The sequence below is a fragment of the Mirounga angustirostris genome, unplaced genomic scaffold (assembly GCF_029215605.1).
Source record: "Mirounga angustirostris isolate CCGP_5_RB_7025 unplaced genomic scaffold, mMirAng1.0.hap1 SCAF_5, whole genome shotgun sequence".
Classification (NCBI taxonomy): Eukaryota; Metazoa; Chordata; class Mammalia; order Carnivora; family Phocidae; genus Mirounga; species Mirounga angustirostris.
The window spans coordinates 171,639,026-172,758,113 of NW_026991713.1; the positions used below are offsets into that span (position 1 = coordinate 171,639,026).

Consider the following 1,119,088-nt stretch of genomic DNA (forward strand, 5'->3'; position numbering starts at 1 on the left):
TTTTAAGATTTTTGTCAGCACAAGCAGGGGAAGCGGCAGGCAGAGGGAGAATCAGGCTCCCCGCTTAGCAAGGAGCCCGGTGCTGGACTCGATCCCAGGACCCTGGGATCATGACCTGAGCAGAAGGCAGATGCTTAACCTACTGAGCGACCCAGGAGTCCCCAAACATCTGTGATTCTTGCCATTTGAATTGCCTTACATGGCCTACCCCCTTCCTTAGCTCAGGATGGCCTATATATTTCATGTCAGCTTTGTCTTTGGGAACGCACATACATGAACGGTTCATGACCCACAAAATTCGATCTGATTTTTGTCCTGTTAATCTGTCTCATGTTAACCTGTAATTTACCCATGTGAGTTTGCACCTCGGGAAGTCAAACTGCACCAGGTGGAGCAAATACGGAGATCACGGGGAATGGCTTCCAATACGCAGTGACCGATAAAGAGAGGGTTGGACGGGTTCCTTTTGTTTAGGGGTAGGATGACTAGATGAGGAAGCCTTGTCTTCCTATGCAGAGGTGGGCATAAGGTGGTGCATGTGCCCGAAGGAAACATGCCTAGACCTACCTTGTAAGTTACATAAATGAGGCTGGGTGGAGATTTTAGTGCTCTAATGAGGTAAAAGTGATTGTGGATCATTCCAGAGGTCACTCCGTGGTCCATCACAGGTGTGAGGTTTCCACTCAGGGGTCTAGCTGGTGACAAAATTCTTTAGCCAGAGAGACTTTCTGGAGGAGAGAGAATTTTCACTCCCCACCACCCTCGTGTGTGGGGACAGAAGCGCTCCATAAGCTACGGCTACTTCCAGGACACGCCGCAGGGACTGTCCCCGCAACAACCACCCATCCTGTTATCTGCTCTCCTCTTTCGGGGGCTTGCAACATCCTGGGAACTCCTCTCATTCAACTTCTGCTGTCTTCAGCGGGAACAGGAAGTGGCTATATCTGGTGTGGGGAGGAAGTGTGACTAGAATGTGACCCTGGATGTTAGCCCCAGCTGGTTCCAGACGGGCCTCTGCACTGCGTGAAGCTGGCCTCCTTGGGAAGGGCCAGAGAGGCCACCTCCAGCAGTGAGGGCAGAGGGCCCCGCCTTGTAAACTCCACTGGAAGTTTGGGGGAAGTGAGGGAGATAGCCAGCAGCTGAGGGTTGTCTGGATTTCCATTGCTTACAGCCACCTGTTTCCCTGGTGTTTGGGGCAGCTTCTTATTACATGCTATGAAACTCTTGGTGGATCAGCACTTCATGGGTTTAAAACTTTGCCTTTGTGCTTCCTGGTGGCCAAGGGAAAAAGGGGGAGGCGGTGGTTAAAAAGGACAATGCGGGGCTGGGGGAGTAAAATCATGATCGCCCAAATACAAAATGAAAATGTGTCAAAGGTCTTGTTGTAACTCCTTCCTTGAGGGAAACCGCAGGATGTTAGAACTGGTTCAAAGGAGAATCCGAAGACTTACATAAAGGTAATCAGGAATGCAGAAATGAATTTGCTGATAGATGCAAACTTGGCTTCCTCCAAAGGGCAGAAATCAATTTCATCTCCACAGACAGACGGGAATCCTTGCAATCATTTGCATTACTACTGGCTTTCTACAATATACAGAATTGCAAAATATGTTAGGGGTGCCTGGGTGGCTCAATCGGATAAGAGTCTGCCTTTGGCTCGGGTGGTGATATCGGGGTCCTGGGATCAAGCCTTGAGTTCGGCTCCCTTCTGAGCAGGGAGTCTGCTTCTCCCTCTCCCTCTCCCCTTCTCCCACCCCCTCCCCGTGCTCGCTCTCTCTCAAATCTTTGTTTTTTTAAAGATTTTATTTGAGAGAGAGAGAGAACACAAGTGGGGAGGGGGGGGAGGGAGAAGCAGACTCCCCACTGAGTGGGAAGCCCGACATGGGGCTCAATCCTGGGACTCCAGGATCATGACCTGAGCCAAAGGCCGACGCCCAACCGACTGAGCCACCCAGGTGCCCCTCTCTCAAATCTTTAAAGAAAAAAAACTTAGTCAAAGACTAGGCAAGGCAGACTTTTATAGAACCAGATAATCTGGAAGGTTGCTAGAAGACATCCAGTTATCTTTTTGCCCATGTCTGAGACACTTTTGCCTGATAGGTGTTAGATTTACCAGGTATTTTTAGCAAGAGATTCTAAGCAGCTCCTAGGGACTAATGAAACTAAGGTTCAGGGGGAGGCTGGATACTACCAGGAAGATAACTCTGTCTCTCGGGGGGCCTCTTGCCCTTAGCCTTTAGGCTAGGAAACCTGGCTTGTCCACACGCCACACTGAGCCCTCTCTTGAGCAACTCCGGATCCCAAACCAGGATGCCAGAGTATTAATTTACAATGAGAACAACTGGGGTGGAGGGCATAGGTCGAGTGAGATTGCCTAGTGTTAAAACAAACTTCTCGGATGAATTAGCTGTGAGTACACATCAGTTATTTCAGACTTGCAGCAAGGGAACCAGCAAAAAGGACAAGCCAGTTCAAAACGTGTTCCAAGGGGCCGGAACTTACATAAGATAACGCTTTTAGGGGCTTTGCTCCTGGGGCTGCAAAGCCATCATGCTTTTGTTGGCTGTGTAGGTCACACCTGGGTCCTGAGTGGGCACCGTTGCCCAGAGATGCCAGGTGCTGTCTATTAATCAGAAATAATGAGCAAGGCAGCTGTGGCTTCTAATCAGACAATCCCTCCAGAGTGTCAGATGGAGGCCAATTAGCCGAGGCACCAAGCAACAAAATCCTGCCTTTCCAAGCAAAACATCAGAAAGTGCTCGAGCCCCTTAGTGGAGAGGCTGGGCCCCCGGGTCTAGCCTTTTCCCAGATTTACATTGATCTTTTCTTGCTCCCGGGTGAGCTGGGGCCGGTTCCAGGATCAGAACCTTCAGAAGCAGTAAACCTTGGCACCTGGAGTGGAGTCTAAGGACTTCTCGGAAAAAAATTAAGTTTCTTTGGCCACCATCGCTCCCCATTCCGTGGCCAACAGCCACATTCTTTCTTGGGCCACGTCATTCATTCTCAGTTGCTAGGGAGCCTTCTGAGGCCTGAGGTCGGCACAAACTCCAGCCTTTGAGACATTAAAAAAAACAAAACAAAACAAAAAACCAACAAAGCTTCCCTTCTGGGCAGAAGATTTTGTTAGGACAGAGGGTCAATGCCAGGGATGTGGCAGTTCCTTTCACTCCTAGGAGCACTTCGTGCCAGGCATACCTAACCCGCCCTACTGTGTGTGTGTGTGTGTGTGTGTGTATGGGTGGGGGGGCATTCTCACATTTTTCAAACCAACAACACAAAGAGGTGCACATTCTCTATGCTCTGCAAGTTCCTTTTTTCTTTTTCAAAGATTTTATTTATTTGACAGAGAGAGACAGCGAGAGAGGGAACACAAGCAGGGGGAGGGGCAGAGGGAGAGGGAGAAGCAGGCTTCCCACGGAGCAGGGAGCCCGATGAGGGGCTCGATCCCAGGACCCTGGGATCATGACCTGAGCCGAAGGCAGACACTTATCGGCTGAGCCACCCAGGCGCCCAGTGCAAGTTCTTTTTTTTACTTAATGATAGATCTTGGCCACTGCTCCATTAGCTCCTGTGAATCTTCCTCATTCTTCCTACTAGTGTTCCGAGGTCATTTAACCAGCTCCTTTCTGCTGGGCAGATGCTTCCGATTCTTTGCCACATACATTGGTTTATTTATTATTTTTTTAAGATTTTATTTATTTGAGAGAGAGAGAGATAGCGAGAGAGGGAACACAAGCAGGGGGAGTGGGAGAGGGAGAAGCAGGCTCCCCGCCGAGCAGGGAGCCCGATGCGGGGCTCGATCCCAGGACGCTGGGATCATGACCTGAGCCGAAGGCAGACGCTTATCGGCTGAGCCACCCAGGCACCCCCCTACATTGGTGTAAAGTTCAGTTTGCAAGTGGCCGATCCTCTTTCCCTCCTTTCAGCTCCCTCAGGGGCGTCCTGCTGCAGCGTCAGAACACAGCACACTCACTCTCTCCTGCCTAAAAATTTAAAGTCCATCTCCCCCCCGCCATTCTCCTTCTTGCTGCTGCCCTATTTCTCTTCCTTTCACGACGAAAACTCTTTATTTTTCCCAAATAAAAATAGTCTTTCTTTTCAGGTTATAAAAAAGGAAACTATTCATTGGGACACACTCAAATGATGCAAGAAGAGTACAAAGAAAGTGAAATCACCTGCTATCCTGCTCGTCAGATGTTACTGTGTTGACCAGTGTCCTTCCAGGCACCCACAGCCACGGGCCACCTTATGTAAGTCGCCTCATTCCACACATGTGGGTTTACCCTCTTCCGCCCCATGCCCGGATGTGTGGAACACGAAGGTGGTTCTTGGAAGAGCGGTCTGCACTCCCAGACTGCAAAACCTTCACAACCACAGACATCTATGTGCATCTGTGTGCTCGAGCCCCTGCTTCTCTACGGAAACCACTTTGGTCACCAGTGGCCTCACTGTAGCGAAGTTGGAATTTTGGGGCATTTCCTGAAGACTGCAAGATGAGAGAGCCCGGAACTGGGAGGCAGGGGCCCTGGGTTCTGGGATAGGCACCCCTCCCAGCAGACCTCTAGGAAGTGTCTGTTGGGCCTCTAGGAAGTGTCTGTCACCACTGAGCACCACCTTCATGGGACACTCCTCTTGATTCTCTGCCACCATGCTCGCCCCGGGCTCCCCCAGTCCGGCCTCCTTTCCAGACACTTCTATCTCCTCTGTTCTTCAAAAGTCAGTGTTCCTTAGCCCTGGACTCCCCTTTTCTTATCTTCTGTGGTCTTTCCAGGTCATCTCAGTCTCGTTGCCTGTGACTCCCAAGTCCCTATGTCTACCCAGATGTCTGGATTTGCTCGCCTTCCTACCTCACGCTCAACTTGTTGACTGAAATCCCCTCCTCCCCGCTTTCTAGTGTCTTCTACCTCATGGGAAGGCACTCCATGCACCCAGACTTCCAGGCTGTGTCCTACTTCCCGCCTCTGTGAAACTTCTCCACCCTGGCCTTCCCCCTGGCTCCCACACTGGCCCCCAACCTGGGCAGCCCCATCAAGCCTCCCTCAGAGCTCCAGCTCCTGCTCTCCGAGTTTAGATGTCCTCCCCTTTCCAGAGCCTAGGTTCCAGAACCTTTCCAGCCCAGCCTGCCACTATTGTTCTGTTTGAGCCTGTAGGTGTGTGTGAGTGCAGTGGGATTTTAAGGACAATAACTATCACTCAAGCATTTCACTGAGGAAAAAGGAAGCACTTAAGAGAACACCTTTTGAGGGTTGAAAGGCTTTTCTAATGCTTCAGACCATTTCATCTGCACCACCCTCCCCGCCCCCACCACTCCCAGCAAGGCCAGTGATATGGGGCTGCTCAAGTCTGGAGTTAGACACAGCTTAGAAAGTCACCCTTCATTTCTAGAAAGAGGGCTGGCATCATTGGGAGAACCTAACTTTGGCGCTTCTCCAGACTCAAGGCCTATATCCTCTAAGTCAGGTTCTAGGTCATGAAGAGTCCTGGCCTAGGGTCCCAGAAGAGGGCCCACCACAGGCACTCCTTCCCCTGCTTCATCAACTTTGGGTTGATTAGTCCCCCTCTCTGGGCCTCAGCTTTCTTTTCTATAAAATAAAGTTTTGAACTGAGTGATGGGGGGAGGTGGGAGGTGTCTCTTTCTTAAATCCCTGATGAAGTATGAGTGACATTAGATTATGTAAAGACACTCAACTAGAGTCCCAGATTCAGAGAACTCCGAACCCTGTGAAACTGTGTGCAAGATTGTATGTGTGACCTGCATGTACATGTGTGTGAACATTTCTATCTGAGCGTATTTTGGGAATAGCTTTCTTTAGCTCTGTAAAGGAGGTCTGTGATCCCAAAAGAGTAGTCACCAACCTGGTTCAGGCCTTCTATGTGGACTACAGCAACAGCCTCCAAACTGGTCTCCCCACTCCTTTCTCTGTCCTTTAAACCTATCCTCCACCTACCACACAGGGTATCCTTCTAAAGTGCAATGCTGACTGTCATTCCCTTGCTTGAATCTTTCTACTGGCTCCCATTGCCTAAATTCCTTGCATGGGCATTTAAAGACAATCATAATCTTACCCAGCCTGCTGTCCACCCTAATCTATTTTCTCCTGTCCTCAGCCCCTCCGTGTACCCTCCTGCCCTGGCCACAGGGAACGTTTCACTGCTTCCTGAATGCATCAAGCACTTTCACATCTCTCTTCCTTTGCAAGAGCTTCCCCGTACTCCATCTGGCAAACCCCTGTGTGTGCTTTAAAATCCAACTCAGGCATCCGACCCCTTTGTGATGTCTCCCTGACACCTCCCCCAAATTAACCACACCCTCTGTGCTCCAAGTCCTGTGCTTAAACTCACATTCATCCCCCTGTACTGTATTTACGTGTTTGAGTGTCTGTCTCCCCAAGTAGATATGAAGCTCTCGCAGGAGAGAAACCACGTTTCTGACTCACGTTTTAATCCCCAGGACCCAGCACAGGGCCTGGCACCACATATGTACGGGTAAACACGATCTAAAAGTAAATAAGTAAATGAAGAAGTAAGTCAGTGAGTGAGCGGACTAAGAAGGAAGAATAGATACACCCGAACAGGTGCGTGTCGGGTTGGGTCCCGCCCCACCCCCAACCCACGGAACTACCTTTCCCAGAAGGCCCCGCGTCCTGGGCATGCGCAGCGGAGTGCTAGGAAGCTGCGACGCCGAGTTTCACTCTGGCTACCTCCTCAGAGTCGGAGCTTCAGTCGGAGCGGTGCCCAGGCCGAACCCGAGCTGTAGCCCGAGTGCGGCGGTGCCTTCAGCCTGCCCCCTCGCCTTCCTCAGCTTCGGTGAGAGGGGCGGGCAGGCCACCTGCCTGTCGCCAGGGCTGGGGTCCCGGGGACGCGGGGGAGACCGAGCCGAGCTGGGACCGGAAGGGGGCGGGCGTGGGAGTGAGGGAGGGCTGGGCCGGGCCGGGGAAGAGCCCGGGGGTGAGGTCCGGGGGGATTGGGAGGACTGGCCGCCGGGCTGGGGCAGCCGCAGGCGGGAGTTGGGGAAATGAGACGCGCCGGCAGCTTGGGACAGGACTGGGTGCGAGGGTGAACGCCGGGTGGAAGCCGAAGGGCTAGCAGGGGGAGGGGCGCAGACCCTGGGAGTTTGGGGCGGTCGCGAGGAGGGTACCCCTTCCCGCAGGAGCGGGCCGAGGCGGCGGGGATATTGCCACCGGGCTCTGTGGTTCGGGGTGTGGATTCGGCTGGGCTCTGCCTTCAGGTGGACGACTCGCTGGAGCCCGGGGCTGTACTTTTAAAGAGTTTGTCCCCTAACTCTGCTTCCCTCGCCTCAAGTAGGGGTCGCCCTCCCGGAAACCCCTGTTTCCTGGGGCCCTGTGTTACTTTTGAGGGGTGCATAATGTGTGTTGAAGAGGATTTAGAAGACGCTCTTTTCTGAAGCTGTTCTTTCGTACCCCCCCTCCCCCTCAAGCCAGCCTGGTTCCACTTCTCTACGTGCCAGTAACAATGGAAATAGTGTGTGCACAGGCGCTTGGACGTTAAGAATTAACTCAGAATATTTCTGCCTGCCATCCTAACTCCTCTAGTAGAGTTCTATAAGGTGGACTTTCTGGTCGCCAAAATCAGGCTTTACCATCCGGGTAACTGTAACTAGGCCTCTTGTTCATTTGCTGTGTGACCTTGGCCAAACTTTTACCCTCTCTGGTGTGCTAATTTTCGTGGTTACTTACACTGCAGACTGGCTTATGAAGTCCGGTTAGGCCTTTCCATGAAAGAGCTGAAGTTTTTGTTTTTTTCCTCCCACCATCCCCTTGATTATTGAGCGGGTAGAGGGAGACTGTTGTACCTTCTGCCCTGCCCAGGCTGTTGGAAAATAAATCTGGTGATTTCCAGTCCCCGGCCGCAGTGCACAGACCCAACATCTGTGCATTCGTTTTCACTGACCGCTGTTTCTCCATTTAAAACCTGATCATCTTTTTCCTTGTTGGTGAAGGTGCCCTGGAATTTGCGTTGCTGAGTCAGCAAGGCTTTCCGATTTGCTCCATTTTTGTTGTTTGCGTTTTATATCAAGATGGGAACTCAAACAAGTCATTCCTCCTAAGGATCTAGTGTCTCCGTCAAGAAGGGACAGTTTGTGCCAGCTCTCCAGAGGGAAAAGGTAAGAGCCACAGGGACTTCTCATTGCTGCCTTCTGGACCTGGTTTTCAGCGGAGATGGAGACTGGGGAGCATGGAATTTAAGGTCTCCGGAATGAAAGTCAGCCTTGGGAGTCGATTGTTGATTGCCAACTGTCTCAAATAGAGTCAAGTGCTTTCTTGTCAAGGGCTTCTCCTGTTTAACCAGTCTTAGAGGATGCTTTCCACTTAAGGCATGCTTTACGCGGTGAAGGACACAAGTCATGATTTCAGCATCTGAACTGGGAATTTTTATTTCTTTTGTTGCACGAACAAAACTGGGTGCCTTCTTTGTGTCAAGCCCCGTGCTCAGTGGTGGGGCACCCCGATGAGCGACAAGAGCTCTGTCACCTGGGAGCTCATCATTTGGTGGAACAGACAGACAAACCATAGATAGTGGCAAGGCATTGTCGGTGTGCTATGTGTTGAGGCGGGAGGAATCACAGGGCAGAGCCCCAGCCCCCTGCCCCCCTAACCCCATTTGTGCAGGAAGGGATCGGAGGGCGGGTCAGCAAGCTTCTGGAAGAGGATAACTAAGGTGAGTTGTGAAGGGGTAGGACTTGAAAAGGAGGGGAGAAGCCGGGCAGAGGAGTCGGCATCTGCAGAGTCCAGAAGTTACCTGGTGCGCCTGGGCCACTGTAAGTAGCTCTGTGTGACCCGGGCAGCAAGGGATGGGTGTGGGGTAGAGGAGCCTGGTGAGGTAGGCAGAGGGCTGCGTTTGGAGGGTTTTGTGGGCCATGCCAAGGCTCTGGGGAGCAGGATTTTAGCAGAAGAATTCCAGGAGGGCATTTTAAACGAGCACACTGGCTGGAAGTATGGGATGGATTAGACGGGATTATGCTCTTTGTGACTTATTTCCTTACACCACACCAGTTTCTGATGGGGGTGGGGGTTAGACATGAGATTGTTGCCCCCAGTTTGCTCATGGCCTCCTTGAAGAGATAGAATGGACATAGAGAACTGTAAAGGGCAGGCAAGGGCTGTGGAAGTTGCTAAGAGGGTGTTTTCTTTCAGTTGGGCACCTTGAGGCATCATGGAGGTGCTGTTTAAACTGGGTCTTGAAAGTATGGGTAAGGTGAGGATGTGTGGCGAGGTGGGTGGGATTCTGCATGGAGCCGGGGCATGGAGGTGGGAAAACTGGATGTATATGGGGGGAGCAGTTGTCGCTTAAACTCTTGGGTATGGGCCGGGGAAGGGGAGGCATAGAGGAAAAGAAGGTATTGAAGGCAAGTGCGCTGGCAAATTCTGTTGATAGGGAGGGACCAGATTGTGATGGGTTTTCAGTGTCAACCCAAGGAACTTGAAATGTATTCGGGAACTATGCTTCGGGAGGCTCAATCTTGCACGTGCCTCTCGGGTGGACCAGGAGAAACAGAGTTGGAGAAGCCAGTTGGAAGAGAACACTTACCAGGGTGAGAGAGGCACAAAGGTCCCAAGCGGATGCTGGCAGCGGGTGTGAGGAGGTGAGGAGGGAGGAGAAAGTGAGCCATGGCAGCTGCGTCGCTGTGGGGGGAAGGTGGTGAAGAGCTAGAAACCCAGGTTTTTCTCCTAAGTGCCTGGGGACAGGGCATCCACTGGGGAAGCAGAATTAGGAAGGAAGGTGAGTCTGGATTCAAACATACGGAAGGTGCCAAAGAGACCCAACAGGAATGGGGCCATGGGCCCCACAGAAACCATGTGCCAGGGCTAGTGCTTGGCGCTTGGGGTAAGATGTGTTTGTTTTAATGTTTACCTCGGGTAAACACAGAGCTAGGTTAATACACACTCATCACTGTTGATGCGTGGCTTGCTTTTATTTATTGCCTACGTGATTTTTAATGAATGTCGTAAGCTCCTGCATTCCAGTCACCCAAAACAAAAGCTTGAAAGGAAAGTACACGTGTAATCGTTTGATCTTTCTCCCCATCCTGAGATAACCATTATCCCCTCACTTTCATGTAGTTTTATTGTACCTATGTGTTTCTTTTTTTTTTTTTTTTAAGATTTTATTTATTTATTAGAGAGAATAGCGAGAGCAGGAACACAAGCAGGGGGAGTGGGAGAGGGAGAAGCAGGCTTCCTGCCAAGCAGGGAGCCCGATGTGGGACTCGATCCCAGGACACTGGGATCATGACCCGAGCCGAAGGCAGACGCTTAACGACTGAGCCACCCAGGCGCCCTGTACCTATGTGTTTCTTTTTTTTTTTTTAAAGATTTTATTTATTTATTTGAGAGAGAGAGAATGAGAGAGAGAGCACATGAGAGGGGGGAGGGTCAGAGGGAGAAGCAGACTCCCCGCTCTGCAGGGAGCCCGATGCGGGACTCGATCCCGGGACTCCAGGATCATGACCTGAGCCGAAGGCAGTCGCTCAACCAACTGAGCCACCCAGGCACCCTACCTATGTGTTTCTAAGGAAAGTAAAAAAATATTGCTAAGATTTATCCGTATTATTGCATGTCATCTGGTTCATTTGTTTTCACTGCTGAATAATCTGTGGAGTGAACACGCCACAGTTCATGCATCTAATCTTCCACTGATGGGCACTTAGTTGTTTCCAGGTTTCTGCAGTTGAAAATGTGCTGCTCTGGACATTTCCATACACATCTGCAGTACATGTGCAAGAGGTTTTCTTGGGTATGAACTTAGGGGTGATATTTTGCTGGGTTATAGGGTAAATAAAGGTGCCGCTTTCATAGATCTAGCCAGACTGTTTTCTGAAGTGGTTGTACCGGTGGATGGGACTTAGCTGCTCCACATTCTTGCCATCACTCACTATAGGCAGACTTTATTTTTGCCGATTGAATGGGTATAAAATGGGATCATTGGGGTTGTGATTTCTGTGTTCCTGAGCCCTGACATTGAATGTCTCTTCATAAGCTCATTGGCATGTTTCCTGTGAAATATTTGTTCATGATTTTTGCCAACGTTTTATTATTTACTGATTGTAACAGTTCTTTATAGATTCTTGATTTTGATCCTTTGTTCATATTGTGAATATTTTCTTCTAGCTTGTACTCTATTTAAGACATCTTTTGTTGAACCATTCTTAATTTTAACATAGTGAAATTTTGTTTGTTGTTGTTTGTTGTTGATGTTGTTTTTTATAGTCAGTGTTCTGTGTCTTGTTTAAAACATCTTTTCCTGACCTCAGTCCTTGCCTCTAAGGAGCCTGTGCCCTTGTGGAGGGCCAGGTAGATAATTGCACTCAGATGTTATGTGGACATTGATTGTTAGAAGTGGCCACTTCTGCCTGTGGGTATCTGCCGAGGGCAGAGGCACTTCCCTACGTTTTGAAAGAGAAATGGATTCAGAGAAGTATTTCTCGCAGAGAAGTAGTTCCAGGATGGTGGGAGCGTGGTGACAGGTGTTGGGGGAGCTGTAGACTAACCACTCCAGTTAGTTTGCACGTCGTCTGTGGCTGTTTTCACACTCTCCGTGGCAGAGTTGCGTAGATGCTGCAGACGCCCTATGTTCTGCAAAGCCTAAAATATGTGCTCTTTTGTCCCCTTAGAGGAAAAGTTTGCTGACTCCTGCCAGGGGAGTCGTGGTAACTGTGGTAACCTGATGAATGTGTCCCAGCCACCACAGTGGTTCAACTAGTTGTTGCTGGTTGGTTAATGAATCTCGGTCAGCGCTGCAAATGTTGCCAATTTTTCTGCTTTCCAGAAGCTGGAAACCTGGATTTTTTTTTTTTTTAAAGATTTTATTTATTTATGAGAGAGAGAATGAGAGAGAGAGAGAGCACATGAGAGGGGGGAGGGTCAGAGGGAGAAGCAGACCCCCCGCTGAGCAGGGAGCCCGATGCGGGACTCGATCCCGGGACTCCAGGATCATGACCTGAGCCGAAGACAGTCGCTTAACCAACTGAGCCACCCAGGCGCCCTGGATTTTTTTTTAATGGTGAATATTCCAATTTTTAAACAACAGCTCAGTTAAAAAAAAAAAAACAAAACCTAAGAACTGTGTTGGCCAGGAAAAACCTAGCCGGCAGGCCGATGTGTCCAGCATCAGCATACCCCTTCTGTCTTGGACTCTGGAAACAGATTTGGGTTTCCTTAGACCTGTGGACTTTTGGGGCGCCTGGGTGGCCCAGTTGTTAAGCGTCAGCCTTCGGCTCAGATCATGATCCCAGGGTCCTGGGATCAAGCCCCGCATCAGGCTCCCTGCTCAGCCGGAAGCCTGCTTCTCCCTATCCCACTCCCCCTGCTTGTGTTCCCTCTCTGGCAATATCTCTCTCTGTCAAATAAATAAATAAAATCTTAAAAAAAGAAAAAAAAAGATCTGTGGAATCTTGGGCAGGTTGCTTATCTTTTGCCTCCTATCCTCATCTGTAAAGTCAGGCGAAGACCTGAGCCCAGGACTGTGAGGCTTAAACGTTTAAGAACCTGTGGAAGGGACGCCTGGGTGGCTCAGTCGGTTAAGCGTCTGCCTTCGGCTCAGGTCATGATCCCAGGGTCCTGGGATCGAGTCCCGCATCGGGCTCCCTGCTCCGCGGGGAGCCTGCTTCTCCCTCTGTTTCTCTCTCTGTCTCTCATGAATAAATAAATAAAATCTTAAAAAAAAAAAACAAAAACCTGTGGAAGGTGCTCAGTGCGTGGTGCCTTATAAGCCCTAGGTTGGTGGCCATCGCTGTTACTGCTTCCACTGCTCCCCCATTTTGACCCCCTGGGGAGGCCTGGGGACCAGGGCACATTGCTTCTGGCAGAGAAGGAGCAACATAGCGGTTCTTGGTGCTGGTGGAGGAGGTTGCCTACAGGGAATCAAAGATTGCTAGGGCCTGCCCCCTGGCCATCCTGTGGCTTGCTGGCTATTTATTTATTTATTTATTTATTTATTGAGAGGGTGAGCATGAGCAGGGGGAAGGGGCTAAGGGAGAGAGAGAATCCCAAGCAGGCCCCCTCCCGCCCCTGCTTCAGCACAGAGCCTGAGGTGGGGCACGATCTCATGACCCTGAGATCATGACCGGAGCTGAAATCAAGAGTTGAACACTCAACTACAGGGCCCCACCCTGTGGCCTACTGAGCCCTGTTTGGAAGGTTCTGCTCTGACCTGCCCCTGGAGGGCTCAGGCGGGCACCCACTAGAAGAGGAGTTGTCCCTTCCCTTCCAGCAGCCCCGTGTGTAGGGGACAGATCATGTATGAGTGTCCTTCCATCTCTCAGAAACCTGGTAAGTTCTGGGTGGCACCAGCTTGAGCCATCTGTTTTCGAGACAGAAGCCCCATCTTGCAGTGCCTGCCTATAGTTCAGGCGCATGGATGGTCTGTTTTATGCCTTTTCTTGGGACTCAGAGATGGGGATGTGTCTTGGCAAAGAGGTGCCATGGTACTTTGAGGAGGTCTGTTGTTTGCAAAACCGCACTGGGGTAGTTAGCAGCCATTTAAAGTAATGATGCTAAGTGACAGTGGTGGTTTGGTTTATGTTTATGGTCTTTTAAAAGTGCTGGGCATTTTAAAGAGATGTGTTGCTGATAACGGAAATAATACTTTTTCACTTTAGAAAATGTGAAGAGTTCAGGTAGGTAAGGAGGTCGAACCAGAGGCCTCCTACGGTTTCTCTAGTCGAAAGGCAGCTGGTGTGAACACTTCTGTAGGTTTCTGTTGAGTTTCCTCTATACTTCTCTTACCGGGTCAAAATAGTGCTGTGGCAGATATTTTTATGTCTATCTCCTTAGGTAAATTATTGGGTCAAAGCAAGTAAACATTTCTAAACCACTCCGTACATATTACCACATCTTTCTGGAAAGGGTTTATCCTTCCCAGGGGTAGGAGGACTCCATATACTCCTGCCAGCACCAAGTATTGAAATTAAGCTTTATTTTGTTTTTTTATTTTATTTTTTTAACTATTTTGATAGGCAAAAAAATAATGTTCCATTGTTTTAAATTTGCATTAAAAACAACATTTCTGGTCAGGTAGGACATTTCTTTGCCATGTTTGTATGCAGGATTGGCCTTTGCCGGGTCTGTGGGAAGGCTTCCTGCCAGGGCCAGGGTGGTTGGCTGTGCTGTCCTGAGGTCTTGGAAGGTCACGCTCCTCGTGTCAGCTGGTGGGTGTGGAGTTTCAGGCCGAGCTTCTTGGAAAGGCCCCAAAGGAGAGGTGGCTTAGGAAATAAGCCTGGGCTCACTGGGTTCCCATCCATGCCCCTCAGAACTCTTGCGCTCTGCAGAACAGCATCCTGGGCTTCTGGAGAAGTTGGCACGGAGGCCATTTCTTTGTCAGAAAGAGCACGTTCCTGCATTTTACATACCAGTGAGCAGCCTGCGATCCCATTTGCAAATAGGTTCTGGTAATCATCAGGGGCCGGAAAATCCATCCATCTGCCTGAGTGGTAGAGCCTACAGAAGGGATGGTGATTGTTCCAAAGTCACGAGGGTGGAGTGTACTTGCACGTGTGTGTGTGTTCATGTGTGTATGTGTGTGTGCGCGCACCTTCTGACCGCTGTCTCCATCTCCCCTCGGGACGATGGAGGGTGGGGGCCGGTCCCTGTCCCTGCGTGGACCGAAGGGTGAACCGCTGAGCCCAGGCATGCACGAAGCCAGTACTTATTTCAGTAGGCTTTGGAGGGATGAAACAGGGTCCTCACATGTTGGTAAGGTGATGATCACAGTCTGAGCACCGCCTTAGAAACCACACTCCGGGACCTCTTCCCAGAGGCCGCAACCTTCATGGGATCCGCTTCTGTGGTTCCCGCACCTGGAGGCCCACAGTTAGGCAAGATGATTTGCACTCAGATTCTTGTGCCAGCTCAGATCTTGTTCTAAAGCTCTTCTAAATCCTCTGTGGATAGAAAGACTCTGGGACACATGTAACTTTTTTCTTTTGTGTGAAAATGCCTCCCTGGTAGGACAGCAGCAATCCTCTGTGCCCCACGGCGCAGCGCTGTGGGCAGGATTTGCAGGTAAATCCCGCAAGAGAATGCGAAGGAAAGCAGGAAGGTTTTTCTCATGGTCGAAGTTGTTGATATTTTTTAAAATGTAACTTTGGGCTCATCCTAAGAAGTAGTATGACCATTGTGGAACATCTGCAGGTACAGAAAGAGGTATACAAAACAGAACCGTAACTCCATCACTCCTGTTAACATTTCAGAGTTGTGGGGCGCCTGGGTGGCTCAGTCGGTTAAGCGTCTGCCTTCGGCTCAGGTCATGATCCCAGGGTCCTGGGATCAAGCCCCGCATCGGGCTCCCTGCTCAGCTGGGAGTCTGCTTCTCCCTCTCCCTCTCCCCCTGCTTGTGTTCCCTCTCTCACTGTCTCTCTCTGTCAAATAAATAAATAAAATCCTAAAAAAAAAAAAAAAAAGAACATTTCAGAGTTGTTCCTTGCAGCCTTTTTTCCCCCTTCCTTCCAGCCTTTCTACATTTTTAATATATTTTTAAAAGATTTTTATTTATTTATTTATTTGACAGAGAATGAGCGAGAAAGAGTGAGTGTACAAGCAGGGGGAGCAGCAGAGGGAGAGGGAGAAGCAGGTTTCCTGCTGAGCAGGGAGCCCAATGCAGGCCTCGATCCCAGGACCCTGGAATCAGGACACGCTTGGTGCCTGTCTGCTGTGTGCCCGAAGGCAGATGCTTAACCGACTGAGCCACCCAGGTGCCCTTAGCCTTTTTAAAAAATTTTTTAAGTTTATTTTTAGTAATCTCTACACCCAGCGTGGGGTCGAACTCACGACCCCGAGATCAGGTGTTGCACACTCTTCTGACTGAACCAGCCAGGTGCCCCAGTTCTTAATTTCTTTTGGCCTCAGTTCTCTCCCCTATAAAATGGGGGACAATGCCTACCTTCAAGGGCATTTGAGGGTTGAGAGAGCCTGAAGGACCAGAGCGCCCCACAGTAGGTGCCCAGTAAATGACACACCGTCCTGCCTAACAGCGGAGCGGGTGCTGTTCCGTATCCTGTATTTCGTGTTTGTCATGAGCATTATCATAGGTCCATAGGCCTTTTGTAAACATCTTCCAGGACTTGTATTCCATCATTGGGATATACTGTAACTTCCTTAAGAATTCCCTTATTGTAGGTGTTTAGTTCCAGATTGAGGCTTTTTTCCCATGGCCAATTATAGTAATTATTATTTTCATAATTAAGAACACCCTCAACAGCCCCTGTCGTTAAGAGCCGAAACAAATTAGGTTTTTGAACTACAGCTTCATGATGGCTGAGGTGGTTGCAGAGAATGGGCTCCTTGACACAGCCCTTGTGTGCGTGTAATTGCCGTGTTCAAGTGGAACGCCAGTGGGTGTTTCTGGGTCTGGCTTCAAATGTGCCCCAGGTCCCGGGAGCAGGAGGTTCTCCTCTCTTTTGTCTGCTGGAGTTTGAGACCCTCTGGGATATTAGGCATTTGAAGTGCTGAAGCCCCAGCTTTGGGTTAGCTCCAGCTCCGCCCTCAGGGAGTTCCTGTTCCAGTGGGGAGGCAGACAGTGAAACCAATAAATGCAGTCTTTCGTGTTCGACGCCCTGGGGGGTGGAGTCAGTGCTTTTCTGCTGAGGGTGTGGGTCAGAGGGCTCAGGAGAGGGGGGTTGCTGTGGCTGAGTCTGGAAAGATGGGCACGTTCGCTTGGGTTCTTTGGTGGAGAGAGGACTGGAGTCTGGACACGTGTAGCAGCAGGATCAACAGGTAGGAGGCAGTAGGCAATGGCTTTGAACGTTCTGGCACTTGCTAGAATTGGTTGTGTCTGGACCTAAGGAGGAGGCCGCGTGGTATGACGGGGCACAGCGGCTGTGTGCCATGTCGTCTTCCTCTCTGGGTCTCCAGTACCCCAACAGTGCCTGGATGAGGGTGGACCCTTGGTGTGTGGAGGCCAAATGCTTTCGTGAAGAACCTCAGCTGCAGTTCTAGCCCGTATCTCGCAGGCTGTTTGGCAGAGCTCTGCGAGTTGGTTCGTCTGGGGATGTGCAGACATGCTGGAACATACCACGTGTGCTGATATCCAGGAGGCCTCCGCTGCCTGCGAGATGAGTGATGCCTGCCAGGAGGTGCCAGGAGGAAAGTCTGGGCTCAGGATTAATTGGCTCTGAAACCAGTCCTGTGATTTGTACCTGGATGTGGTTACAGAGACTTCTAATTGCAATCACTGAGCTAATAAGCCAGCCGGCCCAAGGGCATCCCAGGTCTGATCCTCCAGAGTGGGATGTGTGCTTTTGTTGGAGCAGCGAGCAGCTCGGGGACAGCCCCGGCACCCGCAGGTGGCTCCCAGTTCCCGCAGGCCTGACTCCTCCATCGCCCGCGTCCTCATGCTGTGTGTGTAGCTCAGTGCCGCCCTGGGCCACCGCTCCACCCCCAGACTTGAAGGGTGGGGATGGAGGTCTTGGGGTAGCAGGGGCTGGGCCAGAGCAGGGAAGGCGAAGGAGGACAGGCTTGGCGGCTAACTGCTGTGTGCCTGGCGCTGCGCTGGGTGCTCTGTACAGAGCTCTCGGAACACCAGTGAAAAGCACTGAGAACAGGCGTTAGTATCATCATTTTCAGGTGGGAGAAAGCAAACTTGGAGAGCTCAGGTACCTCCGTCAAGATGATACAGCGAGGGGCGCCTGGGTGGCTCAGTCGTTAAGCGCCTGCCTTCGGCTCAGGTCATGGTCCCAGGGTCCTGGGATCGAGCCCCACATCGGGCTCCCTGCTCCATAGGAAGCCTGCTTCTCCCTCTCCCACTTCCCCTGCTTGTGTTCCCTCTCTTGCTGTATCTCTCTCTGTCAAATAAATAAAATCTTTAAAAAAAAAAAAAAAGATGATACAGCGAGTAGAGTAAGCCTGTGCCTGTTCATTTTCATGCACTGCTCCAGATCTGCCTGCCTTGTGGGGCAGGTGTCTTGAGTCTTCTCGAAACCTTGGTGGTGCAGTGCTGTCTCAGGGACAGGAACCTTATTACCAGCTGTGTAAGCAAGTCACCGCCACTCTCTGGGCCTCGGTTTCCTCATCTGCAAAATGGGGAGACAGTTCAGCGTCTGTACATGAGGGGTTTGTGTAGAAATCAGAGCAGACAGTGTGACTGGGAACCCTGGGCCCTGGGGGACGTGCTGTAACAGTTGAGGGTGCTCAGGACTCGGGATGGAGTCTCCTCTCTCCTCCCTCCTTTCTCAGCGGGGCCTGAGAGTGGAGCCCAAGGTAGAGTCGGGCTGAGCTTTCCTGTCCAGGAAATGGGCATTAGCACTGGGTTGATGGGTTTGCTCTCTGCTGTCACTTAGCAGTGTTTGTGTGCCCTTCAATAAGACCTTGACCTCTTTTGAGCCTCGTCATAAAGTGGAAGTACCGCCTTGTGGGTCTGTTAGGCATACGTGAAACAAGTCTGTTTGGCGTTTGTCACTAAATTGGTCCTGTTCCTCTGGTACTCTGGGGGCCTGACACGGTACAGTGCCTTCACAGTGTAGTGCTCTTCTCCAAACAGCTGCAGGCTACTTCCCATGCAGCTGTGTTTTGAACTAATATGTATATAACACTTAGGACAGGCCTCTGCTGGGGCTGGCGATATAACTGTGGACAAGGCAGACTCCCAGCTTGGTGCTGTCTGGAGGGGCAGTAAGATCTGGAACGTCATCCTACCCATACGGGCATCAGAGTTCTGGTCGGTGCTGCAAGGGAGAAGCTCACATGATGGGCAGCCAGGGAAAGCCTCCCTGAACCACGCAGCCTGGGCCTCAAGGCTGAGTAGAGTTGACAAGGGAGGAGGATGGGCTGGGGTGGCCGGGAGAGGAACGTCTCAGGAGATGGATGCAAACCCTCTGGGCCTGACCAGTGGTCATCGAGGTCCAGACTGGGGTGCGGAGAGGCCGGGCTTCAGCATCTGTGAGATTTTAATGTTTATCTAGGGTACCCTTCGTGGCTAATGATGCCTCCTGGAGCAGCCTGGAGACCTGGGCGGAGCTAGGACTAAGCTTTGAGTCCCAGCTCTGCCGTTGACCCTCTGGGTGTCCTTGAGCCCTCCCTCTCCCCAGTCCTTTCGGAGACACAGGTTTTTCCCATCTGTAGCATAGCAGGTGTCTCACAAACAAATCCGCTTTGGAAACAGTAGAGTCTCCACCACATAGTGTAAGTGAGGGGTCACCACGGCCTCAGTGCACGAGGGGTTTGGGCTTATTCATGAAAACACAGGATAAAAGAATATACTCAATAGTTAGGTCACAGGGAAATGATCGGTAAAAAGAAGCTGGGCTGGTGATTAGCACCCAGGACTCACTCCGCTGAGTCTCCCTGAACATTCGCAGAGGCAGGTAGGATGCTTGATTGACTGAATTCTTCCTGGCTGCCTGAGCAAAGAGACAGGATCAGGTACTAGACTCACAAGGCTCTTAAGGTATGAGGGGAAAAGGTAATTGTGGAAAAGTAGACATTTTTTCCCCTCTGAGGCCGACTCTCGGGGACGCTCTGTGCGTTGGTAACTGTTTGTCCTGTTTACAGGTCTTCTGGAAGCACTGGGCAATGACCCCGAGACTCCAGCCCAGAGTGGTCTGAAACCGTTCGGCAAAGCAGAGGGAGACCTGGGGAAGATGGCCATGGCCCCAAGCCCTTCCCTGGCGCAGGTGTACGCCAGCCCCGTGGCGGTGGCTGTGTGGGAATGGCAGGACGGGCTGGGCACCTGGCACCCCTACAGTGCCACCGTCTGCAGCTACATCGAGCAGCAGTTCGTCCAGCAGAAAGGCCAGCGCTTCGGGGTGGGGAGCCTGGCCCACAGCATCCCCTTAGGCCAGGCTGACCCCTCGCTGGCCCCTTACATCATTGACCTCCCCAGCTGGACCCAGTTCCGCCAGGACACTGGTAAGACACTTCCTGCCTCTCGTACGTGTCGGATCGCCCGCGTTGGGGTTATGTATAGCAGTGACTCTCAGAGCTTCGTCCTGTCCCTGAAACGCGCTCAGTTGGGAGGCAGGTGCTGTGAGTGGTCCGGATACCACAGTATGAGATGTACCTCTCAGTAGTAGGGAGTGTCTTGAGAGCACAATGCAGGGGCCCTCCCAGCCCGTTGCCCCTTGTTTCCCAAACCCAAAATGCCTGCTTCCACCTGCAGAGATTGGAGGGTCTTGCGGACAGGCCAGCATGGAAGTAGTGTGCTAGTAATGAGGGCCTGGTGATGCGTCCTGCCTCCGCTGCACGTGTCTGTCTGACCTGGTTACACAGGTTACTGCACTCTCCCACGTGCTCATGTGTGGGTTTTTGTGTGTTTTAATCAGTATTACTGAGAATGGAACCATCAGCTTCCTCCTGGAGCTGTGCCCTGTCCCTCTAACCCAGGGGTTCTCAACTGGAGGTGTTTTTTCCCCCCAGGACATTTGACAGTGTTTGGAGACATTTTTGATGGTCACAAACGTGGGGCAGGGAGCCACTGGCTCTGGTCAGTAGAGGCCAGGGATGCTGCAAAAACGCACAGGACTGGCCCCTGTGCCAAAGAATTCTGGGCCCAGGATGTCACTGGTGCTGGGACTGAGAAACGCTGCTCTGATCCCTACGGCAGGGTCCTCGGGTGTGTGAGGGCTAAGGCTTCCAATCAGTTGGATGCAGAGGGAATCCCTGCCTTCCTGATGTTTGCAGTCCACTGAGCAAGGCAGCAAACAAGATACATAATGTGGAAATTATGTATTGAATTAGGTCGCAGTGAGTGTTAATCAGGCAATGAAACCGTCAAGTGTTGGGAGAGATCAAAGTTTGAACTCAGGTGGCCAGGTCACCAGGAAGAAACGAAGACAGACCCGAGGGAGGGGCAGGTTGTCCCTTGAAGGGACTTTGGCTTTTATTCTGAAAGGGGGAGCGGTGGGAGAGGAGTGCTGTAATCTGATTTAGAGGTGAAGAGCATCCCTCTGGCTGCCACGGAGGCAAGGGTGGAGGTCAGGAGACCGGCAGAAGCGAATTGCGGCGATCATCTTTTGGCAGGTGCTATGGAAGCATGGCCCAAGTTTGTTTTCTTCTTTTTCTCTCTAATCTTCAGGTTCGGCTTATTAAGAATATACGCTAACCACAGGGTGTTTCCCAGTAGTTGTCACTTGAGAAGTCAAAGGGAATGGTACATCCATGTAAGGGATTTATGTAACTACGAATAATGAGTTTTATAAAGTTTAAGAGATGTAAGAAATACTCACTCCCTCATACGAGAGCACAGCCCGAAAAGTTTTCAGTGTGATCGTCAGCTCCCTAAGTGTACGTGCGTAGGAGCCCAGATGGGAGGAAATGCATATGGCAATATAAGCTGGATATTGCTAGAATTGGTTGTGTCTGGACCTAAGGAGGAGGCCGCGTGGTATGACGGGGCACAGCGGCTGTGTGCCATGTCGTCTTCCTCTCTGGGCCTCCAGTGTGGTTGGTCTTGATCGTTGGATTATGGACGGTTTAATTTTCTTTATATTTTTTAGTTGTTTTTTTTTTTTTTAAGTGGAGCTACATATTTTTCATCGCTAGAAATATTTTGAAAAAGCTTGCAGTCTGAGCGACAGCTGTTCTTTGACCCAAGTTCCCAGGATAGGAGCATAGGTCCCCCTCCGCCACTAGATCCCTGTGGGCCCAGTTTCTTGCTTCTTTTTTTTTTTTAGATTTTATTTTATTTATTTATTTTTTTTAAAGATTTTATTTATTTATTTGAGAGAGAGAGAGTGAGAGACAGAGAGCACGAGAGGGAGGAGGGTCAGAGGGAGAAGCAGACTCCCCGCCGAGCGGGGAGCCCGATGCGGGACTCGATCCCGGGACTCCAGGATCATGACCTGAGCCGAAGGCAGTCGCTTAACCAACTGAGCCACCCAGGCGCCCTAGATTTTATTTATTTGAGAGAGCACACGTTTGAGCGAGCACGAGGTTGGGGGGAGGGGCAGAGGGAGAGGGAGAAGCAGAACCCCCGCTGAGCAGGGAGCCCAACTCGGGGCTCGATCCCAGGACCCTGAGATCCTGACCTGAGCTGAAGGCAGATGCTCAACCGAGCCACCCAGGCGCTCCCCCCTCCCCCACCTAGTTTCTTTACCTAGAGGGAGCTTTCTGCCCTTTCTACCCAAAATTTGGAAAGCATAACTGGTGTCAGTCTTAAGGTCAAATAGCAGCATGACCCTATGCACACTGTGACCGTGTTGATTTATTTTGGTTGTAGAAAGAGAATTTTTAAGCTCCTTCCATTTTGGGGGGCTAGCAGATTCACCATTTATGTGTCTGCCTTCTTTTCGAACAGGCACCATGCGGGCTGTGCGGAGACACCTGTTCCCCCAGCACTCAGCCCCCGGCCGGGGCATCGTCTGGGAATGGCTGAGTGACGATGGTTCCTGGACGGCTTATGAAGCCAGTGTTTGTGACTTCCTGGAGCAGCAGGTGGCCAGGGGCAACCAGCTTGTGGACTTGGCTCCCCTGGGGTACAACTATACCGTCAACTACGCCACCCACACGCAGACCAACAAGACTTCGAGCTTCTGCCGCAGCGTGCGGCGCCAAGCAGGACCCCCGTACCCAGTGACCTCCATCATTGCTCCGCCAGGCCACACGGGAGTCGCCTGCTCTTGCCATCAGTGCCTCAGTGGCGGTGGAACTGGCCCGGTGTCAGGCCGCTACCGCCACTCCATGACCAACCTCCCCGCGTACCCTGTCCCCCAGCCCCCCCACAGGACCGCCATTGTCTTTGGGGCCCACCAGGCCTTTGCCCCATACAACAAGCCCTCGCTCTCTGGGGCTAGGTCTGCACCCAGGCTGAACGCCACCAACCCCTGGGGTGGGGCGCCACCCTCCCTGGGGAGCCAGCCCCTCTACCACTCCAGCCTCTCCCACCTGGGACCGCAGCACCAGCCCCCAGGATTGTCCACAGCCAGTGGAGCCAGGTATCTCGTGTTACTGGGGATCCGTTTGTCCTCCGTGCGCCGTGTCAGCAGGCTTGGGTTTCTGCTCTTACTTAGCTGGGAAGACACGCCCACGTACCTGCAGGCCTGGGCCCTGCCTCCTTGGCTGTTCTGCTGTGGCGTCTGGTGCCAGGTGCAGGCCTTCCACAGCCTTGCCTTGCACGGAGCCTACCTGAGCTCCGGTACCTGAATGCTGGTAGTTGCCTCATGGGTTCGAAACAGCAGTGCCTTCGTTCACTCAGAAGAGCCAGGCTCTCTGTAGAGCAGGTAAAGGCCTTTGAGCCGCATAGCTCTGCTGTGTACCTGAGGATGCATCACTGACTTCTCTGTGCCGGGCACTGAAGACACAAGAGGTGGAAGGTTTAGTCTCCTCCCACTCGGCCAGGGGAAGGCCCTGAGCCCAGTTTGGGAGCTTAACGGTTGGTTGAGGAGAGAGCAAAATGCTGTGTGTGGCGGGTGGCAACAGGTGGCTTCCACGCTGGTGTGGTCAGCCCAGTGACTTGTAGAGCTCTCTGCGCCTGGAGGAGGATGGTGAGATGGGCCCCACCTGGACCCCGGAGGGCACCGACTAGTCAGGGGAGCCCTGGAGTGGCCAGTGGGGGGTGTTCCTGGGGTGCCCGGGGACCTGTCGCTGACGAGGGGACTCATCAGGATGCGTTATTGAAGGCGTTGGGCTTCTGAATGTTAGCCGGGATGGGGGCTGGTTTCTGGGAGGGTGACCGGTGACTGGACATGTGGGCCTGTCGCGGGCCTGTGGCTGCCCTGCCCCTCTGTTTGGGTTGGACTGATGTCGGCCTCTAGCATTTTTTTTTTTTTTTTTAAGATTTTTATTTATTTATTTGACAGAGACACAGCGAGAGAGGGAACACAAGCAGGGGGCGTGGGAGAGGGAGAAGCAGGCTCCCCGTGGAGCAGGGAGCCCGATGCGGGGCTCGATCCCAGGACCCTGAGATCATGACCTGAGCCGAAGGCAGTCGCTCAACCGACTGAGCCACCCAGGCGCTCCGGCCTCTAGCATTTTTTTAAAGCTGGGCTTCAGAGGACCCTGCCAGCTTCTATAAGACACGGCGGCGGCTGCCATTCACTGAGTGCACGTAGCTGGGCTGTGTGAGTGATTTCAGTAATCCTTGTAAGGCCACCTGATAGGTGGTGTCCTCAGCTTACAGGTGAGCACGCTGAGGTTGGCAGGACCGCCAGCAAGTGGCCGAGCTGGGAGTCAGCCCAGGCCTCAGAGCAGGCTGTGAGGGACACATGGAGATCTTGAAGCTCTCTTAAAAGGCGGAGTGAGGGGAAGGCAGAGACGTCCTGAGGGATGAGTGTGGAGGAGTCCGTAGACAGGAGGGGGATGGGTCAGGGCATCTTCCTGGGCATCTTCTCCTTCAGAGATTGGGGGGGCGGGCATGTGAACCTGAGGTCTTTCTGGGAATGGGGCGACCGGAGCTTTCACTTGGCCTTCTCCCTGGATTTTCGCAAAGGCGTTAGCAAGCAGGGCTCTGTGCTGTCTCAGCCCCACCCAGTGTTCTGTGAGGCCCCCTCCAGTATGTGGGTCAGAATCTTTCAGAGAAAAGTATGCTGTCTGCTAGCCCAGAATGGTTATCAGCAGGGCTAGAGCTTCTTTTCTACTGGGTCAGTTTTGCTGAGCCTCCTAGGGCTTCTTAAGGTCTTACAAATTATTTTGAGGCACATTTCTAGATAGTTCTAGAGCTGGGATTCTGGGATGGAGCCAGGTGATTTAATTAATGGGCTTTGTTGCTCTCTCCTGGTCCGGCGCTCCCATTGGTCTCCCCTGCTACTCCTCTGGCACCCCCTCCCCCGCCTGAGGGCCTGAGGGCCTGAGGGCCTGAGGGCCTGCCAGAGTGGGTCCTACTGGTACAGGCCCGGCAGGTCACAGAAGGGAGGGCGGCTGGGCCAGACGCTGTTGTCGTTGCTTCTGGGCTATGCGTGTTACTGCTTGCCCTGCTTGCCTTGGTTGTAAGCCAGGAAGGGAGCCAGGCCACCTGGCTCTGGTAGCTGAAACCGCCTCAAAGGGGCCTGCCTCACGAGGTGGGTGTTGTTCATCTTTATCTCCTCCAGCTTTTCAGGAGCTGGGAGAGGCACGGTTCACTCTCATGGGCCTATCCCCCCCCCCCGTTTTGAAAAACAGGGTTTCGGGGTGCCTGGGTGGCTCAGTCGTTAAGCGTCTGCCTTCGGCTCAGGTCATGATCCCAGTGTCCTGGGATCGAGCCCCGCATCGGGCTCCCTGCTCTGTGGGAAGCCTGCTTCTCCCTCTCCCACTCCCCCTGCTTGTGTTCCCTCTCTCGCTATGTCTCTCTCTGTCAAATAAATAAAATATTAAAAAAAACCAAAAAAAAAAACAGGGTTTCCCCATGCCTTATTTGTAGGGCGGCCCTTTTCAGTTAACCCCTTTCTGATGGGTGTTGTAGAGCCTGGAGGGGGCTTAATGAATACCTGGCCTCTTGACCCAGCAGAGCCAGGAGAAGCGAAAACACTTGTCACCTTGGTCTGCCTAGGGGCTGTGGTATGGTTCTCCAGGCTGAATGAATGTCAACTGTGTTAGGTGGAAATTTCCCAGAGGGCGTCAGGGCTGGTGGCACCATGGGCTGGGGAAGTCTGGGAACCCGCTGTCTTCACTGGTAGCCACTGGAAGGAACATGCGAGTGAGCGAAATCAGAATTTGTGGAACCCATGTGGTTTTTATTTTGGAACCCGTGCGGTTTCAGATCGCTTCTTTTATCAACATGGGTAAAACCTTGGCTGTTGGACTTCCCTGTGCCCTCGGAGGCTTTCTGAGTAGACAGTAATGCACTGAGCTGCCGGGTTGAAGAAAATTTCCTGGTAGCTGAACTTTATCCCTTTAAGCACCAAAACTTGTGTTTTAATGATGTTGGACTGAAAGCTTTCCAAAATGTGTCATGCATACTCTTTTCTTTAGCAGAGGGTGTGGTGGCTTAATATTTTGATGACTTGAGGTGGTGATGGTGACGGGCAGTCTGTTGCAGCTTTGGCGTGGCTAGGCCTCGGGGCTGCTTGACCCTGCCCTGAGTGATTCTAGGATGTGGCCTCCCAGTTTGCTTCCATCTGGTCTGTTCTTGCTGCTGCTGTTCTCCCAGCCGCTAAAAGCACGCCCTCCTGCTATCTGCCTGGCTTGCATGCTCGGACTCCTGGGCCCCCGGGCGGAGGTGGGGTGGGAGTGGGGGTGGGGGGGCTTCCTCCTGACTGGCTCTAGGCCTTTGGGTCAGCTCTGTTCCCTTCCCATGTCTGTCCTTTGCTCTCCTAAGATTAAGGAGTTGGCCTGGGAAGTCTGAAGTTTCCTTTTGCTCTACTGTTGTGGTTTTTGGGATTTCCGTGGGGGCCCTGCGGGAAGGTGCCTGGTGGCCCTTCAGCTTTCCTATATATCCCCTTGACCCCTCTGAGAGCAGGGTAACAGTGGACATTTGTATTGGGCTGCAGATTAAGCCTCATAACCACCCAGGGGGCCTTTTGGAATTATTCTCATCTTACGGATAGAGAAATTGAAGCTCAGAAAGGGGACTTGACCTGCCGAGGACATGCTGCTTGAAGCCAGAGGGTGTGCTGGGGGGGCGGGGGGCTCTAGACCCCACATCTAGTGCTCCTTGTACAGCACCTCCTGTCAGGGCTTGCTCGTTGGTGCTGGGTAGCTGGCCTGTAGGGAGCTGGTGGAAGGCTTTGTGTTTCCTTGCTCCAGCTTCCCAGCTCTGCCCCTTGCCTGGGACTGTCACATATGTCTTCGTAGAATACTGGAAGCCCTTACGTCTCATGTTCTGAGCTCCATCTGGAAGCTCCTGGAGATAGTTCCAGACAGGAAAGCCAGGTTGGGGCTAGTAGGTAGACCCACGAACAGGAGGCTGTGACTGGAAGGATTCTCATAAGGGCACTCCTTGGGGCGAATAGTGCCCATGTTGGGGAACATTCTGCCCGTCTGGGACCTTTGAGGATGGTGGAGGGGGATCGGTGACCTCCGAGGTTCCGTCCACCCTGAGAGTCCCCATCTTGGGAACCGTTGGGTCCTTTTACTGCTCTCATCACTGCAGGGAAACATCTGGGGGAGGAACTGGGATGAGTGATAGGGGAAGTGGCAACAGTGTGAGACCCACAGAACTTAGTCACAGTTCCTGGCCCCAGTTCCAGGGTGAGCTTCCCAGTGGGAGCCTTAATGGCCTGTCTGCTTTCTGCTCCAGGTCTTGGTGGTGGAACCTAAGGCCTACTCCTTCAGATATGTGCCTCTCCCCAGCAAAGGAGGACCCAACTTCTGGGACCCCCTCTGGGCCAGCGATGAATAGCCCACTAACTTGGGGGAGTTGTCGAGCCAAGCTTCAGCTTTCCGGCTTCCTGGCTGAGGGCTCAAGCTCCGTGTCCCCTGTAGAGCTGGCTTGGGAGATGAAGGATGCCTGGAAGGGCTCTGTCTTCTGGAACTCCTTCATTTCTAGAACCTGAGAATTGCAAAGACCGTCAGAGATTATCTACTTTCCTTTTAAAAACCAAAGTGGAGAGACAGGCTTAGGAAAGGGGGAGGTGGTTGCTCTGACTTAAACAGTTTAGTGGGGCCAAAAGCTTAGTTAGCCCAGGTGTTCTGAGCACCCAGCTCTTCCATGGCATTATCAGAGCTCTCCAGGGCCATGTCCCTTATTCTCTCCGGCTTGAGAATACCCGAGGAGGGCAAGTGTCACACGGGTGATTCTCTTTGGGGAGAACGACCCGGAAATGAAAACAAAACCACCTCTTTCCTCAAATACTGACCGGAGCGCTTGCTGTGCTCCCAATCCCGTGCAGGGGGGCCCTGGCAGCTTCAGCACCCAGCTGAGTGTGAGGTTTTGGTTTGGATCAGAACTGGCCAGCTCCCTGTAGTTTCTACCAGCAGGATCTGTGCCCCCGGGGCTGGTGGTGAGGAAGCATCTGGGGCAGTTTCCAGAAGCATTCACCATAAACCAGGCAGATTGTTGGTTTGCTGGCAGCCGCAAGGGTCGTACAGTAGATCGGAGCTGTCCATCACTTCCTGAGCACCTTCCCCGCTCCAGGCTAGGCCCAGTGGAACAGACTAATGCAGCCCGGCCCTGTCCTTGCGGAGCTCCGGTGTAGGGACTATGCGAAAGGGTTTCATAACCCTTCTGGTGTCACCATCCTTAACATGGGCAGGGATGGACCGGAAGACACAGGAATTAGGGTGGCAGGTCAGCGGCGGAGGGGGGGTGTTTGCCAGGCATCTCAGGCCATCTACAGCAACCATTCTCCATTGAGGGGGGGGCTTCCCCCAAAAAACAGTGGCATAGATTTGTTATCACTTGAAAAATATAATGGCTTAAAACCAAATGAATGACCCAAACATAGTTACTGTGGGAAGGAAGACTCTTATTTAAAAAGACAAAAACCCTTAATTTTGAACTAATTTTAGATTTACAGAAAAGTTACAAAAATCGTACAGAGAGTTTCCATCACACTCTTCCTTGACTTATCTTGTGAAGCCAGACAATTGCCATCATGGGGGCATTACTGTTAACCAAGGACTTTTCTCAATTTTCACTTTGTCCACTGCTGCTCCAGTTCTGTCCCAGGATCTTGTAGGATCCTGTCTCATATCCAGTTGTCTCCTCCCCATCCTCCCTTCAGTAGGAGTTCCTCCGTCTTTATTGTCCATAACCTTGACACTTTTGAAGAGTTACTTTGTCGAATGTCCCTTAATTTGGGCTTGTCGGTTGCTTTCTCATGCTTTAGGTTATGCAGTTTTGGCAGGAACCACAAAAGTTGTGTTATGTCCTCAGGGCACCATCTCTTGGGGTTGCTGGTATTGATTGGTCATATTACTGGTGATACTGGTCTGGAGTGTGTGTTAGAGTGGTTTCTGACGGATTTCCCCTCTCTAGGTACCGTAGAGCCCTCATTCTGACAAAGCTAGTGAGCTCAAAATTCTTTTAGGATTGTCTTCAGAATCTGAATTGCCCAGGAAAACCTTTCTTTTTTTTTTTTTTTTTTAAGATTTTATTTATTTATTTGAGAGAGAGTGAGCACACATGAGAGGGGGGAGGGTCAGAGGGAGAAGCAGACTCCCTGCCGAGCAGGGAGCCCGGTGTGGGACTCGATCCTGGGATTCCAGGATCATGACCTGAGCCGAAGGCAGTCGCTTAACCAACTGAGCCACCCAGGCGCCCCAGGAAAACCTTTCTTTTTTGACGCTTAAGGCTTCCTTCTTGATCACTTGTAAACTGCTGAGTCTCACCCCAGCACTGTTCTTTCCCATCACTGCTCTCGCCCCGCCTGCCGATGCTCCCCCACCTCTTCGCCTGGCTTGGAGTTTGGCTCTCCCTACTTGATTTTGGCCTGGGTGGTGGGCCAGGCTCTGGGCTTCACATTCTCAGTATTCAGCTTCTCTAGGTTAGTTTGGGTCTGAGCGTGGTGAAATTCAGATTTCTTTGCTCCTCTTTCCAGATATCAGGGTCTTTAATAAAAAACAAAACAACCCACAAAACCCAGAAGTCCTCGCTCACACGGAGGTGGCCATGCAAAGTGAAGTTGTGAAGGGGCCCCAGCAGCACCAGTGTTTTCGCATCTTGGGCTGGCTCTGGTTTCTGCTAAGTTGGCTCCTACATTCAGCTTTGTTCTCTCTTCTCCCAAAGTGCCTCCCTCCCCAGTGGTCCTGCGAGCAGCCCTGGGAGCATCCCCGCCGCGGTGCCCATGCAGATGCCGAAGCCCAGCCGGGTCCAGCAAGCCCTCGCAGGTAGGCACCTTGCTGGGTCGTGGGTTCCAGAACAGGCTGTGTCTGGCAGGACAGGACATAAAGGCGGTGGGAGAATGCGTGGGCTGGGGAGGAGACTGTGGGGTGGGGGTCTTGTTACCCTCTCTGTTCTCACGGAAAGCCACAGCGGCTCCGGGGGTGGGGGGGCAGTGCCTCTTTTCCGTGATGGGGTACCCTTAGTGAGTGAGCCTGTCTCTCAGGGGGCGGCCTGCCTGATGACAGTGGGTACCCTGGTGTGGACCTTTCCCCATCTTTGAAATTTCCACATCACTTTTTTTTTTAATAAAGATTTTATTTATTTATTTGACAGAGAGCGGGAGAGAGAGTGAGAGAGAGCATCAGCAGGGGGAGGGGCAGAGGGAGAGGGAAAAGCAGGCTCCCCACTGAGCAGGGAGCCCGATGTGGGGCTTGATCCCAGGACCCTGGGATCATGACCTGAGCCACAGGCAGACGCTTAACCAACTGAGCCACCCAGGCGCCCCTCCATGTCACTTTAATTATGGTCTGAGTCACTTGTCTGTCCTGAAATGCTTTACATATTTCCCTGAAGGGGCCATCTGGGGAACTCAGCTGTTTTGGCTGGAGTTATGCTTTGAATAAGTGGCTTTGTGTCCACCTCGATCTTTTGTTAACCATACACCTTTGAACTGTTTTTAAAATTCCTTTTATAGGTTAGGGAGTTACTGAAAATTACTTTCTAATGAGTGGGAAAGGCAAAGTGTCATAGATAGGGCAAATGTAGTGAGGTTGAAGCAGGAGAATAAGATAACCCAAGTCTGTGTGTTAAGTGAGTCACTGTAATAGCACAGGGGGGTTCGAGGGGACAGGCCTGGAGCAGGGAGGCCCATGCAGAGCCCGACTCCATGGCTCAGGGGAGCTAGCCAAGGGCCTGACTCGGGCCTCGGCAGTGGTGGAGGTAAAAGCTTCTGACTTGGTGACTAGGTGGGTCGAGAGAGAGAAGGAATGGAATGAGGCCCGGTGTGTGGCTGTCGACGTTACTGAGGCACTAAGGAGGGGTTTTGCGTGTATGTTTCTTCATTTCTTCCCAGTAACAGCTCTGCGAGGTAGGAACTTTTATTCCTTATTTTATACTTGAGGAAACTGAGCCTCAGAGAGTTATAGAAACTTCTCAAGATCAGCTGGCCAGCCCTTGGCAGAGCTGGGACTCAGCCCCAAGCATTCTGGGCCCCAGAACCTAGGTCCTCAGCAGTTACACTGTGCCACTCCCCAGTCCGGTGGGAACACGGAGAGGGGCGGGGTGGGGATTGGGCACTGCTGGGTCATAGCTGGGTGGAGCTGTCCTGGAGGCAGTGGGCATTTAGATGTGCAGCTCAGAAGAGCAGTCTAGGGTGGAATGGGGTGACCTCTGCCCCTCATGGGGGGATGTATGAGGTTACAGAGACTGCGGGTGGGATGCTGGGAAGAGCCCTGGAAGGAGATGGAAGGACCAGTCAGAGAGATGGGAGAAGATGGGAGAGTGGGGCCCCCTGGAACCTGCTTCAGCTGCTCAGCCATCAGCCCTGTGCGGGGCAGAGAGAACAGTGAGCAGACATGTTGGCGATTGCAAAGTTCCCACCCAGTTGAGGTCTTCATGTGGTACCAGCCGAGTCAGAGCCGTGCGTGCATTCATGGGGTGGTGATCTTACTGGAGAAAGGTTGTGGGTGACCAGGCGTGGCCGGCACAAGGCTGAGCTCCATTCAGCTCTGTAATCGCTAAGGCTAAAATACAGATGCTATAAAAACCTTTCTAAATGCAGCTCAGAAGTGTTCTGGGGCTTGAGTTGCACTTGCTCCCTTTCCTATGCTCCTGAGGATGAGGACCCTTTAGTCTGCATCCCAGAGTGTCCTTAGTGTCCCCCATGCCCTTGGCTCTCAGATCAATCCTGGAGGTAGGCAGTCTTTTAACCTCCATTTTATTCATTGGGGAAATTCGGGGATCTCGGACCCAGCCAGCAAGGAGTGGAGACTGGAGCTCATGGCCAGATGCCACCTCCTCTGAACACAGGCTCTGCCTTGCACCTGCCGGTGGGACCCTAGTCTGAGGTGCCAGGGAAAGCGAGATCCCGAGCCAGCCCCCAGGAAGTAGGGTCTGGAGAATGTCTTCTTTCCCCGGGCCACATTAACAGATTCGGGAATACTCAGGCCGCCGTTGAGGGACGTAGGGTTTTGCAGGTAGGTTTACAAAGCAGTGGTCATGCTGTGGAAGGACTGGGTACCCTCTGCGCGGGCAGAGGAAGGCCACGGAGGAGCCACCTCCTGTCAGGCCAGCAGTGCCTCAGGTGACAGCTTCCCTGGCCGCGGTCGGGCCCAGCCCTCTCCTCGGAGTGTCTGTGTTTCACGCTGCTGTGGCGCCCCCAGGGCCGAGCAGCCAGGGCCGAGTGGAGCTGGGACCCCGCTCGGTCAGGCCGGTCGGAGGACGGGGGGACCGGAGCCCCTGTGTCCGAAAGGAGATGTCTGCACGTCTGACTGCTGCAGGGGCTGCTCTCTCTCTGGGGGTCTGGCGAAGAAGTGGGCACCCTCTCAGATAATTGGGGGAGCTGTGGCCGTGCGAGCTGTTACAGTTACTTGGGGATGTTGGGAGTTTGGGGGGCTGTCCCTGAGCCCTGCTGTTAGGAAGTTGTGATGGCCCACTCATGGCGTCCCCCACCCCCCGCAACCCATCCTGTCCAGTGGGTGTTGCTTTTGCGAAGTGTAGGTGTGGGGTGATTTTCACACTTTCCCGCAAGAAGGCCGACGCACGGAGCAGGGGCTCCTGCTCTGCAGGCTTCTAAGTTGAGACTTCTGTGTCTGTGACTTGAATTCAGGGGAGGGGTCCTGCATCGATGAGGGCAGAAGCGTTGTTTGTGCTGGCCTCACAGAGGCCACCCGGCAGCATTCAGGGGGATCTTAGTTCCCCAGCAGACAGGTGCTGTGCGCCTCCTGTGACCGGGCCCTGCCCTCGGTGCTCGGTGCAGGGAACATAACACCCAGACACGAGTCCTTTCTCATAGTAAGAACGCTAAGCAGGGTAAAGGAGACACAGATGGAGGGGGATGGGGCCCTTTTAGATGGGGTGGTCAGGGAAGGGCTGCCTCGTAGGTGACGCTTGGAGAGAGGTCTGGTTGAAGTGGAGCAGAGAGTGTTTGGGGAGGAGGTCATGGTCAGTGCAAAGGCTCAGGGTTCTACTAAGGCATTGTTCCCGTCCCCTCCGTCCCCTCCATCATTGTGCCCCTGCCCCTCCCCCATGCCTGCTTGTCATTCGGTCTGCCTGACATCTAGTTCAGACCTACTTTGGAGCTCGGGAGCAACCAACCTCGAGACGCTGGTGGCATCGCATTGCCTGATGAGTGAGTGCCCGGGGTGCAGCTTTGGTCTTCCGATGTGCGCTTTGGTGTCTCTTGCGAGTGGCCGCCATAGCGCCCCCTCCCACCTCCGCTGTGCTGTCCAGGCTGCTGGCTGGCCTCTGCTTCTGTCCCCGACTGGGCATGTTTGCCACATGAGTCTTTGTTCTTCGAGGCCACGGTGGCTGGCCCATCCAGGATCTTCCGCTTCCTGCCCCAGGCTGCCCTCGGTACCCAGCCCCTGAGCCTGATTCTGAGTGCTCGGAAAGTCTCCCTCGGGGAGCCCAGAGCTCACTTGCCCTGTGGAGGAGGTGTTACTGAGCTAGACAGAGGGCAGGGAGGATTGGGTGGGTGGTGCTGTGGACAGCAAGGCAGGCTGAAGGTGTGGCAGGAATAGGGGCTCCCACGGGAGGACATGCTGGGTTCCCGGGAAGTATGGGTCCTCAGGGAGTGCCAAGGGAGCGGCATGGGGTGCGGGTCCAGCTACAGTGTGTGTGGAACACCAGGCTGAGGAGTGAGGCCTTCCCCCTGTGGGGGTGCCCACGGTGCTACCCTCCAGGACAGAGGAGGCTGTTTGAGCCTTGACTGAGGGCGCTAGAGAAGGAAGCCACGGCCCGGGACCATTGCTGCTCCAGAGGATCGGCCACAGGGGCCATGGGGAGGCCTCAGTCGGGGAGCAGGCCTAGGGCCAGCATTCCTGCTCACCCACCCTAGCAATGGCACTGGAAGCATCTAGAGGGGCCAGATGGGGCGTGGAAAGCAGATAGCACCCCACTGGAGGCGAGGTGACCAGGAGCCCAGAGGGCACGGCTGGGGGGAGCACGGGGTCGGGGACTGTGAGCATGAGACCCTGTCCGTGTCTCCATAGCTTGCCCGTGCCCTTCCATGTCACCCCTCTGCCCTCCTTCTTGCGCCTGGCAGAAGGGAGATCCCACCCGGAATGGCATCCTGCCCTCCTGAAGCAAACGGCCTCGCCCTGCCCCTTCCCCGCATGCTGTGAGTGTGGGCCAGTTGGTGGCTTGTACAGGTACCTGTGGAGCTCTGACGAGCTGGGCATTTCTCTGGTTCCTGGCCTGGAGCTTAGCTGCCTCGAGCCTCTAGCAGCCGATTCCTCGGGAAGATCGGTGGGTCCTGCTGGCCGTTCACAGTGCCACCTGGACTCAGCCGGGGTTTGTGGATGTCACATGCCGAATGACTCCTTCTAACGTTTCTCCCCTCTCTGCATGTCTGATCTTGCACCCCGTGTAGGCATGACGAGTATTCTGATGTCAGCCATTGGACTCCCTGTGTGTCTTAGCCGCGCACCCCAGCCCGCCAGCCCTCCCGCCTCCTGTCTGGCCTCTAAAAGTCACAGCTCAGTTAAGAGATTGAGGAAAATGTCCATGAAAGGTAGTTCCTGCTCACAAATACTCTCTGGCCTCTGCTAAGCCTCCGAGTCTTGCTGCCTCTGACTCTCCTGCATCGATCACTCTTCTCTGACCCCCACGGCCCTTCTCCGCTTCCTTTACCCCCAGGGGAGGGCTTCAGTGGCCCTTTTGCCTGCCCTCGGTGCAGAGGTGGGCCCCAAAAGCCACTTGCCGCCGAAAACCCAGAGTTCAGAAGCTCCTGTCTTCCTGGCACAGGTGGAGTGTGAGGGCCCTGTTCTTGAGGACTCTGTGACTCTATAAACAGAAGCATGGGGTGAGGCCAGCTCAGGATGGGGTGACTCTGTCCCTCCCAGCAGGGCCAGCGTGCGTCTCAGGAAAGGCCCCCAGCCCTATCTGGCCACCACGAAGGGCTACTTCAGAGGAGTCCCCCAGTGGTGCTGCACTGCCCATCACATGGCTGGGGAGGAAGGGGTTTCAGAACCATGGAAGGTGCTGTGGGTTTTAACCAGACTTACGTGAAGGGGCCTGTGGGTAGTAAGTTCTAAACCTGCCATTTCGAAAGCTTATGCCTCTGTCATTGGGCTGGAGACGCACAGACTGCTGAAAGCCCGGTGACCTTCAGCGTGGTGTGGTGAGCGAGGGAGCACGGCTCTGGCGCAGCCAGCCTGGGTTCCAGTCTTGGTTCTGGCTTCATGTCTCACACCTGTTCTCCATTCACGAGCCGGCACCTAGTACTTACTAGCAGGTCGGTCGTGGGAGGAATAGGAAATGCACACATGAGGCGCCCGGCATGTAGTCACAGGGGTGCTCTGATCATGCCCACCGCCTATCTAACCCCAACCCCGCACGTGTCAGGGGGGCCCAGCGAGTGGCAGGGCTTTGCACCGATCCCGGCAGCCAGGCAGGCCAGGCCCGGAGCTTCCTGAGACACTCAGACTGGCCCAGGAAGAATGCAGGCTCTCGGCAGACACTCTGACCTTCCTTCCTGGGCTCAGATGTCCCTTTCTTGGGGGTGGTGGTCACCTGGCTGGCCCCTTAAGAGAAGTGTGGCTCGTGGAAAGCTACCTTGGGTTCTAAAAGGCCACCCGGGCAAGGGCGAGTAGCGGGGAAATGAGATGCTGAGCCAGGCCTCAGCAGAGGTGGGCCCAAGGCTGGTCCTGGCAGATAGGGTCCTGGGGTCCCTATGCTTTTCTAAAATGCTCCTCTCCTCACTCTGAGTCCCAGCAGCTACCAGGACGGCTACCAGAGCTGGCGGTCACTGTGCTCTGGCCTGGCCTTCTCACCAGTGACCAGTCTGGGGCCCAGAAATCTGTGTGTGTCTGTAGGTGTTGGGGGGACGGTGCGTGCGCGTGTGCGCATGTGTGTGTGTACGCGTGTGACGTGTGTGTGGGTGCGTGTGGAATGTGTTGGGGGACATTTGTGTGTGTGTGGTATGTGTGTGAAGGGGTAGAGGTACATTTGTGTGGAGGTGTGTGTGCGTGAGGGGGTTGGAGGGGATGCTTGTGAGGGTGTGTGGGCTGCGTGTGTGAGGGTGTATGTGTGTGAGGGGGTTGGGGATGCTTATGAGGGTGTGTGGGGTGCGTGTGTGTGTGAGGGGGTTGGAGGGGATGCTTGTGAGGGTGTGTGTGTGTTTTGGGGGGGTGGGGGATATGTGTGTGTGGGGGAGTGTGGGGAGTGTGTGTGAGGGGTGGAGGTACATTGGTGTGGGGGGTGTGAGGGGGTTGGGGGGACGTTTGTGTGTTGGTGGGGTGGTATTCCTTGGTCCGTAGCTGCCTCTCTCAACAGTCAAACAGTTCGGGTCAGGATGAGGTCTCCATTTTGAGGTGAGGGAGCTGAGGTTCAGGTGGTGTGCTTTGGTCCCAGCGTGACAGCCAGAACCAAACCTGACGTTGCCTGCTCCCAGCCTCTGCTCCCCTCCTAGCTGTCGCCTGGCCTTCTCTGGTTTCGAGGGCGCTTGGCTGGGGAGCGCCCTCACCTGGTGGCTCTGAGCTTGGGTGCAGACCAGGGCCCCTCTAGTGTCAGAGGCTAGGAGCGGGACCTGCCCAACGACCTGGAGGCAGGAAGAAGAGCTGTCCCCGGCTGCACTAGTCTTCCCTAGTCTTCCCGGGTCCTCCTTTCTGCTCCTGCACAGCTTTGCTGCCATTCTCTGTCATTCTGCCGCTGCCTCTGGCTGAAGCCCCGGACCTGGCCAGTTCTCTCCCCGGCTGGGAGAGTTTCTCGTTTAGGGGTCGTGGCGGGGGGCCCATGTGGGGCCGGGCTCAGTGTTGTTGTAGGCACAGGGCCGCACCTCCCAGCTTCGTGCACGTGGGGGTCTTGAGAGGAGTGGGGTGGCCGGGGCGCCCTTCCTGCTGCGTCCCAGCTCCTTCCCGGACTTGTGTCGCTGAGACCCCATGGTCCAGGGCCAGGCAAGAGAAAACCGTGGTTTGTCATGACCGTATCCATGTGGCATTGTCTGCAGTTGGCGTGCACACAGATGCCCGCCGGGCAGGCGCCCGCTGCATGTCCAGCTCCTGGAACTTCTCTTGCCTTGGCTTTCTCACGGGAGTAATGGAGGTTGAGCGAAACAGCACTGTTGGAACACGCTCCAGAGTGGTTTGTTGTAGAAGCTGCTGTTCGACTTTCTGTGTGTCCTCGGAAGAGCCTGGGTCTAGCCTTCTGACCGAATATGCGTGGGGATGTGGTGGAGGCCCACACATGGCTCTTGACGGCTGGGACCTCCGGTCTCCGGTCCTCGTCCGCCGCCTCCAGGGCTCCTGGGGCCGGGCCTCCAGCGGGCGGTCCGGATAGGGCTCTGCCAGGCCGAGCTCCGAGCATCTGCAGTGGTGCCGCGTCTCCTCTTGCACGCTCACCCCTCGCACCTCGGCCCCTCTCAGTGTCCCTCCCGGCAGCTTGGGCCTCTCCCTTGTCCTCCTTCCTCTCTAGATTCAGCGTCTCCAGTTCGTACTTCTTGGAACACTGCTAATCTTCTTCTCTCTTATAGGAGGGACTCCAAAGCCAGAGCCAGAACAGGTGATAAAAAAGTATACGGAAGAGCTGAAAACGGCCCCAGATGAGGTACGTGTCGCCGGAGCCATGCTGCTTCTGGTTTGGTTTGGAGATGAGGGTTGGCTCCAGAGGAGAAGCTTACCAGCCTTTTCGTGCTGGGAGGGTGCTTCCCAAGGTGCCTCTGAGTGCCGGCTGTCGTCCAGGTACTTGGGCTTGATCTCCCAGCCTCCTGGAGGAGGCAGGCCTTACCAAGGGGAGGTGGCCTGGCTTCAGAGGGCCAAATTCTGATCTGAGCTTTGCCGCTCACGAGCTGTGGTCCTGAGCAAGGCTCCTACACAGGCCTCTGCGTAGCCCTCTGCCTGGGCCATCCTGGAGACAAGGGGTGGGAGAGCCTGCCCCACTCCCCAAGGACTGAGCTGGGGAAAAGCGTGGCTTTGTCCCCTTGGAAGTCCTGCCCCTCTGGCTATGGGGAGAGCCGGTCAGCCTTGCTGTCATTACGGGGCCTGCCAGACCCTCATAGCAGCTTCGGTAGGACCCGAGCCTCTGTGCTGACCGCGTTTTGGGGGTTGCTGTGCCGCTGGTCTCTGATTTGAATGGAGAGTCCCAAGGACTCTGGGGGCACGGGGCGGGGGGTCCTGGGTTAAAGGGCAGTCGTGCCAGTACAGACCCAAGGCCTCCACCCCACCTCTTTCTCCCGCAGCTCTGGCTGGTAAAGGTACCAGTAACCTGGGGGTCGTCCCCATGTCCCCCACCCTCCCTCCAGAGCTGTCTGTGCTCCCATTGGATAGCACACAAATCTGTGTCCTTGCCTTTGCCCTTGCAGGCTCCCCACCCCCCCTCCCCCGCCCGGCATAACTGGGCTGCTCTGTACCAGCCTCTTGGCCTCCAGGCAGCTGTGATCATGCTGGTAGCCTCACCTTAAAACCCTTCGGCAGGGTCTCCTGCCATGGGAGACAAAGCCCCGCTCCTCAGCTTGGCCGTCAGAACCTCAGGGACCTGGTCCTGACCCGCCTGTCTCTTTTACACCCTACTCACCCCTGCCCCCTGCGGCCGCCACCACCCTTCCCAAACTAGGCTGCTTTCTGCTTCAGAACATTCTCTTCCCTTTCCCTGCCATGCCCGTTCCCGTCCTTGTTCCACCTTGTCCTTTTTCCCTTGTGACAGCCAGCTTTGAGGTCCTCTCCTCTCAGTTTCCTGCCCTCTTGTTTCCCTTCTCCCGGCCCGTGTCTGCTGCTGTCTTCAGCCTATGCTTCTTTCACTGCCAAGGCCTCCGTGCCCCTCTGCTCGTGGCCGCCTGTCGTCCCCTCTCCTGTGGCGAGTCCTCTAAGGGCACGGATCCTGGTGCCTCATCTGTCTTCCCCACCTCTGGGACAACTGACTACACGAATGACTGCCCATAATCCTGGCATTTCAGCAGATGACGGCCTTTTCCTGTTAAGACCCTCCACCCCCCTTGCGGCGCAGCGGGCTGTTGGTGAGCGTGCCCTGTGCTGGTCTCCCTCCAGGACTGCATCATCTGTATGGAGAAACTGTCTGTGGTGTCCGGCTACAGCGATGTGACCGACAGCAAGACCATTGGGCCCATGGCCGTGGGCCACCTTGCCAAGTGCAGCCATGCCTTCCACTTGCTGTGTCTGCTGGCCATGTACTGCAACGGGAACAAGGTGCCTGCGCGTCCGCCCCCCGCATGTGCCCACAGTCCTGCCCTAGTCCTGCCCTGGTCCTGCCGCGGCTGAGCAGGGGACCGCTGCTGTCCTGCGGGGAGCCTGGGACGCTCTCGGAGGCAGACTCGCGATGTCTGCAGGCCTGGGCCCTCAGCAGGGTAGAGCTTGGCCGCTGCAGGCCTGACAGCAAGTGACACCGGGCTGCTGTCCTTCAGTGGCTCTTAGCCGGAACGGACAGAGGTCCGGAGGACAGACAGAAGGACCTGGGTCACGCGTCAGACCTCGTGGCCTGGCGTGGCGTCTCCCGCCCGCAGCATCCCTGGGCCGCCCTGTACCAGCCAGGGTGCCGGCACCAGCATTTGCTAGGTCACGGGGTTTTCGTTTGGTCTGAAACCCGTTCGACCGTGGAGACTGTTGTGCACCAACCTGGTTTGCCTACTCGATGCTGGTCTCCCAGTACCTCGCCCCCATGTCGACCGTCTTTCCAGGGAAGCCGTTGGGGTCGTGAGGGAGTGGGGGGGACAAGCTAGGGACCTGCTGTGGGGCAGGGGGCCGTGCTAGGCACTCTCTCAGGGCCACCAGCTCAGTCCGTGGTGCTTTGCTTTGTCTCAGGACGGAAGTTTGCAGTGTCCTTCCTGCAAGACCATCTACGGGGAGAAAACTGGGACCCAGCCCCGGGGGAAGATGGAGGTGTTCAAGTTCCAGGTATCCCTACCCGGCCATGAGGACTGCGGAACAATACTCATAGTTTACAACATTCCTCACGGCATCCAGGTAAGGGGCACGAGAGGAGCCTCCTGGGATCGTTCTAGAATTGGTCCCTCTCACTCTGGGGCAGTCTTCTTCCTACGCCACCCCTCTCCCAGTGGTCTGATCTCTGGGGCACTCAGGAGGCCCTAGCCTCCTGACTTCAGGCTCCCAGGAACCAGGAGGCACCAGCGTCTGGGGAGGGAACAAGCTTTTAGGGCTGTGGAAGCAAAGAGGTGGCCTTCAGCCCTTTCCTGATGCAGGGAGGGCATCCTGGAGGTGGAGACATCGTAGCTGGACTTGTACTGGGCAGAAGGCCAAGTGTATGAAGCAGGAAGAATGCTCGTGTTGAGGGGCTGAATAACGGGGGATCCCACAGGGCAGGGAGGTGCCAACAGTGAGGGCAGTTGCTCTTGAGAGGCCAGCTCAGTGGCCAGATCCAGGCCTGCCTTGGGTGTGGTGGGGCCGGCTCTAATGTCAAGAACAAGACGGGAACCTGAGCAGAAGATCCCAGGGTCCCAATAGAGACCCAGATAGGAGCCCTGGGCCTTTCGGCCTCCTGCTTGGGCCAGGGCTGACCTCAGAACTGGTGACAGGTGGGCAAGGTACCGGGCAGTGGAGACCAGGACCCAGAGGGGCCCGTCTGTGACAGGTGGGGTGTCCCTGTTTTGTTCAACCACATGCTTTTTCCTGGTTTTCCTCTGCTGCTTCTCAGGGGGTCATAGTGAATTTTAAAAACATTCCCGACAGCCTTAGAGCCACAGAGCGGGGGGCGGGGAGCGGAGGGGGAGGTTTGGAGGTGTATGTGATGTGCCTCTGAGTGGCAGAGGGCCTTCCACCGTTCTAGCCCCCTCCCCTCCCGTCCTGTTTGCTGCCCCTCTGCCAGGCCCCGCTGTGGCCCCGTCTCAAGCAAGGGGTGAGGGCATCAGGAAGGAGGCCCTGCCATCTCGACCACAGAGCCCGGAGGGGCACCAGCGGGGTGGGAGCGTGTGCCCCGGCCTTTGATGAGTTCTGGTCTCATCAGTTAGCAGGAGTGTCTGTGCCAGACCGAGCGGCATGGCGTCAGGGAAGGCCGTGTCATGTCCTGTCTCTGAGGGGTGGGATCTGAGACATGGATTTATTTGGTCCCAAGTGCAGGAGTAGCCCTGGCCGGGGAGGCAGAAGGTGGGCTGGGCTGCTGGGCCCCTCTCAGGACGCTCCCACACCTGGTGTCTGCGTTCCTCCTGCAGGGCCCAGAGCACCCCAACCCCGGGAAGCCATTCACCGCCAGGGGGTTTCCCCGCCAGTGCTACCTTCCAGACAACGCCCAGGGCCGCAAGGTGAGGAAGGGGCCCCCCGGCTGGTAGGCCTGTGCCTGGCTGCTTGTGGCCAGTTCGAGCAGGTGGGGTGGGGAAGGGCCCAGCCTGGTGGCCATACCTGCTCTGCTCTGCTCACCTTCTTCTTCTGGGGCTGGCTGGGGTGCTGGCCCCTCCTTCCCAGGGTCTGCTGTGCATTAGGCATGCTCCCCCAGGAGAGATGACTGGAGGGGAGGCCTCTTTCATCAACCTCTCGGGCCAGGTCACCTGGTCTTCAGTCAGGTTAGCGTGACGAGATCAGTGGGGTGGGGGCGGGGGTTGGGGGGACAGGAAAGGACTGGGTGACTGGGACGGCCCGCAGAGCTACCTCTGCGCTGAGGCTAGGGAGAGCATTCCTGGCAGCCAGAGCAGCTCGTGAGTGGCAGCAGGTGGACCGGGCTGGAGGCTGGGAAGTCTGGGGAGGACCAGAGCCCCTTGTGGGGGCAGTGGGGCATCGGGCACCCCTAGGCCGCCCTGGGTGTTGCTGGTTGGAGGTTTGAAAAAGCTACCTCTGGCTGCTGGGAGCCTGGCCGGCAGGTACTGGGTGTGGGGGAGCAGAGAGGCGCGGGCTCCCTTGGGAGGGAGAGGCCGACTTGGAAGTAGGGTCGAGTTAGACCGGCCCCAGGTGTGGCTTGAGCAGCGGATGGCGGCGCCCTCTGAGGTGTGGGGTCCTCTTGGGCGGTGAGGTCAGCAGGTAGAGTTCTGTGAGAGGAATTAGGACTGGAGCCAGAGGCCAGGGACCCCCACCGATGGGGCTCCAGGCCCGGGACTGTGGGTGGGCTCACTTAGGAGAGCGGCCCGGCCCCGGTCCTGCCGGCGGTCACAGTACAGGTTGGAGAGAGAGGGCTTCGCGCGCCTTGGTTCGCCCCACCCACGGCTGGCACAGGGTGGGTGGCCGCTGTGCCCATCCTGGCCCCCACTGCTGGGGCAGGTCAGACCCGGGAAGGGGCACGAGCAGTGGATGCCAGCAGCTGTCAACCGGCCCCGGCGCCCCGCTGCTCCAGGGTGAAAAACCCGTGCCCAGGCCTGCGCTCGCTCACCAGGCCCTCCCTCCCCCTCCCTCTCCCTCCCCCACGGCAGGTCCTGGAGCTGCTGAAGGTGGCCTGGAAGAGGCGACTTATCTTCACAGTAGGGACGTCCAGCACCACGGGAGAGACGGACACAGTGGTGTGGAACGAGATCCACCACAAGACAGAGATGGACCGCAATGTGACAGGCCACGGCTACCCTGACCCCAACTACCTGCAGAATGTGCTGGCCGAGCTGGCTGCCCAGGGGGTGACCGAGGACTGCCTGGAGCAGCAGTGACCCCCGCAGCCTGGCCGGCCCCAGCCCCGCCCCGCCTGCCTCCGGCAGCCAGCCACCCTCTCCCCACACTGCCGGCTGGGCTGTCCCTGGGATGGGCAGGTAGGAAGGTGCCTTTCCTCCGAGGCTGCAGTGTTTGTCGGGGCCTGCCTTCCGCCCCCCTCCTCCCCTCCAGGCCTGGATCTGTGTGGGAGTTGGGCAAGCCTGGGGAGTTGTGCTGTGGGGGCTTCAGATACAGCTACCTCAGAGCGTGGGGCCCTGCCCTTTGCGGGCTGCTTTGGGTCCATAGTGCCGGGGGCCTGGCGTGGGGCGAGGCGAGACTGCCCCATCGTAGCCAGGGCAGGCGTGGGTTCCAGGTCAGCTTCTCATACCTCAGATGTTCCGTTTGCAATAAATGCCCTATAGCCAAAGTCAGCAGGCCCTGGTGTGTTTGTCGGCGGAGAGGCTGTGCGTGGGTGTGTGCGTGTGCGTGCATCCTGCTGCATCCGAGCAGGAGGGAGCCGAAGACTGCCCGTTCGACCCGCGTTCCCCAGTGACCAAGCTGTGGTGAGGCCTGGGAGCCCGCCCCCTGACCTGGGCTGCTGCCCCGTCCCCACTCCAGTTCTCCTTGCCAAGTGTGGTCCAGCGACTCTGCCAGGCCCGCCGTCCCATTTACTCCCCGAGTAAGATGCTGCTTGCCGTGGCGGGTGCTGCTGGCTTCCAGGTTCTGGATGAGGGAACAAGTTCAAGGATGCAGTGACTGGCCCAGGGTCCCAGGCTCGCAGTAGAGCTGGGCCTGGAATGGGGCCAGGGCTGGTCTGACCCCATCCTCGAAGTTCTAATTCTTCTCAACTCTCTTAGGAGGATCAAATACCCCAGCCTGCCATCTGTCTGGGGGCAGTGACTGTGGCCCGGGACTACAGGGACACCGGCCACATCCTGAGTGGGCCAGGGGTGCTTTTGCCTCCATAAGCCCTTTTTCTCCGTAAGAAAAAAAAATTAAATTCTGTTTTATGTGTTGGTGTAAAGATGAGTATATTATATATTAAAGCATTTTTCTTCCACCTAAAAGTTTGGGGTTTTGGGGGCGCCTGGCTGACTCAGTCAATAGAGCATGTGACTGACTCTTGCGTTCGAGCCCTATGTTGGGTGTAGAGATTGCTTAAAAATAAAATCTTTAAAAAAAGTAGTTACCCTATGACTCGGCGATTCCACCCCTAGGCATTTATCCAAGAACAGAAAACAGGTCCACACAAAACTTGTACGTGAACACTCGTGGCAACATTATTCATAACAGCCAAAAAGTGGGAACAGCCCAACTGTCCGCTGAGGGGCCAGGAAACAAAATGCCCGGTCTCCATACAGTGGAGGGAAAGTTCTGGAGCGAGGCCGGCCACACGCTACATCATGGATGAACCTGGACAACAGAATGCTAAGTGAAAGAAGCCAGCCCCAGCTCGCCACTTGTGTGATTCTGGCAATGTGAAATGTTCAGTACAGGGAAGTCCGCAGAGGCTGAGAGTAGATGGTTGCCGGGGGAGCGGGGAATGGGGAGTGACTTATCATGGGTACAGCGTGTCCTCTCGGGGTGATGCACATGTTCTGAACTTAGTGGTGATGTTTGCACAACCTTGTGAAAACCCACTGTGCTGTACATTTTAAAAGGATGAATTTTATGTGCATTATCTTTTTTTTTTTTAATTATATCTTAACAAAAAAATAGAACCAAAAGGAGTAAAGTACGTGGGAGACTTGTCGGCTGTCAAAGGTCCTTTCTCTGGTTCCAGACGCCTGTTAGACAAGAATGTGGCCTTGTGGAGGGAGGGCAGGGCGCTGAGATGGCAGTAGGACCGGGGGGCTGTCCTGGGGCTGGAGCTGGACAGGTGGGCTGGGGCCTCTGCATCCTGCTCCCACTCTCTGGGTGGAGATGGAAGGCCAGAGGGAGGCTCCTGGCACCTGGGGTGCAGGAATCTCAGGATTCCTGAGCCCATGTTTCCAGAGACTGGGTCCTCTCCAGGGCAGGGAGGCTAGCTGGGGCCCCAATTCAGACATGGGACTCTGGTGGCCTGGCTGGCATCTGGGGATCTGGTGGCATCCCCTTCAGTCCTGCACTGGGGCCTGGCACTGGCCTGCCCCACCCTATAGCCCAGCCCAGCCCCCTCAGGGTAGGCCTGGCTGGTGGGAGAGGGTGGGGTGCATTTACATTTTCAGGTCTTTCCAGGCCTTGGCCAGCCTCTCAGCCTGACTAACCGGCTCCTCCAGGCTCAAGGTGCTGGGGCGGGGGTGTGGCAGGAGGTAGCCAGATCAGCCCCAGGCTGCGGATGTGGAAGAAAGCTGAGCTCGGGTGGCCATCATGGGGCTCCCCCAGAGGCAGCGTGGCCCATCGGTCCTGCTCCTCCTTGTGGGGGCACTGGTCTGGCCCCCATCCTGTATGAGCCTGGGTGAGTGGGGATCCTGGGATGAACTCACCCGGCTGGACCCAAGGGGCTGGGACACCCGCTGGGGTGATTGGATCCTGGGAGCCCTCCCCGCCGCCAACGGGGGAGGCGGGGAGCAGGTCCCAGGACCCTCATGCCTATCTCCGTGGCCACAGAGCTGATCCCCTACACGCCGCAGATAACAGCCTGGGACCTGGAAGGAAAGGTCACAGCCACCACGTTCTCCCTGGAGCAGCCTCGCTGTGTCCTGGATGGGCATGCCAGCGTTGCCAACACCATCTGGCTGGTGGTGGCCTTCAGCAATGGTGTGTCACGGTGCGGGTCTGGGGCTGAGGAGAGCTGCCCAGTGGTGGACCAGGCGTTGTGCTTTATCCTGACGGGCTCTGAGAGGGTGACAAAGTAACCTGGTTTGTGCCTGGAGGGAGCTTCTGGGCCCTTGAGGCGTGGAGGAGCCAGGCGTGGGGGGCGGGGAGGGGCGGGTGGGGAGCCTTAGACCCAGCAAGGGGCTAGGCCCCCTAGCCCCATCTGTCTGTCCCTTTCTCCTGCAGCTTCCAGGGACTTCCAGAACCCGCAGACACGAGCTGAGATCCCAGCCTTCCCACGGCTGCTGACTGATGGCCACTATATGACGCTGCCCCTATCCCTGGACCAGCTGCCCTGTGAGGACCCCAAGGGTGGCAGCAGGGACATCCCCCTGCTGCGGGTTGGCAGTGACCCCGGCTGCCTTGCTGACCTCCACCAGCCGCCCTACTGCAACAGCCCCCTCCCCAGCCCTGGACCTTACAGGTGGGTCACTCCACCTGGACTCTGGGACAGGGGCTATGCTGGGGGAGAAGGGGTCTCGGGTTAGAGAGCTGCCCTTTCTAGCCTCTCCCCAGACCCTTCCCCTTCACAAGCTTTGGTTTATGCTTCTGTGGGGTCAAGGAGCAGCACTCATACCAGTTGGGGGGCAGGCAGAATATGGCCTCTCCAGGAGGCCTGCCCATGAGGAAGAAGTGGGCACCACAGGGCTGGTGGGGTCTCAGGCCCAGAGTTGGGAGATGGGGGGTGCTGGGCTGCAGCCACTAGTCCATGGGTAGATCTGGCAGGAATCTAAGCCCCAGGCTGAGTCCGGGCCCAAGCAGTGGGTATGAGGCAGGGAAGCAGGAAATAAGACCACCACCCACTTTCTCCAGTGAAGAAGCTGAGGCGCAGGGCACCATGGGCTTGTCAGGGTCATGGAGGGAGCCAGGGTGGGAGAGCAGGTGTCCATATGGGGTCTGGTCCCGATGTGCCCCAGAAGAGCCAGGCCCAGGGGTCCTCAGGGAGTCCAAGTCCGGCCGAGAGAACCAGCACGGGGTGAAGGGAAGGTGGGGCGTGGTGTGGGCTGGACCGGCGCTTCCATCCACAGCCTCCCTCTGCCCCTGTGTGGTCCCTGCCCTGACAGGACCACCCTCCCACCTCCCCCATGCCCACTTCCTGGCTCGGCCTCCTCTTACCTCCTGCCCCCATCCCTAGCAGCCACCGGAGCTGGCTGTCCTCGGTGCCAGCCTGCCTGGGTCCCTCCATGCTCAGACACTTTCCAGGGCTCCCCACCTGACGCAAAGATACAACCTCCCTGCGCGGCCTCTGGTGCCCTCAGTGCTCAGCCCGACCCCTCCCTGGGACCCCAGGCTCTGAGTGTGCCCTGACCACACCCCTCCCTCCCTGGCCCTTTGCTTAGGGTGCCCGAGCCTATGGCTTCCTAAATGCCACTTGGCCAGCCGTTTTCTCTGGGAGGCCTGGGGCTCCCAGCTCCATCTGACCTGCTGAGCCACCCTGAGGCACTGTGTATGTGACATTTAGTGACTGGGGTCCCCTAAACCAGATGGGGTGTCTGGAGAGCAACGGCTCAGATGCACTGGGACTGATGGCAGAGGTCACTGTGGTCAGTGCAGTCTCAGAGGGCCCCCAGAGGGGGACCAGGCCACGGCTGGTCCCGATGTGCCCCAGAAGAGCCTGGCTCAGAACTGCCTGGAGCTTGGCCGCTGTGGGCGCCCTGCCCAGGGCAGCTGAGGCTCAGACTTCCCCCCTTCTCCTCCCTGCAGAGTGAAGTTCCTCCTGATGGACGCCAGGGGCTCACCCCTGGCCGAGACCAGGTGGTCCGACCCCATTGCTCTCCACCAAGGTAGCCCTGGGGGAGGGGGGTGCTCCGGCTCCAGTCTACCCCTGTGGACTCATCACCCCTCTGCCAAATGGTCATGCTCAGCTGTTCTCTCCCCCTGCTGCCATGAGACTGGGGGCCTGGAGGCACTGTGTCCAAGTCCAGCCCCTCCCCCAAACAGAAGCTCGTGCTGGGGAGGTGGGGCACCGGGTCAGCCTCATCGGCTCTGTCCATGCCCAAATGTTGGTCACCCCTCAGCTGCTCAGGTCCCAGCCCAGTTGTGGGCAGGTCAGTGGGGGGGCACATTGGCAGGAACAGCCTAGAAGGTGAGACCAAGGGGCTGGAGCCATGGGTGATACAGGTGGGCAGGGCCCAGATGCCCGGCTGAGATGAACGGGTGGGTGGACTCAGGAGGCTGTCAGGCCTTGAGTGTGCGCCTGGGTGGGGACGTGACTGCCCTGGGGTCCAGGGGCAGCCTCTGAGCAGCTGCTGTGTGCAGGGAAGGCGCCAGCCTCCATCGACACGTGGCCAGGGCGGCGCAGTGGTGACATGATCATCATCACCTCCATCCTCTGCTCTCTGGCCGGCCTCCTGCTCTTGGCCTTCCTGGCAGCGTCCACTGCGCGCCTGTGAGTGCTGATGGCCCCATGCGCCTCTCTCCCACCCCGCAGAACCCCTTCCCTCTCCCTGGTCCCAGCACCTGGAAGCCCTCCTTGAACCTTGCAGTTTTGAGTTGGCGGTGCCCCTTCTAGGGATGTTCGGGGAATTTCGGTCCCAAGTCTCTCTCACCTGGAGGGCAGGGAGGTGGCCCAGCAGCTCCTCTGAAGACAGGTTCAGAAAAGGGGCCACCTCGCTCTGCCCTGCCTTTCAGTGTGTCCTTGGCCCCGGTCTTTCTCCTGCTGGGCCTTGTTTTCTCACCAGCCAGCCCTCAGTCACTTCAGAGAACTGATACCAGGGTAGTGAGGACAACTACCTGGAGGAGGTGGGCCAGCAGCTGGTTCTAGAAGGAAGGAAAGGGAGAGGCTGCGGGAGGAGGCCCTGGCTTGGCAGTGGGCTCCACCCAGCAGGGACCTAGTGCCGCCTCCTCTCCCCATCCAGCTCCAGCCTGTGGTGGCCCGAGGAGGCCCTGGAGCAGCTGCGGATTGGCTCCTTCATGGGGAAGCGCTACATGACCCACCACATCCCACCCAGCGAGGTCCCCACCCTGCCTGTGGGCTGTGAGCCTGGCCTGGACCCCCTCCCCAGCCTCAGCCCCTAGCCTGGCCCACGTGGCTGGGGCGTGGCCACAGGGAGTGGGGGGCAAGGACCTGGGGCTCATTCCCAGCCCCTGCGCCCACACGCCCCTCCCGCATCGCACTTCCCCACCCTGCCCGCAGTCCCACTGATAGAGGAAAGATGTCAGTGTTCGTAGCCCACTGCCGAGAAGGAACTCTTGAGACGTCTTTGGTGCAAAAAGGTGGTTTTATTAAAGCACGGGGACGGGACCCATGGGCAGAAAGAGCTGCTCTGGGGTGGTGAGGAGTGGCCCATTACATATATACTTCCAAGCTGGGAGGGGGTTAGGGATAGCGTAAGTTTCTAAGGAATTTTGGAAGCAAGGTTTCCAGGATCCTGAGGGAGCTAGCTATTGTTAGGAAAGGGTCATTTATTACTGTCTAGTAAAAAGTGTCACGAGACCCTTCAGATGTATATCAGTGCATCATATGCTTGGAGAATGACTGCCAACATGTATCTTGGGGGTTTAGAGATAAAGGAAGTTTCCAAAGGAATTTTTCTGCGTTAAGTAGACTTACAGGGTTCTGGGGTCAAGCTAAGATTGCCTTTTGCCCTTAGTAAAGTGTCAACATCCAAGCAGCTGAGTCCCTAGAGGAATGTCACTCTGCTTGTTTCAAGGACTTGTCAGTGGTTGTTAAGTAGTAAGGAAATTTAATAATTTCTCTTCTGCCTTCGTTTCCCACATCACCACCACCAGCAGCCCTGACTTTGCCCTTCCTGTTCTGCCCTCCCCAGAGAGGGTCAGGGTCAGGCTAGCATGCAGCTCCCACTTCCATCCCCACCTCTGTTCTGCCTGGCCTCTTGCGGGAGAGGCTAGAGGTGATGTGCAGAGGCTGCCCTGACCAGAAGCTTCCAGGCTCCCGGGAGAGGGGTGCAGGGAGCCTTGCTCTGCCCTGTGCAGGGGACTGGGCCGGGCCCATCACGGTTTGTATGCGGCCTGAGCCTCCCTCTGTCTCTCTGCCCCACCTTCCAGTGGCTGGGCACTTCGGAGACGGGCCCTTTCTGAGGGTGGCCAGAAGGTCAGAGTGTAGACGCACATTGTGACCATCTGACCACTTCCAACGCCACTGCACACACAGATGGCTTACTCGTTCCCACTCCACAAACATTTATTAAACACCTGCTGTATGCCACTGACCGTGTTAGACATAGGGCCTCAAGCAGAGCCAGTCCTGATCTTGGGGAACTCACTCACCACTCTGGACCTGAGATGACCACGTGTCCAGATGTGATCTGTTACTGTTAGGGCTGTCACGCCTTCAGCTTGTCACATGCTCTCGGGTTCGCGCTCCTTAGATGATCACCCCAACAGGCTCTCAGGTCTCTCAGGCGGGGAGCCCATCACCGGCTGTTCACAAGGCCGGTGGTTCCTGCTGTGGCCACACGGGGGTGCCGGTGCGCCGCAGCCGTCCGGCCCCGCGCACGCGCACTCCTATCCACAGAGCAGCCGGGCGCTGTGGGCTGGGGGCGGCGGCAGTGACCTGAAGCCGAAGAGCAGTGGCCACTCAGTGGGGTCCCGGAGGTCGGGGCCCCAGGCCTCATCTCGACCAAACCAGAGGGATGAGCAGTCACGCTCCTGCTTGAGGGCCTACTGTGTGCCGTCCAAACTGCACAACCGCCACCGGTTTCTAGCTGGAGAAACTGAGGCTCCGCGACTTGCCTCGCGCTCTGTCCCTGGTGCCGCGCCGCTCCTGGCTTCTCCGGCCTGACCGCGGGTCCCAGCATGCAGGCTCCGCTGGGGGGCGCCCGCTCTGGTTGGGGAGAGGAGCATCTGCACCAGGGACCGCCCTGAGCCTGTCCCTTTGACTGGTAGCCCTAACTGCACTTTGGGGGTGCCCCATCGCCTAATGAGCCCCAGGGAAACCCACCCTTGCATCTCAGGGCCAAGAGGCCAACCAACCACCAAGGCAGCTTCTGTGGCGTGAGCAGTGCTCCCTCCCAGGCGAACACTTCAGGGAGGTTTTGCTGTCAAAACCCGTGAACCCCTGGTCCCTAGTGGTTTATCCGCCATCCTACCTGCACCCCCACCAGCCACAAGACCTCCTCCAGGTGCAGGCAGAAGCAGATTCAAATGTAGTCAAGAGCTCTGACTCCAGGGTCCTGGGTGACATCGGCCAGCCCCTTTGGGCAGCCACTTTTGAAATTCTGCTGCTATGGAACTGAGGACCGTCTTGGCCTCTTGGAATCGGAGAAGGGTTAAAAGTGCCCCCCACCCTCACCAGCTATGTCCAGCAGAGCCCGCCTCCCACTGTCCTGTCCAGGCCTGGCTCCAACACCACAGGGAGTAGGACCTCTAGGCGCAGACACCCAGCTTGGGGCCTGCCCGGGGGTGGGGTATGGTGAGGAGGAAGAGGCTTTCCCTGGTGTTTGCTGAGTGAAAACATGAATGAGTCAGCCCAGGGCTGGACATCAGGCAGGAGCAGGAATTACCCCAGGCTTTTGTGTGTCCCAGGGCCTTCTTGTAGCTTATACTGATCCTAGACACAGCCCCAGCGATGTCCCATGTGTGCCCAGGGCTGCTGCTTGCTTCTGAACAGCACCCCGGAGCCCTGGGATGAGCTGTCCTCACCCCATCCGGCCATCTGAGCCTTGACGGGGGAGACAGGCTCCAGACAGACATTGCAGCACAATGGGTAAAGCATTGCCCGGGGGAAGAAAGTGACCCCACCTGCAGGTCAAGGGGGCTTCCCAAGGGTGACTTCTGAGATGAGTCCTGAGGGGCACATGGAAATGACTTAAGTAGCGGGGGGAGGAGGAAGGAAGAGAGAGGGAGAGAGTTGGGGAGACCAGGGGTAAACGGTCTCACCCTGCGGGGGCATGGATGCTGCCCAGGGGCTGGCAGCAGGGACGAGGGGTTGGGAGGCCAGGATGAGGGGGACAGGCCTGGTCTTCCAGGCACATGGAACCAGGCCTGAACGAGGGCGGACAAAGGGAGCTGGAGAGGAGGAGGTGGATTCCAGAATATTCAGGAGGTGGCCTGAGGAACGGAGACTTCATAGATGAAGGAGATGCTCCAGGAGAGGCCATGCTTGGGTTTCTGATGGGGGGTGGGGGGTGACTGTGACTGCAAAATGGAGGTGCTTTATGTCCTGCAAGTGGTTCTATCCCCAGCCTGCCTCAGAGCAGACCCTCAGAAAAGGGGCTTCTGGGGATACCATCTTAGCAAATGGGTGAGTTCAGAAGAACATTAACAAGTTAATTTTACAAGGATGGAAGTCTACCCCGGGTCGGCGGGAGGCCATCCTGGGAGCCCTGCGGTTGGTGGGTGTTCTGGCCCAGGGCTGTGGTGGCAGCCATGCCAGGGTGTCACAGAATCCACGTGGAGAAGGGGCAGCAGGATTGGTCGTGGCCCAGCACGGGCACCACCCCACTGGGCCTCCAGGGAGCCAAGACAGGGCATTCTGCCCCACAGTCATGCTCCAGAGGGTCACCAGCTGGACCCCACCCTGCGCAGGCCAGCCCATGACAGCCTTGAGCGGAGTGTGTAGTGACAGCCATGTTATGGTGAATCTTTTATTAAATAGCCTTTTAAATTTTCCCCAGAACCGTATTTGGAGAAGGGCCTCCAAATCCATTGGCCTGTAATATAATGGCTCAGTGGCTAAAAACAAGTTCATTGTTGAAAAAGGAAAAAACAGCAGTGATTGTGGGGGTGATGACTCACAGATGACTCATCAGACGAAAAATCAAAGGAATCAGGATGACAGCAGGTGGAAACCAGGGGCGAGGGAAGGGGGGGGCACCACCGCTCCGTCTCACCGTCTGGGTTCACTTTGTTCCTCTTTGCCTCTGAACCACGTGTTCCTGACCGTCATCCCTGCAATCCCCAGCCAGCCACCCCATCTCTAGCTGGTCTTTCCACATCAGTGTTCCTGACCCCCAAACCTATCCTCCTCCCAGTATCCAGAAGGACCAGATTAGGAACCTGATGGTGTCCACCTTTGCTCACTGCTTGCAGAGACTTCCTGCTGCAAGACCAGAATCTAGATTTGCCATCTCAGTTTCAAGGCCCCATCGATCCATCCCTTGCTTTCTCTATTCCAGCCACACAGGTGCCTGGTTAGCCCTCCTGCCACAGGGCCTTTGCACTTGCTTTCCCCCCACAGTGTAAAACACTTCTCCACTTCGCTCCTCAGCTCAGGAGCTTCCTCAGCTCCTGTGTCTCTTCTTCAGGAAAGTCCTTCCTGTCCCTTCAGCTCTCTTGGATCCCCGTTCTTTCCCTTCTCTGCACGTTTTCCATTTTGTAATTAGACATTTAAAAGAGTGAGTTTTGCATCTTTCCCACTGGACTGGAAACTCCAGGAGGACAGGGACTCTGTGTCTGGTTTGCTCACCATGGTGCCCCAGAGCTGGCACAGTGCCAGGTTCCCCGGCAGGTCTTTAATGGACACTTGTTGACTGCTTTATAAAAGGCAAATTCATCTTTACATTCTCTTTTTTTTTTTTTTAAGATTTTATTTATTTATTTATTTGACAGAGAGTGAGACAGCGAGGGAGGGAACACAAGCAGGGGGAGTGGGAGAGGGAGAAGCAGGCTCCCCGCTGAGCAGGGAGCCCGATGCGGGGCTCGATCCCAGGACCCTGGGATCATGACCTGAGCCAAAGGCAGGCGCTTAAGGACTGAGCCACCTAGGCGGCCCTGCATTCTTTTAAAAAAATACCAGCTTCATTGAGATATAATTCAAATATGATGCGGGGTACCTACTTAAACTGTTCAGTTTGCTGATTTCTAGCATATTCACAGAGTTGCAAATCAGAACCAACTTCAGAACATTTTAATCATCTTGAAAGACACCATGACTGGCAAAATTTGGGGGGAAAAGAAAACAGAAGTCCTGACATTCATTTGCCTGTCATGGGTTCCATCACTCGCTGCTCCTCTCATTTGGATGAATCACTTCTTAATCATTTTTAACTGGGTACAACTATATTCCAGTGGTAGGAAAAGTGGGGTCTCTTTCACCCACCCAGGAAACCATCTCCACAGAGCCCAGGAAGCCCCCCACCCCCAGTGTGTTCTCAGCCACAAAGAGCAGGTACCAACCTTGGTGAGCTCAGTGGGGAAGGAATGTTCTGGAAGAGATTAGGAAGCTCCTGGAAACCCTGAGAGAGCCGGGATTGGAGATCACACTGGGAATCCCAGTGCAGAACAAACTGCATTCCTTGGAGTCCTACCATGGGAGCTTCTGGGCTGGTCATGTCTGGAAGCTGGGCATGGTGGCCTATGCCCTGGCTGGAAGGGCTAGCCTCGGCACCCACTCCTTTGTCTGGGGTGGGTGCATGACTGGTGGGCACCTGGCTGCATGGGAGCCTGGGCCATGCTGGCGTGCCTGGGTGTGGGTGAGGGGCTGACTGAGTTCTTGTGGAGGAGGGACGCATTTCTGTGATTCTCCAGGGCTGGCTCTGGGAGGACACAGAGCAGAAAGGCAGTGTCCCAGACATAAGAAGGCAGTGGCAGGAGCTAGACCGTCTGAACGTGAGCCATTTATCACTCTAGGAAGGTGGCCGGGCCCCAGGCAGCTGGGGAGTGTGCTTTATATTCACTGTAATAAAAGAATGTCATTAAATGCTGAGGGCTCTTCAGAGCTTTGTGGGGCTCTGTGACTGTCGGCCTTCTAGTAGGGCCCCCAGGGCCAATGTGGGGGAGCGTGCGGGCCTCTCCAGGGTCCAGCCCTTGGACTTGTCACACCTCACTCCTCACTCTGCAGTCTGCCTACCCCACCTGCTCGCTCCCTGGAAGGGAGAGGGGGGGAGAGGTGTGGGGGCAGAGGGGGTAGTTCCTGGTGGGTACCCACTTCTGGGCAGGACAACGGACCCAGGGACCCAGCCTGGAGACCCTCCAGGCCATACAGAGGGCTCAGATCCAGTCCCTGTCCTTAGGGAGTGTGCCACACACACGGGAGGCCCACCCACTGTGATAGACCAAATTGTGGAAAATTCTATGGAAGTTCTAACTCCTAGAGTGCCTCAGAATGCAACTGTATTTGGAGACAGGGTCTCTAAAGGGGGAATTAAGTTAAAGAGGGAGTTAAGTGAGGCCTTTAGAGTGGAACGTCATCCAATCCAACTAGCGTCTTGATAAAAGATGAGGACACGTCACCAGGGATGAGCGCAGAGGAGAGACCGTGGGATCAGGCCACCATTGGGCAGCCGAGTGCATGCCAAGGAGAGAGGTCTCCAAAGAAACCAACCCTGCCCACTGGATCTTGCGCTTCCGGAGTGAGAAAACAGATACTCGCTGTTTAAGTAAGCTCCGGGCCCAACGTGGGGCTTGACCTCACAGCCCCCAGATCAAGAATGGCAGGCGCCCCGAGCCTTGTTTGAGCACCCCGGTCTGCGACATCGAGCTATGGCCTCCCGAGAGGACTGATCCACCCACCATACAGCAGAGTTGGCAAGAACATTCGCGGAGGTGGAAGGCATGGAGCCGGGGTCAGTGGGAGGTCATTTAACTGGAGCCAACAGGCGAGCTGAAGGCAGAAGCTTTGGTGCGCAGAGGCCTGGAGGTAGGACAGGGCCTGGGGGCCCACTGAGCAGGCTGAAGACTTCAGAATGGACTTGGGTGTAGGCTGGGGTCCACCTGCTCACTGTCCCTGGCCCAGCTTTCTAGGTGGCCTTCCCCCCTACCCACATAAACCAGAAGCCTCTATAGCCATGTCCTGTCCCTCTCCTTCCATCCCCCACACTAGTCCCAGACTGGATGCCCCTGACTCCTGAGGCAGAGACCCCAGTGCAAGACAGGAGCCCAGGGTTCTCCTTTCTGCCTTATTTGCTGGGGGACCCCCACCAGGAAGCCCTGCCCTGGCCTCAGTTTCTCCTCCACAAAACGAGTGAAGACCTCCAAGCTCTGTGGGTCAGACACTCCAGTCGTGGCCGCCCCGAAACCCCACTCCCTGTGGGTGACACAGGCTAGAGTTACCCATGGGAAAGAATGTGTTGCCCTTGACAACCATTCTTCTCCCTGACTTCTCTCCCTGAGGGACAGAGAGAAATGCCTCATTAGTCATCCTGGCCTCTCCCTCCTGGTCTCCAGCCCTGCTCCCTCTGCTCCCTCTGCTCCCCCTGCTCCCCAGTGGAGGTGGCTCAAAGCCCCCACAAGTGTTTCATGGAACCCCCAGGCTCAGCCTTGCCCTCCGAACCCTGTGCCTGGAACCCTGTCCTTGTCTGAGCCCCAACTCCATGGGGCCGGGGCAGTGGGAGAGCCCCCCGGGCAGGGGGTGTCATGGCGTGCAGGTGGGGGGATGGGCAGGAGGGGTTGGGGGCTGAGAGTGGGCTCAGGTCATCAGACATCTCCGGGTGCCTCTTCCGAGTGAGGTCCTCTGCAGGCAGAGCTGTTGGCCTCTCTGATGGCCTATTGGAAGGATGAGTGGATAAAGTGCCCACCTTTTTCCTGGCCCCCACTTTGCCTCTCAAGCTTCTGCCCACAGTGGTCCTGGCACACAGTCGCCCCTCAATAAACAGTGGGGCAGCTACACTGAACGTAGCAACTAAAAAGGCCCCAGTCTTCTGACCTCCAGCTGCCCTGTGTCCAGCTGGGGTCATGTAGGCCCAGAGCAGGGAGGACTTGTCCCCAGGCTTAGGTGGGTCAGGAATGAGCCGGGGTCACTTGCCTCTTGGCCCCAGAATTGTGAGATTTCACTCAAAGGAGGCATTCCCCTACTGAAAGAGCTTTCTGGTTTATGATTCCAGGTGTGTGATGCTTTAATTAGACCAGGTAGGTGGTGAGCTGCCTGTCTTGGGGGGTGTTCAAGCAGACCTGGGAGGGGCTGGACCACCACGCAGTAGAAAGATTCAGGACCAGGGTGGGGTCCATGAACTCTGGGGTCTTTTCCCCTTGATATTGGCATAGACAGGTCTCTGTCGGGGTTTGGTGAGCGGCCCCAAGGCCACGCTGGTGCAGGGGGAAGGGACTGGGTAACCTGCACTTCCCCTCTCTACACGAGAAAGCCCCAGACTGCAAATCTGGGACATGGCTCTGCTGGGGGGGGGGGGGGAGTGAAGAGCCTGGCTGCCCCTAGAAGGGCCAGTGCTTCTCCCTGTGCACCTCCACGGGACAGGGTGTGATGGTTGCCATGGAGCTGGGACCTTGTTTGGTGAATGGAGCTGGGTGGGCCTTTGGGAGCCTTTAGCTGGCTGCTCTGTGTTCAGGGGTGGGTGGAAGCCTCACCTCGTCCCATGAGTCACCCCAAAGGTACAAGGCAAGGTAGGTCCTTGGGAACAGACTATCCCCTAGGGCTTGGCATGCCCCCCACCTCATCCCTCTGGGCATTCTGGGCCAACACCCTTCACACTGGGACTCACTAGGGCTGGGGACATCTGGACCAGGAAGAGGGGACACAGCAGAGAAGCTGGGCTCTACCCAGAGGTGAGACCACAACATGGTAGTTGTCAGCCCGATGCTATAAAACAAGATGGTACCTATGGGCCAACTGGCCAGATACACAGAGCAGGGAGGGGTCCATATTAGCTGAATTTGTGCCTCAGCGCTGGGGACACAGTGGGGGAGTTACTGTTAATGAAGAAAAGACACATTCATCAAATAAGGATACAGCCATCAGTATATTCGGGGGAAATCATTTATACTGTGGTCGAGTAGAACGTGGGGTAAGGTTACTGTGGCTGAAATGGCCCGATACTGACGCCCATACAGATTGATCCAAGAAATGAATCAGAAAGTCAAGAAGCTGACCTGAACACACACACACACACACACACACGCACACGAATCAGGCATGAATGTGCGCTTTGAGGTGTAGGATATGTCAGACTTCTTTGTTTTCTGAATCCTAGCAACTCTGGTTCCTGGTGTCCACTCTCTCGGGCTGTGGGTCCGATGTTGGTCGCTTTGTGTGGCCTCTCCCCCCTCCTGAGCTTGTGCCAAAGTCCCAGCACGGACCCAGGGTAGAAAAATGGCCATGGGCAGAGGTGGCGTCTCTGGCCTTGCGTCTGCCCTGGTCCTTCTTGTTGCTGTCATCATTGTGCCTACATTGTGGCACGGCTGGGAGCTGCTGACTCTGGTGACGCCCAGTTGTGCCCGAGTTGGGGCTGGCCCTCAGCTCGCTGACCAGGCTCCTGCCTGGGAACGTGGGAGAGAGCATCCCCCAGCCTGGCTGAGCCTGTCTTGCTGCCTGGCTTCCATGCTGTCACCTGCGACAGCCCCAGGATGAATCTTGCGGGACTAGGGAGGACTCCTGGAGGCCTGGGAGTCTGGGAAGGAGCCCTCATACCTGTGCTTGGCAGGACAAACTGAGCCAGTGGTACCCCGAGTGGGCTGTGGACACCCCTGGTACATATGGGAGCTTGTCCAGGGTTAAGCTGAGAGGGGTCAGTGAGAATTGCCTATGTCCGTGGTGTACAAAAATGGCCCAGCTCCCTTCTGCTGGGCAGGTGCTTCTGATTCTTTGCTACATACATTGGTTATTATTTTTTTTTAAAGATTTTATTTATTTGACAGAGAGACAGCAAGAGAGGGAACACAAGCAGGGGGAGTGGAAGAGGGAGAAGCAGGCTCCCCTCCAAGCAGGGAGCCCAATGAGGGGCTCGATCCCAGGACCCCGGGATCATGGCCTGAGCCAAAGGCAGACGCTTAACCATCTGAGCCACCAGGCTCCCCCTTTTTAAATTTTTTTTTTTAAGATTTTATTTATTCATTTGAATCTCAACACCTTTTAAGAGGTAGAAAGAGGGCGCCTGGGTGGTTCAGTCATTAAGTGTCTGCCTTCAGCTCAGGTCGTGATCCCAGGGTCTTGGGATCAAGCCCCGCATGGGGCTCCCTGCTCCGCGGGAAGCCTGCATCTCCCTCTCCCTCTGCCTGCCGCTCTGCCTACTTGTGCTCACGCTCTCTGTCAAATAAATAAATAAATAAATAAATAAATAAATAAATAAATAAATAAATAAATAAATAAAATCTTTTAAAAAATGTTTAAAAAAATAAGAAGCTGGGGAGTTAAAGAAAGTCCTCCGAGGGCTGGGTCCCTTTGCCCCTCCCAGACTCTCAGGTTGGCCCCCCACTCCTCTTCTCCCCTCTGTGCACCCCGCGAGTATAGGAGGGCCAGCGCCCGCTTCACGGAGCTGTCAGCCGGAGCAGAGCACAGGTGTGTGCAGGGATGTACTTGAGGTAACAGCGTGTGACCTTGCGGTGATCGGAAGACAGAGATGCGGGCCAGGGGCCCAGCGAGCATTTAGGGGAGGCGCCAGGGCCATCCAGAGCGCATTTCTGGCAGTGCCGATTCCTGGGGTAGCTAGGACTGAAGGGCGCTGGGTAGCAGGGCCCTTGGGGAAGAGACTGGCCTAAGCCAAGGCGCAGAGGTGCTGAGCATCAAGAGCCTTAAAGAGGTCGTCTGGGTGGCCCTTTGGCTGAGCCTCCCCCCACGCTCACCCAGACTCACCCTGACCTCATCCGCCTTTCCTGAGCTTTTGCTCTGGTTTCAGCGCCCGGTTCCCTTGGAGCTGAGTCAATCATGAATGGAAATACAGTGATTTCAAATCTTGAAAAATCGGAAATGCTCTGTTAGCATGTCCGAGTAGTCGGTCACAAAAAATCTACCAGGCAATTACATAGTTGGTAGGAGTATTTGCCCCTTTTGAAGTTCACTGTAATATATAATTGTCACCGTTTAAGTACTTTTGGGGGAAAAAAACAAGTGTATGTGGGCTGGCAATCAAATAGCATATAAATGCATTATAACTAGAGAATATTTATAATTGTTTCAAAAATGTGTTTTAGGGGCGCCTGGGTGCCGTAATCCGTTAGGTATCTGACTCTTGGTTTTGGCTCAGGTCGTGATCTTGGGGTCATGAGATTGAGCCCCGCATTGGGCTCTGTGCTCAGCGTGGAGTCTGCCTGGGATTCTCTCTCTCCCTCTCCCTCTGCCCCTCCCACTCGTGCTCTCTCTCTGTCTCAAATAAATAAATAAATCTTGGTGGGGGGGATAAATAAATAAATAAATAAATGTTTTTTAAAGTACTCCCCAAAGGAGTTTGAGTTTTAGGAGGGTGGCTCTGGCCAGGGGCAGAGGCTGGGCTGAGGGGGGCTGGTGCTTGGGGCAGGGGGTGCTCCATGAGGGACCTCTGCTCCAATCTAGGTGAAAGGTGGTCAGTACATGCTCGGCACCAGCCCCACCCCCACTCCTGGCCCCAGACCCCATCTGGGACCCTTCTGTCTCGGGAAGAATTGCCCTGTCCTGGCAGCAGCCAGAGCTGGAGGAATAAGAGAGAATGGGTCACCTGGATAAGGAGCGGAGGGAAGGCGATGTTGGGGATCCCCCCTTCCAGAGCCCAGGCTGCAGGGAGTGCCCCCAAGCTTGCCTTTGGGTGTGACCGTCTCACGGAGGCTCTGCCCTGGCTGGCTGGGTGATCTTGGTCAAGCCCCTGGAGGGTAACTCCCTTCAGCACTGGGGACTGTGGGGAGCCCTGGGTGCCAGGTTGGGACTGTTGGCCGGACTGTCACTGGGGCTACCTGGACCTGGAGCTTGGAGTCAGGGGTGGGAGGGTCCGGGCTTGTCCTGGTGGCAGCTACTGATTGTTCTCTTCAGACCCCTCCCTGGGATGCCAAACCCATAGGGCCAGCAGATTCTGCCCCCAAACCTGTCCAACCAGTTGTTTGGGAAGAGGGGGCACCTGGGAGGAGCTGCAGGAGGTGCCAGAAGCAGCCGCCTCAACCCCCCGGCAGTCAGCGGAGGCTCGGGGGCGCTGCGGACAGACCCTGGGACAGACAGACGGTCAGACGCTCGGCCTGGCCATGGGGCTCAGTGGGGGTCGGTATCCGCGGCTGACGCTGTGGCTGCTGCTGACCGGCCTCCAGCGGGGGACAGGCCTGGGTGAGTGAAGCTGCCTCCCAAGCCCCAAGTCTGGGGACTGGGTCCTGGGTGGCTCAGGGGAGATGGCCCACCAGAGAGGTCACAAGACAAACACCTGTCCCCACACCCCAAGACGGGAGAGTGAGCAATGCTTCCTCTCTCTCTTTAGGGTTCTCATCCCCACGCCTCCCGAGCCCCCATCCATTCTTGCCAGTGCCTCCCCTCCTTCCCCTCCTTCCTGTCCCTGAGGGGAGGTTTAAAGAACAACGCCCCCAACGAAGCTCTCCCTGGTGGCTGCAGGTCACTGTGGGCTCTTAAACTGGAGTCGCTTAGAGGTCCAGCCCCCCATCTGGGCTGCTCCTCTCCTTCTCCCTCGTCTAGTGGACACTGAGTCCCTGCTGGGCCTCAGAGACAGAAGTGGGGGCTCTGAGGAAGGAGAGGTCTAGCCCTGAACCTTCGGAGCTGAATGAAATGGAAATGAATCATGCTGAACAGAACCGAGAGAGGGAGAGGGCTCTGGAGACGGGCAGGAAAGCCGCCTCCCCTTTCCACTACCCTCCAGTGCTGAGGGCCCGGAGAGACGGGGCACTGCCCTCAGGGGAGCCTTCTGGACAGAGAGGCTGAGTCCTGAGTCTGTGCTGCCCCCACCCCCATCTCTGGCACGGGGGCCCAGGCTGCCCTTCCCCAAGTGAGGCTGTGAGGGCCTGAGAGGGGGACAAGATCCAGAAGGGGAAGGTGCCTGGGGCAGGGTGGGAGGTGGCACAGCCCTGGGCCGGGAAGAGAGGATAAGCCAGGACATCTCCCGGGGGGTGCACGTCTGGGCCTGGGGTCTTGGTGGAGACCTTCCTGTGTCTCCCCCCAGCCCCCCAAGCCACTCATTCCTCTCCTCAAGCAAACCAACCTGGACCATGCTGGAGGGACTTGAGAGGTGGGTAAACTGAGGCCCAGAGAGTGCCAGAGCTCAAGGTCACTGGGCTCTGTCGAGTCCAGTCTAAGGTTTAGGCTCAGGCTCAGGCTCCCCGAAATCTGAGTCTCACCCCGACCAGGCCTAAGACCCTTTCCCCAGAACTGTGTACACTGCTGGGGGAGGAGCCCCCTGTGCCTCCATGCCTTCCCCCAGGCCCTGCCTGTGGCAGGGACCCCAGTGTCAGGTGGGGCAGGACCTCCCTCCAGACCTCCCACAGTGCCTACCCCTAGTAGGCTAGCAAGGCAGGGGGCATTGGCTAGACTCAGGCTACCCACCCATGTCCCATGGGCACAGAGTTGCTAAGGAGCCCTCCTGATTAATGTCTGACCGAAGCTTCCAGGAAAAGCCTCCATGCCTCCCTCAGATCGGGGCTCCCAAATCAAGTCTGTGCCTCCCCCCTTAGACTGGGGCTTCCAGGACCATGACTCCTCCCTCAGACTGGGGCTTCCAGGACCATGGCTCCCACCTCAGACTGGGGCTTCCAGGACCATGGCTCCCACCTCAGACTGGGGCTTCCAGGACCATGGCTCCCACTTCAGACTGGGGCTTCCAGGACCATGGCTCCCACTTCAGACTGGGGCTTCCAGGACCATGACTCCTCCCTCAGACTGGGGCTTCCAGGACCATGGCTCCCACCTCAGACTGGGGCTTCCAGGACCATGACTCCTCCCTCAGACTGGGGCTTCCAGGACCATGGCTCCCACCTCAGACTGGGGCTTCCAGGACCATGGCTCCCACTTCAGACTGGGGCTTCCAGGACCATGGCTCCCACTTCAGACTGGGGCTTCCAGGACCATGACTCCTCCCTCAGACTGGGGCTTCCAGGACCATGGCTCCCACCTCAGACTGGGGCTTCCAGGACCATGGCTCCCACTTCAGACTGGGGCTTCCAGGACCATGGCTCCCACTTCAGACTGGGGCTTCCAGGACCATGACTCCTCCCTCAGACTGGGGCTTCCAGGACCATGGCTCCCACCTCAGACTGGGCTGTGGGGGCTTGGCTGTCCTGTTGAGCATCTTCTGTCTGCCCCCCGCCTGCCCCAGAGCGCATCGGCTATGTGCCCCAGCTTGCAAGCCCCACCCTGGCAGGGACACTCACCCAGTCTGCCTTCACGCTGGAGCAGCCATCGGGCCAGTTCAGTCACCTCAACATCTCTGACTTGGACGCCATCTGGCTGGTGGTGGCCCACAGCAACGGTGGGTGCTGCGGGGCGCAGGCCTTGCTGTTCCCTCTGTGAAATGGGCGGGAGGCCTGGGAGGAGCCGCCGGTGTGGGGGGAGGGGTGTGCAGGGGATGTGGCAGGAGGGCTGTCTGGCCTGGCGGGAGGGGAGGAGCCTGCCCCTGCAGCCCACACCATCTGCCCTGCGGCTACCCTCAGCCACCCCGAACTTCACTGCCCCGCGGAGGGTGGAGGACGTCCCAGCCCCCGCTGACCTCACCCAGAGGGGATACTACCTCACGCTGATGGCCCACCGGTCGCTCTACCCGGGCAACCAATTTGGGAACCAGCTCCGGGTCCTCCGCATTGGCAATGATACCGGCTGCTTCCCGGCCAAACGGGGCTGCAACACCCCCCTGCCGGGCCCCGGGCCCCTACCGGTGAGCTACCCCCCCCGCCCCCCCGGGGCCCCAACCTGCGCCTGGGGCAGCTCCCAGCTGAGGGCAGGGAGGCCTTGGGGAATTCTGCCTTCTTTCTCCAGCAGAGGGCCCCCCACTTGGGCCTCTGCTCCCATGGGCCTTCTGGGCCCCGCAGGTGGTTTCCCCTTCCAGGCAGGGGGTGCCGCAGCCCCATCTCCCCTCACTCAGGGCTTGATTCACTGATGTTGGGTGCTGGGGATCTAGACCGTTCCACACACACTTCCTAAATGAGGACATTAAGGCCCAGAGAGGCTGAGAGATGCACCCAAGGCTACACAGCTGGGAAATGTCACAGCTGGAATCGCAGCCCCTTCTGGTGGGTTCTAAGGCAGGCTTTTAGGCCCAGTCTCTGCTCCTTCCCCCCCACTCTCCAGGCACTGTGAGTCAAGGGATCAGACTGACAGGGGCCAGGGCCAGAGGCCTCACCCCCAGTCCTGGGTCTCCTTCTCAGAGTGAAGTTCCCGGTGATGAGGGACAGGGGATCTGTGGCTGAGACAGAGTGGTCCAGCGAGACCCGCCTGCAGCAAGGTATGGGAGCGGCCAAATGAGCAGGTCAAACACTGGGGCTGGGGACCCCGGGGCCTGGGGGGCTCCCGAGGATGGGCTGGGCTGGGGGGAATGGGCCACTCCGCCATCAGAGGCACCATTACCACCCTGCTGTCTGCAGGTGCCCTCCCCCAGCGTGGGGGCCCCCAGCTGGGGCGAGGGATGGTTGGTCTGGAGGCTGGTCCAGGTCCCCCTGCTCAGGTCAGGTCTCTCCTCCCCGCCCTTCTCTGCCTGCCTGGGGGACCCCCCTCCCGACCCTCAGCTGAGGCACTGCAGGCTGCCCCAGGGCCCCAAAGCGCGGGCGCCGTGGTCATCATTGCCATTTTGTCGGTCCTGCTGGCTGTCCTCCTCACTGCCCTCCTTGCTCGGCTTATCTACACCTGGTAAGTGGACAGGGTCTGGGCCCCCTGGGAGGGGTGGGGTCTCTGACCGGGACCACCTCTTATGCCCCTCCCCCTCCCTGCCCAGAAGACAGCAGGTCATGGGGGGGTGTGTGCATGCATGAACCCCTCCTCCTTTGTCCCTCTCTGCCTGCGTATTGCCCGGGTGGGGGACGGTGGTGGCAGGGGCGTGCCCACGCTCTCGGAGAGCGCACCACTCGCCCCCTGGCGGCAACAGCCGGAATTGCGAGTGGGGGGCTCACAGCGGACCCTCCAGTGGGATACACCCAAGTAGCGGAGAATTGCTTTTAGTCCGAGAGCTGAGCTTTGCCTCAAAACTTCATCCAGAGCTCGGATGCCGGGGCCTGGTGAACCGGGGGTGCCCGCAAGGCTTCCTAGAGGAAAGGGGAAGCCTGGCGTCTGGGTCGGATCTGGGGAGGAGGAGAGGAGAGCAGTTCTGGAAGGGAGAGGGGGTGTCTGGGGTGGGGGAGGATTTCTGGCAGCCAGGCAAGCCCGGGTCTTGATTCCCAGCTGAGGAAAAGGGCTGTGTCCTGAGAGCCAGAGGGAGCCAGTGGAGGGCTTGGATCAGGGGAGATGGGCAGATCCCGGGGTGCAGGGAGTAGAGGAGAGTGGGGGCGCTGGGAGGGCACAGCTGGATTTGTGAAGTTTAGAGGAATAGCCTGGTTCCCTTTGGTTAAGTCAGCCTGGCCGGTGAAGCCTCAGTTTCCCCAATGCTCCTATGCCTAGAGCTCCAAGCTGTGGGACTTGGATCAGGCCCTAAGTTCATCTTCTCTCCCCTCCCCTCAAGCTATGACACCCGTGGGAGCACTCCCATTTCGGGCCCTGAGCAGTCGGTGTACGTGAGAAGATACGACACTCACCATGTGATCAGCCTTCCGGCCGTGGAGGACTCCTGAAGGGTCCTCATCTGCCCCTCAGCCTCCTCCCTGGTCCAGGCTACAGATCCTGGGCTGGGGGCACGCCCTGCCTTTTCTGGAGCCCCGGGGAAGAGAGTGCTTCCAAGTGAGGGTGGGGGAAGGGTGTCCTTAGCCCCAAATTGTGCCTGTCCTTGTCAGAAATAAATGTCCCCAGCACCCCCCTGCACATCTGTGTTGTTGTACACCTGAGCAGTCTCCCTGAACCCCTATCCCCAGCTTCCCTGGGGCAGGGGCAGGTACTCAGGAGGATATAGCACCAGGGGTGAGACCTGGGGTCCTAGGCTGGCTGAGTCATCTGGGTCCAGGTAAGCTTCTCTTCTGGCCTCAAGTCTCCCTCTCTGGAACATGAGGATGATTACACTGGCCTCACTGGGCCGAGGTTACACTAAACCAGTGAGGTCGATGTGTACATCCTGTCCTGCGAGTGTCCAGCACTGGCTGTCCATCCCCCCGGCATCCTCCCTGTGGTCCCCTCTCCAGCTGGCCCTCCCTGTGGCCCCCCTCTGGCTGGAGGGCTTAGAGCCTCCAAGCTTCACACCCAGCCCGAGGCTCACTCTGGGCGTGGGGGGCAGGTCGTGCAGGTGAAGCTGACCCTGGCCCCAAATCTAATTCTGGGGTGTCCAGCATTTGTGATCATCAGCCCCACTCTGGGCCAGGCTCCGCAGGGCAGGAGATGCCCCATGCAGGGTCCTGCCCTCAAGCTGCCGCGTGCTGTAGGGGGGAGGAGAGGAACACCAGCACTTCAAGGAATGGAGGGAATGCAGGTGCCAGAGATCCAGAAGAGGCTTTCTGGGCAGGTGTGGCCTTGGAGAAGGAGCAGGCCTGTGCCAGGCGACGCAGGAAGGGTGCGCAGGTGGGGGGAACAGCATGTGCAAAGGCCCGGAGCCACCAGGGGCTGGTGGATGGGCAGGTTTGGGGTGGCTTGAGGATAGGGTAAGGGATGGCAGGGAGGCTGGGGGGCAGCCTGTGCACATGCCTCTGGGGCCGGGGGCAGGGAAGGAAGGTGCTGGCTCAGTGCCCAGGTGCCTCTCCTGGGAGGTGCAAATGGCCCTAATTGGTTTACTAGCCGGTGCAGACACATCCGGATCCTGCTCTGGAGGAAATGCTCACATGATCACAGGGGAGCCGGGCTGGGGGGGGCAGGGAGGGGAGGGGGGCCAGAAAGGCTCCCACCCCCTGCCTAGGTCAGCCTCGGCCTCTCCATAACCTTTGAGGAGCAGCCAGGAGCCCCAACCCTGGGGCTGGGTGACTCTGGACACATCGCTTACCCTCTCTGGTCCTCAGTTCCCTCTATGTAAAAAGCGGGGGTTGGGTCACCTGGGTGGCTCCGTCGTTAAGCGTCTGCCTTCGGCTCGGGTCATGATCCCAGGGTCCTGGGATCGAGCCCCGCATCCGGCTCCCTGCTCCACTGGGAGTCTGCTTCTCCCTCTCCCTCTCCCCCTGCTTGTGTTCCCTCTTTCGCTGTGTCTCTCTCTGTCAAAAAAAAAAAAAGCGGGGGTTGAGCTGGGTGACTAAGGTCCTCGCTGCACAAACCGATGCCCTGTAGGGTGAGGCCTGGCAGGAAACAGATGGCAAGCTGTTTGGCAGGGCAACTGAGAACATTTACAAAGGTGTGGTCAGCATGCTAAGGGAGCCCACAGGAGAGGGCCCTGACCCAGGCCACCCAGCGCTCCTGTACCTGAGGGGCCCACGGGAGGCAGTAGGTGTTTCCAGAGCCAGTGAGCAGGAGTCCTGGGGGAGGGTCTGCCCAGCAGGATGCAACCACCGGAGGGAGCGGGCTTTCGGGGCGGGGGCGGGGGGAGAGACACCCCTTATGCTGATGACTCCAAATGACCTCACCGAACCAGAAGCCAGAGGGCAGGGGGCTCCGGGGGGTGCGGTTCGTGACCAGCCTCCTGGGACCAGAGCAGGACAGAGAAGGGCCAAGAACGGACTCACAGGATTGCTAGGATCTGTTTCACTCACAGCACTTCTGACACCAACCAATTCTCCCAGTCTCTGGACACGAACTGGGCGTGCTAGGATTCAATTCTGACACTACCTGGAGTGGGTGCAGACCCCACAGGTAAAGGGCTCGGCCCCCTAAGACTGCCCCCCACTTCAGACACCGGTAACAAGCCCTGGGTGCCCAGGATAGGCACACTTCTGTCCGACTCAGCTACAACACAGGGATTCCCACGACCCCATCCTCAGATTGGATGATTTGCTAGAACGGCTCACAGAACTCAGGAAAACAGTTTACTTAGCATACCAGGTTATAAGGGCTACAACTCAGGAGCAGCCGACTAGAAGAGATGCATAGGGTGAGGTAGGGGGGAAAGGTGTGGAGCTTGCATGCCCTCACTGGGTGCACCCCCCTCCCAGCATGTTCACTAACCCAAAAGCTCTCTGAACCCCATTATCTACGGTCTTTGTGGGGGTTCCCTCACGTAGGCACGATTGATTACATCACTGGCCATTGGTGATGGAACTCAACTTCCAGCCCCTCATTATGAGGGTCACCTCATTCACGTGGACTCAGGTGTGGTTGCATGGAGCATGTTACAAAACAAAAGATGTTCGAGGCGCCTGGGTGCCTCAGTCAGTTGGGCGTCTGACTCTTGATTTCGGCTCAGGTCGTGATCTCAGGGTTGTGAGATCAAGCCCAGTGTCAGGCTCCACGTCCAGCCTGCTTAAGATTTTCTCTCTCCCTCTGCCCCTACCCTACCCCCCATACTCTTTCACTCAAAAAAAAAAAGATGTTCTTGTCACCTCTAACATTCAAAAAATTCTAAGAGTTTTAGGAGCTTTGTGCCAGGAATCAGGAACAAAGATCAAATATATATTTCTTATTATATCATGATATCATAGAAGGGCATAGGCCACCTTTGTGCGAATCCTGTGGAATCAGACCCTTCCCCATCTTTGTGGTCTCCAGACCAGACGGAAGGGCAGACAGATGATCTTAAAGTCCTGTGCCAGGGGCGCCTGGGTGGCTCAGTTGGTTAAGCGACTGCCTTCGGCTCAGGTCATGATTCTGGAGTCCCGGGATCGAGTTCCGTATCGGGCTCCCTGCTCGGCGGGGAGTTTGCTTCTCCCTCTGACCCTCCCCACTCTCATGTGCTCTCTCTCTCTCATTCTCTCTCTTTCAAAAAAAAAAAGTCCTGTGCCAGACAGAGGGCTGCCTGAGGCCAGAGTGGGGGCATGCAGAGGGGACTCTGCAGGAGCCCATCCCTGAGTCTTGGAGGACAGGGACTCTGGCTACCTCTGAATGGATATTCCAGAGGTCCCCAGGCCACCATAAGACCCCCGTAGCCAAACCTAGAGCTGCCCTCTGACCCCGTACCTCCTCCTGGTTCCCTGGTCCTCCAGCCCCCGGGTCAAATGGATTTTCTGATTTTTCTCAGAAAGCTGGCTTCTGTTCTGAGTTTGGGCTCAGGACAGGAAAAGGACAAAAATGGATCAGAAAGGAGAAGGGAGGGAGGGAATGTGTGTCAGGGATGGGGACTGCTCGCAGCCTGTTGCTTCAGCCCAGCCGGTCCAGAGAGACTCCCCCACCACCCCGAGTCCCCAAGCCCACAGGCCCTGCTCCCAGCGCCCTTCACAGCCTCCAGTCTCCCCATCTCCATGTCCTGGCCCCCATCCAGACCCCAGTTGTCCCCAGCAGCAGGAACCCAGGTAGCCCAGCGGACAGTCATGGGGAATCAGGCAGCTCCCCACTACTCCCTGCAAGTGTGCGTTTGCACCCCATCTCTGGCGTGGGACCTAGGGCTCTGCTGGGAACGCTGGCTGACACAGAGAGGTCTGAAGGCCTGGGGGTGCTGGGAGCCAGGCAGGTAGGAAGGGCGATGAGGCCCTGGGGAGGATCAGCTAGTCCTGGAGTCCGGGGCTGGGCTGCTTCTGCATCTGACCCCACCAACTTACGCTTCCTGGGGGCTGTTTCCACCCTGGGGCACAAAAATGCAGCCCCACTTGAGAGACAGGTCTCTCCGGGGTCCCAGCCACCCAACTGGGAGGCCTCTCCCCAGGAGGACAGTCCAGCCAAGGGAGTGGTTTCCTCCCCTGTCCCAGGACCCGCTGGTGAGTCCCAGACCAAGAAGCAGGTGCTCCTGGGGTCCCCCTGGAGACATGCTGCTGCAGGAGCCAGAAGCTCTGCTTGCTGGGTGGGTTGGAACTGCCCACAGTCAGGTCCGAGGTCCCTGTGCCATCCTGATGGCCCGAGAGCTCACGCATGATGTTCCCCTTGCCCTGCTGCTGCTGTTCCCGCCTCCCGCCACCTTCACGGGGAGCCCAAACCCTCCTGGTCATTCAAGCCCAGCTTGAATGTCACCCTTCTCCTTGTGGCCTCCTGTGACCCCTTCCACTGCAAATTATTTGTCCCCCCCCAAATCTCAAGGACTCCAAGAAAATCTCCTGGTTGCTCACAAAGGGGGGTCCCCATCCATCCCTGGTGGGGTGAAGGGGCCAGGAGAGACAGATGCGGAGCAGTGGAAACAGACAGGAGACTCAGCCTCGTCAGCCACCCCGGCCCCTCCAGCCCAGCCCAGCCAGTGCCACACAGGGCGCGGTGAGTCCGAGAAGGGGCTGACTCTCACACAGCACCTACTGGGTACCAGGAACTGGTCCGAACAATTCCGACGTGAACCCCCAAATCCTCTGGCAAGCCCGTGATAGCCTCGTTTTGCAGATGAAGAAATGGACGCATGGTGAGGGCCCTCAGGGGAGGAAACACGGGGGAAGGGAACCCAGCTGGGGGATGGGGGTGGGCAGGGAGGGTCTCAGAGCTCCGCTGCAGGGGTGGGGGGAGGGCTGCAGGGGTCTTGGAGGGGAGGCAGGGGTGCCCAGCTCTCCCACCCCGCCCCTGACCTGCACAGCAGCCTGGATGGTCCCCTTACCTTCCCCAGCTCCCACCCCCAGCTTCCGCAGCAGGAAGATGAGGCCAGGCTTTTCCACCGCTTTCTGAAAGGTTCAGGAGGTTAATGAGAGCAAAGCACGGAACTCCACGCAGGAGATGAACTTCTGGGAAGTCAGGAACCTGGGTCTGGGCTGAAGGCCAAGGGTGGGGTGGGCGACCGCACCTCTGGTCTCGGAGCCTGACTGCCCGTGGCCCCAGGGCCATAGCTCGGCCCCTCTGACCGGCCACGGGGCACCCCCGGGGAGTCTCCAAGAATGTCAGAGACCTCTTCTCTCCCATGGCTCACCTGCTCCTACCAGGGTTGTTTGGGAGGTGGGCTGACACAACTTTGGTTGTCCCTACATCCCCTGCCCCGAGCCTAAGGCTCAGTTGGCAGGGGTGAAGGGGTGAACAGGTTCTGACCCTGGAGGGATTCCGGGCCTGCATTAAGGACCCAAGACGTTAAAGGCAGCAGACAAACTGGACCTTGAGTCTACATCTTCAGGCTTGGTCCCCAGGGTGGGGACGTTCATCTCTAGATCTTCCTCTGTGTCCCCAGCTGTCTGCTGCGCTCCCCAGGCTGCATGTTGGGCACTGGGGGCAGGAACAGCTTAGCCACGGTCCCTGTCCTATGGGAGGGGAAGGGTGGCCAGGACAGAGGGACAGACCCCAAGTAGACAGCTCTGAAGTGCCATGAGAGGAGCTCATGGAACAGTTTTGTGTTCTCTTCGGGGTAAAGAAGGGCTCTGTGTTTGCCGACCAATCCAGGGGGCCCTTCAGCTGTGACAGGGGGGCCCTGGGAGTTGCCCTGCTCTGCCCAACAAGGCTGAAGTAGCTGGAGTTTCCACTACTAGGCCGCTGGGGGGAGGTAGAGGGGCCATCTGGTGGGTCCACTGGGGAGAGGGGTGTGAAATGCCCAGGGAGGGGCCCTAAGAGTTGACCTGTTCAGGATTCTACCCTAGGACCCCGCGATTCTGCTCAAAGGTATTTCCCCGAGAGAAGGGAGCGCTCGTGTCGCTCAGAAGACACGTGAAGAACTTAGTTCAGAGCAGCCTTATCCGTGACCGCCCCAGGCTGAGCACAGCGCAGGCGTCCCTCCACAGGCGAAGGGAGAAGGAGATCGTGGGAAGCCAGGAACAGAGGAGAATATTCTGTAAGATTCCATCCAGATAAAGGTCAGAAAGCAGACAAGACTGTGAGGACAGAGGTTGTCCCTGGGGGTGGCAGTGACAGGACTGGGGCACGAGGAAGCCAGCTCAGGGCTGGGAATGTTCTAGACCTTGGTCTGGGTGAGTTACCCAGGCGTAGGCGCGTGTAAAAATCCTTCCAGCTGTTGACTTAAGATGTGTGTGTTTTACTGTCTGTTTATTGATGAGCATCCAAGGAGCACCCACTGAACAGCACCACGGCCACAGGGCGAGCCGGCCGAGGCCCTGGCCCTGAGAGGAGCTGGTCCCCCCGCTGCCCTGCTCACCCCGTCAGCCTGGCTGCCCCTTGCCCAGCTGCAGGCCAGAGAGATGTGGGTCAGGAAGAGAGTGTGGGGGGCCCAGCAGCGGAAGCGGGGGGAAGTCACACAGAAGGTGTAGGAGGACGGTGGGGGTCCTGCTGGGGGCAGCTAGGGCAGGGGGCCCCAGTAAGCCGAGGCCAGGGGGCCCTCCCTGAGCCACAGGAGAGGAGGAGGGGGTGATGGGGAGCGAAGGGTGTGCAGGAGCTCTCTGGGCAGGAGGAGTCAGGCTGAGACCCAGGGGCCACCTCCACTCCGTGCCCCGCCGCCCCCACCCGGTGGCTCTGTTCTTCACCCCAAGACTCCTGGTTCCTGTCAGCTGAGCCCGGGGCCTGTGCCGAGCTGGAGTGGGGAGGCGGTGGCGCCAGAAGCCACAGCAGGTTTATGTTCGGGCTGCAGCTTCCTTGTTCTCAAGCCAAGTCCCTGTCTCATGCGTACATCCTTCTCCCTTTGGAGGCCGGAGAGGCCCGGTTGGGGCCCTTTGAGCCAGGGGCTCCTTGCAATCATGCTGTCCCCACAACCTCGGGCCGTCTCTGCACAGGGGGGCACCCTGAGACCCGGGCCTGGTCCCTTCACCCCCACTTCCTGGTCCCATCCCTACTCCTTCAAGGCCAGCCTGGGGCCACCTCTTCCGGGAAGCCCACAGGAAACACCTCTGCCTTCCACAGGAAGTGTGTGCTTTTGGTGGTTCCTGGACCCAAGACTGTGGACTCCCAGCCTTCAACTTTCAACACCCAGGGCTCCTGGTTTCTCACTTGTCTTGCCATGCCTCAGTTTCCCACTTTGGGGGGTGGGAAAGTAGTTTTCACCCACAGGGGCAGAGGCTGAGGGGGTTAACAGAGAGGGGCCTCTGAGCTCCCTGCTGGCAGCCACCCTTTGCTGCCATTGGGGTCCCCGTGCCCACAGGAAACCTGAGGGACACCTGTCACCAGCCCTGTGCCTGCCTCTGTCCACCTTGGCTTCTGCCCAAGACCACTCTCGGCCACCTTGGGATGCCAGAGGGGCCTGCAACCTGTTGCCACCTCCCCTCCCAAGAGGGGGTCCCTGGGGAGAACCGGGGGGGCAATATTCTCCTTCCCTCTGCCCCCACCTCAGTCTGGGGGCTAGGACGGTGCCTCTCTGTTCCTGTCTTTTCTCTTTCTGACTTCCTGTCTCTCTCACTCTCTCTGCTTCTGTTTTTCTCCATCTAGGTCTCTCTGTCTTTCTCTCTGAGCGGGGTCTCTTCTCTGTCCCCTCAGGGAGGCCGGGGCCGTGCGAGGAGTGGGCAGTCCATCGAAGTGACTCTGCAGCTCCTTGGGTGGAAAGCACTCGGTCCCAGCCTGGTGGTGTGGGTCCGGGGTGATGAGGGCCGGCCCCCACACACCAGGGGCTCGGCTTGTGCTTTCCTCAGCCATAGAAGCAGGATGACACGAACAGCCCCTGGCACCAAAGAGAGAATGTCCCTCAAGTGCTCAGCATTGGAAGGTGCCTCCCGGGGTCTGGTGACATCAGCCTGCTCTGATGAGTGTGACAGCCACTCTCTGGGGTGCAGCCGCCTCCGCCCCACTTTATACATTAGGCAAGTGAGGCCCAGAGAGGCAGAGTTACTTGCCTAGAATCACACAGCAAATCCTATTGGAGTTGTGGATTCAGGATTTGAACCCAGCACTGAGGCTCCAGGGCCCACACTCTTCACTGCGGGCCTCGGTTTTAAAACCTATAGTTAATGCTCTCTTTCTACATGGGGTGGATGGCGTATCAAGACCAGCGGGGGATAGGGGGAAGCTGGGGACAGAGCCTCTCAGCCTGCCCCTCTGGGCTTCTCCCTGCTGGCGAGTCCAGATTTCTTGGCACACTGCTGTCACCCGGCCCAGAGCCTGCTAGGGCTCCCTGTGGCCCCGGGCTCAGTCCAGAGTCCTGTGCCCGGAATTTGTGGGGGCACAGCTGGGCCCCTCTAACCTTCATGTGGGCACTGTCCTCACCTCTTTCAGCACATCTGCCCAGGTGTCTCCCCATTCCCTGCTCCTTCCTCTGACCCACTTTCTCGGCTTCCCCCTAACTAATAGTAATGCCTTAGCCCCCTCCTCTCCTGGCCTGTCTCCTCCCAGCGGACTGGACAAGCACCAGCGACAGTTGTCCCCAGGGACCCCTGTGGGCTTGGGGCCTCCAGCTCAGGCAAATCCACGCAATCCAGCTGGGGGAAACGCATTGGCTCCAAGATATTAAAACCCCAAAATGTAAAAAGATAATAAATGTTTACTTAAATTTCTTCCAAATGTCACACTATGTCAGCTTGGCTCGCTGTCACATGTAGTATTTTAAAACATGTCACTGTGTACGAAAACAATTTGTAGGTCACATTTTCTCACTTTGGAAAAATCCCCAAGACTCCCAAGAATGCATGATGTTTGTAGAAAAATCAGGGCCAGCAGCAAAACCACAGGGGTGACGTACCAAAATAGCTTCAGAAGCTAAGTTATAACATCATTTTCAGATATTTTTATGGCCAAGATATACATACAGAGTTGGGGTATATCTGCATTTTTTAAAATTGTGGTAAAACGCGTGAAACCTAAAATTTACCATCCGAACCAGTTTTTAAGCGCACGGCTCAGCGGTGTGAAGTGTATTCACATTGTTGTGCAACACATTTCCAGAACTTTCTCATCTTGCAAAAACTGAAACTCTATACCCACTAAACAACAAGTCCCGTGCCCCCCTCCTTCCATCTCCAGCCCCGGCAACCACCATCCTACTTTCTATTTCTAAGAGCTTGACTCTGGGGATCACATATAAGAGGAAGCATGCGGTGTTTGCCTTTTTGTGACTGGTTTATTTCCCTGAGCATGATGGCCTCAGGGTTCATTCATGTTGGAGCACGTGACAGGATTTCCTTCTTTCTTTTCTTTAAGTAAACACTAACACCCAATGTGGGGCTCGAACTCCCGACCCCGACATCAAGAGGCTCTACCAACTGAGCCAGCCAGGCGCCCCCAGGAGTCCCATCTTTTTTAAGGCAGAATAATATCCCATTGCCTGCTTGTGAATGTGTGTGTGTGTATCACGTTATCTTTGTCCATTTACCTGTTGATGGGCAGTAAGTTTGCTTCTAATTCTTGGCTAGTGTGGAAAATGCAGCCATGAACATGGGGGTGCGGATATCTTTTCAAGACCCTATTTTCAGTTCTTTCAGCTATATACCCAGAGATGGGATTGATGAATCGTGTGGTAATTCTATTTTTAATTTTTAAAAAAGATTTTATTTATTTATTTGAGAGAGAGAGAGAGAGAGAGCACAAGCAGGGGGAGGGGCAGAGGAAGAAGCAGGCTCCCTGCTGAGCAGGGAGCCCAACACGGGGGTCAGTCCCAGGACCCCGGGATCATGAGCTGAGCCCAAGGCAGACGCTTAACAGACAGAGCCACCCAGGCACCCCTATTTTTAATTTTTTGAGGAACCTGGCATGGGTGCATTTTAATCAATTTTGTTCCAGTTTTCTTGAGATATAATTGACTTACAACCTGTGTTAGTCTTAGGTGTACAACATGTTGATCTGACACATACGTATATTGTGAAATGATCACCAGAAGGAGTTTAGTTAACATCCACTACCTCATATAATTATAATTTTTTTTCTTGTGATGTCAACTTTTAAGATCTACTCTCTTAGCAACTTACGAATACACAGCACGGTATTGTTAACTGTAGTTACCATGCTGTATATTACATCCGACGCCTCCCTGGGGTAGCACCCAAGGGGCTCATCCTTGTCTAAGGCTCTCTCCCCATCCCTGCGGAGGCTGGAGGGGTAGCTGGTCCAGCCGCCCCTTCCAAGGCTCCCCTGAAGCGTGGGTCAAGATCTTACCCCATATTTTACCACTGCTTTGGTATAACGATGAATACAATCCAGGCTGGATTCATTTGTTACATATTCATCGCTATTATATCCACTTTTTGCTTCTGATTCGAAAGAAATTAAAGCACTTTTGTGGGTCCCTAAAAATATGTGGGCAGAGATATTCCATTCAACTGACCCCGTGGGTGCGGGGCACAGGAAGTTCAGGGTGGGAAGGAGACCCATATGCTAACACTTCAAAATGTCAGCCTACTGCATTTCCAGCACCCACGTCCGCCCACGTCACTCCCCTGCTCCAAACCCCGTCCAGGAAAATGTTAGAGCACTCCCCACAGTCAAGGCCCTCCATCATCCGCTGCTTCCTATCTGCTTCTCTGGTCTCACTTCCCTCGCTTCCTACACCGCCTGCTTGGATGTTTCCAGAACACCCCAGGCTTCATCACACCTGCCCACCTTGGCTCAGGCTGCTCCCTCCATGGGGAGCATTCCCTTCCCTCCAGCGACCACATATCAGACACGCCTCCCCATCCTTCCAGACCCAGCTCAAATGCCACTTTCTCTGTGAGATCTGTTGAGCACCCCACTCCCCTCCATACCCCCATTCATTCTCTGCTCTAGCACCCACCCCTTTACGTCCATTTCTTCCCTTCAACTGTGAACCCCTTGAGGGCAGGGACCACCACAGCTGGTTTTTCTCTCGGCCTGGCACACAGCAGGTGCTCAATGAATGCTGAATACCTGAGCAGGTGGCTGAGTGCATGACTGAATGAACGAGGGAGATAGGAAACACAGGCAGTGGTCTGCTCAGCAGTGGGGTCCCCTCTGCATCCCTCCGCAGAGGAAGGGTCGGGATGGGGCAGTGGAGCCAGGTCTGGGCTCCCCTCCTGGACCCGCCCTCTGACTCACCCCTCCCCAGAGACCGGTTTCTGGGAACAGGCTGACAGCTTGGCTGGCCTCCCTGGCTGAATCCTCCGTGTTGACCGTGCTCTTCCCCGGGAGTCTCCGTGCTCAGAGGCAGTGCTCCCAGGCTGCAGGGCCAAGGCCAAGGCAGTGGCGGGGTGGGGGGTGGGGGTTACTCATGTGTCGGTGGCAGGGACCGGGTGTGGAGGGGGCAGAATGGCACTGCGGGAGGCTGAGTTTGACACCTGCTGGCAGGGGACCCCCACAGAGCCTCCTCCTTCCTGCTGGGGTGGAGTGTGCTGCAGGATGCCGAGCACCCCACGGGAATCTCAGGGAAAAGGGGGTGACGGCACCTCCCACACAGGTTGTCCCTCGAACCAAGTGACAAAACTGTGTGGGTGCCTGTCGCGCAGGTGGCATCTAGTGGGTGCTAAAGAGATATCGCCCGGGGGGGGGGGGGCAACGTGGCAATTCCAGCCCCTGCAGTGGGTGTCGTCACTCCTGGGGATGCCCGGCACCTGAACCCCCTTCCTCTATCCAGGGCCCTCCTCCCTCTCCCCCGCCCTGTCTTCTGAGGTTAGTCCCTCCCCACACAGGCGCTGATGGCGCTGTCATTGGTCTTCCCAGCCCTGCGGTGACGAGGGGAGATGCCACGGTTCAGTACTTGTGACCGTGACACCCCGGGGCATCCGGCGTTGGCCTGAGATGAGGGGTCCGCAGTCAGGGCCAGCGCTGGGGGTGTCTGGACTAAGCCACTTTTGGCATGTGCTTCGGGGCATTGTTCTTGGCTGGGTGCACCCTTCGGACCCGGTTCTCTGGCTCTCCCCGAGAATCCGTGACACACTGTAAAGAATCCCTTTCTGTTTAAATTACTCAGAGCTGGTTTCTGTTGTTTGGAGCCAGAAACTAGGGCAGCGTGGCCCAAAAAAGCTAAGGGGGTTGTGGGTGGCATCATTAAAGGTCTAGTACCCAGACAAAGGGAGGGTTTGGTCTGTTCATGTTTGGTCTGTGCAGCACAGCACAGCAGGGAGGCCCAACCCTTCTCAGGAAGCGACACTCCGGAAAGGCCCATGACAAGCTGGAGGCTTTCTAGGGACAATGACCAGGTCAGCGTGGGATGTAGAACTCATGGCAGGGTTGGGGAGCCTGGCTTGGAGCTGAGTAGGCCGAAGGCTCTGGGGAGAACAGCCATGGTTTAGGCTTCAAGGGCCGCTCTGGTAGCTTGGTGGGGTGGGAGTGCGGGGGGGAGGCAGGCCTTGCTCACAGCTGGAATAGTTTGAAGATGGACAGAGCTGCCTCTGGAAGAGGTGAGCTCCCTAGCACTGGAGGTGAACAAGGCTGGATCCTGAAGCGGACAAAAGAAGCCCAACCTGGGCTTCCCCAGCTCTGCGTGGGGGTGTGTGTCTCCAAGCTAGGGAAGGGATCAGCCTGCAGTAACCCTCAAACGTTAGACTTGGCGGAAGCCCTCCTGCCCCCCACTCACCAACCAGGCCTCTGTAACAGCCCACAGTGGGGGGAGGTGGGGAGGGAGCCCCCAATCTACCAAGAAGCCAACAAAGCTGCTTCTCACTCTCCAGGTGACCTGGCCCAAATCCAGGCATGGGGGTTGGGATATGCCTGAAGAATGACAAGGCAAAGGGGGCAAATCTCAGTGACCATGAAGACTGATGATGGCCGTGATAAACTACCTAAAAAAATAGCCCCGAGTACCCCGAGAAACCACTATTTTCCCACAGATGACGTCGACAAAGATCACCGATTGATAAGGGAGCATGCTGGGCACGACATGGGGGAGTTGGCACGCTCCTGCAGGTCGGTGGCTGCGGACGCTGGACATCCGACCACTACTGCAGCAAAAAATCTGCATCCCACACACGTACGTCTTCTGGCCCAGGGATTCCGCTTCTAGGAATTTATCCTTGGCTGCATTTGCTCACGTACAAAATGATGTGTGAGCCATGCTATTGTTTGGTGAAAGCATGCCGGCCCATCCACGCACCGGAGATCTGTCAAAGGGATGATGGTACGTCCCCACACTGGAAAACTGGGCAGTTGGCCGAGGATGAGAATTTTTTTAACATATAAATATGTATGGCTTTCCAAGATAAAGTAAGAGAAACTGTAAGTGAAACCTGTTAGTTAGTATTAGTGTGTAAAAGACAAACACATATGTCTGCCGCGGCCTTGTAGGCAGAGACTGTCTCCAGGAAGCCGTGCAAGGAATCAGGGGTGTGGATGCCTTGGGGGAGGGAATTTGTGTGGCTGGGAGAGAGGAGAGACTGACTTTTCATTGAAGACATTTATTTGCTTTTTATTTTTATTATATATATAGTTTTAAGTAAGCTCTACGCCGAGTGTGGGGCTCGAACTCACAACCCTGAGATTAAGAATTGCATACTTTAGGGGCGTCTGGGTGGCTCAGTTGGTTGAGCATCTGCCTTCGGCTCAGGTTGTAATCCTGGGGTCCTGGGATCAAGCCCTGCATTGGACTCTCTGCTCAGCGGGGAGCCTGCTTCTCCCTCTCCCTCTATCTACCGCTCTGCCTACTTGTGCTCGCTCTGTCAAATAAATAAAAAAAGCCTTAAAAAAAAAAAAAGAGTTGCATACTTTACCAACTGAGTCAGCCAGGCACCCCGAAAGCATCTTTTAATTTTTTAAAATTTATTTTTTAAAGATTTATTTATTTATTTATTTATTTGAGAGAGCATGAGCAGGGGGAGGGTCAGAAGGAGAAGCAGACTCCCCGCTGAGCAGGGAAACCTGATGCAGGGCTCATTCCCAGGACCCTGAGATCATGACCTGAGCCGAAGGCAGACGCTTATACCTAGCCACCCATCTCCGCAGATAGCATCTTTTTTTTTTTTTTTTTTAGATTTTATTTATTTGCGAGAGAGAATGAGAGACAGAGAGCATGAGAGGGGGGAGGGTCAGAGGGAGAAGCAGGCTCCCCGCCGAGCAGGGAGCCCGATGCGGGACTCGATCCCGGGACTCCAGGATCATGACCTGAGCCAAAGGCAGTCGCTTAACCGACTGAGCCACCCAGGCGCCCCGCAGATAGCATCTTTTTAAAGTAATCTCTAAACCTAAGGTGGGGCTTGAACTCACAACCCCCAGACCAAGAGTCACATGCTCTTCGGACTGAGCCAGCCAGGTGCCCCTCTTTTTTTCTTTCTTTTTTTTTTGTTGTTGAAAGCATTGTAAACATTCAACATCTTTTGCATTTGGCCAATCGTGCGTGTGTTGTAGAAATAACAAAATAGGGAAAGAAAACAGAAGGTAAGAGAAAATAGAATCTGTGCTAAGCACCCACACATACGATGTTTCCTGAGTATCTGTGTCAGGTGTCACTTCTCCCTCTTTGCTGGTGATGAAATGGAACCAGCTCATAGAAGATCAGAAAGCCACTTGGAGTGACCAGCAAGAGAAGGGTGAAGCCAAGGTCTGGGACCCAAGTGTGCAGTGATGTTTGGGGCAGTGCCCTCCGGGGCAGACAGATGACCAGGGCCAGCTGCGGCTGTGCCAGCCCCAGGACTGTGACCTCTCGATCTGGGAGCAAACCACGAAGGGGTGGATTTGGATTCTAGAAACTCAGCTCTGGACACTGAGTCTGGGAGAAGGATGGTGCCCCTACTGGAAAGGCTCGTTCTCACGGAGTCCCGGGGAGGCCAAGCCTAGCTCTGCCTGGGCCAAATGGGTGACCTCTAGCAAGTGATTTTCCCTCTGTGAACCTGAGCGCCTCATCCAAGTTCCCACCGCGGGGGAGGTAGGAGGCCTAATTGAGGTGACAACTGAGAAAGCCCCCTCGTCCCAAGCAGGTCCTCAAAAATAAGCGCGGTCTTTCAGACTCAAAAGCGTGGTCCCTAAAGCTCTGGACCGCCCTGGCTCTCGCTGCCTCCTTCTGGGTCCAGGTGGCTCTAACCCAGACATACTGTCCGATTGTTCATTCACTCATCTTACACCTACGCAGGGCGTCCCACGCGTCAGGCTCGGGTGGCCAGGGCGGTCCTCCGCGCACGTCCCCCGCCCGCGTGTCCCCGCACTTGCCCACGCCTCTGAACACACACTAGGGCCCAAAGCCCCCGTGCACCTGGGGACTGGCACTGGGACCAAGCCCGCCGCCCACGCCTACCGGTGGCACAGGCCCCCCGGGCGCCGACCGTCGCGCCCTCGCCCCACCGCCACCGCCAGCGCCCGCGGCGAGCCGGCAGGGCAACAGCCCTCGGCTCGGGCCCCTCCCCTACCCCCAGGCGGCCAATGAGAGCAGCGATCCGGGCCGGCCCCGCCCACCCCAGGGAGCCCCGGCCGCCGATTGGCCCGCCCGGGCGCAGTGGCCCCCGCACATGGGGCGGGGGCGGGGGTGAATGAAGTGGAAGCGATTCTCCCGCCCCCGCGCTTACCTCCCGCGCCCGGCGCGGCCCGCCCCCCGCGGCGCCCAGTCCCGCGCCCGCCCGCCGGCCCGCTGCACTCGACCCTGGCGTCGGGCGCCCCCGGGCCCGGACCCCGCGAGGCGGACCCGCGATGGCCAAACGCAGCTCGCTGTCCATCCGCATCGTGGAGGGGAAGAACCTGCCCGCCAAGGACATGTGAGCGCTGCCGGGGGTGGGGGCCCTAACTTTCTGGGGAGGGGCGCTGCCTCTTAAGCCTGACCTTTCTGGGGTCCACACGGCCGCCCACAAGTGGAGCAGCGGCGAGGGTGTGGCGAGTGTGGCCGCGGTGGTGGACTGGAAGGGAAATGGGGACAGTAAGATTTGTTGCGAGTACCGGGCGGGGCGGGGGGGACAGGGAAGGGCTGTGGACTGGGGAGGGGACGGGGGTCTGTAAGGGGCTTGAGTTAGCAGGGAAGGAGCCAACAGCGCCTCAAGAGGGGAAGGGGCTTTAATAGGACAGGGGCTGAGCCTGGGGGGCACCTCGCAGGGAGATGTCTCGGTGAACTGCGGGGGTGTGGCTGGAGGGGGTGGGGGTGCCCTGTGGAAACGAGGGGTCTCCCTCAGTAGGTGGGGGTGCCCTCTGGAAACGAGGGGTCTTCCTCAGTAATTCCGGAACCTTCAGTCCCCGAGAGTGTGCACCTGAAACACGCTCTGGGGGCCGGGGCTGTCCTGGGGCTTCCAGCTGTGCGCTGGCGTGAAGGGTGAACCTGTAGGTCAGGAGGCTGGGACCCGTGCAAAGTTGGGGCGGCTGCGGAGCAGCTGTTGCTTGTGCCCTGGGCTTTATCTGCGCCATGCGGTGGCTTCACCTCCTCACAAGTACTCAACAAGGCGGTCTCATCGTTCCATTTTACAGATAAGGACACTGAGGCTCGGAGACCTGAAAATGTTGGCTCCAGATGGCAGAGCAAGGTCTTGGTCCAGGGCTCCTAACCCACGGTGACATCTAGGGCTTTCCCTGGTCCCTGGCCAGATTTGAGGAGGTGTCAGCAGCCCCTTGTCCCAGCGCCCTTCTCAGTAGTCCCAGAGCTGAGCTGCCCCATCCCATCCCTGGCTCCCTTGTATACAGCCTTAGGCAGCATCTTAGCTCTGAAGCCTCACTTCCCGCTTCTGTAAACTGGAGGTCAAAAGCCCTTAAGCACAAGGCTAGAGGTGCGCTGGCTGCCTGGAGCGGGGTGTGGGGGAAAGGGAGCCCAGAGGCTGCATAGGGTCCAAAGTCCGCTGTCTGGAGTGCGCCCCCCTCCCCTGCCCGCCCCGGGCTCCGCAGCGGAGCCGAGGTGGCGAATGGGGAGGGGTGCGGGAGGCCGGGGCGAGGGCGTCTCTCTCACACGGACAGTGGCCCCTGTGAGTTTCCCTGTTCACTCAGCGCCTTGAGCAGTTCTAGTTCAAGGCCCCCTGGGCCTGGCGAGGCCAGGCTCAGCAGTTGCTATAGCAATGGGTGAGGGAGGGGGCTGGGCGGGCCGTCTCCAGGTGGGTTTCTGTGCTGGGGTGGGTAGGTGGAGCGGACGCTGGGAATGTGGTCTCTAGGGAGAGCAGACGGATGAGCCCTGAGGAGGGTCTCAGCCTCCAGGCCCAGCCTCTAAGCACCCCCCAGGCTAGCACCGCTAACTAGGTCAGCTTGGCCTCCTCTGGCTGGTGGCTGCTGGAAGGAGCAGCCCCTCCGTCTGTCGCCTCCCTCCCCATCCCGCAGGCCCTAGTGCCTGGCTCTAGGCTTTCCCCAGCTCCGGGCGGCGAAGCTTCGGACTGGGTCTACCTGGGAGCCAAGGTGCCAGGTTCTCGGCCCAGTCCTGTCTCTGCGCAGCCCGGGGACCCTGGGGCTCCATCCCCGGGGGGGGGGGGGGGGGGGAGGCGGGGGGAGGGATGGGGGCGGGGCCGCTAAGTCGTGTTGGTTCTGCCTCCAGGATCTCTTTCCTTCACCTGCCCCCGTCCCTACTCACCTCCCCTCACCTCCTAAAGCCCTCAGACCTGTCACCTGGCTCTTACATCCAGCTGTGACCTCCCCCCTCAGCCCCTCACATTTGGGCTCTTTGCAGCCCTGCTTTTGCACACTTAGGGGCTTCTGCCTTCAGACCCTCCCCTCCAGAGTCCTCCAGCAAGCTCCTGGTCATTCTTCAGGACTCCTCTCAAACTTCGGCTCCGTTCCAGGGCTTTCCCTGGTGCCCTCCGGCAGCCTTGGTTCTTGTGCCCCCGACTGTGCCCTTCAGCAGTTGGGGTCAGCTGGAGTCAGGACGATGCCCTTGGTAGCAGTTGCTGCTTCTTGGGCTGCCATGCTGTGTGACCACGAGGGGTAGGAACTGTGACTCATTCATCTTGGCATTCCAGGGGCCCTGGGGGGGGGGGGGGCTCCTGGTCCGTGGTAGAGGAGAATAAGGGCTGTGGAGGACCCTTCCATTTAATCCTTGTCTTAAGTTCTGTAAGGTAGATAGGCTCAGTTCGTAGAAGGGGAAACAGGCTCAGGATGTGCAAGTTACTTGCCAAGGCCACGTAGCATTTAGATAGAGAAGTCAGGATTCAAACCCACTCTTTCTGCTGCTGACAGCCCAAGAATCCTAGCTGGGCCGATGTTGCAGGCTTGCCGTGGGGCTCAGTGGGGACTGAGCCTTGCAAATGCCATGCAAATCATTTGGCTCAGGGACAGCAGGGGTTTGGAGATCCCAGGAGGCCCTCACTGAATGCTGGAGGAAGGGATGGTGGTGAGCCTGCCTCACTGTGCCTCATCAGCCTGTCTCCTGAACAGTCTCCCTTCCAGCCGGGACTTGCACACTTCCGAGGACGGGGAGCTCACCGCCTTTTGTAGTGCTCCATCTTGACTGAGACAGTTCTGAGGAGGGAGACATTATCAGATCTGCCATCTCCACTCATGGGCTTTTAGTTCTCTTAAGGGCAGAGAGCACAGCTGTGCTCCCTCTCACCGACCGCTTTCAGAGCCCACCTGTTTCTGTTCTGTTTCCATCTACCGTCTCTCATCCTTGTGCGCCTGGGTCAGCCAGACAGGAGCTAAGTCTCATAATGACCGGTGACTGACTGGCTCCCACGCCCGGTGGCCCTGGGGACGGGCCCGGGACTATTTCAGGGTTTGCCCTGATCCTTCCCCTCCCACAGCCTGGAAACTGCCAAGGGGCTAAATATAGAGGCCTTGCAAGTAGCCAGGCTAGCTTCCCCAAGTGGCTTGGGGAAGGGGAAGTGGGGCAGGGAGCCAGTCCGGGCCCTCACTGTGCACTGGGCAGGGGCACAGGGCCCAACACCTGGCCAGGGTTCGTGGTTGGGCCTCTGGCCTCAGCCCGCTCCTGACACTGTCCCCTTTGCCCGCCTCTGATCCAGCCACCCAGCTCCTCGCAGCCCCTGCACACCCAGGTCCATTCCTGCCTCCAGGCCTTTACCCCCGTGATCTGGCCTGTAACACAAACCCCAAACCACATGGTTCATTCAGAGATTCATTCAATGAGTGAGAGCTGCCCAGTGGGCAGAGCTGGGCTCAGAGGGCTGCTAGGGGTGCCAGGCCAGGAGGCAGAGGTAGGGTAGAGGGGTCCCGCCCCCAACCCCCCCCCCCCCCCCGCCCAGGTCTCAGCCCACAGGGACATCTTCCTCCTTCCTAGTTCCTTGTGCAAATATGCGTGCACCTGCTGGGCCCTGCCTCCCAGCCCAGCTCTGGGGGTACACAGGGGCCTAATGGCTGGAGGCCCCGAGTCCCCTGGCTTTGGGGTGGTGGGATGCAAGCTAGGGTGTTCCCAAGGGTCGCTCTGGAGGAGGGGGCTCCTAAATGACACGGGAAGGGGTGACAGGCAGAGGAGCAAGGAGTCTAGGGCCGTGCCAACATTTACCAAACACCTGCCGTGGGCTGGCCCTTCCATCAGGCCGGGGACCCGGGGCAGTCACCCTGTGAGCGCCACACTGCACTGTGTGGAGAACTGAGTCCTGGGAGGACCTTTGGAGATGTTTGTCTCATGGCTTCCTCTGCAGGAAGAACCCCTTTTGAGAAAGGGAGCAGGGCTTGGAATTCCCCAACCTCCAACATGCAAATCTATGGACACTGGGCCTGAAAGGTACTCCCGGAGACAGTCCTCACCCCCTTTCTTGCATGGGACCAGCCCTAGGCCTGGCTGGGGCTGCCCCCCCCCCCCCATCCCAGGAGTCCCCTACCAACTGAGACCAGGGCGCCAGAGCAGTCCCGGCTTGGTCTTCCCCTTCCTTCTTTCCCAGATGGCCGAGAGTTCGAGGGCAGACTGTTCTATTCGTTCATTCATTCATCCAGCAAACACCCCTGGGCCCCCTGTGTTGTGCCAAGCCCTGTCCTAGGCCCTGGGGACACAGAAGTGGCCCCTCTCTCGGGTGGTCAGGTGGGGGTGGCAGCTGAGGACAGCGCATCACTAGCGTTCCTGGGATGGGGGGAAAGATGGAGAGTTTGCAGGCAGTGGGCCCGCAGGGGAGACCCGACTCCCTGCCTCTGGGATGGGGGTGGGCTCTGAGAGGCGGGGCGGGGGGCTTGAGGCTGGGAGGTGGGCAGCGTGGTCCAGGCGTCCAGGCGAGAGGAGCCTCGGGAGCAAGGGCTCGGGGGAGAGAGAACAAGGCGCCCACTTGGGTGTTGCAGATGGATCGATCGGGGCTTCTGGAGCTGGCCTGGGGCTGTTCCCTACTATGACTGTTGTTTCTGTCCTCCTTGGGGCGGGGCGGGAGGAAGGAGCATCCTTCCCCCCCCAAGCAGGAGGGCTCCCCACCCCCCGCCCTGGGCCCTTTCTCCCCTTCCCCTGCACCACTGCAGGGAAGCCTCGTGCAGGTTCCTGCACTTTGCTCACCACGGGCCTCCCAGACTGATGGGGGGGCACGGGGGGCACACGTTTCGGCCTGAGGAGCCGTTGGGCCCTGGGGACACAGCCCAGGCCCCCGTGCCTCAGCCTTGATTGTCCTCTTCCTGGGGTCACAGAGGGCTGAGCTGCCCAGGAGCCCCCCGGGGCACCCCTACGCTCACCCCACCTGCCGCCGGCCGCCGGTCAGCCCCTCCCTGGTCTTGTGTCTTACAGCACTGGCAGCAGTGACCCCTACTGCATCGTGAAAGTGGACAATGAGCCCATCATCCGGTACGGCCCTTTCCTCCAGCCCCCACTAAGGGTGGGTGACGGGGCTGCCCCTGCTCCTCCCCACTCACCCCTACCCTGCCAGCTCACACCCCGGGGCAGGGGAGGGGGCGGGCTCCGAGTGTCTGATCCCCTGGCCCCGCCCCTGCCCTGACACACCTGCTGGGAGGTGAGGAAACTGACCTCTAACTCCTCCTGCTGATTACTGACCTTAACGCCCATCCAGGCCTTCCATCCAAGGGCCTCTCGCCAGTGCTGTTCCTTTCGATGATCTTTACGGCCCTCGGAAGGGACAGAGGACGAGTAGTAATAACAGTAGCTGTTATTTATGGAGTACCGTCCGCCGGGCCCTGTGCTAAGCCTTTTGCAGCCCAGTTAAAACTTGCAAGGAGCTAGATGTGATATTGTTAAATTGCACTTACGGATGAGGAACCCCGGGACTCAGAGACTAACTTGCCCAGGGTCACATACTTAGGAGGTGGCAGAGTCAGACTGGGACCCAAATCTGGCTAACCCCAAAGCCTGAGCATCTTCCTCCTCCCCTGTCCCGGGTCTCCCTCGGGGTCCCCACTCCCTGAGAGACTCCCACTGTGGTTATACCCCAGAAAGGCTGCTCCAGGCTAGGGGGCCCCAGCCTGTACCAGAAGGGCCACCTCGCCTGGATGCACTTTTGCCCCTGGGCTCCACGATTCTGGGCAGGCTCTTTGAGGTCCCAACTCCTCTGTGTCTCTGGCCTCGACCTTGAACTTCATGGCCAGAGCTGCCCCACTGTTCTGCCCACCGAAGTGCCCATTGCTGACTGCCGGCTGAGGCTGCCAGACTCGTGGTTCTTCCCCCCTGCAAATAGGACCCCAAGTCTTCACATTCTGTCCAAACCATGATACCAAGAGGGGGATGGGCAAGATGGCTCTGATTGTCTCTGTGACAGACAGGGAAACCGAGGCTCCAGCATTCAAGTGACCTGTCGTGGTTGGGGTGAAGGTGATCATTTGAGCCTTCATCCGGGTCCTTGGGGGTTTCAGCTCCCCACCCCCCAACATTCCCTGCTGAGTCCCATGAGCTGAAGGCTCTGCCCTGGAGGGTCTGACCACGTAAAACCTCTCTGGGCCAGCTCTGGCCACCTGTGGTCTCAGTTTCCCCAAATGGAAAATAGCCTGCTAGATGCAGCCCTGCGCCCCACCCAGGGCAGAGAGGAAGGTCAGGAGGGAATGACTGATGGTGGACAGTGGGGACTAGGACAAGGAAAATCATCAGCACTCATTCTCGGGAGTGGAAGGGGATAGGGGGAAAGGTGAACCTAAGTCACGTGGCCCTGTCTTGTCACGGCCCGGGGCCTGTGGGTAGCCCAGAGAGGTGCTGAGGGTCCTCTCCTGTAGGACAGCCACTGTGTGGAAGACCCTGTGCCCATTCTGGGGCGAGGAGTATCAGGTGCACCTGCCGCCCACCTTCCACGCGGTGGCCTTCTACGTCATGGATGAGGATGCCCTCAGGTGGGTGGGCCCCCACCCTTCAAATGGGGCCCAGACCCTGCCATGTCACTGCTGGGCCTGTTGAGAATGATGGTCGCTTTGCCTCCTCTTTACGGCCTGGAGGGAGGGGGAGCCCCGGGAGGGTCTGGAAGGGTTCAGGGTTTGAGCGAGCAGGTGTCTGTGGGGGCGGGGGTGTTCACACTGCTCTCACCACATCATCCATGTGCACGTACGTGCGTGAATAAAGGCACAGGTGTGCTGGGCTGTGCGTGGGGGCATGCGAGCTAGGAAACCCAGAATGAACTTGGCATATATGTGGGCCCATGTGTCCGTCCACATGGAGAAACCTAGCACATGCTCTTGAGAGTGTCCAGAATGCAGGGCCCGCAGGAGGGTCATGGGTCCTGCTCCGATCGGCTCCTGCAAATGACTGGAGTATCAGCCTCCCTGCTTCCCACAGGGCCCCTGAACTGGGCAGGAGGGGGGTCCCGGGCTCCCTGCGGAGCCCTGCCCAGCTCTGGCTCCCTCTCCATCCTCCAGCCGGGATGACGTTATCGGGAAGGTCTGCCTTACCAGGGACACCCTGGCTGCTCACCCTAAGGGTAAGATCCCTGGGAGGGAGCCCACGGCCTGCTCTTGCTTCCCCTCTCCTGGCCCCCCTCCTTCTACCCCCACTGGTCTGCCCCGTCCCTGGCCTTCCCCCAGTTCTGAGACCCTGGCCTCAATGCCCTGGCCCCATTCTGTCCCCTACTGGGACTGCATCCCCCTAGGGCAAAGAGGGGCTGCTAGTGGTGGGATCTGGGGCCTCTGCAGGCAGAGGAAGGGGCCTCTGTATGCTCCGTTGCTGAGGTGTGGAGACCCCTCCTCCCAATCGGCTGGCTCTTTCTGTCCCCTTGGGGTCCCCTCAGCCTGTGGCCGGGCGAGGCCCCTTGGATGATGGCTGGGATGCTGATGCAGCCTCACTGTGTGACCCAGGGCAGGTGCTGTCTCCCGTGGGCCGGGTCCCTAGCCGGTGAGGGTTCAGACCGCGAGCTCTCAGGCGGTTCGGGTTCTGCTTGTCCGAGCCCCTGTGATTCATCCCGGGCCTTCCTGGCACACACCTGCTCCTGTCTGTGAGGCCCGGGCGACTTTGCTGACTCACGGAGCCTCTCGGCACCTGCCAGGCCAGAGGCCTTTCCTGCCCGCTGCCCGCGCCAGCCCCTCAAGGTCCCCCGGCCCAAGTGATGCTGGTCCCTTGTTGCTTCCCCATCTGGGCTTGGCCCCTCCTCCAGCAGCCCCAGACAAAAGAGTCGCTGTTTTAAAATGGAGAAACTGAGGCCCGAGAGGGCGGTCCTGCCACGAGTTAGGGTCAGCGGGGCATGAGAGTAAGGACACAGGGGTCGCCGGATTTGGATTTGCGTCAAGCCTCTTGCAACTGCTGTTGCTTAGCTTCTGGGCCTGTGTCCCCATCTGTCCCTGGGGACGAGCGCCCCTGCCCCCCAGAGCTCGAGAGGACCCTGAGCGGATGGTGGAGGAGCGCTGTGGTGCCCAGCGGGGCTGAGGGAGAGGGCTGGGCCCCCGGCTGAGCCGCCTGCCCCACAGGTTTCAGTGGCTGGGCCCACCTGACGGAGGTCGACCCTGATGAGGAGGTGCAAGGTGAGATCCACCTGCGCCTGGAGGTGGTGCCGGGGCCGCGGGCCCGCCGCCTGCGCTGTTCTGTGCTGGAGGCCAGGTGAGGCGGGAGGGTCTGGGCAGCGGGGTGGTGGGCCCTACGCAACTAGGGACACCTGCTGCTACTGCCCGCCTGCGGTTCCCCCCCCCGAACTCCACGTCCTGGCCCTGCACCTCCTCCCACCAAGGCCTGCACGCAGGCGGACTGGGGAGGTTGCCCTGACCCGAAGGTGTTTCCTGGGTGACCCGGCCCAGGACGCTATGTCTCTTTGGGGACGGGGTGATGTTCTAACGGTGGGGCTTCGGGCATCATAGAGCAGTGGGGGTAGCAGGCGAGAGGGGACCCCAAACTCTGAGCATGCAGCCCCCATGCCAAGACTGGGCTTCCCCTGGGTTTAACTGCGGTATGAACTTGGGGTGTGTGTGTGTGTGTGTGTGTGTGTGTGTGTTGGGGGGGTTGTCTCCAGGAGGGACAGTGACTTGGGCAGAAAGGTGGGCCTGAGTCACCTATGACAGGGCCCCCTTCCCCCACCCGGGTATTTTTAGCTGCAGGTTCCCCTCCTGTCTGGGCCTGAGTGTGAGTCACACACGCTCCATGAGGAGCGCCTTCCCTTCTGGCTCCAGGCCGCCCGCACAGGGTCCTTGGCTGCCTCTGGGGCGGGAGGGCAGGGCCTGGCCAGCGCCTATGGAAGAGCGGGTCCCCGCGGGGGTGGTCAGCTTCCTGGGGAGGAAGTTCTCTCTCCTGCAGGCGGGGACTGTGGCTCCCCTGGCTTGGTTCTCTGTCCTGGGGCTGGAGCGTGGACGAGGCACAGGCGGAGGGAAAATGTGTAGACTTGGGCAGAGGCCCGGTCACACCCTCATGCGTGGCCATTCCCACCCTCTGTCCCCCTGCCCACCCGCCTCCTCCTCCCTCAGCCTCACCTGGCACCAGGCTGTCTGTGGCCCGTGTGCGTGCATGCTCACATGGGTGCATATGCTCATACGTGTACTCACACGCGTGCACATGGACACACACATGCTGCCGAGACTCCTGGGGACGCGGTGGTTGGGCCAACCTGTCCTCCACTTAGCAGGTGCCTGGGCGGGAGGAGCGGTCTGTCCAGATCTCTGTGTGAAGTTGGGGGGGGTCTTGGCCCCCCATCGCCCCCCGCTCAGATCCCACTGGCATTCTGGGAGGCCTGAGATGCTGTCTGTGCAGAAAGAATGTTTTTCATCTTTCTGGGAGGATTCTCAAGGCCACGTTCTGGAACTCTATTAGCTCGGAGGAGGAAAGAAAAGCAGGCCCGAGAAGCTTTAAACTGGAAAATATGGAGAAGAGCGGAAAATAGTAATTACAGTAAAAGGAAGAGGGGTGGGCTTTGCTGTTATTCCACAAAGGGCTCTGAGCTGGGGGTGTAGTAATTGCAGTAAAAGGAAGAGGGATTTGGGCTTTGCAAAGGAGCAGCAGGATGGCCCATCGGGGCTGCTCCCCAAGATCCACTCTCCAAGTAGGGGAATACTGCGGGGCAGGCCTTCTAGAAGCCCCATGATCTCAATTGTGGCAGTTATCTTCTCCATTCTACCGATGGGGAATCAGGCTCAGAGAGGCAGCCCCAGCTCAGGGCTGCACTGGGAACCCGGGGCGGGGTGGAGGGCACAGCCCAGGCTGTTCCATGATGCACTTGCCTCCCCCACTCCCCAGAGCAGAGGATGAGCTCACAGCCAGCCTGCAGCTGTCAGCTCAGAGGAGCCATGGGGGGTTCCCTAGCCTGGTGTGGGTGCCGTGTGGAGGCTGGTGGGGTGAATACTGTGGGAATCAGCATCCAGAAAAGGGAGAGGCGCTGTCCACAGTCACCCAGCTTGCCAGGGCGCGGATGAGCCCAGCCTGGTGTGGTTACCCCACTGCTTGGGGTGCAGTCTGGCGAGGGGGGGGGTGTGAGAAGTGGATGCTCTGCTCCACCCCCCCAGGGACCTAGCCCCCAAGGACCGAAATGGTGCATCTGACCCCTTCGTCCGAGTGCACTACAACGGCCGGACGCAGGAGACCTCGGTGAGGGGGCCGGGGGAGCGGGGGGCGGGCAGGCCCTCATCGGCTGGGAGGTCAGGCTGGGACTGCAGCCTCACAGAAGAGGTTTAGAAAAGTGGGGTGATCCTGGTACATAGCAGGTCCTGGCCCTTCTGGCCCCGGCCCCTACAGCCCCAGCTGCCTTTCACTCCCAGCCTCCTGGGCCAAGACAGCAGCGTGGGGTTCATCTGCACCGTCCGACAGCTCCCCCCACTGCTTTGCTTCAGGAAGCAGCCAGGGTGGTGGGCTCAGCCCCTAGCATGGGTATGGGGTGGAGTCCTGGTTTCCCAGTGCAGTCTGCTACCTTTTTGCTCTGTGGCCTTGGACAAGTACTTTACCCACTCTGGGCCTCCATTCCCCACCTTGAGAAATGAATAGGGGTTTGGACGGGAAGTTTATACCTCTGTTGTTGCAAGGCCCCAGCAGGGATCCCAAGTGGGGTGTTTGGGGTGGCTGTGCCCTTGGCTGGGCCTTGCTTGGGGGAGCCCGTGGGGGTCAGCCCCACCCTTCCTTGCCCTGTTCTGGGCAGATCGTGAAGAAATCATGTTACCCCCGCTGGAACGAGATGTTTGAGTTTGAGCTGGAAGAGGGGGCCATGGAAGCGCTGTGTGTGGAAGCCTGGGACTGGGACCTTGTCAGCCGGAATGACTTCTTGGGCAAAGTGAGTGCCCCGCCCCTTCCAGCCACACCTGCCACCACCTCTGAGCCTGGCCTCCATTCCGGCAAGGCCCCCAGCTCCCCCCCACCTCCGGCTGCCCCAAAGGGGCACTCCCCAGAATGAGCCACTGGTGTTCAGGGACCCCCGGAAGGGACTCCCCCAAAAGGAACAGTAGTTGGCAAGGAAGAGAGCTGAGGGTCCCAGCCTTAGCGTGCCGCCCCCACCCCCCCCACCTCTGCCTTGCCCCCAGGTGGTGTTCAATGTCCAGAGACTGTGGGCGACCCAGCAGGAGGAGGGCTGGTTCCGGCTGCAGCCTGACCAGTCCAAGAGTCGGCGGGGAGAGTAAGTACCTGGGCTTGCCAGTGGGGCTGGTGGGGGCTGACAGTTGGCTCCATCAGGCAGGCAGGCAGGCACAGGGAGGGGCAGACCCTTGCCCACTGGGCCAGACTGTTATCCTGGCTGGTCCTGCCACCTGGCCCTTCTCACAGCCTTGGACTCAGCCCTGTCCTCCTAGCTTGGAGGCGGTAGAGGTCTCCTGCTTTCTACGTTCTGCCAGATTCTGGAATAGGCCTTCAGACTTTTTCCCTTTGAGGGTTTCTCAGCAGACCTCAGACCAGAGTTCAAGTCCCCAGAACTCTGACTCTCCCCGCCAAATTTTCCAGGAATAAGGTTGCCAGATGAAATATAGGATGTCCACTTAAAGCTGAATTTCAGGCAAACAATGAGTCATTTTTCAGTGTAAGTATGTCCATGCAGTGCTGGAGACAGACTTGTACTAAAGATACTCAAACTTAACGGGGCGCCTTGTATTTTTTTTTTTTTTTTAAGATTTTATTTATTTATTTGAGACAGAGAGAATGAGAGAGAGAGAGCACATGAGAGGGGGGAGGGTCAGAGGCAGAAGCAGGCTCCCTGCCGAGCAGGGAGCCCGATGCGGGACTCGATCCCGGAACTCCAGGATCATGACCCAAGCCGAAGGCAGACACCCAACCGACTGAGCCACCCTGGCGCCCGTCTTGTATTTTTATTTTGGTAAATCTGGCAACCCCATCAAGGAAGCCCTCTGGCCTCCTTGCCCACCACTCAGCCTGGAGGTGGAGAATCAGCAGTGTCCCCCACCTTGGATGGTTCAGCTCTGTCTCTCTGCAGAAAGCCCCAGACCCCCTATCCCCACCATCGACAGGGCAGGGGCAGGGTAGACGGCTGTGTCCAGCAGCGAGGCATTTCCAGAGAACCAGCCAAGGGCCCTTTGGAGGGCTGCTGCGGATGAGGCCGTGCTGAGCAGCATCACTCAGTGAACTGTGCTGTGCTTCTGGAAGGGGGGCCCTTAGAGATGGTTAAGCCTTGGTCAGCACCCCCACCAGGAGGGATCTGAGCAGGGGAGCTTGGCAGTTAGATTTGTTGTGGCAAGTTGCCTAACCTGCTCGAGCCTCAGTGCCCCTGGCAGGTTGTTATGACACTTGGGGATTTGTTTCCAGTGTAGAGCGTATACACGAAGGAGCTGTTCTCTCAGAGTTTACAGATTCCAGGCTGGGGAGCCCAGCACATCCACATGGGTCAAGCTCAGAGTCCAAGGGGTCTTAGAGGGGGGCAGGGAGCCAGGCTGTGAAGATGGTTGGAAGGGGGAAGGGCTTTCCGAGCAGGGAAAGAAAGCAGCTTGGGGAAAGAATGGGGGCGGGGGTGGGGGGGAGGCAGTGCAGGGAGGCAAGGTGGAGGGCATGAGCCAAGAGACTGAGAGGCTGGCCCCAAGTGGGGAACATGGAGGCAGTGGGGAGGGGGCCTGGCCCAGGCGGCCTGAGTCCTTGGTGGAGAGGTCACAGGCTGCCCTGCCCGTTCCAGGGGCAGCCTGGGCTCCTTGCAGCTGGAGGTGCGGCTGCGGGACGAGACGGTACTGCCCTCCGGCTGCTACCAGCCCCTGGTGCGGCTGCTGTGCTGTGAGGTGAAGCTGGGCACCCAGGTGAGGGGGCCCCGGGGGAAGGGGGGAGGGGGGAGGGTCCGGAGACAGCAGGCCTACACCTGCTCTGAAGAGCAAACCGCTCCGTTCTCAGGATGGTAAGGAACTAGCCAGTGCCCAGGGCCCCTTGCCATCCCTTGGAAAAGTACCCCCCCTTCCCCGTGGTCCTCTGAGGTTCTCAGAGTGAAGGGTTTGGGTTCCCCTGTGGGTCCTCCAGCCCTGCCTCTCCTTACTGCCTCCCGCAGGGCCCAGGGCAGCTGATACCACTTATTGAGGAGACAACAAGCACTGAGTGCCGCCAGGATGTGGCCACCAACCTGCTCAAGCTCTTCCTGGGGCAGGGACTGGCCAAAGACTTTCTGGACCTGCTCTTCCAGCTGGAGCTGGGTCGTACCAGTGAGGCCTGGGAGGGGGCAGCCTGTCTGAGGGTGTGGTGGAGAGGGGAACCAGGAGCCTAGGACTCCAGAGATACTGAGAGGGGAGAAATCTGGGAAGCCTTCCTGTAGGAAGCTTAGCTGGGTCTGAGGAGGCAAAGAGCAAAAGGCATAGGTGTGGCAGTGTGCTGGGAGGTGGCAAGGTAGTTCCTTACAGAGGGGCCAGCTTAGAGCCCCCACCCCCATGGTCCTCCGTCCTTCCCCAACCCCCTAACCACTAGAACCTCTGCTCGTAGGTGAGGCTAACACCCTGTTCCGGAGCAACTCTCTGGCCTCAAAGTCCATGGAGTCTTTTCTGAAGGTGAGGTTGAGTGGTATATGGTCTTTGTTTCCTAGGTGAGGAGACGGAGGTTCAGAAGGGCCGAGAGAGAGGGTGGGAGCTTAAGCTCCAGTCTTTGGTTGGGAGCCCAGGGCCCTTTTTTTTTTTTTTTTTTTTTTAAAGATTTTATTTATTTATTTGAGAGAGAGAGAATGAGAGACAGAGCACGAGAGGGAAGAGGGCAGAGGGAGAAGCAGACCCCCTGCTGAGCAGGGAGCCCGATGTGGGACTCGATCCCGGGACTCCAGGATCATGACCTGAGCCGAAGGCAGTCGCTTAACCAACTGAGCCACCCAGGCACCCGGGAGCCCAGGGCCCTTTAAGGCTAAGAATTTCATCCATCCACCCATGCATCCATTCACTCGTTCATTCGCGCAGCAGCAGTTTGTCACGCTGTCCCCTTTGCGTGCCTGGCTCTATCCTGAGTGGACACGGCAGGCAGATGGTGCACGGGGTGGCTGGGAGGCCAGCTGCAGGGGGAAGGCCTGCAGCTGGAGGCGGGAGGCAGGACCAATGCCACCCCCCGCGGCCCCCAGGTGGCTGGGATGCGGTATCTGCACGGCGTCCTGGGCCCCATCATTGACAGGGTGTTTGAGGAGAAGAAGTACGTGGAGCTGGACCCCAGCAAAGTGGAGGTCAAGGATGTAGGGTGAGGCCAGGGGGGACTCCGGGGAGGAGGGGGGGCGGGGGTGCCAGGCCCTTTTTGCGAGTGTATGTTTTGGCCCTTTCTGCCTGGGTCTGCCTTCCGTCGCTCTGCCCACCTGTGCGTTGCCTCTGTCCCTGTCTCTGCTGACGCCTTCTTGCGCCTGTCTCGGGGAGCCTCTGTGCGAGTCTGTGCAGGGGCGCTGACCTCCATCCTCCGCGGGATCCACTCAGGTGCTCCGGGCTGCACCGCCCACAGACCGAGGCCGAGGTGCTGGAGCAGAGCGCGCAGACGCTGCGCACCCACCTGGGGGCGCTGCTGAGCGCGCTCAGTCGCTCCGTTCGCGCATGCCCCGCCGTGGTCCGCGCCACCTTCCGGCAGCTTTTCCGGCGCGTGCGCGAGCGCTTCCCCAGCGCCCAGCACGAGGTGCGCCCCCTGCCGGTGGGGCCGGGCGGAGGGAAGAAAGCGGGGGCGGGGAGGGGGAGCCCTGGCGTCCCGGGCGCGGCGGTGGCGGTGGTGGGGGGGGGTAGGGGCTTAGGACCGCAGGCAGGGTCGTGGGGAGCGGGAGAGGCGGGGACAGCACCAAAGGCCCGCGGGCGGTCCCGAGGCGAGGCCTCAGGCAGTCCAGCCCTGCCCCCCTCCCCCGCGCCCCCCAGAACGTGCCGTTCATCGCCGTCACCAGCTTCCTGTGCCTGCGCTTCTTCTCTCCCGCCATCATGGCGCCCAAGCTCTTCCACCTGCGGGAGCGGCACGCGGACGCGCGCACCAGCCGTACCCTGCTCCTGCTGGCCAAGGTGCGGGCCTGGGGACGCGGGCGGGATGCCCAGCCGGCTGCCGACGGGGCCCTTGCCTGCATGGCAGTGTGTCCCCGACTGGCTCCAGGAACGCCGGTGGCACGGCACTTCACAGTTGACAAAGCTTTCTCGTGGTCACCCGAGCTCATGGACAAGGAAACAGGTCCCTGCGGGGGAGGAGATGACCCAAGGCCGCACGGCCTGTGTTGTGTGAATGCGGGCCTTCGAACGCCCAGATCTACTTATTCCCAGGCGGCACCTAGCTGCCTGGCACCAGGCTGGGGCTGGCGTACCCGGGTGGGGGGGAGCACTCTCCCATTAAACTTGCCGAGGAAGGCCAGTAGGTTGGCCTCAAGTAGTCTCAACTGTCAGGTCCCGAAAGGCCTCAAACTCCGTGATCGGCCCAGCCCCGAACCCCAGTGCGGATGGAACAGGCCCATGAGCAGAGCTTGTGCCGCTTCTGCCTCCGTTTCTACCGCGGGAGTGGCACCCATTTGGGGGCGGGAAGGGGGAGGTTGCCGTGGGGGGCCCTTGACCCAGCAGAGCCTGGCACCCGCAGGCGGTCCAGAATGTGGGCAACATGGACACGCCCGCTTCCAGAGCCAAGGAGGCTTGGATGGAGCCGCTGCAGCCCACCGTGCGCCAGGGCGTGGCTCAGCTGAAGGACTTCATCACTAAACTGGTGGACATCGAGGAGAAGGAGGGTGAGCACTCCCCGTGGGGCCCCAGGCTACCCTCTCCGTCCAGATTTGCTCCGCCCCCGCCCCGTGGCCCCACCCACACTGGCCTGTCTTACAGCGCTGCCCACAGCCTCCAGGTCCCGTTTACTCTGCCCTCTGTCTCTCTGGTCGCACCCACAGCCTCTTGATCCCGTTTGCCCTGTCCCACGGCCTTGCCCACCTGCTGCCTGTGCCCCTCGCGGCTCTCCTCCAGCCCCTACTTCGTCCTGGACTCACATTTTACCCTCTCTCCCTGGCCCGGCAGAGCTGGACCTACAGCGGGCACTGAGTTTGCAGGCACCGCCGGTGAAGGAGGGGCCGCTCTTCATCCACAGGACCAAGGGCAAGGGCCCCCTCATGTCCTCCTTCAAGAAACTCCACTTTTCCCTCACCACCGAGGCCCTCAGCTTCGCCAAGACACCCAGCTCTAAGGTGGGCAAGTGGGGATCTGAGGGGTTTATAACACCCTCCTCCCTCGGAGCCCATCCCAGGGCCCACCGGGATCAGAGAAGAACGCCAGGCGGGACCAGGCTTCTGGTGTCAGCCACAGGATCTCTTAAGACCCGTAGGGAAGAAGCTTTTTTGCCCAGAGGGCAGGGGGCAGGCAGTGGCTGCCATGTCAGCCCTGGCTTCTTGGTGCATGAGTGGGGTGGGGGGCTGAGGGGTGCTTCTGAGAGATGGAGGAATGAGAGAGGGGGGCTGGGAGGAGTCCTGGTTTCCAGCCCTGTGTACCTGGGAAGTGTCTCAACCTCTCTGAGCTTTGGTTGGTGTCTTGGCCTACAAACTGGGGACGACGGTCCCTACTTCCCAAGTTGTTGAGGGCAGAGAAGATAATCACTCTGAGGTTGCAGAGCCCGGGCCCGGCGTAGGGCAGGATCTCAGCCAGTGGTTTTACCGAAGGCCCCGGGCTGGCCTCCTGTCCATGCTCTTCTCCCAGGAAGGGCGGAGCACTTATGTTCTGGATGGATCTGCTGAGCCCTAGCTGGGCTGACCCGACCCCCCGCCAGCCAGGCTCTGGGGATGGTCTTCCGGGGATTCCCAACCCGGCCCTGAGCAGCTGATGGGAGAACCAAGAGGGTGAGGGAGCTCCCCGGGTGACCCCTTAGTCTGGGCCTCTCGCTTTCCGGTCTCTTCCACTCCTAGCAGCTGCCCAGCCGCTGAGTCCCCTCAGCATTTTCTGCAGCCTCAGCCAAGCCTGGCAGGGCCTTCCCTTGTGCCACTCTGGGCCCCTTTCCATTCCTTGGCATTGAGCTCTGCCTTTTTGTGGGCATATCCGTGCATCCCCCTGTGCAGCTCCCCCCTTCTGCCTCCTTCCTGTCTCCTCTTCAGCAGAAGAGGGCAGCACATCTTCTGTCCTTTGGGAGGCCCCACCCCCAGATGTGTGTCCCCAGAGCTCCCCTCCAGGTGTTCCCACTCCTCCCAAGAGGCGGCTCTGCCCTTCTCTGCTCATCACTGGGGCCAGCAGGGGTGGTGGGCTTGGATGCCAGGCTGGGGGGAGTGGGTGCTCTCCTGAGGGCCATGGGGACTCTTAACTTGGGTGATAAGGTCCCTGATGAGTTCTGATGGGAGACCCCAGGTTGGGGGCTGCTAGCCCAGGTTCCGCTTCAGTAGGTTGGGGGCCCCTCAGGGACACAGACCCTTCAGACGCACAGCTTCTCTCCGTCTCATTCGTGTCTTACCGGATTGGATGATGGCAGGAGTGGGGAGGGGCCAGGAGGCGGGGAAGGTAAAGGCACGGGGGGGGGGGGGGGGGGGGGGGGGGCGGATTATTCATAAGGGGAAAGGCACAGGGCCTGATCCAGGCAGGTGCTACTTTCCAGGCCTGGGGAATGCTGGGAGTCCAGACATTTCCAAAGCTCAGACCTCCCATGACCGCTGCGAACCCTCGAGAGGCCAGGCACTTAGTCACCATTTGTCTGCACTCTGTCTGGCTGGAGTCACTCACAGAGCCGGGTCCCCTAAGCCAACCCCCGGGGCTGCAGAAGGGGAGACTAAGGCCCAGAACTAGGACACGGAGTGGTCCCGGCTCGGACCCTGAGTCTCCCTGCCTCGGCCCACTCCAGAAAAGCGCCCTCATCAAGCTAGCCAATATCCGGGCGGCAGAGAAGGTGGAGGAGAAGAGCTTCGGCAGCTCGCACGTCATGCAGGTCATCTACGAGGATGACGCGGGCAAACCCCAGACCATGTACCTGCAGTGCAAGGTGGGGGCCGTGTGGGGGCACTCGAGGGGAGGGCCGCTGGGGGAAGAGCTGCCTGGGGAGATGGGGGGGCTAGAAGGAGGCCCCAGTGAGCCTCCTACCCCCTTGTCAGCTGCACCAGGCCCAGCAAGGTGTGAGAACCGATTGAGTGCAGTGCGCGTGTGTGTGTGTGTGCGTGCGTGTGTGTGTGGGGCCTGGGGCCTGGGGGCCTGTGCCTGTGGCTTTCCCTGGGCCTGTCTAGGCACCCCAGTGTAGGTCTGTGCGTGGTCCAGTGTAAGGACGTGTACGGTCCTGTGATTTGGAGTTTCACACGTTGTACGCGTTTGTGGAAAACGATTTCTGAGTATCTGTGTTGGTGCCTATGTGTTTGCGGAACACGTCAACAGGTAATCCTCCCATGTTTATGCGGCGTGTGGCTCTGAGTACACGCCCTCAGGTTCTTGTCTCTTTACGTACTGATTCATCCATTCATCTGAGAGGTGTTTGTGGAGCGTCTGCAAGGCTCAGGCGTGGTTCTCCGGGGTGGGGGGTACAGTGGCAGGGGAAGGAGCCCTGCCCTCGTGGAACTTGTCTCCCAGGGAGGCAGACGGGCCCCTAAATCAATATTTTTTTTTTTAAGATTTTATTTATTTGAGAGAGAGAATGAGAGAGAGAGGAGGGGGGGGAGGGTCAGAGGGAGAAGCAGACTCCCTGCCGAGCAGGGAGCCCGATGCGGGACTCGATCCCGGGACTCCAGGATCATGACCTGAGCCGAAGGCAGTTGCCTAACCAACTGAGCCACCCAGGCACCCCTAAATCAATATTTAAAATGTCAAATGGTGGCAGTGCCTTGAAGGGCACAAAGGAGACTAAGGGAGAGAGGGAGGGGACAGAGTAGCATTGAGCAGGGGGACGCTGCTCTCTAAAGGGTGGGTGGGAGGGCCTCTGAGAAGGGGCATCGTGAAGGAGAGAACGTCTAGGGGCAGGACACGGGGAGCAAGAAGGAAGGCTGAAGTCAGAGGGGGTTTGGCTTGTCCCTGGGAGGGACTGTCCAGAGCTACAGGGGAAAATGGTGACCACCCCGTACAGTTGCCCAAGGCATGGTCGAGGGGGCGAGTGGCGGCCGACGTCCAGCCGGCACTCTGCTCATCAGGCCACGTGCTTGGGAGCTCCAGGAAGGGGGAGGGTGGGCTTCCTGGAGCGGGTGACCTCTGACGGCCCCCCGCGCCCCCGGCAGTGTGTGAACGAGCTGAACCAGTGGCTGTCTGCGCTGCGGAAGGTGTGCATCAGCAACCCCAGCCTGCTGGGTTCCTACCACCCTGGCGTCTTCCGTGGGGACAAGTGGAGCTGTTGCCACCAGAAGGACAAGTCAGGTGGGAGCGGAGGCCTGGGCCCCCCTACACGGCATCTGTCCACCCTGGCTGGCCTGGCTGGGGGCCACCTGTGCACCCGTAGGAAGGCCTTGGTCCCTGCAGGGGCTCCGGGCGGGAAGGGTTCTGTGACGGCAGTTTGGGACGTGCCGCGTGGTGTGGGTGCCGCACGTGGGTTCGCTGAGGGCCCCGAGGAGGCCTGGAAACGAGTTGGAGTGTGACACCAGCTCACGGGACAGGGGCCCTTTCTTGCCCAGGGAGGGAGGCTCCTGCGAAGCAGGGCTCCCAGGAACACACTGTGGGAACTCTTCGCTGCTGAGCTGCATGTTCCCACCGGGCAGCCTGATACTGGAGCTGCAGGTGGGGGACCCTGGGCACCCGAGGGATGGCCGAGACGAGCTGCTGCTAGAACTTTCCATGATGGTGGGACTGGTGCCCGGTTCTGCGCGTGTGCTCGTTATGAACACGTGGCTTGAGCCGTGGCCAGTGTGGCCCAGGAACAGAGTTCAAAGTTTGTTTTAATTTTATGTAATTTTAATGATTTTAAATTTAAGCGGCTTTCTGTGGCTAGCTGGTTTCCCTATCAGACAGCTCAGTTCTGGGACTGTTAAGATCTTCTCTTACCTCCATCCGCTTTACAAAATTATTATTATTATTTTTTTAAGATTTTATTTATTTATTTGACAGAGAGACAGCGAGAGAGGGAACACAGTAGGGGGAGTGGGGGAGGGAGAAGCAGGTTTCCTGCTGAGCAGGGAGCGCAATGCGGGGCTCGATCCCAGGACCCTGGGATCATGACCTGAGCCGAAGGCAGACGCTTCACCGACTGAGCCACCCAGGCTCACTGCTTTACAAAATTCTTGCTCCACGGTCTCCGAAGAGACTCAGCCCCCGGAGCCTGGCACGGGAGGCCCTGGGAAGCTGCCCCACCTGCTCCAGCCAGCCCTGGGTCTGGGAGGGGACAGTGGCAGCTCTGGTTGGTTGGCCTGACCTGCAGCCGCTGGCTTTGACCTTCATGGTGATAGCCCTTGTTATTGGTGAGGGGGACTCCCTAGGGCGCTAGGAGGTAGGTCTGGTAGCCCATTCTGTGGAGGAGAAAACTGAGGCTTAAGGGGGCCGGTGCCTCTGCAAGGTCGTCAGCCAGCAAGTGGCAGGGCCGGCTCATTCCAAGGCCCGAAGCCCTCAGCTTCTGTCCCCGTGATCTTACGGTCCCAGGCTGCTCCCTTCTTCCTTCTAGGCAGGCAGCCATCCAGAAAACCTTCCGGCCCCCTTGAGTTGTCTCCTGTGCGGTTCCCATGCTCGGCAGTCATGTATCTCTGGACTCAGGAGCTGCACCCGGCAGAGATGAGCTGCTGCCCTCCTGGGGCCCCTGAGCCCATTCCTGTTCCTCTTCAGGCTTCAGTGTCCCCACCTGCACTGCCATGAAGTTGGACGTAAGCTCTCATGGACACTGCCCGCAACCCTGCCCTCTCTGTGCCCCCAGATCTGGGCTGTGACAAGACCCGGTCACGGGTGACCCTGCAGGAGTGGAATGACCCTCTGGATCATGACCTGGAGGCCCAGCTCATCTACCGGCACCTGCTGGGCGTGGAGGCTGCACTGAGGTGAGGAGGCCTGTGTGGCCCCGGGGAGTGTGGCGGGTGAGGGCCAGAGCTGGGGCTGCATGGCTGGTCCCCTGCTGCGGATCAGGCCTGGCCCCTTCCTGCCGGTGGCAGCCACACCCGGGGAGGGGTACGCGGGTCTCTGCGGCATGAGGCTGGCTCATGTGAGGAGGAAGGCTCAAGGGCTGCAGAAGGCCTGGGTCATTGCCACGGCTGTGGTCCTGCCCCGGACTGACGCAGCCTCCCAACCTGTCCGGCCTCCCCATCGTGCCCTCGGAGCGCAGGGACTGTCCTCAGCCAGCTCTCTTGAGTTCCTCAGCCATCTCCTTAATGCCCTGGTTCTCAGCCCTTGGCTCCCGCTCAGAAAAAAACAGAATGCCTACCGCACTGACTCAGAATCTCCGGAGGTGGAGTCCAGAGTGGGGAGATCTCCAAGCAACCCTCTGCTTCCCTGAGCGGCTTCCCTGAGCCTGCTGGAATGGGGGCGGTTTTCTGCCCCACACCCCAGGCCCCGGGGCCCTGGAGGGGTGGTGGCTCTTGTCCTTGTTCCTCATCAACTTTTCCAGGGTGTAATCTCTTCCTCAGAACCCTTCGAAGCTCATGGGGTCAGACGAGAACCGCTCGCTCCTCTGTGAGCCAGAGTCTCCAGTAGCTCCCAGGTCACTCTGCAGCCACATGTCCTTTCTGATGGTGTGGTCCTGTCACCAGCTTCCTCTCTACCCCTAGTCTGGCCCCCTGGCTCGGTGACTTCGTCCTCCACACCTACTGGATGAAGCCACCACCCTGTCTGTTCTATTCCCGGAACCCACAGCTGTCCCCCATTTAAGTCAGGAAGTGACAGAGCCAAGATTGGAACCCAAGCCACCTTGGGTTCAGGTGGGTCCCGCCACGGGACCAGTGCCCTGGGGCCTGACCATAGCCTCCCCAGCTCTGGAACCACCCGGCCACCCCTCCTCTCATTCTGCTTCACCTCCTTGCCATTGAGCACCACGAGACCTTCTGCCCCACTGGCACCCCTGATCCCCTGACACGGTGACCCGTCCTTAGTCCCTGTTGTGCCCACTTCCTGTGGCTGCTGTAACCAGTTACTGGGAACGATGTCTTCGCTTGCGGTCAGTTCAAATTAGCAAATGAGCAGAGCAGGTAGGGGACTGGACCGACCCCATGGGGCCTAGAAGGCATCTCAGGAGGAGGAGCAGCTCGTTAGATCTTAACAGGGACACAGCTCTTCGGAAACACGTCAGGGAGACCGGCAAAAAGCCCAAGCCAGTGGAATTTCGAAGCAAGGAATTTCAAGCCTGGGGTCCACGTGGCTGCTCGCTCTCCCTCCGTGTGGGCTCCCAGGGTCGTACCTGAGGGCCCAGGGATCTCTGGTGAACCCCAGTTAGGAATTGTGCTTAGCCTGCAACTGGCTCGTCCTCCCAGAAGGAGGAAACTCGTCCCACCACCAGTTAATCCTGGGACTTCAGGCCCCAGCTGGCCCTTTTCCGCAGGGTCCTCCGAAACGGGAGTGATGTGGTTCAAACTTGGGTTTCCAAAGTGCCTTCCACCGGCGCACCGTGGTGGTGCGGGGGGGGGGGGGGACCAGAGGAGGCTGGAAGAGGGAAGATGGCAGGTGACCAGAGGACCATGACCTGGACCCCTGTTACTTCCCCACAGATTGAAAGGGTCGGCCCCCACCCCCAGGATCCCCTCCAGCTCAGGAGGCCCACGCGGGGTCACCCAGCCTTCCTGGCAAGGGCACCACGAGCTCTCACTCTGTCTTCCGCCACAGGGAGAAGCACCGGGAGCTGAGTGCGGGCACAGGGGCAGGCTCTGTGTGCACGGGCCCAGGGGAAGGTAGGTTCCTCCCAGCTGGGCCCCCGCAGTGGCCTGAGCTCCTTTCCGGGGGACTGTGGGCGGGGCCCCACTCCGGGGGCGGTGGGGGGGGCCCTCTGGCCCTGGCTGTTCCGCCCTCATCCTGCATCTGCTTCCAGCCCCCGAGGACCCACTGGCCCAGCTGCTGCAGGTGCTGCAGGACCTCCAGGAGGCCCACAGCTCCAGCCCCGCCGGCTCACGGCCCTCGGGGCCCAACCGCCCGCTGGCGCTGCAGACGTGAGGTCCGCCCCCCGCGCCCTCGCCGAGCCCCCTGCCAGGTGCTTGGAGACCCCCGGGTGCGCTTTTGGTTCTTCACTTCACCCCCGCTCACTGGGGAGCAGGGCTTAGGGTTCTCGTGGGCTGGGTGAATTGGGGGGCCCGGGGGCCCAGAAGGCCCATCGTTGCCTGCCTGAAGTCTCTAGGGCGCCGGGCGCACTCCCGCTCCTCCCTGGAGCCTGGCTGCTCCCCGCCAGCCCCGCAGCCATCCCTGGCACTAGCCCACGCTCTCCAGGGGCCCGCTCTCCTGCCCAGGGTGGGCCTAGCCGGAAACCACCCCTAGGGTGGCCTGAGCCCAGGTGGACGGATGCTCCTTGGACCCAGAGAAGTGGGAGGAAACACGGAGCCCAGGAGACCAGGCCGGGACCTCAGCATCCTCCAGCTCCTGGCCGCCACACCACCTGCTCCCCCCCGGCCGCTGGCTGGGCCCGCCGGGCGAGCTTCGCTGGTGCTCTGTCGCTGACAATAAACCTGCTGTGACCGCCTGGGCTCTGGGCTCTTGTGATGGGGGTCGGTGGAAGGACTAGGCCTGGGGACTCCAGTGGCTCCTTGGGGGTGGCCAACGACGGGGCCACCAGCATAGCCTTTGTGCATCCCCTCTGCCCCCCCCCACATCCCAGGGGGACTCATTTCTCCCCCCAACTGCTGTCCTCACCATACCCTGGGTTCCACTGCTCCATCCCCCCCAGGCTAGAGCCTGAACGGGCCTCATCTTCCCTTCCCGGCCCAGGGGTGGCTGAGTCTGCGCCACCCCTCTCCCATCACCAACACCCTGTTCTCTGGCTGCTTCCTCAGGGCCTCACACAAGTCGTCACCCCTGTTCAATCTCCTTGGGTTTCCGGGACCTTGTGGTCAGGAAGTTCGGACCCCAGGGTCTACTGCACCCTAATGCAGAGAGTGAAGGGGCAGGAGAGGTGTGCGTTTATGGGGCTGCCGCAAGTAGGAGCCTGGATAGGAGCTGCATACACCCAGCCACCGGGTGTGGTGACACCTACCTCCCTCTCCTCCAGAAGGGTCCTGGGGTGGGGTGGCCACTGCAGCCTGAGGAGGGCTTACAACAAGTGCATGCCTGGCACTGTCCCTACCGCTCATGTACCCCCAAACCCCTGGGTTCTATCAGGCAGGGAGTGAGGCCCCTTTTGGGTAAAAACTACACCTCCCTCCCCCCAGCCAGCCCAGTTAAGTAGCATCCTTGGCCCAAATGGCCCAGAAGGGTGGAGGTTACAGCCCCAGGGCATCATCCCCTCATCCCCTCCCCGCCCCCACTTGGCCTGGAGAGTCAAGGCCAGTGTGGATCTTGGGGGAATGACACTTCCTCGTCCTAGGGCCCAAGGCCTAAGTAGGGGATGGCTCTTCCCAGGAAGTGGTGTGGAAGCTCCTGGTTTCTCCTCAGCTGCTGTGGCTCCAGTAGCTAATGGGAGACCCAGCCCCTCGCTTCAAACAGCGCAGGGGGGGCCTTTAGAACAAACTGCAGTCTGCAATACCAGCCAATCCAAGCGGACTCCTCTTGGCCGTCGGAGCTCCTCTCTCCCCGCTGGGTACACCTGCCCGGCCCCCGCCCTCACCCGCTGCCTACCTAACAAGCCGCTCATGAGGCCACGGGCCCAGTGGGCAAGCCGGCAACGACACAGCCGGGGCTCCCACGGCAGGCAGCCTCGGCAGGGGGTTATCCGCACCGGGCCGAGGCCCAGACACCGATGCGGCTTCTCCCGCCCTCCCGCCGGCCCCACTGCGCCCTGGCTCCGCTCTCCACTCGAGGGCCTCGCGCTGGGTGTTCCAAGGGCACATTTCCAAACAAGGATCACGGGGAGCGGGGAGAGGCCGTCCTACCACACACAAAACAGCCCCCAGCCCCGCGAGCGGGCGCCCAGGCGCGCCTACAGGACCGCGAACACACGGACGCAACTCCGGGCTCACGCATGCGCGGAACCACCCGCCTCCCTCGGTTCCCCCCGGGCTTTTCCCGCGCCTGCGCTACGTCCCCCAGGCCGCTAGGGGGCAAGCGGCCTGCCTTCACACGGGGAAAGCCGTAACCCGGAAGCAGCCGCTAACCCGGAAGAGCTGGTGGTGTAGGGCTTCGCTGGCGGTGGTGGCGGCCCCTGCGACTTTGGAGGCTAGTGCGGCGCTAGGATGAACGCCCCTCCCGCCTTCGAGTCGTTCTTGCTCTTCGAGGGTGAGAAAAAGTAAGTGGAGCCGGCGGGGCGGGGCCGGGGGTCGCGGGCGGACCCTGGGGCTTCTCCGGTTCGTCCACTGCGGGGAGACGGAAGCAGCGTTTACTGTGTCGGCCAAACTCGAGCCAGCCCTGCCGGGCGGTGGTGAGCGGTCCCATTCTGCAGAGGAGGAAACTGAGGCTCAGAGAGGCTAAGGAACTGCCCCGGCACACGGGAAGTGGCCGTCTGTATGGGAAGTAGAGGGCCTGGCGCCCCAGTGCTTTCCCTCTGGGATCCGGCAGCCTGCTGGCCGCCGCCTTCATCCGCCTGCTGCAGCCAGAGGGCTGGCGCTCGGGCTCACCACCGATCCTCAGTGGCCTGTGAAGACCCTCCAGGGGCTTCTTGCCTGCAGAGTGCAAGGGAATGTAGTCCCCTCCCTGGGCTCTCTGCCTGGGCCTGGCTCCCTCACCTAACGTCTCCATGTCGTTGGGCCAGTGACTTAATCTGCCTGAAGCCTGCTTTCCTCCTCTGGGAAATGGGCTTCTTGCCGTATTAAATCAGAGGACTTTCTCTACGGGGGGCTTAACGAGGTAATCTACCGGAAGTGCTGAGGCCAGGGCTCAGCACGCAGCAAACCGTCTTAAACATTGGCTTTTCCTTCTCTTAATAGCCTGGTGTGCGGGGCTCTACGGTCTAGCCCTTGCCAGCCACTTCGTCTCCCTTGGGAGCAGTGGTTGGCTGCTGGGGCCATTTTGCTTCCCAGGGGACTTTTGGCAATGTCTGCCACCACTTCTGATTGTCATAAAGGGGGTGCAGGGGCACTGCTCACATCTTATGATGTACAAGACAGCCCCCTACAGAAAAGAATTATCCATCCTAAAATGTCACTGGTGCCAAGGAGCAATCCAGAGTAGGTGAGGGTCCCGCAGAATCAGGGCATAGCCGCTCTGCTGCTCTGAGTCAGCAGGGTCTTTATGGAAGAAGAGATGGAGGAAGTCTTCCAGGAGGAGGTGGGACCTGGGTCTGCGCTGAAGGGCAGGATTTAGACTTGGGGAAGGAGGGGAGCCCCCGTTTGCCCATCTGTTGCTTCCGCCTCTTTCTAGGATCACCATTAACAAGGACACCAAGGTACCCAATGCCTGTTTGTTCACCATCAACAAAGAAGACCACACGCTGGGAAACATCATTAAGTCGTAAGTTCCACGTCAGAGGCTCTTGGGAAATGTTCAGTGGGGCTCTTTGAGGCAAAGCACACGTTCCGGAAGATTTCCCGAAGTCTCTCTGAGCTTCAGGAAGGTCTGGGTGCTTCCTCTGGCAATTCCCACATTCCAGTACACCTTCTCCCAAATGACGCTGACCCGTATCCGTTCACAGCGCCGTCTCTCTGTACTGGCTCATTTCCCTGACGGTAGGAAGCGAACGTGCGGCAAGCCAGACAAACGTGGGCCTGCTCGTGTCTGTGTTGCGGAGCGGGGAGCAGCAGTCAGGGCTGTCACCCACCCCCCTTGGGGACGATGACCTCTGGGACACCTGGCACGCAAAGACAGATGCGCCAGAGATCGGATCTTATGAGGAGGAGGGGAGAAGGTGGGGGAGAGGCTCTGTGGTTATCCGATGCCCCTGGGGGAGGGCGGATGTGTGTTTACACCAGTTTAGTCCTGACCGGGTAGGTGGTCAGCGACGTGGTTGCTGTTCTGGCCCAAGCACTTGTCATTTCTCTGCTGAAAACCCCATCGGTGAAGCCAGGTCTTTCCGAGGTTTGCACGTTTGAGGCCCCGGGCAGGAGCCTGCCTGGTCTCTGGGCTGAAAGCGGGAGGTGGAGCTGGCCGTTCTCTGGCTGACGCCCCCCCGCCCCCGCGCCCCCCCCCCCTCGCCCAAGCCACGCCAGTGGTGCCCCCAGACCCTCCTGGGGCCTGGCCGCTCCCCTGCTCTGGGAGCCGTGTCCCCACCCGTGCAAGGGCCATCCCTTGTGGTGCCTGCTGCTGACAGCGCGCGGGGCACGGCTCGCAGACGGGGCCCCGGGTGTGTGGGCAGGAGCTGTCAGCCTGTGTCGCCCGGAGGGCTTCCGTGTCACCGCCCGCCCGGGGCCTGGGCCTTCTCCCCGGTCCGCCCGCACTGCTGCGTCAGGTTCCTGTGCTGCGCCATGTGCGGCCTCGGGAGGGCGCTTTGGGGCTGTTGCAAGGCCCGGCCTTCCCCTGAGGGAAGAGTGCTGGAGATCCTGCTTACCGGCTGGGGTCCTGGATCCTCAGGTGTTGGGGGGGGGGGTTCCCCATGAGATCATCTTTGCGATGTTTTACTTGGAAGGCTTTCTTCGGGCAGTCAGGAGCAGGGGACTACCTGGGGTCAGCCCCCAGCTGTACTGGCTTCTAGGCCTCAGGCCGGGGGGAGGACGCTCTGCTTAGAGCTCTGGTCATCCCCAAGGCTGCCAGGCTCAGCCCCTCGTGTCACACCGCCCATTTCTGTACCTCAGACAGCTGCTGAAGGACCCGCAGGTGCTGTTTGCTGGCTACAAAGTCCCCCACCCCTTGGAGCACAAGATCATCATCCGAGTGCAGACCACCCCGGACTACAGCCCGCAGGAGGCCTTCACCAACGCCATCACGGACCTCATCAGCGAGCTGTCCCTGCTGGAGGAGCGATTCCGGGTGAGGGGCCCGGCGTGCAGGGGAGCGGGGCTGCGTGTGCCCGGAGCCGCGCTGTTCTCCGGCCCACCCCCCGACAGCCTGGGGGGGGGGCTCTTCCTGAGGTATTGGGGGGCCGGGCGAGGTGGCGACAGCAGCGATGCTCCTACAGCCTTGAGCAAGCGCAGACGAAGGGGCTGCGAGTCGAGGCCGGGGGCGTGCTGTCTGCAGCAGGGGTGGGAACCGTACTGTGGGCTCCGGGGGCTCCCGCAGCTCCTGTGGAAGCAGGGCTGTATTGCCCCTTGGGACTGCTCCCCCAAGCCGCCTCTGGTGAGGCCTGGCTGCCTCAGGGTATTTGTGGAGGGGGCAGCTCATGCCTGGGTGGGGCCCCACAGTTAAGGAGGCTGAAAGGGCATGGTCACGCCTGTCCACGCAGAGGGCCTCAGCGTCTGACTTGGGAGTAGAGTGAGAAGGATCCACGGCTTGTGCGTGTCACCTGCATCTCAGGCAGATGGGCTGGGGGCGCTCAGGGACACTGGGCTTGCCTTCCCAGCCGCCTCACCCTGGCCCTTCCAGCTAAGTGGCTGCCACCCCTCTCTGCTCAGGTGGCCATTAAAGACAAGCAAGAAGGCATCGAATAGGAGGCTGGGAGAGTCTTGCTTGGCTAGTTCCTACCCTGCACTGGAACCTTCTAGGAGAGCAGCTTACCCAGCTTCGGGGACATCCTGGTGAGCCCCTTCCCGCCGGAGCTGGTGTGTCCTGGACAGAGTGTTTTACCTTCCTAATTAAGTGCTGCAGGAAAAGCCCTGGGTGTGGGCTAAAGCCAAGGTGACCCTGCGGGGCGTGGGGCTGCGTCGGGGCAGAGGACCGGTTTCCCAGTTATCTGGGTCCTGGGGCCTGTCCACTTTGCAATGTGGCCCCAAAGGGCCACACTCCTTGTAGACCAACCCCCCCCCTCCCCGCCCCCCGCAGGGAGGCAGCGCTTGCAGGAGCCTCTGCTCCCGGCCTGGCCGGTCTCACTCCGAGTAGCGGTGCCAGACGGGGCCACAGACCTCTCTCCAGTCTTCTTGTACAGCAGAGAGTTTAATAAAAATATTCCCCAATAAAAACATTCTGGTCATTCGCCCCAAAGCTGAATAAGTTAAGTCGGGTCCCCCGAACTCCCCCGCCCTCCCGCCCCGGCTACTGTCTCTTCCAGATGGCCACGATGTTGGAGTCCGTCAGAGCGGTGAGGTACGTAAAGGTGGGGTTGGCCACCACCGTGTTCACCATGGTCTTGGTCACCATCTGGCCGAGGGCCCAGGGCTGGGGCCACTTAAGGATCTGGGGTAGGGAGAGAGGAGGGCAGGGCTCCAGCTTCCCGCTCAGCAGTCCCCACGGCGGGCGAGGGGCGGGCGAGGGGCGCCTACCTGCGTCGGGGCCTGCGGCGCTGCCGGAAGCGGAGCCTCCTGCATCAGGAGGTGCCGGACGTCGTAGACCCACACGTTGCCCTCCTCGTCCCCACACAGCACGATGCCCTCACCTGCAGGGACGCATGGCCTGAGACCGGGGGTGTGGCGGAGCCCCGTGGGGTGGAGGGGGCTGGGGTGGGGGGGCAGGGGCTCACCAGGACAGGTGCTCAGCGAGAAGTAGGCCAGCTGGGTGGGGGACCACTGCAGCCGGGCCAGCACCACCACCGCCAGCGTGGGCCGCTTGCCCCGGGCCCCCCACGTCTGGCTCCAGCTCCACAGGCAGATGGTGCCCAGGCCGTTCCCCTTGGAGGCTGGGGGGAGGGAGAGACAGAACTGGGTGGGGGCCCCGCTCTAGACACTGCCCGGCGTGGACCCCTCAGGAGCCCCGGGAGGCCAGGCTGGCCCCGAACGGGGGCTACTCACCCACCACGTCCTCGTTCACAAAGGCCAGCCCGTCCACTCTCCGCGCCGCTGCCTCCGAGTCCTCGGAGAACACGAACTCCACCTCGCACGGCCTGCGGGGCGGCAGAGGAAGCTGGCCAGCTGCCCCCCGGGACCCAGAGCCGCTTGCGGACGTGTGCTGGGCACATCCTCTGCACCTGCCCTCCGCCTCGGCTGGGAGCTGCGGCCGCACGGGCACAGGGGCAGGTGGTACGGGGCTGCGGCGCGTTCCCAAGCTGGGGAGGGTGTGGGGTCACAGCTGAGGCGGGAATTGGCGGGGGAAGCCCAGGGCTTCACTCCCCGGTGTGCCATGGGCCCCACAAACGCCAGTGCCTGACGCTTTAGTTATTTGCCCCGACGTGGCTGTCACTGCCCCCCACCCCCGAAAGTTCTTCCCAGACCGTTCACGACACTGAGGACACAATCCAGTCTTAGCCGGTGTCCCCCCGCCTCCCAGGCCCGGCTGGACCTCGTGCGGGCTACCGCCCCCGTGCCAGCACCTTCCCTCCCAGGGCCTGACTCCCCGGCTCGGCCCGTGTGGTGAACAGGAGCCCGAGGACCCATCCGCCACCCGTCACGTCACCTCCTCATGGTCCCCTCATTCGCTTTCCGTCACACCTGACACTGTGCTGTGTGGGTTTTAACAAGATTGTGGGCCGCACGAGGGCAGGGATGCCGGCCTTCCGGGTGGGTACAGATGAGCCTTTCCGGGGTCTCATCCCTGTCCAGGCACCATCCCCTTCCCCTGCAAGGTGAGGTGACCGCAGCTCCGAGAGCCGACCCGGCCCAGTCCCACAGGCACGGACCTTGCCCTGGGAGACTAGTGGAGGTGGGGACGGGCTGGCCCCGTGAAGACAGCCGCTGGCGGCCCAGAACGGGCCATGCTTGGGCACCACTGCGGGAGGTCAGGCGTCTGGCCCGGCCGGCCTCACCTCCTCCTCGGGGGCTGGTCCAGCCGCACGTCCCAGCAGCAGCAGCCGCCCTCGCAGCCTGCCAGCAGGTAGGCATCCGGGCAGGAAGCCACAGGGCAGAGGCGCAGGGGGATGGACGTGGTATCCAGGGTGAGCAGCTGGCTGCCGGCGGGGGAGGACAGCGTGAGGCCACCAACCGGGCTGTCCGCCCACCCTGGCGAGGCCCCCCTGCCCTGCCCCACAGCCTCACCTGGCCTGGAAGTCGTAATCGTGGTTGGGCACCCCGAGGTCCCAGAGGATGATCCGCTTGTCATAGGAGGCCGCTGAGGAGGGGACAAGAAGGGGAGAGGTGGCCCTGAAGAGGCCCTACTCGCCCTGGCAGGCTCCATCCCAGGCTGAGACCATGGTCACAAGGCCCGGCCCCTCGGGGGCGGGCAGGGCCGCAGCTGGGAGACGACTCGAGGGCCGCCAGTCTCTACCTCCCTCTCACTACCACGCCCCACGGCAGGCAGCCCTCCTTTCGCAGGCCTCTGCTCACACGTCCCTTCTTGGGCTTATCACACTTTGGGGGGCCAGGGGTACCCAGCCGGGTCACAGAGCGGCCTAGCTGCCCAGCTTCAAGGCCACAGAGCGGGTCAGGGGGAAAAGGCAGGATCTGAAGCCGTCAGTCGTCCACAAAGCCACGCTGCTTCTACCCCGGCCAGGGCTGACCCCGGGTGCCCGGACTGCAGGACAGGGGTGTGGGAGAGGCTCTTACTGAAAAGGTGGGTCTCGTGGGTGGGGCTGAAGCACAGGGTGGCGATGGCCTTCTTGTGGGCCCGGATGACCCCGCAGCAGAAGCCAGCTCGCACGTGCAGCAGGCGGACCAGGCCCCGCAGGCCCGCGGCGGCCAGCACGCTCCAGCGCTTCTTGTGGCCGGCCTGCGTCACCACGGTCAGGGCCGTCCAGGCCACCGAGAAGAACTCCTGTGGGCGCGGGCGTGCGGGTGTCACGAAGGGGCGGGGCTGCGGGGGGTGCGGGCATCACTAAGGGGCAGAGCCGTGCGTGGTTGCGGGGGGGGGGGGGTGCTGCGGGAGTCACTAAGGGGCGGGGCTACGCGTGCGCGCGCCCTGGAGCTCCAGCCGCGGAAGCGAGGCCCAGCAGGACCGGGTCAGGGCCCCACCCCCAGCGCCGCACGAACACCCGCCCCGCCCACCTCGCCAGGCGCCTTGTACTTGTGCAGCACGATGCCCGTCTGGCAGTCTATCACGCACACGGCCTCCCCGCCACACGTGGCCACCGTCTGGGAGGTGGCGCCCGCGCGCCCTGTTTGGAGGGGTCAGCCTCAGTAGACACGTTCTCCGAGAAGTGCGCCCCCGCAGCGCCTCTGTCCTGGCCCTGACGACGCTTCAGAGGCTGTCTCTCCCAGGCCCCCCATCCGCGGAGGCGGCCCCCTCCAGGGGCGTTCCCTGGGGCTCTCCCCCTGGCCCTGCCTGCCCCGCCAAGGCTGTACCCTCCTCCCAGGCCGGCTCAAAAGCGCAGGCCCAGAGCTGGGTGTCCAGGTCCCGAGGGCTGTTGTTCTTGCTGTGACACTGCAGGAAATGCAGGGGCTCCAGGTCCCGGGCGGGCTGTGGGGGCAGACGGGGGGTCACAGCTGCCCCAGCCCGTGCTCCCTGCCAGCTAACCCCTGCCCCCTTGCGAGCTTACCTGGCCGCCGTCAGAGCCCGGGGGGCCGCCCTCCACGGGGGCCAACGAGGAGGTGCACACCCGCTTGTTGGGAGACAGGTTGAGTGAGACGTCATCCGGCCGTTTCTTGGCCACGGGCCTGGCCTGTGGAGGGGGTCGGGGCTGGGCTGAGGGCCCGGGGCTTGCTTCCTCGGCATCACAGGCTGGCCCGCAGCCTCCCATGGGGGCAGAAAGCAAGGGTTGGCCCAGGGTCAGTGTGAACCAGCTCAGGCATCAGGGGCCGACTCCTGGGCTCATTTCCAGGACTCCCTGCCTCCCCTCCCAACCCCCTTTCCCTACAGTCTCTCTAGGCAGGAAAGGCCAAGACAGGCCTTTGGAGCCTTGGGAGCTGCGTGGTACCACACTTACCCTGGGTTTCTGGGCAGCTGCGGCTTTTGGAGGCCTCTCCGGGACGTCTGCCTCATGCACCTGGGGCCCACCAGAGGCCACCAGCTCCTCAGAGATCATCTGCACCTACGTGGGGCCAGGACATCGGGGAGCTAGATACAAGTCCTGGGGCTCCCGGCCCCTCCCCCAAATGCCGGGGCAGAGGGAACCTGTGCTTCCCGAGGTGGGAAAGGGCCTTTCCAACCAGTAAGTCTGCCTTCCCTGACCCACCAAACTCTACCACCCCTCATGGCCAGAGGCCTCTTAGGGCAGCTGAAGGCATGGGAGCCATGGAGGAGCTGGGAGAACAGACTCCCAGCACAGCAGGATGAGATCATACCCGCCACTGGGTGAACTCGCTGAGGGACTCAGGCCCATAGCGGATGTCCCTGACAGCAGACTTCACAAAATCAGCCTGGGCCTTCTCTGCCTCCTCCTCTGGGCTCACTGCAGCCTTGAACTTCTCCCAGTGAGCTGTGACCTGGAACAAGAGGGACCAGATTCAAGCCCAGGCCACCCCAGATCTCCCGGGCCCTCCATGGCGCCCCTGCCTCCAATCTTATGGTCACAGGAGTCTCCACTTCACCACCTCCTGGAAGCCTCCCTGAACCACAGCCTTAGCTGCAGTGTGCACACACCTGTGCGTGTGCACGCTCACACGCGCGTGCACCCCCCCAACGCATGTGCACGCGCTTGAGCAACAGCCCCGAAGAGGAGCGGGCCCAGGGTGGTTACTGTGAAAGTGGCCTGGACTCCCTGGCCGGGCCCAGCCTGCACACCCAGAGAGCATGACCTCTAAGGACAAGAGGCCAAGCACCACAGCCAGGCTCAGAGAAACACGTCAGGCTAGGGGATAAGCGCAGCTCAGTGTCAGGGCAGAGAGCCCCCGGAACCTCCACTCAGGGTCTTCCAAATGTCCATTCTGTCGCTCACTCCTCAAGGCCGAGTGCTCCAGAGACCCGGGCCGGCCCCCTTACCCGGCTGGTCAGCTCCCGATTTAGGTTCTCCACCTGAGAGGACGTGGAGGAAGCATCCTTGCCATTGACCTTCCGGAGCTTGGGCAGGAGAAAGGAGATTTTCAGGTTGTCACTGACCTGGGGGATGAGGGAGAGTGGCTCAGTATCACCCCAACCTGTGGCTCAGCCCCACAGAGTGCTGGCCCTGGGTCTGGGGCAGGTGGCCCCCCCCCCCCCCCGCCACTTACAGTCAGGAAGGGGTTACCCTCCAGGCTGAGCTCCTCGAGCTGCGGGAACTGGCACAAGGCAGTGACGTCCCCCAGCTGGTTGTTGGCGCAGCGGAGGATGCGCAGGTGGGACAGGCCCAGGTTGGCAGGCAGTGTCTCCAGCTGGTTGTTGGAGAGGTCCAGCTCTTGCAGCTGCGTCAGGCGGCTCAGGAGCTTGGGGTCCAAGTGCTCTGAGAGCAGCTTCAGCCCGGACAAGCTGGGTGGGGGCAGACAGGGAGGGCTCAGGGGGGCGGGCAGGCCTCACACCTGGGGCAGTCCTGGGTGCCTGCGAAGGCTCTTTCAGCAGAGCTTCTCCACAAGGCACGCGCAGCCTTTCCTTCTTAAAATCTCGTCACTACTTTACAACTGCCTACAGCTGGCTCCTCCTCTAAAGGAGCTCCTCTGTGCTGCCCAGAGCCTCAGGAACTAGCTCAACAGGCTGCTCATACCCTTTCTGCAGGACTGTCTCCCCGACAGCCGGGGACCCTGCAAGGGAGAGGCCGCTCGGGCCCGGCCCGCCCGTCTCATAACGGGCGCCCAGCGTTTGGTTCGAGTGATCCGAGACTCCGCCTAACCGACAGGGCGATAAGGGGGCCGGGCAGGGAGTGGGCAAGGGTCCCAGCCTTACTTCCCGACCGGCCGGCGACCCAGGCCCGGGTGGCGGGCTGTGTGGCCGCGACCCCGCGGACCCCCGTCGTACCCCCCGGCCCGCCTCTTACTCCAGGCTCCGGATCTTCCCCAGCCGGTCGCTCTTGGGACGCCCTCGCTGCATGAGCAGCCGCGCCGAGAGGGGGCCCATGGCGACCAGGCGCGGCCCGCGCTGGCCGGTTGGCGGCACCGGCGTCCCGCCGAGTCCGTGCTTCCTGGAGCCCGACGCTCCGCGGCCGGCGGAACTCCGAAGGCGGCGCCGCGCAAGCCAGTAGCTGGCGACTACCGGAAGGAAGGGGCTCCGCGGACCTCGTGCCCCGCGGGCGGACTACAACTCCCAGCGGCCCCCGCGGCCCCGCGCCTGCGCCCTGGTCGCCGGGACGCGGCGATGGCGGCTGCGGCGGTGGCGGCCCCCGAGGTCCTCCGGGAATGCGGCTGCAAGGGCATCCGGACCTGTCTGATCTGCGAGCGGCAGCGCGGAGGTGACCCGCCCTGGCAGCACCCCCCGCAGGTGAGGGCTGGGGGGAGGGGCCGTGCCCCAGCTCCCTTCTTCATATGGGGAAACTGAGGCCCAGACTGGCCACGAAGACGGGCCGCGGATCAACCCGTGTCAGGGGCCCTCGCTCTGGGGGCGTTGCAGGAGGAGATGAGAGCTTTGAGGGGTGGGCTTGGAGTGGATGCCATCCGACCACAACTCCCCTTTGAGCCTTGGGGAGAGTGTGACAGCAAGCCTCCACGTAGGGGGCCCCCCACCCCCCAACCCCGCGTCTGGGGCTGCGAGCTTCACGGAGTGGGGAGACGACCCGGAAAGAGAAGAGAAGGCCGAAAACCGGGCAGGGCAAAGTGCCCTAGGCACCGTTGAGCAGAAGTGGTCAAGGAGGAAATTAATTCCAATTAATTAAGGGAAAAGGACTCAGAGCCTTCGAGGGGGGCAAGGGCGTTTCCGCTGGAGGACTGCTTGGGTGCAGGCCTGGGGCAAGTGCGTGCGCTTGGGAGGAGCGTGGCGCTTCAGGGGCCGCCGGCGCTGACCACAGAGGGCACTGTGTGTGGTGGCTGCGTAGGCTGGACTTGTCCTGAGGAACACGGAGAGCCGCTCAGGGTTTTAAAGGAAGTTACGGGTGAATTTTAGAAAGATCCCGGGAGGGGGAGAGGCAGATAGGAAGGTATGGAGTCTGGGAAGCCAGTGCAGAAACTCTCACAGCATCCCTGGTAAAAGTGGAAAACGATCTGGTGATTTCTGAGCAAACTAAAAGCAGAATTCCTGTGTGATCTAGCAGTTCTGGGTATACACCCAGAAGAACGGAAAGCAGGCCCTTGAAGAGATATTTGTACGCCCACGTTCCATAGTAGCTACAATGTGGAAGCAATTTAGGTTCCCGCAGTGGACGAGCGGGTAAACAAACGTGGCCTGCTGTGTCCGATGGAATGTTATGTGCCTTAAAAAGGAAGAGCGTTCTGACACCTGCTGTGACATGAATGGATCCTGAGGTCATTATGCTGATTGAAATGTCAGTCACAAGAGGATAAATGTCGCAGGATTCTGATTCCAGGAGGCCCGGAAAGGAATCAAATTCATAGAGTCAGAAAGTAGAATGGTGGGTTCCTGGGGCTTGGGGAAAAGAACGAAGTTGTTGTTTAGAGTCCAGAGTTTTAGAAAGGTGGGGACGGGTGCAGGACAATGTGACCGTATTTGACGTTGACCTGTTCACTTAAAGATAGTGATGATGGCAAATTTTATGCCCTATATGTTTTTGCTGCAAGTAAAACCTGAGAAGTGCCAAAAGTCTGAACTCTGCTGTGCCCCTGGGTGTGGGCCTAGCACCTGCCTGACTTGCTGGCTATGGGATGAGCAGAAGGTACAGGATGACTCCCTGATTTTAATGTGTTCTGTGGGAGGTGCCAGAAGACAGAGGACACGATGGTTCACAGACGGGCTGGGCAGCAGTGGCCCTGAAATGTAAAGGCGGGGAGGAAGCAGAATTAAGTGGACAGGGCGGACCTCAGACTGCCATGCAGCTGGGACAAAGTCATGGCCAACCCAGCTGGGAGCTCCGGAGCGGACTGACGGATAGAGGCGTCCCGTGTCGGGTAGAAAAGGCCAGGCCTGCACTGAGTCATTGGCTGGGGGCTGCCTGGGACCAGGACGGCCTCTGCCCGAGACCCGAGGCAGCAGGAGGTTGTCAGCTGGGCACTTCTCGAGGATGACTAGCAAGTTCTCTCCTCTTTGGAAGGGAAATTCAGGCAGTGCCTCTGCAGCCAGAGGAGGGCAGGGCCCAGAGTCACCCCCACTTCAGAGACTCCCCTCTAGCTGCCTAGCATGCTCGCCCTCTGGACAGCCCCGGGGTCCTCTCCTTTAGTCCCGCCCCCCACGGCCGGGGAGGCCAGAAGACACCCCACAGCGACACTAGCACAGCGAGGACTCGCAGGCAGCCCCCGGCTGTGCAGCCTCAGGCTAGTTCCTTAACTTTGCACGGCCCGGGTCACCTCATCTTTAAAACAGAGAACAGAGAGTAGGTACGTGGACGCTCTTCCCACTTAAGATGAGGAAAGTGAGAAAGGACCGGGCACAGGGCCCTTCCCAGGAGGCAGCCCCAGGCAGGGAGGGGTTCTGCCTCCCTTTGGACTCCAGCTGCTTTCCAGATTGGCTTCGGGGGCGGGCAAGCCAGGCAAGCCGGCCCCTAGAAGGCACACACGTGGCGTGAGGCAGGGCATCAGTGGCCCCAGGTCCCCATCTTTCTTTCGCAGAAAACGCACCGTTTCATTTACTACTCTGACACTGGCTGGGCCGTGGGGGCCGAGGAGTCTGACTTTGAAGGCTGGGCCTTCCCCTTCCCTGGCGTGACGCTGATAGAGGATTTTGTGACCCGGGAGGAGGAAGCCGAGATGGTGCAGCTGATGGACCGGGAGCCTTGGAAGCTCTCCCAGTCTGGACGGAGGAAGCAGGTAGGTCCAGCCCGCAGCTGGGAGGAGGGGAGGGCCGGGCTGGCTGGTCAGAGAGGAGTCACCCTACCAGGCCCCTCCAGACTCCTTGCCCCGCGCCCCTTTGCTCACGTCCCTCCCAGCGCCTCTCTCGGCAGCCACAGCCCCCCAGGGCCGTTAGGGGGGCGAGCTCCCCTGACCCTGGGACTTGGGCAGCCAGGGGAGTGGTGTGTGGTGTGTGGTGGAGGCCGGCCTGTGCCCTGGGCCTGCGCCACTTCCCCACCAGACACCAGACACCAGACGCGGTGAGGCGGGGCCGTACGACAGACTGATGCTCAGCTCCGAGGGTTTCTAGAAGGCTGCCAGTTGCCTTCCCACTGAAGTCCTCTCCCCATCAGTTTTGAGACACTCGGGCCCCCAAGTCCTGGACCTCCCTTTTGTCGGGGATTGCATCCCCTTCCCTGCAGCACTGTCCGCCATCGGCCGCCTTCTGTCCTTCCCTCCCCCTCAGTGACTTCAGTGCTTCGCTGGTGCCCCTCACTGCCCTGCTCCTTCCGCTAAACCCCAGCCCCGGTCAGTCCGGCTCCTCACGGGCTCCTCACGCTTCTCCGAGAAAGCTGTGGCCTTCTCTCCAAGCCCCCCCGACCCCCCTCTGTCCTCGATGTCAGTTTTACCTCAACTGGAGCTTTCCCCCCAGACTGTCCGTAAGCCCCCTCTCTCACCTCTGCAGCCGGCTCCTCCGAAGAGTCGTTCGTTCTGTCTCCAGTGCCTTTCCTCCCGCTCCTGCTTTGCGCATTCAGCTCCCGCTTCGCGCATTCACGCACTGGCCGCGTCCATCCTGGCGTCTGCGCCCCCACCCAGCGGCCAGCCCTCGGGCCTCTCCATTTCCAGATGCTCCCTTGCTGGTCTCCATGAGTCCCGGCTCTGACGCTGTGCGTGCGTTTGCGACTCCCATGTTCATGGTTCCAGTTGGCTTCCCAGATCTGTCAGACCCTCACTGAGTCTTGGCCCACCCCGGCACCCCTGCGGTGTCCCCGTCTCGGCAAATTCCATCTTCCATCTGCTGGGCCGGAAACCATGCAGCTCTCCAGACTTCTCTCTCTCTCATTGGTCATCCCTGCCCGCTTTCTTCCTTCAAAACATGCCCGGAATCTGAGAACACAGCACCCTGCACCCCCACTGCCCCCACCTAGGTCCCAGTCCCTGGTTCTGCCGCTGGGATTCCTTCTGGAGCTTCCTGTGGCCCCCACCCCTGTTCTGTCAGTTGGCCCTGGAGAGGATCCCTCCTCAGATGGACTCGCTGCTCTGCTAGGCCTCCCGTCTGAACCTTCGCTTTCCCTGCTGCTCTTCGGTGGCCCTGTGAGCCCTCTATGCTCCCGAGACACTGCAGGTCCCACTTCCCTCTGTGCGCTGCACCCCCAGCCTCCTCCCTCGCCTGCTGCTGCCGGGGCTGGTGGAGGGGTGGGGTGCAGCTACGCTGAGACCTGCCGAAGCTGGAAGGAGAAAGACGTTTGCACCAGATAGTGCCACCCTCAACTGGGGGGGTGGGGAGGGGCCGAGGGGGCAGGAGTTGCTGGATAAATGCTCACCCCTTGGGCCACAAGTCTGAGGGCTATTCTGGGAGTCTCCTCTGTAACGATTGTTTTTTTAGATAGAATCCACATACCGTAAAATTCACTCATTTAACATGTACAGTTTTGCTATATTCAGAATGTGCGATCCTCTCCACTGCCTGCTTCTAGAACAGACCCATCACCCCAAAGGGGACCTGTCCCAGGAGCAGTCGCTCCCCATTCTCCCGTCCCCTGGCAACCACTAATCCCCCTTCCATCTCTGGATTTGCCTGTTCCGGACATTTCACGTAAATGGGATTATAGAACATGTGGCCCTTCGTGTGGGCTTGTTCCCCTGACAGCATTGTCAGTGCCGCGTGGCGTTTGTGGCCGGATGGTACTCCGTTGTACGGACCTGCCACCACCGCTTCATCCATCTGTCCCATCGCGACACTGGCCTGTTCCTGCTTTTCGGCTGTCGTGCCCCGGTGCTGCTGTGAACACCCGTGGGCACGTGTCTGCGTGGCCGTGTTTCCAGTCCTGGGCATGTAGCCGGGAGCGGAACTTCGTCGCGGTTCTGAACCCCAGGGATCCCCAGCACTGACCACGTGAGGAGGCTGCCTTGGGCTGGCCCTCCCTCCCTCCTGGCTCCTTCTTCCCGCATCCTGACCCTTTGTCTCCCTCTCTCTCTGCGTTCGGGGGAACACGAGTGAAGACATCCCCCCCTCCCCGGCACATCGTACCCCCTTCCCTGCTTTATTTCTTCCCTCGGCGTTTCCCAGCATCTGAGCATTTGCTGTTTGTCGTTAGGGCCGGCCTCCTCCTGCTGGAGAGCCAGATCCTGATCCAGAGTCAGGCGTTTTTGCTTGTCTTGGTCGTTGCGATCAGATTCTTCACACCTGGCCTGTGATAGCCATTCCTATCAACTCAGACCCTTCTCCACTTCCCCTTTGTCCTCACCCTTCAGGACTACGGCCCCAAAGTCAACTTTCGGAAACAGAAGCTCAAGACCACCGGCTTCAGAGGCCTCCCCAGCTTCAGCCGGGAGGTGGTGCGGAGAATGGGGCTGTACCCCATCCTGGAGGACTTCCGGCCCGTGGAGCAGTGTAACCTGGACTACTGCCCTGAGCGGGGCTCGGCCATCGACCCCCACCTGGACGACGCCTGGCTGTGGGGGGAGCGGCTGGTGAGCCTCAACCTCCTGTCCCCGACTGTGCTGTCCATGTCCCGGGAGGCGCCCGGCAGCCTGCTGCTCTGTCTGGCCCCTTCCGGCTTCCCGGAGGCCTTGGTGGAAGGGGTGATGGCCCCCAGCAGGTCCGTCCTGTGCCAGGAGGTGGAGGTGGCCGTCCCCCTGCCCCGCCGCTCACTGCTCGTGCTCACGGGAGCCGCGCGGCACCAATGGAAGCATGCTGTCCACCGCAGACACATCGAGGCTCGCCGCATCTGCGCCACCTTCAGGGAGCTGTCGGCCGAGTTCTGTCCCGGCGGGAGGCAGCAAGAACTGGGGCAGGAACTCCTGCAGATCTCTCTCTCCTTCCAAGGGAGACCTATGTGAGCCACCTCCCCGGGGACAGGCGCTGGTGCCGGGCCTGGCCAGGGAGCCGGCTCCAGGCTTGACTGTTGCCAGCACTTGAGGCCGGGAGGCCCGGCACAGGGGGCTCTCTCCCCAGCTTGTTAGCTTTTAAGAGAAGACTGCTTGGCATCCTGACACGACGACAGTGTGGGCCCCGCCTGGGGGCCGGTTGTGATGGGAACGTGCCTCAGGTCGGTCCTGTCTGACCTGCCCCGTGGCCACCCGTGTGGCTGGCTTATCACAGCTGGAGGGCAGTGGGATCATTTGAGCTTAAACATGTTGGTACCACCTAAAATCGTTTTCTCCTTTATCTCTTTCTCTTAATGAAGTTCCCTGAAAGCCCATTCTCCATTCCTTTCATTTGGGAGGCGAGTTGGAGAGCAGAATTGACAGAAGATACGAAGTTATTATTTCAGCCTTCAGAGCTGGTGACCGTCTCTGTGTCAGGCTCTGCCTGGGTCAGGCTTGACCCCCGGGGGCTGTGGGGGGCAGTGAGGACAGGGGAATCTCCGGAGAGTCTGGTCCCACCTCCCTCCCTGCCCCATGCTGTGAGAAAGTAGGGGGACTTCTGACACGTGCTGTATGGGGTGCTCACCTGGATGGCGGCCAGCCCTCTTCCACGCCTAAGACCAAATATGCTCACCAGCCACATGCTCAGAGCCAAGCCTTGGGACCAGGGCCCCATCAGAGCCCAGAAACGTTCATTGTCCGCACTGGTCTTCAATCATTTTAGAACCTTCTGTGAGCTGTCAGGTTGGGAGGGGGGCAGTCACTGACCACCACGCACGGTCTCTGGAGTGGCATCACTCTGGAGACCCACGGAGAGGCCGCTGGGTTTCTAGTGGCTGAACTGAGCCCAGCTGCACAGCGGGTGGCTCCGAGTCAGCTCACTTGGAGCAGGAGGCTGGAGGATGGCTTCCTTCCACAGTCGTGACCCTCGCGGACCCTGCTCTCAGTCCCTCCCTGGGCGTTCGGATGTAAGCCTGGCTGGAGCTCCAGCCATCCTGTTGCATGTGAACAGCTCAGTGGGCTCGCAAGCCTGGTGGTCTGCTTCCCAGCGGCCTGTGGGAGCCTCTGCCCTGACAGGCTGGGCCTTAGAGCACCCCGTGTGTAGGGCCCGCGGGATGCTCTGCCGACACGCCCATGTGGGAAATGCTGCACCCCCAGACCTGTGGGGGGAGAGCCACTCAGCAAAGAAGCCCGTTGCCCCCAGAATCACCCAGTGCTCGCCAGACATTTGACAGTGGGCCCTTCCTACAGCCCCGCAGAGGGCCCCTCAGGACACGCTCCATGCCATGGTCCATACGGTCCGTGGAGGACACCTCGGGGCATGCGGCATCATCACGGCCAAGTCGGTGACCCTAAGTTGGGTTTGTCCTTGCAGCTACAACATGAAGACTCAGGTTCAGTGTGCCCACCTCTGCATCTGCTGCTCCTGTCACCAACCAGCGTGGGGCTGGGAGAGGGCCAGGCTGGGGGGCTCAGCCACCGGCTGAAGGGTACGATGGCTGCTCAACCCTGTATTTGAGGTGCTGTTACTGCGCTCGCACGCTCTGCGTCAACACCAGACGTACGCTGTGCGGACCGTTCTGTCCCGATGCTCTGGCGGCCTCCGACTACAAGGAGCGATGGGCCTTACGGGAACGTACTAACACGGAAGCCTCCACCCTGAGCTGGCTTCCTGCGCCATCCTCTTCCAGTCAGTCAGGGAGAGCGCAGCCGATAGCCTGTCCTGCTTTGAAAGATGTTAAGGAAACTCAGGCCCATTTATTTTTTGGACCTGGAGGCAGGGAGGCCCAGGCTGGTCCCAACGGGCAGGAGGATGTGGAGCTCAGTCTGAGAAGCATCCTCTGGGTTATTCCTGTTGAGATGCATGTGGAACCTGTCTACACTGTCCCCAGTAACTGTGGGGGCGGGGCGCAGACATCAGGGGTGGAAAGAGGGGTCAGCAGGTTCTAAATGGGCCTAGCGAGGAATCTCGGCTCAGTCCTGTGCCCCTCACCCTATGGCCCCCACCCAGGCTTCTGTGGACCCTACCTCTCCACCTTCTGGGGGCATGTGAGTCAAGACTGAGCCTTCTGTGAGTTGGCTGCACTCACTGGGGAGTGGTCTGTGCAGTGGGCTTGCTGGACCCGAGCTTTGTGCAGAACTCAGCCCTCCTTTAGACCCGGGGGCCTGGGAAGTCCTCCTCCCCAGCTGCAGAGGCAAGTGGGCCCCCGCTGGCTTGGCAGAACTTGTCCATGTTTGCACACCTGACTCCTAGGAGCCTCTAGGTTGAAGTGCCTGCAAGTTAAAAATAATAGAAGGCAGACAATCCTTTCCTAGACGGGCCTCAGTGGGTAACAGTTACAAAACAGAACGTCTGGGAGCTTCTCATGAGTGTCACTAGGATGTGGGAGGGATTCCCTGTCCCAACACCAGAGCCACAGGTACCTGGGATGGAGAAGGCGCCACCAAAGGACCAGAGCTTCAGTGGCTCCTCACCTGGAGGGTATGGATGGGGACCTTCAAGCTAGCCCTGGTCAGGTGGGCTCTGTTGGCGCTCAGCCCCCCGCGGGGCTGTCCTTTGCTGTGTTTCTGGAAAGGCGGAGCCCCGCTGGGGAAGGGAAGGGAGGCAGCAGGCAGGGACGCCCAGTTCTCTTGGGGCCGCACCTGGAGGGAGCCTCCCAGCACATCTGGGTCCGAGCACCCTGCCTGCCCATTCCAGAAGAGTCACCCCCTCGCCTGGGAAGCCTGTTAAGACACGAGGCCCGTGACCAGCAATTCAGAAGAGGTAGGAGGGACTTCAGGAGAAGTGGTCTGCCCTCCGGGAGGCAGCAAACACCAGGGAAGCGCCAGGGGCTCCCGCCCGTCACCTCCGGCCACTGCGCTCCGCCAAGAGCAGAGAGGGCACGTCACGGATTTACTTGTTTATTCAGTTCAATCCCGGGCAACTGTTTGAAAAACCCACACACAGGACAGGGGTTGCGTTCACCATCTGTGATCTCCGGTGTCATGCACGAGTTAATCAGTGCGCGACAGCCCTGGTGCACTGACTCACACCTCACCAGACTTCCCTAGAAGACACCAGAATACACTCTGGCCTCGCAGTTTCTAAAATAGAATCACTTGAGTTTTGCAACTTCTGGCCAGGTACTAAATGGAGACCGTGCTCCACTTTGGAAAGCGCCTCGGCGTGTCTGCGGACACTCGGGTCGTGAGCACCGGTAAGGCCCCGCTTAGAGGAAACTAGGGCGAGCCCTCGCTGGCTCTGGGCAGCGGGCACGGGGGCTCACCCAGAGCGGCCGCGGCGCCTGGAACACTTCACAGCCGGGTTAAACCTCCAGAAACTGCCTTTCCAGCTCGGCAGCTGTCCTCCCCCTCCCCCACCTGCCCCCTGAGTTGTGTCTGCAGCTCCAAAGAGCACCACTCCTCCTTCTCCCCCAAAGCCCTGGGGCTGCCCTGAGACTCCCCCCCTGGCCACCCATCCCCACACCCATGGTCCTCTCTGTTCCGCAGAAATCCCGCTTGTCCCATGCCTCTGGGAGCCGGGAGAAGACTCTAGATGAAAGAGACCAAGAATTCTTCAATCAGCCACATGGCACTGTCACGAGTCACCCAGCGGCCAGTCCGAGACGGAGTGGACATTAACAACTGGCCCCCCGCCAGCACTGGGGGGTGCTTTCCAGTCTGGGGGGCTCGGCATGTCTGGCGCACTTGGGGCAGGGCACCAGATGGCCCGGGGAAGTGAGGCCAGCACAGCCCTCCCCGAAGCCTCAGGCTCGAGGAAGGGCCTGCTGTCCGCTCCCAGCTGTGGGGAGGAGCCAGCCCGTCCCGCTCCCGCCAGGACACGGAGTGGCCGTCTTTCAGTGACGCTGACACAAAGCAAACACATACGAAGCCAGACAAGCCTTCTCGACAAAGCTCCAGGAGAGAAGCGACACACACTGGAGAGCAAGCAAGCAATGACAGCTCTGCAGAATGCCAGGACCGCGCCCCATGGAAGGCCCTCGTCTGGCTCCACGGAACCCGATGTCCAGGCTCCCATAATGTCCCGACTTACAACGGCGACTCCTGGTGCGCCTCCCAGACAGCCCCGCAGCATCTTGGCTACGTGTTAAGGTTTCTGTCCTCAACAGTGCGTCCCATCCCCAGCAGCCACCGCTAGGCCAGCCAGGATTTCTTGGCATAGGCACCCCAGACCCCAGACAGAGAGTAAGCTGGCCACAGAGATGCCATCAGAGCATGACGTCCGAAGACAGAAACGAGAAAGGCTCCCTCTCTAGGCTGCCGCTGGCCGATGTGGTAAACATGGGTTTTAAAAGCAGCTCGGGATGCGGCATGCTTGCCCCTAAGCTGAGCCGTAGGATGTATGTGCGTGGCTGTGGAAATGTGTGAGCTGGGCCCCTGCGTGTGGCCGAGAGGATTGGGGGTCTCGCCTCCCTGCAGCTGCTACTCCACAGGACTTGCATTTGGCCAGGTCAGGCCAACGGGCTTTGTCTGGACAGAAAGTCCCCAGGCCGCGCCCTCCCGCCTCCTGGGGTCACAGGCAGCAGGGAGACAAGAGGCACGCTCTGCTTTCTGGGCAAGTACCTTTGGCAGCCATAGCCTGGAGGGGCAGCCAATGTGGGCTCAGAGGCCATTCTGTAGCCCAAAGATTGAGGCCTCTGGACTGTAGGCTCTTTCCCCAAACTGGTGGCTTTGCTGTGTCAACATGACCAGGGCTCCAGGCTGGCTAGAAATAGAGAACTTGAGCCCAGTGTGCCCCAGAGTACACCCTCGCCCCCTCCATCCCACACGGGATGCCCATAGACGTGCCTCCCCCTAGCCCTGCCAGGCCCCCATCCTTGGAAGTCTTCCCCAGGGCCAGACCAGTCCGATGCCTGGCTGAGCACCCACCACGCCTGCTAAGCAGACCTGGGACCCCGGCCCCTGCCTCTCCCCTGTCAGCCTGGCCACCTAATCCCCCCAGGGCAGGGGAGGGAAGCACCAGGCCAAGCTGTGGGCCTGCACCCCATCTAGTCACAGAGGATGGCACGTTGAGACCCACTTCAGGTGTCATGGGGCCATCCCTCCTCTGAAACCCTCAGCCCTCCCCCGCCGGCCGCTGGCTCCCCGTCGCTGAGATTGCCCGGGACGCCTGGGGGCTGCTCGGAGCCCCCTCTCCTGCCGCAGGAAATCCCCAGGCCCTAGGACTCAGGCTTTTTTTTTGGTCTCAGCTCTTTGAGCAACAGAGTCTCTCTTTTTACTACAGATTTCCAATTTCTGCGGGAGGACCACCCAGCCAGGTTTTCCAGCGTGAAGACAGGGGTAAGACTTTGGTCTCGAACCACACGGCAGTGTCAGGGCGGCCTCGCCGGCAGCCCACCTCCATGCTGTGCCCCTGGGGCGCTGCGCCCTCACACCACCTGCAGGCTGCGCTCGTGCCCGTCCAGCTGCACCTTGAGCTTGTGCAGCTCCTCGATCTCGCGGTTGTGCCGCTCGGTTTTGTGGCGCACCAGGGAGCGGTAGAAGTGGATGGTGAAGACCACGAAGATGAGGCCCACGGGCACCATGATGATGGTGGACACGAGGGCGGCCTGCCAGCCTGTGTGACCGCCGGGGCCGGGCGGGGGTCCAGGCTGGTGGCGCGCATCCACGGGCAGGAACTTGATCCAGCAAAGCAGCACCACCTCGGCCAGGAAGAGCAGGATGCCCAGCACGGTGGAGAAGCCCCAGGCTAGCTCGATGTAGGGGTGCATGCGCTCGTGCGGCGACTCGCTGATGGAGTTGAGGTTGTGGATGTTGCTCACGGCCTCTACGTTGGGCAGGATGCACGTGCTGATGAGCAGGGCGAAGAGGTGCACGGCCACCAGCACCGTGGTGCAGGCGCTGAAGGCGATGAGCAGCGGCCGGGGGTACTGGTACTGCGTCTCCAGCTGCACCTCCACCATGGCCACCTGTGGGGCAGAGCGGGCAGGGCTGGGTCGGGGCGCCCCCTGTCCTGGGCCCGCAAAGGGCAGGGGGCGCCCGCCTCGCCATTCCCACACTTCAGCACTCCCTGTTTTCTGAGCAGCTAAGGAACATCTCACTGAGGAAGGATCTCGAAGGATTAAAGCACAGGGAGGGGAATGGAGGGCCTCATCCCCACACCCACCCGGGGGGCCTTCCCGGTGCCAACACAGGGGGCTCCTGGGGTGCCAGGCTTTGAGCCAGGGCAGAGGCCACACTTCCCGGGAACCTGTGGGCTTGGCTTAGCCACCAAACAACTGCTGTTTTTCAAAAAAATAAAAAAATGGGGCGCCTGGGTGGCTCAGTTCGTTAAGCAGCTGCCTTCGGCTCAGGTCATGATCCCGGGGTCCTGGGATCGAACCCCACATCGGGCTCCCTGCTCAGCGGGGGGCCTGCTTCTCCCTCTCCTGCTGCTCCCCCTGCTTGTGCTCTCTTGCTGTCAAATAAATAAACAAAATCTATAAAATACTTAAAAAAAATTAAAAACTAACCTTTCAAAGGGTAACAAGAGAAAAGTAGTAACTGGGGGCTCCTGGAGGCCCCCAGACTCAGAGCCGCCCACCTGGACAGCCTCACGCGGACCGCAGGGTGCATCTGGCAGAGGAGTCCAGACGAGACGCCCCAGGGAGAAGCCCGCATGGAACGGTGACAGGAATGAGGGCAGAGGTGAGGGGGGGCTGGGGGGGGGGGCTGGGCTGCACAGGGAGCTGAGTCATCACCCACAGTCACACGGAGACAAGGCCAACAGGTAAGGCCTGAAATGGATAAATCTAGAAACCGTAGTCTGGAGAAGTTACTCAGAGAGGAGGGGCCTGCAGGTGCTGCCGCTGGGCGGAGGCCAGGGCTGCTAACCAGCCTCCAGGCGCTCCTTCCTTTGTAAGCTGCGAGCATGTACTAACCTTGACAAAAACTGTTTTTATTATTATTATTTTATTTATTTATTTTTTTAGATTTTATTTATTTATTTGACACAGAGAGAGAGAGAGCACAAGCAGGGGGAGCAGCAGGCAGAGGGAGAGGCAGGCCTCCCGAGGAGCAGGGAGCCCGATGCGGGGCTCGATCCCAGGACCCTGGGATCATGACCTGAGCTAAAGGCAGATGCTTAACGACTGAGCCACCCAGGCGCCACCGTTTTTATTATTTTTTAACTGAAAAAAATTTTTAACTCACGCCACTGAGATCGAGAGTCACATGCTCTACTGACTGAACCAACCAGGCGCCCCCCAAACTAGTTTTAAATAAAAGAAAAAGGGGCGCCTGGGTGGCACAGTCGGTTAAGCATCCGACTCTTGGTTTCGGCTCAGGTGGTGATCTCAGGGCCCCGAGATCGAGCCGCGCATCCAGGCTCCACACTCAGGGGAGTCTGCTTGAGATTCTCCCTCTCCCTCCGCTCTTCCCCCCAACGCATGTGAGCGCGTGTGTTCTCTCACAAATAAATAAATAAATCTTCAAAAATAAATAAATAAGGGGTGCCTGGGTGGCTCAGTCATTAAGCGTCTGCCTTCGGCTCGGGTCATGATACCAGGGTCCTGGGATCAAGCCCCGCATCGGGCTCCCTGCTCGGCGGGAAGCCTGCTTCTCCCTCTCCCACTCCCCCTGCTTGTGTTCCCTCTCTCACTGTGTCTCTCTCTGTCAAATAAATAAATAAAATCTTAAAATAAATAAATAAATATCGATAGATCAATGGATGGATCCACAGTGGGAACCAGAAGCCCCAGCCTATCTCTGTGGTAGCGAAGGTCTATAGCCAGCAAGGCAGGACCTGCTTAGCCAAGGCCTAAAGGTAGCATTCAAACTACAGACTAGGAAACGTTCTCCTGCCTTACTTTCCCCAGGGCGGAACACAGTCCAGGCAGAATGGCTCGAATGGCTCCCTCCTGTGGCCCGGCTCCCATCCCTTCCCCCAGGGGATGGTTTAGTCCAGGCCCGGCAAGGACTCCGGGGCTCACCACCTTCTTCCAGGTACCCAGAGGTAAGAAAGCAGACCAGTCAAGGAAAGGGGAGGGAAAGCAGAAAGAAGCCAGAGGAAGACTTTTCTACCCACTGTGTTTGCTTCCTAGATCTAAGCCATCCCATTTTTAACATTTTACAAGAAAGATTTCACAACTTGTAGCAACTTCCACCTCCTAGAGTGAGAGACTCATCCTCTCAGCAGAGATGGAACATTCGGTAGGTAAAAAGAAGATACGGCAGTCCTGGTGGACCACAGCTGAACAGAAACTCGGCAGTGATCACTGCTTCATACAGTTGCCATACCATACGAGTTGAAGGATAGTCTTTTCTCAGTGCTCCCGTGGCCTGGGCAGGCTCTTGTTACCACAAAGGACATGGTTCAACAAAAGGAGGTTGTAAACCACAGAGGGCGCTGAGGTGAGAAACAAAGATAAGTAAAAGGCCTACAGTAAGAAAGTTTTGTTCAGCCTCCAGGAGAGAAAGGGCCAAAAGGCCATTTTTCAATGTGTTTATGCAAAGGTTTTATGAGGGGGCCTCAGATCACTGGTTCTGTGTGTTTGCAGAAGGATAAACATAAAGAAACAGGCTCCAGGCTGGGCCTAAGTGCTTGTTGTTGGACAAAAGAACAGCTTTGCAATTCTAATTAGGGGATACATAACATGAAGGGAGAGACTCCACCTAGCAAACTGTCTGTCTTCATTTGCGCTTATCCCTGCCCCTCAGTCGGCCACGGTGTCTGCGTGCATCTGCCTCCTCCCGCGCTGAGCCACCGTCTGAAGAATCATGACCTGGTCTACCAGCAGCATGTTACGCTGGTCAAGTGGGCACGCTGCTGCTCTCCCTACCCCTGCTCTCTGCGCCACGCTCTTTCTACTGCTTTACAGTCCCCCTCCCGCCCCCCCCCACTTACGGCGGAATCTCTGGTGCGTATTAGGCTGTGGCAGCCTCCCTGAGAGGAACCTTCTAGAAGGCAAGGCGAGGGCACTGTATGGCTGCTGAAATGTATCCCAGACTGCGTAAGGGAGCACGTGCAGGTAGAGGAGACACTGCGTAAATGCTGAAGAAAGGAATTCTTACTGGCAAGGGTGACCGCCATCGCCAAGCTAGGGATGGACGGCACCCTGTGGGGCACATCCGGGCCCTCCCATGCCTGTCTCTCTGTGGTCACTATTTTCATCTAAGACCACTTCAGGCCCCTGCAGGCTGCCACTCGATCTCACACTAGTCCTCCAGAAACCACTCTTTGTTTTATAACCTGATGAACAGGGCCGGTTTTCCAATTTTAAATGAGTAGTTTTGGAGGCTTCAGTGTGGGTGAGCCCTTTTGTGGGCTGCGGAAAGAGTGAAGCTTCTCTAAGTCTGCAGATCCTAGTGTTTGGAAGGCCAGGGTCTAAACAGACACTGCAGACAGGAACTGAATTCTGAGACCCGGGCCCCTCACACAAAGGAAACCGGCATACTGCACCAGGTCACGCAATACTCCTCATGGTTTTTCCAGAGTCACAAAAATAATAAGAGCAGGCCAGACAAACCTAATGCAATCCTATAATTCCGTGGTGGAGAGAAAACAAGCTCTCATTTTCATAGTGATGTTAATACTTCTCACACATACCCTTCAAATTAAGCTTGAGAAAGCATTCTGTCTTTTGTGTGTGACGGAAACCACAAGAAGAAAATCACTATAAGCCCAAGTTGTGCCCCATATGATTGTACCCTTTTGAAGTTATGTTAAAAATAAGTAAATCAATACCATGCAACACTGAACTAAAGCCTTTGCTTTAAACTACAGATCCAAACCCAAACTTACTGCCTGTAAGCTTGGTGACCTCTGTCACACCCAGACTACGCAGGCTCTCGGTTTTCCAAGGGTGGACTGTACCAATGAGTGAGCAAGCCCCTGCCACAGGACTGGCCATAGTGGCTCACTCTGACAACTTATTTTCTGTACTGCCGACCTGACAACGGAGGCTCTGGGCTTTGGAAAAATAACAACTGTTTTTTACATTAAAGGAAAAAATTGGGGCACCTGGGTGGCTCAGTCGGTTGGGCATATGCCTTAGGCTCAGGTCACGATCCTGGGGTCCTGGGATTGAGCCCTACGTCGGGCTCCCTGCTCAGTGGGGAGCCTGCTTCTCCCTCTCCCTCTGCTTGTGCTGTCTCTCTCTCAAATAAATAAATAAAATCTTAAAAAAAAAAAGAAAAAAATTATTTCCACTCAAGAGGACCTCTGAGCATACAACAGAGAAAGACGGGTGGTCACTCTGAATCCTGGCATCTTCACCCTCTGGGGCAATTCCCTGAAGGGATGTGGGTCAGGGGCCTTGGAGTCAACAGGTGACACGGCCCTTCTCAGGGCACGTGGTTCTGCCCAAGACCAACTCTTGTCCTGGGGAAGGACTCAGAGGAAAGCTGCAGCCTGCCTGGCAGCCAGGAGTCAGGCTAGAGGCTCTGCTCCGTCACCAAGAGGCCACATCGGGGGGGGGGGGGGGGCAATCTGCGTCCCAAGCTGGGTTAACCTGAGCAAACCCCCATCAATCCCAGTCCCGCTCAAATCCTTCAGATTTCCACTCTTGGGTGGTACTCGGGATGAGGCAGACATGGTACTCTCCCCCCTGTACATTGAAGCTCTTTCAATTGCTCTTGACTTCCCTGCCAAGTAACTGCTTTGTGGGAATGTCAGAAGGGGGCTTTCTGGGACCCCTGGGTGGCTCAGTCGTTAGGTGTCTACCCTCAGCTCGGGTCATGGTCCCAGGGTCCTGGGATCGAGTCCCACATCGGGCTCCTTGCTCAGCGGGGAGTCTGCTTCTCCCTCTGCCTCTCCCCCCTGCTCATTCTCTCTCAAATAAATAAATAAATAAATAAAACCTTAAAAAAAAAAGAAGGGGGCTTTCTGTGGCCTCTGGGGCCTCTACATCCACCAGACAACCCCTCCAGTTGATGGAGCAGGCCCCTCAGAGGAGCTGAGACATGGGGAGACTTCCTAAGGGTCTGTCCTGACCGCCAGTAGGGCCCAGAGGGAGCGCTTTGCTCCCTGAAGCATCACAGGATCTCGACAGCAGAAGCCTGCTTTGCAGGCCGAGGGCCCTGCCATGTGTCTGCACTCACCATGGCGAAGCCCGAGAGGAGGGCAGAGGTCCGGCTGGAGGCCTTCAGCTTGGCTCTGCTCAGGTAGAGTTTCCTCCAGGACAGGGCCTGCACGGAGTGGTGGTTGGAGGTGACCAGCTCCAGGTAGCTGCGGCGGACCCAGTCTCGGTAATCCATGCCCTTGTGGCCCGGTTCAGAGCAGGCAGGAGTGGAGGGGTCCACAGGCACGTTGAGCTCGGCACTCATGGTGGGAGCCAGGCTGGGGGCAGGAGAGAGACACTCTCAGGCATCCCAGAGGGTTCCCGAGACCTGGAAAAGCCAGAAGCCGGGCAAGTTAACCTCCTCTGGGACCTGTTGTACACCAGGTGTTGTGCTGAGTGTGGGTCCCTGATCCCTACACAGGATTGTGGGGACCCTCTGTTGGGGAGGAGGGTCAGGAGTGCATTTCCAGGAACCCCCCCACCCCCGCCCCCTCCAGCATCCATTGTGCCTCCACAAAGCTAATGATCCGGCCTTCCATCCCTACATCAAAAAGGCTCCAAGCACCTGTGGCTTGTGGGTGAATGGAACTCTAAGGTTAGCCAAAAGCCCTAAGAAATCCTCCAATTTGTTTCCATCTTCAAGGAGTAGGGAGCTACAGCATGTATAAAGATCCTAGGACCTAGTCACTAAGCCTGGGTTTGCTCCCAGAGTGTGATCCTGAACATGACATCTGAACTTTCTGACCCTGTGCATCTTCCAATGGGGACATCCTTACCCTTACCCTTACAGGGCTTGGAAACAAAATAACGGAACTGAAGACTCAAAACCGCTTTTCAATGCCCAGGCGCCAACCACGAAAAACACATTTCCAAGCTGGGGCTCATTTCTCAAATCCAACTTGAATTTTAATCGGCGCAGTTCACCTCCAGAAATACTTGGTTTCTGGAACTAAAGGAAAGCCACATCCAGGCTCTGATGGAAACCGTGAGCAAAAGGAAGAACTGAATCCACCGACACGAGCACCTTCCACAGAGCAATGGAGGCCAGAGGTGTCTGCAGTCCTCCCAGGTAGGTATCTGGTTTGACAATAACACGGCATGAAGATCAGAAGGGCCAACCTGTCAAGATTTGTGAATTTAAACCCAAATCTCCACTAATCCAAATAGGGGATTGGCGGTCTCGTGCAGCCCAAGGGGCCGGCCCATGCAGCAGCATGCCGGGCTCGGCTCTAATTAATCTGTAGGGCAGACTTCAAGGGCACAGACACCTCACAGCTCCCTTGGCATCAGATATTAACTTGTACGTTCAGGCCCGCATAGGCCCCACCAAAAGCCTACTTAAGGCTATTAAGAACAGATCAGTGTTCCTAGGTCCCAGGGAGCACGGCTGGGGGGTGGGGGTGGGGGCTGTTTACCAGGGTCAGTGGCTGTGGGAACGTGCCAAATTGGATCTATCCACGTCAATCTCTAAAAGGGTTCTATGGGAAGGTCCTGGAGGTGGGGAGGAGCTCTCTCTTTTGGGGTGCTTTCCTCCCTGTTCTCTGCCAGGCTGCAGAAGTGTAGCTTTTACTGGCCAACAGGACCCTGGGGAACAGTTCTGTGCACTTCTATTTCTGCCAGGGGATACCAATTACTAGGTCATTTCTAGGAACATCGATGTGAGAGCCATGGTCACTCTGCCCCTCGCTCACGTCTGCAGCCAGCGGCGCTGCTTTCGAGCACTTCCATCACCGGAACGTCCCTTCCCGCGGGGAGAATCCAGAGAAACACCGCTAACTAATCCATCAGTTAGCTCCAAATAATTGAGAATGGCATCATTTGAAAATGCACTTTTCCTCTTTTCTTCTTCCATGCGTCACAGAAGTGAGCCGACAGGTATGAGGAGGACAGCATATGGCCGTGTGGATGGGTGAAAGGCACAACCTTTGCCCCCTCAGAGTATCCATCCTCTAAACTCCATCCAATGGATGCTTACTGGGCTCTAAGGTCAGGCTGCATTTGATACTTAGGCATCAAAGATGGAAGTGGTGAGGATCCTGTGAGTTCCTTCTACCTAGTGGGGAAGCAGCATTAGGGGGTGATTCTCACCCAGAGAGCTAACTGCTGCTTTAGTGGAGGGGGTGTGAGGGCCAAGGGAGCAGAGGAGGGGCTAGGCTGCATCGGCCTTGGGGAGAAGGTCCCTACTGGGGAGCAAGAACGTAAGTAGTGAAGGCAGCACTGGCAAAGAGGGGCCCTCCCTCAAAGACGAGATGCTGCCCGCATGGGAGGGTTCTGAGAGGCAAGGGGACATGGCAGGAAGGCTGGCTGCGAAGGGGGTCAGGGAAATGTGGGGGGAAGGCTGGATACGGGGGGGGTGTGGAACCGGAGGCAGCCCAGGCAGTAGGACCGGAGGCGCAGGGCTGCAGGCACTCTGAAGGAACTAGTAAGGGGAGCAGCTTGGGGTTGGTCTGGTCTGGGTGCCCACTGAAACGGCTGGCTGACCGGGAGGGGCAGGAGGGCCTGGGGGCCTCCAAAGGGGTACAGGCATGTGTGGGCTGAAGAAGGGGGAAGCCCAGGGCCATCCATGGGCATGGGCTGGGCTCGAGTTGGAAAGTGGAGATGGAGGGCTTTGTGGGCAGTGAGGGCGGACAGTGGCCTCTGGGTAGTGCCCAGGCAGCCTCAGCCCTGCACATGTCCTCAGGGTGGCAGGGAGTGGAAGGAAGGGTGGGGTGTGCATCTGCTTTGAGCCAGGTCTTGAGGCAGGCCTGTGGGTCCTGGAGATGGAGAGGCCACTTCCTGCTCAGGGAGCAGCCCGGACCGGATTCATATCCATCCTAATCGTCCCAACCCCAATGTCCTACCTTGTGCCAGGCTTCCTCCCCCTACTCGGGGGGGAGAGGCAGAGTCCGGTCCTCACACTCCCGGATGGGGCAGGGGGTGGGGTGGGGCAAGATGGAACCAGACATTTGTCAGGTGGCAGAGGCTCCAAAAGGTCCTCTCCTGGCTGAACTTTGCAGGCGATTTTTGTTGTTGTTGTTGTTAAATATATAAGGTTAATCAGAGAAAAAAAGCTCTTGTAGAATAACGATGACTCTCTGAAGATGAGCTATTCTCCTTGGCAGGCCTGTCTGATCCAGGGGGCGGGTCTGGGGTTTGGCTGTTTTAATTTCCTTTAAACATCTGGGGCATGAGCAACGGCGAGTCTGTTTCTGACTCAGTCTCTGTCACACCCGCGGGGGGCGGGGGGACGCAGCCCCCATAGGGCTTTCCCAGAGTCATCCACCTGCATCTCGGTCCCTTCCCCTAGGGAAGCCTCAGGAGCCGCAGGACCCGCATTCGGCCCCCGTCCCCGACCTCCCTCCGAGCCTTCTCAGCGCCGCACCCCGCCCGAGGATCTCATGGGGTTGGGGCCACCTGGCCGCCCTCCAACCCCGAAGCCACCCCATCCCAAGCCTGCCCAGGAGAAAGCCCATCCCCTCCCCCCGTCGGGTCTCCCGGTGCAATTCCGGTCGGTCCCCCAGCAGGGCGGGCTACCCCCCCACACACCCCGCCAACCCCCCACGGCGAGCACTCACCGAGCTGCTCTGCCTGCCCGCCCGGCTCCGCTCCGGCTAGGGCTTGCGGCAGGCGGCGTGGCCGTGTTGCCCTGTGGCCCCGTGGCCCGGCCGGGGCGCTGAGCACGGCCCCCTCCCTCCTTCCGTGCGTCCTGCAGGGTACCCCCCCAGCCCCGCCCCCGCCGGCTGCCCCGCCCCCGCGGGCTACCGCAGCCGCTGCCGAGGCAACGGCGCGCCGCCGTCACGTGGTTGGCCCATGGGGGGCGCCACGGGCCACGTGACTTGGCAGGCCGGGAGCGGAGGGAAAGGCGGGGACTCGCTGCCCCTCCTGGGGGACCCCCGCGGCGTGGACCCACCAGTCAGGACCACCCGGGCCGGAAGCCGGGGAGCGGAAACCGGCAAAAGGTGCGCATCTCTCCCGTTCCCCGGGCGCGCCGTGGGCTACAGTGAACACGGGTCGGCTCGGCGGCGAAGGGGGCCGGAAGCCTGGGCATGCCTCGCTCTCACCACCCCCTTCCTTCTCCCTCAGCAGCGCTGGCGAACGATGCGGCTGCACTTTCTCTGGTCCCTGGGTCTGGACAACAGGTCCAGGGCAGGGTGAGCCCTGCTCGACCCGTGTGTGGGTCTGACTACCCGAAGAGAGCACGGAGTCCCCAGGGTGAGCCCCAAAGGATGCCCAGGCTTGGCCATGGGCCGTGTGGAAGGGTGGGGAGAGGCCAGGAGGGCACGCCCTGCGGGGAGAGGGAACAGGTATCCCATTGTCAGCCGACAGGGCCGGCGGGGTGAGGTGGCTAGAGTGGGGAAAGGGGCACCGTTTGGGAAGGGTTCCGGCAGCCACACCCGTTTGCCAGGGTGGACCGTGGCACTGCGCACAGCGCGCAGGAACTGGTCAGGTGGTGGCCCGGACTGTAGCCGACCACCGCCCCACCCCCCGCCCCCAGGCCCAGCCAGACACACGGGGTTCTAACCCGGGTGCAGCTCGCTTGGCCCCTGATGGGCGTCCGCAGAGCTGTTCTACTAAGCTATTCAAACAACATTCTTTTCAGGAAGTGCATACGAATAATTAACCAAGAGGCGAGATGGGTTCATATCAAGCCCCTGTGCCAAACGGCCCCTCACAGTCCTTCCTGCGTGCCCTACATAGGATTTTTCCATCTGTCACAACACTATCCAACAGTGACACATTTATCCAAATGAAAGAAAAATTCCACTCATGTCAACCAGTCCAAGTTTTCTGACAACTGTAAGAAGAGAAGTGAACGGATGTCAGGTCAAATCCATTTCTCTCTCAAGACGTATTTTAGAGGCCAATGCTGAGAGCCGGAATGACACCTTTTAAATTCAGGAAGACACTTAAAAACAAACCACAGCCTAGGAAAATCCCTAGGAGGGTCTGATTACTGACCCTCCGCCCAACACACATGCACACACATTACAGATGACTATAGGAAAGGGGATCATTTGAATTTCAGGGGGCGGAACCCTCAAAAACCAACAGCTCTTTGTAAAATGATCTGGAAAACAGGAAGAAGAAACGCTTTGTAAACTAGAGTCATTGCATCATAGATGACCATTCTTTCCACAACAGAGTCACTTGCTTAAATTTTCACCCTTGGTGTCTGACTGCACATCCTTTAGAAAGCTTCCGGTACCAGTGATGGCGCTCCCACCCCCTAGCACACCTACCCAGCGTGCCCAGACAGAAGCAAAACCTAAGTCATCACCACCAGTGCTTTTCCGAGCCAGTTTCCTAACCAAACACAGAAAATGGCTTTCTCCCCAGCCCCTAGAAGATTAAGGAAGGTGCCAGCACCATGCTGAACGGAGAGGAACAGTTAGAATACTAATAGTTGGAAGGCCCCTTAGGTGCACCGCTACCCAGAGGAGGAGGGTCAGGGCAAGGCCCATGGGTGCCAGCCACGCAGCTGGCACACCCAGGGGAGAGTCTGGGCTGTGATTTCCCGAGTAGTTTGGCCACGGCAAGTTGCTCCTTCTCCTCGGGTCTCAGCTTGAAAAAGACCAAGTCCCTTGGGCGCCTGGGTGGCTCAGTTGGTTAAGCGACTGCCTTCGGCTCAGGTCATGATCCTGGAGTCCTGGGATCGAGTCCTGCATCGGGCTCCCTGCTCGGCAGGGAGTCTGCTTCTCCCTCTGACCCTCCTCCCTCTCATGCTCTCTGTCTCTCATTCTGTCTCAAATAAATAAATAAAATCTTTAAAAAAAAAAAAAGAAAAGAAAAAGACCAAGTCTCTGAGGCACATCCCAGGAGCTGATCACGTTCTGGTCTTCCCCATCAATGCACACCCTCATTCCATGAGGACCGCGGCCCCTGCTTTCCTCTTCCCTGGGTCTTCTCATCTGGATGGCCGCTCAGCTGCTCTGGACAATGTATCCAGTCCCTTGACAGTTCTGTCCCCTTGGCCATTGACTCCCATGGTTAGGCCTTGTCACTACCCTTTAGATCTTAAGTTCACACCTCCCACTTCCTGACCCTTTCTCACCCAGTTCTCAGCCTGTACCGCCTTGCTTCCTAGCCTGTGTTGATACCAGCTCCCCGCCCCCCTCCCTTCCCACTCAGCCTGACCCCTTCTGACCTCTCCTGCCACCACCTTCCCCCACTTCTCGCCACACTTCTCAAGAGAGCTGTCATTACCACTTCCTTCCCAGCCCTCTGCAGCCCACTGCCACTGTGACGTGAACTCCAGGACAGATTGCAGCCATGCCTTCCTCCCTTCTAGAAACAACTCTCTCCTTCTTTTGGTGCCCTCACCTCTTTTTTTTTTTTAAGATTTTTTTATTTATTTGACAGAGAGAGACACAGCAAGAGAGGGAACACAAGCAGGGCAAGTGGGGGAGGGAGAAGCAGGCTTCCCGCTGAGCAAGGAGCCCGATGCGGGGCTTGATCCCAGGACCCTGGGACCATGACCCAGGCTGAAGGCAGACGCTTAATGACTGAGCCACCCAGGCGCCCCATTCTCACCTCTTTTTTTAACCTGTGCAGGCTCCCCCTCTGCTGTCCCCTAGATGTGGGTGTTTCCCCACTTCCCTCCCAACAGGTCCCACCCACTCCCGTTTTGAGGAGCCTGTTGACTCCAAATGGTCACTTCCAGCCCAGATCACCCCCAGCCTGGCAGGGCGTGACCCAAGCCCCCCCCCCTCACCCCCACCCCCGCCACGCTTACAGCTGAATACCTCCTCTTTCCTCACCTGCCTGCCCTACCTCCTGGGTCACCTGTCTCAAGAATTCCACCAGCCACCCAGCTGGTGACATTACAGATCTGCTGTCATTCCTGATTCCTCCATCCCCATCCAGTCCTGGGAACTCTCCCGTTTCTCCCTGGTCCCGCTGGTCTCACACTAATTCAGGCCCTCATCACCTCTGCTCTGCATTTCTGCAAGAGCCTTCCACCTGTTCCCTTCCCATCTACTCGCCACACTGTGAAGTGGAAAAATTCCTGTCTCTCCAGCCCCCTCCAACCCTTCAGTTTTCCCTGTGGCCTTAGATCAACTCCAGTCCCCTTAACCTAGTGACTCAGGCCATAACAGGGCATCTACTACTAATCTCTACTCGGCTTTCTTTCTTTTTTTTTAAAAGATTTTATTTATTTATTTGAGACAGAGAGAATGAGAGAGAGAGAGCACATGAGAGGGGGGAGGGTCAGAGGGAGAAGCAGGCTCCCTGCCGAGCAGAGAGCCCGATGCGGGACTTGATCCAGGGACTCCAGGATCATGACCTGAGCTGAAGGCAGTCACTTAACCAACTGAGCCACCCAGGCGCCCTACTCGGCTTGCTTTCTTAAAACTGCTGTGAGCTACCTAGGAGCTCAGTTCAGTCCTGCCCGCATCCCGGAGGCCTGGGTCACATGCCACTCTGTGGTACGCGCCACTGCACTGACCTTTCTCTTGTCTGTGTCTCTTTATCAGACCTGGAGATCCTTCAAGCCAAGGCCTACATCTTGCTCACCATCATCCCCACTGCTGAGCCAAGTACACTTAGGAATCCTTCAGATTAAGCTTTTGGTCCTGTTCAACAAACATTTGCTATGTGCTGTGGAATAAGAAAACTGAAAACTGCCTCAGGACCTGCCCCACGGTGTTCTCTTTATAGAAATATATTAAAATATGGTAACTGTAGCTCACTTTAGTCAAGTATGTGCCAAACAGTAGACATAAATGAGCTTCCACAGGGGAGAGAGAAGGCGCACCTGTTTCCAGAAACACTGCCGAAGGAAACGGTGCTCTCCCCACTCTCCTTCTAGGCAGCCTGGAGACGGATTGAGTTATATTCCTATTTCCGGAAGTCAACAAAACGTTACTCATCTAACTCACCTGAATAACTGGCTTTTTCCAAAAGATCCATGTCGAAAAAAAAAGAAAGGAAACTTGAAGTAGTAACAGTCCTCGACAGGTTCCAAACCAGTGTTTCTGAAGGTATGGGAGGGGCGGGGCGGGGCGGGGGGGGGGAGGGGGGGGAGGTGTTTGAAATGCCTGAGCTGCGAGGAGTCGGCCTGGAGGCCGGGCCAGGCAGTCTGGATGTCTGAAGTGGGCTCTCCTGTTGCCTGGGGCATCACATCCGCGTCTCCAGCACACACAACTGTGTGCACCTGCTCAGGCTCTTCCTGCCACAGAGGCCGTTTTTCAGGTATGAACAACTTCCCTGCTCGCTTTCAGGCATTGAGATTTGCTCAGTCACCTCACGGGACATCACTGAGCACCTGTGATGTCCCAGGCCCTGTCCTGGCACTAGAGGTACAGCAAAGAACAGGACAGGCAGGTCCTCACGCTCTGGCGGCGCTCAGAGTTGAGTGCGGGATGTGAGGGCTGCTGGTGTGGCAGGGGGCTGCTGACCAGTACACAAGGGATGGATGCTAGGAAGACAAGGCAACGGAACAGGGTGGGTGGAAAGCTGAGGCCTGACGGCACAGGAAGGGGCAGAGCAGGAGTGAGGGGAGTGGGGCACCGACCCGGGCTGAGTCTGTGAAGCCACAGACTCCGAAGACAGCAGTCAGGGTGGTATTTAAAGCCACGGGTCAGATTAAGATCTCCTGGGGCCTGAGTGTTAACCATAAAAGGCAGTGCACTGGGTCACCCTAACTTTAGGATTTGAGCAGAGAAGCAAGCCAGGGAAAGGTGGAAAGAAAGGCAGGAGGCAGTACGATCGGGGTGCTAGGGGTTTTGGCTTCTAAATGATAGATGCCCCCGGGGGCTCGATGTGGCAACACTGAAGGCTTTCAGTGGCATGATGGGGATGAAGACTTGGGAGAGGTGGAAGCAAACAGAGAACTCTCTGGAAGCTGGGCTGAGAAGGGAGGAGATAAATGGGGTGGTGGTCTGCAGGAGAGCCTGGAGCCGGGGCTTTGCTGCTGTTGCTCGTGGAGCTGCTTGTGGTTGGGGGGGGGCGGGGCGTGCACCAGGCACTGTACCTGGAGGGCAAGCCGGGCTGGGGGATGGTGGTGGGGCAGGAGGACTCGGCCTGAACCTCTGCTTTCCCTCTGCTCTGGGGGACGGTTACCCGCTGTGGGGGAGGGCCAAGAAAGGACACCTTTTAGAAATGCACCTTTTAGATGGTGGGAGATGAACACAGTAGGGAAGACGTAAAGGATAGGTGGGGAGTGCTGGTTCCCTCCCATGTGACTTCTCTGGTCCTACATTCAAAGTGGGACTGCGGAGTTCAGCTCCTGATCCCCCAGGTGAGATAAAGCACCGTTCGCACAGGGAAGACAGCAGGGAGGCACAATCCTTGCTTTAGGAAACGCCGCTCTCCAGAAGGCCAGGCTTGCTCATGCACGTTCCCTCACTCTTCGAACACGCCCTGGTGCTCATTATTCATAGCAGTTATGTTCCCTAAAGTCACTGTGGACGCTGAGTGTTGATTAGTGAATACTGAACCACTGCTGCTTGGGGAAACGGGGGTGTTTCTGTTCCCCCCACACACACCTGTCACATCAACTGCCTGGCTGGTGCAGTTGGGGAAGCATGTGACTTTTTTTTTTTTTTTTTTAAGTTTATTCTATTTTATTGGGAGGGGCGGCAGAGGGAGAGGGAGAATCTCAAGCAGGCTCTGCGCCAGGGGCTCAATCCCACAACCCTGAAATCATGACCTCAGCTGAAATCCAGAGTCAGAAGCTTAACCGACTGTCTGAGCCACCCAGGTGCCCTGAGCGTGTGACCCTTGATCTAGGGGTTATGAGTTCAAGCCCCATGTTGGGTGTAGAGATTACTTAAAATAAAACCTTAAGAAATAAAAATTAAAAAAAAATAAAAATAAAAACACTTGCATTAATATGTATGGATTCATTAAAGATGAAGTTGCAGCCAAGGGCACTGTAACTCATGCCTGAACAAAGCTTATCTAAGGCACATCCGGCCTTCTTTTGTTTAGGACACTAGACAGTACTTCGAGTACTATGCTTCAGGGCCATTTAAAAAATGGCAAAATCATCAAGGAAAAGCAAAAAATGCAAAAAAACTGCCATTAAATGGACACGTTTGAGCTGGACAGGAAGGCAGAGCACTGCCTTGTTTGAACTCAGCTGGAAACACAGCATTAGGCAACTTGAATTTTTCACCGGTCTGTGCATGTCTGCAAGTGACCACAAAAGCACCACAAGTACTCATCTTGGGGTTAGAAGTGTTAGTGAACAGGTGGATTCACGAACATAGAACTTGTGAACAATAAGGGACAACTATATTTAAAACCATTATATACCTTATCATACGTGCACACATGCACACGCGCCAGGAGCTTATTGAAGGAGCAGCCTTCAGCCTACGGCCCTGGCACCGAGAGAGCTGCACTGGGCCTCCCTCCCAGCGGGTCTGGGCCACACACAGCTTCTCCCTGGAGCAGCATAGCACTACGGTGCAGGGGATGGTGGATTCTGGGAGTCACACTGCTGGGGTTCAAATCCCAGCTCTACCACTTACTTGCTGGGTGACCTGGGCAAGTTTCCAGACCTCTCCGTGTTTATAAATCTCGTTGGGTAAACCTATAAGGGACACCTAATCGAAGGACAGAGTATTCCAATACAAGTAACTGTGGCTGGCACAGGGCTGTCTCATGAAGTGCTCAACAGAAGTGTGGGGAGCGAGTAACTGAATGAAGTAAATGAGAATTCTTATAACGCGAGGCTTCCTGAGACAACCAAGTTATGCACACCTTTGTGGATCAAGTCCTGATTTTCCCCACCCACAAGCCAATTAATGACGGCATAACTGAATGATTTTCTCCCCATCATGGCTTTTTTTGGGGGGAGAGGGGGGTCTCTCTGTATCTCCCACTCCCTTCTCAATGATGACACCTAACTGTTCCCTTTTCTCAAACAACAATACCCTGAAGACCATCATTCAACCTAAGGTATTGACAGCCCCTTAAAAATTGCCAGAAATTGCTAGACATTTCCTACCTAAACATCCTCTTCTGAAAACCTAGTAAACGTGTAGAACATAAACCTCCAGCCTGGCATCCTGTTATCTGTTCTGGCATTCGCCCCCCCATTCCAACACATGTCTGCTTGGTGTCATTAATAAGCTCTTGGCCAGATGCACCAGAGGCAGCGTCAGTACTGCATACCCAGGGGGCACCTGGGTGGCTCAGTCGGTCAAGTGTCTGACTTTGGCTCAGGTCATGATCTCAGGGGTCCTGGGATCGGGCCCCACTTTGGGATCTGTGCTCAGTGGGGAGTCCGCTTGTCCTTCTCCCTCTGCCATTTGTGTTCTTTCTCTCAAATAAAATCTTTAAAAAAAGAACTGGAATACCTAGATCTTCAGACTCCAAGTTCTAGCACCGCCGACAAGCCTCCAGGGCAAGAGAACACCCACAAGATGCAGGCTGCAGATTCAAAGCAAGAGTTGTGACACACATCTTGTGGAGAGATTAGGAAACCAACAGTACAAAGATAGTAGAACAAAAAATAAACACAAAACTAACCAGCCAGTCCCTGATGAGAGAAACACAGGTTCCAAAATGTACAGCCACGGGTGTGCTAATTTATTAGGGCTGAATTTTCCATTTCAGTTTCCTGGGAAAGAAAAATTCCTGTGGCTTGAATTGTTTAAAGGAAAGAAGTGATCACAGATGTCGCCTGGCTCAGGGTGGGGGCCAGGAAAATCCATACTGCAAAAATGAAAAACAAGTAAAATGTTTCTTAGTTTCCCTTCGCTCAAAACCACTATTTCCTTAATTCTATCAAACTCCATAAAAGGCACAAAATGCACTTAGAAACTTGGAACTGGAGATAAATAGCCCCAAAAGTGAGCAAAGGCTCCAATTCAAACCATCTCTGTCCCTCCCACTGGCCAGAGAGACCGCCCCAGCTCACCTCGCACCTGGTTCAGATCCCCTACTGCAGGTCTAAAATGCGGCTTTTGGCCAATTCACTCCCTCCCTTCGAGTTGGGCCAGGACTCCCCACACTCTGCTCTGGTCCAGAAGAGCTGGGATTCTCTGTTTATTTTTCTGAAAGCTTTCTTCACACCCCAAGTTGCCCTTCCTATGACTCGGCTTCCTGGCTGAGCCCCACATCTCCCTGTGCACATGTTCGGGGCTTCTCAATTCACACTTGGGGGCTGGGGGCTGCTGGGCGACAGCATGTATCATGGGGTACAGTCTGCCCCTGAGCGGGAGGAAGTGGGGGTCCTGCACCATGCAGTGCGGGCTGGCCCCAGAGCCTGGGCCATTTCCTTCAGCAAGCCTGGAAACAGGCCCACTCCTGTCACATTGCTTCCGAGCCTTCCCTACAGCTTCGGAACAACATTACACAGGTCTGAACAAAACCTAAAGTGTTTCTGTTCTTTACTAAATAAACATTTCTTTCACAGAAACCAGTCCAAACTCATCACTGTCCAAACAGAAGAACAGGCACCAGGAGCAGAAAGTAATACGTGTTCGCTATCAGTGGGAACCTGAATGAACTTTGCTCAGCGGTGCCCCAAGTGTCCAAGACCCGGTTCTCTCTGTCCCACAGGCATGGAGGCCTGCCCACAGGTGGGGTCATCAACGGTCAGGATGGGTTCCCACTTGCTTCTCTCCAGCAAGGCGCTGGGAGGGGAACGGAGTTGAAACAGAGCCTCCTCCTTTTCCCTCGGGTTGTGTGGAGGGTTTCCTGAGGCCCTGGTCACAGAACGGGCCAGGCTCCAGAGAGCCCACCAGAGCAAACACTGTCATCGCCCCATGATGAAGCTGGGCTGCTCCTCCTCCTCCTCTGTTCCAGACGCTTCCTCAGAGCTACTGGATGGCTGCTCCTGGGACTGACTGGATCCTGTAATCACATGACATCTGATTAGAGACATACAAATTCACCCAGAGAACCAAGGGACACTTTAAAAATGGAGGAGCACTGAGGAGAGATTATGAACAGTGCAGAGGTTAGGGGCACCAACTCCCCACGCTGCGTGGTCAAAAATCCACGTATAATTTTTATTTTTTTAATTTTTTATTATTTATTTATTTATTTTGATTTTTTAATTTATTTGACAGAGACAGATAGTGAGAGCAGGAACACAAGCAGGGGGAGTGGGAGAGGGAGAAGCAGGCTTCCCGCAGGGCAGGGAGCCCAATGCCGGGCTTGATTCCAGGACCCTGGGACTATGACCTGAGCCGAAGGCAGACGCTTAGCGACTGAGCCACCCAGGCGCCCAATTTTTTTTTTTTTTTTTTTTTAATTTTAAAGTAGGCTCCATGCCCAGCGTGGCATGAACTCATGATCCTGAGATCAAGACCTGAGCTGAGATCAAGTTGGATGCTTAACCAACTGAGCCACCTCGGCGCCCCTTCATGTCTAACTCCTGACTCGCCCAAAATGGAACTACTAATAGCCTACTGTTGACCAGAAGCCTTACCCATTACATAAACAGTCCATTAACACATTTTCTATGTAATATGTATTGCATAGTGCATTCCTACAATAAAGTACGCTTCAAGAAAAGTAAGCCAGATAGAAGAAAATGTTATTAAGAAAATCAGGAAAATACATTTACAGTGCTGTACTGTAAAAAAAATTCCACATATATGCAGACCCACGCAGTTCAAAGCCATGTTGTCTAAGGGTCAGCTGTAGCTGTGCCCACACAGCATGAGGAGCCAGAGGAGGTCCTCACGTCCATCAGTCCCTTGTGCCACCTCTCGGATATAAAGGGTGGGTCACAGAACTGATCTACCACTGCTGGCAGCTGAATCTCATCTCTGTGAAGAAGGTCCAACAGCATCCATAAAGGGAGCCCAACACCCCATCAACTGGGCCTCACTGCTTTTTATTTTATTTTTTAAAAATATTTATTTATTTGACAGAGCCAGCGAGAGAGCAAGCACACAATTAGGGACAGCAGCAGAGAGAAGCGGACTCACCGCTGAGCAGGGAGCCCAATGCAAGACTCGATCCCAGGACCCTGGGATCATGACCTGAGCTGAAGGCAGACGCTTAACTGACTGAGCCACCCAGGCACCCACCCCACTGCTTTTTAGATGCTGCCCCCCCCATGTGGGGCCATGTCCCCAGCCAGCCCTTTAACACTTAACATTAGGCCAACAACGCTCCTACCCAAGTCTCAAGCTCTCACGACAGTTTGCAAAAGGATTCAAAAACTATGTAGCAGAGGGCCCTGCCCACAACAAATATGCCAGCTTCCCAGCTCTTCCCACAGACCCAGAAACCTTCTCTGTTGACACTCTACATGCAGCTCTGAATTCCAATGTTTCCCCAGCATGACTGTCGGTACCCACGGTGCAGCTGAGCTGGCCAAAAGCTGAGCAGAAAGACAACTTGTTCCCAGCTCCTCCTCCACCTCCTCCTCCCCTCTCCTTAGGAGCAGGGCAGTGGGCGAGAGTTGCAACAGGAGAGCCAGAGCCCACAGAGGCAGCCCTGTCCTCCAGCCCCTTGCAGGCACCGTGGGCTCCCTAGGCCCACCAACAGGCCTCCTCCCTGCAGATGTGCAGGAACTCGCTCCAGCACCCCCAGGGACCCAGAGCTTTGCTACTGCTGTCGTCACAGGGTCAGACAGCTTCAAGGTGGGGGGCCTGGGGTGCCCAGGGCACAGCACAGTCTACAATCACCCTCACACCCCAGGGTGGGCCACTAAAGAACACTCATGGCAATGGCTGGAAACCATCTCTCAGATTTAGTTTCATTACTTTAGGATATTCCTCCTTCTCAACCTCATGCCAAAAGGAATGAGAAGTTCCGAAAGTACAAACACTGAGCATATTTTATTTTTTCAGGTTTACTTATTTTAGAGGAGGGGAAGGGGCAGAGAAAGAATCTCAAGCAGACTCTGCACTGAGCGGGGAGCCCGACGTGGGACTCAGTCTCACAACCCTGAGATCATGACCTGAGCCAAAACCAAGAGTCAAACACTCAACCGACTGAGCCAGCCAGCCGCCCCAAGCATGTTTTAATAACTAATATTTGTAGAAAACCTCTTATGTTGGGGCGCCTGGGTGGCTCAGATGGTTAAGCCTCTGCCTTCAGCTCAGGTCATGATCTCCAGGTCCTGGGATCGAGCCCCGAATTGGGCTCCCAGCTCAGCAGGGAGTCTGCTTCTCCCTCTCCCCTGTTTGTGCTCTCTCTCAAATGAATAAATAAAATCTTAAAAAAAACAAACAACAAAACCCTCTTATGTGCCAGGCACATGCTGTCTTTCCATATACCACCTTGTTTCACTCTAACAGAAATCTATGCGATAGGGCCGCCTGGCTGGCTCAGTCAGTGAAGTGTGCAACTCTTGATCACGGGTTTGTGAGTTCAAGCCCCACGTTGGGTGTGGAGATTACTTAACAAGAGAAGTCTAAGAGACAAGTACCATTACTACAGATCCATTTTACAGATAAGGAATGGAGTTCACAGTAACTTGTTACTCAAGGTCTCATAACCACTAAGAAACAGGACTCTGACATGGACTGACTCTCTAGGCCTCTGCCAAACCATGCCTGCAGAAGTGCACAAGGAAACTGAGGCAAAAGGAAAACAAGGTAGAGACGGGGGTGAGGTGAGCACACTGAACGGATAAGCAAAGTGTAGTCTGTGCACACAGCGCAATATTACTCAGCATTAAAAAGGAAGGACATTCTGGGCGCCTGGGTGGCTAAGTCGTTGGGCGTCTGCCTTTGGCTCAGGTCATGATCCCGGGGTCCTGGGATGGAGCCCCGCATCGGGCTCCCTGCTCCACGGGAAGCCTGCTTCTCCCTCTCCCACTCCCCCTGCTTGTGTTCCCTCTCTCGCTGTGTGTCAAATAAATAAATAAAATCTCAAAAAAAAAAGGGGGAGGGGGAAGGACATTCTGACACCTGCCACAACATGGATGAACCTTGAGGACATAATATTCAGTCAAATAAGCCAGCCACAGAGAGACAGACACCTATGATTCCAATGCACAGAGACAGAAAGTAACCTGGTGGTTGCTAAGGGCTGGGGGTAGGGGGAAGGGGGAGTTAGTGTTTATTCAGGTACAGTTTCCATTTTATAAGATGAAAAGTTCTGGGGATGGACAGTGGTGATGGCTACACAACAGTGTGAATGCACTTAACACCACTGAGCTGTCACTTAAAAATGGTTAAGATGGTAAATGTTATGTATATTTTACCACAATACAAAAAGAAAAGAAAAGAAAAGAAAAACCATGCATGCCATGGAAAGATGGAGTGAAAAACTAGAGATGCATCAAAAACCTGGCTCTGAGCCCCTGGATGCTAGGGCAGTACCCCCCAGCTCCCTGAGTGCAGCACTCCCAGAAGAGGATGCTATTTCTATGGCATGCGGTGTGACTGGTCCAAGGCCTGGGCCCTCAGTCTCCACCCCAAAGGCCAAGGGGAACACAGTCGTTGCCACTTGTAACCCATTCCCCATATACCAGCCAGGGGCCCTGCTCTAGAACTCGGGCTCCAAGGTGGAAACTGCTGATGATTTGCTTTGTTCCATAACTTAGTCATACTCTGCCTCAAGGTTCTCTAAGAACTGCCAACCCCTGCAGAGGTCTGAACAGAGCAGGATGGGTGCACAGGATTTGATCTTCAACTCAGATCTTAAAGAAAGAGTAAAACACTAACTTGGATGCTTGTGCAATGGGTGTTCTGGATGCCCGAGATGCTGGCTACAAGAGGAAGGCGCAAATCATCCCCTGTGATTGAAAAGCCCTTGGAAATGGGGTACCTCATCTAATAGCAAATACAACAGATGCCTATGTTTGGGAAACATGATGTGAGGGCCTAGAAGCATTACTCTCGAAGAGAAGTCTAGGAATCTGGTGCACACCCAAATCCTTTGGTAACTTGACAAAGTTATTTCACTTGCTCATTCTTACAACATAATAAAAAAATAAAGTGTTTATCACTACTATGTTTAGTATCAAGGACACAAGAATCAAAAAGAGGCTGTCCCAAATTAAAACAACAGTGAGATACCACAACACGCAGACTAGACTGGCTAAAATGAAACAAACTGACGCTGCCACTTGCTGGTGAGGATGAGGAGGACAGCAGCTCCCGTTTACTGCTGGTAGGAGTGCAAGATGGTCCAGCTGCTCTGGAAGCTAGTCTGTCAGTTTCTTACACAGCAAAACACACTCTTATCACAGGACCTGGCAATCACCCTCCTAGGTGTACACTCAGCTGATCCGAAAACACACCCACACGAAAGTCATCACACAGATGTTTGCAGCAGCTTTCTTCATCATCACCAGAAACAGGACGCAACCAAAATGTCCTTCAACAGGTGAATGGATAAATAAACCATGGCATAGCCATATACGATGGAATACCATCCCACAATAAAAAGGAATGAGCTATAAAGCCAGGCAAAAGCATGGATGGATCTTAAATGCATTTTTCTAAGTGAAAGAAGCCAGCTGAAAGGGCTACATGTTGTAGGACTCCAACTATATGGCATTATGGAAAACGGTGAACAGACGGGTGGTTGCCAGGGATTGTGGGTGGGAGGAGGCTGGAGGTGAAGCACAGGATTCTTTTTAAGGCAATGAAACAATTCCGTAGGATACTGTAATAGTGGCTACAGGATGCCATGCATTTGTCAAAACTTATAGCACAGAGAATACATCTTAGTGTATGCAAATTTAAAAAGTTATTTAGGATCCCAGGACGAATGCAAAAGGTGACATATGAATTCAACCCTATAACAAACGGATGAAACAACTTCCGTGAAGGGGGTGGGGGAAAGTGCTGCCCTAAGCAATTTTGGAAACAGCGGAGTCTGTAAGACCAAAGGCAAAGGAACTGTACAGAACGCTGGACTCTAGCTGATGGAAGTGTTTCGCACAGGTTAACAGGTTAACAATCCTGAAGCCACTATCCACATGCACTGGAACTGGACAACTGAATAAATGAACGGTGGAGGGTACAGGCCAGGTTCCTCATTATCAGAGCGGGAGGTTATGGGCAAACAAGCTGGAATGAGGCTGGAGGCTCATGATGGAAGGCTGGAATGATCCATGTGGCAATGGATCAGAGTTGGAGACATCAGTATAAACTCAGGTTAGCATAATAGAAATCAATACAAACAATTATATATAGATATATCTATAAATATGCGTACACACACTGGTTAGTACACATGCATATTTCCTTGTTCTATCAGTTAAGGGGGCCTACAAACAACAACACCCCAGCAGGAAAGAACATGCCTAACCCCCAGATCTTGGTTTCTAAACAAATCAAGACTCCTTGGAGAAATGGCTGGTTCTGGGTCTGGGTCTGGGTCAGGAAATATAAAAGGTAAGTCTAGAATAACTTATAGTGCCAGAAAGTAAGGATGTGCTTAAAAAAAAAAGAACAAGAAAAAAAAAATCCAAATCCAATAATGATGGGAGTATGTAAAAGGGACACAGAATCCAAAGGAAAGAGCCTCCCATGGCCAAAGCTGGAACAAGATCAGTAACAAAATAAATAAGGTGATACTGGATTCAACCTGAAGTATAAAATAAATGTCCAAAAGTCCATATTGATATAAATAAATAGGGGAAAAGAGATCAATCCTGTGTAAAAGGATTTCAAATAATTCATGTAGCTACTCCACCCTCACAGAGAGGGTACATAACTCCTCACTCTTTACATGTGGGCTGCATGCAGTGCCTTCTTTCCAAAAAGTACAGCGTGGGAAGGGGGACAAAAGGAGTGAATTTACAGTAGACAGTACTGACAGGCACGGCCTCAACCAGGTGATCAAGGTCAAAACATCAACAGTGCAAGTCATCCTAACAGCACAGAGACTTGATATAATGTGATTAAGAATGGAACTTTATCTGTGTGGCCTTCCTCCCCCAAATAAATAACTCTAGTCTAATCAGGAGAAAAATATCAGACAAATCCCAATTGAGGGATATTCTACAGGACACCCAACCCTCCAAACCCTCAAAGGCATCAAAACAAGAAAGTCTGAGAAACAATCACAGCTAACAGAAGCCTAAGGTTACATGGTGATTAAATGTAATGTGATATCCTGGATGGGATTCTGGAACAAGAAAAAGGCATTAGGTAAAAACTAAGGAAATCTGAATAAAGCAGAGAGTTCAGCTAATACATCTATCAATACTGGTTCATTAATTGTGATAAAACGGTTAACTTCAGATGTTAATAAAAGGGGAAGCTGGATATGGGAATCCTTTGAACTATACTATCTCTGGACTTTTCCTGTAAATCTAAAACCATTCTAAAAGTTTTTTATTAAAAAAAAAAAAAAAGACACTGCCTTACACTCATGGAATTGGGATTTTACAGCTGAATAGTGTTGGGGAAGAAGAATTTCCTATGCCCTTTCAGGTCCTTCTAGCTGGACTAAGAATCAAACTGACATGAGACAGTAATAGGAGAAAGTCAAATTTAATTTTTTATGTATGGGGAATCCAGACAGACACAAAATTCCAAAAACAGGCAATAGGAAGGCTTAAGTGACATCCTGAGTATAGGAGAGGGGTAGGAGTCTGAGGATACAAAGAGGCGGAAGACCATTAGCAGGAAGGTAACAAGATGTTTGGAAAACAAAGGTTGCCCTATTGTGCAGATAATTTCTTAGGTAAAGAGGAATCTCTATTAATAGCTCTCTTCCTGGTACAGCAGGCAGTTGAGGGGGAGGTATAAGAGCTTTTCCTGAATCTGCTGGGTTTTGACTGCTTCTAACTCGTGAAAATTAGTAACAGGAAACCTTACCAAAAATAGAGTTGAGGGGTGTTGGCACTCTACCCCTCACCATCAGTTGCAGATCCAACAAGAAGAAATGGACTCCATCTTTTATGTGGATACTACTCTACTACCCCAGGTGGAGAAAGAAATGCTTTCCATGTACCCACCCCAAAAGCTTAGCCAATGAGAAGCCACCGTACTTTGAATTCCCAGTTTACTCCACTGAACTTTTAGTTTGTAACAGCCTTCCCAACTTACCCCTTTTCTCCTTAAAAAAGCATTACCTCAGGGCGCCTGGGTGGCTCAGTTGGTTAAGTGTCTGCCTTCAGCTCAGGTCATGATCCCAGGGTTCTAGGACTGAGCCTCACACGGGGCTCATTGCTCAGCAGGGAGTCTGCTTCTCCCTTTCCCTACCCCCACCCCTGCTCGTGCTTGCCCTCTTTCTCTCTCTCACACAAACAAACAAATAAATAAATAAAATCTAAAAAAAAAAAAAAAAAAAGCACTACCTCTCCTTTGTTCTCTAGATTTGCCTGAGGTTTGGCCATGGCTTGTTTGTCCAAAACTGCAATTCTTTTATTCCTGAATAACCCCCTTTTTGCTGGTAAAATAACTGGCAATTCTTATTTTTAAGGTTAACAAACTCAAAAATAATGTTCATGCCAACGTGGCCTATCTTGGAGCAGCCTGCCCTTGGCTCCTTCAAGAGATAACTGCGTTATGTGATTTAGCAGATTCTCTAAACCAAGTAGGTGAGTGCAGAGCTCTGGGAGCAAGGTGGAGGGAAAGGCTAGAATGGTTAGGTTGGGGGGGGAGGGTAGGAAAGGTTTTACAAAGAGAGAAAACATTGCAAGAGGAAGGTACAGGATGACTAGAAGCTCTTCAGGCAGATAGGGAGTCAGGTAGCATGAAAAAGGAAAGAGCACAGAGCCCTGAGCATGCGAAGCAAGGTGGAAGAACAGAGGTGTACACCTGGCGGGGGGCAGAGAACCCGTGGAAGAGAGCAGCCAGACCAAACTGGTGGAGAGACTGGAAAGGGAACCGGGAATGCAAGAGCTGCTGACTAGATTCCAAGCAGGGTCACCCTGTGGATAGGTGCACTGGACAGTGGAGACACATTACCTGGGTTCCAATCGTGCCCCATCACTCCCTCCCTCTAGCTCTGTTTGGTGCCTACAGTCCCTCAACTCTAAAATGGGAATAAAACCACTGCCTACCTACCTCTCAGGGCCACTGGGAGGATAATATTAATATCTGCAAAGCACTTACAGCTGTGTGTACGTAATAAATGTTCAATAAACGTTAGCTATTATTATATAATTTTCTTTAAAGTAAACTGCACCCCCAACGTAGGGCTTGAACTCACAACCCTGAGATCAAGAGTCGCAAGCTCCACCAACTGAGCCAACCAGGTGCCCCTCTTATTATATAAAGTTAAAAAAGAAAAAACAAGTCAAAAATTGAGTCATTTGCCCCCATCCCCAACAGCAAACCAAGACTTATAGTTACAATCTATCCCAGGAATGTGACTTTTTTTTTTAAGATTTTATTTATTTGACAGAGAGAGACACAGCGAAAGAGGGAACACAAGCAGGGGAGCGGAGGGAGAAGCAGGCTTCCCGCTGAGCAGAGAGCCCGATGTGGGGCTCGATCCCAGGACCCTGGGATCATGACCTGACCTGAAGGCAGACACTTAACGACTGAGCCACCCAGGCGCCCCAGGAATGTGACTTTTTAACACTTGACCTGAAATTTCGTGATCAACACTAGAGAGGTCATATGCATGATAAAAACCCTGCCCTTCCCTTTTCCCCAAAAAAGATTTCCCGGCCTGAAACAATCCTTTCTTTTCTTTTGCTTATAACTTCTTGCCCCACCCTCCTTCCAATAAAAACCTTCCTTCTTTACACCTCCTGGGGGCATCTCTCTACCTGCTAGATGGGATGCTGTCAGACTCATGAATTGCTTAATAAAACCAATTAGATCCTTAAATTTACTTGGATGAATTTTATTTTTTTAACAATAAGCAAAAGAACAAAGGACTGTCTAATCTCTGTTTTAAAAAGAACTTTGGAGGTTGTACAAAGGTGGGAGAAGTGGGGGCTGGGCTGGGAAGAGAGCGGAGGCTGCTACCCTGGTCCTGCCGGATCTGGATCTTTGTACAGTTTTTACTAAATCCCCAATGAGACCCTGAATGCTTTTGAAGTCATATTCTTATCCACATGGAGGATTAATTTTTAAAAGCCAGTGCCGGCAAGGAGAGGTGGAAGTGGACACTTGCACATTGTCGATGGCAGTAATAACTGGTACAACTCCTCTGGAAAGAAATGTATTTCAAGAGCCATGAAATCTTTTTATACTCTGTGATCTAGTAATTCCCACTACTAGAAATTTGTCTTAGGGAAATAAACCATAAAGGGGGAAGGGAGGTAGGTACATAATATTCCCTAAGCAGTGTCTTCGGAAGGAAAACAAAAACGAATCAATCTAGTATCTAACGAAAGGGAAAGAGGCGTATCGCAGCAGGACAACTGCTGGATATCATCAGTCACTGAACAAATTATGAAGGACTGGAAATGCTTACAGTATGAAATAAGCAAAACGGAAACCTGTTCGTACACTACACAAATGACATGCACATGCAGGGAGAGACAAAACAAATGGACAGAAAGAAAGGGGATTTATTAGGATAATATATGAGTTGTTTCCACTACTGTTACACTATTGTTTATACAATATTTTAAAATCCAGGAATCTGAGATTTTATTCACGTATTTTAGGAATACCAGCTAAATGCAACTGAGTGTAACTGAAACTGATATTAACTTATTTATTTACTTTTTAAAGTTTACTTGTTTTTGTAATCTCTACACCAACATGGGGCTTGAACTCATGATCTCGAGATCAAGAGTCACATGCTCTTCTGACTGAGTCAGCCAGGTGCCCTAAAACAGATATTAACTTTTAAAGAAAACAGATGAAAGAACAGACTAGGAAAAAATCCTTCCTTGTACTATGGAATTGTAAGGACATGGGAAAATATTTATGAGACAATGTTATATGATAAAATTAGAACTATAAATACAGTATTTACAAAAAGGCTTATGTGATATATATTTAAAAACTGAAATAAAAGAATTGTCATCAAAGTGTTAAAATTACTGTTTTTAGTAACGATTATAGATAACTTAAATTTTTGACTTTATTCTTTTATGCATATTCCAAAAACTTCTAGAGTGATCATATATTATCTTTCTCTCTTTTTTAAAAGATTTTATTTATTTAGAGACAGAGGGAGAGGGAGCACAAAGAGGGGGAGGGGGAAGGGCAGAGGGAGAAGCAGACTCCCTGCTGAACAGGAGTCAGGGGTGTGGGGGCCGATGTGAGGCTTGATCCCAGACCCTTGGGATCATGACCTGAGCCAAAGGCAGCCACTTAAACCGACTGAGCCACTCAGGCGCCCCTATTATCTTTATTCTCAAGAGGCACAAAGGATATAGATAGTTTTCCAACAGAGCATATGTAATAAGAATTTTGGCACTGAAACAACAGTTCAATCTAAACCATTATTTTGAGTACCTTCTGAATACCAGATACCGGTTGAGACAGGAGTCTTAATTGGGGCAATTTTGTCGTGTGTCCCCCCCCCCGCCAAGAACATTTGGCAAAGTCTGGAGACATTTTTGACTGTCAATAACCAGGGGGTGGTGGGCACCACTGGCATCTAGTGGGCAGAGTTAAAAATCCCACCGTGAACAGGACACAGCCCCTCACAACAAAGAATTCTTCAGCCCAAAATGCTGATAGCGCTGAGCATGAGAAACTGCTCCAGGTTTCTTTGGTAGGCAGACCTGTTAGGATAAGTAACACTGGTTTGGGGAGTTCAAGGCTTCAAAATAATCCACCACATTGGCTTAAAGCCATCCCATGGTGTCATTCAGACTACACTACTGGGCGTCTTCACTGAATTACTGGACCAGTGTGGACAACCAACAGGGATATTTCCTCTCCGACAATGGAACGGAACGCCTAGTCAGCTGTTCCTCACCACTTTTTAGAAGGGCCTCAAAAGCTGGAGCGATTTTCCGCCCTTTTCCTCAAGAACCCAGTGGTGCGCTGAAGCCTCCTTGTGGCCCAGCTCAGTATCACCACACTAAGTTTCTCTTCATTTCAACCAGATAGCAAAAAAATCTATTTTCTCTTTGACAAAGTGAAAAACGAGGAAGGAAACAGAGAAGACACACACATCACCTTCACGCCCAGCACCATCTATCCTGCTCACTGGTACAAGGTGTACCTGGCCATGTAGTTTTACTAATCACCGTTTAGTCTGCCCAGGTGCTAACCTCACAATTAAGCCTAAGAGCAGGGCCCATATACTACAACAACAATTTTCAAATTTGTTGGACGGCAGCCCACAGCCGACACATAAACTGAAAGAAAATTTCACAAATCACTGTATCCAGAGGTGTGACGCACTCTGACAATTTCTAGTCTGCTCTATTCAAGTTGGGAAAAATGACAGCTGCAACCTGGAAACTGACTGCAGGATCCAGAGAGCAAAATCACAACCTTAGTGTGAGAAAACACCGTGTTACCAAGGTGCACAAACATCTTTTTTTTTTTTTTTTAGATTGATTGATTGATTGATTTGTTTGTTTATTCGTAAGAGACAGAGAGAGAGAGAGAAAGAGAGAGAGGGGGCAGAGGGAGAAGCAGGCTCCCCGCTGAGCAGGGAGCCCGATGCGGGACTCGATCCCAGGACCCTGGGATCATGACCTGAGCTGAAGGCAGACGCCCAACCATCTGAGCCACCCAGGCGCCCCAAACATCATCTTTTTGACAGAACTGAAGCTCAAGACATGGGGAGGCGTAAGGGGTGGGGGCAGTGAGAGGGCACAAGGCCACGTAAAAAAGCTGGAGGCCTGGATGTAAGCTCCCAGAGAATACTAAAGCCTGCGCTATGATCTCAGATACGCTTTATAGCCTCGGGCAAATTAAAGAAAGGTGCCAGAAAACAGCACGGTCCGTGCACCTATGTCTAAGAGATTAGAGGAGGAGGATTCTAGAGGCCCCAACTCTGTGATGGTGCCACTGGTCTCCTTCGATTATAGAACCCATTACTAACAAGTTAAAATGTGACCCCAAAGACCCAATATAGGTTCATTAAGTACAAATTCAGAGCAAACTAACCTCACTCAGTTTCCTCAGAGTCTAAAAAAAAGAGTTTTTTTAGACTCACTGCTCAGGGAACGCCCCCAAAATATGGTGTATCTTAACTACAGCAAGATGTTTGGTTAAGTTATCAAACTGCAGAATTTTAGATCTAGAAAGAGCTTATCAGTTATAAGCTAAAAAAGAAATCTGCTCGAATAAGAGAAGCCAGGGGCGCCTGGGTGGCTCAGTCGTTAGGCGTCTGCCTTCGGCTCAGGTCATGGTCCCAGGGTCCTGGGATCGAGCCCCGCATCAGGCTCCATGCTCCGCGGGAAGCCTGCTTCTCTCTCTCCCACTCCCCCTGCTTGTGTTCCCTCTCTCACTGTGTCTCTCTCTGTCAAATAAATAAATAAAATCTTTAAAAAAAAAAAAAAAAATAAGAGAAGCCAGATGCTTGAGGTCAGGGTGAGCTGGAGGGAGAGCTAAGCCTAGAACTTACGTCTACTGCACTCACTCCATAACCTCAAATTACCTCTTAATTTCTTATGACACGTCTGTGAGTAAGGAAAGAAGAGGGAGTCTGGCTGATTCTTAGCTGAAGAATTAACTCCACCCTAAGGGTTTTAGTGAACAGGTCCCTGCCAGCCTACACAGAGCTCTCCCTAGAGGGCTTGGGCTCTGGCCCTGGCCCAGTCTGGCTCAACATTTTCATTAATGACAAAGGAGTTACGTTTATCAACTCTGCCCATGACAGCCCCAGAAAGACATGGTAACATGGTGAATTTCAGAATCAGAATTCAAAAGGATTTTGGAACCTGAATCAACAGAGCCAATAGCACCAGGTTGAAATGCAAAAGAGCTGCAGTCCTGTGTTTAGATTTAAAAACAAAACAAAAAGGGGCGCCTGGGTGGCTCAGTCATTAAGTGTCTGCCTTCGGCTCAGGTCATGATCCCAGGGTCCTGGGATGGAGCCCCGCATAGGGCTCCCTGCTCCGCGGGAAGCCTGCTTCTCCCTCTCCCACCACCCCCCTCTTGTGTTCCCTCTCTCCCTGTGTCTCTGTCAAATAAATAAATAAAATCTTAAAAAAACAAAAACAAAAACAGAAAGCTCTAGGTAAGACAGAGCAAGCACATTTGACTCTCTCCACTGAATACAGGACCTGGACAGAATGATGGACTCTTGAGAAGCAAGCAGACTGGGGAAAAGACCAGCACACAAAGTGCCACTGGAACAGCTCTGAATTCCTGAGGTCTTTTTCCCCCTCGGTACCCCCAGCCTGGAGTCGGGATGATCTGATATGCAGAAGTGGAGCCCGGGGACAGACGGAACTCCACGAGAAACCCTCCGGTTCTGGTCTGAAGGGGTAAGAAAAGGACTCCCAATGCTGAGAGTAAGGGAAGTTGTGGTGTTTCTTCTTTTTTCTCCATTCTCTCACACCCTAGCTCCTAGGCAATCCTGCGGGAGTCACCGTGGCCACAGCACCTGTGGTGGCAATGGGGGCTTGCGGGCACAAACACTTCAGAAGAGGGGAGCCCTTCTTGCTGACTAGAGGAGCTGTGGTCCTAAGATGGCCAGGTAAGCCCTGCTGCTTTTCTTCTCTGTCCTCCCACTGCACGGCCCTGGAGGCAGGTGCAGCTGAAGGCAGCGTGTGCCAGAGTGTAACTAAAGCTCAGTTTTCTGGCTAGAGTCTAAGAAGGGGAGTCCCAGGAAACCAGAAAGTACAGGAGAGCTCATGGAGAAAAAGGAGATTAGAAAAGACATCGTAAGTCATTTATGAACTTCCGGGCTCAGCCTGACAGCGGTGGCCCGAATCATCATACCAAACACTCTGAGACCTGAACGCAAAGAACTAAACCCTGCCTGGCCACCGCGCAGTGCATGCAGGACACACCTGGAGAGCATGGCAAAACTTGGAAAACCGAACTGACGCTAGAACCACAACCTGCAGGAGGCTAGGGAGAATCCATGTTCTGAAACACAGCCAGGCTGACTGCCTACTAAAACAAATACCACCAAGACCAAAGCCTCATGATATAATACTCAAAATGCCCAGGGGGTGGCCTGGGTGGCTCAGTCGGTTAAGCATCTGACTCTTGGTTTCAGCTCAGGTCATGATCTCAGGGTCCTGAGATCGGGCCGTGTAAGGCTCCCTGCCCCCGGCCAGGTTTGTGCAGTCTCGCTCTCTCTCTCTCCAATAAATAAAACATTTAAAAAGTCAAAATTTTAGAACTTTTCTGAAAAAAACACAGTAATTGAGATAAAAAATTCACTGGGTAGGATCAATAGCAGAGTAGAAAGGGCACAGGAAAGAGACAGCTTGAAAGCAGATCTGTAGAATTATCCAACAGGAAGAACAGAAACAAAAATGATAAAAAAAAATTTCCAAATTCGACAAAAGACATATATAGCCTACAGATTCGAGCAGCTCCATGAACTCCAAACAGGATAAACCCAAGGAAATCCACGTGTAGACACGTCATAATCAAACTGCTGACATCTAAAGACAGAAATCTTAAAAGTAGCCAGAAAAAAACAATGATAGAACAATTTGAATGATTACAAAATTTTCATCAGAAACCGTGGAGGCCAGACAAAGTGGAATGGCATTTCTAAAGTGCTAAGAAAAAACTTAGAATTTTAGATCTAGTGAGAATGTCTGTCAGGAACAAAGGTGGTATGAAGACAGCCTCATATGAAGAAAAGCTAAGAAAATTATAGCCAGCAGACCTCTTCTGAGTGACTAAAAAAAAGTTCTTCAGACAGAGGGGAAATGATGCCACAGAAAAGCCTAGACCAAGTACTTCTGGGTTCCCCTGCATGTAGGGAGGGAGAAGAGGGCTGGGAAAGTAATGAGGTGGTTTATTTGAGGGATGAGGTCCTAACAATCACATTTTAGTGTTGTAAAATAAATTATTCTAAGAAATGGTAAGAAATAGCCTAAAACTATGCCATACATAGAATGTCACACAGCATATTTACAACTTAGAAGGAAATCGATTCTGGAGGGGACCAATCATATTTAGTGTATCAGTGAAAGTCTGACTTTATCTGAAGACCAAAATCAAAACTGTCCAACCAGGAGCCATGGCTGGTCAATCAGGGAAGAGCCATCAATTCAGCAATGTGGTCTGCTGCTGTCATGTGTTTGGCCTCTTAGCATCCTTGGTCCTTTCCATTGGACACCTCTCTTTCCCTCTCAGCCCAGGGGCTCTCAGGGGAGTGGCTCGTACCTCTGGCTGTGTGATGGGTTCAGAGGTGGACAGGACTGGTAGCACTACGGGACGGTGATACATGACTCAGCCCCTATTCCTCCTTGTTAACAAAATCTCATCTCAGTCTAGGGTGGCAGTGTACCCAGCTCCCAGGGATGAATCCTGACAGGTTAAAAAGATAGTCACAACAATTCTGTTTTCTATTCATCTAGCTTAACAGCAGCAAGGGATGGCAAAGTCACCCAGTATTAACCAATGAAATATAAAATGACATCTGTTGGGCACTTTGGGGGGATCTTTTGCTCTTCTGTTAAAAAAAGAAAAAAAAAAAAACAAGTACCACTTCTTTCCCCTTTCTTTCTTCCTTGAACATAGGTATGATGCCAGGAGCTGCAGCAGCCATCTCATGCCCACAAAATAAAGGCCAAGAGAACTGTCAGGATACTGGGCCTGACACTACTGTGCTGCTGAACCACATCAGGCTGCCACTGACCACCAAATTTCTTGTTATGTGAGAGAACTGACCTCCTCTTTGTTTAACTACTACTAGTTGAGTTTTCTGTTTCTTAGAGCCCAAAGCATTCTTTTTTTTCTTTTAAAGATTTTATTTGACAGAGAGCATAAGCAGGAGGAGTGGCAGGCAGAGGGAGAGGGAGGTTCCCCACTGATCAGGGAGCCCGATGTGGAGCTCAATCCCAGGACCCTGGGATCATGACCTGAGCCAAAAGCAGACCCTTAACCGACTGAGCCACCCAGACGCCCGAAGCCCAAAGCGTTCTTAAGTGACTTGCCAAGTGACTCAATCAGAGCCAAAAAGACACAAAAACACTTTTGCTAGAGACATCCCCTCAGTCTTTCCTTCAAAAAAAAAAAAAAGATTTTATTTATTTATTTGAGAGAGAGCAAGCTAGAGGGAGAGAAAGAGAGCATGAGCACGAGCCAGGGGGAGGGGCAGAGGGAGAAGCAGTCTCCCTGCTGAGCAGGGAGCCCGACTCAGGGCTGGATCCCAGGACCCTGAGATCATGACCTGTGCCAAAAACAGATGCTTAACTGACTGAGCCACCCAGGTGCCCCACAACCACAGGGAGGACATGTACCTGCCTGAGGACAAGGAGCCAGGGGACAGAGGAAGACAAAGAATGCCAGTAACATCATTGAGCTCTTTTACTAGCCATCCCTGAAGGGAGGTCTGTCCTGACTTAATGTAAGCCAGTATCTTTCCTTCACTTCACTTCCTGACACTTGCAATTAAACGAGTCCTAACTAATAGAAATAAGTTCTCATTTCTTCAGTGGCCAGCCAACCAGCTCCAAACTCTAAATCTCATTCTTGACAGGTCAGTCGTGGTGATCAACACTGAGAAAGATCACAACCAAGAAAAGTAAGTTCCACTCACCTTCTTTTTGTTTCTTCTGTTCAAGTTTCATCTTCTTTGCCAATAATTTCTTCTCTTTTAACTTCTGGCTATAAATATAAAATACATTAATTCCTTCACTACCTTACTGTATATTTTAGAAAATAAATATCTACTTATAGAATGTTTAAAGACCTTATAATCACACAAACGCTATAATAATGAAAGGGAAGAAATACTTTCTCGTGATTCTGCTACTCCAACACCATCAGCATTATCAAGCTATTTTCTTCTTGAATGAAAATGAAATCCCGGGGAGTCCTGAGGTGATTAAAGCAATCTCAGGAATACTGGAGATGTTTTTCATTCTAAAATATTTAGGAACTATTTTTATTTATTTATTTTAATTTATTTTCTTGAATTATAATACTTTATTGCAGCATCAGCAAAGGTGAGATTTCTGAAGCTGGTGAAGACTGGGCAGCATTTCCATGTGAAATGTTACAGCTTTGTTTCTTATTTAATTCCACACGCAGAAACTGAAACATGGTAAAAGAAAAAAATGCAAAGTAGCTAGAAAAAAAGATGTAATCAAGTTGTAGCATACAGACGTGCTCTTTAACTAAATTTACCAAGCATATCAGAAAGCAAACGAAAGATGACTATCCCAATAAATCAACAGATTGCCAGAAACAGACTAAGAATTAGGGACCGTTTTTAGAATCCTGCTTAGCTCTCTAAAGGGCGAGGGAGCATTTATTAAAACACACACACACATACCCAGTCTACATACTGACGTAATGTCACTGAGGGAAATCACACACCCTAATTTAAGGAAGAAGCTAAAGAAAGTTGGCTCACAGCATAGTTGAAACTTGATGTTAAAATACAGAAGTGGAGGAGACCTAGAAATCTACCTGATCACCCAAGCGCTGACCTGAGCTGTGGACAATCTGTAACGGGTGGGTGGGGGAAGCATCAGCAGTAAGTGACTTAATCTCTCCTCAGATACTGGAAGAAAGGCCATCCCTCTACTGGGTAACACCCAAGACCTCGACAGGTCATACACTGAACTTCTGACCAAAATGACTATTCAGTCACCTGCTCTCACATTTCCTGCCTTTAAATTTCATTGGTTATGAGAAGCCACAAAGCCCTCACCGCTTTTTCCGCCGTTTTGCTGTCTGCTCCTCTGCAGCAGTTTTATTCCTCTCCAATCTCTTCTGAAACTCTGCATCCAATTTTTGCTGTGAAAAAAGACATCATTTAGACACACTCTGGGCCGTGCAGGAGAGCTCTAGAAGTCACACCACTGAGGGTGCTGGAGGCACACTGAGGTCTCCAGGGCCACTTTAACTGGAAGAGGTTGCCCAACAGGTGGGGCGGGAATCAATATATGGCTTTCTGATGGCGACTATTACTTCTTCAGTTCAGTAAGATACCACGACTGCACAATGAAGCATGAGAGCATGAGAAGGGGCACAACTACTGGTTACATAGCCAGGGCCTTGGCTAGTGCGCTATTGTCATTTATAGTAAGAAATCTACACAGCTGACCTTTGAACACAGGTTTGCACGGTACAGGTTCACCTACACGTGGATCTTTTTTGATAAATACAGGACACTACTGTAAATGTATTTTCTCTTCCTTATGATTTTCTTAACATTCTTTTTTCTCCAGCTTACTTTATCATAAGAATACAGTATATAATATGTATACAAAATATGTGTTAATCGACTGTTCTTATCATCAGTAAGGCTTCTGGTCCATAGTAGAATATTAGAAGTTTTAGGGGAGTCAAAAGCTTCATGCAGATTTTTTCACTACATGGTAGGGGGCTTGGTGCCCCTAATCACCTTGTTTGTTCAAGTCAACTGTATTTGATCTTCACCCACTATTTCTGGCACAGAGGCCCTAAAACTCTTGTAAATTTCCTATACAAGAGCCACAGAGGCATCCTTTATTTTAAAGATTTTACTTACTTGACAGAGAGAGAGAGCACACGTGCGCGCACAGCAGGGGGAGCAGGAGAGAGAGATGCAGGCTCCCCGCCAAGCAGGGAGCCTGATGTGGGGCTCGATCCCAGAAGCCTGGGATCGTGACCTGAGCCAAAGGCAGCCGCTCAACTGACTAAGCCACACAGGTGCCCCAAGGCATCTTTTATTATTATAATATTTAATTATGTTCCTGGTTCCTGAAATAGCTCCAGAAGTAAAGGTGAAGTGGTGTCTTTTTCATAACAAGTCCCTTTCAACCACAGGAGTTTATGTTAATGAGTGACTTCAGAAAGCCCCTAAGGAAGAGGGCTGATCATCAGGGTAACTTTCAGTCCCACCGCCTATGCTCCAAAGAGGGAAATGGGGCTGCAGGTTGAACAAATTACCAATGGCCAGTGATTTAATCAGTTTGTAGTGACGCCCCCAAAATCCCAAAAAGAGGGGCACCTGGGTGGCTCAGTGGGTTAAATGTCTGCCTTCAGCTCAAGTCATAATCCCAGGGTCCTGGGATCGAGAACCATGTCTGGCTCCCTGCTCAGCAGGGAGTCTGCTTCTCCCTCTCACTCTCCCTCTGTGCTCTCTCTCTCAAATAAATAAAATCTTAAAAAAAAAAAAAAATCCCAAAAAGATGGGGTTCAGGGGCGCCTGGGTGGCTCAGTCGTTAAGCGTCTGCCTTCGGCTCAGGTCATGATCCCAGGGTCCTGGGATCGAGTCCCGCATCGGGCTCCCTGCTCTGCGGGAAGCCTGCTTCTCCCTCTCCCACACCCCCTGCTTGTGTTCCTGTTCTCGCTATCTCTGTCTCTGTCAAATAAATAAATAAAAATCTTAAAAAAAAAAAAAAGATGGGGTTCAGATGGCTTCTGAGTTGGGTGAACATGTGGAGGTGCTGGGAGGGGATGAAGCTCTGTGTCCCCTTCTTCCACCTGGCTGTTCCTGAGTTCTGTGAGCCCCTGTAAGCAAATTAACTGAGCCTGAGGAGAGAGTCATGGGAAACCTCGAAGTCACAGCCAGTCAGTCAGAAGCCCAAGTGACAACCTGGGCCTGGGATTGGCCATTGAGGTGGTCAGGGGTGGGGAGGCAGTCTCGTGGGACTGAGCCCTGAACCTGTGACATCCAATGTTATCACCAGGTGAACAGCATCAAAACTGAGTTAAACTGTGGGACACTCAGCTGGTGTCCCAGAACTGCCTGGTGTGGGTGTAATCCCCACACATTTGGTGACCAGAAGTGTTAGAAGAGTAGCAGAGAACTGAGAGTAGAGGACACGCACAGGAGTGCATTTTCACCTTACAGGGACCTGAGCTCATCAGATGAACGGCCAGAGCTGGAACTGTGGGATTTTCAGGTCCTAACTGATGACGGTTATAATGACAGATTCCACAGCAGCGTTCACACCCACTGCCATCACCACCCCTAGGCACACACACGTGTACAGAGGCACAAGTGAGTGTGCACACATACACACAGACCCATCCCTTGTATTGGTCCTTCCTAGCAGCTCCCTGTCTCTAAGCCTCTGTTTTCTCACCAGGAAAACAGGAAAAAGATGAATTCCTCTCTCCCAGAGTCTTCAGGAAGAATAACATTTGACGACCTGCAGGAAAGCACTTGTAAACCATTGATGCAATTGCCACAGAGTACCATCGCTTTCTCCTAGTCATAGCCAGAAAGGTCAACAGGGAAGTAAGGAGCCTGCAGAGGACAAGCTGGCTTCAACGGCGCTGCCAGGGCCGTGCGGATCTGCTCACAGTGGCACGGAAACTCTGAGAGCAAAACTCATGAGACACAACAGGCGCTGGGGTACCTGGCTGGCTCAGTTGGAAGAGCATGCGACTCTTATCTCAGGGTGAAGTTCCGGACCCACGTTGGGTGTAGAGATTACTAAAGAAATAAACTTAAAAAAAAAAAGGTCTCCTTTCAAGAAAATCAGCTGATTAGAGGACAAGTCGAAAGTAAACAACTTGGGGCACCTGGTGGCTCAGTCATTGGGCGTCTGCCTTCGGCTTGGGTCATGATCCTGGGGTCCTGGGATCGAGCCCCGCATCGGGCTCCCTGCTCGGCGGGAAGCCTGCTTCTCCCTCTCCCACTCCCCCCGCTTGTGTTCCTGCTCTCGCTCTCTCTCTCTCTCTGTCAAATAAATAAATAAAATCTTAAAAAAAAAAAAAAAGTAAACGACTTGAGGGGCATCTGGGTAGCTCAAGTAAGTGTCTGCCTTCGGCTCAGGTCATGATCTCAGGGTCCTGGGACTGGATACCCCCCTCAGGCTCCCTGCTCAGCGGGGAGCCTGCTCCTCCCTCTCCCTGCCCCAGCTCCAGATCATGTGCACTCTCACTCTAATAAGTAAAATCTGAAAGAAAGAGAAAGTAAACGACTTAAAGCTAAAAGCACATGATCTGTTTAGAAGCTGAGCCATACCCGTCTCACTCTGCTGCTGGAGCAGCTGCCCCCTGCGGGCTGAGAACCTGCCACAAGGAGTTGAGGAGCACCATGCGCTCTTTCAGCGATGACATCCTGTTAGTCACTGTGAAAGGTGAGGACACTCTTGCCTCTTTGTTTCTTCTAACCTCAGAGCCTGTCTTTCGCCGTGTGAAATAAAATCCTTCACTGTGTGAAATAAGAACCTGGGTGTCTCTGGGGACTCAAGGTTTGTGAAACATTTTTCTGTATTTTCTCTGGGTCTTTAATCAATATATAAAAGGTTCAGACTAACTGATGGTAGCTAAGCCAACTGCCTGCTCTAGTTCCTTCCCTCTAAAGTAGTTTAAAAATTTTTAAAGTGCTTCTGATAGTTTTTACGTAGTTTTCTTTATTCTTGACAGTGGAAACCCCACCATGGTTAACAGGTATAGCTGTGTGACAAGCCACCAGAAACTCTCCACCAGAATTGAAAATGTCACAAGTGGAGGATGGTAGTAGCTGGAGAAGAAACACCAACAGCTGCGGGCCAAGACAGGCTGCAGGACAAGCAAACGCCAGGTGAAAACCACCACAGCAACGATTCCATTCTGTTTCCAAATCATAAAGATATTTTTCAAACTCAATTTTGGCCATTCCGGTGAATTTTTACTTTTACGTATTTTCTTCTGTATCATGTCTATCTCTTTAATATTTTCCCTTGTGTTTTATGTTGGAAAATTTCAAACATAGAAAAGTTGAAGGAATTATACAGTCCATATACCCGCCACCAAGATCCTACAATTGACATTTTGCTACTTGCTTGATCATGTCTGTCCACCTATCTATACCCCTATCCGTCCATCAATCCATCTTATTTTTTTAAAGATTTTATTTATTTATTTGAGAGAGAGAATGAAATACAGCATGAGAGGGGGGAGGGCCAGAGGGAGAAGCAGACTCCCTGCCGAGCAGGGAGCCCGATGTGGGACTCAATCCCGGGACTCCGGGATCACGACCTGAGCCGAAGGCAGTCGCTTAACCAACTGAGCCACCCAGGCGCCCCCATCTTATTTTTTTTAACACATTTCAAGATACCAGAACATTTCACTTCTAAAGATTTAACCATGCACAGCATTAACTAGAGTTTAATATTTGTTAAGTTTTTCCATTTTTTTTCCATTTAAGGTAACACATACAACAAAACACTCAAATCTTGTGTACAATTTGATCATACCAGAAAGTTCTCTCATACCTCTTCCTATCCAACTCACAGAGACAATTATTGTTCTGATACACATATAGGTTTAACACAGATTAGTCCTGCTCTTATAGAACTTCATTATAAATGGAATCATACGATATGCTCTCTTTTATGTGAGGCTTCTTTCACTCAGAATGTTTTAAGAATCATCCATGTTGTCGGATGTACCATTAGTTTCTTCCTTTTTATTGCTAAATAGTATTCTAATGAATGATTTTTTAATTTTTAAAAACATTTAATCCCCTTATATAGGAGGAAATTCTACAGTGAGTCTTTTTTAAGTCAAATTACTGGAAAATCAAATGTTATTGGATAAAGTGGTTTCCTCCTTTATAAAAAGCAAACAATTATCATTGTAAAAGTATGTGAAGCTCTCTAAAACGCACAGATGTATTCAATGAAATAACAGGCATCATGGTTAGACTGAGGAAAAGGTCTTTTCCAGTGCATGCTGTAAGATTAGGAACAAGGGGCAATCTCTCATGCATGTTAGGAAGAGAAATCAGATTTGGAAAATCACAAAGAATTAGCCAAATAATATCTGTGGGTTTTTTGTTCTTTTTTTTTTTTTTTAAGATTTTATTTACTTTGACAGAGAGAGAGAATAAGTGTGGGGAGTCGCAGAGGGAGAGGGAGAAGCAGGCTCCCCAGTGAGCAGGGAGCCCAATGCGGGGCTCGATTTCAGGTCTCTGGGATCACGACCTGAGCCAAAGGCAAATGCTTAACCAACTGAGCCACCCAGGTGCCCCTGATTTTTATTAATAGTCAGGTGGGAAAATATAGAAGCACAAAAATGTATTTTTTCCCTGATTTTTACTAATAGCCAGTAGTAAAATATAAAGGAGCACCTAGCACCACTGCAATAAAAAAACCAAAATCTTTGAACACATGTGAGATATATACCGAATCTCTATAAATCATTAAGAGATGCAGGAAAAAAAAAGACAACATTTCCAGAGGGGATGACTAAACACTGTAACATCCATTCTCATTCAATTTAAGTTACGGATTCAACTCAATTCTAGTAAAACAAAACAAAACAAAACAAAAAACAAGATTTTTGGTGTGGGTAAAATAAGTCCAAAATTCTATTTGAAAAATAAATGAAATGTCCAAAGAGTATTTTTAAGAACAACGAGAGGTTTTTGGGTCTTCTAGTCAGGTAATAAAAAGCTTAATAGTTCTCATAATACTGCGGCGCCTGTCAGGTCATGATCCCAGGGTCCTGGGATCAAGCCCCGCATCGGGCTCCTCACTCTGCGGGAAGCCTGCTTCTCCCTCTCCCACTCCCCCTGCTTGTGTTCCCTCTCTCGCTGTATCTATCTCTGTCAAATTAATAAATAAAATCTTAAAAAAAAAAAAATACTGGGGCGCCTGGGTGGCTCAGTCGTTACGCGTCTGCTTTCAGCTCAGGTCATAATCCCAGGGTCCTGGGATCGAGCCCCACATCGGGCTCCCTGCTCGGCAGGAAGCCTGCTTCTCCCTCTCCCACTCCCTCTGCTTGTCTTCCCTCTCTCGCTGTCTCTCTGTCAAATAAATAAATAAAATCTGGGGCGCCTGGGTGGCCTAGTCATTAAGCGTCTGCTTTCGGCTCAGGTCATGATCCCAGGGTCCTGGGATCGAGCGCCGCATCGGGCTCTCTGCTCCGCGGGAAGCCTGCTTCTCCCTCTCCCACTCCCCTGCTTGTGTTCCCTCTCTCGGTGTCTATCAAATAAATAAATAAAATTCTTAAAAAAAAAAATAGTTCTCATAATACGTTTTCTAAGGCTATTCCCAATTCTTTATTATTTATACCTGTCATGAAGAAATGCCAACCTCTAACTAGAACACTCAAAGCAGACACATGAAAGCACAGTACTATTCACACCAAACACACAGCTACATGGAATTTAACCAGGAATTCAGCCAAAAAGAGAACCGTTAGAAATAATAGCCCAATAACTGATGTGGGAGATCCTGCTTTCTGTTCCATTTCAAGGCAAATGGCCTGGAGGCGAGAGGGGACTCTGCTGTCCCTTCTACACACACGGAAGTCTCCCTTCTCTCATTCATGTACTAGTGGGAGCATCTTGATGTGCGGAGTCCGACCAAGAAATAACCTGGATTTGGTGTCTGTTTCCCGTGCTGACTTTAGAACGCAGCTTCACACAGGCCAAGAACCAGGTGTTATTTCCTCCTCTTTAAATGCTTTTTCCTAAAAGTCCTAAGTGCACATTGCCCAAACCCAAGGGCTCGGCCAGCCTCTTTGCTCACTGACCTTCTCGGCCATCGCATCCATGTAGTCCTGTCGCTGGTACTCTCTCCGGCGCAGATGCCTGTAGACATGGAACTCTCCACTGCCAGCCCCAGCGCTTGAACCTGTAGTCAGGAGAGTCCAGAGTTCTTAATGAAATCCAGTTACCAAACAGGCTACCCTTAATCAAAAGGGACCAAAAAAAAAGAAACTGAAGTAATGGAATGGACCATTCCCCATTGTACTCCAGAACCTGGCACAGTGACTTGCATAGAATAGTCATCATTAAATAATTATTGCATGAATGCTGAATGCGAAGTCACTAAAAATTCCACTCTAACATAGTAAGAGGAGGAACAAACTGTGGTTGAGAGACCAGAAACCCAGAAGATAGCTTAAGACCTTTCCCTCCCCTGCCAGTTGATTTCACATTTGACATGCTAAATTTCTACTGAGCTGAAAAGATGTCCATGTATATTAAGTTTTAAAAAAAAAAGTTTACTAAGTAGTATGTGTTGAACAACCACATTTTTATAAAATCATTTTTTCTTAAACCTGAGTGGTTTTGACTATAGGAGTTTGAAAGGCTATTATCAGAATGTTACAAGTGGGGGGCACCCGGGTGGCTCAGTTGGATTGGGCAGCCGACTCTTGATTTAGGATCAGGTCATGATCTCAGGCTCCTGAGATCGAGCTCCGTGCTCAGTGGGGAGTCTGCTTGGGATTCTCTCTCTCCTTCTCCCTGCTGTGCTCACTCGCTCATGGGCACGCTCTCTCTCAAATAAATAAATCCAATCTTAAAAAAAAAAAAATGTTACAAGGGGAATGGTGGAATTATGGGGGTTCAAAATTTTTCATACCTGTTATTTATTCTTCTTTATAATTAGTACGTTATTTTACAACCCCAAAATAAAACTATTTCCAGTTAGAAAAAAACCAATACAACACATTATTTAAAACAATGCAGAAGAAAATTCTCTAGTGCCAAGCTATAAGCAACAACACCCCTTCTTTGTAAGTACAAAATTACTGAACCAGTAAACTTTTTTTTTCCTGTTAGAGATCTAATTAACGAATACTAACTGCAGGGTTTTTATATCTACACTTCAAAAATTGTATTCACTGACACATATACACAAAAGCCATTACCCATTACATCTCGAACAAATTCTGGGGGAGGCCGAGGTGCCCATTCGCTCATTTTTTCTGGAATTGGAACTGCTTTGTCCTGCAACATTTAAACACAGAAGCATCTTTTAAGTACAAACCTGCTGACAAATTCACATCTCTTAAAACCAAGACGTTTTAACTGGATGGGTGAAATAAGGTTGCTTTGCTCCTTGGAGCTAAAACTGATTTTCTTCCCTGCTTTAGATTTACTTCAATCCCATATACTTTGGGGTCTATCACAGCCCATAGCCTTGCCAGGGCTACACCTAACTTTCCAAAGCAGAATTCTGAAACGTAAGTCACCATTTATGGCCGGAAACCTCTAACCTTAACTCTACGACATCCGGAGTCAACCCTTTCTAGCCAAAGGTGTTAGAAGAGACCTCATCCAATTCTTTTTATGACTTAAGGGACCGAGACCCTGACGGGAGAGTGACCTGCCCCAGGTATGTCGGCCAATGCCCCTCTAACAATCGGTGCTGTTTAGAAGAAAATAAACCCTTGTGCCGACCCACAGATTCTTTCTGTGAACTTTCTGTGAACGCTTCAGTTCACAGAAAGTTAAACTAGAAGTGTCTGAGAGCACGGGAAACCGCTCCACAGCGCCCTCATCCCGCCGGGGCTCCCACATAAGGCCAGGGGAAGCTCACTATCTCCGAGGTAGCCTACTCCTTCCTAAGGGCTGACCCTGGGGTTCGGGTACTGAGTTCCTAAGTGTGGAGGCAGGGGAGGTGGGCCCGCGGGTCCCCAGAAGCGCTGGAACGGAAGGGCGCTGGGAGGAGCCGTCGAACCAGCGCCTCGTCTCACCGGGTTCTTCATGAGCCGCTCCAGCTTGAGCTTCTGCTCTTCTGCCGCATTTTTGGGGATGACGAGCGCTTGTGGTTCTTTCTTGGGCCTCGGCGGTCGCACGGAGGAGGCAGCCGAACTCGCCATCACAGCTTTCCTTCTCTCTCGGCGAGCGGCAGCGGCGGCGCGCACGTATGACGACAGAGCCGCGCGCCAGCAGCGCAAGCGCACTCCGCTAGCAGGGCGGGGCTGGAGCGGAGTCGCAAGCCGGAAGCAGGCTGCTGAATATTCATGAGCTCGTGGCGGGGTGGGTTATCGTGATCAAAGCCGCTTGAATTCATTTCCTGTGTCTGAGCAAATCAGGGCAGCCGAGCGCCCACGTTCCAATGGGAGAGGTGGCCTTGCACCCCCAAGGGTTCGACCCCAGCCGGCCTTTCCAGTTCGCGTGCTCGTCGTGGCTCCGCCGGCAGCCCTGCTCTCAGCATCCCCTCCCGCCCCCGGGTCTTTGTCCTGGCCGTTCCTTGGGTCTGGTCCACTCTCCCTCCCATTTCTGACAATCTATTTAAGATAGCGCAGACTTGTCACTGAGCTCCCTGAGGACTGGGGCCATGTCTCTTTTGTCCTCGAATTATTCTGCACCTGACACCCAGAAAATCTACAAAGGTCGAATGAATGAGAGCCTTTCTTATGAGAAAGAGGAAAGGGCCCCTCCCATTTGGGAGCTAGCCTGGCCGCACAGCTAGGCCTTGATGTCCTCCTCCTGGACATAAACAATTTCCCAGAACACCAACAGCGCACAAGGCCATTCTGTCACCGTGATGGAGTGAGGCATAAACCAGACTGCTCTGTAATCATGTTTGAATATAGATGAAAACAGGAATATTGTTGGGACCACAAAAAGACCAAACGTTTTCCTTATTCTGGCTCTTAGGAGTAACTGCTATCTTCTTTAAAGCATTAGCTTCAGTTCACTTTACTTTTTTTTTTTTTTAAAGATTTTATTTATTTATTTCACAGAAAGAGACACAGCGAGAGAGGGGTAGGGGAAGAAGGAGAAGCAGGCTCCCTGCTGAGCAGGGAGCTTGATGCGGGGCTGGATCCCAGGACCCTGGGATCATCACCTGAGCCCAGCGCAGTCGCTTAACAACTGAGCCACCCAGGCGCCCCTCACTTTAAATATTTATGAAGAGAGCCAGTCATGGAATTGTGTCGCTTCTAATCCAGAATTAAACCCACTTGCTTGAACCCTCCCCCAGGTCACTTCACGCAAACCCAAATCCTATAATAAGTCCCCTTTCATACCCCCTTCTTGAAGTAAGTGCAGGCTTCCTCCTCGAAAGAGGCAACAGAACCAATTTTTCAACTACAGGTGTATTTCTGGTGGTCTTCACACTTGCTTGTTTTCTCATTTATTATTTGTCACCCACTAAAGAGTGGACATTCTGTTCACTGCTGTATTCTGATATCTACGGCAAGGCCTGGCTCGCAGCAAAGTACCCAATTAGCTTTTGCTGGATGACGATGGGATGTTGGAGGCCAGGCACCTCAGGTACGACTGTTGCTGTTGCCTGCACGCCTGCTCAGCCCAGGACAGCTCTCCCACTGAATGTCCCCTGCCAGCCAGGTGACCCCTGTGACAGGGTGTTGTGTTAGTGTCCTAACGCCATTCCTGGCCCCCTGATGGTAGGTGATTTTCCAGTGACCAAGGGCAATGAATTAGGAGAAGTCTTCGACTGGCCCAGGTCTGTGACTGGAACCTCTGGAGGGCTTGGCTAGGGTGTGGTCATGGACACATGACCCTACATCATACACTCCAACCACCCAGGTGCCTTTCCCCCAAATGTGCCACACACACACAAAAAGACTTTACCTGGAGTCTCTTTCCTTTCCTGGAGAACTCCCACACACCCTTCTTAGCTTTGCTTAAATGCTACCTCCTCCATGAAGCCTTCTCTGATTACCCTCTTCCCCTGTCCCCATTCCCTTCTCCAGGCAGTCGGTTGCTCTCTTCTTGGTACTCTCCCTGCTCTGGGTCCCGATGGTTGGCATATGGTAGTTAGCAGAGCGTGTCCTCACCATCTGCCTACCCACAAGTCTGGGAGGAGGGTTGAGCTGGAATCCCAGCATCTAATCCTGGCCTAGAGTAGAGTGGTGCTTCCAGAATGCTTGCAAAACAGAGGAATTAGGGAAGGAGGAAAGAAGGAAGTCAACAACTGCCCCCAAAAAAGAAAGAATGAATGAATGAATGTGGAAACGCAATAACCAGGGGACAGATGAATGAATGAACATGCGAGATAGTGGATCAGCAGAGAGTAAAGAGCCGGAGAGCAGCCATCTCCCCATCACCCCCCACCTCCGGGTCTGGCATAGAGCTGGTGTTTGGCACACAGCTGCTGGACGGAAGTGAAATGAATGAATGAAGTGACTGAGCGCACAAGGGTGGGGGGCATGTGGGTGCGATGGAGCTGGTAATAACCTCAGTGTCCAAGCCTAGTCTAAGTGTGTCGACATGTTTATCATCCTGATTTACAGGTAAGGAACTGAGGCCCAGAGGTGTGAGGGACTGGCTCAGGGTCACACAGACTCAAACCCAGCACTCTGGGCCCAGATCTGTGAGGGTCTGATTGATCACGAGTCTTAAGAATTGGAAGACCATGGCTCCCAGCAGGCCTTGGTGGGGTCCCTCCATGTGGCCCCCTTCTAGGGCTGAGGCCAGTATTGAGGTTCTGCTCCGCGGCTCCCACTGATGGGTGCCACAAGTGTGGACTCAGACCCAGAGCACCACCTCCTCTGCCACCAGAGGGCAGCAGCGCTCCACCCAGGTGCACCTGCTGGCCTGTGCCGTGGGGGCCCAGGACCACGGTGCTTTGGAGTCTGGCAGACCTGGTGCCAAAGATTGGCTCCACCAATTCTGGACTGTGGGCTGGGGAAGCAACTCAACCTCTTGAAGGCTGTTTCTTTATGCACAAGTAGGGGGCAAACAAACCCACCTTGACACTTGTTTGTGAATAAAATAAAGTGACCGCTGTTTAGTGCCCTGATACTCAACAGTAGGGTGACCACATATCCCAGTTTGGGCCCAGGACTGAGGAGTTTCTCAGGATGCAGGACTTTCAGTGTTAAAAGCAGGAGAATCTTGGGCAAACTGGAACAGCTAGTCACCCTAGAAGGGTGGGCACTCCTCCTTTAATCCTTTGAGTTGTGGTTGGTGCATAAAGAACTAAAACAGCAAAAGTGTTTACAACTATTCCATAATTTAAGTTTCTCACGGAATTAGTGAGTCAGTGGTCTTGCCACGATGGTCCTGCTGTCGATGACAAAAGAACAGTTTCAACAAGGAAAATCAAAACTGAGATGAAATACATCCACTTGGCAAAAGAGTTTGTCAATTTCCTATAAAGATAAACATACAGGGGTGCCTGGGTGGCTCAGTCGGTTGAGCGACTGCCTTCGGCTCAGGTCATGATCCTGGAGTCCCGGGATCGAGTCCCGCATCGGGCTCCCTGCTCGGCGGGGAGTCTGCTTCTCCCTCTGACCCTCTTCCCTCTCGTGCTCTCTGTCTCTCATTCTCTCTCAAATAAATAAATAAAAATCTTTAAAAAAAAAAAAAAAGATAAACATACAGGGGTGCCTGGGTGACTCAGTCGGTTGAGTGTCGACTCTTGGTTTCGGGTCAGATCATGATCTTGGAGTCGGAGATCGAGCCCCACGTTGGGCTCCATGCTCAGCTAATGAAGAGTCTACTTGAGGATTCTCTCTCTCTCCCTCTGCCCCGCCCCCAGCTCACGCATGTTCACTCTCTCTCTCTAAAATAAATAAAGAAATCTTTAAAAAAAAAGATAAGGGGCGCCTGGGTGGCTCAGTTGGTTAAGCGACTGCCTTCGGCTCAGGTCATGATCCTGGAGTCCCGGGATCGAGTCCCGCATCGGGCTCCCGGCTCAGCGGGGAGCCTGCTTCTCCCTCTGACCCTCTCCCCTCTCATGCTGTTTCTCTCTCGCTTGCTCTCTAAAAAATAAATAAAATCTTAAAAAAAAAAGGGTGAATTTAATGGCATGAAAATGATACTTCAATACATAATAAACAAAAGTCACCTTGCCAGGTTGCCAAGGTGCCAACCTCCTATTGTCCGGGAGGCTTTGGGGAGCACTACCAGCTTTGAGCCCACTTTGACCACCTGAGGCAGCACATACCCTATAAATCTGCCCTGCTCTGCCTCGTCCAGTAGGGCACTAAGGGGTTGGGTGGCAGAAATAGTCTTTCCGAAGCCCAGAGGCCAATGTGGATGAAGCCCATATGCTTCTGTCTCTGGGCCCCACACACCCACAGGCAGGTCAGCACCACAGGTAGGGGCTCCTTCTGACCCAGGTCATGCTGAGCAATGGTAGGAGGTGCTTAGAGCTGCCTCTGGTACAACCCCGTTCTCCAGACCTCCCAGTCTGACTTACTAAAATATCTTCCTATTCCTGAACTTGGCCCCCCCCCGGTTAGGGGACATCACCCGATAGGAGATACATTGCCCTGTTGAGGCTGACCCATGGTCTCTCAATTCCTGACATGGTCTGCCCCTCCTGTGCCCCACACTCCTTCCCTGGGTGGCCGCCCATGAATATGTGGACCACCCACAAATCTTCTGTTGAGTTCCACACGCAAGGGTAGGTCACATTCAAAATCTCCCCAATCCGATGATAATTAGAGTCGCTCACCTTGGTAGACACTTGCCCATATGCCAGGCTCTTTGGGATGGGGTCCTATGCACTATCTCATTTAATTCTCACAAAAACCTTCTGAGATAGACACTCTTTTTAAACTTCTATATCATGAAATGAAACATACACACAGAAAAAAAATGTACAAAGACAAAACACAGCTCAATGGACAATCACAAAGCAAACACCCGTGTGACTCCATTCCCATCAAGATCTAGAACATGGACCGCAAGCCACTCCTGCTCCTCCAAATCACGACTCCCCCACCACCCCGAGGTAATCACTCTCCTGGCTTGAATGGTAATTGCTTTCTGCCCTTTCTTTATATTTTTATATTTTCACCACCTAACTATACATCTCTAAAACTCATGTGGTTGGTCCTGTTTCTGGAACTCTGCACACTTGGAATCAATCAGAATGCATCCTCCTCCCCCCCGTGCTCACCTGTTTTCTTGCTTACTAGCATCAGTTGTAAAAAGGACCTCTTCATTCGAATATAGTCAAGTTTATCACCATTTCCTCTGTTTAGGCTTTTTGTGCCTATTTGTAAAAATCTGTTCTTACCGCAAGGTTACGAAGAAACTGCCCTATGTTATCTATTAGCACTCTATGGGCTTGTCTTTCCCATTTGGATCTGCCATTTACCTAAAACTGTTTTTGGGGGTTGATGTAAAGTCAAGAGCTAATTTCATTTTTTTCCACATACCAATATCCAGTTGCCCCAGAATCACTAACTGAAAGAATTGCCTTTCTTCACTGCTCTTGTTCCTCGTTGCAGATCTTCCCAACCTTTTATTCGGGGCCTTGCCCCCCACCCCCCCTTACCCTCCCAGGGCACAGCACAGCTCTTGCTTCAAGCCCTTGAGCCCACTGGGTACTCTCACAGATCCAGAGCCGGACTTGCAAGGGGAGTTAACGTTCCATGTGGAATGCTTGACCAATGGGGACAGGAACTGGTGATTAATGCTTCTCTCTTCCACTCCCTGGGTGGAAAGTTCTGAACTGTGCTCTCAGAGGAAAGCCTATATGGCTTCTCAGAGGGTCCAAGTTGGCTTGAGCTCTGGAACGCCCACAGCAGGGAGCAGCTCTCTTGGATTGGCTTTTTCTCTTCTCTGTTTCCATTTTCCTTGTCTCCTATGTTCTGTCACCCTGGGATCGCTTCCCAAAATAAATGACTCACACTTCTGAATGGAACCCAGGCTAAGACAGTTGGTACTAGAAGTGACTCAAGAAAGCAGCACCTCAGGATGGGATTATGGGATTGGATTGTGCACTGGGCAGGCTGCAGTAGGGATCCCCGTGCTAGGGGTCAGTGGGATGGTGATCACCCCTGGCAGGCAATTGCAGCGTGATCACTCATGCTTTCTCCTGTGACAGATGGAGCTGAGATTCAGGTAGAAGGCGCTGCATTAGCTTATCTGCCCTGATGGCCATTGAGAGACCTAGGAGCAATGGAAAGTAAGAATTGTGCTGTTGCCTGTTTTCTGTGAACTGCTTCAGAAGGGTTGAAAGAAGAAAACGCAGGCTCGGGTTAGCCAACCATGAACTCAGGACATGGTATGAAAGTCAGAAGGCAACCAAGGTGGTCAGCAACACCAGGTAGACAAGATGGCTTGTCTAATGCAGGTCATTCAGCCTCTGTCTTAAGCCACTCCAGTGATGGTGCAATTGGCCCAGAAACAGGCCTCTACTCAGGGGCAGGTCAGAACTACACAGAAAATAGAAGTTCAAGTGCGATGGTGAAGTTCAGAGCATGGTGACATGCAGGTGGCCTCCCATGTCCTGGGAGGCCTCCCCTTCCTGGGGCTCTTGGTTGCAGCTGCATTTGCATGAGTTTTACTTGGAAGACTTCCACCCTTTGCTGACTCATATGCAGCTCAGGTCAACTCACACTTTGTATTTACACCCATGTCTCTTGAAGCTGCTGCAGAAGGGGAGGGGGACACATGAGGCACCTGATAATTCTCCCTGCTGAATTTCCTTCTGGGGACACCTCTGTCTCACTGGCTGGCCCAGATCATCTTGGACCAGGGGCGTGACTCACTGCTCTTTAGCTCCCTGGCAGCCCCAGGGTGATCAGCAGGGCCGGGCACCCTGTCCTTAACAGCTTCCATCCAGCTTTGCAAGGAAGGGAGGCCACCAGTCACAAAGCCTGCCTCTGCTGTCCCCCCTCCACCTTCATTCATCCCGTCTCACAGCGACAAGCTTTGGAAGCCCAGCAACTTTGGTTTCAACGCAGGATCTGCCATGAGCAGGTTATCTGACCCTCAGGGAGTCACTAATCTTTCTGAGCCTCAATTCCTGACCTCTAAAATGGGCATAATGACACTACCTCATGGGATGGTTGTAAGGGTCAATTAAGATCGAATGTGTGGCTAGGACACTAGCTGGAATTCAGGTAATGGAGGCTGGAATATAACTGCCACCCTTGCCAAGGTCAGGTCTGCCACCTGGGCTTGGCATCCTATTTCCCATGACCCTCCAGAACTGGCTGCACCAGGGAGTTCTTCTGTTATTCTTAGTCTGTTCATCAGCAAATAAACATGCTCCCTCTCCCCAGACTCGATGTCCCTCTGCAAGTGTTCTTCTCTTCATTATCAAACTTGTGTCTTTTTAAAAAGTTGAATTGTGGGGGCGGCTGGGTGGCTCAGTCGGTTGAGTATCTCTTGATTTCAGCTCAGGTCCTGATCTCAGGGTTGTGAGATCAAGCCCCACGTTGGGCTCTGTGCTCAGTGCGGAGTCTGCTTGAGATTCTCTCTCTCCCTCTACCCTGCCCCCATTGTGCCCTCAAAATAAACAAAATCTTTTTTAAAAAGTTTAATTGTGGATATAAAAAATAGTCCTGAGAGGCGCCTGGGTGGCTCAGTCATTAAGCGTCTGCTTTCGGCTCAGGTTATGATTCCTGGGATCGAGCCCCACATCGGGCTCCTTGCTCAGCGGGAAGCCTGCTTCTCCCTCTCCCACTCCCCCTGCTTGTGCTCTCTCTCGCTGTGTCTCTCTCTGTCAAATAAATAAATAAAATCTTTTAAAAAAATAGTCCTGAGAAGAGAGAATACAAAGTGATTCCCACATACTTATCACCTAGCTTCAGCACCTATCCATACTTTGATTTCTGCCCCTGGTGCACCCCAGGGTATATTGTAAAGCAAATTTCATACCATGTTGTTTTATCTGTAAATACTTCTGGATGTATCCCTAACAAATAAGAACCTTTAAAAAATCCATAATACCACTATCACACCTAACAAAATTAACAGTAATTCCTTTATATCATTTAATACCCAATGTTTTAATATTCCCAATTGTCTCAAAAATGTTTTTTTTAACAGTTGGATGATTACATTTAATTTCTACATCTTATCTATGTCAGTTCCCCTCCCTTCTTTCTTTCCCACTACAATTACTTGTTGAAGAAACAGAGTATTTTTTCCTACAGAATTTCTCAGTTCTAGATTAGGCTAAATGCATTTTTTTAAAGCGCCCTTTGACATGTTCATCTATCCCCTTATTAATAATATAATTTATTTTATAAACTTGTAGTTAGATCTAGAGACTTGATTGAATTCAGGGTTTTTTTTTTTTGGTTTTTTTTTGCTTCTTTGTTTGATTCATGATAAGTTCTGTGTTCTTTCCACCATCTCACCTCAGGATCCCTGTTGAGACTGATTGTTTTGCTTTTAGTCATGGTAGGATTGATTGGGGGTTAGAAGTTGGCAGGCTAATCTGTCTATAATAAAGTTCCAAAAACCGATCTAATGGTTTTCACAGCCTGTAGTGGTTGTTCCTGGATCCATTATTTCACTGGGTGCTACAAGACGTTGAATTTCTAATTGTATCATTCCTTATGCATTTATTAGCTGGTCTTTTTCTCTATAGAGCTTCCTTCATTGCCCATCTGGTTATCCTGTAGAGATAAGCCTGCTGAAGCTACAACCCACATCTCTTTGGCCTACCTTTGGGTTTACCATATACCCCCAATTGCCCGCGACTCTCTGCTCCTCTGGATGTAGCATGACAGTTGCTAAGAATCTCACCTGTGGTGTATTGGTAAGTACCCACGTATGTTGCACCCTTAGATCCTGAAGGATGTGGGGTCAATGGCAATCATATGGATTGTGGAGTTGGCTGGCTTTTCTTCACTGCCCTAGAAAACTTGAAAGAACAAAATAACAAGCTCAGGACAGCCAATGGAACCAGCACAGGGAGAGTATCTACATGGCAATGCTAAAGGAGACTCTCATCGCCAATGCTGAAAATCAGAGCCAGCAGGAGAAGATTGACAAAAGACACCAGAGTCCTAATTGAAGAGTTATTGGCTGAGAACTTTCTAAAATTGATGAAAGATATGAATCCATGTATTCGAGAAGCTCAGTAAACCCTAGCAGGATAAATACAGAGAAAACCATCCCAAGCAGACCAGAGTCAAACTTCACTACACTAAAGATATAAAGGGAAAATTCTTAAACAGCCAGAGGAAGAAAGACACTTTAAATTCAGAGGAACAATAAGAATAATGGCTTACTTCTTAAGAGTAATTATATAAACCAGAGGAAATGGCATGATATCTTGAAAGTACCCAAAGGAGAAAGTCCTGCTAATCTAGTGATCTACGCCCAGTGAAGGAAAATAATCCCAAATGCTAGCTTGTGTCTGCAGGAAGGAAAGAAGAAATATAGAATGGGTAAATAGATGGAAACAATTAAAAAGATATGGAAAATAGCATGGCAGATGCTCAAAAAAAAATTAAACATAGAATTACCAAATGATCCAGCAATTCGACTTCTGGGTATACACCTTAAAAAATTGAAAGCAGGGACTTGGACAGATATTTGAACATCAATGTTCATAGCAGCTATTACTCACAATAACCCAAAGGTGGAAATGATGGAAATGTCCACCGGCAGATGAATACATAAGCAAATGTGGTATATCCGCACCCAGTGGAATATTATTCAGGCTTAAGAAAGAGGGAATTTTTTTTTTTTTTTTTTTTAGATTTGGTTTACTTATTTATATGAGAGAGAGAGAGAATGCCTGCGTGTGAGAGCAGGCAGGGGAGAAGCAGAAGGTGGGGGAGAGCATCCCAAGCAGGCCCGTGTGCTGAGCACAGAGCTCGATGGGGGACTCAATCCCCTGACCCCGGGATCATGACCCGAGCCGAAACCAAGAGCCGGATGCTTACCTGACCGAGCCACCCAGGTGCCCCAAGAAGGAAAGAAATTCAGACACATGGGTAAACCTTAAAGAAACTATGCTAAGTGAAATAAGGTAGACACAAAAGACAAGTGCTGCATGATTCTCCTTGTATGAGGTCCTAAGAGTAGTCAAATTTAGAGAAACAGAGTAGAATCACCTTTCAGGGGCTGGGGGAAGGCAATGGGGAGCTAGTGTTTAATGGGGACAGAGTTTCAATTTGCAAAGATGAGCAAGTTCTGGATACTGCCCATACCTTCCAACAAAGGTGAACACAAAGCAGTGTAATGCACCAGAAGAGAAGTAAGCCTCCTATTTGCTTCTTTTCCTTGTGTCCTCTGGACCTGATCAAATCCGATCCCAAATGCACCATTTCCACCTTTCAATGATTGCATTGTGTCCACCCAGCCTCATGACCCGGTGGATCTAAGGCTATGCAGCTCAAGATGGCCACTCCAGTCGCACAGACCATGATTCCCACGGATAGCACTCAGTTTCTTCTGGTAACTAGTGCCTGGACCATACTCCACAAAGGAAGGACTCTCGCCCAAGAGTTCAAACGCTAGAGACAAGGTTCTCTGAGATGGGCAGTAGGGGTGGTTGTTGGAGTTCCAGAGAACTTAGTCTCAGCCCAAACACAATGTTGAATCAAAATTATTGTGCAAAACAGAAAACAAAACTCCCGTGCTTCATGTGAGCAAAACACACTTGCTGAAACATTTAACATCATTTTTATATTTCAAAGGGGACATCTAGTCGATCTGAGAGCAGAGATGGGGAATGATTAGAAAAAAAAAACACCTTAGCCAGTGGGTAATCGTTGCCTTGTCATGGCCAGAAACTTGGGCTGGTGCTATTGGTCCCTTCTGCTTGCTCCTCAAAGGTCCTCTGGTCACTGTAAGTCACAAAACACTGTACCAGTTCAGGCCAAGTTATGACTCAACCTCAAACTCACTGAGGGGTATCAAGCAGGGCTGACAGATTGGGCCAGTAAAGAAACAACAAGACCTTTTTAGATTCGGAGAGTTGATCATTTGCATAGAGAGCAAAAGCAAGATCCGTGAAGGTGTCAAAAACCCGTGTCCTTGTTCAGGATGACACCAAGAACAAAGATGACAGTGTAACATGAGCGATCAGGTTGTCTCCACCTCATTTTTTGCCCATTTGCCTGATTAGTCTTTTGTCCTTGGGCTGCTTTTAGGATTTTCTCTTTATTACTGATTTACCCAATTTTTAAATTTTTTTTTGAGATTTTATTTATTTATCTGAGAGAGCGAGCGAGAAAGAGCATAAACGGGGGAGGGGCAGAGGCAGAGGGAGAAGCAGGCTCCCTGATGAGCAGGGAGCCTGACATGGGACACGATCCCAGGACCCTGAGATCATGACCCAAGTCGAAGGCAGCCGCTTAACCATCTGAGCCACCCAGGCGCCGACGAATTCACTATTTTGTATAGCTTTTAGAACATGTAGAATCTCATTATAAGAACCGTTTTAATGTCCTTGTCTCCTAATCTACCATTGGTGTCATTTCTGGGTCACTTTTGGTTGATTTTCTTCCTCGTTGTGGGTTATATTTTCTTTTTTCTTCACATGCCTGGTAATTTTTACTTGGATGCCAGACCTTGGGGCTCAGTCTCACAACCCTGAGATCATGACCTGAGCCTTGTTGGATGCTGGGTATTTTTATGTTCTTCTAAATATCCTTGAGTTTGGTTCTGGGACACAGTTCAGTTACTTGGAGACCGTTTATTCCTCTCAGGTCTTGCTTTGAATTAATTTCTTTCTTTCTTTCTTTTTTTTTTAAGATTTTTATTTATTTATTCATGAGAGACAGAGAGAGAGAGAGGCAGAGGGAGAAGCAGGCTCCCAAGGAGCAGAGAGCCCGATGCGGGGCTCGATCCCAGGACCCTGGGATCATGACCTGAGCCGAAGGCAGACGCTTAACTGACTGAGCCACCCAGGCGCCCCAAAATAAAATCTTTTAAAGAAATAAATTAATTCAGGGCGCCTGGGTGGCTCAGATGGTTAAGCGTCTGCCTTCGGCTCAGGTCATGATCCCAGGGTCCTGGGATCGAGCCCCGCATCGGGCTCTCTGCTCCTTGGGAGCCTGCTTCTCCCTCTCCCACTCCCCCTGCTTGTGTTCCCTTTCTTGCTGTGTCTCTCTCTATCAAATAAATAAAATCTTTAAAAAAAAAAAGATTTTATTTTTAAGCAATCTGTACACCCAAAGTGGGGCTCACATCCATGACCCCAAGACAAAGAATCGCATGCTCCACCCACTGAGCCAGCCAGGCTCCCCTCGGTTCTTGCTTTTAAACTTGAAGTGAAGCAGAGCTGTTTTTTCCAGGGTTAATTCTTTCCTTGAGCAAGACCCTTCCTTGTGCTCCAGTGTTCTCTGGAGCTGGAGGTTTCCCACTCTGGCTGTTGGAATCACGCCCTGTTGTTGGCCTATCTGGACATGGGGCACTGTTCCCTCTGATCCTTGCAGGTGGTTCTCTTCTTGGCCTTTGGTAGTTTCTTCACATCACGTGCTGAATGTGCATTCAGTATTCTCAACTGAATACACAGGAAGGGTCCTCCGGAGGTCTCCACAATTCTCTCACCAGGTAGCTCACTCTGCTACTTGCCCTGCAGACTTGAACTAGTCTCACTTCCCAGATTTCTGCCTCTGAGCACTCAGCTTGGAGTGACTGCTGGGCTCTTCCTGGCTTCCCCATCCCTGCACCACAGCCTGGAAACTTTTTCCAGTAAGCTGGGACCATTGCAGGGCTCAGCTCATTGGCCTCCCATCTTCCAGATATTACTGTTCACTGCCCAACGTCCAATGTTTTGAGTGGTATTGTTTGACGATGGAGAGTGTATTTGGTCCATGCTACCCCATCCTGACTGAGGCAGAAGACTAGAACCTTAGCTTTGCCCTTCCATTAATCACCATTTCATTATAAACTTTAGAAGAACTAAAGCAATCTAATATGTGGGTTGAATACAGCCGATGCATGTGTGTGTATGGATGGATTTTATTTTTAGCCTAAATACTCTGGAACAAGGTTTACAGCATTTAAGTCTATAGGTTTGTTATTTGAAAAGAAAAAGGAGTCTAGTTTTCCAATGTCACTGGGACATTGGAAGGTATAGGGCACCTAATTAGATGCCCAAATAATAAAGTAGAATGTACTTGCTTTAGTAATAAAGTAACAAAAGCAAGAATAATGATTAAGAACAAAGTGTAAATTTTTGAGGTATGTTTAAATCATCCTTTCTTTCTGTTTTTGCCTTTTTTTAGAGAGAGATAGCACATGAGCAGGGGAGGGGAGAGGGAGAGAATCTTTTTTTTTTTTCTTAAATTAACATATAATACATTATTTGTTTCACAGGTACAGATTTGTGATTCATCAATCTTACACAATTCACAGTGCTCACCATAGCACATACAGAGGGAGAGAATCTTAAGCAGGCTCCACGCCCAGCATGGAACCTGATGTGGGGCTCAGCCTCACAACCCTGAGATCATGACCTGAGCCAAAACCAAGAGTTGGACACTTAACTGACTGAGCCATCCAGGCGCCCCCATCCTTTTTTTTTTTTTTTTAATTTCCATTTTGCTGTGTGTTTTTTTTTTTAAATTTTTTTAATCACAGGTACTTTGATTGTTTACAGGTAATGTTTTCATGGCCTTAGTTAAATGCAGATACAAATTTACAAAAGCTTAAACAGCAGTCAGAAAATTCAATTGCTCTAATGTTGAGTAAAATTAATAGTAAGTACCAGAGAAACATGTCAAATACGACATTTAAAAAACTATGTCAAGGCTGGGGCAAGGGGAGAATAGGGGATTGCTGTTTACTGGGTGTAGAGTTTGAGTTTGGGGGGATGGACAAGTTCACTGAACTATATCCTCAAAAAGGGTTAAAATGGTAAATTTTGTTATACATATCTTATCAAAAAATAAAAAACTGTATCGAGAAAGTTTACTTGAAACAACTTACATAAGTCCATGAAATGTTTACACTGTCAACTGAGTTCCTCAAGAAGATTTATAAAAAGATTCTACCAGCACACTTGGATTATTATACATTTTAGTTGTCAATCCATCCTTATATTTTATTTATAAACTCTCTAATATCAATTTGGTTGGTAGTATACTTTAGAGTTTATTAAGACATAGCAGAGAAAAATGAGAGTTACAGCCATGGACACTATCTTCCAACGATGTTATGAGAATATCTTCCAACTTGGGGCGCCCAGCTGGCTCTGTCAGTTGAGTGTCTGAATCTTGGTTTCAGCTTAGGTCATGATCTCCAGGTCCTGAGGCTGAGCCCCGCGTCTGCTTGAGATTCTGTCCCTCTGCCCCTCCCCCCACTCACCTACTCTCTCTAAAATAAATAAATCTTAAAAAAAAAAAATCTTAAAAAAATATCTCCCATCTCATACGCTCTTTGAGAAGTTTACCACTTTTACTACTAAGAGATGCTTCTGAGTCCCTTCCCTTTGAATTCTGGGTAGGCTCGTAACCAACTGTGCAGAAGCATGATTTTCAAGCTTAGGTCATAAAATGCAGTTCAGTTTCTTTCTTGCTAGAATACTTCCTCTTGAGGCCCTCAGCCACTGTGGAAGCAATCTAACAGCCCCTAAGGCCGCCATGTTGGAAGGAAGCCCGAGGCTACTCGAAGAGTGGGAGATGGCCGGCCAGTCCTAACTGCCCTGCACCAAACACAATTTGCTTGCAGCTGTGTAAGATACCTGAGCCAGAACCTCCCAGACAAGCCCTTCCTGAATTTCTGACCCACAGCAACCATGAGAGATAATGAAATGATTGCTGTTGCTTTAAGCCGGTAAGTTTTGAGGTGATTTATTATATGGCAACAGTCATGAGAACAGACATCATAGGCTATCTTAACTTTGTTGCAAAAATCTAAATCTAAATGCATGACCTCCAGGCAGGATTTTGAAGTAACTCGAAAAGAAACCTTCCCACTCCCCATCTGACCTCAGCTGTAGAGGAGAATTTGCTGCTGATCATTGTTTTGGGGATCTTGTACTTCTCCTTTATCTCAGTGTAACCCCACCTCAGTAAGGCTGTCTCTTTCCACAAATAAATCATTCCTGACACATAAAGATTAGCAATTGATAAACCAACCCAAGGTATGGTTATACTTTATTGGGGTCTTACAAAGCCTTACTAATTTTGAATATTGGGATCTATGGATTATCTTAGAAATGATGAACGCTTTTAACTTTTTACATATTTACATATTAATATTTAAATATTTTGCCTTGACAGGGCACCATCACACACTTATTTTTTAAGATTTATTTATTCATTCATTCGAGAGAGAGAGAAAGGGAGAGCATGGGGGCGAGGGGTAGAGGGAGAGAGAGAATCCCAAGCAGACTCCCCATTGAGCGCCGAGCCTGACCCCTACGGCCCAGAGATCATGACCCAAGCCGAAATCAAGATTTAGATGCTCAAGTGACTGAGCCACCCAGGCACCCCACTTATTTTTTAAAACACAAAAATGAAAAATAGAAGTTTAAATATAATATATATATGGAGGTTTAAAAATGTTTGAAATTTTATACAAAAAAGTCCCGTTTTCCAAGCATAGAATTATTTTTGAGATTTGTGAGAAGTTTTCTTTAACAACTTTATTTGTAAATTATTTATCTCAGTAGTAGCCTTATTGACATATAATTCATATATTTGCATCTACATAAAATTCACCCTTTTAAACTGTAACCAAATCAGTGGTTATCAGTATATTCACCAAGCTGTGCAACCATCACCATTATCTGACTCTAGAACATTTTCATCACCCGCAAAAGAAATCCTGTACTCGGGCGCCTGGGTGGCTCAGTCATTAAGCGTCTGCCTTCGGCTCAGGTCATGATCCCAGGGTCCTGGGATCGAGCCCCGCATCGGGCTCCCTGCTCCGCGGGAAGCCTGCTTCTCCCTCTCCCACTCCCCCTACTTGTGTTCCCTCTCTCTCTCTGTCAAATAAATAAATAAAATCTTAAAAAAAAAAAAAAAAAAAGAAATCCTGTACTCACTAGTGACCCCTGCTATTCCCCTTTCTCTCCTAACTGCAGGCAGCCACTAATCTACTTTCTGTCTCTGTGGATTTGCTTACTCTGGACATTTCAGATAAATGGACTCATTATAATGTGCGGCGTTTTGTGTCCAACTTCTTTCACTTAGCAACAAAAATAAAGTTTAATTTTAATTCACTGGATTTCAAAGCCTGTATTTCTTTAAATACAATTCCCTGGGTTCATTCATGTTGCAACCTATATCTGTACTTCTTCCTTTTTATGGCTGAAGAGTATTCCGTTGTATGGCTAGAACACATTTTATTTATCCATTCATCCACTGATAGATATTTTGGGTGTCATCACTCTTTGGCGATTATGAATAATGCTGCTTTGAACATTCATGTATGTGTTTTTGTGTGAACATATACTTTGAATTCTCTTGGGTATCTACCTAGGAACAGAACAGCTGTGCTACTTGGTAACTAACTCTGTTTAACTTTCTGAACTGCTAAACTGTTTTCCAAAATGGCCATGGCATTTTGCTTTCCAAGCAATATATGAAAAGTTTCAGTTTCTATACATCCTTGCCAACACACACTGTTTTCCAGTTTTTTGATTATAGCCACCCTAGTGGGTGTAAAATGGTATCTCATTGTGGTTTTGATTTGCATTTCCCTAAGACTAATGATGTTGAACATCTTTTCATGAGTTACTGGCCACTTACAAATGTTCTTGGAAGAAATGTCTATTTCTGTACACATTTTTTAATTTGAGTTGTTTGCCTTTTTGTTGTTGAGTTGTAAGGGTTCTTTTTTTTTTTTTTTTAAGATTTTATTTATTTATTTTGACAGAGAGAGACACAGCAAGAGAGGGAACACAAGCAGGGGGAGTGGGGGAGGGAGAAGCAGGCTTCCCGCGGAGCAGGGAGCCTGATGCGGGGCTCGATCCCAGGACCCTGGGATCATGACCTGAGCCAAAGGCAGACGCCCAACAACTGAACCACCCAGGCGCCCCTTGAGTTGTAAGAGTTCTTTATATATCCTGGATAAGTCCATTATCAGATAGATGATTCACAAATATTTTCTCCCATTCTGTGGGTTGTCTTTTCACTTAAAAAAGAAAACAGTTAGTTTAGGGGTGCCTGGGTGGTTCAGTCAGTTAAGTATCTGACTTTGGCTGAGGTTGTGATCTCTGGGTCCTGGGATCAAGCCCCATGTCTGGCTCTGCGCTCATCAGGGAGTCTGCTTCTGCTTCTCTGCCCCTCCCCCTGCTCGTGCTCTCTCTCTCTCAAATAAATAAATAAATTAAATCTTCAAAAAGATCAGTTAGCCACCGCGGTGGCTAAGTCAGTTAAGCGCCTGCCTTCAGCTCAGGTCATGATCTTCGGGTCCTGGAATTGAGCCCCACATGGGCTTCCTGCTCAGCAGGGAGTCTGCTTCTCTCTCTCTCTCCCTCTGCCCCTCCCCACCACTTGTTCTCATCCTCTCTCAAATAAATAAAATCTTAAAACAAATTAAAAAATCGGGGCGCCTGGGTGGCTCAGTCGTTAAGCGTCTGCCTTCGGCTCGGGTCGTGATCCCAGGGTCCTGGGATCGAGCCCCACATCAGGCTCCCTGCTCCGCGGGAAGCCTGCTTCTCCCTCTCCTACTCCCCCTGCTTGTGTTCCCTCTCTCGCTGTGTGTCTCTCTGTCAAATAAATAAATAAAATCTTTAAAAATAAATAAATAAAAAATTAAAAAATTAAAAAATTAAAAAATCGGTTTAATGATTATACATACTTCATTTAAAAAATTATAAAATAGGGCGCCTTGGTGGCTCAGTTGGTTAAGCGACTGCCTTCGGCTCAGGTCATGATCCTGGAGTCCCGGGATCGAGTCCCGCATTGGGCTCCCTGCTCAGCAGGGGGTCTGCTTCTCCCTCTGACCCTCTTCCCTCTCTTGCTCTCTGTCTCTCATTCTTTCTCTCAAATAAATAAATAAAATCTTTAAAAAAAATTATAAAATATTCCATATCCAGACAGAATATATATAATGCAAAAGGATTAAGAAAAAAATAAAATGACCATCCATGTACTTACCATCGAGCTTAAGAAACAGATTATTACTGGGCGCCTGGGTGGCTCAGTTGGTTAAGCGACTGCCTTCGGCTCAGGTCATGATCCCGGAGTCCTGGGATTGAGCCCCGCATTGGGCTCCCTGCTCTGCGGGGAGCCTGCTTCTCCCTCTGACCCTCTCCCCTCTCATGCTGTTTCTCTCTCTCTCTCTCTCTCTCAAATAAATAAATAAATAAAATCTTTAAAAAAAAAAAAAAGAAAGAAACAGATTATTACAGTACCATTTTCCCCAGTCCCCCAGTCTGTACCTTCCATACATTGCAACCCTACCCATTCCCACTAGGGAAAACCACAATACTGACCTTTTTGTGTTTGTCAAGTTTTTTCCTTTTTAGTTTTATTGTATATATATATGCCTCTAATACATTTAGTTTTGAATGTTTTTGAACTTCATGTAAGTGGAATATTATATGCAGAGCTTTTTTTTTTTTAAAGATTTTATTTATTTATTTGACACAGAGAGAGAAGGGAACACAAGCAGGGGGAGCAGGAGAGGGAGAAGCAGGCTTCCTGCGGAGCAGGGAGCCCGATGCGGGGCTCGATCCCAGGATCCTGGGATCATGACCCGAGCCGAAGGCAGACGCTTAACGAATGAGCCACCCAGGCGCCCCTGTGCAGAGCTTTTTGCAACTTGTTCCTTTGATCAATATTTTGAGAGATTTATCCATGGTAACGGATGTTGCAGTGGCTCATTCATTTTCATAGCTCTAACTATGAATCCATCATATGAATGTTCCATTATGTACTTATCCTTTCTCCTATCAGTAGATAGTTCAGTAATTTCCAGGGTTTTGGTGTATAAATAGTACTTCTGTGAACATTCTTGTAGAAGTCTTTGGGCATGTTAAAAGAATTTCTTTAGGACACAAGCTTAAGAGTGGAACTTCTGAGTTAAGGGTATGCATCTCTTCAACATTACTGCATAATGCCAAAAAGCTTTTCTTTTTTTCTTTTTCTTAAGATTTTATTTACTTATTTGAGAGAGAGAGAGAGAAAAAAGAGAGAGTACAAGTAGGGAGAGGGGCAGAGGAAGAGGGAGAAGCAGACTTGCCACTGAGCAGGGAGCCCAGTGCGGGGCTCAATCTCAGGACCTTGGGATCATGACCTGAGCTGAAGGCAGATGCTTAACTGATTGAGCCACCCAGGCGCCCAGCCAAAAAGCTTTTCCAAGTGGCCATACCACTTTATACCTCTCCCACTCAACCAAAAATTCTCATTGATCCAATTCTGGTCATGGAGCGTACTGAATGACTTTAGTCTTTGCCAATCTGTTGTGTGTAAATGGTAATTTATTTGTGTGTGTGTGTGTGTTAAAATATAAATCCCACTGGGGTGCCTGGGTGGCTCAGTTGGTTGTGCGTCCATCTGTTGGTTTTGGCTTGGGTCACGATCTCGGGATTGTGGGATTGGGCCCCGCGTTGGGCTCCATGCTTGGGGTTCTTTCTCCCTCTCTCTCTCTGCCCCTCCCCACAATGCTCTCTCTCTCTCTCTCTAAAAAAATGAAAAATAAATAAATCTTTTTTTTTTAAGATTTTTTATTTTTTATTAAAGAGAGAGAGAGAGTACAAGCAGGGGGAGCGGCAGGCAGAGGGAGAGGGAGAAGCAGGCTCCCCGCTGAGCAGAGAGCCTGATGTGGGGCTCGATCCCAGGACCCCGGGATCATGACCTGAGCTGAAGGCAGATGCTCAACCATCTGAACCACCCAAGTGCCCCCAAAATAAATAAATCTTAAAAAAATATATATATGGGCGCCTAGATGGCTCAGTCGGTTAAGCGTCTGCTTTCAGCAGGGTCCTGGGATCGAGCCTTGCATCATCGGGCTCCCTGCTCAGCGGGGAGTCTGCTTCTTCCTCTCCCTCTGCCCCTCCCCTGCTTGTGCTCTTTCTCTCTCTCTGACAAATAAAATCTTTTTAAAAAAGAATTAAAAAATATATAAATCACATCCAATCTACCATTTTAGCCATATTTTTTTTCATTTTAGTTATTTTTAAGTGTACAATTCAGTGGCATTAATTATATTCACAATGTTGTGCAACTATTACCATGTCTATGTCCAAAACTTTTATGTCACTCCACATGGAAATTTTGTACGCATTAAGCAATAACTTCCCCTCTCCCACAGTCGTCGGTAACCCTTAATCTACTTTCTGTCTTTATGGATTTGCTGGTATCTTTTAAAGCTCTTGAGCACCACATTTTAATCTCAATTAAGTCATAAAATAATCTTCCAGGGGCGCCTGGGTGGCTCAGCCAGTTGAGCATCCAACTCTTGATCTCAGCTCAGCTCTTGATCTCAGGGTCATGAGTTCAAGCCCCGCTTTGGGCTCCACGCTGGGCATGGAGCCAGCTTAAAAAAAAATAATAATCTTCCAATTTACAAAGCTCCAAGTTGAAAGTTATAGTGCATAAATCTACATGGGCAGAAAACCTTTCATAGTTCTACTTTAATTAGCTCTCTCCAACCAGTCTAAAACAGGGAGAATAAGGTCAGTGAGAGAACATTTTCCAAGACCACACAAGACTCCTTTCACCTCTGAGGCCTGGGTCCTTGTCCGGTTTGTTTTGCAAGATCAGAATTCTTGATCATGCTCAAGGGAGGTTGATTTATGCCGCAAGCGGACAGGGGTACCAGCGGAGGGCCTTTTGGATAGGAGGTATTGGAGTTCTTACGGTGTCATTGTTCCCCTGCCACTTCTGAACATTCTATTTCAAATACATGTAATTTGTCTTTGCTCTTTTTTTTTTTTTTTTTTTAGTGTAAGCTCTATACTCATGGTGGGGCTTGAACTCAGGACCTTGAGATCAGGAGTCACATGCTCCACCAGCTGAGCCAGCCAGGCGCCCCTGTCTTCACTCTTTATTTTTTTTTTTTTTAAAGATTTTATTTATTTATTTGGCAGAGAGAGACAGCGAGAGAGGGAACACAAGCAGGGGGAGTGGGAGAGGGAGAAGCAGGCTCTCCGCCGAGCAGGGAGCCCGATGCGGGGCTCGATCCCAGGACCCTGGGATCATGACCTGAGCTGAAGGCAGACGCTTAATGACTGAGCCAGCCAGGCGCCCCTGTCTTCACTCTTCAAAGCAGGGTTGTTCATCTGAGGGCCTGCGATGGCTCGTGCATAAATCATTCCGTAAGTCCATGACCTTGAATGGGGGTAAAATTATGTCTTTGACCTCTAAGAGTTACAGTTCTTTAATTTAAGGAGAAACCACACCAGTATTCGCAGCACCTGCCGCTTTGCCACGCTAGAAGTCAGGGATATTTTCATATCGGAACTCGGTTGTTGCAGAAACTTTGAAGTGTGAATTACACGAGTCATTCTTTGGAATGATGGTGATTATTAGAGCCGCTGCTAGAGTTTGCTATTTGAAGTGTTAATAAAGAAGCATGTATATTACCATATCACAAGTTCAAAATTTTATTTGAATTTTTTCTTACAGTTAATACTTGGGCAGAATTCCAGTATAATTTGTTTTCTTTGCAAGTCTATGCATTTGCTTCATGAGTTTTAAAACATTATTCTGAGCTTCATCAGACTGCCACGAGATCTGAGGCACAAAAGAGATTAAGGACCCTTGCCCTTTCCTACCTGCAGGATGGCAATTTGGGTCAGATGAAACTTTTTTATTTTATTTTTTTAGGTAGGCTCTACGCCCAGCGTGAAGCCTAACACGGGGCTTGAACTCACGACCCTGAGATCATGATCTGAGCAGAGATCAGGATCTGAGCAGAGATCAGGTGTTGGACATTTAACCAACCGAGCTACCCAGGCGCCCCCTTTTTCACTTAAAAAAAAAAAAAAGATTTTAGTTATTTGAGAGGGAGAGAGAGCACGAGCAGGGGGAGGGGCAGAGGGAGAAGCAGACTCCCTGTTGAGCACGGAGCCCGAAGGTGAAGCCGGCATGGACCCCAGGACCCTGAGATCATGACCTGAGCCAGTCAGACTGCTTAACCAACTGAGCCACCCAGGCGCCCCTCTTTTTTACTTTTTTAAAGGATTTGGGGAGAATGAGACTTATTACTCAATATTTGCATTAGAGCGCTGTTTTGATGTCTCTTAATACTGACCATATGAGAACCCCTCCGGTCCCAGGAATTTTCTGTCTTCTATTCCAAAAGGGCCCCACTTGGCTGTTAGGAGCACCTACCCGAGGAGGCTGTTTATTTGAATCATTGCTGGTACTCCAATTCTATTTCTGAAAGTATTTTCACCACCAGGGCCATAAAATACTGGCTTTGTGTGTTGAGGGAGCAGGCGGAGGTGTGGACCCTCTGCTCCCCCCCCCCCCCCCCCCCAGCACACGTGCCTCCATTCCCCCTGCTCCTCCTTGGAGCGAGTTCAGTTTCACGTCTGCAGGCAGGATGGGAGAGCATTTTCCCACGTCGTGGTCTGGCTGGTGGGTGGCTGAGTAAGGGAAAACCCACCTCCCACAGTCAGGCCTGGGTGCCCTCCCAGAGAGACCCTGCACCCCTGGTTTAGCCCAGAGCGCTCTGAGACCAGGTCATCTCGGTCCTGTGCACGGGCCCACACTTAGCCTCACAGCGTACCTGCCTCTGGGCTGACGGCCCCTCCCAAGAGAGCCTATCGATGGCAGTGGTTCGCCTCTCCACGGCTCTAACCCCATCTCGTACCTAAAGGGAGAGCTGGGAGATCTGACAGCAAGGGTTGGATGGTGTGGTCCCCGGCTGGAGAGAGCCAGATAGTCCCTGGGGCCCCCTGCTGGAGATGGACAAGATTTCTTCCTTCTCTCCTAGGTGTGGGGATTGGATTCTGAGTTCTCCACTTCTCGGGTGGAGCTCTCCAGGTGGGTCCAACTGGCCTCCGAGCCTCAAGCCAGAGATCCCCCGCCCCCTCCCGTCAGTCTGCGGATGATCTTTCTTCCTCCTCCTCCTCCTCCTCTCTGCCCCGGCCCCGGCCCCGCTCATCGCCCCTCCCCACACCTGCAGCAGCCTCCCTGGCCCCCTGCCCTCTCTTTTACCCCTTCCACTCCATCCTCCTCCTGACCCTCCGGCCCCAGGGTGATCTGTCCAAAACACAAAACAGACCATCTCCGCTCCCGTCTCAAACTGGTTCTGGATCTCCAGTGCCGTTCGGGTCTGGCTGGCATTCAAGGCCTCCTCATCCTGGCTGGTCTCATGTACCACTCCCTGCCCATCGCACCTGCGGTCCCCAGCCCCGTCAGTGCCCCCGACAGGCAGCCTGGGCACGTCGGCCACGTGGCTACAGTGCATGGACCAGCCCTCTGTGGCTGCCCATCACGCTGCAGTGGGCCTCCCTGGCTGTCCCCTGCCACCCTGAGGGCCCGACCTGCACACAGCGGGCACCTGAAGCGCTCCCCCCTGCCCCCAGAGATGCCGCTGCCGTGGGCCATGGCCGTGGTTTCCCCGGGGTCCCATGGAGTCTGGGCTTTCTGGAAGCACTGCTTTGAGTAGTAGGCCCGAGGGTCTCGCCGTGGGGGCCAGGCTGTGGAGGGAGCCTCCTTTCCCCTTGACCTCCTGTTGCTGGGCCCTTGTGTGCCTTAGAGAGCCCACGGTGGTCCCCATTCTCTGCTGTTCTCCCCCAAATTCACTTTACCCTGGGAACACCTCAGGCACAGTGCCTGACGACCATCCTCGGGGTGGGTGCAGACCCTCTCCCACTTTCTCATTGCCCCCAGTTCAGCAAAGGCGACAGGCTTCAGTGCCCTACTTTGCCCTACTTCCATGCCCAGATTCCCGCTTGGGACACTCCGCGGTGGCCCGCTGCGTCAGGACCACGCACTTTGTGTTCAAGGCTTACGCCCGCCTCTGAGGCCGCTCTGAACACTTCCAAGGGGCAATCCACTGAGGGAGCAGGGATGGAGCCCCAGGCTTGGGATGATGTCTGTGGCTCGGCGTCTTGCTGGAGGGGAGGAATGTTCTGGGACTCCAGATGACTGAGAGGCAGAAAGCAGCCAGAGTTCTCACCAGCTTGAGCCCAGCTTGAGCCTCACCCCAGACCCCCTCTGGAACTGTCGGGACAGACCCCAAGCACCAGGGCACGGGGGCAAGAGCACAAAGAGGCTCCAGGCACATAGATGGAGATGCTGGGGCATAGGCAGCTCTCCGGAGCACCGGCTTTGTCCTCCTCCCTCTCCAGGGCGCAGCAGGAGCAATGCTCAGTCACTCCCGGGTCATTTTGTGAACCGGGACTGGGCAGCAAAGCCCTGGGAGCCCAGTGGGGGTGCTCATGCCCCTCATGTGGGGAAGGGCGGTGGGTGCTGCGGCTGCAGACCCAGGAGGATGGGGTTGACCTGGGGGTCTGACACATATGGACGCAGGCCCTGCAAGGGCACTCCTGGGTGGGGGGAACCTTGGGTCTGTGGCCCCAGGTGTTTGGACTGGGGGAGGGGGATGCTCTTTAGCTCAGCGGGAAGGAGATCCTCCTCAGGGGGAGTAGTGCCCAAGGGCTGGGGTGCTGTGACCTTGAGGTTGTGTCTCCAGTGCCCGGGGACACAGGAGCCCCCGCTGGACTTCTGCCTGCAGGGGAGCATGGGCTGAGGCTGTGGGAGGGGAGGGTGAGAGGGCCCTCAGGACTCTTCCAAGTTTGAGTCAACCAGCCTCTCCCACTGCCCAATCCCCCAAAGGCTAATGTGGAGGAAAGCTGCCCCACCAGCCACTGACCTGCAGTCCCCTACGGGAACACCTTACTCTCTCTTAGCCAGCAGCCAGGGACAAGCTCCTCTTGGCATTCAAGGCCCCCATGACTTGCTCCCCGCCCCGCCTTCACTGTGTCCTTGCATCAAGAGACCTCTTCCTTCTCCTCTTTCCCCTACCCTCTGCCACCCTGCATTCTTGCCCCCAAGCGTCTGCTCAGGTCACCCCTCACTCTAGTTCCATTAAAGCCCCCTCCCCCATCCCTTCCCTGTGGGCAGTTCCCCTGAGCCCTGCTGTGGGGCCTAGCGCTTTAGCTCTATGCCTTCCTCAGGTACTGCCGGTTGTCTCCCCCCTGGACCTCTCCCTGCTGGACGGGGAGCTGGGTCCCCTTAAAGACAGAGCTGGGTGGGGGCCGGGCAGGCGCCAGGCCACTGTGGGCTCAATGGGGGGGGGGGGGGGGGAGTTGGGGATGCCATGTGTGGTACCCCCGCTCCTTCCCCGCAGTCCCCGAGACCAGGGCAGGAGAAAGGATGACAGGAGAGCCGAGTGCAGTCCCTAAAACAGGCTCTTTAATAACATTTATGTCTTCACTGAAGAGCTTCGCTTTTCTCACCCAGCGCCAGGCTGGGGCCGGCCGGGTCCGCTGGACGGCCGGATGGACGGGCACGGGGCGGCGGGGCCGGGTGGCCCCAGGCCCTTGGCGCCGCCGCGCAGCGCGGGGCTAGTAGAAGGAATACTGGTTCTCGACGGCGCGCGTGTGGCCCCGCGCTCCCTCGGCCGGCGCGGCCTCCGGGGGCTCGTCGGCGCCGCCGCCCCCCGCCTCCAGGAGGCGCTCGGCGCTGTTGTTGCGGCTGCGCGCGCTCAGCGGGCCGTCGGCGGGGCGCGGGGCGGCGGGCGCGGACGCGGCCGAGGACGACGAGGCGGACGAGGACGAGGCGCCGCCCGCCTCCGACGGTGAGGCGGGTGGGCAGGCGGCCGCCGCCAGGCTGGAGAAGTAGTGCTGGCCGGCCGGCTCGCTCCAGCAGGCGGGGGGCGCGGGCGCGGCGCTGGCCGAGGGCCCCGGGGCTGTGGCGGGAGAGCGCGGGCGCGTCAGGGCCCAGCCGGGCCCGTCGCCCCCGCTGTCCCCAGCCCCGGCGCGTCACACGCGGACGCGCAGACCCGCAGGAACGGGGTGGCCTGGCTCTCCGGGTTCCAGCCCCCCTCCCTGGATACCTGATGTCACGGGGACGGGCGACAGGGCACACACAAACCCACGCGTGCCGGACCCCCTTCCCCGCGCCCCCAACACTTCCTTCAGCAGCTCTGCAGGGGTCTAGGGAATCCCTCAGCGCTGCCTCTGAGCGACCACCTTCCGCCTGCCCCCAGTCACTCAGGACCCGGACCCGGTCCCTGCGCGGCCACTCTCCCTCCAACCCTGATGGCCCGGATTGCTTACAACCGCCCAAGACCTGGTGTTCATCCCACGGGGGCTAGCGGTGCTGGGCAGCAGCCTGTGGGTGACGCCCTCCCCGTAGGGCCCACCTGTCTGTCCTCTTGAGCCATCACATAGGCCAGCTGGGGGGAGTCTTACCGGGTGGGGGGCCCTGGGCCCGCACGTAGCTGCGGAGGGTGATATCTGCAGAGCCCCCGGACTCCAGTGGGATCGGGTGGGTGTGGAAGTGGCGCAGCATGTCGAGCACGGACTGGAACCACAGGTGCTGTACGTGGCATTGCCCGTGGCTATTCAAGGACAGGCGCAGGTGCTGTGGGCACAGGACGGGGTGGTCAGTGGTGGGGGCCCGGGCTGGCCAACTGCTTTGCAAGCGCCTTTGAGGGTCATTACCAAGTCTCACAGAGACCATATGGGGCTGTGTCAGAGCGGGGGCACCTCACACATTGAGCCCCCTCTTAGGGGGTCACTCCGGTAGTGAGGATGGGGAAGGAGGGTAACAGCCAGGCTGGGGACTGAAGGGAGCCGTGCATTTAGTCCCCATGCTAGGAGCGCACGCATCATGCCCTTTGCACCCCCATCTCTAGTCTCCAATAGCCCCAGAAGGTAGAGATTGTAGTCCCCATGTTAGCGATGGGGAAACTGAGGCATAGGGAGGGAGGGAGTCACCCACAGTCACAGAGCTAGGAAGAAAACTCATTTGTGTGATTCTCCCACCCTGGCAGGCTAGGAGTCTGCCTGCTGTTCCTGCAGAGCTAAGGCCCAGGGTCCGGGGGGCAGTAAAGACCCTGAGTCTAGCTGGGGAGGAGCAACCACATGTCCCTCTTAATGGTGCTGCAGCGGGAGCACCTGGAGCACAGGGAACAGGGCTGGTTCCTCCGTGGGTCTCCAGGGCCTGCATGTGACAAGTGCCCCAGGGAGAGGAGCCACAAGCCTGTGGTCTCTAGTGGTGAGTCACAGGTCTCTGGCTTCAGCCCTGTTTTGCTCAATGTGTGTTCCGCAGGAGGAAGAGTGGCTGTCTCTGGGGGGAAGCTGGCCTGGCCACCTGCATAAAGGACAGAGAAGCCCTGGGGGTGGAAGGTAGCCCCATGAGTGAGTTCTGCCGCTCAGCAGGGCCAGAAATTGCCAGAACAGTGTGGCGAACCCAGGGAGCATTCCTGGCAGCCCAGGGCAAGGGCTCAGCTGGAGAGGAACAGCCTAGTGGGGTCCTACCACAGCCTCAAGTCTGGGTAGGGCCTTTGTGGGCATAGGCCTAGGCAGACTTGGGGCTCAGGGGGAAGGTGCAACTCAATTTTCGGGAAAACCTTCCAGACTCTTATTATCCGAAGGTGAAAGGCGCTGCCTAGGAGGTGTGCACGCAGTAGGCTGGAGGTCCCGCTCTATCCCACGACTAACTTGTCAAACCCTGGACAGTCACCCAGCTCTGAGAGGGCAGCAGCTGGGGCGAGTTCCAGGCTGGGTCATGCCCTAGGAAGGAGAGGAGCCTCCCACCCTGCTCCACCCCCCCCCACTCCCCCTCCCCGCCATGCCCCCGTAGAGGGCTGGGCACCATCCTAGCCTCTGGCTTGGGCACGAGTCAGATCCAGGCGCTCCCGGGAGGCCACATGAGGCGGTGCTGGCCCAGAAGGAAACTTCGGGCTGCCAGGGACAGCGCCACACGCCCCGTTGCCAGAGGAGCGAGCTGGTAAGGGCAGCTGCTTCCCAAGGAGGCGCCCCGGGGGAGGTGCTGCGTCTTCCATGCTGCCGAGGAGAGATGCCCGGGGAGCCAGGGGAGGGCCTGGGCCAGGCCAGCCGGGGGTTGGGACACTGACCGCCAGGGCAGGGCTGGAGCAGGAGTCCTGGGGTGCCCCCTCCTCCAGCAGGGACGGACCGGAACCGTGTCCTGGGAGGAGCCGGGGCCGGGTCTGTTGCCTTACCGGAAATTTGGGTTGGTGGGGGGAGTGGGGTTGAGGTTCCTGCCCGTTCTGATCTCATTGTAACCACAACCCCCCCGCCCCCGACATCATTGACTTTTCTGTCTTATTTTCCTTTGCACCTTATTATTATTAGCACACAATGTCCTTCCTCGAGAGCCCCCCATCTGGGCACACTGCTCCCCCCTTGCTGTGCCCTGTCTGGATCTCCCTTCTTCACCTCGAGGATTCTCCATCCACTGCACACCTCAGGTCACTGACCCCTTATTCTGGCTGGTGAGGTCAGGAGAACCGCTTCCCCTGCAGACCCTGCACGGCGGCCCTGTGGCCCAGTCTGCCTCCTCCTCTCCTGCCCAGCTCTTGAGGCCTGCCTGTGTGTACTTCTGTGACCCTGGGGCTGCCATGGGCCTAGCTCAGAGCTGGGGCTCAGGACGGGTTGGTGAACCGACCTGAGCAGGGAAGGAGACGGGCTAGCTGCGTGTGGGTGGGGCAGGAGGGCCTTGGTTGACCTTGGCCCTGCACCAGCGTGGCTGTGGGCAGAGACCCTCAGAAGCCTTAGTGGTAAGCGATCCCCAGTGCATAGGGTCAAAGTGAAACCCCCAGAAGGGCCCGGCCTCCTGTGCGCTCAGCCACCAGTGGGTGGCTTCCCCATCTGGATAATTAAGAAGCCACATCTAGGGCTGACCGCACCCCTCAGGGAGGTGTTGGGGGGGGTTGCAGGTGGGGTGAGGGCACGCCTGTGGGAAGTCATGCCTGCTCCTGGAGCACAGGACCAGGACCACCTCAGGGCTGGCCACACTGCCCCCGTGTGCCCCGCCTCCCCCCCACTGCCGCCTCCCCCTCTCCACGCCCCGGCTGACTTGCCTTGGCCTTGCCCTGGAAGTTGAAGGTCAGCACGTACTCCCCAGGCCGAGTCTCACTCTGGCGGATCACGAAGAGGCCGTGGCTCCGGGGCCCGCCGGCAAGCACCAGCTGAGCTGCCCTGACCCGTGACAACGTCCCGTGGAACCAGGGGTAGTCGGAGAGCTCCAGCTCAGGCTCAGCCTCCGGCTCCGGCTCCGCTCCCTCCTCCCCTGCAGAGGGACGGGAGTGTGAGGGGTGTGGGGGAGCGGAAGGGGTGAGTCAACGAGAGAAGAGATGCCACAGCTTCTTGGGTATTTGCATGTAAAATGCTGTATGACTATTCTTAGAACGAGTCAGGGAACCAACCCAACTCACTAGTTCAGCGTATCAGGTAAACTGAGGCACAGAGAGACCGACTGTCCTGGAGTCACTCTCCAGTCAGCAGGAAACCTGGGAACAAGTCAAGTCTCCTTGTCCCCAACCCCTGGTTCCAACCCTTTACCCTCCACTCCTTCTTTTTCCATGGACTCGAGGGCCTGTGGGAGGGATCACCTTCCCGGACTCGCCCACAAAAGCCAGAACCACTGAGCTGCCGTGCAGTGTTCCCGGTGCGATGGGACATCATGGCTTCTGAGGCTCAGGAGGGCCCCTGTGGCCTGGGGGAGGGGGGTGGGGGGGCAGGAAGGAGGCCCAGGGAGAGAAGACTGTGCGCACACCTGTATTATTGCTGTCCTGGCCGCCGCCACCCGAGGACTCCAGTGTCTCCAGGAAGGTCTCCAGCGGGACATGGACCAGGGACTCCCCGACGCCATCTCGGGCTCTGCTGTGTGGAGCTGTCACCACGGCTGCTGTTGTCTCTGGGGGCCGCGGCAGGTCCCCTGCTGGAGACGAGGCGGTGGGGTGGGGGGGAAGCGCATCCATCTGTCGGGCCATCCGGGCACCAGCACCCCCTCTAACCCTGCCCTCCCCCTCCCCCGGCCAGCTCCGCCCCCACCTACCATCCGTCAGCAGCTCACAGCTGCAGGAGGCCACTCGGCTGGCCAGGCAGCCTCCCCGGGTGCAGGACAGCTCAGTGTCTTCCTCACTGTCCCTGCGAAGGCAGGAAGGCACGACTGTGTCCCGCCATGGGACTCAGACCCCAAGCACAGGCTGCTCGCGGAGCCCCCAGTGATGGCTGACAGTCCCCATGGCCAGCAGCAGCCCTCTCCTGCTCGTCTGGGTCCCTCTGCCTCCACGTCCCTCTGTCCCAAGCCATCAGCTTGCTCTGTGGCCACCAGGGACATGCCTGGGCCATAAGGAGAGGTCTCCGAGTGGGTGCAGTCCTCCTTGAGGCCATATGAGTCCTTCCCACTGACCCACGAGGGGCTGGCCTCCTCCTGGGACCCCAGGGGGTGTCCCTCAAATGATGGCAGGGCAGCTCCCTGCCCTGCCATGGCCTTTGCCTCCCTGTCTGTGACACGAGGTGCCTGGGACCCAGCCAGTTCCAAAAGACTGCAAAGTGAGGTTCACCTTCACAGGGGCTGGGGGAAGAATTTGCAGGGTAGATGGCTGGGGGGCAGTGGCAGGGGACTGATCACAGCCATTTGGGGGATGGGCCAGGGAAGGGGGGCCTGGAAGGCACTCAGGCCTTTAATTGCACTTCCTCAAATGAAGCTGTTAATTAGAAAGCAGCAGCCCCTCCCCCCGGGCCTGGCTCACCCCATTAGCCAGAAGAGCCAAATGCTCGGCTGTTGGCCGGCCTGCCCCTCCTACTCCCGGCCTCGGGATCGCTCCTGGATCATGAAGCCAGGCTCCCCGCTGCTCCTCCTCATACAGCTGCCCAATACTGCCCTCTGCTTATTACTAGCCATGGCTCCCCATTGCCCCCGACCTACCAGCTTCCCAGGCTCTCATCACAGCGCCCCTCTTCAGCTCTATGCCTAGCTGCCCAAAGGTCTGGACATGCCCTGCTCCCCTCCCAACCTTGGCTGGGCGGTCCCCTCTGCCTGGCTCAGGCCGGAGGAGGAGGGGAGCACCTCTACCAGTATACCTTCTCTGAGCCCCAGGGTCGGATTCAGGGCCTTGCCTCTGTTCTGCCACCTCTGGCCCTTTGGGCTCGCCCTGCCACTGCCCATGTCCTAGTGCTCTCAGATTCCTCTGGAGTAAGGACAAGTCCCAGTCTGACTTTCTTCCAGCTCCCTAGGCCCTGGCCCTGTGGAGCAGGCTCCAAAGAGCCGATTGGGGCTGGGGGTCCGGATGAGCCTGGCCAGGGCTGCCATGAGAAAACCCATCTCCCAAGCTCAGCTCCCGCCCTCACCAGAAACCTCACCCTGTAAGGGCGGGGGGACCACGGGGCACTACCCGGCCCGACTCCCACCCCATCCACCCATCCTGGGGCCACCTGGGCACTCACCCGGGGTCCACGCAGCCCTGGATATCAGCCACCCATGAGTGCTTCTGCAGTGAGTCAATGGTCTCCAGGATATACTCAGCTCCATTCTCAACCTGGGGAGGGGGTGGCCGGGAGTCCAGCCCTCAGCACAGGGCTGCAGACTCCAGGGCAAATGGCTCATCCCACCCCTCCACCATGGGAGCTCACCGGTGCGGGCAGCAGGGAAGACAGTGTGGTCACCATCGGGCACCACCCCAAGCCCAGGCCAGGGTCCCCGGGGCAGAGCCTTGGCCGCACTTTCAGCAGCCCCTCCCTCCTGGGCCCAGCAGTGGGGATCATGGGGGATGATGTCCAGCCCCACTGAGCTCAGGTCCTCAGGCCCTGGAGATGCAGCCTCTGAGGAAGCCATGCTGGCCTGGTACCCCGGAGATGGGGTGAAAGAGCATCACAACCCTCAAGTCCAAGAAGGGCCGGCTGGCCTAGCACACGGAGCTGAGGGGCTCCCACACCTTAGTGCCTGGAACTCTACCTCTGTGCCCCATGCCACTGGGACAGGCAGTGCCCAGAGCGTCACCCCGCCCATATCTGATGACCTCTTCCCAACGGCCGTGTGAGGGAGGCGGTAGGTTTTCCCCACTTTACAGAGGAGAAGACTGAGGGTCAGAGAGGTCGGGTGACTTGCTCACACCTGCACTCAGGGGCAGCGCCGGGACCTGAACCCAGATCTCCGTGATGCCAAGGCCCCGGGCTCTCAGCTTTGGGTGTGTCTCCGGTGAAAATGCAGTTGCTGCCTCCCAGCAGCTCAGAGCTGGGAGGGGCCTCAGAGACCACCTTCCACCCCTGTCTGACTAGATGGGGAAACTGAGGCCCAGAGTGGGGCTGGCAGGTGAGCCCCTCTGCCTCGGGGCTCCTGGGTGCCGTGGGCAGCACGGTGGCCAACCGGCTGTCGGGGACGAGGCTCTGGGCCTGCCTCACCCAGCAGACAAGAAAGCCAGGCAGGGAGGGACTATGTCCTCAGCCCCCGGGGGCCTGGGGTGACTCAGGGTACGAGGTTGGCAAATGTTTGCTAAATGAATAAGGGAGTTTTGTGGCTAAATAAACAAGGATGAGTAAAACATAAACCCAACGAGGAGCCTGAAGAGGAGGGTGGGGGCTTCACGCCTCTTGGGGTGGGTGGAACCAGGCCTCCTTGGGGCCTTGGCTTTACCAAAACCCAATGCTTCGAGGAGGCCCAGGGCCACAGCCCTGGCAGCCTGGAGCCGTGTCCTCAGCAACCCAAGCAGGCCACCCTGGCAAGGTGGAGCCTGGGAAAAGGAAGAGAGCTGCCCCCAGACCCACCGGGGTGCCTCCCCGCCCACCCTCCATTGCCTTTGTGCCCTCCGTGGGACCAGGCAGGTTCCCACACTCCAGTGCCCAGGGACGGGGGCATTTGCATAAGTGCTGCGGGCTGTGGGGTGGGTATATGCTGGTTCCAGTTGGGGAAGGGAGGCAAGGAAGTGAAACTCAGAGGAGCTTCACTGGGCCAGGGGGAAATGGGAACGGGGGGCCCCAAATGGTGGGTGACACCCAGAGCCCGCGGCGCTATAGCCCCAGGCCCGGATTCAAGGCCTAGCTGTGTGCCAGGCATCTGCGGCCGGTCCTGGGCCCTGCGGCAGGCTCCTCGCCCTCTCTCCCGCCGCGGTAGCCTCTGGCTGTGCTGCCCAAGGCGGAGGTGGCCTGGGGCGGCCGGGGGATTTGTGGGGCCGGGGGTGGGGCTCACCTTGAGCACAAACGTATTGTCTTTTTCTGGCATCTCCAGGGGCATCGTCGTGCGGACCTCGATGATGGCCGAGAGAGGGATGCTGACCTTGGGCCTGGAGGCCTGGGAGGCCAGAGGAAGGGGCAGTGAGAGAGTCACCCAGGGTCTTCTGAAAGCCTCTGCACCCTCCCACCCCTCAGAGGTCAGAGCCGCCCTCAGCTTGGAACACCAAGGCAGCCCTGGCTCTTGCTCACAGGTGAGTAAGTTGAGGGAGTTTCTGGGAAACAACGGGACCTCCCCACACAGTCACGTCACAGACAGAGCTGGAACCCAATTCTGAGTCTCCCACCTCTGAGCCCTGAGGGGAAAATTCCACCCGGGCTGCCCTCCTGCCCTGCGTACCTACCATGTCTGTAGTTTTCACATTTTTGACCCCGACCCAGATGCGACAGATTTGACATCGTGACCCACTACATATGTGCTTAGTTAAGAAGGTCTCTGAAACGTCTCACCAGACAATATTTATCCTGTGTGTGATGGAGTAAGCGAATTTCTAGTCCATCCTAGTTCATTTGAGGAAAAAAAAAAAAATGCTGCCCTCCCCCTTTAGAGCAGACTTTCCAGAGCATGGCTCTGGGGTCCCTGACTTAGAACAGGACTCCTGGAGAGGGGCAGGGCTGTGTCCCCGGGTGGAGGAAAAGGGACCCGTGTGGGGTTGAACCAAGGTGAGCTGTCAGGGCTCCCAGGGAGGGCCGCTCTGTGTTAGGCCCTCCCCACTCTGCTCCAGGGCTCCTGGCCACGGCCCTAAAGTCCCCCAGGGCTGGCTTGAGATTGAGCTTCCCGGCAGGGCTTGGGCTCCAGAACAGGGACTTTCTCTGGAGGAAAAGGGAAGGGCCGCACACTGGGTGGGCAGGCTGATGGGAATTCCTGGTAGCACTGGCCGCCAGCCAGTGGGGGCAGGGCTGGGCTTGGAGCAGGGACTGAGGGCCTTGGTGGACCAGGGCAGGCCATCCTGCTGGCCAGTGGGGCCGGGGCTCAGGGTCCCGGAGTAGGGAGAACAGACACAGATGGACGGTGCCGGCCTGGTCTGGGGGCTTTAGCTGGGCTCCCGCTGGCCGGAGGGGCCGATTCCTGCGCCCGGCCTTCGAGATGTGGCTGTCCGAGCTCAGTGAGTGGCCTCTGACCCTATCCAGCCACACTTCATCCTTCCCATTCCCTGGCCAGGGCCGGCAGGCGGTGCCGCCCCTCCAGAGCAGAGGCACAAGTGGTGAATGGTAGGACGGGCGAGACTTTAAAAGAGAGGCCCCAGCTGCTGCACCCCTTCCCCCAAGGGCAGCGGACGCTATTTACAGCCGGGCAGCTGTAACTGCCACTCAGGCCCAGAGGCATTGAGCCCTGGGCCTCTGTCCTTGCCCTTTGGGCGACTCTGGGCCAGCCCCACCCCGCCTGCCCTACTCACCGGGCCTCGGTCTCTGACAAGTGGTGGAGCTGGGCTTAATGGTCTAGGATTTCTCTCAGGGGCCTAACGGTGGGGGCCTGGCAGGCAAAAATCCCTTGGGAAGTCGGGGTCCTATGACTCAAGGGAATAAGTGTGTCCCCGGGAAATCATCTCTCCAGAGTCCACGCAGCTCATGGGCACCCAGCCTTGGGGAGCCCACACCCTGCCCCTCCAGCGGAGAGAGAGGCAAGGAGGTGCACCCAGAGTCTGACAGCCTGGGAGATGGAGAGAGGCGAGAGGATCAGGGTGACTAAAGGTGCCGGGGAGTAGGGAGGGCCGGGGGGGGGGGCGAGGGAGGGCTGGGTGGTTCTTGGGGTGCAGCCAACTGCCGCACCAGCCCAACCTCCCACCTTTCCGAACCTCCCAGCACACAAGTAGCTCCCACCTCCACGCTCCTCCATTCTCAGGACCACCAGGGTGGTGGGTATAATTAGCCCGGCTCTGCCACCCACCAGCTCTGTGACTCTGGGCAGGCCACACCTCTCTGAGTATTCCTTTGTTCTCTCTTCCGTGACCTGGGGATTGTGATGCCCACCCTGTAGGGGGCCTGGGGGGATGAGATTATGCACCAGGCTTAGGGCTCGGTATGCCGTGTGCCCTCAGAAAATGGGCACTATTGTTAACAATTATTCCCACTTTCCCAACAGGGCAGGTGTGCCACCGGGGAGAGGGCCCATAGCCGCCCCCAGGGCTCCGATGGCGAGCCCCCAAGCTGGGGAGGGGGCATGGTGCACTCAGGTGAGCAGCAGAGCTGGAGATAGCTAGAAGCTTAGCTTTCAAAACCTGGGCCAGGTAAGGGCCACCCACCAGGGGCTGGGCTGCAGCCTGGGAGCTGCACCGGGGACCGACACGTTTCAGGCGCCCTCCCTGTTTGGGAGGCTCCAGCCACCCAGGAGCCCTGGATGAAGGATGGAGGAGGGCAGGCCGCCCTGGCACCCTCCGTTGCCCCCCACGCTGGGCCGGGCGCTCACCTTGGGTGGCACGAAGAACTCGAGCCGGAAGCGCTCGCCGGCCACCGCCCTGCGCAGGAGCAGGCGACACTTCTGCCACTGGGCCGTGCCGCCCGGGCCCGCGGCCGCGTCATCGGCCACCATGAAGCGCAGCGCGCCCTCGCGCTGGATGTCCACCAGCTCCACCTTGGCCGCCAGCGTCCGCGACAGCCGCAGGCGCCGCGTCCACTTGTCGCGCGGCTCGGCGGGGGGCTCGGCGGCCCGCGGGGCGGTGCCCGCGTCGGGCTCGGGCGAGGCGCGCCGGTGCCACATGTCGCGCACGCCGTCCACCACGCACAGGCTCATGTTGCGCAGCGAGAAGCCCTTGCGGACGCGGGCCTTGGCCGCCGCCTGCGCGGACACGTCCTCCGAGCTCCGCGAGTGGCCGTAGGCCGCCGCCTTGAGTGCCGTGGGCCCCGACATCTCGGGCTCCATGGCGTCGGGGGGCTCAGCTGCCCCCCGAGGCGCCGGCCCGGCCACCAGCACGCGGCGCACCTCCTCCCCGAAGACGTCCAGGAAGTTGGCGGCGAAGTGGCGGGAGAAGGAGGCCCCGGCGTCGGGCGTGTCGTAGGCCGGGTTGTCCCGCAGAAAGCGGCAGAACTTGTGCGCGAAGTCCACGGCGGCCGCCTGCGCGTGCAGCTCGCAGAACTGCCGCCAGTCGGGGACCGGGGCGGGGGCGGCGGCGGCGGCGGGGCCGGGGGCGGCACCATTCATGGCTCCCGTCCCATCGCAGCCCCCTGCGGCTGTGGGCGACAAGAGCGCGGGGTGACTCTGGGACCTCAGCGCCCACCCGGCCCCTCTCCCCCCGGGGCTCCCTGGGGCTGTGTGTGTGTTGGGGTGGGGTGCGACATCATGCAGCCATTCAGAGCAGGGAAGGACGGCAGCATCTGCAGGAGGGGGGTCGTGTCGTCCTGTCCCCCCCCCCCCCCCCCCCCCCCCCCCCGTCACACTCTTCAAACGGCATTCTCCAGGTCATTTCTGGGGCTGGCGGAGGCTGCGGTCCCAGGTGCCTTGATTTGGGGTCCCCACGAGCCTCCTGTTACCTAGCTTCCCAAACAGATCTCTTCTGAGGGGCCCTAAAGGTGGGTGGACAGGAAGGAGTCGTGTGCACTCCTCCCAGCTCTGCCTTTGAAATATGCCAAGAACTCAACCTTTCCTCCACTCATCATCCGGGCTGCCCTCCAGGGGCCCACATGGCCTGTTCTCTCCCCTGCGGTACTTTAGCAGCCTCTTCACTGGCCCCCAGAACTTCAACTCATCCCCTCCCCCCCCCCAGTCTGTTCTCCACCCAGGAACAGAGTCATCACTCCTAAAACAAGACAGATTAGGTCCCTCCTTTGCTCATAATCCTGCATTGGCTCCCATTCCACTCAGAGTAAAAGTAGAAGTCCCACCCATAATACCCAAGCTGTCACATGATCTGCCTCCACTTACCTCCCTGAGCCTATCTCCTGCCACTCTTCCCACCCACTCTGCTCTGGCTGCTGCTGGGGCCCACCCCAGGGCCTTTGCACCTGCAATTCTCTCTTGCACTTGCCTGGAATGTTCTTTCCCCCACACTCCCTCACCTCCTTCAGGTTTCTGCTCATCTACCATCTTGTCCAATAGCCTTCCCTGGCCCCCACTCTACTGAGAGTAAGGAATGCTCCTGTTCCACCCAGCACTGGTGTCTGCATGCCCTTGGATTGCTTACTTTTCTCTGTGGTGCTTATCCCCATCTGACATACCATTTGTTCCCTTGCTTGGTTGTGTTGTCCTACCCCCCACTCCCCACCACACCCTTCCCCTGAGAATGCAGTGTTTTAAGTGGGCTATGTCCCCAGTGCTGGGCACATGGTAGGCACGGTAAACACTGAATGAATGGGGGCGCCTGGCTGGCTCAGTCGGTAGAGCATACGACTCTCGATCTCAGGGTTGTGAGTTCAAGCCCCATGTCAGGTACAGAGATTACTAAAAAAAATAATAAAACACTGAATGAACAAATGGATGTGTCCAGCACACGTTCACACATGGATGTGTCAGGCATGTCACAGCTGTCACTGCCTAAGCCCTCACATGGGGCCCGAGAACACGCAGCTCGTTAGTGACGGGCCTGGGATCCTTCCTCTGACTCCAGGACCCCAGGGCTCACCTTCCAGTGTGGACCAAGTAGGACCCGTTTTTCATACTGGCACTGAAAGCACTGCATTCTCAGACCTCTTTCCGTCCCCATGGTCTGCACTCTTCCCACCTTCTGGAATGCCGTTCCCTCTGAGCTCCCATCCAAACCTGGCTTTCCTGAAGAGGTTCCGATGTAGGGACTCCAGCTCGCTCCTGTTCCCAGGTCCATCCAGCCTATATTACTCTGGCTCGCCAAACTACTGGTGTGCCCAGGCATTTGGGGGCCTTGCCTCCTTGTCCCCCAAGGTGGCCACCGCTCCTGGGGGCACAGGTCCAGCCCGCTGTGTTTATATATTCCACCCCTGTCCCTAGGCCAGGGTGAAAATTACCAGTGGGGTGATGAGGTCCTGCCCTGCCTTGGGGAGTCCCTGTCTGAGGGGGTCAGCCTGGTGTTAGGGGAACTGAGACAGAAGGTCATGCCCTCACCTGTCCTCCCAGGATCCCCACATTTCCCAGCATGGCCCTTCCCTCAGAGCTCCTGGGAGCACCAGCTCATCTCTCCTCTGGGATCCAAACTCTGTAATTAAATGCCTGGTAAAAAATAGCTGCCCCACTTCTACGAGATCATCTGCGGGGCCTCTGGGCCATACAGCACCGTGGGAACTCCCGCTCACCTCGGGGCAACCTCGGCCATTGATCTGTAGTCAATAACCACAGGACAGCCCCAGGCAGGAAACAGGCCACTTGATGAGGCTACTTAGCACAGAGGACAGTTTTCCCAAACCGGCTCAGAGACTCCTATCCGGGCCTGAGAAAGAGGGTGGCTGGGAGTTAGGAAGGTTTCCTGGAGGAGGGGGGCTCTGCGTTGGCCTTTATGACAGTGAAGAGGGAAGCGGACGAAGACTGACCTTACTGCAGGGATGAACGGTAACTGGGAAGCAGACTTTCAGGACATAGTGGGTGGGATTGGGGGAGAATGGGGCCTGCTCGTCTTCCTTCCTTCATCTGGCTAACTCCTACTCATCCTTCAATAATGAATCCAGGGGCCACTTCCTCTAGGAAGCCTTCCCTGACCTCCCCCCTGCCTCCCCCCACTATGTGGCATGAGTGTCTCCTCCAAGCTCCAACAGTCCCCTCCCAGAAGCCCCTCTAGCAAGGTGCCAATTACCGGGTGCTCCAGGTGTCTGTTCCCATGTCTGTCTCCCCATGTGGCATAGACACTCCTTGGGGGCAGAAGGCAGGCACGAGGCGTATGCCAGGAATGAGGGTGGAGGTGGGAATGCACCTGCCACCACCACCACCGAGGCCTCTAGGGAAGGTGGAGAGCCAAGGCCTTGTCCTGACTTGCTGAGGGGGCACATTTTGGCGGTGGGAGTGGGGAGAAAGCCCTGCAGCTAAGCCAGTTCCTTTCCTCCCCGTTCCGCCAGGAGGCTCGGACTGGGTGACACAGCAGCCTGGGAAGCCAACTCCCAGTGTGAACACCCATCTGCCCCACCTGGGGCTGGGAGGAGGTGCGGGGGCAGGCGGGGAGGAAAGCAGTCCCAGTGGGCATATTTGCACATCAATGCCTGGTCCTCCTCATTCTTCCTGCGGGATGAAGGGGCAGAGCAGAGGGACAGGGCCCTGGGGGGAGGCTCTCACAGCGTGCGTCCCAGCTAGTCCTCACAGGAGCTAGGGGTGGGACTCAGAGAACTTGCCACGGATATGGTGGTTATGGCCATGCCCTGGGTAGGGACTGGCCTGGGAGGCACTGGGAGGTTAGGCCTGCCTTGACTTCCCCTACCCACCCTTGCTGGCTGGCCAGGAACCTAGTAGGCCTGAAGCCCAGCAGCCCTCAGTGTCCCCTGGGTCTAGCTGGAGGGGCTACACGGAAAGGACAGGGGTTGAGCCTCCAGAGGTCAAAGTTAAAGCAGCAGGGCCAGCAGGGAGCCCTGCACAGAAAGTGACTTTCTGTGAAGGGGAGGCCGCCGGCCACAGAAGAGGGCTCAGCCCCAACCCAACTGCCCTTGGAGCCAAAACTGGGGATGAGACCAAGTGCAGGGATCTGGGCTGACCTGGGTTCAAGGCCCGACAGCCCCACTACCCTCTGGGTGAGTGACGCTGACCACAACTCCCACCTCTGAGCCTGCTTCCTCACTTTAAAATAGCGAGGAGGGCTACTCCTCCCTGGAAGGACAGCACCGTTATAATCCATGTGCGGCCACGGGCAGAGCCGGACCCCCCCACCAACCTCTGGGTGGTGAAGCCAGGAGGCTTTTCCAGCCCTCTCTAGGGACCAGCCGGTGTGTTACCCAATTAATGAGACAGGGCCCTCCCCCATTCTGCAGGTGACCAGACCCAGATGTGGGAAAAGCAGAACCTCAGGGCGGAGGGGATCCCAGAGGTACTAGGAGCAGGGCGGCCGAATTCACCCCGGCCCCTGCCGTCTGGTTGGCCTGGAAGGTTCATGGATGAATCCTCCTCCAGCGGCGCCTTGGGGACCCCCCTAGGTCTTTGGCTCTGCCCGGATGGCCGTCCTCACTCTACTGACTACTCAAATTCTCCTTGGCACTTAGACTGCGTAAAACCTTTTCTTCCAGGAAGCCCCCCTACACTGGCCCTCCCTCCCTGAGCTCCCATGGCCCCAGTGGTCCTTGGCCCTCTTGCTTCTGTGGGCAGGGTCCCAGTTCCTCCGCCTATGGCCCCGGGGAGCCAGAAGAGACTTGCTGAGTCAGTGCGGGATGGCGCCAGACTGGGCAACAGTGGGCTCGCCGTCTCAGGCCAGGCCCTGCGTCTCCTCAGGCCTTGGCTCCCCATCAGTGAAACGGGGTGCTGAGCAGTGGCCTCCAAGGCCTGGGGCTGTCATGGCCCTTGGACGCTGACGACTGGGGCCCCACTGTCACCCCCCTGGGACCAGGGACGGGCAGGGGTTGTCTCTCATCTTCAGGCTTCTTCTGTGAAGACAGGGGTGGGAGACAAACGGTGCCCACGTGGACAGACCGCCCTCCCCTGATGCATCACCCCGCGGGTTTCGAGGCTCCGCTGGCCTACCTGGCTCCTGTTTTTTTTTGTTCCCATTTCACCAGGGCCGGCGCATGATGGGAGGGAGCGTCCGGGAGGCGAGATGGGGGAAGCCTAATCAAGTCCTTGCCTGTCACCTTTCCAAGCCAAGGATTCTCCTAACCCCGCGGCCAGGAACCCAGATGGGAGACCACCCCCCACACACACACCCGGTTAGAGGCCTGGGAGAGGGGGCGGCTGGCCTTCTGGTGGTAAAAATAGCACTCGCAACTGGAATACAAAAAAGAAGGCCAATCATCAGCCCCTGCCACAGGCAGTTCCGGACCCCACGGCCAGGTCATTCCTTAAAATATTGATGAGGCAGCCTAGCCTCCCCCGCTAATGGGCCGATGACCCATCGATCCAACCCGCAGTGGGCAGAGGCCTGAGGGGGCAGGAGGCACCAGCCTGGCCCACAGCCTGCAGGGGCCTCGGGGCCTTGTGTGCGGGAACCCCAGCGGGAGCTTCTACCACCACAGGAGACGATCTGCCCCCAGGGAAGGGAAGGAGGCCCTGCAGGGCAAGCTAGCCACTCAGCACCCCAAAAAGCTGTCCTGGGGGGCTGCCCCTGGGTAAGCTCATCCAGCACCAAGGACCTTGACCCTTCTCCTGCCCCCTCGCTCAGCTCCGTGCTCAGGGGAACACCCAGACAGCCAAGAGCCAAAAGGGCTGGTGAGGGTCAGAACTGAGGGTGCTCTGTTCTGTGCTGGGGTGGGCAGTGACCCCCCAAGAACCATTCATGATGGGGAAACTGTGGTCTCTGCCTAGGGCCCCCCAACACAAGAAGAGAAGACAAGGCCTCCCTCAGCCTCAACCATGCCCACCGATGTCCTGTCCTCCAGGCTTCTCAGGATGGACCTGGCCTGGCCAACCCAACCCCACCCTTGACCACGAACGCTCCTTCTGTCCTCTGTGGGGTGGTCCCCTCCAGCCCCCACAGGACACAGACCACATCTGGGCTAGTCCTTCCTCCAGGAGTGCCTTCCGCCTACGGGCTGGCTGCTGGAGTTTCCCCCGCGGATGGAGACACAGAGTACACAGAGCACATTCCCTGTGTCACTGTTGGGTACTTGCGTGTTGGCTCTCTAGTCTAGTACCCGCCCCCAGCACGTCCCCCCAGGGCAGGCTCTGAACCAAGGCCTCCCGCAAGTGAGGTGTGGCTGGAATTCCCCAAGCCTCTCACACAGAATAACTGCTCACCCCATGACCCCAGAGGAGGCCCAAGTGGGCATCATTTCTGGTCTTAACAACCTTGAACCTGCTAGGACTTTGCTGCCGAGTGGGTGTGGGAGGAGGGCGCTCTGGCTGGTGACAGGGACAGGTGCAGAGTAAGAGCCCTGGGGGCTCCTGCCCTGTATGGGTCGCAGGGGGTTGGGGGGAAGGGGGCTCAGGTGGGCCCGGCCTTTTGGACCAGCAGTGTCTCTAGCAGGGAAGGGGACCGTCCTGCCTCCCACACGGACTGCTTCATGGTCCGAGGCCCATGCTGAGGAGCAGCGTTGGGGGGCGGCCATCAAGAGCTGGAGCAGCTCTGGGCTCAGGCCCCCCCCCCCATGCCTTTCACACACAGCCAGCCTGTGCCAACTGAGGGAGGGCGGAAGCCCTTCTGGTGAGCCCCTGGGCTTTCACGGATGCCCCCGATCTGGACAAGCCCTGCTGGCTCTGGGACCTGCAGACCCCCGGTCCTTGGGGGCCCCACAGCTGCTCCCATCCCAGAGGCCCCACTGCCTGCCTGTGCTCCCACCTGCACATCTGGTCATTTGACATGTGGGACGGTGGAGAAGGTTAACAGCCTGAGACCGCGGGGCGCCTGGCTGGCTCAGTCAGAAGAGCCTGCAACTCTAGATCTCGGGGTTGTGAGTCTGAGCCCCATGTTAGGTGTAGAGACTGCGCACAAATAAAATCTTAAACAAACAAACAAAAGTCCTTAGGTAATTGGTTAAGGAATCAAAGCTTTGCTTCTATTTCATGAATGTTCTGCCTCCATTCCTCTTGTCCTCTCACTGCTCTGAGCAGATGGCTCCTCCCTGGCCTCCCTGTTTCCCACTGTCCCCGCCAACCCCCAACAAATCCAGGCTCCACAGTGTGGCCAAGGTCTTTTCCGAGAACCCACATCCAGTTGAGCTATGTCCCTGTTTCAGACCCTTCTCCCCTCACATCTTCCCTGCCAAGAGAGGATTTGCCCATTGTACAGATGAGTAAAGAGGGTCCTGGCAAGGGCAGTGACTGACCTATCATTCACTGGATTTGCACTGGCTTCCCACTGTGTGCCAGGAGACATGCTGGGGGGTTCAGCACCATAGAATGGGCGAGAGGGAAGGGTGGAGCCGAGTTCACATCTGTCCCTTTCTGCAGCATGCGCTACTCAAAACAGGGCCCTGTCCCTGGGGAGCTCTCCTCTGAGAGCATTCGGGTGGGGGGGGCACCCAGGCCCCACCTCAGGAAAAGGAAAGGAGATGCCCAAACTGAGAAGGGGCATGCTGACAGGCTGGAGGGCCGGGGAGTCCAGAGCTGGGCCCTGGAGGAAATAGAAGTCAGATGAGCAGGCAGTGGGGCCCAGGACAATGAGCTATGCCGGGGCCTGGGGGCTTAGGAGAGAAGCCCATCCTCCTTCAGGAGCACCTGGTGCTGGACAGTTCCTGGACAGCTGTAGGTGGAGTGCAGGCTGGGATGGCTCCAGCTGCACTTGCCCTGCCCTCCCTGGGTATAGAGCAGAGGCACCCCCTCTCCAACCTCTAAGTCTCTCCCAGTGCCTTGGATCTCACCTAGGCCTGGATTCATACCCTTCCCAGACCTCTCTGGCCCAGCCCCTGATACCTGCAAGACACCCCCCTCAACTCCTACTACCCAGCCCACCTGTCTGCCTTCTGACTTTTCCATGACATCCATACCAGTGACTCCTGAGACCTCCAATACCCCCCCCCTCAGTTCTGAGTATCCCAGACCTCTGGGTACTAACAGGTGCTTATAAAGCTTCCTTGGGTCTTTCTCTGAACAACTGAACTCCCACCCTGGCTGATCTCCAGGCACCTCAAACTCAACACTTCCGAGTTCTATTACATCCTCTTCCTCCAACCCCTGCTTGCTCTCTGCTTGGAGTCTCAGCACCCAGCCCGGCATTGCCTCACCTGCTCCCACTCCTCTGCCCCAACAGCTGCCAGGCCCCTGAGCTGATGGAGGCCTTGGGAACACCCCCTTTGTCCTGTACCCGCCTCCACCCTCCGCCTCCACCCTCACTCTCCTGCCCCTCTACAATAGCATCAGACCATGACCCCCCAGCAGGTGTTATACCCACCCCCAGGTAGGCCCTATCCACAGAGGGTCCGAAGTATCTGGAGAATGGAGCCCAAACCCTGCATCATCCAGAGGAGTCAAAAGATGCTATAATCCTACACACTGATGCCCTGCCTTGATCTGCCCAAAGAGGTGTGGGCTATAACCTCCTCTAGATAGAGGAAGGTCTGAAAACAGACCTAAACAGGTTGAGGGGGAAGAGAAACTTCCCCAAGGCTCCAAGGATGCCACCGCCCCTCGGTCCCATGTGGACAATGAGGAGCAGGAAGCGAGGCAGGCTCCAAGAACCCCATGGACACAGTAGCCAGGAGACCCATGGCACCTAAAACCCTAATTCCCCACAACCCAGGCTAGGTACACAGGCAAGAGGTAACGACCAGGCTCTTGTCAGAGACAAGTGGCTTAGAGGCCTGGCTTGTTGGTTGAGTGGCTCTGGCCCAAGTCATTTCACTTCCCTGATCTGTTTCTTTCTCTGTAAGATGGGGATAATAATAGTACCAAACCCACAGGGCTATTGTGAAGATTACATGAGACTTGGCACATCAACTCAAAACCAAATGCTCAGTCTTGGGGGAAGCCCACTCTTCGTTGTGGTTGTGTGTGTGTGTGTGTGTGTGTATTCTCCCTAGGAGACCCACTAAGGAGGAAAGAAGGGTTTAGAAAATTTAGACACATTTTCCACAACAGGTAAGAGGAAAAGCATGTATATAGAAACCCTCGATGACTTAGAACCATTCAACTAACCCGCTTCAGAATCTCTTGCCCACCATCATGCATGCCCTCTAGAGGGAGAGAGGAGTAGAAGGGAGCAGTTGGTGGGAAACTCTGCCTTCCAGACCCCCATAAACGCCCTGACTCATGCCAGCCTAACAGCACTGACCCTACTGCCACACCTCTCCCAAAGTTCCTAGGGCTGGAAGGTTCTAGGTCACTCCCCTGACCAGTCGCCTCCGGGATGGAGCAGGGAGGCCAGGAAGGAAGAAATCTGTTTAAAGTGGCCACAGAGTTGGGGGAGGGGGGGTTCAGGTCACGTCCCCCATAGAGGCAACCAAAACCTCTTAGGGAAACCTCCCCTCCCTCCCCCTGCCCTCACTCACCCCATGATCAGTGGCCTGTGTTGGAGTGGACAACTCTTGCTGGTCACCCAGCTAGGAGGGAGGCAGCACCATCTCCATTTTACAAGGTACATAATGGAGGCTCAAAGTGCAGAGGCAGGGTTCAACCCGGGTTTGACTCCCAACCCTGAGGTTCTCCCCGGCACCGAGTCGGTGTGAACACCGATTCTGGCTTATCCACGTTCAGTTACTCCTGAGGCTGGCAGCCCGATCCGCCCTGAGGATCCTAAGGGACCCCAGTCACTGCAGACTTTTCCCTCTGAAGACCTCACTTCGTGGGCTGATGGGGGGGCCCGGCCGGGTCCCAGCCTCTGCCTGGCCTTGGCGGGCTGGGTTGGCGCGGTTCCGGGCCGCGCGCCGCCCGCAGGTTCATCAATGGCTGAGGCCGAAGGGCCTGAATGGAGGGCGTGAACCCGCCCCTTCTTAAAGGCGCCGGCCTCTCGGGCACCCGCAGCGGTCCTCCCCACTCTCGAGGGCGGTCGGAGAGCTCCCGGGGTAGGCGGACCGAACTGGTGACCGTGAGAAAGACGGCCTGGACCGAATGGAGGGCGTGCCGCCCCGGCGACTGTGGACTGGATAGGGTCCTCCCGGGGCTCGCACCCTCCTTCCAGGTTGGCCCGCCCCCCCGCTCTCGCAGCCCAGGGAAGGGACGCGGGCTCCCTCGCGACGCTCCCCAGCCGGAGACCCCTCCTCCAGGGGGCCCGCTGCGCTCGCCCCACCGCGGGCCCTGGGCCCTAGGAGGGGGCGGGGGCGCAGCTGCTCCGGAGGCGGCTCGGCCCCTCCCGCTACTCCCGCCCGGCCGGGAAGCGGGGGGGGGTCGGCGAGTGGGTCCCCGCCGGGGGCGCATCCCCTCCGTCGCGCTCCCTCCCACCCGCGCACACAAAGACGACACGCGCGGACCAGGGCGCGTGCGGCCGCGCTTCCCGGGGCAGCCGTGCGCACACACACGCACGCCCTCAGGGACTGCCCGGGTCCGGGGAGATGGACGAGGGAACTGAGGACAAGCAGACCGTACCTACAGGCGCTCAGCTGCGACCGGGCGGGCCGGGGCGCCGGCGGAGCGCTGCCCCGACCGCGGCCCGGCTCCCGGGGCCCGGCGGCTCATGGCCCGCGGCGGGTTCGGGCTCCCTCCGGGCGGGCGCCGGCGTTGGCTGCGGCTCCTCCTTCCCTCGTCCGCAACCTCGAAGGCTCTTGCGCTCCTCGCGGGCCCTGCGCGGCCCCGGCTCGGCGGTCCAGGCGGCCGAGCCCCGCGCGCCGCGAGCCCAGCCCCGCGCCGCGCCGCGCGCGCCCCGCCCGCTCCCCTCGTGCCCCCCGCCCGCGCGGCGCGCGCCTCCTCGGCCCCGCCCCCGGCGCGGGCCCCGCCCCCCGCCCGCCTTGGGCCGCGCCGGCCCCGCCCCCGGCGCGCCCCCAGGCCTCCGCCGAGCCTGAACCGCGCCCGCGGCTGGTGCTAGCTAGCTTCCTTGGGGCTGCGGCTGCGGCGGCCGAGCCCTGGGGCTCAGGGGGTTAGGAGTTGGCTGCAGCCGCCCCCTTTGGGGCGAGAGTCATCCCCCCTGCGCGGAAGCGTGCCCCGGGAGCGCGGTGGGTGGGGGCCGGGTGGGTGGCCCGAATAGTGGGGTGTATGGGGGCGTGGGCGCCCCTTTGGGATGGGCGCCAGGCGGAGGCCGCCGCTGTCCTGGACCTTACGCCGCGGGAACAAAGGGAGCCTCGAGGAGGCCCAGATGTCGCAACAGGGGAAGTCGACGTCTGGTTCTCATAAATCCCGAGGGCGAGCACCACGCCCTCTCCTTTCGGCGCTCCCCCTGCCGGAAATAGCCCAAGGGCTACAGGGCGGGGAAGACCCGAGCACTGCCCCATCTACGCACCTTCACAGTGTCGGGGAGACGGGCGCCACCCGAAGAGATCTTCAGAGGTCAAACGGGGCTGATGGGGGGCAGACACAGCCCTGGCTCCTTCACCATCGCTGGGTTCTGTAGCCCCAAAACCCAAGGCATAGGTTAGGGCAGAGACCACTCTGGCTAAGAAAACAGACTCCTGCTGGTCTTTGCAGAGCAATTGTGGACTGACCCCTGGCAAGCTGGGGCCTCCAGGAGGCCAGAAAGGGGTCCGGGAGGAGTGGGAGGGCAGCTCAGACATCAGACCTATTGCTTGCTCCTGGGGAGAGGGGGCAGGGCGCGGGAGCTCCTGCTCCCGTCCTCTCCTTTGCCTCCTGCCCCCGTCCTCTCCTTTGCCTCCTGCCCCAAGCCCTCAGCCCCCACAGGTGGTCAGATCAGTTCTCCCTGCCCTTACTTAGCCTTCTGCAGCTGCTAGCTGAGAGTGCCTCCATCTGTTGCCCTCTTCCTCCCAGAGTGATCCCTGACCTTTGTGGAGAGCCCTTTAACCTTTCACAAAGCCCTGTCACCTCTGATTTCCCAGGAAGCAGGACAGGCAAAGAAGGGTTTTTATCCCAATCTCGGAGATGCAAAGGGTGGGCCTAGAGAGGAGCAGTGGGTTGGTGAAGGTGGAGACTGGCCTGGAGCCCTCGCTTCCTGCCCCCCAGCCCTGGGCTGCCCTCTTCCAGGGTGCTGAAGCAAGGCGGGTCTCGTCGGAGGTCCTGGTACCTAGTCTCTTCCCTTCCACACACACATGAACTGCCCTCTCAGCGGGACCTGGCCAGCAGACGATTAATGAAAGCTTAGACGTGGACCGGCTATCGACTGGAGCCGCGCAGAGGCCTCGACTGCTGGCTGGGAACCAGGAGGTCTATGAATGAAGCTGGGAGAGCTGGGAGTGTGTGTGGGTGGCCTGGCTGTGGACCCCACCCTTCTGGGAGATGGGAGAGCCTGCCCCCCCCCCCCACCCACTAACCTGGTTCTGGGTAGTGGGTTGAGCTGTGCCGGTGGGCTGTCATTGGCCAGGGAGGGTCCTGGGCAGGACAATAGCTCTGATCCCCAGGGAGGAGGAAGTGAGGAGGAGCCAGCTGTTTGTGACTCCGACCCACAAGGAGGAACTGGTGGGAGATGTGGAAGTGGTGGAGGGTGGAGGGTGCCAGTGATTGGCCAAGACCAGCTTTGTCATGGTGACGGGAATGAGAGTCAGGGAAAATGGGTTCATCTGGGGTCCCTGATGGGGCAGATGGTGGGGGGTGCTGAGGATGGGACTCCAAAGAGGTGCCCCTGGATGTATAAGCTCTAGAGTGTTCAGGACTAGAACTGAGACAGGGCTAGGACAGGGGACGCTGGCCCGGTGCACTGTGGGGTGGGAGTTGGGTGTGGAGCCAGCTTCAAGGGCCACATGGCCAGTGGGGTAACGCCAGCCACCACAGACCAAGAAGGAGCCCCTCGGTCTGGGTGGGAAGAGACCCACGTGAGTGGAGCTGGGCTAGGGCTGACCGGTGGCTCGGTGCAAACCCGACACTCAGGGGGCTTGGTGGGCATGGGCTCTGCAGTGCCTGGCAAGCAGGGACCCAAGGGACAGGGGCACAGAGTGCATGGCTCCAGGGCACCCAGAAAGGGAAGGAGGGATTCCCCAGGAGCTGACACCACACTCCGACACGCAGCACACATCCAAATGCGGCCTGATAGGTTTTTTTTTTTTTTTAAAGGAATAGATTTCTCTTTTTGATCGGGTTGCTTATCTGCTCAAGAGAACTCAGACATGGTGGGTCTGGGTTCCAGCAAAGGTCTGGACCCACTCCCGGAATTCCTGGGGGATGGGAAAAGGAAGAGAGCTCCCGTGTGCTGGGGGTCATGCGTCATATCAGCAGAGCAGCTGAAAGGTCCAGTCCCAGCTCCCAGGCGGGTCGCTGCAGGCACCCACGGGCTACCTGGCCCCCCGGAGTCGCAGAGCATGGGCACCAGCGTAGCTGCAACCATGTGTTTATTCGAAATGTGCAAAGCTGAACGCGCAAGTGCAAATCTAACTTAGGAAGATCAGCCAGTGGCCTCAAGGTGGCCATGCTAGGGTGGTCCACGGCCCGTTCTGCCCTGGCTGAGAGGCACCTGGGCCCCTCAGGCCAGTCCTTGGGTCTGAAAAGCCTGGGGCACAGGGGCTCACTGGAGATCCCTCCTTGCCTAGAAGCCAAAATATCTTGCTAAAGAAGAAAGCAAAACTCACAACGGGTCTGGGGGCAGGGAGGAGGTAACAGAAATTATCCCACGCCCTCTGGGGCTTCCCCTCTTCTCAGGGTGGGGTGGGGGTGGTGACAAAGGCAGGACTCAAAGCCTGCTGGCCTGTGAGGAAGGGCCCTCTATCTCTTGGGGGGAGGTGGTGGTGGTAGATCGTAGGGGAGCCCTAGGGGATCTCAGACCTGGCACAGAGAGGCCCAGGGGATCCCAACTGGGTGAACCATGGCCAGAATCAGCAGGGACACAAATCAGCATCACAGCTGGCCATGGGAAGTGACTGCCACCAGGGCTAGTGGTCAGGCTGTGGGCGGGGCCCAAGCCAGGTCCCCAGCCTAAGATGGGGCTGAAGGGGCCCCGCTGACTCAGCCTGGCTGGGCCTCGGGGCCTTTTTGGATCTAGGGGGCCTGACGTGGCTGACGTTCCCTTAAGGGGGCCCAGGGGGACCTGGGGCCTCTGGCACGGGTGGGTGGAGGGCAAGGGCAGTTTCTGTGGGGAACTCTTCAGGGAAGTCTAAGTCATTAGAAGCAGCTGAACAAGCAAGGGGTGGGGGGTGCAGCCATCACTGTCGTGTTGGGGAGGCCCGAGGACATCACTGCCACAAGTCACCGGCTGCCGCCCCGTTGTCATTCTCATGGAACTTGTGCAGGTGATCGGCGAACCTGTTGGGGATAGAAACCTTTGCTTAGACCAAAGGTAAAAAGGAGGGAAGTGTGTGTGTGTGTGTGTGTGTACACGCGCGTGCGCGCACGTGTGTGGGGGGGCGCGGGGATCCCCAGGGGGCGTGCACCCCGTGACAGGGTGGGTGCTGGGGAGCTGGGGGCGGGCCAGAGAGGGCGGCAGTGGTGGAGGGCTGGGGGTGGGGGGCACAGGAGGAGCTCGGTGGTGCGGCGGGGCTCAGCGCAGGGGTATGGTGGGACTCGGGTGCTGTCCTCACTTCTTAGCGCAAAAGGTGGCACAGTCCCTCTCCATGCTCTCGCTCCACGCCAGCTTGTAGAGCACCTGGCCAGGCAGAGACACAGTGAGCTGTCCGTCCCCACGCACTGCCCCTCCTGCAGCCCACCTCTAGCCCCCGGGCCTGGCCTCCTGGCCGCACAGGACGCTTCTCCTGGGCTGGGCCCCGGGCAGGAGGGCCTCAGAGATGTCCCTGTGCCCCCGCCTGTTTCACACACGGTCAGGCAGGCCTCGCCGTGAGGGGACTGTCCCTGACACTGCTGTGGGTGACACTGGCAGGCCGGGATCTGTTGGGCCCTGGGGTCAGGGTTGGAGCCCCGGCTAACCACGGAGGGGCCATCTTGCCTGTGGCCTCGCTGGGGACGGGAGTCCCCGAGGCTGCAGCCTTCACGGGTGCCCTACCCTCTCCGATTCCCTGACTCAGTGGACGGCAGACTTGCCCCAGGACGGTCACTCTGTACTTGAGGAGATTCAGCTCAAGATATCCCTGCCTGTGGGGCGCCTGGGTGGCTCAGTTGGTTAAGCGTCTGCCTTCGGCTCAGGTCATGATCCCAGGGTCCTGGGGCAGAGTCCCATATGGGGCTCCTGTTCAGCAGGGAGTCTGCTCTCCCCCTACCCCTCCCTCCTGCTCAGCTCTCTCTCTCTCTCATGCTCTTTCCTCAAATAAAGTCTTTAAAAAAAAAATAACAGCATCCCCAAATTCAAAATATTCCTGAATATTCCTTCTCAAAACAAAACAAACAAAAAATTAGGGGCGCCTGGCTGACTCTTGATCATTTTAAGTTAGAGCCCCACACTGGGTGTAGAGGTAACTTAAAAAATAAAATCTTAAAAAAAAATTTTAAAGAATATTCCTTCTCAGGCGCCTGGGTGGCTCAGTTGGTTGAGCGACTGCCTTCGGCTCAGGTCATGATCCTGGAGTCCCGGGATCGAGTCCCGCATCGGGCTCCCTGCTCAGCAGGGAGTCTGCTTCTCCTTCTGACCCTCCCCCCCTCATGCTCTCTCTCTATCTCATTCTCTCTCTCAAATAAATAAATAAAATCTTTAAAAAAAAAAAAAAATCCCTGCCTGTGCAGCCCACCTGGCTGTCCCTTAGTAGAGTCAGTCAGACCCGCTTCCCTGCCGGCCTCGGGCTCCCACAGTGGCCATGCCCTCCCCCGACGCCCCTCCAGGACGGGGCCGTGGATGGAGTCAGCCAGGCCGTTTCCACACAGTGGCCGAGCTGCTGCCCCAGCCAGAGGGCCTGATGGGTGGGCTCGTCCCCTTGAGGGGGAGAGAGGTGGCCAGGAGCACAGTGTGGCCCGGGGTTGGCCCAGGGTGCCAGGCCACAAGACTGACCCTGCTGCCCTTGGAGGTCCGGGAAGCGTGGTGAAGGATCCCTGGCCGCCTGCCTGGATACTCACCAGGAAGACCAAGCAGTGCAGGAATAGCGTGTAGAAGAAGCCAATGGTGCGTGCCATCTTATTGGAGAGAACCAGTCGCCCCTGGGGAGCAACAAGGCGTGGCCTGGGGGTGGGGCAGGCCTCACCCACCCCTGAAGGGCTGCCCCAGGTTCCTGCAGTGAAGGACCCGGGGCCGCAAGAGGAGGGACAGCCCGCTGTGGTCTCCCACTGTATGGGCTGGGAACCTGGGCCACAGGAATTCTAGGGAATGGCTCCCCCTGCAGCACAATTCCAGAACCCTCCAGGAATGGTACTACCGGACGAGCTGTCCTGGAGGGGAAGGGACCCTTGTTCTAGGTCCCATGGCCACTCCTGGCAGCGTCTGTGAGGGGTGAGTGGGGTCCCTGGGACTTCTCCAGATGGGACCGAGGGCAGATGTCTTTGGAGGCCCAGAGTCAGAGGTCCCGGCGTGTCCCAGCTGAGCACAGAGGAGGGAACTCACCATGCTGAGCGTGGCCTTGTCCCAAGGGCTCAGGCTCAGGTACTTCCGCTGCCGCTCCTGAAGAGGGAGGGAGGGTGAGGGGAGGACCCCAAGGGCCCCATAGGCCCCAGCTTGCTGCAGAGAGGGACGCCAGCGGGCTGCTGGGGGCCTCCCCGGTGTCCCCTTCCACTCAGCGTGACACCCTAGGCTCGCCCAACGTCTGTGAGCGGCTCCCGGGACAGCTGCCTCCCTCTGCCCTCTCGGAGGCCACATGACACCGGGGGCCCTTCGCTTGTCTGCCCGACCCCCGAGCAGGCGCATGGGGTTAGCCCACTCCCTATCACACACCCTCACGTAGCCACCAGGTATTCCTGGCACCCTTGGCCCGCCCGGGGTGCACCCTGGGCCTCCATGGAGGCTGCCCTGCTGGTCTGGGGGGTGTGTGGGGGGCAGTGTGGCGGGGAGCAGGGTGAGGCTGGGCAGGGCTGCTGGCATGAAGGCATAGGGCAGGCTGAGGCCTGGCGAGCTGGTGGGTCCTGCAGGCTTCCCCACAGCCCGGCCAGTGAGCAGCCTCTGTGGGCTCACGCACCCGCTTGCTGAAGGAGGAGAAGGGGTCCAGGCGCTCCTCGTACTGGGAGGAGTACCGCAGCTCCGTGTCGTCACTGCCTCCGCTCTGCATAAGGAGGAGAGAGACCCAGTCACTGAGGGCCCAACAGGAATAAGGCAGGGATGAGGCATCCTGAGGCTGGCAGGATCACGGGGCAGCCTCAGTTTCCCCATCAGCACAGTGGAGGTGGGGGAGGGGCCCCACGCCCTAGAGCTGGGAGAGGGCCGGGTGACAGCTTGAATGTGGCCAGGGCCACACGTGCAGGAGCATTGCCCAAGTTCGGAGACTTCCCACCAGGCTCCGGGCCACGGTGACTCAGGGCAGGGAGAGGGAACTGAAGCCCAGTCTGGGGCCTGAGTGTACATCAGACAGGGCTGGGCCAGTGCGGGCCAGTGGGTCTGGGAGGGGTTCACGGGGAGCGTGCAGGGTGGCTGTGGGGCACCAGAGCCAGGAGCCGGGCACCCCCACCCCAGCGCGGCACTGGGTACCGTGTACTAGTTTACGCGGAGTCTGGCGCCCTCTGGTGGCCTGAGTGCAGTTCCAACAGGTGGAGTGGGGGATGGGGCGGAAGGTCTTGGCCTCTGGAGGCCCCCACCCTGAGTGTCACTGCTCCCTGAGCTTCTACAGGCCACCCTGTCTCCCCACAGTCACAGAAGGGTTTCCTCCCACGAGGGGTTCCCCTGTGAGGCCTGGGGGCTGAGAGAAGCCAGGGAGGGCCCTCCGAGGCCCAGAATGGAGTGAGTGGGTTTTTATTCTGTTTTCTTGATTGGTTTGGGGGATATTGGACCAAAGTCTGTTTTGTTTTGTTTTTTTAAAGAATTTAAGTTTAGAACATATGGATTCCCCAGGGCCTATCCTGCATGCTCAACAGCCCTGGAGTTAAACCCTAGGATCCTAGGATCTGCTAGTGGATCACTCCCATTTCATAGAGGGGACACCGGGGCCAATGGGCCTGGAGCCTGTGAGCCCTGCCTCTTGCTGAACCTCATCACCTCCTGGCTGTTCTGACAAATGAACTGCACAAAGGCCACACTGTGGGGGACTCTCCCCAGCTCAGGGAGGATAGCTGGCAGGCAGGGCGGGCTGGATGGCCCCCAGTGCTGCCCAGCAGGTCACTGCCCCCAACCCTCTTGCCTTGGGGGGCCTGGTAGCCCTCTCTCCTTGCCTGGTACACCTGGGGCCGAAACAGGGGAAGGCACTTACACGGCCCGGGTAGCTCTGCAGGAACTTGATCTTCTCAAAGAGCTTGATGTTGTCTGCACGCAGGCTGTCCAGCTCGCTCTGCAGGGCCTGGATGGTGTGCTGGGCCAGACGGTTCTCCTGGGGGCAGGTGGGCAGGTGGGCGGGCCGGCAGGGCCCGCGGGGGAAGGGGTGGGGTGGGGAGGCTTCCAGGCTGACACAGGTCCTGCTCATCTACCTAGAGCCCCTTCTTTGCCTGTGGCCATCTCTCTGACCTTCTAGATTCTGGCAAGTCCCCTTCTCCTCCCGTGACCCCACCCCAAGCAGAAGACAGATTTGGGGTCAGGCTCCTTCATGTCTTCTTTGTTTGTTTATGGTATCATCAACCTTTGAAAGAACTATCGAGATGTAATTCATATAACAAACATCACTGTCTTTAGGTGTATGATTCTTTTTTTTAGTATATTCGCAGTAAATATGGTGAACCATCCCAACGATTTCATTCCACAATATGTTTGTTACCCCCAAAGGAAACCCCAAACCCATCAGTCCTTCCCTCTTCTCCTACCCCCTGGCAACCACTAATCTTTCTGTCTCTTTTGATTTGCCTCTTCTGGACATTTCATATAAATGGAATCAGACGCTATGCGGTTTTAATGTTTGCTAATCCAGGAGCAAATGAAAAAGGACCTCAGTTTTCAGCTTATCCAAATGCTTAAGTAGGTGTTTTCTTCATACTGTCAAAAAAATTCAAACAGGACTAAAGAGTACACAGTACTCATTCACATTCCTCAAGAGTACACATTCCTCAAACAATGAAGCGTAGAATTATCCCATGATCCAGATATTCTACTTCTGGGTAGCTACCCGAAAGAACTGAAAGCAGGGACTCCAAGAAATATCTGCACATCCCATGTTCATGGCAGCACGGTTCACAGCAGCCAACAGATGGGAGCAAACCAAGGGTCCCTTGATGGATGAATGAATAAACACAACTTGGTATACGGCACAACGGAATATTGCTCAGCCTTAAAAAGGAAGGACATTCTGACACCTGCTACAACATGGGTGAAACTTGAGGACATTCTGCTCAGCGAAATACACCAGCCACACAAAGGCAAATACTGTATGATTCCACTTACACGAGGTCCCTAGTGTAGTCAAGTGACAGAGACAGAGGGTAGAAGCGTAGTGAGCTGGGGATGGGCTGGGGGGGCGGCGTGGAGTTAGTGTTTGGTGGGGACAGAGTCTCAGTTTGGGAAGATGAAAAAAGCTCTGGACTTGGATGGTGCGGATGTCTGTACAACAACGTGAACGTACTTAATGTCCCCAAACTGTACACTTCAAGATGGTTAAGATGGTGAATTTTATGTTATGTGTGTTTTACTACAATTTTTAAAAAGTCAGTACCTGATTAAAAAAAACCTAGATTTTTTAAAGCAAAAGGTAGAATACTGTAAAACACTTTTCCTTCCACTTAATCTATTTTGAAGGCCTCCTTTTAAGGGCTGCCTGGCATCCCGTCGCATGGCTGTCCCTAGTCCCCGAGGGGAGTGTGAGCGTGAGCGTGAGCAGGCCTGGCCATGCCTCCGTTTGAAACCTCTTGCCCCGGAGCCCAGGTCACAGGAGGTCCCTCTGGAGCTGGCCCACCCTTGCTACTGGACCAGCAGCAGGCCTGGCCCGCTGTGGGCACCCAGTGAATGTCAGCCTCTCCCTGGCCCCAGCCTGGAAATCCCACGGGCACAGCTGTGGGTTTGGAGAGGAAGGGTCTAGAAATTCCATCATCAGCTTAAGCAGTGACTCTTGGAGAAGGATGGAAACCTTCCAGGCTCCTGCTCACACTGGGAGAGCTCAGGGATGACCTGGCCTGGCTCTGGGGGATGGGGAGTCTGCGGAGTCCCCAAGGCCAGGACAGCGCCCCCTCCAGGTACTCCTCTGGTCTGTCACCAGGCCCTCTGCAATCCGGATCCAGCGCTCACTCCCTCTGTGGGCACGCCCTGGCCTGGCCTTTGTGTCCTGGACATCCCTTGCTCATGCTCCCTTCACTTCCTCCCTGACCCCCTCTCTTGTATCCTGTCCCCCGTTTCGGGACCCCAGCCACCCTGCTGGCACCGCAGTCACCCCAGGGAGGCACCTCACATTACAGGTCACCTTCGCAGACCACCCCTTTCTTGTGGCGCCCCTCCAGGAAGGCCCCCAGCCGGGTGCTCTCCCAGTCCCACGGGGCTCCTCAACGTTTCCCGGTTGCTCCTCCTTATAGGGCTCAAGGCCCTTCCTCTCTCTGCCCTGCCCTTGTCTTCAGTCCCCCACCTGATTTAGATGTTTCTTTTTGGACGATGGTGACCACTCTCCAGTCGTCTTCCCAGGCCAGGTTCTGTCCTGAATTGGCTGCCGAGTGACCCTTCTTACCCTCCATTCTGCCGGTGTCACTCCCTTGCTTAAATCCTTGGGTAGCACCCCAGCCCGGCAGTAGGGCCCTCTGGGTCTTATTCCTGCAGCCCTGGCACAGCCTTTCGGGCTTGTTGGCCCCCTGTCTCTGCTCACCTAGTCTCCTCTACTTTGAGTGTCTAAGTCTTCTTTCAAAGCCCAGCGTGGCAGAACCTCCTCCAGGAAGCCCTCCCTGACTGCACAGAACAAATCTAACCCCTCTGTGGTTTATGGTCTGTGACACAACTCTCTGCCCCGAAGCCTGTGGGTCCCCCACTGTGTCCTCAGGTCCAAGGGCATAAGGGAGGGAAGAATGTGACTCACAGCCTCCAGCTCCTGGTTCCGGGCACGGAAACGCTCCCTCTGGCTGGAAATGATGGAGAGCAGAGAGTCCACCTGGCCCTCGGGGAGGGTGCCACTGGCCAGTGCCGAGGGTCCTAGGAGGTGGAGGAGAGCGGCTTGGGGTGGCGGGAGGCAGAACTCACCAGTGGGCCCTCAGGTCGGGCAGCCCCAGCCCAGAGGGAGCTCTGGCCAAGGACCATGAGGTAGAACACCCAGGTTCTGAGCACAGGTGCTGAGAGGCCGGGGGAGGGAAGGGATGTCCAGGGGAATAGGGATCCTAGAAGGGGAGGGCCCCAGGCCCCCACTCCTCAGTCCTTGGGTCTGAGACCCCTGCATCTGTCGGAAGACCCCCCTCCCCTCCGCTCGCTCCTGGGGAAGTGCAAGGACACTGGGAAGCCGTGAGAGCCTCCCTCCAACGTCCTGGCCCATCAGCCCAGGTTCCTCCTCCATACTGGTACCCGAGCAGGCCACCTCCCCAGCGGCGCTGGGAGCTCTCTGGCTGCATCTCTGTGCTGAGGCCTCCCTGGGGAGCTCACCACCAGCCATCAGCCGCCCACAGGCCATTGGCAGGGCAAAGGGGGCCAGGGTCCTGGGCGGGGGTGTCAAGCTAAGGCATAGAAGGGCAAGTGGCAGACCCAGCCCCCTCTCTTCGGTTGGTGCTGCGTTGCTGGGGCGGGGGGCCCTGACCTTCTTGGAGGGCGGGGAGTGCTCTTGAGGGATCAGGGCTGACGATAGCGCCTCCTTTCTGCTTTCCCTGCCCCCGCCCTGCCCATCGCTGGCTCCGAGAGGGGCCAGCCCCTCCTTACCATAGAACAGGGCGGTGGCCTCCTTGATGGGCTCTGGGACCTTCTCCAGGCCGTGCTCAGCTGCGCCCTGCAGGTGGGAGGAAGGGGTAGCTGCTCCCTATGTGCCACCAAACGCAGCCTTTCGGGATGCCAAACAAGTGGGGGGCAAGGGACAGGTGGGGTGGTCTGGTGGAGGCACTGGGCACCCCAGCGGCCACAAGGGGCCTGGAGGATGCCTCCCGTGGGCCCCCGAAGGGAAGGCTGGGCCTTGGGTTGACCCCGAGGCGGGAGCTCAGCGGTGTGCCATCATGGGGCCACCGGGCCTTGCCGGGCCGGCCCAGCTGCTCTCTCCGAGCCCCATTTCTGCATCTAGAAAATGCGGCGGGTGACAGAGTGACCTCCAAGGGCTCCGTGGGCTCCAGCCTTCCGTGACCCCCGGGCCTCAGGTCCTCTAGCTGTGGGATGGGTGGGTCATCCTGCCCGGCGTCGGCCCACAGCTCCCAGGGCGGAGTTCCAAGCCTGGCCCTGTGCCCTGTGGCCTGGCGTCCCGACCTGGGCCTTTGTGGTGAAGTGTGCAGGCAACACTCGGGCTGTGGGTGACAGCCCTGTGGGCCCTGTGGGGGCAGGTGGACACCAGCCGCCTGAGGAGCTGGCGCCGGTTAACCCGTGAAGTTTTATTGGGTAAGGGCTCAAGGCTCGGGGCGGGTGGTGAGGGGGCAGGCTCACCTCGGCGTCCGGCCGCTGGATGGACTGGATGGTACTAAGGTCCTGCTCCAAGCGCGCGATCAACTCCCTCTGCTCGGCTGCTGTGGCCGTGGCCTCGGTGATGTGGACCTGCAGCTCTGCGCAGCGCCCTGCGTCAAAGGAAGATGTGGCCGTCAGAGGGAGCCTGGTGTGGCCCGTGGCGCCTTCCCCACTCCGCCTCTCCAACCCGTAGTCTAAGGGATGGCCGTGAGGCCAGCCAGCAGGGGCACTCCTGGCCCTACGAACTCAGTACGCTCCTGAAATCCCTGAGGTAGTCACAGTTGCCCAGGGCAGGGGGATTCAGGAGGAGCGGGTCCACCCTGGTTCTGCCATGACCAGCCGGGAGCCTGGCTGGCCCCTTGCCCTCTCGAGGCCTCACTTTGCCTGTGTCAAGCAAGGCAGGGATGTGGAACCCAGCAAACGCCAAGTTTCTTCCAGGGCTGTGCCCTGGGATAATGACCAGAGGGAGGCCTCAGGGGTCGGAGTGGGGGAGAAAGGAGGTACAGTCGGGGGGGGGGGGTGGGCCTGCTTTAGATCCAGCAGGACGTGGGGGAGGGAGGGGTCCTGCCTCTGGAGCTGACACCAGACTCGCTTGGAGTCTCCCACAACAGCCTCCAGCCCAGTGAGGGGGAGGGGGTGCTCCCCCACCAGGAATCCCCTGACCTACAGTCTCTACCTCCCCCACGGAAGTGCCAGGTGTTGTCTTTGCGGCAAAAGCCAATCCAAAATAATTCTGTATGGAGACCTTCCTGTTCTTTTGGAGGGTGGGAGATGTTGGGAAAGTCTCCCAGTCCAGGCCTGGGGGGTGGGGTGCCAACAGCAGCCGGGAGCAGGGAGGACAGTGGGTGCCTGGGAGCAGCCCGGGTCTCGTTTCTAAATGGCGCCAACAACTGAGTCTTGCTCAGGGCCACAGAGAAGGCGGTGGAGGCGCTGTCCTTCGCGGCAGGCTGCATGGCCACCAGGGGGCACTGTGGCACCAGGAATGCCCAAAGGCTCCGGGCTAGGGGCCGAGTCAGGAGGATGGCCCTGTACCCTCCCTGTCCCAGGGATTTGCCCATCGCCGCGCGGCCTGCGGACCTGCCTGCCAACCCGGCCTTGGCAGCGCTCAGCGTCCTGAGCCAGGGTGGGGGGCCGCTGACCTCACCCCCACCTGCTCCATCTCCTGGGTGCCCGCTGCACGCCAAGCTCTTTACACATCTCGCGACAATCCAATCAGTCTGAAAAGGTGATCCCCGTTTTACAGATGAAGAACGGAGACCTCTTGGTCCGGGACCAAACCCAAGGCCATGTCCGAGCCCTCCCCCCGCAGCTGGGTCTGCACTGGTTCCGGGCCTGAGTGGACTTCTTCCCTCAGACACTGGTACCGGGCAGGTGTTGGTGGAAGTGAGGGACCCGAGGTGGGGTTTGGGGAAGAGGCTGGACGTGAGGGCAGGGTCAGGTCATGGAGGAGGACGGGGATGGGGTGGTGGCAGGGTGGGGGTCCGGCCTTCAGGCTGTAGGCTGTGGGGATAGAAGGGACGGGATGGAGGTTCAGGAGCCTATGGTGGGGGGGGCCCCGAGGTCTAGTCAGAGGGAGCCCTCATCTCCGGAGATGTGCACGCAGCGTGGTGCCGAGGGCACCGAGCGCCGCGTGAGGGGTAGACGAGGTGCCAGCAAGATGATTGCTTGCACTGCTATTTTATTGGGCACGGTCTTGGTCAGGCGCCTGGGGTCAGAGGGGTGCCCAGCCCCGGGTTTCCTGTGCATTCGTGCCCCTGCCTGCACATTGTTCTGGGCTGCCCCTGCCGGCGGGTGCTGGGCCGCTTTGCTGAGCTGGCCTGGAGGGCCTGCCCCAAACGCTGCTGCCCCTGCCCCCAGACACGGGGTTCGCTGTCGAAGGGCTCTCTGGGGGGAGCAAAGCTGAGTGTCGGGGGTGGCTGCCCCCGAAGAGGTGGCTCTGGGCAGAACTGAGGCCTGGCCGGCCTGCACTCCCAGCAGACACGGAGCTTGGCTGCCCGTGAGACACAGGGAAGGGGCTGGGCGAGGTGGGGCAGCAGAGGTGATGGGGTGAGGCTGAAGGCAGGCCCAGGGTGTGGTGGGACAGCGGAGGCTGCAGAGGCAGGGCCAGGAGCCTAGTAGTGAGCTGTCGCTCCACGCTGGGGGGACAAGAAGGCCAGGCAACCGCCCGTGTGGGCATCCACCCCAAAGGAGGGGCCTCACTTACAGACCCTGCTCGGAGACCCTGTCCCTGAGCCACTTAGATCTGCTCCGTCAGGGTCCCCTGGCTGCCACCCCCATGCTTTCCTCTGCCGGGGGAAGGACAGCCAGACGAAGCCAACCCGAAGAAGTCGGGGCGGGGGGCATCTCTTCAGGTGGTCAGTTGGTGTCAAGGGAGGTCCTGAGCTGGACTCTGGCAGAACTGGGCTTGAATTCTGGCCCTGGGGCAAGGCAGTAGAAGGTACTGGAGAGAGAGATGTGACCCCTTTGTCATACAGAACCCAGGAGGTGAGGCCTGTGCCTGGAGCTGGTTCCCCAAATGGGGAAGGGGGTGAGCAGCAGTGGTTTGGCTTCGGTGAGTAGGAGGTGCTAGTGGAGTGGCTAAGGGGTCGTGGGGATGGGGGAGCGGGACCCATGGCCCGAGGCCAGAGATGCAGGCTGGGGAGAGCTCAGGGCACCCCCTCCCTCGACTCCACCCCCCAAGGCAGCGAACATGGAAGCCCAGAGACAGCCTGCAGTAAGAATGGCCAGAACCTTCAGGGGTGTCCCAGAAAAGACACAGGCAGGGGGTGGCAGGAAGCAGGGGGAAATCAGGAGGAAATCAGGAGAAAGTGTATCAAAGTGCCAAGTTGAATAGGGGCAGTCGGTGAGTAACTCGGAGGGGTCACTGGGGTCTCAAGAAAGGCTGAACAAGGAGATGGGGGGAAGCCTCTGGTCAAGGTGCTGGTGGAACCGGGGAAGGTGGGGCAGCAGGGATGTGGAGGGACCTGGGGACAAGCCCACTCTGGACAGATGCCAGATGGCGCAGTGCGGTGGGCAGAGCCTGGTGCGGGGCGGCGTGCTCGGGAGGAGGGAGCATGCAGAACGCAGTATCTAACAGTGAGGGTAAAGCCTGTGAGAGGGAGAGGCCGGGTAGGGGCAGGTGTCGGGGCGGGAGTGACTGACAGATGAACGCTAGTGGGAGAGGGAGAGGACCCCTCGCCTCTGCAAGGTGGCCCATGTGAGACGGGCCAGACAGCTCCCCCCGTGAAAGTTCATGGGACCTCGTCCTTTGGGGAGAATCTGGGAAGGCTTCCTAGGGGGTGCATTTCACAGAGGGGAGAAAGAAATCAAAGCAATGTCAAGGTCAAGACTTAAGGAGCCTGGCTATGACTTAAGGTCAAGGCATGATTGTCACCTTCTTCTTCTTTTTTTTTTTTTTTTAAGATTTTATTTATTTGTTTGTGAGAGAGGGGGAGAGTGGCCACAAGCAGGGGGAGCAGCAGGCCGAGGGAGAAGCAGGCTCCCCACTGAGCAGGGAGCCCGATGCGGGGCTCCATCCAAGGACCCCGGGATCATGACCTGAGCCGAAGGCAGACGCTTAACTGACCCAGCCACCCAGGCGCCCCAAGGCACGATTTCTGACTGCGGATCGATTAAATGCAGAAACTTAGCACAACTGGATGGCAGGCCTGGGGGTGTCGTGCTCACGGCTTTCCCGTGGGCGGGGGACTCTGCCTTATTCAATCAGCCACCTGCACACCAGGTGGGAGCACTGGACCTGCTCATCACCCACCGTCTCTGCACCTGTCTGTCCCCCCAGGTGGCCAGAGACAAGCCCCCGGCATTCCACAAGCACATGAGTGTGTTGGGCTGCCATCTGAGACACACGCACACACACACACACACACACACACTCCTCTCGACTCTACTTCCCCTCCTGCAAAACTCCCTGAAGAAGTTAACCTGTTCTCAAGTGTCCACATCCTTAAAACTTTCCCCTCGGACTTGGACGCCCATATACCCACTGTCCTTGCCAAGGTGGCCGATGACCCCGCACACCGCTGTGCCCAGGTCACTGCGGCCTCTCGGGCCTCCTGCCCGGTTGGCTGCGCCCTCTCTTTCCTTTGCTGCACCTTGTCCCTGCTAAGCTCTTAGCGCTGCGGGACCCGGGAGCTGTCCCCACACGCCGCTCTCCTGTCCTTCACTCTGGCCACCTTGCATGCCACTGAAATCTGGTAACTCTCCAGCGTGGCCTCCAGGCCACTCTTCTCCCTGAGCTCACTGCGTGGAGTCCAAACCAGTCCAAACTGAAGCCTGATCCCCACCCCTCAAGCCTGCTTTACCCCAGTGGGACGTCCCCCCCCTTCCCCCCCGCACAGCCTGGGAGGTGGTGTCCCCAGCGCTGGGGGAGCAGAGACCAGGCTCGGTTCAGTGGCTCAGCCCCAAGCCCATCCTTGCTCTTCTCTATCACTCCTTTCATCTAATCTGTCTCAAGTCCTATCTTTGGCTCTACCCTCAAAATACATCCAGAATCCAATCACTTTTCACCACTGCGCCACCTGGTGCAAATCAGAGCCTCTGGTCCTTATGGCAACAGCCTCCTCACCGATCTGCCTTCGTCCACCCTTACCCCTATGGTCTAGTCACAAAGCCGCAGCCAGAGAGAGCCTTTCAACAGTCAGATTAGACCACCCTCTGTCCAAACCCTCCAATGGACCCTATGTCCCTCAGAGTAACCGCCAAAACTCTGCATCGGCCTACAAGGCCCCGCCTCCTGCCCTGCCTCTCCCTCTCTCCTCTCTCCGACCTGGTTGCCTCCCACTCTTTCCCTTGGTGGCTTTGCTTCGGCTATTCTGGCTCCCAGGCACATCTGTACCACAGGACCTTTGCACTTACTGTTTCCCCTCTGCCTGGAATGTTCTTACTTCAGGCATTGGCATGGTTCATCCCCTCCCCTCTGTCAAGACTGTTCACATGTTATCTTCTCAGCCAGGCCTACCCTGACCGCCTGATTTAAAACTTTAACCCCTCACCTTGCTCTTCCAGTCCCCCTTACCTTGTCTTTCTCCTGTAACACTGACCACTGTCTAAGACACTAGGTCCTACTTACTTATTTGGTCTACCGTCTGCCCCCACTGAAAGGCAAGCTCCTCGTTTGTCCTCTGCTATCACTGCAGATCAGTGGCATGGTTAGCCCTCTATGCCGATCAGCTGTCCCCCTGCCACCTGTCCGCCCTGCCCGCGCGCAGGGGCTTGCTGTTCCTCTGACTTGCTATATTGCTGACTGTGCACCTGCTTCCCTTTCCTCCTCAAATGCCTTTTCCCATTTTAAGGCCTGGGCTGTGGTTCTGCACTGCTCTGCCTCCCCTCTGGGCTGGCAGCGGCTCGAGGCTGCTGGACTCCCAGCCTGGAGCACGTTGTCCCTGGCACAGGGCAGTTCTCGGTGCCTCTCTGCTGACTACGTCCATCAAGGAGCCCCCGACTCCTCAACTCAGCACTGTTCACATTTGGGGCCACGTCCTTCTTTGCTGGGCATGGGGAGGCTGTCCGATGCCTTGTAGGGTGTTTACCAGCATCTCTGTCCTCTCCCCTCGATGCCAGAGGCACCACCCTGCCCAGCGGCGACAGCCCCAGATGCCTCCAGACGCTGCCAAATGTCCTGAGGGGCAAAGTCCCCCCAGTCGAGAACCACTGTCCCGGAGGATCTGCTCTCCTCAAACATGAGAGGCTCCTGGGCTTGGGGGTCCCGGGGCGGGGAGCAGCCTCACCAGATGCTTCAGTCAGATGGGCCTCTAAGAGGAACCCGCCCCTGTGGGAGGCACGGTCCCCCTCTCCATAGGACTGAGGCGCAGGCGGGGGGGGGGGGGCCTTCCTTCCTGTCTGTGGCCGGGTCCAGCCTGGAGACCTGAATTTTTAGCAGAGGCTGGAGAGAGCTGCTGGGGGTGGGGGACTCGGCTGCCCGGGCTGCGCGCCTGCGTGCATCTCGGGCATCACTGGGCATCACTGGACATCACTGGTGGTGGTCAGGCCCGGCCGCCGGAGCTCCGGCCAACCCGCGCTCCCGTGTAGGGGCTCCTCTGGATCCAGCACAAGGTGGAAAGGACTTTGAATGGAGGGAGCCGCTCCAGCCACCCAATCTGATGACAGAACAGCCACATCAAGCGCCACCACTAACAGGTCCTGAGTGCCTGCTGTGGGCTTGGGCGCTGTAATGAACAGTCTACAGGTGTCATCGTCCGGTACTCCCCCCGCCCCCCGCCCTGCTCCGGCAGCCCTGCGAGTCTGGCATTATCATATCAGCTCCACAGAGATAGAAATGGAAGCTCAAAGAAGCTAAATTCGTGCATTGTCTCAGAAAGGGTTTCCTGAGCATTGACTAGGACTTGCCCAAGGTCGCCCTCCAGCCGGTGAGAGAAGACCCTGGGACTCGAGCGCATTGCCACTTGACCATACAGAAGGGTCCCGACGCCTCACTGTGAAGTGAGCGGGGTCCTCAAACCTCACTCCCCGGAGGCCCCCACTCCGCTGTCCCAAACAGAGCAGGCTTTCACCTGTCCACAAACCAACTTCTTGAACAAAGGAAAAAAAAATGGCCCTTCCTCTCGACATTTCTGAGAGCCCAAGCTTCTTGGAGGAGGCAGTCACTTCTGAGTGCCTGGCCCACACCGGGCACGCGCTGCGCATCCCACTTCCACTAACGTGGCTCCCCCCGCCCTGGTGGGGGGGGTGCCCAGACGCAGATCAAGGGTCTGGTGACCAGAAGCCTCCCCCTGCCCCACCAACATCAAAACAGCTCTCCCGAGCCCTCGGCGTTCTCAGCTCGGCCCCCACGCCCCTGCCCAGGAACCAATGCCGTGTCCAAGAGGAGACTGGCAAACTGTGTGCCCCCGAAAGCCGGCGCGATAGGGACTGTGGAGGAGGCAGCAACGTACCCCAACCCAAGGCAGCCACTCGGAACCCCTTTCAAAAACACAAGCAGGCAGGATCCCAGCGGATGACTCGCACACTGATGATTACTGTTGACCCTTGAACAACACGGGTTTGAATGGCGCGGGTCCATGTACACACGGATTTTTTATGGTTCCCTAGTGTAAATGTATTTTCCTTGTGATTTTCTTAATAACTTTTTTTCCTCTAGCTTACTTCATTGTAAGGATACGGTATATTACACGTATAAATACAAAATATGTGTTCAGCAACTATGTCATGGGTAAGGCTTCGGGTCAACACTAGGCTATTAGTAGTTACGTTTTCGGGGAGTCAAAGGTTATATGCAGATTTTCGACTGTGTCGGGGGTTGGCGCCCCTGACCCCTGTGTTTTTCAAGGGTCAACTGCATGTCATCAGGTGGCCTCAGCCTCTGTATCACCAATCGTATTTCCTGGGGTCATTTTGTTGAGACCCACTTAACTTCAGGGAGACGGAGGCCACACACGGGGAGGCTGAGACTCTGCCTGGACCGGGGACACCAGCCTGTTGGTCGGAGCACAAAACCCTGCTCCCTTCCCTGCCTCGGGAGCTGGCCGTTTACAGAGTCAGGCCTACGGAACCACGTGCGACTATAGTTTTGCTTAATTAAATCTCACTTTAAAAGCACCGGGGGAGACTTTCTGGGTTAGAAGGCTTTGTGCCAAGTGTTCTTTATTTTTATTTTTTCACATTTTATGTTTTAATTTGGTTAACAGATCTTTAATGAGGGGGGCATACCTAAACTAGGCAGCGGAGAAGTAGAACTATGTTAGCAGAGTCAGACTCAGAACAGAGCTGTTGGTTTTATCCTAATTTTATCCTACCCCCTGTGGGGGCAGACATTTGGGGGAGACTGTCCTGTGCTTGCGGGGACTTCTCCCACTGGAGGGAGGATGGCTCAGGCTTCTGTACCACATGTGGGAGCATCACATTCTGAAACCTACAAATTACTGCACATTCTGGAACCTACAAATTACCGCGCAACAAACCAATTCCCCCTGCCCCGTCACACATCGGTGAGAATGGCGATTCTCCTCCAACCTTCTAGATTTCAAAATGAGAAACCTCCTCAGTCAGGAGCATGTGGACCACCTAACAGCCAACTCTGCAGAGCCCCCGAGCACTGGCTGGAGACCCCTTCTCAGGAGCCCGACCATTCCAGAAACCCGCAGACACCGTTTCCTCCTTCCTCTTTCCACTCACGCTTGCTCACGTTACCGGGTACCCTGGGCTTGTCTTTGACATCAGGATTCAGGGACAAAGTGAGAGACGCCACACACCGCCCCCCCGCCCCCAACACACACACACACACACAGAGCAGGCTAGGCCAGGCCACTGGCTGGGTGCGGGCTGCCCTCCAGGGGTACCTGGCCGCGGCCCCCGGGCACCCGAGCCCCACTCAGCGGGGCTGCCACCATCAGCCTGGTGCCTCGCCCAGCACCGTCGGCCACCACCCCCGGTCCTCGCGAGCCTGCGCGACAAGCGATGGTGTTCGCATTTCTCAGACAAGGAAGCGGATGCCAGGAGGGTCAGCATTTCAAGGCTACTCAAACAGTAAGGCCGGCGACAGCAAGCGGAACAGGGACGCAGGCCCGGATGGAGACGCGGTGGAGAGCGGTGCCCAGACCCCCGCACACCCGACCCCGTGCCAGGTCTCTGCTGCCACCTGCCTGGCGGCCCCACGGGACCAGAAGCACCAGCAGGTGGAGGGATGGCTACCTCGGGCATGGCAACTCTTGAGGTGCCCTCTGGACCCAGAATGAGAGTGTTTGCTGCTTCTCCTCAGGCCGGGGCACTTCAAATAAAAACAACCCACGCGTTCTTGTGTTTGTATAAAAGATATTTACTTCAATTATCACACCTAGGGTGCTAGTGAATAATAATAATACATGGTGTGAGTTTCATACAGTGATATTGCTTCTCCATATCATATAGGGACCGTTGTACAGTGCTGAGAACAAACATCGTATGGCTAACCAAGGACCGAAGGGACAACGCCAGGGGCCGACGGGTGCCTCCCCCACCCCCACGCCAGCTGGATCAACTTTTGACTCTTAATGTCGAAAACAAATAGCAAGGAAAAAAAAAATGTTACCAGAGATGGGTCACAGCAACACAACAGAGGCTTCTCGAAGCTATTTGTACAAAAATGACGCCTTTTTTTTTTTGTTGGTTTTCTTTTTTGTTTTTTTTTGTTTTTGTTTTTGGTCAATTGGGTCTCTGTGAGGATTAAAAAAAAAAAGTCTGTGATTGTATTAACAAACGAGCTCTAAAAACATCTAAGACTTAGTGCGTTACAGAAAATATAAAATACTGCTAAAATGTAAAGACACCACGATACACTGGGGGCGGGGGGAGCTGAGCTTATGAAAGGTATTCCGGAAGAAGTCCGCCACTCTGCGAGCGAGCTTGTCTTGTGCGGCGTTAGTAGTCTGGACAGGAGCGTGGCTACCCGCTCTCATGGCAAGTAGTTATTGCACATCGCAAAGAGCTAGGTCTCAGTGGAAAGGGACGCGGGGAAACCCACTTTTCCTTTTTTTTTTTTTTCCCCACTTCTATTTTCCGACCAGTTATTCTCAAATGCTGTAAGAGTTTTTGCATGAATCCTCACGTCTCCAAAATGCACAGCATTTTCTGAGGGGTCTCGGTGGGACAGGAGATGCCCGTTTTCTCAAGGAAAGAGGCAGAAAACGGCTCAAGAGAGAGAAATGCATAGACTAATTCGAGAGAAATGAAAACCCTTTGGTGGGGGGTGCGGGAGGAGGGATGGGGGCGATGATTTCATCGGAGGGCTTTCTTTCAGAGAGACGAGAACAAGATCAGGACCCCCAACGATTTCAGAGAAGGGGAAGAAGTCATGGCACGGAAAGCGAGGCGGGGGTTGGGGGGCCCTCTGGGAGCGGCGGCGAACGGGGCGGCTGTGTGGCCCCACCTGGACCTCGGCCTCGCGGGGCGCCCCCTCCTCCTGGGCCCGGAAGGCCGACCCCACCTCACCTTCACACCTGATTAGCAAGCAACGTGTTCCCCCCACTCCACGCTTCACCACATGAAGGGGGAAAGGGGCTCCCCCACGACCTCCCTGCTGAGGGTCCTCAAGCCGGACTCGGAATCACCGTTGCTTCCCAAGATGGTTCTGACCCAACTTTGTATGCAAGGGAAACAACCACAAGAACGACAAGAAAAGCCAACAAAACAGAGCAACCCACGCGAGCCTTGCAAGAAACTGCTCTCTCCCCCTCGGAAGCCAGGGTCTCGACCAGGCCACTGCGCCCGCTCCGACCAGGCCTCGCTGAAACTTCATGAACCCAGAAGGCTTACCAGAGGCTCTAGGAGGCTTTGGGGAACTGAACTTTGCTTTTCTAAGTCTCTGTAGCTCCTCACACGAGCGTTCTTCAACTCTCTCATTTAACAAGTTGGACGTGTGGAGACGACCAATTTTTGAGCGGCTACTCTGGAGCCAGAGGTCTGATTCTGCTGGAGAAGCCCACTCTGCCCCCCAGTCCAATCCCCAGACCCTTCGGTTCTTTTGGGGTGTGTGTGTGTGGGGGGGGGAGAGGGCAGAAGGCGAAGACAGTAACCACTGGAGTGATAGCAAAAAGCATTTATAGCAACAACACAAAACAACAATACACTCCCGATAAGAACTTAAATGATTAACCTAACAATAAATAGAAGAGGATAGAAATAAACTTTTTTTTTTTCTTCTCAAGGAAACATCCTTTTATAATTATCCTCACGCACACTGGCAGGTCAGTAGCAGTCAATCCATCTCAACAAGAAAAGGTTAAGTGCTGGAAGGGATGGCTGTGTTCTCACCCTCGGGAGGGTTCTTAGCTGCTGAGTCACCCCCCCACCCCGACTCGCCCCCACCCCCCTGCCACCCAGCCAGCGGTTCCTGCCCCGGGGCCTGGGGGCCCTGCACACCTAGCTCGGTGGTCAGCAAGAGGCAAACTGAGAAAGGGGGGGGCTGGGGAGGCCTGTTTTCCCTTCAGTTCATGAACAAACGGAACTACAGTGAACATACTCATCCACAACCTGAATCGTCCTGGTCTAAAGCTTACTTTGAGTTCATTTGGTGTGCAATACATTATCTCTTAAAAATGAAGAAAAAGGATTTCTATTGCACAGAGCTTTTTACACATAGTCATCTACTTAAGTGCTTTCTGTTTAAAGCAAACTACGAAAAAAAAAAAAGGAAAGAAAGCAAAGAAAGCAAGCAAAGCAAAAGATGGAAAAACGAAAAAGGAGAGGAACTTTCAAACAAAAGCAGCCCCGTGCCACTTTTTCAATGCATCTTGCTGAACGGTGTCTGGTTTCACCAACGGAAGTCCCAACGCTTCCGTACACACTGTGCTTCTGATTATTTTCCACAGGGATGTAGCCGTGACATTGGGATATAAGGCACCTTTCCTTTCTGATCACAGAAAGCTTGATACATAGCATATAGCATATTTTGTGGTAGAAAATTAAAGCCTAAACGCTACGGAAATGACAGTAACACAGACAATACCTAACGTCACTGGAGAAACTATAATGACCCATGGAAAGCAACTCAAAGTTATTTTCAAAGGTTCATAACAGGGGGTTGGGGAAGTGCACATTTATGCATAGCCTAATGCCTTTCTCTCGCTAGCCTTTTTTAGGATTCTTCGCCTACAATGCCCAACTTTTAAAGTTAGCATTCCGGAGGAGACTAGGCGCTTTGGAAATGTCTTGTTAAAGCTAAATGTCACTTCATGCAAAAATTAGAATGGAGATACCACCGACAGTGTGGTCACAGTATCTTTGGAGGGGAGGTGGAGGGAGGATGGCAGCAAGGCCTGGGCAGGTGCGGGCGGGTCCCGCAAGTGGGAGAGACTGGGAAGCTGCATTTCCTCCTTCCCTGGGGAGGATGGGGCAGGGAACTCGGGCGGGGCTCATTTCCTGCCCAGCTCACTGCCCTCCTCGCCCCTCCTCTGCCTTCCTGATTCACTCCGAGGGTTTGGGCCTCTGCTTTCAGCACATCTCTAAGGATTCACAGGCTGGATCTTTCTGGAACTTTCCTTGGGAACTTGTTTCCTGGTCGTTTTCAGTGCACCGGGAAACGGAACTCTGTCACATTGGAGGCCCAGGCCACCATTTTGCCACTTGGGGCGGGAGCTCTGCCTTGGGGGTCACGAAGGCTCCCCTGTTGCCACCAAGGCCCACACGAAACCACAAAAGCACTGGGGGGCGGGGGGGATTTCTAACCGCGGTCTTTTCCTGACAAATGCCCAAGCGCCCGATGACGGCACAAATCCTTAGGCTCCCACTTCCAATTCTTTTCCACCAGGAGAACACTCCGGCCACCAGAGAGCGTGGGCCCACGTCTAACCAGCGGCTCTGGGAGCTGGGGTGGTTTTCTGCACTGCGTAGAAACTGGTCTACTCTTGGGAAGAGTCAGATGACTGAAGACTGGGTTTGCGGACAGGAGAACGCCAATTCCTCTCCCGGCCTCGAGACGCTTCCAAAGCAGGTCTCACAGTGGAGCTGAATCATGGCCTCCCTGTGCCAGAGACAAAGACGGAGTTCCCCAACTCTGGGTAGGAATCCTGGGGCAGTGTCCTCACGTGGCCAGTTAGGGGCAGCCCAGGGCAAGGGAAATGGCTCGGACAGATCTTAACAGCTGAGCAGGACAGAGCAAGGCCCTCTGAGGCCCGAGACCGCCCCTGCCTGCAGGGGAAGCAGCCGTCAGAGCGTCAGGGACAGGTGGAAGTCAAGAGAAAATTCCATGTGCCTCACGGAGCACAGCTGCCTGTCCATGTTGTGCTCACAAAGAGAAGAGGGAAGGAAAGCCTGCTCACCAGGCCCAGACATACTCACGAACGCCACGCTTCTAGCACTCTCCGCACCCCCCCCCAGAGCCCACTTGTGCCTCGCGGTTCTGACGGGAATGGGGGGAGGAGTGGCGTCAACTGGGAGCATAGGTTAGTGAGGTAGAAGGGGACAAATGGGGAGGAGGGTGCTGACAGGGAGGCCATCCAGGGAGGGAAGGAAACCTCCTGCCTGAAGGGACGTGGCAAACAGCCCACCATGCTGGCCACGCAGGCCCGAACCTCGCCTTGCTCCATCTCCCCCGCACAGCTGGCTTGCTGGCCTCCCAAAGTGGGGGCTCGAGATGGCTAAGGGCAGACTCTTTGTGTTCACAGGCCTGTCGAGAGGCGCCTGTCACAGTGCATTTAAGGCAATGGCTGTTGTCCCCCAGCTCAAGATGGAGTAAGTCACTAACACCGTTTCACGCTGCGCACATCCCAGAAGGGCGTGCATCTACTCCCCCCGGGCCCCTCCGCTATCTTCAGTGAGGTTTTTCTAAAATGGGAGGGAGGAGAAACATTGCATAGAATGTCAATAGAGTTCATTGATCACCGCTGTGAGCGAGGGCAGGAGTTCCGGAGGAACAAAGAAACCCAGTCCACCTGCCGGGAAGGTACCTGGACTGGGGTGGGGTGGGGGGGGTGGGGTGTGACTCTTCTCCCAGCCTCTCAGGGCAGGACTGGGGCAATGATCTTAGGGCAACGAGCTGAGCTGACGTGCCTCGGGCCAGGGAGGCAGACGAGGGGTTTCCTTCCTCCTAGAGCTGGCCGGCTGGGCCCGGGGGGGTGGGAGTCCATGGGGAGGGTCTCTCACGGCCACAGAGAGCGCAGAGAAACCCTCAACCCAAAGCTCTGTAGCCCTCTGGGTCTGGACCACCAGCCAGCGGACCTGAATGTCCACATCGGACAGGATGGTTTTTAAATGGGGAGAAAACAAAGATGCCAAAAGCAAGGACACTGGGCAGGGAGGCCACAATTGTCATCTTTTTGCCTCAGTCACTCTTACAGACAGAGTGGCCGCGGTCTGATAGTAGTCATACGAGTCAAGATGCTGGCCTTTCCTGGAGACTTCTCCAAGCCTGCATCCCGGGACAGTCTGCTGGCCACGAGCCACCTCGGGTCGTGATGCTCCTCACGCAGTCGGCCCCGAGAATAATCAAGTCAAGCTAGCTGGCTGTGGTAATCCTTTCTAAAGAAGGACAGGCGGGCTGGCGGACAGAAATCACAGACATCCCGACTGATCCAGAAGTTCAAGGTTGGCGGTCACCTGGGAGCCAGGCGGTGGAAGCGAGCGGGCCCAGGTCTGGGACAGAACCCGTGCACCTTCCACCTCAGATACCCCACAAAGGAGGGTGGGTGGGAGCCAAGGGTCAAGAGGCTGAACGTGAACACTGATTTTATTCCTAGCCTCCACTTAGCCAGCTAAGTAATGGCAAAAACCTTAAGTTATGAACACTGCCTCCAATTAACAAAAAGAAGCCATTTAAAATGGTATAATGGAGCTTGTAATTAAGTGTTAGTGTTTTATACGGAACCGTTTTCCCCAGGGGAGAGGTACAAATCAGCTTTTTAAACTGATGGAGCATAAAGAGGAAGAGGTCGGCTGCCTGTGGGAGCTACTGCTTGGAATGCCAGCCAGCTGAAGGGAAGCCCCCCGGAGAGGATGCTGTTCAAGGCACTTGAATATTGCTTATCAAGATGAAAGATCAACCCTTAGACTCAAACTGAGGGGTGCAACGAGGAGGGGGGAACGCTCCCCCCGACCCCCTGAAAGGTTTCTGTTATTTAGTGGCAGCTCTTAGAAGTATTACAGACAGTGAAAGTTTAACACAAAAGATCATCGGGTTGGGATCACAATTAAAAAAAAAAATAAATAGAGAAAAAAAATACAAACACAGAACCGCAAGCAAACTTTAACCAACTGATTGTATCGAGCACCCAGATGTAAGTCTGGCAAAAAAGGGAGAGTGGAAATCAACAAAAACCTAGTTTAAAAAAACAAAACAAAACACAAACAAACCAACAAAACCCAACAAAAAGGACTAAATCGCTTGGAAGAGCCAAAGTGGCTGTTTTAGACTGTTACTATTTGGCCACCAGGATGGCCAAACCTCTACTTTCTCAATTTCCTCGGATTGAACACCTTTGTAAATAACAGTCATGCCTTTAAAACTAAAACACTACCCTTAATATTTCTGGTTAACTCCCTGCTTTTCATTCTAATGAAAATCAGATATTCAGAGATTCATCACACACGATGACAAAATTCCCTCGAGGTTTTCGTGGAGAGGACACCACAGTACTGTCAGGGGCTCTGCTACTCACTGTCCTAGGGGGTCACTAACGCAAACTCGCTCTTCTTAACGCACCTGCATCGAGCCAGATGGTAATCCGTTTCCCCTTAAGCTCCTCCATTTTGAATTCTCTTCTCACTGAACCAGGTATCAAGTTCAGAGATGATACGACCATCAAAAGACAAACAGCCTGCCTCCCAGCCTCCTAGAGCCTTCTGAAAACTTCTTATTCATGAAAAGGCATTGTCTTTAGTGTAGTGACTCTTAAATTTGTGAAAACTTGAACTAAGTGCTGCGGTTGCAGGTTAAAAGACTGTAAATGAACTACATAATTCCTAAAACATCATGCAAGAAATGTGGTTTCACATCTTACAGTCAAAGTCCTACAAGTTAATTAATACAAGCACACTGAGGTGTAATAGCGGGAGCATACCTTGAAAATTATAACTCCCTCCCACCCCCCCCAAATCAAAAAAGGTAATATTAATTAAACTTAAGAAATAATGAATGCACCATTAAAATGCCATCCAAAGATGTTGACCTAAGACAAAGGTTTCAATGATACACAATACGGTCAAAAAGGTTTCAATCAGTAATATACAGTATGACAACTACATCTTGTAAATTATACCCAATACTGCCGGCAGTCTATCCCTCTAAAGAATATTTGCCCCTTTCATCCCTTCCTAACAATCAGATAATAAAATACAGCACCTATAAATAAGCAAAAAAAAATATATATATATACCGAAATCATCTATTGTTAGTTTAAAGATATGGCAATAAAGGAGTCTAAATTAGCAAACTTGTAGAAGCCGTAACTGATAAAACAGCTTATTGAAAAAAGGTGGCAGTAATGCACTCTATGTGTGCACAGGTACTTAAGAAAATACACAGACGTATAAAATTGCACACACGCACACACGCACACTCTCATCCACCTCTATTCTCACGCATATACACATAGACAACAGGAGGAATCAGAGACAAGTTAGACTTCTGATTTGTACTTAGACTGCCCTAGACTGCATAAAAGAACTGTTCCAAGAGGCAGAATGAATGAAGGGCCAATGAATGGTCTGGTCTGGAAGTGAAGAGCAACAACGTTTTGGTGTGAGTGTGGGCCATCTCTACAGGGGTGGGAGCAGAGCCCAGACTGCCACGTTCTCTCTTCTGCAGGGAAGGAAGCTTCCCACGACGTCAACAGTCCTCAGTGCTTGTGGTGGGAAGAGCGGGAGAGAGAGTGCGCGTGCGCGAGAGCCCTGCCCAGGCCCGGGGAGCGGCGGCCCCTGGTGGGGCTCAGTCCATCAGGCGCCCGGGAGAGTGCTGTGCGGTGTGCTGCCTTCTGTGCCCAGGAAAGCCTGCTGCCCACGCGGGCCGGGCCCCTGCGGCCCCCCGACTGCCTGCTGCCACCGCGGCGGCCCACTCTTTCCTCCTTGCTTTACACGCTCGCACGTGTGCAGACGCGCTAACACAGACGTAGACACCATAAATTAAACAGAATGAACGGGGACATGCTACAGTTCTAACTTGTCTCCTAAACCTCCGAGATATGAGGTCTGATCAGCGTGCTCTGCGGTTAGAGGTTAAAAAGCAGATTATAAAATACCTAGATTCGGATCTTTTCTTTTTGTCCTGATTTGGCCTAGAATGGAGTGTATTAAACAGACCCTGGCCAGCAAAAGCCCAGAGTCAGTTAAAGCTATGGATCAATGTGCACTACATGTCAGGATTCTATTCACGTACAAGAAAACACTACGTCAGCTACCACAAAATCAGATAGTTTCCTGATGTGACTTTTCTTTTTGTTAAAAAATATGTGGAGTAAATGTGTTTTATTTTAATTCAAAGTTTCAAACGAGAAGATTCTTTACTTGAAAATATTTAGGAATCCAAACTAGTGTGTTTAGAGTCGGTTTGACTGTGCAATCTCTTAGTGGCAACTGAACAGCTACAAAAACTTTCTTTTTTAATTTTTCTGAAAAATCCCCCCTCCCCCCCTTTTTTTTCCTGGTTTAAGAAGATAATAGTGTATTATCGCTCTGAAGCCATTAGATGGCAGATAAAAAGCCCCCTTTTAATATGTGGGTTTGATTTTTTTTTTTTTTTTAAAGCCCACACGAAAGAGGAGGGCGCAAGGCAAAGCTGTAAGAGTTATTCCAGAACCTGTGGAAATCACTTAGGGCAATAAAAAAAACACTTCAGGGTACAAAAAAGCTCGACTACACATTTCCGTTTTCTTCCTTGAAAACACGACATAGATTGGGCTTAATGCTCCTTTGTTTTCTATATGCACCTTGGCCTATGGCGATTTTGCCCTGTGGCCCGCAGGGCGGTAAGTGCGCAACACGGTCCAGGCCGCGGAGTCGGCGCCCGCCCCTCTGCCCAGCCCCTCTGCCCAGCCCGGCCCGGCCCGGCCCGGCTCGGCGCGGCTCGGCCCGGCTCGGCCCGGCTCGGCCGGACTCGGCCCGGCTCGGCCGCACTCGGCCCGGCTCGGCCGCACTCGGCCCAGCTCGGCCGCACTCGGCTCGGCCTGGTTCGGCCCAGCTCGGCCCAAACTCGGCCCGGCTCGGCGAGACTCGGCTCGGCCCAGCTCGGCGAGACTCGGCCCGGCTCGGCCCGGCTCGGCCCGGCTCGGCTCGGCTCGGCGGGACGGGCGGGCGGCGCCCTCTCAGAACTCCCATTCGATGGGCTCCTCCCGGCTGGCGGCCTTCTCCAGGCGGTGGATTATGCTGTTCAAGTTCGCGGCCTTCTTCTTCCTCAAGGGGTTGTCTCGAGAGTCCCTGGCGCCCGCCGCCTCCGGGAGGCCGAAGAGGCTCTGCAGCGAGCTGGCCCTGCGGGCGGCCGCCGGCGCGCTGGTGCTTGGCAAAGCGGAACTCCTGTCGGCGCCGTCCCGGGCCCGGCAGGGGCCCTCCGCCGGCGGGGCGGCTGAGGTAGCGGCGTCCTCCCCGGCCGCGGGGGCGGCGGCGGCGGCGGCGGCGGCGGCGGCGGCGGCGGGGTTTGGCACGGGCCCCGGGCCGTCGGCGGGGCCCTCGGGCGGCGGCGGCGGCGGCGGGGGCGGCGGGGGCGCCCGGGGCCGGCCCTCGTCGTCGGCGTCGTCCGGGGCTGGGGCCCCCGAGGGCGGCGGCTGCTGCGCCTTCTCCGCCGGCCTGGGCGCCTCCTCCCGCTCCTCCGGGGCCGCGGCCGCCTCGGCCGGCCCTCCCTGAGACTTGGCGGCGGCCGCGGGGCCGCTCGACTCCTCGGCGTCCGCGGCGCCCGGGCCCTCGGCGGCCTCCACGCCGTCGCAGCTGTCGCCCTCCGAGCTGGGCGCCGCCCGGCTGCTTCGGGCCGACGGGGAGTCGCTGGCCCCGGCCTGGCCCTGGCTCCCGGCCTGAATCTCCTCAATGAACAGTTCTCTGCGGATCCGAGACCTGCGAGACACAAGGGGGGGGGGTGACGTGAGCGGGGCCGCTGGGCGGGGGGGGGGTCTGTCACCCCAGCCCCCAGCCCCGCCGGTTCCCAGACTCCGTGCCTTTGCCTGAGTCGTCCCTTGGGTGGCTGCCAGCCCCCTCTTCCCCACGAGGACGGCGCGCCAGTGTGACTCGTTTAATGGCGCGCTCCCACCACCCCCGCCCCGCCCCGCCCCGCCCCGCCCCCAGCAGGTTGTGGATGGCGGGGTCCCGTTCTCTGCACGCCCCGGGCCGGGCACGGTGCTTGGCACACAGTCATACACGCTGCCTGAACTGACAGCTGGAAATGCAGGATGGGTGCGAACCACCGCTTCCGCAGCAGGACTTGGAGAGAGAACCAACACTCATTGCCCAAAGCGAGAGACTTCAGCGTCGCGCTCTGAGCCACAGGTCAGGGGTCAGGGCCCTGGCAGGGTTCCACGCAGTTATGTTTCAACCAGTCCCTCCCCTAAGAGGAGAAGACCGGGGACGGGTCACTTTTGATCAAGCAGGAAGGAGACCAAATACGCGCTCCGACACATCAAGCATGTTGTAATCAAGCAGAGAGTTCCCCCTAGCGGGGAACGTGTGCTCCCTTACTTCGTTGGGTCTGAGGGAAACAGCTACGGACGGGCCCAGGCCTCCCCTGTTTTGGGGCCCTTGGTGACATCAAGAAAGGGCTCTTGTTAAGCCTGTTTAGAATTTCTCCTTCCATCTGCTCACAGCACTAGGCTCAGTCAGAACTCCCTCTACATGGTCATTCCAAGGAGCTGAAAAGCCTCTGATCAATGTGCCAACTGTTAGTGGCATCCTCAGGTAAACTGGCACGAAGCCCACTGTCTTGCAGAAACTGGGCCTGCCGAAAGCCCTTGGGTTAGGCATGCACTACAAATATTTTCTGCAGTACACAGCCCCCAACAGAGGTAACATGTTTCGAGAGCCCACTATATGCCAGGCCTTGGGTTGGATGTGGGGAGTGCTGAAGCCAGGGAGAAAGTGGTCTAGAGTGTCCGAACCCTTGGGGGTGGTTATGTGTTCACACTGTTATTTGCTCCCTGCACAGTCTGAGCCCTGTCCCTTGTCCTGAGGATGGTTTCTGAGGGAGAGCTACAGGGTGAGGTCCTAAAGCGCCCCCCACCCCCTGAAGTTGCCTGGGGTAACAGAAGACTCTCTCCTCCTTCTCTGGGGCTACCATGAGGGCCTGGGAAATGCAAGCCTTTGTCAATAGGCTACTGGACACTCCGCTGTGAGAGGGCAAGCCTACTCTGAGGCCTTTCAAGCCCCTCGGCAGCCAAGAATGCCAGTTGGGGCCAACACCTAATCCCCATCCCACCCTGGCTGGGGAGGTGGGAGGCTAGACCGGCAGGCCACAGGTCTACCAGGTACTAACTGAGTCCCAGGGGCAGACTGGCCCAGAACAGAGCTTTATGGAACCAGGCCAACCTGGGTTTGAAATCTGGCTTTGTAAACTTATTAGCTATACAGCTTGGAAAAAAGGGCCTGAACAGTTTTGAGCTTCAGATTCTTATCTGAAAAATGTGGAGAATAGCATCTTCCTTGCAGAGATGTTAAGAATAAAATATTAATGTACAATACAGGACACAAAGTAGACCCAGAAAAAAAGGGCTGTTCAGACCCTCCATCTGCCTTCTGAATGACAGAATCCCTGTTGTTAGGTGCTAAGGCTGAGGTAAAAGGGCTGGGGGGAGGGAAGGGACAACTTCATGCCTGGGGCCTGGCATCCTGGCTGCCACCCTCGGCAGCTCATCCGAGGATCTAATGAGATGACACATCTGTAATGCTCCTGGCTCAGTGCCTGGCACATACCATATGCTCAACCGACAGGAGACATCATCGTTCTTAGTCTAGATTTGTCTCCACGTCCATGAAAAATATTACCTTCTGATCTAGAAAGATCAGGTCCCAGGAGCAGATCTGGTTTTCAAACAAGTCACACAAGGTTCGCAGGATGCCATGGTATTTAGGGCTTGGAAGAGTTTCTATAGGGTGGACCTGTTCTAGGAGGAGACCCGGTGTCCTGTGCTAGGTAGTCTGTTCTGGCATTCCAGGCCCTAAGATACCTGGTCACCCTAAGATACTTGTACTTCCCTGAGGGTGAAAAGATAAGAGGAAGTAAGATTGTATTTTTTTGATGGGGCTAAAAATTGATCCCCCCTTCCCCATTACTCCCTGTGGGGTCTGGTGGGGCAGGAGAAAAAAAAAAAAATCTACTTCTCCTGTCTAACTCCCACAGAATGTAAGAAACTCTCTCCTCCCTGAGGAATTCAGTGCATGTGTGCCAGTCCTTACATGAAGCTCTGGAGGGTCTACCAGGCTAAGTTGGTCTCCGTCGGAAGCATTTAGTTGGAAGAGCTAAAGCCATGGAGGGAGCACTCACTCTCTGCTCTGCATTGTGCCTCCTGGGTGACCAAGGGACTTCAATACTTTGGGCTTTATGCCAATTCTGAATGACCTAGTGTTCACTTCTCATCTGACCTATTTTGTCGTTTATAAAATTCTTTTCAGGGGCGCCTGGGTGGCTCAGTCGGTTAAGCATCTGCCTTCGGCTCAGGTCATGATCCCAGGGTCCTGGGATCGAGCCCCGCATCAGGGGAGCAGGGGAGCCTGCTTCTCCCTTTTCCCTGCTTGTGCTCTTTTTCAAATAAAATCTTAAAAAAAAAAAAAAATTTCTTTTCAGTTCTTTGTTCAAGACCCTGCACATCTCACACCTCTTCCAGGATATTTTTCCAGATCTCTGCAGCTGAAACAAATCTGCCCTTGGTTCTTCCATTTGTCTTAGCCCAGCCTGCTTTGTTGTGGTTAATTTTGAAAGAAAACATTTACTGAGCATCTACTCTAGATCTGGATCTGAGCTCCTCTGCTAAGTTTTGAGGTTCTATTGCTCCTCCTCCTTCTCTTCCCCTTCTCTCTTTACTTTTGTTGTATATGGTTGAATTTGCTCATGCTAAATGCACACATAGGGACTCTCCAGTGAGCGGCTGACCACCTGTGATGGGCTGGGCATTCCCATGGTTGTCAGCAAGATGAGTTGACAGAAGCTGAGAAACCTGGAGAGCGCTTGCCCTGGCCAGGAGGCAGTGACCGCCATTCAGTTGAGGCCTGTAGATGAGATCTGGGGAAAAAGGTGACCCCAGCGGGACCAGAGGAAATGGTTTCTCGAGATGCTTTGTATAATTGGTAGCAACTTTACTCAGATAGTCATCTCGAGTTACCACACTTAAATGGACACAGCCTGCAGAAGACTCGAAAGTACATATTCAAATGCACCTCTGTGTCTAGAAAGTGAAAATGGGATTGCACAACACCTGGCGGGGGTGGGGCTGCTCTGGGGAACCTCTGCCCAGGTTCCCATTCATTCTCCTTCATTTCCCTTGACTACTGTTCTTGAAGTCTCCTTCCTTGTAGAGGGAGCTCCATTATCGCATCTGCTAGCCTCGCTCTGCCTCTGGTTTTAGCTCATCTGTAAATTTAGGATGAGTAAGCTGGTGGTGCTCAGCTCGTGTACTTTCTTTGCCCTCACAGGGGCCAGCCCGCGCATGGGGATGGATAAACTTGCCTGGTTCCAGGGGGTCAGGCAGCAGGGCTGTTTGTTCTCACACTAAGCTACAAATGCGAACTTAGCTTTCATCAGCAGTCAAGGTATTATTTCGGGTCCCATCTAATATTTTAAAACCTCCCACTTTGCTCAGCACTGGGGGGTGGGGTGGGGTTGCCGGGCCACTTGGGAAACTGCAGCGGAGCCTAACAGGTAAGGCAGGGTCCAGTCGGAGACACAACTCCCTGCGGCCCCCGGCTATCTAGGATATTCTGCTGCCCACAACTTGTCTGAGGCAAGTAACCAGGAGGGCTCCGCCTGCACTGGCTACGTGTGTGTACTTGTCACCTGGGTAGGACCAGGAGCACCTGCCCCAGTCCTGTTGAGCCCTAGAGAAAAGGACGTTCTAATGAGAACGAGCAACTGACGGTCACTTCCAGGGCATTAAAGAAGAAGGCATGCCCATCAGGCCACTGGGGTGTCCTGGTTTCTAGCAGAGGAAGTCTGGATTACAGCTATGGTCAACAAGCCATTATGTGTCCCAGTGGATTTTCATGAGCTCATCCAAACATTTTACTCCAGTCCGCTTCATTCTATGGGAGAGCACTAGGCCCTTCCGCCTCGGTCAGTTACTTAACCCCTCGGAGTGTTAGGTTTTCCACCTGTAAAATGCAGGTAGAACTCTGTCCCTTATATGATTGTGAAGATCAAGTGGGACGGTGCTGATTAACACACTTGGCTCGGTGTCTGGAGATCTAGTAGATGCTCAATAAATCTTCATTAACTTGACTCAATTTATTTAACTACAAAACTAATCAAACTCATTTGGAAGATAATGCTGTACAAGACCCCTCGGGTCTCCACGAAGAAACCTTCGCTGCTATGGAGCCACGGATGCCTACGTTCTCTCTTACTAAGTGATAACTGTCTTCCTGGCCACAGCAGACGTGGAGTGTCTCTAACCACGTGACCCTGCATCTTGGGAGTTAATAACTCCAATGAAACGTAAAAAGCCAACTAACCGACCAAACACCAAGCTTTTAGTCCCCAGCCGGCCAGGGCCAAGTCCCCAGACCACCATCCCTGTGCAGTGTTCATGGCCACCGTGTGCGGGACAGACCAGCCGCTTCGCAAGGGCTGATGGTGCGCGCTCTCGGAGCCCTGATTTCCTGGGCCGAGAGCCGGACCGTACCTGTAATTGTGGAACCAGTTGATGACGGTGCTGGTTTTCAAGTTGAGCTGGGTGGCGAGTTCTTCGATGGTTTTTGGTGACGGGTATGGCTTTTGCTGATAAGCTCGTTTCAGAGCCTCTTTCTCTTCAGGAGCCAGCACCACTCGGGGTTTCTTTAGCTGGTGCTGGGGCTGGGGGCTGGCGCCCTGGCTGTAGTCAATGCCAACGGAGGGGGGCTCGCAGGGCTGGCTGTCGCTGACTGAGCTGTGCCGTCGCTTCATGTATGCTGAGGGAGGGAGAGAGATCGGACTGAGCTGCAGGCCCCACTGGGAGATCCGCCCAAGCCCCCGGCCCCCCAGAGCGCCACGGAGCCCCGTTGGCTCACAGTGACTTTTGTGTAGATCGTGGTAGCTGGCTGTTCTGCCCTGCTCTTCCAAAGAGCATCTCAAAACACTTGGACTAGAACCATTCGGAAACCCAGCACACACTCATCAAGGACCCGCTCGGCTGTACTGCCAGGTCGCCGGCTGTCCCTGCCGAACGGCTTCGTGGGGCATGCAGGGAAGTGTACAGGTGGCCCCCGTAGAGCGCAGTGGGGGAGGCAAGCACGGGGGATCATGGAGGGAGGCACTAAGGGAGCACCTGGGGAGGGCTCAAGGGAGGCTTCCCAGGAGAATCTTGAAGGCCAAGGAGTGATTAACCAGAAAAAATAGGTGATGAGGTAGAAGATGGTAAGAGGCTGTTCCAAAAAGTGGGACAAGCGTGTGCAAAGACCCAGGGGCACGAGACGGCACAGTTCCAGAGTGTGTGTGCGTGCGCGCGTACGTGCACAAGGGGTGTGGAGGGGGACGCAGGAGCTGGAGAGACAGGCAGGGTCTGGGTAGGCCGGAAGTTTGGACTTGACCCTAAATGCAGTAGGAAGAAATGAAGAGGCTTTTTAGTTAGAGGGCTGGTATGAGCAGCTATACACGTTTTGGAAAGACTGCTCTGGCTGCAGCTGAGGACGGACTGGATGGGAGGACCGGCAGGAGGGCCCTCAGTTAGGAGGTAAGAATGATAAAGATCGGAACTGGGGAGGTGGCGGAGGGGTTGGAGGAAAGCCGAGGGCGTGGAGGTGGTAGGGGCCAGAGCTGACAGGACTGGGGGACAGATTCCTGAGGGACTGAGGAGAGGAGAGTGGAGGAGCCCCCTGGTCTCATGCTGCGAGATGAGGGGGGGCGCCAGTGTCTCTGGGTTGCCCCCATGGAGATGTCCTGAAGGCAGCGGGACTGGTAGGTAGGCGGCTCAGAAGAACGGTCTGGGCTAGAGAGAAGAATTTTGGACCACTGGGACAGAAACTATGGTTGCAGTCTATGCCGTCGAGGAGAAAGACCAGGGCTGAGAATGGAACCCTGTGGCACACCCACGGGCAGAGGTAACCCCGGAAAGAAGCAGGTATGAGGGATCCAGAGACGGGAGGAAAACCAGGAGACAACAGTGGGAGCAAAGGGATGAGTGAGGAGAGCCGATCAACAGCATGCAGAGAGTCTGATGAGCCCCCAGGAGGCTCTCTGGCTTTAGCGGTTAGGACAGCACTGGGGACCGCGGTGAACAGGTGCAGTGTCGCTGTGGGAGAAGCCAGGTGGCAGTAGGCAGAGTACTCAACGGGAGGTGAGGAGGTGAAGGCAGTGAGCACGAGTTCTTACGTTAAGACGCCCAAATGTAAAAGAACAGCGAGAGACAGGATGGCTTCTAGAAGGGAAATCCAGGGCTGAGGGCGGATTTAAAGATGAGAGTGAGCTGACAGTGTTTCCACAGCTGAGGGGAGAGAGCTGGTGGTACAGGTGAGAGAGAGAATCACCGCAGGTGCCGCGGGAGGCAGGACGGGAGGGGGCGGGGGCTGGAGGTGCAGACAAGCTGACAGGGACTGAGGTGGGAAAGCTGGGGGCCTGCGTTCTCCTGAAGGAGGAGGGAGGCAGGAGCAGAGGTGATCTGAAGTGATGGGGACGGAGTCTTGAGCGGGGTGAAGGGGGGGGCGGGGGTGGGGAGAAGAGCAGGGGACCCCGCTGAAGCTGGAGCCCCAAATCTGAGGCAGCTCCAACCCACGTAGAGCTGGGATGCTCAGGTCCCAGAAGCCAAGGAGGATGGGTGGAGAGAGCCAGCGGAGCACTAATCCAGGGCTGGGATTTGCAGGGGGACGGGAATGGGAAGGTGGAGAGAGAGAAGTCCGTCTCGGACGATGGCAGAGCATCCTGGAGTGATGGATCAAGGAGTCTGGGATGTTGGCGGAAGGAGGCAAGGGCACCAGATGGCAAAATGATGGGGCAAAGCATGGGACCCCAACCCTAACCCTAACCTCTCCAGCAAATGAGTCCTCCACGGTGAGCTTTCTAGCGGGTTAGCTTGGAATCTAGTCTGAAAACCCCTTAAAACTTCTTAAAACGGATGGAAGATGGGACGTAACATTACGTAATTCAAGCAGCAGGTGGGGAGGAAGAGCGGCTGTAGCAGTAAAGCCAACCTCTGTCGAGCGATCCTCCCAGGGATGCCCCGCGAGAGGGACCAGGACCGTCCTGGTGTACAGATGGAGACCGAAGGCCAGGGTCACACAGCTGGTACGTCTGACCCACGTCTGCTCTGTCCTGCCTGATGGTGGCCAGCGCCCCAGCCCTGTGGCAGCCCTCACATTCGGGTCACAAATAAACGTCACGGGAGAGGACTGTGGGTGGTCAGAGGAGCCCACGAGCTAGCCCAGGCGGTGCGTGCGTGCGTTGCGTGAGTGCGTCTGGGGGCCGGGGGCTGTGTGAACAGGTTGGTTCAAGGGCCATCTCATAAAGGGACAGAAAACAGAAGGCAGACCAGGGTGGACACAAAATGTTCAGAGGAAAGGAAGAAGGAAGGAGAGCAGTAAAACATTCGAGCTAACGGGAGAAGCACGCAAAGCTTTCGTTCGGGAAGAGAAGGAAGCAGAGAGCACGTGGGATCACCCAGTGCGGTCTAGACTGGGAGCACGATGGGCTTTCATCTATTTTAAAGGAACCCAACTTATTTTAAAAACTCATTTGCTGAGCAGTTATGTGTGCTGGTTGCTACGCTCGGCATGTTCTTTCTGATGCTCCAACCTGGAGAAGTTCACAGGAGCGGCCTCATTCTACAGAGGCAGAAACTTAGGCCAGGCAGTGACTTAACTAACTTGCCATTTTAGGATTATATCTAGGAACACCGTGGAGAAGGCAAATCTTCCCCCAAAGAGAATGAATAGGATACAGCCAGTGGCCAGAAAGAACCCAGCCCAGTGTGTCCAGCTGGCCGCTCCCATCGGGCGGACATCACGGGCAGCGCTGTGCTCTGGCTCACCCACTGGTGTGTCTGGGGAAGGCTCCTCGAGTGAGCATCCCTGCTAGAGGGAGGGAGAAGACAGTGGGCCCACAGCTGCTTTTAGGGACCTTGGGATGGATGTGAGGAGGGGCCTGGGCCCGGCGGAAACAGTAACTCTTCTGAAACACAAGATGGCGCCCAGAGCCCGTGCTGAAGGAGCGGAGGCCTAGGAAGCCCCCAAAGATCTACTTGTGGGGGCAAGGGTCCTTTTCTAGTGGCCTCCAAGGACAAACAGACCAGGGGGTGACAGAACCAGGGCTGTCCCTCTCCTGATGCCTGCAGCCATGGGGGGCTGCTTAGGGGGTGGCCTCGGAGGGCTGGCCGGGGGGGCTCCCAGGGAGCTCAAGGAGGCAGGCACTGCCTTTTGCCAGTGTGCAGAAAGTTTTCACATTGCTTGGGTGGGCACTGATAACCGCTGAAACTCGGTAATGGATGTACTGGGTTCATGGTACCATTCTGCTTTTTGGTTTGAAATTTCCCAAGGTAGAAAGTTAAAAAACTTTTGGGGGTTATGTGGCACCAGGCATCTGTGGCCGCCCAAAGGGCTGTGGACTGTGTCAGGGCCTTGGTCTGCACCCCGGAGGGCAGGCCGGAGTCCACCGGAGGGCCCTGCGTGCAGTGGAAGGCCGCTGCGTGGGCCCAGGTCCCAGGGTGGCAGGCTCCGGGCACAAGGGAGCACAACACACATCAGAAGCACCGGCTCCAGAGTCGGCCGGCCTGTGATTCTGGATTCCTGCTCCCTCCTTCCTCCTTCTGCCAGTGGTTGATATCAGGCAAGTCTCATAACGCCAGAGCCCCATCTTTCCTGGAGAATGCGCCTACACTGGACAGAGCTGGGCGGGGGGGGGGGGACTGTGTGAGGTCTCAGCACAGCACCTGGTGAACAGGAGGCCTGACCCCACGGAGCTCTCGGAGGAGACACCAGAGATGCTCACTTCCTCCTGGAGCTCTGGCCCTTGCCCTGGCTGGGTGACAAACGTGCCACCAGGCCGGCCGTGAGCAGCAGGCTCTCTTGGTGAACTCAGAGGATGTAGGCCCGGGCTCCGTGCCCAGCCCCTGGCTCAGACACGCCCCGGCCACACAGGCGCGTGGTGCCTCGCCTCCACATCTAAGGGATTCTGATTCGGCCACTTCGTGAGCTTACAGCACTGTGCCCTCTGAGGGGAGGACCCACGAGCGAGGAGCCGCAGGTAGGAGTGCAAATGAGGGGACAGAGCAGACATTACTTTGCACCACCAAGGTGCCCGAAGAAGGCTGGTCAGCATTCGAGAGGGCTCCAGATGCATATAGAAAGAAGAGCCGCACTTGGCCCTCAAGGGGGCTGAGGCCTGCAGAGCCCCACAGACCATAAAGTAACAGCGAGAGAGACCTGCTCTGGCAGGAATTCGCTCTTCTGTTTTCCAGGCTGGGTGACCTTAATGAAGGTGCCCAACTTCTCTAAACCCAAGTTTTCTTATCTACAAATGTGTTTATGAATGATCTCGCCAATAAGATACGATACGGAGGGCCCTGGCACGTGAAACACGTGCACGAGACGAACTGCCCCATGGACCTGCCAAGACAAAGACAATATACAAATGGGCCACCACCACCGAGTGCTGTGATGTTCACCTCTTGGTGGCCTTACAAGAAGAAAAAGGGTACAGTGACCACCAGGGCGACTGTAAGGAACTGTCCGGGTGCCCCCCAATGCCAAAATATATTTTGGGTTCAGTCTGCTGGGGAGAAAAAGTCACAAATCTTCCCAGGCCTCGTAGGTCCTCGTCAGTTGATGATTGTCAAAAATCCCTTTGCCCTGCCTGACCACAGATCAATGTCTCTCACCAGCTCTGCACATAGGCTTCAAAAGAAACGGCGCATTCGTAGATGAGAAGGCAACTGGCCAGAGTGGGCGGTGGGGCTTACCTTTCTTTTCCATGCGTTTCATGTCCATCAGCTTCTCCACGTTGTTGGGGTCATTCAGCCATAGCTGCATACGGACAAAGGGCTCCCGTCCCTTCAGACTGAGCTTGTGCCAGGGCTTTGGGCGAGCAAGGAGATCGGAGACGGAGCCTTGGGTGAGCCCTAAGATGGTCTCCCCAAATAAGCGCTGACCTGGTGAGAAAACAGAACCGAGAGAGACATTACGACGGAGACCGAGGGATCTGGAAGGACAAGTATGAGCCAACGTTAAAGTCAGACACGGGGTCTGAAACCCTGGAGTCTGGCCAGCCGGGGGCTGCCTCGGAGCAAGCACTTTCTAGAAGCATTTCTTCAGGGGCGCCCTGGGTGGCTCAGTTGGTTAAGGGGCTGACTCTTGGTTTTGGTTTAGGTCGTGATCTCGAGGTTGTGGGATGGAGCCCCATGGTGGGCTCTGCACTCGGTGCGGAGTCTGCTTGAGAGTCTCTCTCCTCCCTCTCTCTCCTGCTCACGCATGCTCTCTAATAAATAAAATCTTTTTTTTTTAAAAAGCATTTCTTCAACCAGACTTGTGACAAACTCCACTGATGATGGAGTCAGTATTACTCCTGCATTCTGTGGGCACACGACAACGTTTCTCTCAAAAAAGCCTCCAGGCTTTGGATGTACTGAGGCCTGGATAACACACCTGCGGCGCTTATCAGAGGTGGTTAATCCCTCACCCAAGCTCGGGAGGTTAAGTAGCACACGGGGAGCCCTCTCTTATACAACCTCAAACCACAGGGCTGTCTGGCTCCTTTCACGATTAGCAAGGTTATCCGGTCTTGCTGAGAAAACAGGCCACTTGACCCAAGGTCACAGCAGGAAAGAGAAGGAGAAAGAGCCCCTCAGCTCTGTTTTTCTGAAAAGCAGGCCATTTCCAATTCTAAAGTCTATTCCCGCAGTCTAAGCTGCCTCTGCTGACTGGAGCTCAAAGGGGATCAAAACCCCTTCCTCGATGCCTTTTCTCCGAGACCGTGGTGGGCAGCCTGCTCCCCAGGCTGATCAGAGGGAATTCTGCTCTGGAGAGCAGAGCGGCCCCAGGTTGGCCATGTTCGTCAGAGGCTTAAAAAGAAAATGTCTCTTCTCTGAGAGCCATTCAGCTGCAGGTTAAGAGGAGCCGGCACTTTTGAAGGCGCAAATGAGAAATCAGGGACAACCTGAGCGACCAGATGGGAGAAGGTGAATAATAGGACTTATTAGGTGGAAATGGAGACTGGGATCAGACAGGCCAGTGTTTGGTGCCACAAAGCGTAGGGAACATGACCCCCAGGCCCAGAGCAGCTCTGCCCCTCCGTGGCAGGGTGACCGTGGATGACAGACAGGCTCACGCCCTCCGTCTGCGAGAAACACCACCAAGGAGTTCGCTATGTGCAGGAAAGTGATAGATGTAATAAACAGCTGGTTATTACTTGCTTGACCCACCTTGTTGGGGGGGGTGGGGGAGGAGAGGAAATCATATGAATATTCTTGGAAATTTTTATTACTTCTAGAGGTTTCATAGCAGCAACTCTCAATCATTTTTGGGTCATGGACCTACTTGAGAACCTGAAGAAAGCTACTGACCCTTACCTGATAAAATGTGCGCACACGTGCACTCTGCTTATGATTTTAAGAGACTGACCCATGAACACGTCAAGATCTCAAGTCAGAAGTGAAGAGGATGCCTGGGCCTTATAGCTGCATTATTCAGCTATAACTTGGCCCCCTCCGTGCCCATTACTCCACTGAGAGACCCCAGCAGGGGAGGCAGCTTCCACCCTGGAAAAGCTAAGACCAGCTATAGCAACCACCGAGAGTGCTTCTCAGCTCCGTGGTGGCACCGCTAGGGAGCTCTTCCGGAAGTTCCTGCTCCGAAAGGAGGAAGTCCTCTCTCTCTCTGGGGTGGAAAGTTTCACCCCTGATTTTGTGCTTCACAGCATTTGAAAATGGGAGTTCGACAGGCCAGTGGGGTTCTACTGTGGTGGCACACGACCAACACCAGCCAGAACTCCAGCAAGGATGGAAACAGGGATGGGAAGGCCAAGGATGAGATTTTAATGTTATGACCTCACAGCTGTGATCTTGCAACTTCTCAGTGGCTTGTCTATTTTTAAAAAAGATTTTATTTATTTATTTGAGAGAGAGAGACAGAGTGCACTGAGGCAGAGTGAGAGCGAGAAGCAGACTCCCCGCTGAGTGGGGAGCCCGATGCGGGGCTCGATCCCAGGACCCTGAGACTGTGACCTGAGCCCAAGGCAGATGCTTAGCCGACTGAGCCACCCAGGCGCCCTTTCTCAGTGGTTTAAAGGGAGTTTTCTTCAGCTGCTTGCCCATGACTACAGAAACAACACTTCCTATAAGGGAGTGGGCAGCAATAATCTATCGGGCCTGCTTCTCTGGAGTCGTGATAAGACTGTAAGGTAGGGGATGACCTGTGTCTAGGAATCCCTGCGTATTTCAATCATTGATGAACATGCGGGACTTCACGGCCATTTAAAAAAATCAACAGCTAAATTTTATTTCTTTGAATTAACTTAATTCAAAACATTCTCAGTTGACATTACTTTTTCTCTTGTTCTCTTTTGCGTAAGCAGTGGGACAGAGGACCTTAACCAGGCAAGCTGGCCGCCGAGCCTCCGAGCTGTGAAGTCACCACACACACTTCCCTGAAACTCACTTCACTGCTACTCCCTTCTTTTCCTATCCCCTGGGAAAAACAGACATGCAAGGCCCCTCTGCAAATTCCAGCCACTCTTCGGGGTTGTCATAACATGTACCGCATAGAACAGTGCTCCTTAATTGACATCTACACTTGGGAAGTAAGGACAGAAGCGTTTGGGGGACTTGGGGCGCCTGGATGGCTTAGTCGGTGAAGCTTCTGACTCTTGATCTCAGCTCAGGTCTTGATCTCAGGGTCATGAGTTCAAGGCCCACATTAAGTGTTTGGGGAGTGGCTGTTTCCAGTCTCTGGGTGGCCAAGCCTGGAGAACCCCATGTGGTCCCTACTGAACCACAGGAGCACAAAGGTTTAAAATGACCAAATGCTCTAATATTCCTAGCATCACAGCTACTGACTGTGCCACAGAGCCCTCAGGGGAGAGCCGCCTCGGGTGGGGCATGCACGAAGCTAACCGCCTGGGTTTGCGGTGAACCCTCGAGGGAGGAGTGGCGAACTCAGTTCCGTAGGAGCTCTCTACTGCCTCCCAGTGGAGGGCCTGGGGAAGGGAGCCGGCATCATCAGGCAGGAGGTGGGGACAATAATGGACTATTAGCTGCAGGCAGGGTGCTACTCAACAGGCCTAAGTCGGGCACTGCTGTCCCAGAGGTACAGGGGAGGCTCCGAGAGTAGCTTGCTCAGGCTGACGGACAGAGCAAGAGGAAGAACTGGGCTATGAACCCAGTCTGGGGACTCTCCCAACACGCCATGGGATGGGCTGGGCTGACGCTGCTCGGGCCCAGCGCTGGTGCCCTCGAGGACCGGGAGTTCCACCAGGCATGCCCCAGTCAGGCGGTCTCAGCGCCTGGCGTGAGTCCGCTCCAGCCGCATGGGTATCCGCTAAGAGGTCCCAGTGGGGGCGCTGTGGCGGGGGGGCGGGGGCAGGAGCAGGCCGGGACTGACCGCCCTGAGGAGCCCTCGTGTTCACAGCCGGAGGGCACTGTATGTTCTTAGAGGTAGCTTATCAACGTTTAAACCTGTTGGCTGGCTCAGCCTGAGTGCCCTCCACCCATCCCTCCAGAAACCAACAGGAAGCAACCTGGCACCCCCGACTTGGCAGCCAGGGAGGGAACCTACCGAGATTGTTGTCCGTCAGCACCTCCTTGACTCTCTTGGTGATGCCGTAGGTGTCCAGCTCTGGAGACATGGCTACCAGCTCTTGGATGCTGAGGGCCGAGTGTCCGGAAAGAGGCAGAGGGGTGGTGGGCTGGGAGTCTGAGGCAGGTGGGTCACTGGGCTCTTGTGGTTTGCCATCCTTACTCGTTTCAATGGGGGGACAGGGCTGTTGGACCAGCTCAGTCAAACTCTTGACGGATTCGCTAGAGCTCATCGGTGACTCGGGTGCAGGGCTGCAGCTGGCAGAGGTCTTTGGAGTGCTTTCTGTAATTAAAGCACACGACAATCCGGGGCTGAAAATAGCTGTCTTTCACGGCGCACGTCTACTTTCCTTACCTAGGAAGTATCAGTGAAATGCCCGTGCAAGCATACAGCATGGCAGCTATGGTTCTAAGGCTGGGAGAAACCTCTAATGTTGTCTTACAGAATAAAACGTAACGGCAACAGAAGAAAAACTCGGGGGTTAAACAAAAGGTTTCTGAAGGCCCAATGTAAGGGCATTCTGTTGAGAAACTGCTGTCCTATGAACCACGGGCTCACGCAGTCGTGATTTTCTTCCAATGGGACCCCCTCATTCCCTAATTCAGAAGGACCTTGGCTAACTTATAATTTGCAGATTTATTCTGTCCATAATTTCCAGAACAAAATGAATGGGTGGGTTCTTTTAAATGAGGGCTGCCCACAGGGCGTGGCCACCATGGTTATGAAGACCCTCGAAGAGGAGGCGTAAGGTCTCGGCGGCTGGCCCCAGCTGGGGGGCCCAGGACTGAGTCCCGGGACTTCATGTGGGTTCTTGCTGTGACCCCGGAGGGCTCCATAGCACCCAGCTGGAGGGAACCGACAGAAGAGGAGCACCCACTCTGTTCCCCGTCAAACGCTAGGACGCGAGTTTGAAGGCGGAGCTCTGTTTATGTACGCCACCCATGCTGTGGCCACTGCCGGGAGAGATGGGGCCAGGGTGGCAGCCAGGTCTCCATGCTCTCCCTTCTTAAGAAGGGTCTCTGTCCCATCGCAGGTGCCCAGGGGGGAGTGCCACCCCGTGCTCTGTTGGGGAGCGGTCCCTTCTGGTCTCCCTGTCAGCCTCACCCGTGAAACCCAGCATCCATTTTAGTTTTGGGATGTCTGGAATAAAGGCTTTGGCCATTTCCCAATTACCAGATACAGAGAGAGGTTGTGTGCGGAAGGAAAGTGCAGAGTGATTTAGCACCGTGGTCCTACCCATGAGGTAAAATCTGCCGATGGCTTGGGGTCTGGTATGGTCTCCCCCGACCCCTCCCCAGCCCCCCCATCAAGCAGGGTACATGGTAAGACCGCACGGCACCATGTGTGAGGGGCCAGGCCAGGTGTCTTCACATGGGTTCTCTGGCCCCAGAGAGATGATGTTTCAGAAAGCAGGCCACTCACGGAACATCAGTACACACGGGCGCCCCCCTCCCCAAATACTCACTACCTGATGAAACAAAATGTTAACACTGAGTGATGACTGAATTTCAGATGGACACAGACATGGGGTATCCCTTCCTGGACATACCATATCCAGGATAACAGCCTACTCTGAACTCAAGAGGATGGGAAACGTATTCCGAATACAAGGGCTCGTTCATATAAACACCTAGAAAGATAAAATCCCAAATAAAACAACTGCAACTCAACCGATAAACCTGTTTATTGTCCTAAGCAGGAACAGAGTTCCACCATCACATAAACCTGTGTTCTCAACCTCGAAAATCTGGCTTAAAAAAAAACCACAACCCACTGGTTTGTGAAAGATGTAAAAGAGATAGGCGTAAACAGCAGAAATGATCCATATAAATCTTTAAGGCAATATGAATCCTACAAATCGGATTTCTTCTCTCTGCTCACCTCCAGGTCATCATACAACTGGATATAAAACCCAGCAAATGTTATTTTTGTATCTGAAGCAGCAAAGAAATTGTACTGTAAATTTGCCCTGATTCACCCATGCGAGGGACCGATTTGGCAGATCATCCATCTTGCTCACTGCAGACTGTCAAGGATGGTACGAATCCCCACATGATAAACAGATTCCTTCTCAGGTTTGTGTCCTGTAACCCACAGCAAGGTCAAAAGCATGGCTGCCTGCCTGACAGACCGCACGGAGCCACTGCCCTGGTGCTTCCCATTTTGTGCGGCGTCAGCCGAGATGGAGCTCCCGGCTCAAAGCCCTTAAGATCAAAACCCCACCTCGGCCTTGAAAGGTACCGGGCGTGTGCTGCCGGGCTGGTGTGCATTGGACTCTGCTCTGAGTCTGGGTCTAAATGTAAAAGACAAGTCGAAGCTGAGTGCTCTTTCTGGGGGATGTTATTCACGGACAGACACATGTGCACACAGATAACCACTGCGCTCTCAGCTCATGGAAAGCAGAATCAGGCCCCCCGTGTTTGGATAGGCATGGACAGATGCAAGAGCAAATGGCCCCATTGGAGACCCCATGAGTTCTCATGCTGAGAACATCACTGTGGAAAGAGTCACTTCTATTTTTTTTTTTTTTAAGGTTTTTATTTATTTATTCATGAGAGACAGAGAGAGGGAGGCAGAGGGAGAGGGAGAAGCAGACTCCCTGCTGAGCAGGGAGCCTGATGTGGGGCTTGATCCCAGGACCCCGGGATCATGACCTGAGCCGAAGGCAGACGCTTAACTGGCTGAGCCAGCCAGGTGCCCAGAAAGAGTCATTTCTTTAGAAAGCTGTTTCCAGTAAGCACCCAGCTCCAGCACCCGAACCAGCAAACTCAGTAACCAAAGTCAAGCCAGAAACAAGCTCCAGAGCCCCCCACAAGGCGGTCCCGCCCCTGGGTGCAGGAAGGACATGTGGTTGCCTGTCCTTGGCCATCTTGACAGAACAAGAGATGTTGTCCAAAAAAAGAAGAAATATTACTTTTTTTTGTTTTGTTTTCCAAGTATCAGTAAACAGAGGCTTCGGTCTAAAGCAATACTTTCCGAAGGTGAAGGAATAAGGCTTTCTTCCACTCCATGTAATTAAAAATAATTAAAAAAAAAAAAAAGCAGGAGTCCTGGGCTTGGCATTAAGATGAACTCGGGGATGAGGCTACCTCTACTAGCTGGCTGTGTTCACAGGAATGACATTCACAACTTCTTGGGACATCTGGCTTCCTCATCTGGAAAATGCCAACAGTGTTGCAGTGAGGACTGAACCTCCCACATGGCTGGTGCTAAGAAACACAACCTGAATTTGATGGGTTTGTTTGTTTTGTTTTTAAAAGCGGTTATTAAATTGTATTGAAATGTATTTGTTGGGACGCCTGGGTGGCTCAGTCGGTTAACTGTCCAACTCTTAGTTTTGGCTCAGGTCATGATCTCGGGGTCGTGAGATCAAGGCCCACGTCATGCTCCATGCTCGGTGCAGAGTCTGCTTCTCCCTCTCCCTCTGCTCCTCCCCCAGCTCATGCTCTCTTCTCTCAAATAAATAAAAAAAGAAGCCTTATTTTATCATCATTCGTTAGAGTAGCTCCTATGTAAGCTAACACCATTTCTCATGCACTCCCTGCATGCCAGGCCCTGGGCTAGGGCTCACGAGAATGACCAACCGCGCTCCTCACAAGGACCTCAGTGTGAGGCAGGTATATCCATTTCCCTCCTTTGACAGACTTAAGATGCCCTGTCTGGTGACACAGCCAAGAACCAGTCAGATGTTCTGTATTCAGAACAGCCCACCCGTACGGTGGGGCCCGAAACCGGGTGTCCATTCGTGGCAGCACGACTGGGCCTGCCTTCCAGGACACGATTGCTCTACAATCCATATGTCACCATGCATGAATCTCAAAAACGGGATGGCCAGCACCCAAGAGCCAACCCACTACTGGGATTAGGGAAGGGAACCAGAATGCACGTAGTACCCAGTGATAAACGGAGGGCGTTTACGCACGGCTGCATCCGATTCTCCGCACTCCAGGCGGGGAAACCAAGGCACAGACAGGCAATATGACTTGTCCAGGTCACGTGGGTGAAGGATCTGAACCAGGCTGAGAGTGGAAAGCCTCCGTGTTTCCACCCACCCTTTGTCTGGCAGTCACTGGAGTAGCCGCGTGCCTGCCCTTCATTCATTCATTTGCTCGCTCGCTCACTCAGGCATTCTGAAAGCGCCTACTCTGTGCCATGCAGCCCGCTGGGCACTGGGGATAAGAGAAATCAGACACCCATTTTGCTTTGGCGGCGCCCTCAGACAGCAGGGCTGGGCCAATCGAAAACGGGCAATTTGCATACTGGGAAAGCCCCTGCACACAGCTCATCTACCCGATATTGACAGCAATACTAAGGTGTTACATTAAGAAGTGACCCATGTGGATTACTTTTTTTTTTTTTTTTTTTGCAAAGCTTCGAATCTTGCACAGGAGTCGCTTGGTTAGTAAGATACAGAGAGCAGAGGCAGTGACTTGAGGCCCTCCGAAATTCATGAGGCATCCAGGAACTATAAAAGGATTATGAAAAATATTATATTCCAAAAACAGCAGGCAAACAACAGCTGCCTTAAGTTTTCAACAGAAGTCGGTTGAAAACGCTCACCCGCCATAATTTCCAGAGACACATCTCCCTGCAGTTTATCCGATCCACCGTTGAAATTTCCATACCCGGCCCTCTATCTGCAGTAATAATAACCCAAATTCCATTTAGTGTTCATTTGAGCAGTCAGGATAAAGTCATTTCTTATTATCTCCCCACTGTGTAAAAAACAGCTTGAAGGTAGGAAGTCAGCAAGCATTTTCACCAAAAAGTAATTATTGTAAGTGACATTTTTACTGCTGGCATGCCATAAGGCGAACTGTGCATTCAGAAGGACAAGTTGCTGAAACAAAATGACAGGGTACTCTGTGACATTCTGACAAGAACCCAAACATTATTTAACTGGTGGCTGGTCTGATGCACCACTTTTCATTATGTCCATAGTTTAGGCTTTGAGCCCCTGCCAAGCCAGGAAATTCCAAGTGACTATAAAGACAGACAAGTATGGGGAGATGGGAGACAGGAGGGAGGAGTTGGGGGGGTGGGGGGTTGCCGAACAGGGCTGGGGAGCAGCATGGCCGGGGGCCGGCACGTGGAAATGGGAGCGAGGGAGGAAATCAAGGAGACAAGGAAAAGGGGGTGCACGGGGGAGGGGCAGAGTGGAAGACAGAGCCAGAGGGGGGATGGCAGGCTCTCCAGCTGCGGCTCTACGGTGGGGCCAGGGTGTGCAAGAGGTCCCGAGGCACCTGGTGCTGGCATCCTGGGTCCAGCGGGAGCCCTGGTGGCCTGGAAGGACCTGCCCGGCTCGAGGCCTTCCCAGTGGACAGGGCTGACAGCTTCGAAGGCCACCACAGGGTGACCAGCAGTCTGCAATGCTTCTCAGTGGAGTTCAGATGTGGGTTCCGGGATGGAGCCGCTGAACCCAAGCTGCTGTGTCGGGGCTCGCTTGCCTTCTTCTAGGAGAGCCCCCACCCCCCAACCTGAGCCTCTCCACCTCAAAGGTGCACGGTGACGCTCATTTGCTCTCCTGTATTTTTGTCAGAAATCCATCAGACCCACCCCACACGGTCACGTGAGACCCCTTTACCAATGTCCCCAATGCCAAACCCAGCCCCAGCGGTGGTGGCTGTTTAGACGGGCTCCTCAGTCCCAAACCCCGCCTCCGGGTCAGACAGCAGACACTCGTGGCCCCTTAGGACCACTGCCGACTTCTCCAGGCCAAGAGAAAATGTGGAGTTTTTTGTTTTTGAGCATGAGCAGCCTTTTGGTGGATTAGCATGGGCTTGAAACAAAATACATGGATACTTTAATAGATGTCAGAACTTTCTACACCCCTGGATATTTTCTACTGAGAAAGGAACAGAAGGAACCTAATAACATACTAAGGCGTGTCCACGCTACAAAACAGCCTTCTTCCCGAAGGCCGAGGCCTGAGTCTGACGCCATGGGGGAGTAAGGGAAGGGGCCGCACCAGGTCCCATTCCCAAGGGTCCCTGGCAGTCTCCCCCACCCGCAGGAAGGGTCCATTCCCAAATGGGCGGTGGAATCAAGCATCAACCCACACCGACACCCAGGCCTTGCCTGCCCCCTCCTTGGGCTGGCAACACTCTCTCCGGCCCTGAGCCAGTCCGGGCATTGCCTGAAACCACTGAACATCTCAGCAAACCTACCAGATCCCTTGTTTTTTCTTTTTCTTTTTCCCAATGGCAGAAAGGAGTAACCTGTTCAACGTTTTGGGCAGGAAGAGCTGGGGAGGGGCCCGACGGGCTGGGTGGGACCGCCTGCTGTCCCAGGAAAGGGAAAACGACTGTCGGTCCTAGTTTCTTCTGGAACACAGCACATCAGTGCTTCCTCCCTCATATACCCGGCCCCCTGCCAGCACAGAAGGCAGGCAGATGAGACAAGATCTCTGGCGCACAGTAGGTACCGGGCTGTGCATGTGCGTGAGCAAAACATTTTTAAAAATTTGTCCAAGGAAACTCGCATAGTGACGTAGAAGCCAAAATACTTTACTTATTAACAAAGAAAAAAACCCCCATAAAAGTAAGGTTGTTACTTAACTTGGGCCATGTATAGCTTACCTCCCCAAACGTGACCTCTAAGCCACTTGAAGAAGAGAGGGCCTGTGTCTTTCATTCAGTGGGGGGCCCTTCTAAGTGCCAGGCAGGGTGCTAGGGGATGGGGCACAGTGGGGAGCCGGGCAGATGTCATGAAGCAAGTCATGGTCACAAAGACCCTGAGACGAGAGCAGGGCGGGGGCGCTTGGGGGGGGCAGGTGTCACCGTGACATGGAAGCTGAGCCTGGGTGGGCCGGGTCACACACTAAGAAGGGAAGGGGCCGCAGCGGAGGCGGGGGGGGGGGGGGGCGCGGAGGGCAGCCGGATGTGCCATCTGGAAAGAAGGCTCTGAGGCATGCTCCAGGGTGGGGACCACGGGCCTGGGAAGCAAAAGAATCCGAGAGACACTTAGGAAATAGAAACTGTGTGTGCGCCTATGTGCGTGTGTGCGTGCGTGGACATGAGCGTGTTTGGGAGGGTGCGTAAGAGGAAGAGAAGGATGGAGATGGGCTGCCAGACTTTGGCTTAGACGACGGGCGAGGGGGGCGTGGGGTGCTAGTCACTGAAGGGAGCAGTTCTGGGGAGACAAGGCTGAGTCCAAGGTTGGGTGCATTTCACCGGAGGGGGGTGTTGAGTTCTTGGGTCTGGGAGTGGCGGTGGGCCCGCGGTGGGAGGCGGCAGGACCGTCCTTAGCTGGTCACCTCAGCCGGGTGCACAGCACCCGGGGGTGCGGGACATGTTGCCTCTGTCACCTGGAGATCTACGGATGCTCGGCTCCTCCCATCAGACACCATCTTGTGCAACCGGGCACTTCCCTCACTCTCGAGGTGGTTTTTCACTCTCTTTTCTCCCCAAACTGGGAAAGCATATGGGGGGAGAGACGTTCTCCGCAATCCTGGGCTGACCCAGGCGGCGCCGTCCTGCCTGGAAGATTTGGGGCGTCCGTCTGCCCTCTCTCGGGGATCCTCATATTTCTAGTGCATGTTTTATAAGCTCTGAAGGGCACACGCACATCAAAGGCGAGTTTGGGAATTCAACGTTCATTTAATTCAGTTGAAAATTAAAAACGCTCCTTAAATTACAATTCGTCTTTTGTAGTGAACTCAGCCTGGCAAAGCTGCAGAAGCTGCACTGGGCGACACACTTGGCCCTGCTTCAGGAGCTCGGTGCTCACCCGGTTTCCAGCTTTTCTGCAGATCCATACTGATTTAGAAATAATGCTTTCAAATTACCTTCAATAACCTTATTACTGAACCAGCTGTGTGTATGAACACTTATCAATGCGTCCCTGTGCATTAAGAGAAAATGTATGTCATACAAACAGTCTAAATATATATTACCGAGATGGGAAAAAACAAACCCTCTAGTTAAATTGCTTTGCTGTAATCAAAGATTAATCACTGTGTGAGCGTGAGTGAGCGTGTGCGCCCGCACGCCCGTGTCCTCTCTCTTTCTCCAGGCTTCCTTTCTGGCTTTGGGCAAACCTGCCTGGCCTTCACCGACAGCCATGTTCCCTGGCGGACAGGTCACACACGCTGTGTTGAGAGCGGAATTAATTTTCCCAGACTTCGAAGAGGTGGTTTTGAATATGGTTTTGTTCCTGAGCCTTCTAGGCCTGCAGCTCAGAAGCTCTCCTTCCCCCAGGCACCCTGGGGGACCGCAGGCTTCGGAGTGCCCATCTGTGCAGAGGCTCGAGCGTCCGCCCCAAGAGCAGCCCGTCCCCTCTCAATAACACCGCCAGGCAGCCTGGCGTGTGGGTAATGATGTTTGGGCTGTGACGGAATGTTCCTTAGAGGATCCAGGGCTGACGGCAGCCGCCGAACAGGCCGGTGTGGTGGGCTGCGCCTCGGCTTTCCATCCGGACGCGGGTGGGTGAGCCGACCCGGCACCGGGTCGTGCGGGGCAGAACCAGTAACATCTCCGCCGTCCGAGACGGTACTAGGAAAGCTATTAAGGTGCGTTATTTTACACATCCTCCTAATCTCTCCATACTGCTTTACTTAATTTGTGATGAAATTGTTGAGAAAGGGTACTTAATGTAGGACAGTCAGTAAAAGTAATTTATCATCTTCCCGCTTCAGTGCTCACGTTATCAGCGAACTCATTTTCTGCATTCATCATGCAATCAGCCTATTATTTGCATATTAATCAGGCAGTGGACCATGAAAGAACTGTATCCCAGCCAAACGCAGCACTATCTCAGGAGAAACACTCCGTAATTATCATACATCAGTGTTATGATGTGGTAATTGATTATAACATCTTTCTGCTGCCCCTGGGGAGCCCATCTCCTCACCCGGCTCCAGGCACTCTGGACAGATTGTTCTTTTCCTCCTCAAAACAGAGGAACCACGGCTGTTCTCTCCGGTTGCTGTTTCGGTGGAGTATTGATTCTCTCTTCCGATTTCAGGAGGTATTTCAACCACGTGGAACAAAGCTAACCGTGAAGCTCGGGGCCGAGCAGGTCTAGCCAGGAGGAAGGCACGGCCCTCTGGACTCGGCGTCCTCTCTCTCCCTCTCCCCCCAGCTTTGGGCTTCGGAGGTGCTGCGAACAGCTTCCAAGAAAGTTTCCTTGTCAGACAAAATGCTGCAACTTCAGTCCCTCCTTGCCGCAAAGTTGGTACAAAGGCAGTTTGGCTGCCTTATTTAGGTGCCAAATGACAGACTAATTTTGGTCCTCTTGTAAAGGACAAATCCAACATCTGCCAATTCAGACTCGGGCTATATTTAGGGAATCCACTTCCAAAGGGAAGAACAAAACACAAAATCAAGATGAGGCCGGTGATGGAGTCTCCTGGCTCGCTCTCTGAGATGCCCTCCTCACACCTCGTGAGGACCCTGACATGGCCCAAGGGCCAGCGTGCATGGGGCTGGGGCGCCAGGGGAGGCCGGGCCAGCTCAGGGCCGCCGGCAGGGAGAGGGCAAGACAGCCAAAGGGCGGGTCTGTCCTTCAGCAAGGGACAGGGCCCTGGGCCACCGTGTGTATTTTCCTTGGATGTAGATGGGAAGGGTTTCAAAGCAGCATGGACCCATGTCACGGGCCGGATGGATTATATATGTTCCATTGCAAAACTTCATAGAGTTGGGTCTGACTCTGCCACTGACTTGTCCCTGGGTTCTCTCCTCTTCTCTTGCCCAGCTCCTGGCTGAAATGCAAGGGATGCATCCCAGGGTAACGGAGGTATCGGATTTTTTACTGTCTTCTATCTTGGATCTGCTTTTTTCTATTTGTTCAAATGTGTAATTTGAGCCCAGTTTTGTTCCCTGGTTTGAAATGTGGCCTTGACTTCTCTCTGAGGATAGTTCCAAGGACCAACCCCTCCCCCATGGCAGGGGGTACTGAGCCCTCAGGCGTGAGTGACAGCTCGCCTGGACCCAAGCTGGGCCGCTGGTCTCAGGACCATCTTCTTGCCTTTTCCATCTTCTTGACTGGGGCCAAATCACCTCTCATCTCTGGGCCTTGGTGTTCTCCATCCGTAAGATGGGGGAAATCATTTCCACTTACTGATGAAGGATTCAAGGTGTTAGCACTGTGCCCAGCACATGAGAGACACAAATATATGAGTTTCCTCATTTTATTCCTACCACCTTTTTAAAACTACTTGAAGATGTTTAGGCATTTAAGCTTTCTTCAGCCTTCCCTAGAACCAAACCACTGAAAACCCAAGTCCTCGTTTGCTCCTATGACCTACTTTTGCTTCTTGCACTGAATGCCCAATGTACTGTAAATTCTGTTTTCCAAAGAAAGTCTAAAGGGGAGAGAAGGCAGACGTGTCCAGAGGCCCGTGACCAGGGCCTGCAAGGGCTTTCTCCGAAAGAGTCGGGGTGTGCTGGCACGGAGGGGGATGGTATTGTCGCTCACCTGTGCCGACAGTCACCCCTATATCCTGACAAGATGGCCTGGTTCCAGAACGGTTTGCTCCAGATGGCATGAGCGATAACCTGCAGTCTTATCCTGGAAGCTCAGGATTTGGGGTCAGCTTTACACAATGGTAGATGGACGGGCAACTTCCGAAGACGGATGGCATTTCAGAGAAGCCAAGAGTCTGGCGAGCTGTGCGCGGGTCCTCCTTTGGCGGGCCCGTGGAGCCAGCGGCGACCCAGCGACGTTTGCACTCGACAAAGCTCCACCCAAGGAGTGAGTGGCTGGACTTCTTTCCTGGTTTAAAGCCAGAGGCCTGACATTGGGGTGTGCACGTGTATGACCCTGAAGCTCTCCACGCACACACGAAGCGGCGTAGAATGGTACTGGCTGTAGCAGCAGAAGTAAAGGTTCACGTAGCGTCTCCTCTGTGCCAGCCTGTTCCAGAGGCTTCTGTACACAAAGTTGTTTAAACCTCCCAACAGCCCAGGGGACAGGGACTGTCTTCTCTCCTTCATAGAAGACACCAACACTCAGAGAGATGGAGTCACTCGCCTGAGGCCACACAACCGCTCATTGGCAGAGGCCAGATGAGCCCTTGGCAGTCCGCCGAGCCTGCCTCGTCTCAGGGCTGCTCACGGACGCTCGAGGCTGCTGACTGTGGGATAGTTTCTTAGGTTTTGCTGTTAAAAGTAATTTATTTATTTATTTTTAAAAAGATTTTATTTATTACAGAAAGAGAGCGTGCGTGCACAAGTGGGGGGGGAGGGGCAGAGGGAGAGGGAGAAGCAGACTCCCCGTGGGACTCGATCCCAGGACCCTGAGATCATGACCTGAGCCGAAGGCAGGCGCTTAACCGACTGAGCCACCCAGGCGCCCCATGTTAAAAATAGTTTACATCTCGGGCTCCTGGGTGGCTCAGTTGGTTAAGTGACTGCCTTTGGCTCAGGTCATGATCCTGGAGTCCCGGGATCGAGTCCCGCATCGGGCTCCCTGCTCGGCGGGGAGTCTGCTTCTCCCTCTGGCCCGCCCCCCTCTCATGTGCTCTCTCTCATTCTCTCTCTCTCTCAAATAAATAAATAAAATCTTTAAAAAAAAAATAGTTTACATCTCTCTCACTAGTGATTGGTTAAATGAAATACGGTATATATCCAGATACGGGATTTCCTATGGCTGTAAAAAGAGGAGGAGGAAATTCTTTGTGTACTAGCCTAGAAAGTCTCTACCATATATTGCTAGTTGAGAAGAGCAAGGCACAGGACCTTGAGGCCTGCATGGTCCCTTCTGTGTGGAACAGTATCTAGATATAGGGACAGGCTACAGGAAACCGGGAACAGGATCATCTCTGGGGAGGGCGGTTGGGGACCTGGGGGATTAGGGAAGGTGGGCGACTTATTTTTAAAAAAGGGTGTAAGCCCTTCGAAATCTTGCCTTTTATAATCATGGTGCACTTCGTTTATTCAAGAAAACCCCACAAATCATAATTTTTAAGAAAGTCAAATAAATCTCTTATTTTGAGTTACTCTAATTCTCTCCCCTCTTTCTTTCGGTAGAGGCATGGTGGCAAATCCCACTTTATGCCAGAGAAGCCTTTCCCGGGAACGGTGAGGCCGACATCTGCTTGAGAGCAAACCCCAAGTGGCCTGCCTGCTCAGTGCTGGCTGCCCAGGGAGGCCTCTGCGGGGCCTTCAGGTACAGCGTGCTCCAGGGGAGGGCAGGTAGGGCTGGGCCTCCACTCTCCCCTGCCCTCCTGTGTTAATGTTGTAGTAGGGCCACTTCACGTGACTGGTCCCCCCGCGACGAATCCCACGATAGTCCCAGTGGCTACGAGAGCTGAAAAGCAGCATGGGCACGAGCACGAGGGGGAGGTGATCCCGACGAGTCACATTTTGAGGGAATTTGTGAGAGGACAGCCTCCTGTCCTGTGGTGTGCCGGCTGGGAGGGGGCCCCCCCCTGAGGCCCTTGTGGGCTTGCTGTGCCCCAGCCTGCATCTCGTCACTCTCGAAGGATTAGCTGTAGTACAAGCAAACCCCTTCTCACCCGAGCTTAGCCGAGATAAGGTTGACAATTTTGGAAAGACATTAATTAGAAGGAAACGCACAGAGCACAGTTTCCCGGACCATCCTGGCAGGCACGGGGAGACCCCTCGTTCTTGGAAGAACAAGTTACGGCACTGCACCCAAGGTGAGCAAGGAACTTTCTAGGCCCTGGTGGGAAGTTCCCTAAGGCCTGCCGGGGCTGGGGGTTTCAGGCCTGGCTGGCTCTGGAGCATACACTCCTCAGGCCCACCTCCTCTCGAGAAAGAGCCACCGGCGGGGGAAGCAGCACTTCAGGACGAGAGGCAGCAGGCCAGCATCCCAGGCCCAACACCGCCAGGGGCAGGTCGCCAGGGTCACCCAGAAAGAGCAAGGCGCCTCTGTCCGTCCCGCGTCTGCACTTTCCTTCTTACTACACAAGCCTCCGGCCAGCACGACAATAGCAGTTACACACAGGAGAGACAAAATTCCCCCAGCATCCACTTTCCTCCCGTCACTCTGGTATTATTTTATTTATTTTTTTAAAGATTTTATTTATTTATTAGGGAGAGAGAGAGAAAGCACAAGCAGGGGGAGAGGTTGGTAGAGGGAGAAGCAGGCTCCCCGCCGAGCAGGGAGCCCGATGCGGGGCTCGATCCCAGGACCCTGGGATCATGACCTGAGCCGAAGGCAGATGCTTAACGACTGAGCCACCCAGGCGCCCCTATTATTATTATTTTAAAAAATATTTTATTTTTAAGTAATTTCTACACCCAACGTGGGCCTCAAACCCACAGCCCCGAGATCAAGAATCACATGCTCCACCAACTGAGCCAGCCAGGCGCCCCCTGCTGTCATTTTTTTTTTTTTTTTTAAGATTTTATTTATTTATTTGAGACAGAGAGAATGAGAGAGAGAGAGCACATGAGAGGGGGGAGGGTCAGAGGGAGAAGCAGACTCCCTGCCGAGCAGGGAGCCCGATGCGGGACTCGATCCAGGGATTCCAGGATCATGACCTGAGCCGAAGGCAGTCGCTCAACCAACTGAGCCACCCAGGCGCCCCCCCCGCTGTCATTTTAAAAGGAAAAAAAAAAGCCCTCTCAACAAGGGGCTTCTCACCTTTTGCAAAGGTTCCGTGCATGCACATTCTTCCCCGGCTATGACCCTCCCGCCCGCAGAGCTCTATCTGTAATGTCCTCCTCCCTGGCGCCTTGGCCCGGCACGACCCAGCCCCTCGCTGGGGCCCGTCAGCACTGCGGGGCCTGCGCCCACACCTGCCCGATGACAGACAACAGGAAGGGAGGCACCTGCATCCCGAAACCTGTCTCTTCTGACCTTAGAAGAGGCAGTTATTTCTTTATTATGGCATTCTTGATATAATAAAAGCATCCTCATGGAGGTTTCAACCAAGAAAGAAAGAAATGAACGGAGTCTTCTGAAAGCCACCGTGTCACCACATCCTGGCGAGGATGAGCGGGCGCGCAAGGCTGAGCCCCACGTCCAAGGACGAGCAGCAGCCGCTGGCTCAGGGAGGGGCACTTTCTGGTTAACACGTGGCCTTCCAGAATTCTCCTTTGTCTGTCTGTTGTCTGTGGCTGTGTATAAGTCAGTTATATACAAATCTTTTCAGGAGTTAGAGTAATTCTTTCTGGAGAAAACCAGCAGTTACTATTGTCAATTTATTCTGATGAGAAGAGAAGGGGGCGCTTGGGTGGCTCAGTCGGTTAAGCGTCTGCCTTTGGCGCAGGTCCTGGGATTGAGCCCTATGTTGGGCTCCCTGCTCAGCCGGCTTCTCCCTCTGCCCCTCCCCCCGCTCATGCTCTTTCTCTCTCTCAAATAAATAAATAAGATCAAAAAAAAAAAAAGAAAAGGGGAAAAAAAAATCAAATCAAGTCTAGTCTAAGGCACTGGATGATGAATTTTAGACAGTGCCATGGAATCTTCTGGGGGGTGCAACTAGCCCCTCCTTTTCCTATTAACACGCTATCCAAATGCCTGCATGAGAATCCTATTACTGAGTTCAAAGCGCTAAAACCCTGGACATATTTTCCTGGTCATCTCACGGGCACGAAACGAGAGTCATTATGCATATTACAAAGGAATGTCAGCCTGTCCCTCACCAAGGGCTGTGGCCACGGGACTCTCCTGGGTGCATGAGGCCACGTACAGCACCCAGCCCGTGGCCATCATGTCAGCGAGGGGGCACATGTGAGACCACCCACGTTCAAGACACTGCAGCAGCTGTCCCCTCAAGAGGCAGCTGATGCCCTGCTGACTGAGAACAGTGACACGGAGCCATGGAATTCTCCACGGGGGGAGAAGACTTGGAACCCACAGTCCCTGACTGACACATTGGGAAAAAAGCTGGATGTTTTAGAATTAATCCGAGGAGGCTGGGCCACCCTATCGCTTAGACAGTTTGCAATAATCCATCTGAGGCCGGAGTGGAAGCTTATTAGCTACAGTAACCAAATGCTCTCGCGTACAAAGCGGAGCGCGCTTGTTCTCTGTAATGTAATGACTGACGTCGCATCCAGGGAAATCTGTCCCCCCCCCCCTTTTTTTTCTGCCCCTTTTAGATTGTCTCTAGTCTCCTTCCTTCCCTTGGGGCAAAAAGATTAATCACACCAAGGAACTGTGAATATGAAATGAGCTTCAGGGAAGGAAAATGGAAAAAAAAAAAAATCCAGTGGTTTACTAGATCGTATCTACATACTGATCTACGTACCTACCTACCTACCTAGCTATACGTATGCACGCACGCAACTCCCTTCCTTGAACCTCAAGGTTTTCTTCCCTTTAAAAAAGCCTGCTGCCTGATAAGCATGGAGAGCAGGCCCCACTCAGAGAAAACAAGCCTCACAGCCCCACCCCTTCTGTAAGTGCTTTCTTGGCTTCCCCAGAGCCCCGCGATTGCTAAGCAGTGTGAGGTCGGCTGATGCTCGATACCTGGGATGGAAGACAGACAAAAGGAAGACGTGGAGAATCAATCCCCAAAGGCCTCCCCGTCAACTCCACCTTTAAATACGTTTGCCATCTTCGATCAAAGACGACCCTGGATAGAATTGCAGACGCCCCGCCCCAAGACACTGGGAACTTTGAAAGAAGCCAACTCAAAAATGTTTGCAGAGGACTAGACTGCCTGGAAATACATTAACAAGCATCTGATCGGAAGTTCTGGCCTTTAACCGGCCCCCCCCCCCCCCACCTTTAAAGGTACTCATGTGATTGGCACGGAACTCCCTGCTCTCCTGATTCTTCATCAAGGCCCCCACAGCGTCCAAGAAAAAGCACAGGTCACCAGCAGAAAAGGGCATCAACCTTCCTGAATGTCCAAGGCTGTCGCCCCAACGCTCAGATCATCAAAGGAACATTCACGAATGGTTCCGGTCACCAAAAGGAACTGGTGATGTAATTCAAAATTCAGTCTCTCTCTCGTTGTAAAACTCATCAGCAAGCTTGACATACAGATCATTAAGGAAAACAGAGACCCTGAGGGGTGACAGCGCCGGGCAGAAAGAGGCAGACAGGAATTCTTTAGTGAGGCAAACAGATTCTTGCGTCAGCAGTTTGCTGTTCAGATGAGTGAGGCCACTCTACTCGTGGGCACCTTATCGCCATGGTAACTGAGCACAGAGCCCTACACTGGACCCTCTCATTCTCTGCTCTGAGACCATACCTATCTCACTGAAGGGCTGTGGACAGAAGGCCAGTCTTCCAGAGTCCTTCCACACTTGGGAGGCTACCCTCACCACCAGGCCAGCTCAGAGGCCTGGAGGCTCACACGATGGGTGCTTCTCGCCAATGTTCAGGAACCAACCAACCCAGGGTTGGACTGATCTTCCCGCAGGCAGCTGGTTCTACCATGCTGAGCCGCCTTCGACACAGGCCTCGTGGAGCCATGACCAAGGACAGCATCTTTCTAGGTCCAGAGGGCCTCTTGGAAGGATTCCGTGGTAGCCATGGTGAGAAGAGAGAAGCAGAATCCTGGGGAAATCCTAGAACCGGGGGCTTCACTACCGTACCTTTGGGGCAGCATTGCTGAAGCTCTCCTCAGAGACACTGATTCTCTACTCTGTTGGGGAAGATTCTGGAGTCTCCTATGGGCATCCATCCTGACGATTTACCAATACTCATCATCGTAAAATAATTCTGTTTTCCGAATCTAAATTCCACATACTGAAAAGCTCAACTACTTTGATTTTTAGAAATACTCTTGAAAGGATAACACTGATAGTAAAGAAATTTCAAACAAGGAAAACTACTACCCACAATCTTGCCACTGTGATAATCGTCCTTCTTGTTTTGACAAGGACTTTCTAGTCTTTGCCAATCCAGAGAAACATTTTGGCTTAGCTACCATCATGATATTAAAAAGTTTAGGGGTGTCTGGGTGGCTCAGTCAGTTGAGTGTCCAACTCTTAGTTTGGGCTTAGGTCATGATCTTAGGGTCCTGGGATCGAGCCCCGCATCCGGCTCCGCACTCGGTGGGGAGTTGTTGGAGATTCTCTCTCTTCCTCCGTCCGCCTCCCCTCCCCACACTTGCACGCATGCGTGTGCACTCTCTAAACTAAATAAATCTTAAAAAAATTTTATTTTCCTAGGATATATGAAATATTTTTCCATTTCTCTCCACAATCATCATGCTTATTGTTTCTACGGATTCCCTCTTGCTAACTGACAACGGGCATGGTGGGTGAAACGGTCTGCAATCCGTTCCCCGTCTGGCTGAGGAGACACAGGGAGAGACCCGCCTGCTACCTCTTCACAGAAACCACTGAGAAGTTCTTCAGTGCTCACTTTTATCCAGAGGCTCCCTGCCTCCGCCAATCTGCAGACTCTCCACGAGTTCTATGCATCGCTTTATTTTATAAAGTAATCCGATATCTTACAAATACCATTTACGTCCCTCTGAGGAGCCCGGCATGGTTTTCCCACGCTGGGAATGTGACTATGGAAGTTCCAACAGGGTAGCAACTACCTGCCGTTCGATGAAAGAGCGAAAGGCCATTCTTTTTAAGGATTTGTTCGCACACGGAGGAGATTTTGGCATCGATCATAACTGACCTGGAACTGCAGGAGACTTCACGTTTTATTTAGGAATAAGCGATTTTGATCTAAAAAACGTTCGTCACATCCTGCCAAGTTTAGTCCTGACTCTGGTGGGGCAGCAAATACTCTCGGAGGGCTTAAGGGGAGGCCAGCTTTCTGCGGGAGTAAGAGGCAAGGCTGATTTTCCACGCAAATGTCTGCAAAGCTCTGACACAAACGACTCTGTGCATTATTTGCCCTGATGCATCTGGAAGGCCAGCCAGGGCCAGGTGAGTTCTCTGGGGCTTGCTAACGAAACTGAGCGACCCGGAAACGACGCGAGAAGGAAGTACCTGGGATCCTTCTGCGGGTGGACAAACCTCTCCACATAGATGTCCAGCCAAGGAGACCAACGATCCAGGTACGGTATGGCCTTCCACACCCCCATTTTGGTCAAATTCAAATCGGGAACACCCCGAGCACAAGCTCAGCCGGGAACTTTGCGGCAAGTGCCCCGCTCGGGCTGCATCTGTGCGTGGGTTTGGCATCTCGCAGCGGTAACGGCCGCTGCCGCCCAGCTGTTCCCCGTGCTACACATGTTTCCCCTCGTAAAACTTGCAGCGGGCTGGCGGGCTTCACGCTCCTCACTTAGCTTTGTTTGTGTTTTCAATGAATCAATGGGATATGGAGACTAATCAACATGTTTAGAAAAATAAAGGAAAAACGAGGAGCAGCTCAAGATGCTGGCTGTTCCTGGAAGCTGGGTGAGCCAAGCTCTGCGCTAGCGGGAGCGTGGGGAGGACACGCGAGGGGGTCCGGGAGCACGGTGCCGCCGCAAGGGGTCCGCAGGGCAGAGATGCCGCCTCAGAGACCTCGGGGCTTCAGATGAGGTGAGGGTCCCAGCCGGCGGGCCCTCCAGGCGCCCCCACCCCAACCCGCCTCCCGGCTGGATTCGCATCCTCAGCCCCACTCTTCCGGACATCACTGGCTCTGTATCCATTCACACCCCAAACGGCTCCCAGGGGCCCTCTGTCATCTCCTTTCTGTGACCCTGCCGGCCGCTTGCTTCTTCTCCAGCCTTCCTGCTTGAAGGTGGCCCCAAGTTCTTCCAGATGGGCTCAACTTCTCCCCGCCATGACCCTGCTGGGGGAGCATCGTGCGCCCGATCCTGTCCCCTCCCATTCATATGGAAGCCCCCCCGGGTACAGAATCTGTCTCTGACTTGGACTCCAGCCCCCAGGCCTGCACACCTAGAAGCCACAGACCGATGAAAGACTTTGGTGGTGAGCGGGAAAACGCTGGAGGAAACCCTCACTCAGCTGTCGACTCTCCCGGTCTCCATTAGAAACTAGGACCACGAGAACCTAACGTGCCAACGGGATACGGTGTTTTCAGATCCAGAGCCAGGGATCCTCTGAGTCTCCCGGCTACAGACCAGAGGACAGGAAAATGTACAGGGGAGGGAAATATTTCACACAAGACAACAGAAATCAGCTGGTTACCTGAGCTCACACAGCCCTGCTGCAGGGGGTCCTGTAGTGACGTCACAGAATGGAGAACTAAATAAGACAAAGGGTTACAATTAAATGAGGAAACAAACCCCAGGTGCTTAAAGCTTCCTAATGCACCCAGCGCAGCGGGGCAGGGACAGCATAAGGGCCCCAAAGGTCCCACTCCTTCCGGGGGGCGGCCAGAACTCGGGGCCATGCAGGCGAGCACTGCTCTGCCAGGGAAAAGCCAGGACCCCCTGGTCGGGAGCAGGTGGAAGCCGGAGCCCATTCTATCTCTCACCTCTGTGCCTTTGGCTGATTTCCTCTCCTGATTCCCTGATTTAGCTACTTGACTTTTACTTATATTTATGTATAAACAGCATTTTCTTAATTAGTAACTCATTTTCCGCTGCTTATAAAATTAGCTAGGCACAATCTTCTCTCCCCTCAAAACTGAAGTCGGTCTCATGGCAACAGGTTGTGCAGGAAGGGGGCAGCTCGCGGCCTCCCGCGTGTTTCCCCGCCCCCACCCGTAGGCGCCCAGGGCAGGGCTGCCCTTACCTGGCCCCTGCTGCCCCTGCACAGGCAGGACACCCTGGCCCAGCTCGCCGTTGAGCCAGAGCTGCATCCGGATGAAGGGTTCGCGGCCTTTCTGGGTCAGCTTGCTCCAAGGCTTTGGCCGGGACAGCATGTCACTGACGCTGCCCTGGGACAGGCCCAGTACCTGCAGTGGCAACCAAAGGCATGGCGTCAGTGGCCAGGATTTAGTGCGAGGCCACAAAATCCGCCAGCGATGCACAAAGAGCCGTGGAGAGGCCGAGACGGACGACACCCAGTGAGCACTTTAGGGGCTGAGCACAGACCCCTGCCCCCGCCCCATCCGTCCCTGCCTGGTGGATGGCGCCAGCCTGGGGCGGGGGAATCAGCTTTCAAGGTCACCGGTGGGCTGATGCCCTGGCGCGGGGAACCCACGGTTACAGTCCTAGCTATCTGCTCCCAGGGAGAGGGGATGGGATCTCGCCCAGGGCCTTGATCCTGCCGAGGCCGCGGGGCTGTCGTCCCAACACCCTGAGGAGGAAGCGCTGAAACCATCTTGCTCTTTGGTGGTGTCACGGAAGGTGGAGGTGCTGGGGCCACAGACCCGTTTAGCGGCCGGAGCAGCGGATGTTGGCGGGATGCGGGAGGCCAGTCGTCTTTGTGGCGCTGGGCCAGGCTGACCTTTAGAGAGGTTTGCTCTCTCTGACCACATCCTGCTCTGCAGTGGGGGCCCAGAGGTGCGCCGGCGGCGACGGGGGCGCCAGCCTGGGGGTAAGACTCATTGCAGACGACCGGCAAGTTGCACGTACATGCCCGAGTTTTCTGAACGCTCACATATGGCCATACATATGTATGGGCACAAACACCCCCCACAGGACACAGATGCAGCCCAGAGATATTTAGGGGCTGCATTCGATCACTCTTTTGAAAAGTTCTCAAGTTCCAGAATAAACTGCACTCACGGGCCAAACAAGTTCAACGCTATTAAGTCTCTGCTAAATTTAAGGCATGAGCACAAATGTCTATTTAAATGTTCTCAAATGATATTTTTACAACACTGAACTAGAAATTTCAAGGGACTTTAAATTCTCATCCTCACGTCTCTCCACCCCATCACCTTTTGCAAAATCAGGACAAAGAGATCACAATGAGATGTTGTAAGGATCTGAGGCACGGTACGCTGCAAACACTGAATGGAAGGCAGGACAGTGTGGGGCTGGGGGGGATGCAGGAGGGGACGGAGACCCTGCGTGGGGCCCCTTGGAGGCCACTACCGCCCCCGCTACGTGCCCCTCAGGGAGGCTGCCTTTTAGGGGAGTGGAGTGCTTCTCATTATGCTCAGTAATTACTTACTGAATCTGAAATGATGCTGGGGTATTATGTTTATCTTCTATTTTACGGCCCTGGTAAATCCCCATTATCCAGAATCTGTTACTGGGAAGTGCCAAGAACAGAAAGGGTCTTGGGGGGGCTTACTCACAAACCACTGTACTTTCATGAGCCTGGGAGGGAAGACATGGAAATGGGGGCTTTTAGGGCCAGCTGTGGGCATGGCCCGGGCCGCATGAGCTATGGATTCTGGGCAGGTCGCTTCACCAAGTGCCTTCTGAGTTATGAGAAAGGTACGATTATGCCTATCACGTGACACAAGCTTTTCCTATCCTGTGCCTTTTGCTTCTCTGCATACTGGTGGTCTCCCTATGGGCTCAGATCTTTTTTGGCCAAAAAAAAGCCTGCGGAGGTGTGTCTGGGCCACACTTGGCAGAGAGGTGGGACTTGAGCCACCGGCCGGCTGGGGGCATGTAGCTGACTTCCCTGAGCCTCACTGTCCTTATCTGTCAGATGGCGACTTTAGCGCCCCCTCACAGTGTCACCGGGAGTCAAAAGGAGCGTGGTGGGTGACGGGGCCTAGCCCAGAGTCTCGCCCCTAAGGGGACGCGGCAAATGGAACATTCACCGGCCAGCTTCTCCGCAAGCTTGGGGGCAGGCGACCCTTTCTGCTCTGTGGCTCACTAAAGGGGCTATGGCCACGTCCTCCAGAGAGACGGCAAAAGCCAGGCCCCTGAACCAACCCCTTACCTTCTCCCCGAAGATCCTTTGACAGATGCCGTTCTTGGCCAGCTTCTCTTTCACCTGCCGGGTGAGCTCGATGGTGTCCACTTCCTGGTACATGTAGATCTCGTACTGCTCCGGGGTCAGCGGAGGGACCGAGGGCTTGGCGGGCTTGGACATGGGCACGATCGGGGAGGAGGGCAGGGGGCTGTTCTGGGGGGTCTCGCTGCGGCTGGCTCCGGTCAGGCTCAGCTCCGAGCTCTGGGAGTACGGCGACTCGGCGCTGGGCCACTCCTTCCAGTACTCTGACGACGACGAGGGTCCCTGGAGCTGGCTGCGCTCGGCCCGCGGCTGGCTGCCGCCACCCTTCTCCTTGGCGCCGATGGCTTCTTCCGACTTGGTGTCCTCGGGGGGCACGGCGCTCTTCCTCTCCGGCTGCACCGTGCTCCACCAGTGGTCCTTCCACACGCCGCTGCGGCCCAGCTCGCTCTTCACGTGTCTCAGGACCCCCTGCGCAGACTCGGCCGCTCCCTGGAGGTCCAGCCCGGGCGCGTCCTGGGACTCCTTTTTGAGGGCCGGGGGGTTGGGCAGAGCGGAGGCACCGGCATCGGGGGCGGAGGGGGGCTTCTTCAAGGACAGGGCGAGCGGAGGGTAGCTGGACACGGATGACATGGGCGAGGAGGGTATCAACTTGGGGGTCAGGATGGCGATGTCGGCCTGGGACAGCGGCGCGGGCTTTAAGGCGGGGTCGAGGGCGGCCTGCTGGGCCTCCATCTCGCGCCGGGCCTGCTGCAGGATGGAGCGGATGGCGTCGTCCGAGCTCCCGCTGCCGGCTGTGGACGAAGGCTGGGCGGGCTCTGCTGCACGGAGCAAACACAGGCGTGAGGTGGTGGCGGGCCCGAGCCCTCCGGTCGGGAGCGCGCTGTTGTTCCCTCCGCTTCCTTCTAACCCGGCCTCCCACAAAATGCGGATTCTCTGGGACAACCAAGCCACTCGAATTGGACCAGCATTTCCTCGGTCAGTGGACCCCGCGTGCATCCTGTCCGGGCAGGGACAGACGGACTAACGCCACCGCTCTGAGACCCGCTGGCCTTTACTTCACGCCATCTGAAAGGGTTCATTATCCCCGAGTGTGTGTGGTGGGGGGAGCGGGGAAAGTGGGCAGACGCTCAGGGATGTGCCATCACCCCTGAGGATTTCTAAACAATATTCTCGTGTGCTAAATTCCAGAACTGTAGTGCTTGGGTCAACCTTTAGAGGCGTAATTTCTGTTAAGGGTTGCAGCGTGAGCCCGGAGTCTCCAGTGAGACACGGCCGTGTTTGGGCTGGCCCACATTTACTGTCCCCTGGGCAGGTGACTGTGGTGTGGCCGGCAACAGCGAGGCCCACGATGGGGGGACAGCGGCCAGGCCCTGGCCCGGGAACCCAGGGCTGCGACCTTGGGGGACTCAGAGGGCACGGCCGGGCCTCGGGATTTCCGTCTGTGAGCTTGGGATGGGTGGTGGGTTAGATCGAGGACCCTTAACGAGGGCTGTGCCTCAGAATCACCCGCTGGGCTTGTTAAAATGCACATGCCCAGGCCCAGCCCTGGAGGGTCTGCCTGAGTAGCAGGTGTGGGGCTGCAGCGGCCCGCGTTTTTGACCAGCTCCCGGGCGACTGTGCAGCGAGGCCCTGGCTGAGGAGCGCCGGGCTGAACGCTCCCGCAGGTGGTGCCAGCTCGTGGACACCTTCACATCTCGGGGACGGAATCACGGGATCCAGCTCTTTATCCACTTTAAATGAGGCTGAAAAATGCTTCAAATAACAGGGACAACCTTTTAGGCCTCTCGAGGACTTAATTTCACCGGCTGACCAAGGGCCCTGCTTCTCGGACTTGCACGATCCCCACAGCACCCGAGGGTGCAGGCAGAACCAGCACTGCTCTGCGGGAGAAACCGGGCCCTTCTGCTCTCGATCCGGGGCTGTCTCCCACCCTGTCGGGGGGCCCGGCCAAGCCTCTTGGTTGTTCAGCCACCCAGAGGAGGGGCTGGCTTACATGTCAACCCTGGTCTGGAGAGGAAGAACTACATCAAATGGAAGGTCCCCCCAGTGTCAGGCCCCAGGGCCTCACAGGACGGTCTCCCACCCACCGCACTGGGGTCCCTGTAAGGAGGCAGATGGTTGCAGAGGGGGAGGTGCTGGGACAAGAGCTGAGAGACCTGGGTTTCCACCCAGGACCTGTCATTTAGTAAGTCTCACTTGGAGCCTGAGTTTGAGAATCAGCAGTAGGATAACAGTATCTACCTTTCAGGGCAAGGGTATGGACCTAGTTTAAATAGGACAGGGGAGGTAAAAATGCCAAGGCCAGGCCTAGTTCCCAGAAGGGAGCTCCGGGCTCACCACTGAATGAGTCATGTGGGAGTGGGGTGGCCTGGGGGAAGGGCCTCGTGGCCAGGGGAGGGACTGGGTGGTGGCCTGCCACCAGGCCTGGCGGAAGCCCCGTGACCAGGTCCGCGGGGGAGCGGCTCTGCAGAGCAGGGGCTTCACGGGTACGGGGTGGGTGTGCGTCCCTATGCTGAACCCCAGAGCAAGAGAACCCAGGCACTCGGTCTCCTCTCCGGCGGCAGGTCTGAGCTGAACCTACGGCCGGTGTGCCTTGCCGTCAAACTCAGCCAGAGAGAGGCTGAAGCGTGGCGGCTCTCTCTTGTCGGACGAGGCAGCTCTCAGGGAGCACCGAGGGCCGAGTCCTGAGGCCGCCTGACTGCAGAGGTGGACATCCATCTACTACAACTTCCTGCTCCTCCCTAGCAACGTTCGTTCTGCGAAGCAGCTTAGGATTTATTTTGCACCCATCCTTTTTCGGGGTTCAGTCAAGGATATATCCAAATAACAAAGCCCGTATGGCATTTGAAAAAGGCAATTTGATACAGACTACCTGTCCACGTAAGTATAAGGACAAACTAGGCCAGGGATACCTTCTTGAGTCAATGCTAGGGCGTGATGTGATAAAAAGAAAAAGAAAAAGATCACGCAGACCTCTGCTCCCCTCTGCACTTGCCTAAGTGCCTGAAAACACACGTTCTATTGTGTGGGGTTTTCACTTTATTTTTTTTAAAGTTGAATACTGCTAACCAGGACACTCATGACAATTTTTCTAATTAACCCTGGAAGACAGTGGTCAAAGAAGTGGATTCCGTACCAGTTTTCTGCACCTGCAGCTCCCTTTTGGCTTGTTCCAGGATGGACTTGATTGCTTCATCGGATCCGGTATCGGAGGCTCGGATCCGGGTCGTGATGTTACCTGCAGGGAGAAGCCACACCCATGACATCAAACCCGGACGTGAAACAAACCAACCAACAAAAATCAGGGCTGCACGAAGAGGTCATTCTGATCAATAGCTCCCGAGTTGAGGCCGGTGACGGTTAAGGAGGCAGGCGTGGCCTCCCGTTGACCCGTACCTGCTGGGCGTGCAACCTCACAGCAGGTACTGCGGCCCTGGGCAGGAAGGGCTTCCTGCGGAATCTACCTGGTGGTCAGGGTCATCTGGCCAGCGGGACAAGCTCTCACGGTTACCCCAACTGGACGGCACCCGTGGGGCGGGATTAGGGAGAGCAGGTCACCCACTCCAGTACAAAACCAGAGGAAGGCCTGAAAAAGGCAGTGGTGTTTGGGAGTCACTTAAAAGCAACTCCGACAATTGCTTTGGCCTGGGATTGTGCTCAGGGTTCTGCACGTCTGTTGGACGCTGGTGTCCCCAAAAAGCAACGATGGGAAATGCAGGTGAAGGGTCGAGGTGGATTACCTATCAGTCATGGGCACATACAAGGCGAAGAGGATGAAGGCTTCCTATTTAGGCTCTTTGGTCACATGCTGTCTTTTAAAAATTTATGAATGAGGCGAGTAGCCTGCAGAGCTCCCTCCAGGACAAGACCCTCGGTCACCTGGTGACGCTCTGCAGAGCAGCCACGTGCACGGACGCACGGAAGCTACTGTGGCCCCGGGGGCTGGCCCCGCCTCTTTCTGGAAGCCCTCCACGTATCGTAGCTTAATTCTCCGCTACCTTACTAAGTAAGCACCGCCACACCAAACCATTGCAAAACAAGCAGACCGCGGGGGCGGAGCCCCTTTAAAGATGCAGCACCAAGGAGCGCAGGGGGGCCCAGAGGAGAACCGATTACGTTTGGAATTCGTTGGAATTTGTCCACTCCGTAGTACCTTTAACACAGTTCAGAGTTAAAAGGAAGTACAAGGAAGCAGCAGTATGTCATCTGACTCAGCCACCTGATTTTTCTCAGAGCAACGATTGTTAACGCTCCTGCCCGCTTCTGAGAAGGGCGGGGGGGACGGTGTAATTTGAACCTGAGGGGGGGTTGGGATGGCACTTGGGGACTGATTCTTAGGGGCACTTTCTCTCCTTGCCTCTTCCGCACCCGGTAGAGTGTGGGCAGCTCAGGAGGGACTGTGCGTACTTGAGCCCGTGCTTTGTTTTATACTTACTAGCTGTTTTTCCATCAGGTTCCAGGCCAGAATCACACTGCACAGTTTTAACCCAAATGCACAGCTAAGGACATGCTGCTTCCTAGGTTTTACTAACTGCAAAGAAAAACACCTGCCTGCAACATACCTTCGGACCCATTTCTTCGTTTCGGTACTTCCTGAAATAGTCTGTTCAGGCTCTGGCCTGGATTCTCTGTTGAAAAACAAGTGTGGTAAGAACAAAACAATCAGGGGGATGGTGGTGTTGACGATATGGGCTGTGTGACATGAAATCTGAGCCGCCTGTCGCTACAGAAAGGGCTCAGGGCTTCCTGTGCAACTCGGGAGTTACTAGAAACTTTTGAGAGGCCCTTCCCTGGCCAGCCGGCCTGCAGAGGCCATGGCTCTGCTGCGGAAGATCAGACAGACCTAAGGAGTGGCCCACGGCACCAATGCCATGAGGGTCAAACGGAGGGAGCACCGCCTGCCACCAAGCGCATCGCCCACCAGCCCCCGGAACAAAGCTCACATTAATCATCCAAAGACAGTCAATTTCAGTTAACATCGCCATAGAAAGCTCGATGTGCTTTGTGCAAATCGACGCTGTTTGAAACGTCTCCCTGCTCCATTTGTCGTGTTTCAAACGCGTCTGATAAGATCTACCCCTCTCTACCACTGCTGGTTTAGCAGAATGATCCTGTCGTTCAAGGGGGAAGGGATTCTCTCAATCAGGGATGCGAATGGACTTTTCATCTTTTTGTGGAGGGTGGGGTAGGAAGGGTGTTTCCATAAAACTTCCACGTATCTTACTCAAGGCAGGCGTGTTTTGCTCACTGGGCTGTGCCAATCGCTAACAGAAGCTAACACCGGGAGGGAGGCTGGCCACAGGACACGCTCCCTTGTGCGCGTGGGGAGGAGGAGAGGACACGTGGCCGATACGCTCTCCCCAGGCCTGACCCCGGCTGCGGCCGCCTGGGCTCTAGGGCCAGACGCTACCTGAGGGCTCCTCCCCCGTGGGGCCAGCACCCACTGCCCATCGGACCACTGGACATTACACACGTCGGGACGTTGTACGGGGTGTAATTCCGTCCGATTCGATACGCGGGATTGAGGTTCTGAGTCTACTACATGCGAGGTGCTGAGCGAGTGTCAGAGGCCAGACCCCCCCAGTCTACGGGCTCTGGCTCACGCCAGCCGACCCTCGGACCCTGGAGATGGTAGAACTCAAGAGAACTTTACCTGATGTGATGCACAAATGTTCCGTGACACGCACACACACACTCCCACACAACCCTGATGGGTTCACACGCTCGCGCCAGCCCCTGAAAGCCTCTCACCTCTTTGTCTGCCTTGGATGCTGCGAAGGGCCAAGATGTTCTGCTCGTCTGAGAGGAACTGCTTCATCTTGTGAAAGGGCTCCTTGCCGCGAACGGTCAGTTTATTCCAGGGCTTGGGCCGGGCCAGAATCTCGCTCACGGACCCTTGAGACAGTCCCAAGACATAGTGTCCGAAAATGCGCTGTCCGATATTGTGCTTGATCAACTGTTCCTTCACCTGCCGGGCGATTTCTGCCGTGTCTATCTCCTCGCCCTCGGAGACGCTCCCAGCACTTTCTGACTGGCTGGGAGACGGGGCCATGCCATTTACATCTGGGCTCTGTTGTAATGGACTTTGGGAAGATATGGAGTTTGTGCTGTATGGACCTGTTGAAAAAATCATGCTTGTGCTTCCTGCTTCCTGCATGGCCTTGGAGTAGAAGGACTGCATTAGCTGTCGTTGGAGGAGAGAGTTTAGTGCAAATTTTCCCGTAGAAGCCAGGGGTAGGCTGGGGCTTGCCAGGGATGAGCTGAAAAAGTCTTGCGTTAACCCCGCTGGTGAGAACTGGTGTGTACCATTAGTATTGGAAGCCTGCTCCCCCGTGTTGCGGGACAACTGAGGAGGAGGGGAGGCCGGCAAAGGTCCAGGACGCCGACTCTCAGGCTGGTCTTTCCCTTTTCTCCTGGCTGACCCTACAAGGAAGGGCAAACATAATGCATTATGGGGGATTCAAAAGGGAAAAAAAACCAAGACCAAAATGCCAAGTTTGCCCCACAAAAGGGAAAAAAAAAAAAGTGCAGATTTTCCAAGGGCCAATGAGGTGTGTTGGTTTGTTTTTCAATTGAATTTTTAAATTAGCCAAACGAGGCCCCCCGAAACAAGCAACATGCATTTCATGTTTGCACCTTTCTTGTACGTTGCAGCCTGGAGAGTCCCCTCGACACAGATTCAAACCCCTAAAGTGGCAAGGAGCCGGTACCACACACAGTAAAGAGTCGACAGGTCGCGGGGCCTCTTATCGGGCCGCTAGCATTCGAGCTATTACCAGAAGGGCCCCACCTGAGGAGCAGCAAACACTGACATTCTGGGACCAACGGGTTCTCTCACACCACTTGCTCTGAGGCGAATGCACTGCACCGAGTCCACTCGATCGAAGGCACGCACATTTTAAGAATGAATTATCACCGGAGCCCGAGACACTGTTAAACGGTTTACCAGCTGCCAAAACCAGAAGCAGTCAGTGACGCCACCATTTTGGGACGAGCAAAGAAAGGCTAAGGATGGGGGATGCGCTCCCAAGGAAAACCTGACGAAAGGAAGAAAAGCTCCACTGAGGCTGGAGGCAGCCCCCAGAACCACCACAAGACAGAGGCCGCACGACCGGGAACGGACCAGAGAGGCCACCATCCTCTGAGTGTCCCTCCTGGCCTCTCCTGCAACACCGGCCCTGACTGACCTCCGCAGGTGCCCTGCGGCCACGCGCCTCGACGTGCGCGTCGGTAGGCGGGGCGGGGGGAGGGGAGGAGCCGTGCGGAGGACCAGGAGGAGACCAAGCGCTCATTAGTCAAGGCTGTCATCAACCGCTGATGCTCCCGTCATGCATCGGCCCAGACTCACGGTTCACCTTCCTCTTCCTCGGCCCCCGGAAGGGACCGAGCACGGCACGCGAGACCCTGTCAACCTACCGCTCAGGTCGCTGTTGGAGATGCGCAGCGCGGCATTCTCGGACTGTAGCGAGCGGTTCTTCTCCAGCAGCAGCACTTCCAGGGGCTTGGACGCGTCCTAGATGGGGCAGAGCAGGGCTCACCGTGGGGCCGGCCACCCGCCCGCTCCCCGGGGCCGCCGGACCCCGAAATCCCTGCTCCGATGGCTTGTGCAGCCCGCTCTCTGACTCCCATGCGTTATAGGAACCTGCCTTCCCCTGGAGATGCTCCCACACGCGTGGAGAGCACTCAAGAGCCTTTCCAAAAGGATGCATTCCTGTCGCAGTCATTCCTCTTTTTACACCCGTGTGGCTTCTAGACAACTCCTATTCTCTATGCCGTCCCCAAGGTCGAGGAGTCTAAACCCGTCCCTCATCTGGCACGCGGACTGGCTGCCGAGCCACAGACCTGTCCGGAGGTCGCTACCAAGGTTAAGCTTTCCTTGGTACCAGCCACAAAGAGTCAGCTGCCGTCTGGACATCAGGAGCGGGATTCCATTTGATGCCTTAAATTCTCCCTGGCCACCAGGTTACCGGGCACCATGGTCATTTTGCCCCACCTCTTTTCCACGTGAGGCAGCAGATAAAGAAAGTTCCGAAGTCGGTCCGTTTGGGGCTGGTCTCTGACACAATCTAAAAGTGGTCTTACCCATGTGCTCAGTGCCCGCCCAAGTGAGATCACAACGTCATGTGAACTGAGCTACCCGTCTGGAAAACACTGACTTTTCTCTTCCTGCCTCTTTTTAATTAAAGATAATGTGCTTGAACTTGCTTAAGGTCCCCAGGAAATGACTCGTCAGCTGCAGGCGGAAGGTTCCATGGAAATTTCGAGAGCGTGAGGCTTGCTCGGGGACGGGCAGTGACCAAGGCGAGCTGGCCCTCACGCACACAGAGAGCAAACGAGAGCGCATACCTGTGTCCCAGAGCCCTCGGACGGTGCGAACTCCATGGATTTCAGAATGCTGTGGAGAGCAAGACAGAGCGGTTATTCCCCACTCCTACCTTTGCTAACTGCCACACTAATGAGCACTAACATTACACTTTCCTGCACTCCAGGAACGGAGGAACTGACAGCTTTAACAACCTCCCTGGCAGCATTATAATCTGATAGTGTCTCTAGAATAACTAGTCAACTAGCAGTTGGCCAGCAAAAGTTTCTTGCCCAGCATGTAAATCATTCCATATGGAATCACACCAGGGCTGTTCGGAGTATAATTTTAAAGTTGAACACAGACGTAACATTGTTGCAAGCGGAATGTATTTGTCAAGCTTACAGGGAATGAAAACGTTGTAAGAAGGAAGCCAGAGAGAGAAACCTCATCCCTCCCACCTGCCCCGGGGGGCCAGCCATGCAGGGACCTGGGAAAATAGGCAAAAAGCAAGGTCCCCAACTGCCTGGTTCCAAGGCTGGCCACAGACCTGCTCTGCAGCCCCAGGCGCTGCGGGGGAGCAGGACTGTTTCTCCTTTGTTCTCCTTATCGCTGAAACCGCCTCGGTCTCAGCTTGTTTCCACAAGTCTGAGAGCCGAGGGAGTTCAGGTGCCCAGAACCACTGTTTCCAGTGTTCCTTTCACAGGGACATTCCTTCCTTTCTGTGAGTCTATCTGGGAGGGAAGGACAGTGAGTCCACATGGCCCCAGGCACTTGGGAAGGCGAGCGAAAGCGGCTGTGGTCCCCGGCAGCAGGCCACCTGTGCTCTCCCAGCGTTCTCGCAGCCATGACCTTGGCCTCTGCCCTCTTTAAGTCCCATGGAAGCGTCAAGAGCACCGCGTAAAAATGCCCAGGGTCCCGGGAGACCACTCTGCTGCGGCCACTGTGGTGGTCAGTGAGAAGCTGACGGCTTAGTTTATCTGTGGTTTTATCTTCGTAGTGGCCCGTGTCCCACAGACCAACAGAAAAGGAACGAAAGAGCAGCTGGGGGGTGGGGGGAAGGAAGGAAACCTCGTAATTTTATTTTATGGTGAGCTATTGAAAATAATAACTCAGGGGCCGCATTGCATCAGCCGGAAGAGAAGTGACGAGCAGTCTGGAACTTGTCCTTTTTTACGGCCGTCACGTTTGCAGCTATATTCTTGTCTGAGATCTTTAGGATCACGTAACAAAAGACTGAAGTGAGCCTATAAGCTGACACCCAAAACACTGGCGTCTGTTCGTTCATTCGCTGGATCTTTACTGATGACCTATTGGGTGCTGGGCACTCAGAGGATCAGAACCGCTCTGCCCCTTGCCCTTGCAAACTCCACAGGCTGTTACAGGTAGACGACAAAATCCAAATAGCACCCAACACAGAAGACCTGATGGGTGCTGCTGGCAGCAGAAACCTCCTCGGGTTAGAGACGGAGTCCGTGTTAGGAGGAGTCAGTGTCTAAGAAGGGCTTGGAAGGAGCAGGGCATTTTACAGACCACTGAGGTGGGCAGGGGGCCTGGGGCAGAGATAGGACGGGAGGTGGGGTGTGTGTCTGGAAGGGCCCTTGGATCACTAGGAAGTGGGAGGGCAGGGGCGTATTTTAGCAGAAAAGCCATCAGAGTGGGGCCTTCAGATGCAGACCTGGGGCTGAGGGGGGCCATGGTGTGCATGTGTAGCAGAAAGGGCCACTAGGAATGCAGGCGCAGGTCTGGGAGGAAGCATGCAGTGGCTGCGTGGGAGGGAATGGACCTTGATCGTGTCGCGCATGGGAACGGAGGTGAGCTAAGAGGACCGTCGGGACTGAGCTGCGTGGATGGGCAGAGGCTGGGGGAGGAGGCCTTCACATCAGAGTTTCTCTGACTCAGCACTAGAAGGCACAGGCTGTTTTCTTCTCAGTGGGAGGAAGAGCAGAAGGACGGACGATGGGGACAGGAGAAGCAGATACAGAAGGTCAGACAGGTGAATAGCACACGCCTCAGGGTTGGAAGAGGGAAGATGTAGGCAGGTGTGTGTGTGTTGGGGGGGGGTGTCCAAGGAGGTGCTGCAAGGCTGTCTGCGGCCAGAGGGGGCGACACCGTCCAGGGAGAGACACGCTGGGCCTCTGGGCACCGGGCTGAGAAGCCACCTGCAGGCAAGTCGCCAGCGAGGCTGGGGGAGTTCATGACTGAGAGAGGGCGACGGGCCCTGGTGGTGGGAAAGTCCAAGAGGCCTTCCCGTGGGCTTTTTTAGCAATCCCGAGGGAATGGAATTGAGAATACAAAGAACAGCATGGCGAGTGGGTGTAGGCTTATTTTAAAAGGAAAAATTAAAAGTGTCAGGAGGGGGGGCTGATGGGATAGCAGAGGAGTAGGAAGGGATCTGGGGTGCGGGTGGGGGGGTCAGCCTGGAGAGACAGGAGGGAGACACCAACACCAGAGAGGGGAGCCTGAGGCTAAGGGGGTGTCTGTGGAGGGGTTGGGGCCCAACAGGGGGGAGCAGAGGAAGGACCCCATGTTCCCACAGCAGCGGAGAACACTGGCCTGCAGGGCCCGGTGACCGTCTGCTGTGTTTCAGAGCTCGGCCGTGGAGGCAGGGGCTGCCCATGAGCTCCAGGAGGGCCGGGGGCAGCCTTGGGGGAAGGAGTTTGAGGCACTAGGAGGCGGGGCGTGAGTGCGGGCGCTTCTACTTGAGAATGTTCGCATTAGCGCTGGCGGGGTGACAGGACTTCAGCTACTGCCTTCGGATGGGAAACTGGAAGCTGAGAGAAGAAAAGTCCTGGTGTCTGAAGGTGGTCAGGGGCGGGGGGTGGTGGTATGAGGCCACGTGTAGGCTTTCAACTGGAAAACACTCCCCTGGGGGCACCTGGATGGCTCAGTCAGTTGAGCGTCTGCCTTTGGCTGGGGTCATGATCCTGGGGTCCTGGGATCGAGCCCCGCATTGGGCTCCCTGCTCAGCAAGAAGTCTGCTTCTCCCTCTCCCTCTGCCTGCCGCCCCCCCCCACCAATTAAATAAATAAAATCTTAAAAACAACAACAACCCCAAAACAAAACATTTCTCTGTTCTGCTCCTGTTTGGGGAACTTACTGCTGGCACACAAGCTCATATTTCGTAATTTCTATCAGGGCACCATCTCCCCTAATTCTGTGCATACTGGCATACTTGAAATGCACGGCGTCTTAGAAAAAGTCCCCAGAGCTCAGGCACAGGCCTGAGTGCACACGCCCAGGGCTCTGAGCAGCCTGGGACACGGTGTAGTGGGGGAGCGGCCGCCAAGGCCCAGAGCGAGGGCCCGCAGCTGCCCTGTCCCTGGCACAGCGGTTCCTTAGGAGAAGTGACCAGCGAGCCCTGGCTTGTAGGCGGCCGCACCAGCGTCTCCACACTTACTTTAGTTCTTTCTTCACTTCTTCATAGTCAGCCTGTCCTTTGAGTTTTTCTTCCAGTTGCTGAAAACAGAGGAATTTTATTAGTGGCTGTGTCTGCAACGGGTTGACGGACCTCGCTATGAAGCAAATGCTTGTGTCCCTCTACCGCCTACCCCCAAATCCGTGTGTTGCAACCCAACCTCCAGGGTGATGGTGTTAGGAGGCGTGGCCTTTGGGGGCGACTGGGTCACCGGAGGGGGAGCCCCACGGATGAGATCAGTGCCTTTGGCACAGAGACCCCATGGCGCACCCCAATGCGTGGGCAGGGTGGGAAAGCAGACACTGGTCTGGGAATCAGGAAGGGAGTCCTCAGCAGACACGGAATTTGCTAGTGCCCTGATGTTGGACTTCCCAGCCTCCAGAACTGTGAGAAATACAAGTTTTTTGTTTAAACCGCCCAGGTCATGACGTCCTGCTATGGCACTAGGACAGCCTTCACGGACTCCAGTCCCTAGGGAACATCCAGCTGTCCCTGAAAGGAAACGCAAACGTGAAGTGAATGGTGCCAACGTGCGGGGTTGCTTTCTTGACCTTCACGCTTCTGGTCTGGTGTGAGTGTGGGTGTGAGCAAGTGTGAATGTGCACAAACACACACACGGTAATATAAGGTGTAATATCAAACCTAACCAAAGTAGAACAGAGCTTTACCAAAGTGGAAAACAGAATGAGAAAAGGCCATTTTGTAGGAAATACCACGAAATGGCAAACAGAGCGAAGAAAAGTGCTCAGCACTTTCACATCAGCGTGTGGCTTTTCGCGAGATACATTAGGCCAGCTGACATGTGCAGTCAGTTGTCAACACCTTTGGTGGGACCCTGCTAACAAGAGGTACGAGCCCTTTGTCACTGAGTGTTGGCATCAGATAGGAATCGGGGAAAAAGCATTTGAACCTTCAGATCTGCGCCACCCCCCCGCCCCTGGACGTGGGCACTTCAGGAGCGGAGGCCCGGTGAGCTGGGTGGTCTTTTTGTCTGAGTCCCGCAGGAGGGCCCTTGCAGGGCACCTGGTCAGCAGGGCCAAGGTTGGGCACAGTCAACTGACTCCCTGGCCCTCGAATGCCCCTTAGAGGGGGAATGAGACAACACGCACCCCGGCTATGAGATGCTCTGTGAGCTCACAGGCCCTGATGTGGCTGGTTTGTGCAGTGCTCTGTGGGGCTTTCTTGCTAGGAGGGGCCTCTGGCTTTGGGTGGTCAGCAGAGGATGCTCCCTTCTGCGAGGGTGTTCGGACTAGTTTGCTCTTGACCTCCCATGAAGGGGAAGGGAATAAGGCCACCTCACATAAAACACAAAGACCCTGGGGCGGGGGATGGCTGACGATTTAGCATGTTTCCAGGCCTGGGGTGAACAAATTCCAGGTCCCGAATCCACAGCGCTCCCAGTTGCCTTTTTTAGGTAGTGCTTGGCCAGCCATGGCTGCAGCCACAGTTTAAGGCCGACTGAGAATGTTCTAGAGTTTGGGGAGGAGATGCCCGTCTGGCCCATCAGGCGTGATGCTCACCTGGATCTCAACCTGCCCACTGTCAGAGAATTTTAGCTCATCTTTTCCTATTGCCTTTGTTGGCAAATTCTTGTGTGTATTTCCATCATGTAAAAGTGCTCTGCCCTCGTTCCTTTTTATGACCTCTTGCCAACTTTATATATCATGATGGTTTCTCATCGTAATCAAACGGGGGTGGGTGGGTAGCATACACTCATTTTCCGACAAAAGAGTCTCCGAAGCTGCTCTCGAAGAAGTGATTACTTCATTCTCCCTACAGTCGTGTGTCAGCCATCCCAAACAAAAGACGATAGGCTGCCGCTGGGATGCAAGGCACCTTTCAGGCTGTGCAGTTCACAGACGCTGGCTATGAACACATTAAACTTGCTCGTGTTCAGGAGACAGGAGGGAGGGCAGCGAGAGGGGAAAATCCGGAGCACTGTAGAAGCCAGCAGGGCACTGAACCTGGAGTCAGGTCCGTCACTTATGAGCGGGACACCTCGGGGCACGGTAATCAGTGTTTCATCTGTGAAATATGCAAGGGCAGCAATGACCTCAAAGGGTTGGGGGAAGGAGCACAGGGCCAGATCCTGGTGCGGATGTGGCACCACGGGGCCTCTGATGTGGGGCTGTCACCACTGCCAAGTCTCCCAGGGAGCACGGCTTTGCAGACCCGTGAGGGGCCCTAAGGAGAAGGATTTAGGACTGGAGTCCTGTCACTTGGTCGGATGTATGGTTTTCGCTGAGGACTGAATCGTCTGCTGAAATTTCTGCCGCCTACCCGGGGGCAGCTTAATCGAGAAGAACCCCAAGACTGCTTCTGTAAACCTCTGGTGTTCGTTTCTTGGGGCAGACAACAGGATGCAAAGCCTGTCCGGACCTGTGAGCACCGTGAGCCCGTCCTCACCAACGTCTGGGAGTCTGACTTCCCAGAGCCACACTCTATCCTCTGCTTGGGTCTTTGACCAGACTCCTTGCTGGGTGCCTAAAAAGTCTAGCTTCAAAAACTCTCCACCTGGAAAGGGCAACAGCTCTGTCTGTTGTCCTCTGGGGAGAAAGGCTCCTCCCAGATTTCTCAAGTATTCCTTGGCTGGGCCAGATTCGGTGCTGGGGTCTATGTCCCAAACACTATCTCGCTTCACTGCTGCACCATCTCTGCAGAGGTGGCTGTGTGCCCACAGAAAGAAAACAAATCACCGAGTTCTACAATCAGATCGCGCTCGAGCGGGAGGCCGCCCCCGCCCCCGCCTCCCCTGCAATTCCAGGAGGAACCTATGTGTGCGGAGGCCAAGCCAGGTGCTCGCTGGAGGCCTGGGCTCCAGAGCCTGACAGATCAACCAAGGCCTGGCTCTGCCACTTAGTTGCAGGGTGATCTTGAACAAGACACTGAACTTCTCTGAGCCTCAGTTTATTCATCTATAAAATGGGGATAATGGCACCCATGGTACCGTGCTTTGGTGAGATCCAGATAGAATAATGCCCATGGAATGAGCAGCACATGACCAAGCACTCTGGAGATGGGGGGTGGTTACTGTTACTGGTGTTATTAGGACTTTATCCCTGGGGGGTGGTATTGGAGAGGACTGTGATTTTGGAAGGGGCTCTCCGGTTCTGAATCCAGGGGCTCTGTTTATGAAGTTCTCTACTTCCTAACGGCTTAGCCTGTTGGGCCTCATGCTCCTCCCCTGGACAATGGGGAGAGTAAGAAAACGGGTTCCCAAAGACAGGACCATCGCAGGATGTAGGTCCCACCCATTTAGCAATACAGAGCACACACGTGGTCCCCGGAGCTCAGCAGGTGCTCAGCAAAAGGATCCTGAGTTGCTAGAAGAATTATCCATATGAAGTTCTTAAAATGCTCTAGGGCTACCAACTCACGGGACCCCTGGCAGGAAGACTGATGTGGAGACCCTCGGAAAGGCTTTTCTTCTGGGCAGCACAGCAGGGGGCAGGGCGGTAATACATCCTTACCATGAAACAGATGGTGGGCTGGGGAGGTGACCCCGCTGCCGGGTGCAGATGCCTTTACCTTTCTTCCCAGATGGTCAGAGCCAGGCTTTCAGCAGTGTTCTCTGAAGCCCAACAGCTCAGGCTTGGGGCAGTGGTGTGTGACCCTGTGTCTTCACGGGGACCCCTGGGGTGAGGGGTCACCAGCCGAGAATGGGGACATATGACTGCGCTCCCTGGTCTGGGGGAGGGGGGTCTGATGCCCCGCCCCTTGGGGTCATCTCTGAGGTCCCGGCTGAGGCTGTGTGCACCCTCCTTTACCTGCATGGGGAACCCATTTGGTCTCCACGATTCCTTGGTGAGAGGTAGCAGGCACGTAAATTTAGGATCTACTGATGCCGGGCATGTGTTGGGGGCAGGGGAAGCCCAGGGGGCCCAGGTGGGCCCTGTGCACACACGGCCAGACTGTGACGGGGAAGGTTATCCTGGAGGGCTCGCCACAGGCTGGAGAAGTGTGACCCCGGACAGTGAAGGGGGATCCCCAGGAAGGCAACCCTATCAGAGGTCACTTCCAATTTCCCCGAGCTGTGATCCAGGTGTGAGCCAGGCAGCTGACTCCTTCTCACGGAACGGTGCCGTCACAGCCCAGGAGGGTCCAGCCTCAACGCTCAGCCACCGGGACGCTGCCTGCAGGTGGAACACCCGGATCCAACACAAGGTGTCCAGGGTAATGTGTATCTTTCCGAGAGGCCTCCTCACAGATTCCCACAAGTAATCAGCTCCTGAAAGCACTTCTAGTAACGCGCCCTGGTTTACAGCCGCCTTGGAGGGGCCTACCTGTGGCCTCCTGCTCCGCACGGAAGCCTCACTCCTTCCTCTCCAAGAATCTGTGCTCATACCACCTTCGAGACCCAGCCAGCACAAGGCTGGGGGAGGCCCGGTCCCGGGCTCTCTGCTACTGGGACTTCTGATGTTCGGGCTCGTTTGTGCAACCCAGGGTAAGTCTCTCCTACTGGGGGATGGGCACAGCGGAGGGACCTGCATGGGCCTCTCCTAACCTCAGAGACCTCCTCCGCGAGGCCACGAGCATCATCATGGCTACTCATGTGCTGAGGCTGAGACATCGAGAAGACGCTCTTTGAAACGAGACTGAAGGCAGCCTCATTGCAGTAGGTTAGGGAACCTACGTATCAAAGTGCCAGCATCCAGAAACAAAGAACTGAGTGAATCTAGAGAAGTGGTCATTCGTTTTTTCCTGGCCCAACCCTCTGAGGGACACAGCATGCTCCGGGTTGGCTCAACAGGACCCATCAAACTGCAGGAGATGGCAGGGGGTGGGGTGGAGACAGAGAGTAGGGGAGGCCCCTGGAGACAGCCCCCCCGGGGATTCTAATACACCCTCCATCCCCAGTGGGAAGTACTCATCTTTAGAAAATACCAGTTTCTCCCGATGGGAGATGGGCATTCTTTTAGCTAGCCTTTCGTATAAACAGCCATTTTAAATTGCAGGTATCGGTAGCAAGATTTTCCGTGCTTTAGCAAGTAAAATGCAGGTGACTGCCTAGTTACACTGCCTCTGTACTGAAGTGCTCCAACAGAAGCCCACAGAATAGAGTTATCAGAAGAAGCAGTCTTGTAATGGCAGCCGGGTTACTTCATTAATTACAAATACAGAACGATCCTGCACAAGCGGCAGTGTGCTTGAGGACTTGTCAGATTCGGCAGGAAGGAACATCTCCCACTTCTGAGTCTGCTTCCCTGTCTATTTAAAGGGGAGGGGGGCCCCACTGTATGTGGATAGCGATGTGTTTAGGGTGAACTTGGCTTGAGAAAGTAGAACACGGGGAAAAAGAGACTGGCAGACATCCAACTGTTGATTCATCCTCACGGAATTACCAATCGATCGTCTAGGTGAGGAAACAGTAGTTGCAAGAGATGGAGACTTTCAAGGTGCCGGAGAAAGCAAACCAATGGCCCCCTCCCCCAAATATATTCCATTTCAGGGTATGGCACTGAGAAAACCCCAGTAAGCTCGAGAGTGGAGACTCTGCCCTGTGAGATCAACCCCCACATCTCCTCAGTGACTGTCATCAAGCACGTTAGCGTTTGTCTCAAAGACCATCGTCAACATTCATGGCAAAACCACCCCCAACGCCAAGCAGCGGAGCTGGGCCTCAAGCCGCAGCACCCTCAGATGGTGATCCCAGTTTGAGCCCCGCACCGTGTATCCCAGCGTCCCCTGGGGCTGAATGACATGGTCCCAGAAGGAAAAGACTGGGGGGGGGGCTGGGGTGGGAGATGGAGGAACAGGAAAGGAAAGCCCCCGGGGAAGTTCAGGTGCCACTCCCGGCCGGAGAAGCCCCATTACAAAAGCATCAGGTTGCCAATTTGACGGGTCTCATTCATAACCTATTTTTCCTAATAACCGCATTGCTGTTTAGTTTAGATTTGAGACTATAAATTATACACATTAGGAAAAAAAAAAAAAAAAAAAGGCCCTGGGAAGGTATCTCATTCAATTAACCTTACTCCTTCGGGTGAGGGAGGTAGATGTGCTCGTCTGGGGGAGGCTAATGCCTTTTGTGTGCGGGTTCAGTATTGGGGAGATCTTCACTCCTGGTGACAAGGGGTTAAGATAATTAGAATCAGAGAAGTCTTGTTACTAGAGGATATGTTTTGATTATGAGATCAGATGAAGATAAGGGAGCGATAATTTTGGAAGAAGTATTGCCAAATTGTTTCATTAACTGCACCGTATTAAAGAATTCCCCCAAGATATGGATAAAGAACATTAATTTGTAAAACTGCGTTTCATTTTTGTGTGTGTGTGAAGGCAAACATTAAAACCTTAACTGATTTAGAAGAAATTGCTCCATAATAAAAAATGTAACTTCTATAGCCTCCCTCTCATAGTCAAATGCAGGATGTATCTGAGTCCCCCCTTAACTGTAACAAAGCAGAGAAAGGCAAATTATCTAATAATAATGTCACTGCTGGGGTCAGAAATGGCTGTAACACGAGAAAATTAGATTTAATCTAGAAATAAAAAATGAATGCTGGCACTCACTGGGCAGGCTGATGGGAGAATAAGAACCATGGGAGAAATAAATGTCATGGTCGATGACAAATGTGTCCACCCTCTCCCCAAAATCAGCAGGACTGGCTCCTCAGACACTGGAGGAAACGCACCCCGAAGAGGCCAGGAGGAAACCAGGGAGGGAGAGCGGTGGGTGCCCCGGGTCAGGGAGGTCAGGCCCGCGACCTGCCGACCTGCTGGAAACTCGGCTCAAGGTCAGAAACACGGGCATGCGTTGGGAAGGGAAATCTCAGTTTTTTAAAAAAATTAAGATGGGCCTAACTACATTTTGGAATTACTTTACTGAAGATAAAGTTTTCCTGACATTTTTACAACTGATCTTGATGCACTGTATTTAGTACATGAAGACTAGGCTTGGCCATCATTCGCATGCTCCGCAAACGGAAGCTAGGCGGGCATCGCACAGGCTAGGGAGGGATGGCAGAGTGGGGGCCCGCTGGCCTGGGGGCTGGGCCCACACTCTCGCTAGCCCTGTTGCTTATCATCAAGTAAGATACCTCCGAAGAGGCCCTTCTGGCCCTGACATGCCACGAATCTAGGGTGCGAGGATTTTCTTCATATGGTGCTAACTGTAGCAGGTTGAAAAATCTTAAATCAAGTATAATTATTTTTTAAAATATACTGAAAGGCTGGCGGAGCTGGATGCAAGGCATGTCTGTGCAGCTGGCCTGTGACCTTAGCAACCACTCCAACCCCACACAAGCAGGTGCACAGAATGTCCGTCTCTGGGATGCCAGGTGGGGAAGCAGCACCATGGGTGGGCGCTGACGACGGGGCCTTCTACCAAGTGCTGCCTGCAACACACGGCCAATCAAGGGCAGTGCCGTTCAGGCAAGAGCTGGTAGAAGGGTTCAAAGTCACTCTCCCTGCCTTGGGCTCCAGGACCCTGCTTCTAGTTCCCTCACAGAGGTTCAAGGTTGCCCTACTTGCAGTCAATTCCAGACAAGATGCTCTCCGGAAAGGAGCTCAGACAGCAACTGTGCACCCGTGAAAGCTGTGTCCAGGGGAACCTCATGCCTCCTTATGCTGCCACTGTTCTCACTGGAGGCAAAAACTCTTGCTGATGGTTGGAGCTCAGGCTGAAAAAAACTTGAGCCATCCCTTCTGCTTTTAATGTGAGGACGAGTTCTAACCGTGACCTGTGCGGACCACAAACGTGAAAAACACTTGTGCAACAGCCAAGGTAGGGCTGACAAGGTGGCTTCTGAGCTAAGGCCTCTTGTGGTGGTCACCACATCCAGCACGTGCCCCAGACAGTGAAGACAGAAGTGACCCCCTGGGCCAACCGGCCCCAGGCTCCTCCAGGGTCTCATGTAGAAGAAGGCAGAGGCAGCAGGGGTGTGTGCGCGTGCGCGTCCAGCCCTCCCTCAGCCGTGGCCCCCAGAGCGCTCTTACTTTGAGCGTGCTGTTCTTGGCACTCAGCTGCTGCTCGAGCTGGGAGATCTGGCTGGCCGAGTTCTCACGCAGCTTCGTGAGGCTGGCCTGGAGTCTCTGCACGTCCTCCACCAGCTGGGCGATCTCCCGCTCTTTGGCGGCCAACTCAACTTCCAGGCTGGAGCGGGTCAGCACCTCTATGGCCTGCTCCTGCGGAGGAGAAAGGAAATGACAAAACTGCCCTGGCTTCGGGTGGGGCTTGTGTTTATCTGTGCCGGCAACGGAGGCAAGAACGTGCAGGTGGAGTGATGGGGACAGCGCACTCACGGTGACGTTATCTCTTGCCTCCGCTGAGATGCACTTGCCAACACCTCCCTGCACCACCTTCCCGTCTGCATGGCAGGCAAATGCGCCTGGATTTGGCCAATGGACAAGTATTTATTGGGTGCACACCAGGAACCAGGCACACTCTGTGAGCACAGGGAGAACAGTCTCTGCTGTCCCGGGGCATCCAGTCAGGGGGTGGGGCTAGGTGTCTGGGATGCCAAAGCATGTTGGGCCCCAACTGTGCCACCCCAAAACTGAAGTGGGGGAGGGGCATGGGGTCAGACTTGGGGGTTTTAAGAAGATGTTCAGAGGAAGCCTCGCTGAGATGGTGACACGTGAGTCACCATCTGAAGATGACAGAAAGGGTCTTGCTGTGTGCTGGGGGTGCCAATGGGGCAGGCTCTGAGGAGGTCCCCTGGAAGCTCTGAAGCATTAGGATTTTCTATACCAAGATGCAATGCAACATCCCTTTGGTTCGCTACTGCATTATCCAGACGCTGGGATGGTGTTTGACCAACTGATTCTCAGATTCAGCATTTTAAAAAAGAGCTAAAAGATGTGGAAGAATGCATTTGGTAATTCTTTGCTTAGGAACGCTTATGATAACTGATGTTGTTAAAAACTTACCGCCCACCCCCCAATTTGCTCATTTTGGAAAATATGCAGAATAGGAAAAAAGGCGTTACAAAAAAAAAAAAAAGAAGAAGAAGAAGAAGAAAAAGTCAGTTCTACGTCCCAAGGACTAAAGCTGTTCTTTATTCAAGTTTTAAAAGGGACTCTGGCTCCTGAAGGACTCTGGAAGCTTTCCTGGAGGGTGGCTGCACTTCTTCTGGGCATAGCCAGGGGACAGAGACAGAAGGACAGGACACACTAGTCTCTGTGACAGCAGAGACCTGGGGGCAGCTCAGGCTACAGGGTGGGGTGTCATCATCCTCGCTGTCATGCCCCCCTTCACCTCCAGAAGTACCCCAATTCATGTCTTGCTCTTGCCCATACTGGCAGCCAGGCACAATGTACTTGTCACAGGGTTCTCATGCTGGGGGGCAGCCAGTCATCAGGGGAGCAATTTTTTACTTCTCCCTGCTGGGAATTTAAGGACCTGATCATTTAAGAATGTAAAGCTCTGTGTACAAAGGAGTGCCTCCCTTCTGTTCCTTGGGTTTGTACTCTCTTGGAAAGTAAGGCCTTCATTCCTCCTGAGTCCTGGCAGACACACACGTGGCCCCGGCAAGCATCTTCCTGCCTGCTTCTTTAAACGGCACATGCCGTCCAGATCAGTTCTGTCCAGAGTGTGCTCCCCGAACTGGCGCCAACGCACAGAATGTTGCCGGTACACAGGGAGACAAGCCCGGAACGGGAGAGCGAGTGTTTCAAAACTTTCCTAGCAATTCAACGTTGCTGTGACGCTTTTACTGTCTTTTGTAAAATGACCAGTCTGCAACAGATCGGGAATTAACAACAAAACCAAACCCACCCTTGACCTCTGAGCGTGTGGGAAGCCCCGCCCTCGGCAGGAGCCACGGGGACCTGAGATCAATCCTCCAGGTCGTGCCAGGGGTTAGTGCCTACAACATTAGTGAGAGAAGCATGTGGAAGTGAGCTGTGAGGAGGGAAGGGGGCAGAAAGGCTGGTGGGCCTTGTCAGGAGGGTGGCCAGAGGTGCCCGCACTTGTGGTGGTGGGCCTGGGGGAGCAGGGAGGGGACACGATGAGAGGGATATCCAGGGAGGTCGGTCTCATGGGCGGGGGGGGGAGGGCAGAAATTGAGCCGCATTATCTCATTTTAACTTATTTATCAATTTTCCAACCTGAGGGATGCCAGCCATAATAATGGTTTCGAGTGCTCTCCGGGAGAGTCTGTACAACGAGCCAGATGGGGAGCTGGGGCTTTACACGGGCAAGTGAAAGTTGGATATACCAGGGATAAGTGGTTCAAATGATATGTGTAGAAATAGCAGCCGGCAGTGCTGAGCCTGGACTCAGGATGGGGACCTGGGGGCAGGCAGTCCCAGAGGGCCATCTGCTCAACTCCAGGGGCCGAGACTGGCCTGGCCCCACGCCGGCCGTGTGACCTTGGGCACTTCAACGGACTCTCAGGCACCCAAGCCGGATTCCTCATTCATAACATAGCCAAAGTCATTTGTGTCTTACATAAGCTCCAAGATATGAGATCATCCACCCGAAAGCAGTTAAGACCTTGGAAATGAGACAGAAAAGGTCATTCTACTCGAAGCCCAAATGGGGCTCACTTCCTGGCTGTCCCATCGCGAAGACACGCAGGAGATAAGAAGAACCAGACAAGGGCGCAGGAGGTGATCAAGGGGCAGGGGGTGGAAGGAGGTCTGGGCCTGGGTCTCAGCGCCTGGGCAACAAGCTAGAAAGGAAGTTGTGCAACACAGTGAACATGGGCCGAAAGGAGGGGCGCTCTATACAGCTGTGGGAAGGTCAGTGTCAGGCACTTGAGACGCTCTTGTGATCACTGCCAGGAAGTGAAATGTACGATTCCAAGAGGGTCAGGACTGCTGGCTCCCGCATGTCTCTCTGGGCCTCAATTCAGCTGTACCTGAAGCACTTGGGGGCTTTAGAAAATACATGGGTTCTGGGCCCTCCCCTGGAGACTGAGGCTCAGGGTCAGGACTCTGGCTGGGATAAGCCTCTGAAGGAAGGAACAGAACTGACTTCCCACAGTGGACACCAGAACCAAGTCTGTCCCAGCAGGGCTAGTCCCATGGCTCCAGGCTTCCAAGACCTCTAGGGGCTCCTACACTATTCACGAGTGCCAGGTTCCAGGGGGTGGGGCCACCGACGGCTCAGGGGCCAGGACAGGATGTGTGAAGATGCTTTGTAGAGTCTGAAAACATGGTAAAAACACAAGGAAGGCCTTAAGATGATGACAGTCCAAAGGGAAAAATGAATGTAAAAGCAGAAGTTACTTAGGTAGGACTTGACTGAATTTTGTCCCTTTGAACCCTGTTCACCACCCCTCCCTCCCAAGCTGCGTGCATCTGAGTCCTCCAATGGAGACCAGCACGCCCAGGCCCAGATAAGCTACGTAATGACCTCTTTTATCCTGCAGCCACTTCCATATCAAATATGGATGAGATGTAACAGTATGACTCGAGACAGGGAAAAAGAACCTTACATGAAATGATGGTGCGCCTAGGGCCCCAGACTCAGAGACAGATACCTTACTTATATTTATCCCAGTGGTGGAAAGACGAGGGCATGGGGACCTCAGTTCTACTTTCTTACTGACCTCCTGTGTTTCTGCCAACACCAAGTGGCCAGAGTAGGCTGATTCCATCTGGTGGACTTACCTGGTAGGGTCGCCTGATATATAGGCATGTTTCCTAATATATGGTTTGTTTAGGTTCAAGGGGTGGCCTGGTGTGGTGCACCAGAGCCCTGAACTAATATTTGTCTATAAATACTTGACAAAGGACCTGCTTATGTCCCGTCTCATTCAATGCACACGAAGGAGAGTAGGTCGATGGAGGGGGGGAAAAGAGTGCGTTACGGAGTAAGACAACTTAGGATCAAACTCCAGCTTGATCAGGTTTGAGCTGTGTGACCTTGGGTAAATAACTTCTCTGAGCCTGTTCCCTTACTTGTAAAACGAGGATAATAAAACCTACCTCTAACGACAGTGGTGTCCCGAGGCATAAAGGAGACCACCAGATCAAGCCCCAGCGCGGCCCCCACCACAGGGCAAGAGCCTGCCGAGAGGCGAGCCTTCCACGATTGGCGATTCCGTTAAGACACCCAATGGATCGGTTTTGGCTTTTGCTCGATCTATAGACTCCACTGTTCCTCTGCCGAGTCCTGCCAGCCAAGCCCAACAGACATTTTCCCGCTGGCCTCGTTTCCTATGTTTGCTCCCCAACTGGCTGGAGCTGGGGCTACTGGGAACGCAGGCCCAGGGGGGAGGCCTGGCAGGGCCGCTCTCAGATGACTGAACCAGCGCCACGTAAATACTGCACTTAGCCCATGATGAAGTGTTTAAGCGCCTCGAGGACCCACAACTTACTCTACCTGCAAAAACATTCATTTCCTTCTGAAATGTTTTGGTTGCTGCAGTCTCAGATGGTGCCAGAAATCCTTTCAATCAAAACCATTTAGCTCGGGAGCCCCGTGTAGACACATGAGGATGGACGGCTTTCTCTCGAGAACCCCAGGCGACCACAGAGGCCGGGAGAGACTGAACTGACTCCTTCCTCGAGGGCTTCCTCCCGCCTCAGCCCTGGTGCTGGGTCCTGTGCAGGCACGCTTGGATGAAGGGACAGTGACAGAGCCAAGGGGATGTTTCAGGTACAATGAATACCAGAGTCTATGAAGTTGTGATGGCTCCTTAAATGGAAATTTTTTCTCTGTACCCTGAAACAATCATGTTTTCTTGAGTGTTCATTAATTAGTTAACTAATTATTTTTATAATGTAATGTTAACTTAAGGACAGAAAATGAAAAATCCGTTCTTAAAAAGGGGTCCTCACACTAAAACTCTGCTTCAGATTCGCTCCTGGGGAATAATTTTAAGAAGTCCCAGTTGCGTCCTGGCTTGGCCACCGGGGCCAAGCGTTCTGGGCCCACAGGTTTACATTCTGGAACTTTCGCTTTGTCATCTAGGGCACCTACAAGCACAACTCACCCACCACAGGCCACGGGAGCTGGAGGGTCCTGGGGGCCACTCCTACTCTGCACATAGGAAACTGAGCCTGCCCAAGTTTGACTGCCTGAGGTCTGTGGGCAAACAGGTGACGAGCTGAGCTTTGAACCCGGGGCTCCCGGATCAGAGATGGTGAGACCAACTGCAGCAAGTGCGTGCTGAGGTTGACTGACACCGATTTTAGGTCAGGACTTGCTCTAAGTGCTTTGCTTGGAAGAACTTCCAGAACTCTTACAACACGCATGATGAAACCCGGGCCCGGGTAAGTCAAGCTACCTGGCCCAAGTCATGCAGCGCTGGGGTCTGACCGCAGGGGCGCGGCTCTAATATCCAGGTTTTAACTCCGCGCTGCCCCGCGTCACTGCACGGCGCTCAAGGCGGGAGCCTGGAATCTCCAAGTCAAAGCTGCCTCGATTGAGCTGCGAAAGTTGCATCTAAGAGCAATTTTTATGCATCTTAAGAAAAATCAAGAGGCATGCAAAGGCATAAGATGTGTGCCTCCTTCCGAATGTTGGCACTTGCAGTGAGTCTGCTACCATCTAGGCTTGGAGCCGGTTATTGCTTTATTCCATCTTTGGCCTGCCCGCTCATCACCAACTCTTTCTCACGGTGGAAGGACATATCGAGGTGGAGACCAAACCTCCAATTTCCCGGTGTAATTTCGGTAAGGCTCCCGCCTCACACGCCCACCCTCTGCCCGCCGTCTCCCCACGGGCCTAGCCGGGAGGACCCTCTCTTTCGTGCGGCGATCCCCTGCCTCAGCCTCCACGTCCGGCGGGCGACACGCCGACCACTTAGCATCGATGCCCCATTGGCAAAACTCTTCCCCTGACCGTTACAGGTCCCATTCCCCAGACAGAGTCCCCACAGGGCCGGGTTACCCACCACGTCCGGCGCCTTCTGGATCTGCGAGGCCAGCTGGAGAGAGTGGTTGGCCGACGAGAGCTGCTCCCTCAAAGTCTCCGCCTCTCTCTGAGCCACCTCTGCCCTCTGAAGGAAATGAAAAGTGTGAGAGAGAAAGTACATTCAGTTTAACAACTGACAATTATTACAAGAACATTCATCAATTCATGCCTGACTGACTATAATTGATTTTCCTAAACACTCAACCTAATAAATGCTAGAAAAAAAACATAGAATGTGATGGATTTTTATTTTAAACAGTACAAGGAAGAAATAATTGAGCGATTATGACAGTAATTTAACGCTAGGAGCAAGGAATCCCCTGCTGATACTCATGCTCCGGCCCACTGAATTTCCCAGACTGAATAAATACAAGTGGAAATAGAGTCTTTTGATTCAATTTCTTTCTATTCTCATAGACCAAGAAGATTTTATTGCAGGATCACTCCTGGGAGTAATTCTCACGGGTAAACGGTGAATTAAAGACACTTTGGCCATTCTCTTCCTAAAGACGTGCACAATGTTGTGGTTGTTTTCCTTCAGCAAGTATTTCCATAAACGTACGGGGTGTAAATGCCGCCTCTTTTGTGACGGCCAGGCTTATTTCAACATATTTAACCCTTCACCCGACCAAGTTTTCTGACGCCGATGCTGGCTTTTGCAGTCAGCTGGCCAGGCCGACCCGGGGGCCAGAGGCGGGAGCGCGGCCAGGCCTGCTGGGGGTAAGGGGGCGCGGAGCTGACCGCAGGAAGGGGGCCGAGGAGAAAAGGGGGCAAGCTTCCACTATTTGCGTGTCATTCCTGGATGGGAAAACCAATACCATTGGATGGTAACGCACGATTTCCCACCTGGGCGGTGAGACCGGGACATGCTGGTGACCATCGCCCGAGAGGGTGGAAGCAGCGGGGGCAAGCGACCTCTGCCCACCAAGCTTCTTCCTTCCCCCCCAGAATAGGGACACAGTCACCTTCTCAGGGACCTTGCAGGGATCAGCCTCCACAGGAGTGCCCTGCACACAGGACTCATTCGCATGCGTTTTATTACCGGGCTCGTCCTGCCTTTACAGTTATGACGGGGACGAAACTCTAGGAGGGCTGGGGAATGGTAGCACTGGGCACGCGGCCCGCAAGTCGTGCGCTGCTCTTTCCATTGGACCCCCATTGCACCGAGAGAAAAGATGAACGAGGAGAGCCTGGCTGAGCAGGGCTATGTCGTGTGTCTTCTTCTTCTTCTTTTTAAGATTTTTATTTATTTGACAGAGAGCGTGACCACAAGCAGGGTCAGTGGAAGAGGCAGTGGAAGAGGGAGAAGCAGACTCCCCGCGGAGCAGGGAGCCCTATGCGGGACTCGATCCCAGGACCCTGGGATCATGACCTGAGCCGAAGGCAGACGCTTAACCGACTGAGCCACCCAGGCGCCCCATGTTGGCTAATTGCTAAGAAAGGACTGAAGCAGAGATATAGGAAGTGAGCCTGCCCGATACTTCTAGATCAATCTAGCTGCCTGAGGAATGGGTTTGGCAGCCTTCGGCGATTCTGCCGCAGAACAAATTAGGGTGTTTCTAACAGCAGTTACTTCTGCCCAGGGTGGTGCTGGTGGCCGCCTGCCCTGCTTCTCCAGGGGCGTTTGGAAGCTCGCTCCATCTAATTCGCACGGCGCCTGGCCAGGCCTGTCTGTGCTCACGAAATCCCCTCCTCAGTGGCAGAATCCTGGATGTGCCACTCCAAATTTTTCTGATAATCTTGTCATTATTACTGAAAAGTTTACTCTTCTCTTTCTAGTCGGCGAAGCCCTTGGGCATAAAACTCCCCACAACTCTGCCAGGAATGAGGTGTATTTGACATATTTCTAGTCTCTTGGACTAGGAAAAAGATTTCTTAGCCTAGTGGGGAAGCTGTTTGAGTAGCAGCCAACGAGGCCGGGCAGCCCCGCCTGGTGAGGCTCTAATACAGGCATTTAGCCGTGTGGCGCACAGCGCGGTCTCCCCAAAGGCGGGTGGCTCAGGGAACACGGACGCGATCTAGCTGTTGAGGATTTTCTCCTCGCCTGGCGTAATTTCTCCAGAGCTTCTGCACTTCGTTCGGTTTCCAAGTTCATGTACAGAGTCACTCTGTGGCCTTATCCATGGTGGGTCACGGCCTTTTTACCACATTTGGCTTGACTTGGTTACTTCAGCGCAACTTTTTGATTGTTCAGGATTCCTACGATTTGTTTAGGATTTATGGCCCGAGGACATCAAACACAAAACAAAACAGAACAAAACAAAAGGAGTTGAGGTCGTTGTGCAGCTAAAGAGGCCCAGAGCAGAGGAGAAATAAAAGCAGGCCCGAGAGCAGCTGAAGGACCGGGAGCAGCTGCCAGTAGGCAGCTGGGGGAACCAGTTCCTATGGTTGTAGATTTAGTCTCATCGTCGGCAGCTGAGGCAGGAAGAAAAAGGGGCGCCGTACTGGGTCAGCCCCGCGCTATCCCGGGTGCAGAGGGGGGTGTGGGATCCAGCGGCCACCCCTTGCCAAGCCCGGGCTACCCCCCCAAGACGCTTCCTCTGCTGGCTGTTGCTGACTTTCTGTACTTTCCTGGGAAGCGAGAGTGGGTGTCACCAGCATGGGGAAAAGTGAAGCCGGAGGGCACACGACGAGTGGGGACACTGCCTGCCTCTGGCGGTAGCCCTGACTACACGCACAGACGCAGCCCAGCGGCCGCGTGAGCCTTCACGGGCCTACGGAGGACCAAGGAGGTAACAGGAGCCCAGGGCCTGACAGCGCCCACCACACCAGGACAGGTGTCCAATCATCAACTATTATTTCTTTTTTTTTTTTCTTTAAGATTTTATTTATTTATTTGAGAAAGAGAGTGAGAGAGAGAAAGAGCACAAGAGGGGGGAGCGGGAGAGGGAGAAGCAGACTCCCCGCTGAGCAGGGAGCCCGATGCGGGACTCGATCCTGGGACTCCAGGATCATGACCTGAGCCGAAGGCAGTCGCTTAACCAACTGAGCCACCCAGGCGCCCCCATCAACTATTATTTCTATTATTAAGGCCCCTGGCAGGCGCGGCCTCAGGTGGTCATTACTCCTTCCGCATCTGAAGATGGAAGACGTCTTAGGGCAAGGTGACTGGAGACCGTAGCTGGGCTTCAGCAGTCAGCCGGAGGGCAGGAAGCAGCTGGCAGCACTTGGATTTAAGAAGTCTTCCGCCAGTCAAGCTACCGCAAAGCAGGGATGAGTCCCCACGTATTTGACACTGGCTGGCCCAAGGCACAGCTTTGTATCTCGGGAAGGGCAGCCAGAACTGTGGGTCCGGGGTGTCTCCTCATCCTAAAGGGAGGCCCATGGGGATCTCCTGGCCTCCCCACCCAACTCCTCAAGGGCTCCTGAAGGGCCCCAGGAAGGGCAGTAAGGGATGCCTTCCCTCAACTCAGCCTCCGAAGGAGGACACATTAGAAAGCCGATATAGGATGCCGACAGCTATTTCTAGACCTTGAAGTCTGAAAAATTTGATTCATAAAATATGGAGGAGGCACGGCGGGGTGGGGCAGAGAGTGGGCAAAGGCAAGAGCCTCAGGTGGGGTGGGTGAAGGCCCAGGGGGAAGGCTGGTGAGGCCAGTCACAGCCTGGCGTGAGACGCAGGGAGAGGTGGCTGTGGTTAGGCATTCTCCAGGGAGGCATGTTTTCACTCCCCCCACCGAACCAGGGTTGAGACATGATGGAATCCAGGCTTTTCCCAGGTTGGGGTCCTTGGTCTTAAATGGTGGTGATGGTGGTGGTGGGTGTCTGATCCAGCCTCCTGCCCAGCTTGGCCCTGGTCTTTGTGTCTTGTCCCCTTCTTTATGTGTGGTCATGAAAACCCAGGCGTGGGGCCACCAGCGATGAGCAAGTCCCTCCAGGGACAAAGCAGCCACATGAGCTGGCAATGGGCTGAGCCTCCAGGTAGATCCATGGCTTCCCAGGGGTGGGACCTGGCTAAGAACACGAGTCTATTAGCAGGCAAGCCCTCCTTCTGTTACTAAGGCTAAGGCTCCTGGAACAAATTACTACAAATTTAGTGGATTTTAATGACACACATTTATTATCTTACAGTTCTGGAAGTCAAGAGTCTGCAATGGGTCTCACTGGGCTAAGATCGCACTGCGGGCAGGGCTGTGTTCCTTTCTGAAGCTCTGGGGGAGAATCTGTCTTCCTGCCATTTCCAGCTTCTGGAGGCCACCCACATTCCCTGGCACATGGCCCCTTCCTCCATTTTTAAAGCCAGCACATTGCTCTAATGTGGGCTCTTCTGCATCTGAGGACCCCGTGGTAACATGGGGTCCACTCACACACTCCTAGGTCATCTCCCCACCTCAAAGTCAGCTGTTAACAGCCTTAGCCCCCCTATGCCAGGTACACTAATGTATTCACAAGTCATTGCGTTTAGGAGGTGGCATCTCTGGGGACCATTTTTCTGGCTACCATACTCAAGGACACATAACACCACCTTTGGACAATTTTGAGAAGGCGGCGAGCCCTCCTTGGGGATGATCTCTCGGCCTGCTCTCCACAAGGCCCTGTACTCTAGAAAGAGAAAAGAGAGGGAAGGCTAGCAAGGCCAACAAATGAGTCTCCCAAAGGGATGGACTCCATTGCTCTGGAAAGCACACAGCCAGCTTCTGGTCCAAAGTGATACCCACACAGGACTCCAGAGAACAGCCAGAACCCCAGAGGTGACCCTGCTTCAGTGATTCTGCAGAAGAGAGGTCAGGAAGGCCTATTACAGGCCAGAGATAAGACACTTATTGTCCTGTGTCCCAAGCTGGCCCTGTGCTGGTGACCCAAGTCCCTGTTTAGACCCACGTAACTAAGGCCCCTGTGTTAGGATGAATTAGGTTACGTTAGAGCAATAATAGGGTCACCTGCCAACCTCAAGAAAATTTCCATGCAATCAGGTACACCGTCAAACATCACACAACTCCCAACCCAGCGGCCTATCCCTTTTAGATATTAGTTTGGCTCCCAAAGACCCAAAGGCTTAGCTCAAACAGTAATCATCATCATCATCATCATCATCATCCCAAAGAGTTGAAGCATATCACCTACTGATACACCTGCTTATTTTATGTCGAAGAACTACAGTCTCAGAACCTTTAAATATCTACAAACGTGGCAAAATCTTATGAAAACAACCTAGAATTACAATGGCCATTATGAGGAATGTTCCAGTTGGAGGAGATCATTTAAGCGGTGCACTCGAAAGCAAGGACCCCAAATCAAACAAACCGAATGGGGTACCTATTAACTGGCAGGCAGAAGTCTCCAAGATGCTTCAAAATTCCAAAGCAGTTTCACTGCAAGATGCATCGCAAAACTGAACACAGGCTTATCCACTTTGGGCTTCCTTTTACAGAGGAACCAAAGAGATTTGGGTCTACCAGTAAGAAACATTTTGTGCCACACTGAAAAACTATGAGAAACCATGTTACTAGAAATTATACCACGTATTTATACATTTGTCAAGCCACAGAAGGCTGATGTAGAAGTTCATGATTACTTACTTCTTCGTTTCCACTAGAAATTCCACTAAAATTCTAATATGGGTAATTAAACTACTAGAAATAATAAAGGAAACATCTCCGTATGCAAGGAAAGTAAGATCTGTGTTTTCAAAGGATGTGTGAAGAACAGAGAGGCATTTGTGTCGAGGGAAAAGAAAATGATTTTTTTTTTAAGATTTTATTTATTTATTTGACAGAGAGACACAGTGAGAGAGGGAACACAAGCAGGGGGAGTGGGAGAGGGAGAAGCAGGCTCCCCGCAGAGCAGGGAGCCTGATGTGGGGCTCGATCCTGGGACCCTGGGATCATGACCTGAGCGGAAGGCAGACGCTTAACGACTGAGCGACCCAGGCACCCGAAAATGATTTTGTCTTAAAGTGAGGCTGTATACTTCAGAATGGGAGAAAGGAAAAACACAGGGCAAAATCTGAATGCAGAAAAGAAAAGTTGTAGATTTGTGGAAAAGAAATCTTTGGAAAGAAATTTTCATCTGTGGTCAAGCTAGCTAAGATTAGAATAAATGTAATACAGTTAAGTGGGTTTTAACATCAAAAGTGATTTGGTACACAGAGTTTGGTTTTCTCTCTTTCATTTTTTTAAAATAGATTTTATTATTTTTAAGTAATCTCTATACCCAATGTGGGGCTCGGACTCACAGAGCTGAGATCAAGAGTCACGTGCTCTACTAAGCCAGACAGGCGCTCTGGTTTTCTCTTTTAAAAGAACAGTTTTCTTGAACTACTGTTTTCTCTTGATAAGAGACTGTAAAAGTTTCTTTGTTTTTTTTTTTTTAAGATTTTATTTATTTATTTGACAGAAAGAGACACAGCAAGAGAGGGAACACAAGCAGGGGGAGTGGGAGAGGGAGAAGCAGGCTTTCCGCCGAGCAGGGAGTCTGATGCGGGGCTCGAACCCAGCACTCTGGGATCATGACCCGAGCTGAAGGCGCCCAACTGATTGAGCCACCCAGGTGCCCCTAAAAGGTTCTTCTTTACCTTTTAAAGAACCTGCCTAGAAAATGAAGATTTTGTGTCTTGTCAAAATAATTTCCTGGGTCTTTATCAGGTCTTTGATTCCTTAAGAAAGCTGTCTTCTCTACTAAATGAGCTAAGGATTTGTTTTGTTTTTTTATTTTTTTTTAAATTTTATTTATTTATTTATTTGAGACAGAGAGAATGAGAGAGAGAGAGAGCACATGAGAGGGGGGAGGGTCAGAGGGAGAAGCAGGCTCCCTGCCGAGCAGGGAGCCCGATGTGGGCCTCGATCCAGGGACTCCAGGATCATGACTTGAGCCGAAGGCAGTCGCTCAACCAACTGAGCCACCCAGGCGCCCTTGTTTTGTTTTTTTTAAAACAACTATTTAACTTTCCACATTTGCCTTCAAGGTCTTCAGTTGTCACTATGGTTAAATAGAGGAGTAAGTTTTGTGTCACAGTGACCTATGATCCTACTTGACCAAGTGTTCTAAAATCCTTTTTTTTTTTTGACAAACTTCTGTGAATCAAATGCTAAATGAAGTCTTTTTGACTTGGAACTAACTTTGAGATTTTTCCAGAGGGGTCTTGGGACATCTCAAAGGATTTATTCTCTTGCCTTATAAAAAGGGAGATGTTAAAATTAACTTGGCTTATTTGATTTGTTAAATCGGCTTATTTGATTTGTTAAATCACACGGGAAGCTTTGTACTGAGTCTTGTATTTGTATAGGTATATAAGTGTTTCAGAAATTGTGTGAGATTCCTAGAAATCTGATTTATCCTGGTATTATGCCATGATTCCAGTTATTATCTTAAAATGTCATACATCACTGAAATGACTACAATTCCTTATCAAATGAACTCTCAGCAGATCTTTCACAATGGACATTTTGAAGTCTCTGTCATTTACAGAGTTGTTGTTTTACTCAGATGTTTTTGCAAAAGTTTTCCTACAAAAGTGCTTCATCTTCACAGGGTTTCATGGAAAGGACTGTGACAAGTCCAAATTTTGGACAACCAAGATCACGAAACTGAACTGGGTAAGAATTTCCAGAACATACGGGGAAAAACAAAACCCACTAGATTCAAGCACAATGAGGATTAATAACAAGGAAATGAATGAACTGAGAAGAATGACTGTAATTTTTATGACTTCTTGTTTGAAACACTGATGTTTCATTTTTTCCAGATTTAAGGAAACTTTCCTCAACCTGATCCCTCCGGAACTCAGAAACTTTATTCTTTTCACAGCAATCTAGTTTGTTTTTGGGTAAGTTCAATGAGAATGTGTTCTCCTTGTGACAGGACACCATTGGAAGTATTGGCTATATTACCAAGAGTTTGACCTGCTTGTCATATTTGAGAGATGTGCATAGACTCAGATATGACCAGACAGCTTTAAGGAACTAAGCTTGACTTTATGAGGCCAATAAATAAAGCCCCTTAAAAAAATCAACCTGGTTCTTTGCTTACAAGGTTCCAGCTTTGAAAGCATGGAGGAGCTTACGTGGTCAGTCACTATTCTTGCTGCACTTAACGTAAATAATCAGGCCAAGTTGAATGTAAAATTACTTTCACTGTGATTATCTGTAGTAAAAAAAAAAAAGAATAGGGGTGATTGCAGAGAGAAGACTTATGTTTGCACCTTTGTAGATAGCAGATACTAATCCTAATTGTCTTTGAGGTTTTTTTAATAAAAAAAGACCTATAAACTGGACTGGATCCTGGATTCTTCTAGTTTCCTCAAATATCTGGCCATGACTCTCAAAACTAATGTTTCCAATTTCCTCCCGCTCTTCTGATTTGGATTCATGAGTAACAAAGACTGCCCTTGAATCTCCTTGGACGGGATGAGACCAGGTCCTCCTCAGTGCCCGGATGGCAGCCAGACTTCAGGGACCTGAAGCTTGAGTACACATCTCACAGCTAAAGAAGGCTCCACTCGACAGCTGGTCTTGTTCGAACGCTGGAGACCCTCTGCATGGAATGACTAGGAGGAGAAGCAGATGACACCGACGTCGGCTGCTTCTCCCCAAGATGCTGGACGGAGACCTCATACTTGAACTGAACAGGACACCCTTTCTTCCCTTTTGTTCCTTGACTCTGGGGTTAGCCTGGAAAGAGAACACCATCACACCGTATCTCCCAGGCCACTGCTAGGAGCAGGGGTAACCTTTGCCTTTCAGACTGCTGGATTTGTCATAAAGGACTCCTACCTGACCATTAACAGCATCACCTTAGTGGGAATGCTTTGTGCCCCGATAGATTGATCTTTTTCTGGGGCAGTTATCATTCTCCCTGGGCCTGTGCATGCCTGGCTGGCTGATGCATAACTGGGCAATGCCTCTTGGTTTATCTAACGTGCCCCTAACTGTCCACAGACTGAGACAGCTCACTGGTCAGCCTCTGAATTTCGAGTTAGAAAGGACCTACTGGGAGGCACTGGTGATTCAGGATTTGCTTCCTTTGCCCAGGCCCTACTTCCCTGGTTAGCAGTAAATGCCAATGAGGTTATGACCCGGAACCTCTCCTTGACTCTTGAAAGTACTGGGGAGTATATTGCCAAAGCAAGAGCCGCTCAGTAAAGGCCCTTAGACTCTCTGGCCAAGGTTGTTCTTGATAACAGGCCTTGATCATCTTTTGGCTGAACAAGAAGGGGTCTGTGCTGTGATCAACACCACTTGCTGCACCTGGATTAACACTTCTGGGAAAGTAGGAACTCGTTTACATAAAACCACTGAGCAAGCCACTGGGCTTAGAAAGGGGACTCTTTCAAGAGGATCGCTCTTTGACTTATTTGATTTTGAATCGTTTGGGTCTTGGGGACCAGGGCTCCAAAGTACATCCCAGACACTGGGAATTATCCTGCTTATAATAATCATAGTAACCTCCCTGGTGTGCTGTATTCTCTCAAAAGCTTTCAATGCATGTTTGAATCCACTAACCGTCAAGTGAATGATCTCAAGCCTGGAATGTCAGAAAAGCAATGAAAAGAATGACCCACTAAGAAAGGGTGAGCCTGAAGTCGTGATCCCGTGATCACCACAGGAATTCCACAGAAAACATCACGGCCTGGGAATATCACACAGAAGATCAGTAAAAGCTGCGAGACTACAGAGTGGTGGCTGAGAACGGCACTAACGCCTTAAATTCTGATCATGAGAATCTCCCCGTTAGGCTAAGAGTCTGATCAAAAGGGCAGAATTGTTAAAAGAGAGACAACAGGCCCAAATGGAGTCACTTGTGCCAAACCCCATGTCAGCAAACCAAGATGGAAGACCTAACCTAATTGCAGTGTCAGCCTCTCCCGGGAAGGGGACCTTTAGCCCGTTGTTCTGGGATTTCCTGGTCAACGCTAGTGAGGTCATCTGTCCAAGAGACCCCTCCCGGCTCCCATAGGAAGGGGACCCCGCCTGAAACAATCGGCTCTTTCCTTGTCCTTCCCTTTTCTGCCTATAGAAGCCTTCTTTTCTCCTCGGAGCTCCTTTCTGTCTGCTGGATGGGATGCTGCCTGATTCAGGAATCGTTGAATAAAGCTGATCAAGGTCTTCAAAATTTATTCAGTGGATTTGTTTTTTTCAGCAGTGTTCTCTCAGATGTGTGAATTACTACCCTCACTCTGTAGACGGGGAAACACACCAGGAACCTGGGGGTTCGTTCAAGGCCACATGGCTTGGAAATAGGAGATCTGGGATGCAAACCCAGTTGTTCCCCACTGGAACCCAGAAACCTTGGTTCAAGAAAGTGCCGTGCCTTGCTGGGAGTTCCTGTGGCTCTGCATTTTTCTCTATGCTTGGCTCTTTTCCTCGGGGAGGTGAAGCTGTGCTTCTAGCTGATGGTCCTCCCGTTAGTGCAGTCTCCTCCATAAGAATCAGCAGGTTAGCAGAAGGAGGACCACTCACAAAGAAGGACTGCCTCCTGCCGCCGGCTGGGGCTCTGTGCCTCCAGCAGCTCACATCAGAGCTGCTCAGAAAGGCACACGGGTGAGGGTACAGCTGGCCAAGTGCCAGAATGGCCGAAGTCCCCAGATGGCTTTCTACGGTCACAAGGCGCAAAGTTGTGGCTTCTTATTTATCACGCAGTCTTCAACGTCCTGAACCATCACGGCCACCAATCAAGGCAGCGCGTATGACGGCAAGTGCCTTGAAGTCTAACGAACAGGTGTAAGTGAGACCCCGGGCTGTCGGCTGCTGACCACCCCTCCACTTTGCCGCAACAGAAACCTGAGTGCGGCAGCAAGAAAACAGCTTCAGGTCTCAGTAGACCATTGTGACTATAAACCTAGTGCAAAAATAATGTTATATGCCAATGAACTAGTAAATTGCTCCTCTTGGGGATTTCCCTTGATGGGAAAGGCGGCTGAACCAGATGTCTGGCTGTGCCTGCACCAGCGTGCGGCTCCTTCGTCCCCCTCCTCCCGCCCTGCCGCCTCCTCTCTGCTTGGGACCGCCTCGTTGCGGGCCCGAGTCTGTCTTGCCCTGACACTGATGCTTCCAGTCGTTCCACTCCCATCTGTTCTCTGATGTCCTGCCAGGGGGATCCTTCTAGAACACCAAGTCCGACGTCTCACTCCTGCCCAGGGTTCTCCACCGTTCTCAGAAAGAGGTCTTCCACGCAGAGGCCTGACGTTCAAAGTCCTCTCCCAAACCTGGATCTAGATCCCCTCCTGTGGGCCTACTCTCCCACCCTGCACCTCCTTGTTTTGGCTTTACGGAATGGCCCAGAATCCCCAGGGCTCACCATGTCCTTCTGTGCCTGCCTGCAACACTGTCTTCCTCATGGCCACCCCGGGCAGTGCAATCTTTCCTGTTCCCTCTGTGTCTGATCCCTGACCTCACACCCACAGTGAGGGCTGGCCCGCATCTGCCTTCACAGCTCTGGGGGCACACAGCTCTGGGCACCTCTGGAGAGCCAGGACTGAGAGAGGGCTGCTCTACATCAGGAGTAAGGTCCCTCCCACCAGCCTCCAGCCTCCAAGTGTGGCCATGGCCATGAAAAAGCCTGACCCCTTCCCCGGGCCAGCCCTGGAGAGCTACGGGACAGAATCCATGATGTTCCCACCCGAGGCTTTCCCCTTTGTAACCTTGTCACATCCCAAGTTCCTGAAATTATTCCTCTGGTGCTTGGTGTCAAGCCCCTCTGTCTTCTCTCTCTGTTCGCCAGAGATCAGGAATGTCCCCAAACCTCCTGATTTCTTTTGTGTGAGGGTTCCTTCCTGGTCCTGGCCGTGGGGTGGAGCCTGAATGCACTCGAGGTCCCAGCTGTCCTCATAGTGTGGTTTCCAGAATAAATTATAATTCCCTGGGCATGGACTGATTGCTACAGATTGGTGCAGAATACTACTTCCTTCATTCTAGAAACTCTTATTTCTATTAACACAGCCTGAAGTTGCATTCATGTCTCTGGGCAGCCACATCAGGCTCTAACTCACCCTGAATTGTCGGTGAGAACTCGCCTACACTTCTCCCATGCCCACCATGCTGGTATTTCCCCAGTGCAGGGCTTTATATAACTCTCCCACCAAATATGCACTTCTTCGGCAACTACAGATTTATCTAAGTACCTACTTCGTACTTGGGCATTTTAACCTCTAACCCCCAGAGCAATCGTGCAAAGGAAGTGCCAGTTACCATTCCCTCCCTTTCTTTCTTACATTTAAAAAAAAGTTAAAACATTTTAATCATGGCAAAATACATACCAATTTTCAAGTGTACGTTTCAGCAGTGTTAAGTGCATTCACGTGGTTGACCGACTGACCGATCTCCCCAACTTTTGCATCTTGCAAAGCTGAAGCTCTACACCCACTAACCGGTACCCCCTCACCCAGCCCTTGCCAACCAGGATTCCACCTTCTCTATGACTTTGACTCCTCTCTCCCTTAGCGTGTTTGCAAAAGTTCATCTTTTTTCTTTTCTTTTTTAAAGAACTGTAAGCAGTTAAGAGTCCGAGGCCACACAACCAGCAAACACAGAGTTGGGACCTGAACCAAGGGGTGGCCCCTTTCTCCACAGCCCTGCCTGGTGTGTCCCAGGACTGAGATCCAGCCAAGTGGCCTTCAGCACTTTGAGAAGTACGCCAAGTTGGCCAAACTTCTTCGGTACCTGGGGACTGCCTCGGAGACAGCACGAGACAGTCCATTCGATTTTCCCAGACTGCGGCTCTCTGTTGCACAACCTGGAGCTTACCCCAAAGTGCCATCAAAGGGAGAGGCACGCTCGAGATTGGCCAGGGAACAAATGTGGGATGCCCAAAGGGTAACCGTCTGACAGAGAAGGTGAACTCTTTCTAGTACCTTCTTCTGAGTTAAGGTCTCTGCAAAGTTGAGCAGTGCCGAGTAAGAGTAAAGGGGCCAAAGTAAATTCGTTTAAGCAAATAAAGGTAAATAAATGCTTAAGCACTTTTGTGGGGTGAAGGAGAAGTAGTGCTTGGCAGTGAGGAGCTGTGTGGACGGGTGTGTTTGGGAGCTGAGAGGGTCTGAAAGAAAGGCAAAGTGACCTGTGTTCTGTGTCCCTGGTTCTGAGGGTGGCGGTGAGGAGCACAGGCTCCGATCCCAGCTCTGCCCCTGACCAGCACTGACCTCAGTGTCCTTGTCTGTAAAATGGGGAATCCTACCAGCAGCGACCTGAGTGGGTGGCAGGGAGGGTTCGGTGGCTCAGTGCATGGCAAGAGCTCAGAACCGAGCCAGGCTCAAGTTACTCAAGAGCTGTCAGCCCTTCTTACTACTGCAGGACCGTGGATACACAGGATTCTACCTGAGGGAAACCACTAAGCTTTCCTGGCACGTGCCCATGGCCACAGCCTGGGGCCTTCTGAGGCCGAGAGCTCGATCACAGCTTTGGGTGTTTCTCCCCATAAATAAAGGAAACAAACGGGGAGACTCTTTCTTTCCGAAGCAGCAACACCATTTGCTAAAGTGCAATGTTTTCCTGTTCGGTGGAGGCCTTGGGGAATAAGTCAGGGGTTCTGGGCGGGTATTTATTTATTTATTTTAGGAGGCCCAATGCCAAGTGTGGAGCCCGACGCAGGGCTTGAACTCACGACCCCGAGATCAGGACCTGAGCTGAGACCAAGAGTTGGACACTTAACCCACTGAGCCACCCAGGGCCCCAGGCAGCTGAGTATCTGGAGCCACCCCGTTCTGTGTGGTATTTTGTGCCCGACACAGTGCCAAGTGCATTCCCCAAGGCATCTGTGACACCTAAGTATCAGCCAGGAGAGGGCTGTCAGTTGAGCAAGTAGCTTCAAAGCATTTGAAGGCAGAGATGAAGACTTGCCTACGGTATGACTCACTGGCCCAGACTCGAGTGTAACGGCTGCCGTCGGAGCAGAACCGGGCATTTAAGAAATGGATTAAGGAAAAGAAAAACCAACAGCCACTCCGCAGTCACCAAGGGAGACTGGGACACTGGGGCCACACCAAAGACTCTGCCAAGGGACCTTCCACAATACTTCTCATGACACTGGAAAAAGCGTCGACAATGACAATCATACGTAAAAAATACGAGAATAACTGGCTTTCCAACTTAGACAGAAGCATCTAGCAAGATGACATAAATAGCTACGTTGTTGGGATTTTAAGCCTGAGGCCATGAAACATCCTACCTGGTTTGCTCTTTCAAGGTCCGTCATGATCATTTCAATTTCGTCGGCCCTAGGAAGGTGAGAGAGAGAGAGAGAGAGAAAGAGAGAGAGCCGTTAGTTGGCAGTGGGTGGGCTCGGGGTGACCATGGTTTCCAGCTCAGCACAATGATCCATAGCCACACAGGCCTGGCAGAGTCCTGGGCACTGGTGGAGAGAGGGGCCACGTGGACCTGTGAGGGGACTCCGCTGCCCATCGGGAGGAGGTGCGCTTGTGTTGTGGGATCGGCCGCCCTGCCCAATTTCACTGGGGAGACAGAACCATCAAAAGATAAAATACGATGTGTCCTACCTGGAGACTGAAGAGTGCCCCCAAAAACAGGAGGGAGAGAGAAATTCTCCTCGGAGGAGGGAATCTGGGAAGGCTTCAAAGGAGGTGATGTGTGAACTGGGTTTTGAAGGATGAACAAAAGTTTGCCAGGATGGAACGAACCACAAGAAGGTGGAGGAGAGGGACATGGGATGATAGGAATGGAGGCTGGGGGACTCTGCAGTCTGCTCTATTAACCACCCGAGTTCATGGTCATCACCTCACTGGTTCACGCACAGGGAGCTGTTAGGGTCTTTTTTTCCTTTTTTCTGTTTTCAAAGTACTCCTTTGAGTCATCTGAAGGGAAATATGAGATCCCAACATACAACATCATGAGAGAGAGAATGCTGAGTTCTAATAAAGGCCTAATTCCAAAAGTCTGTGGTAGGTTAGAACAGGCTACCTGGGCAAACACAGCCCCATCTTCTGCGGGACTGCTCCCCACGGCCCCTGTCAGGAGGCCAAGGCTGACTCAGTAGGCCCATGGCAGAGAGGGAGCACAATGTTACAGCCACAGATCCTTGCCCGGGTTCAGGGCCCGCTCCTGCGGGGCCCCCCGATTCCATACTCCAGGTGGACCCAGGAGGCCTCCGTCCCCTGTTCGGTGCTCTACACCAGGCCCTTCCATGAGGCTCTGCCCACCACGCGCCTTGGCCCACCCCTCAGCCCCAGGGCCCTGTGCTCCCACAGCTCCCCCCACTTGTGGGCCTATAAAGAGCCTCAGACTGTGCTGTCTCCCTGACTTGCCCTCCACTCCGGACCCTCATCTCCTACTTCTGCCCCCACCCCCAGCACTCCCCAAAGCCTCCTAACCGCTCCATCTCAGGGAGTAGTGCAGTCTGTCCCCCACCGCCACAGGTTTGAGTTGACAGATTAGAGCTGAGGTCCCCATACACTGGGAGCTTTCTGAAGGCCTGGCTGTGTGTCTCCTTCACCCTCATCCCTGGAGCTTGAGCAGGGCTTGGCATTGGGCTAGAGGCCGGGGTCCTGGGTGCAGCCTGTCCTGCCAGTGGTGGGCCAGTCTACTCCCTGGGACAGTTCGGGGCACCTAGACGGGCCCAACTCTGAGCGGGTTCTTCTGTCCCTGAAACCTGCTTGTCTGGCTCTCACCATCACCCACCCTTAATATCAAGAGTTGGCCAAACTGGACTTGGGCCCTGGCTGGTCTGTTTTTGTTCTTTGCTGCATCCTGCGCCCCCTCTGGCCCCGGGGCTCTTCCCAACGAGGCAACTGTATCAACTCCCAGCAGCCTGAACCGGGTAACAGAGGCCTTGTGATAGGGTTCGATGCTCATTATACCTGTTTGAAATAGTATCCTGCTTTGAGCTGGGTCTGAACAAAATCCGAAACAATTTCTAAAATGGCTTAAGTGAAATGAAGCTATTTTTAGGGCAATTTTGTAAAGAAGGCAGTTGTCTCTGGAAGACCCAGCCACCCAACCTGGGCCCCTGCAGTGAAGTGCTGGGTGCCTGGGGTGGGGGTGGGGGGCTGACATTAGGAAACATCTCAGCCAGAAACCTCAAGACCTCTTGGAAAAGCCTCAGTACCAGAGAAGGGAGTCTGCTGACTCCAAAGGGCAAAGAAATAAATGGAAGTGTGAAGGGGCTTAAACACGACAGAAACGGACGCCTGACAGTCGGTACGGAGTGTCGTCAACCAAGTGCGAACTTCGTTGGGTTCAAGGTGAGAGAAAAAGTTAACGGACTTTTCCCAAGGCAAATCCCATTAAGCACAGTTGGGAACTTTAATCAGATGGTTATTCATCGCGTATTTACAAAATCCAGATCTACTCCGCTGACTTCCCCGGCTACCGGCAGAGCTCACTCACTCCCTCGCTCATCCCATGACCGCTTCCCAACACCTGCCAGTGTCCCGGCCCTGGTCGGGTACTACAGGACAGGCCCATATAGACATGGCTCCTGCATTTGCTGGTGTCACGTATTTGTGGGAGAGGGCGGGAAAGGCATCGCGGCCGGGGGCCCGGAACCAGATCTGCAAGCCGCTGCACAACCTGGCGGTCTGCAGGGCAATGGCCTGGATGGAAGGAGCCGAGATCCTGAGCCTCTGGCGGGGAGGGTTTCCCACTAATTCTCCTGCGGGGTCCTCTGTGAGCCCCCATCTCCTTCAGTCCCTCTACAACACTCAACCTTTGCTTTACACCTGCTGTTTCTTTAGCCTTTCCTGCTGCCTTCTGGCTGGTTCTTCAGTTTGACCCAGATTTATGTAACTGCACCCATCCTGTAACTTAACTTTTCTCTTTCGTTCCTTAGTTTGGTGATTCTGTTCTTCATACTTCATTCGTTTTTTATTTTTATTTTTTTAAAAGATTTTTTTATTTGACAGAGAGAGACACAGCAAGAGAGGGAACACACGCAGGGGGAGTGGGAGAGGGAGAAGCAGGCTTCCCACGGAGCAGGGAGCCCAATGCGGGGCTTGATCCCAGGACCCTGGGATCATGACCTGAGCTGAAGGCAGAGGCTTAACCACTGAGCCACCCAGGCGCCCCTTCATTTGTTTTTTAATGACTACTTGTTTCTGCTCTGCCTTGGTCACGTCTTCCTTGTCTGCTGGAGTATTTTCCATGCTTGTTTTGTACCTGTGGTCCATCTGTTTTGCTTCGGATCACAGACACTGTTGCGCTTGGGGTCTGTCTTCCAGAGGGGTGTTCCCCTCTGGGGCTGATGTCCCCCTGGAGTACCAGCTACCCCTTCTGGCAGCGTAGGTGGAGGGAGGACAGAGAGGCAGGTTCTGCTCTGTGTCTCTCAAGAGGAATTGGAGCAGAAAGGTGCAGAGCAGGTGTTCAAGGCATTTTTGCTGCGTGTAGGGAGGACAGGGAGGGGGAGGACTCCAGGCCCTCAGAGTCCTCACTGATAACTCCCCTCCACCAGGAGAAGACTCTGGCCAGGGCTTTAATTCTCAGAGAGAGGCTGCTCGAGGAGCCGGCAGGTCTCCCTGGGTACAATTCCCCAGTCCTGGGGGTTTGGAGATAAGGGGTGGACCTGTGGCTACCTGGGGGTCCACTGGCCCACCCTTGCCTATTTTCAGCCATTCCTCACTTTTTGCCTGGCTGCTGCCAGTAGCCAAGGGGCCAGTTCAGGGTCAAACACACGCTGTAGAGAACAGAGGGTTTCCCAGGGTCCTGGCTTCATCTAGAGGCAGGGATGGGCAAGGCTGGCACCCATAGGGGCTGGGAAGTGGCACCCACATCCTGCCCGGTTTAGGGGATGTGGGTGGTCTCGAGAGCCTCCTCGCAAATGCAGACTCTTGGGATTTCTTCTCAGACAGTGAATGGTTGTGGATATTCATCAGTACACCTAACATCCAGAAAACAGTGCATCATCTCCAAAGGATTTCAAGGGACTTACAAAAAAAAATTAGTGACATGAAAACAGGAAGGTGCCTTCTTGGCAGTCTGAGGCAATCCCTGGAAATGAATTTCAAGTTTTTCCATCTTCTGGTCAGTTTCACTTCGGTTACTAGGCAACCGCTAAACTGACCAAAATATTGAACCTGCTAACAACTACTGCACTTACCTTTTCATTCCGGGAGCAACTCTCAGATTTCCAAAGCTTTCAAATGATAATCACAACACCAAGCTCTGCTGTTAAGGAGCGGGGGCTGTTCAATACCAGGCATCCTGATGAAGACAGGGCCCAGAGGGGCTGCAGTTCCCATTCACAGAATGGACCAGAAACCACCGGAGGAGACAGTGGAAGGAACCAGGGATGCCGGGGGTGAGGAAAGGTTCAGATTCTTATTTTAAGTCTGTAGGCTCATGATTGGCTTTTCCAAGGGGCATCAAAGAAGATACAACTCGCTGGCTATTTATGTGTGATCAGGTGTGCACGGCCACTGGTATTTGTAGACAAGGACCAAGATGGCAGGCTCTCGAAAGCCTGTGAGGGTGTAGTCTTGAGCACACGGTCTGCCACTGAGTCTGTAAATCCACTCCCCTCCGAACTGCTGCCCCCAGCTCCCCCCAAAATGAATCCTACCAGATACACTGCCCTCAGTAAGAAATACAAAAATGCCCAGAGGTTAATACCACTAGAAATGTTCTCCGAGAAGTGAGTAATGAACGACATTGCGTGTGCTTTCATAGCACGCGTGTCAACAATAGTCCAGAGGTTTTACATTCTTTTCATTTTGAGGGCCCCACTATCTACATCAGGATCTGGAGCCTGACATTAGCCTAAAATCATTTCTTTTCCAAAGTCTGTAATAACTACACATATTGTTTGCTCAGTGAAACTATTTATTATAAAAATTTGGTTCCCTCACCTTTTTACGAGCTTGACAAAACAGCTTTCGCTGATCTATTAACCTGCACTGCATTTTGCTCTGCTCCAGCTTCAAATAGCGGGTCATTTCTGCTTGGCCTAGAATCTGTAGTTCCTTTAATCAGTTCCCTACAGATCATTTCAGGGTATTCTCTGGCCTAGCACACAGCTTTTATGAGGAACTTAAAAGGACACTGTCAGTGACGGAAGGGAAATGATATCCACGCTGGAGACTCTGTATTTACGTCCACACTAGCCTCCTGAACGCTTAAGGGATGGCAGCAGGGCAAGGCTGGTGAGTATTTCAATTCCAAAGAATCACAGCCACATCAGGAGCTGTGAAAACGAAGGACATGCACAGGGCAGCTGGAAAAGCCTCCAGGGCGCCCTTCGGGTCAGTGTGTCTTCTTGGACCCAAGTGAAAAGCCAATAGTCTCAACACGAAAGTTCTTGGGCACCAAGAGGAGAAACGTCAAAAGATTAATTCTCCCTGCTTTAAAAATTAAAAATAAAATTTAAAAATTAAAAAAAGCTCTAGGATGTTTAATAAAGTGACTTCCCCCCTCCACCCTGGAGGCTGCATTTGATGGCCTCTACCGTCGGGAAGGCGGTCACTTTCCTGACATCTTACACCCCAGGCCAGGCTCTCTTAGCACTGCGGCGGGGGAGGGGTGCAGAGGAGACGCAGAAGCGGGGCTCACTGGACTGGGTTCAGAAACAGAAGGTAGGAAAAGGAAGAAGAGGTGGTGGCCAGAGGGCCAGGTGCTGAGGGAGATTTCTTGGCTATGGTCTGGAATCCCCTAAATCGGGAGGGGGGCCGGGCAGAGGGGGGGAGGGGGAGGATTTCTCTGGAAAGGTAGCTCCCTGCCCCCGCATGGGCAGAGCACAGGAACGCAATGTCACCAAGAGGAAAGGCTGTACCCAGTGCAGGCAGCACTGCGCCCTCCTCCAGCACTGTCACCAGCTCGCTCCAACGGGTGCAGGCCACAAACTTGGGTGTGTGTGTGTGGGGGGGGGGTGTCTCCACTCACTAATGCCTCCTGGGCACCTACTACACGCCCTGGCTGAGAGAGACACAAAGGTCCCTGGTGCTGAGTCGGCACTGCATGGTGGCATCTGCCTTATCACTAGTACGTGGGACATACCCTGCCCGTCCTCGGAGCTCAGAAATATGCAGCCAGTGGGACCCTGTTACTGCCTCTTCCTTGCGGGATGCAGGGTCATGAAGAGACCCAAGGGATTTTGGTATAATGTGGTACGGCGACAGCCCTCCGAGGGACAGACGGACAATGTCCCCTTTGCAGACAGGAAGAGGGACAGTCTCACGCATGAGGGGACATCTGGTCTACATCCCGGAGGATAAAGAGGAGTTTGCAGGGCAAAGAACAGCGGGGCTGAGGGAGGAATGACCTTCTAGATCACAGAGGAAAGAATCACAGGGTGGTAGGTGCCTGTTCGATTTTATAACAGCTTTTCGGTTGTTCTCTTGGGCTTTTGGGTGTCCAGTGCCCTCGTGTGCCCATGACAGGGCCGGCTCCTCCTGCCTTGTTCTCTCTCTCAGTTCTTTCTCTGGGACGATGGCAGTGACCAGCGCTTCCAGAAGCACATTACAAAGCGAGGTGACAGCGGGGCTCCCTGCCTGGAGGCTGACTTCCAGGGCGATGCATTGAACATTCCACCATTAAGCATGTTGCTCATTTTGGACTTTAAATATATGTGCTTTTATTTTGTTAATGAAATATCCAACTGTTCCTATTTTATTAAGACTTTTTAATAAAAGAGGGATATTGATTTCATTAAGTACCTTTTTTAAAAAAAAAGCATTTATGGAGCAAATTAAAAGGTTTGCTCCTCTGACTCAACTAAAACGGTAAATTATACCAACAGTTATTTGCCCCTGTTTGGTTGTGGTTAATGTGCTCCCGAATTCTGTGTGCTGATATTTAGTATTTTTTTTTTCATAAATACTTATATAGGAGATTGGCTTTCAAGTTCTTTTGTCTTATCTTTGCCAGGTGAAGTCATAAGAAATACTTTGAAAGGCATTTTCTTCTCTCTGTAGACAAAGTGAGCTGTTACCAATTTGATGATATTGTTTATTTATTTATTTTTTAAGATTTTATTTTCAAGTAATCTCTACACCCAACATGGGGTTCGAACTCATGACCCCAAGATCAAGGGTTGTGTGCTCTACCAACTGAGCCAGCCAGGCTCTCCGATGGTATTGCTCTTAAGATACCCAAGCCCATATTCCCTCTATGCAGTCTGCATGCCGCTGCTGGGCCTGTGAGCCCTGCGATGTCTACACCCACAACCCCCCCACCCCGCCCGCAGTGCCCCAGGCCACCACCTCTTTGGGAGGGCCCAGTCAGCCCATGCACTAGCCCTTCCCTCCACTGCATTCCCGTGGCGGTTTATGGTCAAATCTAGTCCGCCGGCCACCAGTCGGCTTTGGTTGGTCCCGTGGATTCCAGGAGCTTCTTTTGGGCTTGCTCCCTCCCAGGAAGGCCCAAAGTGTCTTTTGGGCCAGAACCCCCTGATCCCCTCAGGGGCCCAGGTCCTGCAGGGAGCAGAGGATCAACAGCTGATTACAGCTTCCCATAATAAACACCTCAGCTCCTTTTCCAGATTTCAGGCCATCAAGTCTTCCAAACAAAGAAGCCTAAGAAAAGCACCGCTTCCCCATCAAAGCCACTGTGCTCGGGTCTATTCTGCTTCTGGCGGGTGTTTTTTAAACATATTAGTAACATGCATCCCATGTAAATTTCCTCCTGTGGCTCAATCAGCTAATGTTCTCACTGTTTCTTCAGTCCTGTTCCTGGGAACTCTGCTTGTCCGCACGGCTGTCCTCTCTGCTGAGGCCCCCACGGGTTGCTGTGGTCACCATCCATGGCTCAGCCCTGGTGGCTGTCCTCTGAAAGGCCTCCCAGCAGCAGCCCTGCTCCCCTCTGTCCACTCATTTTATTTTTATTGCACTTATTCTGGCCTCCAAGTAACTTCTTCATATATTGATCGCTTATTTCTTCACCGCTGTAAGCTCAGAGAACACAGCAGGGGCACGCTAAACACTGGCTGACGAAATATGCACAGTAACGACATCTGCGTGCTACTGGAAGTCCGCTCTGCACTTGACAGGCAGCCATTCGTGGGCTGGTATTTTATTTTATTTTTATTTTTCGAAAAAGATTTTATTTACTTATTTATTTTTTGAGAGAGAGAGAGAGAGAGAGAGCGCACACAAGTCGGGGGAAGGGCAGAGGGAGAAGCAGAATCCCTGCCGAGTGGGGAGCCGGACATGGACACGGGGCTCGATCCGAAGACCCTGAGATCAATACCTGAGCAGAAGGCAGATGCTCAACCGATGGAGCCACCGAGGCGCGTGGGCTATTTTAAAGAGCAGAGGGGGTAGGGCTATTTTGCCTAACTGTACACATGACTTCTAAGGAAAGAGTCTGTAAGTTGCTTTTGCAGGTTTAAGTTTCTTGTCACTTTTCATAGCCTTGGAAAAAGGGGACAACAATCTCCTTGAGGAAAAACCTATGTCAAGATCCAGAGTTAGGCTTTGCTTTGTCCACTGGAGGGAGAGCTCCCCCGAACAGGGCCAGTGGGCCTGGCTCCCAGTGTCTCCCCGTGCTTGACACAGAGCTGGGCACAAATCGGGACTCGGCAGACACTGCCGGGGAGGGCGAGCAGGGAGGAGGAGAAAGTGTTCTCTGGGGAAAGGTCTTCTGGACAACCCTCTTGCGTATGACCAGACCTATCTTTCATGTTCTACCCACGCTGAGCTATCTCTGCTCTGGCAGGAGTGGAGGGCAGGGGTGAAGCCACTTGGCTTCCTTCCAAGCCTCTGATCAAAGGGGTCGCTCCAGAGCAGACCCATCCCTCCCCAGTCAAATCAGGGGCCTGAGCAGAGAGACGGCTGTGGCGCTTAACCCTTAGGCCAAACCTTCCGGAAATAGTGGCTTTTATTCTTATTGGAAATGAAATCGTGTTCAGACAATGAAATGGCCAGAACATCACCTCTGCCTGCTCAGAAATTAACCACAATTGGTTTATTTTTCTGACCATTCTATTTAAGTTTAAATGATACAACAAGTAACAAAATCAATTTCAGTTACGGCTCCACTTGTCAATCCCAAATGGGAAGAAAATTTCCCTTCGTGCCCCACTGTTTAGCTGACTTGGTTTCAATGACTGAAATACAATCCTCCTTTAGGTTAATCTGTGGCCAGCTGACCAACGAAGTGGTCTCCAGTCTGCACAAGGCTTAGCACCTGTACCAAACCAACAGGGCAGCTCGTCACTTGCCAGTGTCTGACCCTCCGTGTGATCAGAAACAGCCTGTGACTGTCACTCAGGCTGCAGTCAACTCTGGGCAGGGGCATGGGGCAGCTGCGGCTGACAATCAGGTTATGAGATTGCATAATTCATTCTGCTGTGGCTACCGAGACCATCCAAAGCCTCCTGGGATAAGTGTCGGGATGCAGCTTTGGGGGGCTTCTTGCCATTTCTCTAGCGTTCTAACACTGTTGCTCTCAAAGCAACAGGAACAGGTTGGATGGAGATTTCTTTCCTTAAATCAAGTGCCAGGGGGCCCCAGGTAGGATGGAGGTACTGGAGGTGAAATTAGGGAAATTTGGTCTGGAGAAGCAAACGAGTGTGGCCAGCAGAGCAAAGAGGCTCAAATTCTTCCCCACTGCCTTTTAGTTGTTTGACCTTGGGCCGACTTGTGAGCTCGATAGCCATCTGCACAGCAGGAATAACGCAGCCTTTCTCAAAGAAATTGGCACAAGGATAGAATAAGAGCATTGCTGGAGTGGAAAAGGGCTTTGTACACCAGGACCCACGCACATAACCGTTCTTATTGTCGCACGTGAAAATCAGGATCTTTCTCTTCTGGTCAGAGCTGATTTTCAATACCTAAGAACATTACAAGATACTCAACACCACCTATGGAGTGGCTTTTGCCCAGAATTTCCAGTCTGAATCTGATCGACCCTCTAGGTTCAACAACAAACACCGCGCTCAACTATATCCGGGATGCTGTTGGCAAAACCCGGATTGTGGGAAACTCTTCAGGACAAATGAGCCAGTTTCTTACGCAAATAAATTGCCAGGAGAAGAAAAAGAGAGAAGGGGGATCCAGAAAATGAATGAGGCATACCAACCAATCCCAACGTCTGGATTTTATTTGAATTCTGAGCCCAACAAATTAAAAAAATTAAACCATCTGTGACGGGGGGTAGGTAACTAGAAATTTAAGAACTGATGCTAATTACAAAATTAGTTTTTGATCTGATGACAGCATTGTACAGAAGAAGAGTCTTTACATGGGGTCAACATGCTAAAACATTTTGAGGTGAAGGGAAAGGATTCTGGAAGTGCCTCACGATAAAACGGGGTGGGGTGGGGACGGGTGAGACAGGCAACCCCAAATCGGGGGGCCGGAACTGCACCCAGGCACCTTGGGGTCCTGTCATCTACTATGTGTTGGAAATTTAACACAAAAGGTAAACTGAAAAAAGCAATGACCCTCACAGCAATTCTGTATCCCTCCAACACCAGTCGTCAACAATGAAGCCTGTAGGATGTTGACCGTGCCACTCCGTTTGTATGGGAATGAGGTGAAGAGCGGGGGGCGGCTGCAGTTGAGGCCCCAGTTAAGAACCCACATCAGAGGGGGGCCTCTGTGCTGGAAGCCCAGCTCTGCCCAGACTCCGCACTTTGCAGACTTGTGCGAAGTCAGTTAACCGCCCAGAATCTCAATTTACTTGCTCAGCAAAGGGGAGGAAAAAATGCCCATGAAAAGCTCACCTCTGTAAGAAAAGCATGGTTGGAAAGTCGTATATGAATATTTTTCTTTGATCCAGGGAAAGACTGCTGAGGCCAGAGAATGGGAGGAAAATGAATTCTGGGTGGGACACCCGGGTTCCGCGCACCCCCTCACCGCTCACTGTGTGCCCGAGTCCCCAGGAGCTGGAATGGCCAGGGTGAGGGCCCTCCGGCAGAGAACACCACCCAGCAGGCCTGTGGACCCAAACTGTTGACAGTTTACTTTTAGACTTAAAAAAAAAAATGTTTGGGAAGGGCCGCTGTTAATGCCATTTTTAATGTACACATTTTAAATGCCTCCTGCACGTATTTAGTGTAGAATCTGTCAGCACATCTTTCCAGTGGCTGGAGCGCTGCTTCCGCAATTTGAGCCCTGGCTCTTCTAGAACCGCCTTTCAGATTTTGTTTCTCTTTCCCTGTTTGCTTAACCTGTAGCTGCCCTGCCTACAGCTGACAGGTGCTGGCCGAGCTAGGGACCGCTCAAGAGAACGCATCTGACTCCCGGCACCGCCCCTGCTGCTCGCAGGCCCCGGCGGTGTGCAGGGCCTGCGTGGCCGGTGGGAACCACAGGCCTACAGGAGAAAACCGCTCACATTTCACAGGTGGGCAAACTGAGGCCCAGGGCAGAGTAGTGACGAAGGGGCTCACGGTCACAGGGAGCAGCCGGCCAAGGGCAAGAGCCCTGCTGTTATTCCCCAGTGTAAGGAATCCGAATTACCCCCTTTCTCCCCTAAGTACTGCTTGGCAGGAAATGTTAAGAGGAGGCTTGGTGGCAGAGAAGCGAAAACTAAGAATAAAAAAAGAGCTCCAGTTGCATCCTAGTGATTACTCTCGGCTCCCTCCCCCTCCACTCCTCCAAGCCCAAGGCCAAGGCAACTAACTTCCTGGGCCCTTCTCGGCACAGGCGGCTCCTTCAACCACACCCACGCCCCTGGGGGCCTCTGACTACAGAGCTCCTCCCCAACCTAAAGCTCCTTCCAAACCTTCCTCTCCTCCTGGTCTTTCCCCACCAAATTCAAGACTCAGCTGCATGGTAGCTTCAGAGGCCCACACAGAAGTTGTCGTCCCCGCCCCCTTCAGTGCCCTGCATGTGAGCCAGCAGCTGGCTGCCTCCACCCCGCAGGGCTGGGAAGTGAAACTGGAGAACAAGGCAGAGGGGCCCAGCACCCTCAGGAAAGACAGCATCCTTCCTCTTCCTCTTGCCGGCACCAAAGTCTGCATTTCGGCAGTGTAAGTGCCTTTTTTAGGGCAACTTGAAAATGAATAATTCAGCGGTTCCTATTCTACTTGTGAAGTGTTAGACAAACAATTCAGACGGGGCCAGACTTGCTGGCCCCACGAAGACCGTCCCTTCCCTTCGTTCTGACATCATCGGATTTGGCCATGAATCTTTAAGAACACCCTCCATCCTGTCTAATCACTAAAATACCACAAAGGAAGTTCACAATACTTAGACATGGGGAAAAAAAATAGAAAGGTTTAATTACAACATAAAGTTTTCCTTCGTAGTCAAGCAAACAGTCCATCAGTCACAGTGATAAGGAACTCTTTAAAAACCCTATGTATGGAATGTCTTAGTCACATCAGGCTACTGAAAAAGTTGAGCTTTTTTTTTTTAATTTTAAAGATTTATTTCTGTATTTTAGAGACAGGGTAAGGGCAAAGGGAGAGAGAGTCTCAAGCAGACTCAGCACTGAGCACTGAGCACGGAGCCCCGCGCGGGGCTCGATCTCATAATCCTGAGATCATGACCTGAGCAGAAACCAAGAGTCCTTTGCTTAACACACTGCGCCACCCACGCCCCCCGCCACAGTTGAGCTTTTTAATTCTAATCCAAGCCTTAAAAGTATCTTCCCCACAGAGCTCTGCCCTTGAACTCCCCCAATCCACCCTAAGAGCCTCAGTAATTCTGTGTTTTGTGTTAAGGCCACTTTCAAATACTTTTTTGGAGGTCAACGTGATTGATGACAATTTTAAGTTAAACGAACAACCTTCCTGGTTTTATCGCAGAATTCATTTGGGAAGGGGTTCTCGGTGGACAAGCCAAACCCTCTTTCAGGTCTGTCCTGAAGGGAGGACATACACAGCCAGCAGCTGCCTTACAGCTCGGCTATGCCTGTCATCGCTGATGTACAGTAATTCCGGACAGGAAACTGGATTCTTTTCAAACGACAGGGTAGGGGCTCACCAGGCTTAATACCAGAAGGACCCGAATACCCAGGTGATCAATTTCGGAGATCAGTAAAAGTTAAACTATGTGAATGGTAAGAACGTATTTGTCTGTGTCTGTTACCCCCTGGGATGACACCTGGTGAAAAATATTCACCGCGTGCTATCGAGTAAAGGATCGTTTATTGGGGCATCTGGCTGGCTCAGTCGGAGGAGCGCAGGATTCTGGATCTCGGGGTCGTGAGTTCGAGGCTCACGTTGGGTGTAGAGATGACTTAAGTAGATAAATAAAGATTTAAAAAAAAAAGGATTCTTACCACTCGTTGATAATCCTGCTAAAAAGCAGCAGCTTTGTGAAGGTAGCAGACAACCTTTGGAAAATGCAAATAACTTGGAAGAGTTCACCAGTGGAATATCTGTAGGTCTGGAGTGTGGCATAAAAGATTGGGCCTCACTGCAGAGGGAGTGGGACGGTTAATGCAGTAAAGTATAACCTGCTGCTATGCGTGACATATAATGTAATAACGTGCATGATGGTAAGAGAATCAAAAATAAATAGATTTTTTTTTTTTTTTTAAGATTTCAGAAGGGCTCCGTGGTTCTGCATCTGGCGGTGAATTCCAGAAATAAGAGGAGACATGGAGCAGGGCTGGACTGGAGGGCTCAGGATACTCTGAGAGTCAAGGAAGCCGTTTGGCCCATCTTCTTTAAATAGATCAGAGAATAGATGACGGAGATACTATGAATCAGAGAAAGGTAAAGTTATCAACAATACAGATGTTAAGAGGAGGGTTACATCAGTAAATGTAACCAGGCCAAATTCACCTATAAAAACAAAATACATACATATTTAAAGAAAACTCCAAATCTAACAAAAGAGTTCTACGTAGAAACACACTTCGAGTAAAAAGGTGAAGACCAGGGGTGCCTGGGTGGCTCAGATGGTTAAGCGTCTGCCTTCGGCTCGGGTCATGATCTCTAGGTCTTGGGATCGAGCCCCATGTCGGGCTCCCGGCTCGGCGGGGAGTCTGCTTCTTCCTCTCCCTCTGCTTCTCCCCCTGCTTGTGCTCTCTCCCTCTCTGTCTCTGTATCTCTCTCAAATGAATAAATAAAATATTAAAAAAAAAAAAATTAAAAAAAAAGGTGAAGACCGGCTAGATGTTTTAAACAGGCTAAGGTAAGGTTTTAAACCACCCTAGCCAATATCCTATGTAGAAAATAACTTTCCAGAGAAGTAAGTCACCCTAAAAGGCACAGTGAATAATAAAAGACAGCAAGCTTGAACTTGTCTTAAATCCTGAGGCAAGAAAATCTATAAAATAGGTAATATAAAAACGTTAAGAGATACAATATACAGACGATAATCCTACTAGAAAATCCACTACACCGCTCGGAGACCAGGCCACAGTTAAAGGGTTCCTATCACATGGAATCGGAAAACCAGGTCACAGTTGAATTTAAATGGGGGGAGCACTAGATTGGCCGACGTGAACAGGACAGCCACTCAGAACCAAGAGGCTCCATTATTCTTTACAGAGAAATAAGAGAGATGTTCCTTTGAAGAACAGGAATGAAAGAAGAGGATCAGATGTCCTGATTGTTGCAAAAGGGCGCAAATTCACTGTTTGTGGGTGATACAGTCACATGCTCACCAAATCCAAGGGATTCACTGGAGCAAATGAGCAGAGATAACCCATGAGTTCAGCAAAGTCCCATGTTTTTTTGGTAAAGACAAAAAAAAAAAAAAAAAAAGAAAACAAAAAGATAAAACTCCCATGTACCAGTAATAAATATCCAGAAAATGAAATGAAGGATTTATCTCATCTACAATAGAGATATAAATATTAAACATGTGGGAATTAAAATAACACGGTACAAATTCCATTTATAGAAAACTGAATTACAAAATGCTAGTGGCAAAGAAAGTTAATGATGACACTTCTTACTTGCAGTTGCATTAAAGATAAATAAATATAAATTCTTCTCCCAAGTGGATTTATAGAACTTGGTGAAATGACAAGATGTGTACAGAAAAATTAGGTGATCAAAATACCCAAGGCTTTTTAAAAAAAAATGATTTATCTATCTATCTACCTACCTATCAATCAATCTATCTAGGGGTGAGGAGGGGCAGAGGGAGGAGAGAAGCAGACTCCACGCTCAGCGTGGAGTCTAATATGGGGCTCGATCCCACGACCTTGAGATCACGACCTGAGCTGAAACCAAGAGTGAATGAGCCACCCAGGCACCCCTCAAAATACTAAAGGTTTTTTTAAACCAAAAATCCCAACAACAGAAAACTGGATATCCAAATAGAAAACAGAGACATTAGCAAACAGCGTGGTGCTTATTAGAATGAAAAGTCAGATCAACAGAATGGCATTCCAGACAGGAATCCAGATATATATGTAGCTATTTACATCTGATTTCTCCGATGTTCGCTATCAGGTGAAGGATCATCAACACTATTGGACAAACTGGATATTCATATGAAGAATAATGAACAGACACATATCTTACCTCATATGCTAGAATGAATGCCAAACAGGTTAAAGATAAATCATAAAACAATACTAAGAAAATGGGTTGGGAAGGAAAGACCATTTTCTATTATTGAAACCATATCGAAAATGATTAACAGTAAGTTTGATGGGATCTATCTCCTATAAACTAGATATAATGCCTCTGGACAATGAAATCACTAAAACTCAAATGAAGAGGAAATCAATTAATAGGTAAAAGTCCTGATAAATATGAGCAAGTAATTAAAATCCAGAAAATGTGTAGAATTACTACCCTGTTTCCACTGTAGCCATGTTCTTGAGATATAAGGAAACACAGAGTAAATACAGAGATGGGAAAACGCTGAGTTTTGTGCTAACAAATATAAAGCTAAACATCTATGAGGTCCCACCTAGCGTGCTGAGAGAGGGTGAAAATCACTGCAGCCCGCCCCTTATCTGCTGGATTTGCCACAGAAGGTCTGAAAGAAGTAGTGTTCTTTCCCCAGGCCAGACTGGAGCTCTGGGCTTATACCTCTGAATTTTGGACTGGGGGTTGGGAGAGAAGAAACCTCAGCTGCTCTTTTTATTTTTATTTTTTAAAGATTTATTTGACAGAGAGAGAGATATAGCGAGAGAGGGAACACAAGCAGGGGGAGCGGGAGAGGGAGAAGCAGGCTTCCTGCCAAGCAGGGAGCCTGATGCGGGGCTCGATCCCAGGACCCTGGGCTCATGACCCGAGCCGAAGGCAGACGTTTAATGACTGAGCCACCCAGGCGCCCCTGAAACCTCAGCTGCTCTTGCAAGTGGTCCGTCCCTCTGCAAAGCGACATGCTAAGAAGCCTTAAGACAGCATCTCTTTTGCCCTGATGATCTCTCTTTCTGAAAAATATTTTCAGGGGTTATTTTTCTGAACAAAAATTCATTACGAAAAACCAAAATAACCAAGACAAGACGCTCTCCAACCAAGATTGGTTATGTAAACCCTAATTCATCGAGTGAAGAAAATAAAATTTTGCCATCAAAATGACAAATCAGCAGATGAGCAGGTGTAAGAACCGTACTAGATGCCAAGCCAAAAGAACAAAGGGCAATTTACAAAGTGTAAAGTCCTGAGCTCGTCGGGTTGTCCCAGCAGTGTGCGCACGGCTACATGATGCATGTACGCGTGCCATGGGCATCCGGAATACGCAGAAATACGGAGAATATGGAGCTGGGGAGGGAGAGACAAAACATGCCTCAGATTTTATTTTTTCCTATAAAGATGGCTAATTACTGAACTGCGAACAACAGAGCCAGGCTCAGTGGAAGGTCACTTAGCATTCCAATAGGAGCCAGACCAGAGGGTGTCAGACATGTTCATAATGATGGCAGCAGCTAACATCGCCTGGACCCTGGCAAAGGGACCACTGAACACTTGGCGCCTATTAACTCCTGGGAGCTCACGTGGAGGCAGACACAATCACGGAACATGAAACCCAGGCCAGGAGGAGGCTAACTGGACTCGCCCGAGGGGCCCGCTGTTCGCTGGCAAGTAGAACTGCGCGAGCCCCCAGATTTGGTCCCTGCGTGCTCAGCCCCCTTTCCACAGGGTTTGTGGGGTATGTTTAACTAAGCTTTCAGGAGAGAAGTACGAATTGCTTTAAAGACACACACATTCACAAAGACGGTTCCAAAGTGCTGTTTTGTTTATCCTGGTGATGGATTCTGAGCTGGACAGAGATGGGGCTGAACATGGGCTCTGTCTGCGGAGGCTTGGTGGGGGGGGCCTGATGGCTACAAGGCCACTTTGGATCCATCAATGCGAAGGCTCCAGAAGGACTAAATAGGTTCTCACTCAACGGGAGATTCAAAAGTCAGGAAAGGGTACAGTGAAAAAGCGCCCGTCTCCCTGCCCCCAGATCACCTCCCAGAGCTGGTGTTTGCTTTAACAGCACACAGAGTGCATTAAACATGCCAAGATCTGAGCCTTGTGTTTTCCACTTAATTACATATGTTGGACATCTCTCCATAGCAGTAGTAAGGAGGTTCTGCATTCGGTGAGTAACAGAAGACTCGATTAGCGATCACAGCGCACATGAATTCCACAAGACCAGAAGCAGAAGAGCCTGGGTCGCCTTGAACCAGCCCCGCCCCTCGAAGCCCCTCACACCACTCTGGTACCACCAGGACCCGGGCCACCGAGCGGACTCCGCCAGGCTTGAACCAGCAACCTGGCTGCAAGTCCTAATTATGAATCAGAAAACCCATCATTTGTTACTTTTGCATTGGGACTCCCCTGGGAAAAGTTCAAAGGGCTGCGCAGCAGAGCCCCTCGGGGCTGACTGCCCATCATGGCGCCAGTTACAGCCGTCACCCACGCCCGTGCCTCCCACCTGTACCCTCCCCTGTGCTGGCTCTCAAGATATCCTAGTATTCCAAGGATGAGGGGCTCCAGAGGGGCCATCACAGCACTGTCCCTTGTCCTTATGTGGACAACTCTGTCCTCAAACCAAATACCAACAATGAGACCAGAATGACTAGATTCGAGTTTTCCAAAGTGTGGTCACCAGACCCCACGTGTGTGGAGGGCTGCAGAGCCGTGGGTCCCACACCAGACCCACTGAGTCAGACGCTAGGGGATGCGGCCCAGGGATCTGCATGTTGAACTGAGGCTCTAAGGAATCTTTTTTTTTTTTTTTTTCCCAAAGATTTCACCCATCTGCGAGAGAGAGAATGAGAGACAGAGAGCACGAGAGGGAGGAGGGTCAGAGGGAGAAGCAGATTCCCCGCCGAGCAGGGAGCCCGACGCGGGACTTGATCCCGGGACTCCAGGATCACGACCCGAGCCGAAGGCAGTCGCTCAACCAACTGGAGGCTCTAAGGAATCTTAGTCAAGGTCAGGAGTCACTGACCTGTGTGATGAGGGCCAATGTACTGAATGCCCACGCTTCTGGAGCCGGGGCAGAGCTAGGTCAACTATTTTATACAGCCTCAGAAGGCACAGATGTGTTCCGTTTGCCGCTTGGACCATACAACCCTGCCCTGCTAGAAGACATCTGGAACTACCCTGCGTTTTTCTGCTCTGAAGCCATTAGGGGAGTTCCACATTTCGGCACGAGACTTCTCATATTGGGGCCGAGTCCAAGGACCCCCGCTGAAGTAATCTCTGAGTAAGTGTCCATGTTAAAATAGCAGAGTAAGCACCCATGGATTGGATTTAATAAACACCCAGATGGAGCCCCTGCTCCGGACTTTTACACATTTCATTTGCAACCAAGTCGCTTTGCTTTCCCTGACCATCCATGGAAGCCCGCAAGGCTCTCTCCGTCTTCCCCTTCCTTGCCTTGCTTTAATTTTCTTGGCAGTATAGGACACTTGACTCGACCTACACGTCCATTATATGGCAATGTGCTTTCTGCTTAGAGATGGCCTCTAGGAGAGCAGGGGCTTTGCTTCCATCCATTCAAGAACATCTGTGAGTGCTGAGCGGGCCCTGTTCTGGGCCCTGGGGACACAGTGGCAAAGGACAAAGGATGTTCTTGAATGGACAGAGCCCGCCAGGTGTGCATGGTGAGCTGCAGGCCACGGTGAGGACCCCGCCTCTGACTCCTGGGTAAGTGGGAGGCCCTTTCTGGGTTCTGGGAGCAGCGACATGGCCGGCTTGCAAAGCGACAGGGTCACTCTGGTGGCTGTTTGGCCGGGTTTGATGGGAGCCATCAGAAGTTCGGTTCTGTCTACGTGAAGCTTGTGATGTCTGTTAAGGACGGCTTGGGGCCAGAAACATCCGTGTGGGAGTCCCCAGCATGCAGATGGCATCTGAAGTGATGGCGAAGGAGTGGCGGTGACCCTCTCAGGGACATGACGATCAAGTGCAGAGACTGAGTCCCAAGGCTGAGGTGCTCCCCGTGCCCAGCACGTGGGAGGCACTCAGCAGAGGTTTACTGAATGGATGAAGGTTCAAATAACCCTGATGTGGGGGGGAGGGGGGCTACCTCCCTTTTTATGAAAGGAGAAATGTCCCTTAGCTTAGATGGAAAATATATTCACATCTTCCCCTCGTTATGAAAATCAGCCACAGTTTTTCTGAAGCCCATTCTTTTACTGTGGCTCGCTGCGATTCATGCCCCGTGTTAGGCTACTGGCGTATGCTACAGACCATTACAAGCTTGGCCCTCCTACAACCTAAATCCCCGCGTTGCTTCTTCACACTGGGGGCTAAGTGTGTGAGGGGTAGACCCCAAGGGGCAAGCAGGCATCCTCCATCCCTAGAGGAAGGAGGGTCCACCCGCACAATGGGCATTGCTGCGTGCATGGGATTGGGACAATGCTTGCCCCCGCCCCAGTCCCAGCTGTTTCACACCTGGAAGTGGTGGGTGGGTTTCATGAAAGCCACACGGACTATTATTAAAAGCCCACGTAATGTGGTAAAGCACTGTGCGAAGTCCTAGGGCAAAAAAGGAGGACGGTCCAGTCGTGGCCCTCAAGACGCTGCCAGTCTATTGTGGATGCTGAACCCTCCTTGTGCCATGGTCCCCTCTGAAAGTCTGGTGAAGAGTATGGCCCTCTTTCTAGAAAAATGTTTTTTTTTTTTTTTTTAAAGATTTTATTTATTTATTCATGAGAGACACAGAGAGAGAGGCAGAGGGAGAAGCAGGCTCCCAAGGTGCAGAGAGCCCGATGCGGGACTCGATCCCAGGACTCTGGGATCACGACCTGAGCCGAAGGCAGACGCTTAACCATCTGAGCCACCCAGGCGCCCTAGAAAAATGTTTTAAATACCTAAGTTTACTAAGGAAAATAGTTATTTTGAAGTGCAGTTATTACAATACCTAGGAAAAAAAAACACCCAAATTTATGATGTAGTAACAAATGTTCTTCTTTATCCGTGCAAGGAATAATGAATCTAGTGGTGGGTCTAAGAACTACCGACTCTCTGGGGCTATTTACAACAATTTTAATGTGATGGAAAAGATCTACGATTTCTCCTTGCAACCAACTCTCAGATTCTTATTTTGGTTTGGTGACTTCATGTGCAAGGGAAAGAAATGCTACATCATAGTCAAATGTTAGTAAAAAATAAAGATGTATGTTTTCTGGGTCCAGATTCATGATCCTCTCCCACCCCGAATTCCTTCCATGGAACCAGAGAGGCCAGAGCCTCCCCTCACATGTACACAGAGGCTGGTACGGGTACGTGCGGGCACAGGAACGGGGCGTGGAGGGGCAGGATCTGCTTACGAAGAAAGGCTGGTAACTATGAGCTGGGATGTCAGAGCATGGTGAGCCTGGCAAGGGTCCACGATTCCACGAGGGGAGGAAGGGTGTCAGATTTGGTGGGAAGTGAGGCTGTGAAGGCAGGGCTGCCTCACGAAGCGGCTCAGGCACCATGTCATGATTTTTCAGTGGAGGCAAGACAGAGCCATGGAAAGACTTTAAGGAGGACAGATTTTAACAGGATCAGATTTATATTTCGGAAAGATACTTTTAGCAGACAGACACTTGGTGGATGGATAGTCCGGGGAGAAACTGGCAGCAGGGAGATCCGCTGGGAAGACGCTGAACTGTGGGGCCAAGAGATGAAAAAAGCCAAATTACTATAGTAAAAAGTGATGGATGCAGAATGTCTCAAGGAGGCAGAATTAATATGGATTAGAGAGCAGGGATGATAAGAGTCAGGAAGGACTCTCCATCTCTGGAATAAAGGCGGACCATGTTTGCCTGAGGTGGGGAAGACACGCAAGGGAAACTGTCTGTGGGGAAGAGGGAAATCATGGAGGACGGTGAGTTCACTTGAGTTTGAGATGCCGACGGCAGAACTGTCTAGAAAGGAGACAGAGCTGAAAATAGAGAGCTTTCTCTATTGGGGTGTTAAATTCTTTCTTATTGCTTTGTAAGGGCTCTTTATATATATTTACATATATATCTGTCATATACAATGCAAATATTTTTGTCAGTTTATCAATCACTCAATTCACAGAGAGCTGTGAATTTCCCCGATTTCTGCCTTGGGCATCGTGCTTCGAGAAATTTCCCCCAACCCCACATCAAAGGAGTCATCTAAAATTTCTCCTCATGTTTTTATGGTTTCGTTTTTTACACATAAGGATTTAAAACATCTAGACTTGATTCTGCTGGGGCTCAGCTCTCTCTTATCCTCTTCATAGCCAATTGCTCTGGTACCACTTATCGAAAACTCCATCCTTTGCTAACTTATTTAAACTCACGCAGTTTTTACAGACAGCTTCTTCTAAAATATTTTCCCCTTAATTTCAAAACCTTCACTAATATACAGAGCTACCAGCAGGAAAAAAGAAAAAAACAATCAACCACAGGTCAACACACAGAATCGACCACTTGACGTAAGTGGTGCTTTTTCCACGATCAATGACAAATTCTGGATTTCTAACCACGCTTGGGCTTCCCACAGAAAAAAATTGGGAGTGTCCACTGACCTTTCTATTTGGTAAATCCTAAAAACTGTACTGCTGTCTTAATGGGTAGAAAAGAGTGCAGAAGCGCATCAAAGTGGGAACAGGCCAACTTTGAAAAGATAAATGAAAAGGTACAAATGTATGCTATCCAGTAAAATTTCGCGAATCTGCTACTTTTGCGCTCCAGGCTACGTTGAGAACATCCAAACACTACAGGATTAAAAAAATTTTTTTCCCTTCCGACTCCTTTAGGTTTACCTTTAGGGAAATGAGGGGGCGCACGTGCGGTCATCTGGGGGTTAATTCTCACTGATGCCGAATGCCCCGAGTCTTTGCTTGTTCATCAGGGCATTAAATCTGAAAGCTCAGGAGAGCAATGCAGCCGGGCTGCAAGAGTAAGGCTATAAAGTTCTGCATTAAAAATTCATATTGCAGGCTCGCCTCGGAACTCGGCTCTGGCTGAAAGGAGAGCTGGCGGGGAAATATGAGACACCCCACTGTCTTTCTGGCAATTGGAGACATTCCTCAACAAACAGCACCTCAGGAAGGGAATGAAAGGCCAAACAAGCCGTGAAGGAAATCAATGAGTTCAATTATCTAGCTCGCTCTCGCTTACCTATAGGAAACTTTTCATTCTTAAGGCTGGTTCCAAAAAGTTTTTTTTTTTTTTATTATGATATCCCAGAATAAGAGCCCCAGACATCCTTGCTGGTGCCCAGATGTTTGGCACCTCTCTTAATGTGTTTTACAACAGCCCAGAGAGCCCCAAATTCTCCAAGCCACACGGGGTGAGACCTCTCCTGGAGTCTGAGACTTGCCTCGACGTGCGGCCAGAGGGGACCACACGTGGGACGCCCTGCTCGCGTGTCAGGACCTGGGCCTGCACACATGTGGCATTCAGACTCCACCAGCGTTACTCAGTGGTTATGAACCTCCAGAGGTTAGGACATTAACAGCTCTGCAATGGTAGGCGCTTGGAGCTTTCTGCTCCCCACGTTAGCAGCACCCAAGTGGTAACTGGTCATGATTTCTAATCCCGAGCCCTTAGGACGAAGACTTCCACAGCTGCGGCGTGCTGACGTGGACGAAGAGGCCCGGTGGCACAGATATCCCGAATTTCACAAGGTCAACATGGGAGAGGGTAAGGGGTGGCTGGAGCCCCGTTCACTGAGGGTTTGTGTGTGGATACCATGCCAGGCACTTTATGGGGGCATTCCTTCATTTCGCTATTGAGGACACTAAGGCCTGAGGACAGAAACTGGGTGCCCTGCCCAAGGTTACTCCTCTTACTGAGTCAGGAATCAAGCCTTGTAGTGGCCTTGCTCACACTGTCCCCCATGTCCTGGGCTAGTGCTTTCGTGGAGGCCGCTCCACAAGCAGGCTTTGCAGGCCCTGCTGGCGGACAGAATCGGAGATTCAGCTTCTGGGAAACAACTGGGGGATCAAGTTAAGAGGCCAAAGAGGGGGCAGGCTCTTCAATGATGCCCGCTGCCATCCAGTCCGGTCCCATCCTTTTACTAATGAGGACACGGCTACTGCTGAGGGAGGGGACTTTGTGAGGCCCAACCGGTGACAGAACTGGGGCTGGACCCAGGGTCTCCTGACTCTAGGCCTAGCACCGTCCACCATCCCCTGACCAGAGGAGGCTGTGATGTCTATACACCGTCACAAAACAGTAGTCTGGTAGGGAGGCCAGATCTGCTGGGGCCCTTGGAACATTCTGGGGGTCCAGACTCTCCCGGGAAGAGGGAAGAGGGAAGAGGGAAGAGGGAAGAGGGAAGCCAGCTAAAAACGCCACAGCCGCTGCCGGAATAGAGGCACAGAAAGCCAGCAAGTAGGAAACTTTCTAGTTTTAACCTGCGAGGCAATGACAGCAGTGTAGTCAGGCTCCCGAACGACAGGGAAGCTAACGAGTGGGTATCTCACAGCACGCCTATTTGATGGAATACTAGGCAGCACGCATTAGGTTTCTAAAGGATAAGTTAATGACATGAAAGAAATATTTACATGTCAAGTAAAAAACAAAAACAAACCAAACCAAGCAAACAAACCAAACCAACAGCCTAGAAATGAAAACTTCACATCCACCTGATGCTATCTATAAAAGACAACAGAATAAAGCACCGTCTAGAAAAGAGACTGGAAGGAATATGCCAGAATGTTAAGAACGGTTATCTCTGCATCGTGAGATAATGAGTGATGACCTGTTTTCTAAAACTGTTTAGAATTTTCTAAATTTGGTATAATACACATGGAGGACTTCTGTAATTAAAAATACTAAGCATCATATAAAAGGAATTGATCTTCATTGATTCAGGGGGATATGCCACGGGAAGGAAAGTCTCTCACTTCTGCCAGCCCTCCTGCTTCTCTTCCAAAGGGCCCTGGACCGGTCAGTGCACGTCTGATCACATTCTCCTCTGCCACCTGGGGAAGACAGGAGATGTGCCACATCATGGTGACCGGTGCGGTCCCGGGCCTTGGCAGTAGCAAGGGACTCCTGTGGCGAGCTACAAACGCATGGCTCTTGGAGGAATTTCTCTGGGGGCGGGAGGTGGTGTGCAGGTTCCAAGCAGGGGCTCCGTAAGCCTTCCTTCCTAAAGCACTTCAAAGGTTCAGATGGCTCCCGCTTTCCTTTTAGAAGTCATCAGCTTCCTTCGGTTGTCCTTCCGGAGAGTAAACAATGTCACCAGTCACGGTCCAGGCCTCGCACTACTGAGACCTCATCCACCTGTCGTCAAGGCAAAGGCTCACACTGATTTACGAGTTCAACCAGAGTTCTTGCCCTCCGTGATGCACCCACGACTGTGCGGACATGCACACGGTGTACAGATAGGATGAGCCCTCCTCGGAGGCAGTTCAGCTGATGTTTGTCAACACCGTACGGATTGCAGGAACACTCCGTTACTTGCTCCACCCCCAGTCCTGGATGTAGGCAGCAGGGATATGATGCCCATCCTACAGGTCGTTAGATGCACCAGGATGGCTGTTTTCTCCATCGGTCTCCTTATCTGTTTCCTTGAGCTTCAAACTGTGAGCTCCCCAAGTTTCACCTTTATAGCGAAATCAGGGAAACCTCAAGGGTCTCTAAAAACACACAAATTTTATAAAAGCGTGCCAAACCCCGGTGACAGTCGAGGAATAATGCTTTTCTCTACAATCCCCTCTCCAAGGATGCTGGAAGAAGAGGATTACTATCTCTCTATCCATAAGCACGTTTGTACACACACCCCACACAGCATCGCCATAGGCACACGTGTACACGGGTGTTTCAGGGTTCAGAGCGGAGCATGCGAGCCCGTGTGCGGATCGCATCTGGAACCTCCCGCCTCTCTCATTCTGCAGTCCCTGCGCTTGACACAATGCTTGACATTTTAACACAGGCCTTTAGTGAGCGTAGCTGAAGGTGGGAGGCGTAGAGACTGCTGGTTCTTGCTGATGCTGGGTAATGTCCAGACACACCTGGAGTCCACGGAACAGGTGAAGGATCCTTGGCACTCAGAGGAAATTGTACGTGGACTTGAAAAGATGAAGCCACCCCCTTCTTCCTGCACAGTGCCCTGGGCTAGGAAGAGTCCAGATCAGTGCCCTGGGCTGTACTAAGAGACGCCGCTGTTGCTACAAAGGCCAAGGAAAGCCCTTTGGGGCTCACCCAGGCATCGCATTTTAGGGTGTGAAGTGAAATGCTTGTACAGGGATGGAAAATCCCAGGAATTCTACAAAATGCACAGTTGTACTCTTCGGGAGATAAAGCTACAGAGGGGGAAAAAAGAAAAGCCCCAAAATGTCCTCGGTTGGTCCCTGCAAGCATGATCTCGTTGCCTCTAAGGCTGAAGGGACAGTAGGTTCTTTATTCAAGCCCATCCCCTCGAAACCATAAAAGTGGCTGCCTCTCTATTTTTAGGGAAATTAATCTAACCAGGATAATTAGCAACTCGTACTGGAAATTGATGACTCATCAAAAAGACAGGAAATAGCAAATGTTCCGTTCTTAAAGGTACAGCCGAGAGACTCCATTTCAGGAGACTAAAGCCGGTGTTTTCAAGTTCAACCAGGAGATGCGCATCCATCCAATCGGATTATCAAAATAGGTGTGTGATTCTCAGGCTCTGTCACCCGGGCTCTACCGGGCCCCGTTCCCTAAGTCCTTCACGTGCAAGTGTAAAAAAATAAATAAATACAGGAGCAACCAGTCTGCAAGGGCTAACACGAGGGGGCCGCGGGAAGAGCTAAGGCTTGAGAGTCTTCACGGAAACCCCTTATTACCTGGTTGGCCCTCACACACGTGACACTTCTCTCTTTAAACAGGCAGCATCAGAATGGGACTTTACAGGCCACCACGGCTGGGTGTGACGGGCACTGGATTTTGGGGCTGTGCCAGAAACCTGTGAACTAGTCCCCAGCGATCCATATGCGTGGAAGGTGCCTACCCCACCTCCATTCACCCACTTACGGTCTGCACGTCCCACCTGGGCATTGTGTCTCCAGCTGCTGGTTTCCTCACCTTGTCGGACTGCCTTTCAGGGCCTGTCTGCCCCACTGCTGGGCATTCCCTACCTCCATGATGCGGGGTACATACAGGCTCCCTTCAACGATTTCCACAAAGCCCTAAGCCAGGCTCACTTGGGAAAGATGCCCGTCTCAGAGCGCACTGCATTTTGTGAGAAAGTACTGGATCCATACATGCTCTAAAGAAAATACTCTAGGGGCGCCTGGGTGGCTCAGTTGGTTAAGCAACTGCCTTCGGCTCAGGTCATGATTCCGGAGTCCCGGGATCGAGTCCCGCATCGGGCTCCCTGCTCAGCAGGGAGTCTGCTTCTCCCTCTGACCCTCCTCCCTCTCATGCTCTCTGTCTCTCATTCTCTCTCTCGCAAATAAATAAAATCTTAAAAAAAAAAATTAAAAAAAAAAAAGAAAATACTCTAAAATTAACCCAAGTGAAGTTCCTCATAAATGTCCCTTTTGTAATATACGATGTAAGTCAGTATATATACAATGTAGTGCTTTTTAAGAAGTACACAGGAAAAGGACTAGAACACGAGTAACCTTAAATATGAATTTTTCTGGCAGGAAAGGCTTGGGAGGTGCAAATTCTCCTAAGACTAACATTAGCTATAAAACAGAACATTTCAGTGCAATTCCGTATTTTTTTATCGGAGGCTCAGAGACACAGGCCACAAGCAAAGAGGAATGGAATAAGCGGACTGTATGTGTTATAACTGAAGCTCTTTTTGCCACCAGGATTCTGGGGACAGAGCAAAGAGGGGGCCGCGGCCGGGAGCAGAAATGGGAATTCCTGCACTTTCGCCCAGGATGCTAGTCTGGGAGGGCAACACTCCCCTCCTGCGGTATGCGGCGCCGACCTAGCCACGAGCCCAGGCCAACAGCTGCGGAACGCAAGGGCCAGGCCTCTCTCTCCGGGCCAGATGCCGCGTGCCCAAAAGAAGCCTGTCCACCTCCACGGGCATCCTGGGGACTGTTTAACTATTAAAATCCACACCACTCTGGCTAGACTCTCCAGGTTAAAGTCATTCGGGGCGCTAACTCTCCATTTGCTAACACAAGTGGGAAGATGGGGACACAGGGTGACCCTCTGAGAAAGGAGGTACCTTTTTAACTAAAAAAAAAAAAAAGAAAGAAAGAAAGAAAAAGAAAAGGGGGAAAAAAAAGGCAGAGAACTAATTCATTTATTTAACCCAGAAACGGTTATAATCTGCAACCGTGCAATCCTCTTACACAACTGTTTTGGCAAGCCCCCCTATGTTCCAACAAATATTAAACTGTGCTTGCCATTTGTCTAAGGAATCTTGCATTAATAAACATGAAGAAGAACACTTTTACCTCCCACTCTCAATGACGGGACAAAACAAAGACCAGCTGTATTCATCAATGGGTCCTTGTTCTGCACATAAAGGCTAATTACATTTTGCTTCAAGCCTACACATGGAAAACTTTACCGCTGCCATCCCCGACAAGTCAGCCTGCGCTGTCCCAGCTGACGCGGGGTGGTGACTGCTCACAATACATCAGGCTCTCGGGACAGCCCTGGTGCCTTCAACCTGTGGCCTGCTTTCCCAAATGGGGGTGACACTGCCCCGTGACAGAGAGGCGAGGGCAATGTGGGCTCTTGGGATCCCACGGGAGATGCTGCAATTCAAGTCCATCTTCCCCGAGGTCCGCTCATTTCAGAAATGCACACCAGGCCCCACTGTGAGCGAGCTTGTCGGGCGGAGCCTGTGTTTGCTGATCACGGAAGAGGGAACGGGTTATTAGTGACCGTGCTAGGGGCTGTCCGCATCCGTCGTCGGGGAAGGCAAGTGGGAGTGGTGGTCAGTGAGCGCCCCCAAGGCCACACGGAAGAGTCGTGGACCCTTCCCCCGAGCCACTTGTGGGTCAGCCTTCTCCAAAGCCCACGCTAGACTGTGCCACCCCATCCCCTTCTTGGGTTTTCTGTCGATGAGGATTTAAGAATTCCCTACTCTCTGAGAGAGAAAAGAAACGGTTTAGGAATGTTTTAAGGCCATTTGTGAAAAGGTTTGCCCCTGGTGGGCTTATATTCGTATGTATTAACGGGAAGACGTCTAGTCTAGTAAGATACACGTAGGGTGGGCCTGAGGCAGATGGCAGAGGGACAAACCTTTCCCATAAAATAAAAGGAGAGAGGGATGTGAGGGAGAGCCTCCAGATACAGGCAGTCTCCCAGACTGACGGACTCCCTGTAAAGCTACAAGAAAGTAGTGACTACTGACTCAGTCCATTCTCCACATTTTTTGTGGATTACTTACTCTGGGAAGCATGTACAGTAAGTGTTTGGCCCTAGGCTGCCTTTTGTTAGCAGTCAGTCCATTTCCGACTTGGGAAATGCCCGACCCCCGTGGAGGCCTGAGTCCGCCACCCTCCCCCACCCGGCCCCACATACACTGTGCCCACCTTGCCCCATCCCCACGTTCGGCACGCCTGGCTGGCCCCCGTGTTCTCACATACTGCACTCCTTTGCCTCCAGCAGCCCCTCACCCGAACTTATCTTTCCACCACAAACCGCATGTCACCCCCTTTAGGAAGGCTTCCCTGATTATTTCCTTTTGCTCCAGCTGGGTGCGCCTCCCCTGGAGGCTGCCCACTGGCTGCTGCTGAGTTTGGCCACGGGAGTCCTGGCAGCGGGAAGAAGGGATGGTAAGGTCAGGGGTTGCTCTTCGTCCCAAAGGCCACAGGTCCTCGCATGCCTCGGTGTGGTACAGCCCCCCAGTCCTGGTTCAAGCTGCCACATTCCCTCTGTGCTTTCCCTGCTGCCTGCCCCTAGCTGGAGTGTGCTGTCTGTCGCGTGGACCCCTGACAGCACGGAGGCTGTGCTTGCTAACATCACAGCAGTGATCACCCTGGATTCCAATGGCTTGTCTCCTGAGCTTTCTATCTCCGGATTCCCAGAGCCCAGCAAAGGGCTAGGCTCAGAGGAGGCCTCTAGGAATGTCTGCTGTGCTGGTGAGCGAATCTGTTATATCTGAGTCATGTCCCTCATGAGTTAGGCTTGTTCCCTCCACGAACGCACACAGTGCCACACCGAGCAATCCCCTGCTCTGATCCCGGGAGGTGACGCACCCTGAGCGCCCACGGCCCCGAAAGCAGTCTGTGACCACAGCCACAGTCCTGAAGCTGAACATTCTGTTAGAATAAGCAACTCTCATACTTCTTGATTCTATTTTCCACTTACTGGAGTTCGGTGAACATGAGCAAGTAATGCATGGATTTTCATTTATTTGGATTTTAGGGGGAAAAAAATCTTTTTGGCCTTAAGACACGCTGATACAATGAGAAACCGTCCAGAAACATTTCTCACTGAGCCCACACCAGTAACCGCCGTTGCTCATCAGATGCCAGTAGGGTCGGAGTCTAGGAGAGGTCTAGGGCCTCTGGGGCTTCCCTGGGTGACCTTGCTGGCTCAGGGGACCCAAGATTTAATGTTCTTACCTGTAACATGACAGAGCTGGCTGCTCAGAACAGCCCAGGAGTCAATGCGTCTATAGACAGTAACTAGAAAAATACTTAAGACTGAAAATCATCTCTGTCATCTTAAGGGAGCAGGATCACCTGGGGGCAGGGCCCTGACAGGTGACTGAGCTGTCATTCTCCAGCATGAGCCTGGCCTCTAGCAAGGTCAGAGAGGGTAGGGACAGAGGATGGGAGACCCTGACTCTCTGGGCTGTCTCCTGGTGACTCCCCGGCCACCATATTCCCCACCCAGCGGGGATGGAAACCTGTGAGCGGGGAACATTTACGCCCTTTCTAGATGACTCTTCTCTGCTCAGTCGCTTCCCCAACCCCTAAAACAAACCAACCAAATGGACACAAATTTTCTACGTGGCTCCTTTAGAAGCCCAATGAGGAAATGATGAGTCTAAACCAGGGACCAGTACTTAGCCGTCATGTGACAAGTGGCATTATTTGCTGTCATTTCTGAATGGTTTCGGTAGATGCTCTGTCCTCAGGCTGTTTCTTTTCCTCAAGTAGGTGCGTGTCTGAGGCTAAAAGCACCTCCCCAGCATGCCCCGGGAGGACACGGCAGGAGACGCCAGCTTCTGGAAGCCGAGCCTTTTCTAACACTCTCAGAGCCATGGCTTTCAAAATAATCTTTCATTGAGACCCACCGGAAGAACTGCGTTTTACATTGCGACCCAATAACTGTACATTTATATTTTTAGATTTATACACATAACGGACACAAAAGTGTCACAAAACAGTATCTGACTTCACTATGTGCCATGAGCCACGATACTGTCTACTCCATTCTGTTATTGCGTTTTCTATTGTATTTTATTGTTCAACCAGCTGGTCGCTACTCACTACACTGATTTTGTCCCTGTGACACCCAGTTTGAGAAAGACTGGCTTAGGGGGGCTCAGACACGGATTGCAAAACTTTTGAAGTGAGTAACAAAGCAAGCTTTGGTTAATTATAGAAACACAAGATATATCTATGTCTTCTAGAAAGAGATGTGGTTTAAAAAAATAAAATAATGAACACTAGTGAAAAAAAAAAAAAGGGGAATTTACCAAGAAAGACAATGACTATTCTTCTTAGTAAAGTCCAGGCAGAAATAATAGAAAAATAAAGGTGGCAGGCTGGCAGAATAGGGGGGCTAGACACGGACACCGAGGAGTATCAGGGTGACAGCAGTTGGTATGGTTTCTGCTGAGCTTCCATCTGAGGGGTGAGTGGGGGGGTGAGGGCCAACCCATCGACGCTGGTGCCCAGGGTCGGAGGAGTTAATACCGGAGCCTCCACGTTTCAGAGGGAAATCTTAACAGTTAAACACCTCAGAGTCAGCTCCTTCCATCCCACCTGAAGTCACACTTCAGCACGCCGAGACAAGAAGGTAGAACGACCTGGCAACTCTCACCGGGATTAGATATGCCAACAGGTGGACCAGAGTCGCCGAGACCAAGGAGGGTATTTTCGTCTTTGCGCCGAAGTTCTGTGCTCATGATCAAAATCGGCTCTGCCCGCGAGGCCTGGCTAGCTCTCAAGGTCTCTAGCTACTCAACGATGCAAAGGTCGAGAGCCCACCGAGGTGGGCCCTGGGAGCAGCAGGCCCAGCAGCAACGTCAGAGGCCAAGGGCGAGTGTGATGGGACAGAGGGATGCCTAGCATAGAGCAGGAGCCCGGGAGGAGGCGGTGCTCTTCGGACCCCCCCCACCCCCGCACCGATGCCCGCGCAGGTTCTATGGGAACACAGCAGGAGCCCCTCCTCACTGGTGCGGAGCAGCCTGGGGGGCATGGGCTTCTGCTGGAGACTGGGGGGAGCCTCCCAGGACAGGAGGATGTGGCTCAACCTCTCGTCTGGCGGTTCTGCCTGTCTGGACCTCGGCAGAGGAGACTGGGGCTAGGGCCAATCTCTGCTGCTTTTTCACCTCTCTTGATTTCTGTCAATACTGTTCCTTCCTTCCAGGGGCTCTGCATGGAGGGCGGGCCGGCAACGGGTGCACCTGTGCTGCCCCAGATCACTGATTTCCTTCTGACAAGAGCCTCGGGTGACACGCCCGCCGTAACACGCGCGCCCCTACGCGTGTGTGTCCGCACACGAACGCCTCGTGTTCTGCGGTGTGACGGGAGTAAATACTTCTGTGTGGGAGCCAAGGACGCGGCCACAGGAAAAGGTGATGTGATTTGCCCAGACCCAGCTCCCCGAAACGTCCCAAGAGTCACCTCTTCTATAGGATGCCCTGTTCCCAAACTTTCTTAGAAAAAGGCACATGGTGACGAGGCTTCACAATAATTAAGGACACAAGTTCCAGTGTTCTAGGGCCACCAGAGCTTACTGTCACATCGTGGGTATTAGACTGACGCAAGCAGCTCACGGGGATGACACTGTTTTCCTCACAGCAGCTCTGAGGCCGAGCGCCTCCTGAATCCTGTCCCTCTTTGCGAAAGCCAACAGACAGGAGGGCGAGGCAGGGGGACTCTTCTGTGGATTAGCAAAATCGGGGGATACCTGACCGAAAGCATGCAGATGGAGGGAACCGGGCAGAGACTTACTTGGCAGTAATTTCTTCATCATATTTGGTTTTCAGGTCAAATAATTCTGTTCGAGTTTTTTCCAGGGCTGAAAGGCAGAGGACATAAAACCTTAATATAAGATACCAGTCATTCACATTAAATTAAAAAAGAAAAAGTAGGGGGGCCTGGTTGGCTCAGTCAGTTAAGCATCTGACTCTTGATTTCGGCTCAGATCATGATCTCAGGGTCGTGACATTGAGCCCCGCGTTGGGCTCTGCGCTGAGCATGGAGCCTGCTTGAGATTCTCTCTCTTCCCCCGCCCCTCCCCCCCTAAAAAAAAAAAAAGGAAAAAGTGTACAAGCAATATATTCACATCCAAGGAGTCAAAGATGACAAAAGTACACAGAATGGGGCCAAAAATCCCCTTTCATTTCCACCTCATCTTATCCATGCACCTCCTTGGAGATAACTCCTGTTACCGGTTCAGTGTGCAGATTTCCTGCTTTTATATATATTTATTTAAGAAATAGTTCCATACATTAACTGTGTGTGTGTACATATATATATATATATATATATATATATATATATATATATATAGTTTTGTTTTTTTCCCAGCCCCACACAGATAGGATGATACACATATATTCTGAGACTTGCTCTTTTCCTTTAGCAGAACAGCCTGGAAAGCGCTCCATGTCAGGACACAGGCAGTAACAATTAGCTCTTGCACGAAGCCTGCCAAATGCCGGGCAGAAGCCAAGGTCCTGGGGTAAGGAGCTGAGACGCTCCAGACAGACAAATGCCACCTAGCTGGCTCCCCTGACAGGCCAACTTGCATTCCCATCAATACTAGGAGTGGGACTATTTTCCTATACTCTCACCAACACCGGATATTATCAATTAAAGAAAATTCTTTTGACAGTCTGACAGGCAAAACAATCTTTCCCTGATTTAATTAGCATCCTCTTGCCTGTTACGAATTGTTAATGTTTTTTCATGTGTGTACTGGCCATGTGCATATCTCCTCTGCAGACTGCCTGTCTGTGTCTCTAGCCCCTCGTTCTACTGGACTGTTTATCTCTTTTTACTGATTTCTTAGTGATTTTTAGGCGGCCTCTAGAGTTTGGGGGTCTTATTCACGTGTCTGGAACCGTGCTGTATGTTTTCATACATCCTTCTGATGCCTTCCCCTCCACGTTTAAATTAAGTATATGACGCAGTTTCCCTTTCAGGAAAAAAAAAGAGAGAAAGAAGGAGAAGAAAAAAGCATAAAGAAATGATAAAAACTGTAGCACGATCTTTTTGGGCATCTTAAATTGTAAAGATCTGCTATTACTATGCTTAACTTCACTTAGGGTAGAAATAAGTGTTGTGGTTTTTTTGTTTTTTGTTTTTTTCCCCCATTATTGTTCCAAATGAAATGTCAGTTCTTGACAGCTTGGCGATTTAGATGTGTTTGTTGGAAAAAGAGCAGAAAGAAAGGATGGCGTGTGGAAGGGATGGAAAAGGAATTCAGATCCTCCTTCCTCGACGTTAATAACTCAGTGTGGGTGATAATGAAGTCAAGGTGGAGAGGCTGGGGGGCTCTGAGGGGCGTGGGCTCCTTCACTCCTCCAGGGTGCCCGGTACGGGGAGGGGGGAGGGTGCGGACCAGGGGATGGCCCAAAGCCCCCCCACTTTGGTCTTCCCCGAATGGGCTTGACTAGGATGAAGACCATCACACCTGTCTGCAGACTTTGAACTTTGTGCTCCGCTTCCTCCAGCTTTGAGGTGGTGGACATCTGTGTCTCCTGCAGCTTTCTGAAAAGGAAGAGAATAAAGCCAACTGGTCATCTTGTTTCCCAACGTGAACGTTTCGTGCGCGTTGGAGCTCGGCGGCCAATGATCTTTGCAGCAACCCACACATCTGGCAACAGGCACACAATTTGGCTACTGCTGGTGGTGCCATGAGCACCATGTGCCTGCTCCCCGATTTTCAGCACCCCGAGACTCTGTACCCACGTGTGACACTGTGGAGCGTGCATCCTGAGGGACCTGACGTGTGCTAATGGATGCAGCCAGTTATCTTAAATGTAACTTGTTCCTCACATGCCAGATATTAAAAAAAAAAACACAACAAAAAACCATCATCAGGCACTCATTGTTTTCTGAAGTTACCCAAGAAGAATGACACATTTACATTTTGCTGACACAATGAGGAATTTGTTGGCATAAAGGACGTGCTAATAGATGTGACAGGTGGCTCCAGGTCTGGTATAATGGGATGCAAATGTGACGGTAATACCTAATGCGCGATGCTCAACGGGTGAACCCAGTGTCCCCAGATTCACATTTCCCCTGATCTCCAAATGAATTCCCTGGTCAATAAATAGCATTCCTCCCTCCTCATCTGCAGAAAATTTCTAAAAATAGGTTCATTATTTTTACATCTTATGAACAGAACACATGCTCTCAGACTAACAAACCTGGGAATATAGAAAAGTAGAAATTACACTGTTTGAAAAAAAAAAAATCACCCAAATTTCCATCCCCTAAGGAGAAGGACTGCTCACGTTTTCACATATTCCAATTATAAAACTATTACAGGTTCCGAGTTAAAAAAAAAAAAACACCAAACCCACCAGCACAACTATTCTATAAACTCACATGTAATATACAAGAGTGTAATATACACTCTCTGCCCCTTTTAGTGTGAAAGGGATCCTAGCACACACACCCTGGCCTGCTTTTTCACTTAGTTCCAAAGGCTTGCCTGCTTTTCCACTTAGTTCCTTACTTTGGAAGTGTTCTATACCAGCATACACAGCTCCTCCCCATTCTTATTAAATAATTAACGTAACCAGCCTCTGTGGACACTTAGATTGTTTATCGACTCTTTCCACTAAACAATTCTGCAGTGATCATTATGCAGACATTGTTGTATAATTCTGACAGTGAATCTGTTGGATGAAGTTCTAGCAGAGGAATTAGAATGGTCAAAGAGTACGTGCAATTTTTTGTTACTGTTGTTCTGATATTGAGAAACTTCCCAACAACAACAAAAACCTCACTAATTTAAACTCTTGCCAACAATATGCGAGTGTTTGTTTTCCTGTGCCAACACTGGATAAAATTAAACTGAATTTTTCTGCTGAGTAAAGCTGAGCATTCGTTTCACTTTGTACGAACTGTCTGTGTATCTCCTTCGTCCACTTCATAGCACTCATTTTTTTTCCTATTAATTTGTAAGGGCCCTTATGTGGTGGGAAAATGTCTTCCTAGTTTTTTGATGCTTTTACAATGTTTATTGTTATTTATTTTTAACAATTGGTTTTCAATTATGATTAGAAATACCTACTCTAAAATTATTAAAAACAACTTGCCTAAGTTTTCTTCCAGTATGTACATGATTGAATTATTAATGTTGAAACCGTAGATCCCTTTCAATTTCTTGGTGTAAAGAACGAGATAAAAAAAATCCTTCATCCCAAGTGGTCAGTCTGATATTTGCATCTTTAAATATAATTAATTCTTTTACCTAGTTTGAAAAGCCAATTTAATAATATCAAATTCCCAGATGAATTTACTTCCACAATTTTCAAATGCATGACTTTGCTCTGTGCAACTGTAATCACGTGGTATGTAATTCTGTATCATGCATTTTTCACTCCCTATCATGCTGGATACATTGCTGGTCTCATTTCAAATTCTACACTGCTATTATTTTATTTATTTATTTATTTATTTTTAATTTTTTTACACTGCTATTATTTTAATGGCTGTGTAATGTTCCAGTTGGGGATGGCCCAGCTTTATCTACGCATTTCTCTCTGGCCGGGCATTTTGACTGCTTTTATCCCATCCCCTCACCCTAATATCAGTAACATGGTGAGAAACTGCTTTGGGCATACAGTGCTCTCCTAGGAGGCACGCTGGGGCTGGGTCAAGAGTCTGCTCAGCTTTCAGAGCCCTGACTCTGTGGGGCTCCCTTCTTTCCTGGGCGGGGGGCAGCACCTGGCCCCGCTCTCCCAGGCCGCGCAGGACTGGCCTTGGTCCGGCAGTGAGAACTCTGGGAGGCTACATGCGACCACCAGGGGAGGCCAGAGCCGGAGTGGTGGGCTGGGCTCTGGTCCCACCTCTGGGTGGCTAGCGGGAGAACATGGGCAGGTCCCAAATCTGAAGCCCGGTTTCTCTATCTGTAACAGATTTTATTGATATCAGCTGCTTGATATATGGAGCGTGGTGAGGTACAGAAAAGAGGCAAAAAACAACAAAAAAATCCAAAAACCAAAAAAAACCAAGGTTTGTGTGTAATGTTAAATATCCACATTCATTTCAGAAGGTGGCAGGAGTTTGACCGACGTGCATCCAGGGCGTCCCCGGAGAGGGCACACGGCCATGCCCTGTCATCTCAGCTCACATCAGCACATGCCAAGCACACACACTTTGTGCTCAACCCCTGGACCCACTCTGGTCCCCTTGACCACCTGACGCCATCCCCCCACGGGTAAAGACCGATGCACGGCACTCAAGGTAATCTCTCAGGTGACAGAGTAAGGGACGCCTTTATTTTTCAAACAAAATTTTGCTGAGAGCCCCACAGAGCGAGGTTTACGACCTGGGCTGGTCTCGTGTGGACCCCAACAGACACTCACCTCTCCTTTTCTGCAAAATCATTTTGTAACTTTTGTTCCTTTTCGAGAGCTATAGTCTCCGCTTGGTTCTTCAGAGTCTGTTCATATTCTCGGATTTTTTCTTTAAGTGCTTTTATCGTAACCTCTGCAGAAAGGGAAACATGGGCGTGAGAGGCCTAGCACGATTCCACGCGGCTTTTGTAACCTGGTAGGATCGCTGTTTTAAACTTTAGCTCCTCAACCCTGACACAAAATCAATGGTTATGAGTCCCTTTGGAGACCTTTTACTCCCTAAATGTTAAATTGAACTTTAAACATTTAGGCTGCGGAGGATCAATGGATTTTGCTGGGAAGAATAGCTATGGTTTCTTCAATACAACTTAAAAAAAAAGTGTGTGTGTGTGGGGGGGAATCAGCGGTCACACAGAATATCATCTTATTGATAAACTTTAAATTAGTCCTCTACTGAGGAAAGACAAATCGTGTTTTTGTGCGGTTTAAGTACTTTCTCACAAAGAAAACTGTTCATAATTGTGTGCGCGTTTTGGAAGAAGGGGTCTTGGCCAAAGTCAGGTGAGTCTACAGACGTCCCCGGCCCTGGGCTGTGGTTCCCCATTTTCACAAGCGATGGAGTGCATAGTGTGCTAAGTGGATACGGTGTGCATCTCCTCTGCTCGAAGGGACACACCCTGGAGCTTGGGTGCCAAACACCCACCACCCAGGCTGGAGTCCAGAAGATGGGGGCTGTGCGCACAGAGCAGGTGGTGCAGGGCCTAGGGGAGCCACATCTGAGGGAGAGTGAGTGCCAGGCGTGTGGGCAGAAGTGCTGGGTGATGGAGGAGTCTTGCGGGGCTCAGTGCTCAGGACAGGGCCCCATGGGGAATAGGGTCCCACCACCACCGAGTGCATGTTTAGAGCCCTCACTTTAATGACCCCAAATGGGAATGCCAAGGCAGATATAATGAGCAGGGCAGGGTCCTGACTCAGACCCATGGGTGGCTCGAGGGCAGGACTATTCCGCCTGCTCCCTACCATAGACACCCCCATATCACCCTCTGTGCTGTACATTCCCTGGCAGGGCACTGCGGTCCCAGCTCCAGGGACAGTAGAGCTCTTGGGGAGCCGACCTGCTGTGCATGGATCCATCTCGTAAAAGGCCAGGCCGAGAGAGGGCCAAGGCACGAATGAATGGAGGAGGCTAGGCAGGTTGACCGGGGCCTGTGACAATGGAGCTGAGGCTCACAGGACGACACTGGCTGCCAGGTCTTCGCCCAAGTAAGAGCTTGCACTAAGGCCTCCGGTCCTTCAGGCTGTAACTCGCTTCCACTTTTACTCCCCCAACTGCACAGAGGTGCTGGGCAGTTAGTACCTGCATGGCTTAGTGGATAAAAGCTAAAGGCTCTTTCATTAAGAGAAGAAACTGGCCCTTTTCATTAAGTGGAACCCAAAGGGTTCTCCTTAGAGGGAGAGAGAGGAAATTAAAACCAATGACCCTGTCAGGGCACCTGAAAGGAGAAAGGGGGTCTTTCTGCCTTTGGGGCTCGCTGTTTGGGGCCTGAAAAAAACGCTCTGTGGGCCTCATGGCTAGTGATGCACATCACTGTCGAGCCACACGGATAGGGCCAAAGTTGTCCACTTCCCAAGTGGACGCCATGACAGGTCAACTCTGAAAACACATGCACACTCTTTTAAGTCAATGGTCTATATGACTGTGTCAACGTCTAGCATTTCTGCCTCTCACAATTGGTGGGAAATATCTGTATTGCCTGTGGACCTCAGTGCTCATCCCAGTGGGGTTTCTCAGTGTGACACAGCTATGCTCCTCCCAGGGGAGTTTGGGGCACCAGCTGGGGGCTCCCACTCCGTCTGATGAGGTCTCTTTGCCATCCCCACCCCGCCTGGGCTGCTCGTTGGCCAGCCGAGACTAAGCCAGGGGCTGGCTCGTCCTGGAGCCTCTGGTCCTCCTCTGGCAGGCAGGCCTGGGTCTGGGACATTCTGTGTCCCAGCTGGAACCCCTCCACATGAGCCCATGAGGAGGAAGAATGGTCCCAGAGAGGACCGCAGCGCTCTGCTCTAGACGGCAGGGAGAGTTCCAGCACTTGATAAAGAGAGGCCCTTCCTGCTGTAACTTTTCATCCATCTATGCTACGGCTGTGACGATAAATATACGTGACGCACACCCCACCTTCCCAAATCAAAACCACTGTATACTGGTAAGAAAAGAGAGGAAATCGCCATTTTTCTAGAATTTGGGAAAAATCTATAAAGATATCAAATAAAGGGGGGGCTGGGAATTTCTAGAAAAAACAGCCGTGTACACTAAGAGCCTCTGATATGTACTGAGTGTTGGGAAAAGAGGTAAAGGTTTCCCCATCTCATGTAAGCCCACCACAATCCTAAGTGGTTACTATGTGAAGCCTCCTATCCAAGAAAAGGAGGACTTTCACAAAGTGAGGTCCCTCAATCACTTGTTTAAGGTCTCAGAGCTAAACAGTGGCCCCGAAGGGTCTCAAAGCAGGTCTGTCCGCCTCTGGAGCCTTTGTTCTTAAGTCATGGGACTATGGTATTTCACTGAACAAAGCCCATGAGATGGGGCCTTTGGGGAGGAGGACATCCCACACTCAGTTACGGTTCCTCGCTGGGCAACTGGCCATGGGGGTGCTGACCGAGCCAGGTGGGGGAGGGAGGCCACGTAAAGCCCTGGGCCCACCAGCACGTCCTCCAACAAAAAAATCAATCCATAAAAAAACACCCAAAGAGTGGGTCTTGCAAAATGAGACGTCAGAGGTCACGGGAGGGAAAAAAGCAGCCCCCTCCTTTTGGGTAGTGCTACAAGGAACCCAGATGTGTGCATTTCCAGGTTCTCTCTCACCCGGAGTTGTATGTGTGTGGGGGGGGGACAGGCAGCCCCTTCTCTCACCTGGATCCCAGCCTGCTATGTCCAACGCCTCACTCTGAAGCAGGACTATGCTGTCCCAATTCGCCCCAAAGGCTTACTGCTCCCTGTGGAGCTAGAGCAAGATGGCAATTCCTCTGGTTCTGTGCTCCCCCTCCTGGGGGGGTGGGGAAGAAGGGGGATCCTCAGGACTGCCTCTCGAAGCCTGTCTCCAATGGTCTCAAAGCCAAAGGATCTAAGTGATCTGTATCCAGCGCTCAGAGCGGATTAAAGAGAGCCCTCCAAAGTCACCCAAGAGGTCAGCCTCTGGCTCCCAGCTCCTTCCTCGCCCACACTTCCAAATCGAAACACACAGGTGAAGTTTTACGTGGCGTTGGCAGAACGACCCACAGCTGCTGCGACATGGGGCCTCGCTCTGTCCCCGCAACAGGGAAGCCTGCGGGCTCCTGGACACGGTGACCACATCTGGATTTGAGGTGCCTCGGAGATCTCTTTGTTCTTCCCCGACAGGAAGAGCCAGGCGACCTTTGCCCTCCCGGCCCCGGTCGCCAGCTGGGCAGCCCCACTGGTTCTCTTTCATTAAATTCGGAAGGATGAGGGGACGCGGACCAGCGGCCGTTACTAAAGGACTTACTGGCCGTGGCCCTTTGATCACGAGCTGGCTCTCTGACAGGTGTCGCCCGCAGGCAACACATCAGCCTTTTAAAAGGCGGATCCCATCACATGATGGTCCAGGAAGAATGTGAAAGAATCCTGGATGGTCCCGTCACAGGGCAATAAATATTGCATGTGTTGTTATTGTGCTGAGGAGAAGTCTGGCTTCCAAACGGCTAAGCGTTATTACTATGATTATCTCTCCTTAACGATTCTGATTTGGGCCCCACCCTGACTTCGTGACGTGGAGTACAGTTAGAGCTGGTCCCAACAGCGTGGGGAAGGCAATTAGAGGCAGAGGGAAAAAAAAGAAAAGAAAGCAAGCAAGCAAAGACCAGACAAAGCAAAGTACAGAACGGATCTGCCACCAACCTTGATTTTTCACTTCGGCAAATTCCTTGTTGTACTCTTCCAGAGTTTCCCTAAGCTTCTGGTTCTCTGTTTCAATGTCGTGCAGACGCTGCACTTTGAGCTGGAGCTGCTGCCCGAGGTCCAGAGCAGGCACGGGATCTACGGGAGAGGAAAACGCCTGTCACCCCACTCTGGCCATGGACCGGCCACGTTCACGGCCACGCGGAGGCTCGGAGCGGGCCATCTGCGGTGCCCAGGAAGTCAGCCTCCCGCGGGCTCCCCTGTGGATGCCACTGCTTGCCAGAAGCCAGGGTACCTGTGGCCTCCCTGTCCCCCTGCCCCCCGCAGAGCCCTGGGCCCCAGGGCTGGCTGGCTGGGGACGCTTCTCTGCGGCCTACAAAGGATGTGTATGCAGACGCACCCTCCAGGGCCACAGCCTATGGATGCGGCCTGGGAATGGCCACGGGTGCACTGGGATTTGCCCATCTCTCTGGCATGGTGTGACACTCGAAGGATTTCTTGGTCCTTGATCGGACTCACAGGAAGGGGATGCGTGTGGAGGTGGCAAGGGGAGGAAACCCGGGAAAGTCCACCAGGCTTGCAAGATGGACAGTGCGTGGCAAGGTGCCATAAGCCTCAAGTTCCCAGTAATTCTCAGGAAGCTGGAAATAACACCTGATCCTCTGACAGGGTCTCACCGTCAGACACGCTCTGACAGACGTTTTCTCTGATTTTCCCCACAATCCTAGGAAGGGGATGTGACGGTGTGTCGCATTCCTGTCACACAAGTGGAGACTAAAGCTCGGGGGAGCACAATGACTTGCCCAAGGTTTCCCGGCTACTTAGCGGGCCTGCCAGCTGGGGGGGCCAAGACACCCCGGATCATAGTATGGACTGCAGGAGACTGCACCTGGACTGGCCACGGGGGGTCCTATGGCCAACTCGGTGTACCAACTGCAAGCAGGCTGACTTACACAAAACTGGATTTTAACCTCAAATTTGAGACTGCAGACACGGAATCTGCAATACCGACTCTTGGCCTTTGACTTTATCGCTAATTCAGCGTGAAATGGAGAGACGTTAGATGCTCTCTGGGCGTCGATCTGCTCTTTGTTTTTCTTTCTGCTGCCTGAAAGGCACTTCTGGTCCACCTGCTGGGCACCGGTGGAGCGCCTCCCCTAGAATTCTCGGGCCCCGTCGGAGTGGAATACCCCAGTCCGCTGGGCTTAGAAGAGATTACTGAAGATATTTCTGGTATGGACGCCAGCCTCACTTGTGAGGTGGCTACAAAGATTTAGTCTCTGCTTGAGGAATGCTAAACACCAAGCCCTGTGGATCAACATGTGTATATATTCAAGAGCTCACTTAATTTTCAAACACCAGTGTCATTAATTTTCAGACCACCCTCGGTTCCTGGAAGTGAGGGGAGATCTCCCATGCCTTAGTGGGCCAGGCCGCCAGGAGCCAGGAACTCTGTGAGATGCCAATGTCTCTGCAGAGTTTACAGAAAGGCAGGCACTGGGAAATGTCTAGCGCCACGGCGGACCTGCACGTGGGCTTTAACACAACACTGCCCGTCACGTGACACCATGGCCAGGGGGGCATTTATCCTGGGTGTATACACAGTTTATAACTACAACGTTTTCTCATTTGTGGCTTTTCATTATTATTTTAATCAGCATTAAAATATTTACATTAAATTATATTTCAAAAGCTATTTTGGGGAAACAGTTCCTTGTAAGTAGGGGTAGCGATAACACCAGAGGCTGAATTCTTCCGAACGTTCCAGGTGCGGGGTTTTTGTCCTGTTTTTTCCATTCCACGCTTCTCCTTCCTACCTCCCCACCTCCAACCGCCACTTTTTTCACCCTTCTCCCTGTGGTCTCACACTGGGCAACTGGCCTGAAGGACACAAACAGGATGCCCAGGGCCCCCTTCACCTAGAACTCCCATCTGAACTTGACACCAAGGTCAGGGAAGGATTGAGGAGAAGGAGAAACGCTGTACTTGAATAACATTCTATTAACGTTTGCGCACGTCGGCTTTCGGGCACAACTGTCCGTACACGTTATATTTTTAGAGAGCTAAGCTAGTGTCCTGCCCTCTCCATCCCCAAAATTTCTGTCGACAACTCTTCTAGTCCATTCCTTTTAAAAGGCCAGGACCCACTGTGTCTGCTTCAAATAAAAAATAGCTTCTCTCGTTCGATTCAGCCAGGAACTCAGTGACATATAAAAAATAACATGCACATTATCAAGTGAATGGGAACTAGACCTTTAGACAAAATTTCAAAGCATTACATTGTAAATGAAAATTCTGGCAATCTCATAATTATTCATTAGGCATGTATATTTAATTTAACACTATTAAAGGTTAATGCCTGAGTAGCAAAACTGGTCACAGAATAAAGAATGAACTGAATGTTCAAACATCTCTATGCATTAAACTTCAAACTTTACTGCAGTACAGCTGAATGACTAGACGCCTACAGCATTTGAATATTGTTTTGGATTATGTAAAAGGCATTGCTAAAGTACCTCTTAGGCTTATTTTTTATTACTTGTATTAAAGGAACAGCTAATTACCACATGACAATATAATGACTCTAGCATGTTTGGGCTGGAGACCAAAACAATGACTCTCGGCATGCCAAACCCCAACCTGTATGTTAGTCCAGGGGAAATCATGGCTTTTTGTCTCCTTAATGATTCCCGATGCCATTAAACCCCACACAAGTATTGTTGGGTCTCATTCTGAACGTCACAAGCATCCAACCTCAATTAGGGAACTGTCTGGGGGAGGCCAGGGGACACACCCATGAGAGGGACAGGAACACACGAAATCCTGCAAACCCGTCTGCCCTGCCTCTTCCAATTCAATGGGCTCTATCGTTGGTTCCATCCACCCCAACGTGACAAACTTGCAAAGTGTTTTACAATCATCTGATAGTTAATTCCTAAAACGCTCTGAGGCATTATATAGCTCATTATGCAACACAGGACCCAGAACATAATTACCACAAACAACAACAATACCATCACTTGTATTTATCCAGCACCTTCTCTGATGTACATGTAACATGACCTCATTAATTCCAGCCGTCACAGTCAGAGGTCGGGGGAAGGGCCACTAGCATCCCACCCAGGGACAGCGGGGAGGGTGAGGAGAGAAGTCGGAGGCAAACAGACACACACAATTCTAATTAAGATTTCTGCTTCCTGAACCAGCAGCCAACTAAATTATACTGTCTCTTCAAGTACTAATTTAACAAGTATTTCCTATGCATCTCTCTGCTCCGGGCAAGGCCCTGGGGGAGGTGCAGGGATGGACATGCAGCAGAATCAGCTGGGACCAGCCTCACAGTAGAGACACACCAAGTTCACAAATGAACAAAGGGAAAGCAAGGAGGGCGACACTGAAGATGACATGAGCGGAAGACCACACCTGGATGGAGACAACTGGCAAAGGTAAACTCTTTTCAACGAGGAGACAGAATTGAGACCCGTGGAGACTGTGGGGCAATCGGTCCTTGTGGAAGACACAGCAAGCGGGCACAGAAGTGCCAGGCATGGCCAGGAGAACACTCCAGTCTGACTGCCGACACCCATGTACGTTTTATGACGTCAGGACTGTTCTAGGTGCTGGGGGGGGGGGGGGCATGGTGGTGAAAAGACAAAATCATTGCTCTCAAAGGCTTGACATTCTACTGAAATGAAGGAAACCGAAAAAAAAAGCAAACCTAAACAAAACAAAATACTTTCAAGTACTGCCAAACAGCAGCAGGAGAGGAAACAGGGTGTGGGAACAGGGAATGGGCCCTGGAGGCAGATGGACAGGGAGGGCCTCTTGGAAGAGGTGGCACTCAGAATCAGATCTGGGTGGCAAAGAGGAGAAACTCCGAAGCCTCTTGGCAGAAGGAAGAGCAGTGCAAAGGCCCAGAGGCAGGTATGAATGTGGCTTATCCAAGGCACAGAGGAAAGCCAGTGAGGCCGCAGTGAAGGGAGGAGAGCCACAAGGGACCATCGTCAGCAAGGCCTGTGCTTATGGAGCTGAAGAAGAATATGAACAAGGTTAAGGCGAGAAAACAGAAGACATAAAGAAGAATCAAACTGAATTCTGGATCTGAAAATACCACATCTGAGGTGCCCTGCCCGTGTGGTAAGTACCGTGTCAGTCTCATCAAAATACAATGTCTAAATCAAGTTTGTATTCAGCTCGACTCTTGATGGGAAAACCCACCAGAGAAGAGGACTCTGGAAAGGTGAGCCGTGGGGCCACAAGAAGAAAACTGCAGTACTTGGAACCAAAAAAAGGTTCGTTGGTTTAGTGGCAAAATATTTAAGAGTTTTAAGCTTCAAGACGAGTTACGCAATTTTCTTTTGAAAAGTTAAATGTTCCAAATTAGCTGCCCTGCTCTCTGATGGCAGATGGCTATCAGTAATATGCTGCCTGGCAGACATTTTTGAAAAAATAAATACACAGTCTACATCTTTGAAGTAGACTTGATATTTTAATACTTAGTGAGGAAAAAAACACTTCTTGAAAGAAACTCATGCTATAGTGACAGCATTTTAAAAGTAGTATTTGGAAACATTCCCATCATCATCTAAACTTACAGGCAAAGACAATGTCCTCTACAAAAATGTCTCAACTGCTAAAAATTACTGCAAAAATGCAAAGAAACAGGATAATCAGGGGGGTGGGGGGAGATAAGTTAATAAAAACAGAACTAGAAATGACAAGAGATAATGGGATTAGTTGACAAAGACAAAAACAGCTATTATAAGCCTGCTTGAGGATTTAAAGAAAAATATGAACACAACAAGGAGAGAAATGGAAGATACAAAGAAGAATCAAATGGAATTCTAGAGCTTGAAATACAATGTCTGAAATGAAAAAAAAAAAAAAATTCCCTAGACTGACTTAACACCAGATTAGACACTGCAAAAGAAAAAAGATCAGTGAATTCAAAGACACAATCATAGAAACTGTCTGAACAGAAAAAGTTACTAAAACCTCAGCAACCTGTGGAATGGTACGAGGCGATCTAACATACCTGTCCTGGAGAGGGGCAAGGGGTATATGTGAAGAAACAGTGGTGAAATATTCCAAATTTGGTAAAGGCTACAAACCTAAAACTCTAAGAAACTCAACAAACTACAAACAGGATAAACACGGAACACCAATAAGCCCCATCAAATTGCTGAAAAGAAGAATACAAAGGCAATCTTAAAAGCCAGAGAAAAGAAGGCTCATTCTGTACAGGGGAAGAAAAATAAGACTAACTAGAGACCTCCTGTCAGAAACAAAGCAGGCCAGTCCTGAGAGAGAGAAAAAACAAAACCCAAAATTGCCAACATGCAGTTTTATACCCAACAAAAATATCTTTCAAAAAATGAGGTTGAGTTGTTTTTTTTTTTCCTTCAGATGAATGGAAGCTGGCAGAATTCAGTCAGCATACCTACACCGTAAGAGATGTTAAAGAAAATGTTATAGACTGAAGGAAAATGTGCCAGATAGAAACCTGGATGTGCATGAAAGAATAAACAACACTGGAAATGGTAAATATATGGGTAAAAATAAAATACTATTTTTCTCATTTTAATTTCCTTAAAAGATCATGGACTATTTAAAAGCAAAAATAGTGCTTGCTTCAGCAGCACATATACTAAAACTGGACCAGTACAGGGATAGCATGGCCATGCACAAGGATGACATGCAAATTTGCGAAGCAGTCCGTATTTTTCTAAGGTGAAAGAAAAAAGCAAAAATAGTAACAATGTATTGTAGGGTTATAGCATATCTAGGAATAAAACAAATAATGATACACAAAGGACTGGAGGGAGAAAAAATAAGTGTATTGGAAGATTCTTACGTTGTATGTGAAGTAGTATAATATTATTTGAAGGTATAGTGTAATAAATTAAAGATGCTGACGTAAACCCTAAGTAATTGTTGAAAAAATAAGACAAAGTGTTACAGCTAATAAGACGATTGGGGAGGTAAAATAAGATCATAAAAAAATAATCAAATGAAGCAGGGAAAAAAACAAAAACAGGCAGCACAAGTAGAAAACAAACAGTAAGATGGAAGACTTAAACCCAACCGTATCCATAATTACATTAAATGTAAAAGATCTAACGTTCCACTTAAAAAGAAGACTGTCAGACTGGATAATAAAGGAAGGCACAGCTATTTACAAGAAATGCAACTTAAATATAATAACAAAAAATAGGTTAATAGTAAAAGGATAGAAAAAGATATAACATGAAAACATTAATCAAAAGAAAGCTCAAGTGCCTAAATTAAAATCAGACAAAGGAAACTTTAGGATATGAAATATTATTAAGGATAAAGAAAATCATTGTATAAATTTTAAAAGAACCAAATCATTGAGGTGCCTGGGTGGCTCAGGTCGTGATCTCAGGGTCCTGGGATCAAGCTCTGCATAGGGACCCCCACTCAGCAGGGAGTCTGCTTCTTGCTCTCCTTCTCTTTTCCCCTACTCCCACTTGTGCTGTCTCTGACTCTCAAATAAATAAACAGAATCTTAAAAAAAAAGAACCAAATCACTGACAAACTGTAACAATACTAAAGACATATATAACCCCCCAAAAGTTTCAAAAAACATCCATCAAAAACTGAAGGAACTGAAAGGGGGAAAAAATCCACAATAATAAAGATCTCAAAACTATTCTCACTAATAGGAAACTAGCTATAAAAAGGATACAAAAGACCTGAACAACACTATCAACCAACTTGACCTGACTGTCATTTATAGAACACTTCAGTGAACAACTACAGAATATGCATTTTCTTCAAGTGCACACAGACACTCATTAGGATGGAACATATACTAGACCATAAAACAAGTCTTGATAAATTTAAAGGAACAGAAATCATATGATGCATTTCCTACAACCACAATGGACTAAATTAATGCATAACTCCCCCATCCCTACTTTAAGAAACTTGGAAAAAAAAAAAAAAAGAGTGAATAAAAACCAAAGTAATATAAGTTAGTAAATAATAAGAACAGAGAGTAATAAAACTTAAACCAGAGGGGAAAAAGAGAAAAAGGCAAGAAAAAGCTGGTTCTTAAAAAAATAATCATTAAAACTGACAAGCCTCTAGCCAGAATGATCAAGGAGAAAAAAGAGAATTCATAAATTCTAAGATTGGGAATGACAAAGGAACTATCACTACACATCCTACAGATATTTGGAAAGATAACAAAATATTATGAACAACATTATGCCAATAAACAAAAATTTACATGAAATGGATCACTCCTTGAAAAATTACCAAAACTGACCCAAGAAGAAATAAAAAATCTTGATAGTCTTATAAATGTTAAAGAAGTTAAATTTATAGTGAAAAATTTTGCACCAAAGAAAACCTCAAGCCCAGATGGCTTCACTGGTGAACTAGGGAAGTTTTAGAGAAGAATAATAGCTATCTCACACCAAAATAGATATGGTATAATACAATATTGATATTATAGATATCTTACACCAAATCTTTCAGCAAATAGAGAGAGGCAGCACTTCTCAACTCATTTTATAAGACCAGCACTATCTTGATACCAAAACTCAATAAAGATATTAAAAGGGGGAAAGAAACCCCAAACAAGCAAAAAACCACTGTCCTATATTCCTTATGAACTTAAATGTGTAAGTTCTTAATAAAATATTAGCAAACTGATTCCAGCAAATTCTAAAAAGCACAATACATCATACCCAAGTTAAGATTTATCCTAGGAATACAAGGCTGGATTATCACTACACAATCCATCAAATAATTTCACCATATTAAGAGAACAAAGGTGAAAATTGTATGATCATCTCAACAGATGCAGGAAAAAATCTGACAGAATCCAGTACCTATTCATGACAAAAACTCTTGGCAAACTAGGAATAGAAGGACATTTTCTCAACCTCATAAAGAATGTCTATTAAAACCCCACAGCTAACATCGTACTTAATGGTGAAAGACTGAATGCTTTTCCCTAAAGTTGGGACCAATGCAAGACGTCTGCGTTCTCTACTCATATTCACTGTCATACCTGAGGTCCCAGCCCGTACAAAAAAAAAAAAAAAAAAGCAAGAAAAAGAAATATTTGACATTACAGATTGAAAACAAATGTGGATACAGAAAACTTCAATAACACTATCAAACAATTTGACCTAAATGGTATTTATGAACAATCCATCCAACATCTACAAAGTACACCATCTCTTCAAGAGCACAAGAACATTCAAGATAGAATATCCTAAGGAATCTACCAAAAAACTTTTGAGAACTAATAAGTGAGTTTTAAAAGGCCACAAATACAGTATTATTATATAAAAATTAACTGCATTTCTATATAAAAGCAACAAATGGAAAACAAAGTTATAAAGAAAACACTATTTACTATGGCATCCAAAAACATGACCTACTTGGGGATATGCTGGACAAAATATGTGCCAGGCTTGCATGTTGAAAACTATAAAATATTGCTGAGGGAAATGACAAAAGACTTAAATAAATACCCCATGTTTCAACTGAAAGATTCTATAGTGTTAAATTGTCAATCTTCCTCAGATTATCTACAGAGGAAACTTGATTAAAATTCTGGGACACACATTTGTAAAAAGTGACAAGTTAAATCTACAATTTATATTGAAATTCAACTAGCCAAAAACAATTCTGAAAAAGACGACCAGCGATGCCTAGGTGGCATCTGCCTTCAGCTCAGGTCATGATCTGAGGGTCCTGGGATCAGAGCCCCACATCAGGCTCCTTGCTCAGCGGGGAGCCTGCTTCTCCCTCTGCCTGCCGCTCCCCTTGCTTGTGCACTCACGCGTGCTCTCTCCCTCTCTGACAAATAAATTAATAAATAAATAAATAAAATCTTTAAAAAAAAAAGAAGGCCAAAGATAAAGGACTTACATTATCTGTTTAAGACTGACTATTAAGCTATAGTAACCAAGACAGTGTGACATTAACATAAGGATCGACACACAGAATAATGAAATAAAATAGATGATCCTTGTTGTGTGTATACGTGTGTGTATATATATATACACACATATATATATATATACACACATATATATATACACACACGTATACACACATATATATACATATATATAAAGAAGATCTAGAAAAATCTCACACACATAACATCCATTAATTTTCAATGAAACTTGACCCTTATCTTAAACCATACATAAAAATTAACTCAAAATGTATTGTAGGCCTAGAGGTAAAAGATAAAAATTATACAACTTCACCCAAAAAACACCTAGGCAATAATTTCTTAGAACATAAAAACCATAAATAATTATAATAACTTGGGCTTTATTAAAATAAAAACTTATCCTTGTATGGGGAGACAACATTTGCAATGCATATATTTGACTGACAATACCAACTGATGGAGAGGACATGGAGCAACCGGAACTCCCACCTTTCTTGCTGGGGGATAAAATGCCACAACTACTTTGAAAAAATAGCTTGGCAGTTTCTTATCAAGCTAAACACATGCCTACCCTAGATCGCAGCAATTCTAGTCCTAGGTATGTATGTATGTATTTATTTATAAGATTTTATTTATTTATGAGAGAGAGACAGAGCGAGCATGAACAGGGAGAGGGGCTGAGGGAAAGGGAGCAGACTCCCTTCTGAGCAGGGAGCCCGACTCGGGGCTCGATCCCAGACCCCGGGATCATGACCTGAGCCAAAGGCAGATGCTTAACCGACTGAGCCACCCAGGCGCCCCTAGTCCTAGGTATTTAAAATGTATGTCCACATAATAACTGTTCATGAATGCTTATAGCGGGTAATCACAACAGCCTCACGCTGGAAACAATACAAAGGTCCATCAGCAGGGGGATGGATAAGCACATTATTATATTCCACATGGTGGAATACCATTCACACTGAAAAGGAAAGGACCATGATACAGATGAACGACATGCACCATGCTGAGGGGAGGAGGTCAGACACATAGGAGAACATGCTAGAGTCTCCATTTATGTGAAATGCCAGAAATGGTGAATCTAATCGAAAGTGATAGAAAACCAATCAGTGGTTGCTGGGGTCTGGGATCACCAGGGAACTTTTGAGGCGATGGAAATGTTCCATATCCTGATTGTGAGGGTGGCTACACTATTAAATTGTACTTAAGATGGGTACGTTTTATTGTATGCAAATCATGCCTCTATCAAGTTGACTTTAAAATAGGATTTTTTCGTGAGAGCAAGTTTTTTGTACTGCTCATAAAATATAAATTTGAAGTTGCTTTTATTCTTTTTTTTTAATTTTTTTTTTTTTTTTAAGATTTTATTTATTTGACAGAGAGAGAGAGAGAGACAGCGAGAGCAAGAACACAGGCAGGGGGGGTGGGAGAGGGAGAAGCAGGCTTCCGGCGGAGCAGGGAGCCTGATGCAGGGCTCGATCCCAGGACCCTGGGATCATGGCCTGAGCCGAAGGCAGATGCTTAACGACTGAGCCACCCAGGTGCCCCTGAAGTCGCTTTTATTCTTCATCACATCCTTTTAATTCCATTTTCAGCATATGACTTATAATGTATTTAATACATTTCTGTAATTACACATGGCTATCCTTTAAATAAGTAAATACATAAGCATATGCTGGGGGCATGAATTCAAGATTTGGGGTACACGAACAAAAGTAGTTTGGAGACCACTGACTTAGACCCATCCAGATGCCATGCAAAGGACGGATGGGAGAAGGGGGAGATAAGGAGGTGCCCCAGTGGGGCAAGAGGTCATGGTGGCCTGGATGGGGTTGGTGGTGGCTTTTGGGAGCATAACACACATCAGAGGGCACTTAGGGAGAGAATGTAGATGCAGAAAAGAAAAAGGCTAAGCAGAGTCTGGGATCTGCCGACATTCAGAGCCCAGTAAGGAGGAGGCAGCCGCGGTGTCGGGGAAGGAGTATAGCGCGGGGCGGGTGGGGAGGTCAACAGGCATAAGTGACTCTGAGAGTTTTGCTGTCATGGGGAGTAGAGAGCTGGCCTGTGGCTGGCAGATGTCACCCTCCTCTGACCACCTGTACTTCTCAGTGAGGTACGAGGTGTGCGGAGATCAGGGTGGAAAGAAGGTATGAAACAGAACACGGAGGGGGAAAAGGAGAAGGCTGGGGCCAGTCTGTGCTCTTTAGACTTGAAGCGAACTGACATCCTCCGGTCTTCCTCTCGTTCTGGATTCTCTCGGTCACCATAAAGGAAGCGCAGGCACGCTCTGATAAAACCCAACAGTCTCGGTGAGGGACGTTCTAGAAGGAGGAGGATGCCACCGGACTTCATGGAGCGCGGCAGAGGCTGGAAGCAGGGCTTCTGATTCGCTGGGGCCCAGGTGTGCTGGGGAGGGTGTGGACAGGCTGGTGGTGAGCTGCCTCTCCGGAGACACCCCGAGGACTGCAGAGAATGAGCTCGCAAAAAGCAAGCCCACGTCTGTGCAGAGAGCACTGCAGGCAGCAGGGCTGTCCCCCGCCATCGGAGGGTGAATGTGCCCCTTGTGAGTGCCATTGCTGTGATGACATCACGGCGCGGCAGACGCTACTTTGCGCCGGGGCACTCTAGGCTAATGTAATCATACGATTACATAATTAACCCAGCTGTCTCATTAAGAAAATCAACTGGAATTCAGGGCATAATTAGTCATACAGCAATTAGCATGCTGATGAGCAACTGATGAAAAGCTGTCTAGATATCAAGTGTGCCAGGACCACCCCGGTTACGGCAAAGGGGGGAAGAGGTGACACACCTCCCCACGCAAGCGAACCCAGGATCCCCAAGTCCCGGTGGGTGAGTTCCTGCACTGGGTCCAGGGACCAGGAAGGAGATCGGCAGGGAGAGCCCAGAGGAGGAGAGGCAACACCCAAAAGTGGCGTCCAGAGCTTAGCCGCCCATCTTGTCACGTTTGCCTTTCTTTAAAATGTAGCTAATTCCTCAGCCAGCAAACCTTCGGTGTGCAAAACACAGAGGCTCATCGGGCCCCAAATTTGCTTGAAGCTGGGCAAGGAGGGTAGAGAAGCTACCTCCCTGTCTGGTTTACAGTGACCCCAGTGCTGGGCAGAGTGTGACTGTCCCTTGGCCTCCAGTCCCCAAGCTGCTTCGGGATCAGCTCTGGCCCAGGGGAGAGACAGGAGGGCATCTGCAACCCACAGCCTTCCTAGCTCGGCCCCGGTTCCTCTTCTGTCTCATCAGGGTGCTGGTTGGTGGCTGATTCTTACGTGTGAATGAAAATGTTTTATGAAGGTAAACTGAAAATGTGCAAAGGGGATCCTGAGGTTAGAGTTCTCTCTGGAGGGGCCAGGGCACCAGCCTGGCTGCCAACACCAGGAGATCTAGAATACACGGACTGGAGTAGCCCCACAGGATCAGGCTGGAGCGGCCACATCCCTACAGTCTTAAGAAAATGCCACCAAGGAGTGTGTCCTTTACAACCTTGGTACGAGAAGCAAGGGCTGTTTCTAACTAAATCCTCAGATTTCGTTTTTTTTTTTTTTTCCAGGAGTCTTGCTATTGGGATCCTTGAGTCGGGGACAGGCAGGGAAGGAGGAAGAACAGACGTAACAATATTTTCCAGTTTTAAGTGATGGTGTGTCCTCACTGGAAACAGGCATGTCGGGCACAAAGGCCCAGATGATTATTGTCTTCTTATGGAGGAGCATTAAAAAGCAGTTCTCAAAAATGATGACGTTCTACTTTATTTCTGGATCCTCAAATGCTAGGCGGCTGGTATATTTACCAGGGCAGGTTTTCCCGAATGCAAATTACAACCTCCCGGGGGGGAGCAGGGGCATTTTCAAGGGAGCAGGGGCATTCTCGAGCAGGTTCTGAAAACGGAGTGGCTCTCCTTCAAGACTTCTGCAAACTAACACCTCGACTTACATACACCTGCAGGCCAGTTATTCCACGGAAATAAAGGGAGGGCGGGCGGTCGTGAAACATGGAGTTCTAGCAGTGTTTCATGAGTCAATGAATATTTTATATCACTGGTAATGTGCTTCCTCAGATTTAAATCTTAAAATAAACCCTTCCAGGCACTGCCTTTGTGTTTGAAGGGTTTGTATCTGTAGGACCTAAGCCACATCTTAGCAAGGAGTGAAAGATGAATCTCTCTGTTGGGGGGCCGCGGACAGAGGCAAGGCGGCGATGGAAGCTTGCAGAGAGAGGCTCTTCCGATGAATCTGTACCCAAAGCAGAGAGGCTCTGTAGCCCCCTGTGCACAGGTGGGAGCTCCACCCCCACTCTCTTTTTCCCCTTCCTAAACTTCAAAAAAAAAAACCACACTGTGACCAAGATGTTTCTGAGACAGAAAGACACGGTTGTGTCTTACACAAATTGGTAAGTGTCTCACAAATACTCAACTGACGGGTGCTTCAATTCTGATCTGTAATCCATTAATAAGGGCTATTCAGAAACGAAGATCATGATTATTTTCCTGACTTATGCTCCCCCCCCAATTGTACAGATAAATACACACTCATTGTAAAAAAAAAAAAAAAATCCGGAAAGTATCAAGAAGCAAGAGCAAGTCACCCACGCAAGGTTAACTCCTGGCAGATTATGCATACCATCATAATTCTGCTCAGAATACAGTAACATTCCAGCTCTGCAAGAGCCTTTTTAAGAGGTCATTCTAGAATATTTCCAGCTATCGGAGAGGATCACACTTTAAGAGCGGGGCCATTTGTTTCTCCTTTCAATGCAGTTAGGGACGGAGGCTGCCTGTTTAACTGTGGGGATATTTTCTCAAAGGCTGTATAGTCTCCCACCACGCAAAAAGGAACCACCCAGGGGCTAGCAAGGGCTGGCTCAATCCCGTTTGTACCTTAGGTGCTCTAGGGCCTGGCACAAAACGCACCGCCAGAAAGTGCTGGCCGAGGGAATGTGTTATAGGACCTGTTAAACAGTACACCTCGAACCTTTTCTTACACACTCAGGATCACTGCTGTTGACGGATATTCACTGACCGTGGCTCTCACCCACAAATACAGATGCCCATGCAGAAGGATGCTGGCCTCCTGGGGGAACCGGCCGCAGAGGGACTCCCCCTCTGGAGGGGCCTCGCCCAGGTGTCCTTACCAAGTCATGTTGTTGGCAGATGACTGTGATGCTCTTGTTCATGGGGCTCATCATCAGCAAGTAGTAAATATAAATCTCAACCAGAGGTACATTAAAATAGAAAAACTTAAATATGTCCAAGTTGACGCTACCCCTATAGGTTGACCATAAACATTAGGATAAAAAAATCTGTCCGTGATGAAACTGACAGATGAAGCCATCTTGACTAACGTAGTAAAATCCTCTTATTTATGAATCGAAATGTAAAACCGCTCTCCTACCTCCATGACATTGACAATAAAGGCAAAGGCCATTTTCAATTAGAACAACGATGAGACAAGATACTAGAAATCAGGAAGACAGGTTAATCCTCCAAACTGTCTGTTGGTCTTGCTTTTAAGATGGATTTATTTATTTTAGAGAGAAAGAGGGTGGGGGGGGGCAGAGGGAGAGAGAATCTCAAGCAGACTCTCCGCTGAGCGTGGAGTCCGATGCTGATCTCACGACCCCAAGATCATGACTTGACCAAAATCAAGAGTCAGACGCTTAACTGACTGAGACACCCAGGCGCCCCTATTGGTCTTCCTTTTAATTAATAAACCAGAGGGAATCATGTAAGTAAGCCCTGAAGGAAGTGACGCTGCTCTCACCGTGTCCTGGCGAGGGCTGTCCCGGGCACCTTCCTCAATCATCTACCCTACCTCCTTCATGCAGCTGAAATCCGTCCATTTCCCTCTAATTTTACTCCCGCCGCCCGAAACTGAGTGACCTCAACTCTCCCTCCCCATGTCCTCTTGGGACATCTTTCTAATCTGTGGTCCCAACTGCAGTCAGGATGATTTTTTTTTTTTAAGATTTTATTTATTTATTTGACAGAGACAGAGAGAATGAGCATAAGCAGGGGGAGCAGCGGGCAGAGGGAGAGGGAGAAGCAGGCTTCCCGCTGAGCAGGGAGCCCGATGCAGGACTTGATCCCAGGACCTTCGGATCAGGACCTGAGCCGAAGGCAGATGCTTAACCGACTGAGCCACCCAGGCACCCTCAGGATGACATTTTTATTACACCCATAGGATAGTGTCATTTCCCTGCTTAGAAGCCATCCCTAGTTTTTGTCTGTTAGATGAAATCCAGAATCCTTCACATAACCTACCAGGCCCCTGCCTGCCTTTGCAGCTAGGGAACCACAAGGGTGTGCGCCCCTTACTCGGGCATAACTATTAGCAGTGCCCCCTTGACAGTGTTTTGGTTTAGATGACATCATACTTGGCCCCTCTTGTCACTGCCCAGGGCGGCTGCCTGGGACCCGGCCCAGCCCTTTCCGATCTACACTCTCATTCCCAATGGGCACTGTCTCCCAAATACTTGTCATACCTACACTTGAATTACTACGTGTGTGATTACTTTTAATGCCCACATTCCCACCACCCTCTGAAGTCCATGAAAACAAGAAGCCATCTGGCTGATTCACTCCCGACTCCACCCCTGGGGCTCAGCATGGTTCTGGGGCCCCAGGGAGGGCCAGCTTCTGAGGCGCTTACCAACTAACCCCTGGGAGGGAGGGGTTGCAACAGTGCGGAAAGAGAGCGTGCTTTGGCCGAAGCAAGCAGGGTATTTCCGATAAAAAGCATCTTAAAATACTCTCAAAATGGACCACGGAGTGAAGAACAATCTGGTGGCAAAGGAGGAAGAAGGTAAATATGGGGGTCTTAACTATTTTATCTGTTTGGGGTGACTCATCAGGACGATTATATATCTACATGTTTATTCAGTGTCTTTAATACGAAGGCGCCTTGGCGCAGAGAAATACCATTATTTGGGATTTGGGATTTGGAAGGTGAACAAGAGGAAGGAGCCAGGGCTCCACAGTTTCTTCTCCCTCCAGAGTGCTCTCCCTGGTGCCAGCGTCAGTCAATCTCGGGAGCATGGTCCAATATGGACAATGAAATACTGCACAACCTCAGAAAGCATGCTGAAGAAATAACGTGAGCCTTTAATTTATTCATTCAACCAGTATTTATGGAGTTTCTGCTATGGGGCAGGCATTGGGGGAGACACTAGGAAAATGAGGAGGGACAAGACCACATTGCCCGTCTCCCTGCCGGGTCAGAAGGGAAAATAGCGGAGTACCAATAGTTATAACAGAGGCAAACACAGGGTGCTGGGAGTGGGTGCGTGTGTGTGTGTGTCAAGGGCTAAGCAGACCTGGTAGGTTACGCAGCAGTGTCTCAAGTTCATCTGGAGGAGTAAGGTATCAGCTGAGAGGGGGCCTGGCCTGCCTGCAGGTGAAGAATAACCCATTCCTACAAGCATGGAGACTCGATTCCAGATACTGTAGACATGAGGGGAGTGGCCTGAATTACGAAGTGGAGAGCAGAAGCAGGGATGGAGAGAAGCGGATGGAATCGAGAACATTCTGGAGGCAGAATGGCCAGGACGTGGTGACCCCGCGCTGTGGTGTGAGCAGCTGGGTTGAAGGTGGTGCTGCTCGCTGAGAGAGGCAATGCAAGAAGGAGCCGGTCTGCTCCGGACACGCTGGGTGGTTTTGGGGTGCCCATCAGTCATCCCAGTGGGTATGCCCAGGAGCTAGTGGATATGCAAGCTGACAATCGGAGGAGTCAGAACTGAGCCGGGATGGAGCTTTAAGACCCACTAGTGTGCCCCTTGGCGAGTTCTGCTGCTGAGGACTCCAGGGTGGCTCTGGGATGATGCAACCCCTCGGGGCATGCAACGTATCACGGCTGCGGTATACCAGGCCCTGCTCCAAGTCCTGGGCACAGAGTGATAAAGCAAAGCTGTCCTCAGGGAGCTTTCATCCCAGTAGGACCACAAGGTGAGAAACAAGGAAAGACACAAAATTTCCGGATTGGGGTGGAGAGGTGGGGAGAGGGGGCGCACCTGGGTAGCTCAGTCTCTGGAACTTGCGACTCTTGGTTTCAGCTTAGGTCATGGTCTCAGGGTCATGAGATCAAGCCCCCCGTCAGGCTCCACGCTCAACGTGGAGTCTGCCTGACATTCTTTCTCCCTCTTTGCTCCTCCCCCTGCTAATGCACTCTCTCTCTTTCTTTAAATCTTTATTAAAAAAAAATGTACGGATAGGGGACGGTGGAGGTTGGTTCTGTCAGATTTCTGGGCCAGCCTCCTTAGTTGGTGGGGCTTTGTCTCCACCTCTTCCTGGAGCCAGCTGGTCGGCTCTTCCTGGGTTCCTGGAGCTGGGCCATAGGACACAGAGCCGAAACGTCCATCCCACTATTCCCGAGAGCTGCCTTGACTTTTCTGGCGTAGTTTAAGTTGCTGTTTCTTACGACTAGAACTTAACAGCCCCCCCCCGCCAATGTTTCTGGGTTCAGCTGGATTGTGGCCTGAAGCACACAGCAGCTAAGGCATCCTGACACCTCCTAACCGCCTGACTGTCAGTAAATGCAATGCTGTTGACCAGGCCCTTCCTGGAAGGCTCGGCCGCAGGATTACTTCATCTGAGCAATAAGCAGACTTCAAAACCCAGGCAGATTCCTCCAAGGTCCATTTCTGCTTTTCAAGGAACTTAGATTTGTCAGGCCACAGCGTTTGTAAGAAAGAAAGACCTAGGAGGTAAGCAAAAGCGATCTACGGGGCATGCAGATGTACTCTGATTGACTTCTACTCTAACAGAAAATATCAAACGTCATTTGCTCCTACCGCCTTCAATTGAAACGGCAAGCTCGAATTCTCCAGCCAAAAACGAGAACTATGAGGAATATCACCAATATGGGAAAAATGCCGATGGTGTAACATTAAACGACAAAAGCAGAATATAAATACCTACCCATGTTATGATCAAAATTCTATAAAAATTATAGGTCTATGAATGAAGCCTGCTCAGGCAAAGAGGAGTGTTGATTCAAAAACCATCTCTTCTTTTTCTATGGGAAATTAAGATGGAGTATAACTGCAGAAGGAGAAAGCCAGTAACTTGTTAAAGTGACTGCCCGGCCGAGAAACTTCACTAAGGGAAGACCCAGATACAAATGGACTTGAGAGTGTAGGTTATTTAGAAAACAGCAGCCAAAAGACTCTCTGGGTCTTTGGCAAAGACAAAACAAGCCTGCCCCCTTTCAACTAAGTCACCCACACAAAACTGGCAAAAGAAAATGCAAGCAGGCCCACCAAGCTGCCGATTCCTGAGAAACAGTGCACGTCAGGCATCAAATGATCCAGTTTCTGTGAAGAATCCTCCTCATGAGCCTTGCCCAGGGTGTTTGGGGAGCCCCTAGGTGGATACAAACTCTTACAGTAAATCAGATGGCCAGAATTTGGAACTACGGGCTGGATATGCTCCCAAGACAGCGAAAAGTTAGAAGAAAGAAAACCATTCTCATCACTAGGCTGTTCCCCTTATTCCATTTCCCAGATGAGAAAGCTGAGGTCCAGAGAAGAAAAGGATGTGACCAAGACCTCACAATAGGCCCTGGCAGGAGAATCTGTATCTCCCTCCTCTATGTCCAAAGTGTCCGGAGTGCTTTTCCAACACCCCTCGCTTGGTTTGGCCTCCATTAACTCCCACTCCCAGAGGGGACAGCAGAGCCTAGTGAACCTGAACTGGAACACACGTACAGACAACAAGGAGATCTGTTTCTGCTCTGCTTTGTTAAAAGCCGCTCTAGTAATACCAGTAATGTTCAGAGCATTACTAAGAGCAAGTGAGCAATTCCAATGGCCCGGAAGAACATTCACCGTGTCTGCATGGCACACACATGGGTTCTATTTCTTCCCTCTTTATACCGAAGCTAAAGGCAGCCCCACAGATTTGGGTTTTTGCATTTACAAAGGCATCAAGTGGAAGTTATATGATTAACTTCAGCAAATATACATCTGATTTGCATACCCACCCGAAGTCTGGGTTTTGGAGAATCCATATTCCCAGAATTCCCAGTTTCCTGGGGAGCTGCTGGTATAATTCCCTTAGGGAAGCTGAGAAGAATAAGCCCGAGACCCACCAACGCACCACCACACAACACCGACTGGTGGCCTCTGTAAGTGCATGGGCTTACCTGGAACATCGATCAATCTTTTGTAGACATTCAAGAAGGCTGCCTCAGCTTCTTTGCTTCTTTTACTCAGTGCATCAATCTGAAAAGCAATACAAGAAGGAAAAGAAAAACAAAGAGCTCAAAATTTGTCAAGAGGTAATTGAGAAATCATCACACATCTAGTGAGTTCCCATGGCAAACAGAAGCCTGGTTCCTTCCTCTCGGGGTAAATGGCTGAAAACACACAAAAGGGCACCAGTCCACGTGGGCCCTGCTGGGGAGGGTAACGAGGCAGGAGCAGTGCCGTGCAGCCACTTGCAACACTCGGTCCCACGGCCCAGCTGAGAGAACAGTCCCTGTCCTTCCTGTGCAAGCATTTACTAAGAGTTGGCCGTGTGCCAGACAGTGTGTAAGAGGCGGGGGGCAGAGCGAGAGCTCCTAGCCCCAGGAGCCATGGTCCAGTAGGGGAAACAGGTATGCAAACAAGGGATTAAATCCCAGTTGGGAAAGACAGAGCCACGGGGACACCGAGGAAGGGCCACCAAGCAGGCAAGTGGGTGACATTTGAGCAGAGACTGCAAGAGTAGTTCACCAGGTGGGAAGGAGAGGCATTGCCTGAAAGGGGAGGAGCATGTTCAAACACCTGGAGCAACGCTCTTCAATCTGGGGGTTCACAGATCCTGGTGAAGAATGTGATGAAAGCCAAGGACCCTCCTCCTAAAAACACATGCATGCACGGTGATGTGCTCTACTTAAGGACACTCACAGGTCCTCTTGTGTTCTGTCCACGGGATCCAGATTAAGAACCCACGGATGGGGCTGTCACAACACACCAGGGAACATGGGGGTCTGCTGGGCTGGGAACGGGGATGCTTGGCTGATGAGACCAGGCAGGTGAGCAGGGCTCAGGTCACAGGAGGTGACATTCAGGAGTTTTTGCCCCCACACAGTGAGCAATGGTGTAGGGCAGTAGAGATGGAGGAAAAGAGGCCAACTGGGGAGAAGGGGGTCAAACCGAGTTGATAGGAGGCACAGAAGAATGAGGCAAATCGAGGATGGCACCCAGGTTTTCTAGCTTAGGCACCAGGCTGGTGACGGTGGCCAGGATCGGTGTGTCTCGTGGACTCACCCAGCCGGGCTAGTGTAAAGTCTCTTCATCAACAAAAGGGGACACGTGAAACTCCCAAGTGTGCCGGACACACATCCAAAGACCCCCTGATTGCTGGATGAACTCGGTACGTATTTTGCTCACATAACACACTTGTTGAGACATCAGATCACTTTTTACACCTGAAGCATGCAAGATGCTACATGCACCAAGCTCATATTGGCTCAGGAAAAGGACACTAAATTACATATTCCTTCTGTCCCCTCACAGAATTATACTCTCTGTCTCCAGTGTTATTAAAGAGGCAAAAGGATGTGGCTTAATTATAGGGTCCCTCGCAGGAGCCAACCAACAATTTGTTCAGGGCCGAAAGAGGCCACCTGATGAAGGATAGGAAGACGCTGCGGAATGGGACCCAAGGGCTGGCGGGGGACAGGTCTCAGGAAATCCAGTGCAGAGCTAACCAGCATTTCCAGTTTCTAGCCAGTTGTGCTCCCAAATTCCCATTTGAAGTCAGTTGTTTGGAACTCGGATATATTTTCTTCCCATAAAATAAGACTGATTTTTTTTTTTAGGTGCTGAGGAAGTGTTTGGAATAATCCCCAAGGATGACTTAAAAATGACAAGACAGTTCTCTATTTTTACAATAGGGTGGTCCCCCCGCCCCCCGCCCCGAGTATTAGCGACTCAGGCTCATTGTAGAATTAGAGAAATTAAAAAAAAAGAGAGAGAGAGAGAGGAAAACAAAAATTCTAATTCTGCCACTCTCCAGTAGAAGTCATCCTCTGTCTGGTTTCTAATTCCCTTCAATTTTTTTTTCCTAATTAAAAAAAATATAGAGTTGAATGAAATGTAGTCACATAGGCAAACTTCAGAGACAGGAAGTAGGGTAGTGGTTGTCTGGGGCTGGAGAGGATGGGGGTTTGGAGGAGGATAGCTTAGGGGTGCAGGGTTGCTTTTTGGGGTGACAAGACGTTCTACGGTTGATTGTGTTAATGGTCACACAACTTTGTGACTATACTGAAAATCAATGGGCTACAGACTTTAAATGGGTGAATTATATGGTATGTGAATTATATCACAATAAAGCTGTTAGAAATGTGTGTATCTGAAATTAAACCACATGTCAAATTTTGGATTGTGCTATCATAATGGGTAAATCTTCTCCAGTATCTATTGCAAAATTTGGAAAACGTCTTAATGGTATTATTTCATCTGCATCTAAACACCCCATATGTAGATGTTTTGAGTAAGAGTGGATTTGGAGTTACCTTCAGATGTCTAGCACACTCCCTATGCTCTGGGTCTTTCTGTTCCCTCTGGAGAGCAACGTGCTCATGGGGAACGGAGCTTCTGCCCAAGAAACAGGGTAGATGCCTTGGCTGCTCCTTGCTCTTGACACCGACAGAAGCTTCTCTACTCAGTTCACAACCCGCGTCGGGAGGGTCCCTGGCTTTCCAGGTATTCCCGACCAAGTGTACAAAGCGTAGCTGCCTCCGTGGTGGACAAAGGATGGGATCTGGAAGGAACCTGTCTCTCCCGCGGGGGTTGTTGATGGGGAGGGGGACATGGGGGTTGGTAATTTACACAGCACTCTTGGGGACTGTTATGGGTGGAACTGTGTCCCCTCAAAAGAGGTTGAAATCCCGGTACCCAACACCTATCAATGTGACCTTATTTGCAAATAAGGCCTTTGCAGGTGAGCAAGTTAAGATGAGGTTATTAGAGTGGGTCCTGATCCAATATGACTCTGTCCTTATAAAAAGGGAAACTCTGGACACAGACACAGTCAAACCCCCAGGGAGGAGCCCGTGTGAACACGAAGGCAGAGACTGGGGTGGTACATCTACAAACTCTGAAACACTAACAAACCACTGGAAGCCAGGAGAAAGGCCTTGGACAGATTCTCCCTCACGGCCTCACAGCCTCAGAAGGAACGGATACTGCCCACACCTTGATCTTGGCCTTCTAGTCCCCAGAACCGTGAAATAAATGCATGTTGTTTACGCGGCTCAGTGTATGGTACTTGGTTACGGCAGCTCTGACAGGCTAACACAGGGACCACGATTCTGGGCCACCTTCCTGCCCACCCCCTTGCCAGAAATGCAGGAGAATTCAAAGCCAGTCCTGAGAGAATAAGGTCAGGCCAATGAGCTTCATTAATTCATGAAGCGATTGGACGACGAGGTTTCTTAAGAGAGGCGATGAGTACTCCACGTGTGGTTGAGTTTCTACTCATTGAGGTCCCCGGCCCAGCCCCCTTGTGAGACTTCCAAACCTAGAAGGATTTGTGGATTCTGGGGATTCTGAGACTTTCTATTCTCATGCACTCTTTTCACGCCCCTATGGTCAGCACCCTCAGCCGAGACCAGGCCTTGGAGTCTGAGCTCTCCCTGTCCCGGCTCCGTGCTTCCTATGGTGGGCTTCCCTTGGCTATCTCGTGCACCTGCTTCCTTGACCACCCTTTGCTCGAATCCCTGCTGCTGAACACCTACTCACGCTCAAAGAGGAGGGCTCTGAGCTGGGAGGGAGGAAGGGGGGCCCTGGAGCTCAGCTGGCCAGCCTTATCTGTTCAAGGGGGTAACGGCGCCCACCTCCCATGGCTGGGCGGGTAGAGGAGGTCACGGGGGTAAGGCGCTCACGGGAGGGCCGGCTACCTGACAGTGACTTCGTCACCTTCAACAGGGCTTCCTGGGCGTGTCCATGTAGTTAGAGCCCTGGAAGCAGGCCGTGCCTGTCCACCTTTAGCATTCTGTGACGATACCCTGCACTGTCCACACCAGTCCGCAGCATGTGCTCAGGTGTGTGTGCTGCCTGCCTTTGCAACCATGAGCCAGGGCTCAGCCCGGGGGCCCTGAGAAGCGGTCCGAGGTAAGGTCTTAAGGCGTAGATGGTCAGAAGCAGGATCCGGGGTAGACCCTCTGACTACTTCCTGTGCAAAGATAGCCTGAGGTAGGGAGTCTGCCTCCCATCGCCACCCCCTTAAAGCCATCGTGAGCGAGGGCAAGGACAGAGGTGGCCACACTGGGGCAGAGCTGGGGAAGCTCTGGAGGCCCCGGCCCTGGGGAAAACCTGTTCTGCTCCAGGGATCAGCCTCACCTTCTGCCACGCCCGGTTACTCCCTGTTCCCTGCACACAAGAGCAATTTCCCCGCAGCCTGGAAGGCGCCTCCTTGGAATGTTCCTCTGATCCTTGAGGCTCAGCTGACCCGTCTCCCTGCTGCCTGTCGGACACTCCCATCCCGCCATAGGATTGTCCCGAGGTTCTAGGACTGCAGATGAGGCTCCCTCAGGAGACCCTGGGTTCCCTGAAAGCCCACGCTACGCTTTCTGTCCCAACTGCCTTTCCTCCCAAATAGCACACAGGAGGTGGTTAATACCTTTCCACTGTGTGCGTGACAATTTGCCTCAATCAATCCAGTTTTACCTGCAGAAGTGAGCCCATGGTTAAGGGATCTGGTTTTAATCCTTTATGAAAATGCTTAATATGTAAAGAGTTCTTTGTTTGGGAAGTATGGTTCCTGTGCTGACGTGATGACAGCCACTTGCTGGAGCCAGTGCACTGGAAGCACCTTTTCCCACTGCACGCGCCCCCCCTGCAGCGAGCTGGGTGTCCCCACCAGCTGGCAGCCGGGCGGCCGCTCTGCGAGTCTCCCGGACCCAACGGTTACTCTCCCAGCAACATCACTGTTACCATGCTGAGTCTGCCTTTTCTGTACTAAGAATTAAAACCGATAGAGAAAGAAGTTTTTATTCTAAATCTGAAACAATCAGGGGGCGCCTGGCTGGCTCAGTCGGTGGAGTGTGCGATTCTTGATCTCGGGGTTGTTAAGTTCGAGCCCCATATTAGGTGTAGAGATTGCTTAAAAATAAAATCTTTGTAAGCAAAAAACCCCAAAAAACAAAACCAAACAAACCCCATTTCATAAATTTGCAATAATCAATAGTTGCTTACAGTAGCATGCACACTCAGAGGCCGGGTTTGGAGACAAGTTCATGGAAGTCCCCAGTGAGACCCCTGAGATGGTGAGGGGGTTGAGCAGCTGCCTGACCCTGTGGACACTGGCAGAACCGCGCTGTGGGGTTCTGGGAGTCCTGTGGAATCTCGAGGTGTCGCTGCAGATCACTGGCCACCTGCACGCCGCTGCCACTGCCCAAGACTGGTGGGGGAACAGCACCTTCCGTGCGGGGCTTTCCCGCCCCACTGACGTCATGTGTGACCACGAGAGCTGCTTTGGCCAAAGCAACGTAAGCGACAGTGCCACGCGCCACGCCGGAGCTTAAGATTTAAAGCGATCACATGGTTCGGCCACTGCGCTCCTTTCTTCCACTGTGAGGCCAGCGTGACCCGTTAGGAGCCACCAATTCTACTGGGATCTCGCAAAGAAGACCACACACGGTCCCAGGGCCGTCACGCTCAGCCCACAGCCAATAAAGATGTCATACGGGCGAGAAGTAATCTTTTGTTGCACGGGCCACTGAGATTTGGGGTTGCTTGTTACAGCTGCACGATCTAGTAAAGCTGTCTGTTACAAGTCCTAGGGTGGTTATATCGCTAAGATAGAACAAAGTAAAAATAAGGAATTGACAACCAATATTGTGCAGGCCGAAGGGAAAATGGAATGATAAAGTAGAAAGGGCACAGGACTTGAAACCAGAAGACTGGATTTACGACAGGGCTCCATCAAGCATTTGGAAATATTAAGCCAGCTACGTACCCTTTGCCTCTTTGAATTTTATTTTCTATGCCTAGGAGGAGGGAGTGACCAGAATGTCTGCCTTATGAGCCCTGGAGAATTGAACGAGACCGAAAATCTAACAGTGTGGAGTGATTTTGGTGTTGGTGATAATTACTGACTCCTGACATACTTAGAAGATGAAACATCACACAAATATCATGTAAATTACGTGTCATTTCTAGAGGGTCAGTTAGAAGAGAATTTACACACTCAAGGCGTCAGTTTTTGTACAAACTGCCACGCTACTTTTAACAGAATTAACTGCTTCCACCAGTCCCATAATCAGCACTCACGGTGGGGGGGGGGGGGGGGGGGGGAGGCCGCAACTTTTGAGGGGCATGCTCCTGTCATAGGGTGACATTCCCTGGGAAAGTCCCTCACCCACCTGTAACTCGGAACATTAATGGGTTTGAGGCTTTGGAGGCTGTGACTTGAGTTTTCAATAGGACTCTCCTGTTTTCTGCAGAGGAAGGAAATGTGGGGAGAACGACTACAAGCGTGAACTTGAACTGGATGATGCTTTGTGTACGACAGAAAAAAGGACAGAACAGTGTGATATTTACAGATGTATAAATCCTCCTTGACCACCAGCCTTGACCACCAATCAATCAAGAAGTCCTAATCGTTTGGCCTCAGAAATCGATTTCAGAATTATAATCTCTCCTTCCTTTGATGCTTTAGCCTTAATTGACATCCTCCCATTACTTCCAGTGCAGACACTGCAGGCCGGTACCCGGCAGATCTCCGTAACTATAGTTTCTCCTTGCCACGGAGTGTGATGTGTCCTCCATGGGGGCCCTGGGTCACTTTCCCAGCACCCAGAAAAAACATGGAGCCGCTTTACCCTAATGGCTTCTCCTCACTCCCAGACTACCATCCACACTCCTCGGGCTGAGGTCCCAGAACCTTTCCCCACATGGCCCTTGATTTACACTAACTTCACCTCCCACCAAATCCCACCACTGACCACGCTTGCCCACACCAAGCCACAGTCCTCCCAACACACCACACCCCTTCATGCCTCCAGGTCTTTATACACTAGTTCCTCTGCCTGGAATGCTCTTCACTCTGGGCATGGGGGAATCCAGCCCTCCTTCATGAGTCAGTCTAGGTGACGCCTCCTGTGTGGTGTCCTCCTGATTTCCCTAGGCACCACTGGTCACTCGGTCCTTCTGCCACCTAAGCTCACTGTAAATCTCTCTCTGCCCACTTCCCCCACCAAGTGATGATGACTCACGTGCGTGAGCTTCCTCTCTCCACCACCCTGTGGTCTATCGCAGGCCAAGGGCAGTGGCACCTTCCACTCTTTACCCCAGCATCTGGGTCCTAACTAATACAGGAGGCTGCCTGGGAACTATCTGTGAGTGAGTGCGGGAAGGTTCCGGGCAGAGAAGGCTGCATGGACTCAGGGACTCCTTGGAACTCACGGCAGGATTCTGCAGCATTGGTTATTTTGCAGAATCGGAGCGGAGATGGCAGTTTCCTATAATTAAGAGCTTCAAGGAGGCTTTTACTAGCTTCTATTTAGTCCAGTCTAAAAAGTGGGAAGCATGAAAGCCAAGCTCGGGCCTAGTTTAGGGAAGAGCAAACTTCCTCGTCAGAATGAGAGAACCCTGGGGAGGTGGTGGCGGGGGCGGGGGGGGAGTGGCGGCGGCGGTTTGGGTTTGAAGATGAAATAACCAGGTGATGCTGTCTTTAAAATGGAGAAAATAAGACCTCTTCAAGGGCTTTTGGTGAGTATTACGAAGGAATGTGCCTATAACTCGGCTGAGCACCTGGGAGGCCCAGAACACTCCTAGCTGCTATCATTTGACAATGAATGTCCTGCTTGTATACTGGTGAGCCCCGAACCTCCCCGAGGGTGGCCGTGGTCTGGGTGCCACAGTGTGGACTTTTTACTTAAGGATTACCCAAAAAAATATGAAACACACTGGTCTTGCTGCTCACCCAGTGTAGTATATTCTGAAATGCAAAGGCTCATCTTTCCAGGGAGCCGCCCAGGCCTCGCCAGGCACAGGTGGTAGGGAGGGCAGGGCCACACGGGGCCAAGGGCCTGGGTACAGTGTCAGAAGAACAGGGTCTTGAGTCCCGGCTCCAGCACCAACATAGGTGCACTACCATGGCCACTGACTTAACCTCTGTGCCTCAGTTTCCTTGTCTGCAGAGTGGGGAGAATAAATCTTGGTTGCTGTGAGTGGTGATGGAGCCCCCAGATTGGCAACACCACTTCTCAGACGGGGAAACTGACCAAGCTCAGAGCCAGGCCCCTACAGAACCCCACCAAGGGTAAAATGACACCCCAGCACGATGCCTGGGGCCGCACAGCCAGTGGAAAGAATGCATGCTTGGAAGGAACAGAGACTCGGGTCTGAAGCCAGCCCTGGGGCATGCTTGCTGGATGACCTGGAGGTGGGTTCCTTAAACTATTTACACCTCGGTCTCTTCATCTGTCTAGGGAATAACTCCCTCCTTGCTGAACTGTGAAAATGAACCACGAGAATCTCCCACATCAAGTAGCTGGTACAGTCAGGAGGGTACAGAATCAAGTAAACATCAGAAACTTTTCTGGAGACGATCCAAAGGCAGCATTCTCTTCCCAGTGCCCCATACACTGTCCTCCTCTGATTCAAGTCTTGGGGACAGAGAGACACTTAAACAACATCTAAGATACCACGGTGGCAACAGCCTGCTCATGAACAACCCACTAGCCTGTGTCCCGGGAATGTACAAGCTAATGATTTAGAAATAAACATGGACCATTAACAGAATTTCCAAATCGATGTGCTCTGCTGGACTACAGGCTGGTAAGGACCAGCAAGAGCTACAGGGACAAGAGACTGGCCCTGTCTCACTCTGCATCTTTCAAGAGCAAAACATGATTCACAGAGCCGCGTGACCCACCGGAAGCCAAAGGAGAATGACCAAGATCCCATCCAAAGCAGACACATACGTGGCCACAGCTTTGGAGTTCTAACTTTAATTGAACACAGCCACGTGAAAGGAAGGCATACATTTTCTTTTTTTTGAAGATTTTATTTATTTTTTTGACAGAGAGAGACATAGCGAGAGCAGGAACACAAGCAGGGGGAGTGGGAGAGGGAGAAGCAGGCTTCCCGCAGAGCAGGGAGCCCGATGCGGGACTCGATCCCGGGACTCCAGGATCATGACCTGAGCCGAAGGCAGACGCTTAACGACTGAGCCACCCAGGCACCCGAAGGCATATATTTTCTAAAGCGAGATCACAGTGGCAAAAGCATGTTTGCTATGAGCCCTGTGGGAGACACGAGAGGACCCCAGGGGGGAGGGAGCCCCTCTCCCAGCAGCCTGGTCACCCTTGGAGCAATGCGGAGGGAGGAGAGACGGGGAGCAGGTGTGGGAGCCCAGCTGCCACCACCAGCTTTCTTTCTCAAGGTCACATTCCATCATAACTTCCAACTCGCACACGGAGTCCAGTGAGGAAGAATCACATCCATGATACTTCCCATCACAGGGAACAGAACGAGGCTAACTGGAAATCTCTACATGGCTCGAAGCAGGATGAACGAATCCCACAGGGCAGTTTTGGTTGGTTACGAAGGCAATGCAGCGTAGATGTGGGTAACAACACACAGTTGCTTCTTATATAAACCGGTGGAAATATTCCTTAGCTACCTGCCCCCTGCCTTGACCAAATGTCTAGGAGAAGAAAACTGGAGAGAAGTCCAGAGAAGATAGTGCCATGAAGAATGAGAGGGGAAATAAAGATGTGGGGCCACGGAGAAGAGATCTGTGGCAGAGGACAGCGTGAGAAATATTGTAAAGACCGTGAAAACAGTAACTAGCATCTCTATCTCCCTTTACCGTTGGCCGCGCACATCTGACGTGCTGGCTGTCACTGTGTATCTGAAGAGCTGCTGTTGGGAAGCAGGATTAGCGATCCACTCTCTCCCCAGAGTGCAAAACCAGAACCAAGAGGTAGAAGCTACGAGGCAGATAACAGCTTCCCAGTGGGAAAGCCTCTGCCAACAGCATAGGGCTTCAGAGGTGGACCGTGAGGGCCGCCTGAATTGCTTACTGGTTTGTTCATTCTTTCACTCAGTCAACAGAATCATTTAAGGGGTGGCTAAAATGTGGCAGGCGGTGGGTGTGCTATCCTATCCTCTGGGGCCAGAACCGACCCCCGTCCCCTCCAAGCCTCACAGGAAAATCACAGTGGGGCTGTGGAGGAGGATGAATGTCTACCTGAGTTTTTTTTTCTTTTTATTTTCTTACCTGAGGTTTCTGAAACACGGTTTTTGTGAACAGACAATATATGTATATCGTAAAAAATGGGAGGTATAAAAACATATACAGTGTTCAGCAAGATTGCATAATACAAGATCAATACACAAAAATCAATTGTCTTTCTATACACTAGCCATAAACCATTTGAAAGTGAGAGTTTAAAACGTTCATGGATCGGGAGACTTAATATTGTTAAGATGGCAAAAGTCCCAAATCGATCTACAGATTCGGCGCGATGCCTGTCAACATCTCAGCTGGCTTCGCTGCGGAAACTGGCAAGTTGATCCTTAAGATTTGTACTGAAATGCAAGGGATCCAAAACAGCCAAACAGTCTTGAAAAAGAAAAACAAAGGTGCGGGACTCACACTTACTAATTTCAAAACTTAACCGCAAAGCTACATTGATCAAGCATGTGTGGCATGCTTCTGCCCCTCCCGCTTGTGATGGATCTCTTGCTCTCAAAATAAAAGAATGAATGAATGAATGAATGTTACAGATACAGCTCTGCACCTCGTGTTTTGCACACTTGGGTTAAGTTTTGAGGAGGATGATGAGCTTCCTTCGCGGTGGGAGGGCGGGGACTGCATGGGGAAGAGGAGCCTGGGCAAAGATGGAGTGTGTGCTGCCTATCCAGGAGGTGCGGGGGCCTACTGGGCCTAGAGCTCAAGCGGGTTGGAGGGAGAGACGGGGTGGGGGCGGGGGGAGGAAGGGGCTAGGCCAGGGGCCCAGCTTTATGCTGAGAAGTTGGGGATGTCAATCAGGACGTGACCTGAAGTCAAGGGATCACACTGGATGGGAAGGCAACTGGGGGTAGGGTGGCGGGGAGAAAAAGGTGGAAAGAAGCTGTGTTGGGAAGGTGGGAGCCAAAGCAAGTGAGGTGAAGGAAGCAGAATTCCCAGGGTCTACTGGCAGATGCCGGTCCCCTCAGAGTTCCGGCCAGGGGGACTGGGGGCTGGCCATCTCCCCTGAGATGGGAGACACAGACAGGTGTGTGTTTGGGTGTTTGTGTGGAGGTAATAAGTCTTTGAGAAGTCACAGGGGAGCTCCCAGGAGGCGCGATGTTGAGAGAGGCCCAGGCCAAAGGCCAAGATTTGGGGCCATCAGCCCCTAAATGGCCAGACGAGGTTAACTAGGGATGGGATGGGTGTGCAGTGAGGGCCCCAGAAGGCTGTGGCTGAATTCTGGGGGTGCAGTGGATTTAGGAGATGGAAGGATCTGGAGAATGCTATGATCAAGAACTAGATCTCGCATCTGTGGGGCGTGTTTTCCATAATACAGATGAGACACAGAAAAGCTGGAAGGACCCATTCAAGGCCACGCTGGTAAAAGATGACATCAGGAGTGAAATCCAGATGTGTCTGATTCCGAACTCTGTGGTCTGTCCATTTGGTTTTCTCTGCAGCTCTAGGCCTCCTCCCTGGGAAGGAGCTGCCGCAGGCCTGGGTAAGAGGGGACAGAGGACAGAAGCCGGGAGACAGTGTGAAGGAGGAAGGAGCGGCACAGGTGCCCAGCGTGAACACCGTGAGTCCTCCCAGCCAGGCCTCCGGGCCCCACGTGCCCGCAGAAGGACGCTACTGTACTCCTACGTCAGTAGCACGTGTCCACCACTTTTCAAGAAAACACCCACTCCGAGGTCGGTCCCGGGAGGATGCCAGGCCCTGGGTCTCCGGGTCAGACTTGCCCTCCCAAGTTCCTGGACTCCAGGCCTGAGGATGGAAGGGGCTCGAGTCTGGAGGTGGAGGAGCTCCCTGGGGAGCACGGCTCTGTGCCAGGTAGGTGCCAGGTCCTTCGCCCGATAGCCCCAGGGAAGAATCCTTTCCCTTGTGCGTGCTGACCGTAAGCAGCCAGGTGTCCCTCTTGTTATGCTGGAGGGCAAAGCGTAAGTCTCACCGGTCTCCCCATCTTCTCCTACTTCGGAAGCAATTTCAAGACACTTTGCAAGCTTTCTAGAATAAGCACCGGCTTTAGAGTCGGATGGTGGCGTTCAAGTCTCAGCTCTAAGGCTGGCAAGCTGTCTGGAAGTCAAGAACTTCTCTAGGCCCACTTCCTCCTCTCTACAGAAATTATCATAAAACCTCTCAGGGCTGCGCTGTTGGGCAGACGAAATCAGATAATGTATGTGAAGCTTCCAGCACATCCCTGGAGCTGAGGAGATGTTCTCCTTCCTCTTCTACCTCTCTCCAAGGGCAGCACTCAGAGCCGGCATGTTTTAGCAGAACCTGCTCTCCGGGTTAGTCTCCTTTCCCACTAGAGGGCTCAGCTAGCGCGAGCTCCCAGGTGGGCCCCACCTGACTCTTACCCCATTCTTCTGCCACTTGGTCCTCACCATGACAGGAGACGGGGCCCGGCAACAGCCCCAAGCAGTGGCAGAACGAGAAGGTCCCCGGTGAGGAGGAGAGCTGGGGTGGGGGGGTCACTGGCCCACCCGCCAGGTTCCTTCTTCATGGCTGGCAACTTGGAAGGTTCTGGAAGTTGTAGTTGGATGAAACGTTGGTCGTGCTCCCTTCCGCCAGTGGCAGGGAGTGGAAAGAGTGCAAACACCTGGGTTCTAACCCGCAAGCCTATTCAGGCCACTTGTGACCTTGAGGCTCGTCTGTGCAGGTGGCTACCAAGCGTGTGGCTAAAAGTCACGACAGGGTGGGTTCCTGCAGTCTGGGATCTGTGGCACCTGCTGGGTGGCCTTTGGCTGGGTGTAACAAGGCTCCAGGGAGCCACAGAACCCAGGATAGGTGGGACCAAGAGACAGTGAGAGGGCAGGAGTCAAGAGCGTGGAGCTGGGGGCAGGGGCAGGGAGAGCACAGACCTCACCTCCAGGTACCCACCCTGCTCCTCAAGTTCACGGCCACCCCTCCATCCTGTCACTGTGGCTGGTGATAACGTTGCTAGCAGAGGGCGGTGGGTAAGGCTGTGGGAGATCATGGCAATGGGACCTTAGAGACGTAAAACGCTGTGCAAATAATTGCCAGCAAAGAGAGCAGGGGCGCAGTCTGAAATAGACCAGGGGAGGGATGGAATGTGGGATACTCCACATGCGGGCAATGAACTCGGCTGGGCTCTCGGCTGTGATCAAACTGTCACCGAGCTCCCTCCCAGGGGCACACGCACAAGTTCATGGGCCTCCTTCTGCCCATCTGCTCCATGGTGTCAGTTTCACGTAAGGAGTTACTGCATTAAATTGATGGAACACGAGTAAAACCTAATTAACGTCCAGATTGAGTCTTTCCAAGGGAAGAGAGAGCTGCAGAAAATAAAATATCCTAATAATTTAAATTCCACAGTACTCAAATAAATACTATGTGACTATTACAACCTGGGACTGATTCTAGTCCGGGGGGGAAAAAAAAAACCAAACCAACAAACTATGAGACAAATACTACTTCTTGTCGTCGTTCAAATCTATTTCCCCCAATCCTTCACATTCGTCATATGAGGGAAAAGAGGCACTGAGAGGTCAACAGACTTGGTGAAAGCCAAGGTCACTGGTAAGTCAGGCTTCAAACTGAGGCCTTATAACTCTGGGCCCTTATTTTCTTATCACAACTGCCTCCTGGTCTTACATGATTCCCTGCAAAGTTCTGGGAGTGTAAGCAGATAAAACAGGGCCTTTTTTATGGACAGAGAATGCTTTTGATTTATACACTGGGGGTGTTAACTCTCCATCTTGCCATCCATCCATCCATTTGCTCATCCACCCAAAACCCACCCACCCATCCATCCATCCACCCACCCACCCAAAGTTTACTGAGGGCCTGCTGTGTGCCCAGCACTGTGCCACATGAGGACACAGACCCCGCTCAACTATTAAGCACCATGAAAGCAGCATGTGAGTTAGTTACCTACAGCTACAGACCACAGTCTAGTTCAGGTCCAGCCCGGCACATAGTAGGTGTTCAGTAAATAACAACTGAATGAAAGAATGAATGAGAAAACCCCGTCCTCCAGAAGCTTATGGTCTGGAAGGGGAGACAGCCTTATAGAGTGTGACCTGAGTCAGTGTGACCAGGGTCATCTCCTGGCCTGAACAGTGTGGGGGAGCAGCTAAGCAGGTGGCCTCTGCCAAGGTGACCCCCACCGGCTGGCGACAAGACCACTCTGGTGGCTCCAGGAGCAGGCGTGCCTGGACACGGAGCCTGCTTCCCGAGCGGGCGAGGAGCCAAAGTGCAGGGGGCAAGACCTGGGGCTCCTCTCGGGCACCTGCACAGGTCCCTTCAGCGTGCGGGCCCTCGAATTCCTTTCCTGTGACCCTCCGGTCTCTAGAGGCTCCGGTGCTGAGCCAACTCTGCCAACACAGCTTTGGACTCCCTTCTTCTAGAACCCTCTGACTGCCCCTTCTCCATTCCAACTCAGTTCATTTCAGTTCACCCAACGCTTCCCGGGGACCTGCCGTGTGCCGGAAAACCGTCCGAGCCCTCCTTCGGGAGCAGGGTCTGCTGGCAAACCCTGCAGGAGCCCCCGAATTCGGGGGGCCTGTCTCAGGGCCTCCGGCAGAGGGAAATGAAAGCGGGGGAGGGCCCACCGCACGTGGGTCCGTGCTAAGAACATCCAAGGCCTCCGCCGCCGGTTACCAAGAGGATGTTAAAAATAATTATCCACTGAAAATATTAGATTTGCTCTGGATTGTTCATTACATACAATGGCTTAATAGGACTTTTATTGAATAGCTGCAGAGCTCTGGGCCGAAATCAATTTGCCATACACTCGGAATTTTGATGTATGCTGTTGACTTCCACAACACGGAGCAATTTGTAATAGCTTTGGCTCGCTGTTGTTTCCAAAGCTCCTGCTACATCACAAGCATTTATTTCTGACCACAAAATTACATTTATTCAACAGAAAGCAGCTCCGGGTCTTTAAGAGGTTAACTTCTGGAGGGCTTGGCGGCCGGCCAGCCCCCGGCGGAGGCGCAGCGCGGGTGCGGTGGCCCACGGGGTGGCGGCCGCGCCGGGCGGGCGGCCGTGATGAATGGGCCGCTGAGTGCGCCCCTTTCCACATGCACACGGCCCGCTCCCCTGCTTCCATAGATCAGGGGCTTAGCCTCCACATATCTGACTGAAATTGAATTTGGCTTCTCTCTCAACCGTTCATTTCCTATGTGAGGCAAGGTTATATCCTTTTCTGCATGAGCAGAACCAAACCAGCTGCAGCTTCAGAGAGAATGTGTTTTCAATTAGGAAGCTGGCCTGAAACACTGAACCACAGTCCTGCAGCTCCCCTAATTGAGCCGTCATGGAGGGAGCCTCCAGGAAGACATCGTACAGCGCCGGGCCTTCGGACGGCACTGCAAGGTAATTAAAACACTGTCGCGGTCACCACCACGGCCACCGCAAGTGCCACCACTGTCCCCTCACCCTCAGGTACCACACACGTGAAAAGGCCTGAGAGTCTGCAGGTGGCTGTGTGGGCTGAGAAACAAGTGCCCCCTTCCCCCCCCCCCAGGATAGGGGTCAGGACAGCAGGTGAGGTTGGGGTCCTCGTGAAGGCCGGTCTGCTCCATACTCACCTGTCAGGGACACTGGGTCCCAACTCACAGATGGCCCTGGCGCCCCTGAGAGGAGAAGCAGACTTAGCTGTACTTGTGGGTCCCCAGGAACCTAGCAGGGAGCCTCGCACACAGCACCTGCTGAGTACTTATTGACGGGGAAGGACGTGAGAGGGTGACACATTCGGCGAAGGAGGTCTTGCTGAGCCAGCGCGGTAGGGCAAGGGAGAGGGTATGAAGTCGAAGAGAAGATGCGGGCCTCAAAGGAAAAAGGGAGAAACTCGGGCTGAGATGGGTCTTCAAGGATGAAAATGATTCTTACAGGTGAGGAAGAGCAGAAGGTTCTAAAAACGGAGGCCAAGACTTTAGGAGAGGGTCAGAGGCAGGAAACCACAAGGCATGTTCAGGGACAGGAAACGGACCAGTCTGGCCAGAGCAGAAGCCAAGGATTGAAAGCCTGGAAATACTTTGAAAGCTCCGTCACGGAGGGCCCTACCTGCCCATGTCAGGTGCTTGCCCGGCCAGAGCCACAGAACTTGGCCTTGAGAGGAAGTGCCCATGCGGGGAATCCAGCCCAGTGGTTCCTACGAGCAGCTACGCATGAGCATCGGGTGTGGACTTTGTCAAATTCCAGCTGCTTAGGCCCAGCCCTGGGCAGCTGAATCGGAACCTCACGGGGAGAAGCCGGGGAGCAGAATTTCTGGGAACACGTGGGTGATTCTCAGGCAGCCCGGTGGACCCTCCAAGGACCAGCTTGAGGAACCAGCAGTCTGGCCTAACACCAGCCTGCCCATGAAAGTACGGCACTGGCTGAATGTAGGCACGACGGGGCCTTGAAGAAGAATGGGTACGAGCAGACCACACTCCTGACACGGTGGTCCTCTGCCCCTGTTTGAATACTCCCAGTGACAGGAGGCTCACTCCCTTAGATGAGCGCTCACTCCATTTCTGAGTGGCTCTAACTGCTGACAAAGGTCCTCTCCTGTTCTGCTGATGACGGTCAACCCAAGATCAGTCCACTGAGTCATACTGTTCTTCAGAGCTACGGGGCTCCTTGCCGACTCTCTCACTCACCCACGCATTTTACAGAAGAGCAAAGTCAGGGGGAAAGAGGCTTGGGAGCTGCCCGAGGTCACAGGAGAGTGAGCGGCAGGGCCTGGGCTGGCTCCCAGGTCCTTCCAACTCCCTGTGACATGTTCTCTGGAGTAAAGTACTTGGACGTTCTGGCTTTATTTAGACGTGGCCTTTAGATCTGAGCACTGAAGTACGTACAGCTCAACCAACCCTGGCTACACGACATCCTCGAAACTCTCCGCAACTTTTAACGAATTCACAGACTATTTACCCACCGTGAATCTGTTTCATCTCTTTGTTGATTAAAATCTGTCAAACGGCCCTACCTGTGTGCACAGGGCCTGCCTTCCTCCCTCATTCCCTCAGCCTTTCTTCTGGCGCCCGGTCACCTGGACCGCTGTCCCCGCTCAGCCTGCCCCACCGGACGCTCCGTCACCAGCCTGGAGCCTGTCTGACTCCTCTCATCTCTCCGGTCTCAGTCCACACGCCACCTCCCGGGAGAGGCCTCCCAGACCACAATGGTCTCAGAAGCAGCCACCCTGCTCCACCTGCTTTCCCATCTGAATTCCTTCACAGTGTGTGTCCCCGTCTGACATGACTCCATCTTTACTACGTTTCCCTTCATCAGGACATAGCCTTCAAGGCAGCAGGGGCTTGGCTGACTGTATCCAGGGTTATATCCTTAGCTGCTATTTGGCCCAGGGCTGTACGTAGTCAGAGGGTTTCACTGAATGAAGAACGAAACAGACAGCAGAGAGCAAAACCCAGCACCAGAGGTGATGTGGGGTTTCACGTGGCCTGCCTGCAGCTCAGTCTTGCTGGTGCGTGGACCTTCAGTACAGAGGCAAGTTTCAAGTGATCTGGTCCCTCGTGTGGGCCAGGCGGCAGGTGACACAGGCAGGAAGCCATCTGCAGCTCGCCGGGGGGCGCAGATCAGGCTGTAGCAAAGTGTGTCTGCACGTGGTTATGGACATTTACATCCATGGGGGACAAGGCGTGGAGGGCAGCGTCCACACAGGAAGGGCTGGTCAGAAGAGGAGCGGAGTCTAAGGAACATTTGCAAAAGCACTTTGCATAAGATGACCACCCCCTGTCCTTATCAAAGACTGGGGAGGGTGACTACGATGATGGAGGGCAGAAGGCGCCACTTCCCCGTTCCCTGAGCAGTATCAGAGGTGCCAATATGGGCCCCAGTCCTGCCATGGTCACCCATGTACCTCTGGGTAGGTCCTTTCCCTCTCAGGGCGAAAGGACCTCCTCCTTGTCTGTAAAATAAAGATACTGCTCCCCCCGCCCCATCCAGTGGACACCTACTGCATGCGCACTAGGGCCAGGGGGGTGGATACACAGAGGCCATAGAGACGTAGAAAGTCTAGAGAGAGCGCATGGACACAAACAAATCCACAAAGACAAAGAGAAAAGCACTCTGGCCGAAAGGAGAAGGTCCTACAAGAGAAATAGGAAGAGGGCCTTGGTCAGAGACCTCTTGAGGGCCTCACAGCTGAAGCGAGCACCAAGAAGGGAGTAGGAGGGGGCTGGGCAGGGGGTGGGCCACAGCCAGGCTGGGGACCCTGAAGGCGGAGGTCAGTAAGCAGGAAGGGACGTGCTCGTGCTGCTGGCTGACCCGCAGAGCGAAGGTGCGGGTGGACTGGGCGGGAGCTGGAACAGAGACACATGACAGCTTTGGACAGGCTGTGGGTGGTAGGGATGGGAAGATGCAGGCAGATGAGGGCACTGGGAGGAAGGAAGGAGGAGAGTGGGGCGGACGGGAGGGAGAAGGTGTCCTAGATTTCCAGCTAAGGCTGCCAAGCGGATTGCAGGGCCATTCCTGAGGAGGGAAAGGAGGCAGCAGGAGACCCCAGCAGGGATGGGAGCTGGAGTGGGACAGTTGTGGGCTCAGAGTCCTTTCCTGTGGATCACCTAAGTGGTAAGATGCAAGAGGCGGTCTCCTATGGGCCTGGAACGTAAAGGAGATGGAGTTAGAGACAGACACCTGAGTTTAGAGCAGATGGGTCCCAGGAGATTATACCGCACAGAACGCCATCACTCAGAGGTCTGGATGCCAAGGAGCTGCCCAAGAAGACTGAAAATCAATAGCCAGAGAAGTGGATGGAAAACCTGGAGGACATACTATCGTGGGATGCCAAAAGAAGGGACCAACATCGAGAGGAGCTGTCGGGCAGGCTGAATGTCCCTGATTTGAGAGAGCTGAGGACTACAAGGGTCAAGGGAGAGGGGACAGATGCCACACCGGGGTGGGTCGAAGAGTAAAGGGCACACATGGGAGTGGAGACAACTCTCTGGAGGAGCCTGGCCCAGAGGGTTTGGGCGATAAGGCAGGCGCTCGCCTGCTCACTCTGTCTCAAGATGGAACCTACTAGTGCTTACAGAATGCAGATGAGCAGGCACTGAAGACCCAGGACGGGGGTCCCTGCCAGGCGGTGGCACCTCAAAAGGCAAGAGAAGGGGCGCCTGGGTGGCTCAGTCATTGGGCGTCTGCCTTCAGCTTAGGTCATGATCCCAGGGTCCTGGGATTGAGCCCCGCATCGGGCTCCCTGCTCTGCAGGAAGCCTGCTTCTCCCTCTCCCACTCCCCCTGCTTGTGTTCCTTCTCTCGCTGTGTCTCTGTGTCAAATAAGTAAAAAATCTTAAAAAAGGCAAGAGAAGATGGGGCAGTGACTTCCCAATGTGGTGAGGACGGGGCGAGCTTATGTTCGGAAACACCCAGCACAGCACTTGGACTTGCTTCGCTTCCCACAAATGCCATTTTGGACACTCCCACAAATGTGCCTTACCCCTCGGCCTTCCCAAATGCACGGCCTCACTGGAAGCATCCACTTGCCTGGAGGTTAAAATCTACCATACGTGAAATACAAAGAGAGGGGAAAATATTTAGCTGCTCACACGCAAAAATACAATCCTGTAGCCACTGCCTCATAAGCACGAGTCTTTCTTTCTTGAAAAAAGTCGTTCATGCTTACAAAAGAATACATGAAGTATAAAAAAAACCAAAAACGAGCACCTGTGAGTAGGAACACTGCCGTGACCTTTGAAACCTCCTTTGGGCCTAGCTATGCTAACCTGTATTCTGAATTTCCTACTTAACCTTTTCTTTATGGTTTTATTACATAATAAAATATGCCCATACCCCTGAATGATGTCAGCTCAGTATGCCCATTTTCACGTGTCATTCACTTCCCCTGCTAGAACTAGAACGCTCTTTGCCTGTTCTTTCTACTGCTGATGGAAAATGGGTTGTTTCCGCTTGTTGACGAATTTCAAACACTCCTGCCCTGGCTTCCTGGGGCCCATTCAGCTTATTTAGAATTTCTACTCAGGAGTGGAAGTGTGGGGTCAAGGTGTATGTGCTTCGGGAGCTCTACTATCTGATGCCAGAATGGTTTTCACAACAGTTACACAATTTACACTCCTATCTTGGGTATTGGATTCTGGCCAACCTGGAAGATACAAGAAAGTGGTGTTTAACTTATTTTAATTTGCATTTTCCTGATTATGAGGCTGGGCATCTTGTCGTGTATTTATTGACCATTCTGATTTTCTCTGAGGATGCTGTTTGTGGCTTTTGACCATTTTCCTATTGGGATATTTGTCTTTTTCTTATGAATAAGAAAAAGTAAAAGTAAAAGTAAGAAGTATCCTATTGGGATATTTGTCTATTTCTTTTAAATAAGAAAAAGTAAAAGTTTTTAATACTTTCTTAATACTAATCCTTTGTTAACTGTGTGTGTGGCAACTGTCTCCTCCTGATCTGTCACATGCGGCCAGGATTCCCCCCGCCCCCCACAAGATCTGATTACAGTCTGGCCCTAGGGAGCACCATTCACATCAGAGACATTTGGTCTTTACTGTGAAAAAGATTCAGATAAGTCTGGATTATCCAACAGATAAACGGTCTTGAGACCTAAGGTGGAGCCTTTTCCTAATTTACACAAAGGTAAAACTGAGCCAGCAGTGCCCTAGGCTTATTCTGCCACCTTCTGTAGATTGTCTTTCCCTAATTAATAAATAGATAAGTAAATAAAGCTTTTACTTAAAACTTCTGGTTAAAATGTAACAATTTTTTCTTTTATGGTTTCCAAGAAATCCTACCCAACACAAAGTCATCATATTCTATATTTTCTTCTATAAGGTTTAAAGTTTTGCCTTAAGTCTTCATCTGTAATTTGTGTTTGCGTATGGTGTGAGGTATGGATCCAATCTCAGTCAATTCCATAAGCATAACCAATTGTCAGGGGACCATTCACTGAAAAATCCGTCCTCTGCTCACAGATCTATAGTCCCGTCTTTGCAACACTCGTGGCTTCTACATATGCACGTGTCAGTTCCTGGTTTCTTTATTCTGTCCCACCATTGTGTTTATCTATCCCTGTGCCAATCACTGTAGCTTTCGTTCTCTGGCAGGGCAAGCGCTCCACCTTGTTCTTATTTAATGCTACCTTCACCATTACTGACCACTTGCTCTCACTTATCACTTCTGGAATCAGTTTTTCAAGTTTTGTGAAAAATTCTGTTGGACTTTGGATTGGAATTCCAAAGACTCCCTCTAATCAATTTGGGGGAAACGGATTATCGTTAATAATAGTGGGAATTTCTATCCCTGCCTACCTTCTGTCCGTCTATTTAAGTCCCCCTTACTATACTTCAGTATAAATGATCTACTTTTCTCCAGAAAGAGTTCCTATGCATTATTATACTAATTTCTAGGTATTCTTTATTTTTTGTCACTAACTCTAGTTGTATCCTTTTCAGTTTTCTGTCAATGCAGAAGTATGCATATTGATTTTGTATCTAGCAACCTTGTTAAATACTTGAGGCTTGTCTGAAAAATGATAGTTTTGTTTCTTCTGTAATAATACTTGATCTCTTTCTTATCTTCCATGCTAGCTGAGACCTCCAGTACAATGTCAAGTAAAAGCAGCAATAGTACACATTCTTGCCTTGCTCCTGATTTAAGGGAGTATTTTTGATTATCACTGAGTATAATGATTGATGTAAATTTTTGGTAAATACTTTTCCCCAGGTTAAAGACGTTCCCCTCTATATCACATGGCTGGTAGGTTGGGTTTTTTTTTTTTTTTAAATCATGAATGGATGCTGAATTTTTTTTTTTAATTTTTTAATTTTTTTTTTTAAGATTTTATTTATTTGAGAGAGAGAGCACAAGAGGGGGGCGCAGGAGAGGGAGAAGCAGACTCCCTGCTGAGCAGGGAGCCCAATGTGGGACTCGATCCCAGGACTCCAGGATCATGACCTGAGCCGAAGGCAGTTGCTTAACCAACTGAGCCACCCAGGCGCCCGGATGCTGAATTTTTATATCAGATTCTTCTCTATTAAGATAATTTCTCCCTTTAATCTGCTAATGATATTAATGTGTATTAATAAATTTTACTAATGTTAAACCAAACAGCATTCTTGGGATATACGGAGCTTGATGGATTCCATTTACTAACACCCCTTTAGGGACTTCTGCGTATCTATTCATAAATACGAATGACTTTGAATTTTCTTTTCTTATGCTACTCTTGTCTGGTTTTGGTATCAAGGTTACATTAGCTTCGCAAAAGGAGGTAGGAAGTGTTCTTTCTTTTTCTATTTTCTAAAGGAGTCTGCAAAAGAGTAGAACTTGTCTGTTTCATGAATGATTGACAGGACTCTCCCAAAAACCGTCCCTACCTGATGGATACATTTTCGTAACAGTTACAAGGCTACTCAGCTTTCCACTTGTTCTTTAATCAGCTTTGGTGCATTCTAGTATTCCAGAAATGTGTCCATTTTGCCTGGGTCTTAAAATTTACTGGTATGAAATTGATCCTAATAGTCCCTTACTATCTTTTTAATCTCTGCTGTGGCTGCAAAGTTACCCTGTTTCCAGCATTAACCCTTTCTTTCCTGATTAGGAAGTCTCTTCAAAGAACCAATTTCTGGGCTGTTTGTCTCTTGGATCTTTTTTTTTTTTAGTTCTTCTATATTTTTATTATTATTCATATTTATTATTTCCTTCTCCCTGTTCTCTTTGAGCTTATTCTGTTGTACTTCTCTAATGTTTTAAGCTGATGCTCATAGGTTTTCAGTCTTTCATTTCCTCCCTGAGAGAAGCATCTAAGTTATTTCTTAAGAGGATTTTCCTCTCTGAGAACACTTGGCTTAAGCATCCAGCTCCCCTACAGCCAAGAGGAGGAGGGCCCAAGCCAACTCCTTCCCCTCCTCAACCTTTTATACCAGGACCCTCGTCAGGGAGAGAAGCAAGGAGAGGAAGAGACTATTTCCAAGACCTAGCACTTTCCTAGAGAGTGTGTCACTTCACTGAAGGGACTGTCTGAATTACTGGACTAAAATAAGTCTTAAATTGGATTGACCATTGAGGTCAACCCCTTCTCCCCGCACTGATCGCTTGGCCGGGCCTGTGAAACAGGCAAACTTAGGTACATTAATCAATCAGTCAATCACTCAATCACATTTCAGTGTGGGCTAAATTTGATGACTGGGCTATAATGATCCTGAGTGACCGATGCGATTATAGTATTGCCCGCTGTTCAATCGAGGACAGCAAATACAGTTATTCACTAGTTTCTTTTAAAGCTATTTCCCGAGCAGACGTTCTGACGCCCCTTTCTCCTTATTAACACAGCACAACCTGAAGAAAGGATGGAGGCAAAATGATTTACAAACCATCCCCGGAGGCAACCTTGCTGTTCATTTATTCCCTGCCATTTTTGAGAGCCTTAAAGCTTTTTAGTTCCTGCCATGGCTGCCTTCACATACCTTCCAGGCTAAAGGGGAAGAGAGACAAAGGGACGGGCGGCTCTCAGGCCTGATGACAAATGCGTCACAAGTCGCGTGGGTGGAATCGGGGCACACGGTGGAGGGCACCCGGCCTATCGTCTGGGGCTCAGGGAAGACCTTCCTTGAGGAAGTGGCGTCCAAGCCAAAGGGAGCCCGGCAAAGAAGTGGTTCAGCCCGTGCCAAGGCCTGGAGGCTGGCGAGCATGCCCAACGCACCAGGGCCTGGCAGAAATTCAGAATGGCGCGCATCCAGTGATAGGTGGTAAGGAGTGAAAGGAGTCTAGAAAGGGAGGCAGCTGCCCAGTCATGAGGGTCTCACCAGCCACAGGAAGCAAGGTGTCTGGATTTGCCCTGAGAACCACAAGAAAACACTGAAGGGCGTGAGCGGGACCCTGGCCGGGCTAACGTTTCCCACGACGGTACAACACACTACGAATACACCATCTCGCAGGACCTCTGAAGTCCTGTGTGAATTTCTCGCTGTCTGAAAACTGCATCTTGTTCTCAGTTTTGTTTTTTCTTTTCGGGACCTCAAATAGTGAAGTAATCTCAACAAATTGCAAGGCAAAGAACATGTTTTCACAACACCATACGTTGTTCCGGGAGGAACGCAAGCACTTTGGGATAAACTCAAAGAATATATCCAATAAATACAATTGCATTCAGCAGGCACTAATGAAGGATACAAGAGTAATCCTCTGATTAAAGAAGGCAGCATTTTAGAAAAACAAGCTGAATGGGTCCTGCCCCATCGAAGCACCGAGACACGCTGGCTTCTGACCTTACTCATCAGAAAACCGACCGTGTCATGTGGTCCCCCTCTGCTATGAACGCTCCTTCTTCAGAAACAAGTAGGAGTTAGCCCTTTCTACTCAAATTAGCTTACTAGAAAACAAATTATTTAACGTAAACATAGCAATTAGCAACGATTTAAATATTAGCAGTGCTATAAAAATATTTTTCAAATCGCTTAAAAAAAAAAAGGCAAATAAGAAATCTGGAATGTCTCTCGGGCATTTCAAATTTAATATATCTGGAAGCACACCCACTACCCCATTCAGAGTGTGGGGTAATCTATACTATAAGTGGGTTACATTCCTAAAAGTGAGAGGGTGTGAAGACAGAGTTTTATATTGAAGGAGAAATATACATGTAATATATTTTGTGTGTGGGGGGGTGGGTGTATATAAACATATATACGGCCATCCCGGAGTACAACACATGAACTCGATTGAACCCAGTTCAGGGGCAGGGCAGTTATAAAAGACATTTTGGGAGTAACTGGGGAAGATTGATCTGGGACCAAATATTAGCTACCACGGAATGAGTGTTGCTTTTCCAGGTGCGATACTCGGGCTTATGTGGCAATACTGGGGAACAACCTCTCGGAGACGTACGTGTGCATGTGTTTAGGAGCACAGAGCCGGGCTATCTGCAACTTACTTTCAAATGTGGTGAAATACTAGCGAGCGGTGAGTCTGGGTAAAGGGTGTACACGTGCTCGTTACACCAGTTCTTTCTCCTTTTATGCAGATTGGAGATTTTTCAGTCAGAACAAAAAACAAGCAAACAACCCAAGCCAGCACACTGAGCTATTTCAGTCGCAGAAACCCTAAGCCACTGGGCCTCACAAAAGCTGCTGAACGGGTCAAAGAAGAGATCGGGTCAATGCGGGCAGGTGTAAGGTGACAGTCTCACTCAGAAAACCAGCGTTTGGAGATGCATTTGTGAGGAAAGGCAATTCATGTCTGTCCAGACCTGGGGTAGTGATATCCCCCGAGCCTCCCGGGGCTGAGCACCGGAGGGCTTCCTGCGACAGGCGATGGTAAACAGAGGAGCCTTCTGTGGCGTCCCTCCTGAAACCCACAGTGGTGCCAGCATCCCTGCTCCTTCCTGCATGGCGCCCTCGCCCTCTGCTGTCACCTGCTCACTGAAGAATGTGCCAAAGGCCGGCCCCGACCTCTGCCTCTGGAGCTCTGGGCCCAGGACGCCAGCGCCCTTCCCTCGTGTCCCAGAAGTCAACCGGCTCGGCCCACCACCTCCCGTCCCTCCTGAACCTGCCATCTCACTTCCCCATGTGCTCTGGGCATCGGGAAGGTGCAAGAAAATAAAATCCTCAAGATGCTCCCGATTCGGGTTCTTCTGAGGGCTTTGAAAAAGTCTTGTTCCTGCTTCCTCAGTGTCATTACCGCTGCTATCGTTCCAACGGGAGAAGCTAAGAGCCAGGAATGGCTAACTCCACAACAGTGACAAAATGTCTGGTTTTTAAAGTTCACCCAGTCTCCACAAAGGGCTGAGAAGGAGCTGGAGTGTCACCCACCTCAACGGCTCACATCTCTGAGGGCTGCTCGCCATCTTGCCAGATGGCACGGTCCTTCTCTGGAAGGACCCAGGAGAAAGCTTTTCCTTACACTGGGCCCGAACTTACTCCCTGTGGCTGCCCGTTCTTTGTTTCAAGCCTCAAGCCAGCGAAATCCTTCTTTCCCCAGTAGCTGTGCATGAAAGCACCGGATTGCCCCACTCCATCCTTCCCACGCAGGAGGCCTCCTGGTGGCCGTGGTCCCCAGGCTAACTGAGGGAGCCAGTGAGCCTGAGGAAGTCCGTGGGCTCCTGAAGGCTCCAGTGCGGACACGCTCAGTCCACTGTGGGAAGCACAAGCATGCGGGCTGCTTTGCCCCGGAATCTACCACATCCTCTTACATCTCAGCGATGGCTTCACTTTCCATACGGGCTTTAACTGAGGACCCAGTGGAAACATCACACCAGGAAGCACAAAATCCACATGACACTGAGTTAGTGCAGCTGGGAAGGCTCCATCTGGGCAAGCACCTTCTGTCAATGGCATTTATTTAATGAGAATAAAAAGCAAACGCAATGAACTATGAAGGGTGGCTCAGGATATAAAATAAATATAAATGCTTACCTCCCCCTGGAAGCTCTTCAGCAGTGGCGCTACCTGCTTGCGCAAATCCTGGAGCAAGAGGGGTGGGTCAGGAAACAGCCATTGCAGAAGGAAAGAGAAGGGAAACATTCGTTAAGGCCTCCTAAAAACAGCTTTGAATTCAGTGATGATTATCATTAGATAAAGCAATCCTGGTACCTCCCCTGTCCATTTCCTTCATTCGTACAACATAAATCATGCTGACTGGCTCTCCGTAATTTAAATGAACTTACTTGGGAATATCACTAGATTCTCTTTCTTCCCGAGGCCCGGCTACACACACTTCATGCTGAATGTGCTATGGACTCGAGTGTTGGCTGGTGTCAGTCTGAGATAACCTGCTTAGTATAGAATAGGATCTTATATTGTACATTTGACTTGTTTGTATCTGAAAAGGATCTGGGGCCACCATCCTGCATTTTAGCTGTTTCTTTTAAGCACTGTTACTGGGGGATACGTCTGTTTTGAATCCGTGTCTGATACGGTCGGTGGAAATTTCATCCCAAGCTACCAGTACCCCTTTCATAACAACGGAACACCCCAGAGGGAAGTCTGTACGATCTCCTTGAGAATATTTTCTTTCAAATGAAGTAAGTGACTAATGCACAACATAGTGATTATAGTCAATAATACTGTATTATAAACTTCAAAGCTGCAGAGAGACGAGATCTTAACTGTGCTCAACACAAAGAAGAAAAGACAATTATGTAATGTGATAAAGGTGTGAGCTAAACACTACTCCAGCAGGAATAGTGCAAGTTTGCAAAAGTACCAACCAACCCAGGGTACACCTCCACCTTACACAACGTTACGTGTCAACTGTATCTCAATGGGAAAAAAAAAATGAAGTAACTGAGAATATGCGTCAAAGACTTTGAAATATACTCAAACAATGCAGCTCCTCCTTCATCGAGACATGGGGCAAATGAGGTATTTACTGAACATGATCTACGTGCCATATCAAATTTAATAAGTCTGGGCCAAGGCCAGGCATCTGCCTATTTTCAGGTTCCAAGGCTGATGCACACGCCAACTGATGAGTACCGGCAAACAATGGACATGGGCCGATCAACCCATAACACAGGAAGGAGGTGAAGTATTATTTCAGGATAAGAGCCCAGGTGCTATGGGGAGAGCACAGAGGAAGGATAAATTCAGATGAAGGAGGCGAGGAGCGGTTTCACAGAGGAAGTGGCATCTGGGCTGAGAAGGCGGCAGGGTCTTTGCAGGCCAGTTCTCAGTATGCCCGCCCGTGCGCACGTCCCCTCTAACCCGCCGTCGAATACACAGATGCTCCTGGGCAAATAAAGAGTCTGGACGTCTGTCTACAGCTCCTGGGTCAGAACCCGGTCCATCAGATGGAAGGCGGCGGACAGAGCCCTGATTCCAAATTCTGGCCCGGCCACTCACTCTCTGTGGGAGCCCGGGATGCCACTCTACCTCCAGAAGCTCAGTTTCCCCTCCCCAACGTGCTTAATAATACGAACCACTTTCACTACTATGAGTAACATCATAGTTACCATTCAGGGAAAAGCGTTCTAGAAAATTTAGAGTTACCCTAAATCCATGTGAGCGCACAGAAGACAGTCTTCTCTGGCACCAGGACTTTTTCAAGCCTCACTTGAAGGTGGATGAAGAGGGAACCCCCACACCCCAGAAGGGGTGGGGGATGACCCCTCGGCCTCTCTCGCTCTGGGATGCTGTGATTCTCTAAGGAGGCCCGGCCCTGGGCCTGCTCAGCGCCCCCGAGGTGAGCCGTCCTCATCAGCTGTGTGTACGTACACAGAGCCACGTGCGGTACCTGCTTGCTCTTTTGCTGACTGATGGACAGCATTCTGTGCTCCTTTAGCCTAGCACCTAACCCAAGGGCCCTTCTTCCATCCTAAGCTCGGAAACCAGCTCGCTCCCTCACAGAGCTGAGCAGCGTTAGGAAGAACGGCTCATGGTGTTTCCTGCTCCTGGGTCCTTTGTGGTTTTCCTCTGGACCAGGGCCTTTAACCATTTTGGGTCGTGAAGCCTTCTGAGAATCTGAGGAAAGCTATTCACTCGTCCCTCCGGGTTGCAACTCTGCGAATGACTTCGCTGTCGCCTTCCTGAAGCCTATCCACACGACCCAGGTTAGGAGCCAGGTTAGGACCAGGTTAGGACCCAGGTTAGGACCCCTCGTTCCGGCCTGTGCTGTCCAGTATATAGCCACCAGCTAGTTATACTTAAACATAACTTAATTAAACCGAATTTAAAAATTCAGTTCCGGGCGCCTGGGTGGCTCAGTTGGTTAAGCAACTGCCTTCAGCTCAGGTCATGATCCCAGGGGCCTGGGATCGAGCCCCACATCGGGCTCCCTGCTCTGCGGGAAGCCTGCTTCTCCCTCTCCCACTCCCCCTGCTTGTGTTCCCTCTCTCGCTATGTCTCTCTCTGTCAAATAAATAAATAAAATCTTTAAAAAAAAAAAAATAAATAAATAAATAAATAAAATAAATAAAAATTCAGTTCCTTCGGTTGTAGAAGCCACGTTACAAGGACTCAGCAGCCACATGAGGCTGGCGGCTACCAGGCCAGAGGGCACAGATCCGGGGCTCCTCCTCACTGCAGAGCAATCCATCTATCAGACGGGGCTATGCCGTAAGCTCTCTGCCAAACACAGCTAACCCACATTGTTTTGTACTGTGACCCTGTGCAAGTACTTGATCAAGAAATGTTATCATTTCCCTTTTAATGATACGTTTTCCTATAGGTCGCATTCCTAAGGGTGATACCATTATTTCCCCAGAGAAGGCAGTACTTTTGTTTCTCTGCCCCAACCCTTTCTATGTTCTTACACCAAGTTCAATGACAAAAAAAGCTGTCAGAGTCTTTATCAGCCTCTTCCTAAATAAATAAGGCCATCTGTGATAGACAGTCCTCAAAGATGCCCATGTCCTGATCCCTGGGGCCTGGGGCTCTATTAGGTTAGGGACTCAGCAGCTATGAGTAACTTAGGGACCCTGAGCTGGGGAGACGAGCCTGGTTGGCCCAAGGGGGCCAGAGGCAGGAAGGAGGGCAAGAATACTCCTTTAGCCCGAGTTCTTCTCCGGGGGACAGAGGAAACAATGTACACCAAAAGCCGTAAGTGGGGAACCAGGGATGAAAAGGGTGAAGAATGAGGGGGATCACCGTCGGATCCCAGCCAAGATCAGTGGTAAAAGCCCATGTTGTAACCACAAGAAATGAGCCACGCTCCTTTGTCAGAAACCTGGGACCACAGGTTATGACGTGGGAAGTCTAACGTGAACAGCCCACTGTGTGTTGGGGATAGGGTGACATGGAGGGCAAGGTGGCAGTAGAGAGAGCCTGGGGACTCTAGGGGGGGACCAGGCTGGTCCCCTGCCCTCCTCATCCGTCCCTGGGGCAAGGACAGACAGGCAGGATGAGCGCACCGCACTGCTCTGGTCACAAAATTGCAAACACAAGATGATGGATGGAGTTTGCCTGTTGTTTGTTTTCCAAAAAGGCTGACTTTGAGGAAGGCAGCTGGTTAATGAGGTGCGGCTGTATTCTCCAGTCTTCCCGCCAAGCAGCCCGGTGCTAGGGTTCGCATCCTAGTGGGTAAAGAGCTGGCGAACATTCATGAAGCGGTGCTGGCCCAGTCCATGGCACGCAAGCCCGGCTTTCACAGATATGCTGCAAATCTTCCTGTCAAGAGGCCACAAACCGGGGCGCCTGAGTGGCTCAGTCGGTTAAGCGTCCAACTCTGGGTTTTGGCTCAGATCATGATCGCAGGGTCACGAGATCGAGCCCCGCATGGGGCTCTACCCTCAGCAGGGAGTCTGCCTAAGGATTCTCTTTCTCCCTCTGCCCCCACTCTCTCTAATAAATAAATAAATCTTAAAAAAAAAAAAAAAAAGAGGCCATAAACCCATGTTCATCTATTACGTAAAAATAAGATGTAAACAGTTCAAGGACAGTAACTTCAATGTGATACTTGTCCAACAACCATTCGAGCCCTGGGCTTCGGGATGGCCCCTCGCTTTCCAGGGAGCTATGGCTGAGCGCCCACCCCACCCACACATGGTCTGCAGGCCTGCCTCGCTGGGTCTGACAGCTGGTGGCATCTGATGGCCCTTGGGCTCTGGAGAGGGGACTCCTAAGGCTTTCCACGGGTCCAGATCTGGCTGCTGAGAGCTGGAAGCCAGGCCCCCCAGTGTCACAGGACGTGTTTCCTGTTGCTTCTCACTGTGAGTCTATAAAGGCAGCTGTGATTGTAAGAGTGCATCCTCTTCTTTCCAGACTAGGGGCTGCTTGAGGGCAGGGAGTGGGTTTGAGGCCCCCCGCCCCCAGCACCCCAGGTGGCATCGCCGGCAGCCAGCGCCGGGCTGGACAATATTTTGCTGAGGAAATCCAGGCACAAGAGGTTTTAAACCTTGAGTGGGTCAGTCATTCCTTTCCCCAGAGGGTCAGTCCACCACACGCAGGACGGGGGCAGGGCTGTAGGTGTGGCCCCCCCGGGTTACCGGGCGCCCTCTGTGGCCCCCGGCCTGGGTTGGCACCGACACGAGGTTGCTCCCGAGAGACTGAATGCCATGTTGGGCTACATTTACAGGAGCGCTCACCTCAGTCCCCTGCGTGTCTGGAACGGGGCCTGGCACACAGAGGGACCTCAGAAGACACAGAGTGGGTGCATGAGTAAGAGGAAGACAGGCAGCTGAACAATCCCTCAGAGGGCATCAAGACCTGGCCGCGCGAGAGGGTGCCTGCATCAGGGCCAAAAACCAGGCGCCGACCACCTACGTAACTTAAAATTGCCCACGGTTACACTGACAAAGCAAAAAGAAACAGATGAAATGAGTCCATCCAAAATATTTTCATCTCCCATATAATCAATATAAAAATGATTTTAATTTATTTTTATTATTTACTTAATTGACAAAGAACGATACTTCTTTTTCTGGTGTTAAAGCCTCTGAAATCTGCATTTTACGCCTCGGCACATCTCACTTTGGACCGGCCACATGTCAAGTGCTCCCTCCACTGACCCCCCGTCACCCCACCATCTCATGGAGCAGCTCAGGGCTAAGAGAGGCAGTCACCATGCATCAGGGCTCTCTTGGGAGAGAGGGTCGAGGCTGGCCAGCACCACCCCCCCCCAGATGGTCAGAGGGAGATGTGAGAGAACAAGAATCAAGAGAAGCAGGAGGAGAGCCAGAGGAATAGATGCATCACAGACGTGAGGCGCAAGAAAACCACTGGGTTTAGCAGCCAGGGAGTTCCTGGTGGCCTTGAGGGTGCCCCAAATGGACTGGGGGTGGAACACAACCTGTGAGGGGTGGAGGTGCTGGGGTTCTGAGCTCTAAGGAGAGGGGGGGGGGGGCGGTGAGGAAGAAGGTCTCAGGCCAAGTTAACACCAGTTCTTGTGACTGAGCGTGTGACACACAGCAGCCCTGCCAAGAGAAGGGAGAGACACCCACATTTTACAGCCGAGGATACGTGAGGCTCAGAAGGGCAAGAACACTTATCCAAGGTCACACGGCTGGCAGTGAGGACGTAACCCCAGCTCTCCAAGGCCTGGGCCACAGTGAGATTCTGTGAAGGAATCAACCACCTTGGCCAGGTGTGGGCACAGGGGTGACACTGGGGGGCCACCTGGTCAGTGACATAGGGCGGGGCACACACCTATCACTCAGGAGTCTTACAACGGGCCCGGACTCGGAGGGGAAATGGTGAAACTGGACAGGGTCATGGAACGTGGAAGGTGGCAGGGCCGAGGCATTTGGGACCCCCGTGGATGACAGAAGAGGGGTCAGGGCGTGAGTGCAGGGAGGCCTTGGTGCGGGTACAAGACCCAGACACCCTGGAGGTCAGCCCACCAAACAGTACCTCCTGCTGGGCTTGCCCTCAGTCGACCCCACAGCCCACCAAGCTGGCTCCAGGCCCGCCTCACGAAAACAGCAACTTGGACAAGTAGAAGAGACGATAGAAGTGTCCCTGTGTTCTGGCGCAGCACTCCAGGCAGGCAGAAGAGCCTCCCACCATGGCTGTAAATAAAGTAAACTCATCTCCACTGTCCCTGCTCTGACCAACCCACTGTATTTGGTTAGAGCACAATCATTCCTTTGGACATAGTGACATCTCATGACAAGCTTGTTCAAATAACCTTTTAGATATATATTTTTAAACTCTTTCTAAAAAGATTTTATTCATTTGTTTGAGCAAGAGAGAAGGAGAGCGCATGCGCCTAAGTGGGGAGGGGGGAAGGAGAGGGACAAGCAGACTCCCCGGTGAGCAGGGACCTGACATGGGGCTCGATCCCAGGACCCTGAGATCATGACCTGAGCCCAAGGCAGACGCTTAACCAAGTGAGCCACCCAGGCGCCCCTCAAACAACCTCTTAGAGATTAAAGTTGGATGTGTGTGTTTGTACTCACACAGATACGTATGTTTGAAGAACTTTAGAGGTAAAAAGGCACTAAATATTCACGCACACCCATACACACACAACCGGTATGTTTGTATGTACGTCAAGCCACCAGCTAAAAACTCCCCATTCCAATTTTATTTTTGGCAGTTTGAGAAATTCCTTATCCAATTCTGCCACCTGCAAATATTATCTGCTTTCGTACTAAACTAAGGAGACAGGGCCGAGGATGCTCACTTGTGACCCTGGGCCGTGCCACCATCGTTAGTGAGCACGTGACATGATTTACTGTCCTTTTAGAACGCGGCGCCCTTTGCTGTCCCCACAATGCCACAAACTGCCGACACAGTGTGTCTATGTGCCCTTCTCTGCAACTGTAAACTGAAGAAAGTGGGGGCCAGGCCAACGAAAATCATATTGGCATGAACTGATAATGACGGATTTAACACAAAGATAAAAAACACTCCATAATTCCAGGGTACCCCCTAATTACACTGACAGGTTTTGCAGCGCAGTTTTAAATTCGCTTTGATTCTGTACCATTTACTGAGCAAAAAGCAACAAGCATCTTAACACGTAGAAAGTGATGTCCTTGAGATTATTAATATCCATGTCTGTTGGCAAAGCCAGAAGAGCGCATTTCGACCTTCTCTCCCTTGAGTGCATTCCAAATAATAAGCAATGTTTATAGACAGACGCTTCTAGGTGAAAAGGATTTTCACTGTTCTCCAAACCACTGATTCACAACTCACTTTTGAGATCAGAAAACTGAACGGCAAAATGCAATTGAGGAATTTTCTGTGTAATGATGACTCCTGGAGAAAATCATGCTGATTTAGAAGCCAAAAACAAAACGGAACAAAACAAAATCACCATGTGGCATTCAGATGCACCTGTGAGGTGCGACATCCCAAAACACAGTCCCTGGCCGCAAACGGTGTGCGTCTTTGGCTTTCTGCCCATTCTGGGCACCTGGGTGGTCTCTCGGGAAGGTTCTGTCCCTATATCCCCTGCCGTCTCTCCCATTCCGTGGGCTGGGCATACCACAGAATCCCATGCCACAGATATCGAACTGGTGGCCACCGGGGTCCACCTGTGCCCAGGAAAGAATGGTGCCCAGGACATGCCTGGTTAGGCTTAGAAGGACAAGCAGGTGAAGGGAGATGGCTCAGCTGTCATGTGTCAACAAAAGGAGGCTATGAATCACAAACACATCTCCAATCATAAAACGGTTCCTATTTTCCAAATCTTCTGTAGTCCAGACTTTGCAGGGTGTTTTACTAAATTTTACATTGTCCCTTTCACTTCTGCTCTTAGGTAACTCACATGCATTTCTGTCAAATGACATTTCAGACTCACTGATGTCTGACAGCGTCTCTCGGAGGTGTCTCATCCCCTACGGTGGCAGCCCAGGAGTGGGTCCTGTCTTCTCTGGGGACAACCCTGCCTTCCCAGAAGCACGGGGGTGGGGGCGGGGGGGGCAGGGCAGTGCCCGAGATTAAGAGTGTTCCACCAGGGCACCTGGGTGGTTAAGCGTCTGCCTTCGTCTCTGGTCATGATCCCAGGGTCCTGGGATCGAGCCCCGCATCAGTCTCCTTGCTCAGCAGGGAGCCTGCTTCTCCCTCTCCCTCTGCCTTCCCCTCTGCCTACTTGTGCTCTCTGTCTCTCAAATAAATAAATAAAATAAAACTCTTAAAAAAAAAAAAGTGCTCCACCGACTGAGCCAGCCAGGCGCCCCTATTTTAGGCTACATTAAGCAAAGAGTGCTACTTCTTAAACTGGGATGTCACTGACTTCACTCCTCACTCTGCTTCTGAAGATGGTAAGACGTGTCCAGTGTATGCTTTACAATCGATAAAATACGGCACGCCAATGAACGGACGTTAAAACAACAACACCTGAGTTGTTTTTGTTTCGAAACTATAGTGGCCTATAGTTTAGGTATTGTGGCTATGTTTTTCAAAGGGGTCCTTGTCTCTTAGAGATATATCCTAAAATATTTATGGATAAAATATGGTTTTTGCTTCCAAATAATTTTACAGGGAGGGGGGTGATGGGTGAAAAGAATAAAGGAAGGAGTGTGTTGGCAGGCCGATGGCGGTCACAGATGGACAACGGCACACACGCAGGGATTTGCTGTGCTCTTCACCCTATCATCTTGTGTAAGTTTGAAATAGAAAATGTTTTTAAGGGGCGCCTGGGTGGCTCAGTCGTTAAGCGTCTGCCTTCGGCTCAGGTCATGATCCCGGGGTCCTGGGATCGAGCCCCACATCGGGCTCCCTGCTCAGCGGGAAGCCTGCTTCTCCCTCCCCCACTCCCCCTGCTTGTGCTCCCTCTCTCGCTGTGTCTCTCTCTGTCAAATAAATAAATAAAATCTAAAAAATGTTTTTAAAACACTAGATTTCACTCTGAAACACGCGAAGCCTTCAGCTGACTGATCACAGGGAACAGGCAGAGAAAGAATTAAGAGGTAGGAGGTAGGGACTATCTCTCTTAAATTACAAGCTATCAGCTTGTCACCTGTCACCTTCATCAGGTTAACCTGGAGATGGAAGGGTCATCTGGTCCAATCTGCTGCCCAAGGCAGGAGACCTCTCTGTGGTATCCTGGCCACGCAGCTTGCCCTCCCGAGGCCGCTCCGTCCCTCCTGGGACAGTCATGGTGTGGGAATGTGTCTCGATGTGGGGTCATGGTTTTCCAATACGGGGCTACCAGCGCCACCACGGAAGGCAGATATTTGGAAGAAAGCCATCCTGAGCGGGCACAAAGACTGTGACTACCACCAGCAGTTCGTTAATGAATAATTCACAATCAATTGTTTTTCTGAACAAAACCCAGAGCAGATTCGAGATGATTCCACTCTCACTGACTTGCTTTATGATGTATTTTCTTGAGAGGGGGATGAAAGAAGCTGGTTCCCTGACCTGTGGGTCTGCTCGGGGGCTGGGGACATGAGCGGCTGAGGCTCAACACCCCCTTTGGCCCATCCAGTATTTGCAAACCCCGCTCCTCTCGCTCCACAGACCGTCTTCCCCACACCACGTCTTCCCTCCAGACCAAATGCCACTCTAGGCCTCTTGCCTCCCGAGTCTACAGATAGGTTCTAGCTGCTAGACATACAGATCATACAGATGCCAGACAGGGGTAACCTGGATGGAGTCATTTCCTTTGCAAATCAAGAAATTCCTCTCTTTTCTTAAACAAAAATACAAATACGTCAAATTTCAGCAACAGAGTCCGCCATTTATAAATGCATTAAAACACAGTAAATACAACATTAGGTTGGACATAAATACTGCAGTTTAACCGAACTACCACTTGGCCAAAAGGTGATTATAAATTGATGATTTTTTTTCTTCCCAACCGAGAGACTCATCAGACTGAAATGAGAAAACGGTCTCTTTTCTGCAGCTTAAAGCCAAAAGACTGAATACTGTTCAAAATCATCGAGCTCCTGATTCTTTATGCTGATGTCTTTGCAGTTCTAAAATATCCTGATGATGTCTGAATCATCCTTATTAGCAAAGAAAAACCCGGGTGGTGCATCATAGCGAAGGCTGGCCTTATTGACCATAAACCTAACCGTCAGCTTTCTTATCGATAAGCCATCTCTCTTCTACAAATACCACCCATGCGTATTTGTCCAGCCCAGTTTTCTAAGGTAGCACCAAGGAAAGAATACTGATTATCTGGAAAAGAAAAACCATTCTTGGTACTTATTTCCCTGCACGTCGTTTAGATTCAAAGAATTTCTCCCTTATCAAGTGCGCCAGAGCACAGCCCAGGTGTGGAGGCTTGAAACCTGGACGCTACAGATTATATGGCGTGCAGACTGCCGAGCTCAACTTTAAAATACAGTTTGGCGCAAAGTGAAGTTTCTCTTCGTGCCGCGATACTGAAACCTTCGCTTCCGGTCTTATCACCTGAAGATGAATCATGCGGCTATCAATGGAACACCCTACTTTTGGTTACTTTTATAGATGGATGTGTACTCCCTCCAGTCTCTGGGATAGAAAAAAGGTAATGTTAAATGGCATTTAAGCTGAAGTGTTAAATAAAAAATATCTTTCTATGCAACAGCAGGCAGTATGTCCTGGCAATTTCTCAAAGATTTTAGTTCACAGATTTGAGAAAATTCCATTAGCTTTAATTATTTATCAGCAGTCAATTTAGATTACTGTTGTTGACCTATTTTTACAGTGCATGGGCCACCCAGCAATGAAATAAATGAATAGTCCTTTTCTACAATGGCTGATTTTCTGAAATAATAGAAATCTAGTTTAAGGAAGGAATGAAACCCCAAACATGTAATTACCACAATATATAACCTGCCATGCTGCCTTTGGAGCTGGATAAAATGCACATCTTTGTGAGTTTTTTTGGTTATTAAATGAGATTATCTTGAAAGGGATAAACTCGCTCATGCTATAATTTCTTCCCATTTAAATTTCTTTGCTCCATTGAAAACATGTTCTGTATCTTGGCAAAAAAGCCTCTAACACTGATGGATATGCCTTTAGCACTGTGCCTAATCGAACTGCATAATGGGAAGGCCTGGCTTTGCGGAGCTGCAGGGGAGCGAGGAGAGGGTTCCTGGCGGTGAGCGCCGACAGCCAGTCGTGGGCACCCCGAGTCCCCTGGGCAAGAGCAAGTGTTCTTCTTTCCGAAGACTCGTTTGATGATGAGAAGTGGCAGGTTTATCGGACTGCTATGCTCGAACTTGGAGCTAAGGTGATGAGGGCTGAGGATGGTGCCCAGATTCAAGATACAGAGGCCCTGGTTTGAAGGAAGAACCGGAAGCGCCTGGGGGCAGCTTAGCAGTATGGGAGAGCCCAAAGGTCACCAAGCCGGCGGTTGTCAGAGTGAGATCTGGGGACTCCTGGCTCCTGGAGGCCCTTCCAAGGTTCCACGAGGTCCAAATTATTTTTGTTATTTGCCTTTTCCACCCTCATTGTCTTGCAAAGGCACGTGGAGTTTTCCAGATGCTCTATGCCATGGGATGAGGTCATCACTCTGATGTAAGGACACGTGTGCTTATGTAGTCTTGTGCTTTAAAAAGTGTCAGTTTTAGGGCGCCTGGGTGGCTCGGTTGGTTAAGCGACTGCTTTCAGCTCAGGTCACGATCCTGGAGTCCCTGGATCGAGTCCCGCATCGGGCTCCCTGCTCGGCAGGGGGTCTGCTTCTCCCTCTGACCCTCCCCCCTCTCATGTGCTCTCTCTCTCTCATTCTCTCTGTCTCAAATAAATAAATAAAATCTTTAAAAAAAAAAAGAAAAAAAGTGTCAGTTTTAACCTCTAACGCCTCACTATGGATAGATGCTCTCTGGAGTCCTCAATGTTAAGAGGCCAGAAAGTTGGAGAAATGGCAGCTGCAAGGTTTCTGGCCTCGGAGTATAGAACCGCATCCAGCTGTCAGGATGTCAAGGCGGTCTGATGACCTGCCGGAGCCCCGTGAAGCAGCTGGGCCAGTCGGTCACCCCGGGCACTGAGGCCCTCCCCCTGTATCTCATGGTGTCTGTGGGCCTGAGGGCTTGGAAGCACTGGCGTCAGCCCTGCCTGGTGGCTCAGGGATTTCCGGCAGGACTTTTGGTGGCCAGGAGAGGAGACGACCTCCGGTTCCTCTGACCCGTTCTCTACATACATCTGATTTCCCTTTAGGTCACTTTCTGAATAAGGGCTCATGTATAAACCCTTCGTTTTATTTCCGAACTTCGAAAATACTGCTGTGATTTGGTTACGTAGCCACACATGGCTGGGTTTTGAGTTTGTCAAAGAGAAGAACTACATATTTCATTATAAAACCATTCGAACATTGACTTCATGCCATGAAGGAGCTAGTCCCAGTCCTGCCCTCATGGGGCTTACATCCTCTGTGAAATCTGAACCAAGTCTAGATTCCCAAGTCTAGGCAGCTAAGGGGCAACGCACACCCCAAGTCTGCTCCTGGGGCGACTGACAGTGTGAGGCCGGGAGGAGACAGTGAATACCGGTGGATTGAATGAGTGAACAAGTAGATGCTCTTCTCAGACTCAACACCGCACCAAACCTTTATGGGAACTGCTGCAAAGGGGATCCATGTGCCATACAAGGGACCTGCCCCAGGGGTGCCTTTCTACCCTGGGACTCTCTGAAAGGAACCAGGAAACGGGGCTCTGGCTTCACCACACCCACCCATTGTAATTGATGCCAGACCTTAGGCCCTGCTGACATTTAGACAAATGGGCTACTTGTTAGAATGGAGATTAATCCATCAGTTTAGTGCTTCTACTTCTGGGAATGCATCCACAAGGATGACCAGAGACGCAGAGAGAGATTTATGTACAGCAATGTTTAGCATGTCCTGTTTAGAAAAGAGAAAAATTAGAAATAATACAGATGCCAACAGGAGGGGGTTACTCATTCAAGTTGAGTAAAGCAATACAATGGCATATTAGGTAGTCAGTAAAAGTATTGTTTAAAAAGATTTTATTTATTTATTTGAGAGAGAGTGTGCACGAGTGGGGGGAAGGGCAGAGGGAGGGAGAGAAGCAGGCTCCATGCTGAGCGGGGAGCCCCGACGGGGGACTTGATCCCAGGACCCTAGGATCACGACCTGAGCCGAAGGCAGAAGCATAACTGACTGAGCCACCCAGGCGCCCCAGTAAAAGTATTTTTTTAAGGATACTCAATAACTGCCAGTTAGTCACCAAATATCTTTGGGTGGCTATTACAGGCCCTGAGGCCCTGTTACAAGAGCTCCTTCAGTTGGGAGCCAGACCCCTGAGTGCCTGCGCCACCTGGGTGAGAGACGCTAGTGAAATGGGCACCCCCTGAAAAACTCTGCCCCTGGCTGGTGCCCTAAAGGGGAAGAGCATGGCGCTGGGGGTGTCTATGGGGCAGACCTGGCCTGGGCCAGCAGGGGGCGCTCCTCTGAGAAAGGGCACTGAGCCCAGATCTGTAGGACCAGTGGGGGCTGAAGAGGGGAAGAGAAGCCACAGACTACTAGATGGGTTTACAGTACGACCCCCATGCGGGTAAAAATGAATAAACGTCCATATATGTGTGTTTGGGGTAAAAAGCCAAGAACTATATCGGTGTTACGTGGTAAATGAACAGAGTTATAGCTGATTTTTCATTTCTTTGCCTTTAAATAAATCGTATCCTCTTCACAGCAAAAACACTCTTTTCAAAACTGAGGATGTGGATCAAGTAATAGTTTAAAAAGTAAGTGGAGGGGCGCCCGGGTGGCTCACTCGTCAAGCATCTGCCTTCGGCTCCGGTCATGATCCCAGGGTCCTGGGATCGAGCCCCTCATCGGGGTCCCTGCTCGGCAGGAAGCCTGCTTCTCCCTCTCCCACGCCCCCTGCTTGTGTTCCCTCTCTCGCTGTCTCTCTCTGTCAAATAAATAAAATCTTTAAAAAAAATTAAAAAATAAAATAAAAAGTGGAGTTTCTAAGGTTTGCAGAGCAAGTGGGTCACCCTCTGCCACTCCTCTCTGGTACAATCTCTGGACATGGTGACGCCCACGCGGCCAACTGAGCGGTCAGGCGTTATTTCAGTCGACACAGGGCCCGCAGAGAAAATAAATACTATACCTGCTAATGTATGGCCAAACTACATGTCCTTCTCTAAGGAAAAATTATTTTATAAGCGTAGTAAGTGTCAGCAGGAAACCTACTGGTCTGTCATTTTTTTCTTTTTCATTTATATAAAATAGTATGGTTTGGGAAAAGCGTGCTACAAAACAGGATGTACGGCATGATCTTTATTGTTTTAAAATATGTATTATTTATGAACAAAAAAGAGATTGGAAAGATCTAAAAGCAACACGCTAACATTTATATCTAGGATCACAGGTGATTTATTATTATCTTCTTTATGCTATATGCAAATTTCTATAAGGAACAGTCATACTTTTTATAGTCAGAAGACGAAGTCGCAGATCTCAGACAATATCGGGGAGACTTAAAACATCATTGCAAACCGACACCAGAAGGGCAGGGAGAACCCGCAGATGGATCCCAGACAGGGGATGCTAGCATTCAGCAGACAAATCACCAGACAAGGACAGATTTTGCCAACGAGACAGAGGAGATTTAAAACCAGATCTCAAACATACCCCCCTGCCCCACTTCCCTGTCCTGGTCTCCGTTTTGTTTCCCCACCCGAAGGCTTTACTTCAGATTTATTCAGCATTTGTGTGCGTAGCTTACCTAAAATTAAACATTGCGGAAAAAGATATACCTTCATCCTAACTTAATGATCAGCGCACACTGTTATTAATATTTACTTGCTTCACAGAGCTGCTCAGAGGAGTAATTAATAATAAACGATAGGAAAATCTCCTTGCAGACCCAAAGCACACTGTAGACGCTTTCTCAGATACTCACACACACACACACACATGCCAACAGAGGCGGGGACCTTCCTCTGCAGGGTCCCGCTCCTTAGTAGCAGAACATGTACTTGGCGACCCTGGCGCAACCAGGAGGCCCCAAAGACGTGGGATCGAAACAGGGGCTTTATGATTATTACTTGTAATTTCTCTTTCGGAAAATACTACAGAGCAAAAGGGCAGATGAAATGCAGGCCATAATTTCTTAATTTCGAAATGGAATTATTTATATCATACCGCTGGAAACCAAGTCTAAGAAACACATGTGAGTCAGCGGCCAACTAGAGAATTTAAACCTTAGGAATCAGATTTTATGTCTAAAGACGCTCAGAGGCTTCCCAGTGGATTACCTCAACCACGCAATTAAGGAGAAACAAAAGTTTCCAGGGCAAAGAAAGACTTCCTGGCCCCCCTCCACTTCAGCAACCCAGACATGTGGCAGACTACAATGCTCGGCTCCAGGAAGGGGGCCCAACGTCATGCCACCAAAGGATGTCCTTTTGAGGCACCGAGGAAACACCTCCTTAGTTTCTCCCAGTCTTACCCAGCAGGTGCCAGCCCTCAGAGACCCCAGAGGTCAGGGACGAGGTTTACGATGCAGGCAAGGGCAGGGTGAAAAGGTGTTATTCATCGTACGCATTATGCTAAGGCCTCAAGGTCCAAAAGATACTTCACTGACTTTTCACTCTTGAAAGCCTGCAGAGCTCAAGGAATATGTCTGAAAAGAAGTCTGCTTGGTACCGATGTCTTTGCCCAACACTGCAGTTCGAGGCAGGCGTGCCATTTCAAAGGAAATCCTGGGTGGGGAAGGGTGGCGTGTGGGAGGAGCAAAGGACAAACCCAGTGTCCCTTTGGGATGTGTCCCCTCGGGGTGCCATAAATGTAGCTCTTAAAGGTACTTGTAGACAGCAACCCACTGTGAAGGCCATACAATTCGGTTTCTACAGGCCTACTGGCCAGGGTGGATGGCAAGACCCAGACTCAGCTCAGAAACCCTGCGCTTCAGGAAGAGTGTGTATATGACTAACTCAGTGGAAAAAGCAGAGCCCTCTGTTCCTGGTGTGGGAGGGAGGGTGACCAGCCACAGAACATACCCTGGGTGTCTGGACCTGGGTCTACAGAAAATTGCTAACACTTACAGATTTACTATGCTTCTGGTAAACCAATGGTTTTAAAACACTTCTGGAATTCCTCTAGCAATCCTTCGCAGGTCTGTTACCAAATCCTAACTTCTACACGGTTCTGGAATTTTCTTCTGAACATACAGCATGGCTTCTTTGTAATGCAACAATTCAGGAAAGAGATACAGCTTAACAAATTCTATATCTCTTGGCCAGAGCCGTTGGCCCCGCTAGATGAATCATAGAGAAGTCCATAAATGTCGAGAGCATTTGCACACAGACTTTTCTTTTATTACCTTATATGGCAAATATAGATCTATTTATCTCTAATCAACGTGAGCTTTAGAGTTTTCCCTACCTTACTGCCTTCCTTAAAAATGTCTCTTGTTCTACGACTCAACCGCACACCCAACAATACTGACATTCAGTACCCCGGGCTGGTTTGTTCTTTTTCTTTTTTTTTTTGGCACAAGGACAGAATGTTTTACATTTACAAATTTACAAATTAAATATCTGAGGTCAGTCAAAATACCTAGCTATTTACATTCTTGCTATACCATAGATGAACAGCAAGGGGCTAGGAGGATTTCCACAAGAATTTAACCTGAACGAGTTTTCTCCCTCAAGGAATCGTGTTTCTTATCACACATTCAGGAATCAGCTAAAAAATAGTGGTTGGGGCTGATTTTTTTTTTTTTGACATATTCTTCAAAGAGATAAACATAAAAAATATTTTCAGGCTTCCAAACACGGACTGCGGGGAAGTTCCATGACTGGCTAGGCCAGTTTAAGAACGCTCTGGAGAAAGCGCACTGCGTTCACTCAACTCGCTTAAAAAATGCGTACCGAGAGTTAAGCAAACAGAGCTGTGAAGATGAACCCCAGACTTGCCCCACTCCTGAAGACACAGAGGGCACAGAGGGGGAGCAAGGCACAAGGGGGAGGAGACGACAGAGTGCTCCAGCCTTCAGAGAGAGGGCTTTGGTTGTGGGCAGGTAGGGGTGGGTTTGGTGAAAAAGGGGGGGGGGCACAGAAGGGAAGGAGGGCGGGCGCAGGGAAGGCTGCGGGAGGGGACCGACCGTGAGGTTACTGCACCTGCCCAGAGAATGGCACAGGCAGGATGGCCCCCGAGGCAGGGGTTAGGGAGCTGGGCCTCCTCATGACCCCAGGCTAGACTTTAAGTACAAGACTCAGCCAGACATTGGTCTATCTTCTCTTTTTATTTTCATATTTGCCTTTGCGACAACAGCAGAGTCTTCAGATACAACCTCTACAAGATGCTGAAGGCCTGTAAGAGATCAGTGAGGGAAACTGGCCGTATGGCCCGGGGTTCAAATGTTCAGCTGTCCGACCTGAGGTTGGGAGGATTCACCTGTCATTCCATCCGGCGCTCCTTGAGAGTCTTGGATGCAAAAGGGTGTCTGTTGGGAATGTCTGTGTATTTGGAGGACCACCGGTAGGTCTGTTTATATCAAAACAATGAGAAATCAACAATATGGGGACCGGCCCTTCAAACTTCATTCAGAATACCCTTTTTCTGTCGTCCGAAATGATCTGTAGCAAGTATCTCTTTTAAGTTCAAGTGTCATGGCAAACTACTAACTGCCCCCCCTCAGTCTCCTACCAATTCCACAGAGGGAGTTGGCAAAGACACGCAGGAGAGGTCATCTTTGTCTCCCAAATCCCACCAACATCCTAAGAGAGCAGCAAACCTTTCTAGAAAGACATTTCTTGGTGGTCTTAGGGGAAAGAGTTTAGGGGGATGAGTGTTCTGCCAGACAGAGGATCAAAGAAACAGAATGTGCCCTGCATGCCAAGTGCTGGGCTTGCCGGTGCTTGGACACATCACCCTCTTTCGAGTTTCTCTTTGTAACCAAAGCTCTTCCCGGCTTCCCACTACCAGATAGGAATGCTAGGAGAGCAGATGGCAACATGGGTATACCAGAAAACAATACATCCAAGGAGGGGTTCTTCCACCTGAAACATCCTTGTGAGGGGTTACAGAAATAAAGCTGAATAAAATAAAATAAACGCCTTGGGCTGAGCAAGGTAGACCGACAGTCTGGCATCTTCTGGGACGGTCCTCAGGGTAGCAAGTCTCTGGTGTTCGCACACACGACCCTCCCCAGAAGTCCATTAGTATTCACCTGAGCCTCTTTGAGACGCTCTTTATCATGGAGACATGCATGCATAAAGACACAACTCCATCACCTCGTACGCTCCTTCCCCTTCTAGGCTAGCTTCCCTGGGTGTGGCCATATATTTATGAGATGCCGACACACGTATTCCCCGAATATAGATTTGATTCCAGAAATGCTCTGTCTGCATGGTTCAGTGGCTCTGTGAACCTCCCTTTCTTATGTAAGCGCATCTGCCAAGTCATCCTTATGGAAAATTTCAAATCAACCTGGGTTGGAACTCCAGCTCTGCTGTGTCCTGGCTGTGCGAATTCGACTCTTCCTAAGATTTCTCTCTGAACCTCAGATTTTCCCCTAGCAGGTAGGAATGATGCTACTAGCCTTAAAAGAATGATGTCTGACACACGGCAGGCAAGCAGTATTTTTGAATCAATGAACGCAGTAGGTCCTCAAGGTGGTGGTTACCGGGATGACGACGGTGACATTATGCCCTTGCTGCAGGTGTACGACTCAGAGCCCCGAAACCCCTCCCACCTTTCACCTGCATGGTCTGCAAAGTGTTCCTATGTTGCAGGTGGCCACTTACGTAGTCTAACCTGATTGATGGCCAGGCTGTTATTTCTCCCTGGCACTGAGTCAAGGGCCTGGCATTTACTGGGTGTTCATGCCATGCTGCTGACTTTGGGGAAGCCAGAGCCGTCTCAGCAACCCCTGCTCCCTCGAGCTCTTCCCTACGCCACCCCTAAAGCTGCCAAGTGCGGCTCACGGGGCCTTATGCAGGGCTTAGCTGTGAGGACTTTTCCCACTTTTCCCGAACAGAAATTTCCGAAGGTGATCTCTGCTAGTTTGTGGCTGGGAAGGTCCTTTTAATATCCCGGATTTCCTCCACTGTTACCCCCAAAGTCGGCGCCCTGCATTCTTCTCCTGGATGACGTGGGAATGACTTCCTATGCCCATCTTGTGGACACTTGGCATTTTTATATCAGGTCAGGGAGGCTGCTCACCTCATTTTTTTTTCTTTTTGAAGACGTGCACTGTTCTGAGAGGTTGGATCAGAGCGACCTTTCCTCTCCAAGGCTCTGTGTGATGGGCCAGAGACACTCTCTTTCTGTGTCTTAACATGTACCAAAGAGAGATTAAGCTAAATGAGGCATCCATTCATGAAGGCTCACTGAAATTATGCCTGCTAATCTTTTAAATGGCAGGAACATTATGTAATACAAAAGGAATCTTAGTAATTTTAAAGCTTTTACCCAACTGAGAAAGTCTAAATTTATAGAAACTGGAGATAAAGAAGTTCCAGAAGGCTGACCAAACTGCCCCCCACCCCTGGTGTGGGGAAATATAGAAAGATACTGTACTGAGTGAGAAGGGGTGGAGGGTGGAGGGCGGAGGGCACAGGGCACAGGGCAGGAGGCTGGGGTCCCAGACCTGGCCTGGGCCCTAAGTCCCTTGAATCGCTTCACCTGTAGAAGGAGGCTCGTCATCCTGGTGAAGACTGAGACGTTTCCTGAGCCTTCTGTGACTGCGAGCTGGTCTGCTGCCCCTGCAAAGCCTTTCTGTGGTGTGTACTTTGGGGTGATGCAGGACACCTGTGGCCACATCCCATGAGGAGTTCTAGGGGCATCATTCACGAGGCCAGCACTGTGGCAGGCCCTGTCCTGTGCTGTCTCGTGCATGTATCAGAACAGCCCTTGAGGAGTGTGGAATGACGCTCACTGTGGACACAGAGAATCAGGGGCTCGAAAAGGCTGTGTTTCATCCGAGGCCATCTAGCCGTAATGCAAATTCAGGGGCCGGCTGGTGCCAAAGCCACTACACTATGCGGCCCCCTAAGCTAGATTTCACCTGAAACTGGCGCAGGGCCAAGCCAAATCTTTGCATTCTATCCTGCCAGTTAACCTCTGGGGCCACCGGAGCGCACGGGTCCAAGGGTTCCCTGAACCGTGATGGGTGATCAAGAACCCAACCTATTTCTGATATGCCACATGTGAACCTTGCCCAGCGGGTGGAAGAAATTCCGGACAAGGGCCTGTCTGTGCAAAGCCACGATTTCACGTAACTATACCTTAGTCTCTCCTCCCGAAACAGTATTTCCTTCACCTTCAGTGTGCAATCTGGTATTTGCTACATGTTTTTCCTGCATGTGTCTTGTCCTACTGGAGCTAAGGAATGGAACCTTGCCCTGGCATGCAAGTCCACAGCAGAGCAGGACAGTGTGCGAATCGGCGTTCAGGTGCTGCCACACGCGGGGGCCGAGCAGGTCCCTCTGACCGCAGGGAGCAGCGGGGCGCGTGGGGCCTGCTCTTCCTTCCACCTGAAAGCTTGCGCAGGGGATGGAGATGTGCATGCGAATAATGACACGGCAGGGGGGCAGGGGGACACACAGGAAAGAGAGGCACAGGGAAAACACGATGGAGGCTCGAGAGAGAGAAAGCCCTTCTTGCTGGATCAAGGAAGGCCAAGGGGAGTAGCGGGGCACTTGAGCCGGCAAGGCTTGGACACGGAGGGGTGTGCGGGGAGGGGGAGGCTTTCTAGGAAGAGGTGATGGTATAAGCAAAGGGAAGAAGTGAGGCATCCGGATCCCCAGGAGCCACGTGGGCCACTCAGGGGCCCCAGACACAGCCTACTCAAGGAGAGTCACCAAACATGGCAAAGGAACACAGGGGTCAGATCAGGGTTTGCCTTAGAAAGGCTGACCTGAGGGGAGTCCCCAGGACTGGCCAGACAGGGGAGCATGGAGCTGAGGGTGCCAATGGGAAAGTACACCTAGAGCAAAGGTGATAAAACCAGAAATGGGGAAAAAAACCAAAAAGCCAAAAAAACCCACAAAACCCAGAAATGGGGCAGTTGCAATGGAGAAGAAGCAACATGGTGTTCTCTAGAACAAAACAGAGGAGGACAGACAGAGGAGAGTCTACTCCTCTGACAAGGTTAGTGGCGGGGATGGAGAGACAAGAGACACCCCAAGGCAGCTCATGGAGTTATTGCAATAAGGAGGGTGGTGACAACAATGAAACCAAAGAGACATACATTTCCACGTGGAAAATCTGGAAAAGCAAAGGCTTCCCTCTACAGCCTGGGCCACACCGGCAGGGCAGGGACTTGGGTTCTTGTGCCCCCGGCGCCCACCGTTTCTTACCCTGGGAACTGCCAATGACACTCAATTTGACGCGTGGAACAGCTGTAATCCATTCCCACCACCCACATCTCGTTCTAGATCCAATCAGGTTCTGAAGAGGATGGGCCAAACTCATTCACGAGAACTTTCTCTTCCCTGAGGGAAAAAATCCGTTGTCCCTGGATTCCACTAGGTACTTGCAGGTTCCCCTTTGAGGAAAGAGTGTAGATGTTTGGTGCTCCAGAGATTCTAATAAGGCTTCCCTGTTTGAAAAGTAACCAGGCAACTGGCCTCATCCTTAAAAGCCAAGTTAGCTAATGGAGCCCCCAAAGCTGGTCCAAACCGAAGGAGACGGACCTACATGCCAATCTTTTCTTCTTCATTCCTCGGCAGAAAGGTAATAGCCCTGACACAAAGCACAGGGGGCTTTTCTTCTGAGCGGCTGCAGCCCCCCCAGAACCCCGCACTTCCTGCTTCCCCAGGTCGGCACCTACTAACAGCGCTGAAGCTCCCATGGCCTTATTTTCCAAGCTAATCTTCCATCATCTGCAAAACCCGACTGCCTGGCTGAAGTCATCTCCATGCCCGCCCGTTCCTGGTTGTTTTCCTCTTTGGGATCCTTTGCAGCTGCTCTTTCTTCAGGGAAAGGGCCTCCCAGGAGCTGCTCCACCTGCACCTTTAGGAACAGGTTCCAGAAGGGACACGGTGCGAACAGTAACGTCAGTAAAGAGCAGAGCAGGGAGGTAGGTGACGCCTCCTCGCTGGTATGCCATCGCTCCTATCTGACTCTATCAAAGGCCAAGTTCTCTGTGACACAGGGCAAGTCAGGAGACTGCCAGCGACTTCTGGCTGGAGGCCTCCTGCGGGAGGCTGAGGAGGGATATGTCGGGTCACAACCTACAGAATCCCGCCTGGAACAAGCGGCGGACCACCTACCCCGGTGCCAAATCCAGCCGGCTGCCAGTATTTTCATGGCCAGCAAGCTAGGAGTGGTTTTTACACTTTTGAATAAATGGTTGGGTAAGTCCCTACATAATGTCCTTATTTTGCCTCTTGGCCAGCCGGGCCTAAAAGATTTAGTATCTGGGCCTTTAAGAGAAAGTTTGGGGCCCCCTGATTTATTCCCTTGTTCCTCTCCTTTTCACTCACCACCCCACTCCCTCCCCCGTCATGGGCATGTGCGCCCGTGAGGAGGGTGAGTGTGGCCAAGTGGAAGGAGCCAGGAGGCCAGAGCACCTGGGCGCGCACCACCCTCGAGCCTGCTCCCCCACCTGGGGAGGACCCTAGCCAAAAGCTTGCTGGAAACCTCTAATGAGATGCGGGATCTGAAATCTCCTCTTTATCAGAACGCTTCGGGGATGCAAGTTGATTGTCACCAGTGCTTATGTGTGAGTTGATTTATCACTAAAATTTCTTTTCTTCTCTTGTAAACGGTGAAGCCTGACATTCTCTCTGAGTGCACACGGATCTAGAATGCGTGTGAGGATCCGCTCAGCTGCCAGACAGATGACCCGAGCAGCCTAACCCGTGCTCCCACGGCCCCATCCCCGGGTCAGGCTAACCTCCCCGTGTGTCCCTCATGAAGCCCATGTGCTGGAGACGCTCGCCCTGTCCACACTCTGCCATCTGGAAAGCATCTGTGTCCAGACCTATGTGGCGGGAGGCAAAGGATGAAGCCGTATTTTTTAGGAGACCCGGCCTGTCTATGCATCTTATAACACAAAGCACAGGGCAATTCAGGGAGAAGGGTGATACTTCACATCGAGGTCATTCTAAAACTGGGGTCGCCATTTAAGTTTAATTTAAGTGACACCATGGTGACCTTATTACCTCGTGATTCCCGGGCATTTAATGTAGCAGCCTGTGAGACGGGCAAGCTCACCACTCAGAACGAGGAAGTGGAGGCTGTAAAAGCTTAGGGCGGCCTGGCGGAGTGATGGGGCAGGCAGGGACGCCAGGCTTCCCGCCCCAAGGGCCTGCTGTGTCCACAGGAGCCCCTCCCTCCGGTCCCGAGCCCCTCCAATATGGTCAATATCATTTGCAAATACAAGGCTGGTGGTCGGCCCCTCTCGGGTCACTTTCTGGACAGCTGAAAAGTAGCCTCCTTTATTATGACTGGCTTCCACTGGCCCCCCCCAAACTGAAGTCGCCTGAAACCGCAGGGAGACGCATGGCAGGCCCTTCTGTCTGGCACACTGTCCCCTGGGCAGTGGGCCTGTTGGATGGGGTAGGACAGAGACCGTCCCTTGAAGGACCAAAGGACTCTCTCTAGAGAGTCCCTCCATGGGTGGCAACAGCTAAGATTTCCCTTCCAAGGCATGAAAGAACTCCACCCAAGGGGCACACTTTTAATAACGCGTATGTGACAGGTGGAGGTGGCCAGGAAGGCCCAGAGCTGCTGGCCGAACGGAGCACGCTCCGTTCCCTGGAGGGCCCCAAATAGTGACTGTTTGACAACAGAGAGCCCCAGCCAAACACCAAAGCAGACCTCGTGTCATCCTGAAGCAAAGAGGGGACTGAGCTCTGGGAGGCGTGTGGCCCACCAGCAAGGTGTCCTTGGACTGCGACAGCTGGGGATGCCACTACCTGGAACTGTACTCATGCTAGTAAGCATAAGTACTCAGACAAGACCTGGGAGCCCCCGGAGGACAAAAACCTGCAAGAAAACATGAGGTGGATATGCCATGGAGAAATAGAACCACCCCAAATCCCACGGCCACTGATGCAAGAGGGAAGGAACCAAGCCAAATGTCTCTCCCTGCCCAGGACTTGAGGTGTCAGGCAGACGTCGCAACCACACACCCTTTTACCTCATCCCACAGTTCTCTGACCACCCCTTAATCAAATGTTTTGTAAACATTTTTCTATCAACATAAGTAGCAAATGGACGGCGAGGTCTCGAACTTGAGCACATTCCGTAAAAACAGTTAATCAGGGAGTAAGCGCTTCCGAGCCGGGCCCACAGCTTGCTACTTGCAAACCTGGGAGGACTCTCTCCAGAAGGACAGAGTGGCACTTGCTCCGCACACACTTATTTAGTACCTACCGTGTGCCCTGTACAAGCATGGCCAGAAGATCATCCCAGCCGCTTAAACTGGAGTCCCACAAGGATAAACACGCATATAATGGCAATCTAGTGTGAGAAAGCAGATCAGGAGTGCGTCCAAGATATGTCAGAGTTCAGAGGTGGGCAAGCCTTCGAACACACCTGCTGAGTCACCTCCTGCATGAAGCCCACCAAGGGAGGGCCGGGTGCTGGCCCTGGGTCCCCAACACCCAAGACACGGTGTTTATGGGTCTGAGATCCCTGGAGAGCCCCCTGTGGGCTGCGCCATGACTTCCGGGTGTTTCTATTCCTGGCACGGGGCCTGACAAATAGGACGCATTTAATACAAATGTTTATTAAAGATCTTAAAGGTGGAGAAAGAGCATCTCCACTTTCCAGCCCCCCCTCCCCCACAAGTCACAGCGAAATAAACGAGAAATGTTCAGTTAGAAGACAAGGAACTCCCAAATTAAACAATTTGGTTCACGGGGGAGCAGTCAACTGGAGCTACTGGGAGTCCCCAAGGCAAATGCCCACGGTCGGTCCCCTCCGGCCTGAGTCTGGCAGGTGGGTGCACACAGCCATCTTTAAAAGACCCCAAGCTATCCCACGAATTCTCCAAGTGAAGGCTGCAGGATGTCAGTTGAAAGTAAAACATTTTAAAAATACCCTGCCCTAACGACTGCCAAACACTCCCCCGAACCCATCAGCACACCCCACCAAGTAAACAGTTGGCTGAAGCACAAACGAGTGTCTGAAGGGGGGAACGGGGTGCTTGGAAAGTGGCGGGACACACTCTGCGGAGGCCTCCACACGAGGATGAGAAAGAAGCTGGGTCAAACCGGCCTACTTGGGAAAACATTTGGAAGCAGTTTCACTGACAAGTTGCCTGCGAGAAATACTGCAGACAGAGTCCGATTTCTATTTTGGTGCTAACATCGGGAAATGAGCTTAAGACACATGTGTCTCAAGTCAGGGCAGCCGAGTTTCCCAACGGCTCAAAATAGAGACTCTTTAAAACACGCTCACACGACACGGACAAAACCACCAGGCCCCGGCTTGGGACAAAGGATTTCATTTTCTTACCAAACCGAAAAACTTCAAAAGCGACAGAGTTTTAAAGTTGATCCAATTCAGTGCCTTTGTCGGTAATCGTAAACCAAGCAGCCGGACCGGACCACTCACGGGGCAGCGCGGACCGCTGGGCCAAGTGTAATCTTGGAAGCAACTGGGCCCCGAGTGGCCCTGCTGTAGACGAACCCATCATCCTCTGTCAGGGGGTCTTCTCAGGCAATTTGTCACGGGCCTCTGTGGAGCAGAAACCACACTCGAACACTAATTGTGAGGTGCTCTCTCAAAGCAGCGGCAATCCTGCTATCTGGATGGAGCCGACATAAATCAAAGGAAGGCAGCTCCCAAGCTGCTGTATATCGGCTGGAGAATTGAGATCTCAAAGTAATCTGCCGACACTCGTCGGCACCATCCGTGAAGTTCAAAGGGCCACGCACAGGCGTGGCCACGAGGCTCCTGCTGAGGCCAGGGGGAGGGAAGCCCCGAAGGAGAGGAGGGGAGAGCCACTTCTTGGATGCACACCCAGCTAAGGGATGCAGGCCCTAGGGACTGGCCCCGTCCCCTTTGCCAACAATCAGATCTCGCCCGCTTCAAGCTGGCCCGGGGACAGCAGATGCCCTGAGATGTAGCACTTGATGGTCAATGTGTCTTTCCCAAATGTGCAGACCAGGGAGGAAGCTGGGCGGGGCCAGGGGCTCTCCTGGGGCGGGCCAGGCTGGAGAAGGGAAACGCTGCTGCCCGAGGGCCGGGCAGAAACGCACTTCAAAGTCCCTCCATATACCTGAGAGCTCAGGGGCCTTCATCTATCATCACCCGGACTCGAGAAAAGGAGGGAAAAAGAGCTGGACGGGGACACTGAGATGAGGAAGGGCTCTAAGGCCGCATATGCCGCGGAGTGTCCCGGAAAGTGGGTCCTCCGTCCCGCCAGGGCAGCCGGGGACCATGCGCCAAGGCTGCGCTCTTGGTTCCAAAAAGCCAGTTTTCACCAGGGATCAGTTTACCCTCAGGAGGACTGAAGTCCGGAAAGCCACCCCTCCCCCTTTCTGTCCTTCCTGAAACCCGAGGGCCTAAGCACAAGAGTTGCTCCTCCCCCAACAAGCAGGGCCAGCAGTAGATTAAGACAACAGGTGCCTTCCAGGCAGTCCTGGGTGAACCCTCAGCCGGGGGTATGTCCTGTGCTGGGACACCCCCCACCCGGGGAGGGGGGGGCAGGAAGTGGCTGCCTCATCCCCGCATCCCAGGCTCAGCTCCACAGCAGGACTCTGGATGCCCAGGAAACGTGGGGAAGCGGCAGGCAATCTTTACTCGGGATCACGGCACAGGACTGGCCGTGTGCCAGTCCCGGGGTGGGGGTGGGGGGGAGTGGGAGGGCGCACAGCCACGACGGAGTCCTGCGAAAGGCGTCAGTTTAAGTAGCTCCTCAGCCGGGGAATCCCTGGGCTGGGGATGGAGGCCAGGCCAGTGAGAACCGCTCTGTGGGTGCCAGCAGGGCCCAGCAGTGCTGGCGGTGGGGGGGGGGGGGGGGGGGGGGGTGCGGCCTTATGACCAGACACTCTGACCCACAGTGAACCCTCCCTGAGATCCTCGTCCTGGGAAGGGAGAAGCCGAGGCCTGTCAGCAAAGCCTTGCCCCTGCGCTTGGCTGGCTTCCTCCACTCATGCACTGGGTGGCTTCGAGCAGCTTCCTAACCACGAGTCTGTTCTTTCGTCTGCAGAATGGGGAGGAAATAAGAAATACGAAAAATGCCCAGATATGGACAACCCAGGGCAGTGCCAATGAGCGATCCGGGGAGGGGTGGCCCCGTTTAGGTGAACATGTCAGAGAAGTTTCTATAGGAGGCTGCTTTGGGCAGGCACACGGAAGAGCAAGATTTTTAGGGGTGGACATCGGATGGCAAGGTAAGGACAAGGCCACAGTAGAGGACAGGGAGGAGATGGGGCCGTATCAACAAGTCCCAAAAAGAAAGAAGGAGAAAAGGATGCCAGAAAAGGAGGGAGGGAGTCATACTGACAGCTTTGCATTTGGGGATCATCATTTCATTTTCTCCCCTCGTGTGTTTGCTTTGGTCCCACCACCTCCAGATCTGCCCGGGGCCCCTCCAGGCTTGGTCACGCCAGGTGAGGCAGAGACGAACCAGAAAAAAAAAAAAAAAAGACTTGCTGCAAATACGCCTGAGCAGCTGGGGCTGGCTGCTCTCCACCCCCCAGGCCCGGAGCGGGGACTCCTCCAGGGTCAGCTGGGCTTGAGGGCATGGGACCCACTGTGGAGCAGCCTTCCCTCTGCCCTCTCTCCCAGCGCCGACCTGGAGCAGAGGACGGCAACTCGGGAGGTGCCCAGCCGCCTTCCAGCCACCCTCCCCGGCACGGCCTCCCCGGGAGTTCTCCTCCACAAGAAGGTCAGACATCTCCACCAAAATGTAAAATAGGCAGATGGCCCTGCAGCTCTTGGATAAATACGAATCAGCACTGCCAAGCTGACTGCAAACTACCCACCAATCTGCTAAGTCCCCATAAACACAAATCGCTCTGTGTTCACCAGGGTGTCGTCTTGCCGACGGGACCAGGGCCAGGCCAATGTGCTTCTCAAACATCAACAAGAGTTTTGTACAAGTAAATCTAGTCCCTGACAACTACAGTCTAAAGCCATTTTAGAATGGTCTGCAGGGTTCTTTTCTGCACTTGTTTTTCTATTTTGTGACCAAAATCCCTTCCCAAGTAAAGTGCTACCGAAGTTCTGACAACGTTTTATCCCAAGTGACCCTTAGCGCAGGGAGATTCGGTTAGGGTCATTTAGTCAAGAGGCATAAGGCCCTAATTTAAGCCAAGCAGGTTCAGATGGCATTGACTTGTAAGAAGAAGAGATCCAGACTCATTAATTTTTAAAAGAACAACAGAAAGAACAGGAAGAACCTGATGATGTAAGCAATGTGCTCAGTCACTGCACATGGTTTCTCTGGTTTTAAATGAAGAATGTTTTCTGGAGTCGCTGTGGCAGAAGTAAATGCAAGTGAGGGTGGCTCCCTCTCAGGAGAATGTGAGGTGGCTTCCCAAGCAACCCAGGAAAAATGGCAGGAGTGGGGGGGCTAGAGACCCCAATCCCTCAGTTCGCAATAACCAGGGTCCAAGGCAGGCACCAAAGCCACCCAGGTTTCTACTGTTTCTCTTCTGGATGAATGAGTTCTTCAATGCCCTCCAAAACCCAACCCAAGATCCTCGGTACCATCCTCGGGAGGCAGATAACAAACAGGTACCTGAAGGCCACAACAGAGAAAGTGGAGGCCTTCGGCCCAGGTCCAAGTCCAACTATCTGGGCTGACCAAGCCGTCCCAGAGAGACTGCTGCTAGGCTCATACCAGCAGAGCTCTAGAGAAAATTTAAAAATAATAAAAAAATAAATGTGACTCCTATGGTGTGGAGAGAATAATGAATAATGAAGACCCTCAGGGGATAAACTTGGTGAGCCTGGCTAAGGTGCTGGTAAGGGTTCAGGCTTCAGGCTGGAGCAGCTCGGTGGGCGATGCGGCCACCACCGGGGAGGGAGAAAGCCCAAGCGAGCGGAGAGGACTATGTTGGCTTTGGACACGCCATGTTTGACGCACGAGGGCGCTGGGCCAATGGCTCCAGAGCCGGTGGACTTGGAGCTGAAGTACAGAGAAGGAAAGTGGCGCTCTCGGCTCGGCCCGGCCCGGCCCGGCCTGCTGAACAGACGTGCAGATGTGAAGGGCCAGGGCATGCTCCCAGGAGCACCATGGGGACAGAGAGAAGGGACCTCAGGTAAGCAGGCAGGGGTGGTCACGGAAGCCAAGGGAGGGGTGCGTCCTCGGGTGAAGGGGTGCCGAAGACAAGGCCCGAATGTGTCCTCTGCACTTGCAGATGTGGTCCAGGGATAGTGGCCGAGGCCAGCAGGAGGGACCGGGGCTCAGTGGGCAGTGAGGGGAGGATGAGAGCCAGGAAGTCCTGTGCGAACTGCTGGGACAGGTTTGGAACCCGTGTGGGCCCCGCGGCTGGGAGGCGGAGGGGCTGCGCCCCCCAATCCACATGGACGTGAGCAGGAGCACGTCCATTAGCGAACAAACAATGGCGCAGTCTCGCGGAGTGGCCATCAGCTTCCTTCTCAGACCAGCAGGCCTCTGACACAACATGAAATGGATAGGTGAGTGCTCCCCTGGGAGGCCTCGGAGCCACCCCCAGAGGACCCTGCACACTCTCCCCGCTCGGAGCTGCTACAGCTCTCAGCCTCCGTCTCCCGACAGAGCGCCGCTACCTCTGACCTGGGACCCCGTCTTCTGCATCTCTGCACATCTGGCACTGGACCAGCCAATTGCATTGCTGGAGCAGAACAGCTGTCCCACGACGTCAGGCAGAGACCGTCCGGAAAGGTAAGGACGTGGGGCCGGCCCTTCTTTTCACAAAGGGAAAAGCTGAAGCCCAGGGAGATGAAACCCCGAACTGCCTGTGGTTGGCACAGCAAGCCCGGCTGGACTCGGGGTGGTCAGAGGTATTATGTATTTAGATATATTGTATTAATCTCTACCGAGAACGGAACTACATTACTTTCTAACAGTATATAATTGCTGTAAACAAAAAAACCCCTCAAATGATACAAGAGCCAAGTCCTGTTAACCTGTCAAGAGTCTGATGTACCACCTTCCAGACGTAGCCACGACCGTCAGATTTTGCTTTTTCGTATCTCAGTTTACCTCTCTAGCCAAGCTGAATTAAAAGAGCTAAATCAGTGTCCCCCTATGGACCATGTGGCCAACTGGGAAATGTCTGTTTCAGTTTATAAACATATACTGAGGCCCCGCTTGCTGGGCACTGGGCATACTGTCAGGACACTGCCTGGGCCTTGGGGACCCACCAGCCATGGGCAGTGTATGAGCTGAGGGGACAACCGGCATCGAGCTCACTAGCTGGTCACGTCCCCTCCCCACTTTCCTGGCAGCTTTAAAACACTGAGAGGGAAACTTCCACCCTAGAGGAGGGGCTTCCTCCCGTGACCCTCTGTGACTGTGTCCAAGCTTACCTGGGACACAGACCACAACTGCTGTCTCGGGGGTGACCTCGGCCACTTGGCCCGGGTGCCTGGCTTCTCTTGGGTCCAACCTTTCGGCTGCCACTTCAACTGTCCTGCCCATAGAAGCAGGGGGAACCCACGGTTTGTTTCAAGCGCTGCTGTGTTTCCACAGCTTTTTTCTTATGTACTCTTTTTAATGATATGAAACCAGAAGTGCTGGATCTCATGAGCCACCCGGGGAAGTGCTGCCCGTCTGCGCCGGGTGGGGGAGGGGGAGGGGGTGGGTGGGGACACTGTCTCAGCAGCACCCCGACGGCCTGACAAGTTCACCTCCTCTGGGAGGTTCAAAAAGCACTGACTAGGCTCAGTGAAAGGAAAAAGGGGATTCTGGGATCCTCGTGTGGCCTTTATCCTGCGACGGCGGCCGGCCACCCTCTCCCCAGCGGTTCCACCAGGAACATCAGCAGTGTGACTGGGTGCAGAGGCTCTAAGCTGGGGAAGAATAAGGGAAGAAATAGAGCCTGTGGTGAAGTCCTGCTTCTTGCTACATTTAGCAGCTACTTTACTTATCTCGTCTCCTTTCCAAGTTCATTGTCTCCATGTACCCCGTTGATTCTTATTTGCATGCCGATGCTATTCTAACCCCAAACCTTTTACTCCAACATCTGTCTACTCCAGAGGCCCCCAGAACCACCTACTACAGGGAAGAACAAGGCCAAACAGGCTTTCTCTCGAACTCTATGGTCCTGGGCCCCAGGAAGTCTGACGGTTCTTCATCTGTCAGAGGGAACATGATGACAGCATGTATCTGGAAACGTTCTGGGGCAGAGATTAGCATGCAGGTATGCTGAATGTAACTTAAATAACTGCACTCCGTCCCTGCTGCTCTTCCCGGCAGGGCTGGGGTTGGAGGAACCACGCTGTGGATGGCTGCCCTCCACCTCTCAGCCCTCCCCAACGTGTCTTGCCTCCACTGGGGTGAGGTCGTCATTTCGTTAGTTACTTCCCAGAGCACAGGAACCCACACACATATTAGAGCCACAGAAAGCATGTGCAGAGAGACATCACAAGTGTCTTCTACGGATGGGTCATGGTCTACCCTCATCTGCCCATGCGCTGCCTTCCTGCTTTCCACGCCCCTGGGGGGGGGGGTGACGGAGGAGCTGAGAATGTGAACAGCTAGAGGGAACCAGGCGGGGGTCAGGACACGGCACCCACCCACCAGCTGCCCACTGCGTGCCCCCAGGATGACTCTGCACTGGGCTCGGCTTCCAGCAGGCGACAACACTGGGCTTCATCACCCTCGAAGGGCCTGCAAACTCTTAAAACACTAGGACCTTTAGCTATACTTCACGCCGAGCACGGCCAGCGGTGGAAAGCTCAGGTGTGGCCTTGAGCTTGGGCTCTGCCCCTTGGCAGCCCTGTGACCTTCCGGGAGAGCCTGGAAACTTTCCTAATGCTTCCGAGCCTGTGTTTTCCCATCTGTGAAATCAAGATACAATCGCCCCCCCACCCCCCCCACCCCCGCGTGATGCTGTGAGGTTAAATAAAATAGTGGCCGTGGAGCATTGAGCACTGGGCCTAACATAAAGCCAGCAACCACTCCCACTCTTATCGTCATCATTACCACTGCCTGGCACGTGCAAAATCCTAGGCGAGGTGCCGGTAGGGGTACCGTACAGGATCAGACACCAGCCAGGGTCTCTGGTTCCACCGGAGGAGTGGGGCCCTGGGCACGCATGGAGGCAGGACAGAGTGAGGAAGGTACTGTGGGAGGGGAGGGGGCCTGGGAAGGTCACAGAGGGGCAGGCAGCCAAGCTGGGCCTTGGAAGATGGGCAGGCTATCGACAGGCAGAAAGAGAAGGAAGGGCAGGCCCAAAGGCCCCGGAACGTGGGAGCCCTTGCTTCCAGAGGGCATCCCAGTATCTTAAGCACAGGGAGCCTGTGGTAAAGGCTGAGTCTGTCTGCTACTGGGGTGTGGGACCCATCATCGCAAAGAGCCCTGGGGTGCCTGTCAGGATGTGGAGGCCTCGTTCCAAATGCCCTGGGAGGGAGGGAAGATCGTGAGCATGACGACGGGGACAGGAAGGGCTGGCCAGGCCGCCTCCCAGAGCCCGGGAGGCTGTCAGAAGGCGGCAGGCCAGGCCACGCAGGAGACGGGAGGCCACGTGAGCAGGGCTGTGGAGTTGGGAGTGACAGAAAACGGGCAGCGTAGACGTGAGACCTGGGGAGAGGTCTGAGGCAGGAGGTGCAGAGGAGGCGAAGTGGGGGCTGACGCAGCAGGGAGGGAGGGGTGCAGCTGACGAAGTAGGGTTTTCGGGCAAGTAAAGGCCCACTGAGCTGCGGGCACCACAAATAGAGCTTCGAGCTTTCACAGCCAGGGAGGGTGATGCTTCCTTCACAGCTCCCCAAGAACTTCAGGGTTCAGTCTGCATTTCCCACCTCCCACCCCAGTGGGGACCATACAGGCTGTGAGGAATGAGCTCGGGACACCTGGGAGCCGCCAGGGCTGGCTCGCGGGCAAGAGCCTCTGCTAATGGGACATTCACCCTTTCTGACCTTGGCTTTTCTTGTCAATAGTCACTTTGAACTTACTTCCAATGTACAAAATGCCACATATTTGTTTTTAAACTGCGTCAGGACTAAGAGGGCGCCAGACCGATTCCATGAGTCTCCTGTGTTCTGTTAGACCCGTCACTGACCGGAGTCCCCGATCAGCCTCCGGTCACCAGGGGCCCTTGGGCACGTGCTCTGGGCCAGGACACTGCTGCTACGTGACTGTGCACCCAGTGTCCCCACCTTTCGAATCTCACGACTGGGATAAAAGAAGCACCTGACACACGGCTCCCACCCATCTATGCTACGTGCAAGGCACCTGCCATCAGGACGGCGTGAGTTACCCGGGAAGGAGCACACCCAACCCGACTCGAGGGCCATGGGCATTCTTCAGAGGCATCATGCACAGGGGAAGGAGTCAGAGTTGAGCCATGAGCAAAGCGCAGGGATGAATAAAGCAAAGTGGGGGCAGTGGCGGGGAGGGGACGGACTTGGGGCTGCACGCTGGTCCGCGAGGCTGGAGCCAGGCTTGGGCTTGGAGTCGGAAGGAGCCGGTCTTGTCCTGCAGGCGGCAGGGAGATGCTGAAGGAGCTGAAGGAGGACCAGCTCCGTGCTAGAGAAAGACCATCCGAGACCGACAACCTCATGTTCCCGCTTGCAGAGGTCCTCAAAGACCTCTGCTCTCAGCAGTGGGGTCCAGAGTGAGCTCTCTGTATGCCGACCCCCTACTTCTTATCTCCAAACCACCACCAGTTCACACCAATCTGGAGATTAAGGACCACTCACTCGGTTCGGGTCCTTTATGGAGGCAGACGAGGCCGAGAGACAGCGGGGGCTCTTCGACAGAGGCCACCTCGGAGCCAGGCTCCATCACGTACCAGCATCAGGCCCTGGCTCTCATCCTCCCTAGGAGGATCAAGTAAAAGGATAAGGGCAGCACATAAGAGGTATTCAGGAAATGCTGTTAGCTCTCTCTTGGATGAGTCATGAGACGAATAGGTCTTTTTGTTCAATCAACCGGGAGCTCAAACACTTTTATATTTTCTTTCCTCGTGGAAAAGAGCTTTGCATTCTAAGTAACAAATAGATGGCTTGAAAACAAGCTCTCGGAACAAAACTAAACAAGGAAAAACACTAAACACTAACTTCTTGGAGAAGAGAGAACCACTGATGTCAACGAAGGAAATTTTACAAAAATATTAAGATCCAACTCCGAGTGCATCATTATTAATGCCAATTACCGAGTGTTGTCATCACTCACGCAAAATTACACATACAACCAGGCACCACTTTCTATCTGAAAGTGCTACCAGGGACCCTGGTTCACATTTCAACGCTTTAACAAGCTCCGCGATTCTGAGGGAGATCCCCCAGCCTTGGCAGCCCCCAGGCCCGTGACCGCCTGGGTTCTCCTCCCGGGAGGGCGCCCCAGGGGCCGACACAGCAAAGCGAATGCTTTGGAGCGTTCCTGTTCAGGTCCTCACTCCAGGGAAGCTGTGTGTCTTTAGAATGTTCTAGAAAGTACATTTCTGCAGGCCTCCTGCACTGCTGTTTAAAGAACCCATGTGGGCACTTGCCCCGATGAACAAGGAAGCTCTGAAATGCTAACAACCACACTACATCATTCCACTTGGTAAGTTTTGTTTCTCAAATTCAGCAGCACCAGCCCACTATTTACTGGGCACCGTACTTTGTACCCTGCGCTGTGCTTTATGTTGTTTTATGGGACCATCTCATTCCCTCCCCATAACAAGGGGGCGGCTCCTGCCGTCATTCACATTTTATAGACAAGGAAAGTGAGATCAGAGAACTTCCCCAAGGTCTCCGGCCGGCCAGTGGGGGTCAGGCCAGGGACTCGGGCCACCTGGCTCCACAGCCCGGGCTCTCAACCTCTGCACTGCAGGGGTGCCCGCAAAACGCACCCTGCATTTCGTCGGCTGCCTATTCCAGGGCTGTGAGGTCTGCAGTGCCCGTGGCATCCGACTGTCCCGCGCGGTTGCGCCGCGGGCAATGCCCCAGAGCTGCCACCATGACCTTGGAGGAGCGGCTTCCAAAGGCAGGCCGCTCCTCCTGGCCCCGGCTCCCGGGCTGGGCCCGAAGTGCGGGTACTGGCTGCGGCTGGGGCCACGGCACTTCCCGCGTTCCGATCTGAACCGCCAACTGAACCCCGGGGGCCTGGCTGTGTCTCCCCAGCGCAGGAAGCCCTTCCCAGCGCCGCTGCGTCTCCCCTGGCCCGCCAGCAGCAGGGCGGCTCGGAACCGAAGGTGAAAGTATCTGAAAGCCAAGACTATAGACTGTATACACATAGCAATTTGTTACTGTGAAAAACCATCTGTTTCTCGGTATTACAATCCTCAGAGGGCAAATTATAGCTAGCGTTCAACATAAAACATCAATTTAAACCATCAACTATTCATAATTTCAATTCTTTATTGGAAACCAAGGACATAAATGTCAGGGAATAAAGCAATATTTCTTTTATTAACTGTTCCATTCATCTGGCTATTAAATAAAACCAGGGCCCCAATAAATGGCAGGAGTCCTTGCCTGACAGCCACACCAAATAGCTCTATAATTCTCAGACGTTTTAAAACAACAAAAACTGCATTATTTGAAAAGTTAGAAACTTTAATATATAATAAAATTAAGATCAATGCGATCTTAATACCTTGCGAGACTGTTTGCAGTGCCCTCGTATTCAAATGTATTTCTTCTTGTACGTTTTGTTTTTAACAGTGCTCGTTTTGTACTGAGGACGCGCCAGGTTTATGACCAGGTTCTGCGGATGCCGACCACCTCTGGCATTTTTCAGTACCATCTAGTTTTCCCAGGCGGGGGCCACCTCCCACTGCGCGGCCTGCGCCATGTGGGCCACCATTTTGAAAGTGCGGCTCAAGGAGTCCATGGCCTTCAAAACCCGGTCCCATGGGACACTCACAAAGTGGTTCAGTAAAAACAGAGAGAGTGTAGGGCAGGTTCTTACTGCAAGCAATTCTTCATAGAGCGAACAACATGAGCACAAGGAAACATTTGAAAAGCCACAAACGATGGAAGAAAATATTTATTGAGCGCCCTTTGTGTACCGGGACCTACACTGAGATTTTTATGTGCCTCTGTCTCACAACCATCCTGCGGGGTGGGTACATTTTACAGATTAGGAAACAGGTTTAGAAAGGTGAATCACCCACTCACCCTCCTCCTGGGAATGCTATGTGCTAACCAACAAGGAAATAAAGATAAATATGGGGCCCATACCCAACACCTTATAGTCTACCGGCCATATGGCATGTAAGTAACTGCTGAGTGTGACCATCAGCAGCAGGCCAGGGGCATCAGGGACACAAAGAGACTTAACATCTTGCCCCACAGAGGGAGGGACAGCAGACTGGGGATGTGACAGGTGTGTGTGGTGGCAGCAGGGCAGGCTCTCCGGGGGAAGAGGCAAGAGGATGCACTCGGGCTGAGTTTTACACAAATGCTTTACTGTTTTTCTTTTTTCAAGGTTTAATTTCTAAGAGGGTGCCACCCTCAGAATAATTATTTCAAAGAGGGCACATATAACAGCATTCAAGGAAGAGTTTGTATTCAGAACACCTATAATCCATCCTGCGTCCCCAACAGGACTCTATTCTTTCGGCCACAGTCTTTGACCTCCTGCCACCACAGCGGCCCTGCCTCGCCAGCACTCTAACATAAATGTCCCCACACTTCTCACCAGTGGTCACGGTCTGGGGTTTAGTGGCTGTCCGTCACCACTGCTTGAACGAATGAGGGGACTGCCTGGTAAGGAAGCGCCTTACTTGGGCAGAGCACAGTGCCCTCCACTGTGCGCCTGGGCGTGGACCTCTGTGGGTCCCCAGTCACCACCACCCAGGGAGAGAACTGAACACTGACCCTGTTTTGCAGATGAGGAAACTCAAGAGACCTGTGACTTTCCCTCCCTTCTCCTGCCACTCATTCCAGGGCTGCTGCCCTCCTGCACGGTCTAGGAGATGGGAGCATTTTCGGGGACTGTGGCGTCCCCAGTGCTGCCAATGGAGATGGAGGTGAAGGCCAGGAGCCACTGCGCGTGCCCCATCCTGCTTACTGCAGACGCTGTCAGCACTCTCAAGTCTGGAAGAAGAGAAAGCTCTAAGGGCAAACTACTTTTTATTGGTGTGTTACCGGCCACGGCTGAGTCATACCTTTTAGCCTGAAATGCAGGTAAGGAGAAAATCCAGTGATCAGCAGACAAGAAGATACCTGCATATATATACTTGCCTAACCTCCCCGGGTTTGGTTTTCTTTCTTTTACTGCTTTCTTACTTCAGGTCATTCTGGTGAATACAGCAAACAATGGTTGACTTGTCCTCCTGCCTATGTGACCAGGCGAAACATCCCAGGTTTCCTTAGAGTCGGGACTTGAGACTTCAGACTCCCTGACATTTGCATTCCCAGTTTAAATACCACTGAGAACCCTCTAGATGTAATTTTAATAAACATGTATCTGTCAAAGAGGGCCCCTCCTGGGAACGGCTCACCACCCTCGTTCGGCCACTAATCAAGTGGTGGTTCTGTGGAGCTCAGGCCAGACTAACTTGCCGTGCTCTGACTTGATATTGATCATTCGTTCAACGAATATTTCAGGGCCTGCTACATAGCAGCCTCTGTGGCAGATGCGGAAATGAAACAGGTTTCTGTGTTCATGGAATTACGTCCTAACAGGGAAAGACGGGTGATGAACAGATAGATAACGTGTCAGGAGACAGTTAAATGCAGTGGAGAAAACACAGCCACGTAAAGGGGATGGAGGGGGGCCACAGTGTTGGGTCAGGATTCACGAAAAGAAGCAGGCGGGTGTTCAAGTCACAGATCTACCCCTGCTCAGCTCCTATGGCAAGTGAGGGGTGTCTGTAACGCCCCCGAGGACAAGCCGGATGTTCACACGCTGATTTTCTGTTTATTTTCAAAATTCCAAGACGCAGCATGTAACCTGATGGCTAAAAAACTGAAAACAAAAACTCTGGAGTTAAGTACCTAGAAAATTGTACACAGAGGCTGGATTCCGGGAGAGGAGAGAAAGGGTCTGTGTGCGCGTCTTGGGGAGAAAGCCCGGTACACCAGGCAGGGAGCGGAGGCTTCTGGGCCCTCCCGGGTCACAGGGTTACCCTGAGGACTGGCTGGCTGGGGAACGTAAACAGTACACATCTGTCAACATCACAGCAGCTGTCCCTTGGGGCAGAAGAGGGGAGAAGCCCAAGTCTCAGCACCTGCCCGGGGACCAATCTACCACTTCCTCTGCATTGTCATTTTCCGCTCCAGTGCCAGGTAGAGACCGGGTCAGATCTGTTGATACAGAAGTTCTTACTCTATAAGATCTTATTGTTGGGAGGCAGCAAGCCAGCAGCCCTCCTTTTATTATGATGTTAATCACAACATCCCTGACCTGGGGCGACCCTGCTGGTCCCTGAGCTTATTAGCGCTGGACTTAGGGCTCAGTGGTGAGTCGGTGAGTCTGAGTCGGTGAGTCCGTGCTCACAGCACTCCAGCACCTCCCACTGGGCCTGGCACCCACAAGGGCTCAAAACACAGCCCCTGAATGAACAAATGAACCAGGACCAAAGAAACCCAAGCCCAGTGAGGGCGGACAGTCTTGCCCAAACGCACAGGCTGATTAAGGACCACTGGGAGTCAATCCCAGGAGACTTTTTATTTGGGGCTGTTTCTGAGTTACTGTTATATGGGTAAGACCCTAGAAGTGAGGCTTTGAACCCCATACTTGATTTATAATAGTATACTGATAATTAATGACACGGCTTATCTAATTGCAATTCAAAATCCAATAACATCAATTTTTCATGCTATTTCATCAACTTGGGCTTTTGCCCAACATGGAAACTTCTAAGCACTACCAAATTCAAACTTGGCTCTGCCTCTGTGTGGGATGACCTGCTCGGAGTGAGAGCCCCGGGGGCCTCCCCTTCAAGGCCCTCTTTTGCACAGGGGCCTGTCCACCAGCCTGCCCCTTAGGGCCCCAGCCTGCTCCTCTAGCCCAGAACCCAATTTCCCAGCCTCACAGGCTAGGGCACGCCAGTGTCTCTCCCTACTTGTCGCCTGGAACACTTTCCAGGTAGTAAAAATGCTCCTCCTCTGAGAGCTTACATCTGTACAGCTTGTCCAGAAGTTGAGTTCCTTGCCAATTAAACGGGCACTCCCAGCTTTATGGGAAAGGGCGGGTAGCCCCTCTGTAACTTGTAATCATTGGCCGTGATTCCGCCCACAAGAATGTCCAGCCAGCTCATCAACTGGTATTTACTGAGCACCTATTATGTCCCAGGCTCTGTGCTGGGGGCTGGAGGTAGAGCCGTGAAATGACCAAAAAGGGTCCCTGCTCTGCTGGGACTAACATTCCAGCCTGCGTAGTAGACAGGCAGAAAAGGAGAAACAACACAAGATGATGTGTGCCTGTCATCGGATAAGGACTGCAGACCCGGGGTGTGAGTGCCGGGGACTCCTGGGCGAGCCAGGGAGAGGAGCGTGGTACCTGGCCTGGGGCAGGTGCACGGTGGGCACCGGACGGGGCTGTAGGGGCCGTGGTACAGTGAATGGGGGGCACGGGCGCCTCTCTCGTGGAGCCCCCACAGCCCGGGGACGGTGGGATGGGACGGCAGCAGGGGCGGCGAGCGGGGCGGCTGTAGGATCTGAGCTGCGTGGGTTAAGGGGAAGCGAAACGCCGGAAAGGAAAAGCACATTCAAATTCTAGTTTCAGTATCCACTCAAGGGAACCAAGTCTAATTTAAACAATTCTCTGTAATGTGAGTTATGGTGACTTCTGGTTCCCCTGAACTGTGATGCGCAGGACAGGTGTACAAAGCGGCAAGCGGGACTCGTCCACCGACAGTAAAACAAGACGCGGCAGACGGAGCGATGTGAATTTAAGAGCTTTTCAGTCTGTCTGATTACACCGCGCCTCCTAAATGCCAAAACGCTGCCCCAGTCACACTAGGCATCAGATCCTTAATGGATGCTTGAAAAAGTAAGGGAAAGAAGAGGCAGAGCCGATGGCAGGAACGCGGGGTTACAGCTCCCTGGAAAGCCCTCGGGCTAGCACTTCTCCAAGTTTTGGCTTTTAGGGGAAATTCATTTCAAACTCCTGTTCCCGTCTGGGGTTTTAAATCAAAATCGCTATGCATATTTTTGGCTCACGATCCCCATCTCTGAAAGACAAACCTTTTTTTCCTCTCTTATTCAGAGTATTTAAAAGAATACGGCACTGGGAAAATTAGCTATCCAACTTGGAAAAAAATAGATCTCTACACTTCATATCATAGACGCAAAAATGCTGTCAGATTAAAAAAAAAAAAAACAGGAAAAAAATAGATCTCTACACTTCATATCATAGATGCAAAAATGCTGTCATTAAAAAAACAAAAACAAAAAACAAATGAGAAACCAGAACCTTTCCATTGCTCTAAGAGGATATAAAAAAATGTTTATATTTACAAGGCAAATGATAGATTTGGGGGAAATATCTGCAATACAGAAGGGACAAAGAATTAATAGCACACTCTGTAAAAAACAAGAACCAAGAAGACAAGGCAAGCAACCCACTAGAAAAATGGGCAGTGAATCTGCACCAGAAAGAACACTGGCTAACAGACACACCAAAGGACAGCCAACCTCACTGTCGACTGAGGAAATGTGAACTTAAAGCAATCTTTTTTTTTTTTTTTTTTTTACTAGTGGAGAATTTAACAACTGACGAGTATCTGGTATCGGCAGAGAGTGAGGACAGTCCCCACTGTCTTTTCTGTGACCTGGTGAGGAGTGACAACTGAGGGCGCCATGTTGTCGCCAAATTGGCAGAACCAGCAAAAGAAAAACACGGGCATGCCCCGTGGCCCAGCGAGTTCACACCGAAAAATCCATCCACAGGTAATAGCTGTACCAGGGGTCAAGGACTCGTGGACAAAGATGCCCGCTGCTGCAGGACTCATTCCACAGGCATTTATGTATCGCTTACTGTATGCGACACACTCTTCCTGGTGCCTGAGTTACCCAGTGGACACAAGGGAAGGGGATCCCGGCCCTTACATTCCGATAGGGAAGAACGATAATCAAACTAAATACGCACACACTAGGTAATTAACAGTGGTGACCTCTGGAATGGGGGACAGAGAGAGGGGACTTCAATTTTGTTTTTTTAATGTAATACAAGTCTCTAGGTGGTTTCATTTTTATGAGCACGTTAATTTTACAATAGAACACTTTTTAAATCAAAGAGCCCTTGCCACACAGAGGCCAAGAGCTAGTCGACTCCAGGAGAGTCTCCGCGTCCCGTGGATCGGGGGTAGCAGCCGCATGGTCACCACTAAAGGAGAGGCAAACACCACTGGAAAACCTCCCCCTGTCCACACCCAAAACGCTCCCCCTTGGTGGCTGAACCCAAGGACGTGAAAACACTCCGTCTCTCCTCTTGCCCTTCCCATTTGTTTATTACGCACATAATGTACAAATGCATTCTTACCGGAAAATTTAAGAAAGCCTAAGGAACCAAAAAGTAAGGCCCCTCCTTGCTCATCTGAGCTGTCACCGCGGCCAGCAGCTCTTCTCTCTGACACAAAAGGCACTTTTTAAAGTGAATGATCCTCTCCCGAGCTGAAAAGGCCAACCTGTAATATATCTACATCTATATTTAGATTATAGAATTAGATCCCAATTTAGCTGGCTTTCATCTCAGAGCGTGTGATGTTTCCCAGGACGGCCTGAATTAGATTTTCTACTAGTTAGAATTTCCTGTAAGCTGGGATTAAAAGCTCTCATTTCCTAGTTTCTATCTTAATCATTATACAACACTTCAATTTCTTAAGAAATCTTGAAAATATTAACATGGCATTTCATCTCCTAACAATCTATAAAAAACAAAGAGAAGAGAGGCTCAGCGGTGTCATTGATGGGAGAGAGCATGGAACAGAGACTTTAGCAGACCTGGTTCTGTGGCCTTCGCCTTGGTCAAGTCGCTCATCCTTTTTGGGTCAGATTCCTAGTCTTCAAAATGAGGATTTGGGACAGGTGGAAAGTAGGCAAGGGCCCATCCTGTGAGGGTGAATCCTTCTCCCTTCCTGTAAAACTTTTTCCAATTCTGGGGGCTTCTGAGGGTGCTGGTGACGTTCTTGGCTCTGGGTGTTGATGACAAGCACACGTTCAGTTTGGGGACACTGAGTGAGTGTACACTTAATGAAGCGTACGTTCTTCTGTAGGTACATCTACCAAACTTCATTCAAAACGGTCAGAGTCAACGGTGGCACTGGTTCCATGTGGCCCCCGATGTCACCTGGGGGCCGTGGGCGCTGAGCGTGGAAGGGCACGAGGCGACTTCAGTCCCCAAGGGCGATCCGAAGGCGCCCAGCCTCTGCTGGAGACAGCAGGCCCAGCTGTGCTAAAACCCAAAAGCTGGGTTTTCAGACCCCAGACGGGTCTGAGGGCCTGGATGGGGACAAAGGGGAGGAACCTTCCCCTTCCCTCCTGAAGCGTAAGCGCACAAGCAGGGACTTCAGCTGCCCGAGAAGCAAGCCTCCCAAGCCCAGCTATCATTTTTAGAATCAGATAAAGGAAGGCAGTAGCTGTCTGGACTGGCCAGTAAGAAGATCCGGAGCTTTTCACCTTCAGGTCACTGACGAACACCCTGTCCGGGTCGGTGGTGACGGGAAGTCATGACTCCTTGAAGGCAGGAGGCCGCATCTCTGAATGTGAAGGGGATGGGCTCCCGACAGCCACCGGGGCCTCTGCAAACAGCACCTGGGGGTTTCCTGTGACACCAAGGCCTTCTTCTTCGGGAGCCAACTCTCCTGATGACGTTCCCCACGGGCCGGAGCGCACTGGTCTGAAGGAGACGGCGGCCCTGTGCTGGGCCAGGGTCCTGGCCAGAAGTTCTGGAAATGAAACTCAGGGCTGTGAGGAGCAAGGGGCCTCTTCCCTTCTTGGTGGCTGAACCCAAGGTCATGAATCCACAGGATGTGCTGAGGGCACGTTCCACCACATGAACTCGGCAGAGCAGCTTGCTGGCAGAGCTGGTCAAGGGAGAGCCAGAGTGTACCGATGTGCCAGGGGTCAGAGGGCTCCCTGGGCTCCTCAGGGCTCGGGCCTTCTTCCAGGCTGTGTGTGGTGTGGGGTCCGTGAGCCAACCCTCACCCCACCCAGATCTTAACCCAGACAGCATCAGATGCTGTTCTCTGTGGCCAAGAAAATTCTCACAAACCTCCTTGTCCCAAAACAGTATGTACTTAAGGAGAAGGAGACCAGTGATTTAAGACAGGGAGAGTTCTCTGCTTCTAGTGATTAGTATTTTATATGCCACATTTGCCCTGTATCTGAAATCAAAATGTGTCTCCCACACCTCGTAAATCCCAACAGAAATAGGCCTCTACCTTCAGAAATAGGTTACACTCCAAACTATGGGCCTACAATTCTCTTTTATTTCTTCAGATAAATGTAACGCTACTTCTATTAACCTACAAGACATGGGACGCCTGGGTGGCTCAGTCAGTTAAGTGGCCAATTCTTGATTTCAGTTCAGGTCATTATGATCTCAGGGTGGGGAGATGGAGCCCTGCATCAGGCTCTGCTCTGAGCAGGGAGTCAGGAGCCTGCTTAAGATTCCCTCCCTCTCCTTCTGCCCCTCCCCCTGCTTGTGTGCTCTCACTCTAAAATAAATGAATCAATCTTTAGAAGGGAAAAACAAAAAAAAAGACACATGCCAATGGCACTTGGTTGCCAGAAACTGGTAACCAGCAATAAAATTTAAAAAGTGAGTCCTCTTTATGAGGATCTGGGGAGAAATTTTTACCAATGCTGAAGGAGCTGTGCTTTTCCTAAATAAATACTTTTGTTTTTAGCTCATGGACAGTGTGAGCCACATGACCCATCTGGTTGCTCTCTTTGCACTGGATGCTGGGAAGCTCACAATCAAGTACAGACCACTTCTTACCACTATGAAGCATACAAGGCCTGGGGACATAATTGGATGGTTACCCAACTTGGGTCTGGTCAGGGTTTTCCCCCCTCCCTTTATTTCTTCTTCCTTCCCAGCCTCATTGCCTTGTTATACCTGTGAAATCTTTTTGAAAAGCAGACAGAACACGACCAGGACAAGAAGAACACAGTGGCAAGAACATGGTTTTAGGGTCAGATAAGCCTGGATTCAGTATCAGCTTTTACCAGCAGCACCACCCTGGGAGGCCAGGGACCTCTCTGAGCCTCAGTCTCCTCAGATGCAAAATGGGGCAAGTATCTTTTCAGGGTTGTCATGAGGATTTAATTAGCTGACATGTGGGCATGTGCTCAGCTCAGTGCCTGCCACAAAGCAGGTGCTTCAGAAAAGTCCCATAATTTTTTTTTCCACTGGACCCCCCTCTTCCCTTATCCTCTCTCCTCTTAACAAGGCAAAGCTGGCAGAAAGCCCACACAAAGTCCCTGGACAACCCCAAGGAGATCAGGTGACCCAAGGGTCAGTCTCCACCAGGAATGTGAAGGTCTGAGACGTACGGCAGGGGCCTGGGGAGACCATGTCCCACTCTCGGAGACTAGGCTCTGCAATTGTAGAAGTGTGTCCCCTGGATGATGTTCCTGTAGCCCAACTGAATGTATCTGAGCAAGTTTTTCCCTCAGTGACCACAGGCGGAAAGCTGCCTCCCCCCATGCCCGTGGCCAACAAGGTATGGCAAAGAGCTTTGTCTCTAAAGCATCTTTAATAGAAGTGCTGAAAGTCAAGTCCACTTCTCTGTGAATGCTCTGCCCCAAGTTGTCTAACCCGGCCACCTGGCTCCCAACATGCAACAGGATTCTGGGCCATTTTCTGCAACTGTCAGTCAAGTTTTGCAGGGAAAATAAAGACTAATTTGAATTTGAACAAGCACACTTAGTACAAAGACCAATCTGCTGCTAAGAGCAGCATGGACCCCATTTGAAACCCAAATACAAATATCTCAGATTATGCCCCAGCAGGAACATCCATTTTAATTTATGATCCGTAAACTCAAAGTTCTATCCCACATCTGCTCACCCAGGTTTTCGAAAGTATAACTGATACCATAACTAACCTCTGCGAGAAGATGGCAATGAGCTAAGAAAGACAAAGGCAGGAGGCCCGTTGGTCCCGTGGAACCCTGACTCAGGGAGCAGCGAGGTCAAGGGCAGAGAAAGTGACTTCATTATTAGCACAGGCCAAACGCCTCATTTTTGAAGGTAAATGCTCATTCCAATGACTACATTAAAGTAGCCTCTAGGAGCACACAATTTCCAGCCAAAGATAGAAACTATGCTTAAAAAGCTAATTTGGTATTTTTAGAAGTTTGGGTTTCTTTGATCCGGCCAAAAGAGGCTTAAAATTCAGCTTCAAACTATTTTAGTCTCCGCTTCACAACTTTGAAATAGCTGGTACATCTTAAGTTCCTTTCAGCCACTGAACGCAGATGATTCTATAAACCCTCGCGTTGAAAATTCAGGAAATTCGGCTGAGAATCCAGAACCCACCTGGCGTCAGATTTGCCTTTGTGAGGATTCCACTTGTGTAAAAATGGAGGTGAAATTTCAGAAAGTAGGATTTGGTCACTCCTGTTTCTTTTTTTAAAATTTAATTTAATTTAATTTATTTATTTGACAGAGAGAGAGTGAGAGCACAAGGGAAGTGGCAGACAGAGGGAGAGAGAGAAGCAGGCTCCCCGCTGAGCAGGGAGCTTGACGTGGGTCTCGATCCCAGGACCCGGGATCATGACCTGAGCCGAAGGCAGATGTTTAACCGACTGAGCCGCCCAGGCGCCCCTGGTCACTCTTGTTTCTAACAGAATTCCTGTTTCCTCATCTGAACTCCAGCTTTCTCTCTGTAAGGCTCAGGGAAATCCGGGCGCCTGCCAGCTTAACGCAATCCAGGCAGTGCACCTCCCTCAGGGGAATGAGGGCCGCCACCTGCCAAGTATTCACTGTAACACTAGGCGCTGGCGCTGGGAAGCCTCGCTGCTAGCCCATCGGGCGGCCTGGCCAGCCCTCTTGACCAAGGAGGGAAGGGGGCCGAGAGAGGGCCAAGGCCACACAGCTGATGGGCTGCAGAGCTGGGGTCAGCCTCCGGATCTGCTCCTCCACAGCTGTGCTTCCCGCTCGGACAGGAGGGACATCCGGGAAAGGGCCAGAAGATTCTAGATGCTCTTCCTGTGCCCTCACCATCCACATGAACCATAGTCTTAGTCTCTTGATTATTCTATTTGAATCTTCACTTGATACGGGAATCCCCTACCATTTAATTTTTATGTGAAGACAGAAGGTGGAAAATGGAGAAAACTCTAAGGCATTACAAATCTTCCTTGACTTACCATAGGGTTACATCCTAATATCGTCGTAAGTTGAGAATATCCGAAGTGGAAAATGCAAGTAACATACCTAAACTCCCGAGCATCATAGCTTAGCCTAGCTGACCTTAAACGTGCTCAGAACACTTAACATCAGCCTGCAGTTGGGCAAAATCATCTAACGCGAAGCCTATTTGACAATAAAGTGTTGACTCTTCTCATGTGAGGTACTGAATGCTGTACCGAAAGTGAGAAAAAGAATGGCTGTCTGGGCACGGGACAGTCGTCAGGACATCGCTGGCTGGTTGGGGCTGGTGGCTGCCGCTGCCCACCATCACCAGACAGCACATACTGCATCGCCAGCCCAGGAAAAAAAATCAGAATTCAGAATTCAGAGTACGGTTTCCACTGAACGCGTTATCCCTTTCACAAAGTCAAAAAATCCGAAGTCGAACCACTGTAAGTTGCGACCGTCTGTACAGTTTACCCCAAGTAACAGAGAATCTTCAAACTGCATTACCCCAAGGATTCTGTGGGTGTCCTAACCCGACTACCTCATTTTACAGATGAGGAGACAGGTCCGGAGAGAGGAAATGACTTGTCTAGGATAAATTCTGATTATTTGTTTCTGGGGACCCTTTACATATCTTTTCAGAAAGCATGCTGCTCCTATTGTCCCTTCGTATGGCGCGGATCATTTCGAGGATGTGGTTTAACTACACAATTCAGCTAATAGAATGTGTGTTTGTGGTTTTACCAGCAACAGATACATGCCCCAGTTAAGCAAGTGGAGTTTATTTCTTTAAAGCATTTGCAGACCATTATTTGCAAAAGAATTGTGCTCAATGAACATTACACAAACAAGAAGCTTTTAAAAGCTTCTAAAACCCGCAGTTTTGAATCTTTCCCACTGGAGACAGAATCCAAATTGTCAACTACTATTAGGTCTACTGTGGTGTTTCAGAAGCTGTTAAGGCTTTATTAGTCTTTGAAAAAGACACTTAGCTAAGTCGCAAATGTGTTAAATGGAAAAAGACTCAAACAGTCCCTTTCCGAAGGCAGCTGGGACCCAAGTCGTGGGGCTGAGTTTCGGTGCTGGGACGGGCTTATGAAGTCCCTCTTGGATGGGTGGGGACATCCTGGCATGAGCCCAGCACAGAGTAGATGCTCAAGAAATGGTCCGTGTCCTTGTCCTTCTATAAAGAAGTTTCTGCTCATCCATCCAGACCATCCTCAGATCCTCCAGTTGCAATGAGTCTCTCATTTGAGGTTTTAGTACCATTCTGCCACTCATTACATGACAACAGCATACATTTGTATACTGTACTTTTAAAAATAGCTTGTTTTAAAACCACTTTTCTGTTTTCAGGTCTGCCCCCTGCCCAGCACTGCAGTGCCTCCAAAGCGGGGACTGACTCTGGACCCAGAGCACCTGCTGTCTGGCATGGCCAACCACGCGTGTCCGCAAGAACTAGCTTGCATGGTTCCAGAAACAGAGGTACTTTCCTGGGCTTCTGGTTTCTTCTCCCTAACTCCCAACAGCAAGTGGTGCATCTTCCCTGCACATCCTCCGAGCTGCTTCTGGTTGCCTGGGAGTCACGCAGACGCTATGTCAAGCCTCCACCACATTAGTAACCAGTGCTTACTTGCCCTTACTCAGAGCCAGCCTCTGTTCTAAACGCTTCGTCTGCATTATTTCACTAAGAGCTCACGACAACGTCCTAGTCCCTCTCCCATTTTTCAGATGGGGATGCCGAGGCAGGGTGACTTGCCCGAGTCATGGTGCCGCAAAAGCACGGGAGCTGAGTGCAAACCCAGCGGGAGGCGAGCTGGCTCCTCATGTCACAACAGAGCGACACTACACGTCCACGAAGAGCCAGGTCTGTGTCCTCAACGATGCCCAGAACACCCCAATAAAACCAGGTGCTGCACACTTCCTCCCCTGAACTCTCATGGTCAAGGTCACAGACAGGTCCTTGTTCATGGCCCTGGAAAGACACTTCTGAAAAGGATGATCCCGATCTGGGGACTACGTTAAAAACTAGAAGAATTCTCCCGTCTCTTCGCTGCTTAAAGAATGCAGAGACATTCTCTTCCCAGAGGCGTGAGACCACGAATATGTCACAACCCTGAGACAGCTTACGACATGATAAAGTATCTAATTTTTATTATGTCCCAACAGACTTGCTTTAGCTAGGTCACATTAGTGATGCATTAAAGTTGTATTCTTTGTGGATTCCATTTATAATGGATAGCTCATCGGGGCCCACTGTGTCCTCACGGTGGACGTGACACCAATGTCCGTTTCCCTGAACTCAGAACGCAAGCTGATTATTTCAGGGCACTGTGCAGGGGTGGCGGATGTCACAGCTTTGCTCCTGGGGATTTTTTCTGGTGAGATCTACAGAGCTGAGTCAGGCAAGCAACCCGAACCCCATGTTGCTATTTGAGGAAGGCAAAATTCCTCACGCACAGACCTGCCATTTCTGACGATGCGCCGGGGCAGAAACACAGGAATGACTTTTCTGTTTGGCCAGAAAAAGTTTCGTTGATGTCAGAGCCAGGCTTGACACAGAACAGAAGGTGTCAGGGCAAAGGCGTGAGCGCTCGGCCAGAAGGCACCATCACCACGAAAGCCTACGCGAGCGCACGATCAAACTCCACACAAACGCAGGGACACCATTAAACCACACGCGCGTGCGTTGGGAAGGGAAAGGCGGCCCTCCCTCTCCTCCTTTGAAATGAATCCGGCCCCTGTGATTTGGTGGAGATTAGATAAGAAGCTTGCTTCTCGAACCCTTCTATTTCATTAGCAGGCCTGGAGGAGAGACATGCCTCCTCCGCTCTGGTCCAAATCAACCTGTCCTCCATGTGGGGCCTGCGACCAGACAGGGTGGGCTGGCAGCCTCCGCAGCCCCTCCCCACCCTGACATGACCCTCTGCTCACCGGAAACGGTTTGAAGGCACTGGGGTTTGCTGGCTGGATCTGGAATCTGTGCAGAGCCAGCAAAACCGCTTAAACCAGTGTTTCCAGGGACACCTGGGTGGCTCGGTCGTTAAGCGTCTGCCTTCGGCTCAGGTCACGATCCCGGGGTCCTGGGATCGAGCCCCACGTCGGGCTCCCTGCTCGGCGGGAGGCCTGCTTCTCCCTCTCCCACTCCCCCTGCTTGTGTTCCCTCTCTCACTGTGTCTCTCTCTGTCAAAAAATAAATCTTAAAAAACAAAACAAAACAGTGTTTCCAAAGTGTGTCTCACCAAGCTGTGGTTTCTGGTGGACAGGTGGGCATTCTCATGATAGAAGAGTATGAGGACAAAAGAGAAGGTGAAACTCTGGACAAACACAGGTAGCTTTCTGACTCCTCAGAACCTGCATGTGTTTTCCACACTGTTCTACCCCCTGAGCCAACACCAGCACACACACACACACACACACACACACACACACACACACACGCCGCTTAGCACGGGCCAGGTACTGGTCTGAGTCCTCCGCTTGTGTGAACTCATCTACTTCTCCTAACAAGCCAGGGAGGCAAGTTCTTCACAGAGAGGCAGTGTGGCTGCCTGGGGTCGCACAGTAAGTGGTGGGGCTGGAATCCACACCCAGGTGACCTGGCTCCCCCACCTCCCCTCTTTAGCCACAACTATGCACTGCTTCCCGGGCATCTAGGGAAATGGACAAAGCCCTCGGTGAAGGACTAACAACACTACCGTAGACTGGAACATCAGAGCACAGGGTTTCCTGACCTGAACTGGTCGCTGAGCCCTTGCTTCTGCGAAGGCCTTCTGCCACTGATGCTCTCTGTAACATACTTTGGGAAATGATCCCTCAGGCCAATTTGCTGTTTCGTGTAATGAAAACAAGTGGAGGCCTCAGTTACCAAGGCCGGATCCAGATTCCTGCCTCTATCATTTCACGGAGGTCCCTGAGCTTCAGATCCTTTGCCTGTGACATTGGGACAAAAATGGCCAACCTACACCCCAAGGTTGCCGAGAAGGTGAAGTAAAATTACATGGGTGAAGGGTCTGGGCTAATCGATAATAAGTAACTGGTAGCCTTATCATGGTTACTATTCCCTGTCAATGGGGGACTGGCAAGTTAGTGACCCAAGTGGGACTGGACTCAGTTCTGCTCCATCCCTGACCCCCTGCTTCCCCTTTCTTCCATGCAATGCCCTCCGCCCCTGCTTTCCAGCCCAAGAACCAGTGGCAATACCCTCTCAAGAGAGAGAAGAGGAAAGAAGAAGGAATGAAAGCCAATTCCCTGATCCAAGGATGAATTACCGGGTCCAACACAGGGGACAGGACCTGTGTCTGTCTCATCCCCCCAAGACCACACCGGCTCAAGGCATGGGAGCGCCGTCTCGGACAGGCATCGAGCAGGTGACCAAACGCATGGATGGATGAGCGATTCACCAACATGATTCCTGCCCCCGCCCATCAGCTAAAAGGAAGATTGGCTACCCACACACAGGTAAGAGAAGGGGACGGTTTTGGAGAAGCTGGCAGGCAGGAGCAGAGAACCAGAAGACATGGGTGACCACAGCCAAGGCAGGGACAAGAGTCCTACAAGGGGATGAAAGGCGTGGGGGGGGGGGGGGGCTGCAAACATAGGAAAGAGGCACAGATTATAGCTCCACCGAAAGAGTAAGTGTTTTTGGGCCAAATCGGAATTCTGAGATTGATGAATACGGTAAGATGACTACTCCCCATAACGACAGGGGGAAGCCAAGAATTTGGAACGCACTAGAGAAATCCACTTCTTCCAGAAAAGAATATTCCACACACCGGTGCCATCCTCTCAGGCAGGGCGGGGCCCACAGGACTATATCCATTTACACACGCCTGTGAAGCGGAATCCACGGAATCCACAGCGCAGGAGGGCAGTGGAGAAGATAAACGACAGTTTGTTATCTTCGGTCTCCGAAGGCTGCTAAAAACATCCCCTAAATGAAAATGTGCGATTGATACACAACGAGCTTTAGCTGAAATCAAGATCAAATTTCATTATCAAAAAAACATAAACAGGAGATCCCAAAAGGGCAGAGCAATTTGAGACTCTGCTCAGGGACATTTTGGTTTTGTTCCCGCAGTAACTGTGCGGTCGCTAGAGATGTCACGGCCAGATGGAAAAGGGGTTTTTCAGGCAAGATGAATATGGGAAAATATTAAAAAGATGAGATCAACGTATGTCTTCTCAGTCCTTCAGACTTCTGATGCCTACCTGTGTTTTTTTTTGGGGGGGGAATGTGGGGCTGGGGGGTGCACGGGGCTGCTGTGGTTAATCAATTTATTTTCTGATTACAGAAGTAATACACGCCATGGTCACGGGTGCTGCAAGCAGAGAAAAGTGTAATAAACAAGAAAAATTACTCGGAGTCCCACCCCCAAGGTACTCACTCGCCGTGCTGGTGTAGAGTAGTGCATCTTGTCTGTGTATTTCTTTTATAATTGTAATAATCCTCTGTACGGACTTCCTCAGCTGCTTGTTTTGTTGAAGCCTGCCCAGACACTACAAACTCTCTCTGCAAACATAATTTTTGATGGCTGCAGAACACCTCAAAGAATGGCTGCTCATGGTTGCTTTTTAAAACATCCTGCCTTAGTTGTTGGAATACTAATCAATATTGTGACGGAACGAACAAACAGCTAAAAATACGCCCTGCAAATCTCCATGTGGGGCTACAGTGTGCAATGCTTCCCAAATGGCTTGGGCAAATTATATTTTAACAGAAGAATGATTATAACAATAATAACCAATATTTATAGCTACCTTAAGAATTTACAAAGCATTTTCGTGTGCATTAAGCTTGTTCAATCCTAACAGCAACCTTGTACAGTTTTTTTTTCCTTAAGTATTTATTTATTTGAGAGAGAGTGTGAGCAGAGTGGGAGAAGCAGAGGGAGAGAGAGAAGCAGACTCCCCACTGAGCAAGGAGCCCAATGCAGGGCTGAATCCCAGGACCCCTAAATGGAGTGTACTGCACAGAAAGGCCTTGGTTAAGCTCACCTTTTTCCACGGGGCACGGCGACTGGCAAATAAGGGACCTTTAGCAGACACGGCGGGTGGAGGGAATCTTCTGACTCTGAACGCTATGCTCAGTTACAACACGCTGCCTGCCTTATGACAGAATTAAAGTTGTGGCAAATGCACAGAAAAAAAAATATTCCATCTCACCAAAATCTCTTTACACGATCATGTTCTTAAAAATAACAAATAAAGGGCACCTGGGTGGCTCAGTCGGTGAAGTGTCTGCCTTCGGCTCAGGTCATGATCCCAGGGTCTTGGGATCGAGCCCCGCATCGGGCTCCCTGCTCAGCTGGGAGCCTGCTTCTTCCTCTCCCTCTGACACTCCCTCTGCTTGTGCTCTTGCTCTCTCTCTCTGTCACATAAATAAATAAAATCTTAAAAAAATAAAAATAAAAAACGCATTTCAAGGGCTCGCTACGGATTTTATCTGAAGCCACGACATCTAGAACTTTCCCTGGTAAGAATAAGAATGTCACAATTAATCATCCAATTAATTTTCAATTCTCCATTTCCAAAATGAATCTCATTAGTGAAACCTGGAGCAGGGCAAGGCAAACACAATGAACCTCGCTATGGGCTAAAAAGATCGTGAACTTGAATTGGAAAGAACATTAGGGTCCACACGGGGTAACTGCGGTCGAGGGCAGAGGCAGCATCTAACTGAGGCCTCCTTGAACAACCAGGCAGCCATAAAACGTTCCCTACAATTCATTTTAAGGGACCATGCTATTACAGAGCAAGTGTGCCAATTTAAGGCGTCTTGATGACATTCATGTCTTATTAAAACAGCAAACCTATTCTTTTAAAAAGAACAATGGTATTCTCAACAGCATTGCAGAGTAATCTAGTTATTGCCCTATGAAGAGTCAAGCACATAACTATGTTTTAAAGGGTCCGCAGGTTGTACCATGTTCAAACAGAGCACATGCACATGATAAAATCCTCGGCAGAACATTTCCCCATTAATTAGGCAACGAAAACAGCAGCCTCCCCTAACCAAGCAGGAACAAACAGTAAAGAAAAGATACTTCTTGTGAGGGGGCAAAAGACTATGCGCGGGGCACCTGGGTGGCTCAGTCGTTAAGCGTCTGCCTTCAGCTCGGGTCACGATCCCAGGGTCCTGGGATCGAGCCCCTCATCGGGCTCCCTGCTCAGCGGGGAGTCTGCTTCTCCCTCTGTCCCTCGCCCTGCTTGGGCTCTCTCTCTCTCTCTCTCTGTCAAATAAACATATAAACTCTTTAAAAATAATAATAATAGGGGCGCCTGGGTGGCTCAGTCGTTAAGCGTCTGCCTTCTGCTCAGGTCATGATCCCAGGGTCCTGGGATCGAGCCCCGCATCGGGCTCCCTGCTCTGTGGGAGGCCTGCTTCTCTTTCTCCCACTCCCCCTGCTTGCATTCCCTCTCTCGCTGTGTCTCTCTCTGTCAAATAAATAAAATCTTAAAAAAAAAAAAAGACGATGCGCACACAGAGAAATTAAAGGCAATGCACTCCACCCTCAATATAATCTGTTTCAACAGAAACAATTAGGGATCTTACTTGGGCTTCCATGGTTTCTTCACCCTGTTCTACAGAACAGAAAGAACCTTCTGCTGGCCCCTCGGAGGCAGCAGTCCTGGCCTCCGTGCCCAAGCAAACGGTGCCGGGTCGGCGTGGGAGTGCCCTCTGGTCTGCCCTCGAAGGAATGAGCGGAAACGCACGATGCTTGGGAGAAGAGAATCGGATTCTTCTTCGACAGGACGGGCTACAAAGGGAAATCCAGCAGCCCGAGGTGACAGGTTAGAGTGACAAAAGTACTGGCAACTCAGAAATGGTGACGCCAGGCGAATCCCCCTGTTGTAGCCACGCACACCCCCCATTACACGCACACGTGCACACACACTCAGAGGGGGTGAACTCGGGAAGAGAGTATGTTTTTCCCTAGAGTAAAGGCATCATCTCCTTACGACACGGCGGGGGGAGAGGGGCGAACCTCTCTCTTGGTCAGGTGCCCTAGTGAAAACCTCAGGGCCACCCGGACTCCCTTTGGTCACGCCTCCCACTGATCCAAGTTCTCCAAATGGCGTCCTCCTCCCCAGTGTCCTTGCACCTTGCTCAGGCCTCAGCCGGGGCCCTCAGCGGGCTCCCAGGCAGGCTGCCACCTGTCGGTTCTGGCCCAGCTCACACCACACCCGCACTCCCATCCTCCCCACACGGCACCCACCGGACCCCAAGCTGGCACGTTTGTGCCTCGTGCACCCGCTTCCCGCCCCAGGTTGGCTGTTCCTGGGGGAGTGGGGCTATTTTTCCGCACCGCACGCTCCTTGAACTTCATGCGGAGTCTGGCACACGGCTGGGGCCTCAACCACAACAATCGTGAGTAAGAACAGCAGATGTTCTAGACACATGCTCCAGCCAGGGGCTCCTGCGCCCTGTCCCACTTAAATCACGCCAACCAACTCCAAGTGACAGTGCCAGAAAGCTCCCATTTTATAGCCAGGGACACTGAGGCTTGGAGGTTCAATGACTCTCCCGGGGGCAAGAACGAGTGAACGGTGGGCTGGAACCCCAGTCTCAACCTGTTTCCCACAATACAAACGCCTGGAAAATGGCCTCATAAATACCAGAGCCTTCCAAAAAGTCTCTTTTCTCATTTGTAAAGTTGAGCATTTTCTTACTGGTTTCAAATTGAAGAATAATAGCATTCTCGCTACCGAAAATTTGAAAAATATAGAAAGGCGTCACAAAGAAGTTTTTTAGAAATCAAACGATCTCACACCATCCAGAAATAATCCCTGTGAAGGCTTTATTTTCTTCCCTTCTTTTTTCCACGGACTTATGCGCACCAGCCCTTGTGTTTATGTAACGGGTATCTGCATGTGTTCGCATTCTGTTTATATTTTTGTATATTTTTCTCTCCTAAAACTAAGGTGACACAGCATCTGTAATTCTTGCTTTGGGCTACATCACGGTCATCTTCCATGTTATTAAATATTCTTGGAAAAACAGTATCAGATCCATCCACTTCAATGAGCGGATTTAACGTAATTTAACTACCTCCTATATTGGACATTAGGCTGTTCCCAGCTTTTTAGTATTATAAATAACGCCATGACAAACATCCTTGCTCAAAGAGCCTGGAGCACATTTCTAATTTTGTCACTGAGGACAGATTCTCAAAAACGGGATTGGTGGGTCAATGGAGTATATATACACAGTTTTAAGGTAACTGTCTTCAGAAAGGTCTAAACGGACAATCCTGTTAGATCATCGCACGAAATTTTCTGAGGGAGAAGCTGATTCTATAATCCACTTGATTTGTTCAAACTGATCTACTTACCACTGAGTCACAAAACTATCTATTCTTTCCCGGGTCAGGTTACAAACTCCGAGGAGTTGGCGTCACACGCCGATAAGTTAGCTGGTGATAAATATAACCAGTATCTGCAAAAGGCCGTTCCTAATACAGAAATGGAAATGACCTAAGCCTGGCATTGTCAAGGGCACGGTGTGAGGGAGGCACTGCGATTCTCATGTCCGCTGGGGCCTGTGTGCGCTGTCCCTTCCCTGAAAGGTGCAGACACAGCAGTGGGGACTCGCCCTCCTCCCACGCTGCTCTTTTTTGTGCAACTCTAGAGCCCTGGCTTGATGAGGGATCGATGCTTCGGGGCAGAGGACAAGTGACTCTCAGCTCTGACACACACAGCCTCATGTGGGCAGCCACAACCCCCACATCCAAGCCCTGCGCCCCGCACCTCTGCTAAATTCCCTTGTTTGATTCCCCCCCCCGCAATGGGAACGGCTCCTTGGCTCTCCCCCAGGCCGACCCAGCTCTTCGTCCCTGGCCAGAGAGGCCTGGCGGCTGGGCCCAGCATGGGACTGGGAGGGAGAGGGGCCCCCACTGCATGGCCCCTGGGAAACCAGGCTATGGTTTGGCTCCCCACCTGTGGAGGTGGGGAGCAGGGGAGCATCCTGGGCAAGTTTCCTCCTCTATAAAACAGGGATGCGGTTATCCCTGCCTCAGCTGTAGGCATTCAATAAGGGAAAAAAGGTAAAGTGCTCGGCATGGCGAAGGCCAAGTTGCAAGCGTTCGCAACTATCGTTACTGAGAAGTGAGTCCTCTTCCCTCACAGCGGACCCACCCAGTGCTGCATTTAAACAGCTTCCCCGCTAAAATACTGAAGTGTGATGTATTTCCTACTTGGTAAGACTGGGCACCAGCACCAGGGAAACCTGAGTGCCGTCTGTGAGCGCGGTGGACGGACCCAGGAGGGCATCCTGGCCTCACTTGTGGCTGCTGTATGACTGGAAGCAAGTGATTCTGGAAGTCCCTAGGAGCTGCAGTGTCCTCCCTCTACAGTGGGAACAGCGTGGTGCCTGCATCATCAGGCTGTTTTAGGCACATTAAGTTAGATGATACAAAAAGGTACCTAAGGGGCACTGGGGTGGCTCGGTGGGTTAAACGTTGGACTCTGGATCTCAGCTCAGGTCTTGATCTCAGGGTCGTGAATTCAAGCCCCGCGTTGGGCTCCACACTGGGCATGGAGCCTACTTAAGAAAATAAAAATAGAAAATAAAACAAAGAAACCTAACAAGCCAGGCAGTATGTCCGGCAAATAACAAGGAGGATGACGATAAAATTATTATTACGACAGCCTTTCTTTAGAGTTCTGATTTGAAAAGATGTTGACTTCGCTGGTAAGTTTTCCAGAAGCAAGAGCCTAAAATGCTCAGGATATGCTGAACACGCAGAGAGGCAAATACGCAACGCCAAGCTCCACCTCCAGCAATATGGTGACAAGTGAACCACCATCTTCTTTGGGGGGTTTCCCAGGAGGAGACTCTCGAGAGCCAAGGCGGTGCACCCCTCCGCTCGCCAAAGTCATGAGACAAAGCAGACATCACCAGATTCAGCTGTCTGCATCAGCATGAGCCGCGGGCCCAGAGTCCAGCTGATCCAGGTCTTATCTATATTTGGTACATGATGTCAACCTAGAACATCTTATTCTTTCACATTTAATAAACCAGCTGAACACACCATTATTCACCACCCTAGTGAACTCATTTTGAAACTCTGAAGGCGGCGAGGGTACACCTCACATTTCTTACTAAAAGAGAAGTAGCCTAACTCCGGTGCTGGCGAAACGTGAACTGCCACAAATACCTTTAAAACAAGGGAGGGCCAATTCCCACACCGACTCACTTTACGATTTCACAGACAAGAAGGCCAACAACAAATATACAGGGAAGATTTTTCTTCTAATAAGCACCTTTCGACAAGAAGCTACCAATTATGAAAATCAGAAATGCATTTAAATGCTTCTCGTTGCACCAAGTGGAATGCCAGCCACTTTTATTTATCGCTTATTTGAAAGGGAGGGGGAACGAGGAGGATAAAATTTCCTTTTCCTTCTCTAACAAGATGAGTCATAATTTCCAAACATCAATCAATGGGGGGGGGGGGGGCAGAGAGGAAATGACTAGGGAGTCCCGCCCGCAGCACCTCCCAGAGCCACAGAAAGCCAGGAACCCCCAAGGCACTGACTTCACTCCCCATCTCCTCACACGTGAAGGCCAGGCAGCTCAACCAGAAGTGGGCATCATGCCCCCAAGCACAGTGTTCCTTTGCCCATGTATTTAAGCACTCAACAAGCTTCTCCGGGTGCCCTGTGTGCTGGGAGCACAGAGGTGAGCACAGCGACCCCATGTGAGGAGTCCACACCAGCAACTACACGGGGCAGAGTGGGGAAACCCAACGGGCTGCGGGAGCAGTGGGGCTGGACGGCTCCAGACTATTTCCAAGACTGGCAGCACCTGAGCCGAGTCATCCAGGACCCGTAGAAGTGAGGGAAGAGGCAGGTGGCAGCTGAAGAAGAGAACCATTCTAGAGAAGAGAATGCCTGGGAAAAGGATGGCAGGCCGAGGGCCCTACAGGGGGTTCAGCCTGAGTGTGGGGCCCGCCACATGCAGGAGGGAGACCAGTCAGAGACCAGACCTCGAAGGGCTTCCCGTCCCTGCTAATGTGGGCCTTCATTCTGGAAGTCGACACTCCCTAAAGGGTGTTCTGTGGTTCTAGAACAGGGGTTCGCACACCTTAGCCAGGAGGTAGTGCTGGTTAAGGCACAGACTGCTGGACCACCCCCCAGACTGGGCCAGTTCAGTAGTCAGGTGACGCGATGCTGCTGATCTGGGCCCACACTTTGAGAATGGCTCTTCTACACCAAACCTGGCCTATGGCCTGTTTTACTTTTCTATATCAGATTTTATTGGAACACCATCTATATATTGTCCATAGCTACTTAACAGCAGACACAAGTAGGTGCAAAAGAGACCATATGGCCTGCAAAGCCCACAGTTTTTTTCACCACCTGGCCCTTCACAGAGAAAGTTTGCTAACCCCTGCTAGAGGATGTTCACAGGTGATGAGAAAAAAATAATTTGACAGTCAATTAATTTTGGAAGATACTGGATTAATCTATGTTCAGGATTCTTTTCCGCAGGGCTTTTCAGAGCCTTTAATAACTTGAGTTATTTTGCTGGGACTGGTGTTCCCCGGACCACGACGTTAGTCTATGAGATGCCCCGATTCTAATCGAGGAGGTTCATCGACAGAACTGTATCCTAGGAAGATCACTCCAGGGGCAGAGAGATGGCAAAGGAATGTAACTGGAGGTAAGGAGACCGGTTAGGTGGTTGCTATGGTAACTGCGCAAGCTATGCTAAGAATAGGCACTAGGGCAGAGGTCAGCAAACTTTTTCTGGAAAGGGCTTTGCAAGCCATACGTCTCTGTTACAACTACTCAGTTCTGTCCTGGCAGCAGCAAAGCAGGCACTGACAGTAGGTAAACAAACGAGCATGGCTGTGTTCCAATAAAACTTTATTTACAGAGTTCCGTACGGGGTGATGGACGGTAGTGACGGTTGCACAACTATATGAATGTCCTTAATGCCACCGAACTGTACATCAAAATGGTTAAAGCGGTCACTTTTATGTTAGGTATGTCTTACTGCAATGAAAAAAAAAAACAACTTTATTTATGGACCCTGACATTTGAATTTCATAACTTACGTATATCGTAAAATAGCCTCCTCTTGTTTTCTTTTAACCATTTAAAAGAGTAAATGCCATTCTGAGCTGGCGGGGCAGGCGCTCAGGTGGTGGGCTGTGTGTGGGTGGCTGACCCCCACGCTATGCAACGGGCATCAAGAAGAGCCAAGAGATTTGCGGGCCCGGCAGGAGCTCAAATCAGGAACTGGTGACTAGCTGGGGGAGGACTGGACTGGACTGGAACTGGGGGAGGGAGGAATCTGGGCCTCTGTTCCCCTACCCTCCCCATCAAGGTCTGGAAGTCGTGGAAGGTAATACAGGGGGGCGGAAGGGCAGGAGGGCAGGCAAAGCCCAGATGCCCAGCCGGCATGTGAAAGGAACGGTCCGGGGCTCAAGAAGGGAGCCCCGTACTGAATTGTCAGGGCCTGGGGGGGCATGCTCGGAAGACACCAGCACCCTGACAGAGGCCCTCGCTGCAGGCTGCCAGCCACCGAGGGTCAACGGTCTCTCCCAAGGGCCCCTGTCTGCCCTGAGGGACTCCTGCCTTCTCCTCTCAGAAGCCCCTCCCTCAGTGACCATGCCCTGCAGACCACTGCCCAGCAGAAAAAAACTATTCGGCCTTATCCAAAATGAATTATTACTGTGAAATCCAATCAGGGATTGTGGGTTAATTGATGACCAATGCCGCTCAAAGAGTCTATGTAGGGAAGGACACACCATGGATTTTTAAATTTCCAATCTGCCGTGGACTGGTATTTTTATAAAATACAGCAAAAATGCCACTTGGATGTCACCGTAATGTCAAGATGCTATAAACGTTTTTAAATGTCTGCTCTGAATGTCTATGCTTCTCTAGCTGCCGGCCGGTTAACGACCGGTTAACCAGCCCTCGGGCCACACTCTGACACACTTTGAGTGGCACACTGGCCTAGAACGTGCCTCCTGAAGTTTCTGCCGAAAACAGAGCAAAATGTACAAGCAAATCAGGCCAGTAGGCCTTACTCCCCAGGGACAGGCCTCTCAGGAAAACTGGGAACCTCACCACGCCCGCCAGAAAACCACCTGCTTGCCATGGCACGGTGGCAGGCCAGAGGTCAGCAACCGTCAGGGAAGAGACACCATGACCGCTCGTCTGGGGCAGATTGGACCCCAGTGCAGCCACTGGGTTAGCACTCTACAGTGGGGCAGGGACCAGACGGCCCAGGGTGCAAACGGAGCCCCAGGGCATCTCAGGGAGATGGAGGGGCGGGACACTCCTCCATTATTATAACGAGATCAGACAACTCTAACCCTGAAGATCTACAAAACGGGCAATATCCAAAGGGAGCCCCTTATTGTAAACACTCCCGTTGATCATAAAATCCCAAGGCATTTCGTTCTCCCGGGAGAAGCCGATTCCCGAAGTCTATCTGGGGCACAGAGGGAATGCACTGCTCACTCCTTCGGGGCAGACGTGAGGTTCCCATTTAAGAGATGTAATTGCGAATCATTTTAGAAAATGCTCAACAACTAATTGTCGTTATAATACCAAGTTTACATAGCCAAAATAATGGACAAATATCACCATGTAATAGAATAGTACAAAAATGGTAATTTTACTATGGAAAGTTGGAACTTGCCATTTCAAATTAGCAGAAGCTGTGAAGTGGGCATTACTGACAATGTGAATATAGTAATTGGGGCTGATTTCTTGGCGCCTGGCCGAATCTGGCTGCCTGGCGTCCTGTGAGTTAATTATAGCTCTGTTAACAGAGCAGGAACACTTTGCAAAAAGACGCAGAGATAAAACTCAGCTCAGGTCTCTCTGCAGATGAGGCAAAATGTGAATGTTTTGGCTAGGGAGCCACAGACATTATTCTCAATTTATTTCTTAAAGCAACGGCTCAAAGGGAATACAGCCATCTTACGGCGAGGGGTCAATGATCCACAGAAACCAAACTTCTGGAAGGTGTCCTTGCTAACCCCAAATGTGTCTTTGCGCTTTCCACACTGCCGATGTAACGCCTAAGTAAGTCATCTCAGTCTACATCCAAAAATATTTAATTTACTGCTTGAAAAGTTTCCTTAAAAAAAAAAAAAAATCCAAAGAAATCAAAATATGTGATTCTCCCCAAATTAGCTCTAGCCACAGACTGAGACAATTATTTCACTGGTGGCTTTTTAAAAAAAAATCTTTCTTTTCTTTAATTTTAGAGATTTTGCTGTGTACTTTAAAATTTCAGGGGGAATTCTTGCCATCCCCACGCCTAAGTCACTGCCTACTCACACACCCCGTACCGAGCCGCTCCTCTCCTTGTGCAGCTCGTGGACAGGCGCACGGCATTAGCTCATGGATTTACAGGGACGATATTCAAGCTCGGGGTCACTCCCGGGCTGGTGAGGTTATTTTGGCGTGAAGTTAGTCAAGTTTTAAATCTGTCACCAAAGCATTTAAAATAAAGGTCACTGCTTTCTTGCTCTTCAGCCTGCTTCCTCGTTCCTCCCCCACCAGCCCCGTCCCTTCAGCTGAAAACAGGGACAGTCCATCCCGGCATTTTCCGTGGTTCCCTTCGCTCTGCGTCTTCTTCTGGTCATTGCCAAGCCTGTGGAGAAACTGGCCTCTTGGGTCTCATTTGACACTCGCCCCAGCCCTGCCCAGCGGCGGCGCGGGGTGGGCAACAATGCGGGAATCAGCAGAAGCGGGCACAGATACCTGCCGAGTGGCCTTGGACAAGCTTTCAAACTCTCTTGGTTGTCCTCAGCTGTAAAATTAAGACAGCAAGGTCTACCTCGGATGACCACAGGGGACGCGTGCAATAGGCCTAGCACAGCCCTTGGCTTTGGGGCTGAGTACCTAAGGCATGCCAACCTCCCTGAGCCTGGCCCGGACCAGAACCTCTGGCTCCTCCCTCTGGCCCCCAGACCTGAGTTCTGAATCGGGTGGAATCTTCAGAATCGGGTGCTTCTTCCACCACCCAGCTCCTCCCCCACTCGGCACCCAGAGCCCTGGGCTGCGGCAGGCTCTCAGGATGTCCCCAGGGACTCCACTCCAGTGCAGAACCTCAGCTCCCTGACGGAAGGGCAGCTCCTGAGCCCCGGCCCCTCGTGCCCCAGCACAGAGAAGACACTTGCCAAAGACAAGGCTTCCATGATCCCCTGTGCATTTCTCAACAGCAATAAATTACCTCTTAGATATAATCTACAAAATGCAACAGAGGGAATTTACTCACAATTTAAATAAAATTATTAATGACTGTTTTGATTTGTTTTATTTTCCTGGCAATGAACTCTTAATTCCACTGAATGGTTTCAGCCGTGTTATGCTTTGTATCTAAATGATAGTGGATGTGTCGAAAGCAAACGTATCCTGGAGCTAAGCCGGGGCCCAGCCCGGGTTGAAGCAGGCTGCAGTCCAAGGCCTTTGGTGGCTCTGCCAGGCATGCTGACCCCACTCCCGCATACACCTGGCACCTGCCCCACAGGCTTGTTAGTCTCTGGCGACTATGAGCTGAACCAGAAGTTCCAAAGCGGGGACGGGGTGGGGGTGGGGGGCACCCAGGAGTGACGGTACTTGGGAAAAGTACAGTACCCTCTCCTTGTCTCCCTCTCTGGCATTTTGTCTCCACCCCGGGTAAAGCAAGAAGCAGGGCTGACCTTGACCCACGTGCTCTTCCCCAGGCCAAATCGCAGGCCCTCGCTCCAAAAAAGAGGCCCTCTCTTCTCACGCCTGGCAGGCAGGAGAGTGGGCACAAAAGGCACCAAGGTGGCAATGTGGGGGCTCTGGCTCTCCCAGGGGCAACGTAGACACGCCCACCTGCTCGCTGGTTGGGCCCAGGTGTCTGCTGGAGGCCAAATGGGCCTGCAAGGAGTAAGAGCACCCACCAAGAGGCGCAAGGTTTCATTGAAAACAAAACCAGACTCAGCCACAGGCAGACACAGCGTGGCCAATGCCAATGACAAAGCAGCGGCAATGTGGAGGCACTGCCCACTCAGTGGGGCCCGGTGGAAAGATGAAGGGCCAGCTCCTAGACGCCAGCTGGTAACTCACCGAAATGCAACCGTGAGCACCCCTGGAGTGGGAAGGGTGGACCAGATCACGGGTCCCAAGTGGGGATTCAGTGGCCACGGGTGGAAAGCAGAGGGGAGGCTGGCCCAAAGAGAGCGCTCCTGACAGTGACAGGCGGTCGGCACTCTCCTTGGCTCGCACGGGTCCGTCTGCCCAGACCACCCATCTCTCCCTGGGGCCTTCGGGGAGTGAGCCAGGACCTTTGTTCCCCACCTCTCCGCAAGGGGGCTGAGATAATTAATACCAGAGACTGCCGGGCACTTCACTCACAGGATCCTCCCCGGGAAAAGCAGTTTTCTTTCCTTCGTGCACGGGCCGATGAAAAGCTGGAGGTACAGACCAGGGCAGGTCCCCCCACCGACACCCATCACGTAGGGCTCTGACACAGCGCCCCTGCTGCCCACAGCCCCCCTTTCCGGGAAGAACCATCGGGAGGGGCTAGGGTGGTCCCCCTCTGTGGGGACAGGGCTCCCTCCTGTGCCTCGGACAAGTCAACCTCCTGCTCTCCGGGTCACTCACATCTGGAATGGCCCAGTACCTGGAGAAAAAGCAAGCATTCTTCCTTGAGTCATGGCACAGACAGAGGGCTTGGCAAGAGCCTATGTGTGGCTCAAGTTGTGGTATTGTTTGATCAGACACGGATTACTTAAAGTAACAAGGAACCCAAACTCTCATCAAGCAAACACTGGCTGAACATATCGGGGTTAGCCCGGCACGGGGTCCCTATGCAGCCACGAAAAGCACAGGCCAGGCCAGAACAGACTGGACAGATGGCCCCGATACACTAGCTCATGGAAGAGTGTGTATGAGCCGTGACCGCAAAGCCCCTGACACATAGTAGGTGCTTTCCAGTTTTATCGCACAAACCCTGAGCCTGTATATGCAGACACAGAGACCCTGAAGACACTTTGCAAAATGTTAACAATCGCTATCTTATTTGGGATGGCAGATTTGGGGATGACTTTTTGCTTCTTCATTAACTGAATGTTTTACAACTAGCCCGTATCACCCTAATAATGAGAAGGGGGGAAAAAAGCTTTTTTCTTCCATTTTGAGAAAGCAAAGGTGGGCTCTATACAAGCAGATTTCACAGATCACCGTGGGACAGCACAAGAAGTACCTCAACGACAAAGAGAATCAACAAAAAGTTGCAATCAGGTCTGTCTCTGTGCAGAGACAAGAGCATTAACAATATTTTCATAAGTTACTTACTCCTTCCTGTAACGACAGCTGCACTAGCCGTCACTGAAATTACATCCTGACCCTCCAAAAGCCACAAGGTGCCCCCAAACCTAATCACTGCCTTTTTCTTGTAAACAGAAATTCATGCTGTGAAGAGCCATGGCTCCCACTCTATTCCTGCTCCTTCGTCCACTCCTGCTGAGGCTGAGGCTGGCTCCCCACTCGGCATCCGCCCGTGACACCCAATACTGAAAAGAGCTGCTTTGAGAGAACACGCTAGAACCGGGCCAAAAGATGCCCTGGCTGAGTCCAGCCACATGTGTGTAGGAAAGCACCTGCCTACTCACTCAGAGCTAGATAGGTTATTCATTTTTCTGCAGTTTGGTATATATGCAGTTACCAGGTTAGGAAGGAAAAAAACGTTCACCAGACACCTGCGTGCGGGGCGCTAAGCTACAACGAGCAGGGATGTGGCTGTGATGACTTAATCATGGGCAGTCGAGGACGGACAGACTCCCACCCCAGCTGCACGGAGGTGCTGGGTAGTTCAGGGACCTACCAGCAAGCCGGTGGCATCATGATCGGGACCCAGGTTTGCACTACTCCGAAGCCACACACCAGCCACGCACACACACACACACACACACATGCTCCAGACACACACACACATACCCACGTGCGCGCGCACGCGCGTGTGCTCTCTCAGCAGGCTGGGGTTCATGGCTGGCTGCTAAAAGGCAAAGGAAAAACGGCAGGGGAAGGACACCCGGCGGCCAGGATCTTTAGGAAGAGATGCTGCTCACTTTCTGTCCTAAGACACGTGGTTGGCAGAGCGATAGGGAGATGCTTTGGCCAGCTCTTTGGAGAAAATGGTTTGAAATGGGACCGAATGCAAGTTGAGACTGAAAGACACCCCTGCAGAAACTGGGCCTGCTGGAATGGGAATTCAAAAAACTTTTGTTCCGTTTCCCTTATTCTGTGAAAGCAAATCTCTGAGCCAATGTGTCTGAGCTACAGACAGGCCACTGCCCTGCTGGGGATTTTCCGGTCCCGGCCGTGATGCTCCTCCCTGTTAGCTTTGGGAGTAGCCTTTTTCTCCCTGAGTCACACTTTTTTGGAAGTCCTCCAGCCCTCCAGCTAAACCTGCCATACCCTAAAAAGGTAGGTGAGCAGTGCTTCTAGGATTTGAGGATCTTTCTCCACCTACTGGAAAAGAAGTTGGGTGGTTTTCTGCCCAATGTACAAACAGCCCTGGGAAACGGTGTGTGTTGGCACGTCTGGTGAACTGTCCCAACACCACCACTGACCAGCAAGACTGACCACTGGTGCTGGGGGTGGGGGGTGGGGGGTGGGGTGGGGGTGGGGAGTGGGGGGCCCTGGCCCTGGTTCGTGACATAGCAAGTTGCTCTTAGCATTTTCTAGTCTTTTAAGGTTTGCAATCAACTCTGGAATTCAGCAAGGCAAAATGCCCCTCTGAACCAGGGCGTCCAAAAGGCTTAAGTGGGGTAATTAAAAAACTCAGAATTCTTCAAAGAATGTTATCTGTTGACTCGCTAATATAATAAAGGCTTCGTGACTGAGCTGTGATCCCAGCATGAAATGAAGCAGACCAAGCTCAGGAATGTCAAGACATCAAAACTACAGGACAAGAGAGGAGGCAAATCGAGTCTCGGCGATCAGGGGGTGGGGGTGGGGGGTGTCAAACCTCCAACTGGGAAACTGCAGTCTTGGCAAGAAAGAAATTCCAGTAGCTTCATGAAACTGATTTCAAGAAACGGATTCCACTGAGATACTTAGTTTTTTTTGAAGAGCTAAGCCTACAACACACAACAAAGATGCTACATACTTCTTCCATTTCTGTCTTTAAGATTCTCTGGGAACGATGCAGAAAGACATGGTCTACAAGGGGTATCCTGCCACGAAGCAGGGCCCCCGAGGGAGGTATCCTCAGAGCAGTGATGGAGGCCACCCCTGCGCTGGTCCCGGGGGGGAAGTAGAGGCTGGGACGAGCCATTCACTGACGTTCCCTTCAAAGCAAACTCCTGGAGCAAAAAGTAAGCAAGAGAGAGACTCTAGCAGGGCTTGGGGCTCCTGGGTGCCCCCCTCCTCCGAGTGAGTTGGCCTGTTCCTGCAGCCTGTCAGGGGCTGAGGCTCCACCAGGCCTCAGGTTGACAGGAACAAGCTGCCCCACTGGCTGCTTCCATGGAAACGAAGTTGGATTGGCAACAAGCCCCAGCTTTAAAAGAGCCACCTGCCTCAAGGAAACCCGGCACGCCGCCCTTTCCCTTCTGCCCTTTCGAATCTCCTGCCTGAAGATGAAATGCGCAGGGCAGCTAACCTCAGGGGAAAGCAAACCCTGTCCTCTGCCCGCAGCCCATCTGAGGGCCTGTTGTGTGACTCTGGGGAGGACGGTGTCCCTCTCTGGGCCTTAGTTTTCTCCTAAAGAACCGGACAGGGTGGGCTACTGATTGTTCTGCCCGCCACCCCCTCCCCTCCCCTCCCCCCCCCCCCCAGCTGTGACAGCTTCCTTGGGTCAGGCAGGGGTCTGCACCACTCACTGCGCATCTGCAGGCCGGCATTTAACCAATCGACCAACCAACACATCCAACCAGGATTAAGGAGGAGCTGAGGCATTGTTCTTACCTTCCCAGAGCTTACAATCGAAGCTGGAGGAAGCACATCGCGAGAGTTAAAGGATGGAGAAGTGAAATGACAATATAAGGAAATGTGAGGAGAACATCTCCGGTTCAGAGAACAGAGGGAGCCAGACACCTGTTTTACTGCGGGGCTGCTCCTGAGTCACTGACAGTCTGCAACCTTCCATCCTGCCACACCTGTGACAACCGTGTGCTCAGCGCAGGCTCGCCCGTCGCCTCCACCGCCGAGGCCAGGGGGCTCGCATCCTCGCGGGGCGGATCTCGGCGTGAGCCTGTCTCCAGCAACACCGCTCAAATCCTTCCTTCCCTGGTGACACAAGGGCAGAAATCGGCCAGCTTTACCAACACCAAGCCCTCCTTCTTCGAGAAGACTGCTCGCACTCAGAACAAGCATGAGCAGCGCAATGCAGAGAAATGGCAGAACACTGCACATGCCCAGCCTCCAGCCTCCCTGTTAACCAATCAGGAGTATCAGGCAGGATTAGGTGTGGGGCCGTGCACACCTTTTTTTTTAATGATTTTATTTATTTGAGATAGAGCGCGTGAGCACAAGGTTGGGGGTGAGAAGCAAAGGGTGAGGGAGAAGCAGACTCCCTGCTGAATAGGAGCCCAATGTGGGGCTCGATCCCAGAACCCTGAGATCATGACCTGAGCCGAAGGCAGACGCTTTACCGACTGAGCCGCCCAGGCGCCCCCCCCTTTTTTTAGATTTTATTTTTAAGTAACCTCTACACCCAACATGGGGCTTACACTCATGACCTCAATATCAAGAGTCATGTGCTCTACCCACTGAGCCAGCCAAGGCCCCCCAGCTATGCTCAGCTTTCAATGTCCCAGGGGACTGGATATCGGGGATCCTAAGCTAAGGGCAGTCCAACCAGGTTACCAATCCCTCCCTGCTGTGGTCCACGCATACAAGGGAATTCTACTTGGCACCCTTATTAGAAGAGTACTGACACCATCAGCCCCAGCATGGCTGAAGGAAAGAAGCCAGACTCAAAGGCTATATGATCCATTTACACGGCATTCTGGCCAATGTAAAACTATGGGAACAGAAAACAGACCCAGGGTCACCATGGGCTGGGGATGGGGATAGAGGCTGATCACAAAGAGGCATGGAAGAATCTGGGGGACCAGAGAGCTGCTCTCTACCTCAGTGGGGCTGGGGACTCATAGGGTACACAACTCAAAATTCACAGAAGCGGACACCTAAAAAGGGTGAATTTTACTGAGCCGTAAACCTGACTTAAAAAAAAAAAAAAAAATCTCTCCCCAAGTGAAGAATTGATTTTACACTAATATCTCCATGCTGTTATAAGAAGGAATTATAGTGTAACCAAAAACAGGTCACGGCGTTTCTCACCGACTGGTAACCAAACCCCATGAGTAGCTAGACCAGGATACTCCCTACTATAATTAATTCACTTATTCACCCTTCTCCGGGCTTTTTATGGGGGAGCCGGGGGTGGGTAAGTGTGAGTAGAACAGAGAAAGAATTTTCTGAACTTAAGATGGTCTCCTGTTATTTATAAAAATCTTCGGTGCCTGCTAAACTCCCATCAGCTAGAATGTGCTGGGGAGGAGGAAATGCGTGAGTGGAAAACCACTAACTAACATGTTAATGGGAAAACAGGAGACTCACGGGGCTTCCGGGCCAGCGGTGCCACGTTCCGTGCCACAGGGGTGGGAGAGAGGGGCTGGCAGGGCAGGGGTGCAGAGAGTGGCTCCGGGGCCAGGCTGGCCGGTGCAGACCCTGCTCGGCCACGCCCCAGCCAGGCGACTTCAGGCCAGCGAAGCCTCCACCCCCTACACGGCACAGTGGGGGTGAGGACAGCCTGCCTCGGAGGTTTGCAGGGACAAGCACACGGGGCGCAGGTGCAAAGCGCGTTAGCACAGCGCCTGGGGTATTACGTGTGAGCTCTGAGCGCTGGTGCCTGTGAGGACTGCTCCAGTCATACTTTCTGCTTGCAACATTGCTTTAATTCACCCAAAGAACAAACACACGCATGCACACACACGTGTGTACGCATGCTTGTACCTCCTACACAGACACTACGACCACTAAATCCCACTCCAGGTGGGGGCCCCTCAGATACGGCTTCTGACCTCTACCCACTCTGGACAACCCACCAGTCCCTCTGAGGTAGGAGAGGTCCCGGCCTGGGGCTCCCGCTCCCTCCGGGACACCTCTCACGATGCCCTTGCACCCCACTACCAGGGGCTTGGACATCTCCATCACCCTGGCCTAAGCCAAAGCCTGGGCGATCCCTGGTCCCGACCAATTCTATGGAATCCTGGCATCATCTCTGTACAGAGCTGAGGCCTCAGCCAGTCACAGAGCGCTGGGCTGGAAAACCCGGGAAACGCTTCTAGGTCTTCACATATGTGACAATATGCATTTCCACGAGCCTTTCCCGAACCCTGCAAGGGAGGGCTCCCAGCTGCCCTCTGGGAGCCACAGCCCTAACATGTCACGGGGTGCTTTTGTGCACACTCACGACTGAGGCGGGGCCTCCCACCTGCCCTGAGCACACCTGGGTCTCAGGTGGTCCCTCCACACAGGCTCCCTGAGCATCGATGATGTGGAGCATCAGAGAAATGAGAACTGTAGCAGGAGCTTCCTCGTGGCCCAGCAGGGAAAACTTTCTACACCATGGAGGAAAAAGCCACCCCCGCCGAGGAGACCAAGGGAGCCTGGGTGCCCTAACCGGGTACAAATCCCCCAAGCAAGAAATGGAGGGGGGGGGGGGGGGTGTGCTGGTTCTAAATGCAGGTCCCCAGGCCCTTCCCAGGAGATCATGTCTCACCAGGTGTCGGGTGGGGCCCAGGGACAGTATTTTTAACAAGCACACACCCTGGAGACTTTTATGATCAGCTAAGTTAGGAAAACACTGACAGAGAGTGGCGGCTCCTGCAGGACTAGAAGTGAAGCTGATTTCTTAACCATTAAAACCAGGAGAGACGAGAAACGTGACTTCATAGCTGGGCACTACTGTAGGATTTCAAAAGCCTCAGGGCCAGCGCAAATAGGAAACCTGAAAGCAAGGAAGCCGGTGGGACCACAGGGCTGGTGATCCCCATGAGTCCTTCGCCATCCTCAACAGGACACCCACCGTGTCCTTCTGCACACTCGGCGGGTGGGCGCCACCACGTATCCAAGAGCCCGGGCCCAGGAGAGCACTCCTGGTGCCAGCCTCCCACCTGCCCATGCCAGCTCAGGGCTCCTGCATCTCCCGCGGAGCCCCTTCTCTCGGCCCCAAGTGTCCGCTGGGCACCACCGTCTCCATTTTGCCAATTACTACTCTTTACCGAAATGTGCCATTTCCGGACCCATCCCCGGCTGGATTGTGGGGCAGCCCGGGGGAGCTCTGGGGACCCCCAGCACCTCTCGCATGGCACAGGACTGAGAAAGGGCTAACGGAGGCGGGCCTCAGTCACTCATGGCCCGGGTCCCCCAAGTCCAAACCACCCTGCAGCTGGCGTCCAGACCCCCTTCTCCTCCCGGGCCAGGGTGATGCTGTTCTCACCTCTCCACCCCTACAGGACACGGCAAACCCAACTGCACTTTGGCCAGAAGGGACTTGAAACAAACCCGAAAGTTTACTTTGGAAAGGAATTAATAATAAAAGTTGGAAGGCATCTTTGGGACGATAAACACCTCCTTTCTCCTTTCTTCCAGCTTCTGGCACAGCCCTTTGCCTGGGTGGAAATGCTTTCTGGGACACAACCGCAAGGCTCACGCTGATGGGGCCACGGAGTCCAGGGGCAGGAGGGGGATGAAGAGGGGGAGGCAAACCCCGCAGGAAGCCAGAGAATGTGTTTCTCATCTACCAAAAGCAGCAATACCATCTCTTTAGTCTCCTCTCATCATTCTTGGAAGAGCCACGAGCGGCTCAGGCCTGAAAGCGGAGTTTTTAAAAGTTGGACAGACTCCTGAAACCCTGCCCTGCCCCAGGAAGCCTGAGTAATGCCCCTCCAGTTTCCAGAAGTAAATGCAGACGTACAAGAGGCACCTTTTGAACCCCACAGAAATGATTCCGCTAAATGCGGCAGGTTGGCCAGAGCAATACAACCAGAATAAACATCTCTGATAACAGAGTAACGTTCTGATGAAAAGGCGGCACTTAAAAAATGTCTGACTAGCTAGGACTCCGAAATGAGCAAAAACAAAGGAAACTGCCATTTCTTTTCATCCTTAGCTTAAGGAGGAGGAAGTCAGAGGTTTTCAAGCTTATGCAGCACCACTGGGCTTTGAGATCATAGCTTGAACCGTGTTGAATTCTGAATTTTTAAACACACCACTCTCCTTTGAACAATGACCTGCAATCCATCTCACAAAGAGACCGAGGAGGCTACAGACTTCCTGATAAACATATTAAGGCTCCCTCGGGGAGAAACAATCCCTCCTCTGATTGGCCACAGTCATTTCAATGGGCTGAGACATATTTTATATTGAAAACTTTATTGACCAGCTAATGAGAGTCAGGGAAAAGAGAAGGTTAGAAATTTCAAATAAAGCAAACTTCTTCGGAACACCATAAATGGCCCTTCTGGCTTTGTCACTACCGTAAAAATAACTTTTTAAACTTTTACAATAAAAAAACAGAAATAACTCTTTTTTTTTTTCATCATTTCAGAGTGAAGCTCTGAAAGTTTTCCTAACTTAAGGCTGGAAGACACAATGATTATTTTTAAATGTCTAGTTAAAAATTAGAAAGTCTCAAAGGTAAGCCCCAAGTATGTGAGCTAGCCCTGAACATTTCTATTTCTGGTCAAGCACCAAACAGTGTTATAAATGAATGAATATATTCATCTTCACTTTATAACGAAAACAGTCATATGCATTTAGGAAATGAAAAAAATCACTAAACCAGAAATTCTGATTTTCTGGGCACCATGAAACCTACAGAAAATTATATAGAAATCAGTGTGATCTCAGTATCACGATCGTTTTCTTCTGCCGGTTTTAATCAAAAGAAGAAAGCAAGAGGGGAAAAGAGTCTATTAAGAAATCCATGACAGGGGTGCCTGGGTGGCTCAAGTCCGTTAAGCGTCTGCTTTGGGCTTAGTTCATGATCTCAGGGTCCTGGGATTGAGCCCCAGGTCCTGCTCCCTGCTCAGCGGGGAGTTTGCTTCTCCCTCTCCCTCTGCCTCTCCCCCCACTCGTGTGCTCTCTCTCTCCATCTCTCTGATAAATAAAATCTTAAAAAAAAAAAAATCCATGGGGCGCCTGGGTGGCTCAGTCGTTGGGTGTCTGCCTTCAGCTCAGGTCATGATCCCAGGGTCCTGGGATCGAGCCCTGCATCGGGCTCCCTGCTCCACAGGAAGCCTGCTTCTCCCTCTCCCCCTCCCCTTGCTTGTGTTCCCCCTCTCCCTCTCTCTGTCAAATAAATAAATAAAATCTTTAAAAAAAAAAAGGAGGGGGGAGAAATCCATGACAGTTGATAATGTGGGAAAACAGACTTAATATTATTTGCTTAAGGAAAAGGTAAACAGCTAGCTCCCAATTCTTTTTATAAAAACTAATTCATTATTTTTTTAAAAGAAAATGTCCACTTAAATATAAATACTAACAAAGACTCTGTATTTTTTTTTTCAAGATTTTCAGAATCCCTGGAATAATGCCTGCCAACTAAAACACCTACTATGAATTTAGTAATGGGTTATGCAAACATAAATTATAAGGCCAGACATTTTAAAAGGAAAAAAAGGTGATTTATTGACGTGCTGGAGACACGGCAGGATAGAAGCACTATTTCAATTTTCCATATATTCCTCAGCACTGCAGATGTGTTAATGCAAAAAGAATTTTAAAATAAAAATGACTCTCAGCTCTTGTGGTTCTAACGTATCAGTTCAGTTACTTAAAAAGGGTTACCATGGAACTCACTTCTCATACTTATAATTAAGAAAATGAATACAAACATTTTAACCAATTTGAAGTACAAACAGATCTGAAAGAAAAAGAAATACAGAAATACTTCCCGTATCTTAAAGGAGCAAAGGGAATCAAACCACAAGTTCTGCGCTCCATGGTATTAGCCCAACCTGTCCTGATCAAATTTTTTTACTGTTACCTTCCTTCCGAATTCACAGGTCACTGGCTGGGGGGGTTTTCATATCACTGTGGGAACCAGCATTTTTTCTTTGCTGTGGCAAAGCCATCATTTAAATATCTATGAAATGCTTTTTGTGGCTTGTTTATATACAAAGAGAATAAATACAAATTTCCTCCTCGTCACTGACGGACGTTTAATTAAAGGAAACAGAAGCTATCGCCCTTCCCCCAAACAGGTCATGGGAACCACAGGAGCCGATGAAAATCCCCGCACCCACATCACCAGAGAAGGGATCTTCATTTTTCTTCACTTTGCCAACGGGCGACGGCTTCACGAATGGTCATTTCTGAAAGCACCTGTAACTGGCTGAACAAGCCTCTCTCAAAAATAAGCTGGAAAACGCTCTACTAATGAAGAGCGCACATTTTTAAATGCAAACATGATTAGAACATCTCTGTCTTGGCCCTGCGCATTCCTCCCCCGAGAAGGCTAATCTGTGCTCATAGTTCACACATAGCGCACGCACACACACACACACACACACACAATATGGGCTCCTGGCACTTTGATTATGTGAACACACCTGACCCCAGGGAAATAGGCTGAGACCAGCCCCATATTTCAGACAAACCAAACAGCCAATAGACAGTAATGGCTTTAAGCTACTGATGGCTGGGGCCAAAAATGAAGAACCACTTAATCTTCTGAACGAAACTGTCAATGTTAGGAGGCCCGCGGCCGACCTTCCCCCTGATCTTAATCACAGCCACCTATGATAACAGAGTAGGGTTTATTTTTGTGCCTGGCTCCAGACTATGATGATCAATCCTTTGGTTGTGACTATTCTCTATGCACACAATGAACTAGGGCAAGTTAAGAGTGTATAGTTAGTTCACGGATCCCTGCAGTCACGCACAGAATGAAATTCGCCTAAGATCTAAAGTAATTCCATCAAAACTCTCAACACTTTATGAAGTCTCTCCGAGCTAATCTACAAATTCAGCGAAATTCCAATACAAAGCTCAACAGAATTTTAAAGATAGAAGTGGAAAAATGATTCTAAAAGTCATGTGGAAGTATAGTCTAGATCATTTTGAAGAGCCATGAGGACAGTCACTTCCCCTACTCGATACCCAGCCTTAGCAATGAGACTGGGAGAGGTGGACCCCGTGGAAAATGTTCTGGGACGAGGGGGTCTCTCATCGGGCAGGGAGAAACCTGCACCCAACAGCATCCACACAAATACATTACAGGCCCAATGTGAGAAGCAAAAACAAAAAACTACTAAAAGAAAACACAGGAGGCCGTCTTTATGACACGAGCATGGGGAAGATTTCTGAAATAAGATATGAGAAAATGTAAGCTTTACATCTACAACTGGAAAACATTCACCTGCATTAAAATTAAAATCTTCCAGCAACAAAGGACACTGTAAACATAGAGAAAAGACGGGCCACGGTCCAGGAGGAGATACCTGCAAAGCACACACATGAAGAAGGCCCCAATTCAGAATATTAAAACTGCCCACAAATCGGTAAGAAAAACAGCAAACAGCCCAATAGATAAAATAAGCAGAGGATATGAGCAGTTGAGACAAAAAAAAAAACACCATACAGGCAAGTCATTATACAAAAGGGTGTCCACTCACATCAGAAATAAGGAAATACAGCAAAAATCAGTGAGGACGTGGCCAGGAGCTCACCAGTGGGGAGCAAGGACCTGCCACACAGAGCTGGCCAAGGCTGTGACCGTGACCGCACTTCTGGGTGTCCACCCCAGAAAACTCCTGAAGTCACTGCTCCCCAGGAGGGGTATCATCATAAGGAAAGAGTATCAGCAACAACCAAAATTCCACCTGCCATCTCAATAGGGTGATGGATACATCTCCTGTGGTTCCCACACACAGCGGAATACTGTGTCACAGCTCAAATGAATAAACTAGATGCATATAGGCAGCACCCAGGACTAACTCTCTAAAAGGTAATACTTGGTGGGGGCACCTGGGTGGCTCAGTTGGTTAAGTGTCTGCCTTCGGCTCAGGTTGTGATTCCAGGGTCCTGGGATCGAGCCCCCATGTTGGGCTCCCTGCTCAGAGGGGAACCTGCTTCTCCCCCTCCCCTTGGCTCATGTTCTTTCTCTCTCTCAAATAAATAGATAAAATCTTTTAAAAAAATAAAAATAAAAGGTATCATTTGGTGAAAAAGGCAAGGTGTCAAAGGATACATACATATATAGCAAAATACCATTTGCATAAATAGTAAAATACATGTATCCTTACAAAGATACCCTCAGCTCACGGATGCATAAACATTGCTACGAATGCAAAAAGCATATGGAAAGGAAACATCAGTTTTAGGACGGGATTCCCATCTGAGGAAGAAGGTAGGAGAGGGAATGGAAGTGGGATTCGCGCTGTGTGCAAGGTATAATTTCTATTTGAAAAACCAGGCATCAGAGGCAAATGGGCAAAATGTCAACATCTATCCAATCTTCACGAAGGGCATGAAAATGTTTTGTTTTTCGTACTTTTCAGTATACCAGAAATATTTCACATAAAAAAATAATGAGCCCCGGTTACAAAGCTTGGTGTACAAGAGAATGAAGTCACTGCAGGTAAAATCCTATGTTGAGGCCTGTGAGTGGGGCTCAGCGGAGGCAAGGGGGCACGTACCTGCTGGATCTTTCTGCCTAAGTGGCTACCCCCTCAGACAAGCTCTTGAAAGAAACGTGCGTGGGGCACCTGGGTGGCTCAGTCGTTGGGCGTCTGCCTTCGGCTCGGGTCATGATCCCAGGGTCCTGGGATCGAGCCCCGCATCGGGCTCCCTGCTCGACGGGAAGCCTGCTTCTCCCTCTCCTACTCCCCCTGCTTCTGTTCCCTCTCTCACTGTGTGTCTCTCTGTCAAATAAATAAATAAAATCTTAAAAAAAAAAAAAAAAAAGAAAAAGAAAGAAAGAAACGTGCGCCAGGGTCTGTTTGGTGCAAAACCTTTTTAGGGGTGAAATATGTCCCGTCCCTTACAAATGCAAGGTTCTCGTGGCACAACAGTGAAAGCGATGGGGAAGGTGTCAGGGGCTGAGGTCGGAAAGGGTCGGGTTGTCACCAGCTGTCCAACCTCAGGATACTTGTCCCAGAGGCTCTCTGTGGCAGCCTCTTTAAAGCGCCCCAAGTGCAGAGTCAATGAATGGATGAAGAAATGGGGGGGTCAAAGCGGGGGCCCGACTGGCCTTCTGGAGCTGGAACGGTGACCTTCCAAATGTGAAGTAGGGAACCACCAGGAGGGGGGTCCTGCAGCTGGAAGGTGCGTCAGGGGGCGGTCATCCAGCCTGTGTTCTTCCCGCTACACGCACCGGGGAGTCCCTCTGCTGGGGAGCCAGGGGCAGGGGACGGAGGCTCTGCGTGCCTGGACTGCAGCCTCCAGAGCTCAGTAAAGGCTCCCTGAGGACCTGCTCTGGCACAGACCTGCGGCCAGTCGGCCTGGACTGAAAATCTCCCGCCACCTTCCCCGCTTATTAGCTGTGCTTCTTCCTCCTTCTCTCTGGGCCTCAGTTTCCCTCTCTTTGCAACAGAGATAAACACAGTCCTTACTTCATAGGCATCCTGTGTTAAATGAGCCAATCCATCCGAAGTGTTGAGAACACTGCTTGGCACACAGTGAGGGCTCAGCGTCAGCTGTTGTCACTGGCCGTTACGTACCGCTGTGGCCTGCAGCGACCAGAGCCCTCCAAATGGAGTCGCCCTGGGACACCCGTTCCACAGCCAGTGGGGTCACCATGACTCCTAGCTGCAGGCAAAATGAATTCTGAACAGAAAACCCCAAGAGGTAAAGCGGGTGGGGCCTGCTAAGAAGGGCAGCACCTAAGTCTGGGGCCCATGGGGAGGGCGCACCGGAGTGTGGCCTGAGGAGGGGGAGGGCCCGCTCTCCAGAGGCCCAGAGCTCGGCCACCGGGCACCACGCCATCACCTCCTCTCTCAGATCAAACTACAGAGGAGACCTGGCTGGCCTGGATCTCCAACCCGGGCCTCGGCAGAGCCAGAATCAGGATCCAAGTGTCCAGATTCCCAACCAAACACTCCTTGAACTCTACTGACTATATCCTAAGGTCTTTGGTCTTCCGGTAAAAATACTGGGCTCCAGACAAAATTACTATACTCTGCATGGGAGGCTCGTAATGCTCCTTGTAAACTTAACTTTTTACGCAACTCAAGGTTTGAAAGTTAAAACCAAGAGCTGACATGTTGGTGCATAATCAATGTTCGGGGATTAGTCACAACCACCCCGGTCGAAGCCCCCCGCCCCCCAGCTAAAGGAAGAAACACTTAAGACAACAAATCTCAGGGTCAGTGGGACCTGCCATCCCACTGTCTCTTTCTTGACTGACGTTATTTCAAGACAGAAAGTCAGCTTCTAGAAGCTAAAAGGAGACAGGGTAGCACAGTGGTGACGGCCTCATTCTCAGGAGCCTGCTGCCTGGTAGGCAGGTGGCTGACGCACTATAAAGTGGCACTCTTGTCACCCACCTCCCAGGGTGACCGTGAGGGGCCGTGTGGTGTTTGTACTGCACTCAGCATAATGCTTCGCTCTCAGTAAATAACAAATACTAATAAACAACAGTTCGCCACAATTCCAACCAAATTTTATTGCCTTCACATTTAGTCATTACGCCTTACAACCTGTACACAATAAAGGTATATCCTGGAGTAGATCCTCCACAGAACGACCTCCATTCAAAATGCATTTCATGGGAGGTTAATGATCAGAAAGACACGTTAGGGACTACGTGTAAAGAACCACTTCCGAAGAGTGAGTCCAAGCCCATGTATTTCCCTCTACGAACAGTCAAGCTCAGCCAACGGGAGAGAAAAACGACCATCTCTCTACATATGGAGGGAGCCTATTTTTATTTCATTTCATCTACTCAAGTCTGCAATAGTTGCAAAGGCTGATAGGCTGACTCTACACTGTAAGAGGATCTAGAAAATGTTCGTGTTCCTTTCTGGCTTTAAAATACACTCGTGAGGGACGCCTGGGTGGCTCAGTCAGTCGAGCGTCTGCCTTCAGCTCAGGTCATGATCCCAGGGTCCTGGGCTCGAGCCCCGTGTCTGTCAGGCTCCCTGCTCAGCGGGGAGCCTGCTTCTCCCTCTCCCTCTGCCCCTCTCCCCCTCATGCTCTCTCTCTCTCTGACAAATAAATAAATAAAACCTTTAAAAATTAAATAAAATACACTCGTGAACACAAATTCTCCTTTTGGAAGATTAGGTTTTAATAACATACATTCAACGCGCCATTTATTGAGCTTCTACTACTTGCCAAAGCTATTCTGGATATTCTACAAGTCGTCTGACTCATAACAACTCCGGGATAGTTGTCATCACTCCAGTGTTTGGACGAGAACACGGAGGCCCAGAAGGTTGTAGAGCTCAGTGTGGTGTCGACTAGACTTCCATACCACATGCATCTAATTACTGTCTCTTCCTTTTGACAGTTATTAAACTCTCAGATAATTTGTCTGTTATACTCAAAATAGCCCTTTAAAGACTGCTAGACACAGAAGGAAGCGACACATGGGCTCAGGAAGGAAAGGGAACGCCGGCCCTGTCCACGTTTCGGGGAGTGATCCGGACAGACGGCCCCATGGGGTTCACAGGAAGCAAGTGTGGCCTGGGCGGGGGGGGCTCCTGTGTCACCAACAATGCAGACTGAGAAATTAATCCTTCATTGATGACCTAAGAACTCACTTTTCTGGGCCAAAGGCAATGGAACAAAAAAAGGTATCCCTTAAACAACGGAACTTCCTAACATCCAAACCGAACAGCATCCCAGTCTCAGAAAGTAGAGGGACCGAATGTGATGTCTGAAAGTAACTGAGTGACAAAGATGATCAGGCTTTGAGCTGAAATTTTAGGGACCCCACTGCTAACCTGCCCAAATTCATCCTTGGCGGGGGAGGGTGCACCAAAAGGCGGTTTCCATCTTGACTCAAAAAACTGCCCTAACTCCCCGAAGAACCCTCACCCCACCCATACTCACTCACTCCCCTAGTGCCCCGTTTCAGTTCTGACCACCATCTGAAGCTATCCTGTCTGTATGCCATGTGTTGGTCACCGTCTGCCTGCCCCTCTATGAGAGCTGGAACCTTCTCTCTGTGCCTGCTGTCTCCCCAAACCTCAGATTGCCCCTGGCCCCTGGCAAGGGCTCAGAACTACTCGTAGAAGGGAGGGAGGGAGGAAAGAACATAGGACAGCAATGTCTGCTAGCACTTACTAGATGCTCCATCCATGTGAATTCATTTCACCTACCCAGCATCTGGGACATACATGATCAGTCCTGCAAACATACATGGGGCCGAGTGTCGGAATGCTTAGTGACCTTGGTCAAGATCACTTGGCCCGAACATCCACTCCACTTCTGGTGCGGGGCTGGACATTGACCTTCCAGGAATCTCACACACTTCTCATGTGACCCCCGGAAATACGCATGATATATTTCCGTTGATGAAGCAGCGAGCACCGGACTCGGGCTCAATCTGCTCGCACCCAAGCTAATTCCCCTGCTCCACAGGCCTCCTGGTGCCTTGGGCCATGCTACCGGGTCTGCCAGGACCTCAGGGTGGACAATGGCGCCACCAGCCATTGACTGACTTGGGGCTGACTTCAGTGTGACTTGCACCCATCACCACCTCACGCCTGAGGCAGGTTTTCTCACCAAGGGACCCTAAAGAGGAAATAACCTCTTGGGTTGATAACCTGGCTTAGAGGGTTTACTTGGTAACTGTTAAAAATCTCACTTTTAATTTTTAAACTTTTTCTAGTTAAAGTCTTATTATAACTTAACGGTGGGTGATTCTAGAATGATTAAACAACCGAGTTGATTATTTGAGCTTTATAATTTTGCCAGGTACCGGAGTAGCCTTTTAGAAACTAAGCTGGTGCTGCCAAAATGAAAATTCACCAGATACTTTTATGGGGGGAAGTTTCTTCAGAGTATTAGAACAGATGAGTAATTCCCTACCCCCACAAAGAGCGGCATTAACAAGAAAGTTGGAGAGAAAAGTCACATGCTGTCAAGTTTACCCTTTAAAGTATACAGTTCAGTGGTGTCGGACATACTCACAGAGTTCTGCAACCCTCACCACACCACCACCCAGTCAATTCCAGAACATTTTCTCCACGCAAGAAACCCCGGAAGTGTTAGGAGTCGCCCCCTTCCCCTGGCAACCTCTTGTCTACTTTCTGTCTCCGTGGATTTGCCTCTTCTTGACATTTCGTATAAACAGAATCCTGTGGCATTTTGCATCTGGCTTCTTGTACTGAGTGTAATGCTTTCAAAGTTCATCCACATCGGAGCAGGTGTCAATGCTTCTTTCCTTTTTTTGAATAATACTCCTCCTTTGTATGGACAGACGGTGTTTGTTTATCGATTCATCTGCCGATGGACATCTGGGGTGCTTTTTCTTGGGCTCTTTTGAATTATGCTGCTATGAACATTCGTGTGCAAGTTTTTGTGTGGACATGTTTTCAATTCCTTTGGATATATACCTGGGAGGGGGAAATGGTGGGTCATAGGGCAATGCTAAATTCAACATTTTGAAGAATTGCCAAGGAAAGGCATTTCTTGAATTCTTTTTTTTTAAATTCTGTACAAAAAAAATAAAATTGAAGCATCAAATAAAATGGTGTTAGCTGCCTGTCTGAGATATGAATCTTGTGGAGTAATCTGCATTTTTAAGAACTGTTTTGTAAAGAAAAGATTCCTAAATAAATGCTATAAATATGGTAAGACTTTTTCATGTTACAGTTGTCATCAAGTGTCCATGGAATGCCAAGTGCATGGCTCGATACAAAGGCCTTTCCCTTCAGAAGTGGGAGAAAGTAATTGTACTAGAGAGGCAGGCTCCCAGACCCCCAACATGTTGAGCAGTGTGCTGGGGGGGGGGGTGTCTAGCTGGTGTCCAGCCAGCATCCCCCGGTCTTCCAAGCTTGCAGGCCGCCTCCCCCATTGCTGCCTTCCCTGAAAGGCCCAAGTCCCGAGGGGCACATCTTGTCTGCCCTCCTCTGTGAAAGTCACAGTTTGTCAGTTGGCGCTGTGGGTCTTCAAAGAACCCACTCCCACGTCCAACAAGACACAAGGAAATTCACGCTGGTGTTTCTAGGCTTTTGCGTGCATTGATTTTAGAGTCTTATGAGGACGGAAGCAAAAAACAAAAATGTGGTTAAAACACAAAACACTGGTCAACTGAAGAGGGAGGCCAGCCTCTGGAGTCCGTCCATTTGTAGAAAAACAAGAGTGGAGAATTCGCTTGCTTCTCAACACAAACAATCCCGGTCGTTGCTAATAATGTCTAAGCACAGTGGTACGGTTAGAAAGGCACTGAGAGTCACATGTGAGCCCATGCACCGCACCCCCCCCCCTCGCCCGGGACCCCTGCAGGCGCCCCCGGCTTCTCACGGAGCCCCGGCCACACGGGCTCAAGGAAGCCCGTGCAGGACGTGTCCATCTGAGTCGCAGCTTGAACTGACTCTTTTTTTCCAGGCTGAGTCACTCCCTGCAGTGGCTATATAAAGGCTTAGAAGCAGTGACCAAATGCATCTGGGCCTGGGCCACGGCTATATATTACTGCCCCCGCCCTCCCCCGGCCTGCCGACTCCTCCTCTCACAGACTGGAGTGCACAAGGACTCCTGAAGCCTGCAACAGGGGAGTGGGGGGCCTGCGTGTGAGGGCCACGGCGCCGAGGGCCACGGCGCTGGGGCCTGCGCTCTCTTTTCTTACTCCCACCATCTGTCCTGATCAATACAGAGATGACCGTGGCTTTCCTGAAGGAGGTGCCACCACTCCACCCCCACCCCCACGCCCAGAGCGGGGAAGGGATCCACAGGCCTAGTTCGATTTGCTGACAGCATGAAGATTTCTTTCCGAGTCATACCTCGAGACGACTCTGGACTTTTTACAACAGTTTCCCAAGAGTATAAAATTCAGAAAAGCACGCCAGCCTGGGCCACAAGGGGTGAACTAAGATCATGCCACTCAGGAAACAGAAGCCAGTGAGCAGGCCCAAGGCCGCCTTGGGTGTGGACGGTGGTCAGTCCTGGCGCGGACCCCAGGCAGCCAGGCCCACGATGGTCAGGGCTGCGCTGGGCTCTGCCAGGACGACAGGAGCAAGAGAGGCCCCAGCACTTGGGCAGGAGGGACGCAGAAAACACGACCACGAATGTGAGCGCGGTGGGCCAGGTGTCAGGACGATTAACGCTCCAGGGAGCAAGACCTGTCGAGGCACAAGGACATCAGGGCACAAAGGACCACCGAGAGCCCCCAAACAGCAGCTCAGCTGATGTGGCCCCTTTACAGGAAACATAAATCGAACCTAGCCACGTTGGGCAGACAAGTGCCTAAGACGGATTCCAGGGTAGCAGCTAGACACACGGACAGGACACAAGTTGAGCCCTGAGTGTGGTTTTGTGATAAAAGGCCCTGCACACCCCGGGTCTTTGCTTCCTCTCTTCTCCTGCCCTCCCCTTCCTCCCCTCTCCGGGCAAAGGATGGTTCTTCCCTATCGAAAAGAGCTGAACAGAACAAACAAGAGCCCGTGCTCTTTGTGGAAGCAAATCGAACACTGAGGAATGCTCATTCTGCGAGCTGAGCATTCCAGAGCACCCGGGGACCTCGCCGTAGGGACATTGTGCTGCCATCCACCTCAGCGCCCCGCGGGTCACAGCACCAACTCAGGGCCCACACTGCCTGGGCCAAGTGGTGAAGACAAACTGGCCCAAGGAGTAAACTTAGCTGACAGAAGCACAAGAAAAAAGTCATGAATCCCTAGCATGGTCCCCTTCGAAGTCCCTGACTTTCTTTTTTTTTTTTTTTAAGATTTTTTATTTACTTGACAGTGAGAGATACAGCGAGAGAGGGAACACGAACAGGGGGAGTGGGAGAGGGAGAAGCAGGCTTCCCGCCGAGCAGGGAGCCCGATGTGGGACTCGATCCCAGGACCCCGGGATCATGACCTGAGCCGAAGGCAGACGCTTAACGACTGAGCCACCCAGGTGCCCCGGTCCCTGACTTTCAAGAAATGCCTTCGTTTCCAGGAGTGAGGAGTTGGCCCAGCATCCCTGGCTAGCTCTGGACATCCCCGCATGCTTCCATGTCCCTGGTCATCCGCTCTGCAGTCGGCTCTATCAATACGGCTGTCCCTTGGGGCATCAAAAGCCATCCTGGCCTGTACCTGGGAACCCTGATCATAGCAACAGAAGAGCAGAAGGCAAGCGCTTTCTGGTCTGTGCTACACACAGCTCGACCACCACCAACCTTCGAGAAAGCCAAGGCTGCCCCTCCCGCGCACATGCCACCAGCCTGCCCTCGCCCTTCACCAGCCTCAGGCGGGAGGAGAGTGCTGGCCAGCGCAGAGATGCTGGTCCCTGCTCATCCCGCCGGGGGTGGCCCACTCCTCAACCTGCCTCCCCAGAATCCCCTGCCGGAGCCCTCCTGGCATGGCGCAGCACGGCTGCAAATGTGGTCTCAGGGGCTGTGTTCGGAGCTGGGGGCTCCCAGACGAGTTCCAGGGAGGCCAGGAGCAGCTACTCATGTGCATTTCTTAGGGCAGCAGGTCCTTCCCATTCAGCACTATTTCGAAGGTTGAGAACCAAGGCGCGAAAAGCAGCCTAATTCACCTAAGTAAGGGTTCCAGAGGCCTATGTGGCTTAGAGCCTTACCACCACTGACAGTGTTTCTGGGGGGCAGGTCTGCTACCATCCTAGCACTTCACATGCCAGATCAGGATGTTGTGCTTGCTGCTAAGAAAGATAGGGAACTCTTTAAGAACAAGGATAGGATTGTGTCCTCAGGGTAGAACCATCTGGCACATGGAAGGTGTTCAAAAAGTATTTGTAAAACGATTGCCTATTACCACAAACCAACTTTTGAAATATTTTAAGCTGAAACTACCTGCATTTGTTGTGTCGTTTTAAAGTTCCCTGAGCTAGCTTTAAGGAGCAGAAATCGACCGTGTTCCAGAGCGTGTTCCAAGTTCACACCAGTAACGAACATGTCCTGGACTCTAGACGCCAGGCTTGTGCGAAGCCCTCCACACGTTCACATGCACGTACACAAATACACACACACAAATACATGCCGTACACACATACATACACACAAAGAATACACACCATTCACATATATACACAAATACACACCACACACACACAGAAAAAAACACACACCATACACAAATACACACGGATACACACCACACATATACACCATACAACATACAAATAAACACCACACACACACAAACACAAATACATTCCACACATACACATCATACACACACACCGCATACACACAAATACACAAACACAAATACATGCAAATACGTGCCATACACATACACACACAAAAATACACACAAATACACACCACTCACATATACAAATACACACCATACACAGAAAAAATACACACCATACACATACGCATATACAGCATACACACAAACACACATCATACACCCATACATACACACAGAGCAACCCTGTGAGCTGGGCCCTATCATCACACTTCGGATAGATGACAAAACTGAGACTTTGGGAAGCTAAGTAGTCTGCCAGAGCCACCAGGCTATAAGTCACCTGAGGTGATCTGTATGGAAAGTGACAGAACCTAGAAATACCCCAGTCTTTTATGTTCAACGCTCAATTATTAATTCAATAGGGAATGGATGTTTCGTTACAAAGTTAAAATTAAAAACCACTTTTCTTTGAAAGGGATTTTTCTGAATCAAGGCAACGTATAAAACTTTATTTTTGAAGTAATTGCAATGTTCTTCAACTTGACTACAATTTGGGGGTTAAAAAGACGTAAGCGATAATATCAACGGACTGTGAATGTATAATTCTAATGACAAAACTGAAACTTTTTAAAAAAAAAGTCCTCTAAATGAGAAACCTCCGAGGCTCTGGCCAGCGCGGCACCTGCCCCTCGGTGCTCCTATGGCTCATCCAGAAAGGAAGGAGCCGCCCGCGGCTATGAGGCCACCTGCAGAGCCCACCTTTCCCTCTGCACTTGAGCTTTTCCAGCTGCCCTCGGGCAGGGCCAGGTTGGAAAATATAATCTCCCTGTCGGGAGACCACCTTACTCACCTCTGACTTTTCTCTGGTGCCTAATCCTGCACATTAGATTCACTAGCTGTTCGGTAGACACTAGGAGCGCATTGTCTTCTTCCCCAGAACAAAGAGGGCCTGCAGCGTTTTCATCAGCCATGGGCACACCGTGGCCCTGACTCTGCCACGCTGTTCACCCTGGAACAAGGGCCCGCTCCTCACCTGGAGGCCCAACTTTGTGAGGTGTGAGCATCCTGGTCTGGGTCCACCCGAGGAAGACGCCTTTCCCGCCAACAAGCCAATTTTTTTTTTTTTTTTAACCCCTGAGAACAAAGTCCTAAGCAACCTTCATTTTTATATGCCTAATCTCTAAAAGAGTTTCCTCGACAATAAGTGTTAATTTGCTCAGGGGCTGAGTGGTCCGCCCAGCAGTATAGTCACAAGAAATAACTGGTGTTCGAGAAATATCAGGGCCACCCCCCCTGCACTGAGATCCCAAACAGACAATAGAATATCCCCTCTGGATCCCAGGCCCCGCACTCACCGGATCCAGCCACCCCCCCGCCCACACACTCACGTACTCCTTCCCTCTGTGTACCCCAGAGGCCTTGGCTATAGCTACTCACCCCCACCCTCATTCTGGCCTTCAGTGGCTTCACTATTTACCGAGAATTCTGGTTGGTTGCTGGCATAAGTGAACCTGACTGTCTTTTCCACCCGTTCTCGCCTCGTCATTCCCACAGGGACCCCCACCCAGATTTCAAGGACGGACCTGGGATAGGAAAATGCAAGGGGAGGTGTGGGAGCCTGTAAGCAGCTTCACCCTTCCCAGCTTCCCGGAAATTCCTGTGGCAGCAAGACTCTCCCTACCGCAGAAGGAGAAGCCTGAGCGAGCACTAGCCTCGACCCTCTGGCAAAGGCCAGGGCCCTTCTCCATGGAAGACAGTGTCTAAAAATGTGCCCTGCAAAGAAATGCCCCAAACGTCATTTACCACCCAAGCCGCTTCTTCCCTGAGCCTCTTCTATTTACTGGGATCGGGAGAGAAAAATGCAACATTTCAGGTGGGGCTTCCTCAAGCTCTGTGAGCTGGTCCCCCGTTTCCATGTCAGTGGAGGGGCCGTACCCAGAATTTTTCAGCTGGGCCCTCAGGGGCCCAAGGGGAAGCACCCCCCCACCTCAGGGGGCCCCAGCCCTTGGACCTGACAGGAGCCTGGGCCTCCAGAGGAACATCCAGGAACCCAGTTCTCCACTCCTCCTCACAGCACTTACCACAGGACAGGTCATGTTTACTTAGTGTTGTCTGCTGCCTTGGAAGGATGACCTTGACCTTCTGCTTTAGATTTTCTACAGAAACCCCTGGACTTGGGGTCAGCAAGGGAAGGGAAGTAAGAACCCAGGACAGCGGATGACAGCTCGTTACTGGAACAGTGTGAAGGGTGGCCGGAGAGACAGAGGTGAAGGGGGTCAGCCAGGGGACAGGGGGTCAAGGACAAGGAGGACAGCTTGGGAAACCCCACAGCTAGACCCTCCAGGAAGGCCTGCTCTGAAGCGGCCTGACAGGAGGAGAGCGACTAGAAGAAGGGGTCCTGCTGCCTGGCTGTTTTGTTGGCCCTAGTCTTTACTGGTGACAAGGTGGACCACGGAGCGCAGCAGCTCCCCCATCCCCTCGCGGAAGAGGACAACCTGGCACAGATCACTACAATGTGCACTTTTGCTTGGATAACACATGCAAGAGCCACATTTCACGGCAGGCCGGGTGAGGGTAAGGAGGGTGGGGGTAGCGGGTCTAAAATTTAAAACCCTTAAGGGGATCTGCCCCTGGAGGGCCCCCTTGCTTCCCATTGGGCTATCATGTTTTCTCCCCCAAATAGTTATTCTGAAAATAGAGGGTTAATTATTTGTTTCCCAAAATGAGTGACAACAGCGTGCCCTTGAACATTGGCACACCGGAAACGAGTCTACTTTTAAAAGTTCAAATCGCGTATCATTTTTTTCAGGAATACTGGGCAAATCAGAGGCATGCCTCCCAGAAGGCAGCTTTCCTTCCAGACCTGCTCCTTTGTCCTCCACAGAGGCACGTGGGCACCTGCGGTCCGCTCTCACCTGAGGGGGAGGGTGCAGGAGGCTGGGGCGAGGGCCCACGGCACGAAAACCATCGTGGGGCAAACCAGCAGGAGCTCCCAGAAAGCAATTCCCACATCTGTTCAACTGTCTTTCAAACTCTCCTTGCTTTTCACGTCTTACAAAGCCTTTGATAGGGACTGAGGGAACGAGAGGCCTAGGCAACAGACTAGGAAAATGCTGCCCGAGCCCCCCTAAACACTGCCTTTCAAACATGTACTTACAAGGGGAAAAAAAAAAAAAAGCCCGTGAGGAGCACGTTTGCAGTGCCCTTTAAAGCGTATTTCAGGCAACAGAAGCGTTTAACAGGCCCTACCAGGCTAAATGTCTGTTCTACAGGAAGGATCGGCACACTGCATCCTCAGATGGGTGCAGCCACCCACCACACCAGGGAAGGGGCCCTCTGAGGACCCCCCACACCCCATCCCACTATGCTCAGTGCTCCTGAGGACTTGGGGTGGCGTGCTAACAGACGTGGGCAAGGAGCGCGGGGGCCCAGAGGCCCGGATGGGCCACCCAACTGGCCACGTGCTCGCAAACACCCAACTGGGTCGGTGTCTGCCTCTGGAATGAGCTCGTGCCTCCTGGCATCCAGACAGCCCACCAGCGCCCCGGTCCCCCAGCCCGCAGAGGAGAACGCAGTCTGCTTACAACACGGCTCCCGGACACGGACGGGGACGGGGAGACCCCGCACCGAGACTGGGGCGGTACTGTGGCCTCACCTCTGGAGTGTTCTTCTTGAACTCTCGGCTCTGCTCGATAAGCCGCTTTCTAGACTGCTCGCTTTCATCTTGCCGGTTCGCCAGTACCGTGGCGGTGGCATCGAGTTCCCTCTGTGAAGATACAAAAAGGGGGGACGAGACTGTCACCGCGCTGCGTACCAGAGGAGATCACATTTGCATTTGACCAGAACCCAGGAGAGGCCCCCGTGGCCCCAGGGACCCTAGGCTCCGGGGCGGGGGGGGGGGGGGCAGCGGACACTGAGGCAGCTCCCCTCCAGCCCGAGTGCTGGTCCCAGAACACCAAACTGGCTCAGCCCGCCGTGCCCTGTTTCCATGCGCACCTCACAAGTGTCTGCTTCTATGACCGAACGCAAACTGTTTCTCTTTCCTAAACCCTGAGTCAGGCCGAGGCCCAGGTGCCATCCCACCCGGGAGTGGCTCATCTCTGTTCGTAACAAGCGTTCCTTCTTGCCCCATCTCTGCGCCCTGGTTCTTCGGCTTTACTCTGGGCTTCTCGGTGGGGTAATCTATTTGTCTTCAACAGTGTGGGCCTGGGATCTTTTGTGGTGATACTTGGTTTGCTTTCATTAACAGCATTTACCGTGGGCCTAATATACGCGAGGCACCACGTCCAGGACTATCCAAATTAACCTGTTACTTGTTTTCAGGAGGGACCTTTAAGAGGCAATTTCCAAGAATTGTGATTTGCAGGATGTGGTCAAGTCTGAACATGAGGCACCTGGAAACACTTGTTATCCTCCAACTATTTTCCTCGTACTGAAACCCCGAGAGTTGCCAGGAGCGGGTCCCCTGTAAGAGGACCTCTGCCCACGTGACAAAATGACACTCAAGCATCAGAGAACCTGTGCCCTGGCCTCGGGAATTCTGGGAGACGCTGCCAACAGGGCCGGTTTCAAACAAGGCTGCGGCAGATGGGCCCAGAGTGGTGTCCTGGCTGACAGCAGGGGCACAAGGACACGCGGCTGCGGTCACCGAAAGGCCCCTTTGCTCGCTGAGTGGCCTTCGTGATGAAAGACACATTTTGCTTAGGATTCAGTGTGGCTGCTCCCGGTGGCTTCTCTGCGGTGCGGCCCCTCCCCTGAGGCCCAGCAGAGCAAGGACCCAATCGAAGACCGCAAGGCGAGAGGCATCAGAGACAGAGATCCTTCCAGAGATGCCCAGGAAGCCTGTGAGTCCTCCCCACACCCCCAGCCACCCCGCGAAGTTCCACCTGCTTCCCTTTTGGGCGGAAGTCACCCAGGCAGGTCTGTAGGGCCTCCTGGTGGGCGCTCCACTCGCACATGACAGCGGGGGCCCCTGCCAGATGAGACGACAGGGCACTGGAGCCAACGTCCAGCGTGCTGTCAACGTGGAAACTGTAGACAGTTTTAAGGGGGGAGGGCGGTGGGGGAGGGGGCACAGACACCCCCCCCCCCACGCTCTCCCCTTTCGTGTTCCTGGCATGGCAGCAAATCTTGGGCAAACAAGTCCAAAAGAATAACATGGGCTGGGATTCAAGAACAGATGTCAAAGCTACTGCAGAAAAGAGGGAAACACTGCGCATTTTGATAGACCACATTTGAAACGCATCCCAGTCGAGTGAAGGCAGGAAAAAAGAGCAACCAAAACCGACGTGGCGGTGCGGGGACGGAGACGGCGAAGAGAGAGCAATCGCAGATCAGCAGAAGGCTTTTCAAAAATATAAACAATCTGCTCAGGAGGAGGGCCTAGGCGGCTATATTTAAGCGGCAGCAGCAGAAGTTATAAACCAAGGCTCCAAGAAGTGGGAGCAACGCCAGTATCGAAACAGGACAGAAAAAGTAGAGCTGACGTTTTGCTCCCATCGCCCGCAGGTGCAGAAAACGTGGAGAAAAACAAAGAGCTCGGACTGCTTTCAAGGAGGACCCTCCTCCCTGGGAGGGGGTATCACCCAGCTAGCCAGAACTGCTGGATACAGGGGGCACGGAGGTGACCGTGGGGCCTGGCCCTGACACCCCCCCACCTTCCCATCCAGGGGGACCGGCGTGGGGACGGTGGGGGCAGTGCCACGGGAGGCACGGAAGAGCCCTGGGGTTCCCACATGTCCCTCTCACTGGAATCCAGCCCAGCCTGGTGCCAAGGAGCCCCACGGGCATGTCCATCAGAAAGCCCAACTCAGAAGTGCTGAGCCCAGGACAGGTCCCTTGAGGGAAGGCAGCAAACCCACCTTTGTCACAAAGCCATGGGGCCAGTGCGCCTGGGGTGACCTGCTGCTGGCTGTTGGGGACCCGCCACGGGCCCCCCACACTCCCTTCCCCACGTGTGCAGACATACGCAGGTCCCACATGAGAAACCAACGGGAGGCTCCTAATGTAATAGGGCGCCACCACCCGCCACCATGAAAACAGACTGGCACAGCGAGGAGGAGAGCCTGCTCTTGCCCGGCCCCGGGGTTTGATTGGTCAGACTTGGGGCTCACGATCCTTGACCGGGTCCCTTGCAAAACCACCACCGAGTCCTTCTGAAGGACACCTTCTGAGGCTTTCTAAGGTTGTTGGGACAACGCAGAGAAGAGACAGCTATTAAACATAAGCCAAATACTGTTTTATTATCTACCCAGCCTGCCTATTCTCAAAGTGTCAAATATAATGACACATTAACAAGGGAATTTAATGGGTTTAGGGGAGGTGGCAGTGGGGGCCTAAAATACAGAACCCTCAGTCCCTGAGTCACTGATCACTTATTAAAAAAAAAAGAGCATGGAGAGTCCCCACATCCGTAAAGCACTAAAACCTCAGAAAAAGGGGAAGGGGGAAAGCAAAAACTGGGAACCAACTGAAGTATCCAACAAAGAGTGCGTCGACGTATCCACTCAAGGATCATTCGATAACGGTTTAAAAAAAGAAAAAAAGTAAAGAAGAAGAAGAAGGTAGCGGGAGGGGAAGAATGAAGCGGGGGAAATCGGAGGGGTAGACGAACCATGAGAGACGATGGACTCTGAAAAACAAACAGGGTTCTAGAGGGGAGGGGGGTGGGAGGATGGGTTAGCCTGGTGGTGGGTATTGAGGAGGGCACATTCTGCATGGAGCACTGGGTGTTATGCACAAACAATGAATCATGGAACACTTCATCTAAAACTAATGATGTACTGTATGGGGATTAACATAAGAATAAAAAAAAGAAAGAAAGAAAGAAAGAAAAAAAAAAAGAAAAAAGAAAGGTCCCATATGCACCAGGAGATGGGATGATCTTCAAGATATATTTAAGCAAAAAGAGCAAAGTGCAAAAACAATGCTAGTATTGTTTGAAAGGGTATCTATACATATCCTTACATAAGCTTTGATTGTCTCCAGAAAGATACAAAAGATTTGTAACTGCTTGGCTCTGAGAAGGCTTTGGGTGGGGGGCGGGGGGGGGGGGAGGGAGATGGACCTGCCCTTCAGCAGACGGCTGACCCTCGAAGAACACGGGTTTGAACTTTGCGGGGCCACTTAGGTGAGCATTTTTTATAGCGCAACACCGTAAATGTATTTTCTCTTCCTCATGATTTCCTTAATAACATTTTCGTTTCTTTAGCTGACTTTATTGCAGGAATACAGTATATAATACATGTGATATACAAAGTACGAGTTAATCGACTATTTATGCTATTGGTCCAGGCTCCCAGTCAACTATAGGTCCTGAGTGGTTAAGTTTCGGGGGCATCAAAAGTTCTATGTCGGGGGTGCCTGGGTGGCTCAGTCGTTAAGTGTCTGCCTTCGGCTCAGGTCATGATCCCCGGGTCCTGGGATCGAGCCCCACATCGGGCTCCCTGCTCAGCGGGGAGCCTACTTCTCCCTCTCCCACTCCCCCTGCTTGTGTTCCCTCTCTCGCTGTGTCTCTCTCTTTGTCAAATAAATAAATAAAATCTTTAAAAAAAAAAGTTATACGTGGATTTTCGACTATGCTGCGGGTCGGTGCCCCTAATCCTCACTGTTCAAGGGTCAAGTGTACATCTTCTGAGTATTTTAGCCATGTGCATATATTACCAAATTGGAAAAACTGTACTATATGTTCCTTTCTTAAATCCTGCTCATGTGAAAAAATACAGGTTTACATACAGAAATATATTTTACATCATGCGTCCCACACACGAGGGTTCACGGTCTGCACTGTCCACCTGCCCAGGAGCAAAGGCCTGGAATAGATGACCTCTTGACTCACTCTGGTAATTCAAAAAGTAAGGCCAGCCCGTCCTTTGTCAAAACAACAGCTGTTTCTTGCACAACGTGCTGCACACTGGCCAGTGTCTGGGCTTAGGAACGAGGAGGAGGTGGCCAGTTACAGAAAACACCGCTCACCCGGGCCAGAACTTTCCCAGGGAAGGGCAGAGGAGGGCGTCCCCTCCAAAACGATGTAGAAATATTCTAAACATCTGACAGCCCCAGGTCCGAAGGGATGGGAAGGTGGCAAGGCTGGCAGCAAAAACGTGGGGCCTCGGAACACACGGGCACTTCCAACTAGGCCGAAAGAGGCAGAAATTGTCCTGGGAAAGCGTCTCACGAGGACAGGCACCTGGATGCAGAAACTGCAATTTTTGTTCTAAGTCATCTAGTGGCAACGGACGCCAGGAGGTGACGAGGTCCAGAGCAAGACCAGTGGCTTTGGAGCCGAGGCCCCACGGGCGCAGGCACAGCCCTTGCCGGGAGATGGGGGGGCGGGGGGGGGGGGGGTGCTACCACATGGCTGTGGATGCCTGCAATCCTGCTTTTTTCACTGATGAGAATTTCCAGGATGCTTTTTCAACATTTCTGACAGATCCTCAAAGGGCACAGCTCCTTAACATTTAACTTTCTCTCTGCCTGAACTCCAGCCTCTCAGCCAAGTGTTAAAGATGTATTAAATACCAAAAATTAAAAAGTGCCAATAGTGGCCGAATTTAAAAGAAAATTTTCCCAAAGAAAACCAGTCTTCAGAATGTCACTGATCGGTTTGAAACTGCTCGCCTTTAGAGTAGGTATGTCAGCTGTTTGCCTGTATTAAATTGGGGGGGCATCTGCAGGGCTTCTGTGAGGCTCCCCTCCTAAAGCCCCCAGGCTAGGCCTGCCTCAGCTCCCTGATCCTTCTGGGCCTGGGGAGGTGGGCCCCCTCCCCCAGCACCCCTGGGCTGGAGCAAGGAAAGTATTCTCTGCTTATCGTCTGTAACTTGTATCCAAAGAGTTAGTTCATCTGGTGTTTCTTTCAGGCTCACCTGGCAAGCTAATCAAACAGCAAATCTTGACTACGAATTCAAAATGGCTTTATCAGTGAAACCACGAGGACTCAAACAAAAAGAGAAAGGCAACCCCAGTTTCTGAGTGGGGTAGTCCCTGGGGCTTTTTCTACTTCATTTCTAGCCACAGGGTCAGGGGGACAAATGGAAGCTGCTCTGGCTAAGACAGGGCTGTAAGGGGCCCAAGGCCACCTACCAGCCTCCTTCTGTCATCCCCCACCCCCCACCCAGCCCCCTACACAGAACATCTGAAGACCCTTCAGACGGTGGCCTCAGAGAAGCCTGGCTTGGAATCCAGGTTCCATCCCTGCTGTATCCTGTGTGGCTGTGGGCAAATGACATTCCCTCTCTGGAGGTAACGGAGATAAAGCATGTTCAATTCGCAGCATGGGACGTGCTCCCTCAAGAGCACGTACCATCCTGTACTATCCAAGCCACGCACTTGACCTCAGGCCCGAACTCAGTCTGCCACCCAGGTCGGGGGCTCCAGGGAGGTACAGATGAATCAGAAGCCGACTCCAACCTCCAGGTGCCCACGGTCCAGCCAAGGAACCAGGCAGGCACAGAAAAGCAACAAGACAGAAGGGACCGGGTCCGTGGAACCCAAACAGAGCAGAGGTTTGCAAGGGGAGAACATAACTCCCAGCAAGAAAGCCCTCCAAGTTTTCTCGAAAGATGCCCATCTCGGCTGGAGCCTGTGGGTGGGAGGGGCTTGGTCCCCACTGCCCTCCTCTTCCTCTTCCTCCCTCTCCTCCCCCGGGGCTCACTGAGTCCCTGGCACAACCAGTGGGAAAGGTGCTGTCAGAGACCAAGAACGGGGCTCAGAGGAACCAGCAGCCTGGTCAGCACCTCCCCCCCAGGATGGGGGTGGCAGAGGCCCAAGAGGAACACGCCAACATGGAAATAAGTGGGTTCAAATAGAAACATAAAGGCCATTTCCCCAAACTTGTCCACCAACAGTGACCAAGATGGCCACCGTAGTGGAGAGGTAGGTGTGCACATATTTCATGTGCTCGTATGTACATGAGATGCCTCTGGAAGGCCCTACAGAATACAAGACACAGGTACCACTCTGTATCCTGGGAGGAGAACGGACGAGCAAGGCAGTGGCCAGCGGTGACGTCCTCGCCCCTTCTCCCCCTCATTCCTTTTGAATTCTGAGCACCTAACTATAATGACATTTATCTTTCCAAATCTCCTTTCTTTCCCCTGTAACGGGATGCAGGCTTTGAGGGACAGATAAAGACCACAGAATGCCCCTCCCCATTCCTTTTAGAGCAGTGCTCCCCACGGAGCTGCAGGAAGTGCATTTTGTTCCGTTGGTGGGTGTGTGCACTGACCAAGGGCGATATTTAAAGGAGAACCTTGCAGAACACCCAAAGTAAATGCTACCACTTTCGCTTACTTTGTAAGTTTAGGTATAAGACCAAGTCTGACTCCACATTTCCCAAGTGCCCTTTGCAGACACTTGGTCCTCACCCATCGCTTTCCCGCTCATGATCTTTGATTCACCGCGAGTGCCACCTAAGTCTGAGTCACGGCTACAGTATTCTGTCATGTGATGGCAGGCGGGGGCCAGCAGTGAGCACTCCCACGCAGGAAGCCACACCTGCCACAGAAGTGACACGGACCTCAGTAGGGACCCCATCCACGGAGGGGCCGTGGATGAACTGAATGGAGAAAAATGGCACAACTAAAGGAGGCAGGGAAGGCAGGGATCGAGGAGTTGCACGGAGCTGCCGTTTGATGTTAAGACTTAGGTGCCCTGTGTTCCCTGGGGGCACCAGCGACCACGGAGCTGGGGGAGCTGTACGGGGGTGGGGGGGCAGGACACGTACACACCCTCCAGGAGAGGCAGGAGAGGGGATGCAACCCAGATCTGAGCTTGTCATTCCCTGCTCAGAGCCTCCAGTGGCTTCCTAGGGGGCCTCAGATAAGACCAGCAGGGCACGTTGGCCTTCCTCTGATGTCCCCAGAAGGCTGGGTCCCCTCCTTTCCCTCGGACCCTGAGCACCAGCCTTTCCCTCTGCTTGGAGGCCTATGCCTGCTCCCCTCCATCAAACTGTCGGATCTCTGACTGAATACCACTTCCCCGACCCCATCCCCTTCCACCCCACCAAGGCAGAGACTGTAAGGTGGGCAGCGAGTCTGGTTTGCAATTCTGTATGTGCATACAAGTGTGCGAGGTCAGTGTGTCTCCCCATGGGCCGTAAGCTCCAGCAGGGCCTGCCTTTTGCTCACTGCAGAATTCCCAGCGCTTCACACGGTGCTGGGGTACATCAGAGGTAGGCAGTCAATATTTGCCAAATGAAAGAATAAGCTTTTTAAAAAAGAAGGGAAAAAAAAGGCAAAATTATACCAGAAAGGGGACAAATTTAACAACTGCAAGGCTTCCGGTCAGAAAGAGAGATGGCTATAAGCACTGAGGCCATGAATGGCAGAGAATCTTCTGGGACAGTTCAGGAGACTAGGGGCTGAGGAGGAGGAGGGGGTCAGGCTGACAGAGCTGGCTTCTTGAAAGGCAAGATAGATGGAAGGAGGCAGGGGGGCCTGGAGGAGACCCACACTCCCTTCTTGCTTAGCCTCCAAGGATCCTGGGTCGAGCCTCAGAATGGTACCAGTTTATAAGAATTAGGATCATTTTGCCCAAGAGGGACTCCTCCCCGCCCTAGCAAGCTCTCCTAGCAGCCCAGGAAGCAACCTGCATCTGAGCTCCATGTGAAGAATGCAGAACGGGAACACGGGTGGGAAGAGTCCGTCCCAACAGTGCTTCAGGGTAAGTAGGCAGCAGCAAAGCAGAGCTGGGGTTCACTGTCGAGGCTCTTCCCCTGACTGTGGGAAGGGCCCCCAGAAGGAGACCCCAGGAGGGGTCCTGGGGAGCGAGTGCTCTTCCCAGGGCAGGGAGAGCGCTCTCTGGGGCAGCTGGTGCCGAGCCCAGCTCCCAGCAGGGGCTCAGTAAATGCTGGCCACGGAGAGGTGAGCTCTCTGGGTTAATCACACCCTGTGGCTCTCCGACTCAGGGAACAGAGAGGTGGGCATGTGGACAAAAGCAAGGGGACTGCCTATAGTTCAGGCTTCTAGCTCTCGGGGGGATGAGTCAGAAACACCGTGCGTGCACTCCAGCCCTTGCTGAGATCTCTATGCAGTGCAGCTCGTCTTCTCCCACCTTGGAGATCAGAGTCCAAGGAACAGGACGCAGCCTCCTGGCCGGATCCGCAGAGCCCAGTAGCTGTACTCCCAGCACTGGTTTCCCACCACGAGGGGGGTTCCTGCTCCCACACAGCCCCGGAGAAAGACAGGATCTCTGGGGCCGGCAATGGGGAGCAGGTGCCTGCAGGGTGGTGTGTTGGGGGACCAGCGTGCACACGGACCAGCCGAGCTATCTAACCTCAAGTGGGGACAGGACACTAATACACATCTCATGGGGCTGCCATGCAGATTAAATCGGGTAAAACGCCCACTACGATGGCTATGGTAGTTTCTCTTCTCCTCTCCCTATTGAAGCTGATCCCACCTTGTATAAAGATTATTCCCTCGTGCTCCTTTCACTCTGAAGATGGTACTGGCTGTCTAATACGTACTCAATAGTTCCCAATTCTGGGACATGACCTGTATTAGTTCCTGATCTAGGAAATTCAAGTGCAACGATTTACTCCAACATAGACTTACTGCCTGTAAGGCTACACCCCCGGGGATGGTGGGAGTGGGAGCGAACAGAGGCGCAGGCAAGGTGTCTCAGTGTCTACTTTTTAAACAGAATCTTCAATCCAGTGAATGCGTTACCGACTCAGAAAATAAAAGTGAATAAAAACAAACACATTGGCCTAACAGAGGCTACGGACACAAAGTTCTCCTACAAGCCCTTTTTTGTGAACTCTTTGGGATGGAGAAATTTCAATAGGGAACCAAGACTTTGTTTTTTGTTGTTTTTCACCCCGTTGCAAACCCACTATGCAAAGACAAAAATGCCAGATGTATCCAACAAGCATTGCGCTACATATAATACTTGCCAGACTCTCATTTAAACAGTGAGACGTGAGAGACGGTGTCTCGGTGATGCATAATGAAACATAGACGGATCGGAAGCCCACGTGGCGGGCGTGGGGGGGTGGGGTGGGGGGACTGCTGCAGGGAGACGGAAGTACGCCTTTAACCCAAAACGAGGCGGATTCTGCCTTACATACTGACCAAGCCAGAGAAAACTGCTGATATTTGCCCAGTTCTGAGCTATAATAATGCCTGTTTCCTAAGTAGCCTTCTTTCCTGCTCTCTTGGGCTCTATCACAAAACAAAACTAAATTCTTCGCACCAGCCTCTGCCTTGTAGACACACATGGCCCCACATGGCAGGAGTGCTCGCCCCTTCCCATCCTGGACTTCTCCAGAGAGCCCAAAGAAGCCCTCCTTCCTCCTCTCCTGGCCCCTCCACCTTGTCCTTGCTGTCTAGTTACCTCATTTGCTTGGGCTCGCTACCGCTTTCTCCCCCGTCTTGTTCCTGGGTTGAAGCGAGGGCCTCCTTGGCTGAGAGCGCCTTGTCTTCTGCCTTCTCTGTGCTTCCCCAGGCCATGGCCTGCACGGCCCACCCCCCCAACCCACCCCCCGCCTCGGGACTCACACTGGGGACAGAGGAGGGCTGCTGAGGTCCGACCTATTGGCAGCGCTCCCCCCCCCCCCCCCCCGCCTCCCAGGCCTGTGGGCCTTGGGTTGAACTTGAAAGAGAAGCAGCCACAGGAGCTTTGTTCATCCCACGTCACAGATGAGGAGACCGAGGCTGGGCAGGTAAGTGATGTCCTTACCTTGCTAACAGATGTCCAGGGAATAGGGACTCCCTGACATCCATCGTCCTTCTTACACTTAGTACACATCAGGAGACGCGTTTTCAAACCACATGAGAACTTGTCACAATTTTAAAACACCCATAAAAGTTTGATCCCGGGGGTTTGTGGTCTAGCTCTGGCTGTGGGACAGGAGATGGGTGGGTGTCAGAGAGAACAGACACCCCGAGTCCCCACAACTGCATTCGGAACGCAGAGAGGCTGGCCTGTCAACCAAGTAATTGGACCCAGGGGACACTTAATTGAAGTAGGGGGACGAATGGGAATTGCACGAGCCACATGAGGCTAGGTCCACTGAAATTAGAGATTCCGTTTCTCCATTGCCGTAACCACGTTTTGAGCTCCAGTGGCAACTACACTTGATGACACAGACAAAGACCATTCCATCAACGCACCACACAGCGCTGGTCTAGAATGACTCTCCGGGTTCTGAGGCGGAAGCTATTAACTGTTACACAGCTGACATTTAACAGACTGATGAAACTGACGGGTGGCTGGTAGGATTGGCCCCAAGTGCATCACGAAGGGGTCAGCGGAGCTGACCGAGAGAGCCGAACCCAGACCTGGAGGACCATCTCCATGGAAGCTGAGGCTCTCTGCAGTAAACCACAGGGGCGCCCCTGCCCCGCGCCCCAGCTTAACACACTTGACTTTCTCCAGCCAGCAGGAGGGAAGGTCATGGGCCAAAGATGAAGCAGGGACAGGAAAAACGTGTTTTAATCTCAAAAAATAATTAAGCCCCTGCCAGGAGGAAAAACTCTGATCTCATCTATGCTGGTAAACGTTTTCCTCCTAAAGTATTTGTTTCAGAAATAAAGCCTTTAATTTGAATGCTTTAGGAGCCAAAATTTCGGTCTGTTGAAAATATTTGTTTCCATTGTTTGGCAGGAATCAATTTGTTAGGGCACCAGCCACTCTGGCAACGACTCCCTTTACTTCTCTGGGAAAACGCTTGGCGGCAAAGCCATCCACCGCCCTGCAGCTCTCGCCCGCGCGCGCCTCTCTGTTTGGGCTATCCCAGCCACAAATATCTGCCGGCACAGACAGGCTGTGCACCAAGCCAACCGGCCAGTGCCTGTGCTGGGACGGAGCCGCTTCGAGGGTCAGTAGGATTATATGACCGGGCTTGGTGGGCAATCAGCTGAATCTGATTATCGGAATCAGAGCCCATTTCATTTAATTATTTTGTGAGTGGGAGAAGACTTGTCACCCAATCGTGGGTGATTTTTCCATACAGCCCCGTCTTTTATGGCACGGATGAGGCCTAGGAAGTGAGCAGCTGGAGAATTTCTGGGAGACCAGGCTCCATCCTGGCTGCAAATCGCCAGGTCACCAAAACACCCTGAGCCTTGGTTTGCTCATCTGTAAAATACACCACCTACCCAGGCTCACAGGGTTGCTGGAAAACCACAAGGCATGAAGAATAAGAAAATCTCTTGGAAGTTAAAAAGGCTCCACAAAAATGGTAGCTCTTACTCTCTTCTGCTAGGGTAAAGTATCCTCCAACGTCCTCACTTAAGCCTTTTTTGTACGCTACGGGGGCGAAGGGGGGGGCGCGCTGAAGAGACAGATCATGAAAGTTAAAAGCTATCACAGTTATAGGTGAAGTGCTAATAACTTCATTTTGAAACTGTCAGGTTGGGTTTTTTTTAAATCACAGCTGTGGCTTGCACCAGAACTCTACCTGTAGCTACATTCCCTTCTCACATTTTAATTAACAAATAAAACTCCCCCAAAGCTCTCAAAATGGTTTTTTGTGGGTTTTTTTGCCTAGAATTTAGGAGGAAAAGTTAAAAAGAAAAAAAGATACCAAAGTGGCTCCTGGGGAAAACCAAACCAGTTAACAGGCATCGATCCGCGATGCGGGGCCGCGTCCCCGGAGCTGCGTATGTCAGGCCAAGAGATGTCACCGCGGAGCCAGCTTTGATTTTATTTTTGCAGTTAATTTTCAAGATTTTTGGTGCCATGTTCAGCGAGCAAGGTTTACAACATCCTGCCATTGGCTGAGAACTGCTGCCCGCCAGATGGCCCGGCAGAATGACACTCGTATGGCAGAGAATGTGAATGTCGCCTGTGATTCCTTCACTCTCTCCTGGCACCAGAGCTGTTGGCCACTGTCAGGAAATCTGGGTGCGGGGCACCAACAGGTGACACAACATGAAGGCTCCCGGTGCCTAGAGCAGAAATGGGACTCGAAGGGGGCCATTTAAATCCTCCAAGAGTCTCGCCGCAAGCTGTGCTAGCTGGATGGGATACCCAGAGAAGAAAAAGGGCCACCCCATGAGCTACCCTCCAAGTGCTGCCACCAGTCTGCCCACTCTGGGCACTGGAATGACGACTCCCGTCATCAGTTACACTCCATCCTGTCCACGGAACTTTCTGGAAAAGAGCTGGAGAGATTCTTTAACTCAGACTTTAGAGAGCCAGCTCAAGAGCTGTAGCTAACTATCGAACACACACAATTGATAAGCGCAATCACAACAAACTACTACTAACTACACAGTGGGGTTTGGATACTCATCCAAATGCAGCACGCTCAACCAGGGCAGCCCCCAACGCCTTCCAAGCTCTGCGCCGGCATTAACAGTCCCCTCTTCATCCCAGGGCTTGACTCCATGGTCTCAGGGCCAGATGGGGTGCAAAGGAATGGTTCTATTTTTTTTTTAAAGATTTATTTATTTTAGAGAGAGAGGATGTGAGCGGGAGGAGGGGCAGAGGGAGAGAGAATCCTAGGCAGATTCCCCAATGAGCAGGGAGCCAGACGCGGGGCTCAATCCCAGGACCCCGAGATCATGGCCTGAGCCGAAACCAAGAGTTTCGGCCCTGGGAACGGCTCTTCAGGCAGGAAGTTAATGCCAGTTACAAAGCATTCTGTTCTCTCCACGACTGCTCCAAGTTCAGGTTCTCGGCACCTGTTCTTCCTGACTCCATGTGTCATTTCTTAACTGCATAGACGCCACTTGTTTCGGCCCAGGAATAACATTTCTCTGTACCCCACGTTCTTGGTTCTCTACGGGCTGTGCCTCTTGCGACGAGAGGGTTCTGCTTTGGGAGCGAACGGCAGCTGCCAGCAGAGTGTGATCTAGAAAAGGACACGTCCTGCCCCACCCCACTGGCCCTCTTGGTGATACTGAGACGTCGCCTGTGCAGCACCAGGAGGCGGCTCTGCCCAAGTGGCCTCGCTTACACTCTCTGCCGACTTCTCTGCCCGTGGCACTGCCCCACTCCACATGACACACCAGCACCAGCCAGGGTCCTTCCGTGCCAGGCTAATGTAAACACAAAGGAAATATCGCCACAGATCCGCAACGATAATCAAGATCTTCAATGATCACAAACAAAACCAATCAATTATGTTCCATATACTCTACTAATTCTGGAAAGTGCAGCAACATATTTATTTTATCGAGTTTTGTTTTTATTTTTAAGATTTTATTTATTTTTTTGACAGAGAGAGACACAGCGAGAGAGGGAACACAAGCAGGGGGAGTGGGAGAGGGAGAAGCAGGCTTCCCGCAGAGCAGGGAGCCCGACGCGGGGCTCGATCCCAGGACCCTGGGATTATGACCTGAGCCGAAGGCAGACGCTTAACGACTGAGCCACACAGGTGCCCCTATTTTATCGAGATTTTCAACAAGAGCTGAGACAAAAGAGGATTTCCTGGTTTACTTCCTACCTCTATGCCCGTCCCTAAGTGCCCGCTCAGTGGGTCCCACTGGGCTGCCGGACACCTGTATTTTACTTAAGAAACTGTACATAGGCACCAAGCGCAAAAGCCCAGCACGTGTGGCTGCAGCAGGGCACCTGGACTGGGGGAGGGCCAATGGGATCCAACAAGAAGAATCCACCTGTATCCCAAAGACTCCCAGAAGAAAGGCTACGACCGGTTTCACAGACAGCTGGATCAAGTTTGCACACTTACGCGAGACAAGGGCCGGAAACCAAAGGCTTCACCCCCCAAGCGCACGACACAGCACAAACACTCTAAGAAACTGCCGCCCTCCCACCCAGCCACTTGGTCAACTTACTATCCACTCATCAGAGGAGTTCCTGAGCTCCTCATGGGAAAGACAGGGCGCCAAAGGGCCAACATGCCGCGCTAGGGTGCAAAGAGCTTCTGACTGAGTAAAACAACTGGACTATCCTGTAAGGCAGATCGCTGCAGGACAGGTACCCAGACGACCTGGGAGCTGAGAGGGAGAGAGGCGACTTCCTGGCGGCAGGATCGGAGGTGGCCTTGAGGGATGGGGGAGACTTCACATGGCGGGAGGGGGGGAGAGGAGGAGGAGGATTCCAGAAGGCCTTGGGCGGGCAGAGGTAATAAAACCAGCTGCCTCTAGAGTTCACGGACTCGTGCATCACATCCCTTGTTGTTTTAATCACCACGGTGAGCCTATGATCCTCCTTCCGCCCATGAATGAGGACACAACAGTAAAGGTCACCTGACCAAGAACACACAGCTGTGCGACATTTTCAAGGTAATATTTTCTGCGCCTAAATCTGCTCCTTCCACGCCAGCAGAACACTCTCAAAAAGCGCAACAGGCTTGGGGCTGACGTGGGGACGGTGGGCTCTGAGGGCACAGAGGGCAAGAGCTCTAGGGCTCCTTCCTAGGCCCCGAATGTGCATCCGACTCTGCTGAGTCAGTGTTGCTGCTTCTCCAGCCGATCAGTGACCAGGCAGTTCTTTAGAAGGATCATTCTGGCAGCGACAGGGAGAAGGGACTGGAGGGAGGGGAGGCTAAGAGCAGGCCGGGCAGCTCAGCGAAGGAGCCACGGGACAAGGGGCAGTGTTGCCGAGGGTGCGAGACGCCCAGCCCGAACGCCTGTGGAACGAGCGGGCAGCCGCCCAGTGAAGTCTGCGAGGAAATCAAGAAAAAGGAAAGAAACGAGAACTGTCTCTAAATTAATCCTGAATCAGCTTCAGTGGATAAAGTAAATACAGGAAGCTGCCCCAAGAAGAGAAAATAGGATATACTAAAATGGAATTAGGAGCCTGGCACTGAAGTGCGGTGGAGACTTGCCCCAAACCCCCCACCGCACCCTCCCACACCCCCGGCTTTAAATGCTCACGGGGGTCCTGGAGCCAATCGGCGTCGGACCTGTCAAATCTGACTGCTGGAATAAAAATGGAAAGGCCGAGTGGCAGCCGTAACATGGAATTTCCTTGTTTTTATTAGTTTAAGGCTCTTAAAGAGTAACTTTTACATTGGGGAAAACTTTTCAAATATGTACTACTTGAAACTTAGATCCAGTTACTTCTCACATGTTTTCAATCACTCCGCTTGCCAATTTTACTAGTTATCAAAAGACATTTGTGGTTTAAAAGCAGGGGAATGGGCTTCCCCCTCCCAGTACATCTGCCCTTCCCGGGGTGACCTCACCCCGCTGGATCCCTAAGCCGGCCGGCTGCCAGAAAGGGCTGACGGGCCAGCCTGGGGTGTGCTACTGGATCTCACAGCTGGAGGAGGAGGGAGGCCAGTTCAGTCTGCAGCACCCACACTGCAATGACACCTGGGTAAGGATTTTTTTTTTCTTTTTTAAACAAAAACGGGTAACATCCAGCTTTTTGCATTACTGTGGCTACATGGATATATCCAGGAACGGAAGTTGGTTACTCAATTTTCAATCCCTACAGCTAAACCCCTGGAGGTCTGGGGATGATAACAGGGCTGGTCGTGCTACCACCTTCCGGCAGTCATTCAGCATCGAAGCTGGGCAGCCAAAGAGTAAACTGCTCCCGATGACCCACGTGTGATCTTTAAACCAGCAAAACTGCGCGGGCCTCACTCCTTCACCGTTGGAAATCTTCTAATGAACTAAGTGCTGATCTCCAAACTCTTCATCAAGAACCCCTTGTTCCGTTCTTGCTGTGTTGGCTGAGCACAGCCTGGAGTGGCTAAGCTTTCAAGGGTGGCAAACCACACAGACGTCTCCTATCAAATGACGTACAAGTCCGTGCTGTCGCCCGGAGGGACAGAGGTGGGCACAGGTAGTTTGAAACCCCATTAAAAACACAGAATGAAACACACACAGGTGTCCTAAATAGTTGGCGTGATACCAACGCAGAGCGAGGCGCACTGGGTGTGCTGGCTGGCCCCCCTTCCTTGCGCTCGGTACCCCACACCCGGTACCATGTACGTGACTTACTGCCCATCCCCGTCCGCTCGGGGGCCCCGTGGAGCCAGGCTGCCTCTTCCCGGGGCCAGCCTGCCAGCCTGTGGCATAAAGGATAAATAACACTGACTCCTCGTAAGAGAGAACTGGGCTGGCAATTGGGCTACTGGTCTGTACATTTCGGGTACAAATATGTACGTTCCCCACAAATACAACAAAAAGGCAAACCAATCCTCTAAAGTGGAAAAACTTCAGCTGTAGTTTGTTCGGGACAGGCTCCAGATTTCTGGCATAAACATTTATTTTTAATCGAGCTGTGTTTTTTGGGTTTTGTTTTTTTTTTTTTTTTTTTTTTTTTCATTTGAAACCTGTTAATTCCATGACTGAGAATTCATCAAGCTTCAGACTGGAATTAATTTTAGCAACCGCTTTATACCAAAAATATTAGTAGATGTAGCTGTGTAACCGGCCCGCTTCACACACTGTCATTGAGAAGTCTGCGTGTTCACATTCGTCTCAGATAGTGTGGTTCACGCCGACAGAGCAGAGTTTGGAAGTTGGTGAGCTCCATCTCCTCCCAGGGAGCACGCGGAGCTGGGCAAGCAAGGCTGGCCATCTGTTCGCTGGCCCTTTTTACACAAGGCTGACTGTGGCGTTCCTCTGTCCCCTACCACTCAGGGTGGGGACTGTCCCCACACACACCCATTTGCCTTTCACCAAATGCATACGGGTTACACACCTACTCTGGGCGGGAGGCTGTCCCCACAGTGACTGGTGTGTCTTTATTCTCACACCTACCCACCTGCTGACCCTCTTCTCCAACTTCACCCTCGTGAACAACTGTGCTCGCCTGGAAGGCCGCCTGCATGAGTTAACGGCCAGCTCAGGAGGTCGTTGGCTGTACTATACTCTCCTGAGACAGGTATCTTGCTTCATTCTACTGGTGACACGAGAAAATGCGGCCCCTGAATCCTTGCACATTGGGCCTCCAGCGTAACCACCACAATTAGGCAACAGTAGGCACCTCTGCACTGATTCTGCCTCAAGACTCCGTCTCAGTGAGCTCTCTTACAGGGGAGCCCTGACCTACAGATTACTGCAGGGGGCCACTTGAGTTGCACTGTGAGGGGTTCAGAACTTCAGGGGCCGTGGTCGTTCTCCCCTGCAATTGTAAGAAAGCAGGTTCTTCTTGCCACTCAGAGGCTGAGCCCAGCCCAGCCCTGGGGCAGTCACTCAGCAAGGCTTAGGGACACCTTCTGCCCATGGACGAACAAACGTTCTGCGCTATAAAGGTGAGAACACCCCCCCTCACAGCAATGTCAAAGTCTCAAGTTCCTTTTTTCCAAATAGAATCCAAAGCTGACAGCCCCAGTCTCTTCCTCCTGCCACTCCGGTCCACAGAGAGCGGCCAATACCCGGGGTCAGGCTCACCCCGGATACTGGGCGCCAATGGCTTTGCAGCTGGGATTCCCACCTCGGCTTATAATGGGGTGGCCTTGCTGATGAGCTCCACCTTTTCCTGCACATCTCCAGGAAAAGCATTTCTCATGTAATTTCTAAAATGTCCAGCATCTAAGGAAGCTGGAAAGCTGACCGCAGCTCAGCCAGGGATGGGCGCTTGGTGCATAGGGTTCAGCAAGCTGCCATCCCGGCACTTTGGGGACCAGCTCCACTCTGCACACAGACAGCATCCAGAGAGGGACAGCCCGGAGAAGCACACTCTAGGGCTACGGAGACTACATCTTAATTTAACAGTCAAGCCAGGTCCTCCTCTTCAGGGCTCTTAGTTCAAGAGACACCCTTCGGGAGCCCCCCAAAATGCTTAAATGCCTCCCCTCCCCAGCAGCACGGCGCCCCACAGTATGATTTATCCGTGAAGGTTTTATTTAAGACCAGCACGAAAGTGTGCTATTACTTATGAATCTGAGGGCCTGCAAAAAGTCCAAAAACGGCTCTGCACTTGATCGTGCATCACCAAAGCACTTCCAGCCTTTAAAGCCTGGGTCATAATTCATGTACTGCTACAGATCTGAATGAAATTCTGGTCACACCTTGCATAAGTTTCTAGAGAATCAGAATACCTCTAGACTTGTTAGCTAATTAAAAAAAAGGGGGAAAAAAAACCCCAACACAATCCCCACATAAGACATTTTCCTACCTGGCAACCTCACCATGGTGACGAGGCATGATACCTGTGCAACCTCTGAAGTGTGCAAAGCACAGACAGGGGCCCAGACAGCTGCACGGACTTTGGAGCAAAGAATTTGCCACTTATTTACAACATCTCCAAAGCGTTTCAGGCTCTAACTTGAATATATATTTTGCACAGTACCAAAACTTTTAAATATCCACAAGAAGATTTCATTTTTATAGGCAATAAACATTAAATCTAAAGGACTGGAACATAAAAAGTGTTTTAATACCATATAAATCACCTTTCCCTAGACAGACTAAATCTCCGAAGGTTTTAAGGACTGCAATATAAATTTTTATGGCAAATTATCTACACAGAAATTATCTGCATGAGATGCACTTTCATCCCTCTTTCTCATTTACATAGTGCTGACAATCTTTTCCGTCACAACAGCCAATCCAGTTTGGGGACTCAAACGGACAGGGGGACTACGAGAGCTCAAGCCAGGCGGGGATCTCCCCTTCCTTCTTTCAGCCCATCATCAGCACCTGATGCAACTAGGTCTTGTCCGTTACTCTACAAAAGTCTCCCGCTAACCCACAGCCCCATTGGGTATAGCTGCCCCAGCGATGAAAGGAATATTCACAGGCCGTGCCCCGGACACGCTTCCTACCGAGCTTCTCTCGCACCAGTGGCCAACCTGCTTGATGCCACTGGAACCGGTGGTTCTAAGAACTTTCTATTTGCCAGGCAAGTATTTTGCACATGGTTTTGTTTTCTAGGTTACCATTTTAAAAGGAATCCCAATCAAAGCAGAAATTAGAGGACTGTCCCATCAGAGAGGAAAATAGGGCCATGTTATCAACCACCATTTTATTGTATCAGTGAGTTATCCAATTTATAACCTGCCCCCCAAAATGCAAGGAGACTGAGAGTTTCTATTCCCTCTTCGAGGTATTTCCTGGGAACAGAACAAGAAAAAGTAGCAAACATGCCTGCTTTCTGGCCTGCTATTAATCTTAGCCAGCCGTCTGAAGAAGGAACAAGAGAAAAGGTTTTCTGGAAATAGTCTCCCTATTGGTTTTATCCATATAATAAGTATTAAAGTTAATTTTTTTTGTGCCTTTCATCTAGGAGAGTTTTAGGCCCTTTAATGGTCTAAAAATTTAAATACAGCTCTCCTTCATATTCTTGCAGGGTCTAATTAAACAAAAATAGATCTAGCACCACAGAATTCTGCACAAGCAATGAGGAGAAAAGTATTTTGGCAAAGGGGCACCAATTTCAACTGACTCTAGCTTGGATGTATAAGCATTAACAACCGACTGATGGGAAGGCGAAAGTACACTTTAACAGCATTTTTCAATTAAACAGTCACTTTCTCATGAAATAAAAATCCACATAGATTTTTAGGCTGCACATAATGTAGTAATGATGAGCCCATTTCCTCTGGCTCATTACAAAATTTTCTTGTTGAAGTGGCAATTTCTGCCCTGGTCGTCTAAATGAGGGTAATTAGAAGCCCACAGTAAGTTTTGAAAAACAGAACAACCAAAAGACACTCTGGAATATGGTACCACAAACACTCTGCTTTGCAAATGAAGGAGGTAACATTTTCTCTCCAGATTAAAAGACACTTGATGCCAACTAACAGCAGCTTGTGTAATCTTATTTAAAATGTGCTAAAGCATTACACCACTTCACCAAATGGGAGAAAAAGGAGCAATACTAAACCTAAAATGAAAAGAATCGGACCAACAAATCGCTTCTAGGTGCCATTTTCTCAAGAAGTCCAGCGTCCTCCGCTTGCCACCAGTCAGCTCAGAGCAAGGAAAGGGACAGGATGTGGACAGCCTCGCCCTTAAACTCGTAAGAGACGCTCCTGGGATCTGACTCACTCAACAAGGATCTAGTGATTCCCCGGCCTCTGCTGTGTCCCTTTGTGGGGACAAAAAGCTAAAATGGGCACCGCCCCCTACCCACATGAGGCTTCCAGTCTAGAGTCTATGTGAAGCAAACCATGGCCACCCAGTTCATTAACAGCAGAAGCAACAACAAAGCGGTACAAGGAATGCACTTTAACGTTTATGGACACTACGCAATGGAAGAGACGACGAAAAAAACGAGCAGATGTTCTCCGTACAGAAATTCAACACCCACACCAACTGGTTTAAAAACCAAAATGTCATCCATTTGGTTGAATTTAGGGGGAAAAATTAAAATAAAAGACTACTGCCCCAAATTTAATATTTGAACCCAAGAGCCCCAGGAATCCTTCCCTATTCTCCCCTGTCCACACTCTTCGGCCACATGGCATGTTCTGTGTGGTTTTCAGTTATTAGTGGGTCTTCCAGGCCCTACTGAGCACACCTCTAGGAGACGGGGGCTGTCTTATTTATCCTTGGACTCCCTGCAGCACCTACTACAGGTCAGAAGTCCACGCCCATCAGTAAGTGACTCTTCGTCCAATCTGCACTCTCTTTGGAGCTCGTTCTCAACAGACTTCCCTGGGTTGGAGTGCTAAATAAATGATTAAACAAAGTGCATTTGGTGTCTACATCTGATAGTTAAACATCTTTGAGAACAGAATCACAGGCCCTGTAGTAATTCTAAAAGATACCTCCAGAGGAAAATGTTCAAAACGTGATACGAAAACTTTTTAAAAAGAAAGCAAAAAAAATCTGCTAAGTGATCTAACACTAAGAATTAAGGCATCCTACTTAAGTGCCAAAAGAAGAGTCGAAAATAAGAAGCAAGTGGCAGCTTAAACAATGTCAAACCACACTTCAGAAATAAAAAAGATCTCAGGTTAGCAGGTCAAGTGAGAAAGGAGACGGCAGTAACCACAGCCCTGGAGAGGTCTGAGGTTACCCTGTCCGGTTCATTAAGTACGTAAGGATTTAAAAACTCAAAGAAATGCTATTCAGAAAATAGGAAAGTAGATTTGTGTTCTAGCAGTGAGAGAAGCCACACAAAGTAGACTCAAGCTGCTATTTTTCCAGCCAGATCGTATATACGTTTTATAAAGGGGACCCTCCACTTTGCCCCGTACTAACACACAAAAGCAGCAACTTAAAATCGTTAAGGCACGTGTATCGCTCTGATCCCAATCAATCTGGTGCAGGGCTCTCTACCAGGTACTCTGTACCCTCCAGCCCTGACTCCTGCCCAGGACAGAAAGCAGGCTCAGCTATCGAGTCAGGCTGGACCCAAGGCAGGAGGGAGCAGGGGATGGGGGGGGGGCAAGAGTCCTTCTGCCAGTTTGCTCTGACCCGCAAGCTCTCTTGTCCCCATTTTGGTCACTGTCTGGGATTTTGTTACCTCTGGAACTGACGCCTGCCCTTTCTCTGACCAATGTCCACTTACCCCACTGTGCCAGTATGGGGGTTCTTGCTCTGAGCCGACAGACTCCCTAGCACCCCCAGCTCTTGAGGTCTCTGCCGACTTCAGGGATCCTCATGTCTGTGTGCTATCCCACATCAGGCCGCCCTGGTGTTATGACCTGTTCGTCGGTGACCCCATGTCTTCCCTCGCACTCTCTTCTTCCAGTCCTTGCCTGCCACTGGCTTTCCAACCACATCATTTGGGATGCCCCACCACACACCAGAAGAAATGGTTCTACTGTTGGGGCAGCCGTGTCTCTGCTACAAAGACCCTGATAGCCCATCTAAGCTGAGCAGGGGTAGGAAAGCTTGGATTTCCAGAAAACAGAGCACCTCCCATCATTATTTATTAAAGGAGAGTTCCTGCACCCTGCATGCAACCAGCAATATGATGTTTGCAATGGCAGGGTTCCTTCTAAGAAATTATTTCCTGAGCACTTCACATGCACTGGATGTTTTAGGAAGAAGAAAAAGTGGTATATGCTTCTCAAGTCTATTTTATGAATCCTTTAAAGCTTAAAGTTAAAAAAACAAACAAAAAAACAAAAAACCCAAAAACTAAAGGAGGGGGGAGAAAACCAACCCAAAAGCTCACGTGCCCCTGGAGACAGAGTTGTGGTACAGAGACCAAGGCACTGGATTGGAGGAAGGGGGTGTTTCTTCCCATGGGGGGGGGGGGGGCGCGCCCGCATGGGGGTGGGATTCTCTGAGCATCACTTCCTAATCTGCAAAACAACGGGTGATACCAAGTCCTGTGAGGTAGGGTTTTGTGAGAACCGCTTGGATTCAGTGAACTTGAACGACCACCTCCTATGTGCCAGACCCTGGGGAGAACGGAAAGACGGAGCCTCATTTGTTCGCTCCTCCAGTTTGGGAAGTTTGATCTCCACAGTGAACAAGAGACTCAGGCTGACAATACAGACAAGGAGAAAGACAGGAAAGCACTAAGCGTTAAATACATTCATTTATATGTAAACACGAATATACGGATGTATGCAAACCTGAAAGCAAGTAGGAATTTAGTTTAATAGCCAGTGGAATTAAAGGAGATGAAGCACAGTGCCCGGCAACAAGGAAAACACTTAAAAATGTTTAGTGACCTTCCTGCCCCTCAGTGAGTTTGAGCCTGGAGATCCCTAAATTCAACTTTCTGCATCACAATTTCTTAGCGTTGGATGTGTTCTCCTAGAGTGAGCCTACCAAGGTGCCCGTGACTGCTGAGCTGCACGTAAACCCAAAGACACCTAAGAATTGAAAGCTTATTCTAAGCAAAATCAAGGTCATTTTTATCACTAGATGCTGCTTGGTCTTGGTTTTTCAGTCCCCAGGTACTAAGAGTAAGGAATGCCGCTGGAGAACAAATCCTGCAGGAAGACGCAGTTGGAACGGCTTGTACTGCACGTGGCTGTGGATTCTGTCCTGCCCACCGGCTCCTCCTGGAAGCCCCCTTCAGGGTCAGGGGGCATCCGTGGCCTGGGATTCATGCAGGCAGTCCCAGGGCTGATGCCGGTGTCCTGGGTGGCTCTCTCCCTCTTTGTCAACACAATTCAGAAGGGAATGGGCCCTACAAAGGCCAGAGCCCACCTGACCCCAACACTCCTCCCTGCCCCCCCCCCCCCGGGGCTGTAGCATTCTCGGGGACAAAATCCAACTTCAGCCAGGCTGAGATGGATTCCTACAAGATCGGGACTTTCCAAATACACATCGCCCGTGGGGGGCTTCACACTGGACTGGAAGTTTTCAGTGGGCGGGGGCGGGGCCTGCTGCAGGTACCTGAGGCTGGGACTGACATGTGCCAAGGTCTCTGCGCTCACAACGGTGCAGACATTCGGGTCTATCAGGAGGCGGGAGAGGCCTGCGAAACTTCCCCTGCCACTCGCAGAGTGTCTTCAAGGGGGTGGGGTGGGGGACACAGAGACCCTGGGGCTAGAACTGCCACCGGAGCCTCACTTTCCTCCTGGTGAGGACTGACCGCGTTGGAAGACAGGAAGAGCTTAGAACAGTCCCCAGCACACAGAAGGAATATTCCATAAGCCTGAGCTATTATTATTCCTTCATGCCAAGGGTCTCATCAGAAAGAGCCGGGCAAAATACCCTTGGAAGATGTGGATTATCTACTGGCTAATTCACAAGATACGAAGAGGAAATCTCAACAGCACTGAGCTGGGGCTTGAAGGACAAGAGAATTCTGGGGTCTCCGATGCCTTCCCTCTTCCCTTTCCCCTCTGGCCCACAGGAGGAACGGCTTCTCCTATAGCGTCCATCCAAAGGCCTCGAGACCTTCCTGTTGAGCGTCACCATTGACAAGTCACCCTCGTCTCTGCCTAAACACTGCCCTGGGCGATGTGGGCACTCACCTTGTGCCCCCTCCTGGCCGGAAATCCTCCCTGAGCAGGGCACCCCTATACCTGAAGCTATCGATGCTCCTCGGGGAATGGGAAGATTTCTCCCCGCCTCCGGCCAAAGGAAACAGACCTCAAAACGTTGGCCACATGAAAGGCTCATGTGTAAAAATAATTCAGTTCGACAAATATTTCCGCTACATGCAAATCACAGACCCAGGCGCTGCAGAAGAAACAGACAGACAAAAGAGGAAGCTCGTGCTTCAAAGTGCCTGAAACCCAGTGAGAAAGTGAGGAGCCCAGAGTGAGTGGAATGCTCCAGAGAAGAGCATTCTGCGGCCCTGGCACCACCACAACTAGGCAGAAGTGGAGCCCAGGATTCCAGAAGGCAAGGGGGAAAACGGCTTCGAATCACTGAAGATCTCATTAGAACAAATCCCCTGTTTATCCAACATCTGTGGTGTCACTGTGTAAATATCCATTAAAGTGCCAAATCAAGTATTAAGCACTTCTATGCCAAAGTCAATGTTCTATAATGCATAGGACTTTGCAAAAAGAAGGGGGGAAAAAAGGACATTAAACAGAATTAACTGTAATCCATGAAATTGACAATCACGTGCATTTCTGTCTCAAAGCCCCACCTATTAGCTCCTTCTGCTCTCTCAGGGAAGCCTGCCTTCCCAGGCACTCTGCACAGGATACGGTGCAGATGGCGGGTGCAACACTCACCTGCCCTGTGAGGGGTTAAATAATCACCTGTCCAAAACTGTACCAGGTCTCCGAGATGAGCCCCCCCATCCCAGCCTCACGCCCCCCCCCCCAGGAGCACAATGCCTTCCCCACCCTGTCTACAAACTAGCACTGTGGCAATTACCAGAGAGAAAGAAAAGCACATATCAAATCGTGGGAGAAGAAGAGCAAAGAGTGCTGGAATCAGATTATTTCTGGGAATCCATCAGGAGGACTCTTTTAACTACAGATAAGACGAGAGAGAGATCTCGAGGTCTGTGGCCAGGGCCTCCATTCCCCGGAATTTCTCAATAGCATCTGGCACACTGTGGGGGCTCTCTAACATGAGCTAATAAAACCACAACAATAAACACAAGTAGCCTTCTGAACTAAAGCCAAACTTTGTCTGCATGTACATATTATAAAAATCTCATGCAAGCCAACAATTTCTATATTATGCTAGTTTCATCCCAATATAATTTCAATAGCTCTATTGTAAACAGAAATTACTGCCAGGGTTCTGATTAAAAAGATGGCAACATTCCGCATTCAGACCGTGTGACAGACTCGCCCCATAATATAAATAACTCGATTAAAAAAAAAAAATCAGGGTGATGAGCACCACTCCTACACACAAAAATTCGGTGAGATATGAAGATTAAATGAACAACCATCCCCTTCAGAGCCTACAGTTTTGAAAACTGAGCCTATAAGGTTGAGGTTGGAAATCAGTCACTGGCCTGGATTCTCTAGTCCCGGTTTCCAGTGACTCAGGGCTCTGCATACATTACACGACAAAGGGGACATACCACCACACAGAGGTGCTGTTTCTTAGAATATGCTTCCAGAAGCCTGCAAAGGCTTTATTCCTGAGTCTCAAATCCCGGGACAACCTGAGGTAGGGGAGTCCAGGCCTCCAGAGGTCACGAGGTCATCACGAAACGATGATCCTGATCATGGAGCAGGGACCACTCACACACTCCCGTGTCGGGTCCTCCTGGCACACACGCATCAGCGGCTCCCATCCTGAGCACCTGCGTGGGGCACCGCACAGGGTCTCGGGTTTCAAAGTAAGAAGGTAATGACAGAGGCCACCAAACTCACGCTCTGAGTGGGAGACCAGGCACAACTTTCATGCAAAATTTCCTTTATGATTTCTCTCTTTGCTATGATGAAGTCACGCTGACGGTATTTGATAATCACCGCAAATTTCCCTTCTTTTTTTTTAATTTCAGGAAAATAGGTCTCTGACAAGAGACACGCTAAGTAGGCTAAAGCGAAAGCTCTGTGTGGGGGTGGCTCCACGGTGTTCCCGTCAGCTGGTCATCCACCCTCCAGCAGGGAACGCTAGGCGACTAGTCCCTGTCGCTTCACTGAGTCGGTGGGCTGACTTACCATGCTATGCTTATTTATTTACTAGCCTTATCAGCCTCCTCCACTAGGAGAGAGCAGCTCCTTTTGCAGCAAGTCACTGGGCTCCCGACATGGGCCACACTGCACTGGGCTCTCATCCCCCAACGCTGCTAGCTAGTCACAGGGGAGTAACATGGACTGGCCCCTCGGTGCCAAGCGCTGTGCTAAGCACTGTCCCAATGAGCCTTCCCGCATGGAGACCCCAGCTCCGCCCAAGAAGGCCCTTTCTCAGACAAGGCCACTGGCTCAGAGAACCATGCCCTTGGCCCCACAGCCAGGGCCCAGCTAGCTCTGCCAGGTTTCTGAGCCAAACTCTCCATTCCCAGGTGGCCTGCCTCTCCAGGAGGCAGGGACGAGGCCATCCCAGGGGCTGGTCAGGGCTCGGCACGCTCTGCCACGGTGTTTTCCTGCAGAGGTCCGCCCAGCCTGGGCGAGGGCAGGTGCTGCGTCCATCCTCCTCCTGGGCTCGGGGCCTGGGGCCAAGGGCCACGGGGGACAGTCAGGGCCTGCAAGGGCGTCATCATCGATGCGGCCCCTTCTCCCACCAGAGCGCTGCTCAGAGCACAGGGGCACGTGGCCCCTGTTTTTGGAACTGAGTTTCAGTGTTGGACTCAGACCATGATTCAGTTCTAGTGTGACAAAATGACGCGGCCGTCCTGTGGAAGTGCAGGAAGGAGCCAACGTCATGATCCCTCCCCACTCCCATCTTCACAGATCACCCCCTCCCCCTCCAAGGAGGTTTCTGGAGGCCCAAGTGACACTCGGAGTTCTTTGTTCCCTTTTCTTTGCAGACAGAAGACCCGATCACATGATTCGGTGGCCCAACAGGTTCTGTCAAATTGCTGAAAAGGCAGAAGAAATTCCTGACAAGTCGGGAGAGTCAGAAAATCAATTCCCAAATGCCATGTAATTCACTGACAAGCCCACCGGAGCATTAGGACTGAATGGGAACGGACTTCTTTTCTTAAAAAAGGACCAAGATAAGAGCAAGAAACATATTTACATTTTGTCTGCAGACCGGGGCACGAGAGCCGGCAAGCAGGAGTAATGAGAACAGCCCGTCACAAACAACTCAGGCCTGCCAGCGATGAAAATTAATGGGAAGGTAAAGACCTTCTTTTGATGCTGGAAGGGCTCCAGTAAAAACTGGTCTGTACATGGGAACACGGTGTCAGACTAAGAGAGAATCAGCTTGTCTGACTTGTGGTTTTCTTGACAACATTCATCTTCTCTTGGCCTGATACCGGGCAATTAGTGCTTGTCAGCTGAATCATGTGTTATTAAGATCATTCAGGCATTTTTTAATTACTACGGTTAGCGAGACAGACAGTAATGAGATCTCCAGCAACTTAAACTTCCCACTTCCTTTTCAGATAAATCTTAAGCTGCCTTTTTTTTTCCCCCTCTAGTGATGTCTCAAAAGAATTGTTTATTCCTGCAGGTAGGTACATGCAACCTGGCCCCAGCTTCCCCTACTCCACATTAAATATCGACTGCTAAGGGTCAGCCCCCAATCAATCAGACAAAGACACCTTTTCTCAAACATCTGCTCCCTCTGGTGGGACAGGGGACAGGCAAGTTCTGCTGGAGAAAATGCATGTCACCCAGGATTCGGTTCTGGAGCTCGCTCTGGATCTGCAGAGCTTCCAACCCCGGGGCAGGCCCGAGCTCGGCTCGATTCTCTCCCGCCCCTAAAGGGTCACAGCCTGTGCCTGATCTGACAGGAGCCCCAGTCCTTGGTCCAAAACCTGCTCTTCCCTATTAGCCCTTCCAATCACACGACGCAAAAACCCCAGGAAGCATAAAAATGATTTAATTTGCTTTTATTGTCTATATTTCATTCTATTTGCTTTTAAATTAACAATTCTCAAAAAGGTTATAGTATAGTATCTGGTTCAACTTGAATCTGGGTTCATAATTTTTGTCTTCTTAAATGCTCCCTCTACATCGATATTTCATTGAGGGAGTAATTTCCTTTCCTGGGAGATTTCAAATTTTTATGGTCCCAGTTCTTTCTCTTTATACAGCCAGGAGCCAACGTGACTTCTGAGCTATTCCTGGCGCACCATCTGTTTCTTTACGAGGCCAGGGAGAGGGGTCTGGGGGATGAGCGATAAGGAGGAAAGGCCCCCAAAGCCCACTTTTGCGGGGGCCGTGCACCCGCCTCCAAACTTGCTTAGCATGGTCCTTCCTGAGGTGGTCAGTCGTTTCTAGAGAATACGGACTTCCGCAGGTCCCACCACCTGCTTCAGTCACCAGTCAACACACTGGAACGGAACTTTCTGAAGGCAAGTTCTCCAAACCCTATGACCCATCCCTAGCAGTATTTTTATGAAAGCCATTTTTAAAAATCCTTTTCCTAAGTTTGTTCAAAATGTTCCTTTCAGTGGAGCACGTTATATAATGCATTCTGGATATTCTTGTGCTTTGGGTCCTGTGTGCCTTTCGTTGTTTTTGAACGCAAGCCTTTTCCTGTAGGTTTTTATACAATCCTAGACCAGTGTGCACTGCAGTCCAGAAACACATTCCTTTCTCCCCCCGCCCCCCAGCAAAGTCACCTTTTCCTTCCAGCCCGAGTTGACCACTGTTCATCACCACCCACCACCGAGGTTCATGAGTGGAGGAAAATGCGAGCCTGATCCTATGGTCCCACACGTGCACACACGTCCCCCGATGCAGAAGCAGCCTGGCTTGTGCTGAGTGACCACAGCTCGCCCAGCTCTGTGGAGCCACTATGATGATGTTCCTACAGGCAAATCAGTGCCTGCATCTGGAAGTGTACCAGGGACCCTAGAGGCAGCCTGCTTAGCACCCAGGGAGCCCACTTTCATCTTCCAGCAAGGCAAGGCCATGGAAGAAGCGGACCACACTGGATCTCAGTGGATTTCACCCCTGAGCCAGGTGAACCCACCATGGAGGTCCCACTGCCCAAGGAGACCGCCAGCTGGGTCCCAGGAATCGGGCCTCTGGAAGGGGAGACAGCAAGCCCAAGAAAACAGTGAAGGCCACTGGAGCCATGGTAAGACCAGTTTCATCCAGGTAAGCCCAGCCTCATCCAATAAGACCACCATCAGGTAAGACCAGTTTCATCCAGGTAAGCCCAGCTTCATCCAGTAGGACCACCATCAGGTAAGCCCGGCCTCATCCACGTAAGCCCACCCTCATCCAGGAAGAGGCTAACAGCCCCTGAGAAAGAAACCTTGAAATCCCGATGGTTAGAATGTACTTATCTAGAAGAACAGAGCAGAAAGTTACAGTATTTAAAAGGGCTAGACTAGACAGAAAATAAGGAGAAGAGAGGGAGGGATCCACCCTATTTTCAGTGTTCTCCCACAGGGTGGATATCTTATAATTATTTTTACGTTACAGCTATCAGGAAGGGACACACAAGAGGGAGCAGGAGGGAGTCAAGGTCACCCGAAGCTACCAGGTGGTGCCCTGTGTTCCCATGAGCAGCCCCCATGACCTCTCCTGGACTCAGCTCTCGACAGCACAAGTTGGCCCTGGGGACGCTGTGCCTTCTAGGAGTTTGAAAAAGCACCGAAATACTATGTAGGTTTGTATCACTTACATGGAATGGACAGGGACAGGACGCCCCATGAGAATGCAGATAGGCCTCCTACCCTCACAGGAGTTTGGAGAACATGGTTTCTTCTCTTAAAAAGCCCGTAAGCGGGGGCACCTGGGTGGCTCAGTCATTGAGCGTTTGCCTTCGGCTCAGGTCATGATCCCAGGGTCCTGGGATGGAGCCCCGCATCGGGCTCCCTGCTCGGCGGGAAGCCTGCTTCTCCCTCTCCCATTCCCCCTGCTTGTTCCCTCTCTCACTGTGTCTCTCTCTGTCAAATAAATAAATAAATAAAAATCTTAAAAAAAAAAAAAAAAAGCCCATAAGCGGGGCGCCTGGGTGGCTCAGTCGGTTAAGCATCTGCCTTCGGCTCAGGTCATGATCATAGGGTCCTGGGATCAGGCTCCCTGTTCAGCAGGGAGTCTGCTTCTCCCTCTCCCTCTGCGCTCCCCCTGCTTGTGCTCTCTCTCTCTGTCAAATGGATAAATAAAATCTTTAAAACAAACATACAAATCTGTAAGCTGCTGGTTCATCCTTTTTATTAACAGCATTTAAAAAAATTAATTCTATTTAAAAGCATCTGTTTATTTTTGTGGTTGGGCAACCACACTATTCTGACCAGAACCGCGTGAAGTCCAGCCACGTCCCAGCTGGAGGGGCACCCCCCCCCCAATCCCCCAGGGCACCCTTCCAGACTGCTGTCACTTTTCAGCCTTCAGCCCCGCCTACATCGGGTCAGCCTCTGCTGCCATCACCTGGGTTCCTGGGGCTTTGCCCCATCAGAATGTTTGCTTTAAATACCATTTCGCTCGGCTGCTAGTACCTGTTGCTTGCTAGTGGTGAGGTCAGTCCCTAAGAAGACTCATTGCTTTTCTGGTCGCACACACTGAAAGCCACCGCCCGGTTCATAAAAGGAAGTGGCGCTGTTTCAGGTTGGAAAGGAGGGGAGGAGAGAAAGGGGCGGGGAAGAAGGGGGAGGGGAAGGGAGGAGGCAGAGAGGACGCTCGCCCACAGTCACCAATGTTACCTCTCCTCTGACTCCATGATTCCATGCACACTTATGCACTCGCCGGCAGGAGAGGTGGTTTGTTTTACTCTGGTTTCTGCATTCTTTATGTGCATACTATTTGCACAACTGGAATGATCATTAAAGAACTAGAACTCCGGGCGGGCTCCATGGTGGGGCCATGGAGAACAAGGCTGGGGGAAAGTTGCATGGGCACGTGGGGGTAAGCTGGCAGCACGTATCAAATTCAGCGACGCCCCTGTCGCTGGGCCCCGCCACTCTCCTTGCAGGAACGTACCCTGCAGATAAACCTGTTCCAGTGTCAAGTGGAGGGTGTACAAAGTTCTTCAAGGTGGCGCCGTTGTAAGAGCAAAGACCGGAAGCCACCCAAATATCTATCAGTGGGGACCTGGGTACATCAAATACGGCCATCTATAGCATGGAATATCCCGTCGCCTTGAGAGACAGATACATAGGAAGGGCTAGAGATAGAATGGTAATAAGCTTCTGTCTCATTTGGAAAGAAACAGTGAATTTTTAAAAAAATTAAAAAGGTACAGAAGATGGTGCATATCATGCTCAACTATGTGTACAGAGGGGATAAGAACATACATTCATATTTGTTTCTGTGTGTATAAAGAAATTCTGGGAGGATACTCAAAGAAATCAGCAACAGTGGGAGCAGGGGAGGGCAGAGAGGAGACTTGTCCTTACGCCTTTTTTTTTGGAACCATGAGATGGTGTTACTTGGAAATAAGTAATACAAGGAATTTCGTGCAATTGCTGCTATAAAATTAGTCCAACTTTTCTGGAAAGTTTGGGGAATATGTATCCAAAGTCTTAAAACTATACTCACACCACTCACTCAGCACTGCTTTTAGAAATGTAACCTACAGAAGTAATCAGACAACAAGAACAATCATCGAAAACACACAGAGATGGAGCAGGATGCTCATCCCCATGCCTAAATACAGCAAATGTCTAAAGTACTCAAGAGCAGAAAAAGAAAAGGATCGATTTAATGCAATATGTGGAATACTGTAATGATATGGAACTTAAACCAACAGCATACTAATTTCCTTTAACTACAGTAAAGGAAAGACATTCTTAACATACAGTAAACTCTGGGGTGAGGAAAGATCGTTATACAACCGTATCCAAAGTGTTATGCCACTCACCTAGTTTTCTGTTTACAGAAACTAGGTTTCTGGAAGGACGTCTGCCCAAATGTGAACAGAAATAGGATTAGTGGTGACTTGTTTCCTTTGTTATACTCTTTTGTAGTTGCTTGATTTTTATTAACATTTCTGACTTTTTAATTTCAGAGATTAAAGTCATTTCCATTTTGCAAAGAAAAATTTAAAAGACCAAAAAGTTTTTTTTTTTTTCTAGTAGGCAAAATGTTGGGGCGCCTGGGTGGCTCAGTAGGTTTCGGCTTGGGTCATGATCTCAGGGTCGTGGGATTGAGCCCCGCGTCAGGCTCCGTGCTCAGCATGGAGTGGGCTTGTCCCTCTCCCTCTCCTCCTCCTCCCCCACACACCCCCCCAACGTGCTCTCTCCCTCTCTAAAATAAGTAAAATAGGGGTGGGTGGGTGGCTCAGTCATTAACTGTCTGCCTTCGGCTCAGGTCATGATCCCAGGGTCCTGGGATCGAGCCCCGCATCATGCTCCCTGCTCAGCGGGAGGCCTGCTTCTCCCTCTCCCACTCCCCCTGCTTGCGTTCCTGCTCCCGCGCTGTCAAATAAATACATAAAATCTTTAAAAATAAAATAAGTAAAATAAATACTTTTTTAAAATAAGGCCCACTCACTAACAAGGAAACCCCGAAGGCCAGAAAAAGAGGAGCACTCCTCCAGAGCAGAGACGTTGCTCCTGAGCATCATGCGGAGGGTCTACCACTCACGGCGCCTGACCAGCCCCAGACCAGGTGTTCTTTCCGTAAGAGGTAGAAGTGGTAAACAGAAACCAGAACCAGAATAGCAAATAGAACACCAGGGGCTCGACTGGGGAGCGCTGGAGGAGCAGAAGGGTTTTCATCCTCCCTTCTCTTTCCTTCTATGTTTGGCACAAACAGTTCTTTGGCTTATTATAGGGCAGTGTGACAAAAATACATTCTAACAGCAATTAAACAGCACGTCTAACAGTCAAGTGTTTTCAGTTAATAAAGGGCTCTGCTTATAATAAGAGAAATCATTGTCTAATTCCAGGCGGCTGAAATCTAAGCCCTCATCCTGATTTCTCGTGAGTGATTAGCAGTATTTTTTAAAAAAACAAGAAGAAATATCACCCCACCAAAAAGGCATGGCGCACAGCTTACTAGATCTGAAAGACGGTGAACTTATCATCAAAATGGCCTGGGTTTGGGGTCTAGCTTTACCGCTTAATAAAGAGTGGCCCCGGGCAAGTTCATCTTTCCGACACCCTCCACTTTCCCTGCTGGTGAAACAGAGAGACCCTGATGCTAATAAGTCCCTGGGCAAGACACTGGGACGTGCAGCAAAGACGACAGGCCCCAATTAGCCTTATTTCCCCTTCCTGACCTTTTCCTAACGGTTTCTAACCAGAAGTGTTAAACACTGGAATAGTCGAGCCCCTGGCAAAGTGGCCAAATAAAGTCTATCAACAGAGGCTACTAGTGAATGATGCACCCATGCTGGAAGCTCTGGGGGAGGCAGGCCCTGTCCAGTGTCAAGAACTATGAGATCACATGCCCTGGAACTCTACTCAATGATCCCAAATCATTTCATTAGGGTGAAATTGTGTTCAATGGTCTTAGCAAGTGACATCCACCACAATTCAATTTGTTGATTTCACTTCTGATACCCTGAACCTCTGTCTTCCCCAACAACAGATGCCCCTGGTTTCTCCTTCACACCACCAGGCTGGACACACGCCCTTGGTTGGACGACAGGGCGACACGCAGAGCCCAGCGTGTCAGTGACCAGCCCAGGGACATGGGCCAGTGTCTAGACTTCCCTGTGAGAGCCTGGGAGGACTCCGCCTCCCGTTCAGGATCAAAAGGGATCACAATCCCAAGAGTTCCCAACAGAGCCCCGCACCAAGGTGACACGTCACAAATACTTCCTTCCTCCTCTGTGAGTCTGGTTCCTCCACTGCTGGTTGGGGTAACAAGCTCCTGACTAGTACTTAGACAAAAGTCTGAGGGCTGCCCGGGAGCTCAGGCTCCTCGTGTTTCAGCTGCTTTTTAAGTAAAATGGAAATAGCAGTACCTGCCTTCCATTCACCTCTAAGGATGTTGTTGGGATTAACTGAACGGGGCATATTAAGCTCCTATTTCCTCAGAAAGAGATACTGAGTAAGTAACAGGATATTATTCTATCAACGGCCAGCTTTAATGCCACCCCCCCCCCAACAATGGGCACGAAAGGAATGTACCACTTCACTCGAATCCTGACGGCAATAATCCTAATTCAATTAAGCCAGAAATCGAATTCTGAGAAGCATCTCTTATTTCAGGGACAATGGGAAACCATTCCAGACTCATGGCCTGGATGATATTAAACATAATTTATCGTTTACTTTTGCTGAGGCATCCCGAATATTCTAAGGACTACACAAGGAAATGTGGGCATTCACTTCAGCGGTTCGCCTGTCCTCACTTTTCTGTAGAAAATTCACCGTTATTGGGGCGCCTGGGTGGCTGAGTCGTTAAGCGTCTGCCTTCAGCTCGGGTCATGGTCCCAGGGTCCTGGGATCGAGCCCGGCATCGGGCTCCCTGCTCAGCGGGAAGCCTGCTTCTCCCTCTCCCACTCCCCCTGCTTGTATTCCCTCTCTCGCTGTGTCTCTTTGTCAAATAAATAAATAAAATCTTTAAAAAAAAAAAAAAAAAGAAAAGAAAATTCACCGTTATTGAACAGACACAGTGGCAAGGACCTATTTTTCCACCAAAAGGCATAATCCAAAGGAGAAGACACATCTTAAAATTGTCTTCTTAAAATGAAGACAACCCTAGAAAGTGTCACCTACCTTCCCGTGTTTAAAATAAGGAAAGACGGGCGCCTGGGTGGCTCAGTTGGTTAAGCAACTGCCTTCAGCTCAGGTCATGATCCTGGAGTCCTGGGATCGAGTCCCGCATCAGACTCCCTGCTCAGCGGGGAGTCTGCTTCTCCCTCTGATCCTCCCCCTCTCATGCTCTCCGTCTCCCATTCTCTCTCTCAGATAAATAAATAAAAAATCTTCAAAAAAATAAAATAAGGAAAGAGAAAATAAAATAAAATAAGAGAACATAAAGGTTCTTCAACAGATACAATTAAAGGCACCATAATTTTAGTATTCCGTAAGTGAGCAGATGAGAGAGATATACATAAAACACCCCAGTGTTGAAAGAGTTAGGCTATAAGTACAGTAGATTACCGTTCACACATTACTTTATTTTTAAGCAAGAGTGTATTTCCATCATACAGAAAAGCACAAATTCCTATGTACTCACCACTCAGCTTCATCAAACTTTAACATTCTGCCATCTTTGCCATTTTTATTTTATTTTATTTAAGATTTTTTATTTATTTATTTGACAGAGAGAGACACAGCGAGAGAGGGAACAAAAGCAGGGGGAGTGGAAGAGGGAGAAGCAGACTCCCCGCTGAGCAGGGAGCCCGATGCGGGGCTGGATCCCAGGACCCTGGGACCATGACCTGAGACGAAGGCAGGCGCTTAACCGACTGAGCCACCTGGGCGCCCCTTTCTTTGCCATTTTTAAAGGAATAAAATATACTTGGAGCCCCTTCTACCCCACTCCGTCCCGTTTTCTCCCCACCCCAAAAAATCACTTTCCAGAATTTGCCATTTACCTTTCTCAAGAAATCGCTCTATATTTTCTAGCTCTTTACAATCCTATTAACAACACGAGGTTTGGTTTTGCACGCTGAGCTCCACAAAGACAGGCCTGCACTGCACACGCCCATCGGCAGGCTTTCTGGGCTCTCCGCTGCGTGCGCGCGGTCCAGCCGCGGGTGGCCTTGCCCTCCAGAAGAGCACTGGATGATGGCCACACTCCCGCAGGACCCTGACGTGCTTTCCAGCTGTTTACGCCCGTGTGCTGACACGACTGCTCCGTGCCGGTGCCCAGGACATCTCGAAGACGGCTCCGTTGTACTAGGGAGCCTTCCACGAGTCACTCCAAAGCAGTCATTCTGGATCGCACGCCCACCGACAGGACAGAGTTCACACTGTGAGCCCTCGGGATATTCAGCCTTAAAATGTTGCCACTGTGATGGGTGTATAAAAGGGGGGGAGGGAGGATGTCACCGAGAACATCCCCTCTTGGTCCTCGCTGTGGGACCGGATCACACGGAGCCAGGGGCCCCCAACAGTGTCATGATTATAGACTGAAATCAACCAAGGAGAGGCGCTCAGACAGCACGTGTGCTGCAGGAGTCCAAGAAGAAAATGTCAGAGGGGGACACTGGGACCTCCGGCTCTGAGCCACACCCACACCCCAACCCCTCCAAGCAGACAGGTGAGTCCAGCTACATAAATATTTATAGAACTCATATGTGCAAGGCACTAGGCAAGGTGGTTTTTTTTTTTTTTAATATTTACAGGCTTCATAAGCATCTATCCTAAAATTACTTATTACCAACTTTAAAAAAAAAAAAGCAAAATCTCTATACTGTCTTCACAGCTTTTTCTGAACCACTTTAAGAGAGGAAAAATGAAAACTCTACCACAAAGAGGAAAAAATCTGGCTAAGCCAGCTCTGCCACTTAAGGTTACGTCCTCATCAAGATAGCTGTGATGTTTCCCTTTAAGTTCATATTCTTGAGGTTTCCTCAAGAAACAATCTGACAAGTTTCCCTAGATGCTCTCACCCATTAATTTTTAGACAAGAGTTTTACAAAGGACAGAGAAGAACCAGCTTTGACTGAATTAGCAGACTTTCTTTCCATCCACTGGAACACCCACTCTGGACCCAGAGGTGAGCGAACACGACCCGCCTATAAAAACTAGACATCGGGACCAAGCAGCTGCTCTGGGCTACGTGACCTCGAAAGGTGCCCTATGGGGCTGAGGACACAGGGATCCAACTGCAGCAAGGTGCTCCAGTGGGCCAAGGAGCAAAGGGGGCGGGGGACGCAGCCTTCCCCCAGCAAGGCCATCTGGGGAGGGGCTCAGAGAAGGTTGGGGGAGGGTGGGCCCAAGCCAGAGGGACAAAGATCCCGCTTCCCAGCGGGAAGTGAGGCTATGGGGTAAGGAACTCAGAGGGGCGGCCCGGGGAGGCCATCAAAAACCTGAACGAGGTTTCTTATCCTACCCTCTCTGGCCTGCGTGCCCAGAGTAACCACCACCTCACAGGAGCCTCCTGACCTTGGCTGACCTTGTGACGTGCCATTTCCCTCCCACCCCCGGCCATTCCCTTCCTGCCTCCCTTTGCTGACTTCTCGGCCTCCACTGAGCCTCTAACTGCAGCGCTGCCCACGCCTACACCCAGCCCTTGGCTCTTTTTCCTTTAAATTCCATCCCTCGGGGAACTCATTCACTTAACACAGAGTTAAGAACACGGCCAGGCATGAGGACCTGTGGCCCGTTCTGACTTCCCCTCAACTCCCTTCAGTCCTCGAGTCTATGAAGCACCTCCTACACGCCAGGCACTGTCCCCTGGGAGTTCGGCACAGAGGGGACAGCCCTGCCCCGTGCCTGGAACGCGCCTGCTTATTCGGGAGGTGTGCAAGGCAGCGCGTCCTCCCCACACACGGCCGCCCCTCCTGCCATCTGGGTTTTTGACCGAGAACTTGATTCACATCCCAGTCAAACCCAAGGGCACCCCTGGGCTCCTCCTGGACGCCTCCCTCCCCTGCCCCCGAACAACAGGTTCTACGTCCTGGGTGGAGACCCCCTACTCCTCACCTCTGACACCCAGCACAGGCCCTCCTAACCGTGGATCCAGGCTCCAGGCCCTCTACCCACTCAGCTGTCCAAAGCCGGAGTTCTTCCTGGCCCATCACTGTGGCCACGGGGCCCTCCTGCGCCAAGTCTCCAACGGCCAGCCAGCCCCCATCACCATGCCTGGCTCGCCCGCCCTGTACTCTCCTGCGGCTGCCCCGCTTGCCAACTCCCTTTCAGATCTAGCCATGGCATCCTCAAGTGCAGGGCCCCTGCTCCAGTGTGTGCCCCTTCCCAAGCCCCGCCCCCTTCCCCGTGGGCCGCGTGATCCTCATCCTTCACCTCCCACTTCAGACAGTGCCTCCTCCCAGAAGCCTTTCCCGACCACTCGTGTACCAGGGGCCCTTCTCCTGTCGATTCCTAAAGCACAAATTGTTCCCCCTTGCACTTCTGCGAAGCGCATAAGATTTCCCGCGGGTAACACGGCTGACTTCTCCCATAAACGGCCCATCGCCCCGGTAAGGGAGCGCCCCCTGAGAGGGGGACAGGGTCACAGTCATCATGGATCACAGCGCTGTGGGACCACCGAGTGCTCCACCCCGGTAGCACCACCAGCTCTTACATGTGCAGGGCAAGATGGACCGAGCAGGGAAGCTCTGCCTGCAACCAGGCAGTGGTGCAGGGCGGAGGGGAAGAGAGGGGCAAATTCAAGACACCCCCTTCTCCCCCAGAGACGTGCAGGGGCGTCTCTGCGGCTCTGGCTGTGGGACTCGCCCCTTGATGGCCAGACTTAATAACAGTCTGCCGTTAAAACTGAGCTTCCGAAGGGCCACCCGAACAACCAGAATGCTGCTGCCTGAGCTGGCTCCACCACACACATTCTGGAAGGTACCTCTGCGTAAGGAACCACCACCATTTCAGCCACCACGGCTGACTCTTCCCTGCTTCGTAAAATTAAGCATTTGGAAGAAAACAACTCAAACGCTTATGGCAACACAGAGCACATTCATTATCACCATGGAAAATCAAAATCACACCGAGACTTCAAATCTAACTTTTACGAAACTTTTTGAACTTTCTTATATGGCAATCTCCCCACAGGCCCCAGTGGTGCCTTCTTTAGAAGCTTTGAAGCCAGTCAAATGCTTAGAGGACAAAGTAGCATCACCTTTACCTCAACGTTTCATGGCTTGTGTTGTTCAGAATGTCTCAGGATTGAAATTCTCATGATTCCATTTGCCACCAGCAATTTACTGAGTTGTTCATTGTATCAACCATGAATGATCAGCAAACAACAACGCCTGCTCGTTTATGTTTGAGTCCTTAAAATAAATGTTCATGTCTGCAATAAAGGGTCTGATATGATTCTTTTGTCTGGAGACTATCAAACGAGCACTCCAAACCCCTTCGTTTGGTGGATTTCAAGGTCGTTCGCTTTGCCAAGGTCTCTCGAAAACAAGTGTTGTTTTCCTTTGAAAGCACTAAAATCTAAGTCCCGTGAGGGCAGGGGCTATCATAATAACCCCCAATACCTAGCATTGTGCCTGGCTCTTACTAAACAAACAATAAAGATTAGCTTAATGAATGAGCAAATGTACCTTCCACCACGGCCATCACAAGCAGCGCTCAACGCATCTCTGCCCTTGCAAGGTGTGGGCACACACTTCCTCCATTCGTGAGTATCTGTGTTTACAGACTACATACAAATGTGTGAACACTTGCCGGCTGCCCCCAGAAGGACATGCTACATGGCTGCTCGCAGCTGACCGTCAGCTGCCCCCTCTGTCCCGTCCTGCCCACGTGCGCTCGACACCCAGCGCTCTCTAGCACCAACCGTGACAAGGAGGGGAAGGTTTAACTAACTTCAGACTTTCACACCACTCTCTGCCAAGGGGCTCTTCTATCATCTGAAAATAATATACTAAATTATACAGGATTTCTAATAAACATTTAACAGCACGAGAAACACACGACCTCTACAAATTCTTAAAGGAACAGAAAGACAATTCCAATGGAAAGAAATAAAGATTTAACTTTAGCTGATCTGCATGAACATCAGTGCCTCTACAGCATCCAGAAATATGTTTTCGAAAGGTCATGTGCATAAGCATCCACTGTGAAGAATAAAAACAGTTGTTCTGGGTTTCTTGACAAATAAGAATAACCACTCTGTAATGAGAGCAACTGCTGGTGGGCATGTGTAGCCAAACAAGCAGGGCTTTGTGCACCTGGCCCTCACCACCCAAGGACACAGCGGGCAGTGGAAACGGGGTCCAAGCACAAGGCGGCTGCGGCCAGGAGACTCGGACCTGGGATCAGGGAACTTGGGCCCCAGCCTCCGCTTCTGTCCTGCGGGGTTGAGGCCGTGGGCAAAGACTCGGCCCTCCAGCTTTCAGCTTCTTCATGACAAACTGAGAGGACTGGTCTAATTTTGGTGCTTCTACAAAACACTTCACGCAAATGATATATACATTGTGAAAACTGTCTAGGGGCGCCTGGGTGACTCAGTCAGTTAAGTGTCTCACTCTTGATCCCAGCTCAGGTCTTGATCTCGGGGTTGTGAGTTCAAACCCCATGTTGGGCTCCACGCTGGGCTTGGAGACTACTTAAAAAACAAAACAAAACAGAAGAAAGAGAACTGTCTAGGAAATAGTTATTTCGCATTTTTTTGAAGAAATAATTAAGGTGGCTCCCTAAATACATTCTTCATCTTCAAGCACCCCCAGATGAAATACTAAGCTTAAATGAGTTATTAAAAATAAGTGCCATCATTAGGGAAACATGAAACACTACCTCACACCTATTAGGATGACTTCTAGCAAAAACAAAAACAAAACCAAACAAACAGAAAAAACCACCCAGAAAATAAGTACTGGTGAAGTAGGGAAACTAGACCCCTTTGCCCTGCTGGTGGGAATGCAAAATGGTGCACAGCCACTATGGAAAATGGTATGGCCGGTTCTCAAAAATATTAAAAATAGTACCACCATATGATCCAGCAATTCCACTTCTGGGTCTATACTCAAGAGGACGGAAAGCAGGGTCTCAAAGAGTTATTTGTACATTTGTATATGTTCCTAGCCACATTACTCATGACAGCTAAAACATGGAAGCAACCCAAGTGTCTGTCCGTGGATGAATGGATAAGCAAAATGTGGTCTATCCATACAATGGAATATTATTCAGCCTTAAAAAGGAAAAACATTATGTCATGTGCTACAACATGGATGAACCTTGAGGACACTGGGCTGAGCGAAAATAAGCCAGTCACAGAAAGACAAACATTGTTATGATTCTACTTAATGAGCACCTAGAGCAGTCAGCCAGACACAGAAAGTACCATGGTGGCTGCCCGGGGCTGGGGGAGGGGGAGTGAGGAGTCAGTGTTTAATGGGGACAGAGTTTCAGTTTTACAAGATGAAGAGAATTACGGAGATGGATGGTGGGGATAGTTGCACAATGATGTGAATGTGCTTAATGCCACTGAACCACATAGTTGAAAACAGGATGGTATATTTCATGTGTATTTTACAATTTTAAAAATTAGGGGGGGAAAACCTGCCATCACATATACATTATATGTGCCTTCTGACCTCCTGACGGAAATACCTAGAAAGGAATCTAGCCCCCCCCCCCCCCGCCAAAAAGCCCAAATCTGATCTTCAGATTCAGAAATAGATTATGGGGGAGAAGGTCCTGGTCAATTAAGAGAATTAAAAGACTAAGATGCATGAACCAATCACAGTTTCTTGGTTTCTGATTCAAACAAATTTTCTTTAACTGCACTATTTATGAGAAAATGGAAATTTTGAGTACTGACTAGATACTTGATATTAATGGTTTTTTGGTTTTTTTTTTGCCATCTGTGAGGGGGGAAATATGATAATGGACTGTGGTTGTGTTTAAAAAAAAAAGTCTTTATCTTTTAAAGATACACACTGAAATATTTATGGATGAAATAAGACCGGCTGTCTGGGATTTGTTTCAAAATTAAGCTGGGGTGGGGAATGAGAAAGTACAGCTAAAACAGGGTTGGCCGTGAGCAGATAATTCTGGAAGCTGGATAATGGGTACAAAAGGATTCATTATGTTCTTCTGTTTGGGTATATATTTGAATTTGGACCAAATTCTCCAAATACACTGAACGATATAGAGCATCCATCCTTTCGAACGTTAAACTTCAGGTCCCACATTTCCAAACACATACCCGGCACTTATAAATTCTAAGAAATCCAACATTAACAACTGCCCCCACACCCACCCTGGCAATGAAACAATTTAAGGGCATACTTGGGTTGTAAATTATACCGGGATTTTAAATACGTCCCTCAATGCCAATTAGGTCAGTATAATTACTCAAAAAGAGGAGAAACCCATCCTTTACAGGCAACCCAATGGGAAAGGGGGCGGCTGCTGAGCCCGCCCAGCTGGAAGCCATCCCTGAGCACCTTCTGGGCCAGGGTCAGGGGGGCTGGCATTGAGAGGGTCACATTTCACAGGCAGCTGTTCTCTGTCAAGCTGAAGGGCAATTGCAGGCTGAAAGGGTAGGCAAATAATTCCATGGATGGCCTGTGTAATTTATAAAGTGAACTAAACAGAACACGCACATCATCTCCTCTCTGATAGGATTTATTACATAAACCTACCAGAATGGAAGCTCCTTGAGGGCAAGAATTCTCCTGACCTCTCCCCACCAACCCCAGGGGCAAGAAGAGTGTCTTGGCACAAGGCCAGGTGCCCCACGCGTGTTTGAGTTCCCGAGTACTTGAATAGATAGCATAAATATGTATATTCATAGGAAAAGATCCAAAGGAAATGCATCACAATGTTAACGGTGATTATGACTCTGGGCGTGTGATAATGGGGGGTGGACATGTGACGCCCTGCCACACCCCACCAGCCTGGACTTGTGCAGACCCCAGCCATGCCCCAAGGCCCAGCAGTACCATTACCACCAAATCAGGACGTTTTGTCCACCCAGCCCCCTCGCACTGAGTCCCCAGCCCCACCCCTGGCTCAGCCCGCTGCAGGCAGGGTGGTGGGCATGTGCCTTCTCCTCTCCGGACAGGAGCTCCCAGACAAACAGCCAGTACCTGAACAAGCTCTGAAACCCCAGCATCTGGCGCAGAGCCAGGCAGGCTGTTCAATTCAAATGACTGAAACATTTCAGTTCCAAAAGACTGGGGTGAAAACGGGTTGCAAATGTGACACCTGGTAACTGACCCTGAACAGCTAACTACTAAGTGTGGAAACCGATCTTCCACTTAGAGAATTGACTATTTCGCAGAGTTTCAGATGATCAGCATGAGCAAAAAAAAAAAGGAGAATCCGGGGCACACAAAGGGATCCCCCAGGATAAAAAAGATGATCGGGAGCACACATTCAACTACCAGGTGGACGCAGCCAAAGGCAAACGTTCAAACTCCTACCACCGGCAGGAATGAGGCAGAACTCGCCTTGTAGGAAGCAGTCAACACAAAGCACGTGCCTGTCTCCTCCTCCAGGGAGCCCGAGCAACCGGTTCTAAAGCAAGCCAGCGCCTCCCGCGTCCAGAGACTCAGTATTTTGAGTCAGAGGAACTAGCCCAACTCCCTGGTTGTGTACACAAAGAAACTGAGGCTGGAGAGCCCACAGTCACTAGCCCTGGTCCTGGGGCAGGCGCAGGTGGGAGCGGCAGTGGCAGCAGCAAAGGACCTGGGGCAGGGCTCTGAGTCAAGCCCCCACCTCCCCATGACGCCCACAGACTGATTTTCTAGGGTGCCACACGGTAGAAACTCCTTTGTCACGCTGGTTTATTTTTTTTAGGTAGGATATTGGTATATGGTGTTAAAAAAACAATAAACACGTGACCTTTTAGAGATATATACTGAAAATATTTACGGGTAAAATAATCTGAGGTGTTTTCCAGAATGCAAGTACAAGGGGGCAGAGATGAAACTAGACTGGCCGTGAGCTCTTAACTGGTCAAGCTGGTTGGGGGAACATGGGGAATTCGTTCTAGCTGCCTCTCAACTTTGGTGTCCGTTTGAAATTTTCCCTGAGGAAAGTTTTCTGAAGTGCTTCCTCAAAATACCAGGCAGAAGGTAAAGAGAGAAAAGAAGTGGGGAAAAAAAAAACCCAGCCCATAAAGGCGCCTTGATGGCATGGTCTGTCAGGCATCCGAATCTTAGTTTCAGGTCAGGTCATGATCTCAGGGTCTTGAGATCGAGCCCCACGTGGGGATCCTAGCTCAGTGCAGTCTGCTGGAGATTCTCTCTCCCTCTGCCCCTCCTCTCTCTCTCTCTCTCTCAAAAATAAATAAATAGATCTTTAGAAAAAGAGAGAGAAAGAGACACTACCCATAACGCTTACAGAAGGAGAAAGAAAAAGAACAGCGTGGCTCACTAAGAGGGGAGTTTATTGAACAAGTAAGTTATCAAATCAGTGGAGAAAACAAGCCGTGTCAGTATTAGATCATTAAATCAGCATTCTGGCAAAGAACAATATTTCCAAACGTTCTGATGACAGCTGGATCAAACCCGCCAATACTTGACAGTAATAAATACAGTTATTTGGGAAGAGAAATAGGGAGTGACCTTACAGTTCCACTGAAATATGCCAAATAAGGGAAGCTCAAAGCTGCAGGAAATGGAAAAGACCGGCTAATATTTGGCAAGCTTCCTTTATGATCAACAAATTAAAATGTTAAGGAAGCAATTTGTTGAGAAAAGATATTTTTAAAAGGAGCTGAATCATGTAGGTTCAGCCCCGGATATGGTCAATTGGTAATTTTAAATCATTTTTTAAAAGTTAATGTTTTGGGGCCCCCAGCAACTGCACTGAAGACATAAGCGAGTTAATCATAGACCCGCCTCCCTCCCTCCCTACTCAGGTGGAGGGAGGGCCACCCACCCGCCCTGGGTCTCCCTCCCTCTCTCTCTCTCTCTCTCTCTCTCTCTCTCTCTCTCTCTCTCTGCCGGCTCGGCCAGGCTGAACCCTGGTTCACAGCGACTGCAAAGTCAGCTGCCATCCGAGGCGCTTTCACGACAGGAAGATAAACATGAATGCAGCCCGAGTCCAGCTTTATGTTTCCAAAGACGCTGGACGCCAATCCATTTTCAGTCCTTGGCCATCTGACCTACTTTGGATCTAGAACGCCTAGTGTTACTGGATTTCTTCAAGAAAAAAGAAAGAGAAGTGTACTGGTTTCCACGATCCACGAATAAAGAGCAAGGCGTCCTTGTGATGAAAAAGCCATTCCCATGCTAGGGGCCACCGTGTACCTTCATTAAGCCGCCCGGTTCACATGGGGGGAGGGGAGGGGAGGGGAGGGAGGGGATAGCCTTTATAAATAGTGGCTCACGTGATGGTAAGTCATTGAAGAAGAAAAAGTTCGGCAGAGGGGGCAGAGGGGCAGGAGGGGCCAGGAGGGGGTGCTATCTTCTGCGGGGTTGGGAAGGGGACACCCGAGCTGGGGACCTGGAGGAAGTAAAACCAACTGAGGCAAACCAAAGTCAGCCTCAAAAATGGAGCCCCCCCACACACCACCGCCCCCCCAAAACAGAAAGTGAAACGATTTTGGTGAGACTTTTGTCCCTTTGCTTGGTTACGAGCTGCTTTAGCTTTATCATAACCTTGAGGAATCTAGATACAGCCTTTTTTTTTTTTCTTTTTTCTCCTCAAGCTCCCTGGTAAAAGGGGGCATTCAGCTCCTGCAGGAACTGCCAGCGCCCAGTGCCCACCTGCCCATGGGGCCAGGGGAAAACACATGAGGAACAGACAAATTCAGCCACACTGCTGGCCATACGCTTCATGAAAAGCCAGCCAACCTGGAGGCCCCCCTCAAGAATTTCCGGGGAGCTGGTTCTAGCAGCTGGCCAAAGGCCATCTATTGTCCCCACCCAGGACAGAGAACTCCCTCGTGTGTTGGTGACGTTCATGAAACGCCTGGCCTCAGACAAGGGAAAATCACTGATGCCACCTTCAGAGTCAAGACTAAGGAGCCTCACTGCCCCTCCCCCGCCCCCGGAGACAGAGGTCAGTTCAGCAAGTCTTGTAAGGACTTAGGATTTGCCTCATATTTTGTTACTTTAGTCCTGTCCCCATGGTCTCTGTGCAAAGCTGGTTACTGCACAGCAGCTGGGGGCCTGCTGGATGCGCCACATCCAGACCACCATGCTCTTTGAGGAGAAGGCAGGCCAACCGAGAGCAGGAGACGTGGACATGCGACCCACCCAACACGTCTGCAGACATCCACGGAGAGGCGAGGGCCTCCAGGCAGGCTTCTGTGACCCGGCCATTCAGACAACTCGCTCCCAGACTCGGAATCCTTATTGCGAAGCCAGCCTCGGGGAGTGGGTCTCCGAAAAGCACCGGGAAGAACAAACAGCTAAGGGGAAAAAAAATTCCCGCAAAAGAGACCAAAGACACCTCCTTGCACTTATGCACAAGCCATAGGAAGGCTTAAGTCACTCTGAGCCAGGCCGAGGGAAGGGGGCAACAGCCTTGTTAGGGCAGCAGTGGGGGCCAGACGAGCCCTGTCCATCCCTTCGGCTCGTTTCCAAGAAGATGGTCCCTCAGAGTTTGAAGGAACCGAGCACATCAATCCTCCCTGGTTCAATCCCATCTTCTCCCTTCACCTGACTCCAACCTCACTCGCCGGGCTTTATTTAATTCAAAACAGCTGATTCCAGAGGTGTTCATCCTCATTTTTCATTCTAGTCCACATCATTCCAAAAGCTGACTATTAACTAAGAGCGGTGAAAGGCCTTTCTGTGTTGAAAACATCTTTTATGTGTTGAAAGTGGATGAAAGCCATGCATTTTGACTCCTGGGGGGGGAAAAAAAAGCATTTCTTTTTATTTCTACAGATATTTCAAAAATATGATTACTTACTGGAGGCTGTGCCTAAACTATGCAAGGCAGTGCAGGAGGCGCCCCCGCGGTATCAGCTGCCTGCCAGTGGCACGAAGCAAGGACTCAGGTGACTGACGCCGGGTGCGGCGAGGGCAGAAAGACACGCCAGCCCGACGGGCCCCGGGGCTTCGGAGGAGGGCAGATTCCGTCTGTTGGAGGCGATCGGAAGGGCTCCCTTCAAACAGAAAGAGGAACTTGGGCTGGGCAGGGCTTCAGAGGCTGGGGGAGAAGGATGGGAGAGGGTGTTCCTGGGGGAGGCTTGGCAGCACGACAAGGAGGGTGGGTTCGAACGCCCAGGGGCCTGGTACCGCCGGCACGTGCGGGAGTCAAGGAGGCGCAGAGGGGACATGGAGAGGTCAAGGAGGATGAGGCCCAAGGAAAGATCCCAGAATTAATTTGGCTTCAAGCAAGCAGTTTCGGTTTAACGATGAAGAGGGGACCAGAGAGAAGAGGAAAGCTTGGAAGCGCCTCCTGGGGGGTCAGGAGGAGGCTTTTCAAGTGCCCCAGCAACAGCGGCCAGCAGCGTGACCAGCTGCCCCCAAGTCGTCAAAATTGGAGAAACAGTTGAACTTCATCTAACTGGGGCAACTTTTGAAGTCGCTAACCACAAGGAGGAAGCATTCCCCATGGGCCTGCAGGAAACAGATTGCATCGCTGTGTCTGTCCTGGCTCAGAGAGACACAGCCCTCTGAAGGCTTTCCGTCGAGAGGGAGTAAAATCCGTCTGCTCGTGCCATCCCTCTGTGAAGGCCACTTCATTTCCCACACCCACCGGGCTTCTTTGACGGGCCCATTTTTAGAGCCTTCAATTAGAGAATGGAAAACACAGGCTTGGATAAACAATTAAGGCCAGGGAGGAGAATGCATGAACACACAACTCTAATGAGGTAAACAAATTGCAACTGTGGAATAACATTCTGGTCATTAGGTATCGTGACAACTTAAAACTTACTTGTTACTTGCACACTTCCCGCTGACCCAAGCTGTTTCCAACACCAGGGGGGGAGAACTCGGAGAGGGTGTCACACGGAATGCCGGCACTTCAATTATACAATCCCCGCAGAACCACTGAGGACTCTCCCACTGTGCCACCTGTAAGAGCCTCGATTTCTTTGTCAATCGAGGAGACACGAGCAGACCCTACAGAAAAAGGAGATCACGCACCAGGCACGGTTCCTCCCATCAGGAGGCCCAGGCTGGCCAGGCCTCCGGGCAGGGTTAACAGACTCCAGGAGCACCTCAGAGAACAGAGGTGCCAGGCCGACAGTGCAGGCCGAGGGGGTTCGAGAGACGGAGCTCCCGAGGCTGGGAAGACAGAAGGGCTTCCGCAGGGGGGCAGGGCCGAGCTGGGTGGGGGGCTCCAAGGGATGGGGCCCCCCTGCAGGTGCAGAAGACCACAAACAGGAGGGAAGGAGCGGGGCGCCTGGCTGGCTCCATCAGAACAGCACGTGACTTGTGATTTCGGGGGTCCTGAGTTCGAGCCCCACGTTGGGTACTGAGATTAGGTAAGTAAAAGCAAACTTAATAAAAAAGGGGGGAACAGGGAAATCACAGAGAGGGAGGTATCTAACCTGCAGTAGATCATTACAATCCCAAGCGAGTCCGTTTTGTGGTGTGTGTGCGTGTGTGTGTGTGTGTGAATAAAAACAGGTGGGAGCACACTGCTGAAAACGAGGTGCCATTTCTTAGTCCGGCAAGGATGTGAGGGTTAATAATAGCTCCCGTCGACAGAGCAGCTCCCCACAGGCAGCGCGCATCTACCCCCTCGTTTTGTCTTTGTAACAACCCAGCCAAGAAGGTCTTGCCTTTTACAGACGAGGGGGCGCAGCCGACGAAAGCAGGACTGGAACCCTGGCCTCAGCTTCCAACACCCGCGTGCTCCCTTCCTCCCAGTATAGCCAAGGCCCCTCCGGTAGGGAGGCCGGTGTTCCTGGCGGTCTGTGAAGCCGCTCTGAAGGCGATCCCAGCATGTGTTTACCATGTGTCACTCACTGGCAGCCTGGTTGGAAGCAGCTCCCAAAAGACTGCCGTGAAAGACAAAACTGGTGTTTCCTACAACAGCGGTGTCACCATCTACAGCCTTCCCCCATCCCAAACTGTAGGCCTTTTGAAAACGTGTGCGTTCCGGGCTAATGGGGCAGACCGACCCACGGGTCATCTCCGTGCCCTCGCAAACAGAACTGTAAGGTCTAAGCTCCCGGGACAAAGAGGAGAGAGCGGGGAGCAAAGGAGAAACAACCCCCCAATGTGAGAGGCTGCAAAGCTGCTGAACCAGCCGCCGCAGCCTCAAGAGACCAGAAGAAGCTTACAACCTTGACCTCAAGATGGCACCCAACATGCTACTGCGTGGTTATCCATGCCACAGAACTCGGAAGGGCTCGGGACAGGGAGCAGCGGGGGCTGTGGGAGATGGGGGTGCGAGGTGGGCAAAATGCCACTGAGAGGAGCAGGCAGACCCCTCCCCCACCTCATGCAGTCTCGGGACACTCCCCCCACCCCCGCGCCCACTGTCGACAGAAGACTGAGATTTCTGTCCACCACATGCAGGCGGACTGAGTGAACATTCCAGCCCCTTCCCCAGCCTGGTCACTGGAAGACAGGCTGTCAGACGTACAGCCTCCAACCAGTCCTCCTTGCAGGAAAACCAGGGCCTCTCACTGGAGAAACGGTTAGCCCAAGAGAAGGGCAACAGATACGCTTAGGAGAATCCCCCCAAAAAACACGTGGCTGGTCTCTTACAGTGAAGGCCACCAGCCAACTATCCCCAAACGTGCCCATCGTGTGCGCGCGCACACGGCTTCCATATAGGGAAGCTAGCGCCTTGCTCTCAGGTATGGGCAGATGATGGAAATGTCACCAGGCATTTGACGAAACCTCTAACTGGGACCAAAACACAGAGAGAAAAAAGGAAAAAGACGAAGCAACAGGAGAAAGGCTAAATAAAACCGGTCTAGTCACGCAACTGGGTACCAACATCAGAAAACAGAGACTGCATTTCCTGCAACATCACAGATGAATCTCTGTGACACAATAGTCAAAAAAGTAAGAGCCAGCAGTTGGCACGCCAAATTAATACCATTTTTATACAGCTCAAACCCAAGCAAGGGTAAATACCATAGCATTTAAGCATATATACATTTGTGATAAAACAACACTATTTTAAGACTACGACGTAATAGAATCAGAACTTGGGCAGGGGGGGTCACCCGCCTGGGAAGGGAGGCAGGGAAATGGGAGAGGAGTTTACAGGTGGATGCAAATTATTGGTGATGTTCTTGGGCGGGGGAGAGAAGATGGCGAGGGGTTAGTTACCATGCTTTGTGACCCACCTGTGTTACATACAATTGTTTACAGCTATTACATAATATGTTTCCTTAAGGATTTTAAAAAGTAAAAATGAGGGGCGCCTGGGTGGCTCAGTCGTTAAGCGTCTGCCTTCAGCTCAGGTCATGGTCCCGGGGTCCTGGGATCGAGCCCCGCATCGGGCTCCCTCCTCTGCGGGAAGCCTGCTTCTCCCTCTCCCCCTCCCACTGCTGTGTTCCCTCCCACTGCTGTGTTCCCTCTCTCGCTGTGTCTCTCTCTGTCAAATAAATAAATAAAATCTTTAAAAAAAAAAAAAAAAAGTAAAAATGAAGCCTGGCTGGCTCAGTTGGCTCTTGATCTCGGGGTGGTTAAGTTCGAGCCCCACGCTGGGTATGGAGTTTACTTAATTAAAAAAAATTTTTTAAGTAAAAATAAAGAGAAGTCAACGTAAGCAACAGAACTTTAAAAAGAAACCATGGTGAATACAGCCAGTGAGATCAAAGAGGACACTCGGTCGTAAGAATGGAACATTCAGAGAATAAGAAAGAAAACTCAGAAGCTACAAATAGGACAGATAAAGTTCAGAAAGCCTGGGCGGTTGAACAGTTCTCCCAGATACATCAAAAAAGACAAAGAGATGAAAAATAAAAGGTAAGGAAAATGGCCAGACATGGGCACAAGGCCCCACGTCTGAATAACGAGTTCCAGGGGATAGAGAACAGGCGAGAAAACAAGACCCGTCCTGAGGAGCATTTTTATGATGCTAAGACCGCATCTCTAAAAGTGGCAGTGGGACAGAGCGAAGGGCAGGAAATCAGATCACCCCTGACAAGGGGGGCCCTGGCTGCCTGGTCTTTCCAATTCCAAGGGCACTGCTCTCCACTCTGGGAGTCAACGTTCGACAGCTTTATCAGGAAGCTCCTGCAGAAGATCCCCCACGTGAGATATTAACCACGAAAGACCAAATCACAGAATTCAGGAGACAGGGGATCCAAAGCGGGAGGGAAAGAGAGGCCCAAGAGGATGGGGAAGGAGACCAGGGAGCAGCCAGTCCTGGCTGGAGCGGAAGGAAAAGGGACAAGGGACAAGGAGGGGTGCTGCCAAGAAGAGATGAGGCCCTACCTCTCTGATGGGTTCCCATGTTTTAAGAGACATGTGTTGCTGGAAGAGATCTTGGGGAGAAATCAGACCTTGTACAGAGAAACTAGTATTTACAGAGTCACAGCCATCGGAATGCTGAGTACGTGAAATTCGGTTGAGCCCAAAAGAGAAATAGGACTACCTTGCAAAGGGGAGAGAGGAGCAGGGGACGCTTTGTGAGCCTCCACTGCCCCTGCTGTGAGGCTGTATAAAAATGGTATTAATTTGGCGTGCCAACTGCTGGCACCACACCATATGAATGTTCCATTCTTACGACCAAGCAGATGCCCACACTGAAACCCAAGGCCCAGTATCGGAAGCCAGCTTCCCAGACACTGTTCCGAGGGGCAGGTACTCACGGTGGGGAGACGTGAGTGGGAGGTGGGGGGCTGGTTCTTTTTTCATACTGAAAGAATTTTGATTAAGAATTGGAAACAAAGGGGCGCCTGGGTGGCTCAGTCGTTAAGCGTCTGCCTTTGGCTCAGGTCATGATCCCAGGGTCCTGGGATCGAGCCCCGCATCGGGCTCCCCACTCGGCGGGAAGCCTGCTTCTCCCCCTCCCACTCTCCCTGCTCATGTTCCCTCTCTCGTTGTGTCTCTGTCAAATAAATAAAATCTTTAAAAAAAAAAAAATTGAAAATAAAGTGCTTTGAATGAAAGAAAACGTGCAAAAAACAATGATTACCTTTAGACAGTTTTTATTTTAAAATTAAATACATTCAAGATGTACAACTTCCTTTTTTTCCCCCCTTTTTGTCGTTCCTTCAACAATTCCAAACTGTGATAACCATAAGGATCACATGGAAGAGTGTTTATTCTCCCTTAATAACTGTTTTTACTCCCAAGCTTCTCTCATCTCTGATCATCTTCTTTAAGTTTATTAATTTTTAAGTCATCTCTACACCCAACCTGGGACTCAAACTTACGACCCCAAGATCAAGAGTCACATGCTCTTCGGACTGAGTCAGCCAGGTGCCCTCCCTGACCTTTTTTTTTTTTTTTTTAAGATTTATTTATTTGAGAGAGAGAGAGAGAGAGAGCAGGCTCATGCAGGGGGAAGGAAGGACAGAGGGAGAAGAGTCTTAAGCAGACTCTGCGTTCAGCACAGAGCCCAACGTGGGGCCCGATCCCACAACCTTGAGGTCATGACCTGAGCCAAAACCAAGAGTCAGAGGCTTAACCAACTGCGCCACCCAGGCGCCCCTCCCTGACCATTTGCTAATGGCAGAACCTAGGAGCATGGCTCCCACCTGGGCTGGGAAGTGTCAGGTGGAGGAGGCCCCCAGCCTCCCACTTCCCCAGAGGCTGCCTGGAGCTGTGGGGCCCGGCCGGGCACCCAGGAATATCTGCAAGGGGAGCCTTGAGCCCCTACCAGGCACTGACTTCTTTTTCCTTATCACCCAAGCTTTCTCACCCAGAAACTTTCTGACTTGGCTTCTGAAATCCCTGCTGACGCGTGTTCTGTAAAACGATTTCACCATTTCCTCCAAATTTCGTATTTCTATCACATACCTACAAGCCAGATCAAAGTGTGTTTTATATGAATTGCCTACATTCAAAATTCAGGCAACAGTGCCACCCCGTTCGAGATTACCTGATACCAGGAGCGAGGGAACACTAATCTTAGCCGCTCTGTCCCTCTCCCATACCCCCAAGGCAGCCCCCCCTTCAGAAAAGGACAGGGCTGACTACATAACAGCCCAAATCTGCTGCCAAGGCAGAAACACCTACTTGGAAACAGGCTTCAAGATCGTGGCCAAGAAAACAAAACTCAGCCCGACATGTAAGTCACATGGCACGGCGGCTGTATCCTGCTCATCGCTGTCAGCAACCACTGGAGAGAGCAAACCGAAGCTCTCCAGGCCGCCAGGGATGCCTTGCAAGTGTTCTGTTGCTCAACCCCCACCCTGTTTTCTATTTGTTGTGCATTTAAGAAGCTACTAGAAATTGTTCTCATCCTTTGAGAGGCACATTCCGTAGGCCCAGAGCCTCACTGCCCAAAAGTGAATTCTGAACCAAATCTGCCCCCCCCCCCCCTCACCAGAGGCCTAGCAGGCCGAGAAAGGAGGAGGAGAAAAATCAATTACTAGTCAGTCCCCACCAACACTGGACAATCCTTTCACCATCTGGAGCTGAAAGGACCTTCCACTTTGGAATTCTTCCTCTCTATAGGAAGTTTGCCACCAAATATTAAAAGCCAAAGGTGCCAAGTACTGCATGACTCACATTTTTCATTTGCCCACCGAACATTTGACGTGGAAGTTACTCACACCCAGGAGCAGGCTTTTGCCTTAAAAATACATTATTCAGACTGAGTCGGGTTTAATGTGGAAGCAGATATTTTTAATCTCATAAGGCGGAAAAATCTCTGGGGAAAAGCGTAAAAGAAAAATATAAACAACATAACATCAGTATGTACCCAGTGACCCAGACATCATCGCTCACATGGTGACATAGGACATCTCAGTCTGGATTAGTACCACTATTATTTTTTTTTTTTAAGATGTATTTATTTATTTGAGAGAGAGAGAGAAAATGAGCCGGAGGGGAGGGGGGAGAGGGAGAGAGAATCCTAAGGAGACTCCCCGCTGAGCACGGAGCTCAACACAGGGCTCGATCACACAACCCGAGATCATAACCTGAGTCGAAATCAAGAGTCAGACGCTCAACCAACTGAGTTACCCACGTGCCCCACTATTATTCTTTTAATATAAGGCAGTCTCTATTGGTGAGCTGCCGGCACCACAATACTTTCCTTGACTTTTTCAGGCTAAGAAAACTTAGCATACTGTATCAGGCACTGTCCTAAGCTGAGTCTTAACAAAAACCCCATAAAGCACGGAGTTTTCCTATCACCCTTTGACAGAGGAAGCAGGTTAAGGGCCCAAAGTCACACAGCTCATAGATGGAAAAGCACAGGTTCCCGGTCAGAAGGGTCATCTGCCCCCCAGGCCGGCGTGCCCTCAGCCGGAAGGGCAGGCGGCTGGCGATGGGCTCTGGGCACATCCAAAGGCAGTCCATCTAGAAAACCCCATGTGCTCACACTGAGAGCAGTGCAATGAGCAGAGGAGAAGTTCACTGTCCAAACAGGTGTCTTCCGCCTTGGCCCCAACATTTGCTACGGCACAGGTGAAGGAGAGCCTTCCCCACGGGATGGTCGGTGTAGGCATCTAACCTGAATGTACTCAGGCTCACCGTAATGAGGGTCAGGGCTAAGTCCAGCGTGAATCCCTACATTCCTCAACAGTCTACATGTGCAAGCGGCCTCTACACCACCCGGCCTGCAATTCTTCTGTCTTTCTGGTCTTCTGCTCCCAAGCTGACACCTAGTCCTACCACAAGAACTTCCCTTGCCTTCTTCCAGTGTGTGGTTTTAATGTGTTAGGACCTTGAAAAGCAGATGATTGATATTATTAGAACCGAGGGTACAAAAGGAGCTGGGGTTAAGAGAGGTTAGGGAGAGGGCCCGAGAGCTGCCCATGCCGAGCAGCCCTGACTGTGGGCCATCCCCCCGCCCCAGGCAGGCAGCTCAGCCCTCTGACTGCTACCCTGTGTTCTGGAAAGCTCTACAGGGAAGATCAGGGAGGAGTCACTCTATTAAAATACGAATTAAATAAAACCAGCCCTCCCTTTTAAGAGGATCTAAACCAGTGCTTCTCAAATCTTAATGTGCATATGAATCACCTGGGGATCTCATAAAAATGCAGATTCTGACTCAGGAGGTCCGGGGTGGGGCCTGAGATTCTGCACTTCTAACAAGCTCCAGGGGATGCCCAAACTGCTGGTTCCAGGACCTCTCTGAGTAGCAAGGGTCTAGATTTAGACCAGTGCTATCCAACAGAAATACAATATGTACACCACATAAGTCGTTTTAAATGTTCTGGCAGCTAGCCCCAGGTCTAGCTAGCTGGCCTCCTCTATTCTGTCCCCCACCTCTATCCCCATACCACGGGCTAGGGCCAGTAGGTGTTAGCCAGGAAGTGATCAGCATTTTATCTGTGTAGGAAAAAAGTATGATGAACCCCTAAGTACCCATCTGGTCCCTCAGCTTCAACAACTGTTAATTCATGACCAGTCCATCCCGCATCCTACCTATCATGAGAAATTTTTTAAAAGCTACCAACGCCCATGCCAGACCAGCAGAATCAGTATCCCTGAAGGTGACCCATACCCCAGGGGATCTGCTGGCTGATAACATCAGAGGCAGGGAGCCCTAGGAAAACAGGTGTGACTGGAGCAAGGACTTCAGGGTGCCTAAGGGGCCTTACTGCACCCCAGCCCAAGGCAGGCCCCTCTCCACCAAACTCAAAGGCTGATAAGCTGTGGCCTCTCTCCCCTCAAGGGCAAGGGATCAGCTGATACCCTGGTGTCCAGGCCGAGGGGACCACAGGTCATAGGGAAAAACAGCCAGAAGGAGAGCAAACACTAGAAGAGAGAAACCAACAGCCTAGCCCAACAAGCTGCACAGAGAAAGCAGAGTCAATGGATCCGACGGAACCAAAACTTAAAAAGGACACAGTCAAAACCAGCAGACAGGAGAGAGAGGTTGGTGGAAAGAGGACAGAGAAACGGACTTTAGAAACGGAGAGGAAAAAACAAACACATGAGTGGGTCTTAATAACTTCAGGAATAATCCCGATTCTGAATTTCAGAAAAATAAAACAGACTGTACAGTTTTAAAATCCAGCAGGGGAAAAAAACCCAATAAAAACATCACAAGAAAAGATACCCTCCCCAAAAATAATGGTAAAAAGAAAAACATAAGATAACACTGCAGAAGTCCTAATATAACCACAATGACCCTAAATGTACACCAGTTAAATTCACTAATCAAAGACAGACTCTCAACCTGAGTTTAAAAAACAACATCCCACATTGTGTATCTAAAACAAACACACTGAAAGCAAAAGGATATGGAAAGGCTGGAAATAATGTTAGAGAAAAAAGCTTTATCGGGAACACAGAAACGAAAAACAAAAAAAAGAATAAACAAGATCCTCGTAGCATTGGCACAAATAGAATTTAAGGTGACAAACATCATACAGGAGGAAGAAAGAGTCTACATATATACCAGGAAGAGAAACTGTTAATGAGGAAAATGTAAAGACCACACTCATATGTGCAGCTAACAATACAGCCTTAACATAATAAAAAAGGTATCAAAACTATAGGAAGAAAATTAGCAGAGACATGTTAGAATTAAGTACCACGAATAAGCTCAAAAAAATACACAGAAAATTTTATCCCCAAACAAAAAACACATTACTTCTGAGCACATATGGTTCACAAAAGTCTACCAAGTGCAAATGCTCCCAAAAGGTCTCTTGCATATTTATTCCAAAGAACTCGGCGTCATGTGAATTATGTCCTCCGACCAAATGCAATCAAAACAGGTATCGATAGCCTAAGAAGGTTTTCTCTTTTTTTTTTAATGTCAAAAATCTAGAAATTAGGGGCGCCTGGGTGGCCCAGTTGTTAAGCGTCAGCCTTCGGCTCAGGTCATGATCCCAGGGTCCTGGGATTGAGCCCCGCATCGGGCTCCCTGCTCAGCCGGAAGCCTGCTTCTCCCTCTCCCACTCCCCCTGCTTGTGTTCCCTCTCTGGCTGTCTCTCTCTCTACCAAATAAATAAAATAAAATCTTCAAAAAAAAAAAAAAATCTAGAAAATATCTACTATTAACTAACCCTTGCGTTAAAGAGAAAATTATAAGGGAAATTAGAAAATGAAGACAATTTTACAAACTGAATAAAAATGGCAGCACTAAGTGTCAAACTTTGTGGAGCATTGCTAAAGCAATTCTTAGAAGAGGTATTATGGCTTTGAATACATTGATCAGAAAACAAGAAAGAATTTAAATCAAAAAGCTGAGCATTCCGAAAAAGAAGTCTGGAAAAGAGAGCGGCCTCTAAGAGAGTGAAATGAAGGCGAGAAATCGGTGACATGAACAAATAACAAAGACAAAGAGGTCAAGAAGGGCAAAAGCTGGGTTTCCTTGAGGGATTAATAAGACAAACAAAAACTCTACATGAGACTGAAAATAAGACGCAGATAAATTCAGAGACAGAGAGTCTAGAAAGACGATGCAAAACAGCTAGCACTAAAAACCAGATTTGCAAAACTCATGAAGGTATTGTGAACACTCATACAAGAATGAATGTTAAGGGGCACCTGGGTGGCTCAGTCGGTTAAGCATCTGCCTTCAGCTCAGGTCATGGTCCCAGGGTCCTGGGATGAAGCCCCACATTGGGCTCCTTGCTCAGCGGGGAGCCTGCTTCTCCCTCTGCCTGCTGTGAACCACCCCCCCACCCCTGGCTTGTGCTCTCTCTCACTCTCTCTCTGACAAATAAATAAAAATCTTAAAAAAAAAAAAAAAGAATAAATGTTAAAACCTAGATAAAATGGACATGTTTCTAGAAAGTTATCAAATGCCCAACCTGGCTGACAAAAGGCTGAAGACTAATAAAGTGAAATGCTGAATGCCTGCCAGCCATGCTCAGTCTCAGGACCCATCCCTACCACACAGAGGCTACAGAGACCATCCTCATCTTAGAGGAATGATTCCAAAACAATTTTCACCCATTTTATACAAGACCCATCTAATTTCAATTCCAAATAGGTAAGGCTAAGAAAAGTATAGGCCAATTTTATTGGATAACACAGATGTAAAAACTCTACAACATATCCAACCATATTTTAAAATCCAAGACAAAAAGGAGTTTACCCCACGATGTAATGCATGATTTGGCCTCAAAGCATCCATCACTGTAATGTAATTTATCACACGCATGGACTGAGGGACAAAATTGCATGGACTTGAAGAGATTTTAAGAAAAAGTATTTGCTAAAGGTCAACACCTATTTATTACTTAAAACAAACAAACAAACAAACTCAGAAAAGGCGGGGAAAGGGACTCAACCTGATTAAGGCTTCTACCAAAAATCCCCTTTAGGCACATCCCCTTGGCGACCAGGGAAGAGCAGGCCGCCACCACCCACCTCGATGCAAGAGTCCCTGAGGTTCTGGCTGACCAAACAAGTCACTCTGGCTCAAGGAGTAGAAGGAAAGGGACAACAAAAGTGTCACTTTTTTGCATATATTATCCCCAGAGAAAGGCAAGAGTCAAGGTAATCAGAAAACTAGGAAGAGATGCAGCAAGCCCACCAGTTTCCAAATCAGTAAACGAAACCAGTTGTCTTCCTCCACACCACAATCATCAGTTAGGAAAAAAAAAAGCTTTTTATTTAAATAAGACACCGGTCACAACACTACTACTACTTCTAATAAAGCATTCAAGAAACCTTTTTGGAGAAGGAAAACCTAAACAAATGGAGAAATATCTTTGTTCAAGGATGGGACAACTTAAAAGTTCTTCATTTTGCACGCCCCTCCCTCCCGCCGCCAGATTAACCTGTATATTTCATCCAAATCCAATAGAAACTCCAGCAAAATTTGGGGGCAACCAGACAGAAATGTGCACGAAAGAACAGCAAACCTTGAGTTGCCAAGGTATTTTGAAAAAGAAGAGCAAAGAGGATAAATTCCCCTGATCAGAAATTAAAACGCATATAAAGGCTCTGTAAAATGGTGTGATAGTAGTGCAAGACACCCATGGTTGGGGGGGTGTGTGTGTGGAACAAAAGAATGACCCCAGAAACACACCCACATATATATGAGAACAGGACATATAAGAGGCAGCTTCCCAAAAACCACTGGGTAGGAGACAGGACTGCTCAGCAGGTAGTGTTGGAAAAACGAGCTACCTCTCTGTACAAAAACCATCTTTGACCCGAAGATCTAAACGTGGAAGACCAATCTATGGCTATCAAAATACGAGGATCTTTGGGGTGTCTGGCTGGCTCAGTCAGTAGAACGTGAGAGTTCCACAGCTCAGGGTTGTGAGTTTGAGCCCCACATTAGATGTAGAGACTACATAAATAAACTTAAAAAAAAAAAAAAAAAAACAAGTATCTTTGTGATTTCGAGTGGGGAAAGATGTTCTCAAGATGGAAATCACACCAAACCTGAGGGTAAAAGTCTAATAGATTTGACTTCATCAGAATTAAGTTTTTCTACATATTGAAGGACACTACAGACAAATCAACAAGGGAGACTGGGAAAAGATTACCTGCAACAGCAAAAACCAACAAAGGATTAGCATAAAAAACATACAAAGAACTCTTGCAAATCAACAGAAACACGGTAAACCATTAAAACAACACTATAGGACCAGACAATTTACAGAAGGGTAAATCTGAAAATCTAACAAGTATAAAAGAGGTCGATAACAAGTATGAACCTCACCGGTGATCAGAGAAAAATCACACAACACTGAAGTACCACTTTAAAACCATCAGAATGGCAAAAAGTCTCCAGGAAGTGCTGACATGAACGTGGAGAGCGCGATGGCGCCTCCGCTCTGGGAAGCAATCTGGCGGCGCTTAGTGAAATTAACAGCCCTTTTCGATCCGGACTCAGCAATCCACTCCTGGACCATCCATCGGGCGAGGCGTGTTAAGGATGCCCAAGGCATTCGGGTGCTGGAGACCACAGTGCGGGGCCGCCCCCACGGAAATGCACACAGGAGCTGGGGGTGCTACAGACTGAACTGTGTGTCCCCCAAATTCATACAGTGAAGCCCTAGCCCTTGATGTGATGATATCTGGAGGTGGGCTTTTGGGAGGTACTTAGGTTTAGATGAGGTCATGAGGGTGGGGTCCCCATGCTGGGATTAGCAACCTTATAAGAAGAGTCACCGGGATGCTCCCTCACTCTCAGTCCCCTCTGCCGTGTGGAGGATGCAGCAAGAAGATGCCTGTCTGCAAGCTAGGAAGAGGATGCTCACCAGAAATGCAATCTGCAGGCGTCTTGACCTTGGCCTTTCAGCCTCCTGAACTGTGAGAAATAAAAGTGTGTTGTTGAAGCTACCTGGTCTATGGTATTTTGTTATTATCTTCAAACGGAATCCAAAGCTGCTATCATGAAGGACGACCAAAATATGTAGGTAGGAACACGGACAGATCTCAAAACCAATGATGAGTGAAAAGGCGGGAGAGAAAGATGTCCAGCACGATGCCAGACAGGAATGAAGCTGCCTATGCCTACGAAGCAGGCCACACAGTTCACAAGAACACGGCCATGTAAAGGCATACTAAACACGTAGTATGGGGGCGGGGGGACCAGAAATGGGGATGGCGCATAAAGGAGGAAAAATTTAATCAGATGAATCATGTCTGCTGCCGAGGAGTGATGTAGGGTGAGAGACACACACACACACTCTCGCACAAACACGCGCACACACACCCTGGAGGCAGGCAGAAAACAGGGATCCGGATTTTCCTGCCCACCGTGTACAAATGAGTGTTAAAACTCTTACAATTTGACTTAAGGGTTTCAATCTTTAACATGACAAAAACAGTTGGCAAGCTGTTCCCAAACTCTGAAAATGACTGTGAACTGAGTTGGTAATGGCCCCTTGCGCCCATTCCACTCCGGAGGGGTCATGACACACCTATCTGAATAGACAGACCCGTGCAGACACACGTACACAGCTGAAAAAGATTTGGTATTTTGCTGTAACTTATGGAACCTGTCAATTTCATTCACAATTTACACCAGCTTCTAATTATACTTAACTGAATATTAACCATTCTAATTGCTTAATGCTTTATTGGCTCCATCTAAAGTATTGAGGGACATCTGGCTTGGCAAATGGGATCCTGCCTGCAAGTACGAGAGCGAACTTGGAGCGCACATTCCTCCTCAAGCTCTCAAGTCTACTGTCACCCAGGACCCAAGCATCTCAAAAGCATCTCTCCGAAGTCCGCACCAGCAAAGAAGTCAAGAGAAACTTCCTACCATCTGGATGGTAACTGTAATATTCCTGTTTCATTCGTGTCGCAGACGGCGGGGGGAAAGGTGACTGCAGGACTGAGGGCCCAGGCCCCTTCCGTCTTCCTGCTCCGCCACCCCTGCATCTGCCCCATCCCAGGGGACCCCCTACAATGCTCGGATTGGTGGCAGCAGGCCCCGGAGCCTCCTCGCCCGCAGACCTGTTCATGGACTTTGTCCCGACTCATCTCCTCTTATGAGAGAAGAAGCACTTTCTCATGAGCAACTCTGACACTGCCTGTCTCTGTGGCCAAAACAAAGTGAAATCCCCACCGCGTGGCCAGGGGAAGGCACTGCCAGGACAGTTTAGACAAACTTCTAGTTTCGTCCCAGAGCAGCAAAGAGTGAGGAGGCAGGCAGGCACGGAGGGGAGGGGAGAGACCCTGGGTGGGCAACTAACAGGGACTGCTCTTGGCCAAACACACAGCCTTTTCACAAGTCCCTCTGTCTCTCACACTGGTTGCAAAGCGAGGCAGCCTCACCACGCCAGGCCCCGAGGAGAAGGCCGGAGGAAGACCAGAGCAGAGCAGAATAAGATGGGAGCAGCCTGGGCATTAAAATGAACACCCTGGGGAACAAAGAGAAGCTGCACACAAGAGGTTTCAAAAAGGACCAGACTCAAAACTGTGAACAGAGTCCCCATCTTTGACCCACCATTTCCACTCCTACGTACGTACCTAAGAAAACTGAAAACATACTTCACACAAAACTTGCACACGGATAGGTGTTCATAGCAGCATTATTCATAAAAGCCCCAGGGCAGAAACCATCCAAATGCCCATCATTTATGGCAGGATAATCAGATGCTGTATATCCATACCATGGGATATTATTCAGCCATCAGAAGGAATGAAGTATGGATCCGTGCCACAACGTGGATGGACCTGGAAGACATTACACTGAGCGAAAGAAGCCAGACACAAAAGGCCACATACTGTATATGATTCCATTTATATGTGAAATATCGAGAACAGGCAAATCCATTGAGACAGAAAGTAGAGTCATGGTTACACAGAGCCTGGGGTGGGAAGGGGGAGGGGAGGTGCTGGGCAGATGTGGGGGTCATGGCTACAGGAGTGGTGACAATGTTCTACAATGCGATTGTGGTGAGAGTTGCAGAACATTATGAATACACGCAAAAAAAAATGAATTGCACGGTTTTAAAAAAGTTAAAGCAGTGAATTTTATTATGAATTTTATCTTAAAAAATAAAGAGAAACAGGGGCTCCTGGCTGGGCTCAGTTGGTAGAGCATGCAACTCTTAATCTTGGGTCGTGAATTCAAGCCCCATGTTGGGCACAGAGCTTACATTAAAAAAAAAAAAAAAGGTAAAAAGTAACAGAACAGAGGTACTGCGCACTGTGTAGAGGAAGCTGTTCTTTGAAGCATGTTCAATAGGAAAAAAATGTTTTCAAGAGCACTCTGCACCATTATGCACCCCCCCCACCAAAATGGAAAACTAGTTGTACACTCAAACGTTTCCAGGTCATACTGTCCCTTAAAAAAAAGAAATCTGTAAGATTTTCAGACATCCTAATGGCCCTAACCCAAATAACAGCCTCTGTTCAAGCTTCTGAAAACAGGGGCTCCTTGGCTAACACAGTCCACTCCGCACACCCAACGGGGAAGGAATATGCTGGAAAACTCAGACAGCATGAAGAAAACCTGTCTGTTTGAGACGTAAGAATCAGCTTTTGGAAAGACGCCCTGAGCCCCTCGAACAAACAGCAGGCATCTCGAAGACACGGCACACTGGCCACGGATGCCCCACGCAGGCGCCTGTTCCAAGCCCATTCCCAGGAGCCTCCGTGGAAGAACAGCTGGATGGCAGGTGTGTCTGGGGTACGGAAGGGCAGGCAGGCAGCTGTGCAGGGACAGGGCTTCATCCCCGTGGGAACATGGCACCCCCCATCCTGGAGCTGCCCGTCCCCCATCAGGAGATGTGGGTGCCTCAGGGGCGGCGGTCAACTGGGGTATTTCTTAGCTAGCCCCCCCCCAGCCCTGCCCCCGGAACTCCTAACACAAAGTAAAACCACCCCCATGTGCGAAACGGAGGGCGACTTGCTAGGAAGTCCGCAAACACAAAGCTCCAGACTGGCGTCTGAGGCTCCGTTTACTGGTCCCAGAAGCCCCCACTCCCACCTTTCCTGTTCACCCCAAGGTGGTTCTCCCACCTTTCCTTTTCTCCATAGACCGTCTTAGCCGCTCTTTGACACTTCCCATTCCCCTGAAAGCAGCCTCCATCCCGCATCCCAGGGAAAATGAAGAGAGCTCACAACAGGGCCCTCAGCTTCCTTCCGGCACCCCAAACTTACAAGTGAGTCCCTCTCTTCAACCTGCCTTTGCATCCCAAAACAGCTCTCCCGAAACAGCCCTCCCTGCACTTGCCACACGTCTCCATCTTGCACCTCGGCTTGTCCCAGGGAGCCGCTCTGGGAGAGGTGGGGACTGGAAGGCACCCTGGCCCGCCCCCAGGGCACAGGTGGGTCGGGACGTTGCACAGAAAGTGGCTGTCCTGAGAGGTGGCAGGCATGAACGCCCCACCAGCACCTACCTACCTGACTTGCCACCAGGTATCACGCTATAATTAGTCATTGTAATTGAAGCTGAACGTAATTAATTACATAATTTCAAAGTGTTCAAGTTTAATTCCATTAAAATTACATCATGAAACTGGGGAATTACAAAGGATTACCGACAAAAAGCAAATAGGGAAGAATAAAGAAACTCCAGGCTGACTCCCTGCACATCTGAGTCACGCCCAACGCTCAAGTACAGGGCAGTCACCCCACCTGCTTTTAATAAACCCGTGGGGCCCAGCCAGGCGGCAGTGTGCAAGGGCCAGCGCCAGGCGCCAGGTGACACCAGCCTGCTGGACACTCAGGGTCAAATGGACCAGAAGGCCACTCCCTCCCTGCCCTGCTCCCTGTCCCTTCCCCACACTCAGGTTCTCTGCTGACATCTCGCCCACGGGTGGCCCCTTCTCAGTCACATCCCCACGACCCCAAGGGCCCTGCCCCCAAACACCAGGGTCCAGGTTCCTCCCTCTTCTTCACCCCACACACTCAGGCTGGTATCTCTTCCCCTGCCCCTCGCCTTCCCTCACCAGGAATATACCTTCCACAGAGTCTCCTCCCCCCTACTTGTCTTTACCACCTCTCTTTCCCTCCTCACTCTGGTCGGCCCTTCTTGTGACTCAGTGGGGCTTTGCACAGAGGTCCTGCCCTGTCTGATCCAGGCCAGGGCACATGGAATATGGAATTTACATATCCCTTATGTTTACTTTCTGTCTCCCTTGCTAAAAGGTAAGTTCCTTGAAGGCAGGGGTTTTCCCGCTGTTCTGGCCATCAGAATTTTTGTGCTAGAACAGTGCATGGCCCAGAGGAGGTGAAGTCAGTCAGTGGAGCAAGATGGCCGAGGACCATCTTCCCAGACCCCTGCCCTTAGAAGCTGACATCTGGGGATCCTGGGTGTCCTGCGGTTCTCTGACCAGCAGAGCTGGGGGCTTATTCCTCCCGGCACCCCAGGGGTGATCAGGCACCATGGAGACAGACTCCCTTGACAAATGAATGAATGGCCCCAACAGTCTCTGAGTCACTCCAAGACGAACAAAACTGCCGACAACTTCTCTCTCATGTATGCTGCATTATTTCTACCACTGCACCTTTTTGTATATATTTTTTTAATTTGTAACTTCATTACCAAAAAAGCTGCATCATCCAAAAAAAAAAAAAAAATCAGACATGTAAAAAAGTCATCCGAATTCAGAGTAGCCTAAAAGCTCCGTTTTTCCACGATTCCCTGACTAAACTAAGATGAGATCTAAGGAGTAGATGGGGTGGGGCTTCTTCTTCCGGGACAGACGCCCACCTGCAGACCCCTTACAGAACCAGTCTCTCGCTGAACACACCCCAACATTGCCTCTGATGTCTAACTGAGGACGGAACCCCGTGTGGTTGGGGCTGTGAGGTGATGCTGCTTGGATTTGAACCCAGTATCCCTGCAGTGCCTAAATCAACTGGACTCTCGGAGGGCTGAGCAAGCAGGGATTTTGTTCTGGCTATCACAGGGCGAAATATAAATATTAGGCTCTAACGGCAAACTGTTCCCCGGCCCCAGCTTCAGGCCCCATGTCTCAGAGAAGAGTCCTGGTTAGAGTCGCGCTCCCCAGCCCGCCACAGCTGGACAGGGCATGCCCCCCCCCCCACCAGCTCCTTCCCTCCCTCCATCCCTCCTTCCCCATGGCCTAGGTCCCATGATCAGGCCTCTCTCCTGCCTACCATTTCCCCAAATCTCTTCCAGCACATTCGCTGCCTGCACAGATGGGACATGGAGGCCAGGAGGGGGCACAGAAAGGAGGGCCGCTTTCGGCTCGAGGCTGTTGCTGCACCCCACCTATCAGAACATTTGCTGATGGGAACGAAGGAAGATCTGATTACCTTCCCTGGGGAGCTCTATCGCTAGGAATGGACTCTGAAGTCTCAAGGCTGGGGAGGCTCTAGGAAATTTCTCAAATCCAGCAAGGTCTCAACCAGAAGGTGTCCACCCACCGAGGTCAACACAGGTACCTGCACACCCACCTCCCAGGCTTCATTTCCATCTCCAGCCACTCACGTTAAGTGACTTCCCCACCCCCAGGGCTCGTCTTGTCATCTTGGGTGGTCCGTGGACAGGGGGCGGGGGGGGGGCCTGCTCCTGAATCCTCCCACAACCTCATCACAAGGATCCCCCCCTTCTATGTAGGAGCCCCTCTCATGAATAGCAGGGATCAGCAGGAAAGCCATGGACCCAGGAGTCAGCCTACTGCTCTCCAGCTTCTCACCTACCAGCCAGATCCTCTCTCCTCCCCGGGGCCGATGTGTGAACGACAGGAAAGCAATCAAGGGCCCAAAACGCGCCTGCTCTGGTCAGTACTCGGGAAATGATAGCTATTAGTGCATACTTAAAAAAGGAAAAAAAGCTGAAGCCTCCGCCTTGTCACCAGTGGACACGAAACCAGTTATAACATGCACAGTCCACCACGAGCAGCAGCGCTGTCCTTCTCTTCCCCCTCCACGGAGACATCCCAGCAGTCCCAGCTCCAGGCCTGGGGCAGTTAACACTCGGGCGGGAGTCCCACAGTTAATACTAGCTCTCCAGCCCTCCCCACCTCAAATGATGTCAGCCTCTCAAGCACCAACTGAGATGCACACAAATCCTCCATAGGATTCAACCCCCAGGATTCAAGTTCTCATCTACACTTCAACGCCAACCTCTCCGCTGAGCTCCCCTCTCCTTCTCTCCAGGGCTCAGCCCCTGAATTCCCACCAGACCCCCCCCCCCTCCAAATCCCACAGATCCCGCCAGGAGCACACCCTCTCCCCCAGCCTGGGGTGATTCCTCTCCCTCCTCCCTGTCCCTGTGGACACGGGCCCAGGCCCCCCCCATCAGCCACCCAGGCTGGCCCCTGGGGTCTGTGGCTCCTCTCAGCTGCCCCTGGCAACCCTCACTTCCCCAAATCCATGCAAATGCTTATGCGGCCAGACAGTGACGTCACCTCCACAAAAATATCCTAGGTACTTTCTTTGTAAATGAAGAAGCAGAGAAAGCATGCAGGCTATGAAGGCTACAGCTCTGAAGAGGGGCTGGCCCAGGGCCTTTGCCTCGCCGCTCGCCAGGCCCACAGGGCGGCTGCTGGGGGCTGAGCACCCTGGAGACGTTTCTCCAGTGCGGACAGCTGGACCTTCACGCCGCTTGCCGCTTGCTTTCTCTTTGCAGTGGCTGGGCTCTAATCATTACAGGACACACTTTCCCCGTTCTCAGGGGGAAGTTTCCTCCCATTCGGGCTCCGGGCAGAGTCAAAGAATAAATCTCTGTCACAGGATTGTTCTGCCTTATTCTATTTTTAAAAATGTGGATTTTTTTTTTGTATGTTTTACGTACCACAAATACAATTACATATATTTTAACCAATGTGTGGGTCGCTTTACAAGGATGGAATTTAATAAATGGAAGTAAGTAAGAAATGCGGGTTCCTTTGGGGTATATACCTCTCAGCAGCTTTCAAAACACAGCCATTTTAATATAAGCTATCTCCCTTGCACAACTCTAAGAAGAATTCCATTTGCACTCTTAAGTGAACCAGCTGAATGCGTCTTACACCAGAATATCTGGGACTGTCCCCCTTAACAGAGGCCAACAATGCTCCCACTGCGGGACTCGCTGGGCGCTGCATACAGCACAGGGCGGGATGAAACAGCAGGTACATAACAACGTGAGGTGGAGAACAGGAGCGTGAGTGGTAAAGGACAGCCAGAAGCTATGGCGGATGCTACGTGGGGTCCAGGGAAGGGAGCCAGGCCTCAGAGACCACCAGCCACCCCCCCGCCCCGCGCTGTTCCGCTGGGATGCCCTCTCTCCCACACTTCCCCAGGTGCACAGATCTCAGCCGAGGCCTTCTCTCCGCTCCAAGGAGGCTTTCCCCAATGCGGACTCCCTTCCTCTGCAGCCCTCGGACAACTCATGACGCACGGCTCCGTCGCAGCCCAAATGCCAGGTGCCCGCTCCCCCAGGATGGCAAGTGCTGCTACCCTACCCTGCATCACCAGCGCCTGGTGCACGGCGGCTCCCGCAGCGCTGGGTCGAAAGGGAAGGAAAGGAGGGCATGAAAGAAGGTTTGATACTCAGATGTGCAGGGGGAGGATGAGAACATTCCCCAAACTGAGAATGAATCTGGGATCTGTAATTGGAGCGAAAGGTTTAGGGAAGTGGAGCCAACCATCAGGAACTCCGCTCACCTAAGGAAAGTGGTCTCCATTCTGCACCCAAGTGAGCCACTGTGGGAGTTTAAGGAGAAAGAACAGCATGATGGGATCAATGGTTTGGGAAGATTAATCGGGCAGCCACATCTATAATAGATTGTGACCTGTTTCCAACAGACACTTTTGAAACAAGTGAAGGCTACACTCTCAGCTCGGCTCTTGTGTGCTGGAAAGATCTGGCTCCTGCATACAACAAGCAGCCCCCAAAACTAACTGCGCACGCACAAGAGATTTATTAAAGTATTGGTGCGTTGTAAAATGACAGCATAATTACATACCAACACCGGAGCAAAGTAAAACAATCGCAAACCACTTCTCGCTCCCCTGACAATGACATTTAAGCCACACTGGCAATACCCTTCCTCCCCCCAATCCCACGCCAATGCTGACAAATCTGAGTGGGGAGAAGAGAGACGACGGAGCAACCCCACCCCCCACCCCGGGGTGACCAGCTCCAGGTGACAACTTTCTGACTGCTTAGCACTGCTCTCCAGGCCCTAGGTGCTCACTGCCCCCCCCCCCAAGCTCACCTGCCACTGTGGGGTCCGTAGAGGACCAAGTCACCTGGATGGGTGCCTTGCAGCAGCCCAGGCTTCCCATCTGGCTCCCAGGTCCCCCATGTGCCTCCGGAACAGGAGCATGACCCTAAACCTGACCTTGCCCTCCCCCCCCCCCCCCCCGCTTGGCTGAATGCTGTGACAGAACACAATATTATGTAAGGAACCGAGGCACAGTTGAAATGAAGCGATTCCAGTGAATTAATGTTTCCACGAATGCTCCTAAAGCCATAGTTTTGTTTGAAAATCATACGACTTATAACATCTCTGCCGTGTGAACAAGAAGGGAAGTTGGAAATTGATTTGCGGGGCCACTCATAATTTTAGTTGTAATTTCTGTGTGTTTGGTGACTCCAAATCTTTCCTCCTCTAAAAGGTCTGTGTTCTATGGGCAGTTGCTACCTACACGCTCAGCGAGGTCAGAGCAGAACAATGTGAAACAGAAATAATTCACTGTACACAGAATCGCGTGGGTTCAAGTTCTAGGTCAACTACCATGGTGAAAAACAGAAAATAAAGAACATGTTTCACCATTATGTGCCATACCTTTCAGAATGAAGCAAAAATGGTGATAGGAGCAACAGAATGTTCCTATTTTCAGGGTAAGGGAAAAAAAAGTCTTTTCCAAACCTAATCAGAAAAATGAAATGCACAATTCCCTCCAGCAAGAATTTTATTTTTAATTTTCATTTACATAGTATCTTTCTTCCAAGAATCTCAAAATAATGGAGCTCCACAAATACTTACAAAGAGAAAAAATACAAAAACAACAGTTGTCACAACACAGGAGGGGACAGGCTTGGCAGGGCTGGAGTTCCAAGAGGGGCAAGAAATGGCAGGCAGCGGTGAGAGCAGGCGCCCGGGCTGAGGGTGGCGCCTTTGAGGCTCTTCCTTACCAACAGCCCATGGCCTTGCTCCTGCCTGCAGCTTTCAGGCTCTGGAAGACAAGGATTTACCTTCGGTGTCATTTATTAGCATTCATCAAGCTATTCTAACCTAAAGAGCGATTTCTCCCCTAAAATCCGGAGGCAAGCTGGCCATCAACCAAAGACGCTCACAGGTCTAAGATATCAACGGAACCAAGATGCCTAAAAGGACTTCCTATTCTTTTTGGTCTTAAAAACATAAAATTAGATGAGAAAATACTAAAATTGTGCTGGGGGGAAAGAACCAAGGTAAGAGAGACTTTTAGGAGGAAATTGGGAAGAAGCTTTTAAGCAAGTTGTTTGTTTGTTTGTTTCCAGTTGAGTGGACAGGATCCGAACGTCTTACATTTAGCAAAAAGCTGTCAACACCCAAATAAAATCTTAATGACAGTCAGAATGGCATTCCATTTCTTGCAATTTCGCAATGTTCACTTAAGAAAGAGCTAATTTGTCAATTTGTTTTTCCCTTAACCAAACTCAAAACACCTCGCAACCATACACAACTTTTTAAAAAACGTTAACTCCTTTAACTTATTGAATAAACAGGGCCAAATACAAAGATGTCTTTCAGAAAACAAGCCCCATGCTGGTATGCTCAGGGTAATGCTAAGACAGAACGAGCTTCAGAGTAAGTTCTGGTAATTTCTTCCAACATTAACTTCATATATCACAGTCAAAAGCATTGAGGGTTTCAATTGTCAGCTGAGTGGGCCCCATTGTGGCCTCCTGGGTTTTATAAAGGTGTGGGCCAACTCATTTTCACAAGTGAAAGGAAACAATCTATTCAGTTCCGTGTGAATCTCCTACCTGGCTATTTCTCCCAGTCGCTTTGTGGTGCTGGGTAAATTCCTGGGAGGAATGAACGAACACTCCCAACCTCGCTCCTTCTCCAGCCACCTGTCTGACGGGGTTCCTGAGGATGCGGGGGGTTCCTCTAGGTGGGAATCGTACCGACCAGGTCTGAGGAACTTCCCGGGTTGCCCATGGCCCAGGGCTCTAATAAACACAAAAATTCTGCCAACTGCCCTGGGCCTCCTGCAGCGAGGAAGAGCTTTCAGATTTAAATGAAGAAAATGACAAGATTTATTTCGTGCACTAACATCATCCTCTCAGAATTTAATTACAGCAAGAATGAGAATTATTTTTATTAGAGTTGTTTACTTTTCGAAGGAAAGGCCCTTGATGGGTTTTGCAACAAATTAGATGTCTTGCAGAAACCCTTGCTTGCCCTCATTGTGTTTTTTAACTGTGACGTATCATGTGAATAGGGCAGCATGTGAACTTCTTAAAAATCAAAAGTGCTTCAAAGCTGTTCCTCCTATCGTGCCCACGAAGGTGAGCGACGCCATCGGTCACCCCCTTAATCCCAGGTCACTTCCTGCAGGGACACCTCCCACCAAAGACCATTCTCCGCTACCCACTTTCTCAGAAGACAGCTGAAATGGGGACTGATTACAGCTCAGCAAATCCAAAACTGTGACAGGAACAACAGCTCAATACAAATCCTAGCTGTCCTCTTCAATAAAATCAATACCTAAACACCAACCAAACCCTGCTTCTTAAACATACAGCAAAACCAGGGCTATTTAGCTGGCTTTGAAAACTAGAATAGGAAAAATGGCCGAGATAATTCAGAGAGCCCCACCACTTACATTTGTTGAAACCAACTCGGTTTGGTGTTTGTTTTGCTTTGTTTTTTTTGCCGGGGGGGGGGGGGGGGTTGCTATGTGCGTTTATATCCCTAAATGTAGAGGGGTTTTTTTTGTTTTTGGGGGTTTTTTTTTTAAGATTTTATTTATTTATTTGAGAGAGAGAGACTGAGAGAGAGAGCACATGAGAGGGGGGAGGGTTGGGAGGGTCAGAGGGAGAAGCAGACTCCCTGCCGAGCAGGGAGCCCAAAGCGGGACTTGATCCAGGGACTCCAGGACCATGACCTGAGCCGAAGGCAGTCGCTTAACCAACTGAGCCACCCAGGCGCCCTAAATGTAGAGTTTTTAAGAAAAGTAATTTCTCTCTGAATTCTAAATCATTATCAGGGTTTAATAAAATTTACCCAAATGCTCATGTCAATAAATGTTTATTAAATCAGAAATCACAAGTGAATTCACAACTTCTTTGCCATAAATGCTATATAATACAGACATTAAATTACTTGCCTAAGTATGCCATTAAAGTTCCTTTTTTCCGCACCATTGTTTTGGGTGTCCAGACATACACAGGCATCTAGTTCCTAAAATGCCCAGCACGACTGGAACGTCCAGGTAAACAGTAGTGGGGCGTAATGAGAGGTCACGGGGCCCCCTCTTCAAATAGCTTCAACAAAACAAATGGCCAGAAGTAAAAAGTGTCTCTGTGCTTTGCTATAATAAGATTCAAACACAGGATTCCAAGAATTCCACCTGTTTCCAATTAGATACCAGAATTGCTTGAGTGTTTAAACTACGTTCACTTGCTACTTATACAAAACAATTCTTCCGGGTTTTTTGAACGTTTTAAGTAATGTTAAAATAAGATTAAGGGTCTGGTTTAAACAATCAGAGGCAGGGGAATTTCAGTTGAAACCAAAACTCTCTCTCTGCAGCCATAATGCAGAGCTTCAGACAAAACAAGAGAACAAGATAACCCATTTCTATCTTTGACAATTACTTGTAAAATTCAGACCTTTCACAGGAAAAGCAACTATGTTTACATTTTTATACCATAAATGAACTATAAATAGGTTTTTAGGTAATTTCTAAAACAATGCAGGATCCTATATAATAAACTAACTTGAAGGTCAAGTTTGTGGTACAGGCCATCAGATACACCTGCCTTTTAAGTATGTGAAATTTACATGACGCCAAATGCATGGTGTAAAACAGGAGTACAGGTAGGAATTTGGCCTAGCTCTGTCCGATTTTTCATGTGATGAATTTCTCTTTTTACAAATGTGCCAGCTTCCCTCTAACAAATTTGTCCTTCCTTCGTTTCACTGAGGATGTTCCTTGTGCTTTATAAATGAGCTGAAACAAATACAGATTTCCTACTTCCAGCCTTGTTCGGTCTCCTAAGACAGAACTGCTCCCGAGGCTGTGCTCCTGGTCCGATTGTTGACTGCTACAGGTGGACCGGGAAACGGGGAGGGGGGGGGTGGTCAGGAAGCACAGACCAGCCCTTCTGCCTAGCTCCTGCAGAAACCCTGCTGGGTCTGTTTTAATTGTACACAACAGGGCGGGAGACTTTTTCAACAGCCATTAAAGGTCTCCACTGGCTCCCCAGACAACATTTTTAAGGTTAGCTCAGTGGATTAGGAGAGAGTAATTCCTGAGGGGATTGGCAGTTTGTCCCCTTACCCTTCCAACTTCCTCAGGTAGCTAACTCCTGGCAAGAGCTATGTGAAACTGGGGAAGGAGGCAAAGGGGGACTCGACAGACCCAACTGTATCAGGAGCTCTTGCATAACCCCATCCCTTCACTGCCTTGCACCTTAAAAAAAAAAAAAAAACTACACATAGTTTCACAGAGAGGGAAAAAACCTTTAATCCACTGACAACGACCCCCTCCCACACCCAATCTCAAAGACACCGATATTAAAAGAACCAAGAAAACAAAGACAGCAGCTGTGTAGAACTCCTTGATGATTTGTTTCCTCGGTAGTTTCTAAAGGGTACTGAATGGGATACGTATTGTAATCAAGATAATATACTTCTGGGGAACACTGCCATAACAGGAAAACGCAAATTAAAACCCATCAGAGAAACGGACTTTGGACAAAACTGGAATTATTTTCTGATTTTGAAAAAGAGGAAAAACGTTTCAAGGTTACTTTTGGGGAGACTCCTTAAAGGGGAGCACCAGTCATCACGTAGGACTAACGCCCCCATGGGAAGCCAGTCACTGGCAGGCCCCGTCCCCAAAAGCTTCGCTCACACACAGTTACATGAGCTTGTTTTAGAAAGTGTCCTCTTTTCAAACATGTATTTAAAAGGCAAATTTATACAATGGTGTTTTTCTTGTTACCCAAAAAAAAAAAAAAGCCTGGTTTTTACAAGTCTGGGATAGGATAAAAAACTTGTCCAACTAGTCTTAGCAACACCAAAGCACTGACACTTCCATACCACAAGCCTTTGGGACTAAAAAGGAAACGAAATAGAGCTCAATCTTCAGAAGCTCTCTTCCTGGGCACTCAGTCCACATCCCAAGGCAGCTTCAAGACCAAGCAGAGGGACAAGAACTCAGGCCCGGCTCACTGGGGCACAGCAGAGGCATGGGAGGGGCTCAACAGTCTGGTCTCCAGCAAACCCGCAGAAGTCTCCAACCTGGATCTGAGTCTAGTCTCTACCCTCAGGTGGCAGCGCCACAGCCCATACGGGGCTCTGCAGGCAACCCGATCTCTGGGTCAGGGGCTCTGGAAAGACGAGAAGAGTCTGAAACTAATGAATTCTCTCTTCTCAAACTGCAGTCTCATTGGCTCACTTACTCTGTGGGAACAGAGATGACGTTAAACTGGATACCAACTCAAAAGGCCTCTTCAGGGCCCAGAGAAAGAACCAGTTTAGCCTTATACTTGAACTCTGGCATTCCATAGCCAAATGAAGGTTCTCAGACCTGCGATGGAGTGGCAACAGGAAATCATCTAAGGCCAAATCTTTATCTACCACCCAAAGTCAATGGATGCTCCGTACAGAGAATGATAGTGATGCTCGCTCCCATAATCTGCTTTTTCAAGACCAATACCTTAAAGTTCATTCACGTAAACTGACAAGGAAACTTCCAACCCAATCCTGCAGTTACAGTTAAACATCCTCATGATATCCTGAAGCAGCTAATCACCAGCCGATTTGGGGTGTCAAAGAGTTCATAAAATCTAATACCTCTCTGGAAACCAAATCCATCTCCCATGGAGTTTTGCCAAGATGCTTAAAAAATAAACCTCACTGATGTTCAGCTAAATGTCCATTTAGGAAGACAAGGAAAAAAAATTAAGGTTTGTCCTTCAAAACTCCGCAACGGGTTTTACAGTAAACACAGGAATTAAATTATGGTAAAAGGGAGCTATTTTTACTAAAACAGGGTAGACCAATTTATCAAAAATGCCATTCGGCTGTGTTCATTACGTTCAGGAATCTAATTTACACAATAGACACTTTGGAGTAATCTATTTTAGTCAATAAATACTCAAACTCCTTTAAGTTTTAATCTTATCGGAAATACATATTTCACATAGTCCTCTTCCTAGTTAAGCGAGAAATTTCAAGAAATTTCATAACGACGATGAGTCTGCTTTATCGTTCTCACGTAGGCAGGAACAGAAAACAAGCATATACAATTAAAGTTGTCAGACTCCATTTATATAGGTTTTAATCCAATCCGCTTCATTTCATTCGAGGCTGCATCTGGAGTTGATTTGCTTCCCTCCTAAAAGTATCGTAGGTCACTATCACCGGTCCTCCGGGTTAGGAAAGTTCGGTCAAGTTTACCTTCCCGCACTCCTCAGACTTGGGCGCCGCGGCCGTCCCCTAAGGGACGCTGGGTGACCCCCGGAGCACCGGACGGCCCTGGGCCCGGGCGAGCCGCAGACCAACCTCCCCTCCGGCCCCCACCCCCCCCGCAGCGCTCCCTGGGCTTCGGGCCCACACGCCGCTCACCTTCAACTTGGCTCCGGCTACGCACAACATCCACCTGGCAGAGTCCCGGGGCTGTCCAGGCGCCGCGAGCGCGGAGCCGGCAGGTTCGGGGTGACCCCCAAGGGTGCGCCGCTCCTCTGGGTGGGGGGTGGCAGGCAGGAACGCGCCCCCTGGGCACCGCGGCGGCACCGGGGCCGGATGAGGGGCCCCCGCATGATCCCCCCACGGCGCCCCGGGCTCGGCGCGCGGACCGTGGCCCAGCACGCCACAGTCGAGGGGGGCCCCCGGGGCTTTGCCTTCGAGAACCCGACCCGAGAAGGCATTTCGGAGAGGACCAGCCGCGCGCTCCATTGCCACCGCGGACCCTGCGGGGGGGCGCCAGGGCCCCCGAGAAGAGGGCCGGAGCGGAGCGGGCGGGTCACGGAGGGCTGCGGGAGCCCCTGGGCTCGGGGCTAGAGCCGCCGGGACAGGCGGCGGGGAGGAAGCGTCCCCCACCCGGGCCAACGGCGCGCCGGGGCGCAGCGCGGGGCCTGCGCTCGGGGAAAGTTGCTGCCCTCCGCCCGCACCGGCTCCCGCCGGGCGCTCCGACCCACGGGCTCCGCGCGCCGGGCGCCCGCCGGCCCTCGCAAGTTTCCCCCAAGCGCCCCGACCGGGGTCTCTGGCCGCGGAGGGGCCAGTCCGCGCCACTCGTGCAGGCACACAAAAGAGCGGGGCGGCTGCGGGTGGCCCCGGGGCGCCCGCCCGGACGTAAACAAACCCCGGGGTCCGCTCGGAGAGCCCAACGCCGGGTGCGGGAGCGGCGGCGCGGCCCCGGCCCGCTGACAGCCCGGCGCGGCGGCCGGGGCCCGGGCCGGCCGGGGCCGGGGCGCGCGGCCGCCCGGCCGCCCGCCCGGCCACCCGCCCGCCTGGCCGGAGCCGGGCCGCGCCGCCGCTGCCGCCGCCGCCGCCGCCGGTGGCCGCTCTGACCCTCCCCCGAGCCGGCGGCACCACAGCGCCACCAGCCCCAGCTCCGCCGCGCCGGCGGCAGTGGCGGCGGCGGCTCCTCCTGGAGAGGCAGGCGCTTCACCCCCCACAGCAACTCCCCACAAACTTTCCCCGGGAATACGGCGGGCCGGGGGCGCGGGGCGCGCGGCCGGGCGCCGCCGCCGGGCCGCAGCCCCCTCCCGGCGCAGCGCCCGCCGCCGCCGCCGCCGCCGCCCGCCGCCGCCCGCTCCCCGCTCGCGCGCGCACCCCGCGGGCCGCCGGGGCCGCCCCCCTCCCCGGTCCCGCGGCGGCGGCGGCGGCGGTGGCGGCGGCGCAGGGCCGGGGGGGCGCCCGGGGTGGGGGCCGACACCGGGGGCAGCGGTGGCGGCGGCGGCTCCCGGCGCCATCTTGGGCTGATCGATGAATTGAACAAAGAGGATCAATTTCTGATCAAGCGAGTTATCAATGGGGGCCGGGGAGCGAGAGGGACTTGTCCCCGACTCGGCCCCGCTTTCCCCGGCACCCCCCTCCTCCCCGCCGCCGCGGCCCCCCGGCGGCCGGGCAGCCCGGGGCCCCGGGGGAGGCCGCGACCGCCCGCAGCCCCCACCCCCGGGCGAGAGGCCGAGCGAGCAGAAGCCTGACCTGCAGCTGCTGTAAATCAAAGCGCTTCCAATATTGAAACATCGATCCCACATTGGCCGCCATCTTGAGACATATTGAGACGGAGTGAGAGGCTGATAGAGAGGGGGCTGGAGTTCAGGAGCCGCCAGGAGGCAGCAGGCGGGCGGCGCCAAAACCCGGCCTGGAGCCGGCCGCTGCCGCCGCCACGGAGGACGCGGACTCCTCCTCACGGCGCCGCCGCAGCCATGGCGAGCCCGAGCCGGAGCCGGAGTCGGAGCCCGAGGGCGCGGCGGCCGCCGCGGGGCCTGGCGCGCGCGGCCCCTGCCCCCTCCCCCCCGGCGTCCGGCGCCCGGCCCGCGACCCCCGCCCCTCCCGAGCCCCCTGCCCCCAGCGGGCGGCGGGCGGCGGCCGCCGGCCCGGCCCCGAGGGGGCGCTGGAGGGCGGCGGGAGGGGCGCCCGGGCCCCCGCCGGAGGCCCCGGGCCCGGCTCACCTGGGGCGTGCTTGGGGGTCGCGGGGGCAGGCGGCGGCCGAGCGCAACCGCTCCGGGGCCCTCGGTCGGGGCTTTCGGCCGCGTCTGGGAGCGCCGGAGCCGCGCGGCTTTCGCTTGCCCTCCTGCGGGCCCCGAGCGTGCGGAGCCGCCGCGACCACCTGCCCGAGCCCCGACCCCGCGCGGACCCGGCCCACGGCTGCCCCGCGTGTGCGAGGCACGCTGGCCGGCGGCTGCCGCACACCCACTGCACCGGGCCCCGGCCGGACTCGGGCCGAGCCCGCCGGGGACAGCGTTTCAAGTTGGGGGGGAGTGGAGTTGGGGTGAAACCAGCCCTGATCCTCCTGTCGCTGCACACGTTAATGCCCAGAACGGTGGCAGCGCGGTCCCCGCGACGGACCGAGGCGCACCGCAATCCCGGTGGCCAGGGGTCCGAGCGGCCCCCATCCGCCCGAGCTGCGACCGCTTAGGCCAAGACAGGAAAAGTCTTGGCGCACCGTTGTGTATCCCCCCGCACCGCTTCAGCGGAACAGCCCTGGAAACTTCCTGCAGTTCAAGACACTTCGGTTTTCACTCCTTTTGGTGCAGAAACTTGGAAAGAGTAGGTGCACTTATACCAGACAGCATGGTCCCTGGTTACAGAAATGCTAAAATTTAAACCCAAGAGTCAATTTGCTTTTGATTTCTTTTTTCGCAGAAACCTGGAAAAAGCACACGTTTTATGATCGTCATCTTTAATTGATTATACACACGTGTGAGTTTGACTTTTCCAGGAGGAACACTGTACTTTTACTCTCCCGCACTTCATTTGACGTGTAATTAGTTAAAACAAACCCCCAGATTCCTTAATCTTGAAAATTATAGATAAATAAAATTCGTATGGAATGCAAAATAAAACATGTAAGTAGGCTATAACTGCTTGTCAGCTAAGTTCGAGGGCTTAGCGCCGATCGTGGGGGTGAAATAAGCGTTTTTGAATGAACGGCCTGGAAATCAAAGGCCACAAGATTTAGAGAACACACGTGCCCCAGGTCTCGCGCTGCCGACCAGGAGCCTCAGTGTCGTCAACGCGCAGTTCCCGAGGTCGGCCGGGGGGTTCCCTCGGCGTCCCGGTCTAGGCTTCGACTAGCAGAGGGGGCAGGAAGCAGGTGGGTGGCAGCGCGCGGGCGCGGGGCGGGGGCGTCGCGAGCCTCGGCCGCAGATGCTGTGACGCCGCGCGGGGCAGGGCAGTGGCGACCTCGGGAACGCCGAGGACCGCCTCGATGTGGGGCGCCCGAGCCCGCGCGCGCAGTCGGCCGGCGGCCGCGCTGCAGCTCCGACCGCGCCGCCCGGTAGAGGGCAGCGGCGCCCCGACACTCGCGTCCTCGGGTCCCCGCGCACGTGCCCACCCGCGCGCCCCGTGCCTGGCCACGCCCTGTCCCGGAGCCAGGCCCCAGGCGGGAAACTGCACTGCCACCTCTGGGGAGTCCTGTCCCGACGAGATGCCACGTCTAACGATCTCCCCCGGTATCCCACTCTTGGGGGTACGTCTGCGCTCCCCTCCTATTTGTGCGGTGGCAAGCAGGCGAGACCTCGGAATTGCCTTAAAGATGGCTAGACAAATAAAATGTGCAAGGGCTTAAAGAAATAAAACAAAACAAAACAAAAAAACCTCCCGTGGGGAAGGCTCAAGAAGGATCAGGGAAATGGTTTGGATTTGGTGCAGATGTCCTCAATCTAATTATCGTGTCGATCCCCTGGGTTTGAACCCAAAAAAAAGTGAAATATATATGACCTGTGTAATATTCCAGAAGTACATCTGGTTGGAATTCAGGGTTCTGAATCCACTGCAATATTTTAGAAATAAATTTGATGAGTATTAGATACCCTTGTTACATTTCTGGTTATATTTACGTTATTTGCATGCTAACTTGACTTAGAGAAACAGTACACTGGCTCAAAGGTCAAGCTCTATTTAAATAACATTTAGGTGTCTTCTACCAAAGTTTTGCGTTATTACAAGGCTTCTTGCTCTCCTGGGGGGAAAAGGGCGGGGGGGGGGGGGGGGGAGGGGAGTGGCTGGAATAACTTTGCCAACATCACAAAATGTTACCACTTTAAAATGGCATTCAAAATAAACTACTGATCAAAAATTATCTTAGCAGAGTGAAGTAATCAGCAGGGACCTATGAAAGTACATTTTATTTTTCTTGAGTGTAAACATAGGATCAGAACAAACTATATCTATTTCTAAAGACTATTTTCTTTGTTATTTTTTTCAGCTTGACTTTGTCTCGGCATTATAGAAGGTTAGGACTCGCTGACATCCAAACATAGTAGATCTACAAAACTGTATTCTGTATAAAATATTCAGAAGATGGAAAGGCTTTAGGACTTGGACCTCCATTAGGACCCACAAAGACAGTAAGATGTGGCTAGAACCCCCTAGAACAAAGTATGAGAAAGAGACAGATTAGCAAGATAACTGGCCCACTACAGAGAAGCATCTTGACTAAAAGTTATTCTTACAATGGAGCACAAGGAAAACAATCCAGAGGCATTCTTTTCACTTTTTGATGTTCAGGCTCTCCCTTTAGGGAAAGAAAGCTCACAGTTCCCAAGTTTGTGACTAATTCTCCATCCTCAGCTTTTAAAAATCAAGCCCCAAGTAACCAGATGGGGGGAAAGAGGGAAGGGGGAGTAACCAAAACTATGTTTGTTCTTGACACCTTTAAATGAAATACAGCTTAGCACCAAATAAGGCAACTAGCAACTAGGATCTGAGTCCAGAATTCCTAAATTTCTTTTCTGACCCATTTTGTTTTGCCTCAGAAAAATACAGGGGCCATGTTGGAGGTGTGATAATACTGATGAATGTAAATTACAAAAAATGGTAAAGCACTTTTAGAAATTTACCTTCTCCTACCCTCCTATCTCCTGACATCTACACATAGTTGATTAAATCCTAAGGTGAAAACTGACAAATTCTCTAAAATACCATATGGGTTGATGATGACTAAATTGGTCCTCTTTCGCAGCCCCCAAGAAAGGAAAATACATTGCCTTGTTTTCTAAAGATTCTAGATTAGTAATTGTTCTGATACACTTAACCTAATTTTTTGAGGGAATTAACCGTCAAGAAATTCTTCCAAACTGAAAAATGTCTTACCATGTAGAGCATTATATATAAAAAAAAAAAAGCCATACTCTATCTCTCACAAAAGAGGCTTTATGTTCTGAGCTCTTATTTATAATGGACTCATAAAGTTTCACCTAGAAACTTTATCTCCAGAAAAAGTTGGAAAATGACCTAAACTCTGCAAATAATGAAAAAATTCAGAGATCTTCTATCCCATATGATGTGCTTGAAATGAAAACTAAAGAAATTCATTCCGAAACTTTAATTCACTTTCTGAATATTTTTGCACCCAAATTAGAACTGGTTTTGAATGGTGTTCAACAAGAAATATTTCAGATAAGCAGAGACAAAACATGATGCTAAATGTTTACATCATAATTTATTCACAAACAAACATAAACACATGGTTACTTTGTGGTACATGGGTAAAAATGAATCATACCCCTAATAAGTCGTAAGAGAATCTCAATTTTACAAAGATAGAAGTTGAAAATTAGATCAAGGTATTCATTCAAGTTGACTGAATTTGTAAATGTTTTAAATTTAGGAATATCTAAGGCCAGACAGAAGTTTTGAGACACTTTAAATTTGAAGAGGCCTTTTCCTTAAATCAAAATTTTGAGTATGAATAACAGAAGGAAATTACTTTGTCTTCCTTTTGTCTTTGGCGACTGCCTTCCAGAACAATTTGGCATGGACTACTGGAATAAATAAAAGGAAGATTCCAGATTCTTTTTTTTTTTTTCTGGGCGCTCAAGAAAACCAAACTACTTTTAATTGTTTTGTTTTTTAAATAATACTTTATGTTAATTATTTCTAAGTACACTATTCACTCTACTATGTAAATACCCACCGAATAAAAGTACACATTTTGCTACATGTAATTACATGCATAGTACATAATTCATCTCTATCCGCCAACTGTATGTGTAGTTATATAATTGTACCAAGAACCTGCCAAACTTGTAAGAACAAACTATAATGATTTCTAAGCAGTAGGCTCTCCTCTTCACCACCCCTATCAGCCTCTATCTGGTGACAACATCTCTCAGTCTCCAAGACCCTTTTAGAAATCTTCAAAGACTTAAATTCTGGCCCACCATTTAACTTTGCCTTCCACTTCTGGACAGCATATGTCCATACTACTAGGTCTAGGTATCTTTCTGCACCTTTAATGATTACATTCTGCTCTCCTCGCTCTTAAACGAGAAAGCTTGTAGCTGGATCTTTTGGAAGGAGCTCAGTCTTAAACTTGGAAAATACATCTAGCTTCATGGATTCAACTGCTCACTGCTTCGGGACTCCCAAGCCGTGAGGAGGAACCTGGGGCTTCTCATCAGCCAATTTCCCCCCAACCCCACCTGACCAGCCACACCCCCTCCCCCGCCAGCATCTCTTTTTACTAAACTTCTAATATAAATTTTCTCGAGCTTTTGAGTTTATTAGAATATCGCATCTCATTTTCCCCCTTTTTACCTCTTCCTCATCATGAGATGCCCATGTTAATGGCATATTACATATTTCCTGTATACTAGGGAAATAAATGCCTCCCTATATGACTCTCACTGATGTCATTGCTGAATCACTAGAAATTAATAGTGTATATCAACAGTAGCTTGAAAGGGCTTGAAATATGTAAAGTACTCTATAAATATTATTATTATCTTGCTTAATGTAAAGTTCATGTTCTGTGCTAAGACCTTATATTAATTCCTTTTCTTTCCTTCTGGGAGCTATGAGCCATATGCATTCTATTTATATTGACCTTTCATTATTCATATTGCTCTTACAATGTCAGTTTGCCATCCAATATTTTAAACACACAACTGTGTCCCTGGTGCCAGGGCATATAGAGTAGAGACATGCTTTTTTAAAAATCACATTTATGACATGAAGCAAAATATTGTTTTGTTTCTCCACAAGATCATTTATGACACATCTCTGCAGTTATATGGTTGGAGTTGAATGAAGATTGTTTTCATGAAATGTAATTAGATTTTCTTTTGTCATGAGCACTGTTGGATTGGATATTCCCCCCCCCCCCCCCCCCGGGTAACTGTGGTTTGGAAGATCCTGAAAGCTTGTTTCACTGGAAAATAGGGAAGCTGATATTTCTAGTAGTGAGTAGAAAACTTTTCTCATTCCCTCAAGCTCCATTCACACTAAATATTTGATCTAGTGTCAGTTTTTAAGACTGTATTATATTATCTTTAGAGGTTTAAGTAGCTAGCAGAATCTCATAGGATGTCAAAATGTTCTTTGTGTGTGAGATAGAAAAAAGAAGCCAGGAGAATGGGCCTCTAATCTAGCAGCCGTTTTCTCTAAAATAGTCACACGCGCACACACATATAATCTGAAAAGTAAAAATGTCAAATAAAAGAATGAAATGCAAATATTTTCAGCACAGAAGTATTTCTGGTAACAAAACAAGCAAACCAACCAACCAACAACAACAACAAAAAAAACCAAAGCCATAAAACAAAAGGACCTAAATGTCCTATAACACAGAAATGATAAAATAGTATGTAGCCATTAAAAGTTATGCTTGTAAAATATGTAACAACACAAGGAAAGGTTTATTCTATACAAGGAAAACAGGCCATAGTGTGAGCCTAGCTGCAAAGAACAGCAGATTCTGTATTCATATAAAATGCTGCAAGGAAATATACCTCATTGTTAACCATGCATGCCTCTGGACAAGGACTTAATGGGTAAGTGTTAGCTTCTTTAATTTCTGTGTTTTGTATCATTTCTACATGAGCGTATGCTATCTCTATAATGCAGGAAAACAGTGAATATTATTCAAAATAAGGATGGCGAAAAAGGCTGATATGGCATTTTTTTTAAACAGTAATTTAACTCTAACCAGAAGGGGTAGCATGACCTGGTGATTAAAATAGACAATTGAAAACAGAGGGAAAATCATGTCCTAATTTTGCCACTGAGTCACTGACTTTGCCTCAGGTTTCTTGCCTGTAAAATAGGAATAATTAATACTTTCTTGTAAAATGCTTTTGAGCTCTCCAAAGGAAGATCCCATAAAGGTACAATGTGTTGTTCTATTAATACTAATTGAAGTGAATATAAGATACAAAGGCATTCGAGCAAAACTGAAGTCATTATGGCCAGTGGCGGAAGGCACAACGGATACGTGCCGAATGCCAAACGGTGGCTGCGTGGGCTCCTTGTGTTCTTTCCAAAAGTTGTTTTGGGGGCAGATAAGGATGTCACCAATAATGCTGGAACATCCACCGTCTAATCACCGAATAGTATCTGTTGAGCAAAGCGCTGTGTCAGACCCTATAAAGAAACACAGAAGCCGCGGACAAGGTCCCTGCCCTTCGAAGCTTACAATTTGGTTGGGAATAGGTCCATACCAATAGTAAAAAAAATAACCGTTTTTTTCAACGTGGAAAAAAAAAAATAACGAATCAACTGAAGCAGAAGACAGACAATATCCAGGAAAGAAACTGAAATGCTAGTACGTGCCATAACGTTCGCTTTTTTTCTTTAAAGTTCTACCCCCAACGTGGGGCTCGAACTCACCACTCCGAGATCAAGAGTCATCTGCTCTACCGACTGGGCCAGCCAGGTGCCCCCCCCATAACGCTAGCTTTGATCTGAGATGACTTCTCAGTTTCGATGAGCCAAAGACTTCAGAAATGTTGGGGTGTTGGACAGGGTGGGAGGGAAGAGGCGGTAAGAAAGATGGAGGGTGTCTGGGGCCAGGAAAAGAATGCCCAATGCTGCACAGACCAAACCACACAAAGAAGGGAAACAGTAAATGGGGTTGTGCAGCCAGGAGCCCAGGAGGTGGAAAGCCGCTGGCATCTTAAAGCCTGGCCAGTTGGGCAGATCCTGGTGGTATCTCCAAAGGGGCAAGTGGGGAGTCAGCCATTTTGAACGATGGGCCACAGAGCCACCAGCCACGTGCCCTTCCTGCAAACGACCCATCCCCACTTGGGCACCCGGTTCCAATGTACCGTGTCAAAAAGACACTTGCCTTATCAGTCAGCATTTAAGCAGCAGGGCTAAGGAGAGGCAGTTTGCGTCGAAGCAAGCGACCGCAGGGTCAGATGTGGGTTCAAACTCTAGTAAAGAACGGTTTGACCTTGAGCATATTACTTAACATCGCCGAGTCTCAGTTTCCACAAGGGAAGTGCACACCTCATTGTGTGCCGTGAGGATGAAATCAGAAAACTTACATAAAATGCTTTGAGTTCTACCTGCATGGAGTAAGCACCCCATAAAAGTAAGCCACTGCTTAATCTCATTCAAGTGAATTACATCCACCTACCCTCACTTTGCCTTCACGCTGGTATAATACCATTTCACAGACAAGCAGACTGAGTTCAGAGCACCCAAAAGCTGTTTGATGAAGAGGCTGGATTTCTCAACCAGGCTGCCAAGCGCCTGCTCAATTTTCTGACCACCTTTTAACGGCATGATCTCAGCTGCCCCCTCCCAAATGCCTTTTTGAAGCAATGGATGCTTTTATGTATTTATTCCTCCAAAAAATATTTATTGAGGCCCTACTGTGTGCCCAATTTGAAACCCGAGGGAGTATTCTGCTCCTTCCCCATAGGATGGTTGAGCACCATGGGAAGAAATCCCAGAGGGAGACAGAATCACTCCTCGTGGCCTACTCATCCCCGTGCGTGTCATTGCTGGCTAGTAAATGCATTTTATTTCCCTGCCATACATTCTTCATGCTACCGAGCATTGTAACCCTTCAGCCTTCTCTGTTTGGGCAACATAAGCCCTTATTACCAGAATGAAATCTTTGTTAGGTCTGACTTTGGCAAAGGCTACTCTCATATTCAGCTTCGAGGCCTGTTTACCCCCAGACCTTTTATTTCAGAAATCAGGGCTGAGACCACAACCACAGACAGCAAAGCAAAGTTTCCTGCCTTCCCAAATGTGATGGGAACTAGAGTCAGCTCAGATCTGCAACTGCTCCGGAAGACTGTCGGGCTGGTGGGGAGTGTGTGTGTGTGTGTGTGTGAGTGTGAGTGTGTGTGTGTGTGTGTGTGTGTGTGTGTCCCTGCGCATGCGCACTGGGGACAGGCGGGAAGGCAAGGTGGGGGGTGTATATAAAGCCGAATGAAACACAGTAGCTTCTGCCCTTGGAGGAAGTTGAAAATCTGGCTGAAAAGACACGGGAAACATGTAATTGGTTCCATCCTAGAGATTATTTGATGTGCACGAGAACATATCTGATGGGAGAAAAAGCCCAGGAAACCCCAACTGCGTGCAGGTCCATTGCCAGAGCTGGTAGATACTGTTCTTGTGACATCAGGGTCCAAGGCCCCCAGCCCCATTCTCAGCCATGCACCTCCCTTGGACTTCTTCCCCCTTTGGGGACTCCTGAGGCCAGGCCTCCCCCAAATAAAACATCTTAATGGAATCTCTTGGAAGAGGTTGGGAATAGAGCCATGCAGGGTATCCTATTATCTACTGATGTCCTGAGGGTGAAAAGGCCAGATTGAAAGTCACAAGCCTGGAAGAGTCATCTTTGTCTGTAAAACCACCAAATAACAATTACTATCCAGGGAGCACCTGCTATCTGTCCCGCGCCATGCCCAGTTTTATCTCTGATCTTCGCAGCAGGTTTGCAAGGCATGGAGCATTTGCCATATAAGAAAACTGAGGATCAGAGAGGTAAGGAGACTTCTCCGATATCTGGTCTTATTGCATGGCCCTCGACCTACCTGCAGCTGCCCCGGGGCCCCAACCTGGTCGGTGGGAGCCCACCTGGGATTTGGGACAGGTGGCCTCTCTCTCTTCCCCCCCCTTCAGGAAGTTCTGGGCATTGCCCGTCCCAGAGGGAATCCCTCCATCTTACCTTACAGGTAAGTCCTTCCCAGGAGTCCTTCCCCGTGGAGTTTTTGTCTCCAGACATTTCTCTGCCGCAGTGGAGGCTCCAGACACCCTGGTCCGGGGCATCTATAACAAAGATTGATAAGCTGACCTTGGTCTTGAATGAGACATCGATTACAAAGGAGAGGCGACCGGGAGAGTCAAAAGTCCCCTGAAGTACAACAGCAAGACAGGGCGTTTGGCAAGCTGAGCAGGAGAGACGGGTGTGTTTTCCTAGCCAGCATCGGGGATTCTCCTTGCTGATTGCCCAGGGGTTCTTACTTCTTCACGTTAGGGGAGTCTGGTCTAATGGACCGTCTGGGGAAATATCTGATCAACGATCCCATTTGGCTACAAGTGCAACCGGGAGGGTGGGGTCATGGGCTCGCTATCAGAGGCTAAGCCGAGCCCTTCAGGAAAGCGATGACAAGTCATTCAAGTCAGGTGTCCTACCCTCTCTCATTGCTAAGTGTACCGCGGACGTGTGAGTGGGAGGTAGGATCAGTTTGCACAAGCTCCGTTGATCCGATAGCATTTTATGACCGACCAAGGCGGACCAGGTGGTGGGTTTGCTGGGGTTTTCTTTGGGAATAGTTCTGTGTTTCACCGTTGAGCCGCTTGCCTCCCCCCCACCCCTCCCCCTCCTTCGGACGTGGTGGTGTTTTTCTTCAAAAAAACAGGCTCCCTTCGAGGAGAAAAGGAGAAATGACCCCCCTGGCCCTCGGGCTGTCCTCTGGAGCCTGATCTATTTAAGACACGTTCTCTTCAAACAAATCGTGCCCCAGTTTCTCCGAGGGCCGCCTCTTGCCCTCCTGCCCTCCGCCACCGCCCATGTGCATTTGACACCAGCTCAGGAATCTTGTAGCTTCTCGCCTCTCCATTCCCGGCGGGATTTGTTATTCAGCATTTCAAAGCGGAGACTTGTTTGCACCTCTTGTTTCAAACAATAGACCAAATTTCCTGTCGCTGCTTCTCTTAAAAACTGCCTGCCTCGCGCTCCCGGGGAACAATTGTAGCGGCTACTCGGCTGATGAAGAACGAGCTAAATCCTCACCCATCCCCCTTCTCAGAGGACACGGGGCCCTGGGGCAGAGAAGGTCACGGGCGTGGACATCAGATGGGACAGACCTGGGGGCCAAACCCTAGGCTCTGCCATGATGCAGCTGGGCGACTTTGAGCTGGTGGCTTAACCTCTCTGAGAACGTGGCCTCCCCTGTAACAGCTGAACCATAGCTAGCCCGTCCCACTGGGCTGTGGTGAATTGAGCAATAACGATGCAGCAAGCTCCTGCCTCCTGATGGAAGTTAAGAGAACATTCCCCGATTCTCAGCAGTCTGGATCCAAATCTAGATGCAGCATGCTCTTTCTCTCTGCGTCCTTGGGCTCAAATTGCTTAAACTCTGTGCCTACACTTCCTCATCTGTAAAATAGAATAATTATGGTACCTACCTTGGGGGGATTAAAGAAAACCTCAGACTTGGGCTCAGACCTCACCCAGTGAAGATTTACTCTCCCACAGCAACCCTGTTTTACATTCTACTGCCTATAATTCTTTTCTTTGCTGTTACAATTTTTGTTTACCAGCCCAGATCCATCATAGAATGCTCATAGCCCATCACGAGTGTGATATTTGTTCATACTTTCTGGTTCCAGGAGTATGGTTTTCGCTTAATTCCAGGATAATGAAACTGCCCAGGGAAGGGATCCATAGCACTGGGGTTTGGGGGCAGCGAATCTCTTCTGTATGATACTGCAATGGTCTGTACATGACTTTATGCACATCTCCAGACTCATAGACTATGCACCACCAAGAGTGAACACTTATGTAAACTGTGGACTTCCGTTCATAATAATGCATCAGTATGGGTCCTCGCTGTCACAAATGTACCCCACTGACACAAGATGTTGAAGAGGGGGGAGAGTGGGGGAGGGGCAGGAGGTAGATGGGAATTGTCTGTACCATCTGCTCAGTTTGTCTGTACATCTAAAACTGTTCTCAAAAATAAAGCTTCGCAATTTAAAAAGAAAAAGGTGAAGCAGGTACTGTTGCATATTGCCACCCCCTCCTAACACACCCATGAATGATGACCAGCAGCCAGGAAGTGACAGCATCGCGATCTTCGTGGATGACCTGAAATTAACAACCGTTTTCTGGTCGGCAGTTCCTGTGCTAATGGCCTACAGAGAGCCAGCTTCGCCCATGGAGGTAGAGAACCAGACTGGAGGCTGTCTCGGGGGGTCTCAGGATCAAGGTCCCTTCAGTGTCTCATAAGGTCTAGAATAGACAGTGCTGGGAGCAGAGGTCCCTTATCTCCTTGTCCTGCGTTCACAGAGCGGGAGGGACCATCGGTCCCTCTGAGTCCTGGGCTCTTCTGTAACCACAGTAATGGACTTGTCTTTCTCAGGCTCTTGAGCCACCGGCTTATGAAGCCTACTGACTTCCAACACATGGTTCGGTGGTCGAGTGAATCCCTGAAGCTTCTCTCTGGTCCAAAACCTCTAAAGCCCCAACTCAATGAAAAAAAGCAGCGAATCTCAGGGAATAAAAACAGGCTTCCCACCCAACACAAATCCCACTGAGCAACTGAGGTTTGATGGTTTAGTGTCCTGAGGCCAAAATTACAATCACCCTGAAGTAAAAAGCAACCACTGAAAGGACAGCAGAAATGCCACAAACATATTTTAAATACAGACGGAAACTTGCCCAGCATATCCTATCTGGTTGCCAAGTCTCCGAACTCTTACCCTGTTGAGATTGAATTTTCAAGGCATGTCACCAATTAATAAAAACATCAATTTAGATATATTCACACAGTGTGTCATGGGAGGGGGTTGGCACCATTACTGTTATCAGGCATTAAGATTGCTAAGATCCGGGCGCCTGGGTGGCTCAGTTGGTTAAGCGACTGCCTTCGGCTCAGGTCATGATCCTGGAGTCCCGGGATCGAGTCCCGCATCGGGCTCCCTGCTCAGCGGGGAGCCTGCTTCTCCCTCTGACCCTCCCCCCTCTCATGCTCTATCTCATTCTCTCTCTCAAATAAATAAATAAAATCTTAAAAAAAAAAAAAAAGATTGCTAAGATCCCACGGAAGCCAAATCATAAGGCAGTGGCATTTGATGTGAAATGCAGCGTTGGGAATTATAGGAGATAATTATCACAAGTTGTCCTAGCAGCATGATTTAATGGAGAAAGCACAAAATGGTGAAGCAGAACACGTGGGGTCAGATCGGGTCCTGCCGCTCACTGGCTGTGTCACTCCTTCGAGCCTCTCTTTCCCTGTCTGCAAAATAGGGGCAAACTTGCTTCATGGACCTGTTGCAGAGAATATTTAGGATAGAACATGTCCAGTGTCTGGGAAGGTACCTAGCTCATGTCCCAGCACAGTCTGGTTTCCTTCCTTAAAACAGTTGTAGATTGTTATGAATGATGTTTCTTTAAGCTTTTGCCTGAGCCCAGTAAGACAGAGTAGGTGAAAAATAAACATGAAATGATATATCAGTGACATCTTCTCTATTTTGCTTTGCCATTTCCAAGTTCTTGGTGTAAATAATTTATAGTGTTAAAAATGAGTTAACAGCAGGTCTTTGAAGGACAGAAGAAAATCCTTTCTAAAATGAGGAATAGTCTTCATAATGAGGGACTGCTGAGTGGAGGAAAAAGTTAGAATTTAGACAAGCATCTTTTACATAGTTATTAATCTGGTTGGATAGGATTTTTAATAATTAAATGGTATTACTGCAATATAAGTGATATTTTATTAAGCTTAAATGAAATGTACATTTAGGAACTTAATTTGAAACATTGCGTGCTTTGTTGTTCTATTTTTCATAATTGCATATATTTGGAAATTATGTTTTATTTCCTGCACCACATTATCTGCCTACAGACTTAGCCTTTTGCTTTATTTATAGGAATGTTATTTCTTGTGTTATAAGGAAACTGATATGAAAGCTCTAAATGACAAACTCCAAAGTTAGCTTCAAGTTTCTGACTAATCACTAATGAAATATCCATAATTGATGAGGAAGAAATCATAAACTGCTAGGAAACGCAACTTCATTTCATAAACGTCTCCTGTTTGACAGCTTTGGAAATTTCTTTGTCGTTTGGGAAATCAATACAACAGACAGCTAAACACCAGACTTAGCTGCTCAGCCTGAGACGAAATAAAAGATTGAAGGCTCCTCCATCACCAGCTGTCGATTGCTGAAGATCATATTGCTGAATGCGATCAGTTTTTTTTCTCCGTCCAAACATTACTCAGCCTCCACGAACTCTCGTTAAGGGCCAGATGCACACACATTATGGCTGTGAATTCACAGCACAGGGAACCGGAGAGCTGGTGGTTATCGGTTTAGTTGATGGATACGGAGAGGATGGTGACGGATCCCCACCACCACCACCCCCGCCCTCCCATTTCTCCCATTTTGAGACTAAGTTATGCACTCTGACAACCCAAACAGCACGGATTAACCAGCTAGCCTAACTTTTTCTTCTGTGCCAACACTCTTCCTTCTTCCATAGCTTCTCAGCAGAAGGAGCCCGTGGAATGATGCATCTCAGCTGGGGCTCTGCTTCCAACTCCCTCCTGCTTTGCCTCTGGAGCTTGCGCAAGAGCTGCATCCTCCCAAATCCATGGCCTCCACCTGGCCAGCCCCTCACCAGCCGTGCCTCCCTCACTCCCTCCCCTGTGGCTCCATCTGGCTCAACCCCCGCCGCCCGCCCCTTCCAGCCTGGGGTAGTAACAGCTTCCTGCTGCTGCTAGTCTTAGGGGGCCCAACACCCCTTGTTGAAGCCCTCAGTTGTGCCCACACCTTGTATCTAGTCCCCAGTTAACGTCTCTTGAATCATCTGTGTTTGATTCTTGTTTTCTGGTAGGTCCCTGACTGATAGAGCAGGAATTGGGAAACAGGTCTTTAACTTACATGTAAATGAACGAAAAGGCGTACAGAGAATATGGATGCAACTCAGTAAAGTGATACTCAGGGTTTCGTTCATTTCTTTTTTTTTTTAAAGATTTTATTTATTTATTTGAGACAGAGAGAATGAGAGAGACAGAGAGCACACGAGAGGGGGGAGGGTCAGAGGGAGAAGCAGACTCCCTGCCGAGCAGGGAGCCCGATGCGGGACTCGATCCCGGGACTCCAGAATCATGACCTGAGCCGAAGGCAGTCGCTTAACCAACTGAGCCACCCAGGCGCCCCGGTTTCGTTCATTTCTTTCCCCCTGTTGTCAGGACGCAGAATACCAAGCTTTTAGAGTGTCCCTGGTTTCCTTGTCTTTTCTGCTAACCCCAAGCAGCAGCGAGGCTGGGACAGGGTCTGTCTTCCTCCCTCTCGCTGTTTTGTCTCGGGGCCGGGCTCTGAAAATGATGATGCATTGAATGAATGAAGCCATCAACCCATCTTATTCATGAAGACCATCTCTTGCTGGGGCCGAAGCAGTGGTCCTTTGCCGTTCTGATCTGAGGGCATTTAGCTCAGAGGATTAAGGGAGAAGCCACTAAGGCAAAGTGCTGGAAGGGCTGGGACCGCTGTCCTCTGAAGCACATAGAGTAGAATAGGGCTGTGAAGGATTGCAGACTCTCTTGCAAATGGTCAGATCCAGCTTTAATAGACCCTCTTGGAGGCGAAGGAAAAGTAGCATCTCAGCTCCCATGAGAATTCATACATTTTAAATCTTGAAGGTAGAGATCACTTGGGAATAGTCATCACTGAGAGGATGGGACAGGGAGGGGAAGACAACACAGGCTTCAGGGCAGGGCACGCCTGGGTGTGAATCCCTGCTCCATCACTGTCCAGCTAGGTGACTGTGGGCCAGTCACGGATGCTGAATGCCGGTGGGGGGGGCGGGGGAGGGTGTCTCTTGATCTGCAAAGTGGCAATAATTCCATAGACGCTCGGCACCAGTGGGCTTAGCTTTTACGGGTTCCAGGATTTGAGACCGACCCTGAAGGTCTGTGATCAGTGCTAATTTTGCAGTTTCACGGGGAGCCAGTGGCCAAGTGCATGGGAGCTGGTCATTTTGCCAAAGAGTTCTCTAACAGATGGTCAAGCATCCTTACTGGGCCACACTCACCACTGTGGACCCATTTTGAGGGGCAGAGCTATGCTACGGTATATTTGGTGACCTTGTGCTTTGGAGGAAGGACGAGTTAAATAAAACGTGTGGTGGGGAATACATGAAGTGTTCTGTGTGTAAGTATCTGGGGTGCTATCTGGTACATAGCAGATGCTCAAATTCTTGGGAGCTCGGACTCATCATTGTGCTTCCAATTTGATGTTATCAGTCTGCCCATGGTGTGCTGGGCACGTCTCAAGCCCTCTGGCCAAGCTAAAAGGAGACAGACCAGGCCTTGTGGAAGGCAGCCCCCTCTGCCCCCGAGAGGGCACGGCTGGGCTGGGCTGCACTGAGTCTTAGGTGGGGCTGGGAAAAAGGAGATGAGAAGGTCTGGGGGTGCCTGGGTGGCTCAGTTGGTTGAGCATCTGCCTTTGGCTCAGGTCATGATCTCGGGGTCCTGTTTCTCCCTCTCCCTCTGCTGCTCCCCCTGCTTCTGCTCTCTCTCTCTCTAATAAATAAAATCTTTAAAAAAATCAGGTCTGCATGGCCTGGGTCCTGCTTGCTCCTTCTAAGTCACAGACACAATAGAAGCGGACATCAGGTGGCTAGATGCCGGCTTCGCATTCAGAAAGAAAGAAAGCAGGGCACCAGTGGCCCAGACCCCTCTGCTTTTCATGTCCCTTCTAAGCCATTAAGCTCGGCTTTCATCTTCTCAACTGCACAGGACATAGGGACCAAAATCATCCACCTGCCACTCCACAGGGCTCACCTGGGTGAGCATCCTGAAACATTCTTGCTTGGCCTGTCTCCTGCTAACTTTTTAGTTTCTCCTTCGTTTTCCCTTGAGTTAAAGCTCTCAGCCTCCACTGACTTTCTCAGCCTCCGTCCTGGAGTCACTGCTCCAGGCACACCAGACTCTTCCCTGCTTGGGTAAAACACACACACACACACACACACACACACACAGTATAGCCCCAGCATGGCCAGCATCCACTCTGATTGGTCAGAGCCCTTCCATCCTGATGGGCTAGTTGCTAGCGTTTTCTAACACCAGACACCAGATTTGTCACTGACTCCTTTCTTTGCCCAGACTTTAACCACCCCCACGCAAGGGGCAGGCAAATCTTCCTGCCCGAGGTTCAGCCAGCCACTCTCTGGGATGGGCAGATGGCCCCGACGTTCAAGGTCAACGCCATCTTTTGGCCCCAGATGCACGTCACACAGATTCCATCCGAGACTCGAAAGTTTTCTGCAAACTGTTTGTCTAGACATATTCCAGTTATTTTTCAGTTTTGGCCACTGGACTGAGCCGTTTGAGGATAGAGACCTTGCCTCATCCCTCTTTGCATTCCCACCGCCTACAAGCCAGGCACGTAGTAGGCGTTTAGTAAACACATGAGGAATGAAGGAGCCAGTTTCCCACTTCCGTTAAGACTCCAAAGTCAGAGATCATGAGGCCTAAGTCGATCTCAGGGTGCTCGTTTTTAGGGTCTGTCTTCAAGTTTGAGAACGGGAGAACCATACCGGCCACCACCACTGCATTCATGGGTGACTGGCCGAGCACCCGGTTCCCCACAATGTCCTGAGTACCTTCCAAACATCTGGCGCCTGTGTGAAAGGAGCCGGGCGAGGCCTGGAGCCAGCATGAGGCCATCAGTGAGCTCTGAACCTGATAAAATCCTGACAGTCCCAGAAGCCGAGCTGGACTGGGGCGTGAGATCATCAGATGCCTGAGATACTTGAATCAACTTGTTCACAGCTTTCCCTGGTCATGTTTTTCATAATTCATGATTCACAAGAGATTTTTAACAACAAAAACACTCAGATTAAATTTTTATATGAGATGTTTTTCACTCCTCATACAAGTGTTATCAACCATTTTGATCACAAAAAAGAAAAAAAACCAACTTCTGCCTACTTCCATAATTATTTGACGGTTTTTTTGGCCTGTTTTTTTTTTTTTACTTGTTTTTCCACTTAATTTGATTTGGAGACAGGAACTATGGGAGGTGAAAGGTGGCTTTAAATTGTGGCTTCTCAGGTGACTCAGGCAATCTGATGATCCAATTCACTTTCGTTGGCGGGACAGGACATCATGTCTTACTGACCAAAAAAAAAAAAAAAAAAACCCAGCTTCAGCGAATACCCTAAAGTCAGTTTCCCTTCTTTTATGCTGAAAGAATATATAAAGGGATGGCCAGTCTCTTTCTATTCTGTGTATATCGATGGCACATAACCAACAAGGGACATACCATAACTTTGCAGAAAATCCCATCTCTTTGAGTAAAAAGTGACTTCACCAATTCTCCTATGACACTTGTTACAATTACCATCCTAAAACCCTCCAACCGGTCTTTATTTCTTGACTGTCAGAGTTGCTGCTTCTTCAGGGGTGAGCCTTGTGCCCAAATGCCTTCAAATGGCAGAAGGGGAGAAAAAATACTTAAAAACAAGGAGGAACGAATTTTATGTTATGTGGATTGTATCTCCATTTTCAGGCTGTTTTAAAAGAAAAAAAAAAAAACAAGGAAAAAACAGGAGACAAGGCAAGGATCAGGTTCCTCCTTCTTGTGCCAGAAATGTGTTATAATGCAGCTATTTTAAAGATTATCCCTATTACAGTCCTTTGGAAACAAGTCTGCCTTCTTTTTTAATTAACTCTACCCCTCATGTGGGGCTCGAACCCATGACTCTGAGATCAAGAGTTGCATGCTCTGCCGACTAAGCCAGCCCGGCGCCCCATAAGTCTGCCTTCTGTTTTATCTGTGCTGTGAGGCCAGGAGGGCAGGCTCACTCCCTGGAGGTGAAGCTCCTTGCTGTTAGCAGGTGGAAAGTGGATCTGCAGCGTTTTGGAAGGGCAACATGGTGAATGATGGGGCCGCTGCCCAGACCCTCTGTCCATGACTGACACCGCCAGGCTCCCAGCTGCTGGGGGTGCTGGTGGCCCACAGTGTTTAGCTGAATCCTTTCTCAAGGACTGCCCTCCCCCCCAAAACAGCCACCTTGCTCAAGGTCATGCCCCTCCCTGGGAGACAGCCCCCAACTCAAGAGGCCCAGCCCCCTTGCCTCAAAGGGTGACAATTCTCATGGGTTATCCCAGGTCCAGAGGATGCCATGGGATTGGCTGAGGCCTTTTTGTGACTGCATCCCAGCTCAACCCTTCCTCCTGCTCAAGCCTGCTTTCCTTAAAAATATGGATCCAGGGCGCCTGGGTGGCTCAGTTGGTTGAGCGACTGCCTTCGGCTCAGGTCATGATCCTGGAGTCCCTGGATCGAGTCCCGCATCGGGCTCCCTGCTCAGCAGGGGGTCTGCTTCTCCCTCTGACCCTCCCCCCTCTCATGTGCTCTCTCTCATTCTCTCTCTCTCAAATAAATAAATAAAATCTTAAAAAAAAAAAATGGATCCAGAAGTATAGAGGCATTCCCAGTAGACTTCCTGCCCACGAGTCTCTGCTTTAGAATCTGCTTCCTGGAGAACATGACCTAACTCGGGCAGGGAGTGGGGGAGTGGCTGGGGAGGGGTCAGGGGGTGCCTCTCAAGGGTAAAGCTCTAAGAACACGACTGATGACTCTTGGGACCAAGAGCTACCCTTATGTTTCTTCTTCTGTCTTTTTTTAACAGCTTTATTGAGATAAACTCACATACCACACAGTCTACCCACTTAGATGGTATCGTTCCATGGTGTCTGGCATGCTCACTGAGTTGTACAACCATCACCTTAATCGTATCTAGAACATTCTCACCACCTCAAAAAGAAACTCCATGCCCATTAGCAGGCACTCCCTATTCCTCTCTGACCCCGCTGCCCCGGCCCCTGGCAACCATTAACTGCTTTTTATCTCTAGAGATTTGCCTGTTCTGGACATTTCATATAAATGACCTCTTAGGATCTGTGGTGTTTTGTGTCTGGCTTCTTTCCCTTGGCATAGTGTTTTCAAGCCTCATCCATACTTTCTAGGGCTGGATAATATTCCAGTGTGTGGACACATTGCGTTTTGTTTCTCCATTCATTAAGGGATGGATGTTTGGGTTGTTTCCACTGTTTGGCTTTGGCGAGTCATGTTGCTGTTTGTGTCCACATTTCTGTGGGACTATATGCTTTCCCGTCTTTTGAGTTCATACCTAGGAGAGGAATTGCTGGGTCATAGGTTAACTCCATGTATAGCCTTTCAATGAACTGCAGACTGTTTTCCAAAGCAGCCGTACCCTGTGACGTTCCTACCAGCATCGTAGCCCTCATGCTTCTTGAATAGGTTTCCCTGTGGGGAGTTTTCTGGAACATGCATTCTTTACTCCCTTCCCATCCTCACAGCTGACCCATTTCCAATGATCTTCAGCTTTGTAATCCTGAAGGCCCACCTGAAACCTCACCTCTTCTAGGAAGCCCTCCCTGATTACCTCAGCCCTCTCTCTGGGTACTGGTTGCTTTCTCTTTGTGGTAGGACATGGGGTGGGGCCCTGTGCTTGGCCCATCTCTGTGCCCCCTGCACCAGACCTGGTACCTGGCAAGAGAAGGGAAGCCTGTGGAAAATGTCGGCTGGGCCCAGTGGATGGAGTTCAAATGTTGATGGGGAGTGTGCAGGAGTGTGTTGGGCTTGGAGAATGGAGGGAGCCTCAGGCAACAAAGGACAACTGGGCAGAAGCAAGTTCTTGTTCACGGATTCCTTTGGTCCTGGCCAGCCAGTTTCCTGTGGGCACAATAGCATTCCTGTAACTTGCTCTCTTTTGTTCACCTTGACTGTGGAAGGGAGCTTTAGCTGTATTTTCTGAAGCCGACTGACCACACTAGCCCCAGCCTCCGGGGAAACCTTTTGGGGCTGAGCTTTCCAAAACAGCACGACTCCAAGTGGCCCCAGGAGCCTCAGCGAACAGTGGTTGAAAGCAACCAGTGTTGGGCTGTTCATCATAAGACCGAAAGCCACTAATCTATCGGGAAACAAGTGGGGTGTGGGGAAGGGTGTTGGGGAGGTACCCCGTAGAGGGAGGCTCTCTGACTCCTTTTCTGCCTTCCCTGGTCCAAGCCACCCGGGACCTCCGGGGACTTAACTCACCTGATCATAGGATCACAGAAATGAGGCACATGGGGCTGGAAGACATGCTAAGGGTCAGCTAGACTTAAGGGTGGTCCTGGGATCAACCGTACTGGCATCACCTGGAAGGTGGGTCGAAATGCAGAGTCTCAGGTCCTACCTTGGGCCTGCTGAGTCAAGATCTGCATTTTTTTAAAAAAGATTTTATTTTTATTTATTTGAGAGAGAGTGAGAGATCTCTCAGAAGGAGAGGGAGAAGCAGACTCCCCGAGGAGCAGGGAGCCCAAAGTGGGGCTTGATCCCAGGACCCCGAGATCGTGACCCGAGCCGAAGGCAGACGCCCAACCGACTGAGCCATGCAGGCACCCCAAGATCTGCCTTTTAACAAGGTCCCCAGGTGACTGATGGCTCGTTAAAGGACAAATGCTTCCCTGTCATACCCTGGCCACTGACCACCAGACCTCCACCCTCATCCTTCCCAATTAGCCTGGTCCATCTCTTCGGGCACCACCGGAAGGTTCCCCCTTCTCAGGAGCTGAACACACACGGGTTCTAGCGCCACACCTTGGACCCATTCACAGTAGGCTTGATCTCTCCCATATAAGACCCATCAAACAGGGCGGACCCTCCTGCTACTTCTAAGCTAGCTGGTAAGATCGTGAGTAAAGAGTACAACATGCTTCTCAGAAGCGGTGTGAACACACCTTCTGGAAGCTCCCAGGAGTAGAGGAAATGGGGCAGAAGGCAGCGACGGAGCTGCATGTACCTGTTTGGACCCAGTCAAGGTAGAATCCTTTGCTGGCAAGTTTGGCCTTGTGCAGGTATTTAGAAGAAAACTGTAAACATCCTTGGCCTCTTCATCCAAAGGCTGCTGGAAATTAGTTCACAAATACCTAGTTATCACGCAAGTGTTCTGTGAAAGAGAGAAACGCCAATATACCCATTTTACAGATCAGTAAAAGAAATCACATGGAGACTGGCCCCTTGCTCAGAGTCACTGGAGCTTGAACTGGAATCGGAACTGGGAGCCTGGCCCGCCAGCCTCTCGCTCTGGCCACTAGGGATGGGGAGCGATGACTCTTGTCATCGGTGAGCTGGGACAGATGCCGAAACTGAGCCATTTGCCCAGGGAATGCAGTTTAGATAAACTCCAAGATGCACACGAGATGGAAATAGAGACTGAGCGTGAACATACACCACACTTTGCCCACAAGAGATGGGCAACACATTTTCATAGCTGAAATTTACATAGTTCTTTATTCATGAAATTATGAACAGCTGCTATTTTGCTGCATTCCCAAGAAGAGTTGAAAAGGCAGCAGAGAAGAGAACAGACACGCTAGGCAAACTCCATCTGCCCCTCGAGTCTAACACTTTCTTCCCTGCAGATAGCAGACAATGGGGTTACCAGATGTCATTGCCTGCTTGGGAAGGACCCAGAAATTCTGTGTGACCGTGAGCCAGCCAGCACAGACGATGCCTTTTCTTCCTCTGAAAATGAGAAATGCACCCACTCCCGGCCACTTCTCAATGGCCGTTCTAAGATAGGCTCTTCCCAAAGGAATGCTGACGGTTGTGCATTCTCAGGGAAACTTCAGAACTGTCACCTGGCCCGGACCCACGTCCATGCACCATGGCTTCTTGCTGGCTTTTGAAGGGGTTTTCCAGTGCGCGAGTCTCCTGCATGCCCATCGCCACCCGTGGGCCTCTTACTACTGGGCGGGACACTGAAGCCAGACCCCTGAATTGACAGCATGAGGTCCCCCAGCCAGTGGGCTCAGGTTCTCATCGTGCTTGTGTCCACGGAATGGGACAGTGTGGGCTAAATGTCCCAAGTAGGTCCTCTGGCCCTCCAAGCCATCATGAAGCACCCCCTTCCCAACATAGTATCCCAGGAAGCACTTCCTGCCCCCCAGACCCAGCCTCTGTCTCACGCAGTTCTCTCGCCAAACTCCCATTGGACACTTGTGTGTCTCTTTCCCCCTTGGCCACCCAAAGTTCCCCTTGGAAATCAAGAGGGGCCTCATCCTCCCATCATGGCTGGGGGGGTGGGCACTGAATGCCAGAGACATCATAACTGCCTTTCCCTTTCCCTGCATTTGTCTCTGGATCTTTATTTCAGAGGCCACAGCGTGGCTTCCCAAGACCACTAAAGACAGAACAGCCTGGAAGGTCATCCGGCAGGAAGAAGCTGGGATGGGACAGATCCAGTAGAAAAGGCCCCTGGACCATCTCGGGGTGGGGGTGGGGCCCTCGGGTTGTAGGCGTGAGAACAGCCAGCAGCCATGCACACTGGTTAACGGGAGGATGTGTTTTTCTTGTTTTTCTGAGAGCAGCCTGCTTCTCCACACCTTGAGGCTGAAATTAAAGCAGGGAGGAGCACATTCTGAGAGATGTCGTAAGGGAGATCAATTACCCCACTTTCTTTGCCAATGCAAGCAACTGGGCTGCCATCTCTGGAAGTCAAAATACCAGGAGGGTAACAAGAGGGTATCATCTTATCTCCTTTTAGCTTGTTTGAGCACTGGGTGCTTTCACTCTTGCTCTCTCTGAATAGGAGAGAAAGGGAAAGTCGGGTGGGAAGCTTTGTGTCTCTTGAGCTTGATCAGAGACCCTGTAGGTCTGGGATAAATTCCAAATCCAGGATGCTGGGTCTGGGCAAGCGTTGGTGATCTCTGACATTACCTTCTGGGCTTTGATCTTTATCAAGGCAAGGCAGGAAAACTTGGATATGATTTTGTCTCCATGTCAGGTTCTGATGGTTGAAGACGCGGAGCCCCAGGCGATTAGTTTGACCCTGAGAGGCCACTTTCTGGTGAGGAGTTAGCAAGCACCCAGCTAGCACCCACTGTGCAGGAAAGGGGCTGGGGTTCTGCTCTCTGGAGATGGGCTTCCGGTGTGAGAGTCAAGCTTCCCTGCCGGGGCGTCATCTGGGGAGAGAGGGGCCCGTGGGCCAAGGGTTGGGCACAGGGTCTACAGCTCTGAATGCTGCCCCTTCCATCCAGCAGCCACGTGGCCTTGGGCCGGTCCCTTCAGTCCTCCATTCTTAGCTTCCTCTCATGTAAGAAAGAGACGACCGTCCGGATGCCTCCCTTGTTGGGCGGTTGTGTGTCTCAGCTGTGACAGTGTGTTTGAAGGATTTTGCAAAGTGTGTGTCTTGGTGCAGCTGGGAGCTTTCTCATGGGGGGGAGGCCAGCGGATTAATTTCCTCCTTAACCTGGAAGGCTGGACCGCCAGGCACTTCGGGGATCTTGCCAGCAACCCCCAGTCTATCCCACCGATTGACAAACAGGACACCAGCGTGGAGCAGACCATCAGGTTGGCCCCGGAAAGTTGCCATGGGGAAAAAGATGAATGGAGGCTCCCGGTCCCAGGTTGGCTAGGCTGCCCCATGCTGCCCGCCTTGGGCTGTCATCCCATCGCCTGAAAGAGAGAGAGACTCGCTCAGCCCTGGACAAAAACCCGAGGGCCCATTGGCACCCACACTGGAAGGGCCTTTCTTGGCGGCTAGCATGAATAGGGACTCCAACTCACTACGGGGAACGTGGCTCGTCACTCATACACCCTCCCCTCCGATCAGGAGAGAGCTCACTCAAAAGGCAGAGGGCCAGCCCAGGCCTAAATCTGCAGGGTGTTGAGGTTTCGAGGTTCTCGTACCTCCGGGCTTGACCTTCATGTAATCAGGAGCGCGAATCTGTGGCAAAGCCCTCAACAGATGGGCTCCACAGCTGCCCCCTTCGGGACGGTCTCCCACTTCCGGGGGACTTGAAAGCCCACGTTAGTAGCAGCAAAATACACGTAGCAGTAAAATAAGTCAAAGAAATGTAAAAAACAGCCTCATTAAAGCTGTAAATCAACCCGGGTTTTGGGGGGGCCTGGGCAGTTCTCACCTGCATCTCTCACAGCTAGAAACAGAAGCTGGCATCCGGACTTGAGCCTAGGGAGTGGGACCCCAGGTGCCTAGAACCCTAGAACAAGAGGAATGTTCCAGACCAGCCTTTGAGGCGTGGTAACCAGGGAGGCTGGGCCACCAGGGAGAGCCCCAGGGGTCTGCTGGCTCCAGGTCGAAGCTGCTGGAACCCCAGCTCTGGGAGCCCCGTCAGAGCTGGGTCTGTGGGCTCTGGGGCACCAGAGGGCTCAACTCTCTCCTGCCCGGAACTGAGGCGAGAGGAAAGACCTGGGAGGGCTTTCCTTTCCTGTTTCCAGTGCTGAGGACCCTCTCCTCTGAGACCCACCTGCTCCCTGAGATGGGAGGAGAAGGAGGGAGGAGAGGGCAGGAGCCGGGGAGCCTGCGCTGCTGGGTTTGGGGTGAGCACACCGGGCCGCGTGTGCACCCCCATCCTGCCCTCTGGCGGGCGGACCCCCTGCCCCTCCCTGGGGGGATGGGGGAGGGGGGAGGGGTCCTCGGGCTTCCCTGCAGCCTTGCCAACAGCCCAGCCTTGGCGACAGCCTTGTTCCCGTTCTGCTCTTTTCTGAAGCTTCCATTCAAACGCTTTTTAGCAGATGCCTCCTGCATCAGTCCAATGCTAAAAAGATGCAGTAAGTGAAATTTTTGCCATATGTTAATACACATGTTTTAGTTTCCATAAATGCTCAACGCGGTTTTTATGGTACTCGGAATGGTGGTGTTTATACTGTTTTGAGGGGCTTTGAATTCAAATGTGCAAATGATTTTTTACAAGATGTGATTCAAGGACGAGCTACAGTTGGGGTCGCCTGCCATCCAGATGGAGGAGGCTCTTGGTTGCTGTGTGCCTGTCACCCTGCCGTCGTCCTGGCTCCTCGCTGGGGGTGGATGGCACTGGTGGCTGGTTCTCGGAGCTGACCAGGACCTGGCAATTTGGGAATCAGGGCAGAGAACCCTCCAGGCCTCGCAGACTCCGTGTGACCAGGCGTGCTGGGGGGTGGGGGGGCCTGGAGGATGGCTCATAGAGGGGGAGTCCCTGAGCTGGGTCCACAGGGTGCAGTTGTCAGCGGGAACGCAAGACATGGGGCAGGCCTGGCCCGGGATCCAGCAGCCCCCCCCCCCCCCCACCGCTCCCTGCAACACTCCCCTGTTTGCCCTAGACATCCTGCTAGAAGGTTCCCCTCTCTGCTCTGACGCACCATACCCCGCCATCCCTCCCTCCGTGCCTTTACAGGGGGCATTCTCTCTGTTCGAAAACTCCTTCCCCCATTTGCCCCCCTGGAAAGTCTGCCGATGCCTTAAATCCCAGCTTCTGCCTTCCCTGACCGGTCCCGCCCCACCTCCCCAGTCCCGCCCCGAGTGCTGTCCAGGCGCGATGCTACAGCATTTATCTCAGGGTAGGGCTCCTTCGGCCACAGGCCGCTCCCTCTGAGCTCCCACAGGACACGTCTGTGCCCTGCTCACGACTCTCCCCAGGGCCTGGCCCGGGAGGCCTACAGAAGGAAGCAAGCGAGGAAGAGAGGAGCGGATGCCTGGCCCCAGGACCCGGAGCGGTCTCCCTCCTGCCCATCTCCCTCCTGCCCACAGGTCCCCGGGAGGAACTGAGCTGGGCTCTGTCATCAGCCAAATGGCAGGGAGGGTCCACAGCCCCCATCAGGCAGGTGCAGCCCCCACCCCTCGGCCCGACGCCATCCTGCAGGACCGTGTGGGGCCGGGGGGGGCGGGGATAGTGTTGCCAGACCACTGCCAGGCTCTGGGAATCACCCCAGTGCAGTGAGGACATCTCTGAGGGAACCAATGCCCAGCTAGTCCTCGGAGGCAGAGGTGTCCTTGAGGGCGGCCTCCAAGGCCCGAGGGGAGCCCCAGGGCTTCCGGCCACCCAGCTGGAGTGTCCTAGGGTCTGCTCCCGCTGTCTGGATGCCAGCCCTTCCTCCTGGAGCTCCATGCCAGGGAGCTCCTGTTCTCGGTCTCCCCCTAAGAGTTTGCCCTCACATGTCCAGATTTGTTCACGCCAACATCTCAGGCTTTGTGCCTTCTGTGGGGAGAGCTGATATGTTCTGGGGAAGCCCGGGGGTGTGCGCACGAAGATGGCAGGGGGCGTTTCTGTTGTTTTAACCGAGCGTCCTTGAGATTTGGAAATAGGTTGACTCCCCTCTTGGCAGTGGGTTTTTTTTCCCAAGGGATCGAGGGGCGATGGTACATAATCCTGGAGCCCCAGTTCCTTCAGGGGGATTCGTATATATGTTGCCTGTAATTATAGGTCGATAATGATATAATTTATAGTATGTATATCATCATTTGTGAGTGACTGGACAAGCTGACAGCCGAGGAGGGTGGAACCATGTCATAAGCTCGTAAAAAGGTAATTATATTTCTTTCTGATCTAGCTTTCGCCTACCTGGCCAGGCTGGGGAATTGAGAAATGGGTGATGATGGGTGAATGCAGGCATTGCTGGAGGTTCAATAAATGTGGGCAGCCTTCTTCTTCTTCTTCTTCTTCTTTTTTTTTTTTGGTCTGGAAGCGGGGTCTGACTTGGGGCCAGAGAAATTGTGGGAAGGGACACTGCAGGGGTCCCAGTTTAACACAAAAAGGGCCCCCCGAAAGAAAGAGCATGGCTTAGATGGCCCAGGGTCTGTGCAATGGGGTGCCATGCCTGCATGAATTCAAAATAGCCCCTGATCTCCTAAGACCCCCTAGCCCCCCCAAAACTGTTGCTTTCAGGAGGAGACTCAGAAGACAGGCTTTCTCATTGTCTCTCTGCCCCTGGGGGAATTCTGGGGCTGGAGACGCTTGTCATGTTTTCCAAGCCTGATGGAATCTCCCGGAATTTAGATCTGGATGGAGTTTGGTTGGAGTTTGGAGCGATGGTTGGGGGAGATTGGGTTTTATCTGCGCCCCATCGCCCATTCTCAGTAATAAGCGAAGCTGCAGAAAGCCCTTGGCCTGAGATATAATAGTGTAATGTAATTACAGTAATGATACTTTGTAGTTCTCTAGCGCCTTTCATCTGTGGATCTCCAAGTCCTTTATAAACATTAATTAATTCCCATAACTCGGCGATGAGGTAGGTAAGTATCATCACCCCCATTTCACAGACGAGAAAGCCAAGACTCAAAGAGGGTAAGTGATTAGCTCAAGGTCGCCCAGAGAGCCCACTGGGTCAGCTGGCAGGAGGCTGGGACGTCTGTCTGTGCTCCCAAACTGGGTCCCCCACTGTGGCAGGAGGATTACAAGGGTCCTGGGGCCGTCCCTCTGCAGGCCCTCCAGGGATTTGTGTGCAGTGCCTCCCTCCAGAGGTCAGGCGGATGTCCCTTGTGTGCCCACACCCTGGCCTTGGGGACCAGGGAGGGCTCTGAGGTCATTTGGATCTGCAGGGGTTCCCAGGAGCTTGATCCTTGAAAGAGAATCTGTGAGACAAGCTTAACCCTTGTAGGGGACAAGTGGAACCCTGTCCCAACCTCTTCTCGTTGCTACGCATTCTGCAATGCCTCCTTGTCACCACGAACCCAGACCAGGTGACACATCAAACCCAGCCCATATTTATTTTTGAACCCCTGCTAGCTACCAAGATCTGAGTCGTCCCCTTCGAGGGCCCGATGTAATAGAAAGACATTTTGCTGGATATTAAAAACAAAACAATAACAACAAAAAACCACACACAACAAAATCAAGTCTGGTCCAGGCTCTGTTCCTTGGTAGCTGTGTGACCTTGGGTGAGTCACTTTCCCTCTCTGGGCCCTGATTTCTCTCACTGATGTGTGAAGGGAGATGCAGGTTTATTATTCTCCCCGGCGACATTCTATAATTTCTCACCTCCCACTTGGAGGGCAGGGTGGCCTCCTAATGTGGGCTCCCTTTCTCTCCTCCCTGTGCCGAGTCCAGCCCATAAACTTTCTGAATCAAGGGCCAGCATGTCACTTTGCTAACAAACCTTCAGTCCTTTCTCTAGGCCTACAAGGAGTCCAAACCCCTGAACCTGTCATTCAAAGCTTCGCATGAGTTGTCCCAACTCCCCTGTTCAACCTGGGACTCCCATCATGAACCCTTGGCTCAGCCAGACCTGCTTCTCCTCCAAATAGGCCATGGTTGTTTTCGACTTCACCGCTTTGGCCATACCATTTTCTCTGTACCTTTGAGGCCAACTACCAATCACCGCTGTGCTGGATACTGGATGACAATCCTGTCATTCTTCAAACTCAGCTCACACCTTTCATGGTTTAGGAAATGGCTGCCCAAAGAGCAAATGTGAATTTGGGCTGCATTACTAGAGGCCTAGTATCCCAAGCAAAAGGAGGGGACTCTTCCGTTCTCGAGAACTGAGCATTTTTAAAGAAGAAGCAGGCCGATGAGGGAGCTCTGGCATGCGTGGACCAGTTAGGGAAGCCAGAATCCTCTTACTGGAGGGAAACTTGGTGGGGCGACAGACCCTCCCTCCCCTGAAGAAACATTGTTCTGTGAGGTCTCAAAGGGCCCATGGGCAGAGCTTCCAGGAAGCAGGATTTCATGTAGGGAAGAACACTCTTCCCCGCCGGAGCTGTTGGGAAATGTGATGGGGTAATGAGTTGTCTGCCACTGTTCCCTCCACCGAGGCTAGGCTTGTCACAGAGCTGCTCTTCGTGGCGTCAGACCCCGCGGATAGAGGCTGCCCGCGATGGCAGCATGGACCCCTCGGCCTGGGTTGCCCCGTCACCCGCCCGGCCCCCGCTGCTGCTGACGGTTGAAACCATCTACGGGACCAATGCAGCAGCATCCTCACAGATTGAGCTCCTGGTCTCCTGCCTGGTGCTTCCCTGGGTCCCGCAAGCTCCTGGTGGGTGTTCTAAGAGGAAGGACCAAGAAGGCTGCCTGACCCGTCAGACAACATTCCGAGAGAACAGACTCCAGGAGCAGAGCCCTGTCTGGGTTCTCAGGTCCTCACCGAGCGCTAACTACTTGCTAGGCGTTTATTACCCCAGTGGTGATTCAGTGTCGGCATTCCTCCCTCCGTGCCAGACCCCGAGTCGAGCCGCGCCGGCCCCGACGACGACAGACGACAGAGCTCAGATTCAGGGCAGTCAGGTGGGATCTGCTCCTTCACGGCGCTTTGTGGCCTCAGGGAAATTACTTACCCTTTCTGAGTCTTGGATTCTGAAGGTAACGGCCCCGCCTCCACAGGTGGGGATGAGGATTGAGTAGGCAACGAGACAGAATTACAGACTGTCTGCCACTTCACCTGGGAGGCATGAGGAGGGGGAAAGCGGGGGAAGACTAGCCGTCCAAGGGCAAGATGGAGATGAGGCCCCATCTTCCTCATGCAAGCCTCTGAGAATAACGAGGGCGAGGGGCTGAATCTGCCAACCACGGAGGGAATGGCGGGTGGAAATAGGGATGTGTTCACAGGTTCAATTCATTCATTCATCTGACAAATATTTCATGGGCACCTCTCTCTCTCTCTCTCTTCTTCTTTTTTTTTTTTTAAGTAGGCTCCATGCCCCGTATGGAGCCCAGGCGGGGCTTGAACCCACGACCCTGAGATCAAGACCTGAGCTGAGAGCGAGTCAGCCATTTAACCAGCTGAGCCACTCAGGCGCCCCTCGTGGGCATCTCTTAAATGCCAAGTACTGTTTGGGCACTGGGATACAGCAAATTAACAAACCAAAGTCCCTGCCGCTCTGGCTTTTATATTCAGGCCAGGGAAGACAGGGAGTAAACAAAAGAAAGCCATTAATACAGAGCATAATATCAGGGGATGTTCAGAGCTGTGAAGAGCAGCAAAGCAGGGTGAGAGGTGCTGTTTTACCCAGGGGCTGTGTGCGGAGGGCCTCTGTTAAGCAGAGATGTTCCTGCTTACAGGATGTTTCGAGGAAGTCTCCCAGACAGAAAGGCAGCAGGTGCAAGGCCCTGAGGCAGACATCTGGGGCCAACTGTGCCATCACGGCTGCAGCCCACGAAATGCCTCCCGTGAGTACGGCTCTGGCCATGCCCAGGCTGGGGGCACACGTGCAGCCCGAAGCCCTGAAAAGGGCGAGCCTCCATCCTGAGCTGGCTCCGCCCCCCGGGTTGCTGTGTGACGAGACAGCACGTTTCCCTCTCTGGGCTCTACGTCTCTCTCTTTCTCTCTGCGTAAGGAAGGGTTGGCCTGAGCTCCAAGGGTGGGCTCTGACATGTGTGAGCTTGAAATCTGGAGACCCCAAAATGGGCCCCGTGCTGGGGATGTGGAGTGGAGGGGAGGGCAAGAAACCGCCCTCGTGGAGGCTGCTTGGTGGCAGCAGAGAGATGCCCCGTGGCCCCCTAGACTCGAACACCCTCGCCCTGCCTGGTTTCAGTGGCTGCAGGGACAAGCTGCGCAGGGGGCCCCGGCGGCCCGTGTGGTCCACCCCCTCCCCGGCATGTCCCGGTGACAGGCACAGCTGTCCGTGGAGTCGTCTGCTCGGAGCTGGCCCAATACCTGAACGACTTCTTGGTCTGAGTGGGCGTTGTGGGGAGCAGGCCTGTATTCCTGGAAAACAAGGCAGCCTCTAGCCAGGCACCTGGGCAAGCTAGGACTTACTCCAGGGAGGCCCTCCAAGCCGGGGCTGGCCCCCTTCTCCCAGGGAGCCCTAGCAGCTGCCCGCGGAGACCACCGAGCCCAGCCTCTCGGCTCCACCGAGGGGACCTTCTGCAGCCAAGCGCCAGGCCACCTGGACGGGGCCTTTAAGTCCCCTACTCTCAGAGCCGAAGTTTCTCCATCCGTAAACCTGAGAAAAGACTCATTCTGATCTTGCCCGGCTCTCGTAGGGTTAAGCCAGCCTCGAAGACCACCCTATGTGTGGGAAACCCTTGGTGAATAGTGACAATCTTTACGACCAGGTTGGTTTTCACTGGGAAAATGACCAGGACCCAAATCGGGGCCCCTGGACCTCTTATTCTGCCTTCTCCCTTTGACCAGGCTGCCACCTGAGGACTGGGGTGCCCCGTGAAGGCCTTGCTGCCCTGTACCTCTCTTTTGCCTGCCTGTGGCCCTAAGTTGTCACAGCTGTGTGTCATTCACCTCAAGGAGTCATTCCAGGCCCCTTAAATCGGGGCTTTTCAAACTCAATGTGTGCAAGATTCACTTGGGGATCTCATTAATGCGAGCGCTCTGGTTCAGTAGGTCTGGGGTGGTACCGGAGATCCTGCGTCTCTAACAGGCTCCCAGTGTTCAAAAAAACATTTTCCAATGACACTGGTTAAAGACGGTAGGGAAGGCTTTATTCAAGGGAGGGCAGGACCGTCATGCTAGGGGCTAGGGTCTTGCAGTAGGGGAGGGAGATTGGGCTCAGCTCCAATGAAAATGACGAGGAGAAGTGGAGACTCAGAGCCAAGGAGAGCAGGGTGGGGTTAGTGATAGAAAATTAGTCAGAGGAAACACCAGGGGTGAGGGGGGTTCTGGCTAAACCGACCTAACAGGATTCTTGCCGAAGGCAGGCCAGGGTGCGGGTGTCCCCTGGGGATGGTGGAAGGAGGGTGAGGAATTTGGTCAGATATTGAGAGTGATCAGATATGGAGAATGGGGGATTCCGGTTAAACTGACTTAGCAGGATTCTTGCTAAAATTGGACAATGCCGAAAGGAGCATGGAAGTCTAAAAGGGAGGGCCTCCCTGGAAAAGGGTCAGGGGAGCCCAAGTAAACTTTGGTCAAGGAGAGAATCTTTGTCACCGGGTGACATGCTGCAGGGGTAGGGACCCCACTTTTAGTAGAAAACCACGGATACCTGAAACTCCACATGTTGAAGATGGGGTTCAGAGTCTTCCCTCCCGCACCCTCTCCTGCCCTAATCCTCTATTTCCCGCAGCACTGACAAGCACCACCATCATTCCCTTCTTCTCAAAAACTTTTTTAAAAAGGTGTAAGTTCCATACAATATACCCTTTTCTTTAAAGATTTTATTTATTTATTTGACAGAGAGAGAGATAGCGAGAGCAGGAACACAAGCAGGGGCAGAGGCAGAGGGAGAAGCAGGCTTCCCGTGGAGCAGGGAGCCCGATGCGGGGCTCAATCCCAGGACCCCGGGATCATGACCTGAGCCAAAGGCAGATGTTTAATGACTGCGCCACCCAGGCGCCCCTACAATATACCCCTTTTAAGTGCATTTTGATCACTGTATACACTCATGTAGCCACCACCCCATCAAGAAATTTCCCCCACGGGGTTCTAGAACTTTCTACAACCCCCCAAAGTTCCCTTTGGCTGTTGATAGCCCCCATCCCCAGCCAACCTTCTCAAGGGCTTTGCCCCTACATTCGCCTCCTGTCTCTTCCACCCCATCTCCCTTGCTGCTAGGTCTTCCCCACTGGTGTGCCAACACACTCGGGCATACCGTCCCTTGACCCCACGCACTTGCCTGTCAGAACAAGGTGGGCTGGAGTTGCCTGTTACGTATGGTGCCTTTGAAGGCAGGGATTGACTCTTGTCTTCTCATCCTCTCCTTCACGGTCAAGAAACACTTGTTGAAGGAACCAATGTTGATGCTTTGGGCTCCAACTTTCGAGTTTGTTTATACATTGCTAAATGAATAGATGATTGTCTATCTCGAGTGTGAAAATCCATCTGTTTCCATAGATACCTGATCGTAATGACTAATTAAACAAAAAACATTTTTTTCTACTTTATTATCTCTCTGATATATGTACTTCCCTACCTTCTATCTAGTTGTACACATTTTTCTTTTTTGTGGGGGGGACATTACCAGTCTTTTATGGCTTTAGGGAAGATTGCATAGATAGAATGCAGGTTTTTCCTTTCTACTGTGGTCTTTTGTGTTTGTTCTCAAAGATGATACTGGGTGGAAATCTCCTCCCATCACTCTTTCAGAAATTTTATTCATTCATTCATCAAACTGGCCCCATGGGCTTTGGGGAAGGGTAAATAAGACACAGTCTAGTTGCGGAGGCAGATAAGCAGTGACTCGGGGCTCACTGTGACATTTGATGGGATGGAGGGGAGCCGAAGAGGTGGAGGGAACACAGAAGAGGGAGTAGATACCCTAGAGGGGTCACAGCTGGACTCTGAGGCTGCATATCGCTTTGAAGGATGAATAGGAGTTCAATGAGAAGCGTGAAAGGGCATGAGCGTGGAAGGACCAGTGTGAGCTAAACCATAATAGTAATAGCGGTTATTTGTTAGATGCACATTTTGTGCTAGGCACACTTCCGGGCGCTTTGTATGTATGTGTTCAATCCTTTAGTCCTCACTGCAACCCCATGAGGTAAGATCTTTATTATCCTCATTTTCCAGATGTGGCATCTGAGGCAGAGCGAATTTAGGCAACTTGCTCAAATTCACGCACCCAAAGACTTGTACCTGGCCTCGCCAGCATCTGGCCCCGAGTGGCTGGACTCCAGAGCCAAGTTCCTAACCACTTTTCTACCCTCCATGGGTCAAGCCCAAACATGCCATGATGAGGGGCTGGTAGGTAGGGGGGTAGGGAGAGAAATGGGGTTATTCAGAGACGAGGGAAGTTTTTCAGAATTTTGAAAGGTCCCAAACGCTGGGCTGCTGAGTTTGGACATCTCCCTGTAGACAATGGGGGGGGGGGGGGGGGTTGTCATTTAAGGATTTGGATGGGAGAGGAGTGAGAGCGACTTGCATCATGGACCACTGCCCAGGCAGCAGCTTGGCGTATGGATGAGGAGGGGCAGGAGCTCGAGGCAGAGGAGCCTAGGAAGGGATGGAGGCTGCTGTGTCGAGGGGGACGGGGAGGAGGAGCAGGCTAGGAGCACAGCAGAAGGATAAGGAAGTGGGCGAGGTACCAGCAGGATCCAGACACTATGTTCGGTTTCCTCCCTCCCTGTGGCTCGACTGGAGTGGAGGTCAGGCTGGCCTGACAAGGCACACTCTCCCTGGTGAGGCCACTGGGCAGGGCCCAAGGTCACAACCAGCAGGCAGCTGCTTGCATCGCCGAGGTCAGCCTCACCGACCCTAAATGGCAGTCCAGGGGACGTGGCTTCCCAGGGAATGCCACCCTCCTTTTCTCACACTTGGGCGGGTAGGACCTGTGATCAGGCAGTTCACCTAGGTGCAGACTCCTGGGTCCCCTGCCCAGAGATCCTGCTGCCGTGCATCTGAGCTGGGACCCCGGCCGCGTTTGTTACATGTTACCCATCACGGGTGGAATGAGGCTTGGGGGCTGGGGGGCAGGGGGGCCGCTCTGCATGTGAAGGACCCTCCCAGTGCCGGCAGAGAACCTGCCTCTCCCCCCAAAGGTGGCCAGAAGGTCCTGAGAAAGCCCCCCTTCCCCTCCCTGCTGCACACACCCACTTCTATTTGGTGGAGCTTTGAGCGCCAAGAACAGGTTGGGTGGAGGGACTGGGACTTACCTTGAAACTGAATATGCACATTGCTTTTACTTGGGTTCTGTGGTTCTGGGGGTGTCAGTGGGGATTATGGGTGGCCACAGTCACTTCTGGGAAGCTGTGGCTCATTCTTCCTTCCTCGCTGCAGCCAGAAGAAATGAGCCACCTGTCTTCTGCAGGTACTGCATTGTATCTCGTGAGACCGCGAGAAGTGCAGGTGACCTTTGAACAACATGGGTTTGAACTGCAGGGGTCCGCTTATGTGCGGATTTTTTTGGATAAATACAGGACAGTAATGTACCTGTGTTTTCTCTTCCATATGATTTTCTTTCTTTCTTTCTCTTTCTTTCTTTCTTTTTCTTTTTCTTTCCTTCCTTCTTTCTTTCCTTCCTTCTTTCTTTCCTTCCTTCCTTCTTTCTTTCTTTCCTTCTTTCTAAGATTTATTTATTTATTTGAGAGAGAGAGAGCATGAACGAGAGGGGCAGAGGGAGAGGGAGAGAGAATCCCAAGCAGACTCCGAACTGAACAGGGAGCCTGACACAGGGCTTGATCCCACGACCCCGAGATCACGACCTGAGCCAAAACCAAGAGTCAGCTGCTCAACCAACCAAGCCACCCAGGTGCCCCTCTTCCGTATGATTTTCTTGATAATATTTCCTTTTCTCTCGCTTACTTTATTGTAAGAATATAGGATATAATACATATAAATACAAAATACATGCTTATTGACTGTTTATGTTATCAGTAAGCCTTTTGCTCAACAGGAGGCTGTTAGTTAAGTTTTGGGGGGAGTCAAAAATTATATGCAGAAAATTGACTGCAGGGAGTGGGTGTCCCTAACCCGTACATTGTTCAAAGGTCACCTGTATATATTTGCCTTCTGTCCCCAGTTCCTGACACAGGGCTCCTCAAAGCTTCAGAATTTCCTGAGAGGTAGGGGAGATAAGAACATCTTCTGTTATTCATCACAAGCCCCTTTCATCCATAACCCGAGTTTCTGCTAATGAGGTGACCTTTGGTGCGCCTCTTTTTTTTTTTTTAAGATTTTATTTATTTATTTGAGAGAGAGAGAATGAGAGACAGAGAACATGAGAAGGAGGAAGGTCAGAGGGAGAAGCAGGCTCCCTGCCAAGCAGGGAGCCCGATGCGGGACTCGATCCTGGGACTCCAGGATCATGACCTGAGCCGAAGGCAGTCGCTTAACCAACTGAGCCACCCAGGCACCCTGGTGCGCCTCTTGATGCTTTAAAATGGCTGCTTGCCAGACAAACCAACTATGTGACTAGGGGGTTGAAACTCTCATCCCCACCCCCTGACCTGGGAAGGGAGGAGGCTGGAGATCGAGTTAATCACCAGTGGCCAATGACTTAACGAATCATTCCTCTGTAATAAGAATCTCCATAAAATCCTCTACACAGAGTGTTCCAAGACCTTCCAGGTTGGTGGCCATAACCGGGTGCTGGGAGGTGGTGCACCTGGAGAGGATGGGGAGGCTCTGTGCATCCCCCTAACCCCATGCCTCCTCACTCGATGCAACTCTTCCTTTGGCTGTTCATTGGTACCCTTTATAATATTTTTTTAAGATTTTATTTATTCATTTGAGAGAGAGAAACAGAGCACAGGCAGGGGGAGAGGCAGAGGCAGAGGGAGAAGCAGACTCCCCGCTGAGCTGGGAGGTGGATGCAGGACTCGATCCCAGGAGCTGGATGCAGGACTCGATCCCAGGACCTGGAAATCATGACCTGAGCTGAAGGCAGACGCCCAACCATACGAGCCACCCAGGCACTCCCCGCTTTGTAATATTCTTCAGAGTAAACTGGTAACAGTCAATAAAGTGTTCCCCTGAGTTCTGTGAGCATTCTAACACATCTAACATATAACACCAGGTCTAAGGAGGAGGTCGTAGTAACCCGTGACTTTGTAGCCAAGTCAGTGTGGGTGCCTTGGCACCCAATATTCTTGAGCCTGACATCTGCAGTGGGGGGGGCGGTCTTGTGGGATTGGCCCCTTAAGCTGGGTTAGTGGGGTCTGCCCTAACTCCAGGGAGTTAGTGTCAGAATTGAATTGAATTGGGGGCGCCCGGGTGGCTCAGTCGTTAAGCGTCTGCCTTCGGTTCAGGTCATGAGCCCAGGGTCCTGGGGTCAAGCCCCACATCGGGCTCCCTGCTCGGCGGGGAGCCTGCTTCTCCCTCTCCCACTCCCCCTGCTTGTGTTCCCTCTCTTGCTGTGTCTCTCTCTGTCAAATAAATAAATGAAATCTTAAAAAAAAAAAAAAAGAATTGAATTGTAGGACACCCAGTTGGTGTCCAGAAAGTCTGAGAATTGGTGGGTGTGGGTGTGTGGGGGAAACCCACACAATCACAATTGGTATCAGAAGAGTTGTAGGGAAAAACAGTTTAGAAGTGTCTACATCTGTCCTGCCCTCAGAGCTAGGAGCTTCCCAGCTAGGACAGGAGATGGGTGCCAAGGGCCTGGCTGTGAGCCTGGCATGGAAGGGCTTCTTGAAAGGCCAGGGAGTCAGAGAGTGAATGGATGCACCCCAACTTCCCAAAGAGAGTAGGAGAAAGACATGCTGGAAACATGACAGAGAAGAGTCCAAAAGCCACGGAATGAGCTACATATATGTGAAACACAGTTCACACTCGCGTTTATGCTGTCGTAGTATAAGCAATAATAGTCTCCTCATCAAGACAGAAAGTGAGAGCTAAGACCAGCATGTGCACAGAGCAGGACCCGTCCATTACACCCTCTTTCTTTCTTCTTTTTTTAAAATATTTTATTTATTTATTTGACAGAGAGAGACACAGCGAGAGAGGGAACACAAGCAGGGGGAGTGGGAGAGGGAGAAGCAGGCTCCCCACAGAGCAGGGAGCCCGATGCGGGGCTCGATCCCAGGACCCTGGAATCATGACCTGAGCCGAAGGCAGACGCTTAACCGACTGAGCCACCCAGGCGCCCAGATTACGCCCTCTTTCTTGACGGACCCTCTGCCCGCTTACCCAGGGAAGCCCCATGTTCACAGTGACAAACGCATAGCTTTGTGTCACCGGGAAGACAAACGTCTTACTCTCCTTCAGTTGTTGGATATACTGCTCATGGTCAGCTATGGTTCCTTTCTTGGGAAGTGTGATTATTGGGAAGAGATGTGAAAATCAAAGTCTGTGTTCATATTTCTGAGAGTTCAGCTCAGCCAATCTAAAAATCATATGGATAGTCGAAATGTGGTTCCAATGAGTATTTTGAATGCAGGACAGCCTGACCTTGAGGGTATTGGCCCCATGTTTAGGAATACCAACAAAACATTATTCTTTGCTTATTCTTTTTTTTTTTTTTTTGGAAAGAGAGAGTGCGCGTGCACGAGAGAGTAGGGGAGGAGGGCAGAGGGAGAGGGAAAGAGAGAAGCTCAAGCCGACCCCAGGCTCAGCACAGAGCCCAGAGGTGGGCTCGATCTCACAAGCCTGAGATCATGACCTGAGCTGAAACCGAGTCAGATGCTTAACCAATTGAGCCTCCCAGGCGCCCCCCCGCCCCCGTTGCTTATCCTTGAATAATGGAGTCAGCATAGTGCAATCCAGCACTTCAAGTGTTTCCTTATTGTCAGTAGTTAATCTGTATAGAAATGACACCAACATAGATACAGAAAGTAATACAGTTTCAAGTCAGGAAATGTGTGGTGAATATGCTCAAATATTTATTTATTTACCTACCTACTTAATTTATTTAGTAAGTTCCACGCCCAACGTGGGGCTTGAACTCACAACCCTGAGATCAAGCGTCGCATGCTCTACCTACTGAGCCGGCCAGGTGCCCCCTAACATTTATTTTTAATAATATGAATTTAAGGCAAATCTGGAAATTTTGAGGACTCCTAATGCTCAGATTTGCAAAGGGTGGGAAACAAGATGATAAACATGCTCCCCTCGTTACTTGTGCCCATGGTTCACCAACAAAATAAACCTGCAGAGGAGAATCATTCCCGTAGCACAAGGAGTTTCTGTTTTGGAGAAAAAAAAAATCTCCGTAAAAAGTCTGAAAACACAGAAGACGGAAAATGCACCTAAAAATCACTGCCGTTGGGGCGGGGGTGAAAATATTGATTTCCCGGTGAAACCGTCACTAACAAATTATTATCTGCTCACTCAGAACAGCTTGAGGAAACTAGTACATACCTGAAATTCAGAGTTAAACATATTTTATTCCTTGGAAAACAGTGTTTATCGTTAAGAAGTCATGACAAGTGTATTTCATCTATGAATAAAGGCAATTTGGAGGGAGAGAGAAAGCCAGCGATTCTAACTTAGGAATTCATCGAGGCCTAAAGAAGTCAGCAAATTCAAAGGGAAATCGCCAGGGGAAAAAAAAAAAAATCAACAACCTGAAACGTGACAGTGCACAGCAGATGAAATCAATGCGTCCTGATTCAATAACACGGGACAGGACCACCGGTCGGTTGGAGAAAGAGCCCCCGCGAGGCTCAGGTAGGAAAAGGTCTCAATCACGATGTCAATTACAGAGACGCGGGGATTTGGCTGGTATTGAAAAAGCTGACCCATGTCAACGTACATAGGGTCATAAAGCCTCATTGGCAGCCAATCAAAGCGGGATTCCTAACATGGGTGATCGACCCCACAGTGACCAACGTGGGGGACGCCGGACTGACCCGCCATGTGAGGAGTAAGGACCAGAGCTGTTCTGTCATGCCCATCGGTTGGACCTTGTGATGCTGAGGCCTTTGCAGAAAAATGAAAAAAAAAAAAAAAAAAAAAGCAAACCAAACTGTGACATACTTTCACTGCGTTCAGTTCTTTGTTCCATGTCATCCATTCATCTGTGAAAAGACTGGGGATTACCCAAAACACATGTAACCAGAGTGGCGAAGCAACATGGTGGACACGGGGTAGCTCTCGCAAGTCACACGGGGCCAAGCATCGCCAGGCTTTATCTGCTGTGATTGAGCCGCTCGCGGAGATTATTGAAAACTTCGGAGGCAGCATTAAATGATTATCAGACACACAGGTGGCCCATGACTTGAGAATTCCTTTGCACGTGCTAAATGTTATAGTTTTTTTTTCTTTTCCTGATGAGCTTCAAAGTGAAACCATAGACATGTTTCCTCGTTGCCTTCAGAAGTAAAAGCAATCTTTCACTGTTCATCATCTCAGAGAACTGATGACGATTTCAAAACCGTTTGGTAGAGAGCAAAGGAAACTTGCCAAAAACTAATCTCGGGGGTTCAAAGTAAAAACAAAACAAAATTAAGAAAAAAAACAACCACCCTTCCCTACAGAGAAGAAAAATTCTGGCATGGGGCGGTGTGTGTGTTTTGGGGGGGTGCGGGGTAGGGGGAGAGCATGGAAATTCAGATAGTGAATTTTTCCCCACTTTGTCAGAACAGCATCCAACAATACGTGACCCACAAAGTGTTGGTTACTGTATTACTAAATTTAAATGCACACTTTTCTGTGCATGATCACAGCAAAACAAATTATATTTTTAAATAACTGTTTAAATGCGAAGCATTGGTTGGACATATGGGATACATTTGCAGACCTGATGTAAGAAAGCCCCTAGAACTTGAGTCTCACCAGAGCTGCACGGGGGTTCAGTCTCCCCGTGACAGCTGGTGTGGATCGAAGCTTCGACACCATCACCGGTGGGGCGGATATCTGGGCTTTGCGCTCGGCCCTGGCTTGGCCAAGCCCTGTGGCAAATGAGGAGGCTTGTGTTGGACCCTGGGCTGGTCCTGGTGGCCCACACTGACAACAGCTGGGCAGGTGCTGGTGCCAGGATGAAGGGAGTGAAGGAGCTCTGTGGTGTGGCGGAGAACCTTCTAGCCCTGCAAGGTGTGTGAGCCTGGGTTCCACATTTTCCCCTTGAAACCTTAACTCATGGGTCCCCAAACTGGCTGTCCCTGTCTCAGTGGAATGAGGTGTGCTTGTGGGAATGACAAAAATAGCAATCCTCATGTTACTTTGTGAAAACACTCACAGGTGATTAAAAAATAAGCCTTTTGGAAAATAGTTAACCGGAGATTTGTCTTAGGTCCACCGGGGGAGAGGGTAGTTATGGCTGCGTGCAAGTAAATCAATGGTCAAACACTTGGATCCTATTCAAACGAAAGACGGACTGAATGCCTGCAAGGAGAGGCAGGGTGGCGGGGCAGGACTGGCCCAGCCTCCCTTCCGCAAACTTCAACATTTTGGGTCTGCCTCCTTCCAGAACAGGGCCCTGGGCTCCAGCTAGTGGCTGCCGCGGGACAGAGCAGGTGTGGGGGGTCAGAAGGAGGACTCGGCGGGGTTTCCCATTTCAGGGATACCTCCTTTCTGTCTGCGGTCCCACTCACATGCCTTGGCCTAAAGTCCTGTCACCCCACACTGCCACCATCTCCCCTGTGTCTTCCCCTAGAAGCCACACAGCCAGCCCGAGGGTGCCTTGGAAAGGGCATGGCTGAGGGGAAGCCTGGATGCTCCCTCTGTCTTGCTGTACGGACCTTGCCCCATGACCCCTGGGAGCCTCAGCCAGCATGTGACATGTGACCTGCCAAGGCCTCTGCTGGAGGGCGTTAACTCACATAGTCCCCTCTAGCACCCCAGGGCGACCTACGTGACCTCTCTGAGGGAGACTGCAATCGAGTTCTCTAGAGAAACAGAACCGATAGGATACATATAGATAAAAAGAAATCAGCTCCTGTGATTATGGGGGTCTGCAAACAAAGGATCTGCCCTCTGCAAGCTGGTGGCCCAGGAAAACTGGTGAGTTTCAGCCTGAGAATGAGAAGAACCGATAGCGGAAGCTCTAGGGCAAGCCTGAAGGCCTGCGAACCAGCGGAACCAGTGCTGTACGTTCCAGGCTGAGTGCTGGAGAAGACCAAGGTCCCAGCTCAGCAGTCCAGCAGAGAGGCTGTTCGGGCCATCAACTGATTGGGTGAGGCCCACCTATATTGGGGAGGGCCATGCTCTTGACTCAGCCTACTGATTCAAACGCTAATCTCATCTAGAAACACCCTCACAGACACACCCAGAAATGAAGCTTAGCCAAACATCCGTGCACCCCATCTCCTGGTTAAACTGACACACAAAATTCACCCCCACAAGGGTGGCAGGCCCTGAGCACTGGAGCTGTGGGCTTGCAGGTCCCATCCCAGAGCCCCACTGGTGGGTTTCAGGGCCCATGTATATGACCTGCTGAGGCCTCCAAGAGAGGAACTAGGGTGGAGGAGAGCTCCCCTGAAGACCAGTGAGGCTGAGCTGTAACTGGGTAAATTGTCAGCTGGGTGGGAACCCTGGACCCCCCGAGCCTTAATTTCTTCAACTTCGAACGGCAATAAAATACTCTCCTCGAGGGGGTGAGTGGGTCTCAGGTGAAACTGATAGAAAACCACTTTTTCAGCTGCAAAGTATAGCACAAATAAGACTTCACCATATCAAGAATCCCAACCTGGTTCCCATCTTCTGGCATGCTTCCTTCCCGGGGCTTTTATTTCCCCATCTTGCATAGGGCTGCCAGATAAAAATATAGACTGGATACTTTTTAATATAGGCCCATCCCAAGCTGTCCCATTGCCTGGGACACACTTATACTAAAAGAAAAAAGAAATGTGTGGGGGCCTGGCTGGCTCAGTCAGTAGAGCATACAACACTTGACCTTGGGGGTTGTAAGTTCAAGCCCCACATCGGGTGTAGAGAGAACTTAAAAATAAAATCTTGAAAAAAAATGTGTTGTTTCTCTGAAATTCAAATTTAACCGGGTGTGCTGATTTTTATTTGCGAAATCTGACATCTCTATCTCTGCAGGAAGCCCAAGGTGAGTGCAGGCCTCATTTTAAGTACTTCCCCATGCCCTTAGATGACCAGAAGAGAAGTTTCTTTACATCTCATTATCCCTGCCTCAGGTGGGGAGAAACCACAGGGCTCCAGGGAGTAAGACAGGAGGGCCTGGCCTCACCCCAAACTAGGCTCGGCTCCGCCTGACCAGCCTGCTGCAGGAGGGATGGGATTGGGGGCTGCTCTTCTCAGAGCTAAGGACAGCCTCCGTCCTCTAAGTAATTATTACACACCATTCTTCCTGACATGCATGTTATTTAGGGTGAAGTTACTCTTGCCTGAAATTTACTTTAAAATGCCTTAAAAAAATATACTGCATTTATGGATGGATAGAGGAAGGGATACATAGATGGATACATGATAAAGCAAAACACAAAGTTAGTGGTAGGGGGGCGCCTGGGTGGCTCAGTTGGTTAACATGACCGACTGAAACCTTTGCCTCAGGTCATGATCTCAGCGTCCTGGGATCGAGGCCCGCGTCAGGCTCCCTGCTCGGTGGGAAGCCTGCTTCTCCCTCGCCCGCTCCCCCTGCTTGTGTTCCCTCTCTCGCTGTGTCTCTGTCAAATAAATAAATAAAATCTTTAAAAGAAAAATGCTGCAAAAAATTAAAACGAATTTTAAAAATCCCGCTCGTTACAGAAAATCTCTAATCTCACAACTCAGCGATATTTTGTTGTATTTCCCTCCTGCCTTTTCCTGTGCCTTTGTTGTTTTACAGAATCGAGATCATTCCAGCTACATTCCTTCCTTCCTGCTTTTATCACACACCAACCACGGTCAGGAGTTTGTATTTATCGTGGGCCAGGCACTTACCCAGACTTACCTCATTTAATCCTCAATGTCGTAGTGAAGCATCTCCCGTGTCAACGAACCTGGTCCACGAGCGTCATTTGCAACGATGACGGGGTATTCCGTCGCACAGAATTCTCTCACTGTTCTTGGAAGTTTAGGCTATGTCCCATTTTTTTAGCATTATAGGTACAATTTCTGGAACACCCTCGGGCAGAAGTCTTGTTGCTCATCCATTGTCCCCCTTCCCTCGGGATGGCTTCCTAGCCTGAGCATTTCTCTGGCTCCATCTCCCCTTAAAGGCATTTTGATGTCCTTTCTGGGCTACGTCTTGGGGCCCCTTTGGGGCTGGAAGACTTGCTCCCAGGCTGGGCCCTGGAACCCAGGGCGGGTAGGGCTTCACCCAGGTGCCCACAGCAAGTCAGCGTCCTGTGAGTACGGCTCCAGGTATCTCTATCTACTCTCTATCTTACTGGAGAGGGGCTTGTTGGGGGAGTGGGGGTCAGGTGTCTGGAGGCCCATGGGAGTCTGAGCTTAGAGGACATCTTCTGGAATCGGGGCTGGCGGGACATCTAGAAAGAGGGTATTCATCAGCAAAGAGCCCTAGAAGCGGGAAGAGGTCTTTTCAATTTGTTTTTATAGTTGAATGTGTCATTTAAATTCCATTTCTGGGGGGCGCCTGTCTGGCTCAGTTGCTAGAACATGTGATGCTTAATCTCAGGGTCATGAGTTCGAGCCCCATGTTGGGCCTGGAGCCTACTTAAAAAAAAAAAAAACAAATTCCATTTCTGTCTAGAGTATCACCACTTTCCAATATTTAGAAGATATTTCCCTCCTGTTTCTCTAGCTCTGTGTTACACCTGGAGTTTAAACTCGGGCCGCTGCTCGAGGCTGGGCACAGGCAGGGAGATTTGAGGATGCGGAGCCTTGGGGACCACTCTTCCTTCTGCTCTGCCTTTTTGGGGAGGTGTGAGGTCCTGGAGAGCAAGGCGCCTGGGCTGGGTGACCCTGGACACATCAGTTCTCTCCTGCTAGCCTCAGTTTCCCCATTTGTAAAGCAAAGGCAGTGCCTTCTCTTCCTGTGGGCGGTCTGACAGGGTGTGCGGCCCAGGGCCAGACACACAGTAGGCCCTCGGGTCACGAGTGGGATTGGCCGCCTTCTCTCACCGCCCCCTTGGGGAGGTCGCCTTGACTCGCAGACTTGGCTCTGTTCCATCTCACTCAGCTCTCCTCCCTGGAGCCCTGGAGTGGAATGTTTTCTCTTCCCTCCTCCTCCTCCTTTTCCTGTGCACTGTCTGTGGGACTCCTCCAGTGTCCCGGGCTCCCCAGGGGAGGCCTGAGCCCTCTCTCAGCCCGGCTCCTGCCCCGTAGCCCACCAGGCTGTTTCCAATTTGGACGCCATGCATCTTGCCCCTTCAGATCACAGCCGCCTCTTTGATGGAACTAATGATGATCTAGGACTCCGGGGCCCCGGACCTCCCCAAACTGAGATAAATCCTGCTTCTTTGCAGACAAGGGGCCTCCAGCCCCGCAGCTGACGCCCCTCCTCCAGGCTGGACTGGGAGGGGAGGTGTCTCTGGGAGCCCCCTCCTGGAGGGCTGTGTGGGCCTCCGTGGGACCCAGGGAGACAGGAAGAGAGGGATTTCTCCAAGGCTCAAAGAGGGGGTCCCACCACTGGGTGGGGGGGAGGGAGTTGGCAGGTCTGCAAAAGAGCCAAGTGCAACACGTCCACGCTGCCCCTCAGCTACCCTGGGATTCATTGGGATTGACTGGTCACTCTTGAGCACGTTGTGCCTCTGAGCCAGTCCACCCGGTGGGGGAAGCGGTGGGCACCATGTTTCTAGAGGTTGGAGGGCTTGCGGAAGAGCCAGCAGTGAGGGGAGCGGAGGGGCAGAACCTTCTGATTTCTGGCCTCAAAGCCAGCACCCCCTTTCTTCTCAGCATCCCAATGCTGCCCCTCCACGTTCTTTCACTTCCTCCTCCTTCACCCCCTGCCGCTGGCTGCCTGGATTCCACCTCAGATGTATCCATGTAAAAACTCAAAATTCATTCAGGTTTAACTAAAGAATGTTGGGTGTCACTTCCCCCCAGCAAAAGGCTCCATCAAACCACACTGTACTTGACCATCAGAAACACGAGTGGTTCTCAAACGGGGAAGCAAGAGCTCACCTGGCTCCTCCCTTAGGGGTTGAACTCCCAAAGGGACACCTGGCCTTGCTCCTCAGCCTTCTGCGTGGGTGGCGTCAGAGACCCCAACAGCCTGGGCCCCTGCCTATCTACCCTGACCCGTGTGACTGGAAGTTCTGAGCCCTGTAGCTTCTTAGAAGAGGCCTCCACCCAGACTGGTGGTGACCCTTTGCAGGGGCCTGGGGAAGGGATGAAGGTTAAGGGAGGAGAGTGTGGAAGCTCTACCCAGGGTGCTTGTGGGGGGCCAAGCCTGCCTTGTCCAGCTCTGCCACTCTGAGCAGCTTCTGCCTGGAATCCCGCCCTGGAAGCCCTCTCATCTTTCCAGGTAAGGGACGTGTGGTCCCATTCTCTGGACTGGGAACCCTGGGGGGAAGGGGCTGTTACTGCTTGTCCTTGAGGCCAGCCCTTTGCTCAGGGCCTGGGCCTACAGCAGGTGCCCAATAAATGTTTGTAGTGTGGAGCTCGGTGCCCGGCATGCTGTTCAGTCATCCGTCAGACAGCCATGGCCCCCGGAGAGTGGGCTCTGCGGGGAGGTGGCCTGGTGATGCGGTGGGGGTCGTGCAGAAGCGTCATGGGGGCGCTCGGAGGTCTTCCTGCCACGCCGGGCTAGCCCACACACGGACCCTCGACCCTCGACCTTGGCTTTGCAGAAGGTCCCTGGGCTGTGGCTTCTCACCCCGGGACGGCCGCCAGTGCACCCGGAGGAGGAGGCGTCTGCAGTCTGTGCCCATCACCTGAGCAGCACCGGGCGGGGAGGGTAACAATTATTGGGAGAGGTTTGGGGAAAAAAAAAAAAAAAAAAAAAAAAATCATTATCAAATAACTACAGCTTGAAAAAGTTGGCGGGCGGGACGGAAAACGCGGCCTGGATCGCGCCGGGGCGGCCGCCGCCGCTCGCACGCGCCCCGCGGTAGCCAAAAATGGAAGGAAGCACATCTGCAACGCATTTGTGTGATGTTCACTTTTGAGACCGCGCGGCTGGATGGAGGCGGTGAGTTCACGCGAAAGGAAAAGCTCTTTAAGAGGGCTCTCCTTCGGGGACCTGTCGGGCGCGGGCGGCCGCGGGGCTCCGGCGGCGGGAAAGGGCGCCCCCTGCCTGGCGCGGGCGGAGCGGGCACGCGCGCGGGGTGGGGGCGGGGGCACCTTCGCCGAGCCTCAGTTTCCCCGTCTGGACACCGAGGGGGCTGGTTTTTCAGGGCTTTTCCACTGGGGGATGCTCCAAGGGTCTCTTCTTGTCATTGGTGGTTCTCTATGCGTCCCTGATGGAGAGAGAGGGACCGGCCCTTGGGTGGGGAACGGGAGGAGCCCTTCTCATGTCCTGCGGGTTGCTGGGCTGCTGTCATTGCATTCCCAGCCCTGTCTCTACATTCCAGAGCCAATGACGTCTTCTGGGTGAGCGTTTGTCTCCTGAGCTGGGCCAGATCCACCTTCCCCGGCAGTCACTGCTCAGTTGGTGCAGGGGAATGCAAGGGGCCTTCGGTTCTCAGGGTTAGGGGTGAGCTGCCCCCTCCAACCTTCTCCTTCCCAGCCATTCTCACCTCTGGGGTCTTCAACACACCCCCCCTCCCGCAGGCCCCAAACATCCCTGTCTCCCCTAAAGCCCCTTTGTCCTGATACCTGCCACCTGTCCACCTTCCCCCTGGGGATTTGCTTCTCCAATGGTCCAGCCCTCAGCATCCCCCCTCCCCTGGCGCTTTCGGGGTGCCCCAAGCTTCCCCAGCCTCACATCCTAGGAGGGTCCCACCTGACTCCAGGGTAAAAGCACATTGCAGGCTGGCTCAGGCTTCCAGGGAGCTTCTGAGCTTCTCAAAGTTAAAGGGGAGGCAGGCTGGGGGGAAAGATGCAGGAGTGAAATGCAGGGACTCTCTTCCCTGGGGATCCCCTACACACACACACACACACACACACACACTACCCCACTTTGCCCAGGAGAGGCACAGCCGGGAGCAATCTCAAGGCCCAGGATTTCTGCCCATAATATTATGTCCCTTGCAGGCTGGGCCCACGAGGAGACAGAAAGCACTGGGAAAATATTGTTAGGTGGAGCCAAAAGCAGATAGCCCCTTTGCACAGATCACGGTCAAGTGTGCACTTAAACACGTTAAAGATGGTAAGTGTTGTGTTATGTGTATTTTACCACAATTAGAAAACAGTTTAAAAAAGAAGCAGAGCAGGGACTTGAACTCAGGTCATTTGGCCCCAGAGTCTGGGCTCTTATCTCTGTCCTAGACTGCATACCTAGAAGAAGGGCGATAAATATTTGTTGAAGGAATGAATGGGGAATGAATGAGTAATTTCAGAGGCTTGCACATATGTCAGTTTCCCCTCCATTCCCTGGTGCCTCGGTGTCCCCGTGTCACCCACAGCCCGGGACACCTTCGGGGCAGCGCTGCCCAGCCTGGTTGTGGGGAGGGGCGGCAGCCAGGCAGCCAGGCACCGGGGACGGCCACGGGGACGGCCACTTGGGGCTCTCACATTTTCTCCTTCCTCCTCAGTGTTGCTTTTTCCTGTACACCTCACCTCTAACGTGACCATGACCAGAGGCAGTGTCTGAGAGATTGCTCGACCCTCTTCAGCGCCAACTTCCTTCCTAGATCTCAGTCTGGCGGGTGAGTAGGGTTGGTGGGATTCCATTTAGACCATTCCCCTGGGTTTTGTGGCATCTCAGCTGAAGTCCGGGATCCAAGAGTCTGGTTCTCTGAGCCTCACCTGGCTGTAGGAGTCGGTTTCTGGATAACAGGTAAGAGAGTCTCTTTTGCCATCACTGGTCAGAGTTTGGTCAACCCAGCCCCAGGCCGTGCCTCAGTGCTGGGCTGCTGTAGGAGCATTTCTCCTGGTTGAACCCAAGGCATCTCTCCCTCTCTTCATTCACTGCATCTGCTCCTTACCTGGCCCAGACATGGCACAGGTTGAGAGGATTGGACAGAGAAGTTCAGGGTTAGCCAGACCTGGGTCAGCTTTGAACTTGGACCCCGGACAGACCCAGAGGGATGATCAGGGGGCTTGGAAGCTGGCTGGCTTACAGGTGATTGGTGATCACAAGTCCCGACCCTCGCCCTCCCAGGGTGAGAGAAATGTTTAGTCAGGAGGTAGTCCCTCAAGTGGATGGATGGACATCTAGGGGCAGGAGCAGATAGGAGGAGGGACCAGCAGCCTGGCAGCCATGAGTGAAGCAGAGGTTAGGGCTCTGGGGTCTGGGCAGGGTGGGGATGAGCAGATGTGGAGAGGGTCCCAGATGGCCAAGTGTTCTGAGCAGATTGACAAGGGCAAGGTGGGGCCCAGGGTGATGTGGGGCCCAGGGCCCGGGGCTAGGCTATAACTTCGAGACCCCCCCGGGAGGATGTAAGACACTTTTTAGGACTGGATACCTGGTCAGACAGAGCTCACACCATGGGGCATCAAGAGCTCTTTGCTAGAAGACTGCTGGGAAGTGGAAGGAGGGGGAAGGGCGGATTTCTGTCGCAGATTCTCTTACTTTGCATTCATCATGAATAACCCAGAGCTCCCGGTTCAGGGGCCAAAGCAAGCCGCTCAGCCCAGTAGACCCAACCATGTCTCAGTTATCCACCTAGTGGATTATTTGCAAACCCCTGCCTTTTCCCCGCAGTTGGAAGGAGCTCAGGGCAAGCTGAATCACTTCCACCTGCCTCAGCTGGCCCTGTCTGGAAGATGAAACCTGGCTCTAGCAGGACAGCTGGACATGCCTTTGACATTGACTGTGAGGGGCCCGCTTGTCCCGTCCAGTCTGGACCCAGGGCCCACCTGGGCTTGCTTTTCCCCTCCTCGTTTTTCCCAAGAGGCTGGTTCTGGCACCAACTGTCACCAAATGGTAAACAGCTCAGCACAACCCTCCCCCCCTCCCCAAGAAGCTTAAGATAAGAGACACCCCTACGGGGAAGGAAGAAAAAAGCCTAACAGGAAGCCAAGTGGGTAAACCGTTACTGCATCAATGTGAGTGTTGTGTCTCTGTCCCAGGCGAGAGACACTGCGCCTTTGGCTCCCAGGCTGGGGCGGTGGGGAGTCACAGGGGAGAGATCTCTGTGCACCTGGGTAGGGGGCGGGGGGGGGACCAGGGAGTGGAGTCACCAAGTCAAGCCCTTCCTCTCGTGAGCCTCTGGGTCCTGCCAGAGTCTCTCTGCAGGGTCACTTCTGAGAGGCCTCCTGAGGGGGAGGCAGTCGGGAGGCAAAGTGACCAGGAGCAGGGACCCTGAGGCCGGACAGGCCCACCCTGATGTTGCTGAGCGTCCTTGGGAAGTCACTTGGCCCTCTTGAGTGCCCTTCTTGAGACCCTTCTGAAGGTACCCCCTGAACCACGTCCTGGGGATATTGAGGGAAGTGACTGACATGATTAACGCAGGTGAGGTGCCAGAGCCCACCAGTGTCGGCCACACCGTGAGTGCCCCGTAAAGGGTCCCCGCTCTTCTTTCCAGCCGTGGCTGACTACTGCTGTCTGCCGGAGACGGGCTGGTTGGTGCCTGTTGCAGGTCTGGAACCTGGGGGGAGAAAACGCCCTCAACCATCCAGAGCTGGGGAAGCCCCCTACCCCCACCCTGAGCACCATCTTATCGCAGAGACAGAGAAAGAGGGAGACAGGGAGGTAGACAGAGACAGAGAGGTCTTAATCCTAGCTTGAGAAATATGAATCAAGCACCTTTTTTTTTTTAAAGATTTTATTTGTTTATTTGAGAAAGAGAGAGCACGAGCAGGGTGTGGGGGGCAGAGGGAGAGGGAGAAGCAGGCTTCCCGCTGAGCAGGGAGCCCGATGCAGGGCTCGATCCCAGGACCCCGGGATCATGACCTGAGCTGAAGGCAGACGCTTAACCGACTGAGCCCCCCAGGTGTACCTGAATCAAGCACTTTTAATTCAATGCACCCACCGTTGATTAAGCACCCAATGTGCATGGGCTGGGAGCTTGAAAGATGGCAGAGTTGCGGGGACACCGTGTGTCCTCAGCGGCTCACTGTCTGGTGGGGGAACTGGAAACTACAGGCTGTGCTGGGGTCAGGGAGAACAGAGGAGAGCCGAGCATGGGTCGGCGGGGGAAGGTGACAGAAAGGAGGGTCCCTGGGCCCGGGGCCCGGTCACCGGGTTCCATACATGACCCTGACAGCAAGTTGGCCTCCCCTGGAGGTGAAGGAATGAAGTGCAGGCCAGTGACTCTGCTTGGCCTGGGAAGGGGCGTCCAGGCCTCTCTCTCCCCACCCTCTGCCCTCCTTCCACGCTCCCTGGAGTTGCCCCACACTGCCTCCATCCCCTCTTCCCGCCCATGCCTCTTCTGTCCCCCAAACTGCGGGAATGTGCACCCCTGTGGCAGAAGAAGTGGGGGGGGCTGTGGGGGGGCGGGGCCAGCCGGTCTCCCAATGCGGGGTCCCACCTCCTAGGAACCCTGAAGAGCTGCTTCCAAGCCCCTCGGCTGCCGCGACAGCACCCACTCACCCATCTCTCCCCCATTCTGTCCCTTCGCCCTCCGGTACTCACCTCTGAGCGCCCGCCCGGGAACCCCGCTGCCCCTAACACCCCTGCCTGGACGTCCCCAGGACAGGCCCAACTCCCCATGTCCCCAGCTCAACTCTGCCTGTCTCTCCTCTCCAGAAACGCCGCCACCGTCCACCCCGCTGCTCAGGCCGGAGACACCTCCCTCCCTCCCTCCCTCTCGCCTTCGGCTCCCCATTGGACATCACATGGTGTGAGTTCCAGCTCCAAGGTGCACCCCCCATCAGCACGGCCACCACCCCGGTCTCCGCTGCCACGGCCCACGTCTCTCCCTGCTGAGAACTTCCTAACGGCTTTCAATGAGATTTAAGATAAAATCTGAATTCTGTGCCACAGCCCGCAAGGCCTCCTCCATGATCAGTCTTATGTCTCCCTAGACCGGAGGCTCCGTGATGGCAGGACGGGGCCACTTCTACTACTTGGCAGTTCATACTGCCTGGCACATAATGGGCACCCAGTAAATATTTGTGGATCTAACTCATTGACTGACACGCTCGCTCGTGTTCTCCTTCTAGGGCTGTTCATCCAGGCCCTCCCCCATGCCGTGTCCTGCACTGGTTTGGGGAAACAGGGTAATGGGGAGAATCAGAGGCCCTTCCTTGGCCTGGTGGTGTGCCCAGGCTGGGGAATGGGTGACACAGAGTACCAAGCCCAGGACACAGGGCTCCGTCCTCCAGAATCGCCCTTCCTTACAGGCTGCGGCCGTCTGGTCCTCTGTGAGTCAGGCCAGTATGGGCTTAGGGTCAGGGATCGGGGAGCACTCACGGGGCTCCCGGAGGGTGTCGGAGAGAATCCCAGCCCTCTGCCATTGCCCCGAGCTGGACGCATTGCAGAAGCTTCTCCATGCCCTTTTCATAGGACCCTCGCATGACCACCTCACTGGCTGGCTGCCATCACTATGGCCGTGACGTAGATGAAGGAGCCAAGGTTCAGACAGGGCAGGTGACTTTTCTAAGGTCACACAGGTAGCAGCTGCAGGAACCAGAGGTATCGAGCATTTTCTGCATGCCATGCCTGGTTCTCAGCATCCTAAGTAAACTTTTATATGGAAGGCTCACATACTAACCCTGGGAGGTACATTGGGTCATTTCTAGGCGGGTAGCTGGAAGCCTGTTTTCACACAAGCCTGAACACCGCATCTCCTGCAGTCCGTTCCGATGAGAGCTTCGTCGACGTGTCTGTTTTTCATTGCAAGCTTCCAGAAGGTGGTGGTGACAGTCTGAGGACCTTCTCTGAGGCCTGTTCTGTGAGAGATGACCCGGTGTCACAGAGAGATCTGGACCAGGAGTCACCAAGCCTGAATTCTAGGGAGGCCCGAGACACAGGCTATACACTTGGGACAACAGCTTCTGACATCCCAGGGCCCTGTCCCTGACCAGCGGGGTGGTCTTAGCTTCAGTGTCCCTGTCCTTAATCTGGGAACAGTAACAATACTCACCCAACTATGCTGTTGGGTAATGATAATGTACATGTTGTTGGGGGTCTGGGGAGGCCCATAAATACAACCTCTTCCCCTCCCAAGCTCAGAACCCGGTTGACACAGTTGCAGGAGTTGGACCTCTCTGTGGGTGGCCGATTAGAAAGGAGCATGCCCAGAAGGGACTAAACTGGGCACAGTCACTTTCTTCTCCAAACTCCACCAATCCGTGGAGTCCATTCTCCTTGGGAAGAAGTTAGGTCACTGGAGTGGATAGGTTTTCCTTTTTTGGTTAAGCTTGTCCCATTTGGGTTCTGTCACTTGCATCCAGAAATCCCACCTGCTGTCCCCTTGGAAAGTTCTGGAAGGTAAGTGCCACGAGAACGGGGACTTTGCATTGTTCTCTGCTGTCACTTCAGTGTCTACAACAATGCGGACCTTATGAGAGGTGCTCAAATAAACATGTGCTTCATGGATGGTTTCCATCGCTCCGGTGGCCCCATCAGGGCAAGATGGCAGGTCCTGAATGATGCCACCTGCCTTGTTTCATCTCCTACCTCCTCTCCCCTCCCCACTTTCTTCTTTCCTTCTGCAACCTGGCCCTGAGCTAGCATTCTGGCATGCAAAAATTAGGCCCAGCCCAAGGGCCTTGCCTTCCCAGAGCTCAGATTCTGGGTGGGCCAGTGGGATGGAATTCATATGCCCACACGAGAAGTCAGATTATAAACGTACCCTTGAGGCACAGACCCAACAGGTTGGGGCTTGGAGACGGAGAGAATTTAAGGTGAGCTTCTAGACAAGTCTCTTCTGCTCTGTGGGCCCAAATCCCTGCCTCGTGGACTTGGGTTTACAGTGAAAAGGAACAGGGTGAGGCTCGCGGTCAGCTGGGAATACAGTTCAAAAGAGTTGAGGTCTCAGGAGGGGTCTTCAAGGGGCAGAGGTATCTACTGGTGGAGACCCTGAGGCTGATTGTCCAGAAGCCCTGACTGTCCCCTCCTGGGGCTATTCCAGATTCTGGGCCTGCCTGGAATAGCAAGGTCTCCAACTCAGAAGGCTCAAGGAAGCTGGAGATAAGGAGGAGAGGCCTGAGGCCATGGAAGTCCCTCCTGGCCCCTTGGTAGCTCCTTGTGGATCTGGCCCCAGCTCTGTCTTGGCCCATCCAGCCCTGGCTGCCCTCTCTGGTTTGTTAGCTGTGGGATTGTCAGAGGATGAAATGAAGATCCCCAGCCTGAGTGATTGCAGGAATTCATTACACACTTGACTATTTTTTTCTAACACCTACTAATGTCCTTCATGTTGGGCTCAAAGTTCTGGACCGCTCCCTTCTTACAAAATATTCAGGGATGGGGGGGAGATGGGGGAATGTTCCAGGATTCCTCTGGCAGGAGCCAGCCACCAGCAGGCAGGTGGGGAAGACCCAGGGGGGGTCTGTGCGGGGTGGGAGGTGGGGAGCGGCTGAGGGGGATTGGGAGATAGGAGTGGGCTGGGGAGGTCAGGGTTCACTTTTCCCTGAAAACAGCCCTGGGTTAGGAGGCCAAGCTCCTGGCTTTCTTACACAAGTTACTGCCTTTCTTGGAGACTCAGTTCCATCATCTGTAAAAATGGACCTCATTAGTGCTCCCCCAAGGATGGTGGCAAGGTCAGAATGCATCATGGTGTGCATGCTGATATCTGGGATGGACAGCAGGCCCCTAACAAGGGCTGGATCTGAACGGCCGAATCTGTCTGAATCCCCCTGCAGAACTTGGAACAGAAGGCGGTTTTCCTGGCCAGGGTTTCCCTGCCCACTTGGCCAACGTTTCCTTCCCTGGTGTTTCTGGTGAAATTTTACAATTCACAACGCTTTCCACTGCCTGACTCGTCATGAAGCAGGACCTTGTTTGATCCCTGCTGGGGGGGACAGAGGCACAGGAGGGCGCTCCCCACTGGAGTCTGACCAGCTGGCTCCCCATGGGCTATAACTTTGTCCCAGTTTACTCATCCAAAAAATGCAGAGAAGTCAGCCTCCCTGATATGAAAGTAAGATATGTGTGCATCGGGGTGAGGGGAACAACCAGGAAGAACATTCAGAGGCTTTTCTGTTTTGCTCTCGCCCCCCACCATCAGCAGCGACTGCCACGGACCCCCTCAGCAGCCCCACTACTATGGAAGCTTGAAGGAAGGATCTAGAATGCCCATGCTTATCCCAGAGGAAGCCAACAGATCCAAAGTGGCTGCCGTAGCCCTTCCCGAGCCCCGATCCAGAAAGCCTGTCATGCCAGAGCTGCTTGAATTCCTGCAGCGTGACCCACCCGGTGACTGAGCCCCTCCGTCCCTCCCCGGCAGGAAATGCTTGATCTGCCCGGCCATGTGGAGGGACAGAAAATCCATGCCTGAATCAGGGAAGCCCTAAGGTGTGAACGTGAGGTTGCGCCCTCCCTTTCCCCACACCTGACCGAGAGGAGAAGCAACGGTGGGCATCCTCCCCCAGAAGAGTGACGTGCCAAGGGGGGCAGGGGGGTGAGTGGCCCGTGGTCCTTCCTGCTCGCAGGCGGGAAGGGGGTGCGTCATCTGCAGAGAATTTCATAACAATAGTACAATCGATCTAGAGTTTGCTGTGCTCCTTATTATCACTGTGTGTTGGCGAGGCTACATGAGGTCCGTGATAGAACACTCCTCTGCACGGGGGAGGGGCAGCGCCCCCTCCCCTCTCTTGCTGCGCCCTCGGGGCACAGGGCCCTGGGAGGCTGGCAGCTGGTTCTTCTTCGCTCATGCGTGGTGCCCAGGGCTGGCCCTCCTTTCTGATTGGTTTGGCCCTGCACAATGTGGAGGTAGAAATGCACTTGCAGGGGTCAAGAGTCACAGAGAGGTCAAAGTGCCAGTTTAGAAGGCAAAGCCCTTCTCCGCTTAGAACCCTCCCGGCCTTGCCCTAGTGATATTAGAGGGAGGCGGGGGGTCGAGGCCCCTGCAAGCCCTCGTCGACAGAGGCAAGGACTTTGGATTTTTTTTTTTAATTTTTTTTTTTTTTAAAGACTTTATTTATTTGACAGAGAGAAACATAGTGAGAGAGGGAACACAAGCAGGGGGAGTAGGAGAGGGAGAAGCAGGCTTCCCGCTGAGCAGGGAGCCCGATGCGGGGCTCGATCCCAGCACCCTGGGACCATGACCTGAGCCGAAGGCAGACGCTTAACGACTGAGCCACCCAGGCGCCCAGGACTTTGGATTTTGTTACAATCACAGTGGGAAGCTCTGGGAGGGTTCTAGGCAGAGGAGGGCTGTGATCTGATTTATGTTTGGGGAGAACGGGATAATTCAGGAAGCTGAACCCAGGAACGGGCTCCGGTGAGACTTCGGGACGGCGTTCTTTGTTTTTCCATCTACAAGGCTTTTTGGATGTCTGCTGTGTGCCAGGCTCCAGGCCAGCACGGGGTTGGGGGGCTGGGGGTTAGCATGAGTGAAACGGAGAGGACCCTGCCTTCAGGGGGCGCAGGGCCTGGTGAGGGGAGACAGACATTAATTCGACTATCGTACCAACATCGACGACGCTGACCAGTGCTGGAAGGAGGTGCGAGCGTCCTGGAGCCTCAAAGGAAAATGTTCTCGAAGGAGGGCTTTTAACAGAGATCTCAGGACGCGGTGAGCTAATCAAGTAGGTGTGCGAAAAGCAGGGCGGGAAGGTTGTCCAGGGGCCCCGAGGCCAAGGGGGACGAGGGGACTTGGAGAAGCTGCAATAGAGCCAATGTGGTTGGGAGTACGATTACAAAAATTTTTTTCTCGTAATGAAAACTTTTAAGATCTACTCTCCTAGCATCTTCCAAATACACAATACGGTATTGTTAACTGTAGCCCCATGCTGTACAAGGCATCCCCGGGACTTCTTTATTTTATGGCTGGGAGCTTCTACTTGTAACCCCCTCGTCTCCAGGAGAGAAAGAAAGCCACAGCCAGGGGGCCCGGCCGGGGTGTGGGGTGAGTCCAGCGGGATCCGCGGACACGGCCCTCTGGCACGAAGGCGCCAAGAAATACGACTTGTTTCTTCTACGGGCACAGTGACCGCCACCTTTGGTCTTGATAAGTAGATTGTGTTGATTCATGGCTTTGGGCCTCAAGTCCCAAAACCACAGTCTGGCTTGGGATAGGTTATTGGGGAGTAGAGAGATAGCTGGTCAAAATGCCGCCGTGCATCTGCACGCTCTTAATCATGGGAAACCCTGTCGAGTTGGCACGGGGGTTGCCTGGCCTTGTCTGGTTTTTCTGCTTGGCCCCTTGGGTGTGAGCACCTTTGCATGCAAAAAGCACCTGGGGGCAGGAACTCAGGCAGCTGGGCTGGGCCAGGATGCGGAGGCTTCCCACTCCCACGAAGCTCTGAGGAGGTTGTTGCTGGGGTGTGTGTGTGTGTGTGTGTGTAGTAACAGCTTTATTGAGATATAATTCACGTACCATGCAACCCACCCATTTGAGATGTACAATTTAATGGTTTTTACTATATTCATGGGGTCGTGCGACCATCACCACAATTTTAGAATATTTTTAGCACCCCCAAAAGAAACCCCAAACCCGTTAGCAGTCCCTTCCCCCTTTCCTCCCCTGCCCCAGCCTGTAGCAACCACTAATCTGCCTTCTGTCTCTGTAAATTTGCTTATTCTGGACATTTCGTAAATGGGCTCATCGAGTCTGGCTTCTTCTACTTAGCATCATGTTGATCTAGCATCATGTTGATCTTCTACTTAGCATCATGTTGATCTTTGAGTCTGGCTTCTCCTACTTAGCATCATGTTGACAAGGTTCACCCGTGATGTAGTGTGTATCCGCACATCGTTCCTCTGTACTGCCCAATAATAGCGCGTTGCGTGGATAGGCCACGTCTTATGCACTTATCACCAGATAGGCATTGTATTCTTGCCCCTTTGGGGCAAGAACGGTGCTGCTATGAACATTTGTGTGCAAGTTTTCATGTGATCCGAGGCTGTCATTCCTCTTCGGGTATCCACCTGGTTGGGGAAGAGCTAGGTCACATGGTAACTCTTTATTTAACCTTTTGGGGAAAACCTAGACTGTTTTCCAAGGCAGCTGCACCCTTTTTCACTCCTACCAGCGGCAAGGGAGAGGTCTGGTGCCCACAGCCTCACCAATACTCGTTAGAGTCTGCTTCTTTATTACAGCCATCCTACGGGGTATGAGGTGACTTCTCACGGTGGCTCTGATTTACATTCCCCTAGTCATTATGTGGAACATCTTTTCACGTGCTTATCGGTCATTTGTAAGTATTGTTTTTTAGAGAAACGTAGATTCTGATCCCTTGCCCATGTATTTCACTGGCTCGTTTGTCTTTTTATTATTGAGTTGTAAGGTTTTTTTTTTTTTTTTTCAAATATATTCCAGGTAAAGTTCTTTATCAGGTATATGATTTGCAATATGTCGGGCAAGCTGTTGTGATTCCTGGCAACCATCCTCTGTTGGGTGGGATCCTGTTTTTCTTTTCCTGACAACGGAATTCCAACGAGTAAATGTGGAAGGAGCGACGGGCTTGAGAACCACCATTTGGCAAATGCCGGGGTGCCGGAGTCCAGCCCCAGCCGGGGTGGGTCTCTCATAGGAAGGGACGGCGTCGGCGAATGAGGAGACACAGACACAGGATCAGGTTGCAAGCATCTCCTCCTGACAGCCTCGGAGGAACTTTATTTATATGTTAGGATATTTTTGTTTTTCCATACTTTCGTAACATGTGATTATGTTTTTTTTTACAATTGATTGAGATAATCTTAGATCATTTTTTGGATCACAGACATAGCCTTCTTTCATTTTTCCTTTGTAATGATTAACATGACCTTTATTGATTTCCGCTTATTGACTCTCGCTAAAACTAAAAAACAGTACGCAAAGAGAAAGGTGCTAGACAGAGCATGACCGTCTTGTTATTTTGTTCTATAGAAACTAATTCTTCGTGGAATTAGTTTCATTATGATTGCTTAGATAGGCATAACTAAGATGAGTAGTCACTTTATCATGACACCCCAGAAATATTCCCACAATTATAAAGATTGCCATAAACAAAATGAAAGAGAATGACAGGAGCCAGCTGTGGAGTCTCCTGTTTTCAGGATCGTCCCCCATACTTGGACCTTGTCAAACAGCATGAGTAGCTTGGCTTGCGCCACCGGGGTAGAAATAGTTTCTGGTGAGAATCTTAAACGGGTGTTAAAATTGGTGGGCAGAGTGTATATAAGAAGCGGGACATTTCCAGTTTTAAAGTACCCTCCCCACGGGATACTTACTGGGAAGCGACAATAGCAACTTCACACCGGAGGAACTTGGCAGGCAGCATCTCAATCAAATGGCCAAGGTTAATATCAACCATATTGGGACGAGCTGATGTCGTGTGCCACCTGGTATGATGCAGAAAAATATACAACCCGTCTTTTGTGGCTTTTTTACCCAAAATGCATACCCTGGATTGCATGGCGAGGAGACATCCAAAAAAGCCAAATAGAGGGGTGTTCTAGAAAAAAGTGGCCAGTACGGACACAAAGGTGTCAAGGTCGTGAAAGCCAAAGGTGAGGAACTGTTCTGGATGAAAGGAGACCAGACACTCGTGACAACTGAAAGCAAGGTGACCCTAGGATGAATCCCAGACTAGGAAAAAAGACATTAGGGCAACTATCTGGGAAATGCAAATAAGGTCTATTGATTAGGTAGCAGTATTTTTCGATTTTTATCATATCACTGTGGCCTATGTTGACATTTAGAGAATCTGGATAGAGTAGATGGGGATTCTTTGTACCATCTTTGCAACTTCTTGGAAAGTCTGAAATTATTTCAGAATGAGAAGTTAACAACAAGGACAACAAAATCTTGCTTTCAAAACTCCTTAGGTTCCTGTCGCCTTAGGGAAGAGGCCCAATTTCTTAGCCAGATTGTCGCCAACCTTGCTGGCCTCACTCCAACCCACACAGGGTGGGTCTGCCTGTTACCCCAAAGGCAGCCAGGAGTAGGGGGGCATCCTGGAAGGGTTTCGGCTGGGAAGGGCCATGTGTCAAGTCCATGGCATCTTGGTGGGTGGATTCGACTGGACACGGAGAAGCCAGGGGAGGAGAGAATTTGCAAAAGTCCAAGGGAGAGACAATGAAGACAGAGAGGCCAGACTCCAAAAACATTTGGGAGGTGACATCAGTAGGAATTGGTGATGAGAATATTGTGTGTGTGTGGGGGGGAGAACCAGTGGGGGAAGCAAGGGTGAGGCCAAGGATAGAGTCCATCTGGGTGGCCGTCCAGCGTGCACAGTGTTTCATATTCATTCCTGCAAATGTGTTCTCTGTGCTTCCCCACCTGCTCTGAGCCTAGAAGGCTGACCACTGTGGATTGCATCCCTCGGCCTCTCTCTGGCTTCCAGGTATGTTCAGCCAATGAGAGAGCAGCAGGGGATTACAGGACAGGCAGAGAGAGAGGATGGGGTATCCCCCCAGTGCCCACTCTTCCAAGTGTGGCAATAGCTACATTCATCACCCAGTCATGGGGGCTGGGTTGTGTTGCTGCCTCTCGGTGCCCCTCCTAGAGAGAGGGGTAGACTAGCGGCTGATCCTCGGCGCCTCGCCATCCCTCGTCGGTCCTCTTAGCTCTCACCCTTGTCGCTGGAGAAATTATTCAATTTCTTCAATCCTCGCTTTGAGTGCGAGATCTGTTTCTTACCAGGTCCCTAGCAATATATACCCAGTTACCAATGCCTTCTCCGGAGTTTGTCACTGCTCCTGTCATGTCTCCAGCACTATGAATGGCTAGTCCCTGGGGGAAGAGGGAGCTTCCGTGGAGTTCCTCTGTCTCTCTGCTCCAGTCTGTGCTGAGTGGTGGAGGGTGGGCCCTTGACCGGACCAATTAGAGTCCTTCCCTGGGACGTTTCCGAGTGGAGAGATGCAGTCCCTGGTGATGTTAGTGAGTGTTAGAAGCAAATGCGCCTTGGGCCCGCTGGTACCCTGCGCCCCGCGGCTACAGATGATACCCCAAATCCTCCCATGGACTAGGCTCGTTCAAGTTGGTTTCCCATCACGGACAGTCGAAAGCATATGACTAATGTAACTGTTCAACAGGACGGTGGGGTCCTAGCACAGACGGAGCTCCATACCGTACACATCTGTCCCCGGGGGCTCGTATTCTGGAGCCGAAAGCCCCTCTGGGCTGGACGCTGAGATGCAGGAGTCGTCTGCCACAGTAGGGGAACTGAAGCCATCGGGACGGGTGAGCTCTGAAAAGGGACAGATTTGGTACCCAGAGCCCGTCTTCCTCCCAGGTACCTGTTTCCCGTGAGCACTGTTTTCCGCTGCTCAAGCTGCTACAACAGAGGATCGCAGCCCTCATGGCACACTAGGAAAAGCAGACCAGTTAAACCTGTCTCCTTGGAGGTGGGGTCCGGGCATCAGTGGTGTGTCAAGCCTTCCAGGTGATTGTAATGTGTGCAGAGGAATCAGCTGCCCCTGCTGCTTTGGAAGGGGTGCTGCGGGCCTGGTTCCAGGAGGTGGTGGGCGCAGAGAAGATGCAGAGGGCACATCCTCTGTGCTCGAGGCTCCGGTGCAGGTGAGGAGCCTCCGAAGCCTGAAACAGCAATCAGAGAACAATGCAAGGCAGCCTGTAATTAACTGCTACGCCGCGTGCTGCCCACTCTCCGTGCTCTGGAAGCTCCAAGAACAGGGACACCGAGGGGACGGGGGAGCCTACTCTAATCCCACACGGTGCACACTGCCTCAGGCTTACCACGTGTTTCGGGTCCATCTTCTCCCTCTGCGGGGCCTGGGTAGCACGCAGGGTCCACACCTTGATTGCACTGAGCTCGTGGGCGGTCAGACATCTTCCTAACTGTAGAGCGCTGGGCACATGTGAGCTCATGGCCCTTGTCAGCGCACAGGGCGTGGTTGGTGGGTCATAGCGCTGGATGGAAGAGGCCCTTCCTAGGGGTGACCTGAGGACCCGCAGCCCCGCATCCTGCTCCCCTTCAGTGTGACGTGATCACGTGCGCTGCCGCGTGTAGGAGGAGGGTCCAGCCAGCCCTGCATCTTTCCCTGGCGCGGCATCGGGGGGCCTGTGGCTTCCAGCGCCCCCCGGAATCTAGATGCTGCCACGGCTCCCGCCCCTGCTCACCTCCCTCCCTTCCTTCCTCCCAGGGCTGAGGTTGATTCAACTTGGCCCTGGAAGGGAGATCCCTTTCCAGAGCTCCCAGTCTGGTGGGGAAGGCGGATCCAACAACCAATGATTACAGGGCAGCCTGAGCAGGGCTACTTAGAGACGTACTGATAAGGACTCTAGTCCAGCAGCCTCTCACCCCATGGAACCCCTTCAAGGCCATCCTGCCCATCACGTCTTTTTTTTTTTAATTTTTAATTTAATTTTATTTATTTGACAGAGAGAGCACAAGCAGGGGGAGAGGGAGAGGGAGAAGCAGGCTCCTTGCTGAGCAGAGAGCCCGATGCGGGACTCCATCCTAGCACCCTGGGATCATGACCTGAGCTGAAGGCAAACTCTTAACCGACTGAGCCACCCAGGCGCCCCAACCCATCACGTCTTTGGTGAAGCCCTATCTGGCTCCTCCACGTAGAGAGAGCTGCCCTTCATCCGTCCTCACCCATATGTGTCCTACTCCCCTCCACTCAGTGTCTCCCCACCTGCTCTGCCATGGTGAACTCACCTTAGGGCTTGCCCCCTGACCCTGGACTCCGTGAGGTCTGCATCTGTGCTCCATTCACTTCTGGGTCCCTGGAAGGCAAGAGGTGCCAGGACCTGGGTTGGGTGTGAGGGCGGGTCTGTCCAAAGGGCTGAACATTCGTCATTTTAAGAACAGGCACCAAATGCCCCTTAGAAGCGAATCCTCCTTGCTTAGGAAAGGTGATCAGCCTCTCTCCGGGAGGAAATGGGATGACGGGGGCTGGACTGTTCTGCTTTGACAGTAGGCAGGATTTGAGGGGCAGGGGGAGGAAGGAGAAGGGGGGAGGCCAGGGCAGAGATGGCAGAGAGACATCTAGGGAGAAAGATTTTAATGAGGCTCCTATAATTGCAAAGCAGATCTTTCTGCCTCTCCAGCCGTCAATAAGCCTTCTACCCACACGAATGCCTGGTATGAGTGGGTTTGGGGATGGAAACTGAGGAAAAGGGCTTCCATGTCCTGTGTCCAAAGGAGTGCGCTCGACTTCGTCTCAATGCTGCTCAGGAAACCGCTCTTGCTGCCGTGTGCCTTGACGTCCTCACGACAGGCGTCCCTGGCAAACAAATGGAGAGGCTTAAATCTCCAAGATACAAATCACTGTGGGATAGAAGGGGGCCTTGAAGCCAGTCGGTAACTCCAGATTTATTTCCCGGGAAGTATTTTTCCATTGAATTTGCTAAGAAACCCACGGTAGATGGAGCGTGCCCACCAAGCCCCAAGGCCATGCTGCTTTTCCCTCTCCTGGCTTTCAGAGCCCAGAGACGTCTGGCTTTTCCCACCCACTCCCTCAGTCACTCAGCAAACGTTCCCTGAGCATCTCCTGTATGCCCAGAGCTGAGTGCCCAGAGCGGACCAGATATGACTGCTGCCCTCCGGGGGTTACCACCCAGTAGGGACACGGACAGATGTGTCCTTGGACAGTTACCGTATAGCGTGGAAGGGCATTGTCAGATGTGGTCCCTGGGGCTCTGGGGGCACTGAGAAGGCACCTAGCCCAGAAGGGGTGGGACTGGAAGCTTCCAGAAAAAGATCATGAGAAGCTGAGTCTGAAAGGATGATAAGGAGTTAGCAAAAGTGGTTGGGGGCTGTGGACAGGCAAAGGCACAGAGGGGTGAGCCATGCCCCCATACAAGTGGAGCGGACCTCAGGATCCAAAGCAGCCTCTGCTCAGACTCCCTGAGGAAGCCAGAATGCACCAGAGCCAGGAGCGGGGACCCGAATCCCGCGGCAGAACTGTTGTGGTGGGCTCACTGGAGCTGGTCCCCCCGGGGCTCCCACCCCCGTCACAGCGCTGCCTCCCGCTAGCCACGATGGATTCTACACGGCGGCACCTGCCTACTGGGCCACCCCTGCCCACCCCGAGTCCCACAGATGTGTGGCTGGTGGAGCCCAGGTCACATGATGAAACCCTTGCTGCGAGGGAGGCGGCTGGGGGCTGGCCGGCCTCCGTGGGAGAAGAGGGAAGGTGCAAGGTCAAAAGGGGGGAATTCCCCGGCTGGAGGAGGAGGGTCAAGAGGCGCTGGGCAGGCGAAGGAACGGTGTATGGGCGCTCTCCAAAGCCAAGGGGGAGGGCTGTCCTTGGTGAGGGGGGCCCAGCGCCAACTGAGCCCTGCTGTTAAGGGCACCCCAAGGCCGGCCACAGGCGCCTCGACTTCCTCTTCTTTCATTCGTCCTTTTGCTCATTCATTGGGTCGATGACAGTTCTCATGTTCTGGGGGGCCCTGTGCTGGGTGTTAGGGCCCCTGGGCTGAGTCACTTCCTGCGTTGCATGTCCCCCACCCCCACCCTGGGAGCTCACTGTTTGGTGGGAGAGACCGAGGTAGGAGGCCTGCACCTGCGATGCCAGGCAGGGTGACCCGCGTCAGCTGCCCAAGAAACAAGGCCACCTGGCGCCGTGTGTCCTTCCACCAAGGGTCCGAAAGTTTCCTCTGTGGCTTTGCACATGGTATGGTGGGCAAGGCAGGGCAGGAGGACCTGAAAGCAAAAGGCCCCGAGGGAAGCCAGGTCTCCCCAAGGCTTAGAGCCCAAGGCTTTGCTCCAGAGCAGGTGACCCCAAGCTCACATCACTGCCCTGGCCATGTGGGAGGTTCCAGACCCCAGGGGCCGCCGGCAAACACATGTCCCACCTTCATCAGCCTTCCTTTTTCTTTTTCTTTGTTGTCATGGTGACAGCTGTTGACCTGCCTTGGCAGTCCAAGGCGATGTGTGTGCACCAGAAATCACAAATCCCATGGAGGAAGTGCGCAGGGTCACGAGTGAAGTGTGGACACCCAACTCAGAGCCGTGATGAGCCTTTGGGAGAACCCTCTGCCCCCTGCCCTGTGCCCCTTCCTTCTTTTTTTTTTTTTTAAAGATTTTATTTATTTATTTGAGACAGAGAGAATGAGAGACAGAGAGCATGAGAGGGAGGAGGGTCAGAGGGAGAAGCAGACTCCCTGCCGAGCAGGGAGCCCGATGCGGGACTCGATCCCGGGACTCCAGGATCATGACCTGAGCCGAAGGCAGTCACTTAACCAACTGAGCCACCCAGGCGCCCTGCTCCTTCCTTCTACTGCGTGGTGAGGAGGCACGTTCATAGGGCCTGGGGAACCTGCCCCTGGCTTTTTCTGAGCCGGATGCCATGACTCGTCTCCTCCTACCCCTTCCGAGCTTTGGGGTGCCCATCTGGAGAATGGCGGCTTCTCTCTGGAGAAGCACCCACGACGTAGAACTTCATTATTCCTGCTCACGCTTTGTTCATTGTTTCCTGCAACACCGGGCTGAGGTGTTGGGGAGGGCAGTGGCTGCAGTGAATTGTGTGCCACGGCTCTTTATAGAAAGAGCTATAACCGTGGACGATCCCCAACTACCCCTCCATTAGACATGCATAGCCTCCTCCATCCTCGGGTGGCCTGGTGGCCCACAGGCATGGGATCTGCGGTGAAACCCCTGGGTATCACCAGCTTTGTGACTTTGGAGATACCGCGTCCCCTCTGGGGCCTCAGTTTCTCATCTGTATAATGGGAATGATATCACTCACCTGACAGGGGGAGCAGAAGGGCCTGGGTGATGTCCCGAGTCACTGGCTCACACCTGGGTGAGACTTGCCTGGCTCGTCAAGAATGTTGGTCCTCACATCTCCCTTTCCCTAGAGCCATCCCAGGAGGAGATGGCCCCCCGCGCCCTGCTCCACCTGCGGGAGCCCTGAAGCGCCTTCCCCAGGGAGGTGGAGACGGGCTTCTCTTAGCTCCTCAAGAGAGCAGCAACCATTCCTGCGAGTCAGAGGAGTTGAGAGAAACCGTGGAACCAAAATAGCTCTTTTCCATAAACAAAGCTGCTTTTCGTTGGGGGAAATGTAAACAGGCAGATGCATGAGGAGCTGGTGCCATCCGGCAGAGCAGTGGGGGAGGTGACAGTGGGAGGCCGGCCTGGTCTGGGGGGGGGGGCCCTCACCAGGCAGGAGGCCGCTCAGTGCCCACGTGGCAGGGCCCACTGGCCGCCCTCCTCAGGCTCCCGCCGCACCCGGCAGCCCTGTGGGCCCCTTTGGGCAGGGCTGGGACCTCTCCTCAGGCTGGACGTAGCTCCTAGGGTCAGGGAGCGGGGACCTCTGGGAGGGAGTGTGGCGGTCCCTGTCTGCCACCGTCCCCGCCCCAGTGCGGAGCCCCGTTCCCCTTCTCTGCTCCCCATCCTGGGTTCCCAGCGCGCTCGGCTCGCTTCATAGTTGGTTATCCTGGCCGTGAATCAGCCTCAGATCCCATGAGTGTGCCTTACACCGGGAGGGATCTGTCAAGTGCAGGAGGGCTCCCTGGCGAGGCGTCCATGGGGCAGGGAGAGGGAGAGGATGAGTGGGGGAAAGCAAGGGAGAGAGAGGGAGAGAGAGAGAATGAGTGTGTCCCAGCCGGTCTGCCTCCACTCAGGGTGCACGGGCTTGGGCCTCGGGGGTGTGGAGCCCCCACAGAGACCCCTCGGCTGGGCGCCAACAACTCCCGAGGGCTTCCGGGGAATGGGCCCGTTTCTGGGTTGGCAGCTGTGGCTTTACTGAGACCACAGACCTGTTTTTGGCCAGGGTTGGTGGTCCAGCCTCAGAGCTGCTGAGCTGTCCCCTGGGAGGACAGTCTGTCAAAGAACGATAGAGAGTTCTAGAGCCAGATGGAACCTTGCCCATCACACTGAAAACACCACACAGTACCCCCGTTGCACCTGTCCGGGGCTGTGTGTGAGAGAGATGTTAATTACGTCCCATTTACAGGTGGGAAGACACGGCCCGGAGCCGTGAGGGGGCCCGAGCTAGAAGCCCATCCCAATGGCCGGCCTGCCTCAGTGGCAGTTCTCCACTCTACCATGAGGCCATCTCTTATCCAGAGAAACTGAGGCCACTGCTTCCTTTTGCAGGGGTGGAAACAGAAGCCCAGGGATGGTAAATAACCTCCCGAAGATGATGGGGCAAAATGAAGGGCAGAGCTGGGCCTGCCCCCGTGCCTGCCAAGCTCCAGGCCAGGATCCTGCCTGCTTCACGGCTGTTGCTTTGTTTGCGGTCAGGGAGGTCTGGGACGTGGGAGGGCAGGCAGGTGCCTGGGAGGAAGGCGGGCTGAGGTGTTGGGGAGGGCAGCGGCTGCGGGGCTCCCACCTGCCCAGGGAGCAGAGGATGGCTGCCGCCGGCCCTGCCCCATGGGAGCAGCGTGTCCCCTCATCTGTAAAATGGGATGATGATGCTCCCTGCCTTTGTGAGCCCTAACTGAGACCCAGGCGCCAGTCAGAGGAAACCGTCCTCATCCTCCTGCCCAGCCTCTGTATGTCTGAGCATGGTGACACACGGCACTGGGAAAATAGCCTCCGGCAGAGGGGATGCAACCGTCCTGCTGACGGGTCCCCTGCCCCAGGACAGGCACCGGAGGCCTGGTTGGGGCCAGGTGGATGCACTTCCTTTGGGGAAGCTGGATGGGGACAGAGGCTTGGGGCCTGCAGGGAGGGGACAGGACTTGCCTGCAGCCCCAGGAGGTGGGTAGGTGGTGGCGGGGGGGGAGGCTGCCGCGGAAGCCCAGGAGGGAGGTGGGGCCCGGAGTGGGGGTGAGCATGGGCAGAACCATGGAGGGACAGGCGTGGGCTGTGTTGAGGGCTCCCCCACCTCAGTCCCCGGCTGAGGGGGCTGGTGGGCCGGGAAGGGCCACCCTGGTGACCCTCCAGGTGGGCCAGGAGGTGGGATCAGCGGGGAGAAGCCTCTCTGGGCAGGAAGGAGTCTGAGTCCTGGACTGGAGGCCAACAGCCCCCTAAAACCATTTTCTTGACTCGTGTGTCCCCTTGGGAGCATCTCCGACTGGTTCCAGAAGGTCTGATCAGAGCAGAGGATTAGTGTCCCTGCCAGTGGGGGGACATGGGACCAGCTGGGGTCCCCATAGGGGCCGACTCCCACAAAGACCCCACAGTCTCTTGTGAATCCCTCCCCACCCCTGCGGCTCATTTCTGAGAGGGGCCTGCTCCCCGTTCCTGTTCTCCCAGCACGGAACCCAATCTTTCGGGTTCTGCTCGCAAATGTCCTCCGGGCCCACACCTCCTCTGCCTTTTCCTCCACTCGCTCCTTCTGGCCAACGTCCCCCTCTGGCTACTGTCCAGCTTCCTGGTCATGCTCCGTGCCTCCCGCCTTCCTGTACCCTCCCCTGGAGCTCTCTCCTCGCTTCTTGCTGCCAGATGGAGCCTAGAAAGAGGGCTCAAAGCCCCGTGGTGCGCTTAAACTCCGAGTCAAAGACCTGCTGTGGCTCCCGGGTGCCCACCCAAGGGAACCCACATTCTTGAGGCTCCCCCGCCTCAGGCCCCGGCCTTGACCAGATCTGTGTGTTCCCCACATGGCCTGAGTCGTGTTGTCGCCGCATAGGCTCCTACTCTTAGGCCCCACATTCCTCCCTGAGGTCTCACCAGATCCCCCGCCAGAACCCTCTCTCCCAGGACACTTTGCAGATGTGTGTGCCGGGGGTGGTGGCATGGAGGGGATGGGAGGGGAGGGAAGGGGAGGGTTAGGGGGAGGGTGGGGCTGGTTCTCAGCCTGGACATGCTCGGCCTGGCTCTAGTTGGCTTTGGGGGCCCCTGATCACGCATCCTTCAGGCTTGGCCAGCTCAGGGCAGTGACTCGGGCTTGCCCCATGAGAGCTGGCCCCAGGGAGCTCAGCATGGCTCCCAGCCACAGCTGTCCCCGTGCAGGGGGCAGTTGCCCCCCCCCCCCCCGCCCCGCACTCCACCTCCCTGCTCTCCACTTAGCCTCCTAACGGGGTGGCTGGGGTTCTGGCGAAATCTTGGATGGGGGCTGAGCTGAAGCAAGGAGTCCCGGTCCAAGTCCTGACTCCGGTCTACTGATGGGAGGCCAACGGGTTCCTGAAGCCTCCCCCACGGCTCTTTGGAAGAGCCGCCATGATGGGAGGCTGGCCAGCCATGGGTGCTGAGGACCCACACGCTTGCCCACCCCCAGGGAAGTGGGAACGTGGTCGGGGCCATGATTCACCGCTGCCGCCTCCATGAGGTCATCTGCGGCCTCCTAACCGCGCGGGACCGGGCTCGGCGGGGGCCGGCCCAGCGGGATGGGGCAGCCTGGTCCTCCCCTCTCCCTCTCCCTGGCAGGCAGGAGGGGAAGGCAGGAAGGCGGCCTATCTATCTCTGCCACCATCTAATTACCCCGAGAGGTAATTGCTCTGGGTTTTCTCTGACACCTTGAGATTTCTCTCCAGGGCCTTCCACGGTGCAGCCAAAATAACCCTAAGGAGGCTGCAGGCCCCAAGACAGCGCCTATTGCTAAACCCCAACAACTCCCCGTCAGCCCCGCCGCGACGTGCCTGAGCTTTGAGACAGCGTGAGTTTATGACAGGTCCCATTATGTCTCTTGCACAAGCACCGAGTGTTGAAATACCCAACGGATGATGACAGTGTTGAAATAACCTGTCGTCTCAGCACTTTCTCCGTCATTAGCCAGATGTTCCAGCCCTCAGAAGCGTTTGCAGCCTTTTGCAGGGAGGGAGGGGGCCAGGATGGAGGCGGCTGGGGCCTGGGTGGGAGGACGGGGCTGGGGGCCTGGAGTCCCCGGGGAGAGCAGGGCAGGGGCTGGTTCAGCCTTGGAGAAATGTGGCAACGGGCAGAGGGGCAGGTGGGGGGGGGGCCTCCTGCTGGAGGAGGAGGAGGAGGGGCTGACCTCCACGGTCCCCGAGTCCCACAGTCACCACGGGAGGACCCTGCGTGTGCTCTGCCTGCTGGGGCAGTTTGGGGAGGGAGAGTCTCTGTCGGGGCCCGTGGGGAGCCGGCCATATGGGCTCTAGTTGGCTCCGAGTGCAGCTCAGAGGGGTGAAGTGACGTCCCGAGACACCCTGCTCCCACCCAGGAGAAGAGGAAGCCTCGTCTTGATTCTGGCTTGTGCCCCGCATCGTGCCCTCTCCCGCTCCCAGCCCTGCAGTGGCCTTCGGGAGACCACCCTTTAGCCAGAGGGGGAGCAAATGGTGGGGCCAGCTGGCCAGGCCTGGCCCCTGCTGATCACCTGCTAGAGAGGTTTCCAGACTCAGGCTCCCCGCCTGGGTTTGCATCCCGGCTCCATTCCTGCCACCTCTCTGGGCCTCGGGGTCTTCGTCCGATGGGTCCACCTGTGTTTGCTTTATACACACCTGTGTGTTGCACACCCAGAGGAAGGCACTTTCTGCTCCTTTTTTTCAAACGACCTAAGATCCCTCAATAAGCATAAGGCCCTGTCACTGGAGGCGTCCCAGCCTGGGGAGGGACAGCCACCAACTGCGGAGGGGACTGCAGCATTAGTGGGGGGTGGACGAGAGGCTGAGCTCCTACATCTGTTGTTGATTTGGGGAATTAAGTGAAGGAGTTTGCAGCTAATAACCGAGCCCCAGAGGGGCTACAGCTGCCAAGAGGGTACAAATGGGAGGGGTGACCAAGTTTTGATCTTCAGTGCCTTCCTGTTTCTCCTGCTTCTGGAACCCATTGCAGGTCCCCACGCACTATCAGTCATTCACACCTTAGTGAGGACGGCTTTCCTGGGATCCTGGCCTCGCACCCTGGAGGTAAAAGTGCTGCCATCTTCAGGCTCTGTGGCCCCAGCCCAGCTTGGGCTGTCAGTCCTGCCCCTGTTCCTCAAGAGCACTGGGGCAGGCTTCTGCTGACACCTCCTCCTGGCTCAGAGGAAGGAGGTGGACCCCCAATCAGGGACCCGGCCTGGGTCCTGGGTGTCACTTGCTGTGTGATGTTGAGCAATTGTGTTTCCCTCTCTGAGCTCCAGTTTCCCCAGCAGTATTAAGGATGCTGAGAACGTGTGACTTCCAGGGTCGGTGTGGGCTGTGATAATGTGAAGGCGTGCAGGTGCCTCTTCAGGAGGGGACCTCGTGGCCGGGACGGCTCTGGCTGGGGGGACAGTGGGGCTCAGACAGGAGGCTGAATGTGGAAGGGTGATGTGGCTCTGCTGCCCAGCATAGGGGCAGCCAAGGGGCTGCTCAATCCGACCCCTCTCCAATGCTCCCTCCTTCCCTTGAGCTGCCTCATGGCCTTGGCACTTGCTGGGCTCTTTGTAGCCAAGTGCTCCTCCATCCCACCATCTCTTCTGCTGGCTCCATCCTTCCTATCGTCCCAGATTAAATGTCACCTCCTCCGGGAGGCCCTCCTGAACTACTCCATCTAACGGAGCTCCCACCCCTCCGGTTACTTTCCATCGTGTCCACTTATTTCCTTTAGAGTCCTTATCACGTGTAATAATCTCCCTTATCTATTGTTTGTCTCTTCCATGAGAATATAAGGATCTTGTCTCTCCTGCCCATCACAGCATCCTTGCTGTGTCTTGCACATAGTAGGTACTCAATAATAGTTGTTGACTGCGCAAGGGTGTCAATTGATGAACTAACGCATTTATGAGAGCAGATGATGATTTATTGAAGGCCTGCTATGGGCCAAGTGATTACAGATAGCCCACCCTTCCCCCGGGGCTGTAAACAGCATCCTGGAGACTTGTAAAGACTATTCCTGCCTGGGCTCCTCCCCTGGAGATGCTGATCCAGCTGGTCTGAAGAGGGGGCTGAGCATCCTCTAAGCAAATCAGATGTGTTTCCAAGTTTAAGAACCACTGATGTAGTCCTGTGAAAAACAAACAAAACAAAACACACAAAAAACAACAAAACTGTTTATTTTAAGCTAATTTCAGACGTAGGGAAAACTTGCAAAAACAGTTGCAGAATTCCTATGGATCTCTTACCCAGCTTCCCCTGTAAAGTTAGCATCTTCTATAACCGCAGTGCGAGGCCCCAAAGCAGGAAATTAACATTGGCACAATCCTAAGGAAGTAAACTGCAGGTCTTGCTCCAATGTCACTTGATTGTCCCCTACTGTCCCGCTGTGGGCCCAGGACCCTAGCCAGGGCCCCACGTTGAACTTCAGCTGTCATTTCTCCTCTGCTCGCTAGCGTTCCTTGGTCTGTCTTCACCTTTATAACCTTGACACTTCGCAAGAGTCCCGATCAGGTGTTTTGTTGAATCCCCCTCAGTCTGGGTTGCTCCTGAGTTTTCTCGTGATTGGGGCGACGTTATGCGTTTTAGGGACGATGCCACGGGAACAGTGGTGTGTCCTCGGTGCATCGTGGCTCGACGATGCCTTGTTATGTTAGCTTCGATCGCTTGGCTGCCGTGTGCGGGCCGTGTGTCTCCTTGTAGAGTTACTGTCCTTCTCCTCTCATTAGTGGATAAATATATGGGGAGTGATACTTCGAGAAGAGGCAAACTCCTGTTTCTCTTTAAACTCCATTAATTTCAGGATCCACTGGCGGATCTCCCTTGCAACAGTAATCACCCAGTTGTTTGCTCAAGGGCCTTCCTTCCTTCTGCAGTATCGATTGGCATTCAGTGCATACATACAAGGGCTGTCCTTTGTCCCCATGCCCTTATTTTTCTCAGTGTGGATGAGTCCCTCTTTTCCTTCCCATGAAATTTTGCCACCTTGGGGACTAGGCGTCACCACTGAGATTTCGGAACGAGGAACCGTGGTCAGGAGTCTGTGGATCACTCACCCGAGCTCTGGCCGGTAAGTGGCTGAGGAGGCCGTCAAAATCACCCCAGAGTCAAGCCCCGTCTATCTTTTAGCCCTGATCACTGCCTTGGCCTCTGAACTGCCTGTCTCCACCCTTGGCCTTGTAATTCCCATTTGTCCCCGCCCTTGCCTCCAGAGCACCAGAGTATTTGAAATCCTTCGCTGGCTCCTCGAGTCCTCTAGATTGAGCTCAAACCTCAAACTCTTTAGCGTGGGTTAAAAGGCCCTTTTGGATGTCACCTCAGGCGCTCCCTCGGGCCTTGTCTCTCCCCATTCTTCTTTTTAGGCTCCGGCAGTGTTTTGCCCCAGGATCTTTGCACATGTTCTCCTGACTGAGACACTCTGCTCCTTTCCTGGCTCACTCCGACTCTTCCTCCAGGGCGCAGAGTCAGGCATGCCTCATCCTAGGGATGCCTTCTGAGCCCTCACACCTGTTTGGGGCCTGCTTGGGAGCGAGGGTGCCCCTTGGGCTTCCCTTGATAGTGGTCCTTGTCACCTGCCTTGTCTTCCCGGTCCTCTCTGGCTGGACTGTGAGCCCCTCGAGGGCAGGGATTGGGTCTGGGGATCCCTAGCACCCGGCACATCAAGGTGTTTGGTTAATATTTACGGAATGGATGAAAAATGGACTCTGAAGCCATTTTCCTTTCTGCAGCCCTGTGTACCTACCGCGAACATGGCAGTGTGCCAGGGACTCTAGAAATTGACAGGAAATTGGAGGGAGAGGAAGTCTGCCTGTAAACCTGAGCTGGGGGAGGGCCCTTGGAGGACTCAGCATTGATGGAATGTCTACAGTTGGCTGGCTTATCTGCCCCACTCCCAGCAGCACCATTCTGTAGGAAAGGAAATGCAGGCTCAGAGAGGTGAAGTTACTTGTCCGGGGTCACACAGCTGCTTAGTGCCAGAGCCAAGATTGGAATGCAGGCCCGTGGGACGCCAGCATGCGGGCACGAGTCACTACCCCACACAGCTTCCTTCTACCCCGTGTCCAGACCCAGAGCTTCCTTTGGGTCCCAAATCCAGTGGTTTTGCGTGGCTGTTCCCTATGTCATTAATTGCCCTCCAGACCCTGCCTCTTTGGGTGTTTCTGTTACAGTTAAAAGAGCAATAAAACACAGCATAATTGGAAGACAAAGGCGACTGCCTGGCCAGCCCGCCCTAAGGAGCGGAGTGCCGGTAACTTGGGTGTGATGCTACCTGTGATTCATGAAGAGCAATTACAGCCTTCTGCATACGGGTGCGTACAAGCTGCCGGGTGGGGTGCGAGCAAACACGGCATTTAGTGGGGCAGTAAAGCCCAGGCCTGTGGGGGGGAAGCACGGGGAGACGGCCCCCCTCCCCCGCCTGCCTCCCTCCCCCAGGGAGACACTGTTGACGCAGAGCCCTTTAAAGTTTGCAGAGCGCTCTTGCTGGTGGACAGAGCCGCATGCACGCTGGGGCATGACGGTGAGGGGCTGCGCGCTCAGGGTCAGGGCCCCCACGTGCCAGGGCTGATTCCCTCCAGGGTCCTGAGATGGCGTGCCATCGGGATCAAGGCTCCCAGCCCTGGATAGGTTGTGGCCCACTCGAGGGTGTCTGAAGGGGTGTCCCACCATCTTGATGAATCCAGGAGGGCTTCCTGAAAGAGGTGGGGTGTGGAGAGCCACCTAGGAATCCCTTCTTCCCCACCTAAGCCTTGTCTGTGGCTGGAAGGAAGCCATTTTGAAAGGGTGGAGAGGGACACCCTCCAGGTCCCCACTGAGCACCAGAGGCTTGGCTACCAACCAGCATGTCAGCTGATGGGCCCTGGGCTCGGAAACTGGCTCCCGCTGGCTTACTTGAGCTCACTGAGGTGGCCTCTCTCCCCAAATCAGAAAATCCTCCTCCTTAGCAGGAAGCAGTCTGCACAGAAGGCAGGAGCCAGTGCTGAGCTGATTCCAGGGAGCTGGGACATCGGGCATGCGGGGTTGTGTGGGCTCAGGCAGCGAAGAGGTCCCTTCTTGATCTAGAGCTGCCCCCAGGCCTCTGGCCACGGGTGCCCTTGCCCTACAGGTGTGTCCATTGACCCCCAGCCCCAGTCACAGGGTTGTGGTCTTTCTTGCCCACAAATGCCTCCTTGCCTAGAACCCTTCGGTGGCTCCCCGCTGCCTACAGCCCTTTCTCCCCAAATGGAGAGGGGCAGAGTCCTGTGGATCTGGGACTTGGTATCTAGGGATAAACAGACCACCAGACAAATACCTGATAAACATCAATGTTTACTTACCTGGCAAGTTATTTATTCCTAGAAAAGCAAGTCGCATTTCCATCCATGTCCCCGCATCCCAACCCCCTGCCCCTAGAGAAACATTTAGTTTCTTGTGGGTCCTTCCAGTATTTCTTTACATAAATGCATAAAGTGGTACGTATTTGCATACCTATGTCCTGCTCTCCTCCTTGTGCTTTACCTAATAATGTATGTGGGAAACTTTTGCATATAGAGAGCTGCCTCCTCCTCGTCCCTCCCCATCCTCCTCCTCCTCCACCTCCTCCTTATGTGACCGCTGCAGAGTATTCCACTCTGGGGTCCACCATGCTCTAATTCCCTACTCCTCTCACACACACCCTTGGTTGTCGCCGTATTTTTGCTGTTACACACAGCTTGGCGAATGTGCATGCATGTACATCCTTCCTCACGTGTTCCACGTGTGTCTGTAAATTCCCAGCATTGGGATTGTCAGGTCACCAGGGTCCGCGCATCTGTGACTGTGATAAGAACGCCTAAATCATCTTTCATCGGAGTTGTATCATTTTGCATTCCCATCAGCGACGTAGGAGAGTGTCTGTTTCTCAGCACGACAGCCTTACCAAGAGGCTGTGTTGTCAGACTTTTGGAGTTTTGCCTATCTGATTGGGAAGAAATGGTATCCTTGTTATAGTCTTACTTCGCATGTCTCTTCACAGGAATGAGGTGGACAATCTTTTCATAGGTTGAAGGGCTGCTTGTATTTCTTTCCCTATTATTATTGACGTAATTTATCATATTTTCTGGCTTTTCCATTTCAAGTCATTGTTGGAAGAGTGTCCCCATGCCGCGGGTTAATAAAGGGAGTCATTCTGATTATCTTAGGGTTTCAATTTCTTTCTTTTTTTTTTTTAAGATTTTATTTATTTGAGAGAGAAAGCGCAGGAGTAGGGGGAGGGGCAGAAGGAGAGGTAGGGACACAGGCAGAGGGAGAAGCAGACTTCTTACTGAGCAGGGAGCCTGACACGGGACTTGATCCCAGGATCCTGGGATCATGATCTGAGCTAAAGTCAGATGCTTAACCCACTGAACCACCCAGGCGCCCCTTAGGGTTTTTTTGTTTGTTTGTTTGTTTTTAAGATTGTATTTATTTACTTGAGAGAGAGAGAGCACAAGTAGGCAGAGCGGCAGGCAGAGGGAGAGGGAGAAGCAGACTCCCCACTGAGCAGGGAGCCCGATGTGGGGCTTGATCCCAGGACCCTGAGATCGTGACCCAAGCCGAAGGCAGACACTTAACCGACTGAGCCAGCCAGGCACCCCCGCCCCCTTAGGGTTTTAATTTCTACTTCTAAATCGTGGATCCCTTTAGAGGTTGTCCTGATGAAGCACAGATCCAGCTCAATCGGTCTCCCGGTTGTACCAACACCATTTACTAAAACTCCCATCTCTACCTCCCCGAAACCACCTTCATCCTACACTAACTTCCAGTGTGTGGGGGGTTGTATTTCTAGGCTTGCTTTCTGTCCCCTTGACCTATCTACTCATGAATGTGGTAAGTAATTTGAAAACGCGTTTTTCTTTTTTTTTTTTTAAAGATTTTATTTATTTATTCATGAGAGACAGAGAGAGAGAGAGAGGCAGAGGGAGAAGCAGGCTCCCAAGGAGCAGGGAGCCCGATGCGGGACTCGATCCCAGGACACTGGGATCATGACCTGAGCCGAAGGCAGACGCCCAATCATCTGAGCCACCCAGGAGCCCGAAAACGCGTTTTTCTATTAAAACTAAGGCTATATACTGTGGAGCAGAATGCAAAATTTGCATATATTTTCAAGATAAAACTTGAAAGTTTCAAAGTGATTCTGAGCTTGCCCCCAAGCCTCTTCCCTCCGCAACAGACCCACTTCCTGCTGCCCACAACTGACCACGCTCAGGGTGTCAGCCACTCTCTGCCATTAGGAGAACTGCAGTCTAAGTGCTGCTAATAGCTATAAGTTGAGTTGTCGCCTCTTCCAGGAAGTCTTCCTGACCATCTCCTCACCCCCCAGGGCAGAGTTAGCAGCTTGCTCAGCATGTACCTGGGCACCCTCCTCTTGCAGCACCTATTAGCGCTATAATCACCTGTTTACTCGTCTCAGGCTCGAGTCCTCCTGGTCATGAATCAGTCAACATGTTCCTTACTCATTTATAGGGCAATAATCTGGCTGCAGCCCGGGAGCCACGTGCTAAGCGTCTGATTCTTGCAAAGTGTCAATCAGTCCATGGGCATTTTCTAGTTCCTTCCAGGGGCTCGGTGCTGGATTTCTCTGCTCCTCCCACTGGCCCCACCCCTCAGCCTTGCTGCCATCTCCCACGGGCTCCATGCAGACCCCCAGCCGGGCCTCCTCACCCTTGGGAGAGGGCTCTGCAGAGTGGCTGAGGGCCCAGACCTCCACTTGTCCTGGACCCTTTTGTCCAGGAGAGCTGAAGGGCCACCATCATTCCTTCCTGGACACCTCGCTACGGCTCACCGGGCCCGGCTGGCACGTCCCCGCCCCCACCTTCAGGCCCCCAGCATTTTCATGTACAAGTGCTGAGCCACAAGGATGCAGGTGTGGGGGTCTCATCTTGTTGGAGAAGAAGCCCCTTCCTTCATCTTCCAGAGGAGGAAGCTGAGGTGGGGTGGAGAGGGATAGGGGACAAGAACTGGGGCCTCCTGCTTTTCAGGCTGGAGGCAACCTATGGAGAGGTTTTGGCAGGGGACCCCCTGCGGGGCCTCCTCAGGTAACCCTGCTTCGCCAGCCAGTGTCCTGGGTCCTGGCAGAGTGTGATCGAGGGTTCAGAGCAGGGTCAGGGCTGGTCCCACAGCAGGACCGGAGACTAGCTGGAGCCTGTTCTGAGCAGGGACCATGAGGATGGGGCCAGAAGAAGGGGGCAAGGATGGGGCACAGAATCCCAGTGCAGAGGACAGAGTCCTGCTCTTCCAGACCCATCCTCCACTGCCTCCCCGTGTGGCTCAACACCCTCATCTGAAAGATGGGACAGTGACCAAGGCCTGGGCTTCTTCCTGCCTCAAAGGCTGGTGTATTGAGTAGACAGTGGGCAGGAGGGTGCTCTGGGAGCCAGGAAGCTGGCTCTGGTATGTGGCAGGGCTGCATCGCTGGATGACCGCTGTCTGCAGGTCCCTGCGGGGTCCCCAAGAGTCCCCAGAAGAATGGCTCAGTGAGGCGGCGGGGGGGGGGGGAGCGTGGGTGATTCTATTTCCCTCTCCAGTTAGAGCTATAAGCAGACGGACTGAGCTTCGGAGGGGGTGAGTTCCCCGTCACCGGTAGGGTGAAAGCTAGAGCTAGAGAGTTCCCCTGCCGGGAGGCTCTAGAAAGATGCAAGCCTTTGATGCCATTCTGTCCTTTCCAGCCTGGAAAGTCTCTGGCGGTGGCTTTGAAGACTTATTTCCTTTCTAACACAGCATTGTGTGTCAACTATACTTCAATAAAAAAATAATAAATTTTACAAAATGATAAAATAAATCATGAAAAAGAGAAGAAATCAACACATACATACACACACATGAAAGAACAAACTTGAGCTCTTAAAAAAAAAATAGAAAAGAAGAGAAAAAGAGTTCTTTCCTTTACCCCAGGCTTCAGCGGCACCCCACCTCCAGGCACACAGGGCCCCCTCCATTCCTGCCGGTGCAGAGCTGGGGGGAGGCAGCAGAACCTTGTATTCACCTGCCCCCTGACACCTGACTGAGGGTCCTCCTGGCTCAACGTGACCGGTGATGGCAAGGACTCCACTTAGTTACCCGGGGCAGGGTAACCAACTCTTTCTCTGCGGGGCCCCCATCCTCTCTCCCAGGTGGAACCCCTCGCCCGTGTCTGTCCTGCTGGGAGGTAGTCTCTGGAGTCCAGACAGACAATGGGCCGTGATGAAGGTACCATGTAATTTAACTCTGATCATGTGGCTCAGAGAAGGAGGACCAGGGAGTGGGTCCTTAACTGACCCCTTTCTTCCCCCTGCACCTGGCCCCACCCACCTTGTCTTCTGGGGAGCTTTAACCCAAGAACATTCTCGCTCCCCACACTCGGCTCTCTCCTCCTTGTGCTTCCCAGACCCCTCTCTTTCAATCCGGCAGCTCAGCCCTCCCCAGAGGGTAGCGAGCTGTCGTCCCATCCCTCCTGGTCTTCGGGCATTGGCATGGGGGAGTCGGTGGGGGCTTCCAGTCCCAATTCTGTCCCCTCTCTCACAACAGCTATGGATGTCACCCAAAAGGGAAACGCACCTTGCATCTCAAGGAGCATCTCAATTTCTCAGAGTGTAGCCCTGCAGGAGGGAAGGCTCTTTCTACAATGTGACTTTGACTCTGACCCTTGCAGCAGAGTTCACGCCTCCATCTAGGCGGGAATGCAAGCGTCTGCCTTGCCGCTCAGCCCCACCGCTCTGTAGGTTGTGCTACTCACTCACGGAGGTCCTTAGCCAGAATGGGGAAGGGAACCCCTTGCCCCAGGGCCCGCGTCTGGGACAGAGTCAGTGAATAAAACACAGCCATCAGCAGCCCGGCCTCTGGAGCCCTCCTGGAGCTGGGTTTGCCAGTGGTTCTGGGACTTTCACAAGCTTTGTGACCTTCGGCAAGTTACTCAGCCTCTCAGTCCCAGCGCATCTGCTACCTCCCCCACCCCAACCCCATGCTGTTGGAACATGAGACGAGGTAGTGGGTCGGCCACACAGCAACTGCTAAGTAAGCTGGGCTCTGTCACCAGTCTCCGGCCCTCGCCCCGCTCCCCTACACTCCCAGGTCCCTTTCCAGCCCCAGGACACAGCCCCTTCCCCCCACGCCCCCCACCCCCGCCCTATTAGAGCCAGATCATAAAACCTCCAGGGGAGGGAGGCCGGTGACATCTTTAGTGGCGACATTTGGGTGAAAAATTCATGACCATCAGTTACTCAAGGAAGAGGGGAAAAAGGAGCCATTTCCACGGCTCAGGAACGTGGCTCTCCCCGGCTGTGAGTCCACAAATCTATTTTATGTGACGAGATCTATAGTCTAATAGAAGGAGCTTATCACAGACTTAAGAAAAAGTGCACAATAATGGGCCACTCTTTCCCCACCTCCCAGCCCGCGAGGCGCCCTCCCCGAACATGAGGGCAGGGGCTCTCCAGGAGCCATGGAGAGTTCAGCAGCCAGCGGAGCCCCATGGGGGGATGGCTGGGTGGCCGGGGGCGGGGGGAACCGGTGACCCCCTCGCCCCACCTTTGTGCTGCCCCTTGGAGGCCGCTCCCCTGTCCTCATCACCATGGTGGAAATCTGCCACCCTGTTGTGTCAAAGTCTCTGCCGGGCCTGGTAGTCCCACAGTGCCGAAAAACCAGGCTGTCCGTCTGTCTGTCTGTCGCCACAAAGGAGGAATGGAGGCTTCCCCTTCTCCTGCTGCTTCTCATCCTGGAGAGGAGCAGCCAAGTTGAGGGAGGAGTCAGAGGTAGGCAGGTGGGGTCTCAAATCCTTTCCCAGATCCAGGTGCCTCGAGCCCAGGTCCGGGTGGGCCTGGGGTAGCTTTGAGAGGAAGGGGCTTGGTGTTTGCGGGGTGGCAGCTCGTCCTTAGGGAGCCTCGGTGTGGGGCTCGGGAGGCTGACATTCCATCTACAGGAAGGCCTGGGGCTGCCTGAGCAGGTCAGGGAGTTCCTGCACTGGGCAGGGCTCGCTTCGCTGGGGCCTGACCTGGGGGCATGCATCTGCTGCTGGGTGCAACCCAGGGACAGATCCCAGCCCTGGAGGCTCAGGGCAACTCCTCCTCCAGGACCCACAGTATCGCCCCCACCCCACTGGCCCCATCCACCAACCTCTAAGACCCGCCTCCCCCCATGGGTGAGCCAGACTGGGGACCCCGGTGGAGACGTGTGTGCCGCACGAACGAATGAGTGAGCAATTGAATGGATGGCTGTGGGCAGCCAGACCCCGGCTTGGTCCAAGCCTTGCCCTCTGTGGGGCATGTGGAGAACTGGAGGGCAGGCCTGCCCGGGGTCTGTTTGCAGGAGGAACCCGGAGCTTCCCCGGGGAATAAAGTCACCTGGGCCTTCGGACGTACACCTTTGGGTGGAGGACGGCGGCTCAGTGCTAGGGGGTAGGGGTGGGGAGTCATTTTTATTTTACATTTGGTTGTTTGGTTAGTTGTTATCGACCTCATCTGGAAAGGAATTTCACGAGGTATACAGTGATGAAGACAATAGGATGAAAAACAGAAGGAAAATGAACCCAAGGGGGACGTGACGGGGTGGGGGTGGGGGGAAGGAAGCAGTTTGCAGGTCTGGTTGGAATTTCGGGGCCACAACCTCTGACCTTCATTCCCTCATCTCTAAAATGGGGATAACAGGGGCGCCTGGGTGGCTCAGTCGTTGGGCGTCTGCCTTCGGCTCAGGTCATGATCCCGGGGTCCTGTGATTGAGCCCCGCATCAGGCTCTGTGCTCGGCGGGAAGCCTGCTTCTCCCTCTCCCCCTCCCCCTGCTTGTGTTCCCTCTCTTGCTGTGTCTCTCTGTCAAATAAATAAATAAATAAATAAAATTTTTAAAAAAATAAAATAAAATAAAATAAAATGGGGGTAACACAGAACCTTGGGTTGTCGCAAGGATCAAATAAGAAACCTGGAAAGCGGGCAACATAGTGATCGATAAGGAGCACTCAAAACATGACCAATGATCAGTCAATAAATAATAATGTTGCTCTGATTATCGCATGGCCTGAGAGCCACTTGCTGGGCCTGACGGTCGGACTCCTAAGGTCCTAGTAGGCCAAGCAAATAGGGAAACTGGATCAGCCATCATATCCACGGGGCCCTAGGGACCCCAGGCAGCTGCAGGAAGACAGACATTCTTTGCAGGGACTGAGGCCTGGGAGCAAGGCCTTCTGTGCATCCCCATAGGCGGGCACTAGGACAGGTGGAGGGCAGCGTTCTGCACACTTTCCCAACCCAGGGGCACATTGGCAGTCCCCTGCCCGGGGCAGCCTAGGAGAGCGCATGCTGAGAGGGCCCAGGCCCCTGGATCTGATCCACAGTCCCTCAGGCCGGCACCATTTGAAATCCGGGGCAGTGAGGGAAATCAAGGCAGTGACCTTGTTTGTGGACAAGTGGGCTGGGGCTGTTGCTTGGCTGTGCCCAGAAGCCCAGCCCAGGAATGTCCAAGTCTCAGTTCGAGAGCCTCGGGGAAGGGAGGTACAGACTCAGAATTGCTTCCCGAGGGCTCTGGGGCACCAGAACACAAAGAGTGAGCCTTTCTTTGTCCTTCCTCAAGGCACACCTGGCCCGGTGCGGCCATTGGCTTTCCCACAGCCACCCTGTCTTGAGCCCCGCACAGTGCAACCTTCACTGAAAAGGTTAGCTCCCCATGAAAGCTGACTGCCACCCTCCCCAGGGCCTCTGCCCACACTTCTGCAGGCCCCTCTCTAGCCTTCCCTGGCCTGGCCCTTGATTGGCCCTCTCGCTCCAAGACACACCAAACTCCAGCTCCCATGCTCCTCCCACGGTTTCTCCAACTCTCACCTGCCCCTGGGCCTTTGCACATGCTGTTCTCATTGGCAAAATGCATTTCACCTGCATCCTCTCCTTTTGGCTAACTCTCCAGGTATCAGCTCAGAGGTTACTTCCTCTAGGAAGCCTTCCCTGATCCCCAGATTGAGTCAGGCTCCTTCCATGTGCCCCATAGCTCCCCTCCTGCTCTCCTAAGTACACATAGGGCTCCAGGCTAGAACTCCCAGTAGCCTTTCCAGTACCCATGTCACATTCCTTGAGGGCAGCAGCTTTGTCTCTGGGCCACACTGTGTCCCTGGTGCCCAGGACAGGGCCTGGCACGTAGGTATTGTTGAATGACTGAGTGATGTATTCTCAGTTGTGTGGTCACGGGGTGTGGCTCCTTGGCCTGGTCTGTGCCAGGTGCAGGCAGGGACAGTGGTGTCTTCTGCAGGCCTCAGCATTGCAGGCACTGATTCGGTAGAGGCTATAACCAGAAACATCATCCCCACGGTGACCGGGAGCCGTAGAGCAAAGAGGGCTCCCGTCAGGTGGGAAACGAGAAGATTCTTCTGTCCTGGGGCTCCAGGAAGCCGGAGTATCCACGGAGGGAATAGGGCAAAGCAGATGAGGTTGGAGCCCAGGAAGCAGTGTTTTGGGATTGTTACTGTAACCTCCGGTTTTTGTTTCTTGTACTTTCTTTACACTCCCCAGGTTGGAGTGACCTCTAAACCCAGGTTCCCAGATGCAGGGAGAAGCAGGTTTCAGTGGAAACCAAAGCCAGCAGAGCTGGGAGATCCAGAGGGCCCAGGAGGAGGGCCAGCCGGCCGGATGCGCATCAGCCAGAACCGCCCTGCGCGCGTCCTCTTTGCGTCCTGGGGTTCTGCATTTGGCGGCACTGGTGAAGCCGGTTTGGCCACCAGAGCCTGATGCAAAGCCACTGATCTGGTTCTGGGCAGGCAGTTACTGGCTGGCCCCCTGAGGCCGCCCTGCCAGACACTTGCTTGGGGTGCGCAGGACCAGTCAGCATTCGCCAAGCGCAGGGTGACTGAGCCGCCACGAGGCTCCGGCGGGAAGTCAGCCACGGCGCTGCGCCCACCCCGGGGCCACCTGTGGCCCCATCCCAGGGCCTCTGCAGTCAGACCCCACAAAGGGGGTGGCGGGGCTGGTGGGACACGGAGAGTGTCGAGTGTGTGGACTCAGCAGGCTTCGGCTCTAATCCTCATTTAGTAAATATTGCTAAACAAAGGAGGGAAGCCCGCTGGCTGGCTGGCTGGCTATTCTTAAAAGGGAGTTTTATTGATGTCCAGCAAGGGCACCAGTCCGGACTTCTGGGTAGGGCTAAGGACGGGGTCGGCCTCTAGCGATAGAGGGCAGGCCCTGATCAGGGGGTCGGTTCTGGTGTGTCTGGATGCACGCGGTAAACGTGTTTGAAGGGGATCACCTTCCTCAAGTAGGTTAAGCATCTCCATTGCGATCCCGAGTAGAGTTTAGCAAGGCCTTTTTTTATGTTTTCTAGAGTGTTCGAAGGCCTGCTTTAGCCGATCCCATGTCCAAATTAGGCCAGCTCCATTCTGGTGCTGCCTGAATTCGTGAGGGGCCCTGCCTTCCGACCTGACGGATGGATCGGTTCTGCCATCGCCGGGGACGCTGTGAACGGACTCTCTGTGGCTTGAGTTCGCTGCTGCGTCTCCCTACGTGGAACCTCAGAAACCAGCCCCTCCCGTTATTGATGGTCCCCATGGGGCCCAGAGGTGACTGTTAAAATATTGTCTCCTGCAGGGATGCTCTGGGACCAGATATGCTTGAGGCACCTGTCAGGGAGGACGGGCAGGGGGTCGGGGGAGTCAGCATGGATTTCAGTGCTCGTGTAAGGGAAAGAAGAAATCTAGCACAGATTGAAAGAGCAGAGGTCGTGGCCTTCCTTTGCATGGCCCGGTGGGCCCAGGGGCACCAGGGGGGGCCACGAGCACCGAAATGAGCACCCCTAGGTGATCAGGGGCATTAGTCCTGGGGACTGGAGGCCGAGCTTTCTTGGCTACACAAGCCAGGTGATGACAGATGCCATGTGGTGGGTGACAAAGCTCAGGGCCCAGCCCGGGACATCTCTGGCTGTGAGTCACTCCCTCCCAGCTGCATTCTACATCACGGTGCCCGGCCCCCTGAGTGAGCATGCGTGTGATTTAAATTCATGGTCCTCTCAGTCCTCCCTTTCTCCTTACATATGTTTTCTCTCACTATGTGTGTCCACAGATCTTGGTTTGGGTCTCGTCGCTGCTCTGGTTTGCTGTGTGACCGTGTGGGTCGCCTGGCCCCTCTGCGGCCTGGTCTTATCATCTCCCCTGTCTTAGCTCAGCCAGCTGGAACAGACACCACAGACCAGCGGCTTAAACAACAGGCAATCTTTTCCTCATGGTTCTGGAGGCAGATTTGGTTCTTTGTGAGAGGCGCTTTGGGCTTGTAGGCGGCCACCTCCTGGCTGTGTCTTCACGTAGCTCGGTCTCTCTTCCTCTTCTTCTAAGGACACTGATCCCATTGCAGGGTTGTGTGTGTGTGTGGGGAACTCCCCCACCCTCATGCCCTCAGCTGTACCTAATCACTTCTCAGGCCCCACCATCCCCGCACTGGGGATGCTAGAGGGACATGTTCAGGCCCTGACATCCCCTAACTGCCCATCTAAAGGCTTCTCTGTAAACTGGGTTTGGCATGAGGTGCGGGATCCCCCATGGAACAGCACCCTGCTGCTGGTGTGGTCCCTGACAGCTGGCTGAGTGCACACGTGTCTGAGCCACGGACAAGTGAGGTGCTAAGCTAAGGGCACCCTGCCATGGAGGGTCCACCCTGAAGCCTCCACTTAAGGAGGAGTCATGGAAGGCTTCCTGCAGGAGGTGGTGCAGGTGGGCCCTCAGGGACGAGGCCTGGAAAGACATATTTCCTGGCAGGATGATCAGCCCCTGCAAAAGCTGGCCTCAGAGGGACAGAGGTGGAGCCCAGAGTTAGGAAGTCTGGGAGTGGCCTATCACCCACTCCTCGGGGGTTAGTCTCAGGCAGGGAAAGAGGGGCTCATCACAGACAGCGAGGGTCCGGGGCCCCCCAGGAGCATGGCAACCCTAGCCGTCATCGACCCCCTGTGTAACCTCAGGCTCTCTGAGCCCCGGCTGCCTTGTGGTCTGTAAACCACGCAGAATTGTTGGGAGAATATAGGAAAGAAGCCCCTTGCACGGTGCCTGGCACAGAGTGGGGTCTATATGTGTTGTTCACGCCCTATCTCTTCCTCACAGGAATCGAATTAACAAGGGGTGGGGATTGGGCGATTTTGCCAAGGAAGGGAACATGGTCTTCCTGTTCTGGGGGTGCAGGGGTGGGGGGGTCCAGCAGCCGCTCATTAGAGGCTCTGAGCTGTAGCCCCTGCCGTGGTGAGGATGCTGAGGGACACAAACACTCAGCGACTGAGGGGCCAGAGGCAGCGGTGAGGAGATCCCAGGGAGATATGAAGAGGAAACTGAGGCACCGTTGCTTGCCGAGCACAGGGTCTGTGCCAGGAGTTACCCTGACCTCATCTACTCTGTTCTCGGGGACCAATCCCATTTTATAGATAAAGAAACAGAGGCTCAGAGAGAGGAAGCCCCAACCCAGACTCTCAGGCTCTTCTCCCTAGCCAAGCTTCCTATTTATCCACCTCTGCGCTGTGCCCCAGGAGCAGGGTCCTCTTGTGGGGTCTGCGCCACGGGAGGGCCAAAGGAGCCACCCAGGGGGGAAGAGGGGGCGGGGTAGGGGTGGTGGAGGGGGCCCAGGGCCTGTGCCCTGAGCCCCAGCCCGAGCCTGGGGCTGGAAGGGAGCATGGGCCAGGGTCTGGGGACATGGGGCCCCGGGTGTGAGCAGCCGCGTGGGACAGGTCGGCTGGGCACCTGGGCTCTCCGGCCCTTACCCTCCCCTGGCGACGGCCCGTGCATCCGATCCTCGTTAGCGCGGCGCCACCTAGCGGCTCTCTGGGGAAGCGGCGGCGCGACCTTATCCCGGCCCGCGGGCTGGGTCCCAAGTTCCTCGAGTTCCTCCGCGCCCCCAGGGGAGAGAAAGGAGGAGTGCCCCCCCACCTCGCCCAGAGGAGCAGGCGGTGACACCTGACACTTAAGGGGCGGAAGGGGTGGAGGCAGAGCTGGAGGGAAGCAGGCTTTGACCTTGACGCTGGTCCCTGCTGTTGGCCCCTGGCTCAGCCCCAGGAGGAAGCAGGAGGAGGGAGAAGTCCGGAAGGGCAGGCAGGAAGAAACACCAGAGGCGTCGGTGGTCCAGGGGCCTAGGATTGAGCGGGAACCCAGTACTCCTGGAACCTCAGTGGGAGGCAAGGCCGTGCACACCTGCTTCATGATGTTGGGGGCATTAGCGTGGTGGTGGTGACTGTGCATCTGTGTATCTGTGTGAGTGTGTATGTCAATGAGCCTGCCCTCCATGCCCTGCACCCCCTCCTGGGGCAGCCGGAGCCCTCCTATGTCCCCAGCAAGCTGCTCCCAGGTGGGGCCCCTTCTGTCCCCACCCCAGCCCCAGCCCACAGTCCCACAGTCAGCACGGCTTGGGCTGTGGCCGCTGAGGGAAATTATTCCTTAAAGCTGGACACGGGGGCACCTGGGTGGCTCAGTCGTTAAGCTTCTGCCTTTGGCTCAGGTCATGATCCCAGGGTCCTGGGATGGAGTCCCACATCGGGCTCCCTGCTCTGCAGGAAGCCTGCTTCTCCCTCTCCCACTCCCCCTGCTTGTGTTCCTGCTCTCGCTATGTCTCTGTCAAAAAAATAAATAAAATTTAAAAAAAAAAAAAAAAAGCTGGACACGGAGGCCCCCCAGCTTCACAGCCTCAGTCTCTTCAGGTGGAAAATCAGGACATTCAGCAGCCATGTGCTGTGTGTTTTAAAAAGCCCGGTGCATGAGGACGAGGGGGTTTCTTCTGCTGTGTCCGGGGCCTGGAAAAGTCCAGAACCTGATGCTCCAGACCCCAAAGGAGGAGGACTGGAGACCCATGCTCCGTGAGCACCCCACTCTGGGAGTCTAACTGCTGGAGAGGAAGGGACATGTCAGCCCGTGAAACAGTAATGGCGGAGGAAATTGGAGGATGGTGACCACAAATGTGACCAGCACAGCATTGTTTGTCCTTTCATATGTGATGCCCTTCCCAGGAGTGATCAGGCCACAGATGTCCACGACAGAGGGGGAGGGGGCTCCCACTGGCTGAGGACCATTAGCTCAGCCCCCCGTGTGGGTATCTCCTTACAGAGGCAGGGACTGAACCTCGGCGAGGTTATAAAAGCTCCTTGCCCAAGGTCCCCCTGCTTCTAAGTGACAGAGGGAGGATTCGAGCTGGCTTGACCGGCGCCAGGGCTGTGTAGATGCCTAATAGCAGGAGGGCCAACCAATATGGAGGGCATGGTGGGGCATGGTGGGGCCTGGGTGTGTCTCAGAGTGGCACCTGGCCACTGCTCCCAACTGGGGTGTCACGCGTGGACAACGGTTCTGTGCTTGGGCCTTCGGCTCTCGGTTTTGGCAGGAGTCTGGGAGTGGGGTCTTGCCCCTCTGAGCACTGTTCTCCCACCCACCATGATGTGTCAGCCCACAGGAAGACTTCCTTAGAGCTTATCCAGGGACAGGCATCTCTGTCCTTCGCTCTGATAACAACTCCCAGTTTCCTCCAGGGAGGCAAGAGGCCCTCCTGGAAACCAGCAAACGTTTTCTTTCCACCTGTCCCGCTTCCCAGCAATTCCCTCTCTAACTACCTCCTCCTTCTGCACCCCAAGTGCTGGGACTGGCTCCTAGGGTCCTCGATGTCTTCCCCTAAGAGATTGGCTAGCTCCTCCCCCAGGACCCCAGGGAGACCCACAGTGTGGGCCTAACAGAGGCCACACAGAGGCCTGAACCAGGGGAGGGGACGAGGTGGGGGGAGGACTTTGCTTCTACTTTCTTATCTGGGAGGAGGGTGTTGACTCCAGAAAACTCTGACCACCAGTACCTTTGTGGTGGGGGCTTGGCCTGTGGGACTGCGGCTCCTGTCCTGGGCCTCTTGCTTTTCCTGGCTGCTCCCCATGCTCTGGCTAGCCTCTCAGACCTCCATGCTCTTTCTCAGCTTCCTCTCCTGTAAGATGGGTTTAGCGAGAGGACCAAGTGCTGGGTGCTGGGGGTTCCTTCTACCCTCTCTGCTCTGGCTCTCCATCTCCTTGGATCCTTTTCTTGCTGCTCCCAGTCCTTTGCCAGGCGATCTCCCTGTTGGGGCCTCTCATTAACCAGATTTGAAAAACTGAGACTGGTAGAATTAGTATCAAGAGACAGGTAGGGAAACTGAGGCTTAGGGAAGAAATTGATCTACCTGAGGTCACACAGAAGTTGGCAGGTGAGTTGGGCCAGAACCCAGAACGCTGGGCCATGTTCCCTTGCTGGGGATAACTAGGAAAGGGGTCCTAGGAAATATCTCTCATCCTTGTCCCAATCAACCCCTCCAAATGGTTTTAGTTTTCTCAAGTGTGAGCATATATATTTTTAAAAACAACATAGAAGTTTACTTCTCGCACACAAACAGTCCAGGGCTTAACTGGCAGCTTTACAGTGTCGTAGGAACAGTGTCCTTTCATCCCGCTGGACTGCCATGCTCAAAGGTGACTTCCATCTTTGAGTCCAAAAAGACTGCCGCAGCTCCTGCCATCATTTCTACACCCCAGCCAGTGGCAAGGAGGAAAGAAGAAGGGGGAAAGCTTAAGCCTTTCTTTTTTCTTCTTTTTTTCAGTTTAAAAAATTGTGTTAAAATACACATAACATAAAATTTACCATCTTGGGGCGCCTGGGTGGCTCAGTTGTTAAGCGTCTGCCTTTGGCTCTGGTCATGATCCTGGGGTCCTGGGATCGAGCCCCGCATCGGGCTCCCTGCTCCGCGGAAGCCTGCTTCTCCCTCTCCCACTCCCCCTGCTTGTGTTCCCTCTCTCACTGTCTCTCTCTCTGTCAAATAAATAAAATCTTAAAAAAAAAATTTACCATCTTAACATTTGAAGTGTACAGTTCAGTGCTTTTAGGTACATTCATATTATTATGCAACCAGATGATGAAGGTATTTTCTAGAAAAAATTGGGGCTCAGAGAGGGTGTCTTGCTCAAAGTCACACAGCATATAAGTGGGTCTTTTGACTGTAAGGCCTGCCTTGGGGGCTTCTGCCGGAGCTGGGTGTCACTTCTCATTAGCTAGGTGGCCATGTGAGGAGTATCGGACGTCGTGTGGGGTCCCAAGGTGCCCTTCACCCCCAAGGAGATGAAGAGGCCCATCTGGGGCCTCCACCCATGGGATGCTGGGCCGGGAACTTCCAGCCAGAGCTCACAGGGCTCACATGAGCACCCCACATTCCCCTCTCTCCGCTCCCCAGAAGCTTTAAGATGCTGGGAAAAAGAGGAACGTCTTAGTAACGAGGGACTCTAACTGGATTTTCCCCAGGATTGGTGTGCAGAGCTTACTACTGAATGATTTACCGAGCGGCCCAGGCCAGAGTGGGGCTGGCGATGTCCCAAGTGTGCGTGTGCGTGTGAGCGCGCACGCTCTTCCGTGCCTGGTGTGAGCGCAGATGCACGTGTCTCTGTGCGCACGCGGGTGTGCGCCCCGCACGTTCAGAAGCACCACGAGCGGCTCGGGACCCAGCGGGCTCTGGGCGGGCGGGGCCCCCGCCTCCCCGAGGGGGGACCCGGGGGCCCGCAGTAGTGAGCGGGGCGGGTGGCTGCCAGCTGGGCCCAGCGAGGAGCCGTGTCTGGGGTGGTGTGTTGTAACTGGCAGCCTGGCATATGAGTCACCGGCCAAATTAACTCAAGTTTCCTTTGGGGAAAAATGTAATCAGTTATTGCCCTCTGTTCCATTTTAGCAAATTAACTCGTCCAGTTTTTTATTTCTATTTTTTTAATGTGGGGAGGGGTGAGGGGGGTGAGGACAGAGGGTGGCGGAGGCCGGGGCCAGAGCTGAGCAGCTGCCTCGACAAGGCCCCGGGAGCTGCTGAGCACAGACTTCAAGGGAAGTGGGGTCCCGGCTGAAGCAGGGGGGGCGGGGGCCGCTGCTCCTGCAGGCTGACACGGCCTCGGGTCCTGCTGGGACCCGGGGAGGGGGGGTGGAAACGCATATTTGAGGAAGAACTTCGCTACCCCTGAGCATGTTTCCCGGACACTTTTCTCTGTGCCCACCAGCTGGAAGAGCATAACAGCCCCACTGGGAGCAAGGGGGGGAGGATTCCTGGGGCCTGAGTAGGCCTCCTGGGGCAGATTGTCCCAGTGCCAGAAGACACCAGTCTGGAAGCTTCTGCCAGGCCTTCCTGTGTGTGAGTGACCACACTGCAGTCACGGGCACAGTGGGGCCCGGCCTGTGGCCCCAGGGCTTTCATGTTCATACTCACATCTACCTCTGAGGTATTGCAGACCCCCTGACACAGAGGAGGGGTCTTGACCCTCTGAGAGGTGACACGGTAACACCAGACCTTGCTCCTTCCCCCTCAAATGTTGGGGGATACAAAAGGTATTTGATCTTCAAGAGCCTGAGCGTGCCCTGGTTCAGCCCCCGGGACCTGTGGGGTGACCACTGTCTCTGGTTGTAGCCCTGGGTGCACGTCCTGGCTCTCCTGGGAGGTCCACCCCTCTGTCGACATCAGGCCCCGTCATGGCCCAGGCCTTACCAGCTTAGGTTCTGCTGTCCCTGAGAAATCCAGACTGTTCCCAGCCCATGTACGCTCCCCCACCCTCCTCCCACCTCCCATTGCTCAGTACCATGATAGGCAGTCCCAGGTGCCAGATTCGTGTCCACTGTGGGCATGGAAAAACGTCCCAGCGTGCATGGGATGTTGGGTGGGGTGGGCGTAAAAGCCGTACCCACATTGTAAGCTCACTGGGAAGACCCACTGAAATGCTGCATACAAACTACGCAAGGACCACTCACCCTTGGAATTTTTTTCCAAGGGTGAAGTCTGCGCCCAGCCGGGTCCCTGGCCTGGGGTCTGGTCCGTGGGGAGGTGGCCTCAGGCAAGACCTGTGGCTGGCATCGGGCCTGAGGAGCTGTGGGATCCCGAGGTACCAGTCCCTTGGTGACAGGGAGGCATGGCTCAGCATGAGCATGACGGTGCCCTGGGAGGCAGGGCCTACTTTCTGGCCATGAGGAAGGGGCTCTTGTGCAGGCAGGTGGTCTTGGCCAGGAGGAAGAAAGCAGCACGGCCGTGCCATTGGGAGCAGAGAAAACGGAGGACTCACAGGGGACATGCCAGGGCGCTTCTAGGTTCTGGGCGAGGTTTAGAGGAGGGAGATCTTACATCAGCAGGGTTGAGAGTCAGGGAGATTGACTTACTACAGGGAACTGGCACGGGGAGGCCCGGGAAACGCTGGACATAAGAATTCCAAGGGTGAGGGGCACCTGGGTGGCTCAGTCGTTAAGCGTCTGCCTTCTGCTCAGGTCGTGATCCCAGGGTCCTGGGATCAAGCCCCACATCGGGCTCCCTGCTCAGCAGGAAGCCTGCTTCTCCCTCTCCCACTCCCCCTGCTTGTGTTCCCTCTCTCGCTGTCTCTCTCTCTCAAATAAATAAATAAATAAAATCTTAAAAAAAAAAAAATTCCAAGGGTGAGTGTTCCTTGCGTAGTTTGTATGCAGCATTTCAGTGGGTCTTCCCAGTGAACTTACAATGTGGGGGTACGGCTTTTATGCCCATTGTAAAGCTGAACAAACTGAGGCTTAACGGGGCAGCAAGGCCACCCTGAGACCCTGTGCAGGCCCCCTGTGGCTTTGTGGCTTCCTGGGTGAGTTCACCTCCCTAATGCACCTGTGAGCCCGGGGGCTGGGCACGACCCTCAGAACTTTGGGAGCTTTTGTCCCCTGAGCCAGGCAGCTGCACAGTGGCCCGTAGAGACCTGGATCTTCTCTGCCGGGGTGCTGGAGGCCAACAGCTGGGGTGTGGTGAGGGGTAGCCGCTGTGGGCGTTCACCGCCCCAGGAGATGGCCTCACTGTCCCTAGGGTGCTCACGGCACTGCAGTTTGGGCGGCTTGGGCTCCCGGCGGGGGCGGGGGGGGGGGTGCTGGGCTCCCTTTGTGCCTGGCAGGTGCCCGACTTCCTGAGTGGGTGGACTCGGGGAGGGAAGGAGCGCGGATCCCTTCCGCACACTCTGGCTGCAGGCTCCGTTCAAGCAGTGTTGGGTGTGTCTGCAAAGTCCCCCTGCTGCCGTCACCAGGGTGCGACAGTGGGGCAGGAACTGAGGTGCCCACCGTGGGGCCAGCCTGGCCTCTAGGTGAGTGTTTGTCACCAAGCCATTCGTGGGTGGCATCCGACGGTCAGAGCAATGCAGAACGACCTTGGGAGCAGCTTGTCCGGGGGGCTCCGTGGGGTGTCTCGGATGTGTGTGGGGGGGACACTTGTCGGTGGTCACAGTGCTGGGAGGGAGGACTGGCACCTGGCGGGCAGGGATGCCCGGGGCTCTCTAACGTCCCAGGGGCCCCACGGCTCCGCTCTGTGAAAGATGTTTCCCGCATCCCACGCACACCGCCGGTGTCCCGCCAGACATTCCTATGGGTGAAAAACTTGCTTAAAATGGTCCGAGCCTAGAACTGGACTCTGTTTTACATAACACACAGCATTTCTTCTTCTTCTTCTTTTTTTTTTTTTTTTGCACAGTCTTAACAAAAAAGGAATCTCCAAGGCGTGCAGCTACAGCGAACATTGAGGAGAGATCGTCTTTTGTGCAGTCTCGGGAACTTACTGAGAGTGTCCACTGTTCCAGACACGTCTTCCCCAGACGCGAGGCTACTCATGGTACTTGAGTGTCTGGTGTCACCTCACGGTACCAGCCTGCGTTTGGAAATGTCACATTTGTGGTGAGTAGACGAGCAGGTGCCCCAATTCCCAATTCCAATCCTTCACTTTGACCTCTAGGTACACATGCCAAAGCATTTAATACAAAATGTGGTTTGATTATATATCACGTTCCTTTTATTTCTCCTTGATATCACAAGTGAAGGCATTATTATATTGATTTTTAAAGTTATAGCTGCGACTAGGTCATATTGTCAGTTCACGTCGTTTCTGGAGAGACAGGGAGGTGCTGCCAAGCATCTGTTATAGGACAGAAATGCTGGGTCCTCCATTTCATGGATGGGGAAACTGAGTCCAGGAAGGCCCCATGACCTGCTGGCTGTCTCCCGATTCCAGGCCCGGGGGCTCTTTCTGCTTCCTCAACGGCCCGGCCCGTGGCTGCCCTCCTCCTCGGCCTGTTTTCTCATGACAAGCCCTGCTCCCTATTATAAAGGGGGAATGAAAGGTTTTTAAAAAACACGTCGACTTTTGTTTGTCATGTAATGGAAACTTCCTGAAAATCCAGCTAGGCCCCGGGCTGTGTGGACCCAGCAGTCTGGCGGTGTCCGGGGCCTCTCCTGGCTGTGCCCTCTGCTCACTCTGGCCACACTCCCTCTGGGCCGGGCTGGAGCCGGGGGTGGGACCAGATGACCTCCTGTGACCTCATCTGGCCAACACTATTTTCTCCCTTTCTAGATTGTTTTTCCAATCACCAAGTGAATCTGAGTGAGACTCTCTCTCTTCTTTCGATGACTACCTTTCAACTCAAGTTATGGTTTTATAAATAATATATATGGCAAGTCAGTGCTGGGGAAAGGACAGTCATTCGGCTCTGAAATATTTATGGCCTGGAGTGTCTGCTTACTTTTCTTTGGAGTCATTTTTTTTAGCACGGCGTGACAGAAAGCGTGACAGCCCAGGACATCTTCGGGGGCGGTGGCGCAGATGGCCCCTCCAGCCAGGCTGCGGGGCCCATCCATCCTGCGGCTGACTGGGGAGGTGGCACCTCTGCCCAGGGAGCCCTCCCAAGCCCAGACCTCCTAAATTATCTCAGGGAAGGCTCTGCTCCAGTGACAAGAATCAGCACCACTGCCCTCGAAACAGACGTTGCTTTCCAGTGTGCGGTTTGAATTATAACAGACCCTATGTCCGAGCTTTACTCAGATACGCTCTCGAATCCTTGGGCCTCTCCTCGGAGGTGTGCACTTGCACCCTCATTATCCAGGTGGGGAAACTGAGGCTTATCAAGGTTAAGGAATTTCTCAAGGTCAATGCCATCATCCAGTAGGAGCCTGGATTTTCACCCAGCCTGGCTGACTTCTTATCTCAATCTTTTCTCCTTGTACCAGGTTGCTGCCCAGCCTCATCACTTAGCTGCAGCTGGGGGCCAAGGAATGGACTGCAGATCACTTTCTGCGGCTGCGCGTGCCTGTCTGCAATGGCTTGAAATGCTAGGGGCCTTGGATCTGGGAATAGCAATCTGCGCTGAACAGCCGGGCTTGAATCCCAATCCTAAAGCAATGAATGCATTCCTGCATGTGCTGAAGTGGGGCAGATGGTGCTAGAAAGACCCATAGAGTCATCTTGTCCGACTTCCCATGTTACAGGTGGGAGATGAAGAGCCTGGCAGGGGTAGGAATTTGCCCAAGGCCACAGAGACAGCTGGAGCCCATTGGTCACAATGGTGGCTCTTGGAGTCCAGTCATCTGGTCAACCTCATCTCCCTCCCATTACCCCTCTTCTTCCAGAGGAAAACCAACACTTGGAGGGGGAAAAGCTTGATCAGCATCACGCAGTAGATGAATATAGAGCTGTGTACTTCCTGGGTTTGGCTGAAAATCCACGAGGGAGTTAAATAATTTTGAGACTGTGCGTGAGGAAAAAAGAATTCCAGGGCATTTCTAAACTAATTGGACCATGGAGTGGGCTGTAGTTAATACATGATAGATATTTAATCAATGATCGGACTGAGTGGTGAGGCCAGGAAGATCTCACACCATTTCTCCACCTGGAAGCACAATTTCCTATAGGAAAAAGACGCTTATATTCCTGATAGTTGGTGACTCTAGGCACCCCGAGGGCAGGGCTGGTGCTCTGTCATAACTGGGGCAGGCAACAGAGCACAGTTGTGAAATCAGTCGGGGATAACATTTCTGAAAAAGTCCAGTTCAGCCCTGAGCCAGAGGGAACTGTTGGGCTGTTCTGCCTTTGGCCTGGTTCTCCCTGTGGTAGATAGTCTTCAAAGACGGCCCCCTCCGTGAGCCCCCCTCCTGGTGTTCATGCCCTCCTACCGCCCTCTCCCCTGAATACGGGCTGGCCCTGTATGCACAAATAGAATGTATTGGATGTGACCAAGTGACTTCCAAGGCCACGTCAGAAGATCCTTCTCTGAGATGAGCCCTCCACACCAGCTAAGAAGCCACCACCAAGATCATGTGCAGATATGGGGAAAAGCCAGGGCCTGTGGAAGGAGACTCTCCTTGCCCTTCCCTCTGGACAGCCCTCCCTCACCTGGAGTCCTGCTTACACCTCCCCTCTGCCCTTGGTTTCTGGCCAACTCCCAAAACGTGTGGCCAAGAGGCCCCAGAGTGTCCCTGGGGGACCGACAATGGGAAGGAGCAGGGCTATGCAAACAGCTAACTGGTCGGTACAAGACGAGCACAAGAATAGAGCAATTCTAGACACTAGGATCGAAATTTGACATTGCCACGACAGCCAAGCCTTGATCCATGCACTTGTCTCTTCAAACGGGAAGTAGACCCTACGCAATATAACTGTCAGCTTGCGAGGTGTGTCATGTTTGACCTGAGCAGCCTTCTGGTCATGTGCTGAGGGGCCACGTATTGTCCATGATGACCATCTAGGTTGCAAAGCAGAGTGTGAGCCTGTAGTATGCCTTTGTTCATCCCCTTTGGGAGGAGACAACCCTGGGGGAAAGACATGCCATTGGTAAGCGCAGTGGGGGCTGGTTCTCGGGCCCCATGCTCACTCCCCTGACCCCTCAGCTGGCTGTATTTGTGCAGTGTGAAGTGTACAACTACCCGTGGTAAATAGGAGTGGAGGCTTGCCCCCGGCCTTGAAGACTTGGGCAGCCTGACCCCTTCTTCTTTGTAGCTAGACCCTTGGAGGCTTGGGGCTTGTCTCATAAGAGAAACTTGACTCCCTGTCTCTCAAGGAAAAGAACTGAAGGATCCAAGGACTTTGCATATCTTTTCGTAAGACAAGCTGGTGACATTAGACTCTGGGATCAATGACTTGATTTTCACTTAAATGCATAAGACCTCAAGTAGCAAATTCACTTGGGCCAGGGTTCTTTGAAACACCTGAGGAAGAGTCAGAAAGCTCATTGGACCCCAAGTACTAACACTTCCAGAGGCCAGGAGCCAGCTGGCTTTGCCTGGCTGGGAGGTAGGCCCCTACCTAGTTGCCCCTGGGGGTTGTTTAGGGGAAAATGCCAGGTCTGGGGTGAATAATTCCAGTACAGCTCCGGAGTCTGGCTTTGGAGGTGTGGTTGTGCCAGAATTAATTACATTCTGGCACACAATTCAGGACAACCCACTTCTCAAGGGGCTACCCTAAGAGCCAGCGTCTAAGTCTTGGGCTGAAGGGAGCACTTCCTGGAGGGACCCCCTGACTGTCAGGCATGGGGGCCCGCAGGGAGGACCTGCCCTGGCTCCTTTAAGGCTTTGGATCCCCCTTTTTTTTTTTTAAGATTTTATTTATTTATTTGAGAGAGAATGAGAGAGAGCACATGAGAGGGGGGAGGGTCAGAGGGAGAAGCAGACTCCCTGCCGAGCAGAGAGCCCGATGTGGGACTCGATCGAGGGACTCCAGGATCATGACCTGAGCCGAAGGCAGTCGCTTAACCAACTGAGCCACCCAGGCGCCCGGCTTTGGATCCCTTTGGTGAGGGTTACATTCTTACATTTGTTTTTTATTTAAATCAGCATAAAAACACATACTCACCGGGATCATTTGTGAAACATCTGTTTATGATAGTTATGTTTGGGGCCCTTATAAAAAGCCATCACTACTCAGTAAAGAGGGCAGAGGAATGCCCCTCCCCCCCAACCCCCCCCCCCAAAGTGTCTACTCTCCGATGCCTGGATCAGGTGAATAGGTTACCTAACGTGGCAAGGGAGAATTGAGGTTGCGGATGGAAATTAAGGTCACCGATCAGCTGATGTTAAGATAAGAATTATCCGGCATTATCCAGGTGGACCCAATGTCATCTCAGGACCCTTTAAGGCAGAAGAGGAGGTCGGAGTTAGTGCTTTGAAGATGCTACCAGCTGGCTTTGGAGATGGAGGGGGGCCACGGGCCACGGGAGGCGGAAGTCACAGAAGGAGGAAGAGGTAAGTGGATGAGATTCTCCCCTAGAGCCTCCAGAGTGGGGGACGCAGCCGTGCTGACTCCTTGAATTTAGTGGAGTGAGGCCCATGTCAGATCTCCGACTCCAGAACCGCAGGATAATCAATATGCGTTGTTTGTAGCCACTACATTTGTGGTAACTTGTTACAGCAGCCGGAGAAAACGGGTCCAACGGGGCGCAGAGAGACTTCGTAACTCGCCCAAGACGGCACAGTATTAAGGGCTATCCGAGATCAGCCTGACTCCAGAGCCTTTCTCATCTCTGCTCCACACTGTCTCCTGCTGGTGTCTGCAGTGACCTCAGTGTGGGGGCAAGAGAGGGGAGAGCACCCCCCTCCCCACACTGGGAACCCGAGGAAGGGGGTGGAGAGACGCAAAGCAGGGAGGGACGAGTGACCCTGTTGGCCACAGGCGGGCTCCCCTTCTGGCCATAGCTCTGAACAAAACTCTTCCTCGGCTCTTCCAGCAGCTCGCCCGTGGCCCCAAGCAAGGCAGGTTCACTTGCAGGGCCCGCATCAGAGCCCTGGGCGCCCCCACCAGCAGGGGGGGGCATGCCTCCCAGGGAGGCGGGAAGGGATGCGCTGTCTCTTGGACAGAAGATGCCCTTTGGTTGTGGGTAAGATGTAGGTTTGAATGCCCACGTTGAGTAATGTGCTTAGTTTCCTTGAATGTCACCTTCCTTATGAGGAAAAAGGGGGTGATCATGTCCACCTGACTTTGGGATCCTGGAGTGGGATCCTGCTGTTCCATCCACGTCAGTTTTCTTTCTCGTGAATTTGTGACTGTTGCCTGGTACTGCTTAACCTCATCCCAGCTGCCCTCCAGCCCCGAGCAGGATGCTCCTTTCTGACTCCCACCGAATCTTTCTTACAGATTTGGATACCTCCCAGGGCCAGCGGGGTCCAGGAGCCCAGGACAAGGGCTCTCTCCCCGCCCTAGGGCTCACGGCTGGGCCCTGCGCGTGGTAGTCAAACGTCACCTTCCTGGGGGGGAGAGGGGCCCTTCCCTGGTCATCCTGCCACAACTTTCACCCCCGCCCCACCCCAGATGCCTCATATCCCTTTCCCTGCTCAGCACCTACTGCCGTCTAGCCTGTTATATTTTTATTTTATTTCTGTATCTTGCATAGTTTGTGCCTCTTGCTGTAGAATTTTAGCTCCATGAGAAGAGGGACTTCGTGAATCTTCTTCACCGAGGTGTCCCCAGTACCAAACACAATGCCTGGTACAAGGCAGGTGCTCAAAGCACATTTGTTGAGTGAGTGAGTGATGGAGTGAATGACAGGAGTGAATGACAGCTGTCCTCTCCGAACGTGATTCTCCCCCTGAGGCATCACTGAGGGCTGGGGACTTTGGGGACTGATTTTCTCACAAAGCCAGCAGCAAGTGTGGGGGCCTGGGGGTCTTTTAGGAGGCTGGCCAAGGCAGCTGTGAACTGAGCACTCGAAATGGGCATGACACAGCCGACCTCAGAGGCGAGAAGGACACTGAAGGAGTCCTTGGCCTCCAAGTGACCTTCACCTGGGGGGTACCTGAGGTTATTTATAGCCCGAGTGGCCTGTATTCTCCATTCTGAAGGAGCAGAGGACCAGGAGTGTGAACTGGATAAGGAGCTTGGGTAATGGGCAGTGGTGTGGGGAGGGTCTGGGGCCCCTGGGGTGAATGGGGGGTGGGCAGAGTAAATGGAGCAGGACCTGGAATCCCAAAGGTTAGGGCAGCTCTAGAAGATCAGGTCCCCAGAAAGCAGGCTCTGGATGGAGACTTGTGTGCAGGATGGTTAATGGGGATGCTCCTGGGATCAGTACCTGGGAGGGAAGGACAGCAGCGGGGGTCAGAGGGAGAGCCGGCCTCACAGCCAGACCTCAGCCAACCTCAGGGCTGGGGCTGGGCCTTCACAGACCCACACTCACAACTCATGGGCGCGGGCTGCCCCTGGAAGGGGTCTGGCCTGGGCGGTGGGGGAGCTCTCTTCAGAGAGGGTAATGCAATCACCTTCCCAGCAACTGGGGGATAATCCCTCAGACTTTAGGGGGACTTTTGGGAAGAGAAGCAGGGGCTGGGGTGAGTGCAGGTAGGTGGGGGCAGAGGGGGCCTCTGGGCCTGCCAAGCTCTGTAGCCTGCCTGGTGTGTGGCCTTGAGAAATCCTTCTCCCACTCTGATCTCCAGCTTCCTCGCTTGCACAGGGGGGTGGCTCGGGCGGTGGGGCCCATCAGAGGAGATGTGGGTGTTAAAGAGCATGGCCACATGCAGACAAGGTCAGCAGGAGGCCCCAGAGCCTCCATGGGGCCAACTGTACATGCAGGAGCCAGACTTCGTCCGGAATGTGTTGCCGAGGGTTGCGCCTTCCAGGAGGTGGAGAGCCTGCCTCCTTCCTTGGAGATATCGAGGGGGTCCAGGGGTAGCCCTCAGGGTGGGAGACACTGGGCCCCATTACCCCACTGTGAAGCCCACACAGGGGGCTCTTGGTTGAGGGCAAGTGAGTGAATATATAGCCAGAGAGCTTCGTCAAGGCCCAGCCCGGGAAACCAAGCCCCAGGTCCCCTCAAAGCCTGCACAGCCAGCCCAGGATTGGTAAAAACAGCAATTATGAGCTGTGTTATTAAAGGCTGCAGGATTTTAATTAACAATGGAATTACCGGGCCAGGGAAGGGATAATGATGGATTGCTGGAAGGCAGTTGGGGCTGGCTGCTGTTACAGCCTCTGAGCCCCTGCTAGGCCCAGGGAACTGGTGGGGCCTCCCCCCACCCCCCCAGCTTTCTGGTCACTAATGAGAGGCATTTGCAGAGAGCTCAGGGCCAGGCTGGTCAGAGGGGGTGACGGTGTGCTATTGGGGGCACCGTTCACCCCAGGGTTCCAAGGCCTGAGTGTGGGTTAATGACGGGCTCAGATAGGGGTGTTTGCAGGCAGGGCCGGGATGGGGAGCCCAGCAGAACCCAGGGACCACCAGCTACAAGGTCTATGAAGAAGGAGGCTGTTCTCCCCACTTGGGTCTGTGACTAGCCCCCCAGCTTCTCCCAGGCCTCCTATACAGCCGGTACCCAGGTCCTGTCCACATGCAAGTTAATGAGGGCCCAGAGATTCTCATCACGTTTAAGTTTCAAAACCAGTGAATTTGAGGCCTTTGGTTTTCAGACCTTTTGGTTTGTTCATTTCCTGCCTCAGCAACCCGCGATGCAAATGAAATCTTACCAGGAAGGTATATGAACCCAACAGGGGGCTCTGTCAAGGCCAGGGATGGGGGGTCTGAACCCCTCCCCTCTTTCCCACACAGCCTCTAGGGCTGCTTCAGACAAATGCAATTTCTTTTTTTTTATTTTAATTTTTATTTATTTATTTTTGTGAGAGAGAATCTGCGCATGAGTGGGGGGAGGGGCAGAGGGAAAAGCAGATTCCCTGCTGAGCAAGGAGCCCCATGCGGGGTTCGATGCCGGGATCCCGGGATCATGACCTGAGCCGAAGACAGACGCTTAGCCGACTGAGCTACCCAGGTATCCAGGGACAAATGCAATTTATTCTCTGTCGCCAACACCTTCCCCTTCTCTAACAGCCCCTGGATGGTTCAGATGGTGGCCTGAGGCCTACGGGACTGGACTGGGCAAGGCAGGAGCTGAATTCCTGAAGATTTGGACCCAGGAAGGACAGACTGAAGAGAGTTTTGGGGATGATACTTGGGGTAACGAGGGCGGGCTCTGGAGCCAGACCACCTGGGCCCAGCTCTGCGGGGGACTCATACCGTGTGATGTTGGGCGAGTTACAATCCTTGGTGTGCCTCAGTCTCCTCAGCTGTGAAATGGGTGTGAGGCAGGACTCTGAGACTCTCTTCAAAGGGCAGTACAACAACCCCCCACCCAATGTCACCTTATGGAATGTTTAGTTCTGCTCTGATGTTCCTGCCCCCAAGCGGCCCCTCCGCGTTGGACTTACAATCAATGTTCAATTAGAGTTTATTAAATGAGCAACAAGAGAAGTGGAGTGGGGTCAGATAGTTTCTAGGACATTTACTGGCGACACAAACTTCCATTCTGTGGAGTAACTGGAAAAGGTGCGAGGAACCAGGCTTTCCCTGCACTGTGGGCTCAGGACCGTTACAAGGATGCAAGAAGCAGTAACCCTTTCATTGTTTGGCGAGCACTTGTCCATGATCCCATGTGGTTCTTTGAACTTGTATTACTCTTTCGATCTTATAGATGAAGATCCTGGAGCACAGAGATGTGCCAAGCACAGCCACTCCCAGAAATGTACTTAAAGAAATGGGCAAATAATGATTGAGACAATTTTGTGGCAGAGAATAAAAGATTACATGCAGTCAAGCTTCCTTATTTGTGGATGCCATCTTTAGGAGTTCATCTCACTAAAATTGATTTGTAATCCCAACGTCCATGCTCATGGTGCTTTTACTGACATCTGTGGATATTCGCATATTGGTGAAAATGTTATTTGCCCAATGCACCTGTTCCCTGTGAAGGTCGAGCAAGGCTGTACATTGCCTTCTTGTTTCAGCTCTCGTACAGAGATCCCTGGGGGCTGGAGACCGTGGGGGCTGATCAGCATAGTACAAACTCCAGCCCTGGGACCAATTGCATGGGTTTGAATCCCAAGTCTGGCACCTGCTAATGGGACAGCCCCAGGCAAGCCACTTAACACTTCTGGACTTCATTTCATCCTTTTTTTAAAAAAAAAAAAAATCATTTATTTATTTTAGAGAGAGAGAGAGAGAGTGGGGAGAAGGGGCAGAAGGAGAGTGAGAGAGTCTTAAGCAGACTCTGCACTGAGCATGGAGCCCAACATGGGGCTCAATCTCACCACCCTGAGATCACAACCTGAGCTGAAACCAAGAATCAGTCGCCCAACCTACTGCACCACCAGGACATCCCTCATTTCATCTTTTTTTAAAATAAAAAAATAGAAACTATTGGGGCACCTGGGTGGCTGAGTCAGTTAAATATCTGCCTTTGGCTCAGGTCATGATCTCAGGGCCCTGGGATTGAGCCCCACATCAGGCTCCCTGCTTAGTGGTGAGTTTGCTTCTCCCTCTCTTTCTGCCCCCCCACCCTGTTCATGCTCTCTCTCTCTCTCAAATAAATTCTCAATAAATAAATAAAATCTTTAAAGAAATAATAGAACCTTCCAAATTGATCACCAGTCACTAAAACATAAATGGACTTAAACTCTTTAGTTAAAAGACAAAGAGTCTCAAAGAACATTAGAATAGCATATATATAATGAATTGGATTCTATTTATAAGGGATACACAAAAAAAGCATAAGGACATGGAAAGATTGAAAAATCAAAGGATAGAAAGTTATGTTCTAGGAAAATGAAAAAAATGGGATAGCTATATTAATATCAGAAAAAAACAGACTTTAATTCAGGCCAAAAGCATTACCAGAGATTAAGAGGGTGAATGAGAAATAAAAGAGTTAATTCAACAGGAAGATAGACAATTCGCATCTTTTAGACATTAATCACATAGCCTAAAATGTTTAAAGCAAGAATTGACAGATATAAAAGGAAATACGAAAGTCCAATATTAGAATGGGACAGTTAGACTTACTGCTTACAATAATAAATCAAGTGGATAAAAATAAGAAAGTACTTAGAAGATTTAATAGTAGATATCACAAACTCAATCAAGCGGATATACAGAGAACATTGTACCCAGGAACAGGCAAATATTTTTTTTTTCAAGGGCACACAAACATTTATGAAAAATGATCACGTTCGTTCCTAAAGCTAGCCTCACCTTTCAAAGGATGTGTATCGGAAGACTATATTTTAGGGCCACAGCAAATTAATTTAGAAATCAATGATAAATAAATAATTGAAAAGACCGTATATATTTGGAAATTTAAACAGAAAAACTTCTCAATCCCCAAGTCAATAAAAAAAAAAATCCATATTCACCAGATAGAATACCATTGAGAATAAAACAAATACAGCTACACACACCAATGTAAATGAACCTCCAAACAATATTTAGCAAAAGAAGAAAGTCACAGAGGAATGTATGCAGTTTGCGTCCATTTATCTTAAGGTCACAGACAAGCAAATGAAACAATGTATCATTTAGGGATACAAATGTGGGTGGTTTAAAGGAAAAGCAAGGGAATAATTAACCTGAAATTTGGAATAATATATTTCACAATAAGCATCGTTTTACAAAGAGCCTCAGATGTGGAACCTCTTCTTCATCTGGCCGGAAGGGTGGCCCAGCTCACGGGCATAAAGAGCTGCTTTCTGAAAAGATGCATCAGGACAGGCACCAAACTTGGCTTAGTTCATTAGTGGGGAAAAAAAAAAAATCGGTCCTGTTGAATTTGGTCTTTTTTTTCCCCAGATGGTATTCATTTCAGGAGACAGCCTGAGCATCATCACTGTCTCTCATTTGCTGAAACAAATTCCTCACAAATAAAGGCATGTTTCCATCTTGAGCTGCTGTTCTATCAGCTGCTATGGTACCATCTCCTTTCTTGCCTTGGGCCCCGTTTCGCTCTCCCCTCCCTCCCCTTGCTCTTCTTCTTTTTGTCCTTTTTGTAGAGTTTCAGTGCTGGTGGGAATGCTCATCCCATGCAGGAGTCCTGGGTGGAGGTGCGGTCTCTGCTTGCTTACACACCTCCCTTGACAGGGAACTCACTCCTCCAAGTGGACTTATCTGAACTCAAGTCCGACTGCCTTTGGCATCCACCCATTGCCAACGGCTCCAGCCACGGGGGTCCCCGACCACAGACAGTCTACCTCTCTTCCTTGGATGTGCTCTTTGCCACCAGCAGCCCTGTCCTCCCTCCTCCCATGCCAAGTCTTCTTCCGGGCAAATGTATTTAGTTTCTCCCTTCATTCCCTCCATCACTGCTGACCTGTCTGAAAAGCAAACCCGCTCCCTCCTATGCACATGCCAGTGTGGGACGTTATGAGGCCTGGGGAGTGTTGCTCACGGGCTTCTGTCAGAATTGGAGTGGGTGTGGACGTGAGGCGAGAGGGACCAGCAGGTGGGCAGGGAGATGAGCTGGGGCAGTGGACCAAGTTCAGAGCCCGGTCTCCCTGGCCTGCAGCAGCAGGCTCTGAGGACCCCTGGAGGCCCAGTTCAAGTACCCCCAGCACCTGGCATGCAGTGAAGACATCGCCCCCCCCCCCTCAGGCTTTCTCTCGTGCCACAAGCCTGGTGGTCTGTGTGCCTGGTGGGTCACATATGCCACACCCAGCCGGCGCTTCCTGTCTGCACTCAGCCACTTCCCCCCACCGTCACAACCTGAGTCTTATCAGCAGCTAGAACTTGACCTCTAAAATTAAAAAAATATATATATATATATTTATACAGAAAGATAGTAATCAGATTAATGAATGCACGTGGATTAAAGAAAAGCATCACACAGAAAGGCTTAGAAGAGGAAAAGCAGTGGCGCCCTGACCCTCCCCCACCCCCCGCCCAGCCGCCACTCCTCAGTTACCCTGTACCTGCGACTATTTTGTCTTCACTTCCACCTGGAGATTACCTTCCCATCTCTAAGAACAAGCTCATAACCACTTGCATCGTCATCATTTTGGGTTGTAGGCAATAGAAACCAATTCTGGGTAATTTAGGTAGAAAGAACACTTATTAGAAGCATATTGGGAGGTCCATAAAATCAATAGGAGGCTGGAGATCCCGGGGGGTGGAGGGACCCCCCAGTTCACGCCTTAGCATTGGCCTGATGAAGACCCCCACTGGACCCCGGATGCTACAGCCTATAGGTCCAGCACCCCCAATGTTGGACCCTGCTCTGTGCTCCCTGCCCCTTCTAGAAGCTGAGGGAGCCCCCCCATTGCCCCCCACCCCCACCCTCGGCCTCCCAGAACGGAATCTGTGAGGCGTCTGCTTCTCCATCCCATGGCTTTTGAATCTCACTTCAACCGAATGCATCTGACTGGCTGAGCAAAGCCGGGGCCGAACCTGACCCTGGCCGTGAGGGAGGCTGGGAAAGAGGATTTGGCATTCTAGAACTTTCCTTCATTGTCCCCTTGGGCTGGAACCACTGTTGCCCTATAATCCATTTCTTCCTCTTTCTTGGTTTACTTACTTCTTTTCCTCTTGGTGGGAGAAACGGGGTGAGGAGGGAGAGTGGGGTAAGTGATAAGCTAGCCGAGACCTCGCATGCCCAATAAAAAATGATCCGTTCCTCTGGTTTGATTGCTGGTTTGATTGGGTCTAGAATTTTACGTTAAAAATCATTTCCTCTCAGAAGGTGTAAGGCGTTGCTCCATTATCTTCTGGTAGATGGGGCTGTGAACGACAGTTCCGTGGCTGGCTGCTTCATAGTTTCTCTGTAGGTGACTCGTTTCTGCCTCTGCCCCTCAGAAATGTTAAGGACCATCTGTTGACCATGGTGTGCCTACTGAGGCATCACTATGGTGTGTCTACATATCTTTGCTTTAGAACCATTCACTGTGTTGGATGCTCAGCCATGTCCAATCTGAAGCTTCATGGACTTTCTGTTCTGGAAACTTCTCTTTGGTAGGTCTTTGATAATTTATTCCCTCCGTATTCTGTGTTCTCCTTCTGGAATTCCCAATATTAGCCACAGACTTTCCTTAATTGACCCCCTTCATTTAATCTTTCCTTTTCTCTTCTTTCTCTCTTTTTCCCTTCTTTCTCCTGCAACTTTAATCAGTAACTTTTATTATATTTTTGAAATTCTAGCAAACACATTTTAAGTTTCCTACAGTTCTTTTTTTGTTTCCCTATTGAATCCCCTGGGGCTTTTAATTGGCGTTTTTGTTAAGATGATCCTCTAACCCCTGAATTAGGTCTGCTTCCTCGGAGAGCTTTTATTTCAGGGTAAATTTTATATAACACATGTAAAGTTAAAAGCCAGAACTAGTTGGATTTTTCAAACCCTGAAAAGCCCCACGTTTCTGGATTCTCCCAACATCTCATTCACGGGTTCAGGGCAACTCCGCAATCTTCCGCTGGATGCCCCCAAGGTCAGCCTGGGTGTTAACCTACAGCCAGCAGAAAGAGGAAGAGCACAGAGAACTGCATGGGGGTGATTTGAAGTGTGCACATCACCTCCCGTCACCTGGGTTGACCAGAACTCCGTCAGAAGACTGCGCCTAATTGCAAGGAACACTGGAAAACTTAGTCGTGTGCCTCGAAAGACAAGGAAGTGGCTTTGGTGAACACCAGCAACCTCTGTGATGTCTACTGTCACCACCAAAGTCCAAACACTGTCCTCTCCTCCTGCCTTCGGCCACATCCCTCCAGCTCCCTCCCCACGTTGTAGCCAGAGTCATCTTTTAAGAATGCAAATCTGGCCACTTGGGCTCCAGCTTCAAGATCTCTGTGATTGTTTCTCCTACCACGGTCTGGTCTGTCTCCAGGGCTCTGCTCCTTAGAACCCACCAGCCACCCAGTCCACCTCCCTGTCACTGTGCATGCTCCTTCCCACAGGACTGAGCCCAGGGCTGATACGGAAGGTGCCGGTGTTTTTCTCTTTCTTCTCTTTTGGGCCAGGTTCTGCTCATCTTCCTATCCTCTGAGGAGGCATTGCTTCTTGCAGAAAGCCCCCTCTGACCCCATAAAGGGATGTTGCCCCTCCTGTGTGGCCACAAGCATGCTGTACTCACACAGGGCAATGATCCAGGGCTGCACGCATGCTGAAGCCTGGCCATGCTCTGTGCTGTGCCCGGCATACACCAGGTGCCCAATGAAGGTTTGTTGAGTGACTGAATGAACACAATTCCTGAGCTGAGCTGCAGGGTTTGAAGGCTGAGGAAGGGCATGCATGGATGCTGGGGATGTTGGGGGTGCTGGGGGAGGGGACAGCCGCCTGAAGCATCCCCTGTTCTGGCTTGTATGGAGATCACCAAGTCATTCAGCCACTTCCTTCTAGAGGCCTCCCACCTCCCTACCCCTCTGCCTGCCTTCTGCTTAGACCTGGATCTGACCTGCCTGAATATCTGGAGGGGGTGGCCCAGTGCCTGGATAGACAGGAGAGCTCCTAGGTGGGAGCGGGGCTGCTGGCCCAGAACCTAGTTTACCGATTAGCTGTTCTCTGGATCTGACAATATTGCAAAGGGGGCACTTTGCGGGGACTAGAAGCTTCTGGTAGGAATAGCAGTCTGGCAGGGCCTGGGGGAGGGCAAAGATAGGGCTTGGGAGCTGTTCAGATAGGGGTGGGCAGAGTCAGAGCCTGAGAGCTGGGTTCTTGATTCTCTTTCTCTTCTCCCTTCACGCTGTTCCCATCTGGGTGTCTGCCTTCAGCCCAGAGCATCTACACCCAGAAAGCATCCGTCCTCTGGAGGACTCCATAAACACAGGTTGCTGATTCAGTAGCATTTCTGATTCAGCAGATCAGGGTGGGGCCCAAGAATGTGCATTTCTTTTTTTTTTTTTTTTAAGATTTTATTTATTTGACACACACAGAGAGACACAGCGAGAGAGGGAACACAAGCAGGGGGAGTGGGAGAGGGAGAAGCAGGCTTCCCGCCGAGCAGGGAGCCCGATGTGGGGCTCGATCCCAGGACCCTGGGATCATGACCTGAGCCGAAGGCAGACGCTTAACGACTGAGCCATCCAGGCGCCCCAAGAATGTGCATTTCTTTCTTTTTTTTTTTTTAAAGATTTTATTTATTTGACACACAGGGAGAGACACAGCGAGAGAGGAAACACAAGCAGGGGAAGTGAGAGAGGGAGAAGCAGGCTTCCTGCCGAGCAGGGAGCCCGACGCGGGGCTCGATCCCAGGACCCTGGGATCATGACCTGAGCCGAAGGCGGACGCTTAACGACTGAGCCCCCCAGGCGCCCCAAGAATGTGCATTTCTAACAAGTTTCCAGGAGGTGCTGACGCCACTGGTCCACAGAGCAGGGAGGGCCTCCCACCTCCCACTTCCCATGGTTCTGGGTCCACGGCTATTTCAGAAGATGCCAAGGTACCAGGATGGGGCCCCATGGCCTCCTTTCCATGCTTCTGCTCAGGTTGCTTCTCCCACCAGGAATGCTTCTCCCAGCCCCTTTGTCTCTTCCCTTCCAGCCCCCAGTGCAGTGCTGCCTCCTCCAGGAAGCCCGCCAAGACCACCCCACCCTCTGTGATCTTTCCTGCCCCACCTTCTCACCCACCCTCAGGTTCGTTTCGAACACTTCCCATCTGCTCATTTCTTCTCTTCGAAAGGATAGGAGCACCCAAGGGACCTAGAAACACACCCACACAAAAGCTTATACACCCATGTCCGTCGCAGCACTTCACAATAGCCAAAAAGGAGAAACAACGCAAATGTCTGTCCATGGCAGAAGGGATAAACAAACGATGGCAGATGCGTAAAATGGGATATTACTCATCCGTAGAAAGGAGGGACAGACTGATACACGCTACGCAGAGGGACCTCGAGACGCTGTGCCAGTGAGAGCAGCCCGGAGCGTAGGATTCCATGTACGGAGCGCCCGGAATAGGCACATCCACAGAGACAGCTGATTAGTGGCTGCCGGGGCAGTGGGAAGGCGAGGTTGGGGGTGCCTGCTGCAAAGTTCACGGTTTCCTTTTGGGGAGATGGAAATGTTCTCCAGCTGACGGTGGTGACGGGCCACACGACCATGTGAACGTACGTAAAGCCCTTGAGTTGTACACTTGAAGTGGGTGAATTGTGTGGTACGTGAATTATAGCTCAATAAAGCTGTTGCCGGGAAAAAAAAAATCGGGGGCAGGTGGCAGGGGCTGTGTGCCTGAGGCCCAGGGAAAGGCTGGCGTGGTCCAGCAACCCCACCTCTAACCCTTGTGTAAGTGGCAGCTCAGAGCAGGAGCTTTGCAGCTTTGGACCAGAGTCAGCCCCTTGCTGTGTGTGCTGGGGTGAGCCTGTGCCCTCTCTGAGCCCCCAGGTGCGCTGAGAAGTAATGCAGGAGACGAGCCAGGAATCCCCATGGCCGAATTCTCTGTGAGGTCTGGAGCCCGGACCCTGGCTAGACAGGGGTGGTGGTAGGACGTCGCCCCCCAGATTCCTGCTCTGAGGGAGGAGGCACCCCCACCATGCTCTTTTAATGTCCCAGAACACAAGGGTTTCGAGAACTGCAGGGAACGACAGCAAGTTACCAGCTAAAAGCCCTGGGTTGTTGGAGGTAAGTGGCGCATTCAGCTGTAACTGGTATCCATCCACAGCAATTTTGCCAGAGTCTTTTTTTAGATGATGTTTCCTTAACAACCTACAGAGAACTTCACTCTCCTCCCCTCCTAATCCCCTGCTTTGCACAAACATGAAATTAATCTTCTAAATACCCAAGCTGGTTCCAAAAAGAAGTGAGCAGGGAGAAGGCTGGGGAAGGGCTAGGGGGAACCCCACCTCCCATGCTCAGAGGCCCTCTCTTCTTATTGACTCACAGTCCCTGGAGGGGCAGGTAGCCGAACGGCCGCCCGATGCTCATGACATCGCCTGGACCAAACCCACCAAGCATCTGTCCAGCCCTGCTTGCACTTCTCCAGTGATCATGAGCTCCTCACCTCCAAAGGCAGCTTGTTCTCTCTGAAATAGCTCTGCCTACAGCCAAATTCTCCCTCTGAGTAGGCTGGCCTCTCTCCGCTCTAGCACCATTCCCTTGGGCCTAGCCCTGCCCTCCCAGGCCTAGCCCCTTCCTCCAGGTAGAAGCGGCTTCAGGCCAGGGTCAGGGCTGCGGCTCCCACTGATGCCTTCGCCAAGCGCACTTGAGCAGTGAGCAACATACACAAACCGCCCCCATGGCCTTGTACCTGCCCCCGCCGAGTGCCTGGTCTCAGCAAGTGGCTCTGTCTTCCCTCCGCGGTGGTTTGTGCGGAGTCAAGTGGCCTGGCAGGAAACTTGCTTCCTAGAATCCCCTCCCCTCGATGGGTCCATGAGTTAGCATTAGCCCAAAGGTGAATCTGTGCTGGGGAGCGGGGGACCCCGTGGCTGGAGATGGGAGGGACAGATGCATGGAGGTGTCAGCACGTGCCACTTTGTCCTCAGTCCTTCCTCTGTGTGTCCTCTTTGTGATCCACGGCCGGCTCTTCCTCCAGACTGCCGGCCCCGCTGACCCACGGGGACCCGGGGACCCAGTACTTCCACCGGATGCCTGGCTGTGATCTCACAGCGGGGGAGGCGACAAAGACCAGGCAGCCTTCCCTAGACTTCTGTCAATGTCTGCATGGCCCCAGCCTCCCACTCCAGCAGCCCCACCTGCCTGACTTCTAGATTTCTCCACAAGCCCCACCTGTACCTCTGCCTCGAGAGGGCTGGGGACCTTCCCTCTGATTTCCGTAAAACTGCTTTCTTCGGACCTTCACATCACAGGCCTTCCCCAGGGGAGTTTAGGCTAATGCCTGTTCTATAAAACTCACGGTGGTTGTGCTTCCCTGATTGAGCCCAAACGATAGGCACCCTCTTATCCACATCAGAGCAAGTGGGGGGCAGCCCGATGCCTGCCTCCCTCCCTCCTCTGCTCGCTCACAGGCCACATCCTGTTGGCTCTAGCCCATTACTGACCCTCAGTCAATGCCCTCCCAGCTAAGGCTCGCCCCATCCGGTCCTCTCTCACCTCTTATCTGCACAGTTTTATCCGAGACTCAGTGTTCTAGCTCTGGTCCAGCTCTGTGGCTGTGGCCTGTGTTGGCTTTACATTTCTGCCCCAGATCTCTCTGCGGCTCTCAGTCATGCACAAGGGACCAAGGCCCCTCTATGCGGTTCAGGGCCCCCTGCAGGGCCTGGCCCTCCCCACCTTCACAGATAAGTCCCTGCCATTTCCTTGTCCTGGGTCCTATGCCAACCACACTAGATCTCTCCCCACCACGCTCCCCCCACTCCCCACCAGTGATCTTTCTGGAAAACAATGAGAGGCAAAAGCAGTGTCCTACAGAAAGGCCACCCGAATCCCCCTCACCACTCCACCCCCCAGCCTCCCATCTCTGTCTGGAAAACTTCAACTCATCCCTCAAAACCTCAGCTTCAGCGTCCCCTCTGCTCAGGAGGGGCCAGCCTGGAACTCCCCCAGTTTGTTCTCATCTTCTTCCCCACCGCCAGCAGCCCCAAGACGCCCAGAGCACAGGGTTGGGCTGAGTGAGGGTGGTGACAGGGGTGCACCGGTGTGAGGAGCTGGGCTTTGGACACCGGCAGCTAAGGCTCTTCTGAGTCTGAACTTAGCTCTCCATCCTTCCTCGATAGGAGCCGGGCAAGTGCCTTTTCTTCTCTGGGCCTGTTACCTCGTCCACAAAATGGGAGTAACAAAACATAGCTGGGGGTGTGCCGAGTGGCCACGTGGGCAGTGCTGTGGAGTTGCTTTGAATCTGTATACCCACGTGCTTGGGAAAGTGCGGGCTTGGGCCACTGGTTGAGGGATGCGAGTTCTCCGTGCCTCAGTTTTTCCGGCTGGAATGCCTGTGCCCTCTTTCTCCCAGGCAGCTGCAGGGAAGGGGATGTGTGAAGGGGACTCTCAAAGGGACCTACCATGTTCACATGGACCCACGGGGCACACTTTGCCCAGAGCGGGGATAGAGAGAGGCAGACTCTAAGACTCTAGCATGGGTGGGGGGGGCTCTGTCCTGGACCCTAGAGGGTTTCTGTGTGTGGGTCTGGCCTGTGGTGACTGGTTCTGCCAAAGCTGTGCCTGGGACGGGAAGCCAGAGCTAGAAGAGGATCCTGTGTGCACAGTGGGGCCTATGTGAGCTGTTACTATTCCCACATGCGCTGGCCCCTGGGGAGCAGAGGGATGCCGTTCGGGAGATGCTGAGGAAAGACTCTATATTCTGCAGTCCTGGGCCCCGTGCATCGTCTTCTCCGGTGACCTGGGGCCTGTCCCCTCCCTCTGTGCCTCGAGTTGCCATTTCGGGTAGCCATGAGGGGCCGAGGGGACCCTGGCCACTGAGGAGCCCCGCTCCGATGAAGCCATGGCAGAAGCAGATTCCGGCCTGTCTGACGTTTGACTCGGGCCGTCATGTGGGCTTTTATCAGAATAAACAGGTTTTGTTGTGCATTTCACAATCTCAGCATCCTTAATTTATCGCACAACAAATCGGAGAGGATTTAGCATGTATTTAATTAATTTGACGAAAAGTAGTTCAACAACTGTAAACAAGGCTGTGGAAACACGCTTGCCGGGAAGCAGGGCCTGACTCCTCCAGGGCTCAGAGCGGGAGCGGGCTTGCAGCTGCGCATTGGTCTCACAGGGCAGGGACAGGCGGTGTAGGGGCGAGGCTGGGCCTGGAGCAGCAGGGTGGCGAGAGAGCTGGGTGGAGGCAGGAGGCCTGGGTTCCTCAGGCCCATGAAGGGGTGGGAACCCCTGCCCTGTTTCCCACTCAGGGGACCTCATGAGGATGTCCAGGGACAGTGGGCCAAAAGCTCTTTTGCGGCCGGAAAGGTGCTGGTGTTAGCTGATCTCAGTCTGCCCCTGACCTGCTTCCTTTAACATGAAGCTCCAGCATTACCTTTTCCAAAAAGCCTTTTGTACCAGTTAGGGACCATGTTTGCAGTAACAGAGTAACAGAGCCTGTCCTCCAAATGCGGCTTACACAAACTAGCGGTTTAGCATGTAACAAACAGGAGGTTCATGGCTAGTGCTGGAACTCCACGATGTTCTTAATGTACCTGGTTCCTTCTGTCCTTTTCACCATCCTTACCACGTGCCTTCCATCATCAGAGTCCCCTCCTGGCCTTGAGATAGCTGCTACTGCTCCAGCCATCACATCTACATCCTCGGTGGCACAAAGAGGGAAGGGGGAAGTGCATCTGAGTCCGTGCCTCCCTCCAAAGGCGCTTTCCTAGAAACAGCACTCAATGCCTTTCACCTGTCTTGGGCAAGAACTTTGTCACATGCTTATCTCTGTCTTCAAGAGAGACGAGTCGGAGAAACGTGACATCTTGGCTAGGCACGGAGTCAGGGTTCTGTAGGAGGGAAGGAGAGCAGAACGGGCATTGGTGCAACCCTGGCCTGGCCTCTCTCGCAGCTGCTGGGAGGCACGGGATCTTGCCCATTAGAGTGGGGCTTTCTGAGGCAAGAGGGGTGGGGAATTCCTCCAGAGCCCCCAGCTCAGAGGGCCAAAGCTGGTCCCCAGAGGAGTGGCAAGTGACTAGGCGGGTGGGTGACGAAGCTGCCTGTTGCCTGATTTCGGTCACAGTCAGATAGAGAGGCAGGGAGTGCAGGGCCTACCAGTGTGGCTGCTTGGGCTGGAATCCCAACCCCGCCATTTCCCAGCAGGGTGACTTCGGCGTTCCCGAGGCTTGGGTCCTGTCGGGGAACAGGCGGAGGAAGAGGGCTCCAGCAAAGGGAGGGGAGAGAGCTTCTCCGAGGTGCTTAGGAGACTTCCCTGGGGAGGCTGCTTCCCGAAGCGTGCCCGCCTCCAGCTGCAGCAGGGACTCCTGTGGCCTCCCTGTGCCCACCCTGTGGGCCTTGGCCAGCAAGTCCCTTAAGCCAGCCCACCCGGCCACAGTGGGCCACCGGCTCCTTAAGCCCGTCCTGGGAAACCCCTTGGTCTGGGGGAGCTGGGATGGTTGGTCACCCTCCCTCACAGTTCTTGCTGTTGCCTTCCCTGCAGCCCTGGGAGGCCAAGGCAGTTTACCTAAAGCCGAAATGCTAGCCAGAGAATGGAAGGGAGAAAGTCAACTACTGGAGAAACCTCCTAGGCCCAGGCTCTGGCTGGGGTGAGGGTGGGGGGACCCTGACCCCAGGTGAGACCACCCTCCCCTCCCCCAGGATTTATTTTTTTTCAAACCAGCTTTATTGACATATAACTGGCCTATAATGAAGTGCCTCTGGTAACCACAAATCTGATCTTTTTCTTTCTTTCTTTCTTTCTTTCTTTCTTTCTTTCTTTCTTTCTTTCTTTCTTTCTTTCTTTCTTTCTTTCTTTCTTTCTCTTTTTTTTCTGCTCTCTTTTTCTACAAGTTTGGTTTTTGGGGGTTTTGTTTTTATTTCAGATTCCACATATAAGAGAGATCGTATGGTATTTGTCTTTCTCTGTCTGACTTACTTCACTTAGCACAATGCCCTCAAGGTCCATCCATGTGGTCACAAACATCAGGATTTCCTTTCCTTTTCTTTTTTTAAATTGCTGAATAATATTCCATTGCCTATGGATTTATATACACCACATTTTCTTTCTTTTTTTTTTTTTTTAAGATTTTATTTATTTATTTGAGAGAGAGAGAATGAGAGAGAGAGAGCACATGAGAGGGGGGAGGGTCAGAGGCAGAAGCAGGCTCCCTGCCGAGCAGGGAGCCCGATGCAGGACTCGATCCAGGGACTCCAGGATCATGACCTGAGCCGAAGGCAGTCGCTTAACCAACTGAGCCACCCAGGCGCCCTTTTTTTTTTTTTTTTTAAAGATTTTATTTATTTATTTGACAGAGAGAGAGATAGCGAGAGCAGGAACACAAGCAGGGGGAGTGGGAGAGCGAGAAGCAGGCTTCCTGCCGAGCAGGGAGCCCGATGTGGGACTCGATCCCAGGACCCTGGGATCATGACCTGAGCCGAAGGCAGACGCTTAACAACTGAGCCACCCAGGCGCCCTTTATACACCACATTTTCTTAACTCATCTGTTGGTGGACACTCCAGTTGTTGCCGACCTTGGCTATTGTAAATAATGCTGCTACGAACATATGGGTACAGATACCTCCCTGACATCGTGTTTTCATTGCCTTCGGATATATTCCCAGAAGTGGGATTGCTGAATCATATGGTATTTCTATGTTTAATTTTCGGAGGAACTGCCCTCCTGTTTTCCACAGCAGCTGCACCCACTTACACTCCCACCAGCAGTGAGCAAGAGCCCCCTTTCCTCCACCTCCTGGCTGGTTCTTCTGATTCCTTGTCTTTTTGAGGCCGGGGTGAGATGAGATCTCGTTGTGGTTTTGATTTGCATTTCCTGATGATCAGAACTGCTGAGCACCTTCTCACCAACTTGTTGGCCTTTCACAGATCTTAGGAAAAATGTCTCTTTGGGTCCTTTGTGCATTTTTTAATTGGATCGTTTGTTGTCTTTTCGTTATTGAGTTGTAGGAGTTCTTTATATATTTTGGGTATTAACCCCTTAGCAGACTTATGATTAGCAAAATTTTTTTTTTTTTCCTATTCTGTAGGTTGTCTTTTTATGTTGTTGATTATTCATTTTGGGGGGCTCGCAATTCTGTCCCATTGGTTTATGTGTCTGTTTTTATGCCAGTACCATCCTGTTTTGATTACTATAGCTTTGTAATATAGCTTGAGATCAGGACATGTGATGTGCTTTTCTTGGAAGAACACTTGGAAATGCCAATGTTCCCAGCCCCCACCCCAATGCACACCCCCCCACCCCCCGGTCACTTCCTGCCTGGGTGTACATCAAAGGCCTGATAACAAGCTCTTACTTCTTTGGATTCTCATCTGAGGAGCTTTCTCTGAGCCACGGGCCAAGCTTCAGGCTGGATTCTGCCACCACAAGTGAGAGCTCGAAGGGCCTCTGTGAACTTCTGGTCCCTTCCCCTGGTCCTGTGGCCGGGAAACTGAGACCTGAGGAAGAGAAAGAGAGTAGGGGTGCTTTCAGCCCTGTCACAACCAGGGGCAACCAGGCCTCAGATCCCCTCTCTTCTCCCCACTCCTTACTCTGCACCCGGGGCCTCTCAGGACCAGCCATTCACCAGAGCTATTGGTCACTTCCCATTCAGCCTCCCAGGGATGGGGCTGAGGGCCTGCTCCTCACCAGACATTTTGCCTCCCTTGGGTCCTGTGTTTGTCTGCTCAGGGCCGCCATAACAAAGACCCCCTGAGTGGGGGGCTTAAACAACAGGACATTGTCGCTCACCGTTTTGGAGGCTAGAAGTCCAAGGCAAGGTGTGGGCAGGGTTGGCGTCTCCTGAGGCCTGCCCTTGGCTGGCAGATGGCTGCCTTCTCCCTGTGTCCTGACGTGGCCTTTCCTCTGTGGGTTCGCTTCGGGAGCCTGTTCCTCTCTTAAGGATGCCAGTCCAGCTGGATTGGGGTTCCACCCTTATGACCCCATTTAACCTTCCCTGCCTCTTTAAAATCTCCAGCTCTGAATGTAGTCTCACTTGGGGGAAGTTGCTGGGGGGAGGTGTGTGTAGTGGGGTGGGGGCCAGGAAACTGGACATTACCTAGTGCTCTTCCAAGAAGAGCAGCGTTTCTTAGAAACAGATGAGCTCCAAAAGCAAAAACAGCTCTGCCTTTAGTGGATAGAGAGTCTCTCTGGAAGGTTCCTGGGGCCCAGCTGGAGGGGCGCCTCCCAATCCTGCACGAGGGAGAATGCGCTGCCATCGGGGTCTGCCCTCCTAAGCTCACGGTCTCCTGGGGCAATCCACATCTGGAGACCAAGCGAGGCAAGGGACTAAGGTCCGGCCACCTCGGCCCCACGTGGGAGACTTCAGTTGGCCCTCCTTTGCTGCAGCATGTCCTGTCGGAATGGCCGAGGATTTGTCAGACCTGCCCAATCCTGCTTTTTCCGCCTCCCTTCATAGACATGATCCTTAATAAGCCTCTTGCATCACAGACTTGGTCTCAGTGTCTGCTTCTGGAAGCCTGGCCTGGGACGACCCCACTGGGCTTGGGTGTGCCCTTCACCCCTCCTGGGGCATATCAGTCATAGACCCTAAGGTGACATCCAATGAGTTCTGCCTCCTCTTGTTTGTGCTTTTGTATAATCCTTACCCTTTGAGTGTGGGGGGACCTGTGACTTGCTTCTAACCAAGAAATATGGCCAAAAGGATGGAATGTCACTCTCATGATTGTTATGTTATGTAAGACCCCATCTTAGCAGGCTGGGGAGAGACTCTCATTGCTGGCTTGATACAGTAAATGTCTATGTTGGGGGAGGCCACAGGGCAAGGGACTGCAGGGGTCTCTAGGACCTGAGGCAACAGCCAGTGGTCAGCCACACAAAGCCCTCAGTCACACAGTCACAGAAATGGGATGAATTCTGCAGCCACCTGAATACACTTGGGAGCAGACTCTTCCCCGATCAAACCTTCAGATGAGAGCACAGCCCGGCTGATAGCTTGACTAGGAGATGCTGAGCAGGTAACTCAGCTGCCCAGACTTCCGTCCCATGGAAGCATGTGTGTTGAGTCACTAAATCTATGGTTATGTTTTATGCAGCAATAGAAAGCTAATTCAGGAGGCATCGAAGAAAGAGCTGATCTCTGATGCAGCTGTCTCTCACCACTGCCGCACTCCTATTGCTGAGGGTCAAGTTCCTCACCTGTAAGGTGGGGGCGGTCATAGCTAAGAGCTGAGATCCACTCAGCATGGCAGCCTGCACATAGTAGGTGCCAGACGCAGTAGGTCACTTCCTTTGTGAAATGTTGACTACAACCATCTCCACATGCCATGTGATTTTGGGAAACTGTACTATGCCTATACATTTGACTCGAGTGTGTGGGTTTTTCTTTTTAAGATTTCATTTACTTATTTGAGAGAGAGAGAGAGAGAGAGAGCATGAGCAGGAGGGAGGGGCAGAAGGAGAGAGAGAAGCAGACTTCCGGCTGAGCAGGGAGCCCGATGCGGGGCTCGACCCAAGAACCCTGGGATCATGACCTGAGCCAAAGGCAGAGGCTTCACCGACTGAGCCACCCAGGTGCTCCTTGACTTGAGTGTTTTAATACCCGCGTCCATTGTTAGGGACTTTATAGTTTACAGAGAACTTTCCCACTGGGCAGGGAAGCAGGAATTAACCAGCAGCTAGTGGTAACCAGGTCACCGGGTCACCATGGCAGGTGGTAAATAGAGCCGAGTCTCTTCTTGGTTCTGCTCTGGGTTGTAGGTCCTGGCTCTAGGTTCCAACTGGCTCTTCCGAGATGTGAAGCCTCTAAAGAGGTGGTGTGTGTGTGTGTGTGTGTATATATAATGGAATATTACTCAGCCATCAAAAAGAATAAAATCTTGCTATTTGCATCATGGATGGAGCTAGAGAGTATTATGCTAAGCAAAATAAGTCAGTCAGAGAAAGACAAATACCATATGATTACACTCGTATGTGAAATTTAAGAAACAAAACAGATGAACATATGGGAAGGGGGAAAAAAGAGAGGGGGAAACCATAAGAGACTCTTTTTTTTTTTTTAAGATTTTATTTATTTATTTGACAGAGAGAGACACAGCGAGAGGGAACACAAGCAGGGGGAGCGGGAGAGGGAGAAGCAGGCTTCCCACGGAGCAGGGAGCCTGATGCGGGGCTCGATCCCAGGACCCTGGGATCACGCCCAATGACTGAGCCACCCAGGCACCCCAAGAGACTCTTAACGATAGAGAATAAACTGAGGGTTGATGGAGGGAGGTGGGTGGGGGATGGGCTGGATGGGGAATCAAGGAGGGCACTTGTTGTGAGGAGCACTGGGTGTTTTATGTAAGTGATGAATCACCGAATTCCACTCCTGAAACTAATACTGCACTGTATGCTAACTAACTAGAATTGAAATAAGAATTTGAAGAAAAAAAAAGAGAGACACGCAGCCCGTACCCTCTGTGTGTGAACGGAAGGCAGAGAGCAGGGGGTAGGAGGGGCCGGAGCTGGTCCCAGTTCGCTGGGTTGGAAGGTTGAAAGGATGGTTCTCAGTGATGGGGATATGGCCAGCCTGGGCTTGCGGAGGAAGAGCCTGACTTCTCATTCTGGCTTTGAGGGGTTTCCGGGAGAGAAGTGTGGGCTGGGGAGTGGTCCGGGCCCACCTGGAGGCTGGGAGTCTGCAGGACGCAGGCCCCTTGAGGGCTGGAGAGCCTCCAGCTGCAGGCAGGGCGGGAACTCGGGGCAGGCACTGCCCTGCAGTGGTTATGAGCTCCCAGCCTGGGGCATCTGGCTTACTAGCTGGGTGATCTGGGGAAGTCACTTAGCCTCCTTTGTAAATGGGGCCGTAACTTTCTAGGGTTGAGGTGAAAGTTAGTTGGGCCAGCCCAGCTAAAGCCCTGGACATAGTACCTGGTCCATCATAAGCACCAGTGAGGCTTGGCTGCTGGACCGTTAGCCCTGGGATGGCAGGCACGCGCGTCTCTTGTCTACTGCTATAACCCGAGCACCCAGCGTCACACGGGATGGGCTCAGTAGATATTTGTGACATGAAAAAACAGGAGGCACAGGGCCAGCTTCCCCCTGTCTGTCACATCCTGCAGAGGATGTTGGGTGCCCCTGAAAGAGAGGGAGCAGCCCTACCATTTGGGCTTGGTGCAGTCCTTCTTTCACTCTTGCTGGGCAGGGTGGAGGGCAGCAGGGTGGAGGTCCTGGGGGGCCCTGCTGCTGCATCTCTGCTGACTTCTTACCTGCAGGGTTCAGGGGGAAGGAGCTCTGGCCCCACTTGACCCTGTGCTCTGACTCACACTGGCTTCTGAGCCCACCCAGAATGACTCTCCCAGCCGTCGAGTCCTCCACCCGGGCAGGGCCTGCCCCCACTGTTCACTCTTGGCAAATGGCACCTTCCTTCTAAGAAAATGGCTTTAATTGGTAATTATCTCCTGTTTTTATATAACGTCTTTCATCCAGGTGCCCGTAGCACCCAGCTTGTTAAACTCAATCCTTAGAAGGTGCTGGGACTTCAAACAGTGTCCCTGGTACTTCGGGGCGCCTTGCAGGCTCCCCACAGTGTGAGTACCCTGAGGTCAATGTGAGGCATCGGTTGCATCACTGTGCCCCAGGGTCCGGTAGGAGCAGGATCATGACCTTGGGAGGCTTCCCTACAAACCCCAATGTGCCCGGGGTCTGAGGTGGGGCAGGGAGAGAGGGAAAGCCCTTGTCTGTCTTTGTCTTTGAGAGTTCAGTCTTGTACGCACACGACCCCCACCCCCTGCTCTGATCCCACAGGGCTGGAGACCCCTCCACAACCTTTATTCACTCACCATTCATCTGACAATATTAACTGAGCACTTATTATATGCCAGGTTTTAACATTTCCTCCCCTGGTTGCTTCTGGAAGCAATGGGGGAGCTCACTACCTTGTATCCCTCCCTAGGTGGAGTAAAACCTAACTTCTCCCTCTGCCCCAAGCCAGCCCAGGCTCACCTGATTCCTGCAGCTTTTCCTCCTACAGAGACAGAGACAGAGACAGAGAGACAGATTTATTTTAAGGAATGGGCCCATGTAATTGTGGATGCTATTAAGTCCCAAAATCTGCAGGGTAGGCCGGCAGCTAGAGACCCAGGGGAAAGTTACAGTCTGATTCCAAAGGCAATCTGATGGCAGAATTCTTTCTTGCTGAGGGGAGGTAAGTTTTTGTTCTATTAAGGTCTTCAACTGATTGGATGAGGCCCACCCACATTATGGAGGGCATCTGCTTTACCCAAAGTCCACCGATCTGATCCCATCTAAAATATGCATTCACAGAAACATCCAAAATAATATTTCACCAAGTATCTGGGCACCATGGCCTAGTCCAGATGACACACAAAATTAACTATCACGGTCCCCCAGGCAGGTGGATGGTGAGGTGGGACATCCAGGCCAGAGGGCCCTCCCCCCTTTCCCCCGAGGTTGGGATTTTGGATGGCAGGACAGTGTGGAGGAAGAAAACTTGGAACACATGAAACTCTGCAGTTCATCATCTGTAGGGAGGCATCCTCCTTAGGGGAAGGGCCCTCCTCCCACCCTCTCCCTGTTCCCCACTCCCCATGCGATCCCTCTGTCTGATGCATCCTGGGCCTTGCCTTCCTGTCCTGGATACTCCTCACCTCCCCTCCGGCGAAAGAAATTCTCACCCTCTGGCTCTAGACCAGACAAGGCACAAGTGGTGGCTTTAGGGGATTTTAGGTCTCCCACCAGTCTCCACAAGAGCCCCCCGCCCCGCCCCCTCGGCTCTGCCCCCGCCCACTGAAACAGACAGTGTAGGTAATCAGGGCATTTGTTATATGAATTTAACTTTTTTTTTTTAAGTAGTCTCCAAGCTCAATGTGGGGCTTGAACTCAGGACCCTGAGGTCAAGAGTTCCATGCTCTACCGACCGAGCCAGCCAGGTGCCCCTCTATGAATTTTAACTTTAATTCAAGTCCTTCCTTCCAACAGAACGTTGCTCCTAAACTTTCCTGATAGAGCACTTCTGACCCTCCCCATCTGCCCCCCCCACCCCCCCCACCGCATTCTGGTGCCTTGTTTGGGATGAAGGTGGGCGCCTGGGCCCGGCTGGAGGGAGCTACGCGATCGTCCTCAGAAGGACAAGAGCAACACACATCTCGCCAAAGCGTGCACTGTTTTCATGATTTCTTCCTCAGAAGAACACAGGCCAATTTCAAGTCAAGGTGAATATACTCCCCTTGGCAGTGTGGCCTTGCTCCCCTTGCTTTGGCTTTGCTCCCTTCGGAGGGGTGGATTGGCCGGCGGGAGCCCGGCTTGATCACGATAAACCTGCCCCAGCAGTAGAGGGCTCTCTTCTCTTCCCTGCAGGGATGGACCCAACTCGAATCATTTGCTTTTTATTCCGAGTCTGGGCCTATTGAAAGGTGGGCAGGTTTCAGTGCCTCCGGCCACACACCGAAATAGAATTCCCGTGTGATATTTTGTCACTTGCTATTTTTACTTATTATAATGTGATTGTCTTCTGATATCATAATATGCACCTGAAATATGATTATAACTGCAATGCAATATGTTAGCATGTGAATTTGACATAATGTAACTTATCCCCATTAGAGAAAATATAGTGCCAACTGTTGTTGGTGTTAGTTGCTGTTAATAAAGAAGGCGCACCAGTCCTCAGAGAAATTTAGTTCCATTAAATTGGAGAACTTTTATCCATAAGAAGATACTCTATTTTTTTTTTTTTTAGATTTTATTTTATTTGTTTATTTGAGAGAGGGGGTGGGGGGAGGAGCAGAGAGAGAGGGACAAGCAGACTCTGCACAGTGCAGAGCCTGACGCGGGGCTCCATCCCATGACCTTGAGATCATGACCTGAGCCGAAATCAAAAGCCAGATTCTCAACCGACTGAGCCACCTGGGCACCCCCACAAAAAAGACATTCTAAAGAAAATAAAAACACAAGCTGTAAATGGAGAAAATGCTAACAAAGGCTGATATTGAGAAAAAATAAGGAATTGCCGTAAGTCGATATGAAGCAAACCCAATAGAAAAATAGCCAACAGACCAGAATAGGCATTTTATACAAGGATTTAAAAAAACGACCAACATGGGGCGCCTGGGTGGCTCAGTTGGTTAAGCGACTGCCTTCAGCTCAGGTCATGATCTCAGGGTCCTGGGATCGAGCCCCGCATCGGGCTCCCTGCTCGGCGGGAAGCCTGCTTCTCTCTTTCCTACTCCCCCTGCTTGTGTTCCCTCTCTCGCTGTGTCTCTCTCTGTCAAATAAATAAATAAAATCTTAAAAAAAATTTTTTTAAAATAAATAAATAAATAAACGACCAACAAACACAAGAGGACAAGTCCAACCCCACAAAGTAATCAGATAGTTGCGACTTATGATCGCTGGGTGTATTAGCTTCCAGGAGCAACTGTAACAAAGTGCAATAAACTGCAGGACTTCAACAATGCAACGTCATTGTCTCTCAGCTCCCGGAGGCCAGAAGTCCAAGGTCACGGTGTGGGCTCATAAGACCACAATCTGAGGTCCAGGGAGGGGGGCTCAGTGGAGGATCCCAACATATCTATTCAGGGAAACACAATTCCACCCATATGCCATTAGATACCAAGTAGACCCTTTGAATGGGCAAGAATGAATGAGTCTGGCATTAGGCGTTGGAGAGGATGGGGCTCATACGCCAGAGTCTCATACCCAGCTAGTGAGACTGAAAAGCAATACAGCCATTTTGAAAAACCATTTGACATTACCTTGTGAAGTTGAATACGTGCATTTCTACTTCTCACTATATTCCCAAGAGAAACTCTTGCTCACGTGCACCAAGAGACCTTTGTAAGAATGTCCAAGGCAGCATTGTTCATGACAGCAAAGGGGTGACCATGGTGCTATGGTCATGACCATGGTTTATGAGAATAAGCCACATACAGCTTCATATGACAACACAGATGAATTTTGGTGTAATGGTTAGCTATGGACACAATAATGCTACATAACAAATCACCCCAAGTCTCCAATGGTGAAAGTGACAGTCCTTCATTCTCATGTATCTACAGCTTGGCTGGGGTTTGGTTGATCTCGGCTGATCTAGACTGAGCTTGGCTGGCAGCCCTGCCTCAGCCAAAAGACTGTGGATTGATGAGCACCACTCTGCTCAAAGATGAAAAGGCAGGACTTGAGTTTTTAAATCTTACAGCATGACATGGCCAAGCCCGAAGTCTCGGGGCAGGGAAATAGTCTACCCACGGTGCTGACCTGTGAGGTGAGAAAGATTGGAGCCAGTCATTCAATTTCCCATACTTAGTAATATAATGTTGAGTGAAAAAGCAAGTCCCGGAAGACTTTTGCTGTACTTGTATATTAAAGTTTAAAAATAAGCAAAGCAAGGGGTGCCTGGCTGGCTCAGTCGGTAGAGCATGCAACTCTTGATCCCAGGGTTGTGAGTTCGAGCCCCATATTGGGTGTGGAGCTTACTTAAAAAAATAAAGAAAGAAAAAAGAAAAATAAACAAAGCTAAACAATATATTATGTAGGCATACATGAATATGTAATAAAATAAAAATAAGCAAGAGAGTGATAAACACAAAATTCAGGATGTTTTCTGACAGATGAATAGGATAGACGTTTTTGGTGATGTTCTAGTTACTGGGTCAGATGGTGGGTTCATGGGTGTTCATTATATCAATCAATCAACCATTCAGTTAAATGAAAAAAAGAAAATGCCAAGCATGAGCCAATGATCAGGGTGTCCCATGAGCAATAATCATGATGAATCCAGTTCTATAAACCTGAGGTCTGAGAAATTCTGCTGGGCCATCTGCTGACTCATAGCCCCAGCCAGACCCAGACAATGTCTCCCAAGTTCCAGCAAACTCTCCTTCAGTGTATCTGTTTCTCCCACAAAGTAGGCCAGAACTGTATTCAGAACTCTAGGATAGCACCAACCCAGAAGAAAGTGGAGAGGGAGTCTTTCCTCTACTTCACAGAGAGCGTCATCCTGCTGGGATAGCAGTCCCACAGGAGAGGTCAGTTGGGTGGCTGGACCAGCGCCCTCAGGACATGTATCATATTTGGTTGAGAGAAGGAGATGAGAATATGCACCTTGGAGAAGGCTTGCCATGTACAGCCATCTGGGTTGTGCACTGCTCAGCTGCAGAGGTCACCATTTCTATTGTAGTCTAGGTTCTAGGTGGATGCAGTACATGTGAGTATCCCCCTGGAGCAGTGCATGGTGTCCCTGCCTCAGTGACTGGCTCTGGAGGTGTGGGAATGAAGGTTGAAACATGGGGGTCACTGTGGGCCATGTCCAAGGAGCCTTGGTCTCCTGCAGCAGAAGCAACATTCAGAATCACTGGACACCTGGGATTCTAGGTCAAAAGGATTGGTCAGATTGAGGCATGGAATCAGACAGAGGCCAAGAGGGGAACCCAGGGCCCAGGCAAAGATAGGAGAGAGACAAAGGGCCGAAACCTGGCTGAAACAAGGTTCTGATGAGACCCTTGGCCTCTCCTCCTGCCATTCCTTCCAGAAGCCAGAGTTCTGCATAAGCAGGACACCCCACATCCCTTGAAAGTGGCAGGGAGAGAGGCCGAGAATAAGGCACAAGGTGGCTCCTTGTGGAACTGGGGGACCCACTGAGGGGAGCCAGGCAGCCCCACTTCAGGGTGAGGCGGACCCAGCATTCCTCAGGAATTCACTTTCTGGAGGCTGTGACATAATGATCCGCATATACATTAGGGCCGAGGAGAGTTGGACCGCGCAGCTGAAATTGGGGGGAGTTAGGGGCCTTGTCACTGACAGCCACGTCCTCTGCCAATGACCAGACAGGGTTTGTAGCCACGGAGGATAAGCACCAGTCACGTTCCAGACACAGTGCTCTTAAGCCTCGTGACAAAACTTGCAAAGGGAACGCCACTCGTTCTGTGTTCCAGGTGAAGACACGGTGACCTTGGGGAATTTGAGTGATGTGTGAAGTCACAGAGCAGGTGCAGCTCGCAGGACTTGCCCCCAGGTCTATCTGATTTCAAAGTCATGCTCAGACTGTGGCTGTCCTGCCAGTCTCCCTACAGATCAGCCCATGAGCCTGGGCACCAGGGACGGATGTCTTCCAGGGAGGCTCTGCTCTCCACTGTCCCCTCCACCGTGGGGGGGGCCGGCGTGTGTGTGTGTGTGTGTATGTGTGTGTGTACGGAGGGGGGTGGTTCCTGGCTTGGTGAGCTCCCTCAGAGGGTGACTGAGGTCTGGCTGGAGTCATAGGTGGCTGCCTGGGGAAGGAAGCCCCATTTGCAGGTTCATTTCTGGGGGAGGGTGTGGGGGGGGCTTTAAAAAGCAGCCTACCCACCGCCCAGCTTCTGACTGACCCCACCCCAAGCCAGGTTGGGGTGGAAGCTTCTGGATGCTGGGTGACCTGGCTAATTGCTAAGCAAGGGCAGCAGGGTGTGGCTTGACATAATTATAGTTTGTTCTGTTGCCTCTGGCTCGGTTCACAGGAGAGGGTGTGAGGAAGCTCCAAGCAGCAGAAAGCACATATTAGTACAGCAAATTGGGCCTGTTTGGCAGCCTCCGGGGCCTTGGGAGGGCCCCAAGCCCCGGCACTGCCCGAGCCACCATTTGGTGCCGGGATGCCCCACGTCTTGGGGAGGGCCCATTCACCTCCCCTTGCTCTGCTCCTAGGAAGCCCCTGGGGGTTGGGGTGTAAGCCTCCCAGTGGCACCCTGACCCAGCCCTTCCCTGCTCCAGGCCTCAGTTTCCCAATCTGTCCAATGGGATAAGGGCTGCCCGCCTCTTTGTGAACCAGGGGGCCTGGCTTCTCATCTCTGCTCTGGCCCCTTTCTACACTCAGGCCTTCCAGCTGTGGAGAGAGAGTAACCACCTGCCACACTGTCTGGCCCCAGGTGAACTTTCTGGAAAGCCTTCCTGGGCTCACATACTTTCTGAGGGACAGAGTCCCTCCAGACTGGCTCTGAATTCCGGCTCCTCTCCCTACCGGGTTGGTGACCTTGGGCCACATTCTGAGCTCCCAGGAGCCCGGGCCGGCTGGGAGGGGCAGTTGTAGATGTGCCTGCCAATTCTTCGGCGCATTCCATCGAGAGGTAGGGTCTATGAGGTCTCTCCTTGCCACTGGGCAGGCTTTGGTGACTGCTTTGACCAAGAGAGTGGCATAGAAGTGTCACTCTGTGACTTCTGAGCTTAGCTTGCAGGAAGCCCCAGGCTTCCACCTTATTTGCCAAACATGGCAGCCGTCAAGCCTTGGATGTTTTCGGCACCAGCCGCCAGCCATCCCCAGCTTGACGTCTTCCAGCTGTGGCCTCAGATGTTATGAAGCCGGCATAAGCGATCCTCGCTATGCCTTTCTTGAATTTCTGACCCACAGAACCTGTGAGCGCACCACTGTAATTCGGGATGATTCTTTTTTTTTTTTTTTTAAGATTTTATTTATTTATTTGAGAGAGAGAGAATGAGAGACAGAGAGCATGAAGGAGGAAGGTCAGAGGGAGAAGCAGACTCCCCGCTGAGCAGGGAGCCCGATGTGGGACTCGATCCCGGGACTCCAGGATCATGACCTGAGCCGAAGGCAGTCGCTTAACCAACTGAGCCACCCAGGCGCCCGGGATGATTCTTTACATAGCAGTAGCTGATAGCCCAAACGATGGGGTTTAAGTGGGGTCACAGAGGGAAAGTTCTTCCCGGTGGGCCAAGGTTGGAAAGGGGTGGTGAGCCTGGCTACAGACACCAGAAGGAGGGAAGATGGAAGCTGTAGAGCTGAGTGCTGGTCCTGGCTGGTAAACTGATAAAGCTGCCCCAGTGAGGCTCCCCACTAAAGCTGCTTCTCTCCAGATGAGAGCCCCTAGCCCTCAGCCGTGATTCATGTGACTACATGCTGCTATCCTCCAAAAAGCACCCTCCCTAAAGCACAGTACTAGGAACAAGCTCAGGTCTTCTATTGTTTGTGTAGGTCAGGGGAAGGTGGCACGGTCACCTCCCTGGATTGAGGACTTAGACCTCTATTAATGCAGCCCAAGGATAGGTTCACTTTTATAACCACATGTCTCAGTTGAGCTGACTATGAACTACAGTCCCTAGGATGCTCCTGTGCTGTTGAGTCCCTGCAATAACTCAGCCCAAGCTGGTGCTCGGTCCAACCAGCCTTGTGGCCACCTTGGCTGGGAAGACATGTCACCGTCATTCTCTGGGTGTGTAATGCTGCACTGAGAGGCCCATGCTTCCATGGCTGGACCCCTGAACTCTCTCGGTTGTAACTGGTCACCAGGCCAACCCTGTCCACCTCTGCAGCCACTTGGATCTGAGAAAGGAGATGTGGGCACATGGGAAAGATCTCCTGCAAGCTGGGGGTCAGGAGGTCTGGGTTCTGATACTCGCTTCTCCCCATCCCCCACCCCCCATCACATCCTCAGTAATGAAATCAGAGAGTGAGCAGAGGGGCAGTTCCCACCCCCCACCCCACCCCAGAGACTCTCCAAATAAGCTCTAGGAGGCAGGGCCCCAATACCAGGGAAGTGCATGTTCCTGGAGGATGATCCTCCCCACTCAGAATCCAGAAGGGGCCACTGCATGCCCTTTCTGGCCTGCCCAAGGCAGTATGGTTCCATGGGTTTCCCCGTCCCTACTCCCGAGTGATCAGGGCCAGAGTCTGGGTCAGGCCAGAGCAGCCTGTAGTTAATATTGCAGGCAGAAACCAGACTTAGAGCCCAATTAGCTGTTTTCTCCCTCTTACCCCAAAGGAAATTGCCTTTTGCACTCTCAACTCCCTAATTACCAGTGGGACGACCGAGATCTTGAAGACAATTAGGGGGAGGTCTGTCTTTTCCCAAACTCCCTGGTGTCCCCTCCTCCCCAGGCCCGCCCCTGTCTGGAGCCTTCCTCTAATTTGGAGGCACTTAGAAAAGACAGGGAAACCTTTAAAGCAAAGAAGAATGTCTCCCGGAATGCCTCCTGCCAGTTTTATAGCTGTAGCTGGGCGGGCGGGCTGGCAAACACGCTCGCTCTGCGGAAGCACAAATGATGCATCCGGTTCAAGGGGCCTGTGGCTACAGCATCCTGCTGTAAAAAAAGCTGCGGGTTTGATGGTTGAAGGGGGACAAAGCGGCAGGATTCCTCTGTCCAGTGGGCCAGGAATCACCCTAAACCAGAAGAGGGAGCCTCCAAGCCAGGTCTGGGACCTCTTTACCTGGTCCTGCTTGGGTCACCTCTAGATGGGTCGGCCGCCACCTCCGAGCCGACCTGGCCCCTCTGCTCCCCTCTCCTGCCTGGCCCCTCACATTATACGCCGTCATATCTGGGCAGCTCTGTGGGCGCTCTGGGATGTTCCATACATCCCCCTGCTCTTCTCGCAGAGCGATGACAACTCCCATTTTGTCCTCATCCTCAAGTCCCAGTTTGATGGACCCAAGCCCCTAGTGCTTCCTCTGAATGAGTGATGGGGCTCTGTCCCCTCACTCTGGAAACCATACCTGTTTTTTTCCCTCTGTGTCTGCAGTGCTCAGCACTCATAAGTACTCCATAAATATTTGATGAATGAATGAATAAACTCAGCATTGTCTGACTGTGTTACTAAAATGATTCAAACCCAGGGATCTGTCAAGCATGAGTTTTTAGTCTCCCAGAACACCAGGGTGGGGCCACAGTCAATAATCAACGAGCATTTGCCAATTTTGAGTTGCCTTTGCTTGGGGAAGTGGTAAGCTCCCCATCACAGCCGGTGTGCAAGCAAGAGCCACTTGAGAGAGTCTGCAAAGGACACTCAGCATCTAGCAGGGCTAGGTGGGCTGGATTTAGGGGGCCAATGGATTCCACTGGGTCTCTGAGATCCCTCTAGCCAGAAAGTCTATGGCAATGATTCCCCACATGGAAGGTTATGTATGAACAACCCCTGGGAGCCTGATTTACTGAGGCCCCTCTGTGCTCCTAGTGGCCAGGTGGCTGGAGGCCAAGGAGCAATGATGATAAGGCCCCAAGCCCAAGGGAAAGGCAAGTAGTCGCTGATCTACAGAGTGGAGGTCAGAGAGAAGCAGTGATTCCAGTGGGAGAAGGGAGGGGAGGGAAAGCAAGGAGGGCTTCTGGGAGGAGGTGAGAGGTGATAGAAAGTGGGAGGATGGAGGCATGGTTGGGGTGGGGGAATATGCTCCAGGGTCAAAGGTTTGGAGGAAGGAGATTTTGCAAATCATTGGGAAAGTGGTGAAGGTCAAAGTGGTGGCCGGCTGACCGTGAAGAGTTAGAACAGAGAGTTAGGGGTGAGGAGTAGCAGGCAGGGTCACCTGGCCCACCTTGCCCTCTTGTGGTGGGGGTGACACCTGTCACCCTGCAGGGGGAGGGCCAAGGCCAAAGGCAGTTGATGTCTTTCAAGCTCCCTTCTAGGTTTGGTGACCCCTGGGAGCTCACGTTGCCCTCTAGAAAGTGGGGTGCTCTTCACAAGGGGCTTAGTACTCCTCTGAGTTCCCTGGACTGGCCTGGAATTCCAGTTTGGAAGCTACGTACTCCCGGGAGGCCCCCGGCTGAAAGCACAGACCCCTCTGGGGTCTCTCTGACCCCCGGAACCGGCCACCACCCTGTGGTCCGTGGGGCCAAACAGCAGACTCGCCCGGCCACACCTGGCTGACGGGCCGTGAGTTTTATCAGCGTGGGGGGACCTGCCTTCCAAACCCGGGCCCTCGACTCCAGAGGCCAGCTCGTTTTCATGGTGCTTCCCCTGCTCGGGGCCGCTGCAGGCCCACCCCCCGCCACACCCCTGCTCGCCCCAGGGACAGCTATTCTCCAACCATCTCTCCCGTGACTTTTCACAGTCTCTACCGGCTTTCTGAGCATCTCTGCCTGCTTTTGTAGCATGGAGGAGGGAGGCCAGGGAAGGAAAGCAGCGGGACAAGTTGGCTAAGCCCCTGGAAGCCCTGTTGTGACTTATCCGCCTCTCACTGGCATTCCCTCTTGCATTTCCCTCCTCCCGGCAGGCTGGGGGACTCTCCGCTCACGGGGGACTCTCCGCTCACCCGGGACTGTCCTGAGCCCCCTGGAGCCCCTCCAAGGGTGAGAGGCCTGGGTGGTGATCCCCAGAGGCAGGAGTTCAGCGGCATCGAGCCCTTGCGCGAGGAGGCCTCCGGCCAGCAAGAAGCAGGCGTTAAATCCCCAGATGGCCAATCTCTCCCCGTTCAGCAAGCCCAGAGCCAGGGGGCCCCAGGCCCAGGCTCGTGGACCGGGCAAGGAGAGGCGGCTCCCCATAGCCGGTGTGGACGGTGGCCACCTGCCCCGCCACGTGGACCCAGAGAGGGGCAGGCACCTGCCACACTCACATGGCCCATCTCCCACTGCAGTCAAGCAGGACTGAGACCTGCAGCCCTCCTCACGTGGTTGGGGTGGGGGAACATGGAGCATGTGGTTGGTCCCTGCCAGGGGACGGCACGGCAGTTCTGACGCCAGCTCAGGGTGGAAGATTCCATCATAGGTCCCAGAGAGGTCAGGAAGGTGAGCACTGGGTTGGGCAGAATCTTCCAGAAGCTCCCTTCTGGAACCACTAGAAAGAGAGACTCATCCTGGCACCCCGACTTATCAGCCTTGGATGAGTGACTTCACCCGTGTGAGCCTCAGTTTTATCACCTGGAAAATGGGGTAAGGATTCGCTGTGAGGTCACGTGTTTTAGAACATGGCCTGACCTTCTGTGTTTTATAAATGTTAGCTACTCCTCTTATTGTCATCATCACATTCCCTCCTCCAAGGCAGGGATCAGCTGTCGTGGGGCCTGGAGGCCTGGAGACCAGCTCCGGGGACAGTTAAGCTGTGCAGTACCTGGTGACGGGTGGGCTCACTGCCTGAGCCCTGCATTGCCGGCCCTGGCGGCCAATCAGACATGGCGGGTCCCACATGGGAGCCAACTTGGCTGGACGGCCGGGGGCTGCTGGGCTGCACTGGACACATGGGGGCCTGCCAGGGGCAGGTGCAGACTTGGCTTGGCACATCTCCTGGAGAATTCTTGGGCTGGGTCAGGCCTGGTAGGGATGGGCCCCAGCCGGGGATACGTGTGGCCAGTGTGGAATGGGAATGGGGATCACGTCCACTTTTCTTTTGTCTGTCTCTTTGCCTTTTCAGCTCCCCAGACATTTTCAGTGGCCCGAGGGCTGGAGGGGGTCATGGTAGCCCTGGTAACCAACTACAAGGCAGAAACCCTCTCCCCAAGCTGACTGGGGGTGACACGTGCTCGCCACTTTTCACCAGAGGATGGTGACCCACTCACAGTCACAGAGCTCAAGGGGTCGGGCCTTGTTGCAGCCTTGAATTTTCCCAGCTGGTGTGGGTGGCCCTGCCTTGGAAACTCCTGACCTCAAATGGCCCAAGGCCAAGTCCTCCCAGCTGGTTCCAGGCCTCAATATACTGTGTGTTCTCGGCCAAGGGCCCCTTCCTGGGCCTCTGTCCCTTGGGTGCAGAGATCCGGTTGGCCCACTACAGGCGGAGGTCCTGTGGTTTGGACAGTGTCTGGACCCCACCCACTCTGAATGGCCCCAAACAGGTGCCTGGCAGGGAGGCCTCCATCCTGTCCTTTGTCATCCTCCAAACTGTCGTCCGGACCCAGAGCACTATTTAAAGGGCCATCCCTGAGGACCTCCAGCCCTGCGGCGACGAGAGGGAGCTCTCCAGACCATGGTAGGCTGGGACTGCCCTGCCTCCTGACCCTGACCTCGTTCCTCAACTCTGACCTCATCCTGCGACCTTGACTTCATGTGTGATCCTGACCTTCACCTCATGCCTGAACTCACCCTGACCTTGACCTTGCTCCTCTTGCTGACATCCTTGACCTTGACCTGATGTTGTCCCTAGGCCTGACCTTTTTCTTCACCCTTGATGTTATCCCTGCACCTGACCCACCCTGGACTGTCCTTAATGAGCAGCCAGTCTATCCATGTAGGTCCCAATTTGCATCTTTGCTTCCTGGACTCATCGGGGGCTGCCGAGGTGAAATGGCAGGGGAGGTAGGAACGAGGAAGAGGAGGGTAGAAGGAGACAGCGTGGGCGAGGCTTGGAGGTTTCATGGCAGAAGCAGGACTCTGCTCCCATTAAGAGGACATGGTTCCCTGGGGAAGCAGGGTTGATATTCCAGGATAGCCTGGGGCCTCCACGGACTGGTGTGAGGCCTGCCCTGCTGCCCTCCCCCTGTCTCTAGCCCCTTGGGTGTCCCTGCAGGCTCTCAGTGGCACGGCTCTTTCATGTCCCTGTCTCACACCTTCACTCTCCCTCCTGGCCTGAGAACTCTCACCTGGCTGTCAAGCCTCAGCTCAGAGGCCACCTCCCCCGAGAGGTCTGCCCTGAGTGCCCCAATGGCATAAGGGCTTCTCTGTGTTCTCAGTGTCTGTCCATCCCTCCCCACTGATCATCTGTCTCCCTGCTGGACAGGGGGACCCTTGGGGACAAGGCAGGGTCTGATTCAGCGCTGGGGCCCCTGGACAGGGCACAGGGCCTGGATGGAGGTCAGCAGCAGGCACCTAATCAATGTCCCGATGCTCTGAGGTAGGCATCATCTTGGTTTTATAAATGGAGAAACTGAAGCTCAGAGCAGGCAATTGATGTTCTCAACATCGCAGGGCTGCTCAGGTCTGGGTGACCCCCTTCTGCCCCGAGGTGTTCCCTTCGGAAGATGTTCATTTCTTTAGGGGCACATTCTAAAAGGCAATTTCCAAGACGGCTGGGCTGGGAGAGCAGGGGGGCCGCTCAGGGCCCTGGGGCTCAGGGTGCCCCCGGGGAGTCCGAGAGAACAACCCAGTCCTCCCTTGGGGGCTCTGGAGGAGGGCCTGGCACACAGTGGGGCGACGGTCCACGACAGGGACACGGAAGGCTGGCTGAGACAGGGCTGGGGGACACCCAGGCCGAGGGCAGGTCTGAGGAGAGAGAGGGCAGTGTATCCCACAGACGGAAGTGATTGTTTTTTATTAATCAGAGGGAAATGTGTATGTAATTATGTGAGATGAGCCCCGCAGGGAGGTTCCTTTCTTTATGATGTCTGAAGGGATTTATAAATATTACAGAGGTTTACAGCACATAACGTCCTGGCTGCCCTGCGAGCCCCATTTCAAAGGATTAGTGGAGACAAAGCACCCAGTAAAAGCTAATTATAAGTCAGCCGTTACTGTTGCTCCTGAGCCTGGGAGCCGGAGGGGAAGTGGGGGTGAGCGCGGGCTGGGGGGGGACAGGCGTGAGCTTGGGGAGGGGAGACCACACAGGGGCCCGGGGCGGGGGAGGCAGGGGAAGCCCCCGCTCTGGGGTGGGGTGGGCAGAGGCTTGGTACCACTGACATGGAGGCAGGGGCGCTGGGCTGGTGGGGGGACACCCCACTTGCCCCTCCGGCCCTGTGAAGCCAGGGCTGTGCTTTCCCACCTCACGAGCCAAGTCTGAAAGTCCTTGGTGATAGCTGCCGAGGGCAAGGTCCCCTGGGGGGTCTTGGGGACCCAGAACTTTCAGGGAATGCTCAATGGTGGGCTCTCAGGCCCCTGATATCCTGAGAGAAGCATGTGGAGGCAGGAAGGCTGGCCAGAGACCCTCCGTGTGGGGGGTCGCCTGCTCTACCTGCTGTGGAGATGGGTTCTGAGCTCTGGGCAGAAGTTTCCCGATGGAGCCGCGCTCCGAGCTGGGCCCTGGGTGGGCGCAGGGGAGCCCCGAGGTGGGATGGCCGCAGGGAGATATAGGTGGACCGTGTCCTCTCCGCTATACCCCCTGGGCTCCCCTGACCAGGTCAGGAAGCCGCTGACCAGCCTGTGGGGTGGGGGCCCCCAGGTTTCTGGCCTCAGGCTGGACAAATGCCCCCCCTTATCCACAAGGCTTCCTTAGGAGCCCTGTCTGTCTGCTGCACCCTGTGGCCCAGGGTGGCCGTGTCGTTCGGTACCGTGACACGCTGGGAGGGGAGGCGCGGGGGGCGGGCGGGGTGCACGGCTAACCTCCGGCGGAAGGCCGTCTGCCACCTCCCAGGCACCCAGAAGAGCCCGCAAGAGAGCGGAAGGTGGAGCCGGCTCCAATGTCTTCTCCACGTTTGATCAGTCCCAGATCCAGGAGTTTAAAGAGGTTGGTCAGTGCCCTCTGGGGCCACCGGGAGGATTAATGCGATGCATGGAAACACTCAGGGGGCTGGCAAGGCCCCGGTCGCCCTCAGTCCCTGGGGGTGATGATGATGTCGCTATCCTTAGAGGCCGCCATGGTGTGCCTCCGAGCCCGGAGACGTGACTTGCGGTCTTTGGGCAACCCCCGCCCCTCTCTACCTGAGCCTTTGCTTGCTGCGTGACCTCGGGCGAGTCCTTCTGCTCTCTGAGCCTCAGTTTCCCTCTCTGTAAAATGGGGTTGCTGCAGCATGAAGTGAGGGATGGGCATGGCATCCCAGCTACGTGCTGGCGTGCGGTGGGAGCTGAGCGGGTCAGCCAACGCTCTCGTGCTGGGGCCGTGCTGAGCCAGGACGTCAGCTGGCCAGAGGTTACCCAGGCAGCGGTGTGCAGGACGACAGTCCCTTGGGGGAGCAGGGTTCTGGGGAGGGGCCTGGGCTTGGGCGAGTGGGTAGGAGGCTGCTCAGTACCCATGTCTCCACCAGGCCTTCACCATCATGGACCAGAACCGGGATGGCTTCATCGACAAGGAGGACCTGAGGGACACCTTTGCTGCCTTGGGTGGGCGACCAGCAGCTGCAGGGGCTCAGGGCTTGGGGCAGAACTGAGCCCAGGCCTTCTGGAAAGAGTGGGTGCCTGGGGACAGGCCAGGGCAGCAGTTGTAGTGGTTGTGAGGGGCTTGGGTGCCCTGGGGGCACAGGGGAGGGGTGGCCCGTGACTGGAAGGTACGATCTGGGCCGAGGACGCAGGGGGGGCAGCAGGAGCACAAGTGACCCGTGCAAAGGCCTGGCTTAGGAGGCCAGGGTGGGGGAGGCAGCCAAGAGAGCAGTGGGAGATGCTGGGGGAGGAGGCCAGACACGTCCGCAGGGCTCAAGGCTACCGGGTTTCGGCTGCCAGGGGAGGCTTCTGCCCTCTCTAAGGGCCCAGGGAGAGGACTTAAGGCATGAATGGGGAGGGGGTTCAGGTCAGGGGAAGGGGGCATAGCTAAGTCATGTCGAAACTAAGCTTTGAGCTCTCGGAAATGTGATTGTCCGCTGGGACCATGAGGAACCCCAGAGTCCGCCCACCCCCAGATGACCTCCTCCCGGGGCACATGAGCTCTGAGCTCCAGGTCTTCTGGCCCCTATGCACCTCCGCTTCAGCTTCTTTGGGCCTCAGTTTCTTCACCTGTGAAATGGAGATAATCACCAACTTGCTCTCCTGTCCAGGGAGGCCGGGGTGGTAGCGGGGGGTGGGGGCAGGGGGACTGGGGGCAGCCCAGTGCTAACTGTGGCTGAATGTGTCCCCCTCTGAAGGTCCCCCAGCAGGTGGGCAGGGCCTGAGGGCTGGGGGGGAGGGGATGTGGAAGAGTAGAGCTGGGAGACCCTGCAGGAAGCTCCCTGGTCCTGAGCTCTGCTCTCCTGGGCTGCCTGCAGGCAGAGTCCCCTCTGTCCCTCATTGTGCTCCTGGGTGTCCCTCCCCCTCCCCCAGGCCGCATCAATGTGAAGAACGAGGAGCTGGAGGCCATGGTGAAGGAGGCCCCTGGGCCCATCAACTTCACCATCTTCCTGACCATGTTTGGGGAGAAGCTGAAGGGTGAGTGAGGCCCCAGGTGGCCCTGGGGAGGGGCTGGGCAGCCTGGCTCTGTGTGCAGACAGCTGGAAGCATGGTGTGGCCCCAACTGCCAGCCCCCTGGGCCCCACCCCAGTTTCCACTTCTACACCAGGGTAGGAATAGGGCCTCCCGGGGGCGGGAGGGGACAATTTGTGTGAAAGCCCTCCGCCCACCAGGGGCCCCAGCCCCACTTCCCTACCCCTGGGCTCGCCTTACCTGCCCTGCCTCACGACCAACAGGAGGAGGGTTACTGGGAGTGGGATTCTGGAAATTACTACGACTGACCCCAGCTCCGGGAGGGTCACTCACACAGCTTCCAGGGAACAACTCGAGGGGCTCAGAGGTGTCACCATATGAGTACCAGGCACCCACGCATCAAAGTGGCAGGGATAGAACCCTAACCACGACTCTGGGCTCTAACCATGGCGCCTCCCGAGATGCAGCATCGGGCCGGGGGCATGGGGTCAGGGCAGCGGTCCAGGCAACTCTGTCCCTTTCTCTCTGGGCCCCAGGGAGCTACCCTCTGCCCCTTTGTAGCGTTTTCCTGGGCTCGAGTCTTCCCTGGGCAGAGGGAGGGGGCCAACCTGGGCTGAGGCTGCCCTGGGAGGTGAGACTCCTCCCCACTCACCCTCGGGCTGCCCCTGCTGGATGCCCTCCCACTGATCCCCGGGGTGACCTTGGGCCAGGCTTGTCTGCTTTGCACCTCCATTTTCTGTCTGTAAAGTGGGGGTTGTGTTGGTTTCCCGAGGCTGCCCTAACAAAGAACCACAAACTTGACAGCTCAAAAAAGCCTCAATGTGTTCTCAGTTCCAGCGTCTAGAAGTCCGAAATCCGGCAAGAGGCTCCATCAGGGGCTCGAGGGGAGAGCCCCATTTTTTTTTTTTTTTTTGCCTTTTCTGGCCTCCGGTGGCTGTCTCGCTCCAATCCCTGTCTCTGTGGTCCCACCGTCCCCTCTTCTGTCTGCCCACCTTCCTGTCCCTTACTCTTAGGACACTTGTCACTGGATTTAGGGCCCATTGGGATAGCCCAGGATGATCTCCTCATCTCAACATCATTTCCTTACATCTGCAAAGGCCCCTTTTTCAAATGAGGTGACATTTCCAGTTTCCAGAGATGAGGACATGGGCATATGTTTTGGGGGCCACCCTCAACCCACTCCAGGGGTGACCTTGGCCACATCACTGATTATGTTTGGCGAGAAATCCTAATAGTGTCGTAGGTTGAGGCCAGCTGGGAAGTATAATAACCTCTACACACCCTGTCCTGGCTGATCCTGGAGCTAAAGGCCAACAATAGACCCGCCCTCCCAGGGAAACTGAGGGCCAGACGTGGGGCCCGAGGGGAGCCTGGAGCTGGCCCTCCTCTGGGAAGCTCGTTAGGGCTTATTCCCAGGACCGTGGCCTCCTCCTTGAAGAGCTCAGAAGCCTGGGGGGCTGGGGCAGGGGTATGCTCCTGGGAAAGACTTGTGGGACTCTAGCCGGTGACTCTACGTGGGAGGCCGGAAGCTCGTGTGGGTGCACGAGCCATCGCTAAGACATGGCTAAGAGCCATGACCCAGGGCCAGGCGGGGCCCCATAGGGGCCAAGAGACTGCAGTTTTTTCTCAGTTTTGCAGGGGTCCCTGCTGGAGTCCAGCTCCAGCCGGGGTGGGTCTCTCGTAGGAAAGGACGGCGTCAGCAAATGAGGAGACGCAGACACAGGATCAGGTTGCAAGCATCTCCTCCTGATAGCCTCGGAGGAACTTTATATGTTAGGATATTTTTGTTTTTCCAAATCTTAGATCATTTTCTGGATTACAGCCATAGCCTTCTTTCATTTTTCCTTTGTAATGATTAACATGACCTTTATTGATTTCCACTTATTGACTCTCACTAAAACTAAAAAACAGTACGCAAAGAGAAAGGTGCTAGACAGAGCGTGACCGTCTTTTTATTTTGTTCTATAGAAACTAATTCTTCGTGGAATTAGTTTCATTATGATTGCTTAGATAGGCGTAACTAAGATGAGTAGTCACTTTATCGTGAGACCCCAGAAATATTCCCACAGTTATAAAGATTGCCATAAACAAAATGAAAGAGAATAGCAGGAGCCAGCTGTGGAGTCTCCTGTTTTCAGGATCGTCCCCCATACTTGGACCTTGTCAAACAGCATGAGTAGCTTGGCTCGTGCCAGGTCCCAGGACTGGGGGCTCCCTCTGAGCTTGTCACATGAACTTGGCTGAGCCTGCACACTTGGCCAGCAGTGGGGACAGGAGCTGGGGGGCTGGAGCAGGCCCCATCATCCCTCTAACTGGGATGAGGACACTTGGTCACCTGATTCCCAATGGCCACTCTGTGGCCCATTCATTTGTGTGGTTTGCCGTCCGCAGAGCAGAGACCCTCTCTGTGGGGAGAGAGGGGAGGATTGGACTGTGGTCACTGTGTGGACACTGGGCCTGAACCTGGGGCCGCTGGTCCTCAGGAAGGTGGGTTGGAGCCAGTCCGCCCCAGCAGCGAGGACTCTTCACATGCCCTGGGAGGCCAAGACCTCCCACCAGCCCCCCACCATAATCCCTGGGACACCCCCTCTGCTTCCGAGGCCAGGCGGTGAGTGCCTGGGGCTCTGCCCCAGAGGGACCCTGGGCTGAGCCTCTGGCCTGGGCACAGGGGCTCCCTGCTGCCCTCGGTGGAGGAAGCCCACGGCTGTGCCCTCCCCGAAACCCAGGCCAGCGGTGCCAGCCTTGAGCCAGGCTCGGCCCCTCACTCGGCCTCAGAGTCGCCGAGTGACTCAGATGGCATCCTGTTGGGAGGAGGCCCCAGTCTGGCAGGTGGGAGCACAGAGCAGCAGGGAGCTCTGGAGTCCAAAGAGTCGGTTTCAGACCCTTCCTCCCGCTCTTCGTGGGGACCTCAAGCAAGGTCCTCTGGCTTGGTTCCTTCTTTGACAAGCTGAGGACATCGATACCTACCACACAGGGTGTTCTGGTGGAGGGGGTGGGGGGCGTCCCAGGAGCCAACATGCCACAGAGCACTCAGAGGGGTTTGCGACCGTGACCCATCAGTGTTTGACCCGATCTTTACCATTAATGACCCGTTTTGCAAGCTGACCCTGGGAGGTGGGCAGCAAACACACCTTTTCCTCCATGTCACTGGTGACAGAGCTGAGCCTTGAGGAAGGAAGGGGACGTGCCTGGTCCGCGGTGAGCAGGGTGGCAGTGTGAGAGGGGAGAGAGCATCAGGGAAGGGTCACCAGGTCGCCTGCTGTCATTCATAGCTGTGAGGCCTTGGGCCAGACCCTGCCTCTCTCTGGGCCTCAGTTTCCCCATCCGTACAACCAGGGGCTAGCTAGTCCATCCCGTTGTGGTCATAGACATTCCTTCTAATGACATCTTTCCCCCAAGCCCACATCGGGGGGTGGGGGGGGTGATAAACCAGAACTGCTCTGCCCTCCCTCCAGCCCACTGTCCTCCACCCGCCCCATCTCTGGCCTGGACCATCTTGCAGACCCTCCAGCGCCCCTGCTCGAGCCCAGCCTTCAGCCCCCAAGTACAGCACAGTCTTTTTGACCTGCCAGCTCTCATGCACATCTTGGGTCATGAGGGAGCCCCAGAAGTGCCCCCACCCCAACCCCACCTCACTAATCTGAGCTTCAGTTTCTTCGCCTATAAAGTCAGGCCAATCATCAGGAGGGTTAAGCATATAGTAAGTGCTCAGTTGGGGTCTCCATGTACAGCTGAGCAGGCTGCTCATAACTACACACAGTGCTCTTGGTCGTTACTCCTATTCTTCTCAGAAATCTCCCTTCTCTTGCTCCCACTGTGGAGTGGAAGTTGGGGAGGAAGCCCAGCCCCCAGCCCCGGCCTGTGCTCTTCACCCTATTCTCTCCCTGCCTGTATGTGCTGTTTCTAGGTACAGACCCGGAGGAGACCATTCTCCACGCCTTCAAGGTGTTTGACACTGAAGGGAAAGGGTTTGTCAAGGCTGATTTGTAAGTCCCCTCTGCCCTTCATTTGGTTTTTCTCTCCCCAAAGGCTCAGGTGATCAGTGAGCTAGGGTGAGGTCAGGGTGGGTTGCAGCCCAGTCTCCTCCCCCACCCAGCTCGGTCAGTGTCTGGCCAGGAGCCAGGAGGGCACTGCCCTGCCCAGCTCAGCCATCGCTCAGTGTCCCCCCTTCCCCTCTCTGGGACCCAGTGTCCCCATTTCTGTGTGGAAGTGTATAGGGAGTGTGGGGTCACCAGGGGTGGGTTTCCCAGTGGTAGAGGTGGGCCTTGAAGGGCAACGAAGGGTTGCCTAGGCTGGGGCAGGGAACATTCTAGATGCCAGAACATAGCTGTGAAGGGACAGGGCTTGGCGTTTGCGGGGCTGGTAAGGGGGCGGCTGGAGGGCATGGGGGAAACTGGGTGGGAGAGGCTGAGCACAGAAAGGGTTTGTGTGGGGCAGCTCATGCAACAGGCCCTGGACTCCGGGTCTGCCCTGGGGGCCACTGGGCTGGCACCACGGAGGTGGGGACCCCGATGTCCTCTGTGCCTCAGGCCAGTGAGAGCACTGAGCAGAGCCGAGGTTGGTGGGTGGGGCAGCCTGCCCAGGGGCTAGGACACTGAGCTGTCCCCGGGGAAGTCCCTTCAGAGCCTCCGAGGTCTCACTGGGCCTGTGGGTGGCCTGGGGCAGGCAGAATTTCCTCCCCAGGCACATGCTTCCCGACTGATTACTGTGATGCTTGAGGCCTTGGCTTTGAGGCTAGATTTGCTGCCCGCTAGAATCATCCCATAATGGGGGCGGGCGGGGGAGGGCAGGAGAGGTCAGGGGGGAGCGGGGGGGGGGGGAAACCAGGGAAGGTCCATCTTGTCTCTCACACCTTCTCGCCACCCCCCACCCCCCAAAGTTGTGAGGCACATGGCCCCCAGGGGTAGGTGAGGGGTTGTTCAGGGTTCCTGCAGGCTGGGGCCCTCTCCTTCACCCCTCCCTCAGGGTCCATGTTTCCCACAGCCATCTTGGGGACCCCCAGGAGACACTGAGGGCAGCCCCGGGAGTGGTCTGGACCAACCCCTCTCCTGGCACGCACCCTCACTCCCCCCAACACCAGGCCAGGAACACTTCAGGGACCCAGTTTGGGAACCGAAGGCCTCAGCCCTGGGGCCATCGAACCCGGAAGACGTGGCTGCCCGCCAGGCAGGCCACAGAGGAGGCTCTGGCTGAAGCGGAGTCTGTGAATAGTCCCCAGCTCAGAGAGTCGGAAACTGTGACTGTCCCACAGTAACATAAATAATGGAAAATGCACGTCGGCCCTTAGTGGCGCTCAGGCCTGGCTCGGCCCTCTGATCCCTTCCCTGCCCGCTGTGTCCCCCAAGAGGCCAGGTGGGGGGAGCCCTCCAAGCTCCCGGGGCATCAGGCCTCTGGAGCGTCACCTCCTGCCGCTCCTCCAGGCCCCCGGGCAGCTCTGGCCCCGCACTGTCATTGCCAGTCCTGACATCTCCCGAACCTCAGCAGTTTCTCTGTGAAGGGGGCTCACAGCCCTGGCTTCCCAGGGCTACGAGGAGCAAAGGAGACCTGGGCAAGGCTTTCTCATGCCTCGGCCGAGTGCAAGCCCCTTGTACGCTCGAAGGCACGATGCACATGTCCGCGCAAGTCCCTGGCTGAACCAGCAGTGCATCCAGAAGAGATCGAAGGATCCATCTGAGGCCACACAGACATCTGGCCGGCGTCCTTCTGGGGCACAACGCCTCCCCACCACCTGTCCGCTCTCACCCCCCCGCCACCCCGGGATCTGCACGTGCACACCGGGGTGGCCCTTCCCCTGAACCTGACCCTTCCTCTTCCCCCTGAGCAGCATGAAAGAGAAGCTCATGACCCAGGCCGACCGGTTCAGTGAGGAGGAGGTGAGTATGGGTTTTCCAGGACACTGCCTAGAATCTTCCAGGGGAGGTCCTGCCCGGCCCAGGCCCTTCTCAGCAGCCCCTCCCCGAGAGATGGCTCTTTTTTAGATGCCGACATGATGACCCCTCTGACTCCTTGGACGATGACAGGGATGAGTGGGGCTGACTGTAGGCCCGTGGCCATCCCTGCCTCCATCTGCAGAGAGGGGAGCCACGTTCTGCCTGACGCCCTCGGGTGACACCCCCCCCGGCTCTGGTCCCCCCCTCCACCCGAGTCCAGGCTGACTCCCTGCTCCTTCCCCAGGTCAAGCAGATGTTTGCGGCTTTCCTGCCAGATATGTGTGGTAACCTGGATTACCAGAACTTGTGCTAGGCCAGGGACCCCCCAACACTTGGAGGCAGCAAACACCTGCCATGTTTTGGGGGTGACACCTGGGGAGCCCCCTACAGCCAACATGTGCAAAGGAAAGGCTCCCCTCACCCTGCAGCTCAGGGGCAAAGCGAGAATAAAGAATGCTAACCAGGCCTGAGTTTTCGTGATGAATGCTCCGGTTGGGGAGAAAGCGAAACACTCCTGCGTTGTTGGTTTTTCCAAAACTTTTTTACTCCCCCGGCTTTGCTCAAATGTTCCTGAGGAGCTGGTGTTTAGAACTAATTGACCGTTTTAGTGATCCCCAGCTAGGCCACGGGACATGCCTTCATTTAGGAAGCTTTTATTGAGCACCTAGGGCGTGCCAAACCCCCGTGCCAGTCCGGGGGACACACAGACGAGCCAACCCTGTCCCTGGGCCGGAAGGTGGTGCAGTGAGCCGGACAAGAAGTGGGGTGGGGGCACGGGGAGAGGGGTCAGAGCAATGCTCCCTAGGAGCTGGGCAGAGGCCAAGAAGGTAGACACAAGTGGGCGGAGCCAAGAGATGTTTAAGGAGCAGGTGAGGATTCCTTAAAGAGGACACATGTCGCACCAACCACAAAATGAAAATGCGTTAAGTTGGATTTCATCAAAAGTAGACATTTCCCCTCAGCGAAAGACACGTTGAAGAGTGTGAAAAGGCAAAGCCCAGTGTTGGGAATAGATTTTGACAAAGAATTCATATCCCAAATATACTTTTAAAAAGTCCTAGGGGCGCCTGGGTGGCTCAGTCATTAGGTGTCTGCCTTCGGCTCAGGTCATGATCCCAGGGTCCTGGGATGGAGTCCCATGTTGGGCTCCCTGCTCAGTGAGGAGCCTGCCTCTCCCTCTGCCCCTCCCCTTGCTGCTGCTCACACACTCTCCCTCTCTCTCTCAAAAATAAGTAAATAAAATCTTTAAAAAAAAAAAAAAGACTTCATGGAGAAACATTTTTTAAAAATCCTACACATCCTTAATGGAAAGCTAACAACCGCACACACACACACACACACACACACAAGTAAATGCCAAAAAATAGTCTCCAAATGGCCAAGAAAGACCTGAAAAGATGCTCAACTTCAATGCTTGTAAGGAAAATGCAAATGAAAACCTCCTTACAGAACACACTCACCAGAATGGCTAAAGTTAAAAAGATTGACAACGCCAAGTGTTGGCAAGGATGTAGAACAAACAGAACTCTCGAAGTTGGGTCGCAGGAGCGTGAAGTGGGTCAACCCCTTTGCAGACTGGGCAGCACTTCCTCCTGAAGTTAAAATGGATACATTTCCTGACCTAGCACTCCCACTCCTACACAGAGACCTCCAGAAATGCCCATCACATGTCCTTCGAAAGACAAGTGTGAGCGCTCACAGATCTATAAGAGTCCCAAATTGGAAACAAGACGATGATCTTGATCTCAGGCTTGTGAGTTCCAGCCCCATGTCGGGGATAGATCTTACTTAAAAATAAAATCTTTTTTTTTTTTTTTGAGATTTTTATTTATTTATTTGACAGAGAGAGAAATCATAAGCAGGGGGAGTGGCAGGCCCCTGCTCGGCGGGAAGCCTGCTTCTCCCACTCCCACTCCCCCTGCTTGTGTTCTCTCTTGCTGTCTCTCTCTCTGTCAAATAAATAAAAATCTTTAAAAAAAAATAAAAAAAAAAATAAAATAAAATGATAGCATACTTAAAAATAACTTTTTTATTAAGATATAATTCATATGGGGCGCCTGGGTGGCTCAGTTGGTTAAGCGACTGCCTTCGGCTCAGGTCATGATCCTGGAGTCCCTGGATCGAGTCCCGCATCGGGCTCCCTGCTCGGCAGGGAGCCTGCTTCTGCCTCTGACCCTCCCCCCTCTCATGTGCTCTCTCTCTCTCATTCTCTCTGTCTCAAATAAAAAAAAAAAAAAAAAATCTTAAAAAAAGATATAATTCATATGCCATAAAATCCATCATTTTAAAGTATATAATTCAGTGGCTTTTAGTATACTCACAGGGCTGGGCAGCTGTCATCACTATCCATATCCAGGATATTTTCATTGCCCCCCAAAAAAACCCATTAGCAGTCACTCCTCATCCCTTTCTGTGCCAAGTCGCAACAACCCCCAATCTACTTTCTTTTTCTATGGATCTGCCTATTCTAGACATTTCATATAAATGGAGTCATACGGTATATGGCCTTTGGTGTCTGGCTTCTTCGCATGTTTCCATGGTTCGTCTGTGTTGTGGTTTTTTCCTCTTTATAGCTGAATAACATTCCATTGTATGGCTAGACCACATTTTGTTTACCCAGTCATCTCTTGATGGACATTAGGGATGTTCCCACTTTGGGGCTATTATGAATAACAGAGCTGTGAACATTCATGTGCAAGTTTTTATATGAGCATGTTTTTTGATTCTCTTCTAGGAGTGAAATTGATGGGTCATATAGTAACTCTATATTTAACTTTTCCAGGAATTGCTCAACTGCTTTTCTTTTTTTTTTTTAAGATTTTATTTATTTATTTATTTGAGACAGAGAGAATGAGAGAGAGAGAGCACATGAGAGGGGGGAGGGTCAGAGGCAGAAGCAGCCTCCCTGCCGAGCAGGGAGCCCGATGCGGGACTCGATCCAGAGACTCCAGGATCATGACCTGAGCCAAAGGCAGTCGCTTAACCAACTGAGCCACCCAGGCGCCCTCAACTGCTTTTCAAAGCACCTTTTCAAAGTGACTGCACCATTTTACATGCCCACTGGCAATGTTCGAAATTCTTCTACTTTCTTCACATCCTCACCAGCACTGTTATTTTGTTTTTTTTTTTTCTTTTTTAAATTAAAAAAAAAAATTTTTTTAAGTAAGTGCTACATCCAATGTGGGACTTGAACTCACAACCTGAGATCAAGAGTTGCACGCTCTATCAACTGAGACAGCCAGGCGTCCCACTGATTTTTTTTTTAAATAGCCCTCCTAGTGGATGTAAAGTGGCATTTTATGTTTTTGATTTGCATTTCCCTAACGATTGATGATGCTGAGCATCTTATCATGTTCTTATTGACCATTCTTATTTTTTTTTTTTTGAAAAATGTCTTTTCAGCTTTATGGCCCATTTTTAAATTGAGTTATTTATCTTTTTGGTTGTTGAGCTATAAGAGTTCTTTATATATTTTGATACTAGGTTCTTTAGATACATGATTTGCAAAAATGTTCTCCCATTCTGTGGATTCTCTTTTCACTTTCTTAATAGTGTTCTTTAATGCTTGTTCTTTCTTCTAAGAGTTTTATAGTTTCAGCTTCTGCATTTAGGACAATGAGACATCTTGAGGGTTTTGTTGTTGTTGTTGTTGTTTATGGTGTGAAGTAGGGGTCCAGCTTCATTCTTTGCCTATAGATATCCAGTTCTTCCAGGATTTGGAAGAGTGAGACTCTGTTCCCTCTTTGAGTGGTTTTGGCATCCTTGTCAAAGATGAACTCATCAGAGTTGTATGGGTTTAAATCTGGACTCTCATTTCCAATCCATCCAACTCGATGTTTCAGAGTGCATATTTTTTGATTCCACTTATGTGGAGTTCAAAATCAGGTGAAGCTAATTTATGGAGACAGAAGGCAGAATAATGGTTATTTCTGGGGTGGCGAAGGGCCATGAGAGAAACTTGTGGGAGATGAAAATCCTCCATGTCTTGATCTGGTGGCAGGTACTCAGGTATAGACATGAAAGGTGATCAAACGGTACCTTTAAGATTCGAGCTGTTAATGTACTTTACTATATTTATGTTCTATCCCAACAGGAAGGAAGGGAGCAAGAAAAAGGAAAAGGAGGGAGAAAGAAAGAGGAAAGAGAGGAAGTTAGCGGGGGAGGGAGGAAAAGAGAAAAGACAGTATGATCAGGAGATAGGGTAAAGATGATGGGCATCAGGGGGAGCTGTGGGGACATGGCTTTGGTGACTGATGGTGCCATGCCCTGGGTAGGGGGGAGGACTCGGAGGAAAAGTGGCTCCGGGGAGAAATGCTGAGTTCAGTTTGGGGCTGTGGGGTGTGAGTAGTGAGGAGCAAGAGGCAGATGGATGCTATGTCTAGGGCTCTGGGAGCCAGGACCTGGGCCTAGCTTGTGAAGGGATAGCCGGCAGTGGGACCAGAAGAGTCCACGGAGTAACCCTGAGCCCTTAGAGCCGGAGGAAGACCAGGCAGAGACCGGTGGTCAGCAGGCTGGGAGGTGAGACCCGAGGGAGAAGATCGGGTGGAGAAATGCCAACAACGTGGGATCCGAAGTGCCAGGCCCCAGGCTGAGGTCTGCACGTGCTCTTCGGCATCTCAGCCACGTGAGCGTGAGCACAGGACCAGAGAGGAAGGACAGAGCTTGCCCAAGGTCATTGGTGGGGCTGGGAGGGGAACCCAGGCAGCCCGGCTCTGAGCCTGCACCCGTAAGCTCTACCCCACACTACCGGCTGATGCAGTGGGATTGGTTGGGGTGGGGGGAGGGAGGGACTGAGCCCTCGTTGCCTCTGGGGGAGGTGGAGAGAGAGGTGTGCCCATCAGCCCAGAGCTCCCGGCTCAGATCACAAGGGCAAGGTCTGCGAGCAGGGGCTGGGGAAGGCCCGCGGCAGAGGAGAAGCAGTATTCCAAAAGAGCCCTCTCTCCGCCCAGGCCTTGTTCTTTCTGCTCTCTAAGAGTTTGGCTTTCCTGGAAATCAAGGTCTCCGCTGCTGAGGAACTCCTCAGACCTGTTCGTGCCCTGAGGAACCAGGCCAGAGCCAAGCTGGAGGGAGTGGATGCCATGGGCGCCTGCTCGCCCGCCTGACAGCTCCGGGCCACCCTGGTCTGTGACACCCCGCTTGCCCGCCCTGCACTGGCCCAGCTCCGCAAGGACACAGGGGCAGCCAGCCGGGAAGGCCCCAGGGGCTCCGCATGGCTCAGGAGAGGAGACCTGGGGCCCATTCATTCCTCTGTCCTTCAGACATCCATCCACTTACGCCCCCTCTGTTCCAGGGCCCAGTGATGATCAGTAACACCAGGAACACCCACCTCTGTCCTCAGTGGGCTTTGGTCCCACAGGCACGGGAGTGAGCGGACTCCGGTGGCCTAGGAAGAAGGGAGCAGAGTGGTGGGCCAGTCGTGGCTCCACAGAATGGCTGGTTCATGGCCCTTCTCCTTCCACTGAGGTTCATTGGTGATCTTGGCTGCCCCTGACCGAGCCCACAGCCAGGGGCTTTTAGTCTCTCTGACTTTCCATCCAGTTCTGTGGAGGGACACCTGGGTTGGCCCCATGGGACTCTCAGATAGGTCCCACTGGATCCTCCTCGACTCCAGGAAGCTGGGGTGGGAGTTGAGTTTCCTGAGAGCCAGAGAGAAACTGGGAGCAGCATGCATGTTAATGGACTCATCATGTCTCCTGAGTCGTATCTGGGATCGCTTTTTAAAGGTACAAGAACTCCTTGTGGCCTCCCTAACCTCGCCCTGCACCCTCATCCTCTCGGCTCTGGGCTCCAGCTGCACAGCCTCATTTGGCCCCTTGAGTGCCCTACATTTCTTCCTGCCACAGGGCCTTTGCGTATGCCGTTCTTTCTGCCTGGCACACTCTCCTGCCTGGTACCACCCCCTCCTCTGCCCACTGACCCCACTCAGCTTTCTGTTCTCTGCTCCGCCTCACCTCCCCAGTGTCTGCTGCTTGGCATCTGCCACACACCCTCCAGGGCATCTTCATGGCACCAAGAGCTTCTGCTGAGGATACATAAGTGGTGTTTGCCTTCCCCATAGGGCTTTAAGTCTGGGATCAGGTTGGATTCTGTCCCTCCCTGTACCCCTAGCCCCCTGCACAGAGCCTGACACTTAGTAGACTCTTGGGAAACATGTAATCAGCTCCAGCAGGACTGGAGAGCTCACCCCAACTGCATGAGGCCACTAGAGGTAGCTTCTGTGGCCCGTGCTGTGGGCTCTGGGCCTCCAAGAAGACACTGCAGGCCAGAGGTCATGGCCAGGGCCCACAGCACCCCCAGAGCCATCCCCAGGGCTGCATGGGGCCTGCACTCTCTGACTGGGTCCTAGTCTCCCCACAGACAGAATGGGATCCCAGGGCCCCTGCAGTGAGTCCCAGGGATCTCCAGCCCCCTGGGCAGCAGGAAACCCTGAGGCCGTGGGCATCCCTGGGCCTGCCTAGCTGTGCTGCACAGAAGGTGATCTGTCTCGAGAGCTGGCCAGGACTGGCTCTCCTGGAATTCTTGGTGGCCGCAACCCGAGCCCGGTAGGTGACGGGCAGCAAGGCCGGACACAGCTGTGGCAGGCTTCATGTCCCCAGGGAGCTGGGTGCAGGGCTCTGGCCCTGCGCTGGCCCCCACCGGCTCCCCCAGCCAGCTGGGTCCCATTGAGGGTAATTAGCCCAGTGAGCCGCCTGGGCCTTGGCATCTGATTTTTCCACTGTGATCTGTCAGCCGGGGCCTTCGGACAGTGGCCCCCGTGTAAATCACGAGGGGGTCGCTGTTAAGAGAAACGGCAAATTCCTTCCACCCGTGCGGCTGGCTAAATTGACTCTGAGAACAGATTCTCTCCCTGGCACTCGCTCAAGAATGGCCGAGTCCTTTGAAGGTCTTTCCAGGACGGACCCCAGGGGCTTAGAGCCGGCTGGGCGGGGAATCTCCCGGGGAGCCTCTGCTGACCGAGCTCTGCCTCCGCTGGCCGTCTCCGTGGCAACCCTGGGGGTGACTCCGTACCTTTTTCACGGCCAGGAAGTGGCTGGGGTGTGGGTGGCGGGGCCCACGGTGTCCTCAGTCCGGGAACACTAGCCCTCGGGCCACTGAACCATCCTGGTGGAATTTCAGGCCTCAGGGGTGGTGAAGGCAGGCGGTGAGGTACTTGAGGGGACACCCCAGGAGCCACAGAGTCTGTTTGGTGGGAAAATCTACCCCATTCCTGCTGTGAGCTGAGCCCATGGGCACAGGACCTTGGCTGGCTCCACAGCCCGGACGCCTGAGTTTGCCTCCGACTTCACCACTTTTGCGTGGGTGACCCTGGGCAACTCACTAACCTCGCCGTGACTCAGTTTCCCTATTTGCAAAATGAGGATCATGACAGTGCTGACCTCACAGGATAGCTCCTTGCTTCATGCAGGCCAGGCTTTGGGATCCAGCGGTGGACAGACAGATAGCATCCGGGCCCCTACTGAGCCCATGTCCAGGGGAAGGCAGACCCCATGGCCAGTAATGACATTAGGATACAAGAAGGACTCAAGGTGATAGAGGGGTGGATGGGCAAGGGGCAGGTGAGGAGGCAGTAGGCCACCCATGTAGGCCATGGTAAAACTGTGTCCTGGGAGCAGGGACACTTCCGTGTCACCGGGAGTGACACGAGCACAAATGCAATTTAATAACCCAGGGTGACAAGTGCAAAGTCCGGAAAGGCCCATGGAACTGAGAAAGCACAGAGGAGAGGCCCAATCCAGCCTGGAAGGCTTCCTGGAGGAGGTGATAACCTAAAGAATGGGTAGGGGAAATGCAGACAAAGAGGATGATGACAGTCCTCTAGGTGGAAGATGGAAAAAAGGAGTCTTCTTCCAGAGAAGTCCACTGCTGATTACATCACATGGAGAGGCTCTGTTTGATGTTGGTGGGGCTCTGACCAGCCCGATGCCCTTCTTAACCATCAGGAAGCAGACCCCAGGCCTTCCTTCAGCCACAACAGCTGGCTAGACTTGAGCAACACCCTCTCTCTCTCTCTCTATATTTATTTATTTATTTATTTATTTATTTATTTTTTTGCGAGAGAGAGAATGAGAGACAGAGAGCATGAGAGGGAGGAGGGTCAGAGGGAGAAGCAGACTCCCTGCCGAGCAGGGAGCCCGATGCAGGACTCGATCCCGGGACTCCAGGATCATGACCTGAGCCGAAGGCAGTTGCTTAACCAACTGAGCCACCCAGGCGCCCTCTCTCTATATATTTTTTAAAGATTTTATTTATTTATTTGAGACAGAGAGAATGAGAGATAGAGAGCATGAGAGGGAGAAGGGTCAGAGGGAGAAGCAGACTCCCTGCCGAGCAGGGAGCCCGATGCGGGACTCGATCCCAGGACTCCAGGATCATGACCTGAGCCAAAGGCAGTCGCTTAACCAACTGAGCCACCCAGGCGCCCCAACACCCTCTATATTTTTAAGGTCATCTCCTATTTGTGGCGTGTGGAACTAGCTTTCATGTTTGGTAGTGAGGTTTTTTTTTTAGAAAAGCTTTCTTCAGAAGAAATGTATGTACATGAGTCAATTTAAGGAAAATAACTAATGTAGACAATACTTCAGGGCAAAAATAATAGACGTGGGGTAGGAATCACTGAGATTTGGGGAAGAGGTGAATTCTAGAGGAGAGACTGTGAGAGACTATTCAGAAAGCGAACGGTCCAGAACTCTCTGGAACATGAGTTCTTGAACCCCAAGGCTGAAAGCATTAGCTTTCGGTCTTGAGTCCAAATCCCCTTGAACAAAAGAGGCTCCATCCAGTAGGGTGGGGCCAAGGGAGTGTGGCTGCTTGCTGACAGACAGACAGACAGACAGACGGGCTCTCAGCCACATGAGAGTTTGTTGCCAGGCACGCACGTAAACTCAGAGTTCACTGTGTTGAAGCCAAACTCCCTGGATGATTCAGGCGTCAGCTCAGTCCCACTGATATGGCGTCCTGGGGCACTTTGCATCTGTGCTCTCCTAAAGCCCACCCAGGGTGGTGCCCACTGCCCCCACTCCACCTGCCCCCTCTGCCCCAGCCTCTCCCAGCTTAGCATGCCTCACGGCTCACCTGGTGCCTATTCGGTGAGGGTGGAGTAAGATAGCATGTCAAGTCTTCAATCTTGGTTCTGTTGGGACCCTTGGCGACCACACAGCAGGGATGGGGCTGGCTGGCTTTTAGAACACGAGACACTCCTCAGGACAGAAAAATAGGGGTACATAAAGCCCCTAGGCTGTTGCCTGGCATGCAGGGGTTCCCCCCCACCCAACACACACACACACCTGCCTGGCTTCCATGTGCGTGTGAGCCAACTAGAATCACACAGCCCGTGGCAGCCTGAGCTGGAAGGATCCTCCAGGGTCACAGAGGTGCAAAATGCTCCGTGAACAGATGACGAAGCTGGATCCCGGGGGAGGTCGCCCTTCCCAGCTCCAGACCTTCCGCAGTCATCCGCCTTCCATCTGCCCCACACCCCTGAATGTATTCAGAATCACATTCCTGCCCAAGACACGGTATGGGGGTGATAGGCACTAACGCATGTGTGTCCGTGGGGCCGGGAGGGGGGACAACAGATTAACACGAGACCTCTTGAGTGCTGAGAGGGGGCTGTGAGGCGGGATTTCAGGACTGTGGCTGGTCTTGGGGCGAGGGGACCTGGGGCTCCTTGGCAGGGGAAGGCATTCAGAAGAGGGGCTGTGTCTTGCTAAGCAAGCCCTTCCCTCTCTGGGCCCCAGATCTTTCTGTGCCAAGAGGACACTGGACAGGGGGGAACCGCGGGCGTGGGCCTGGCGACGGGCTGGGAGGGACAGGCCAGCCTGGAGCCACTCTAATCTGGGGCTTAGCTCTGACTTCAAAGCCGGCAGCTTCAGCTTTGTTGGAATGTCCAGCCCTGGTGGGGGCAGAAGGGGGATGCCTGGTTCCCATCAAGCTCCAGAGAGTAACTGTGGCCTCTCGGGGCCCATGAGGGTGGGGCAGGTGTCATGAGGGCGGGGCTGGGGATCTCAGCGGGTGCATCTGGGGTGGGGGGAGCCCCAGTGCCTTATGGATGTGTGACCTCGGGCCAGTGGCTTAATCTCTCTGGGTCCTTGTAATCCTCATCAGAGAAACAGGGTGAGCGGTACCTCCCTCCTAGGGCAGCACCTCATCTAGGGTATGGCCCTGAGCTTGGGAGGACCCCCGTCTGTGCATGACCTGATATGGGAGCGCATGCTCTTGGCGCCAGGGTGGTCCTTGTGGCCCCACAGCGCCATCTATCGACGGCTGAGCAGCCGAGCCCGGTTCCAGCTTCCCCAAGGCCTGGGCATCTTCTGGGCAGCCACGGGCACAAGGTTAAAAATGTAATTTGGGGGCAGACAGGACTGAATATGAGTTCCGGCTGCCGGATTTCTGGATGAACGACAGGGTAAGTTTTTTAAGTTCTTCAGATCTTGCTTTCCTGTTAAAGACTGAGCACACGCGTATGTCCCCTACACACTACGCTTTCTATGCGCTCACACATATAACTCTCCCAACAACCATGGGAAGTAGAGCCTATCATTATTCCCACTTCACAGATGAAAAAACTGGGGCCAGAGCGGGTAAGGCACTGGCCCTGGGCTGCTCAGCCAGTAAGTGGCAGAGCTGGGATTTGAACCGGGCAGTCAGCCTCCATCAGTCCTTGCTTCCTACCACAAGACCAAGTAAGGCAGCAGGTGGGGCCACCTTGGACAGGCACAGGTAAGACTTACTCCTGGTCATGGGGCTGAAACCCTTGGCTCAAGGAGGGGTGCTCCTATGACTTCGGCCCAGGATTTGTTGTTGCTCTGGGTTCATGTCCTAGCTTCACTACTTACTAGCTCTGAGATCCGGCTGCACCACCCAATGCTTGGTGCCCCCCATCCTCATCGATGGCTTGGCCCAAGGGTCAGAGGTGAAGCATGGAAGGGATCCCAGGGCCCGGCAACAGTGAGCTCTTGGTTGTTCTTCTCACTTACCAGTGATGTCCTTGCTCCAAACTGGTGGCCCCTAATGGTTCCTTTGTACCCAGAGATGGTCCTCCACGAACCAACACTCACCCTGCCACAGTCCTGTGTCCCCGCAGCACCAGAAGTTCTGTTCTGTGTTCAGGGGGAAGCGACTTTGTCCTGGTTCCCGTGCCCAGGAAAGTGAACTGAGCTGTCTGAGCCCTGGGGACCCAAGTGGAGGGAGAAGCAGCTTCGGAGGGGCCTCACCCTAACCCTTGTACCTGCTTGGGACCCTGCCTGGGGGGAGGGGGGTATCTCCTGCCTGCCACCATCTGTCATGGGATCTGTTCTGTGATCCCTGGTTCCTGCATGCAGATGGGGTTACTCTGTACCTCCAACCACTTCTGGCTCTAGAACTTCCTTACCCTTTCCTTGTCTCCCTCACTGTGCCCATCAGAGCGTTGGATTAGCCAAGGACACAGTTCTAGGCCTCCAGACCCTTCCAGTGGGAAGGGCCTTGTCCGTGCCGTCTGACCCTCCAGTGAGAGCAGCAAGCTTCCCAGCGGCCACGGTGGGGGATGGAAGGGCCAAGAATGGGGCCACGAAGCTCAGGGTCCGGGGACAATCATCCGATCCAGCCTGCGCTTGTTCCATGTGGGCCTCCCACTCAGTGCAGTGCCCATCCCAGAAATGCCCTCATCAGCTCCGTAATTACTGGTTCTCCTTCCTGCCCCACCCCCAAGCTCTGTCAAGTTTTTGCCGGCAGAAAGGAGCCTGCTGTAAAAGCTGGAGGCCTGGGCTGCCTTGAGCACATCCAAATAAAATGGAAAAGGAAGCGGGCACCCCAGAAACCCACTATGCAGCTTAGGAAACTTTGGGATGGGACCACAGATCAAGCTGGGCCCAGAGTAGCCCTGACTGGGTGCTGAGGACCCTCACTGGACCACCATCCAGGGAGGCAGTCCTGGATGGGGGCTGTCTCTACGCAAACCTGCCCGTAATGGGGTGAGCTCCCCGTCACCAGGTGCCGAGGGGCCTGGGCCACCTGCTAGGTAGGCTTTGACAGTCGGTAGCACTTGGACCTCCATTCTGGAGTGACGACAGAGGCCACCGCCGGACATGTCACGAGGCTGGGCACAGTGAGAGGCCTGTGCACCCGGTCCTGACCTCCTGCCGGAGGAGGACTCAGAGAGGCCAGAGACGGCTGCCCCTCTTCAAGGGTAGAGCCAAGAAGCCACGCCGGGAGGGCAGGGGGCAGTGCTTCTTGGTTCATCTGAGTTCCATTTCGTCTGGGTCAGTTTGGGCTCCCAGGCCATGTCCTGTGAGCTCACAGCAAGCAGGGCCTCCCGTGAGCTGCAGGCTAAGGAGTTCGGGCAGATTCCATCCAAGATGGAGCCACGGCTGCCCTGGTTGGTGCCTTCCCCTTGGGGGACAACACCCAAATCCCTCAGCCCCAGCCCCCAGCTGCACCCAGCATGTGGGGGCCACCAGTGTGTGGGGGGGTGGGTGCGTCTGCCTGATGATACCCGCTGGCTTTGCCAAAGCTGACCGACCGGAGCCATCAGGCTGCCGTGTCCCAGGGAGCGGGGGAGGGGGGGTAGACAGGCCCGCAGGGTCTGGGTAGACAGCCTGCATCTGCCCGAGCACCCTGCAGTCCCACCCACCTGTGTCCCTTTCAGAACTCGGCCGTTTGTCCATGGAGTGGAGTGTGGGCCAGGCCTGGGAGGCCCCGGGGACCTGTGATTTGTGTCCTCCACGTTGGGTCATCAAAGGCTTTATGAGGCCCTCTGGCAGGCCCGCTGTGTTTCCGAGAGGTGAGATCATGCACCTGAACGTGGGGCCCGCCCGGCCCTGAACCCTGAAAGGGCCTCTTGTTCTCCAGGACCGGGCTGTCAGCACCCAGCTTGTAACGGGAGCTGGTTCTGTTGGCCACTCCTGCCCGGCCAGAGGCCAGGGGAAGGTGGCGGCAGCTCCGGCTTGGCCCTGAACGTGCCCATCAGTCCGGGGAGCCCTGATCTCTCCGCATCCCTGGTCCTGGGGATGGGGGAGCAGGGTTTGGGGGGGGGGCTTAGCATAGAGGCGTGCAATGATTGGCCTGCTCTGCACCCTTGGGTTTTTGGGTACCCAAAGGCTCAGCGAGGGCTTCGGGAGCTCTGATGCCTCCCCTGGGGCCCCATCCACTGCCTTCAAGATGCTTCCAGCCCAGGGAGCTGAAAGACAAGTAAATGGGTCTCAGCAACACATGTAGGAGGGCTCTTAGAGGGACTTCCGCAGATCCTCGGGAACAGAAGGGAATGAATGAGGGCTTGTGGGGGTGGGGGGGTGGGGGAAGCCCTCACGAAGTGGGGGCTGCAGGCTCCACCTAGACTTCTGGCAGAAAAAAAGCATGGGAGGGCAAAGGGACAGGCGAGGATTGTGTGCAGGAAGGGGTGGGGGGGGCCGGGGGTTCAGGGGTAGGGCTGGGCCTACTCAAAGGCCTACAAGGCCATTGGTGGGACCCAAGGCCCCAGTCGGAAGCTGGCTGGGGACAACGAGGGGCGTGGCTGTTGTGACACTCCCCCCCCCCCCCCCCCGTGCCACCCGCCCCCCCGCCAGGGCAGGGAGGTGGGGTGGGGTGGGGAGTGAGGCGAGGCGGGCTGCAGGGTGCAGGCCTTAGGGATTCCAATCTTTGTTCTCTTCCTTCATCATCAAAAAGTTTCAATTTGATCTCTCCTGGGCGGCTATCTTAGCATTCCTCCCATAATTAGTTACATGTTCTGCATAGTTAGCCCATGTTTGGACTTCTTAAAACTTGCAAACTTGTAAAGAAACAAACGAATAAATAAATAAGCAAAAAAGTCCACAGCGGGGGCTTGTTGTTGCTGTTTTGGGCGCTTGGTGTTGCTGTTTTTACTCTGTGGACTAAGTGAATAAATGCCCAGAAACACATACAAATAAATACTTTTATGCAGTGTTTTAAGTTCAGAATGGCGATGCATATTTAATGTTCTATAGCAGGAATTGGTAAACTTCCTGTAAAGGGCCAGGTAGTAAATCATCCAGCTTCCGCAGCTGTCAGGCCTCGGCTGTGACCACACAGATCTGCCCTTGTGCCAAGCAGCAGGGCCAGCGTGTAGACAAATGTGCGTGTTCCAATCGCACTTTGCTGATGGAAACGGAAATTGGAATTTCATATCATCTTCACGCACCAGTCACCAAACCATTCTTACCCTGCAGGCTGGACACAAATAGGCTGTTTTCCAAAGTTTTCTGACTCCTGTTCAATAGAGAGAGTGGTTACTATTTTATTTTTTTTAAGATTTTATTTTTAAGTAATCTCCACCCCCAACGTGAGGCTTGAACTCACAACCCTGAGACCTGAGATCGAAAGTTGCACATTCCACGGACAGAGCGGAGCGAGTCAGGAGCCCCTAGAGCGGCCACTCTTTTCAAAAAAAGTAAATAAATACTTAGAAATGTGTATGTGTCTTGTAAACAGGTCTACTGTAAGTTTTGGGTACTCCTTGCTGCATCGAATTGCCCCAAAACGACGCGGTATAATGCAGTAACAATCTTACTAAGTCTCGGGGGCCTGTGAGTTGACCATGCTCAGCTGGGAGCTTCTCCTGCTTCATACAGTTTTCGGTGTTTGGTTGGGGCTGCAACCAGGCCTGGAACATCCCAGATGTAACTAGCAGCTGATGCCGGAAGTCGCCTGGGACCTTAGCGGGGGTTGTCACCCCGGGCGCCTCCATGTGGCTTCTCCACACATTCTGGAGCAAGATGGCTAGATCCCGAGAGGGAGCGTCTAAGAGGGAGGAAGCAGAAGTTGCTGGTCTTCTTAAAGGCTGGGACTGGGACCAGCACAGTGTCCCTGCCGTGGCATTCCATGGGTTAAGCCAGCACAAGACCAGCCTGGACTCTAAGGGAGAAGAAACAGATCTCTGGAAGGAAGGGACCGATAATCTGTGGCCATCTTTCATCCACCAGATACCTGTCAAGGTCAACAGGTGGATAGATGAACTGCTAGGGATTTCAGGTGATTGTCGGATGTTTGAATCGAGTTCAGGGGGCACACTCAGGAGCACCACAGCCAGCGGCCCATGGGGACACGCTCCTAGCTGCGTAGTGGCTATGACATTTTTTGAGCACCTACACTGGGCTCATTATATCCCATAGATACCCGACTATGTCAAGTAGAAACTGTTGTTAGTACAATTTCACGGACAAGAAAACAGAGAGTCCACCTGGGATGGGACACCCCGGAACGAAGGACAGGTCTGTGGGATACCCCGGAATAAAGCCCAGGTGGGAGAGGTGCCAGGGTCTGGGGCTCAGAGGGAGATTAGAACTAGGTCAGGATGGCTTAGTGATGGAAAGTGACTTGTCCAGGGTGACCCGTGGGGTCGTGAGTGGAGCAGAGACAAGAACCAAAGGCCTCTCACCTTGGAGGGCTCACTTTACCTCCCTCCCAGGGCTCAGGGCAGAGTTCTGCATTCTCACTCAGAATTGCAAGGGGGATCTGTCAACTTCTCTGAGCTTCGGGTTTCTCCCTGGCAAACAGAGCAAATAATGGCTCCCTCTTGGAGCTGTGGTGAAGGTCAAACAAAAAAATCACCCCCGCTATTATTTTGGAGTGTCTGGAGCTGGACTTGGTCTTTGGAGCCTGACAGTTTTCTCATCTATAAAACGGGCCCCGGGGTTGTGAGATAACGTGGGTGGTGCACATAGCCCAGGGCAGCCCCTCCACCCCCTGAGCTGGTACGGACAACAGCTTTGTCCCATCGTCCCAGCCTATTGTCCCAACCCTATCATGCCCAACAGCAGCGCCCAACAGATACTGAACGTGCGCATTCTGGAATCCCTGCAGCTCCTGGGAGAACACAGAAGCGGGGCTGCCGATGGGCGTGTCCCCTGAGGAGTCTTGTCTGCCTCTTGGCAGGACTGGGGTCTCTGGGGTCAGGCAGAAGTCCCTGGGAAGAAGAAAGATGAGGGGCAGATTCAGTGTTGTGCAGAAAAATGTGGGGGGAACCCCAATTCGTAGCATCTGCCAAGTCCCAGGTATAAATGCTCTCACCGTGGCTGATGCCAAGATGTCATCATGCATCGACTTACTGAGAGATTAGCACGAGCATGTCCCAGCACCACTGGGTGAGCTTTTCACCCCGTCCCCCCACTCTGTGGAGCAGGCTGGGGTGGGTGCGTGCACGTGGACATCCCGTGCGTATGTGACATACACTGGTGACTGTGAGGGAGAAAGGACCCAGATGTGGACATGCCCTGAAACTCAGGAGGGCTGGCTGGGCACTTTATTGATTCATCGCTACCCTCTCCCTGAAACAAAATCAAGGCATTTTAAGCAACGAAGACCGAGTGATTAAATAGGATTTGGGAGCTGATAAACACGAATGTTTGGCAGGAATAGAACAAGGCTAAGAACGAGGTTAAGACCCAAATTAATGCCACAATGTACTTTCCTCCCTCTGCTCTCTCATGTGGCCTCGATGACATGCCAGATGGATAGCTGGGGAAGCCTCAAGGGGCACCCAGGCTGGGGAAAAGAAGGCTCAGCGATACCACCACTATCTTCGGGTTCCTGCGGGGACATTCTGGGACAGCAGGAACATACAGAGTCCAGGGGCAGAACCAGGGCCAGCACGGACCTCCATCCATGAAAGAGCAGTTCAGTCAGTGCTGTTCATGGAGAAGCCTCGCTGCCCAGGAAGGTAGTGAGCTTCCTGTCAGGGAAAGTATATAAGCAGGTGCTGAACAGCCGCTAACTGGCATATTTCTGGGCATTTGACTTGAGGTTGACTGGTGTTGACCAGTGGGCACAAGGCTGAGGCTAGGAATGTGCCTCTGGGCCCACATCCTAGTTCAGTAGCTTCCTACTCAGGGAGTCATGACTTAGCCTCTTTGTGCCTAGGTTTCCTGCCTCCCTGCCTCCACCTCCATGTCCGTGCCTTCTGGGTGGACTCCTGGTGGAAAGGTTCTTGGTCTCCTAGGATTCCCAAAGCAAGCGGAGTTTGAGAGCAGAAGGTGCATCAGTGGTGGTAAGAAGCAGTGGCGCTCTGGGGCTGTGATCCCAAGCCCTGCGCTGTCCCTTGCTCCCTCAGCTCCTGTCTACACCTCTCTACGGTCTCTGCGACCTCTCCCTGGGAGGGGGTCCTGGAGGCAGGTCTTTGCTCCTGAGCCCCCTCGGTCCCTCAGATCCTAACACAGTCTTAGCACATAGGAGGCCTCAGTGAGTGTTAAGTGAATGCACGAAAGGATGGATGGATGGATAGATGGATAGATGGATGGATGGATGGATGAGTGGGTGGATGGATGGATGATGGATGGATAGATGGATGGATGAGTGTGGGTGGATGGATGGATGGATGGATGAGTGTGGGTGGATGGATGGATAGATGGATGGATAGATGGATGGATGAGTGTGGGTGGATGGATGGATAGATGGATGGATGAATGGTGGGATAGGTGGGTGGATGGATTGAATGGATGGATGGATGGGTTGATAATGGATGAGTCAGTGGACAGACGGGTGGGTGGAGGGAAGGAGGGCTAGTGCATGGCTTTAATACAATTGCAAAGCATCTCAACTTCTTTATTTTGCTTTATCCTCATAACTCTGGTGTAGGCAGAGCTAGAACCATTAATCTCATTCCATAGTACTGAACATTGAGGCTCAGAAAAGTAAAGTGACTTGCTCCGTGTCACACAGGGAGGAAGAGACTGAGACACACGTCAAGATTAGTCTCTTGACACTCTGTTCCTGGCGCCTTTTCCAATAAGCTCCATTCATTCCCTGATTCATTCATTTAGTCAGGCAGTCATTGTCACTTGCCGAAGCCTGTCTGGCGCCACCCAATGCTGGGGACCCGGAGATGCAGCAGATCTGCTCCCAGGCTTTGAGGAGCTCCTAGGCCCATAAATAGCTTGACGGGGTCAGGGCAGAGGCCTGGGCTGAGTGCAGGGGGCACCAACTTTTCTGGGAGGAGGAATCTGACTCAGGGTCTCTGAGGAGGTGAGGGAGGGCCGGATCTGGAAGGAGGTGCTGGAGTTGGCCAGGTAGAGGAAGATAAGGCCGTTGATTTCAGGCCCAGGCTGTGTGGGACCCAGGCCCACAGTAGCAGCTCTAGTCTGGGACCAGCCGGGCATTCTGGGCAGCTAAAGGGGGGGACGAGTGGTGGAGGGGGCAGGGTCTCTGCCAGGGGATGGATGTGCAGGGCTCTGAGCACCGAGCTGGGGAGTTGGGACCTCATCTGAGGCAGCGGGGAGATGCTGAACAGCAGGGGGCGCGAGGGGGTCCCCCTGCTGACGGAAGAAGGGTGCTGGCCCTCACCCAGGCTGCCTCTGGGACCCCTGCCCCTCAGGCCTGCCCTTGGCATCATGCCACCCCCAGACTCCATGACCTGGGCCGCCCCCCGCCCCCCCCGCCCAGGGCAGCGGGAATGGCAGCCAGAGCAGAGGCCCACCCACGACTGCCCACCCCAGGAGCGTGGCCCTCGCTGCCAAAGGGCCGCCAGCCGCTCTGGAAGACCCCGGGGCCGGGTTCAGGAGGCACCGCGCCTCAGAAGCTGCACGGGCGAGGCCGCGACGCCAGGTGCGCCCGGGCGCTCATTAGGCCTCGGTGCGCGGCCCCGGCTTCAGTGTCTTTCTGAGAATCCCGGAGAAGAAAGAAATCAAAGGCTGGGGATTGAAAAACAAGAATGGGGAGATATAAAACAAGATTTCTATCTAAATAATTTCCTCTAATTGCTGGTAAGAGACATTCATTTTCCTTTTGAAGGTCCCCGCGGCCCCGGGCGCCTCAGGACGTGCCAAGGTGGCCGCCCGTCTAGCCGGATTGTCGCACCGCCCGCCCGCAGGCTGGCACGGCGCCCACGGCGGGGGCGGGCGGGGTGGCGGGCTGGGTGCTGCTCAGCTCGGGGTGGGGGTGCCCTGCGTGGGGGCGGGGAGAGAGGGAGGGAGCCCTCGATCTGGTGAGCATAAGCGCCGGGTCTCGCGCAGGCCTCCCGACCTCGCTTCACCCCAGTTGGACGCAGGAGCATCAGGGTGCTGGGAGGCCCGGGCCCCTCTTCTTTGCTGCAGAACTGCCGGGCTTTTGGACACGCTGGGCATTGGCAGGGTGGCGGTCTGAGGGACTGCCCTCTGGCTGTGGCCCCCACAGAGGACAAAGCCAGGCGAGGCCTGTAGAGACAAGGCCATGGTGAGAGAGGCTCAAGCGAGTGCCTGCCTGTCCACAGCCCCTCACGGCTCCCCCGGAGGAAGTAGGCCTCATTATCGTCCCATTTTGCAGATGACCGGTTGAGGTTCGAGATTGGGGCAAAGTTTCACAGTAAGAGGGAGGCTGACTGGGGCTTCCGTCCCCAAGCCCCGGTCCTCAGATAGCTCTGGGGGACAGTGCAAGGGAATCCAGATTCTTCGGCAGTGCATTCAAGGCAATCCTAATCTGTTCCCAGCTCGCATCTCGTGTCTTCTCCAACTGTCCCTTGTTCTGTTCCCTTGATTGGCTGGGCTCCCCTGGGCTCCCCCAGTCCTGGGCTTTCCCTCCCAGCACTGGTCACAGCAACTGCCATCACCCCTCACGGCTGGTACTCCCACCGCCCGCAAGCACCCCAGGTGTGGGCTGTGTCTGAGCCCCCTCCGGGGCCCACGCCCAGCCTGGGGCTCACATCCATTGGGGGGCACAGGGGAGGCTGGGTGGAAGAAAGCACCGGATGGAAGGCATGGTGTGGGGCCTTTCAGCTGGTGATGGAACTCACATTGTCTTTTACCCTAAGAGAGTTTTCCTTCCCTTTTGATCTCTTGAAATTTATGAAAAATAGAACGCATGTGTTCCTGATTAATTTCTACAAAATCACGGAAATGTCGACTTTTTTAAAGAGTCATTTTATATGGAGGCTCCTTTTAGATTCTTTCAAGCCTACCTTCGAGTTTGGGGAGGAGATGGGTCACCCTGCCACTTCCAACCTCCCATCAACACAAGAAGAAACAGTGATGTCATAAAGACTGGCCCTGGTGGGCAGGTGTCCCTGCTCGCCCCACCTCACTTACCTTCCTCCTTGGCTCCCCATGGCCCTCAAGATAAAGTCTGGGCTCCTTAGCCTGGCATTCAAGGCCTCTACACCCACCCCTCCTGGCCTCTCTGGGCCCCCTCTGGGCCCCCTCTCCTCCCTCAGGTGCCCTGATATCCAGCCTTGCTGAATTTCCACCTGCTCCTGAAACGAGCCAATCTGTTTCTTTCTCTACCCCTTTGCTCATACTGCTCCCCGCTCCTGGGAGCGCTCTCCACACCCCACTTTCTCCACCTGACGAACTTCTACTCATCCTTCAAAACCCAGGTCCAGTGTTCCCTCATCTGTTCAGCATTTGCTTCCTCAACCAGGCAGCCCCTCATGGTTACTCCAGTATTCCAAGAAATGAGTCCTCGTTTGACCGAAGAGGCCCAGACACACTGCCTCTGGCCTGCCTCCCAGGGTCACTGACCCAGGTGTGCAAAGATGAAAGGCTCGTGTGTCGTGGTAAGAAGTAATAAAAGGGGAAAGACAAAACCCCCTCAAATGAAAGCCATGCACAGTGTTTATTTTTGGTATTTTATGGGGTGCTTTTGAAAATGGGAGATGGAAAAAGAGAGTTCCACTAGGGACAAGCAGAAGATTTCACCCTTGGGGTGGGAGGAAAGAGAGAGAAACAACAGCCCCTCGCTTGTCCAGTGCTTACCTCTGGGCCCTGTCTGGATTCCAGAAGAGCCGGAGTTGCTGACCCAGCCCAGAGCTGGTTACTGGGAGGATTTTAGATCCCAACAGAGGGTTCCCTCTGGCTCTCCCACACCTCACCTCCCCACCCCCACCCAGAACCCCTTCTTGAGTGCCTTGTAGCTAACCTGGTAAGGTGGGCGGGATGAATAGGATCCCCATTTTACAGATGTGCAAGTTGAGGCCCAGGCATGAAAGGGTTGGTTTAAGGCCACATGCTAAATGAGCAGCCAGGCAAAGACTAGAACTCAGGGCATCTGTCCCTACAGTTTAAGCTGGTTAATTCTAGCCCAGCTGTCTCCAGCCCTGGGAGGGGTGGCCCTGAGGGTCTCCAACCCTTTGCCCTGGTAGCAGAGGGTGTCTTATTAGTCTGTTCAGGCTCTGCCCTCTTAGATATCCTGCTTCCCAACCTTACCATGCCCCACTTCTTCTATGCTTGACAAGGAGGGCAGACTGAGCACGAGGAGTTCCAGTCTTGACCACATGGCCCAGCTGTGGGAGGCTGTTCAGGGAGTGGGCAGGCCCCAGAGACAAGGCAGCCCCTCATGTGCCAGACTGCCTCCTCCCTAACCACAGTGCAGAGGATCACGAGTACCCTACTCTCTCCCCACACTCACAAGAGCCAGGGAAATCACGGAGGGCTTCCTGTAGGCAGGGCCCAGCTGTGGACGGGAGCCTTCCTCTCCTTCTCTAGTGAAGCCCACAACAGAGGCTGGGAGGATCCAGGGGCTGGAAAGTCCATGGATGCTGTTAGGTGCCAGCCCCAGGGAGGGCTGGGTGGTGGGAGTGTGGAGGAGAGAGAGCTTGGCCCTCAGACAATGTGCATTATATCACAGAAAATGGCACAGCCTCAGTGAACCCCACTTCCTGAGCACCTATTTGAAACCCAGCTCTGCGCCCTTTATATCCACCATGGAATTCTCAGAGTGACCTCGTTTGCCCCGTTTTACATAGAAGAAAACTGAGGAGGTTGGGAAGGACCCATGGGCCACCTGGGGATTCGGGGGGCTGGGGGAGTGGGTCAACAGGGGATCTGGAACTTCTCTGATCCATCTCTCTGACCTCAGAGCCTGCACCCTGACCCATGGGAATGGCTACTTAGAGCAGTGGGAGCACCCCAGGGCCTCCCCATCAGCCAAGATTGGGGGACTGGCTGCCGAACTGACCCAAAAAGGCACCCCAGCCAGGGCCCCAGGGGTGGGGACCACCATATGCCATTTGGGAAGAGGGTTGTGCGCAAATCAGCCAATCCTGCTCGACACGCACCTCTGACATCTTGAGGCTCCGCCGGAGCCCATCCTGACCCTCTCCTGTGAATTGCACTTCGTTACACACTCAACAACCACTCCGGCAAAACCGCAAACGCTCCCCAACTAGCCACGCGCTTCTCCCAGCATCCTTTGCAAGTCGCCCGGGACCACGTGACTCGTCCTGGCCAATAGGATGTGAGCGAGGGGACCCGCCTCCCTCCCGGGCTTGCGGCGGTTCTGAGCCAAGGCGGTGGGCCGGTCTCTCTCTCTCTGGCTGCGGCAGTCGTGGAGGGACACACGTTCCAGATAACGAAGCCCTAAGGTAGAGGAAAGCCTCCATGCAGGACTTTGCAGGACAAAAAGTTAAACTTTTGTGTCGGGTTAAAGAACTGAGCTTCGAGGCTTCCTCTGCTGTTGATTACCCGAGTATCCAGAGTAAAAGGGTCGTGGGAAATAGGGATTACCGTCCCTGTCCTGCAGATGAGCGCACCGAGGCTGAAATCCCCGGTTACAGAACCGCTTCAGCCCACTGTGTCCGACTCCAGACCCCGTGGGGTTTTCCCTGCATCTTGCATTGTTGGCCTGTTGGAAACAGCCCGCCGAGGCCCAGGCCCAGGCCCAGGGGAGGAGGAGGCGAGGAACACCAGCAGCCTGCTTTTAAAAATTGCATGTTGTTAAAACCCCATCAGGCTGGTGTAAACCATGATGTGTGGCATGGCTGTTGTTCAGCAAAGCACAAAGGAGGCCTGAAGTGGGAGAGACGCATGGGCCCCCCAGGGTGGTGGAAACGATGCGCACAGGGGCAGAAGGGCAGCTTGTGGGGCCGGCTGTCAGATGCTCCACCTGCAGCATAAGGGATGGCAGGTAGGGGCGGCCAGGAAGGCAGAGAAGGAGGAGGAGAGAGGCCCGATTTACAGGCACCAGGGAAGAAAATGCAGCCAAGATTTATGGAGACTCAAGTGACTCGTTGGAGCCGAGTTTATTATCCATCACGTGCCTCTGAATGTGTATTTATGACTTTCCAAATGATCCTATCTCACTGAAAATTATGTCCAAAGAACAGCAACAGCAGTGCATCTGCATTGAGAAAGGCTGATCCAGAGTGGAGTTCAAGGCTGCTGCTAGTCACCCAGGGACGCTGGGGGCCTGGTCTCACTTGTGCATACACAGGTTCAAGAAGCGGACACAGGCCGGTGGATGCTCTGAGCTGGGCCCTGCACTAGAGCCAGAGTGCTGAGATGAACCCATCTCCTAGGGCCCTGCCTGCACCCCCCCACACACACTGAGCAAAGCACTAGAACCCACAGTTAGGACTAAGGAGCAGAGGGAGGGTGAGAATACTCACTCTGTCACTCAACTGCTGAGTGACCCTGGGCAAGCTACTTAAGCTCTCTCAGCCTCTTGTTTTCCTCATCCAGAAAATGGAAGTTAACACTGATGGTGACCCCAGAGAGTATTTAGGTGTACAAGATACTGCATGTGAAGTGTCGAGCACAATGCCTGGCATTCGGTAAGTGCCCACGAACGTTATTTTTCTGTTCCCGTCATGGTTAATCCTCTAAGCATCGTATGTGATGTTTGGCACAACCTGACCATCAGACCAAGCAAAATAAGACAGATTTCTGGCGGAAGCCCCATTTCATAAAAGAATGACCACTTACCTGCTTTGCACACATTGGACACCAGGGAGGTAGGCCCAGCCAATCAGATAACCACCTAAAAGGGTTTTTTTGTTTTTTCTCTTGGAGCCTTATGAATGCATGAAAGAACTGATCGTCGGTGGCTTAACTTGTTCGGGTCTCAGGCCTGTAGGTAACTTCCTAAGCTCGGAACTTTGTCACGATTGAAAATAAAAGCTGATATTCTGCCAGTGTATCCTGGCAGCCTGTCGCCTCCTTCTGTGTCAGTAAATGGCAGCCTCTCTAAATGCTGGAAGTGCCTTGCCTGCTGCCCTGGCCATCCTAGCCCCTCCACCAGGACCCCTTGATTAGGGGGTGTCTGAATGTGTACTTCCCACAAAGCAGAGCCTAAGACAAGGTCTTGGGAATTTATTTGAGTGGTATCTCAGGAAATAAGTAGGAGAAGCCAGGGGGGGGAGTGTTGGGGAAAAGATGTAAAGCAGCAGATAACTGCTGTCAGCAATGGGGGCTTGATTCTGTAGGGACCCCTGGGAAGAGCACCGAATGTCTTCCAGAGCTGTCTTTCTGGAAGAAGGGGATGGAACATTTGTGTACTGTCCCCTGTGCTCTAGTGGCCGAGGCCCTTGGAAGTACTGACCCCCCCACAGTTCTGCCTGCAGTGTTTGCTCATAGACTCAATGGGCCCTTGTTGGAAACTGAGCCAGAGAAGGGAAGGACACCTGTCACAGGCTTACATGGGACACTGTCAGTGTGCCCAAGCTCACCTACAGCTGTCCACCCAGCTGCTGTTCCATCAGAGGGAAGCTGGGGGGGGGGGGGGGGGCGGTGACACGGGGACACCAAAAACCCTGCTACAGTCCACCCCTTGCAACACTCGGATCCATCTGTGCCCACATTAAGTCCGCTGTGGGGACACTGAGTCTTCAAGGTGGCAGACAGCCATAATCTCTAAAAAACTGAATACAGGGTTCTGGGAAGATGTGGAGTTGGAGGCACCAGGAATCTCTCTCTCCACCCAGACAACAATTGCACTGGACAGAATCTATCTGATATAAATATTTTGGGGCTCTGGAGTCTACTGAAGGCCTCAAATTTCAGGGGATGGCGTACATGGTGAATTGCAGTTGATTTGGGGGTGAACGATACAGCACATGTGGTCCACCCACACAGCGGAATATGACTGAACCATAAAATGGAAGCAGCACTGACACCTGCCATAACATGCATGAGCCTTGAGAACATGATGCTCAGTGAGAGAAGCCAGGCACAAAGGCCACAGGATGTGTGATTCCATTTGTACGAAGCATCCAGAACAGGCAAATCCAGAGCCAGAGAGCAGATGAGTAGTCTGGGGGGCCAGAGGGTATGGAGGAATTGGGGGTGATGGCTAAAGGATATGGGGTTTTTTGGGGGGGAGCTATGAGAATGTTCTAAAGTTGACTGTCCTGATAGTTGCACAACACTGTGATGGACTAGAAGCCAGTGAACTGTCACTTTCAGTGGGCGAATTGTGTGGCGTGGGAATTATATGTCAATAAAGTTGTTTTAAAACACTTTTTTTGACTGCAGTCGATTTCAATCACTTTAAGCTCATAGCTCAGTAGCAGCTACCCCTCCCCTCCCCCATCCACATCAGGCACTTGTGCACATATTCTTAGAGCAGCCTGTATGTAAATGGTGGGAGCCAGGGTGGGGGTGGGGAATCCCTAAGACATTCAAAGCAACTGCATGTTTGGGGAAATTTAGAAAGTGACCAGCATGCCCAAAAAAGGGCTCAGAAAAGATCTGAGAAGTCTTTAAGTTTATACCTCAGCTTGATCTTCAGCACAGAGGCAGCCTATAACCATTAAAAAACCCCAAAACAATAAACAATACTAATTTTAAAAAACCCAGCAAACCTGGGGGAAGAGGGAGAACAGATTTCCAGAGTTACCACACAATTAGATGCAGGTGTCCAGTTCTCAGCAACAACAAGAGCAAATCTCAAGGCGTGCCAAAGAAACAGGGAAGTCCAGCCCGAACAGAGGGAAAAAATAATTCACCAGAAACTGTCCCTGAAAATGACCTGATGGCAGATATACCAGACAAAGACTTTAAAGCGTCTGTCTTAATGATGTGCAAAGAACTAAAGGACGATATGGAAGAAGTCAAGAAAACAATGTGTGAACAAAATGGCAGTGCTGCAAGGAGATAGAAAACCTAAGGAGATAGAAACCAGAAAGATTCTGGAGCTAAAAAGTCCCAACAACTGAAATGAAAAATTCACTGAGGGATTCAAAGGCATATTTGAGCAGGCAGGAGAAAAGAATTAGTGAACCAGAAGACGGACCATGGAAATTATTGAGGCCGAGGAACAGAAACAAAAAAGATTGAACAAAATTAACCAGAGCCTGAGAGAACTATGGGACACCATCAAAGGACTGACCTATGCACCATGGGAATCCCAGAAGGAAAGGAGAGCAAAAGGGGCAGAGAATATTTGAAGAAATAATAGCTGGAAACCTCCCAAATTTGATGAAAGACATGAGTATAAATTTCCAAGAAGTTCTATGAACTTTATTATTTTTTTTAAAGATTTTATTTATTTGACAGAGAGAGACAGGGAACACAAGCAGGGGGAGTGGGAGAGGGAGAACAGGCTTCGTGCGGGGCAGGGAGCCCGATGCGGGGCTCGATCCCAGGACCCTGGGATCATGACCTGGGCCAAAGGCAGACGCTTAACAACTGAGCCACCCAGGCGTCCCTCTATGAACTTTAAATAAAATGAACTCGAAGACACCCACACTGAGACACATCATAGTCAGAATTTTCAAAAGGCAAAGGCAAAGAGAGAATCTTGAAAGAAGCGAGAGAGAAGTGAATCTTCACCCAGGAGGGATCCTCGATAAGATTATCAACAGATTTCTCATCAGAAACTTTGAGGCCAGAAGACCATGGGCCAATGTATTCAAAGAGCCAAAAGAATAAAACTATTGACTAAGAACCCTATGTCTGGCAAAACTGTCCTTCAAAAGTGAGGGAGAAATGAAGACATTCCCAGATACACAGAAGCTGAGCGAGTTCATGACCATAAAACCCATTCTGCAAGAAGTACTCAAGGGAGTCCTACAAGGTGAAATCAAAGGTCACTAGACAGTAACTTGAAGATGTATGGAGAAATATCTCAATAATTAAAGGTAGATACGTTGGCGATTATAAAAGCTAATAATACTGTAGCAATGGTTTGTAACTACATGAGTTAAGAGACTAATACATATTGGGGGATGGGTGAAATAGGTGAAGGGGATAAAGAGTACGTTTATCGTGGGGCACCTGGGTGGCTCAGTCAGTTGAGCATCCAACTCTTGATCTTGGCTCAGGTCATGATCTCAGGATTGTGTGGTCGAGCCCCGCGTCTGGTTCCACGCACATCAGGGAGTCTGCTTGAGATTCTCTCTCTCTCCCTCTGCCACGCCCCTGCTTACTCTCTCTCTGTCTCAAATAAAGAAATCTTTAAAAAAGAGAATATACTTATCGTGATGAGTACTATGAGTCAAGTATAGAATTGTTGAATCACTATATTGTATCTGAAACTAATATGACACTGTATGTTAACTACACTGGAATTTAAAAAAAGAGAGAGAGAAAGAGAAAGACTAATATATTTACCCAAGGGCGCCTGGGTGGTTCAGTTGGTTAAGCGACTGCCTTCGGCTCAGGTCATGATCCTGGAGTCCCGGGATCGAGTCCCACATCAGGCTCCCTGCCCCGCACGAAGCTTCTCCCTCTGACCCTCCTCCCTCTCATGCTCTCTGTCTCTCATTGTCTCTCTCGCAAATAAATAAAGTCTTAAAAAAAATTAAAAAAATATATATATATTTACCCAAAAAACAATTAGTGTAAAAACTAGTATTACTGTAACTTTGGTTTGTAACCCCAAATCTTGTTTTCTACATAATGCGGGAGACTAATGTAATGCATTTAAAGGAACTACAAGTTTATGTTTTTTACAACACAAAGTATAAAGATCTAATCTTCTGACACCAACACCTGAAAGGGGTGGGGACAGGGCTGTAAAGGAGCAGAGTTTTTACATTTTATTGAAATTAAACTGGCATAAATTCAGATTCGAGTGTTATGGCTTTAGGATGTTACACGTACTCCCCACAGTAACCACAAAGAACATAGCTATATAATTTACACAAAAGGCAATGAGAAATTTTGACATTTCCCTACAAAATTCAACTAAACACAAAAGAAGACAATGATGCAGGAAACAAGGGACAGAAAAAGCTATAGAACATATAGAAAACAAATAGCAAAATGACAGAAGTCTCTCCTCATCAGTAATTACTTTAAATGTATAGGAATTAAAGTCTCCAAAAGACAGAGACAAGCGTAATTGGTAAAAACACATAATCCAGCTATATACTGTCTATAAGAGGCTCCTTTTTCTTAAGTTTTATTTAAATTTCAGGTAACGTACAGTGTAACGTTGGTTTCGGATGTACAATATAGCGATTCAACAATTCTTCTATACGTCACCTGGTGCTCATCACGACAGGTGTGCTCCTTCATCCCCATCACCTGTTTCACCCATTCCCCCATCCCTCTCCCCTCTGGGAATCATCAGTTTGCAAGGGACTCACTTTAAATCCAAGGACACAAATAGCCTGAAAGTGAAAGGATGGATAAATGTGTTCCATGCAAATAGTAACTGAACGAGACCAGGAGTAGCTATGCTGATAACTAGGCAAAATGGATTTTAAATAGAAAAAGAGGTGTTGATAATTTAAGGAGTCTTTTTGATTATAGCCACCATAAAGAAATTTTTTTCTTTAAGTTTACGAAAGACGGAGAAGGACATGATATATTAATAAAAGGCTTGCTACAGCAAGAATATGTAAGTTATAAACGTTTATGCGCCTAATGACAGACCATCAAAATATCTGAAGCAACAACTGGCAGAATTGTGAGGAGAAACAGACAGCTCTACAACGGTAACTGTAGATTTCCATACCCCACTTGCAACAGTGGGTAGAGCAGCCACGCAGATATAAATAAGGAAACGACACAGCAAACAGACTAGATCTAACAGGCATATACCGAACAATCCACCCCAAACCAGAATACGCATGCTTCTCAAGGGGACATTTCACAGGGGACATTTTCCAGGACAGACTCTAGGTTAGGCCACAAAGTCAGTCTCAGTGGATTTGAAAAGGTGGATCTCATACAAAATGTCTTCTCTGACCGCAAAGAGATGAAGTTCGAAATCTAAAACAGAAGGAAAACTGGAACAGTCACAAAATTGTGGGAATTATACAACAGACTTTTAACCAACCAGTGGCTCAAAGAAGAAACCACAAGGGAAATGAGAAAATACTTAGAGACAAATGAACTAAAAAACACAACATACACAAAGTTACGGGAGACAGCAAAAGCAGGACCCAGGGGGAGTCATAAACATAAACCCAGCTTAGAGTCATAAACACTTACATTAAAAAAACAAGAAAGATCTCAAATCAACAACCTAACTTCACAACTTAAAGAATTATAAAAAGAAGAACAAACTGAACAACCCACTGCTAGCAGAGGGAAGGAAATAATAAAGATTAGAGCAGAGATCAGTAAGAGAATAGAAAAACAGTCGAGAAAATCAATGAAACCCAAAGTCGGTTCTTTGAAAAGGTCACCTAAATCGACAAATATTTAGCTAGAGTGACTAAGAAAGAAAGAGAGAAGATGCAAATTACTAAAATTAGAAACGAAAGTTGAGATATTTCTACTTCTACAGAAAGATTATAAGAGAGCGCTCTGAACAACGAATTGAATAAGAATAACAAATATGCCAACAAAGGGAAGAACTGTTGGTTCACAAGCTCTTAGGGAGCTTCCTGGGTATGATCTACAACGGGCCCCGTTTGCAGAGGGCAGAGAGAGACCCAAGAAAGAGACAGGCCACTCTGGACTGGCAGGTGGCAGGTGTAATAAGCCAGGGAACTTACATACGAGGCCCGTCTTGGGCAACTGTAAGGTGAGTAGATCTCCACACCCACCTGCCACATTTTGAAAGTTTATATAGAGAGGCCTGAACTGCATTCAGTCACATATATCAGCCTGATGGCCACATCATTCCAGGCTCTGTCCTTAGAGCAGCTACTGGGAGCAGAAAGGCAAGTGGGACCCATAATCCAAGTAGAGCGGAGGGGATGAGGAGTCTCTGACTGCTGGGCTCCAGCCCATGGGTCGGCCAGTGCTCAGGTCTTTTGGATGACCTCCCCCCAAGAATAACCTAAATAAAATGGTAAAATGGACAGAGTCCTGGAAACACAAAATCTAACAGCACTGAATTGTGAGAAACAGAAAATTTCAATAGACCCATAACTAGTAAGGAGATTGAATCAGGAATTAAAAATCTCCCAACCAAGAAAAGTCTGGACCTGATGGCATCACCAGTCAATTCTACCAAACATTTAAAGAAGAAATACCAATCCTTCTTAAAGTTTTCCGAAGAATTTGGGTGCCTGGGTGGCTCAGTCTGTTAAGTGTCTGCCCTCGGCTCAGGTCATGATCTCGGGGTCCTGGGATCGAGCCCCGCATCAGGCTCCCTGTTCAGCTAGGAGCCTGCTTCTCCCTCTGCGCCTCCCCCTGCTCATGCTCTCTCTCTCCCAAATAAAAATTACTTTTAAAAAATGTTTTCCTAAGAATTGCAGAGGAGGAAACACCTCCTAACTCATGCTATGAGGCCAGCATTAATTACCCTATACTAAAGCCAGACAAAGACACTACAGGAAAACTATACACCGGTATCTCTTATGAGCATTAGTGCAAAAGTCTTCATCAAAACACTAGCCAACCAAATGTAGCAGCCCGTTAAAAGAATTATAAGCCATGACCAAGGGGGATTTATTCCTGGGATGCAAAGATGTTTCAACATAGCAAAATCAACCTGTATAATATGTCACGTTAGCAAAATGAAACACATGATCATCTCAATTGATCATTGGACTGAATTATAGCAGCAGCCTTCCTGAGTCTCCAGCTTGCAGGTGGCAAACTGTGGGACTTCTGGGTCTTCATGGCTGCATGAGCCAATTCCTATAATAAATCTCCTCTTCGTCTCTATCTTTACTTATCTATATGTCTGTATCTGACCTATATCTCTATATCCTACTGCCTCTTTTCCCCTGGAGAACCCTGCGTTAGACAGCATCCATTGATTATCATTTCCCTTAAGAAGTATTGAAAATTTCCTGGTTCTTTGTATGTTGAGTAACTTTGGATTTTTATCCTGGAATTCGGAACATTATAAAACCCTTGGTCCTATTAAAATCTGATAAAAGTTGATTTTTTTTTTAAAGAAGGACATCATTGTGGCTAGTTTCAGACCCCAAGTTGTGATCTGCCTCTTTTGAGCTATGATTCTAAAGCAAGTTCCATTTTAAAAACCTTTGCAATGCTATTTGATCCATCCCATGTGTGCACTACCCAGAGGCCAGTTTGGGATCTTGGTAGCGATCTACACTAGGGGCTAGCAAACTACAGTCCACAAGACCAATCCAGCCTGTGGATTGTTTTTGTAATGGCCTATGAGATAAAACTGGTTTTTATATTTGTATGAGAGAGAGAGAGAGGAGGGAGGAAAGAAGGAAGGAAGGAAAGATGGAATATGTGACAGAGAGCATATGTTACCCACAAAGCCTAAAATATTTACTACCTGGCCCTTTACAGAGGAAGTTTTCTGATCTCCGTTCTCAAAGCGTTTGCTAGGCTGTTTCAGGTTAGTTCCACACACACACAACTTAAGCCTTGGGACTTTGTGCACACATTTAAAGAATCCTTTTTCCCCAGCTCCATCCTCTCCATGACTTCCCGCCCCACACTGTCCAAATCTCCAAGACCCCCTTTCCTGCTTCTCTCACTAGAAAGCCAGGGTCTTAGTCTCTCTGTGCTATTGGGCACTCCCTACAAATGGGTCCAGCTGAGCAAGAAGGGGCAACAGAAAAAAGAGAAGAATATGGGGGTTCCTCACCCTCTTTGAATGACAGAAGCCACTCTCTGACCAGAGAGAAATGTTTTAGGTGCCTGTGGGATGGTGGATGCCATCATGAATGGAGGTTGAAGCCTCAGGACAGGGACAGTTAAAAGTGGAAGAAAAAAAAAAAGAAATTGGGCTTTCCTGCCATCTTCTCTGTCCTGCAAAATACCCCATTCTTGATTCTCTTGGTTAGAAAGACAGGGTTTTTTTGTTTTGTTTTGTTTTGTTTCTTAGAGCTTCTTCTGTTTCCACCCTTTTCACAGTTCCAGGATTTGAGCTGTGCCAGAGTTTAATGGGGAAATGTGGAGAAAAACCAACCAACCAACCAGGGAACTCACAGTTACTTCAATCTTTGATTTCCCTCGCCAATCCACTTTCTCTGATTTACTTTTCAGAGTCCTCAGATAGTTGATCTATGTGTTCAGTCCAGGCGTTTTAGTTGTAATCAGTGGGAGAGGCAGGATGGAATGTGCTTCCACCATCTTCGTGGGATCCAGAAGTCCGACAGTTGGGTTCTGTAGAGCGATCTTGCTAAGCACTCATTAATTCTAACAGGTTGCTTCCAAATTTTAAAAACTTCCAAATGCAAAATAATGTCATCTGTGAATAATGGCAATTTACTTCCTCCAATCTCTATATCACGTTCTTGCCTTACTGTAGAGGTTGGCAAACTTTTTCTGTAAAGGGCAGATAGTTCTTATTTTAGACTTTGCAGACCATATGGTTTCTGTTGCAACTACTCAGCTCTTCAATTGTAGTGTGAAAGCAGCTATAGACAATATATAAATGAATGGGCATGGCTGTGTTCCAATAAAATTTTCTGTACACAAACAGGTGGGGCGAAGCACTTCCAGAATGACAGAGTAAGGACTTCCAAAAATATCCTCCTTTGTAAAAGCAGTGAACGTACTGGAAAAAATTGTCAGAATCAACTTTCTCATGATTTTGGAAATTAACCAAAGGCTTGCAACAATATGGAGAGTGTTTATTTTTTAATTATGTATTTATTTATTTTAAAAGATTTATTTACTGGGGCGCCTGGGTGGCTCAGTTGGTTAAGCGACTGCCTTCAGCTCAGGTCATGATCCTGGAGTCCCAGGATCGAGTCCCGCATCGGGCTCCCTGCTCGCCAGGGAGTCTGCTTCTCCCTCTGACCCTCCCCCCTCTCATGTGCTCTCTCTCTCTCTCTCATTCTCTCTCTCAAATAAATAAAATCTTTAAAAAAATAAAAATAAAAATAAAAGATTTATTTATTTTGAGAGAGAGAGTTAGCACACGGTGGGGGAGGGGGATGTCCATACCCTAGAGTTTGAGTGAATTACAAATTTATGTTAAGTACTTACAATAAATATTATTGTATTCATATTTTAGCTTCAATCTTGACCATCTCCTTAAAACATGTTAGAAGTGGGGGCTCCAGGGGTGCCTGGATGGCTCAGTCGTTAAGCGTCTGCCTTCGGCTCAGGTCATGATCCCAGGGTCCTGGGATCGAGCCCCACTCGGGCTCCCTGCTCAGCGGGAAGCCTGCTTCTCCCTCTCCCACTCCACCTGCTTGTGCTCCCTCTCTCGCTGTGTCTCTCTCTGTCAAATAAATAAAATCTTAAAAAAAAAAAGTGGGGGTTCCAGGTTAATGGTATGAACATTTTTAAAGCTCTGTAGCATAAAGCCAGTTTTTCCCTAGAAATTTTACACCAGTTTGTACCCTCATTGTTTAAAAAGCTCAATTTCACTCTACTCAATAAGATTATACTATTTTAAACAATTTTTGATAACCTGATGGGGAGAGTCTTGTTGGTGTTTTAATGAGCGTTTCTTTGATTACTAATGGAGCTCAGTATTTTAAAATATGTCATATTTGTGTTTTCTTTTGTACATTTCTCATTGACTATTTTTCTACTGGAATGTTCATTTTATTGATTTGTTATTGCTTTTTATATATTAGAGGTGTTAACCCTCTGTCATATTTGTTGCAACTGTTATCCTTGTTTATAGTTCCCCAGTAAATTTAATTAAGTGGCTTTTTAAAAACATAAAGATATTTAGATTTTTATGTATTAAATTTTATCTTACGCTTTGTTTTTTTCCCATTGCTTTTATGTTTAGAAGGACTTTACTCACCCAGAGATCAAATGTTTGGCTCTCGTTTCTTTGAGTTTTTAATGATTTCCTTTTTTATTTTAATTCTTTGAATCCTCTGGAATTCATATCGGAGTATGGTGTGAAGGAAGGAGCTAATTTTATTTCTTTCTGAATAGCTCAGCAAATGTCCCAGCATCATTACTGAATAATCCGTTCTTCCTCCGCAGATTTGCAATGCCACCTCAGTAAGCCGAGATGCCGTGATCACCATGGCAACGGGGCTGCATTAAAAGCATTTGTTCCTACAAAGTGGAGGGCTGGTGCCCAGCAGGGCTCAGCCTGGCCTCCCTGCACGTCTTCCCTAATTAAGATGCACCTTTTGGTTTTGACTCTTCGAGAAAACCTCTCCCTTTATAAACCACCATACAGAAGGAAAATGCAGGCCAAGGCCCTGGGCGCCCCACGTGTGCCGAGCCGGGCCTGCCAGAATGGTGAGGGCAGAGGGGCATGTAGGCAGCAGGGTGAGAAAGTGGACAGTGGTTCTGTTACCTCCTGAGAACCTGGAGGGGCCTCATCAAGGTCGCTACACAGTGGAGGCCGGGGACGGGACGGTCGTGTTCGAGAACGCAGCGCTCACGTGACACAAAGCAGCGATCACACCGTTGGTCCAGCAGGAGCTTCGGCCACCCAGAGGCAATAAAGCCAGGCTCCTGGGCTCTCCGGGGCTTCCAGCCTTAGGCCCCTAGTGTCCTCCTTCCTTATCAGCTATCTGTGTCCAGCCTGGGGGGGACGAGACCTCAGCCCAGGCTCATTTACCAAGAAGGAGGGGTGTCCTACCTCTGGGGAGGCCCTGGGGAGCCTGCGCGCTGGTGGCGTGGCGGGGGCCTCCAGCCTTAAGCACCCGCCGCCCCCTCCTTCTCCCTGACGACCCAGGTATGAGGTCCGCCAGAGCCACAGTCCGGGTGTCTTTCCTCGTGCCCTGCCTGCCCGCCTCAACCAGTGACAGAGCAGTCGGGGGGGTGGGTCAGGGAAGAACCAGGTCTGCCCACCCACCCCCCAGCTCCTGGCAACTGTCCCCCCCTCTCTGTTGCCACCATTCAGGCCTCATGCCCTTCAGCTGGAGGGCTCCCTCCATATAAGTGTCCAGCTGTGTCTTTCCCCTGCTGGAAACTTCCGTGGCGACCCACTACCATCAGGACAAATCTTCACCTTTCCTAATCTGATCTTGTCTTCCCTCCTCCCCCATCTGCCCCCAGCCCCTTTCTGGAAACTTCCCTGTGCTTCTCACACTTCCCTTCTCACACATGGATGGGCCTTTGCACATGCAGCCCCCTCCTCCGCCTGGCTAAGTCTCAGCCTTTCAGCTGCCTCTGCTGTGTCCCCTCCTTGAGAGGACTCTCCTCCCTCCAGGTGGGCCAGGTTCTCCTCCCTGGGGTCCCCTGCTGCCCTCACTGCTCTCTTTGCTTTCCACGCTCTAGAGGGCAGGGACTGGCCTGCTCCATCCTGTGGACTGACCTATCGATGGGACTGGGCCCGGGGGGGCGGGCAGGATGGGGCAGGTGTGGGGGCATCCTCCACCCCTACCCAGGGTGCGCGGCTGAGTAGTGGTGCTGGCCGCTGAGCCACGGCCTTTTCTGGTTACCTGGCCCTTGATGAGGCCATGTCTCTCCCCAGGGATAGATCAAGACGGGCTGCCCACTGCCAGGCTAGGGGCTGCTGCATTCCCAGCACCCCATGGGGGCCCAGACCCGGACAGAGCCCAGGCGCGTTCACAATTGCAGGTTAGTAAGTGGGGGCAGCGGGGGTATGGACAGGCTCCAGCTGACCCCTTGGAGGAAAAATCTTAGCGAGGATGCAGCCATGCCACCTCCTGCCATGAATCCTGGGGAGGGGGCAGTGTTCGGCAGAAACCGTTGGGCAATAGAGCCCAGTCCCCGTAGTGTCCCCATGGGAGGCCAGAGGGGGTGTGGGCCCCTCAGCAACACACAAGAAGCTAGGAGCTCTGTCAGAACTGGGACTCGAGATTCCGGGGTTCCTTCTGCTGTTCTGAGACGCACAGGCAAGCTGTGGTTGAAGGGGGGCCTCTTGGCAGCCATCACCCCACGCCCCAGAGTCCTCAGCAGCTCAGACAAGGCTCTCTCCCAGAGTGGTCCCCTGCAGAAAAAGACTTCAGGAGCGCCTGGGCAGCTCAGTTGGTTAAGTGTCTGCCTTCGGCTCAGGTCATGATCTCAGGGTCCTGGGATCGATCCCCACGCCGGGCTCCCTGCTCCGTGGGCAGTTCGCTTCTCTCTCTCCCTGTGCCCCTCCCCCCCTGCTCGTTCTCTCTCTCTCTCTCCCCTTCTCTTTCTCTCTCAAATAAATAAATAAAATCTTTTAAAAAAAAGAAAAAGACTTCAAACCAAATCAGGGAGCATCCTTTGGGTGCGGGCCCTGACACCTGTGATCAGAGCTTCCCATTTTGCTGTGGATGCGTTTCAGGTGGGCTCAGGTGGTGACCCTTGGAGGCTTTCAGAGCAATGCTGGGAGAGCCAGAGGCCCCAGGCTAGGAATGGCCACCAGGGACAGCCCTGGTCATTTACCCCAAGGGCTGTACCAGTTTCAGCCTGTCCTCTGTGAGCCAGGACCTGAGAAGGCCAGGAGCTCTGCCCCAGGTGATGGCAGGACAGCTCCACTCGGGCAGGAACCAGTCCTGACAGTTGGCGTTCTAGAGCATCCACTGGTGCCCGGTATCACTGGGGTCGTGCGGTGTTGTAAAGAGAGAGGACAGTGCTGTGGGGACAGGGGGAGAGGTTCTATCCCCCAACGCCAGCAGAATCCTCGAAGTTCAAGCCTCAGGGTTTGGTGGAGGTTTCTGTGCCAGTCCTACAGAAGGGTTTGCAGAGCTGCTAGGGACCTCACAGGTCATCGTAGTCTTTCAGAGTGCAGACTCCTGTGTAGCCATAAAGAGAAATGAAGCACGAGCACAACATGGGTGAACCTGGAAATCAGTACACTCAAAGAAGCCAGAAGCAAACGTTGACATAATGTAGGATTCCGGGATGGAAGATGTCCCGAATGGCAAACTCATAGACAGATAGCAGGTCAGTGGTGGCCTAGGGGTGGGAGGAATGGGGGGGGCTGGGGTACAGCTCAGGTGTGCAGGGTTTCTTTCGGAGGTGATGAAAATGTCCTAAAATTGATTGTACAACTCTGAATACACCAAAAGCCACTGATTTAACACTTGAAATGGGCGAGCTGAATGGTATGTGAATTATAGCTCAATAATAATAATTTAAAAAGCTCAGTTACGAAAAAGGGAGTGTAGGCTGCAGGGTCAGATGGCCTGGGTTCACATCCTGACCCCACCCCTTCCTAACTGGGCAACCATGGGCAAGTCACTTAACCTCCTGCCTGAATTTGCTCCCTGCAAAATGAAGGTGATGCAGCCCCTGTTTTGGCAGGTTGGCGTGAGTCCGTCCGTGTGACTGTCGGGGCAGCGCCTGACCACGATGGGCGTCTGCTCTGATGAGTTCAGCCCTCTGTTTAATGTGGTGGAAGACGGAAGCCCCGAGAGGTTAAATGACGGGCCCCGGGTCACTGTCGTAACAGCCTCCAAATTATATGTCCCAAGTCCTCATCCCTGGAACCTCTGAATGTGACCGTATTTGGAAAAAGGGTCTTTGAGGATATAATTAAGGTAAGGATCTTGAGCCTCAGAGGTTTATCCAGATGGGCCCCACATCCAATGACAAGTCCTTGTAAGAGACCCAGGGGACAAGACAGACATAGAGGAGGAGGCCATGTGGGGACAGGGCAGCCACCAGCCGGGAGGGACTCCCAGGGCCACTGGCAGCTGGAAAGGGGAAGGAACTGATTCTCCCCCAGCGCCTGCCGTGGGAGCACAGCCCTGCCGACACCTTGGTTTTGGCCTCTGGCCTCCAGAACTGTGACAGGACACATTTCTGGCCATCTGGCACGGCAGCCCCGGGAGCTTGAACAGTGACCCAGCCCGCAGTATCAGGGTGAGGACTCGCGACTCCGCTTATCACTCGGGACCCCTTGGTGGCATTTATCGGTGGGTAAAAAAAAACCAGCTTCAATCCCAGATACCGTGAGGGTTCTGGAAGCAGTTTCTGTGATCTTCAGATGAGGCACGGAGGCCCCACTGTCCCCTCGCCCATGCTGCAACCCATCAACAAGGAGGGAGGCGAGGCTGGAGCGCGTGAGCCCCGCTGTCTCCTTCGGGGCACACCGGCTCGTTAGATTTACCAGCCCCTGCCTGAAAAAGTATTTAATTTGCCTTTTACAATGCACCAATTGCAAGTTAATTAACTGGCAATTGAAAGTTATAGGTGACGTTAGAATTTATTAATAACATTGGAAATAAATCTCCGTGGAATTCAAGTAATTGAAAATCTCATGAAATTCTCTTTTTCATCATCCATAAAACAGGGCTGGGAGAGAGGTGTTCCAGAAACCTCAGGGGGTGGTTGGGATTGCAGGTGTGGGATAATTGGGTGGGAGGGGACTGCTGTTCTGACCTGGGCCCATCTCAGATGCCCGCCTGCCCTCCTGTGCACCACTTCGGTCACTTCTCCTAGGGTCTCAGAAGGAGTCTTTCTCCCTTCGGGAATGTCCTGTGATTCACTGCGGTGATCAGAGTGGGGCACTGGGGACACAGAGGTGACCCTGCCCACCAGAAGGTCATAGCCTGGTGGGATAGACAGAGCCGCGAGGGCTGGGGCTGGGGCCCAGGGCCAGAGTCAGCAGTTCCTGCCCATCTGTGCCCATGTGTACACACACACATACCAGGGGCTGGAGCCTGTCAGTGTTGGAGAAGAAATGTCGGGTTTGATTTAGACACAGGAGAGAGGCGTGTGCAGGAAGCAGTGCCCCGAGGATGGGCGGAGAGCAGACAGACTTAGGGAGCCCCCAGGGGGGTTGGGCTGAGATGAGGGGGTGAGCCCGTGTTAATGCTCCCTCATTAACCCTCTGGGTGGCCTGCGGGGGTGGGAGCTCCCTTCCCTGCCTCTCTTCCTGCACTGGGCTGATGATGCTCATGAGTCCTTCCCCCGGGGGGCTGGGGGCAGAGGGGCAGTTGCAGGTCCTGGAGGCCCCGAAATGGCACCCTGAGGGGGGGACCTCTGGGTGGCTTGCCTCTCCTTTCTGAGTCACCACTGGGACCTGCAAGCGGAGTGTAGAGGTGCAGGCTGGAGTTTCCACCCATGAGCACAAAGACACAATACGAGACAGAAGCGAGGGCCGGAACGGCCCAACTGGTCTCATTGGGCTGCAGGAGTCAGAGGAGGGGATGCGTCTGAGGATTTTGTCCAAAGCCGAGAGCCGAGATCTGAGAGCCGTGCTGCCCCTGGGGCTCTCAGTGCGAGACCACGCCCCCTCCGACCTGTCCCCCCCCCCCCTGTCCTGCAAGCACCCGGGGCCCCCACGTGGCTGGGGAGCCAGCACCCACAGGCCAGACAGAGACGAGGCCAGCCAAGGAGAGAAGCTCCAGCCCGTTGCCGGGCTGCTGCCGCAGTACTTGCCACCTGCAGCAGGGAGGATGGGACCCTGGCGACAGGGCCAGGTTGCAGAGCCTCGGCTCAGGGTGGGGAACAGGGCAGCCACTGCAGATCCCTGAGCAGGGGGGCAGCGCGGGCAGGCCTGCGTTTCAGTGGGAGCCCTCTCTGGGCCAGATGGAGGGAAGGGGCCAGACTGACCGTGAGAACCTGCTGTAGCAGCCGGTCCCCTGTGGGCCAGCTTCCTTCCCCTCCAGCATTCGAGGTCCTCCCAGATCTGGCACGCGGCAGCCGCTTCGGTCCTCCCGTGAGCGTTCCTTCTGTCCCCCGCCCCGAATCTGTCCCGCTCCTCGGCCGCACCGGCCTTTGCTCACACTTGGCCCTCCTGGCAGTGCCATGCCTTGGGCTCCCGGTTTATGTGCACGCCGTCTGCCTCCAGGAGCCACAGCAGCCAAAAGCCCGGCCTCCCCAAGTCTCAGACCTGTCCTGAAACCCTGCCGGCTGTGTGACCTTGAGCGAGCCGCTTAACCTCTCTGGGACTTCACGGGCCCTCCACAAAACGGGGAAGGTGGTTCTGACGCTAAAGGGACGTGACCTACGCCCCATGTTTGGTGCAGTGCCCAGCCTCATCCTTATGAAGGACTGGCTCGTGACCACCTCCCCCAGGAGACCCCGTCCCCCAGCCCTGGCCCTCGGGGACTGGGGCCTCCCACCTGGAGCTGCTTCCCTCCCACACTCCCTTTCACTCCCAGCGACCTGGGAGAGCCTGCGCATCCGGTCCTGCCCCAGTGCTGGGGGCTCACTCCAGACTGCTAGCCTAGTCCCCCCGGGCCTGCCCCAGACGGTTGCACGATCCAGGGCCAGGGGACAAACGAAGGTGTCCCATGTATCTAAATATTGAAAAGTTACATGTTGAGTTAACCAACTTAAAATATGCTCTATGCTCTATGCTCCTACTTTGACAAATATCCTTTACAAGGACTGGGAAGGCCGGGCTGACTTCAGAATTCTGACCTCTCAGGGCTCTGCCCTAGAATGGGATGGCCCCGGGGGTGCCTGCCCCTGGTCCTCGGAAGCCCCCCCTCCCTGCTAGCTGCTGTCCTGGGCCGAGGGGCCTTAGGCGCACGTGTGGACACCCACCCTGCGGGTCCACGCTCCGTCCACACCAGCCCAAAGTGACAGCTCCCTGGTCTAAGAATGCAGATGCCAACAGGGAAGCGGCCTGCCCTTGAGACGTGCAGGGGGAGAGGCCCACACGGGAGCCTGAGCTGAGGGCCACGGGACAGCACATTTCGGTGTCCTGGGCAAAGCAGATAGTCTCGCACGGCTTCTCCACCGCGGGTCTGGGAGAAGGAGATGCCTTCTGACCCGCTTCCCTGAGCGGTGGATGGCTTGTCAGAGGGCGTGCAGTCCTGCGGGAGCCCCAGGGGCTGCCCCGTTCCCTGGCTGAGGCTTCAGCCAACACAGGGGGTTGCTCAGGGCCAGGCGTGGGGGGGCCCAGTGAGGTGAGAGGGTGGCCTATAGAAAGAAAAAGGGGCTCAGCCCTCCAGGGGAGGCGCTCACAGCCCTGCCTGGCCCGGCCTCCCGCACCTGTGTGTACGCTCTGGGCACAAGGGGGCCTTGTACAAGGGGATCCCCCATGAGCCGCCCTCCTCCGCCCCTCCAAGCCTTTGCTGAGGCGTCCCCGCTGCCTCCAGTGCTCTTTCCTGTTTAGCCGACTCCCGCTGACCCCTGAAGGCCCTTTCCTCCTCCACGGCCCCTCGGCTGGCCCCCGACAGATTAGGTGTCCCCCTGCTGGGTTGCGGTGGCCCACAGCCGTGTCCCGTGCTCCGTGCGTGGCACCGTCCTCACATCGGACAACACCGTCCCTAGATGGGAACCTTCCAGGGACGGCCTCCCTCAGTACCTGCGTCTCCGTGGCCAGGAGCCCGGCTCCCAGGCCCCCCCCCCAGCAGCACGGCAAGACACCAGAGCCCTGGGAGGGGGGGGACAGCACCTTTATTGTCAGAGAATTGCAGACTTCCCGCCCGCCTCTGACTGCCGCACCTCGGCCCCCAGGCAGGGGGAGGTGGCCGGGGCCTGACCACAACCTCCCGGGAGCACCAAGGACGCTGGGGACAGACGGCTCCTGCCCTGAGAGGAGACACCACTCGGGGTGGCACCCAAACCTCCGAGTCAGCGGCTGAGACTGGGTCCTGGCCCAGCAAGAGAGGAGCACCAGGGCCGGTCCGGGTCACAGGGGACCCATGGCCGGAGAGGCCTTGAGGGCCGTGGTCTGAGCTGCTCTGGGATCCCCGGCCCCGGGCGTCTGCTGTGGAGCCTGCCGCCTGGGCCCACGGCCCTGAGGGGGGCAGCGTCTCTCCCGACGGGGCCCGGGACTCGGGCAATGTCCTGTCTCTAGGTGGTCAAGGGGACGCGGGACTTGCCGTATGCTGCAGAAATGGCCGACCCTAGAGATTCCCGGAGAGGGCAGAGCTGCTGTCCCAGGAAATACTCCCTCCTCTGGGCTCAGGGGCAGGAGGGCCCTGCTGGGCTGGGTGGGTTGAGGCTGGGAGGCAGCGGTGGGCGGTGCCGGTTTGGTTGGAAGGGCCCTGCACCCCAGGGCCCCTCTCTCACTATCCCCAAGTCCGTGGGAGCGTCCCGGGTTTATTCAGGGTCTCCCTGGTGCTGCCAGACCCTGGAGCAGACCCCAAGCCCAGGGTCGGGGGTTGAGGAAGGAGGCCCAGGACCCTGCCTTCCTTCCCTGCTGGCTGGTCCAGCCCCCTTCCCCTCCAGCCCTGCGCCCACCCTGAGTTTCTCCGTGCAGACAGGAACCTGGCACGGTCTAGGGTTAAGGAACCGGGAGGCCGGGGTTCAAATCCTGCCCCAGCTGTCCCTGGTCCCGTGGCCTCGGCAGGTTATTTATACTCGCCGGGCCTCCATCCTCCCGTGGAAAGTGGGGATATCAAGCCTACCTCCTAAGGTTAAATGAGACGGTGCAGGGAAAGCTCCTTGGACAGGCCCAGACTCAGTAAATGATGAATATTAGGATTATTCTCAGGCCCTGCCCAGCCCACCCAGCTCCTGTCTCCTGCAGAAAGTGAGGGTGGGGAGGGCAGGGACCAGCAAAGGGCCCTGCCAAGGGTGCTGGGGCCCTCTGGACCCTGCCTCTGGAGCTGCCATCTGTCCCCAAGTCCCCCCAGGCCCTGGGGGCCGGTGTCCCTCATGATCGTCGGTGTCCGGAGCCCAGGCCCACTTGGGGTGTCTAGGAGCCAGCCGGGCGACACAGGCCTCTGGGCTGGCTCTCTGGCCGGGCTGGGGCTTGTCCTGAAGAGCTGGCCTCTCACTTGCCGCCACCGGCCTGGCCAGCCCTCCTCTGCCCGGGGTCGGGGCCGAGCAGGGCAGCGAGCGCACCGTCAGGCGGGGAGCCACCACGCTTCATCTTCAGGTTGGCTCTCAGGGCAGCATCTTGGCCAGAGCCCCCCTCGGGGGAGGCCAGGGGATCTGGAAGGACAGCAGGAGGGTGGGCTCATGCAGGGCGTCGGGAGCACTCAAAGGCCCCCTTTGCTTCTGGTGCCCAACCAGCGAGGAAGCCAAGTGCCCAGCGAGGACAGGGCAAGACAGCAGCAGGCCCCCTGGTCACGCGGGCACCCACCCCCTCAGGCGTCCGCCCGCTCACCCTGGACCAGGGCTGCCCGGGGCTGGGCTCCAGGCCCTGCAGGGCTGCCGGTCCCCACCTGCCGCAAGGGCCTCCCACCCCATCAGGGAGCACAAGGCTCTGCAGAGCACCGTGGGGCAAGAGGAGCGTGCCTTGACAGAAGGAGAGACCCTAGAGCAGGTCCCGAAGTGGGAGCTGGTGGTCAGCCGGCGGAGGGACTGGCCTGAGCAAAGGCATGGAGGTGGGGGCAGGTGGGGGGAGGGCCCGGGGGGACTAGGTGGTGGTTCCAAGTCACTGGGCCCCAGGCCATGCTGGGCAGGGACTTGGGACTGGAGGTGCCTGGACATCGGTCGCGGGCAGTAAGGAGCCACGGAGGGTCCTTGAGCAGGGGAGGCACAGGCTAGGGTCCACCTTGGGTTTGGGGAAGGCCATCTGGCAGCCAAGTGGAGGTGTTGTCGAGGCAGGCACACCAGAAGGCGGCATGGAATGGGGAGGCGGGGGCAGCGGGGCTTCCAAACTCCACGGCCAGCTGCAGGTCCGGCTGGCTCCAGGCCCCGGTCGCAACTCACCATGGATCCCAATCATGTGCTCCAGGATGAGGACTCTCTCTGCCAGGATCTTCAGGGCCTCCCGCAGCTGCTGTACCCCCTCACCCTAGCGGGGAGGAAGCAGCCAGGGTCAGGGCCGGCCACAGAGACGGGCCACGTCGTCCCCTCCCTCCCCGCTCCTGCCTCCTCCCCCTTTGTCCCCATCCTCTCAGTACAACAGCCGTCCCAACTTGGATATCCACGTGCCAGGCCTGGGGTTTGAATTCTTGTTTGCAGACAAGAAAACTGCTGCACAGAGAGGGTAACCAGGGTTCTGTGGCCACACAGCCTGGCTTCACACCCAGACCCATCCCCCTCACGCTTTGGTTTTTCCTGCTCCGGGGGCTGCCCGGCTGCTTCCCCTGGGCGCCCTTCTTTCCGGAAAATGCCCTGTGAAGGGCAGAGCACCTAGTATGGGTGGGGGTGCTTCGCTGGTCTCCTGAGAGCTCTCCATGTGTGGCCACCCCAGCAAGAGGGAGAGAAGGGAGAGCCGCTGCTCCTGGAACGTCAGCACGAGGGCACGGTGAGGACAGGCCGTTTCTGGGGACCCAGCCTACACACGGGCAGAGGACCCTGGGCACCGAGACCCGTCAGTGAGCTGATTTATTGAGAAGACAGGTGTCAAGGCCACTTGGAAAAGGCCAGTGATGGTGAGGGGCTCAGGCCCCACGCTGAAGTCAGTCCCAGAACAGCGCCTCTTGCAGGCATAACACGACAGCTCTGTCCTGACGTTCAGATCGATCGAGTTTAAAACAACACAAAGGGATGGGGCACCCGGGTGGCTCGACGGTGAAGCGTCCGACTCGATCTCAGAGCAGGTCTTGATCTCGGGGTCGTGAGTTCAAGCCCTGAGTTGGGCTCCATGCTAGGCATGGAGCCAACTTATAAAAAAGCAAAATAAAAAAACGAAAGGAGAGCAAAAAGTGACCTGTAGGTTAAGGAGAGAGGTCTTCCCCCCACCCCAGCGAACCAAAGGCCATGAGAAGCCACACTGGTGGCAGTGTCCGGGATGGGGGTCCAGGGCCCCAGCTAAGCCCCATGCCCCTGAGCCACGGGATGCACGCTTACAGAAAGCAAAAGGAGAAGTCCTAAGTACTGTTTCCGTCTTCCCTTGCAAGTCTGCGAATCTCCCTGCGAATCTGTGCCCATGCTTTGTACCTACATCTTCCTCCCGCTGCCTCCTGGGCCCACCACAGAGGCTCTGGCTCCAGCCTCCCCCCTCCATCCCAGCCCACCTCCCCAGTTACCCCCAGGCTGGCTCATTAGAGAACCCTAGATGCCCACTCTGCTGGCCGCCCCCCGAGCTCTGACACACCCAGGGGATTCTAGCTCTCAGCCTGCAAGGTCTCCCCCGCCGGCCCCACTGCCCTCACCCCCTTTATCCATCACCCCAGTCTCCAGCACCCCTCCTCCTCCCAGAAGACAGCAGGTCCCCACGGTCATGCGCGTGCTCCATCTGTGTCCCCTCCTGGCCCCATCGTGCCCTGGCCCCTGCCTGCTCCCATTCACTCCCCCACTGTCCCCTCCCACATCCACCAGCCCTCTGTCCACCTGCCCACGTATCCTTCAGTCCACCAGCGCTGTGTCCCTGGGGGCACCGCCGTGCACCAGGCGCCGCGCATGGGGGATTCCTGTCCCCGGAGAGGGACTCCACAGCCTGCAGCCTCCTTAAATAAGGGGTTCTCCCCGGCAGGGTCCCCCCTCTCCTCCGGCCCCGGGCCAGTGCCCCATCTGCACACTATGCTGCAAGCATTACGTCACTCATCGGCCTCCCCCACTGGGCGGGGACCCCCTTCACCCCGTGGCCCAGAGCCCTGTGCCCCGTCCCTCCCACCGGGACGCAACCGAGGGGGCAGGAGAGGAGCACGGCCCCCAAGACCAGTTACCTCTGCAGCAGCTTTGTCCTCCTCTTGCCCCTTCCCGCCAGGCTCGCCCTAGGAAGAAAACTGCTCAGTCAACCACTGGTGTGTGGGGGGGGCGCCTCTCTACCCTCTCCAGCTTCTCGCGCAGGCCATGGGGGGCTGGCAGGAAGTTAGGGCAGGCTGGGCAGGCAGAGCCTGGGGACAGGGGTGCTGGGGCCCAGAGCCTGACAGCTGCACCCATGGGAACTCCTGCCCTGGGGAGAGCAGAGCGGGGGAGCGCCCAAGGCCACAGGCATCCCTGCTCAGCCCGGCATGGGTTGGCTTGGGGGCTTCACTGGGCTTCAGGTTTGAAACCCCGCAAGCTCAGGTCTCAGCTCTGCCAGGAATCAAGTCCCCGCTTCTCTCTGCCTCCACCCCTAAAACAAGGCCAGTAATATCGGCCTCACAATAACACCCACGTGATATGCAATGTGACTTGGAGCAAGTTACTTGACCTCTCTGTGCCTCCGTGCTTTCCTCTCTAAAACGGGGTAATACTGCCTACCTCCTGGGAGTATTCAGATTAAATAAATCAATACTGATAATGAGCTTTGATTGGAGCCTGGTGCCCGAAGTTCGGGGACAGGACTCACCACTGTAACCAGAGAGAAGCCAGGAGGAGGCGTGGTATGAAGCTAACACTCCTGGGTTTAAATCTTGTCTCCATCATTGCCTCACTGTGCAACCTTGGGCAAGTTACTTTAACCTCTCTGAGCCTTAGCTGCCAGTTCTCAAAAAAAAAAAAAAAAAAAAAATGGGGAAAATAAAGTCCTGCCTTGCTGGGTCACCACAAAGCTTAAACTCACCATGGATGAAGAGCGCCTCCCCTCCCAGCACACAGGTGCTCAGCAAAGCTCCATCCCTCCTCCCTGGCTCTCTGCCCCTAACTTTAGACGGGGGCACAGAGGAGGTGCCTGCCTCCTTGGCCCTGCAGGCGGGAGTGGAGACTCATAAATTCTTGTTTCCAAGGAGGGAAATTGAGGCCAGCTGTCTGCGCCCTTACTCCTGGAAGGTTCAGAGGAGGGAGGGGCTCCTAGCTTGTTAAAGGCCACATAGCTTGTTAACCTAGGGGTCTGGGCTCCCCGGAAGAGACCTGAGGACGCTCATCCAACCCTCTACCAGGAGGCTACTTCAGTTCTTGCTCACACTCCCAGTGAGGGGCTCCCCATTTTCCAAGGGCACCCCTTCCCAGCTCGGGCAGCTGGAGTCACAGGCAGGCGGCCCCTTCTCTGGGCAGGGTGGAATCAGGCCATGTTCGGGGTGGCTGTGGGGCTGAGCTCAGGCCAGGCCGGGACAGACCCCCCACCACCCACCTGGTGCCCTGGGCCTGCATCAGAGCCCACCACCCTGGGAACAGCCCAGTGGCACAGCCCCCCACTTACAGCCGGTCCCGTCATGCCCCGCTCTCCGGCCAGGCCCTGTAGAAAGGCAGACAAAGCAGATGAGTCCTTGCCTGCCCCCCCTAATACCTCCGGCTTCCCCTTAGCAGCCCCTGCCCCAGGCCGGGAGGACGATGGCTTGGAGATGGGAAGGCCCCTCCTGGGCCACCCTCCACTGGCTCCTCCCTGAGCCCCAGCGGGGCCCTCGGTCTTCTCAGCTGAGAAATGGGCTGTTGTGGGTGTCACACAGATGGCAAAGCCCGCAGGCCCCCCCGCACGCAGAGGGAGCCCCCCCAGAGAACAAGTGACAGGGTCCCACTCGAGGCCTCCCGTCCATGTTGATATCCAGCAGGAAGGCTCCCCAGAGCCCAAACCCATGCGTCCAGCTGCCCTCCCTTTTCTCCACCTGCCCACAGGGGGGCGCCCCACTCCACCTCCCCCAAGTGGAACCCTGGGTGCCCCCCAAACCCACCGCACTCTGCAGCCACCTCCTAGGGAGATGGCTCCCCGTCCTCCCAGCTGCTCCCACGCACGCCCGGGAGCTAACCTTCCTTTCCCTCTCTTGCCAAATCTGTTCCATGCACCAGACCTGTCACCTCCACTTTCTAAACACGTCCGTTCCCCTGGCCGCTTCCGGTGCCACCACCTGAATGCAGGTCACCTTCTCTCTCCCCGCACGCTTCCGTGGGTCTCCTCCCTGGACTCCCTGCCCCACTGCTCCCCACCTTCCGCTGCCGGACCACAGCCACAGCCCGAGGGGCCTCTTAAAGATGTCAATCACATCACGGGGTCTCGCTCCCTGAGACTCAGAGTCCCCTTTCCCTGTGACAGAAACCCACACTCCCACAAGCCTTCTCTCAGAGGGTGCCCCTGGGGTGCCTGGCTCTGGGGGGCCTGGACTCCCCGTTTACCTGGCCTGTCGTACCTGAGTCAGGAACAGATCGGGCCTGAGGGCCTCCTGCCACCTCTGCAGCCCCAGGCCCCCCAGCCCCCAGGCCCTGCCCACCAGCCGGCTCTGGGCCCCTATGCTCCCGGCCAGAGCTCCTGGCCACCCCTCCCCGCGGCCAGTGTGCCCGCCTGCCCCCTCCATGCTGCATCCTCCCGGACGTAAAAATCCCCAGCGGGGACAACAGGGAGCAGAGCGGGAATCAGGGGACACTGGTTCTGAATGAATATAAACTCTACCAGGCTGCATTGTGGCCCCCCGGGCCTGGCTGTACCCTCAGCTCGGGCTGTTGGCACCCTGGCTGTTTGGGGTGTGTGGACTCCTAAGGTCCCAGCACTCACAGAGCCAAGGCCCAGACTCCCATCCCTTGCGGCATGGGGGTCACCACTAGGCACCCCCTCCCCGCCCAGCTGAGCCTGAGCTCCAGGGACAGCGGGGCGCTAGGGCTGGGCGGGCCCTAAGGTGGGGGCTGCAGGAAGCCCCACCAGCAGGATACCCACCCCTTCTGCCTCCGGGCTGCCCCTCCCCGGGGTGATTTCTTCCCAGGCCCTGGGCTTCTGCAGCACAAAGCCCTTCCCCTCCCAGCACTTTTTTTTTCCTCCTTTTTCCCTCTAACAAGCCACAGGGGAAGCCTTGTATCCCCGCTCAGCAGCAAAGGTGGCCGGAGCCCAGAGAGGCTGTCTCTTCACCCAAGGTCACACAGCTGGAGAAGCAGAGCAAGCTGGGGCTCAGGGCCATGTCGCCAGGCTTTGGGGCGCTCTCTCCCACACAGGCGACTCTCAGGGAGGAGGGCGGCAGGCTGGGGTGGACATTCTGTGACCTGTATGTCCTCCAGAGGCACCTGGCCTCTCTGGGTCCCGTTAGCTCATCTCTGAGATGGGAAGCGTGCCAACACGTCCCCGGCATGGGGGGTGGGCAGCCAAGGGCCGCCCCTTCCTCAGCAACTCAGGCTGGGAAGAAGCCTGGCTCTTCTTTCTCGGAAGACAATGCCCCCTCCCCTTTGGGCAAGTCCTTACCTGGGATCCAGGGACACCTGGGGGTCCTGGGGGACCATGTGGTCCAGGGGGACCTGTGGGCAGAGTCACAGATGGTCACCCGGGGCCAGCCCCCTGCCCACCCCATATTGCAACCTGCTCTTCCCTCAGAGCCTCATCTGTGGGGTCACCCCACACTCCCCCAACCCCCTAGCCAGCCGCTCTCCCAGCAAATCTCTCTCAGGCCTGCCCCTCCTCTGGACCTAGGACCCTACCCCTCCAAGGCCACCCTTCTTGCCTGAGTTACTACAACAGCGTCCTGACCATCCATGCTCCACATGGCCACCCAGAGCCACCTTCCGGTTAGGTCCCTCCGGGGGTTCCTGAAGTCCTCAGCCCGGCCCCCTCCACCCTCATGCCCCCAGCTACTCTCCTGGAAAGCTCCTTGGCTTCTACGCTTCTGCAGATGCTGTTCCTTCCTCCTGGAGCTTCTCCATCCCCCCCACGGCCCAGCAAATTCTTTCCTACTGGTCTTTCCTCTAGTCTCAGGCTGAGCATCACCTCCTCCAGGAAGCCTTCTGCCACCTACCCCCACCCCTCCTCCAGGCCAGTCCCCGACAGGGACCAGCCTCCACCCATGGCCATGGTGGATTTACAGGTCCATCCCTGGGGGCCAGGGAGCACCCAGAGGGTCGGGCTGAGTCTGGTGGGTGCGGCACAGGGAGCAGTGTTCCTGCTTGAACTTTCCACACTCTTGGGACAGTGAGGCCTCTGGGAGTCCCCTGCTGGGCTGTACCCATGCTGGGGGAGGACCTGCAGGAAGTGCCCCGCCCCCAGGTGGGCACAGATCTGGACTCTGTCTAGTTAAATACGCCCTCCCTCCGGTCAGAGTGCATGCCCTCCCCAGATACCCTTGGAGCACCTTCCCTCTCCTCCCTGGGGCATTTGCTCAAATGCCACCTTTTTTAAAAGAGGCCAGGAAACTAGACCCCTGCCCCAAGTAGGGAGGGCTCAGTGACTACGTGAAAGGGTAAATGAATGATGGGGGGACGGGGCACCCACACACTTGGCAAGCAGGGCTGGCCCCTGCCCCGCACGCCCCTTCCCTCCCGTCCAGTGAGGGTCCCCGGAGGGTGGGGGTCAGGCCAGGCCCAGGATCCAGCCCCTTAGAGCCCCAGGGCCATCCCCTGCCCCCAGTGCCCCTGGTTCCTGCCAAAAGGCCCAGGGCATCCTGACTCTCATAGGCACCTGCCCTACCAGCTCCTGGGGCCAGCCCTGTGCTGACCCCCTGCCTCCCCCTGGGCCTGGGCCTCCACATACCCCGGCGCAACCCCCACTCGGGCCCACATGGGGGCAGCCCTGAGCTGCCTCATGCGGGCAGCAGGCAGAAACACTTGGGGTTCCTGTGTCCAGTCCCACAAAGGAGTTGCCCCCCAGAAGCAAGGGAACTCGCCCAATCCCTGGCACCCTGCCAAGGCCATGCGCCCCCAACCGGCCCCACGAGGCCCGTTGGCCCAGGCCAAGCCCAGAGGGGGTGCCCAAGCCGGGCCAGGCTGTGCAGCTGCCCTCTGCACTTACCTGGAGGGCCAGGGGGGCCCCGGGGCCCTGGGACGCCGGCCAGCACTGTGTCCACGGCTGCAGAGGCCGGCTGTGAGTCTCCGTCTGTGGGCAGAGCAGAGCTGCCTGTGACCCGGTGGGGCAGGGCTGGGCTGCTGGACCTGAGCTCCCCCAGGGCCAGGACAGGCACCCCCGACTCCACTGGGCCTCACAGCTGCCCTGGCAAGCAGATGCTATTCCTCCCACGGAGGCCTGGTCATAGGGTTGGGTGACATCCCGGGCACCATGGGGGTTGCGCCAGGGTACGTGGAGGCCCAGGCCCAGGGGGAGGCAGGGGGTCAGCACAAGGCTGGCCCCAGGAGCTGGTAGGGCAGGTGCCTATGAGAGTCAGGATGCCCTGGGCCTTTTGGCAGAAACCAGGGGCACTGGGGGCAGGGGATGGTCCTGGGGCTCATACAATACACAAACTCCTTCCAGAGCATTCTAGGCCCTTCAGAGTCTGGCCCTGCCCTACTCACCTCCCCAGTGCCCCAGGCCAGAACTCTCCTCCACCCCACTCCACTCCACAGGCCCTTTCTTGATGTACCTGACAGGCTCCCGCGGGGCCTCCTCCAGGAATCCCTCTCTGCCTACCCTTTTGAGCTGCAGGGCCTTGGGCTGCCACTACAGGGCCCATTACTCAGCCTGGGGCAGGGGTGGGGTCTGTTTGTGGCCCAGCTCCTGCGATTTGGGTCTCTCCAGGGCAAGCCCCATGTGACTTTGTCCTGCCCGGTCCCCAGAGCCTGACCCAGAGAAGCCAGGCCCAAGAAATGCCTGGGATAGGAGTGGCTACCCCTGCCCTTTCCCCCACACCTGGAAGCCTGAACCACAGGTTCACAGCGGGCGGGGCCCCACTGGGGCATCCCCACTCCTCCCAAAGCGCACACCCGGCCCTCCCTTGGGGACCCCAGGGCCGGGGGGTAAGGAGGGTCCCATCTGAGGAGGGCTCTGAGCACTCCAGACGGCAGGCAGTGCCCGAGGCATCATGCCCAGACCAGGGCAGGCTGGAGCCCTGGGACAGCTCCTTGCGGCCCCGGGGGTGTGCGGCGGAGCCCTGTTTGTCTCTCTGAGTCTTCAGTGAGCTCCCACTTGCTCCAGAAGGCTCTGCTCTCGCCTGAGGGCAGCCCAGGACCCCCATTCTGCTCAAGAATGAGCCCTTCCCATCCTCCAGAGCAACTCCACTGGGGAGTATTAACTGCCCCCACTCTACAGGTGGGGAAACTGAGGCTCAGACGGGGACAGAAGCACCAGCAGGAGGGGGCTAGGGTTTCTCTGACCCAAAGAGGTCCCCATCCCCCACGGTGCCTGGGATGTCACCCAACCCTGTCACCTGCTTCTTAAAACCCTCGCCCGGTTTCCCAGGGCACTTAACCAGATGACACCCCTTTTGCGCCCCCTGCCCCGTTCTTCGGGCCTCCCTGTTCCCGCCCTCCCCACGAGTAGGCAGGTGTTTCTGGGTTCAGAAACACCAGACTGTGGCCCCTGAGGGCAGGAGTCTGTTTTGCTCACTGCTGTATCCCCAGGGACAAAAACGGTGTGCACGACACAGAGCACGTGCTCAACCAACACTTGTCCAGTGGCCTAAGGTCCGGGACTTTGCCTTTGTGTCCCTGTCACCGAGTTGGGAAACCGAGGCCGCCCAGACAACAGAGTGACCTGTGGGGGGGGGTCAGGACCCCAGGGGCAGGAGCTGAGCACTGGGACAGGGACCGGCCAGGCTGGGGCCAAGAGCCGGGTTGGGCGGCCAGCGTCAGCCCCCCCAGGGACGCTTCCACCCCACCCAGCAGAGCCTTGCTCCCAGGCCCCGCTCCCTAAGGGTCTGCTTCCCCAGGGTCCGTCCCTCGGGGGACACTCACCGCCCTTGTCCGTCGGTGGCTGCAGGGAGTAGAGGACGCCCTGGGGGCCGTTCGGAGGGAAGCCCGGGCTGCCCGCTGGGCCAGGGGGGCCGGGGGGCCCGGGGCGCCCCGTCTCTCCAGGAAGCCCGCGGGGCCCTGGCGGCCCCAAGAGGCCTGCAGCAGGAGAAGAGGAGTCATGTGAGGGCCGGGCTTGGTAGCTGACACCGCCGGTGGGAAACAGGTCAGTGGTGGCCTCCAGACCAGTATCCCAGGAGGGCTGTCCTGGGATGTGAGTGAACATGGCTTTCTCTTCTGGCCTGGGGAGCACCGGGGCCGCTGGGTGGGAGGTGAGGGAGGCAGGGTCGCCCCCTCCAGAGGCCTCAGCTCTGGGGTTGGGGCACTAAGGTGGCAGCCAGCCTGGGCCGGCCCTATACCTGCCTTCACAGGACCTGTACCTTCCCCGCAAGACCCAGGGAGAGTTGGGGGGCTCTCTGGAGGTGTTGTTTCAATGACAGAGAAGAGTCCCCAGGCCCCAGCCTCCCCACCCCACGCCTGCATCCCCAGCTCCCGGAACCTTCTGTTCTTCCTGCAGGGTCAGCCCAGACCCTTAAGGATTTGGGATAGGGTCGGCAGTAGGGGTGCTGGTGGGAGGAAGTGAGCCTGGGACCCCCAGGACGGCAGTCATTGACCCCAGCAAGATCAGGGGTTACAGGGTGCCTCAGCTGCTCAGATAGGGGAGAAACCCCAGCCCCTTCCCCCAGTGGACAAAGTCAGATCTGGGGGGTCCTTACCAGGAGGCCCTGCTGGGCCCTTCTCTCCTGCCTGGCCCCGGTCACCTTTGGAGCCTGGGGGACCTGCAGGCCCTGGCGGTCCCGTCTGCCCTGGGGGCCCTGGGGAGAGAGTGAGATGAGCCCTGAGAACATTGTGGGCCGAGCTGCCATGGAGGGGCTCCAGGCCTGACCACCTGGGCCATCAGGTCAGACCTGCTCCCAGGAGCAGAGACCTCATTACAGTCTACAAATCATTTTTGTACCTATTAACTCCTACGATCTCAAGAGCTGCTTGTGTTCCCACTTCACAGGTGGGGAAACTGAGGCTCAGGAAGGTGTGGTCCCTTGCTCAAGTGCCCAGAGCCAGGCTGCGGATGAGTTAGGCCCCTCCCTCAGGAGTCCTACTGTCTCCCAGCTCAGGGTTGGGAACAGGGTATGTGGCAAAGACCTCCCCAACGAGGCCTCATCGGAGGCCCCAGGAAGCCCTAAAGCACACGGTTGCCCAACTCACCTGCTCTCAGGGATTTCAGGGCACACCCCGGTGTCACCATTTGTAGGGGTTGTGCCCCACCTGGTGGCCATTTCTTGGAACTGCACTTTGTCTGGTGAGGAGAAAGCAGCCCAGGAGACCCAGCGCCCCTCCCAGCCTCCCCCACCGGGGGTTTGGGGCCTGGGTCTTCTGACGGCAGGGAAGTCCCCCTCCTCCCCAGTTCCAGAAGAAGGATTTGGAAGAAGGCAGGCAGGGGCAGCTGCCTGGATGTGAAACCTTGGGAGGTGGGCCTGGGGACCCAGAATGAGATGCTCCCCCCACGCCTGAGCTCACCCCTCCTCCCACAGCCTCCAGCCCCGTAGAAGATCCCAGAGTGTCTGCTCCTCCCAAGATTGGCCACCGGACGCTCCCACTGCTGGGGGCCGTGCCCTCTGCCCTCCCTGCTCTGTTTCCTCTCCTGACTGGACAGGCACAGGCGGACGAGGTGAGGAGGAGACGGGGTGTGAGCTCAGAGCAGAGCCTGGGCAGGGGTGCTAAGAAGCTGGGGGCTCAACTTCGAGAGAGGCGAGGGAGGGAGAGCGTCACCCGCACAGGACTCTAGTGGGGCCAAGAATCATCGAGACAATATGCCCCTGGATCAGGGGCTGACCCCAGGGGTCATTTCTCTGGGCCTTGGTTTTCTCCTCCGGAACCCCAAGCGTTACAAACTTACTGGAATGATTAGAAATGACATCTGTGCAGCCGAGGGTGATATGAAAATATTTATTAACTAGCCCAGCAGTTAACCTCACAAGCAGAAAGTTCAGCAAGGACCCCCCAGAAGGTGGTGGGAGGCAGAAAGCTCCCAGTAAAATTGAGCCAGAAGGCTGCGGCTGGGCTGGGGGTCTGAGTGCAGATGCTAAGAGGCAGTGGGGAAGGGCGTGAGGACACGCACCCAACTGTGGGACGACACGGAAGGGTGAGGCCCTATAACGGTCTGGGTGGGGTCTGCAGGGGCAGCTGTGGCCCAGCGGCAGCAAATGGTTTCCATGAGGGGCTGAAGCCCCAAAGGTCAGAGCTTCTATTTTTCTAAGAGAAGCTTTCTAGAAATCCCGATTTTCATGCGAAACCCTACAGTTTTGAAACGTTAGCTCAGTTTTTCAAAATACCATGTGGGGGCACTCGATCCCAAGGGCCTATGGTGCAGGCCTTCACTCACCGGCTGGGCCCGTGGGCCTTCTCCTTCGGGGCCCTGGGTGGGCGAGCGGGATGGCATCAGGGAGGAAGTCCTCGTTCCAGGGCGGTAGGGTGCTCTGGGGGGCCGGCAGGTCATTGCCCGGGCCTGCGGGCTGCCCTGCTGCTTCCAGCAGAAGAACCTGGGCCGGAGAAGGGCAGAGGGTCAGGACCCCGGGCAGGCCAGAGTCCCGTGCACAGGGATGTATGCCCTATGAGACCTGCAGCTGCCCAAAGCCAGGTATGGGCGATCACCGCTCCCCCTGCTGACATGTTCCCCCCACCCCTGCCCTCCTCCTCGTTCCCATTTCAGGAGAGCCCCCCCCCGGACCTGGGGCTTCAGACTCCGTGTACTCTTCTTCTGGAACGGCCATCCCATGAGGCGAGACCTGTGGTCACCACCAACCCCCCACCCCTTCCCTGGCTCTTCCCAAAGGAGGGACTGAAAAGATACCAAAGGGCCTGGCTTGGGGCATGGTTTTTAGTAGGAGCTCTAGGAAAACAAAAGGTGGCCACGCGGGGCCAGCGTGGAAAGCTGCCCTGCCCTCTCCACTTGAGAGAGGTGGGGGTGTCAAAGCCTGGGAAGCCCCAGGGCCTGGGCGGGGACCCTGTCTCCCTAATTCAGGTGAGTGGGAAGCCAGGCCTCAGAGGCCCCCGGCAGTCCCTGCTGTTCCCAAAGAGGTCAGCAGGGGGCGCTGTGCACCAGGGATCTGAGCAAGGCTGTGGTGACGGGGGCAGAGACCCCCAGGAGGCCCACCCAGACGGAGAGGGGTCCCCAGGCCAGTCCAACAGAGCCTGGCTTCCTGCTCTGCCCACCGCGAGCCCCTAGTCTTTGCACCCTGATCTGCCCCAAGGGGAGGAAGTCTGGCGTCTCAGGTTCCCTCCAGTTCTTGGGAGCCAGAAGCCTGCATCTGCTAGATTCCCTGACTCCCCCGCCCCACGTCCAGGAGGGCCAGGCCTGTGCATTTGGCCTCCCCCAGGCCCCGGCTGCCTCCCCAAATCCCCCTGCCTGCCCCCTTCCCCCTCCTGGTGCCGCCCCCACAGGAGGGGGTGAGGACTCCATGCAAAGTGAACCTTGAGGAGCCCCACCAAACCACCAGCTTCCCGACACTTCTGGGCCTGCCCTGCTCTCCTGGGCCTCAGCAGTCTTGCTCCAGCCACCCTGAACTATACCCCAGGGCCCCTCCTGCCCTGACGCCACACCCCCTCCAAGCCCTTCCCTTCACTCCAGAGCCGAGCCGGGACAATCCTGAGACTCCAGTGACCCTTCCCCCTGCACCCCCCACCGGCAGTCTGTCTGACCCTGCAGACTAAGGGTGTCCCCTCCTGTGTGTGCCCTCAGGCCCTGCACCATCGCTTTGTGTCAACAGCCCGTGCGCCAACTCTCAGGGTCTCCATCTGCAGTGGGCCAGGGGCCCTGGTACCTGCAGCCCCCCCCCCCCCCCCCCCGCAAAAGGCCTTGGCTCGCTTCTTTGTGGGGCACCTCCTACGCAGACTCCAAGGCCCACAGAGCCCACAGACCTGGGCAGAGCCCCGGCCACGGCCAAGTTCGCATCCGCCCGGCCAAAGTCCAAGGCCGGGCCTGGCCACGGCCGGCCGACCTCCGGGAGAAACTGATCCCACCCCTGCCGGCATGACCTCACCAGGGCGGGCAGCAGTGGGCGTGGTGGTTCGACCCAAGAAAACCAGACTGTGGCCAGCCTTGGAAGCCAGTGGTCCTGATGACATCACTGCAGCCTGGCTGATTGGCCGGGAGGCCATCCTCCTGCCCCAGAGACCAGCTAACTCAAGGCTTCTGTGACCCTCACACAGGGAACCCCCCTCGGGCTCCCTCCCACGCCATGCGGCTGCGGGGTCCATGAAGTCAGAGTGTAAACTGAGGGGGAGGGGAGAGAGGAAGTCAGGAAACTTCTGCCTGCTGACCTTCCACCCCACCATCCCCCTACCGCCATCCGACCCTGTCCCAGGAAGAGGGTGGCAGGAGTCCCAGATCAGCTCTTAGGGCTGGGTCCTTTCGGAACTCAGGCACCAGCAGGGAGTGAAGATGGAGCAGACCCTGATGGCTGCCTGGCTCAGGAACCACCTATTGTGTACCTGTGGGTGTGCCCCAGAGGAGGATTCATGATTGGCCAGGTACCTATTTTCCCAGCTCCCTTGTGACTAGGAGGTGGGCAGATAGCCCAGTGCTGGCCAATGAGACACACGAGCCTGTTAGGGTGCTTTGCCATAACCTCTACTTCCTGCTTTTGAACAGGTATAAGGATGTGATGCCTTGAGCTGCAGCAGCCACTTTGTAACCATGAGGCACTAACCAGGAGGACAAAAGCCAACTCACTAAGGAGGTGGAGGGGAAGGCTGTGAAGGGCCTGAGTTCTTAAGCCACCAAACCAACCCCAAGACCACCTACCGCTGGACTCCTTGTCAAACAAACAATAAATGTCCTGAAAGAATAAGCTGCCATTGGCTGGGTGTCTGTAACTTAGAGCTGAACCCGTCCCTCCCAGCACACCAAAGCAGCCTTCTTGTCTCAGAGGGCAGAAGCCACAGTTTCCAGGCCTCTGGGTTGCTGCTTTCTTATGCCAGCCCTCAGGTTTCTGACGCCCCATCTGGGGTTTGCCCACCTGGCTCTCACTGGCCTGGCCACAGCCACTAACCCCATTCCATGGTCTCTCTGACCCTGGCAGGCAGGCGCCTGGCCTCAGCAGAGGCTGTCCTGGCAGCTAGGCCAGCTTCCGTCCCCCTCCCTCTCCAGGCCGATGCCTCTGAGGGCCCTGTGACCTGGGCTGATGAAGCACCCAGGGGCTCGGTTTCCCCAGGGGACATGGGCGTGTTCGCAGGCAGGGACACAACTGGTGGGTGACCTGGAGAAGGCACAGGAGCTGAGGCAGGAATCAGCCCACCCCTGACCTGGGGGTGGCAGCCACCTCTCCGCACAGCCCAGACTCTGACCACCTTCCCTTCTCTGCCCCAAAGCTCACCCCCGTATACCCACCCCAAAACAACCCGGTGAGGGGCAGCGAAGTGACTCCTTCTGTCTCCATTTCACAGGGCAGCAGACTGAGGCCCAGGGCTGAACAGGGACCTGGCGAGGCAGAGCCATTGCTGGGCAGGAAGCCTATCACGGGCTCCTCCAACACCTCCTGCTGCCCCCCTCCCGGGTCTGGAGAGGGGTCACGACCCTCACCTCGGAGCCAGGGAGCCAGCCCCCGCCCCCCAGAGCCCTGACTTTTAACACCCCGAGGTACTGGGCCGGGGCCAGGACGGCTGTCGGCTGACACTCTGCCAAACCACGCAGGGCCTCTGGTCTGGAAAATGTCCTTCAGGCCAGCTGGCTTGGGGACCCCTCCTTTTGTTTGAAATCTCGGGTGCCCCAGGGCCCCCCACCTTCCCAGGGCTTCCCCAGCCCCGGCTTGGCCCAGGTGGCAGCATCTCTTCCCTGAAGGCTTCCATGCCTGCCCCAAGGAGGGTACGGGGTCCCCCACCCCCAGCCTATGCCCAGGGGTCTGGGCTGCTGGGGGACCCTCCCACCTGCAGAAGGCCTTGGGGACAAGGGAGGCCATTCGCCCCCTGGGGCTTCTCATGCCGTGTGCTCTGCACAGGGTTCTCCCACACACCTGTGCCTTCACCTGTAAGATGGGGACGGCAGCCTCGAGTAGATGATGACACAGAGCCTCTCCTCGGTCCGGCACTCCCGTTCCCAAAGCCAGGTCCCACCACCATGTCGCCTGAGGTCCCAGCCACCCTCCACCCCCGCCGGCACATTGCACAGCTGTGGTGAGAGCTCGGTCCCACTTATGTCTGACTCCAAGGGACAGTCCCCTGCAGTCCCCATCCCACGGGGCAGGTGCCCTCATGGCTGAGCAATTTCAGCAGACACGTGAGGCAGGGCCCTGAGGTGACGGGAGACACAGCCCAGAAGTGTCTCCCACGGAGGGATGGTGGAGACAGCTGGCTTCCTCGACCCTTGGCCTGCTCTGCACTGTCTCTCCAAGGAGCCAGAGGGGACAGACTCCCCGGTGTCCACGAGGATAACCTGCCCGTCACCACACCTGCTTTGGAACAGGTCTAAGGATGTGATCACACAGCCTTCCCTTCCTGACTTACTCCCTGTCTCCTTGCCCCATGCTGCCTAAGGCTACTCCTCCGTACTCATCCTTTCTTCAGTCCTTCAGCCTCTGGGGTGACCCGCTCCGACCTCTGATGCAGCGGGGTGGGGGGGGGGCCGGGGGGCTAGCTAACAGGAACCAGGTAGTTCCTCCTCCATTGGCTTGTCTGGGCCCCGCCCTCTGCCCGACAGGGTGGGGACAGGAGGAGCCAGAGTTGGGAGCAGGAGCCCTGGGGGGGACAGGGGCTCCCTCCACTTTCCACCCAGGGGTCACCTTCTGGGCATCCAGGCCCCCCCCACCCCGGTCATTGAGACCCACAACCAGACCAGCCTGCTGTCCGAGACCTCCAGATTTCTTGCTTTCCCCACCCCGGGAGGCTGGCTCAGCCCAGAGAAGGCCACCCTGAGCCACTGAGGCCCCAGTAGCACCCAACCCCTGGGACCAGGCTGCTCGGGCCTGCTGGGCTCCCCAGGGCTAGGCTGGTACCTGATGCATAACCCTCACACACACCCGCCAACTCCCTAGGCCGGGCCCCCCAGGCCATCTGACCTTGGTCTCCAGCGTGGTTAGCCGCTCACTCATGTCGCTGAGCCGGGTACAGTTCATGCATTCTGAAAGAGAAGGGTGAACATGGAGTGTAGACCCTGGGGTGAGAGCAGCCAGCCGCCAGGACAGCCTCTGGGCCGGCAGGCGGGAAGCTCTCTGATCAGTCTGCCTGGAAAACTCTTACCCAGCCTTCAGGGCCTTATCCTCAGTGCCCCCTCCTCCAGGCAGCCCACCTGACCTCAGAGCACCCACAGCACCTTGTACTGCCCGCTTATTCAGCGAAGTGTCCGAGCCAGCACCCCAGATGCCTGGTCAGCCTGAGTGCCATGAGGGTGGGGTCTTTGTCTATTTTATTTGCCCACAAAGTAGGGGCTCAAAAAAATCCAATAACTGATAAATAGGTGGTAAAGGGGATGGGCTCCCTGCCTTTGAGAACTCAGTCTGGGGAGGGAGATGGGCAAATAGGTACAGGCCGGTAAGGGCTACGCTAGGGCTGGAAGAACAGAATGTGCAAAAGAGCATCATGGGGGAACTGCAATGCCGGTTTGGGGTGGGGGAGGTGGTGATCAGGGAGGACATCCTGGAGGCAGGGGCATCTAAGGGGAGGCCTGAGGGAGGCACAATGATGGCCCGGTGAAGAAAGAGGGCTGAGGTCTGGAGACAAGCAAGAGTGGAGAAGGGTCTGGCAGCAGGCTGGCCGAATCAGAGCAGACCCAGGGACCCCCCCGCATGCCCCCATGCCCAAGGGCGCCCCACATCCCAGACTGGAGTGGTGGGCTGGGGCCTAACACTGGAGGCCTGGCGGGAGGAGCTCTGGGCAGCGTCCTGAGGCCAGTGGGCAGCTGCTGGAGGGGCTGAAAGTCAAGGTAAGATCTGCATTTTTAAAAGCTCACTTGGGCAGCAGTGTGGATGGTGGGTGGGTGTGGGAGGGACGGGCAGCCGGAAGGCCAATTAAGAGACTGGTAACGGTTAACCCCCCAGGCCCACATCTCCCTGGGCTATAATTATCTATTTATGTCTGTCTGCCCCAGGGACTGGAGCTGTTTAAAGAGGAAATAGATGGTTCAAAGCTGTTCTCAAGAGCTTTTATTGCTCCAGAATTCAAGGGATGCCTAAATCTCTCACTCAGTTCACAGCCTGACTGACCTTCCAGGGACCTCATTCTGGACCATACAGACACACTGAGGTATGAGGGTAGCTCAGTAGGTCCCACCTGGTGTGCTGGAGCTGACCATCAGAGGCCCTGTGGCCGTGTTGAGGCCTGAAGCTCACCAACGGTGTCCATACCTGCCCCCACATCGGCCTCCCCTGTCCTCAGAGAGGTCCCCCAACTTTGTCTCGGAAAGCAAATCCCCTCATTAACGTCCCTGGGTTACAGTGGTGATTGCTCTGTGAGACACATGGGGGACGGCCAGGAGTCTTAGGACCAGGGTTTAGGCTGTGTCCTCCCCGGGGGTGCCCGGCCTCAGGGCAAGGGGGGCTGAGCTGGGGTCATCTGCTCACCAGCCCTAGTTGGGTTTACAAGATGTGCGCTGGCAGAGGTCCCGCTCACCCTCACCTCCCTCCCCGGCTCCCCTGGGCTGGGCCCAGTCAGTGGTTTATAAGCATTTTTTAAGAACAGAACCCTTTTTCCCCCTCAATAAAACCTTGTCCATAACCCCGAAACATAAAACAGATTAGAGACTGAGGTATAAACACTGAAGCTTCCAAACAACTAGAAGAATGTATACAGTTTCGTGACGGGGAAGGGGAAAGACTTCACAAAGGACCAGGGAGAGAGAGGGGGCGGGTTTTCTGCTTAAATGTGTGGGGGGGGTTGCTGAACCCACATGTTTCTTCTTCCTTTCTCCCAGGAAAGGGTGGTGGAGAAGGAAAAAGGGATAAAAATCCACAAAGCAAAGAGAAGGGCAGAGGAGAATTCTCAGCGGATGAGGCCAATAACGCAGCCAGGGGCCTGGGCCCACCTGGAAAGAGGGCATCAGAGCCTCCAGGTTCCCCTGAGGCTGGGACAGCACCAGGCAGGAGAGGTGAGGGGTCCTCTCTGGGACAGGGACACCCCTGAGGGGAAAGGCCCACAGGTGCTGAGAGAAACGGTGGGGTCTCCCAAGGCCCTCAGTCAACAAGGCCAAACCATAGACACATCCCTCTTAAAAACAGACAGCTCAGGATTCCTGAGCCTTAAAAGAAGTCTTTAATGGAAAGACAGAGATCAAAACAAATGGGGTCCCACTCATCTGCCCACTACCCCAACCCCATCTATCTACGTACCCTCCACTCATCCCCCCCACCGCCTACGTTACCCCCGACCCCACCCCCTCCCCCTCCCTCCACCCCCGCACCTCCCCAACCATGCTCAGGAGCCCCTTGGCGACCCTGTGCTCATACCGATGAGGTGGGTGGCAGGGCATTATGAATGAGGGTGCCTGTCCTCAGAGCGAAGGCCCACGGACCTTCCCCTCCTCTTGAGGAGGACTGGCCTGGAGGACTGTGAGAAGGGACTTTTCTGCCTGAGCCCCCGGCCCCCTCGGCGACCAGGAGGGCACCACCCCACCCTGGGGGCAGCAGGATGAGCACGAGGCAGGACGGATGTGGGTGAGCTGAGAACTAGAGCCCCATTCTGACCCAGTGAACATTCCTGAGGCATTTAGGGGCTGTGAACAGAGCATTTCCAGGGTCTGAGGCCACAGACAGGACTCTCTGCAGGAGGGGAAGTTCTGTGGAGGGAGGGGTGAGCCTCGGGCTCTCGCAGGAACCTATTTCTGGAAAGTGTGCTGGGCCTGGGCCCAGTTTACTCTGGCACTGGGCACGCCTCTTGGCCGGCGGGCACGGCGGGGCGGGGAGGGGTTCCGGTTCCACAGCCACAGAGAGGCCAGGAAGGTGCAGCCAGCGGGCAGGGGTGAGGCTGCCAGCCCGGCCTCCCCGTGCCACCTGCCTGGGCAGGCACTGAGACCAGCCGGGTTGTACGGTTCCCCTGGCATTCTGTCATCGACAAGCAATTATATTATGTTTGTTTAAATTTTTCTAACGATTCATGGGAGTGGTGGGGACAGAGAAATGGCACCGAGCGTGCTGACTGGCGTGCTGAGCGGCCCAAGAGGTTCCCCCTTGCTAAGATGAAGACTCTCACTTCCCGAGATTCGGAGGGTTCCCACAATCCCAGCCCCCTCGTAGCACACACAGGCCCACGAGTGCCCAGGGCCACAGCACGTTCCTGGTGTCTAGGATGCAGGAAATTGTGCCTGGAACTCTTTGCCAATATGTGTGTATCGAAGTGTGGATGTGCCAGGCAAACCAGTGCCTGGGGGGGTGGGGGGGTGAGAGAGAGAGAGAGAGAGAGAGAGAAGGACTCACTGCTTGGTGCTATTAGTAGAAAGAGAACTATAAGGCCACTAACTCACTGTGAGGCTGGAGAGGGCCTCATCTGACCTCTCTGCCCCTCAATTTTCTCATCTGTAAAAGGGGACTATATTGGATCAGCTCCAAGGGCCTCAGGATCCTGGTCCCTGTGCCCTCGCCCTCTGGCTCTCACCGCTGGGCTCTGTCCACCCACTGCCAGATGGTGCACCTGCTAATCCACCGGCCATCTGCCCTCAGCCAGCACAGCTACCACTGATGGTTCTGCACCCAGAATTCAGGACCCAGCTCCCGAGTGAGGCGACTCCCCAGGCCTGGGCCCGAAGGGGAGCCTTGCCGACTGAGGGAATTCAAGAGGCCAAGTGAGACCACTGTAAGGCTGGGACCACAAGATCCTGACAGAGGGGAGCGAGGGCACACAGGTGGCCCTGCCCCCAGACACCCAGCCCCCTCTGTGAGAGGTCTCAGAGATGGGTCCACAAGCAGGGAGCATGTGGAGGCTGGATGTCACCAGGAGGCCAAGCTGAAGAGATCCCTAAAATCCCCCTGGAGACCTTTGACTCCAGCCCAAACTCCTAAGCCCTGTTAGGAGAGCTCCAGGGAGGTCAGTGGGGTCAGATGTTGGGGGGCAGGGAGCGGGGCTGGCCAGGTGTGTTCACAGGAGACCACAGGAACGAGGAGGTCCTAAGTGGCCTCAGTTTCCCCAGTGTGACAAGAGCTGGGCTGGGCCTAGCACAGATAGGACTGGTACCTTTCTATCTTACTACACATGGGGTCAGCCCTGCTCCACCTGAGTTTAGTCTTGGGCCACACATTCTTTTGATGCCTCCCTCCTCCCCACTGGGGCCTTGAAGGCCATGTAGGACCTTCCTCTACTGGTGAGACCTTGGTCATCTCACTCTCTGCTGGAAACTGTTGTCAGGGGGGAAAAGTGCTTGTCCTGAGTAGGCCTAGATGTCTTTTGCCTTCTCACTCACACCATACCGGCCAGCCAGGCCACGCCCCTCTGACCAGGCCACGCCCCCTCCAGCCAGGCCACACCCCTCCGGTCAGACCACGCCCATCTGGCTAGGTCACAGCCCCTCCAGCCAAAGAGAGAAGACCTGGATGTACAGTGACTTTGGGACCAGTGCTAACTCCTGCACGGAAACCTATGAGAAGATGGGTCTGCCCGCCCGTGGGGTTCAGCTCCCAGTGTCTATTAGAGCCTCTAATGCAAAAGACAAAGACTGAAACAACAAACAGGAAAAAAGTAAGCTCAGAAAACAGACGATGAGTGGACAGAAAAAGACTTCAAAAAAGCAATATCCTCTAATATCCTTAGAGAGATATGAGAAGATACCGCATCCTGAAACAACAGGAGGTTATTTACAAAGAACCTTCAAATCACAAAAATGCGTTTGTAGAAATGGAAGAAAAATAGCCAATGTAAAATATTCAGTAAAAGGATTAGAAGATATGGAAATTTTCTAGAAAACTGCAAAAAGGGGGCTCTGACAGCTGGAGAGAAGAGATAAGAAAATTAGGGGATCGGGGCGCCTGGGTGGCTCAGTTGGTTAAGCAACTGCCTTCAGCTCAGGTCATAATCCTGGAGTCTCAGGATCGAGTCCCGCATGGGGCTCCCTGCTCAGCAGGGAGTCTGCTTCTCCCTCTGACCCTCCCACCTCTCATGTGCTCTCTCTCTTTCTCATTCTCTGTCTCTCAAATAAATAAATAAAATCTTAAAAAAAAAAAAGAAAGAAAGAAAATTAGGGGATCAATCCAGGTCTAACAACTAACTAACTGGAGGTTCCAGAGAAAGAGACCAGAGAAAATGGAAAGAAGTAAAGAAATGATCCCAAAAGTTCACCTAAAACTGGCAGATATGAACTTTCAAACTGAAAGAACATGCAAAATGCCAGATGGAAAACAAAACAAAACTCACACCAAAAAGCACATTGTCACAAAAGTTCGGAACCCCAGAGAGAAAACCCTAAAAGCTTCCAAGATAAAATGAGGCCTCCAAGAAATGTCCAGAATCAGTATGGCAGTGGACTACTGAACAGTAAAAGTGGAAGCTGGGAGATAGCGGTATTCTTTTGAGGGAAGAGGGTGTCTGGCTGAGATTCTATACCCAGCTCAACGATCCCTCTAGGTTTGAGGGTAAAATGAAGCATCTGTAGTCACGCATGGCTTCAAAACATTGACACACCACATACCTCTTCTCTGAAAGGTATTGAAAGATGTACTCCACCAAAACAAAGGAGTAAGCTGGAGAAAAGAAGACACAAAACAGGGATACCCAAAGGCAAGAAGTTCAACAACAAAGCGACATCCTGAGAAGGGAAATAAAGACATGTCACCTGATGATAGCGTGCAGCACAACCCAACCACATTAGACCAGGAGACAGAGGGCTCTAGAAAGGAAAGAGCCCCTGATGTGTGTGAGTGTGAGGGAGAATTAAACTTCTTTTGGAAAATGTGGGGTGAGTTAGTGACATGCCAAGTGATACTACATCTATGGCATGGCCTAGAAAACTAAGCAAACAAACAAAAATGAATCATTAACTCCAGGAAAATAAAAAGTCTACACCAAGGAGATGCACCTTGGTATATTACCTGAAATCAGCTGTGAATATTATTTGCTTTGTTATAAAACTCTAGTCATTGTCTACTGATCTAACCCAAAGTGTGGTACAATTACTTGGGAAGAGGGGAAGAGGAAAGGATTTGGAGGATGGATCAGAGACGAAAAAAGCACCAGAACCTCCCACAGGAGGAAGTCAGCAGACAATCTCTAAGATTAAAAAATAAGAGAAATAGCAATGTATAAAGGGTAGTGAGCCCTGTGGAGGTGAGGCCTCCTCCCCCAAAAAGCTTGACTGTAGGGAATAAAAACTGGGGGTAAAGAGGGGGTGCAGGAGATGGCTCTTTTTAATTATAAGCCTTGAAGGACTCTCTGCCTTTTTAAATCAATAGACATACTTAATATACATACTATAATTAAAAATGTTTAACTGGGTAAGAAAATGAAACAAGCTCAGGATGCTATGTGAAAAATATACAACATTGCATCTGTTTTCTGCTTATAATCATATAAAAGATGGATAGTCAAGATACAAATCCCAGGGGCACCTGGGTGGCTCAGTCGGTTGAGCATCTGCCTTCAACTCGGGTCGTGGTCCCAGGGTCCTGGGATCGAGCCCCACATCGGGCTCCCTGCTCAGCGGGAAGCCTGCTTCTCCCTCTCCCACTCCCTCTGCTTGTGTTCCCTCTCTCACTGTGTCTCTCTCTGTCAAATAAATAAATAAAATCTTTTTTAAAAAAAAGGAAACAAAACCTGGAAAAATAAAAAGAGTTGCAGTGCTAGAATTATGGGTGAGTTTTGCCCTCATTTGTGTAAAATTTCCCGTTGATGTTCTCCTGTTTGGGCTCAGTTTCCTGATCTACCCGTGAGGCCAACCAGCCCTACATCATTAGGGCTGCTGTGTGGGGTAAGAGAACGGAGCCAGGATTGTAGTGTCTATCCCACCCCAGGCCCTGAGAGGCAGAGCCAGCTTCTAACAGTGGCTCCCAGAGACTAACCAGCACCTGGGTCCCTGGCTTTTCCACCTTCGCCAGCTCTGAGCCCCTAGCTTGGCAACCTCTCCCGCTGGGGCCACTACCATGCTGAGGGAAGCTCCCTGCTCTTGTGGGGGTGGTGGCCCCTGGTTCTGCTGCCCCCACCAGCTCTGGTCCCACATGTTAGCAAGCACATAGTAGGCTTTTAATAAATGCCCATGAAATAAGTGAAACAGGTAGACCTTGAGGGTCATTTGTTTGCAGCATTAAGTCTTCTTCCTTTTTTTAAGATTTATTTATTTATTTTAGAGACAGAGAGCACGCACACAGGCAAGTGGGGGGAGAGGCAGAGGGATACGGACAAGCAGACTCCCCGCTGGGCGTAGAGCCGGACACGGGGGCTCGATCCCAGGACGCTGAGATCATGACCTGAGCCAAAATCAAGAGCCAGACGCTCAACCAGCTGAGCCACCCAGGCGCCCCTGTAGTTCTTAGTCTTCTGAACGGAGCAGAGGCAGACCTTGAAAATCATTTACAGGCAGGGAGACCAAGGCCCAGAGAGGGAAAGGGAGTTGGGTAAGATCACGGCCTCATGGCAGATGAGTCTCACTTGGCCCCAGGGCTCTTCCCTCAGTCCAGGACCCAACCACCTACCACAGGCCCCGAGGCCCATCCGAAGTTCATTGCGGAGGGGCGCTGGGTTTGCACAGTAGGAGAAGACATTTGCATGTGTCCTGAAGGTGAAAAATCTAGAGGTTTGGCTCCACTTTTAAGCCAACACCTTTGCAAAGTCATTGGACATTGGTACCTGTTCTTCCTCAGTAAAATGGGCAAGATAATCTCTCCCTGACCACCCCTGAGAATTGCCATGAGCCTCGAAGAGTTTGCCTTGAACACATGCTACACAGTTTGTGGGGGAATGGTCCTGAAGCTCACATATCTGGTCTGGGGTACAACCAGACCCCCCCCCCCACCTCCCACACCATGGCCCCTTAGCAGCCTTGAGACTCATTGGCTGAAGGGCGGCCAGAGGCCTGGAATGGTGTATTTTATGTGTCAGCCTGGCTAGGTCTGGTGCTTTTGTTTGGCCAAACACTGGTCAAAATGTTGCTGTGAGGTAGCAGTATTGGGTAACATCTACAGTCAGTTGACTTTAAGTAAAGGAAGTTACCTTGGATGATGTGGGTGGGCCTCATCCAATCAGTTGAAGGCCCTCAGAGGAAAAGACAGGTTTCCCACAGAAGAAGGAATTCTGCCTCAGGACAGCAGCAGCGAATCCTGTCTGAGTTTCCAGCCTGTCGGCCCGCCCTAAAGATTTCAAACCTGCCAGCCCCAGATTTCAAACAATTATATAAGCCAATTCCTTAATTCAGATGATAGGTAGATGATAGATCGGAAGAGATATATGTATATAGCTATATAGATACATAAACACACACACGTCCTTCTGGTTCTATTTCTCTGGAGAACTCTGACTGATTCAAGGTCCAACCTATAAACAGGTCCTAAACAGACTCATCAACCAGGGGAGAATCTTCTGGACTCTTGGGTGTGTTCCATGACTCAGCTCCAGCTGCCTTAGAGATAGTCTGTCAGATTTAGCAAATAAAAACACAATACTTTATCTGTCAACCCTATTTAATACTTGATTCTTTCTACAGACACACCAAGGTCTTCTCTGGGACAGGGACCCAGGGACAAGTGGCTTCACCCTCAAAGGTCTCTGGACACGTAAGCAACCATGCTGAGGGGTGCTGCCCATCTGTGTTCTCCTAGGAAAGGCAGGGCCAACCCCAGCCGGAGGAGATCAAGAGGGTTTCCCAAGGAGGAAACACCTGAGCCCTGACTACTGCTGGTAAAACAATGTTTGCCGAGTACTTGCTCTGGGTCTGGCCCTGGGCTAAGTCCCCTACACCCATTCTTTCCATGTAAGCCTCTAACCAACCCTGAGGCAGGCACTAGATTGCTATCCCCATTTTGCAGTTGGGAAAACTGAGGCACAATGATAGGCAAATTTGCTGAAAAGTCTCCCAGCCAGAAACTGACCCGGAAGCACACGCTCTTTGCTCTTAGTCACTGAAAGCCTGACCTGAGACAGCCGGGGCTCAGCACACCCCCACCTCACTCAGGCGCTGCATGTGGTGACTCTTGAAATCTTTGTGTCCGTCCATGAGGGACCCTGTTGTCCCTCCCACCTACAGAGGAGGAAGTGGGCACGCAGTGAGTACGGGGTTGAGCTGGGAGGGGGTTGGAGTGTCTGCTCTCAGGCCCCACTTCCTCACCTTTACAAGATTCTGCCGGGCCTCGCACTACAACCTGCCCAAACAGACCCCATAGAGATCCCTGACTTAAGCTCCTATAACAGGTAGGGATCTAATTTGCCATGAGGGAGATGGGGGTCGGGGCTGGAGGGAGCAAGCCAGCTACAGGCTGGAGCTCCAGAGTCTACCAATGGCTGTGGGGCCAGCCCCATGGGGAACAGAGAGGCTCTGGTAGCACCTAGGCCTAGGAAATCACCTTTCCAGTTAACTTCTAGGGAGCTGCTTATCCAGGGAATCAGACACACTGGATTTCTCTAAGCCATACACTCCAAAAGGAATGGTGGAGAGGGCAAGGCCAGGCCAAAGGGGGAATCTGCCCTGTGCTTTCCCTATATTTCCCAATGCATCCCGTCAGGAGCCAGGGAGCCTGCTGGTCGGATAGAGCCATGGCTTTGTGCCAGGCCCAGCCGTGGGGCTCATGGATAGGACAGAATAATTAAATTCCATCCTTTTGTATATCAGGGATCACAGAGAAGGCAAGATTTTTCAGAAACTTCTGCCAAGATGTTTATTGAAGAATAATTGAGTTCCTTCTTGGAGAGGGGCAGCCTCACATGGGTGTGTGTCCTCATGGTGGAAACAGAAATCCCCAAGGGGCCGACGGCACTGAAGCCTCTCAGAACACAATGGTAGCCAGCCTCCTTGTCCCCCATGGGCACCCACGTTCGCAGCCCCTCCGTGAGCTGCAGGACTTCCTGGTGATGTTCAGCATCACCCTATGGGCAAAAGGGACAATGCTGGTGAGTGAAATCGATTCACCAGTGTTTACCAGGCACCTACTGGCTTAGAGAAAGAAATACCGGGGCATATTGCCCTCCTTCTGCGAGTGAGTAGGATGAGATTTAGGGAGGTTTGGCACTGTTCTCAAGGTCACACAGCATGTCAATTAAAGGCCAGAATTAGAACCCTGGGCTTCCCTTCCCATGAGGCCTCGGTGGGCTGGGCTACGTGCCCTGGTTGGGGTAGCAGCTCTTAATGGATGTGCGGACAGTGCCTGGACCATGGCTAAGCATGGGCAAAGTGTGTGACTTGTGCACCTCACTGTGGCCCTAGGAACTTTCCTGACCAGGCTAGCCAAATCTGTCTTCCACCCTCTCTACCTCCACATCCAGCCCAGTGTTCACGGTCAACGGGTCTTGACCTTGAACCATGTGGACCATGGCTGGACCACACCCTGAAGCATCTTTCCCTCAACAAAATCTGAAGAGAAATTATTAGAATTATCAAATTGTTTTAGCAAGGTCACTGGAATACAAACACAGTTTCTAAAAATCAACCATATTTCTCTATACTGGTAACAAAAAAATAGAAAATGAAATTTTATAATAATACCCTTCACAAAAGCGTCATAAAGTTATCAAATTACCTAGTAATAGATCTACTGAAAACTATAGCACATCATTGAGAGAAATTAAAGAAGATCTAAATAAATGGGAAGATATACTATGTTCATGGATTGGAAGACCCAATATTATAAAGATGTTCATTCTCCCCAGTTGATCTATAAAGTCAATGCAATCCCATGCAAAATGTCAGAAGGCTGTGTGTGTGTGCGTGTGCGTGTGTGTGCGTGTGTGTGTATGCATGTGTGTATGGAAATTGGCAGATGGATTCTGAAATGTATATGAAAAGACAAAGGTCCAAGAATAACCAGGGCAATCTGGAAGAAATAGAACAAAAGGTGAAGACTTACACTTCTTTAAATTGGGACCTTTAAAATTGAGACCTATTTTAAAACTATAGTAATTAAGACACTGTAGTATTAGTGCAAAGAGAGACAAACAAACTCATACTTATAGTCACTTCATTTATGAAAAATCACGAATGCAGTACCACAGAGAAAGGGTAGACTTTTCAATAAACAGTGCTAGGTCAATTGGCTATCCAAATGGAAAAGAAAAATAAAAGAATCAGACCCCCCAGGGGTGCCTGAGTGGTTCAGTCGGTTAAGTGTCTGACTCTTGATTTCGGCGCAGGTCATGATCTCAGGGTCGTGAGATCGAGCCCCGTGTTGGGCTCCACACTGACTGTGGAGCCTGTTTAAGATTCTCTCTCTCCCTCCCTCTGTCCCTCCCCATGCACGCATGCACTCTCTCTGTTTCTCTAAAATAATAAATAAATAAATCTTTTAAAAAAAAACCCCACACCACACATGAAAGTCAATTTCAGATGTATTGTAGATCCAAATGCGAAAGGTAAAATACAGCTTTTAAAAGAAACCAGAGGCAATGACCTTCATGACCACATTTCTTCAACAGGACACAAAAAGCACTAACATTAAAGAAGACTTTGCCAAAGCACACCACATTAAAATTAAGAATTTATTTTCATCACAAGAGAATGAACAGGCCTACCACCAAGTAGAAGAGGATTCTTGGAATACATATGCCCACAAAGTAAGATATCCAAATGGCCGATAATCATATGCAGAAGGGCTCAACTCATTAGCCACAGCAGAAAATGCAAATCAAACCACAGTGTGGCACTCCCACACACCCACCAGAATGGCTAAAATTAAAAAGACTAATGATGCCAATATCGCAGAGCATGGGAACCACTGGAATTCTCAGACACGGTTACTGGAGTGTCCATGATAGAACCACTTGAGAAAACCATTTGGCAGTTTCTAATAAGGCTGAGCAGAAGCACATCCATCCCCAGATACGTATCCAACAAAATGAATGAATACTTTTACCAAAAGACATGTGCGAGAATGTTCCCTGTGGCGTTGCTCATAATAACCCCAAATTATAGGGCGCCTGGGTGGCTCAGTCGTTAAGCGACTGCCTTCGGCTCAGGTCATGATCCCGGGGTCCTGGGATCGAGTCCCACATCGGGCTCCCTGCTCGGCGGGAAGCCTGCTTCTCCCTCTCCCACTCCCCCTGCTTGTGTTCCTTCTCTCGCTGTCTCTCTCTGTCAAATAAATAAAATCTTAAAAAAAAAAAAAAAACACCCAAATTATAAATAACCCAAATTCCATCAGGGGATGCCTGGATCAATTGAAGAGTCCCAAAGCGGAGCACTACGCTGTAGTAAGTGTGCATAAACCACAGGCCACCGTGGGGGTGAAGCTCACAAAGATAATGCTGGGTGAAAGATGGTGACCCCGAAGAGCACACAGTGCGTGATTCCACTGATCTTGAAGTTCCAACACAGGCAGACAGCTCTGCACACTGGCATTGAAGTTAGCGGTTACCTTAGGGAGGACAGTTATGGGAAGAGGCAGCTGGAGGGCCTCCAGGGTAATGAAAATGTTCTCTTTCTTGATGTGGGTGCTGGGGCACATGTGTGGTCAGTTTGCGAAAAACGTGTCAAGCTGTTCCACTCCTCCTAAACCACCAATCTGACATGTCACCCTCCAATGCTTCTCATTGCCCTGAGGACAAACCCTGCGCGTGTGGGCTACTGCCACGCCCCGAGCCTCACCCTTTTAGGCCTTTGGCCTTTGCTTGTCTCGTTATCTCATCTAGAAGTGGCACCCATCCTACCCCATGGATCAGCTAATTCCTACTTAAGCACCTCCTCCTCCAGGAAGGCTTCCTTGACCACTCCAGGCAAAACTTCAGCACCTGCCTTCCCACAAACTGCCGTGAGCCCTGTGCTGAGGGTACCACGGCATTTCCTCTCTAAAACATGAGGGTCGGGGCGCCTGGGTGGCTCAGTTGGTTAAACAACTGCCTTCGGCTCAGGTCATGATCCTGGAGTCCCGGGATCGAGTCCCGCATTGGGCTCCCTGCTCAGCAGGGAGTCTGCTTCTCCCTCTGACCCTCCCCGCTCTTGTGCTCTGTCTCTAAAATAAATAAATAAAATCTTAAAAAATAAAATAAAATAAAATAAAAATAAAACATGAGGGTCTTCGACCTCTGTGAGGAAACAGCAGGAATTAAATAAATGCATTTCTTTATGAAATGAGATCCCTCCTAAAAGTAACTTATGTCCCTTTGCTATACAGGGCTGACATATTCTCTTTGTTCTTCTCCCCCAGAGGCCCACCTAAGAAGATAACCAAGCTGGCAGTGGTATGGGGTGGGGGCTGCTGGGGCAGAGGGGCTGGTACCTGGGGGGCTGGCTCAGGGCAGCATCAGCGGTTCGGAGAGGGTCAGGGCACTGCTGCTGGGTAGGGGGTGAAGGAAGGGGCACGGGGGGAGATCAATCCAAATGTTCCCCACCCAAATGCAGATACGTAAGAACATGCATGTGAGTATGCGTGTGTGTGTGCGTGCACATGCTCATGTACACTCAGGTCCAGGCGTGGGGGCGTCTATAGGGGAGGGTCTCTGGGCACGTACGCTTGTATGCACACTGTATGTGTATCTGTCTGTCTGGTCCTAGTTTTGACACACGGGTGGAAGCCTCGAAACATTCTCCATGTACACAGAGCCCTGTCTGTGGTTCGCAAAGCTCTCTGACACCTTTGGCCTCACTTGGACCCACCGTCCATGGTCCCAACCTACAGCTGTGCAAAGGGCAGCTCAGAGAGGGGAGGGGACTTTCCCAGGTCACACAGAGCTGCGACAAAAACCCCAGTGTCAGGGGCGCCTGGGCGGGGTTCAATCGGTTAAGCAGCTGACTCTTGATTTCGGCTCAGGTCATGATCTCAGGGTTGTGAGATCAAGCCCCATGTCGGGCTCTGTGCTCAGCACGGAGTCTTAGATTCTCTCTTTCCCTCTCCCTCTGCCCCTCACCCCTCCCTCCTACTCTCTCTCTCTAAAAACAAAACAAAACAAAACAAGTGTCACCAATGGAAGGCCAGGGGCCCTCCCACCCCATCCACTTCCCTCACAGAACCTCCAGCAAAAGGAACCCAAATGAGCAACAAGAGGGCCCCTGTTAGTGGCCCACCAGCTGCTACCCAGGCCAGGGGCCAGTTCCCCACTCTGTGAGCACGTGCCCCTGTTGGACCGGAAGTGGGGTCAACTCTGTGTCCTCAGGCAGGGCACAGCCCTCTCCATCCCTGGAGCCAGCAGGCGCATCTGCTGCGTGTCACCTCTCCCCTTCTCTCCCGCCATGGGCGAAGGAGCCAGGCTTTGCTTCCTGCGAGCAGGTGGACCCCGTCACGGCTCCGTCTCAGGCTTCTTTGGTGAAACATGATCCCGTGTGAAGCATCCCGTGTGCTGTAGAGCTACCTGACCGCCGGGTGGGACTCGGGCATCCGGAACTCCAGGTGAGGAGCGGGGGGCCCTCTTCCATCTCGGCTCAGCTGCTCCCCATCAGGGGGACCCTCACCTTTCCTCCACGATAAACTGAGGCAGTAGTCCCTGTCCAGACCTTTGTCCCTGGCCTTTGGGGAGTGGTCTCCAGAGGCTGAGAGGAGACGAAGCTGCCCCAGGCCCCGCAGGCAGGGGCAGGAACCAGACCAGAGACACTCCAAAGCCTGGGTGCTCTTTCTTTCAGGATGTCCAGCTCCCGATTGCTTTGGCCACCTTGAGAACCTCACCAGCAAAGGAGTCACATCAGTGAAAGCGCCCAAGGATGGGGTGCGGGCTTTGCTGCCTGGACCCTGAGGCCCCCGCAGGCCGCATAACCCCATCATGGCTGCTTCACCTACTGGACGGGTTCCCCAGACGTCGGGATAACTCACCTCTCGGGACAGGTGAGTTGTGGTAGCTGATGGCAGCTTCGTTTGATTCAAGTAATATATGTCTCATCAGCAGCAGCTTTCCTTCCGACTGGCCGTCCCCAGAAATCACGACATGGGTGTGGCGGGGCCAGAATCCTGCAGGATCGGGTACTTGCGGGCCCTCGGTTGGGGATGGGGTGGGGTCCCCGAAGCTGGGGGGACTTGGCTGAAGGTAGCTGTGTAGTGTGCTCAGTAGAGCGACGTCGGGGCATCCAGGAACGTCCCTGGGGACACACAGCGGATTTCATCACCACAGAAAGAAGTGATCCAGTCTCTCTGCAGCTGGGTCTGCCCTGCGTCTGTCCCATCCTTCAGGGTCAGTGACTCAGCTGCTTCTCTTGGGTGGATTCTGAGCTTCATGTTGTTAATCCGAAGTTATTGTTTGAAGTGTCTGACTCTTTTTCCCTCCTCCAGAAACAGATCATAAATATCTCCAGGGTCTCACAGAGCTGGCAGGCAGCACGGCCTGAGTCTGAAAGATGATACCAGCACAGCCACGGGAGATGAGCTCTGGGATGGCTGGTCCATTTGGACTCGTGGACTCGGTACTGCCATTGCTGTGTGTCCCTGGGAAAGAATCCTTTTTAACGGGGCTCCAAGCCCAAGGTCAAGGTTCAAGGGCCAGAAAGCATAGCTGGCTGACCGGGGGGCCTCCGGACCATGGGAGGGTGTCGCCTGACTCTGTCCAGGGGCTCCTGCAGCCCAGAGGGCCGTGAGGAGCACCCAGAGCCTGGAGCCGGGGTGGAGGGGGCCTCCCCCACCTGCCGCGCTGGTCAGAAACAGACGAGGATGAAAAGACAGCAAGAAGGGAGTGGAGTCTCTTTGGTCATTGGGGCTTTCAGAGGGAAATGACAACAGAGTTTTAAGAACTGAAGGCAAAGTCACTGGTCTGTCCCCAGATGGTGGGACTGGATGGGGCAGTGAATCGGGGGGAGGAGCCCCCAGCTTAGAGGAAAGGAGACACGGGGAACAACACCTGGACAGGTCCCTCCTCCTCCAAAGGCAAGGGGAAGGCCCAGGGTGGCTTGGCTTTCATTCAGGGTTCAGCTGGGCTCCAGGAAAGGCCTTAGTGTCCTCACGGAGCTATCTGCCTTGTGATGGCTATTTTGGGGAGCCAGAAGGTGAGCACGGGGGCTCTCAGCAGTTTTCAAAAGCTTTTTAAAAGGAAGAAGTCTTTTTCCTACACACACAATTGTTTCTGGGACCCTGACAGATACAGAAGCAGCTCTGCCTGCGAGGGGTGGGAGCACAGGATCAGCTAGCTCCTGGCGCCGGGCTCAAGGCGGGCAAGAGGTGGCCAAGTCCTGGTGCTCCTACTCCCAGTTCTCAGATACCCAAGGGAGGCTCATGTGATGAGGTCCGTCCCACATCCAGGGGCAGTGTAGGGGCCCCACAGAAGCTACCTGCTCCATGGCATCTGGCAGCATCTGGGGCTGACATACCTCTGGGCCCGACCTGCCCCCTCCCTGTCCACCCATCCACTGGGCAGCTGCCAACGTCACCCCTTCCTGGCCAGGAGTAGGTCTGGCTGGAGCCTTGCCCCACCTGGCCTCCGGTCGCCACATAGGGAGGAGGCCAGGAAGGAAGAGTTGGTAGGTGACAAGGCTCCCGGCTCTCAGGGTCAAACCTGGACTGCCTGTCCCAGCAGGAGGAGGTTGCTGTGGCAGCTACAGGCCGGCTGGATGAGGCCCCTCCCCTCCGCAAGCACAGACCTTCACTGAGGATGGATCAGTCGGCTGTATTTTCCAGCCCGGAGGATCACTCGGAGAGGATCTCGTTCTTTCTTAGAGACACTCTCCCTCCCCCACGAGTGCCCCAGTAGTTTAAAACAAATGCGAAGAACATGGGGGCATTTGTGCCCCCCAAGAAGCTGTGTGACTTTGGGGAAGTTCTTTAACCCTCTGAACTTGAGTTACTTTTGCTCAGATGAGAAGGGAAATCAAGGCCCCCTCCCAGGGCCCTAAACCGGTGAGAGGGAATGCAGAATTAGCACTCACGTACTCAGAAAGCAAATCTCCCATGCAACTGTAAAGACCAAGCTCTTTCTTTAAACAGATTAGAACACAGATGTGGGGTGGTAAGTGGCTCTGGCCACAGTCACACATTTAAGGTGGTGGCCGCCCCAGAGCTAAAACCCAGTTCTGGGTATGAATCTAAGGATCTTCGACCTTCCGAGGGTGGGCGCGTCATTCACCCTCCTTAGACATTTACACCATAGTAAGAATGAATCCATACGTTACCGCTGGAAGCACAACACTTTACAAAGCACTCTCCCATCCCATTCCTCTCTCTTGCCAGCAGAGCCTAAGAAGAAAATAATACTGTCCCCACAATTAAGAAGGGGCAAGAGACTGTCCAGCCCAGAAAGACAAAATTGGTCTGGGATCCAGAAACGCCAATCCTCCTCAGTCAGCAGCTCCGTCTGGGTACAGATTCAAGGAAGGCGACAAGAAGCCCTCCGCTCATGCACAGAGTACAACTACTGGATCGGGGCTCCTGTCGGCCACATTTTCCAGCACCCAGTCGCTGGTCTGCAGCAGCAGGGGAAGCTTCTGCTCCATCAACAGGGCTGGCGTCTACACTGGTCCTAGCCCAGGCCTCTGGGAGCCCAGCTGGCCTCACCAAGTGGTAGATGGGAGAAGGCTCAGGCCAGAAGCAAAGTTGTTGCAGGGGAGGTAGGGAGACAACCACAGGCTGGCCTCAGCCTCTGGTGCCTGCTTCCTGCTCTCACAGCTGGACTGGAGTGTGAGGAGGGTAGAGAGCCCTGACCTCCTCCCTTCAGCCTCTCTGAGCTTCAGGGATATGGTGGTGGGGAGCTGGGGTGCAGATTCTCTCAGGAGAGGGGTCTGTCCAAGGGCAAGGGAGGGGTAGTCTGATCCCTATCCTGCCCCCCCTCCCCCGCTCTGCAGATCAGACCCAGGCGCTGCAGCCAGAGACCCATCTGGCTGCCTGGAAGGCGGCGGGGGGCGGGGAGCCCGACACCAGCAGATTCCAAGGAAGCAGTCTTGGCAGACCCCAAGGGCCCGGGCGGGGTGGCGAGGGCCTGGGGGAGGGCCCAAACTGCTCACTGTCCCAGCCAGAGCCAAGGAGCCAGGAATGAGCTTCCCTAACGTGTGTGGGGGCATTCAGTCCTCTGCCTCCTGCAACACCCCTCAGCCCCCATGCCCTGGAGCCCCCTGGAGCCCCCAGGGAGCCCTGAGAGGCAGCTGTCCAAGACTACAAAAGTCTGCCAATCTGGTGGGTGTGAAATGCTATCTCATTGTGGTTTGAATTTGCATTTTCCACATCGCTAATCCTCCTCAGTCAGCAGCTCCATCTGGGTACAGATTCAAGGAAGGCGACAAGAAGCCCTCCTGAAGGTTTCCGAGGTCCCTGCCCACCTAGGGCCGCCTGTTGCCTTGGACTCAGACGAGACCCTTGTGTCAAGAAGTGAGATGCTCAGTACTTCTGAGTCACCTCCTGTGGCCAGCTAAGAAGAGCCCCCCGGGGCTGTGACAGACCAGGAAGCCACACACTATGCTGCTGGGGGCTCCCGGCTCCATCCCAGTTTGGGGTCCCCGGGGGACTAGGAGGAAGCCATCGCCCCTTGATGCTCTGCCCAGTTGCAGCACCACTCGTGTACAGGGAGCCAGGTTTACCCAGGAGAAGCCAGGCCTCGAACCCGCTCTTCCTGGTCTCAGCCAGTGTTCCTTCCCGCACCCACCCTGCCTCCCCAGCTGGACAGTCAGCGCCGCCACCCTGGTGGACCCGCCGTCTCGGTGTAGGATGCAGCCCCTCAGGGGGTTGGCGCCTGCCAGTGTGATGACCTGAGGATGGGCGGAAGCCTCAGGAAGCATCTTTTCCTAGGGTTTTGAGCAGACATTTGTCCTCCAGACCCCGAAATGCCTGTTCATGTTCTCGGCCCATTTTTCCATCGGATCCTTCTGTCTTTTTCATATAGAGTCACGGGAGTTCTTCCTGTGTTTCTGATACCAACCCGTCATCACATTTCACACCCGGCGAAGACCTGCTCCCCGTCCCTGGGTCCCTGGCCTGTGGTTTTTGCTTTGGTAACGGCTGCCTTTTGTCACGCAGAAGTTCGTGACTCCATCCGCCTTTTATTCTTTTAACTCCCAGTTTCGCAGTGAAGTCTGATGACTGCCTCTGGAATCCCACTCATGACTTTGAAGGGGACACTTCTCGGGACTCAGGCGGGTGTGATGTTGGCTCGTGCGACCCGGAGGTCCCTTCCCTGCCTGGCTCGTCAGCCCTTTGCAGCATGAAGAGATGCTGAACTGTATCTTTTAAACTGTTAATGAGCTGAATTCCAGGAGTCGATTTGCTAAACTCTGCTTGGTCGTGAGCTGTTACTGTCTCTGCACTGCTGGATTTGAATAGTTAATCTTTTATTCTGGAGGTTTCCCCTTGAGTCCCTTAGAGCTCTGACTCGGAACCAGCTTGGTGGCCACAGGGGTAGGGTAAGTTTCAGTCCTGAGCCTGTGGGAGGCAGAGGCCCAAGACTTTGATTTCTCGGGCTTATTTCTCTCCATCCGGAGTCCAGACAGACAAGCTTCCTTGCTGCCCCGCCCCCGGGAGCCCAGGGGTGGATTCTTCCTGTCTCCTCTTTCACTAAGCCCCAGATCTAAGTGTCTTCGGGTATGGAAGGCCCCAGCCCCACCCCACCCCGTTCTGACTCAGATGTAAACCTTGGTCCCAATTTCCCGAGACCCGTGTCCCCCCACCCCACCGCACCTGCCATGGGTGACCCAGCATCAACAGAACTGTCCTCTTCCTTAGGTGACCTGAGCTCCTGGAGTTTGAGGGGGGCCCAGTGCCTGGACAGGTCCTGCAGGTCCCCACTCTTGTTCCCTGCCCTGGAGGGGAGGCAGAGAAGGGGTTGGGGGCTTTATGCCCTGCTCTCTTCTGCCAGCCAGCCAGCCAGCCAGCCAGCCGATCCAAGTACAGGGCAGGAGCGCCGGTACTTTCACAATGATCTAGTGTGGGGAGGTCATGTGCACCTAGACGATGAAGAGATGCCCAGTGTGTGATGTCCCATTGTGGGTTCACACCGTTACTGAGCATGAACAAGGGCTCCTGATCCTTGGCCACAGCCAATCCCTTGGGCCCAAAGTTCTTTACACAGCATATATATGTATAATATTTATATATATATATATACACATATTCACAAAATAAGGGGTGTGTGTGTGTGTGTCCCTAAGGATCTTTTCAGCTCTGACGTCCAAGCTCTGCATGGGCATGATGAGTCTGATGCTGAGATCACACACACACACACACACACACACACACACACACACACCCATCATGGTAGTCTCTTAAGCCTTCCCTATAGGACATTCCAGGCTGATACTTGACTCAAAAGCCAGGAGGTGGATCGCCCCTCCATCAGGCCTCAGGGTCCAGCGGCACAGGAGGGTCTAGAGGAGATGAGCAGCACCGATGCCCAGCTCTGGGAGGCAGGCTTGAGGCTGTATGTGAAGGGGGCAGACAGGCTTTCAGCATCAGCTCCCAACGGCAATGCCCCAGAGGGAACTGACCCGGGAAGGTTCCAGAACATAGAATCCTTCCTAAGGAAAGTGAAGCACTCACCACTGCCCAATATTTGGAGCCGTAGTTAGTAGATGACCTCACCGATGGACATTCAACGAGCACTGTCCTGGGCATTCGAGATTCCGGGAGGGATAGGTAGGCAGACTGAGGTACAGAGGACAACTTAGTAAGATGTCACACAGCTAGTAAGATGGCTACAACCCCAAATGTGCCTGATAAACTCAGACTTGAATCCAGATAGAGCCCCTTCGGGACACGATCATCCCTAGAAAGCCAGGTCAGAAACTGGGAATTTGCTCTGGGAGTTTGCTTTGCGGCCATCACACTGAGCGCCCAGGAGTCCCGGCCCTGAAATGGGGTCTAGTCCTACCACTCATACCCCCCCAAACGCCCCCCGCCATGGGATTCACCTAAGTGGGCTTCATTTTTCCAAGTTGAAGCCTTCTGAAGGTTTCCGGGGCCTGGAGAGGTCCCTGCCCACCTAGGGCCGCCTGTTGCCTTGGACTCAGACGAGACCCTTGTGTCAAGAAGTGAGATGCTCAGTACTTCTGAGTCACCTCCTGTGGCCAGCTAAGAAGAGCCCCCCGGGGCTGTGACAGACCAGGAAGCCACACACTGTGCTGCTGGGGGCTCCCGGCTCCACCCCAGTTTGGGGTCCCCGGGGGACTAGGAGGAAGCCATCGCCCTGATGCTCTGCCCAGTTTCAGCACCACTCGTGTACAGGGAGCCAGGTTTACCCAGGAGAAGCCAGGCCTCGAACCCGCTCTTCCTGGTCTCAGCCAGTGTTCCTTCCCGCACCCACCCTGCCTCCCCAGCTGGACAGTCAGCGCCGCCACCCTGGTGGACCCGCCGTCTCGGTGTAGGATGCAGCCCCTCAGGGGGTTGGCGCCTGCCAATGTAATGACCTGAGAATGGGCAGAAGCCTCAGGAAGCATCTCTGAGTGCGAGGCTTCCGTCTCCAGCATCCCCCTGGGAAGGGCTGCCTCCATGACTTCTTGGAGGTGCCTTGAGCCCCAGCTGGGCTCTGGCTACCGGGCTTGAAGAGATGCCAATGCCCAGTGGCTGGAGCCCTTGAGGCCCGTAAAGGGAGGGAGTATCAGTCTGGCCCATCCTGGGAGGTGCACGAGGTCTGGCGGCAGGTCAGCATCTCGGCCTCCATTGCCTTGAATGTGGAACATCTGAAGTTGGCGGAGGGGAGGACAGAGAGACCAACCTCCCACACCCCTCCCTCTGCAAGGGTAAAGGGCGCTGGGCCACTAAAGCAATCGGGGGCTGGCGGGGAGTGGAGGGGAAGAACCACACACCGAGGTCAAGAACAGAGAAGCACTCAGGATAAGACATCTCATCTCATTGGAAAAGCAGGAGAGAATTCGAAACGTATCACCCAGCCACACGGGCCTGACTGGGGGGTGTGGGGCTCGGCAGCTGTGCTAAGGCCAGAGGACAGACCGAGGGGGGACAGGAACAAAGCTCAGGATGCTTCTCCTTCTACCTTTTCTACATCGACCTTTCCATCGTGCATTTATTCAGCAAATGTTCACGGTGCCCTGCTGAGCGCTAGGGCTACGACAAGCTCCTGGCCCTAGGGAGCGTCGAGTCTGCTGATGGAGACCTGGGGTCACCAGACAGCTACCGTGGTGTCCCGTGTGCTACAGTGGGGGGAGTGACATGCGATTTAGGGAACAGAGAGAGGAGCTTCGAATGCAGATGTGGTTGGTTGGTGGAGGATCCCAGAGCAGGAGCGAGCAGATGTAGATGGCAGGGAAGCTGGTCAGGTGGGGGGGCCTGCCCGTACGTGGAAAGGCCCTGTGCATGGAGAGAGCTCAGCACATTCCAGGCCAGGGTAGCTAGAACATGGGCCTCCAACTCTTCATGCTCGGCCCTGCGAGCCTGCTAAGGTGCCTGGTCTTTATCCTCAGAGTGGCAGAAGCTAATGAACAATTTTAAGAAGGGAATAAGAAGCAAAAGAGGCTTTGCCCCAAAGCTCATGATTCTAGAACCTTCCCTCGCAAGGGCTCCTTCAAGGCCGTGAGAGAAACTTGGGCAAGTGTTCACCTGCTCGCAGGTTTTTAGAAATGAAAAGTATCCCACATTTTCTTTTTAATTTAAAAGCCTTTCAAGTTGGATGAGCATCAGAACCCAGGAACTGGGATGTGCCCCCAGATAATGAGGTCAGACTCGGTGGTTAGAAGGCGCTCCCAGCATAAGATGTACCAGACCAAGAGCAAACCATAGTGGAAACCATGAACTTAGGCTGATTATGTGTCAGTGTGGGTCACCGACAGAGTGTAAGGCACCACTCTGGTGGGGGTGTGGATACTGGGGAAGCTCCATTCGGTTTTGCTGTGAACCTAAAACCGCTCTAAAAAATAAAGTCTTAAAAAACCATTGCAGTTGGAAGGTGCTTGTGGGCTGAGTGTGGGAGGTGGATGGGGTCCATTTTCACAGAGGAAGATCTTGTCCATCTTTTCGGGACACATAGTAGGCTCTTGGCACGCACTGGGTGTCCTGACAAAGCTTGCCGATGAAGGACAACGTGCCCCTTCCCTTTGGGGAAACCTTTCCCAGCCCTAGATTTAGGTGGATACCGAATGCCAAGGACATTTCCTACAGAGAAGAAGGTTCCTACTGCGGCTGATGACCATGACACCTCCCACCTGACCCCGTGGGACAGTGCTACCGCATGCAGGGAGCTGGTGACAGAGCCGGGCCTGGAAAGACCAATGGCATCTAATATTCAGTCTGACATCATCTGGCTGCAGTTCCCAGAGACTAAAATTAGGTTGAGGAAATTTAGGATGTGGCTTCAGATTTCCAAAAAAAAAAAAAAAACAAAACAGGGGTGAGGGCCAGAAAACGGATCATAAAAGAATTTTTGTGACTCAGTTCCAGCTAGGGGAAACAGACATGAGCTCCGCTGATGGGAAGAGGCAGAGGAATCTTCTATTCCTTCCCTGTAAAGGGGGACCCAAGTTCCCAAGCACGCTCCCACTGGTGGAGGGGGGGTTCCCGGGTTAGCCCCATTTCACCACCGGACCAGAGAGATGCCAGGCCTTATTCAAGGTCAGCCGGAAGCTGGCTGAGCTCCACTCTGAGCCCATCTCCTCAGCACCCTGCTCTGCTCTGCCCCCCAATAGCATTTGGTTTCTTCCCCATTTATGAGGTGGTCCAAGGGGGTCTGCTGCTCTGTCCGAATTAAATGTGTGTATCCCCAAGGCCCACCTGAAAAAGGTCTGGGCCACTTTGGTGGACAGACAAATGCCTGAGACTTCGAAAATCGACCCCTACCCTCATGTGAAATGGGGCCCACTGAGGATTAGGGAATCCCTCCTCATTTTATCACCTGATCTGAAAGACTCTTCGTGAGAGCTCAGGGAACCCCCAAAAGGTTTTCAGTCTCTGAACCCTTGGAAGCTGCCAGCACAGTTATCTGTGCCTGGGCAAGTTCAAGGAGAAACTGTCTGAAGCTTCGGCCAATTCTCAGGGTAGGAGATGCACGCCCCCTGAAATGTTAACACTGTTGCCTGATGTCCAGTTCAGTCCCTCCTTTTACAGATGAGGAACTGGGGAGGGGATGCTGATAGCAGCAGGTGGAAAGCAGGAGCCGGGGGGGGGGGACGGAGGGGGGAGGAAGAGAGCAGAGCAGAAAACGCAAGGAAAGCCAAGGGTAAGTGAAGGAATGAAAAACGGAACTGGGCAAACCATCACAAGTGTCAACCATCAGATACAAATGGGGCTTGAGGTTTTCTGGAAGACGAAGCAAAGAATCACATCTCTAGGATCGAAACCACCAGCTGCTGGAGAAAATTGAACTTGCGGTGTTGGCAAAGATGTGAGACGTTCCTTCGGGGGCCTCCCCGAAAGGGGGTGAGTGCGGAGGTGGTGAGGTCCCCAAGCTCTCCCAGCGGAGATCCACATCAGCCCTTAAGGAAACTGTCCCAGGGCCTCCCGGGGTGAGCTTGGGCAAGGCTGGGCCCTTACCGGTCCTGTGGGCCATTCTTCTGCCTGCTCACCTGGCTATGGTGAGAATTACCGGAGCAAGGTCGCAGGAACCCCACCACACCCACACTAAGCCAGACCCAGAGTTAGCAGGTGCTCTATACGGAGGTGAGTTTTCTTCCTTGATAAGAAAGGAAAAGGACAGGTTACCATCAAGCATTGTGGGCATCTTAGGGCTTGAATATTCTGGCATCTTTAGGACTGCAGTAATCCTAGTGCACCTCCCCCCCCCACCCCGCCCAACAGAAATGTAATCCTGGCAACACAGCAGGGACTTGGGCCCAATTTGGGGACTTCATTTCCAACTTATTGGGCAAATTCTTTTCCAGTTGCACAAGAAGGTGTACGGGAAGACTAGCATCCCCCCTGAGAAATGCAGGTTCTAAGTCCAACTCCCACATAAGGGCTGTGGGGGGAGAATGAGCTGCAGGACAGTGTGTCGACCCTCAAGGTTTTCCGTAGCTAAACCAAAGAGAAAGGGAGATGCGCCCCTGCAGAAGCCAAAGAAGGATCGGCAGGAAGTGGGGGTGAGGAAGAGACGATCTCCAACTGGAAAAGCCAACTCAGAGCTGGCCACTCATGGCAATTACAACTCAGAACATGGAGCCTCTGAGACTCCTATGCAGTCCCACTCAGGGACTGGGGTTCAAAAAAAAAAAAAAAAAAGAGTTGAAAACAAGTACTCAGACAACAAGGTGTACCCACATGCTCTCTGTTTACCTCAAGAGCCAAAGGGTGGAAACAGCCCAAGCATCTTGGTCTGAAATGGGGCCACTTCCAGTTTGATATGTAAATCCCTCAGTCCCAGGCTTCCATCCCCTTTCTTCTTCTTTTTTCAAGATTTTATTTATTTATTTATTTATTTATTTATTTATTTATTTATTTATTTGAGAGAGAGAGCATGAGTCGGGGGAGGAGCAGAGGGAGAAGCAGACTCCGCACTGAGCACAGAGCTCACGACCCTGAGATCATGACCTGAGCCGAATTCAAGAGTCAGACGCTTAACCAACTGAGCCACCCAGGCGCCCCAATCTCCTCTCAAAAATGGTAACTGCCAACCTCACTAGGGAATTCCTGCCCCCCAGCTGCTTCTCTGTGGGGCAGATGTACAGCTTTTCTCACTAGCTGTCTGCACTCAAGCCCAAAGCAGATGGGATATTAGCGTGATGAAGTTGAGGCTCAGAGAAGTTAGTGACTCCCCCAGGGCCACACAGTGGGCTACAGAGCTGGGACTTGAACGCAGGCCTCTGATCCTCGGGCTGGTGTGATGACCAATGCCCATTCCGCTTCTATCCTCCCAGGGTACAATCCCATGGCTCCCAGGGGAATGGCTGTCACACCAAGCAAAGACTCAGAGGGCAAAGCCCTGAGAACCACCTTTCCCACTGCACCTGCTTTGTAGCTCTGGGACTTCAGGTCTTGTCCCGCCCCAACCCTCCCCCACCCCCCCATCACATTCCCAGTCCTAGGACTTCAGGGCAGGAGTCAGCTGCCCTCAGACCAGCATGCTTCCCCACCTTTTCTTGCAATCAGTCAAGCCAAGCTGGAATCCTGGATCCACCCCATACAGGGCTATGGGCCGAGAGCAAGTTTCTTAACCCTGTGTCCTCAGTGTCCTCTTTTCTAAAATGGGAATGTGGGAATAAAGTTGATGCTCCTGTGAGTGTTTAACAGAGGAGCCCCATGAGGAGCTCACCGTAGTGGTCAATTCATGCTAGTTGTTAATATTCACTTTCCCCCCTTTAGCTCCTTTTGTAAAAGGGCTAACCTACCAAATAAATGACATTTACTAAGGGACATTTAATTTATTTTACCATTTTGAACTGAGATCCCATTTAAAGGCTACTTGGCTTAAAATCAGTATTAAATAGCAAAATGCTCAAAATGAGTCAAGGTGAATTTCAGGACAAGCTTTGGGAAGTTCAGGGGACTGAAGATTCAGACCCAAATCCAACCTCATTCCTGCTGGCAGGGAGCCCAGGGACATCTAAGGGACTAGGACAGCTTTTGTTAGAGCCGTGTCTGAGGGTCACCCAGGGACTGGGGAGCCTGGAGGTATGATGAGATTTTGACCAATCAAAGAGGCAGAACGGGGTGGGAGAGAGACATTTCTCAGCAGGGAGAATGCATGCCAAAAGACAGAAGTGAGAAAGAAGAATAATAAAAGAAAAATACTAATATAGTATGTCTGTGTGCAAGCCCTATTTTAAACATATTACAAGTATTAACTCATTAAATCCTCACAACAACCCAGTGAGGGTCTTAGTATTATGCCCATTTTACAGATGAGGAAACTGATTGGATGCATCTCCCCAAGTCCACATTCTTAACCGCCATGCCTCAAATAGCTCGGTATCATTGGAGGGTAAGATCTGGGTGGGGATAAAGGATGGAAGACAGGAGGGCTCTCAGGATCTCTCATGCCACGAGATGTTTGGACTCAGGACACTGTACGTGCACAACCCTAGGGGGCGCCATCACTGCCCAGACATCATAGATTGGTAGGTTTATTACACCCATTTTCCAGCAGATGGCAGTCAAGAGCCTTGAGGAAGGGGCACCTCTTCCTAATCCACACAAAGACACAGAACACACACTAGTGGGATGTCGTTTTGGCTTATATCCAGAAAGGTCTGAAAGGGGGAAGGGAATGTTTAGTTTCCATTTTGGACAGGAGGCGGCTGGGGTGGTCCAGGTGATTGGCGAGTGAGGTCTAAACTAAGAAATGGGCATGGGCCAGAGAGGAGGGGATGGGTTCGAGGGCTGGGGAGACAGAAGTACCCACAGGACTTGGGGATCCCCAGAACTGGGGTGGCAGGGGAGAGGAGAGCGCTGGGACTTTGAGGTTTCTGGCTTCATCAGCTGATAGAGTGTGGCCCATCACTGAGCAAGGAGAGTCAGCAGAGGTTCTAGAGGGTGGTGATGAGTTGGCTTGGATTTGCAGGGGGTGAGGGGAGTGCAGGGATCTAAGAGGGACCGGCCAGAGGGTGGCTGGTCATACAGGGATGAATCTCGGCACGTGACCCATCAATCCGGAATGCCAGCACGCTCACTGGGAACCCTATAACAGTCCTATAATGGTCCAGGCTATCCTGCAGAGCTATTGCGAGAAACCCGGGAGGGCGTGAGATCTTCCTGTGGTCTTGGAGCAAATGAGGTGAAGCCAGGAAGCCCTTCCATCCCACCACCGTGGGACTCTGAGTCACCGGCCCCCTCTTGTGCGAAAATGATCCTTAAATATACTGTCCCTGGGCGCTACAAGAGCTCGCTGACTAATGAAAAGGAGTTCTTAGTTCTGGGAACGAACGGAGTCCTGACACCCCGGGAACACTGCAGCTGGGCACAAGGAAGAAAGAGATACGGGATCCCACAGCCTGGAGACAGTCGACATGGGGCTGGCACCAAGGACCCATCTCCAGCTCCTGGACCAGCCAAGCGGCCCACCCATGGCCTGGGGGCCCCTCCTCCAGCCGGAGCTGCTGTCCGAGGAGGCCTGGCGGGCACGTCTGGCCCAGGACCCGTTTGGTTTCTGCTAAGAGGCCCCCACCAACTCTTTGATTAGCAGCCAAGATGTGCTTCTTTCCAAGTCAAAAATAAAATAAAGCCTGTTACAAAGTGATTCCCTCTTCTCTGGCTCATTTTAATGTGGTTTGCAGCCTTGGTTTATTGCGAGCAGCCCTGCAGACAGCAAACACATGCTTGCAATATGCCTGTCAGTCGGGACGGGACTCCAGGAGGTGGCCGGGCCCGCAACCGTCGAGTCCCGCAGGAAGGAAGTCAAAGGCAAGTCTCTGAAGATCACGCAATCGGTGACTTCAAACACTTGTCCGAAAGGCTCTGAGTGGGTCTGCTTTGACCCTGTGTCCGTTCCCTCTACAGAACCAAGGCGGAGAGGCAGGGGAGGGGCAGGGCTGGAGAATTCGAGGAGTGAGGGAGGTGGAGGGTGGAGGGTGGAGGGTATGGCTTCTCCTGTCCCAGGGTTTTCGGAAGTGGAACAAGGCGGGGGAGGCGACCAGGAGACCGAGGGTCTAGCCTGTGTCACCTTCAGCATGTGCCGATTCCAGCCCTGGGCTGCCGAGCCTCAGTTTCCCCATCTAGAGGAGAAAGCCTTTGGCCCGGATGTCAGAAGATGACTCCCAACTCCGACGTTCTCTGCTTTCTCTGGGTGGGGACAGTGGGGCAGGGCCAGCGGGGTGGGGCAGGGCCAGCGGGATGGCCCAAGGCCTGACTGGATCTTGTGGGATCTTTGCAATTAGGTGGAGTCAAGAGGATGCTTTAAATGTCATGGGGCCATCCCAGGGTGCTGTCCGACTCTGCCTCAACATCCCCCACCAACAAAAGGTCCAAGGTCCGCTACCTCTCTGGAAATTGCCTCGGGGGCACCTCTACTTCTTCATCCCTTGGTGCCAAGTACGCTCACTAGTCCTCCCCCAGAGACCCTGGCTCCTTCCCCACCCACGACAGCCCTTTAGATGTCTGCAGAGCATGGCCAAGTCTCCCCTGAATCCATGCCCTTGGCTCAACACCCCTGCTCTGCAGCCTCCACCTGCGAGGCCTGGGGCCCAGGCCTGGCTATCTTCGGCAGGCTGGTGCAGGCAAGACCCCATTCTGCTGACCGGCCCCCTAACAGAGACATCCAGAGGAGGGAACGCCGTTTCTCGAGCAGGTTCTCACGGATGTTCTCATTCCCTCCTTGCGGCCTCTCCTGTTCTATGATCATGTGACTTTGCCCAAAGTCGCCTGCCTGGCAGGTCACTTACTTTCTCCCGGCCTGCCCTTCCTCGCATACAAACTGGCGTGCACGGGCGTGCACACACATACACACACGGTATTCACACGCTGCAGGCAGGGACGACAGCGGTCCAAGCCCCAGCTGGAGCCCGAGAATCTGGATAATGAGGACCTGGGCTCTGGCGCTTGGTGGCAGGGGACTGTGGGCAAGTCAGTGAATTCCTCGGGGCTTGGGGGCCTCACGTGTGTCATGAGCCAAGCAAAAAAAAAAAAAAAATCATACAACCCTCTCTGTGCTGCCAGCCCCTCGGAGCCCTGGAGAAGGACCAGAGAAGCAGCCGAGGAGAGCCGTCTGGTGAATCACAGACCCCAGCACCCATGTCCCTTCTCAGCAGCGGAAAGGGCATCACCCCAACAGACCGAATGCGGCAGAAACCCCCCGAGTCAGGAAGAGCATTGATGGGGAGGGGGGAGGGCTTTGATCCCTAAATCCCAGAGTGTGAGGAAGGGTCAGCTTGTGGCAAAGAGGGGGCGCTGGCTTACACAGGACTGCGAGCCCAGGGGTCTGCAGGAGACAGAGAGTGGCCATGGCTCCCCACCGCCTTGGCTGGCGGCGGACAGGAGGGGTTAGCTGGCCCCTTGAGCACGGTCCCCTTCCCGCAAAGCCCCGTAAATGGCACACAACAATGAGGCAGGAAGTGGAAGAGCCACTGTGGTCCAAACAATGTCGAGAGAGGGCTTTGTCGAGAGAGGGCTGTAGCACCCGCCTCTCTCAGGAGGAGACACGCTGCACCCCCTTCCCCAGCCCAGCTCCTTGAACAGGGGCCACCTCAACTGCTCTCAGCCCTGACTGGAGCCCCTGATTTCGGGCTGAAGGACAAGAGTCGTCATTGCTGGCTTTGAGGCTCCCTTCTTAGGGTTCTTTGTTTCATTAGCGCCTTTGCTACTCCAGGTGGGGGAGCCCCACAGATCCAGTTCTAGGGCCCCAGGATGAAACCCCATCACGGATGCGAGAAGAAATAATGAGAAAGCTGTATAACGGGAAGGCCCACCTGGCCCCAGCCTGCCTGGCCCCGGCCTTGTCCTCCAGTGGGCAAACTAAGGCAGTTCTGGGGGTGCAGGGAGGCAGGCAGGGCCCTGGGGAGCCACAGAAGGCACTGGGGCAATTCACCTTGGGGTGGGAGGAGGGGAAGGAAGAGGCATGTCTGTCCTGGGGCCCTTCTGGGGACAACTGCCCCCGGAGGGAGGGAGTGCCCATCCCTAGAAGTACCCAAGAGGGGGTGGACAGCCACCTGGGGGGCACGCCAAGGGGAGGGCTGGTTCACCAAGAACTCGTGGGCTGAGCCGCCCACCCACAGCCCACAGTCGCTCACAAAGCTCAGGTACACACCTAAGCCCATGTGCACACACTCATGCACACATGCACACCACCAAGAGTCTGAGCACCACTGCGACAAGACTCTGTAGTGAGCACTGTAGGGATGACCCCAGTGACCCTTTTGACAAAACAGATCACGTGGCTGAGCTGGGGATCTGGGCCTGGGCAGACAGAGAGTGACAAGGGTCAACAAGAGCGGCAACTCCTACAGAGAGCCTGGCTTCCATCTGGACAGACCAAGGAAGGGTAGGCATCCTGGAGGAGGTGTCTGTGAGTTGAGAAAAAAGGGTGGAAGATTGTGGACTTGAGATGGGCCACCTCCAGGGGGGCGTCACCTCTGAGCTTGCGGTCCCTCCCAGCCCCGCCCCACCCCACCCCTGCAGAGGCAGGGAGCCCCTCCAGACACAGACCCAGGCGGCAGGGGGAGCTGGAACAGGGCCGGGCAGGGGGCTGGGTGTGGGTCTCCAGGCCAACAACCCTTGTGGCCACCACCCCATTTCCTCCCTAATCCTGCAGGTTTATTTCAGTTGGCAGATTCCTAAGCAATATTTAACAGCCTCGTTTAGATTAGCGGGACAATTTTATTTTTAATAAGAATAAAAATAAAACACCTCCAAATATGAGGCCCAACTCCTACAGTCAGAAGCCGATTCTAGGGAAGCTGAGGGCCCCACCCCAGAGGTCTGGAGCTCAGACTGTTGGACCCATGTCTGCAGGTGGTTGGCTTACGCCAGGGATATTAAAGACAACTGTAGCTCAGAGAGGGACCAAACACCCAAAAGGAGCTCCCTGCACGTCTGTGATCATAGGGTTTGCTGTCAAAAGACCCCCTTCCTCCCCAGATCAGGGGTTTCTGCACGAGGCCAGGCTCTTCGGGCCTCAGTATGACCTGGGGAATATACCACCAGCCCACGAGGCCCGGCTCCATGCTCACCGGGCCACCTTTCTATGGGGTTCTGGGTCCCTGGTACCCAAGTCCTGGGCATGTCTGTTGGCCAGTGGATAGGGAGACCCTCGGTGGTGATTTTTATGCATTCCTCCTCAAACATGCCAACTCCCACTGGAGCTCTGAGATCCTCTGAGACTCAGCCTCTCTGAGCTTCCGTTATGTTATCTGTCAGTAGGGATAACAATCGTAATATTATATCTATTATTATGATGTTGTTGTATATTATATAAGTGCATATTACGTATTAATACTAAATGTAATAGAATGTCACGTCGCATAACATAACAAGGCCTGCTTCATGGAATTGCTGGGAGGGCTCGGGAAGAAAATCTGCACAGCGTTCACTCGGGGCCCAGCAGAGAGAAAGCGTTCGCGAACCGAGGTTATCATTTCCATTATGAATCAGGATGCTCAGCTGGGAGTTTCCACCGAAGCACTGAGCTGTCGAACTCCAAAGTGGTTTTAGAAACAAGCCATCGTGCAGAAAGATCAAAGTGGGGGACCAAGGACAACTTGCCCCATCAAAGATAATAAAAGGGTTGAGAGGCTTTTCGAAGGTTTATTCGAAGAGCAAGGGGCGTGCTGTGGGACTCGGCGGCCTGCCTGGCCAGCCTGGAGAGCGGGCTTTAAGGGATGGCTGTGGGGTCACTCGTAGAGCCTAAAGGGAGTTCCCTGCAAGGACACGGTACAGGAGGCTGTGGGGTGACTTTTGCTCTGGAAATCCAGGAGGTGGGAGGTCGGCTGGCTGGCTGCTTTGGTGGTGGAACTAAGAATCGAAGGATCGGCCTGCGTGCTCTCGGAGCTTTTCGGAGCAGAGGACGTGTGGCCGAGTGCCCTGGACCAGATACGGGAGGTGCCCGCAGTGAGCTGGTTGGGGCAGCACCTCGGCTCCCACCCATCACGGAGGAACAGACCTCAGCAGAAGTCCGAGGTGGCCTCCATATTCCTGGAGGTTGAAAGAGGCGGAAGCAACTGCTGGAAGGCGTACATTCACCCTGGGGCTTGGGGTGGGGGAAGTGTCCCTCACCAGGCACGGCAGCCCCAAGAGCTTCTGGAATGTGTGTAGGACGAGCGGCCACCCTCCTGCTCTTCCGGCTTGGCCTCCACCCCAGACCCCGGTTTCAGCCTCGCAGAGATGGGGGGCTGGAGTGGCGAAGGGGCAGAGAAGGCGAGAATGCCCCCCCCCATCGGAACGGTCAGCCCGCGGCAGGCCCCAACTGGGGAAGGGGGCAGATTTCGCTTTCAATCAGGTTGGGAGTTCTGATGATGATGTAGAAGCAGACATGTCTGGTTAATGAAAGGGACTGAGTTTGTGACTGTAACTGACGGTCAAACTTTCTGTTACCTACCGAAGGGTCAGAAAAGTCATGGGGAGGCCCAATTTCTGCTCAAGAGCGGGGTAAGACTCCCTGCTTGAGTACGTTTTAAAGGGAACGTAGGTGACAGTAACGTGACCACATCGGCAGGGTCTGCCATTATCTGTCATGTGACCAGGTGGGTACGTGACCCAGCCGGGCCAATCACAATCCTTCCCTGTGAGTTTTTTCCTTCTCCAGCATCAGGAAGAACCCCTTTTCCTCTTGGGCCTCGAGAAGTAAGGCTGTGCTCTGTGCTGGGGGGAGAGGCTCCTCCGAGGGAATGAACGGGGCACACATCAGGGCAAGACGTGAAGATGAGGGACAGAGAGATCTGGGAGGAGGGTGGGGGGGCAGGAGGGGCGACTCCCTGGTTCCTATTCATCCCGAGGCCAGCTCTAAGCAAACTTTTTGCAGTTTGGTGTTGGGACTCTCCTGGAGTGCTTGAGGCTCCTATCTCTCACAGCTGAAGGCATACAGAGAAATTCAGGAAAGCAGGGAGGTGGCCTCCCTCCTACAGGTGCCTGGCTGTCGCTAGAACCTTCCCTGCTAGTGGGGAGCCAAAGGTCAGCTTCCCACCATGACAATCACACCAGTGCTGGGGACCCTCATCAAAATTCTGTTTGGCATAGGGCTCATCAGCCTGTATTTATTTCATAAATATGATGTCATTTTGTCCTTCTGACAACCCTGTGAGCAAAGCATGATTACTTCCATTTTACAAATGAGAAGGTGACGTGATTTGCCCATGTCTCACCCACCGCTGGGAACTGTCATCATTCAGACTTGAACCCAGGTTGGCCTGCATCCCTGTTTCCTCCTCCCCCAAAGCTGCCTCAGTGGGTAGCCCCCCTTCCCTAGTCCTGGGGTCACATCAGCAGTTCTAAGGAAGGGCACTAGACTCAGTGATCTGTCTGGTCCCCCAAGTGCCAACCCTGACCAAATCCTCCTTAGTCTCTGAACCTCATCTGCAAAGATCATCCAGCCCTGCCTTCTCCTAGGCCAGGTGGAACACAAGCCGGCATATGGGGAGCTGTGAAGCCCTGCCTCATTCCCTGTGACCTCAGGGGCGGGATGACAGACACGTGTGTCGGCTCCAACGAAGAACAGACTTCAGGGGCGCCTGGGTGGCTCAGTTGGTTAAGCAACTGCCTTCGGCTCAGGTCATGATCCTGGAGTCCCAGGATCAAGTCCCACATCAGGCTCCCTGCTCGGCAGGGAGTCTGCTTCTCCCTCTGACCCTCCCCCTTCTCATGTGCTCTCTCTCTCTCTCTCTCTCATTCTCTCTCTCAAATAAATAAAATCTTAAAAAAAAAAAAAAGAACAGACTTCAAGCAAAATTGACCCAGACCAACGTATGAAACAATCAAGCTTCCTTGAATCTGGCTGGGGCTCCTTGATGGTCTCTCTACTCACCTCTCAGCCGCGTGTGGCATGAGGTCACCTTTCATGATGTCTGGTCCCATTGTGTTCATGCATCCATTCACTCACTCATTCATTCGTTCGTTCTCCAGGTATTTTTTGAGTAACAGGATACAGCAAGGAGCTGTACTCATTTGGTTCCATTCGTTACCAGCTAGATGAACTTGGCCAAATTCATCAAGACAAAGCCCTAGGGGGATCTACATTCCAGCAGAGAAAAGTAATTAGCATAATAGATAAGCCAGTTAGGTAGTAGGGTAAGTGCCATGGGGAGAAATAAAGCAGAGGAAAAGAATAGGCAAAGTGGGAGGCAAGGTGCAAGGGCCACCCCATTAGAAAGCCCAATAGGAGAGTGTCTCTGTTGGAGGAGACAGTAAGTGCAAAGGCCCTGCAGTGGAGAGAGAAGGGGGCTTCGGCAGAGTTAGCCAGGGATGCAGGGGGAGGCCAACAGTTGCCCTATTCAGCGGTTGCCCCCCCCAGGTAGGCAGAAGCCAAGTTGGGGAAAAGCCCCCACACACCTGAGAACAGATCACCATTCTGGGAGGCAGACATCCCCCAGCGCATTTCTGGGGCAAGGAAGAAGGAGTCTGGGGAGGGGTCAGGAGCCCCCATCTGTCCCCACTCAGTCTGTGACTCAGACCCCAGACGGTCACCATCAATCTTCCCTGGATGGCCATAAGGATAGAGATCACAGCTCTGGACCCAAAGTCCCGGGTCAGCCACTGGCCCTGCATCCACACAGAGAGGGGCTGGGGACTCGCACGGGCAACACCTCCCCCGGCCTCCCCCTCCCCAGTCTGGCCTTCCCAGGAAGGAGCATACCTCTGCTCCCCCAATCTGGAAAGCATTGAGGCTGAATGGCTCCATTTCAAGTGCAATTATTACAAACCCTTCAGGGAATGTGAGTTCCAAAATGAAATCTCTCTGTCAAAACTTTCATTAATGCGCAGTTGCTGTGCAGGGATCGGCTTACACCCGTGCCTGAGAGTGCTCCATGGAGACCAGATTCTCGGGGTGCAGCCCTCAGGGGAGCCTCAGCCTCCCTCAAGTTTGCAAACCCCAAAGAATCTGTCTCCAGCCCGTGTCTCCAAAAACAAAAACAAAAACCGAGAGACTTTGTCGTGGGAACACGTCCACTCAGATTTCTCCAAAGCCAGTGACAAACACGGCAAGGGACACACTACCGCACGCTGGATCATGAGAGTTCGCTCTGAACTCAAACCAGCATCCTGAAAAACTCGGAGGTGCAGCATCTCAAGCAGGCCCTACATGCTGCCTATAAGGAAACCAGGCCTCGAGACCCGGGATGCTTGCCCAAGGCTCGCCACACTCCCCACCCCCAGGACTGCTGCACCCACACCTGGATCACATCTCAATCACGCCACGGCAACTCTGATGACCCCCAGGGTAGGGTGTCCAGGGAGGCACCAAGGAACCCAGCAAGGGAGGCAGCCGTGGGTTTAGTTTTCCTAGAAGGCAAACGAAGCGCCTTAGTTTGGGGAAAATTCCTGGACCAGAAGCCCCAGGATCCCCCTCCCACCAGTCCACGTTGCTCTTCTCAGATGGATGCAGGGTATGAGGGAAACAGCAGAGCAGTGACCCCCACTCTCCCTGGATCCCCTCCCCCCCCGAAATCCTCCTCCTGGCATACCAGGAAGGTCTTCCTGAAACAAGATCTAAACTCTGCTTGCTTCCCTGTTCACTGACCTTCAATGGCTCCCCATTGCCAAGAGGACCAAGGTCAAGTCAGCCTGGGCGGGCAGCATCACCGTGTCCAGCCCTGTGAGCCCCACTCCCACCCAAGTGCCCATGCTCCAGAGCATGCCAACAACCACTAGCTTCTCCCTGAACTGGCCCCCGTGCCTTTGCATTTGCTGTTCGCCCTACAATCTTCAAGCATTCAGCATTCACAGGGTCTGATGAAGAGATTTTACGTAGACAGCTTAGTGGCTCAGGGCACAGGTTATTAGGTTCAAGTCCCAACCCAGGCACATACGAGCTGGGTGAGCACAGGCAAACTCTCCAACTTCTGTCCACTTTGAGAGACGAATTTTCTCCTCTACAGAATGATCCCCATCTCTCATGATTTCAGGGATTCAATGAAGATTAAATGCTTATAAAGCGCTCAGCCCAGTGCCTGGTTCACAAGCTGCCCAGCACAGGATAGCCAAAATAAGATGAATACAAAAAAAGGATGAACCCACGGCTCCCTGAGCCACAGGTCATGGGGCTCTAGACACCGGGAGTGCAGAGCAGGGGTGACAGCTGAGGTTGATGGCTCCTCTTCCAGGGTGGCTCTCTGATAGCCTGACATTCTCAGTGGATAGTGAATGCCTCTTTAAGACGACACTCGCTGTCTCTTCCTCAGAAGAGCCAGAAGAGCATCAGGTCAATTCATTTCTGAAACCGCAGCAGCTCCTTCGGGCTGCATTTGCCCGGAAAAAGGTCTGGAAGCAGAGGGGAAGCCTGGGCATGAGGGGCACAGCCCCACCCCCCTGGAGCTGAGATGAGCCACAGCCAGTGCCGGGCAGCACCTGACAAGCACGGGGTCTGGCCTTCAGCAGATAGGGAACGTGTGCTCTTTATCGCAGTACCAGGCCCAGCCAAGTCAGGTTCATGCTATTAAAACCAGCGCAGCCGGAGGACCCGGGGGGAGGAGCTTGGCCTGGCCACCCGCCTCGCCTTCCTTTCCTTATTTCACTCACTCACTCATTCAACAAACCTTCTGGTGCCTCTATTTAGTGTGTCTGCATGGTCCAAACCAGGCGTGTCTCTATGCACTGGAAATGCAGACAAAACCCAATCCTGGCCCGCAAGGAACCCCTTCTATCCCTGACGCAAGGTTAGAAATCAGGAGTTGGTGAACAGTGACGGGAAAGAGAATTGCGTCTTTATTTGCACCAACCTCTAACTGAAATGTAGCATTTCCTTCCATTAGGAACGTGGTCACAACAACAGCCGCGACAAAGCAGAAGAAGCCTCGCCTGTATCTTGTTCCCTATGGAATTCACAGACCTCACATTACAATTGTTGCAGCTAGCTAGAAATATCGCTTATGCTCATCACTACTTTGAAATTCTGGGAGTCCTCAGGCCCACTGTTAGATCTTGCTATTTGTGTGTTGGCAAAGGAGGACACGGGCTATTTTATATGTCATTTGTATTTTTTAAAAGTTTTTTTGATAACTATTCTGCAACCATTTGTAATCCTGATCAATTGTTTTATGCATGATTCTGGGAAATAAATAATAAGACATTATAAATATTATAAATAATAAGGCATAATAAAACATTATTCTGAGAAGAGACGCACAGGTTTCAGCAGTCAAAGGGGGTCATGGCACCAAAAAGTGAAGAACCACTGCAATCTTCATGTGGTGTAGAGACAACTTCGACCGATGGGGCAAAGCCACCACCGCAGGCTCCCCGAGGGAGTCAGGGGGGCTTCACAGAGGAAGTGACTTCTGACCTGGGCGTCTGTAGACAAATAGAACCTGCTGGGCAAACACAGAGGGGATGGAGTGGGAGTAGTTCAGCCTAAGTTTGGATGAAGGGGGGGAAGAGAAGCAGCCAGTTTGGTGGTGAGGTAAGGAGAGGAGAGCGGTGGGGGAGGGAGGGAATCAGGCTGCTCTGGGAACAGCCAGGGTGAGGGTGAGGGGCAGTTTGGTCTGTCCTGGCTTCTCACTCCCTAGTGCGGTAAGGAAGGAAAGAATGAGCTCCAGGCTCAGTGGGACCCTAGCTCTGCCATTCACCCCCTGGTGGAGGAACCCTGGACGCCTCTGAGCAAAGTGACTGCTCCTCCCTGGGTCTTAACTTTCTCCCCCATAGAAGGGGGATGACAAGGCCTTGCCTTGTTTAGGACAAATGCCATAGTTTTCTGACAATTGGTACCCAGCGACTATCCAAGAAATGGTGACAAAACGTCACCATCATTACCCATATTTTTTTAAAGATTTATTTATTTATTTTAAAGAGAGAGAGCACGCAGGAGCAGGAGGGGCAGAGGGAGAGAGAACCTCAAGCAGACTCCGCGCTGAGTTCAGAGCCCCACGTGGGGCTCAGTCTCACGACCCCGAGATCACAACCTGAGCTGAAACCAAGAATCCGACACTTAACTGACTGAGCCACCCATGTGCCCCATTGCTATCCATATTATTTTTACTACACTATTTCTATCTACTGGCTTTTTCCTTAAGAGAAAACAAAGAAGCCTTTTCCCAAAAGATCCCACTGTCTGGGCAAAAGGAATGAGCAAGAAATGTCATTTCCACAAGAGTTCAAATCTTACCCTCTTCAACTCAACATCTGCGCTGACCAGGGGACAGGCACAGGTTGGGGGGGGTGGTTCAGGCATCCAATGTCCTGGCCTCCAGGCAGGGACCCCACCCTTGGCAGCCCACCCAAACCCAGTGGTCTCGCATCCCGTGACACCAAAGTCCTCACAGCCCTCGGGGACAAGTGCCTGGCACGAAACGCCTTGCCACGCATTTGCTCTGCAGTGTTTGCACACTTCCTCGGTCTGACTCCCGCCCCGTGGCTTACTTCAAGACACCAGCAGGACGCCATGGAGGTGGGACGTGTCGCACAAAATCCGCTCCAGTGAGCAAGGAGGAGGTGGCTCTGGCCCACAGCTGAAAATACCTTGCAGGGAAAAGCATGACTGTTCCCATTTTACACGTGAAGACAATGAGGCTCAAAGGGCCCAAGTTCACACACCTAGAGGCTCTGATCTGTCTCTGCTTTCCCACCAGGACTCCTTACAAGGGCATGGCCTTGAAGAGCTGGCAGGACAGATGGACAGACTGGGGGGGTGGGGATGCTGCAGGGGGCGCCCGCCATCCACAGTCCCTGGAAGGCCCAAGGTGACCTGCCCGCTGGAGGGAGCTGGGGAGGAAGCTAAGCCTACAACACCCCCAGGGACAAACTAATAGCCACCCAGCAGACCCTATTTACATTTCCCCTGCAAATGCTTTTTATTGTTTTGGCTTTTTCATCAAGGACTCCCTTTCTTCTGAACCAAACAAAAGCCCATTGTCCTGGCAGTTCCAGGAGCCCTGGGAATGCTGTTCCACTGGGACCACTGGGGTGTCTCTGCCTCTGGAACCCACATGTCAGTGGAAGAATTGGGCGGGAGGCCTGGGACCCTTAGCCGCTGCCCATCTGGCTGCACTGTGACCTTGGGCCAGTCATTTGACCTTCCTCAGGCTGGGTAGGGTTCACCTCTGAACAGGAGGCCATGCCCGGACCCACACTTCACAGGGATGTCCCGGGGGTCATCAGGAGTGGATGTGACCAGCTCAGTGTGGGCACTGGTTCGCAGAAAGTGCTCGGTGTCGGCCAGTCCAAACCCGGCTGTGGGGCCTCAGCAGCAACAGGAGTGAGTGGGTGAGATGGGTCTCGGGGCCCCTTCCAGCGCCGACTGCTGTCATTCGCTCCCAGGGTGACAGAGGATGGAATATATCTGGCACCTGTTTTCCCAGCTGGGCTCTAACCGCTGAGAAGGCCCCGGGCCGTGCCCTTCCTACAGCCAGCCCCCCACCCCAGCCCAGGCTCCCGGAGGGGTCTCCTGTGACTTTCTCATCCTCGGATGTAAGCACCTCCCAGGTTCCCAAGAGGAGTGACAGGGAGGCCCGGGGCATCCCCAGCCCTGCTGAGGGTCCCCATCTTCCATCCCCACCTGGGAATGTGACATTGACTCAAGAATGTCAGAGGTTAAACCAAGCTCCTCAACTCCGCAGACAGAAATTCTGTCGTCACAGGGCAGATCCTAACAAAAGGGAAAACCCCGGCTCTCATAACAATATAAAATGAACATGTGTCAAAGATTTTATTGAACGCATTAAATGAAGAGGGAACAAAGATGCTACACATAGTTCAAAGAAAACTCGTGGAACCACAAGATGTAGGCAAACAAGGAATTCTGTGCTGGGTTTACAAATAAATGCAAACCAAGGCCCGTCTCCAGGGCAACAACCAACCACATTCCTCTGGACTCACTCAGTTAATTGACATTAATATGGACGAGAATTGCTGGCCTTATTTCTCGTGGTGAACAACTTTACGGAGCCGTCAAATAGCTCAGAGACAAGGAAAGAAGGGGGAGCCTCCCAGGACACATAGGAAACTTCTCTTCCCCCTTTAAAAGTCTGCAGTGTCATTGGGATGACGGAAAAGTTCTGGGCGAATGGATGGTGGGACTTCATACTGCCGCGTTGTGTACCGAAAACTGGTTAAAATGGTAAATTTTATCTTAGGCGTGTTTCACCACAATGTAAATCACACTAAAGCGGGGCTCCTGGGTGGTTCAGTCAGTTAAGCATCTGTCTTCGGCTCAGGTCGTGATCTCAGGGTCCTGGGATCAAGCCCCAGGTCGGGCTCCCTGCTCAGCACTCTCTCTCTCTCAAATAAGTAAATAAAAAATCCTTTAAATCACACGAAGCTACCTTATGTATGGGCCGGCTGCAGCCCTGTTCACCTGCTCAACGAACAGGTGGAGGGGACCCATCCTAGCTGGGGACGGGCCGGGCACTCCACCCTCAGGAACAAAATTTGCGGACTTCTCCAGACCTTGTACATATCCACAACACTCAACTATGTCTCTAGAGCTCCGTAATGACTCTGAGCAGAGAATGCCAGCCTCGGAGGAGGGGAGTGGCCAATCCCGGGGTCATGGGTGAGTGAGGACTCCGGTCACCAAGCTCGGCCTTGAGTCTTTGCTTGCGTGGCCTTGCCCTCCTCTGGGAGGCACCTCCCTGGGGCTTCATCCCTCCCGGACGCCAGAGTCTGGGCTCTCTTCTCCAGGGGCTCATCCTCTGTGGCCCAGTGTCCATGACCAGCCCCGGAGGTTCTGCCCATCTCTGGGTTTTTAGAACATCTGTGTCCCGCCTTCTAGCCCCGCATCTCAGTGTCCTCTCTCTCCCCCAGCAGCCCTGGGCTCCTCTCCCATGCCTGCCTGGAAGTCCCTTGATTGGGAGCCGCTGACCTGGGCGCCCCTCCCCTCTCTGGCCCCAGGACTGGGCTTGGGGTCGCGCTGCCTGTCTGATGACCATGGGGGCAAACGCAGGGCTCCGGCCTCCCTGGAGATTGCCCCAAAGGCTTCAGAATTAATAGTACAGAGTCTGATTCCAACATAGCATAAATTACATCCTGGAATCCATTACATTCTGATCTGTTAGGCAGGAGGAAACGTGGTCTGTAGCAAAATAAAAGACATCCTGGAACCCATTACGGACGCTGATAGAAGACAAAGCCAGCAAAAAAAGGACATTATGGGATCGACGTGCCTAATAAAGGACGTGTTGGCATCTCCCTTCCACCAGGATGTGGATTAACAACAGATGTACTACACTAATGTCGATTTGTATGCTAATTTAAAACAACTGCATGGCCATTGCAGACAGGAATTCTATAAATGCAGCCTGGGTCCTGTTCCCCACAGCTGCCGGTGGCGGCAGGGGCCGTGGCTGGCTGGTGGGGACAGGCTCCAGCCCCCCGCCCCCTGCAGAGCCAGCTCAGAGCTCAGCTCCCAGCTCAGAGCCCTAGCCTCTGTTGAGTCTGTCCTGCGAACCCCAAGACCCAGCTTCATGGGGTAGGACCCAGACAGCCTTGGGCTCCATGGGGGATGTGGCACGGGGAATTCTGCTGCTTTCTCCACAGGATGAACAATCCCTGACCATCCCTTCCCCAAGGTTCAGCCAGGCCTAGAGGGTGAAGACAGATCCCAGAATCCCACAGAATCTCAGACCCGCTGAGATCACTTGGCCCCAGACCCCACCATCTGGGATGGGAGTCAGAGGCTGGGAAAGAGGATGTAACCTCCCAAAGTCAGAAGAGGGCAGCTGCCCAGCCTGGACCCAGTTCAAGCCTCCTCCGTCCGCTCCCCCACGGCCCTGGAAGCTCCAGGTTTGTAGCAACCTGCTCTCGGGGATGCCGGACCAGGCAGCTCTGTCCCGCCGAAGAGCCTTTCCTGAGGCCTCTTCAGGGCTAGGCCCCGTCCTGGACGTTGTGGACAAAGAAATGAAACAGAAGACCCCAGCATCCCAGCCCAAACAGCCGTGTCATCGAAGGCAGCCGCTGGTCAGTGGATAGAATTCGGGACAGACCGTAGAGCAGCATAGAGAAGGAAATAACCTTGAGAACCACGTTCTTTCTGGTCCATCAGCTCCCAAGTGTACGTCCCAGGGAAGCCTTGGTGGCCCCCGAAGCACAACAACCCAGGCGTGAAGGACCCAAACTCAACATTTATCACACAGCATTCAGGCCTGACTTTGGAAGGTGGGCCTGGCCTGGCATGACTAGCCTCTGAAGCCGAGGGGCCAACAGCTCACACAGGTGAACTGGAAGGCTGAGCAGGCGGCCCTGCTCCTAGGGCTCACGTGGAGAGACCGCACTGCCTCTTCACTGACCTCTGGGCTTCTCTCACCTCCCTGTGTGTCCCTGGCTCTCTTTCGCCCCTGGTAGAAATACATGATATGGAGTCAGAAGGTAGAATTGAAAAGTTTGGTGCTGCCACTAATTAGATATGGCCTCTTGCATGAGTTCCTTAACCTCTCTGAGCCCCGGGTTCTTCACGCACAAAGCTACCTAGCTGCCTTGCTGAGAGTTGAGAAAGAATGGGAAATGTGCCTGGCACAGTGCTGGATGGATACTTAGAAGGTGTCAGAAAAGTCCATTTTTTCCTACTCCACCTGTGGCAGAGGCAGATGTAGTCACCCAATATCCCATTTTCTTCCCTTGACTCCTTGGAGTTGACCAGTTGGCCACATGACTAGTTTGGGCCAAGAAGTTAGGAGAAGTTGAAGTGGTGAAAAGTCCATGTACCACTTTCCAGTCTCCCACCCGTTGCAGATGGTGCGGCTGCAAGATGGAGGGACTTCCGTCAACCCAGAGCCCTAAGGAGCTCTATGATGCCAGACCCTCTGCTGACCAACCCCAGACATGTGGCTCGAGTAAGAAAGAAACTTTTGTTGGCTCAACCCCCTGAAATCTTGGAGCTCTTTGTTACCAAAGGGTAACCTGGTCCATCCTGACCGTTACAACATCCTACATCATGGGCTTATTATAGGAATGATATGAGACTAGAATGATTAGCATAACCTGTGAACACTAACTTTTAGTTTCATTGCTTTTCCTTCTACCTCCTTCTCAGGATAAATTTGGCACAAGTAAAGATCCTAACTTGCATGAAAAAAAATTAGCTATTTTATTTTCAAAGCCCTCCATCTAGGCCACACAAAAATATCAATAAAGAGAGAAAACACATATGTTATCAATGCAACCATTATGGCTAGCATTTACTGCGTATGTACCATTTACTTATGTAAATCCTTACCTAGTCCGGATAACCCTTTATAGAAGGCAACATTCTTCCTACTCCAGTAAGGGAGAAATTTAGGCTTAAGGAGATTAGGTAGAGATCCCTGGTTCTGACAAGATGGGGTATAGGAAAATCAGAAAAACCCCTTGCTACAAACACATAGGAATGCTAGATAAAATATTAAAAAAAATAATTTTAAATGTATAGTTGAGTTCCCAAGAAAGAAAGGAGATGCTTACAAGAATAAAGAGGAAACTAAAATTGAGTAGCCACCATATGAGTGGCCACTGTAACTGACTTTGGGTTGAAGGCTGGTTATCACCTTAGTAATCTGGCTGCTTCTGTGTGAGATCTTCACACCCAAATGCTCTCAGGGTCCACAAAATGAGGAAGGACAGCAACCTCCATGAAAGGTTTGCTAGAAGACTACCTGCCAGTCAGCATGGGGAGGGAAGAATCTCTCCTGATACACCCAAACCTCAAACCCATGCCTTGTATGGGTCTGGGGTCTCAATTAATCTTAGAAACCCACAAACCAAGAAATTAACATAAAAATCTATTCCTGCCTAGTGATACTCTAGAGTGAATGTAAACTCTGTGGAAGAACGGTTCCACAATCCAGGCTGCAAGGGATTCTCAGGAAAACAAGCTGTGACAAAGATGAGCGTACCACAAAAAATGGCAGAACAGGGGTGCCTGGGTGGCTCAGTCTGTTAAGTGTCCAACTCTTGATCTCAGGGGTTTAGGGTGGTTTGGAGACATGGAGAAGAGAATGAGGATTCTTTCTGTCTACAAGGAGTTCCAGAGCAAAGAATAAAGAAAACGGCAAAGAGGCAACACTTGAAGAGATAATGACTTGGGGTTTCCTTGAATGGATTTAAAAATACATGGATCTTCATATATCAATTCAAGAATTCAAGGATCACAGTGAGTCCCAAACAGAGAAGTTAGCCTCTTCATACCTAGACAAGCCACAGGAATCTGCAGAATACTAAAGACAGACAAAATCTTACAATTAACTGAAGAAAAAAGTTGAGTTATCTCCAAAACATCTTCAGATCTCTCCACAGCAACAACAGAGGCCAGAGGATAATGAAATAAGGTCCCCAAAGTGCAGAGGGAAAATCATCATCAACCTAGAATTTTATACCCAACTAAACTATCGTTCAAGAGTCATGGCTAGTTACAGTGATTTTTGGACAAACAAAAACTGAAAGAAGCTGAAACTCAGATATATTAGGGGAATGCAAATCTTTAAAATGATATACAATTTCTCATCCATCAGGTTGGGTAACACGGAATATTGGCCAGGATATGGAGCAATGGGGAACTTATGTACACCGCCGGTAGGGTAGACCTTGGAACAATGAGTTTGGAGAGCAATCTGACAACTTCTACAAAAGGTAAAGATAAACATTCTCAGTCTGGGCAAGTCTTTGTTCACATGCACAAGGATCCTAGGGTATTCTCTGTGGTCCTGCTTGTAATTGTGAAAAAGTAGAAGCAGTATGTCTTTCAGAACGGGTGTGATTAAAAAAAAAACTATAGTATATTCATGCAGATGAACACTATAAAGCAGTTAAAATAGATGAGCTAGAGCTTAAACAGTCAAACGAATAGATCTCAAATATTTTAAGTGGAAAAGTAAACTGTAAAAGGATGAATTGGGCAGAACATCATGTATACAAATTTTCAAACACATATATTATTTACAGACATAAATGAATAAATATACTAACATATTATATATAGTTATATAATAATATATATTATAGAATATTATTACAGCTTTAGCTGTCCCTGACTTTAGCCATACCTGTGACATTTTAGAGCTTTAAAATACAACTGTCCCAGGGTACCTGGGTGGCGCAGTTGGCTAAGCCTCCAACTCTTGATTTTGGCTCAGGTCGTGATCTCAGGGTTGTGGGATCAAGCCCGAGTCGGGCTCCACGCTCAGCAGGAGTCTGCTTCTCTCCCTCTCCCTCTCCCTCTGCCCCTCCCCCTGCTCATGCTCTCTTTCTCTTTCTCTCTCTAATATAAATAAATCTTTAAAAATAAATAAAATAAAATAAAATACACTGTGTCCTGAATTATTTTAAAGTAAAAATTAAAGAGAAAAATCTGTCCTGAAGCAAATTTGGCATAATGCTAACTGTTGAATTTCAGTGATGGCTCCTACATAAGTATTTTAAGGGTGTTTTATGTACTTCTCAGTAAGTTTGCAATATTCCTTATATAAGGTTTACAAATTAAGAATTTAATTTGCCCCCTAGGATGGTAAGAAGTACTAAGGGTTGCTGAGCCCAAGTGCCCTGTGTTGTGAGCTACCTCCACAAAGGGACATGGCATTTCCGTCGGCTCCCCTATGTTCGGCGCAGAAGGCAGGTCCACATTTACCCCCACACTCTCCTGAAACCTCCCCGCTGAAGTGGCGGAATGAGTTGGGGTTTTTAAAGGTATAAATTGAGGGTCGCCTGGGTGGCTCAGTCGTTAAACGTCTGCCTTCGGCTCGGGTCATGATCCCAGGGTCCTGGGATTGAGCCCCGCATCCAGCTCCCTGCTCTGCGGGAAGCCCGTTTCTCCCTCTCCCGCTCCCCCTGCTTGTGTTTCCTCTCTCACTGTGTCTCTCTCTGTCAAATAAATAAATAAAACCTTTAAAAAAAACAACAACAACAATGGGTTAAGGGCAAGTTTATACATCGAATTTCAAGCGCTCACCACCCAGCCCCACTCCTCCACTAAGCTTCCAGAAGGCAGGTGGCCAGATGTACGCCCTCCATGTACGAAGGTGGACACGTTTTCTCAGGAGAATCTCCCCAGCCTAAGAGAACATCACTGAGGACCTACTACACACTCATGACCCATCTGCACGTAGCACACACATATGTAAACCTCACACACTGCACACTAATGCACACACACCACACAGACACACAATACCTTACAATCCACATACTAACGTACGCCCCCCATCAGGCACACCAACCGCACACAGTACACCCCCACACACGCACGTGCATACACACTCGTGTTACGCACACATGAACACTATACATAACCACCGCACACATCCTATATCTGCTCAGTGCGTGCACACACCATAAACACAGCACAGATCCTCACGGTGCAGAAAATACACACACACACACACAAAGCACACAGACACGCCCCCACTCCGTGAGTCCACCCTGTGACCGAATGGCCCCCCGAAATCCCCCCTTTGCCCTTGGCCTTTGAATGAGGACTCTTCTGCTGCCCAACCAACTGGCTGGCCACCTGCTTCTCATCGTGCCCAGGCCCGATCCCAGAGTCAGCCGCAGAAACCCCATATTTTGATTGATTCTTCATTCATTTCCTCCTTAGTGAGTGTGATAAGGAACTACAGACAGGCGATACCTGATTTCCCGTCCAGGATCAATCATGTACTATCCATGTGCTCGATCGTCACCTAATCATCTAATGCCCTGGGTGTTCACCAGGTGCTCCGCACTGAGCCAGGTGCTTTCGGGGAGACCCTAGACCTCCTAACACCCCTGCAGGGTAAGCCTTAATTTTCCCATTTCACTGATGGGGAAAGCGAGGCTTAGGGAAGTCACTTGCTTTGTCCAAAAGTTCACAGTTGGTAGTGAGGCCAGATTTGACTGTAGGTCGGGAGCCTCCAAACCCTGTTTTGTTTTTTTTTTTCCTCCTCTGGGGGGTGGTAGTCCTTGCAGACCAAAAAGCAGCAGAGAAAGTTCCAACTCTTGGGCAGCTCACAGACTAGTTGAGAAGATACACACGTAGGCAACGAGGAGAAAAAAAAGAAAATCCCAAACCGGTGAGAGAAGCACTGAATGAGAGGCCCAGGCAATAAATAACTGTTCAAAGCAGAGCACAGCACAGGGATTCTGGAACATTCCAACTGCACGTCAGGAAATGCAGCCCCTCTTGAGGAAAACCCCAGGCAGTGCTTGGTCATAAAGAACATTAGGAGGTTCTTGGGGGAACAGGGGACCTAGGGCCAAATGCACTACCTCCACAGCCCGAGGGTCCACTGGGGCCCCCAACACTCCAGCTGGAAGGAGTAAGCCTTTGCGCCATAGATTCCAGTGTTTATGGGCTCCTCAGAGCATGTGGGCACTTCATAAATGCAATTTGGTGGTGGAACGTTTGGCCGAGGGAAGGGATGTCCTCATCCCAGCTGCTCTGTGGTCTCCTGGGGATCGTTTTCCTGTGGCAGGATGAACATGACCCTGACCCACAGGTACCGGGATCACAGAGCTCCGTATCCTCAGCACACATGGTCTACTATCTTGTGCCACCTGGGATTGAATGGATCTCCCCACACAGTGAAGGTATTAGCATCACGCAAAGCCAGCCACCCTGTTCCAACACTCTGCCATCGCTCAGTCACATGCATGACTGGAGCAAAGCCCTGTGCGGTGACGTATGTGCTGTCCAAGGACAGGCCCCTGTGTGATGTCCTCTGGGGGCAGGCACCATGGAACGTCATTGCCAGATGCCAGGGCCTCCCCTGCTTCAAGCCTATGGCCCCAAGGTGGGCGCCTTCAACACACTCAGTGGTATCCAACCCCAGCTCGGATGGCCTTTGTGTCTGTAGTATAATAAAATATCTATATTTGATCGCCAGTTCCTGGTGCAGAGCCCCTAAAACCCTTGGAATTTCCTGAGAGACCCGAGCATCTTTGGTTCCTCATAATGAGTCCACCTCTGGGTTCATGCTAACGAGGCGACTCTTGGTGGGGCCCTAGGTGGCTTCAGGATGGGGGCTGGTCCCCAGATGAACCAGCCACGTGATTAGGGGGTTGGAACTTTCAGTTCCCCCACCCCTAACTTCTGGGGAGGGGAGAGGGGCTGGAGATTGAGCTCAATCATTAATGGCCAATGATTTCATCCATCGTGCCTGTGTAATGGAACTCCCTATAATGGGGCTCAGGGAGCTTTCAGGCTGGCAGACACGATGGCGTGATGGAAGCGTGGTGTACCCAGAGAGGCCACGGAAGCTCCATGCCCCTTCCCCCCATACTTTGTCCTATTCCATGTGGCTGTTCCGGAGCCACATCCTCTCTAACAAGACCACGGTCATCATTATAGTGGTCTCTGGAGTTCAAGGAGTCAGCCTAGTGAATTATCTGCCTTGAGGGGGTTGTGGTGCGACCCCATGAATCAACAGGGTGGCAAAAGCGCAGGTAAGCCTGGGGACCCTGTTTATGGCTGGCCTCCGAAGTGGGGAGCAGTCCTGTGGCCCTTTACCTTGTGGGGGCTGTGCTGATACCAAGTAGTCAGCGTCAGAACTGACCTGAAGGGCTGGACGCCCAGCTGGTGTCAGAGCATTGGAGAATCGGGGTCAGGATGACGTATTTGGTGTCAGAAAAACAAACGAACAAACAAACAAATGAAAAAACCCAAAAAGAGCCCATCTCCTCTTTCACAAACATCCTCCCTAAATTGCTGCTGGTGGAGCATTCAGCCCCTTCCAGAGGAGACTCTAGGACTTCCAAGACCAGCCCCTCACGTCGGCCCAGCACCTCACGGCCTGTGAAGCCGTTCCTCTGTCTTGCCACATTCCTCCTCACCACAGCCCCCAGGAAGTAGGTCTCAAACCCTAAAAGGCATTCCTTCTGCTCGACATGCATGTCTACTGATTTGTTCTGCCAGGTCGTAGAGGATCGGGACATGGCAATATTTTTGCTGGGAGAGTCTATCCCCTGCCCCCATTTTACAGATAGAGAGACTGAGGCCCTCCCCTGCCCCCCAGCTCCGGTGAGGCTGTGACCTGCCCAAGGTCAGGAGGGAGGGGCTCCAGCTTCCAGCACGGGGTTACTGGAGGAAGCCACCTCCTGAGACCAGAGTCTCTGCTGAGTCCTAGGGGCCTCACCTCCCTGCCTGCAGACAGCCCGGAAGGAAGTGAAAAGGGAAGTGAGCACTTCTCCTCCTCCTCCCAGAACAGCCCTTCCCCACACATGTTCAAGCCACAGAAATCTCTCGTTAAAGTTTTACAGTTAACCACTGAACATGCTACTTTGTCTCCATAATTTATACCTGACCTGGGTGTCTAGACATGACATCATGGTAAGGTATGCCTCTTTCTGCGGGAAGTTTACAATAACCAGAGCTCAGTGTCGTTACAAGGCCTTGCTCCGAGGCAGCCGGGAGCCCCGCTGAGGGGAGCGCAGAGCCATAGGCTTGCATAACTCAAAGCCACCCCCCCTCCCCAGTAGAATGATTACTAGAACCCCATTTCCAGAGAAGAAACCAATAGGCCAGTGACTTACAAAGGTCACGTGGGCAGGAACGGTCCCAACTCTTGGCCTCACACCCCAAGCTCTGTCCCTACCACCTGCCACCTCCCAAATTCCATTCACAGCATCTTCTGGGGCTAGTTGGCTGCCTCGAAGGGGAATTCGGTTGGACCCCGGACCCCAGCTATGAATCCCTGAGAGAACCTCTAGCAGGTGAGGTCACTCACCTAGGCCCTCAGCCCGGGGCTAACAGTCAGGACTGCTCAGGCTCCCTGGAAGCTGAGTCAATCCCACTTCTGTGGCCCCTTGTCCCCAAGGAATCCATGGGCATAAGTCCCATGTTGTACTCACACCCCGGTCACGATAAAAAAAAAAAAACAAAAAGCAGAGGTGGAATATCTCTTTCTCTCTCTCTCTCACACACACACACAAACACACACAGACATACCAGGACATAACCTCAATTCTGCAGTTCATTTTGGCCCTAAGCATCCACATTCTAAAGAGGAAGACCCCAGAATCAGTCAATGTGTATTTCTAACACCACTGTGCCTAGCAACGGGCAAGTAAGGAGCATAACAACAGTAACAAGAACCACGTATTAAGGGCCCACTGTGGGCCACGGACTGTGGTACATCGGGTACTTTTTATTCACTTTATCTGGTCTACAGTCCAAGACGGTTATCATTGTGCCCACTTTGCAGAGGAAGAAACAGGTTCGGACTGAGCAAGTGACTCTCGGATGGAGTGGGTACATGGAACCAGGATGTCAACCCTTGGTCTGGGTTGAAGTCCGTGTTCTTGCCACCGTCCTCACAGGCGAGGGGGACAGAATCCCTCGGCAGAGAGTGGTGGGCATGTGGTGGGCATGAAGGACCACCAGCCACGCCCTAGCTGGAAAACTGAGCCACCTCGGGCAAAGCAATCACAACAGGGAGGAGGGCGGTCGGCGGGGCAGGAGGCCACTGTGCCCCTGCCCGGAGCCAGCTGGTCCGGCTCATTCTTGCACTCCGGGAGGCCTTGCGGAGGCCCTCTGAGAAGTGAGGTTCTGTTCTCCGTTCTGCTTGTCCTGTGTGTAAAACCGCCACACGCTGTCCCTGGGTTTCCGGGTTACGTGGGAAGGGGCCTGATGCCTTATATCACCACCGCACGCTTCCCAGTGCTCTGCACAGGTGTGGAAGAGACCAGTGTGCTGGGTGAGCAGGAAAGCGGGAGCTCTCTCCCCTCCCCTGCCACGTGCCCAGGGCCCAGGGGCTGCGACTCTGTTAAAATGGGGCAGAGAGAACATTCTGGGCTCCTGGGGACCCCCAAGCTTGTTTTGGTGAGTCACATGGCCTTGGAAGAAAAACGTTTGAATGGAGCCCCAAAGACAAATCAGCTATAGACAGAAGCCCTGCGTCAGTGTCCGCATGGTTCACCCACCAGCAGGGTGGGAGAAGCGGGAAGGGTAGCAAGGTCGGAGGCCACCGTGGCATGTCTGGTCTGGTAAAGGACTGGGGAAACAGAGCAGAGATGCTGCATGATGGGGGGGCGCTGCAAATACCCAGCAGGACCTACACACAGCCACCAGGTCGGGGGTGGAGTCCGATGAGATACAAAAGGGAAAGCCAGGGCACCTGGGTGGCTCAGATGGTTAAGCATCCTACTCTTGATTTTGGCTCAGGTCATGATCTCGGGGTCGTGAAATCAAGCCTCTTGTCGGGCTCCAGGCTCAGTGCAGAGTCTGCTTAAGATTCTCTCCCTCCCTCTCCCTCTGTCCCATCCCTGCCCCCTCTCTCTCTCTAAAAAAACAAAATAATAAAATAAAATAAAATAAACAGTGATCTGAAAAAACTGAAGCATTTACCCAGGATGTAAGGACCCAAGTATCTCTGGCTGGGGGCTGCCCCCACAGCCTCTCTGGAGGCAGATGGGCCGGGGTAGACACACCAGGCTATCCAGTCCCTGCTCAAATTCCACTATCAGCCTTGAGATGTTACCTCGGTGGTCAAGGGCTGGAGGCAGGGACCCAGCTAACCCTCTGCCACCTGCCAGGGAGTTTGGGGTTGGAAAGTCACCAGAAGCCACAGAGCAAGGGGCTCCTGGGACTGAACCCCCCTCTGGAACACCTGAACCCTCAGAATCAGCCCTACATCGGCTCTGCAGGCCCAGGCTCTGCAGGTAGAAATGTTCCTCCGTGTGTGTCTGGTCCTAGCAAAGCTCCCAATGCAAGGGGAGAAGACCACCCATGCAGAGGATCTAGAATGTTCCACGGGAACCCCTAAGCGCTCTTTGCCCTCCCAACTCCAGGCTGCCGTCTGGGCCATCGGGCCCTGCCCTGCCACCCGAGGAGCCGCCAGACCAGCCTCGGTGTTTCCAAGTGGGGGGCCAATACGGGCCACGGGGCAGTCCTGCAGAAGGTCATGGGAGAGTGAGAGGACCCTGCGGAAGTGCCAGGATCTCACGGCGAGGACGGGGTGCCCACAGCCCTCAGACTTCCTCTGGGAGGCCCTCCCCGACTTTTGGCTACCTCACTTTGGACTGGGAGAAGGAACTGTGTGCTCTGCAGCTAGAACTTCATTTCCCAGAGCCTGAGGCTTCCTTCCCCCTGGCACATAGAAAAATAGCAGCCGCCACTCACTGAGCAGGGAGGCTGTGCGGCGTCTGCCGTCCCCACACCCTTGTGAGGTAGCAGCCTGTGACCTGTTTTGTCCATCTACTTGATCAAAATTCTGTGGCCTTTTGTATGGAGGACGACAAAAGGTACAGATTACGTTTCTCCTGTGTGGGAACCAGGATGTTTGGAGCGTCCTCGGGCAGCAGCTGAGGCTCTCCCTGTGGAGGCTGCCCTGGCCAGGCCCCCCTTCAGGATGCAGGCTTCACCCCCAGCTGCTGGGAAGCTGTGGGCTGGCAGCTCGCCTCCGTCAGCCCTTTTGAGAATTGCCTCAGCGGAGACGGTGTCCTCACCCAAGGTCATGGCCCTCTCTGGGCAGCCACAGCCCATCATCAGCCAACTGGAGCGTGTGAAGGCCCAACCCCTACACCCCCAATTTAGGGCTGTTCAGAAGGGTCGTCCCACCTCAGAGCTTCCGTGGGATGGGCTGAGGCCTTAACCGAGGCTGCACTGCAGCCCAGATTCTCATGCTGTTCCATCCATCCCTGCTTCCCTTCCCATAACAGGTCTTGAGCCTCAGTGTGCCCCCAACGGACCTCCCTCACACGCCTTCCTCTAGAACCTGCACCCCGGGAAACCCAATCTGCCACAGCTCTCTGGCCTCCCCACTTCTCCATTCATGTGTCTTTGGCCCCGTGACCTGACTTGGTCTTCTCAGGCCACGAAGGGTAGGAGTGGGGGCCTTTCCCCACAGGCCCCCTCCTCTTTCTAGAAAAGACTGAGCTTCGGGTCAGGAGAGAAGCAGGCTTTAGTAGAGAAATGCCTGGTCCAATGAGCCCACTTTCTGGCTGGTTGATTGTGGCCTGTCCTGGACCTCTCAGAGGTTTGGATCCCTAAGAGGTTCCCAGGGGCATCACTCCCTAAGATTGTGGGTCTCAGAAGAGTCTTAGAAAATTCACGAGCTTGGCAATCATCTCCTGCGGCATCACTCTGGCCCCTGCCGTTCCCTGTGAAATGCCCAGGGGTGAAGAAGCAGTGGCCAAGGGAGGTGCTGAGAGCCCCCACAGATGTGCAGACAGCCCAGCAGCCAGAAGATGCGCCAGTGACCTGGGCCAGCCCCCGTGCAAGCGCTTCCCAGAAAAAGAAAAGGCAGGTGACATCTGTGGATATTTACAGCCCCACACAGCATGACGGGAGGTGCCGAAAGATGCTTGTCCGACAACAAAACGCATCCCGACGGCTGGAAACCCTCCAGGCTGGGATGGAGTATCAAAGGGCCCGGAATCTCATCGGCGAGGCCACGCTGTCCATGGAAACTGAGAACAAGAGCAGATGCTCAACGGAAGAGGCCCCCAGCTCGTTCTCCCCGACCCCCACCCCAGGCCAAAGTTTACCAAAGATGCAGGGAAGAGGCAGGTGTTAGAAGTGACCCAGTGGTCGGGCCCCATGTAATGTTCTCTCCAGCTCAGCCAGCATTTTCCTTTTCCTGTCACTTGGTCTCCACCTCTCCCATTGGCTCTGGCGGGAACTCACATAAAAACCAACATTTCTCTAAGTCTCAGTCACTCATCTATGCAATGGGGTTATAACCGTATATCCCCTGGCTGAACCTCACATCTCACACACATAAAAACTGCCTCTGCAATCATTCAAGAAACAGATCAGGTTCCCGCTCTTTGTCAGTGTCTAGGGAAGTAGAAATAAACTCTACGAGGACATCACCTGCGCAGAGGTCACTCAGTGAGAAGAGTCTCTGAGAGGTAACTGAGGCAGAGGCCTGACCTCGCAGGTTGCAGAAGGCCCTAGACGCAAGGAAGCATGCTTCAGGGAAGGCAGTCAATTCTTCCAAAAAGCTCGGCCAAGAAAGGAAACTCAAGGGGCGCCTGGGTGGCACAGTCGGTTAAGTTTCCAACTCTTGGTTTCGGCTCAGGTCATGATCTCAGGGCCGTGAGATCGAGTCCCGCATCAGGCTCCAGGCTCAGCGTGGAGTCTGCTTAAGATTCTCTCTCTCTCCCTCTCCCTCTGCCCCTCCCCCACCCCCACTCACTCACACGCTCTCTCTCTCTCTCTCTCTCTAAGTAAATAAACCTTAAAAATAAAAAAAGAAAAGGAGCTCAAGACGAGGTGGTGGCTAAAGGATGATGCAGATTCAACGAGATTGTTTTCTGAAAGATAAGATATACTTGATGTGTTAGTTTACTGATGGGAAGGAACCAGTGGGTGAGAAAAAGAGGGAGCTGATGAGAGAGGCGATTCCAGCGGCACGTGAGCCAGGTTGGATTCAGAGGGTCAGGCCTTGAGGTAGAGGAAGGCCCCTCCCCAATTCTTACCTCCTGTGGGTCCCACAGCAAAACAAACATACCTTTAGCAAAAGCCTCGTTTCCCAGAATTAGGATTATTTGCCTACTCCCCCGGCCCCCACACCACATCTGGGAGCTGGGGAGCTGGGAACTTCTGAGGTCCCCTTTTCATCAGCATGACCCAAGCCCCTAGCACAGTGCCTGGAAATTCCCAGGTACTCTGCTAATTTGAAAAAAATGGCCCTACTGGCTTGTCCCTCCCTTTAATGACAGCCATGGGAGGCAAGTTTCAGAAACACCAGCAGACTCGCTGAGAATCGTTTCCCTAAAATGCTGAGCTCTGCAGACTGGCTGGGAGGCTATAGCCTCTTCCCAAGAGAGCGCCTTCTGGCTTTGAACCCTCAGCCATTCAAAACACAAACACACTCATACACAGAGCTCATGCCAGGGGTGAAATGTCAGCACCATCTTGGACTCAAATCAATCAGCTCAATGCTTGGATGGACTAGCTAAGCCGCCTCGCCCTGGGCCTGCCGTTGCCCATATGGAAGCACAGGGGGTTCATTTCCTGTCCTGGCTCTGACTCCAGCTGAAGCAAACAAAACAAAACAAAACAAAACAAAAGGAAAAATCCCCCATTTGAGTTAAATGCATCTTGTTGAGTCTGTATCAACTTTGTGGCAAATCTCCTCCACGACACCACGTGAGACCTGGCCTCAAAAACACCAGGGACCGGGCCACCTTAGGTATTCCAGAAAGAAGCCAGCCAAGAATCCAGCTGACCTGTGCCTTGTGCTGGGACAACTTGGAGTAGGATTTCCTGAGAACTGGAAGGTCCCAGGTGGCTTACAGGAAAGAGCTCTTATTCAGGAGCAAAAGACCCAGGTTCTAGTTCTGCATCAGCCACTGCTCAGCTGGATGACCTTGGCCAAGTCTCTTCACATCTCTGAGCTGCAGTCTCTGCATCCGTCTTAGTCCATTTGGGCTGCTATAACAAAGTGCTATATGCTGCGGGGGGTTCGGGGGGCTACTTATAAACAACATGCATTTACTTTTCACTGTTCTGGAAGCTGGTAAGTCCAATATTACGGTGCCAGCAGATCTGGTGTTAGTGAGGGCCAGCTTCCCGGTTCACTGTGTCCTCACATGGCAGAAGGGGAAGGAATGTTCTCTGGGACTTTTATGAGGGCACTAATCCCATTCGTGAGGGCTCTACCCTCATGACCTAATTATCCCCCCAAAGGCCCCTCCTCCTAACACCGTCACAATGGGGAATAGGTTTCAATGTATACATTTGGGAGGTAGGGGGACAAAAACATTCAGCCCACAGCATCTATACCATGGAAACATAGAGCAGCATGACCAAAAGGACTTTCTAGAGAGTAAAGTACCATTTCAAAGGTAAGAAATAATGGCATGATGATATGATGTTGGTAAAGGTGATGATGTCACCTCTGATGTCTGCCAAGGGAGCTACCTGGAGGGACATCTCCAGGTGGAATGTAGCTTAAGGAACTCCTTTTTGTTTTTTTTTAAGATTCATTTATTTATTTAAGAGAGAGAGAGCAGGGGGAGGGGCAGAGGGAGGGGGAGAGAATCTCCAGCAGACTCCCTGCTGAGCACGGAGCCCCACATGGGGCTTGATTTCACGACCCTGAGATCATGACCTGAGCCAAAACCAAGAGCCAGATGCTCAGCGGACTGAGCTGCCCAGGCGCCCCAAGGAACTACTCTTTAAACTAAATCTAGAGGGGAAGTAATGGTCCTGTATCCCGTGCTTAATGCTGACTCCTTTGATTATGTCCCAGATCATGTCCCAGGTGCAGAGTCCTTGAGAGAACCCCAACTAAGTGCCAGGCCCTGTGCTGGGCACCATAAAAGCCACAGACCATGGCAACACCCTCTGCCCTCCACAATCTCTCGATCCACCCACAGCAGCGTAATCAGCAACCTTTCTAGGGGTTAATTTGGCAATATGATTCAAAAGCCTTTACACGATGTATACCCCTCATGGATACCCCAATAATTCTGTACAGGCATTTATCCTAAGGAAATTATTAAAGGTGTTGACAAAGATTGAACTGAAAAGATGTTCACAAAGTTTCCATTCCAAAATGATGGAGTAGCTTGTATCAGACTAACTCTACTTGAGGTAAAAATTATAAGCTCTAGATAATTATTTAAACGATTATTTTAGAACCCTTGAGAGCAACAAAAATCCAGCAGAAACTGAAGGGATTCAACCCTTGCAAAAAGAGAATAGAACTTGTTACATATCATGGCTTTTCCCCCTGAGGGCCAAATTTAGTTCAGCAGCGCAGGGTGGCCAGAACATAAGTCAAAAACTGACATTGTTTAGGCTTAAGTCTGCCAGAGGACCTGGAAACTGAAGGAAGAAATCTAATAAGGAACAAGCTACATAGAGCAGAGAGCCCCAAACTCTGTGTACAAACTCCCCTGAAGTCCTTGGCTGACCCCTGAATTGTGCATGTGTAGGGAAGATTCCAGTGAGATCAGCAGAAAACAACAGAGGGAAGGCTATAAAATCTGAGCAGAGATATCAGCTGCCGCCCAAGAGGAGGAAGATGATTTAGAGCTTGAGTGTCTCCAAGTTTGGAGCTTGAGTCTCTCCACCTAGGCCTTGCCTTTGAAACCGCAGACAGACCAAGCCTTAGGAGTAAAAACTATATCCCAGGTCTAAGGGATTAACATACCCACCCAATAAAGTATAAAAACCAAGCCTTCACAAACTTAAAGTAATTTAACTGCTTACTAGAACAAAAATTGACATTCTTCAAGGCAACTGGCATCTCTACAACATATCATTCGAAGTGTCCAACATATAAGCAAAAGTTATTAACATGGAAAGAAAGAAAGACAGGGAAAGACAGGGGCAGTTGTGTCCGAAGTCAAGAGAAAAGTGACAACACAAATAAACCCTAAGATGACCCAGATTTGGAAACAGAAGACAAGGACTTAAAAAGTAGCTATGATATATAAGGTCTAGCATATAAAATAAATTATGATCATAATAAGTGACTAGATGGAGAAATCTTATCAGGGAACTATAAGCCAAACACACACAGAAATGGAAATTCTAGAACTGAAAAGACATTATCTGAAATGAGCTTAACAGAAGACTGTAGATGTCAGAAGAGACAATGAACTTGAGGACAGATCAATAGAAATTATCTAGACTGGAGAACAGAGGGAAAAAAGCAGAACCTCAATCAAGCAATCTAACATGTGAGCAAATGGACCCTCAAGAGAAGAGAGAATAGGGAAGAAAAAATATTTGAAAAACAATGAAGAGAATTTTCCTAACAAGATAAACACAAGCAACAACAACAAAAACATATGGGTTTATAGATTCAAGATGCTCAAAGAAGCCCAAGTAGAATTAAGACAATCTGACCTGATAACATCCTAGTCAAACTGCTTAAAGAAAAGGATAACGAAAAATCTTGAAAACAACCAGAAGGGGGAGAAAAGACACATTCTAGAAGGGAAACAACAAAACGAATACAGCAGACCTCTCACCAGAAACAATGGATGCCAAAAGACAATGGAATAATCGATCTGTTTTCAAGCACTGAAAGAAAAAAATCAACCCAGAATTATGGACTCAGTGAAAATATTATTCAAAAATTGGAGTATTGGAGATGATATGAAGAAAGTGGTAACCCTTGTACATCACTGGTGAGAATGTAAAATGGTGTAGCCACTATGAAAAAAAGTTTTGCAGCTCCTCAACCAGTTAAACACAGAATTACCATATGACTCAGAAATACTGATCCTAAGTAAAAATCAAAAGGAATCGAAAACAGGTGTTCAAACAAACTTGTACATGAACGTTCACAGCAGCACTATTCACAACAGCCAAAAGGTGGAAACAACCCAACTGTCCATCAACTGATGAATGAATACACAAAATGTGGTATATCCATATAATGGAATATTATTCATTATTCAGATATATCCCACAATTTGGATGAAGCTTCAAAGCATTATGCTAAGTAAAAGAAGTCAGGCAGAAAGGCCACATATTGCATGATTCTATGTCTATGAAATATCCAGAATAGGCAAATCAATAGAGACAGAAAGCAGATTTGTGGTTGCCAAGGGCTAAAGGAAGGAGGGAATGAGGAATGACTGCTTAATGGGTATAGGGTTTCCCTTTGGGGGGATAAAAAAGTTCTGCAACTAGACAGTGGTGATGTTTGTGCAAAACCTTGTGAATGGATTTAATACCACTGATTATATACTTCAAAATGGCTAAAATGGTAAATTTTAGGTTATGTGTATTTTGCCACAAATCAATTCATTGATTGATTATTAAAAATAAGGTAAGGCAAAATAGTAAAAAAAAATTTTTTTTAAAGATTTTATTTATTTATTTGACAGAGAGAGACACAGTGAGAGAGGGAACACAAGCAGGGGGAGTGGGAGAGGGAGAAGCAGGCCTCCCGCTGAGCAGGGAGCCCGATGTAAGACTCGATCCCAGGACCCTGGCATCATGACCTGACCCGAAGGCAGATGCTTAATGACTGAGCCACACAGGCGCCCTAGTAAAAAAAATTTTTTAAGTAGAGAAAATTCACGGCAAGCAGACCTGCACTAGAAGACATGCTGAAAGAAAAGGGATACTGGATGGAGGCTCAGAGCTCTAGCAGGAAGAAAGATCACTGGAAATGATCCTTCCCTTCCTTTTTAAAAACATAATCTGTTTAATGTGAAAATTATAATATTGAATTGGGAGGTTTTTCATATATTTAGATTGTAAACAAAAGACGACAATAGCACAAAGGATAGTGGAGTGGATAAATGGCAGCATACTGTTTTTAAAACTACTAAGAAATAATACAGAGAACTATAAAGAAAAATTCAATAAAGGAAAAGGCACAATTTCTCCTTCCAGTAATGATAGATTAATTCCTACTGAACTTGCTCTCCCACCATAAATAACTAGATAATTGGACAAAATTCATGGAACAAATATTTGTAGACACTAGACAGGAGGCAGATCAGAACAAACAAGGCAATTCCTAGAGACACCTTCTGAACCAGAGCTCATGGAGGGAAGACTAAGTAGAACATGGCAATCTCTCTGAGTTGAAGAGACAGAAATCTGAGTTCAGGGAGGCTGAGGCAAATTTGGTGGATAAAATACCAGAGAGACGAGAACTACATAGAAAGTTATTCATTCAGTCTAAATTTATTGATCTGTATACATCTGGTGTGTGTAAATTATATGTAAATTTGATTTTTAAAATGCACAGATAATTATTAAATTAAGAAATAGAGAACATCAGGGCACCTGGGGGGCTCAGTCAGTTAAGCATCTGACTTTTGATTTTGGCTGAGGTTCTCATCTCAGGGTCATGGATCAGGCTCTGTATTGGGCTCAGCGGGGAGTCTGCTGGATATTCCCTCTCTCCCTCTCCCTCTGCCCCTCCCCCCACTAAAATAAATGAATCTTTAAAGAAAAAAGAAATAGAACACACAGATAGCCCTATGTCTGTTAAAAAAAAAATTGTTATCAAAATCTTCCCCACAGGGGTCCCTGGGTAGCTCAGTCAGTTAAACACAGACTCTTGATTTCGGCTCAGGTTGTGCATAATCTCAGGGTCATGAGATCAAGCCCTGTGTCGGGCTCCATGCTGGGCATGGAGCCTGCTTGGGATTCTCTCTCACACCTCTCCCCGCTGCTTGAGCATGCACACTCTCTCTCTAAAGAAACAAACTTCCCCACAAAGAAACTACAGGTCCACATGGTTTCACTGTGAATTCTATTAAACATTTAAGGAAAAAGTAATACCAACTTTACAAAAAAATGCTTTTAGAAAATAGAGGAGGGGGGCACCTGGGTGGCTCAGTCGTTAAGCGTCTGCCTTCGGCTCGGGTCATGATCCCGGGGTCCTGGGATCAAGTCCCACATCAGGCTCCCTGCTCCGCGGGGGGCGTGCTTCTCCCTCTCCCTCTCCCACTCCCCCTGCTTGTTCCTGCTCTCACTATGTCTCTCTCTGTCAAATAAATAAATAAAATCTTTAAAAAAAAAAAAAAGAAAATAGAGGAGGGAAATTTTCCCATTTCTTTTTATGAGAACAGCATAACACCCATCACCAAAAACTAGCAGACATTGCAAGGAGAGAAAATTACATATAAATATCAAATAGAGAAATAGAAAAATCAATAATACATCCAAAGGTGGTTGATCCCTGTAATAATAATGTTATTCCCAAGAACGAAGTGTTGGTTTAGTATTCCAAATCAATGTAATTAGTCACATTAACAAAATAAAGGATTTTAAAAAATGATCACCTCAGTATAGAAGCAGAAAAAGCATTTGACAAGATTCAGCACCATTCCTGATGAGTAATCTCAACAAACTCAGACTAAAAGTGACTATCCTCATCTGATACATGGCATATATGAAAAAATATACTGCTAACAACATACTTCACAGTGAAATGGAGAACATCCCCCGCAACTGCCATGATCAGAAACAAGGCAACTATATCTGTTCTCACCACTTCTGTTAAGCATCTTATCAGAAGTTCTAGCCAGTCCAATAAAGCAAGAAAAATAAAATAAAATGCATTAATAGTTGAAAGGAAGAAGCAAACATGTCTTTATTCACAGAAGACATAATAGTTTATGTAGAAAATCCAAAGAAATCAATAAATAAGCTACTAGAACTAATAAATGAATTTAGCATGGTTTTTACATATGAAGTCAATATTAAAAATCAAATATATTTCTATATGCTAGCAGAAAAATAATTATGAAATGAAAATTTATTTTTTTATTAATTTTTTTTTAATTCTTATGTTAATCCCCATACATTGCATCATTAGTTTTAGATGTAGTGTTCCATGATTCATTGTTTGTGCATAACACCCAGTGCTCTATGGAGAATGTGCCCTCCTCAAAACCCACCACCAGGCTAACCCATCCTCCCACCCCCCTCCCCTCTAGAACCCTCAGTTTGTTTTTCAGAGTCCATCGTCTCTCATGGTTCATCTACCCCTCTGATTTCCCCCGCTTCATTCTTCCCCTCCTGCTACCTTCTTCTTCTTTTTTTTTTCTTAACATATATTGTATGAAATGAAAATTTAAAAGGCAATCCCATTTTTTAAAAAGCACCAAAACTTAAAAGACTTAGAAATACTTAGAAATAAATTTAATAATAGATAAGCAATACCTCTACTCTGGAAGCTGAAATTAAATACCTAAATAAATGGAGAGCTATACCATGTTCATGAATCAGAAGACTCATTATTAAGATAGCTATTCTCCCCAAATTGATCTGTAAATTCATCACAATCCTACTCCCCATCACAACATACTTTTTTTTTTCAGACACTGTTAAGTTGTGCAAAGTTTTTATGGAGATGCAAAGGAACTAGAGTGGTCAAAGTAGTCTTAAAAAAGAAGAAATTGCATTTCATTTAATTCCCACTAGCACAGCTAAAATTAAAACACACCACATATTGGCAAGAATGTGGAGCATCTGGAACACACCTTGCTTGTGTAAAACATTAAAACCTCTTTGGAAAACAATTTGGCTACTTCTTCTTCTTTTTTTTTTTAAGATTTTATTTATTTATTTGACAGAGAGAGAGAGACAGCGAGAGCAGGAACACAAGCAGGGGGAATGGGAGAGGGATAAGCAGGCCTCTTGCCGAGCAGGGAGCCTGATGTGGGACTCGATCCCAGGACACTGGGATCATGACCTGAGCCGAAGGCAGACACTTAAAGACTAAGCCACCCAGGTGCCCCAATTTGGCTACTTCTTATCAAGTAAAACAACCCAATCAAAAATGAGCAAAAGTCTTGAACAGACACTTTACGAAAGAAGATATAAGAATGGCTGGTAAGTATGTCAGATAGACATACAAAAAGAGGTCCAATATCATTAGTCAACAGAGAAGTTCAAACTAAACTCACAATGAGAGAGCATTTCACACCCACTAGACTGGCTGAAATGAAAAAGACTGACCACACCAAATGTTGGCAATGATGTGGAGCAATTGGAACATACTTTGCTGGTGGGAGTGTAACCTGGTAAAGTCACTTTGGGAAACAGTTTGGCTCTTTCCTATAAAGCTAAACATTCAACCTGACCTAGCAATTCCACTTATAGGGATTGACCCAAGGGAAATAAAAACAGATGTCCACAGAAAGACATTACAAGAACGTTCACAGAAGTTTTATTCTTAAAGCCCCAAATCAGAAACGACCCAAAGATTTATCCACAGGACAACACACAAATAAAATTGTGGCTATTTACACAATGGAATAATACCCAGCAATAAAAATGAGTAAACTACTGATATACATATCACAATATGAATAAATCTCAAAGATTTATTGAAAATTGAAAGAAACCATGCACAGGAGTATATATTATATGGTTCCATTTATATGAAGTTCAAGAATAAGTAAAACTGATCTATGATGATAGAAATCAGGACAGTGGCTGCTAAGGGGTGAGAACTTTCCAGAAGGTGATAGAAATGTGTACATGTGGGACGCCTGGGTGGCTCAGTTGGTTAAGCGGCTGCCTTCGGCTCAGGTCATGATCCTGGAGTCCCTGGATCGAGTCCCGCATCAGGCTCCCTGCTCGGCAGGGAGTCTGCTTCTCCCTCTGACCCTCCCCCCTCTCATGCTCTCTCTCTATCTCATTCTCTCTCAAATAAATAAATAAAATCTTTAAAAAAAATGTGTACATGTATCAAAACTCATCAAAGTGTACACTTAAGATAGATGCATTTCAGAGTATGTAAATTTTATGTCAGAAATTAAAAAAAGGATGTCTGGAGGAATGTCATCAATAATTTAAAACTTGGGAGCAACTTAAAGAAGGTTATCAAAATAGTACAACCGTATGAAAGCACAGAAAAAAAGGTCTGGAAGCTTTTCACCAAAGTGAGACTCAACCTTGAGAGATGTGATTCTGCCTGTCTTCACCTTTTCTACACCAAACACGGACTTAACTTTTGCAATAAGAAGAAAACATTTCTAGATACATCCCTATGGTTCTAGATACTTAGACACGATTCACTCTCCTTATTCATGGTAGCTGTGATCTATAAAGTCACAGTGGTCCTGAATTAGCAAATAGTGAACCATTGCTCCTGGGGGAGATACAGGGCGAGGCTCCTGCCAGCGTCTGGTCACATTTTCGTCAATGTGTTTTACATGTGAGGAGAGGAGTTCATCGCTATCCACACCTCAGCTGGGAGGGGACACCTGGCAGCTCTGTGTATGTGGAACCCTCCTGGACTCTGTCTCATGGGTTTCTTCCCTTGGAGGATTTGAGTCCGTACCTTTCATCGTAATAAACCATAAGCGTGAGCACAATAGCTTTTTGGCTCTGGGGGGTTCTTCCAGCGAATTATCAGACCTAAGGGTGGTCTTAGACTCCCCAGTCTGCATCTATCTCAGTGTCTCGAATCCCCCTTTTGAATCACTCACTCAATGAGTTCGAGCAACATGTCCTTTATTTATCTGCGTGAGGTTTACGACTCAGACATCTGAGACTTACACTTCGTTTACTGGATTGTTCCTTTAATAACGAGAACATGAAGAGAGATGAAAAACCATCCATGCTTCAGCACTCAGTGGTTTCCAGGGGAGGGAGGAAGGGGCCCTCTTCGGGCTGGGCTCAGTTACCCTTAGAAGAAACAGTCGGCAGGGTGGCGAGTGGTAGTTGGAGGCGGGGGGTGGGCAAACATGAAAACCCATGATTATAGTCAGCTGAGGCAAGGATGGGGTCAGGGGGAAGCTCGGAGGCTCTGGGAGCTGAGAAAAGGGCCCCCAAAGCCTTCCCAGTGCTGAGCAAAGGCCTTCCAGGATCAGGCGCCTTCTAAGTCAGGAAGGGCGGCACCACTGGACCCTTTTCCATTCCAGCCCCTTCCTTCAGCTCTGCTTTGGGCCACAGGCCCACTGAAGCATCATCATTATTGGTACTGTTCTGTAATTATCCTGTTATTATTTGCAACCCAAAGCATTTTAGGCAGTTTTCAATAAAAACATATACCTAACATATTACAGCTTATTATAACTTTATAATCACCTAATTTATAAAAGCATATCCATAAAACAAAAGTCAGTAAGTTAGGTAATAAAAAAAAGATGGAAAATAATTTGATCAGAACGTCCATTTCATGGAAAATTACCGTTTCCAAATACAACCCTGGCCCGTGAGCCTCCAGGCCAACCAGCTAGCCCTGGGAACGAGATGGACTGCAAATCTGTTGGTCTGGCAGGATCTGCTTTCCCTGGCCATGAGCACAGCTGGGATTTGCTGCGGGCCCTCCCTGGCCCCATCGGGCTCCAGAGGCAGGTTGGGACCGGGTCCGGAGGCTCAGAAGGAAGGCCCCAGTTCTAGGCCCTGTCCTCCCATCCTCCCCCTGGGCTCCAGCCACACAGAAGGGCAGGACAATCAGTCCGCTGCCCACCAGATCCGTGTGCCTCATTGGACAGCAGACGTGGCTCCCAGGCTGGTGAACAGAGACCCCGGGAGCCCTCTCTGCCTGCCCCCATTCCCGGGTGAGTGCGATCCAGAGCGGAAGAAAGAGGCTGTAAACTGAATCCCCTCCCCCAGGCCAGGACTCATGATTCTCCTCCACCCAACTGATGCACACAGGGTCCCCACCTAGATGCCCATGGCAGGTGGCAGCAACCCCCAGAGACTCCACAGCCCAGCCCAGCCGGTGCCCCGTCCCCCTGCACCCTGCGCCCCAGTCCTTGGCCCTTGACCCCCAGCCCCCCACACCCCAGCAGACTCACCCTCCTCACAGTTGCTCCCGGTGAAGCCAGGACAGCATCTCCATTCCAGCGCCGTCACCGTGCGGTAGGACACTCTGTATGTGGGTCTGATCAGAGTCCTGTAACTAACACAAGGGCAGCGTCAGGATAGTGTGAGCGCCCATCCACCTGCCCACCCCCCCAGCCCCGATCCCACTTCTGCAGAGAGCACCCAGCCCAGGGCTCTGGGAGCCGCCTGGGTAGTGGAGCCCGTCACCCCGGCTCTGTGCCCACTGGCTGTGTAGCCCTGGGCAAGTGACCACCCCTCTCTGTGCTGGATGCATTATAAAGTCCCTCCCAGCTCTGCCTTCCGGCAAGTTTCCAAGCATGGCGACGGAGGGTGGGAAAATGTCTGCCATGGATTGAATTGTGTCTTCAGAATCCGTATGTTGAAGCCTTGTCCCCCTCCCCCGCCCCATCATGTGTCTCTATTTGCATAGAGGGTCTTTAGGAGGTAAGTACAGTTTAATGAGGCCATCAGGGTGGGGCCCTAATCCATCAGAGCTGGTGGCCTTATAAGAAGAGGAGGACAGAGAAAGAGATCTCTGAGTTCATGCACACACGGAGAGGCCGTGTGAGAACCCAGCGAGAAGGTGACCGTCTGAGAAAACACACTTCTGTTGTTGACACCCCCCAGGCTGTGATATTTCGCCGTGGCAGCCTGAGCTAAGACGTTGACCAAGATGATGAAGAAGGAAAAGAAAACTATCGTTAGGACGTCCTCAACTTCCAACCACCCAAAAGTTCCTGAACTCCAGCACTTTGTCCCAATCATTTCCTTTGGCTGATTCATCCAATGAACACTTATTGAGCGCCAACTAAATGTGATACTGTGGTCCCAGACTGATATAACTGAGTCCTGCCTTCAAGAAAATCACAGCCTCGTGGATGAGCGAGACACACCAATGAAAACTTGCAGCCCCGTTGTGGGACCCTATTCCCCTGCAAACTGCTGTGGATTCCGGGGCCAGATTTCACACTCCTGCAGTTTTGATATTTTTCTTGCAAAAAAGCTTGATACTATTTTTTTTTTAAGATTTTTTATTTATTATTTGACAGAGAGAATGAGAGAGAGAGAGCACATGAGAGGGGGGAGGGTCAGAGGGAGAAGCAGACTCCCTGCCGAGCAGGGAGCCCGATGCGGGACTCGATCCCGGGACTCCGGGATCATGACCTGAGCCGAAGGCAGTCGCTCAACCGACTGAGCCACCCAGGCACCCAAGCTTGATACTATTTTACAAAACTCCAAGACATAAGATGTGTGACCACACCACCATGAGCTATCACCTCACACCTGTCTGAATGGCAACCATCAACAACACAAGAAACAAAAGGTGTGGGCGACGATGTGGACAAAGGGGAAACCTCATGCAGTGTTGGAGGGAATGCAAACTGGTGCGGCCACTGTGGGAAATGGTATGGCGGTTCCTCAAAAAATTAAAAATAGGACTCCCGGGGTGCCTGGGTGGCTCAGTTGGTTAAGCAGCTGCCTTCGGCCCAGGTCATGATTCCAGGGTCCTGGGATCGAGCCCCACATCGGGCTCCCGGCTCGGCGGGAGGCCTGCTTCTCCCTCTCCCTCTACCGGCCTCTCCCCCTGCTTGCACTCTCTCTAATAAAAATAAAAAATCTTTTAAAAAAGAAAAAATAGGACTCCTATTTGATCCAGCAATTCCACTTCTGGGGACTGATCCAAAGAAAACTAAAACACTAACTCAAGAAGAGATCTGCGCCCCCATGGTCATCGTAGCCTTATTTACAATAGCCAACACATGAAATAACTTAAGTGTCCATCGACAGAGGAACGGATAAGAAAATGTGATATATGTACACGATGGAATACTACGGAGCCATAAAAAGGGAAGAAATCTTGCCATTTGCGACAGCAATGGATGAACCGTGAGGGCATTATGCTAAGTGAAATAAGTCAGACAGAGAAAGACAAATACTGGATGATCTCACTTATATGTGGCATCTAAGGAAAAAACAACTGAGGTCATAGATACAGATAGACTGATGGTTGCCAGAGTCAGGGGGTAGGGGCAGGCATAATGGGGGAAGGGGGGATCAAAAGGCAGAAACTTCCAGATATAAAATAAAATGTGAAGGTCTTGGGATGTGATGTACAGCATGGTGACTATAGTTAATAAGACTGAGTGTCATATATAAAAATTGCTAAGAGAGTAGATCTTCAAGTGCTCATCACAAGAAAAACAATTTTTGTAACTGTATGTGGTGACAGATATTAACTAGACGTATTGTGGTGATCATTTTGCAATACATATAAATATCAAATCAAATACAATACACCTGAAGCTAATATAACATGGAATGTTAATCATACCCCAATACACACATACACACACGAACATATGACCCAATCTCATAAGGAGGATACACTTGGCTTTATTATTCGATTTGCATGCATCGTTATGACTTCGCTGCTTGATCACGTTTGCACATCTTCCTCCTGAGAGCAAAGCTACGTGACTTCACAAAACCCGAATCTGCTGACACCAAGCAACTTAATCGGGGAATGGGAAAATTATGAATTAATTGGTAGCCACAGGAGTGACGTTTCAAGATGCCCCATTGACAGGAAAACACACGAGTCACAGCTCGAATTTCAGAAATACTGCACTCGATCTGAACAATCCTGTTACACTAATTTCTCTTTTACCAAAAAAAAAAAAGTCCTCTCGCTCATGTTTCATGAACATTCTGCCAAACCAGCTTCCCCCTGGAGATCTAAGGGGGGCGTGAGGCTATGTGCAGCCAGGGGCAGGGAACTTCGAGTGAGAAGCCAGGAGTCTGCACGGAGAGACGTCCACGCTGGGACCAGGACAGTGGACCCAGATCTTTAGACTCTCGACTGCCCCCCAGGAAGCTCTGCGGCAGGCCAGAGGGGCAAGGCAGACAGAGGAACTGTGTCCCATCGTCATCCCACGGCAAGTGGCCTGGTGGGCCATCGGGGCTGCTGAGCCTGGGTCCGAGGAGCACACATAGATAATAAACAGGTGATAATAAGCACGCACGCACAGTCACACACACACCCTCCTGTGTGCACCCATGGGCTCCCGTGCTTTCATGCTCACACGCACACACGCTCCCGTGCTTTCACACGCTCACACCCTCACACCGCCTTCCTGCTACAGATCTCCCAGCCGGAAGCAGGCCCAGCTAGGAGAGGGAGGGCGCTTTAATTTAGATAAAAGACGCCAATTTTTTCACTGATTCCTGGAATAAGACGTTGCTCCGACTGAGAGGGAGCAGAAAGGCTATGGAAGCCCCACCCGGGGCAGACGTGCAGGGCAGGGAAGGGGTCAAGTGTCTTGAGGCTCACATCCTGCCAAGTGCAGCCAATGCCACGGATGGGTGCCTCCTATAACCTCAGCCCCATGGGGTGGATGGGGCCCTGGACTGTGGGCTTTGGGCTCTGCCCCAACTCACGATATGGACTTGCACGCATTACTCATGAGGACACCACAGAGACTAGGATGCGGGGCGTGAGGCTCGCTGGGAGGGTGCGTGTGCGAGGCGCCCAGAGCAGGAAGCGTGCACAGATGCTGGGTTCGCAAAATGCAGATCTGACCTCATTCCTCCCGGCCCACGCCCTTCGGCCATCCCCGCTGCGGTCAGGAGGGTCTGACTGCTTAGCCATGCGTGCAGGCCCTTGTCCTGCTCACACGGCCGCTCTCTGGCCCCCTGAGCCATAGGTTGCCCCCTGAGCCATAGGTTGTCCCTCCCCCTCCGGCCCCTGAGCCAGGCAAATGCACCAGGCATCCCACGCCTTGAATGATGATGATGATGGAAATAAGAACAGGTATCATAAGAGCTTTGAGTATTCACCATGCACCAGGCACTGTCCTGAGTGTTGTCCATGTGCTGACTCATAACAATCCTAACAGGTGGATACTACTACTAATCCTAATTTACAGATAAGAAAACTGAGGCACAGAGAAGTTAAGCAACTTTCTCAAGGTCACACTACCAGAAGGTAATGGGACTAAGATCCAAACGCAGACAGAATTGGCAGAACCTACCAATACTAATTTGCGTTTGTTTGGCACAAGGGAATATTTTCCCTCCCTACATCTGCACAAGATCCTGATCTTGGGCTTTGAAGCAGAGGGAAAGCTTGTCTCCCAGAAAGGTCCCTTACTGCCCCTCATTCAGAGGGCCATGGGCTGACCTGCCCCACTCTGGGACCAGAAGGAACCAGATGACCTGTGATGTCCAGGAGCAGGGCACACCAGTAGGTGGCGCTGCTTCTCCAGCCCTGAGGGCCCGGGCTCAGCCTGGCAGACCCCTCAGGTCTCCCCTGAGTACCCTGGGCAACAGGCAGTGTTCGAAGCCTGGCCCAGGTGGGCTTTCCCCTCCTACATTTCATGAAGAACTCCCAGACCGTCCACTGGGATCCAGTCTACAAACCCAGTGATCTTTCTAAAATGCAGATCCAATTTTGTGACTGCCCTCTCTCAAACCTCCCATGGCTCCCATAGACTAAGGACTAAGCTCTTTAAGTCAGTAAAGAGGGCCCTGCCTACCTTTCTATGCTCCCTTCCTCCTGCCACCCCCAACCAACCCCCTACCACCACAGCACAACCTGCTCTTCCTGCCCCTGGGCCTTTGCACGTGCAGACTCCTCTGCCTACCTGCCCTTCCTCCTTTACTCTGCCTGAGAAAATTCCCAAGAGCCTTCAGGGTGTGACTCACCTGTCATCCTCCTCTGTGAAGCACCCCCACTCCTGGCCAGAGTCCACAGGCTCCCTCCTGAGCCCTCCCACAGCTCCATGCCCGGAGCTTGCTTTGAACCCAACGCTCATGCGTGCACTCATCAGGTACACACTGAGAGCCTGCTGGGTGCCAGACAATGGGAACACAAGCATGAAGAAGGCGGGCACAGCTTTGCTCGGCCACAGAACCACACACGTGAACAGACGACCACGGGCCACGGTAAGTGCTATGAAGCGAAGCACCGAATTCACAACTCACATTAAAGTGGGGGTTTTTTTTCTTTTTTATTAAAATATAATGTATATGCAGCAAAATAGATAAATCTAGTGTTTAGCTTAATAAACTTTTACCTATGTGTAAACCAACGGTCCCAACTCAAAAGTACCCGTGCCCCCTCCAAAATGACTACCCTGCCCCCAGGCGTATCCATTCTGATTTCTCTCCCCCTCCCCTCCCCCCAATTCTAGAATCTCATATACACAGAACCTCGCAGCATGTACTGGTTTGTGCCACCTTCTTTTACTCAGCCTTAGCCTGAGGTTCATCCGTGTTGTTAAGTGCAGGGTCATTTTGTTCCTCTCTATTACTAAATAATATTCCATTATAGAAATGGGCTCCAGTTGGCCCACTTTCTTGTTGATTGACCGTCTGGGTTGCTTCTAGTTTCGAACTAGGATGGAGAAAGATGTGATGAGCACTTCTGTACAAGTCTTTGTGAACCCATGTTTTCATTTCTCTGGAGTATATTCCCAGGAGCAGCGTTGCTGGCCCACAGGATTGATACAGGTTTCGCTTTAGTAAATGCTGCAGACAGTTGCCCCAAACCTATTTGGACAAAGCAGTTCACATGCCGAGCAGCAGCGCCTGGGGTCCAATTGCTCCATAACCTTGATCTTGGACTGCCCAAACTCAAGAGCTGTCTACTGAGTACATGTTTATTGCTTAAGCCACCAGTCTGGCATTTCAAGGTGAACACAATTTCCAGGTAGGAATGCAATAAATGTTAGCTACTGTGATGGGCACTTGTATGTGTCCACCAGACTGGACTAAGTGGTGCCCCCATAATTGGTAAAACATGTGAGGGTTTCCAGAAGAGACCAGCACTGAATTGGTAGGCTGAGTTAAGAAAATCTGCCCTCTGGGCACCTGGGTGGCTCAGTCGGTTAGGTGTCTGCCTTCTGCTCAGGTCATGATCCTGCAGTCCTGGGATGGAGTCCCGAGTCAGGCTCCCTCCTCAGTGGGGAGTCTGCTTCTCCCTCTCCCTCTGCCCCTCCCACCTGCTCGTGCTCTCTCTCAGATAAATAAATAAATAAAATCCTAAAAAAAAAAAAATCTGCCCTCACCAATGCAGGTGGGCATCAGCCAATCTACTGAGGGCCTGAAGAGAACAGAGAAAGGGCGCATTTACTCTCTTCTGGAGCGGAGACATCCATCTTCTCCTGCCCTTGGACGTCAGCACTCCTGATTCTTGGGTCTCGGGACTTGAACTAGGGATTACAACATCGACCCCCCGGGTCTCCCTGGAAGCACAACACAGGCTTTCCTGGGCCTCCAGCTTGCAGATGGCACATTATGGGACCGCTCAGCCTCCATAATTGCGTGAACCAGTTCCTACCATAAACCTCTTTCTATATATCTCCATATATCCTATTGGTTCGGCTCCTCTGGAGAACCCTAATACGGCTACTGTTTTCAATTATAATCATGGTAATGAAGCTATTCCGTATCAATTGCCCCTCCAGACCACAAAGTCCTCCCAAGCACCAGCTCATCTACCTCGCCTATTACAGCCACATCAATAAATAACTAGGAAGGGAAACGCAAATCAAGGTCACGAGCTATCACCTCACACCTCTTGGGATGGCTACACTCAATAAGACAAAAGATACGTGGATTCACGTGGACGTGGGGGAGAAGGAGCCCTTGTGTGCTGTTGGTGGGAATGCCAATTGGTGCAGCCACTGTGGAAAACAGTTTGGAGGGTCCTCAGATTATTAGAAAGAAGAATGATCACGTGATCCAGCAGCCCCACTTCTGGGTCTTTATCCAAAGGAAATGAGATCGGTAGCTCAAAGAGACATCTGCATCCCCATGCTCACTGCAGCACTGTCCATGTCAGCCAAGACATGGGGCAACCTGAGTATCCATCAACAGATGAATGGATGAAGAAATGATATATACACACACACACGTATACACACTGGAAGACTATTCAGTCATAAAAAAGAAGGAACTCCTGCCCTTTGTGACACCATGGATTCTGCTAAGTGAAATAAACCAGACACAGAAAGACAAAAATCATATGATCTCATATACGGAATAACAACAACAAAAGAGTAGCATTCACAGGAACACGGAGTAGAATGGGGGTTACCAGAGGCTAGGAGGTGGGGGAAAGAGGAAGATCTTGATAAAAGGGTACAAACTTTTAGGTATAAGACCAGTAAGTCCTAGAAACCCACCAAACAATGCGAACACTGTCGTTAATAATGACATATCGTATACCTGAAATTTGCTAAGAGAGGAGATCCCAAGGGCTCTCACCACACACACAGAAATGGTCAGTATGGGAGGTGGGGGATATGTTCATTAGTTTGATTGTGGTTAATCATTTCACAATGTGTACATATATCCAAACACCACACTGTACACCTTAGATTAAATTTGTCAAAAATCAAATAAAAAATCAATCAATCAACAAAAGTACAAATACGCACACACACAGTCTTGAGTGCCTCTGTGAGGTAAGGGGGCAACTGTACCACCTGCCGTTGTTTCAAAACTGTTCCCAAGGGGCAGAGAGACCTCCCACCCATTCCCATCCCCCAGCCCAGGAAGCAATTCCTTTCAACTCAGCACAGCCCCCAGGCCACCCCCACCAGAAGACGAACAGCCATAATCCCAGGGTTTACAGCCTTGGCCGAACCTCTGACAGCCTGGGGGTCAGTCTCATTTGGGGACACTGAGCTCCTGGAGAGGACCCGGCTTGCCTAGGGTTCCCCAGCAGAGGCTGCACCCCCACACAGGGCTTACCTCACTGTCCAGGTGGTGGCAGGAGCCTTGTACCTTGGCAGCAACATGGAGGGCCAAGGATGAGGTCCTGGGTGGGAGCCACAGAGACCTGGGAGTGACCCCCACCACCAAGGCTTGAATGACTCCCGGGTGGGTATTGGAGGAAGAGAAACAAGACTGGCCTCTGAGACCTGATGCTCCCCAAGGTGGAGATGCTCGTCCATCCTGTCTTCCTCTCGACTCTGAGGTGCTGCAGTGACCACGTGGAGTGGAGAGCAAACTCCACACCGTGACCCACAAGCCCTGAGGGCTCTGGCCTGGCCTCCACCAGCCTCCCCGATGACTCTCGAGCCCCTCACTCCTGCTTTCCAGCCGTATTGGCCTTCCAAATCTCCAGTGTACCACATCCCTCATCACTTAAGGGCTGCCCTCCCTTTCTCTCTCTCTCCCTCTGTTATCTAGTTCAGGCCCAGTCATCTCCACACTCACCTCAAATGCCCTCTCCTCCAGGAAGCCCTCCTGAGGCCTCTGACCAGCTCAGCGTTCCTAGCTTTACAGGTGCCAAAAGTGGCCCAGCAAAGGAAGAGGAATGTAAGGGCGTTATATTTGCTGAACCCTTGGGAGCTCAGCCCCCTGATACCATGAGTATCACTGTCCCATCTTGCGGATGAGGACAGAGTCCTTGCCCAAGCTGTGCGGCTGGTGGGTAGCGGAGCCCCCAGTTGGCTTGCACCAGCAGGAAGTGGACAAGCCCGCTCCCCACCCTCGACTGCATACCTACCCCAGGGCCCGTCTTTTCATCGGCTGCCCCCCACCTCCCATCCCAGATGCATCTAAGAGGTCAGATGAGGCTGCTTTGGGTTTTGCTGGCCCAGCCAAGATCCTGACATTGGGGCATGTGTGCAGAGTGGCCCCCCGCAAGGACAGCCCAGGCTGACTTGGCCTGAGGGGAGCAAACATGCCGTCAGGCAAGATAAACACAGGGATTTCTGGCTGCTTTGTTTCTAGTTTATTCCAATGCATCTCTGCCCATCTGTGAGCCTTGAGTGAGTCCCCGCCTCTCTATAAAGTCTGCACTGAGATGCACCAGACTCAAAGATCCCTTCCTACCCTGAAATTCTCCAAATGCAATCTGGAGTCTCCAGGGGATGTCTCCCACCTCACCAGTTCTGGAGCTTTTTTTTTTTTTTTTTTTTTTTTTCCCAAGACAACCCAAATCTAGGGACTTCTGACCTCTCCGCATTTGCTCCCTCTGAAGGTTGGATCCTGAGACTTCCCTCACCGTCACCTGTCACCGGGCAAACTCAAGGACATATATTTTCCCGGGGGGTGTGACTCACTCAATAACCACAACAAAAGTGCCGCCTCCTCCGAGAGGGCCTCCGTGACCAGCCGGGCCCTCAGTCACACCCACCCCCATTGCAGGCTGCGTCCCCTTGGTTTATACTGTCATAGAACCCTGGCTTGTCTTCCAAACACTTGCCACCACCTGTGCTGTCATTGATCTGATGTCTGTCCCCTCCACTAAAGCCGCTGGCTGCTTCCCAGGCCTAGTGCTGGAGCTCAGGGTGTCGGGGTAGGGGACATCCTTGGACACTGATGGCCTGTAGGGATGGGGAGGTAGGACATGTCCACTTCCACAACAAGGGGCCAGAAAAGGCTTCCTAAGTCAAGGGACGCTTGAGGAAGTTCTGCTGAGCTGAGGCAGCCAGCACTAGGAGAGCCGGGAGGTGGTTTGGGGTGAGACCTGGTGCATTCGGGGAGCAGACAAAGCACAGGCAGGGCAGCTACGAAAGCCCCCAAAGCAGGCAAGGAGTCTGGCCTGGGTTTAGGAAGACCGCACTGGCTGGCGCTCGCCTGGCCTTCAGAGCACGCTCCTGATCAGCAAAACATGTTCGAGCCTGCAATATACATGTATTAGTCTACACATGTATATATACACATATTATTTACTGTCTTTGCATATATTAAAAATCAGTAAAGCTTCATTTCGCTCTTATTTTAGAGATTAAAAAATAAACAGAAGACTTGATGTGGTTTTCCTGCTCCTCAACAGACAGCCTTGTACCCGCTAGGAGACCAACCCCTCCCAGCCAAGGGGAGGCCACCCAGGGACTGCGGCATGGAGGAGTGTGGTGGTCAGATTGGCTTTCTAGAAAGACCCCACCCGTGGCTGGCTGTGTGGCACCAGATGGGAAGGGAGAGATGGAAGGTGGGGAAGGCAGTCAGGCAGCTGCTGGCCAAGAAAGAGGGGTAGGGCAGGGATGAATGGCCTCATTTTACAGAAGGGGAAAGGGAAACTGAGGCTGCAGAGGAGCATGGGGTCAGACTCCAGCTTATAGTGGCAGAGTTCTGACTGAACCAGGCCTCCTGGTGGGGCTGGTGTGTTCTTATCTGGGCAACAACGTAGGGAAGCTAACCCCCACGTGAGCAGTTGGTCCTGGGGGACCCTCTTAGGAAGTACAGAAAGCTGAAGTCATGAGGTCCTCTAAAGGGCCCCCAAACTCCTACTGCCACTCAATGACTGCCCCAGAAAGGGTGCAGATGTGTCTTATATTTCCCCAAACGTGGCCCTGGGTGCACAAGGTCACATGAGAGAGGACGTTTGAAAAACGGGATCCCGGGAGGGGTGAGGTGCCCATCACTGGAGGTGTGTAAGTGGAAGCCATGGCTCTTTGGCTTCCAAAGGTGGGGATCTCCAAAGCATCAGGAGGCCCCCCGGTGGATGCCAGCACAGGGCCAGCACAGGGCTATGGTCTGGGCATCCCCAGCCCGGAGACCTCATGTGGGGGCGCAGGTGCCCCTCCCTCGCTGGGCATTTCAGCCTGCAGGCTCCTGCCCTGGCCCCACTTCCTCCCACCAGGGACCACGGTGAGGAGGACCAGACTGGGAGGTACCGAGACAGGCTGGAGACTCAACAGGAAATGGGAGTGGGGGTTTCAGAAAGGGAGGCAGTAGATTATTAATCTCTTGATTAATAGCAGCGGGCCAGTGGGAGGGAAGGGGCTGTCCCACTGTGGTTCAGAGACAGGAGGAGGGGGGTTTTCAGCCTCCTCCAAATCCCAGCTAGTCATCCCTAAGTGCCAGACGCAAGGGACAGCGGGCCCAGCGGGCAGTGTCTTCCACCCAGCCCCCCCCCCCCACCAGAGCCCAGGACCGCAGGGCACTGGGGAGTCCTGGCGAGGGAGGGGGACGCAGCCTGGACAAGCCCCCACACTGCGGGGGGTCAGCCTCGGAGAGCTTCTGGACCCACACAGGCCGCTGCGGAGGCCGGGCAGGAAAGAAAGGCCACGTTTTAAGAAAGTACTAAGTCCAGGACATCGCAGGGCCTTGCAGGGCCTTGCAGTCAGCAGGCAACCCAACCAGAGGGGGGAGGCTGGCCGGCAGGGGGCCGTCTGGCGGAGGGGAATGAAGGAGGCAGATGAAGCCCCAGAGAGTTCCAGCAAACCCCTCCGCTCAGCACATCTGGAAAAGGTTGGCTCTAATGCCATCAAAGAGCTCAGAGGGGCCAGGGAGACAGGCCGAGGAAAACTTAACCCCCGAGTCCCTGGGGCTCGGTCTTCCCAATCTGTCAGGCAGGCCCTGGGCCTGGCCCACCGCCCTCCTCCCGCCGCGGCCCCCCGGCGGGGCTCGGGGGGCAGGAGGGCAGCATCAGTAACGCTGGACTTCCAGCTGCCCTGATCAAGGCACAGCCTTGTGATTTCCACCCCAAAGCAAGACAGACGGGGAGGGAAACTGAGGCACAGAGAGGAGAGGCCCGGCTTGTCCTCTCTGCCTTCCTCTGGGTGTGGAGCTGGTCCTGAGGCCTCTCACAGGGAAATCTCAGCATCCAGCCCCTCCCTGTGGCGCCGGCTGGAGAAGGCCCCCCTGCCTGGCCCTCCCAGACTGTTGCCTCCCCCACACCCCTCCCCGCCCCACCGCACCCCTCCCCTAGGGAAACCCCCTCATCCCCCAGATCTCTGTGCCAATGTCACTGCCCCAGGAAACCCAGGACCAGGTCTCATGTCAGGGACACGACTGCTGTGAGTCTTCCACGTTCCCTCCCCCAGCGGCTCCCCCAACACACACGGGAGCTCTGTGAGGGAAGGGGCCATGTTCTTGCACAGTGTCTGCTCTTAGGTGCTCAGTTGCGCACCAACCACCGACCAGACCAAACACAGGATCTGAGAAAGCTGAGGCAGGGACTTCCCTGAAGGGAGACTGGGCCCCAGGGGGGACCCCCTGGCACCCTCTCTCCTCACCAGCTGCCTACTGACCGGGTGCCTGGCGTGGTCCTGGGCCTCATGTTTGTCTGTAAACATGACAGACACGTACCTCCAACTCCAAAACACACACACACACACACGCGCGCGCGCGCACTCTGCAGAAATCCAATGTAGGAAAAAAATCACAGAATGGGAAAATCTACACAGGACCCAGCGGTTTTGTTTTCACGTAGCAAGAAGACGGCTGCATCCTTTGAGGATCATGGCTGAGCACCTCGGTGTGTAGGGCCTCGTAGTGAGCCCTGGGAATAATGGGAGGGGGACGTCGTGAGTTGGTAGAGTCGCCCCCCAAATCAGACCATCCCCGCATCGCACGCGTGAACCCACATGGGTGGCAGGTGCCCCTGCTCTCGGCCTGCCCCCCTGTTGCAGCTCTGACAGGGCCCCCCTTCCCCTCCTGCTACAGGTTCCCCACTCTGGGCTTCTGCCCTCCCCTCTCTCCGGGACCATTCCGGACAGCTCACAAAACAGTTTACGGGATATGCTCCTGTACCTCCTGTCTTCAAAACAAACAAAATCCCTCTCTTGATCTATGCTGCCTCTCGCTTCCCAGCCCCATTCACTGCTCCCTTCACAGCAAGAACTTCTTGAAGCTTCTCACATCTCATTTTCCTCCTCTGCACCTGTCGTCTTGGTCTCCGTCCCCACTGCTCCCCAAAACTGCATTTGCCAGGGTCTCAGCCACCCCACGTTGCCAATTCTAATGGGCACTCAGCCCTGGTCTTACCAGGTTTCCCAGAGCATTTGGGAGACTCAGGCTCTGCCTCATGCCCTCTGTCCCGAAACTCACCTCCCGGGACATGCGGATGCTCCTCCTGCCTCGGGAGCTCCTTCTCACCACTTCAGCCACCCCCTCCTCTTTGGCCCTGCCTCTGAGGTCGGGGTGCCCGGATGGTTGGGGGATCAGCACCCCTTCTCCACCTAGTCATCCCCAAGGCCACCTCCAGTCCCGCAGCCTCAAACACAGTCTGCATGCTCCTGATCCTCGGTCACATGACCTCTCCCAGGTTCCAACTTGCCCACATTGTTACAGTTTAACATCGGGGACAATGGGGTTCATACTACAGTTGATGGTGTGCGATCATTTAATTGGCTTAATTCTCAGGGATCGTAAGATAATGTACTTCTTCCTGCCAATGGTGTCATAGAGTCCATGAAATGCAATATGCCCTGAGCCCTGGAATCTTCCCGGTACTCCAGACGTTTTCACTCGACCTCTTACTTGCATCCTCTCCTCCCATGGATGCGTCCACAGGCATCTCCAAATTCACTTCGCCAGAACAGAGCTGCTGGTTTCCACCTCCGAGGGCTGACACCACTGGGGGTCCCCAACCTAATGAAGAACACGCCCAGCCAACCAGCCGCTCAAACCAAACATTTAGGGTTATCAGTGATTGCTCCCTGCCCTTCTGTGATCAGACTCTTGTCATCTCAGCTTCCAGACACCTGAATTCACCCACTTCTCCCCACTTCCCAGGTAGTGTCCTGGCGTGAGCCACCATCACCTTGCACCTGCCCGTGCCCACTGTCCCCACGGCAGCCAGCGATCTTTTCAAAGCCTAAACCAGCCCATCCTGGGAAACTCCAAAAAGGAGAGAATAATACTTCAAAGCCAGCAGAAGGAAGGACAGAATAGAGATAGGAGCAGATAAGAGCAGAAATCAATGAAATTGAAAACAGAAAAACATTAGAGAAAAATCAATGAAACCAAAAGCTGGTTCTCAGAAAAGACCTGTGAAACGACAAAGCTCTAGCAAGACTGACAAAGGAAAAAGAAGAAAAGGCACGAGTTATCAATATCAGGAATGAAATAGGTAGTAGGCCTATGCACATAAGTTTAACAGCTGAGAGGAAATGGACCAAGTCATCGAAAAACACTAGTCACCCAACTCACTGAATCTGAAATAGATCATTTGAATAGCCCCATAACTATGAAGGAAATTAAATTTGTAGCTTAAAAACTCCTTCAAAAGAATTCTCCAGCCCCAGATGTTTTCACTGGAGAATTTTACCAAACTTTTAAGAGGAATTAATACCAATTCTACACAATCTCTTCCAGAAAAATGCAGAAGGAGGGAGCACATCTTAACTCATTCTATCTGATCTATTTCAGATCAGTCTATCCAATTTCAAGACTTATTATATAGCTTCAGCAAGCAAGGCCTAGTGATATTGGCAGAACCGTGGACGCATGTTATCAATGGAACAAGACAGAGAACTTAGACCAACACAAATATGCCCAAATGGTTTTTGACAAACATGCAAAAGCAGTTCAAGAAAGGAAGGATGGCCTTTTCAACAATGATGCCAGAGCAATTGGATATCCACAGACAAAAAAAAAAAAGAATCTTGCCTTAAATGTCACACCTTGCACAAAAATTAACTCCAAATAGATCATGGACTTCATAAAACTATAAAACTTTTAGAAAAAAAATAGGAGAAAATCTTCAACCACTCATGGGCATTAACACAGAGAAATGAAATCCTGTATTCATGCAAAAATCTGAAGGTACCCAAATGTTGATGACAGTTTTATTCAGAATAGCCCCAAAGTGGAAACAACCGAGATGTCTTTCAACAGCTAAATGGTTAAACTAACTGTGGGACATCCGCACCGTGGAACACTACTCAGCCATAAAAAGGAACGAACTGTTCATACACCCAACAGCAGGGGATGACTCTCCAGAAAATCATGGTGAGGGAAAAGATCCGCTCCCGTAAGGTTACCTACTGTGTGATTCCATTCTTGAAATGACAACACTGTAAAAGTGGAGAACAGATTAGTGGTTACCAGGGGTTTTGGGGAGCTTGGGGGCAGGAGGAAAGTGGGTGTGTCTTCAGAAGGGCAATATATGGGGTCGTGATGTACAGAAAATATTCTGTATCTTGACTGTATCAATGTCAATATCTCAATACTCTGGTTGTGACATATCGTATAGTTTGGCAAGATGGCACCATTGGGGGGAAGAAGATGAACAGTACATGGGATCCAAAAAAGAAAGAGGACACATGGAATCTCTCTGTCTTTTTTCTTACAACTGTGTGTGAATCAACAATGCTCCCAGAATAAAAAGCTAATCAAAAAGAAACCTAAATTGGATCATTTCTCATCTCTACTTAAAACTCTCAGTGGCTTCCCAGTACACTGACATAAAATCCATACTTAAAAAAAAATTTTTTAAATTAAAAAAATTTAAAAAAATTTTTTTAATTTAAAAAAATTAAAATTTTTTTAAATTAAATTAAATTAAATTAAAAATTAAATTAAATTAAATTTAAAAAATTTTTTAATTAAAAAAATAAAAATAAAAAGCCCAAACTTAAGGCCCTGGAGATCAGTCTCTGGCCTATACTCCCCTCCTCACCTGCTCTGCTTCTGGACACTGACTTACTCTCTGTGCCTTCATCTAGGACCTCCCTGCCTCAGGGCCTTTGCACCAACTATCCTCACCCAATCATCACATGGAGGCTCTTTCTCCTCACTCTTTGCTCAGCATCAACATCATCCTTTCAGGGTCTCTCTCGTGCCTGCTCTAAAGTAGCCCCAATTCATGCCCAGTCACATCACCCCTATCTTAATTTCCTACACTCATTATGAGGCGATATTTTTTCTCGTTTTCGTATGTAGGTGAATACAAACCCCATGAGGAAGAGGACTTGGTCTTACTCTCCATCATATTCCCCTCTGGCACATAGTAGGGCCTTCAGTGAATATTTGCAGAAAGGGTTGAGTCAAAGAATAAATGCAAGCAAAGAGGTCTGTGTGGGGCTCCTGGGGGGAGAGGGTGGGGAACCATGCCAGTCCCCGAGTGCATTCTGAAATAGGGCCTCAAAGTTTTCACAACCACGCTCTCGCTTCCCCCACCTGGGTCATCAGCTCCCCGAGCTGGGGCCTGGTCTGGGTTCTCACAGAGGACAGGAGGCCTCCCCAGAGCGTGGATACAGGAGGAGGTCAACACATAATTTATTTGGGGGAGGAAGGGAGCTGGGCCATGAAACCTCAGGCGCATCCCTATGGGGCCTGTTTGATGGGCCAGAGTCGCACCCGACCTCATCCCTGTGACGAATCTTTTGACGTTGGGCAAGTCACTTTGCTCTGAGCGTCAGACTCCCGATGGCAAGTGTACGGATTAGTTTATAAGACGAGGGCTCTCTGCGAGAGTGAAGTGCAGTATTCACAGTTCACCCTGTGCGTGAATTCAAAGTGCTCTGACCTCTTGGATCTCCTTTCATCCTCCTGATACTGAGCCATCAGTTCAATAGTATCTCTTGAGCTCCTGAATGCAAGGCACGGCGGGAAGTAGGGGCACAGGAGAGATCGAAGCAATTCCTGCCCTCCTGTGGCCCCCTGGAAAGTGACAGAGTGTCGGGGAGGAAAGGCACTGAATTAGGTCAGGAGATGCAGCTATTCCCGGCATGAAACCAGGCCAGGCAGAAGGACCAGCAAACGTGAAGGCCCCGAGGAAGGACGGAGTCTCCAGGCCAGCAAGGTCCGTGTGGCCACAGCCCCAGGACCAGGGCGGCTCGCGGAGGGCCTTGGGGTCAGGAGGGAAACAGGGTCCATGTCCAGACTTTGATCGGCTGTGGAGAGAGGTAGAGACTGTCCTGTAAGAGAGATGGAAGCTCCTGGAAGGTCTGGAGCAGTGCCGTGATCTGATAGAGGACGTGGAGGGGATGGGGGAGGTGGGAAGACCAGACAGCAGCTACTACAAACACAGTGCCTAGGGGCGCCTGGGTGGCTCAGTCAGTTAAGCGACTGCCTTCGGCTCAGGTCATGATCCTGGCGTCCCGGGATCGAGTCCCGCATCGGGCTCCCTGCTCGGCAGGGAGTCTGCTTCTCCCTCTGACCCTCTTCCCTACCCATATTCTCTCTCCATCATTCTCTCTCTCTCTCAATAAATAAATAAAAATCTTTAAAAAAAAAAAAAAAACAAACACAGTGCCTCGTATATGCAAAGCCCCAAAACCAGGACCCAGGACGAGAGTGCACACGGTGCCCCACGTCGCCAGGGAGCTGGGGACAGTGCCGAACCCTACTGTCCTTCTTCTCCCTGCCCAGCCATAGACAGAGGAGATGCACCCCAACCCTACCTCGTATATGAGTTACTGGAGAGAGAGGAAAGTACATTAAACCCTCATTCCTTAACAGATAATAGCCACTTAAGTGGCAATGATAATTGAGACCAGAGATATGGAATTCCTCTCAAGAATGAGCATTAAGTCTTACTCAACAAAGGGATGGCTCAGGACAAATTCGTATCTGCTGTGACCAAACATTCTGTTCTGAGCTCCTCATGCCAAGGAGAGGGAGAGAACTCTCGGGAGGCCTGTAAACACCCACACCGAGGACAAGACCCTGCAGTGGGTCTTGATGTGATGTGATGGGTCTGATGTGAACACTGTTCACATCACTGCTTCAGTCCCAAAGCAAAGGGCAGTTGTGAAAAGTAGCGATCATCCTGAGAATGCTGAGGAACAGCCTGAGGGCTGGGGGGCGGGGCGTAAAGGGGGCGGGGCCGTGGTGGGCGGGGCCGAGATGGGCCTCACCTGGCCCTCCCCCATCCCTCAGTCCCCTCACCCACTTCCTGTCTATGGTGCTCTTCTGCTCATCAAATACCACCGGATTGTTAAGTTCTTTCAGGGTGGGAAGCACGTCCCTTTCATCTTGCCCACACATAATCCCCATGCTCTGTACACAAAAGGTGCCCCATAAATGCACACTCAGCTCTTGTTTCCGAGCGTCAAACCCCCCTCCCCAGCAGCTTGTGCTGGGGTTGGATTCACCCAAGGGAACAGAAAGGAAAAGGAAGGGCAGAGCTGGACCGCCCCACAGCCTTTACCTCACGAGGTTGGCACAGGGCCCCGGCCACCGGCAGCTCTGGTACACACGCTGGACCACTGTCTCCGAGCCGTTCTGCACCTGGCAGGACACCGTCCGCGTCACCGTGTGATGGCACCAGTGCCTGTGGGGACAGCAACAGTCATGTCAGCCCTTCTATTCCTGAGGTGCTGACTGCACGGCAAAAGGCCATGCTGGCCAAGGAGGGGGTCCCTCCATAAAGCTGCAGGGTGGGGGTGCTCATTCTCCTGGGTAAGGGGTCCACTGAGACCCTCGGTCCAGGACTAAGGGGAAAGGGAAGTACCCACCACAGCCTTGGCCACCAAGCCCTGGCATCCATCATTTCAGTCTTCAAACACTCGGAATGAACCCCTGCCCACCGGGAAATCCCACTCTGGTGAGGAAGACTAAGAGGGAAGTGATTATAACCCACAGGAACATGGGGCCATAGGTACAACCAAAAGATGCACACGGGGAACTATGGGAACAGAGCAGGGCACCCAACCCAGGTCCCGAGAAAGAACAACCACCTGGGTACTGAAAGGTGAGAGTCAGCCCACAGCAAGTGCAATCACACGTGGCCCGAAGGCTGGAGGGAGAGGAGGAGCCAGGAGGGAGGGCAGGAGCCAGGAGGAAGGAAGCGACGTGGTACCTGTCAGGCTAGATGTGGGTCTTATCATGAAGTCAGTGGGGAGCCCCTGAAGGACTCTGACCAGGGGAATGCCTCGATGGGTCTGAGTTTAGAAAAATCTCTCTGGTGCAGTGAGAGGTGCGGAAGCCTGAGCTGGGACGTGGCGCGGGGGGGGGCGGGGGGCGGGGGGAGATATATGCAAACAATATTGTGATTGGATCCAAAAGCAGCCCATGCTCCCACCTCCCCCTCCCACTCCCCCCCCCCCCCCCAGATCCTAGAAATTTAAAATCTAAAAATAAGTCCCTGTTGCAACATCAGCAAGATGGTGGGACAGGAGGTCTCCTACTCCTATCTCTCCTCAGTAACCATAATTTGCCAGCCAGCCATGAACAAAAACGCCCTTTCGGGAGCTTTGGGATTTTTGCAAACCGTGCATCTTATAAGAGGTTAATATCCGAAACATATAAGGAACTCATAAAACTCAATAGCCAAAAACCAAATAATCTGATTTTAAAATGGCCAAAGGACCTGAATAGACATTTTTCTAAAGAAGACGTACAGATGGCCAAAAGTATATGAGAAGGGGCTCAACATCACTCACCACCAGGAAAATGCAAATCAAAATGAGAGATCACCTCACACTTGTTAGGATGGCTATTATATCAAAAGGACATGAGACAACAAGTGTTGGCGAAGGTGTGGAGAAAAAGGAACTCCAGTACATTGTTGGTGGTAATGGACATTGGTACAGCCATTATGGTAGTTTCCTGAAGAAATTAAAAATGGAACTACCGTATGACCCAGGAATCTCACTTCTGGGCATATATCCAAAGGAATTAATATCAGTATCTAGAAGAGATATCTGCATGCCCATGCTCATTGCAAAATTATTCACAATAGCCAAGATGGAAACAACTAAAGTGTCCATCCATGAATGAATGGACAAAGAAAATGTAGAAAATACACACACATACACACGATGGAATATTATTCAGCCATAAAAAAGATGGAAATTCTATCATTTGCAATAACATGGATGAACCTGGAAGACATTACCCTAAGTAAATAAGCCACAGAAAGACAAATACCGTATGATCTCATCTGTATGTGGAATCCAAAACCATCCAACTCATAGAACTAGAGAGTAGAACAGGGATTGCCAGGGGCTGGGGAGTGTGAGAGATGGGGAGATGCTGGTCAAAGAATACAAATGTCCAGTTATAAGATGAATAAGTTCTGGGGATCTAATATACAAATTAGATCTATATGTACATATATTATTATATTATCTGTGTATCATATATAATCACATGGTGATTATAGTTAATAATTCCATATTGCATACTTGCAATTTGCTAAGAGAATAGATCTTAAGTGTTCTCACCACAAGACAAACAAACAAACAGTGGTAACTATGTGAGGTGATGAATGTGTTAATAATCTGTAGTAACCATTTCACAATGCATATGTATATTAAGTCATCACGTTGTACACCTTTGGGGGAAAAAAGCATATTGTACAACCTAAATATACACTTTTTAAATTTGTCACTCATAACTCAATAAAGCAGAAAATGTAAATTAAAAAAAAAAAAGAAATCAGCCCCTAACAGCACTGGAAAACAAAGAAGCCGTGATCGAGAAATTTTGAGGAACGCTTGAGAGACTGAAAGTAGGTGGAACTAAATTGAAAGAGGAAAGCCCACTGGAAACAGGGAAGACTCCAGGTTGACGGTAAATGTGGGCACAACTTGGGAACAGCTGATGTGGCTATGGGATAGGGGAGGGACCCAGAGATGACTGTCAGAGGACCATGGTACAAGGAGTCAGACAGGTAGGACCCGGATCCCTACCCCTGCTGGTGTCAAGAATCAGGCATTAGATTCACCTGCCTTGAGGCAGGTGTGGTTGGAGAGGGTGCTCCGAAATCTGATGACCCCCAGGAGAAACAGAGACCCTCTCAAGTTTATACAACTGAATTCCTTTTTTAAAAAAGATTTACTTATTTGAGAGAAAGAGAGAGCGCTAGAGCAGGAGGAGGGGCAGAGGGAGAGGGACAGAGAGGCAGAGAAGCAGACTCCCCGCTGAGCCTAGAGCCCAACACGGGACTCGATCCCAGGACTCTGAGATCATGACCTGAGCCGAAACCAAGAGTCGGAGGCTCAAGCAACTGAGCCACCCAGGTGCCCCTATACAACTGAATTATTGCACAATCCTTCTCTACCCCTTACCTATACTACCAACCTTCCAAGAGGCAAAGCAGCAATAAATAGTAAAGCAGAGAAGAGCCAGTGGAAATCCCCAAATACCAAGAATTTCAAAGTATTCGAGAAAAAAAAGGCCAACACCATGAAAGAAAAGCACCAACTCAACAGACAATAAATCACACCTCAGAAAAAGATAATAAAGCAAACCGATGAAGACAATTTTTTAAAACATAATTAATGTCCTCAAAGAGATAAGAGAATTGTGCCCTTGTAAAAAATATTATGAAATGGAAAAAATGAGATCTCTTGGAAATGAAACGTATGACTGTAAAAACCAAAAGCGCAACAGATGAGCTGAAAAATCAGAATAGACACAGCTAGAGAGTTAGCGGATGAGCCGGAAATCCGAGCCATGAACTTTCTAAGGAAATGTTGGGGGGGGCGGGGGGAGAGAGGTGAGAGACCCAGAGGACAGACCACGTGCCAACATATGTCTACTAGTAGCTCTGGAATGGGGGATCGGAGAGAGCCAAGGGAAGTACGTACTTGAAGAAAGAATAAAGAGAGTTGGAGAAAGATATGATTTCTTAATCCAAAAGAGCCCACTGAGTGTTAAACCAGATGAACACAAACAGACATATCATGCTGAAATGTCAGAACCCTCAGGATGGAGACAAAATACCAAATGCTGTAGAGAGGAAAGTAATGCAGATTACCTACAATAAACTGAAATTAGAGTTCTCATCAGCAGCACCAGATTCATCAAGAAACACACTGGTTTCGAATTTTGGAGGGGAAATATCGAGCACCCAGAATTCCGCACCCAGGCAAGCTCTCCTTCAAAGTCAAAGGCAAGATAAAGACATTTTCAGATGCACAGGAACTCAGAAAGCTTACCAGTCACCTTTTCTGAAAGAATCACTGCAGGATGTACTCCAGCAAAATAAATGAAGGATGCAGAAGAAATATATTAACTATGAGAAGCAGTTATGAGCAAAGAAAGAGTAATATGATTTAATAACAGCCTAGCTCTAAAATCCAAAGTGATCTCAGTAAGGAAGAGAGCTCTAAGAGGGACAGAAGGAACCAAAAGTTGCTGGGAGTTTCGTCTTGTTTAAGGAAAGGACATGAGTGTTTTGCAACTTCAGGTATAGCAGAAAAATACACGATTAAAATATACCTTTCAGTTTGAAGATAAATACTAACAAGGATAGAAAGAAGACAAAACTGACAAACCATGAAAGAAAAAAAAAAACAAAGAAAATTTGATTAATCCGACAAAATGCTAGAAAAGCAAGAGGTAGCAAGAGAAAACACAGTCATTAGAAAACCTTGGAAAGAGAAAGAAGAAAAGAATCCACAAAGATTCGAGCAGAAATGAATGAAGTAGATTTACTTTAAGTGAATCAACAAAACATGTTTTAAAAAAAGTCAAATAGGGCGCCTGGGTGGCTCAGTTGGTTGAGCGACTGCCTTCGGCTCAGGTCATGATCCTGGAGTCCCTGGATCGAGTCCCGCGTCGGGCTCCCTGCTCGGCAAGGAGCCTGCTTCTGCCTCTGACCCTCCCCCGTCTCATGTGCTCGCTCTCTCCCATTCTCTCTGTCTCAAATAAATAAATAAAAACAAATCTTTAAAAAAAAAAATCAAATAGACAAAGCTTATAGCAATTCCTAATTAGAAACAAAGACACAAGAGAAAAAGTCCAGAGACTTAAAATTATACGTAAATTTTATGTGTGATCTTGCATCAAAATTTTTCAAAACCTGGACAATTTTCTAGGCAAATCTCTACTACCAACATTTGCACTGTCAAAAAGAGCATAAAGTAATCGAAAATCTATCCCTCTCCCCCAAAGATACCAGGAGACCTAGTTCAAAACCTGGGTCTGCCACCAACCTGCTCCGTGACTTGAGCAAAGTGATGTCCCCTCTCTGAGCCTCAGTGAAATAAAAAATCTTACCCCTTAAGTTTATTGCAAGGGCTACGTGAGCAGATTCAGGTTAGTGGTGTATAAATCATGTGGCACTCACTACTAAAGTATCCCTGATTGGCTGGCTACCAGAACCCCACAGTGTCCATAAAAGCCTAGGGACTGACCTTACGCATTTTGGAGCTGGGAGGAGTAGTGGGCAGTTAAACCTCGCTGCCCATAGCTCAGACTTGAGGCTGAGTGGGGAAGGGAATCCAGCCTTCCAGCCCAGAGGACCATCAGGGTCCCACCTCCCCAGTACACACCTCCACTCTTGCCTCTGACAGATCAGTCTGGAAATTGTGCAAGATGGCAGCATCTAAGCCATTCCTTCATCTCTACTGGGGAGCACTGGTGCCATCTCAGGCACTAAGCGTGACTCTCTTGGGGATGAACCAACCCGAGGACAATGCTCCATCCCGACATCCGCCCGTGGCATTCTGGAACAGACAGACCAGCCAGCCATCTCCGAATCACGCGGGGTCAGGGTTGTCTATAGGGAAATGAGCTGTGAATTGCAAAACATTTTCAAATGCCTCGATTCATCATCTCCAGGACATTTGATCTTTTAATGGGCTGTAAATGGCTTCCCAAACTCAAAACCTGGCCAAAAACAACGAAGAAGGCAGGCAGAGACAAGGGAAAAGGGATCTAGGCCTTCTCAGATGGAATTCAAAACCTTGTTCATGTCCAGGCACCACGGTTCCAGAGAATCTTGGTGTCAGGCACTCTTCTCCCATGTGGGGTACCTCTTAGGATCCCCATGTCCTGAACATTCTGTGTCTCCTGTTTGTGGGTGGTATCACAGAGCCACCCACCCCCATCCCTGCCCATGGTGGGTGCATACAGAGCTGTAAGGACCACAGAATAACTCCACCAGGAGACTGGCTTGGCAGGAGACATATGTCCCTTTTAAGACCCTTCTGGAAGGACTGGCCCAAGAGTACAGAATTCAGGAGTGGCAGGGCTGGTCCTCGAACTGCCTGGCAGTGAGGGTGCCCTCAGCAGCCTTTATCAGGATGGGAAGGGGCTGACATTATCTTTGAGCAGCAAATGTCTCTTCCGTACCTCCCCTCCTCCTCCCCAGCTGGGTTCTCATGGAGAGTCCAGGATGGGAAACTTCCTCCCAGCCTTGGGGACAGACGGGCTCCCGTGCAGGTCCCTTTTCTTATGAGACGAGGTCCACTCCCTGATGGGGTAAAGCCACTGACTTGGCCCTGCTCCACCCACCTAGAGGCTGCTTCTACCGTGGTCTTCACCCTGCTCAGTGTTTGGCTCTATGACTTGGCTGAGCTCCGAAATTCTTAATTTGGGGTCCTTTGGGACAACGAGCGCTAAGTGGCTTCAGGAAATCATGGCACAAAGGAATGGAGGGTCTTCAGGACACCCCTGGTCCAGGCCCACCTCTGAATATAACTAACCCAGGGAGATGCCAATATGGCAACTTCTCCTCCCCAGAGCCCTGGTCCCACCCCAAGCACCAACCCCCCGACCCCCCCAGTTCTATCTGAGCTTTGCCTTGGGACTTGATCTCACTCACACTTTCCCTCAATCCCCAGGACCCTAAGCTCCGAGCCCAAACCAAGCCCTGGGGCTCTGACGGTGTCCTCCCTTCCCGGGAGGATCACCCAGTCTGCCCCCTTTCCCCTGTCCCATGCTCTGCTCCACCCTCATGTTGAGTCACCTCAGTGCTTCCCCTTGAACCCCAACATATAGGCCCTACTTTTCTGGACAGTGGTCACACATCATCATAGCCCATGGGACACTCTGAGACATACCATTTCAATCTGTCCAATACTCAGTACATTGCTCTCCAGACCCAACTGGGTCCATCTTGGTGACCAGCATCTAAACTCCTGGTCCCTTTACCCAGAACGCCCAGCGGCAAATTACCGCAGACTCCATCTTCTCCCTCCCTCACTCCCCGTGGCCACTTAGCCCCCACACCAGGCAAGTCCACATCCTCAACCCCTCTCCTGCTCCATCTTGATCTTGCACCTGGACGGCCTTGGTGCCTGCTGGCCTACCGGCCTCCAGCCCTATCTCCCTGCAGTGTCCTCTACACGCCACCAGAGGCCACTCCCTAAACCACAAATCTGTCCTGCCCCTGTCACTTCCCTTCCCCATCCCCCACGGCTCCCACCCACCTCCCTTGGTACCACCTCCTACCACGCTCCATCTTGCCACGCACACTGTCACAGTGTCCTCCCTGGCGTGCCGTCCCACCGTCTTCCATTTGGCCAACTGTTACCCTACGAGTCTTCATTTGGGCTCTGTCCCCTCCTGGAGGCCCTCCCTGACCCCCTGGCAGGAAGGGACCCCTGCCTCATGCTCCACAGGCTCCCGTGCATCCCCTGATCTTAGCCCCAATCGTACTAGAAAACTATAGGCTCCCAAGGACGGTGGACCCAGAACAGGCCTCATGAAGTTGTGCTGATCCGACCCCAAGCCCTATGTCCCAGCGGGACTTTCTCTCACCCATTTGCACTCACTCACCAAAAACTGTTTCTCGGGCTCTGCTGGGTGCCAGGCCCTGAGCACCAGCAAGTTCTGCCCCCATGGCTGGGACTACCCATATGAAGGTTAAGGGCGTTGAGTTTCAGGCCCCCCTCCGCCCAGCCCTGATCATTCTAATTACCTGGCCATACTCTGCCCAACCCCCAGAGGCCAGTTCCACGGGTTCTGTGGGCCGGCTGGGTTCAGGGAGCTCTGTGAGAAGCCAGGTTTGCAGCCTGACAATGGCCACGTGGATGGGCAATCTGGATGACTCTGAGACCGTGCCCTTGAAGCAGAACCCATGGGGCTTAGCTGGTCCCCAGAGAGATGCCGGCAGAGGAACCAGGTCCTCGCCCCTTCCCAGGAGAGAAAGAACTGCTCAGGTACAGAATCAGCCCACCTGGCTTCTGGCCATTCAGAGACCCTCTCCTGCGGGCAGAGCTGGGCTCAGGACCTCATGACCTGTTTTGGGGTTGGCAAAGCAGTCCCATGTACTGTTACAGGCTGAGATGTGTCCCTACCCCCAAATTCATATGTTGAAACCCTAACCCCCAATGACTCAAAATGTGACTGTATTTGAAGATAGAGTCTTGGGCCACCTGGGTGGCTCGGTCGGTGAAGCACCGGACTCTTGATTTCAGCTCAGGTCGTGTTCTCGGGGTTGTAAGATCGAATCCCAAGTAAGTCTCCACGCTCAGCGGGGAGTCTGTTGGGGATTCTCTCTCTCTCCCTCTGCCCCTCCTCCAGCTCATGCTCTCTCTCTCTCTAAAATACATAAATAAAATCTTTAAAAAAAAGTCTTTAAAAAGGCAATTAAGTTAAAATGAGGTCAGTAAGGTGGGTTGTAATCCAGTGTGACTGGTGTCCTTATAAAAAGAGGAAACTTACAAATTATGAACGCAAAGATGTACAGAGGGAAGACAGCGTGAAGATGCAGGGAGAAGGCCATCCACGAGGCAAGCAGAGGGGCCTCGGGGGGGAAACCACCCTTGTCAACACCTCTGTCTTGAGCTTCCAGCCTCCAGCACCATGAGGAAATTCATTTCTGTCATTTAAGCTGACCGCGTGTGGGACTTAGTTGTGGCGGCCCCAGGAAACCTGCACATACGTGATCTCACATAATCTTCGCAACAATTCTCAGGTAGGCGCTTTACAGAGAAGGAGGCTGAGCCTCCAGAAGAGACAAGGTCACACACTGAGCACGTGGTCCTTTTAGACCCTGAAGCTCAGTCTTCAATTTGATGCTCCATGCTGCACCCACCTTGCCCAGGAGGCCAGCAGACGGTTAGAGAACTAGTACAAAATCACCCAGCAGGTGCTTAGTAGCCACGTCCCTCTGGGAGCCATCCCACCTGCAAACCAGGAAGCCGGAGGGACCCAGTGGTCTCACACATGGGGTGGGGGCTGTCACAGATCAGGAAACGAGGCATGGGGCGAGGGCAGACGGAACACGTCCCAGCCACCCAACAAGCAAGCCGACGTGCACCCAAGATTCAAGCCCAGCCCTGAGCTGCTCGGCTACACCTGCCAGATGGACTTGAAGAGCACCTGGGGCTTGGCAGACAGTGGTCTCTCCACGTGGGGCCATGCTGCCTGGAGGGGGCCGGGCCGCAGATGGTGCTGGAAGCAGCAGGCTGCTGACGAGAGGCGCAAACCAGGAGCTGGTGCACACGGGGGTCTGGGTCTTGGCAGGGAAGAGGGATCCAGGCTAGATCTCCCCAGCCTGGAGCAAAGAGCCAAATCTAACAAGATGAAACATGACCGGGCGAATGTGGAGTCCGGCCCTGCGGCCCCAAAACCCAGCAGATGAGCCCCAGATGGGGCGGGAAGGTTCTCGCCAACAATAAGTTCAGTGCGAGTCAATGGTATGTGCTGTATTCCGAAAGGCAAAGGCAATCTCAGGCTGTCTTCGTGCAGAATAACGAGAGCACCCTGCTCCCCTCAGCACCAGCCCATGGGGTGTGGACACTGGGCCGTGCCCCGGATCCCCCTTCGGGCCCCCCTCAACGAAGGGCTATCAGCGGTCAGACCCTCCCAGTAAGAGCTGCCTCGCCTGACATCCTACTGTCCCCAGGGCGACCCCGTCCAGGGTCTGGTCCATGCACGAGTTGAAGGGCCCAGCCATATGGACGTCAGGACAAGTTGAAAGGTCCACTGTAGCCGCAGGGCTCCCCGGGGAGGTCGGTGGTAACTGTCGCTGGGCCTGCATCCCAGCTCAACTTCTCCTTCTGACTCCCAAGTCCGTCCTCTCCCTTCCATGGTCACCGATCCCAGGACACATCCTCCGTGCCGGACCCCGTCTCAGAATCTGCTTCCTGGGGACTTGGCCTGGTGTCTGCCATGAACCCAACAGGGAAAGAAACAAAGTGACACCCAGTGCACTGGGAGCGGTCTATGTCCTAGAGGCTAGGGGGACAAGGAGGCTGACCCGTAGAGCAGTGAGTGTCCATGGGAAGAGGACAGCTCCGAAGCCCAGGATTTGGCCAGGGGGAGGGGAAGGCCCCACACCCCTTGCATTCACACCTGCCCTCTCCAGCAGGTGAGAACAGTCGGCAGTGGGTTCTTCGGATAGAGTGAGCAGAAACACGCTGGGGGCCGCAGCGGGGGGAAGACAGCTCTGAGGGGGCAGCTCTGAGGGGCCTGCTCTCCACCAGAGACACCTTCAGGTGAGACATGCTCAAGTGGCCCGAGGGGCCCCGAGTCAGCTCAGAGCATGGAGCCGCCTGGGAGACTGACCTCCAGAGACCAGAGCCACACAGTGTCTCCCAACAAGACAAGTGTCCCTGTGGCTGGTGTTTCTCTCCATCTCTCAACCAGTGAGCCGCTGTCCGGAGTGACGGTTTCATTCCTGTAAGAATAACTGAATGTGTGATCCACTCAGTCCTGATCAGTTTTTAGGGCCCAGAAACCAGTAGGAGCGTTTGCTACGCAGAGAGATTTGTCTGCCCCCCCTGACAGATTTTATTGGAACTGTCGTCCATTTCGAGGCAAGACCAGGGAGGAATTTAAGTCATTTTTTTTTAAAGATTTTATTTATTTATTTGAGAGAGAGAGAACACATGAGAGGGGATAGGGTCAGAGGACGAAGCAGACTCCCTGCCGAGCAGGGAACCCGATGCGGGACTCGATCCCGGGACTCCGGGATCATGACCTGAGCCGAAGGCGGTTGCTTAACCAACTGAGCCACCCAGGCGCCCGAAATTTAAGTCATTTTAAGGTCACTGACTTTCAGAGGGATAGGCTGCTGATCCAAAAGCCCGGCAGCAACCGACCCAATCTTTCTGTAAAAACAGGGGGGCGATGACGTGGACTGCGGGGTCCAACGCTGAAGCCGGGTGGGAGAACGAGGCGTGTGGGTCTGGATGTGGGTCCGTGGGCAAAGCAGGGAGCCAGGGTGCCCCCAGACAGCACAGCTATGCTGCTTCCTAACTATCTGTATTCATTCTCTAGCACTTTCCATGGTGGGGAATTCCTGAGGCCTCCCCCACCTGAGACAAGGCTGGGAAGAACCCCATATAGAGCATCAGCCACTTACAGACTGAATTTCCCATTCGCACGGGGGCAGCTGAGGGAGCATACAACTTGGCCGAACAGAAAGCATGGCTTTGAGCATCTCAAGAAGGATCCACAATGATTCCCATTAATGGGAGTGCCAGAGGCAACAAGTTGCCAGAGTTTGGTGCCAAATGTCCTCCGTGGGATCAGCGTTCCCGAGGCCACCTGCTGAGAAACGCTCCGGCGACACAGATTCCATGACCAGAACTGGAACTCACCAGAACTTTTACGGAGTGAGGCATGTCCGCCTTGGACCGTGAGCCGTTTGGCCTGCAAGCGACCTCTACAGAAGTCAGAGCTTTCTGTGTGGCCAAGATCAGGACAGGACCGAGTTGTGTGTCCTCGGTGGTCCTTCTCAAGTGCACCGTCTCTCAAAACCACCTGCTGACTCGGGTCCTGTGAGGATGGGCCCAAGAATATGCACTTGTAACAGGCTTCCCGGGGATGCTGGGGAGGACAGTGATGCTTTCCACCCAATGGAAGTTGGAACCGAAACAGGAAAAAGAGTAACTGACATTTACTGAGCGCTTGGATGTGCCAGGTACTGGGGCAAGCCTCGGATACATCTCCTCCTGTAATCCTTATAGAAACCCACCATGGAAGAGCCACCGCCATACCTGTGTTCAGAAGAAGCCAGCCAGACTAAGCAGCTTCCCTCACTCCATCCCTCTGCCAAGAAAAATGTATGCTTACCACACCTTGAGCCACACTGAAAGGATGGCCTCATTCTCTCCCAGTTCTGTTTCCTGAGACAGAGACTCTGGTTGGCCCAGCTCCTCTGTCCACGCCAGGCCCCAGCAGGCCTGCTTGCCTTCGGTCAGATGCCCACCCCTGGTCCAGTCAGGTGTGGGGAACTCGCATGGCACAGAACAGGGGGCCTAGGGCCCCCTGTGGCAGGCACTCTGGGGGACTGTGTCCTTTAGAACAGACAGTGAGGGAGGTGGGTGCCTAACTGGCCTCTCATATATGACATGTGTGTCCCCAGTAGTCATCTCCTCCTCCTCCTTCTTTGGTAACCAACCCCAGTTTTCTTCAGACTCTGGGCATCAGTAAGTGCAAAAAAGGTGGGTAAGACCATAATCTCATTGGTCGAAGTGTGGACACTTTCATTCATGTCTGGTCAGTGACAAGTAAGGGGAAGTCAACTGAGGGGCTTCTGCAAAATACCATCCCTTATGGGGGAGAGAGGATTCAAGAAGAGAAGTTCATGCTTTTTTCCGTACACAGGTGGATGAGGATGTGATGCCTGGAGCTGTGGCAGCCATCTTAGAGCCATGAGGGAAGACAGCCTAGGGAGAGCAGAGTAAAAAGCAGGGTCCTTGAGCATTCGATGCTGCCAAATTAACCAACCCTCGAGCCACCCATTTCTCAATATGTGAAATATTATGACTTTGTTGTTTCAGCCTACATCAGTAGGGTTTTTATGATGCACATTTAAAAGCATCCCAGACAAAACAGCCTGCTGTCAAAGCGTACTATCAAGGCGTACAAATGTGAGGCCAGGAGGCCTAGTTTGTGTCCTACTTGCATCACTTACCACCCGCATGGCTTTGGGCAAGTCTCAACTTCAGAGCCTCAGTTCCTCATCTGCAAAATGGGAGCCCGCTTTCCAAGGGCTGCTCAAGAGCAGTAACACCTATGTGAATGAATACAGACATATGGGCTGCACAGCTCCAGGCAGAGGGTAGGTATAACCACTATGCAGACTGCCACCCCTTGGTTGGGGTTTTAGGCTCCTCTGGATGTGAACGTGCTGCTTCCAGTGACCCCCACCACTGAAGAGCAGCCAAGGTGCTGGCTCTGGATGGCGTGGGCCAAGGTGGCATCACTCACTGTTCCCACAAAGGTTCACAGAGCTCCTGTTTCATGTAGGGCCCCAGACTAGCCGTGTGGCCACTGTGTGCCCTCACCAACCCGGGATTGGCCAGGTTGGGTGGGTCAAGAGAGCCAGCCCCTGGGGCCAGTCCCGCTCTGCCTAGCTGAACGGGCTTTGCCATGCGTGAGGCTCAGTTGCCTCGTCTATAAAATGGGGAAAATGACCTGCAGTCACCAGGCTGCTGAGAGCAAGAAAAAGAAGTAACAGCCAAAAGCCATCCAGGGAACTGCCTGTGCAGAGGGCAAGGTCACTGGAATGTTCCCCTGAGGGCCCAGCCCATTGGAACTTGAACGCCCATCCCTGAGAGTCTCAGGGCAGCATCATCAGGGGGAGGAAGGCTTCCCCATGTGGGAAGGGACACGTAGAAACGCCACCACTCCTCAGCTCCCTCTGCTTCTGGGGACGCTGTCTCCCTCCCGCTCTGGGAAGCAGACAGAATTTGGTTTAGGAATATTTTCCGGAAAGCATCTCACAAGGGACTTGGATGGAGACTTATGAAAGGTCTGCACTGCAGGGGGCAGGTCTTGCAAAGATCACCTTGTCCCAACCCCCTCTTTACAGGTGAGACCACGAGGCCCCCCAAAGGGAAGGACCCACGGTGGCACAGCAAGCTGGTGGCAAAGTCGGGACGAAAGCCAGGACTCCTGGTTTTAATTTTCTCCCATCCTCCCACAATCAGCAAGGAGACTGGTTCCCAGTGTTCACTTGGGGGAAAAAAAACTGATAAGAATCTGAAGAATGTGGCTGCCAAAAGGGACGAGGGTGGAATTTGGCATCCGATACCCCGAAGATCACACACAATTATGACCCCGCAAGTCTCTGGTGAGCAGAACACCTTTTGGACCTGCGTCCCTTTCCAAAAAGAGCGAGGTTCCGCATCCACATGTCGGGCCCAGCTGGGTGGCCCCCCTGCATCCCGCAGCTGGCTTTCAGTCTCGAAAGAGCCCCTCAATCCCCCCGCAAAGGGCGGGCCCGGAGAACTTGACGCAACTCAGATTCCGGCAGGGAATGAACACGGCATTCCGAATTAAATCCTGCTGTTTGTGGAGTTCGCCTCTTCCTCGGGATCGCTGCTTCTCCTGGAGCCTGCTTTGTCTCCCTAGTTCTTCGAGGTGTCTTGCCACCAGCACTCATGACTGGCAGCTCAGTAAACCTCCCCCCTCCCCAGCGGGTAGTGGGGAAACATGGGTTTGACAACACTGGACCTGACACTTTCCACCTGAGACAAGTCAGTGGGTTCCAGAGGTCTTCCTGGAAGAGGAAGCCAGAGCCCTGGGGTCACTGTGTGACCATGCACTGGCCCCATCCCTCTCTGGGCCTCCACGTCCCCCTGGCAGCATTGGAGCTGGGGGGTAGGGTTGGGGCAGGGGCTTTTAGAGGCCATCACGCTCACCTTGGGACAGAAGGGCCAGAGTGACGCTGCCTCTCGCCCAGAAGTCAAGACTGTTGGGAAACCAGGCTGGCCAAGTGCATGGCTTTTTCGTGCCCTCTAGCCAGCCAGGGCTAGGTTTCTACTGCTCACGGGGCTGGAGGTGCTTACGCCCTCTCCAGGCAGGTCGTTCTGCAAAAACACCTGCAAAGTCGTCCCCAGGCCAGGGGCCCGGTGAGAACTTCCAGCAAAACAAAGCCACTTGCGTGGGGCACATGGTGGGCAGGTGCGTGCTGCGGTCCACCAGCCTAGTCTACCTGCCGGCTTCTGGAGGGCAGGTACCCCGACTGAACCCCTGCCTCCCCGGCCCCTGGCCCCAGTGTAGCACACGGTGCCCATCCGTGAACAGGTGCTCACTAGACGAATGAATGAAGAAAGAAGGGACAGTGGTGGTGTGGACTCCTGATGCTCTCCCCTGAGGTCTCCATAACTGAGCCGTCTGGCCTTCCAGTGGCCCATCTCCCCAGCCTGAGCTGTGCCCCTCCCCCCACCTGGGCCCTTAGCCCACAGCAGTGTCTTTTAGATAAGTCCCCTCCTCCCCACCCAGCCCCTCCTCTCTCAAGTCTCTGCTATGCCCTTTGGACAAGCTGGACCTCTCCCTCTTGGTCCCCCCAACTGTGCCCACCGACTCACAGCCACTGTGCCCCCCCGGCGGGGGGTGGGGGACACCACCATCTCTTTCTGTGTCTGGTCCCTGACAGCAGAAACCCACCCAACTTGTATCTCCGTGGCCGCACCCGGCATTAAGTAAGCAATAAGTAGAATGTTTGGGAATGAACGAGTTCAGTGGGAGAATTAAACATACGTAAACTGTGTGTTGGAAGAAACAAGTTTAGGATCTTTACATTCAAATTCTACCTTACCACCAGATTCTTTCCCATGGGAAAGCAGCTCTGAAATTAGAATGAAGGCCCATTAGGGGCGCCTACGTGGCTCAGTGGGTTAAGCGTCTGTCTTCGGCTCAGGTCATGATCCTGGAGTCCTGGGATCGAGTCCTGCGTCGGGCTCCCTGCTCAGTGGGGGGTCTGCTTCTCCCTCTGCCTGCCTCTGTCCCCAGCCAGGCACCCTCAGCAGCTAGGGGACAGCGACCAGGAATCTGACACGTACCAGGGGGCCCTCATCTTCCTCCCTACCCAGGATGTCCCCGCACTGCTCAGTCCCCAGGCCCCAAGGCAAGCTCAGCACTCCACATACCAAAAAGGCTTCTTTCCCGAGGCTCTTCTCTGGAAAGCACCTCTCGACTCCCTCGCCCACAGTAAGGCTTCCTGCCTTCCCCTCAGCGCCCACCTGGCCACCGCCTCCCCTCTCGCTCCTGGGCACCGTCCGTCCAGGCCTCACAGGTCCCTCCCAGGACACACCAAATCTGATTTCCTCCAGACTCCCAGGGCTGGTGCAGGGCAGGGATGGAAAAGACCAGACCATGCCGATTCCGCGCACCCCCAGCATCCAGCATCAGTGTGGCTCCAGGCAGGGCTGAGGAACGAACGTTCCAAAAGCTCTGGAACCACCAGCGGGGCAGCTCTGTGCGGCTGGAGCGGCCCCGGGGGTTCCAGCCTCAGCCTGAGGCCAGGGGAGACAGTAGAGCAGTTTTTACGCAAGGGCACGATGCGATCAGAGCTGAGTTCCAGAAGGTTCCCCCCAGCAGCCCCGATGGGCACGGCCCCAGAACGGAGACTGTGATGGAAGGCAAACGCCCCCACCTTTCCCCTCTCATCTGGCTGCTCCTCCCAAGGTGAAGGGGCACCGCCGTGCGGCCACAGGAAAGACACAAAATCACCAGACAGGAGAGCCCATTTCACCTCCAGCCCCGATGATTAAAGGGCTTCTCTCCCAGGAACCCCTGCAGACGGGGGCGGGGGGGTCCCCCACAGGGCCACCAAGAGGGGTGGGCCTCCACACCTCACCTGGTCCCAGGAGCCCACAGCAGGGCCCAGCGAACGCGCTTCTATTTGTCTGTGGCTTTCGCCGTGGGATCAACACACAAAATTAAATCCATCGTGGGCTGCGGAATGCTCTGAACCAGGCCACCCAACGGTCACACACGAAAAAACTGCAAACTAATGACTTGCAGTTTTGCTGCTTTCAGAAAGGGTTCTTTTAATCAGTCCTGTGGTGGGATCACTGAGCTTTTTGGTTAGAATTCCTGGGGATAAGGTTTTCTCCCCTCCAGGAGAGACCTCACAGCGGGACGTTTGGACACATGTGATGGTGAGGCCTGGAAACCCACTGCTTTTTTTTTCCCCCTCTCTCTCTAAACCTTTACTGAAATACACTTGAATTATGAAAAGCTGTATGTAATTAATGGATACAACTTGATGAATTCGGACATAATTATACATTCCACAAACCAGCATCACGGTCTGCCCCATAAACATACCCGGCCCCTCCTTCTTATTTACTATTATTGTTATTTTGTGATAAGAATCCTTAAGGTCAGAGCTACCCTCTTAGCAAATGTTTAAGCACAACGTATACTATTAACCACCAGCATCACGACGCACAGGTTTCTCAGATGTTCCTCTCGCGTAAATGAGACTCTGTACTCTTGACAAGTGCCTCCCCGTTTCCTCTCTCCCCCAGCCCCTGGCACACACCCTCTCACTCTCGGCTTCTACAAATTCGACTCTTTGATTTTACGGTTTTGTTTTTTTTTTAAGATTTTATTTATTTATTTGAGAGAGAGCGCGCGCGCGAGAGAGAAGGAGCATGAGAAGGCGGAGGGGCAGAGGGAGAAGGAGAAGCAGACCCCCGCTGAGCAAGGAGTCCGATGCGGGACTCGATCCGAGGACCCTGCTTGGGATCATGACCTGAGCCGAAGGCAGATGCTCAACCGACTGAGCCACCCAGACACCCCTGATTTTACGGTTTTAAGTTTGATTATTTTAGATCACTCATCTACATGGGATCATGTAGCACGTGTTCTTCTGCGTCTGGCTTGTTTCACTTAGCATACTGTCCTCCAGCTTCCTCCCTGTTGTCCCAAATGGCGGGACTGCCTTCTTTTTTAAGGCTGAGTAATATTCCAGTGTATTCATAGAGACCACATTTTCTTCATCCATTCATCTGTTGCTGGATGGAAACCTGCTGTGCGGTGACAGAAAGTTCCAGCAGCAGCTCAGAAGACCAGAAGGTCTCCTGCTTTCTGATCCTCAGAAACTTGGGAGTCAGGACAGGACAGGGGGGTCGTGACCGTTCTGCAGATGAAAAGATTGGGGTTCAGAGCAGGGACGTGGTATATGGCCTTGCTGTTGCTGCTATAACAAATTACCTCCAACTTAGTGGTATAATATGGCACGTATTTATTATCTGATAGTTCTGGAGGTCCGAAGTCCAAACTCAGTCCCGCTGGGCTGGAGTCAAGGTATCAGTGGGCTGGTTCCCTCTGGAGGCTCTGCGTTCCTCGGTCCCTTCTGCACGTCACTCTGACCCCGTGCTTCTGTTGCTGCATCCCCCGTTCCCTTGGACCCCCTCACCTCTCTCTTAATGGGATCCTTGGGATTGGGTTGTGCGCACCCTGATAACCCAGGACCTTCTCCAATCTCAACATCTGCAAAGTGCCTTTTACCAGGTCAGGTCGCTTATTTACAGGCTCTGGGAAGATCAGGACGTGGACATCTTCGGGGGCCATAATTCTGCCTCCCACACATGGCTGGCCCCAGGCCACACAGCCAGGAGGTGGCCACACTGGGCCCGGGGAGGGAGGCCCAGTTCCGACAAGTGGGAACTGGGTCACAAGCCTTCGGCACGCTTTCGGGGTTCCCAGACATCCCCATACATCCGGTTTGGGGACACGGGTCAAAGGAACAGTGCAGACGTCCTGTGGATGGGATGCAGGAGGTGGATGCATGTGGCTCAGGAATGCCAGACCCACCCCCCTCAGGGCACCTCTGCTCCTATTGTTTCCATCGACCTGGAGAACCCTCCCGCCTCTGCACCCACCTCCAGAGTCCCAACTCACAGCAGCTTCTCCCTTCTCTGCCTAGAAGGACCTCCGTCCCAGCTACTTCCATCCTTCTGCTCCCAGGCTCACCCCACCCCCAGCTTCCGTGCTCCCACACTGCCCTGCCGTGCCCCTAGAATGCACACCCACAACGCAGCAGACACATACGCACGTGGCCCTCTCCCCGCCAGGCCACTCATGTCCCCTTATCTGTGTTCCCTTCATTGCTCATCCTCCACCCTCAAGCACCTGGGATTGGGTTGGTCAGTGGTTGGTCAGACAGCTCAGTGGTTAAGGGCATGAGCTAGGACAGCCTGGGTTCAAATCCTGGCTCTGCCCTCACTAGCTGCATGACCCTAGAGGGGCCAGGGAAACTGTTAAATCTCTCCTCAGTTTCCCTACCTATAAAATAAGAGCACCCAGGGTGCCTGCGTGGCTCAGTTGGTTGGGCGACTGCCTTCAGCTCAGGTCATGATCCCGGAGGCCTGGGATCGAGTCCCGCATCAGGCTCCCTGCTCAGCAGGGAGTCTGCTTCTCCCTCACCCTCCCCCATCTCGTGCTCTCTCTCTCTGTCTCATTCTCTCTCTCAAATAAATAAATAAAATCTTTAAAAAAAAAAAAATAAGAGCACCTAGAGGCACCCAGGTGGCACAGTTGGTTAAGCATCCGACTCTTGGTTTCGGCTCAGGTCCTGATCTCAGGGTCATGAGATCGAGCCCTGCCTTGGGCTCTGCGCTCAGCGGGGAGTCTGCTTGGATAGTGTCTCCCTCTGCCCCTTCCCCCACTCACATGCTCGCTCTCTCTCAATTAAATAAATGAATCTTAAAATAATAATGGTACCTAACCCATGGGGACATTGTGAGGAATAAATGAATTAATGTACCCAACACACTTAGAATACCACCTGACACATAATAAGCATTGATTCAGTGTTTGCCATTTTAATGAGGTATCGAAGGTGTCTATCCTGGTCTCTATGCTCAGGAAGCTTGTAGCCTAACAGAGAAAACAGATATGAAATAAATCATGAGTTCATTAATTACTGAGTAGATGGTAGACAGCAGTAACACACACCCCTGCCTGTGTACGGCCCACGTGGGTCCCCATCGGCTAAAATCAGTGGCTCCTGAAGACCCCAACTGCCTTATTAGCGCTTGCTCCTGAGCTGGCCACATTCACATATGGGCTCACACAGGCCCCTGTGTATCCGCTGTGTTTCTAGTGTCTAGAAACTTGATGCTCCAACATTTGCCCTGTAGGCACATGCCAGACACGCCTCGCTCTGGACCACCCAAGGATGCGCCTGAGTCACCTGGCGAAGGTCCCGCTCCTGGGGCATGGCGTTCAAATACAAACCAGTCGATCCAGAGGACACACCCACCGGCCTCCTTCTGGGGACTCTCACATTTAGGGCCACTATCCACCTGCCCTATTCACCCCAGGGCCGGGTACCACACACAACAAGTGACAGCCCCTCCGCCCCAGAGCCCACTGGAGTTGCTCAAACTAGCCAGCCTGAGCCTGCTTACCTTCCCTCACCTGTTCCTTCCAGCAAAAGCCACAAGGCTTCTTGTTCCCCACCACCACCCCCGAGGAACCCCGGTCCTTCCTCATGTGACCCTGTGCAGCTTGGCCTGCCTTCTATTCTTGGGAACTGTAAGTAATAAATATCTATACCTCCCATTTTCTATTCATACAGTATGTTCTAGAACACCCTGCCACTGTGTCCATCTAAACACAGACCCTACGCTGCACGATGCAGATGGCACAGGATAGGAAGCCAGAAAACTCAATTCCAGCCCCGGCTCAGCCACTCCCCAGCTGTGTGACCCTGGACCCATCCCTCCTCATCTCCCAGCCTGTTTTCCCAGGAGGATGACAGTGGCGGGGGGGGTGGGGGGGGGGGCGGAGACAGCAGAGTAACAAAACCTGTCCCTGCAATGAGACATAGCCTAACACTACCAAAGGTAATGTTTGGTTCCCAGCTGAAGCCTGCAGAGTTTGAAAGGCCTCTAAAATTGGGTCCAAATGCAGAGATCGCTCTCTCCTTCCCGGAGAGTCGGGGGGAAGACCTATGTGCAGACTATCCGGGAAGATGAAGAGTCTCCCTTCCTCTTGAAACCTCCTGAGTCCAACTATCACTCAACAGGACCTGTACTGACACATACCCAAAATACCCATGGCCGGGGCGGGAGGGGCTGTGGGCTTTGAGGGGGAAGGTCACAGCCCCTGCCCAGGATGAATCCACAGCCCAGACGAAGTCAGTCCCTCAGGATGGTAAACAACAACCAGAATCCCCACCAGGCCCCAGCACTTGCGGCACAAATGGGGTGACTCCCCCCACCCCCACCCCCACACACACACACACATTCCCACATGCCCTTGTGTGTGAGCAAATTCCTCAGACCAGAGAACTCCCATCCTGTGCTGGAACCCCCAGAGAGGCAAACAAGCCTGTGTTTTTCTTAGCCATCTGCTCCAGCTCTGTGGCTTAGGCCCTCCCCCAGCCCCCTTTCCTTCCGCCGTCCCATCCCCTGTGAGGCTTCTGTGACCATAGCCAGGCACCACTGACCTCTGCACAGAAGGGTTTCGTTAGCGGGTCAGGCCAGAGAGGCAGGGCGCGGGCAAAGGGCACAGGCCACAGAGGAGACCTGAGGAGGGGAGACACTCTCCTGAAGGAGCCCTGAAGCCTCACGGGGAACAGAGGGGCCCAGAGCTCTGGGGGTCTGTGAGAAGTCCTCCCCACAAAGCCCAGCCGGCCACACAGCCCCTGCAATGGACCCTCCTCTTCCCAACTTCAGAGAAGGGGTTCCCAATCCCTGAGACCACACCAGATATTTACGTTGAGGCTGTCTCAAGGAATTTTCTCGAAAACTCTCCCTTCTCCACCCACTCGCACTTCAAAGGGAGAAGCAAGCCCCTTAAAGCTGGTGGCCTCTGTGGCTTCTTTAAAGTGGCTTCTGGAAAAAAAAAAAAAAAAGGAAAAGAAAAGTGGCTTCTGGAAAGCTGGTCTGGCAGGAACAAAGCAAAGACAAGGACCTCACTCTGGGACCCCTCTGAGAAATTACAGACCTGCTCTGGAGGAGGACGAGGCGGGTGCCTCAGTTTCCTGAGTGGGTCAGGCACTCGCTGGTGCGTTCCCTTGTTTTTGTCCCCAGTTGTTTGCACCTGTGACCAGGCTGAGGTTTGTTGCCCCAGGCACTTTGGGTCTTTGCTCCCAGTGGGTGTCTGACCCACATGAGCCCCTGGACCATGTGGCACTTGCCTCAGTTAACCCCACAGTTCCTAGCACTTAGGAGACCCACCTAGAGCATTTGAGACTGAATTCCCTATACAAAACAGCAGTATCTTCTATCCCAGGGTCTTTGGAGAAAGGCTCTGGTTTTCATCTTCCCCAGGTAATCCCTCTCCCCCTGCCCCACCCACCCCTTCCCCACCTCCTTGTCTTGCTCACAAAACCCTTCCTGGTTCAGCACAACGAATGATGCTGGTTAAAATATCAAGTCAAAAGTACATATTATTGAAGTCATGGTTAAGTTGGAGGGAAAGGAAAGGAATTTCTAAGAAGCCAGAACCTAATAGAAAGAATGAGTTCATAGGAATAAACTCACATTGCCAAGCTTAGTGATCCCTGGCAGTCCAGCCTGAGGAGGGTGGGAAGTCGGGTGGGAGATTCTAGTGTAAAGCCCCATGGCAGAGGTAGGCAGGAGATGCACACAAGTGTCTTAGCCTTGGGCCTGGGGCAGAATTCCTGACACCAAGCCTAATGCACCCTCCACCTTTTCTCAGAAAGCTACTAAAGGATGTATTCCATTACAATGAGGGAGTAAACCAAAAATAGTGGATATGAAATGCAGGAAAGAGGGGGTCCAACACAGGGGAGAAGGTTGGGGCAAAGGAAATCACCAGGATGTTGATGAAGAGCGATCCCAAGATTATAGGTTTCAACTTCTACCTGGCCAGATCTCAGCAGATCAGAAGTCTGGGCAGTAACTACTCCAAAGAGATGAGAGTAGCAGAATATCTAACGGATTATCAGGAGGAAATCTGCTCAACTAGGGAAGAGTTTAGTATATGTGCTGCCGAAGCGAGCACTCGACTAGGGAAGGGTTTAGAGATGAGTTAATAACCCCACAGCAAAAGGCACCTGGGTGGCTCAGTCAGTTAAGCATCTGCCTTTGGCTCAGGTCATGATCCTGGGGTCCTAAGATCGAGCCCCAGGTCGGGCTCCCTGCTCGGTGGGAAGTCTGCTTCTCCCTCTCCCGCTGACCCTCCCCCTGCTCATGCTCTCGCTTGTGCTCTCTCTCTCTCTCAAACGAATAAATGAAAAATCTTTAGAAAAAGAAAAAGAACCTCCAAATCCCAAAAACTAACCCCCAAAATAAGCCCAAACCCCAAATAACCCCAAAGCTAAGTGAACAAAAACAAGAAGGGTCAACAATGTGGGCAGGGAGAGGAAAAATCATCATTGAACACTATAAGGCTCAGCTATCACTAGTCATAATGCAAGTTCTGAGTATCGAGCTACCCAAAATTGTGATATACATAAAGTGTCAAAGAGCAAAATGTAAGTCTAAAAGAGTAAAACTCTTCGGGCAAAACATAGGAGAAAACATAGGGCAGAAGTTCCAAGATACTGGATTCAGCAATGATTTCTTGCAAAAGCACAGGTAACAAAAGAAAAATCGTGCTAAACTGGACTGCATCAAAATGTAAAACCTTTGTGCACCAAAGTACATAATCAACAGAGTGAAAGGCAACCCATGCAATGGGAAAAAAAATTTCGCAAATCATATATCTGATGAGGGGTTAATATCCAGAATACATAAAGAACCCATATGTCAACAGCAAAAGCAACAAAAAAACAACCTGATTTTTAAATGGGCAAAATAACTTGAATAGATGTTTCTCCAGTGATGAACACAAATGGCCAAGAAACACATGAGAAGGTGCTCAACATCACTAATCACTGGAGAAATACAAATCCAAACCACAATGAGATTAGGATGCTACTTTACACCCATTGGGATGGCTACTATCAAAAAAAAAAAAAAATCAGGGGACACCTAGGTGGCTCAGTTGATTCTGTGGCCGACTCCTGATTTCAGCTCAGGTCATGATCTCAGGGTCGTGGGGTTGAGCCCGCGTCTGGCTCTGTGCTAGGCATGGAGCCTGCTTGAGATTCTCTCTCTCTCTCTCTGTCCCTCTGCCGCTCCACCACCTCACATGTCCACACCGTTGTGTGTTTGTGTGTGTGTGCGTGTGTGTGTGTGCGTCTTAAAAAAAAAAAAAAAAGATCAGGGCACCTGGGTGGCTCAGTCGGTTAAGCACCTACCTTCGGCTCAGGTCATGACCCAGGGTCCTGGGTTGAGTCCGGCATCGGGTTCCCTGCTCACCGGGGAGTCTGCTTCTCCTTCTCCCTCTGCCCCTCCCCCCATGCTTGTGTGTGCTCTCTCACTCTACCTCTCTCTTTCTCACAAAAATAAATAAAATCTTAAAAAAAAAAAAGATAGGGGCGCCTGGGTGGCTCAGTTGGTTAAGCGACTGCCTTCGGCTCAGGTCATGATCCTGGAGTCCCGGGATCGAGTCCCGCATCGGGCTCCCTGCTCAGCGGGGAGTCTGCTTCTCCCTCTCCCGCTCCCCCTTCTTGTGCTCTTTCTCTCTCTCACTCTCTCTCTCAAATTAATAAATAAAATCTTTAAAAAAAAAAAAAAGATCAGAAAATAACAAGTGTTGGCAAGGATGTGGAGAAATCGGAACCCTTTCTCGCTATTGGTGGAAATGTAAAACAGAGCAGCCGCCGTGGAGAACAGTATGGCAGTTCCTCAAAAAATTAAAATAGAATTACCATACGAGCCAGCCATTCCGCTGCTGGGTATCTACCCAAAAGAACTGAAAGCAGGGACTCAACAAGATATTTGTACAGCCATGTTCTCAGCAGCATTACTGACAATAGCCAGAAGGTTGAAGAAACCTAAACACCCATCAACAGATGGAAGGATAAACAAAATGAGGTCCATACATACCATGGACTATTCTTCAGCTGACACTTGGCACAACATGGAGACCATCATGCTAAATGAAACCAGCCAGTCACAAAAGGGCAAAGAGTGTATGGGGTCCCCAGAGGAGTCAAATTCATACCAACAGAAAGTAGTATGGTAGTTGCCTGGGGCTGAGAGGGGGTTGGGGAGTTAGTGTCTAATGGGTCTAGAGTTTCTGTTTTGCAGATGGATGGTGGGGATGGTTGCACAACCATGTGAATGTGTTTAATGCCATGGAATTATACGCTTAAAAGTGGTTAAGATGGTAAATGTTAGGTTATGTGGGTTTCGCCACAAGAAAAGGAATAAAAAATTTAAAACTTAAAAAAAATGGAATTATAAATGATTTCTTCCTTTCCACTTTCTCCGTATTTTCCAAATGAGCCACAGTAAATATAACCAGGAGAAAATAAACTTTTGTCTGAAAGAAAATGCGTCAGGCCCCTTTTACCTACACGTCTGGGCGGGCCACCGGAGTCCGGGCCCCCACCGCTCCCAGGCCTGCTGGGCCGAGGGCTTCCATCAGCTTTCTCTACCTGACACCAACATTTGGTTTCCATTCCCAGCTCTTCACATAATTCTTGGAGATCAGCTCCTGCTGGTTTCGGGTCCAGCGGAAAGAAAGCAGCTCTTGGGAGAGTCAGCTTGCATCTCGTGGGGGTGGATTTGGCTTGGCCAGGGGTAAGCTGTCTTGCCCAGACACCCCCCAGCCCCCAGAGCCCATCCATCCTGCAAGCTACCCACCCACTGTCAGCAGGGCAGGTGAATTTCCTGGTGCGCTGTAACCCAAGCCCCTCTCTGCTCCCCACGGCCGTGGCCAGGCTCTGTTATTAATCTCAGGGCAGATCCAATGTCCAAAGCGGAGACAGCTGTCCCTACGTGCAGCTGCCCCAGGCCAGCAGGCAGACAATTTCCAGTATTACTGCCTCCCTGCCAATGGCCAGGCTGAAAACGGAGTTTTCCTGCCAAACCTCTTGTTCCTGCAACTGCCCGGACCCGCATACCCCGTCAGGGTCCCCCGGGCTCCCTGTTCACTCCTCAGTTCGTCCCTGGTTAGAATGTAGCCCTAGGCTCCTGAGCTCCTGAAGAAGTTGGACTGCTGAGCCTGAGAAGTAAACACAGTGGTGTCCCAACTGGTCCTGTTGCTGTTGAATCAATAAGGGATTGTTTCAGCTCACATTCTATGCTCAGGCCCGGGTTACTTGCCCCGGCAAACAAAGCCATCCAGGATGGGGTTCTTGACCCTGAGCCCAGCTGCAGAACAAGTACGTGACACAGGAATAAAGCAAAACCAAGACAGGACATGGCAGACACACAATCCAGAATGCAGTACGACCAACCCCATGGGCCACTCCATGCTGCATTGTGTCTCAAGATCCCAGGCACTTGCAATTTCGACCCTCTGTATTCTCTGGGACACAGGCGTGACTGACTCAGTGTTAGCTGTCCCTGTGATTTCTCCACAAGCACATCAACAGGCGCAGAAGGGCCAGAATCAGCCTACAGAGCTAGCCCCAGGCCATACGAGGCAACTAGACAGCTAACATCTGGACTAGTGTGCGTGACTCTATGAGAGTCTGAAATGCTGCTCTCTCTCCCTTAAGAATGCTTTGGGCCACCTAAGGTTTTGGGGGAACATCATCTACCTGGGAACATTTGTGTGGAAGGACACCCACACACTGGAGACTCTAGGACTCTCTACCTTCAAAACCTCAGAGAACCACCTGAAAGACCATTAAAATATATATATTTTTTAACACATGAAGGTAACTGGATATAAAACCAACACGCCCCAAATCAACAGCTTTCCTATTTGCCAGACATAAACATTTACAAAAGTCAGGGAACAAAAAAGACTCATTCACGATAGCCATAAAAACTATAAAACGCCCAAGAATAAATATAACAAGATCTAGATAAATGGAGTGGTATACCTCGTTCCTGAAAAAACACACAATATTATAGAGATTTTTTTTTTTTTTTTTTTTTTTGACAGCGAGAGAGGGAACACAAGCAGGGGGGAATGGAAGAGGGTGAAGCAGGCTTCCCGCCGAGCAGAGAGCCCAATGCGGGGCTCGATCCCAGGACCCTGGGATCATGACCTGAGCCGAAGGCAGACACTTAACGACTGAGCCACCCAGGCGCCCCAAAACACAAAATATTATAAACATCAAATTCTATGAATCCATTAGGTCAACACAGCCTAGATCAAAATCCCAACAGCATGTTTTACAGAACTAGAAAAGATGGTTATAAAATTCACCGCCAAGAAAAAATGTACAAGAACAGCTAAGACTATTTTGATAAAGATGAACAGTGAAGGAGGAACTGCTCTATCAGCTAACAAGACATACAATAAGGATATAGTCATTAAAGTAGTGTGGTTTGGGCACCAGATCAGATTAAGAGTTCAGAAAAAGGGCTGTGTATACAGGGAAATTGAGTATATGATAAAAGTGGTATTTCAAATCACGAAAAAAAAAAGGTGGATTATTCACTAGAAGCATGAGGAGAGGTTTGGGGGGAAAAACTAAAGTTAAATCCCTACCTCACAGCCTACATAAAAACTTGGGTGGGAAGGCCATGCCCTTATCATGGCTCTTTCATGCAAGGCTGAGTCTTAACAGGCTTTTGAGGCTCCAACCCACTTTCAGTATGAACACTGTTTGAAATCCAAGGTTAACCCAACTCTCCAAGAACCCAAATGTCTGATGTGCCTTTCTTTTTTCATTTATGTTTGTGTAGTGGGCTAAATAAGGCCCCCCCGCAAAGATGTCCTCATCCTAATCCCTGGAACCTATGAATCTGTTATTTTCCATGGTTAAAGGGACTTTGTAGGTGTGATTAAACTTAGGGTCTTGAGGTGGGGAGATGATCCTGGATGATCCAGGTGGGTCCAACCGAATCACAAGGGTCCTTATGAGATGGAGTGCAGGAGGATCAGAGTCAGAAAGAGAGGAGATGTTAGGAAGAGAGGTTGGAGGGTGCCCTTTGAAGATGGAGGAAGAAATCATCCATCAAGGAACAGGTAACTCCCAGAAGCTGAAAAAAACAAGGAAATGGATTCTTCCCTGGAGAGTCCGGAAGGACCAGTCCTGCGAATCCCTTTCAGCCCAGTGAGACCCATTTCGGACTTCTGACCTCAAGAACCATGCAGTAATAAATCTGTATTGCTTTATGACATAGAGTTTGCGGTCATTTGTTACAGCAGTAGAGAACAAATACAGCTTGCAAAGCAGTTAGTCCTTTGCTGGATACTCTCTGTAACCCAGGGACTCACCAAGAACCTAGAGATACGACACCAAACAAGACCGACAGAACACCTGCCCTCAGAAAACTCAACAGTCTCAACGTAGACAACTCTTCGGTAATTACCAAGTGATTGATTAGAGGATGGACTTAGAGTTACCATGAGCTCCTGGGTGTGAGAGCAAACTCCAACGGCATTTAACTAAAAGGCCTGGCCTTATTTTGGGGGACCTCAAAGGTTCCCGGAAGGTGTGATGTTTAGGCTGAGCTCCGAGCTTTGAGCAGGAGTTAGCTGGCTAGGCCAAGAGAAGCAGACATGCCAAAAGCAGGAAGCAGCCTGAGGTTACAGGGAGCTGGGTGAGCAGAGGACCGGAGAAGCAAGGAGCAGATTAAGGGGGTCTCTCCGGTAAGCACAGCCGCCTCTCCAGGAAGGTGCATATAATGTTCAGAGCCCTTGCATGTGGAGAGTCAGGGTCCAAGCTAACTGTCATCATCAGCCATGCGACACATGAGAGAAAGAGCCTGGCAAACCGTTTGCAGACCCCGGATTCCATCCCTGCAGAAAATGGGTGCCCGGGCAGGCTGAGAGCTCTCCAATCCAGAGAGGCAGCCGTGTGGCCAAGTCACTCACAGAGGCACAGGAAGAGGAAAGTGCTGATTCCCCCAAATAAGCCCTTGCAGGGCAGCAGGAATGACAAAAATGTCAGATGCCAGAGGCAACCGGCCGGGGCACAGACAGCCGGAGCCAAATCAGAAGGAAACTGCCACTTTCTGAGCAAAGGCTTCTGCAGTGAGACCCCCGCAGGGTCAGCGGACAGCCCGCGCAGGCCGGGCTCCAGAGCCTGCTCCCCAGGACAGACAGAAGCTTAAGCCTTCTGCAGTGGCTCGGAGCAGGAAAGACCCTCTGCTGGGCTTCCCGAGTGGCAGGACCTGGGGGGCTTCTCAGCAAAGGCCGCACACTCCCTGCCCTTCCGTAACGAGGGAAGGGCGTAGGGGGACCAGATGCTTGCAAACAGAGACGTAAAAGGTTTGCGTTGCCAGTTGCAGCCACGGGTGCAAGCAACGCAACACACACACACACACACACACACACAAACACACGGAGCAAACATCCATCCTCCCACAAGCACTGGTGCCCCCAAGTCTTGCTCAGAGAGGTGGAAGGTGTCCGGTGGGCAGGAACGCGCTGAGTAATACCTAGTCTGCATCTCTAACAAACACACTCCCTCATTTGATCTCACCCAATCCTATTAGGTTCATGTTACTCGGGAGGCACCAAGTCACGGAGAAGAAGTGCCGGCTTGGCAACGGGTCCCCTCACTGGGCGTGACAGGCCCAAAGAAACCCCGTCCCCTGATCCAGGGGCCACACGGGGTCTCGCTCTCTGGGACAGGAAGCTCATCAGCGCTCCGGGGCCCTCTGACCTCACCACGGGCATCTCAGGGTGTCCCCCCCAGCCCCTCCCACCTGTTCCCCCATCACGTTCTGGGGGCAGCCCCGTGTGCTCACGCCCCTAGTGGCCGAGGTTCGGCCGCGAGTGTGGACCGGCCCCCATGCCTCACTCGAAGCCTTGAAAACCCCAGCAGGGTCCTCTGGGATTCAGGAAACGACAGGACTCTCACTCCGGCATTTCCCTGGTCGCCAGCAGCACCAGGGTGGGCCACTGCATGGGGAGGCTAGCAATGCCCCTGCTGAGATTGCCGAAGACCGGCTCCCGAAGGGCGAAGGGCGCTGTAAACTGCTGAGACATGAACTCTGACCCACTAGGCCAGCGCTTCCCAGAGCATGTCATCTGGAACACCATCCAAACCAAATGCTCCCCAGAAAAAGAGTCGGTGGCCTCGATGTCCTTGAAACATTTCCCAAGCTTTGCAAGGCCCGGGGCGCCCTGCTCAGTCCAGGAAAGCCTTTATCACTGAAATGAGTCACCAAGAGTGCTTCCTAGCTATCGCTCTAAGCACTTTGTTACTATCAGCTCAGGCAAGCCCCAGAAGTAAATAGGACCATCATCCCCATTTTACAGATGAGGAGAGGTCAGGTGACTCAGTCAGGGCCCCTCCCAGAGGCGGGGTTCACGCTCTCTTTCTTTATTAGGGAAACGCTTGAGCTTGGTCCGCAAGCACGTCCCAAACTGCTTCTCACAACCACCATTAACACCCAGCAGGACAAGGTCACTGCGGGCCCTGGGGAGCCGGCAGAGGTCAGCAGTCAGTGGTCAGCTCTGACCCCTACACAGAGCACTCTGGAGGCAGCTGTGGGTGAGGCCGGGGAGAGGCTCAGGAGGTGGGAGTCCTGCCTCGCCACCCCGAGTGTTACAGAATTAACCTGGACGGGGTCCAGCTCCTTTCAAGGTGGTCTCGTACGGTCTCGTACACCCTGGTTTCTGGAAGACGAGGAAAGGAAGCCCGGGCAGGAAAGGCCGGGGACCCTTGACTCCTCAGGGAGGAGAACAGTGTGCCATGTGTCTACTTCCTTAGGATCGGCTGCAGGATTCCCGAAAATCCTCTAACAGTTAGTTATTGTTACTCCATTCCCTGCCCCAGGCAGAGTTGGTCGGGGTCCAGCTCATACACTCTCGAAGCGGCAATGAAGTGTGGGACCAGTTCAAGCCAAGAGAAGCCTGGAGTAGTGTTCTTATTGCCATAGGAATTGTTTCTCTGGGAATGGATTTTAAAATAACAGACAAGCTGGGGGTGGGGGGGAGGGGAGAGAGAGAGAGAGATGAAGGGAGAGGAGATACAGAAAAGCCTGGGGCTACAGGAAAAAGTCACACCAGATATTTACATCGAGGCCATTCCGTGTGGTTTTCAGGAAAAGTCCCCCTTTTGCACCCATTTCTACTTCAAAGGAAGAAGCAGGACCCCCTCAAGCAAGTCACCTCCATCGCTCCTCTAAACAGGGCTTTCAGAGCTGACCTGGCGGGGACAAAGGGCAGACAAGAACCACCCTCCCAGGCCCCTCACAATGACAGAACCGCACAAGGGCAGAGGCCACAGCCTCAGTTTCCCAAAGGAGAGAGGTCAAGGCCTCTGTTCATTCATTCACTCAACAAGCAGCCACTAAATCCCAACGTGGGCCAGCCCACGGCTGCATGCCATGAAAACCCCGTGGAGGAAAAATACAAGTATTTTATAAAAACGTAAGGTGCCTGAACACTGTGCTTTGCTGCCTTTTCAAAGCTGAGAAAACACTGTAGTCTTTGCAGTGTTCCAAGGAGCAAAGCGGCCGGCTCCCAGCATCCCCCAAGCACTCAGCAGGGCTGGAAGCCCCTGTCATGGTCAACCTGCCGTTGCTTATCGGCGGTCCACCAAGTGGCCCGGGAGTGCCGACACTGTCTGTTAGTCGGCTCTCCTCCCACCAGCAAGGTTAGCACAAGACCCACTGTGACCATGTCTAGACATAAAGCCCAGGATCCTCAGGGTGGCAGAAAGCAGCTTTGCACTCAGGCTCCAAAGGCCCGGCCTGCCCAGTGGGTCCAGCCCTTCTTGAACTCACCCAACTTAACCATATATAACCGTGCTCATGCCTCCCAGCCCTGACACGGCTGTTTCGTCCACCCGAAACGCCCTCCCCTGTCACTGCCAAGAAAACTCCCATTCATCCTACAAAACCCACTTCAAAAGTGACCCCCTGGGAGGTCCTCGAAACATGTAACCAGTGTTTCCCACAGTATGGCGTCCAGGACACCAGCCGGACAAAATGCTCCCCAGGAAATGATCCCACGGCCTAGTGTGTTTGTGAAACACCCCATCCTCTAAACACGGCTTTCACCCCAACCTTTGCAAGGTACATGGGCACACTGCACAGTCACCAGGCCAAACAGAGTGTTTGCTAACACGTTTTTCTAAGCACTGTATTAACCCATTTAAGCCTTGGAAGAACCTTCTGAAGTAAATGCTGTAATCATCCCCATTTTACAGAGGAGAAAACTGAGGCACGAGACACCCAAATTCCCCTAGACAATTGCTCATACCACTTAGCACACATCTACATGGCAGCAAATCCCACCCTCACTCAGGGGTCTGCCTTCTGCAACAAGTCTCTGAGTCCCCACCGATCACACCTCGCAGCCACCAGCACCAAGTATACATACAATAGGTGCTCAATAGTAACTCCCTGAAGGTAAGGCACCTGAGAACCTGCGATCAGGGAGACAAGGCCTCCCAGATGTGATCATTCACTCCCCAGAGCGTGCAGAGGTCCTCCTGTGTGCAGGTCTCCAGGCAGCGGCCCCGGCCCTCACATCTGAGTTCCCAGCTCCAGCCCACCTACTGGGCTCAGTGTCCAGGTGGTTAAATGCCTGGCAAGATAAGTTCACATCCCCAAGGGGCAGGAGTGGGTGGCAGGCAGGGTCAGCTTGTGCACCCGTATCCCAGGTGGGCCGGTTGGGGCATGCTAGGGAGTAAACAGGTAGGAGAAATAATTCCATCTGCAGGGAAGGAAAGTGGGAAGTGAGTTCTCAATATGAAAACCACAAACAATTACAGATCCAAGGGACACAGATTGCTGCCCACAGAGCAGGGAGGTCAGTCCTGGAAAGCTTCCTGAAGGAAAGGGCTTTGTGGCTGCCCCATAAGAAAGAGAGTGGAGGGGCGCCTGGGTGGCTCAGTCGGTTAAGCGTCTGCCTTCGGCTCAGGTCATGATCCCAGGGTCCTGGGATCGAGCCCCACATCGGGCTCCCTGCTCGGCGGGGAGCCTGCTTCTCCCTCTCTCTCTGCTGCTCCCCCTGCTTGTGCTCTATCCCTCTCTCTCTCTCTCAAATAAATAATAAAATCTTAAAAAAAAAAATTTTTTTTAAAAAGAAAGAGAGTGGAGTAAGGTCTGGGGGAGGCCTTTGGGGTAAGAAGGGGGCACACCAAGCGCTCAGCTAGGCTGAAACAGCAAGAGACTTCAGAGTTAGAGCAGAGGTGGGAGAGCCAGGCACGCAAGGGGCGGGAGGGGGGTGCAGGGGGCAAGGAGCCTCCCACATTCCCCCAGGGCACAGGGTCTCCCAGGCAGGTCTTAACCCAGAGGGGCTGTGGAATCAATTTTCTGAGTCTTGGCAAGCACTTTTTTTTATGAACTCCATAGAATACAATAAAAAAGCGAGTATCACATATGGTAACAGTAAGCATTATTTTGTGAAACTTGTTTCAGATGTACACAAGCGTGCGCGCATGCATGGGCGTACTCAGTCGCCACAGAAAAGGTATTTCTTATAATGGGCCGTGATGAAAGAATCTCAAAAAACTCTGTTCTCCATGCAGTCTCCCTCCCCCTCTGCTCCTCCCTGCTCTCTCTTTCTTTCTCAAATAAATAAATACAATCTTTTAAAAAAATGTCAGAATTAGAATAGGACAAGCTTGCAGCCCTTAATGAAATAGCAATGAAGACAATGATTATCAAAACCTACTGATGTCACAAGAGAAAGAGAAACTACCAGGCGTTGTGTGACTCCTGATATGACTGTTGATGGAAGGATATTACATGTCCAATGAGGTAATTTTGCCAAAATAATAATAAGGGGAAGGAGGAGAAGGAACCCAAATCCACTCAAACCTCTAATTTCCAATGTTCTGGAAATACCGAGGACAGAGGAACATGTTAACAGGCACCATGAGGATATAATCAACAACAACTTGAGCGAGGAAAACTCAACCAGGCCTAGTTTGTTCGACAAATAAATTGCAAAAAGAGGAGAAGAGGAAACCAGTAGACAGTGGTGTTTTGGTGAATGTTAAGCAGCCACCTTTCCAGGAAAAAAAAAAAATGTCATGTCCTCCCATATTAGCCCAGGCCCCACAACAAAATACCATAGACTGGTGGCTTAAAAAGATATTTCTCACAGATACAGAAACTGAAGAGTCCAAGGTCAAAGTGCCAGCAGATTCAGTTCCCAGTGAGAACCCTCTTCCTGGCTTACAGGTGGCCACCTGCTCACTGTGTCCTCACGTGGCAGAGAGAGAGAGAAAGAGGGAGAGAGAGGGAGAGGGAGAGTGCTCTGGTCTCTCTTCCCCTTCTTATAAGGACAGCAATGCCATCACGGGGACCCCAACCTCAGGACCTCAATTAAACCTAATTACTTCCCAAAGGTCCATCTCTAAATGCCATCATATTGGGGGATAAGGCTTCAACATAAGAATTTTGAGGGGACCCAAACATTCAGTTCATAACACCTCCTGATAAAGATATGATGTGATAAACTGGACCAACTATGAAGCATTCTTGCCTTCCCCCCAAAAAGAGATCCTAAATGTAATCAAACCTTTACATCTAATCTCCAATACAGAACAAATATAGGGGGTAAAGGATCAATTCAATTACACCACTCAGAAGCAATCAGCCCAATCTAGAACATGGGCATTCTACAGGACTACTGGCCTTCTTCGGCAAGTCAAAGGCTTGGGGGAAAAAAACATTTTCGTAAAGGAGAGAGAACTTTCCCACCATGAGAGACTAAGAAAAAAAAAAAAAAAGCACAAGAACCAAAGCAGACTTTATTTAGATCCAGATTTGAACAAACTAACAAGAAAGAAACACTTTTTGGACAACCAGAGAAAATCTGAATGTGGATTGGATTTTAGATCCAATAGCAAGTAATAAGGAACAATAATACGAGTAAGGACAGAGCGTAAGTCAGTTTAGCCATGACACTGGCATGCTGGTGAGGAATCAGGCGTGAACTGAGTATTACAAGTAAAATGAACAGGAGTCTGGGATTTGCTTTAAATTGCTCCACACAGGGGCACCTGGCTGGCTCAGCTGATAGAACGTGTGACTCTTGATCTCAGGGTCGTGATTTCGAGCCCCACGTTGGGCACGGAGCCTACTTAAAAAAAAAAGAAATGGTAAAATCTCCACCCACACAAACAGACTGTGTGTGTGTTAGGGGGTAGAGGGGAGTAGGATAGGTGTGGCAAAGTGCAACAAAGCCCAGTGAGGGTACATGGGGGTTTATTTTGCTTGACAAATTCCATAGAAAAAAAAATTTAATTGCCGTATTTTTAAATGTCCCCCAAATCAAATGTTCAAGTTCATAGAGAATGGTAGTTCCAAGTGGGTGTGATTTGGTCCCCTAGGGGACATCTAGGAGTGTCTGGAGACACTTTTGGTTGTTTCGGTTCGAGGCAAGGGTGTGCTCCTGGTATTTAGTGGGGAGAGACCAGGGATGTTGCTGGACACCCTGCAATGCACAGGATGGCTGCAGGGCAAAGGATTACCCAGTCCACAGCGTCAAGGGTACCAAGGTTGAGAAACCTGGAGATAGAGGTAAGCAGAGTGTTCTAGGTGCTCATGGGAGGACATTCCGAACAAATCAAACAGCAGATGCAAAGAAACAGAAATAACTAATACGGTATAGATGGTGTAAAGGACAAATAATGGGCTTTAAAAAGGCGGCCTTTAGGGGCACCTGGGTGGCTCAGTCGGTTAAGTGTCTGCCTTCAGCTCAGGTCATGATCCCGGGGTCCTGAGATCGAGCCCCGCATCGGGCTCCCGGCTCAGCGGGGAGCCTGCTTCTCCCTCTGCCCTTCCCCAACCTCCCCCCACCCCCACTGCTGCTTGCTCACTCTCTGTTGCTCAAATAAATAAATAAAATCTTCAAAAAAAAAAAAAAAGACAGCCTTTACATGTGACGCTGGAGAGAGTAGATTTTATCATAAAGGCCAAGGCTGTAAATACATCACACTTGCCTCCACTTTCCTGTCCCTCAGTCACAGTGACATCCCTCAATTGTCTTGGAACTCGTCCCGGAGCCCAGACTCCACCTCAGAATCCTTCTTAACCCACTGGCTGGGCGGCTCCTACCAGTCACTAAGAGCTGACCTAAGACCTGAAACTTGTCAGCCACGCCGATGCAGGAGGTGGTGGGTCACCAAAGAGCTTCAACCAGAGGAGAGTGCTCTCTGTTGCTGCTGAGAAAGGTCCATCGGGCAGCCGTGCAGAGGAGAAAGGCAGATCCTTATAGAACTAAAACGGGCCCCACCAGACAGTGGCTACGTTGGTCCTGGACCAGGCTCCACAGCGTCACCGTCACAGGGCTGGCTGGTACAGCGCCCTATCTCCAGGTACCTGGGCAGAGAGGCAGGAAACCAGACCCTATCACCACTGCTGATGAGCAATGGCTTTGCTACAGCAGATCCACAGCCCCCCTGACCCTCCACGGGAGGCTGGAGGGCCCCGTGGGGGGCCTTTCTAGGCAGCTGGGAGAGAAGGTCAAGGGGACAGGAAGTTGAAGTTCAGAAGGCCACAAAGATGGGACAAGTAGATCGGCTAAGAGAAGACAGAGTGAGCAAAGGAGGGGTCAGCCAGGCGAGTGAGGGGTGGGATGGCAGAGCCGGTGTCCAGAATTTATGAAATTTATGATAGCGACATACTGAGGTGCGAGGAGGTTCATGCAGGGAAGTGAGAGCCTGGCAAGGCACAAGGCCAAGGATAGTGGCTAAGGGGACGGGGAGGGGAAGGGGAGGCCTAGAGTAATGTGGGGCATTGGTGCCCAGAATAATGGCAGAGTGGGGCGCGGTGGGGAGTGAGTGGGCAGCCTTGAGAGGCATGGTAAGGATGAGAGGTTCATGCAGGTGAAGCCACAAGGATGGAACAGGCCACCAGCTGGTGAGGGTTCAAGGAGTAACTATTCCTCATTCATTAGTATCAGCATCACTAAAGGTAGGACCATCCTTCCAGGCAGACCCCGGAGCTAGTCTGCCCACTTCTAGGCCAACGGGTGTGGAGTGAACTTGGACGTGCAGCTTGAGGGGTTCATAAGCCTGTGCACAAAGCCCCTCACCCTGTGGGAGGAATCCCGGGTAAAGGGTGGGCCAGAGCCAGCCCTCCCCCACCACCATTTTCCAGAACAGAATTCTGAGGCATCTATGAATTCCTCACTGACCCGGCTTTCCAGGTCACTGAGAAGGTACACTCATCAAGGCTGGTGGACAGAACCCACTTACTGAACCATCTGTTAACCTGAGTCATAACATATAGACATTTAGCCCTACGGTGTGTGGGTTCCATTTATTCTCGCACCTCGGACCCTACACAAGGGTAAGCGGTTTCTGGAATGAGCTCTCTTCTTCAGAGGAGAAGCAAAAAACAGCTTTGTCCTTGGTCCCCTGCCCCATGAACCCACTCTCCGGACGTATTCATTCCTTCCTCTGCTGCAATCTGGGCAGGTCCCACATCTCTTCTGTTTTCTCCTAGTCAGAAGAACACCTCCACTCCAAAAATTAATATGAAATATAAAACTTTATTATTTATCTGGATTAAAATTCCTCCTTCCTGGGCACCTGGGTGGCTCAGTCGGTTAAGCGGCTGCCTTCAGCTCAGGTCATGATCCCAGGGTTCTGGGACTGAGTCCCGCACTGGGCTCCCTGCTCCGCGGGAAGCCTGCTTCTCCCTCTCCCTCTGCCTGCTCCTCTGCCTACTTGTGTTCTCTCTCTGTCAAATAAATAAATAAAATCTTTTAAATAAATTAATTAATTAAATAAAATTTCTCCTTCCTCCCGCTGGGAGACCTATCCTTAACGCGGATAAGGCGTAGAAATCCTTGTCTGGTCTCACTCCTTGTGCCCTGATCACCCTGCTCTGGCCCCTTTAGGGTTGGAGATAGAGGTGAGGAGGAGACAACAGACAAGACCCCCCCCCCCATAAACATCTGTGGCAGAGAAGGGTGGGAGGGAAGGAGTCTAGAAGAAAGGGAAATGAGGGAAATGTGTATACTCTAAAGAGTTTCACAAATGCATTATGCTTACTAGGGTAGAATGGAGAAACTGCAGCAGGGGATCGGGGGCTCTGTTCCTAGTGCAACCCAGCAGGAGCATTAATGCTGCATTTCCCTTCAGCTTTTTTTTTTTTTTTAAGATTTTATTTATTTATTTGAGAGAGAGAATGAGAGAGAGAGAGAGCATGAGAGCGGGGAGGGTCAGAGGGAGAAGCAGACTCCCTGTCGAGCAGGGAGCCCGATGCGGGACTCGATCCCGGGACTCCAGCATCATGACCTGAGCCGAAGGCAGTCGCTTAACCAACTGAGCCACCCAGGCGCCCCTCCCTTCAGCTTTTATTTGGCACCTGAACAGCTCTATGGCTGGCAAAAATCATTAGTGGCCCGTATGCAGGGCCGCTAGGTTCTTCTGGGAACAACCCTCTGAGGAAGTGGGGTCCTCCTTTTTTTTTTTTTTTTTTACCAAAATAGCTTAAACAGAGAGGTGCACCCTGGGCTTCTGACAGAGGGGACCAAAGCAGAGCACTGTGGGTTAGGCAAGGTGGCCCCAGCCCAGGTCAGACCCAGAAGGGCGGGCATAGGCTTGTACGCATGTGCACACGCACACACGCGAAGGTGAACACACACCACATCCAAAACTCAGATGCCGACAGGACCAATACCATGAAATAAAGGAGGACTATTTGTCAAGAAACAGCTCTGTCACTTGGCCCATCGGCTGAGACCAAGCCACTGTAAACACACTTACGGAGCCAAAGCCAAGGCCAAGGCTGTGAAGGGCCCGGTGCCAAACGCTGTCTCCAAGCCTTCTGCTTCTAGGGCTTTTGAATTTCAAGGACACAGGCCACCTGTGACTGCTGTGTCGGTGAGACACAGGAGTGTGTGACCCCAGGCTTCAATGGCCATGCTGGGCCGTGCATGGCAGTTACGCTCTGGAGCATCAATCTCAAGTGTCTGGAACCTGCCCCAAGCCTCCTGAAGACCTCCCAGTAACCTATTTGGGAATCCATTTTCCACAGATTCATCCAGATCCTCCCTAAACCTAATTATACCTTCTCCCGGCTTCCATCCTGGTAGAAAGAGTTCTGGAAGATTACCACAATTGTTTGGACCCTTTTTTATTTATGCTACAACAATCCCTTCCAAGTTTCTGTGGTGGCCCCCAAGTTCCAGCCTACCAAACGCCAGAATGCCCGTCCCCATTCACTCGCTTCCTTCAGGAACCTCACCTCTGGCTCTTCCCGGCATGCGTGTTCCACACTGCAGAAGCCTTTTTGGACTTTCCTTCCCACACTTTTTTTTTTTTTTTTTTAATTTATTTGACAGAGAGAGACACAGCGAAAGAGGGAACACAAGCAGGGGGAGAGGGAGAGGGAGAAGCAGACTCCCAGCTGAGCAGGGAGCCCGATGCGGGGCTCGATCCCAGGACCCTGGGATCATGACCTGAGCCGAAGGCAGACGCTTAACGACTGAGCCACCCAGGCGCCCCCCCACACTTTTTAATTACAAAAATAATACATGAATATATGCTCCTGGTAAAAGAGGCTAACAAGACCCAAGTCCACGGAGGGAGAAAATGGAAGTCCACCCACCTCACCTCCCCCTGCCCCTCCAGCCTCGGTTCTCTCCATACAGGTCGCTGCAAGAAACGTTTGCCTACAAGCTTTATTTCTGCGCATTTACATGCCCATCAATCAGAAGGTTTTTGTTTTTGTTTTTTCACAAATGAGATCATGTTATACATATCCTCCTACAACTTGAAAAGTTTATTTTTTCAGACTCGTCTCATATGGAAGCGTGCAGAGGCCACACTACTGTGGGTGTTTGGAGAATAATACGAATCGAAGCCATGGGTAAGTATTTCCGAACAAAATGAGGGAAATAAAATTGTATGCAAAGTTTTCCAGAAGCACTTTTTGGCTTTTCGGAGTCTCGCCTTACCCAGCCATGGAGCGTACAGCCCGCCCAGCACAAAACATCCCTGTGTCCCGGGGCTCTAAGACATTGCCAGGATTCATCCTGGTAGCTCTCCCGGGTTTGGTAAATAAGTATCACGGAGGGGAAAAAACTGGGACCTGTCTCTTGCCTTCCTCCATAATAATAATGAGATGGTGCGGCAGAAAGCTCAGGATTTGGAGAAAGCGGACAGAAGGTCAGTCTTGAGTTGCCACAAACTTGGGGACCTCCCTCTGGGGCTCAACTTCCTCACTTGAAGGAAGGATTATGCTGTAATAGGTACCCTTGGGGTGGTTTTAGGATCAAAAGGCGTGGAAGGTACGAAGGAAGGCCCGTTGTGTGCTCTAGAGAGCTATGCCAGCCGCGGGAGTTGTAATTATTACATGAGGAAAAGCTAAATTCGAGTGAGCTGCGCAAACGAGGCGTTTGGCAACTTTTCCTCGCGTGCTTACGCGTTTTCTGGGGGAATTCAACCGCGCCGCGAGGACACCGTCCCGGGGTGGGGGGTGGCCAGGGCGCCACCTGCCGGCAGAGGAGGAGGCCACCGGTGCGTCCGGGCACCTTGGGCTCGGTGACCTCGCTCCTTCTCCCGCCCCACCGCGGACCCCTCGGATCCGAGCCGGGTTCCACGTCCCCAGGTGGCCGGGAGGCGCAGCCGAGGCTCCTCCGCGGCCTCAGCCCCCAGGACGGGACGGGATCGCCCCTCCGGTGTCCCTGGGCAGCCGGCAGGAGAGGCGGGAGACCCCGGACGCCCGGCCTTGGCAACCCGGGAGCCTGCTCCCCAACACAAAGCCGCGGCCGCGCAGCGGAGCGCGGCGGAGCCACGTGAGCGGGTAAACACCCCGGGACTGAGCCACCCAGCCCCAGCGGGCCACGCGCGCCCCCGCCGCGCGCCCCCGCCGCAGGCTTCAGCCACTCTCGCTCGGAGCCGGGAGCCCAAGGAGGGAAGGTTGGGAGAGCAAAGAAAGGAAGCGAGAGGGTGGGCGCACCGCAGTCCGGGCCCCGCACCTCCGGACCCTCGGCCCCGCGCCCCAGCCCGGCTGTCCGAGGCCCCGAGGCCCCGACCACGCCGCGTCCGCAGCCCACCGCCCTCAGCCCTCCATCCCCCCCACCCCCTGCCCGGCGCCCCCCGCCCCTCAGCCGCTTGTCTGCAGCCCCCAGCCCCCAGCGCTCAGCACCCCCAGGCCCCGCGGCCCGCGCTACTCACCGGCGGCTCCCGTAGCCGCTGCCCGGGGAGCCGGCGCCCGGCTCGGGGTAGCCGTGCTGCTGCAGGGCTGCGGCCGGGAAGGGGTACAGGAAGCCGGTGGCCAGCGCCGACCCGCAGAGGCAGCAGCACGCCCAGGGCAGGAGGAGAGCCAGCTTCATCTTGCGCGGCCGCCCGCGGGGACCCGCAGCCCGGGCGGGAGGACAGGCGGGAGCGCACCCGCGGCCGGACCGAACCCGCGGCCCCCGCCCCGAGCAGAGAGGCAGCCGGCGAGCGAGCGGAGCCCGGCCAGGAGTTGGAAGTTTCTGGGGGGCGCCCACGCCTCACCAGGGCCGCCTTTTCAAATTCGGCGAGGTGGGCTCTGCGCCGTCAAAGGGGGCGTGGGGCTTTTTCGTTAACCCTCGGCGGCCCGCGGCCGAGGAGGCGCCAGTGGCTGCAGAGCTGGGGGTCCGGGAGCCGCGCGTGCCGGGAAAGCCAGACCTTGCTCCTGCGTCCTCGCGCACACACTCTCTAGAACCTTCCCACCCAAGCCCTGTTCGGGCCCGCAAACGGTCGTGGGGCACCCACCCCATGCCTGGCAGTTTCGCCTGGGCCAAGTTGCCCTCTGTATTAGGCGGCGCCGTTCCCATTTTTCAGGGGTGGAAACCGAGGCTCACAAGAATTAAGCCGAAAAATAACGCGGTCCTGGTCCAGGGCCCTCTGGATCAAACTATTGCACACCCAGCCTTCCCTGGAATCCTCTTCCCGTTCACCTCCACCCTCTACCTCGACAGCTCTTTCTCCAAGGTGAGCTGTAGCACAGAACGAGGAAAGCGCAGGATTTGGAGTGAGAAGTTGTTTCTGGAATCACCAATTCGTGAGGCATCGGATCTGGAAGGTAGCTGGGGGGTGTGGCGGGGAGATCTAATACCATCCCACCTCCCGCCTTTTACAGATGGACAAGCTGAGCCCACCAGCCTGGCCCAGGTTGGTCTTTTCTGGGCTGCAGGATACCCACAGCACTGTACCTCATGAGGGTTGGGCCCTGAAATCCAGCTTATGCCCCACTCCCCAGGTTGGGAGTCTTTCTAATTCTCCCGCCAGAGCATCCTAGGGGCTGGCAGAGGCCCTGAGGCTACCTCTGGCCCTGTTCACAGTGGGGAGCTCCTAGTCTGTAAAATGTCTGTAAATCTGGAGAGAAGCCATCCAATATGGAAGTGCTTAATGGGTTGCAATACATTTTGTAAGAGAATTGTGGGATTGTTTTTAGAGGATGCTGTTAGGAAGGTGGACGGAAAGGCCCACTCCTGTGGCTTTTGCCCTCTTGCTTACATATCCCGTTGGTACCCCCTTGAGTATATATATCCCAAAATATCATATCCAACCCGCTTCACCCTCTCCCCCAAACTACCCCCTCTTTCTCCACTCAGTTCCCTCAAATCCTGCCGAGGCCTTCTCAACGGCATGCCCACACTTCCCAAGTCCCGAGTCTCTGAACAGGACTCAAGATGGATGATGAGTCCATCTCAGAGTGGGCAGCCCATAATGGGAAGTGTCACTTGGACCTGGGATGACTTCCTTTTCATCTTACCCTCCATCCCTCTCTCAAGACTTAAAAGATTTGGAGAATTTGGGGTATCAGGGGAATTTCAGGGCCTTCCCCAAAACTGATCTGTGCTCCCTGGACAGTTGGCTAACTCCCAGTAAGTGATGAGGTCATTCCCCATCTCCCAGGAATCTGTAAACATTCTGTCTTTCTTCTTCCTCTCCTTTACTTTCAGAATGAGACAAGAGAAATTCCATGTGATTGTAAATGACTTTTATACTGCAGGGGTGACAGGAAGAGAACAAGATTTTTTTTTTTTTAAGAATTTCCTTTTTATCTTAAAGTCATTTTTTTCCAGGGCCACAGGCTGCACCCCAACTAGAGGGACCTAGGAGAGGACAGGATACCACTACTCCGTATTCTGCAGGATTCTTTTAGGATGAAAAGCTGTAGGAAAAGAATTAATTCATCCCAGCAGCATAAAGGACCAGGACTGGGGCAGTTGTCTGAGGTTGGTCCTTCCCTTCATATCCAGGACAAGAAAGTTCATTCCGGCCCCATGACCGCGAAGCAGTCAACTTCTTGTGTCCCATGCCGTGCTGTATGCAGTGAAGGCTAATAGAGAAACAGGTAACATGGTTGTCCCCTCCAGGGCGCTTGCGCTATTCTTTAGGAAGGCTTTAAAGTGGCAAAAGGCAAGCAGCAGTTTGGACACATGCTCTGCGCACAAGAAGTTCCATTTAGGTGGTAAGAGATAAAAAGACAAAGATGCATACAATCAAGAAAAGAAATATGATGTCTCCCACCCCAGCCAGACCCAGAAGCTCCAGGGTCCCCCGCTGGCTCCCCCACTAACTTGCTGATGACCTGGAGTAGACTCCCCTCTCTGGTCCCCTCCGACCCCAAGCGCCTTTATCTGTAAAGTGAAAAGTGGATTGGCTTGTCTCTGAAGATCTTTCCAGTTCTGGTCTTCAGTAACTCACTTTTCCCTTCATCCTCCACTCCTCTCTCCAAAGCAGCTGTGGATATACCCAAACTTATTAAGCTGTCACTCCTGAAGGCAAGATTTTCAGCTGCTGCATCCCCTCCCCAGCAGCAGGGCCCTGGGAGCCAAGAAGAATGGAGAAGGGTTCGCGGCATCACACTCTAAACTCCCCGCCCCCCGACACCAGTGAGTAGAGTCCAGCTCCAACAAGTACCAGCTGTGTGACCTTGGACAAGTTACCTAACCTCTCTGAGCATCCTCATATGTAAAATCAATAATAGTAACAGCACCTAATGCATGGGTTTGCTAAAAGAATTTAATGAATTATTCACATGAAGTGCCTGGATGCTGCGGGTAACACCTTATAATGCTCAATAAATGTTAATTATGATAATTTGCAAGGCTTTGGTGAGGGATAAAACTGAAGAACACCACGCTTCTCAAACCCCCAGGGTAGGGCTGATCAGGAGGCTCATATCCCAGAGTGTGCAGAGCTTTCTCAGATGATTCTTGGAACCCCGGGATAAACCCATTATGTCTTGTTCTGTGGTCAACAATTTAAAACAAAACTTTAGGGGCGCCTGGGTGGCTTAGTTGGTTAAGCGAGTGCCTTCGGCTCAGGTCATGATCTTGGAGTCCCTGGATCGAGTCCCGCATCGGGCTTCCTGCTCGGCAGGGAGTCTGCTTCTCCCTCTGACCCTCCCCACTCTCATGCTCTCTCTATCTCATTCTCTCTCTCAAATAAATAAATAAAATCTTTTAAAAAAATAAATAAATAAATAAAATAAAACAAAACTTTATTTTAGAACACATAGGGGAGGGGCACCTGGATGGCTCAGTCGGTAAGGCATCCGACTCTTGATCTCAGGGTTGTGAGTTCAAGCCCCACGTTGGGCAAGGAGCCTGCTTAAAAAAAAAATAAAAAATAAAAATAAATAAAAATTTTCAAAATAAAACAAATATGGGGACGTTATTGTGTAGAATGGGCAGTTTGTGTTATTTTTTTAGATAAAACATACTTGTGGTGGGTGGTAACAGTGGGAAGGTGTGAGCACCCCCAAAATAAAGGACCAGGCAGTACCGTTAGAACTGAGTGGTCCTCAAGCATAGAATTGATTGGCTGGCCTTGTCTGCGTGTCACCAAGCACTAGTCTCGATATTCCACAGCCGTGCCTGTGGCACCCCCCAAATACACAAAGAAGGATCAGATTTCTTGGTGGAAGGAGACTCCCCCCCCCAACACACACACACGCATACACACTTGACTAGGGGGATCCTCCGCAACTCTGTTACCGGGCCTTTCTGATAAGAAAATATCAGTCGGCATCCTTTTCCGCAGACAAAAAGCAGATCTTCTGTTCTGCCGGAGTCAGCAGAATGAGCCACTGAGCAGAGAAGTAAATACTCATCAAGCTGAAGCCAAGGTAAATATTGACCTTCTGGCATGATAAGTCCTCCTGTTAATCTAAAACAGAAATCTCCCCCTCCCCCCGAGTGCCCTATTGGACATGGATTCTGCAGCCCCACCCCCCACACACAAGAAGTTTAGGGAGGCAATGTAGGCTTTCACACTGATTTCTCAGGCAGCCCATAATCCCAGCTGTTCCGGATCCCAGGGCAGCACAGAAATGGGCTGTGTTGACTCAAGGTAGCGGGATGGTCACAGTAGAAGGGCTTCTTTGTTCTGGCCAAGGTTTCTGTCCGTGGCCAGGCCAGAACGTGAGCAAAACATAGTTATTCTGGAAGCTTTGAACCCTGAATTTTTCTTTCCCCGTACATCCCCCTCCCCAGGCATCCAGCCAGGCTCTATAAAAGGGGTCACTTCTTTGCCCAGCAGACCTGCAGGTGTAAGCCTACCCGTTTCCCCAAAGAAATAGATGTTCAGAAGACAGCAAATTGGATGCCTATCACAAGAGCCCATGATCCCAAACAGAGGTTTGAAAGGAGAACAAACCAAAAAAAAGGGTCGAAAATAAAACCTAAAAAACACCAAAAATAAGGAGTCTGCCCAGTCGCCAACACCGAAAACTCAACTCATGTGGTGATCAGTTTGCTCCCTAATGTAGCCACAGCTCAAACAGTGCTTCCCAAAGAGCTTACCGAGATGGCTCTGTGATATAGAAAGGGGATGCCTTGGTGGGCTCCATCCGCTGCTATAACAGAATACCATAGACTAGGGGGCTTATAAACAACAGAAATTTATTTCTTACCGTTCTGGGAGCTGGAAGTCCAAGATCAAGGTGCTGATAGACTTGGTGTCAGGGGAGAGACGCTCCCTGGTTCATGCATGGCCATCTTCCCTGCTGTGTCCTCACATGGCAGAGGCGACAAGGAGCCCGCTGGGGCCTCTTTTTATGAGGACACTAGCCCTGTGCGGGGAGGGCTCCACCCTCGTGAGACAAGCACCTCCCAAAGGCCCCACCTCCTAATACGATGGCACTAGGGGTGAGGATCTCACCGAATGAATTGGGGTTGGGGGGACACAAACGTACAGTCCATTGCAGGGGACTGAAATTATAAAATGAGAAAGAGGCAACACCCAGGAGAGTGCTGGTCATACCAGCATTACCCTGGCCCAGGTATGAAGATGGTGGGGTGTTCAGACACGATGATTCCGCATCATGATGTGCCTCCCACAAGTGCCCAAGTTGAGGGTCTGTGATGGGGAGCTTTGCCCAGGGCGGGTAAGAGTGGCCTCCGGAGGGATGCTGGACTTGGAGGAAGGAAGACCAGCAGGAAGTGATCCAGATCTCCCAAGCCATGCGGGGAAACAGAATTAAACGTGTTCTTTGAGCCTCAAGGAGGAATTGGAGGCCAATGGATGGGCAAGGTCAGTTGAACATGAGGAAGAACTTTGTGAGTCAGGTGAGTAAGTGGAGACTGATTCAGGGCATCTAATGGATGGAGGAATTTCCCCCAAATGGGCCTGAGTAAATCTGGGGGATGTACTAGTGCTCACCAACGTCTGGATCTGCTGTCCTCCCTCACCAGCACCCCTGCAGCCGGGCAGGGCCATGTGACTAGCTCTGGCCAGTAGGCTTGAGCAGAAGGGACCACACCACTTCTGGGCAAAGAGAGATGAGGGGGTATGGCTTCGTGCAAAGGGGCCCTTGGCCCTGCAGAGGTGGTTAGAAAATTATCTCCGACAGGCAAGACTGCACCTTCTGGTGCCTGTCCATCGGCCTCTTTGCAGGATCTCGGTCACGTCCCTCTCTTTCACTTGACCAGCTGGGTCTGTCGCTCTCACTGAGCAGATCCTGACACATGATGAGCCCAGAGACACAGGTGAGGCTCTGTGCTTAGGCCCTGGATGTGGCCAGCCAGGTTAGACACCAGTTTCACCCTCAGATGCATTTATGGGACCCTTGTGGGAAGGATGCAAATGAAGAAACATGGTCCCTGATGCCATGTGATCCAAAGTCAGCAGCTCAGAGGAGGCTGGGGGGTCTGGTGGCGGGAAAATCCATGTAAGCTCGGGAGAGGCAGGGAGGGCAGGGGGAGCCGGAGCAGGGTGAGGGGCAAGGGCAGAATTATGTGCAGTGCTGAAGGGCTCGGGGTGGAGGGGCTGGGATGCAGCAGAAGGTGTCTGCCCAGCTCCACACACCTGTGCGCACACCGGGTACCACACACGTGTGCACGCACGAACCTCTCGAGAGCCAGAAAGAAGCCGCCCCCCCCCCGCCCACAAAGGCAGTTGTCCAGGTGAGTGAGGGTTTTACCTTGCTCTGTGGCCCATCCCCCAACACCTTTCTCCCCCATTCCCCCACCCCGACTCTAGGATTTCATCCTCACCTCCAGGCCACCTTGGAAGCCGGGGCTCACGGGGAAACCCATGAGGAAGAGTTGTTTGTGGGATTGGGGGACCAGGCTCAGGGCTAGTGGTGACAGTAGGGAGCCAAGTTCTTCATAGAAGGAGGTCCAAAGTCAGAGGGCTGAGTGGGAGTGGGGATTGCAGATGGGGGAACAAAGAGAAGGTGCGTGCAAAAGTCTGGCATGACAGAGGGCAAGCCCTGGACCCGGGTGACCATTGACAGGGTCCCGTTGCTCTGAACGCCCAGTCCTCGGGGAGGACATGAGCCACCCCCCAGACATCTGCATCCTCACCTTCCCACAGCCCTCAAACAAGGCAGGTTCAAAGCTGCACTCCACTCTCTGGGGTCACTGCTTGTCCACGCTTGCGTGAATTAGGGACAGGTGCCCCCTAGTTTCTGGATGGACACACCCCCACCCAGGCTCAGCCCGCAGAGCCCAGGAGGGACTATCAACCCCCACTTGCCCCTCTACAACCCTGTGGGCCAACCCCCACCCCTGGATCTCCTCCACCATGCACACACTTCCCAGCCCTCTGAAATGCAGTCCCCCTGCCCTGTATCTGATGGGGTCTCCACATCTGGTCTATTCTGGATGACACTTTCGTCCATTCCCTGCCTGTCCTTCCCCAGTTCCACACACCCCTTCCCCGTGCTCCAGCCCCAGAGCGACACTCGCATTCCCTCCACAGGCTGAGATCTTTACAGACCCCTCCCCTCTGTCTTGAATGCCCTTTGCTACAGACTGAATGTTTCTGTCCCCCACAAATTCACATGCTGGAATCCTCACCCCAAGGCAGTGGTATTAGAAGACGGGTCCTTTGGGTGGTGATTAGGTCAAGAAGGTGGAGCCTCCTGTATGGGGATTAGTGCTCTTATAAGAAAGACCCCAGAGAGCTCCCCTTACCCCTTTTGCCACGTGAGGAAACAGACCTCTATGAACCAGGAAGCAGGCTCTCACCAGACCCCGAATCTGCCGGCACCTCGGTCTGGGACTTCCCAGCCTCCAGAACTGTGGAAAATAAATGTCTGTTGTTTATAAGACCCCCAGTCTGTGATGTTCTGTTACAGCAGCTCGAATGGACTAAGACACGCTCCCACCCTCGGTCTGTCTCCTCACCTCCCCCGTGAGCCTCCTCTAGGCTCCAACACTTTACCAATCTCTCCAACTAGGACTGATGCCCATTCGGTGCTTCCAGAGACCTTTCCACAACTTTCTATGCCCACACCCATCTTCCCTGGCCATGCTTACTTCTTAACACATTGGCCATCTCCCCTCCAACACACTGCACCAAAACCAAATGTCATTTCCCGCTCATCTCTCTATCCCTGGGCCTAACAGGCTCACACTCAGGCAAGGTTTAGCCAATATAAGCTGAATATCTCAGCAAATCAGTGAATCATTTGCTGACTTCTCCCACGCCCCCAGGAAGAAGAGAGCTGGGGGCCAAGCTGCCCTCCCAGGGCTGGCCTCTGGAGGACATTCATGCAAGTTCTGGGCCCTGGGCAACAACTGTTTGCTGTGTGTTCTTTATTTCTTTGTGTGTGACAAAGAAAAAGAGAGCCACAGATGGAAACGGCAGGTGTGTCCTGTGGATGACCAGACCAAAGAAGGAACTCGCCATTCATTCCAAGAGGGACTGGTGCCTGCCCCCCTCACATCTCTATCCAAACTCCTGAAACAAGGATTGTGAGGTACAATCCTCAAACTAAAAGCCTCCAGAGAGCCTCGGGAATATCAGCTCGCCGTCACCTTAGAAAGATTTCCCCTGGAAGTCTTTGTTGCGCATAATCCAAAACACCTTCCCCAGGCTGCTGGGAAAGCATGTTTTGCTGAAAACCAGACAGGAAAGAAAGCCACATTCCCTAAGGGTGGCTTTGATACTAAGACCCAGAAGAAAGAGAATGAAAAGGTTGTTCCACTCGATAAAACCATATTGCCATTTACTATTATGAAGTGTCTGTTTGAAGTCAAAACAAGTTCTAGATAAGCCCTTCATTGAGAAACCAGGGCGGGGCCGTGGGGATGGGGGGGGGGCTAGGAAGGAGAGATAAAGCAGGCAGAGTGGAACTCTGATTAGAGAGTCATTAATTAAGACCATGAAAGTCCCGTAGAGTTTCCTTTGATTGGAAAAATAGGGGGCTGCAGAATTAAAGGCTTTGAGGGAAAGCTTTTCATGCTAAGGAGAGCCAAAAATTAATTCTAGGATTTTTAAAATTAAGGCATTATGAAAGCTAAGGCATTGGTTGTAACCAGAAGACCGTGTCAATTTAATCAGAGTCTTATGGGGAGAGAGAGAGAGAGAGCTCAACTGGTGGTTGCTGGAAGGGAGTGGGTATGGGGGTGGGCAACGGAGGGGAAGGGGATTAAGAGCCACAGACTTCCAGCTATAAAATAAATAAGTCACGGGGATGAAAAGTACAGCATAGGGGCGCCTGGGTGGCTCAGTCGTTAAGCGTCTGCCTTCGGCTCAGGTCATGATCCCAGGGTCCTGGGATCGAGCCCCACATCGGGCTCCCGGCTCAGCGGGAAGCCTGCTTCTCCCTCTCCCACTCCCCCTGCTTGTGTTCCTTCTCTTGCTGTCTCTCTCTCTGTGTCAAATAAATAAATAAAAATCTTAAAAAAAAAAAAAAGTACAGCGTAGGGAATATAGTCAATATATCATAATAACTTCGTATGGTGACAGAGGGTAACTATTTCATAATATCTGTAAGTGTTGGATTGCTGTTGTACACCTGAAATCCATGTAATATTGTGTATTAACTAAGGTCCAAGTAGAAAAATAATTTTGAATCTTATAGGGGAGTAGGGGGTCAAAGTAAGTAACCTGTTTTGTTTCAAAGCCCTGTGCTGCCATCTGGCTCCACTCGGAGGCACTTCCCGTCTGGTCGGCAAGCTGGCACCAAAGCCACCCAGAGAGATTCCCCCATGGAGCAGGCAGCCCTGTAGTCTGGGGTGCACCTGCTGGTGCCACACAGAAGCTGCCCTGCCTCCTGTAGGCATCCAGGTCCAACGGGACCCCGGCTCAGACACTTACTACTACGGGGTGCTGGGGACAACTGTCCTAACCTTCTTGAACTTCAGTTTCCGAAAGGGTACTCCCACCTAGGATCACTAGGAAAGTTCCTGCCTACATACGTCCTCACATATAATATTAGAGAAGGCACCCACCTACAGAAGTTCAACATGTGCCGTTCTCTGCCTCACTTCCTCCCCCCAACCCATCCCTAAGTGGCCTTCAGAAAAGATGGTTCTAGAAAGCAGATCATGTCATTCCCTCCCAGGTCTTTGCAGGGGGTGCCAAGGATTTGGATTTGATCTCACTTTAAGCCTGAGGCCAAAAGTCCCTCTTGGACTCATCCCCTGCCCCAGCTGCTCTCCCTCAAACACTCGCAATGGCTCCCCATTACCTACAGAATAAAGTCTGAACTCTCCTTGACCTGGCATTCAAAGTCCTTCACAACCTGGCCCCAAACTGCCTTTCTAGAATCATCTGTCACTGCTTCCTTTTATATACATAAATCCCAGAGCAAGCCACATCCACAAAGTTTGTATACAGAAATCCCAGAGCACATACACAGGGTCGGGAAATTGTGGCAGCTAAGGTGAGATCGTATGGTGCTTGGTGCCCAGAACCCAGAGGCGAAAGGCACAATCCCTGTCCTAAGGAGCCGGGGAGACAGATAAGTGAACCTACAGGGTTGGTACCCGAGGCAGCCGAGCAGGGAAGACGTGAGCGAGAGTCAGAGGTGAGGCCAGCTGGGCTGCGCCAGCAGGGACACATCACTGGGGGCCAAAGTTGCTCCACTCACAGGGGACGGGGGACCCCCGATGGAGTTTAAACAGAGGCCAGGAATGATCCGGTGTGCGTTTAGGAAGCTCTCTCTGGCTGCAGAAGGTAGAGCAAAGAGGAGCAAGGAAGGAAGGTTGGAGGTGGGGAAGCTGGTTGGAGAGGCTCTTGCAGAGAAGCGTTCGGAGCGCAGCTAGAAGATGAGCCCAGGTGGTGATGAGGGAGCAGATTAGAGAGAATTAGAGAGAATTCCCTGAAACCCGCTGACCGCTTGCCCTAGCCACCAGCACACGCGGCTGTCGAGCTCTTGAGAGGTGGCTGGTCCACATCGAGATGGGCTGCAAGTGGAGCATATGCACCAGGATTTGAAGAATTCACTCCAAATTCTAAAAAGAATGTGAAAGGGGCGCTGGGCTGGCTCGGTCAGTGGAGCCTACGACTCTGGATCTCGGGGTTGTGGGTTTGAGCCCCACGTTGGGTGCAGAGATTACTTAAAAATAATTTTAAAACCTTTAATAAATACAAAGAAAAAGAATGTAAAATATCTCACTGATAACTTTTATATTAGTTCTAATGTTGAAATGATCACATTTTTATATATTGGGATAAATAAAATCATTAACATGGATTTTCCTTATTTCTCCTAAATGTTTTGAATGTGGCTATTAGAAAATTCGAAATCGGGGCGCCTGGGTGGCTCAGTCGGTCAAGTGCTGCCTTCAGCTCAGGTCATGATCCCAGGGTCCTGGGATCGAGCCCCACGTCGGGCTCCCTGCTCGGCGGGAAGCCTGCTTCTCCCTCTCCTCCTGCTGCTTGTGCTCTCTCTCTCTCCCTCTCAAACAAATAAAATTTTTAAAAAATATTTTATTTATTTATTTGACAGAGAGAGAGACACAGCAAGAGAGGGAACACAAGCAGGGGGCGTGGGAGAGGGAGAAGCAGGCTTCCCGCTGAGCAGGGAGCCCGATGCGGGGCTCGATCCCAGGACCCTGGGATCATGACCTGAGCCGAAGGCAGACACTTAACAACTGAGCCACCCAGGCACCCTAATAAAATTTTTTTTTTTAAAAGAATCTTTTTTCTTTGCAACAGGGGAGTCGCTTGAAAGAATACCCCTAACAAAACCAATAGAATAACTTAAGGGAGGAAGAAAGAATTGCCTATGTCCTAGAAAACTATTGGAAAGGAACCCACTGTTGTGTCTCGTGAACGAGATAAACAAGGCCCTGACATCAAGATGCTTACACTCTGCTCAGAGCTTTGGACAATAATCAAGAAAGCAACACAGGGATTCCATTTCTAAACTTGAGGTGTTAGGAGGGATGGAGGACCCTGCTTTAGATGGAGATGTGGGTGCTGGCCTCTGGGAGGAAGTGATACTGGAGCAGAGACTTTAATGATGGGAAGGAGGCGCATGAGATGCTCCAAGGGGAGGGAATAGCAAATACTAGAATGTGACAGGTTCAGGAGGAGCGAAGAGGCCGGTGTGGCAGGAATGGAGTAAGCGGGAGGAGGGAGTGGGGAGGGGGGGTTCAGATCATTCTACATATCAGGGGAAGCCAGAGGAGGGACAAGGGTGAAGCTTGAAAGCAATGTGGAAGGTGAATCGTGAATTGTAAGGGGTCTTAGATCTAATATCCAATCCCAAGGGCCCTAAAGTGCTGGCTTTTCTGTTGGCCACCCCTCTCTGCTGCACTCTGAGCCTGGGAGGCTGAACCTCAGACTGCATCGCCTGGCTGCCTTTAGTCCAGCCAGTGGGAGGAATCAGCAAAAGAGAGGAGACCAGGGGGGCAGTGAGAGCTGGGGGTACATCTTCCTTGCTCCCTCCCAGCTTCAGACCCAAGTTTGTGACAATAACCTGTCTTTCCCAGGCTCCAGCTGCTGCTAGAGGCCTCTTCCATGCTCTAGCTCCCAGTAGGCCCCAACAGTATCAGTCTCAACATGTTTCCCCATTCCTGGTTTGCTCCCTTAACCCTGCCCCTACGCCTATAAGTCCCCCTTCACTGAAGCCTCTTCATTTGAACCATCCAGGATCCATTCTGTTTCCTGCCAGGACCCTGGTGCAGCCAGTTCATAAAAGATAAAACTGGGACCCACAGAGAGCTGCATAACTTTTCAGGGTGGCCATATACGTTTGTGTAGGTTGTAGACTGCACAACTTCAGGAGCTGCCATTCACTTTGCAATCCATGGGAATGATTTGCCCCAGGTTTATGCAGCACACATAGTTGAACCTGATGGCCCTGAATTTGGCCACAGTCAGCCAGCTCTTGGCAGGGTCCTGATCTGTGTCCTATGGCTGTTCCACTGCTCAAGGTTGCTCTCCTGTGAGGCTGCAGATTGCATTTCACCTCTTACACTCCAGGGACAGCTCAACCCCTGACACTTGCACATTTGCAGAGTCTCTCTGAAGAACAAAGGTTGTCTTGGCTCCGTTCTGCAAACTTCTCACCATAGATAATGATGAAGACCTTGAAGCATGTTTATCTTAAGGGTAGAATGACTAGCATCAATACTTTGGCCCTGGTAAGAGTGGATCAGGAAAAAAAAAAAAAATCTGTCTAAGACCAAAAAAAAAAAGCTAATCAAACGAAGAAAAAAAACTTGTTTTTTTCAAAAGTGCAACGGTAGATAGAACAAACATGCAATGTGAGTTTACAGTGATCCTCCAGGGGCGCCTGGGTGGCTCAGTTGGTTAAGCATCTGCCTTTGGCTCAGGTCATGATCACAGGGTCCTGGGATCAAGCACCATGTGGGGCTTCCTGCTTAGCTGGGAGCCTGCTTCTCCCTCTCCCTCTTCCACTTGCCCTGCTTATGCTCTCTCTCTCTCTCTCTCAAATAAATAAATAAAATCTTTAAAAAATTTTAAATAAACAAAAATAAAACGATTCTCCAGAACTTACTGAAAGTGGGATCTCCAGACATTGTGTGACATAATGTGATGCAGCAGGAAGTACAAAGCACCATCCACAAAGAATTCCGCCCTTTAAAAAAAAAAAAAATGGAGCCTCAATCTAATCAAGCCTCTACACGTAACCATTAATTTATAGGAAATATGGGAGACAGAGAAACAAGTCAAACACCAGAAGGAAGTAATCGGCAAAGTCCAAATGCAGGGCATTCTTTTTTTGTTTTGTTTGTTTTTTTTTTGTTTTTCAAATGCAGGGCATTCTATGGGCCAGTTGACCCAACACCTCCAAACATCAATGCACGAAGAAAAAAAGGCAGACCATTATAGATTACGAGAGACATACCAAATGCAACGTGGGACCCTGGATTGGATCCTGGGACCGAAAAAGGACCTTGGTGGAAAAATAGATGAAATTCCAATAAACCGAAGTTTAGTTAATAGTAACATATCAATGTTAATTCCTTACTTTTGAAATGTATCCTGGCTGTGTAACATGTTAACATCAAAGAAAACTGGACTCTGTACTAGCTTTGTAACTTTTCTTTGAATCTTAAGTTGCTCCGAAGTTAAAAGGCTGGTTTTTTTTTTGTTTTGTTACTTTTTTTTTTAAAGTAGTCTCCCAGCGTGGAGCCCTATGTGGGGCTTCAGCTCATGACCCTGAGATCAAGAGTGAGATGCTTTATCGACTGAGCCACCCAGGCGCCCCTTGTTTTGTTCTTAAAGAGAGAGAGACTTAAAAACTCTTAACGGTCAAATACAATGGGTGGCCCTTATTTGGATTCTGGTTTGAACAAATCCGTTGTAAAAACATTTTTAAGCCAATTGGGGAAATTTGAATATGGACTGGATATTGGCTGATATTAAGGAACCGTTGTTCATTTTATTAGGTATGATAATAACATGGCAGTTACGGTTTTCTTTAAATCCCCGATCTGTTCAACATATGTGTGTACTGGTGAGACAACGTGATATCTGGGATTTGCTTTAAAATACTCCAGAAGAAGAAAACAAGGATAGATAAAATGAGATTGAAAATGGCTGGTAATTGTTGAAACAGATAAGGGGTATATATTGAAATTGTCCATATTTGTTGTTGTTGTTGTTGTTGTTGTTTAAAGATTTATTTATTTGACAGAGAGAGACACAGCGAGAGAGGGAACACAAGCAGGGGGAGTGGGAGGTGGAGAAGCAGGCTTCCTGCTGAGCAGGGAGCCCGATGCGGGGCTCCATCCCAGGACCCTGGGATCATGACCTGAGCTGAAGGCAGACGCTTAACGACTGAGCCACCCAGTCGCCGCCTTGAAATTGTCCATATTAACAAGTTAAGAGAAGAAGGGGGCGGAGGAGGAGGTCTGTGTGTTTCCTTCCCCATTGAAGGGTCTAGAGGCTTCCCTCTGAGATGGAACAGGCTGGTCACCAGCTTGCTTTGTTCCCCTGATCAAGATCCCCTGGCAAGCCACCAAGTGACATACTCTTCACCTTCCTGATGGCCCCACCAAGGTAGTGTGATTCAGGGGAGTGGTGGGGAGTTGGGTCCCAGCTTCACACAGCCTCCATTCAAATCCTGGAGGAATTCAAACAGTCTCTGTGCCTTGGTTCTAGACTACCTACCTATTAGGTTGTTGATCATTTTAAATGAGTTGATTGACGTGAAGTGCTTTAAACTGGGTGTGACCCCGACTAAGGACTCAGCAAATGCTGAGTGCTGATCTCAGCACCATTCATACAGATGGTTTTCTCCCCCGAGATGCCTCACACTCCCATCCATTGCTACTTGGTGGCCAAAGCGTTCTTACCTCTTGCTCCTCAGCTTCTCCTTGGCTTTGTAACGTAACCCACGTGGATACTAAGAATCCCCTCAGGTTGTTTGGCTCGTTTTTCACACGTTCCTAATTTCAGTTAAATTCTCTCGTTTTCATGGTCTTTGCCAGAAACAATTTGATGAATCTCCTTCACCATTTTGAGAGCCTTCAGTTGGGTCAAAAAGGTCTCTTTTGTTTTTTTTCTTTTTATTTTTTTTAAAGATTTTTTTTTAATTTATTTATTAGAGAGAGAGAGAGTGAGAGAGAGAGCGCAAGAGGGGAAAGGGTTAGAGGGAGAAGCAGACTCCCCGCCGAGCAGGGAGCCCAATGCGGGACTCGATCCCGGGACTCCGGGATCATGACCTGAGCCGAAGGCAGTCGCTTAACCAACTGAGCCACCCAGGCGCCCAAAAAGGTCTCTTTTCAAATAAGAATTTGCCAAACCTCTCTGGCCTTTCCTAGTAACTGGCTGATACCTGGAGAGCTGTGGAGTTGACCCTCCATGCCTTGTTTTCCCCAGGGGGGCCCCACGTCTCACAGTCCCGTGGCGCTAGATGGTTTCTCTCGCCGTCCATGTGCCATGGCCCAAAGCTTGTGAAGGGCATTTAAAGGAATTGTTTCCTGACATATTAATCTTCACACTGTTTTTTGTTTTCTTTTCTTTTTTGCAGGGCAGGTATTTAGCTAGTCGGATTACATTTGACAGAACTACACAATCCAGTCAAGCCACTTCCTGGCTCCCCCGTGGTTCTAATTTGTGGTGATCTTAATGCCCTTCTCTGCGATTTTTCATGCCTTTGGAGAAAGCCTGGTCCACAAAACAGTAATAGGGAGGAGTTGGGCCAGGTTTGCACAGTTACAAAGTCTGATGGTGATGGAGCCCTGCCCAGGTGGCAGGAACCAAGCCGAGTTCCTTGGGTGAGTTAGCACGTCTGTCCTCACAACACTCCTACAAAGCAGGTGCTACCCCCCCTTTTTTTTTTTTAAGATTTTACTTATTTATTTATTTGTCAGAGAGAGCGAGAGCACAAGCAGGGGGAGCTGCAGGCAGAGGGAGAAGCAGGCTCCCTGCTGAGCAAGGAGCCCCATTTGGGACTTGATCCCGGGACCCTGGGATCATGACCTGAGCTGAAGGCAGATGCTTAACCAACTGAGCCACCCAGGCATCCCAAGCAGGTGCTACTCTTATGGCCATTTTACAGGCAGGAAAACTGAGGCACGAAGCAGTTATGTATCTGGCCCAGGATCACCCATCTGGGAAGTGGTGAAGCTGAGCTCTGAGCTCAGGCTTTCTGGCTGCAGAGCAGTAAGTCCCCGCACATCCATCACTGCCTTGCACAGCCACCCACCCCAACGACAGCCAGGGACAGCAACCCTCCTGTCTGATTTGTCGTGATGTTTTTCTGACGGCCACTGGACCGATTGGATCAAATCACTCTGTTGTTGTTGATAAAGATGATAATGATGATGCTGTTGGGTTTGTTTGTCGGGTTGGTTGGTCTGTTTGTTGGTTGGTTGTTCTGCTTGAACGAATTCATGTCTGACTATGAATTGATGCCAAGTATCTTCATCTTCATCTTCATTATCTAGTTTTATCTCTCCAGTAATCCCATGACAACAGATTGCTATTCCTATTTTATAAAGACTCAAACAAAATTTATGCTGACCCATGAATTGATGCCAAGTATCTTCATCTACATCTTCATTATCTAGTTTTATCTCTCCAGTAATCCCATGACAACAGATTGCTATTCCTATTTTATAAAGACTCAAACAAAATTTATGCTGACCCATGAATTGATGCCAAGTATCTTCATCTTCATCTTCATTATCTAGTTTTATCTCTCCAGTAATCCCATGACAACAGATTGCTATTCCTATTTTATAAAGACTCAAACAAAATTTATGCTGACCCAAAGTTACATTGCTAGGGTTTAGACAGAGTCTAGAAAGTCTAAGTTGCCAATGGCTACAGGTGCAGCTTTTAGCTCATAGATTAAGGAATATGACCACCAGCCCCAGACATCCATCAAGAGATTCAAAGAGAGAAGATGGGGACCAAACCAAGCCTTCTGCTCCTTATTTCATTGCCTTGTGTTGGCCTGCCTTGCGGGCACCAGGACATGAAGAAAACCATCTTCCCTTCCCGAGCAAGCTGTGAAGTTTGATTAGAAGATCGGGAGGTAAAGTGCTTTGGAGAAAAGTGATGTGGGAAACACCCTGTGTTTGTGTTTAGGTTATTTCCTGGGAGACTTCAGATGAGATTAGGGCAGATGAATGCGTCTGCTCAGGTCGCTGGTCTGCTCAGGTCTCTGGGCTGCTTTGCATGAGAAAGGAATTGTTCTCCAAAACACGTCTGCTAGAGGGGCTGCCAAAACCACTCAGCTCTGCTCCACACCCAAGCGTGTCTTCCTTCAGTCTGGCCGTCATACAAGGAAAAGGGAACTTCGGCGGTCAGGTCCATCAGGCTGGTGCGTGAAATGTTAACATGTACCTAGACGTCAAAGTGTGCCTTTGGGCAAAAACAATTACCGAATGTTTTAGAACATGACTCCAGTATGTATACTGTATTGAGAGGGAAGAAGAAAATGAGATTAATAGGTGAAACGTTTGGTCAAACCATACAATCGGGATGAAAGGAACATCCCAGAGCATTTTACCCAACCCCATCCATGGTCATGTCTCTTCCTCCCCTCCCAGACTACTTTCCTGATGAGGCCAAGGGGTCACAAACCTGTACCCTGCCAGGCAGGTTCTATATGAATTACCAGCTGACAAATAAGAGAAGAAACACATCATGGAAGCTAGCCAATGTTTTCAACATAAATATCCCTACCCTGAGCCGTAGACATAGTTTGGGATCCCAACTCTCCCACCTGGGGAAAGGGCTGAGTTTTCCTGCACTCCACTGCATAATGATTCCTTCTCCAAATATAACCCATTAGCAGGAGGCTTAAATATATGGTATTAAAACAACAACAAAACCTTCAATCCAGACCAAGTGGTAAAATATACATATACATACAATATACAAATAGTTACCGTTCTTGAAAATCAAAAGGTACATTTTATAATATATTAACTAATGTTAAGTGATGGACTTTTTTTTTTTATTAACCGTGTGTTTCTGATGTTTTGACATCTGGGGCCTTGCAGACCCTGGAGAGACCGTCCCTCCCAGGGCTAGCTAATTCTTAGAGACAGGAAACCACCAGACTGCTGAGCGTGCCTTTCATACGCAAACTGGCCAATCCAGAGCCCATATGCCAGCCACCTCCTTTATTGGACACTCACACTCTGGACCACTGTTCTCCTGCCCTAATCACCCCAAGGTTAAGTGCCAGATGCACTAGAGATAGTACTTACACCCCAGGGCCTGCTGAAGTCCTTCAAACTAGCCAGCCTAATCTTTATCCTGCCATACTCATTCTGTTCCTGCAGAAACCACAAGAAAGTTTCTTGTGCACATGTTTTTCTTCCTCCCTCTGCCTGTGGCTGACCCTGGTGCTTCCCTGTGTGCCCCCCACCCTGGTGAGGATTGTGTGTAGGGGAGGGAACTGCACCTGCCTCTGGGAAACTGTAACAAACCCTCTTTTCAAGGACAGCCCTCTCCTGATCTGTTGGCCTCACCAGACGTGAATAATAATAAAGCCTACATTATATGAAGGTGGCATTTATTCACAAAGGAAGGCTCTAGAATCATCTTGGTTAAATTTCAGATTCAAGCCTGGCCCAAGAAGAGAGAATGTACCCAATCCGAAAACTGCATTAGGAAAGTTAAGTCTTTCCATGAGTGCCTAGTCTGCACGGGCCACATGCAGACCTCAGCGGTCCACGGGTGAGTGGACCCCAGACATTGTCCCCTACAGTGTCACGCACCTCCAGGATCTGATTTGCTCCTGAATGTAAACACAGTGCAGGAGGTGTGTAAACGGAGACCTCTTTAGGGAGGATATGCAGTTGGAACTTTCAGCTGTTTCTTGTATGTACAGTAGCCTTCATTTTAAGAAAATATAATATACTGTACAGAATTGGGAGTGAACGGAGTCAAAAAAGAAGGAAATGAGCTAAGTGTAGCAGGAGTGAAATAGCTATCAATAAAGAAGTTACAGCAGGAAGACAGGGAGTGTTAGAGGCATTAACTTATTTGTGACAGATTAAACATCTAAGTGCTCCTTCCTTACAAAAAAAAAAAAAAAAAAAAAGCAAAGGAAGACCACAAAGGTTTAGCGCTCAAAAGGTACCCTAGGCAAAGTGGGAAAACCCTTGTGATCAGGGGCATGGAGAGGATGGGTCCAAAGCATCACAGGAGTGTTACAAAGATCTAAGCACCAGATATCAACCAACTACTGTGTGCCAAGACTTGCATTAAATTGCTTGTACAGGGACGCCTGGGTGGCTCAGTCAGTTAAGTGTCTGCCTTCGGCTCAGGTCATGATCCTGGGGTCCTGGGATCGAGCCCCACATCGGGCTCCCTGCTCGGCGGGGAGCCTGCTTCTCCCTCTGCCTTCCACTCTCCCTGCTTGTGTGTGTTCTCTCTCTCTGACAAATAAATAAATAAATAATCTAAAAAAAAAAAAATTGCTTGTACAGCTCATCCCGTTCAATCCTCTTCACAACCACGCAGGGCTGGATTAAGCCCCACTTCAGTGGATGGAAAACTAAGGCTCTGTGTTAGTTATCTACTGCTACACATAAGAAATTCCTCCCAAATTTGGCAAATTACAGCAACAATAAACAACTCTTCTCTCCTACTGTTTCTGTGGGTCGGGAATATGGGCGGAGCTGGGTGGTTCTGGCTCAGGATCCCTCATGAGGTTGTAGTCAAGATGTTGGCTGGGGCTGTGGGTCATCTGAAGGCTTGACTGGAACTGGTGAACCTGCTTCCAAGATGGCTCACTCACATGGCTGTCAGTGGATGCCAGGGTGTAAGCAGGTGGCAGTTTTTCAACACATGGAGCTTTCCACAGGGCTGCTTATGTCCTCAAGACATGGTAGCTGGTTGGCCTCAGTGTGATTGACCGAAGCGAGTAGAAGGCAGAAGCTACAAGGTCTTTGTATGACCCAGCCTCAGAAGTCACACATCCCTTCACATCTTATTGGTTACACAGGTCAGCCCTATTCAGGGCAAGAGGGAACCACACAAGAGCTTAGAAACTAAGAGGTGAGGAACCTGGCGGGCCATTTTGGATACTGGCTTCCCCTGGACAAGAGTATAAGTAATTTTCTTAAGATCACTCACCTAATTTCAAATTCTACCTTACTCCCAAATCAGCATTCTTTCTACCACACCTCTCCAAAGCCTGAGTGCAAGACATCACCTAACAAAGACAGAGGGTCCTGATGAAGCCACATCCCTGTTTCATTGCTTTTGCTAAAACTTTTATCTTCAATCCAAAGGGAAATATATTTTTTGAGAGTTTATTTATTTATTTGACAGAGAGAGAGACAGCAAGAGCAGGAACACAAGTAGGGGGAGTGGGACAGGGAGAAGCAGGCTTCCCGCTGAACAGGGCGCCCAATGCAGGGCTCGATCCCAGGACCCTGGGATCATGACCTGAGCCAAAGGCAGATGCTTAATGACTGAGCACCCAGGGTTAGCTAGCCCTGGGAGGGACGGTCTCTCCAGGGTCTGCAAGGCCCCAGATGTCAGGGCATATTTTTGTCAGAACATAGCTCAGGCTTTCTAACAGGAATTGATGAAAAATAATTTTTACTGTATTGATTTTGCCCTAAACCAAACTTGCTGAACCTCATCCCTGGCTAGAGCTTTAAAATAATAATAAAAATAATAAAGTAGTAATAATGGAGCACCTAGGTGGCTCAGTCGGTTAAGCATCCAATTCTTGATCTTGGCTTGGGTCTTGATCTCATGGGGTGTGGAGCCTATTTAAAAAAAAATAAAAAGTAAAATAAAATAATAGGAAGAAGAAGAAGGAGAAGAAGGAGGAGGGATGCCTGCAATAATAGAGAAGAGAACATTTGCAGGTTACAAACCATTTTGCGATCATTCCTATCTTTGAGAGTTGACCTAAATACATTCAGTCTCTGTGCTGTAGGAGAAGGTGATTGAAGGACATTTTTATTCCCTCGAATAACAGGAAATCCACCATTTATTCTTTAGTAATAAAAACTGCATGTGTAAGAATTGTGACCGTGGAAGGTCAACTCAAATTAAAGATTTTATGACTAGCAGTTATATTAAATCTTTTCAACAATTTATAGAAAGGATTTGAAATATGTCAAATGTATTTCTCTAAGTTTTTTCAGGTAAGAGGTTTTATTGCATCAAGTCACAGGATCAGGAGAAAAATTACTCTTAGATCATCCAGTGCTGGCTCTGCCAATGTCATATTGCTCCCTTCAAAACCAAAGACTGGGGGCGCCTGGGTGGCTCAGTTGGTTAGGCGACTGCCTTCGGCTCGGGTCATGATCCTGGAGTCCCGGGATCGAGTCCCGCATCGGGCTCCCTGCTCGGCAGGGAGTCTGCTTCTCCCTCTGACCCTCCTCCCTCTCATGCTCTCTGTCTCTCATTCTCTCTGTCTCAAATAAATAAAGTCTTTAAAAAAAAAAAAAAAAAAAAGAACCAAAGACTGGGTATTAAGCCATCTGAGGTCAACCTCTTCTAATTAAAATGAAAGTCATAAAGCAAAGTATTTCAGTAATCCACAATAATAATAATCCCACATTTATACAGTGCATGTATCCAAGAAATGGAAAGCAGTTCACATTTTTTTCTTTCTCTCACCTGGAAACAAAACCGAAAGCCCCAAGGCAAGTGTAAAGGAACATTCATTAACTTAAATATTTATAGAGCAAACGAACGTGCCTGTGTGTGTACTAGGAGAAAGGGAGGAGGAATTGACATTTATTGAGCACCTACTGTGTACCAAGCTTTGAACTAGGTCCAGTGGACCCAAACATGAATGACACCTTTTTCTTTTTTTAGAATTTATTTATTTTATTTTTGAGAGAGAGAGAGAGACTGAGCAAGCAGGAGGAGGGGCAGAAGAAAAGGGAGAGAATCCTCAAGCTGACTTCCCACTGAGCACAGATCCCAGCACGGGACTCAATCCCAGGACCCCAAGACCATGACCTGAGCCCAAACCAAGAGTCGGACACCTAACCGACCGAGCCACCCAGTGTTCTAATTCACGCACTGTGAATTAAAATGAGATCATATATGGGAAAGCACTTGATGAGGTGAAAAGCACTATACAGGTTTGGTCTTCCCATCTAGACTAGGAACTGCCTGGGGGCAGGGACTAGGCGGATCTATCTCTGGAACCCAGTGCCTACCTAAGTGCCTGGCACCAGTCCTTCCAAAGCCCCAGCCAGAGATCTAAGTATATATTTCATGCCCAAAAAAGCTGGGGGAAGGGGGAAGGCGAGATTCCCCCCAATTTTTTTAGGTGTAAAAGGGAACAACATTTTTGAGGTTCTTTGGACTTTTGAAACTTTTCATTTTTTAAAATAAATACGGGAGAATGTGTATAGTATTTGGTGGTTATGAAGTGATACTAATAACCACCTGGGACTATGCAACAGTGACAAAAAGTAAAGAAGAGCTCACAGAAAGAAAGATTTCAAAAGAACATAGAAACCAGCCTGAGGGGGGGCTCCCACTGGCCAAATCAAGGACTATTTGAGCATCAAATAAACAATGATGGTGATAGATTATAACCAAGTGAATAATATAGGAAATCAGGAACCAGGAGCGTGCATGTGTGTGTGTGCGTGCGTGTGTGTGTGTGTGTGACATAGAAATACGGGGGCGCCTGAGTGGCTCAGTTGGTTAAGTGCTTGACTCTTGATCCGGCTCAGGTCATGATCTCAGGGTTGTGAGACTGAGCCCCGCGATGGGCTCTGAGCTCGGTATGAAGACTGCTTAGGATTCTCTCTCTCCCCCTGCCCCTCCCCGCCCCCACTCCCAGCTCTCATGCATGCACTCTCTCTCTCTCTCTCTCAGGAAAAAAAAAAAAGAGTGAGAGAGAAATGCAGGTGCAGGTATAAGCACTGATACAGATATAGATATATAATCACATGACCCAGCAATTCTGTTCCTAGGTATCTACCCAAGGTAAGTGAAAACATGTCCATACAAAACTATTTCTAGTAGTTGTGTTTATAATAGCCCCCAAACTATAGACAGCCCAACCCACATAACCATCAACAGGTGAACAAGTAAACAAATGATGGTATATTTATACATGGACTATGACTCAGCAATAAAAAGGAATAAACTATAAATAGGAATAAACTATTGATAAATAAAAAGGAATAAACTATTGACATACACAATATGTATAAATATCAAAAATATTTTCCCGAGTGAAGGAAGCCAGACACAAAAGAGTAAATATTGTGTGATTCTATTTATATGAAATTCCAGTACAGGCAAAACTAATCTTAGTGACAGAAAGTATAACAAAAGGTTTCCTGGGGCTAGGGGTGGGCGGGAGTTGACCACAAAGGAACGTGAGGGAACTTTTGGGGTGATGGAAATATTCTGGGTCTTGAGTAAGATGATAGTCTACACATTTTTCAAAACTCAAAGAACATTTAAAATAGGTACACTTTAATATATGTTTATTTTTAAATTTAGTTATTTATAACTAAATAACATTGATTTTTTTTAAAAATAGGACTACTCTATGGCAAAGCATTTGTTGTTCCACAGTCTTTCCTTAATTGCAGACGTGATGCCTGGAGGCACAGCAGCTACGTTGTGACTATGAGGTAACAAGCATGAGGCCAAAGAGTAATTAAACCTAAAGACAGCAGGGAAAAAAAGGAGAAAGAAGCTGGTGCCTGAGGCTATTTTTGAGCTGCCAAGCCCTCCCTAGACTGTCCTCCTCCAGACCTTGTCACTGTGAGAGTTTTGTTCTTTCAGTCAAATTAATCCCCAAGCAAAATACAAAGTCCCCCCATCCAAATTATTTCCACTCCACCTTCATTTTCATCAACTGAGAATGCATCCCTCCTCCTCCTCTTTCAGAACCCCAAACCAAGAATTCAAGCACATAACCTTCAAAGGTACACTTTGGAAACAGCCACTATGTGAAGTTAATTATGGCCAGAGGCATCAAGGAGCATTCAAAAGGGCCAAGAGGAGTTGGGAAGACAGGTGGAGAAATAGCGCTGAAGTCTTAAGAGACATGAGAAGATGGAAAGAACCCACAGCAGATGCGGATGGGAATGAGACCGGATAGATAGGTGGGAGCCAATTTATGAAGGGCTTTTAAGCACTACATTTCTCCAATATCACAGGCTAACTAGCCCTAGACCTGATATTTCAGGCAGCGTCACTGACTAATGAACTTTAGCGTTTCAGCCATGTCATATTGGGGTTCCAAACTATTGTTTTTAAAGATTTTATTTATTTATTTGAGAGAGAGAGAGCAAGAGAGCAAGCACGGGAGAGAGGGGGTAGGGGCAGAGGGAGAAAGAGAAGCAGACACCCCGCTGAGCAGAGAGCCCAATGCAGGGCTGGATCCCAGGACCCTGGGCAGAAGGTAGCCGCTTAACTGAGCCACCCAGGTGGCCCTAGAGTTTCTCTTACACATAGCCCGATACAATTCCTTGCACATGCTTCCCATCACCCTTAGAATAAATTCCCAAAGTCTTACACGATCTCTCCAACAGCATACCCTACCACTCTCCCTTATTCTTCCTGCACCAGCCTCATGGACCCTCTGGGCTGTTCTTGGTACATGCCAAGTTTATTTCTGCCTCAGTGCCTTTGTCCTTGCTGTTCCGGCATGTTCTTCTTCGAGATCTTTCGCAGTTTGCTTGAGCCCTCGCTTCACTCAGCTTTCTGCTTTAATGTCACCTCTGTCCCAAGGTCTTGCTTTGACTACCTCATCCAAAATTGGTTCCTTCACACTCCTTAACTCTTTAGTAATTTATTTTTATTCATAGCACTTACCACTAACTAAAACATGTTTTAGTTATTTATTTTCTTGCTTAGTTAATGTCCATCGGCTCCCCTGGAATGAAAGCTTCCAGAGGTACAGGTAAATCCCAGTACCTGGAAGAGTGCCTGGTATGAAGTAGGCATTTGAAGGATATTCATTTAATCAATCAGTCAATTCATGACATCTTGAAATTGAGGTAGACTCTTCCTTACACTTCACCCGTTGTTTGTAATACAAAGACTATGTAACTATCCACTAAAAGTTAAAGACACGGTGTTGGGTTTATTTTGGCGTTTTTGTCATACCAGCACTTTCTGGGGCTAGCAAATTTTGTCTGGACACTTAATTTCATGGCCTCTCCTGAAATTCTGGACCGGCTCCGCAATTTAAGGCTGAACTAATGAATGAACTTTGCAGCGAAGCGCCCAGACATCTGCACCGACACTGAACTACGCTGGGCATTGTCCTTTTGGGTTTCTCCCCAGATCACCCAAAGGACGATCAGTGGTGAACCCATTCGGAGCCCCGAGACTCGTTTTGTCTCTGACCTTTTCTAGATTGGGCCAGGGCCGTGATAAACCCGATCACAGTGTGGGCAGTGCCGTGGCAGTGACGAAGGCGTCAGAAGGCCTGCTCCCAAGCCCAGCTCACCAGCTACATGGCCAGTCTGAGTCCTCGGGATTCCAGGGAGGCGCACAGATCAGGGACCTGCCATCAGCCCCCAACCTACCAAGAGAGAGAGGCGGCCTGTGTGAGCTCTGCGGTCCTCCCGGGTCAGAAGCGAGTCTGGATCCGGGTTTTTTGCTTCCCTTGCGCCCTCCCTCTAGCCTTGCACGCCCGCTTCCAGCCCCGAAGTCCAAGCCGCCAAGCCAGAGGAGGCGGCCGATCCGCCCGCCTATCCGCCGGCCCATCCGCGGCCCTTCCGTTCCAGGCCCCGCCCCGCGGCCCCGCCCACTCCCGTCGGCCCCCGCGGGCCGCCGCCGTCGCCGTGGAAACGAAGGCTGCCGATCGGCGCGGTGGCTTCCTCTCCTCCCGGCAGCGGTGGGCTCCCACCAGCTTGAGGGCGGCGGACCGCGATGCTGAAGGCCAAGATTCTCTTCGTGGGGCCCTGCGAGGTGAGGCCCGGCCGGCGAGGGCGGCGGGAGGGGGCCGAGGCGGGCGCGGGGCGACCCGGGACTGTGCCTTGCGCCGGGAGCGCCCCCAGGAGTCGGGAGCCCTGTCCCACCGCGCCCACCCGGTGTGCGCCGCTGGCCTCAGCGTGAACTCGGCGCCCCCAGACCTTGACCCCGTTTTCGTAAGTCCTGAAAGCAGTGAGTGGCGTTTTGGAACCAGAGTCTAGGTCCCACGATTCTCCTTTGCCCCTGAGGTCGGCCCTAATGAACATGCCTGTGGGACAAGAAAAGGAGAGGAAAGATTGGGCTATTACATGGTCTTTGAACGGTTCCCTCGTAGTGTGCGTGGTGGGGGGGTGGGGGGGAGGATTAAACCTATCTGTGGACTTAACATCATACAAAGGAATAAGATTCCCATGGACTAAAGCTAAATGTGTAAAACAACTACCGTAGAAATAGTGAATATTCTCCATCTTAAGCGCGCATCCCAGTTGCCTGGAGGGCTTGTGAAAAACACAACATGCCAGTGCTGCCCCAGAGTTTGTTTGTTTGTTTGTTTGTTTGTTTCTTGCCCCAGAGTTTTGATTCAGTAGGTCTGGGAGGGATCCGAGAATCTGCCTTTTACCGATGCTCTTTGTCCAGGGACCACGCGTTGAGAACCACTGTAGTAGATGCGTGTGTGGAGAGATAATGTTATTCAGCTTGAGAAAGTCTCCTCAAGCACAACACAAAAAATGAAGAAGCCTAAAAGAAATGACAGCGAAAGTAAGCCTGGGGAAAGTTTAAAAATTGGTAAAATAAAAAACTCAATAGAAAATCAAGCGAAGTCCCTGGACCCAAGTACAACCAGCCAATAAGTATGAGAGGATGTTCAGCCTCAACAGACGACAAGAACATGAATTAAAACAAGAAGATGAAGCTTATTTGCCCATTGTAGCGGGTGAAAAAAGGTTAGAACACTGATAACATGAAGCATGAGGATGCTTGTAGGGAAATGAGTACTTTAGGATTCTGTTGATGGGACTATACATTGCTAACAGCTTTATTGGCCAATCCAATTATTAAACTTTAAAACATGCATAGCTTTCAGTGCAACACTTACATTTCTCAAAATCTACGGTAGCTGGACACTTACCTATGTTCCCCAGAGGGGTATTGAAAGATATTGAACTGGAAACACCCTAGATGCCCATCGATAAGAGAATGTCTAAATAAACTAGGGACATTCCTACCGGGGAAGACTCCAGCGTTACCCAAAAGGAGGCACATCTGTGTGGAGTGACATGGAGAACATGTCAAGTTTATGTCTTGCCAAGACATAAACTAGTAAGTGAAATAGGCAAGTAATAACAATATGCACAGAATTGTGAAAAGTAAACCAAGCATAAATATCTTCTCTTTTTTTTCATGGAAATTCTCAAACATACAAAGGGAGAAAAAACAAGGAACTCCTAGTACTCATCACCCAGCTTCAACAACAAAATATATTTCCGCATACACATATCCTCCTCTACCTCAATACTCTGCAGATTGGCCAACCTTTCTATTCCTTGAGCATGCTGGGCCCATTCCTGGCCTGGTGCCATCCAACTAGTTATTCTCTTCGCCAGGCTCGGTTGACTCCTTGTCATTCAAATCTCGGTTTAAACTTCACCCTTTCAGCCTTCCCTGACCACCCAGTTCAAAGTCCCTATGGCATTATCCCACTTGATTTTTTTTTTTTTAAGATTTTATTTATTTATTTGACAGAGAGAGACACAGCGAGAGAGGGGAACACAAGCAGGGGGAGTGGGAGAGGGAGAAGCAGGCTTCCCAAGGAGCAGGGAGCCTGATGCGGGGCTCGATCCCAGGACCCTGGGATCATGACCTGAGCCGAAGGCAGACGCTTAACGACTGAGCCACCCAGGTGCCCCCCACTTGGTTTTTATCCTCGTGCTTAGCACTACTTCATCTTGTGTTCAATAGCTCCGGGCAAGGTAGACACTTAAAAATACCTGATGTGCCTAACAGTTTCTTCATTTTCCCAGAAGAACCCTCCCCCTCAATCAATTGGTTTTGACCAACATGTATATATAAATTTAAGGGCATAGATGAAATATATAAATATACTTCTATAATGTTTTATGTATTCATGTAGCTATATATACATTTAAAGGTACCCTAAAGATACATATTAATTTAGAAATGCTGTTTTATTCCGTACTTGCATTTCATGACACAGCTTTAAAATTTAAGCTCCTCACCTGCACCTTTGACACCTGAGTTGATTTTATGACCAGAGCCACTTTTAAACCACATGATGGGCACCTGGCTGGCTCAGTTGGACAAGTGTGTGACTCTTGATCTCAGGGTCATGAGTTTGAGCCCCACACTGGGTGTAGAGATTACTTAAATAAAACTTAAAAAAAAAAAAAAGAACAAGACAAAGCATACCATCTGAGTAGTTTAGTATATAAGCACATTTTGAATGTGTATGACCCTGTTCCTAGAAATGTATTCCAGCCCAAAGAACCATTCCTTTTTTTTTTTTTTTTAAAGATTTTATTTGTTTATTTGACAGAGAGAGACACAGCAAGAGGGAACACAAGCAGGGGGAGTGGGAGAGGGAGAAGCAGGCTTCCTGAAGAGCAGGGAGCCCGATGCGGGGCTCGATCCCAGACCCTGGGATCATGACCTGAGCCGAAGGCAAATGCTTAACGACTGAGCCACCCAGGCACCCCCAAAGAACCATTCCTATTACATCAGGTCATTTGCTTTATTCGTTCATCCTATAGATAAATACCCATGGTCTCCACAAACATAACCACTCAACCGTAGTTTTTTTGTTTTTTTTTTTTTAAGATTTATTTAGTTAGTTGGGGTGGGGCAGGGGGAGAGGGAGAAGCAGACTCCCCACTGAGCAGGGAGCCTGACGCCAGGATTGATCCCAGGACCCCTGAGATCATGATCTGAGCCAAAGGTTGATGCTTAACTGACTGAGCCACCAGCTTAACTGACTGAGCCACCCAGGCGCCCCTCAACTGTGTTATTTTTAAGTGAGGCTGCATGCTCAGGAAGAATTACTAAAGCAAGATTAAGCCCCTTCCCCGACCTTCTCCTGATTCTGTCAAGTGACCTCTACAAGCCTCCAAAACTGGCATTGGTTGAAATGATTCTAGTCAAGCAGTTGTTCAAAATAAAGTTCTTGAGAGAGCAGGACATAATTTCAGAGATTTTTGAGGACTCAAGTGTAAGAGATTCCCTTTCATCTGAGGAGGAATTTGCGGAGAAAAAACGCCTTATCTTACATCCGAGCATATACTATATTCGCTAAATGAACGATGCAAATGTACAGAAAATATCTGAAAACAGATCACAGTTTTCACCTTTGGGGAGGGAATGGAATGGATGGACAGATGGCTACTTTGGGCGGAGGGACCAGGAGGGCTGTTTTGTTAATAGGACCGTGTATGACTTGTATTTTCTAGAAGGAGAAACAGCCCTGTGCGAGAGTGTGGCACCGCCAGCCACTGTGGGACCCAGCTCTGAACCTGAATTTCTCTGTGACCTTGAGGAACTCCCTTCCCCTTTCTGGACCTCAGTGGCTTCGTATCTGTGACAGACTGGTTTCTTGATGTGGAGAGGAGCATGGCAGGAGAGAGACTCGTGATGGGCGCCTGGGTGGCTCAGTCGTTAAGCGTCTGCCTTCGGCTCAGGTCATGATCCCAGCGTCCTGGGATCGAGCCCCGCATCGGGCTCCCTGCTCGGCGGGAAGCCTGCTTCTCCCTCTCCCACTCCCCCTGCCTGTGTTCCCTCTCTCGCTGTGTCTCTCTCTGTCAAAAAAATAAATAAAATCTTAAAAAAAAAAAAAGGAAATAAAAAATTTTTTTTAATTAAAAAAAAGAAAAAGGAGAGAGACTCAGCACTAACAATTCTTTTCTGTTCTCAGATAAGTTAACTGAAAGCCAGCCAGGGAAATCAGTATGGGTAAGAAGGTCACCCAGTTAGACCTTCTTTAAAACTCTGTGCATGCTGGGTCCCAGACCAGACTGCGCCCACCAAATACAGGAAGGCAGCGAGGCCCGCCCAACCAGAGAGAACCGTCTGCCTTGGTGCTCTCGGGGTGGCCGTGGCCTACACGCCATCACACCTGGTTCCAAGCCAGCTACTGGAGGGCACGTTTATGGTTTACTTTTCAGCTCTTCAGCAAAGACCTTTTATTATCTTCATTTCCACAGAGTGGAAAAACCGTTTTGGCCAACTTCCTGACAGAATCTTCTGACATCACCGAATACAACCCAACCCAAGGAGTGAGGTGAGCCCCGACAAATCTGTTTCCCAGAGAGGCCCACCACCCCCCTTTTGGGGATGGTGGCATTCCCAAAGTATACTGTTCCCAAAGTGGAGATGCTGCTATTGTTTTTATTTCTAGGATCCTGGAATTTGAGAACCCACACGTGACCAGCAACGCCAAAGACCCGGGGTGTGAATTTGAGCTATGGGATTGTGGCGGTGATCCAAAGTACGTTTCCTTTAAAGAGGGTTGGCTTCATCAAATGATTCAAGACTCAGCTGCCCGCCAAGCACCTTGGACTCTGGCCCAGCACACTTCCTAGCATGTATTAGGGGCGTGATCGATTATTTGGTGACATGTGTGGCTTTTGAAACTTGACACAATGACAAGTCATCCATCAATTAACCCTAAGACGTTATTTCTGAAGGCCTCAGCTAGAAACCAGAGCCACCTGACAGTCACCGTGCCTCCTTCTCTGTCTTGCAGGTTCGAGTCTTGCTGGCCAGCCCTGATGAAGGACGCGCACGGGGTGGTGATCATCTTCAATGCCGACCTCCCGAGCCACCTGAAGGAAATCGAGATGTGGTATTCCTGCTTCGTCCAGCAGCAGTTCCTACAGGACCCTCGGTGTCTGTTGATCGCGCACCACAAACCAGGCTCCGGAAGTGATAAAGGACACCTGACTTTGTGTAAGGAAACTGCCATTTCTCCTTTCAGCTCTTGTCTTGAGTGGTCTGGGCATTTGTATATTGTTTCGTGTCTTTAGAAACCAGAGGCTCTGTGCAATTATTGAGCACTTACTCTGTCCTTGGCCTTTGTTCTTCCTACCATGTAAATTGGAATCGCCAGGTTGGAAGATCTGTCATAGCATCCAGGCCAGGACAGAGACACTTTGAAAGCAGGCAAACACCAAGAGGAGAAAAAAAAAAAACAACAACCTGATTTTAGCCACTCATCAGTACAATTAGGGACATTCTTTCCTGACTGGTCTTGTCTCAAGAAAATCTCCCAATTAGCCTGTGACACACCATGACAGAGTGACAAAGTGCTCATGGAAGACGACTCACAATATTCAGAAATCTCTTCCTTTCTGGTGTGAGAAGAGGACCTGGAAGTGGCTTGTAGTTTTGCTATCCCACCACCAGGTGACAGTGTGGTGGCATTCTTTATTGAGCACCTACCTTATGCCGAGCACGATGCTGAGCGCATCGGCAGTGGCACGTGGTAAAACGTTTCTTCCTCTGTTAAATCATGGCAGGCAAGACCCCATTTTATTTTTGGCCTCTAGAGAGGTCAACAAATTGGCTTCGATAAGACTCAGGTCATTGGGAGCTGGAAAGGGCCCTTCCTTAAAAGTTCATGCCTAATTTACTTTCCTTTTTAAGCGCCCCCCTTGAGCAAGCTGAAGCTGGTGCACTCGAATCTTGAGGATGACCCTGAAGAGATCAGGTTGGAGTTCATAAAGTATTTAAAAAGCATAATCAACTCAGTGTCTGAAAGCAGAGACCGGGAGGAGATGTCAATTATCACCTAAGCAGCCTTCACCTGGACTCTTCCACATCGCACATGAGGTCACCTTGTTCCCCAGGCAGATCTGGAATCTTACCCAGCTACTGATGCGACCTTCTCCCTGTGGCTATAGAAGAGATTTTCCTTATCTGCTCTTAAGGTCGGGTCAGCCAGGGAGTTGACTCATACTGTTTATTCCCTGTCCTTAGTTCAGATGAGAAAATCCTCTTATTGCATTCTCATTCCTTTGCCCCAAACCTCTCCAAGAGCTGGAAAACTGAGCTGTTTTTCTTTCCTCTTCATATACGTCAAGTGACAAAAATTGTGGAATTGTAACCGTCAGAACCAAACGATTCGGCAGTTTAATTCCTGTGTGTTGGTTTGAAGGTGGTTTTCATTGCTTAGTTCATTCAGCAAATACTGACGCGTCGTGCTACACTGTTCTAGCTGCTGACGATATATAGCATGAGCAAAACAGATAAAAATCCGCCCCCTCGTGGAGCTGCCATTCTGTTCCTTTAAATAACAGGGAGGTAGAGTCCAACACTTAAGTCCTACACCTTAGATATGAGGAAAAAATGATAGAGTCTTCCATTTTCCATAATTGGTCTAAATCTCATGGTCCCCTCCTCCTAGATAAGGAGGGGACCTAGACCACATTTGATGCCAAATGAGGGTACAATTGAGCCTCCTTCATGGGCTCTGCATTTGCAAATTTGCCTACTGGCTCAAACTGATTTGTAACCCCCAGATCAATACTCACAGCGCTTTCAGTTATTCAGAACGGCAAAAAATTTGGATCACTGGTCACGCATGTTTCCAGCTGAGGCTGAACAAGGCCACCCTCTGCCTTCTTGTTTCACATCTCATACTATCAAGTGTCCTTGTCACAGCCTATTGGGTGCCGCATTTTCACATTTCTGTGCTTTTCGTGAGTGGTTTCGCTGTTTAAAATGACCCCCAAATGTGGCGTGGGAAAAGCTGGCTAATGTTCCAAAGTGCAAAAAGGCTGGGATGTGCCTTACGGAGAAAACTGATGCTTCAGAGAAGCCTCGTTCCAGCACAAGTTCCAGTGCAGCTGGCTGTGAGTTCAATGTCGATGAAATCAACAACGCATATTGAATAGGGTGTCTTTAAATAGAAGCGTCCATAAAACAAGGTTGCATATTGATGGCTGATGAAACTGGGATCAGAGGTGCACAGGAACGTAACCCTGTATTTCCCCAGAAGCAGTGGTTTGCTATTCCCTCATCCAGTGCGCATGGTGACTTTACAGAATGTAAGGACCGTGCATAGTGAGAATCAACTGTTTTTCTGTCTCTTGCAACTTAAAAGTTTCCACATTAGTTCAGTCTCTGGGGTAAATATTTCATCAATTCAAGGTTACGGTCTACTTCCTCACCCTTTTCCCCAAGATGGCCTCAGGGTGATCGGACAGGGTTTGTGCTAATATTGGGGCAGCTGTTCAAGGGCCAGGTCCTCTGGTGCCCTTCCTGACCTCTTTCAGGATGTCACTTGCCACCCTACTGGCCATCTCCAGTCAAGTCCAGGACTGGTACAGCCAATGGCATGGGTTTTCCCCGTGGAACCATGGGTCCCAGGCTGACTCCGCCATATCCTGGCTGGGCCTGGCCCTGCGCATCTCCGAGAACCACCTGTGTCCTCCATACATCCGAGATCTCTGGGGGTCTCTATGGCAGGACCACTGCATTCCTTGCAACAGCTAGCCTGTCTGGCCCATCCTCAACTCTCAGCTTCCTGGTAGAAAAACAGGATTTTCAGGGCAATCGAGAATATAGCAGGTAGAGTACTCTCAAATCTTATCCCAGTTACAGTAGTAAGAGATGCAGTATTCTTGTTATAAACCTACAAAGAAGTTTATTTTTTAATTTAAGGACAATTTTTTAATTTAACAATCCTGTTACCCTTTTTAAACTTGGTGTAAAATATACATAAGATTTGCCATTTTAACCATTTTTCACTCTCCATCTCCAGAACATTTTTATCATCCCAAACTGAAGCTCTGTACCCATTAAACACTAACTCCCCATTCCCCCTCCCCCCAACTCCCGGCACCCACCATTCTACTTTTTGTCTCTCTGAATTTGACTACTCTAGGGACTTCATAAAAGTAGAATCATACAGTATTTTAAGTTTTGTGACTGGCTTATTTCACTGAGCAGAATGTCCTCAAGTTTCATCCATGTTGTAGCAGATGTCAGAATGCCCTTCCTTTTTAGGGCTGAATACTATTCCATTGTATGGACAGATTACATCTTGTTTATCTGTTCTTCTGTTGGTTATTGTAAATAATTTGCTGAAACATTAGTGTACAATTCACCTAGGATATCTTTCTTTCAAAGATTTCATTTTTTTTTTAAAGATTTTTTATTTTATTTTATTGAGAGAGACAGAGAGAGAGCATGAGAGAGAGGAGGGTCAGAGAGAGAAGCAGACCCCCTGCTGAGCAGGGAGCCCGATGCGGGACTCGATCCCGGGACTCCAGGATCATGACCTGAGCCGAAGGCAGTCGCTTAACCAACTGAGCCACCCAGGCACCCTCAAAGATTTCATTTTTAAGTAATCTCCACACCTAATGTGGGGCTCGAACTCACAACCCTGAGATCAAGAGTCACACACTTCACCGACTGAGCCAGCCAGGCACCCCCACCTAGGATGTTTTTGAGGAAGATCAGCATTTAACCTCTCCAAGATTTTATTTTTATTTAAATATCCTTGATATCTGGACGTCCTTATCAGCTTGGAAGGTAGAATACACATAACATCTTCTAAAAAGTTTTTTATGATCTCAGGGGAATTTAATTCTTAAGTATTCCTTCAGGTAATACATGTAAAAACAATGTTATATCGTCCTAACACTTAATTTGTAAAAACCATCAAAAGTGTTGATGCTCAGAATAAGCAAATATGGTGAGTTTATAGCTTATGGTACAAGTGAGTTTGCTTTAATCTTAAGAATTTGTTCATCCATAATTTTTATATTTGGATTCTTTTTTTTTTTTAAGTAAGCTCTAGGCCCAACATGGGGCTTGAACTCACAACCCAAGATCAAGAGCTGCATGTTCTACCGACTGAGCCAGCCAGGTGCCCCTATTTTTGGAATTTTTTTAACATAGCCAACCTGAAAACACATTAAGTAGATCAAAAGTTAGATGTAGGTCTTTTCCAGTGCGAGTGAGATAAAAGTAGAGACGCTTAAGAGAGATGAATCAATAGGCGTGGGTGCTCTTCACTTTGACAAGGAGGAGGCTGAAATGGAGCTGTGTGGGCAGTCTGTCAGAGAGTGGTATTTGCTAATAATGCCAACGTCCTGGTAAATTTAGATTGAACTACAGTCACCTCTTAGCCAACTGCCTGGTTACCTGCAAGCACATTTTAAGTCCAGGTTAATTTCCTTCTGACCTGCTCTCGGTGGGAACATGTGGAAGGAACACAGAATAGCCTCAAGGCCAACTGTGGCAAATCATCTTTACGTAACAGCGGCAGTAATAATAATTGGTCTGCAGAATACAGCTCCAGAACAGAAAGGAATTATTTTTATCTGATTGTTGATGAGAAGCCAAGAGTTCAACAGAAAAATTAACCCCAGCAGCATGCATTTACATTAGGGGCCAGAGTGCAACCCTTGTAAGGACTTGAATAGAGAAAAAGATTTGCAGTTGAATAGGCCATGTGTGCACAAGTTCTAAGGGGAGAGTCAATGAAGAAGTCTGTCTTCCCTGTCCTGGAAACCCATTCCCTCTCAGGAAGCCACTTACCAGGACGCCTGGGTGGCTCAGTGGGTTAAGTGTCCGACTCTTGATAATCAGCTCAGGTCTTGATCTCAGTCGTGAGTTCAAGCCCAGTGGTTGGGCTCCATGCCCAGCATGGAGCCTGCTTAAAAAAAAAAGAAGCTGCTTACCTTCCACATTCTACCAGACACAGTCTGTGCATGTACAAATGTGTTTTGTGAATGGAAATGATAGCAAACTGTTCACATTTTCCTACAACTTGCTTTTTTCACTTTTTATCTTAGGAGTTTGTGTAAATACAGAGCTGCTCTATTCTTGTTCATAGCTGCAAATTATTCCACATAACCACTTATGTTACAATTTTATACTAGATCATTTTAATAACCATTCATGTTGAAATATTACCTTTTTATTGATGGACATTTTTAACAATTCTGAAATGCATGATTTGGGACATAAATATGATTGAATGTGAAATCTTAGGAAGGTGGTTTCGACCATCAGCCCTTTCGAGGGAAGGGTAAAGTTGCTGGTCTTGGCATCCTAGGTCTGATTTCTCATTTCATACCATTTTCTAACTGCACCATGTGATTTTTGCCATGCGTATGGTGAGATTACTTTCTTTGTATCACAGATGGGACAATGCACATGAGAGCCGCAGAAGCATGGAAGAGCCTGGTCACAGGGGAGACTCAGTAGTTCAGCATGACTCCAGTGAATGTATGTGCAGTCCGTGTGGGACTGAGTGACATGGCGGGGAGGGTGACGGGGGGAGGGAGTGGGGACGGGCGTCTCTGAGTGGCGGGAGGTGTGGGTGGCAGAGAGAAGGTGAGTGGTCAGTTGGTGAAGGGCCTCTCAGACCAGGCCAAGGAGTTAGGGTCTGAGTTGCCACTGAAGAATCATCCCTGCCGGTTAATGTGGTCAGGTCTCCACTTTAGAAATAAACTCTGATGGCAGCGTGAGAGCTGGATGGGAAGGCCACGTGTAGAAGTGACTGCTACCATTCCTTGGTTTGTGGCCGCATCGCCCCAGTCTTTAAGGCCAGCACCCTCAGATCTTTCTCTGCTCCATCTTCACGTTGTGTATCTGACTCAAACCGCCCTCGACTCTCCGTTGTAAGGACACTTATAATTGCATTAAGGGCCCAACTGGATAATCTCCCCATCTAAAGATCCTTAACTTAATCACATCAGCAAAGACCCTTTTTCCAACTAATGAAACAACACTCACATGTTCCAGAGGTTGGGTCCTGAGATCTTTGGGGGCTGGAATTCAGCCTCAATGAATGGTACCTGAGGCGCTAATGGAAGAGGAGCAGGTTCGGGGGAAGGGGGAGTTAGGGGAGATGACAAATGATCAGTCTGAGGTGACCCAGCAAGTTAGGGACAGGGACCAAACTGGCCCCCCATGCCCCTGTTCTTTCCCCTGTCCTGCGGTAACTGGGCAGGAAAATGAGTCCACAGATGAACATGGCCGAGAACGTCACCCCTGAGACTGAACCCCTAGTAAAGCAACAAGGACAGCAACGGGCAAAGAGCCATTCTTGAAGCCGAGCCACCCAGAAAATGGTTTCCACATATGTTGCAGATAGAACTAGCATCATCATATTTTCTGAAACCAATCAAATCAGGGAGTATTACTGAAACTTGTAAAGAAAACCACGAGTTAGTCACTTAACATCACAACTTGAACGTCCACAGCTCCAGATTGCTCAGGGAAGCTCCTGGAGATCATTATACTTTTTGTAGAACACCAGAAGACCCATATACCACAAGGGTAGCTAAATTGTTATAGCAAAGAGCAGAGATTTGCTAGTAACTGAAGACCTATGAGAGTTTTTTAAAATACCAATTAAAAAAGTAACTGTTTGCACCACTCAAGAAAATTACTCTGAACTATGACTCTTCTAGATCTTGACCTCAGCCTTCCCCACCTGATGGTTGAGAATATCCTGGCCTTGGCTGATACTTTCTCAACAAATGTATTCTTTCCTTCAACAAATGAAGGATCCCCATTTTTAAAAACCAAACCCAAAGAGATTAAATTAGTGAGGAAGGAGGAAACTCTGCTTTTGAATGTTGAGAACAGATTACACATTTTTAATGTGACTTTGAAACTGCTTTATCAGTTAAATAATTCTCTACATTTATGATACTGGTGATTCTTCCTACCAAAGTTAAAAGCCAATGGAAATGCTATGTCTGCCAAGTATTCCCACTTCAAAAGGAAAGTTCATGGTGCTTTGATGTGAGCACCACCTCCTCTATCTTTCTGCAGTTCATTCCTATCTAAGCATTCTGATAGCTTTTAAAAGTATGCCTCCTGGGGCGCCTGGGTGGCTCAGTCGTTAAGCGTCTGCCTTCGGCTCAGGTCATGGTCCCAGGGTCCTGGGATCGAGCCCTGCATTGGGCTCCCCGCTCCGCGGGAAGCCTGCTTCTCCCTCTCCCACTCCCCCTGCTTGTGTTCCCTCTCTCGCTGTATCTCTCTCTGTCAAATAAATAAAATCTTTAAAAAAAAAAAAAAGTATGCCTCCTTTCTCGAAAGCCTCAGTGCAGATTTACCCCACACTGAAGCAGCTCTTCGGATGGGGCGTAATTTTAGATCTTAGACATTCAAAGTGCTATGTAAAATAAAAATAACTTCTCTATTTTACATTATTGTCTAACTGGAGTTTTGTGATAAGTACTTTATACAAGAACCATCCTTTTCTCTTTTGTGTGACTTTACAAGGCCTGGAAAACACCTAGGTGTGTTACCCATGTGACGCAACGAAATATTTTGTTCAGAGGAATTCTAATTTTGTCAGAGTATGAATGACTTGGTTTCTACTTACAGGAACCTACTTCAAGTACTTTTCAAGGATATTTTGCAAATACAACGACACTGGGAATTGATCATCCTTTTTGGCGGTGCAACTGTTCAAAGAAGGAAGTTGTGCTTTGCATTTTTTTTTTAAATGGTGACAGTAGTTTTAAGGTATCAATCGCAAACGAGGTGACTCTAAAAAGAATGGTTCTTACGTATGAAAAGACTAGCACGAGAGAGTAAGGTCAAATATATACCAGCAAGGAACGTGGACGTGAGTCTATTAGCCGCTGAAATGCCCTAAGCAGAGCAGGGATGATTACTTTGGTGGCCCCGTGGAGAGACGACTTAAGGGGAACATGCCTGAGAGCAGGTTGACAAGAAAATCCAGAGTGTCTGAAACACAGCATCAGCGATTGGCATGAAGAAAATGGGACAGGTTCCGTAAGTATTTAGGAAGTAAAATTTGTGTTTGAGTGGACAAGAAGGAAGAAGGCGAGTTTAATCCCCTATTTTCAGCGTGCCCGGTTTATTGCAGGTGCTCAACGAAGTGAGTTAATCAGTGACTACATTTCCCATAGGCCTTAGGGCAGCGTCCCCTGCATTTCCCAGAGAGCTGTGCGATGCCCACGCTGGCCCTGAGCGTCGTGGAAAAGGTAAACAGGAGGGGATGCGATCTTTAATGTTGCTTTGTAACCAAATTCCCCATTATCCTTTCCTCCTCTGTCCATCTTCTCTGTCTCCCGCTCCTCTGTTCACGGGCTTCAGGAGCCCAAATACCCAGGACTTGACTCCTTTGGCAACAGCTCGGTGTTACCTTTTCAGTGCCGAGCGACCGGAAGCGGAGTGCGCCTGCGGCCTTCTGGGAAATGTAGTTCCGTCCTCCCATGGCCTTGGTTCGGTGTAAGGACTCCGTCTCCTCGGGCCGCAGAACCAAGGCCTGGGTGGTGGGGGCACGTGACCGGCCCGTCTGAAAGCTTTGGGGACTGTTCCGCGCACGGCTCCTCGCAGGCCGACGCCACCGACCGTTGCAGAGCCGACGAGCCCGGCTGGTCTCCATGGTGACCGGCTCGCCGCAGAAGCCTCTGGGAATTGTAGTTGGGCGGGAGCCGGGTCCGTGCGCCGAGTTCCGAGCGGTGGCCGTTACCGCTCGCCACCGCGGTCCGGTCGGAGCTTGGCGGCGTCCGGGGGAGCCCCTTCCGCGTTTCCTCGGCCTCCGGGACCCCAGGCAGGCGGGCGGTCGCCCGGAAAGGCGGGGTGTGGGCCCGGGCTCCAGGGGAGGTATCTGGCAGGCGTTTTGCAGAGGCTCGCACAGTGGGTTGGTCACAGCGTTGAGAGCCGCATCAGAGCGTGGCCTCGAAGGAGCGCTTGGTCCAGTCTCTTCTGCTAGATTAGGGGGGACCGAAGCCCAGACAGAGCCCATGGTTTGCCCCAAAGCGAGGCCAGATCCTAGTCTGTCCGCTCACGCCTTTCTTTGCAGCACAGAGCGCCCTGCCTGACACAGAGCAGGCGCCCAGACATCGGTTAAGTGTCATTTCGTTCTAACGACAGCCAGCTGAAATACAAAAGTACAAGATTTTTAAAAAAAAAATTTTTTTTTTTTTTTAAAGAGGGAAGTGGACCTATAGATAAGGAGACTTACCAGCCAGATACACCTGTAAATTCATTTGGATCATGAGTCTAAGAATCAATTGTGCGGCTTTTTAAAATCTGGTAGATGTGAACATTGATTGGCAATATGGCAGAGTTACTGTTTAAAACTTCTGGTTGTGAAAAGGCTGTTGCGGTTATGTTTTAAAAAGGAAAAGAGTCTTAGAGACACATACTGCAGGTTTTATGGTCGAAATGATGTCTGAGATTTGCTGAAAAAATACCCAGCGTGGCCGGCTGCGGGGAGCCAAGAATGGTACGGGATACCTGAGATGGCGTTGTACTATTTTACTCTCTTTAGCGGTGTTGAAAAGGACCATAATCAAGGGGTTTTATTTCATGTTACTGTGTTTCAGAAAGTTTCTGAAATATGAAGCAGCTCAGAGTTTCTCTGAAACATAAGCCTCACACGGCACAAGTGAGCCTCCTTGGGGACTTCTCCCGTCAAGAAAGAGCACCGCAATGAGGGGGGCTGTGTCCAGTGCCCCCAGGTCCTTCAAAAGCAGGACAGAATTCTGACCTTGAAGCCAGAGGCAGAGGACCATGCTGCCAGGTAATCAGCCTCCCACCCAAGACCTAGCCCGTCAGCACTTCAGAGAGTTCTGGGACCCTACAAGCTCCAACATTTTTTGATCTAAAAAAGAAAAGAAAAGAAAAGCAAGTAATTACCTTTATTTCCTTTAAGGCTCCCAATTTTCTTAACTGTCTCCAGGACAGGAAGTTTTCTTGGGGGGGAGATAGCGCCCCCCTCCCCAGCACAGGAATCACCACACATCACCAGCTTCAGCCACTTGATCCCCAGTTCACACGTGGTGGGAACCCCACACCCTCCACACCAGTGGTAAGAGGCAGCATCTTCTGGGGAGGATATCACGGTCTTTGATCTTTTTCCTGGGCGCTCCTGTGTTGAAAAGGCAGACAGAACATGATAGCTTGCAGACCTGTGCTGGGAGTGGGGTGTGATCTCAGACTAGCATGAGACCTTACGTCCAGGACTCAAAGAGGTGCTGAACTCATTGGGGCACAGCCGAGAACCTCAGGCTTCCACCGGTCTCTCTGCCACAGCTGGGGGTCCTTCATTACACTGGACATAGTATTAGGCTATTTGAGTTCTGGTGTGGTCGCTTTATTCTGGTGAATTCAATATAAAAATTCAAATTCAAATAAAGCTATTCAAATAAAGCTATTTGAATTCTGGTGTGGACAGCCTCCTTAGCCACCCCAGCGACTCTCCCCCGCCCCCCACCCCGGCCCCCCGGCCCTCAGGACCTTCCTGGGGTCCAGCATCTAATGGCTTTTGCCTGGTCTTACAAGAGGCTTCTGGATCTCCAGATGAGACCAACATCTGTTCTAATGGCTCAGTGTTTGGGCCCTTCCAGTCGTAAAGTGTAAGACCTCCTTGGCCCTAAGCTTTTATAGCCTCTCGCTGCCCATGCTCGTAAAGGGCAGCTGGGCAGCATAGCCCAGCACAGTGAGGGCTGGAGCTAGCTGGATTCAGGTCCTGGCTCCGCTGCGTGCATCTGTAAACATCAAAGAGGAGAAAGTGCTTTGTAAACTATAAAGTGCCTACATATACAAGTTTTTTTTTAATTATTATGATGTATCGGAGTTCTTTGACCAACACGGGACCACACACTCAAATCCAGCTTCCCACCCCTCTGCCTGGGCCCCGCTTTCTGCACTTACCTCAAGCTTCGACCCCAGGATGCACCTCCTCGGAGGTCACTAACCTTGGCCCCTTGGGCAGCTTCCTCAGCTGCCCGCCTCCCACACCTATTGCTGCATGGCTAGGAGAGCCCAAGTTCTTCCCAGCCTTCTCAGAATTCCCTTCCTGTTCCGCTGCCCCCCCCCCCCCCCCGCCATCCCCACACTTCAGTCCCCTGCCTTTTCCTCATCCTCTCCCCAGGTTTGTACAATAACCTGGAGGTATTCTCTCCTTATGAAGTACTTCATAATTTCACTGTATTTCATAACCTGCTTTTTTAAAAAAATGATTTACTTAGAGGGTGAGAAAGAGAGCATGTGAGCAGGGGCAGGGGCAAAGGGAGAGGGAGACAGTCTCCAGCAGGCTCCCTGCTGAGCATGGAACCCAACGTGGGGCTCCATCCCAGGACCCTGAGATCATGACCTGAGCCAAAACCAAGAGTCAGCTCCCTAACCAAGTGCACCACCCAGGCGCCCCTCATAACCTGCTTTTTAAAAAAAGTGTGATCATTAATTACTTTTCTATAACTTCATTTTTCATTGCTGTTTTATATGTCATGGTTTATTTCATCCATCCCTGGTGGTAGGCTTGCATTTTATTTCCATAGCTTTTCTTTGCAAAGCAAACAGGTAACATTTGGATTTTCTACATATGATTACAGACGGTGACCTCAGGAGTAAGGACAAGGCACTCAGCTCAGATCAGGAACTTGCTGAAAGAAGATCCCACGGGTGACTTCACCAGAGCTGGGAGATACCTCAGAATGTTCCAGAATCTTAGACCAGCATTAGGGAGCCTCCAGACAGGAGGCCAAGCAGCTGCCTTGCCCAAGAGAAGAGTTTCAAGCAGGAGAGGGAAGAAGCAGCCATGACGGTGACAGAAGTGACCAGAACTCCAGGCCAGGTGAGTGTCTCGTTCCAAGTCAGAAAGTTGTGCAGACAGAGACCCCATACACGTAGCACTCGTGGCCACAGTTTGTGGGCAGACCCAGCCCTCATTTAGCATCAGCCTGCACAGGAGAGGACCCTCCATGTGGCCGTAGGGAATAGACTCTAGATCACCCAGAAGCTGGCAGTCATGTGCCCCTGCGTGACCAGGTCAGGAGGGCAGCACGTAGATGAGAGAAAGCGAGGCAGGAGGGACCACGGGGTGTGAGCCAAAGGGCATGAGGGACATAACTAGAGAGACAGCAGGGAGGGTTCCTTCAGGAGGCCTCATCCCCAAACCCAGACCCCCTTGTGGCCCTGCAGCTGTCCTGGGTTTGTGCTCCCCAGATGTGGAAGGGCCCAGGGAGCTGGCCTGGGTAGCGGCTCATCACCCAGCCACTCGGTTGTCACCTGAGCCCCCAGGCCTCCACTTTAGTCCCCTCTTGGGGCACTTTTGTGTCATTTCTGCCTTTCAAAAAATAATAATAATATATTCATTCTCTTATTAACAAAAGGAATACACGTCTAGAACAGAGAACTTTAAAATAACGTCCAAACAAAATGAAAAAAAATTAGTCATCTGTTTCGGAGTCATGGGTAACGTTGCCTCCCTAGCATCTGTTTCTAAACATATATACACATTTCCCCCATTACTCAGATTTCTCCTAAAAAAAAAAAACAACAGGTGGGAGACCTCCTGGGGTCCACAGCCACCTGCAGCTGGGACTATATCTGCTCTGCTTTTCTGGGTGGGAAGCAAGAGAAGGCCCCGCATGCTTGTGAACACAGTGGCAATCCCCCTCGTGGCCACAAGAAGGAGGTGTTGGCTCACGCACATGTGTCCCCAAGCCGCCTGTGTGTCCTGCCGGGGTCTGGAATGGGCAGCTCCCATGCAAGGGACCTGTAGTGAGTCTTCGCTTGATTACTCCTTCTGCTCACTGCATCTCTTGGAAACCTTCTTGGTGCACGAGGGAAAAAAAAGACAGAATTCCCAGCCTCCCTCTTCCACCACACGTGCCTGAACTTGAGGAAGCCTTGGACAGCTCTCTCCTCGCTGTGGCAGCCTTGGGCCTCCCAGGGAAGGGATAAACCACAAACCTGCTCGGGTCATCCCCACACCTAACCCTCTTCTCGGTTTCCCATCGCTTTCAAGGTCCATTCTGAGCTGCGTGCCTCCCCACCTGCACTGTTTCCTCACATACACTGGGCGGGCCGTTTTTCGGCCCCTCTCACTCTGCTCCATCACCAGCAGACCTTCCCGCAAGTTCTCTCCACACATCAGGCTGAGGCTTCCCTTTGGGGTCTTAGCCAACCTGTTACTTCCTCCCCAAAGTCACTCTCAACCCTGTGAGTCTGGGTTACGTAATTCTCTGTGCTTCCTCGGGGCCCATCCTTCCCCTTTCAAACTGCACAGCATGCTGGGTTGTCCGCTTCCTTCTAGAATGGGAGTTCCATGAGGGCAGGGACCGTGTCATTCTGACTCACATCCCCAGCGCCTGGCGCTCCGTGAGGGATATGAGTGAGCCCTTCCCTGTTCTCTGAAGTAGAGTCTGCAGAAGGCAGCCCCTTCCCCCTTCATCCCCCTTACCCCCAGTTCACCAGCTGCCTCTCAGTGTCCCCTGTGTTTCTGGAAACGGAGCCTGAGGAGGAGCAGTGCTGAAGGGCCAGTTGGCTCCCTGTGGGACGACCGTGGCACGAGGAGTGAGACAGACGTCGCCTCGGTTGCTGGCTTATTTTCTTTACACAGTGGAGCTAATGGACCCCTGGCTCGTGGGGGGGCTTGGAGGAATCACGTGCCCCCCCGGACACATGGCGGACAGACTCCTTCCTCCCTCTTTCCCGAGCGCCCCTCTGAGACCGTGGGACCCGGAGGTGCTGCTGTGCTCCCGAGACCCTTCTCGTCTCCCCACGATCTCCCAGGCCACTTGCTGCTGGCCCCTCCTTCCCTGTCCTTTATCCACCCCCCTCCGCCCCCCGCACAAACAGTAGTGCCAGGGACAGAGCAGACGAGATGCAGAAAAGGCACTTGTTGAATGGATGAGTGGATGAATGAGCCACTCACAGTCGCCAGCGTGGAATGGGTCACAGTGGTCACCAGCCGGGTAGTGGACAGGTGGCCTCCTGCCCGCCAGAGGCCAAGCCCACACAGGCAGGGCCTGTGTGAAGGTACCCTCCCCAGGCCCGAGGCAAGGGACAGGAAAGGTGACATCAGACTTTGCTGAAGACCGATGTGGAAGGAGGAGGGGCGATGTCCCCGTTCGGCTCAGCGCTGTGGACCTCAGGGACCACACGTGCTCCCCTGTCACCTGAACAAACAGTCCCACGGGGCATCTGCGCTCCTTACAGCCAGGCTCTTGTTCCATTACGGCGCGAAAAGTTCCAAGTTCCAGCAAAATCCTTCTCTAGATTCCGTTCATCGTTGTTTTTCTCCGATAGGAACATTTTCTGTCCCGTGTGCTCAGAGGCCCGTGCGGCGGCCCCCCTCAGGCCCCAGGAGCTCCCTCATTCCCAAGGAGCCCCCGCCCTCTCCCTGGTCAGGATCTTGGGGAGATGAATAAGGGCTGACTTCTCCTCAAATGATCACGGCCCTCGATTCATTCCATTTGAAAGATTTAGCCCGTGAATGACTTATCTGCTGTTGGGCGAGTCCGTGGCTCGGTCCACTGAGGATGCCACTTTCTCCTGCGTGGCACTCGGAAGGTCGGGCTGCCGGGGCTTGTGTTTTATGTGTCCCATGCCCCTCACCTGTGACCTCCTCATCTCTAAGGCTGCTCACCTCCTTCTGAGGACTTTCCTACATCAGTGCCATTCACCGAATCTCTCTAGGATGAATTAGGAAATGAAGGGAAATTTTCCCTTATTCATAATATTCAAAGATTTCCTCTGTACGAATTCTCTGATACCCTCCAGAATTGTGCCCGAGGTTTGGGCTTAGAGTCTGAGGTTTCCCAAAGCGATGCCCTTCTCAGCATATCAGCAGCAGCTCCCCTGCCCCAGGGTGGCCCCCGTGGTTCTGCCCTGGCGGGAAGGCTGAGCAGTGGCGTTTTCGGGCTATCCTCGGTCCTGGCCTCATGCTGTGATGACAGCGTAGGACATGAGAGTGTCACAGGTCCCCAGTTCCAAGAAACCAAGCTCTGTGACTGCACCAACATTCCAGCCCCCGACTGTCTCCTCCTGTGATAGCACAGCAAGAGGACAAGGCACTACTTTCACGGGGGGGGCAGTCAGCTATGTTTTGAGCGCCCGAGGTCAACGCCCGGGTCACAGGTGCCCCTGGAATGCAGCGCCACCACCCCCACCCCCCCACGGCTCTGAATTTGCCCACCCTCCTGGCCTGGCCGGAAGCTCACCTCCTCCCTGAAGCCTTCCCGGGACTCTGTAGGCCTGCAGTTGGACACCCCGCCCCCCCACCGTCCGTGTTCCTGTGAGAGTTCACGGCCCACCAACCCCCTTAGCACCCACGCGATGCTCTAGGTTTTCATGACTTTTCTGTGCCTTCTTCTTCTCCAACAGACTTAAAGGAAGCTCTTTGAGGAGGAGCCACATCCTGTCTTTGCTGTTCCCCATGGCATGTCTGAGCACGGCGGGACTTGGGTTGGAGACCGGGTGCGGCTGTGGCCACTGCGGTCGAAGCCAACGGATTTATGGTTCCGCGCAGTCGTGGGCAGAGATGAGCCCGTGACCGAAGACGTGGCCTGCCTTCTCGGGGGACGGTTGCTGCCGCACTCTTCCAGGTCACGCAGGAGGAAGGTGATCTCGTCCTTGTTGCCACTCCTTGGCCCCGACACCCGCCCACGCCAGGCAGGCCAGCCAGATTCTCCCTGCGGCCAGCCATGCACGGTGCCAATCCTGGGAGTGACTTCAGGGAGGGGGAGGCGGGGGGCAAGCAAGTGATCGGTATTGTGGCAGAGCTGTCCATGCAGTGTCCTGGGTAACTCTGGCTGGCGTAGGGACCACCCTCAGCATGAACCCGCAGCTCTTTGAGGACACGGCCTGGGTCTGAAGCCTCTCTGTTTCCACGGCGCCTGGCTTAGCACCTGGCACGTAGAAAGCCTTCACCTGGCGTGGAGTAGGGGAGTGCTTCTGTAGTTACCAGCAGCCCGGGAGTTCATGGAGGGACCGAGTTCAGATGTTAGTGACTGTCCTCAAGTGTCCGCCCCCGGGCCCCCCACGCCCCAATGAGTGCATCCTCCCTTTGGTATATGGCGAAGTCCTGGGTCCTCAGCACAAAATGCAGACGGTGCCCCCTTGTGTGTTTTGTAAGCTGCAGAATCCCTGTCGGGGGGGGGGGGGCAGGGGAAGGGGACAAATCCTGTGTAACATCGAGGGTTTTATAGAGCCTTGGAGCTCTCTGCTGCTTTCTTTTAAGGCTAGTGAGTTAAAAATGTTCGAGGCCAGATAGTAGGAGCTGGTCCCGAGGGCTGGCACTGCCCGTCCAACCACATCTCCTAGGAGCCGGGGGCTGCTTCCAAACAGCTGAACCTTGAAGCTGGTGGAGATGTGAGCAGGTCACCAAGGGTTAAGGAGAGAGGGGAAGGGAGGGCCCTTGCCAGCCGCCTCTTTGTGTGCTTACCAGGGGCTTTCGTGCCCACGCAGTTGTCTCTGGGCAGGACCACCGCTGACTGCCAGGTGTCCGCGCTCCGGGTTTGGCTGTTGGTAGCTGGAGTGTCATTTACAGTGGGTCTCCAGCACGCTCCCTCACATTTTTCCCCTAATGACCACCCAGAGACCCGACTGAACAGAAATTGCAAACAGGTAGAGGAGGTCGAAATAGATGATCAAGTGAAGGCTGTGGGGGGAGCAGGGCGCTGGAGGGGGCAGGTGGCTCTCAGCTCCGCACTCGTAGGGAATGGGCCAAGGCTCTTCCTAAGAAGCAACTCCAAAGGCTTCTAGAAAATAGCTCGAGAAGCCAGGTCTAGAAGGAAAGCTGTAAAGGGCTTCATGGTATGTAAAGGCACCCCCCCGTCCTCACAGCCCCCCATCCAGAGCACCCACGTCAGGCTCTTGGATGCTCGCTGAGCGGCCGTTCTCACGGGGGGCCTCTGAGGCTGCTCGGTGCATGCGTGAGGCTCTAACCAGCACAGCCTGCCTTTAGTGCCCGCACGGCCAAGGGCTTCCCACGCAGGGCCCCGCTGAATCCCCAGCAGCCCCGGGAAGTAGCATGTTCCTGTCCTCATGTTCGAATGAAGAAAATAAGGTTTAGAGCGGTTAAATAACTTGCCCAAGGGCGGGCAGCGAGTGAGGGGAGGAGCAGGCTTCACGTCCAGGCCTAGGCCTGCCCATCACTCGGGCTTTAAGGCGCTGCTTCTTGCCTTGCGGGAATTTTCCTTGCGTCGCCAGAATCCTCAGTCCACGCTGCGTCTCAATGGCACAGCCACCTTGAAATGGTCTTGCTTCCACAGCCCCCTCCGCGGCCCGTCAGAGCCGCTCAGTAGTTTCTGAGAGGCCAGGTCGAGTGGGGGCTGAACCTCCCGACCATCCCTGTGGTTCACGAGCGACATCCTCCGCACTCCCAGCAGTCACTGGAATTTCTGCTGTGGGAATTTGGGGAGAGTCTTGAGGCGTGGCAGATGCAAGAATCTGTGATTTCTGCTCTCCATTCTGTGAGTCAGGTCATCAGGCAGAGCAAGGCGGGAACAATTTCTTTCTGCTCCACTGTGTCTGGTCCTCGACCCAAGAGGCCCAAACGGCTGGATTTGGCTAAGGTGGTCTGACTGGCCGTAGTGTGGGGCCCTGGGTTCTGTCTGCCAGCAGGATCCCTCCCCTCTTTTTCGCGTGACATCCACTGAAATGGGGTGGAAATGTCCAAAATGACTTTTTCACTCGTGCATCTGATGCTTCCATGTTCTCCTTTAATGGCCTCTCTTCATAGAGTAACTTCATCTCCTTACATTGTTGTTCCGGGCTCCGCAAAGCCACTGTCCATGCTCCTCCTTGTCCATGGTACCTGTCCTGCCCTGAGCCCCATCTGTGGGGAGCTGCCACATTTGGCCCCCACTGTATTACATGACCTTGCCCATTGGGCCAGGATCCAGTGGAAGCTGACCAGTGACTTTTGAAATCACCTGGTTGGCTCAAAAATATAAGGAAAACCAGTCAGACCAGTCGGATTCCTCTTTGGGGAAACTCAAACCAAAACATCAGACTGTATCGGCACAGTGTGTGTGTGACAGGATAGCGTGAGGGCAAGTAGGGCTTGGATGGGCCGATGTGCTGGCCTGAATGAGGCTGAAGAAGGGACGTAGAGATAGAAGAAAAACAAGCCGTGACATGGAGAGACCTCCGAGTGGAGGGAACCATGAGCCTGTCATTGGCGATGGGAGAAAGGAGGGGATGGCCGGAGCAGAGCTGGGACCCATGAAAGCCTGGGGGTGGAGCCAGTCCCAGAGGTGCCCTGGTGTCCCAGAGCTCCTGGGCCCGCCTGGCCCATGTGAGTCACTGCAACAAACTTGTTCCTTATTCCCTTGGCTGTCAGTTGGCTTAGAGGGGGCCACGTGACTTCAATCTGCCAATAAAAATTAGGAGGAAATGGGCTGGAGGTCCTTCTGGGAAGAATTTTGCTTTTTGATGAAGGATGGTGAAGAGGCCTGGCCCTTCTTCCTGCTTTGGACATGGATGTTTGAGGATGTGATACTTAGAGCTGTAGCAGCCATCTTGGGACCATGAGGCAACAAGATCAAGGGAAGAAGCCAACGTACCAAAGTTGGCCCAGCAGACGGACAAAAAGAGCCTGGGTCCTAGATGACATCGTTGAGCCACTATACCTATCCTGGAACCACCTACTTCCAGTCTTATTGATACATTAATTAAATGTCTTTATTTTCTAAGCAGATTTCTGCTATTTGAAGGCTAAGACATTCTTAGCCAGTATAGCACTCCTCTGAACCTGTCCGTCATCAACTCCTTAGAGCCCCATGGCTCTTGGTTTAGATCCAAATGAGAAATCACCACAAATTTAAACAGTGGAAATCTTAACTTATGTGGTAGGAAATACAAGTCAAGATTTCTCACAGCCTACAGAGCAATTCCAGCACCTAGTCCCAACTCCCAGGGCCTGTTGGACGCAAATGAGGAAAGGTAGATTCAGGAAAGTTCTAGATACATGAGCATGAGTCTTCTAAAATGGGGCTCAATGATGAATTTTGGGATGAACAAGTGCAGTGAGGGGAGAGGGGGAGAGCCTAAGCATGGGCCAGAAAGCCATGGAAAGCACACAGAAGGAGCAGCAAGCTGGAATGGACAAATGGCGGGTGGGTTGGATCACTTCTGTGGGAGGCCAGGGTCCACAGCAAGATTTCACAAGTGCCAAGTACTGGCTGGGAGGAGTTTACAGCAACTAGAATTAAACTGGTGGAAAACGAGGCCTTTCGTTAACTCTCCAGCCAGCCTTCCTGACATTTTAGATCCTTTTAGGAACAGGGCCTGAATTGTGGCCCTTGCCTGCGTGCAGGCGCTCCCATGTGCTTCATTCTTTGTCTCTTCTCCACCTCTCCCTCTCTCTCCACCCTTTCTTCCTGTCTTCTCAGCAAAGCCAGGAGCCAGAAATGCTCAAGATCTGAATCTCTTTCACCTCAGCTGGAGAGTAAAGATAGTGGGAGGCAAGGATGTCTTATTGAAGCTTCGAATTCTGGTCTGGGGATCATCCTGGTTCCCTTGGGAGGGGGGAAAGCCGTCTGTTGATAAGGACTAGATTAAGCTTTCTTCTGCCCCAACTTTGACCAAGCAGTGGGGACGGGGGTGCTTCTTCAACACAACATAAGAAAATGTGTGGTCCTCCCTTCCCTTGTGCAATGAGACGTTGAACTTGAGCACTCTAGGCCTTCCTCTTTCGATTTCTAGTTTCAGGTACACAACAAAGATAATCTGACATCCTCCTCATGGATCCTACGAATATTTCATTGCATTCAGAACTTGAGAAAAGTCTCACCAACCCATTTCCCATCCCCACATCATCAGTAGTAGAAACATGTGGCCTGTAGAAGTTCATCAAATGAATGGGGGCCAAACACGGTTGAGTTACCAGCAGACTCTGCCACTAAGCCTCGTCCCTCTGGGTGCAGCTCTTATGCACCCTGCGTATCTTAGGAGTTCTGCCCCCAAAGGCCAAAACCAGGTCAACCCCGACATTTGCCCACTGCGTTACTTCACTCACTCAGTAGAAGTACTGAACACCTAGTAGAATTACAAGCTAAACTTATAAAAGCAATGATACTATTAGGAAGATTAGTCATTAAAGACACACACAAAAAATTCCTGACCTCATCAGAGAAATGAATGAAAGCTTTGGGATGGAGGAAGCAAAAAGGGTAACCTCCTACTTTGATGTGATTAATGCTTCACTGTGATGCTTAATACACCGTGAATTCCCCCACCCCCACAGTTGGCCCGTACACCATGAAGGTTTCTCTGAAATCCAGTAAGGAAAAGAACTTGAAGGCTTTTCCTCCTCCTTGGTAATCAGGGTTTTTTCTCCAGTATGAATTTGCCTGATTATGGATTAAACGCTCTCCCACAGTCTGTACAACACGAGAGTGTCTTTCCCGTGAACTCTCCAATGATAAGAAAGGGCTACACTGTCACCACATGATTTTCCACACCGATTAGGCTCACAGGCTTCTCTCTAGGATGAATGATCTCAGGTTCAATCCACTCCACGCTTCCCCTAGACAGTTCTCCATATTCATTACATATGACCGGCTCAAGTCCGAACTAAATTAGCTGATATTGTCTGAGTCTGGAACTGGGATTGTAGGTTCTTCCTCATCCATTATGCTTACAGAGCTCCTCCCTGCCCTGAAATCCCAGAAGTCTAATTAGCTGTGAGCACGGTCTAAAAGCATTTTCCCATCCATTACGTGCATGTGGTTTTTCTCCAGTGTGAATTCTCTGACGTTGAATGAGCTCTGCTTTCCCAAAAGCCTTCACATTTATTGCATTTGTAGAGTTCCTGTGGCTTAGGAAGGTGCTAGAATGCTTGCAGAGGCCTCCACAGATCGGGCTTTCCCTAAGATGAATGTTTCAGTGTTCAGGAGGATGGGAGCCCCAGCAAAAATCGCCTGTATTTGTAATGCAAGGTCTCTCTCCAATACAAATACTGTAATCCTGAATAAATTCTGACTTCTAAGATTTGGCCACATATATTTGGGGGTCTTCTCACTTCTAAAAGATACAGACAGAATTGCACCTTATCCCCATCTTCATCCCATTCATGGGATGGGGTCCCTGGTCGTTCTCTGGGTTGTCTCCCTAGTCACATCTCTCTCCATGCTTGGGGGCCAGCTCGTCCTCTGATAGGGACCTCCTCACTGCATTCACCTATGAGTCTACTGCTGCAGAAAGTTCCTGCTCAAGGCCCGCTTGCTCTGGGTCCCAGCCTCACAATATAAAATCCCAGCAAATGTAAATCCCAGCCATTCTCTCTCAAAGAACCAGAACATGTCTTGAGCGGAGAGTATAAAATTTGGGGAGAAGACTTAAAAGTCAGAGTGCCTTTGGGTGAATCTAGAAAATGATGGCTGTGACAGATGGCTGGTTACTTATATTCTCTTTTTCTTTCTTAACGAACCCTCTTGTGGTCACACTGAGAATGTACCCATTAAAATTACCTTCCCTAGTGACCGGGAGGGAGCACATGGGGTCTTGCAAGGAGGCTGTTCCCACTCTGTTCCTTGATCTGGATGCTGGTCAAATTGATGTGTTCACTTTGTGAAGATCCCTAAGTGGGATCCTTAGGACTTGTGCGCCTTCTAGGAGGAAAGTTAAAAATGAGTACGTTCCCCATACTGCCGCCGTGCAGCCAGCAAATGAGATGTAAGCAGAACTGGGCATCCACGAGAACTCATTAAAGTGGGGGACTCCGGAGCAGGAACCTTTTGCCTTTTCCCTGCCTGCCCCTCTCCTTCTCGCGGATCTGGGAGGTGCCGCCCGAAGGCGCAGCAGCCATCCTGGGAGGTGTGAAGGAGGGTGCCCCTTCCCTGTGGCCATGAACTTCTCACCTCTGGAATTTTCAGTTTGTTTAGTCTAGGCAATGAAAAGTGACTCGTTAGGCTAGGCATCTTTCCCTGTGTTCATTGCCTCTTACGTTTTAATTTTGTTCACCTTTCTCTTTGATCCTTTTGCAAAAGTTCTGCATTCATTGAAGGTATTGTCCCTTCACGTGTCAGATGACTCGTGGCCATCCTTCCAAATGTCTCTTGAGTTTGTGGGGTTTTTTAAGCCAAACAAATTACCCCATTTTTATTGTATGGCTTCTGAATGTTGCATGTTCATACTTTTCCCACTCCAGAGCTGTTAAAACGTTAATCCTTTCTGCCTGCTGGTACTTCATAGTTTTGTTGTTTTATGATAAAATCTTGGATCCCCGTGGAATTTACCTTGAGGTAAGGCCTGGGGGTGAAGGTCCGGATCTTCCCCTCCCCAGTCACCTCTCAGCACCGTCTGGGGAATAGCTCCCTTTTCCCAGCCGTTGTGAAATGCCACTGTGATTATGGGTTCAGTTCCCATTTGAATGTGGGTCTTTTTCTTGAATTTCTATTTCTGTACCTTGTCTGATACATAATTATTTTGACTCTTTTTCTTTATAAGTTGTTTTCCTATCTGATAAGGCTACTGCCTCATTGTTCTTTTCCAGAACTCTCACATGACACTAAGGTGAATAAGTGGGGGTTGGCGGTAGTCACTTAGAGATTTCCATGATGTCAGACTGTACAGAGCCTCCTGCATACAGAGAACATTCTAACAATATCCTTAGTTTGAGCAATCTCCCCTTTTCCTCTGCAGTGTATTCTTGGAGCCATTTGGTAAGCAAGAGTCATGTTTTCTCGTGATAATTACTCATATCCAGAAACTCAACATCAAACAAGTTTCGGTTCTGACAAATACATCATAGAAGCAAAAACAAAACTTAGGATGGTCTTTAGCAATATAAAAGGGCAACATGATGCTCCAAGTCCTACGCCGTAGGCATATGGGGACTCAAGATAATAATGTCACAGGCGGGCCCCTGGGTGGCTCAGTTGGTTAAGCGACTGCCTTCGGCTCAGGTCATGATCCTGGAGTCCCGGGATCGAGTCCCGCATCGGGCTCCCTGCTCGGCGGGGAGTCTGCTTCTCCCTCTGACCCTCCTCCCTCTCATGCTCTCTGTCTCTCATTCTCTCTGTCTCAAATAAATAAATAAATAAATAAATAAAAAAGATTCATCACAGATAATGCAAAATTGGCTTCACATTTGAAAGTCAATCAATATAATTTAAAAAAATAAAAAAATAAAAAAATAAATTAAAAAATAATGTCACAGGCCTCCGTGTGCTGTAGAGTCTATACAAAGCACAAACCATTCTGCCAGTCTGTCTGCCTAGTCTAAAAATAGACCTATCTGTGTCAAAAGGACAAATACAGCATTCACAAATGTGCTTCCCTTTGGGAATTTAGGAGATTCATGAGGAAATGATGTGTAAGATCCAAGTTTCTTTTTAAGGTAAACTTTCCAGAGAAAATGAAACTGATTCTGTTTCTTCTGATAAATTTCCCTGAAACAAAACAAGCATTCAGAAGAATTCCATTCCCCTTACAGCTGCGTAGGATTTTTAGGTTTTTCCTAGAAATGGCTATGATAGTATTGAAAGGCCTCTAAATTAGGACATTAGTTTTGAGTGCATGGAAGTATTAAGAGAAACAGTCTCTGGAATCATGCCTTTGATCTTTGCTTTGCCGCATAAATGCTTCATATTGGTGTAATAAACAAAATGAAATGTTTGGAAAAATATGGGTCCAGGGAAGATTAATTCCTCCAATAAGTCAGAATTTGTGGGAAATTACTATAAGTGTAAAATTAAAAAAAAAAAAGAAAGAAACTATATCGGCTGCACATAGTGACTTCCTTCCAAAGAGTACAGCATGGGATGGGGGGTGATAAGTAGCTGCTTTACATGGGAGAAGCCCAACAATCCCCACCCCAGCCGGGCAATGAAGGTCAGTGTCAACAGTGATCAGGCTTGTTGATGTATGTACCCTCGATATGATGTGATGACAATGGCCCTTTACCACCGTTGTGGTCTTTGTCCCCAAAACCCATTACTCCAGTCTAATGCAGTGAAAACATCAGAAAATCCCAATTGAGGACCTTGTGCAAAATGCCTGACTCCTCCAAACTCTCAGGGTCATCAAAAACAAGGGAAGTCTGAGAAAACTGTCACATCCAAGAGGAGCCTGAGAAGAAATAACAGCTAAACGGGGTGCTGTATCCTGGATGGGATCTTGGAACATTTTGAAAAAGACATTAGGTAAAAACTAAGGAAATTAGATCAAGGGTGAACTTTATTTAATAATATATTAATATTGGTTCGCTAGTTATAACAAAGATACCATAAGATGTGTTAATGGGGGAAACTGGGATATATGGGAACTCTACACTATCTTTGCAACTTTTCTGTAAAACTAAACTACTCTGAAATGAAAGTTTTATTTAAAAATAGGCTAAAGGGGTGCCTGGGTGGCTCAGTCATTAAGCGTCTGCCTTCGGCTCAGGTCATGATCCCAGGGTCCTGGGATCAAGCCCCACATCAGGCTCCCTGCTCAGTGGGAAGCCTGCTTCTCCCTCTCCCACTCCACCTGCTTGTGTTCCCTCTCTCGCTGTGTCTCTCTCTGTCAAATAAATAAATAAAATCTTTAAAATAAATAAAATAAAAATAGGCTAAAAATATCAAGTATTAGAAGAGGTTGATGGCGGTTACAGACAAGATGGCATGGATGCAGTTCTCTCTCTTCTCACTAAAGTGCAGCTCAGACCCTGGACATAATGTCTAATACGAATAGAGGAAGACTCTGGAGGGTGGAGAGAACATCAGGAATTAAGAAGAATAATGCTAATGGTAAAATTATGGGCAAACATATTAGACTATTATCCTCTTGAGTTTTTGAAATTATGTCTAATAGCTAAAGCAAAAACTGTAACGTTGCCTGACGTGGCATTCATTGTATGGAAAAGAAATCCGTAAGGCAATTTTAAATGGGGGTGCGTGGGTACAGAGACCTAAATGGAGATAGTATGGTTAAAAATATTGATACCAGTAGGATTTTGGAGTAAGTTACACATGTAAAACACCTAGGGCAACCACTGGGGAAAAGAAAAACAAAAAAAAAACTATACAAAGACTTTGTTGTGTCAGTCCCAGCCCATTGATAGTGATGTTCTTGATTAGGAATGCCTGAGCCCCACAGATGTCCCTCCTTCCACCAGCACCAGGGCCGGTGCTGTGGCTGGGCCAGCCCTTGTGGTTCTTACTATGATTTCAGGATGCACCTCAGCAAAACCATTGGGGAACTTTGAAGAACATGGTTTATTACACACCCCAGGGCCACACATGAAGTTCTGGGTCAAGAGAGAGAGAGAAAAGACCTAGGGCTCTGCCTTTATTAGGGACTGAGGGTGGGGTACGTAGAGTTTCACAGGTACACTCTTTATTAGCAAATTTATGGCATAAGAGGAGGAATTAGGGCACGGGAAGGGAGAAATGAGATCAATCAAGTGGTCGGTTAATCTAGGTTACTCGGGGCTCTTTGTAAGGGGAACTTCATGGGTGGGGGTGGCCTCATTCCTTACTAGTTATTTTGCTGGCACCGTGCCAACCACCCAGCAGTATGTTAATTCAAGATGGAGGTCTTTGAAATGGATGCCACAGCAATCAGAAGTTTGTATCAAGCATTTACACTACAGAGATGCACTCAAAACCAGTATAGATAAATGAAAATGGAATTATAAAAATTGTTCAGGCAACCAGAGAAAAGCATGAAAAAGAAAACAGAGGAATGAAAGCCAGAAAACAAATAATAAATGGCAGGCTTAAACCCTAACATGCCAAAACTACATTAGATGTAAATGGTATAAATCTACTAGTTAAGAACAAAGAATAGGGCCAGGGCAATGAGAGGCCTCCTTGGGAAGGCTGCTGGAGCTACAAGGAGAGAGGCATGTTCTGTGCTCTGGAATTGCTAAACTAGGAGAATCAAAGGGTGGAGTTCCTGGTGGCCATTTGCTCACTTAAAAAAAAAAAAAAACAAGGATTGGTAGAGTGGATTTAAAAACATGATCTAACTCTATACGGTATATAAGAAATTCACCTCAAATATAAAGATACATGTAGACTGAAAGTAAAAGGATAGAGAAAGATACACCATTCAAACATTAGTCAGTGGGAAGCAGGAGTGGCTATGTTAATATCAGATGAAGTAAACTTTAGAGCAATGAAAATTGCCAAGGATGAAGAAGGACATTACATCCTTTTTTTGGGAGGGGGGTCCTTTTATTTCAATTCAATTAACATACAGTGTATTATTAGTTTCAGAAGTAGAGTTCAGTGATTCATCAGTTGCATAGAACACCTAGTGCTCCTTCCATCACCTGCCCTCCTTTATGCCCATCACCCAGTTACCCCATCCCCCCACCCACCTCCCCTCCAGCAACCCCCAGCCTCTTTCCTATGCTTAAGAGTCTCTTATGGTTTGTCTCCCTCTCTGATTTCATCTTGTTTTATTCTTCCCGGGTTTGTTTTTTTTACTAACCAGAATCATGCTGTATGTATTGTTCTTTGATGTGCTTGTTAGAGACCTTCTCAGCCTAGCACACTCCTTTTATCCATTCTGTATTCCACAGAAATAGTGTCACTGTTTGGGATGCTTCATTCTGCTGTTATAATTATGCCCACTTTTGTGCACAAACTTGAGCACAGGGGATGGAATTTGAGGGGAAGAGTGCCAGTTTGAATCCTTGGCAATCTGAGGTGAAGGCGTGTTGACTTGGCATTGAGCAGGTGGCAGGCCATGCATGATGACTCAGGCAGAAGGGCAGCTGGACTGTGAATTTGGGACCCACAGGCCGATGGCATCTTTTGTGACAGGGACGTGGCTGGTTTTGCTTTTAACTTTTGTTTTTCTGGGAAACTCTCTCTCTCCTTCTATTCTAAATGAAAGCCTTGCTGGATAGAGTATTCTTGGCTATAGATTTGTTTCCTTTTAGCAGTTGGAATTTATCATGCCATTCTCTTCTGGCCTGCAGAGTTTCTGCTGAAAAACCCACTGATAGCCGTATGGGGTTTCCCTTGTTTGCCACTGCTTTCCTTTCTCTTGCTGATTTAAAAATTCTCTCTTTATCACTACTTTTGGCCATCTTATTTACTTTGTATCTTGGTGCAGACCTCTTTGGGTTGGTTGTGTTGGGGGGCTCTCTGTGCCTCCTGGATCTGGATTTCTCTTTCCTTCCCCAGATTCAGGAAGTTTTTAGCTATTATTTCTTCAGACAATCTTCTGCCCCCTTTTCTTGCTCTTCTCCTTCTGGGATCCCTATCATGTGACTGTTATGCTTGACAGTGTCGCTGAGTTCCCTGGGTCTGTTCTCATTCTGTGTATTTTTTTTTCCCCTCTCATCTGCTCAGCTTGATTACTTTCCATTACTCTGTCCTCCAGGTGGCTGATCCATTCTTCTACTTCCTCTTTGCTATTTATTCCAGGTGGTCTATTTTTATTTCCATTTAGTGAAACTCGTTCTTTTTTATGTCTCCTATCTCTTGGTGGAGGGTCTCATGGAGGTTCTGCACTCTTTTCTCAAGTCCAGTGAGTATCTTTATGAGCATTACTTTAAATTCTCTATCAGACATATTACTTATCCATTTCACTTAGGTCTCCTGCTCTGATTTTGTTCCACTCTTTCATTTGGGACATATTCCTTTGTCTCTTCATTCTGTCTATTGCTGTATCTGTTTCTTTGTGTTAGGAAAGGCAGCTTCGTCTCCCACACTTGAAAGTAATGGCTTTATGAAGAAGAGGTCTTGCAGCGCAAGGTCTCCTTTTCACCAGAAAATGGTGCTTCAGGGGGTGTCTCCTATACGTGTGTTCTCCAGGGGGGTCCTACCATTGTGGCTGGGGTGTGTTTGCCTTCAGTGTGGCCTGCGATGGCTCTCTGCCTGTTGTGGGCAGAGTCTGGTGCCCGTGGTGTTAGTGGGCCAGTCCGGGGCTGCCTTGGGCTTGAGTTGAGTCAGACCAGGCATTTGCTAGAGACGAAGTAGCACCAAACTGCAGGCACTTTCCCTGTGTTGTCCTCTGAGAAGCTTTTGTTGGTGGGTGGGGCCTGCAGTCAGACCAACTACCTGCCCCCAGCCCACTGCTAGGGTCACAGTCAGACTGGTGTGTGCTTATCTTCTCCTCTCCCTGGAGCAGGACTCACTTTGGAGTGGCGCTGATCCTTGGCTGGGCTGCGTGCACACTGCCAGGCTTATGGCACTGCTTTGATGGGCTCTTGCCAAGAGCGATCGGAGGGGGTGGATCTGCTTCACTGTGGCCTCTTGTCTCTGCCAGGCTGCAGAGAGTCTGTTCTGCCAGCTTTCAGGTTGCTTTCTGGGTTATTTATGCCGACGTGGGTGTTGTCTAGGTGGCCACGCGGCAAGAGGTGAGCCCAGGGTCGTCGTCCTCTGCCATCTTCCCAGCAGCCTCTAGGACATTACATCCTGATAAAAAGATTTGTCCACCAAGAAGGCATAGTGGTCCTAAATATGTATGGACCAAACAACAGAATTCTAATATACATGAAGCAAAATTGGTAGAACTGAAAAGAGAAACAGACCAATCCACAATTATAGTTGAGGACTTTTAACACCAATGTCTCAACAGTAGGCAGAATTACTAGTCAGAAAATTGTCAAGGATATAGAACAACACTGTCATCCAACAGGACCTAATCGATATTTATAGGACTACTTCACCCAAGAACAGCAGAATACTCATTCTTTTCAAGTGCGCATGAGGCATTCACTAAGGTAGACCATTTCCTGAAAACAAATTTCAGCAAATTCAAAAGAATTGAAATCATACAGAATGTGAACTTTGACCACAGTGGAATCAGACTAGAAATCAGTAATGGAAAGATAGCAGGACATTCTCCAAACACATGGACACACACACACAATAATCCATGTGTCAAAGAGGAAGTCTCAAAGGAATAGGTCACATTGAACTGAATGAAAATGCAGCATATCAAAATTTGTGGGACATAGCCAAAAGAGTCTGAGAGGGAAATTCACAGCACTAAATGTTCATGTTAGGGGCTCAAATCAATAATGTAAGGTACTACCATGAGAAACTAGAAAAAGAAAAGGAAAATAAACCCAAGTAACACAGAAGGTAGGAAAAATACAAACCAAAATCAATAAAATAAAAGACATAAAAACAACAAAGGCAATTAAACAGAAAGCTGTTCTTTGAAAGATCACTGAAATGGATAAGCCTCTAGCAAGGGCAATAAAGAAAAGACAAGGAAGACACAAATTATCAATATCAAGAAGAAATCATTGGATGACCAAGAATTGGCAGAGCTAGGACAAGGAAACAGGCATGTGAGGGTCCGGGCAGTAAACCTCACTCTGACTCTATTACAGGTACCATGATGTGTTCTAAGTTCCTAAGTCTAGGCTGGCCCACCAGGGAAAGGGAAGTCTCCCCCAGAGAAGAGGATAGTAGTGAGAATGACATTCCACATCCACCATTCAACTCTGATCTGCCAATAGAAGTGGCTGGACACGTGTCCAGAGAGGCAGCAGGTCGGGGCATACAACAAGATGGCACCGAGTTAATGGCCGCATGATGATATCCACTGAACATACCCAGCAGTGCCGTGATAATGATGTCTGTAGAGTAGCACCAAGAAGCCTGTGTTAGGGCTCACCTATCCCTCTTCTAATATGTTTTAGAGGAATCAGTCCCCTTTCTTCCAGACCCAGGGCCTGCAGCAGAGCAATCTCCCCAATTCTATTGTCCAGAAAACCTACAATAGAATATACTCATCCTCACTAGAGCCACCCCACCCCTTAGGTCTGCCCCTCACCTTGGAAAGAAGATCTGTAAACCTTTTCTGAACAAGCTATCTACTTATTTCTACCCCTTGAGAGAAATCCCTGATTCTTTTTTTTTTTTTTAATTTATTTATTTGAGACAGAGAGATAGAGAGAGAGTAGGAGCAGTGGGGAGAGGCGGGGGTGGGGGGGAGAAGCAGACTCCCCGCTGAGCAGGGAGCCCGATGCAGGGCTCGATCCCAGGACCTGGAGATCATGACCTGAGCCGAAGGCAGACGCTTAACGACTGAGCCACCAGGCGCCCCGAAATCCCTGATTCTTATCACCTCCACCAGTGCCAGGGGCCAGGAACTGGGCACCCATGCTGAGCACAGCACAGAGCAAACTATGGTATGGAGGGAAGCAGAGGACATCCGTATGGATGATTTTCCAGCCATTGTCACCATGGTCAAAACCATCACCAGAACCTCGGGAGGTCGCCTCCTCATCCAAGTTGTACCCAGCCAGGTCATTACAAAAGACACACATGTGAAAGACAACCACAAGACCCACCAGTGAGTTGATGATGGGCAACCAATAGATTTCCCATGCCTGGGGAAAGAAGTCACCACCATCATCCCCACGACACTTGCCACTCCCAACATTCCACTGAAGTCTCGGACCAGCACCAGTCTCTGTGTGGATGAGGCCGTAACCCAGCGGGGCTGTGGGGCTTGACACCCAACACCGAGACATCGGCAAAATAATTCCATCTCCATGGATTCAATGTGGAAATCCAAAGGGGTCTAGAGTCCTATCTTGGGGCTGTGTGGCAGGAAGCCACTCTGCCTCCTTGTAGCTGACAAAGCCACGGATTGGCAAGTCATCCACCAGAAATGGAAAGCCTTAAGCCTTGGTGGCGTGGTGCACATAGAGCCAGTCAGGAGTTGGACGAGGCCTCCCCAGGCATGGGATGAGAGCAGGGTTTCTCCACCTCAGCACTACTGACATTTGGACCAGATAATTCTTTGTTCTGGGCGGGGCTGTCTTGACATCGGCAGGATATTTAGCCACATCTCTGGCCTCTTTCCACTAGATGCCAGTAGCATCTCACCAGTTGTGACAATCAGAGATGTCTCTAGACCTTGCCAAATGTCCCTTGGGGGACCAAATTTCTCCCTGCTGGAAACCACTGGGTTAGACCTTGGTATGTTGGGCATCTCCAAGAAGAGGAAGTACGATCTGGCAAAGTTAAGGCCTAGAGAAAGGAGAGAGGCCAAGTGTGAGAAGGCCAGGAGTACACTAAGGGGAAAATCTGTAAGATAGGATTCACTCAAGGAAAAGCATGATACTGGAAGGTTAGGTAGAGAGTAAAAACACCAGTTAAGAAAGAGCCGAGAGGTAGGTATGGAAGGCAACAGAACTACGTGGGAGGAATAGTTGGGACCTTATTACCAGCGGAGAAGCTTGGAGTCAAGAGCCCAGGGCTCTGATATCAGCTCTGCGATCTTCTGTCCATGTGGTTCTAAAACAGGCACCTCTGAGCAGGTATGTTTCTCTGGCAGCTAAATGCCCATAAATACGCCTGCCCTGCCTACCGCACAGGGTCGTAGTTAGAAGTCACATCAGACAATTTCCAAAAAGATGCTCTGAAAACAAAAGAAAAAGCCACAAAGAATAAAATATTGGCCATTCCCACAAACTCCAAAGACCTTAAAAGGAGAATAAGGGAACACTAAATCACTCTACCCGTATGACTGCAACAACTTGGATGAAAAGGACCAATTCCTTGAAAACTACAAACTACCCAGACTCACTCAATATGAAATAGATGATTTTTGAAGTCTTGTAACCATTTGAAAAACTGAATTCTTCGTTTTAAAAAAACAACCCCTGTCCCACAACTAGTTTGATGATTCACTGGAAGGACTCACAGGACCCCAACATAAAGTTATACTCAAGGTTAAGATTTAGTAGAGCGAAGAACAGAATGCAGGAACAGCAGGAAAAAAGATGTTTATAAGCAAAGGCTGGAGAGGTCAAATGCATGCTTTCATAATCTCTCCGCGGGGATAGCACAGACACACCTTCTCCATGTGCAAACAGCAGGAGCATATCCAAGATGTCCTGGCCCAGGAAAGACCCCTTGAGTCTTAGGGTCCAAAGTTCTCAAACAGAGCTACTTACATACCTGCCATGTGAGCGAGCATGGCCCCCAACCAGGCACCAGGCACCTCAACCATTCATGAGCATCATGAGTCTTTATGTTACCTTTTTTTTTTTTTTTACGTAATCTCCACACCCAATGTGGGGCTCAAACTCACAACCCCGAGATCAAGAGTCTTATGCTCTTCTGACTGAACCAGCCAGGCGCCCCCTCCTTAGTTTCCTTTAAACACGCTGACAGCCTGGCTCTTCTCAACCCGCTGCTTTGGGCATCTAGAATAACATCTCCCCCTGCAGCTGTGCGAATGTTCTAAGAGTTCTGAGAGTCTGCCCAAAGGGTCATCACCATGGAAACAGATAAGTGAGAAATGAGTGACACAGAGCTGCTGTGTGTCTGCTTTTAGCTCACATTCTCAAAACTGAGAAAATTGAGTTTTGAGAAACCCTGGTCTAGACAAACAGTTCTCAGACGTGACACAGAAACTAGGTTCCATAAAAGAAAAAAAAAATTGCTAAATTTAACCTTTATCAAAATTAAAATTTTTGCTCTGCTGAAGACCCCATTAAGAGGATGAAAAGACTAGTTACAGACTGGGACAAGATATTTGTAAACCGTATATCTGACGAAGGACTTATCTAGAAAATATGAAGAACTCAGTAGTAAACAGACAAGCAAACAAAACCCCCCAGATAATCCAATTAGGAAATGTGCAAAATATATGAACAGACGCTTCACCAGAGGTTATAAAATGTTCAGCATCCTTAGGCATTAGGGAACTGCAAATGAAGATATAGCACTTAATCATCTGTTAGGTGGCTAAAACAAATTGGATCTCTTCTATGTTTCCATCTGCAGATGCCTGGGCCACCATCAAAACCAGAACAGCTTTCAGCTAAATTCCTACTTGAGCTGTCTTGTACGACCTCTGAGGTGTAAATTGAGTCTACTATTCCTCAGGACGCCTGGGCTTGGTTTACTGTCTCACAGGGATCTTGCCCCTTGTGCCAAAAGAACATAGATTTACATCTGGTGTCACCTTACCCTGAGCATGTGTGTTGGGGGTAGGGGGTTGGTGTCCCTTGGACTTACAGTGCTGTCCTCCAGCCGTGAGGCCAGTGAACAGAAATGCAACTCAGTTTCACCACAGCTCCCCGCAGAGTTGGCAGATGCCTTAAGGGCAAAAGCAGTTCTAAGAGTTCATTTATACACCAAACACAAAGGCAACACAAAAGCAAACACATAAACAAGTACAACTGCATCCAACTAAAAAGCTTCTGCACCATGATGAAGGAAACCATCAACAAAATGAAAAGGCAGCCTATGGAATGGGAGAAAAGATTTGCAAATCACATTTCTGGTAAGGGGTTAATCTCCAAAATATATAGGGAACTCCTAAAACGCAATAGCAAAAAAAACAAAACAAAACAAATAATCCAGTGAAAAATGGCAAAGGACCTGAATACCAACAGGACATACAATGAAAAGGTGCTCAACATCAGTCATAATCAGGGAAATGCAAGCCAAAACCTCAGGGAGACATCACCTCACACCTGTTAGAGTGGCTATTATCGGGGAGCCTGGGTGGTTCAGTCGATTAAGCGTCCAACTCTTGATTTTGGCTCAGGTCCTGATCAGGGTCATGAGATCAAGCCCTGCATCAGGCTCGTGCTGGGCGTGGAGCCTGCTTAAGATTCTCCCTCTCCTTCTGCCCCTCCCCCCTAAAAAAAAAAAGAATGGCTCTTATAAAAAAGACAAGAGATAACAAGCTTAGCAAGGATATGAAGAAAGGGAAACATCGTACTCTGTTGGTGGGATTGCAAACTGGTACAGCCACTATGGAAAATAGTATTATTTTAAATAGTAATTAAAAAATTAAAAATGGAGCTACCAATGATCCAGCAGTTCCACTTCTGGGTATTTATCTGAAGGAAATGAAAACACTAATTTGAAAAGCTATCAGCACCCGCATGTTAAATGCAGCATTATGTACAGTAGCCAAGTGGAAACAGCCCAAGTGTTCACTGATGGGTGAATGGATAAAGAAGATGCGAGATACACACACACATACACTGGAATATTATTCAGCCTTAAAAAAAACTCCCTTCTCCACCTGATGTGCTTTTCCTTCAAGACTCAGCCCAAACAGGACCTCTGTGGAAAGTTCCCTATATCTTCTAAGAAACCTTCTAAGAAGGCGTCCCCAAACACTGCACACTGCACCATCACAGGCTTTGTCCTGTATTGTTGGTCTGAGCATTGAGAAGCACTGACTATGTCTTCTTTCATGAAACAACTTATTTTGCAGTGTCTACATGGATTGGGCACTGGGCTTAGGAATGTGGACTTTAGCCCTTGACACCTCAAGGAAGTCCTTGTTCTAAAGAAGAAACAGCTGTTTGTGAATGAGTGTGATGTGAGCTTTGAAAGCTGGGGGCAGAAGAGGCTGAGGAGGGGCTCCTGGGTGGCTCAATCGGTTGAGCGTATGACTCTGGATTTCTGCTCGGATCGTGATTTCCTGCGTCCTGGGATGGCCCCCCATCATCTGGACCCTGCTGCCTCTTTCGCCTCATCCCTGCCTTTCCCCTATTTATATAATGAGTCCTTCGGTTTCATTTCTTTGGAAATCCTTTATGATTTATTGAGCACATACGGTTTTTTTCAGGCAATGTGCATGATCTCATTTGATCCTCAAAATAAAATGAGATGGTTATTTCCATTTTATAGATGACAAAACTGAGGCTGACAGAAGTTGAGACACTTGCTCAAGGTCATTCTGCTTTTAGGTACTGGACCTGGATCCAACCCAGGAGCACAACTCTAAGGTCCCATTCTTAGCCTTTGCAGTAAACTACTTGCTCCCTTCCTAGGCCTGGCCAGCTTTCCAAACTCAGCTCTGCGATCACCCCTTCAAAACTTTAAGGAACTTCGCAGTCTTGCATTCGCAACCCCTCCCTTCTGTGCCCTGATCACAGGCATGACTGAATAAAGAACACTTTGCCCATCAGGGTAATAATTGTTCTTCTGCACCATTTTCCCTCACCAGACAGCCAGTTTATGTTGAGAAGGCTCTGGGTTTTTCCTTATCCTTGTAGTTCCCACACTTAACATAGCGGCAGACGTGGGGTGGGTCCTGAATAAAGATTTGCTGTGTGGAATTTCTGGCTCTGCTACTTGCTAGCGTGTGTAAACTTGGAGAAGTTATGTCACCTCTTTGTGCCTCAGTGTTCTCATCTGAACTCGTGTCCTTTTCTGTAAAATGGGTATAATAATAGCCACGATGGAAGGTCACCATAAGGATGAAGGGAGAATTCATCTCCAGGCTGGCATATGGTCAGTGCTCAATAATATACACCCCAGCCTGGCCAGAGCAGGGAGGAAGGTGTGATAGGGGCTCACAGGTCTCCAGTCTTGCCCCTCACTGAGCACCAGACCTACCACCCCACAGGCTTCTGAAGCCTGGGTCGGCGCTCCTCTCTCCAGCCCCTCCAGCATCACCGAGGGAGGCAGCCTCGCAGCTCCCTGCAGCAAAACACTGAGAAGGGTTTTCAGAATGGCAAGGGGCCAGCAGAGTGCTGTTCAGAGCCTCAGTGATCACAGGAGATGGACAAAGACCTTTGTCTTAGTGCCTTTTGGAGTTAAGCGCCAGTATCTGAAAAACCATCTCTGCATTCCGCACTTGTGGTGAACAGCAGAAGCAGAGAGGTCCGGGATACCCAAGGCTTGTGGGGGGAGGATCAGATCCAGAAAGCTCTGGAATAGCGAAACTGAACCAAGGGAGAAGCGTATTGTGCGCTCACCCAGACTTTGTGAAGAACATCTCCACAGAAGTAGAAAAAGAAATGAGTCTTCTCATGCAAAATGACATTTCCATGTTGTATTAGCTTGCTAGGGCTGCTATAACGAAACATCACAAACTGGGTAGTTTCAGAAACAGGTTTGTTTTCTGTGTTTGCTGGACTCTCTGGAAGTCCAAGATCGAGTTGACAGCGTTGGCTAATGTAGATGGACTACTTCCCCCTGTGTCCCCGAAGGGTCTTCCCTGTGTGTGTGTGTGTGTGTGTCCTCATTTCTTCTTCTAAGGGCCCCAATCGTATTGGATTATGGGCTACCTTGATGGCCTCATTTTAACTTCATTATCTCTATAAAGACCCCATCCCCAAGGACAGCCATTCTGAGATACTGAAGACGACACACGAAGTGGGACGGGGCCACAATCCAGTCTCAGACAATTGCCATGGAACAAAAACCTTCCGGGTACAGAAAAAGTTAGCTCAGTTACACCTTTCTTCAGGCTTTTTCTACCCCTTTCATCCCATCTCGGCTGTCAAATCAATAAAAGTCTCAACGTTTTAAAAATAGCTGAACCATTTTGACATTCAGGAAGGTTCAGTGCCTTCTTGAGCTCTTAGATTTGCCCAGCTTGATATGACCTCATGTTTCAAAGGAAGCTGCCTCTATTCAGCGCTTAGTCACAGCTGGCCTTCTGGAACATCCTTCTTAGCATCTGAAGTGGTGGGAGGGGATGTTTTTTAGCCTGGAACATTTTAAGCAATCCAACTCACGCAAATGTTGTTCCTGAACTACGGAGCTACCTGCCTTTTTACCAGAAACAGATGATTTTGCATCAGAATTCCTTTTTTAAAAAAAAGATTTTATTTATTTGACAGAGACACAGTGAGGGAGGGAACACAAGCAGGGGGAGTGGAAGAGGGAGAAGCAGGCTTCCCGCCGAGCAGGGAGCCCGATGCGGGGCTCGATCCCAGGACCCTGTCCCGAAGGCAGGCGCTTAACGACTGAGCCACCCAGGCGCCCCTAGAAATACAGATTCTTGGACCCTACCCCAGACCTATGGAATCAGAAACTTGAGGTATGGTCTAGGACTCTGTTTTAATAAGCTCTCCAGGTGATTCTGGTGCATCTCAGATTTGAAAACCACTATTCTAGAACTCAGGTAAAACCCTGAGGCTCTGTGTCAGCTAAAATCAAGTCTAAATAGTGAAGCTAACAGGAGCATCTGTGTGAAATTGTGATGTAGGGTTCAGGAAAGGGGTCATGACATAAGGAGCACTTCCCAAGCTAGTCCTATATGACTAGGGTGACCAAATAGCCGGTTTGCCAAGATGTCCCAGTCTACTCTTACTGTTCTCATGCAATGACTGATACCATCACTGTCTCACCCTCACAAGTGTCCCTATTTGGATAATAAATTATATAGCCACCACCATGATGCTTCATTTTAGTAGACATGTGGGAAGGAGAACATCACTGAGAAGACCTGTCTACCCGTTACATGCAAGCCCAACAACCAAGTCCTTAGGACTTTCAGTTATTTCTTATTTCTTTCCCATCTGCTGTGTCCTGTTCCCTTCACTTACCTGTGATGGACCCTCTCATGTCTCCTCTGTGCTCCTATTCTTGCGCTAGCTGGGAGATCAGAGCAGATGGTTAACTGGAGCTCCTAATGTTGGCAAAGGAAGTGGGAGGATGTGTTTTGTAATGGAAAAATGCAGCTGGGGCCATCCAAGGTCGGTCTTAGCTCTTGAAATTTTTGGAGCAGAAAAGGAAATGACCAGAAGGGTGACCATGAGTTGGCCAAAGAGGACTCAGAGATGATGCTTCTCAGGAAGTTCCTTTAAGAAGGTAGATAAAATAGGGGTACCTGGGTGGCATCTACCTTTGGTTCAGGTCATGATCTCGGTCCTGAGATCGAGCCCCGCATATGGCTCCCTGCTCAGCGGGGAGTCCCGCTTCTCCCTCTCCCTCTGCCCCTGCCCCCAACTCATCCCCCCCCCAAATGAATAAATAAAATCTTTTTTAAAAATTTACAAAAAGAAGGTAGATAAAATAATCTGAACTACAAGGACAATTTAACCCATTGGTTCTCAAGTAAGTATATCCAAATTAAAATGCTGAGAAAAAGGAAAAGCACTTTCCATGGAGATTTTTAAAGCTTAAAATGTAATGTAAAGCTTAAGGAAGCTCCTATTGTTGCCATAGCCGAGACAGGTATGTTTTATTATTGGTTTGTGTTGATGGTTGGTTTATATTTATAGGATAAGTCTCATGCTTTTAAGTAAGATAGTTGAACAGACTAGGAAAATTTTGGAAGTATTGTACTTCAGTAGAAAAATAGGTCCCTTCAGGATTAACATAATTAAGTAAATTCATAAACAAAATCTGACTTTAACAACATAAATGTTTGAGTGATCAATAAGAGACATTTCCTTCTCAGAAATAACACTGGGTAACAATCACCGATAACATGAAGATTTCCAAAAAAAAATTAACAGATGTGACTACTGTTATCCAGGATTTCAATTTAATTTAGAACCCAGAGAGAATTACTATGATAACTTCTGCTTCTGGTAAAAGTAGGCTAGGTGATTCAGCCCATCTCTCCTCCTGAGGAGACTAAAAAAACCAGTCAGAATATAAAAAACATCCACTTGAAGGCACCAGAGAGCTAACAAAAGAGTGAAGAATTACCAGCCCCAATTCCAAGAAAGGACAGAGGTTCTGCCTTGGGAGCCTAGTTGGGAGGGCTGCCTTTCTCCTGGGGATGTCCCCCAATTCCAGAGCCGTTGTTGGCTGGGATGTCCATCAGCTTTTTTTTTTTTTTTTTTTTTTACATTATATCATAGTGAATTATACATCTGGCAAAGTGCGCAGATCATAACTTTACAGCTCAATTTTTTAAATTGAAGTATAATTAACATACAGTGTTACATTAGTTTCAGGCGTACAATATAGTGATTCCATAATCCTATACATTATTCAGTGCTCATCACAGTAAGAGTAGTCACCATCTGTCACCAAACGTTATTACCATCTTATTGACCACATTCCCTATGCTGTACTCTTCTCCTCCATGACTTTTTATTTTTGTAACTGGAAGTTTGTACTTCTTAATCCCCTTTATCTATTTCACCCATCCTCCCACCCACGTCCCCTCTGGCAACCACCAGATTGTTCTCTGTATTTAAGAGTCTTTGTTTTTTTTGTTTCTTAAATTCCACATATGAGTGAAATCATGTGTATTTGTTTTTGTCTGACTTATTTCACTTAACATCATCACCCTCTAGGTCCATCCATGTTGTTGCAAATGGCAAGATCTCATTCTTTCTATGATTAATATTCCATTGTGTATATATAAGACTCCTTATCCATTCATCTATTGATGGACACTTGGGCTGTTTCCATATCTTGGCTATTGTAAATAATGCTGCAATTAACATAGGGATGCATCTATCTTTTTGAATTAGTGTTTTCATTTTCTTTGGGTAAATACTCAGGAGTGGAATTACTGGATCATATGGTATCTCTATCTTTAATTTTTTGAGGAAACTCCATACTGTTTTGCATAGTGGTTGCCCCAGTGTGCACTCCCACCAACAGTGCATGAGGGTTCCTTTTTCTCCACATCCTCCCCGACACTTGCGTTTCTTATATTTTTTATTTTAGCCATCTGACAGGTGTCAGGAGATATCTCATGGTTTTGATTTGCATTTCCCTGATGATGAGGGATGTTGAGTATCTTTTCATATATGTTAGCCATGTGTGTGTCTTCTTTAGAAAAATGTCTATTCAGGTCCTCTGTCCATTTTAATCAGATTGTTTCATTGGTATTGAGTTGCATGAGTTCTATATATATTTTGGATATTAATCCCTTATTGGATATATTATTTGCAAATATCTTCTCCCATTCAGCAGGTTACCTTGCCCTTTTGTTGATGATTTCCTTCACTGCGTGAAAGCTTTTTGTTTTGGTGTAGTCTCAATAGTTGATTCTTGCTTTTGTTTCCCTTGCCTGAGGAGACATCTCTAGAAAAATGTTTTCTACAGCCACTGTCAAAGAAATTACTGCCTATGTTTTCTTCTAGGAATTTTATGGCTTCAGGTCTCACATATAGGTCTTTAATCCATTTTGAGTTTACTTTTGTGTATGGTGTAAGAAAGTGATCCAGTTTCATTTCCCTGCATGTAGCTGTCCAGTTTTCCCAGCACCATTTGTTCAAGAGACTGTCTTTTCCCCATTGCATACTCTTGCCTCCTTTGTCAAGGATTAATTGACCAGATAAGTGTGGGTTTATTTTTGGACTCCCTATTCTATCACTTTGACCTACATGTCTATTTTTATGCCACTACTCTACTGTTTTTGTTACGGCAGCTTTGAAGTAGATCTTGAAATCTGGGACTGTAATACCTCCAGCTTTGTTCTTCTTTCTCAAGATTGTTTTAGCTATTTGCGGGCTTTTGTGGTTCCATCCAAATTTCAGTATTATTGTAGTTGTGTGAAAAAAATGCTCTTTGTATTTTGATTCAGGTTGCATTAAATCTCTAGATTGCTTTGGATCATATGGACATTTTAACTATGTTGCTTCTTGGGGTGCCTGGGTGGCTCAGATGGTTAAGCGTCTGCCTTCAGCTCAGGTCATGATCTCCAGTCCTGGGATCGAGCCCCGAATTGGGCTCCCAGCTCAGCAGGGAGTCTGCTTCTCCCTCTCCCGTCTCCCCTGTTTGTGCTCTCTCTCTCTCTCAAATGAATAAAATCTTAAAAAAAAAAAAACAACAACAAAACCCTCTTATGTGCCAGGCACATGCTAAGTCTTTCCATATACCACCTTGTTTCACTCTAACAGAAATCTATGAGATGGGGCCGCCTGGCTGGCTCAGTCAGTGGAGTGTGCAACTCTTGATCATGGGTTTGTGAGTTCAAGCCCCACGTTGGGTGTGGAGATTACTTAACAAGAGAAGTCTAAGAGACAAGTACCATTACTACAGATCCATTTTACAGATAAGGAATGGAGTTCACAGAGGTTATGTAACTTGTTACTCAAGGTCTCATAACCACTAAGAAACAGGACTCTGACATGGACTGACTCTCTAGGCCTCTGCCAAACCATGCCTGCAGAAGTGCACAAGGAAACTGAGGCAAAAGGAAAACAAGGTAGAGACGGGGGTGAGGTGAGCACACTGAACAGATAAGCAAAGTGTAGTCTGTTCACACAGCGCAATATTACTCAGCATTAAAAAGGAAGGACATTCTGGGCGCCTGGGTGGCTAAGTCGTTGGGCGTCTGCCTTTGGCTCAGGTCATGATCCCGGGGTCCTGGGATCGAGTCCCGCGTCGGGCTCCCTGATCCGTGGGGAGTCTGCTTCTCCCTCTGCCTCTGCCATTCCCTCCACTTGTGCTCTCTGGCTCTACCTCTCTGTCAAATAAATAAATAAAATCTTAAAAAAAAAGTGTTTCTTCCAATCCATGAGCATGGAATATCTTTCCATTTGTTTATGCCTTCTTCAGTTTCTTTCATCCATACTTTATAGTTTTTGGAGTACAGGTCTTTCACCTCCTTGGGTAAGTTTATTTCTGGTATTTTATTCTTTTTGGTGGGATTGTTTTCTTAATTTGCCTTTCTGCTACTTCATTATTAGCATATGGAAATGCAACAGATTTCTGCATATTAATTTTGTATCCTGTGACTTTACCGAATTCACTTACCACAGCTCAATTGAACATGGGCACCCCCAACAGAGACTAGAACAGCATCCCAGAAGCTCCATCACTGTCCTTTCCGATCTCCACCTGCCCCCACAAAGAAGGACCACTAACACAATTTCTAAAATAGAGATGCCTTTTGTCTGGTTTTGCATTCTATTTAAGTGCACTTGTGCAACCAACGTATAGTTGCTTTGGTACATCCACATAATGGAAAAATCTGCAGCAATGAAAAATGAACAAACTTAAGTTATATACAACAACATGGACGAATCTCACAAACATGACATTCGGTGAGTGAAGCCAGACACTGAAAAGTAGAGGTTTCAAAGAAACCCAGACAAAAGTAAACTGTAACATTACAGTTGCATGCTTGGATGGGGGCTGGGGGATGAGGCATGTGGCCATAAAAATCAGGATATTGGTCACTATTAGAAAAGTAGGGGGTTAGGGGCGCCTGGGTGGCTCGGTTGTTAAGCATCTGCCTTCGGCTCAGGTCATGATCCCAGGGTCCTGGGATCGAGCCCCGCATCGGGCTCCCTGCTCCGCGGGGAGCCTGCTTCTCCCTCTCCCACTCGCCCTGCTTGTGTTCCCTCCTCGCTCTATCTGTCTGTCAAATAAATAAATAAAATCTTTAAAAAAAAAAAAGAAAGAAAGAAAGAAAGAAAAGTAGGAGGTTATAATTTTGGTAGTGAGTCCAAGTTGGGGAGGAGGGTTTTTGGAAGATTGGCGATGTCCTATTTCTCAACTGGGTGGTGGTTACATAGTGGTTCATTCTATAAAATCAGTGAGCTGTACATTTTCTGTGTGCACTTTTGCGTGCGTATGTTATACTTTAAAACAAAAAGGTTTTAAAACTGCTTAGCTAAGTGGTATGACTCTAATCCATAACAGAGCTTATTTGGTTACCCTGGGAATTCATGACATTGCCTAAAAATGTGAAAACCTGTGATTGGTACCAGCTAGCTGTGTATCCAGGGTCCAGCTGAGAACATTCCAAGTCAACTGTCAGGCTCAGTGCTAGGCTTTATTTTGTAATTTTCCACTGTGGGGATCAGAAAGAAACTCCACTACCTCCCTACATTATATATGTGTAGCAAATAATAGATACCAACGTGAGTTAGCTTAAGAAAAAAGGAGTATGAACCTTTTCCCAGAATCTACCCAGAAGACTGTAGTTGCCTTCAGGAGGAACTAAAACCAGAATCCGAAAAGACACCAGCCCACGAAGGCACCTCAGGATCTTTCTTTTTTTTTTTTTATTTTTTTAAAGATTTTATTTATTTATTTATTAGAGAGCGAGCGAGAGAGAGCATGAAAGGGGGGAGGGTCGGAGGGAGAAGCAGACTCCCCGCCGAGCAGGGAGCCCGATGCGGGGCTTGATCCCAGGACCCTGGGATCATGACCTGAGCCGAAGGCAGTCGCTTAACCAACTGAGCCACCCAGGTGCCCCAGGATCTTTCTTGTTAGGTCCTCAGGTTCTCTTGTCCCTGCTTTTCGCTGAAAATCCATTTCATTCTTGTCTCTTTGTAGAGAGATGGTCTCTGTCAGCTTCTCTGTCGCTCTGTTCACAGAGCAGAATAAGGGCTCCCCGCAGTTGCTGAGTTTATATATACTTCAGGCCCAGCCACAGGCAGAGGCTTGTCCCAAGACTAACTATGGTTAAGTCCCAAGACAGAGTGTGGTTGGATCCTCCTCACCCCAAAACGGTGGGCCATCCAAGTATATGGTGCCGTTTTTCAAAGAAAAGACATAATGATGAACTGGGCAGATGGTCCAAAAAAGAGTCTGCTACAGAAATCAGTCATCTCCCAAATGGTGATGGACGTGCACACACCACACACTCAGATGTTTTTATTTATTTATTTATTTTAAGATTTTATTTATTTGAGAGAGAGAATGAGAGAGAGAGAGCACATGAGAGGGGGGAGGGTTAGAGGGAGAAGCAGGCTCCTCACCAAGCAGGGAGCCCAATGCAGGACTCAATCCCGGGACTCCAGGATCATGACCTGAGCTGAAGGGAGTCGCTCAACCAACTGAGCCACCCAGGCGCCCCACTCAGATGTTTTTAAAAAGTAATTGTCCTTATATTTCAGAGAGTCGGGGAAAGAAAATGTCTGGCCTCTAAACTAAGGGTAGCTTCTGCCCACCCGTCACGGTCGAATCCGGCCACCCCCAGATAGGTTTCTTATTTAAATTAAGGAATTACTTAAGGCTTTAAAATTAAATCGCTGTCAGAAGGAGAAATCCACAAAGAGAGACTGTACTTCTCAGTAAATTAGGGATAATTAGCATGTATAAAACCAATTCACAAGGAGCAGAGGTCAAATACAGGACTTCAACAGACCAACCTGGCCTTAGACCTGTTTTGTTGGGCTTACCATGGTGTTAGCCTAAAATTTGGGTGCCAAACACAGAGGCTGCCCACGTGCTCTCCAGAACCCCATGAGCTGCCCTGCTCCTCACTTATTAACTGCGACCCTACGGGTGAGCAACTGTTAAAAAATAATTAAAGGAGACAATTTAGGTGATACAAACTTCATTTAACGCTTGAAGACGTAAACTGCAAAATGGAGTGGAGCGCAGGAGGTTTGATAAGATAAAGAGTAAAGAATGAGGAAGAGAAAGAAAATATTTGATTGGCTGGGGCCACCTAGTCAGCCTAGCTTGGGGTGAGTTGGCGTGGCGTTTGGGGATTGGCTGATTGCATCGACTGTGTTCCTGAGCATTTACAGGGACATAGAAGGTGTATAAATTTCGATGTGCTTATGGAGCAGCATGAGCAGGAAGGGCTCCATCTTGGGCCTAGAAAGTTATCTCAATGCAATCTTTTTTTTTTTTTTTTAAGATTTTATCTATTTATTTGAGAGAGAGAGAGCATGAGCTGGGGGGGGGGGTGGTGGAACAGAAGGAAAGGGAGAAGCAAGCTCCCCACTGAGCAGGGAGCCCAAAACAGGGCTCAGTCCCAGGACCCTGAGATCATGACCTGAGCCGAAGGCAGATGCTTAACCGACTGAGCCACCCAGGCGCCCCTCAATGCAATCTTATTACCAATAGACTCTAAAACCATTGGTGTTTGTGACTTCTGATCAATTTACATAATTAAATGGTCAATGACTCGATCTCTCTTAATCTATTAACTACGTAACTAAATCTACTGAAATGCAACACAATCTAAGTAATTCTAAGCCAATTAGCTTAAAATCAATTGCCTAAAGATAATTCAGTTAAAGCCAATGGTTTAATCAATCTATTAATACATTTACTTATAATCAGTCATCTAACATCTTATTTTCCCCAGCTTTATGGAGACATAATCGACATATACGATCTTGTAAGCTTAAGGTGTACAACGTGATGATTCAGGACAAGTGTATATTGTGAAATGATCACAGTGAGGTTAGTTAATACGTCCATCACCTCACATAATTACCAACTTGTGTGTGTATGTGGTGAGAGCACTTAAGGTTTCCTCTTTGAGTAACTTTAAGCATATCACACTGTGTTGTGAACTATAGTCAGCATATTTTACAGTAGATTCCCAGAATTTATTCATCTTATACCTGGAAGTTTGTACCCTTTGACCAACATTTCCCCATGTCCCCCACCTCCCGCCCCTGGCAACCACCATTCTGCTGTTTCTATGAATTCTGCTTTTTTAGATGCCACATATAAGTGAGATCATACAACATTTTCTTTGCTTATTTCACTTAGCATAATGCCCTCAAGTTCCATCCATGTTGTCCCCAGATGGCAGGATTTCCTTCTTTTTAAGGCTGAATAATTAATATTCCATTGTGTGTGTGTATCACATTTTATCTACTCATCCATCGAGGGACACTTAGGTCATTTCCATGTCGTGGCTGTTGGGAATAATGCTACAAGAACATAGGGCTGCAGATATGTCTTCGAGGTAGTGATTTCATTTCCTTCGGATATATACCCAGAAGTGGGATTGCCAGATAATCTGGTAGTTCTATTTTTAATATTTTGAGGAATTTTCATACTGTTTTCCATAGCTGCTGCACCACGTTACATTCCACCAACAGTGCACAAGGGCTCCCTTTCCTCCACATCTTGGCTGGCACTTGTTATTGCTTGTCTTTTGAATAATAGCCATTTTAACAGGTGCAAGGCGAGATCTCATTGTGGTTTCGATTTTCTTTCTTTCTTTTTTTTTTTTTTTAAAGATTTTATTTATTTATTTGACAGAGAGAGAGATAGCGAGAGCAGGAACACAGCAAGGGGAGTGGGAGAGGGAGAAGCAGGCTTCCTGCAGATCAGGGAGCCCTATGCGGGGCTCGATCCCAGGACCCTGGGACCATGACCTGAGCCGAAGGCAGACGCTTAACGACTGAGCCACCCAGGCGCCCTGTGGTCTCGATTTTCATTTCCCTGATGATTAGCGATGCTGAGCACCTTTTCGTGTACCTATTGGCCATCTGCATGTCTTTAGAAAAATGTCTATTCAGGTCCTTGGCCATTTTTAAATCGAATCACTTGTGTTTTTGCTCTTGAGTTATAGGAGTTCTTTATATATTTTGGAGATTAACCCCTTCTCAGATACATGATTTGCAAATATTTTTTTTCCCATTCCATCAATTACCTTTTCATTTTGTTGATTGTTTCTTTTGTGGCTCAAAAGCCTTTTTGTTTGATGTTGGCCCACTTGTTTATTTTTGTTTTGTTGCTTGTGCTTTTGGTTTCGTATCCAAAAAATCATTGCCAAGGCAATGTCAAGAAGCTTTCTACCATCATTTGTTAAATAAAATGATTCCTCCTCATTTGAGAATGTTTATGTTTTTACATGCATTTTTTTCTCTTTCACCTAGTTTTGAGTGTTTCATGGGGTTTTCAGCCAATTCATTAAGTGTAGTTCCTCCTTAAATTTATATTTTAAGGAGGCACTTATTAGACTAAATGTATTTCATATAGGATATATGGAATTAATTATGGTTTTAGGAATCTTTTTTAGTTTTGCCTACATTTGAATAGCCAAGGATTTTTTTTCCCAGTTCTATGCATGAAATCTTTAACAAAGTAAAAAAACAAAACAAAACAAACAGCGGCCACCAAAATACAAAGACATCTAAAAACACAGCAAAGCCAAAAAGTCATAACAACAACAGCAACAACAACAACAAATCATTTACAAACTCTGTCGCAAAATAAATATTTTACATTGGACTAAAATTAAAAGGTCAATATGTCACTGTTTGGCTTGATTTTTAGGAGAGCCTTAGGCAAACTGACCTGCTCCTCTCCAAATTTACTCAGTTAATGAAAACATTACTTGTTGGGGCAAATTTTTGGTCACTCACAACCTCCCCTTTTCCTTTGCAGCCCAGTACGTGCTCCATTATCTCCTCAACTGACATCAACAAAATGGAACTTAAGCAAATCATAGCTAAATTAAGAGTTGTGGTTGTTGAAGCAATGAATGTTAATTACAACAAAAACTGAAAGCTGGGGCACCAGGGTGGTTCAGTCGGTTAAGCCTCTGACTCTTGATTTCATTTCGGGTCATGATCTCAGGGTTGTGAGATCGAGCCCCGTGTCGGGCTCCACACCCAAGATTCTCTCTCTCCCTCTCCCCCTGCTCCTCCCCCTGCTTGTGTGCTCTCGTTCTCTCTCAAAAAACCCAAAAACCAAAAAGCAAAAACAACAACAAAAAACCTTCAAAAGCTTCCTGTCTATATGGCAGAATCTTTATCCAGTAAACCCATGTTCCTGTAATTCTTCAGAATGACATTCTGGAAAAAGGGGCCCTGACCCTGGTCCAAGCAACTCCGTTCATCGTTGGTGAAGTATACAGCCACATTCTGGAAGGTCACTGAGTCCTGAAAGAATTCCTAAAGTCAGTAATCCAGTAGCTCAGAGCTGGACCAGGGCAATGTATAAGGTTGGGGTGAAAGATGCTCTGGTTCTTTTTTTTTTTTTTTAAAGATTTTATTTATTTATTTGACAGAGAGAGACACAGCGAGAGAGGGAACACAAGCAGTGGGGAGTGGGAGAGGGAGAAGCAGGCTTCCCAGCAAGCAGGGAGCCCAATGCGGGGCTCAATCCCAGACCTGAGCTGAAGGCAGACGCTTAACGACTGAGCCACCCAGGTGCCCCGCTCTGGTTCTTCTTTTGGCAGCTTGAATTCAGTGCTGAATGAAATGAATGAAAACTCACTGACCTAGGAAATTCTCTTGCCTCTTTGTGATTTGTCCTTCTTTTTCTCTTTACCAGATTCTAAAACCAAAGTGGCAAATGGCAAAGGTGATGTTGTTCCCAGAATAGACAAGCAGGAAAATCACACCTAAATAGTTTAATTTAAGGTTCATCTGTTGTTTGGAAAAAAAAAAAAACAAAACAGAAACAACCCTCTTTGTCTGGGTCACTGCTCTCCAAAATTCAGTCATTTGCAAGAGGTACCTCAAATAAATGAAATTATCGGGCGCCTGGGTGGCTCAGTTGGTTAAGCGACTGCCTTCGGCTCAGGTTGTGATCCTGGAGTCCCGGGATCGAGTCCCGCATCGGGCTCCCTGCTCGGCGGGGAGTCTGCTTCTCCCTCTGACCCTCCTCCCTCTCATGCTCTCTGTCTCTCATTCTCTCTCTCTCAAATAAATAAAATCTTAAAAAAAATAAAAAATAAATGAAATTATTCATCGCCCCAAATGAATGATTTTGCAGATAATCACCATCATTGAGAGGTAATATTATTGGGGTCACTACCATTGGAGCCCTGTCTTTTCCACTTTGGTGGACCAGAAAAATATTTTAAAGTTATTTTCCATATGCTTACTCCCCCTGCCCCTGCCCATGCCTCATCCTTTAAAAAATCTCTTCCCATCCTTACTGCACTAGTGAAATTACTCTCTAAGCTCACCACAAATAACCAACCGGTGTTGAATCTAGTGGCCTATTTTCGGTCCTCGTCCTATTTAACGTCGTTGCAACTTTTCAAGTAATTGCCCACTGGTATTGACTGAAATCTCTCTTGGCTCTCAGGACACCAGCCTTCCTGGACTTCCTTTTGGCAGCTCCTAGGTCCACTTCTCATGCTCCTTGTCTCTTTTTTCTTCTGCCTACTTCTGAAAGGTTTTCTGGTCCCTGGAGTTCTGGCTTCTATTTGTACATTCTTTATCTACATGCTCTTCCTTCTACGTATTTAGAGAATGGTTCACCACCACCCCCCTTTTTTTAAAGATTTTATTTATTTATTTGACAGAGAGAGAGAAAGCACAAGTAGGCCGAGTAGCAGGCAGAGGGAGAGGGAGAAGCAGGCTCTCCACTGGGCAGGGAGCCGGATGTGGGGCTCAATCCGAGGGCCCAGGGATCATGACCTGCACTGAAGGCAGCCGCTTAACCAACTGAGCCACCCAGGCACCTCAGAATGGTTCACCCTTACACCAAGCTAGAAACCTGGACGCAGTCATGGAGTCCTCTCACTCCCTCGTCTTCCATATCCATTTTGGCCACCAAGTTCTGTCCATTTTATCAGAGAAACCTTTCCTCCCTCTATTGTTTTCCCGTTATTTTCAGGGCCAATGCCTTAGCCTAAATCTTTGCTGATTCTAGCCTGACCTATCACCATCTCTTTTACACCGGTCTCTCTGCCCCTCAGAACACCCTCCACACTAGTCACAAGATTTGCAGTTACAATAAATACAGCAGATCCTGCCCTTCTTTTAAAGGTATTTTCTCTACCTAAAAAATGAAGTGTAAGCATCACTGCGTGGCTTGCAGGGTCTCTATGATTTATTCTGCAGTCACCTGTCCTCTAGTCCTCCCACAACACTTTCCCTCCCACCCCTGGCCTTTTCTTGAGACTACCTAGGGTGCTCCCTGTTCCTAGAATGCCTTTTCTCACCTTCACCTGGCATTCCTGTTCTTCAAGATTCTGGTTCAAATGTCAACTCACGTTTCTTCCCGGAAGACTTTTCTAGCACCTCAGGCCAGGTGAGTTACCCCTTCTCGAATTGCCCTTTGGCAGTCCATTTGAATGGTAATGACAGCTTAACTTTTCTAGAATGCTTATTAGGTGCTCCAAGTTCTTTACTTTCATCATCTCACATTTCCTCATTATAAGAGATTCACTAGGAAGGCATTAGTATTTTTATCCTGATTTTTCACCTGAAGTTTAGCTAGATTAAGGCAAACTGACCATGATCATAAGTCTATAGACAGTCGAGGCTGTTTGACTTTTCCAATATCCACTGGCTCCCAAATTCCAGCGTGCATCAGAATTACCCATTGGGCTTGTAGAAACACGGACTGCCTGCATCCCACCCCCCACCCCACCCCCCGCAGACTTTCTGATTCAGCAGGTTTAGGAGTGGGGGTCCGGTGATCTGCACTTCCAAACAATTCCCAGGGGATGCCTATGCTGCCGGTTCTGGGACTGCACTTTTACACCTTTGCTCCTGAAAGCGTCTTAGAGAACGCACAGCATCAGCATCCTCTGGGAGTTTCTTAGAAATGAAACCTCTCCGGCTTCACCCTTGCCCTACTGAATCAGACTGCATTTTTAACGATTCCTGGTGATTTCGTGTGCACCTTGTTTGTGTGTACCCATCACACACTTTTGTACCGAGACAGACTCTAAAGGGGACAACACGTAATTTTAAATTTTAATTTACAGAGAGCGTCTCTGGGGCAAGAGTGAGCAGGGAGCACTTCCGCCAACCCCAGAGCTACAGAGGCGGGGAGGAGGGGCGGGGAGATGAAATTGGAGACTCCCAGGCCTCGGCGCCGCCCGCTCCGCCTCCAAGTCGCGCCGCGCCCCGCCCCCCTCTCCGAGCTCAGCCCGTTAATTGGCCATCGGAGTTCCCCCCCCCCCGAGCGCCCCGCCCCGGTTTCCGCTCGGCCCCGCCTCCCCGAGGAGGCGGCTACCGCGCGACACCCACGCGGCGCTCTCCTCCCCCGCACCGCGCCGGCGGCTCCCCCGGGTCCTCCGGACCACCGAGCCCTCTTCCTAGAGCAGCCCGGGAGGAGACCCCCCGACTCCTCGCTTCCTCGGGTGCCAACGCAACCAGCACCTGGAAGTGCAGACGTCTCCGCAGTTCCTAGAGTCGTCTGTACAGCTCCCGTCGTTACTCTTTCATTCACGCCACAAACGATGCTTGGACTCCTGGCCTTTGGCAGAGAGATGAATGAGACCCAGTCCCTGTCCACGTCAAGGACTGCAGGACTGGGTGATCAACTCTGTACCGCCGAGGAGCTGGAGGCGCGGGGGCCGGATCGAAGGAATCTGTCCCGGAGGGGGAACGGCCCCCGGGGCTGGCAGTCGCCTGCCCTGTAGGCGCTCCGGTGTTTGGTGAATGGAGAGCATTCCGGGTGGAAGAAAGGCGGCTGCCAGGAAAACGTCTCGCCGTGCAGGATTGAGGGTGCCTGAAGATGAAGCTGGGAAGGTAAGCAGGGGCGACCCTGAAGGGCTTCGTGGGCGTGAGAAGACATGTAAACAATGTTCTGCGTAGCCCAGATGGTATTTTTAAGCAGGACATCAGAGCTCTGATTTGCACCTTTAAAATACAACTGGCAGCCAGGCTGGGTTTGGAAGAGGGGGAAAAAATCTGACGTACGTATGAAGTATGGTGACAGAATGGAGACGGGGGTGGCCTGACATTCACTTATTCGTTAGCAGTCTTGTTTCTTCCATTGAGGTAACTTGCATGAGAGAAGGACTGTGTCTGTTTAGTTCATTTCTCTTGCCCAGCACTCCGAAGAGTGCCTGGCACACAGTAGGCCCAGAACTAATGTTTGTTGGGTGGATGAATGAGTCAGTTTGCGATGGATAGGACTTCCTGATTGGATAGCAAATGAAAGTGGGAGGTAGAGGTGAGCATCGCCGAAGACTAGAACACAAATAGTGGAACCTTGTTTAGAGGGTGTTTGCCGAGCTCTTCTCCCGGGCTGTCCACCAACAAGGTGCTGTAGGGCAAAAGACCAGAGCAGGCTCGCAACTAACGGTGTAGTCAAGGGAGGGGCCCAGGGCCCAGAATGTGCTAACAAGTGCCAGTTCTGGTTCTTAGTCCCACCAGCCAAAAATGTCAGTTTCTTTTCTGCCCATTTACAGAACCAAATTTGAGAAGTGCCTGCTTTTTTGTTTTGTTTTGAATCTTACAGTCCACATGCAAAGAATCCATATGACTGTGACTTTAAGATTGTTTGTTATTTCATTATATTCATGTGTCATCATCTAATAAAACCATTCCCTGGCGCTTTTGTTGTTTGTTTACCTCCACAGGTAATGCAGGAATGAATGTCTTCAGGTCTTGCTTTTCCTTTTTTTTTTTTTTTTTGCTTTCGTTGAATGCTTCCACAGATTACTAGTCGGATAATATTACATCTTTTAGCTCTTACTCATTTTCCCTCACTGCTTTCCAAAAAGTTAATAATAGCAACAACAATATCTCTTTATGCAACAGTTATAAATTATATGAGAATCTACTGGTGGTAGGTCCTGAGCTGGGCTCTAGAGGCATAATATGAGCAATATAGCACAGACCCTGCTCTCATGTAGCTTCCAGTCTCGTATGAGAGGGTGGCATTCATCAAGTTATCACACAAGTGTATAATTACAAACTGACAAATGGCGTGAATTAAAAATACTGGCTGCTAGCTAAGACGGTGAAACCAGTATTACAATTTCAGCAGCACTCGTGGTAGTTTGCGGGGTTTCATTTTTAATTTTCCTACTGTACTACCTTCGTTTTAAATTTTCCTGCTGTACTTGAAACAAATGGTTTCCCAGGATTGCTTTGCTTTGCCTTCTAGGCTTTAAATTAACCTGAGTTGTCCCTCCCTAGCTCATCCTGCTGCTTAAGGGAAGTACTCTATTGTAAACCAGCAAAAAATTACAAATTTAGGCCTGAATTATTTCAAGATGAATAGCTAGAATGTACTTAGAACTTGTCCTCTCCTCTCCTCTTTATTCTTTAACAGACTCCCCCTATCAAAGTCATTTCAGCTGTTGGAGCTAAGTAGAGAAGACTATCTCTTGCCTACCTGGCTCACAAGGCTATTCTGAGAATTACAAAAAATAAAAAATTAAAGGGGCTTTGCAAACATGAAAGGTTTTTGGATGATAATCCCTGCATTTGCACTGCCCTCTTTACTATTGTTCGCTTTATTTCATGTCTATTCAACAAATATTTATTGGACATTGATCTAGTGCCAGGTGCTGGGGATGCAAAGAGACACAAGATCCAGGTTCTACCCTCATGGAACTTACATTGTAATGTGCACTGGAGAACTGTGGGTCAAGGTGAAAAGAATTTGAAAGTCACTACCCACCTAGTCCCATCACTGCACAGACCAGGTGCCAGAGGACTGAACATTTACCTCTCCCATGTTTTGACAGCTCCTCGCTGCCCACGACCCACGGCAGATCTTACCCCTCAGGCACACCTAGAGGAGGCTTTATCTAAGCATTAAAAGATTGGACCCTTTCTGCAAGTAATGGGGTAACAGCTTTTCTTTAAATTCCCATTTAAAGAGTTCCATAGTATCCTCTATTCGTATGTATCCCAGTCTCTGGGTGAATGGTTAAGTGGTCCCGTTGTCAATCCTCGTGTAAGTCAGCAGAGGTCCTAAAAACCTTGGTACCAGTTATGATTTTGTTACAGGCACCGAAAGGTAACGTAGCCTCCGGTTTCCTAGACTTAGAGGGGGTGGGGCCAGAGGGGAGGTAGGTTTAGACTGGTTCCCCCCTAATTTTAAGATCATGGCGGGTCCTCCACCATCCTCCTTCTTCAGTTTTTCAGCCCAAGGGCTAACCACCAAGACATAGGTCCAAACTCTATTAAGGCAGCCTCGGTGGAGGAAGGCAAACGCGGGGCACTCGCGAAGACGAACATGGGACATCGAGTTGTACTGTGAGAGGTCCGCAGGTGGAGGGGGTGGTGAAAGAGGGACCGTTCGGAGCGTGCGCATTAGAGCACCAACGTGTGCGCTGGCGGCGCAGAGAAGGGGCGGGGCGCCACCGGCGGAGAGGGGCGGGCTCGGCGTCAGCTGTGTAAGGTAATTGGCTCTGCGATGGGGAAGGGGCCCGCTTCCGCCGGACGACGGAAGTGGCTCTCCAGCCTTGCCAGTAGGCCATGGAGACGGTGGCACAGTAGCGACCTAGGTGTGAGGATTGCAGGGGCGGCGGCCATGGAGGCCGTACTGAACGAGCTGGTGTCTGTGGAAGACCTGCTGGTGAGGCCTGGCCTCGAGGGAGGGAAAGGGACTATTCGGACGGGCGGGTCCCGAGGAGAGTCCGGTTGGGGCCAGACCCTCTACCCAGCATCAGTTTTGCCTAGGGAAGCGGAACTACGGCTCCCGGCATCCTCTGCAGCGTCCGGCCCCTGCCCAGAGGTTCTACTTTGTCCGGTAGCCTAATGGGAATTGTAGTTTTCTGCGCCGCCACGCCCCACACTCGGGGCCTGCAGTCTGGCGTAGAAAGACTGACAGGTTCTGGGCGCGTGCAGGAGTTAGGTCAGGGTGCGGGCACGTTTGTTTTTTTTTTTTAATTGTTTTTAATTGTTCCTTCAGTGATGGTGGGGGGAATATAGCAACTACCATGAAGATTCTTTAATATATTACTCACAGAATCCGGAACGGTGCTAAGTGCATTGCAGGCCATATCTCAATCTTTGTAGCTCTGTGGGCTATTGTGGGCACTGTGAGGACTGTTTTTATTCCCAATTTGCAGATAAGAAAAGGTCCAGGCCCGACAGGGTGGGGCCGGTTGGGGGAAGCAGCCACCGACGAGGGACTGCGGGGGTGGTGGTTGAGCAGTTCTGACAGCGTGTTTACTGTTTAGCCACTCGGGGTCAGCTGCCTCGGGAGCAGTGCCTGGAGCCGCCAGTAGGCGGCATCTCCGCTCGGTACCACTAGGGGGAGGGAAGCGGACGGGGGTTACCGTCCAAGGAGACAGACCCTCGCTAAGAAGCAGAATCCCTGGGTCTGGGTCCCAGGGATGAAGCTAGCGGAACCTGGGGTGCCGGATGCCAAGACCCGCGAGGGAAATGTGGCAGAGACTGGGGAAGATGGGGCTAACTGGGAATTGGACACGCAGGTCCTGCTAGAGAATGGCGGGCCCCTTCGTTTCTAAATGACTCCTCTCCTCTCCTATGGCAGAAGTTTGAAAAGAAATTTCAGTCTGAGAAGGCAGCAGGCTCCGTGTCCAAGAGCACGCAGTTTGAGTATGCCTGGTGCCTGGTGCGAAGCAAGTACAACGATGACATCCGGAAAGGCATCGCCCTGCTGGAGGGTGAGGAGCTAGGCTGCCCCGCTCTCCCCTTCCCAGCTGCCAGCCGGATCTGCCCACTACTGCCATGGCCTCGTTCACTGCCTCCATCTCAAGTGCTGGGATCCTTTTTCAACATGGGAGCCTATAATAGTCACCTCGCAGTTATTTTCCTGTAAAGAGCTGCGACAAAGGGCTGCCCCTTAGCCTGGCTTCTCCCAGGGTGCTTTTGGCTAATTACCACCTCATCCTTGTTTAGCCCCACAGAGTCAGAGCACGGCAGTCCCCGCAGGACTCTGGCAATCTGGTAGCCTGACCATAAGGAGAGTGACTTGTCTGAGGTCACACAGCTAATGAATTCGTGGCTGAATTAGGACTAGAAGCTTCTGTCCTGTGTGTCCCAGACCCTTGCTTTTCGCCCCCACCATGCTGTTTATTCAGCAGCTGTTGAAAACCTTCCATGAGGGTGGTGTGGAAGAAGTACAGAAGACAGGCCCCCAGACCTGGGAGCAGATGGCACTGTTTCGATTGGAATCCTATTTCCTATTGGTTTTGGATGGGTCACCATTTGTCAGAGGCCACAATACCTGACCTTTAATCTCTGTCTCCTGTACCCGTTTCTCTTGGTCAAGTAATCATGTGTACGCAAACAGGGTACTAGCGAAGGATGGCCATTGTAAATCTATAAAAACAAAAGTATTTTCTTTCTTTCTTTTTTTTTTTTAAAGATTTTATTTATTTATTTGAGACAGAGAGAATGAGAGAGAGAGCACATGAGAGGGGGGAGGGTCAGAGGCAGAAGCAGGCTCCCTGCCGAGCAGGGAGCCCGATGCGGGACTCGATCCCGGGACTCCAGGATCATGACCTGAGCCGAAGGCAGTCGCTTAACCAGCTGAGCCACCCAGGCGCCCAAAACAAAAGTATTTTCTAATGCAAATAACTTCACCCTACATTTGCCATTTGGCTCATTCAGATTTCTCAGGTTTCCTCTACAGCTGGGCACAGCCGTAGATGGGGTCTCTAAGCATTGCCAGTTCTAGTTGAGGAGACAGAACAGACACTTGGGCAGATTGATAAACACCCACAAAACTACCAAATTCTACTGCATAGCATACAACCGAGCACATAAGCCTCTGGGAAGTCACTGAATTAAGAAAGAATCAGGTCATGTCACTCAGGGAACACTCACAGAAGATGAGCTTCGAGCTGATTTTTTTTTTAAGGGGGAGAGAGGGCACACTTATTTGAACGCTAGTCTGGGCAGCAAGTGACCGCAGTGAGAACACACGGTGCTAGAAGTGAGGAGAGCTGCCTTTGGCTTCTCCAGCGCCTTGATTTCCTGTCGGTTCACTTAGATGAGCCAGAGCTGACTGCAGCATGGAGACCAGGGTGTTGATCACCCGGGTGTCCGGCAGCCTGGGTCCGTGCTGCCCCGGAGGTCTGACGGGGAAGCCACGAGTGGCCAGAGCTGAAAGGGAAGCACAGGACAGTGACTTTCTCCCAGGATCATACAGGGGTTCAGAGAGTGGACGGGGTCTCTGGGACACAAGCACTAGGAAAGGAGAGAAGCGGTTTTCACCCTCTTTCCTCCACCCTCCCCAGAGCTGCTGCCCAAAGGGAGCAAAGAGGAGCAGCGGGATTATGTCTTCTACCTGGCTGTGGGGAACTACCGGCTCAAGGTAAGGTGGGGGTGCCGCAGCGCCCTCTCGTTTCTCCGCCACGGGGGAGCCCTGGGCCTCGGGAAGGCCGAGGAGGGCTGTAGGCAGGAGACAGAGGTGCAAGGTGATAGATAGCAGGCTGAGGGAAGACGAAAGACAGAGATTCCAGCTGCCGAGGGTGTGGGGAGCAAGGTGACCTCAGGTGGGAGTGCAGCCCCAAGCCTTGGGTTATCTCCCCCATCTTATCACCCCCACACAGTTGGGGTGGTTTGTGGACTCTACTCCATGGGGTGGGGCTGGAGTCAGGGAGGAGGAGGGGCGGTGGAGGGAGAGGGAGGAGCCCCCAGGGCCAGTGAAGGGAAGGCCCCTCTGATGGGCAGGAGGAGTGACAGAATACTGAGGGTGTGTGTGGGGGGCATGTTTTCCCTGAGTGCAGGAATATGAGAAGGCATTAAAGTATGTGCGGGGCCTGCTGCAGACTGAGCCCCAGAACAACCAGGCCAAGGAACTGGAACGGCTCATTGACAAGGCCATGAAGAAAGGTGAACTCTTCTTCTCTGACCTCCTCCACTCCCCACTCTCCTGGGCCCCAGCATCCCCAGGCGTCTCTCGGCTTTTTTTGGTTAAGTCCTCTTCCTTCCCCCAGGCCTGGGCTCTCTGGTCTCCCTTTAAATGCCCCCCTACCCACCCCCCCAAGCAATTCCTCCTCAGCCCCTCAGAAGCCTTCTTTCTCCAAGCCTTGGAATCCCTCACCTCATGACTCCAGGGGAAGAGGCACGTCTTTTGAGGAGCATCGGGCAGGGAGAAAGAAGATGGTGGGCAGGGTCCCTGTGGGGGCTGGGCTCCTGACAGTCTCCCTTTTCCCTTTCCCAGATGGACTAGTGGGCATGGCCATTGTTGGAGGCATGGCCCTGGGCGTGGCGGGTCTGGCTGGACTCATCGGACTTGCTGTGTCCAAGTCCAAATCCTGAATGAGACTGCACCTCCGCCTCTGCCCAGGGATACGTGGGAGCCTATGGAGGACACCCGAAGAGGGGGGACCCATCCATCCTTGCTCTTTCTTCTGCACCCCATCACTGCCCTCTGGCGTTCAGCCTCCTTTCCCCAGAGACGTGTCCAGTAGCCCCAAACCATGTGCTCCGGATGAGTGTAAATAAAACTGGGCCTTGGCTTGGGAACTGCTGTGTCCGTGTTGAGGAAGGGGCGGGCTCCATTGGGCCCCAAGGTGGGGGTCACCCGTGGTCCTTTCCTGCTCACCTTCTTACTCCAACCCCCCGTGGCTGGTGTGGGGTTTGCCTTTGTCCGCCAAGCTGCCCAGACCCCACGCCCTTCCTTCCTCCCCCTCCTCCAAAGCTGTGTGCTTGAGCAGTGGTAGGCAGAACGGGGACGGGGGACGGGGACAAGGCCTTTGCATGGCACAAGAATCCTGGGAGAAAGCAGTGACTGGAGGCGGGAAGGGCAGAGCTGAGGGGACAGGCCAGGATTTATGCCTCCTGTCTCCTCTGACCCACACAGCTGCCTCTCAGCGCGTGGAGTTTTCCACACCAGGGGGCCCCCCACTCAGTTTCCTCTAAAACCTCCGCCCTTCCCTCCCTTTGTCTTCCTGCATTCCCCCCCCACACCACCCCGCCCTGTCATCCTCCTCAGAGGAGGGGCCGCTGCCCAGGGGCAGGAATGGGCATTTGGCAAGAGTTCTTGAGAAAAGTTACAAACTCAGGACATCCCGGTTGTCAGCTCAGAGATGGAAGGTCAGGACCCAGTCCCCACCCAGCCTGCTTTGCCCCACACCCGCCCCGTGCCAGGCTCAGCATGGGCCTGTCTTGCTTCACTGCATACCTCTCGTTCCACAGCCAAGCCAGCCTGGCTTGGGGGGATTGGGGAGGAGGCACCTGAGGGGAGCGCAAGGAAGCCTGACACCGGGGCGGGTGGGAGGGGTAGTGGGGGGATACATTCGGCTCAGTGATATCCTGTGAGACTGCCTGGGGGTAGCATCCAGCCCCTGTCCCCTGGAGACTGAGCCCCTGCTGCATTTGCAGGATGAGAACCAGAGCTGTCCTGGCTGTGGCCTAGGGGCAAAAAATGGTACCATCCACAGCAGGACAGGTGCTCAGCAGGTGCTCGCCGTCAGCTTGGGGTGGGGACCCGGATGTTTCTAATCTGTCATAATTAATAGAGCTGGTGATAGTTCTGATGGCTGATTAGCCACAGGATCACATTCTGGGCCTGTAATTTATCCCCCTCAGTGGCCCTTGGCAGCAAGATCAAGCTTGGTGCCGAGAATCAAAGATCAGTCTGACAAGGGGGGAAATTCAAGTTCAGGAAGTTGAAGTTTGGAGGAAAGCAACTGGTGGCCTCACCCCAGCTTGCGGTATCCAGACCCAGGGTGGTCACCAAGGAGGGAGCAGGTCACACTTGTGGGGAGCTTTTGATCTGGGGTGACAGGTCTTAATACAACCCATGAGGTGAGGAAGCTAATTCTAGTTCACAGAAACAGAAACAAGCTCATGGGGCTCAAACTTCATGCCTGTGTCGCTGTGGTAAATACTGGGTCTGGTTTGAATCCGGGTTGGATGGACTCCAGAGCAGTGGGTTTCTCCCAAATAGCCTGTTCCCTTATTCAACCTTAATTTTCCTTGGAAGATTTGGCCCAAACCCTAGGTCTTTTGCGTCTTTTAAATTGTTCTCACCAACATCCAGGAGAGTGGCTCTGCTTCCCGGATCCTGCCACACCAAAGGTCTGTCTGTGCGCACTCTCTCGGTCACCTTCTCTCTCCTTGTCCTCTTACTCCATTCTCTGGCCCCCGATGAAGGCTGAGTCAGAGACGCTTCCCCTTGGCTCCCACTGCCTTCCATGGGGGCCCCTCCTTGGCTGTATCCGTTTGTTCGTTCGTCACTCCCATAAGTCCTCTCCGCCCCCCTCCTGGGGCGGGGAGCCCAGAGGCTGGGGGAGGGGGTGGACTTTTGGCCTGTTTCTTTTATTCCCTCCATCTCTTCGTCAACAGCTGCCCAGTGCTCTAGGCTCATTCCTCTGCCCGGACCTTCCGGGAAGCAGAGACCCAGAGAGAGGGCTGACGACAGAAACCGGGAGACAGACCTGGGGTCCACACAGCAGCTGGCCCCCCTTCCTCTCTCCCCAGCCTGCCTTAACACCCCAACTTAGCCAAAACCCCTCAAGTTCTTGCGGGGCTCAGCCCCTCCCCTCCTCTGGGGCCCCCGGCGCCCCTCGGGGCCCTGCATCCCACCATGTCAGTGGCCGTGGAGACCTTCGGCTTCTTCATGGCAGCGCTGGGGCTGCTGATGCTGGGGGTGACCCTGCCACACAGCTACTGGCGAGTGTCCACCGTGCACGGGAACGTCATCACCACCAATACCATCTTCGAGAACCTCTGGTTTAGCTGTGCCACCGACTCCATGGGAGTCTACAACTGCCGGGAGTTCCCGTCCTTGCTGGCCCTCTCTGGTATGGGGTGGGGAGAGCTCCAGGGGGCAGAGGGTGGCAGGAGGCTGGAGGAGGGAGAGAGCCCCAGGGAGGGTGGGTGCTGCCCATGGTCGGGCCTTGGGTGCCAGACTGTCGAGGGAGGCCTGGATCAAGCTGGGGGGAGGGGGGCAGTGCCCTTTCTGGAACTGCGGTAGAGACCCCGTCCCACGTGTCCCCCTGCCCTAATGTGACACTCCTAGTAGTTACAAGTGCAGGCACCAGGGTCTGCCTGCTGGGCTCGGTTTACTAGCTCTGTGCCCCAGGCAGGTGATACGTGAGCTTCATTGATCCCATCTGTAGGGTCAGGGTAATAATCGCCCTGGCTCGTGGGATGGCCGTGTGCTGCGATAAAGCACACAGGATGTCAACGTGGTACGTTAGCGGATGTATGCACACAACCAATTTCAGCCTCTTAGCTCTGGCGTGGGAGGGCTGGGGTTCATGGGGTGAAGAGGATGCCCCATCTTGGGTTCTTGGGGTTGAGACACGTACAAGCCTCAGGCTCCTGGGGCATCGGTCCCACTGCCGTGGCGAGTTCTAAAGGGCCCTTTGAAAGGGAGTCTCCCCGAAGCTCTGAGGGTCTGGAAGCAGGTAGGGGCTGTATGCGCGCGCATGGGCGTGTGTGCTCGGCATTCTCAGGCAGTGTATTTTTTGAAGTTCTTCGCAGGCTGGAGCCTACAGCTCTTTTGGCCCAGAAAGGTTCTCCCTGGTGGCGGTCGCATCTTCCTGCTTCCTGTTCACCCTATGAGTAGCCCCCCCTCCGGCGGCCCCATGCCAGAGACCAAGAGGGGAGGACCAGGTACCCTCGGCAGTGTTGCTCCCACCCCTCCTTGTAGCCATCGTGCTCTTTCCGGGCCCCCACTGCAGGTGCGGGGTAGTGGACAGAACTAAAGCCAACGCTGGGTCTGGAACAGGGCTCCACGAAATCCTCCAGGAATGCCAGAGATGCTCTGAGAAGTTAGGGGATCTCGGTGGGTCTCCGTGCCCCCACTCTTCCCAGAATCTTCTCAGACAGCAGTAGGGGCTTCACGCTTTCATCCCTCTCCCCAGCACTTACTGTGTGCAAGGCAAGTGCCCCCCCGCCCCCACAGCTCCCTATAAAAGCTGAGTACCCTCTGGGCCAGAAGCCCAGGATGCCGGTGGCCTGAAGAGACGTTGGAGGCAGCCGACTCAGCAGCCACGGCCAGTCCCACCTCCCCCACCCCAACCATACCGTGGCTTGAGGAGGGGCCTTTGCTGTGAGCCTGTCCGCCCGAGAAGGGCCCTGCTTGGAACTGCTGACGGAGGGGCAAGAGCATGCTGGTGGGGAAGGGCAGGGGGCCGCTGCCCAGCGCTGGGTGCCATCCGGGCCCCAGACATGGTTCTCGGCTCTTCAGCTGTTCCCTCTCAGCGCTGTCTCCGTGCAGCCTGTTAGTGGCCTCCTCATACCAAAGCTGGGAAGCCCCAAGGACAAGCGTTAACCTGCCCAGGGTCCCACAGGTGGTAGGGGGGCTGGAACCCAGGCTGGCGGGTCCCGAGGGGAGGTCCTATCATTTAATCCCGCCCAGCCCGCGCTCCCTCGGGGCCCATCAGTAATCTCCCCTTGGTCTACCACGGCCACCTGGGGACCCAGGGCCAGGCAAGTCCCAGGTGGAAATGCATGGTGAATGGGTGCGTAGAAGATACGGGGCAGGGGAGAGGGTGGGAACTCCAGAGGGAGTGAGAACTTTGTCCCTCCTCCCTACCTGCCAACCCCGGGCCACTCCACATCCTCCTGGCAGAGACCCAGCCTTTGCTTCAGCACCAGAGACACTGCCCCACCCAGGGAAAGGGGAGCAAGGTCCTTGGAGTGCTTGGCAACTATCACAGAGAAGGGGGGAGGGGGGACCAGGAAGGAAGGGGGCCGTTTCCTTCAGCTTTCAGAAAGGGGAAACTGAGGCACCAAACATACCTGAGCTAGATGGGCTTGGATGGGTCCTGCGCCCGGGTATCCCACTTTCCCCCCCGGCGGAAACGGCCCTCTTCCAGTGACCTATAGGCCGCTGCTGCCCCCTACCGGTCGCTTCGGGAGAAAGCTCAGTTCAGGACGACTAGGGCTGTGCCAGGCACCAGGTGGGACCTAGAGAGAAGCAGGCGCGGGGAAGGGGCTGGAGTACTCATGTGCAATTTCTGTAATTCACAACAGAGCGTGGTGGGGACCTAACAGGCCAGTGGCTCTCAGCTGGGGGTGATTTTGTCCCTCAGGGATCGTTTGATAGTGTCTAGACATGTTGCTTGTCCCTCTTGGGACGGATTGCTACCGACATCTAATGAGTAGAGGCCCGCGATGCCGCTGAACATCCCGCAGTGCACAGGGCGGCCCCCAGGACAGAGCACGCTCCGGCCAGTGTCAGCAGTGCCAGGAGCGAGCCTGTCGCGAGGCCCACGGAAGCCAGGTGGGGGGCGGGGAGCAGACGCTGAGACCCCTTGGGGCTGAGGTGAGCTCCTGGGAACGAGACCGTCTGACCCTTCAGTCGAATAGGGCCTGACGGGGAAGGAGAGGACTTGAGGGCCTTTATGCGCGGAGACCCGAGCAGGGACTGGCTGTAAGGGGCTGGCTCGGTCGTGGAGGGGAAAGGGGCCAGCTGAGGGACCCATGGCTGCGCCCCACCTCCCCAGGGTACATCCAGGCCTGCCGGGCGCTCATGATCACCGCCATCTTCCTGGGCTTCCTGGGCCTCTTCCTAGGCATGGTGGGGCTGCGCTGCGTAAACATTGGGAGCATGGAGCTCTCCCGGAAGGCCAAGCTGGCGGCCGCTGCGGGGGCCCTCCACATATTGGCTGGTAATTGGGGGAAGGGGGCGGGTGTGCCCTGCGTTGTGGTGGGGGGTTGAGGGTGGTGGCAGCGGACCCGGGGTTCCCTGTCCTCTCCAGCTCGCCACTGCCAGTGTGTGTCTCACCTTCCCCATTGCACCGACACCTGCCCTCCCTGCTCAGCAATTCCCCTCCCCCTGCTCACCCAGCCTCACTCATGCTCACCAAAATCCCTCAGCTACAAATCAGTCCATCAGCAAGGTTCCTTGAGCCCCCACTAGGAGCCAGGCATGAGTGAGGTGTGAGAGGGACCCCAAAGGTGAGTGAGCGTCTGCCGCCCCCCGCCCGGCAGAGCTTACAGCCCGGCCAGGAAGACCAGAGGTGGGGGAAAGCATGCAAACCCAGTGCAGACAGTAACAACACCGGGCGACAGGCCATCTCTTCTCAGTTTGTGAGGTAGGGTGGGTCTTGCCCTCTTCTCTAGATGCGGAAACAGGCTCAGAAAACTCCGGTGACTTACTGGAGGAGCCCCCAGAGAGGGGTGAGGCTGGTCCTGCAGTCCAGGGGTCTCCCTGGCCTCAGGCCTTCACTGCACTGAGTGGCAAAGGCAGGTCACAGGCTCTGGGGGCTTTGGGAGGCCGAAGGAACGGCGTCAGGGCAGGCTGCGCCGGACCATTGCTGGGGCCGCTGGATTTCCCAGGACCGGTAGGATTTGGTTGGGGCAGATTCCGAGTGAGGCAACTAGGTGATCAAGATGCGGGGCGGGTCGCAATAAAGAACGGGCCAAGGGCAGAACGTGGGAGACTAGACATGAAAGAGGGGCTGCGCTTGGGACCCTAGGAGACAGAAAGGTCAGGAGCTAGGGAGGGAGTGCAGCTTGCTCTTGGACTTGCGCTACCCCCTCCCCCTCCCCCTCTGCCGGGCCTGGGGCTCGAGCGTGACCCTCCTCTCCCTCCCCAGGTTTCTGCGGGATGGTGGCCATCTCCTGGTACGCCTTCAACATCACCCAGGAATTTTTCGACCCCGTGTATGCAGGGACCAAGTGAGTGTGGGCGCCCCGGCCCGGGGGGCTGTGGGTGGGACTCGGCCGGCCGAGCTAGCGCTGCCCCGCCCCGTTCCTGTCCCCAGGTACGAGCTGGGCCCTGCCCTCTACCTGGGCTGGAGCGCCTCCCTGCTCGCCATCCTGGGCGGCTTCTGCCTCGGCTCCGGCTGCTGCGGCTCTCCCGACGCGGCCCCGGCCCCCAGGTAAGGGCGGCGTGCGGCGGCGGCGGCGGGGAGGGCGGGGCGGGGGCTCCCCTCCGCTGAGCCAGGCCTCTCTGAACCAGGCTCCCCTACGAGGCCTCCGCGGTGCGGTCCCCCGGCCTCCCTGGCCGCCTGCGCCCCGCGGCCTCGGACGAAGGCGACAGCACCTTTGGCAAGTACGGGAAGAACGCTTACGTGTAGGACGCCAGTGGACCCCATTCCCCTCCCACTGCCCCCAGCGGAGAGCGGCCCCCCAACCCCGGGCTGCAGGCCACGTCCCGACTCCGCCCCGTGGCCGGAAGCCACGCCCAGCTCTGACCGCGCCTCCGGCCCCGGCCCCGCCTCTTTCGTCTGGCCAAGAACCCGCCTCCTGAGAACTCACCTCGGACTCCTGGGGCAGGACCTTCTGGGTCTGGGCGCTGGTTGGTTAAGGGGGCGGAGGCGTCCCCGACCGTTTGTATTCTGTATAAATACATGCATAAATAAATTTGTACTATGAACTGTTCAGGGATGGAGGGTGTCATGAAGTGGCTGGCCAAGCAACGGGTGGCTGGGGTGGCCCCCAGGGCCATCTCAGTCTTGGACCCCAGGCTGTCACCTGTCCCTCTCTTTATCACCTTTGGACTGTCTCTTCCGAAAAAAAGAGGAGGGGTTGCAAATGATTTCAAGAGTGTGGCACTCATAATTACTGACAAGAGTCATCAAGCAGCGCATACGGGAAGACCCACCTCTGGGAAACTGACAGGGGCAGAGATATCTCCCCGGCCAGCCTGAGCTAACAAGTCCCTCTTGACGCTCGACCTTTCTCAAGGAGACAGCTGACCTTGAGCAGAGTTCCTTCAGCTGTGCCTAAGAGTGGACAGCACAAATTGACAGCCCTTTGAAATTGTCTGTCAAATCAACCAGGTCTCCTGTAGGCAGATTTTTCTGGGGAAAGATTCAACGACTTCCAGAAAAGTCTCTGAACAGCTCTTCCCAGAGGCTTGCATACCGGTGGGGTGTGTGTGTGTGACTCAGTGGTGTCCAACCCAGACAGAGCACTGACTGGGTTGTGGGCTGCTTGGAACAGGCCCAGTGGGAGACAGGAAAATGAAGCCATAAGAGAGGCCTGGCATCCAATGAAAGGAGAGGGACAAGGGCCCTAACCCTGTACCCAACCTCGGCAGTGCTGACCTGATGACCAGTTAGTCACTGGGGGTGGCCTGAGTTCTGGTCTCACCCCTTCTCCTTTCTCTTTCATCCTACCCACTCCCCTGCACTGACAGTCCCCCGGGATGGAGAGACACCCACATCTGCATTCTAACTGGGCCCTCTCTCCCGAGCCTCAGAAGTACACGCACCCCCTGTGTGTTTTCCCCAGGCTGGCAAATTCACCAACGTCATCGCTCTCCCCCCAGCCACTTCCTGTCATTCCTGTGACCAGCACAGTCGACCCCTGAGTCACACAGCTCCACAAGGTCAAACATCTCAGGCTCTCCCTTCACTTGCCCTCCGCCACCTCCCCCAGGTCCCGTGGATTCCCCCTCCGCAGTGTTCTTCACATCCACTTATTTCGCTCCTTTCACTGCCTTCGCCAGGTCGGGCCCTCATCGTCTCCTGCTCAGGATAGGGTTCCCCCAGTCGAGCTTCTCATCCGTCTTTCTAATCCCGTCCACATTCCTCTCGTGGAGCGCCAAGCATTGTGCTGCCTTAGCAGGTCCCTAGTGCCTCGGGAGAAAAGCCCAGGGCCATTAAGGCCTCGATACGCTGCCCTGGCCCCCCTTTCTGTGCCCCGGCCCTCCCCTTCCTCCGTACAACCGTGCTCTCCTAGCGAACTGGGGCGGCTCACTGGCCATGGGAGCACACTGGCACTGGGGCGTCCCATGGGTCTCCCCAGAAGCTGTTAAGGGGGTTCCTGGTCAAGAAGTTTGCTGAAGTCTCTATATCCTTTTCCCCCTCACTCTCTGCTCCCATAAAGTTTATGGATGTCCCGCTGGCTGAGCCAGTTACGTGGCCAAGTGGAGAGTCAGTGTGGAAGGGACTGCACGAGAGCATGGGCCCTAGTGTCACGATCTACCCACCTACTGTGCCAAGGACTGGCCCATGGGGTTTGCTCTGTTAGCAAACCCATAGTGGGATTCTCTCTCAAAAATGAGACCTACCCCTTAAGAAGGGTCTTACAACTCTGGAGGCCATCAGAGTTCCTCAGGGACGCCTGTATCCTGCATGCCCGCCCCGCCCCCGCCGTGAAGAAGAACAAAAGCCAATTACATCTCCTGACACCACCCAGGGCACTTCTGACCCCAACTTCCACCTGCCCCCCGCCCCACAGCTTCTACCTCCTTTCCCAGAGCCCAGCCTGCCTCTTCTCGCCCCTTCCCCGCTCTCAGGAAAGCTAACACGAGCCAGCCTCCACACTTGAGCAACTAAGTACTCGCCTTAACACGGGCATTAGGTTAAGTTTTGACATCTTCCGTCCCTCCTGCATAGTCAGTTGGCTATTAGGAGCTATCAACACACTTACCCTTTTAAACAATACTTATTTCCTTCTTTGCTATAAGCTAGTGTGGCGCCAAGACACAGCTCCTGCCCCCAAAGAACTCACAAGCTAGGAGCCGAGAGAAATGTAAGCAGCGGGTTGCCGTGTTAGGTGCTCGGGCTACGGCGAGGAATGTCCAGTCTTCGGAGGAACAGGCCGTCACAAGGCTCGACAACAAACTGCTGGAGGTCTTAGGCAATCATGTCAACGGCTGCCACTGACTGAGAACTTTCCAAATGCCAGGCACTGGGCTGGGCGCACTGTCCCGTTTAATCCTCCCACTATCGGGGTGGTGGCTCTAAGAAAGAGTGACCTGTAAGCGACCTGTCCGAGCTATGCAGTTAGGAAACAGTAGGACCAGTAGGACCAGGATTTGCCCAAGACTGAAGACACACCTGGCCTGCTTCGCAGAATTCTGGCCTTTCCAAACGAATCCAACCAAATTCAACTCTCATTGAGGGCTGTAGGAGTGAGCCCCCAGGCTCTAGAATCAACCTCTCCTGCCCCCTGTGCGCCCAGGAGGCTGTGCTGCTCCCTCACTGGACACTGGGACCACCCTCTACACGCTTTTGGCACCCTGTTCATTTCCCAGAGACCCGGTGTCTCCCAAGGTAGAGACCAATCTCCCCAGCACGTAGGAAGCTGGCGAGAACTCTTCAAGGCTTCCCTTGTTTTAAGTGGGGGTCCAGAGACCCTTCCCAGAGAATGTCAATGGAGGACTCCTGGAGCCCCCTGGCGTCAGAGCAACGAGGAGCCCGTGGGTCTGGTTCTGTCCTATCAAGGTCAGCTGGCAAGCCTGAGTGTGTCACCGAGTAGGCAAATCTTACACCAGGCAGAACCTACGTGATTCTTTTTGTTACAGCAAAATATGGAACAAACCCAGCGGATTTAGGAAATAAACCAAAGAGATCGTGCTCAGTGCAAATCTGACAGGAAGTCCAATGCAGGTGATCACAGCGAGTGCTGATGGCGTTTCTCAGCCAAGACATAGTCTTTTATTCCCCTCCCTTCTTTCCTTCCTTCCTCCTTTTTTTTTTTTTTCTGTTTTCTTGCTTGCATGTACTTCCTGATGGAGAGGAAAACTGAAAGTTTAGGACCCAGGAAAGTTTCCCTTCACGGGAGAGACAATAAATTTAGGCCAGAAGTCGGAAGCCAGCAAACCGGACTCCTGGTGTCCCAGTTACTACTGCTGCGTAATAACCATCCCGAGACGCAGTGGCATGAACCACTTGATTATACACACGGATGCTGTAGGTCAGGCCTCTGGGGCGTAGCAGAGCTGGCTTGTGTCTGCTCCGTGATGTTGAGGACACGGCCAGGAAGCCTCCAACGGCTGAGGGGGATCTGATGCCTGGCAGTCGGAGTCTTCTGGAGGGGTCTTCACTCCCATGAGGGAAGCCTGGGCTGGGGTGGCGTGAGGGCCTGGCTCGGCTGGCTCTGGCGGCGGCGGCACCTGCGTGTGGCTCCCCCGTGCAATCCGGGTGCCTCGTGGCGTGGCAGCTTCAGGATGGCTGGATTTCTCACACGGTGACGGAGGGATCCGGAAGGACAATTTTCCCAGTTGACGAGGCAGAAGCTTCCCTCCCTTTTACTACCAATCCTTGAATGTCACGTGGTCTCAATTCTGCCACCCTCTACTGGTTGAAGCAGTCACAGTTCTGCCCCAATCCCGGGGGAAGGGGACAAAGACTCTACCTTTTGATGAAAGGACAGTCAGAAAATGTACAGCCATCTTTTAAAACCACCAACTTGGGACTGTCCCCAAACCGTGTCCTCACCATCAGACTTGGAGCTGTCCCCAACACCTCTGACCCAACCTCAAGTCTCCAGAGAAAGGGCAAGGAAGACACTGGGAACATCTGGGCCAGCTGTTGTAAAGCACCAAGAGCGGGGAGAAGAGCCCACGAAGGTGCCTAACATGGAATTTGCTGGATCCCATTAATATCTTATTGAGGTCATTTGTTCAACAAGTACAACAAATACGTCCTAAGCATCTGCTTTGCTATGTTCGAGCGGGGTACAGGGCCTTAAGACAGCAACTCCAAGGGGCTTTATGAGCTTATAGCTTGCAGTCCACTTGGAGTAGGCATGAGTGTAAGAAGCTTTAATACCACGTAAGAATTACAGCATCCAGAGCCCCCTGGGTGGTTCAGTCGGTTAAGTGTCCGACTTCCACCAGGTCATGATCTCAGGGTCCTCAGATCGAGCCCTGTGTCAGGCTCTAAGCTCAGCAGGGAGTCTGCTTCTCCCTCTGCCCCTTCCCATGCTCATTCTCTCTCTCAAATAAATAAATAAAATCTTAGGAAAAAAAGAAAAGAATTACAGCATCCAGGGCCACCAAGAACAGAGGCCTCTATATCGTGAATTCCCCCATGCTTCCCAGAAATTTCTGGGTTTTCTCTGATACTAATAATTTCACACACTGCAGTCCCCGGTAAGAACAGCCTCCTTGGGACAACTGCTCCTCAGACCGGCGGCACCAAGGACAAGGGTCGCTCTCTCCATTGGGTTAAAGACCAGAGGACGAAGCCAGGGCTGGCTCCTTCCACAGTATCATTCTACCCCCGTCCCCAAAGCTCACTCTACTTCCCTGTCACCCAGTCCTGGCGGCACTCAAGTGATACTCAGAAGAACTAGAGAAACAAAAAGCAAAAGCAAACACACTCAATAAATCACCAAAAAATGACAACAAGCGGCAGCCAACAAATGCAGAGACGGGCGATGCAGGAGAATGGGATAAAATCTTCCACGGTCAGATAGGCAGACCGTGGGAGGGGTGACTGACAGATAGAAGGAAAAGCCACAGAGCAGTGAGCAGGACAGGAGACCTGTGACCAAACAGGCTCCTCCTGGTATGAAACCTTTTATTACAACAGCACGCTGAGGGCCCAGCCCACTTCCCTGCACACAGTCCTGGGAGTAAGGAGTAAGACTGCTCTTCCCTGGCAGGTCAGAGACAGCTCTGTTGGGTGAGCGAACAGCTCCTCTCTAGGTCCAGAAGAGCACCTCTGCCTTTGGCCAAGCCCTCTCCGAGGCTGGGGTGATGCGCAGAAGGCCCTCTCCTCCGGGGACGCCCAGGCTCACACAGTCCACTTCAAGCACCTGCAGGCAGAGGAAGCCCAGGATGAGGAGAGGGTCTGGGGGCCCTCGGGGCTACAAGGGAGAGGATGTGGGCCTCGGGGAGAGGGGAGAGGAGGGGGTGTTCCGAGCTCACCTGGTCTCCTGGTGGGTTCCCAGACAGCGCACGGTGCAGTATCGGGCACCACAGCTGACACACGTGTAGGGGGAGGGGAAGCCACAGACGGCACAGAAGGGGCGCTGGGGCCGGGAGGGGGGTCCTGCACAGGCTGTCAGGTAGTTGGGGCCCTCGGCCATACTCAGGTTCTGCCGAGACAAGGGGAAGGGTCCACAACTCCTTGCCCACCCATGTACCAAACACCCACCCAGGACCAGGACCTCTATGGGCTCATTTCTTCCCTGTGGGGCCCTCCCACTCGCTGGGCCAGCCCCTCCCCCCCTCACCTGCTCCTCCAGCAAGGCCTGAAAATTCTTTCGGAAGCGAAGTTTAAAATGATCGCCTCGAGTTTTCTTCTTTTTCTTTCCTACAAAGGAAGGGCAATTACAGTTTACCCCTTGAACGACGAAGGGGTTAGGGGTGCCAACCTCCTCCACACAGTTAGAAATCTGTGTGTAATTTTCAGCTCCCCCAAAACAACTCCAAATAGCCTACTATTGACCAGAAGCCTTACTGATAACAATAAACAGGCGGTTAACACAAACTGTATACGTTATATGTATTATAGACTGTATTCTTACAACAAAGCTAGAGAAAACAAAATATTAAGAAAATCATAAGGGAGGGGCGCCTGGGTGGCTCAGTCGTTAAGGATCCTGGGATCAAGCCCGCATCGGGCTCCCTGCTCGGATGGGAGCCTGCTTCTCCCTCTCCCACTCCCTCCGCTTGTGTTCCCTCTCTTGCTGTCTCTCTCTCTGTCAAATAAATAAAATCTTTAAAAAAAAGAAAAAAAATCATAAGGGAGAGAAAAGACATTTATAGGACAGGACTATAAAAAACCCACGTACAAGTGGACCTGCACAGTTCAAACCCGTGCTGTTCAAAGGTCAACTGCAGTTACTTGGCACATGCCAAGAAAAACCCCATCTTTCTCTGCACCCTCATTCCCGACACCCATGAGTCCACTGCCTGCCCACGTGCTCCCCTGGGTTCCAAGTCGGCCTCTTCCTCCCATGTGTGTCCCTCCCCTCACTTCTCCAACCAGCACCTACACACATCTCATGCCCCCCTAAGGCTTTGTGTCAGAGCTGGAAGGGCTCTGGGAGCTCAGCTCCTCCATGTGCTGTATTCTCCATCTGCTAGAGGAAGCAGAGGCAGAGAGGGGAGAGCGGCTGGCTCACCGCCGCAGGAGCCAGGCCCAGGCAGAGCCAGAGGAGCTCCCCTGTCACCTGCCCACCCCCCAGCCCGATGTCCTTCTACAGTCCTGAGCTGGGCAGACTCCTCCCACTTCCTCCCGCCCTTCCTCCTCCTCCACCCGCCTCACCGGTGTCTGCATCATCATCAAACTGAGGCAGCCTCTTGCCGAGCTGGGGGAGTCCTGCATGGGGGTCGTCCTGGAAGTTGTCATTCTCCAAGGCCTCGAGCTGCCTGTTGATGCGGCGCTGTCGCGCGGCCCTGTCTAGCACCCGCCGCTGTCCAGGGTCCTGGGAGCGAACTGGATGGGGCAGAGCCAGAATCATGGGGGCACAGGAGGAGAGAAGCTAGGGTGGCCTCAGCCTCTCCTCCCAATCCCCAGACCCAACCAACGAAATGCCTCCTGGAGACCTCTCACAGCTGGTAGAAATCACACAACCATGCAGACGGGGACCACGATACACTCTGGGCTTCCTGCCTCCACTGGGACTTTAATGCATCCCGCCTTCATCCTCGGCAACCCCATTTCCTGCCACAAGGGACACGGGCCACATGTAGAGAAGCTCATCTTTCAGCCCACCCTCAAATATAAATGTATGGGCACCCACCTTCCCTCTGTTCCAAGTGGATGCACCCCCACACACACACCAAGTCCCACTGCTAAACCCGACCCTTCACCTCCAACTCGAGTCCTTCCCTCCCTCCTGCATCTTCAACCCCTCTTCCCCCACAGGTATTTTCCTTTCACTGGAAAAACCTGCCAAACTCTCACATGTCAACCCAACATCACAGTGACTCATCTTTGAGAGAATGATCCGTGGGATGTTTCATTTCTTCATCTCCCATCCACTCCTCAACCCCCAGCAAACTGACTCCCATTCAGTGGAAACCATTCACATTCAGGACCCCAGTGACCTCATAGGACCAAATCCAGTGTGTATTTCTACAATCCTCCTTTTAAGACACCTTGAGACTGTACCGATTATTTCCCTTGGGTGGAAAGAATGCTCTCATTTGCTTCCTTGACATGACTGCAGGTTTTCCTTATGGTTATAGACACTCAATGAATAAGCGTTTTTTAAAAAGATTTTATTTATTTATTTGACAGAGAGAGACACAGCAAGAGAGGGAACGCAAGCAGGGGCGGTGGGAGAGAGAGAAGCAGGCTTGCCGTGGAGCAGGGAGCCGGATGCAGGGCTCGATCCCAGAATCCTGAGATCATGACCTGAGCCGAAGGCAGACGCTTAACAACTGAGCTACCCAGGCACCCCCGAATATGCGTTTAATAAAGAGATATTTTGTGCAGAATTAACAGACCCCAGTGAACAACTGGAATGGTAATAAGAGAGAGATTTAAAACGGTGAGGTCAGCAGGTGATTTCCTACAGCTGACTGAACAGCCAACAGTTGTGGGGCTCAGGAGAAAGTTCAAAATTGACAGCACCACTTTTGGTGTCATTCGCTTTTGGGTGAGAGTTAGAGCCCCATGTTTGGGGTTTAAATCCCAGGAAGAGTAAAAAGATGGAGAAAGAGATGGGGACAGCCCTCTTCTTAGCAGGGAGAGAGTAGGCCACATGAGAGGCTTAGAAGAGTAGCCAGAGATGGCCCCACTGACGCTGTAGCTCAAAATTTAAAATCTTCCCATCCAAGTCCGTTTCTCCTCCTGTACACTCTTTTATTTTTTTAAATGCCTTTTTTTTTTTTAAGATTTTATTTATTTATTTGAGAGAGAGAGAATGAGAGACAGAGAGCATGAGAGGAAGGAGGGTCAGAGGGAGAAGCAGACTCCCTGCCGAGCAGGGAGCCCGATGTGGGACTCGATCCCGGGACCCCAGGATCATGACCTGAGCCGAAGGCAGTTGCCTAACCAACTGAGCCACCCAGGCGCCCCTCCTCCTGTACACTCTTTAAGTAAATGGAACCATCTACACAGACATCCTAAGCAAGAAACCCAGGAGTTATTTTAAACCTCTCTCTTTATCTCTCTTTATCAGGGTCTGATAATTCTACACAAAATATCTATTCATTCAACAAATACTTACTGAGTGCCTGCAATCATAGTAATAGCATCTACACTAAGCTCTTTGTGTAAGAGCTTTAACCCTTTATCAACCTTATGAGAGAGAGATTATCATCCCCAGCTTACTGAAGTTCAAAGGTTAAGAAGCGTGTCCAAAGCTCACATAGCTAGTATGTGGTTGGTCAGAATTCTGATCCAGAACTGCCCAGCTCTGGATCCCTGCATACTGCCTCCCCTCCAAGTGCCCGGCAGTGCGCTAGGCCCTGGGAATACATGAGCTTACAGTCAGGTGGGGAATACAAATGATCAAATAAACACACAGAGTACAGCATAGTATATGCTCGCACAAGGAAGTACAAAGTGCTTTAGAGCACATGCCAGAAACACCTAACTTGGCCTTGGTGTAGTCAGAAGATTTTCCAGAGGAAAGAAAGTCTAGGTTGAGATCTGACTGAGGAATAGATGTGAGCTTGGTTGGGGAAGAGGGAAGGGTGTGTCAGGCCTTTGTACCAGCATGAGAGAAAGCTTGGATGGGAGACCGTGGTGCCTTCAATAAATTATAAAAAGCTCAGAAGGGCTGCTATATAAAGTATGCTGGGGTGGGGTGGGGGGAGACTGTGGATATAATGTCAGGCAGACCATTAAAAATCTTACCTTTAAGTATCTAAAGGAATTTGGATTTGGGGATTTACAGTGAGAAAAACGGAGATCCAGCAAAGAGTCCTTTTAAGAAAGGACTGACATGATTGGAGGGTGCCTGGGTGGCTCAGTTGGTTAAGCGACTGCCTTCGGCTCAGGTCATGATCCTGGAGTCCCGGAATCGAGTCCCGCATTGGGCTACCTGCTCAGCAGGGAGTCTGCTTCTCCCTCTCCCGCTCCCCGCTCTTGTGCTCTCTCTCTCTCACTCTCTCTCTCAAATAAATAAAAAATCTTTAAAAAGAGAAAGGACTGACATGATTGGATTGATTAAAGTCAATCTGGCTGAGTGTTCCACCCACATCTCTTCTTGGTGGGGGGAGGGGGGGACTAAACTACTCCATCCTTCCCTAACTGGCCTTCCAGCCTGTACACCTGTGCTGTACAATAAGGTTGCCACGACTCTCACGTGGTCATTCAAATTCGATGTAGATTAAGTAAGATTAAATAAAATGTAAAATTCAGTTCCTCGGTGGCACTAGCCACATTTCACGTGCTCAAAAGCCACATGTGGCTAAAGCCTGCCATGCTAAACAGTGCTGATTAAGACCATTCCTACCATTCTAGAAAGTTCCACCGTACAGTGCTGCTCCGTACTGAAGCCAGAACTGCCTTTCTAAAAGATATATCTGTCTCGGTTATGCCCCTGCCTTAAAAGAGCCGTTTGGTGGTTCTCCACAGAACTGAAACTCTCCGGCTGTGTACAGAATGCCTTTCAAGTGCACCCCTCCCCAGCCCTCCAGACTCTCCTACTATTCCTCCACAAGCCCCGAACTGTGAACGTGGCCTCCTAAGAGACTTGCTTTTTCTCGCTCTCCTGCCTTTGCACGCGCGGTTCACGCTGCCGGGAATGAGCCTCGGCGCACCTGCACTGAGCGAAACCGTGACTCGACTCTCAAGATTCAATCCAAGCATTTTTTTCTCCCTCCAAGCCTTCCCTGTCCCCTCGGTCCCAGAAGCCAAGTTAGGTGCCACTCCTCCCCGCGCCCAGGAGCTATGCACCCCTCTGCCGTCGCACGTATCACTCTGAAATGCAGGCAGGCCTGCGTGTCTGTCCCCCTCCCAGAGAGCCAGCTTCTGGATGATGGGGACCTTTTTCCTCTCTCCATCCCCAGCGCAGGCATGGAGCGGGCATCAATACAACATGAATGGATGGCCTAAGGGGCTACCCCGACGCCAGGACCCGAGGGCGGGGGAAGGGATTAAGATTAATAACTGGGTGAGAACCCCCTAGGCCAGGGTCGGGTCTGGGAGGAGGTAGGGGGCCAACGTCCCAGGGGCTCACATACCGGAGGTTTTCTTCTCCACCATTTCCACAACACAGCTGACGGAAGAGCCTACTGCGCACGCGCGCTAAACGACCCGCTGCGGGAGGGGGTGACATCACTTCCGGCAGCGCGCGCGCAGAGCAATCCCAATGGAATTCCTATGCGTCCGCACTTTACGTGGTGTTGCCCAGGAGACGAGCAAGCTTTCCGCCATATTTTATAGGGGCAAAATCACTTCCGGCCTGAGTGTAGTTGTGTATTTTGTGGGACCCCCGAAATGGATCACTTTAAAGAGGTGGTGCCAGTGGTCTTTTGAGAAATGTCATTTTCCTCTCGTCCTTCTGAAGATGCCACCATCACAAAGGCAACCCCTGGAGTTTCTCCCGGGGGAGGTAGAGATGATGGGCTGGACTACCAAAGTGGGCAGGCTTGAGTGGGCAATCCGAGAGGCCCCGGGGACCCTCTGCCGAAACCTCAACCCCCAGCGCCTCTGGGGCCGCTGACTCCTCGGCCTTCTCCCTCCTTGCCGCCCGCTCCTCCACTCGTCCCCGCTCTGCGCGCCCCCACCGCCGCGCTCTCCCAGCCTTCCGCCCCGCAGCTCCGTGCAGGGGTGTGGCAAAGACCCGCCTCCGCATCCCGGCCGAGCTGCAGGGGGTCACTTCCCCTCTCCGGGTTTCAGTTTCCTCACGTGTCAGGAGGCGCTGCGCCGGGCTGGCTCTCACCAAAGTCCTCGGCTCCGGATCGCTGGCCCGAGCCCCCGCCCCTCCCCCGCTTCCCGGCCGGGCGCCCCCTCAGCTGGCTCCGCGCAGCCCGCGCGCTCACGCCCGGGGACAATCCTCGCCTTGTCTGCGGCGCCCGCTCCGCGAGTTCTCAGTAGCCTCGGGCTACGCCTTTTTTCCAGGGCGGCGCCCTGCCCCTGCTCCTCCTCGCGGCTGGCCGCCCCGCAGCCCCCGTCCCTCTTCCCAGAGCCCCTCCCCGGAGTTGGGATCTCGGCGCACGGCCCCAGAGCCCTGCGGGCCTGTGTGCCGTCTCCGCCCGCTCCCCGCCATGGCCTCCTCCGGCCCGGGACTCCGGCTCCTGCTGGGGCTCCTGCTGCTCCTGCCGCCGCCGCCTGCGACCTCGGCCTCCGACCGTCCCCGGGGCAGCGACCCGGTCAACCCAGGTGAGAGCCCCGGGAGCCCGACTGGGTGCCGGGTTCGCGTGCCTGCCCGCGGGGCCGGGGAAGGGGTCGCGGCCTGGAGGGGGTGGCCCGCCTCTCTCACGCCGTGCGCCCCCCACAGGGCGAATCACGCGGCCCTCCCCACCCTGGGCTGGGGTTTCCAGACTACATGTGAACTGACCCCGAATTCCTGGGTGTTACTCCCATGCAGCTCTCCCCTGGGGCCAAAGTTCCCCCGGTTGCGAAGAGTTTAAGAGAGAATCGGACAAAAAGAGGACAGGAGCAGAGTCGGAGGGAGGGCAAGGGGGTCTGCGGTGAGCGGAGCGCGGGGGGCGGTGAGCTGGGTTGAGTGGGTCCCGAGCGCCGATTCCCGGCTGGTGACAGAAAAGCTGCTGGTGATCACGGTGGCCACAGCCGAGACGGAAGGATACCGGCGTTTCCTGCGGTCCGCGGAGTTCTTCAACTACACAGTGCGGGTGAGGAGAGGAGGGGCGGGAGGAGAGGAGGGGCGGGGGGAGTGGGCTGAGGGCTGGATGCCTGGGGCCCCACGGTGAGCCTGGTCAGGAGGGCCCATCCCGCCGGCTGATGGCGGGTCTCCCCGACAGACCCTGGGCCTGGGAGAGGAGTGGCGAGGGGGTGATGTGGCCCGAACGGTTGGTGGAGGACAGAAGGTCAGGTGGCTGAAGAAGGAGATGGGGAAATACGCAGACCGGGAGGATATGGTCATCATGTTTGTGGACAGGTAAAGGGACTGCGGATGGGGAGCAGGGGGAGGGGCAAGCAGGAGGAGGGGGTGAGGAGCCCGAGGTTCCTCGTGGCGCGTCCCGTTCACGCCCCCTCTTCCTCACCCAGCTACGACGTGATTCTGGCTGGCAGCCCCTCGGAGCTGCTGAAGAAGTTCGTCCAGAGTGGCAGCCGCCTGCTCTTCTCTGCGGAGGGCTTCTGCTGGCCCGAGTGGGGCCTGGCAGAGCAGTACCCTGAGGTGGGCACGGGGAAGCGCTTCCTCAACTCTGGTGGTGAGTGGCAGAGTGCCCAAGGCGGGGGGGGGGGGGGGCAAGAGTGGTGGGGCATGGAGCATTCCAGGGGCCCGAGGACTAGAGAGGGGGAGTGGGAACGGGTCCCTGGGACCCCGAGAGTCTTGGAGTCAGCACCCGCCCACCCCGACAGGATTCATTGGCTTTGCCCCCACCGTCCACCAAGTCGTCCGCCAGTGGAAGTACAAGGATGACGATGATGACCAGCTGTTCTATACGCGACTCTACCTGGACCCTGGGCTTAGGGTAGGGAGCAGCGGTGGAGGGGGCACTTGCAACTCCATGTGGGCTGAAGGGCAGATGAGGGGGATGGGGCTTTAGGGAGGCTGTAGAAAGAGTGGGAAATGATGGCCCACCCCATCTCATCCCATCCAGGAGAAACTCAGCCTTAATCTGGATCATAAATCCCGGATCTTTCAGAACCTCAATGGGGCTTTAGGTGAGGAAAAAGGGCTCTACTTCTGTGATTCTATTTAACACAACAATCCTACAAAGGGAGGGCCACCTGTTGCGGGGGAGGAAAATGCCTCCCTGAGGGGCTGGTGACTTGCCCAGGTCACCCGGGTAGTAGGGTGGAGCTCCCCAGGGTGGCGGGAGTCTGGTCAGTACCCTCAAGAGAGAGACGGTGGCCGCTCCCCGCCCCCTAGAGCCACAGTCCTTCATCCTCTGGAGAAGGATGGGCTCCCCGCCCCACTCCATGTTTAGAAGCATCTGTTGCTTGGCAGCTGTGAGAGGAAAAGAGTCTAAAGCTGGGCTCTTCTTCCCCAGATGAGGTGGTTTTAAAGTTTGATCGGAATCGTGTGCGCATCCGGAATGTGGCCTATGACACACTTCCCGTCGTGGTCCATGGGAACGGTCCCACTAAGGTGCTCCGATGGTTTATGCCCTCAGCCCCCCCACCCCTGCCCCAGTCAGACCTGGTCCCCGCCCCTGCGTACCTCTAGCCCTTCCAAGCAGCCAGTCCTCCCCAGCCCCAGCGGCAGAGGTGCCGGGAGAAGTTCTAAGTGTCCATCTCTCCCCTCCCTGCCCTGTCCCCTGCCTGTCCACCTGACCCTCCTCACCTCTGCCGCTGGACTCCTTTGCTTCCTCCTCTCACTGCCTCTCCCAACAGCTCCAGCTGAATTACCTGGGAAACTACGTCCCTAATGGCTGGACTCCCCAGGGAGGCTGTGGGTTCTGCGGCCAGGACCGGAGGACACTCCCGGGGGGGCAGGTGAGGAGGGGGGCGGGAGGGGCGGGGGGGGGGGGCGTGGGCAGGACCAGGCACTGAAGCAGAGGGCGCAGGGAGAGCATGCTGGGCAGCAACACATGGGCCAGAGCTCCTGGGGACTCCCAACCTGGCAGGGTGGTGGAGGACACACCAGTTTGGGGGCCTGGGCTGTCCTCTGAGCCCCATCGTGTCATATCTTCCAGCCTCCCCCCCGGGTGCTTCTGGCTGTATTTGTAGAACAACCTACCCCGTTCCTGCCCCGCTTCCTGCAGCGGCTGTTCCTCCTGGACTACCCCCCCGACAGGGTCACCCTCTTCCTGCATAACAATGTGAGAAACCCCAGCAACCTCTCCCTTGTGCGCCCTCCCAGGGGACTCTGCCCCTGCCCCGACTGGAACTGCCACCCACCCAGACTCCTTCCTACACCCTTTCTCTCACCACCTTCCCCCTTCTGGGCCTCGGGCGCCATCTTTTCTGCCCTCTCCACCCCCCACCCCCCCCCCCACCGTCTCCAGGAGGTGTACCACGAGCCCCACATTGCAGACTCCTGGCCGCAGCTCCAGGACCACTTCTCAGCTGTGAAGCTGGTGGGGCCGGAGGAGGCCCTGACGCCAGGCGAGGCCAGGGACATGGCCATGTGAGTGAGCACTGGGCGGGGAGGACGGGTGAGGGCCGAGAGGTGCTGCCAGCCACTGCACCCAACCCCTTCCCTCTCCATGTGCCATGCAGCTTGGGTCAGCCTCCACGGGGGCACCCCCCAGCCAGGAGAACCTCGGGGTCTGGGGGAAGCAAGCACACCCCCCCTCCCCCCGTAGTCTTCCTCCTCTCCTCCCGGTGCTTCTACCCGCTTTCTTCTTCCCCTCCTCTGCAGGTGGTGGGGGGCGTTCTCCTGTCTGCCACACAGTCCCCTCCTCCCCCCGCCTGCTCCTGTTTTAGCTCCCCTGTTCATTGATCTGTCACCTCCAGGGACACTTGTCGGCAGGACCCGGAGTGCGACTTCTACTTGAGCCTGGATGCGGACGCTGTCATCACCAACCAGCAGACCCTGCGCATCCTCATCGAAGAGAACAGGTCGCTTGCCCGGCTCGGCCAGAGGGTCCCCAGATAGTCTCAGGGGAGTCCCCACCTCCTTCCCGGGGCCCAGGGCTCACCTCTGCCTGTCCACAGGAAGGTGATAGCGCCCATGCTGTCCAGGCACGGGAAGCTGTGGTCCAACTTCTGGGGAGCCCTGAGCCCCGACGAGTACTATGCCCGCTCGGAGGACTACGTGGAGCTGGTGCAGCGGAAGCGAGTGTGAGTCCTGCTGGGGGCCACAGCCCCTCTCCTCCAGCCCGGGCCCGCAGACGCCTGCGCCCCCCCCCCCCCCCCACCGCGCCCGAGGCCCCGCCAGTTGCGAGGGCACAGCTGTGGAACCGGGCTGACAGTGCAGCCAGCCTGAGGTGTTGTGACAGGGAAGCCGGTGGACCTTCTGGCTTGGAGAGTGGGGGTGCCCTGAGGGAAGGGGCTCCTGGGTTGAATTGGGCAGCCTTGGGGGAGGGTCACCCACCTAGCTGACGCCAGTGTGGGTGCCTCCAGGGGCGTGTGGAATGTGCCCTACATAGCCCAGGCATACATGATCCGTGGTGAGACCCTGAGGACAGAGCTGCCCCAGAGGGAGGTGTTCTCGGGCAGTGACACTGACCCAGACATGGCCTTCTGTAAGAGCCTGCGGGACAAGGTGAGTGGGACCCGGGTGCCCGAAGCCAGGGTGCTGGGAAGCAGCCAGCCGTGTCTCCTCACACCCCCCCCCACCCTGCCTGCCAGGGCATCTTCCTCCACCTCAGCAATCAGCACGAATTTGGTCGCCTCCTGGCCACTTCCCGGTATGACACCGACCATCTGCACCCTGACCTCTGGCAGATCTTCGACAACCCCCTGGTGAGTGCCTAACGTCTTGCTCAGAGAACAGGACATGCCCTTCACTATAGGAGGGCGCACGCACGCATGTCCTCGCTTCCAGGCTCCGCTCCTGCCTGGGGAGAGGCGGTCGTGGTCGTGGTGCTGGGGCTTCCTGGGTGGGACCGGAGGGAGTGAAGAGGGCACACATCAAGGTGCGCACCCCTCCCCATCCTCCCCCAGGACTGGAAGGAGCAGTACATTCATGAGAACTACAGCCGGGCCCTTGAAGGGGAGGGGCTTGTGGAGCAGGTGAGCCGCGAGCAGGACCCCTGACCGCCCTGGTGGCCACCGCCCCTGAGTCCACTGGCTGGATTAGTGGTTCCCAAACTGACTTCCCTCAGACAGATAAAGGCAAAGGCCGAGCAGATAGGCCTTCGGCTCCCCGCCCTGCCGCTAATCAGAGCGATCCTTTCTTGTTTATTGGGCCTATTAGTGTTGTGGGTAAAATGACAGTTTTGTAAAGAAGCCCCAAACCTGGGGTTCTGGCACCTTCCTGCCTTCTGTGCTGGGTCCCCTGCACCGCTCCCACCTTCTCCGGCCCTGCCTTTCCTGGCCCATCCCCATGCTCAGATCCCCATTCCTCCAGCTTCTCCCATCTCCCGGCTTCTCTTTCTGCTCCCTGCTTTCGCTCCCCTGGGTTGGCTGCCTGTCTCCTCCGGAGAGGTCTGCAAGCATCCCCCGGCCCTGTTGTTCTTCCTCTGTCGGTCCTCAGCCGTGCCCAGATGTGTACTGGTTCCCGCTGCTGTCTGACCAGATGTGCGACGAGCTGGTAGAGGAAATGGAGCATTACGGCCAGTGGTCAGGAGGCCGGCACGAGGTGAGAGGGGCCGGGGCAGGGGAGGAGGCGAGGGCCACCGGGCGAGGGAGGTGCGGCTGTGATGGAGGGGAATGGAATCAAGAGAGTGGGAGCAGAGAAGGGGACCCCCAGGGGGGACCTACAGGGGGCACAATTGCGTGTGTGTGCGTGTGCATTCATTCAGGAACTCCTTCCTGGGGCATGCAGGTCCCAGACATTGGCTACTGACCTAGGCGATGTGGCACGTTGAGCTGTCCTGGTCAAGCCCTGCCCTCCGGCCCCTCACCTGCTAGAGTCAGTAACAACAGCCCTGCTCCTGAAGGCTGACGGGCAGCCCAGATGCTGTGGGAGTCACAGGCGGGGCTTTGGCCCAGACGTGGGGGGACCGAGGGGCTTCACAGAAGAGGTAACATCTTCAGGGCCAGGGGGAGTGAGTCAGGCTAAGTGGTCAAGGCTGCCAGACCCGGGTCACACAAGCTTTCAGGCCTGAGAGCGAGAGGAGAGGGAAGCTGGCGCGGCCCTGTTGGGGCTCAGTGCCCACCGCCCACAGGACTCGAGGCTGGCGGGAGGCTACGAGAACGTGCCCACCGTGGACATCCACATGAAGCAGGTGGGCTATGAGGACCAGTGGCTGCAGCTGCTGAGGACGTATGTGGGACCCATGACAGAGAGCCTGTTCCCAGGCTACCACACCAAGGTGGGCCGCCACTCCTGCTACCCTGCTTCTACCTTCCCACACCTGGGTCCTGGCTGGAAGTCTCCCCATGGTGCCGTTTCAGCCCCCATAGCATCCGGAGCCTTGTGGAAAGGGCTTCCGCAGGAGGGCAGCCGGGAGGAGTTAGTAGAGAGACCCCCGCGGCCCTCCCCCTACCACCCTCCTCAGAAGGCCCCCGGGACCTCACGGCCATCCCTCCAGTGTCTCCTATCACGTCTCCACAGACCCGGGCAGTGATGAACTTCGTGGTCCGCTACCGGCCAGACGAGCAGCCTGCTCTGCGGCCCCATCACGACTCGTCCACCTTCACTCTCAACGTGGCCCTCAACCACAAGGGCCTGGATTATGAGGTGAGCCCGAGCGCCCTCCCGCGTCAGGGCACCAGCAGGGCCCCTCCACACGTGCACGCGTGCGCACATGCACACACTTGAGCCCCCGGGACTTTGCTCTCCTGCCCCCTGATGACCCCTACACACCCTTCAGTCACCTGCCCTGCCCCACGGCACGTCCTCTTCACGTTTCTAATTACTTCGAATGTGCCATCTCCTGGACCTCTTCCAGGCTGTGTGCCTCGCCACGCCCCCCCGTGCCTCCCTTGTGTGCCAACACCCCAAAACCCCGTGCCTGCCTCCCTCCCCACTGTGGCCCTCCAGCCCCCCAGCCCCCTGTCTGCTCACTGTCCACTTCCGTTCCCCTGTCCTCTTCCAGGGAGGTGGCTGTCGCTTCTTGCGCTATGACTGCATAGTCTCGTCCCCACGGAAGGGCTGGGGTCTCCTGCACCCCGGCCGCCTCACCCACTACCACGAGGGGCTGCCCACTACTCGGGGCACTCGCTACATCATGGTGTCCTTTGTCGACCCTTGACACTCAACCACTCTGCCAAACCTTCCCCGCCGTTGTGCCTTCCTGCGCCCCCCTCCTTGGAGATGGGGGTCTGTCTGGCGCCTCCCTTCCTGAGTGGATGTTCGGCGTGCCTGGGACTGAATGTGTCGCCTCCCCCCCCAACACACGGCCCTCTCAGGAAGCTCCTGGAGCCCCCTTGCCCCTCCCCACAGTCCCCAAAGATTCATGGGGAGAAGGCTTCTGGGGTTCCCCATACAATAAATTATTGTTTCTCAGCCTCCCTCCCAATAAAGGAGGATTTGTAACTCGTGAGTCCGCGTTCGTCTTTCCCCTCCCTGCTGACCCCGTATCCCTCCTGCCCCCAGAGCGGAGGGAAGACCTGGAGCTACTCCAAAGAAAAAGAACAGAGAGGAAAAGGCAGAAAGCAGATGGTAGAGCAGCGTGGGAACCGAGAAGCTTCCCTGGATCCCATTTCTCACTCTGCTGTATTGCCTAGGGGTTGCGGGGGAGCCTGAGAAGGGCCAGGCACCCAGGGCTTCACTTAGATTCAGGTGAAAGCCCACCCTGGCCTCCCCCAGCCTCTTCTCCCTGACGCGCTCTCATCCCTTGAGGGCATCTTCTTCCTTGCACGAAGCAAGGGGGTGGCAGAGCCCTGAGCTGGCCTCTGGGGACAGTGCTAAGGGAAGGGAGGCCCCCTGGAAGCATGTGTTCCAAGGGAAGACACAGGGGGCTTCTGGGACCCAAGCTTTCGTCAGGGAGGATCAGGAAAAGGGAAGCCTTGGAGGGTCATCCCAAGAAAGCTTCCTGGAAGAGGGGAATAGAAAGTAGCCTTGAAAAAGAGGTGAGACCTCCTGAGAGCTGATGTCTTCCAGCTTCTGGGGGGCCATCAAGCTCTTGCTAAGCCAGCGAAACCCCTGGAGGCACCCTGAGGACCTCAGGCCATGTTCCTTTAGCTTGATCCTTCGCAGGTCCTAGCACCAGCCTACCTTCCTGAATGTCTCTCCCAACTGGTCCCCTGCAGAAGCCTTTTGAAAACCAAATGGGCCCATTTGCTGGTCCTTGGGCATTTCTTGCCTCCAACATCTCACATGCAATCCACCCCTTTCTTGCTATTGCCTGGACTCCCAGGAAAACCTCTGTGAAGCCTTCCTTCCTGACAGGTGGGACTGGTCCCCCTTCCGTGTGGACTGAGCATCTCTCTGGCCAGACTTTTCAGTGCATCTCACCCAGTCTCCCTGCGGATGGAAGTAGGCTGAGCAGGGACAGGAGACATTACTTCCTGGGGTGGGGTGAGGGGCAGCCCACAGGAGAGTGAAGCAGGGGGCAGGACAGAAAGGGTGAGCCAGCCTGCGTGGCATTGGATGCTGGCTCATCCTGTCTCCTACCATGCTCATTTACTGAGCATCCCTCACCTGCTGGGCACCTGTCACAGGGTTAGAGTTGATGAGAACAACAGCTGGCTTCTTGTGGCTCACAGCTGGGGTAGACCTTAGCCAGAAAATCGCCATGAAGGAGGGAACGTGGGAAAGTATTTTATGCCAGGAGAGAATGGGACAGAAGATGTATGTCAGACTCGCCTAAAGAAATGACATTCCCTGACCCGGAGAGGGTCCACAGCTCTGGCCCGTGTTGGGGAGGGCCCCGGCCATGTGAAGACTGGTCCCCGCATACTTGGAGGGTGTGCCCTTTTGGGCTGGCCAATTGCTGGCCTTTCTGGCCATTCCTGCTGGAATGTCTCCCCACAGAAGCCCAAGCTACTCCTTAGGGGCCAGACCAGGGCAAAAAGGGGTTTCTAGCTGCTCTCACTTGTGTGGGGAGCCCTGCCATTCGTGGTACATACCAGCCTGGCAACACCCCATTTTCCCAGACCTCTGCCAGCCAGCTCCTCAGAGGCCCCTCAGAGGCCCAAGGTCCTGACCTCGCAAGGTCCACACACCCTCACTCCCAGGCTCCTGGCCACGCCCCTGGGCATTTCTGTTTGGTCCTATTGGTCACAACCCTGTGAGCTCGGGTAGTCGTTAACCCTTTCTTGCTGGGGCTCACAAGGGTACAGGGTTCAGGTCAGCAAGGGGGGTGGACACAGGAGCCAAACCAGGGCCAAGGGTCAGGGCGAGGGGGTTGGACCACAGGGAGTGTACTTAAGAGCCCACGGTGGTCCCTATGGGATGTGCCTCCACAGTATGCCAGCCTCCTCCAGCCACCTTGCCGGGGTCTTCAAGTGGTTGCTGTCCTGCGATGGGTCTTCTCCTACTTGGGGCTTGGTGAGGCTCAGCACCTGGCACTCTGCTTCCCTGTTACCAGGAGGGAGGCAGGACAGGGCTCTCTGGGGGCTGCTGAAGGAATGAGAAGGAATTAGCTGGGCAAGAGGGCCTCCAACAGGGACGAGAGGGCAGAGGCAGGTAACTGGGGACTTAAATGCCTGGGTCCTTAATATCCCCCACTCCATCCTCCAGCCCAGGTGTGCCTGGCCTCGCTGCTCCTTGCTCTTTAAGCTGAGCAGGGACACGCCGCCGAGGGCAGGAGGCCGACGATCTGCCTGGGTCCGCAGCTGGGCCATCTGGAGACATTTCCCACATTGTGTCCCTGTCTTGGTGAGGCCATCCAGGAGTGGTGTGCTGAGTGGGGGCAAGGCTTTGGAATAGACTCTTCTCTGGTTACCCCCCAAAGTCTAATCTCACGGTCAGAGTGGAGTATGTTGCCTCTGCCCCCAGCTGGTTAAAACCGCCGAACTGGATCCCTCTGGCAACTACCTCTTCAGCTTCCACCCTCACGTGGTCCTGGTCACCGGGGCCTTCAGCAACTTCTGCGCGGAGGCCACCGGCTTCTCCAGCCTCTTAACCTGGCCTCCGGCCACACCTCCTCATGTTGCCTTGTTGGTTCTACCTCCCTCTCTTCCCAGACTACATCATGTGTAGTGGTGAGAAGTGGGGAGATCCCCCAGTCCCTGCTGTGTCACCCCCCACATCCCTGGGGTGGGGGGGGTGGGAGCTCCTGGTCCCAGCTCTACCTTCCTGGCACCCTCCCCCCCCTTTTCTCAAAGACCCAGGCATCTGGGCCCCCTCTCCCCTCCCCCCAGCTTTGGTGCCCGCTGACAAGGCCAGCGGCTGCCTGTCTGTTGTTCCGGCCTGGGGGCGGCCAGGTGGCGGTCCTGGACTTGGGAGGGCCCCTGGAAGCGCTGGAAGCAAAAGCCGGCGAGCTGATTTTGTGGATCCGGAATCAGAAGGGCTTTGTCGCGTTGGCGCGGGAACAAGGGTGAGGAAGCCGCAGTGGCCGGGCGGGACGCTCGCGGGCTACCCTGGCGCGGAGGAGCGTGGCGCGCCGGCGAAACCCGGAGTCAGGCGCGCCTCGGCTCTCCCCCAGGGCCTCCCTGGTGCCCTGCTTTCTCTTTCGGGGCAACGAGCTCCTCCAGCAGTTCCCGAACCCTCCCGGCTCGCGGTTGCGGAGCGCGCGGGAGGCGCTGCAGCCGCTGCTGAGCGTGGCCCTGCCGCTGTTCCCAGGTCCCTTGGGCCTCCTCCTGCCTTTCCGCACGCCCGTGCACACCGTCGGCGAGCCCCGGCCTCTGCCCCCTCGGCTCCCCGCCGGCGCACCGGCTCCCGCGGAGCTCCGGCCCCGCGCGCTCCCGGCGCCAGGAGGTGAAGGTCCCTGCCTGCTGGCCACGCCTTGGCCGCGCCTCATCCCCTTTGGCAACCGGCCCGGCCCTGAACCCTGTCCCGGACGGTCGCGCGGCTGGGCGGGAAGGGCACGGGCTGGAGAGCCCAACCACCGCCCCTCTGGCGTCCCGTTCTGCCCACCGTGGGGGCCCCGATCCCGGTGCAGCGAAGCCCGCGGCCCAGCCGGGCGCAGGTGGACGCGCTGCACGCGCTCTCGCGCAGCTGTTCGAGCAGCGCGAGGCGCGCCACGGCCTCCCGGCCCACCCGCACCCCCTCCTCGCCTGGGCGCGCCGCCCCCGCCCTCCCGGTGCCCGCGGCGGCCGTGGGGGGGGGGGGATTAAACGTGGCAACGGAGCTGCGGTGTGTGCGTGTTTGTGCGGGGCCGTGCCTCCGGGTGATCCTGACCCTCCCGGAGACCTGCACCCAGATCCGGGGCGCGCAGCGGGGGCGTGCCCGGCCGCCCTGGAGATCCCACGGTCTCAGCGGAGCTTCTGGCCCCCGCCCGCGGCTGGGACCCGGTGGGCGGGCTCCCCGGCTCCTTCTGAGCCTCCTCCCCACATCGGTTCCCGGACGGCTGGCACACTCACTATATCCCTCACCTATTCCCTGCAGCCTCCCAGCTCCGCCCAGCGACCAGCCCAAACCGACCAACGCTTGCAGTTCAAAGATTATTCTGGGGACGTCTGGGGCTCCGGATCCACACACACGCGCAACACACCCGCAGTCCCGGGAGAGCCCAACCTTCTTCGTTTGTGCTCCGGGCCCTGGAGCCTCGCTGGCAGAGGGCAACGACTGGGACAGGAGTCTCCACAGCCCCGCCGCGACCCCACCATGGAATCCGTGCAGAAACAGTGGCCAAAAGTAGTGAGCGCCTACCAATACGTGCTCACTTTCCTCTTCATGGGTGAGAGGCCTGGTGCCCTGGGGTCCCCAAAGGGAGCAGGGACCTGGGGGAGAAAGGCTGGGGCCCCATTTGCCTGTGTGCCTAAGGGCAAAGGGACCAGGAGAGGGCCAGAGTTCAGGCTGGGAGATGGCTGGGTACACACCAGCCATCTGTGAGGGGGGAGGAGAGAGCCGCTGCATGGAATGACCCATCTTCCAAAGCTAATGCACTCTTCTTTGTCATCTTTCCCACAGGCCCTTTCTTCTCCCTTCTTGTCCTCTTCCTCCTCTTCACGTCATTCTGGTCCGTCTCTGTTCTCTACTTGGTGTGGTTCCTCCTGGACTGGGACACGCCTAACCAAGGTGAGTGCTGCTGGGCATGTGCCCAAGGAGCGGAGATGGTGGCCAGGTGCCTCCAGAAATTCTTCAAAGCATCTCTCTGCCCCAAGGTGGAAGGCGCTTTGAGTGGACCAGGAACTGGGCCGTGTGGAAACACGCCAGGGATTATTATCCTATCAAGGTGACAGGTTACCCTCCACAGAGACAGTCTTCCTCCTCCCTCTCCTCAACCCCCACCCCCACCCCTACTCACCCCTGCCTATGCACCCTGGGCTCCCTAAACTCAGACAGTGGGGCATGGGGCAGGGGCTGCCGAGTGGTGTTCCAGAGTAGGCTCTCTGTGCTGCGCACTCCATTCAAGGACCTTGAACTCTGAAGTCGGTTAGGGTGGAGGGCAACTCTTTTCAGCTGGTGTCCTGCCTTCCACGCCTCTTTCCCCTCATCCTACCTAATCCCCTCTGCCCCAAGCTGGTGAAAACAGCCGAGCTGCCCCCTGACCGGAACTATGTGCTGGGTGGCCACCCACATGGGATCATGTGCATCGGAACCTTCTGCAATTTCTCCACCGAGGCCAACAACTTCTCCAAGCAGTTCCCGGGGATTCAGGTCTCATCGGCGGCGCTGGCCTCCCTCTTCCACTTCCCAATCTATCGTGACTACATCATGTCCTATGGTGAGCCTCGAGCTGAGTGGGATGAGGCACCTGTTCCCTCCGCCCACCCTTGACTGCCTCCCACGCACCTCCCACAGGGACCTGGCCTAAACATTGGCCTGGCTCACAGTGGGCATCAGTGAATAGCTCTGGTTGCAGCAAATGTCCTGCATCCTTGCTGGGAGAGGCACTGTAGGTCACACCGACACGGGCGTGGGGATGGCAGGTTTGGAGGGAATGGGGTGTGGGGCTCACTAAAGGGTGGGTGAGGGGCTAGGCAGCCCAGAAGGGCGTGGTGACCGTTCCCCACCTCCTCACACACGCAGGAATATGTTCTGTGAACCGGTGGAGCCTGGACTTTGTTCTGTCACAGCGCCGGCTCGGGCAGGCTGTAATCATCATGGTTGGGGGTGCCCAGGAGTCCCTGTATGCCATCCCAGGAAAGCACTGCCTCATTCTCCGGAATCGCAAAGGCTTCGTGCGCCTGGCACTGAGGCATGGGTGAGTGGGGTGCAGGTGCCCAGCCCGGGGCTGCTGTTGATGGTCAGAACTTCAAATTGTGTCTGCGGCTCTACACTCTTTTGTCCCTACCCATCCAGGTCCCTGTAGCCGGGCCTCTGTGTCCCCAGAGCCCACACTGTGCTCCCCGGTGCATGTCAACACTTGAGCACTTTCTCTGTGCCAAGCACCGTGCCCACTTTTGCCAGGCTTCTGCCCTCTCTGAAAGAGCAGGATCATAGTGCAAGTAGCAGGACCTTGGGCTCAGGAGTCCTGGATTCAAAGCCCTTTCTGACACTACCTCAAAGGCGAGACCTTGGACATGTTTCTGTGAGATAGGACTAATACTTACCTTGCTACAATGCTGTAGTTGCAGAGACTTGATGAGAAAATGTATACAGTTGACCCTTGAACAACATGGGTTTGAACTGCAACAGGTCCCTTATACACGGATTTTTTTTACAATATAGTACTGTAAATGTATTTTCTCTTCCTGATGATTTTCCTTTTTTTAAGATTTGATTCATTTATTTATTTGAGAGAGAAAGTACATGCGTGAGTGGAGGGAGGAGCAGAGGGAGAGGCAGAGAACCTCAAGCGGACTCCACACTGAGTGCAGAGTCCAACTTGGGTTTCGGTTCCACAACCCTGAGATCATGACCTGAGCTGAAACCAAGAGTTAGCCGCTCAGCCAACTGAGCCACCCTGGCACCCCCTGATGATTTTTTTTTTTTTTTTAGATTTTATTTATTTGAAAGAGAGAGAGAGCGGGAGAAAGAGCATGAGTTGGGGGAGGGGCAGAGGGAGAGAGAATCTTAAGCAGGCACCCTGCTGAGTGCAGAGCCTGACACGGGGCTGGATCCCAGGACCCTGGGATCATGACCTGAGCTGAAGGCAGACGCTTAACGGACTGAGCCACCCAGGCGCCCCTAGCTTACTTTATTATAAGAATACTGTATATAGTACATATACAAAATATTTGTTAATTGACTGTTATTGGCCATGCTATTAGTAGTTAAGTTTTGGGGGAGTGTTAAGTTATATGAGGATTTTTGGGGTGGGGGTCAGTGCCCCTTACCCCATGTTGTTCAAGGGTCAAGTAGGGAGGGATTTGCGGCTCTGTCTTGGGATGCTCTGAAAGCCACTGGCCTGACCACCCTTCTTTTCTCTCCTTGTCCCTTCCCAGGGCCTCCCTAGTACCTGTGTACTCCTTTGGGGAGAACGATGTCTTTAATTTTAAGGTTTTTGCCACAAACTCCTGGCAGTATATGTGCCAGATCACCTTCAAGAAAATCATGGGCTTTGTTCCTTGCATCTTCTGGGGCCACGGGCTCTTCTCGGCCAACTCCTGGGGCCTGGTGCCCTTCGCCAGGCCCATCACCACTGTGGGTGAGTACCCATCTCCAGGCAAGAAAGCTGCTGTCGGCTGTGTGGGCAACAGAGCTCCCCCGCCAACCTCTGTCTCTCCTCTTCCTGCAGTGGGCCGCCCCATCCCAGTGCCCCAGCGCCTGGACCCCACTGAGGAGGAAGTTGACCACTATCACATGCTCTATTTGGAGGCTCTGGAGCAACTCTTCGAGGACCACAAGGAAAGCTGCGGTGTTCCAGCTTCTACTCACCTCACCTTTATCTAGCCCTTGCCGTCCCCCCCCACCCCGCCCCCAGCCCTGAGCCCCTCAGCCCAGGGCACCGAGACCCCCCACCTACTGCCTCTCTGTACTGCTCCTTCTCTCCCACCACTATGTTGTAGAATCTGATGCCTGCAGAGCTTGCACCCTGGCTCTGGGGGTAAGGGGGCCCAGGCATGATCCACCCTCATTCTCCTGTACTGCGAAGCTGCTGCTTTGGATTGGGGATCGGAATTCCCCTCCCAGCAAGCCTTAATTCTGCTGCATGACCTTGCGTACATCTCTTTCCTTTGCTGATCCCTTTCTCCCTCTGTGAATGAAGGTGTCTGCTTCCCCAAGAGATGTAGGGCCTTGGGATTAAGTTGGGGCGGGCGGCTCTAGGGAGGGGTTCGCTTTGCAGGGTGAGCTGGAGAAGATAGGATGGATGGTGGAATAGTCAGCCTGAGCAAAAGCTGAGCTTGGTTAAGGGTTCCTGGCCATATGGGAAGTGGAGTGATCTCCGATGGTAGACAAGGTAGCGTTGGTCCATAGCTTGTTACTGCACCCCTCTCCATCCTTTATGTTTCCTTGTGGCTGGGAGATGAATGAAACAGGGACCTGTTTGATCAGCACGAAGCCCAGCTGCTAGCCCAGTGTTAGGTCAACATTAACCCAGTCGCTCAGTAAGCACAGGACTCTTGTGATGATCAAAGAATTAAGATGTAAGGGCTTAGAACGGAGATTGGCAAAATATCATCATTCCTCATCACAGACAAGGTGTCAGTCCAAGGAGAGGGTAAGACCGGACAGTCTAAGGGTCCTCATGTGGTCATAGCATTCCCTGACAACATCAGTCCTGTTTGCTGACTGGCTTTGCGTCTGTATCCAGGACTTCAGAAAAACTTGCTGAAATGTAATTGGAATGCAACTGTATTAGTCTCCCACTGTCCTATAAAACACATTCAGTAGAAGAATTTTGTTGTTGTTGTTGTTCCTGGAGGAAAATCTGAGCAGCCCCGGGACTTATCTGGGTCACAGGTGGTAATTTCTTCATTCACCTTAAGTTGGTACATAGACATGTAGCGTGAGTAGTAATCCACACTTGGATCTTCATCCAAGGGTAGGAACCTTCCATCTCCAGCAAGGGCAGCAAGTGGGATACCTGCTTGACCAGAAGGGGCAGCTGGGGAAGGTGGAGTAGAAAGGGGATGGAGCTGACCTCTTTCTTCCCCCACCTCCTCCTCCCTTTCTAGCCTCTGTTACTGAACCCTAGGGACTGGAGTATGGGGCAGAGGAGGAGAAAGAGGATCCCAAACATTCTTGACGACATTGTCCTAGGATAGCTTCATATTCTCTGGGCCTCCAGACCTTCCAAGCTGATTCCTTTGCCTCGGGGCGGGGGGGGGGCTCTCCTGGGTTCTTCAGAGTATTCTCTTTTAGATTCCTCTGCCTCATCATCTGTCCCTGGTTTTGGGCCCATGGCACTCGACATAGGATTTCTCCTTAGGAATCCCATTGCTTTTCTAGGCTGGGAAGTAGAAAGAGGGATGGAAAATAAACAGCTCCAGGTTGGAACATGCTTAGCTTGGATACCATTAGAATATAGGCTGGGCTCAATGCAGCCACTTGTCCTTCCTTCTTTCCTGAATGGGAACATCCAGTCAGCTACCATCTAGCCATTAGACTTCTCTGGTGGACACGTCCCCCAAACCCTGGGGCATGCTGACCTCTTTGAGTCTTGCAACCTTTGTCACTGATCCTGTGGAGAAAAGCCTTGCCCTCCAGGGTAAGGCTCGCAGAGCTCAGAAGTCCTTCCCCCACACCTCTCTCCTTCTTGTCCAAATTCCAATCTTTGTCATGGGTCGGGGACTCAAGAGTATCTTCTCAATCATTTACTTGGAATATGTGGTCTTGCTTGGTGCATATTGTCTGGTCTGGTCACCTCTGGAATGCATCGCCTACTTGTTGGAACTTCGTGCCCCAAACTGTTTTTCTCTGGATTCTATCCCAGAGGGACAAAGGCATCAACTTCTAGTGAGAACCTGCCACCAAGAGCTGGTGGTATGAGGATTAGATCGCTGTGGGCCTTCCTCCAAGAACCCCCCTGCCCTTCTCCCCTGTGAGTGGTAGATGCCTATCTCTGGGGAGGGGAGGTTGGGCTGGGTGGTAGGTGAGGAGTGGGACCTTTGAGGACTGGGGGAGAGGGAGGAGAGGACTTCACTCCCCATCAGTCATTTCTCCTGTCTGAAATCCAAGACCAATAGAGTCAGGGGATGGGAGGGATTGGCCTGAGGCTGGAGAGAAACAGGAGAGGCCAAGAAGCACAGTAAGGACTGGGTTGGCCCTAGAGTAAAAAGGAGTAAAGTGCTCCCAGTACTTGTGAAAACAACTGGGCAAGTTTCTCAAGAAAGTGATCATGTCTGATCCCGGTGGAGAGAGGGAGAATTGAGAGGGAACATTATGTTTCATGTGGAGACATCTGGGTGAGAGGAGATGTCACAACACAAACCAGAAAGGTACAGGAAGTTCAAGATCAGGCTTCTGTCTCTGGGAGAGAGACTGGGTGCCCATATCCATATGTGTGTTTTGGGGGTGGGGTGCAGCAAGCAGAATGTGTCATCAGTGCTGAGGGCTTGGCAAGACTATGCAGGGCAGAGGGAGTTGGAAATGACACCCCTGGGGCGCCTGGGTGGCTCAGGTCATGATCCCGGCGTCCTGGGATTGAGCCCTGCATGGGGCTCCCTGCTCAGCAGGGAGTCTGCTTCTCCCTCTGCCTCTGCCCCTCCCCCTGCTTGTGCTCTCTCTCTCTCAAATAAATAAAATCTTTTAAAAAAGAAAAGAAGGTGACACCCCTGGACAATGACAATTGTCCCCTGCTGGATTGAGATACCAGGTGAGACACTCAGAATGGCTCTTTGCACATCAGTCCCCTGTTTCCCAGAAGCCGCTCCTCAGCAATCAGAGAGGTCTTGCCTCTTCTCTCCCATCCAACCCCTTCTCCTGCTGTCAAGATGCTCTTTGAAAAACACTGCTTTCTTCATGTAATTCTCCCTGCTGGATCCTCACTGTCACTGGATTCTCGTTGTTAGAAGGTGTGAAATCCTCAGCCCTGCATTCGAGGTAGCTTTCAAACAGAGCCCAGCCCGGCTTCCCAGCCATCCCTGACTCGGCCCTCCTTCCTAAGTCGAGAATGGATGGAACTCCTACCAAGGAGTCACAGCTCAGCTCCCAGGGCTCAGCCCTCACTATGTGCGGACCTTCAGGTTCACGCACTGCCTCTAATCCTCCCATCTACACCACAGTGTCCCCGCTGAGCTCGAAATGAGGTATGCATGGAAGGGCTTAGCGTGGCACCTGGCAGGGTGCTCAGCAAACATTAGTTATTGTCACTCTTATCTCGCCCACCTCTTTCCACACAATCTTTTCCTAGCCATGGCCACATCCCAAGCCTTACACTATGGGATCCGCATTATGTGCACCATCACATTATGTGGACTGGTGTTCTGTTACCCCAAACATATGGCTCATCCACGATCTTTTTTTTTTTCTGAAGATTTTATTTATTTGACAGAGAGAGAGATAGCGAGAGCAGGAACACAAGCAGGGGGAGTGGGAGAGGGAGAAGCAGGCTTCCCGCGGAGCAGGGAGCCCGATGCGGGGCTCGATCCCAGGACCCCGGGATCATGACCTGAGCCGAAGGCAGACGCTTAACGACGGAGCCACCCAGGCGCCCTCATCCACGATCTTTTATCTCATATTATTAAATGCGGATGTTAAGGGCGGGAAGTGTGTCTTGTTTGTTTTTGCATTTTGACCGTGTTCTGGTGATGGCCATGCACCAGGCATGAACAAATGAAGCGTGTCCAAGAGACCTGTGCAGAGGGAACCAGCTGCGTCATTTGTAGATTGTGCCCAGCACCAGGAAGCCCAGCTGGGGGAGGGGGGCAGGGGTGCATGGGAATTCCCTTCACAGAGCCAGAAGCCGGGGGGGGGGGGGTTGCATCCATTGTGGGAAGAGAGGAAGATATACTAGTTTCCTAACAAAGCACCACTCACTTGGTGATTTGGTTTTTTTCTAGATTTTATTTATTTATTTGACAGAGACAGAGAGAGTGAGCACAGGTGGGGGGTGGGGGGTGGGGGGGGTGGCAGGCAGAGGGAGAGGGAGAAGTAGGCACCCTGCACAGCAAGGAGCCTGATGTGGGACTCGATTCCAGGACCCTGAGATCATGACCTGAACCAAAGGCAGACATTTAACCGACTGAGCCACGCAGGCGCCCCGCACTTGGTGATTTAAAACAACAAAAATTGTCTCACAATTCTGGAGACCAGAATCGAGTGTCAGCAGGGTCTGTTCCCTCTGAAACCTGTAGAAGGGAAACCCTCCCTCCCTTCTTCCAGCCCTGGGTGGTGCCATCAATCCTTGGCCCACACCTATGTCACCCAGTCTCTGTCTCTGCTGTCACATGGCCTTCTCCCTCTGTGTCTCATCCAAATCTCCCTCTCCTTATAGAACGCCAGTTCTAGATTCGATTAGGGCCCACCCTTATTCAGTATGACCTCATCTTAATTTGATTATGTCTGCAAATAACCCATCTTCAAATAAGGTCTCTTTTGCGGGTACTAAGGGTTAGGACTTCAATATATCTTTTTGAGGTGGGGAGGGGGGCAACAATTCAGCCCTCAACAGCTGCCTTTAAAAATTCACACGGAAGTCCTCTGCTTATGCCTGGGGTCTGCACAACCCCCCAGAGATGGTCTTTTGTGCAAATTATGTTGGGTGGTGGTGAGCATTCACTACGGGATCTTTTCTTGGGGAAGTGTGCGTGGCAGGTGCATAGATACAAGAACATGGATCACTAGACCTTCCTGAAGTGTCTATTGTATTTTCAAGAGGTCTGGGGCCCACAGTACAAAACCGTTAATGAACTTCCCAGTGTCACTCCTTTTCCAATGTAGCCGAATGATAAACCCCAACACTGTGATTTCTCCTCCTGATCTGGAAGAGTCTAACTTATAAATATATGAACTGAGGAAACCTTATGAGTAACTTGATGCCTCCTCTGGCTTTTTCCTTCCCTGTCATCCTCCATGTGGCCACCAGAGGGCTGTCTCTACTCACAAGGCAAAAGTGTCACTCCTGCTTAAAACCTTCCCCCGCTGCCCACAAGATGGGTACAACCCAGAACTACTTCTTCTTGTGAAGCAGGCTGTTGCTCTGGGCTTTGCTCAGGCTGTCCCCTCCCCCTTGGCGAGACCTTGCCTTTCTTTATCCTTCTGGAGGGGATTTTTTTTTTTTTAAGATTTTATTTTTAAGTAATCTCTATACCCAACGTGGGTCTCGAACTCATAATCCTGACATCAAGAGTCTCAAGCTCTAAGGACTGATCCAGACCGGCGCTCCTGGAGGGGAATTTTTAATACCCAGTTAAGGTGGCATTTCTAGGACACCTCCCTTAACCTATCAGCCTGCCAGGTTGGTTCAGGGCATCCCACCTCTGCATCCCTAAGAGCTCCATCACAACCCTTCTGTGTCACTGTGATGCACCAGTTTATCCAAAAAGTTGGATAACTTGAGCATCTGGAAGGGACGGTAACTGTATCATATTAAACATGCTTAAAACCCATGAGTTCATAGTGGTTCTAAAAATAATAATTGATCACCATTGAAAGTTGTTGAGGCATCAACTTTTTATTTTGAAGACCAACAAATAAAAGGAAAAATTTTAAAGCATTTAAATGTCCATGGAGCCGGACGTGGGGCTCGATCTCACGACCCTGAGATCATGACCTGAGCTGAAATCAGGAGTCGGTTGCTTAAGAGACTGAGCCACCCAGGCGCCCCCAGACATTTATTTCTCATGGGTCTGGAGGCTACAAGTCCATGATCAAGGTGCTGGTAGATTCAGTTTCTGGTGAGAGCTCTCTTCCTGGCCTGTAGACAGCCACCTTCTTTCTGCCTCCTCACAAGGCCTTTTTCTGCAAATTTGAGGGTAGAGAAGGATCTCTGGTGTCTCTTCCTCTTATAATCCTATTGGATTTGGGCCCCACCTTTATGATCTCAGTTAGCATTGCTCACCTGTGTAAAGGCCCCTATCTCTGGGCGCCTGGGTGGCTCAGTCGTTAAGCGTCTGCCTTCGGCTCAGGTCATGATCCCAGGGTCCTGGGATCGAGCCCCTCATCGGGCTCCCTGCTCGGCGGGAAGGCTGCTTCTCCCTCTCCCACTCCCCCTGCTTGTGTTCCCTCTCTCACTCTGTCTCTCTCTGTCAAATAAATAAATAAATAAATAAATAAATAAATAAATAAAATCTTTAAAAAAATTTTTTTTAAAGGCCCCTGTCTCCAAATACAGTCACACCTTCAACATTTGAATTGGGGGGTGGGCACAATTCCATCCCTATCACCGTGATGAAGATTTACTGAAATACCAGAAATGATATGAGGTCTGAAACTTGTTTCAAAATATCGGCGTGCTTGCGGTGTCCAACGATATCAGCTCTGAGCTGGTAATTGTTGAAGCTGATGATAGGCTAGTGAGGCTTCATTATACTGTTCTATTTTTGGGGTGTGTTAGATAGTCTCTAGAATAAGAGTGGTGGGGTTTTTTTGATGGCTAGCTCAACTGAGCTCTTCGAGAGCAGAAATGGACCCATCAAAGCGACGTTAATGTTTGCAAATAAATGACAGACATTACAACCAATGTTGGTTCATGTGGACCGGAGAGAGGAACCTGGTGATGGGTGGGGAGAGAAGATGTGGAATTTCAGGGACTTCTAGGCACAAGCCTTCATACTGAACCTTTAGAAATGCAGCATGAGGCTGGGTTGTGCATTGGCTTGGGGTCAAGATACCAGGAGTCTGGTTTTACCTCTACCCAGTGGGTGACCTTTGATAAATGATCAAAGGTGGTTTCACCTTCCCCCACCCTAGAACTAAGTTGAAGTCATTCCTTCTTTCATAATATACTTATTAAGCACTTACTGTGTGCCAAGACCTGAATGAAGTACCAGAGGTATAAAGATAGCTTTAACAACAGGGCGCCTGGGTGGCTCAGTTGGTTAAGCGTCTGCCTTAACCCAAAACCCAAAAATCTGGAGGAGGAAGTCCTGGTCATCAGAATCCCAGGATGCGGAGGTGTTCAGAGGCCAGGGAAGAAGATCCAAGGTGGTCTGTTGAAGGGGAGCCGTGAAAGACGATGATGGGGATAGGGAGGGCCCTGCAGCTGAGGATGGGCCCAAATAAAAGGACAGGGAGTGATGATACTACCCAACTGACAGTAAGGCACACCCGTCCAGAGAGAAGACACACAATAGGCACTTCCAAATATAAAAGACCCAAATAAACAAGCCCAGCATGAGGGTCAAAGCCAGTATGGATCCCAAAGTCCGAGACAGTGTTTACCAAATTCAGAGCAACTAAGGGAAATCTCCAGCATTAACAGCACTGACGTTTATTTCGTGCTTTGCTGTTTGCAAAGCATTTTCACAAAGTACATCTGACCTTTGAGGGGTGAGTGGGCAGTGGGGTCTGCATTTGCAGCCAGAGGCCCTCATAGTGTCCCTTGCCAGCTATGGGATCTAGCCCACATTGTGGGACTTCTCAGAACCCACTTTCTTCATTTGTAAAGTGACTAAACAGCCTCACCCATCCTACAGTGTTGTGAAAATTAAACCGAAGTGCTGTGCAAACATTCTGGGTGGTTCTGTGGCTCACCACCAGAAGGGGGTGGGGGTGGGGGACCTGGAACCCAGACATGTGAAGCTAGGACTCTCATGTCTCTACCAGCAAGCAGATCACTCCACTCTTCCATCCCCACCGGTCTTAACCTGGGCGGATTTTAAAGCCCAGTAGCACAAGGTGATGGCCCCCCTCCCTGCATCCTCAAAGCACTTAAGGATGTTGAAAGCCTCTTGTTCTCTCTTGCCCAGGAGGGGTAGCCAGAAGATTAGTCATCTTCCAACCTCTTACCACCACCACCCCCTGATCTCCCAGGGGAGTTGGGACAGAAGCAGTCTGAGTGTGGTGATTCTGGAACCACATGGTTTTTGATTGGACCAATGAGTGGCGACTTCTTCATTCTGCATGACTGGGACATGAAGTGTTAGCAACTTCTTCATTCTGCATGACTGGGACATGAAGTGTTAGCAACTTCGGGAAACTTTCTATTCTCATTGGCTGAGGGAACAGAAGTGGTGAACGTTGGACCAATCCCAGAATTTCTGGTGGCAGAAGGCGAGGCTTCTAGCGAAAAGGGAGGGATTAGAGCATGGTTGCATCTCCCTCCTGCCACTCCTGACTTTGTCCTCCAACACCTATAACTTTTTGAGGAGCTATCCCACAATTGAGCATATCCCACCTTAACTGCAGCTTTGTGAGATGTGCAGTGTGTTAGCAGTTTTAAAAATCAGAAATAGGGGGAAGTCCTATTAAGAAAAAAAAAAAAAAAGGAAGAGGGATCCCTGGCTGGCTCAGTCGGTGGAGCATGCAACTCTTGATCTGGGGGTTGTGAGTTCAAGCCCCACATTGGGTGTGGAGATTACATAAATAAAAACTTTTTAAAAAGACAAGAAAAAGAAGAAGGTTAAGTGACTTGTCAGTTACTTATTGGCCTACCTGGGCCTAGAATTCCAGGGATGACTCTCATCCATTTAACCCTTGGGGTGGCCATGTGTATGGAAGCCCAGGAACGGGACACGAACCTCCACCTGATCACATTAGTACAGCCCATTGGATCAGTTTAGCAGGTAATGGAGTTATCACCTTGGAAAGTATTTTTAGAAAGTGGGAAAAGTTAGGTGGGAAATCAACTTTGGTGGGAAGGGGGAGCAGGAGAGCTGGGCAGACCCTGGAGGGAGGGCAAGGGAGAGGGGCCCCCATGCCCAGCAGACCTTAATATTCCCTGCAGCACTTTATAGTTACTATAGGACTTTCACATCCTGCACTTACCTGGTTCCTTACAGGGTAGAACAGCAGGTGGTTTCTATCTCCGGGGGGAGGGGACGTGCTCAGGAGTTAAGAGCCTGGACCACCAGCTCCTTGGGGTGGGGGCAGTGCTCCAAGTCCACACTTGGCTGTCCCTCCCACCCTTCCTCCACCCACCCGGTTTAGCAATGGGTGCAGAACCATGTATGCAGATCCTCAGGACGTGCGTGGGTGCAGAGGTCTGTGTTCATGTGCTGAGGGGGGTGGGTTCGTGGGTGTACCTGGAGTCTTTCTGCGTGCTGCCCTGCGGGGGGCCTTGTTGCCTGCCGGCCAGCGGCTGAGCGTGAGCTGAGCCCACCCGTGCACCCGCGGGACGAGGCTACTTTGTGCCCCCGGGGAGCGGTGGCCCTTCTGGCCGGTCTTGGCCTGGCTCCGCTCCCTTTAGCCTCTCTGCTTCTGTCCCCGGGTGTCTCCTTGCACCCCCATCTGCAAGGGTTTCCAATTTCCTCCATCAGTTTTTCCGACCTGGTCCCCAGGGCACTGCGTGCCCTTTCCAGTAGCTCTGACTTATCTGGCAGCGGGAGGTCAGGGGAACGGGATTAGTTTGAGGGGGCGGCCCCTGGAAGAGGGAGGTCTGCGAAAGCGGGGGAAGGAGAGGGGGGACCAGGACAGAGCGTAGAGGTGCCGGGGGCGTGGGGCGATAACTCAGCCAGCAGTCACCCCCTCCATCAAAACCCAAGGCACCTCCCACCTTTAGTCCCGCTGCCCAGCCGGGACAAGGGGCGGAGTCTCGTCGGCGGGACTTGAGGTCACCCAGCTGCGCCCGCTCCCGGGCCCGCACGCCGCCCTCCCCCCCCCGGCACCTGCTCTCCGCCCCCCCCGCCCCCAGGCCGCCCCGAGTCCACTCCAGATCCGGGCCGGGTTTCCTCCGCGCCACTAGGGTCTCCGCCCCTCGGAGCTGCGGCCCGTGCCCAGCAGAGCGTCGCTGCGGGAGGCAGCCCCCGAACCCCGAGCCTCCCGGAGCGCGCGCCCGCGTGCGGGACTGAGCCGCGACGCAGACCCCACACCCGCACTCCAACTCCGAGCTGGGACTGCTCCGGTCCCCGCGCGTCACCCGAACTCGACCCTCGGGGCTCCGAAGTGACCCCTCTCCCGGCACCGTTCGCTGTCCGCGTGGCCGGCCCGGCTCCGTGTCTCGGCATCCCGGCCCGGGCTCCGCATCCGGCGAGGTAGGGGGCCGCGGGCCTTGGGGGCTGGGGGCTGGCGTGCTCCTCCTCCACGGAATGGGGGCAGCAGAAGGCCACAGCCCCCCAGGGCAAGACAGCCGCTGCGCCCCCTACAGCCCTACCCCTCCGGGTCCGGTGACCTAGATAACTGGGACCGGGACTTTGCCTAGATGTTCAAAGGCACTTTTCCGTCCGTCATCCCTCCCCCCACCCCGTCGCCATTGCGTTCCCACCTGTCCCCAGAGCCTGGCGCCCACGGGGACCCCTGCCAAGTAGGCAGCTTCCTTCGGAAGCTCTCCGCCTGCCGCCCCCACTCCTCACTCCTGGAAAGGGGCAGAGGAAAGATTGGGGAAGACTCTCCAGGACAGCCCCCTAATCCATGGCTGTGGCCCTGGGGCATCCCCCACCGCTCGTTGGTCTATCTTCCTCATCCCCTGCATCTGCCCCATTTCATCTTGACTCCCCTGCCTCTGTTCCCGAGGTCTCTATTCTCTTCCAGACTCTTTTTCTGGCTTTCTCCTCCCCTTGACCCCTTCCCCCTTCGCCCACCGTGGGGAGAAGGAGGTGTATCGTTGCTTTCTATTTAGGTCTCCCTGGGGAGGGCGTGCAGTGCTAGGACTTTTTTGGCATCCGCTGGACCCCGAGTCACGAGGTGTCATGTCTGTGTCTGGTATCTGTGCCTCCTCCCACTCCTCTCTCCCATCCTCTCCTGCCCCACACCTCCCTGTCCGCCTTTGTCTCCTTCCTGCCTCCCTTCCTGTCCTTTTTGCTCTCTTCTTTGGGCGCTTTGTGTAGCTTTGTCTTTGTCTCCGCCTCTCCGCTCTCTGCTCCCTCTGCTCCCTCTCCTCCCTCTTCCAGCTCCGAGAAGCTGTCGACCTCAAGGGCATCAAAATTTCAGGTGTGTGGGGCGCGGTGGAGGTGGGGTGGGGGCCTCCCAGCATGCCCAGCGAGGACTGTAATCATCCCCTCCCGGAGTGATCATTCATATTTATAAGATTGAAAGAATGGATCCAAGGATGCGGGGATATGGAGGGCAAGGGAAACGCTGCCCCTCTTCCTGGAGCTGGGTCCAGGAGATGCCTGAGCTACATCTCCCACAGTGCCCTGGAAGCACAGGGCTGCCTCTGTCTAGACACCTTATGGGAATGATAGTTCAAGGAGCCAGGTTGGAGGGCGCTATTCTGAGGGAATAGGTGTAGAGGAGTGCCCAGAAAGAAAATGAGAGAGATGAATTTGCAAGCTCTTCCTTCTTTCCTGTGACCCCCTTACAAACAACCTTATCCAAGATGTAGGTAGATGCACCCTTTGGAAAGAGTCTCCCCCATCTTGAAAGTGAAGGAGGGTAATGGAAGCCTAATGTCTTGAATTAGTTGGATGTGTCCTTGTCTACAAGTTTCTCACATTCTGTCCCTTTTGGGGGCAATGGGGAGTTGCTGAGCTCAGCAGAGAACTACCAGCTAGTATTTTTCAGGGACCCGTGAACAGCTGGTGAGTTTGCCTGGAAATGTAGATGGAAGCCACAAGCTAACTTGTTCATTTCCTGAGACCCATCATCCCCAGAGCCTGCCACAAGGAATCTGATGCTTGAGCTGGCCCCAGGCTTGTTGTTGGCATGGAAGTGCTGACAGTGGGGGGAGGGCACTGGGGTTTCCTCCCAGCATCCCATTTCTGGTTCTTAGCCTTTAGTACTTGGGACCTTTGACTCCTGCCAAGGAAGGACCCAGTAATTCCTATCCTTGCTCTTCAGCCTGGGCTTGGAGATCCAAATACACCAAAAAGAGGTCTCCCCCACTGGCCGGGGAGCCAGGAAAACTTAAACTTTAGCCTGGCTCGATCCAAGCTGAGTCACCTTAGGCCAGATCTTAACCTCCTTGGGTGTCCGTTTCCTCATTGTGAAAGAAGTGGGTTGAACCTGAAGGTCTCTGGTGGCTCTAGCAGGAGCTCTAAGATCCTCTGAGTCTGGCTTCCCCTCTTCTCTGATGATATTGGCCTGATGCTGTCTTACCTCATCCAGGTAAGGATTACCTGGGAGGGCCTTAGACAACAGCATCAGGCTGAAAAGAAAGAGGGAAATGGGGCTCTTGTTTTGAAGCTTTAACTGTATAGCAAGCATGCTGTGTTTATGTAAGCTATGTTTGTGACATGGAAGCTAAGACCATCCCTAAACTCCTTGGTGTCATTGTTTGTCCCCTCTCCCAAACCTAGGTCATGTTCTTGTTAACAACAACAAAACAACCAAACCAACATGATCCCCCACAAAGTAGCTGATATATGTGTCTCCTGGGATGTTGGTTAATGAGGCTTAAGGTAGGTTATGTGAAGGGACTATTATAACTGGCTGAAAGAGAGGAAGCGGATTTAATTGGTTGATCTGGTTTGTCTGGAGAAGAGAGGTCTGGAAATGAAGAGTCATTAGGACTTGGGGAGGGGGCTTTCTCTTGGCCCTGGCTCTGGCAGGGAAAACAGAAGAGCTGGAGGCCAAACGGTGACAGATCCAGAGGAGTTAACCCAAAAATGAGAATAGGAAGGACACAGAAAATCTTGAGTAGGAGGTAGGGTAAGAATTACAGGAAGAATTTAGAAAGAAGAACAGAGGGAGAGAGAAAATCAGAAGAGACTCTCTGGAGGGAAGGTAAATGGAAGAGGGGCATAGGGGATCTACGTGACATTCTGTTTGCAGGAGCTCCAACAGAGCCCTTTCCCAAATGATCATCTGGCCCTAGAGTGGAGCCAGGTCTCCCTATGGAGAAGGAGGAAGGAGGAAGGGAAAGGCGGGTTTGATAAGCCTGGGAGGAACGACTTGAAATTTTCTCATGTCCGCTCTGGTTTTTGTTTGAATATATGTGTCAGAGGTGGGAGTGGAGGGTACTGGAGTGGCAATAGGGGGAAGATCTGGAGTCTACACCCCCCTTTGCCCTGGGATTGTGACTGGCAGTGGTAGGAAGGGGGGATTGAACCCTCTGTTTTTCCCAGGGACCCCTTTTGTAGGGGGAGTGGAGATGGTGGTTTCTCATGTTCTCACAGAGGTCTTGGAGAGGTGGGGGGACCCTTTCAATTTTTGACCCCTCCAAGGGCCTTCTGCCCCTTGTCTGGGTCCCTGGGAGCAACTGGGGGCGAAGGAGATCTCGGGACAGTGTCTGAGGAGCTCATGGGGTTCCTGATTTGTGACTGCTGAGGTCCCAACCCTGGAAGGGTTGGGAGCTCTGGGAGCTGGTCGGAGCAGGAGGCCCTGTATTCCCAGGGTCTGTGTGGAGAGCAGAAGAGAAGGGGTATTTGTGGAGGAAAGGGCTGTGGGGACTGGGTGTGTAGGGGGCCCCATGTGGAACCAGGGGCTCTGACCACAATACTGGGTTGTCTTTTTTCTGCAGGGTAATGAAGTTGGAAGCTAGTTGTGCTGCCAGCTCAGAGGTCCCTAAGCCTGAAAAGGAGGCTGAGCCAGATGCGGAGCCGTACTCAGACACCCGGCCACAGGAGGCGGCTGCCAAGTCCAGATCTGGATCCGGGCCTGAGGCTGAGACCAAGACCCTGGGGGCTGAATCGGGGCCTGAGGCCAAGGCCAAGTCCTTGGGGGCCAACCCCAGGTCCGGATGGGGGCCTGAGGATAAGGCCGAGCCGTTGGACTTCGTGGTGGCACAGAACGGGAGTTTGAGGAGGTGCTGGCCATCTCTGGGGGCGTCTACGGTGGCCTCGACTACCTTCTCAGCCTCTACCACAGCCGGCTCCGGGATCCCGACGGCACCTTGGTGCTGGCCAAGCATAACGGAGTGGTGAGACCGTGGGCCCTGCTGAAAAGGGGGTGAAGCTACATTTGGGTGACTGGGATCTTAGGAAGGAGACGAGGCGAGGCTCTCGTCCGGATGCTGAAGAGTGGGTCTGCTTTGGAACCAAAGAGTAGGGCGTGCGGATCCAGGGGCCCAGCCAGTGAGCGTAGAACGGAGGATGTGTAGTACTTGGAATAGCGGAGGAACCGGAGGGCGGGACTGGGGACAGCTTCGGTCTTTGAAGATTCATTTGAGTTTCTGGGGGCAGAAGCATAAACAGAAAAGAGCAGGCAAGAGAGGGTAGACTGGAGGTGAGAGCAAGAGTGGGGTCAAGACCCCCGAGTGGACTGAACTCTCGCACAAAGAGCACCCGGAAGCGGTGAGCGGCACAGGCTCCGAGAGGGGGTCGGGGCGTAGCTAAGAAGCAGCGGGGGCGTGGCAGGGGCTAGGGGGCGTGGCAAGCTCCTGGGGGTGGAGCCAGGGAAAGGGGGTGTGGCGATCCTCAGGGACCTGGTGCGAGCCGAGCTGGAGCATCTCAGGAAGTGGACGGAAAAAAAAAAAAAAAAAGAGGTGGACGAGACCCGGACGAATGGGCGTTCTGCCGGCTCTGGAATTCGAGACCCGAGTGCTGAGGCGATCTCCCTGGGCAGGCCCGGGTCTGGCCTGGCGCCCGGGGTGGTGACGACGGAGTGCTCAGCGTGTGGGAAGAGGCGAGTCCTGTGAGCCGAGAGCCCCGGCAGGGGCGGAGGGCCCCCTAACCGCGTCAGTCCGCAGATCGCGCTGGAGTCGGTGCACGTGATCGACGCCCGGGAGACCGCGCTGGTGCGGGGGCTGCGCGTGGCGTCCTGGGAGCGCGGCAAGGGCGTGGCGCGACAGCACCCGGGGGTCAAGGTGGCACAGGTTCACCCGGGACGACCAGCTGGGCCCCCGGGAGCTGAAGAAATACCGCCTAATCACCAAGCAGGTGAGAAGGACTCGGGAGGTCAGCTAGCCAGGTGTCCTCCCCCCTCGCCCAGTCACCGGCTTGCTTTCTCTGCAGGCTCTGCCGAGGGGGGGCGCGCGTGAGCCCAGCCCCGGACTCCCAGTCCCGACCCAGACCCTTTTGCCCAGGGGCAGTCAAAAAGCTCCCGACTCCCAGCCGTCAAACCCTCAGTCCTTACTCCAGATGGCTGCGGAGCCCAGGCGTCCGGAGTTCCGTGACCCTTCCTCTCCTCTATTGATTCTGCCTCCCTTCAGGGACCCAAAGATCCTAATCTGAGGCTTTGTCCTTTCCCTCCGCTTCCCCTATCCTACCGACTGATCTATTTCCCACCCTTCCCCTCCCCTCGGAGACCCAAGGCCCCACACTGAACCCGCCCCTCCTTGGGGATCCAGGCACATACTCCGAGGCCTCGCCCCTGGTTCCTCCATGCTACCTTCGGGGGGCCGGGGGCAGGCTTTCACATACCCCACTCCACCTGGCCCGGCACGGTTGGTCCTCCCGAGGGGCCCTACTGGGATCCCGTAAGTGTGAATGTGGGAGTGAAGACGCCGAGAGGCGCTGGGCTCTCCAGGCCTCCGCGCCCACCCCGCGCTCACCCCTGAACCCCGCGGTGCTGCGGGTCTCTGGCACCTTCTCGCGGCTGCCCACCGAGGCCGTATCGTCGGAGGCTGGTGGCGACGTGGCACGCCTCCTGCTGTCGCCCTCCGTGCAGCGCGACGAGCTTCCGGGCGGGACCGTCATCCAGGACGGGCAGCCCTACCGGCCGAGGGAGAGCAACCCGCGCCTGCTGGCGGCCAAGGGCCTGGAGTGGCGCGTGCACAGCCGCGCGTGCCCGCGCGTGCTCACGCTGTGCACGCGCGCCTTCCCCATCCCGCAGGGCGGTGACTGCACGTGGCGCTACCTCAACATCAACGCCTTCGGCAGCGATGGCGTGCAGGTGCAGAGCCAGCTTCTGTGGCACCTGCAGCGCTAGGCCCCGCGCCTCGCCGGCCTCATCGTCCTGTGCCAGCTTTTCCTAGAGCCCCAGTTATGGTCACAGCTGGCTGACTTCTGCCAGGCCGGCTTGGGGCTCGAGCTGGTCAAGGGTTATACAGAGCAGTACCTGCTGGAGGCCGACAGCTAGGGCCTCTCCTGTCGGAGGGGAAAGAAGCAGCACTTTAGATCTGCCCTCGGGCGCTGATCTCCAGAGAGCCCTGCCCGCCACTGTTTGCAAGCTCCGCCCCCTCCCCCTGCGCTCCGCGGCGGGCTCTGAAGCCCAGCCTTCCTCGGAGCGCCCTCCCTAACCGTTTTACCCTTACTTCTCGGTCGTCCATCCTGCCTCTAGCGCGCCCAGAAGCTGTTGCCCACGCCTTGATCCGAACCGCCGGGTTTGGGGGAGGCCCTTGCGCTGCTATTGTCCGCCCTTTCCCCCTTTACTGGCCAAAGAATGGGTTCCTTCCCAGGCTTCAGAGCCTTTCCTTGTCCGTCGCCCTGGCCTGACAGTGAACTCTGCCCTTCCGGGCTTCTCCCTTCTGCCCCCTCGTGGGTGGAAGCGGACAGAAGGGTGTGCTATGCCCAGCTGCCCAACACGCATTACTTTTCTTGCTCCCGCCCTTTCTCAAACTCTCAGGGCTTGCCCGGCCCTGCCCTCCTTGCCTCCCTCCCAGCCTTCTGTGCTTCTGCGTCAGTGTCCTCTCCCTCCTTCTCTCTGTGCACCCATCCTCCTCCTCCCTGGGCCTCCCAGACACTTAGCTCCTCTCATGGTCCATTTGTCTGCTCCTCCATTCCTCTTCCCCGTGACCTTTTCATCACCCACCCTGTGTGCAATACGGTGAGAGAGGCTGTCAATGTCCTAGAATTATAATGCCCTGTTGACCCTCCGGTGTCGCATCTTTCCAAGCCTGCCCCCTCTGACGGGTTTCCTCCAACTTTGCACCATGTTGCTATTTCAGAGGCCCCCTTCCCATGCCCCCAACCAGTGGCCTGAACTGGGCCGTGGACCAGGGGGTTTGGGCTGGAGAGTTTGGTGTGGGGAGGGCAGATCCCTCAGCCCAGTATGGGGCTGTCTTCCGGTTCTAACCAGGCTGCCTTCTGGCGCCCCTGGAACCCCCACCTCCAGATATTTCTGGACATCCCTCCCTTCCTCGGGTTTCTTTATGCTTTTTGGACTTTGACAGTTTTCTATTTGAATGCAAGTAGTAACAGCTGCAATTGCTCAGCTGTGGATCCTCACATCTTCCACAGAGGGAGGAAACAGAGGCTCGCAAAGACCAAAGTGCCTTCCAAGTCACTCAAAGTAGCTGGGAGCCCGGCAGGGACTAGAATTCAGGTGTCCCACGCCCCGAGCATGCCTCAGAACCGCACTCCGTGTGACCGTGAATGCTTGAACTTGTCGTTGGTCGATGGACAGTCGGCGGGGATTTGTTGACAGCAAGCACAGGGGTCGCTGGGGATGGAGTCAAAGACGTGGGCAGAGGAGGGCGCCTGGAGGTGGAAGAAGGTGGGCAAAGAGGACAGCCGCTGCTTCATCACCTCCCCCAGTCCCGGAGGCTGGTGGCGACGTGGCACGGCTGTGCGGCACTGCCTTGCTTGGCTGCCTTGGGCGCCTGGCCACGCTGCCACCCTCCCTGTCGCTTCAACCGCCGCTGTATTGCAATAAAACGGACCCTTAGCCCTCCCTCTGTGTCTGTTTCACTTCTCAGTGGGGGAGGGGTGAGACGCATTATCCGCCCCCTCTCCCTTCCCCAGCAGCCTGTATTAGAGAGGATCTCTAAGCCCTGTGGCAATGGGGCTAATGACTTCCTGGAGCTGGAGAGGGCTGCTGGCCGCGGCTGCCCCCACCCCCACCCCAGCCAAGCGGCAGAAAGAAGCGGTTGCTCAGGAGCGAGGAGGGCAGCTGCGCGGCGCCCTGGCAAGCCCGGGTCTCTCTTTCCCCTGGACCTGGGAGTCCGCTGCTCCCCCAATTCTATGGGCTTCTCTCCCAAGTTCCCTTTGGCATCCAGGACCGGCCTCCCTCAGCCCCACAATCCAGGCGTCTAACTCCCGGCTCTCGGCTCTCTTGGCCAGAGCGCTCGCTTTCCGGATTCCTGGGTGGGCACCGCGCGGAAGGGGGAGGAGGTGGAGGGAGCTTGGGCGCCGCCCCCCCGGGAGCCGAGCTCCAGAGCGCCGGAGACTGCGATTCCGAAAAGTAACACGCGGGGGCGCCAGGACGCGCGGACGCAGGCGAGGCAGCGCAAGGTGGTTTCCGTCCGTGTGAGTGTGTCCATGGGCGTCTTTGTGTGTCTGCGTTTCTGTACATGTGTGTACGAGTCACAGGGTGTCCGGGTGGGATGTATTCGGGACAACGTGCCTGGTGTACCCCAGAATCAGGTACTCCAAGTGGCTTTTTGATGAGGAGGATGCTTGATATGTTACTATGTATGTGTGGATGGGGAGGTAGGCAACTGTGTATCGTCGTGTGTGCAAGGCGTAGCCTGTGAGTCCCTGAAACCGCATCTTGGATTTTTGAAGTCACATTCCTTCAGGATCCCTCCCACCATTCCATGTAAAAGGAACGAGGGCTCTCAACGCAAATCTCCATTACCCTGGTCCCATCTTCAGCATGTGTCTGAGTGACACTGCCAGGCTAGGTGTGATACTGTGTTTGTGTAAGTGGGTGTGTCTCAGAATATCAGTGTAACTCTGAATAACAACAGTATGTTTGTGTGTGACAGGTGGATGTTGGAGGAGGCTGGGTCAGAATTATGAAAATACACAATTCGCTTTCTCTGGTTAGTTTGTGGATATCACCTTCGTGGCGTGTGTGTTTTCCCTTCTCAGTCTCTCCAGAAGCTGTCTCTCTTTGTGTCTCCCCTCATCTCTGTCTCTTTCTCTCTCATTCTCTTGGTGACTCATCTCTGCGGCTTTGCCCTCCCCCGGCTTGCTGGGTCTCCCATCCCCCACTCAGGAGTGGGTGGGGGTATGAGAGAATGGGACCCTGGAACTGAAAATCAGGGTGAGCACCCCTTTCCTGTTACTCATCATTCCCAGACCCACCAGTGGCCCCCAGCCCCCTCTCAGTCCCCTCCCCAGGACTCCCCACTCTACTGAACAGGGCTGGTAAGGGGATAGGGCAATGATGCTTTTTAATGGGGCCATTTTTAGGGGGACCCTCAGCACCTTCTTTCAGTTCAGAGTGGAGACCCCTGCCCCTCTCATAAAGTGCCCCCCTCCCTGCCTGTCCCCCCATCGCTGATGCAATGAAAGGCTGCAGAGGTGAGTCACCGGTTGGGGGGAAGGGAGAGTTGGGGGGATGGTGAGCTGCGGGGTCCCCAAGCCCCTGCCCTCTTTTTCTCTTCCAAACCTTCTCAGGGAAAAGACACAGTACTCTGTCCACCCCCCTCCCCTGGCTTTCCAAATCTTCAGTTTGGATCACTACTCCATTGGACCCCATCTTCTCCTGCTGCCCTCTTGGAGAGTATGAGAGATTCAGAAACAAAGACAAAGAGAAGGATTTATACTAATAACTCAGCAAACACCAGGCATCCCCTCCAGGTCCCCATCTCAGCACTGGCTTTTCTAGCTCTGTCTCTCCATTCTCTCTCTTTCCTGCCATCTCCTTCCTCTACCGATTCCAGGCAACTGTCCCCAGTCCAGCTCTTTTCCAGAAGCCCCTAGAGGCAGCAGGGTATGAAGGGCACAGCACATCTCTGAGAGGTGGGATGTGTGTGAATGAGCAGACCCACGTAGGGAACTGAGATGAAGACAGGCAGAAACAGACCCAGAGATTCAGAGTCCATGTAGACATGATCTGGATTGTGTTATCACCAAGCCTATTGCTGTGGATGCCCTGGCTTGGTGCCCACCTCCCTACCTTGCTGCCCCCCTCCCTCCCTTACCCCATGCTGACTGAGATTCTTGGGATGTCAGGGTCTGAGAAGCTCCCCTGGGCTTCTGGGCTGAGTGGAGGAAGGAAAGGGTGAAGAGTTGGGGAAGAATGGAAGAATAGAGGAACACTCTGAAAACAAGGGGGCAAGGACCTGAACTTGCGGGCAGCAGATGAGTGGGTTTACTGTACAGAAATCTAGAGATAGTGAATGTGGGGGAGGGGCAGGCAAGATCAAAGACACAGAGACATCTACATAACTTGTAACATAAATCAAAAAGCAGGGAAGGATTCAGAGAAATGCACAAAGACGCATGGGTACACACACACACACTATTGACACAGCAAGCCAGGCTCACTTTTCAGACACCAGCAGGTGCCCAGACTGGATGCACTCAAAGTCTCCCAACTACACAGGTATACAGACACTCAGAAGGATCGGAACCCACACGCACTCAATACTTATACAATGACATCTGGAAACAGGCAAAAAAACATGGCCACACAGATTGCAAGAGAAGATTTCATATTTAAAGTGGAACACTATCATGCCCATCCACTCTATCTGATTAAATACACAATTGGTCTTCCAATTCCCTTTCTCCCCCCTCCCATATGTTTCATTAAACTCTGCACACACACAAACCCACATGCACACATATGTACATGTGCACATAGGTGTGTGTGCACATATACAAGCCCACAGGAACACAAACCGTTTCTCTAGGTGCCTGTCTCCCCTCATCTTACACTTAGTTGTTAGCCCCATCAGCCTCTCAGTCTGCCCCCCTTGGCTCCTTCCCTCCCCTCTTCCTTCTCTCTTGGATGGCTTCCCCTCCCCCCTCCAGATGTCTGAGCCATCTCTCTGATTCATCCTCCTCGGGAAGGTAACGTGACCCCCTCCCCATTCCACTGCTCACAGTAACCAGGCTGGGAAGATAAAGGGGAGAAGAAGAGGAGGAGAAAGAGGAATGAGGGGGAGCCCCCAGGTTAGGCAGTGGTCCTAGATAATACTGTGTGTAAGGGGTGGGGGGCGAGGCACAGCCTTGGGGTCTGCTGCCCCCTCCTCTCTCTGCTTTCTTTGGTATTTCCACAGTCACCTTGGTTCTCAGTGCTGTGTTGGTGGTTTTTTTTGTTTTTTTTTTTTTCTCCTTTAGCCTGTTCCTTCTACCTGTTCCAGATTCCTTCTTTCCTCCCTCCCTCTCCTGCTCCCATCTCTTCTCTCTTTCCTCTCTCTACTCCTCCCCACCTCTTTCCCTGCAGAGCTGATGGGCTTTCTTCTGGGAAAGTCGAGCCACTGATGGAACCGAGAAGCCACTGCTGGCTATAGAAGAAAGCACGTGAGTGAGTGTGTGTGTGTGTGTGTGTGTGTGTGTGACAGAAAGAGAGAGAGAGAGAGAGAGAAGGAGGGTCAGTGTTAGGAAGAGATGAGGAGGGGGTTGAGGACTGTCTCTGAAAGAGTCTCTGAGCCCCTGACAGACAGCCCTGATCTCGGTTTCCAGAGTCTTAGGGTGCGGGTGCCCTGCGTGTGCCCACAGGCACCCCTTGTGTCCGCAGTTCTTGTGTGTCTGGCATGTGTCATTGTCACTCCCCCCTTTCCCTGCCCACGCCCCCGCACAGCTCTTTGCCTGCACCGCAGCCCCCTCCAGCCTCCCTCCTCCCCTTCATTCCTGCAGTGACTGCTCCCCTTGCCTTCCTCCCTTCTCCCCTGCCCCCTCCCCATTTCCGTCCTCCCCCCACCCCCGCCCACGAGCTGGTCTCCCTTCACTGGACCCGGCTCGCTGATGGATTCTCTTTGCGCAATCTGTGCGTCATCGCCCCCCCCCAACCTCTAACTGTCCAAGCCCCCAACCCCAACGCCTCTGGCAGGAGATACGGACGAGGGGTCTGGTGGTAGAGAGGGGCTATGTCTGACGTTGCACACCCACACCCACCCCTCTGCAACGCGTTCAAACCTTCCCTTTAAGCAGTGGAGAGAGCTGGAGTTGAGTCACCCCCCCAACCTGCGCAACCCCCTCCCCACCTGGTCTGCTCTCGCCCTCCAAACGTCCTTTGGGGGGAAGCAGAGGGAGGGAAAGAAGCAGGAGGAGGGTGGGGGGGAGAGGTGGGCTGACAAGGGGCAAGCCGGGCCGCCAACATACGCTACAGAGTGAGCTGGACAGAAGGACAGACACACCTTTTTCTCCAAACACGCACCAACTGTGAACAGACACGACATAGAGGCACACACATCCTCAGTCTTTCCCCTTTCTTCCGACTCGGACCCTTTCCAACGGGATTACCAAAACCGCAAGATCCACCCATCTGCCCCGGCCCAGGGCCGGCACCCCGCACCGCAGATCCACGAACAGCGCCCGCAGGCGCGCAGATCCGTCCCTCCTCTCTCGGGTTCACGCCGTCCTTGGGTGTGTTCCCCGTGGACCGTGCGCGCGGTCCGGAGATGGGGAGTCCAGCCCCTTCCTCGGCTTTGGAATCCTTATCCTCCCCCCTCCCCAGTATGGATCTCCTACTGATGCCCAGTCAGACTCTGGGAGTGCCCCCATCCTATTCGGCTCAGCGACGCGGGCTCCCGCAGCTGCAAGTTGCTCTGTAACCCACCCTCCCGCCTTGCAGCGTCTCTGCATCCACCCTTCCATTCATTCTCCCATTCATTCATTCATCCTTTTCTCCTCGTCCCTCCTTCATTCATTCATAGCCCCCTGCCCCGCCCGCCCCGGCGATTTCATTCATTCATTCATTCATTCATTTCCCCGGTGCTCGGCTAGCGCACGCCCCTCCAGCCGAGGCTCCCGGCGCGCAGGCGCGGGCCGGGAGAAGAACACCTTCTCCAATCACTGGGCTGCCCCCCACCTCGAGGCGCCCGCCCGCTTCCCCATGAATGAACATTGACGTCAATGGGGCGGGGCGAACCCACGTGACCCCGCGCTCTCCCCTTTATAAGGCGGCAGCGGCGCGGGCGCTGTCCAGCGTGCTGAAGCCGGAGCGAGCGAGTCGCCCAGAGCCGCGCGGACCCAGCTGAGCCCAACCCACTGGACGCCAGAACTCGACCGTCGCTCCTATCCCAGCCACTGCTCGGAGCCGAGGCGGACGCGTCCCGATCTTCCCCTGTCCCCACCCCGCCCAGACCCTCCTCTCCACCTCCCGCATCGTGACACCAGCTGGTAAATACTCCGCTGTCCATCCCTCAAACCCTCGGCAGCCGTGGGCGTGAGGGAGGGTTCTCTCTCCTCCCGGATGGGGCTATTAAAAACACAGCGGGGAGCCCCCGGTAAGGGTCCCTGGTAAATGGGGGAGTCGCCGCTTTTCTCTTGCTGCTAAAGTCGCCCACGCACCATCCGGGGAGTCCTGTGGGGAGGGAGCAGAGATTTTTTTCCCCTTATCTTAGCTGCTTAGTACGTGGGCGCTGGCAGTGAGATGGCTTAGGCAAGGGGGCGAGGAGGCACTGGGGGGAGCGAGGGTTGCGGGCGTTTTCCCATTTACACGACTCCAGAGATCGGCACAACATCTTTCTCCTTTGCTCCTAAACGTCCCTCTTCTGGGTAAGGTTATTAGGGGGATGAGGGAAGCCCTGGATTTCCTGATTAAAGATGGGGGAAGGGGATATAGAATCAGAGAGCGGAAAATTCTTACAGAAACCCTCTTTCTTTGGTCCCTTCTATTTTTCACAGTCTCCGGCAGTCCTTTGGTCATGAAATCGCTCACGTTGCCGGCTTCCACCCTCTTCTGCTTCCTTCTACTGATCAAGGGGTTGGGAGCAGCGCCCCCGGGGCACCCTGAGGCGCAGCCACCTCCCCTCAGCTCTGAACATAAAGAGCCGGTAGCTGGGGACGCAGTGCCCGGGCCGAAGGATGTTAGCGCCCCAGAGGTCCGAGCCGCTCGAAATTCCGAGCCTCAGGAGGAGGGAGAGCTTTTCCAGGGCGTGGATCCCCGGGCGCTGGCCGCGGTGCTGCTGCAGGCTCTTGACCGCCCGGGCTCGCCTCCGGCGCCCGGCGGCTCCCAGCAGGGGCCAAAGGAAGAAGCAGCAGAAGCTCTGCTGACCGAGACCGTGCGCAGCCAGACCCACAGCCTCCCGGCGCCAGAGACCCAGGCACCTGCGGCCCCGCCTCGCCCTCAGACTCAGGAGAATGGTCCCGAGGCTGGCGACCCCTCCGAAGAGCTCGAGGCGCTAGCTTCACTGCTCCAGGAACTGCGAGATTTCAGTCCGAGCAACGCCAAGCGCCAGCAAGAGACAGCGGCAGCAGAGACGGAAACTCGCACGCACACGCTGACCCGAGTCAACCTGGAGAGCCCCGGGCCGGAGCGCGTGTGGCGCGCTTCCTGGGGAGAGTTCCAGGCGCGCGTCCCGGAGCGCGCGCCTCTGCCACCCCCTGCTCCCCCGCAATTCCAGGCGCGTATGCCCGAGAGTGGGCCCCTTCCTGAAGCCCACCAGTTCGGGGAAGGAGTGTCCTCCCCCAAAACACATCTAGGTGAGGCATTGGCACCCCTATCCAAAGCGTACCAAAGCCTGGGTGCCCCTTTCCCCAAGGCGCGCCGTCCGGAGAGCTCACTCCTGGGCGGCTCTGAGGCGGGGGAGCGCCTGCTACAGCAAGGTCTGGCGCAGGTAGAGGCCGGGCGGCGCCAGGCAGAGGCCACACGGCAGGCCGCGGCGCAGGAAGAGCGGCTGGCAGACCTCGCCTCCGACCTGCTGCTCCAGTATTTGCTGCAGGGCGGGGCCCGGCAGCGCGGCCTTGGGGGTCGGGGGCTGCAGGAGAAGGAGGAGGAGCGAGAGAGCGAGAGGGAGGATGCGGAGGCGGAGCAGGAGAGACGCGGCGGGGCGGAGAGGGTGGGGGAAGAGGATGAGGAGGCGGCGGAGGCGGAGGCAGAGGCGGAGGAGGCGGAGAGGGCGCGGCAGAACGCGCTGCTGTTCGCAGAGGAGGAGGACGGGGAAGCCGGAGCCGAGGACAAGCGCTCCCAGGAAGAGATGCCCGGCCACCGTCGGAAGGAGGCTGAGGGGGCAGAGGAGGGCGGGGAGGAGGAAGACGACGACGAAGAGATGGACCCTCAAACGATCGACAGCCTCATTGAGCTGTCCACCAAACTCCACCTGCCAGCGGACGACGTGGTCAGCATCATCGAGGAGGTGGAGGAGAAGCGGAAGCGGAAGAAGAACGCCCCTCCGGAGCCGGTGCCGCACCCCCGGGCCGCCCCCGCCCCCACCCACGTCCGTTCCCCGCAGCCCCCGCCCCCTGCCCCCGCCCCCGCCCGAGACGAGCTGCCCGACTGGAACGAGGTGCTCCCGCCCTGGGATCGCGAGGAGGACGAGTTGTTTCCCCCCGGGCCCTACCACCCTTTTCCCAACTACATCCGGCCGCGGACACTGCAGCCGCCCGCTGCCTCGCGCCGCCGCCACTACCACCACGCCCTGCCACCTTTGCACCACTATCCTGGCCGGGAGGCCCAGGCGCTGCGCGCGCAGGAGGAGGCAGAGGCGGAGGAGCGCCGGATGCAGGAGCAGGAGGAGCTGGAGAATTACATCGAGCACGTGCTGCTCCGGCGCCCGTGACCTGCTCTGGTCTCGCCCCCGTGCGCCGCCGGTGCGCGCTCGGCCACCCCCCTCCGTGTTGCTCCTCTCCCTTCTCGGTGTTTGCATGCACCCCAGTCCCGCCCCTGGACGCCTCCAGGCCCCGCCCCCGCCCTCGGGTCGCCCCGCCCCCGGGCTGCGCCGGGACCTGTCCGACCGCTTCCCGGATTCGAAGCCCGAACTCCCCAAACTCACTCAAGGAGGCCCCCCGGGGCCACCCCAGGCGGGCGGGCGGTTTGTGCGAATCCCCTCCCCCCACGGGCCTCTGTCCCCACCTAGTCCCTCTCGGGACGTCCCCGTCCAAAACCGGAAAAAGCTGTTCCAGTTAATTGTGTGAAGAAGTGTCTGTCTCCTGCCCTTTGGGCCTCCCAGGAGCCTCTCCACCCTCTCCAGATCGCTGTGAATTTACCTATTCTTTCCCTTCTCTGTTGTAAATACCCCTCACGGAGGAAATAGTTTTGCTAAGAAATAAAAGTGACTATTTTATTAGGACTTTGTTCTCCGTTATTCACCCGTCCCCTTGGGCCTGCGTGGTCCTTCCCAAGGGGCGGTGAGGGAAGCGCCAGCCACAACACCCATCTCCTCCTGTTCAAAAGCCAGGGTGGTGGAACCACTTTCAGCCGTATTTCAGAGTAGAATATGGCCCGTATCTATGAAGAAAGCCTAAATTCCACTTGCAGCCTAGGGGTGGGGGTGGTGGTGGTGGTGGTTAAAGTCATTGGTCCCCAGGGTGGGGCAGCTCCAGTCCACTTAGAAGGCTCTTCTATCCATGATCCTCCAGCCACTTAGGTGGCTCCTCACAGCCCCTGTTCCAACCTCACCCACCTGCCTCCCTTACCTGCCCCCTAAATTCCCTGGTCCTGTGTACTTCACAACAAACAGGGAGGAGGGGCCTCCAGCTACAGAAACACCCTGCTTTTAGCCACTCCTCAACCCTGTGGTAAGCATACAGGGTTGGCTATACCCCTGAACCCCTGATTCCTCTCTCCAAATAAAACTAAACCAGCTGAATGAAATCTTCCACAAAGAATCCTCCCAGGAGTGAAACCATGTCCCCAGGAGTTGCTCCTCCCTGGCCGAAGGCAGCTCGGGGAGCTGGAGGCACCATGTTCAGAGAGGCACTGAGCTCACAAATTCATCTGGAATAGGGGTGCCAGATAAAGTACAGGACACTCAGTTAAATTTTCACTATAGATAAACAACCAGTGTATTTCCATAGGACACGCTTATCCTAAAAATATTCATTATCATTCAAATGGCACCGGATGTCCTCTATTGTTTGTTTGTTTGTTTTTTCCCTTTAACTCTGGCAATCCTAGTCCCCTCCTGACTGATCCCAGGAGCCTTTCCTTCCTTCACAGAGCCTAAGCAGGCAAAGTCCAGAAATGCTTTTCCTTTTATTTCAGAGGAAAGGAAATAAAGTCAGACACTTCCCACACCCCACCCCTTAGCTCCTGCCTCACCCAGAACATGGAGTGAAGGAGGGACAGTCTCCCATAAGCCTGCCCTTCCCCCATCCCTCACTTCCCTCGAAGTGGCAAGGTTAGAAAAAAATTAACTATGTTCTTCCTCCCCTGGCACTGGACAGAGTCCCCACTGCAGCCAAGGAGGAAGAGGGTAGATGAGGGGAAAGGCCTTCCCTCTCAATACTCAGAAATTCCCCCCACCCCTACCCCAGGCAGAGAAGCTGCCCTGGCTGGCTACTGGGGCAGGGTGGAGGTAGGTTATGGGGCAAGGGAGAAGAGAAGAGCCCTGAAAACCTTTTCCCTTTAACCTGACGTATTTATATATTTACAGTTATAAGGAAGGGGAGCAAGTCTGGGATAACATTAGTTCTTCAAAGGCAGGGAATGAAAGCCAAATAGCACCCCCATTTTGGTCACATTTTCCTACCCCCTAGCTCCTAAAACCTTCGTTGGGGAAAGGGGAAACAGGAGATAGAGGTAAGGGAAGGAATGTTTGAGGGTCCTGAGCCCACAGCTCACTCCAGGAGAAGGTGAGGCAGCAGAGGAGGGGCAGCTGGGTTCCACCAAGAAAAGGGGTACTCATGCCCTGCCTCTCCACCAGCTCCCCATATCTCCACGGTGCCCAGGCGGGGTGGGGGCTATGCCAGACCCATCTCCTCCAGCACACTGCGAGGCGACTCATCCTCCTGAGCCAGAGACACCAGGAGAGGCAGACAGGGAATCGGGGGGGGGGGGGGGGGGCAAGACAAGGACAATCACGAGTGGGCGGAACACAGAGAGACACGGGGAGGGGGGAGAGAAAAGCCAATGTGAGCTCAAAGCTGGAAAAGTCTCCAGTCCCCAGTCTCCAGGGACCACCCCCCAGAGCCAACGGTGGCAAGGAGGGGGTCCAGGTTGAGTCCGCCACCACCCAGAGAACCCAAAACCAGAGCTTGGGGAGCAGGGGGCTCAGTCTCTGAGGGGGAAGGGAGGGAAGCTGGGACTGGGGGGTGGGAAACGCTTGCTGGAGGCTGGGGGTGCCAGATGGTTGGGTCCTTTGATTCAAAGTGGGGGCAGGGAGTAATAAGTTGGCATCAGGTCCCTGAGGGAAGGTGAACCAGACTGCAGAGAAATGAGTCATTAGGGTCTGAGCAGAGCACTAGTAACGGGGGTGGGTGTGTGTGCCAGGGCATGTGTGTGTGAGTGTGTGAGTGTGTGTGTGTGTGTGAAGGGGAAGTTGGACCAGTGAGGTGGCAAGTTCAATTCTGCCCTTACTCCTACTGCAGCGATGAGCCCCCATCTTTCCCCCTCCTCAGAGCCAGCTCAGGCCAGCTTGCTTGTCATTGCAGATTCTGGTGACTCATCTTCCTGCACCAAGTCTCAGCAGTGGCACAGCAGAGAGGGGGCAGGCAGTAATGGGGTGAGGGCGGGGGCGTCAGATAGCAGGAGAACCAACAGCCAGGCACCCTCTACCCCAACCCCCAAATCCCCACAGCCCTTTGCTTCTGAGGAGCAGAGACTTTTGAGTGTGTCTGTGTGTGTTTAAAAAAAAAAAAAGGGTGGGGGGACACATCAGGGAAAAAAGAATTATCTATCGTGTGCCCCTCTCCAATTCCCTGAACAACCCTAAATGCCAAGAGAAGTATGGGACCAAGGAGATCTGGCTTGGTCTTGGGAGAAGGAGGGAGAATGGGCACAGGCAGGCTGCCTGCCACCCCGACCTCCCACCCTGAGCAGTCAGTCAGTGCTTGAGGGCAAGCTGGCCAACCGGGCACCGTGAGGGCCAGACGCCACAGGGAGGGGGGCCCCCTTGGTGGCCGGAAGGGGACAGCTGTGGCTGGCAGGCAAAGTGTCCAGGGAAGGAAGGGCCCCCTCTGCCATGGTACTCTTCCTCCTCCTCACTGCCCCGGGCCCATACCTCCTGCAGCAGGTCGGCCTGCTCGATGGCCTTCAGCACACTCTTCTTGGAGGTGTCCTGGACATCACCGCCCATCAGAAACTCATCCAAGATGAAGTAGGCCTTCTCAAAGTTGAAGATGATGTCCAGCTCACACACCTGGGAGAACGGGGAGAAGGCAGAGTTGAATGTCAAGGGGCATTTCCACCCGACCTGCACCCCAGCCGCCCACCTCTTTTCTTCTTATGGCTCCATGGTCTTCTTCCTGACCACTGCTCCCACCTCAGGCTCCTGCCCCAGGCCTATGAGCCCCTGAACCCCGAGGTTTAGTACTCAGTTTGACTTTTCCTTCTCCTTCTCTTGCCTCTTTCTCTGTGAACATGAAATATGAGTTGCCCTAATCTACCCTTGACTGTGGTTCCTGCTGCCTTCCCCCCAAAATCTGTGCACTGTTCCCACCAGCGGCCAGGCTAGCCTCCCTCCCTGGGCGCTACTGGGCAGGGAAGGAGGAGATTCTGGATCACAGGTGGAAAGACTTGATTGCCAAGCACGGCTCTGCCACCATGCAGCTAGATGGAGAGGACATTTCATTTCTGAGTCTGGTTTCTCTTCTGAAAATTGAGATAACAACACCTACTCACAGGATAAAATGAGGAGCAGGCACAAAAGCCTGAAAGCACTTTGTAAACTGTTAAGTGGAATATCAGTGATGGAATTATTACTTTTCCCCGTCTAAGATCTGAGCTGACTGTCCATGCCTGGGCTATACCCCTGATCAGTTAATCCCGACTTGCTGGGCATGGGACCCAGGCATCACTAATTAAAAAAAAAAAAAAAAAAATCAACTCCCAGAAAATTCCAATGCAAAGTCAAGGTCAGAAGCCACTGAGAAAATCTGAATGTAGTCTCCAACCTTCTGTGGGACATCCAAACTGAGCTCTAGATGGACTGATGGAGTGGCCGATTCCGGTGCGTACCCCCTCCCCGGGGCTGATTAAGGGATATGGTTAATAGGCTTAAGGCTTAAACAGGGGAATTAATTACTGTTCTCACTGCTCCAACTTCGCCTCTCCCAGATCTTCCTGGCAGCGACGGGAAGGGTCCCAGGGTTTGGTAGAAAGAGGGGACTGCTGAGTATGGACAGGGTGGGCGGGGAGACTTACGCTGCCGAAGTACTTGTCCAGGAGTTCCACATACCGGTGGATCAGCTCCAGCGTGATGAGCTCATTGTCTTGGCCCTCGATGGCGCAGCAGAAGTAGAGGCTGGCATATCTGAGGGCAGGGGCACACGTGGGGTTGCTGGAGGGGCTGCTGGGCCTGCTTCAGGACCCAGGTGTTGTGCACCCAAACCTCCCATTTCTCCTCATTCCCAGTGCAGGGCCTGTGTCCCTACTGGACACAGGCAGGGTAGCCCCGGGGTATGCAAATAGTAACAACTCGCTCTGCCTCTTGGCAGTTCTCACAAGACAGAGGCAAACACGCAAGCTCTTTCCCTCTTGTCCTCTGACCTGTTCAGTTTGACTCAGCAAAAACCGGAGCCAACTAATCCACCTGCTCAGAGAAGGAACTGGCCGGGGTGTGTGTGTGTGTGTGTTTGGGAGAGGTGGGGTGTGTGTGTGTGTGTGTGTGTGTGCGCTTGTTTGGGGAGAAGTGGTGCCGGATCTATAACTGTTGAATGAGGCTGCAAGGGACATGTGTGATGGACAGGATAAGGCCTTGGCGACAGAGGTAGGTACGTCAAGTAGGTGTCAGGCATGAGCGAAACAAGTGGGGAACCAGAATTTCTTCCAAGTAATTTTGGAAAGTAAAGGAAGCTGGAGTTCATCACTGCCCTCCAGAGGTCCTTAGCTCCCAGTTCTCCCTGACCTTATTGTTCAGCCATTTGAACCCACTGCCAGACCCCCATCCAGCAGGATCCAGACAGCGTGAAAGTAGGTGGCGAGTCACCTCTTATAGACGACTTTGAGATCCCTCCACTCCAGGAAGCTGCACATCTTGGGCTTGCGAGCCAGAACAACCTGCATAAGCTCCCGGACCATTTTCTTTCGCTCCTTGTCTGATGTGGCCAGGTACCATTTCTGCAGCCGCAGCTTCCCCTGCCGGCTGAACAGCAGCATGAATCGCATCTAGTGGCAGGGGGCAGAGCTGAGGGTCAGAGATTTGGTTCTCTGGGTTTGTTTACTCCAGAAACACAGCCACAGAGCGTTCCACAAATGCTTCTAACGCTTCTCTACTCACAGCTCCCACTAGCTCAAAAATCAGCCCTTGCTGTCAACTCTGGGTATTCCCACCAGCAGGTGCCTTTCCCTCTGGGGCAGGTCAGAGCTTCGGAGTCTGTCATTTAGGTTCAAATCCTGGCTTGGGTAGTTGAGAAATTTGCCTCGGGCGATTATTTTATGTCTCAGGGCCTCAGTTTCCTGGTCTGTAAGATGGATGTAATAAAAGTACCTACGTGTTTGGAGGGATTAAATGAGTTGATATATGCGATTGTGCCTGTCACATGGTAAGCACTAGAACACATTCAGTGTCACTACTATTATTCCTTCACCTCCTGTTTCCTACCTCTGTCTTTCAAAGGTCAGTAAAATGCCTAGTACAGGGGCAAGCAGCTCATAGCTGAAGTCAAAGAGATGTCTGCTTTCTTCTGTGGTCCTTCTATCCACCATCATGGTGAAATGGGGTATTTTGTCTCTCTAGAAGCTACCTCAAATCTCCACCCCATCCTAGCCATACACGCTTGCTGATGTCCCCAATGCACTGCCCTCCAGTGCCAGGCGTATGCCCAGGGGTAAATTCTACCCTCTTCTCTCCTCAGCCATCCAGGCCTCTGGCCACCAGCAGTCCTCTCTTTTTGATTCCTTTTAGGGTGCCTCCTGCTGTGCACCCCTCCCCTCCAGATACCAGGTGACCAATTTCCCTTTCAGTTCCTTGGTTAGGACACGGCCATCCTGCGTGGTTCCTGGAGCTTTGTGGAACAAAGTGAATGCTGAATAGAGTGGGGAGGAGTGCAGAGCCCTCAGTACCCCGTGCACCCCCAGTTTCCCAGTTCCAGGGAGTCCAGTCTACACCCTGGAGTTAGCTCCTTCTCCCTGCAGTTCTCCTCTCCCTGGGCATTACCAAGGGCTGGAATCCGTGGGTGTTTGGAACAGTACTTGTTTAGTAGGCTAAATCAGAAATCAAGGGGGTTTGGTGGTGGGGAAGGGGACACGCTGCTTAGCGTGGCGGGAGGGCAACAGAGGGGCGCAAGGGAGCACTGCGCCTCTGAGATTGGGGGGCGGGGGAGCGGGAAGCCAGCAGGAAGACGGAAGGCCTGGGCTCCGGAAAGAGAATGGGATGTGGGGCGGAGAGCCAAGAGCACGGGAGCCGGGGATCCGAAGCCTGGGTCCTGGAGAGCAAGACCTCGAGCCCACTTGGCTTTCCCACCTCACCCCAGCCTGTAGTAGAGCAAGGCGATAAACCGAGGCAGGACGTCCACTCCTCGGACCCGGAAACTCTCCCCTCCCACACACCGCTCTCCCCGCGGGCCGCCGTTCCTCTGGGCTGCACCGGAACAGAGGGTCTTGGTGACCCGCCAACCCCGCCGCCTCCCTTCGCCGGCAGGCCCCCGCGCCCCCTCTTCCTCGGGCGACTTCCCTGCGGCAGTGATCGGGACCCCCTGGACCGCCACCCGCGCGCTCCCCACCCCCCCGGCTGGCCCACCCGCCCGGGACGGTCCCTCCGCCCCCTAGTCAGCCCCCTCTCGCCCCACATATGCGCCCCCTCCCCGCCCCTTCTCCCTAAAGCCATTTCCAGCTGTTCTTCCTTGCGAGGCCGGCTGGCCCACCGGCCCGGGTAAGTGGGGCCTCTGAGGACCGGAGGAAGAGAGGGCGGCCCTCACAGAGGGCGGCCCCCAAGGACCCCCGCAGGTGCAGCCCACGCCCCTCGGTTCCCCCTCCCCTCCCTCTCCGCACAGCCTACCATCCTGCAGCCTCCGGCTCGGCGCGTCCCTCTTCGGCCACCGTACGCGCCAGCTCCGCTCCCTTTCTTACCCTATCTCCTCCTTCCCTCCCTCTCGTTTGAAGCCCCGCCCCGTCCCGCCCAGGCTCGGAGGCCCTTCGAGTGGAGTACCGCGCAGGCGCCAGCGCTGCGGGGCGCGCGGGCGGGGCTGGAGGCGGAGAAGCGGAAGCCATGGCAACCAGGTCCTCGACTTCAGCTTTGAGTAGCTCTGTCGTCATGGTAACAAGGCCGTCTGGTGGGCCTGTTGGAGGATGGGGGAGGAGGACAATGAGGTCCTCGCGCTTCGGAACCTTGGGGGAAAAAGGCGGGAAAAGGGGTGAGAGGTGGAGGGGACGCCTATCGGAAGCAGGGAGGACTGCTGGAGGGGCGGGGGCGATGGAGAGGGCGCAGGGTGGGAACTGGATGTAGGGAAGGAGTCCTGACTTGAGGACTTGAGGAAGACTAGACAAAGCGTTGGGGGGGGGGGGGGCTGACATGAGACAAGTATGGGGCCCAAAATAGATATGTACTGAGAACCTGCTAGATGCGGCACCCGCCAGAAGTAAGGGAAATGTGTAGGTAATGAGGGAGATGTGAAACAAAAGAGAAAAGGAGGAGCTGATATGAAAGTGATGTGAGGAAAAGGGGGAGGAGCATGAATGAAGGCGAAAAGGGAAGAAATAAAGAGCATCTTAAAAGGGTAGCACGGGTCGAAACTGAAAAGGGACAGATGTAACCTGGACACAAGTGTAAAGATGAGGCTGTGAATTAGAATACGGGCTTTTCCATCCACCGCGTGCGTATGTGCGCATGCGCGCCTGTGCAGGTGTGTTTCCTCGCGGTCGAGTGACGCAACTGGGACGTTGGGATACGAGAAAACCTTCCATTTTGTCTTGTTGAAAATGATGCTATTATTTTTTGAATAGCACTTAGAGCTATTGTTGGTAAGGCCTTACCCGTCTCCATTTTATGTTCTTTTTTTCTTACTCTTGGATATGGAAGGAATATGCTGTCGTTGCAAGACAGGGGGCCTAATCCACCTGGGATAGGGTCTCGTCTCTGACCCTTACTAGATGTGTGGCTTCAGGTGAGTCATTTAGCCCTCAGTTTCCTTATTGGAAAACTGAGGATGGGCATACCTGCCTTGCAGGGCTGTTTTGAGGATGTACAGAAAGTATCTGGCACATGGTCAACACAGTCAACACTCGATATCGCTTCTCACTTTCTCCCTTTCTCAACTTCTTTCTTCTACTTTTTCTTTTTCTTTCTTTTTTTTTTTTTTTAATATTTTATTTATTTATTTGACAGAGAGAGACACAGCGAGAGAGGGAACACAAGCAGGGGGAAGTGGGAGAGGGAGAAGCAGGCTTCCCACAGACCAGGGAGCCTGATGCGGGGCTCGATCCCAGGACCCTGGGGATCTTGACCTGAGCAGAAGGCAGACGCTTAACGACTGAGCCATCCAGGTGCCCCCTTTCTTCTACTTTTTCTTTTTCCTCTTTGTCAATCCCCTTTTTCCTCCATGTACACCTTCAGCTTGCCACTGACGTAGACGTTGGTTTAACTATCTTGGGTTTTTTTATTTTGTTTTGTTTTGTTGTTAGGTCAAGCATAAGATCGATAAAGCCAGCTGTTGGAGTTAGGAAGGGTAAATCATTACGGAGTGAAAAGAAGGAAAGGAGATGTGTAGGAGGGGCAGAACGCAAAACGAATGAAAAGAAATATGCTCCTGGGAGGCTGGGGGGAAGGTTGTAGATAAGGAAGTAATGAGCCCGTGAGGCAGAGAGGTAAAGCAGAGAGCTGAGCAACAGCGGGTGGAAATTTGGAAGCTCTAGAGATGTGAACTCCTACACTCCTTGGAAAGCTGATACTTTCTAGAGTTCCTTGTCTCAAAGTGGTATGCCTCACTGAAGAAAAGAGAAGATTCATGAGAGAATTGTTAGAAATGTGGATTTTGCTCATGCCGAGTCCTTAGACTTCAGGTGGTTCAAACTAGTTTGTAGCCGGTGGACTGGATCTCTTCACTGTTAGCAAAGGACGAATGTAGCGAGTCTCTGAGTTAGTGATCCAGTTTGGCTTGTGTTTGCAGAGGAGTTCAGATTTGATGCAGTGGGCAGTTGGGAGGCATTATGGTTGCCTGAGCTGGTGGATAACTTGGTGAGAATGGTTTTAAGAATGTTAACCTTCTAGTAATACGGGGGACAATTTGAAAGGATAAATGGAAGGCTGGAGGATCATCTTTGGGAATCCAGGCACAAAGATGAAATGGAGAGGGACAAATTGGAGAGATGCCTGTAATGGGCCCATCAACTGACGTTGAGAATTCATCCAAGTGTGCTCGCTTCGGCAGCACATATACTAAAATTGGAACGAGAATTCATCCAAGTAAAGGAAAAGGAGGAAGAGTCAAAGATAAGTCTGGAGGGTTAGAGGGGAGATTCACCTTCATAGGTTCAGATGACGTTTCTATTGTCACCCTACAAACCATGCTGAAACCTCCCCAAGCCTTTCCTCTTCTGCTTGTAGGCGGTGGTTCCTGTGGTGGTTGGAGGGGTGGCCTGAAGTCTTCCATCTCTATGAGTTTATGCTCTGTGTTTCTCCCTCTTGTGATGCCCTCTGCACCCATTTTTTAAAAAAGATTTTATTTATTTATTTGAGAGAGAGAGAGAGAGCAAGCAGGGGGAGGAGCAGAGGGAGAGGAACAAACATGCTGTGCTGAGCGCCGAGCCCCATGTGGGACTCGATCCATGACCCTGAGATTATGACTGGAGCCGGAATAAGAGTCGGACGCTTAACCAACTGAGCCACCCAGGTGCCTCTGCAACCGTTTTTTGCACATTCTTTTAAATAGTCCATAGTTCCCTAATGATGTCATTTGTAGCCATCTTTGTTTTTTTGTTTTGTTTTGTTTTGTTTTGTTTAACTGAGCAGTTGGGACCTTACCATGTGCTGTTCCTAACAGTCTGGACAGTTAGAATACCTTCTGTGGTAGATGTTTGCCATTGTCTTTCATCTCCCAGGCTCTAACCCCACTTCCTAGGGCTTGGGAATCCCACCTTATGAGCCTAGGGAGAGATGGAACAGCCTCCCAGTGAAGCATGTGAAGTTTCCTGACATTCGCTTTTGCAGCCTTCTTTGGGACCACAGCATCACCATGTCGGCTGGACTTGGCCAGTCTGCGCATCTGCCCCGACTTTGGTCCGGGAAGGAATGAGGTGATGGAGGGAAGGTAAGACTCTGGCAGAGGGTCATAGGGTCGAAATTTAGGGCGCCAAGGCAGCAGCACCAATGGCGGTGTCCTGTGCCCAGTGAAGGTTCGGGCAGGGGCACCGCTGTGATTTGGGGGCACTGTCTCTAGTATGAGACCTTCCTCCGGTTCTCTGGCTCTCCTGGCAATTCCCTGAGCTCCCCAGTTTCCTGTGCTGCTTCCCTTAGCTAGAGTTGGTTTCTGTTCCTGGTAACAAAGAAGTCTGGTAAACTTGGTTAGCATGCCATATTGTCCCCTGGCTGCACATGTAAGCCGCCTTGTCTCTTCCGCTGGATTGGAAGCTCCTTCAAGGATGGTATCTTATTCCTCTTTTGTTTCTTCACAGCATCCTCCATCATAGAGCTTGCTGATTGGCATCAATTATGATTGGTATCCATGGTTATCAAATCTAGATGTTTAAATCTTCTAATCCAAAATATGCTACATTCTAATTTTGTATATAGCGGTAGCATGTCCAATGTCTATTATTTCTGCTAGAGGATAAACTGTCTTCTTTTGCTGTTTCTACTGTGCCCAGCACAATTCCTGATGTATAGCAGTAGATACCCAATATTGGTTGAATAAATGGACACTGGATCCTCCATTTGAAAATTCCATTGTTGGGGAGCCTGGGTGGCTCAGTTGGTTGAACGTCTGTCTTCAGCTCAGGTCATGATCCCAGGGTCCTGGGTTGAGCCCCCTGTCGGGCTCCCTGCCTAGCAGGAAGCCTGCTTCTCCCTGTCCTTCTGCAGCTCCCCCTGCTTGTGCTCTCTCCATCACTCTCTCGCTTTCTCCCTCAAATAAAGAAATAAAACCTTTTTTCAAAAAAGAAAATTCCATTGTCATCTCAAGCTTCACTGAGGTGCCTTCTTCCTTTGCCCTCCCCTGAAACCATCCCATCTTTTGGTTTCCCATTGTGGTAAATGTCACCACCTTTTCGTAGGCTTGCAGGCTATAATCCTGGGACATGAAGGATAACAAGAAAGCATGGCTGATTCAAGGGACATAGGCCAGACTTGCCTGACTAGATCAGGAGAGGGTGTTTCGAAGAGGGGGAGAGTTGACTGGCTGGGTTATCAGAGGAGAGAGACAGCAGTCTAAAGACCAACCTTCTCCTCAGATATGTGCCTTGAACATGACTTGCTAGTATTGTTCCTTTGTCATTTTGTCCACACTGTTTTCTGAAATGCCCTACCATGCCTGCCCCACAGACCCAAATCCACCTTATCCATCCTGTAAGTTTCCATCAAGGTCCCAGTCCTGATGAGCCTTGCACTCTAGTGTAGACCATGGCGATCATTTTGACAGTGTTCCCTTCAACCATCTTTGGGCAGTGACTCATGTAGCATTTCAGCTTTTTGGTGTCTACTCTCCTTAGGTACTTGATAGTAAGAAAGATCACTTATGCTTTTTAAAAGGGCTTCACAGTACCCAGTATCAAGTTAAGCTTTTAAATAAATACTTGTTAAATCGTATGGGGCTCAAACTTGGCCAGATTTTGGCAGAAGCTACAGCTGCTTTGCTTCAAAAAGAGCTTTCCACTGGAGTCAAAGCGACATCTGGTGGCTAGGAAATAAAGGAAAAGGCTATGTGGTGGTAGGAGGCGGGCGTGCAGGCTGAAGGCGGAGGTATAAGGGCATGCTGGTGCCTGGCACGTGGGGGCAGGGAGACCTGTGTTCACAAATGCCACAGAGCGGGGTAGGACAGTGTAACAAAGAGCACAGAGGCATCTGGGCTGTTATGTAATAATAATAATAATAATAATAATAATAATAATAATAATAATAGTGACAAGTTTCTCAACCCCTCTCTGCCTGCTTTCCTCATCTCGACATAAGTATTTGCTACTATTGCAACAAAACTTACTTGAGGAACCACCTAAAAAAAAAAAAAGAGTGGTTTGGAAAACAGATGGTGTCTCCTTGACAAGTTTCATTCTGATGGAATATTTTTACCATGGAGGGATTTACAGAATGAGTCATACTCATTGCCCACACGTGGGCAGATAAATAATTCCACTGTGTGAGGTTTATAAGAAATGTGCTGTAATGATGGCTGGAAGCAAATCTTGTTGGCTTTTCATTTCTAAAGAGATGGAGGAAGAGAGATTTGGAAGGGTGGAGGAGGCGGGCCAGGGCGAAGCCAGGCAGGGCTGGGCAGGCTTTGTACTGTGAGGCCGCATCATCATCTCTGTCCCCAAAATATCTGAGAAAAGCAGAGGGCACAGTTAAATAGGGCACCTCCCGGAGCAAACTCTCTCTGCGGGGGTGAGGCCTTCTGATGAACCCTTCTCTTCTGAGACTTCTCAGCAAGGATGGATGGGTTTTTGAACGGTACACTGTCGAACCAGGCTAACTTGCTCTGCTTTTCAAGACTCTTTCAGTTTCTAAGCAAATCTGTTACCGATGGGTAAATCCTCAACAGCTAGCCCAGTTCATGGAATTGGTCATCTTTTCAGGGGTAAGGAGGACAGATCTGTCTGGGTCCCTGTATCCCTGAATTCTTGGACCGTTACCTTCATGACTCCAGCTCCCCACTATGAGCCCAAAGGGAGAGCTATACAAGAGGAAGGAAGTATTCTTGCAGAAAGAGGAATACTTTAGTACCAGCTGAAGTTTTGGCTACCAATCTCAGTGATCTTGTGAACTGGATCAGGCCACGTCTAGTTTGGGCATCTCTGGTCTGAGCCAGCTAGAAGCAGGCCAAGTGGCCTCTATGGCCCCTTTTCTCTAGTTCTGTGACGAGTTTCTAGTTCCATCTTGGTCCCACAGAGCTTGCCAGAGAATTGGAAAGGAAAGAAGGAGCATTCACTGAGGTTGAGATCATCTTTCGAAAGCTCAGAGTAGCTTCAGTGGGCTATGCATACTGGCCTTCTTTCCTTACGCCCCATCTCCCTCCCTCCCTCCCTTCCTCCCTCCCTCCCTTCCTCCCTTCCTCCCTCCCTCCCTCCCTCCCTTCCTCCCTTCCTTCCCTCCCTTCTACCTTCCTTCCTTCTTTCCCTTCCACCTTCCTTCCTTCCTTCCAAAATTTACATTTTAATTCCAGTACAGTTAATCCATTGGCTTTCTAAGAAGAGAGGAGACCTTCCTTTCAGGTTTGATTGGGCTTTGGGGTCCCTCTTACTATATGGACCCTTAGGGGAGAAGAAAACCTAAAAAAAAAGACAAATCCAAAGAGAGGAAAACATAAGGAGAAGGTGCCAAACAACCGCATCCCCTTTGAACATCTTAGTGTACCACTTTGGAGGCATCCAAGAAGGTCTCTAACTGTCCCTCTAGAGGGAAACAGGAATGACAGGGTCAGGGAGAAGGCCTTTAGCAAATGTTGAATGATTGGGGAGTGAGTAGGTTGAATGAACGCCCTTTCTGGATTTACAGCATAATCTAAACTTGCTCCAAGGAAGTCTAACACAATTTAGAGAAAATTATAATGTGAAGGTTCCTTTAGTTCAAGGCCTAAAATCTATCTTCATTCACAGCAGTGGGCTTATTTAGGAAAGTTGTGAAGGCTTATTTAAGCTTGAGAAGAAGTAAGATTCTAACCAGGCAGAATGATCACTTTTGACTGTTTTGTGCCTTTTGAAAATGTTTGTATTACCAGAGTCACATGACTGCAGGGTTGAGAGTTTCTTGAAAGATCCTTAGTCCTGCTGCTAGGAAGTTACCCTATGGACACACAAGCACACATGTACTGGGATGAATGTGCAAAGATGTCTATCTCAGCCTTGTTGGTAACAAAAATGGCAATAAAAGGGGTGCCTGGGTGGCTAAGTTGTTAAACGTGTGCCTTCAGCTCAGGTCACGATCCCAGGGTCCTGGGATTGAGCCCCGCTTCGGGCTCCTTGCTTGGCAGGAAGCCTGCTTCTCCCTCTCCTACTCCCCCTGCTTGTGTTCCCTCTCTCGCTGTATCTCTCTCTGTCAAATAAATAAATAAAATCTAAAAAAAAAAATGGCAATAAAAAAAGGCCATGGAACCACCCAAATCCATCAACAGTGGTTAAGGAATTATAGTACATCTATACATGCAACTGGTAAAGAGAATGAGGGCAGGTGTGTAGGATATATCATTAGGTAAATAAAGCAAGTTGCCAAACACTGTGTGTGTGTGTGTATGTAGGTATGTGTATATATATATATAATTATATATATAATTAGGTATGTATAATCTTATTTGTGTGAAAGTGAAGAATATTTTAAATATGCTTATAAATGCTTAGCAAAGTTCTAAAAGAACACAGAAGAAACTGGGGACCAATTAAGTTCCCATTTTTACCTTTCTGAGTCTTACTATGAGCTTGTGTTTGGTATCACTTAAATAAGTCACCTGACATTTAAAATTAAATTTAGATTAAAATATACATTTTACATTTTAAAAAATATACCCTGACTGCAGAAGCATCGCCACCAAGAGGTTATCCTGGCTGTCCTTAAACACTTCCAGTGATGGAGAGCTCACTACCTATTAACTGTCAGACAGCATTTTGCAAGAGCCCCCAGATGGTAATTAGTTCCTATTAAGGCAAGAACTAGGGACTTGCTCAGTCTGAACTCACTCTTGATCATGAGTTCATGAATTCGAGCCCCACGTTGTGCTTAGAGATTCCTTAAAAGAAATAAAAATTAAAAAGAGAGAGAGACTTAGGTTTGCAGGGGGCTGGATCTATCAATCCTATCTTTAGGGTTCTGGAGGTGGACAGCATATAGTTTCGACAGCTAATTCTTGGTATTTTTTTCAGTTTAAAAGATGATTTTTTTGAAGATATGAACAGAAACTAATTGGGGGAGGTATGTCCCCTGGCAAGAGCCTTCATGAGACTAGAGGAAGAGAATAAAAGACTTTCCAGGATGTCGTTTTCAGGAGGATATTAAGAGAGTCTATATCACAAAAGAGCCTTGTTTTCAAAGGAACCCGATCTGTACATGGGGATGGTGAGGGTAATACACTCAAAGTTAAAGAGCACACATGAATACGAGCACTGTTTCACACCCGGAAAAAGAAATCTTGTTAAATGCCAAGTAGAGAGTGATGGTGTGGACCAGACCCATGGGGAACACCAGGTTGAAGAGCCGGACTTGGTCTGGGTTTTGAGAAGTGGGGGGTGGGGTAGGCGCAGGGGTGGGGGCATTTGACAGGGAAGGCAATGGCATGAACAGAGATGGGAACCCACAGGGACAGTGCGCATGAGCAGGTGTCAGGGCAGGTGGAAGGTGTTTGAAGGACCCCTCTTTCCTTTTTGAGGGTGACGCCCAGGGGGAGAATTTCGCCCTGCACAACATGTCCCATGGGCCTTCTTGCAGAGGCCCCATGGTCAGCCCCAGCGACTTGCCCAGGGCAAGTCTCCGTGCCTTGGGCTTGTGGGCGTAAAGATCCCCTTTAGTGGAGAAATCTATGGACTGATGGAATTCTGATTTTGTACTGTGTGAAATGTGGAAAGTAAAGACAGGGACTCTTTTGGAATATTTTAATTAATTTATTTTATTATTTTTTTTAAATATTTTACTCGTTTATATATCAAAAGTGAAAAAGCATATGATTCAACACAACTTCAAGAATGTTGGACCCCACATTTGGGTATCCTTATGGGTACTGTGTGTAGCTGTCATGTCCAGTGCATTATGAGAAACAAACAAACAAAGAACAAAGATTTTTCACTGAAGAGCACGGGGGTGGGGGAGGGAGGTTATTAGGGTCCTATTTGGATTACATTCATTCATTCGACATCTCTGTGCAATTCTTTAACAAATTGGTCTTCATACCATGGCCTCTAGCTTGCTGGTTTTCAGAAAGATTATCTAGCTAGGGTAGTTAAGTTCAAGCTCATGGTCTCTCTCATTCTCCTCTCTCTCTCAATCTCTCTCACCCTCTCTCACGTGTCCACTGCTTGCACACAGCAGCCGGAAATGACACATCGAAGTGAGTCACCAATGCGGCTGTGAATCACCCTGTAATTGGGGAAAGTTCCGTCCTGCTAGGTCGTGCAGCCCCTTGCTCTCCTGTTCCTAAATATATTGGAAAATTTTGAAACTACTCTGTCCTCGCTGTAGTCTCTCTGACCCACCACATCCTTTTGGTCCCTAAAGGTGGATAATCTTGGCGGGGGTCTTAGCCATCAAGTGGAAGGGCCAGGAAGGGAGAGGAGCCATCGGGCTCGGGAAGCCACAAGGTGGCAGTGTGGGCCCCACCACGCTTGCCGCCCAGAGGGGCAGCTAGTTAAGGGGCCAGACTCCTGAGATGCAAGACACAGACCACCAGGGAACATTACAAGCAAGTTCATATAATACGTTTTTCTTGAGCATCCTCGTTCTCTCTCACAAGCACACAAGGACGAGGATGTAATAAATACTGAAGCACATCCCTGGCATCCCATCCTCCCCACCAGGAGTTGAGAGCCAAGAGCCAGGCACACATCTCACTTTTCTTCCTCCATTCCTCCAAAATAAAGTTAGTGGGAAGCAGAAACCCGCTCCTATGAGTAAACAAGTCACCTGCACTCCAAAAGAACATACGCACACTGTTTCTTGGGAGGGAGACGGCCAAGCCAGGGCGGGTTTCCACACGGGGTGGGCAGGGGCACTGCCCATCCGCGTGACCTCTGAGCTGGGGCAGCACAGACCTCGAGCTGAAAGGGCGCCTCTCCCACTGGCCTTTGGCTCGCCGCCAGCCTCCTTAGCAGTGGAAGGCAGTGTGAGAGTGACAGCAACGTGACTGGAACACAAATCGTTTCTACCAAGCACACAAAAGCTCCCATAAGCCTTGGGGTGCCATCCTGCCAGGGTCTCAGCAGGGTCCAGGTCCGAAGACCCGGAGGGCAGAGCGCTGGGCAGAAGCAGCTGTGCTGGTGGGTTGTACAGAGTTTTACAGTCTGGTGTGGAGACCCAGCTGTGCTTCGGAGTCTCTCCTGGGGGCTCCATGAGAGAGTTTTACTGAAAGGTCCTCTTCCCCACTCCTGGGAGAGGCTGAGGTCTGGGAGGCAGATTTGAAAGATTTACCTTTTTTTTCTCTTAAAAAAAAAAAAGGCAAATGCCTTTTTTTTCTTCCAGAAAAGTTAATTAAAATATATATATATTTTTCCCCTTTGGAGTTCCTTCTTTCTCGGATACATCTCCAGTTCTGTCCCAGATGAGGGCTGCTTTTCTCACGGTCAGGGTTCCATCACTTGGCCCATGAAAAGGACCGTTCCTGAGGACGGAAGAAGCGTGGGAGATGAGAACGGGAAGAAAGGGCATAGCTCACCCAGGCCCATGTTTATGGATGAACTGAGATGTGAGAGCGTGAGTGAGCTGTCTGGAGTCCCAGCTGCTGTTGTGACTAAGCTAGGGCTGGGGTCCTGGCACGGTGCTCTGATGGTGACAGAGCATCGTCCCTGAATGGAAGAGGTGGAGCAGAGCTATGGATTCTTTGTCTGGAGTCCCATTGGGGTGGGAGGGAGTGTCTACACCTGTCTAGACTGGTGCCTGGGGCGAGAAAATGGGGCGGGGGTGGGGGAGAGGGCAGGGGAGCATCACAGCCCCGGCTCACCGGTGGGGTTATGCCGCACCACAAAGAGGAAGGGTCTGTCCATGATGATCTCCTCGGGGGCCATTCGGGCTGAGACGATGATGGCTAAGAGAGAAGGAACAATGATCTAGAACAGAGGGACTGGGCACTGGCGCCTGGACTGATCATCAGGAATCCCCTGACACCAGCCTTCTGATGGCAGCCTTGGGGGGTGACTAGGAGGCTTGGTCGTTCTGGCCGTGAACCTGAACGGTTTAGGGAAGTTCTTGGAGGCCTGGTTTCCTCCAGGAGTTTCGTAGAGATCTATCCACTCCTCACAGCCATTTAGGTGAGCCCTTTTAGAGCGTCTTGGTGAGCCAGTTCCTTAAGCTGACTAGCCACCGTGAGAAGCCAGGCTTCCTTGGGGGGGGGGGGCTTTTCACCTTCAGGGGACCTCTGGAGCCATCGGGTGAGGGACTGGGCTCCCAGGCCAAGTGGGCTCACCTTCTAGGCTGAGAAACTCTGGTGGGGTTGGGGCGATGCCCTTGGCACCGGGGGCGGGAGGGGGTGCCGCTCCATGGGGAGAGGCAAGAGGCTGGTAGAGCAGAGCCGTGGAATCCATCCCAGATGTGGGCCCCTCCTGGAAGTCCTGGGCTGAGACCCACCAGGCCTCACCTGAACCTGACTCACCTGTAGAGGAAGATGCCACCGTGCCACTCTCATTCACCTCGATCTTCACTTTTTGCAGTGCCTGGGACACATACAGTCCCTCTTGATCTGAAACACAAGTGGATCCGAGGGCAGATCAGCTGGGGTTCTCAGGGACACACTCCTTTGTCCTCTTAGGGGCCCCACAGTCCACCAGCGGAAGAAAGTGAAAGGAAAATCTCCTACCTGAAAGACTCGAGAAGTCCGCCTGGTGTGGCCTAAACATGTCGGTCATCCCCAAGTTCTCCAGGGGCCCCCGGAGGTTGACTTCGCTCTCCAGGGAGAACCTGGGAACAGGAGCAGGAAACAGCTCAAGCTCAGGCCGCCCCTTGCAGCCTCTCCCAGTCCCTGACATCGTATCCCCTCCCTGGGCTGGCTGGCTGGCCCGACAGGATGGGGACAGATGTGGAAGTGGAGGGAGGCTCGTCTTTTCAAATCTGCATGTAAGGCCTAATAGAAATGAACATTCTCTGCCATCTCCCCACCCCCTGGAACCTGATCTGTAGATTGTGTTTCTGGGAGCTAATTCTGAAGAGGACTCCAGCAGAGAGGCTTTGGGCTCCCCCTGCTTCCCATCAGGGCTCTCATTAACTTGGGTTTCACTTTCTAGGGCTGGGGGCCAGGGAGGGGCAAGAGCCCGCAAACCAGCTAAATTCTCCCCTTTCCCCAGGCCTGCCATTAAAGCATCTGGAAATTGGCTAAGTGTGGTGGGAGGCTTCCTATAATTCTGGAATGACCCAGCCTCAGCCTTCTCCACCCTCTGTGCTTCTGCAGAAGGATTTTTAAAATCTGCTTGGTTGGAAGCCAGCTAGAAAGAAGCTGCTCGGGCTCCTTTTGTCTCCATTGTTTGGATGTTGACTTGAGCCATGCGGGTGGGAGAGGGTCTTTCACAGGCCGATCTATCCCCCCCACCTCCACCATTTCTCCGGCTCTTCCTTTGGCTGGCTTTGGCTGGGTATTCTGAGGGTGGTAAGTGTGGGGGCATGGTCTAGAAAAATTCCCCGCCGCCCTCCACTGGAAACAGGAGGAGGGAGGATGGGAGGAATCTTAATCAAACCCAGGCCGGAGTGTTTCCCATCAGCTTCCCACACACGTCCCTGCCCTACAAATGTCACATTTGGGAAACTCGATGAGGGGGTGGTCCTTTCAGGGAGCCCTGCGGGATGGGAAGGGGGCAGGTAGAGGGGGTTGGGGTGTTGGCAAGGGTGGTGAGAGCAAGGGATGACTTACTTGGGCAGAACCAGGAGGCGGAGGCGCCTGGTCATATTCCCTTTCCACTGGCTGATGAGCTGGGCATCCAGGATGTCGGTGAGGGCAGAGAGAGGCACCTCTTTCTCATAAGGAGCAGCAATGAACATGCTGAGAGTGTCCCCGTGGTAGGGCAATTCCAGGATGTCGTAGTAACGGCCGTCGGGGGTAGAAAACTCGGCTGCGAAGACAGCAGATTGGCACACTGAAGATGACCCCTCTTGTTGGTTCTCACCCAGCACTGGGTTTGCAACGAGTTCTATCTCCTCTTTCTGGAAGCCAGCTTTCTACCTGGGCTTTGGAGGCTCCCCCAGTCAGAGTTTTTTAATCCCCATTTCCCTTCTCTTCTGCCAATTCAATGTCTTCTGGTAACTCTGTCTCCTTTGGGCCTTCTTGGCCTTCACCCCCCTCTCCCCCACACTCAGCCACTAACTCATTCCGAGTCTTCTCTCCTTCAGCTCAACTTCCACACAGGCCTGCCCCCAGCAGGATTTGTGAGCCCCCCCGCCCCCCCTGCCCTTGTAATCACACTAGAAACACTCGGGGACCAGAGACCGGGGTCACGTGGTCATAGGCGGGCTCGAGGGACTTCCTGGATGTCAGCTTCCTCTCGCATGAGCTAAAGCTACTTTCGGCTGCTCCCGTTATCCCAACAGCTTCTGCTTGGGGAGTCTTTGGCAAAGCTGGGCTACATTCGGGGTTTTCTCCTCCCCCGGAAAGGGAACCCCCCAGGGGGATGAGGTATAGTAGTGGTGGGACTTTTGGAAAGAGGTCTTGAACTTACTGTAGTTGAACTTGTTGGTTTGAGCCATCATGGGCACAGAGATGGTGCTGCCGTCGGATTTGTGGAAGAGGCGGTGGTGGGTGCCCGACTCGGGGAAGGGTGTCTTCCACTGGCCGTTGAAGTAGAGGGCATTCACCAGCATCAGGCGCGTCAGCTGATCCACGGCCCCTCTGCCCAGTAAGTCACCAATCATGCCTACGAGAAAGCCAGGTGAGCCATGAGGGGGCTAGATAGGCTTTAATCCTCTTAGCGGGTTCCCTTCGGTCCTCAGATTGGATGTGTGTGTCTCTGAGGGGATCCGGTCAGGAGGCAGACTGGGGGCGTAAGTGAGCCAGTCTAGCTGTGTTCAACCTGTTCCATCTTCCCAGGAGTCTCGGGAGGGTTTTCCGCTCAGCACATGCTCTGGCCCTGGGATCCTGCCCAAGATCAGACGCAGAGAGTGAGTCCTCCCTTACTTTGCTCCCTAAGCTGGAGACTGAGAGAGCTGTGTATTCTTCTTGTGGTCGTAACCGTTCTTATGACAACTCACAGCACTTTTTAGGGCTGCCCTTAGAGGTGGTTCGTGAGATGGCCTACTTATGAAAACAAAGATGCTCTGATTCTTAAAGCGCCTGACCCAACTACAGAGAAGAGCACGCTGCTGGGGAGAGGTTGGGATGCTGGAGATTTGTTTCCAGATCCCCTTCCTCTGCAGGCCCTCGGGCCCAGCCTCCTCTCCCTACCCGCTCACCTTTTTTTTTTTTTTAAAGATTTTATTTATTTATTTGAGACAGAGAGAATGAGAGACAGAGAGCATGAGAGGGAGGAGGGTCAGAGGGAGAAGCAGACTCCCTGCCGAGCAGGGAGCCCGATGCGGGACTCGATCCAGGGACTCCAGGATCATGACCTGAGCCGAAGGCAGTCGCTTAACCAACTGAGCCACCCAGGCGCCCCCCGCTCACCTTTTGTATGTCTCTTCACCCAGTCGTTGACGATGAACCTGGCTCTCTCCACCTCGGAGAAGTCCACCTGCTTGACCGTGGTCTGGAACAGCCTGAAGAAGTGGGGCATGAAGCCACGGACCAGCTTCAGATCCCGCTGCACGAAAATGGCATCAGCAGTGCTGATCTCATCCTTGTTCCACGGCCCCATGAGTTCCTTGTACAGTTGGCGGAGGGCAGGGGCCATGCCCTCCTCTGTGCCCGGACAGGACAGAAAGGACACATCAGCTTACGTTGAGCCAAGGGCCCCCGAGTTGGGCCAACTTCCCCCAGGGGAGGCCCCAATCCTGCCCATCTGGATGGGGCTCTTCTGCTCCCCCAGGGGTCTATGGAGGGAGATTTCCTTCCAAACCTTAATCTCTTCTGCGTCTCCCTCTTTTCCTCAAAAATCTCAGGTCCTGACCCTTTTGTGGGTTAGAATATTTTTCTCTGCTTTTAAGTTCTGAACCCTACATTTTTTTCTTATCAGAATAATAGCGATGAGAAGCATTTCACCCGCATAATTCTATTGAATCCCTACAGCAGCTCCGTGTGGGAGATAATTTTATTGTCCCCATTTTGCAGATAGGGGCATGAAGGTCATGCAGTTAATAAGTGGTAAGGCACATCTGCTTTACGCCACGTCCCCTGGCCTGTACCCCCGGTGACGGACCCAGGGCCCAGTGATGCAGGGTGTGCTGGGGAGATGTGGCGCAGGAACTGGCCCTCCCCCTGCTTCTGGTTGGTGACGCCCCTGTCCCGAGAAGACGGGGTGAGCGCCCGACCCCGGCTCTGCCCCATCTCTCACCATTAATCTGGAACTGCATGGCCTCTTGGATCTGCTGCCGGGTCTCTCCTGCTGTTGTCAGCTGCAACATGGCCAGGACTGAGGCCACCCCATACGGGGAGAAAACCATGTTGCGGTCCTTGGAGGCCAATGCCACCTGCTGAAACACCTTCACTCCGAAGTCTGTAGCCAGTTGCACTGCTCTAGTCTGGTGGGGGCGGGAGGCCGACGCTTCACCAAAGACGAGGGCCAGGCCCAGGGCTAGGCAGGCAAAGACTGGAGACGTCCGCATCCTAGAGCAAGCAGAAAGGATCTGGTGAGGGGAGAGTTCTGGAAGACGGGCAGGTGGGGTGATGCATGAACACGGGGGCGAGAGTCCTTAAGGAACCCTGATGGCCCCGATTCTGAGCCTGTCCCCTCCGTCTCAGCCCCAGGGAGTCTTAAGCGCAGTTCCACCTGTGGGACTCTCCCAAACCCCTGGCAGCACCCTACAGTGTCTCTCCCTTGGGGGTGGGGGGGCAGAACAAAAGGCCAAATTATACTAACGCCTTTGATTTGCATAATGCTTTTAATTCTCTTCTAACGCTTTCACAACCCTTCATTCATTCAAATTAGCGGGCATGAAAAGCCCCTTTCCAGAGGTGGGCAGGGTGTCCTGATGCGGAAGGCCCGAGAATCCAGGCCCTTGTTTCTGGGTGGTGGGGTTGTCGGTGGGGCCGCCCTCCATCAACTCAGGTCTGCAGGTCTCCAGCAGGGGGAGAAAAGAAGAAAAGCGGGGATCGTGGACGGAGGGCATTTCGCGGAGGGGCGTTCTTCGCCTTAACCCGAGGAAGAGATGGAGAGTTGTTGGTTTTTTTAAATTTCTCTCTTACCTGAAGTTCTCAAAGGTGCCTTGTGATAGGCGTCTGTCCTGTTGCTCCTGCTGACGGTGGCGATTCTGCGGCCCCAGAGGGGGTGTGGCTTTCTCGACGGTGCTCTTGGCCCTGCAGCCAGACGCGGCTGTGCTCCTCGGGAGCCTGCTGCCTCCCTTTATACGGCCGTGGGCAGGAAATAGATGAACTCATGGCTCAGCCCCACCCACTTTCTGGCTCTGGAAGTCTGGCCAGGCCCCCTCCGCACCTCCCTCTGCCAAACTGGCTGAGGCATGTGTGTGTTTGTGTGCGAGAGGGGTCGGGAACAACGGGGCAAACCCTGCTTGCCTTGGCCCAAGGGCCTCCCTGGACTTGCTACCCTCTGCCTGTGTCCCTCTCTTTTGGGATGATCTGCCAGGTTGACCCCGGGCAGGGCCAGCCCAAATACCCGGTGTTTGCGATGACCTTCCCCTGTTTACATTCTTCCTTTTCTTTTGGAGAAACAGGTCGCCTCCCTCCTCTTGGCCTCATCCCCGCGGCCAGAGGGCACAGAGCGTGCCATGTGATTGTCTGGGTTTTGACTGTCTAGGACATGAGCACGCAGAGGACTCCCTTCTGTTTTTCCCCTCTTCCCTGCCAAGGGCCCGCCAGCCCGTCGATGACACACAGCTGACTCTCGCACGTGTCCAGACTCTCACGGTGCCTCCGGGGCTCTCTTGGGTGCCAACAGCCGTGTCTGGAGGGGGTTTGAGTGTGCTGGGTGGGGTGATGGAGGATGAAAGGGGCCGGGGATTAACGGGGTAAAGTCTTGGCAAGGAATTAGGAGCCTGGGGAGAAGCGCACCTCATCCTTTCCTCGAGACGCAGACACCCGCAGGGCCAGAGCACCAGTGAGAGAGTCCATTTGTGGCGGGTTTGTGGGGTGTGCCTCTAGGCCATTGGGCTTGGAGGTGGAGGAGTGACCCAACAATGCTAGAAAGGTGGGAGTTGGTGTGTGGGACCGGACTCGGGCACCTGGGGGCTCGACGGGGTCAGGCCACGTGCCCAGGCTGTTGTGGGCAGAGGGGGTAGCTGGGTGGGGAGATGAAGCCCTTGATCTGCTGGTCTACACACTGTCTTGCTTGGTGTAGGTGGTGGGGTTCGACTGGGAGTATCCTTGGAGACAGCCGATAGCAGAACCACAGGAAGTTTAAGTGGGTGGAAGCGTCGGAATATTTGTTTTGGATTTTTCAGTAAGCAGATGCCAAGGGCAACAACAGCTGGCCGGCTTTTCCCACTTGTACTCTGTCTCTGCCTCCGTTTGTTTTCTCTGTTGTCCCCGGGAGTCAAGTGGGGAGGGGGCGGTAGGGAAAGAAGAGCAAACCTCAGTCGGAAAGTTAGGATCACCCACCCTTTTCCAGTACAGGACCGTTTCCATGTATCTTCTTGTTTATGTCCTTTTCCTCTGCTGGTCTGGTTTGGAGTCCCTGAGAGAGTGGTTAAGCATGAGGAGGTGGTTACCCCTGACCTCTCTCAAGTGGAGACAGAAGTGCAGCCCTCAATCCATCTCCTACCCCTGGAAACGCCCCCAGTGCCCTGCCCTCCACCCCTGGGGGCTCAAGGGGGACGAGGGGTTGGGAGAGCCAAGCCCCAAGCTAGCAGGGCAGTGGGTGGAGAAGCGGCTGAAAGGGGGTCCCTGGAGGCACCGCGCTGCCCATCCTCTGCAGCCGCTGGAGGTGAGCCTCCTTCCCTTCTTCCGTTGGCCATACTGGGAGCCGTTGTCCCTCGCCCCGCCAGGCCTTAGCTGTAAAAGCCCCTGCTGTTTTCTGTGGACAAGCTGGGTCCTGCCAGTGCAGTGACTGGTTCCATCCCTGCTCCTGGACCTGATGGATGACCCTGACACCATTCCAGAAAAGACACACTGTTCCCAGGTATGGAAGGGAGCAGCTCTATGTCCTGTTGGGGAGAGTGGAGACACGATTTATGTTGGAAACACAAAGGGCCGACTTAATAAAGGGTTTTTTCCAAACTGGAGGGAACTCATAGGTATCTGGTGGGTGTGAATTAGAAACTGAGGCAAGGCCCAGTGTCACTGGATCCCATGCTGGGGATTCTGACTCTTCCTTTGACTTTCTGAAGAGCTAGGGCCGCTAGGTGATCTAAACCCAGACTTGACCGTGGTCCCTGTCACTCCTCTGTGTGGTCAGGGCTTGCTTCCACGCTGTCTGCCCTGTGGAGACCTTCCACACATCACGGTGCAGCCAGATCTCCCGCTGCCCCTGGACGGACTTCCATGCGACGCCCTTCTCAGAATCCATCCTGACTCAAGAAGCCATCATTTTCCCTCCTTTTCCTGAACTCCAAGCGAACAGCCTTGATTCAATCACCTTGCTCAAGCCGTGGCTCTTTTGTAAGGGGTCAAACAGACAGAAAGAGAAAAGTCCCTGCTTTTGAAATTGCTCCATCTCTGATTCCCAGAGGGTCAGAGATAAGAGGGTGAGTTATAAGAGTGTGAATTTCTGGGGAAGTTTCAGTTCCAACCAGTTGGGAAAGATATTGCTATCTGTCCATCAGCGGGTGGTTCGTGACTAGACCAGAGTCACACTTTCTGTGACTGTCCCCCATCCCACGCCCACAAACCCCAGCAGCCCTGGTTCGCTTCTGGCCTCAGAGCAGCGGGTCTTCCCCGAAACCCTTCACCTCCTGGCTTCCAGCTGCCCTCTGGCCTGCTCCCCTCTCTTCCTCTTTGCTTTTCCTTTGCTCTCCCAACACCACCACCCACTGGCCTTTTCACTTTCCCTTCCTCTCCCTAGGACTCCCTCTTCTTGACTTCCCTGTTCAACCCTTGGTCAACAGGTTTCTGCCCCTAGTCTCGACCACGGGAGATCTCTCCCACTTTCCCTCTCTCTCTCTTCCGCTCTCTCTGACTCAGTCCCCCTTCCTTGGCTTCTCCTCTTGCAGAAGCCCTTTTACAGTCAAATGCTGTGTTCCAAGTCTTCCTGTGGGGAGGAAAGCGCTGCCCCCATCAGTTACACAGGCTCCCTGGAATGTTGGAGCCGACCTCCCGATTCTTGGTGATTTCACTGGGAGAGCAGGGGGTGGGAGCAAGACAGGGTCCTAGTAACTCACAGCACTATTTCTGGCCTGGTTGCTCTCCAAACAACACAACACCAAAAATAGCCTGTGTTTGGGCTGGCCTCGCTCGGCCCCTCTCCCGGGAGTGAGCTGGGGTGAGTGCCCTGTCTCCTGGCCTCTGCTTGCTTAAGATCATGCCCCTGGGACCCCGACAGAGACGGGCCACCTTGGCGTGTCCAGGGTCCCTTCTCACACTGGTGCCATGCCCGATGTCCCCTCCTCCTCCACAACCCCCTCTCCCTTCTCCGGCCACTGCAGGCCTTCTTTCCTTAAACTCCTATAAACCTATAGCCTGAAGAAGGCAGAAGGGCAAGCCCCCAACCCATCTCCTAGCCCCAGCCCTGCTTGTCCGCGGCTGCTTCTTTTCTGCAGTTCTATCCCAGTGTTTCAGAGCAGGGGGCACTGAGAACCATTTAGTCTGGTCCTCCAAATTCGCAGGCACGGGCCCTGAGGTCCACAGAGGGGGCGTGAGGTGTGTGAGACCACACGGCGCCGTCCAGTGGGGGAAAAGAGCAGTCACTGCAGTGGTCAGACCTGCCCGGGCACGCGGATCTGAAACCTTGCTGGTTGTGTGTCCTTAGGCAAAACTTAACCTTTGGATGCCTCGGTTTTCTTTTTTGTAGATAAGCATGTAGATGACAGTTTATAAAGAGGTTGAGAATGAGCCCCATCTTTCGAGGTTGTCGGTATTCAATGGAATGTTGTCTGTGAGCGTGTGGCGTGTTCTAGGCTCTCACTAAGTGGCAGCCAGCCATGCTTGGTTGGGACAGAGCCAGAACAGGAACCCAGACGGCTCGAGCTGTTAATTTTGATACAATGCGAGCTTCTTGATGTTAGATGTTCTTGTTCGCTTCCCTTGGCTTGGGGTGAGTGTTGGCATCAAATGCCAGCCCCCCTTGTCCGCTCCGGACCAGATCTTCTCACTTCCGCCCCCGGCCTGATGGGTAACTCCTGGCTGATTTTGCAGATTTTAGATCTTAGGAAGATCTTGCTGTCTGGGCTGTGGAATCACACATGGACCTCCCCGACATCCGACACTTGTCCCGATCCCCCGAACATACTGGGAAGGAGGGGAGCTTGTTTTAGTAAAAGGTAAAAACCAAACTGAGCTTGACCGACTCTTCTAGTCCTAGCCCTCTTGACCCATTCTCTGCCACCCACATCCCCGATCCCTTGTCGAGTCCCCATACGCTTCACCCCTTGCACACACTTCCCCTGTCCCGCGGTCATGTCTGTACTTGGGAGCTTACTGTGCTGTCACCACGTCTCATTGATTTTTATGTCCTGGGGGGCCCAAGGCACAGTATCCCCTTGGGGGCTCTCTCATAATGTCGCTGTTCAATGAGCACCAAAACCCCTACACCCCCCAGGCAAGAATGAGCCTCCTCTCTTGGGGGAAAGAGGCAGAGGGAGCGAATGGGGCCCAGTGTGGCCATAAGGGGAAGTTTGATGAGCAGGGAAGGGTGGGGTGTGCAATTTCTGGGGTAGCTGTGACCACCGAGTCTGCTGGGGTCAGCCAGAACAAGGCAGTGCAGGCCTGTGGGGCACCCTAGGGACACCTTCCATTTCTCTTTACTCACATATGTGGATTGTCCAGCTCTGATTCACTTCTTTCATCCTTACCAGAACTTGTTCCTCGTTCTCTGAATTCCTGAAACTCCCTTTGTAACTTTCTCTGGACACGTCCTGTTTTATTTTACCCTGGCTGTTGTGTGAATCTTGCTTCTCCAAGATGGCCAAATATTTATTGACAATGAATGCTCGTCGGTGTGATTTAGAGAAATAGACATTTCTCCCTCCCTGAAGGAACAGACACATTTACCGAAGCAGAAGATTTAATGTGCACGCGATCATTAGATTAAAATGTAAAACTGTCTCTATGCCAAGTTGTGGGCCAGGCTGTCAGGCGCAGGCTCGAATGGGGTGGGGGGGGAGGCTCCCCAGAGGCAGAGGGACTGGTGCTGGGTTATGAGGGAGAGAGATAGCATGGCCTTGGCGGAGAAGCAGGGAGGTCCGTAGGGATGGGGTGGGCCCAGGGGGCACAGAGCCACATGGGGGGAAGGGAAGAAAACACGCCCACCCTCTCTCCACGCTTTCCTCTCCAGGGAGCAATTTTTTCTCTTCTGGCTGAGGCTTCTTGTCTCTGTCTTGCCCTCCCAACGATGAGCAGGCCTCTGCTCTTTCTGTACCCGCCTTCTGGCTCCTTGAAATAGATGTTTTTGTTCTAGTCTTGTTCCTGGTCCTGGACACCACTGTTTTACTGAGCAAATGCCCAGAGAAACAGTGACCCCGGGTCAGTGGGGGACCTGTGGGTGGCAGGGGTCCCAGGGATGAAGCAGCCTACGTGATACAACACAGATGGAATTTGCCACCGGAGAATCAGGGGCCTCTCGAGTCACTGACCATTCCTCGCCCTCACTTCCTTGCCATATGGAAGCAGACTCTCTCTGCATGTCTTTCCATCTGAGTCACCCTGGGCTACTCGGTAAGCAGCTGCCTTGATGAGCAGTAAGGCATTTGGGCTGCTGGTGTCCTTGGATATACCAGGGCCCACAACCCTTCCCATCACCTTCTCAGGATTTGCAGCTGGGTCTGGGAGAATGGGCGCAGGGTGCTCTCTCTCGACACAGGATTCTCTGATGGTCATTGGTGTGACCAGACAGTCTTGGCTCTGGTTATCACACTTCCTTCCTAGAGCTTCCATCTCCCTAAGACAGACACCACGGCTCGGAACAAGACGCCTTGTGTAGAAAGAGGCAGACGTGGCCTGAGGACCAGCAGGAGCCTCCCTTGTTCCTCTAAGCCTCCATTTTCTCTTTGGCAATGTGGGGAGGATGATGCCATTTTCGTGATAGTGTCGTTAGGATTTCAAAGGATGGCGTGGGTGAAGTGATCGAGTGTATCTGTCCATACAGAGAAAGTGGTCTGTAGGTTTCAGTTGACTCTAAAATGTGCATTTCTGGGGCGCCTGGGTGGCTCAGTCAGCTAAGCGTCCGATTCTTGACCTCAGCTCAGGTCTTGATCTCAGGGTCGTGAGTTCAACCCCTGCGTTGGGCTCCACTGGGCATGGAACCTACTTAAAAATAAATAAATAAAAATAAAAACTTATATTCTCCATTTTTCTTCCTGTGTGTCCTCTCTTGAGCCCCTTGGTTCCCAAGGGGAGACTGGAACTCCTGTGCTGGTGGGGGGGTCAGCTCATCGGGCCCTCAGGTAAGGAACCCCGGAAGCTCAGCAGGTGGGGTTGGACAAGACCCCCACTGGGGCAAGGAAGGCCATCAAGGGTTCTGGCCCATGTCTGGCACTGGCAGGAGAGGACCAGGCTTCCCGTGGATGCCTGAGGAAAGCATGATCACCGTGTTAAGAACTTGGCTCTGAAGCAGGTGCTTAAGGCTGGCAATGCCTGCCGTCTTTCCTCATCCAGGACCCAGAATTATACCATGCCCTCCTCCTGAGTCCCTTGCCTAGGTGGCCTTGCTGTGCCCACCCCCCCGCCCCAAGTGTGTCAGGAAATAGCAGGACTGGGAGTAAAGGCTGATGCAGGCAGAGTGAGGAACTTATTCACATCACAGCTCTACCTTGGGGGTAGGGGTGCTGGCGGGAGAAGCCGGGGCTGCAGGGGCGAAGGGAGCTGAGGTGGCAAGGTGAAGCCGTTCAGACCTGACAAGGGCTCCGGGGCTGGCAGGGCAGGCTGACCTGGGGTGCATTTAGCACCCCAGGAATCGTACTTGGGCTCTTTCCTGGAGCCACCGTGTGGGACAGCATCTAGGGCAGCAAAGAGGAGGCAGGAACCCCCCCATCCACACCTGCCCCTTCTCCTGACCTTATGCAACCCCACGGGAAGTGCCATGGGCAGGGGAGTCGGCACAGACCGGACAGTCTTGTCTATCACCTCTACCCCCGCCCTCTGCCCTGCGACCCCTGTTGGAGACTGGCCTCAGTCTTGGCCTGTCTAGCAGGCCTCCTTGACTCCCTTAGAGCCAGGGGGCGTCTTGCACCAAATCCCAGGGGAAACCAGTTGGGGATTATGAAGTCCCAGGTTGCAGGTGTGTCCCCATCTGTGTGAAACCTCCTCATGTGTCCCCCCCCAGGCTTGCTCCCTGGGCTCACACGGCCCACTGCAGGATGGGAGGGCTTGCCCACCCACAGCGGACACACTGCAGGCCCCACAGAAGAGGCCCGAGGCCCTGACCAAGGAGGATGGTCAGCTTCCCACTTCCCGCTTCCCCCTTCGCTGTCCTCAACCCCTGTCCTCGCCACGAATGGTCGAGGTCCTGGCTGGCGGCCAGGGCTGTCTGGACAGGAGGAAACCAGGATGTGAGGCCCGGTGGTGGTGGTAGACACGGAGTAGTAACACAGAACATTGAGTCCTCAAGAGCAAAATTCCACCGGAAAGAAAACAATACACGGGAGACCGAGTCACCCTCCAGAGAGCAAGGGGGCAAGGAAAGGGACAGGGCCTTCCTGCCCCAAGCAGGTAAACAACCCCCAGCCTGGGGAAGCCCCATCATGAACTGTCTTCCAGGTAGGGATGCTGGCATGGAAAGCTAGAGGTCTGGGTCCTGCTTTGGGACGACTGGGAGAAATGGTCCCCTGCCCCCTTTCTGGCCTTCTAAGGCAGATGAGCTCTTAAAGGGGAAAAACAGGATCTCCTGTCAAGGTCAGGAAGATCAGAGGGAGGCCAAAGGCAGAACTGAAAGAGTATTTGGCAAAGAAGACCAGCCCCAAATGGCCAGTGGGCTGCCGGAAACCAAGTAAGACAACTCTAGGTTCTAGGGCAGGATTTGTGGAGATCGGAGCCTGTGGGAGCTCCATGTGGGATGAAGGAAGCCAGGCCAGTGTGGAGGCCAGCTTAGGGTCCCCCACTTTGTTCAGAGCCCAGAAGAACTGGCAGCTGAAAGAGATGGAAAGAGACATCCCAAGAGCACCGCAGTGCCCCTGGGATGCATGCCAGCATCCCACGCTGGTAAGGTTGGGATAAGAAGGATGCTGAGCGTCCGAAAACCCCTGCCAGGCTGTCTGGATACTTGGGTGCCCCTGTTGATGGGTTCAGGCAGTTTCTGACCTGCACATCCATTGATTCCTAAAGCGCTGGGGTCTGTATGCCTCTTCTTTAGAGGTTAGGGGGAAATGTCCCTTCCCCATACTGCAGTGGTACCGCTAGCTAAGTTGTGCAGAAGGGTGGCTGTCTGCCAGGCCCTGTTGTATGCTCAGTACCTGCGTTCATTCTCATCTGGCTCAGAGACCAGGAGTGGCACTGTCCTGATCCACAGGAGACCCACACACAGGGGTGCTGGATCTCTTGCTTGAGGTCACTCAGCTAACGAGAGGAGCTGGTTCCAGCACCCCTAGCTCTTAACCTGCCTCCATACTGTTTTTCAGTGCTTCAGCTGTCCCCCTGGGGTCCCCTGCACATCTGTTCCCCTAAGCCCCCATCCCAGGATGGGCCCAGGCTTCTCCCTTACTATGACCCACAGCTCCCCTTCTCACCCCTGGCTCCTTCCTTCCCCCAGAGCAGCTGCTGAGCAAGGAACTGGTTCCCACTCAAGCCGTGATGCTTTCACACTCTCCCCAGCCACACTTGCTCGGGAATGGTGACTTTCTGGTCTGGTCCAGTGGCTGTCCGCCCCAGCTTCACCTCAGGCTTACCCAGGAGCGTTTGAAAAGTCCTGAGAGCCAGGCGCACCGCTGATGATTTGAATCTTGAATCAGAATCCTGGGATGCTGGTTTGGTTTGGTTTTGTCTTCACTGGCTCCTTCCTGGGATCGAGATTACAACCTTAGACCACCCAAGCGAGTGGTGTGCAATTTCAGACCCTTGTGGCTCTGAGGTGGCCTTTGGAGGCAAGGGATCTCATTGCACTAGAAAGAATCTGCCTGACTCTTCCCCGAGGCCTTGAACCTGGGTCGCCTGGTGACAGGGAGCTGTAGCCTCTGGAGGGGGCTGGGGAGGAGGACATGCCACACTGTCCTTTGACCCATCTGCTCCATTAGCACTTTCTGGGCGCCGTTCATGTTTGTGAGCTGGTTATCTGTTGACCCTGGACTTCAGGCTCGACTTTGAGATGGGTGGAGAAGCCCGAGAGGAAATGAAAAGCTGGTCCCAGGCACGGAAGCACTGTCTTCAACTTCAGGGCCAGAGAAGCCAGAACGGGCCTCGAATGCCTTAGAAGAGGGACACATGAAATGCTCAGGAAGGCCCCTGTGAGAGCCAGCCCGCGAACTGGATCTGCAAGATGTCACTATCCTAACTGTCATCAGCAAGCTCTCACGGAGAGCTGCTTTTATTGCCCTTTCTGCCCGTGGGGCAGGTAAATGTGCTGGGGCTGGAGATAGGGCTTTGGCCCTGGAGGGATTTAGGGCCCTGTTTTGGAGAAAGGCAGTCATAAAGACAAGGATTTCAGAGAAAGGGTGTGCCAAATGCCTCTTGAGTGATACAGGAAATCAGGCATCCAGCCAAGTGAGATCTGAAGCCTGGGGCAGGCAGCGAAGGGTCCAGGGGCCTGACCTTTGCGATAAGGCAGAGGGGCCCGGTGGAAAGGACAGGGAGGTCGTGTCAGCCTGGAGAAGCAGAGTCATGTGGGGAGAAGGGCCTGGGAAGGGAGAACACCAAAGAGCAGGCCGAAGGATTTGCCCCGTGTGCAGGTTCCTGGTGGAGCCTCCCTGCTCCCTGCCCGTCACCCACCCGCCCGGACCTGCTCTCTTAGTCAGTCCCTGTGCCGGGTACTCCTGCCCCTGCAGCTCTGGGGTGGTGATGAGGCCCCCGTTATTCACGGCCTGAACCGACAACTAGCTCCCTGAGGCACACTCCCTCTTTTCCAGAGTGCAGCCCGACCTGCCAGCTCACCACCCTGGAGGGCTGGCCCCAGACCCAGACGGCCTCTGTGGGTCATGCCAGGGTCGGCGGGAGCTCGGGGCCCTGCGGCTGGAGACCTCCCCCGCCTCCTGAGCCCTCCGCCCTGCACCGGCCACCTCTGTCAAAGGATTGGGTGCTCTGGGGAAGCAGAAGGGCAACTGTCTCATTTCCAAGATCTAGCTCCTTCAGAGGGGACACCAGTGGAATTACAGAGAGACCAACAGGAGAGCTTTGGAGTCTAGGAAATTTGGGAGGCTTCTCATTCTGAGCTCCTGCTTTAGACTCGTGCTGAGGAACCCATTCTGCTCTGGATGTATCAAGTAGACTAAGCGCTCAGGACAGGCTCAGGGGACCTACGTCTTCAAGTGTTTATCCTTTCAGGAAGTGGCACCCCACACACTCTGCAGCAGTGGCCGAGGAGGGAGGCGGCAGCAGATCCCGGATGGAAAACCCCTAACACGGAAACTCCCTGTTATCACTTCTGCGAACCCCAAGGGGCTGTAGGCAAGGGGAGGAGGTCCTGTTGTATCTGGCACACTGAGCTGGTTTCCGGGCTGAATCAGGCCCCCAGTTGGGGCAGCAGGTGGAAGGCTGTCGCCTCTGGTCTGGGGCAGGGGCTCCCCTGCCCTCCCTCTGTGACAGGGCTTTCCTGCCAGTGGGTGTTAGCGCTGCAGCTGGACGGCTGGACCGGGCAGACGTGTGTGCGAGGGGGTGGGTGTGAGGGGTAGCGGTGCACTTGGGGGGATGGGCACCCGCCAGGTCTGTGTTAATTGCAGGGCCTCCCTAGGCCTGCTGGGCTTCTCCACAAACCCAGTTCCTGTTTGGGGAAGATCAGCAGGAACAGTGGGTGAAAGAAGGAAAGTGGGAAGGCATTCGTGATGGGGACAGGATCTTTTCTTTTTTTTTAAAAATTTATTCTTATGTTAATCCCCATACATTACATCATTAGCTTTAGATGAAGTGTTCCATGATTCATTGTTTGTGCATAACACCCAGTGCTCCATGCAGAATGTGCCCTCCTCAATACCCCCCACCAGGCTAACCCATCTCCCACCCCCCTCCCCTCTAGAACCCTCAGTTTGTTTTTCAGAGTCCATTGTCTCTCATGGTTCGTCTACCCCTCCGATTTCCCCCGCTTCATTCTTCCCCTCCCGCTACCTTCTTCTTCTTCTTTTTTCTTAACATATATTGCATTATTTGTTTCAGAGGTACAGACCTGAGATTCAACAGTATCGCACAATTCACAGCGCTTACCAGAGCACATACCCTCCCCAGTCTATCACCCAGTCACCCCATCCCTCCCACCCCACCCCCCACTCCAGCAACCCTCAGTTTGTTTCCTGCAATTAAGAATTCCTCATATCAGTGAGATCATATGATACATGTCTTTCTCTGTTTGACTTATTTCGCTCAACATAATACCCTCTAGTTCCATCCACGTTGTTGCAAATGGCAAGATCTCATTCCTTTTGATGGCTGCATAATATTCCATTGTATTCATATACCACATCTTCTTTATCCATTCATCTGTCAATGGACATCTTGGCTCTTTCCACAGTTTGGCTATTGTGGACATTGCTGCTATAAACATCGGGGTGCACGTACCCCTTCGGATCCCTACATTTGTATCTTTGGGGTAAATACCCAGTAGTGCAATTGCTGGGTCGTAGGGTAGCTCTATTTTCAACTTTTTGAGGAACCTCCATACTGTCTTCCAGAGTGGCTGCACCATCTTGCATTCCCACCAACAGTGTAGGGGGGTTCCCCTTTCTCCGCATCCCTGCCAACATCTGTCATTTCCTGACTTGTTAATTTTAGCCATTCTGACTGGTGTGAGGTGGTATCTCATTGAGGTTTTGATTTGGATTTCCCTGATGCCGAGCGATATTGAGCACTTTTTCATGGGGACAGGATCTTGTTCTGCCCTATCTGTCCCCTCCATCTACACCATCTGATTTCACATTTTCCCACCCATCTCCCCTGCTGTTCTTATGTAAATCAGCCCTTCACAGAGCCTCCCAAGGAAGCTTGGATCCTACCTTTCCCCCAAAGGCTTTCCAGCCTTCTCCAGGCCACCCGAAGCTGTCTCTCCTATGAACCTGAACGCTCTTACCATCAGACCCACACAGTCAGACACACCGCTCAGCACTGGATCGTTCTTCGACTGTACCACACGTGTTGATTTTGTTTTCCCTACTGGGTTTTGCGCCATTTAGAGGTAGGAACTATTTGGATCTACGCTTTCCTCCTCTGTGCCTTAATGCTGCCCCACGTGGGCAGGACTTGGGCCTGACAGCCAAGTACCTTGAAGTTAACATTGCCTTCTGAGAATTCAATTAGGAAGAAACACGGTTTAGGAGATGTTATTAGCCCTCTGTAGAAATTACCTAGGAGACTGTCTGTCTGTAAATATCCCAAATCCAATTAAGGAGACCTGGGTGAAATCTCAGAAGGACAGATAAGATTGCAAATGCATTTTAGGGACCTAACTGCATTGTCTTCTGCCCGGGTGGGGTGGGGGGGAATGCCAACAGAGGGAAGACTTCTCCCTCATTCTGAATGGAGCTTCCAGGGAGACCCAGCTTGGGGCTGGGTCTCTAGGCTGTGCAGGACAGTTGGTGCTCTGTCCCAGAAACCTCACGGGTCAGGCCATGGGGCTGGGTTGTCCTGAGGTGGCATGGATGTCTCAGCCTATCATCCAGCTGTTGAAATCATCCAATGCCTTGGCCTTGTTCTGATCCCATACTCTGTCATTTGATTCTGAAGCCGCCAGGAGAGATGTGTCCAGGTGCCTGTCAGTAAATTAATAAGTCAGCATTTGGTTCCTGGTACCGGTCTTTGTGCACCCAGTTGCCGTTTGTTGGCCCCAAGCTGGGTTTGTCCATGGTGTGCATGCATTAGTAGGGAACCAGGGGGGGCTGTGATGGGCGTCCACAATAAAGTCACTTCATTTGGTGATCCACCGCTTTCCCCAGCTGGCCATGTCTTCCCTTGACATTTTTGCACTTGCTGTTTGCATTGGTCCCTTAGAGGTAGGGCCCAGGAAATGCCTTCGGTACTTGGACTGATTGATTGGTGCCTGGGGGGTGGGAGGAAAACAGCTCAGCCCAGGACCTTTGTCCCCAGAAGGTGTGGGGAGAAGGCAAATGGTCCCAAAGGGTGAGGGGAGGAAGGAACGATGAGCTTTGACTGGACATCTCCTATGTGCCAGGCACTGGCTAGGTGCGTTTACATTCTGTATCTCATTTCTTCTTGTGGGGGCCCCATGATATCTCACTGCATCCATTATACAGATAAGGAAACAGGGTCCAGAGAGGTTAAGAAACCTATGCCGGGGTGGGGGTGGGGGTGGCGGCGCCTGGCTAGCTCAATTGGTAAGGGTGAGCTCAGGTCATGATCTCGGGATCCTGGGATCAAGCTCCATGTTGGGCTCCCTGCTTAACGGGGAATCTGCTCCTCCCTCTCCTTCTGCCCCTCCCCCAGCTTGTGTTTTCTCTCTCTCTCTCTCTCTCAAATGAATGAATGGAATCTTAAAAAAAGAAAGAAAGAAAGAAAGAAAGAAAGAAAGAAAGAAAGAAAGAAAGAAAGAAAGAAAGAAAGAAAGAAAGAAAGAAAGAAAGAAAGAAACCTATGAGGGGGTCACCCATTAGTGAGTGCCGGAGCTGGGGTAAAATGTGGCTCTCCTCATCCTGAATCCCATTCTTGGAGGAAAGGAGGAAGGACCCCAGAGGGAAGGCATATAACCTTCCGTGATAAGAGAGGGGCTTCTGGGTGGAGCTCAGAGGCACTCCTGGAGGGCTTTGCTCCTTGCCCCCCCCACCCCGCACTTGCCCTTGGGGGGCAGACTTGGCAATCGTGGTCCTCTACTAAGGATTAAATGATAGGAAATGAGCTTCAGGGAAATTCCAGTCTTGATTCTTTGATGAGGTGCAAGCTGGCATGGCTCCCTGCCTGGGAACACCCTACCAGCATGCCTCCCCCCCATGTGTTTACAACCCCCTCTCTCCTGCAAATACCATCGAGGATGCTTGGCTCCAGCCACATGCAGAAACCCATATGTGAGGCGTGCTCCTGCTTCTCCAACATCTGGACCCAGATGCTCCCTGACAGCTCCCGATCCAGCTTCTGCCTCCCCTGATGACCCACTTCCAGATGTTGCCTCTCCCGCTGCCTCCCTGAGCCCTTAGATGGTGACACAGACGCTGTGTCTTCCTGAGCATGGACGTTTGTGTCCTCAGGTCTCTTCAGGCTTCCTGCCGCTCCTGATGTTCCTGGGTCTCCATTCTTTTCTCCAGGGATCACTTGGGAGCAAGGGGCTGGGCAGAGGCCAGCACCAGCTGTGGCCTCCTGTGGTCAGTTCTCCATCACTCCCCCGGGGAGGCGCTGCCCACAGGGCCTTCCAGGGAAGCCCATCCCGCTTCCCCCATCCCTTCTGGTTGATGTTTTTTTTAATCACTCTTCTACCGACTTCCCCCATCACCCTGCCCCCCTCCCCAAAGATATCTCTGCCTTGACGCACAGCATCTCCTCAGCTTCCAGACTCTTCCTGGTGGGAGAACCACAGAGGCTTGGGGGCAGAGAAGGGGACTGGGGGGTGAAGCAGGGGGTGAGGGCCTGGATCCCCCTGCCTGGGCCCGGGAGAGCCGCGCCGGTGAAGAGACAGTGTCTGGGAGTGCAGGTGCCCCTGGGGTAGGCAGGGGCCTCCCTGCGTTCTAGCTCAGTTCCCAGCAGTAGGAAACCCATAGAAAAGCGATCTGGGGGGGTGGGTCCTGCCTCCCCTCAGCTTGGGGCTGGGAGCCTCCCACACAGTCTCGGGGAGAGCAGGAAGGGAAGTGTTAGGGAGTGGGCTACGGGAACAGCCCTGCCCCAGCTCTGCAGGGTCCGGGCTCCCTAGTCCTCTTCACTGCCCTCAGGAGGTCTCTGTGGTTCTGCCACGAAAAGTTTGGAAGCTGGGGTGCTGCGTATCAGGGCAGAAGAAATATCTTTTGTGGGGGTGACGGGGTGATGGGGGAAGTCAGTAGGAAGAGTGATAAAGAAAAACATCAACGAGAAGGGTTGGATGAACCGGGTGTGGCTTCCCTGGAAGGCCTCATGGGCAGCTCCCCCCGGGGAGGGGGGTGGTGATGGAGAGCTGGCCCCAGACAAGCCGCAGCTGGTCTTGGCCTCTATCCAGGCCCTTGCCCAGCTCCCGTAGATCTTGTCCATGTGACATCATCTCCAATCTCAACTTCCCCATCTTTAAACCAGGGATGATAGTAATCGCTACCTCCCAGAACCGTTGAGGGTACTAAATGAGATATGTGTAAAGTGCAAAGCAGGTAGGAAGGGACCTGGCTCAGAGTAAATGCTCAACAGATAGCGTTCATTCATCCATCCATCCATCCCTCCCTCCCTCCATCCATCCATTCATTCATTCAGTATCTACTATATCCCAGGCACTCTTCTACGGGCATAGGATACATCCGCACACAAAATGGGCAAAATGCCCTGTCCTTCTGGGGCTTGCGTCCTTCCCAGGGTGGCAAACGGAGAGGAAACAATCGACAATAAATAAACAGGATATACAATGAAATGAAACAGTACCGTAGAAGGTTGAAGGACTCGGGGGGGAAGGGGGGGAGAAAAAGGACAGTAGAGTGGTTACTTTTCTCTCCAGAATTTGGATAACTTCGCTCTTATTCATGCCTCCCTTCTAAGGAGGAGGGATAAACCTCTTTTGCCCCAGGGCCAGCCCGGCCAGGGGCTTTGCCTACTCCTGTCACTGCTGCATCCCAAGTGAGGGACGGTGACTAGGTTCCAGGACTAATTCTCTCCTTTGTTCCTTTAGCCAACAAATATTTACTGAACACCTGATCTCGGAAGGCTCCATGTGAGTCAGAACTGTCCTGGGGAGGAGGGGGCTGCGTGTGAATAATCTAGGTGAGAAAGTGACCCGGGTCGCTGGCGGGGACAAGCGGGTCTGTGTGCCCTGCATGGTGCCCTACAATCTCTGTGTCCTGCCCCACTGGATTCGGGGGGCTGTTCCCTCTCGCCTTGCTTTGGCTGTTTTCTGCCAGGAAGCTGATGGACTGTCCCTACCTTAGTGTTAAGGGGAGACAGTTCTCTGTGTCTGAGGGGGAGGAGACATTTTCTGAGTTGATCCTTGAGCAAAGTCAAGGCCAGAGAGCCCCATTCCCCTGCCCTCAGCAGTGAGGAGGGATGCTGTGACCATCTGTCCAGTCGTGTGCCCGGCCTGGGACACGTGGCCGTCTCCCCACCCCTACAGTGAGGCCTCGGCTGCCCTTACAGGGAGGTTGGCCTCACCCCGGCAGCGCAGTTCAGGGGAGAGAGGCCCCTTGTGGCTGTGACCATGGCATCCTGCTGCAGACCCCAAGGCCTTGGGGGAAAGGGAGTAGCTCCACCATCGCTGGGGCTGCCTTCTCAACCGCGGAGGAGGAGAGACCCAGGTCTGAGGGAGGAGGCTTGGCCACATGGCTAGGAACCCCAGGCCGTGTGTATCTGACCGCAGAAGCAGACGCTCCGCCTTGGGGTCTGGAGCTGGGAACAGGCCGTTCTCCCCACAATCACCGCTCACATGGACCTGCGCCCAGCCCCCTCAGCTGCTGAGTCATGCTCCCCGGGGTTCAGGGAGGCGCCGGTCCAAAGCCGGGCTGAGTCATTCGATGATGAATTGTGGAATTCTTATTCAGGCTGTCACCGCAGCAGTGGTGGGCCCTGACCCCCACCCCCTGCTTCCCCACCAAGCCACTCAAAACATTCTCTCCTCAGCTCTCTTTTCTTCTCCATCTTGCTCCCCCACCCCGGCCAGTGAGCACCAGACAGTGGGATGCTCATAAGTATCTCTGAGTTTCCCTTCCTGTGTCTAGATTCCAGACCTGTTATAGGGACAAGGGCCTGGTCTGTGAGCTTAGGAAAGAAACTCCGATCTCATTCCATTCAGCTGTCATTGATGAATGCAGGAAGAGGGACATAGGTTCGGGAGTCAGGGCTGGTTGGAGTCAGAATCCAAATCTACTTATAACAAGCAAACCTCACCATCTTCAGTGTCCCTGTCTGTCAAATCATGTTAACGATTCCTACTTTGTAGGAGTTGAGGCTTCTGGAAGCCGATGGGTAGGAAGCACAGGTAGGGGGGCGCTCTGTAACTGCTATTCTATCTGTATTCGATGGGGAGGCCAGAAGTTGTGCGGGTTAAGCTCCTTCCCCTTCTGGCTCGGCAGAGCTGGTGGCAAGGGGGCAGGAGTACCTCGAGGGGCTCTGGACACTAGGTCAGAGTGGGTGGGGTTGGCTAGTAAGCAGACAATCCTAGAGCCCCAATACCTCCCAGCCCTGTAGGGCCCACCGTGCATGCTGGAAGGTGCCCACAGATGCCTGTTTGGTTCCTCCAAACCAGAAACAAGCAGAGACTGGTGGTGGGCACAGCCACCCTGACCTGGGCCCCTCGTCCACCTCCCCCTACCCCACCCCTTCATTCAATTGTACCCCACCTGAGTGTGCCCACATGCAGGTCTGCCGAGCCAGGTCACCTGCTGGCTCCCACCAAGGGTTAGCCTGGAAGATCCACATCTCTGCCCAGAGGCCCCCTCTGTCTACAGGCAGGAGTTGGGGGGGACTGAGGGGGACAACAGATGGTGACTGTGGGTCACCCTGCTCCTGTAGTGTCCCCCAAGGACTGTGTGTTGGCATCTTTGGAGCTACAGCAGGGGAAGTCATGATATCTGGGCCCTTTGCTCTCTGGTGTTGACTGTTCCCCACGGCCACGAATCCATCTAACAGAAGGGTCACGTTTTTTCAAAAGAATTTATTAAGAAACAGGAGAAAGATAGGAAGTACACGAAAGAATGAAAGCTTCCCACGCAGATTCTTCAGCCCAAGGCAACTAAGAAAACTTTGCTGGGCTGACACCATGGGTACCGAGGTCCCGATTCTGTTTTCAACCCCGTCTCTCTTGGCTGCTAAGCCAACCAGTTCAGACTTTCTCCGGAGACAAGTCAGGTTGTCTTCCCAAATCTCCCCCAAACTCCTTCTTAATCGCCTCTTTATATAAAGACCCTTCTCTACCTGGTCCTGAAGGCTCCTCACCTGGGGCTTCAGGTGAGGTCCTGCCTTGATCCCACTGTACCTACTCCACTCTCCTATCAAAGGCCATCCGTGGTCCCTGGAAAACCTATTTTTGCTCCTGTCCTGACCCATTTAATTAAATTATATTCACGAACCAGTTGGGCAGTCTGGTTCTGCTATCTTTAGTCAAGTTACCTATTTTCCTAAGTCTGCATCTGAACTTGACTTTTCTCCTGCTAGGAACATCTTCTTGAACACACCCTGGCAGCTCTCTGCCCCAGCTAGTCCAAAACCACTCCTTCCCCACCGCCCGAAGTGGACCTCTGTGCCCTGTCCAATCTCCCATTTCATTTGCAGGATAACTATAATCGTCAGCTGCCCTGTCACAGACAGATGGTCAAACACCTTGTCCTTGGCACCCACCTATCGAATCCTGCCCAGCCCAGATCACCAACTTCACCCATTTCCTTGGAAGGTTTCTGACTTCCCTCTCAGACCTCTACCCTTCTGGAATTCTATCTCTGTAACATGTATTAGAATGACATGGCTTTACAGATACAGTAATAACAAGATTACAATGACAGGAGAGCTAGTCCCTCCCAAATTATAGTTCCTCTAAATTATCAAAAGATCGGGCCATGCTTGCCATTTTGAACTTTTCCTAAGTGTCTATGGTTATCAGTCCTTCATTGGCACAGGCTGGTTCTCACCTGGCTTTCAGAACAGCACTGAGTCTTAGCAAGCTGGCCTTTGGTCCCTTCTGCTCCTACAGTTACACATATGGCTTCTTCAAATAACTGCTACAAAGCAAAACAAAACACCTCCTCCAAAGGAGAAACAGGTAACAATGCTACCCGGACCTTCTTGAGCTTAACCTCACAATATGTGCGTATAACACCCCCACGCAGGCTTACGCCAATGGAAGAGTTTGTGTTAGGTCAGCACAGGTCAGCTAAGCTTGTTCCGAACCCATACCTCGGATTTGAGCACTTCTCCGTGCTTCTCACCCAGTACTCACAAACAACCCCGAGAGGTGGGCATGGTGCCTACTGTGATCCCCGTTTTACTGATGTACTAACTGAGGTTCAGAGAGGTTAGGAAGCTAGCCAAGATCACACAGCTATTTCGTGGAGGAGCCAGAGGTCTTTGGTACCAGGTCTCTGCTACCTCATTCCCTTCCCTTTATTAGACACAAAGACTATGGAAGAGGTTTTCTACTCCCTCTCTCTACCCGAATGGCATGCTTCTTTCACCGGTATACGCACAACTTGGAAAGTTCCAAACACAAAATGGAATGATTGATCAAGTTAACTGTCATAGTCAAATGTGGGTGTGGGTGTGTGTGGGGGGGGGTTGTATCTTTCAGGATGTTCCTGATTTCTTAACATCTGTAGTTTAACCAAGAACTTTCTCGCCGTGCTGTGTAGGATCCCTAAATCACAGTTAAGGTGCTGGAGATTTTACCCCCAAATTATGCTCAATGCTGTACTTTCCTTCTGTTTCACCTTTTGCCAGTGTTCCATGCCTTGCTACCCCTGCCCTTCAATGAGGAGAAGTTAGTACTTGGTCAATCTTCCAATGCCCGGCCTCCCAGGATCCCTACAGCTTCCTGGAAAGTCATGTGGTCCCTATAGCTCTGAAGCATCTATGGGATTCTCTTCTTGCAGCCAAGTGATATTCCCATGGTTCCCATGCAGCTCTGCAAAACTGTTTTTCTAACCCAAAGGTATAGGATCCCTTAGAGCCTATGACTCACCAGGTCCCCCTTCACACACAAGCAAGACACCCCAGTCTCATCTCTTTTGTGACTCAGCTGGGCCACCCCCTGGGAGGCATATGGTGGCCTGTGTCCACAGTGCCCCCTACCAGAGATTTCCCACAAGCCAAGGTTTTGGACAACTTGATTAGCTGGGGCTTGGACATCTGAGGTGGGAAACCTCTGGAAAGTCTTATTGCTGTCTCGTGCTTTTTCTAGATACTAATTCTTTTCACAGACGTTCATTGAGCACCTACTATGAGCCATCACTGTGCTCTCTGCAAAGAGAGCTGCAAGGAAGAGAAGACATTGTCCCCACCCCCACACAACTCACCGGATACTAGTTGGTTCCCTAGAAACACCACTTGGTCTGAATTAGTTGGTGAATTCAGCAAGACCTTCCCTTGCCTTGTGGACACTCCACAATGATCTGATCACCCCGGAGGACTCCCTGACCTCTGCATACCTCCCCAGGGCAGGGGCAGGTTCCTTGGTCAGTCACCAGGCAGGGCCCCCCCTCTGATGGCCCTTCCTCCCTGCCGGGGGCCCCGGCCAACTGGGAATTCTCCTCCAGACTCCTGCCTCTCCTTCAAACAGCCAGTCTCGTTTGCTCTAACTGACACATTCATTTGCAAATCCAATAGCTATTCTCGAATATCATTTATAGAGGTGTATGTTTTTGAAGGAAATATTCAAGCATACATGTTATTTAATGGTCAATTATAACTGAAGTAGAAATGTGCATATATGAGAAACAGCACGAAAGGACCAGAACCCAGTCTCCCAAATCACTATTTACAAATGTTGAACCTATTTCCACTCGATAACTATTCAGACATAATTTTACCTTGTGGCTATCATGATGTGATCATAATTCCAAATTCTCTCTCTCTCTCTTTTTTTTTTTTGCTATGATTGCATCACATAGCATCATATTCTTCAAAATAGTTTTCATAGTTGTCATATGTGAAGGTAATAGCTCATGGTCCTAATAGACCACAATCTACTTGGCTGTCCCCCACAGCCAAGCAGTTTCCAGTCGATGACTGTGATATAGGAGTGGCCACAAATATCTCTGTGCAAATACTTTCTTTCTTTTGAATTATTTTCCCAGAATGTATTCCCCAAAGTGAGATAACTTAGTCTTATAGTCATTTCTTTCTACCTTTGTCAAGTATTGCCAAACGGCTCTCCAAAAAGCAGCGTTCCATAGCGCTGGGAGTCTATCACCCCATGACAAAACTTTTCAATGTATTTTTGGCGAATGCAAGGGGTTGGCTTTATTTGATAGTCTCCTGGTGCTGGCCTGTTTGTGTTTCCTCCTGGGGGCCAGCCTGTTGGGTCTTTTGAACCAAGTACATCTCTTGGTCACTGTTTCTACAGGAGGCTCAGCTCTTACTCAGACCAATTCTGCATAGTTTCCTCCTCTTAACTGGTTTCCCTTTCATCTTTCATTATTTTTTGCTACACAAACGTTTGAAGTTTTTATATAATTGAATTTGTCTGCCTGACATTGACGATTTCCCCTATCACTTCAACGAACAAACAATGACCTCTTTAGAAAAGGGGTTTCTTTTCCCCACTCCGAATGCCCTGCACTTTCCCTCCGGACTTGTCCAAAATCCCTCTGGTTCCCATGAACATTCCCTTGTCCACGATCCCTACATTAAATTCCCTTTGGTCCTCATGCGACTGCTCCTGGCTCAACATGTCCATGGCCCATGCAAGAGACCTGCGGTCCCGGCTCACCTCCAGCGGAATCCTTCCCTGCGGATTTCATTCCTCCATCCAGCCCAGCCCCACTACTGACTTCTCAGGTTTTCCAGCTGCTTTGGACCCAGAGTCCCACACCTGGCCTCCACAGTTAGGGTGAGGTTGTTGTCCTCAGCAACAATGGCCTACCTGAGGGCAAATCCCTTCACCCTTTAGTTCAGCCAAATGAAGGCCAGATTTTCTCTGTACTTTGCTGGGGGACACTATGACCCGAGGAGCCTCTACTTCCCGGCTGTGGCCATGTCAAAATCTGAGGCCTCATGCGACCTGGCCTATCTCCCTGTTCCAATCTGAGGGGAAGCTGGGTTCTCAGCTCTCTTCCAGAAGGCACATGCCTGACATACCTGAGCCCTTCTTGGCTCCGGGGATTCCTTCTGCCAAAGCTCCCCGACCCCCCTCTCTCCCCCAAAACACATTCAGACTCTCCCTGGGCCATTCCATCGGGAATGGTTTCGAAGAACACTTAACGAATTTCAGAAACCTGATCTATAAGGGCAGTGGCGACGAGGCAGTCACCCACAAAAGCAGGAGGCACGGAGGCGCCCTCCTCCTCTGCTTCTGAGAGCTGGGGTCACAACACCGCCCTTGGTCCCATCCCTGCACCCCCGACGAGGGGGTTAGCAGTTTGGCACTTCACATTGAAAGGTTGCCAGGCCCTGCCCTCCGGGAAAATTGCCCTCAGCCACCACATCCCATGGCCAACTCGCCTCCCTTGTCCCTCCCTGCAGCCCTCCCCCCTCCCCTCCCCTCCCCTCCCCGAGTCCCTCCCCAGTCCTAGCCCTTTAACTATCAGGAGGGCGGACCCGAAAGACGTGGATGGTCCCATTACTGAGGGACACAACCAGGTGCCTGCCGTCCACCATGGTGGTCACCCTGGGCTTTTCCAGGCCATGATAGGCTGTCAGGAAGTCGCCGAGCAGTGACCCCTTTGGATCCAGGATCACCACCTTGTTGACCTCGCGAAGGGTCAGAAAGATGTAGCCTTTCTTATCCACAGACACAGAGCCTGGCTGGCAGCCGTGCAGGCCCGGCCCCCGGTACTCCCCGATCACCTGACCCAGCCCATCACAGACCACCACGCTATTCTGCTGCCAATCGGACCCCACAAAATTGCCTTGGGGGCTGGCGGTCAGGAACACCAGCGCCCGCAGGCCCCTGTTGGCCTTGCCCCCCGGGATGAACCGGGTGGCCAGGCTGCCTTCCATGTTGTACACCTCCACGTGGCCCGACACGCTGACGGCCACCCGGTCCCCGCTCGGCATCGCAGCCACGGCATGGCTAGCCTGGGAGAGGCTCAGGGCCCGGCGCCACTGCACCTCGCCATCGGGGCTGATGAGGTAGAGCCTCGCGCCCGCCGAGAAGGCCACAGCCCCCTGCAGGGCGGCCACGCTGCAAGGGGAGCAGCCCTCGGGGACAGGCACCGCGCCCCGGTAGTCACCACTGAGGGAGAAGCGCTTCAGTGCCCTGTTCTGCTCGTCGGCCACCAGAATCTCCCGGGGGCCGAAGGGACAGAGCCCTGTGATCCGAGGAGACCGCTTGTCTCCAGGCATCCGTGTGGGGAAACTGCAGGAAAAAATGGGCCTGGGGAGGAGGCCGGAGCCCTCCAGGTTTAGCCCAGGTGCTGGGCTGGGCTCCCGGGAAATTGACTTGAGCCTGCCTTTGAACTTCCTCTTCTTGTTGGATCTGCTGCCCCTCGGGGTCTGGGCTCCTTCGTCTTCTAGGGGTGTCTGGGCTCTGCCCTCTTTTGGGGTCTGGGCTCCATCTTCCTGGGGTGTCTGGGCTCTGTCCTCCTTCGGAGTCTGGGCTCCATCTTCCTGGGGTGTCTGGGCTCTGTCCTCCTTTGGGGTGTAAGCTCCATCCCTGCTCTGGGGCTGGATTCCACCTTGTCTCTCGGACTTCGCTCCATCCTGTGTGCGGTTCTGAGCCTCATCCCCTCCCTGGCTTCCCGCTTCATCTTTCCCACAGTCCTTCTGGAGCTGGGGCTCGTCAAAGGAGAGCCGTAGCAGGGGGCAGTTCTTGTCCAGGAGCCCAGGATGGAGCTCCAGCTGGGGCAGCAGGCAGGGGGCCGGCCCAGGCATCCGGGGGCAACCCTGCAGCTGCCGGAGCCTCTGGGCAATCGCCCCTTCCAGCGAGAGTATCTCCGCCTCGCGGCCCAGGCTGAGCACCCGACGGGCGAAGGCGGCCGCTGCCCTGGCCACCTGCTCCCGGCTCTCCAGCTCCCCCAGTCTCTCCCGGGCGGCCTCCTCGGCAGCCTCCACGTGGGCCCGTAGCTGCCCCAGCACCTCCTGCTTCTGGGCCAGGAGGGCCCGGAGGACCCCCTCAGTCACCTCCTCCACCTGGGTCCCCACTTTAGCCGCCTGCTCCCGCAGCCGGGCCAAGGCTTCCTTTTCCACCGTCCGGGCGGCCTCGAGCTCGGCCAAGCTGTTGTCCACACCAGCCAGCAGGTCCTCCAGGCCGGGCCTCCGGGCACGCACGGCCTCGGCCAGTGGCAGGCACGGGTGGTCCAGGTGGGGGTCCAGGCGGCACTCACGGCACAGCAGCTGGGAGCAGGGCTGGCACAGGAAGCGCAGGGCCTCCCCGGGGTGCTGGGGGCACTGGGCCGCCTGGCGCTCCCGGGCCTCCTCGTCGTACCAGCCCGCCCTGTAGCCCACCAGGTCCACCACCCGGTGGTTGTGGGTCTGCCGGGTACAGCGGTGGCCGTCGGCACATGCCTGGCACAGGTCATCCGCGCAGTCCAGGCACCGGGCCGTGGCCGGGCCCCCGGTGCCCGCCCCCCCGACCAGGGGACACAGCGCACAGGCGGGCTTCCCCGCGCGCAGGTCTCCGCCAGCCCGGGCCCTCACCAGATCCAGGAGCCCATTGACGAAGAAGTTGGTCTTGAAGGCGGCCACGCCCGCGGGCGGCAAGGGCACGGTCTCACGGCACTCGGGGCAGCGGAGGTGGCCGCCGTCGGCCAGCTGGGCCAGGCAGCCTTGGCAATAGGTGTGCAGGCAGGGCAACGTTTTGGGCGCGCGGAGCTGCTCCAGGCATATTTTACAGGCCAGGAAATCGCTGCTCAGGGCTTCCAGGAGGGAGGGCGAGGATCCCTGGGAAACCATGCTGCAAGCGAGCGGTCGGGGTCAGAGTGCAGAGAGGGGCCTCCCCCGCGGCCCCTCCAGCCTGCCATCCTGCCTCTCCGCCCCCCCCGCCCCCAATCCTCAAGCCCCTCCAGGTCTGGGGATCTCACCTGAATGGCCAGGAAATCTTCTTCTGGTCTCCCAGGGCCTGTGGCCGCTTGCTCTTAAACTACGTAGCCGCCCGGCTCTGTGCATACATTCAGCGAAGAGGCAAAAAGTAACCGCCTGGTGCCTAGTACTGTGAGAAAGGACCCGACCAAGAAGCCCAGGCTTAGGGAGCGGACAGGGTAATGATTAGCACCCCGGGGTTGGCGGGCCTGTAGCAAGTGTGATTTGAGGCCTGTGTGAGGAGTGCTGAGGTCCAGCCGGGGGGCAGGTGCTGGGGTGGGGGCAGGCAGAGAAGGGACGCAGGGGAGAGTCCAGGTGGGCAGAATCACCTTGACTCCTGGCAGCTTGGGCAGGAAAAGGGGGCCACAGTTCCTGCAGCCCCCCACACGGGTCTTCTTCTAGACCCTGGGAGCAGCATCAGGGGTGGTGTGGGCCCTACTTCCTGCCAGACTAACTCAGTAGGGGTTCTGGAGCAGAAGGAAGGAAGGCTGTGGGGAGGGGGCTGCCCTGCTGTCCTTCCAGCTGCTAGACCTCGGGGTCACCAGGCCCCGTGCCTCATCGCCTAGAGGCCTTTCTGCCTGTCCGGCTGCAAGGGGCCTCCGCTTTCTTAGAAGCCTCAGAGTTGTGTGCATCCATCTGTGACTCCCCCCCACCCCAGATGCCAGCATAGTGGCAAAATCCTCCAGGAAGAGACTGGCTGTGGGAGGGGGGTCCCCCCAAACTTCTGGGGAGTGGGGGCCGGAAGGAGAGGCCACAGAGTGAGAGGGGGCTCTTTCCCAGGGCAGGTCAAGCCTCTGGTCCCAGAGTGGGGCGAGGTGGGGTGCTCCCGCCCACCCTCTCCTCTCCTCCCGCCTTCCGGGTCCCTCCCCTCCCCCTCCCTCTTCCTCCCGCTTCCTTCCCCCCACTCCCTCCAGCTCAGCTCCTCCTTCATCTGCCCTCCCCGGCCCTCCTTACCAAGCCTGAGCTGACCTTGGGCTCCAGGACGGGGAGTGGGAGTCCCCCCCGAGGCCTGGACGCGGCTGAGGCTGGGTGCCTGAGAGAGAAACAAAACTGAAACTAATGGTACTTCAGCAACTTCCGTCCCCAGCCCGGGACACCGACTTGCTCGGCCTCAGGCCCCGCCTTCTTCCCTACCCCAGCCTGGACCTCTTCCTCGGGAGGGGGGGCCTCCACCCCTGGTCGCGGGGCCCCTCCTGCAGGCCCCGGGGGGGCTCGGTGGGCCTCCCCGGGTTGGCCTGCCCGGATCTACCGGATCTAGTGTCGGATCCGCTCAGCCAGCCAAGTGTGTTTGTCGCGCACACGCAGAGGAACGGCCTGAGGACACTTCCTCTGAGGGGGGACATTAGAGATCCTCCGTGATCCAGAGCCGAGTCCTGGGGCCAGGTCTCCCGGTGAAGCAGCGTAGCTCCAAAGCCAGTCCTAGGTGGGGCCCTGCATGCCACAGACCTTTGCTGAGCCTGGGGAGAGGCGTGGCAACCAGATGAGGAGCTTTGGAACTGGCTTAGGGAAGGCTTCCTGGAGGAGGCATCGCTTGAGATGAGTTTGAAGAGCACACAGGAGTTTGGGAGGAAGAACGTTCTGGGAATCGGGAACAGCAAGTCCGTGGGTATAGAGGAATGAAATACCCCAACCCTTCCCAGTGGCTCTAAGTGATTTGGGATGGTTTATGGGAAGCGGACATGTGTGAGGGGCAGCAGATGAGGTTATAGAGGGAGGCAGTGGCCAGATCGCAGGGGACCTTATGTTCTCCATGAAGGAGTCTGAGTTTTATCCAAAAAGTCAAAAGAGACCAGTGAAGGATATTTCCCCCGATATCTTATGAAAAATCTGAAGCGCAGAAAAAGTGGAAGGAATTGCCACAAACACTAATATACCTACCACTTAGGTTCTATAGTTAAGATACGATGGTTGATTTATTCGCCATCTATCCGTGTATGCACCGCTCTGTTCACAGTGACCCCGGGAGAGCTCACTGTGGCAGCAGGGTCCAGGGAGAAAGTGGAGGGGTCTGAGCTGACACGTGGCCGCAGGACAGAGAGGAGGGTGGAGGATGGGATCCTTATTTGGGAGCTATCATTGAAGGCCACGAAGCCAGCCACAGCGCTGGTGATGGGCGCTGGGGAGGGAGGCAAAGGAAGGAGCGCAGGCTTTGCAGGTCTGGAGGTCAGAAGGGAGGGTGAGGCTGGCGACACCCAGGCTTGTAACCTCTCTATACTCCTCTGTGGTTTTGATGAGTCACTCAACAGTGCCCAAAGTGAGAAGAGCAGAGCTGAGATGGCACTATGGGGGACCAGACACTTAAGGGCCATGGGGGAGGGACTGGGGCGTGAAGGAGGCTGAGCAGTAGCGGTCAGAGAAGTCGGTGGAGATCCAAGAGAGGGACGATCACAGGTGCCACGCCGGGGAATGTTGCGCGTCCAGAAGGTGGAGGTGGTCCGTGAATGCTGCAGACCAGACAGTCCAGCCAACAAAAGGACGTATTGGTACAGGGGTGTCCACAAATGTATGCACACACCTGCACATGCATATGGCCTCCGTGTGTGCTTCTTTGTGCACGCTCAGGAACCATTTGCCAGACAGCATGCCATGCGCTATGGAGCGTACGGAGATAAACAGGATATATTCCTCGCCCAAGAGGAGTTTTCAATCTAACAGCGGAGGTGAGAGTTTTACATGTTGCAATAGCAGACAGCAAGGCAAATGCCAAAATGATCATCACAGTGGCTTCTTTTTATTGGGTATTTAGCATGAGCTTGGCACAGGGTGTCGAAAACACAACCTGGTTTAATCCTCACAATCACCTGTTGGCATAGGTACGTACGGTTATCGCCTCCACTTTACAGATGAGGAAGCTGAGTTACAGAGAGAATAAGTCCATCCGCCCAAGGTCGTAGCAAGTGCTATACCAACACGAGAGAGGGAGAGTGTGATTTCTCCCGGAAGGATGGTGGTGGTGTGGGAATCCGGAGGGCTTCATGGAAGAGGCAGCATTATCATGGCCGTCCTACCCTGCCTCGGCAAACATTGAACAGTTGCTTAAAGTGCCTACGGTGTGCAGCCAAGAAGACAGTTTCTTCCCCGGAGAGCAGACTCTTAAGCTAAGGGATAACTCACCTCCAGCCAAGTGATAAACGTTACCACAGAGACACACGTGGGAGTGGGGTGTGCAGATTCTCCCTGATGCTGGGGGTTCCTCAAGATAACTCCGGGGTGGGCAGGCAGAACAAAATTAAAAATTACCTGCCTCGATTCCTAGAAGGTCTTAGGGGAACAAGTCATCATTTGTAGGATTTTCATTAAGCAAGTTTGAGCTTTGTTCTGTAGGTGCTTGGAGAGGGTGAGCTGAGCAAAGGTTTTTAATCTTATTTATGCAAATAATAAAGATCATCTAAAGTAAACTTTATTTTTTTTAAAGATTTTATTTATTTATTTGACAGAGAGAGAGAGAGACAGCGAGAAAGGGAACACAAGCAGGGCGAGTGGAAGAAGGAGAAGCAGGCTTCCCGCAGAGCAGGGAGCCCGATGTGGGGCTCAATCCTGGGACTCCAGGATCATGACCTGAGCCGAAGGCAGACGCTTAACTTCTGAGCCACTCAGGCGCCCCTAAAGTAAATTTTAAAACACTCCTAGCATCATTGTAACAAAATAACTTTTTTCCTGTGCTTATTTCCTTTGGTCTCTGTCCCTATGAATAGATTTTACCTCAATTGTATTCATAGTGTGCTTATACTTTTTGTTTACTTACATAACTTAATGTTATGTCAACATATTCTGTTGCTTTTTTTTTTTTAAAGGTTTACTTATTTATTTTGCGGGGGAGGGGCAGAGGCTGGACGCAGGGCTCTATCCCAGGACCCTGAGATCATGACCTAAGCTGAAACTGAGAGTTGGACACTTAACCGACTGAGCCATCCAGGTGCCCCAACATTTGCTGTGTTTCTATACATTCTTCATAGTTATTATTGTTAACGGCTGCATAAATTATATGCTGTAATTTACTTAACTATTTAGAAATATGCCGGTAAGCCAGCTTCCCCCCTTAGCAGATTCCATGATATAAATAATGATGTAAATATTCCCATCAGGGCTGATTTCATGCTACCAATAATTTAGCAACTGGCTGCAAAATTCCCCAAATTTAACAATGAGCTCTCAGGAGCCAGTCGTCTTTGGAAGCTTTTAGAATCTTCTCTTTGTCCCCCGTGTTCTGAATTTCACAGTGAGTACTGTCGTGCTGAGCATTTATTGGGTTCTTTCGGTCTCAAAGCACGTTTCCCTTCAGGTCTGGGAAATTCTCCTATGTTGGGGAGGATTCTCTCCCCTCCGATTTCTCTAATTTCTCCTCTGTTTCCCGCTCTGGAACTTCCACCGTTCAGATGCTGGACCTCCCAGAGGGGTCATCCAATTTTATCTTTTCTCTCATTTTCCATTTCTGTCTTTTTGACTACTTTCTGGGAGATTTCTTCAACTTAAGCCTTCTAACCATTGTGTTTTTCAAATTTGCTGTCACAGTTTTAATTCATGAGTATCCTATTTTTTTTTGTATCTGATTTTTACTGCATGGATCCAGGATCTTCTCCTACCTTTCTGAGGACATGAATGTATTGTTGTCACGTGCGTGTACGTGTGTGTGTGTGTGTGTGTTTCCTTCACTTTGGGTGGTTTCTGTTTACCCCCAAGTTACTGTTTCTTCTTTCCTTCCCTCCCCCACCTCTCCCTCCCTGCCCCTTCCCTCCCTCCCTCCCTTCCTTCCTTCCTCTCTTTCTCGGTGACTGTACTATTTATTATTTTAAATTTTATTTTATTTTATTTTTTAAAGATTTTATTTGTTTATTTGACAGAGAGACAGCAAGAGAGGGAACACAAGCAGGGGGAGTGGGAGAGGGAGAAGCAGGCTTCCTGCGGAGCAGGGAGCCCGATGCGGGGCTCGATCCCAGGATCCTGGGATCATGACCTGAGCCGAAGGCAGATGCCTTAACGACTGAGCCACCCAGGTGCCCCTATTATTTTATATTTTAAAATTAGCATTCTGAGATATAATTTACACACAGTAAAAATCACCTATTTAAGTGTATGGTTCAGTGAGTTTTGACAAATGTGTATCGTTAATAATTACCAACACAATCATATATAGTACAATAATATAAAAATAAGGAAATTGACATTGAGACAAAACCGTTAACCAGAGTGTAGACCTTATTCATTTTTCACTGTGTGTGTATGTGTGTGTGTTGTGTATAGTTATATGCAGTTTTATTACAAGTGCAGATGCATGTAACCACCAGCGTAATCAACATCCAGAACTGTCCCATCAACACAAAGAAACTCCCTTCCCCCACCCCTAACCCCTGGCAGCTGGTGAGCTGTTCCTCATCTCTATAATTTTGCCATTTCAAGAATGTAACATAAATAAAATCATAAACTATGAAACCTTTGGAGATCCACTCAAGTTTTTATACACACGTCAATAGTTCATTCCTTTTATTACAGGATAATATTCCATTGCTTGGGAGTTCCCTAGTTTGTTTATCCATTCTCTTGTTGGAAGACATTCAGATTGTTTCTCGTTTGGGTTATTACAAATATAGCTACTATAACCATTTCTCCACTGGTTTTTATGTGAACCTAACTTTTTGTGTCTCTGAAATAAATGCTTAGAAGTATGAATTCTCAGTTGAGTGATAAGCATCTGTTTAATTTTACAAGAAACTGCCCAACTATTTTCCAGTGATTGTACCATTTTACCTTCCCATCAGGAATGTATGAGAGATTCCATTTCTCCACATCATCACCAGCATTTAGTATTGTCAGATTTCTTTATTTCAGTTCTAATAGGTGTGATATTTCACCATGGTTTTAGTTTGCATTTCCCTAATTGCTAATGACGTTGACCATCTTTTCAAATGCTTATCTAACCATCCATAGATCCTCTTCAGTGAAATATGTGTTCTTTTGCCAGTTTTTTAATTTGATTTTTTTTTTTAAAGAGGGAGAGAGATGGAGGGGAGGAAGGGAGGGGCAGAGGGAGAGGGAGAGAAAGAATCTCAAGCAGGCTCCATGCCCAGCACAGAGCCTGACGTGGGGCTCAATCTCACAACCGTGAGATCATGGCCTGAGCCAAAATCAAGAGTTAGATGCTTAACTGACTCAGTAATTTCTCAGCAGATTTCTCAACAGTCTTTTCCAGTTTTCATTGTGCAGGTCTTGCACTTCTTTTGCTAAATTTGTTCTTAAGTATTTTATTCTTTTTGATGCTTTTGTGAGTGGCATTGTTTTTTAAATCTCATTTTTGACTGCTTATTGCTAGTTTATGGAACCATAACTGGTTTTTATATTTTGATCTAGGATCGAATGGCCTTGCTAAACTCACTTATTAGTTCTAATACTTTTTTTCTCTTTTTATAAGTTCCTTAGGATTTTCTCCATACAAGGCCATGCCATTTATGAATAAAGACAGTTTAATTTTTTCCTAGGGTCCATTTCTTTAAAAGTAATCTGTATGCTTTTAATTTTTTTCTTTCCTTTTTGTACTGGCTAGAATCTACAGAAAATGTTGAGTAAGGGTGGTAAGAGCAGACATTCGTGTCTTGTTCTTGGTCATAGGAGAAAAGTAGTCAGTCTTTCATCATTAGGTATGATGTTAGCTGTATGTTTTTAGCAGATGTTTTTTATCAGATTCAGGAAATCCCCTCTATTCCTGCTTTGTTGAGAGTTTTTTAAAATCATAATGAGAACTGAATTTTTCAAATTCTTTTTCTGCATCAGTTGAGATAATCATGCGTTTTTCCTTTGTTCTATTAATGTGATACATTATTTTTAGAGTTAAAGCAATGTTGCATTCCTAGAATAAACTCCATTTAGTCATAGTGTATAATCATGTTTATATGTTGCTGGATACAGTTTGAAAATATTTTGTTAAAAATTTTTGTGTCTGGGGGTGCTCTTCCAACTGGCTGGCTCAGTGGGAAGAGCATGCGGCTCTTGATCTTGGGTCATGAGTTCGAGTCCCATGTCGGGTATAGAGTTTACTAAAAATAAATAAAAACTAAAAAAAAAATTTGTGTCTATGTTCATGGGTCATATTGGTTTATTATTTTATTTTCTTGTCATGTCTTTGTCTGGCTTTGATATCAGGGTAATATGAACCTTATTAAGACAGGTTGGGAAATGTTCCTTTCTCCTGTGTTTCCTGAAAGGGTTTATATACAGTTGGTATTATTTCTTCCCTAAAAGTTTGATAGAAGGGTGCCTGGGTGGCTCAGTCGTTAAGTGTCTGCCTTCAGCTCAGGTCATGATCTCAGGGTCCTGGGATTGAGCCCCGCATCGGGTTCCCTGCTCGGCCAGGAGTCTGCTTCTCCTTCTCCCTCTGCCCCTCCCTCCACTTGTGCTCTCCCTCTCTCTCTCAAATAAATAAAATCTTTTTTTTTATGATTTTATTTATTTGACACAGACACAGCGAGAGAGGGAACACAAGCAGGGGGAGTGGGAGAGGGAGAAGCAGGCTTCCCGCCGAGCAGGGAGCCCAATGTGGGACTCCATCCCAGGACCCTGGGATCATGACCCGAGCCGAAGGCAGACGCTTAATGATTGAGCCACCCAGGCACCCCTCAAATAAATAAAATCTTAAAAAAAAATACTCCCACCATGACTGATTTCAGGCTATCGATGTGAGGCCATTGAACACAAAGTTGGGGAGGGACATGCACCATTGGACAAGCTGGCTCTAGTAACACCACTTTCTGTATCTTAGCAATTGTGATATTTGTGTTTGTCTTTTCATTCAATCCCAGATATTTTCTAATTTCCCTTGTGATATCTTCTTTGACCCGCAGGTTATTTAGAAGTGCATTGTTTAATTTCCAAATATTTGGGAATTCCCAGATGTCTTCCTTTTGTAGATTACCAATTTAGTTCTGTTGTTGGAGAAAATACTTTGTATGATTTTAATCCCTTGAAATTTACTCAGACTTGATTTATGGCCTAGCATGTGGTTTATCTCGGACAATGTTTTCTGTGTGCTTGAAAAGAATGGACACTCTATTGTTGCTGGGTGGAGTGTTGTGTATATATATTTGTTAGATCAAATTGGTTGATAGTGTTGTTCAAGTCTTCTTTTTTTTCTTTAGGTTTTTTTTTTTTTTAATTCATTTGTCAGAGAGAGAGCACAAGCAGGGGGAGCGGCAGGCAGAGGGAGAAGCAGGCTCCCCGCTGAGCAAGGAGTTCGATGCGGGACCCGATCCCAGGACCCTGGGATCATGACCTGAGCCGGAGGCCGATGCTTAACCGACTAAGCCACCCAGGCGCCCCTACGTTTACAATTTTTGTATCTTCTTCATATCATTACGAAGTGTTCTTCTTTGTCTTTATTTTTGCTTTAATTAAACAAATTTTAATAAGAAATTGATTTAAACAACAATATACTTGACTTAAAAAGAAAATTACCTGGGATCCTCTAAAAGTAATTTATCACTGTGATACACACACACACTGGACTATTACTTGGCTATAAAAAAAGAATGGGATCTTGCCATTTGCAACAACATGAAGGGACCTAGAGGGTATAATTCTAAGTGAAATAAGTCAGTCAGAGAAAGACAAATACCATATGATTTCATTCATATGTGGAATTTAAGAAACAAAACAAATGAACAAAGGAAGAAAGACATAAACAAACAAACAAACAAACAAAAATCCCAGACTCTTAAATATAGAGAACAAACTGGTGGTTACCAGAGGGAGGTAGGTGAGGGCATGGGTGAGATAAGTGAAGGGGATTAAGAGTACACGTATCCTGATGAGCACTAAGTAATGAATAGAATTGTTGAATCACTATATTGTACACCGGAAACTAGTATAACCCTGTATGTCAGTTATACTGGAATTTTTAAAAAGATTTTATTTATTTATTTGAGAGAGAGAGAGAGCATGAGCAGGGGGAGGGCAGAAGGAGAGAGAGAAGCAAATTCCACACAGAGCATGGAGCCCAGCATGGGGCTTGACCCCAGAACTCCAAGATCATGACCTGAGCCGAAGTCAGAGGCTTAACCAACTGAGACACCCAGGCATCCCAGTTATACTGAAATTTTAAAAATAAATAAATAAATAAATACATATTTTCTTTTACTGAAAAATATTTATAAATAAAAGTAATTTATCACTACTTAAAGATATTGCCATATATATAATATAGCTACGTAGAAAAAAAAGTTGTACATTTGTCTTTGATTTTATAATGACAAATGAAAACCACTGAACTTCTCCTAATAAGATATGCAGGAATTTTTTTTTTTTAAGATTGTATTTGTAAGTAATCTCTACACTCAGTGTGGGGCTCTAACTCATGACCCTGAGATGAAGAGTCACATGCTCCACCAACTGAACCAGCCAGGCGCCCCCAACATATGCAGGGATATTTTTGTTATTGTTTTTGTTAAATCAGAGAGAGCTAATAACTTATTGGAATATAAAATTAGAGCTAAATGAGCATGTTTCTAATGGAGAAAGGGGGTATTTTTACAGAAACAATACTTTTCCCTAATTCCTCTCCATCTGATGTTGATGAAAATCCATCATTGGCCAGTTAGTTAAAAACAACAACAACGGGGGCGCCTGGGTCTGTTAAGCGTCTGCCTTTGGCTCAGGTCATGATCTCGGGGTCCTGGGATCGAGCCCTGCGGCGGGCTCCCTGCTTGGTGGGGAGCCTGCTTCTCCCTCTCCCTCTGCCTGCAGCTCCCCCTGCTTGTGTGCTCTCTCTCTCTGTCTGTCAAATCAATCAATCAATCAATCTTTAAACAACAACAACAACCAAGCAAGATGCTTGTGTATTTGCCCCAGTCACTTCATGCACAATAAAGGAATGGAGGAGAGCAAATGAAAGAGCAAATGAAAGAATAGGAAAACTATTCAAGATGTAGTGGAGCCAAATTGCGGATTTCCAGTTGAGAACATGTTCTTGGCCTGTGGGAACAGAATTCTGGACTAAAGTAGCAGTTAGTAGATACTTCCCGGTCACTGTGGGAACACGCCAACTGTACCTTTGTCATTCACAATAGGTTTTCATTAGCTTACCAAGTGGCGTATGCCTCTTAATCTTCAACTGAACCACAGAACCATCCTGCCCATTGCCTGCACATTAACAACATCACTGTTCTCGGTCTGGACTCCCTTCTTGGGTTTTTCATTAGAGCTAGGACCAGATACTTCAAAGATCTCCACCAAATGGGCACCCAAGCCATGCCGGGACTGACCGAGAAAAGTCATTTTCATTTTTGAAGGATATTTTGTTTCTGCTTCTCTGTCTCTTCTCCTTCCGGGTTCCTTGTTACATGTATGTTGGTACCCTTACCGTCGTCCCTCAGTCTCTGAAGCTCTGTACATTTTTATTCAATCTTTTCCCTCTCTCTACTTTGGATTGGATCATTTTAATCCATCTATCTTCAAACTGACAGATTCTTGCTTCTGCCATCTCAAACTGGCTGTCGAAACCTTCTAATAAAATTTTTATTCCAGTTAGTTGACTTTTCAATGGTAAAATTTCCATCTGGTTCTTCTTCTTCTTCTTCTTCTTCTTCTTCTTCTTCTTCTTCTTCTTCTTCTTCTTAATAGTTTGTTTTCCTGCTGAGATTTTCTATTTTTTGAGTCACTCTCATCAGTGCAAATATTCTTAATAGCTGCTTTGAAGTATCTGATAAATGCCACATCTGGGCCCACGAAGAATCAGTTTCTGTTGACTACTCTTTTCTCCTGAATACGGGTCACACTTTCTATCCCTTTGTGCATGTTGGAGCATTCGATGCTGAGGATTGTTGCTGATGCTGCTGTTCCTTAGCATCTTTTTTTTTTTTTAAGATTTTATTTATTTGAGAGAGAAAGAGAGAAAGAGAGAGAGCCCATGCACATGAGAGGGGGGAGGGTCACAGGGAGAAGCAGACGCCCCAGTGAGCAGGGAGCCCAATGCGGGACTTGATCCCGGGACTCCAGGATCATGACCTGAGCAGAAGGCAGTCGCTTAACCGTCTGAGTCACCCAGGTGCCCCATGTTCCTTAGCATCTTAACTAGACTTAAACTGGACTTCGTGTCTCCAGATGTGTGTGGTCATTGGTGTCTCTACTTAGTTCTTTTGTTCTTATTTATTCTAGTGTAACTTTGGGATCTCCTGGTATCTGCATAGCTTAGTTATCAGTCAGTCAGTGATTTGGGCAGAGGTTGTGCTCACGTACCTGGACCCCATAAGGCTTCTACTTCCTGCCACATCACCGAAGTGTAGGCTGTACTCACGTCTCCCTCAACTTTTTTTTTTTTTTAAGATTTTATTTATTTATTTGACAGAGAGAGACACAGCGAGAGAGGGAACACAAGCAGGGGGAGTGGGAGAGGGAGAAGCAAGCTTCCCGCTGAGCAGGGAGCCCGATGCCCGATGCGGGGCTCGATCCCAGGACCCTGGGATCACGCCCAATGACTGAGCCACCCAGGCACCCCTCCCTCCACTTTTTATATTCTGCTGGGCCGCCTCAGTTTCCTGGAGGAAACCAACATGCTGGCATCACGGGATTCTTAGTAATCTTTATATCCAGTCAAGTATCATTAAAGGACCACCTGGGTGGCTCAGTCGGTTAAGCATCTGCCTTTGGCTCAGGTCATGATCCTGGTCCTCTGATGGAGCCCCGTGTTGGGCTCGCTGCTCTGCGGGGAGGCTGCTTCTCCCTCTCCCTCTGCCCCTCCCCCCTGCTCGTGCGCTCTCTCAAATAAATAAATAAAATCTTAAAAAAAAAAAGAACCATTACATTCTAAAGGTAGCTATGCTGCAAAATAGTTTAAAATGAAGTTATTGTCTAACACTCACCAAAAAGCAAAATTATAGTGTTAGACCCTGCTTGCGGCCCTGGCTTTGGTGCTCCTGCCGTCCAGTAGAGCTGACAATGTGGGTTTGATGTCTGCTTTAGGTCTGTGCGTATCCTAACCCCTTCAGGCTGGATGTGTTCCCTTCCGACGAGAAAGAAATCGTCCCTGCCTCTGGCTGTCCAAGTGAGACGTAACGGTGTCCAACTTCTGGCCCACCTTCTGGATAAGAGAGCTGGCGAGCTCAGTCCTGATATTTTTGTTGGCGTGAAGCTGGAAATCGGTCCATCTTAATAGGAACCAAAGTTGCTCTGAGTCACTCAAAAATCCATCCTGTCCCCAGCCGGCCAGCCCTCATGGCCCGATGCCAAAAGCCCCGTGATCCGATGCCCAGGGACAGAAAAACCTGCAGTGTGGCCCAGGGTTGACATTAGCTTCTTTTTACCTTCTACACTCCCCAACCTCCCTGACATTTTGTTTATTTATTTATTTATTTTTTAAGGGCCCAGCCTCACAGCGGTAAAGAAGGTCACTTCTTGATAGTCAGAACCTTAAAAGTGTCAGGAATATGCCTGAGGTGAGATTTCACTGGACTTATAGGCCCTGCGGGTGAAATTTCACAAAGGGAGTTTCTTGGCCTTGGTCCTACACTCAGGATAGAAGAACAGTAATAGAGGCTTTTAAAAGTCCAAGCCTTAACTCCTTTAGGAAATTTCCACATAGAAGATCATTTTTTCGTCTTCATTTGGAAAATATTGTGTGCTTGAAGAGGTTTACAAGTGTTGATTTGCACCTCAATAATCTGGCCAACGTTAAATGAGGCCTCTCGGACATTAGAAACCGTTGATCACTCACTTCTTTCTCAAAACCTGCTCCTTTATCGGTGGTATGGCCTCCTCTTTCTCTGGCCACTCTGGTCTGTTCTAGAGCTTCTCTTCCTCTGCCCGCTCCCGGGTCAACGGCGCCCCTGCACACCCCAGACCCCCGGCACCATCCGCTCTGAGCTGTCTTTGCCACCCAGGCCCACCAGAGGGAGCTCTGTCCCCGCTGAAGCTGACTCTCTAGTCTGGGTCGTGGTCCATTACCAAGCCGCCCACACAAACCACCTATCCTTGTTCCTGGGCTTTGGGGGATGCCTGTCAGCCTGAGGGCTGCTCCTGCCAATCCTAAGAGAGGCCCCGTGCCCTCTATTCTGATACACCCGCCGCCTCCCCACTTCCTTCTTGTACTAGGAAATGTCTCCCTAAGATTCCCCTCCACAGGGCTTCTGGTGCAAAATCTAAAAGAGCACCAAAGAACACAGTAATCAACATAAGTAATTTTAATGCAATATTTTAAAATAAAAATCAATGCAAAAAAATCCATAATGAGTAAAATATCAAAATTTTAAGTAAGGACGGAATCAGTGTTCACTGATTTTTTTCCTTTGGCCTCTGGCTTCCATATGGCTCGGCCCTGCACTGCTGGGGTTCACCCCCTACCACCTCCTCAAGGACTCCTCTTCTGTATTTGTCTCTGTCCTGCAACGTCACCTATTTCTCTCTCCTCTGGATCCTTCTTTAGCATATTTCTTGTCTTAAAACAAAAGAAAAACAGTCCCCAGCTTGACCTCACATGCCCCAACTATCATTCTCTCCTTTGTTTTCCACTTTCTCTTGAACTGACTACAATTAGGTTTTTGTTCCCAACACCCCATTGGAAGTTGTCTGGCCAAGGTCACCAACAACGTGCACCTTATTGGTGCTCCTCTCATTTGGCTGAGGATTTGGCAGAGGAGATCACCCCCTCCCTGAAACTCTTTCCTCTTGGCAACTTGGTCTCCTAGCCCTCCTGGTTCCCTTCCTACCTCCCTGCAGGCATCTCCTCTGGGTTCTCCTATCTTTCTGGATCCTAAACATCAGAGGTATTGAGACCGCTTCTCTGTCCACACTCTTTCCCAAGATGATCTCACCCAGTGCCATGGCTCCCATGGATGTTATATCCTTGATAGGATGGCAATTTCCAAACCTCAGCCCCAGACCAGACTTTTCCCCTCATTTCCAGATTCGTGCCTGACTGCCCCACGGGACATTTCCACCTGTAAGTCAAGCAGACTTCTGTTCCTGACATGCTCCCCCCATCCCAGTCTGCCACCTCCACCTCAGGCATCTCCATCTCTGTAATGGAACTCCATCTTCCAGTTGCTGAGGCCAAGCGCCTTGCCATCATCCTCGATTCCTTTTTTCTTTTCCTTTTTTTTTAAAATAGAGATACAATTGACATATAACATTGTATTAGTTTTAGGTGTTGTTAAAAGACAAAATTCGGGAGCACCTGTGTGGCTCAGTTGGTTAAGTGTCCAACTCTTGATTTCATGTATATATTATGAAATTATTACCACAATAAGTTTAGTTAATGTCCATCACTTCACATAGCTACAGTTTTTTTCTTGTGATGAGAACTTTCCAGATTTACTCTCTTAGCCACTTTCAAATATATGATACAGTACTGTTAACTAAAGTCACCATCTTGATTCTTCTTCTTCTGTTGCATTGTACATCCAGTCCATTAGCTAACTTTGTCAGCGTTACCTTCAAAGGGTACCCCGAATCCAACCTCTTCTCCCTACTTCTTGCCTGAACTACTACAAAAACCTCCTCACTAGCCTCCTGTTTTCATTCTTGCCTCCCTTTGATATCTGCAAAGATGCGTTTTATGGTCATAGGTTTTTTTATAAATGCCTCATGTGTGTTTGAGAAAAATGTATATATGTTCTTTAAATGTCTGGGACCAGAATTTTATTTTCTGTCCATTACAACAAGCTTATAACTGTCCAGCTCCTCTATATTCTTCATGTAATATTTTTTTCTGTCTGAGGTATTGGTCACCAACATCTGCTCTTGTAAATATCTCACTAAGGCTATGAAATTGTTCATTCCTTTTCATAATTCTGCCACTTTGTGATTTATACGTTTTAAGCTATATTAAATCTATACTCTTTTAGAATTGTTATGTATCTCCAGTTAATTGACCATTTTTACCATTATGCTAATATCACATGCTAACATCAATCAAGCCTTTATATTATAATGCTTTCTTTTTTTTTTTTAAAGATTTTATTTATTTATTTGAGACAGAGAGAATGAGAGAGAGAGAGAGCACATGAGGGGGGAGGGTCAGAGGGAGAAGCAGGCTCCCCGCCGAGCAGGGAGCCCGATGTGGGACTCGATCCAGGGACTCTGGGATCATGACCTGAGCCGAAGGCAGTCGCTTAACCAACTGAGCCACCCAGGCGCCCTATAATGCTTTCTGCCTTAAAGTCTTTTTGGCCTTCCAGATCTCAATTCCCCTTTCATATGTTTCTCCTAAGGAAATATCTATCTTCAGCCTAGTCCTGAAATGCAATATTTGAATAAACCATTGCTAAACATGAGCTAGTGTCAATTCGTTACATATACTAATGTATTTGAGAGCGTCTCTACTCTCAATGCCCAAGAAACAGAAACTACCCATCTTTTAAGAGCACACATGGGGCATTCACGGATATTGACCGTGCACTAAGTTACCAAGGAAGCTTAGCGGATTCCAACAGCTCTGCATGATGGAGACTGTGGTTTCTGACTATGGGTGAAAAACTTTAAAATAAGAGGAAAAGGCTAACTAACAAATCGTATTTGTCTGGGATCTAGTTTGATAAATACTGCATTAGGTATCAGGTCAATGCAGAGTAAAGGAAAGAAAGAAAAGACGAAAGGGTTTAATGTTTAGTTAAAGTAGCAAGTCTTGACCTGGCGTCTTTGATGGAAACTATATGGATGTCAGCTCCTTCCCTTCTAGTCATTGGATGCGGAGACTCTCCAGTGTCTGCATAGGACCAGGTGTCAGGAGGAGCCTTCTTCGGCTGTGAGATGTGTACCCAAGGCTTGGGTCCCTGAAGCCTGGCTGCCATCGGAGCAGTGAGGAGGACCTGGTCTGGTCCCTTCCAAGAAGATTCATGGACAGCCTTTGTTTTAACTGATCCCAAATCAGAAGGGTGGGAGAAAATTGGAAACGTTAGTTTAGAGAGTCATAGCCAGATGTTTGAGAACTAGAAGAATTCAGAATCCAGTCCAGTTAACAGGTATATTACAAAATCTCAAAGATAATTAACAAGATTAAAATCTAAACTCTACAAAGGTGCAAGCATAATTTTTCTTTCTATAATTAGCCCCATTCTTTTTTTTTTTAACCACAGATAATCACAGTAAAGCTAGTTTGTTTGCATTAAACTTGGCCTGATTGTTTATTTACATAAGTGCAGCAAGAATAGTGATTGATCATATAAACTCTTTTTTTTAAGACTGCTTAGCTGGAAGTTTTCATAAGTAATTTCCGATCGAACTCTTAAAAGCTGGAGGCCAGGAAGCTAAGCCAAGGACTCACTATGAGATTTTTACCTGAAATACTATAGTTTGGGTGAATTCCTCTTCTTGAGGTCCCTTCAAATATCCTGAGCCATTCGTGGGCCTGCCAGGGAGTGACTTTCCTTACTCACCTGGTAAGGCCGCTGGGAACCCTATAAACAAGGCACTAGGCTGACCTTTCCAAGCAGTTCCTGAAAGCTGTCTGGTCTTATATGAGTCTATACACATCTCTCTCCAATAATGCATTCCAGTCAAAGCTATATAGCCAATGTTTCAAGGAGAACAAGTTCTTATTGAACTTATGTGAATAACTAATTATATTGCCGTGAAATGAATACTCAAGAGTTTCTGAATTCTGGAGGAATCGGGCAGGGAGAGAAGGTAAATGTTTTATCTTTTTATAAAGGTATGTTTTACCAAATTGCTGTAGGTCATAGATAGCTTAAGAAAAGGTTTCTTAAATTTCGGAAAACACAGCATCCCAAAACAAGCAATTTTCAAATAAAAAGTCATAAAGAATTACAGTCATCCTCCTTAGTTCATTCAGTTCTGCGTGGTTAATAGTCTGCTTGAACCCAATTTTTTCCAGTAGTTGTAGAAATTCTTATCCAGTTCAGTTTTATGATCTTAAAGTTGTCATAAACTTGTACTCACCAAAGTCCTGTTTGTGAATCTCCTTGAAGATGACGTACTTCGGGAGGAACATTATTGCAAAAGCACCTGAGTAAAACAATAACTATCTGTGAATGACAAAAGACAAAAAAATGCCTACTACTAAAGATCTGATGAGAGTTCGTTATAGTGGAATTGACAAGGAAATTTGGTCATTTTTGTGGTACACAACATTTTAAAATGAACTGGAATTATGATGATAACATTATACCAGGAGATATCAGACTTTAGGAATTTCATATAATTTCTGGAACACTTATAACATATTCCTGTACAAATTCAACATAAGGAAGGCTTAGTATTACTTCTTATTTGACGATGCTTCCCATGTAAATTTAACTTTACACATACATCTTATTAGTTTAACATTTCTTTCTATAAGGAGAGAAAACAAATCTTTTGAGATGTTCCAGGACCCCTCCTAAAAATCTCAGAGTTAATTTGGGGTCAAAAATACTTCACTTAGAATTTGATTTGGGGAAGTTTATCAAAAATACCAAAAGGTTTAAAAACAGTCAAAAAGGATCATGGGTCACTGTGAACCAATACTTATCTATTTAACCAAAGTGACAATTGAAGACTTTACAATCAAATACTGAGAGTTAAATAGTTGGGGTTTTTTTTAAATTTTTTTAAAGATTTTATTTATTCATTTGACAGAGAGAGAGCAAGAGAGGGAACACAAGCAGGGGGAGTGGGAGAGGGAGAAGCAGGCCCCCCATGGAGCAGGGAGACTGACGTGGGACTCAAACCCAGTACTTGATCCCAGGACTCAATCCCAGAACCTGAGCCAAAGGCAGATGCTCAACGACTGACCCACACAGGCGCCCTAAATAGTTGTTTTTAAAAAAACCCTTAGCTCTTTTAATAGAGAAGACTCCGTTTTCTTAAGTAATCACAGATGTGATGAGAAAGGTAACATGGAACACAGTAAATTGTCTTGGTAAGACACAAAATTTTTGCTTTTTGTGCAGATTGCTTAAAAAGTAAAGAAACTTCACAATCTGTTGCCAAAAGTAAAGAAACTTCACAATCTGTTGCCAAAAGCAAACTGAAAGTCCAAGAAAACTTTGTTTTTTTAACAGTAAGAAATCAATTCCAATTTTGCGCTAGTGTACTTTTGATATTAAAACTCATTTTTTTATTTAAATAAATTTATTCCAATCTTAACCATCTTGACTGCACATAAAATTCCTTCTCCAAGATTTGTTTTCCAGAAACCTTCTATAATTTTCTTTTTCTTTCTTTTTTTTTAAAGATTTATTTACTTATTTGACAGAGGGAGAGAAGCGAGAGAGGGAACACAAGCAGGGGGAGTGGGAGAGGGAGAAGCAGGCTCCCCGCCGAGCAGGGAGCCCGATGCAGGGCTCGATCCCAGGACCCTGAGATCATGACCTGAGCTGAAGACAGACGCTTAACGACTGAGCCACCCAGGCGCCCCTGTAATTTTCTTTTTCACATTCAGATTCTGTCCTGTTTTTCCTCTTTCCCATTCTGAAACAACCAGCTTCACTTTAGGACAAAATTACTTCCTTTTCCCTCAACAAAAATGCATCTCCTTTCCTCATACCTTCTCTTACTGAAAACACACATCCTACTTGCCCTGCATACGGACTTATTATTTCTAGTAGCTATAATTATTTATATGAGAATTCTTAACACTTTAAAAACCTTAATTTTGAGTGAAAATAAAGAAGTAAACAACTATGGACTGACTTTTATGATGTGAGAAACTAAGGCAGAAGAAAAAAATTAAATTTTCTTACTACTTACAGCCCATGGACAAGTCCTTGAAACAGGCAGAGTGACATTCCTCTAGGGACCCAGCTGCCTCGATGTTAATACTTTGCTAAGGGCAAAGGCAATCTTAGCTCAACACCCCCAGGATCCTGTAAGTCTTCTTCTCTAACACATAAAAATTCCTTTTCCGGTGGGGGGGTGGGCAGGGTGGCTGGGTCATTCAGCCAGTTAAGCGTCCAACTCTTGGTTTTGGCTCAGGTCATGATCTCAAGGTCCTCTGATCCAGCCCTGAGTTAGGCTCCGTGCTCAGCATGGAGTCTGCTTGTCCGTCTCCCTTTGCTCCTCCCCCACTTGCTCTCTTTCTCTCTCTCTCAAATAAATAAATAAAATCTTTTAAAAAAATCCTTTGGAAACTTCCTTTATCTCTACCCCACCAACCCAGATACATGTTGGCAGTCATCCTCCAAGCATATGGCCCACTGATTAACATCTGAAGGGTCTCATGACTAAGGTTTTATTAGACAGTTAATAAATGACATTTTCCTAACAATAGCTAGCCCCCTCAAGATCCTGGAAACCTTGCTTCCAAAATTCCTTAGGGACTTACACTATCCCTAATGCCCTCCCAACTTGAAAGTATGTAATCAATCACCTGTCCCACCGCAGAGCAGCTCTTTCTGCCCATGGGTCCTGTCCCTGTATGTTAATAAAACCACCTTTTTGCACTGAAGACGTCCCAAGAATTCTTTCTTGGTTGTCGGCTCCGAACCCCACCATTTTCTACATCATCTTACACTAGCATTCTGTGGATTGGTAGACTTATAAATACTTTCTATAATTTCTAAAAGTGCATGCTTTCTCAGAGTAAAAATTTCCAGTGTGTCAGGAAACATGTGTGCTAATAAACACAAATAACCTTTAGTTCCTCTGTAAAAGGAAGCCCAAAGTGGATAAATGTGTGTTCAGTAATTAATGTTTCAGTATTTTATCTTATTTAGAAATGATCTAGATATTTAATGACTACCCATCATTTAATTTAACTTAGCAAAATTTTAAAGTTTCAGGTTACCAAAAAGATTTGGGGACACTATTTAAAAAGTTCACTTGAAATCTTTTTTTTTTTTTTTTTTTATCTGAGAGAGAGAGAATGAGAGCCAGAGAGCATGAGAGGGAGGAGGGTCAGAGGGAGAAGCAGACTCCCTGCCGAGCAGGGAGCCCGATGCGGGACTCGATCCAGGGACTCGATCCAGGGACTCCAGGATCATGACCTGAGCCGAAGGCAGTCGCTTAACCAACTGAGCCACCCAGTTGAAATCTTTTATCCTTTAATTCACTTGTTCTCAGTAATTACATTTAGATTACACACAAAAAGTTCACAAGGCATAAGACAAAGTCAGCCATCATCCCAAGCTATTTTTCTTCCTGACAAATTTTGTGACAGAGATAACGTGAACTTATTTGACTGATAAACCCAAGTCGAATAAAGTTGTGCATCTGCATTATTTTTAATGTTGGTAATTCTGAAGACATACCTATTTTAATTAATCCAACAAACTTGAACTACCTTTTATTTATCAAAGATTACCTCAGATTACATAAACTTGAAAAACATTTTGGTTAGTTTCGGTTATATTTCTGAGAAGGTTAGGAATCCTTAATTCATACAAGTGGTCAATTCTCTTTAGGCCAATTAAATAGGGTTCTCTTACAAATTAATTTTAGTAATACCATCCAGGGGTAGCAAATGTATAGGGACCCATAAACATGCAAGCAGATCCAGAGGACTTAGAGCTTCCATTTTAAAACTGTAGCCATAAATGAGTGTAGTCATAGAGAGACTGGATACAGCTTATGTTCCTGGCTGATGGAATAATTTAAGGCTACGTTCTCAAATGGCTAAAGCTTTTTATTAATATTTATGGAGAAGACATATGATTTTTCATTTGCCTAAATTTTATTTTTTTATGACTTGTTTTCTTATATTTTAATATTTTATTTTATTATTATTTTATTTATTTTTGAGAGAGAGAGAGTGCAGGCGTGCACCCTTGGGGGAGGTGGGGGGTGGGCAGAGGGAGAGGGAGGGAGAGAATCCCAAGCAGTCTCCACACTCAGTGTGGAACCCAACACAGGGCTTGATCTCACCACCCTGAGATCATGACCTGAGCTGAAATCAAGAGTTGGACACTTAACCGACTGAGCCACCCAGGGGTGCCAAGATTTTATTTTTAAGTAATCTCTACACCCAATGTGGGGCTTAAACTTACAATCCTGAGATGAGATCAAAAGAGTCGCGTGCTCCACCAACTGAGCCAGCCAGGTTCCCCACATTTGCCAGCCAGGTAAATTTTTAAATACCCCTCCCCCTCTTTTTAACTAAGAATTTCCTCCCCGGAAGCTGGTATCTTAAAGAGATGGCCTAGGTAAGAGTTCCTGCCGGGATCAAGTAGAACATTTACATTTCAAAGACATTGAGAATAAATGCAAGTTTCTCTAAGAAGGACTTTTGTTTCCTAAAGGCAAAATTTTCACAACACTTACAAGCCTCTTGAGATAAATAGAGGTTTGGGGATTGGGAAAAAAAAAATAAGTGGACTTTGAATTATTTCTGGAGCCACTTCTGGTTTTGAAAGGATTTGTAAGTTAAGGACAGTTGATTTTAATTCCTCAAGAAATTGGGTTGCAACTTAAATGACATCATAAACTGACCCACCACAAATCCTTTCACAAGGGCTTCCGAAGGTTTCCCTCCGCCCACCCTGAGTACAGTTTTATTTTAGCTTAGGTGAGAAGGTCTAAAAATAATTTCTTATCAGGTTCTGATTATCAGCTTCGGACCATAGAGATAGTAAACTCTAGCTGACGTTGAAAAATTTGCATAGGGTCTTTGAGGACGCATTTTTTTCTAGAGTCCCAATTGATTACAAATGAAGTATCAACCCTTGGGCCATTGTTTTGATGGTGGACCCCTAGGAGGGTGTGATGTGGGCGCTCAGGAGTTATTTTAGGTGCTTGAACTTGGAGCTGTGTAAGGCCAATAGCTTGGCAGACGTTTGTTTGTAATCTTATTGCAAAGTCCTTTCAAAGTGCTCAGCTAGAGTCACAAGTTTAGTCAGACTGGTGATTTCCTGTTCTATTCTCTGCCTTCTTATCAATCCACTAATCTCAGAAGATAACCAATTTACAAAAAGAACAGCTAGAGCAGGTTGGGTGACCTTATTTATTGTATGGGACCTGGAATGTCATCGGAAGAGTTTCCAGATGGGCTTTAAAGTTTGCCACAAATACATCTTTCTTATGTTCACATGTTTGAGTAATAGACCCATCAGTGCAGGCAGGGAAGACTCCAGGAATGGCTTTTAAAAGATCAGTTGCTATTTTGCTAGCTTTTTTTTTTTTTTTTTTTAATCCATAAGGGGACCATGTTGAAGGTCAACGATCTTGGATTACCTTCCTCAGGGTTATGCCATCCTGCTTCCTTGCACCATTTTTGGGCTTCGCTGGGTCCCACCAGCAGGTGCACAAGATGATGGAGATCTGGCAGCCTGGGGTCTTGGGCCCTGATAATGACTAAAGTTTTCAGAAAATTTTGGGGATCTTCCCTGGGTTTAGGAAATTCTTTAACTCTGGCCATTAGTTTGGTCTTTGACCAAGAAGGGAAAGATACCTGAGGAGGGTCTCCTGAAATTTCAGTGGTTTTATTTTATAAGGTAATTAATTGACCAACAGTCTTTTGAGAATAGGAAGGTAGTTCAGATAGAGGGTTAGTAGAATGTGAGTACTCAGGTAAATGAGGATGGAGGAGTCACGTCAGTTTTATCTATTGTTTGAGATATCTCTTGTGTCTTTAATTTTTCATTAGCCTTTGCAATGAATTGTTTAAATGAAGGAATTTTGGAATCTTGAAGGCTTTTGGAAGCTTCTGCATACCAAGTAAAATAGGTATCCCATTCTGTGTGTTGAACTTGGGAATCCTTGTTTTCACGTGCACTTCTTAAATAAATGATCTTGTCTAATTGGAACATTCCCCATAATGGCCATTATAATTCTAGGTTAACTTTTGTAAGATTTTGCCATTTTTCTAGATATGTATAACCTCCAGAACCATAGTTCTTAGACAAAAAAAAAAAAAAAAAAAGCAGGTGTGCCAAAGGTGGTGTGTGTGTTCATCTTTGGAATTTAGGGATTACTTAAGTTACTTACTTATTTAGGCTAAGCCTTCAGGTCTCTCAGAGCCAGACTGATACCTAAAAGCGATGTGCCACTGGGTTAGGGCTTGTGTGGTGTTTTACCATGTACCTCATTGCACAGAAATTTTTTTGAGGTTGGTGGGTAACCTAGTGTGGATCTAACCTACTTCATAATCAACTTATCCTAACAGGAATCTTTGGGTTAGGTGGTGGGCGCTCTAACAGCTATTAAATGCTCGACCTGTGCCCACAGATTTTGTGGCTGCTTCCGAGATTCCCATTATCAATAATAGACTTTGTCTATACAAAACAAGACAAACATGTGCACCTTAATATGTCAGCAGTAACCAAGAGATGCTACTGCATCCTGGCCAAAAGGAGGCCAAAAGGGGGCCCTGCGTGTACCACCACCAACTCCCAATGTAGAACCTGGGACTAAGGAAAGAACTGAACCAAAAGACCCCAAAGAATGGAAGGACTAAGGACTGATTCCAAACAAATAGGCAACTTCAGCGGCTACCCACAGTTCCCAATGTGGAATCTGGGGACAGAACCAACAGCTGGGGTTTTCCACTCAAAGTACTAAAAATACAAGCTATTGCAGCAAAAATACTAGCAGCTCCCAACATGGAACTGACTGGAGAGCCAATTGGATCAGGAGCCCAAAGCAAAGAGAGTGGGGCTCAGAACTGTGAGGAACTTGTCCCAGTCCTCAGAAATGGCAAGCAAAGGAGAGAACTCAAGAAGGTTCATGGGTACCATGCTTGTGTTTCTCGTTGTCCCCGAAGCCATCTGAAGTTCCCTTCCAATCCCATTGCTGCCACGAAATCTGATGAATAACAAAACTCAACTGAATAGATATAAAGATCTAATTGGCTTTACTCAACAATTCATGAACCAGGCAGCATCCCATCTAGCAATCAGAAAGTAGCTCTGAGGAGCTGAACAAAATGAAAGGCTTTTACAGGCAGAAGGGGGCAGAAAAAGGAAGTTTCTAACAAAGAGTGGATTGTTTCAACAAGGTCACCCTCCACTGGGGGAAGGCCAGGGGTCTAGGAGGCAGATGACCTCACTAGTGCTGACCAGGTAATTCCAGATTGACTGGTTAAAGTTTATATTCCCGGAAGGAGCTGAAACTGCAATTAGTTAGATATTAAGTCTCGGTTTTCTGCTGTGTGGTTAGCACAGGAGACTCCATTTTGGGCCTGTTGTCTCTTTTTTAATTTAACACCGATGACTGGGTGTTAGACTCATTTTCTCTGGGTTTGCTGCTCCACGGACTTCTCTGGGCCCCGGTTCTTGACCTCAGCAAACCCCAGCCTCTGAGCCTCCACCTTAATGCTGGCTGACCTGTCCTTCCCGCCCCCACCCTGCCCTGCCTCCCCCCGCCCTTGGCTCCCTCCAGGAGGCACCAAGCTAATCAGGCTGATTATCACCCGAGTCCAATTCCACTTTGCCTGGCTACAACACGCAGTAAATTTCCTTCGCCGCTTGGCTCCCCTGTGAGCCTGCCTCTTGTCAGGCAGCCAGACTTAGGCAGCCGCCAGCTTGCCCACCTGCTGTATCATCACAGATGAATCAGGCCTGCCCAACCTGGGGGTGTAATCTAAACACCAGAGTCACACCACCCTCAGCAGCAAAACACAACTGTCCCGTCTTCCCAATCCAGTAAAATCTCTGGGATTGTGAATGTGTTACTGTTTTCCAAAAGTCTATACTATCATCTGCCTGCAGGAGAGCTGAGTTTTAGAGGGTGCCTTGGAAAATTATTTCCCGTATCGCCACACATTTTGAGGGTGGGATAGTCGTGTTAGTCTTAGTTTCTCGTCAGAGAATGGCCCTCCAACTTCCAGCCTCATTTCACACGTGCCCCACCCCCAGGGTCTTTGGGTGACTGGAAATGACTTGGAAAGACCCACAGAAAGCCAAGGAGGGAGACCGGGATGCCATATTTACTCCCAAACCCAGGCCTTCTGCTGCCGTTCTTCCTGTCTTGATCTCTTCCAGAGATGGAAAGGCTTAGCCGTGAGAGAAAAGGAGAAAACCAGGATGTATGAGAGACTCTGGCGTGCATGGTCTAAGCTAAATTCTCTGGCTGGTTCCAGATCATGCTTTCTAGGGCGCCTGGCTGACTCAGTCCATGGGGCATGAGGCTCTTGATCCCAAGGTTGTGAGTTTGAGCCCCATGCTGGGTGTAGAGGTTGTCTTTATAAAAGGGGGCGGGGATCAAATTCTCTTAAAAAAAAAAAAAGAACGCGGTACTTTCCATAGGACCAGAAAATGTTAAAAAAAAACCACAACTGAGTAAATTTGAAGATCTAACTGGCTTACTTCAATGATTCATGAATGGGGTAGCAACCCATCTAGCAAACAGAAAGGTGCTCTAAGGAGCTATTCGAAATGGAAGGCTTTTATAGGCAGAAGGGGGCAGAAAAGGAAGTTTCTAACAAAGAGTGGATTGTTTCAGGCAAGGTCACCCCCACTTGCGGGAAGAGTAGGGGTCTATATGGCAGATCACCTCCCTAGTGCTGATCAGAGAATTCCAGATTGGCCGGTTAAAGGTCACAGTCCTGGGAGAGGCTAACACTGCAATTAGGTTAGGTGTTAAATCTTAGTTTGCTGACACCAGCTTAGCCTGAGTGACTCCATTTGGGGTTTGTTGTTTCTTTTCTTTCTTTCTTTTTTTCTTTTTTTTTAACAGACATAGGCATGCATGAGGCAACCAGAGAACAAATAAGAATTCAGTTCCGAGAAGGACAGCTTTGTGAAAATGAGTCTTGATTCAATTAAGTTTAATAGGCATTAATAGCATCTTTGATGCGCAAGGCACTGTGTTAGGCACTCTGGGGGTATGGAGGGGAACAAAGCCACATCCTCCCTATGTGGGGAGAGATATGTAGAGAAAATTATGAACATGACATAACTATACACAACTGTGTTAAGGAGTGCTATGGACTGTGTCTGTATCCCCTTAAAATTCATATGTGGAAGCCCTACCCCCCAGTGTAATAGTATTTGGATGCAGGGACTTTAGGAAGTAGGAGTTAGATGATGGGGCACTGATCTGATGGGATTAGTGCCCTTATAAGAAAAGACACCAGAGAGCTTGCTTTTTTGTGACCCGCACCCCTCCACTCTGCCCTGTGTGTGTGTGTGTGTGTGTGTACAAAAAAGCAGTCTTATGAGCACACAGAAAGAAGTAGGCAGGTCTGCAAACCAAGAAGAGAGCCCTCACCAGAACATGATCTTGCTGGTACCCTGATCTTGGGCTTCCAGCCTCTAGAATGGTGAGAAAATAAATGTCTGTTGTTTAAGCTACACAGTGTTGGTGTTTTGTTATGGCAACCCACACTGACTAAGACAAGGAGTCACAGATGAGAGAGACTGTAAAGGGTTCTATCACAGAGGGGTTCCTGGAGGAGGTGAACTTGGAGCTTCAAGATGAGTCAGGTTCTAAAGAGGAAAGTGTAAAAAGGGCATTGCAGGTTGAAGAAGCAGCTGAGGGGGGAGGGTGGCACTTCATCAGTCCATGCAGTGAGGTCGTAGAGCTCCTGGAGCCTGGGGTGGAGAGGTAAGGGAGAGATGGAGTCAACTCTAGGGATCTTGAAGACACTGAGGAGCATGGATCTTGCTTTAATAAGAGGGTGAGGACATCAGTGTTTTTGAGCAGGTGAACGGCACAATTGGGAAGGAGCCAGTGGCTGCACAGGAAGCAGTGATTGGCAGGAGGGCAGGCCACAGGAGGTCAGGCATGAGGTTGACAAGGCAATGGGCTGGGTCAGAGGTGAAGCCATAAAGACCCACAGGTAGGGCAAGAGAAGCACCCAAGGGTAGTAGTAGTACGTGGAACCACATAACTGTGGGGGTGATGCAGGTGGCCAAAGGTGAGCTTGGAGGGGTGGTTCCCAAATTCCTTTTGCCTTTAAGCCCCAACAGACTCTCCTCTTCAAACCTAGTGTTTCCACCCTCAGTCTTCTTTTGTGCATCTCCGTGCCTTTGGATTTCCCTGTTTCTGCAAAATAACACGGCCTTCGTTTCATCTTGCCCTCAGTCCAGCCCATGGCTCTTCTATGGTTGGAAGATGAGAGGAAGAAAAGAGAAGGAATACTAGGGAGAGAAATGTGAGGGAAGAAGCTGATGGAGCAGTAACTAACATTCCTTCCTTCCTTCCGAGAAATTTCTATGTGCCAGGCTTTTTTCCAAGCACTCTACATGTATTAACTCAGTTAATCCCAAGAGTGGCCCCACAGGAAGGGCACGTAACTGATGGTCAAGAACACAGGCTTGATGGCCAGACTCCCTGGTTTGTAACTCCAGCTTCACATCCACTGGCTACACCATCTCGGGCAAGTGACTGGATGTGTCTTTACCTTGACTCCTTCATCTGTATAATGGGGATAATGATAGTTCCCACTTCATAGGGTTTTAAGGAATAAATGAGTTAAAATATACAATGGTGATTGGCACAAAGGGAGTGGTTCAGATAAGAGGTCCAGAGAGAAGTTACTTTCCCAAGTTCACTCAGGTAGTAAATAGCTGGCCAAGAATTGGACCCAGACCAACTACGTGTCTAGTTACTGTATGCTGCCTCTCCACGAAGCAGATGTGAGGAGAGAGCAGGAAGGAGTTGAGGTGGATAACGTGGTTCTAGATTGGATGTGGGGTCTGCAGTTCTTTTAAATGGCCTCTCCATGACCATTGATGCTTTGGCCTGTCTGAAGCAGGAAGCAGGTTTGAAAAGGAAGACATCTAGATTCGGCCTGGGCTATAAAATGAATGTTTGTCTCCCCTCACCCCCAAATTCATAGGTTAAAACCTAATATCCAATGTGATGATGTTAGCAGGTGGGGACTCTTGGGAGGTGATTAGGTCATGAGGATGGAGCCCTCCTGAATGGGATTAGTGCTCTTATAAAAGAGACCCCCAGAGAGCTCCCTCACCCCTTTTGCTCTGTCAGGACACCAACAAAGAGATGGCTGTCTGTGAACCAGGAACCAAATCTGTCAACACATTGATCTTGGACTTCCTGGCCTCCAGAATTGTGAGAAATAAATGTGTGCTGTTTATAAGCCACCTAGTTTATGGTATTCTGTTATGGCAGCCCAAATGGACTAAGCCCAGTTTTAAGAGCTGGGGATTTTGATGGCTTTCCAATGGGGAGGGGTGGCAAGGAGGGGATGGCCTCGAGCTGACCAGTGCTTGCAGATGCTCCA

At 52.5% G+C, this 1,119,088-nt stretch overlaps 24 protein-coding genes, 7 long non-coding RNA genes and 1 other non-coding gene across 88 annotated transcripts; 20 read left to right on the forward strand and 12 right to left on the reverse strand.

Moving 5' to 3' along the window:
* The first annotated feature begins 6,642 nt into the window (after positions 1–6,642).
* DTX2 (deltex E3 ubiquitin ligase 2) lies at positions 6,643–43,298 on the forward strand. 6 transcript variants are annotated; one of them, XM_045875597.3, is made up of 11 exons: positions 6,672–6,807; positions 7,961–8,125; positions 19,503–19,859; positions 22,246–22,882; positions 29,530–29,630; positions 34,217–34,357; positions 37,316–37,389; positions 38,826–38,984; positions 39,597–39,758; positions 40,961–41,050; positions 42,146–43,296. In XM_045875597.3, exons 3-11 carry the CDS (start codon positions 19,592–19,594, stop codon positions 42,371–42,373), a joined length of 1,860 nt encoding a protein of 619 aa, XP_045731553.1. In that variant the 5' UTR covers positions 6,672–6,807; positions 7,961–8,125; positions 19,503–19,591; the 3' UTR covers positions 42,374–43,296. The 6 variants fall into 6 exon arrangements, with proteins under 6 accessions (XP_045731550.1, XP_045731553.1, XP_045731554.1 ...); XM_045875598.3 differs by lacking the exon at positions 6,672–6,807 and adding an exon at positions 6,969–7,048; XM_045875594.3 differs by lacking the exon at positions 7,961–8,125 and having other exon boundaries at positions 6,643–6,807; positions 42,146–43,298.
* A 713-nt stretch (positions 43,299–44,011) lies between these two features.
* On the forward strand, positions 44,012–50,924 carry UPK3B (uroplakin 3B). The gene is given in 7 exon segments (XM_045872120.3): positions 44,012–44,807; positions 44,809–44,895; positions 44,897–45,092; positions 45,336–45,573; positions 46,854–46,933; positions 47,409–47,538; positions 48,008–50,924. Coding segments are annotated over 7 exon segments (996 nt in total). The 5' UTR covers positions 44,012–44,702; the 3' UTR covers positions 48,168–50,924.
* Positions 50,925–59,924: 9,000 nt separating this feature from the next.
* On the forward strand, positions 59,925–64,553 carry UPK3BL2 (uroplakin 3B like 2). Its single transcript, XM_045870894.3, has 6 exons — positions 59,925–60,003; positions 61,964–62,146; positions 62,328–62,541; positions 63,033–63,115; positions 63,396–63,516; positions 64,322–64,553. Exons 1-6 carry the CDS (start codon positions 59,925–59,927, stop codon positions 64,428–64,430), a joined length of 789 nt encoding a protein of 262 aa, XP_045726850.1. The 3' UTR covers positions 64,431–64,553.
* Positions 64,554–79,892: 15,339 nt separating this feature from the next.
* LOC123841567 (ras GTPase-activating protein 4) lies at positions 79,893–103,507 on the forward strand. Of its 11 annotated transcripts, XM_064593169.1 has the most exons (23): positions 79,893–80,144; positions 83,946–84,028; positions 85,004–85,060; positions 86,434–86,547; positions 87,067–87,128; positions 88,108–88,237; positions 90,124–90,205; positions 90,750–90,881; positions 91,129–91,220; positions 92,718–92,835; positions 93,078–93,228; positions 93,503–93,567; positions 94,122–94,234; positions 94,462–94,654; positions 94,885–95,022; positions 95,582–95,726; positions 96,007–96,173; positions 97,805–97,942; positions 99,156–99,291; positions 100,772–100,892; positions 102,664–102,728; positions 102,866–103,024; positions 103,258–103,507. In XM_064593169.1, exons 1-22 carry the CDS (start codon positions 79,923–79,925, stop codon positions 102,985–102,987), a joined length of 2,646 nt encoding a protein of 881 aa, XP_064449239.1. In that variant the 5' UTR covers positions 79,893–79,922; the 3' UTR covers positions 102,988–103,024; positions 103,258–103,507. The 11 variants fall into 11 exon arrangements, 10 of the variants coding, with proteins under 10 accessions (XP_064449239.1, XP_064449238.1, XP_064449240.1 ...); XM_064593168.1 differs by having other exon boundaries at positions 102,866–103,507; XM_064593170.1 differs by having other exon boundaries at positions 90,786–90,881; positions 102,866–103,507.
* A 147-nt stretch (positions 103,508–103,654) lies between these two features.
* POLR2J (RNA polymerase II subunit J) lies at positions 103,655–108,540 on the forward strand. Of its 2 annotated transcripts, XM_064593187.1 has the most exons (5): positions 103,655–105,205; positions 106,276–106,365; positions 106,547–106,759; positions 107,643–107,817; positions 108,399–108,540. In XM_064593187.1, exons 1-5 carry the CDS (start codon positions 105,153–105,155, stop codon positions 108,432–108,434), a joined length of 567 nt encoding a protein of 188 aa, XP_064449257.1. In that variant the 5' UTR covers positions 103,655–105,152; the 3' UTR covers positions 108,435–108,540. The 2 variants fall into 2 exon arrangements, with proteins under 2 accessions (XP_064449257.1, XP_045731559.1); XM_045875603.3 differs by lacking the exon at positions 106,547–106,759.
* A 428-nt stretch (positions 108,541–108,968) lies between these two features.
* LRWD1 (leucine rich repeats and WD repeat domain containing 1) lies at positions 108,969–118,330 on the reverse strand. 7 transcript variants are annotated; one of them, XM_064593179.1, is made up of 15 exons: positions 118,199–118,330; positions 113,892–114,126; positions 113,665–113,781; positions 113,028–113,168; positions 112,670–112,774; positions 112,283–112,405; positions 112,089–112,203; positions 111,792–111,901; positions 111,354–111,600; positions 110,847–110,919; positions 110,618–110,758; positions 109,668–109,921; positions 109,400–109,555; positions 109,203–109,315; positions 108,969–109,116 (listed from the first exon to the last, which is right to left on the reverse strand). In XM_064593179.1, exons 1-15 carry the CDS (start codon positions 118,270–118,272, stop codon positions 108,976–108,978), a joined length of 2,145 nt encoding a protein of 714 aa, XP_064449249.1. In that variant the 5' UTR covers positions 118,273–118,330; the 3' UTR covers positions 108,969–108,975. The 7 variants fall into 7 exon arrangements, with proteins under 7 accessions (XP_064449249.1, XP_045731555.2, XP_064449251.1 ...); XM_045875599.3 differs by lacking the exon at positions 118,199–118,330 and adding an exon at positions 114,629–114,764 and having other exon boundaries at positions 109,668–109,759; positions 111,354–111,561; XM_064593181.1 differs by lacking the exon at positions 118,199–118,330 and adding an exon at positions 114,629–114,764 and having other exon boundaries at positions 111,354–111,561.
* Positions 114,803–120,946, forward strand: ALKBH4 (alkB homolog 4, lysine demethylase). Its single transcript, XM_045875600.3, has 3 exons — positions 114,803–115,068; positions 117,303–117,500; positions 119,997–120,946. The coding sequence occupies exons 1-3, from the start codon at positions 114,946–114,948 to the stop codon at positions 120,582–120,584; spliced, it is 909 nt and encodes a 302-aa protein (XP_045731556.1). The 5' UTR covers positions 114,803–114,945; the 3' UTR covers positions 120,585–120,946.
* Positions 120,947–124,066: 3,120 nt separating this feature from the next.
* Positions 124,067–143,520, reverse strand: ORAI2 (ORAI calcium release-activated calcium modulator 2). Of its 5 annotated transcripts, XM_064593185.1 has the most exons (4): positions 143,051–143,520; positions 142,879–142,951; positions 131,631–131,918; positions 124,067–126,520 (listed from the first exon to the last, which is right to left on the reverse strand). In XM_064593185.1, the coding sequence occupies exons 3-4, from the start codon at positions 131,853–131,855 to the stop codon at positions 125,981–125,983; spliced, it is 765 nt and encodes a 254-aa protein (XP_064449255.1). In that variant the 5' UTR covers positions 131,856–131,918; positions 142,879–142,951; positions 143,051–143,520; the 3' UTR covers positions 124,067–125,980. The 5 variants fall into 5 exon arrangements, with proteins under 5 accessions (XP_064449255.1, XP_064449256.1, XP_045731560.1 ...); XM_064593186.1 differs by lacking the exon at positions 142,879–142,951; XM_045875604.3 differs by lacking the exon at positions 143,051–143,520 and having other exon boundaries at positions 142,879–143,044.
* Positions 135,368–139,362, forward strand: LOC123844769 (uncharacterized). 2 transcript variants are annotated; one of them, XR_008506140.2, is made up of 3 exons: positions 135,368–135,528; positions 135,656–135,781; positions 139,045–139,362. It is a non-coding gene; the product is annotated as an uncharacterized LOC123844769 (long non-coding RNA). The 2 variants fall into 2 exon arrangements; XR_010412004.1 differs by having other exon boundaries at positions 135,369–135,528; positions 135,653–135,781.
* A 376-nt stretch (positions 143,521–143,896) lies between the features above and the next one.
* Positions 143,897–171,013, reverse strand: PRKRIP1 (PRKR interacting protein 1). Its single transcript, XM_045875607.2, has 6 exons — positions 170,830–171,013; positions 170,002–170,080; positions 168,877–168,977; positions 162,125–162,210; positions 161,006–161,073; positions 143,897–144,379 (listed from the first exon to the last, which is right to left on the reverse strand). The coding sequence occupies exons 1-6, from the start codon at positions 170,953–170,955 to the stop codon at positions 144,282–144,284; spliced, it is 558 nt and encodes a 185-aa protein (XP_045731563.1). The 5' UTR covers positions 170,956–171,013; the 3' UTR covers positions 143,897–144,281.
* A 24,997-nt stretch (positions 171,014–196,010) lies between these two features.
* SH2B2 (SH2B adaptor protein 2) lies at positions 196,011–218,777 on the reverse strand. Of its 5 annotated transcripts, XM_064593192.1 has the most exons (10): positions 218,634–218,777; positions 217,652–217,756; positions 206,227–206,987; positions 203,779–203,880; positions 202,041–202,132; positions 200,647–200,738; positions 200,365–200,529; positions 199,670–199,878; positions 197,034–197,205; positions 196,011–196,528 (listed from the first exon to the last, which is right to left on the reverse strand). In XM_064593192.1, exons 1-10 carry the CDS (start codon positions 218,674–218,676, stop codon positions 196,185–196,187), a joined length of 2,085 nt encoding a protein of 694 aa, XP_064449262.1. In that variant the 5' UTR covers positions 218,677–218,777; the 3' UTR covers positions 196,011–196,184. The 5 variants fall into 5 exon arrangements, with proteins under 5 accessions (XP_064449262.1, XP_045731566.2, XP_064449265.1 ...); XM_045875610.3 differs by lacking the exon at positions 218,634–218,777 and having other exon boundaries at positions 200,365–200,526; XM_064593195.1 differs by lacking the exons at positions 217,652–217,756; positions 218,634–218,777 and adding an exon at positions 216,809–217,091.
* Positions 218,778–219,627: 850 nt separating this feature from the next.
* Positions 219,628–573,031, reverse strand: CUX1 (cut like homeobox 1). Of its 9 annotated transcripts, none has more exons than XM_045875613.3 (24): positions 572,751–573,031; positions 496,437–496,547; positions 408,329–408,376; positions 381,962–382,040; positions 362,870–363,007; positions 358,969–359,092; positions 356,058–356,134; positions 354,371–354,437; positions 322,300–322,348; positions 308,183–308,287; positions 302,331–302,519; positions 294,375–294,433; positions 291,019–291,067; positions 290,089–290,185; positions 288,424–289,095; positions 287,235–287,300; positions 285,809–285,910; positions 282,658–283,490; positions 280,603–280,765; positions 280,054–280,110; positions 261,068–261,370; positions 257,260–257,448; positions 252,019–252,283; positions 237,537–247,252 (listed from the first exon to the last, which is right to left on the reverse strand). In XM_045875613.3, exons 1-24 carry the CDS (start codon positions 572,811–572,813, stop codon positions 246,514–246,516), a joined length of 4,644 nt encoding a protein of 1,547 aa, XP_045731569.2. In that variant the 5' UTR covers positions 572,814–573,031; the 3' UTR covers positions 237,537–246,513. The 9 variants fall into 9 exon arrangements, with proteins under 9 accessions (XP_045731572.1, XP_045731571.1, XP_045731570.2 ...); XM_045875612.3 differs by lacking the exon at positions 572,751–573,031 and adding an exon at positions 571,167–571,991 and having other exon boundaries at positions 302,331–302,513; XM_064593188.1 differs by lacking the exon at positions 572,751–573,031 and adding an exon at positions 571,167–571,991 and having other exon boundaries at positions 282,658–283,487.
* On the forward strand, positions 368,493–368,594 carry LOC123845105 (U6 spliceosomal RNA). Its single transcript, XR_006790949.1, has one exon. It is a non-coding gene; the product is annotated as a U6 spliceosomal RNA (small nuclear RNA).
* LOC135364585 (uncharacterized) lies at positions 378,490–388,550 on the forward strand. Its single transcript, XR_010412005.1, has 3 exons — positions 378,490–378,625; positions 387,801–387,946; positions 388,253–388,550. It is a non-coding gene; the product is annotated as an uncharacterized LOC135364585 (long non-coding RNA).
* A 46,105-nt stretch (positions 573,032–619,136) lies between the features above and the next one.
* LOC135364365 (uncharacterized) lies at positions 619,137–624,224 on the forward strand. The gene is made up of 3 exons (XR_010411246.1): positions 619,137–619,275; positions 620,780–620,893; positions 623,878–624,224. It is a non-coding gene; the product is annotated as an uncharacterized LOC135364365 (long non-coding RNA).
* Positions 624,225–627,657: 3,433 nt separating this feature from the next.
* On the forward strand, positions 627,658–674,181 carry LOC135364586 (uncharacterized). Its single transcript, XR_010412006.1, has 4 exons — positions 627,658–628,823; positions 665,204–665,403; positions 666,730–669,735; positions 673,299–674,181. It is a non-coding gene; the product is annotated as an uncharacterized LOC135364586 (long non-coding RNA).
* Positions 674,182–706,364: 32,183 nt separating this feature from the next.
* Positions 706,365–714,601, forward strand: MYL10 (myosin light chain 10). Its single transcript, XM_045870913.1, has 7 exons — positions 706,365–706,430; positions 706,665–706,757; positions 707,275–707,350; positions 708,260–708,364; positions 712,266–712,344; positions 714,183–714,231; positions 714,533–714,601. Exons 1-7 carry the CDS (start codon positions 706,365–706,367, stop codon positions 714,599–714,601), a joined length of 537 nt encoding a protein of 178 aa, XP_045726869.1.
* Positions 714,602–755,450: 40,849 nt separating this feature from the next.
* Positions 755,451–897,330, reverse strand: COL26A1 (collagen type XXVI alpha 1 chain). 2 transcript variants are annotated; one of them, XM_045875619.2, is made up of 13 exons: positions 897,031–897,330; positions 856,774–856,896; positions 838,904–839,001; positions 773,441–773,502; positions 768,772–768,928; positions 767,105–767,203; positions 766,335–766,487; positions 764,461–764,544; positions 762,925–762,977; positions 760,966–761,001; positions 759,569–759,616; positions 757,665–757,749; positions 755,451–756,941 (listed from the first exon to the last, which is right to left on the reverse strand). In XM_045875619.2, the coding sequence occupies exons 1-13, from the start codon at positions 897,186–897,188 to the stop codon at positions 756,781–756,783; spliced, it is 1,317 nt and encodes a 438-aa protein (XP_045731575.1). In that variant the 5' UTR covers positions 897,189–897,330; the 3' UTR covers positions 755,451–756,780. The 2 variants fall into 2 exon arrangements, with proteins under 2 accessions (XP_045731575.1, XP_045731574.1); XM_045875618.2 differs by having other exon boundaries at positions 838,904–839,007.
* Positions 897,331–922,726: 25,396 nt separating this feature from the next.
* IFT22 (intraflagellar transport 22) lies at positions 922,727–935,467 on the forward strand. 2 transcript variants are annotated; one of them, XM_045875620.3, is made up of 6 exons: positions 922,727–922,881; positions 927,096–927,172; positions 927,290–927,379; positions 927,638–927,840; positions 928,537–928,600; positions 933,047–935,467. In XM_045875620.3, exons 1-6 carry the CDS (start codon positions 922,843–922,845, stop codon positions 933,159–933,161), a joined length of 588 nt encoding a protein of 195 aa, XP_045731576.1. In that variant the 5' UTR covers positions 922,727–922,842; the 3' UTR covers positions 933,162–935,467. The 2 variants fall into 2 exon arrangements, with proteins under 2 accessions (XP_045731576.1, XP_045731577.1); XM_045875621.3 differs by lacking the exon at positions 933,047–935,467 and having other exon boundaries at positions 928,537–933,040.
* Positions 935,468–936,636: 1,169 nt separating this feature from the next.
* LOC123844777 (uncharacterized) lies at positions 936,637–964,984 on the reverse strand. Of its 3 annotated transcripts, none has more exons than XR_010412008.1 (4): positions 964,856–964,984; positions 958,773–958,962; positions 937,537–937,768; positions 936,637–936,772 (listed from the first exon to the last, which is right to left on the reverse strand). It is a non-coding gene; the product is annotated as an uncharacterized LOC123844777 (long non-coding RNA). The 3 variants fall into 3 exon arrangements; XR_010412007.1 differs by having other exon boundaries at positions 958,769–958,962; XR_010412009.1 differs by having other exon boundaries at positions 958,761–958,962.
* On the forward strand, positions 936,768–950,786 carry LOC123844776 (uncharacterized). The gene is made up of 4 exons (XR_006790844.3): positions 936,768–937,123; positions 937,224–937,420; positions 939,234–939,475; positions 943,012–950,786. It is a non-coding gene; the product is annotated as an uncharacterized LOC123844776 (long non-coding RNA).
* Positions 964,985–981,003: 16,019 nt separating the features above from the next.
* Positions 981,004–985,030, forward strand: FIS1 (fission, mitochondrial 1). The gene is made up of 5 exons (XM_045875626.3): positions 981,004–981,161; positions 982,086–982,218; positions 983,797–983,873; positions 984,289–984,394; positions 984,726–985,030. The coding sequence occupies exons 1-5, from the start codon at positions 981,117–981,119 to the stop codon at positions 984,821–984,823; spliced, it is 459 nt and encodes a 152-aa protein (XP_045731582.1). The 5' UTR covers positions 981,004–981,116; the 3' UTR covers positions 984,824–985,030.
* A 1,966-nt stretch (positions 985,031–986,996) lies between these two features.
* CLDN15 (claudin 15) lies at positions 986,997–992,171 on the forward strand. Of its 5 annotated transcripts, none has more exons than XM_045875625.3 (5): positions 986,997–987,312; positions 990,037–990,132; positions 991,063–991,144; positions 991,231–991,347; positions 991,428–992,169. In XM_045875625.3, exons 1-5 carry the CDS (start codon positions 987,096–987,098, stop codon positions 991,543–991,545), a joined length of 630 nt encoding a protein of 209 aa, XP_045731581.1. In that variant the 5' UTR covers positions 986,997–987,095; the 3' UTR covers positions 991,546–992,169. The 5 variants fall into 5 exon arrangements, with proteins under 5 accessions (XP_045731581.1, XP_064449270.1, XP_045731578.1 ...); XM_045875622.3 differs by having other exon boundaries at positions 987,001–987,312; positions 989,968–990,132; positions 991,428–992,167; XM_064593199.1 differs by lacking the exon at positions 986,997–987,312 and adding an exon at positions 987,943–988,129 and having other exon boundaries at positions 991,428–992,171.
* Positions 988,175–990,917, reverse strand: LOC135364587 (uncharacterized). The gene is made up of 3 exons (XR_010412010.1): positions 990,623–990,917; positions 989,261–989,428; positions 988,175–988,280 (listed from the first exon to the last, which is right to left on the reverse strand). It is a non-coding gene; the product is annotated as an uncharacterized LOC135364587 (long non-coding RNA).
* Positions 992,172–996,669: 4,498 nt separating the features above from the next.
* On the reverse strand, positions 996,670–1,002,455 carry ZNHIT1 (zinc finger HIT-type containing 1). The gene is made up of 5 exons (XM_045875632.3): positions 1,002,297–1,002,455; positions 998,422–998,592; positions 997,385–997,464; positions 997,077–997,246; positions 996,670–996,964 (listed from the first exon to the last, which is right to left on the reverse strand). Exons 1-5 carry the CDS (start codon positions 1,002,316–1,002,318, stop codon positions 996,943–996,945), a joined length of 465 nt encoding a protein of 154 aa, XP_045731588.1. The 5' UTR covers positions 1,002,319–1,002,455; the 3' UTR covers positions 996,670–996,942.
* Positions 1,002,456–1,002,931: 476 nt separating this feature from the next.
* Positions 1,002,932–1,010,275, forward strand: PLOD3 (procollagen-lysine,2-oxoglutarate 5-dioxygenase 3). Of its 2 annotated transcripts, XM_045875629.3 has the most exons (19): positions 1,002,933–1,003,437; positions 1,003,819–1,003,910; positions 1,004,040–1,004,176; positions 1,004,287–1,004,450; positions 1,004,602–1,004,714; positions 1,004,844–1,004,907; positions 1,005,237–1,005,334; positions 1,005,580–1,005,681; positions 1,005,882–1,006,007; positions 1,006,194–1,006,315; positions 1,006,645–1,006,749; positions 1,006,846–1,006,971; positions 1,007,254–1,007,395; positions 1,007,482–1,007,595; positions 1,007,797–1,007,865; positions 1,008,329–1,008,433; positions 1,008,963–1,009,109; positions 1,009,352–1,009,477; positions 1,009,836–1,010,275. In XM_045875629.3, exons 1-19 carry the CDS (start codon positions 1,003,323–1,003,325, stop codon positions 1,009,989–1,009,991), a joined length of 2,223 nt encoding a protein of 740 aa, XP_045731585.1. In that variant the 5' UTR covers positions 1,002,933–1,003,322; the 3' UTR covers positions 1,009,992–1,010,275. The 2 variants fall into 2 exon arrangements, with proteins under 2 accessions (XP_064449267.1, XP_045731585.1); XM_064593197.1 differs by lacking the exons at positions 1,008,963–1,009,109; positions 1,009,352–1,009,477; positions 1,009,836–1,010,275 and adding an exon at positions 1,008,620–1,008,926 and having other exon boundaries at positions 1,002,932–1,003,437.
* A 130-nt stretch (positions 1,010,276–1,010,405) lies between these two features.
* MOGAT3 (monoacylglycerol O-acyltransferase 3) lies at positions 1,010,406–1,021,508 on the forward strand. 2 transcript variants are annotated; one of them, XM_045875631.3, is made up of 8 exons: positions 1,010,406–1,013,222; positions 1,014,233–1,014,524; positions 1,014,758–1,014,865; positions 1,014,952–1,015,022; positions 1,015,310–1,015,514; positions 1,015,820–1,015,994; positions 1,017,178–1,017,380; positions 1,017,471–1,021,508. In XM_045875631.3, exons 1-8 carry the CDS (start codon positions 1,012,833–1,012,835, stop codon positions 1,017,623–1,017,625), a joined length of 1,599 nt encoding a protein of 532 aa, XP_045731587.2. In that variant the 5' UTR covers positions 1,010,406–1,012,832; the 3' UTR covers positions 1,017,626–1,021,508. The 2 variants fall into 2 exon arrangements, with proteins under 2 accessions (XP_045731587.2, XP_054363643.1); XM_054507668.2 differs by lacking the exon at positions 1,010,406–1,013,222 and adding an exon at positions 1,013,306–1,013,602.
* A 5,650-nt stretch (positions 1,021,509–1,027,158) lies between these two features.
* Positions 1,027,159–1,033,612, forward strand: NAT16 (N-acetyltransferase 16 (putative)). Its single transcript, XM_064593204.1, is given in 7 exon segments — positions 1,027,159–1,028,644; positions 1,029,952–1,030,053; positions 1,031,115–1,031,374; positions 1,031,377–1,031,513; positions 1,032,282–1,032,404; positions 1,032,406–1,032,471; positions 1,033,043–1,033,612. Coding segments are annotated over 5 exon segments (1,152 nt in total). The 5' UTR covers positions 1,027,159–1,028,644; positions 1,029,952–1,030,053; positions 1,031,115–1,031,118.
* A 1,117-nt stretch (positions 1,033,613–1,034,729) lies between these two features.
* AP1S1 (adaptor related protein complex 1 subunit sigma 1) lies at positions 1,034,730–1,050,307 on the reverse strand. 2 transcript variants are annotated; one of them, XM_064593203.1, is made up of 5 exons: positions 1,050,192–1,050,307; positions 1,048,182–1,048,360; positions 1,047,398–1,047,506; positions 1,046,256–1,046,393; positions 1,034,730–1,034,952 (listed from the first exon to the last, which is right to left on the reverse strand). In XM_064593203.1, the coding sequence occupies exons 1-5, from the start codon at positions 1,050,192–1,050,194 to the stop codon at positions 1,034,821–1,034,823; spliced, it is 561 nt and encodes a 186-aa protein (XP_064449273.1). In that variant the 5' UTR covers positions 1,050,195–1,050,307; the 3' UTR covers positions 1,034,730–1,034,820. The 2 variants fall into 2 exon arrangements, with proteins under 2 accessions (XP_064449273.1, XP_045731592.1); XM_045875636.3 differs by lacking the exon at positions 1,034,730–1,034,952 and adding an exon at positions 1,044,273–1,045,044 and having other exon boundaries at positions 1,050,192–1,050,306.
* Positions 1,040,286–1,043,364, forward strand: VGF (VGF nerve growth factor inducible). 2 transcript variants are annotated; one of them, XM_045875635.3, is made up of 2 exons: positions 1,040,286–1,040,493; positions 1,041,001–1,043,363. In XM_045875635.3, the coding sequence occupies exon 2, from the start codon at positions 1,041,021–1,041,023 to the stop codon at positions 1,042,872–1,042,874; it is 1,854 nt and encodes a 617-aa protein (XP_045731591.1). In that variant the 5' UTR covers positions 1,040,286–1,040,493; positions 1,041,001–1,041,020; the 3' UTR covers positions 1,042,875–1,043,363. The 2 variants fall into 2 exon arrangements, with proteins under 2 accessions (XP_045731591.1, XP_064449271.1); XM_064593201.1 differs by lacking the exon at positions 1,040,286–1,040,493 and adding an exon at positions 1,040,552–1,040,600 and having other exon boundaries at positions 1,041,001–1,043,364.
* Positions 1,050,308–1,058,905: 8,598 nt separating the features above from the next.
* SERPINE1 (serpin family E member 1) lies at positions 1,058,906–1,066,451 on the reverse strand. Its single transcript, XM_045875637.2, has 9 exons — positions 1,066,291–1,066,451; positions 1,065,440–1,065,711; positions 1,064,614–1,064,847; positions 1,063,673–1,063,867; positions 1,062,871–1,063,069; positions 1,061,827–1,061,927; positions 1,061,623–1,061,709; positions 1,060,975–1,061,058; positions 1,058,906–1,060,635 (listed from the first exon to the last, which is right to left on the reverse strand). The coding sequence occupies exons 2-9, from the start codon at positions 1,065,708–1,065,710 to the stop codon at positions 1,060,598–1,060,600; spliced, it is 1,209 nt and encodes a 402-aa protein (XP_045731593.1). The 5' UTR covers position 1,065,711; positions 1,066,291–1,066,451; the 3' UTR covers positions 1,058,906–1,060,597.
* Positions 1,066,452–1,084,019: 17,568 nt separating this feature from the next.
* TRIM56 (tripartite motif containing 56) lies at positions 1,084,020–1,092,470 on the reverse strand. Of its 6 annotated transcripts, none has more exons than XM_064593209.1 (4): positions 1,092,302–1,092,470; positions 1,092,007–1,092,085; positions 1,091,055–1,091,131; positions 1,084,020–1,090,927 (listed from the first exon to the last, which is right to left on the reverse strand). In XM_064593209.1, the coding sequence occupies exon 4, from the start codon at positions 1,090,924–1,090,926 to the stop codon at positions 1,088,611–1,088,613; it is 2,316 nt and encodes a 771-aa protein (XP_064449279.1). In that variant the 5' UTR covers position 1,090,927; positions 1,091,055–1,091,131; positions 1,092,007–1,092,085; positions 1,092,302–1,092,470; the 3' UTR covers positions 1,084,020–1,088,610. The 6 variants fall into 6 exon arrangements, with proteins under 6 accessions (XP_064449279.1, XP_064449277.1, XP_064449275.1 ...); XM_064593207.1 differs by having other exon boundaries at positions 1,091,055–1,091,182; positions 1,092,022–1,092,085; positions 1,092,302–1,092,469; XM_064593205.1 differs by having other exon boundaries at positions 1,091,055–1,091,182; positions 1,092,302–1,092,469.
* Positions 1,092,471–1,119,088: the final 26,618 nt, after the last annotated feature.

Excerpts from the sequence above, each read along its gene's own strand:
- DTX2 (XM_045875594.3), top strand. The coding sequence starts at position 6,651 with ATGCGCAGCGGAGTGCTAGGAAGCTGCGACGCCGAGTTTCACTCTGGC. Across the intron at positions 19,860-22,245 it reads CCAGTTCCGCCAGGACACTG|GCACCATGCGGGCTGTGCGG; the intron begins GTAAGACACTTC and ends CTTTTCGAACAG. Across the intron at positions 37,390-38,825 it reads TGAAAACGGCCCCAGATGAG|GACTGCATCATCTGTATGGA; the intron begins GTACGTGTCGCC and ends GTCTCCCTCCAG.
- UPK3BL2 (XM_045870894.3), top strand. The coding sequence starts at position 59,925 with ATGGGGCTCAGTGGGGGTCGGTATCCGCGGCTGACGCTGTGGCTGCTG. Across the intron at positions 62,147-62,327 it reads GGTGGTGGCCCACAGCAACG|CCACCCCGAACTTCACTGCC; the intron begins GTGGGTGCTGCG and ends GGCTACCCTCAG. Across the intron at positions 62,542-63,032 it reads CCCCTGCCGGGCCCCGGGCC|TCTCAGAGTGAAGTTCCCGG; the intron begins CCTACCGGTGAG and ends CCTGGGTCTCCT.
- LOC123841567 (XM_064593168.1), top strand. The coding sequence starts at position 79,923 with ATGAAGTGGAAGCGATTCTCCCGCCCCCGCGCTTACCTCCCGCGCCCG. Across the intron at positions 92,836-93,077 it reads AGGTGAAGCTGGGCACCCAG|GGCCCAGGGCAGCTGATACC; the intron begins GTGAGGGGGCCC and ends TGCCTCCCGCAG. Across the intron at positions 97,943-99,155 it reads CCATGTACCTGCAGTGCAAG|TGTGTGAACGAGCTGAACCA; the intron begins GTGGGGGCCGTG and ends CGCCCCCGGCAG.
- POLR2J (XM_064593187.1), top strand. The coding sequence starts at position 105,153 with ATGAACGCCCCTCCCGCCTTCGAGTCGTTCTTGCTCTTCGAGGGTGAG. Across the intron at positions 105,206-106,275 it reads CTCTTCGAGGGTGAGAAAAA|GATCACCATTAACAAGGACA; the intron begins GTAAGTGGAGCC and ends GCCTCTTTCTAG. Across the intron at positions 106,366-106,546 it reads CTGGGAAACATCATTAAGTC|CGCCGTCTCTCTGTACTGGC; the intron begins GTAAGTTCCACG and ends ATCCGTTCACAG.
- LRWD1 (XM_064593178.1), bottom strand. The coding sequence starts at position 114,708 with ATGGGCCCCCTCTCGGCGCGGCTGCTCATGCAGCGAGGGCGTCCCAAG. Across the intron at positions 112,775-113,027 it reads GCGAGTTCACCCAGTGGCGG|GTGCAGATGATCTCTGAGGA; the intron begins GTATGATCTCAT and ends GGCCCCACGTAG. Across the intron at positions 112,406-112,669 it reads CAGCTGCCCAGAAACCCAGG|GCCAGGCCCGTGGCCAAGAA; the intron begins GTAAGTGTGGTA and ends CCCCCTCCACAG.
- ALKBH4 (XM_045875600.3), top strand. The coding sequence starts at position 114,946 with ATGGCGGCTGCGGCGGTGGCGGCCCCCGAGGTCCTCCGGGAATGCGGC. Across the intron at positions 115,069-117,302 it reads CCTGGCAGCACCCCCCGCAG|AAAACGCACCGTTTCATTTA; the intron begins GTGAGGGCTGGG and ends TTTCTTTCGCAG. Across the intron at positions 117,501-119,996 it reads AGTCTGGACGGAGGAAGCAG|GACTACGGCCCCAAAGTCAA; the intron begins GTAGGTCCAGCC and ends CTCACCCTTCAG.
- ORAI2 (XM_064593186.1), bottom strand. The coding sequence starts at position 131,855 with ATGAGTGCCGAGCTCAACGTGCCTGTGGACCCCTCCACTCCTGCCTGC. Across the intron at positions 126,521-131,630 it reads TCCTCTCGGGCTTCGCCATG|GTGGCCATGGTGGAGGTGCA; the intron begins GTGAGTGCAGAC and ends TCTGCCCCACAG.
- PRKRIP1 (XM_045875607.2), bottom strand. The coding sequence starts at position 170,955 with ATGGCGAGTTCGGCTGCCTCCTCCGTGCGACCGCCGAGGCCCAAGAAA. Across the intron at positions 168,978-170,001 it reads ATTTGTTCGAGATGTAATGG|GTTCAAGCGCTGGGGCTGGC; the intron begins GTAATGGCTTTT and ends TCCTGACTACAG. Across the intron at positions 162,211-168,876 it reads TGGATGCGATGGCCGAGAAG|CAAAAATTGGATGCAGAGTT; the intron begins GTCAGTGAGCAA and ends CTTTTTTCACAG.
- SH2B2 (XM_064593192.1), bottom strand. The coding sequence starts at position 218,676 with ATGACAGCCCACCGGCACAGCTCAACCCACTACCCAGAACCAG. Across the intron at positions 202,133-203,778 it reads ACAATACGTTTGTGCTCAAG|GTTGAGAATGGAGCTGAGTA; the intron begins GTGAGCCCCACC and ends CCCCCTCCCCAG. Across the intron at positions 200,530-200,646 it reads CTGTGAGCTGCTGACGGATG|CAGGGGACCTGCCGCGGCCC; the intron begins GTAGGTGGGGGC and ends CCTCGTCTCCAG.
- CUX1 (XM_045875611.3), bottom strand. The coding sequence starts at position 571,496 with ATGGAGCGCGCGGCTGGTCCTCTCCGAAATGCCTTCTCGGGTCGGGTT. Across the intron at positions 408,377-496,436 it reads TCAAGAAGAACACTCCAGAG|GATTTGCGCAAGCAGGTAGC; the intron begins GTGAGGCCACAG and ends CTCTTGCTCCAG. Across the intron at positions 322,349-354,370 it reads GATGAAGAAATTACTGCCAA|GGCCGACGAAATTGAAATGA; the intron begins GTAAGTCTCTGC and ends TCACCTTCCTAG.
- MYL10 (XM_045870913.1), top strand. The coding sequence starts at position 706,365 with ATGGCCGCAGGGAGATATAGGTGGACCGTGTCCTCTCCGCTATACCCC. Across the intron at positions 706,431-706,664 it reads CCCTGGGCTCCCCTGACCAG|GCACCCAGAAGAGCCCGCAA; the intron begins GTCAGGAAGCCG and ends GCCACCTCCCAG. Across the intron at positions 707,351-708,259 it reads GGACACCTTTGCTGCCTTGG|GCCGCATCAATGTGAAGAAC; the intron begins GTGGGCGACCAG and ends CCCCTCCCCCAG.
- COL26A1 (XM_045875618.2), bottom strand. The coding sequence starts at position 897,188 with ATGAAGCTGGCTCTCCTCCTGCCCTGGGCGTGCTGCTGCCTCTGCGGG. Across the intron at positions 839,008-856,773 it reads CCCTGTGCCAACCTCGTGAG|TTACAGGACTCTGATCAGAC; the intron begins GTAAAGGCTGTG and ends CCCTTGTGTTAG. Across the intron at positions 767,204-768,771 it reads AAGGCCCACGGGCCCAGCCG|GGCCCCCAGGGCAGACGGGA; the intron begins GTGAGTGAAGGC and ends CTCTCTCCCCAG.
- IFT22 (XM_045875620.3), top strand. The coding sequence starts at position 922,843 with ATGCTGAAGGCCAAGATTCTCTTCGTGGGGCCCTGCGAG. Across the intron at positions 927,173-927,289 it reads AACCCAACCCAAGGAGTGAG|GATCCTGGAATTTGAGAACC; the intron begins GTGAGCCCCGAC and ends TTTTATTTCTAG. Across the intron at positions 927,841-928,536 it reads TAAAGGACACCTGACTTTGT|CGCCCCCCTTGAGCAAGCTG; the intron begins GTAAGGAAACTG and ends TTCCTTTTTAAG.
- FIS1 (XM_045875626.3), top strand. The coding sequence starts at position 981,117 with ATGGAGGCCGTACTGAACGAGCTGGTGTCTGTGGAAGACCTGCTG. Across the intron at positions 981,162-982,085 it reads TGTCTGTGGAAGACCTGCTG|AAGTTTGAAAAGAAATTTCA; the intron begins GTGAGGCCTGGC and ends CTCCTATGGCAG. Across the intron at positions 982,219-983,796 it reads AGGCATCGCCCTGCTGGAGG|AGCTGCTGCCCAAAGGGAGC; the intron begins GTGAGGAGCTAG and ends CACCCTCCCCAG.
- CLDN15 (XM_045875622.3), top strand. The coding sequence starts at position 987,096 with ATGTCAGTGGCCGTGGAGACCTTCGGCTTCTTCATGGCAGCGCTGGGG. Across the intron at positions 987,313-989,967 it reads GTCCTTGCTGGCCCTCTCTG|GGTACATCCAGGCCTGCCGG; the intron begins GTATGGGGTGGG and ends CCACCTCCCCAG. Across the intron at positions 991,145-991,230 it reads CCCGTGTATGCAGGGACCAA|GTACGAGCTGGGCCCTGCCC; the intron begins GTGAGTGTGGGC and ends TCCTGTCCCCAG.
- ZNHIT1 (XM_045875632.3), bottom strand. The coding sequence starts at position 1,002,318 with ATGGTGGAGAAGAAAACCTCCG. Across the intron at positions 997,247-997,384 it reads AGGCCTTGCTGGAGGAGCAG|AACCTGAGTATGGCCGAGGG; the intron begins GTGAGGGGGGGA and ends TTGTCTCGGCAG. Across the intron at positions 996,965-997,076 it reads GGAACCCACCAGGAGACCAG|GTGCTTGAAGTGGACTGTGT; the intron begins GTGAGCTCGGAA and ends CTCTGCCTGCAG.
- PLOD3 (XM_045875629.3), top strand. The coding sequence starts at position 1,003,323 with ATGGCCTCCTCCGGCCCGGGACTCCGGCTCCTGCTGGGGCTCCTGCTG. Across the intron at positions 1,006,750-1,006,845 it reads ATCCTCATCGAAGAGAACAG|GAAGGTGATAGCGCCCATGC; the intron begins GTCGCTTGCCCG and ends GCCTGTCCACAG. Across the intron at positions 1,007,596-1,007,796 it reads AGATCTTCGACAACCCCCTG|GACTGGAAGGAGCAGTACAT; the intron begins GTGAGTGCCTAA and ends ATCCTCCCCCAG.
- MOGAT3 (XM_045875631.3), top strand. The coding sequence starts at position 1,012,833 with ATGTTGCCTTGTTGGTTCTACCTCCCTCTCTTCCCAGACTACATCATG. Across the intron at positions 1,013,223-1,014,232 it reads GCGTTGGCGCGGGAACAAGG|CCTCCCAGCTCCGCCCAGCG; the intron begins GTGAGGAAGCCG and ends TATTCCCTGCAG. Across the intron at positions 1,017,381-1,017,470 it reads CAGGCCCATCACCACTGTGG|TGGGCCGCCCCATCCCAGTG; the intron begins GTGAGTACCCAT and ends CTCTTCCTGCAG.
- VGF (XM_064593201.1), top strand. The coding sequence starts at position 1,040,567 with ATGGGGCTATTAAAAACACAGCGGGGAGCCCCCG. Across the intron at positions 1,040,601-1,041,000 it reads AACACAGCGGGGAGCCCCCG|TCTCCGGCAGTCCTTTGGTC; the intron begins GTAAGGGTCCCT and ends TATTTTTCACAG.
- AP1S1 (XM_064593203.1), bottom strand. Across the intron at positions 1,047,507-1,048,181 it reads CTCAAAGTCGTCTATAAGAG|ATATGCCAGCCTCTACTTCT; the intron begins GTGACTCGCCAC and ends CCCTGCCCTCAG. Across the intron at positions 1,034,953-1,046,255 it reads AGGCCGACCTGCTGCAGGAG|GCGCCCTCCTCTGCCCACGT; the intron begins GTATGGGCCCGG and ends TTCCACCTCCAG.
- SERPINE1 (XM_045875637.2), bottom strand. The coding sequence starts at position 1,065,710 with ATGCGGACGTCTCCAGTCTTTGCCTGCCTAGCCCTGGGCCTGGCCCTC. Across the intron at positions 1,061,710-1,061,826 it reads GGACTTCTCGAGTCTTTCAG|ATCAAGAGGGACTGTATGTG; the intron begins GTAGGAGATTTT and ends CTTGTGTTTCAG. Across the intron at positions 1,061,059-1,061,622 it reads GGTGGCATCTTCCTCTACAG|CCATCATCGTCTCAGCCCGA; the intron begins GTGAGTCAGGTT and ends CTTCTCTCTTAG.
- TRIM56 (XM_064593209.1), bottom strand. The coding sequence starts at position 1,090,926 with ATGGTTTCCCAGGGATCCTCGCCCTCCCTCCTGGAAGCCCTGAGCAGC.